General features: G+C 45.4%; 3 protein-coding genes and 2 pseudogenes across 9 annotated transcripts; 3 read left to right on the forward strand and 2 right to left on the reverse strand.

Annotated features, from left to right (window-relative positions):
• Window positions 1–30,611: 30,611 nt before the first annotated feature.
• ELOC (elongin C) lies at window positions 30,612–78,029 on the reverse strand. Of its 3 annotated transcripts, none has more exons than XM_086965890.1 (4): window positions 77,922–78,029; window positions 59,603–59,661; window positions 34,988–35,131; window positions 30,612–30,822 (listed from the first exon to the last, which is right to left on the reverse strand). In XM_086965890.1, the coding sequence occupies exons 2-4, from the start codon at window positions 59,604–59,606 to the stop codon at window positions 30,632–30,634; spliced, it is 339 nt and encodes a 112-aa protein (XP_086822016.1). In that variant the 5' UTR covers window positions 59,607–59,661; window positions 77,922–78,029; the 3' UTR covers window positions 30,612–30,631. The 3 variants fall into 3 exon arrangements, with proteins under 3 accessions (XP_086822016.1, XP_086822017.1, XP_086822018.1); XM_086965891.1 differs by having other exon boundaries at window positions 59,603–59,658; window positions 77,922–78,012; XM_086965892.1 differs by having other exon boundaries at window positions 77,783–77,932.
• An 18,360-nt stretch (window positions 78,030–96,389) lies between these two features.
• Window positions 96,390–97,638, forward strand: LOC147724327 (uncharacterized; annotated as a pseudogene).
• A 75,964-nt stretch (window positions 97,639–173,602) lies between these two features.
• On the forward strand, window positions 173,603–264,642 carry TMEM70 (transmembrane protein 70). The gene is made up of 3 exons (XM_086965893.1): window positions 173,603–173,924; window positions 228,328–228,439; window positions 262,632–264,642. The coding sequence occupies exons 1-3, from the start codon at window positions 173,724–173,726 to the stop codon at window positions 263,078–263,080; spliced, it is 762 nt and encodes a 253-aa protein (XP_086822019.1). The 5' UTR covers window positions 173,603–173,723; the 3' UTR covers window positions 263,081–264,642.
• A 69,808-nt stretch (window positions 264,643–334,450) lies between these two features.
• On the forward strand, window positions 334,451–970,819 carry LY96 (lymphocyte antigen 96). Of its 4 annotated transcripts, XM_086965896.1 has the most exons (6): window positions 334,451–334,690; window positions 616,769–616,858; window positions 795,024–795,152; window positions 854,411–854,463; window positions 967,165–967,220; window positions 970,609–970,819. In XM_086965896.1, the coding sequence occupies exons 1-6, from the start codon at window positions 334,573–334,575 to the stop codon at window positions 970,628–970,630; spliced, it is 468 nt and encodes a 155-aa protein (XP_086822022.1). In that variant the 5' UTR covers window positions 334,451–334,572; the 3' UTR covers window positions 970,631–970,819. The 4 variants fall into 4 exon arrangements, with proteins under 4 accessions (XP_086822022.1, XP_086822021.1, XP_086822020.1 ...); XM_086965895.1 differs by lacking the exon at window positions 967,165–967,220; XM_086965894.1 differs by lacking the exons at window positions 967,165–967,220; window positions 970,609–970,819 and adding an exon at window positions 917,316–917,652.
• On the reverse strand, window positions 484,687–486,142 carry LOC147724330 (uncharacterized; annotated as a pseudogene). Its single transcript, XR_015309963.1, has one exon. The product of XR_015309963.1 is annotated as an uncharacterized LOC147724330 (transcript).
• Window positions 970,820–1,119,865: the final 149,046 nt, after the last annotated feature.

A 1,119,865-nucleotide genomic window follows, 5' to 3' on the forward strand; every position in this document is an offset into this window, starting at 1 on the left:
ATTCCCCACCCGACTGAGAGCCCTTCCTGTAGTGGTGGTTGGTACCTGCAGTCCCTTGGGCTGATTCTTCTGTACCCCTTACTTTATCTGGTCCTATTGCTGCTTCTTGTATGTAGCTGTATAGATAGAAGGGTGTAGATAGTATAGAAGACCGTGGATAGATTAAGGATAGAAAGACAAGACAGACAACCCCTCCCCCTGTTACAAAAACTCGTATTCTGAACGTGCGATGACAAGATGGCCGTTCCGTCTCCCTGGGAGCCATTGTTCTAGTATGTGACTGTTTTGTCTCCCTCCCTCCCCCCCCCTCACCGACCAAGTGTCCTACTGCTTTCTCGGTATAGTATATGTGCATTTTTGTTGTCCATTTGTATATAGAGTCCCCTCCTGTTCCCGTCCTCCCACATATTCCACAACAAATATCATATAAAATATAAAAGGATATATAGTCCATCTCTGTTTGCTGCGGCTTGGTGCTTGGCTTTGTTCCGGACAGTTTCCTAGCGCCTTGAGGTAGCTTTGTTCTTGAGGTAGATATGGTTGATCGCCCGGGCCTTGCTAGCTTGCTTAGAAGTTGTGAGGACGGGCTTCTACATTTCCTGAGGTAGATAGGGTTGTTATTCCTGAGTATTCCATATTGCTCCATGCTTCTCATCATGTTCACTCTACTGTTAGATCCGGCGAAGCTCTTCTCTTGCCTGTTCCTGTTTGTGATGTTTCCATCTCTTGTTGCGTTGGGCCTTCTAAGTATACGCTTAGATCTCTCGGGTCGTTGAAGATATGTGTCCTTCCTTTGTCGTTTATCCGGAATCTTGTGGGGCCCGTGAAAGAGAAATTGATGTTTTTCATCCTCATTTTGTCTCGCAGAGCCAGGAAGCCGTTTCTTATGTCCACAATGGGCTTGGAGTTGTCTTGTGTGAGGATTATCCTCTGCCCATTCCACGCAATATTTTGTTTTTTCCTTACAACCCCGAATATGGCTTCTGTGTGCTGTGCTCTTAGCGGCTTGCATATCTGTAACGCCCTGAACGTCTCAAGATCGTTTAACAGACACGATAATGAGGACGCAACCACTTGTGTATGGTTAGTTATTTTAATGTAGGCATAAATAATACAATAAGTAAACAAAATATATAGTCACTGGAATCCTCCAGTCTTTCTATGTTACCAACCCACAGCACGGATGGTCCTAACCGTCCTCTGCAAATACGCCGGTCCCGGCGTATGCCAACAGAGGGCAGATATGCAATGGCCAAAAATGCCAATCGGTAGGCTGTGAGGGGCACGAAGAGTTATAGGGAGAACAGAGGAGTCAGGGAAACACCCAGCCGGGGTCTCTACCTGAAGGGAGCAGCCGCTCAACCTCTTCCTCGCACTGCACCGGGACGCGAAGTCACCTCCTGGTGCTGCGTCACCGATGCCCAAATCAAAGTAAGATAACGGGACCGAGAGCAGCCGCTCGATCGATCCTGTGGACTTCCTAGTCTGTAACGCGGCAAACACCTCCCGGTGTGCGTTACAGCTGGTAGTCCCTGTATCTCGGGTCGGGCTGGGAGCTACGGCTCCTACCAGCGCAAGTGCCAAGGCGCCTAGACTCAGCCGAGTCAAGGTGAAGCTCAATGGTTGTCCGGTAGAGCTTCCGGGTCAGAAACAGGTTATGCTTGGCAAGACACGGCCCTGGGAGTAACGACTCGACCTACCTCCGTTCTTGCCTGACTGGAGTACCACTCCGGAACGCTGCTCTTCATGAAGCAGGTATGTCGGTGGAAACACAATATCCGACAGTGTTCTTCCTCCAGGTTCCTCCTTTTATAGGGCGTGTTTCCTTGAGTTATGTAACGGCTCTCCCGTTTACATAACATTCTACTCGCTAAGCTTCCTGGGATTCGTAGTCCGTGTTTTCTGGTGCTGGTTTTCCCTTTCCTGCCGGGAAATTCTTGACAGTACATCCTCCCTCTCTCAGCGGCTCCCCACGGGGCCAGCGCTGGAAGGAAACCGTCGATGAAACAACGAGACCAAGCGCGGAGCATGGACCCCTTCAGCCGGTTCCCATGATTGCTCCTCCGGGCCATAGCCTTTCCAAGCCACCAGGTACCACAGCTTGCCCCTACGCCATTTGGACGCCAGTACAAACCTCATACTCCACCTCCGATTCCACGCATATCGGCCTAGGTGTCTCAGACTGCTTGGAGGTTGCTGGTTTAATTAACGATACGTGAAAGACTGGGTGTATCCGCAACGACTGGGGTAAACACACCTTCACGTTTACTGGACCAATACACTTGGAAATCCGATAGGGGCCCATGAACCTGGGATGGAACACACTGTTCTTACGAAATCGCATGTTTCTTGTGGATATCCAGATGAAGTCTCCAGTACGGTACAGTGGCCCTGGCCTTCTCTTCCTGTCAGCCGTAGCCTTGTACCTTTTCTTGGCTTCTATCAGGACAGCCTTTGAGCGCATCAATGCACCCTTAATGCGTGCTACCCTGTCCGCCGTGGCGGGAATCCTGTCTTCTTTGAGAGGATGGAGAAATGGCAAGAACCTGGGATGCTGGCCATAGTTGCTGTAGAACGGAGATGACTGGGTAGAACTGTGAGTGGCGTTGTTGTATGCTATCTCCGCTACCCATAGCAAGTCAACCCATTCCTCTTTACCCTGGTCCACAAAACATCGCAGATACTGCTTGAGCGTTTGGTTCAGGTGCTCGGTTTGGCCATCCGTTTGAGGGTGGTAGCTGGTGGACAGGGCGGTTTTGACGTGCAGCGCCGTGCACCATGTTTTCCAGAACTGCGCCGTGAATTGCGACCCCCGGTCTGACACTATCACCCCTGGCAATCCATGTAGTCGTACCACATTCTTCAGGAGTAGTGACGCCAATTCACCGGCTGTAGGGACTCTTTTGCAGGGGATGAAGTGTCCCATCTTCGTCAAATAGTCCACAACCACCAAGATCGCTGTCATCCCTTGGTCTACTGGTAGACCCACCACAAAGTCCAGTGATATGTTATCCCACGGTCTATCCGGGGTCGGAAGTGGGCGGAGTAGCCCCTGGGGTCGGCCGTGGTCGGCCTTCATGGTAGCACACGTAGGACACGCCTGTACCCACCTCCTGACATCCACTCTCATGGTGGGCCACCAGAAATGCCGCCCCATGCTAGCCATCGTTTTTTCGAAGCCCAAATGACCTGCACATGGAGATTCATGGCACCAGACGAAAGCTTGTTTCCTTAGTCTAGGCGTGGGTATCAGCAGGCACCTGCCTTTCAGGGGTATCCCATCCTTCACCTGCCATTCTTTGTGACTGAGGAGCCACCTTTGCCATGCGAATGAACGGATCCCTCTCTGGATTCCCCTCAGGAATGTATCCGGCTGGATAACTCCTAATACCATCTGAGGGGGAATGATGGAATGTTCGGCCATGGGCATCAGCTCTTTAACAGCAGATTGGCGAGACAGGGCGTCTGCCTTCCGGTTTTCCGTCCCAGGCCGATACGTGATGTGGAAGTTGAACCCTGCAAAGAATATCATCCACCTCAACTGCCTGGAAGAAAGGTGTCTTGCGGCCGTCATGAACTGCAGGTTCCTATGGTCCGTATACACCGAAACCACATGCCTTGCCCCCATCAACCAATGCCTCCATTCTGTGAAGGCGTCCTTGATAGCGAGAAGCTCTTTCTCCGCTATGTGGTAGTTGCGTTCGGCGTCGTTAAGTTTACGGGACATGTACGCAACAGGATGAAGCACCCCTGTGTCCTGATTACGTTGGGACAGGATAGCCCCCAGCGCCACATCCGATGCGTCAGCTTCCACCACGTAGGGGAGATCCGGATCAGGGTGAGCCAACACCGGTGCCTTACCGAAGGTGCTTTTCAGGGCCTCAAAGGCTGCGTTCGCTTCTGGGGACCAGATGAACTCCTTGGACTTCCTCAGCAGCTGTGTGATTGGGGCCACCATCCCCGAAAATCCATCTATAAACCGCCTGTAAAAGTTGGTGAAGCCAATGAAACTTTGGACGTCTTTCACTCCTTGAGGCACCGGCCACTCTTTCACTGCCTTGATTTTGCGTTCTGCCATCTCCTGTCCATCCGAACTCAGCATCACCCCGAGGAATTCCACAGATGTGACGTGGAAATCGCACTTGCTGAGTTTGCAAAACAGCATATTCTCCCTCAGCTTTTGGAGTACTGTTTTGACGTGGTGTACGTGCTCCTCCACATTGGACGAATAGATGAGGATGTCATCTATATATACTACTACGTATATATCCAGCACCTCCCGAAATACCTCGTTCAGGAAGTACTGAAAGGCTGCAGGGGCGTTGCACAGGCCGAACGGCATGACGAGGTACTCGAAAAGACCGAACCTGGTTTTAAAGGCGGTCTTCCACTCGTCCACATCTCTCATGCGCACGAGATGGTATGCCCCCTTTAGATACAACTTTGTGTAGATGCGAGCTTTCTTGACCTGCTCCAACAGAACACTGATGAGAGGCAAAGGGTACCGATTCTTGATGGTTATCGCATTTAACGCCCTAAAGTCCACACAGGCTCTCAGCTCCCCGTTGGTCTTTGGGATGAAGAAGAGTGGTGAGGCGGCCGGGGACTTGGACGGACGGATGAATCCTAGTTTGAGGAGTTTATCCAGGTACCCCTGGAGATGCACGTTTTCTGGTTCCGTCAGGGCATACAGCCTGCCACTGGGAACGCTTGCCCCTGGCACCAGGTCGATCTGGCAGTCAAACAGTCTATGCGGCGGGAGTACCTCTGCCTTGACTTCGTCGAAGACGTCCTCGAAACTGCGATAGTATAGAGGGAGTGCCACATCTTTCTCAGCCTCTGTAGCCACCGTCTGTCTCCCGCTCTCTTCTGCGTCAGGTGATTCCGGTCGCATTCCACAATGCAGGCTGCAATATGGTGACGTCATTTCGATGCGATGCGTTGGCCAATCCACAGAGGGGCTGTGCTTCTGTAGCCACGGCAATCCCAATATGACACCGTATTGGGGTGCTCTGATGATGTTAAAATCAATTTGTTCCAAATGGTTCCTTCCATATCTCACCGGAAGGAACCCCGTGTGCTGCCCGATGGGCCCCGTCACCAATCGCCTTCCGTCTACAGCATAGACGTCTTCGGGTACAGCTTTGGTAAGAAGCACTAGCCCTAGCCTGCATGCCTCGTTGTAGTCCATAAACATGCCTGTGGCCCCTGAATCCACCATGGCTACAACGGGTATCCACTGGTCGTGCACTCCACGTGCACCGTGAGAAATAGGTGTCGTTGTCCTTTCGTGACCGAGTTGGAAAGTGAAGGGATGGATGCGTGACTCCGAGATGCCCCTTCATTGGTCTGGGAGTCCTCTAGTTTTCCGCCGGTACATCCACCACGGCTGTTACCGACCGGTTGGCCCGATAACGTGACGTCTTCGGTTTGGCAGGGCATTCACGTACGTAGTGGCCTTTTTTGCGACAATATAGGCACAATCCCTGTTTACGGCGTGACTCTTTCTCCGTGGCTGTGAGACTCGCTCGTATTGCACTGATGTCCATGGGTTCTCCCTTGGATGCGGTGGAGGTTTCGGGACTTCCCACCGTCACATATGATGGAAGGGCTCTTCCTTTTCTCCCATGATCCCCCTTTCTTTTGTTTAGCCTATGTTCCAACCGTAATACCAGGTTGATAAGGCCTTCACATGTCTTGGGTTGAGGGTCAATATGAGCCACGGCATCCTTGAGCTCATCGCACAGCCCTTGATGAAAGAGCGCCGTTTGTTTAGCAACAGGCCACTTGGTTTCCGCAACCAACCTACGGAATGCGTTGAGATACTGTACCAGGTCGTTGGATCCCTGTCTCAACTCGAGCATTTCACGGTCCACCGTGTACGAGTCTGCCCTTCGGTCGAATACCTTCAGGAATTCTTCGCGGAAAGCCCCCCAGTCACATAAGATGGGGTCGTCCCTGCTCACCAGAGGTACGGCCCACTGTGCCGCGTTTCCAGCCAAATAGGAAATAAGGAAAGCCACCCGGGCCTGACTCGTGGGGAACGCCTTTGGTTTGCACGATAGATGTAGCGCCACTTGTGTGAGGAACACCTGCACCATGTTGGGGTTCCCACTGTATCTCTCTGGTGTTGCCAAGGGTATGGCAACCGGCATCTCCACTACTACCGCAGGGTTTTGGTTCGTGAGGGAGGTGCTGGGCGTGAGCGGGTCCAACTGTATAGCATCCAGTCTGGCTTTTACATCGGCAGTTTCTTGCCTAGAGGCTGCCAATTCAATTTGCACGGCCGCTAAAGCAGCCAGCACGTCATCAAGTGTTGCCATGTCTGTTATCGACCAGGAGACAGTTAGTGTTTATACCGGTCGGATATTTTGTAACGCCCTGAACGTCTCAGGATCGTTTAACAGACACGGTAATGAGGACGCAACCACTTGTGTATGGTTAGTTATTTTAATGTAGGCATAAATAATACAATAAGTAAACAAAATATATAGTCACTGGAATCCTCCAGTCTTTCTACGTTACCAACCCACAGCACGGATGGTCCTAACCGTCCTCTGCAAATACGCCGGTCCCGGCGTATGCCAACAGAGGGCAGATATGCAATGGCCGAAAATGCCAATCGGTAGGCTGTGAGGGGCACGAAGAGTTAAGGGGAGAACAGAGGAGTCAGGGAAACACCCAGCCGGGGTCTCTACCTGAAGGGAGCAGCCGCTCAACCTCTTCCTCGCACTGCACCGGGACGCGAAGTCACCTCCTGGTGCTGCGTCACCAATGCCCAAATCAAAGTAAGATAACGGGACCGAGAGCAGCCGCTCGATCGATCCTGTGGACTTCCTAGTCTGTAACGCGGCAAACACCTCCCGGTGTGCGTTACAGCTGGTAGTCCCTGTATCTCGGGTCGGGCTGGGAGCTACGGCTCCTACCAGCGCAAGTGCCAAGGCGCCTAGACTCAGCCGAGTCAAGGCGAAGCTCAATGGTTGTCCGGTAGAGCTTCCGGGTCAGAAACAGGTTACGCTTGGCAAGACACGGCCCTGGGAGTAACGACTCGACCTACCTCCGTTCTTGCCTGACTGGAGTACCACTCCGGAACGCTGCTCTTCACGAAGCAGGTATGTCGGTGGAAACACAATATCCAACAGTGTTCTTCCTCCAGGTTCCTCCTTTTATAGGGCGGGTTTCCTTGAGTTATGTAACGGCTCTCCCATTTACATAACATTCTACTCGCTAAGCATCCTGGGATTCGTAGTCCGTGTTTTCTGGTGCTGGTTTTCCCTTTCCTGACGGGAAATTCTTGACAATATCATTGGGCGAGGTCCCGCCCTTGTGGCTGATTTGAAGGCTGGGACTCTATAGGCTCTGTCTAGTTCGAAGGGGTGGTGAAATTTGAGGTATGTGATTTTTGGGATCATTTCCTCGATGAAGGCCAGGCAGGAGCCTGCCTTATCCTCCTCTCCTTCCAGCACTCCTAGAATTCTCATGTTCCCCCTCCTGTTCCGGTCTTCCAATTCCGCCATCTGATTTTGGAGCGCTGCTTTGGTTTTAGTTAGGGCCTTAAGGTCTTTATTTATATGTTGATCCGCGTCCTCTATGTCGCTTATTCTCTGTTCCGCCATTGTCAATCTGTTGTCTGCAGCATGTATGTCCGCTCTTACTGCTGCCATTTCCAGTTGGATTGCATCCGTAGTTTGTTTTGTGGTTTTGGCTAGGTCATGGACCTCGGCCAGTTTTTTAAGTATCATCTCCAGTGTGCTGTTGATATCGGGTTTTTGTTTAATAGGAGAGTCCGTTAGTGTGTTCCCCCTGTTCTTTTTTATCTTCTGCTGAATTTTCCCTTCGCTCCCAGCCATGACTGTCAGCCCTCCCTTTGTTTGGTGTAGCTCATATCTCCCCCCTCTTCTTTAGGGCGCAGGTTGGTATTTCTAATCCTATGCGGGCCCTCGTTGTGGTCGTTGACTCCGTTTGGGTTTCTCCTTTAGCCCAGGTGGTGCATTCCCTCGCGGGGGTGGAGGGTGTTGTGTTCTGTGGGGCCGATATGCTGGTTCCCTCCAGGGTGAGGTTGGTTTGCCCCTTGATTGGCGAGGTGCTGGGTGCTCGTTCTGACGCCACCCCTCCTATTGGTGGTACTGTCTAGGACAGGTGTGCCACTCTGGAGCCTGGTATTGCTAACTTGTTGCGTCAGTGTCTTGTGGTCACTCCTACTGTGCGCGGTGGCCACTCGTTTTCTCCTTGTCCTCCTTGTACTCCCTGTGCTTCTCTCCGAGGGTTGCTTATGCCTCCATTGTTCCCCAACGCCTTCACATCAGCTTCCTGCTGGGTGGCCCTTCTTCATCGCTTATCCTGTGCGCCTTCGCTCTCTCATTCGCCGCGGCCTCGCTGCTACCGCTATGTGCCTCTCTTAGGTTAGGGCAGTAGGCAGCGCTTGGAGTTGCAGTGCCTCCCTCCCCCAAAATGGCTGCCCCGGTTTCGGTTTTGTTTTCCTGGCTCGGTAGGCTCGCTGGTTTTGTTGGCTGAGTCTGTTTTGGGGTTGTAAGCGGTTGTGCCCCTCCGATTCACCGTACTGACTTCACCTGTCCCCCCGCTGGCCGTTTTGATTGTGCTCTCTGCCTGGTGGTTGTGGCTTTAGAAAGACTTGGGCTGGCGAGTTACGGGGTTGTTGGTGTGTTGTTCCATACAGCCCGTGCTGGCTGGTGCATCCCAGCTGCTGGGGGGGTTCTCTTCCCCTTTCTCACAATGCTCTTTGTTGCCCTGGGGTTGCTAGTTTCCTGCTAGCGATTTGCTTGTGTGCCGTACCTCCTCTGTCGTGCTCTTTGGCTGCAGGGGTGTGCGGCGCGGTTCTCTTCTGTCCCACACAGATGGGGTGTTCTGCTGCTCTCTTCCCCACTCTGTCGAAGCTCTTTCAGTGCGGTGGGTTTACCGATCTGTGATGCAGGGTCAGGACGCGAAGGCGCCACCCCTAAAATGGCAGCCCTATCTCTGGGTGGATCTCTCTTAGGGAATTTCGTTTCGGTTTCGCTTAGGTTCCGATGTTTGAGCGCACTGAGGAATTTTTTAATGCCTTTGTCCCGCGGCGCTTCTACCCCACTGCAGTCGCTACTGCACTTGCCGCAGCCGCTGTTTACTTATGTTTCCCTTGCGGGTTGCTACCCTGCCCATGGGGTACGCAGGTTCTCCCCTAAGATGGCGGGCACGTCTCTGGGTGGGAGTCACGTAGGGAATTTAGTTTCGGTTTCGCTTAGGCTCAGGTGTTCGGGCCTTTGTGCCGTTGTACCGTTGTCCCGAGGCGCTTCTACCCCCCCTGCACATACGTCGCCACAGTTGCAGCAGCCGCTGTTTACCTATGCAGTCTAGCTTTTTACTTTCTGTGCAAGCTGCTTCTCTGACGGTGGCCTACGCAGGTTCTCTATGGGGGGGCAGCAGGGGTTTTTCTTCGTCTGACCTTAAATGTTGGCGAGTCGCCGTGGGTGTAGGAGCTCCATTGTTCCTCGCTGCTCTCAGTCTTTTGATCCCGTGGTTGGCGGTTTCCGTTTCGAGGCGCTATCTTGTGCCTCGCCTCAACTCATTGGAAGTTTGGCTAAATCGCTTTCATCCTTCGTGGTGGGTGTCCGTTCTAGATCTCTGTCATTTCTTCCCCCTTTTGTATGGCCTGAGGCTCCGATATTGCCTAATTGCTCCCAGGTTTGACGGAGCGGCTGACTCAGGCAAACATCCTCTTTGCCGTCCAAGCCACTTCCCCGTATTAAACACATAACGGATTGCTGCAGTCCACTTGAGTAAACTATTGTAATGCGCTCTAATTGGCATTCTAAAAATGATCACATCAAAGCTTGAAGAGAAACATCGATCAAGCTAAACCTACATGAATAAATCCCACCTGCCTCAAAGGCTTTACTTTGGCTTACAATTGAAGAGCAGGTTCAGTACAAGACTGCACAAAGTCCAAAGAGCACTCAATGCCTCCTCTCCTGCCTACATATTCAAGCGTTTCTAAGCATACGTACCAACCATGTGTCATAAGATGTACTTCAAGAACTTATTTGCCGTACGTCAAACTAGCTACAGATTTGGCGATTGGTGTTTGTAAGCCTACACTCCAATCTCTGATATGATGTTCCATTACATTTCAAACTAGAAAATTATTTTCTGAAATGTCAAAGGGCCCTGATAGCGGGCCTTACTCCTCTGCATACACTTCTCTTAGGCACCTCCTGCAGGCTGATCTGTTCATACCCCCTTGACATTGCTTATGTACATCTAATTTCAACTTCCCATTGCTTAGCAACAGGAAAATGAATGACAGTGAGCCTACCCACTACAATGACCTCACAATTCCAAGGTAATAGCAGAAATGCAAACTTTCTATGATAGCAGTTCCTCTGAAACAAAATATTTTCCTCTCATTACTGGGTTCGGAGTCGCTTCCACAGTATACTCAGAGCTTTATATAGGTCTCAAGAAAACATACAGGACCTACCAACCTACAGCAACATCAGGTCTTACCATGTACAGGTTACTACATAAATGAATACAACAAATTATAGATGAGCATAAGCAATCGTAATGGTGTCCCTGTAGTTACTAATCATGATTATGTGCTACTTAAAATTATGCAAACATTTGGACCAATGTAAGTCACCCTACTTAGGTGGGCATGATGATTTTCTTTCGGAATCTAAATTTCGAACTCTTTTCCCTAATCTTATTTTGCATTATCAATGCAGCATTGAACATTAATTGTATTAAGTGTATAGAATTTAGATGCAGAAAATAAATTAATTTCAGCAAAAAGGCAAGTACAGGATAAGCACTTCTGCTCTCAAATTGTCATACTGCTGTGCTGCAATCAGTGCCTAATCCATGATAGATCCACAGTTGACCCTGGAGAAGTGAATATAGACTTTGTAAAAATGTAAACAATTGGTTCGCAATGAAATTTGTACATGTCACGTGCGGCAAGATTTATCTAACTGTACAACTTGCTGAAGACTAAAAGAAGTTTGTATATTTATATTAATATGTACAACCACAGAATTAAAATAAAAGGTTTTTACACTATTGTTAAAAAAGTTATTTAACATTATACTGGGCCACAAAATGTGGGCTGGGGTCAGCAAAATACAAACACACAAACATGGCTAAGAATGCTGTGTTAACTACCATATTGCTCGCCTTTCAGTCTTGTTTTCCCCTCAATGGACTCAACAACCTGAGACCACTAGACGAGTTCCATGTTTTTGCGATTTTGACCAGTAGAATGCAAAGTTCTACTTGCCAGTTAGTGCACCCAAAGTTTAACTCCCACCTATAGTTGCTGTGTGCTACTGCCAGTTTCTACCAGTCATTGGTCAATTGATATCATATCACAAACAAATTCTGACTGCATCAGGCCAGTAGGTCCTGTGCTACACTGTGCCTGAAAGATCAGTTTGAACCATTATGGACTTTGCTGAACAGTGTTCCATTGTGGACACAAACTACTGCACCCCCAGGAGCCTGAAATGTTTGTGAACTAGCTCAGAGGCATCATAACTTTTCACATAGACATTAGTGGTACCATTGTACGTTTGGGTTACTTGGATTTTCGACTTTTTCTGGATTCACAGCCGTCGAGGATAAAATCCACCTTTGCTCCGCTAGCCACTAACAATCCGGAGTAAGGGTAATAGTACAATTCCCAACTAGATATATTGCAGAATTGTATCGGATACCTGACAAGCAAGAGTTCACAAAGTCTGCCAGGGACACACAACTGATGGCAGGGACTGCTCTTTTTTTTATTGTTCCCCATTTTTACTGACCTACTTTCCTACATGTAAATAATTTGTATATAGGCCGATGTAGAGTTTTACAAGCGAAATGTCCATCTACCACCACCATATTCATCTCGCTGTCTGCAGACCTGGCACATTTCCGATCCAGTCCTTGATTTTGGTGTATTATGAGGTCTGTTGTGAATGAAAAGACCTCTGCATGGTCATGAACATGCACCCCTGCCCTGAGTGACTAACTGTGCTGATGTCTGGATCCCTAATGCAGATTTTTGTTGTCATAGACAAAACATCAACCATGCATGTGCACCATGACATAGGCCTGTCTCACAAATTGTGGTCTTGTTGGACTGAGAGGTCTGCCCAAAGAGCTTGCATCATTGTGTTGGAAGGCAGCTGCCCTCAACAGAAGTTAAGCAGCACAAGCATGGCAGTGGCAGCCTACCATGTAGTGATCAGTAGGAGTGAACAGGTCCTTTTTAGCCTGGGTCACTGGAGTGAGGCCTAACACCTCACTCATTTTTAGGTCTCGGCCTGCCAATGCGCTTGCGCATTGCTGGCGGAGATTATAGTAAGGGCAAAAGAACAGTCTACCAACGGCGGATTTGCTAAAGTTCATGTGTCTATGTGCGTGCACAAACCAGCTACGTCACAAACCACCATTTGTCTGTCAGTGCCTCTCATCACACTTCAAAGTCTCCGCTCCCCGCCCCGCCTGCACATTGCACTCTCCTAGTTCCCCACCCACCTCCCACGGCCGCTCTTCCCATTCACGCGCTCTGCAAGTCACCATTTGCCAGCATGCGGCCGCTAGCGCTTTCATCCCCATCACTCCTCCCTCTCCTACTACCCCTCCCACCTCCCAACCAGCATCAAGCCGCGAAGACTGTCACACGCTGCTACTACTATGTGCATTTTGTATCCTACTCCATTCCTGGTTTTCATTCATAGAGGCAGCATGAACCATGGGGCTGAAACACGTGCAATGTCGCAAAAAATAGTTGTAATACTGCTTTGAAGTTTACATTTTTACCACAGCCTTCTTCATCCCTCTGTCTCCACCGCCCTGTTTGCTGCCAAACTTGTCTGCTCGCTTCTCTGTCGCTTCAGGTACTTCCTCCCTCCCCCTTTACTGCCTGTTTTCTTTCGCTACTATCTCTGCTCTCCCTGTCCTCTCCTCAATGTTTTTAAGCCCCCCCTTTCCCACACCCTTCCTATTCCTTACAAGTTCACCCGCAACCCCAACCTCTTCTGCACACTACTCCCCTGCGGCCTGCACCCCCCTTCACCCCTCCTCTGTTGCAGCCTGTACCTTCCTTCTCTGTCGCCTGTTCCCACCCCCTTTTCAGCAGCCTGCACCACTCTCTGCACTCCTGTTTCTGCAGGTTGTACCCCCGTTGTACTCTTCCTGTGCCGCCCGCGCCCTCCTTGTTTCCACAGTGGTTCTTTTCTTTCCTCATTACATGCCAGCATCTTTTAATACATCAGCACAAGGTGTGCGCCACACAAAAACAAAGGCCTATAAATTACTCCATTCACAGGGCTGTAAGTGGGATGAAAAAACTGGGGGGTGTCTCTCAATGTGGCGTGGTCTATATAATTAGAGGCGTGGCTTAAAACACCTAAGCTAAAACCAGTTCTTAGCATAGTGTGCTGCCCGACTTTTATTTTGCTGTTTCTGTCATTGCACCCAGAAATGTAATACAGCAAGTAATATTATACCTAACAGCCAGGACTATTGGCTTTGTCAATGGTTGTTACTACTGCCCTGTGAACACACATGCCCTTGTCCCGCGATTGCTTTCCACCCTTGACATGGGCTCCCCTCCCCCAACGCTCACCGCCACAACCCCAGCCTGCTACTGCAATTACATGCCCGACACCAATGATCAGTGTGGCAGGGTAAAGCGCGCTATCGGTTTCCGTGACTTTGCTGCAGGTTAGAGTATTCTTCATGAACAAAACATGCATTAAGTAGATGCCATTGCCATCAAACAAACCAAATACATTTTTCATACACAGAGCAGAATTACAGGCCACTGGGTCATGAGACACGGAACTTTGGAGAAGTCAGTCTATGAAGGGGACATTCGTAGTAGTGCCCTTTTGTGTGCTCCTATCTGTATACCCGTGCTCTCTCCACAGTTGTCTTGTGTGGCCACTTCTTACTCTCTTCTTACTTCATTCCTTCGTCTCCTAATGCTTTACGTCAAATTCCGTTTTGTAAATGTATATTTTTTTCCCACCAAGTCTATTCACAGTTTTGCCCCGTTCGGTTAGTGAGTCCGACACTGGCCAATCTTGTATTTTGTTTTGTAGTTTTTTATAAAGCGCAAATGCGACCTACAGGTTTAGGATTGCTTTACATGAGCACCAGTTTTATTATATAAGGACAGATTCATATTTATGTAGGGAGCTCTGACCATTCTGCCACATCCTCTCCAATGAATCTTTTGTACCACTACTGCAATAGCGTGCTGCACGCCTTCACTTTGGTATCTACTGCAGGTAAAAGTTGGGTGGGGTCAGATTGGGCCCTTTAGTGAATTACATACCTAAAACAGTAGACTGGTCCTCAAACAACCCGGGCAGTTTTGAACATGTTTGAGACTGCATGCATGTATGATTGCTGCAGCCAATGATTGTGGTAATATCAGGGGAAACAGCCTTTATAACGACGGGCGAACAACGAGAAGCCTTTACAATGAAGGCATGACGACAATGTCTTCATGATACTTGTTTTTAACATGCTTTTAGTTTAGGCAGTTTAGGTACTAAAATGTACTTTCAGCTGTGTACTTCTAGCAATGACCTACTTCATGATTTCGGACCAGTAATTTGAGTGAAACATCCTGTCCAAAATAAACATGCACCCTCAGCGAATGACTGCAGCAGCAGTTGGATGGTGACGGCTGGTTTGGCTTGGTGGTGAGTGTAAAACAGTGTAAAGTAGTAGCCCCACGCTACTTTCACCACTCTCTTAGCCCCTATTATCACTAGCTGCTCACAGCTCTTCCACACTAGCAGTTCCACAATACCCACAACAGCCATATCCCTCGAAAACTAGAAGTCTTACACTACCAACAACACTTACACACTCCTCACACCACTAACATGCTCTCCCTCCCCCTCACATGCTGAAAGTCAGACAGTACCAGAAACGCAGTCACACCCCTTGCAGACCAGCAGCGAAGCCAACCAGTCCGGCCCAGGCACTTTATCTAAAGCGCCACCCTCAGGTCAGTATTCTTAATGCCTCAGTATGGTAAAGCGCTGACACAAACTATGCAGAATGCAAATTGGCACAGTTTGTAAAGCGCTAAAATTACCCACGAGCCAGAATGAAAACCCACTCCCGTCTGACCCGTGGTCCCCAGCTCGTGGTTGCTGTGATACATTTCAGTTTTTGGCACCGCACGGCGGCTTGTCTTATGTCACAGGCTGGTTTTATTTATTGCAATTTTATATAGCGTGAATATTACCTGAAGGTGTCAATAACACACACAACCACACATACAAACAGCCATACAACCACACCGTCAGTGCACTTTTTCACCAGGCACAGACACCATCAGTCGTCAGTGCACGCTTTCATCGGGCACAAACACCACCAGCCGTCAGTGCACGCTTTCACAAGGCACACACCACCAGCCGTCAGTGCATGCTTTCACCAGGCGCACACACACCACCAGCCGTCAGTGCATGCTTCCACCAGGCACACACACAACACCAGCCGTCAGTGCACGCTTTCACCAGGCATACACACCACTAGCCATCAGTGCACACTTCCACCAGGCACACATACCACCAGTCCGCAGTGCACACTGCCACCAGACGTCAGTGCACACTGCCACCAGGCACACACACACACCATCAGCCGTCAGTGCACGCTTTCACCAAGCTCACACACACCACCAGCCGTCGGTGCACGCTTCCACCAGGCTCACACACCACCAGCCATCAGTGCACACATCATTTGTTAACACATCCACAATTAACTATTGTAGTAATCACAGTATGGCGCACTTTACTTTTAAACATATTCATCTAAAGCGCAGCATACCAACATTGCTACAAAAATAGACATTTTTTTGGCCTACAATTTATAGACTTTTTTTCTCTCTCGCTTTCCCGCCAACTCTGTGGTTGCGTTCTTTCTATGCCCTTTTAATATTCTGCTTGCATTATTTCCCATTTTTCAATTCATCGCCATTCCCTTCTTTTCTTTTTCCCTCTCTAACTGTGTCTCCGCTTTCTCTTCCGATGTCCTTCCACTTTCACTCAATCTAATGCTCAGCATTCTGTTCTCTCTCCTTTCGCTTTCTGGAACTTCCCCTCGCATCACCCCTTCTCTACTTATCTCAATTCACGTCTTTCACGTTCTGCTTTCTCTTCATTTCACAGTTATCGTCCATCTCTTTCTCTCCTCGCCTTTATCTTCATAGTACTTTCCCTCACACTCGTCCCATTCTTTGCATTCTATTGACTCTACCTTATATTAACGTTAATCCCCACTTTCCCGTGTCTTAGCCCCTCTCATCCCTTTCACTCTACTCTCGCCAGTTTCACCTATTCTTTTACCTGTCTCTTCCCTTTCGACTTTCTTTCCCTCTTTTGCCTTTTCCCTTTTTGAATTTCCTCAATCTCTTCATATCATTATTTCCTGTCCTGGTCGCTCTTCATTTTATCCCTATATCATTATCCTGCACTTTTTTCCACTTTCACATTTCTCGATCACATTTGACTGAATTTAACCACTTCTTTCCTTTGACATCCGTCTTTTTATACTTCCTCGTTCTTTTCCATTCACTTTTCCTTTAGTCTCTTTCCTATTTTGTAATTCATTCCTCTCTTCTTCCGTCTCCCCCTTCACATCTCTAACTTCGCTGTACTTTATGACATTCTCTTGCAGCACCTTTCCTCCTTGTCTCATTTTGGGACCTTTTCGCCTCGCTTCCCTTTTCAGCTCCTACTTATCCCCCTATCTCTTCCTTCTGCTCTCGGAGTCTTGTCTTCCGCACTACATTCGCCGGTTACCCCTCTGACTCACTTCTTGTCCCTTCCATTATGTGCTCGTATTTTATCTGCCCTTCTTATTTCTCGTGACTTCAAATCTACCCTTCCTGTCATTTATCATTTTGTTCCGCTTTCTTTCTCTTTAGGTCTCGCTGACATAACGCGCATTCGTTCACAGCGAGTTGTAAAAGGGCATTCAAAAATGCTACCAAGCAGGCGGATTGCCTACGGTGCATGTGTGAAGGCGCATGCACATCGAACGGCAGCCTGTGAGCCTCACAACACACACACACTTCAAAGGAATTCTCACACTTCAAAGGAATTCGCTCCCCCGTCCTCCTCCGCGCAATGCCAAGAGCTTGTTGTTTACACACAACACCCCAGCTGCTTTTGATCCGGAATAAACGTAAAATCTGTAGTGTGAGCGAACAGGCCACTGATCTGTTTACACTTTGTTGCAAGCACATACGTTTTCAATGTATGTGAAGATACATTCTCACATTTTCTTGGTGAATTAATGAAGGGTAATTAATAAGTCATCTTAGATAAAGGACCTCCTTAACTCTCTCTACACCCCTCTCTCTCTCTACACCCCCTCGCTCGCCACACCCCCCTCTCACCACACCCCACTCTCTCTACACCCCACTCTCTCTACCGCTCTCTCTACACCGCCCTCACTCTATCGCCCTCACTCTATCTATTGCCCTCACTCTATCTATCTCCCTCTACCCATCACCCTCCCTCTACCCATCTATCTCCCTCTACCCATCACCCTCCCTCTACCCATCTATCTCCCTCTACCCATCGCCCTCCCTCTACCCATCGCCCTCCCTCTACCCATCGCCCTCCCTCTACCCATCGCCCTCCCTCTACCCATCGCCCTCCCTCTACCCATCGCCCTCCCTCTTTCCATCGCCCTTCCTCTTTCCATCGCCCTTCCTCTTTCCATCGCCCTCCCTCTATCCATCGCCCTCCCTCTATCCATCGCCCTTCCTCTTTCCATCGCCCTCCCTCTATCTCCCTCTCTATCGCCCTCACTTTATCTATCGCCCTCACTTTATCTATCGCCCTCTCTATCGCCCTCACTCTATCACCCTCTCTATCGCCCTCACTCTATCACCCTCTCTATCGCTCTGTCTATCCATCGGCCTCTATCCATCCATCGCCCTCCCTCCCTCTATCCATCCATCGCCCTCCCTCTATCCATCCATCCATCGCCCTCCCTCTATCCATCCATCCATCGCCCTCCCTCTATCCATCCATCGCCCTCCCTCTATCCATCCATCGCCCTCCCTCTATCCATCCATCGCCCTCCCTCTATCCATCCATCGCCCTCCCTCTATCCATCCATCGCCCTCCCTCTATCCATCCATCGCCCTCCCTCTATCCATCCATCGCCCTCCCTCTATCCATCCATCGCCCTCCCTCTATCCATCCATCGCCCTCCCTCTATTCATCGCCCTCCCTCTATCCATCACATCACCACAGCATCACTCAGCACCACCACAACATCACTATGCGCTACCACAGCATCACTGAATGCCACAGCATCACTGAATGCCTGGTCAATGACAAAGCTATTAATTTTGCTATTTTCAAAACCAACACATTAATAAAAAAATTGACATTTACAAAACCAATAGCTCAAACTTTCCTAATGCGAGACCTATTGCATTGCAAATGCTTGTTTAAGTTCTGCTGATGCGTGCTTTACTCACACCCTTGGCTAACATCGGTTTGGTATGTAGTGCTGCGGTGCGTATGAGTGGTGTATTTGCGATGGGCGTATGAGTACAGTACAAGGATCATGAATTTGAATTTTGAGGTATTTATAAAGCGCACGTACACTGGGCAGTTTCTTGGCGCTATAGGATTTCATACTGTGGGGAGGAGGGAGTTATGGGCTGAAAGCTTGCTGAAACAGAAAAGTCTTGAGATCTTTACGAAACTGAGTATAGGAGGGCGACGATCTAAGAAAGGGGGGGAGTGAGTTCCAGAAGGTGGGGGCCAGCACCGAAAATTTCTGGCCACCGGCTCGCCTCTTCTTGAACCGGGGGATGACTAGCAGGGATTTGGAAGAAGAGCGCAAGTCTCTGACGGGGTTATAATTGGTGATGGCAGAATTGATGAAAGCGGGGGCAGTGCCAGCCCGAGCTTGGAAAGTGAGGCAGCCAAGCTTGAAAAGGGCTCTTTGCTTGTTTGGGAGCCAGTGGAGGGCCATAAGAAGGGGGAGGAAGTGTGGTGGAATTTTGGTAGGCCATATACTAGGCGGGCCGCCTGGTTCTGCACCATCTGGAGACGTTGGAGTGCATAAGCCGGGGCGCCGTTGTAGATGATGTTGCCATAGTCGATTTTAGACAAAATCATGGCCATAACGATCAGTTTTAGTGCAGAGGGGGAAAAGAACAGAGATACTTTTGAAGCACTATGCAATGCACATATGTTGAATACATGTGTTGTGTCTAGGTGTGCCAGGGAATGGTACAATGCATGGATGTAGTGCTGTGCAGTGTGTGCATACCAGATGCATATGCTGAGTGCATGTGGTCCTAGTAGGGCATAAATGCACAAGGAATAGTGCTAGGTAGTGTGTGCATGCCAAATGTATGTGCTGGATGTAGGTGTGCCTATTAGCATCACAATATATGAGGGATACAGTGCATGTATGGTAAGTGCAAGAGCTAGGTGTGTGGGTGGTTAAGTGGTACAGTGCATGGAGGGTACAGTGCTATGCAATGTGTGTAAGATGCATACATACACTGGGTATATGTGTGCCTGCAAATGGTCCTTTGCATGGAGGACCGTGGGGCCCTTTTTAGGACACCCAGGCCTATATGTTCAAAACATGAGAAGGTACAGTACTCCTCCACCCTTGCCTCCCAACCCCAGACAGATTTGTGTATTGCTGCATTTCTTTCAGCTGGGTGGGACGCACACTGGGGAGAAGAGAGAAGAGAGCCAGGCTACCCCTGTACATTTCATAGGGTGCTCCTTAATTCGGTGAGAGGTCACAAGGAAGGGACCTGGGCATATCTCAGGAAGGAGATGGGGAAGATAAGAGACATATAAGAAGTAGCCCTGTGCTAACCTGATGCACCTATCACTGTGGCTGACATCCATGTGTGAACAATAGTCAATCCCATGGCCTGCGCTGTAGAACGATCAGCATTGGAGTCGCTCCTGCTGTGACAGACTTCTTTTCAAGAGGAAGAGAGAGGAGTGGGTACTTCAAAAGAAGCAGAACTCCAACATAAAACTTCAAAGACTCAGACCCTAAATCACATTTAGTGTCCAGAAATAGACTATAAGGAGTGGAGGTTGAGACCCCAAAAACTGTCATCTGTTAAGCAACTAGACAGGCTGTGCGAGGAGGGGAAGATCCACAAGATGGCTACCTGTGACCAGGACTGGGGGCCAAGGCCTGTTAATCTACTGGGTGAGGGGACTTCACCCAGGGAAATCAAGAACACCTACCCCGGAGCACCAGACTGCTGCACTGATCAAGTCGTTGCCGGAGTGCTTAACCGAGCTGGCAAATCGTATATGCTAGGAGAGTGGAGCCGTGAATTGAGCTGTGCGGAGCACCAAGCCGATGTAGCTGGAGCACAATGTGTAGTGCTGAGTCAGCTGCCTCTAGGCCAGGATAGGGCTGCCATGAATTGAGCTGCATCGCACCTGATGGGGGCAGAACCCATTTGAAGTGCTGAGTCAGTGACCCCCATATGCCAAGAGGTGCTGCTGTGAAAAAAGACTGCCTTGCAGTAAAGACTTAGCCTTGTGCAATTGCAGACGGCAACCCTATATGCCAGGAGGGGCCACACATGAAGAACTTTACCATGCCAATAGGGCATGTGCATTCTGAGATATGGTGACCTCCGTATGCCATAGGGAGGTCCCACATCAATGTATTCAAGCCCCACCGGGCAAACAGACATACCATTGGAAGATCTTTTACCACCCTTAATTTGACAGGTAAGTTGAAAGATCCCTCTCTCTTTTGCTTCAAATGCTGATGGTTATGTAATGTAATGTATAGGCATTTATATAGCGCACTACTTACCCGGAGGGTCCCAAGGCGCTTCGACCGCTGCAAAACCCTTCCTGGCTTCCCTGAGAGATGGTCCCTTAATGGGTATCTCCAGGGTGAGACCAGGCATCCCCGGCGGTCTGGTGGGGCCGTTAGTGAAGATGAGGCAAGCTAATGCCCAGAGTTGCCGAGTGTGATCGCTGATCAAAGTGGGCACCGAGGCGAGAGAATTATCGAGTCCGCTGACCCTGGTCCAGAAACCTGCCGCGCCGGGAATCGAACCCTGGTCCCGGGCCGTCCTCTGCTCTCGGGTCTGCCGCCTCTAACCAGTGAGCCACACTACTTCATATGACTCTGATAGTGCACTAGAGTCTGCTGCCCAGACCCCAGTGCCTGTGCTCTCTCCCAAAACTGTTCTATTCAACTTGCCAATCCAAATTTGGCTAAGACTTTACCCCCTTATAAGTCTCTAGTATCTGGTGCAAGGGGTACCCACTGCATAGGTGGTAAATGGGTCCCAGGGCTACAGCAGTTTAATGCTGCCCGAGTGACCAAAGTAAACTACTGACCTCAGGCCTGCTATTGCACACTGCAGAAGCATTGAACGTGCTCCAACTCCCTTATGTGCCCTTATCATGTGTGGCACAGTCAATACACTATTATAATATAGTTTAGGCACCCCCAAGGAAGGCCTCATGAGCCCTTCTATTATGTTAAAGGTGAGGGCAAATAAATGCAAGCCTAAATGTCCCTACAGGGCCTTTCCCCATTGGAAACTACTATAAGTGTTAACAGTCTATAGGATAACATGGGCTGCCACCCAGGCATTCGAGGTTGGCAGCTCCATTACGGTACTGCCAATATGTCATGTTTTGTATTAAACAACATCCCTTCTCACCCCGGGCACAAATCTAGTTTCCTAGGTCAGGTGATCTGCACCCAGATGGCTACCATAGAGGTAGCCCAACTGGTTGCCCCAGCTTTTCTGTGCTCTGGCCAGCAAGCGGAGCCTCCAGCGTTTGCTTCCAAGACCAGTTTTAACCTCCTGCCTAGCAGTGTGATCACTCCCATAAGTCAGGAACAAAGACTTAGGCTAAAGGTGTTGTGAACTCCTTCCTGCCCAAGTAGGCTAGAGAAGTGGCACGTCGAAGCAGAGAGCTTCAAAGGCTGCATCGCTTCTGACATGCATTAGAGCGGACTCCCAATGGAGTAAACCGCTCTCCTCCTGCCCCAGTCACATTTGCAAGCGGGAAATTACTTATTCAAGGAGGTGTACACTTCCAGAAGGCTAGCCATAGCTCCAGGGTGGGTAGCCTGGTCTGTATACAAAATTGAGATCTCTGCAATCTTTAGGAATGGCAAAATAGAGGGTTCTGGGTAGAAAAGGTGGCCCACACCCCCAGATGCGGTCACTTAAGGGGCAGACAAGCAGTTTGGACTAGATGTCCATTGGCTGCTAGTGTCTGCACCCCTAACTCCAGGATATAAGGGACCCCCCCCCCGACACCAGAACCTCAATTCTGAACGACCTGCAACAAAGAGGACAGAAGAGTCCTGTGTCAGCGACAAGACTTCAGCAAAGCAAAAGAGATACACACTACATCTGTGGCAAAGTTGTTGGAATAGCCTGATTGATTCTCGTCCTAGGCTATCCATCTGTTCCCCCAGGCACAGGGTCCCCTGTTGAAGCCTGAAGCATCCGGACTCCCCTGGACTACTGGCACTATTCCCCTGCAGACTGCAAGTAAAACAATGCTTTTGGATCCGAAGAATAGTCTGCCACAGGGCCACTAGAGGTATTGCTGAAATCCTGATGGTCTAGTGCATTGTGGGAACTGTAGTCCTGCATTCCACAAAGTTACAGGCAGCTTAATCATTCCCATGGACCACCGTACTTCAAAGTAACTTTCAGCTTTACTTATCGCTGCTAAGGCTTGTTGGTCACCAGTCCAGCAAATGACCCCTTTACTCAACGCATCAAGCGGGAGCTCCATCTGACCATCGACTGATATCATCAAGCACTCCGGTGTTTTTGTTTTCCACCAAATCACCGCTTCAGTGGTAAAAACGGTTCTCCTGCGGCTCCTGTTCAGCACCAGAGACAGCCAGGGCAACTCTGCACCCAGGCTCAATGGGCCAGGTAAAATTGAACTGAGCGTCGTGGCTTGGTCCTGGGAGACCCACATCACCTTTACCCTGCAAGGGTACCACGCAACTCGACCTGCAAGTGACCGATTGTCACTAGTGGTTTTTCCCAATGTCCGCAACAGTAACGTTTCACTATATTATGTTGTACTGATTTTATATTGTTTCAAAAACCTTTACCTCCGGTTATATGTATGCTAATCAATTCATTTTAGGGTCTAAATTAATATAAAAATAGACTTTTTATAAATTGGTGTCAGATTTCTTCTGAGTCGTGTCAATTAATTATAGTCCATGTTGTTAATCTTAAATGCTTAACTCATATTCTTGTAGTAAAGCCTAACTGCTCTGTGCCACACTACCAGAACTAACCTAAGGATTTATTAGGGTGAACCCAAGGACCATCTTTGAGGTATTGTGATAGAATTACATGGTGAGGACTAGCCCCCACACCACATTATACTCCACTTTCCTACATGGAGTTACAGCTAGGCCTGGGCGGAGTTCCACTACAAAGAACTTCACGAAGTGCCTAAAAAAACATTGCAGCGTACGAGAGGTTCAGCAAGCAGCGTAGTGCGTTATGATTCGCGCCGTTCGTGCAGACTTAGCACCAGGTGTTTGTTCAGCATGAACTGCACCACATGCAGCACAAGAGGGTGCTGCTTCTCTGCGCCACTCAGTAGATGTTCTACTTGAGCAGCAGCTTCCTCATCGTAAACAGAAAGGTTACTTACCGTAAGCGGTAGCGACCATCTGTGACTACCCATGTTGAGAAATCTCGCCGGGAGGTGGTCTGGAGTAAGATTTTTCTCGCTCGCCAACTTAATGCTGGCAAGCAAGAGCAAGAAAAAAAAAAACTCTGCTCCACAGAGTTGGAAAAACTCCACAAACGCAGCAAGCAGAATTTCACACACAGGCCTAGTAACAGTGGTGGAGATCCTAAACCTGTATTTCGCAGTACCACTTGGCTACAAGTGATTTTGCATGAGAAATCCACTTAATTGACTTTAACACCAAAAATAATTTTTGCAGAATCTTTTGGATTTTTTAAAATTAAATGGTTAGGACTCTGTAGAACAATCTCCTGTACCCCACCTTTTCAATAGTACATTTAAAAGGCTTAGGTGAGTTAGGAAAAGGCTTTAAAGGTTTTACAAACTTCCAAGTAAAAAGGTAGGCACAATGGAGGCTGGTAAGGTTCTCAGCTTGTCAATCACACCAGCCCTGAGGATCAGCAGTGATCTGAGGCTTTTGTGCAAAGCAAGTGGTGTTAGCTGCAGAGTCATAAAAGGAGAAACCTGAAAAAGTACCCAGATCCTATGAAAAAGAATCACAGGAACAAAGGCCCTGGCAGGTACACCTACCACCTCTCAAGCAGGCTAGTGAAGGGGCACATCAAGGCGATGAGCTTCAAAGGCTGCACCGCCTCTGGTATGAATCAGGGCTGACAGACAGTGGAGGAAACAGCTCTCCCCCTGCCCAAGGCACATTAGCATCCTGGCAGGTGGGTAATTAGGTATTTAAGGAGATACACAACCCCAGAAGGATAGCCACACCTCCAAAGTAAGCACCCTGGTCTGCACACTAAAACTAGATTACTGCCCTCTTTAGGAGTGGCAAAATAGAGGAATCCGGGTAGATGTGGTCACCTCAGGGGCCAACTAGCTGTCCATTGGCTACAAGCTCCTACACCCCTAAATCTAGAATACAAGGGACCAAACTGACACAAGAACCTCAGTTCTGAACAACCTGCATCAAAGAGGACAGAAGAGACCTGTGTCAGCGACAACATGACTTGCACAAAGCATAAGAGGGATACCCTGCATCTTTGGCAACGTTTTTGGAACTACCTGATTAGTGTCGCCCTAAGCTATCTCTCGATTTCCCCAGGCAGAGGGACCCCTGTGGAAGCTGAATCACCCTCAGACTCCCATGGACTGGTGGCCCTAGTCGTTTGCGAACTGCAGGTAAAACGCTGCTCTAGACATGAAGAATCGTTAGGCATAGGGCCTGCCGAGGGATCACTCAAATGGAGATGGTCTTGTGCATTGTGGAAACTGTAGTCCTGCCTTCCACAAAGTTACAGGCAGCTACCACATTCCCCTGGACCACTGGACGTTGAAGTTACTTCCTGCTTTACTTAATGCTGCCAAGGCTGTTGGTCGCCAGTTCAGCAACCGACCCCTTCACTCGACACTGCATCAAGAGGGAACTCCATCAAACATTTGACCGAAATCTGCAACCACTTAGTTGTCATAGTTTTCCATCTTTAGCCCCTGCAGAAATATTTCATCAGTTAAAGCAGCACTCCCACAGCTCCCGTTCAGCACCAGGGACAGCCGGGACAACTCTGCACTCAGGCTCCAAGGGTCAGGTAAAATGTAACTGACTGTTGTGGCTTGGTCCTGGAACCTGCATCACCTTTACCCTGTAAGAGTACCACACTTTACCATAATGATTACATTTCACTGCAATACTAAGGACTGATTTTATAATGCTTCAAAAATCTGTAACTCTGGTTATATGTATGCTATTCCATTAGTTTTGGTGATTAAATTAAGATAAAATAAACCATTTCTATAAATTGGTGTCAGATTTCTCTCAAGTTATGTCAATTACTTATCGTCCACGTTGGTACTCTGGAATTCTGAACACAATTTCTATAAAGAGAAAAGCTTCCAACTGGGACATCCCAAGCGACAACGGTGATCATTGCCGCATGAAGGGCGGTGAGTAGACAAATGAGAATGTTGGGGAAGGGGACTAGGCAGACTCCCTTGCACGAGGGATCTATGCTGTCATAGGTGGCTTCACTAGAGGGATTTGCTAGTTGGGACTGTCCCAATGCATGGAGATATATGTAGGAAGAAACATGTCAGGGCCTTATTTGAACTTTAGGATGAATTTGTGCTCATCCACACAATGCCTTCGACTTAGATATGCCATCACCCATTACCCGAGTGATGTAGAAATGTCAGTTTAATCCCATGAAGGCCAAGCTGAAAATGTCCAGGCTCTCTACACTGGGAAGGTCACACATATTTATAGAAACCTGGTGATAAATATCCACGATACATTTGCATGCCTCAGGGCTACATGGCAGTGGTGTAACCTGCGGTGAAGTCTGAGGAAGCCCCATGCAAAGTACAGTTGTTCTCATGGCAGGAGCCCGCCGCCTGTGCACACTGCCAGGGGTGGCCAAGCTGGAGCTCAGAACCACCCACACCGCGGGGGCTGCGGGGCTAATGTTACACCACTTCTACATGGGAAGGAGAGACAGGGCAGCTGGAAGATGATGACTGGACGTTCCTCCTGCTGGCCCCTCATGAGTCTGCACTTTGAAACAGACGCTGCCTCATCAAATTCAAATATTTACATACATTTTATTTAACTTCCGAGAGGCTACAGAAGATTTTTCAGGGCTCAGGCGTTGAGTGCCCACGCTGTGGCACATGCCAGGGAACTTTTATTATATAGTTTGGCTTTATCCACTCTTAAAGCCCTTTTGGGAAGGGATATTTGGGACACTGAAAGTACTGGGTAGGTCAATGATGGTGCCCGAAATAGCCCTGGTGAACACCTTAATGAAAATAGTTTCAGGAGGGCTGAGAAAGTTTTGGTAAGACCGAGCTCCACATTGGGCAAGAGGCACATAGTACCCAGTTTGACACAATGGAGATATGGAATGGATCAATACTGAATTTTGGAAATGACAATTTATGAGGTCAGGAGATACTCTTACAAACACAAAAAAAACAAGCATACGTCAACATGTAATAGGAGAAGAGGATCGTTTGTGGATTTTAATGTACTGTGATGTAGTGTTGTTTACCATTTGTGCACTAATAGTTCAGATATCCTAACTTTTTGAGTAATCAACACATTTTTAGAAGCCGAATTGTTTTCTCCAAAACTACAAAAATGGATTCATACCTAAACAAGCAAAATGCACTTACTTTAGTACAGTTCTACTTTCAGGCCAAGATTGATGCAACTCCCTTCAGTAAGATCTTCTGTAGAGGAAGCCAACAAATACTATGGAAGTTAAAACATCAAAGGTCACTGCTCCATCCCACTCCCCTGACTGAGCTGCACAAAACTTGGCATGTGAACCCAAACTGAATTACTTTTTTTTTTGGGAATGTGTCGTGCAGATTAGCAGAATTCTGCATACATTAATAAGAAAACGAAAGACTGCTTTTCAATGCACACCCTGACCTAACCATAAACATATCATGTTTGGTTGGCTTCATTACACAAAATGAAGTAGTGTAAGACTATTTCACAAGTAACAGCGGACAAAAAATTATTTTAATGTCTCCCGTGAAATATGTATTTCATCATCAAAATTACGCTCACTAAAACCACACTGCAGACATTTATAATGGCTACTAGGATTATGCATCAAATTATGCTGTTCGGTTATTTAAAAAAATGCTGCAAAAATATGAATTATGCACCACATTCTCAGGTAGAAATGCTACTTATACTTGAAACATTTTTGTGAAATTTGATAATTTTGTGGCAAATCTGATAGAGAGAAACAGTGTGTGTGGGTGTGTGTACAGAAACAAACAAAATGACCATATTAACACATATTTCACTGAAAAAGATTAAAGTAACTTTATATTTAGGTGCTGAAATAAGGTAAAAACTAATGCTTAAAAACCTTTAGAATTCACCAGTTATAGTTTACTGAGCAAACTGTAACTTGAACCCCTGCCATGCACTACTTAGTACCTCAAATATTGCACCAGTCATGACCTGTTCAATGACATCATTGAAGACATCACCGATGACATCTCAAATTATATCGCTGATGATATCAGTTGTATACATAAAGAGTTACAGAGCGTACATGTGTGGGTTGATCGCATTGAACTAGAGTTAGCCCTGGAGACAAGTGTAGTTATGGGTTTTAAAAGTTATATGGTTCACTGCTTACAAATCCCTAAAGAGTGAGGCGGAAAAAGTGGTAGCCAAACCACTAACTTCAGCATCTTGGAGTCTGAGACAGCCTTAATGCAGCAAAAAGGACCGACCTAAGCGGGAGCTTCTCTTGGGGCTAACTGACAACACCAGGAGGATAGAGTACCAGGATGATAGAGAACCACAACATTCTTGCCCAAGTCAGTTTTCCAAGAATGAATGCCATGGACACCTGCCTCATCTTCCTCAATGTACGTTGCTGAAAATTGGATTTCCACTACTGTATAACATTGCTGAATTGACATCATCAGGTACTTGGTTCTTTTTTTGATTAACTTACTGAAACATTCTTCGTGCCAGGAAAAGAAATGCTCAACATTTGAGGAGGAAGAAAAGCACGCAGCTAGACTTTTGCTCAACAAAATTGCCCTAGCCCTGAACAAACCTGTACTGACGCTAGTGGACCAAATGATAAAATTCAAGATAATGTGCATCATATTCGCTGTTTAGAGGGAAATGGGGATGAATACCTACAGCCATCGTCCGCTCCTTACCTTCTATTAAATCTTAAGTCGCTAACTGAGAATCAGTAAGGAAAGCTTGATCTTCCATTCCAGGCTTATCTTCAAGATGTACAGATTGAACAACCATCAAAACATTAGGGTAACACACTTCAACAACCTTAAGAGTTCTGAAAAACACATTTTTCCAAAGTCTTCAACTCACACCAGGTAACCACTGGGACAACCCCTCCTAAAATGGGTTAATGCCACAAAATCAGCATACTCAGGACACAGAGCACCGGGATGGGACACCAGCACATGTCCTACTCTTCATCTCTAAACAGAAGTCTTTTACCAGGGATATTTTGTGAGCCTAGGTGCATCAAAGAGGCCACAGGACACTAAATTTGCCACTTAATAAAAACCTAAATAAACAAGCATTTGCAATGCAATAGGTCTCGCATTAGGAAAGTTTGAGCTATTGGTATTGTAAATGACATTTTTTATTTATGTGTTGGTTTTGAAAATAGCGAAATTAGTAGTCATTTACAATGCCAATAGTTTTAACTTTTGCAAATGTGACACCTATAGCATTTGTAATGTAATATGTGTTGTATTTACGTGACTTAGATGTATTGATATTACAAATAACAATGGCTTCATTTTTTTAAATAATTAATACTTAAATAAAAGTTCCTGTAATTTATAATGGCAATAGCTTAAACTTTTGTGAATAACTTTTCTGAGGATTATGTTCAGTGTAATTTATTGTGATGAAAATCCAAGAACAGAGTTGAAATATTAACATTTTTTGTGACATTTGTAGTAAAGCTTGAAACATTGAGAAGATATTTGAACCAGTTGTTGTTGAATGGTTGCGGTGGCGACGAGGGATGTTGCGGTGGCGACGAGGGATGTTGCGGTGGCGACGAGGGATGTTGCGGTGGCGACGAGGGATGTTGCGGTGGCGACGAGGGATGTTGCGGTGGCGACGAGAGATGTTGCGGTGGCGACGAGAGATGTTGCGGTGGCGACGAGAGATGTTGCGGTGGCGACGAGAGATGTTGCGGTGGCGACGAGAGATGTTGCGGTGGCGACGAGAGATGTTGCGGTGGCGACGAGAGATGTTGCGGTGGCGACGAGATGCTGTGGTGGCGACGAGTGATGTGGTGGCGACATGAGAAATGTAGTTCCTGGGTCCCGAAACAGGATGCAGGCCGCATTGCTGTGTTGTGCTGCTGCCGGGCTGTCCACGGAATCAGAGACCCTGCTTTGGGAGCACCACTTCGACAGCCAAGATCAAGAACCACCATAGCGGGCGTGCAGAGGCAAAGCCCCATTGCCCACAGGTATGTCCACCGACTGGCCGGGAATTGTACGGGGGCCAATGGAATGTGTAACATTGTGAAGCAAAAAATAGAAATGCGTGCGGCCGCCACGCAGACCAAGCGTGGTGTACCGCTGCAAAACAAAAGACATTTTTAATTAAAAAATTATTTGGCGAGCTGCGTCTTCCTGAGCGTGTTCACAAAGTAACTACTGCCTCGAACCTAATCAACGCGGCGCGCCGCCAAATACCAGCTAGAGGAGAGAGAGATTGCGAGAGAGAGATTGCGAGAGAGAGATTGCGAGAGGGCTGAGTTGCTCTGGAACTGGGACAGGAGATGTGCACGACGCGGGCCGGTACGTGCGCGCACACATGCTGAAATCGCCGACGGCCCTGCGTGTGCCCATCCCCTGTCCCACTTTCCCAGCAAGTGGATAACAATAGGTCTTTTCGCTGGGGAGCATCGACCTAAAAATGTTACCGTTGCCTTTGCTACAAATTCCTTACAGGACCTCGCAAATAAGGATCAAGTGGTCTATTTCACACAATTCAACCGATAAAGAAAGAAGAAGGACCCAGTGAGGTTACCAAGCTTTAATATCATACTTTAAAGTCTCCGTTTCAAGCAGGTGTTTGTGTCAAACCGGTCATTACGCAAAAAGTGACTAATAGATACAGCAAATCATACCTATCTAAATGTTCTCAGTTTATTAATATCAACCATTTAAATATTTGTCTTTTTAAAGACGCAAAACAAATGACTATTGCAAATAGACAAAGAAATACCCTGTTCTGTGATGTATATTACACTTGGCAAATACATATGCACCACATGCCACAAGGTAAGACATAAAAGTGTTAACCAGAGCACAAGCATTATATACAGAAAAAAATTGTTTTAAAAATCTTTATTTTAACAGTCTAGAAAGTTTGCGGCCATCAGCAGCTCCAGTGCAATTTCAGGTGCAATTGGGAATTCTGGTATTTCTGTGGAACTGTTAGTGTAGCGCACTTTATAGGTAAAATACATACACACTTTAGATAGCACATGGGAAGGAATCTCTCTAAAATTTACTTCATTGGTTTCATTTTCAGCAAATTGCCCTGAAAAACAAAACAAGATGACGTTAAGATGTCTGTTTAAATCCAACAACTGCAACATTCTGAAACGTTTTTCTTATGCAGACAAACACTAAACGAAAAATTTGCCCATGTTTTTGATTATACAGGACCTAAAATGTTCTAGGCAATGTATGATTAGAAAGTTGCATTGCTTTACAAATGTAACCCACAAAAAGAGTTACAAAACTCTATTATGCTTCAATTACACTCCTGTGAATAACGTTCTATGAAGCACTCATAGTAAACTTGTGCTCCAAGTAAAGTGCTCTGTGGCATCATGAAGCTATGTGCATGCCATCAAATGTATATAGATATATACACACCCACAAACCCATACAGACAAACATTATATATATATATATATATATATATATATATATATATATATATATATATATATATACACACACATACACACATCCATCCATGCGCATCCATTCACTGGAAAAGAAAAAAAAACAAAAGGTTACAGGGACGTGATTGTTAGGAAATAGAATTTTTTTAAACCTTAGACATTCACTGAAAATAACCCTAAAGGTTACAGGGATGTTATAATTCAGATTTTACCCGCATAAATCATAGAAATTCAGCAGTTATAGTTCTCAAGTAACTATAACTCACACCAACTCACACCCTCGCAATGCGCAGTTATCTCATTTCTGCAGTGATATTATTAAAGATGTCACAGAATAGGTCATGACTAATTTAATATGTGGGGCAATTGACCATGCATGGCGAAGGAGAGTTACAGTTACTTGAGACAACTATAACTTCTAAATGTCTACGGTTTTGTGCTTGCAAAAACCTAACCCAATCATAACGTCCCTGTAATCTTTGGGTTTTTAGTGACTTTCTAGGATTTAAAAAAAAAAAAATTATATTTCCTAACTAGAATGTCACTATTTTCAGTAAATGCTTACGCTTTTTAATTCTATTGTCCCTATAACCTTTTGCTTTTTTAGTGTATTTCACAGTTTTTTAAATAATATAAATTGCATTATGATTTGAAGTTCAATTTACTAATAAATATATTTTCACAGTGCTATAAATAAATTGTATTCATTTATTCATTCTTTTATTTGTATTGGGGAAAAAACAGCAGCATCATTTTTTTCTCAAAATTCATAATTCATATTAATATTTCATACAAATTATTCCTAATCATACATTCATTCTTATATATTTTAAAACTAAAATATTACAAATAAGGTACGGTAACTTATGTAGTCTTTCAATAAATGCAAGGCACCAAGTCTATCTTTTTAAAATAAATTTTATGGATACGAGGATCTGTTGTGAATCCTCAGACAAAGAGGTCTGCCGGATATACTGAAAACATTCGATACTAAAACACACATTTAATATCAACATATGCTATTGCAATTTCTTAAGTGTATGACTGCCTGTTTGTGGGTGTGCGAGTGGCTATATGGGTGTGTAAGTAGGTGTGTGTGGGCCAGTGAATGGGCAGGAGTGTGAGTAATTGTGTGTAAGCAGGTGTGTGAGTAGGACTGTTAGTGGGTGTTAGTCTTTTTTTTTTTATTGGGGTCTGGATCCGCAGATCCACCAGAATCCGGGCGGATCCTTGCATGCTTAAAAAATACAACAACATTTGGACACTTTCTTGCCCACGAGGGGTCCCTCCCATAACCCTTCATAGGGTCAGGGTACCTCTACCCTGACCCCTTCTATCACTTTTACATTTTATTTTTCTCCCCTGAAACCTTGTCCCGATACATACAATGGCGGGCGCAACTTTCATCCCAGGTTGCATCCAGCCAATCAGGGCATTGTTGTTGGTGTGTGATCTGCCGAGGATCTGTGTCTCTAGATATACATGAATACTTTAGTAACTCCAAAACTACTGAACAGATTTACATCAAATTACAACAAGCATTGGGCAATGCAATGGGTCTTGCATTTGTCTGACTTAGACCTGTTGGGGTTGTAAATGACAATGTTATCTGTATTTTGGTTTGGAGTGCAGTGGATGTATGAACAGCAACACAGCTGCAGCACTGCCTAGAGGATTTAGAAAAGGGGAGGTACTGATGGGACCAGAGAAGAATCTAGCAGCACTGTCTAGAGGACTTAGAATGAGGCATTATCAAAAGGACCAGAGAAGCAGCTAGCAACACTGCTTAGAGGACTAAGAATGAGGAATTACCACTGGGAACAGAGACACAGCTGCAGCACTCCCTAGATAACTTAGAATGAGGAATTACAGAGGGGCCCGAGTAGCAGCCAGCAGCACGGTCTAGAGGAATTAGAATGAGGAATTACTGACTGGAGCAAAAAAGGAGCTAGCAGCACTGCCTGGAGGACTAAGAATGAGGAATAATCAGTGGGACCAGAATTACCAGTGGGACCACAGGAGCAGCTGCAGCATTGCCTAGAAGACTTAGAATGAGGAATTACCGCTGGGAAGAGAGAAGCAGCTGTAGCATTGTCTAGAGGACTAAGAATGAGGAATTACCACTTGGACCAGGGAAGCTGTTATCAGCACTGGCTAGAGGACTAAACAAAAGGAATTACATTGGGAACAGAGATGCAGCTGCAGCACTGCCCAGAGAACTAAAAACAGGGAATTACAGTACCAAGAATAAGGAATTACCACTGGGACCAGGGAAACGGCTAGCAGGACTGGCTAGAGGTCTAAGAATGAGGAATTACCACTGGCAACAGAAATGCAGTTGTAGCACTGGCTAGAGGGCTAAGAATAAGTAATAACACTGGGAACAGACCCAGCTGCCATATTTGTGACCAACAAGATTTACAGCCCTGTTTACAGAAACGGAGCTACAAGCAAGTGCAGCACAATGAATGCTAAATACTAAAGATTGGGTGAAAGGGAACTTGCGAGTAAAGTCAAATTTCTTACATTCTAACTTTGTGACTGCTCAACTCGATCTTCAGTGACCCAGACTCTGTAGATCATAAGTGAAAGCTAAGGTGCGAAGGGGAGAACACATGAAGAAACAGTGGATGGGAGGGGAAAGCAGTAATGCTGGTCTGCTGCTCACGTTTGCAAAATTTCCAGAACAAGAAGCAGGCAATCGGAAAAAATAGTGTACGAAATTAACTGAAATGGAGAGAAGCAAAATGGGCCTTGTAACAGGGCCAGTCGTTATGAGATGAAACGACAGACCAAAAAGGAGGGACAAATGAGCATGATTTACCATTCAAAAGTAAGGGCTTTAGAAAGGCACTGGGAACACATAACAAGCGATGGGCCGGCTTGAAGTCCATGTACTGAATATATATACCACGTCTCGCACAGCAACGAATGCGATCTGCTAGGCACAACCTAAAAATCAGTCTTTCTGGACCAAGATCTAGCTTTCTGGCAAATGTGGAGTAATTCCATTCAGCGGTTTGGGCTGTAGTCATGTCTAAAATCCATTTGGGAAACCGTATGGGAAAAACACGTTTTGGGACCCCCCCCCCACCCCACTGAGCTCGTCATCTAACGCGGCTTTTAGAAAAAAGCCGCGTAGCGCGAAAATAACCGCCGCAGCGATGCGGTTAACCATTCAGAGTGAGCTGCAACGCAACATACCTCATTATTCATGAAGTAGGTTGCAAACTGAGACTCACTTCAACTGGATGCCATTACATAGATGGCAGCCTGCTATGGTCAGTGTAACATCATACCCCAGACTACATTTAAATAAAGTTTTTTTTAAGGCTTCCTTTGAAGAAATGAGACTGCATTAAAAAATGTTTTTAAATAAAAAATGGTTTAAGACATGCTAGTGGTTAAAGAGAACACTGCCCACTCAACAAACTTGCTTTTTTACATTCACAAAAGGGTAGGGGTTCCAAGGTACCCTCTGTACACCTCGGAGGCAAAACGGTGCAGTGTAGTGCCAGTAGCACTGTCCAGTTGTTCTAGTATGCATATACTTATAATTGAAAAACACAATATTTTATTATGGCAGCACACTTGCTTAGTCGAAGTGAAAACCAACCAGCTTAGAGACCATGATCCAGAACAACAGGTGCCTCCCTGGGCCTCGTGTCCATTTCCACAAAAAGCAACTTATTTGAAATGGCAATGATTGTGTCACAAAATGTACAAATCACTTGGGTATGTTGTGGAAGCAATGAATTTCCTTGACCAAAATTATAGAAGACTTGAGCTTACCTGGGCCACTCAACATAGCTTTTATTGTTCCTGATGTCAGTGCATGCTCTCTTTTCACAATAAACTCATGTCCATCAGATGAAATCAATTTGACATACATAGCATCAGGACCTTCACACCCACCGTAGGTCTTCTCTTCTCCATCTAAAAGCAAAGCACTCATTTAAAATAAGGGGACTGCAATGTTAAAACATAAAACCAAATTAATCAGTAGAAAATAGTATAAAATAAAAAAAGTATGCCTTTACAAATTCAGGACCTGGAATACACCCGTTTGTGTTTTCAAAACTATATTCTGCTTGATTTTTTATTTTGCTTAAATATTTCACAAAAATCTTGTCAATAAGTTACAATCATTACAATGTGAACCACACCTCAGAAACTTTGGGTAAATGCAATGACGTGGTATTTTGCAAACCTGAAAACCTGCCCAACCGTCAGTAACTTATACCATCCAGTTTGTGGGCAGAAAGGGCAGACACAATCTATTCTCAATTCATAAACTGAGAAATGAAGACAACAATCTAAAAACACGACAATGTTGCATATTGATTGTGAATGCAGGTACTTTTCCATGGCAGACATATAAAGGGAGAACTGAAATGCAACAATACTGGTAGCTGTGATGTAGGAATGAAATGTGGGAGGTCCACTATGCGTTTACCGCATTAGAAAATGGAAAACAATTCAGCAGCAGTTTATATAAAAACAGAACAAAGAAAAATGAAAAAAGGGACAGACAAGGAACCTAAACAGGGCAAAGCAATGATCTGGAAGCACAAGCAAGGAGTGAATCTAGAGAGTTGGGCGTATGATAAGGCAAGGGAAACAAAGAACAAATTTACAACAGAAAATGTCCGAAGAAACCTGAATGGTGCAGTGGTGGAAGAGAAATCTAAAACGCAGTACCCATGCAGGACTTGGGAATTGCGGAGCGGCACCGAACATACCATTCAAACAAGGCAAAAACGATTAAAGGGGGGATGGGGGAGGGGGAGTTAGTGCAGCAAGATCACTGGTGCAGAGGTTGGTTGCGTGATCTTCAATGCTGAAATCACCTAGCACTATCTCAAATCCGCCACAAAACTGGACGGCAAAGTCTTGAAATTTGATAAATCTGCTTGTCAAATACGAAAATAAAATCTAAAACTAAAATACTTTCGACTAATGCGCTTTCTAACCTATAAGGTCTGATCTTGTTATTACCAGCAAATAGACATTATCTACCACTGTTTGATATGGGAACAGGAGGTGGGTTGGCAATGAGACCTCACAGTTTATAATCACTCATAAGAGATCACACAAATATTATACAATGTGACTGTTGAGTGTATAACTGAAGGTAAATAATATTTCATTGACTTAGGCTCTGGTCACAAGGTGTGCTAAAAACGGACAGATCACTATTATTAGCTGACTTTTGCTGGAAATTCAGGGTACTGGGTGGTCAGCTATGAGATGTGGAAAGAATGTTCTAAATTAACGGTGCCTTGCTATGTTAGTGAAGTAAGGAATATAAACAAGCATTAGCATAGCCAATAGGTCTCGCCTTTCGGACCCTATGAGTTTTTAGCCATGCAGCACATTATTCTGGGTGCTTAGCATTTACAGGTTTTACTACGTGTAGCGGTACGTGGCAATGTGGGCGGTGTTAGGGAGACTGCAAGCAAAACAAACGTATGCCTGTAGGCTACCTTTCAAGCATTGTAGTTTTTGAACTGCTCACATATGTTAATGGCGACAGGAAACTGCTTCACCAGATTTAAAGTCTGCAGCAGTAGCTTTGAAACCACGCCTGCTGTTGCTAACATATACGTTATGCGGTGTTATGCTTCTTTTATTGCCGGAGCAACAATATCAGAAAATAAAATGCTAAAAATGCAGTAATTATGCCAATGTGTTAAAACTAACGATTCACTATATAAACATTTTTTAATAAAAAAATCGGAACACTTGATGGGTTTATTTTCATACCCTACCAGAGCATGGCAGAACGTCTCAAAACCAGGACACAAATAATATGACAATCATTTATTTCAGATGCACCGAAGCGGTGTAGCACAACAGTCACGTCCCCTGTGTGTAATGGGTTTACTGCGAGGAGGGTAGGCTGTGCTATTCATTGCAGCATGAACAAAAGCCAACATTTCAACTTGCTGCAACTGGAAGCTAAGAAATATCAACATATTGACAGGAATACCTTTCCTAGGTGATCTAAATATTAAACAAGCATTTACAATGCAATGGTCTCCGCATTATTAAAGGTAGAGCTATTAGCATTGCTCATGACTTTTTTTTTTTTAAATCATAAATAAATGGCATTGCCATTTATATTGCCAATAGCTTAATCGTTAAATAAATAGCATTGTCATTTACAATGCCAATAGCTTAATCGCTCGCAAATGCATGACCTATTGCATTTACACCCACACAGAGCCACACATACAGAGCCACCCACACAGAGCCACCCACACAGAGCCATTCACATAGAGCCACCTACACAGAACCACCCTCACACAGAGCCACAGAGCCACCCTCACACAGAGCCACCCACACATAGAGCCATCTACAAAACAAGCATTTACAATGCAATGGTTTCGCCTTTTGAAAAGTTTGAGCTATTGGCATTGTAAATGACAACATTTGTATTTATATGTTGGTTTTGAAAACAGATACATAAATGGAATTGTCATTTACAATGCCAATAGTTTAATCTCTGGCAAATGCCACACAAAAACACAAAGACCCACACACAGACCCACCCACACCAACAGAGCCCCCCCCACACACACAGAGCCACACACACACAGACCCACACACACACACACACACACACACACACACAGAGCCACACAGAGCCACACACACATACACACCCAGAGCCACACACACCCACTCAGAGCCACACACACCCACCCAGAGCCAACACACACTCAGGAGAGCAAGCACAGCGAGGGGGCAGGGAGGGAAGCAAGCACAGCGAGGGGGCAGGGAGGGAAGCAAGCACAGCGAGGGGGCAGGGAGGGAAGCAAGCACAGCGAGGGGGCAGGGAAGCAAGTACAGCGAGGGGGCAGGGAGGGAAGCAAGCACAGCGAGGGGGCAGGGAAGCAAGCACAGCGAGGGGGCAGGGAAGCAAGCACAGCGAGGGGGCAGGGCCCATGGGATGAAGCGAATAACGAGAGTACTCTTTACGGATAACCAACTGCCAGCAAAGTGAGGACTATAACAACATGCATTTGCAATGCAATAGGTCTCGCAGTTAAGCGCGTTTGAGCTATTGGCATTGTAAATGGCTATGGATTTTATTTTGGTTTTAAATTTTAAAACAAAAAGAAATTGTCATTTACAATGGAAAGAGCTTTAACTTGCGTAAATGCGAGACCTATTGCATTGCAAATGCTTGTTCAAGAGACAGCTTGGCGCGCACTGTCTACAGTGTAACAAACCCCCTGAACCTCATTGGATCAAGTCGTTGTCAGTTCTACGCATGTGCTAAACTGCTATCCCAACAACGGCTCTGATTTATAAGGCTAGTTTCAACTAAACAACCATTACAATCTATTATATTGGGTACAGTGTCCATGGAGACAGACACAGCAGCGATCCATATAAACACAAATTGAGGGTGAGACTGCTAGAAGTTTGTTGGTCGCTAGTTTGGAAAAGGAGGAGCGCTGGGGGGCTTGGTACCATCTGGGCCTGTGTTGCTCTTTTAGCCCGGGGCCAGGTGCTCATCTGCAGCCCCCCCACGCCAATGTGGATAAAGACATTGATCGTACACTCTAACAGTGCTATCAATATACACACTCATGCGAGTCCCTCCCTGATGCCCTTCCCCTCCCTGATGCCCTTCCCCGCCCTATTCCCCCAGGGGGTCGGGAGATTACAATCAGTAACTCCTGCGGTCCTGTTGGCCGTGCTTGATAAGCAGAGCAGGGGTTAATTAGGTTTATATGCATTCATATTTATACGCTACTTATTTCGGATTTAAAAACAACCATAGTAAAATATAAAGAAAATGTAAATAAAAGCACAACAGAATTCGAACCCGTTTGACAAGACACGCAAGGAAACACATATTAATAGTAACTTGTTCTTCAATTGCGATAGCTCCTGCTATGTTTAAAGATACAGAAATCATTATGGCGGACCACGATTGTTGTTTAAAAAGGTTTTGCTTTTTTAAATAAAAACAGCACAACATTCAAATGTTCTTCAGAAAATCGAGTTAATCTAATTCAACATAGTATTTGAGGAAACATTGTGAATTGATCAATCTCTGTTGAAATCGGACTGCTACCTGCAACCACAGGCTCAAACTGCAACTCCGCATTTCATCCTTCCGACATCTATCCATTGAGGTTTGGGAAACAGTAACTTATTAGCTCAGAGGGACCTCGGCTGCTATGTCAGTCAGGTGGTGGAGGTGGAGCCCACTGCATCGATAGCATTGTTAAACGAGTCCTGCTACAGTTGATGACGGACATTTTAAGCAGTCAGTGTGTATCTGGCATAGCTTTTCAAACCATTATATTGGTTTGTGAATTCCGGAGATTTGAAACAGTAAGCTGCTATTTTTTTTTTTAATATGTTGTAGTGAGATGCGATCCAGAATTTAAGAACCATTCCCCACATAAAGGATAGATCTCCCCTTTGCAGATGGTGCACGCTGGACGTGTAGCCTGACGTTATATTATGTCAGATAACCAACTCTGAGCCATTACAATCTATTATATTGGGTACAGTGTCCATGGAGACAGACACAGCAGCGATCCATATAAACACAAATTGAGGGTGAGACTGCTAGAACTTTGTTGGTCGCTAGTTTGGAAAAGGAGGAGCGCTGGGGGAGGGGGGCTTGGTACCATCTGGGCCTGTGTTGCTCTTTTAGCCCGGGGCCAGGTGCTCATCTGCAGCCCCCCCACGCCAATGTGGATAAAGACATTGATCGTACACTCTAACAGTGCGATCAATATACACACTCATGCGAGTCCCTCCCTGATGCCGTTCCCCGCCCTATTCCCCCAGGGGGTCAGGAGATTACAATCAGTAACTCCTGCGGTCCTGTTGGCCGTGCTTGATAAGCAGAGCAGGGGTTAATTAGGTTTATATGCATTTATATGCTACTTATTTCGGATTTAAAAACAACCATAGTAAAATATAAAGAAAATGTAAATAAAAGCACAACAGAAGTCGAACCCGTTTGACAAGACACGCAAGGAAACACATTATTAGTAACTTGTTCTTCAATTGCGATAGCTCCTGCTATGGTTAAAGATACAGAAATCATTATGGCGGACCACGATTGTTGTTTAAAAAAGTTTTGCTTTTTAAAATAAAAACAGCACAACATTCAAATGTTCTTCAGAAAATAGAGTTAATCAAATTCAACATAGTATTTGAGAAAACATTGTGAATTGATCAATCTCTGATGAAATCGGACTGCTACCTGTAACCACAGGCTCAAACTGCAACTCCGCATTTCATCCTTCCGACATCTATCCATTGAGGTTTGGGAAACAGTAACCTATTAGCTCAGAGGGACCTGGGCTGCTATGTCAGTCAGGTGGTGGAGGTGGAGCCCACCGCATCGATAGCATTGTTAAACGAGTCCTGCTACAGTTGATGACGGACATTTTAAGCAGTCAGTGTGTATCTGGCATAGCTTTTCAAACCATTATATTGGTTTGTGAATTCCGGAGATTTGAAACTGGAAGCTGCTATTTTGTTTTTTAATATGTTGTAGTGAGATGCGATCCAGAATTTAAGAACCATTCCCCACATAAAGGATAGATCTCCCCTTTGCAGATGGTGCACGCTGGACGTGTAGCCTGACGTTATATTATGTCAGATAACCAACTCTGAGCGAGGGCCAGGAACCAGTGGCTCAAGTCACAGAGCGGTAGGACGGAGGCAGCAGCAAACCCGCTCGCGCCCCTTGCTGCTCCTCTGGTCGCTTCAACTCAGTGCTTTAAATGAAACAAGAATGTGCCCCGGGCTCACGGAGAGCGGGAGGGGGGACGGCGGGAGGGGGGACACGGAGGAAGGCAGGACCACACGGAGAGCGGGAGGGGGGAGAGCGGGAGGGGGGCCGGCGGGAGGAGGGACACGGAGGAAGGCAGGACAGCAGTAAGCACGGCCCGGCCGGACCAGATTCGGGGGCGTTCCCGGCTTTTGGCTGACGTAGCATGACATAGCCAAAAGCCAAAAATTCTCGGGAACGCCCCCGAATCTGGTCCGGCAATGACGGACGCCTCTCTGTTCCAATGGCTAGCCTCCATTTATGGAGCTAGCCAATGGAACAGAGGGCGTATTCCAGAGCAACATACTGTAACTCATTAGATTTCTCCTGCGCAAAAGCTGCTTGCGCAGCTTTTTTGCAGTCGAAACCTAAAAAGCTATCCACAGAGCCACACACACAGCCCCCAACAGAGCACCCCCCCACACACAGAGCCCCCCCCCACACACACAGTCCCCCCACACACACACCGTCCCCCCCCACACACACACACACCGTCCCCCCCACACACACACACAGACAGAGCCCCCCCACACACACACACACAGAGCCCCCCCCACACACACACACAGAGCCCCCCCCACACACACACACACACACAGCCCCCCCCACACACACAAAGAGAGCCCCATCACACACCCACACAGAGAGCCCCCTCACACACCCAGAGCCCCCCCCACACCCAGAGCCCCCCCCCACCCACACAGAGCCCCACACACACACACACACACACAGAGCCCCCCACACACAGAGCCCCCCACACACAGAGCCCCCCACACACAGAGCCCCCCACACACAGAGCCCCCCACACACAGAGCCCCATACACACACAGAGCCCCATACACACACACAGAGCCCCCCCCACACACACAGAGCCCCCCCACACACACACAGAGCCCCCCACACACACACAGAGCCCCCCCACACACACACAGCCCCACACACACAGCCACCCCCCACACGCACACAGCCCCCCCCCCCACACACACACACAGAGCCCCCCCCACACACACAGAGCCCCCCCCCACACACACAGAGCCCCCCCCCACACACACAGAGCCCCCCCCCACACACACAGAGCCCCCCCCCACACACACAGAGCCCCCCCACACACACAGAGCCCCCCCACACACACACAGAGCCCCCCCACACACACACAGAGCCCCCCCAAGCACACACAGAGCCCCCCCCACACACACAGAGCCCCCCCCACACACACAGAGCCCCCCCCACACACACACAGCCCCCCCCCCACACAGAGCCCCCCACACACACACACAGAGCCCCCCCCACACACACACACAGAGCCCCCCCCACACACACAGAGCCCCCCCCACACACACAGAGCCCCCCCCACACACACACAGCCCCCCCCCACACAGAGCCCCCCACACACACACACAGAGCCCCCCCCCCACACACACACAGAGCCCCACACACACACACACACAGAGCCCCACACACACACACACACAGAGCCCCACACACACACACAGAGCCCCACACACACACAGAGCCCCCCCACACACACACAGAGCCCCCCCCCACAGAGCCACCCCCAGAGCCCCACACACACAGAGCCCCACACACACAGAGCCCCACACACACAGAGCCCCACACACACAGAGCCCCACACACACAGAGCCCCACACACAGAGCCCCCCCCACACACAGAGCCCCCCCACACACACAGAGCCCCCCACACACACAGAGCCCCCCACACACACAGAGCCCCCCCCACACACAGAGCCCCCCCCACACACACAGCCCCCCACACAGAGAGCCCCCACACACAGAGAGCCCCCCCCCACACACAGAGAGCCCCCCCCCCACAGCCACACACACACACAGAGCCCCACACACACAGAGCCCCACACACACAGAGCCCCACACACACAGAGCCCCACACACACAGAGCCCCACACACACAGAGCCCCACACACAGAGCCCCCCCCACACACAGAGCCCCCCACACACACAGAGCCCCCCACACACACAGAGCCCCCCACACACACACAGAGCCCCCCACACACACAGAGCCCCCCACACACACAGAGCCCCCCACACACACAGAGCCCCCCCCACACACACAGCCCCCACACACAGAGAGCCCCCCCACACACACAGAGAGCCCCCCCCCCACACACAGAGAGCCCCCCCACACACACAGAGAGCCCCCCACACACACAGAGAGCCCCACACACACACACACCCAGAGCCCCACACACACACACACACCCAGAGCCCCACACACACACACACCCAGAGCCACACACACACACACACACACCCAGAGCCCCACACACACACACACACACACACCCAGAGCCCCACACACACACACCCAGAGCCCCACACACACACACACACACACACCCAGAGCCCCACACACGCACAGCCAGCGGGCAGGGGACCAAGCACAGCCAGCGGGCAGGGGACCAAGCACAGCCAGCGGGCAGGGGACCAAGCACAGCCAGCGGGCAGGGGACCAAGCACAGCCAGCGGGCAGGGGACCAAGCACAGCCAGCGGGCAGGGGACCAAGCACAGCCAGCGGGCAGGGGACCAAGCACAGCCAGCGGGCAGGGGACCAAGCACAGCCAGGGGGCAGGGGACCAAGCACAGCCAGGGGGCAGGGGACCAAGCACAGCCAGGGGGCAGGGGACCAAGCACAGCCAGGGGGCAGGGGACCAAGCACAGCCAGGGGGCAGGGGACCAAGCACAGCCAGGGGGCAGGGGACCAAGCACAGCCAGGGGGCAGGGGACCAAGCACAGCCAGGGGGCAGGGGACCAAGCACAGCCAGGGGGCAGGGGACCAAGCACAGCCAGGGGGCAGGGGACCAAGCACAGCCAGGGGGCAGGGGACCAAGCACAGCCAGGGGGCAGGGGACCAAGCACAGCCAGGGGGCGGGGGACCAAGCACAGCCAGGGGGCGGGGGACCAAGCACAGCCAGGGGGCGGGGGACCAAGCACAGCCAGGGGGCGGGGGACCAAGCACAGCCAGGGGGCGGGGGACCAAGCACAGCCAGGGGGCGGGGGACCAAGCACAGCCAGGGGGCGGGGGACCAAGCACAGCCAGGGGGCGGGGGACCAAGCACAGCCAGGGGGCGGGGGACCAAGCACAGCCAGGGGGCAGGGGACCAAGCACGGGCAGGGGACCAAGCACAGCCAGGTGGCAGGGGACCAAGCACTACCACCTAAAAGTAGTATAAGGCTTTTCACAGCAGCCAGGGGGTCACATCTCCAGCAGTCTTAAACGTGCTGCTGTTAATTTACATATATTGGACTAGATTTTTTTGATCATGTTCTATTACACACTCAGAGTTATTTCTATGTAAAACGCTCAGTCACCCATTGAGTTTTAGCAGCGACCCACAAAAAAACTCTGTGGAAGGCCAACCTCAGAGAGCAGACCCTGAGTTTTTTTTTAGCACTCCATGGGTCTGCTCTTGTACAAGGCGCCTCTTCATAGAAATGTGACGCGGCCTGGCTCACTTTGCTGCTAAGGCTATTAATAATCGGAGCACAGAAGATGCCGGTTTGTTCTGACAGCCTGAAGGCCCCAGGAGAGCAATCACAGCAGAGGCTCCTGCCTCACGTCTGTGCCCGTCTTGTTTGAACTATTTCACCACCGAAACACACAAGCGTTCCTCAAAAGGCCAACTTCACACAGGAACGAAGTAAAACTGAGATTTCCCGCCTGGGCTGTTTGTATGGGACTTTGGTTTCCTTTCTTTTTGTTTTTGAATAAATGGAATGAACAGGCTGTGGGGCCCAGCAGACTGAGACGTGCACTCACACACACTCACACGCACTCACACTCGACGATGGTCGCACACGCCTGTTCGCACACTAGCACACACTGCCAAACCCAAAGCACCGTTATTTACACACATACACGCTCAGACACACCTGCGCGGACACATGCAAGCTCGCATGCACTCACACACCAGCAGAGAGCCACAGTGCCACACGCACTCAAGCACGCGCTCAAACTCCACCGGAGGCACCGACTGTCTCACACACCCGCGGGCTCACATTTATACAACCCCGCACACACCGACGATCACACACCCACGCCGCAGAAACCTTTGAGATGTCTGCCCTAAAACAGGCAGATGGCTGACAGCACGCCCACCTTGTGTTCAAAGCAAGAAGCGGGTGTCCAGCCCTGAGCATCCGACCTTGAGCAACCACCAAGGGGCATCATCAAGAAGGAATAACATGGACATAGCGCTTGCTACCCAGCCTTGAAGCTTCCTAGTGCTGGGTGCAACAGATCCTACACAGGTCTTACCCACCTCAGCTGCACTCATTTTATCGGCTTTACGATGGTGAAAGGCAGAGTCCGAAGCCATAGTAACTGTTTTTTGCACGCTGTAGCGCCTCGGGACAGGTCGGTACATTACAATGGGTCTTGTGTTTTGCCCGCAAGAGTCTCGCCTTGTATAAGTGGCATCAGGTGCCCCATCCCCGCAGGTCATGTCAGCAGCGTTGATGCGCGTGACCCGCGTCAGCCTCCCTACACGGCCAGCAGTCACCAAGAGCTCAGCGTAGCGGCGAGGAGGAGCAGGATTTCGGCTGGATCTTTAAAAAAAATGGCGGCCGCAAACTTCCGAAATTTTCGGATTCGGGGGTGTGTTTTTGGCGTTCTGAGTGACGGATGACGTCGCAGTCGAAAGAACACAAAAAAACATGCCCCCGAATCCCAAAGAAACGGGGCTTTATTGGAGTGACTCCCTTCTCCTCCAATGGCTGGCCTCAGTTTAGCAAGCCAGCCAATGGAGGAGAATGGAGGAAAGAGGCGGGTTCAAGCCCCCATACTCCAAAACATTAAATCTCCTCCCGGAGACTGCGCAAGCGCAGCCTACGGTCCTCGACCTAAAAAAATATAAGAACTATGGTACAGTAAAAAAACGATTGACCAAAATCTCAAAACTGGGTAAAGTGTGAGAGGCCGGATCAGAACTCTGATCACACGTAGAAACAATCGCTTAAACATGTACCCATGTAGAAGAGGATTAAGAAAGTTATGGGTCTGCGCAAATCTTGATTGGTACAGACAGAAGCAATACAGAGCGCCGAGCACCGAGCCGCACGGAGAGGAGGCGGAGGAGAGAGGTGTGAGGAGAGAGGAGCCCACTCAAGGGGGTTTGAGTGGAGCGGGGCCGGCAACGCCAAGGTGGGGAACGGAGGCGCGGCTTCGAGGCTCAGTCCAGACCCCAGAGCAACCTAGTGCACAAGCGCCCAAATTGAAGAAAAAAAAGATTAAGCGCAACATTGCACGCTTTAAAAAAACAGTACTTTGCTAAGGGGTGGGTGGGGGAGAATAGGCATCAAAGTTCCCCCCCCACCCCCCTCCCAAAGAAGGTGCTTAGATGGTACCGGTCTCCATCTAGTACACTCTTTAAGGGGGTTGGTAAGTGTTAGGTGATCAGATTCTCTGAGATGGTCAGTGGATGCTGGCCTTGGATGGCCTGTCTCAGGAGGTCCCTGTAGTACAGGGTCAGTGAGTGCTGGGTGGTGTGTCTCAGCAGTCTCCTTTAATGGACGGGGTGTGCCACATTCACAGGATTGAGAAGACTGCAGAGGAGAACAGGTGTGTCATAAGGGTCTAGGTAAGGAGTCAGTGAAAGGTCAGAGTTCAGGACAGACTGCTGGTGGCAGGATGTAGATTTATCAGGATTTCCCATAGAGAGCGGGCAGCGGGTAATAGGAGACGTAGGGGGACAATACAGGGTGAATAAAAACTGGTGAGGAAGGAGTTTGAGTATACGGGGGCCAGGGAGGAAGAGAGGACATCTGGTGGGTGTGTAACTCCGTGAATGCTCTGGGCGGAGAAGGGTGCTTCTGTGACTAGTAGGCTTGGGGGTCTTGTTTACAGGTCGCAATGGAGGGGATATGTTGGTAACTACGTTCCCCAGCTTCAAATCGTTACCATACTTTTAATTACCCAGTAACCGTTCCATCGCGCTTAATGACTACCATGCGTTCAAAAGAAAGAATATTAGATTGTTCTGAATTTATTTTCATTTGAGGAGTGCTATATTTTAAAAGCAGTGGCCTCTAGGTGAAATAAAGTCCATTGTTCTGTTATATTTGATTCGCTGGAACCGCAGGGATCGCGTAGAGTGAAATATGACTGGTGGTGGCGCGTGTTTACGAGCCCCACGCCTTTCCATGCCCTGGTTAACAGAAGTGTTTGTTTTCATTTTCACACTTCTGCAATTAGAGTAGTCGCCCGCTTGTTGCCTGCATGGATCACGTTTCCGTAACCTCCTCATGTTGGTGTTTGTCTTTCTTGTGACCAGCCGCTCCACTTTGATTGTTACTTCCCACTATAGTTCTGTTAGTTTATGCGCTACCAGTCCCGTCCGCCACTTCGGAGCACTGGAACATGCGCCCTTTATTTCCTGTAGGTCAATGTTGGGGTTCAGCGCTGAATGTCAAGGGTGACCTGCATCCGAATATATAATTGGCGTCGTCACTCAGCCAAAATACTTTCTGCGATCCATCGAGCAGGCATTTTAGGGCCCCTCACCCTTGATCAAGGGGTGGGGTCTAATAGCACACAAATCAGTTACAAGTATTCCTTTGGGCCTCTGTGTTCTAAGGGGTACGGTGGCCCTATGGGCTCGACGTGAGAGAATGCCCTCGGTGCTCCGCCGCCGACGTGTTTGTGGTGATACCTACCTATGGGTGAGGTGGGCTGTGGCATTTTTAAGATGCCGAGCCGGGCGCAGGAGAGCAAAGTAGCTCTTTGAAGCAGTGAGGTAGATGATGTCATGCCCCATGGTTCCTACTTAACTTAAACCGGCAGATCTCCAACTAATCCCAGCCCGAAGAATGCAAAGCCAATCTCAGTTGCGGAGTTAAATTCAAAGAAAAAAAGAATCGGTCGGGTGCAAAAGTGAACGCCATCTGTTCCCAATTAACACGATCGCGAGACAGGCAAATGTAAACAAGTGCGGGAGCAATAATTGGAAACAGATGGCGCCGCTGCTCGCTCCCGAGACACATAGTGTTAGACGGGGACCCGAAGGGTCGGCCGAGTACAGGGGGGAGAGGCCTCCGGTGAGGGTCCTCTCCGGTAATCGTACAGACAGGTAACTTCCCCCCCACAGATAGACACCACACAGGAATGAGTTCTGCACTCTTTTATATATCTTTAACCCCTTCAGTGCTGATGACAAAGCCAGCTCGTCATGGGTGTTACCTGCCCTGTGCTTATGACGAGCTGGCTTTGTCATGAACAATGGGATCTCAAAGAGTTCAGCACCCAGCGGGAAAACCCATAGCAGCCAAGGTGTTAAGCAAGGTATTTGACGGTACAGCAGGACCAGGATACGGGGATCCTGTCGATTCTAGTCTCTTTGGGGAAAAGGGTAGCGGGACAGTCTCAGTACCGGACAGGTACGGGGGTAGCAGGTGTGGAGCTCACAATCCTCGAGCTGATGGGTTCGCAAGTAGGGGCCGCGGCAGCGCCAGCAGGCCTTCAAGATGGGTCACGAAAGGTTGAGCCGCGGCAGCGCCAGCAGGCCTTCAAGATGGTTCACGAAAGGTTGAGCCGCGGCAGCGCCAGCAGGCCTTCAAGATGGTTCACGAAAGGTTGAGCCACGGCAGCGCCAGCAGGCCTTCAAGATGGTTCACGAAAGGTAGAGCCGCGGAAACGCCAGCAGGCCTTCAAGGATGAGTTCGTCTCTGTGTCTCTCGACTCCAGGATACAACTGCCTTCCTGCTCTGGAGCTGCCCCAGTTATAGGTCTGGCGCCCTTTGATGTCCGGACCCGCGCACTTGGAGGTCGGGAGGTCCGGGATGAGGGAGTCCAGACACCCAGCAGGGGGGTGGAGCCAGCGCCCAGGGAGGCTGGGGGCGATCGACACCTGGCGGAGGGGAGCCGTTGACACTCCTTCTCCCATTGACCTGCCAAGTGGTCTCTTCGCCCCCTGGGTGGATGGTGGTGCCTCGATATCGGGGCCTGGCTGGGCCCGAGGCCGAGGTCGACCCGAGGCCACGAGGCCTGGTCGAGTAGTGTCTAAAATGGCGGCTGGGCCGGGGACAGGGGTTCTGGAAAGGACCCGGGCCAGCCGATACGGTGGTGTTCAGGAGCCAGGGTTCCGTCGGGGAAGGGCCGGAGGTTGCCCCGGCGGGTTGCAGGGGTGGTTCTTGTCCGGGGAGCAGGAGTCCGCGACCCGCCATGCGGGGAAGGGACAGCCCGGCCACGAGGCCTGTCCAACATGCGTCCCCCCCAGCTGAAGGCAGGGAGAGTCAGCCATCCTCTTGGGTACTCTCCTCGCCAAGGCGGAAGAAGCGGGCCAGGCCGTCTGCGTTGGCGTGATCTTGGCCTGGGCGGTGCTCCACAGTGAAGTCCATTCCCTGCAGGGAGATGGACCAACGCAACAGCTTCGGGTTTTCCCCCCGCATCTGCATCAGCCATTGCAGGGGTCGGTGATCTGTTTGTACCCGGAAGTGGGTACCGAAGAGATCGGTCCGGAGCTTCTTGAGGGCCCACACTACGGCGAAGGCCTCCCGCTCGATGGTGCTCCAGCGCTGTTCTCGGGCCAGCAGGAGTCGGCTGATGAAGACCACTGGCTGATCGACCCCCTCGGTGTTGAGTTGGGAGAGGACGGCCCCTATGCCATGATCTGAGGCGTCCGTCTGCACTATGAATTCCCGGCTGTAGTCGGGGGCCTGGAGCACGGGGCGGTGCACATGGCGGACTTCAAGTTCTCAAAGGCCGCCTGACATTCCGGTGTCCAGTTGACTTTCTGAGGGTTCTTTTTGGATGTGAGTTCTGTAAGTGGCCCTACAATGCTGCCATAGTCTTATACGAAGCGCCTGTAGTACCCGGTGAGCCCCAGGAAGGCTCGGACCTCTGTCTGGGTGACCGGGGGCTCCCAGGCCTGGATGGCGGCAATCTTGAGCTGGAGGGGGGCCACCAGGCCACTTCCCACCTGGTGTCCCAGGTAGGTCACAGACCCTTGGCCGATCTGGCACTTGCTGGCCTTGATTGTTAGCCCGGTCTGCCGGAGGGCGTTCAGGACCTCCCGGAGGTGGTGGAGGTGTTCTGCCCAGTGGCGGCTGTACACAGCAATATCGTCCAGATAGGCGGCGCTGAATTCCTCCAGACCCGCCAAGACTTTGTTCACGAGTCTCTGGAAGGTGGCGGGTGCGTTTTTCATTCCGAATGGCATCACCTTGAAGTGGTAGTGGCCGTCCGGGGTGGAGAAGGCTGATCGCTCCTGGGCACCTGGAGTGAGGCCGATCTGCCAATAGCCCGCTGTCAAATCGAAGATGCTCAGGTAGCGGGCGGCCCCCATGCGGTCGATCAGCTCATCTGCCCGGGGAATGGGGTGAGCGCCGGTCCTGGTGACGGCGTTCAGACCCCGATAGTCCACACAGAACCTGAGCTCGGGGGCGACACCCGGAGCGGCGGCTTTGGGGATCAACACGACTGGGCTGGCCCAGGGGCTGTCGGACGGCTCGATCACTCCCAGAGCTAGCATCTTGGAGACTGACTGGATGCAGGCGCGTACTCGATCAGGCACCCTGTACGCCCCGTGTCGGATAGGGGGGCTATCCCCGGTGTCAACGTCGTGGAGGCACCAGGGGGTGACCCCAGGGATGAGGGAGAACAGGTCGGCAAACTGTAGTAGCAGTTCTCGGCAGTCTTGGCGTTGCGCTGGGGACAGGGCCTCGGAGAGGTGGACTCCCTCCACGGAGCCATCTTTCTCGAACGTTTTCAGGAGATCGGGGAGTGGCTCGGAGTCTTCTTCAGCCCCACTGTCGGTAGCCATCAGGAGGCTAAGTTCGGAGCGTACAAAGTGGGGCTTGAGTCGGTTGGCGTGGAGGACCCGCAGGGGGTTTCGGGGGGACTCCAGGTCCACCAGGTAGGTGACGGGGCCCTTGCGCTCCACCACTTTGTAGGGTCCTGTCCATTTGTCCTGGAGGGCGCAAGGTTCAACCGGGGACATCACCCAGACCTGTTGTCCCGGCTCGAACTCGATGGATGAGGCATTCTGATCATACCAGCGCTTCATGTCCTCTTGGCTGGCTTAGAGGTTGGCTTTGGCGAGTTCCCTGAACCGCCGGGTCTGGTTACGGAGAGTCAAGAGGTACTTATATACATCAGGGGAAGTCTTCTGCGGGGCCACCTCCCATCCTTCTTGGACTAGGCTGAGGGGGCCCCGGACGGGGTGTCCATACAAGAGTTCGAACGGACGGAAGCCCAGGGACTTCTGGGGGACCTCCCTGTAAGCGAACAGGAGGCACGGGAGTAGCACGTCCCATTGGCGACGTAGGGGTTCTTCCAGGCCCATGATCATCCCTTTGAGGGTGCGGTTAAATCGTTCTACTAGTCCGTTCCCTTGCGGGTGATAGGGGGTCGTGAATTTGTAGGTGACTCCGCACTGTTGCCATAGGGACTTCATGTACTTGGAGATTAAGTTTGTGCCCCTGTCACTGACGACTTCTCGGGGGAAGCCCACCCGTGAGAAGATCCCCATCAGGGCTCGGCCCACCACGGGCGCCGTCACGGTCCGGAGAGGTATGGCCTCGGGATAGCGGGTGGCATGGTCCACCAGAACAAGGATGAACCGGTGTCCCTGTGCTGTCCGGGGCTCCAGGGGCCCCACAATGTCTATTCCCACCCGCTCAAAGGGGGTGGTGACGATGGGAAAGGGTTGCAGGGGGACCTTCAGTTTTCGACCGCTTTTCCCGCTGGCCTGGCAGGTGGGGCAGGCCCGGCAGTGGTTTATCACATCGTTCCGCATCTTCGGCCATAGAAGTGGGTCACCAGGCGGCTGTACGTCTTGTCCTGCCCCAGGTGCCCGGCAAGAGGCACATCGTGTGCCAAGTTCAATAGGAAGTCTCTAAATCGGAGGGGGACCACCAGCACCCGGCTGGCTCCCAGCTCGGCGATCTTTTGCTCACTGTAGAGCAGTTCGTTGTCCCAGTAGATCCAGTGGGCCCCTGATGTATCTCCTGCGCTCTGGGCTATGGCTTGTTGTCGGAGGCCCTCGAGGGAGGGACACGCTCTTTGTTCCTGGCGGAACTGTTCTTGAGTGGGGCCACCTTCCTGGCGCCACTGGGCCAGCTCCGGGAGGTCTTGGGGTTGAACCCGTTCTTCGTTGTCGGACCCCGGAGGACCAGGCTCAGGGGTGGTTTCTTCGGTGACAATCGGTGGGGGAGGCTCGGGCCACTCTGGTTCCTCTTGGCTGGGGATGGCGCGGGCGGCCATGGATCGGGTCGTTACGCAGACCCATTCAGGGAGACCCAGCATCCCCAGGTGCTCCCTCCGCTCAACGGCTGACCAGGGGGAGCTTTCGAGGTCGCTCCCCAGAAGGCAGTCCACCGGGGCATCATCGCAGACAGTTACTTTTAGCATGCCGGACACCCCCCCCCCCCCACTCGAAGGGGATGCGGGCCATCTGGCTCAGGCTTTCGGAGTTGTCTGCCGACCGTACTGGACAAAGTACATTTGGTAGGATCTGGTCAGGGGTAACCAGGTGGCAGCGGACTGCGGTCACACTGGCCCCTGTGTCACGGAGGGCTTCCGCCCGGCGTCCATTGATTGTGACCCACTGGCTGTATTTCTGCGTGTTGGCTGGGATGGGCGCCCGCGGGACCATGTCCCTCTCTCCTAGACAGACCAGGGACATGGCAGCTGGTTCCCACTCGGGCTGGTACGGCTCGTACTCTTCGGCGTCTTCTTGGCCTGGCTCTTCTCCAAGAGCGGCGGCGGTGATCTGGCGGTTCATGGGACTCTGATTCTTCGGGCAGTTGGGATCATTGGCGTAGTGGCCAGGTCGCTGGCATTTGTGGCAGGTAACGTTGGCGCGGAAACCTGGTCGCGTTGGAGGGCTACCTCTTCCGGCCGGGGGCGGGGGGTTGCTAGTGGAGGGCACCGTGACGGTGTCCCGGCCCCGACCCTGGCCTCCTCCTCCTCCCCGTGGCGGTAGGGCCCTTGGGAGGCTCTGTTTTGCTCGCTGGGCCAGTTTCGAGGGACTCGGGTGCTTTCCCATCGGTCTGCTTCCACGGCGAGTTTCCGAGGTTCGGTCAGTTTACTATCAAGGAGGTGCTGTCTTAGTTCGACAAAGCAATTATTGGAGAGGTGCTCCCATACAATAAGGTCGAATAATTGCTCGTAGGTGGTGACCTGGCTGCCCTTGATCCATCCCTCAAAGGCTCGGCTAAAAAAGTTCACATACTCCACCCACGTTGTACCAGGGATTCGTTTGCAGTCCCGAAATCTCTGCCGGTACATCTTGGGCGTGAGCCCATAGCGAGTGAGGAGGGCGGCCTTCATGTGGTCGTAGGATGTCATCTGGTGGTCGGGGAGTTGCAGCAGGGCGTCTCTTCCTTCGTTAACGAATCTACCCCATAGCCCGGCTCCCCAGTCGCTCCGTGGAATTCGGTGGGAGGTCATTGCTACCTCGTAAGCTTTAAACCATTGCTGGATATCATCGTTCCGGTAGTATTCCCGGACGACGTCCTTGGGGATGTGGACCTTGGGGTCCGTCGGAGCAGTGGGGCTCTGGTGCCTGGAGACGCCGAGGTCTTTGTTCTGTCGTCGAATTTCTAGCTCCTTCAAGTTGCGCTCATGCTCGTATGCTAGTCTTTTTTTCTTCCAGCTCCCTCTGGCTCTTTTTCTCTTCTCGTTCTTCCCTGAGCCGTAAGTGTTCGAGGGTTATTTTTTGTTCTGCCAGTTTGAGTTCTCCATCTAAGCGGAGTCGAGCCAGCTCCAATTCGTGGAGCCGGCTTTTCTCCCGTTCTCGGGCCTCTTCGGACGAGAGGCCCGATCTCCTTTCGTCTGCAGGGGTGGTACTTGTTTCGGTGGTCTCGATACTTTGATTTTGAGGTGGGGATGTTTCCGTCTCCACCCAGGCTTCTAAGGCGTGCTTGAGGTCATCTTTCGTGCTTAGTCCTGTGGTAGCAATGCCCAGCTCTATGCAAAATTGCTTTAGTTCTTTGTGGCTGTACTCTTCCAGCTTTTCCATCTGAAATTTTTCCGTTGTTCCACTCTCCTTTGTTGTCATGGTGGCTGTGTGTCGTGGGGTGAGTTACTCTCTGTACGATTATGCGTCGGCTCGGATCGCGCCGCTGGCCACCAATGTTAGACGGGGACCCGAAGGGTCGGCCGAGTACAGGGGGGAGAGGCCTCCGGTGAGGGTCCTCTCCGGTAATCGTACAGACAGGTAACTTCCCCCCCACAGATAGACACCACACAGGAATGAGTTCTGCACTCTTTTATATATCTTTAAGCAAGGTATTTGACGGTACAGCAGGACCAGGATACGGGGATCCTGTTGATTCTAGTCTCTTTGGGGAAAAGGGTAGCGGGACAGTCTCAGTACCGGACAGGTACGGGGGTAGCAGGTGTGGAGCTCACAATCCTCGAGCTGATGGGTTCGCAAGTAGGGGCCGCGGCAGCGCCAGCAGGCCTTCAAGATGGGTCACGAAAGGTTGAGCCGCGGCAGCGCCAGCAGGCCTTCAAGATGGTTCACAAAAGGTTGAGCCGCGGCAGCGCCAGCAGGCCTTCAAGATGGTTCACGAAAGGTTGAGCCGCGGCAGCGCCAGCAGGCCTTCAAGATGGTTCACGAAAGGTTGAGCCGCGGCAGCGCCAGCAGGCCTTCAAGATGGTTCACGAAAGGTTGAGCCGCGGCAGCGCCAGCAGGCCTTCAAGATGGTTCACGAAAGGTAGAGCCGCGGCAGCGCCAGCAGGCCTCCAAGGATGAGTTTGTCTCGGTGTCTCTCGACTCCAGGATATAACTGCCTTCCTGCTCTGGAGCTGCCCCAGTTATAGGTCTGGCGCCCTTTGATGTCCGGACCCTCGCACTTGGAGGTCGGGAGGTCCGGGATGAGGGAGTCCAGACACCCAGCAGGGGGGTGGAGCCAGCGCCCAGGGAGGCTGGGGGCGATCGACACCTGGCGGAGGGGAGCCGTTGACACTCCTTCTCCCATTGACCTGCCAAGTGGTCTCTTCGCCCCCTGGGTGGATGGTGGTGCCTCGATGTCGGGGCCTGGCTGGGCCAGAGGCCGAGGTCGACCCGAGGCCACGAGGCCTGGTCGAGTAGTGTCTAAAATGGCAGCTGGGCCGGGGACAGGGGTTCTGGAAAGAACCCGGGCCAGCCGATACAGTGGTGTTCAGGAGCCAGGGTTCCATCGGGGAAGGGCCGGAGGTTGCCCCGGCGAGTTGCAGGGGTGGTTCTTGTCCGGGGAGCAGGAGGAGCAGGGGCCCGCTACCCGCCATGCGGGGAGGGGACAGCCCGGCCACGAGGCCTGTCCAACACATAGGCTGTGGGAGGGAACAATTAAAGATAAGGCGGGACATACCCGAGCCTTTGGCCATTTGCGTGCTTTCTTTTGTGGAAGCGTTACGCAAATGGCCATTCAAATGCGTAGCTGGAAGAAAAAAAAAACATGAGGAAAAGATGTATGAGATGGAAGTCCTTACTAGAAGCCTCGCAGAGCAGCGCATGCACGCTGGCTTAGGCGAAACCTAAAATAGGAAAACCACAGCTTAAAAATTATATATTTTACTAGAAAAAGAATATCAAAATGGTAGATAAATTTTATAATAAAAACATTTGTCAGGAAGCTCCAGTAAGAATGTAAAGGCAAGATAAATCACAAGAAAACAACTGAGCTGTTGTGGACAGGTGTGAGTAATGAGATGGAAATACATTGCATAGCTCCAAGACAAGGTTCATCAATTTCAAATGTGAACAAATAGAATTATTCTCTCTAATGTCTGAGAAAAACAAAGTTAGGATCCATTTGTTAAAGAAAGTGGAATACTTTACTCTTGATTATCATTATATTGAAATTAGTCATACATTATCTTACCGTCATTATCTTTTCTTTAAAATTAGACTGAGCGCTGAACAGATTTTTTCTATTTGTAGACTATATGTTTGAAAGTGCATCTGATGAGGCCTAAAATTCTCATTGCACGACAAGTTGCTTACTAGAAATAACAAAGGCTGCCCTTATGCAATTCTTTACCCTCACTTCTTCCTGATCACTGGCCCTTGGTGGCCCAATAAATTACGAATCACACCAGTGTGCATACCAGTCACTTATTCAGTATGAAAGGGACTTTTGTACAACTTCAAAAGGTGCCTCTTTTCAACGAAAATGCAAAAAAGTTACTATTGTCCTGTTATAGCAGCTTATTAACTTTGCTTTTTAAGTATTTCCAAGATTGGTTTGCACAAGTTCATTGCTGTTACAGAGTGCTATCGGAAGATAGACAGGACACTTTTTGAATCTAGCACTTCTATGACATCTTCGACAATTAAATATCCAGATCTCCAATATGAACAGCAATTTGGAGTGGAAGTCTATCATAGTGTGGCAGCAGCTTTGGCTGTGGAGCTATTCCTCAAACACAGTGGTGAGCAGCAGGGTCAAATTGGGAACAAAATTAGGCCTGGGCACCGAAAGAAAAAGTGGTCCACATCGGAGGATAATGACCTTTCATAAAATAATTTTGGTAGAATTCTCTGATAAATTAAGCTTTCTAAACTCGTGGGGTCAGTAGCATTGGCCAAGACTAAACGCACTATTAGAAACACCATTATTCCACAGGTATCCTCAACTGATCTTCAGGCCTATACATTTCTCTACTTTGGATCCCAGAATGTGTTTTTCACCTATTGATCCCTTAGTCTCGGCCTCCCCGCCCCAAAGACCCCTGAATATTCTGCATTATATCAGGCCATGAGTCTGAGAACTCCTGTCAGGAGGCTTCTGTGTACCCTCAGAGAATCCGGTGTCTTCCTCTTTTGGTTGTCACTCAGGAGCCTCTCTGCAAGTGAGGTCTTTGGGGATTGCATGTAGCTTTGTACTTGATGTCTTTTGTATTGTGGGTAAAGACTTGATTTGAATCTGGAAAAGCTGCAGGAATTCACTCCAAATGCCTTTGTTTCTCTATCTCTCTACTCCTTATTTCCTGATTGCATCACTCATTCTCTATAGAAAAAAATTGCTCTTCTCTCTAGTTCTTCCTTTTTCTCTCATACTATATTTCTTTCCCTCTCCTTGGTGTCTCTCATTCTACCTATGTCCTTCACCCCAGTCTCACTTTTCCCCTCTCTCTTTTCCTATCTTTCACTCTGTCTACAAATAGCCCTCTATCTACCACTCGTCTCCCCAGCTGGGCTCTTTTTTCAGTTATTTGTATATCCCCCATGCCCTTAATTCTCCTGTCATTTTGTATCTCTCCTTGTTTTTGTGTTCAAATGTTTTATTGTATTTGGATAAAAAGAAATAGTTTCAAAGCAACAGTGATACATAAAAATCAGAAAGTGAAGTTTTATTCTATTTCTCCCGACAGCCTCTTTCCTGTCCCTCTTCCCGCTGAATTCCTTTGTACTATACCTAATGTTAAATTCTTATGTGACCCCTCTATTGCTTTGCTGCATACACGACATAGGGAATGCTTGTTTTTATTTAGACAAAACCAAAAATATATGGAAAACATATCAACTCTTTATAAACAATGGTCATATAAGACAAGGAGTGACTATGTATGAACAGTCTGTATCCAAACAAATGGTGGCACGCATTTCATTATGCCACAAACTTTCAAGTAAGCCATTGCCAGGGAATCCCAGAGCTCACTCTGCAAGAGGGTAAGCAGCTTTAATCCACTGGCTGCTTCGGAATCAGATTACCTCAGGAAACAACAACAGAAACTCTGTCCCCATTTACTGAAGTTAAAACAACATTAATGTATAATGGGCAGGGTGGGGAGTACCCTGACCCATGTGGGTGAGGTCCGGAGAAACCCCTACCGTGGGGGTTTGACCAACAAGGGGCGCTGAGTGCCTGCAAGAGATTGGGTGCAGCACTGTGGCCAAATCCACAGCACACAGTCTGGGGTTGACCCACACACGGTCAAAGGTAAGCTTGGTGAGAGAGTTGGGCAAATACGATCAAAACAAACCAGAAATTCACTGAAAAACTCCAACGGGTAAAGTGACGTTCTAGTAAGGTAAGATCTTACTTTAGAATTTAACCCCCCCCCCCCACGGACCACGCCCAAACCCGCTGCATCATACTAGACTCCTTCCTCACCATTACCCGACAGATCAACGCTGTCGCCTCTAACTGCTTCAACACCCTCTGCATCCTCCACAATACCTTCAAGTGGGTCCCCCCGAAGCCAGAAAGACTGTCCCCCATGCACTCATAACAAGCAGACTGGACTACGGAAACACCCTCTATGCTGGAATCAACAAATCCCTGCTATGTAAACTCCAGACCATCCAGAACACCGCGGCCAGATTAGTCCTCGGCATCCCACAGAATGAGCACATCACCCAACACCTGAGAGACCTCCACTGGCTCTCCGTCGAGAAGAGAGTAACCATCAAGCTACTCGCCCACGCCTACAAATCCCTCGACAACAGCGGACTCAAATACCTCAACGAAAGAGTTTCCTCTACATACCCAAAAGGAACCTTCGCTCTGCCAACCTCGCCCTGGCAGAAACCCAGCGCATCAGCAGAATCAGACCGGGTGTAAGAGCCTTCTCCTACATCTCAGCCAAAGCCTAGAACAAGCTCCTATTCCGCACCAGCCGCTCCCCTACTCTGCACAACTTCAGGAAGAGCCTCAAGACCTGGCACTTCGGCTGATCCTGAGCTGCCCCCCCCCCCCTCTCCCCCCCACAAGCCTTGAGACCCTCATGGGCGAGTAGCGCCCTTTAAACACCCTGATTGATCAAATTTAAAAAAACATTAGAAACTCAATGAAAATAGCTATGTTTGAAGTGTCATCATAGTTAGGCATTGTATCAATATAAAAACTATTGTTTTGAAACAAAAAACACACATTTATGGGTCGATGTGTCAAAGAGAAGAGGACAACTATTAACTTAAGACCGCAATCCTATTTATGTGTTCTTGAACCTAGAGCATTACAATTCAGCAACAAGTCAGCACTTTACAAAGCACTACAAATAATTAAGCTGATTGCCACAAAAGTGAATAGGCTCCCAGATCAGATGAAACCTTCTATCAAACTGCTGTTTAGGGATTTACAGACTGTGGTGTTTGTAATCTGTTTTGGTGCAGTCTACACGCACCATTTTTATTGCATGTTGATATGTTCACTTATGGTACAATTAATAGTGCCTTTATGTTCTGATAACGGAAACGTGGGCCTCTGACTGATAATCCCACAATCAACAAATTCCTTGCAGGCAAGGATCCAGATCCAACTTGTGGATTTAAGGTGGATACTCTTCATAACCTACAACGACTTTCAGACTCCAATTTATTCAGTATAAAAACTTCCAGGCTCATAGCAATCTTTTACGACTAACTTTCCGAATACTCCTGCCATCTTTCACTGTGAACCGGGATAGTTGATGTAAAAAAAAAAACACTGAAACACTTAGGCTTTTAGAAGCTTGGTAAAAGCACATCTATTAGCCTTGAGCATTTGGGTGAGCCCTTAGTCTGTTTTGGATAATCAAGTGTGTACTACTACACAAAAGGCATGATGTGATTTGCAGATCAGTGAATGTTTGCTATCATGAGGACTCAAAGTAGGTTCGCGATAGACATCTACATGTAAAATCACTTACCCATGGTCTTTCAAGAGCTTCTTGGCCTTTCCTTAATAGATTTGAAGCATATAATTCTGCTGCAACATAAAAGAGAAAATATGTCTCAAATTATTAACACTACACTGATATTAATTATTTCCACTTACTTGCCATCAACACACAATAGCGAGATGGTGAAAGATCACCTTCCATTTCAGAATGTACCACACCCTTATACCTTCTGTCACAGATTTTTGTAAATCAGAACGGATACTGTTATTTGTTTAAATATAAACTAGCAGTCAAATGAAGAAATGTGTCCAGAGCTACCAATAAGGCTTTCACAAGCTTTTGTGCTGTGCTGAACTAATGCCAATCCACCATAAAGTCAGGGCTCGAATATATTATAGAGCAGTTCAATTGGTGTCTAGCTAATGCTTTCAAATATGGCCCAGAACCAAACCTTTCTTAGATCCCGTGTCAGGCACGTGATGCAGATGATGAAACAGTCTTTCTGGCAAACCTCAGGATTGTCTTAATCATAAGGAGGCATGGCTAGTACTGAGACAATTGCAATAGGTAAGGGAGAACTAACGTGAAGGAGTTGGTAAATGTCCATTTACAGGAAAACAAAAGCAAAGAAATAAAAGTTATAACCCTATGAAGCTGACAGAATCCATTAAGATTGTTCTTGTAGTAAAGTAATTTCAGAAAAGGACCCATGTCATTTGCACTGTAGAAAATAGCAGAACACTGTAGAAAAGACTCGATTTAACAGTAGAACCTTGTGGTCACAAAGTTCTAGAATGTAGAGTGAGGGGCCTGCGCTCCGGAATTGGCAGTTGGTATGCTGTGGCTGAGGTGTATGGAATAAACCTGATGCTTCTCTTCACTCTCCTGTCTGCCTAATGAGCAACCCTCTTATCGTGGACAGATTTTTTTAGGAAGTTACATTCCTTGCAGCTCTAAGATGAGAAGGAGTACCCTCGGGTAGGTCACTTCCCCACCGCTGCTGCTCCGCCTGCCAGTCTTCTGCCGCCTGCCAGTCTTCTGCCTCCTGCCCCCCCCCCCCCCCCTCCAGATCGGCGCTCTCCTACCCTGCTCGAGCGCCGCCTGGACTGCCTGCGCCAGACTGAGTGCCCCCCGTGTGCCTGCTGCCCCATTTTCCTATTCTGTACCCCTGCCTGAGTGCCCGTGTGCCTGCCTGCCCCATTTTCCTATTCTGTACCCCTGCCCGAGTGTCCGTGTGCCTGTCTGCCCCATTTTCCTATTCTGTACCCCGGCCTGAGTGTCCGTGTGCCTGCCCCTATCTTTATTTTTTCACCCCCGTGTGCGTTGCTTCGCCCGCCGGGCTCCTCAGCCCCGTTTTCCCGCCGCTGCCTCCCGTGCGGACCCGCCCCCCCACACCCATTGGTTTCTTCCCCCCGCCTCCCAGCTGACCCCTCCTCCCCTCTTATGACGCCCCCGGAGCGACCGCGCAGCGGACGCGCGCAGCGGACGCGCCGATTGTGCGCCAAAGGCAAGCCCGTCTGCGCCTGGACCGCGCCCAGTGCCAGGACCCCCGGCTCCCGAGAACGCCAGCCCACACGCCAGACTTACGACCCCTCCACCCTCATCGCACTCAATTCCGGCCGGAACCCTGCCTGCTATTGAGTCACCCCGAAACGCACCCACGGACCCTTCACCTGCCAAACATGCCGATTCACCTGCCTTCGAACCTGCACCACCCCCGTCAAGCCGAGCACCAGCAGCAACCACCTGGAGTGCATCCTGCTGAACACCCGCTCCGTCCACAGGCACGCCGTGGAACTCTGGGACCTGCTCGACGCGACAGCACCGGACGTTGCCTTCCTCACCGAAACCTGGATGAACGCCTCCTCAGCGCCCGACATCGCCACAGCCATCCCAGACGGATACAAGATCACCCGGAAGGACTGCGTCAGCCAGACGGGAGGAGGCATCGCCATCGTACACAAGAACACCATCTGCATCTCGACCAACTCCGACGATACCTTCACCACTGCTGAACACCTGCACTTCCAGATACACACTGACCCCAAGACCACCCTCCGAGGCACCCTCATCTACAGACCCCTGGGACCACGCACACAATTCAGCGAAGACATCTCAGACTTCATCAGCCCGCACGCCCTGCCCTCTGCCGACTACATCCTCCTAGGGGACCTCAACTTCCACCTGGAGAACAACAACGACAGAAACACCACCGCCCTGCTGGACAACCTCGCTGACCTCGGACTCAAGCAACTGGTGAACACTCCCACCCACTACGCCGGCCACACGCTTGACCCCGTCTTCTCATCCAGCAAACACATCTCCTTCAGCCACGCCACCGGAGTCCACTCGACCGACCACAGCTGCATCCACTTCAGCTTCAGAAAAACTACGACCCACCACTACCCGCAACAGGTTCCCCGCCGGAGCAAGATCACCGCCGAGCAGCTCACCGCCTCCCTCAGCCACAACACTCCCACCAACACAACGGACCCCAACGAAGCAGCCAGCAACCTCACCAAGTGGCTGACCGCCTGCCCCGACGACCTCGCACCACTCAAGAACCCTCCCAGCAGACCCGGCAGCAAGAAAACCCCCTGGTTCACCGACGAACTCAAGGAATCCAAGAAGAACTGCCGCACCCTCGAGAAAGCCTGGCGGCTCGACCAGACCACAGACAACATGACTGCCCTCAAGCACGCCACCCGCAAACACCATCAGCTGATCCGCGCCACCAAGAAGTCGGCACTCAAAGAACGACTGGACAACAACGCCCACGACAGCAAGGAACTCTTCAGCATCGTCAAAGAGTTCTCCAACCCCAGCGCCGGAAACAACAACATCACTCCCTTGCAAGACCTCTGCAACTCACTCGCCGCGCTCTTCCACCGCAAGATCGCCGACATACACAACAGCTTCAACGCACAGACCACGCACCCCATCACCGAACCAACGCCCGCCACCACCACCCTCTGCAACTGGACCCAGATCAGCACCGAAGACACCGCCCGCACGATGAACTCCATCCACTCCGGATCACCAACCGACCCCTGCCCAGACGACGTTTTCAACAACGCCGACGCCATCATCGTACCCCATCTACTGGACATCATCAACTCCTCCTTCCACACCGCCACCTTCCCGGAGAGCTGGAAGCACACCGAGCTTACCGCCCTCCTGAAGAAACCAACGGCGGACCCCACCGACCTCAAGAACTATCGTCCCATCTCGCTCCTCCCTTTTCCTGCCAAAGTCATCGAGAAGACCGTCAACAGCCAGCTTGCCGCCTTCCTCGAGACGAACGGATCCCTCGACCCCTCGCAGTCCGGGTTTCGGGCCAACCACAGCACTGAGACCGCCCTAATCGCTGCCACCGACGACATCAGAACCCTGATCGACAACGGTGAAACAGCGGCCCTCATCCTCTTGGACCTCTCCGCGGCGTTCGACACCGTCTGCCACCGCACCCTAGTGAAGCGCCTCAGCAACATCGGAATCCGAGAGAAAGCTCTGGAGTGGATCATCTCGTTCCTCGCCGGAAGAACCCAGAGAGTCCGTCTCCCCCCGTTCAGATCCAAGGCCACCGAAGTCATCTGCGGCGTACCACAAGGATCTTCACTGAGCCCAACCCTCTTCAACGTCTACATGAGCCCCCTCGCAGCCATCGCACGCCAACACAACCTCAACATCATCTCCTACGCCGACGACACCCAGCTGATCCTCTCCCTCACCAACGACCCCACCTCCGCCAGAGCCAACCTGCGCGAAGGGATGAAAGGCGTCGCCGACTGGATGAGGAGCAGCCGCCTTAAACTGAACTCAGACAAGACAGAAGTCCTCATCCTGGGATCATCACCCTCTGCCTGGGACGACTCCTGGTGGCCCCCGGCCCTGGGCACCGCTCCCAAGGCAACGGACCACGCACGCAACCTGGGTTTCATCCTGGACTCCTCCCTGTCGATGACCAGACAAGTAAACGCCGTCTCATCTTCGTGCTTCAACACCCTGCGCATGCTCCGCAAGATCTTCAGATGGATCCCCACAGAAACCAGGAAGTCCGTTACCCAGGCACTCGTCACCAGCCGACTGGACTACGGGAACACCCTCTACGCCGGAACCACAGCCAAACTTCAAAAAAGACTCCAGCGCATCCAGAACGCCTCCGCACGACTCATCCTGGACATCCCCCGACACAGCCACATCACCGGACACCTGAGAGACCTGCACTGGCTCCCCGTCAACAAGAGAATCACGTTCAGACTCCTCACCCACGCACACAAGGCTCTCCACGACCAGGGCCCCAAGTACCTCAACGACCGCATGACCTTCTACAGGCCCACCCGCCAGCTAAGATCGACCAGGCAAGCCCTCGCCACCGTACCACGAATCCGCAGAGCCGCCGCCGGAGGAAGATCCTTCTCCTACCTGGCAGCCAAGACCTGGAACTCCCTCCCCACCCATCTACGGCGAACTCAGGACCATCTCTCCTTCAGAAAGCAGCTCAAGACCTGGCTATTCGAGCAGTGACATACCCCCTACCCCAGCGCCTTGAGACCCTCCCGGGTGAGTAGCGCGCTATATAAATGCCTTGATTGATTGATTGATTGAGTAGGAAGGATAGACAGTTTTGAATACGTAGACAAGCAGATAATATGGTAAAAAGGTAAAACACTGTGATAGAGAGGAACAAGCTATATTTAAGGAAGCAATAACAGATTAAATATGTTGCTGATTTGAAGTCACTATGTAGGACTTTGAGAACAACTTATGAGCAAGTGTTAAGTGATCTAAACAAAGAACAATAAAGTACACAATGAGTATCACCATCAACATAGCAAGGAGAGTGGAACAGTCAGATCGCTACATAGGAGAGATGAGGTTCCAATCATTGTACAAAGCCAAAGCAATAAAGAAGACCAGTTGAGACATGGAAGAATATGGATTATAGGAATGCATACAAGATTGGAACTCGTAATTGCTATTCAGTGGCTGTTAAGAGTAATTTCTTCATTTATACATTTTTTCAGCGTTTGATTTAGTGTCTACTTGGTGCTGGTAGAGAGGATATTACGGCAAAGTGTGCCTTACTTTGGGAGATATAATCAATTTAGTTACACAGTAAGAAGAAAGTGACTCCTTTGATATGAATCCCAGTTATCCTGAAGATAGAGGGCAGAAAAAATTGTAATTGTAACCACATTTAGATTGCGCTTACTACCCCTGACTAGGCATTTAACTGATTTATGCTGGGCAGCACGCTGCTCCGGAATCCAAGGTTAGTGGTTAGAAGTGTTATTCGTTACTGTTAGTTATTAGGATTAGTCTTCTGTGCTCAAGCAAACCATCCTATACAGTCATACCATTTTCTTTTAAGTGGATTAATTAATAGGAGGTTGATTATTTGTTGTCATTACTGGAAGGCATGTGAGCTCATGCAAATGGTTGGTGGAATTAATATAGGATTTGGAGAAGAATAAGTATTGTTAGGTTGCATAGGTATGCCTTTCAGAAGAAGGAGGGGAGATTGTGATTTTGTAAATGAGTTGTGGGGAATTTGCCGAAATACAATAATGAACAATACGGTAAACATGCATGTGACAGAGGAGGTTATAATATGCCCAGAGAAAGGAGGCATGTAGAGGATGGAAGGGAGCAGACAGTTGGAAAAAAAAAAAAAGGTATAACATTTTTTTTAGGTCTCACCTTTACCATTCCGCAGGAATGGGAAATGGGGAGAATTCAAGTCGGCAAAATCCTCTTCAAACCAAGGGCTTTCAGCCCCACGGTTTTCTTGCAGTTCACGTGAGCAAACATGCACGCGCATTCACGGCCAGGGCTTCTCATCCCCTAGCAGCACTCCTCCCACACCAGCAACTCCCCCCTCCCACACCAGCACCTCCCCTCTCTCTCCCCGCAAACACAGCCTTGCCGTAGCAGCACTCCTCCCACACCAGCACCTCCCCTCTCTCCCCGCAAACACAGCCTTGCCCTAGCAGCACTCCTCCCACACCAGCACCTCCCCCCTCCCACAACAGCACCTCCCCTCTCTCTCCCCGCAAACACAGCCTTGCCCTAGCAGCACTCCTCCCACACCAGCACCTCCCCCCTCCCACACCAGCACCTCCCCTCTCTCTCCCCGCAAACACAGCCTTGTTAAATCTAACAGCCCATGTTTCTTTGCAAATATGCCACCTACAGCTCCACAGAGGGGGAAAACACGTTACTACTCACACTTGTACCATCCGGTCATCTTCTCTCACTGACTTCCAGTGTTCCACCACAAAATCTTTGCACATAATATGTGGCGAGAGGTGGGCGTGATGCTATGCGAATGGCTTTAAAAGCAATGCTCAGGTTTTTGATTCTTGTTTGTTTCTAACAAGCCTGCAATGGGTTGACGTAAAGACCATTTTATTTCCGTGCGTACTTATTTATGTATGTGTTTTATATTTACTTTCCATAATTGACCTTTGTGTAGGGTGTTCTAGAATGTTCCAAGCCTGCTGACTCAGTCTTTGCAGCAGGACAGCACACGCTCATTCACGTACAAGCAGTTCTGTGGTCGATCACTCTCGTACTGTCCAGTGAGTTGAAAATACGTGCTTTCTAAACAAACTTGCTGCGAGGCTGCAGTCGGCAGGCTGAAACACTGGGGGCTTCGCAGGCAGGCACCCACGCGCGGTTCTTGTCTGATTGCGAGTTTAGGGGTCAGTTCGGAAATTTCAGGATTAGTAAATTTAATATCCTGTCAAAATTCGCATGATAATGAATGGCGGCGGGGCTCGCCGGCTGAGCTGGCAAGGACCGCCGCCATGCTGCAGCCTGAGAGATAGCGCGGTTAATTTATGAACACGGAATTATGCTGTGCTGGCGTGAGAAGAGCTGGTCACATGAGATCAGCGTCGCCGGTGTGTGAGGTTGCGTGCATTTGTGTGTGCGTGAGACTATAAACAGATATGTGGGTACTGGGAGGGGGTTGTGTGCGGGATGTTGCTGGTGTGTGGAATTAATTCTTAGAACTGTGCTTACAGTTTTAACTTGATTTTGCTACAAAAAACATTTTTACAGCTAGCAAATCAAAAACAAAATGAGGTATTGCTGCAGAACTTGGTGGTTGGTGTGATACAGGAAGCCAATGATAAGAGAAAAACTGTCATTGTAAATAATGTAACTAGTGAACACATTAAATCGACCAGTGGTACAGCCTTGCCCTAGCAGCACTCCTCCCACACCAGCACCTCCCCTCTCTCTCCCCGCAAACACAGCCTTGCCGATTATTCATGGCCGGCCGCAGGCCGGCCGAACCTCCCCAGCCAGCTTCCCCCAGGCCGTATCAGCACTCCTCCCACACCTTTGAAGTGAAGCTTAGCTTCACTTCAAAGGCCCCTGCTGTCGCATTTCTCCTCCCCCTCCCCCTCCCCTTCTCTGCCTTCCCTCCGTCTTCTTTCCACCGTCTTCTTTCCAGGTTGAAAGAAACATATGCTTAGTTTATGTAGGAACACTTTTACCCCATGAAGGTAACCTTAATCAAGGAGGATAAGGAAAGACACCGCATAGCTTATGCTTATTTTGGATTTTCCCATCTATATTAAAAATCGGTAGATAGACCATTCGATATCCAGTAACATTTAGAGATATTCAGCTTTTCCTTCGTGGTCAGTAAGCATCCCTCGACTCACTCTCTAGATTCTCTGTAACTCTTCTGGAACTCAGGGCCCCTGCGCGGACGACAGAGAACTCGGACAGCATCACTGACAAAGCCAACAGGTAAAGCGTCATTGCTGCATATTGTTTTTATCAGCACAACTGCTAGCATGTGATTAGAGCAGTCAGACACAAAAGGTAAGCATTGTGCTTTTAGTATAATGTGCAGTGTGCTTGCTACATGTGTACCGTGCATCGTCATTGTGCTCTGTGTATAATGTGCAGTGTGTTATGTGAAGAACGTGCATCCTCACTGTGCTGTGTGCATGGTGTGCATTGAGATATGTGATGAACGTGCATTGAGCAGCACGTGTAACGTCACTGTGCTGGGTGTACAGTGTGAATCGTGTTATGTGAAGAATGTGCAGTGTCATGTGTATAACCTGCTTCATTGTATATGTGTATTGTGCATTGTGCTACATGTATACCATGAATAGTCATTGTGCTCTGTGTATAATGTGCATTGAGCTATGTATGTAACGTGCATCGCCACTGTGCTAAGTGTATGTGCTATATGTATAACATGGATTGTACTATGTGTATAACTGGCATGTACTATGCGTAGCGTGTGTTTTGTGCTAACACACAAAGTGACTGTAAACACCGCACTGCTTACATCACTTCCTGGGTGAAGGCAGCGGAATACACAGACAGTGAGCATGCTTGCAGTGTGACCTGGGCCCTACATGTGAGTTCCCTTCATATGATCAAACTCTTAAGCAAGGCACCTTCTGGCCAAACTCAATCCTTTCACAACATACGACTTCCGAGTTTCCAAAGTGAGAGTCCATTTAAGAGCAAGCTCAGGAACAACAAGCATTGGCAAAGCCAAAAGGTCTCACCTTTAAAAGACCCGGTTGTCGACTTTGCCAACGATTGTTTCCCTTGACATTATGAAAAAGAATAATTACAAAATGGCTGTCACTGCATCACAAAGCTGTGCGTGCGCCATTTTGGCCGTTCTAAAAAAAAATCATTTACCATCCAAGATGGCAGGCAGCCATTTTAGAATAGTAAATTTAAAAACAAGTATGCATGATGTTATGCAAAGCAACAGAAGCAAGCACTCCGGTAGCAGTGTGCTATCCCTGGGCCTTTGCAGCAATAATAATAAAAATTAAGCAAGTGTGGGAAGCGGACATGCGGGGATCACGACGAGTGGCGAAGCAAGTGACCCAGTAATAGTCTTTCAGACACGCAACGCCACTCACACCCACGCTAGCCCACTATCACCCACGCAACCCCACTCACACGCAACGCCACTCATCCACGCAACGCCACTCATCCACGCAACGCCACTCATCCACGCAACGCCACTCATCCACGCAACGCCACTCACAAACACGCAGTGGCACTCACAAACACGCAGTGGCACTCACAAACACGCAGTGGCACTTTTACCCACACAGCACCACTTTCAGACACACAACGCCACTCACACCCACGCAAGCCCACTCACACATGCAATGCCACTCACACACGCAACGCAACTCACACACGCAACGCCACTCACACACGCAAGCCCACTCTCACACACGCAACGCCACACTCACCCATGCAATGCCACTCACACACGCAACGCCACTCACCCACGCAACGCCACTCACCCACACAACGCCACTCACCCACACAACGCCACTCACCCACACAACAACACTCACCCACGCAACGCCACTCACTCAAAGCCACTCACACCCACGCAGTGCCACTTTCACCCACACTGTGCAGTGCACAATAGGTCTTGCAGTAGGAAAGTTGGAGCTATTGGTTTTGTAAATGACAAAGCCCTTTATGTTTTTAAAATGAAAACAAAAATAAAAGGCATTGTTATTTGCAATTGTAATAGCTCCAACTTTCCTACTGCGAGACCTATTGGCAACGCCAGTGCTTGTTTTAAAAAGAGACGCACCAGTCAGACGTTTTAATTACAAGGTACGTTTATCATGCTGGATTTAGAAAATATACATAATATTTATGAGACCGCATGCAGTTTGAAGAGGCAACAATATAGAGTGAACCCCTATTTAATTGTGAATATTATGCGATATTGGGCATTTAAATCACGTAAATCTGCTCACTGCTAGACCACCAATCCAACCAGGTCAGTTGATCATTTCAAGGGTTTAAAGTGAAAAATAATGTCTTGACGCATATGTTGAGATATATCAATAGCTTTAGGGATCCATTTGAGTACCTCTGCTTTACAATGGAAAAAGTTGGAAGGTAAGGACAGCTTCCCAGACAGTGGAAGTGTATTGTCTGCATTCCAGTGTCTGGAGTGCAGGAAATGCAAACACTGATGATAGTGTGGGACTGGTGAAAGAGCTCCCTTAACAAATGTGATGAAGACTTGGTTAGGAATTGGCTACTGGTTAAACTTTCTGAAGTACTGCCCTTGAGTAGATGCGAGCGAGGAGAGGTGTAACTGCACGTTGAAAAGGACTTTTAGGTGATGCCAAGCCTTTTGTCTAACCCGATCATGCTTTCAGTGTAGAGTCCTCACATCTCTTTGCGTTTCTGTTTCGGGCGCTCAAGACTGGAGACTGTCTGTTGTGAGGGGCTCATTACACAAAGGCTGTATCTGGAGAGCAGACTAGGAAATACATGTGAAAGGAGGACCACCCGAAAAAGGTTCCGAAGTGTGAAGCAGTATTTGCAGTCCAAGTCAAGTACAAATTCTGTTTTTTAACTGGATGACTTTATGCTGAAATACGAAAACACTGACACTCTTTATGGAATAAGTTGATTATTTGTGATTGTACAGGTGCAAGCTTTTGTGCAATCGATTAGAAAGTTCAAAATCTGCACCATGGGGAAAAGTACAAAATCTCTGCTCGTGCTTGGGAAAGGGGGGGGGGGGCTAGAGTATCTACTATTCCCTGGTAGGAAAACAAAATAGAAACTTACGGTGTCATTCACAAAAAAACAGCATTAAATGCACCCACAGCAGGCTTCCTCAAGGGGGGGGGGGGGAAGAGATTGGGCAGACTTCGTGCTACATGATAGCATATGGGCAATTTAATTTTACCCACATCAACCACTGAACAAACCACTAGATGGCAATGAATGATGATCATTACAAATGTATTATGGATGATGATCATTTTAAATGTATTATGGATTCAGCCACGTCAAATTACATCGTTCCCATCCGGAAAACACCGGCTGATAAAAGTCCACAGATCTGATTAATTCCATTCTTGCTACCTGTAGTTCTCAAATTATACAACTACTCAATGGCTAATGTTGTAAATGGAGAACAAGTTCCAAATGATTGCGCTGCTCGAACGGAGCTAGTATACCGACTTGACTCAGCAGGCCTGTTACATCACTGTAATTTACATTTTGTGGCCCCCTACTTCTAGTCAGAGCAAATGCATTTGTCTAATATCGTCACGATCACAAAAGACACCAAACGTGAACCATCTATGGGTCATTTATAGCCTCCGGCGTAGCTAATGAAAAGTATGAATGATATATGTTAACAAAAGCCTCACTGTCAGACAAGCACTACTGCCCTTTTCACATACACACACACACACACACTACCAGGCAGGTCAGACATGCGCTTCTCTAATGGACTCCAAGTACAAAAGGTACAGCCCAACAGAAACAGTTAATCAGAGTGGCACAGGTCATACTGTCTGGTGCTTCACTTGTAGGACTGAAAAATAAAAATAGAAAGTAATTCATTCTATATGATTTTTTTTTTAAAAAAAAGACATTTGGGTGTGCACAACTGAGGCAAATAAAGACCAGTAACAAATGCATGGGATTGAAGTTAGTCCTAGTTTTCACTCTAAGGCCACACCGACAGCCTTTTACACAGGCATTAAAAAATGCAAAAGTACCAAACCGCTGAAGTGTACCATAGGAATGCAGGCCTCGAAAAATCCTTAAAATGTTACCAGACCCGCAGCTCTAGTGATTTAAATATTCTACTCTACCTCAGTATTGTGCTCTTGACACAAACTGGTTTCAAATTATGTGATCCGTGGCAAGTATTTTAATTCATTGAGATAACATTTTGTTCTATATCACATATGAGAGCACCTCCAAATAGGCAAGTTCAGCCTGTCTGCTGTACAGAAAAAACTATTTTGTTGGGTTTAACAGACTAAACTTTTGCTCCATACATAATACAAATCTAGCCACATATAGGATACACATGACCGCTGACTTGCCTCAGTTCATTAACAGCACTGTCATCAGTGCGGAGGCAGGAATGTTTCTCAAATCATGTTTAAAAACGGTCACTTTTAATAAATACATAACTAACGCATTAAGTAGCAGCACACTATTATTTGCACTCAGTAGATTTTACATTGAAACTACAAAAAAAAGTTTTCATAATTCCGGATATATTTTGAAATACTTGTATTATTCATTTACAAGCTGTTTAAATACTGGGTTCGAAACAAAACGTGATATTTTACAGCCTTTTGATTCACAATTATTGTCAGATAACTCACTTGACAAAAAGCACTAACAATAATATGAGAAAGAAACCATTTTCCAGAAACAAACAACCAACAATTAGTAAAAAGACAAAACTGATATTTGACCTCTGTCCTTGAACAGACAGCAAATTTGTCAAGTCAAAAACAAGATTTAAAGGTCTCTTTGTTGCTCATTCACTTTCTAAATGAACAGAACACCTGTTCCTTTCAGCTCAAGTTAACTCCCCAGCACAGACAGCGTAAATGCTAAAAATAGCTCTACCTGATAAAATCTCACTTGCTATTGTGAGTGGATTTTTTGAGGGCTGCATACAGTTAATTCTGCTGTTCTGAACATGATTCCAGTTGCTAGATGGCCTTGCTCTTCCTCACCTGCTGCTAACACAATCAGAAAACTTGAGCTTGGTTTATGTACCACTACTCACTGCCCCCTTTCGAAACGCTTGCACACCCTTCACACACACTACATATTCTCCATTTCAGATTGTCATGCTTGATATCAGTTTGAACACCCGAGGTCTCAATGCCTCAGCTAAGAGTCCAATAACCCATAGAATGCTCATAGAATGCTCAGAGATGCTGGGACAGACATATGTGGCCTCCAGGAAACTCACCTCCTCAAAAAAACTGCCCATGCCTTAGGTATACAGCATACACACACCAATTTCACACAAACTGGATCACAAAATCTACAACAGTAGCAATCTTATTGGCCAACAAATTCCTGGGTTGGATCCTACACACAGTCATCGTGATCTCAGAGCAACTTTTGGCTTTACAAATCATGCTAGAGGGCATCGCCCTTGTTGTTCCGACAAAATATGCTCCCAGTGATTAACAAGAAACTTTCTTGCAACAAGCAGTCGCGCTGGTAGCATCGTCGTCTGCTACACAACTTTTGATAGGGGAGACGGGAGACTACAACTTAGTTCTACAGCTGACCTTGGACTGTTCAGCCCAAAGGGCTGGGCAGACGGGTGCTTTCTCTGTGGAGGGACTGTGGTAGCTCTCTGAGGTGGGCTTGACAGACACCTGGAGGGCATTGAACCCCTTTACCCAAGACTAAACTCAGTTCGCTGCCGAGCAGCAAACCTATGCATGGTTAGACCATTTCTTGGTTTCCTCCTCACCACAACCTTATGTCCAAGATGCAGCCACCGGAGTATCTGCCCTCAGATCATTCCCCTATTACTATTGCCTTCAAACTCACCTACTTTTACCCACATAACCGCTTGTGATGACTTAATGATACCATACTCCAACATTAATCAGTCCAGGCCGAGATATCGGGGAAACTTGCACTTTTCCTTCAGACTAAAAATACACCCAACATCTTCCCCTCCCTACTGTGGGTCCGCCTCAAATTAGTCCACCGGAGTTCCCTCATCACCATGTCAGCACGGTTCAACACTCTCCAGCTAGAAAAGTGCTTAAAGCTTGAGATCCGACTGAAGGATCCAGAGGCTCTTCATAAGCAAACTTAGGCGCACTCAGTTTGGAAACAATTGTCTGGTGCCAGCAAGGAGTGCGAAAAAAGTACTACACTGGCGGTAATAAAACCGGACAGCTACTTGCGTGCAAATTCCAGGCCAAACGTCACAGGGAGAGTGTCATGCAGATCCTTAGATAGAATCGGAAGGAGCCAGACATGAAGTCATCGCTCAGGAATTTCAACACTTTTACTCGACCCTCTACTCCTCCGAGCAGTCGGCTATAACTCAGTACCTTTCCGAGGTTCCCATTACACCCCTTCCCTCCCAAGATGCTGCCTGCCTTGAGGAGGACATCAAGTTGGCAGAGATCTGCTTCTGTATCTCTCGCCTTTAGGTTGGGAAAGAGCAGCACCCAGATGGCTTTACCTCAGCCTTCTATAAGACTTGCTGACCACAGTTGGCCCCACTTTTTCTCCGTTGGTTAATTATATAAGTGACTCGGTCCATTTACCACCCACTATGTACGACGTAGTGATCGGAAAGTCGGGAAAGGACCAGACTTATTGCTCCTCCTACCAGCCTAGTATCCTTTTGAATGTGGACGCCAAACTGTTCACTGGGGTCTTGGCGGCCAACTGAACCCATATATGCAGGGACTTATGGACCCCGACCAAGAGGGTTTCATTCCAGAGAAGAACTGTAGGAATAACAAACACATCTTACATTTTATAGGCAAGGCTCTAGCTCCCGCAGATCCATGCTACTGGTCTATAGCAACGCCGAGAAGGGGTTTGATAGGGTGCATTGTCCATTCTTGCAAACTATGTTAGAAAAATTTGGCCTGGGATCACGGTTTCGCAGATTGATAAGGAGCGGTTGTGTTTTCCCCCCAGCCAGAGTACGGGTTAATGGCCTCTGTTCCCTACCCTTTTGGGTCCACTAGGGAACAAGTTGGGTTGCCCGCTATCGCCTTTTTGCTCTTTACATGAAGCCCCTGGCTGAAAGAATCAGAGTAAATTGGCAAGTTGCTGGGATCATGATGGGAGGGCGGGACCACAAACTGGCATTCTATGCAGATGATGCTTTGGTCTCCCTAATGTACCCCTTAACCTCCATCACAGCCCTTCCTCATGAGCTCCGCCTCCTTGGGAATGTTTTGGGCTTTAAAATCAATGTTCAGAAATCCCAGATCCGCAACCTATATACCCCGGCCAACGATCGCCACACTTAACAAGGCATGTTTACGCTTTTGGGTGCCCCGTGTTGTCCCATACCTGGGTCTCATGCGATGATCCTCAGTAGTTAACACAGCAGAGCAAACTACAAAGCGCTAGTAGCAACATCCACCTCTGACATATGGATTTGGCGCACCTGAGGCCTCTCCTAGCTGGCCTGTCGGGCAGTTGTAAAAATGATATTGGCCCAAAATTATTTTTGTCATGCAGACCCTTCTAGCTCAGTCTCGAGCCCTTTTTGCTTCAAAATTATAATGCATGATCGAATCTTTCATATATGAGGGTAAAAACCTTTGCATGGGCCGGAACCGAGCATACCTCCCATGTTGGAGTGGCACAGGCGTACCTTGGAAAAACATTGGCTTTTCATATATAAGGCAATTCCCGGAATACACATTTGGAAGAGCCCTTGTTTGGACAAACACCATCAACCATGGAGAGCCTATTCTCTGCCAATGCTTTGGGCCACTCTTGAGGCCTGGGATAGGGTTTCACTCTCTCAAGGCCTAACCACCCTGCTATCACTCCATACACCAGTGATTGGAAATCCCATTTTGTCTCTGGCCGTGGGGTTTCTCGTGTGGCAGGAAGCCAATTGTAAACAAATTGGTGAATTCTTTAACCAGGAGTGCCTGATTTCCTATGATCAACTGACTGGAGTGTGGGCTACCAGAATCTGAACGCTGGTGTTATACTCATATCTGCCACTGGGTCGCCCAGCCCTCCATTAAGCCTCGCACTGCCAGACCCATTACGAAAAAATGTCTTATTACTAAGCCAGACGTCATATGGCTGCCATCTGAACTTTACAAAACGTTGCTCTGGGCACCCACCCCTTGAAGTGTGTCAATGGGAATCAGAGGTATGACATACCCTGACATATATAGAATGGGCAGTGATGTACTGTAGAGCGCAGATCTCAGCAACTAGTGTGACAGTCAAGGAACCAGAGCTTAAAATGGCACTGCCCCAAACTCCAACTCCATTGGGACGCAGTCTAGGCAGACATCCACATCTTTCCTATAGGCCTACCTTGGCTCCCTAACGGTATCCTCGTTTGCCTCCCCAACGGCCTCACATACCCCTTCCACTCCCCCAGAGGCAAGGCACTCTGTGCCACCCCGCAGGTGCTCACAGCCCATTGGGGCACGGACTACTGGGTTAAAAAGCTGTGGGACACTGCGTATGGCAAAGATCTCCTGCCGCCATCAACCACCAGCAGCGACACTTTTAGAAGCGATGGGGGAGCTGCGTGAACTGTGTCTTCGAATTTCGATAACTCTCTTGCCCAAAATTCCAGCGAGTACTGCGCCTCGTGGACCTGGATTATTTGTCTTGTACTGATGTACCAGAACGCTTGTATAAAGGACTATAAGCGACCTACTAGTCGTTTGCTTTTTTTTCACGCTGGTGAGCGAACATGTTTAGTTTGTTATTCTCTTTTTTGATCATTCCGTCATTTCCCTCCCTAGCCAGCTTTCACAGACCCACCAGCCAGCAGATGTAGGTGGGAATATGTGTTATCCTTGTTTACTCAACAAAACAGATTTGAACTAGAAACCAAGGATAAAAAACACTAGGATGGGTGCTCGAAGCTCCTCAGATGGAAGGTCTCTATTTATTTTCCTAAAGTAGAATCTGCTCCGTGGCTCGCCAGTAGCTGATGGCACAGGCAGTGACGTGACGTAACGAAACTTGAGGGGGGCCCTTCTGAAGGTACCAGCAAGAGACCCCCCCACGCTCCGGATTCAGTCCGGACCTCTCACACCATGGACCTGCCTCTGCCCGAGGGGGTCGCCGGAGCTCGGGGCCCGCCCACACCGTTGGGGCTGTGGAGCTTTTGTTACGCCACTGGGCACAGGCAGACCAAATCTCTTAAGAAGCAAACTTACTTGGATGAGGAGGATTGGTTTTCTGGTAGTGGTAATCCTCTTGCAGCACACCAGACAGTTCTCTCTCGCCTTAGTTGTCAGGTCCAACCACACTGACTTGATCGCTAAAGATCACAATTGGCTGTCTAGCTCCTCCTGAAGCAGATTTCAATTTTTCGGTTGTCGGCTCAAACACAATAGTTGAGCACGGGTGGAATAAGTCCACACCACTGTAATAAGGTCCATGGCCTCTTGTATTAAACATGGAACTTTCGTATTTAGTTGTACAAAACCTTAATACGATTCATAATGGGCATGCCCAACTAGGCGACCACGTACTAGAAAACAGAGCGTAAGGAACCTTCAATCGCGACATTCCAAAGAACCATCATTCATTCAAGAAACCACAACCACAAGGGACACACTACAACATCGCCATCATTCATTATGGAAACATGGAGAAAAAAAAACTACGTTCATTCATGCAATGCTGTAAGTATGCAGCGTGATTGAGTTTGTGAGAAATACCAGCGAAGTGTTGCTGCTGATCTACTTGAAGACATTTTACAGCCACTGAGGTATAAAATATAGTCTAATTCACAGCCAACAAGGTTCAAGAGGCTATAAAAAGATACCTTGCTATACCCTGAAGCTCCTCCCTTTCACAAAAGGCAGTTAAGCATTTTCTAGTTGTTAAAATGGAGTTGAAACATAAGTCGCCCATAAGATTAGCGTGTCGCGGAGAAGTTGGTAAATCTCCTCACAAGAACATACTCCTTGGAATTACCCCTCTCACCGTGGATATAACGTTCCGGTGTCACGATGTTTTCACACCTAAATAGCAGCAATCAATGAAGCCTATAGGCTAGTTGCCGAGCCGAATACTCACTGAACTCAGATTCCGCGCGAGGGCGACAGCTGCTGTCAACATAACCCAGCGTACATGAGTTATCATAAACAAAGGGATGCGATCAGGTGATCAAACCAGATTGTTTATTTTTGGCTGTGTCCGGGCAGGGAAGCATGTAATGTTCTGCTTCGATTATTCATTGGCTGCCGGACTTTCAGTTTTCTGGATATAAAACATAATAAATAAATTGCAAAATACAATGAAAAATACCTCTGGTTGTTATGAACCTGCCTGGGAAGAGGTCATATCAGGATACTGCCTCAACGCTCACTGCTTCCCTATTCAACGTCTCCCTTGATAGATCTAGCTCGCTATGCGCACGGTTCCACCTACTCACTGGGCACTGTGTGGGTATGGGAAAAAGCCGACACACAGGGTTCTCCGGTGGTTCTGCAGTATCATTCTGCTCTTCCGATCAGTTAATGACAGCGAACAGCAGCTGTTGACACCAATCAAGTTCAAGCGGACTGGGCCGTCACTATTTTAGTCTGTCCTGTTCTAACGAGCGGGGTAGTTTTTAGATTCGTACCGTTCCACCCACCCCTTCCTTTCCCTCTGGGTCCCAGCTACGCCTGGTATTCGGGCGCTACGAACCTCAGTGATGTGCTATCTCAAAGATTGGAGGCCTCTTCCAGCAGAGCCGCCCCTCCCTCCCCGGTGCCACAGTACAGGGCGACGCCGTCCGAGGATGCACCTTTACCCGCTGACCGGACACTGCGCTCGCATCTCTTACCTGTGACGCCCGCTGTGACTGCACCCTGCCCAGCAACGGAGTGCAGCAACCGGAGCCCAACAGTACTTCCGGGGCAAAGGGAGAGGAGATCCCTTCGGCGGAAGTGACAATTGCAAGTAGGCGAAGCCCACAGGGAGCTCATAAAAGACTAGAACGGCGCTAAAGAATTGAAAGTGGCAACAGTGGGCACCATGCTGCTAGTCGCAGTTTCGGAGTCATTCATATTGAATGTCTTAACGCTTTTTGTATTAATGTAACATTTAAAGTGCTTCAGACAAACCGGGAGTCGTGTTAATCCCCCGAGGATTCTTATGCTCCTCAACAGAACCTGTCCAACAAATATGAATGCAAATTACACTGTAATTAGTACAGCACATTAGGCTTTACAATGAAAAAGAAGCATAAATGAAAGTTAAACATTTGCTAACATTCGTGCCAAGAATTTCCAATTCTATTAAGGACAGTGTGAAGTTGGAGACTTCACCTAAATAAGGACACTGACGCTGTGTTAGTAGCTGGAAAGCATTTATTCACATTAACTACGGATCTGCAGAAGAGCTCCGGGCGTCTTACAACCTTCGCGCTCCGGTCGCTTCTGACGCGCGTTTTACTCTTCGCGCATGCGCACTTGCTCGCGCTCACAAGTTCTGCGTGCCGCGTCATGCGCTGCATGGAGAACTAGAGCGCAACACTACATATCTCCCCTTTTTATATTTGTACAAAATTAGCAACAAGTTCAGGGATTCAACAGTCCTCTAATTCAAAGTCTCTGAAATGCGCAGGCCTGACCACCACTCTTCCAGCACGTGTACGTCTTACTGGTGTGGAGGCTTCTCGGACACTTTCATGCGGAGGGCTCACCCTACCATCTCTCTGCTGACTTAGTTCACTTCTCTTCGGCGTCACGCCCCTTTCTGCTGGCGTCTCCTCCACACTCGGTACTCCCGGATCTTCTCTCTCTACATGCACTCCTACTTCCTCTTGGCTTTCACCGGCTGCGGTTATTCCTCCTTCACCACTTCTCTGTCTTTCCTCTTGTCGGTCTTTTCCTTCCTCCCCGGGCCACTGTATGATTTTCTTGCATGCGATCTTGGGACCACACTTTTCCATCACTGAGTAACGCAGCTCTATCATAAACTTCTTCCACTTGCAGGGGTGGGCTGTACTTGCTTTCTCCCTTCCTTCTTAGTACAGCCAGCTTGACTCTCACCCATTCCCCTCCTTCCAGAGCTGTTTCTTTCACATTTATTTTCCTGTTGTAGTGCTCAGTGTATACTTTCTGGGCCTTCTCAAGATTGTGCTGAACTACCGCAGGTGACCATTTGCTAGTGACGGTCTTTTCTCTCCAAATCACATTGTCTATCGTGAAAGGGTGCCTGCCTCTCAAAATCTGGAAGGGGCTGTATCCTGTCGAGGTGGGGGTGATCCTGTACGCCCACATCATACTCTGGATTTCCGTCTCCCAGTTTTTGCCTTTCTAGATGGCCGCTTGAATGGATCCCATAAGGACCCGGTTAAATCTTTCTACCTGTCCGTTGCTCGCTGGGTGGTACACCGACGTGTGTTTGGTTTTGATTCCATTCCGTTCTGTATATCTGTACCATTTCTCAGATGTGAATTGCGGGCCATTGTCACTCAGGATTGTTCTGGGAATCCCTTCTCTTAAAAACACAGAGGTGAGAAACTTTATGAATGTGTCCGAGTCCATCTCTTCTTGCACGTGAACTTCCGGCCATTTGGAGTATTTATCTACTAGAACACACAGGTATTTTGCTGTTCCTTGGTTATCCAACACTGGACCTAGAATGTCAACCGATACATCTTCCCAAGGGTTGCGCGGCTGGTCGAACCTTCCTAATGCTGGTCTTAATGGTTTCAAGATCTTCTCTGCCCCTTGGCACTGGTCACAGTCCCTCACATGTCGTTCCACTTGGATATCCATTCCCGGCCACCAATACATTTGCTTCACCCTCAGTTTGGTTTTTACTATGACGAGGTGACCTTCGTGTAGTTGTCGCAGCAGGAGCGGGATCAAATTTGTGGGGGGCACCACCTTGTCACTGCGATATAGAAAGATTCCAGAGTCACTTATCGATAGCTCCTCGATCACTTTTTCTGAGTCCTCCATCACAGCTACCATCTCCTCACTCTCTGGTAAAGTATTGGGCACTTCCTCCATGGCTGAGGCTCGACTGAGGTAGTCAGCTACTTTGTTGCGTGTTCCTGTGTTATATTCTGTACCCTGTTTCTTTAAGTTCATTGCTGTGGTCGCATGCCAGTGCATGTGCAATGTTTTCTTTTGTAAGTGTTCTGTGTTCCAGAGCTGAGCTGCTGAGTTATTGTCTGTTGGGGAACTCAGTTCAGCCTGGAACAGGGCACAGATGAAGTTCATTCGTGCTGCCATTAAACCTTACTTTAAAATCATCTTTCCTCTGCTTGGATGATTGCTACAAATTTGGCGACGAGGGAAACCACCACTTGCAGCACGAATTTATTTATTGTGGTGTGTTGGACCCATTCAACTTCAATTTTATTCAAATTTTCTTATTTCAACGGTATGTACAATTTTCATTAATACGCATATTGATTGTGCCAGCGGCTGTCATTTTCTAAGTGCTTTGATTGCACCTGCGCCTGTTTTAAATTGTACATTTTATCTCCTTTTCGGACCTAATTGATATCGAACTTGTTTCAAGGAACTCCATTCGACCTTTCTTTTGTCTAATTTTGCTTCCGTTTCATTCCGCTTATTGTGACACACTCTAAACATTTTTTTTTACCATTTTCCACGTTTTTACCAATTTCAGACCTCTGCTTACTTTCAATTTAGGCTCGCGTACCTCCGAGCTTCTCCGCGCGCTGTGGACAACGATCATAGATGACGCGCAAGTTTGTTGTGATGAACAGCGCATCACGTAACACGTCTTTCCTCAAGCTCCAATCAGGTACGGCGTACGTCTAATCTCAAGCTCCAACCACGCACAACTTCTCATGCAAGCTTCCCGGGTTTCCATAGCAACCAAACCCGACATTGTTACGGAGCGGAGCAAAATATACTTTGCGCTTTATTTATTCCTCATTATTTCTTCATACGGAATAACGATTTTCACTACAAGTAAGCGGAATCCACTACAAGTAAGCGGAATACAGTTTTTCTACCACATTTTAAACTGATTAGATTTATTTATTGTTTATTTTCATTCGTTTCACAAATGAAAGGCATTTGAATTTCAATTTCTTTCTTATATTTTCACGTTACCACAAGATATTTAAACCATAAACTATTTTATATATACAGCAAAACTATTTTATTATAAACACCATGCAATTCGATCCCCCTGCAAAATTTTTACAAAATAAGGGTGATCGACCTATGCCATGGACAAGATGGAAGGAGTTTATAAACTATATGAAGGCTATTGACGGTGAAAGGATGGGCGCAGAGAGAAAAAAAAGTATCCTTCTTCATTGCCTGGGTTCGGAAGGTCAAGAAATTTTCAGATCCTTACCCCAAATTGCTTCCACTTCTGATGGTGATGGAGACAACTTAAATCCTTACACTGAAGCTTTGGCAAGACTTGAAAAAAGATTTAAACCTATTTTAAGTATTGCACTTAAACGCTTCAAATTCTACACCAGCAAACAGAAAGATAATGAATCTTTTGAAGATTTTTTAACTTCCTTAAGAGCACTGAGTCTGCATTGTAACTTTGGTAACATCACAGATGAGATGATACGTGATCAAATTATTGTTCACACTAAGTGTAAAAAGACTCAGGATAAACTGTGGGTTATGGGTGACCCGAATCTTTCTGAAACCATAGCGGTAGCCAAAGCACAAGAACAATCTGACTTATGGATGAATACCGTTAAGAACAATACTGAAAAGAAACAAGAGGGTGAAGAAGTTTGTGTTGTGAAACGTAAACAAAGTTTTAAGCAAGATTTTCCTTCTCAAAACAATACTAAACAGGATTTTGCTCCTTCTAATAACTTTAAACAAGGTCCTTTTCAGAGATCTATGAATCAAAATTTCCAGGGTATATGTTTCAGATGTGGTAATAAATTTCATATTGATTCCTTTCCAGGTTGTCCAGCTTTCAAAAAGGAATGTAATTTTTGCAAAAGGGTTGGACATTTTAGTAATATGTGCAGGGATAAACGTTCTTCTATGCAAAATAGACGACCTGTATCTTTTGTCTCGGATCAAACTTTATGTAATCCTGGAAGTAATGAGTCTTTTGTTGAACCTAATTTTGAATCTGGCTTTGTTGTTTCAATTGTAAACAATCAATTTTCGGTACAACGTAATTCTCCCAAGTCTGTTTTTACAATTTGCAATGTTAATTTGCTCCTTATGGTAGATTCAGGATCTCCCTGGACTATTATTACTCAAGAATATTTTGAGAATATGTTATCTCAATTTTTTAATGCACGTAATATGAATGATTCTGATATTTCTGCTGTAAATTTCTCTGGTACGAAGATTGATGTCATTGGATTTTTCAATGTTGAAATTCAATTCAAGTATAGGAAAGCTTCCATTAAGCTCTATGTTTCTGTCAATGGGATCAATGTCCTAGGATGGTTTGACCAATGGAAATTAGGCATTACTCTGAATCCCAGGGCTAAAGATCCAGTGTCATTATGTGAGGATGACCTTATGAATACTGTTTCTGTAGTTGAGGTTTCCAATCTTCCAGTTCTGAGTAGTAACGGTTGTGACCTCATTAAACAGTTTGATAATGTTTTCTGTGATAAGTTAGGGAAACTAAAAAATTTCTCACACAGTATTGTATTGAAAAGGAATAATACACCAGTTGTCCAAAAACTTAGAGGGGTCCCCATCAATATTAGAGAAGAACTGAGAGAGATGTTGGATGACGTACTGAAAGAAGGGATTATTGAACCTATAGAGTCATCGGAATGGGTTTCGCCCATAGTTTTAGTGAGGAAACCTGATCAAAAATTGAGACTATGTGTTGACCTAAGAGCTTTAAATTCCAATATTGTGATTGATTGCCACCCCTTACCAAACATTAATGAACTGGTATCACTTTTTGATGGGGCTAAAATTTTCTCAACACTAGATTTAATATCTGCCTACCATCAGATCGAATTAACAAAAGAATCTAGGAAATTAACGGCTTTCATAACACCCCAGGGTTTATTTCAATATATTCGAATGCCTTTTGGACTTGCGTCCGCCGCATCAGTATTTCAAAGAGTTATGTTCCACATTTTTAGAGATGTGGACAAGTACGTAAAATGCTTTCAGGATGATATATTGGTTTTCTCAAAGAATGTTAGTGAACATCAAATTCATTTGCAAGAAGTATGCAAAAGACTACAGAGTAATGGTCTAACTGTTAAGGCAAAAAAATGTAAACTCTTTCAAGAGTCGGTGGAATATTTGGGGCATACCTTATCAGGCCAAGGTGTTTTCCCGAAAAAATCAAATGTGGAAGCTATTACTAAAGCTCCGGTGCCAGAAAACAAGGACCAGCTATTATCTTTTTCTGGAATGTGTGAATATTATAGTAAATTCGTAGAGAATTTTGCTAACAAAATGGAACCTTTGAGAAGGCTATTGAGACAAGGTACGGAATATGTGTGGTCTGATGTTCAACAACAAGCTTTTGAAGTGATCAAAAGAGACATTGTTAAGGCTCCCAATTTGAAACCTTTCAGAATCAACAAGGAATGTATTATAACAGTAGATGCCAGCCTATATGGTTTGGGTGGGGTGTTATCTCAAAGAGAAGGTTGTGATGAATGGAATGTGGCATTTGCATCAAGAACGTTGAACGAGTGTGAGCGCAGATATTCTGTGATAGAAAAGGAGTTGTTAGCATGTGTTTGGGCCATTGAGCATTTCAGACTATATGTTTGGGGATCGAAGTTTACTCTAAGAACGGATCACAAGCCATTAGTCAATATTTTATCTGTGGGTGGGGGTTGGAACTCCACTGCCAGAATAGCAAGATTAACTTCTAGATTGCAAGAATACAACTTTGTCACAATTTATGTTCCTGGGAAAAAGAATGTCACGGCGGATTGTTTATCACGCTTGCCATGTAAGATGGAAAATGTCAGTATCATCAAAGAAAGTGAAGGAAGTGAGTCTGGTTGTGATTTTGTTTTAGCCATGCAGGATGTTTTGCAAGGGAACTTTAAAAGTATTTCTGAATCTGATTGGCAAGAGTGTGTCAAAAAAGATGATAGGTGGAAAGATCTCGTGAATTATATTCAAAATGGTTGGCCCAACAAGAGTTTTATCAGATCTGAATTAATGCCTTTTTACAATGTGTTGGATGAATTGGAATTGGATTGTGGTTTTATTTTTAAAGCTGGTAAATGCATACCTCCAGAGGGCATGCAGGAGGTCATTCTTCAAATTGCCCATGTTACCCATCCGGGCATTTCTTCAATGAAAAGGTTGGTTCGTTCTGTGTTTTGGTGGCCAGGCATTGACAGATTTGTTGATAGGACGGTTAGGGAGTGCCAAGAATGCGTTTGTAAAGAAAGAATGTTAAAGGTGTATACCCCACCACTTAAAATGGTTAAGTGGCCTTCGGAGCCGTGGCAAAAAATTGCTTTTGATATATCAGGTCCTTACAATATGTTGCCCGAGTCTTCACGCTATGCTCTAGTGATTGTGGATTATCATTCCAAGTGGCCTGAGGTGAAATTCGTCCCTAAGGCTACCACTGAAGCTGTCATTGTTTTTTTTAAAGATGTCTTTACTAGGGAGGGTTGCCATTCTGTTTTGGTTTCTGATAACGGTGTTCAATTGATGTCTAGCGAAATGGCAAATTTTCTTAAAAGCTGTAACATCATTCACAGATTTACCTCATTGTACGAACCGCATGAGAATGGGCAGGTTGAGAGGTTCAATCGAGTCTTGAAGAATTTTGTGGTGGAGTCTGTCAAGTCTGAAGGGTCTTGGTTAAGTGCTGTAAGGGAAAGACTATGGACTTACCGTATTACACCTCACACTGTCACTGAGGTAAGTCCTTTTAAGTTATTTAAAGGTAGAAATCCTGCTTCACAGATGTTACCGTGGTGGTTAAGAGAGAAATGCAATCAATTTTCCTCCGACAAGGTCAATATTGAGGATGTTTCCAGACGTGTAGAACGTAAGCAAATTAAGACTAAGGAATGGTACGATAAAAAGTGGAGTACTAGGCCTCAAGAATTTCAGGTGGGGGAGTGGGTTAGGATCGTCAAACCGGGTTTGCTATCAAAGGGCTCTAGTAAGTTTAGTGATCCCATTCAGGTTAAGAAAATTTTATCTAACAGTGTCATGACTCAAGATGGGAAGTTTTGGAATATTAAGAAATTGGCCAAATGCTCTGTCATGAGTGATAAGGAGAATTCTTCTAATAAGCAGAGTAACTTGTTTTCTGATGGATCTATTGCTCATAGAGTTAAGGATGCCAAACGTGTTATCAATATTCCTAAAAGATTTGTCAATTGATTTTATTGATTCTGTATGTCCGATTTTTCTCTTTTTGTACCAAGAGATGTTATCTTTTTCCTTGTTCCTTCTTTTTTAATTTTCTGTTTCATTTTGTTCTTTTCTTGTATAAAAGGGAGATGTGTTATATTCTGTACCCTGTTTCTTTAAGTTCATTGCTGTGGTCGCATGCCAGTGCATGTGCAATGTTTTCTTTTGTAAGTGTTCTGTGTTCCAGAGCTGAGCTGCTGAGTTATTGTCTGTTGGGGAACTCAGTTCAGCCTGGAACAGGACACAGATGAAGTTCATTCGTGCTGCCATTAAACCTTACTTTAAAATCATCTTTCCTCTGCTTGGATGATTGCTAAATCCTGGTATGTACTCCACATCATACCTGTACTCTAACAGTTTTAGGGCCATCTTGGCTATGCGCGGGATGGCTGTGGCATGTCCGCTCGAGGTGAGCACCTTTACTAGTGGCTTGTGGTCAGTTGGTAACCGAAATCTCGTGCCTCACAGGAACTGTCGGAACTTCCCCATGGCCCATGTCACTGCTAGCATTTCCTTCTCAATCCCGCTGAACTTCTGTTCCGTGGGGGATAACGCTCTGGATGCAAAGCTAAGGGTCTCTACTGTGTTGTCTTCCCTCTCTTGTGCAAGGACCGCTCCTAGACCCTGCTCACTGGCATCTGTGGTCAGTATGGTCTGCCCCTGGGGATCATGCCCATGAAACGGCACCGCTTGGCTTATGTTCCTCTTCAGTTCTTCGAATTCTCTCTGCGCTTCTTCGTTCCACTGGAACGCAGTCTTGTCCTTTATGACCTGCCTCAGTTGGTGAGTCTTCGTGGCAAAGTGCTGAACGAACTTGCTATAACATTCGGCCATACCCAGGAAGGACCTCACTTCTTCTTCATTGACGGGAGCTCTGGCCTCGCAAATTGCTTTCACATTCTCTCTTTTTGGGGTGATCCCCTGTCCTCCTATCTAGTGCCTCAGATAGGTAACCGATGTCATGCCCAGCTTACACTTTTCCCATTCGGCCGTCAGACCTTTCTCTTGTAGCACGCTCAGGACCTTGTTCAACTTTTTGTCGTGGTCTTCTCGATCCATCCCCTAACTAAGATGTCATCCTGGAAGAATTGGATGCCCTCAACGTCCTTGAACAGGCGGTGCATCAGCTTCTGGAACACCGCTGCGGCAGACGCTAGCCCAAAGGGCATCCTGCAGAACTGATAACATCCAAAGGGCGTTATGAATGACGTGTATTTCCTGCTTGACGGGTGTAGGTCTATCTGATGATAGGAGGATGCGAGGTCCACCGTGGAGAACCACTTCACTCTTCTCGTTTTGGCTAACATTTCTTCAATCCTGGGTAGCGGGAATTTCTCTACTATCAGGCACTTAATATAATATAAATAAATCTTTATTCGGCTTATTCACAATGGAAAAACCATAAAAGAACACAGAATATCATACACTGTAAAAATACACATGTTACAAACGTTTCAGATAAAATTCATTTCAAAATTAAAAGAAAAAGGAAAAAAATAGGTTAATCAAAATGTGCAAGGTACCGCTTGTGATGGATATAACATGGTTTTTAGAGGTTTTTTCTATGTTTCATGATACACTTTAGGAAACTACTAACGAAATAACAGACATTCACTGTTTCCAGCATTTGCAATCTTAAAAGAGCAGGTCTGCACTGTCTCAATCCCCAAGATTTGAGTATCGGTAAAAGCCAGATCTTTCTATGGGCTTGATGGTATTTGCAGAGCAGGATCACATGCAAATTCGACTGCGCTGATAAACCGTCACAAGGACAAGGCGGCAGTAAAGCGTCCCAACAATTTTGTGACGGAAAAGTGACCATTCTAAAAAAGGTGTTTAGCCTAAATCTTGTGATTAACATTCTCTCGTAAGTTGATATTTGGAGTTCCAGGTACGGGTGAATGACAAAGGCTACTTGGATCATGTTTGCATGGATCACTGCCGTTTTTAAGGAATTGGATGCGAGTCTTAACGATTCCAGGTGACTTAGTGCATTCTGTTTAAGATCTTTTTTTGAAATGTCCGTAATAGATGCCGGGTCTAAAAAGTAGTTCTCAAGGCCTAGATCATTAAAAAAATTCCTAACATATAAAAGCCACTTTATTTTAGCAAAATTGTCCATACTCATTGAGTCTGCAATGATAGCTTGTGTCAGAGCATTTTTATTTGACCTCCAAATGCGGCGCCACAACATCAGAGGTTCTATTTTAATTAGGTCCTCTAGGTAAGGAATGGCTAATTCTAGGTGCATTGCGTAGGTCGAGGTGTACTATCAGGCACTTGTTTAGCTCATGAAGATCCACACACAAGCGCACCTTGCCGTTTGGTTTTCTGGCCACAACTAAGGGCGCTAGCCACTCCGAGCTGTCTATGGGCTCGATTATTCCTTGCTCTTCCAGCCTGCGCAACTCCTGTTGCACCGCTTCCTTCACCGCTATGGGCACATTCCTGACCTTGTGGGACACTGGACGGGAGTTCTCCTTGAGTAGGATCTTGTGCATGAATTTTTCCAGTTTGCCAACCGTTCCGCCGAACACCTTGAGGAAGTCCTTTTTCACTTTCTCCAGGTCTGGCCAACTTCCGCAGTCTGTCAGCAGCACTTGTTCCGTACCTCCCGGGTCCAATTTTATTCCAAGGTCTTCTTGATCCCTCCATCCTAAGACTGAGGGGCCCTTCTCTGCTGCATACAGTTTGCACACTGCCGATCTTCCTCTGAATTCGAACTTCAGTATCCTGTAACCCACCATGGGGACATGGTCACTCGTGCATGACACTGGTCATATGTCTGGTGGTCCCAAGTTGGGGTCCAAGCTGGGCTTGAACTCTTCTTCCCACACCGATCTTTGGACTATGGTGTACGGGGATCCTGAGTCTTCCGTAATCCTGATCTTCACTCCCCCTATCAGCTTGTCCGCCCGTGGTTTACTGGAGCGCTTGCTGTCAATTCCCAACACTTGCTCCTCGATACATAATACTAGGTCTTCTTCATCCAATTCCTCCTCTACTTCTTCTTCTGGTAGGGATTGTGCTATGTATTTCACCACCGACCTCTTCCCTTTCTTGCGACATACCTTTTCATAATGTCCTATCAGGCCACAGAGCATGCATTTCGCGCAGAATACCGGGCAGCGCTTGTCTTGGGCCGCGTGGGATGCACTTCCACATCTGTAGCACGTGAAGCTGCTATCCAGGGACTGCTTCCCAGATTGTCCTGGCTTTCCCGCCCATTTGTTGGATCCTCTACCGTCTCCGGGCGACATTCTATTTTTTCCTGAAGGTTCAGCATTGTCCACCTTGTTGACCATGAGTCTCTGAGCGTTCTCCCTTTTTGCTGCTTCGGCACACCGCTTCGAAAATTCTGCTTTCTTCACCATCGCTATTACTTCCTTTAGCGTCGCTTCTCCGTGTGCCCACAACTTGTCCTGTACAGTCTTGTTGGTGGTGTGCAATACAATTTGATCTTTTATGAAGTCGTCTTGGAGTGCCCCATATTTGCAGGTAATCGCTAACCTTCTCAAGGCCGCGATGTAGTCGTCTATGGATTCCCCTTCTTCTTGCTTCCTCTGTTGAAAGTTGAAGCGATCAATGGAGACGCAGACCGCCGGGCGGTAGTGAGTGTCCAGATCTTCTAAAGCATGCTTGAAGACGTCGACGTCAGCCGCCGGCTGAGTCGCGGGAACTATGTTCATGAACACTCTTATCCCCTCGGGGCCTAGGTTGTGTAGCAGTATCCGTCTCCTCCTCGCACTGGGAAATGGCTCCCCATTTTCATCTTCTAATGCTTCAAGGTAATTTTTAAAATATTCCCTCCAGTCCTCCCATTTCATCTAGGGTTCACCTGGTTTGAGCAGGAACGGAATCGGCGCTGTGAGTGAGGATGCTTGGTTGCTCATTCTGGCCTGTTCTACCGGTTCTCCCCCTTGGTTACTGGGGCTACCTGGCGCGCTGGCTTTCCCGCTTTGCGACGTGTTGGGTCGGGGCTCTCTTCCTCCCCCTTCACCGCGGTCTCCCCTCTCCGCCAGGGCCTTAGTGGGCGCACTGCTGCTCTCCGACCGTGCTTCTCCACAGGATGCCTTGTTTACTGGCTCTGGGGCACGTGGTGGATGTGTCCTGCTCTTATGTGCCTCTGCCGCGCTCTTCCTGCGATTCCTGTTGCTGGATTTCACCTTCCGACAGCCATTTGGTACCTAGCAATGTTCCTTGGGTGCCGCTGCTCCTCAGTGTTCCTTGATTGCTGCAGCTCCTCCTCTTCTTTTTTTTTTTGTTTTGATGGGGATTCTGCTTGTGGGAAATCCCACTCCTCGTCGCCACTGTGAAGTTGGAGACTTCACCTAAATAAGGGCACTGATGCTATGTTAGTAGCTGGAAAGCATTTATTCACGTTAACTACGGATCTGCAGAAGAGCACCGGGCGTCTTACAACCTTCGCGCTTCGGTCGCTTCTGACGCGCGTTTTACTCTTCGCGCATGCACACTTGCTCGCGCTCACACGTTCTGCGTGCCGCGTCATCCGCCGCATGGAGAACTGGAGCGCAACACTACAGACAGGAGGCGAAGATTACGCTTTCTCATTTCTTTACTGAAAATTACAGCAGCCAATCAGAACACAGTAAAGAAAAAAGCGACTACAATACCCATGAATACCCTGGGTAACCATAGAGAACATACGCTATATAAGGTATCATAGAGGACAACACTTCCTCTTTCTTTGTCCATAAACAGTTAACAAAAGATCAAAGTCCCAATAGAAACAAAGGATCCATGAAGAACATCACAATGAAAGAACCCCGGAAGGCAGAAGCGAAGAAGCAGCATCTGAAAATCCTCCGGGACGAACCACCCTCCTCAGGAAACGAAGAACACGAAGCAAGAACCTCATTTAGGGTCTGAACCTGAAAAGAGCCGTAATACACCATACCCACAATGGAGTAAAAGCGTATAAAACCAAAGATAGGGAGGAAAAGCAACACTGCATAGAGCATCATGAAACATAGCATAGTACAATTGTATACAAAGTAAAATGCAATCAACAGTAGATATGCAGGCATAAAACAAGGGTGGGATAATCTTCGCCTCCTGTCCTTAATAGAATTGAAAATTCTTGGCACGAATGTTAGCAAATTTTTAATTCTATGATAGGATGGAGGCTCCGATTATGCTTGTTCAAAGCTTAGCCACCACCACGGAAGCAACATCCACAATAGGTTTGAAATAGAAGGTTTTAAACACAGACTCAGAAGACCAATCAGCGGCCTTCATGATATCATGGAGACTGACACCCATAGAAAAAGCTTTAGAAGCCATAGCCCCCCATGCAGAATGGGCACCAAAGAGGGAAACTTCAATGCCAGCTTCCAGCATTAGCCAACGCACCCATCTCGCTAACGTAGCAGGAGTCACAGGTTTGAAAGGCTTTTGCAAAGCAATCAACAATTGACCATGTAAATCGTGTCTATAAGTCACGGAAGACGTATTACATTTAGTACGCCTGGAGACAACAAAAGTCACACCCTCAGGCGAGAACCTACGACCAGCAAGGTCCAAAGCCCGAACATCCGAAACCCGTTTGCAGGAAATCGAACACAGTAACATTGTCAGTTTAGCTGAAAGTTGCTTGCGGGTCAATAAAGAGTTGGAAGGCCAGGATTCCAAGAAACGCAAAACAACAGACACATCCCAAAAAGCCACATATTTAGGACAAGGAGGTTTTACCATCCGAATGCCTCTGAGCAATTTTGAAATCAAAGGATGCTCCCCAGCAGGTTTGCCATCGATAGAAACATGCCCAGCTGAAATGGCAGAACGAAAATTATTAACAGTTCTATAAGCCAAATCAGACGAAGCAATGGACGCTAGAAAATTGAGAATCAAAGCGATATCCGCTGAAGCGGGATCCACCTTCCGTTGTGAACACCAATCACACCATCGTTTCCAAGCTGACGCATAACGTTTGTGTGTGTTGGGGGCCCAAGCCTCACCGATAAATCTGGCAACGTCACTAGATAGGCCTGGGATTTGCCAGCGACCCCCGAAATACTCCACGCCACCAGACGGAGTTGACCCGATAGAATGAGGGGGTGAGGTTCGAGAAGAGGGTCCAGCAACAGGTTCCACCTATGGGGAAGAAGGAGCGGCGTCGAGCAACTCATCTCCAGAAGAACTGGAAACCAAGCCTGAGCTCTCCACAGAGGAGTGATCAGAATGAGCTCCAATAGAAAGTGCTTTGTGCGGGACAGGACCCTGGGAATCATCACAAAAGGTGGACAGGCATAACACAGGAGATGAGGCCAAGAATGGAGAAAGGCATCCGTGGCCAGGGCCTCTGGATCCGGACGCCAACTGTAAAACCGGGGAAGCTGTTTGTTGAGGCGAGAGGCTAACAGGTCGATGTGACAACGTCCCCAAATCCGGGACAGCGTCCGAAAAACCCGAGGATGAAGCCTCCAATTGCTGTAATCCCTCAGATGGCGAGAGTTCCAATCGGCTATCCGATTGTCGCCACCCGGAAGGTACTCTGCAATAACAGTGATCTGCTGTTGCAGACAAAGATGCCAAAAATCCTTCGCAATCTCTGCCAGAAGTTTGGATTTGGTCCCCCCCAACTTGTTGACATACCGCACCGCTGAGACATTGTCCATGCGGAGGAGTATGCAACAATTCGTTGCTTGCGGAGTCAGACAACGAATCGCAAAGGAGCCCGCTAGAAGCTCCAAGCAATTGATGTGAAGAGACAATTCCTTCTGGGACCAACGCCCCCCATCGCAACGGCGCCGCACCGGGCTCCCCAACCCCAAAGGCTGGCATCCGATTCTATCACCACATCTGGGGTCTTCCAGAAGAGCGCACGGCCGTTCCAAGATTCCATGTGCTCCAGCCACCATAACATCTCCGAACGTGTATCCTCCGTCAGAGGAATGTGATCTGAATAACGAAGACCCTTCTGGAGATGCCTGATCTTGAGACGCTGAAGTGCACGATAATGAAACGGACCTGGAAAGATCACTTGGACCGAAGAGGACAGCAGACCTACTATTCGAGCCAGAGGAGTTGACAGGAGACCGAGTCGATCCGAAACCTGAGGAAGTCCATCGACTGAGAGGGAATGAAGGCGGACTTCTGAGGATTCACAAGAAAACCTAGTGATTGTAACAGATCTATTGACCAACGTAAATGAGTCTGTAAAAGAAGAGGGCATTGCACCAGGATGAGAATATCGTCGAGATATACTATCAAGCGAACCCGCGGGCTCGCAAGGACTCCATCACCGGGCGCACAAGCTTCGTGAAGCACCACAGAGCTAACGAGAGGCCGAAGGGGAGGACCGTGTATTCGAACCAAGTCCCGAGCCACTGGAATTGAAGGAAGCGCTGATGAGGGCTGTCAATCGGAACCGACAGATAGGCATCTTTCAGGTCGAGACGTACCATCCAGTCCCCTTCCTTAAGAAGGTCCCTCAGAAGATGGATGCCCTCCATCTTGAAATGAGGGTATACTACGCCGCCGTTGAACTCTTTTAGATTGAGGACCAAACGTGCATCGCCTCCCTTTTTCTCCACCAGAAAAACATTGCTTACGAAACCCTGTGGGTGAAGAGAAGTTTGAACAATGGCCCCTTTGGCCAGAAGAGACTCGATTTCCGTGGAAATGAACTCCTGATCTCGTTGGGAAAACAAGGGGTAGAGGAAGGTGGTGTTGGTGAGGGTGACTGTAAAATTCTATTCTGTAACCCTGCGCCGTCTCCAACACCCAGGCATCGTTTGAGATCAATTGCCAATTGTGGAGAAAAAACCGCAATCTGCCCCCCAAGACAACCTCTGAGGCTAGAATCAAGCTCACCTGAGTTAGAGGAGTCACGACACCCTCCTTGGTTTCCGCCGTATCCGCCTTTTTTAAACTGTCCTCTCCCTTTGCGGTAGGGGTAGAAGGTTGACTTGTTGGAATCTTGACCACCACTTTTCTGGGACTGGAAACCCCACTGATTCTGCTGGCTGGAGCCTCGGCCGAACGAGCGTCCCCGTCGTCCGGCCCTTCCAAAAACCGGGCGAAAGGCTCGTCGTAGGTTAGATTGAGCTTTGTCAAGCCCACTGAACGTGGCCACAAATTTTGTGAGTTCCTTCAGGAATGGATGCCGAAACAATAAACCCTGGGCCAGGGAACCAGACTCAGAAGGGGCCAAATCTGTGAGTTTTGGGTCTAACTTGAGAAGGATAGAACGGCGACGTTCACATGAAACAGCGCAATTTGCGTTTCCTAAAAGACAGATGGCTCTCTGCGACCAACCCACCAACTCGTCAGGGTCAATGAGAGCACCAGATTCCTTTGCTCGAAAGCCCAAGTCCAGGATCTTTGTCAGGGGACCCAGAAGGTCCAACATTTTGTTCTGACAGGAACGCCAGGCTCTGTCCAATCTTTTCTTGGGATCCTTTGTGTATTTTTTGAGGTATATTACCATAGTGGGGTCTACCTCAGGAGTATCCGCCAGTTTATCAGAGAGATTAGGACGCGGACATTCCGACCGCGATCGGGCCCGCACGTTCTTTTCAAAGGGCTTGCAAATGTGAGTTTGCACATAATCCGCCACTTCAGGGGAAGGAAGCCTCAAGGAGGAATTCGGATGGATTATGTCAGGATCAAAGGTCAGCAGTTGGGGAGTGGAAGGTGCGTCCACAAAATGCTCTTCACGAGCCTTCTTTGAAGGAGGAGGGACTACAGGACCAGGGGAGGAAGAAGTAGAAGAGGAATCCCTATCCTCAGAAGGAGAGACCGGGGACGAGCGTACGGACTTTGAAGACCCTTTGGAAGACTGCACTGAGGACAGAGACTTAGCCAACTTCTCAAAATCCGAATGGTGTGGATTTTTGGGAGACTTGTCAGAGCGTCTTGAAGATGGAGGCAACTAACCCTGTTGCGTTGCATATTCAGAGAGATGACGCTTCAATGGGGCAATGGCGTGGAACAAAGCCTGCCCCATCAAGTCATGTTCCACAGAGCCCGAGGGCTCATCTTCATCATAATAATAACCTTCCTCGTCATACTAATCTCCCATCTTGACAACCAAGTTGTAAATATTCCCACCAGAGGAAGGAACAATATCAACAGCCAATGGCAAAATCAGGGGGAGTGGAACCCCAAAAAATCATTTTTAAAAGGGGCGGAGGTGGAGGCAACATACTGACAGGCTGTGGGCATCAGCCGGAACGAGCGCAGCTCTGAGGAGAAAGCTCTGTGAACAACACAGAAGCAAAAACGTCAACAAAAGCTGTCGCGCATGCGCGGTGACAGCTGCCGTCAGTCTAAGAGGGACGCGCGAGCGTCGCACGCAGTCCCTCACCTCCCGACTCCCACTCCACAATGCACACAAACGCGGGCACAGCGTGCCCGAAACCTGGGGAGGTGCCACACGCTCCCAACACCGGCGACTGCGAGGACGCGAGAAACACACACGCAACGGGCTGAAGCTACAACAAAGGCAAAGCGAAGCCAGAGCATAAACAGCGCAGCGCGCCAAAGATAAGTACAAGTAAAGCATTAAAGACAAATACACAATGCGAGTAATGTAATAGGAATAAAGAAGTGCACTTAACTCGCACAGAAGCAGCAAAGAAAGAGGAAGTGTTGTCCTCTATGATACCTTATATAGCGTATGTTCTCTATGGTTACCCAGGGTATTCATTGGTATTGTAGTCGCTTTTTTCTTTACTGTGTTCTGATTGGCTGCTGTAATTTCAGTAAAGAAATGAGAAAGCATAATCGGAGCCTCCGTCCTGTCATAGAATTAAACAATGAAGGGTTTATTAAAAGGTTTAAGCTATTATCGAAATTGAAGTCAATCAATTTGTCATCTGAATAAAATACTAGCATAGAGCTGAAAATACAATGTAAGTATAATAGGAAACAAAAAATAGTACAGCTCAAATAAGAGAAGTCATAAATCAGATGTCAGACCGACATAGTGCTGCCTCCAAAAGATCAGAGGATAGTGAGTGCTACGAATTCTATTTCAGGACCGGAGGCTCCGATTATGCTTTCTCATTTCTTTAATAGAAATGCTCAGCAGCAAATTAGAAAGCAGTATGAAAAAACAAAAACTACAATACCATGAGTACTTGGGTATCACATGACAGATCATAGGGTCACCAGTATAAAAGGTCCCATAAAGAATACCAACTCCTCTTTCTTTGCTGCTCCGCAGGCAGTTAAGTGCTTCTTACCTTCTTTGCATTGTGCTTTGTTGCATTAATGTCTTTGTCCCATTTATATTGCCTGTTTCATTGCTTCGCCTTTGCTGGTTCCCTGCGCTTTGTTCGCGCTGTCTGTCGGCTTTTTAAATCGCTTTGCAGACTGCCGGTCTCTGCGCACTGTTTGCGCCGTGTCTGCTTGATTGCGCATTACCGCCTGTGCTTTCTATGCACGCGGCAGTGCCTAAACAGGTGTCTCGTGTCCTGCGCGCTCTTCCTTCTGTGGGGAGCACGCGCTCGCCTCCCCGGTATGGGCGCTTAGCGCCCCTACCTGTCTTCAGTGGAGAGGGAGTTTGGGGACAGTGAAAGGCTAACCGATTACATCGCGTGGTCCTTTCTTTGTGTTTTATCGGCTGGCGGCCGTTCCGCGCATGCTCGGCGGCCATTTTGTTTGTTTACTTCGGGTTTTCACTGGAGCTTTCTGAAATAGCACCCCAAAATCGTGCTTTTGCCCACCAGCCTGCTACAAGTCCCCATTTACGCCCAAATTCATACACAAATTACAACTTTGGGCTGTATAATCGTCATAGGCACTGCCTAGAGTGGCTGTTTACAGCAAGCCCTCCCTCCACTTTTTACTATATATATTTTCTCTCAGGTTTGTTCCTGGGTCCTTTGGCTTGCTTTTGGGGCCTTTAGCCATTCCCCCTGATTTTTTGCCCTCGACAATTCTTGATTCCTTCCTCTGGTGGGCATTACTTTGTACACTTGGTGTACACCATGGAAGACTATTATGAGGAAGAGGAATTTTATGAGGAGGATGCTTCTGGTTCCATGGAGCAGGATTTGGTTGACGCCCTGAATCAGGGAGTGCAGCATTCTGTGAATAAAGCGATTGTACGCGCAATTGCACCTTTGAAGCGCCACCTTTCCAAATACGCCATGCAACAGGGTTGGTTGCCTTCAACATCTGGTCGTGCTTCTTCTTCAAAGTCTCCCCACAATCCACATCCCTCAGATTTTAGGAAATTGGCTAAGGCTTTGTCCAATGATCGTTCTGGAAATAAGTCTTCCAAGGAACCTTTGTCCTCGCAAGTTCCACTGATGGATACTGATGACACTTCCTCGACTTCTTCTTCAGGGCAGGATGGTCCTCCGCCTTCTAAGAAAGCTCGTAAGGAACATTTTGTTGATGCGCCAACGCATCCTCAATTTCTCACTTTCGAACCATCGGATATTGTACACCCTAACTCCTCCTCTTGGCTTCCATCCCCAGCCGTGGCTGAATATGTTCAGGCACATATTCGTCAGCCATTTGAGAAGGATGTTAGAGTTCGCCTTCGGTCTGAGTGTCCGCGTCCTGACTTGGCCGGAGGTCGACACTACTATGGTCACATACCTTAAAAAGTATGCAAAGGACCCGAAAAAAGGTATTGACAGGGCATGGATTTCCTGCCAAGATAAAATGTTGGATTTGCTGGGTCCTCTTACCAAAATCTTGGACCTGGGATTTCAGGCCAAGAAGTCCTCAACTCTTGTGGACCCGGACAAGTTGGTTGAATGGTCCCAAAGGGCTATTTGTCAATTGGGAAATGCCAATTGCGCAATGTCTTGCGAGCAGCGCCACTCCATTCCTCTTAAATTGGATCCCAAGTTGGCGGAACTGTCCGAGTCCGGTCCGTTGGCTCAAGGCTTGTTATTTGGCCAACCTTTCCTAAAGGAATTAACTAAATTCGGGGCTACCTTCAGCGGGCTGGATAAGGCTCAAGCTTCCCTAAGAAGAGCCTTCCGCCCGGTTTTTGCTAGGGCCGGACGACTCAGGGGACGATTGTTCGGCCGCGGTAGCCAGAATTCCCAGCAGGGATTTCAGTCCCAAAAGGGTGGAGGGCAGGATTCCGGCTACAATAATAGAACCAACTTCTACCCCTCTGGCAAAGGGAGAGGTCAATATAAGAAGGAAAGATACGGCGGAAATCAAGGAGGACATCAAGATTCCAACACTTCAGGTGAGGTTGATTCCGGCTTCTGAGGTTTTTTTAGGGGGCAGGATTCAATTTTTTCTAGAAAATTGGCGTCTGATCTCCACCGATGCATGGGTGTTGGAGACTGTTCAAGGTTACGGGATAGAATTCTACCATTCCCTACTTCAGTCCCACCCTCCTACTCCCCTAGTTTTTTCCCTTCAAGATCGAAAGTTCATTTCAGCAGAGATCGATTCCCTTCTGAAAAAAGGGCAATTCTTCAGACTTCCCGCCATCCTCAGGGCTTCGCGAGCACAGTCTTTCTGGTCCAGAAAAAAGGGGGCGGGTCCCGGTTGGTACTCAATCTCAAGGATTTCAACGAAGGAGTGGTTTATCGCCATTTCAAGATGGAAGGCATCCATCTTTTGCGAGATCTTCTTCAGGAAGGGGACTGGATGGTCTGCCTCGATCTCAAAGACGCGTATTTGTCAATTTCCATTTAAGGGCCACACCGTCGGTTCCTGCAGTTCCAATGGCAGGGCACGTGGTTCGAATACAAAGTTCTCCTGTTCGGCCTCTCGTCAGCACCTTGGTGCTTCACGAAGCTTCTGAGGCCCGTTGTAGAATCCTTGCAAGCTCAGGGAGTTCGTCTAATTATCTTGCCCAAGCAGAAGATTCGCTCCATCAAGAGGGAATTTACTTCAGTTTTATCCAAACAGAGTGTGTCGTTGAGGTCTATAGCACGGATTGTCAGTCTATTGGCTTCCTCGATTCAGGCAATTTTCCCGGGTCCCCTTCATTATCGGGCGCTTCAACGTTTTGAAGATCCGTCATCTCCAGAAAGGCCTTCGCTATTCAGATCTGGTTCCTCTTTCAGAGGAAGCGAGGTGGGAGATGATGTGGTGGCTGGACCACATGGAAGCCTGAAATGGGCGAGCCCTGTTCGGAGCATCCCCGGAGGTGGTGAAGAGTCGGATGCCAGTCTGTGGGGCTGGGGAGCCCGTTGCGGTCCGTTGTCGACGGGAGGTCGATGGTCTCAGGAGGAGTTGTCTTTCCATATAAATTGCCTAGAGCTACTGACGGGATCTTTTGCGATCCATTGTTTCTCTCCACGCCAGACCAATTATTGCATACTTCTCCGCAAGGACAACGTCTCGGTGGTTCAGTATGTCAACAAGTTGGCCGGGACACGGTCCAGGATATTGGCGGAAATTGCCAAAGACTTTTGGCACTATTGCCTTCAGAGGAAGATCACAGTTATTGCAGAGTATCTTCACGGTCGCAGCAATCTGATTGCGGACTGGAACTCACAACATCTTCGGGACTTCAGGGACTGGAGGCTGCATCCTCGTCTATCCGCTCTCTCTCCCATGTTTGGGGCAGGTGTCAGATCGACCTGTTTGTGTCTCGCCTCAAAACTCAGCTTCCCCTGTTTTTCAGCTGGAGACCAGATCCGGAAGCCCTGGCCACGGATGCTTTTCTGCAGACCTGACCATCGCTCCTGTGTTACGCCTTTCCCCCGTTTATGATGATCCCCAGAGTCCTGGCTCGCACAAAACTTTATCAATCGGAGCTGATTCTGATCACTCCTCTGTGGAGGGCTCAAGCTTGGTTCCCAGTTCTCCTGGAAATGAGTTGTGCAGTGCCGCTCCTTCTTCCCCAGTGGTGGAATCTCTTGCTGGACCCTCTAGGCAATCTGCATCCCCTGATCGAGTCAGGTCATCTTCTCTTAGTGGCGTGGAGAATTTCGGGGAACGCTGACAAGTCCCAGGCCTTTCGCAAGAGGCTACCAGATTTATCAGCGAGGCTTGGTCACCCAACACTCACAAATGTTATGCAGGGTCTTGGAAATGATGGTGTGATTGGTGTGCTAAACGAGAGGTGTATCTCGCTTCAGCAGATATCTCTCTGATTGTTAATTTTCTGGCTTCCATCGCCTCGTCCGGCCTTGATTACTGAACGGTTAATAATTTCCGTTCAGCTATTTCAGCAGGTCATGTCAATATTGATGGTAAACCTGTGGGTGAACCTCCTTTGATTTCTAAGTTGCTTAAGGGTATTCGCCTAGTGAAACCACCTTGTCCAAAATATGTTGCCCTATGGGATGTTTCCATTGTTTTGCAGTTCCTGGAGGCCTGGCCTTCCAACTCTTCTTTATCCCACAAATAACTTTCAGCGAAACTGACTATGTTGTTGTCGTGTCTTGTTTCCTGCAAACGCGTGTCTGATGTTCGTGCACTTGACCTGGCAGGTCGCAGTTTTATGCCTGAGGGTGTTACTTTTGTTATCTCCAGACGCACTAAATGTAATATGTATCTGTTACCTATCCATCTTTTCCCAATAATCCCAAACTTTGTGTAGTGCAATGGGTTAAGGATCATGAGGTGAGTACTGCTCCTTTTCGCCAGGATATGCAAGGTCAATTGTTAATTGCTTTACAGAAGCCTTTTCGTCCTGTCACCCCAGCTACATTGGCCTGTTGGGTCAGATGGCTCATGACTGAGGCTGGTATTGATGTCTCTATTTTTGGTGCACATTCAGCACGGGGGCTATGGCTTCTAAAGCCTTTTCCATGGACTGACTTTGCTTGACATCATGAAGGCCGCTGATTGGTCGTCTGATTCTGTGTTTAAGATTTTTTATTATAAACCTATTGCACATATTGCTTCTGTTGTGGTGGATCATCTTTGAACAAGCATAATCCGAGCCTCCGGTCCTGAAATAGAATTCAAAATTTGCGAACATACATGACAAGAATTTTCAATTCTATTAAGGACACAGAGGCGAGGATTAGCCCACCCATGTTTTTTCTGCTTATGACATGTATTACCTTGGTATTGATTATTGTTAATTGCATATGACATTTTGGTTGATTACTGTTCCTTCTTGTTACCCCCCCTACCTATTCATTTTGTCTGCACACCAAGAATGTGTATTACGGCTCTATATCTTTTTCAGGTTCTGATCCTAAATGAATGCTTTTGTGCAGCCCGGTTCCTCCTGCCTGGCGATTGTCTGCCAACCCAAGTTGTGTACGACTGCAAGCATCTGGTCCTTCATCCCGATGGATTTCTGGTGTTGCTGGTTACTTCCCTTTTCTGATCTTCATATTGGACTGCCCATTTTCATTTGAACTGTTTTAGTCGCCAAAGAAAGAGGAGTAGGTATTCTCTCTGGGACCTTTAATACTGGTGACTCTATGATATGTCATGTGATACCCAAGTACTCATGGGTATTGTAGTTTTTGTTTTTCCATACTGTTTTCTGATTGGCTGCTGAGCATTTCTATTAAAGAAATGAGAAAGCATAATCCTCGCCTCCGTGTCCTTAATAGAATTGAAAATTCTTGTCACCTATGTTCGCAAATTTTGAATTAATCTCCAGGCTGGTTCCGTTGTTAAGATGATTTATTCATGTAAGGATTTTCTCTAACACTGAAAAAAACGAAGCCCTAAAATCCCCACTGCCCAATTCACAAATAAAAATAGGACAGATAAAAGAGGAGTTATACTACTCGAAGGTCTGAGAGGCTTAGGTCTTATAATTGCTAATGGGAGGGTAGAACATGATCTTCCAGCAAATTATACTCATAAGGCCCCAAACTGGGAGATCTATTATAGATTATCTAATTGTTTCTGCAGATTTATTTTGTAATCTCATAAGTATGGAAGTTTTGGGAACTGATTTTAGCAACCATATGTTGATTCTCTCCAAATGTAATTCTACTTGTGCTAAGGTAGGTCCCTGGAACTTTAAATACAGCACAGTAGGGTTTAATGCAACAAAAGGTAGAATTCACTGGAATATTCAAGCGGCAGCTAAAGTAAAAGCAAATTTATCAGCTTTGATAAAAGATCAGCAGCATTTAGTAATGGCTGAGTGTGACTATCCTCAATTTGATTTACTGGAAGCCTTTACCCGTAACATAGTTCGTTGGCTACATTATGTAAATCACTGCATGCTCCAATTAAACAGAGAGCATGTTTTAATCAACGCTCACCTTAAATAGGGAAATAAATAAATTAGTGAGGGCCCAGTTCCTGATTTTCTCTATCGAACAAGGTAGTTTAATAAACCTATTAAAGAGGAAAAGACAGAGGAAAAAACGTTGCTTAAAACAAATAAAGGAAGATGGTGCATGGGTGCTGTTAAAAGAGGCGGCCTCAAAAAATAATTCCAAAAAGTTTTGGGAAGTAATCACTGACTGCTGTGATACAAGAGTGAAATCTCTCCCCATTCCTATTATAGAAGAGTATTGGAAAATCCATCTGGTAGAACTCTACTCTGCGAATTTTAATTCCACTAGCTTTGTCCCCGCTGCACCTGACCCCTTTGAAACGCCTTTATCCAACTATGTACATTCATTGAATGACGTGGTTGGATTTATTAAAAAAATGAGATCTTCAGGAGCAATGGGTCCGGATTAAATTCCCATGACGGTAATCAAAAAGTAGCCACGTTTGTGGGCCACATATCTAGTCCTATTGTTTAATTTTTGTTAGTCTCCGGGGAAGACACCGCCATCTTGGTCCGGAAGCATCTTAATCCCTCTGCACAACAAGCATTGGCGTAGCCAATAGGTCTCGCTTTTGGTACATTATAAGTATTTAGTTATGCAACACAATATCCTTGGTGCAACAACATCAACTGTTGGTTGCATGGCTAAACACTAATAAGGTCCAAAAGGCGAGGCCTATTGGCTATGCCTAATGCTTGTTTAGTTTTTGGTAGGATATTTCCAGGACTTCTCAGCAACCCTTCTAAAGTTTTAAAGGAACAGTACAGTCAGTTGTTAGTTGTTGTACTTCAAACACTTCCCTCAGGATTATCACCTTTATCACCCGCAATTCTGGCAATGATGTTAGAACTTTAATTGGAAGGCTGCTATACTTTTAATGGGTCACTGCAGCTGGTTCTAAGTGCCAGCACTTCGAACTGGACAGAATGCACACTGCTCTCCTAGGCTGCTATATCTGTAATGAGACAATTCTCACAGTGATGTTAGCCCTTTAATTGGACAGGGCCAACACTTCTCAGTAGGGCTGCTCTGCTTTTAATGGGTCATTGCAGCTGGTTCTAAGTGACAGTACTTCTAGCTGGAAAGAGTCAACACTTCCCTGCTAGACTGCTATATCTTTAATGAGACAATAATTGACAATTCTCACAGTGATGTTAGATCTTTAATTGGAAGGGGCAGTACTCCTCAGTAAGGCTGGTATGCTTAGTTTTAATGAGTACTGCAGTCGGCTCTAAGTGCCAATACTCTGAACTGTATGGAATGCACACTGCTCTCCTAGTGGGGCTACAGCTGGTTTAACTGCCAGTACTTCTATCTGGACAGAATCAACACTTCATTGCTAGACTGCTATATCTTTGAAGAGACAGCTCCAAACATTCTTGCAGTGATCTTAGACCTTCATTTGGACAGAAGGACCAAGACTTTTCAGTAAGGCCTCAGGTTTCCTATTCTTTTAAAGGACATGCACGAGTATTGTCCAGCAGGGCTGGTATACTTTGAATAGCATACTAAAAGCACTTCTTAGCAAAAGTGCCGCAATTTAAAACTACAGTATTGAATTCTCAGGAGCTACACTTTGAACAGGACTGTAACAGTACTGTGCACCAGGGCTACTATGTTTAAAATTTGACAGTATCAGCCCTTATCGCAAGAGCTGCAATCCCTTCAATGTGAAAGTGATATCACTTATCACCAAGAATAATATACCTTTAACAGACTGAAGGGGCACTTTTTTTTTTTTAAACGGGCATGACTCGAAAGTCTCATTTCTGCAATAATGAGATAGTGCCGGCACTTAGTAGCAGAACTGTTTTACTATGAACTGGATATTGCTTTCACTTCTCAGCAAGGCTAAAATCCCTTTTATGGTACCCTTTCTTAGCTGGGTGCTATGGTTCCAATGGGACAATACAATGATTTCGCAACACTGCTCCCAGACCAGTTATGGGAAACTACCAGCAGGGCTACTTTACATTTGAATGGGACAGTACGATCACTTCTCATCGGGGCAGCTTTACTTTTTAATGGAAGAAGATCAGCACCTCTCAGCACACTGCAGTAAATATATTAGCAGAGTACCAGAATTTCTCAGCAGGGATGGTTTATGTTTAGTGGGACAGTACCAGAACTTCTTTGCAGGCTGCTGTAAATATATTAAGACAGTAGCAGAGCATCTCAGCAAGGATGCTTTACTGGCAGTGGGGCAGCAGCAGCACTTTCAGCTGGGCTACCTTTTAATGGGACAGTGCTAGGACACCTCAGAAGGACTGTTTTATTTTGTAATGGGACAGTGCTAGAACACCTCAGAAGGAATGTTTTACTTTGTAATGGGGCAGTGCTAGAGCACCTCAGAAGGACTGTTTTACTTTGTAATGGGCCAGTGGTAGAACGCCTCAGAAGGAATGTTTTACTTTGTAATGGGACAGTGCTAGAGCACCTCAAAAGAACTGTTTTACTTTGTAATTGGACAGTGGTAGAACGGCTCAGAAGTAATGTTTTACTTTGTAATGGGACAGTGCTAGAAGGACTATTTTATTTTTGAATGGGACAGTGCTAGAACGCCTCAGAAGGGCTGTTTTACTTCTTAGTGGGACAGTACTAGCACTTCTCAACAAGGCTGCTTTACATTTTAGTGGGACAGTACAAACACTTCTCAACAAGGCCACTTTACTTTTTAATGGGACAGTACAAACACTTCTCAGCAGGCCTGTGTTATCATTTAACAGGGCAGTCACAGCACTTCCCAGCAGACTGTTCTGAATATATGAAGAAGATGCCAGAATATCTCAGCAGGGAGTCTTTCTTTTTAGTTGAACAGAATCAGGACTTATCAGGTGGCCTATTTACTTTTTATTAGGACAGTAGGACTTTATTGTTTAATCGGACAGTAAGTATAAGGAGACTCAGCAAACTACTATAAATCTATTAACTGAGCGTCCCAGACCTTCTCAACAGCAATGTTTCTGTTTAGTGGGGCAGTGCCATAACTTATCAGCAGGGCTGCTTTACTTCCTAATGGGGCAGTTTCAGTGCCGCTCAGCAGACTGCTGTATATGCATTATAAGAGTACCTTAACTGTTCATCAGGGAGGCTTTACTTGTAGTAGGGCAGTAGCAGCATATAAATGACCAAATCCGCTATACATTTATTGCTACACATACTAGCACTTCTCATTACATAATGTCTGCCACACCTTTAATTGAACAGAGCTAGCACTTCCTTTCAAAGAACCCACATTTTCTGTCCTTATCTGAATGGAAGACGGCGGATCAGTGTAGGAAGAGACATATGGAAAGATAGAGGAAAAAGCAATGGAGCTAGAAAGAGAGAGCGAGAGAGAGCAAGAGAGAGAAAGAGACAGAGTGGGAGTAGAGAGAAAAAGAGGTGAGAAAAAGAGGCATAGAACTAGAATGTGAGAGGTGAGGGAGAATGGAGAGAAGAGAGAAAAAGCGAGATGAGAGAGAGAGAGATGAGAGGGAGCAGAGAAGACAGGGAGAAAGAAAGAGAACGATAAAAAGAACATTAACGGGAAGATACAGTGAAAGAAATGGAGAGAAAGACATGTAGAGAAAACGAGAAGAAAGAAAGAGTGATGAAACAGACAAAAAGAAAGAAGAGAGAGAGAGTGAGAGGGGGAAGATGGTAGATAACACAGGGAGAGGAGAAAGGAGAAAAATCATGAGAGACTGGAGAAAGATAAAAGGCGAAGGAAAAGGGAGGGGCGGGGGGAGATACAATGGAGAGAGAGAAGCAGCCAGAGAGCAGCCAGAGAGATATACAGAGTGGTTGAGCAGGGTGAGAGAGAAGGAGAAAGAAACAGAAAGACAGAAAAAAGGATATAGGACATATTTTCAGTGGACTGTTTACTAATGAGGTTAATGAGACCAAAAACAATGTTGACTTTGAGAGGAACAATATTTAAATAATACATATACCAATCGCCGTAGCCATTTAACATCGCTAACCGTGTTGTCGTAATACTACAGCAATAAAAGTCACTGTTTGGACAATCTGGCTGGGGCACAATTTAGAACCTATTACAGGCAAGGTTTCGAGTACGGGTGTTGTGTGCGCGGGGTGCAGCAAAAATGATCGCGACCAGGAGTTGTGTGCGCGCGCGCAAAAAGGAAATAAAAACAAGCACGCGAAAAGAAAAAAAGTGATTGCGAGCAAGAAGTTCGGCCACGACTGGGAGTTGTGTGCGCGCGTGCACAAAAAGTAAATAAAACAAGGCAGAGAGAGGCACGCAAGGCTTAATGAGCCTTGACAGAAACCCACATGGCAGCTGCGTACGTGAACGCAAGCTTGAGGCCAGCAAAAGCCTCCGGTAGCACTTTCAAAAGCCACTCACTAAATTTCTTGCAGACAGTGCATGCGCTGGCTCAGCAAGACCTAAAAAGGGCCCTAGAACCCATCCGGGTAACTACAGACAAATAGCCTTATTAGATGCAGCGGGGAAAATATTTGCACGCAGTATTCTCGATCACCTCACGGAATGGATGATGGAGAAGAAAGTCCTCCCTATAGAACAAGCAGGTTTTAGGAAAAATCGTTCCACCCTGCATAACATCTCCATGTGGAAACTAATTTAGGAGAAATACACGATTTCTTGTAGGTCAAACATTTACATGGCCTTCATAGACTTTTCAACGGCCTCTGATAAGGTAGATCGACCGTTACTATGGAGGAAATTACATAATATCGGATTGCCTGCTACCCTGCTATCCTTAATTATCGCATTACATTCTCAAACTTGATGCCAGGTATTCATGGAAGGAAACCAAGGTTCCCATAGAAAGTGGTCTGAAACAAGGTTGCCTATTAGCACAGCTACTATTTCCTTTATATATAGTAGATTTACCTGATTGTTTTTCTCAGCAAGAGGGAGAGGCACCAAAGATAGGCAGCGGCCCTTTCGTATGTCCCCTTTATCAGATGATATAGTTGTGATGGACCTAAGCCCTATTGGGCTGAGTAGAAAGCTGATATCATTACAGAATTACACGATAGCTCATTTCTTGAAGATCAATGTGTAAAAAAGTAAAATTTTAATCATGAAATGTAACAGAAGTAGAAAATCAAGTAATTTCAAATGGCAAATTGGTCCTGAAAAGTTGGGTGTAGTTGATTCATACCTATATTTAGGGAAAATATTAGCAAGCAATATGAAGAATAAACTTCATATCGACCATAATTCTTGTGAAGCTATGTCCCACGCTAATGGTTTGTGCTTTTTTAATAGTGCAATGGGCAGAAGGCACTTTTTCCATCTGCTAACGGTTTTTAAAGCAAAAATTCCACCAACACTGCTCTATACTATTGAAAATAATCCCTGTAAAGGACTGGAGTTTTTTAGATAGGCTTGAGGGCCAGATTTTTACGTACATTGTGCAATTTTAACACCTTAGTTCCATCAGCTGCTATTAGATTGGAATTTTGCCTGATAAGCACCTATATCCAAGGTGTTTCCAGAGTTTTACATTGGGGATACCAGTTACAAAAGTGCGAAACCCATTCATTAAGAGGTTTTATGTGTCAAGAAATCTTTGGTGGCATTGGGGGAAAATATTCCTTATATCGTGATTTCTCTCTGGCACAAAAACTCTTCTGTGTACAGGAAGAATCAGTGATTACCCTCCCGCCATTAGAATTTAAATCCTTCTTAAAAAACTTAAGTGGTAAATTCAGCTTTAATAGAGATATTAAACTCTGTAACACTAAAGAGAGATTAAACATAACAGCCAGGACAAGCTCCCCGAGAACTTCCCAGAAATATTCATCCTGGAACCCAGAACATGGAATTCGATGCTCGCTCTCTTAATGTCACATGAATCTTTGATCTCTAAATGATTTAACAGTAAATTGGTCCCAGAACATGAAAAATGGAAACATTTTTAATTTTTGTGAACTGAGCATTCAGAACATGGATCATGTCTTGTTTGTTTGTCCTGCTTAGGTCTTAAGTCATCGTCGCTGGCTTCGGCCGATGTTTTTACAAAATGGTGTTAAGGATGTAGCTTCAGCCCATGACTTTCTTTTTTGCAGAAAAAATGAAGCAGTCTTTGTAAAATTATTCAACTTTTTTAAGGAGTTTATGTACATATTTTAATCTTTTACATATTCTTTAAATGGGCTGTTGCCCCTCTGCTGGTCGTCCTGTTATGTAGTTTTAATATTCTCTCCTTTTCCTGAATGCATTTTGCACATGTTTGGACTACTACTTAATTGCTCTTTGCACAACTGGGATATGTTTTGTTTTTCGCCCACTGTCTTGTAAATTATAAAACTTGATTTTCTATTGATGTTGAATTTCGGATTGTTTTCTGCACATGACTCTGCCGTAACACAACTGTTTTTTCTGAGTTAACTCTCGGTTGAAGCTGGAATTTTTAATTGTATTTTGCACATGAACTGGCTGCTATCTAAATGCTCTTTGTGCAATTCAGGATATGCTCTGCTATCTCAATCCTCTTGCTGCTAATCCCAAACTTTATTTCCCAAAACTGCTGTGCATTGAAAAATTTGTACTTGGAGTTGATGTCATTAATGCATTTCTGCATGTTTTATTATATTTTATGTAATGCTTTGTATGTATCCTTTTAAGTGGACCTCCTTCGAGTTCCAAATCTTTAATAAATATTGAATTGAATTGAATCATATAAGGAGCAAACAGGTAAGAAACAGGTAGAACATCTTCCAAGTATCTACTCCTTTCACTAACCATCCTCAGATTTCATCCATTGTCATACATTCTATCATCCGTCATTCACACCACATTCTACTACCGTATTACATTAAATGTATACGCTTATATACTTAACTATTAACACACCCACCTACCCTGTTTTTGGTTGTTGTTTTTAAACAGGGATCAAAATGAAACAAAATTGAAGAGAAACTAGAAGAAATGCAATCTGCATATAGGATGCTCTTAAATACTTATATAGTCCCCAAAACATTTACATACCTAATGATGTAGCGGAAATCACATTTGATTTGTAGGGTTGCATTATAATCACACTTGTAGAGTGCACCCGCATATAATCCTTTATTGTATTAAACTGAAGTATTGGAATCGTGAAATTTATTAACCGGAAACGTGCTGTGCTTAGACCATTGAAAAGTAACATGGAGAATTAACATAGGGAGTGAATGTAACTAGCAGAAAACATTAACGTGAAGAACTCGTGTTGTGAAACTGACAATTATTCATGTACTAAATGTATTTATTAATTATGTCATTTTATAGGTAAATGCATTAGTTGAAGGTGCCTTATTTTCTATGCAATTTTGTATGATGCTTTCTTATGTTAGCTGAATCTGGTAGGCCTGAAATGCAGTTCCCTGGAAACTCTTGCTTTAGTAGTCAAATTTCATGTGCATTGTGGAATTTGTTCTTTCTCATGTTTGTGTTGCAGATGAAAGAAGCGCCATTGTTAGTTAGAATAATGTCTTTGTTTGGTAGTCAGGCAAGGAGAGAATAAGTTACAATCATGTGGCTTGAGTTGATAAAGGAAGGTCATTGTGCTTCACACAGAAGAAGGCCTTGGAACCAAGGACAAAATGTTCAAAGGAAAGAACACCGCTGTCCCATGGAAAAAACACCTTAAGGATTGTACCCATAGCAGATGCCGTGATCCGCGTAGAAATCTTGGGAAGGTTATCTCTGAATAATGTGATGGTGGGAGAAGGGAAAGTGCCCACTTCTTCTTCTGCCTTCGGAGAGAGAGCACCTAAGAACAGATCTGTCTCGGTAGCTTTATGCTACATGACCCATTGACTGTGGAGAGACTTCTTAGGAAGATTCTACATGCTAACACCTTTTACGTTTCTTCTTGAAGATGCTTAAGTAGGGATGTCATCTTAGTGTTAGTGTAGGGATAGATTAATGCTCTTTCTTCAACAACTTTTGATGCAGGGACATTTAGACTCATGCTTTCCGATCCTCTGCATTCTGCTTCTTGAATTAATTGCATTATTCATGATACATCATCGCAATAGGATACGCAGATTTGGCTTAATGCTAATTCCATTGTATTTTTACACTCTCGTCATGAGGTGCGTGTATTTTCAGTTATTTTTGGCTTTGTAATAAGTCAAATAAACTTTACATAGTTGTCTGTGGTTACTATATGGCCAAAGGGACTCTTATTTAATTGATTGGCTTACTAATACATTTTCTCCCTTCTATGCTTCCTTGCTGCTAAAAGAACCATCAAACGGTGTCTCTAGAACAGGTCCAGAACTTATGGGCCACGCCCTTTCAGTAACATGTAACCTAAATACATCTCTGACTATACTTTATATACAGAGTAATGCACAAATATTTTATAACAGAAAACTATCCGAGATGTAATCTTTCTACAACACTGGTGTTTCTTTGTCTGTCTTTCTTTGTCTCTGAAATCTCCCTTAGAAGAGTTACAACTGTGCAAATGGTTGGTTTTCTAACACTCTTTTTCTTTAAGAAAACCTTTGCAAAATGGCCCATCTTTTTGCACTAATTGCACATGACATTACTAGCGGCACAACAGGAACCTTTAACATGTGATGGATTCCCACATTTGATGTACAAATTGTTACCATTACCCCTTTTTGAATTTGTTAGCTCAGAATTGCTTTTTGAAGGTTGATTCCCAGATTAAGTAGATTTAACACGATGCTTGACAGAATTCTTAGTACTGACAACACTAATACCATCTAACGGTTTGTCATCAAGTTCTTTCAGTGAGACTATGGATATTTCTATGCTTTTAGCGATTTTGATGGCCTCATCTAAAGATGGATCACCCAAACTTAACAGTTTCTGCCGAATGTTCTTATATTTGAACTGACAAACAAACTGGTCTCTGATGAGTTGATAGGTAAAATGCTCGAATTTACAGTAAGCTGAGAAGGAATGTAAGCATCCACATCTTCTCCTTCAGCTTGCTTCCTTTTAAAAAATGTGTGCCTCAAAACCGTAAGGCTAGGTTGTTTATCAAATCTGGTTTTCAACTTAATGATGATTTCCTCATATTCATCAATGCCACCCAGTTGTTCTTGAGTTAGGGGTGGTAAATGTTTGTAGATAGATCTTCCCTCAAATCCAAGAGAATGGAGAAGGAGAAATGTTTTACTTTCCGCACTGAAGGACACCTAGGTATGTTTGGAATGCATCATACCAGATTTCCCACCTGACAGGAGGGTCCCCTCCTTGTATTGACCAAACATGGAGGATCACTTTTTTCTGAAAATGAGGTGGCATCTCTTACCCGAATCTTCACCACCCTGTTGAGGTTCCACCAATGACCTCCTTCAACCATTATTGCATTTCCAAGAATCTAATTAGCTTTTATAGGTTGACTGAACTTACTGTCACCTTTCTTAGCATGAACAGCAGTTTTAATCTTGATCATGTCGCCCACTTCAAGCGGAGCTACTCTTACACTTTTACGGGAGTCGAACCAGAACTTTTGTTTAGCTTGTGAAACCGACACGTTCTCACTCACTAAAGACATTAACTGGGCAACATTGGATTTAGACCTAACCCACTTCCTCATCCAAGCAGGCCTGAAACTAGTGTTCGGCTTCCGTCCTTTCAACAGTTCAAAAGGAGAAATTTTAGTGACAGAATGAGGTGTAGTCCTATAGAAGCAAACCATGGCATCTAGTGCTTTACAAATATCATGACAGCCAGCTCTGGCCCACTTAATGCACTCCCCCACGACCCAATTCATTCCTTCAAGTAAACCGTTAGTTTGCGGGTGTTTAAGAGAGCTCCTGTGGTGTTTCACACCAGACTCCAAAAGGAAAGATTTAAACTCAGAACTGATAAACTGTTTTCCATTATCTGAGATCAAAGTTTCTGGAAAACCTTCTCTCAGCCACACGTTTTTAAGAAACTCAATAACAGTCTTCGTATTGGCATCTTTCACCACCTTAACTTGTTGGAGCTTTCTCAGAGCTGGTCCGTCTGGCTCTGCTATCCATGTAGCCAATAAATAACCTGTTCTCTTTGTGCTCCCAACTGAATTGGGTTGCATCCCCCTATGGGCACACTCCTGTTGCCTCCACTGAGGTTTTTTGACTTTGTAGATGCAGTTTATAAATAAAATATAGAAGCTTGCACGTCAGTTTTATCCGTTGATTTGTATTGAAATTGTAAGCATTTCAATTTTGCTCCTTTGTTTTATATTTTTGTTCGTTATTCATTTGTATTCATACATCTCCAATGCATTTCGAGCCAATCGGCTCTTCACCAGGGAGCAAATTCTATGAATAGAAAGGATTATGCACATATTTACTAGTGTACTTGTTTGACTATATACATATTATCCAATGAAAATACAATACAAAATATGCAAGAAGAAAGGAAAATAAAGGGACAGGAAACTGTAGATGTTTTGAATAAGTGTGCTCGTATAAGGTTATATGTGTCCTTTGTTAACAGTGCTAAAAAATTGTGAGAGACGCTGTCGCAGGGATTCTGCTCCTACACAGAACTGTGCATAGAGATCTTGGAACCTCAGTGAATTAGGGTGTGCCAAAACTCACCTTAGTAGCCAAAATCCCCTACCAGACTAGCAATCAGTGTCTCATTGGTTCTTCCATACCCCCAATGATTAGACAACCCAGAACATGGAACTTAGAATACCTCAGGCAATGTGGAACACATGAACACTCTATCGCTATACACTCATGCTAGTCCAAAACGGGGAGTAAATGAAGACACGTGCAAGTTTGAAATATTTATTTCTAATGCTGTGTTCTCAAGCGCAGTATCTTAGCTAATACAAGCAGACATATTATAAGCAACAAGATTATCAGCATAGTTACTATTCCATAAAATACAAAAGGAGAAAGCATGTTAAAATGCTAAATGGAAATAGACTAGATTACACCTAGATTTCACACTCCCTTGTTATTAGGTTATTTTATATCTACAGAAGGTCTCGTGGGTTTACAAGGGCGGCCCCATACCTCTGGTCCTAGTAGAAATGGATCACATTATTTTCTACACCAGCTCTCTGCATGCAAATGTTCTCCAAAAAAGTGTGTTTGAGCATCCCTGCGCAGTGCATTATTAAACGTGCCAAAATCAGAGGCGGCCACAGCTGCATATATGTTATGTCTAGAATGTGCACTGATCAGACCGAACAACAACCACTGTGTTGAAATAACCTTGAAGGCCTCGGCACTCACTGATCAGACAACGCTGACCAAGCCAAGCTGCTAGTATAGAAAAACATATTATTCTCGTGTGAAGCAAAACAGTCCTCTAGACTCTAAACATTTGTAATAATGTGTGCCGGGTGCAAAGGCAGTAGAAAGGAAAATGGCGTTTAAACTTCTAATAAGCTCATGCTAACTTAACACAGTGTAAATGCAAGGCCCAACCCCCATGACATCCTCCCTTGATCCGAGCACGGATAAGACAAAGGGAAAATTAGGAAAGCAGAGTTCAAGAACGACAGTCAGAACCAAGTTCAAATTGCCACAGGGAAAAACTAGGAACAAAAAACGACATAATTTGAATGCATGTCAAATCAAATATTTGTTATGTTATTGTTATGTTATACCGGGGTTTTATATAGCGTACGGCTACTCGAAAGAGTGTCCCGACGCTTTAAATTGCACACTAATCTCATAACACAACAGGGAAAGCAAATAAAAGACAGAGAGAAGGAAACCTAATAGGGCCAGAAAACTAAGAGGTAAAAAGCCAGGTTTTGAGCCCCTTCCTAAAAGCCAACAAGTTAGGAGTGCTGCGCAGGGTCACAGGCAGCTTATTCCACAACTGGGGCGCCAATAATTTAAAAGAGCGGCCTCCAATGCGAGCTCTCTTCACACGAGGCACCGCAGCGAGAAACAAGGATTCTGACCTGAGCGCCCTGGCAGGATGGTAAAAGTTCAACCTTTTTTGGAGGTATTTTGCTCCGGAGGCGTGCAAGGCTTTGTGTGCCAGAGTAAGAGTCTTAAAGATTATCCGCTTCCGGACAGGAAGCCAGTGCAGTGCCTCCAGGAGGCCCGAGGCTCTGGCACGGCGAGATAGTCCAAAAATGGCCCGTGCTGCCGAGTTCTGGACAACCTGTAACCGTTGGAGCAGGTATTCTGGCAGGCCGAGATAAAGGACGTTGGAGTAGTCGATTCTCGAGCCTATGATCGCCTGCACCGTGATCTTCCTGTGTTCCTCCGATAACAGGGGGAGAAACTTGCGTAGCATCCGGAGCAGGCCAAAGCAGGTGCCAGTGAGACCCATTACCTGTGAGCGAAGTGTGAGGCCATTGTCGATCTTAATCCCAAGGTTTTTTGCCACCTGGGATGAACTTGCTGGTGGAAACAAGTTCTCAGGCCACCACACTTTCCAGTCCGGGTCCGAACTGCACCTAAAAAAGAGGACCTCGGATTTATCCGAGTTGCACTTGAGGCTGTTATGTTGGAACCACTGAAACACAGCCTCAAGGCAACCCTGGATCCTACCTCCATCGAAGTCCGCACCCCTCTCACAGGTGAAGAGGAGCTGGGTGTCATCGGCGTAGGAAACGATCTGAGCCCCGAAAGACTCCGCCAGAGCCGCCAGAGGGGTCATGAAGATGTTAAATAGAGTTGGGCTCAGAACTGAGCCCTGAGGAACTCCGACACCCAATGGCGACATCTCGGCGGAGCAAGCAGAAGCCCAGACCGTTTGTCAACGGCCTGCCAGAAATGATCGAAACCACTGGAGCACCGTCCCCCGGAGACCGATCTCTGAGAGTCTTGCGAGAAGACCCTCATGGGGGACGGTGTCGAAGGCCGCCGACAGATCTAACATCACCAGCATCGCTCTACCACCCGAATCCAGCACCTCCTTTATCGCCTCCGAGACTTCCAGGAGAGCTGTTTCGGTGCTAAGATTGGCGCGGAAACCCGACTGGGTGGGGTGCAGTAGGTCATGGGACTCCAAGTAATCGGCAAGCACCTTGTGCACATGCTTTTCTATGACCTTCGCAAAAGCCGTCAGGAGCGAAATAGGTCTATAATTCGCCAACACCTCCACATCCAGACCAGGCTTTTTAAGCAGGGGAATAATCATTGCCTGCTTCCAGGACTGGGGAACCACACCCTGTGCAAGAGAACAGTTCAACAGGGGGTTCACAAGTGGATTAATGATAGCTGTCATTTTTGCCAGAAATTTTGCGGGGCAGGCATCCCGGGGGGAACCTGATTTAAGCCCAGCCATCAGGTCAAATGAAGCGGTCATAGAGAGAGGAGGAAATACTGCCAGGTCCACACCTGCATTAGGCAGGGTAACAGCGGCACTCTCCGCCCGACCGGGCATCTCAAGCTCCTGCACAGGGAAGGAGTCCTGGATCCGTTGGATCTTAGAGGTGAAGAAGTCCGCAATCGCCCTGACCCAAGGCGCAGGAGGGGGGGTCAGAGTTGGTGCCGTGCGTGAAGTTGTAAACTCCCGCACAATGGCGAAAAGCTCCTTACAGGAATTGGAGGCAGCTTCAATTTTTCTCGCGAAATAAGCCTTCTTCTCCGAGAGGATGTTCCGATGATAAGCTTTCGCCAAGGACCTGTAGGCGAGTTTCGCCGTCGCGTCGTATTTCACGCGCCATGCTCTTTCCGCTACCTTGCATTGCCGACGTGAAGCCACCAATGCTTCCGTAAACCAAGGGGCAGATGCACCTTTTTCGGGTTTGCGGAGGGGTCTCAGAGGAGCAAGATCATTAAGCCTCTCTGAGAGCCAGGCCTGCAATCGCTCAACATCCTCCTCTAAGTCCCCCGTTAAAGCACAGGGATGTTCCGCGCAAGACTGTGCCAGCAGTTCCGGAGTAACCCGGTGAAGTGCCCTGAATCCCACGGAAGTCTGCCGGGGGGCACCGGAAGGCTTCCTAACTTCAGAGAAATAACATTTCACCAGCCTGTGATCAGACCAAAGCACCTGGATAGGAGCCATGGACATAGCGAAGTCAATAGGTCTGGGCAGAGAAGAAAAAAATGTCAAACCGAAAGAAGAGAAAAAAAATTAAAAATATCCGATGTCCAACTCTTGACCTCGGTCATGGAAGAAAGAGAGAAGCCATTCAATCCAACAATGTATATGCAAAAAATGTAGCAACAGCCTCCAATAGGAAGTCACTGTTCTCATCCGAAAACATGTCAGCCATCCAATTCAGCAAAAGGAAAGAACATACATGTTCCTAAATTACCGGAGCCTCTAGCACCATCAGAGGGCAACTCGGTGTTTATTCAATGAAACTGCATGCCAAGAAATCTTGTGCCGCTGCGAAAACATTCCAACGTCCCAGGACTCCATGCATCGCTGCAAAGGCCACAACCCCTCTGCCAGAACAAAGCAATTCATGAGCAACCAAGGGGCTCATAAGCTGATCATAATCCGCATTGGGAAAGACACCGTATTGCAGAGACACAAATCCAGGACCCAGTCGAAATCGCAACTCAGGCAATGAAAGACAGGCTGGACGCATGTAAAAAAGGAAAATCGAAACGATAATCCATAAGCCGCACTCAATGTAGCTAGAGGCAGCGCTCCATAATACTCAAGCATTCGGTTGCGGAGCAGCCACAGTCGTGACAGATCTTCTTGCAACACAGGACGTGCATCCATTTTGAAATAAACAAAACAACAGAAGTACGACACCGGCCAGAGCAAGCAATAAGGGAAATCCACCAAATAGGCTGGAAAAAATCAAATGAAAAAAACGCCAGGAATACACCAAATATAGGGGGTCATTATGATTGCGGACGGACTTGAGTCCGTCCGCGACCATAGAGGAGGAGGGAACCTCCGCATGGCTTGCGGAGTTCCCTCCTGTGCAATTAGGTTGTGACCGCCACCCTGGCGGTCACATCCTCTATTTTTAACATTGCGGCGGGTGCTGCTTCAAGCAGCACCCGCCGCAATGTTAAAAATGAAAGCTGTGCATTTGCACACAAAGCGGCAGGCACCGCGCGGTGCCTGCCGCTCTGTGCACGCAAATGCAGGGGGGTACCATAGGTACCCCCCATGTGCACCCCCCACCCCCCCCCTGCACCCCTGAATCCGTATGCCTTTGCACGGCAGACATGCAGCCGTGTAAAGGCATTGAAATTCAGACATCCTAATATGGCTGGCGGTGCACCGCCACCATATTAGGCGTTTTCCGTCGCGGTTGTAAGCCAACCGCGGCGGAAAAGCAGCGGACCTAAACCAGGACCCACCGGTCATCCTAATGTGGCGGTGGGTCTTTGGTGGGTCCGCAGAGGATTTTCCGCATCCGCCGGGCCGGCGGTGGCTTCCGCCAGCCCGGGGGATGCGGAAAATCTTTCATCATAATGTGCCCCATAGTTTCAAAAGAAGTCACAAGGCCACTGCTAACAACTTTAAAAAAGTGCGCCAGCCCTGTGTTGGAGGATGCATTAAAGATAGTGTGAATTAACTCACCGAAATGCAAGGGCAAATCTGTATTTAATAAAGCATGCACCTCTGTGCGGGTGTTTGCCACGTGAAGGACAAATGTTTCATGAGCAGATGTGAAGGCGACTTCTTTTTGGGACAATAGAGCTCTTATACGGCTCATCTTGTTGAACTCTGTGTTCAAGGTCGGAATCGTCGGCCAGAAGGAAACATCAAGCTTCCCAGCGGGAACATTAAATTTTTACAACAAACCACGCGCTCACTGACTGTAACCACATAAGCGATTCCGGCAACCATCCCATAACAATCCTCATTATTTAAAAGTAAATAACTCCCGTTTGCCAGTAATGTGAATGTTGGAATGATTACAGGTGCTGGTATGCCTTTTAAAATACAGGCTAAATTTGGCTCATTCTGGTTACAAGAGTCATGCAATTGGATATTCCTACACATTAGTGAATGATCAGGCGTTGTAGTACAATCCTTACCATTCAAGTAAACCTCTTTTCCCTCCATAAGGCATCTATATGTAAATGGTAGCGGCCAAGCTTCATGGAGATAAGCGGTGCCCAGAGGTTCATATCTGCCAATTGCATAGTACTTCACACATGCTTCGAATTTGAAAAGAGGAAAAGGTTGAGTTATTAACCCGTGGAAAAGCCACGTTGCCGAATTTGTCCCAGCCACAGAAAATGGTAACGGTTCTAACTTTTCAATGTGTAATATAGAAAAAGTTGCATCTTTCATTGACATAAAACCTTGCTTTTCAGTTAAATTAAACAGGGCAAATAACGATGACGTATTCATGTAATGCCATGGCACTTTTCCAGCCTTCAGCATTTGAAAGGTCCATGCAAACTGCATAATAGAACGCAATTGATTTTGACCATGGTACAAAACAGATACTTCATCTTGCACAATATCAACAACAGATGACACAATATTATCTAACGTGTAAATGAGGGAAGAAAGCGTGTTAATGCTGTTATCTACAACTGCTACCACTTTTTCTAAATTAGCTTGATCTATAGCTCTAATGCGGGAAGCCGCCTCAATTTGGGACAGTTTCCAGACCTCGTTGTAAATAGCATATATCCATCTTTTTGATCTACCAGAAGCCGGGCCTTTCACAAGATCATTCAGATTAACATTGTCAGTCAATTTAGATAAGTGCAGCTTAACTGACGCCAAAGTGGAATTTTTGAGCCAACTCTGACATAATTTTCCTACAGAATAGGTTGTCACAGAATGGCCACTTTCAAAACGGGGATCCACCCTGACCTGTGTGTAGCCTGGAGCTAAACCCAGAAAACGATGTTGGCATGACTCAGCACTTTTGTGCCACAGCAACCAACCCTTAGGATCCAAACTGGATATATTAAAGGAAGAATTCAGTAACATTGTCTTTAATTCTCTGATGGACAACTTGGTATTATTAACCAAACCGGAATATTCTTCTAATTCACGAAATGAAGGGGCATTTAATTTTTTTGTAGTAGCCAATCCAAAGCAAGTCGTTTGTGAAATTGTAGAATTCAAAAACAACATATGGTCCGGGATGAGGCATGCATGATGTAAAGCCTCCGTGCCTTGCACTCGCCAACTTTTAGAACCCCAAACAGATTTAAGATCAATAGTATCTTTCCACAGCTCGTAGCCCCCAACAGCCAATTGATCTAAAAAGGACTTAGAATACAATAATTTTGTGTGGGTAAGTCTAACCTTGGAAGTGGACTTTTCAGTCATTTTAAAATAAAATGCATTAGGATTTTACTGATTAAAATCAGTGAAGTAAGTGAACCTCTTTAAAAAAGAAGTGGAACTGCCTTCTACAGGAATGGGACAATGTTCCCACTGAGTATAATTAACAGAATTCCTCCTGGTATTTGCTTTATGCAAGTAGTGATTGCCAAAATGTTGATAACGAAACAAATCACCATAATTTGCGGAATCAAGATACAAATCACCAGCATCAAAGGCAGACTATTTCAAATCAGAAAACAAAGCTTCAACGGCCTGAACATCCCAATCATCAGAACATATATTTTGTTTAATTACATTCCCCATAGAAACTCTCAGGACGTTTGGGACATTAATAACCTCGGTGGGCCCATGGATTTGAAATCTATTAGCATCCCACACAATCCCATCTAAGACCAGCCAAGCAGTGATGTTAACAAAAGCCAGGTCCCTCTTCAATCTGTGTGATGAGGAATGGGGAGCCAATGTTCCATTAATATGTCGAATGCATGTTCTTTCTTCAACATAGTGTCCGTTGGAATACACCACAAATCCAATAGACATGAACAGGTAAATCGAAAAAAGCACCAACCAGATGTAGGTCCAAGGAGGAATCAAACAATGTTTTTTAAACAGTGTTTCAAGAACAGGAACCTTGGAAGGGGTCTTCGATGTGTGAGAGTCAGTGTCAAATGAAAATCTGGATTCTGTAGCCAAACAAGTTTGTAAATCAGGCATCAATAAGTCAGTAGTGTAAGTATTTTCAGTCTCATCAAGATGAGCACCAGGTAGTGAACTCAATAAAGGACTTGAAATGGCAGGCATCTCAAGGGCAATATCAGGCCTGGGATTAGGACCAAAACAGAATTCCTCAAAATCGATGGACATGAGACTGCCGGAGTCATACTAAGAAGAATCGGCCCCTCTGTGTAGTTTGACATTGCCAATGGAGATATACCTTTGATCTTTACGACCTGGAAGTGGTGGTAAAATGACTGTTCTTGTGCCCTTCACGCCAAGCACTGGAACTGAAGCTCGATATGAGGGACAAAACTCCTTCTTGTTCTCGATCTTCTCTTGAACCAGTTCTCTAACTTGGGGTGCCAGCCAACTACCGGAATCTGCAGCGCAGCATCAGATGTGGAGGGCAAGTGTTCCTTTGCAAGACTGTCTCTCGTCTTTTGTAGATCCTGTAAAACATTGCAATGTTCATCTACGTCAAAGGAGGCAGCAACCGCCGCCTGGCCTAGACCGTCAAGGTCCGGGACAAACATCTTGATACCAAAGAGCATTTTGTATGGGGTCTGCCCACCCAGGGACCTTCTAGGGAGATTATTAAGGGCACACTGCATGCTATTGAGGTGGGCCAGCCAGTTCCTGTCAGTGCCTATAACCCTAGCTGTCAAAGGCTGCTTTAAATCTTGGTTCATTCGCTCCACAACACTATTACCCTCAGGTCTGTATGGAGACAAAAACTTGACTTGGACCCCCAACGGAGCCATGGCATCCTTATACACCTTAGAGGCAAAAGCAGGACCCTGATCTGAATGGAAGGTGCCACAGGCAAATATCCCTACAAAGACACGCAAGTCTCTTATGACAGATCGCGAATCAGCGCTGCGGTGTGCCCACCACACAAAGCGTGTGCATGAATCAACTGCTACTAAGATGTACTTATACGCAGTATCAGACGAAAAAGGACTGCAGTGATCTAAATAAACACAACCAAGTGGCTTATTAGAAATGTACAACTGTGTCTGGGGCGGACGCGCAGCAGTTGAAGATTTAATCTGCTGGCAAATGTCACATTGAAGGACATAATCACACGTCTGTTTGTACAGTCCCCGCCACCAGAAACGATGTTGCAACTGAGATACAGTAGCCGAGACGCAACACCTTCATGGGCAGCTGTAATCAGTGTGGACCTGCGGTCCGCGTTGGAAATGAACCTTTCACCAACGTCCGGTATTTTCACATAAGGAACTTTATCAGGACTTAAGTGGTATGTATACTTTGGAGGGAACCCCTTAGGATATTTACTTCCCTTCTCAGTCGCTGCTACAGCGGCCAAGATATCATCATCAATCTTACTCTTGGAACGTGTAACTTCCGCAACCAAATATGTCGATACTGTTGATTTTCCGGCCTCATCAGCCAAAGAATTGCCAACAGCGTGAACTCCCATGCGCTGATGACCAAGAGTGTGAATTACATATACGAGTGGCAACTGCTCTTTAAGCTCAGCCACTCGGACCCAGATCATTTTATGTTTTATTGTGCTACCTTTGGAGTCACGAAAATCATTCTAAATCCAAAAGAACAGGTTTTCATTGTAAGACTGGACATAGTAGTAAGAATCACTCACAATACGAGTCGTGACACTAGGATCAGCGTACTCCAATGCGAGCATCAGAGCATGGAGCTCTGCCAATTGTGCGGTACAGTCCCCTAAAGTCTGCGGATGCACGACTTTGGGCTTGAATTCATCATTCGCCATGGTACCTACCACAATGGCGCAAGCTGAGACGTATGCGTGCTTAGACCCTTGTGCAACTTGCGCTGAACCATCAGTGTATATGATACAATGGAAATCCTCCAAGGGTCGCATAATCAATGGCGCAGGAGGAACAAACTAAAACTGCAAAAACTCTTGTGACTGTAAGGAGGCATCAAAAACGAAAGTGACATCCGGAGACGTCAAAGATGCTGCCCATTGTATCCACCTTGGGTGCAAGCTTTGGAATTTGGTACACTGGCCTTCGTCACTGCCTCCAGTGCAGGATACGGGGTAACAACCAAAATGCGTTTTCCTTGCGACAGTGCACGTTCTTTAAGAATCGCCATTTGCACTGCTGTCAAAACTTTTTCCACAGTGGAAAACCGCATTTCATTTCGAAGTGTACAAGCGTGATATGTGAGCAATAGGTACTATGTCTCCTTCGTTAAAAGTAGGGTAAGTGAAACCCACCGCCCCAGGGATGATTCTTATCACCAGGTTGGTGTGGTTATCACGAGTCAGAAAGAATTTAGATTCTAGAAGATAAGCCTGCAAAGTTTGCAAAATGGCTGAATGTTCAGGCAGCCAGCACGATTTGTTGAAAGTAGGTTGTATCAAAGCATACAAAGGCTTGATACGCTGGGCATATTCAGGAATGTAAGTATGCCCAAAATTAAAAAATCCCAGCAAGGACTGTAATTTTTTCAGAGTTGTAGGAGCGCGCAACTGTGCGCATTTCTCCAAGAAGTGAGAAGCCAATCCTAGACCTTCATTGTTGAGCTCATAGCCCAGGAACAACACTGTGTACTCTGCAATGTGAGACTTTGCAAAGTTGAATTTGTAACCAAAGTCCGCAAAGTTACAAATTATGCGGTCAACGCAACACAGATGCGCCCAAATTTCGTCGTCTGTGAGAGAGATGTCATCCACATACGAACACGCATCTGGGTCGACTCTCTCCAAGAGAGAGACAATATGGGCTGCAACACACCTGGACTATTCTTATAGCCCATCGCCAGGCATTTAAATTGGCGTTGTTTGCCGCCACAGGTAAAACTGGTCCATTGGGAACTTAGACCATCCAAATTGTGGGCCAAAAAAACGTTGGTTATGTCAAATGTGGTTTTAAACCGTTTCCGCACAAGACCATCCACTAGAGCAGAGCCGTGGGTATTCTGTACTGCACAGGTACGGCAATGCGAGTTCAAATGCCGGTAATCCAAAACCAAACCGTCTAGTTTGATTACAGTAAAAAGTGGGTTATCCATCGGTGACACGCAAGTTTCAATTACACCTTGATATTCCAATTGTTCAAGGATTTCCGCAATGGAAGCCTTAGCTTCACGTCGGATGGGATTTTGAGGTTGAGGCTGTGGCATAGACCGTAAGGAAATCTCGTGGTGTGGGGAAAATGTATCCCAACCACAGTGCGTACGGTACAGAGCTGGCGCAAGGGCTTTAGCCCACTCTTCTGCAAAATTCAGCACATGTTCTTTCGAGACTGTGTGCGCGAAACTAGGGAGGTTCACCTCCTCCCCTCTCGAAGCTGCAAGAACAAAAGGTGGGGGCCAGTCAGCCTCCGCTAACAAAATGTCATAGGTAGTTGTAAGATTTTCCTAAAATACCCCTTTTATGGTACGTTGTATGTCACCTTCAATTAAAAGGACTATTTCATCAAGTGTATCAAGGGGAGCTATTCTGGTATCAGCTGTTTCCACAACAACAAATCGGTCAGTCGTTGTCACCTTCAGTACTGGACGCAGGGCCTCTCGCACAATGGTAATCTCCGCCGCGCTGTCCAACAACGTCAGCGCCCATGTCTGATTCCCAAGCTGCGTTCTCACTATCTGTGCCATATCTCGCTGTTAAAGCGGCAACTTTCTTTTTCTTAAACTGGGGTCTTTTCTGTAAAGAATCGTCCTGCTTGTCTTTTCCGTCTTTCGGGCGGGGTTGGTCGCGACTCTGCTGGTCACCGCGACCTCTGCCGCCGCCTTCACCACCGGACGATAAGGCCGATGTGTCCTGTAAAGAACGAGGAGAGCGTTGATCCGGAACCTGAAATCGATCAGGCAACTTAATCGTAGTGCGGTCGCGCAAATTATAAACACGCTCAGTAGACTCAGGCACTGGTGATGGGGGACGGGACTCCTGTTTCTGTTGCTGTTTACCCTGTTTTTTTATTTCTGTTCCAATTTTTCTTTGGAGCTGTGGGTTGAACATCTGTTTCAGACTTCGCACCCTGGGTTTGCTTCTTATCTTTAGCAGAAAAGGGCTTGACACCTAAACTATTGCGGCCAATGGTTTTGTACGCAGCCGTAATCATTCTCGGTAACGGTCGGGGCTTGTCAGCATCGGGGACCTCGCGTAAGGCATTAGCCACCTGAAAGTTTACCACATCTCCCTTTATATTTGAAAGGACCAGATCGCAAGCTACATCAAATGAGCCTACGAGTCTCATTCCCAATTCAACCGCAGCCTCAGGTCCGTGTTCATCCTGAACAAGCTTAATGACCGTCGGAAGGAGAGCCATTGCCGGAGTGCAGAAGCACCTCGTGTACACTGCCGCAAAAATTCTACCCCATGACTCACAGTCACCGGCTTCCGGTACCAAATCCTTGGGTAAACTAATTGTAAGAATCCTGTGCTTTTCCACGGGACTCAAATTAGAAAAAACAGCCTCCAGCTGGTCAAATTTCTCGGCAAGCCAAAAAGGCATATCATCCTTATCTTGGGGACGCTTGCCCATTACTGCATTGACCATCATGGAACTGAGCTTCATTCCGCTCGGTCCAGCTGGAGGGGCCGCAATACCAGGGGCCCGCCCTGGAAATTCGGGTAATATATTGAACTAGGGCCCGAATGACACTAATTGAAGAGTCATATAGGGCCCGTAAATCAGCAACAGGGACCTGCCCTGCATGAGGATGTGGGGTGAATCCAGCCAAAACCGGCCAGGAAGCGCCTGAAATGGACAAAGGACCTAATCTAGCCGCTGTTACACTGTGGGGAAGGGCGCCATCAAACCAAACACAGTGCTGCCATGCAGAAATCGGAATTTCCTGTGTCCTATAAGGTACGTAGTCCCGGGGCACGGCTGTGTGAGTGTAAGTGTGAAAAACCTGCGTAGCTGCTTCCACTGCAGGAAACGTCACCCAAGAGTAGAATATCTCAAACGGGTAAGCAACCCCAGCACTTACTACCAAAATCACTGCCATGCCCTCCAAACCAACATTGTATGCTTGCAAATGATTGCGAACCGCAATGCGACTATGCTGCGGTATAACAATGTCAGCCATAGTGACACAGAGAATAATAAGCTACAATGTAAAACTTAGTAGCACAACTGGGTAGTAATTCAAAAGGAAACCTTTTGAATAGATTCAAGCTTGAAAAGACCTATGTAACTATAGGTAGGTTTATCCGACACTACTGTTATCCGAAAACAATAGCGAAGGGGTTAAGGACTGAATGAAGTACTACTCAAGTGTCATGTAATAAGACCACCATCGTTGGGCGCCATGTCGCAGGGATTCTGCTCCTACACAGAACTGTGCATAGAGACTTGGAACCTCAGTGAATTAGGGTGTGCCAAAACTCACCTTAGTAGCCAAAATCCCCTACCAGACTAGCAATCAGTGGCTCATTGGTTCTTCCATACCACCAATGATTAGACAACCCAGAACATGGAACTTTGAATACCTCAGGCAATGTGGAACACATGAACACTCTTTCGTTATACACTCATGCTAGTCCAAAACGGGGAGTAAATGAAGACACGTGCAAGTTTGAAATATTTATTTCTAATGCCGTGTTCTCAAGCGCAGTATCTTAGCTAATACAAGCAGACAAATTATAAGCAACACGATTATCAGCATAGTTACTATTCCATGAAATACAAAAGGAGAAAGCATGTTAAAATGCTAAATGGAAATAGACTAGATTACACCTAGATTTCACACTCCCTTGTTATTAGTTTTTTTTTATATCTACAGAAGGTCTTTTGGGTTTACAAGGGTGGCCCCATACCTCTGGTCCTAGTAGAAATGGATCACATCATTTTCTACATCAGCTCTCTGTATGCGAATGTTCTCCAAAAAAGTGTGTTTGAGCATGCCTGCGCAGTGCATTATTAAACGCGCCAAAATCAGAGGCGGCCACAGCTGCATATATGTTATGTCTAGAACGTGCGCTGATCAGACCGAACAACAACCACTATGCTGAAATAACCTTGAAAGCCTCAGCACTCACTGTTTGGACAACGCTTACCAAGCCAAGCTGCTAGCATAGAAAAACATATTATTCTCGTGTGGAGCAAAAGAGCCCTCTAGACTCTAAACATTTGTAATAATGTGTGCTGTGTGCAAAGTCAGCAGAAAGGAAAATGGCGTTTAAACTTCTAATAAGCTCATGCTAACTTAACACAGTGTAAATGCAAGGCCCAACCCCCATGACAACGCGTGTAACTTGTGTCTTAAGTGCCTATGTTTTGAAGCGGTTTTGAAAGTATACTCACGGGTCAAATGGTGTTAAGTGTTCATGTTCGAGAGAAAATATCTGTGAAAATGAAAAACAAACAGTCGCTTTGTAGCATGGTTTGCTTTAGGAAACGTCTTTGTTCCGTTTAGAAACGGACATGGGCTTGGACTTTTACATTCATAAGTACGTGATTGTATGCTCGCGTTTATAAACTAATATGCACCAGCGTTAACTTACATTGGTTTCCGTTTATTCTGCGTTCTCGGGTGGGGCTGCTGGAGCAGTCTCCAAACAGCGTGTTTAGAAGGGTGCTACTCCCTTGCGTTCTGTGTGCGAACATGGGGTTGCTGAGACGGTGTGTTTATCTAACGCATCCCGTAGTGTAATAGAAAGCGCACTAATGTGTATTGGTGTCTGCCATGTTGAGTGTGGTTGTCAATGTGATTGTATTGATATCAAACCTATAAAGGTGAGGAAAATGCCAAATATAAAGAGAAAAGTATAAAGAAATAAACTATTACATTTCATGATATAATGCAAATAATAGTTCAGGGTATTGCTCAGAAAAAAATATGATTTACACCAATAAAGTATTATGAACAATAAAGCGAAATAGTGTTGTTGTGATTTTTCTAGACCACTATTATCGGTCCTTGAAACAAAGTAATGCAGTCAAATTTTCACAAGTAACATGCATATTCAATGCGTTCGTTCAGTCCGTATGGGTGATTTCATTGTAACCTCATCATCCAATAGTTCTCTCGTCTCAGTAGATATTTCCTGTTGTCTCGTCCTTCCATCCGTTCGATTGTTTCCAATATCAAATATCTCAACTGAGATATGTTATGTTTGGCATCTAAGAAATGAGCTGCTACCGTAGACTTAACATTTTTTGTTCTTATGTTTGACTTATGTTCATGGATCCTTGTTTTAAACTTTCTTTCAGTCTTACCGACGTATACCTTGCCACAAGGGCATTTTAACATGTAGATTACGTTTTCGGTATCACATGTGGCCGTTGTATAGATTTTGATGGAATGACCTTTCATCCGATGAGTTATTGTAATTCCTCGTATGACACCATTACAATTACTACAATTCAGACAGGATATCATCATTATTTTGGGCTTACTTGGACTTGGATATCTTTGCAGCGGGAAAACGACTGAGTACTTATGTCCACCAAAAACTGACGGACAAGAACTCTCTCCTCCACTATAAGACATTCCATCCGCGTGCCCTCCAGGACAATTTACTGGTAGGCCAATTCCTCCGGGTACCGGAGGAATTGTAACACCACTGAAAAATATGTGGATCAAGCGAATGAGCTGGCTGAGAAACTCAGCCATTGCGCACATCCAAGGAAGATTGTGAAGACTGCGTGGAAGAGGGCATTAATACACCAAGAATGGCATTACTGGAAAGAAATATGAAGGGAGCAAGGAGAATGTCTACTGGTAGTTACCACATTTGACCCTCTATCTACAAAAATTAATCAAATCATCAGGCGACATTGGCATCTCCTTAGTACAAGCAGCTTCAAGATGCCTCCCCCAAGGTTTGCATTTAAAAGATCTCAGAACCTTCGGGACAAATTGGTACATTCCCACACCAGACAAGCGTCAAATACCTTGGACATCCTAGCAGGGCACCATCCATGTGGCAGTTGCTCAGTGTGGGAATTAACTGAGCGAGTGAAGTGTGTTCAATTGGTGAACGGGAAAACGTGGCATTTGAATAAATTCACCAATTGTGACACGGCCAATGTTATCTACCGACTGACTTGCCCGTATGGGCTCTACTACATTGGTCTAACTACAAAGATAAAAATTTGCATACAGAAACACCTTAGCACTATTAAAGCTAGTAAATTGAGAACTCGTCTAGTAGTGCACTATTGTGAACAAAAACATGATTTTAGAGACATCAGATGGGTAGTGCTTGAGAAGGTCTGGGGTGATCCATCCAGCATTGAGAACAGACTGATTTCCAAAGAGGCACGTTGGATATATCAGGAGAGGGCTGATAAGACTAGACTGAATGATTTGATTGAGTGGAATAAAGTAATAGCACGCACATAGTCACAATCAGTACAGCATCCCCATTATCATGAGTCATGGATGGTGTCGACCCTTATGGACTACCTCTTAAAGAAAGAATAAAAACACCTTGGTCTCAGGAAACCAGTATAAGTTCACACACATCTTTATACCTCTTTTATTTCGAGGGTAGATACAACTGTGTGGGCTCTCTGATTGTCAGGGGGCAGGATGCCCGGCTGTGCACCCTGAAAATAAAGTGTAAGATCCTTGTACATAAAATACACCCGGGGCATTAACCCATTTCACGCGCCCGCGATTTTGCAGAAGTGCGGCACTTCTGCAAAACGGGCGGGGCCGCGTCGGCCATTGGCCGACGGCAGCACTGGGAAGGTAGTGCTGCCGTCGGCCAATGGCTGACGGCAGCATGGAAGGGGTTAACAACAGTTCTAGCTACCAGGAAATATAACTATGTGAGTGGTATCTGTCCACAAATGGCATGTCCATTCCTACATAGACCTCATTTAAATTTGGATTTCTTTTTTTAAACTTGGATTTTTTTAGAGAATAATAATTCACCTCCCTGTATGTGTTTTTACAAACAGTTTAGTAAAAAGTTGCGTGTCGGCTGTACTAATGAGTAAGCCGAAATCATGCAATTCACATATGCACTTGGTAAACACGAGAGGGATAATGCATGTAGTTCCCCACTCCAAAATGGCCGCCACGGTTGTGCATCATGTGATCGGCGTGCGCATGCAGCGCACTGATGTCACAACATGTCCGGTAGCGAGGTTGTCCTTTCTTTCTTTTTAAAACAACCCGCGTCAGAAGCAGAATGGAGCGGGAGCCCTAGATAGAACATGCTACGATTTGGTCCGGTAAGAGGGAATACTTACAGATTGGGAGGATGGGTAAATAGGGACACGGTGGACGCCCCATGTAACGCACAGCAAGCGCCAGCAACACCTAAGAAATATTGGCTGGGATATTGATATAACATCTGTGCATTTGAACTATAGGCTCGAATACCGTGACAGTAAACGCTGAGAGCAGAAGACGTCAGCGTCACTAGTCGGTGGGGATCGAACGCAGGGACATTATTGTCATGATAGCGGGCACTACGGGCAGAATGTACATGTGCCATGAGTAGGTGTCAAGAGGAGATGTGAGCATCCAGGATTGGGGTGCCTGCGGGGTGAATGATAATACCGCGAAAAGCATGAAAAAGAGGAAAAAAGGGGGAACCAACAGGAACCCTATGGCTGTTTATATTGGCAGAGTGTATGTATATACCGTTACAGGTTGATGGAACGCGATTGGGACCACTACACGTGGATATAAACACGTCTGCTACATTGGTGGCTGCAGGTATGCCAACGAGTGGCAACCACCAGGTAAAATTGAATGTCCACTGAACAATTATACGACAATTGAATAACAAACTATATGGGCATCCATTAATCAGTTTCACTCTGTGTGTTTTTACATGTTGTGTCTGTGTCTTTGTTCCAAACAGGTTTGAGTGCTGTAAAGTAACAGCAGTGTGTGGCACTGACCCCTAGCCCTGAAGAAGTTGCCGACCAAGAATGATAGGCAACGAAACATGTTGGCTTCATATGGATTAAAACGAAGCTCAACTGTAGCTTGTTGGTTTTAATTTGAGCAGATAACCAGCAGTGAATAAAATGTATCATATAGATAGTGGTGTCTAGCTCAGTTTTAATGGGTTAGAACAGTGATTAGCGGTGCTCTAACCCAGGGGGTTGGGTAACAGTAGGTGCAAGCAGTTAGGTTCACAGTTGAGTTCTTACACTTCACTTACAATTTCAAGAAGTCTTTATTCGATTATTCATCATAAAAGACATGCTAACATGCGATAATATAACACAATTCATACAAGGTTAGCAATATGTTAAGAAAATAATTTAGTGAAAAGTTAAAAGTTAAAAACACGATCTAACACAGAATTAAATCACTTATATTTGACTTCATTTGTAAGAATAAAAAGGGTTAAAAAAGTTTAAAACAGCAATCCATATACACACCCCATCTATGCGAGTGTGTTTTCTTTTGGGAGTCATAGATCAAAAACATCCTGAGAGTACACGACATCAAAGTGCTTATGTCAGATTAATTAGTCGAGACCGTAAGGTCCATGCCCAGCCAAGAAATTTAGCAACCCCAACAACAATCACAGTAGACGTATCTGATCTTAAAATTCTACTAGCTTCTGATGCTGAGAGGGTGCCCAGATTTCTACAGACCGGACGTAACCACTTAGATCTAGGAGCATCATATAGGGGGCATACAAAGAGGAAGTGACTAACACTTTCGCCCAACCCCGTGCACAATGGGCATTGATCTGATCCACCCTTGCCCCAAGTTTTAGTGAAGGCCCTCAGTGGTAGTGTCCCAGTTCTCAGTTGGTGGAATAATTTCCGTTCCAGTGGTTTAGAAATAAAGTCCCAATACATTTCTAGGGACGAGACATCCTTCAGCAGAACGAATGCCGATGTGAGCGAGCTGGACGCTATTTGAGAATGCCTTCTACCTATGACCCAATCCCAATATCGATCCTTCAACTCCTTTTTAGAAGGAAAGACAGCTGAAACTGGGTTAAGCCATAGTTCGTCGAGCCCCATTGCGCTAAGGGTAGACCTTATTTGTTTAAACCACCCTATCTTACCAGAGCCCAAAAGGTCCCTAACTTCAGAGCATGCTTTAGCGTAAAGCAAAAGCTCAGGCGTTGTCCAGAGACGCCTCCAAAACGCTAGGGGGCGATATCTTGCTAGGTCCTCCACTGGTTGGCACCCTAGGTCATATAGAAGTGGGATGCGCGGTGCTGATTGCGGAAGACCTGTGGCTACCCTAAGAAATTTATTTTGAGCCACTTTGAGCGAATCAAGATTAGAATAGCCCCAAAGCTCAGCCCCATATAATACTGAGGGCAGAACCTTTGTGCCATAGATTTTAATAAGAGGTAATATGGGGCGAGTGTGGGATCTTTTATGCTCCTTGAGGAGGGCTCCTCCTAGTTGGGCGTGTTTGAGAGCCAGTAACTCAACCTGCGGTGTCCAGCTAAGATTTTCACTCAATGTGACTCCCAGGTAGGTAAATAACTTAGCCTGCTCAAGGGATATACCACCTGGAGTGACCTTGGCAGCAACGGGTGTTGATCCTCTTAATACCATAAATTTGGTTTTGGACACATTCACCTGTAGCTCATGCTCGCGGCAAAACAACTCAAAACGAGACAGGGCCTGCTGGAGTCCCTGCCTCGTCTTGGAAATTAACAGAGTGTCATCCGCGAACATGAGCAACAGGATTTTCATCCCCGCCAGGGTGGGAGCATCAGTGGGATGAGATGTAAAGTAGTTAGTTACCCCATTAATGAATAGGGAGAACAATGTGGGAGCCAAAACACACCCTTGCCTTACGCCTTTGTCTACAGAAAATCTATCAGTGACCTACTCAGGCTTTCCCCACCGAACTTGTGCAAAGGTGTGGGCATGTAGGTTCACTAAAAGATGAACTATAACAACTGGCAAGCCTAGTTTCAACAAGCAATCCCACAACTTGACCCTGGGAACAAGGTCAAATGCGGACTTTAAATCCACAAAGGCTGCATACAGCTTACCTTTACCAAGGACAACTGTCTTCCAATATATAAGCATAAACCTGAGCACTTGATCTAGCGTGCTCACATGTGGCCTAAAACCTGCCTGTAATGGAGTAAGGACATCAAAATCACTGATCCATTCCTGAATGCGTCCTAACACAAGTCGAGCTACTATTTTTTGCACCGCATCTATGAGACTGATTGGTCGATGAGGGAACTGAACGATCACCCTTTTTATAAACTGGTAAAATTTCAGCCCCATACCAAGAATCTGGGACCTTTGCTCCAGATGCTAATGCATTGGCCAGTTTAGTGATATAAGGAGCCCAAAGTTCCTGGTTATGTAAAAATAAGTCTGCAGGGATGCAGTCGGGACCTGGTGTTTTACCCCTTGGGATACTTTGTAGGGCACGAGTAACCTCAGGGATGGTGAAAATTAATGGTTCCTCATATTCAAGACAGGGAAGAACAACCGGGGCAACACTATTATTCCTAAATTGATCTTGAAAAAAGGAAACCCACTGCTGTTGGCCAACGGATGCAGGACTTAGATGGTTGTCCTGACATTTCCCCCATTTGAGGAGGTGCCAGAATTGCTGCATATTCCGATGACTACAAGCTTCAGTAAGGGATACCCACCGATCCTCATCCCAATTAGTTTTTGCCTTATGCTTTGCAACTTTATATGCTTCCCTACATGACTTAATACATACATGATTTTTAGACTTTATTGCGAAGAACAGAGCCCCTTTCGTTCGCCGACATTCGTCGTCAAACCAGGTATTTATCCTAGACTGCTTCCTCTTAGCCTGTATCATGTTAGGTTTGACAAACAATTCTTTTAATCCCAGAAACAGCTCAGTATGTATGTCTGTAATATTTTCTATAATCTCTACCTGGGACCCACAATTGTTCAATGCTTCTAAGGAATTGGACACTAAGGTTCTAATCACTGTTTGTGCCTCTTCATCCACTTCAATTTTAGGCCACCGCACCCTTCTCATATCATTACTAAGTAAGGCCTCAACATGGGTAACCTCAGCGATACCACTTGAAGCCCCTCGAAAGCTAGAGTCCCTTAGGACCAGCATTAGCGGGTCATGGTCACTTTCTGGGTGTTCCTTAACCTCCATGTCAACAACTGCAGCCCACAGTTTCACATCGACTAAAATATAGTCGATACGACTACTGTGCCTGCCATTGTTAAAGGTGTGCCTACCCTGCATGTCAGATCTTACCCTACCATTTACGGCTCGCAGCCCCAGATCGAGACAAAGCCCTTTGATAAATGTAGCAGAGCTGGTCCATTTCCTAATCGGTGGCAACTCCAGCTGTGGGATACCCCATGACAGGTCTTCCTTCTCTGTAAGAGAACCATCGACTAATCCCAGGGGCTCAATGCACGTGTTAAAGTCCCCCAGCAATATCCTATACCCATCCTCCGATACACTAGAGGGAAAATCATCCAAAAGCAGAAATGTGGGGGAAACCCTACCCCCTGCAAGCCCCTGATATAAACGTTAACTAAAAGGATATTTAGGCCTTTTTTTTATTTAAGCCTAATAATCAATATGTCTGGACTGTCTATAGCTACCTCCTCAGCCCAGACACCAACTCCCTGTCTTACCCAGATAGTCATCCCGCCTACAGGACGCCCTCTAGGTCCCTTTGTGGCTTGCTTGCTAAAGTTTAAAAACCCAACACGAAACACTGGGGCAAGTGCCCAAGTTTCTTGGAAAGCCCAAACATCCCCCTGATCTATGTATTCAACCCACTGCGGGTTGCACACATTAGATTCAAGCCGCGCTATATTCCAACCTGCAATCTTGGTATAGTCAAAGTCCATTGCGGTTGATATTATATCCCCAGACCGAGCAGGCTCACTAACTGGAGTAGTGGGCATAGTGACATCATAAGTCACTATTGAGATAGCATCATGCCCGGTTTCTAAGTACCGTTCAGGGGAGGAAACCTCCAAACTTTTAGCTGTTATAACATATCCCTTCTCTACCCCACTGGAGTTTATAGCCTGCCCTGGAGTGAGTCAATCATTCTCGTCAAGGTGTGACAAGGGAGCAAACCTACCCGCGGTGATCAAAGACTCAATGCCAGACCCATTTGTGGAACCATGAGAACGGATAATATTAGACCGTGCCATCAGCTTTGGTGCCGCGTTAATAGTAGGACATAGTTTGGGGTAGAAGTCTGAAAGCTCCCACATCACAATAGAACCATCACCCCCTTGGGGTTGCCAACCTCTAAGGAAAGGGACCACATAGGTGCTCCTAAAGTTGACAATTACCAGATCGCCTTCATTGTCCTTAGTCATATGGCCAAGCCACCCCACCCTACGAACGTTTAAAATTCGGCCGTCAATTGAGGGAGGAAGAGAGGCCTGTTTTTAGAGAGCCAATAAACCACCTTATTTTTTAGCTCTTGAAAGCTTTCTTGTTTCCCCTGCTTACACTCTGGAACCCCAGAGAGAACGCACACAAACGGTGCCGCCTCAGGGGGAAGATCAATTCTGGGATTTTGGCTACCTTTTGGCACTTTAACAATGGGGTCAGATTTTGTATGCCCAGGAGGTCGTTGGGCATTTGAGCTGCTCAGGTTTGAAATAGGCCCGGCGACAGGGGGGTTTTGTGTTTGGTGCTGGATTAAAACAGGACTGATTGCCTCATGGTGCTGCCCCCTGTCAACAGGTTTGCTAGTAGTCCTACCCGTAACATCTAAGCTAGGCTGGTTTTTAACTATGTCACTCAGCCTGACGACCTCAGTAGCAAGAGCGTCTATTTTTAATAACAGTGGTGTAACAATGTCTACAATTTTTGCCTCTAGCTTTGCCTGAAACGCAACCAAAAGTAGCTCAAAGTGAGCCATGCTTGAACTACAATTTACAACAGGTTCTATTTGTTCTGGTCCCCCTGACTTGCCTCTTTTGGTTTTTTTTGTGGTGTTTGCTTATTCTCAATTACCATTTTAGGCCTACCACCACCACGTTTGGAGGGTTGTTTCCTGCAGGCCCTAACTGCTCTTCTACCTTTGGGGCTTTCAGTTACCATGGAATCATCAGCACTAACCACTATATTAGTATTCAAAACTGGTGGGGGTAGGTGAACCTGAGCCTCTACCATAACCAACTCCCTGCTTCCCAGACTGTTGTTAACATTAGGAATGATCAGAGAATACAAGGTGACTACAAGGGATTCTGTTTTTGAATCTGACTCAATTATTTTTTCTATTTTTTGGTTCACGCATTAGAACCTAACGTATCCTTAGGATAACTCATCAAAATAGTTAAATGTTTTTTTTTTAACAGAACACTACATTCGTTGTTAAAAAGTAAAGAGCACACAGCAGTGGAAGGTTATGTTTAAAAAATTGTTTATATTGGTATAAATCACAAAATGAATTAATGGGGATAGAGGTTGAGCAAAACTATACATTAACCATCATGAATAGCAACATATACATATTTGATTGACAATTCATAACAGTAAGATCAACTCCATTGAGTAAATGAGGAAACCAAAGTCAAAAATGTATCCTGGTGTCCTGTAGTAAAAATAGCTGAGGAGATGATGCTTATGTCGACGTTTCGGTCTTATGGGCTGTCATCAACAAGACCATCATCAGGACTAGACTTTTCAAATGTAAACCCCTGTACAAAAAATTATATACAGTTAAATACAATTCGTTGATGTGGTAACAAAAACAGGAACATCAACTGGCTATTTACAATACAACCCTAACCAAACTGCTGTGTGCGTCACATCCTATTGTTGGACAACTAAACTAAAATATTATAATTTCAGAGAATTAAAAATGCTTTGTTTTTCGTGTCAATCATTTACACATGAATTTATTTTACAAAACAATTCACCTATTGAATTCCGTGACAAAGGTGGTATTTCACTCTCTTGGATCAACACAGAATATATAGTGGATCTTCAGATTTATACGGTATTTCAACCTGGGGTTATTCTGGATGTAATCTAGAGAGATATATACATAATATCAATCTATGAATTCCGAAAGAGGCGCTATTATTAGTAGCTACCATAGTGGCTGCTGTGAAACATACCTGAATTCAATATCTTGTACAGTCAACGCTTGTACCTTCAAAGTGGACGAATAACCCCAGGTTGAAATACCGTATAAATCTGAAGATAACAAAGCACACTTGCAGCTGACTGCCTAAAAAAGATAATACCAAGACTCAACCAGGCAACACTTGCAATGGACTGCAAACCAGAGCTTGCAATGATCTTATATCATAGGAGCGTTAACACGTATACCACAAAAAGTAGAAGAGATTACTACTTTACTTTTACGTCCAAAGTCCGTTGCCCAGTACAGTCTCTACAGGCCTCTGAGGGCCACAGAGGGCCCGCCCTTTGCCCGGGCTTAGCCCCGGGCGTCGACCCGCGCGCGATCCCGCAACGCGGGGTCTGGTGTCCTTTAGTTGCGCCTCCTTGGGCGGAAATCCGGTGTTGCGCCGCTAGGGCGTCTGGGGAATGTAGTCTTTTCGCCCCTCGCGGCCGCTGGTGCTGGTTTGCGGCGTCGGCGGGCAGGTGTGGAGGAAGATTGGCCCCCTGGCCCGGGTAGACGCTAGCAGCAAGGTGTGCCCCCGAGTGTTTGCTGAGCCCCCCGCTTCGCGGGGTCTGGTGTCCTTTAGTTGCGCCTCCTTGGGCGGAAATCCGGTGTTGCGCCGCTAGGGCGTCTGGGGAATGTAGTCTTTTCGCCCCTTGCGGCCGCTGGTGCTGGTTTGCGGCGTCGGCGGGCAGGTGTGGAGGAAGATTGGCCCCCTGGCCGGGTAGACGCTAGCAGCAAGGTGTGCCCCCGAGTGTTTGCTGAGCCCCCCGATTCGCCGGGTCTGGTGTCCTTTAGTTGCGCCTCAGAAAAGGGGGTGGTGATGGACAGAGTATCTGAATTAAGCAGAACACTCCTACCCAGTCAACAGATCCGGGCTAGATCCATCACCGTTTTTTAGTTCACTGCACCATCCCAGCTCAGAACCTGGCTACATGCAAATTAGTCTGTCCCTGGCCCAGTGCATCATGGGAACAGGGCAGACCAAACTACCAAGCCAATTCTTTTACTGGAAAGGAAACAAGCTTCCGGGGACCGGTTTCTGGCATTACAGCCGTCTTCGGCCCGGCTTGCCTGAATCCTGATGGTGCAGTGAGCAAGGGACTCATGTCTGAGCATACCCTTCCACGCTTATGGTGGACAAAACGATTCAGAAAAGGGGGTGGTGATGGACAGAGTATCTGAATTAAGCAGAACACTCCTACCCAGTCAACAGATCTGGGCTTGATCCATCACCGTTTTTTAGCTCACTGCACCATCCCAGCTCAGAACCTGGCTACATGCAAATTAGTCTGTCCCTGGCCCAGTGCATCATGGGAACAGGGCAGACCAAACTACCAAACCAATTCTTTTACTGGAAAGGAAACAAGCTTCCGGGGACCGGTTTCTGGCATTACAGCCGTCTTTGGCCCGGTTTGCCTGAATCCTGATGGTGCAGTGAGCAAGGGACTCATGTCTGAGCATACCCTACCACGCTTATGGTGGACAAAACGATTCAGAAAAGGGGGTGGTGATGGACAGAGTATCTGAATTAAGCAGAACACTCCTACCCAGTCAACAGATCCAGGCTTGATCCATCACCGTTTTTTAGCTCACTGCACCATCCCAGCTCAGAACCTGGCTACATACAAAACGATTCAGAAAAGGGGGTGGTGATGGACAGAGTATCTGAATTAAGTCCTTTAGTTGCGCCTCCTTGGGCGGAAATCCGGTGTTGCGCCGCTAGGGCATCTGGGGAATGTAGTCTTTTCGCCCCTCGCGGCCGCTGGTGCTGGTTTGCGGCGTCGGCGGGCAGGTGTGGAGGAAGATTGGCCCCCTGGCCGGGTAGACGCTAGCAGCAAGGTGTGCCCCCGAGTGTTTGCTGAGCCCCCCGCTTTGCGGGGTCTGGTGTCCTTTAGTTGCGCCTCCTTGGGCAGAAATCCGGTGTTGCGCCGCTAGGGCGTCTGGGGAATGTAGTATTTTCGCCCCTCGCGGCCGCTGGTGCTGGTTTGCGGCGTCGGCGGGCAGGTGTGGAGGAAGATTGGCCCCCTGGCCGGGTAGACGCTAGCAGCAAGGTGTGCCCCCGATTGTTTGCTGAGCCCCCCGCTTCGCCGGGTCTGGTGTCCTTTAGTTGCGCCTCCTTGGGCGGAAATCCGGTGTTGCGCCGCTAGGGCGTCTGGGGAATGTAGTCTTTTCGCCCCTCGCGGCCGCTGGTGCTGGTTTGCGGCGTCGGCGGACAGGTGTGGAGGAAGATTGGCCCCCTGGCCGGGTAGACGCTAGCAGCAAGATGTGCCCCCGAGTGTTTGCTGAGCCCCCCGCTTCGCCGGGTCTGGTGTCCTTTAGTTGCGCCTCCTTGGGCAGAAATCCGGTGTTGCGCCGCTAGGGCGTCTGGGGAATGTAGTCTTTTCGCCCCTCGCGGCCGCTGGTGCTGGTTTGCGGCGTCGGCGGACAGGTGTGGAGGAAGATTGGCCCCCTGGCCGGGTAGACGCTAGCAGCAAGGTGTGCCCCCGAGTGTTTGCTGAGCCCCACGCTTCGCCGGGTCTGGTGTCCTTTAGTTGCGCCTCCTTGGGCGGAAATCCGGTGTTGCGCCGCTAGGGCGTCTGGGGAATGTAGTCTTTTCGCCCCTCGCGGCCGCTGGTGCTGGTTTGCGGCGTCGGCGGACAGGTGTGGAGGAAGATTGGCCCCCTGGCCGGGTAGACGCTAGCAGCAAGATGTGCCCCCGAGTGTTTGCTGAGCCCCCCGCTTCGCCGGGTCTAGTGTCCTTTAGTTGCGCCTCCTTGGGCAGAAATCCGGTGTTGCGCCGCTAGGGCGTCTGGGGAATGTAGTCTTTTCGCCCCTCGCGGCCGCTGGTGCTGGTTTGCGGCGTCGGCGGGCAGGTGTGGAGGAAGATTGGCCCCCTGGCCGGGTAGACGCTAGCAGCAAGGTGTGCCCCCGAGTGTTTCACTTACATGTTCATTCACAATAATTTCTTTTGTGGTGGGAAGGAACCGATGATGATAAGTGGACACACTGACGAGTACCTGTCAGCAGTTCCTTGGTGGTTGTTTCCATGAGGTCCCTTCTCACCTCGCACACATTTTTTAGCACACCTTTAGAATTGTGAGGGTGGTGGAATACATGTAGACACAGACACAAAGAGGATTTTAGCAATAAGATAGGTACACCCTGTTAAGTAACGCAAACATGTTGCGTACTAGAAACACCCACACTAACTAGGAGGCAGGTGATGTTTTTGAGAGAGCCTATGACAGATGGGGCAGATTTCATTGATGAGAAGACTGATATGAGGCAACCAGGAAGTGCAATGGCCACAGGGCCCAGTGTGGAAGAAAGGTAGACCACTGGTCATTTCACTTCTCTGTGATTCTGTGCCAATACAGACAATGCTCACATGTTTGACAGAACAAACAGATATCCCTTTTGCAATCTGGCATTCATAGTGCTGGTGAGCTACAGAGTTTGTTTCTAAGCTCTAGGGAGGCACTCATTCCAGGGTAATGGATCACTCACATCGTTGTGATAAGCCTCTGTAGAGGCTTTTCCACTAAGGAAAAGTTAGGAATCAATTTACAACAATAGCCAACCATTCCCAGGAACACACCCACCTTTCTTTGTTTCATGGGTGGTTTTATTCCCAGGGTTCTGGAGATGTGCTCTTTGGATACCTTTCTCACTCTCTTCTTTTTTTTTTAATAATGTTTATTAATTTTTCACTTTAACACTCGCGGCCAGTGAGGCAGTGGGATGTATACATAACATTTCATGACATCGTAATGCAAAATAACAGTTTCTACATTTGTCACAAATATATAGCTGTTGTCTATCCCATTTCAGTTTACTGCAAAACTATAAAACATACCACCTTTTATGGGGCAGGAGACCTAACTCCCTCAACAGATAAACTAAGATTGAAATGGAGGGGGGTTGATAGCCGTAAAATATTTCAGACTTTGTCAGAGGGGTATATGCATCTTATCACCTCATGTCTATCAACTGAAGGTTTACACTCAAGGGTAATTAAAGATTTCACCAAACTTTGTTCAGTGATCAGATCCCTCCAGCCAGTACCATTCTCCCAGGATGAAAAAGAACTGAGGTGGTTTGATCACGAATGTTCGGAGGCCAATCGGAATCTACGCAAGGCTTTAATCTCTAAACCAAGGTGCTGCGCAGATGTAAGAATAGCTAGGAAGATGTATAACACCGCTATAAGCAAGCGGAAGGGCGTTCTCCTTGGTGAACTCTGGGAAGCATTATCAGAGTCAGCTGGTGGAAAGAAGGATAATATATTCTGGTCAGCAGTCAGGGACTTGCGTAATATGGGCCAGAAATTAACACCAGTCAGCTGTACCATCTCTAGCAAGTCATGGGAGAACCACTTTTCCAAAATGTATGCCACCCCGCCACAAGGTTCAGATCATTATGTGCAGGGCCAACTATGTTGCCTGCAGATTACATTGTCAGAAGAGGCAATCGGACTAATCCTGGGTAATTATAAATAAATAGTAAATTGATACTTGTATAGCGCACTACTCACCCGCAAGGGTCTCAAGGCGCTTGTACGAATAAAGCTGTGGAACCCATCCTGGCTTTCCCTGTGAGCCTGTGAGGCGTCCACTCCTGGGCACCCCCAAGGTGGAGGCCAGGCATCCTTAGCGTTGTGGGGGCCGTTGTGGAGATTAAGCAAGCTATTGCCCAGAGTTGCAGAGTGGGACTCCATGATTGGAATAGGCACCAAGGCGAGAATTATCAGGTCCGTGGGATTTTTGAGCCCAAGACCCGCCGAGGCGGGGAATTGTACCCTGGTCCCGGGCTAGACTTCTGCATCAGGGTCTGCCGCTCTAATCATTGAGCCACTCGGCCCAGACGGGCTCCCTATAGATTTAATCAAATGGAAACCAGAGTTCTGGGCTCCACTCCTCTTGAATGTTTTTAATAAGTTGCCCCTATGCCTAGCACCTGGGCCACGAGCATCATTGTCCCAATTTCTAAAAAGGGGATAGATCGGAACCTATTAACTATAGACCAATTTCTTTGCTTGACAACACATTAAAGATTTTGGGTCCAGTGATATACAATAGGGTCTTAAAATGGACAGAGGAAAGCGGTATATTAGAGCCATGCCAACTGGGTTTTCGAAGTAAGGTCGGAACAACTGAACAGTGCCTAAATCTTAACCTGGTTATCAGTAAATATAATATTGCCAGATCTTCCCCAGTTTATTTGGCCTTCATGGATTTATCACCCGCTTTCGATTTAGTTAATAGGTCTAAACTCTGGTCTATTTTGTTGGATTATGGCTTGGATGAGTCCTTGGTACATTTTTGGGCATTTTTGCATACAGATCTCAAGGCACAAGTCAGGATTGGCATGGGTGTTGAGGTCTCGGGAGCCATCAGTGTAGGAAGAGGAGTCAGGCAGGGGTGCGTTTTAGCACCCCTGCATTTCATTATTTATATTAATGGGCTGAGTAATTCCCTGAAATTGTCAACTACAGAGTTCTCGATACTTAATGGTAAATCATTACCGGTACTCCTATACGCTGATGACGCGGTCCTTATAGGTCGTACGCCAAACTCCTTGCGTTTTCTGGTTAAGGCCTTTGTTGAGTACATGGACGGCCTGGATCTAAGTGTAAATTTTAAAAAATCCTTTATTATGTCATGTGGACCAGGGAAACGCGAGCTCAACTCTATATTGGTAGGGAATTATAGATTACTCTCTACTGGTACTTTCCCATATTTAGAGATGGTCTTTGCTGGACTGGGCATTTGGCCCACTCCACGAGCAAGTTCTCAAAGGCCATAAATTCTATTTTAAGTCTCCACCGCCCGAAGAAAACAGGTGCTATTCCAGCTATTTTAGGAATTTTTAAATTGCAATGCATCCCAGTGGCCACGTATGGGGGTGAGATATGGGGGTTGGTGAAGAGTCACTGCATCCAGCAGGAAGAAAATCGGTTCTGTAGAAAGCTGCTGGGTGTTCCAATCTCCCAGTACATCTGCCATAGGGAACTTAACCTAAATTTTATTTGTGATTTTATTAGTGTTCGACCTGCTTTATTTTGGCTCTCAGTTTGGAGGAATAAATCTGCATCCCTCTCGCAAGAAATTATAAATGATTGCCTTAAATGTGAGTGAGGAATGGATATTCCCTGGCTCTCGGGGGTCTATCAGAGTCTATGCAGCATTGATAAAGGTAGTCTCTTTCTAGACCCAAGCAGAGCCGACTCATTCCACAAGAATGACCTGAAAAAAAGCACTTTATGCACTCTACAATTCAGAAAGGATCAGTATGGAATCTAAGAAATCTTCCGTCTCTAGTTATATGTGCAAAGAATTGTATAGGCACCCCTCACCAATATAGCTTACTTTGCCAATGACTAACTGGGAAAGAAGCCTCTTATTCCGATTGAGAGCTGGAACTGTAAGATTCTTGTTATGTTTCCCTCTTGGCTATCGGCTAAAACTAGTAAATACACCATGCCTTTTTGATGGAGTGACCGCACAAACTGATTTACATTTTTTCTTTTTTTGTAAATATTATTTAAAATATGTGAAATGGCTTTTAACCCAATTTTTTAAAAAAACACAGACTTGTTTCCTTGGAAAAACCTTACCAGATGTTGTTTTCTTTAGATAATGAAGAATTAGTCTTTCGCACTTGCACTTGTTTGAGAATCGCCACCCGAGCCCGCAAGAGGATGAATGATCCCTGACCTTGCTAAATCGTTTGATGTTTATTATGGTTTATCAAATGAATTGCTTACAAAAAATGTATATAATGTTTTTATAACATTATTGTAAATTTGTTGATTGTGCTTTTATGAATTCTTGGAATTCGAATAAAGATTTATGAAATGAAATGAAACTATAAAACATTACTAACATAAGTTATAACTCTCTTGCAATTATCATGTGCCTCTTGTGATTGTTGGACAGACCTATGGGGCTAATTACGTTGACGTATTCAGTGTGTTGTGGTTTACCAAGTTGTGGGCATTGGGTTAGGACCAATGATGTTTATGTGAAGGGGGAATTAGTTGACTGTGTGAACACGTAGGTGTATGACTATAACGAGGCTGTGCTTTTCGTCCTGGTTATGGGGAAGGAGGTGAGAGGGCAGAGTGGAGAAAGAGATGAGATGGCGGGTTGGATCCACTATGTTTGAGGCCATCTGGAAGGGGATGACGGCTGTTGTTGTGAAAAGGATTGATCTTGTGAGAATCTGGTGCTGAATTTGGCGTGGTGTAGTTTTCATTCTATAAATGTTTGATATGTTTGCCTGTCTGGAGAATTAGTAGTTGTAGAGTGTATTTGAGTGTTGTCTTGTGTCAACTCGTGTTCAACAACTAGTGCCCTGCTGAGGTCTGCAATCCATACGTGGGGGTGAGTTCGATTTCCATGGCATGGCCAGACTGCGTTTGGCTAGACTAAGTGCCAGGTCCCGAAATGTATTGATAGTTTTATGTTGTACGTTGCGCTTAGTTATACCAAGCAGAAAGTGGGGTCCTTGTGCTACAACTATTGTGTCTGTAGCCTCTGAGAGTGCAGCCTCCACCTCATTCCAGTATACTGTTATCTGAGGGCATTCCCCAACCATAAAATGTAAATTGATACTTGTATAGCGCACTACTCACCCGCAAGGGTCTCAAGGCGCTTGTACAAATACCGCTGTGGAACCCATCCTGGCTTTCCTTGTGAGGCGTCCACTCCTGGGCACCCCCAAGGTGGAGGCCAGGCATCCTTAGCGTTGTGGGGGCCGTTGTGCAGATTAAGTAAGCTATTGCCCAGAGTTGCAGAGTGGGACTCCATGATTGGAATAGGCACCGAGGCGAGAATTATCAGGTCCATGGAATTTTAAGCCCAAGACCCGCTGAGGCAGGGAATTGAACCCTGGTCCCGGGCTAGACCTCTGCATCAGGGTCAGCCGCTCTAACCATTGAGACACACTTCTCCACCATATGGATAAACGTGGCTTCAGGGGTTGAGGCAACAGGGACAGATGTCTGGGGAGCCTCTGTGCATTCGTGCTAGCCTGTGGGAAGTTAGATATGTATGGTGAAGATAATTACATTGAATGTATTTGATTCTAACATTTGTGGCTATTGTTTTAGGGTAGCCAATGCTTTGTGCCCATTGTTTATCCGTTAGTGTGGTTGATAGTGCCATGTCCCAGTATGCTCTGAGTGGCGCCATGAGGGGTGTAGTGTCTGGTCTCAGGAAGTTATAAAACATGGTGATTGCCCTTTTACCTGTTTAGTGTGTTAATAGCATTTGAAGTGGATTGGACATTTTGGGTTTGTTTCGTGTATTGCCCTATGTCCTTAATAACTGATGCGTGAGCGACATGTATAATAGGAATGAAACTCGGGGAATTCCGTAAACATCCACAAGAGTTGCAAACTCGCAGCGCGTGGAGTCAACTAAGTCTCCCTATGTCATTAGGCCAGCTGAGGACCAGTCCACCACTTTCGGGTGTCTTACCCTTGTTTTAGTGCCGGGGAGTACACCAAGAGGGAGTTCAGGAGCGGAAGGTGGGGGAGAATGCCTGGTCCGCAGGTGCTGGGTCCAACAGCTGCATGCTGTAGACATTAATATATTTTCTGGGTTCTTCAGGATCACTGTGTCGGAACCCTACAGCCACTCCAGGATCATCGTTTGACGTAAGTGGGATGACCAGTGTCCCAGTTCGGTGCTATTGTGGCTTGCTAGCCATCTCATTGGCCATTGGAGCTGTGCGGCTTCAAAGTAATGCTCATAGTTAGGGGCACCCAATCCTTCTTCTGTGATTGGGGCATAGTGTTTTGTAAGGGATACACGGATTCTGGACTTACCCCATATTAGGGATGTTAGGAGTGATTTCAGGTCTTGAAACAGTCTAAGCGGTAGTAGAAATCGGAGAGCTGAAAGGAAATACAAAAACCTGAGGAGCAACAGCATTTTGGATATTGATTATCGATGGTTCAGCACTCAAAATTAGTGGTTGCCTCTAGTAAAATGCATTTAAAGTTCAGCATAAGTTTTCATTCTGTTCACAACAACAATGTTCATGGTGCATCAGCACCCAGCATATAATTAATTCATACGAGGAGAGTTTCTTCGTTCAGTCATTCTTTTTCTATTTTCTTCCTATAAACAGTGCACCACTGAAAGATAAACACAGTAGCCAACGCGTTTCATCCAAAAAAGGACTTCTTTAGGGCCACAAAAAATATACAGCACATAAAAGCAATTATTTACAATATATACATGCGATTAAAACAATTCACATTTGTATAATTAAAACAATTCAGACATTAAATAGATATTGTAATATTAGCGTAGCCTCCAAAGAAACCACAGATGTGACTCACATGTATTTGTAATAGCACATATAAACAATAACAAATTAATATATCTTTCTTTGTGGCTGTTTGATTACATATCCACAATTTTTATTTTTATTCCAATTATAAGAATTATGAATGACATTTGTTCTTGTGCTTGTACAAGAGACTTTATAAGACAACGAGTTATCATGATACTTTGAATACAAACTCAAGAAAGAAATATCTTTCTTTAGTTGTTGTGGACCATAATTAATGTAAAGATTGTTTGTTTTGATTCTAAAAGTCATGATTAGAAAGTATTCAGCTAGGCATACCTCTGACTTATAGACGTACATCGCCAGTTCCTTATTGTATTGTATGCTGGCATTAGAACGGTCCAAGCTTTATCATTTCATTCAGTGCAAGAATTCTGTAAGAACCGAATAGGTATTATGGAACCACATATACCACTTGACACAACCACTCATTTTGAGTGTTGAACCATTGATAATCAATTTGTTTTGTAAGCTGTTTTCCATTTAAAGTAGAGAGGGGCTGTGCTTCAGGTTCATTGCACCATTACAAATATTTATACTCTGTCCAATATTTTTGTTGGCAAGTGCAGTCTTTTCATTGCCTGAATCACTCCTTCTCTTGCAGCTTTTTGGATATGGTTATACGCCCCATTGGGGAGTTTGGCAGTTCCGTTCAGGATGTCATGGAGTAGCGAGCATTGGTGATTGCTCTACCCAGATTACCATCTATTGTGTCTGCTTGGTAGTGGTATATTTGAACTCCTAGTTATTTGAAGAAATCATATGCCTAGGTGAGGGGGGCCTGTGGTAAAGCTGCTCTTTGTTCTGAGAACTCAGAGGTCATTGGGTATAGGAGAAAGGTTTCCCAATTCACGTTGAGGGCAGAGATGCGCCTGTAACGGTCCAGCAGTTACATCAAACCACTCAACACTTATCATTGGCCTCAGAGGTATATCAGGGCATCATCAGAGTAAAGCAAGATTATATGCCATTGAATGTGTGCCTTGATTCCTCAGTCCATTACATGGTTACGCATTGCACAGGCTAGGGGTTTCATCGCCAGGGCAAAGATAAAAGGTGATAGAGAACACCATTGTCTCGTGCCTCGCTCAATATTGAAAGAGTCCGAGATTAGGCAGCCTGTCTTGACTCCCGCCTGTGGTGTGCTGTATAATAATTTAATTCATTGCTAAAACGTTGGGACTTTGGCTGCGCCGCACTTAGATATTCCCATTCATGGGTATCAAATGCCTTCTCTATAGCTAGAGAGACGATACATGTCGATTCTCCCATTATGCATGCCCATTCTAGTAGCTGGAAGAGTCGTCGCAAGTTAAGGCTGGTGCTCCTTCCAGGGATTAATCCATTTTGGTCTTAATGCACCAATAACTGTATGATCTCCATTAACCTATTGGCTAGTACCCTGCCTAGTATTTTGTAATCTGTGTTGAAAAGAGATAGGGGGCGGTATGATGCCATCTGTAGCAGATCTCTACCCGGCTTTAGAACCACTAACATGCCCCGGTCATAAGCGCCTATGTAAACCCGAAAAAGGCGGGGAACTAGTTCCACTTTGAATGAGGCTTAGAATTCCAGGGACCAGCCAGCCGCCCCCGGAGTTATTTGTTCTAGGAAGGACTGTAACTCTGTCATGTTGTAAGGCAGGTTGGGGCACTGGATAGGGCGGTGTCATATTGACGGAAGGCCAGGTTGATCTCAGCCTGTATGTTAACCAGGTGTCCCTCTGAATTGTGGATGGTGGCGATAGGTGTTTGGGACAAATCTGTCTACAGTAGCCAGGCTAGCATCCTGCACCCCTGGTAACCTTCTGTGTGTTTTCTGTCAGATATGTCTTATAGTCTAGGTCACATAGTTTATCTAGCATCTCCTTGTGTGGCAGTCTGGCTTGGGTTAGTTTTGGCATTATCTTTGGGTTAGTGGGCAGCTGGCAGTTGCACCGTTGCATCTCCTCCTCAAGGCCCTCTAGTTCCTTGTTAAGGGTCATACGTGCTCCAGTCACTGCTTTTATCATATGCCCGCACATGACCACTTTAAATGCATCCCATTTTAGACTGCATTGGATGCTGTGTCCTCATTATCCTGGAAGTATGTTGTGATGGATTGTGTTAAGGAGGTACGCAATGGGGAATCTTTAAGTGCTTCCAAAGGAAAGCGCCAAGTTGGGATGCTGGGTCTAGTTGTTCCCCATGACAGTCTTAGTTGAAGGGGGTTGTGGACTGGAAAAGCGGGCAAGGTATTCTGCACAGGATACCCTAGGGAGGGCCTCATGGTATACCAGGTCTATTCTTGTGTGTAGATCATGTAGCCCTGAGTAGTGGGAGTACTCCGTGTGAGTGGGGTGTAAGCAGCGCCATGCCTGCAAGTGTTGCGATAAACAAATAGATTAAGCGTCCGGGAGTGGAGGGCACGAGTGATCCTATTCTAAGTCTGAAGTGCAGCTGTAGTCCCCTCCCAAATATGTTAGCTGCAAGGGGTCATGTAATAGCGCTGGTGTCATTGATTGTAGGAATTGGGTTTGGCCGAAGGTAAGAGCATATAGAGAGATCAGCGATATTGGTTAGTAATCCAGACCCCCCTCTAATATCAGGAAGCGTCCGTTCGGGTCAGTACATGTATAAGCGACGTCTATTGCAGTCCCAGCCACCACCCATATCAGAGCCCCCCTTGTAAATCCGGAATATGTGATCCCCACTATTGTGCCCCTCCAGAGCTTGTGCATTGAGGCAAGCGTCTGAGTGGTCGGATGGGTTTCCCGAAGTAAAGCAATGGTGATCCTGTGCCTCTGTAGCTATTGGTAAACCCAATGATGCTTAGAGTACCCTGCCAATACAAAGGCATTCCATGTCAGTAGTAAAATAGGAGTTTCCTGTGCATCCATTTTTGTAGGTTTAGTGTGGGGTATTGGTCCAAGTCCTGTTGTGTCAGTGTCATGTCCCCTGCCCGCTCGTCGATATGTGTGCCCTGCCTGGTGTGCAGGCGGTAGTGTCCCTCTATAGTGGTGGATACAACGTCATGGCACAGATAGAGCAGTGCAAACGTTAACATTCCTAAAGTCCCACTCCCGGGTCTAAACACCAACAAGCAGCCGGCCATCTGCACTTAACTACAACACAATTGAACTTAGGTTGAATTGAAAAAAAAGGGGGAAAGGAGAGATACAATGAGAAGTATTAAATAACAGTTCTGTAACAGTCACAGAGAGTGAGTGGGGGGCAGGGGGGTGAGGCAGTCCAGAGGTGCCTGTTTGTTTAGTTTATTGTTCGTGGCCTTGGAGTGTCATATAGAGTATTAATCAGGCAGAGGCGCCATGGCGGCCCTGGGCAGTACTGACATGCTTGTGCAACAATGCTGCAAACCTGTATAGGGTGTATCACATCAGGTTGTCAGAGGTGTGGGGGGTAACATCAGGCCCTCCGTCTGTCACTGCTACCCGCTGCGAGTCCGTCAAAGATGGGGTGCCCTCTGCCGGGTTCTGGACCTCAGACCCGGATGATGAGGGGGCGGGATGCCGCATATCTTTTGGCATTCCTCAACATCTGGACCCTTTCCTTCGCCGCTTGGACCTTGGTAGGTGCCTGTAGTTGGTGTTTGCACCGTTGTCCTCCGAGTCTCTGTGTTTGCAGTTGTTCTGGTGCAAGCGCCGGCTCACTGTTGGAGGCAAAGCCATTCTGTTCGATCCAGTCCCATGCAGCTTCCGGGATGGTGCAGAAATTGGTTTTACCTTCATTCTGTATTCTTAGGGTGGCTGAAAATTTCAGGGTGTATTTCGCATTACTTTCTCACAGGACTCACAGGACTTTCTTTACTGTGAGGAAGGAGGCCCTGCGGTGTTGTACGACTAGGGTATAGTCCGGGTATATGTGAATCATGGCATTTTCGATTGTCCATGGGGCGCATGCTCTTGTGACTTGCAATATTTGATCCCTGTCACAGTAGTGAACAGATGTGCCACCACTGGCCTCGGCAGGGCTCCCAGGCGAGGGGAGCCCGGTGCACTCTGTGGGCCCTTTCCACAGAGAAGAACTTAGATTGTTTGCCCTGTAGGATCGTAGCAACAAACCATTTCTCTTGATACAGTTCCATGCTTTGGCCCTCCGTGCCCACTATATGAACATCTTTCTTCCTGATCTTCCACCCTGTCTTGTAGATATCCCACTTCTTTTTGTTTGGTATGTTCATCTGTCTCCGTTACCGTGGGTCTCAGGGCCGCCAGTGTTGACTCTGAGTTGTCTATCCTGTCTTTTAGTCGCTAATGATCTTCTTGCATGAGACCAATCTCGATATATAATGAGTCAATTTTTGGTCTTAGAGTGGATTAATATTCAGGATTGCTGTCATGAGTTTGACGAAGCAATGTGTGTGATTGAGTGGGGCTTCCGGCTTGTGTCTTTCAGTTTGGGGGTTGACTGACTGACAGAGAGACTGAATGACAGAGAGAGAGAGAGAGACTGACTGACTGAGAGAGAGAGACTGACTCACTGAGAGAGAGAGAGAGACTGTGATGGAATTGGGGTCAAAGTGTGTATGAAGCTATGCAATGCCTCTTAAGATTGCTATTGTCTACTAATAAAAATGTATTATCAAAATGTGCTCTTTGTAGTTACATCTGCTTTGGAAATACTGCATTGTTGCTTTGTCTAATGTTTTAAAACTGAAACGAGAAGGAGCAGTGGATGCACTTTTGTCAAAACTGAAAGATGTGTGGGCCCGATATTGTATATCAAGACAGGAGTCTGCATCAGGAAACCCACCTAAAATTGGGCAAACTTCCCCGGCCTACTGATGGCAGGGGCCCTGTAATGAATGGACCACCACCTTTGATAGCCTGCGGGCAGACTAAGCCCAACCTTTACCTCCACCATTCAGTGTTACTTATAACGGCTGGATTGGTGACAGTGGCGTAACGATCGACCCGCATCTCCTGCAGTATGGCGGGTCACTGGCCTGAGAGCTCTAGACTGAAACGGAGAATGGGGGGGCCCCCTCCATATAGTTAGCAGGGGGGCCCCCTCAAGTTTCGTTACGCCACTGCTCCCTCCGACAACTGCGCCCTCACAAACCGGGGCTCCGTCTCGTGCCACTGTCACAGGAGGGGGTATGGCAAAGCATCTCCATTCTAGGGGCACCGCTTTGATCTAATGCAGCCGTGGTTGCATTCTGCATCCGGATCACCCGCCAAGCAAGGAACCCCGCCCTGCCTATCCTCACAGCCGCAAAGAGTCACAGCAATGCAGTGCGCCCACGGCCATATCTTCATCAAACGCCGCCGAGCTGCTTCACACAGGTCTGGAGGGCCCTACCAAAGGTTTAGAGCCGTTGTGGGGCTTTAGAGCTGCTGTGTGAATACGGTTGTGACAGGATTCTGTAGAGGGCCGCGACGGAGCTGATTAATGAATGTCTGCTCTGGTCGCCCTCTTGCCCACACCCCCTTTCTCACTCTCTTCTTTAAAAAAAAATATTTAAATTTTTGTTAACAGTGAAAACAGAAAAGTCTTGGATATAAGAGATACATAGAGTGCAAAGCATTTTTACATTACTGGGGATGGGGAGTGTCATGACAGAGGCAAACAAACCAATATTTGTGCTGTTAGAATATTCAAGGGTTATATACACGCAAAGTGTGATCATTCATGGAATCCATGGCATGGAATCTAATGTGGTCCTCTCTCTGGCTCTCCTCCCAGTAGGTCCAGTTTGTCTCTGTTTCACCAACATCAAGCCCATATCCACAGGGCCCATATTTTCTTAAATTTACGAGGGCACCCCCTATCCTTGTACGTGACACTCTCTGCCATCCTGTAAAAGTCCATGCCTACCTTCCATTCTTTAAGCGCGGGGGAGGCGCAATCTTCCCAGTGACGGGCTATGTCCGCTTAGCCACTACCAGCCCCAGATTGGCTAGTGTGAGCTTACTGCGTGTTATATCAATCTCCGTGGGGATACCCAGGACGGTATATTTAGCCTGCCACTAAAGTTGCACCCCCAGTATGTTATTCAATTCTCCTATTATTTGGGCTTAATACCTTTGTATTTCCCTACATTCCCACAGTGTGCGTATGAGAGTGTTTCAGTCGCTCTGGCATCGGAGACAGTCAGGGATTTCTGCCCGTCCCATGAAAAGTAGTCATGCTTGATTATAGTAGGTTCTGTGAAGGATTTTATATTGTATGAGACGTAGCGTCTGTTTTATTGCCGCTTAGCGTGGAAGCATTAAGGCTACTTCCCAATCTATGTCTTCTAATGGTCCTGTGGTAAGCTCCAATTTGGCTCTCAGTGAACCCACATTATAAGGCATATAATTGAGTAAAGTTCTGTAAGTCCATGAAATGGCCTTGTTCGGGATTTCCTCTTGAAGGAGTCTACTCTCTAAGGGGAGAACTCAGGTATTTCACTTGTGTCCAATCTCTCCACCGTCTAGGCGTGTTGCAGTCTAATGTAGGCATATTTTTGAGTCATTTAGTTGGTATGTAGTCTGGAGTGCACTAAAGGAAGCTAGGGTGCCTTTCTCTAGTATATAGCCCAACTTGGATATCCCTATCGTATCCCATTGCTTGAATCCTCTAAGTTTCAGATTCATGAATATGCTTTCCGGTATTTTAATATAGGTGTTGTGCAATATATAAAGGAGCTTTGGGAGCGTTATCATCTTATACATGGTGGCCCTGCCCATTATTGTCAGAGGTAGTTCCCTCCATCTTTTGACATCGCCTTGGAATTCCACTAGAACTCACTTGATATTTTGAGTCAGGGTGGTCGCTTCATTGGTTGTAATGTAAAGGCCAAGGTATCGGAAACCCTCTGGGGAAACTTGTTAACACCGAATAGAGATTTGAGTTACTTCAGTTCATACTATTTCCTACTTTATCGTCATATTCCTCAAATATTTGCAGGAACAGTGGGAGCGTCCTGACTGGCTCTGTTATGTATAGCAGGATGTCGTCTGCGTAGAGCGATATGCGCTCTTTTTCTAGAAGTTGTTCCTCATCTGAGAAACCGCTGAGGTCCGGATGAGATCTGATTATACACGCCAGAGGCTCCAGGACTAGAGCAAATAATAGTGGGGATAGCGGGCAGCCTTGTCTGGTACCTCTTTGGACAGGCCAGGATTCCGACGTCACTCCGTTGACTAACTTTGGCCACCGGGTTTGTTTCATGAATGGCCAATGAACCGTATCGAATGCCTTTTCGGCGTCCAGGGAGAAAAAAACATGTGGGCTATCCCTATACTTAACCGTGTCCATCCAGTTGGCCAGCCGTCTGAGATTAAGGCGTGTGGCTCATTTAGGCATGAAGCCGGATTGATCTCTATGTATTAGAAAGGTTATGACTCTTAAGAGGCGTGTTGCCAGGATAGACGCTAGGATTTTGGTCTCTATGTTGAGCAGTGATATCGGTCGGTAGGAACCGCAGTCCTCCGGGGGTTCCCTGACTTATGGATTACGACCACTATGGCTGTCCGCAGATCAGGAGGGAGGATCCCATCCTCGTTTGCTGCTAAGAACATCTTCAGTAGGTGTGGGCCCAGTAAACTAACGTTTTGTTAAAAATAATCTTTTGTTTAAATAATTATGCGGGTAATCCGTTTGGTCGTGATGATTTACCTGACTTCTGTCGTCCAATCGCCTCCGTTACCTCTTCTAGGGATATGTTTTTATCCAACCCATCTCGATCCTCCTGTGTGAGAGTGGGTTTCTCAATTGTGTCGAGGTAGCAACTGATTTGTGTCGCGCTTGCTAGGGACCTGGCTCTATAAAGTGTCTCATAGTAGCGAGCAAAGGCGTCCGCTATGTCTTGAGGTGTTGTGTAAATCTGGTCATGTCCTTGTATCTTTGTTACCCATCTTGCCTCAGTCTCCTTCCTGCTCAGCCCGGCCAGTAATTTCCCTGCTCTATCCCCTGTCTCATATAGGCGGTGCTGAGTGGCCAGAATGTGGGCTTTAACTTACTGGGTGGCTAGTGCTCTATACTCCTGTCTAGTCACCTCTACCTGATGGAGGGCGTGGGGGTCTGTATCGTGTATGACCTTAGTTTCGAAAGTTTCTGAGCACTCAGTTACATTAACATTTCACCATCACAAGATCAGTATATTTGTCTTCACGTGTTCAAGTAGCCCACAATTTTCAAACAAGTCCAAGTAAAATCCAACTGGGTAATGTCTCTTTTTGCTCTCAAATTTTTATTTTCAAAGTTCCATGTAATTTCAAAATTTCTGTTCCTTCAGTACATCATTCCACTCATGTTGTTACTGTTGTCAATATTCTGCCGACACGTGTTTCGTCGTGTGTTAATCTCACACTTTGACTTCCTCAGGGCTGAGATAGTTTCAATCCTTCTCCAAGTCCAATCTCCTATCTGGTGTAAGCTTAACAATGTCAAGTATTCTCCTAAATTGCGTTTCACACCGATTTGTGCTCTTCTCAAAATTATCAGAGCATCCAAATCCCAAATTTAATTCTGGCTGGGGGCCAATCTTTCCCCAGTAACATATATTCCAGCGTCAATTCTTCTGTTCTGTTTTAATCGAGAGTAAAGTAGTCCGTCTTTCTTCCCGTTCTTATATGTTAACCTAGCGACGACACTTGCCGCTGTGAAATAGGTTAACATATAAGAACGGGAAGAAAGACGGACTACTTTACTCTCGATTAAAACAGAACAGAAGAATTGACGCTGGAATATATGTTACTGGGGAAAGATTGGCCCCCAGCCAGAATTAAATTTGGGATTTGGATGCTCTGATAATTTTGAGAAGAGCACAAATCGGTGTGAAACGCAATTTAGGAGAATACTTGACATTGTTAAGCTTACACCAGATAGGAGATTGGACTTGGAGAAGGATTGAAACTATCTCAGCCCTGAGGAAGTCAAAGTGTGAGATTAACACACGACGAAACACGTGTCGGCAGAATATTGACAACAGTAACAACATGAGTGGAATGATGTACTGAAGGAACAGAAATTTTGAAATTACATGGAACTTTGAAAATAAAAATTTGAGAGCAAAAAGAGACATTACCCAGTTGGATTTTACTTGGACTTGTTTGAAAATTGTGGGCTACTTGAACACGTGAAGACAAATATACTGATCTTGTGATGGTGAAATGTTAATGTAACTGAGTGCTCAGAGACATATCTGACCTTCATTTCTGTGTGTACAGGAAAATTAGGGGTGTTGGGTACTTGCCCCTTCTCTAGATGCACCACGAATAATAATTTAGTTACCTATCCCTAATACAGAATAGGAGCGCCCTGACATTGGAAGTATCCCAGCCTATTAGTTTCGAAAGTTAATAGTTCGTGTTCCCGGGCCTCAATTTGCGTTACATCTGCTCTTTTTTGTATGCAATAACGTTCTTTGCTCTATCCCTTATTACTGTTTAAACGCCTCCCATTGGGTGGCCCCTGATTCCACTGACCTATTGTTTTCTTTGAAATATAGCTCGGCGTCTGTATGAATTTCCTTAGGTAACTTTCTGTTTCAAAGGGCCCAGGTGCTCAATCTCCAATCTTTGCTATGTTTCTTGGACGTCGCTCCCACTGGGAGCCATATGGGTGAGTGATCAGATATACATTGTGCGAGATATTCCACCTTTTCAATTGTCCCTGTCTCTCCAGCCAGGGTAAAAAGATAGTCCAACCTGGAGAATACTTTGTTTGCCCCTGAAAAATAGGAATAGGCACGAGTAGTTGGGTGATGACGCCACCATAAATCAGTCAGCCCAAGTGTGTCATGGGACTGTGCTAATTGTGTAGGGCCAAGTGTTCCTGGGCTCACGCGTGTTCCATCAAGCTGTGGGTTTATCACGTCATTAAAATAGCCCCCTATTATGGGCGTGGCAGGCCCTGACTGCAAGAGTATCCCTCCGATGTTATCCAGTGTTGTCTGCTGCAAGCGCGGGGCATATACGCTAATCAGCAGGAGTTCTTTTCGGTGCCAAATTCCCTGGACAGCCACAAATGTCCCTTGTCTTTGTGATCTGAAAAGGGGGTGATCTCTTAATCAGTATGGCTACCCCTTTTGACCCAGTGGAGAACCCTGCATGCTCTAGTGTAATGTACTGCCCTCTACCCAAGAAAGAATGTTGTGTGCCCGTCAGATGAGTCTCTTGTAGGAGGACTATGTCAGGCTCGAGCCTTTTCAAATATTTAGTTACCAACCCTCTCTTAATTTTGTTCCCTAACCCGTCGACGTGTGGATTGACCCTGCCCAATTGTCGATGTGATTGTGAGTCCAAGCAAATACGGTTCGTCTCGTCCAATCTCTGTCCTCCCTCCCCTTCACCCCTTCTCTCGATATACATGTGTATGCATCCAAGATGTGACTCTCTTGTGAGTGAACTTATTGCGTAACTGTTCCCATAATGTAACTTACCTCCTTCCCTACACTCTTCCCTTATCCTTGTCGCCCCCCCCAATTCGTCAACTTGACAACACCAGCACAGGTAAGTGTCAAAGGGTCTGTAACCCACCCCAAAAACAATCAACTATTTAATAACGTGTTATGTAGGCTCGTACAGTCTCAACACCTTGGGCCAAGATGCCGTAATGTCCACCAGACCCCGGTAGTATCTTACTGTGTTTGGGCAGTCCGCCAGCCCCTTCATCTCAACCTTCTTCACCACTTTCGGATTGCTGCCATTGTTGCTGCTTGGCCAGGGATTCCTGGTTCTGGGCCGTTGCTTCCATCAGCTGAATATCCTGGAGCAGTGGATGATCGCTCCCTATATCCGCCGAGTATTCTCTTTCTGAGATATCTGTGGTTTCGTGTTCATGAAAGTTTCGTTGCATCCGATCCGTCTGCCCTCTGGAGGTGTCATTCTCACTCTCTTCTTAATGTGGTTTCCTAAATGTAAGACCTCTTTCTGATAATACTGAAGTTTATTAGGAGACACATTGTGTCCAATAACTGCAAGATGATTCAACACTGCATTGTGTCTAACCCACAGCTTATGCTTGTTATGTATGCCATCTATAGGTCATCTAAATACTGAACCAACACACCGCATTACAGGGCAAATGTAAGGTGTCCCAATTTTTCTTCAAGATCAGATTAAAAGTTTTCTTTCTGCAACCCCTTAACAAACCTTACACCAAACTAAAATGTTGTTTAAAAATGCAAAGGCATAAAGAAACTGGCTGTCCTAGAGTAGCACAATGAAAAAGAATGCTTGGCACAAGTCTATGACTGTGAACCACTCCATATCTGATGGAATTTGGAAAAAGATTATGACAGGATTCTGTACCACAGGACAACATGGAATTACACTTGTATTCATTTTTCTAAGGTGGTGCACTATTCTCCATTTTTTATTTGCCTTATGATGTCCCATAATTGGGGAATCTCAGAGACAGCTTATAAAATGACAGGATATATCACCTGTTCAATCACTGACGTCATTCCAGATAATGTTTCTGGAGTAAGATTGTATTGGGGTTAGTGGGATAAAGTGCATTTAGTTTCATCTTTATTTTTACTGGCTCAGTATCTTTTATCAGTCTAAATTTCTTGCCTGTAAAATGCCAAACTTCCTCCTTAAGAGCAAATTCTAAATCAGGTGGTAAATCTTCCTTTGTCAAAACAGGGAACAAACACATATCCAGCCCTTGTGATTTTATTGTGAAGTCAGGGTATTTTTCTTGGGTCTGATTTGCCACACTTGGCGTACAGAAAATTGTGCAGACCCTCTTGCAAAAAGGTCATTTGCCAACAAGTTTACAGGACTTGTCTCACTTATTATGAATTGGTTATTTTTTTAATTTAGGGCAATCCTTTTAGGGATGTTTGCTGAAACTTGGTTTGTTAGCTTCCTATTTGCATTGCCTACATTAATTTCTTTTTGAGGGAGGGGCGGCTTTGGAACCTACATTGGAAGAGGCAGTACCTGTATCGATCAATAATTATAAATGGTGGACATTTATTTCACCTTCTACATAAGAGCAACTCTGGTCTACCCCTAGGACTGCACCAAGCATGAAAGCCTTCTCCTCCCTCAGGCACCCTCATTGTGATTGATTAGGGCCAGGTCCAGTTAGACTTTCAGTAGTAGTGGAAAACTGGTGCAAACTGTCATTAATTATTACAAGTTTCTGCTGGTATCTAAGATTTTTTTGTATAGTGCATGTTTGGCTCAATTATTGGGGCTTGTGGCATTTTTCTGATATATGATCTCTCATTCTGCATGTTTTTCACAGGGGTCAGTCGGGCTGAGGTTGCTGACTGCATTGCCCAATTCTGAGATATCACATTAATGTTCTCATATTAAGAGTTTACCTGAGTATCAGTACCGTGTTGTGATTCAGTCTACACTCTTATTTCCAATGTCCAATCTTGTAACAGTAATGGCATTGTGTACTCTTTTTGAGAGCGCTACTGCTCATATTCCCATTTGAATCTTCACCAAAACTTCCACCTCCTTGAGACACTTAATTTCCTGTTTGCCTATACTGAATACACCTTGAACACTGACTCCTCGCACTCTCATATTCGCCTGACCCAGAAAAGAATCAAAGCCTGAATCTCACACCAAAACTCTCTCTAACCACACCTATGAATCATTTCCATTTGCGCCAACATGTACTTCTCCTTGATCTTTCATTGTATCATACATCTCACTTCAATACTTCAATATGTCATTGAGGGACTTTGCCTACCAACACATCACATTCTGGTGTGCTTGTATTGAAGTGGAGGGTATTTTAGGCAGGAGATAATTAAAATAAAGTAATATTTGGCTTTAAATTTGTGAATCTCCTACCTAAACCAGATGCATTGGCATGTGCAGCTTAAGGGCTCTATCTCTCACCACTCTTCACTTCAAACTCATTCTTAGGCGCAGCAACAAAACTAAAATAGCACAAAAATGGTCCGCATGCATCACATCAAACCACTACTCAAAATGGGCCCCATAACAAAGATACACCCCTGCATAGCACTCTAACATAGAAGCATGTCACCCATCTGTAAAAGAGCTTTGCAGCCCTCCAAAGTGCCATATATTGGGGTTTAGTATAACGTTCTGTAATGCTTTTGTCTGCATCACTGCATTACAAAGCATTATCATTTATAACAATAAAAAATTCCAGTGTATGAGGCACTACAGCTTTAACCTCAAAGTGCCCAGTACACTTCTGTGTGTGCAGCTAAGAACCTTCCGAGCCGGGCACAGGTAAAGGAAAGGCAGTGCTTAATTTTTGCTGGTGTTTGCCAGTACTCAACACCAGCACTTATTTCTTGACACCGGCACACATTTATGACAGTCCACCACTTGGTGGCACTCAATTCAAAATACATAAACATAGTAATACCTGCACCTCCAGGCCATTCATACAGTTGTGGAAGGCCTGTTTCAGCCCGTATTGTCACTTTTGCAGGAGTGTGATGGTAAGTAGGTAGTAATGGTACAGGCACTTGGCAGCACTGGTAAGGTGAGTGGGTGGTGATAGAGTGATAGATGCAGTGGCCTCCTGAGTAATAACTTAGGCCCTGGCACTTCCTTTTCCACAAATTAAGCACTCGTTGTAATTGGTCTTTACTGTATGTATGTATGGACTTTAATAGTACATTGCTTGTTTTCGCCCCTTGATGGAAGTGATTGAAGAGTCTGGTCTCACCGTATTTGCGTACGCAAATGACTCTCAGATTATTTTCTCACTATCTGCTGCTCAGAATAAAGATCCTTCCCCACTCAGGCAAGGCCTATTTAAGGTCACTTTTTGGATGAACAGAAGCACCCGAAAACTCAATGGCAATAAAACCGAAGTGCTGGTTCTGAGAAATAATCCTGAACTTTTGGGAGTTAACCACTGGCCTGTCACACTGGGGCCTTTGCCTGTGCCGGTTGATAAGGTCAAGAATTACAGCTTCATCATTGATAAGAATCTCTCCCTAAAGCCGCAGGTCTCCAAACTCACAGCCTTTTGCTTTACCATTCTTAAATGTCTTAAGATTCATCTAAGTACCCAGAGAACAGTGCTACTGGCCCTGGTAATGTCAGGATTTGACTATGGTAATGTACTGTATCTGGGCGCTGATAAAGCCTTGATTAATTGCTTGGAGATCATCTAAAACGTGGTCCCCGCCTTTTTTTCCGGCTGCCTAGATACGCCCCCACCCTCTTAGCACTTAACCCCGGCCGACTCCCTAACTGCGCCCAAGCAGCACCAGGACACACCCATGGACCCTTCACCTGCCACTCCTGCAAATTCACCTGCATCAAGACCCACACCAAACCCACAAACACCAAACAGAGATCCAACACCAACCACCTTAAATGCATCCTTCTCAACACCCGCTCGGTTAACAAACACGCCATCGACCTTTGGAATCTACTCGACACCATTTCTCCGGACATCGCCTTCCTAACAGAAACCTGGATGAATGCCTCTTCAGCTCTAGACATCACCATAGCCATCCCGGACGGCTACAAGATCATCCGTAAGGACCGCACCATCCAAATAGGAGGAGGCATCCCCATCGTCCACAAGAACACCATCCGCGTCTCAACCAGCTCAGAAGACAAACTCGCTATCGCCGAACACCTTCACTTCCAGATCCACACCGACCCCAAGACCACACTCAGAGGCACCCTCCTCTACAGGCCAGCAGGACCCCGTACAAAATTCAGCGAAGACATTACTGACTTCATCACCCCACACGCCCTCCCCTCGGAAGAATACATTCTACTGGGAGACCTCAATTTCCATCTGGAAAAGAGCAACGACAGTAACACTACCACCCTTCTGGACAATCTCGCCAATCTCGGACTCAAACAACTTGTTAACACCCCCACACACTATGCAGGACACACACTTGACCCTATCTTCACTTCCAGCAAGCATATCTCCTTCACTCACACCACACCCCTCCACTGGACGGACCACAGTTGCATCCACTTCATTTACAATAAGACCACGATCCACAACCACCCTCAACCAACTCTGCAAAGAAATTGGAACAAAATCACCATCGACCAGATCTCCACATCGCTTCTTCAAAAACCCCCTGCCTATTCAACGAACCCTAACCAAGCCGCCATCAACCTCACACAATGGTTAACCCAAACCGCCGACAAACTATCACCCTTGAAAAAACATCAAATCAAGCAAGGAAGCAAGAACGCCCCCTGGTTCAACGATGACCTTAAGAAATCCAAGAAGCTCTGTCGTTCCCTTGAGAAAACTTGGAAAAAAGACCCAAACACTATCACCCAAGCCGCCTTCAAAAACGCCACCCGCAAACACCACCAACTAATCCGGACAGCCAAGAAATAGGCACTCAAAGACCGACTAGACAACAACGCCCACAACAGCAAGGAACTTTTCAACATCATCAAAGAATTCACCAACCCCACCTCCAGCTCAAACGACATCACCCCCTCTCAAGTCCTCTGCGACTCCCTCGCCTCATTCTTCCATGACAAAATCTGCGACATTCATAACAGCTTTGACAACCAACCCGTAAACCAGTCCACCCCACTCACCTCCAAACCTGTACCTCCTCCGAATAACCTTTTCGACTGGAACCCAATCACCACAGAAGACACCATTCGCCTGATGAACTCCATCCACTCAGGATCCCCTACAGACCCATGCCCCCATCACATCTTCAACAAAGCAGACTCCATTATCGCACCCCATCTCCGAGACGTCATCAATTGCTCCCTCAACTCCGCCACATTCCCAGAAAGCTGGAAACACGCCGAACTCAGCGCCCTTCTGAAGAAACCCACAGCTGACCCCACCGAACTCAAAAACTACCGCCCCATCTCGCTCCTCCCATTCCCTGCCAAAGTCATTGAAAAAGCCATCAACAATCAGCTCGCCGCCTTCCTCGAAACCAACAAATCACTCGACTCCTCACAGTCTGGCTTCCGAGCCAAACACAGCACCGAGTCCGCCCTCATCGCAGCAACAGACGACATTCGAACACTACTGGACAACGGAGACACAGTCGCCCTCATCCTCCTTGACCTCTCTGCAGCCTTCGACACAGTCTGCCATAGCACCCTGATACAACGCCTCAGAAACATCGGAATTCAAGGAAAAGCATTGGACTGGATCATCTCGTTCCTCGCTGGAAGAACTCAGAGAGCCCGCCTCCCCCCTTTCAAGTCAGAGGCCACCAAAGTCATCTGCAGCGTCCCGCAAGGATCATCACTCTCTTCAACGTCTACATGAGCCCCCCTTGCAACCATCGCACGTCAACACAACCTCAACATCATCTCCTACGCTGATGACACTCAGCTGATCCTCTCACTCACCAAAGACCCAATCACCGCCAAAACCAACCTACATGAAGGGATGAAAGAAGTAGCCGACTGGATGAAGAACAGCCGTCTGAAACTGAACTCGGACAAAACGGAAGTCCTCATCTTAGGCGCATCCCCTTCCGCCTGGGACGACTCTTGGTGGCCAACGGCCTTAGGAAAAGCCCCCATACTGACGGACCACGCACGGAACCTGGGCATCATCCTGGACTCCTCACTCTCGATGACCAGACAAGTCAACGCCGTCTCAACATCATGCTTCAACATCCTACGCATGCTCAAAAAAACATTTCGCTGGATCCCCACCGAAACAAGAAAAACGGTCACCCACGCACTGGTTACAAGCCGTCTGGACTACGGAACCACCCTTTACGCGGGTACCACCGCAAAACTGCAGAAAAAACTCCAACGCATCCAAAATGCTTCAGCCAGACTCATACTAGACATCCCCTGCACAGACCACATTTCCGTTCACCTGAAAGACCTTCACTGGCTCCCCGTAAACAAGAGGATAACGTTCCGCCTCCTCACCCACGCACACAAAGCCCTATACGAACTTGGACCTGATTGTCTCAACACGCGCCTTTCCTTTTACACCCCCACCCGCCAGCTGCGTTCGTCCAACCAAGCCCTCGCCGCTGTTCCGCGCATCCACAAAGCCACCATGGGGGGAAGATCCTTCTCCTACTTAGCGGCCAAAACCTGGAATTCCCTTCCCATCCACCTCCGCCTCACTCAAAACCACCTAGCCTTCAGAAAACAGCTTAAAACCTGGATATTCGATAAGTAAACCTCCCCCCCCTTCCTCAAGCGCTTTGAGACCCTCCTGGTATGTAGTGCGCTATATAAATTCTGACTTGACTTGACTTGACAAATTACATTGGCTGAAGGTTGACAAACGGATTCAAATTTAAGGTCTTATGTTACATGTTCCGAACTAGACACGGTCTCACCTCTTCTTGTATCCAAGATCTGGTGTCTCCTTATGTCTCTTCCCGAACGCTGAGATCAGCTAACCTCGCACTGTTTACCACACCTAGGTTTCGTCGAGCTCCTTCTCCATTTTAGGACAGAAACTCTGGAACTCTCTCCCGGTAGCTCTTAGGAACTGTAACTCATTGCTTACTTTCCGTAAGAACCTAAAAACCATGGTCTTCAATTGCCCTGACTGAGTACTTTGTCACCTGGCTATGTTGCGGTGCCTCCTGCTTGATTTATCATCTCTGCTTACTGTCTGCCTCTAGCACCGGGAGACCCTTTTGGATATCTGCACTCTCTCTAAGTTTCTTAAATAAATAAATAATGTAAGTGACAATTTGTTGCATCTAGTAAGTATTGTTTTTGTCGTGCCCAGAACAGGGGCACGAGGACCCTGGGGCACAGGGCAGAGGCCAGGGGGACACCGGACACCACTTCCGGTCAAGGGAGGGGACAGGGACATTTTCCTAGGCTGAACCTCGGGGAGAGAGGTCAGAGAATATGCACGCTGTACCAACAACAATAAAAGTGTACCTGATTAAGCATCGATCGTTTCCTGTGTGTTCTTGGGGTCAAACACGACATCTGGTGACGAAGGTTAACGACGTCTACGTGTGCCCATCAACGAAGAAAATCGCGATTTTAAACCAGGAGCCCACCCTGGATCACGTTGTGCCAAAAAGTAAGACTACAAGTGCCCAGAAGAAGCGCAGCGACACGGGAGCCCACCCCGACCGCTGCGAGAAGAAGACTGCCTGTGCCGGGTAAGCGGCGTGTGAAAAGCGCTAAGTTAAAGAAATTGGCGCGAGCTCTCGCGAGAGTCTCGGCGGTCATTTTGAAGTCAGGCGCGAGAACCAATCAACGCGAAGGAAAGTCGGGTGGCCATTTTTTAAGTCAGGCAGCGCCCCGATTGGTTCAGAAGTCTCGCGAGATCACCGGCGGCCATTTTGAAGTCAGGCAAATTGACCAATAAGAACAAAGAACAGCGCGGCAGCCATTTTAAAAGTAGGCAAAGACGAAAAGTTAAGAAAAAGTGTTGATTTAAGGATAAAAAGGACTAATAAAGCACAAGCAAAGACAAGGGGCCAACAATAAAGCACAGGAAAGGCAAATAAAAGAGAAAAAGAGGAAAGGCAACAATAGCATAAAGAGACTTTTAAAAAGTGCCAAGAAACAGCTAAAGAAAGAAGATAAAGAAACAAGCACAAGGCAAGACAAAGAGAACAAGGCAGAATGGCAGACCCGAAACCAAGTGCACAATATAGAAGACCGCTACCATTCAACTTATCTGAGCCACAAACAGGAATTAGATGGGAAAAGTGGGTCAGACGCTTCGAGAGATACATGGAAGCGACAGATGTGACTGATGCCAAACAGCTAGGCTTATTCCTGAACTTAGTAGGTGATGAAGTTGAAGACCTATTAGTGACACTGCCAAAAGAGGAGACCACCACCAAGACAAACTAAAAAAATGCCTAACAGATAAATTCGATCCTCAGAGAAATGTCGATTTTGAACGATACACCTTCACGATTGCATTTCAACAACCGGATGAAACACTAGATGACTTCGCAACAAGACTACGAAAGCTTGTACAACACTGCGAGTTTAACAAGTTCGATAATGAACAAGCAATCAGGCTGCGTATCATTGAGGGTTGCCGTGACACAGAGTTCGGTGCAAGGATCCTAAAAGAACCACCATCACTAGAAAACATGCTGTCATTGGCAAGAGCGGAGGCTAGAGCGACAGCACACGCAAAGGAAATGGAGCGAGGAAAGGAACGACGAGTGGAACAAGTTCACCGCATAACAAATAACAACCGCTCGGGTGGTTGGAAAAAAGACAGGAATGAACAAACAGCGAAGAAGCAACCGGAAGTAACATGTTACAGGTGCGGACTTGAATTTCCGCATAGAGGCCCATGCCCAGCATTTGGCCAGACATGCAGGAAGTGCAATTGGAGAATTCATTATGCCAGTGTGTGACAAGGAATGCACTTCAGGAATGACCGAGGAAGAACAGGAAGACCACGAATGTGCACAAGCAGGCACATCAGGCATGTTGAGACAGGAGACAAGGAGCTCCTCAGTAGAGTCAGGTGAAGAAGAAGAAGAAGAAAAGACGGAACGACTGTATCTCATGTCGGATGTTACGACTGAGTCAGCTGATGAAGGTGAAGACGAAGAAAGGATATGCCTTGTGGACAAAAACAAAATGAAAAAGACAGAATCTGTGACCATAGGTGTAGGGCCACACAAAGCAAAGTTTGTCCTGGACAGTGGCGCAACATGTAATATCATGTGTGTCTCTGAATATGAAAAAATGAAAATAAAACCAGCATTGAGGCCATCCCGAGTTAAAGTATTCACCTGGGGATCCAGGACACCGGTAACAAACATGGGAACATTTATGGAAGAACTGACATACAAGGATCAAAAGACAAAAGAAGAAATACATGTGTTGAAAGGTGACATCCCAGCACCATGCTTATTGAGCAACATCACGGCTCAGATGATGAGTCTCCTAGAAATGACTTACAATATGTCAGAGAAAAGAAGCATCCTGAAAGAATACCCCAAGCTACTGCAAGAACTAGGAAAACTGAAAGGGCTGCAAATAACGCTACATATTGATGAAACGGTAAGGCCAACAGCGCAACATCATAGAAGAGGGCCAATATAATTGCAGCCACAGGTAGAAGAGGAGCTTGAAGCACTACTCAAGCAGGATATAATAGAGCAAGCAGAAGGACCAATGCCCAGGGTGTCACCAATCGTGGCCGTCCCAAAGAAAGACACGTCAAAAATAAGAATCTGTGTCGACATGAGGATACCAAACAAAGCAATTGAACGTGAGAGGCATCCCGGACCACATCTCGATGATATGATCAGCTGCCTCACAGGCACAAGGCATTTCTCCAAATTAGATTTGTGTAAGGGATACCACCAACTATAACTATATCCTCAGTCTCGATATATCACCACGTTCTCCACCCACCTAGGTCTTTTTAGATACAAACGTCTAAGTTTTGGGATCTCATCTGCTGCGGAAATATTTCAGGAGACAATACGCCAAGTAATAAGGCCAGTAAAGAACAGCTTAAATTACAGCGATGACATTCTGGTGTTTGGAAAGTCAGACGAGGAGCACAACAAAGCTCTGTGAGAAGTATGCTCTCACCTGGAGCAGGCAGGTCTGACATTGAATGAAGACAAATGTGAGCTAGGGCGTGACGAACTAGTATTCTTTGGCCACATTTTCTCCAAGAAATGAATGCCAATGGATCGCAACAAAGTAAAAACACTAGAAAGGGCGACACAACCAAATGATGTAGCAGAAGTGAGGTCATTCCTTGGTCTTGCTAGCTACTGTGCAAGATATATTGAAGACTTTGCCACTGTAAGCGCACCTTTAAGAGAACTGACAAAACAAGGCCAAAGTTTCACGTGGACCGACGAATGCAGCAAAGCGTTCGAAGAAATAAGACATGCTGTGACGGCAGCGGATCACCTAGCATATTTTGATCCGCTACTGTGCACTGAACTAACTGTAGATGCGAGTCCAGTGGGAATAGGGGCAATATTGGCACAACATCAACCAGGAAAAGACTCCCCAAGAAACGTAGTAGCATATGGAAGCAAGAGCCTGTCAGATGTGGAAAAGGGATACTCCCAGCCGGAAAAAGAAAGCTTGGCAGTAGTGTGGGCATGTGAACACTATCACATGTTCATCTACAGAAAACCATTTACAATCATAACGGATCACCAAGCACTTATAACAATATACGGCAATCCAAATGCAAAAATACCACCTAGGATAGAGAGGTGGGGGATAAGGCTCATGGATTACAACTTCAAGATAATCCACAAGCCAGGGAAGGAGCACTATCCAGCTGACTATGTATCAAGGCACTCCCTGCCACACGCATCACAAGCAACAACGATGGCAGAGGAATACTTAAACTTCGCACTGAAACATAGCACACCGGCAAAGATAACAATGGAAGAGCTAGAACAAAAAACAAAGCAAGACCGCACCATGCAAGCAACAATGAAAATAACAAAACAACAAAGGTGGAGGCACATGAACAGCAACAGTTGAGAAAAAGGAGTAGAAAGAGAAGAACTGCTGGCGTTCAAAAAGATAAGTGAAGAGCTTTCCGAAAGTAGAAATGGAATAGTGATGAGAGGCACTCGAATAGTAATGCCCCGGACACTGAGAAGAAGGACAGTAGAACTAGCAAATGAGTCACATTAAGGGATTGTAGGAACAAAAAAAATGCTGCGAGAAAAAGTGTGGTTTCCGGGACTAGATAACATGGTCGAAGAAATTGTGATGCACTGCCATATCTGCCAAATAACAGGGCCCTCATCAAAGCCGGAGCCACTGCAAATGTCCCAACTCCCAAAAGCTGTATGGACAGAGCTGGCGGCCAATTTCTATGGCCCCCTGGAAACAGGAAATTACCTGCTGGTAATAATCAATTAATTTTCCAGTTTCCCAATAGTGAGACAAGTCGCATCAACATCGGCACTCGCAACACTGCCGGTCCTAGACGACATATTCGCAGCATGGGGCTCGCCACAGACACTGAAGACAGACAATGGTCCGCCATTCTCTGGCGAGGAATTCAAAAGATTTATGGAATACCTTGGAATTCATCATAGAAGGATAACACCTCTGTGGCCACAAGCAAACGGAATGGCAGAACGGTTCCTGGGAACCATCAAAAATGTGATACAGAGAGCAAAACTAACACAGATCTCAATTGGACAAGCACTATGTCAGGTGCTGAGGGATTATCGGAAAACCCCTCACAGCTCCACAGAAAGATGTCCTGCTGAACTGGTGTTAGGGCGCTCAAGCAGAACAAGGTTGCCACAAATGAAAGAGGTGGAAAGAGTGGAGAAAAAGGACATTGCTGCAAGAGACCAAGCAGCGAAAGCAAAAATGAAGGCTTATGCTGACCAGGGAAGACACGCGACAAACACAAAAATAAAAGAAGGAGACACCGTGGTAGTGAAACAAAGACAAGTAAGGAAATCTGACAGTGCGTTCTCAAAAGACCCATTGACGGTGACAGAAGTAAAGGGGCCAATGACAACGGCGTCAGCAGGCCAATATCACATCACTCGAAATAGCTCAGATTTCAGAGAATTGAAAACTGAAAAAGAGGAGGTGCCAAAGCAAGGGCTGAAGGAAGACACACAAGAGGAAGAAGTACAAGCTGACATCAGAGAACAGCGACCAAGAAGAGAATGCGAGAAGACAAAAAACCTAATTGAAGAGATGTAAAGAGACGGAGGCCTGTGGAAACTTTTCTATCAGCTATCACCCATATCTCTCTCTCTCTCTCTCTCTCTCTTGCACCACGTACAGCTCTTGAGGCACAGCCGGGAGCAGGGCACAGACAGCCCATTTTTTAACTATTTGGATTAAAATTGTATTGTTTCCTTTTACTTTGCGCCGCATTCGATTCTCCTACTACTCAGCAGAGTGCTTGCTGACGTAGGCTCAATCTTCCCTGCTGAAATGACGGGATTGGCCGGTCGCTAGGCCATGCCCACCTCCGTAGCCACGCCCCCTCTGGACCCCTCTTCCCTCTGCCATAAAGCATGTGTCCCCACCGGAAGCACAGCGGACGAGCGCAGCGGGCACGACGAATGCGCGCCGAAGGCGCGCTTAAGGCAAGCACGCCTGCGCCCGTCCGCGGCCGACCGGGGCTAGGGGCACGCCACTCTGCCCAGCTGACTAGATACACTCCATCACAGCTTTGCTCCTACTGGACCCCTGCTACCATTCCTCTCACTGTATCCAATCGTGTGACTTCCCTTGGCCTGTTCATACCGCCTCTCCGCACCCCCCCAGAAATCGTTACCCAGTTGATACTTTCGCCTCCCACCCTATCCCCCACCCCACCCCCTCCCTTCAATCCTCAAATACCAGTACTTAACATCTCGGCTGCCCTACTCAACACCCGGTCAGCTGTTAAACATCAGTACGAGCTATTTGACTACATTGACACGCATGAACCTGATCTCTTGTTTTTAACCGAGACCTGGTTCAGAGCGGACTCCCTGCCCAATGTCCTAGCTGCATTGCCCCCTCTCATTCTGCCATTCGAGCAGATCGGCCTGAGGGCAAGCTGGGCGGAGGAGTAGCCTTGATAGCTCGTGCTGACCTGCACTTTCAGACCCTTCCCTTTCCTATAATCCCTGAAGTTGACTACTTGGTAGCACGCTCGACCTCTTACCAAATCCCTTTGACCTGCGTCCTTGTTTACCGCCCTCCTCAAACCACCTCATCCTTTATTTCTAATTTTCAAGATCTCCTGGCGACACTGGTGATAAATAATTCATCAGTCTTAGTCCTAGGGGACTTTAATTACTGGCCCAACGATCCCGCCGAAACCTCTTACTCCAAAGATTTTACTGACCTTATGACTAGCCTTAATTTTGTACCCCACATTCACAGCCCCACTCATACTCATGGTCATGCTCTGGACCAAATCTGGGCCCTAAATGTCCCCACAACGCCCCCCACTATTTCCCCCTGCCTCTGGTCGGACCACTCCCTCATTTCCTTTTCCCTTGCACTATCCCCTGAGGCTAAGCCCCTGCTCCCCAAGAACACTTGGATTAGGAAATGGGGCAAAGCAGACATGCCGTCTCTCTGCTCGTCCTTGTCCGAGTCCAGCCCTGACCTTTCAGGCCTTGCAGCCTCAGCCCAATTGGAATCCATCAATAATTGGCTGATTAAATCGGGCGACGATTTCGCTCCCCTGAGGCGGATTACGGTCAAGCGAGCCCATGCAGCAAATAGGTGGTTCCACTCTGACCTTAAGTGAAAAAACTAGTGGCACGAAGAGCTGAGAGAGCTTGGAGGAGAGCCTACAGCCCCTCACTGAAAGCCGCATACCACTCTGCCTTACAGATTTACAAAAAAGGCATTCTTGAGGCTAAAACAGAATACTACTCAGGAAGGATTTTAGCGGCAGAGTCCCAATCCAAAGAGATTTTTGCTACCGTCCATGAACTGGCAGCATCCGACAGAGTCACGACAACAGTCCCTCCCTCTCAACATCTCTGCGATTCGCTGAATGAATTTTTCATTGAGAAGGTCGCACAGATAAAAATCAATATACCACCTCCTTCTCTAACCTTTGTTAACCCGTCCCCCCCCCTTCCATCCCACTGCTGACCAAGGACTCCCTCCTTCCCATCCTTCGACGGGTGAAGTCGGGTTCCCCTTTGGATTTTGGTCCCGCCCATGTTTTAAGAGAGATCTTCTCGGCCTGTCCCACCCCTCCTCTCACGTTCCTTAATGACTCACTAAGCAATGGTGTGGTTCCTCCCTCCCACAAATCAGCAGTCATTATCCCGATTTAAAAAAAAAATGGCGCTGATCCCTTGTCCCCTGCCAATTACCGCCGCATTTCCCTCCTACCCTATTTGGGAAAGGTCTTAGAAACCCACGTCACGAGTACCCTGAGCAGTTATGTGGAGGCAAATCAGTGCCTCTCCCCTTGCCAGGCGGGCTTCCGACCTCTGCACTCCACAGAGAAGGTGGTGATCTCAGTGATGGACAGACTCCGCGAGGGTATTGACATCAACCTCCCGCAAGCCCTTGTTCTTTTGGACCTGTCCGCCGCTTTTGACACGGTGGATCACTCCATCCTCCTCACTCGTGTCAAGGCGGCGGGCATAGAGGGCTCTGCCCTCTCCTGGCTTAACTCCTTCCTGTGTGACAGGGCACAGGCTGTTCATCTCACTGGTTTTACTGCCTCCTCACGAAATGTGGAGTGTGGCGTCCCTCAGGGCTCCTCCTTATCCCCCCTTTTGTTTAATTTATACATCTACCCCCTTATCTCTTCACTACAGCAGCTTGAGGTCACGGTGTTTAATTACGCCAATGACCTCCAGCTTATCTTTAATCTCTCTCACTCTGCCTCCTCTGTTCAAAACTTTCAAACCGTCATGTTATTCATCCAAGACTGGATGAACTGCAACCACCTCAAACTCAACCCTGACAAGACAGAGTTGGTCTTGACAGGAGGTGGTTGCAGTCCCTGGTCCCCTTCGTTCTGGCCCCCTTCACTTGGTGTCCCCCCCCTCCCGGTCCCTAAAGTTAAAACCCTTGGTATCTTTCTCAATCCCCAACTATCTGTAAGCCCCCAGGTGAGCTCGGTGGTCTCCTCCTGCATCTTCTCCCTCCGGATAATTAGAAAGATATCCCGCTTCTTTTCCCTCCCGGCACTGAAAATAATTGTGATGGCAATGGTGCTCTTGCGCCTCGATTATGGGAACATAATCTACAACGGCGCACCGGCCTATGCTATACACCGATTGCAGCTAGTGCAAAATCAGGCTACCCGCCTGATCCATGGGCTGCCCAAATTCCATCGAGCAACCCCACTGCTGAAATCATTGCACTGGCTACCCGTGAGGGAGCGGGCCTTATTTAAACTAGGTTGCCTCACCTTCCAGGCTAGGATGGGCACTGCCCCCGAGTTTATATGCTCGGCCATCAAACCTTACCTGCCTGGCAGAGAACTCCGCTCTACCCACATGGCACTCCTGGCCACCCCTCGCTTTAAGAAAAAGAAAGCAGGCGGGGCGAAATTTGCGGTCCTCGCACCTGTCTTCTGGAACTCCCTCCCTACGACCCTTAGATCCGCAACTTCCTATCTGGAGTTCCGGAAGAATCTCAAAACCTTACTCTTTTCCAGAGTTTTTGATGCTTAATCTGTCCCTCTTGTTGCTGTTGCTGGTAGTAGCTCCTTCAGCGCCATGAAACCGCTGGGTATAAGCGCGCTAAACAAATGCTTTTAAATTCAAATTCAAATTCTCTCTCTCTCTCTCTCTCTCTCTCTCTCTCTCTCTCTCTCTCTCTCTCTCTCTCTATATATATATATATATATATATATATATATATATATATATATCCATATCTCTCTCTGACCACAGGCAGCATTCGGCGAAATGTTGTGTTTTGCAACAAGGGGGGAGATGTCGTGCCCAGGACAGGGGCACTAGGACCCTGGGGCACAGGGCAGAGGCCAGGGGGACACCAGACACCACTTCCGGTCAAGGGAGGGGACAGGGACATTTTCCTAGGCAGGACCTCAGGGCGAGAGGTCAGAGAATCTGCACGCTGTACCAACAACAATAAAAGTGTACCTGATAAAGCATCGACCGTTTCCTGTGTGTTCTTGGACTCGTAGAACACGACAGTTTTGTACTTAACAGTGGGTGCGTTTGCATATGTGCACGAAATCCCATCCTCATCGCCAATCTGCAATGAATTACTGCTCCAATACGTTTATTATTGGAGTACTGGCACAGCTCCTTCTGCCCTGCTCCATAGCTCCATTCCTAGTAAGCACTGGTACATTTTAAAACCTAACATTCTATATGCGGCCATAAATACATGCAGCATTCTAAACTCTATATGACATCACTACAAGTACTACCTATGAAAGACATGTTTATTGTTTAATATCACTGTTACACAATTGTTTTACTGTATGATCAGCTTGCAAGGGCACTAGGTTGGCGCCCTTGCATTTCAGATGCTTTGCAGCAGTTTCAAGATCTTCTTACATGGCCTTCATTGCTTGATTTTGCCACTCTAAGTGTCACACATTTGGTCATTGAATGTCACTCATAAGTGCACTGAAACCATATTAAAAATGTCATACATAAGCAATCTGAAAACTTGGTAGCTATGGCACAGAAATATTAGTTGTTGCTTTAAAATAAAATTAAGAGGAGAGGATGTAGCCTTGCGGTTAGAGCTGTTGACCTCGAAGCTGGAGAACCGGGTTTGAGTCTCGGCAACGACGCTCAACATCCTGTGATTCTGGGCAAATTAATTAATTTTCTCGTGCCTAACAAAATGAATGTGTCCGTCTTTAATGAAGCTGGTGCTCATGTAAAGCGCTCTGATACCCGATGTCTCGGGTCTAGTTCGCGCTATATAAAAAAGAAAAAAAAAGGAAGTGTCCCTCAAAGTGTCACATATGAGCAGTAAAACAGAACTTATTTACACTCTGAAAGCATAGAAATGTCACACATAAGTGATCTGAAAACTTGGCAGCTATGGCTTCAGTGCACCTTCATGGATATGAGGCACAATACAAGTTCAAATATCACATAAATCACATGTTGCCAATTGAGCCCCTAATACTAATATTTTGGACAGACTAATATGTTCTGGCTTGTAGATTCCCCTGCTGCCCGAATAAGAGCAATGTTGAAGAAGGCTACACACATAGTCTAAAAAGCACTTTAGACATAACTAGGGCATTAAACAGAAAAAAGGCAATATAAAGAAAAACATAAATTGTGATTGTAAATCTATTTATATAGCACTGCAACCCCCAAATAGGCATCAAAGGGCTTTTTCCAGAGAGTAGCACGCTACTCCGATACACAAGATTAGTAATAAGTAGGTTAGTACAATTCCATTTTAGGTCGAGCCTGGGCAGCGCATACGCTGCTCTGCAAGGCATGCTGTTTCCAGGTAGGGACTTGAAGCTCCGCCCACTTTCCCCGCCCATATGTTTCATTGGCTTGTGTCATTGTCCACTGTAAACTGTGGCTGTTCATTGGTCAATAGGCTTAGTAGTCCCTCCTTAGTACCGCCTTGTCTCATCTTGTAACCTCCGATGGCGCCACCCCCTGTTAAGTGTTGTTACTCAGTAGGTTTTAATTACAGCCTCCAAGCACTATTTTCTCAAATAGTTTTGTAGGACACGCTCTTTCCTAACGCTTATTTGTAACGTAATAGGTCTCGCATTTGCAAGAGTTTATGCTTTCGGCATTGTAAATAACAATGCCTTTTATTTATTTGTTTTAAAAACAACACATAAATAAAAGGCATTGTCATTTTCGATGCCAGTTATGAACTCTCGTAAAATGCCAGACCTATTGCATTGCAAATGCTTGTTTCTTGTGCATTAGTTGTGTTAGGATTGTGCTCTTGATTTCTTGTGTGTTTAGTGTACATCACAAAGTAAAAGCCTTTTATATCAGAATAGAGCATGCGACATTTAGTTCATATTAAGTAAATCAATTCCGACTACAATTTTCTTGCAATTTGGTAGCAGTCTTAGAGTGAGCGATGTGCGTTAGCATGCATTGTTTTGGAAACGCAAAACAACTTTATAAGATGGCTACCGAATTCAGACCACCAATTAATATTACATGTCTAGCCAATCTTGGCCCTGCAGGAGACGTCGAAGAGAGACTCCTCTGGTGGGTCTTCAATATTAACATAGCTGCAATGGCAGAGTATAGTATGCAAATGAAGGTTTATGATGATCAAAACCTGTAGAAAAAAATAGAAATTATGTTTGCCTTATTAAGCAGGATTAATAAACAGACATCTTTTATTTCAGGTTCAGTACAAGGTCTGTTGTTTACCTACTGTATATGCGTCTCCCTACTCTCTCCCATGAAAGTTTAAAGATCTTGAATTTTTCCTCAAGCAATCTTAGTTAAAGGAGCGGGAACGTTGTTTCTCTAGTGAACGCGAACTTCTGTATTAAACTAGCACACTAAAGAAACTGTACCACTCTAAGATGGCGATTTTGTTAGTCTTCGAATGTACACCGCGGGGCTAGTAGTACCCTTGCTGCAGGCATACAGGGCGTCGAAATCGTGCTAGGACAGACGCATGTGAGCGTTAGCGACAATGCTTCTTGATGCAGCAGTGGTGGCTCTACGTTGCCGGTTAGGTCGAGTCTATGCTCGGCTGTACACAGGTCGCACGGCTGGGGTAGCGCCAACAGTGGTCAAGCGGGACACTAAAAGAAGCGGTATCGGTCATGCCAGCCTACGGGGCACGGTGCACCAAATGCTCTTCCAACTCGGAGCTCTCGCGACGCAACGCCAGGTGAGGAGTTAATATATATTATTGAACTAAATCACTGCTAGAGTTTTCCAGACCTTCTGTTTGCTTTAAAAAAAAACACGGTGCATTCTGGAAGTTGTAGTCTCGACTCTGTTATTTAGGACCAATTCAGCTAATGCAATGAATGCATTTTGTAAAAAGAAAACGCAGGACTCAATAAGTGCTGTCTCAGTGACAAGGTGGTAAGGGTTTCTGTCAAGCTGTTATTGAAAACGTTGTTATTGAAAGGAAAGCAAACTGGTTAAGGACTTAAGTTTCGTGAGAGTAGTGAGTTAAAATATTTCCCCTTGTGGTTTCCCCTTCAGGGAGCGTCGTGTAGCTAAATGGTCGTGTGGTAGCATTTCTTGCGTTAGGTAGAGCTCAATTTCTTTATGTGAATGGTCAGACCAGCCTCCTGACTCTATTTCCCCCTTGAAACATGTCTCAATGGAGTGTTTTAAAGTTGCCATGGAGTAGTCCTCCTCTGCCAGCAAAAGAACCCCTGGATCACAGCTTTGCATGGTGTCTTAACTTTGACGGTTTCTGTTGTGACTTGGTCTAACTTTTAGTCAAGTATGTAAAGACATTGGATAACATAATGACTTGGGGTGTCTCTATGTACGGGCTGTGCAGACATGCTGTAGAATGGTGAGCGTTGAGGTTGTGACAATGTGAGGATGCATGTAAGGTTGGGGTAACCAACCATGAAATAAATAATTTGTCTCATACTAAAGCAGCTCGCGAGCATTAGTGTACTACACTGGGTTTCCAAGAGTTGTATCAGGGGTAAGTTTATTCATTATTTTGCTATTTACTTTGATTGTAGAAATGGTTATGTTTGCATCATCTTCTTTTGTACTTGCTCACCTCCCTGTATGAGCTCATGTTCCTTGCTAATGGCATGATATGGTTTGTGTTGGAATTTGGGGGCCGGTTTGTGTAATATGTTAGTTGGTACTGGTTATCTTCCAAGGACTGTCACCATCAGCAAGGGCTCCTGTTTGTTGATTAAATGTGATCCAGCGCCAATCGGGCATCGATAATCGATAAACAAAATACACACAGGACCATACAACAAACTTACCAACACAACATACGCTGGGATGAGTTTCAAGACCTATGACCTATGAACACTCAAAATCCAATCCAATCCAAATAACTTTATTTCAGCTACTAAGGCCATCAAAGTACAGTTAACAATAAAACAAGTATAATACATTTGTATAAGAAATTATAGATTTCTCAAATTCATATATTACACAATAATCTTCCAATAGAGATACACAAATTAAAAATCTCACAGGAATGTGAAAAAGCTTCATGATGCAGTAATCAGCCGGTTATAAAAAGATAAAAGAAGCCAACTAGAGGAGAGCTGCACTCCAAGATAAATACACAACTAAAAATGTTGGGCTGCGGCACTAAACCCAAAGCATGCATATAACTAATAAACCTATCTAAATTCAGTGCATTTCTACAGCCCCGTGGTTCTGCTTTAGGATAGTTCGTCGGATGAGCCACATGCTATGTAAAAATCGGGGATACAGCAAAGACTATTGGTGGATGGGTGTCATACTTTAAAACTTGGTAGGCCTCTGTGCGCGCACAAAGCCCAGGTTCTTACAGAGTTTGTAGGAGAGTAGGGTCTGCTATCCTATGGTCACCCCAATTTTTGCTTTTTGCTTCACTGGTTTTCGACTTACTGAGGCTGTGGGCCTGCTAATCAGACCCCCAGCCTGCTGTTCTCTCTCTAAATTTGTAATACATGTGCTATAGGTACATACCACAATTGGAAATGGACTCCTTGTCAGCCCCTGTACCATGCACTATAGGTGCCCAGGGCATAGGTGCCACCAAGGCCTACCAGGGGCTGAAGCATAGCTTTTGCCACCCCTGGTTGGTTCTTAAATTGACACAACTGGCTGATCACTCAGCTGGGGCAAGTGGGTGTAATCACCCCTTGCTTAGATATAGTATACCTATATCTAAACCTATATCTGGACACATATATAGCCTGTAAGCCACTCCTATGGAAGGCCTCATCAATCCTGGAGGCAGAGTGCGTGGTTTTATGTGAGATGGTGCTCTGGCATGAGCTGAGCCTGTCTGCAGCTGTCGGGAACAACTCCCTAAGCTGATCCGGGATAATGCCATACCATATACTCTTAAGCGCATTATAATCCTCGCGGTTATATAGCAACTTTGGTTTGGCTTTATCAAAACATGTCGTGTAAGGTGTCATACGAATTGGAATACTATCCCCTCGCCAGTTCTGGCGACGGGGATAGCATTCCACCCTTCTAGAGGGAGAAGACATGTTACTTTACTGAAACGCGGTTGATTTAAAATGAGCCTCAGATCCACAAAATGGATGCCCCTGCCACAGACACGGGTCTGACCTCCTGCTGCTGACCGAAACCCGGCAGAGGAGGCCTGGACAAAGAGTTTCCTGTCACAGGGCGGTGTCAAACCACCCCAGACAGGAGATAGTGGATTGGAGTAGGGAGGTTTCAATGAAACCAGACACTGCCTGGGGAGCACAAGGCTGCCCCTTGCAGGATCCGGCCAAACCGGTTCTGGGGCCTCCCAGCCCCTGTCCCAGCGCGGCCAGGATCAAAGGAGAGGGGTGTAACCACCCCCTTCCTGGGTCCCACCCATAGGAGGGGACCTAGCAGGATGTCCAACCCCCTAGATTCGAATAAGAGGGGGAGCAGTCCCAACGGACCTCAGATCATCCTGAAGAAACATAAGAAACGAAATCTGGACCCTTCGACTTTCTACACGACGTGAGAAGACTGAAGAATCTCCCTTGTGGTCAAGGAGTGACCACCCTGTGCAAACAGGCACCATCCAGCCCTCGACCCTTGCTTTGTTGCAGTTCCCGCCGGAACTCGAGCGACAGAGATCGACGAGATCAAGCTTGCCTGCCTTCTACCTGCCCGATCCACAGTCCCTGCAGAGCTGAGACCCGTGGAGGCGACCGGAAACGTGGGGCACGCCATCTTGAAAAGGCCACGAGACGCTGACCGTGCGGCCCACGAGTGACCCTCGAAGCTGTACACCGGGGTTTGAGAAGCCCCAGCCCCGAGCTCCACTTGCACCAAAGCTCACCCCTCCACACTCGCTGAGTGCTGCGTGGGGCCCTTCTGCTTGTGTGCGCTCGACGCGTTGGCCCGGTCACTTGCCAGCTGGCTTGTGGCCCCTGTGCCGACGAACTTCGAAATACGACTTGCTTTTCTGGTTGCTCCAGATCTGCACCAGCTCCTGTGAAAAGGAGCACCCACTCTGACCCTCCTGGTCCGAGTGATAAGCAATCTCCCGGTTCCGCGTGGATTGCTTTTGCCAAGTGCTGTTTGCTACAATCTTCAAGCCGACGGTGCTGACGGCGAGAGCCTACGTGGGACAGATCGTGACCTGCTCCTGGACGTCGCAGATGCCCCAGAGCCCACGTGACAGCGGAGAGAAGCCTATCGACAACCGCCTGATTGCGCCCGACATTGCCTGGTTCCGTCCTGGTTCCACCCTGGTCACTGCTGAGTGACCCAGACTCTGTCCCCTCTGCTTTCAGGTACTTTTCTACATCGATCCACCCTTGGATCGCACCGGACACTTCTGCTTCACAGCGCCTGCAGCTGCAACAGCTCCAAGCACCCAGAACCCGCGTGACAGAACCCGACGCCACTTCGACCCTGTGCACCCACGGCCTGTGGGTGAGGTAACTTTGCAACGCCGGTGTCTTTACACTGGTACACACCTCTAGGGTCTGTGTCTAAAGTTTTGTGTTCCTAGGTTCAGCGGAAGTATCTTTTTATTCACTTTAATTGACTTTTACGCACCATTGACAGTGCATTGGTGCGCGCTGCACTTTCCGTGCTGCATCCGTCTCCTGTGGGCTACTCCCGACTTCTTCATTGCTTGTCCTGACTGCTCCCAGCGAATCTCTAGGCCCTAGGCCTAACCATTGTTCGTAAAGTGTTACTTATACCACTTTTTTGATATATGGTCTGAGTGGCCCCCCGCCCTCAGCCATAATTGTGCCAACTTTATATGTGTAACAGTGCTTTTGATTTAACGCTTGTGCCCCTTTCCTCATAAAGAGTACTGGGGAGTAATTTAGTAATAAATACATATATTTTTATAATATATACTTGTGTGGTGTCCTTTCATTTGATTACAGGATTGTATGTGGTAAAACAAGCTCGCTTAACACGACCTCTTAAGTTAAGCCTTTAAGGCTGCTTAGTCCATGCTACCACTAGGATAGCTTGTCTACAAGGTTGACTTACAACCTGACATCTTTGGGGTTTGTTTGGACTGATAACCAGTGGTTCCAGAATTGGAAACACTACCTATCAGGCCAACTTCTCACATTGGTGTGCAGCGGTGCGGATTTGAGCTTGCTGTTTGTTTTACCATTGCAATCTTTATCAAATTGAAAGATCACATCAAGTACCTCTAGGTACATATAAATCAAAAGCTTAGCATATTAAGTTCTACTGAACTTAGTAGTTGTAGATTAAAGGGATTAGCACACCCTGACTACAACTCACTAGCAAGGTACAGTAGGAAACCACTTAGTGTAGGTAAGTGCACCACTTACACCTCACTAGCAGTCATGTCTGATACAGAAAGAGCCTCAGGCTCTGCTCCTGTAATAGTTGATCCTATAGGGACAACATCCAGATATGACAATCTTAGCCACAAAGACCTGAGTGCCTTGTGCACAGCCAGGGGGCTAAAAAAGGGCAGAGGCCCTACCATTCCTTCCCTAATAGCTCTCCTAGAAAAGGATGACCTAGACAAGGCGATTCAGACTCCCTTAGAAACAGAGGAAGGGATAAACTCCCCTGAGAATGAGGATCTTCAAGAAGGAGTAGAGGAGGAAGAGGAAGACCCAGAGGAAGGCTCTGATGTAGATGAGCCTGAAGATCAGGATCAGGTGGGAAACCAGGTACAGGTTGCCAGGCTTAACCAGGCCAACTTGGACCTACATGGGAATGGAGGGGGCCAGCACCACTCCAGATCTCATAACCAAATTCTCCCAGGTAATAGAAGGGAGAGATCTCTGTCAAGGGACTCTCACCTTTCTAGTGCCTCAAGAGAATCTCAAAGAGGAATGACTTCCTCCCAGAGAATAGAGCATAGGGCCAGGATGAGGGCTGTCCAACTCCAAATAGAAAGGGAAGAGGTAGCCTTGGCTCAAGCTAAACTTGCTTTAGCAAGAGAGAAAAAATTGTGTGGCTTAGATGCCACTGGTGGCAGCAAAGTTCCTAAAGAAAAAGACAGGGCCTATGACAATAGAAACCTGACAAAAATTGTGCCCCCCTACAAGGAAGGGGATGATATCCACAAATGGATGACTGCTCTTGAGAGGGCCTGCATGGTACAGCAGGTCCCTGAGGATCAGTGGGCAGCAATTTTATGGTACTCCTTTTCTGAGAAAGGGAGGGACAGGCTCCTCACTGTTAGACCTGAGGATGCCAAAAACTACTCTGTTCTGAAGAGTGCTCTTATTGAAGGGTTTGGCCTAACCACTGAGCAATACAGGTTGTTGTTCAGAGACACCCAAAAAGCACAGACTCAGGACTGGACTGATTTTGTAGATTGTGCCACTAAGGCTCTGGAGGGTTGGCTGCAGGGAAGTAAAGTTTCAGACTATACAGGATTGTACAATCTTATGATGAGAGAACAGATCCTTAATAACTGTCAGAACCAGCTGTTGCATCAATACCTTGTTGACTCTGATTTGACCTCTCCCCAAGAATTGGGAAAGAAGGCAGACAAATGGGTCAGAACAAGGATTAAGCAGAAAAACCAGAACCAAGGTGACCAGAAGAAAACAGACCAGAAGGGTGGGAATCAGAAAGATAAAGAAAAGGACCAGAAGTCTTCAGGCCCCCAAACTAGCAATAAGGAGGGGGGTTCCCAAAATGGAAACAAGAAAAAGAAGAACGATGGCCCAAAGAAACCTTGGTGTAATACCTGCAAATCAGTTTCACACTGGGGCAGTGAATGCACTAAGAAAAATCCAGTCCCCACCACTGCAGCTCCTAAAGCAACTGCACCCCCTAGTACAGTCAGCAGTGGTGGTACACAGCCAAAGGGTTTAGTAGGGTTGACCCTGGGTACTGAGGTGGAATCTGGCCTAGTCAGAATCCCCACACAGGCAGTTCTCCTATATGATGTGGACATATCTTTGCCCACTGCAGTAAGCCCCAGTAACCTGGGCAAATATAGGCAGACTCCCTTAATTAATGAGAAACTGGCTCAGGCCTACAGGGACACTTGTGCCAGTGTCACCATGGTGGCACCTGGCTTTGTGGACCCTGGACAAATTGTACTAGGTGAAAGTTACCTAGTGACCAATGCAAGCAACTCCACTACTTCCCATAGTGTGGCTGTTGTGAACTTCTCCTGGGGAGGGGTAGATGGCCTAAAGAAAGTTGTTGTGAGTGCAGACCTCCCAGTAGACTGTCTGTTAGGCAATGATCTTGAAAGCTCAGTTTGGTCAGAAGTGGAGTACAGGACTCATGCAGAAATGCTAGGGATTTCAGCTCATGTCCTTGCAGTGACAAGGTCTCAGGCTAAGAAGTGCCTTCCTGAACCAGTGGTGGATCTTGAAACAATAGACCAACCACAACCCAAGAGGAGGAGCAATAGGGTTAAGGCTGTGCCTTCCCACTTGCCCCAGGTTGAGGATCAGGTTTCACAGGAAACTGATTCTGCAGTCCAAGAGGAGACTGTCTCTGAGGAGCTTGAACCTGATCAGGTTGAGTTTCTGGGGACAGGGGGACCCTCAAGGGCAGACCTGGGGCAGGCCCAATTAGATTGCCCTTCACTTGAACCCCTCAGACAGCAAGCTGCTGCTGAGGCTGCAGGGAATGCTCAAGGTACCCATAAGGTGTATTGGGATGAAGGACTCCTTTATTCAGAGGCTAGAGACCCCAAGCCTGGCACCACCAGGAGGTTGGTTATACCTTTGAAGTTTAGGGGCTTCCTTCTTACCTTGGCCCATGATATTCCCCTTGCAGGACACTTAGGCCAGAACAAGACTTGGGACAGGCTTGTTCCACACTTTCACTGGCCTCACATGTCAGAAAATGTCAAGGAGTTTTGTCGCTCCTGTGTCACTTGCCAAGCCAGTGGTAAGTCAGGTGGCACAACAAAGGCCCCCCTGATACCACTACCTGTGGTGGGGGTACCCTTTGAAAGAGTTGGAATAGACATTGTGGGTCCCATGGATCCTCAAACAGCATCTGGGCACAGATTTATACTGGTGGTAGTGGATCATGCCACCAGGTACCCAGAAGCAATTCCCCTGAGGACCACCACAGCTCCTGTGGTGGCAAAAGCCCTCATTGCAGTTTTCTCAAGAGTGGGCTTTCCAAAGGAGGTTCTTTCAGACAGAGGTACCAACTTCATGTCTGGATACTTAAAAGCAATGTGGAAAGAGTGTGGAGTAAACTATAAGTTTACCACACCCTACCATCCACAGTGCAATGGGCTTGTGGAAAGGTTCAACAAGACCCTAAAGGGAATGATAAAAGGTTTACCAGAGAAGCTTAGGCGGAAATGGGACATCCTTTTACCCTGCTTGCTCTTTGCTTACAGAGAGGTCCCACAGAAGGGGGTTGGCTACAGCCCTTTTGAACTTTTGTTTGGCCACCCTGTAAGAGGTCCATTGAGTTTGGTGAAGGAAGGATGGGAGTTACCTCTCAAAAAGCCTAAACTAGACATTGTGGATTATGTACTTGGTCTCCGCTCCAGGATGGCTGAATACATGGAGAGAGCATCCAAAAACCTGGAGGCCAGTCAGGAATTACAGAAAGCCTGGCATGACCAAAAGGCTGTTCTGGTTGAGTACCAGCCAGGGCAGAAGGTGTGGGTGTTGGACCCAGTGGGGCCAGCAGCTCTCCAGGACCAATGGACTGGACCCTACCCTATCATTGAAAAGAAGGGAGAAGTCACCTACCTGGTTGACTTTGGCACCCCTAGGAGCCCCCACAGGGTGCTCCATGTCAATCGTTTGAAAGCATTTGTTGACAGGGAGGACATGAGTCTCCTCATGGCCACAGATGGGGAACAGGAGGAAGAGAGTGACCCTCTCCCAGACCTGCTTTCCCAGAACCCTGATGATGGTTCAGTTGATGGAGTAGCCTTGGCAGGCAGCCTCACTGAGCAGCAACAGGTGGACTGCAGACAGGTGTTGCAGGCCCACAGACACTTGTTTTCACTCACACCCAGTCAGACTAGCTGGTGCACCCATGAGGTGGATACTGGTGACAATCTGCCTGTGAAGAATAAAATCTACAGGCAACCTGACCATGTCAGGGATTGTATAAAGGCTGAGGTGCAAAAGATGTTGGAGCTTGGAGTGATTGAGCCATCAGAGAGCCCATGGGCTAGCCCAGTGGTCCTTGTGCCAAAACCTCATACCAAAGATGGGAAGAGAGAAATGAGGTTTTGTGTGGACTACAGAGGTCTCAATGCTGTCACTAGGACAGATGCTCATCCCATTCCAAGAGCAGATGAGCTCATTGATAAATTGGCTTCTGCCAAGTTTCTGAGCACATTTGATTTGACAGCTGGCTACTGGCAAATCAGACTAGCTGAAGAGTCAAAAGCCAAAACAGCATTCTCTACCCCTAGTGGGCATTATCAGTTTGTGGTAATGCCCTTTGGTTTGAAGAATGCACCTGCCACTTTCCAAAGGTTGGTGAACCAAGTCCTTGCTGGGCTGGATGACTTTTGTGCAGCATATCTAGATGATATTGCTGTCTTTAGCTCCACCTGGGAGGATCACCTGATCCACCTGAAGAAGGTTCTGGAGGCCCTGCAAAAGGCAGGCCTGACTATCAAGGCTACTAAGTGCCAGATAGGGCAGAGCAAGGTTGTGTACTTGGGCCACCTAGTAGGTGGGGGTCAAGTTCAACCACTGGAGAGCAAGATCCAGACCATACAGGACTGGACTCCTCCAACTACCCAGACACAAGTCAGAGCCTTCTTGGGCCTGACTGGGTATTACAGAAAATTTGTAAAGAACTATGGGTCCATTGTGACACCATTGAATGACTTGACATCCAAGAAGATGCCCAAAAAGGTTCAGTGGACAGTTAGCTGTCAAAAGGCATTTGATGACCTGAAGAAGGCCATGTGCTCTGCACCTATCCTGAAGAGTCCTGACTACTCCAAACAGTTCATTGTACAGACAGATGCTTCTGAGTTGGGGGTGGGAGCTGTGCTTTCACAACTTAATCAAGATGGTCAAGACCAGCCCATTGCTTTTATTAGCAGAAGGCTGACCCCCAGGGAGAAACGTTGGTCAGCTATTGAGAGGGAGGCCTTTGCTGTGGTTTGGGCCCTGAAGAAGTTGAGGCCATACTTGTTTGGTACTCACTTCCTAATTCAGACAGACCATAAGCCCCTCTTGTGGCTAAATCAGATGAAGGGTGAAAATCCCAAACTGCTCAGGTGGTCCATTTCCCTACAGGGGATGGACTTTACAGTGGAGCACCGCCCAGGGACTGACCATGGTAATGCAGATGGTCTCTCCAGGTACTTCCACTTAGAACATGAAGACTTATCTGGTCAAGGTTAAGTTTAATGTCCCTGCGTTTGGGGGGGGGTTATGTAGGAGAGTAGGGTCTGCTATCCTATGGTCACCCCAATTTTTGCTTTTTGCTTCACTGGTTTTCGACTTACTGAGGCTGTGGGCCTGCTAATCAGACCCCCAGCCTGCTGTTCTCTCTCTAAATTTGTAATACATGTGCTATAGGTACATACCACAATTGGAAATGGACTCCTTGTCAGCCCCTGTACCATGCACTATAGGTGCCCAGGGCATAGGTGCCACCAAGGCCTACCAGGGGCTGAAGCATAGCTTTTGCCACCCCTGGTTGGTTCTTAAATTGACACAACTGGCTGATCACTCAGCTGGGGCAAGTGGGTGTAATCACCCCTTGCTTAGATATAGTATACCTATATCTAAACCTATATCTGGACACATATATAGCCTGTAAGCCACTCCTATGGAAGGCCTCATCAATCCTGGAGGCAGAGTGCGTGGTTTTATGTGAGATGGTGCTCTGGCATGAGCTGAGCCTGTCTGCAGCTGTCGGGAACAACTCCCTAAGCTGATCCGGGATAATGCCATACCATATACTCTTAAGCGCATTATAATCCTCGCGGTTATATAGCAACTTTGGTTTGGCTTTATCAAAACATGTCGTGTAAGGTGTCATACGAATTGGAATACTATCCCCTCGCCAGTTCTGGCGACGGGGATAGCATTCCACCCTTCTAGAGGGAGAAGACATGTTACTTTACTGAAACGCGGTTGATTTAAAATGAGCCTCAGATCCACAAAATGGATGCCCCTGCCACAGACACGGGTCTGACCTCCTGCTGCTGACCGAAACCCGGCAGAGGAGGCCTGGACAAAGAGTTTCCTGTCACAGGGCGGTGTCAAACCACCCCAGACAGGAGATAGTGGATTGGAGTAGGGAGGTTTCAATGAAACCAGACACTGCCTGGGGAGCACAAGGCTGCCCCTTGCAGGATCCGGCCAAACCGGTTCTGGGGCCTCCCAGCCCCTGTCCCAGCGCGGCCAGGATCAAAGGAGAGGGGTGTAACCACCCCCTTCCTGGGTCCCACCCATAGGAGGGGACCTAGCAGGATGTCCAACCCCCTAGATTCGAATAAGAGGGGGAGCAGTCCCAACGGACCTCAGATCATCCTGAAGAAACATAAGAAACGAAATCTGGACCCTTCGACTTTCTACACGACGTGAGAAGACTGAAGAATCTCCCTTGTGGTCAAGGAGTGACCACCCTGTGCAAACAGGCACCATCCAGCCCTCGACCCTTGCTTTGTTGCAGTTCCCGCCGGAACTCGAGCGACAGAGATCGACGAGATCAAGCTTGCCTGCCTTCTACCTGCCCGATCCACAGTCCCTGCAGAGCTGAGACCCGTGGAGGCGACCGGAAACGTGGGGCACGCCATCTTGAAAAGGCCACGAGACGCTGACCGTGCGGCCCACGAGTGACCCTCGAAGCTGTACACCGGGGTTTGAGAAGCCCCAGCCCCGAGCTCCACTTGCACCAAAGCTCACCCCTCCACACTCGCTGAGTGCTGCGTGGGGCCCTTCTGCTTGTGTGCGCTCGACGCGTTGGCCCGGTCACTTGCCAGCTGGCTTGTGGCCCCTGTGCCGACGAACTTCGAAATACGACTTGCTTTTCTGGTTGCTCCAGATCTGCACCAGCTCCTGTGAAAAGGAGCACCCACTCTGACCCTCCTGGTCCGAGTGATAAGCAATCTCCCGGTTCCGCGTGGATTGCTTTTGCCAAGTGCTGTTTGCTACAATCTTCAAGCCGACGGTGCTGACGGCGAGAGCCTACGTGGGACAGATCGTGACCTGCTCCTGGACGTCGCAGATGCCCCAGAGCCCACGTGACAGCGGAGAGAAGCCTATCGACAACCGCCTGATTGCGCCCGACATTGCCTGGTTCCGTCCTGGTTCCACCCTGGTCACTGCTGAGTGACCCAGACTCTGTCCCCTCTGCTTTCAGGTACTTTTCTACATCGATCCACCCTTGGATCGCACCGGACACTTCTGCTTCACAGCGCCTGCAGCTGCAACAGCTCCAAGCACCCAGAACCCGCGTGACAGAACCCGACGCCACTTCGACCCTGTGCACCCACGGCCTGTGGGTGAGGTAACTTTGCAACGCCGGTGTCTTTACACTGGTACACACCTCTAGGGTCTGTGTCTAAAGTTTTGTGTTCCTAGGTTCAGCGGAAGTATCTTTTTATTCACTTTAATTGACTTTTACGCACCATTGACAGTGCATTGGTGCGCGCTGCACTTTCCGTGCTGCATCCGTCTCCTGTGGGCTACTCCCGACTTCTTCATTGCTTGTCCTGACTGCTCCCAGCGAATCTCTAGGCCCTAGGCCTAACCATTGTTCGTAAAGTGTTACTTATACCACTTTTTTGATATATGGTCTGAGTGGCCCCCCGCCCTCAGCCATAATTGTGCCAACTTTATATGTGTAACAGTGCTTTTGATTTAACGCTTGTGCCCCTTTCCTCATAAAGAGTACTGGGGAGTAATTTAGTAATAAATACATATATTTTTATAATATATACTTGTGTGGTGTCCTTTCATTTGATTACAGGATTGTATGTGGTAAAACAAGCTCGCTTAACACGACCTCTTAAGTTAAGCCTTTAAGGCTGCTTAGTCCATGCTACCACTAGGATAGCTTGTCTACAAGGTTGACTTACAACCTGACATCTTTGGGGTTTGTTTGGACTGATAACCAGTGGTTCCAGAATTGGAAACACTACCTATCAGGCCAACTTCTCACAGAGTTGTATCAACCAACGCTTGCGCGGCAACCGATAGGCTGAGCAGAGAAAAAAGACGTGCATTTCAGTCTCCACCTTTTAATTACATGCAGGGCAATCCACCTTTTGTTCTTTGACTCACTTGCTGGTAATTGCTAGTAATGGGAGGGTCCCTAGTCTAAATTGCACGTAAAGTTTCCTGGCCAGTGGGAGTGTAACGTGGCGCCCTTTTCTTGAGCTTTATACATTTCCACCAAACGGAACTTGTTTACATCTTCATTATACCACCCACTGTCTGGCTTAGCCCGAGTCTTGCTTTGGCCAGCTGGGGCCCCCATACAAAATGCTCTGACAGGGTAACTCCAATATAATCAAATATCTTTACTCTTTCTAGAGGAGTACCATTTAAAGAAGGGTTTAGCTTAGTCATTCTAGGGCGGTTGAAGACCATGTATTTCAGTCAGTAAGTCAAAATACTTTATTGCGATAAATCAATATCAAAAAAAGGCGCAGTACAATAAATATACAATATCAATAATTCATTCAAAGCAAAACACACATCATTCACAATTTAAAATATACTTTTTTTAAAAGCTAATCATATTAGAAACAAGAGAAGGAATAAGATTTAAAAATACATCACTAATTTCATGAAATCAACATTTCTCACACTATAAAATACTCTCTCCTCCGTTGTCTTTACTCCCAATACACGGTGTCCTTTATAAAACAAGAAGCAAACTTCATGAGGATATGTTCAGTCTTGCGTTTCTCATAAGCCTGTTCTTTGAACGCACAGCACCCACCAGATAACTGGCTACGTAGAAGATGACACTAGGGTTGTTTAGTAGCTGCAGGTAAAGGAGTGCTGGCCTAACTTGCAAAAACCCTGCCTTTTTGAGAACAGGCACAATGACCACAAAACATCATGAAATGCATATTGTCCTGCGACGAAAAATTATCGCAGGAACAAGGTAATGATTGTTCAGGCTTACACCATGTTGGATATTGTCCTAATATCAGATGTAGCATGTTTAAACGGAAGCGAGTTAAAAGGAACCTATGAAAGGGGCGGTTAACCAAGGTAAGGTAAAATTCAGGACCTGGGAGATTGGCAACCAAAAGGTTAGCTCTAACAGTTGACTTTATGAGCTCCTTTTCCTCTCTTGCTGAGGCCATCCTCATATGCATATCCCTTTTGGTTATGGCAATGTCTTTATGTGTGATTGTTTCCGGTGAAAAAAAGAGCTCAGATCTTCCCAGTACGTTGAACCCATTTTTTACATAAGTCAGCCACTTAATTTTATGTACATTATCAAGTGAAAGACAATCTCTGAAGATAGACCGATTAAGGGACAATTCATCATTCAGCCAAGTGTTAAGCCACATAATTAAAGGAGCCACTCTGATTGTGTCTGTTATAAAACCTGCCCCCAACTCCGAGTGGATAGAGTATCAAATATACATTTCCGTGTATCAGGATGCGTTTAGGATGACAGTAAGGGTCACTGGGACTCCAACGCTACTGTTTCTTCGCCAACATTCGGTGGAGTACATATATCCCCTCTGTAGCCATTCCAAGCTCCCCAAATCTTCCCCCATTTCCGGGGGCGCCCCCGGTACACCAACCGTCCCTGAACATGCACCAGTCTAGATCTTCCATCTATTTCCCAATCTGCGGCACCTGACTGGCACCCCACATCTGAGCTATGTTACGCTTGGCTATCATACACGCCAGGGTCAACCACTGTTTCCCATGTGAATTCAGATCCGTTGGCTCCCAGACATTCAATATACAACGTCGGGTATCTACCACCAACTCCGCCCCCATTACTTATCGGATTTTCTCGTGAATCTTGACCCAATAGTCCTGTATTGCCACACAATACCACAAAACATGCATGAACGTTCCAGACTCTCCACATCCCCTTCTACATTCCCCGCTTTCCCCCAAACCCATATGTACCAACCGTGGACCTGTAATGTAGGTTCTGTGTAAAATCTTCAATTGCACTAATCAAAGTCGCATTTGGATAGCTACTACTTTCGGGGAGGAAACCGCCTCTCTCCAATCTTCATCGTCCAAAACTAGGCCATCTGCGCCCCACTGCTCCCTAACAATCACCAGGGGGTCCCTCATATGGTTGATCAGTTTTTTTATATATTAATGAAATAGTTTTTGTTGGAAGAATACCATCCAGTACCCGATCCTCTAGTGGGGAGGCCTCCGGGAGTTCAGTGTCCCTCGGAATATTTGTGAGCAGGGCGTGTCTGACCTGGAGGTATCGGAAACGTTTGCACTCCTGCATCTGGTGTCTTTCCTGTAGGGCAGCAAACGTAAGTATACCATCCTTCCCCCACATGTATTTTATTTGCGAGATCCCTATGAGGTCCCATCTATCAAAGCCCTTCGTTTTCCACAAGCTACCCAGCCTCTCTGAGCTCCACAGTGGGGTCTCCATAGTAAGCCTCCCTTCCCACTGAAGACATCGAGTAGCAGCATTCCATACATGAATCGCATGCGCCGCCCACCCAACGAGGGGAAACCAACCGTTTCTAGCGTACAGTGCCCTAGTGAAATCTCCCCCAGGCATCTGACCGCGCTCCATCGCATATCCTTGGTCTAAGGGAGACCCATAAATAGCGTATAACGTGATTTGTTGCCGCCAGCTGGGAAGCCCAATAGTACTTCCGAAGGTCCGGCAAACTGATCCCTCCGTCGTACCAGGGAAGAGTAAGCTTGGAGAAAGCAATACGGGGTCTGCCCTCCCAGAGAAGCTGTCTCTGGAGGGACTCTATATCTTTGAAATACGAGGGGGGCACTGGCTCCATTGTGTTTTGGAGCGCATATAAAAATAAGGGGAGAGCCATCAGTTTAAATAAAAATGGACGACCCAACAAAAGGAGCAGTAGTGATTCCCACCTCTCCACGTCCCTTCGGAACCTGGCCAGTGGGGGCTCTAGGTTTTTATCGTATCTCAGTTTCGGATCTTTGGTCACAAATATGCCCAGATACCAAAAACCCACTGTCTCAATCCGTAATGGGCATGAACTTGGGACAACTGGGGGGTCACCGCTAAGGACAAAAAGCACTGATTTCCCCCAATTAATGGTGAAACCAGAATATCTCCCATATATAGCCAGGACGTCCATAAAGTTTATCAAAGAGTCCCCTGGATTGGTAAGGTAGAGCAGGATGTGATCTGCGTAAAGCGAGATCTTGTCTTCCCACTCGGGTGTCCAGCGCAGTCCACGAATCGAACGGTCCCAGCGGACCCATGCCGCCAGCGGCTCAAGCGGCAGCGCAAACAGCAGTGGGGACAGAGAACATCCCTGTCTTGTGCCTTTTCCGAAATGGAAGTCTACGGATTTGTGGTTGTTTACCACAACCCTGGCAAGGGGACTAGCATATAAGAGACGGACCCAATCGATAAACTCCTTACCAGTACCCATCTTCTCTAGGACTGCGAACAAGTAGGACCATTCAACCCCATCGAAGGCCATGGTCGCATCTAATGACAACAGAACTGTTGGTTCATGTATGCTCGACGCGCCGCCCAGAATCCCATGCAGTCTCTTCAGATGGAGTGCTGTATTCCGGCGTGGCATTAAGCCAGACTGATCCGGGTGGACCAGGGTCGAAATGACCTTGACCAGCCTGGTCACCAGCAGTTTAGCCAGGGCTCGAAAAATCCAAAAAATGGTACTAGTCCTGCAGGACTAGTACCTTAAAAAATGTCCTCGACCTAACTGCAACCTACTTGACCTCCGTCTCTGAAAGCGGAGCAAATGTGACAAGATAACAAGATTAAAAGGCATTTTTATTGCTCATTCACTTCGTGAGCAATAAAAATGCCTTTAAATCTTGTTATCTTGTCACATTTGTTCCGTTTTCAGAGACGGAGGACAAAAGTTGGTTTGTTTTCCTACTCGCCAGAAAGGGCAAGTAGGACCTAAAAACAGCTAGACCTTGTTAAATTTAGCTAGACTATGCGAGTGGTCGAGTGGAATTTTCGAGCCCTGAAGTTTAGCTAACACCTTAGGTTCAGCTTTGAGTAGTGAGATCGTCCGATAAGAAGAACACTACGTTTTGAGCTTGCCATCTTTATGAATAGCAATGATATTCGCTACACGTTGGTCATATGGGAGCTGGCCCATTTCTTTGCTTTCGCCAAACATGGCACGGAGAAACGGTGCTAACTTATTCGCATTGAGTTTATAAAGCTCTATGGGGATTCAGTTCGGGCCAGAGGCCTTCCCAGAATAGCTGGTGCCACCTCGTCATCCGTGACGGGGGAGTCCAGATACTTCATGTCCTCCCCTGAGAGTCTGGGCATTGGGATATCATTTATCATAGCCGCGTTTTCGGCCTCTGTATAGGTACCTGCCGACTGATACACTAATTTATAGTACGCTGAAAACTCATCTGCGATCCGTTGCGGGTCTGTCTCCAATCCCAAATCCTCCGTCTGCAGTTCCGGCACCAACCGTGATGCCCACTCCCCTTTCTCTAACCACGCTATCAATTTTCCTGCCTTATCGCCATGTTCACAAACCCTACTCTGAGTGTCAGCGATCTGAATTTTGGCCCGATCCCTAGCTAGACTCCTATATTCATCTCAGAGAAGTTCCAGTCGATGCAACCCCCCCCGGGTCGGCATCACCGAGACCTCTCCCTCCAATGCTATCAGTTCTACCTCTACTCTATCCACCTCAGCTCGAGCCTTTCTCCTCTTCCCCGAGACCAGCGATAACACCTCTCCTCTGATGACCGTCTTGTATGCCTCCCACAGGGACCGCACCGACGCAACCGTCCCCACGTTTTCCTGGAAATAACGTTCCGTAATATGTACCACCTCCTTCTTGGTATCAGGGTCCCTCAGGTGCCAAGCATTGATAGGGGCGATCCTACCCACATCTCTCTGACCCACTACCACACTGAGTCAGATCGGGGAGTGATCAGAAATCCCTCTACCCAAGTGTCGCACCTCTCGAAGCCATGCCACCTGTAATGCCGGCACCAAAACATAATCTATTCTAGAGAAGGAGTGATGTGCAGCAGAGACGTGTGTATAATGCACTCCACCTGTATTCTTCAGTCTCCACCCATCAACAAGACCGGTGGTTTCTACAAAATCCGACAAACACCTCTGAGACGGTGTCAGAATTCGGGCCGGGTGTCTGTCTATTGCACCATCCATCACCGCATTAAAATCTCCCACCACTACAAGCAGCCCCACGGGCAAAGATTAAAAAAATTGCACAGGTCCCGGAAGGTGTCGGTCTGTAGACCCTGTAGTCTGTAGACCCGGCAGAACATACACCGACAGAAACTTCACAGTTTTACCCTCCCACAACCCTGAAATGCCAATGTATCTACCTCGCTTGTCCGCCCAAGTGGCCTGAACAGTCAGCAGGAAGGAGTTCCTAACCAGGATACCCACCCCCGAGACCCTGTAGTGAATCCAGCATGCGCCACCAACTTATAGCCTCCCTTGCATAGGGCCATACAACGGTTACCAATCAGGTGCGTTTCCTGCAACAGCACCACATCCGGGGAGTGCCTCCTGATCATCTGACTAACCATCCCCCTTTTAATCTTATCTCCTAGACCATTCACGTTCCAACTAAGCGCCGTAATCCCCAAACCCTGTCTAACAATAGACATAGTGATAGTAAATCATGTTAAGGACACGTGAATCAAGAAAAACAAAAAAACATTGCCGACCAATTCGCCAATAATGATGCACATAAAATCTCAATTTCAAGAAAACCACCAAACTTCAACCCCCCTCCCCCACCCTGCACCCCTGCATGTAGCTTACGCTCGACCCCAACTAGCAGTGTGCCTGTCGCCCCAACACTTATCTACAGCTAACTAAAGGTAGAAAACAGAGGGAGGGCCCAGACGAACCCGCCAACCCTGCCGTCCCCTGCCCCGCCACCACTACTATTTTCCAAGTCAGATTATGACAAAATCTATACTGGGGCTACAGATCAGACGAGCCGTAACAGACCCACCCCACCCCCTGCTCACAACATCCCATAATTACACCCTACGAACATCATTATGCCCCGGACTATTGTTCATCTGCGCTCGATCTCGCCTCTCCGCCTCAGTCGCATGGATACTGTCCAGCCAATCCGCCGCCACATCAGGGTTGTCGAAGAACCAGGCCTTACCATTGAATTCCACCCGAAGCCGAGCCGTAAACATCATGGCATATTTTAGTCCTTTGTCTCTCAGTCTCTTCTTCACCGACAAGAAACCTTGACGCTGTCTTTGCACCGTTTGTGTAAAGTCTGGGAAGAAAGAGTAGCATTCTCAAACTTCAAGGGGGTCCCAACTCGCGCCGCCTGCAAGATCACTTCTCGGTCACGAAAGTTAAGGACCCTGGCAATCATCGGTCGGGGAGGCGCACCCAGCCTGTGTCTTCCGCCGGGGACTCTGTGTGCACGTTCTACCGTGAAAAAATTGCTAAGGCCATTAGGTTTGACGTGATTTAGAACTATATTTTCAACAAAGAGATCCGGTGTTTGCCCTTCAGATTTCTCGGGCACTCCAAGAATACCTGCCTTCATAATCGTCTAGCTTGCGAGCCGCGAGGACGCTTGAGGCCTTAAGGTCGCTCACCTCCTGTTGCAGCTGATTCACATCGTCTATTAAACTGCCGTCTTGACCTCTAGTGTCTTTACCTTCTTGTTGGCCTTTGTGAGGTCCGCCCGCAGCAGCCCCACCTCAATCGTGACTGTGTCAAGTTTATTGTCCATGATTTCCATCTTCTGGCCCAGGGTTGCTTGAACCCCAGTGATAGCCGCCATTAGGTCTGTCCGCGTCGGTTCCGTGGGGGCAAGAGCTACTTCTTCGCTCCTGGACTGGGCCTTTGTCAGTGCCCCCGGGGTCCCCTTTGGGAAGGTGTAGCGGTCCAACCAGTTTGATTGGATGTTCCTGGATCCCTTGGAGGACCGGGGCAGGGGCTTATCCACCTCAGGTTTCGTCGCTATATCTGCGCCCTTACCCCCTGGGCCAGACCAAGTCGTGGTCTGCTCCCGAGGTCAACACCTCTGGTCGGCCGTCCGCTTTCGACGTCCACCAATCAAATATATGCTGTCTTGACGTCCCCCAATCACTGATAGGTCACGTCTGGTTATCCGGCCAGGTCTGAGTGCGACAGTCTTCACCACTCCCGGGAGGCGAGCGGCAGTCCGAAGGTTATGCTTCCTTCCCAGCGTGGCACCACCGAACACCCCGTCCACACAAAGCTTGCGTGAGCCGGACACCTCACAGACAGTCCCTCTCGACCCTCGCAGTGTTGTAGACGACCTTCATATTTCACGGTGGCCCCCCAAAGGTGTGCCACTGCTCAGCCAATATCAGCCTCCGTGCCCTTCCGTGAAGCCAGACACTGCGTCCCGAACACACGGGTCACCCCACCACCATATTGGCCTTTCTTCACCACGTGGGCGGCACCACCAGAGTGCACCCCGCAAATGCCTCTGGTTCTGTTTTAAATTTGCTGGCTGCGCACGTTGTCCGTGTGGGGCGCCCCCAGGATGGCCAAGCAGACCTAAATCCTATTGGGCTCCCGACGTGTCCTCTTACTCTTGTGGCCCACCGGGGCACCAAAGCCTCCTCCACTCTCCACACATGATCTCACCCGGGGCACCTTTCATCAAGCAGGCACAGCGTGCGACGCCTGCACCTCTCCTCCACTGCGGGACAAACTCGCTCCCTCACTGGCTGCCAGGAGTCCCCCTGGATAGATCACCTTTGCGGCTGGGCCGGTGGCAGGCGCTCCGCAGCTCCCGCACCGTGTACTCCAGGGCAGTCGCGGCACCGAGCAGCCCTCACTATCCGCAGATCCCGACGCGCTGGGGCGTCGGGTGCGCCCCCACTCCCTTTGGTCGCTTGTTCTGCCCCTGTGTTAGGAGCGCATCCCATCACAGAGCTCGGAGGGCGCACTCCCACGCCGCTGGGTGGACCGGCGAGAGTTCGTCCGCGTCTCCGGGTGTTGACGCACTTGCGACTGGGCACTCAGGCACGCGAGGCCCCTGGCTTTCACACCGGACTAGGCCTCGCTCTTCAGGTCGACGCAGCTTCACCCCCCAGCCACGGATCCGATCCGCGGAAGCAGCATTAGGTGTCACTTCCGTTCCGCAGTCAGGGAGTAGGGTACAGGCCAGGATATAACACAGGATAAAAGAGTAGGGAACGGCGTCTGGCGGAGCCGATTCCCTACGCGGCCATCTTGGTCGCCGGTTAGGCTCCTCCCCAGTAATGGAATTCTTTAAATGGTCGAGATAGCCTCTTTGAGCAGGGCCCTGAAACAAGGACAGGTAGTGTGTCGCTGCTCATCAAATCAACTGGAAGGGATCTGAGCATTCACTATTGGACAGGAGGTGCCCAATGAGCAGGTTTTACAATGAAGTCTCCTATATATTACATAAAATTTGGAAATAGAATCAATATGGTTCAGAAAATTACAGATTCAGAGTCTGAATACACCTTGTTGGATGAGGACAGCAAACAGACTGCTAGTTCTAGTTATAGGTGTTAACGATATCAAACCAAATTAGGGGTAGTTGATGGTCCAACGAAGAAATGCAATAGTACACCTGTATGTGCATTTAAGCGGGGGGGGGGTGAGGGTGGTATTCAAATTTTGATAGTAGCAGATTCTGGTTCCATATAAACCACTGTTGATAGTAGAGTATGGTAAGAAATAATTGCAATTGTTCTTGCCAACCAATACCAATAGTTGGACCACATAAGAACAATCTGTTTTGAGTTCAAGAATAGGAAGTCTAAACAAAAGTTTTACGTAGCTGAGGAAAGCCCATTAGTGTTATGAAGGGTTGGGAAAGGAGCGTTGGATATCATTTTTGTATCCCAACAGCCAATGGAAGGTGTTAATAGTTTTGTACAGTAAACAAGTAGGGCAGGTTATTTAACTACTTTCCTGACATTTTCTCTAGGAAAATTGGTACCCTCTTAGGAGTTTTCTCATATAATTGTATTAAAGAAGGCAGCAAACCTAAAGGTGCACAAGGTGAGACATTATCATGGATAGTAAGGGAGAAGGTCAATCTAGACATTAAAAAACTTTTAAAATCTGGGATCATAGAGCCTGTGTAAGTTTCGGAATGCATCGCATCCTTGGTGGTGGCTAGAAAGCCTCGCAGCAAAATTCGATTATGTATCCTATCTCAGATACCTCAATAATAATATACCGTATTTTCCGGCGTATAAGACGACTTTTTAATCCCGTAAAATGTTCTGGAAAGTCGGGGGTCGTCTTATACGCCGGGTGCCAAATTTCATGGTCTGTTTTCATGCGCTGTTTCATAGCGAGGACTTCACTCGAAGGTGTCAGACCGCTTCACAATAGGAAATAACAAGAAACAACACACCTTATGTTAAAAAATACAGCCACCGGCACTGGCAACGTCCACACCCAGGCCCCGCGCCATGAACTGTGCAAGTATCGAAAGCAAGCGTTTTTTTTCATAGCGAGGACTTCACTCGAAGGTGTCAGACCGCTTCACAATAGGAAATACAACACACCTTATGTTAAAAAATACAGCCACCGGCACTGGCAACGTCCACACCCAGGCCCCGCGCCATGAACTGTGCAAGTATCGAAAGCAAGCGTTTTTTCATAGCGAGGACTTCACTCGAAGGTGTCAGACCGCTTCACAAGCGAGCAAATGGCGCCATGAGTCTTACCTCGACTGCCGCTGCCACTGCACACGCGCCTCCAACCGCTTGCACATCCCCAGGCAGACGAGGCAGCAGGACGAGGCAGCAGGACGTCCAAAATATATAACGGGCAGCCAGCGCCGAAGATGGCAGCCCCCGCTGTATTGCACGTTTGGCACGCGCTCCTCTATCCATGACATGGGCATGGGCATAGAAAGGGGACTGTAGAATGTTCCCGAAGGCAGTAGAGCACTTGCCGTGATTGTCTCTGCACCTGTTCATACTGTACAGCACCAGTACATCCAGTGCAAATGGCTGACAGTGAAGAACCCGGCAAGGCTCCAGCAATACATCCAGTGCAAATGGCTGGCAGTCAAGAACCCAGCAAGGCTCCAGCAGTGGCAAGAAGAAGGAAATATGAAGCCAGTTACAAACTTAAAGTTGTGGATTTTGCCACGGAACATAATAACTGTGCTGCTGCAAGACAGTATGGAGTAACAGAAAAGATGGTTCGGGCCTGGAGAGCAAATGAGAAAGCATTAAGGAGTATGCCAAGGGGCAAGTGTGCATTAAGAAGAGGCACCCCACATTGGCCAGAACTCGAAAAGCATGTAGCAGACATGGTGACTGAGCATCGCCAAAGCGGTTATGTAGTGACCCGAAATAAAATCCGATTGGTTGCACTTCAGTGGGCCAAATCTAACCCAGATCTCAGCAACAGATTTAAGACCACTGTATCCTGGTGTACTAGATTCTTGGGAAGGCATAATCTGGTATTGCGGCAAAAGACAAAAATTGCCCAAAAATTACCTGCGGATCTTGATGCCAAAATGCATAGCTTCCATCGCTACGTTATTAGGCTGCGCAATGAACATGGTTATGCGCTAAGTAGTATCGGAAATATGGATGAAACTCCAATGAATTTCGATATGATTGCAAACAAAACTGTCCATCAAAAAGGTGAAAAGACAATTTTAATAAAAACAGGACATGAGAAGTCCAGTTTCACAGTGGTACTAGCATGCACAGCTGATGGCGCAAAACTGAGACCAATGGTTATTTTCAAAAGAAAAACAATGCCGAAACTCAAGTTTCCTGTTGGTTGTTTTGTGCATGTGAATGAGAAAGGATGGATGGATGAAGAAGGGGTAAAGCTATGGCTTGATAATGTATGGAGCAGGCGACCAGGTGGACTTCTACAAAGACGTAGTCTACTGGTGTGGGATATGTTCAGGGCTCATTTAACTCCAAGCACCAAGCAAAGGCTGGCAAGACTAAAAACAGATGCTGCAGTTATACCTGGAGGATTGACATCATTGGTGCAGCCACTGGATGTGTGCCTAAACAAGCCATTTAAAGATCGCATCCGAGAACAGTGGAATGAGTGGATGGTTAGCGGTGAAAAAACATTCACAAAAGGAGGAAACATGCGTGCTCCACAGTTGGATGTTTTGTGCAACTTTGTCATAAAGGCCTGAAATGACATCGATGCAGAAACAGTCATAAAGTCTTTCAAGAAGTGTGGCATATCAAATTCATTAGATGGTATGGAGGACGACTACATGTGGCAAGATGAAGAGGATGCCGAAGCAGAGACCACATCATCTGATACGGAATTGGTACCAGATCCATACGATGACTGCCTTACAGATGTACCACAAGATCTCATTGATTTACTTATGAGATCAGATGACGAAGAGGAGGATTTTGAAGGCTTTTAAAGGGAACGTTGTAAATCCTGTAAAAATCGCTTGGACTTATGAAAAGTTATGAAAAGTTTAATCCACTTGCACTGGTTCATGCACTAATTTATGTTTATCTTACCGTACATGTTTGATGACAAACAGGTATGTTCACAAGTGACAGTTTTTCATATGGTTCTAAATAAAAATATTGCGACTAAAGCAATATTGTTTATACAACCAATTTGTTTGAGTTCAGTCTTTGAGTTTGTACAATAAACGCTTAACACTGTCCACTGATAAAGCCTTACTGCTCACCCACAGGGAGGAGGATTAGAATCACTAATACGGTAAGCTCAAAATAAATTCTCGGAATGGCTATGCAGGACTGCGTTGGACTGCGCTGGAAGTGGGGGTAGTCTTATACGGCGAGTATAGCACGAAACCTAAATTTTATCAAGCAAAGTAGGGGGTCGTCTTATACGCCGGGTCGTCTTATACGCCGGAAAATACGGTAGTAACTGTTTACTCAAGATCAGTGAAATGCTCGATGTGATCAAAGGAATGCAGTGGTTTCTCTCCATTGACCTTTCTTTGGCTTATCAGGTGTGCTTGCACCCCAACATAAAAATTTTAACCAAATTCATGACACCCATGGGATGCTACAGATGCACGATGATGCCATTTGAGGCGGCTTCAGCAGGTGCGGTATTCCAAACGTTGATGCATAAATTGTTTAATGGTTTTGAAGGAACCACACCTTTTAGGATTATATTTTGGAAATTAGGAACAAAAGAGTTTCCTGTGAAAGATCTTGATCAATTTGCAAAGGAATAGTTTGACTGCAGAATTTTCAAAGTGTAAATTTATAGTAAAACATTTGAATTATCTTGTGCATTAAGCTAAGAAGGAAACAATCAAACCAAAGAAAGAAATGTTGAGTATGATTTATGAAATTCCAAAACCCTCTAATAACATGACATATGTTTTTTTTTCTAGAGCTGGTAGAATTTTATGCCAAGTTTATAGCCAATGTTTCATAGAAAACATCCAGTTTGAGAGAACAGTTGAAGAATAAAGTGAAATTTATGTGGATAACTCCGATGTAGTCAGCCTGTGAATCTGTTAGTTAAGGATATTTGTTCTGCAAATGAATTGCATGGTTTTGTCCGCAAATGTGAACGCATCATTCCTGTTGACGCAATATGCAAAGAAATAGGTGCAGCCGTGTCCCAAACAGATTGCAGTGGTAAGGAAGTCACTGCGTTATTCACTTCAAAAACCTAGTCTCCAGCTGAAGAACATTATTCTGTAGTAGAGAGGGAAGTGCTAGCTGTGGTGTGGGGTCCTGAGCATTTTGGGAATGTTGTTTGGGGATTTCATATTTTGATTAGGTATGATCACAAACCTTTCACTAATTTAATATCAGCAGATGGCTTGTTATCCTCAACCCTGAGATATGCTTGTTTATCCTTCATCTGTATGAAGTACAAGTATAAAGTATAATATGTTCACTGGGTCAAAAATAAGGAGATATGCTTGTTTATCCTTCATCTGTATGGAGTACAAGTATAAAGTATAATATGTTCACTGGGTCAAAAATAAGGAGATATGCTTGTTTATCCTTCATCTGTATGGAGTACAAGTATAAAGTATAATATGTTCACTGGGTCAAAAATAAGGTAGCAGATTGTTTGTCATTGCCTGTGCCTTTGAATGAGGTCTTAATGGCAACTGGGAAGTTTTAAGTGGAGCTTGGCCCCCCCCCCTACTCCATAATCACGGGATCTAGTCCCTTCACCATTATGTATTACAGTATTCAGTTTACCAAAGACACTCTGAGTTGGGTGTCAGAATCCAAACAAATTATTTGGTTTACAAGTGTGGTTAGGAATAACATTAAGAAACAAGGAGTGTATAAAAAGCACCATGACAATAGGTCAGGAGGTAAATTGGTGCTATTGGAAAAAGGGTTGATAGTGCTGGTCAAGAAGCCTCTGAAGAATCAAAATGGGGAGAGTGTATTTTCTAAGCCCTTATAGGTGGTGTATGTTTTTGTAAACCGCAGAATTGGCCAGTAAAAATATTGCTGAGGAGAGTGATGAGAATATAATTTTTTTTATTAGGAATCGTTATGACTGTTTGAATGAGAATTATGAGGGAAGCTCCAGCTTGGGGATTGAAGAAGAGGGAAGTTAAAGGAATAGTTGACATGTAGGACAAGCTAATAACTATAGTGAGGCTGTTACCAAGACCATATCAGGACCTAGTGACAAGAGTCTTCTTTACTTAAACAACTATGTTTCAGAAGTTAATTTGTTTTGGTAAATACCTTATTTTTTATGAGTATTGACAAACTTTATAAATATTATATGTTATAAAAGAAGGGTGTGTGTGGTGGTGTCCTTTATTCATTTCACCTTTTTAGTGGTCAAGAATCAGAATGTTTATTATGTCATTAGAAATTTTGTTCACAATCTTCTGGTCAGTATTATAATGTTCGTTTTTGAAGGAAGTATCTGGAAAGCAGAGTATCAGTGGCGGCTGCCAGGATAAAATAAAGAGGTTAAACTTATTTGTGTGTCGGGGGTATTGGGATATTGGCAAGGTGGGATTGTTTTTTTGTGCCTCTCAGTTTATAACCGGTGCAATAAGATGGTTATGTGGTATTCCCACAAGCCCTGTTGGTGCATGAGGGATTGGGCAGATTGTGTTGCCTTTATGTGCAACTCTAAGTTCCTTGATGTTGGAAGGGAGGAAGGTCACCTATGGTAGATTTTATTGGATGCATGTTATGGCTTTCTGTGTGTCAACACCTCACCTGGGAGGTTCAACAGCATTTCACCTAGAATATTTGTTGTGTGAGCTGTCATTTTTCAGAACTCACTTGGAGAAGACAGTGATATTGGAGTGGGGCATGTTTATGTTTTTTTTTTTTCTTCCTATGGCCTCCATAGCTATAGCAACCACTCAACCTGGTCCACCTCTGGTGCATATAACTTGGTGATTCCACTCTCAGCTGATGTTCCCGTAACACACAACCTGAGCTGACCAGAGGTTTAATCATTGGAACTTATCTTATCCCTTAGTCTAGTATGGTCTAATCCAAAAAAGGAATCATCCAACAAATTCCAAAACAACCCCATATCTGGCCTTTCTCTATAAACACTTACCCTCTGGTCTAAAGTGCTAAAATATCTTACAGAGTTCCACTAAGCATTCCACGTGGGAGGTACCATCTGTCGCTACAATTTACAAATCTCTCTCCTGGCCAGCAGGATCAGATAAAACACCAATTTATGTTGCAACCCTATCGGGCCTAGCACCCCCCCCCCCACCCCCCCCCCACCCGGGTGTTGATACAATGCCAAATAATATAAGAGCTGGGCTTACCTCCACAACGGTACCTGGTACCCTGGAAATAGTCTTACCCACGCTTCTCCAAATTTTTGTGTCTATGGGCAGGAGGCGAATACGTGAACATCATCTGACAACCACATCTCAGACAGTTAGCTTCTCCACCACCCTTCATTCTGGATATTTTAAGAGGGGACCAGTATATCCTGTGGAGTGTGAAAAAGTGGTTTATTCTGAGTGCAGCAGCTTTAATCAGTGGGTAAATAATGTAAAGAGATACTTGCCAGAAATATTTCAGCTTGTCCCTTCGCAAGTACTTCTCCCAGAACCAGTATGGCTGTTTCATCTTTCCACTACTGCCGCCAGAAGATGGTTATACCATTGAGCCACTTCTTTTTTCCTTGGGGCCAAATCTTTTAGTTCATTTTCCATGGGATTATCTTCCAATAGGGACCAGCGTTGACTCTTACGCCAAGATGAAAGCTGATGACACTTAAACCTAGAAAGAGCTCCACTCGTAATATGACTCCAAAAGTCCCAAGGATGACATTTATTACCCACTATGAGGTCCTTCCAGTGTGAGACTCCAGCCTTTTTTAGTGGTTGAGCTAGGGCGTCCAAAAGACACTCCGGTAATCCAGGATAATCCCACACTGGGGCCCAATCACTATAATAAGAAAGTCCAAAGCAGTCTCGACAGTCCGACCATAACTTGGCCGTCATACGCAACGTCTTCAAGCGGACCTTTAAAAAAATTTAGGGGAGCATTATGAATCCTAACTCCACTACACCTACTAGCATAGCTTTGAACATGCTGCCTATCAGTGAGTCATGTGGAGTAATCCGTAATATCCAACAGTTTTTTAATTGGTAGGCCCAACAATACAACTGGAGGTCTGGTAAGCCCATGCCTCTTCGCATTAATTTGCACCTAAATTTTTTCCAGGACCGCGTAATCCCTTTACCTGCCCAGATAAAAGAAGATATCTTGCCCTGGATTTTAAGAATATCAGCTTTTGAAAATTCTAAGGCGATATTATTGAACAGATAGGTGTATTTCGTGAGAGACACATCCTAATCAGGTTAACCCAACCTTAATGGTAGAGTGGGATGTTCTGCCATCTTTTTAATACCTCTTTCGAAACTCTATCCAAGTTAATTTTAGGAATTTGGCTAAGGTCCTGAGTTATTATAACTCCAAGGTATCTGAGCTCCCAAGCGAAAATCACCTCCTGGTCAATGATATTCCATGCCATAAAGTCAGTTTTATCGTTGTTTATTTCATAACCCGAACATTTCTCAAAAATCTGGGTTCCGACAAGAAGCTCCGGTAGTGTAGTGTTAACGTTCGAAGATAATAAAATCAAATTATCCGTGTATATCGCTATTTTCCTCACAAACCCATTTACTTGAAAGGGAGCAATCTTCTGGTTTAGCCTTAAACTTTGAGCTAGAGGTTCTATATGTAAATCGAACAAAATGGGGGACAACAGGCAACTTTGCCTAGTGCCACATCCTATTTTAACAACAGGAGAGAGGCTACTGTTGACAAAAATCCGAGCCCGGGGTGGACTTATATATATTGTTTTAAGGACTTCCCTAAAACCGTCAACTAAGCCAAAGATCTTCAGGGTCCTATCCAGAAAATGCCAATTCAAGCGGTCAAAGGCTTTGGCTGCGTCTACAGTAATAATTGAAAGAGGAAGGCCCTGTGATGAGGCCAGATCAACCGTCCCGATTAAAGTATGTACCAGATCTGACATCTGCCGTCCTGGTAGAAAACCCTTTTGTCCTCATTAATTATTGGCCCTATGATCTTACAGAGCCGGTTGTTCAAAATCCCAGCAAAGACCTTATAGTCCACATTTAATAATGAAATTGGCCGGTATGACTGGCACTGAGTTGGATCCTTACCGGGCTCCTGGATCAGTGCAATAACTGCATCGCTCCAGGAGTCAGGCAGAGGGGATGTGCCATCCAAAATCCCATTATACAGTTTCAGCCAGACCGGGATAACCTCCTCCCTCAATAAGGAGTAAACCTCAATTGGGATTGCATCGGGGCCTGCCATTCCCTTTCTTAACTGTTTCTAAAACAGTTAATATCTCACTCCCTGTTTTTTCTAGTGTGAGGGTTCCCTGGCTGGCCTCAGTTAATTTTGGAAGCTGTTTCTCTTTGAGCCACCCATTAATGTGTTCCTCTACCACCTGAAGGTCTTCCTGGTATAACTCCTGGAAGAATTGCGCGAAGGCTTGTTCTATATTCCCTTTATCCTCTATGATTTGCGGACCAACTTTAATCTTATTAATATAGTTGTTAGACCTATCAACCCTACTCTTCATAGCAAGAAGCTTGCCAAAACTCTCCCCTTGCTCAAAGTCCCTCAGTTTACTTGCCTCCCGTTTTTAGAGGAAGATCTCTTCGGTCTTAAGTCTGAATTTCAGCGGAAACTCTTCAACTCTCTTTATTAAGTGATCATTTTCTGTTCCGAGAGGACAGCTCGCCTTTAAATCTGCTTCTGCCCCTGCTATCTGTAGTTCTAAGTCGGCCAGTTCTTTCCTCTCAGCCCTAGCCCACCCCGCAACTGCCCCTTTTAGTATCCTTCTCAACCAGGCCTTAAAAGTATCCCAAACCACGTGCAAGGGGGCAGTCCCCAAATTGTCCTGAAAGAAGCTAGCTGTTTCGGACTTCAGAAAGCCAGGAGTTGAAGATTGCAGGAGGAATCTCCTATTTAGAGTCCACCTCCTCAGAGTAGGCCCCAGGGGGAGTTCCAGGTTAAGAGCTATGGCACCATGGTCAGATAGATGTATGGCCAGGTATTCGTTTGAGCTGACTTTATCAAGATCTAAATACTCCATAAATATATAATAGATTCTGGAGTAAAGAGAATTCTTCTTGCTATAAAAGGAGTATTCCCTACTTTCTCCCATTTTTTTTTCCGCCATACATCGCAGAGGTTGACATTTTTTTAATATAGTCAAAAGATGTGCTTTAACACGTGGAACTGCTACCTGCGTTCAAGGGGAGGACCTTTCTAGCTTATTATTTAAAAGCACATTGAAATCTCCTCCCAAAATCAAAGGAGTCTCATAGTGGGCCATGGTCAGACAAAGATTGCTCAGAGGCGTTATATTGTCCTCATTGGGTCCATAGTAACCAGCAAGTGTGCATTTAGACTCCTGACATTTGATTTTCGCAATAACCCAACGCCCTCTATCGTCTCTCTGAGACTTAATGAGCTTGACTCCCGTATTAACTTTAAGTATAACAGCAGCCCCCTTCGAGCAGCATTGCTGATCTGTGGCTATGATCTTATCAACCCATCTTAGTTTTCCAAATACTGCCTTACACTCTGATTGTAGAAGATGGGTCTCCTGGATCATAAGGATCCTAGTTGAACTGTTTTTTAGGTAATGAAGGATCAGGCACTGTATTCCTTTAACACTTAAACTGTTAAGATTCAAACTTAGGAATTCAAGATGCTGCTTCCCTCCCCAAGCAGGTCTATCCCCCATCATTGTCCTGCCTCCACACTCTTCTGTAACTACTGGAGGTTATTATGTCATGTGAAATTGTTGTTACGCTTTATTTTTTTATTTTTTCCCAATGCTCCCCACCAACAAACGTGAAAACCCTCACTACCCCCCAACCCGCCCACGGGAACCCTCCCTTACTACCCATTGGCAATAAACTATTGCCTTTCGAGCTGGAGCCCTCCAGCCTCCCAAAAAATAAGTAAAAGAAACTGTGGTATCCTTCTGTCCTTCTCTGTGTTATGTATGTGTGACTTGCTGATTGTAGAATGTTATTTATAGAATGCCATGATGTAGTTATGTTATGATTCTATTTGAGGCCAGGACTCTGTCAGTTGCTGCCTGCCTGTGTCTCCTGTGGATGAGATCCTTTCTTCCTGAAATATGAATAAAGAAACCTTTTATTCATCCTACATTTGAGATGTACTTCTTCACAGAAACCAATAATAATAGGTGCTGAATTCCCTTAAACTGTAAACTATACGCTAGATTTAGTTTGTGCCAAGAAGCTGTCTACTTCCTCCGGGAACCTAAAATTGTACATCTTGTTAACTCATACAACTTTTAGGAAGACAGGAAATCGCAGCTGAACTTGAGCTCCCTGATCCCTTAATGCATCCATCCTCTTAACCTAATTCCCATCTTCTATCTTCTGGGACTAATGAGATATCGGGCCATATTCTAAAGGAGGCATCCTGAACGTGAATAGACTTAAATTTAAGGGCTGCCCCCAATAGTTGCTCCTTAAGAAGGTATGATTGAATATAAACTAGGATTTTCCTAGGTTGTTTCCGGGCGGGATTCAACTTAAAAGCGTCCCTATGGACTCACTGGAGCTCAGTTTCCCCAAACATGGGCTGCAGTGATCTGGGGGAAGGCTTTGGTCAAAATGTCTATAACATAGGCTTTTAGATTATCACCTTCCAGCCCTTCTTTCAGGTCTAAAGTCCTGATGTTGTTCCTTCTTGAGATATTTTCGACACTCTCCAACCTTTCTGTCAGGTCTCGCTCTTTTTCTTTCAATCTAAGCACATCTTGGGTATTGTCTCAATCAATCAATCAATGAATTTGTAGAGCACGCTGCTCACCCGCTAGGGTCTCAAGGCGCTGGGAGGGGGGTGCTGCTACTGCTTGAAGAGCCAGGTCTTGAGTTGCTTCATGAAGGAGAGATGGTCCTGGGTCAGCCGTAGGTTAGTGGGGAGGGAGTTCCATGTCTTGGCCGCTAGGTAGGAGAAGGATCTTCCCCCGGTGGTGGTTCTGCGAATCCGTGGGACAGTGGCGAGGGCGAGGCTGGCGGATCGGAGCTGGCGTGTGGGTGTGTAGATCGTGAGGCGGTTGTTGAGGTATTTGGGGCCCATGTCGTGGAGGGCTTTGTGTGTGTGTGGGTGAGGAGCCTGAACGTGATCCTCTTGCTGACGGGGAGCCAGTGCAGGTCTCTTAGATGGGCGTAGATGTGGCTGTGGCGGGGGGAAGTCCAGGATGAGTCGTGCAGAGGCGTTCTGTATACGCTGGAGTCTTTTCTGTAGTTTGGCTGTGGTTCCTGCGTAGAGGGCGTTCCCGTAGTCCAGTCGGCTGGTGACGAGGGCCTGGGTGACCGTTTTTCTGGTTTCGGTGGGGATCCACCGGAAGATTTTTCGGAGCATGCGCAGGGTGTTGAAGCAGGATGATGAGACGGCGTTGACATGCTTGGTCATCGTGAGGGAGGAGTCCAGGATGAAGCCCAGGTTGCGTGCGTGGTCCGTGGGCTTGGGGGCGGCGCCCAGAGCAGGGGGCCACCAGGAGTCGTCCCAGGCGGAAGGGGATGGTCCGAAGATGAGGACTTCCGTCTTGTCCGAGTTCAGCTTCAGACGGCTGAGCTTCATCCATTCCGCGACGTCTTTCATTCCTTCCTGGAGGCTGGCTCTGGCGGTGGCTCGTTGGTGAGGGAGAGAATCAGCTGGGTGTCGTCGGCGTAGGAGATGATGTTGAGGTTGTGTTGGCGTGCGATGACTGCGAGGGGGCTCATGTAGACGTTGAAGAGGGTGGGGCTGAGAGAGGAGCCTTGAGGAACGCCACAGATGATCTTGGTGGCTGCTGAGTGGAAGGGAGGAAGGCGGACTCGCTGGGATCTGTCGGCGAGGAAGGAGGTGATCCATTCCAGGGCTTTTCCCTGGTTGCCGGCGTGGTGGAGGCGTGTAGTTAGGGTGCGGTGGCAGACAGTGTCGAAGGCGGCTGAGAGGTCTCGGAGGATGAAGGCAGCCGTTTCCCCGTTCGAGCATGGACCTGATGTTGTCGGTAGCAGCGATGAGGGCGGTCTCGGTGCTGTGGTTTGCTCGGAAACCTGACTGTGATGGGTCGAGGGAGTCGTTTGGCGGTTAGTTGTTTGTTGACGATCTTCTCGATGACTTTGGCGGGGAACGGGAGGAGCGAAATGGGGCGGAATTTCTTGAGGTCCGTGGGGTCCGCAATGGGCTTCTTCAGGAGGGCGCTGATCTCCGCATGTTTCCAGCTTTCTGGGACGGTGCCGGATGCGAAGGAGGAGTTAATGATGTTCCGGAGTTGGGGTGCGATGATGGAGTCGGCTTTGTTGTATATGTGGTGTGGACAGGGCCGTCGGCTGGGGAGCCTGAGTGGATGGTGTTCATCACGTGGGTGGTGTCTTCAGTGCTGACGGGGGTCCAGGTGCAGAGGGTGGTGGTAGGGGGTGTTGGTTCGGTGGATGGGAGCGTGGTGTGGGCGCTGAAGCTGTTGTGTATGTCGGCGATCTTGCGGTGGAAGAATGAGGCGAGTGAGTCGCAGAGGTCTTGCGAGGGCGTGATGTCGTTGTTGCTGGCTCTTGGGTTGGAGAGTTCTTTAACGATGCTGAAGAGTTCCTTGCTGTTGTGGGTCTTTTACCTCTAAGCCCAATTCCCCCACTTTATTCTCAAAGGGCCTCCATCCGATGTGTCAGTGCCGACAGATTTTCCTCTAAACTAGTGCAGGTATCTTGGATCTTCTTCTGATTCGTTTCAGAAGTGGAGAATCGAACCCCAATCTCCACCGCTAGCTGCCTTAACATCGCGTGTAACATGTCTGGGATTTGTGCTACTACGGACCGAGGACGTATCTCCTGGGTCGTCTAGTTCAATTTGGCTACCAGCCCCTGCCATAGAGGACACAGTGGTCTCACTTAACGGAGAAAATCTATTGGAGAGAGGAATGGCAGAATTTAACTCCAGGGATTCGCCTGACACTGGCACAGCCTGTTTTGCAGATTTCCCATTACCTTGAGCATTAGCCATGAAGTATGACCTAAGTAAAGGGAGTCACTTTAGTAGGGACTTAGTTATTGTTTTTCTTCCTGCTCTTCACAGGAGTAGATTTTCCAGATTTATAGAGGGGTTTCCTATGATTATGATTACGATTTATTACTGAGATGTCCGCGGCTTGACAAGATTGTTCGAGTTGTTGTGCAAAAGATTCTCCTCCTAAATGGGTATGTGAGCTTAATTTGTACCTTTTGCCTAGGGGTACCTCTGATTTATTTGGCTTTGACAGCCCCCCCTCTTAGGCTGATTTCCCGCCCCCCCCCCCTTTTTTTAAACTGCCCAGATTGCTGTGAAGCTAATAGAGCAAGGGGTGCTCTCATTCCTTGATTTAGTTGTCTTGATTAGTTTATCACAGCATGTAACTAGGCACGCCGCTAGATAGCGTTTTCTGGGGCAACTTTAAACTCAGTGCCTGAATCCAGCTGTAAATGGTGCCTGACGGTGGTAAGAATCTTAGTATCTGGATAGTGTATCACAAAAAACTGCCCCTACAGTAGTTCTGGCAGGGACTAGATAACTGATCATGGGAAAGGCACCGGGCACGACGACACTCCGCAAGTGCCCCCGCTGCCCTAAATAACGGAAATACTGGGCTACCGCACACCCAGAAACCCGCAAGCAGTGATATATCAATTGCACCCCCCCCCCCCCCCCGAACCCCCCCCCCTCCCCCCCCCCCCCCCCGTCCCTTACTGCACCTCACCGGAGCAGCAGACTCAGCTCTGGCCTCGTGCCTCCAGTGCCTCGCTCCCCCAGGCTACAGTGAGCTGGAGGTGCCGCTCACTGTCTGCGAAATGACGCTGCGTCAGCTCTGACACCTCCTCGCTCCCCCTCGGATCACAAAGGGCAACAGGGAAGGCTCAGCAGGGAGGCTCAAGCGAAGGTCCTGACCCGTCCTCAGCCAGCAGACAGCAACGCAACACCAGGAGGACAAAATACGAAAGAAAGGTATGCACAAACTTTTTAGGAAAACTTCAAGGAATTTTCAGCAGCTTCAACGTATGACAGAGAGACTAGAGGGCAAACGACCGGCTAGCTAGCTGGCCGCCCTGTTCCCCACCGGGCATGTTTATGGATCTTCTTGAATTTCAATGGGCAGCATTTTCTGGCTTGTTGTGTAGGGAGGAAAAACAGCTAGATGCAATGGTTGTGTTTATAAGAGGCAGAAATATATTTATGTGCAAGCTCTTGGAGCTGCGTGGACCTGTTGATTGCTCAGTCGTGAATGGTTTTGGAAAAAATGAGAAACTTGGAAAAAACTTTGAGGCCTTTTTCATATATTCGTTCAGTCGCACGTCGTACACAATAGTACACAATTTTAACATTGTATAATTCTTGTCTTGGGAAATGCATGCTATTGGCAAAACATTAGTGTTTGGGTTCTGATGTTTTTAGCACTTCCTTCGGTTCAGGCATTTGATGCTTTTTCCATGTTTGAAGTTTGGTGGCAGGTTTGGTAAAGAAAGATCATACCATCCTGAGGTTGTGGATTGGAAACAAGGTATGTGTAACTGTTGTGCATACAAGTTCTGATTGTGTGTTAATGGTTACTAGTGCAAGTCTAGTTGGCAGCTTGGGAAGGTAAAGTATATTACCCATCTGTGTTGTTTTGGTACTCTAGTGGAGTGCTCTTGATTGAAAAAATATGGACGCCGGTTTGGGGAAGCTGTTGCGATCTGCATGGTGTTAGTTAACGTGTGGAAGATTGCACAGTACATTAGAATATTGTTCATGTGATGCGATTGTTGAAAAGGTGAGTAACCTGTCCCTTAAGAAATCTTCAGGATGTGGAATACCCTTGTTGTGGCGACAGGTAATAATGGGTTTCTCATGTATGTGTTGTGGGACCATTCCTCCTTGGGTACCAAATAGAGGATTCAACACGTATATGATAATGGAGGCAGAGAACATTGGTGTGTCATAGAAACATTCCGGATTCCTAAACCTCCTCTTCACTTATTTCAAAGTAGCAGGTGGGAAAAGGTAGAGTACGAGGCTTTGATGCCAGGAGTAATAAGAGTATCCTTTATTGGATCAAATTCCATGTCATTCAAGATCTGCTTTGAGCCCTATCTATAAAATGGCATTCTAAGCACTATTTCCCTAAAAAAGAAATAGCTGAATTTCAAATGCAACTTTAATATGGATCCTACTCCAGACACGATTGTCCATCCTGGTTGTCTGTGGATTCTTTCAAAAGAAGGAACTTTGCTCCATGGGAAGTGATCCATTTATGGCCTTTTTTTCTACCACTCAAAGGAAAATGAGGTTCTGTACCTCTTCTGTAGAGCCCTTGGCACTACGTTGATAACTCATGTACACTGTAACATAACATTGTAAGGGTGTTTATAAACCTACTTTGTTGAAATTGTGTTTGAGAAATAATATATCAGTCCAATATACTGTTATGTAAGCTTGTGACAATATCTGTGAACATGTGGTTATTCAACTTAGACTTGCAGGTTGTGGTGCATATTACATAAGGATGCCAAATTCATATGGCTATGATTACAACATTTGATGGAATCCACCTATGAAGTTGGATTACAAATGTCTACCTTTAGAAGTTATGTTTTCATGAGTAGGACTGAGGTCCACTTTTAGGTCTTGCCTACTAGAAAGCTTTTAGTTATCTGGTTGCGAAAGAACCTTTGTGGGCTATACCAAGAGCTTACAGTGAGTTTAGAGTTCGTCAACTGCTTCCATTGGTTGGATTTGTTGTCACTCACTTTACTTGCTTTTTATCGATGGCTTTCCCTCCTCTTCTTGTGTGTGTCCATCTACTGGAGCAAATTGCCTCTTGCCCATCCTTTTTAGGTTTCGACTGGGGAACGGAGCTTTTAGCTCCGCCCCCAGAGAAATCTTATGTGTCTTACAGTGTACTCTTAGTCCCGCCCTCTGTTTCATTGGCTAGCTCCATAAATGGAGGCTAGCCATTGGAACAGAGAGGCGTCCTTCATGGCCGGACCAGATTCGGGGGCGTTCCCGAGAATCTTTGGCTTTTGGCTACGTCATGCTACGTCAGCCAAAAGCCGGGAACGCCCCCGAATCTGGTCCGGCTGGGCCGTGCTTGCTGCTGTCCTGCCTTCCTCCCGCCGTCCCCCCTCCCCTCGCTGTCCTGTGCACGTTTCCCGCCTCCCTCCCGTAGTCCGTGTCCTCTCCCGCCCCCCTCCCGCCGTTCGTGTACTCTCCCGCCCCCCTCGTCTTCTCCCGCCCCCTTCCCGCCGTTCGTGTACTCTCCCGCCCCCCTCGTCCTCTCCCGCCCCCTCCCGCCGTTCGTGTACTCTCCCGCCCCCCTCGTTCTCTCCCGCCCCCCTCCCGCCGTTCGTGTACTCTCCCGCCCCCCTCGTTCTCTCCCGCCCCCCTCCCGCCGTTCGTGTACTCTCCCGCCCCCCTCGTCCTCTCCCGCCCCTCTCCCGCCCCCCCCCCCCCCCCCCCGGGTTCAACTACGGCATTAGGAACATCTAAGAGTCGTTCTGCAAGTACAAATTAAAACCTAAACTCAAAGATTTGGGAGTATTGGTGGTTTCTTTGTTTTTCGCTCTCAAATTGTCCAAGGGCGAATACACTGCAGTATGGCCGCCAGTTACACTAACTCGAAGTCGTTGTGCAGCTGAGTATCTTTTTCTTCCGTATACGTCACTGTGCACTCTTAAATACTAACTACGTCACTCATTCCTCCTCCTCTACGCAACGTCAGTGGCTGGTTCCAAGATGTCGGCTTGTGGACGTGGGATGGAGCTGTGGGCGCTGCTGCTGTTATGCGGGATGTGGGCTTTGGCGGTACGTGGGGATGGCATAGCTGTAGACGCCCCGAAGGCAGGGGGCGCGGCTGCCCCACAGCCACAGCAGCCGCAAGTCGTCGTGTCCCCCGTGAGGCGTGGGCCCGGCGGATGGAAGCTGTCTGATGATGAGGCCTGCCGGGAGGACGTGAGCCTTGTCTGTCCAAGAAAGACGTGGAACAACAACCTTGCCGTGCTCGAGTGCCTACAGGACGTGCGAGAGGTGAGAGTGCGTGCATTAATAGAGATCTGAATATCCCGGTTATGCGTGTGCTTCAGTAAAACACAGGACCGTTGACTTTCAAAGATGTATTGGGGACCACACAGCAGCTGTAGGTGACCCCCGCCCCCTATTTTACCCTTGTTAGTGCTTGTCAAGTTGTAACTGGGATCAGTCTGGCTGGGTGTTGTCCAATAGTCTAAGTTGTCAAAGAGGCATGATAGCGTTGTCAGATGGCAAGTCGTAGGTAGGAGGCAAATGCTTGGAGAAGTAAAGGAAGTTATCTTTTCGCGCTAGTGTTCTCAGAGTCGAGCTAACATTTTAAGCGTCGGAACGGTTGTGACCATAAAATGAAATTGAACAGAAGCTGAATGGTCTCCTTATCCCCGTTAGGCTCCCCGAGTGTGAATCTGAGCTTGAGGGTGCGAGTGTTATGCTCATTGATTGATTGAAACGTGGGGTGTGGCAGTGCCTTCAAAGGCTGGGGTGCGTGGGACTTCCTGTCTTATGGTTTGAGTTGGGGGGTACACGGCGTTGACCCTGCTAAGGGGTCCTCTCCCTGTGAATCCGTCACTGCTGTGTCAGCGCCCAGGCGTGGGGTGATGCTGTTGCCAGGATACCTTTAAATCCAGGGCTGGTAAATCTGTGCAGCCTTCTCGACAGTGGTATTGATTAGAGGGTTTGAACTGTGACCTTTCTCCTCATTGACTGCACCATGACCACCTCTGCACAAGTCATTCAGCAGGAACTTGAGCCGCAAGAATGAGCATGGTTAAACCTGAATATGGGATAAATGTCATTATGGGTGCATGGTGTACAATTAAAAATATGGAATATGGTCTCTTTTTTAAAACCGCTCATTTGTGGTATGATAACTGAGGTGAAATAGTCTTGCAAAACAGGGTTCCCTTGATGCTTTGTTGAGATGCTTGATAAACGTACGTTGTCGTCTTAGACACACCGGGGCTCCACGGTGTGTGTGTATGTGACTGCTCCAGAGTGTGTGTGTATGTGACTGCTCCAGTGTGTGTGTGTGTGTATGTGACTGCTCCAGTGTGTGTGTGTGTGTGTGTGTGACTGCTCCAGTATGTGTATGTCACTGCTCCAGTGTGTGTGTGCGTGTGTGACTGCTCCAGGGTGTGTGCGTGCGTGTGTGACTGCTCCAGGGTGTGTGTGTGCGCGTGTGTGACTGCTCCAGGGTGTGTGTGCGCGTGTGTGACTGCTCCAGGGTGTGTGTGTGTGTGTGTGACTGCTCCAGGGTGTGTGTGTGTGTGTGTGTGTGTGTGTGTGTGACTGCCCCAGGGTGTGTGTGTATGTGACTGCCCCAGGGTGTGTGTGTATGTGACTGCCTCAGAGTGTGTGTGTATGTGACTGCCCCAGAGTGTGTGTGTGTATGTGACTGCTCCAGTGTGTGTGTGTGTGTGTGTGTGTGTGTGACTGCTCCAGTATGTGTATGTCACTGCTCCAGTGTGTGTGTGCGTGTGTGACTGCTCCAGGGTGTGTGCGTGCGTGTGTGACTGCTCCAGGGTGTGTGTGTGCGCGTGTGTGACTGCTCCAGGGTGTGTGTGCGCGTGTGTGACTGCTCCAGGGTGTGTGTGTGTGTGTGTGTGTGTGTGTGTGACTGCTCCAGGGTGTGTGTGTGTGTGTGTGTGTGTGTGTGTGTGTGTGTGTGACTGCCCCAGGGTGTGTGTGTATGTGACTGCCCCAGGGTGTGTGTGTATGTGACTGCCTCAGAGTGTGTGTGTATGTGACTGCCCCAGAGTGTGTGTGTGTATGTGACTGCTCCAGTGTGTGTGTGTGACTGCTCCAGTGTGTGTGTGTGTGACTGCTCCAGAGTGTGTGTGTGTGTGTGACTGCTACAGAGTGTGTGTGTGTGACTGCTCCAGAGTGTGTGTGTGACTGCTCCAGTGTGTGTGTGTGTGTGACTGCTCCAGTGTGTGTGTGTGTGTGACTGCTCCAGAGTGTGTGTGTATGTGACTGCTCTGGGTGTGTGTGTGTGTGTGTGTGTGGGGGGGGGGGGGCTCTGGGTGTGTGTGTGTGTGGGTGGCTCTCTTCTGCCCTCACTCTCCCCTATGCCCCAGCCGTCCCCTCTCGCGTTTCCCCTCTATTTCCTCGTTGGTTCCTCGCTCTGCCTTTCCCTCTCGTTCTTCTCCTCGCACCCTGACCAGCTCAACCTCCTCCATTCGCCGTCCCTCCTGCCCGCTCACCGTTGTCCTCACACACCCCTCTCCACTTAGTATGCCCCCTCCTTTCCTTTCTCCCTCCCATCCTCTCACATCCTCCATTGATACATTGTACTCGCCCTATCTTTCTTTTGCTTTCCTCTTCCAAATCTACCGCTTGTTTTTAAAATGTATATTGCCTGTCCACCTCCTGCCCCTTTCCTGTACCCCCCGAACTATCGCCTTCTCTCCCTTTCGTTTCACCCTTCCAGACTCTTCCCCCGTTCTCTCTCTGTCCCCCATTTCTCTCTCTGTCCCCCATTTCTCTCTCTGTCCCCCATTTCTCTCTCTGTCCCCCATTTCTCTCTCTGTCCCCTGTCCCCCATTTCTCTCTCTGCCCCCCATTTCTCTCTCTGTCCCCCATTTCTCTCTCTCTCACCCATTTCTCTCTCTGTCACCCATTTCTCTCTCTGTCACCCATTTCTCTCTCTGTCCCCCATTTCTCTCTCTGTCCCCCATTTCTCTCTCTGTCCCCCATTTCTCTCTCTGTCCCCCATTTCTCTCTCTGTCCCCCATTTCTCTCTCTGTCCCCCATTTCTCTCTCTGTCCCCCATTTCTCTGTCACCCATTTCTCTCTGTCACCCATTTCTCTCTCCTATTTCCCATTTCTCTCTCCATGTACCCCCCCTTCTCTCTCTCTCTCCCCCCTTCTCTCTCTCTCCCCCCTTCTCTCTCTCTCCCCCCTTCTCTCTCTCTCCCCCCTTCTCTCTCTCTCCCCCCTTCTCTCTCTCTCTCCCCCTTCTCTCTCTCTCTCCCCCTTCTCTCTCTCATCCCCCCTTCTCTCTCTCCTCCCCTTCTCTCTATCTCCTCCCCTTCTCTCTATCTCCTCCCCTTCTCTCTATCTCATGTTCCTGTGACCCATGGCGTTGGCTGCAGGTGGGTTGGCACAACTCCTGTCAGAGAAGTGTCTCAATCCTGCTGTGGATTAGGGGCACGTGCCCCTGCTTGGTCCATGGTGAGGTGCTTTTTACACAGAAAAAGGTGTCTCTGTTAAACCGTAGTTTGAGAGTATTTTTAGTTATTGTGTTTTCTTATTGTACAAAACGAATCATGGTGGAACCGGGAATCTTATGCCAGAGCATCCCGGAAAACCCAAAAAGTGAAAGTGAAAAAAACATTTTGGAGAAAAATCACGTGATGTCACAGAAATCGCTTCATCTCTTAGTGGTGTTTAATGTAGGTGCATTTACAAACCCCAGCCCTCACATAAGGTGTCTGAAATGACTCAGACCTGGCAGATTCTCTTGATGCCCATGAGCAACAGTAAAGAGCATGTTCACAGCTGAAGAGTGACCACTTCCCCATTCATCCCTTTGTGCCTGCAGACAGAGCTGAATACTTCACCTTTCACCACTTTGCATCTGCAAACCGAGCTGACCACTTCACCAGCTGAGCATCATTTGCATAAGCGTCATTGACACCCCATAATACCGATTTTTTTTTTTTATTACATATGGTTTCCACAATTACTTAAAGTACGTATGTTGTGATCGGTAGTCTGTCACCTGCTATACATTCCACCATACAGTTTAAGATTCTTTTTGGTATTTGTATTCATCCATTTACACCCTTTTACGTTAAAATAGCTATAGCTTTACTGTATAGTTGCTATAAAAGCTTATAATATGGTATAGTGGGCACTTAAAAAAAATATCACTCCACTGCTAACAAAGCATGAATAAAAAACATTGCCATTTACAATGCCAGTAGCTCCAACTCCAACAAATGTGAGACCTATTGCAATGTAAACAACAATGCCATTTATTTAGAAGTAAAAAAAAAAAAAAGAAATGTCATGAGCAATGCCAATAGCTCTAACTTTTCCAAAGGCGAAACCATTGCATTGTAAATGCTTGTTATTGAATGAGTTGTATTCTTCCATTGACTGACTTGTATTCTTCCATTGCGAGGGATCTACTTTTTTAGCACTTCAGGAGAGTGCATGTGCCTTCTAGCTCTCTCCCTCATATACTTCTCTCCTTCCAAATACCCCCACCCTCTGTGTTGCTCTCTCCCTTGTGTGCTGCTCTCTCCCCCGTTTGCTTCTACCCAGCCAAACCCTCCCATCTCCGCTGTGTCTCTACCTGCTTTTGTGAACTGTTAACTTTGGAATTCCCAGAGAGTCTCATAACTAAGTCTCTGGTGAAAAAAGAATAAAAGATACTAAAAAAATAACTTGACAAGGTGTAAAAGCAATGAAAAATGTCATTGTGAAGAAATGCTATTAACCTTAGAAAACAAAAACTTGATGCGTTAAATGCTGGAATAATTTCAGCCAGTGGCATTTACTCTGGGTACTATTCCAATATATCTTTTCTTGCCCACTGTGCCACTCAACAGGGACGAACCAAATGCCAACCAGACCTGATCCTGCTTGGTTAGAGTGCAGCTTGAGCTGCCAGACTCCTCCAACATGGATCACAAGCAACACCTGGCATGTTGAATACCATGACAGTTGAAGCCTTACAAGGAAAAACTAGCAAGTGCAAAAAAGAATCCAGAAGCCTATTGATCTGATAGAGTGTTTGGGGATAGCCCAATCTGGGAAGGACACTAGATGGCCTGTTTTATGGGAGAAACCTGATGACACTAGTATATTCTAAGCTGCGAGCCATATTAGACTGGCGGTAACATAGACTGGCTTACTAAAGAGGCTCAGAAATCAGTGGATCCCCTCTATCCTTTGCTACAGGTGTGAGAGAATTCCCTCATACATATGGTGTAATATTTCATCCACATGTCTCTGGCAATCAAATCTCTCTTTTGACAGATGGGTGTGATACAATTTTACTAGATAATGTTTTGTTGGAGTTAAAAAATGAAGTGTAGAAGAAGTGGAATGATGCACCCAGAAATATAACAGTCCACAAATCTTCTGTGGTGTTTAAAAAATATTCTTCCTTTATTTCCTTTCCATGTGACATGTAAAAAAAATCCATCAAACGAACATCCAGCCAATGTGTTTTATTCAAACAAGCATTTGAACTTCTTCCGGGCTCTTGTATCTTAATATTTATTAGAATCCTGGTTCGAAAATTAGTGATAACAGTATCCAAAATCATTGGTCACATCAAGCAAAGCTGCAATTTGATGATTAGGGCACTAGGAAGAGACCTGGAAGGCCAATTGTGATACAAATTCAGGTATCACATGGGGAACATTATTGCCCCACCCTATATTGGATCAGCTGTATATATTTTGCCAAATTTGGCTCGGGAATATGGAGATCATCCAGTTGCAGCTTTGCTTGATCTGACCAATGAATTTTGATAGGGCAATCACTAATTTTCGAACCAGGATTCTGATGAATATTAACATACCACAGCCCTGATGAAATTCAAATGCAACTGAAGATTTGTGGACTATTATATTTCTGGGTGCACCATTCCACTTCTATCTGCAATTGGGTTCTGCTGGACAACTGTATCAATAAACGGCTGGTACTGGAAAAGAAGTGCACTGGGCTTTAAATGGTTGGAACTGTGTGTGAGGTGCATTTAACCGGTCTAATAGATCTGCCTTTGATGCTTGATTTGTCTGCTAAAAAAATAAAGTGGTTGAATGTACATGCAATAAATGTAATTAAGATTAAAAGTCCTGGGTGAAACAGCATTTATTGTTTTGGGTAAATATATGTTCGAGGCACATAAGCTGCAGAATATATACTTGTGCATAGATCGCGATCTGTTGTTCGGATCGGATGTTTGCACTTTTATTTGTATTGAAAGAAGTTCTTTGCAGTCACTAGATAGGTGACTCCCCCTTAGTGCGCATGGGTATTGACTCCATCCTCAGATTGTTTTTTTCTGCCATCTGGTTCGGATGTAAATTGCTGCGCTCCGGGTCGGTGTCGTACTCGATCCCCCTTCGACACGCAATCCCTCGCCGGTCGACGGTATTGTTTCGATCGCGTTCCCCTTCGACAGGCATCCAAAAATTTGTTGAGACCTTCGATTCCGGTCATCGATGCGGGCCGTTGGGCCTATCTGCATCATCAGGTCCTGCAGTCAATAGAAAGAACTCCATTAAAAAAATTCCCCCTGTGTGGTGCTACATTCCCACACACTGATCTCCATGAGGTCTGTAACCTTTGCCTCTCTCCAGGATACGAGGACAAAGACTGCAAGGCCTGTGCTTCCTTCAGATCAAAGAAGACCATACGTGATCGTCGGGCTCGGCATCACATAATGTCTTGATCAACTACCTCGGCGCCAGACGACATCTTCGAAGCAGGTCCGATGTTCCAGAAGAACAAGAACCGAAGGATGAAGACATTAGCGTCTCCGAGGCCGATGAGTCACATGCTGAGGATCAGACGGTTACTCCAGGTCAACAGATCGTGAATGCCCAAATCCCTGCCCCATCTAAAACAAAAGATAAGGCTCCGGTAACGCCTTCGGGCTCACGTCGACAACAAGATAATTCTTCAGAGGCCCCGCCCTCTGGCTTGGCTGCGAAGTCCAGAGACAAGCCTTCAGACGGCTCGGGATTGAACCAGCCACATAGCAGTACTGAAAAGCCACCTCCAGCACCGAAACAAAAGCCAAAACCACAGGCAGTGCCACGCCCTGTTCTATCAACACCAGAGACGGCTTTTACACTGAGCGAGGACAAGCCCTCGGAACCAAAAAAACTCCATAATTCTTCTGAGCCGAAAAAGATTTCGGACTCAAAAACTCCATCAAAGCATAAGGAGACCAAGACCCCTCCTAAAGCTACAGAGCGTAAACCAAAGCACCACTCGGAACCAAAGACAGTAGCTCAAAGGAACTGTTTCAACCAGATCCCTCGCATCCAAAATAAAAAACTTTACACATTGACCCTGGTCTCGGTCATGTCACAACAATACCACCTAAGAAGAGTAAATTGGACACCTCGGAGGCACCCGAGATACCCTAAAAGAAGAAAGACATAGCAACTTCACTTTTCAGACCCCCTCTCCCCCCAAAATCTTCTAACTGTACCACTTTCTCCAGTACACTTTCCACTGCTTCCATCTTCACCTGCAACACAAGATGATGATGACTTTGGGAGTGGGGATGGGGATGTAGACCCACAAGGGGACGATGATGATAGCCACAGTATCCCACCACCTGACCCTTGGGATGATTATAATATTATCCCAGATATACCAGAGCCTGACTCATACCCATCTAATAAGTAATCAACTGGTAGGGAGGAGGAAAAAAACGTGTCCGCTTATTTCCCCATGGTAAGTATTCGGTTTATCAAAAAGAAAAAAGGACACTTGTTACAGTTCTAAACCATTGGTTAGAAGAGTAAATGAAACACCCTCAAAAACACAATGTTGATCTAAAAAGCGGTATATATTTTTCATCCGCCCCACATTGATGTTGTGGCAATTATCATTGGATGTTACAATACGTGCTCAATGCCAGCCTCATCCAGAGGCACCTCTGGTATAGAATGCAGTGTCCAGAGATTGAGGGTTGCCCCCAAAAAAAGATGTGGAGAAAAAGAAAAATTATTAAAAAGAAATGTTAAAAAAGAGGAACTCACCCAAATACTTTAATAAGAGGTGAGATTCTACTGATGTAAAATATAAAGGTACTTTAAATAGATCGAGTTACTAGATCCATTAGTATTTTCAGAATAAGCTTGTCAACATGTTTCAGCTCCTCTTGGCCCAGCCGGGTCTGTGGAGCTTTCGTCAGGACTAACATACAGGGATATTTATACTCACACGACTTGTGTAGTACATTTAAGTGTCCACTTTTTAGCACCTAGTTATCAAACGTGCTCTCAGTGATCTATAATATAAAAAGAGAGACAGACAACAATACAACATTTTTTGATTGTCTTGTTATTTTTTTGTGTGGGGGGGGGGTTTATCATCTTTTAGATGGTTGCGTTATTTATCGCTAAAGTGCAGGTGAGAAAGGGACCAGTTTGGTAGAAGACCAAGTTTTCTTTTGGAGCTATGTGTGATGAGAGTTACATCATTATTTTGTATTTTCGGAGTAATGTTGAGGTGTTAATAAAGGGGGGTGGTAGGCTCTATAACGTCGCACTATGACCACGTTGTCACCATTTATGCTATATATCATCTTTATTGAGGACTTATTGATGTGTGTTTAATGGTATATTTCAAAATCGTGTTTTAACATACAACAAAGGATCTGTGTGGTAGTATAAACGATAGCTACGATTGTCACAATCAATTGCAGTGTGTGCCCTGTTAAATTCGAAAGCCTTTTGCAATTACTGCTCTATTATAGAAATGTCTTGCTCAATACATTCTTTTATTCGTTTTGTTCAACAAGATAACATAACTAGCTTGATTGGCCATTATACTTTCGTAATGTAGTGCTTGTTCCCCACATCGCAAGGGGCCCCAGGTCACAAAGAGGATTAATTTACACCCGTTATCGAGAAATCTTTCAAATGATATGGAGTGAACATCATTCAAAGTTGTTTAGCGCCGGGCTACAGATTTTGTCTTAATGAATCCTACCTGCACACGAAGAGCGTATTTCTTCGTCAGGGAGTTGCCGCTTAGCGAGCGCAGAGCTGGAGAGAAGGAGGGCATATTGTTAGGATCACCCCTCCTGCACCTTACCGGTTGTTTGAAATAGATGTGGAGCCGCCATTACCCGCGTGGTTTGAGATGCTGTGGCTTGTGCTGACTCTGCCCCTGGACGTCAGGCGCGCGTGTTTGGCTCGTATTTAAAGGGCCATGGGTGGTAATGGGAGGATGTTTTTTTTTGTTTCAAAAACACTTTATGTTCCGCTTACTAAGATGTTGTGGACAATGGAAATTGTAGGCAGTGAACAAACTTGTTACATTGCGATGTCAATAGGGCATAACTTCTCGTTCTGTGCTGTTATTCGAGCATAGAGAAAAATATTTGTTTGATAGTCAGATGTACTCCGTTTTTAAGTGCAGAGGGTGTGTAAGATGATATTAGGCTTTATTGTGGGTCTTATACACTCAGGTAAGCCTATGTTACTCATCGAGTGTTACTATTTTGCGAATTGATGCCATGGGACATTATCGTTGAGACCCTGTTGATAGGTTTGGAGACGATTCACCCACCTCTGTTCCTTTTCATAGTGTTTTCTCTGCATTCTGTGACTTATCTGTTAGCATTTCTAGCACAGTCCAGCGGAGATCGTCACAGGAATGGTTCATTTCCACAAAGTGCGAACATAGTTTTGTGTTCTTTTTTAATCTAATGTTGCTTTTGTGTTCCCCTATTCTTGTTTTGACTTTTCTACAAGTCATCCAGATGTATTTTTTCTGACATGGACAGCTTACCATGTAGATGACGTGGGTAGAATTGCAATTTGTGCGCTGTCTTTGCGTCCATAGTAAGGTCTCTGTTAGCTGTAATGATTTTGATGCTGTAGTTGATTTGCATGCTACACATGTCCCACAAGGATAGTGTCCTGTTATCGGTGTCATAGAGGCATCTCTTATTTGTACAGGTGGTTTCTTTTTTGTGGGTCGAGTGTGTACCAATGCGTCTTTAAAATTTTTGGTTCGTCTGTTGGCAAATCTCGGTTTTGGCCAATCAAATCTTCCTGTGTTCAGTATATGCCAATTTTTGTTTACCAATTTTTGGACTTCATAGGTAGATGGACAGAAAGTCGTGACGCAGGTGGTTAAGTCTGGCACCTCTTCTTTGTAATGGATTTCTAAGAGACAGTCTCTCGGCTGGTTGTTTGCTCTTTTTCTGCATTTAGAAATAGTACTCGGAGTGTAGTCCCTCTCCTTTAGTTTTTCACTAAGTTCTTGGGCCTGCATTTTATAGTCACTGTCTTTACTACAATTTCTTTTGAGTCGTAGAAATTGGCTGTATGGGAGATTGTCCCTCAGTGGCTTTGGGTGATAGCTCTTCTAGGATAGTAAGCTATTCTTAGCCTTTGGCTTCGTATAGGTTTTAGTTTGCAAAGTATTGTTTTCAGTGAAAATCGTGAGGTCCAGAAAATCTAGTTGTGAATTGTTGGCCGTGTACCCATCTAAACCATCCCCTCGAGATGACAACATAGGTTTTGTACAACTCATAAATGGAGCAGTCAAGTATGGGGTAGAATTTAGTTTTTTTTTTATAGAGACTTTTACACATTCACAAAAGTCAACAAGTACTTTACCTATGTTAAAATGTATGATTAAACATGCCCCTGATGTGTTTAAAGACCCTGTCGTGGCTAGAATTCTCAACCCTAGAGTTGATGAAAAATATAAACCAGCTCCAAATTGTATTGTATTGTATTGTATTAGAGACTTATATAGCGCATAACTGTCACCCTACGGGTATCCTGGCGCTTGGATCAAAGAGAAGCCTGAATAAGGAGAAATCAGTCAGCTGTTTAAAGATATGTTTTAGAGCCCATTGCTTGGGAAGAGCCGGGTTTTCAGGCTCTTCCTAAAGCCAATCAACGAGCTAGCCTGTCTAAGCATTAGTGGCAGTTCATTCCATATACGGGAGGCCATCACACCAAAGGCTCTACCACCATTCCGAGACCTCTTGAATCTGGTGGTAGTTATCAAGCTGGAGTGAGAAGACCGGAGCTGCCTACTAGGATTATACCAGGTGAATGTTTCCTGTAGAGGAACTGGGCCCAAATGATCCAGATTCTATTGAGGGACAGCTCCCTCTAGATTTTCTGGTAGTGTCTAATGCCCGTAAACTGGCAAATTCACAAACCGGTGATGCCCCTCCTAAATAATCACAATTATTTAACGCATCTGGTAAACGGGTTGCGTCACAGGCAGCAAATTTCTGGGGCACTGCCAACGCCCAAGCTTTGTTGGCCAGGTATGATAGGGCGCATTATGATGAGCTTGAGACACTCATGCAACATCTTCCAGAACAATATAGGTCTAAAGCTAACGACCTCATACAAGAGGGAAAACTAATTAACAAACACCTCTATCAAATGTGCTCTTGATGCAGCGGACACAGCCTCTCGTGCCGTTAACAAGTATTTTACTGCGCAGGCACGCATGGCTACGCAAATCTTGTTTTAAACAAGAAGTACAGTCTCAAATTCTTAATCAGCCTTTTGATCAAGAACACGTGTTTGGATCTACGGTAGACACATCTTTAGAGAAGATGAAGAAAGACATTGAAACAGCTAAAACAATGGGGGCCTTGCAGTCACCTAGAGGTTCCTTTTGTCTCTCCTTTTATAGGGGTGCCTCCAGACAACAACAGACAACACTTCTTCCTACAAAAGCCCCACTCAAACTTTCTCTAACAGAGGATATTTTAGAGGTGGTTATAGAGGAAATAACAACAAAGGAAGAGGCTGCGGTAATAATACCCACACCTCCCCTAGCACAAAACAGTGACTTCCCTCCACTCCCCCCCCCCCCCCCCCCCAGACCATTCCACTCCGGTCGGGGGAAGACAATCACAGTTATACTTGTCTGGAATTCCATCACCACAGACAGGTGGGTGACCCAAATTATCCAGAATGGTTACTGCCTGAAACTCACCTCTACTCCTCCACAAATACCACCCAAACAACGTCCGATGTCCGCAGAACATCTCACGTTTCGAAAACAAGAGATTACCTCTCTTGCAAAAGCATGCAATAGAACCAGTTCCCATACACCATCAAGGCACAGGGATTTACTCCCTTTACTTCTTCATCCCAAAAAAGGACGGTACTCTCAGGCCAATATTAGACCTCAGAACGTTAAACCTGTACATACGATCCGTCTACTTTCACATGGTCACTCTCCAACAGGTCCTCCCATTGCTCTGACAAGGCGATTTCCTTGCTACTCTAGATCTCAAGGACGCCCACTTTCACATTCCTATTCACTCTGCTCACAGGAAATATCTACTGTTTGTAGTACACAGTCGGCACTACCAGTTCAAAGTGCTCCCATTCGCAGTCACTACAGCACCCAGAGTCTTCACAAAATGTCTCGCAGTGGTAGCAACTCACTTGCAAAGACAACACGTTCATGTGTTTCCTTACCTTGACGACTGACTCATAAAAGCCAAGTCACACAGCGATTGTGTACCACACACACAAAACAATCCAGCTCCTGCACAACTTATGATTCACAATAAACCTCACCAAGTCACATCTTCAACCGTCCCACAACCAACAGTATCTAGGCACCACAATAGATACTTCAAAAGCCCTTGCATACCCCAACCCAGCCAGGATAGCCAGCATGCAAGCTCTCATAACTAAATTTCAACCCGCAACATTCAGTACCAGCTCGCGTGTTTATGCAACTAATAGGGATGATGTCCTCTTGCGTTTTAATCGTACTTTATGCAAGACTCCAAATGCGTCCATTACAAGAATGTTTGGCACATCAGTGGAACCAGGCTCAAGGTCAGCTTACAGATCTGGTGTTGGTAGACAGTTGCACAAATCGCTCTCTGCAGTGGTGGAACAGACAAAGCCTTTCCAGAGGACGGCCCTTTCTATACCCGGTTTCACAGATAGTGCTAACAGTGGACGCATCGCTCACCAGCTCTTAACCCCTTGCATGCTAATGACGAACCCCAGCCGTCATGCACTACGGTGCTCGTGTGCTGATGACGGCTGGGGTTCGTCATGGCCCGCCCCTGTTCATTTGTTTACAGCACAGGGGCGGAAACGGGCCAGCAGTCAAGGGGTTAAACCATACCATTCAGGGTATGTGGACCCGTCAACAGAAATTGCTCCACATTAAACACCTTGAATTACTGGCGATTTTTCTCGCATTAAAATCATTTCAAATACATCTCATACACAAAGCTGTCCTCCTCCGTATGGACAATATGACAGCAATGTACTATATACAAAAACAAGGGTGGGGACACTTTCTGCAGCTTTCAAGCCTAGCATATGGAGATGGGCCAATCCTAAAAAAATATACCTCTTAGCAGAACATCTTCCAGGGGAACACAATCAGATTGTGGATCTGCTCAGTCGTCGGAAACAACAGATCCACGAATGGGAACTTCATCCGCAACTTCTCATCTGTTTTATCAAATGTGGGGCCACCCAGACATAGATCTGTTCGCCACAGATTTAAACACAAAATGACCAAGCTTCGACTCCAGGTATCCACACCGATTGTCCAAAGGCAATGCAATATGGATGAACTGTTCAGGCAGATTTGCGTACGCTTTTCTGTCTCTCCTGCTCATTCCATTACTGCTGCACAAACTCAAACAGTCTTTCACAATGATCCTAGTTGCTCCATCATTTGCCCAGCAACCATGGTTCACAACCCTACTGGAACTCTCAGTAGTTCCACATCAAAGTTTCACCTTTTCCCCCAAAGCTTCTCACGTAGAGCCATGGAGAGATCAGGCATCCAGATCCAGCTCAACTGAACCTAGCGATCTGGCTCCTGAAGTGTTAAAGTTTGGATACCTCAATCTCCCGCCAGACTGTATGAACGTCATTGAAGAGGCTTGACGTCCTACCACTAGAGCATGCTGTGCAGCTAAATGGAAGAGATTTGTGATCTACTGCAATAACAACAGAATCAATCCACTTGATGCTTCAATTCAAAACATTATGTGTTGCCTCCTGCATCTACAACAATGTAATCTAGCATTCACATCTATACAATTACTTCTTCCTGCCATAGATGCTTACCTACAGAACAGACAACACTTGTCATTGTTTAGGGTAACTGCCATTAAAGCATTCATGGAAGGCCTTAAAAGAATAATTTCTCCCAGAGTTCCACCCTCTCCAGTGTGGAATCTAAACATTGTCCTTACCGGCTCATGTCCCCCTCCCCCTTTGAACCTTTACATAAATGTGAGCTACAATTTCTCACATGGAAAGTTGCTTTCCTCGTGGCGGTCACATCTCTCAGAAGAGTTGGTGAACTCCAGGCATTAACCATGCAAGAACCATTTTTAGAAATACATCACAACAAAGTGGTTATTAGGACAAACCCTAAATGTTTACCAAAAGTTGTTTCTGCTTTCCACCTTAACCAGTCTGTTGAATTACCATTTTTTTTCCCTCAACTAGACTCAGTAGCAGAACGGCCCCTTTTTCCGCTCGACGTCAAAAGAGCTCTCCTTTACTACATTGAAAGGACAAACACTTTCAGGAAAACTAAACAACTTTTTGTAGCTTTCTCACCACCACATAAAGGCAATCCTTTATCAAAAGCTGGAATCACCAGGTGGATCAATAAATGTATCCAGATATGCCACCAAAAAGCAAAGCGTACATTATCCATTCCCCCTAGAGCGCATTTCACACGCAAACTAGGGGCTTCTATGTCTTTCTTAGAGAACATTCCCATAGATGACAATTGTGAAGCAGCAACATGGTCTACACAGCACACTTTCACAAAACACTATTGTGTAGATGTGCAGGCAAAACAACAGGCTTGTGTGGGCCAGGCTGTCCTAAAGACACTTTTTCAAACCACTGCAGCAGATACAGGTGGCCACCGCTAAGGAGAGTTTTGTTGTAGAGTCTATGCACAAGTATATATTCTGCAGCTTATATGCCTCGAACGGAAAATGCTACTTACCAGTATGCATCTGTTCTTGGCATGTAAAGCTGCAGAATTATATATGCCCACCCGGCTTCCTTGGATATCTTTATCTGTTGCAGTGCTATCTTACTTTGATACATCACACATGGTCCTCTCTTTCTGTTTCTCACAAACTCCATCATCGCCCTTTATGGGGAAAAACAATCTGAGGATGGAGTCGATGCCCATGCTCACTATTGTTGTAAGGAGGAGTCGCCTATCAAGTGACTAAAAAGAACTTCTTCCAATACAAAAACAAAGTGCAAACATCCGAGCCCAACACCAGATGGCGATCAATGCACAAGTATATAATTCTGCAGCTCTACATGCCACAAACAGATGCATAGTGGTAAGTAGCATTTTCCTTCAAGTAGCCCTCACACACCACCCACTAGACCCTACTAATTTCAATCAATGCTTTGCAGCCCCCAGGAAATCCCTGTCCTGAAGAGACCTTCATATCCTCAGAGGGGTCTAAATGTCATCAGCAACCATTAAGGATAGTCTTAAAGCACCAGAGAAGAATCTGGTCCTTGGTCTGGAATAGTGAACCAGAATAAATGTTCTAATGAGCGCTGGTTATGGTCAGTTCACTGGGGCCAAAAATGTCAGTTTTTTCCTTCTTAACGACCGTACGAATCACTGCTTTTGCACTGTAAATATAAATTGGTGTGTTATTTTATAAACATTTTTGTAATGATGAATAAATATATTACCGATTTCGGCTGAAGTCAGTAAACATCCTTATATTCCTTGGCTACCTTTTTCACAGCATCAAATAATATTGTAATTATTTAATTAATCTAGGTAGATTGATTCTACCATATGCTATACTCCATTTATTCTTTTCTGTTTATGTTTAAATCATTGCAAGTCAAAACTTGCGGAAAATAAAACTTTGTTCAAAATTAGATCCTTGTGAATAATTGTTGCTAGCTAAGTAGCTAAAATCCCCGTTCACATGGAAATATGAGTCACTCTTGTGTTTTTGAAATACTTCCATTATACTTGCCATTTTTTATATGCCGAAGCGGTGCATTCAATACACTTAGCCTCCCATTTTCTGTCACTCCCATCAAGCTTTCGGATGCATGTCCATAAAAATTATGGATGACCTTTATGCTGTAGATGACCACATGTTTCCAACACTAAACTTCGATTAGCAGAAGCAGGTAGTCCTTTTTTCAGGTTTTTCTGTTTCTTTAGTGCCAAGAAAGCAATGCCGCAGCACATTTTGAACTCAAGAAGTGTTAATAATATAACCAAAATACCACTGTCCAGCACTAAATTATTAATTGTCATTAATTTTCATGGCATCATCTCCGGGTTCGTCTGATATGTGTCTAATAAGGAACTAAGCTCTGTGTGTGCAGCACGAGTCCTATATTCAGGCTAGTTTTTGTCAGTGTGCTTCATGTATCGTAAGCTTGTCTCGGTCTGTTGTGGCATTCATTTACATGCCCAATGATATGTAAGGTCAGATTCTTTAAAAAATATATATTTTTCCCCCTTCCTTTTTGTTGGGCAATGGTAAACCGTGACTTGCATTAATGCAGTTTCTGGACTTCTCTTGCACCCATCGCTAGCTAATGTAAAATTGGAGTAAGTCTAGAATCACGCAGCACTAGAGCCAGGAGAGTACAGTTAATCGGCTAAATAGAAGTTCTAGAAACAATTTCTAGATGACCTGTGCGCAATACGTGGTTGAGGTTTCTTAAACAGAAGAGCAATACTTAATTAGAGTTCAGAAGTGTTTTTAATCAGCATTTTGATCATATCTTGCAGATATCAGTTTCTTGTGTGAATTACTTGAGAAACTTCACCACATCCTCGTCGTCTGTCAGTCGAGAAGATGGACGATTGGTTTACGTTGGCAATTTGGCTAGAGCAGTTCTTGGTATGTATGTTACCTGAAGTTTTCTTCTATGACGTTTTTCTTTTGTGGGTGTTCGCACCCTATTCCTGTGAAATAGTTTTTATGAAACTGGTTACTACACCTGTATTTTCTAACGCCAGGTGGAACTGATAAGATGTGATGACTGAAACAACCTGGACTGATATCGTAATGTTAGGATGTATAGGGAGAGGCAGTGCTTAATTTGTAAAAAATGAATTGCCGGGACTGAAAATGCTGCCAAGGAGGCTGCAGCCCACTTCTACCTCCGGTGTGCCCAACTTTCAACACCCGCACTGGCTCAGTCTCTATCATGTAACCATGCTTTGCTGTCTGTCCCCTAAGACATGCGTTTTACTTCTTTACTTACACTGACAGATGAGTGTAAAAACAAAATGTACACCAAATAAAAATACATTTTTGGAACATAATAATCAGTGTGGTCTGACTGGGCTTGTTGCAGGTCAGGAGGCTGCTTGAGCACAGCACGTCATGTCACTGCTAGTGCTGCCTGTAATTAGTTTGGTCCAGTTATGACGACGGCATAGGCATCCACTGCTCAGCTTGCTGTGACCCTGCCTGCCACAGCACAAGCACTGTCCCCAGTCGCAATGCTGCAATGCCTGTGAGATGTGAGTATGGCTGTCGCATCTACCGGGCTCAAGCACACTCAGCAATTAGAATGCTTTGAAGCAGCACACGGAAACTACAGGTGACTCCATAGCGCACAAAAGTTGCGGTGGGCCACAGCCACATCAAGCACGTTGAGGATAGTAGCAATGCAGGGCTGCAGGCCCCCAGTACAATTATCCAATGGGAGGCTTAGGCTCAGGCAGTGGCTGGGTGCAGCAGACTCCAGAAATAGAATGCAAGCCATTCGTTAATGATGACTTGTATTCATGAGCGGCGTGACGACATCATCACTAAAGTGATGATACACAATTATGCCTGCCTGAACAGATTATGCCTGCCTATGAAAACATACTAGACCGTCACCATGCAAGGTATGTGGTACTTTTTATTTTAAATTTGGTAATTAATATTGAGACCACCACCTGCAGAACCAGAAATCATAGCCCTGGCCCTGTGAAAGAATTGCCGGTGCTGCTCAAATTAAGCACTGGGGAGTGTTTTCATTAGAGAACAAGCATTGACAAATCCAGTGGGTCTCGCCTCTGCGAGATCTGTTGGCTTTTTCAATGGTTTTAAGAAACAAACAATGACTGCAAGCAACACAAAGATTTTTTAAAAAGTACCTCCAAAAGCACATGGGCCATTGCTCGAACCGGAAATGTTATGAAGGACAATACAAGAAGTCAAACTTTAATGGTCTGGCCTTGAGGAAAAAGAGGATGACGAAAATGGGTCATAAAAATGCCTTGCTATCATAAATGCAGTTGTGAAAATGTAGCCTATCGCAGCGGAGGTGCAGTCTTGGAAAGGGTGGTCCAGTGAGAAGATTTTATGCTGTCTCTCTCCTTTCATGTGAGAGAATGTTGTGCCAGGGAGGCCAGAAACCTCTGTGTCATTCCAGTGGTCAGCGAAATGAGAAAATTAGATGGTTATGGAGCAAGAGATAATTTAATAAAATAGCCAGATTTTTAAAATGTCCTAAATTTATTTCAATTGGACATACAGTGGGACTATAGTTTCAGTTTGTTCTAGAAAATGGCAGCATGCAGAGACCGCAAATGGCCTCCTTGACGAGCCCTCCTGATTTTAGGATTGTTCAAAAGAATGAAAACGTCCGAATGCAAATTGTTCTTTGACTGGTATATTTGATTTTTTAAAGTGCTTTCTGTATGCCTGCCTTTTATTGAAATGATGAATCCACGCAGGTTGTGTTGAAAGCTTAGCTTTAATAATGCTTGAACCTCAATAACAGCGCAAGAACAGAGATGTGTGTCTACCTCCTTCCAGCTCCCGTCTCCTCTGTCCCAGTGACCTCCTAGCATTCTACAAGCTCAGAGTAGACACAAACCCCGGAACACCTACAAGCTTACACAATATAACACTTCCCCTTTCTTACAAACAATACAGAAAAATGTGTAACATAAAATTGTGCTAAACAAATAGCAGCGAGGAGTTTAAAACCCCTCTCATAAAATTCCATCCCACTCTTGAACACTCCTCAATCCGAACCCACACAACCAGCTTCATTTGCACCAGTCCTTTGCTGCACAGGGATGGGGTAAAAACTCTCTGTAGATTCTAGCGACACTGGCGCCTATACAGGTGTGAAACCCTCAGTCACTACTTCCGAAGGAATTACAGCTTGAACCCAATCATATTTTCTCGGATGTATACATACCCCGGTGCCCAAACCAGAACTATCTCCTTCTGAACCAGCTTTAGCACCCCCCTTGAATAATGCAATTCTTTTAGCGTGCCATACCTTACCATCACTAAGCAGCGCAGAATTACCTAAAATCTTCACTATCTTAAGAGGAGTAGAATATTTACGTTCCCCTTGCAAGTCAATCTCCTTTTTTTTTTTTTTCCTTTTACAACGTCTCCCACACGCAAGCTCACTTTTTTCACTCCATGTAAGTGGTCATACGTGTTTTTATATTTCACTTGATTCAATTCTAGGGAATCCTTTACCCTCCTTGCTGACCACGAGACAACTTTCTTGCAATTTAACAAACCCATATTGTCTTTAGTATGTGGTGATCTTCCCCTCGTCAATTCTATTGGGCTATGCATTGTAGATTCACACTGGGTAACTCTGTAGGCCCCTACCGTCGTCCTTAACTCATCCGCCCAATCCATTCCTGTTTGACAGTTTAATTATTCCTTTTATAACCCTGTTAAAGCTCTCAATGCTTCCATTGCCTTCGGGATGATAAAGGGATGTGGTTCTATGTACAATTCCAGGTTTCTTTATGAAACATTTGAATCAGTCAGCCACAATCTGTCCCCCATTGTCTGAAATTAGATCCTCCGGCAAACCCTGACGTCCAAACACCTCTCCAATGAAATACAACAATGACTTAGAATCTGCCCTTTGGACCACTTTGACTTCTGGCCATTTGGAGAAATGATCAATCACCAGAATCACAAACATGTCAATCCCCACTCTCTCCCCCAAGGCATACTTGGAACTGTAATAGGTTTAAGGGTGATCAAAGTTTTATCAGAGTTAATACACTTCACACATTCTCTGACAACCCTCTCAATTTTGTTTCCCACCCCAAGCCACCAGTAAGAACGTTTACCTCTACACTTGTTTTTCACTATTCCCAGATGTCCTTCATGGCAAAGATTAATCACCTTGTCTCGGAATGCTTTTGGTGGGATTAACTTGCCTCCTCTGAGCAACAACTCTTACTCAAGGGATAACTTGTTCTTAACTTCCCAAAATGGAATAAAATCCTTACACATGTGAGCTTTTTCTGGACAACCTTCTTGAACATACTTACAAAAAGTAACCAAGATATCATCCTGGGAAATAGCCATGACACATTCTGCATGAGTAATGCTATGCAATTCTTCTCCAAAAATTGTTGCCACCAACCAACCATCCCAATCATTCTTTACCTCACCTTCCATTGGTAGCGGACATCTGCTCAAAAAATTTTCAATTCTGTTATGTACACCGGGCACATACTTAACTTCATAAACAAAATTCAACAGTTGCATGCACATGCGTGAGATTCTGGAGGACACACAACCTAGATCCTATGATGTGAGGACTTTGGTGAGAGGTTTATGGTTGGTTCTCACTATGACACTGGTACCCCACACAAACTGTCTGAAGTGTCTAAGGCCCCACACAAACACCAAAGTTTCCCTCTCAATAACAGAGTACCTTTCCTCTGCTGAGGTAAGTGGTCTGGATGCAAATACTACCATGCTGTCAGTTCCATCCTCCTGGACCTGGGACAACACATCACTCAATCCTCTACCACTCGTGTCTGTGATAATGAAACTCTTGAGCTCAGTTCCAAAACCTTGAAGGGCTGATGCCGAACAAATATCATTTTTAATACCATCAAAGCTGAGCTGGCATTCATCAGTCCGTACAAACTTGCACCCCTTCCTAAGTTTATGCCGAATGCAAAGCTTTTTCTCAGAGAAATTGTAGACCTATTTAGAATATAATTCAGCTAAACCTAAAAAAAGACTTTACCTCATCCTTACTCTGGGGTACCAGGACTTTCTTGAAAGCTTCCACTAAGTCTGACCTAGGACTTATCACTAGTGAACTGATCTCATACCCTTAGTATGTTACGGTCCTCCTTACAAACTTCCACATGAACTCTTCTACTGTCAACCACTAAAATTCCAACGTTCTTAGTACCTCCAACAGAAATCTATCATGTTCCTCTCTATTCCTGCCCATGACTAAAATGTCATCTTAAAAGAAAATGACATTCCTCATATTCTTAAACATTAGGCGTTGGAACATGGCAGCAGCCAAAGCCAATCCAAAAGGGACCGGTTTAAACTGGAACAGCTCAATCTGGATGACAGCTCAATCTGGATGATAAAAGCAGTAAGATGTTTGCTGCTCTTATGCAGGGAAACCTGATGGTATGCAGAAGTCAAATCTACAGTGGAAAACCACTCCATACTCCTAGTGACTGACAGCAACTTCGCAATCCATTAAGTTCCCTTAAGTCCACACACAAACGGATGTGGCCGTATGCCTTCCGTGCTACAACAAGGTGGCAACCCAATCTGAGGACTCTACTTGCTCAATAATCCCACTGCCTACCAACTTATTGATTTCACTGATCACTTCATCTTTGACACTCATGGGGATGTTCTTTAATTTGTGGATGCAAGGGCAAGCTCCTTCTTTCAAAGTTATTTTGTGAGAAAACCCTTTAAGTTCCCCCACAACACCAGTGAAAACCTTGGGAAACTTCACCACAAACTTCCTTCTTTCCTTCCCTTCTCTATACTTAAAACTGGATCTGGACTATTGGGATCAAGTAGGGTACTCAGCTCCCCTTGATCCCACCATTCAAGGTCCAGAAACAGACACATAGAGTAGGAATTCAGCTTGCCTTCCTTTAAACACGAACAACAGTTTAGGATACCCTAGTAAATCAATAGCCTCACCAGTGTAACTCACTGGATGAACATCTGGCTTCTCTAAATCTACACCAATCTTCCCACAAAATAAATCCAACCAAGTGTCTTTGTTGATGAGGGTGTATGGGAAACATGAATCCGCCATTAGGGTCACTTGCGCACCACCAATCACTTTACAAACAGGTTTCTTCCTTTGTCTGCCATCAGTCCCACTCATCTCATGTAAACACAGGACTTGGGAATCTTCCAACATCAGATCCTGACCTTTCCTCCCCTTGGTCGTGCTCATCAACCACACACATTACCGGCCTCGACTTGTGACACACACATGCGAAATGTCCTGTAAGCCTACATTTTGCACATTTCTGGCCTAGTGCAGGACACCTCTTATCCTGGGCTAGATGTGAGGTATCTCTCTTCCTGGTTTTGTTTGCTCACACTTTTCACTTTCATACTTTTCTCTTCTTTTTTGAGCCTGACCTGGTCACTGTTACTGGAAATCCTTCCCATAACAATTTTGACCATAGCCTCACTAATTCCTTATTTACTTGATGCAACAACAGCTTTAGCACACCTGGAAGTAAGCTCAGACTTGCTAATGATGGCTATAACCTCTCGTAAACTAGAGTCTCCATGGATCCATAGCTTATTTTGTAGATTGGGATTATTACAGTGCATGATGACTTGGTCACAAACTAATTTATCTTCAATTCCCACAGATTTACATGACAATGCAAATTTCATCAAAGTATTCACATAGTCTTCAATGTTCTCACTCTGGCCTTGTTTCCGATTATAAAAGTTAAAACGATGTACAGCTTTACACACTGTAGGTGCAAAATAGGCATCTAAGTCTGCTTTGGCTTGTGTGAAGACAACTCCTTCATCCCCAGAGTGAGGTTTCTTCTTTGTACGATTGTAAACCCTTAAACCACCTGGCCCCAAGCAATGCAAAATAATTTTCTTCTTCCTGTCAGGAGACAGTTCCTCACTTTCGAAGGTGTCAATGTAATTTATGAGAGTCTTTCCATTCTTCCCATCTCTGGTTACTAACTTCATCATCTTTCACCATAAAAGGTTGCCGAGCAGGGAGGTTCAGTGTGGCCATGGCATGGTATTTCTGTACATTCACAAAATTAAGAATTGCTCAACTAAACACTACTAAAGACCCACTTAGCGGAAGCACATGAAAAGCTACCAACTAGACATCCATGCCCAATGAATGATATGCTCTGCAAACAAAGTTGGTGCGCTTATCACAGTGTATAAAAGGTGCTTAACACCCTTCCTGCCTACTGATATGCATACAATTATGTAACATGACCAGTACCTGAAACCTGATCTGCTACCCTGTTCTGGTGTATTTGTGACTGGTACCTGCTCATAATTACTCTCCTGAAGCAACACGCATGGTGTGTGTAGTAACCTGAGACACGGTCTAGTGTCTCAGTTCTTTTGTAATGAGCACACCTAACACCCACCCACCACCAGGCATCATAGGTCAGATGACCCTGGTCAATAAAAGGGGCTGAGCGCACGTGCTCTGGGCCCATTACCCATCCCCAGCCACTGTGTCCGTGTCTGATTGCGTGATTGTATGCCCAGCATAATGAGGGCCTAGCGCCCCCACCCCAATCACCACAATGGCAACGAGGCGGAGCTGTGCCCAGCGTGCCACAGCTACATGAAAAACATTGTGGGGGAAGAGGAGAGAGCTGCAGGGCGAAGTCGCCCCCCCCCCCCTCTCCCCAGCAGAATCGGCGCGGCCGCCGAGAGGCCCGAGGGACGTGTGCCTTGCCCTGGGCCTAGATGTCTATGAAGAGGTGACCGGGAGCCCACCCCGCACCTCTCTAGCCCTGCGAAGTGCTGCCCGCCGTGGGAGCACCACAAAGGAGAAAGCGGACCGCACAGAGCCCACCTGCACCGGCCGCACGAAAGTGACCCCACAGAAGAGGATTGCTGGCCGGTCGGAGCCCACTCGCCACGGCAGCAGCGCCGACATCAAGCAGCGCTCCCACCGCGCAGCAAGCGATTAAAGGAGCTGCGGCGGTGGGGGGCGAAAGAGACTCAAGAGAGCGCCCGCAGCGCGTGGAAGAGCTGCGGCCGGAGACACACTGCAGCGGAGCCCACCCGCGTCGGAGGAGAGGCTCAATCAATCAATCAATCAAAGACATTTATAGAGCGCACTACCTACCCGTAGGGTCTCAAGGCGCTGGGGGGAGGGGGGTGCCGTTACTGCTCGAACTGCCAGGTCTTCAGCTTCTTCCTGAAGGAGAGGTGGTCTTGGGTCAGGCGCAGGTCGGTCGGGAGGGAGTTCCAGGTCTTGGCGGCCAGGTAGGAGAAGGACCTTCCTCCTGTTGTCGCTCTTCGGATGCGGGGGACGGCGGCGAGGGCGTGGTTGGCTGAACGGAGGTGGCGTTTGGGAGCGTAGAAGTTGATTCGGTTGTTGAGGTAGCTCGGGCCTTGGTCGTGTAGGGCTTTGTGTGCGTGGGTGAGGAGGCGGAAGGTGATTCTTTTGTTGACGGGGAGCCAATGCAGGTCTCTGAGATGTCCGGAGATGTGGCTGGTTCGTGGGATGTCGAGGATGAGTCTGGCTGAGGCGTTCTGGATCCGCTGGAGTCTCTTCTGGAGCTTGGCGGTGGTACCGGCGTAGAGGGCGTTGCCGTAGTCCTGTCGACTGGTGACGAGGGCCTGGGTGACGGTCTTCCTGGTCTCGGTGGGGATCCACCAGAAGATCTTCCGTAGCATGCGTAGGATGTTGAAGCACGCCGAGGAGACGGTGTTGACTTGCCTGGTCATGGAGAGGGCGGAGTCCAGGATGAAGCCCAGGTTGCGTGCGTGGTCTGTCGGTTTGGGTGCGGTGCCCAGGGCGGGAGGCCACCAGGAGTCGTCCCAGGCGGAGGGCGAAGAGCCTAGGATGAGGACCTCCGTCTTGTCTGAGTTCAGTTTCAGGCGGCTGGTCGTCATCCACTCGGCTACCTCTTTCATCCCTTCGTGCAGATTGGCTCTGGCGGCGGCGGGGTCGTTGGTCAGGGAGAGGATCAGCTGGGTGTCGTCGGCGTAGGAGATTATGTTGAGGTTGTGTTGGCGTGCGATGGCCGCGAGGGGGCTCATGTAGACGTTGAAGAGGGTGGGGCTCAGTGAGGATCCTTGAGGGACGCCGCAGATGACTTCGGTGGCCTCTGACTTGTACGGTGGTAGGCGGACTCTCTGTGTTCTTCCGTTGAGGAAGGAGATGATCCATTCCAGAGCCTTCTCCTGGATTCCGACGTTGCTGAGGCGCTGTACTAGGGTGCGGTGGCAGACAGTGTCGAATGCCGCGGAGAGGTCTAGGAGGATGAGGGCCGCTGTTTCTCCGTTGTCCATCAGGGCTCGGATGTCATCGGTGGCGGCGATGAGGGCGGTCTCGGTGCTGTGGTTGGCTCGGAAGCCAGACTGTGAGGGGTCGAGGGATCCATTTGTCTCAAGGAAGGCGGCCATCAGAGGCTGATGGTTGTGAGTGCCCACCTCGCACAGAAATAAGCGGCGACGGCGCTACCCCCCCTCGCAGCGCGTGAATGAAGGAGCTGCTGCACCCAGACATGCCAGAACGGTGCCAGAGCACCACCCAGTGGTGAGGACAAAGGCACTACGCAGCGACGTCCCAAGAGCGCAGGACTAGCACAGAGGCAACTGTGACTGCGGAAAGCAAAGCAGGCTCACAGCAGAGGACAGCACAGCAACGCTAACTACAGCAGCACCGGGCAAGTGAATCCACTGATCTGAAGTGATGTGCAGCGAAGGAAAAGTGGAAGCACAGGACACACGCAGTGACGCCAGACTGGCGTAGGTACACCACACAGCAACAAGGAAGCCCGACCAAAGACTCGGCACAATCTGCGCAGGACGCCGCAAGGAGTGAAGAAACTCCCAGCACCAGGAGAAGGACGACGGAGCAGAAGCGCAATCCCACAGAAGCACTGACGCCACACCAACGGAAAGCACGGTGACGCCTAGTGACCACAGGCTGTCACCGCTGCCGGAAGAAAGTAAAGGAGCACCACCACGAGACTCCCCACCGGGCAAGTGCGACACAGAGGAAGCGCGATGACCGCCAACACTGCTCCAGAGTCCCAGAAGAAAAGCAAGTACACCCGTGACGTAATGGGAACGACATGCACAGGAAGCAAGGAGTGGTGACGTAACCCTCCGCACAGAAACGCAGCACAGGAAGAGCGCGGACGAAAGCGCGCCAACGCTCAAGCGCACCAACGCTCAAGCACTGGAATGGAGCGAAGAGCGACCCAACCGAAAACAGCGAAGCGTGAAGACTAACACAGAAGACCACCCCGTCTGGTCGCAGAGAAGGTAAAGCCGACCAACCATATGGTCGCAAGAAGAACCGGGACGGTCACACGACGTGACGCACCCAAGAAGCCGGCCAGCCAGATGGCCGCACCAAAAGCCGACCCACTGGGGGTCGCGAAAGGAGGTGACCGAAGCAAGGGTCAACAAACCGCAACACAGCAAGTATCCCACAAGAGGACAGAAGATAGCCTGCCATCATCGGCAGAGTGGACCGGCCAGAGGTCCCAAAAGTTCGAACATCAAGACACAGTCCGCGAACAGCGACAAACGAACTTCACCAACCACAACTCAACGTCTAAGGAGAGAGAGAAGATCGCAACGCCCGGTCCAGTCACAGACTGAAAGAAGACAGTGTCCGTGAACCAGGACAAGACCAGAGGGAAGCAGGCGGAGTGCACACTGCCTGGAGAAGTCTGGTCAGAAAGATGACCAGACGGCGTTGCGGAAAAGGCCACGTTGGCCACCACAGAGGAAAAGGAGAAAGAAGATGTCTAAGTGGCACGTCTGTCACCATCAAAGAGAAGAAAAGGAGAAGAGGTCTGAGAAGCACGACGACAGGAAGATAAGAGAATGGAGTAGAACCAAGAGGAGTGTGGACCAAGACACTACGACACACAAAAAGGGGAAACACCGAGCAGAACGTGAGAGGTGCACGACAGCCCACACGCACGACCGGGATAAGTAACATCACTGGAAGCGAGCATCCACGTGCGAACCCGACAGTCATCCAGGAAGGACAGAAGCGAGCAGGCCAGTCTGTTGGCAACACCCACCTCTGGGATGGAACGGACACAAGGGCCGCGGAAATCCAGGGGCAGAGGCCTCAGGGACACCGGTGGTAGCGGATCCCCAACGAGAGACGGACTGATGAAGCTCGCGCTGAAGATCCTGGAAGACCAAAGGTCGCACAACACGGAACCAGTGCCAACAACACCCTTTCAGGTGGAGCTTCGGACACGGAGAGAGGGCCCGTAGCGACGTCCTTCAACACTTTGGAGCGATAAGGCGGCATGTCCTCCGGTCCAGTGGGAGCCTGGCAAAAGGGCCTCCGGGTTGTCCAGTGAGAGGGGACACCCACGAGAGAGGGGTATCCGTGAGAGGGATAACCTGCAGCTGAAGATCCCGTCAGGAATAGACGCTCCGGATCTCCGACCGACCCCTGCCCTCACCACGTCTTCAACAAGGCCGACGCTGTCATCGCACCCCACCCGCGGGACATCATCAACACCTCCTTCGACACCGCCACCTTCCCGGAGAGCTGGAAGCACGCCGAACTCCGCGCCCTACTGAAGAAGCCATCGGCCGACCCGACCGACCTCAAGAACTACCGCCCCATCTCGCTGCTCCCGTTTCCTGCAAAAGTCATCGAGAAGACCGTCAACAAGCAGCTGGCTGCCTTCCTCGAGACAAACGGATCCCTCGACCCCTCGCAGTCTGGCTTCCGGGCCAACCACAGCACCGAGACCGCCCTGATCGCAGCCACAGATGACATCCGAGCGCTGCTCGACAACGGAGAAGCAGCGGCCCTCATCCTCCTCGACCTCTCCGCGGCCTTCGACACTGTCTGCCACCGTACCCTAGTACAACGCCTCAGCAACGTCGGAGTCCAGGAGAAGGCACTGGAGTGGATCATCTCCTTCCTCGCCGGAAGGACACAGAGAGTCCGTCTCCCTCCGTTCAGATCTGAAGCCACCGAAGTCATCTGCGGCGTCCCTCAAGGCTCCTCGCTCAGTCCAACCCTCTTCAACGTCTACATGAGCCCCCTCGCAGACATTGCACGCCAGCACAACGAGGTAGCCGAATGGATGAAGAACAGCCGCCTGAAACTGAACTTGGACAAGACGGAAGTCCTCATCCTGGGATCCTCACCCGCCGCTTGGGACGACTCCTGGTGGCCCCCCGCCCTAGGCAGCGCACCCAAACCAACAGACCACGCACACAACCTGGGCTTCATCCTGGACTCCTCCCTCTCCATGACCAGACAAGTCAACGCCGTCTCCTCGTCGTGCTTCAACATCCTGCGCATGCTACGTAAGATCTTCCGGTGGATCCCCACCGAGACCAGGAAGACGGTCACCCAGGCCCTCGTCACCAGCCGTCTGGACTACGGCAACTCCCTCTAAGCCGGAACCACTGCCAAACTCCAGAAGAGACTCCAGCGGATCCAGAACGCCTCAGCACGACTCATCCTGGACATCCCCCGTCGCAGCCACATCTCCGGACACCTGAGAGACCTGCACTGGCTCCTCACCTTCCGTCTCCTCACCCACGCAAACAAAGCCCTACACAACCAAGGCCCAGGATACCTCAACAGCCGCCTCAACTTCTACGCTCCCAAACGCCAGCTTCGATCGACCAGCCCCGCCCTCGCCGCCGTCCCCCGCATCCGAAGAGCCACCACAGGGGGACGGTCCTTCTCCTACCTCGCCGCCAAGACATGGAACTCCCTCCCCACCCACCTCCACCTGACCCAGGACCACCTCGCCTTCAGGAAGCAACTCAAGACCTGGCTGTTCGAGCAGTAGCGGACCCCCCTCCCCCAGCGCCTTGAGACCCTCTGGGTGAGTAGCGCGCTATATAAATGCGATGATTGATTGATTGACACCAGCTTGAGCAGAGCACTTTGACCAGGACTGTCCAGCGGAAAGCAACACACTTGGGACCGGCTATGGATACTTCTACACGTTCACAGGAAGCGAAACAGAGCGAGAGAGACTGTACAGTCCACCCACAAGCTGCAAGTCTGCCAAGGCAAGAAAAAGACACCATTGCCAGAAATTGAAGTGACAGGAAGTAAAGAAGACTACGTGGGGGGAGTCGTGATTTGAGTTTGGGGTTTGTGTGAACTGTATTTCCTTCCCACAGGTTGGACTTTAGTTAGGGTAATTTTCTTAGCTAAGGTTGGGAGGGATGTAGTAACATGAGACACGGTCTAGTGTCTCAATTCTTTTGTAATGAGCACACCTAACACCCACCCACCACCAGGCGTCATAGATGACCCTGGCCAATAAAAGGGGCTGAGCGCACGTGCTCTGGGCCCATTACCCATCCCCAGCCACTGTGTCCGTGTCTGATTGCGTGATTGTATGCTTAGCGTAATGAGGGCCTAGCACCCCCACCCCAATCACCACAGTGTGCATGTCACCGCAACACTGCAGACCGCTTGTGCTGAAAGTCATTGACTCCTTCCTCCTGCACTGAATCGACGTGACGCTGTATAAGAGCCAGTGGAGAAAGCTGTCAACACCTTCCAACTGCTGTGGGTTTACGCAGCGATGTCCAAGAAATACGGGCCCGATCCAAGATGGCCGCTGCTGCGTGAACAAACGTGTGCTGGATGCATCACACCATAGAGCATCTGTCAGCTATACGCTTTGTGACAAATCAGGTGCCACTGCTCCCAGGCGTACCACTTAACTCCACCTCGACCATATGACGTGTCAATTGATGGGACAATGACATTTCACATGCTTCATCCTCGCGCAACTTCCTCATGGCAGTAACGGTCCACGCTGACAATTCGGTAAGAACTACTAATAATGTTGTACATTACAACAGTCAAGTATACAAGGAGATAGGCAGTCCGCATATGTTCCAAATAGTCCTCACAAACTCTGTAATTGCGAAAATATAGCTTCAGTCTCCGCTCTTCACCACACGATATTGAAATCTATAGTCTGGTGGCCTCAAATGTGGGTTCATGGAGGGTCAAGTCACTTTTCGCCATTATTACAACGAAGAATCCACGCAGGTAGTGTTGAAAGCTTAGCTTTAATAATGACTTGAATCTCAATTACAGTGCTAGAAGAGACGCACGCCCACCTCTTTCCAGCTTCCTTCTCCTCTGTCCCAGTGACCTTCTAGCATTCTACAAGCTCAGAAATGACACGAGCCCTGGAACACCTACAAACTCACACAATGCAACACCTTTCACACATACATTTTCAATTAACAAAGCATATTTATGGTAAGGGGAAAGTAAAAAGGAATGGTAAAGATAGTGTTCATTTTAAAGTACCTATGGGTTTCTAAAAAGAAAAATAAAGATAGAAGGAAGCAAAGATGGCTCTTAAAGATGTTAATTTAAGAAAAAGTCACACTATTTCAATGTCATGCTGATCTAGCGACCTCTTTGGTGTTTGAGATTGTCTACAGTTTTTTACGCTTCTGTCCCAGATTTTGACCAGGGAGCAGCCCATGAGTCTTGTTGCCTCAAACAGATCGCTGAGTAGATGGAAATGTTCTCGAACTGCTCTCTAGACACAATATGCTTCCTCAGATTGATTTGTAGTGAGGGCTTTTCAGCAGGAAACAGGATACAAATTCTATTTGGCCTCATGCCTATTCATCAGAGACTACAAAGTTCCCTTACGTGATCAATAGGCATTAGCGAGAGGGCGCCATTTCTTCCCATGTTGAGCAGTCTCCTCTCACCAAAGTTGGTCAGAGTCTTAGGATAGGGTGGGGCTGTTGAGAAAGTACAAACAGACTGGCGACATCGATTTGTTCTTGTCTTCAAGGTGGAGTTTTAGGAAGGTTTTTAGTACAGTTGTGTTAAATTCCTTTTTTCATGAAGAGACCCAGGCATAGGTTGCCGGGTGCCAGGACGAGCGTAAGTTGTTTTGCTTCCTTCTCCCAGGGCATGGTGTACTTGGATGTAGTCTGCATGGTGAAGTGTTTCCTTCATGCAAGGTTGCTCTTGTTGTTTTTCAGTGGTCTTTAGGCTGAATTTGATAGGCAACATTTGGCATCTGTTGAGAATGGAGTTGAAGCCACTAATGTCATATTCTAGAGCAGTTGTTTGGAATCCTGCCAGAAGCATAAGGAGGGTTTTCCCGAATTTCCTTTCTTGGACGTCAATTTGGGCAGTATGTTTGCTCAGGCCCCACGGTTCTGTGCTGGATGCAATTTGACTGGTAGAGTGAGAAGAGGTTACTGCAAATTTTGGGCTCCTTTAGTGAATGCTTTATTGCTATTGCAGATCCTTTTTAGAGCCATTACTTTTCGAAATCGAGAGCCAATGAAGTTGAGGATGTTGGTGCTAAGTTGAGACTCTAGGGAGTAGGCCCAAAATGAGATGGGTGGCATTGTTTTGAATAATTTGAAAATGATGGGTCGAGAAACCATAGAGTCTAAGTAAAGAGCATTGCCATATTTGGAGTGAGACAGCTGTGGTTTGAATGACAGTTAAGTGATGTTGAGGTGAAGAAAAGAGAAAAAATCTTTATAAGACCCTACGGTAACGAAAATAAACTGAGGAGACTTTAGCTATTTGGGGTGGAAAAGATAAATCCTTGTCCAAAGTGATACCTAGTTGCAAACCATTCCCACAGTAGGGGAGCGGGCTCGGTCAGAAGGACACTAGGCTGATGACCAGATGGAAGATGGTCCAACTAACATTTCCATGAGCCCTCAGCAAGCATTCTTTCAGCTTTGCCACCTGCTCCCAAAACAACTTATGCTTTATTGTGCAACCTTTGGAATCTCTAAACCCATTCTGGTCCCAATAGTGAAGATATTCATAGTACGACTAGACACAATAAAATAAATCACACAAAATAAGTGTGGGGAATTTCCGATCCATATTTCTTATTGCCAGTATCAGGGATTTAAGTTCTGCCAGCTGTGCCGAGCAATCTCCTAGAGACTGCGTCTGAGTATTGCTAGGACGGAGCTTGCAGTCTCGCATACGTCCCTTTACAATCTCACATAGTGCGCTGTATTGCTGTTTACTTCCTATGGCAGGCTGGGAAGATACATCAGTATAAATGATGTATTCATACTGATCGAGAGGCAGAATTTCATTCATGAGAGGATATTCTTGTTCGTACTGCAGAAATGCTTGTGTTTTCAGTGTAGGATCATATCTGTAATCTGCATTTGTTGCAGTGAGAGAATTGGACCATTGTATCCATCGTGGATGCAGTGCTTTTGCGTTCGGAATGCTTACTTTGGTAACAGCCTCTAAGGTTGGTACTGGAGTCACGACAATTATGTGCTAGTGCTCTTTCTCTCACTATAGCAGTTTATACTGCTGTTCGTATCTTTTCCCTCGATGCAAAACACATTTCAGCGTTAGTGTACAAATGTGATTTTTATGCTATGGGTACCGTTTTGCCTTGATTGAAGGTGAAGCAAGTTTACCCTGATTGACCAGCGCTTACGCAGATCAACAAATTAGTGGTATTTACACGTGTGTGTAAGTGTTTGGAAGCCTTCATGTCAGTTTGTATGGAAAGGAGAATTTCTGTGTGTTTCTTGTCCAATTGTGGACAGAAAAATCAGGTCTTGTTAGTTCGTAGAAAGGTTTAACTCTTTTAGCATAATCCAAAATGTATGTTCTGCCAAAATTTAGGAATCCTAAAATGGATTGTAAACCTTTCAGAGACTTTGGAGGTTGGAGCAGTGCACATTTTTCTAAAAAAAAATAGATGCCATGCTTTTTCCATCACTTGATAGCTCTTTTTGATTTTTTAAAGTTAAATTTGTAGCCCAAATTTGTGAACCCCAGAATTCTGTTTTTCACCCTGTTCAAGTGTTCCATTAAGTCATCGTCCATCAGATAAACGTAATCTACGTCGGACTATGCCTCCTCATCACAATTTGCACAATTTTGAAGTAACTCTTGTTACTCTTGCTGAAAACAACCTGAGGCTGTTCTTATACCCTTGCGGCAGTCTACTGAATTGGCAGTGAGGGCCGAGAATGCTGTCAAATATCTGCTTCAGGAGCTATATTTTGGCAGAATAAATAATTTGAGATGTCTAGTGTTATATATTTCCTCCGCACAATGTTATTCATTAATGCGGCTTTGTGTGCATTTTGTACTGCAATTGTTCGTTCACATGGTGAGTCGGCGGGGCAAGGCACCGAAGCGCCTCTCTCCTCAGCGTGGCTTCCGAACGGCAAGGAAGCCGCGCCGAGACCAGCGAGACGTAAGGGCTCCCCCAGGCAGCTGTAATTAACACGCGGCGGTCACAGGGAGATCGAGAAAGGGACGGAGGACGTCCCCGCGATCAGAAAGGGACTCTGAAAATGAAAAATACGGCACAGAAATAGAATAAACATCAGAGTCCCCCTCCCCCCCTCCCTCCCCAGAAGTCGAAACTCATGCACAGTCATGAATCAGTAATGGCAGATATTGTACATTCACCAAGTCATGCAGAGCAAAGAAAAAACACTTAACTGGAAGAAAGAGGGAGAAGACACAAGATGGACACCCATCTAGTCATGGACACTATGGAAGGACTATGATGGAATGATGGGATTTGTAGTTGGATTATGTTAAAATCGTTTTGTTTCTGGATTTAAATGCTTTTTCCTGTGTTGGGATATATAAGCATTTTTTGTGGAGCTTTTCTGGGCTGTTGTGTTTTTGGTATATAATAAACGGCGAAGAAGGAAAAGCATAATCTGAAGCCTCCGGTCCTGACATAGAATTTTCGCGGTTTCATTATGGGAAACAAAAGATTATTCATGGAAGAGGTGCATCTTTCAGTCGCACCTTGGTTCTCAAGTTGATCTAAGATCTCCCTGACTTGCTTCTTTGCATCATATTTTATTGGGTACTGCCTTTGTGGAGTAGGAGTAGATTTTAATGGGATTTCATGGTGAGGTGACTCAGCATCCCACCTTACATGATTGCGGTAAAGTGCGGGAGCTAGCGCTAAGGCCCATTCCTGCGCATATGAATTTTTAAGTGACTCTGGAACCAGGTTGGAGAAAGCTGGTAAAATGACATCTTCCATTTTAGGGCAATCCATAACGAACTCAGGTGGACAATCTCAGCCAAAAGGATGTCCTATCCATTTGTCAGGTTCTCCCAAAAGAGACCTTTCACTTCCCTGGGTATGTCCCCCTCCATTTGGAGCGTAATTTCGTATAAACTATGTGGGACACTTACCCTTGTATCCGGCATCTCCACCCTGATATGTTCATTCAACGCTGCTGTCAGCAGAAATTCTATCAGATTCTGGTGAGCTATTGTTACTTCTGCTGCACTGCGCTGTCTAACATCGTCATAGCCCACTCCCCGTTCAGTAGCAGAGTCCTCAGTAGCCTTGGCATTTCTTATTTTTTAAGCCAGCTACCTTCTTCTTCTTCTTTTTAAATTGAGGTTTAATTTGGGGTTTATCTTCTTGTTTGATAATGTAGTCTGAAGTGCGATGGGTCTCCCTTGTTGGCTTAACTCGCTCTTCTGATCTGTGTTCTGAACGTCCTTCCCTCTCTGAGTGTTTTGATGAACTCTGAAAGGAACTAGAGGAACGTGTATCCGTATCCTGATACCTATCACGGTTTCTAAGATTATACCTTTTTTCAGAGGGCTCCTGTTGAGGAGACCCACCCCTTGATCGTGATGCATTCTGCTTATTATTTTTTGATTGTTTGTTATCCCATTTCTTTTTAGAAGAATCAGGTGCTTGCTTAGAGTTATCCTTTTCAGGATTGCCTGTCACTTGTGGTTTCCCCGGTCCAGCTCCCAAGTTATCTCTACCGAGCGAAGCATAGGTTTCTTCGATAATCGTAGGTAGTTCTTACTGCTGTTGTGAAATCCCTTAGGCATTGGCGTATAGTCACCACTGCTGCCTCCGATTTTATGGTACCTAAAATAATTGCTGATACCTGGGCAAAATTGCCCATCAGTTTCATACCCAAGTCCAGGACAGGTTTTGCCCCAAAGTCATTCTGTATTTGGTTCAATACATCTGGTATAACTGCAATTGAGGGTGTACCATGAGTTCTGGTATAATCAGTAGCGAAAACTGTACCTCAAGTGGTACAATCTTCTATCAGGAGAGCTAGTCCTATTGGAAAACAAATTGTAAGTATTCTATGTTTTTCCTATGGGGAAATACTGCTTCAAGCTGTGCCGTTTTCTGTGCTATCCAGAACTGCATCTACTCCTGTTTGGTGGGCATCCTTCCCATAGTAGCGTTCAGCGTTCGTGGGTTGATATTTGTCAGTCATTTGAGTTTGACCAGCTTGAGTAATCCTCGCAGGTTGAATTGTAAGTGTTCGCATTACGAATTGTGTAAGGTTTCTGTACAGTTTTACTACGTCTGTGTAAAGTGTACGTAATTCTGCTGCTTGCAATGCGTCAATCTCTGGATGAGGTGTGTAAGCAGCTAGGACCAGCTAGATTGCTCCTTCTCTGCTGAGCGAAAAGTCTCTCACATTTGTTGTTGTGTGGGGGAGGGTGCCTTTATACCAATGAATATTCTCTTGGTATGTTAATAGGACTTCTGCGTCCACGTATGGAAAATATTCTTTAGTTGTCATCTTCAATGTGTTTATTTATTTTATTTATAAAGTTTTATATAGCGTTAACTTGACCCAAGAGGGTATCCGAGCACTTTACATTAGGGTTGTTGGGTTAAAATTTACATCAGATACAAGAGCATAGTAAGATACAGTACACATAAACAATGTTTCAAGATTTCGAAGGAGGGAGGGGAGGAAGAAGTAATAGCGGGTAGACGAAGAGGAACTGTGCCCAAAGCCCGGCTGGGTAGGTGACAGTCAAGGGGGAACCAAGGCCAATCTCCTCATTCGCTGTATATCAGCTCCACCGGTCATCAGCCATGTTGCTCAGGTCTCAGCGTTCAGGAAAACCAATTTTTAGTTTATTTGATTTGCGGAGGTTATGTAGCGCTGTCTAGACCCGGAGGTATCAGAGCGCTTAACCAGAGGATTGTTGCATTACAGGGTACAACAAAAAGGATTATGTAGCGCTGGCTAGACCCGAAGGGAATCGTAGCGCTATAACTGCGGAATGCGTTACCAATTACAACAGTTACAATAGCGTAGTAAGGTACAGTAAATGAACAACAAGGTTGAGAGAATTTGTGGGAAAGGAGGAGGGAAAGGAGCCATAACGGGGAGACGAGGAAGAACTGTGTCCAATGTCTAGCTGGATAGGTGATGGTTGAGGGGGAAAACCAGGGCCAATCTCCTCATTAGTTGTCTAGCAACGCTACCGGGCAACAGCCATGTTGCTCGGGTCTCAACGTTCAATAAAACATATTTTAATAAATACATAGGCTACGAGGGTTGATGTAAAAGAAGTCCCACCGGGGGTGACATGGTAGGGAGCAGCAAGGCCTCCAGTTGGAAAGGGGGAGTACAGGAGCAAGCGCAGCTGCACTTTCACAGCTGCCATCTTGTCCGGGGAGGCTGTTGAGAGATGATACCATGATGCAGGTGATTGTGTGGGCCCAGGCAATGAGGGTCACCCGGGGCAGATTATCGCGGCGCCGGGTCAACGGTATATCGGGTCTCGATGGCTATAGGATGTGTCTGGGTGGCAATCTCCTTATTAAACAGCAAGCCGGTATGGCCCGCACACCTAGGATCAATGGCTCTGTGTCCAGTCAGACCCCTGGGGACTTCCACCGGGAGGGGAACCCACGCCGTCTATGAGCCCACCTCACCCTGGTGTTTGCGAGAAAAAGAGCGTCACAAGCACCGCCATTTGTGCACAAAATGGCAGCTGCTAAGATCATGGGGGGGTCATATGCCCAAAAGTCCACAGGCCAATTGTACCACCGGCCTAGTTGGTCTCCCAGGGGGGTGCAAATAGAGGCAGCCACAAGCGTATTTTCAGGCCGCCTGGGACCGTCAGCACCTCAGAGGCAGAGGGCAGATGATGGTGTGATGGAGCTCCGTGAAATCTGTACCGTACCAAGGTGGGGCCGCCACAGCAACAAAAAAAACAGGCACTGAGAGGAAGGAGGTGGGGACCCGATTATAACCCCCAACACTCACCTCCATTCCAGCGCACCACAATCAATGCCAGATCAACACCAGTTCCACCTCCTCTGATGTCCTTGTAACCTGCCGGTCTGCCCACCAACAGCAGGTGGGCCCCAGCACTACTCCGGCACAGGGTCGGTAGAAAGCTGGACAGCCTCAGAACCATGCAGTGCAGCAGGGCCGCCCCGTTCGCTTATAGCCTCCTGCCCGGTCCAGACGGCCCAGGTTCCAAAGCCGGATCTCGCGCCGCGGAGCTCCGTGCAACCTCACGGCAGAGGCTCCGTACTCCGATCGGCTGGTAACCTTGGCCTCGATATCTTCGGGTGGCAGCGACGGATTCGTATCGTTGTCGCTGCAGGCAGTGCACAGATCTTGGAGGCTCCCAGTCTAGGAACTTAAGGGCGATACGGAATCAGTGTAAATGGTGTAAGCATGAAATAAATGTGGTGCCTGTAGGCCGTATCATAATAACTTCATAGTAACTGCATGTCTGCTATTTTCTGTAATGTTAAGAGCTACTTCTTGATCTTCCCCTGCACCTATCTGTCGCCGTCTCCAGCTGCAGACATTGGGGAGGAAGTAATAAGGAAAAGAGATATGGATGTGCACAGTGTGGGGAACTACAATCCTTCAAGCTTGAATAACCTACAGTCAATACATAGTGTCTACCTACCCATCTGTGGTTTCCCTTCTCACTCCAAATATCTCTGGTTAAAAGTGAGTAGGGGGTCTCTGAGAAAAGAACGACTGAACTTCTCAGATTTGACCGTTAAATAATAATCAAACCAACGTTGGCGGCGCCATGTTGTGTAGTTCCTAAAAATAAATAGGATCTGCGCATTTACTGAGGGATTGGTGTCTAGACTGATTCCGGAAACCCACACAGGATATGTCCGCCTATACACCAGCTAAGTCACGGTGCCACCATAAGCCCACAAATCCTACCAAGGAACGAATTGTTTCTGACAACCATTGAACATGACAACCCTTGATGCATAAGGGATCGTGGAAACAGTACAGTACTTTTCGCTCAGTCATTCGTGCTTGCTTAGTCTCCGGGAGATACACAGAACACACTTTGGCAACGTTTTCAATAAGCATTTATTGAACCAGCGTCATTCTAGTATAAAACATGTTTTCTGCGACTGAATAGACAGAAGCAAATGTAAAAGATTATAAGCACCAACAGAGTAACTAGAAGGTAGAATTCTACCATGGTGCTAAAACAGTGAATATATGTAGGCATATAAACATGACAGTAATCAAGTGTACTTCTACGATGCGGACCCTACCTAAGTGTACCTAAATGTACCTAGCATGTATGTGGGTGTAAAGCCAACTATCCGCTAGGAAAGAGTCAACCCCATTACCTGAAGGACCCTGTCTTGGTCACAAGTTGGACACCCTGCAAGGGATGTTGAACCGCTGCGTGTTGAAGCTTCAGCATGCAGGACCCCAGTGTCTTGTGTCAGCGTGGAAGCATCTCCTCTGTCTATCTAGTGAAGGTATGGTTCTTTTATACCAAAAAGGTAGCCTCTGGGTTTCTACCACAATCGATATGTTGTGAGTATGATTATGTAAATGAGCCTAAATCAATAATTGCAACTATGCAGAGTGGCCCTGTCACCAACTGGGCAGGTTTTTCTGACATCAAAGGGTAACATTTTGATCAGAAAGACGAAATGATAGAAAAGGTGACTGGCAGAATTCATTTTCTTTTTGACTGACTTACAAGCTCTTCACGAAAGAGAGACTGAACACTCCTTTGCTGTCTTGCAGCATAATGATGCACTCGCGAAGAAGACCAGTTTACGCACTTTCTTTATGGCTGGCCTGACTGAAATTAAAATTTACAGAGGTGCTTCATAATTAAGTGTATGTCTAAACTCTCGACCGACCTGCAGAGGTGACATATTTATGCTTGTTCACTATGAGAATATGAAGCATGCACATTTTCTTCTGCTTGTTCTTTGACGTATGAGCATGCAATCTGTGGCAGCACTTTGCAGGTGCTCACGGCAAGCCCGACATTATTTGGAGTTCACACGGGATTCTGCAAGCCGTCTCCCTGCTATGAAAATTAGAACTCTTGTGCTGTGCCCGAAACCCATGCGCAAAAATTAATTTGAGAAGTTTTCGTGACCCTTTTTTTATTTTTTGTATATAGTAAATGCACCAAAAACTGTGATTTGATATGTAGCGATTTCAAAGTGGTAAATGCTTTATTTCGTGAACGTGGAGGACAGCTCCCCGCTGCAATCACTGGGCGTGCAATGAAACAACGAGATCTAAATCAGTGCGGAAGGCCAATGGGTGCTTAAATCAATAAACCACTAAATGCCATCTCACAAGAAGGCCCCCTTCCTGAAAATAAAATGCTGCCCTGGTGTGCCTGTGGCTCATTTCAAACCAAGCTCCAGTCATTGCGAGGCTACCCCCGCTTCAAAGTAATTTTAGGGCTCAGGGGCTCGTACATGTGGTCTCAACTCCACACTGCAGTTGTCTCATTGTGTGATCTTCGGCCTAAAAGCCTGTGCCTTCCCAGCAGCATTGGGACAAATTACTGCACCGTATTTGCTCGTGTACACAGGTCAAGTTTCATGTAAGACGTTTGTGTCTGCCATGAGATTATTTACAATCCTGCAGATAGAGCCCCTCATTAGCCAGCGATATACACACTTCAGTAGTGTGGATCAGGTAGTGGATCAGAGACTCTACATTGCCTTGTATCAATGCTCACCTTGTCCTTTGGCATTATACCTCTACTTGATGGTGACACTACTACGCTACTTTCGTCCTACCGACCAATATATGAGACACATTGGGTCACTGATTCACCCTCCCGATGCCCTCACTCAGTGCGCTCGCTATACTAAAACACTGGTATAAGCCTGCCACACACCCAAGGTGTACCTGAACACCTATGTAATGGGATCCATGACTTGTGCCGTTTTATTACCTGTTCACCTGACTGTATATTGATATGTTTTATGTATTTTATTATTATCCTTTCATGTTAGTGACTACTACATTGCTCCCATTACCTCTGTTCTTTCCTACTGCCCCTACCCTGTCATTGTGAAGCGCTCTGATATCTGTAAAGATCTTGTTCGCGCTATATAAAACTTTGAATAAATAAATAAATAAAATATCTTTTTTCTAGCACAGTCGGATGGCAATAACACAATGTCTTCCTATAGAGGTCCAGGCCTGAGCCCTGGGAACTAATCCAGGCCTAGTAAGAGGAACATAGGGTGTTGGTGTGTGCCTTGCCCCAGCCAGGAGGCTGATCGGGGTGATCTTAACTACTAATCCAAATAAGTTTGCCTTGTGAGGTTCCACCTCTAGAGAGCGCCAGTGGCTTGGCGGCTCCTTGTCTGTCTCTAGGATCCGCTAAAAGTGGTGTGAGTACATTTAACTTTCCATTATTTGGTTCACTCTACGTGCATGTTATGAAATCATTACTTACTGCCTTTTAGTTTTAATGAATCTGAGGCCTGTTACTGCGCGACACGCTGCTTGCTTCCTCTGTCGCCTAACTAGCGCTTTGGCTGCCCAGTATGCTGGGACAGGTGAAAAGTGGGGATACTGATCTACATTGGTCTGACTCGGACACACTTGACGATTCAACACCAAGAAGGGACGGGTGAGCTAATCCTCTATTTTGCAAACGGTTATTGGCAGCGCACTAGCGCTACTATGATTGATGGACTTGTTATGCTTAGGCAGGGACCCAGGCAGTTTCTGGCAGTGTGTGCCTCCTGATAAGGGGGCTTGCTGCGGCGTTCAATTTGAAAAATGTTACACACACAAGACCAAACCCAGCCCAATCAGTGACCCACCAGTGGGTTTTTTTTTAACCGCACAAATGAGAAACATTTTAGCATTTGTGCGGGAAATCCCCAATCTGGCAACACTGAACCCAAGCAGGCATGGATATACGGTGCAATATCAGCTCTTCACCGGGGAGATCATATGAACTTACTGAGCCAATATTGTGTATAGATCCGACCCTGAGAAATAAGTGCCGGTGCTAAGCACCGAAAACCACCAGCACAAATTAAGCACTGCAATCTTGTCTCAAAAGGTGGGCCTCTGGCAAAAGCCCAATATCTGTGTTTAGCCTGCCTAGCTCCTGTAAGATGCAGCACCTTTTGCAGTGATTATTCAGTCATTAATTGTAGATGCAAACAGGGTTGGAGGTGTGGGTGATTGGGTGCTGCTCCCTGTGTCGCCTGGCATCTTGTGATGCTGGTTTGGATAGACAACTACCCCCCCCCCCCCCCCAACCCCCCCACCCTCTCAAACTTCCCATATTCCTAGAACTTAGTAATCAATTCAAACCATATGAACATGTGAACAGGTGGTCCCGTAACAGTTGGAACTTCAGCATTGGCGAAGTCATCTGAGCGTTCTCTAAATGAGAACAGAATTTGAACGTCGTCTCAAAGTGTGTTGTGAGTAAGCCTTTGTCGGAATCGGTCGTCACTTGCTGCCCCCGACGAGGGCCTCTAGGTATGCTTTCTGTCTGGCAATGCCCCTCATCTACCTGAGTCTCCTGGAGATCCAATACAAAGTGGCATTGAGAGCTGGCTTTGAAGGTTCACTGTGGATGATCTGTTGACTGTGACTCGGGGAGCTGCTATGAAAACAGTACGCTACTCACATGTACCTTTCCAACTGCTGTCTTTTGTGTGCTGGAAGGGATCCTTCATTTTTTGTCTATTGCCAGTTTCCATGTCTGGCAATGTGGGTATGGCAGCACCTCCGATGTGTCTCGGCAGATCAAGTATTGTGAATGGTTTCTTGAGCGATTTAGTTACCCAACTCCTGCCCCTCGTTTTGTAGTGTAGTCTTAAAGGTTGCTCCTATCTGTATCTAACACATTGTCCTTAAGGAATGAGGTGACCGGGTGAAAGGCCCACCTTTTAGTTAAGGTGATTGCCGACACATTCTGAAAAATTTGGAGATTGCTGCTGGTGTAATATATTGAACCTCCACATCTCATTGGCTCGAGGATTGCACTCCTAATGATAAAAGCACACCAGGATATCCGGGGTTTCTCGCATTCTGGGTGGGTAGGCCCGCTTTGTATGCTCGATATATGCAGAGAGGGTCAGGATCATGTTCGTCCAGTAGCATCTCTCCTAGTCCCTGAATACATTGTTGAACGCCCTTACTCACCCTCCCAAGTGTAACTCCTTGAATGCGCAGGTTGGAGCGTCTGGATCTGTTCTTCAGGTCTTCATGTTTTTCCTGCATGTGTTTCACTTAGTCCTGCAACTCTATCAAGAGGAAACTATATACCTCGAGGTCTAAACATCTCTCATCTTGGGAAAATTCCGTGTTTACCCTATGACCCAGGTCATCCAGGTCTGTGTGGATTTTCAAAAGGCTCAGTTTAAGGTCTGTATGGACTGCCCTATTCTCTTTCTTGAGGTCCGTAAACATTTGGGTCAAGAAACTCTTCGTGTTCCTCTCGTCATCATTGGTGGGCTCACCAAAATTGTTGTGTCTCTCCAGCCTGTATTTTAAGGCTCATTGCCCTCTTCCTGCTTGGATGATGAGGCTTTAGGAGGTCTTTAATTGTGCCATCCCTTTTGTGTCTGGTGGAGGCCATTGCTTCCTATTTTTGGTACCCCAGGGAAATCCATCTGTGTCACCTCTTGTTATAAGTGGGAGTGCCCCCACCCTTTATTGTGCCACTGTCATGGGTGGAACTAGTCCCCGTAGTGTGGGGCTAGTGTGATCACAAAGTTTGTTGGGAGAGTCCCTGTTCTGCTGCCCTGGGTGACGCCCCTTCTCTGCAGGGGGTCATGGTCTAGCTTGACGCTGCTGGACAAGGTCCCTTCAGAGCACAGACAACACCTCTTGCGCTCAACTCTCCAGGTCTCCTATAGTTGCCTCTAGTAACTCCTACCACCAGGTCTGAGGTGAATCGACCAGCTAATTTGTAGAGGGTGGAGTACAGTTTTCTCCCATCTTTCACTAGGTGTCGTCAAGGCATCCCCCGCTCTTCTCAGACCTATCCCCTGGGTTGTGCTGCCTCCAATCTAGGCCTTATCTTTCGCCAATATTGCCTCGGGCAGCCTATGTTTCAGTGCCTACTACTGCCCCCCGAAAAGTATCTACTAAGAACAGTGTACACTGTATGCAACACTGTGAAACACAGAGAAGCCTATAAGATTCCCCAGGAGTGAATTACCCTAGGGGAAATAAAACTCCTTGCGCCAATCTGAACCCCCTATATTTGAATTGATGCCATCATGAGAGTTTCTCGAGCCTCTCGCTGACCCATCAATCCAGATATTCAAATATTTTTTACCCGTAATTTCCCAAGAACTACTGAACGGATTACTCCAATTTACAACAAGCATTTACAATGCAATAGGTCTTGCATTATTAAAGTTTGAGCTATTGGAATTTTAAATGACAATGCCTTTTATTCATTTGCATCGGTGAGTATACAAGCAAGGACTATACATTCAAAGTGCGTGTTTATGCACCGATTGCAGGTTTTAAAAATGAATAAAAGGCATTGACATTTACAATGCCAATAGCTCAAACTTTAATAATGCGAGACCTATTGCCTTGTAAATGCTTGTTTTACCAGACAGCAGGCACATGCTCACACTTCTCACTTCTCACTAGTGGAGAAGTAACAGCATGACGTCATGCCAGGTGAGCGTTGTAGGGGAGGGGAGATTCTTTAAAGAGAGTCATTTTCTCTCTGCATTTCCTGTCTCATTTTTGAAACTCTGGAGCAGCAACATTGTTGTGGTGTCACCACCAGGGCTTTAAGTGGAAGCTTTTTCAATATACTATACAAGCCATAGTTGCTGCTTATTTATCTTATGCAACTAAAAACCACTGATCAAGCCAATAGTCCTGACTTGTTGTTGGTATGATGTTATCTGTTGTATCATATATCTGGATAAAGTGACAGAAGCAGCGAAATACAAGTCAGGCAGCACACCATGCAAAGCAATTTTCTTTTAGCTTAGATGTTTTAAGCCACGCCATTAATTACAAGGCCACGTCCCCTTGAGAGACCCCCTCTCCCCACACTTTTTTTCTTCCCACTTAAAGCCCTGCCTACACTGGTGTGAGTAGCACTATAAAACAAATGAAAGGCATGCGAGGGGGGCTGTGGAGAGACGGGGGCACTGTTGCAGGACGGTAGTGAGGGAATTCGTGGAGGAGGTTATGGGTAGGAGGGGGGGCACCTACGCTAAAGCCGGCTGTACGGGAGCTCAAGGGTCACGGCCGCAGAGGGTGAAGCTGCACCCCAGGAGCGAAGTCATTTAAATGTCTTCAGGGTGTGATACGTCACTGCAGCGTCACAATACATTAAGTGCATTGAGCGCGCGGGATGGAGTCGGCCTGTGCATCAGGAGTGAATGGGCAAGTTTCCAAGCTAACATTTTACTGTATTGCAAGTTTTTCTAAATAATTCACCCTGAATTTTGTAATTCTGGCACCCACGAACCCCCACTGCGCGCTGTTCCGTATACCCCCCTTCCTTACAATGTAAAGAGTTCTTGGGAATGCATTCGGATGCTCGCTTCAGCTAAGCCTGCAGGGTATCAAAAAGCCTAAACAATGTATACATTAATACAACACAATCCGGCTGCATCAGGTGGACTCTACTAAGATGAAGCGCTCACACCAGTGCTTTCTACTTGAACTTCAAGGCGCTACAAAACACGTCCCAGGGCAACTCGTGGTACAAGTCTACACGTCGAAGAACGGGGGAGTGGGGCTGGGGGGCAGCCGGACTCCAGGGACGGCCCCTGTGTCCTTCTAGAGATTTAATCGTGGCCAGGAACTCCACTGGAACCAAAAAAAACTCAGTGTTAAAAAAAGACACTATAAATAAATCCTAAATATAGCGGCGCAGCGCGGCATCTCCTTGGTGACCGGCAGCTCCTCACCTCATCGTGGCCGCTGCTGGGAGTCTGGGCGTGGGCGGTGGGTCCTCTGGAGTCCGTCCCGGGCACCGCGCAGCTACCAGCCTGATCGTGAAACCGAAAGCGATTGTGTTTTCAAACAAGTGAAAGCCCAGGAGAGGGAGGTGCACGGGGGCGGGCCTATGTGTAGGGTGGAGAAGGCAAACCTCCCGTCCCTGCCCAAGAAAAGCGAGAGCAGCGGCAGAAAGTAAAATAAGAAGCTGCGGTGGGGGCAGGAGCGCGCCACCAGGTACGAGACTGTGCAGTACCGTACCTGTGCAGTACTGGCAACAGCGTAGGGTGAACTCACGGCCCGTGAGAGAATAGCGGCGGTGAGCGGAGACACCTTGCTCAGTGTGTGGCAATGGAGCGGGCAGCGGCGTGGGGCGAGCTCGCTGGCCAGGGATTGAGAGGCATGAAGTGAGGCTGCGGTCGGGTCCCATAAAGCACAAGACCGGCAGCAGCGGAGGGCTCTCTACTGAAGTGGTGAGTAGCCAGCGGAATCAACCCATAAACCCACCCAGCACCTACCGGATTACACGCTGAGAGCCCAGCCTAAATGAAACACGACGTGCGCATTAAAAAAATGAAGTGAAACTTAAGCGCGAATAATGAAACTGTGGAAGCAAGCGCATATGCTTCTTCAAAAGCGCGTCCACAGACCACAATCTGCTCGTGCACCTGTCTGTACCACTTGGGAGACCTAACAATCACAATAGGCTCGCTGGCGACAGCGCTTTCGCGCTGCAATGCCAGGCGAGACCTAAAAAGCACAATCTCTGGGCCAAGATCTAGCTTACTGCCAATTTGGGTGTAATTCTGTTTAGCTGTTTCTGTGGTAGTGCTTCTTAAAGCAGTCAATGGAAAATGCATGGGGATTTTGCTGTTTGGGACTCCCCTTTTTTACTTGGCCTCCGCTTGACGGATCACCCCGAGAACGTTCTCTGCACAAACTAGTGAATAATGCTTTTCCTGTGGACCGAATTATAACTATACACATATATGTACACACGTGTGTGAGTAAAATAACCTTTCTTGAAATAGCCTTATGTATTGTGTTGCTCCATGAACAATGATATTTTGCTTCTTCCTACTATAGCATAGGGCAGTAGGCTTTAATATAAGGGACTGGGATTATTGACAAAATGTACAGTGTGGCTCAGAAGCCAGTTTATTGTGAATATATTTGAATGCATTTAAAATACTAGTAACTTCTAGGCCCAGCTTTACTAACAATTTGCATCATATGCACCATAGTTGTGGCACAGCCAGGACGCAAAATGTTAGTCTGCATTTTCAAAGCCATGCAAATCTTGATTGCATCGCTTTACGTCACATTTCCTCTAAAAAGTAGCGCAAGGCAGCACATCACGCTGCCTTGAATTACTTTGCATCAGAAAGGCATTACATGAGTGGAGCATTCAGCCTGATTTACGAAGGTGAGTAAACCTGGGTTTCCGCCAAAATGGTGCGCCAATCCGAAGCTAGCTTAAGGAGGAGTAAGTTTTGTATTTTTCCTCATTACGTTATCTATGTATGTGTACTGCATTCTGCAGCACCCATACAAAGAGAATTGAGTCTCTAAAGATTGTTTTTGTGCAGAAATATGCATGCTGTCACATCCTTATTGATGTGGTGGCAGCCAATCACATCTCAGCCTTAGATATGTTGGCTCTGCGGATCCTTAGCAGCATGATCTATAAAAAGTCTTTGAGCATTAATTGTTCAAAAAATACTGAACAGTTGTACACCAAATCACAAAAAGCAATCTTTCTGGACCAAGATGAAACTCTCAACCACATTCATAAATCCGTCAAGCGGTTTGGGTTATAGCTATATCTAAACTTCTTATGGAAAACTGATTGGGGAAAACATGTTTTGGAATTACCCCCCATCCCCCCCCCCTTTTTTTTTTTTTCCTCAGCCCCACTTGACGGATCACCCTGAAACTTTCTAGGAAGGAACTGAGGTGCAAAATATTTTTGGGGAAGGTTCCATGAAGATTTGTTAAACAGCGTTCAATATAAGCAATGCAAAAATTAATTACCTCTGGAAACATGATCCTAACTAGAAGTACATAATATTATGTATATCTTCTTTTGCATTTTGCTTCCTTTTGTCATGGCATACAGCAGTGGGAATTTTACTGGGACACACATTTAGTGCTCCCCCCCCCAGCGCTGCTTGCCGCCGCAGCGAAGGGGTTAACCTACCATTTTGACCTTGCAAAATAAACCTTTTGCAAGCTTAAACCTTCCTCTTTAATGCTTATAAGTCACCCCAAAGCTAGGCCCTAACAGTTTCTAGGACAAGGTGCTTCGTATTTAAAAAGTAGAACATGTGAGTTTAAGTTTACATGTCCTGGCAGCGAAAAACTCCTATAGTTGTTTTCTACTGTTGTTCGTCCTATCTCTCTCATAGACTAACACTGGGTTACCTTATTTCAATTAATAGGTGCTTACTTTAGATAGGGGGCATATAGAAAAATATTCCTTACACTTGAATTGTAATCTAAAATCCGCTTTGGTGGTAAAGTCAGATATCAAGCTACTATTCTGAAAATGCCAGTTTTAGAAAGCTGGCATGTTTCTGTTTAACCCAAATGAGCCCTGCTACCAGTGTTCAGAGTCAAATGACTGTGGATGGCTCTTCTATGGTGTTTTGTGTTTTGCTCCCAAACATAATCACAAAAGGGTATGGGTGTGGGCCAGGATGTTGCCTCCCTGAGCAGAATGTCCTGGGGGGTTGGCACTCAACCTTCTTGGACTTGCCTGTCTTTTGTTGAACCTGCCCAGTTTGGAGCTAAACCAAGGAAAGAGGAAGATTAGACAAAGGGGACACACCCACACACAGGCTGGCACTAGGGAAACAAGTGGAATTCTCAGAACCTTAACGTGGAACACTCCTGGATCTATGGACATTTCTGAAGGACTGCCCTGCTCCTTGAAGGACCACCTTGCTGTCCGAAGAAGGAAGATTGGACCTACTTGCCTTGCTCCCAGGCTACCCAGAGTGACTCCAAGGGTCATTTGGCTGACCTCCAGTTTGAGATACAAGGACACAAAAAGCTTCCAGGGGCCTGCTGTGAAGATGCCCAGCTGACCAGCACCAACTGGACCTGCCTGAGTCCTCCTGCATGACTCTGCTGGAGTGAGTCCTGATCCCCCAACATGTGCCCTTCAGGTCCTGGACCCTTGGGTGGCCTCCGAGAGCACTCCACTCTTCCATCAGATCTGGTGAGAAGCTACGCAGGGCCGTGCAAAACGTAACTCCTATATGAAGGCTTTACAGGAACCGACGCCGAGTGGCGCAAAGCCTCGCGGGTCAAGGAAACACAGATCCCACCTGAAAGCTGCATTGATTTCGACACAGAGCGACGCGAAGCCCAGCAAAGCCTTGCTGCCCGGCTGACAGCTTCATTGGAACCGATGCAGAGTGTCGTGAAGCCCCACAAAGTGTTGCCTCACATCTGAAAGCTTCTTCGAAAGCAATGCCTAGCAGCACAAAGTCTCACAAAGCAACATTCCGCACACCTATCATCAAGGACATAAGGTGCAACTCCCAGTGAGTCGAACTGGGCCCAGTGCCCTGCCTGTGCTTTATTGCAGTCGGCCTGAACTTGTGACTTTGTCCCAGTCCTGAGCAACCGGATGGTGCTTTCTTCATTTCGGAGCTATTGTTTTTACTAAAAACAGTATAATTCAATATCTCCGGTTCTACAGATTGAATTTGTGTCATTCCAGTACTCCTATTTATTAAAGTTGACCCTATTTTTCGAAATTTGTTTGAGATTTTACTCCTGTTGCGTTTTCACTTTATTACTGTTTCAGTGCTGCATACATAGTTTACACATTGCCTCTTAAATTAAGCCTGACTCCTTTGTGCCAAGCTACTAGAGTATTAAGCACAGGTTAATTTTGTTACTTTTTTGGTGCAACCTGACAATGGTGTTGTCATTTGTACCAGAGTGGGGCTTCCACCCCTCTTAACAAACAACTCCATTTCTTACATTAGTAATCACGACAGTTGCCGTATTCATTTATCAGTATCATTACAGTATATACCCCATTGTTATCATATTTACTTATCCTTTACAAAACAAGCATAGTTTATTGGTAGTAAAAGTGTTGCACATTTTATGTTGAATATTTACAACAAGGGGTGGTGAGGGACAGAGTCTCTGAATTAAACAGAATACTCTCACCCAGTCAAGAGATCAGGGCTAGATCCAACACCGTTTTTTAGCTCACTGCACCATCCCAGTTTCAGAACCTGGCTGTATGCAAATTAGTCTGTTCCTGTCCCAGTGCATGATGGGAACAGGGCAAACCAAACTACAAAAGCCAATTCTTACACTGGGAAGGAAACAAGCTACCGGGGACCGGTTTCTGGCATTTCAGCCTCTTCGGCCCGGCTTGCTTGAATCCTGATGGTGCAATGAGCAAGGGACTCACATCTGAGTATACCCTTCCACGCTTAGGGTGGACAAAAATATTTACAACAAGGGGTGGTGAGGGACAGAGTCTCTGAATTAAACAGAATACTCTCACCCAGTCAAGAGATCAGGGCTAGATCCAACACCGTTTTTTAGCTCACTGCACCATCCCAGTTTCAGAACCTGGCTGTATGCAAATTAGTCTGTTCCTGTCCCAGTGCATGATGGGAACAGGGCAAACCAAACTACAAAAGCCAATTCTTACACTGGGAAGGAAACAAGCTACCGGGGACCGGTTTCTGGCATTTCAGCCTCTTCGGCCCGGCTTGCTTGAATCCTGATGGTGCAATGAGCAAGGGACTCACATCTGAGTATACCCTTCCACGCTTAGGGTGGACAAAAATATTTACAACAAGGGGTGGTGAGGGACAGAGTCTCTGAATTAAACAGAATACTCTCACCCAGTCAAGAGATCAGGGCTAGATCCAACACCGTTTTTTAGCTCACTGCACCATCTCAGTTTCAGAACCTGGCTGTATGCAAATTAGTCTGTTCCTGTCCCAGTGCATGATGGGAACAGGGCAAACCAAACTACAAAAGCCAATTCTTACACTGGGAAGGAAACAAGCTACCGGGGACCGGTTTCTGGCATTTCAGCCTCTTCGGCCCGGCTTGCTTGAATCCTGATGGTGCAATGAGCAAGGGACTCACATCTGAGTATACCCTTCCACGCTTAGGGTTCTGAGCTGGGATGGGGCAGTGAGATAAATAACGGTGATGGATCAAGCCCTGATCTTTGGACTGGGTAAGAGTGGTCTGCTCAATTCAGACACTCTGTTCATCACCACCCCCTTTTGTAAATCGATTTTGGCCACTATAGGTGTGGCAGGGTATACTCAGACATGAGTCCCTTTCTCACTGCTCCATCAGGATTCAAGCAAGCCGGGCCGAAGAGGCTGAAATGCCAGAAACCGGTCCCCGGTAGCTTGGCTCCTTTCTGGTAAAGAATTGGCTTGGTAGTTTAGTCTGCCCTGTTCCCATGATGCACTGGGCCAGGGACAGACTGATTTGCATATAGCCAGGTTCTGAGCTGGGATGGGGCAGTGAGATAAATAACGGTGATGGATCAAGCCCTGATCTTTGGACTGGGTAAGAGTGGTCTGCTCAATTCAGACACTCTGTTCATCACCACCCCCTTTTGTAAATCATTTTATGTTGAAGCCACACTCCCTTAACTTTGTGAAGGACATTTTAAACAGTTGCATCTGACTCAAGAGGGACATTTAGTAACAACTTGGGTTATTGCAGATTTGTGACAGACTTGTTAAGCAGTTGCTTCTGACTTGAGAGGGACTTCTAGTAAAGTTTTGAAAGTCTGCAGCCTTGTTCAAGACTTCAAGCTGTTGCTTCCGCCGACTCAAGGAAAGCATCTAGTAACTAATTATGGTCCTGTAGCTGTGTGAAAGAACAGATCAATTGGCTGTGCCAATGCTTGCTTTTAAAAAAATTATATGATGGTGGTCAAGCAGCTAAAGCTGTGTCTAGGGCAGACCTAAAAAGGAAATGTAATATGTTTGAGCTGTTATAATAGTAATATTTGATGAAGATACATGGAAAGTTTATATTAAAGATGCAATCAAAACTAATTCTTTTAATTTTCTTTTTATAGGTGTGAAGTTTTTTTCTTATTCCACCAGCATGTTCAGCCTGTGTGTAATGCCCTACGTTATGTTTAAATCTGGAGTTGGGGCTGACAGCGTTGCTCTGCAGATGGTGTTTTACAGCATTATGGGATTCTTCACTTTTGTAACTCCAGTTACCTTGCACCTCCTTACCAAGGGCTACGTAGTACGCCTGTACCACAAGCAAGAGACTGATACCTACACAGCAGTTACCTACAATGCATTTCTTGCTGAAAAGAGGACGGTTTTCCATCAAGAAGATGTTAAGGTTCCAGGTGTCAGCAAGATGTTCACAACTTTTTATGCTCGTAGTAAATCGATGCTTGTCAATCCAATGCTGTTCAACAGTCCTCAAGAATATAGCCACCTGATGGGCTATGATAAACCTTTCACCTTTGACTTTGAAGAATTAAAAGAGTCTGAGGACCCTAAATAAGATTCTGAGCATTCCGCTGCGATTATATTTTTTTGGCAGAATATTTAAAGTCCACGACACATCTTTGTTGATTTTTTTCAGTGACCATCCAATTTTGTATCATTGGAACACGTAAAGATTTTAAAACGTACGTATTCAAAACCCAATCACAGATTATTCAGTTTTGGAACCCATATCTTTTAACTACTTGTAAAAGGAAGGCTGCTGGATGAAGTATGATTGCAACCTTTATGGATTGTACACATTTTTCAGTCGGAAAGCACTCCAACCGAATCGGTCTCGGAATGGTTCCCGACCAAATCTGATTCGGGGATTCCGACCGACTGATTATGATGGTTCCGCTTACCATTTGGTCGGACTCCCATTGACTTCAATGGGAGCCTGGGTTCCGACCGAATACACAGACTCCCATTGAAGAAAGGGGTGTGTGTGGAAAATCGTGCACCCTGTGGTTGGCACCCTTTGGTGCCTGCCACAGTGTGCATGGTCTGAAAGAGGGATCTCTTGGGTACCCCCACAAGCCCCATTCGGAAAGCAGCGGGGGAAGGAGGCACTGCTACGGACCCTAAAATCAGATTCTGACATCCAATCTGTGTCAGACAAACCGATTCTGAAAGGCTGTCCGAATCCAACATCGTAATTGCTTGGTCAGAAGCACGGTCTGTAGACCAGTAAGAGTCTGCTCCGAACGACTCGGTTCCTCCGAATGCCATCTGGGACCGAGTCAAAACCGAATTGGAAAGTCTGACCGCTTTCCGAACATCGTAATTGGTCGTTCCGAAAGCTTTCCGAATCGGTCGACATCATAATCAACCTCTTAGAGTCTTGTTCAGAATGCTGTTGCACCAATTGTGTGCTTCTTGTTAAAAGGGGATCAGTTTTAGGAAGCCTGGAAGACCTAGATAGATTTAGGTTTAATGTCAAGTTTCTGACCTATAAAAGAGTCCACGGCCAAAGTGCTGCTAAACTCTGGGTGGCGATAATAACCCTGTTCTTGTGAGTAACCCAGGTTCAAAGATGGAAGCTTTTTTTGTCATGCAGTCCTTAAGGCGAAGGCAGTCAAGTAAAGTCGAACCATTCTCATTTTAAAAAAAACCCTTTTTATATTAAATGATCGTTAAATGTATGCTCATCTCTAAATTACTGTGTTGATTATGAAGTTACCATTTAGTGGCCCAGCAGGGTTAAACACCTAGCAACTGTAAAACCACTCTATGCTATGTTATGGGCATCTTTGTAGTGCAGAGTCTGCCATGAGTGTGCTATACAAATTCAAATTAACATTAACGGTTAGTAAGGCTCATCGTGCTTCTGATCTCAGGAGTGCCTGTCTTTACCATTCCATTGCAGACTGGAGTCTGCATTGTCCTGTTAGTATACACTTAATGTATTTTGGTGCATCTGTAAGGTTTCCTAGTGTGACGTGACTTGTGTATGGTTCATCATTGAATAAATATCTGAAGGATCCTTTGTGGTCACTCTGGAGCCAATATAAATGTATTGAGCTGCAGGTGTATATCTGTTTTAAACTAAATAAATGCCTGGTCTTATTGGGACAGTCAGCAGGGTAAGCCGAATCGTCTTGTGAACAGATTCACCAGATAATCACACCATTTGTAAGAAAAGGATTTCATTCATTTTCTGTCTGGCGCTGTTTTTAAAACAATATTTCTTGCGGATTGACAAAAAGACCAATAGAGACCACACTACAGCCAAGCAGCTATTCTTCATCTATTCAGATGCGTTTATCACACTTAGTTCTGCTATTAAAAAGTTATACTTGTCTGCCACTGTAATTGTGCCCAGAAGCTATTGATTGAAGGACTTAACATAAACAAACAAACATTTGCAATGCACTCGGTCTCGCCTTTGGGACCTTATAAGTATTTATCAATGCTGCACATTATGCTGGGTGCTGCAACCACAAGCTCAAATTAAACACTGCAGTAAGTGATATGACATCATTGTTATATCTGACTAGAGTGACCTCCGACACGCCATACACACCTGAGGCCTTAAGGGCACATCCTGGTCTTCATAACTGAAAATCATAGCATTGCTTATTGCTCGTCCTCAGAGTTTACAGTTTGTTACTTCAGGATTACCACTCGACAGACATAAATAAGTGATTAAAATATTGCTAGATAAAAATCAGTATTTAAGTAAATTCAACAAAATTCTAATCACTACAACGCAGTCCAAAATCATTTTGATTTCCTGGGCTACTCAATATAGATTTATAAACTTGTAAACTTGCAGATTTATATAGCGCGAATTGTTGCCCGGAGGCGTCCAAGCGCTGAGAAAGCCACAAACCTACTGATAGGCAAAGGAGGGGGACAGGCAGTTAGTAAGAGGATGTGAACAGAAAAGTCTTTAATTGCTTGCGAAATACTGTGAGGTTAGGGTTGGCTCTGAGATGGAGTGGGAGAGTGTTCCAAGTCTTGGACGCGTTATATGCGAACGTCCTTCCGCCAGATCTAGATCTTTTTATTCTTGGCACCACTGCCAAGAAGGTCTGGCTGGAACGAAGACTTCGGTTTGGGATGTAATGGGTGACCAGATCACGGGTGATACTAGGGCCCATATTCCAGAAGGCTTGATGGGCTATACATAGTGCCTTGAACAAAACTCTCTGCCGAATTGGTAGCCAATGAAGGCTAGTCAGTCCGGCCCTCACTGAGTGTCTACGGGGGATTTTGAGCAAAAGACGCGCTGCGCAGTTCTGTACAATCTGCAGCCTGCGTAGAGTATATTCTGGGGCGCCGAGGTAGAGTACATTATTAAAATCAAGGCGTGATTGTATGAGACCTTGAATGGCTACCTGTTTGGCTTCCATGGGAAGGAGAGGAAATATTTTATTTAGCACCCTCATGATGCCAAAACAGGTGGCTGAAAGCTTTGTGGCTTGCACATTGAAGGATAAAGATCTGTCCAGCCACACTCCAAGGCTTTTGATGTTATTTTGGGGAGTGGAGGGGGACCTAGACAGGGAGGCCATAGAGAGGGAGGAAGGACCAGATCAGAAGGGCCTAAGAGCATCAGCTCTGTTTTGTCCCCGTTCAACTTCAGGGATGATGATGACATCCAGGTCCTCACTTCCTCCAGGCATTCTCTGAGCCCACCTGGCGCAGTATGGTTTGCCTCCTGCGCCAGTGAGACCACTAGCTGCGTGTCGTCCGCATAGGAGATGATCTTAAATCCGAATGGGCGGACGACGTCGGCTAGTGGTCTCATGTACAGATTGAACAGTGCAGGGCTCAGAGAGGAGCCCTGAGGAACACCGCACTTTAAAGGCCTACTGGAGGACACAGACTCGCCATCAAAAACCCTAAAGGATCTGTTCTCCAAAAAAGATTTAAACCACGCCCAGGCTTTATCCTTAATCCCCGCACAGGCCAGGCGGTTCAGTAGGGTGTCATGACTGACCGTGTCAAACGCCGCGCTTAGATCAAGGAGGATCACTGCCACTGATCCTCCTTGATCCAGGATTTTTCTAGCTTCCTCGGTAACCATGAGGAGAGTGGTTTCAGTCCCGTGTTTTGGTCTGAAGCCCGTCTGCGTGGGATCTAGTATGTGATAGTCTTCCAGATAATTCACTAGCTGTTGATTAATGTATTTCTCTAGGACCTTGCTCACCCATGGGAGCAAGGAGATGGGGCGATAGTTGGCTAAGTCAGACGGGTCCAAATTGGGTTTCTTAATTAGTGACCTGACCAAGGCTTGTTTCCAGACAGTTGGTACAGTGCAGGAAGAGATGGACGCGTTTAGTACCTCCCTGACGACGGGCAAGATAATCCGGGATGCTGCCATTAAGATGTCTGGTGGGGCAGGGTCGTCCGGTGAGCCGGATTTGACACTGAGAGCTAGTGATTCAAGGGTTGAAAGGTTCAGTGGGGGAAAATGGGTTAAGATGTGTTGGGAGGGAAAGGGGGAGAGGATAGGGGAAGTATTGGGTTGGATTGATAAGTTAATTTTTGGGGAGGGAAATGCTGAATAAATCTTGTTTACTTTCTGATAGTAAAACTCAGCAATATTATTGCAGTGAGTGACAGATTTCGCGACCTGCAACGCAGGGGGTGGGTTTGTTAAGTTTTTAATGATCTGGAAGATCTCTCTAGGTTTAGATTTGGCCTGCAGGATTTTATCGGCGAAGTAAGTGGACTGAGCTGCTTTTATTTGGGTTTTATACTCGCTAAGAGTTTCACGGTAGCGGGTTTTGTTGTCTGCTGAGTTGTCTAAACGCCAGCGTCTTTCCGCCCTTCTACAGAGACGTTTCTTGTCCCTAAGAGACTGCGTATACCACGGGGCAGTTTTATGTGGACGCTTCAGTACAGTCTTGCTCATAGGGAGAGTGATGTCAAGGGTGTGAGTAATCCAGTTGACATAGGCCTGATTCGCTAGGGTAGGGTCCTCCTGATTCTCGGGTTGTGAGCTGGCAAGTTTAATGGACCAGTTATCAACCACGAGGCGCGACCAGGCTCGCCTGAGCCTTGTAGTAGGGGCTGGTGGTGGAGTTTTAAGTGCGGTCCACCTAAAGGGGATCAAAAGGTGGTCTGTCCAGGGCAGGGGAATGCCTGGGTCCACTGTGATGTCAGGACAGTTGGTGAAAATTGGGTCCAATAAGTGGCCTTTGGCATGAGTGGGGGTAGTGACACGTTGGGTAAGCTGTAGGGCTGCGAGATCCTCTAGTAAGATGATGGCTGTATGGTCAGAGGGGGAATCAAAATGAAAGTTTAGGTCACCTAACACGGTGAAGTTAGAGGAGGTACTAACTCTGTCGGCCACACTAGATGACAGTGATTCATGGAATTGCTTCGGGGGGCCGGGCGGGCGGTAGATAAGGGTGCCCGAAAAACAGCTATTGGGTGAAAGATCGATATTAAAACCAATACTTTCAAACACTCACCCTTTTGGCAACTATTAATTACTAGGTTTGATTGTTGTCACATTTCTCAAAAATAGCACTCTTGAAGATCTAGCAGGTCTGCCAGCTGTGTTCTGTGGCTAGTATTTATTTTATAGACTTGCTACATCTTCGAGTTATGAGTAGGGTATCCTACATATCAGTGCATTATGGGGGTTGTAGACTTGAATCATTTTATTTGAGCCAGTTGTATCACATCTGATAACAAAGGTATGTAAAAGAAAAGACCAGGAATGGAAAAAGTGCTGGCCAGTGGGTATATGGAGCCATCTGATCACCCTTGTCATAAAAGAGCTACATGTGCTCTGCAAGCCCTGTTTACTTCCAGTAGTTTCCACCTCGTGCCCTGCCCTACGCCCTTCAGTGCCAACAACAAGGCTACCGAGAGGCTAAGGACGGAGCTCAGCCCTGAGACCTTATCGAGCTTGAAATGCTGCACAATGTCACTTCTACTGTCTCTAGCAATTTTAAGCTGCTGCCTGTTTGTCTGGAACTAAATTGATTTTTTTCAATCGAGCCGTTTGCATAGATGTACTTTACTCTGCCTTATATCACTTAAATGTTATGTGACGGAAAAGCGTCATACAATTGCATGCAGCCCTAAAGTGAGCACAAAGCAGTCTCAGAAAATAGAAACAGCCCCTTGTTGATAAACGAAATTCAGAGCAGTCTGCAGCTGCAGAGAGGAAGCAGGCAGAATGAAAGACCAAGTTCATATTGAATATACCAGGATTTGTGAAAAGACATCTGCACAGCATTTCTCCATAATGACTTTCACGATTTGTGTTCGGTTGTTCTGCCAATGCCTGCCCTTTCTCTTAAAAGAAATCTATATGTAAGAACACAAGCAGCTGACGCCATATCTCATCAAACCAAAGTGATTCCGGAGAGATTCTATTACTTAAGCCTGCTCCTCCTGCACGGCGGTACTGAAGTCCGTATAATAAACATGGGTCATAAAAAGGCGATGTTATTTACAGTTTCCGTCTTTAAATCAGCATTTGACTCTGCGGCGTTCTGTCTGGTTTAGGTCACCTTCACTCACCTATCATTTACGCGCGCGAGTGTGAGCTATTGGCATTATAAATGACCATACCTTTTATTTATGTTTTGGTTTTAAAAACATAAATAAAAGGTATTGTCATTTACATTTCTAATTAGGACACTGACCCGATGGTCCTAACCCCAGTCCGTTTTGCTTCTAAGCATCCAATTACCACTTGCCACCAAAGATTTTGTAATATAATTATGAACACATTATTATGCTTGATAATATTTATATTGCGAACGATGTTTGTTAAAAGAAAAGAAGAGGCCCATTCTCTGTGGTAGAGTCCACCCAGATTTCCCCCTACCAATAACATTTTCGTGGTTTGTCCTGTTGAATGCTGCAGGTCCAATAAAGGCATCAGCAGGCAGCTCATGCACAATGAATCATAGTCGTTTATTACCACTTGTCAGCAAGACATTGATCAGGTGCGCAGTTCCAATAGTTTTGACTGTTGAGGTGTGGTGGGAATCAATCTTGCTACGCTGCTTTTAAAATACTTTTTACTGTTTAGTCTTGTTTCTTTTTTCGCCGCTTTGGGGGTAGATTATGTTGCCTTTAGTGGCTTTAAATACTGTTACACATACAGCTCCATCTGTCATTGCTTGGAATGGTTCAGATCTTTTCTGACCGGAAGATCTTTCAGAGTGTCTGCCCCCCGTTTCTCGCTCAGGCCCATTCTATCGACCAGGGGGTGCCCCAGGGCTCGGCGTTGAGTCCCTCGTTATTTAATTTGTACGTTCAGCCTTTGGCAGCGGTCGCCAGGCAGTGGGGCCTTACTATGGTCTCGTATGCGGACGACACGCTGCTTGTGGTGACCTTGGCTGGAAAGCTCCTCTCCAAATGCCTCCAGGTTTAGAGACGGGCTGGCGGCCATGGCGGAATGGATGACTACCAATTGCTTGCAAATGAATGCCAACAAAACTGAGGTCTTGCTGGTCAGGAAGAACACAAGCTTGTGGAGTGAGCACTGGTGGCCGAGTGCACTGGGTAAGACTCCTAACTCAAGGAAGTGGTAAAAAATTTGGGGGTATGGATGGACTCCTCTCAGTTTCCAGGTCCATAACAGAAAAGTTGCTGGTACGTGCTTCGGCCTCCTGCGGGGTTTGTAGCCCCTTTTGAAGTTCTTTGAGCCTCCGATACGCCAGTTGATTTTTCAGTCGACTGTTCTATCTCGTCTGGATTATGCCAGTTCCCTCCTGTTGGGGGCAAACAGAACTGGGATAGTCCAGCTGCAGCGTGTTCAAAATGCTGCTGCCAGAACCTTGGTGGGTCTCCCGCGGTTTTGCTCTGCTGCCGGCGTAATTCGGAGACTTCACTGGCTCCCTATGGAAAAGCGCATCCAATTCAAGATGTTGCGTCTTTCTTTTAAGATTCTGAAGTTTGCTAGGCCTAGCCTGTTGGGTAATTTGCTTACCCCCTATGTTCCCACTCTGCGGGCAGCACCTGGTCAGTGTTTCCCGGGTGAAGCGCTGTCACGCGGGGGGCCGTTCTTTTCGCTGCCTGGCGGCAAAGTTATGGTACTCCTTGCCTGTGCAGATACGCTGTATGGAATGTCTGCTCGCTTTTAGGAAAGCCATTAAAACCTTTCTCTTTCCCTTAATTTAGCCTTTGTGGTCTTCTTTTGAGGCTATTCTGCTGTGGTGTCTGGCCCGCCTTATTGATGCTGAAAGCGCCGGGACGCCCCTTCGCTGGGGCAGCTGTGCGCTATACAAGAATGGGTAACAAAACATAACATTATATATACTTCCACTCAGAACCCAAATTCTTCCTTTTGGAAAACCCCAAAGAGCTAACATTTCCAGGTAGCCGAATGCGACCTTTCAGGGCTGGAAGTGGATTGCATCAAGTGACCCACGATGACCCATAGATATAAACTGGCGGAGAGGGGTTTGAGGGGTTTATGGGAAGGTTTGGTCCAGTCCTGGCACTATGTTAGGGAGGAGATTGGGGGTACTGTGCAGGTGATGGTCACTTATCAGCTCCAGCATGAAGCTCTGCCCTCACCCATTGAAACATAGATGCTTTCCTGCTCCACCCATGGGTGAGGAAAGAAGCCTGTCCTGATTGGGAGCTGTTTTCCGGTAGTTGTCAAGTCTGCAAAACTTTTAAGTGAAAGCTTTCACCTCACACAAGTGTGCGAGAAGATTAGTGTGCGCAAGTACTGCATGAGAGCCAGTGAGCTGAAACATTACACAGAGGGAGCAACTGAGCAAGTGTTTACCACTGGGAATTTTCCCATTTTTAGGTCTCGCCTACGCAGCATGAATGCGCTGAATAGGAGGGCTTTTAGCCGTCGCTCTGGTCATTTTCAAGCACACACTCGTGCTTGTGGCCGCATCCACCTTGCGGGAGCAAGCAGGGGCGCATAAACAAAGTGGAATCCACTCAAAGTGATAGTGATCCCTAGAGTGATGGGGAACACACAGTGTTGTTTAAATGCCCCTCACACACCAACAGGCCCCTTGGTGTCATGCTTCATCATCGGGGCCTTCGCACCCCTCTACGGGATGCGGCGTGCTACGACTCGCGGATACGCAGGAGCACTTGCAGTGAACTATGTGTGGGGGTGTGTGTTTATTACAAAAATGTGAGTGAGGTGAGGTGAAAAAGTGAGTGGTTAAAAAATACCTGGCACGTGGGAGAAAAAAACTTTATTAAATCCCCGGCTGGTATTATTAAAATAAAAGTGCAGGGCGTGGTTTAGGTAGATACGTGTTAGGGTATCAAACCACTGTATTAAAAGTCAACATGTTTCGGAGGTCAAAGCCCCCTTCTTCAGGACAAGGGTTAATGCACTTACCCTCCCCTTACTCACATGTAAGATGTAAAAGTGAAAATAAAAATTACCACAATGTGTAATGTTCCTCACAATGTTAAATGTTAGTGAGTGTCGTTGCGCCCAATTGGCGTAAGAACCTGTGGAGACAAAATCTTAGATAAACATACAGATCTAAATATCACAGGTTGAAGGAGAAGAATCATGCTTCTCTGAAAAAACATCAGGTAAAACCCAAAAAAATAATTGGAACCTGGAAAGGAAAAAGAAAAAGGACACTACAAACATACACACACGCAACACCAACATTACTCTCTGCTCAGATGGAAGGAGAGCAGAACAGAAAGGAATTCAAATCTTACTTAAAGTTCCCAAATACAGGACTTCATGAGCCTTTAGCGTATATTGGGGAATCCTTCCTTTCTAATCAGAAAACCTAAGAAATCAATATCAGGGGTTCAGTAGGAAAACTTTGTCATCAGAGCGCCACAAGTACAGTGTAAAACTGCTTCTCTCAGTGGTCTTTAACTCACGGTTACTGCAACAGCTAATCGCCTGCCTTCCCTCAACGCGGCTCCGATGAAGTGAGCTACAAAGGAATCGGGGCCCTTATATATGTTGTCACTTCATCGGAGCCGCGTTGAGGGAAGGCAGGCGATTAGCTGTTGCAGTAACCGTGAGTTAAAGACCACTGAGAGAAGCAGTTTTACACTGTACTTGTGGCGCTCTGATGACAAAGTTTTCCTACTGAACCCCTGATATTGATTTCTTAGGTTTTCTGATTAGAAAGGAAGGATTCCCCAATATACGCTAAAGGCTCATGAAGTCCTGTATTTGGGAACTTTAAGTAAGATTTGAATTCCTTTCTGTTCTGCTCTCCTTCCATCTGAGCAGAGAGTAATGTTGGTGTTGCGTGTGTGTATGTTTGTAGTGTCCTTTTTCTTTTTCCTTTCCAGGTTCCAATTTTTTTTGGGTTTTACCTGATGTTTTTTCAGAGAAGCATGATTCTTCTCCTTCAACCTGTGATATTTAGATCTGTATGTTTATCTATGATTTTGTCTCCACAGGTTCTTACGCCAATTGGGCGCAACGACACTCACTAACATTTAACATTGTGAGGAACATTACACATTGTGGTAATTTTTATTTTCACTTTTACATCTTACATGTGAGTAAGGGGAGGGTAAGTGCATTAACCCTTGTCCTGAAGAAGGGGGCTTTGACCTCCGAAACATGTTGACTTTTAATACAGTGGTTTGATACCCTAACACGTATCTACCTAAACCACGCCCTGCACTTTTATTTTAATAATACCAGCCGGGGATTTAATAAAGTTTTTTTCTCCCACGTGCCAGGTATTTTTTAACCACTCACTTTTTTCACCTCACCTCACTCACATTTTTGTAATAAACACACACCCCCACACATAGTTCACTGCAAGTGCTCCTGCGTATCCGCGAGTCGTAGCACGCCGCATCCCGTAGAGGGGTGCGAAGGCCCCGATGATGAAGCATGACACCAAGGGGCCTGTTGGTGTGTGAGGGGCATTTAAACAACACTGTGTGTTCCCCATCACTCTAGGGATCACTATCACTTTGAGTGGATTCCACTTTGTTTATTCGTATGACTCGGGAGACTGAATCCACTGACTCTCTCTCTCCCCCCTCCTGTTAAAATTTGCAAGCAGGGGCGCGCCACAAGCATGAGTGCAGTGCTTGAAAAGGAGCAGACTGCTCTCCCACACGTTCCCGCCACTCACTCACTCCGCCCTCTCCATCTGCTTTTTGCTTGCGCTTGTTTTCAATGTCTTTTTTTATTTAAACGAAGAGTAAATTGTATGCATATAATTAGCTTTTTTTTACTTTATAAGACGTGATTTACTAATACTGAAGTTTTATTAAACTGGATGTAGCTAAATCAGTATTGGATTTAATACAATTTAATTTAAATAGTTAATGTATAATTTCAGCTCCTATTAGGTACCTGTTATTGATGTAAGATTATTTTTTCCATTTAAGCGTTTTAGTGTTTAGTGCGTCCGACTACTGTGAGGCCCTAGCATTTAATTTAATCCTATCGGACCATCAATCGTTTAAGGGATGTCTCATATATAGACCACCAGGCACCAAATCTGGGTTTTTGGGGGATGTGGGTAGCTTCTTAGAGGAAGCACTATGTACAAAGGCCTACACTGTCCTTGGGGATCTTAATTTCCATCTGGACTCCAGTCAGGACAGTGATACAGTGGCACTAAAAGACCTACTGGAAGGGCTGGGGCTAATGCAGGTGGTCATTGGGCCCACTCATAAAGCAGGTCACACCTTGGACGGCATTTTTACGAGTCACCCAGACCTGCCATTCACCGGGATCGAGCCCGTAGCCTGGTCAGACCATGCTGTGGTGTGGTTTAGAATCCAAGGCAGGGCATTATATAGGGCGAGACGGAATAAGAAGGAAGTCAAGGTTAGCAGAGCCTGGACTAAAATAGATGGGACTGCCTTGGAAGAACTGCTGGCATCCTCCAAGGTGCCTCTGCCTGTAGGAACAGAGGAAGCTGCCACCACTTTTGCCAACTGGATCGACCAGGCTTGTACTAAACTGGCCCCACCCAAAAGCTGGCTTCCCACCCGCACGGCTCCATCAGCCCCCTGGTTTACAGAGGAACTCGGGAAGCTAAAGTGCGAGTGCAAAAAGTTAGAACGAGTCTGGCGCAAAAATTACAATGAAGCCGAGAAGAAGACATATAGAGCTAGTCAGGGAAAATATAAAGAGAGAATAAGGCAACTTAAGGAAGCCTACTTTACAGAACGTATCCTTGGGGCAAAAAACTCGTCCAAGGAACTCTTTTATACAGTAGCAAGGCTGGCCTCACCTAAATTAGCAGTTACGCCTCCAAGCCAGGAACTCTGCGAGAATTTAGCTCAGTTTTTTTCAAGCAAGGTGGAAAAGATTTTTGCATCCTTGGAAGCCCCGGTGGCACAGAGCCTTCAGGCATCTAGATCTAGGAGCCGGACGGCAGCCACCCAGGGCACTAAATTGCTGGGCTTCGTTCCTGTGGAAGGGGCCGAGATCAAAAGACATTTGTTGAGTATAAAATCTGGCTCACCCTATGACCCCTGCCCAGTAACAGTTGCAAAGCTGGCAGTAACCCCCATAGCCAATGCTCTTGCAGGATTATCCAATCAGTTATTTGAGAAGGGGGAGTTCCCATTGAGCTGGAAGCGGGCGTCCATCAAGCCGCTACTAAAAAAGCCCAAATTGGACATCGCGGACCCCAACAATTACCGGCCAATTTCAAGACTTCCTATGCCGGCCAAGATCACAGAAAGGATTATGAACATCCAGCTTAGTGCACACCTAGGAACCACTCAGGGGCTAGACATCTCACAGCATGGGTTTAGACCAGGCCACAGTATGGAGTCAGCCCTGATCAAGGCAACAGAAGAGGTCAGGAAGGTGATGGACTCCGGAGGACGTGCGGCCCTGGTCATGCTGGATTTGTCGCCGGCCTTTGATACGGTATACCAAACCATCTTGGTGGACCGGCAGGAGGAATGTGGGGGTTCAGGGGAAGGCTTTGGACATTCTGAGATCTTTTTTGACCAATAGGGTCCAGGTAGTCGCGCTGGGGGACTTTGAGTCGAAACCCTTTCAACTACCCTGTGGGGTTCCTCAGGGTTCCTCACTTAGCCCTACCTTGTTTAATGTCTACGTCTCCTCCCTGGCCCCAGTCATCCGCTCCCATGGGTTTGAACTTACATCTTACGCAGATGACACACAGATAGAGGTGTCACTGCTACCAGGGAGGGAGAATGACGTGACCAGCAAGTTCCAGGAATGCATGAAAGCCGTGAGCAAATGGATGGCCGGAAATTGTTTAAAACTCAATTCGGCTAAAACCGAAGTGATACTGTTTGGCTCCACGGCCAATTTTTGGGGCCCGAGCTGGTGGCCAGAAGAGATGGGGACTCTTCCCACTCCTGTGGATAAGGTTAAGAACCTGGGGGTCATTATAGATGACAGACTCTCCTATAGACATCAGGTAAATGCCTTGGCCTCATCCATCCACTGGACACTGAAAATTCTTCGGAAGGTTCTTCCGTTTCTCCCAGGGGAATGTAAAAAAACAGTAGTGACGGCCTTGGTGCTCTCACGATTGGATTACTGTAACAGTCTGCTCCTTGAAGCCCAGCAAGGAGTACTCGACAAGTTACAGATACTGCAGAATGCAGTAGCGCGCCTGCTTACAGGCTTGCCCAAATTTGCGTCCATTTCCCACGAACTAGTGAAATTACATTGGTTGCCAGTAAGGAAGCGGATTCTATTTAAAAGCCTGTCCATTGTCTTTAAGGCGATCCACTGTATAGGTCCAGCATTCCTGGGGCAATATTTTCACTGGTATAAACCTGGTAGACTTTTGAGGTCAGATACTTTGGAACTGATCAAGACCCCACGCATCAGGAAAGTGTGTTGGGGTGGCAAAAGTTTTAGCCGAGGGGCGGCGGTGCCCTGGAATGCCCTTCCAGTGGCACTCCGACTGTCCCCTGAGCTGATGACCTTTCGGCGAAAACTAAAAACATGGCTTTTTGTAAATTAACCTGGGGATCAGTTTCAGGAGTTATCAAGACAGCATCAGGACACCGTACGGTAACAGTGCGCTTTATAAGTGTCAAAAATAAAGAAATAAATAAAATACTCACATTCCCCTGAAATTACCGCTTTTCCTCACCCCGCAGAGTAGATACAACAGCAGTACCTGCTGTAATGTGAATTGCTCCCCCCAGCTGCTGTCTTGTGTCCTCCTCACATGGCTGAACGGGACAGATTGTTTTCCTTTCAAGATTTCGCCGTCTGCCTCTGATCTTCATTGTACGGATGTTCTTCTTTTCTCCAGCAGAGCGATGTCACTTCTACATCTAGCTTTCCTCCTGTGTAAGTATGGATATGATTCTGTGTCCATGTAAGCCCACAACCACTGCAAAGAAATGCGTTTGAAGGGCGAAAACAAGCCTCCCATCCCATAAAAAGAATCATGCCCACTACTGGGACACTCCCAAGCTCGACCGTACTCTTCATCTTCCCCCCTAATTCGTACATGTTGTCTCCTAGCTCCGACTTTTGCCAACATCCACCTCTTTACTTTGAAAACCACATTTGCCCTTTTCCCCTTCCCAAACGCAGATATCTCTGAGGCTGCTCTCATGACTGAACTCTGGCTGTCGGGTCTGTTTTTTTGGATGGACTTTCAGATCCTACAGTGCTTCTCAGTGCAGTCCTCTCTACCTCTGTTGCCAAAACAGTGTACAGTGTTGGCTGATGCTAAATGCTGCAATGCAAGTCTCTACCTTCTACATTTACAAATAAAGTTAATCATGGCCTTTCGTATCCTTAAAATAAGGTAATGAAGCTTGCACAAATGTTTTTTCATAACATGATATGTAATACTATGCAACCTGTAGCCTAAGTAGTTCATGTTGCCTTCCTTTGTCAACACTGTGAACTCAATTCACTATGAAGCCATTGTTAAAGTGCCCTACAGATTAAAACAAGCATTGGCATAGCCAATAGGTCTCGCCTTTGGGACCTTATAAGTGTTTAACCCACTGGCGCAACGAAGATTGAGGGGGCCTCCCTGCACGGCGTGAAGAGGGCCCCCCTCCGGGCTCTATCAGGAGCTCTTTGCCTAGAGTTTAGTGTTGAGGGGGCCCCCTGGAGCTTAGGGGCCCCCCGCACCGCAGGGGCTGCAGGGGCCTGTGTTATGCCCCTGCTTTAACCATACAACAATTTATGTTGTTGCACCAAGGATTTTGTGCTGGATAACTAAACACTTATAAGATCCCAAAGGCGAGACCTATTGGCTATGCAACTGCTTGTTTTTTCATTCATTTGGAAGTATTTATGTGGCCTCTGACCTCATAACCCGTGCAATGGAACGCTATACAGAGACCTTCACTTTCCCCACACATGCTTCATATTTTTGATAAAAACTCATAGTTGAATATCAACTCTCAAGCTGTGCTAGAATTCGGAATCACTTTCCACGGAAACCTGCGGAACACGTTTTCCGAGCACAACAGGCAGTGTGTGTATCCAAGAGTGGCAGGTAGGGCTGCCAGCATGTGAGCAAATTAAACGGTAATAAAGGTATACTTGGGAGAGTCTTATTAATGCATAAGAAATGTTGATTGACAAATGCGGGTAGGTTAACTTGCACAGGAAGAGCACGTGAAGTAAAAGTGGTTGTGTGTGCTTGCTGATTTCTTTCTAATTTTTCGTGGAGCACCAGAGTTTCTTTTTTCCCCTCGTGGAACGTGACTGGAAGGGCTGCGAATCTCAGCCCGGTAGAGCCTGCAGCTCTCCATTCTGTGTATCCCTCCCCTTGCACAAGCTCCGGTTCCCGAACATGCTCGCCATTGTTTTACTTTATTTTTTCCCCCCACATATAGGTGCATTTTATATTTCGAAGGCACAGAGATTCGCCACTGACACTCAGTTGAGTTTGTGCCTCGAGGTGAATGAAGCGGTGTAGCCGCTGCACACGCACTTCTGTTGCTTGTTCACGCACACTTCCATTGCTTGTTTACATTTACTGTGGAAGGTCTCTGATCTCACAATCCGTGCAATGGAGCGCAATACAGAGACCTTCCACAGTAAAATACAGCTATATGCGGAGTAAATAAAATTAGAATAAAGCAGTTCTGCACCTTCCCCTTTGTGTAAAGAAGTACTCCCACTCTCTCCCCTGAGGAGTGCGCTCATCATCATGAGAAAAACAGGTAATGGTACACCTATAAACACAAGTGTCAGTACCCAGTTACCCTTTTGAAGTGCTGGCCTGGGAGTAATGAGACGAGATGAACATTTATGTAAACTGGTAAACACCATGAGCGAGCCCCGTCAGAGTCACTAGAGGATTGCGTGAGGTGGTATGGGTGCAATGCGATGAAGTGGATCGGGGGTACGACACACCCTCTACCACACAGCTTTCCAAACTTTTCATGTTGGTGACACACTTTTTGGAGATCAATCATTTTGGGACACAGTAAGGCAGTGTAGCGAGCGAGCGATCCCGAACCACCTAAGAGGATTCAAGGGGGTTTCCCCCGGAAGAAATTTTTTAAATAAAAGTGGACAAATGGTGCATTTTCAAGCAAATTTGAGACCATGCGGTTGAACTCAAGCCCCTGCAGCCATGCCTTTGTCCACTGAGCCACTAGACCTGGCATACACACATCTTTCTCTCTCTCTCTCTCTGTCTCCCTCCCTCTCTCTCTCTGTCTCCCTCTCTCTCCCTCCCTTTCTCCCTCTCTCCCTCCCTCTCTCTCTCTCTGTCTCACTCACTCTGTTTCCCTTTGTCTCTCTTTTTAACTGTCTCCCTCCCTGTTTTCCTCTCTCCTTCCCTCTCTCTCCCTCTGTCTCCCTCCCTCTGTCTCCTTCTGTCTGTCTGTCTCCCTCTATCTGTCTCACTCCCTCTGTTGCCCTCCTGCCTCTGTCTGTCTCCCTCTCTCTGTTTCCGTCCCTCTGTCTCCCTCCCTCTGACTCTTTCCCTCTCCCTCTGTCTCCCTCTCACTCTCCCTCTGTCTTCCTCGCTCTCTCTTTGTCTCCCTCGCTCTCTCTGTCTCCCTCGCTCTCTCTCTGTCTCCCACGGTTTCCCCCTCCCTCTGTCTCCCTCCCTCTGTCACCTTCCTCCCTCCCTCTGTCACCTTCCTCCCTCCCTCTGTCACCTTCCTCCCTCCCTCTGTCACCTTCCTCCCTCCCTCTGTCACCTTCCTCCCTCTGTCTCCGTCCCTCTTTCTCCCTCCCTCTGATTCTCTCCCTCTGTCTCCCTCTCGCTCTCCCTCTGTCCCTCTCTCCCTCCCTCTCTCTCTGTCTCACTCACTCTGTCTCTCTCTCTTTAACTGTCTCCCTCCCTGTTTCCCTCTCTCCTTCCCTTTCTCTCCCTCTGTATCCCTCCCTCTGTCTCCTTCTGTCTGTCTACCTCCCTCTGTCTCCCTCTATCTGTGTCCGTCTCTGTCGCCGTCTCTGTCTCCCTCTCCGTCCCTCTGTCTCTGTCCCTCGGTCTCCCTCTCTCTCTGTCTCCCACGATTTCCCCCTCCCCCTCCCTCTGTCTCCCTCCATCTGTCTTCCTCTGTCTGTCTCCCTCCGTCTGCCTGCCTCCCTCCCTCTGCCTCCCTCCCTCTGTGTGCCGCTCTGTGTCTCTCCTGCTCTGTCTCTCCCGCTCTGTGTCTCCCTCCCCGCTCTGTGTTTCCCCCGCTCTGTGTTACCCCCGCTCTGTGTTTCCCCCGCTCTGTGTTTCCCCCGCTCTGTGTTTCCCCCGCTCTGTGTTTCCCCCGCTCTGTGTCTCCCCGCTCTGTGTCTCCCCCGCTCTGTGTCTCCCCCGCTCTGTGTCTCCCCCGCTCTGTGTCTCCCCCGCTCTGTGTCTCCCCCGCTCTGTGTCTCCCCCGCTCTGTGTCTCCCCCGCTCTGTGTCTCTCCCCCGCTCTGTGTCTCTCCCCCGCTCTGTGTGTCTCCCCCGCTCTGTGTGTCTCCCCCGCTCTGTGTGTCTCCCTCGCTCTGTGTGTCTCCCCCGCTCTGTGTGTCTCCCTCGCTCTGTGTGTCTCCCTCGCTCTGTGTGTCTCCCTCGCTCTGTGTGTCTCCCTCGCTCTGTGTGTCTCCCTCGCTCTGTGTGTCTCCCTCGCTCTGTGTGTCTCCCTCGCTCTGTGTGTCTCCCTCGCTCTCTGTGTGTCTCCCTCGCTCTCTGTGTGTCTCCCTCGCTCTCTGTGTGTCTCCCTCGCTCTCTGTGTGTCTCCCTCGCTCTCTGTGTGTCTCCCTCGCTTTCTGTGTGTCTCCCTCGCTCTCTGTGTGTCTCCCTCGCTCTCTGTGTGTCTCCCTCGCTCTCTGTGTCTCCCTCGCTCTGTCTCCCTCCCTCCCTCTATCTGTCTCCTCCCTCCCTCTGTCGCCTTCCTCCCTCTGTCGCCTTCCTCCCTCTGTCACCCTCTGTCTCCATCCCTCTGTCTCCGTCTTCCTCTCTGTCTCTCTCAGTCTCTGCCTGTCTCAGTCTCTGCCTTTATCTGTCTGTCCCAGTCCCTGTCTCTGCCTCTATCTGTCTGTCTGTCTGTCCCTGTCTCTGTCTGTTCCTGTATGTCCCTGTCTCCCTCACTCTGTCTCCCTCTCCCTCTCTGTCCATCTCTGCCTCTATCTGTCTGCCTCTGCCTCTATCTATCTGTCTGCCTCTATCTATCTGTCTGCCTCTATCTGTCTCTGCCTCTATCTGTCTCTGCCTCTATCTGTCTCTGCCTCTATCTGTCTCTGCCTCTATCTGTCTCTGTCTGTCTCTATCTCTGTCTGTCTGTCTCTATCTCTGTCTTTCTCTCTCTATCTCTGTCTGTCTCTATCTCTGTCTGTCTCTGTCTGTCTCTATCTCTGTCTGTCTCCGTCACCCTCCCTCTCTGTCTCCCTCCCCCTCTCTGTCTCCCTCCCCCTCTCTGTCTCCCTCCCCCTCTCTGTCTCCCTCCCCCTCTCTGTCTCCCTCCCCCTCTCTGTCTCCCTCACTCTCTCTGTCTCCCTCACTCTCTCTGTCTCCCTCACTCTCTCTGTCTCCCTCACTCTCTCTCTGTCTCCCTCACTCTCTCTCTGTCTCCCTCACTCTCTCTCTGTCTCCCTCACTCTCTCCCTCAATCTCTCTGTCTCCCTCACTCTCTCTGTCTCCCTCACTCTCTCTGTCGCCCTCTCTGTCGCCCTCTCTGTCGCCCTCTCTGTCGCCCTCTCTGTCGCCCTCTCTGTCGCCCTCTCTGTCGCCCTCTCTGTCGCCCTCTCTGTCTCCCTCTCTCTGTCTCCCTCTCTCTGTCCCCCTCTCTCTCTGTCCCCCTCTCTCTCTGTCCCCCTCTCTCTCTGTCTCCCCTCCCTCCCTCCCTCTGTCTCCCTCCCTCTGTCTCCCTCCCTCTGTCTCCATCCCTCTGTCGCCCTCCTCCCTCTGTCTGTCTCCCTCTGTCGCCCTCTGTCTGTCACCCTCGCTCTGTCTCCGTCCCTATGTTTCCTTCCCTCTGTCTCCCTCCCTCTGTCTCCCTCTCTCTCTGTCCCCTCTCTCTGTCTCCATCTCTCTCTTTCTCCCGCTCCCTATGTCTCGTTCCTCTGTCTCCCTCTGTCTGGTTCCCTTTGTCTCCCTCTCCCACCCTCTGCCTACCCCGGACTCACTCCCTCTGTCTCCCATGGTTCCCCCCTCTGTCTGTCTCCCCCACTCTGTCTCTCTCCCTCTGTCTCCCTCCTTCTGCCTGCCTCCCTCCTTCTGCCTGCCTCCCTCCCTCTGTCGCCCTCCTCCCTCTGTCGCCCTCCTCCCTCTGTCGCCCTCCTCCCTCTGTCGCCCTCCTCCCTCTGTCGGTCTCCCTCCCTCTGTCGCCCTCCTCCCTCTGTCTGTTACCCTCTGTCCCTGTCTCCCTCTCTCCCTGTCTCCCTCCCTCTGTCTCCCTGCCCCTGCCTCCCTGCCTCTGCCTCCCCGTCTCCCTCCCTCTGTCTCCCTCCCTCTGCCTTCCTGCCCCTGCCTCCCTGCCTCTGCCTCCCCGTCTCCCTCCCTCTGTCTCCCTCCTTCTGCCTCCCTGCCCCTGCCTCCCTGCCTCTGCCTCCCCGTCTCCCTGCCTCCGTCTCCTCACCCCAGCTTCCCGGGCACACACACAGCTGCACCCGAGTGCTTCGCAGGTCTTTAAAAGACCATTTACTGGAAGACGTTATGCAATAGATGTGGCATAGTGAGAACAGAGCTTTCAAAAGAATGCCTCTTATTTAGCAGAAATTATGTGCTAAGTGCCCGTTAATACTGGTGTCCTCCCGCGACACTCCCACCATTTGCAGGCGACACAGCACTGTGTCAGGACACACAGTTTGGAAAGCTCTGCTCTACCATCTGTCCACTCCCTGTTATACCCGCCCCCACTCATCTCACAAACATACATACATACAGAGAAATCTACTCACCCACAGAAAAGGCGATGAGCAGGAAGAAACGCCCCGGGCGGGTAGCTCACCATAGCCATCAGCGCTACCTCCACCGTGCTTCTATTTAAACAAGCGATCGAGATTGTTCGAAAAAGAAAACAGGCACAGCACGCTGAAACAAACAAAACACCATACATCTATTTAAACAAGTGGTCGAGATTGTCCCAAAAGTGAAAGCACGCACAGCGCGCTGGAAGCAAACAAATCACTGTGCTTCTATTTAAACAGCCGGTTGAGATGGTCTCGAAAGTGAAAGGGCGCTGAAAGCAAACTATGCACATCGTCCTGCTTCAAATAGGACAAACCCCATAAAGAGCATATGCTTATGGTGTGGGAACCGAAGTGAAGGGGCCAGTAGCCATGGGAGGAATCAAATGATTACATTGACGTCACTAAGGAGGGTCTAAAAGCCTATGAAGGAATCAGAAGGCAGCATTAAAGAAGGACAAAGATACAAGCCAATGATAAATTATGGGCGGGGAGTGGACGGGGCTTCTCTCCTGTACTGAACTACCCCAGATCTTCCCTAGAGCAGTGCTTGCGTGCTGACTCTAGGCTCGACTTAAAAAGGATTATTTAACATCAGTGAACATAGGAGCATCATTAAATTTCTGTATTTACTATCTAAATATCCTATGAAAATAGTGTAGGACTTTCTACTAAGTAACTGTTAGCATTTGAAAGGAAGTTTATTAGGTTATGTGAACTGTAAAATCTACAGCTCATCATGTAAATCATCAAGGGAATAAGAACATAAACACCTTTTAAAAATCCTATTGGCATTAATATTTGTAATATGAAATTTATAAGGATGTAAAAAGTAATCTCAGTAAATCTCAATTTATACAAAATTCAATTACTGAAAAATATATTGCTCTCAGTGCGTCCTAGGTCTTTGCAATACTACATCTTCACAATTTTCAATGCTAAATTTGGGAAGAATGCAATTCTTGATCCAACCTAACCAAACCCTCATACAATGTAGTAAAGAGCAACGGTATCTTAACATCATGTGCAAACATCTAAACTCTGGTGCGACTTCCTTCTTACAGTAAAGCTAAATTCAGGTTAACTGTAGCCTCTGTAATTGATGTAAAATGATTAACCTTCCAGATATGCCCTTCAGGGCCACTTGAGCATTTAATACTCTTATTTGTTTGTAAATGTTTTATAGAATCTCTGGAAGATGCACCTGCTTAGTGATATACCCTGGAACAGTGATATGCACAACCCCTGAACTTATTAAAGAAAAGCTTCTGTGGGAGAACTATTGCTTCAGAATATCTTTCCTTAACAGATTGTATGCCAGTGCAACTCATGTAAAAGTTATTTATTAATTGCCTTCATAAACACAATACACATTGTGGATTGCGCAATAACTTTGTGTTGTGGGTCTGAAAGAATGGATCTGACACAATGTCGGGATAGTGAGGGTTTATTTATCCCAAAGTTGCGTCTCCTACATAAGACCAGTCTGTCGCTTATAATATGTCTATAATGACAGTCTCTTTCAATTAGAATGACAATCTTGTAGACAGATACTGTTGCACGTTTCCCTTTCTTTGAGTCTCTTCAGGTTGCAAGGCGGACTCCCTGGTCTCTGGCGTGGAATGAGAAACACAAGGAGAATGGCTGAGGTTTGTTATAAATCTGCTAGTGTGGGGAAGGGAGTGAAGGAGCACGTAAAATAAAGAAACCATGATCCACGTCTAAGAATTGAAGTGAAATAACATGATCAGGTCATGGCGCAAGCAGGAGTAAAATGAGGGAATCTGGATACTTTCCGGCGTTCTCCCGACCCACCCTGAGATCCTTTCCCGTACCTGGTATAGCCACTCTCCTCCCGGAGCGCAGCTGATTAGTGCGCAGTGTTGCTGGGTCTCTGGTTTGTCCAGTTCTTCTGCCGTTTTCTCCAGCTGACTCAGCTTTTCAAAACACGGCGTTCTTCTCTCTTCGATGGGGTTCTTTGACTCTCCTGTTTCCTCATCGGGGTGATGTCTCATAACAGACGTTGGTGTAGACCTCCTCCTTATTGGGCACGAACTGTCCACGTCGTCAGAGGGGCAGTTCCTTTGAAAAGGGCTCTCCCAGTTAAAGGCACCACTACGAAAATACGCTGTGGTTTCTAGTACGGGTGAGGGTGATGTAGACCATTCGTCCTGCTGAAAGGAGGTAAGAGGGGCGGAGTGGGGTGTCATAGACCAGCAGTCAGGATTTATTTCATCTTCTGCATAAGACGACCCTTCTTCGTTACACACCTCCCCACCAGGATTCTCCTGCTCGGGGAGAGGAAAGACCCTAGATAAGTAATCCGCATTAACATTGTTAGCCCCTTTTCGTTGCTTCACCTCAAATGCAAATGGTTGCAGGGAAAGAAACCAACGAAGGACCCTGGGGTTATGAGCTGTGTTCCTACACATCCACTGTAAGAGAGCGTGATCTGTATACAGGGTAAAAGGGCGTCCCTCAAGGTAATACCTAAGTTTGTCCACTGCCCATTTAATGGCCAAACATTCCTTCTCTATGGTGGGATATTTGGTTTCTCTGGGGAATAGCTTTCTGCTTATGTACAGCACCGGACGTTCTATTCCCTCGTCTGTAAGCTGTGACAAAACTGCCCCCAGCCCATGATTTGAAGCATCTGTCTGTAGTATGAAAAGTTACTAAAATCAGGTGAAGACAACACAGGGCTAGTCGTGATGATGATCTTTACGGTTTTGAAGACCTCTAACATCTCCTGTGACTTATGTAGTAGGTTCTGGGGTCATACATATTTACCCAAGGCGTCTTTTAAAGGGGACGCTATTTTAGAAAATTTGGGGATGAAGTGGTGGTAATACCCTATCAATCCCAAAAAGGCTCTCATCTCTCGTTTGTTCCTGGGAAAGGGGGTTTCTGCAATGGCTTTCACCTTTTCTGTCTGTGGGGCTATTACTCCATGTCCTTGCACGTACCCCAAATACTTCACTTTTTGATATGCTATTCTGGACTTTTTAGAATTGATGTGCAGTCCTGCACATTCTAAGGCTTGTAGGACTGTACGTAAGTGTTTCAGATGGTCTGCCCATGTGTTGCTGAATATCACTATACCGTCCAGATATGCTGAACAAAAGGCTGGATGGTCTTGAAATATGGTATGCATTAGCCGTTGGAAGGTGGCAGGCGCCCGTGTAAGCCGAAGTGGAGTACTGTAAACTCATAGAGCCCTTCGGAGGAGAAAAAGGCAGTTTTCTTAAAATCTTCCTCATGCAGGGGCACCTGCCAGTTGCCCTTAGTTAGGTCTAGTGTTATATATTTGCCCTCGCCTAACTTTTCAATTAACTCATCTATTCAGGGAATAGGATAGGCGTCGAAAGAGAAAATGGAGTTTATAGCCCTGAAGTCCAGACAAAAACGTGTAGAGCCATCTGGCTTGGGGACCATTACAATTGGGGACGACAATTCACTTTTTAGGTCTCGCCTCTTAATGCGCATGCGCATTGAGCAGAGCGAGACTATAGGCACTTAAACAGACTTTACCCAACTGGTGATTTGGTGCTGTGCCCGTGCGCTTTTAGGTCAATGTGCAAGCGCATTGACCTAAAATGCGCGTGCACAGCATCAAATAGCCAGCCATCTGTTCCCCAGCAACTCTTCCCGCTCCGCCCCACAAGCTTCCCCCAGCGTGCGCTCTGCCTCAGCCGCATTTTTTTTTTTACAACTCCTCACACCTCCCACACCTTTGAAGTGAAGCTTAGCTTCACTTCAAAGGCCCCTGCTGCTTCACGTCTCTCCCTCATCTCCGCTCTCCCCGCTCCGCCCCCTAAGCTGCAGAAACCTAGTTGAGTTTCCCATCCTAATGATGTAGTTATCGGCATGCTCAAATAGGTAGGCAGTTTTACTGCTGCAAAAGTGGTTCTTATGGTATTGGCGTACTTTCTCCTGATCTTTTACTATTGTTTTGGATTGCTTTCTCCTATCTTGTCTCTCAACAAATGTTTGTCCTTCATTTGCTTGGAAATAGACTGCTGGGATGAAACCCGTCCGAATGATAGATTCGTAAAATAACCAAAGAAATCAATTGCATTTTCCCAATTTCAGTGAATTTTATCGCGGCCGCGCGGTGTTAGTTTTACGGCCGCGCGGCCAATGCTTGTTGGTTTTGTTGACACGAACACTGTCCTCTCCAACGGCACAAATACATTTCATGTATTACAGTCCTACTAAATATAGGGATCGGCCATGCTTTTACTAGCAGTGTCAAGGATAATTGTGCCCTGTAGAAATTGCCACTTCGTAAAGTTCCACAGTGACCCTTCTCTCAAATACTATTGTGAAATTGAGGCAGCAGCTTCAAGCAGTATCTTTACATTTTATAGTCATTGGCGGTTATCGCGCTGATATAAATTCTGCAGTAGAGCAGTGAACCTGAACCCTCGCTGCCCATGCAAAGTTTTAGCTGAAAACAAGCAGCCCCGTCTGAGGGAATTTAGTCAGGCTCTGGAAGAACTACGGGCTGATTTAAACTGTGGTAAAAGCTCTGCTTCCAGCTCCCCGGCCAGGGCAGGAAGGGACAGAATTTCTTCATCTTTTAGAAAGGCTACCCCTTTCCGCCTTATCCCTGTTCTCCCTCTCAATTTCACCTCCATCCACCCCTGTGCACCCGTTCCAGTCTTCCGTGACTTTGCGCATTCTCCTCTACTTTCTTCCTCTCCAGCCCTTTCTATGCCTGCCGCTCTCAGCACCGTGCTTCCTGCACAGCCCGTCTTTCCTGCACAGTCCGTCTTAAAATTCCAACGCAGCCCCTCTTCATCTGCAGCCCCGCCTTTTACTAGCTCTTCGTTCACGCCAGTGCCACACAAGTGTCTACCCCTTTCCGCCTTATCCCCGTTCTCCCTCTCGATTTCACCTCCATCCACCCCTGTGCACCCGTTCCAGTCTTCCCTGACTTTGCGCATTCTCCTCTACTTTCTTACTCTCCAGCCCTTTCTACGCCTGCCGCTCTCGGCACCGTGCTTCCTGAACAGCCCGTCTTTACTGCACAGTCCGTCTTATATTTATAATTCGAATTGCCACCATGGTATGCGTTTGTTCCTTGAGGTGGAATATTAAGAACTGTAAAATGTAAACAAATGCATGTTGCAAACAAATACGGTTTAACTTGCATTAATCATAGACCAGTCACTTACAGGGAGTTTACTTACATAATGCTTGTTCCCTGTTGTTCTCATCTTCATCTCCTCCATGGTTACTCCTTTCCCAGGTCTATCTCCATTGCTCTGCCTTCCACCTCTCATGCCTCTCTCCCAAACTCATCTTCTCCCTTTCTATACTCAACTCTCTCCCTTTCTATAATCTCAGACTCCCTCTCCTGCTTCTCTCTCTTGCTTCGCTCTTGGGCTCCCTGTCCGTACTTCTCGCCCCTCATACACTCTGTCTCCCTCTCCATGCTTGTGTCCCCTGCTGCGCTCTCAGGCTCCCTGTCCGTGCATCTCACCCTTGCTTCACTCTTGGGCTCCCTCTCTGTGCTTCTCTTCCTTGCTGCACTGTCTGCTCCCTCTCTGTGCTTCTCTCCCCTTCTGCACTCTTGTGCTCTCTAAAGATGTGGCCTAACGACCAGAGCTGCCATCTAAGTCACGTAAATACAAAACATGTTGCATTCCAAATGCTATAGGTGTCACATTCGCGAAAGTTATAACTATTGGCATTGTAAATGACAAAGCTATCCATTTAGCTATTTTAAAAATCAACACATAAATAAAATATTTGTCATTTACGAGACCAATAGCTCCAACTTTTCTAATGCGAGACCTATTGCATTTCCAATGCTTGTTGAGGGTCTAATCACCCCTAACTTCAACATGTCTTGTACCTCTTTCTTGACGGCGGCCCTCTTCGCTGCTGGGATCCTGTATGGTTTGTGTTTTATGATTTTTCCTATCGGGGTCTCTATGTGATGTTCAGCCAAGGTTATCTTCTTGGGGATATCAGAGAGCAGAGGAGAAAAGGTGGTCAAGACTTCGAAGAGTGCAGACCTTTCGCTTCCGGATAATTCGTCATTAACTACAAGTTGGTCTAGCATGGTTTGACTGGGGCCAGTAAAGGGGTAGAGTTAGATGTGCGGGTTTGGGTATCGGTCCCAACCATTTCTTCAAAAGATTTACGTGGAATGTCTGTGTTCTGGTGGGTGTTATCTGTACTTTGTTGCTGTTTCTCCCTATGACTCCTACTACCTAATAGGGTCCTTTCCATTCTGTTTGAGATTTTTTTTATGGAGGAAGGAAGAACCAGTACCCAGTCGTCTAGGGACAGAGACACCCATTTCTTTCCTCTGTCATAGAGAGCTTTTTGTTTGTTTCTGCTATTTTCTAGATGGGACTAGGCCAGATCCCTCAACTTCCCTAATTTGGACCTAAGCAGATGAGTATACTCTAGCATTCCCCGGGTGTCATCTCTGTTTTCCCTCTCCCATGCTTCCTTTGTCATCTCTAGAAATGACTTTGGTTGTCTCCCGTAAAGCATTTCAAAGGATGAACAGCCAAGACTGCTTTGTTTTTGGGATCGAAGCACATATAGAGTGAGGGGCAAAAGGCAGTCCCATTCCCTCCCTTCAACTGTGAGCATTTTTTAGGGTGATCTTTAAGGTCCTGTTGTACCTCTCGACCAGACCATCTGTTTGAGGATGATATATGGATGTCCTGATATGTCGGAAGTCCAGGGTGCGACAGGCCTCCTTCATGAGACAGGAGACAAAAGGGGTGCCTAGATCTGTTAGGATCTCTTTTGGGAAGCCTACCCTAGAAAAGAGCTCTATAGGTTTGTCTGTTATATTGCGAGTGGTAGGAGCTCTCAAGGGGAATGCTTCTGGGTAACTTGTAGCATAGTCTACTATAACTAGAGCATACAAATTCCCCTTTTGTGTATTTGGTAAAGGTCCTATTAGGTCCATCCCTACCCTCTCGAATGGATTACCTATGATAGGAAGAGGTTGTAAGGGGAGTGAAGGTGATCGTTGTGTGTTTTTCTTCTGACATACCTCACAGGTTTGACAATGTGTTTTTATGTCTTGGTAGGCTCCGGGCCAATAAAAGTGTTGTAACACGTTTTGTGTTGTTTTTTTCTGTTCCGGTATGCCCTGCTGTGAGGTGTGAGTGAGAGAAAAACAATATTTGCTTTCTAAAGATTGTTGGGACAAGCTGTTTGGGTGATTCATCTGCTGAACCCATGCGGTATAGTAACCCTTCGTTAATAAAGAAACTGGGTAAGTGGGGGTTTTTATATCCTGGTTCTGGTGTGCTTGCTTCCAGGCATTGAAAAGGGTTCCATCATTAGCTTGGGCAAACATGAAGCTCCTGTCTGAAAGCCATGGTTCAGGAGTTATAAGAGCTGGCACAGGGGCTACTGTTTGGTCTACACTTCCTACTCTTTTTTTCTCTGACTGTACAGTCCTTAGAAACAGATCTAAAAACCCTGTCTGTCCCAATTATTAATTCTTCAGTAAGGTAGGCATAACCCCCATCCGGACTTCACATGGGGGTCCTTAAGGGGGGTGTATGAATATTGAAGCTAGAGGATAGGGCTTCATGTCCCTGTGAACGCAGTGTATGTGTACCAGAGTATGGGGGGCTTGTTGTATGAGACCTTCACGTATGACTGATTGTCTGCACCCTGAATCTAGTAGTGCTTTTATGGTCCTCCCATTTACCCGGACACTTATGTAGAATGCACTACCCATCTCGGCTGTTTACAAAATAGATTTTGGAATATAACCCACTTCCATGGATTCCTCCGTTGGGTTGTGTTTTGGGCATAGACGGGCAATGTGACCCAGTCCCCACAGTCAAGGCATTGTGGACCCTGGAAGGTTGACATCTCGGACTTGTGGGGTTTTGCTTTCGTCGGTTCCTTCTCATACTTCATCAAGGAGGATCGGTTTGTCTTCTCAACCTCCCAAACAGGGTATCGGGGTTGTGCTCTTGAGAAGGTTACAGCCATATTGATGGCTTCTTCTGGAGTGAGATGAGAATTCTGCTTTAGCTATCTCTGTTTGTTAACTGGGAGGGCATCAATGAACTGTTCCAAATAAATGTGATTCATGATATCTTCTTTTGTGCTTTCCCCTGGCCTTAGCCACTTATCGGCTGCCATTTTTAATCGGAGGAATAGGGTTTTAGGATTTTCCCCCGGTATGCCCTTCTCCCTTCTAAACCTTACCCGGTATGCCTCTGCATCGAGTCCCAAATGGTCAAAAATAACATCCTTTATTGTAGAATATGGAGTATCTCCTGTAGGGTTAGCCACCTGATTCACAGCCTGGACTTTTCCTGTCAATAGGGGGATAAGAAGGGCCATTTTGTTTCCGGCCACCAGCATGCTCTAGCCGCACGTTCAAAGTTTAAGAGAAATGCGTCAGGGTCCTCTCCAGCCACGTACTTTTGAAGGAGACCCCAGTAAGTCCATGGGGAATTCCTCTGTTTTCTCCCTGTACGATGGTTGCTGGTTTTGTTACCATCTTTTGTAAATCCTCTATTTGTGCCGTGATGGTATTTTTAAACACGTCTTGATCCACCTGGGCATACTCCATCGTCTTTCTATGGCCCATTCTAATTTGTCCTGTCCTTTAACGAGGTGTTGGATCAGTGCATCCATCATGGGGGTACGAATGGGCTTTGTCGAACTACCCGCATTCTCCGACAAGTGTTGAGGGTCTGAAAGAATGGATCTGACATAATGTCGGGATAGGGAGGGTTTATTTATTCCAAAGTTGCGTCTCCTACGTAAGGCCAGTCTGTTGGTTATAATGTCTATAATGGCAGACTCTTTCGATTAGAATGACAATCTTGTAGACGGGTACTGTTGCACGTTTCCCTTTCCTTGAGTCTCTTCAGGTTGAAAGGTGGACTCCTTGGTCCCCGGCGTGGAAAGAGAAACAGACAAGGAGAACACGCTGAGGTTTGTTATAAATCTGCTAGTGTGAGGAAGGGAGTGAAGGAGCACCCAAATATAGAAACCGTGACATACGTCTAAGAATTGAGGTGAAATAATGTGATCGGGTCAGGGCGCAAGCAGGAGTAAAATGAGGGAATCTGGTTACTTTCCGGCGTTCTCCCTCCTCCCGTCCCACCCTGAGATCCTTTCCTGTACCTGGGATAGCCACGCTCCTCCAGGAGCGTGGCTGGATAGTGCGCGGTGTTGCCGGCTCTCTGGTTCTCCGGTTCTTCTGCCTTCTTCTCTAGCTGACTCGGCTTTTCAAAACAAGTCGTTCTTCACTTCTTCTCTCTTCGATGCCATTCTTTGACTCTCTTGTTTCCTCTTCGGGGGTTATGTTACACACCGATGTTGGTGTAGACCTCCTCCTTATTGGACCCGAATTGTCTATGTCGTCAGAGGGGCGGTTCCTTTGAAAAGGGCTCTCCCAGTTAAAGGCACCGCTATGAAAATACGCTGTGGTTTCCAGCACGGGTGAGGGTGGCGTGACCATTCGTCCTGCTTAAAGGAAATACGAGTGGCGGAGTGGGGTGTCATAGACCAGCAATCAGGATGTATATCATCTTCTGCATACGACGACATTTCTTCGTTACACCTTGCCTTTTTCCCTCAATACATATTTTCATCACTAAAATGGGCACCTGCAGGCCTGTGAGATCATGGTTTGAGGTTTCGCCTGGCGTAGCACTGCGCAGCAGTGTTTGCGCAGACGAAATCTTATGTTTTTCAGTACAGGGCTTTGTCCCGCCTCTCTCTTCCATTGGCTAGCTCCACAAATGGAGGCTAGCCATTGGAAGAGAGATCTGTCCGTATTTCACGGAGCAGATTCATGGGCGTTTTTTCGTTCTCCGCCCCTTTGTGAACGTCATTACGGCGGTGGGCGGATTATTTATTTATTTTTGGTCTTTTTTTATTTTCGTCCTGCCTTTTGCAGGAGTTGGCTCGCTTTGGGTCACTCAATGAATTCTGTGGTGATCGGGTGCTTTCTGTATCTGGCACACTGAATGAATTCTGAATGGAGCACTTTCTGTGATCGACAGCTTCATACGCGCTGTGGGCTCGCTGAATGAATTCTAAGAGATGGCACGGTCATGCTTACTGAATCTTGCGACAGAACGCTTTATGCGCTTTTCCTTGGGCTCACCAGCCTCCCTCCCAGCTACCCACTCAGCGCCTTTAAGCCTCTGACACGGCCATGCTGTGCAGTGCTCTCCGGGATGGCTCTTCTTTTGCAGTTACAGCTTGATTTTCTTTTACTTTTGGGACATCCCCTCCACCAGACTTCCCCCAGATAACTATTGAAACATAATAAAAAGTTGAGGAAGGTCCGAGAATGTGACCAAGAAGATGTGGAGCGCGGAGCCGCAGGGCGCTGCTGCGGGCCGCCGCTGAGTAGGAAAATGAATGAGGAAGAACAGCTGGAGGAGTGAGTTGGGGGCTCCGGCAGGAATGGGTTGTGTGTTGTGGGTGGGGGTAGGTGGTTGGTGCATGGGATTTTTAGCCTTCGGGGGTCACAAGAGCTGCTGCACGCCCCCCTGCCACCGTGTTTACTTCTGCAGGGCTCGCGCTGGCGGCTACACGTCAGTTGCTACCCAGGACTTAACGGGGTTGCTCCGGTCTTGGCAGGGATACCCCCACTCCCATCTGCTGCACCCTTCCCTGGCACGGACCATTTTAACAGGGAGGGGGCTTCAGATTTTAGGTGTAATCAGCGTTCCCTTACACTTTGGAGTTTCTGAGACTTCCTCACCCCCCTGCATTGTCTAGCGTGCGGCGGCTGAGGCTCCGGACATCCCCCCTCCCCCCGCATCAAATGGAAGCGTAAGCGTCAGCCATCTTTTTTCCTAGAGTCGCCTTCATTTGCATACAGCATTTTTCATTCATAATAAAAAGAGCTGACGCGCGCCGCTGTTAGGGAGGCGGGTGCGCTGCGTGGAGGAGTGAATGGTCTGGCCCAGCCGTTGGGCAGAGAGGCCTGGCTAGGTGAGGGGGAGTTGTCAGCCACCTATAGTATGAACAGATGGCCTCTCTTCCTGCGCGCTCAGTCTCTTGGTAGGCAGGGTGAGGCCCAAGACTGCGCAGCCCCGAGCAGGCCTCCTAGGTGCTGCTGCATGGGCCGCCTAGCTCTGAGCAGTCCTTAAAAATGCGCTCGTTCACACTGCCCTTTAAAGCTCGTAGGACGAGAAATGACTCTGCTTCCACGCGAGCCCTCCAGCTTTCGATGCACCCCGTATCCCTCCTTAGTGAGATTTGGATAGCCATGAAATCCCAATATGTCAGTCTAAAGAGGGGCGGTAGGCTTTAACACCTATGTACTTTATTTGAATAAGCTCGTAGTTGATTTTTTTTCTAGATTCTTATACTTTGAAAACGAGTTGTATTGCGGGACTACCTGTTTAAAATCACAAAACTTTACATTGGTTTTTACGAGTTTTAAACTGTGCGGCCTTAGGTCTGTTGCTCTTAAGGTGTCCTCCGTTTTTCCCCCCACTTCCAATATAGGAAGGAAGGCTGCAATATGCTTTAAATGCACATGTTAAGGAAAACAAAGTTATTTCAAAAGCTATACAAATAACGACATTAAAGTCTCTGTAGTTTATACAAAGTAAGTGTTAAATATGTATTGCTGAGACAACTTTTCATGTTGCCTATGACCTTAATATTGTGCCATCCACCTCTTAGAACGTTAGAAAGTGAATTTCAATCCCCAAGTAAAGTTCATTGAGGAAACTGGGTTTCTGAACTATTGGGAGAGCAAAGCAATAAGTAAACAGTCATGCATTCCAGTCTTCCTTGGGGAGGGGGTCCTAATGGTAATATAACAAGACGATCTATGTTGAACTATCAAATACTCAGTTGCATTTTGGTAGCGTTATTAAAGGTTCCATTTTCTGAATATACTATATATCTTCGTATAAACTGCACCAGAGCTGAAAGGCCGCCTACTGCATGGCCGAGTCACCAGGCAGACTCGTTACCTCGTTACCACGAAGGCGTCCTTGCCTCTGGCATCTGCATGGGACCTTTGCACTTTCTGGACATCCTGTGAGTGCTTCCATTGTGGGGTTGACTTTATTCTTTAATTCTTTAATCAGAAATTGCAGGTGGCCCTTAGCACCTACACCCAACAGACAGCAAAACCGTTCACAAAGGCAGCATACTGCTCATTAACCGAAAATGTACCAGAAGTGGTTACTTTTGCAGTTTATAAATTCTTGTGAAAGTACAGTTATGATGTTAAATATAATTGCTTAATTGATCACACTCTCTTCAAGATGCCTGCAAGTAAATACATAATTTGAGTGATCTGTACCACACCCCCTCACCCTCCCACCCCCTCACCCTATCACCCCCTCACTGCCCTCACCCACACTCACCCCGCCTCATCACCCCTCACACCCCCTCACCCACCCCCTCACACCCTCGCACTTCCTCACCCCCACCTTCACACACCCTCACACACTCACACCCCCTCGCCCTCACTCAGACCCTCGCAACCCCTCACCCTCACCCCCTCACACCCCCTAACCCTCACACACCCTCACCCTCACACACCCCCTCCCCCTCACACAACTCCCTCCCCCTCACACAACTCCCTCCCCCTCACACAACCCCTTCCCCCTCACCCACACTCACCCTCACCCACACTCACCCTCACCCATACTCACCCTCACACACACTCACCCTCACACCCCCCCACCCTCACACCCTCACACCACCTGTGTGTGTGGCTCTGTGTGTGTGTGTGGCTCCGTGTGTGTGTGGCTCTGTGTGTGTGTGGCTCTGTGTGTGTGTGTGTGTGGCTCTGTGTGCGGCTCTGTGTGTGTGTGGCTCTGTGTGTGTGTGGCTCTGTGTGTGTGGGGGGGGTGTGGGGGGAGTGCAAATGCAATAGATCTTGCATTTGCAAGAGATTAGGCTATTGGCATCGTAAATGACAATGCCATTTATTTATCAGTTTTCAAAACCAACACATAAATAACAGTTTTGTCATTTACAATGCCAATAGCTCTAACTATTTGCAAAGGCCAGACCGTTGCATTGTAAATGCTTGTTGTGCTTTTATTTCACAAGACTTCAGGTGGCTTTCTTTGTGGCATGCTGTTCGATCAGCAAAGTCGTACACCATTAGAATGGTTATCTTACGGGCAGGTTCACACTTTATTCCTTACACAAGCATTAAAAAAATGCACACTACAGTGAGACAACGTTTGCTTTTCTCTTAAAATGCATATTTTAGATAAAGGACTGAATGTGGCAAATGCATGATGATTTTAGATTTAAAATAGTCCCTTATGCACTGCAGTAGGAATAATCGCTAGGAGTTGTAATGATACATCAACCAATTACTACCATGAAGTGAGAGATATATACTTGCCTGGGCTAGATGTGATGGACAAAGTCTCAAAGCAAAAGCTGAAGGGGCTGGTAAACGGCAACGTGTTAAGTTTAAAATCTGTTGTACCGTTCATAAGTGTCTTTTTGGAAATGGCCCCAAATACCTGGCCCAAAAGTTACAACTCTATAAACCAGATCGCTCTCTGCATTCAAGCAATCAATTGCTATTAAAACCCCCACTTATTAAGAAGACCAGACAAGGCGGCCGCGCCCTTTCCCTCGTGGGGCCGACCCTGTGGAATAACTTGCCCTTTAGTCTTAGACAAATCGCCAACCATCTATCCTTCAGGAAAATGCTTAAAACTAACCTGTTCCTAGAAGAATAATTGGCCTTAGTTTATCTACTAAGACTTTAGCTCACCTGCAAAGGTACACCCTTCACCATCCTGGCGAGCAAAGCGCGGAGATACCCCGATTGGGGTCGATTCTGGCGCGATATAAGAACTAAATAAATAAATAAATAAACCAAATAAGCAAATGTCGTCTGGGTTCCAAGTCCACTGTTTGTATACTAGAAATAAAGGCCTGGAAAACAACTGCCCAGTAGCAAAACTCTTATCAGCCATTTTTTTCTAAGCCAGCCTTTTAAGTCCCTAACCCTGCCTTTGGGCTTTCTTTACTGTTTGTATATGATCAAGCGGTAGAACAACCATACATTCTGTAAAGGCTTCTTCGTCTTCTCTTCATTTCAAGTAAAAGAAGGAGAAATACCTGCATTTAACCTTTTCGTGCAAATCAATCAATCAAAGACATTTATATCGCGCACTACTCACAGGTATCTCGGGCCTTGGTTGTGTAGGGCTTTGTGTGCGTGAGTGAGGAGTCGGAAGGTGATTCTCTTGTTGACCGGGAGCCAGTTCAGATCTCTCAGATGTCCGGAGATGTGGCTGTGTCGGGGGATGTCGAGGATGAGTCTGGCTGAGGCGTTCTGGATTCGCTGGAGTCTCTTCTGGAGCTTGGCGGTGGTTCCGGCGTAGAGGGCGTTGCCGTAGTCCAGTCGGCTGGTGACGAGGGCCTGGGTGACCGTCTTCCTGGTCTCGGTGGGGATCCACCGGAAGATCTTTTGTAGCATGCGCAGGATATTGAAGCAGGACGAGGAGACGGCGTTGACTTGTCTGGTCATGGAGAGGGAGGGGTCCAGAATGAAGCCCAGGTTGCGTGCGTGGTCTGTCGGTTTGGGTGCGGTGCCCAGGGCGGGGGGCCACCAGGAGTCGTCCCAGGCGGAGGACGAGGAGCCCAGGATGAGAACTTCCATCTTGTCTGAGTTCAGTTTCAGGCGGCTGGTCCTCATCCACTCGGCCACGTCTTGCATCCCTTCGTGAAGGTTGGTTCTGGCAGTGGTGGGGTCGTTGGTGAGGGAGAGGATCAGCTGTGTGTCGTCGGCGTAGGAGATTATGTTGAGGTTGTGTTGGTGTGCGATGGCCGCAAGGGGGCTCATGTAGACGTTGAAGAGGGTGGGGCTGAGCGAGGAGCCCTGAGGAACGCCGCAGATGACTTCGGTGGCCTCTGACCTGAACGGGGGTAGGCGGACTCTCTGTGTCCTTCCAGCGAGGAAGGAGATGATCCACTCCAGTGCCTTCTCCTGGATTCCGACGTTGCTGAGGCACTGCACTAGGGTGCGGTGGCAGACAGTGTCTAACGCTGCGGAGAGGTCTAGGAGGATGAGGGCCGCTGTTTCTCCGTTGTCGAGCAGGGTTCGGATGTCATCGGTGGCAGCGATGAGGGCGGTCTCGGTGCTGTGGTTGGCCCTGAAGCCCAACTGAGAGGGGTCGAGGGATCCATTCGTCTCGAGGAAGGCGGCCAGTTGCTTGTTGACGGTCTTCTCGATGACTTTGGCTGGAAACGGGAGGAGCGAGATGGGGCGGTAGTTTTTGAGTTCGGTGGGGTCTGCTGTTGGTTTCTTAAGAAGAGCTCTGAGTTCGGCGTGCTTCCAGCTCTCAGGGAAGGTGGCGGTGTTGAAGGAGGTGTTGATGATGTCTCGCAGGTGGGGTATGATGACAGCGTTGGCCTTGTTGAAGACGTGGTGAGGGCAGGGGTCGGTAGGTGATCCGGAGTGGATGGAGTTCATCGTGCTGATGGTGTCTTCGGTGCTGATCGGGGTCCAGGCGCTGAGGGTGGTGGTGGGGGGCGTTGGTGCGGTCGTGGGGAGCGTTGTTTTTTTGCTGAAACTGTTGTGTATGTCAGCGATCTTGTTGTGGAAGTAGGAGGCGAGGGAGTTGCAGAGGTCTTGCGATGGTGTGATATCGTTGTTTCCGGCGTTGGGGTTGGAGAGCTCTTTCACGATGTTGAAGAGTTCCTTGCTGTTGTGTGCGTTGTTGTCCAGCCGCTCCTTGAATGCTGTTTTCTTGGTGGCGTGGATCAGTTGATGGTGCTTTGAGGGTAGTCATGTTGTCCGGTGTTGGGTCTCTTCTCCAGGCTCTCTCGAGGGCTCTGCAGTTCTTCTTGGAGCTCTTGAGTTCGTCGGTGAACCATGGGGCCTTCTTGCTGCCGGGTCTGCTGGGCGGCGTCCTCAGTGGGGCGAGGTCGTCTGCGCAGATGCTGATCCACTTCGTGAGGTTGTCGGCGGCCTGGCTGGGGTTCGCTGAGCTGGCGGGAGGGTGCTGGCTCAGGGATGCGGCGAGTTGGTCGGCCGTGATCTTGTTCCAGCTTCTTCGTGCAACCTGTTGCTGGTGGTGGTGGATCGTGGTCCTTCTGAAGCTGAAGTGGACGCAGCTGTGGTCCGTTCAGTGGAGACCGGTGGCGTGGCTGAAGGCGATGTCCTTGCTGGATGAGAAGACGACGTTGAGTGTGTGTCCAGCGTAGTGGGTGGGATTGGTCACCAGCTGCTTGAGTCCGAGGTTGTGGTGGTGGTGTTGCGGTCGTTGTTGTTCTCCAGGTGGAAGTTGAGGTCCCCGAGGAGGATGTAGTCAGCGGAGGGGAGGGCGTGCGGGCTGATGAAGTCGGCGATGTCTTCGCTGAATTGTGTGCATGGTCCCGGGGGTCTTTAGATGAGGGTGCCTCTGAGGGTAGTCTTGGGGTCGGTGTGGATCTGGAAGTGCAGGTGTTCGGCGGTTGTCAGGGTGTCGTTGGTGTTGGTCGTGATGCGGATGGTGTTCCTGTGGATGATGGCGATGCCTCCTCCCATCTGGTTGGCGCGGTCTCTCCGGGTGATCTTGTAGCCCTCCGGGATGGCGATGGCGATGTCGGGCGCTAAGGAGGCGTTCATCCATTTTTCCGTGAGGAAGGCGACGTCTGGAGATATGGTGTTGAGGAGGTTCCAGAGTTGGACGGCGTGTCTGTGGACGGAGCGGGTGTTGAGCAGGATGCACTTCAGGTGGTTGCTGCTGTTGTTCGGTTTGGTGGGTACTGGTGCAGTGCAGGTCCGGATGCAGGTGAACTTGCAGGAGTGGCAGCTGAAGGGTCCGTGGGTGCGTCTCGGGGTGGCTCGATAGCATCCCGGGATTTGGCCGGTGTTGAGTGCGTTTAGTTTGGTGGTGTTGTAGGTCCGGCGGGTGGGCTGGGATCTGCGGGGGCCAGGGGTTCTGGTACTGGGCGCGGTCCAGGCGCGGACGGGCGCAGACGGGCTTACCTTTGGCGCGCACTTGGCGCACAATCGGCACGCCCGCTGCGCATCAACGCTGCACGTTCGCCCGGTCGCCATATATGGCGAAGTGGGAGGGAGGGAGAAGCTGGGAGGCGGGAGCGGGGAGGGTACACAAAGAAAAGGGGGCGTGGCCGCGAGCACGGCGTCGGGGAGCGGGGCGGGGGGCACAGGGGCACAGGGGGAGCAACAACACGGGGATTAAGAAAGAGTCACAAGCTCAGGGGGATACAAAACAACAGATAACACTGGAGAAAGTCAAAAAGCACGAAAATCACTGAGCACACTGGGGAGAAATCCGATTAGCGCGGCAACAGTCAGGCAGATAGAGCGATCCCGCTAGGGCAGTGGGGGCGGGGTTGAGGCGGCAGGCTCAGCGAGGCTGAGTGAAGTAGCAGGCAGGTGGGGCACGCGCTGCACCTGGTAGCCGTGCAGTGCAGGGGTGTCCTGGGAGCAAACTATGCCTTAATTGAGGGAAGGCCTAGCCTTTTCCAAGGCATTGGAATTTTAGTCAGATCTTTAAGTCCATCGGGGTCGAAAATCAACTTTTGCAGGGGAAAACACTGTAAAAGACTTCCAGAGAGGTTTGCCTCACTTATAAGCACTTTGCTTAGTGAATGTTATGATTTATCGGGTGAAACTTTGTATTTAGAAGTGTTACAGGTGATGACGCAGGGCATAAACAGACCTAACGTGGCCAGTATGGTAAGTGTTAAAGATATTTTCCTATTACAGAGTGAGACCGCCGGAGAGACCACGTAAGTGCCGAGTATGAATTACCGATGTACTCTACTGCTGTGACTTGTAGGTCCAGCTATAGTAGGCAGTAAACCAAAAGTGGTGGTTCCCAATCAAGTCTTTTAAAACATGGGCCATATAATAACAATACACGAGAGTGCTACAAGTGATTATAATTCAGGGAGGTCAAAAATCTCAATATAGTGACATTGAAAGTTTACCACAAAATATGAGAAACAAATCAATGACAGAATTATTGAGTAAGTTTATGGAAAATTCATTGGGGGATTAACAGTGCATCAAAAAGAGTTAAAATAATAGGAAGTCCAATGGCTTATGCATGTAGGCCAGTATGGAAAGGGGAAATCTGCCAGGATACTTCAGGTAAGTTGATGATCTAACCCAAGCATAGCTCAATAGAAGGAGATGCTCCAGAAGACTGAGCCATGCTTTGCCTGGCGAATAGGGGCTGTCCTACAAGGTGTCAGTCCAGACAAGGGACTTGAAGCAAAAGACGAGGCCCATCAGAAGACGTAGCCCCTTGGAGCCTGAAATTCAGATTCTTTGCCACCAGGAGTAGAAGCAGGAAGGAACTGGTAAATGCATAGATTGGGATGTAGGTCACCAGGTAAATCGATCCCATGAATGGATACCACTTGTCTGTACCTCTGAAGATATTGAGTTGGAAGAATTTGAAGTATATGAAAGGGCCAGTTGTGGCAGCCAGGGGTTGGAGTTGAGCGTATTCTTCACAGTTTAGACGACAATGAGGATCTGGTCGCGTCAGGAGAGTGGCTAGTATTCAGGTATTTTTAAGTAAGTGTTAACAAAGAACAGGCGGTTGTGAATATGACCTGCTTCATGGTATGTCTTTGGCTCACTGATAGAACACCTACCTGTCCATTTGAGTGACCACCCCTTGGACACAGGAGTTGTAGGGATCAACAACCTAGGTGTTAAAGTCGCCTAGTATGCATACTACTTGGGGCAGTTGGCCACTCTACTTCAGCCAGTGCCTCTCTTCACTTTTAAGTGACTACAGAACGCTGTTAACATTGTACACATCGCCCCAAAATTGTTCTTTTCTCTTTGGTAAAAAGTTTGGTTAAAATAGTGTTATTTTATTTGTTTTTAGGTCTCGCCTGAGCCAATGCGCTTGCGCATTGCTCCGGCGAGATTATAGTAAGGGGAAAAGAACATTCTACCAAAACGACGGATTAGATACAGTTCATGTGATCTATGCGCATGCACAAACCAGCCACGTCACACACCACCATTTGTCTGTGCCTCGCATCAGACTTCAAAGGCTGCCGCTCCCCCCCAATCAGACATCAAAGGCTGCCGCTCCGCCGCCCCCGCATCAGACTTCCAAGGAATGCGCTACCGCTCCCCCGCCACAGCAATGCTGAGAGCTTGTTTTGCTCGTGTGCTTGCATCTTCCTTCCTTGGCCATGGGTGTTTTCCGTGTTCTGCCATTCAGTGCCTTCTCGAACCCGTACTTGATTGCTGTCCAAGCCCCAGCCCTCGCTGCCTCTATCATTGTACACTCTCCCTGTGTTTTCCTGTTTCCCCTTGCTTTATCCCGGCTCTATTATTCTGTGCTTTAAAACTGAACGCGCTTTGTAGCACTCAACCCTGCGTGTTCCTCAGTCTCTGTGCTGCTGCACCACATCACTTGGGGACACCACCACATCACTCGGGGATACCACCACATCACTCAGGGACACCACCACATCACTAAGGAACACCACCACATCACTCAGGGACAGCACCACATCACTCAGGGACACTACCACATCACTCAGGGGGCACCACCATATCACTCAGGGACACCACCACATCACTCAGGAACACCACCACATCACTCAGGAACACCACCACATCACTCAGGAACACCACCGCGTCACTCCGGGACACCACTCAGGGGCGTCACCATATCACTCAGGGACACCACCACATCACTCAGGAACACCACCACATCACTCAGGAACACCACCACATCACTCGGGGACACCACCACATCACTCGGGGACACCACCACATCACTCGGGAACACCACCACATCACTCGGGGACACCACCACATCACTCGGGAACACCACCACATCACTCTGGAACACCACCACATCACTCGGGAACACCACCACATCACTCAGGAACACCACCACATCACTCGGGAACACCACCACATCACTCGGGAACACCACCACATCACTCGGGAACACCACCACATCACTCAGGGACACCACCACATCACTCAGGGACATCACCACATCACTCAGGGACATCACCACATCACTCAGGGACACCACCACATCACTCAGGGACACCACCACATCACTCAGGAACACCACCACATCACTCAGGGGCACCACAAAGGGGCACCACCACATCACTCGGGGGCACCACCACATCACTCAGGGATACCACCACATCACTCGGGGGCACCACCACATCACTCGGGGGCACCACCACATCACTCGGGGGCACCACCACATCACTCGGGGGCACCACCACATCACTCGGGGACACCACCACATCACTCAGGGGCACCACCACATCACTCAGGGACACCACCAAGTCACTCAGGGACACCACCACATCACTCGGGACACCACCACATCACTCGGGGACACCACCACATCACTCGGAGACACCACCACTTCACTCTGGGACACCACCACTTCACTCTGGGACACCACCACTTCACTCTGGGACACCACCACATCACTGAGGGACACCACCACATCACTGAGGGACACCACCACATCACTCAGGAATACCACCACATCACTCAGGAATACCACCACATCACTCAGGAACACCACCCCATCACTCTGGAACACCACCACATCACTGAGGGACACCACCACATCACTCAGGAATACCACCACATCACTCAGGAACACCACCACATCACTCAGGAACACCACCACATCACTCGGGGGCACCACCACATCACTCGGGGACACCACCACATCACGCGGGGACACCATCACATCACTCGGGGACACCACCACATCACTCGGGGACACCACCACATCACTCGGGGGCACCACCACATCACTCGGGGGCACCACCACATCACTCGGGGGCACCACCACATCACTCGGGGGCACCACCACCATATCACTCGGGGACACCCCCACCACATCACTCGGGGACACCCCCACCACATCACTCGGGTACACCCCCACCACATCACTCGGGTACACCCCCACCACATCACTCGGGTACACCCCCACCACATCACTCGGGGGCACCACCACATCACTCGGGGGCACCACCACATCACTCGGGGACACCACCACATCACTCGGGGACACCACCACATCACTCTGGGGCACCACCACATCACTCGGGGGCACCACCACATCACTCGGGGGCACCACCACATCACTCTGGGGCACCTCCACCACATCACTCTGGGGCACCTCCACCACATCACTCTGGGGACACCACCACCACATCACTCTGGGGACACCACCACCACATCACTCGGGGACACCACCACCACATCACTCGGGGACACCACCACCACATCACTTGGGGACACCCCCACCACATCACTCGGGTACACCACCACCACCACATCACTTGGGGACACCCCCACCACATCACTCGGGTACACCACCACCACATCACTCGGGTACACCACCACCACATCACTCGGGGGCACCACCACATCACTCGGGGGCACCACCACTTCACTCTAGGACACCACCACTTCACTCTAGGACACCACCACATCACTCGGGGACACCACCACATCACTCGGGGACACCACCACATCACTCGGGGACACCACCACATCACTCGGTGACACCACCACATCACTCGGTGACACCACCACATCACTCGGTGACACCACCACATCACTCGGTGACACCACCACATCACTCGGTGACACCACCACATCACTCTGGGACACCACCACATCACTCTGGGACACCACCACATCACTCTGGGACACCACCACATCACTCTGGGACACCACCACATCACTCGGGGGACCCACCACATCACTCTGGGACACCACCACATCACTCTGGAGCACCACCACATCACTCTGGAGCACCACCACATCACTCTGGGGACACCACCACATCACTCGGGGGCACCTCCACATCACTCGGGGACACCACCACATCACTCGGGGACACCACCACATCACTCAGGAACACCACTCAGGGGCACCACCACATCACTCTAATACACCACCACATCACTCAGCCCAACCACATCATCACTCAGCACCACAACAGCACTATCCTTGCTTGCTACCAATAAGCATTGCCATAGCCAATAGGACTCACATTAGGAAAGTGTAAGCTAGTGGCTTTGTGAATAACAATGCTATTAATTTATATATTTTCAAAGCCAACACCTATAAAAAAAAATGTGTCATTTGCAATACCAATAGCTCACACTTTCCTAATGCGAGACCTATTGCATGGCAAATGCTTGTTTTATATTAACTTCACATACCCTTTATTTGATATGCCTGGTTTTCGTGTGCCAAGTTAGATAGTGATTTATTTTCCGGCTCTTTTTGGCATAGTACCAGCCTGCATATATGTGCTTGGTTAGGTGGTGGTTTATTCTTTTCCCCTACACAGATAATAATAATAATAATAATACAATGCATGGCCCAGCAAAATAAAACCGGGCTCTTGCTAGTGTGAGGACAGGTTTTAAAGTTTAAACAAGCATTGTTAAAGTCAATAGGTCTGGTCATGGCAAGCTGGTGCAATGGTTAACATTTTATATTGCAAGCATGTACCACAACAATTAAAAAAAAGACATGAAGCCACTTAAATGTGGGGGCCATATACATGCAATAAACTTATTAAAAATGGTGCGGCCATTTTATTAATAATGTTTTTTACACAATGGAAGCTGTATTACTCATATTTCCCTGGGGGTGCAACGGGTGTATGTGCCTACTTTGTGTGCCCCCGCAGCACTATAATATTACAGAAGGGCCTGCAGAAGCTTGTCCGGCCCCTTCTGTAATACTGATCGCTCTGATGCACATGTGCTATTTTGAGAAGGTGTTGCCTCATTTTGCATGGGGTGTGACCCCATGTATATGAGGGAATAAATTTGCCTCTGCAATAGAGCCTTATTGCGGATCCAGGCGCAGAGGCAAACCGGCTTTTAAGTAGCGGATTAAGAGTGCACTACAAGAGGTGGTGTACTCCCTGTGCGCCCCCTGAGGATGGACCTTTGTAAGAAGGAAGTGGGGTCCCATGGACCCTCCAGACAGGCGGGTGCAGTCAGACACTGCTCCTGACTGCAGTTGGTCTCTTGCCCCCTCTTTAAAGTGTAGGGGACTACCACCTGCATTGTGATACACGGAGTGGCCTATAGGCAGCCGCTCAGTCTTTCAGTGAATGTTCTGCCCCCAAGGAAGACTCAGTTTGCGGTTGCCCAGAGTTCAGCACACTAATGATGATTGGGCGCACTATCCTGGTCTGCGCCAGGCATAACTTTTGAAAGGTGAGCTGTTGCACAAACACAGAATACCCTATGTATAATGCTGGACCTGATCTTTCATTTGTGCAATGCATTTTATTATTTGTTCCATGGATAAGAATAAGGAGACATCAACAGATTTCACAGTGCTCCTATATTTAGTCTTGGACTCTACAATGGCAACGCAGTGTTGAGATATTTCAAATGCTCTGATAGCACACATCTAGCCTGACTTGTAAGACATAGCTTTCATACTACTGTAACACCCACACAACTTTCATAACTCATCAGTGGTGGCTAGCGAATTTAAAAACTAGTGGTGCATAAAAGCCCACTCCAGATTGCAAAAAGCAATGCGAACAAACCCAACATTCTTCAGGTGGAAATTCTTTTAAAATTGGACAAAATAATACTTGTTGCAGTATTACTGCCCCCCTAAATTGGGTCAAATATTACAAGTCCTGAAGGGAGACTCAGTAAGTGCTCCAGTAGGTTCATGCTGAAGCAAACGTGACCATAAACAGTCACATAGTAATTTCACCTTCCAGAAGAAATTAGTGATAAAATGTTGACCAATCGTGCATTTCTGAGCCTATTTTCCAAGAAATAGTTAAAATGCAATAGATATTACAGGCGGTTGATAATGATCAGGGTATGCACTGTCACATGGCCTACCATATTACAAAAGTTTCATAGCATCTTGCTTCACTTATGTATTCAACTTTCAAAGTTCCCTTTCCATTGCGAGTTTTACTCCAATATTATGAATGAGGATCTTCTTGGAAAGGATAAATGGAAAAGTTCAATTACACAGGTCTGGGCCTTAAGATAGCAGGGCGAGACAGATAGTACAGGCTCACACAGACATTAATGTTCATGTTACAGAAACGTTATAGGTGCATTACTAATATTAAAATGTTTTAAGCAGGAGAAGAAAATCGTTCAAGATGCATATATGTTGTGTGTTCCATATTAGATATCCTTTTGAAACTGACATCGCATACTCACCTTCTGTGCACAGTGTAATGTTAATCTGTCCTGAACTTTCCTTTGATTGGAACATACTTATTTATCCAAATCATCATTTTACTCCCAAAGAGGGTGAACGGTTTACACTAAGAGAAACCGGGGTCTTTCCTTTACAATTAGCGTCAATAGGTGATTTATTGCAACCGCTTCACAGTGTTTCAGATGCATGCTTTTACTTTCATGTTGTCTATGCACACTTTCTACAGGCTTTTCATCTCACGGAAAGTAGCATGGTCTGGTTAGGTGTCCCTCTTTAAAACAGTGATAGATAAAATACAGCTAATGCACTAAGTAGATCAACTAAAATCAGTATTAATAGTGTAAAACATTGAATCAGGTGGCAAACTCAGGATCAGCCCAGGTTATGTTTATTACAAAGCCTTATCCACCACCACCAGCTCGGCTGTCATATCTTGCAACGTAGAAGACTCCTTGAGTGAAGATAAACCAGGATGGAAGTTAATAAACTGTACAGAATGAGAAGAACAACAAAATGAATAAGACTTAAAATCAACATGCAGCAACAAAGACTATATCAAATGTAGCCCACTGGAACAGCAAAGAGCCTCATTTAAAATGAAACCTCTTTTAAATGTGCTAGTTGTCTCATACTTCTTTTCTGCGTAAGCCTGGTTACTCCTGAACCTCTCACAATATATTTCCCTTCAAACCTCCCTGTTCTGCAATTATCATTCCCTTATAACTTCAAATTTTCACTCCATGTCATCACACAAAAGAGAAACATGACGAGTTCCAAATTCTCTTGTTTTCTGTTTTTATGGCCTTTTTTTTGACAAACCTATAAAGGTCCTGTAAACTTTCACCATGGTGCGCTACAAACCTCTACATAATCTCATCCCTTTTCTCCATTCATGCTTTGCCGTCACCTCAAAACTTCCTATCTGGCAGTCCATCGATCTAGGCACCATCCTGTTAGGGTTCCTTCTGTTTGATTTGATGCCATTCTGTAAGCCACCAATCTGTTCTGGAGTTTTGGTTTCCAAGTAAACCCAGTGACTCTTGTTAGCTGAATGCCTTCCTTTAACATTAAGTTCAATCAATAAACCTTGCCGTTGCTTTCAGGATGATAAAAGCGCACTCTTTATGTGTGAATGCACGTTTGCAAAAACTTTCCACTTCCCTTTAACAGAAATGCCACTTGGTATTCGTATTGATTGTTTTTGACAACCCGCTCCATGAAAACCCCTTTCTGAAAATGTTATCACGCCACAAGAAATGCTTTCCCTGACCCTTTGTATTTCAGGCCACTGGGAGAATGATTCCTCTAAAAGGAAAATGTAAGGTTTAGACAGTTCTCCTTTGAGATCCATAATGTCCTTTGTTACTTCTTTCCTCAGTCCATGTAATATTTTTCTACAGTACATGAGACGTATTACTCTTAGGAACTGTTATCAGTCTTGCAACACTATCCACATTTTCTGTTAGACTTCCCAACTTCGAGGTCTAAACAAGGCAACCAAAAGTCCAATCATATTGTCTTCTTGGTCTTTACCGCACCTATATAGCGTTTGTGCGCTAATTCTGTCAAACTTTTCCTCAACAAACTTGTGGGTGTCGGCTATGTCCCACTGAACAATAAATCATCCTTCGCTGCCAATTCACATTTTTACAATCCAGTAAGGTTCGATCTCTGGTGTGAGACTGCCTTTACTATAGCCTTATAGCCCGCCGTAGCGGGCTATACTGGCTATTAAAGTACTGCTCCAGCATTCGGCTTGGGCCTTTAACAAGGGAGCGGACCTTTTTATTGCCGGTATAGCCCAGCTAGAAAGGGCTACAAAACTATTAGAACAATCTGCCACTAGAGGGCAGAATGTTCTAACAAATTAAACAAAGACCTCTTGGAGCCAAGGGAACTGGAATCCCCTTGGGCTCCAAAAGGCTTTTGTTCAAACAACATTGGAATGTTACTCTGCAAGTTTTTACCGGCCTGTAGAAGCATGGAGCACTCCGTTGTCTGCAATGGCGTGCTTCAAATTCCAATGTTCTAATAATCCACACATCTCTCATGCATCTGCTCATTTCTACATTACCAAATCTTTAGCCTTTTCTTCTCTCCACTCAGCTAGGAGTATCCCTCTGGTAATAACATGTACACTTCTGCAACTTCTCAACCTCATCATCTCCGTTTTTCTCGCCCATCACAAATCTAAACAATCAGCCACATACCTTTTTGGTCCGATATGTACTCTTCATGAAACATGCATTCCTGAAGACTAGAGTCGTTTAGAACTTTCGTCTCATTTGAATTCCTGGTTTTTCCTGAGCAATTTTCGTTTGAAGTTAGTTTCCTCTCCCAGCCTCTCTACAAATAACAGCAATTCGTCCTTGATATGTAGAACCTCCAAACTCTGTATGATCTCCACTAACCTTTTTTTGGGCTTAATTCCAATAGCCTTGATGCAGTGTCCTAGGTAATTGATTATCTCTCTTCCAGAGCAACTGCTCTCAGTCCTCAAAGCGCAGACCAACCCAGGACATTGTTAACCCTTTTACTGTGCAGAAGTTTAATTTTGTGATACACAGAGGCCAAGTCTAGAGTGATGAAAACGTTTTCCTGTGCAAGTACGGAAAACATCTAAGTGTTGTTTGGGAAAGGCAATTTGTCTGCTATTACCTCTTTATGCTTTGACCCCAAAACAACACAACCTAATCTCTCCTGATACCTTCCTAGCCACTACGATTGGTGCCAACCACTCCATTGTAGCATAAAAAACTCTTCATTCTAATAGTTTTTCCCCAATAACCTCCTGGCCGGATGTTCACCCAGCATAAGGTAACCACTCCTCCAACCAGTTGGCTATACCTTTCATTGAACACAATGGTGATTCTTTAATTCAATTGAATAGCATCTTAACTCCTTTAATGTTCACATTCACCACTCCTGATATTTCATTAAACTTGCTTCCTAGCTACAGCATCACCTCCTCACACATCTCTCTCAACTGTCTCCCAGTCATAGTTTTTGCCCTTTCCTACCACACTTTTTGCAAACTACTTTTATGAAGGAACTCTCCTTGTTGCTTGCCATATGTCTAATAAAGCCACATATTTGAAATTAACAGTAAAACGTTCCTTCTTTTGTAAAGTCATCTTCCATTTTGTACCTGCTCTCATTTTTGTGCTTGTTAACTGCATTGAACCCCCAAATTTGTCACTGTTATTTTTTTTTCTCTTGACCACATTTTCTTGTGTGCCAAGGCTCTTTGCTAGAATTACTACCTTGCATTGAGGTGGTTATTTTTTTAACCTCATCTTCTCTCTTACTTTGCCAACAGACAGTTCAACAGAAATTGATCTCTGATGCATTCAATGATTAAAATATCAAATTCACAGGTGGATGTCAAATTTCGTAGAGCTGTGTAATATACTACTCCACTGTTTCTCCCTTGATTTGAGCTCATTTGACAAAATGTCTCATGAATGGTACTTGAGCATGGCAAGTCATGTATATCCAGTTTCTTTAGCAACACTTCAGATTCATTTTGTCCACATATCCCATCTTGTTCCAATTTAGGTAAATTATGTATTTCTTCTTGTACTCCTGCCACCAAACAATGCAAGAGTAGAGACACTTCCCATATCAATCAATCAGGGATTTTCTGAAGCGCATTTCTCACCCATGAGGGTCTCAAGGCGCTGGGGGGAGGTGATGGGGGGGTGCATTGTGCTTGCAGCAATGTCTCAGCCGAACAGCCAGGTCTTGAGGCTCTTCCTGAAAGCTTGCAGAGTGGGAGTCCGTCTGATGCTGAGGGGGAGTTCTGCCCTGGTCTTGGCTGTGATGTAGGAGAAGGCTCTTCCTTCCGTTCTGGCTCTGTGGATGTGTGGGATTTAGGCCAAGGCAAGGTCGGTGGAGCAGAGGTTTCTCTTGGGTGCGTAGGAGATTCTTTCTTTGAGGTATTGGTGTTGTGGAGGGATTTGTAGGAGTGAGTGAGCAGTTTGAAGGTCACTCTCTTTGACAGGGAGCCAGTGGAGCTCTCACACGTGCTGGGTGACATGGTCTTGTCGTGGGATGCAGAGTCTGGCTGCAGTGTTCTGGATGGTATAGAGTTTGCAGAGTAGAGATTTGTTGTTCTCAGCATAGAGGGCGTTCCCGAAGTCCAGTCTGCTGGTTATGAGTGCATGGGAGACAGTCTTTCTGGATTTGGGGGAGATCCATTTGAAGCTCTTGCGAAGGATGAGAAGGGTGTTGAAGCATGTGGAGGAAACAGAGTGATCTGTCGGTTCAGAATATATGACGTTACAATGCAAGCCATTACAACGCAGTTTTTACAAAGCAAGTAACATTACATCACATTTTTACAATGCATACCATTACAACATATATTAATGCATTAAATGAACCATCACAATTCATACTAGTACAACGCATACAATTACAACACATTTAAAAATAAATTGTTTAATAAACCCCTGGAACGGGATGCAGGAAAAATAGGGGTTTTGGTTGAAGTAGTGGACTAAAACACGGATATTTAAAATTAGTACTAAGTATTAAAATGAATACTAGAGTACTAACATTAATACTAGAGTACTAAAATGAATAATCATGTTTGTTTTTAAAACAAAATCTTATACTAACAAAACTACTATTCCTACTCCGACGGGTGCTTACCTCTGGAAAATTAACGGATAGTAGTGTGAGCAAAATTACTGTTCCTACTCCAAAGGAACATTACCTCGGGGAAAATGCTGGATAGTGGTGATGACAAAAATACTATTCCTACTCCAACTGGTGCTTAGCTCAGGAAAATTAATGGATAGCCTAGGGGGGCAAATAACTATTCATACTCCAACGGGGGTTTGCCTCAAACAAAGTGCTGTATAGTGGCGGGGATAAAATTACTATGCCTACTCCAACAACTTCTTGCCTCATATAAAATGCTGGATAGTGGTGGGATTAAAATTACTATTCCTACTCCAAAGGCTGCTTACCTCAGGGAAAGTGCTGGATAGTGGTGGGGGTTTAATTTACTATTCGGACTCCAAAGGGTGCTTACCTCTGGGAAAGTGCAGGATAGTGGTCAGGGTAACATTACTATTCCTACTCTAACATGTGCTTGCCTCTGTGAAAGTGCTGGATAGTGGTTCGATTAAAATTACTATTCCAACTCCGAAGAGTGCGTGCCTCAGAGAAAGTAATGGATAATTGTGGGGTTAAAATTACTATTCCTAATCCAAGGAATGCTTGCCTCAGTGAAAATAATGCATAGTGGTGGGGTTAAAATCACTATAAATACTCCAAAGGGTGGTTACCTCAGGGAAAGTGCTGGATAGTGATGGTGCCAAAATTAGTATTCCTACTCCAAGGGGTTTCTAACTCAAGGAAAATGCTGGATAGTGCTGGGTGTAAAATTACTAATCAACAGAAGACCTTCTGAAAATGATGTAAAAAGGGAAAATAGAATAACATCCAATTTGCATTTTTTAAAACAATTTGAAGGTATTTTTTCTTCCTGATTTTACATCTCTAAACATCAAAACATTTCTAAAAGTAAAACATCAAAACAAAAAACATTACAAGCTAATTTTTACATCAAAAAAATGTGTGAATAGAGTTTTTGAACCGTAAAAAAAATTAATATTATTTTAAATGGACAAAATGCTCTTCTCCGAAACAATAATAAATATTGCAAAATAAGCACAAATGTATTTGTTCTGTATAAAGACAAAAAGTATTGTAAAATGTCAAAACATTACCCTGTTCTTTCATAACCAAAAATATGTTGTTCTATTTCAGTTAAACTTTTACAATTTTCACAAACTCCTAAAAAAAAGTTTTTCTACTTTTTCAGACCACAATGAAAATCAACCTAAAGGCAGCCATCTTCGTTGGTGCCGAAGCTACGCCCCCTTACTAACCAGGTTTATCCCGAAGATAACCCTACAACCAACAAATCCAGTCAATCCATGCTTCATATAATGACAGCTTAGCGGTGCATGGGCCCTTTATGTTGAATGTGTTACTAATCGTGCAGTTCACTGGATTTTAAATCTGTAGTGCTAAACAATGACGAATCAAAAAAAGATACTTGGTTATTAAAAAAGTATCTTAGATGAGCTGAAAGCAATCAATGCGTGTATGCTGACATTAGCCCGTCCTGTAGAGCCTCTTATGGACAAGGACAAAACGGGAACTAGTGACATAGCCCAGTGTGAAGGGTGGATGCAGTCTTTGACATATTCATCTCGAAGATTCCTATACTAGCAAAAAAAGAGGGGATTATGTATCCTATAAAAGGCGTACTCTATCCCATAGAGCTTATTGGAGGAAAAGTGAATAGAATTACTGAATAAATGTCTACAAACACCCTCTGTGTTTTAGCAGGGTTGGATAGAGAGCAGTAAGAGTTCTAAATTACCTGCATAGTCAAAGACCGGTATACCTATAACAAAAAGTACAAACCTCCTATTAACAACAAAAAAGTTGATAGTTTCATGAAACCTGAACCCCTGTGAGGTACATTGAGAATGACCTCCTCTGTAGTGTTTCACTCCATTTGTCTTCCAACTTGAGAGAAAGGTAGAAAGGTAACTAAACAAAATTAACAAAGCACTGCTAAGGAAAATATGGTTATGGCCAAGATAAATCCTCCTTGAAAGAGGGTTCAAAATTGCATGGCAATTCACTAGTTCATTTTTCGATATTCTAAAAGGAGGGAAAAAAGGGAGCAAGATGAAACTAATAAGCAGATCCAAATTACTGGGGACTGCAGCACTGGGATTTATTTTGGGGCTATTAGCTAGTGAAATAACTAAGGTCACATTGTTCTCTTGTGTGAGAGGATTATCTGAGCCGTGGAAAATTATCTGCCCAAGGGATCAGGATCGTGCCTACCACTGAACTTTGACCCCTGCACTCAAGTAATTTTTTAAACTTTAACACAAGGCTGGAAGCGCAGAAGTAGGAATCTGCCATATGGGTCAGTTAAGTAGGACATAGATAATCTGCACATGTTTGTTACAGTGAGAGATACCAGATGAGGCAAATGAGGGTCTTCCATGGTTTGAGCTCAGTGGACTAAGTGATCATGTTAGGACGTGTGCCCGGAGAAAGTTTTTCATTGGTTGTATGGAATGTTCATGGGTTAAATCATTTGCTTCAATCAGAAGGTTGTTGGACAACACTAATGTTTTATGCTTTCACAAAACTTGGCTCCGGAGAAAAATAAGTCTTACACATTTTATTCAAATCTGTTGAGGTGTTGTTCAGAACAGTTCGGGGCCTAAATCGGGTTGGTTAATTACCTTAGTATCAACCCAGATTGCTAAAGAGGTAACTCAGATATTCACAAAGTGAATGGTTGCGTGCAATTAAGAACTGTTTTCCAACAATACAGCAATATAAAATAATATAATTATATATATGTACATAAATCTTGGGGAAATCCCCAATAATTCTGAACGATTGTCTCTTCTCATTGGACACTTAGACCAGATTGGTTCACGGTTTGCCAAAGATGTCATTATAATATTGGGCGACTTCAACATGCAACTGAAACCCTGACAAGAAGCAGCCAATTTTGTTGAACTAATGAGCACTTATTCAATTCCACTGGCAAATTTCCCCAAAGTGCAAAAGTTCAAGGATAATGGGGTTAATGCAAAAAATCTGGAGAGCTGGACCTTTTTCTGCCTTAATGGTTGCTTCCAACTTTATTCCCCTGCAACCCAGGCATTTAAATTTGGAAATCTAAAGGGTCCAATTGGCTATATCCTTGTAAGTGTATGGCATTTCTCTCTAGTTTGGGACCTTCAGCCTTTTATACTTATAAGAAACGATCATCTTTCCCTAAGAGCCCAACTGAAGTTGGAAATGTTGACTAGAGATAGAGTTCTTCCCCTTGATGTGGAATTTCCAAGATGCCTTGCTTCTAGACTAAGTGTCCACCACATTCAAACATTACTACATTTTCAAAAACACTTTGACTTAAACAGCTTGGTGTCGGCAACCAATAACCACATTAATAATTATGAAGAAACAATAAAATACTTGGTCAACTGCTTCAAATGGAACAGGAATACTTCCTTCAAAAAGCCTTCTGTTTTTCGCTGGTAAGTGAAAAAGAAGGAAGCCTGGTTTGGTGCTCAGTGACATGTGTTGAAAAAGAAGGTAAGGAAAATGGAACAGGAAGACATCTCTCGTATTGATAATAGTTCCTATTATGACATTTTTAAGAATTGCAAAGCCGGCATACAGAAGAATGAAGTGTTATTATATAAAGGATGTGCGATGAAACAATGGTTGTACTCTCCACTTACGATATTCAGCAATTTTTGAAACTTGTGTGATTAGGGGTTCACGGTATGGATACAAGAACAGGAAGTATAGTATCTGTAGAGGGTTGGGCTGACCATCAATCACCAATTTATGCTGGGAAACAGAATGATGTAATTAAGGAGGTTTCTTCTGTTGATACCACATTGTTTTCCCTATTGTCTCAGTCTGCTGTTAGAGATACAATTACGTAGACAAAGTTAATTAAATGTGCCCGACCGAACGATCTGCTGGAAATGAAAGCAAACACCAACTCAAAATGTTGCCCAGAATTTCATTCTGGGGTTTTCAAGCAATATCTATCAAACACCAAGAGCGAGTACTTTGTTTACCTAAAAAAATTACCATTTGGAGTCTGTCACTAACTGTAATGCAGGGAGGGGACCTTCAGGGTTTTTAAAATAACCCTCACACACCACACTAGTTGGTGACATGCTTCATCATTGTGTACCTAGCCTGGAAGCTGGATGCCTCCAAGGTGTGCTTCAACGACTGATTATAGCGGAGCTGTTTCAAAATTTATTTTTAAGGAAAGTAAAAAGGTGCAGGTGACTTAAAATTGACTCAAGGTTGCCTACCAAAAATGCATTTTAATCTTGTTGATCTTGGGCAATATACATCTGCTCAGACTTAGTCAGGGAATTGGAAAGGTGCCACCATAAAACCTTTTTCACAAAAAGGGTGATCTGATGGGTAATAAAACTACTGCTTAATCAGTCTAATTAATGTGGGTGCAAAAGTCTATGTAAAATGATTACTTCAGACTCTAACCCGATAGAGTGACGAGGCAAATTTGATCCAGCTGGAACAGAGAGGCTTTTAAGCTGGGCACTCCACTATTGATAATTCCTTCAGTCTTGGACTATAACACAAAAATCCATAGAAACAGTGGCTCCCTGTATACCTGTTTTGTGAATTTCTGGGTCACCAGTGACTTGGTGGAATCAAGAACTCTGTGGGCCAACTTGGAATTGATGGAGATCCTGCCTACTCTTTTGGGGATATTTAAAGAACTCCATAGGAACAATTGGGCATGTGTGGAATTGGATACTCCTGGTAGCCATACTCGGAATATAAGCATTAAGAATGGGTTGCGTCAAGGATGTTTGTTGGCCCCAACTCTCTTTGCCCTGTATTAAGCTGACCTCCCAAAAACCCTTATAGGTACCCACTCCTTTTCTCCTAAAAAGGGTGGCTCACATATATCTTGTCTGCTATATGCAGATGACTTCATAATTATTGATTCCTATAATTGTTGACCCCCAGTTGGACTTGCAAAGAAAATTGGCGGATTTCAACAAGAACTGCCTAAAAAAATAAACTATCAGTTATGGGCTTTGGCAAGAAGGCATATAATTTTGTTTGGTCCATTGGGCAAACCTGAGTCGAGGAAACCACAGAATTTAAGTATCTAGGTATGGTCTTTAATAAATCATTGACATGATCTTTCAATGTTGAATCATTAACTGCAAAAGCTCAATTGACAAATAGATGGCTTGAAAAAATTCAAACATGATTAACCTCTGCTTACCCTGGTCCTAGTAGCCTACAAAGACTTGATCCCGCCCCAAAGTTGTATACATAGTAGAAGTGTTGGACTAATGTAATGTTTTAGATTGGGTTGTCGAAAAATATGTTGTCTAAATAATCTGTTAATGTAATGTGGCTTCAGGTATCGGAATGGAGGTCAGACTCCAAATCTGGCCTCTTACTACAGTGGTACACACACTGAGGTTCTGGTACAAACTGGCTACATACGAGCAACCCAAAACAGTTATGGTATGTAAGGCCTATACGATTAGGAAGCAGCTACTGGCGATGGCAGACGTATTGAGGAACAATAATTACAGAGTTGCATTTTAAGAAATAACTTTCTGAATTGTGCGGGACAAAGTCCTGAGAAAGGGATCTCTGGTACTTAAAGAGCAAGCCCTTAGTTGCAGAACGTTGCAAAGTTTGGAAAGCTAACACTCTCTTTCCTTATCCATACAACCTCCCGAACTCCCAAATGCATAGCACTAGCTTTAAATTCAGAATAGGATTACACCCATGGACACACACTTCATTAAAACCTCTATTTTTTCAATAGATTATTAGGTAAAGATGCACTGCTTTTTATTTCAAATGCTATTTATGAATCTAATGTGTTCTCTGGCTAGATTTTTAATGCACGTAAATTATTTTGTACCTTGATTTGGATTTTAATCGGATTCTGTTGAATTACTGTATACATTCTACTTGTATCTGACTTTTTAACATATTTTTATGACTTGTTTTATTGTTTTAAGAGGCAATGTCTCAAATAGGCAACTCACTGAACTGAAACTGAACTGAAAGTGAACCGGAGTGAAAAGAAGAGCCTGGGTTTAGTAATGAGAAGTACACCCCTTATACCTTAATGATGGTGAAACAGAGACCAGTATGGTAGGAGCCACCACTTGCCGTAGCAAGGTGATCTCAGAAGCAACAGTTCATGCAACTTGTGGAGTGTGTTGGAATAAAAATCATGCTTTCGCATTGCTTTACGTAAGTTAGCATTTGCAGCACCATTTTGTGTACAGGCGCCATTTTGCATCATGATCTAAACCCATCTATTGCCTATTCTGAGAAATGGCCTTCTCTAAGTTATCTTTCTCCAGAGCTGAGTTTTGCTACATTAATGAATGCACTATTCTTATTAGATCATACTTTTCCTTTAGATGTAAGCCTTCTCCCACTAGTCTAGTGGCGGGCACAGGCAGAATGACTTTGACTCGTAGATAGTGTGAACCCGGCCTCAGAATCGAAACTTACACCTTTGTAATTTATTATACAGCTGCATTTGTTTGAAAAATTCCATGGTGGGCGTGCTTACATTGGTTTCGAAATGTACATATTGTATTGTTATGCTTGCTGATGTCAGTCCCTCTGCAGCACTCCTAGAGCGGCGGGTATACCCAGATATAGGCGCCCAGGCTCACTATGCCACTTGAACCAAGCTATACCAGGCTGAAGAGCCATAACTAGGGCAAAACCAGTCCTAGGTTTCTTTTGTCCCTGTTTAAGTAGAACTTGGCCTGGTAGTTCGGACTGGACTGTTGGTATGAGCAATAGGGTCAAGACTGATTTGCATATGGCTGGGGCCAAGCTGAGGTGGCATGCTGGGCAAAAAAGGGTGGATTGGGATGCTGCCCAAGCGATTGCCAGTGGCTGAGTTTAATTCAAGCATTCTATCCATCACCTTGTTTTTTTGCATTATTTTACAGTTCCACACATACAACTCACAAACTAAAGTCATGATGATATTTAATGTTAATGCAATATTTAGGTATCTATCAGCAATTTTTCTACATGAACAATTATATAACTCATTTACAAACTGTCATATTCAACAATACAAATCAGAATAAGTGTGTTTTCTCAAAAAAAGTTATTAAAAAAATAGGTGTTATATAAAATAAAAAAATGTGTATGGCTTCCACTGGAAAAAGCTTATAGCAAACACTGGATTTTAAACTTGGTTATTTACTGTTCTGACACCAGGGCAATAAAAATCAATTTTGTATTTCATTGCTGTGACATCAAAGCAGTGAAAAACTGGGGTCACAAGCAGGTCCTCTGGCCCCTGCTGGTCTACTGCTTGTCCTGGGGTTCAAGGGACCCCAGGAGGAGATCAAATACTGCTAGATAGTGTTCCTGTTCACCTGCCTGTTTCCATCTAGTGTGTATCTTTAATATCCAAGGAAAGGAAAGGAAAGGAATGTGGGTGGCACTCTTATGCCATCACCTGCTACCTCCCCTGTTAGCTGGCATAGACTTGCAGAGAAGACAGAAGACTGTAGCATATTCTGGCATCAATTTTCACAAAGGTGCTCTACACGCATTGTTGGCTCTCCTCTCTCTTTCTGAGACAGGACAGTATGGACTTTAGTTAGGAGGAGGAGTAAAGGGACAAATGATAGTAAGAGAGGAAACCAGAGACTGTCTCAGGAGGAGGATGTTCTCAATAGTAGTAGTGAAGAGTGACAGGATGGCATGTATTGTATATGCTTTAGGGTAAGCTAAAGTTACTGCTGTGGTTGTGGGGAAGGATGGTACAATTCCATTTTTTTTATTGGGCTTGGAGAAGGGAGGTGACTAGAGGGTGTTTACACTGGGTGACAGTGCTACAGGTGTACGTAAGTTTGAGCATGCAGGTCATTGGAGGTGAGCTAAGGGAAGTCGGGCCATGTTGTGCTTGGTTCACTGACTCACCTTTGACTGCTTTTCTCATGCACAGCTGATTCATGGTATTAGTTCATCAGGGAAAGAGGATCTCTGGGTATACACAACATACATTTTCAGATGGATAGCTATCAAAACCATGGCGTTTCTACATTAGGGTCAGTGAGGGGAAGTGAGGGAGATTAGGCCATGTAATGTATAATTCAAGGCTCACCCATGTTCCCTGCACAGTTATTTCATAGAATCAGCTCATCAGGGGATGGAGATCATTGGGCATACATCACAGAAATTTGCAGATGGATAGCTGTCAATAACATACAGTATTCTACATTAGAGCTCCAAATGACGTCCTAGACTTGCAGATTTGTTCTTTTGCAAAATTGTAGCACCAATGGTGATAAACAGGAAACAAATGTATATTTTTTAACAAAGTTAGGAAAATTAACAGTTAGGTTTGGGTAATTTGCATCAATATATGAATCTTATTGGTGGAGAAAGACATATCAAATAGCTAAGGGAAAATAAAGGCCTGTAATGTTCATAGTTATAACAGAGTATGCCAGTAATCCTTCATGTGATTCAAGCTGAAGCAAAAGGTATTTTCAGTGTGTTTTTGAACTCTGCAAGAGAAGGCTTGTATGTGCTGGGTTCAATGTAGGGGACTTAAAAGGTAGTAGGCCTGGAACTAGGCGGCATAAAGGCATATAATGTGCATATTTGTAAGAGAGTGAGTCAGTTAAACATAATGTTCAAATTGCAGCACATTTCTTTCAGTTTAGTTTTGAAATTTTGAAGAAAATGCTTGGTGGTGCTAGGTTCTAGTGTAGGAGACTTAAAAGACAGAAGAGACGGAACTTGCAGGCAGCACATGGAGGGTTTGGAGTTGCTAACAAGTTTTGATTGGCAGATGTTAGCGCCCGAGCCTGTGTGCGTTGTTTTTGGAATGTAGCCCAGACTATTAGGTGAATGCATAAGCTATCATAATAAGAAATCATTACAGTGAATTGTATTTTCATGGAATTTAGATAGTAGGAGAAATCCATTTGTTTTGATTTTTTATTTTTAAAACTTTATTTTTAATTTTTACATAATGTTAAAACACCAATAGTACAGCATACAGCGTTAGGTAAGCCCCTTGAAAATGGGGTCGCGAAGTTGGGAGCCACATGAAGTCTTTTAGAGAAATCCACGTTGGCGGGTCCCAAGGAAGTCAGAAATTACTGGGCCCCAATTCTGACAAATAGAGTTTTTTGCTTCTTGTGTTTTTGGGCCTCGTACTGCAGACTCTCAAACTGAGAACCAAATATTCCCTTTAACATGTGAATCTCAGTGCAGCCAGCTGGCAATGTTCCAGGCTTACTCAGTGAGGGTCTGTGAGCGAAAACTCAGAACTCAGCAACGCAACAAACAGTACTCAAGAAATCCATGCCCAGTTAGTACTATTTCTTTAAAAAGGAAAAGTACTTTAATACATGTAACACTAAATATTATCCATTCAGACACACATATGCATGTGTATTTGTATGTGTATATATATATATATATATATATATATGCTTCCAACAGGATTCTCCTGTGTGGCCTCTCACTTTTCAACATTGGAGGGGTGGTGTTTAGTTTGTTTGCACGCTGCCAGCGGCGTGCTTGAGAGGCCCCATTCTGCATCGCTTGTTCAGCTGATGCTGCTCTTTACTTGCACCAAGGATTTGGAAACTCTAGCCCGCCTCGGAGGACAGACGTGGGAAAGGGCTTCTACCAGAGCAGCTTGTGACTACACGAGGTGGAGGAAATCACTGTATCCCTCCACATGGCCGACCTGTTGTTTGTTCGAGGGGCTTGAACATCAGTGGGGACCCAAGGAAGTTTGAGGACACGTCATCTGACACAGGGCTAACCATCCGGACTTTGCACTCATTTCCCCTGGCATCTGGACTATTTTGGTCTTTTTTTCCCCCAGCACATCCCATCCCGGAATGAACTCTGGAATCTGTAGTTGATACATCCAAACTACAGCAGGAGCGCTGAAATGCATTATGCCGTATTTTCCTATTAAAGGATTCCAACAGGATTCCCCCTTGTGGCCTCTCACTTCTCAACATATATATATATATATATATATAAACCACACAAAATTTGGCTGGCTTAAGCCACTTGTAACGGCGGGCTCCCGGCGGAATCGCCACTTCCTTGTTATTATACCTTTCCCTGGTATACCACGATTTTTCATCAAAAAACCAGTGCCGAGGCCCAAATGGTGCTTGATGTTAGTATTTATTTGGCTCACGAACAAAACCCAACGCGTTTCGAAGCCAAGCTTCTTGCTCACGGGTAACATTACTTAAAGCGACCATTCTATTTAAAGTGACATGATACAAAATAACGTGCACGTGTTTGCAAGGACATGAAAGAAATACTTTGCTACAATGTTTTCTTTTTTCACTTTGTAACAATTACAAAACGTGAATTAACAAATACTAGAGAAACACGTTCCATTAATAAAGATTGTCCTTGATGGCATTTTTACACCAGTTCGTATGCGTGAATAAACCCAAGTGGGTAATGATTTCAGCCAAAAGGCTCCAATTTTGTGATACCTCACACTAAGCCACAAAGTCAATCCAAAGAATAATTTTCCGTCAAGTTGACGTTGTTTCTCAAATCAAAGTCATTAATCAGACTGTGTGCTACCCAAGTGGGTGATTTTTAAGCAGTCACGTTTCAAGATGACATCTGTAAATAAAGAAAACAAAAATATATGCAATAATTTTTAAAAAGTCCTTGCACCAAAGTGAATTTAAAACATTCATAGACTTCAAGAATGGAAAATGATGGAGAACAGTGAACAGCTATTAATACATTTTCAAGTTTGCAAATGAACAGCCAATTCTTCCCCCAAATTATGCCCATTCGGATGTGTGGTGTTATATCGTATGATGTAACGGGACTCGAGTTTTCGCAGAGCCAACAACCTGTTACCACCCCTTTCTTTCTTTTCCACACAGTCAATCACCGTGAATCTATTGCTGCACGCTCGCTCACATCCAAGAAAGCAGACGGCACTCGGAGCTGGATACTTTTAGGTTTATTGACAGACCCCCGTCATCCCTTCCAAAGACAAACGCGTTTCGCCGTGAAACGGCTTCCTCAGTGTCAATGTGAAATGTAAAAGATCGCCATTTAAACTCCATCTCTCCATAACAATTGAAAGAGGACTAAGCCAACAATACATGAAAATAGTGGCAGACATATTGAAAAGTGCTAATGCATACTGGTTCTCCATACAGCATAGGAGAAATGGCGATCAATAAAGTGCTCGTGCATTTTTAAAAAAACAAAGAAGGCAAAAACTTCCCTTCGTAATTCATTTAGACTTTCTTTGGCTCACAAACAACTTAAAGAGAATATGTTTTCGACCAATTCAATTCATAGTATGTACACATATACATTGTATCAATACAAATGTGTATATATTGTGATACTTCTATATTTTAGATGCTGACAGGTAATATCGTTATATGTACTCCACAAGAGCGATCTACATGGGGAACTACATAATCCACTGAAGGGAAATATGAATATAATTCAACCTTCATTTGAAAACAATACATAAAAGTGCATCGTGTACATTTGGTCTTTCTCTATCATGTTGTTTCGTACATGTGTGTGAGTCCATAGGTAACTTTAGCGCCCTGGATGGGCATGTTTGTTTTTTGTTTTTGTGCGTCTAGCCCTGTATGGGCATGTGACTCCCTGATATAGGTACATAGTTGACATACTATACTGTGTGCAGGGGTGAGTTCGGCAGATGATGTTATTGTATTTCATTTTCGGAGGTTGCAGATCATTACTTGTAAAAGAGATACCCCTATATATCAATCCAGATGTACCCAAAGTTCTTCATCATTGTTGAGACCTGTCGGTTTCATTGTTTGGAGGTCTATAATATATCTGGATTCCATAGCCCTGAAGGTTCTGATCTTATCTCCACCTCTTTCTTGTCTTCCTAGTTGGTCAATTAGATAGAATGACAAGAGATCCCTGTTACTGTTATGGTGGGTCTCGAAGTGGCGTGCCACCGGATAGTTCTTGTCCCTGTTTGTGATGGCACGCATGTGCTCCAAGATGCGCTTCTTTGCTGGATTGATGGTACTACCAACGTATCTCTTGGAGCACCGACAAACCAGAATATATACAACGAATTCCGAGTTGCAATTCAGGAATTTCGTGATATTTCTGGTTGGTCGTGGATCTTTCGGTCTACCCTCATATTTGGTCTTCTTCTGGCTATACTTGCACGCTTTGCAGTGCATGCAAGGATAAAAACCTTGTATGGGTTTAGATCTGGGCGCTATAGGGGGCTCAGTGTAGTGACTCCTGGTAAGATGATCACTGATTGACTGGCAGCGTCTGTATGTGATCAATGGTCTAGGCGATATTCTGTTCTTTAAGATGTTGTCTGTGGTCAGAATATGCCAATTGTTATTGAAGATTTGGACCAATTCTTTTGATCTCATGTTGTAAGTTGTTATCATCCTTGTTGCTGTTTCTGTCTCTGCCTGTTTGTTTTTGATTACCAGGAGGTCTTTTCTGTTTTTCTGTTCCACTTTTTTTGAGGCTGCTAATAAAGATGTTTTGGAGTAGCCCCGTTCTTGGAATCTAGATATCGCTGCTTCTTGTGCATCTAAGAAATCGCTGGTTTCAGAGCAATTCCGTTTGATGCGTAACAGTTCACCATAGGGGATGTTTTTCACCATTGATTTGGGTTGGTGACTGGCAGCGTGTAAGACGGCATTTCCTGCCGTAGGTTTGCGGTAGAGTTTAGTTTGTATACTGCCTCCTGCCGCAAACACCTCTAAGTCTAGATAGTGGACTGACCTCTCACTTATTTCACTGGTAAATCTCAGGTTGAGACTGTTGTTGTTGAGCGCTGCCACAAACCTCTCAGCCGAGGGTCTGTCGCCCCGCCAAACAACAAACAAGTCATCTATATATCTTGTCCAGACCATAATATGGTCAAGACAGTATTCGTTGGTCCCCCCCCAGGCCACGTGCTTCTCCCACCAGCCCACGGAAAGGTTCGCGTAGCTGGGGGCGAAGCACGTGCCCATGGCGGTCCCCCTGATTTGGCGGTATAATGTCCCTGCAAACAGAAAGATATTGTTAAAGAGACAGAATTCAGTCATTTTCAGTAACATGCGATTATGTTGGTGAAATTGCATGTTCTTCTTTTTTAAGAACCATTCAATCGCTTGGAGTCCATCTTGGTGTCCTATGGACGTGTACAAGTTTGCAACGTCTAGAGTAATGAATAGCATGTCAGTGTCCCAGTGTATCCCATCTATTATCCTCAGGAAGTCTTGAGTATCCCTGACAAAAGATGGAAGATCTTTAACAAATGGGGATAGATAGTTATCAATAAATCTAGAGGTTGCTTCCAAGAGACTGCCAATTGAGGAGACGATTGGTCTTCCTGGAGGGTGCCTGATATCTTTATGCACCTTCGGCAGGTGGTAGAATGTGGGAATGATTGGATGTTCGCAATATAGATATTCGTATTCGTTTTTGCTTAACATACCATCATCTCGCCACATTTTCGACAGTCCATGATATTCTAAGACACATTGCTCAAAGTCTCTTTTGTTGATCGTCTCGTAGCAGTCTCTATCCTCCAGTTGTCTGAGGGCCTCTAGTTTATATTGGTTCTTGTCAAAGATAACTATGTTCCCTCCCTTGTCTGAGGGTTTGATCTCTATTGAGTTATCTTCCTTGAGCGATCTTATGGCTTGCCACTCCATACTTGAGATGTTGGAATTTTTTCTTGAAATTTCCACTTTTTGGGCAGCTAGTTTCTCCAAAAAAATTAAAAAAAAAAAAAAAAACATATATATATATATATATACAGCATCCAACAGGGCGCGATCAGCAAGATAATCAACCAGAACTGGTCACTAATACGCTCTGATCCTATAATTGGCCATAGGATGCCAGCTAAACCCAGTATTACTTACAGAAGAGCTATCTCTCTTCACAACAGTTTAGTCTCCAACTGCCCAGAGGTTATCCCATCCAAGGATTGGCTTAAAAGCTCTCGGGGGTTTAGCAAATGTCATACATGCAAAGCCTGCAATTATGGCATCAACAAAACGAGCTATTGCACAGCCTTCAGCAATAAGGAAATTAAGATCTCCAAATCCCTCCATTGCAAAACAGAGTACGCCATCTACATCTTGGAGTGTACCTGTCCCTTAAGGTACGTAGGGAGCACTAAATTACCAGCTAGTGCCAGGGTGCTCCAACACATCAGAGCAATCAACAATTCTGACCCTACCTACCCGGTGGCGAGACATTTTCGTGAGGTCCATAATAACAACCTGAAGGATCTCCACTATTATGTCATCGACACTGTTCCAAAAACAAAACAGGGAGGTGACAGGGAACGCATGATGCGCATGTTGGAAACTAGATACATTCTCAATTTCAACAGCAAAAGCCCTGGAGGTCTGAATAACACTGAAGACTTACACACATGTCTGTAATTCATGTCCTTGAGCCACATCCCCCATCTCAAAATTATGTATGAATATCATGTATGAAAATTGCGGTCTGTTGATCTCCATCATTTTTTGTTAACCAGCCCCTTGCATCCTTTTCCAATTCTTTCAGATGCATTATACCAGCTTCGGGTGTACCTTACTGACTAGTGGCACCCCATGTTTCAGGTCCAAATTTCTTTTCTAATTCAAAATAGACCTCATTTCAATTGCCCTATGTAACTGCCATTTGCTTCTCACCCAATCCTTTACATTCAGGATTTTTTAAACAATTGCATTTTATTTTCAGGATTATCCTCACTGTTACTTTGAGCACTTACAGCACTTTACGCACCTTTCGCAAACTTTATCCAATTGTGACTTCCAATTAATTGCTTTATAATATAATAGAAGGGTTTTGTTTGATTAAATGGTATTACACCGATATTCTTCCAACTGCCCAGTAAATGTCATAATATGCATTGTGTAAATATATGAATTTTTGATAATTTCTTGTGCATATGTGATCATGTGAATTTGTAAAAATTGGTTTAATGAAGTTATATGTTTTTATATATACATATATATTTTTATACCTTCAAAAAGTATATGCACATTTATATTTATACACATATATTTTTCTACGGATATTTATATCGAAAGCCATGCATTCTATGCGGATATATATTTTTTTTGTGAAAAGAATACTCATTTTCTTTTCTTTTCCTTTAAATGCAAAAATTTTTTCTATGACATTACTGGCATTGATGTATATTATTAAGTGTTTGCCCTTCTATTAATTGGTTTAAGCAACTCGGTAATTTTTTTTTGTGACATTGCACAAAGCGCAGTCTATCTTCTAAACAGCGCTTAAATGTTGCTTGGATACACACTTTCTTCTATGTCTCTTACACCTGCATCACGTGTTTAAAGTGCTAGCTGTTTATAAGGTCCAGTAAAATCTGTTGACGTTGTCATGTGATCAAGCCACCTCGGTGGTGAAACGCGTTATGGCGGACTTCTGAAGGAATAAACGCTACAAGCCTTTTTTGCACTTACCTTGGGCTCGTGTCTGCTTCTTTGGTGCTGGCTGAAACCTTTGTCGTTGCACCTAATCTGTGTCAGCAGCTCTTCAGATATATATATATATTCACTGAAAAAACCATAGGTTTCACACCAGTTATAGTTAGCTGGAAATTTTACTGACATAAAACCATTGAAATTCCACGTTATAGTTAGTTGGACTCACTATAACTTGCGCGCCTGCAATGCACTGCTGATGACGTCACATATTACATCACTCATGACATGGTCAGTTACATCACTCATGACATCACTGATGACACCATCCAGTGAATGTGTCTTTCTGAAAAATAAATATGTTTTATATATGTATATGTAAAGGTCGATGGAAGAATAAATGTTTAAATAAGTGTCTTAATGGATGTTTTAAAAAAAAAAAATGATTGGTTAACTGGCTTATTAAGTGTATCTTAGTGAATACATATATTAGCGACTATTGCTTAAATATTTAAATGTTTGCATCAGTGTTTCACTTTGTGTATAAGTGGCTGCATGGGTTGGTGAGTAGCTACATGTGTGTGTATATGTGTTATTAGATGTTTTTTTTAGTATCAGTATGAGTGTCTGTATGGTTTGGTGGGGGTGTTACTTAGCACATAGATGCATCAATGACTAACTCACTGTTTGTATGTGTTTTGAAGACAGCATATGTGCAGGACTGTACGGGTGGAAGAGTGTGTATATGTGTGTGTTAGTGAGTGAATGACTGTCTCACTAGTGTCTTTATGAGTAACTACATATGTTTTAATCTAGTATATGTGAGTATTGATGTATATAAGTGAGTATATGTGAGAGTGAGAGATTGAAAGAGTTCCTGTTTAAATAAGTATGTGTTTCTATAAGTGATTGTTTAAGAGAGTAAGTATGTGTACGTTTCCTTAGAAGTAATGTGCTAGTGTGTGTATAGCTGTATATGCATAGTTTATTTGCATGTGTGAGTATGTGTGTGAGTAACTTTTGGAAGACTGTTGGTGTGTTAACGGATGTAAGTGTCTCACTACATATGATAAATGAGTATATGTATGAATGACTATATAGAACTGTTGGTGAATGAGTGGATGTGTATATAAATGGTGGAATTACTGAATTGGTTGTTGTAACTGGTATAGGTATCTCTACTTTTTTGTAAATGTTCGTTTCTATTTTTGAATATGTGTTTCAAGGGTTACAATACACTGAAAGGAGGTCTGTCACTCTGGAGTCATCAGTGATATCATGAGTGATGTCACTGACCATGTCATGAGTGATGTAATATGTGACGTCATCAGCAGTGCATTGCAGGCGCGTAAGTTATAGTGAGTCCAACTAACTATAACGTGGAATTTAAATGGTTTTATGTCAGTAAAATTTCCAGCTAACTATAACTGGTGTGAAACCTATGGTTTTTTCAGTGAATTTAATAGGTTTTTTAAATGCTAATTCCTAACTATAACTGGTGTGAAACCTATGGTTTTTTCAGTGAATTTCATAGGTTTTTTAAATGCTAATTCCTAACTATAAGTCTCACTTTATAAGTAAGACTGTTAACGCTCTAGTTGTTCTTCAGAACACTCTGGTACATTCTATCATTGGGCTATAGTTGGGCTACATATGGCTGATATTTGGGCTACATTTGTTTTCTTTTGTCTCTGGTTGCCATCTTTGGGCTACATTGGGCTACATTTGGGCTACATTTGCTACATTTGGGCTCTAACATATATATAGCCCAATGTAGCACAATATATATTTTTTTCAAAGTTCATTTTCGTAAAAACCACTTGAGTATAGCAAAGGCACATCGGGCTACCAGTCCCTACAATTTTTCCCATTTTTAAAAAAATTTATTTATTTATTTATTATTATTTTTCCCTTGGAGCGCTCCCGGTGCGCGCCCCGGTGAGCGCCCCGGAGAGCGTACTCGTTTGAAGCGCCCCGGTGCGCGAACCGGGAAGCGTCCCGTTAGCGCCAATGTCGCGAACGAAAACATGATCGTGACGTATCGCGTAGCCGCGTCCGCGTGATACGCACGGCGTGAACGCACCCAGAAGCATTCGACGTGCTTATGCGACGCGCCCCAGGGCGGGCCCCGGGACGCGTAGCGTAAGCGTGTCAGGTCATGTGTCCTGAAAATAACACTTTTGATTGGTTCACAACAGTTTTGTTTTCCAAATGATCAAAGACCCCCCCTTTTTTCCTCATTTTCACTTTGTTGTTTGAGTGAAGAAGACCTGCATTCTGTGAGAAATGGCTTCACTGGTAGCAGCTGCAGGTGCATCTGCACCACCACCACCACCTCCACCACCACCACAAAGACCACCACAAGACCACATTGGTGGTCATGAAGAAGAGGAAGACGAAGAGGAGCAGGAGGAGAGGCAATATCTGCCTGAGGACAATCCCCCATACAAACCCAAAGAACATTTTATTTGGGAGTTTTTCAAAATGCCAAGGGGTGCCAAAAAAGTAAATGCAGCAGAGGTGACTTGCCTCATCTGTGACCAAGAACTGTCAAGAGGGAACCCAAACACGAAATATTCGTTTGGGAACCACACGATGATAAGGCATATGCAGAGTAAGCACCCAAACAATTATTCAAGAGCAGAAGTCAGGCAACTGACCAAGAACCCTCCCCATCCTTCTACATCAAGCACCTCCAACCAACCCACTCCATCGGGTGCAGAGGCTAGGGAGATGGTCCCTAATGTCCAAACCAAGTTTTCAAAATTTAAATTTGTTTGCATATATTGCAACAAAACAATATCATATGGTGAGCAGAGCATCACTTTACTTAATCGAGCTGCAGACAACCATCACTGCAGCAAGCAACCTTAATTTTTTTCTATTTTTTTGCTCCAGTTGAGCTGTTTGCAATTCCTTGTCTTTTGTTTCACCCCAGAAAAACTACAAAAAAAAATAAAATTGTTCTGAAAATCCCCCCCCAAAAAAGTTCCAAAAAACAAAACAAAAATATAAAACAACAAAAAGAAAAAAAAACAGTTCTTTTCAGAACTACCTCAATTTATATGAAAATGCTACATTTTTTAAAAACTGTCTTCCTTTTTTCCCCCATTGTACGCTCCCCGGTGCGCGTACCGGGCGCTCCCCCCGCGAAAATCGAAAAAAAATAATAATAATTTTATGCCCTGCGGGGCCCTTTTATGACCCCCAAATCAAACCTAGGGGGTCAGGGGGGGTCTACCCCTGCCCCCTTATGGTAATTTCCCCCTTTGTTTTTGCCACCTCTTGTGTCTCGATCCTACCGAGACACAAGATGGCGGCTGCTCCGGACTGTTTGGAATGTTTACAGACACCCGAGAGCCAATCAGCTTTCTGTGCGCAAGTCACGTGGCGCGCCCGGAGCGCTCCCTGGAGCGCGTACCGGGGCGCGCTTACAGATATATATATTTTTTTGAACCTAAATTACTCAAAATCCACTGGAGCACATATCTTGAGACATAGCAAAGGCACATCGGGCTACCAGTCCCTACAATTTTGCCAAATTTGGTGTAAATCCATTCAGCCGTTCGGGCTAAAAGTGAGGTCGACCGCCCTATGGAAATTAACATGGGGAAAACGCGTTTTGGGACCCCCCTTTTATCTCGGCCCCCGCTTGACGCATCCCCCCCAAACTTTCAGGGAAGGACCGGAGCTCGACGAGGCCATTTTGAGGAAATTTTCAGGCAGATTCGTCAACCGGCGCCAAAGTTATTCCAAATAGAATTTTGAGATTTAACATTGAAAAAAATCCTAACTATAACTACCTACTGGCGACCGCCAGTAGGTAATTATATATATATATATACACACATACATATAAATTAATATATATTAAAAAAGATTTGTAGTACTCAGAGAACCCCCTAACCTGTTAACACACTTGGGGAGGAGATTTACTAAGATTATGCGCCGTGTTTGCGTCACAAAAGTGACGTTCGCAAGTTTGATAACCGCACACATGTTGCATGTTGATAAACCCATTTGTGTACTATCCACCTTTACATAGCGTCTCTGTCGAGTACTGAGCTTTAACAATTCACCATTGGATGAGAATGCATTTCCGCTTTCACGCTATGATTTGACTAACAGTTTTTTTAATTATATTTGCAATATATACACGTTTAGCACGCATTTCAATTGTTATCACTATGTATTATGAAGTGGAGTGAATGAACAGGTCCTGTTTCCTTTCTTTACAGACCCCTGACAAAGGGTCCCATTCTGCTGCCCCGAAATGCATTGGGTTTTGAAAAACTGTGAACCATTTTGATTAATTGCTACATAAGATGTGAATTATGCCAGCATATGAAATTTAATCTGAAGATGGAATTAAATCAAGTTCTTTGATTGAATTATGAACATTGAACAAATAAATTAGAATTTTTGTGAAGAAACCCAGCGTTTCATGATAGAGTGTGCGCACATTTCTAGTGGGTAGGTGACCCTTCCCACATCACATTTGGACATTTAAAGGCATGGGCAGACTCCGTGTGACAAATGAGCGCCTAACTAAAACTTGATGGAACAGATTGTTTAATTGAAATAGAGAATATATGAGTGCACGAGGATAACACTAATTGCTCATTGGATTTAAAAAACTACCCAGGTGAGAGAGCAAGCCAAGCTGACCCAAAATACAGAGCGTAGATTGATCACTGATTTCTCAAGTAATCATAATGAGTTGAGACAAACTCTGAGAAAAAACTGGCATCTCCTCAAATCTGATCCGGTCATTGGAGAGGACTTAGCAAAATCACCCCAACTGTCTTTTAGAAAGTCAAGGTGCCTAAGAGATTATCTGGTCCAGAGCCACTATTCTCTACAAAAGAGTTAGTTTGGGACCAATAAAAGGCTTTCATCCTTGCAAAAAGTGCAGACGTGTAAAAACAGCAGCAAGATTTTATCGTTTGATGTACCAGGTGTGAAGGAACCTAAAACAATTGAAAAATGGATGAATTGCAACACCAGCCACATGGTCTACTGTTTGGTATGTCCGTGTGGACTTAGGTACATTGGTAGTACCATACATCCTACTAAGATCAGGATCCTTGAACACATGCAAGCTATTTCTAATAAGGATGAATCATATCCGGTCGCTCGCCACTTTGAAAGCCACCATAGTAGCAATAGGGACCTGTTGCGCTACTTCTGCTTGGATCATGTGCCAAGGAGCTTTTTTGTCTGATGCCCGATGGAGCTACCTGGTTTACCTATAGGGGAGATGGGCCGTGGATTGCCTCCTTGGTCATCACCTACCCAGTCGGTCTTTAGACAGACTTCTTTTCATCTCTCCGTATTGTCTCTTCCCTTATCCTCCCTTTCTCACCTCCCCTGCCCCCTCCACTACTTTTCTCTCTCCTTTCTCTCCTCTCCTAATTGTATTGCCTATTTTGTGGGGATTTATTGTGTAATTGTTGAACTTTTTCTGTTACATCGTTGATTTTCTGTTATATTGTTGATTCTCATGTAAAGCGCTCTGATACCTCCGGGACTAGCCAGCGCTATATAAAACTCTTTAAATAAAATAAATAAATAAATAAGTTACTCTCGCGGAGGGGACAGATTACTCAGACTCCGCAGGGTAGAATCCCGCTATATCATCGACATGCAGACCAAAATACCTCAGGGACTCAACAGTGGTGAGGAACTATCTGTGCACCTATGATCTTGTGTAATATATGTACATATTTGTAAATACTGGATGCACAGTGGGATAACTGTTACATCTTGTACGGGTCCATTTTTGAATTTTCTCTATGTCTATAATAGATTATAACTTATCATCATTATAACTTCTTTGTAAACCGATGTTCCTTGATTATCAGTGTATCATCTTTTACATGAGGAAGTTGTGTCTCCATTCGTAATTTAGAATTTTAAATTTCAATCATGAGAAACAAAAATTGTGATCTGTACAGTTTATATAAAATGTATAGATTTAATTCATTGGCATTAAGTTCAGACTGATGAGGTCAATATTGAATGTTCAGGCAATATGCCCATCCAGGGCGGTATCTTGTTACATTTTGGTTACTTAAATTGCCATTCACAACCTAATTATTAACCAATGCACAACGTGGGCCCATACAGGGAATTATTATTATTTCTTATGAATTCTTGTGTTATTATGTATATATGTACATAGATGCACATTTATAAGATGGTATATAGTTGCACTTACTTGCACTACTATTATAAGGATTTGCACGTTCTAAGATGGCCGAAATGTATTTTAAGTTCATCTGGTTAGTCCTTTGTTTGTTGTGGTTGTACCTCACTACGAACATCCAATAAATTGTTTTGACATTTGATTTAAATACCTCTGTCTCGGGCTGCCATGTGAAATTGACAAAGGCAGTCGCCGAAACGCGTCTTTTGTGTTACAAAGAACCCAAATAAACTTTGGATGGAAAGTTTCTTGTGAGTGCTGTACTGGTGTACTTGGGAGCTGGAATATATATATATTTATATACATATAGATAGTAAAAAACGTTTGTAGTACTCAAAGAACCCCCTAACCTGTTAACACACTTGGGGAGGAGATTTACTAAGATTGTGCGCCATGGTTACGTCACAAAAGTGACGCAAATCAACGCAAAATCTTTTTTTTCCAATTTACTTTCCAGCGCTTAACTTGTTTGCTTTGCATTACTTTACGCCATGGGTGATACCAAGACTGGGACATGTGCATTCCAATGCAAATAGCCAAAGTTTCTCACGCTAAACCCAATTTACTAAATAAAGTCGATTGGGTTTAGTTTGAGAAAACTGCCCCCTTTTCAAGTAGGTGCTAGAAGGTGAAATGCTTTAATTTCTCCTTCCTTTTCCGACTTTGCAGGCATGCTGCACTGTGCAGCACACATACAAAGAGGGAAAACGTTGCATTGTGTGGGGGCATCCTATTATGTACAGGAAGGTTCCCGTACAATGGGGTAAGGGAAAGGGGACGAGAGAGCCAAATCTCTGAATATATGGCACTTTCCTGCTCCTTCCGTGTTGCGCAACTCAGCACAGCCTTTTCGGGGGCTGCGCTGCGTGAGTTTTCGGTAAGTCTCATCCTATGGCTCTTAGAAACATAATACCTCCATGCACGCTTACAGCAAATCATGATGTATGCACTATCAAAATAGTAACATTAATCACACAGAATATATTTGTGAGTGCGGACTAGGCTGAATTATGATGCACTTCTACAGTATCTCAAATGGGATAAAGATTACACTTCTCCACGTGTCACCCTCCACCTCCTTCTCTAGTAACATTGCCAGCTGCCACTGGTTAAGCCTCCATATACACACTTTTTGTTCCTACCTATGCTTGCATGCATGCCCTGTTAAATGCTGAGCTATTGGCTTTGTCAGTGTTTATTTCAGCCACTCAAATAATCATTATCTGAAAGAGTTAATGTGCTTTTGTTTAAAAGCTGCGTGGAGCGCTGCTTAATAATAACGAAACTTAAACGTGTTCCTCTTTACTGTCTGGAAGGAGTAGAGAATGGCGACTCTGGGGCCACTTGTTTTATTTACTCTCTTCATTCAGGCCTCTTGTCGAGAACCAGAGAAAGATACCTTGTGCATTTCGCGATATCTAACGATGGAATACGTTTATTGCGGTGAGTAAAACCCAAAGGTTGGAGAAGTTTCATACTGTCGTAGCTTATTTTTGGGAAATCGCAAGCTCACAATCACAGATGCACGGCTGGGGCTGATTATGCGCGCGCACTCCTGTCCTGGCTTTCTTTGCATTTATAGAACCGTGGAGACATTTGTGCGTGCGCGCTCTGTTTAATCCCTGCTATTACCGACCTCTTTGCACTATTTCTGTTCGAAAACAATGCAAGGAACCTTCCCTGACTGCATTATGGTGTTTTTTGAGTAGCTGACATTATCATGACGTTATGTCTGGTCAAAGTGCACCGCACCCGTTCTAGGTGATTTTACAGTTTGCCTCTGTTGCTTGCATGATACATAGTTTACTGCTACATTTTAGAAAGAATTACATAATTCCCAAGATTGGAAAGTGTGGGTCTGCATTATCAGAAAATCTGTTTATGGTGTGCTTAGTTATCACCCATAACAAAGCCTGTGGACACTGTTGCCACGAGGCAATTACATTCTCCGTTTTCCATCAATATTCCTGCACTGCTGATATTACACTGGTGCCATTACAGTTTTGCACTAATATTTGTCCCAAAATTTGTAAGCATGGACTGGTGCAAAACGCAATTTTGTACTGATCACCGGCGTGTGCAAATGGGTTTGAATGTGCCTGGAAGTCGAAAAGTAAGTGCAAATGTGCACCTGCTCAGCTTTGTATCATTGTGAAATAAAGGATCGTTTTGGAAACACAGCCTCATTTTCGCAGAGTTCCTGGTACCATGAAGTAGACAGCGTGTTCCGTATTTGTCACCAGTATTGCTGTAACTGATGCTTTCCTGATGACTGGTGGCAGGGGAAGCTAATGATGGCAAATGATAGTCAATTGCAATTAACTTAAGAGTCTGAATAAATTATTAAAACCACAATTTGTAAGCGACCTTTCTATATACCCTCAAAAGAATAGGCTTCGAATCTCAAACGCTAGAACGCTTTTTATAGAAAACAGTTGTAAAACCTACTGATCAACTAAAATAAAGGAAATAGGGTAGGGGCGTAGGAGACACTAAAATTCTGGGCGGGGACAGGGACAACCTTGTGGACTTACCAGTCAGTGACTCTATACATATCACCGCCCGTTAAACAAATACAATTGCATACTTTGGAATTGAAATATTGAATAAAGCAGGCATGTAGTCGCAGTTTGCATTATGCTTTATTATTATTTACATTCATATAGTGATCAGACCAAATGTTAAAAAAACATTATGAATCTTGCATCGCCATGCACCAAGCAAATAAAGGTCGCTTACTTAGGGTGGGGCGTTGTGTTTGCAAGTGCATTATGGTTTGAAAAGGTACCTGCTGCTGTATTCCTGGTCTCCAGCAATTTTCAGGCAACAATAAAAATGTGAAGATAACTTTGGTGATTAATTTTCTTTATTGAGAGAGATTGGAGGTTTGTCTAGTGCATGGGTACTCACAAACTTTCTCGCTGGGCCAAATTTACAGTGTGGTTTGTGGCCGAGGGCCGCACCGGTGGGGGCGGGGTCAGTGGGGCGGGAGGCGGGGCTAGAGGAAAAAAACCTATGACCAGGAGGTTGAACACAGGCCCCTGAAGCGGACGCATTCGTCCACTGAGCCAGCAGACCCGGCATACACACTTCTTTCTCTCTCTCTCCATGTCTCCCTCCTCTCTCTAGCTCTCCCGCTCTCTGTCTCCTTCTTTCTCCGTCCCTCTGTCTCCGTCCCTCTCCCTCTGTCTCCCTCCATCTGTCTCCCTCCCTCTGTCTCCCTCTCCCTCTGTCTCCCTTATCTCATTCACTTCCTCTGTCTCTCTCCCTCTGTCTCCACTCTCTGTCTCCCTCTCTCTCTCTCCCTCTCTCTCGGCGTCCCTCTCCCTCTGTCTCTTCCTGACTCCCTCCCTCTGTCTCCCTCTGTCTCTCTCTCTCTCTCTGTCTCTCTCTCTCTCTCTCTCTCTCTCTCTCCCTCTCTCTCTGTCTCCCTCCGTCTCCCTCTCTATCTCTTCATCTGCCTCCCTCTGCCTCCCTCTCTGTCTCTGCCTCTAGCTGTCTGTCCCTGTCTCTGCCTCTGTCTGTCTCTGTCTCTGCCTCTATATGTCCCTGTCTCCCTCCCTCTGTCTCCCTCTCTGTCTCTCTGTCTCTGCCTCTATCTGTCTGCCCATGTCTCTATCCGTCTCTGTCTGTCCCTGTCTGTCTCTACCTCTGTCTGTCTCTGTTTCCCTCACTCCCTCTCTCTCTGTCTCCCTCCCTCTCTGTCTCCCTCCCCTTTCTTTATCTCCCTCTCTCTCTCTCTGTCTCACTCACTCTGTCTGTCTCCCTCTCACTCTCTGTCTCCCTCTGTCTCCCTCTCTCTGTCTCCCTCCCTGTCACCCACCTCCCTCTGTCTGTTGCCCTCCTCCCTCTGTCTGTCGCGCTCCTCCCTCTGTCTGTCACCCTCCTCCCTCTGTCTGTCTCCATCTTTCGCCCGCTGTCTGTATCCTCCCTCCATCTCTCTCCCTCCATCTCTCTCCCTCCCTCAGTCTCCCTCCCTCCGTCTCCCTCCCACTGTCTCCCTCTATCTGTCTCCCTCTCTCTGTCTCCCTCTCCCTCCCTCGGTCTCCCCCGGACTCCCTCCCTCTGTCTGCCTCCCTCTGTCTCCCTCTCTCTCTGTCTCCCTCTGTCTCTCTCCCTCTCTCTGTCTCCCTCTGTTTCCCTCTCTTGCTGTCTCCCTCCCTCTCCCTCCCTCTTTCTGTCTGTCTCCCTCCCTCTGTCTCCCTCTATATGTCTCCCTCCGTCTGTCTGTCTCCCTCACTCTGTCGCCCTCCTCCCTCTGTCTGTCTCCCTCTGTCTGTTGCCCTCTGTCTCTGTCCCCCTGTCTACTTCCCTCTGTCTCCGTCCCTCTGTCTCCGTCCCCTCTCTCCCACCCTCTGTCTCCCTCCCTCTCCCACCCATTGTCTGTCTCTGTCTGTCTCCCTCCATCTGTCTTCCTCTATCTGTCTCCCTCCGTCTGTCTGTCTCCCTCCTCCGTCTGTCTGTCTCCCTCCTCCCTCTGTCTCCCTCTCTGTCTCCCTCCCTCCGTCTCCCTCTCTGTCTCCCTCTCTCCCTCTGTCTCCCTCCCTATGTCTCCCTCGCTCTGTCTTCCTCCCTCTGTCTCCCTCCCTCTATCTCCCTCCCTCTGTCTGCCTCTGTCAACTCATCCCAGCTTCCCTGGCACACACACAGCCGCACCAAGTACTTTGCAGGTCTTTTAAAGACCATTTACTTGTTAATGAGGCTTTGTTATGAATCGCCAGGCCCCCATAGAGCAGAGTGTCTCGGAGTCCACGCTGCTGCGGCGGTGTTTGCTGACACACTTTACATTTTTTTTAAAAAACACAGGTACGATGTCTGCAAGGTCTGCAGGCCGCCAAGGAGGGCTTGCCGGGCAATACTATGAGTATTGTGTGTGGTCTAGTGGAAGTTTTGACTCATGGTAAGGTAGCCACAGTGGGGTAATATGCCTGCTGTAAAGAACGTCTACCACGCAGATCACAAAATGCAAATCATGTAAATAGGTCAGTGAGTTTCTGCTTTTGTCTGAGAGATTTTTTTGGTATTTGCAATTCATAAGTTAAAAACCTAACCGTCATCAAAGAGCTGCATGAAAACTTCAATGTATAGATTAGAACGTTATGATTTTTTCCCAGTCTTTCCTTATTCTAATGTTGGAAAATGGGTTCATTTGGATAGAAATCAATTCTGATTACTAAAGAGAACTCCCCCAACCATTGTGTTATGTTTTAAATTCTGAGTTTGTGCTTCTATAGGGATGTATGTCTGTACAACGCTATCTTTTAGATCGCGGTACTTGACAACGCTGCCATTACAACGCAAGTCATTAAAACGACTTGCGTTGGAGGGCATGGATTGTGGAATATTATAATTTTATATTCCAATACCACTCCATGTAACAGTAGGGCAGGTGTTGGAATATAAAATTACAATATTCCTTAACCAACAGCGCCATCCAGCGCAAGTCGTAGTAACGACTTGCGTTGTAATGGCAGCGTTGTTAAGGTAGTGCGGTGTAAACACAGCATTGTAAACGATGTTCCCCCTTCTATAGTGTTGCAAAGCAGCCGTGGGCACTCCCCAACTTTTTGCTGACTGGTACTGGTGGTACCTGACTCTGACTGACCCTGGCCTCTGCCTGAACAGGCCCAGGGTCAGTGCTATTCTGAAAGAGACACTTACAAATACAGTGAAAATACCTACATACACTAGGGTGCACTTTGGGTTATGGTACCCCTATGATTGGCATGACCTCTCCTATAAGGCCCTAGTACATAATAGGGCATGGTGATTAGAACTACCTTTAAGTCCCTAGAATATAATAGGACATGGCAGTTTAGAGGCCAGCAGCCCTTTCTGCGCTTGCATGTGTGCACTGCTGAAGCCTTAGGTCAGTTTAAAAGTAGCCCTGTGTTGTAGGACTGCTTTTAAAATGCAAATTGTGCCCAAACTCGACTTTTGGGTTTGGGGAACTCTCAAATTGATCAACTACAATGTTGGGGCAAAATTAAATTAAGTGTAAAAATGTTTTCCACTTAACTATGGCTGTATCATATTTGCCACATAATATATCATCTGCTGCATAATCTAACGGTTTCACCAAAAACTATTTTGTCGCTCAAACGGATCAAAAATTACTAAAAGAAATGTGACTTATGTTGCTGTGAAGTGTAGGGCTCTTTGCAAAGGTTGACTGGTCACCTTTCCCACTGCTGTATTTGTATGTTGCACAGGTACTGATGAGGCAAAAGCTTTGCAGAGGCTGTTAGTATGTATAAATATGTCAAAATAATAAAGTATCATAAAATGTAGTGCATTACGCTGCAGCTTTTTTATTGTTGCATAATTTAGTCAACACTGCAACATAATTTTGGCCTCCATTGCTTCATTACTCCAGTGACCCGAAAGCAGGCTGCACGGGTTAAAAGTGTTTGTGCATGAAGCAGAGACCATGATGTTTGCAAACTTAGGAGCTGATTATGATGGCAGGCGGACTTCAGTCCATCCGCCATTGAATCAGGAAATGGGACCGCTGGCCTTCAAGGTGGCGGCCCCACGATAGGCATTACAATGCAACCGCCACTCCGGCGTACGCAGTGCCAATCTTTTACATTGCAGCAGGTGCTGTTGGCTGCATTGTCTGCCGCAATGAAAAAAAGGGACATGTTAAATATATCACTGCACTACGTGGCAGGCATAATGCCACATGGTGCAGTGATATGTAGGGGGCACCATAGGTGCCCCCCAGGTCGCATGTCTGGGGGCTAGGGGGAAAGGTGCCTGCTACAGCCCCCAAATGTCCCTTTCTGCCAGCTTTTCCATGGCAGGTAAGGGACATCGGAATCCCTACAGCGGTGCCTGGTAGGCACCACCAGCATTGTAGGAACCACGGACCCCATCCGCCACACTGGCGGTAGGTCTTTCCGACCGCCAGGGAACCGCCCCCCATTATAACATGGCGGGCGGTGATGCAGTCACTGATGGCAGTGGGACTGCCACCGACGGGGTGATGTGGCGGTCCCACCGCCATTATAATGACCCCCTAAGTTTGGTGTGCACGCAAATCCTGCATTGCCAACCCCTGGTAAGGTGCACTTCTACTGCTGAAAAAAGCCAATGGAGGTACCAATGGGTGAGGTGGACTGGCCTCAAGGGTCTAGTGACCTCAGTGACAGAGTCGCTGTCGATCTAGGGTCTGCTTCTTCGTATGCCTGCCTGCAAGACCAGTGCTTAATTTGAGCCGGTGCTTTCCGGCGCTCGGCACCTGCACTTAATTGCCAGCACTGGCACTTGGAACAGCTGTTCATTTAAAGATGAGCAGGAAAACAGTTATTTATTAATTCAATACATGTTTAAAACAACTAATACCAGCCAACCAAAGCATTTTTAAAGCTTGGGAGTCAGAATTCTCACACTTGTAGCAGTGTGATGGTTAGTAGTTCTGTAAGTTCTGTAATTAGCAGCGCTGACAGGAGAAATGTGTATTGCAAACTGCGGTGGCCCCATCACGAAGGCTCCTGCACCTATTTGTTTACAAATTAAGCACTGAGCAATACTAGAGGTGAACTGCAGTATGGATTGTGGTGGACAGGCCTTCAGGGTTAATTCACACTTGCCACCATTAGGGTCCACCTGCAGGTGCTAAGACACCAGGGCTTAAAGGTCTATCGGGCCTTCTAAGGTGTAGCATCGAATGAGCTCTGTCAGGAGTGTTGTCTGGTGGACTGGTCATGAAGGCTGAACATGGTTCTCCAGTTCCAAATTTAGCATCTCTGGCCAGAGTGCCACATGCTCTCTCCCGCACTGAACACCATATTGCCCCACTGAGAGAAACTGGCACTGCCTTCAGCTAAAACTCAATTGTGCCAGTGGCGGTGCGTCCATTAAGGGCACTGGGGCGTTGCTTCACCAGCCGTCCGTGCCCGCAGCTCCCTCGGCTTTTGTGAACTTAAGTAAACTGAACTCTCAGTCAGTTTACTTAAGTTCAGTCTGAGATACCTATGGAGAAGAACTGAACTGACAATGCCTGTCAGTTAGCATGATGCCGGGCCGCCCACCCCCTTCAGAGTCTGAAGGGGGTGGGCGGCCCGACGTCACGCTAACTGACAGGCATTCACATTGTCAGACCAGGGGCAGCAGCACAAGTGCGCATGAGTGGGGTCGGAGGCTGAATTTTTCCTCCGTGCCCACTCATGCGCACTAGTGCCTGCTGTGGCTGGCGCATGCCCATTAGAAGAGAGAGGGTTAAGCAAAGGCTCAAGCCTCCGTCTTCTAATGGGCTGGGCGGGCAGAGAGTAACTGTGCCCTAAGGCGCCAGGATTGGCTGTGAGGGATCGGCGGATGTTCCTGTAGGCGGCTAGGCGCCAACAGCAATGGGACCTGGACCCCGGAGCACAGACGGCGAGGACCTGGTAAGTTTAAATTTTTTTATTTCAACCCCCGGCCCTGCACGACATGACCCATGACCCCCACGGCACGACCGCAAGTATTGCAAGAGCTGGGGAAGACTGTTCCCAGGTGTTCACTTTCCCCCTTAAAGAAATGAAATCAAAATGAAGCCTGCATAACACACAAACGGACTTAGAGTGAATCAATATTTGCTGTAGGTGAAAAGCATTTGCGTGTGTAAGCTGCGAATTAACCTCTCTTAACACATCTGCAAAGGGCTTCTAGTAACATAGCACACCCAGAGAGGAGAGAGAAAGTTGGAGGGGGGAGAGGGCGAGTCAGGGGAACAGGTCCTTCTTTGATGGAATACCAGATGAAAATAAAGCGTATTTAGATTTAAGCCCATTACTACCTTTTGAAGACAAGTTTATGGGGAGCCAGGAAACTTATTTGCGTATACAAGATATGAGTAGGCCTGCCCTGCACCGAGGCCGGTGTTGTGTAATATCTGGTATCCCCTTGGGATCGTGTATCCCCTTCACTTCGGCCGTCTTCGGAGAATTAACTCAGCCCGGGCAGGATCAGACAGAAGCAGTCGATCTCTGCTCGGGCTGAGTGCGGGGATACACGATTTCATGGGATACTAGACAGGCTCAAGCTATAAATTATCTGACGTTTCTCTGAATACTGGAGCCACTGCTGCACAAGAGACAGGAAGCAAATCGAAAGCCTTACAAAGAACGGAAGGTTAAATAAATGAACATTAAATTCATACACAGAGTCGAAGTGAAAGAGTGGAATGCTTATTTTCAAAGCAAATCGCAACAAGTACAAAGAAAGAAAGGTGAAATGAATGAAAATTAAATAAATGCACGCACGAAGTCACAGTGAAAGAATTAATTTTTTTAAAGCAAGTGGCAAGTAGTACAAAGAAGGAAGCAGTGAAATAAATGAAAATTAGATAAATACATGTTCGGAGTCAGAGTGAAAGAAGGGAATTTTTATTTTTTGAAGCAAGATACAAGTAGTACAAAAAGAAGGAAGCCTGAAATAAATTAAAATTAAACACAGGTACGGAGTGGGAGTGGAAGAAAGGCATTTTTATTTTTTAAACAAATCACAAGTAGTACAAAGAAGGAAAAGTGAAATAAGTGAAAATTAAACATATGCACAGAGTCGGAGTGAAAGAATGGAATTTTTATTTTTGAGATGGAATCACATTGTAAATTAAAACATGAGGAGAGAGAATGACAGAGCAGGGAACATAGCTGAAAAGGTTTTAGATAGCTATGTATGACATTCTCAAAAATTCAGTGTAATTATGAGTGACATTTCAACAACTATCAATAAATCAATCAATAATTTGTAAAGTGCAACACTCACCTGTGAGAGTCGCAAGGCGCTATGGGTAGGGGGCTGAGCAGGCCCGGACTGGCCATTGCAGGCACCGGGCAATCCCCCGATGCACCGCAAGGGTGGGGGCCGGTTTTGGGCTCTGGGGGCCGTTTTTGTTACAGGGCCGTTTTTGCAGTATAGCTGCAAAATCGACCGTGTAACAAAATCGGCCGAAAACCGACCCCGGCAAAGAGCTCGTCGCACCCCCAGAGGGCCGGCCGAGCACTTTGCCAGGGCCGGTTTTGGTTCTCAGTCCCGCCCCTGGTCCGGTTTTGGTTCTCAGTCCGGCCCTGGGGCTGAGGGGTTGCTACTGCTCGAACAGCCAGGTCTTGAGGCATCTCCTGAAGGTCAGTAGGTTCTGCGTCTGCCGTAGGTCGATGGGGAGGGTGTTCCATGTCTTGGCGGCGAGGTGGGAGAACGATCTTCCGCCGGCTGGCATTCTTTGGATGCGTAGGATGGTGGCGAGGGCGAGGTCAGCGGAGCGGAGCTGGCGGTACGGGGGGTAGAAGGTGAGTCGTGTGTTGAGGTATGCTGGTCCAGTGTTGTGGAGTGCTTGTGGGCGTGGGTGAGGAGCTTGAAGGATATCCTCTTGTTGACGGGGAGCCAGTGTAGGTCTCTCATGTGTTTTGTGATGTGGCAGGGGATGTCGAGGATGAGGCGTGCAGAGGCGTTCTGTATGTGTTGGAGTCGCATCTGGAGTTTGGCCGGGGCTTCTGCTTAGAGTGCGTTGCCCTAGTCCAGTTTGCTGCTGACGAGGGCCTGGGTGACCGTCCTTCTGGTCTCGGTGGGGATCCATTTGTAGATATTACGGAGCATACGGAGGGTGTTGAAGCAGGAGGATGAGACGGTGTTGACTTGCAGGGTCATTGATAGCAATGAGTGTAGGAGAGTAGGGTCTGCAATCCTATGATCACCCAGATTTTTTGCTTTTGTTTCACTGGTTTACGACTTTCTCTGGCTGTGGGCCTGCCAATCAGACCCACAGCCTGGCTGTTCTCTTTCTAAATTACGATATGTACCCTAGGTGCATTTACCAATTGGTACTGGGCCACCTTATCAGACCCTGTAACTCAGGGCATAGGTGTACCCAGGGCCGCCAGGGGCTGCAGCATGTATTATGCCACCCCTGGCTGGCCTCCTAAATTTGACACAACTGGCTGCATGACAGCTGGGCAAAGTCGTGTAATCACCCCTTGCTTTAGGTATAGTAGCTCTATATCTAACCATACAATGGACACCCGAGTTCCTATCAGTCACTCCTATGGCAGGCCTTGACAATCCTGAAGGCAGAGTGCGTGGGCTCGTGTGAACTAGGTTCTGGCCCGAGCCGAGCCCGGTTGCAGCTTGCGGAATCAAGACCCAATGGCTGTTCCATGATAACGCGTACCACATCGGTAACTTCGGTGTCGCATTATCAAGGCATGTCAAGTAAGGTGTCATACGAATCGGGATGCTGCCCTCTCACCAATTCTGGCGACGAGGTTAGCATTCCGCCCTTCTAGAGGGACACGACATGTACGTAACTGTGAACCCCGGTTAAAGTTAACTAAAGCCTCAGCTCCACAAAATGGATGCTGCCACCACAGACACGAGTCTGACCTCCTGCTGCTGGGAGTCCTTCCAGCGAGGAGCGCTTGGACAAAGGGTTTCCTGTCGAGGGCGGTGTTCGCACCGTCCCAGACAGGGTTTGTGTATTCTGGGTAGGTAGGGCTTTTGCGAGAAGGTGACTGCGGAGTGGCACCCCGGTGCTCACTACGCACCTGCCGGTCAGAACCAGTTCCAGGGGCGCCAGCCCTGGCCTGGGGAAAGTCCGGCAGGGGAGAGGGGTGTAACTACCCCCCTTCCTGGTCCCACCCTTAGGGCAGGACCTAGTCATGTACCCACCCCTTTCTTTAGAATAAAGGCCGGAGCGGGGACCCTTCCAAATTAGATCATCTTTGAATCAAGAACTACTTTCTACGAAAGGACATTCGAGACTCTTCTCAAGATTTCTCCCTTGTGACTAAGGAGTAGTCACCCTGCATCAGCGGGCACCATCTAAGAACTCTGCGGTTTGCTGCAAGTCCTTCCTCAAGGATCCGACGGCCCAGCTCGACGAGAACCGGCTTCCCTGGCACCTCCGACCTCTACCCACGTCATCAGCTCAGCTGTGATCTGTGGGTGCGACGAGACCTTGAGGGACCGGCCATCATCAAAACCTGCACGTTTTTCTTAACCAGCACGACCATCGAAGCAATTCTCTGGTGAGTGCTCTGGGGTCCGAGAAGCCCCGACCCTGAGTAGCTCCAGCACCGAAGTGCAGTCTCCCAGCATCTCCACGATCTGCGTGGGGCCCTTCTGCTCGCTGCTCAAGCACGTTGTCTGGTCACTAGCCGCTGGCTTGTGCCCTTCCTTGACGACATCCGACAACCAACACTGCTGGTCTGGCTGCTCCAGCCCGGCCCTTGCTCCCTTTTTCGAGAGGAGCACCCCGGACCCACCTGGTCCATCCAAAGACGCCATCTTAGGCCCACCACGTGGCCCGAGATCTGCCAAGGCTTGTTGCCCCAATCCTGGGCCCAGCGACGCCGACAGCATCATTCTTCGTGGGACAGCTCGCACCTCCATCCTGGTCGCCGAGAACGCCTCCTGGTCCGTGAGACTGCAGAGCCTAGCGTCGCCCACTCACCTGGTCGAGGTGACGGCCAACCGGTGCCCTCCTGGCACCCTCTGACCACTGGCTAGTAGTACGAACTTGGTCCCCTCTGCTTTCAGGTATCATCGATCTCTGATCCAGGCTTGGGTCTCTACGAACTATTCATCACTGGTCGCCGGCCAGCAACTCCTTTTTCTTCCGGCTCCTGGCTCGTCAGCGAAGACCCCCGACGCCTGTAAGACTTGTGCAGCCGCAGCCCTCGTGGCTAGGTAACTTCGGCATTTCGGTGCCTGCATAGCCTCTTTACTCTAGGGTCCCGAGTCCCTCGCTTCCGACTTGCCTTATCGGGTCCGCCCGAGACCACTAAACTTTCCGTGTCCTCGGACACTTGTTTAATTGTGCACTTGAAGTATTTTCCTAATAGATTTGGTTTGTGCTTAGTACCCTGTCCTCATAAAGAGTACAGGGCTGTTGTGATTCTTAATAAATATACTGTTTATTTTCATAACACTTGTGTGGTGTCCTTTCACTTGGTGTTCAAGGGGTATGTGATGGTATAACAGCTGGCTTAACACGCCCTCTCGAGTCTTTAGCCTTAGACTGCTCGTATCCACGCTACTAGGATAGCTGGTCTGAAGGTTGACTTACAACCAATCACCATAAGGGTCGTTTGGAACGATACATAGCGGTCGCTAGAATAGCGAACGCTGCATATCGGGCCAACTTCTCACAATGAGTCTAGGATGATTCCCAGGTTGCGCGCGTGGTCCGTGGGTTTCAGTGCGGCTCCCAGTTTTGCCGGCCACCAGGAGTCATCCCAGGCGGAGGGAGTGGATCTGAGGATGAGGACCTCCGTCTTGTCCGAGTTCAGCTTCAGGCGGCTATTCTTCATCCATTCGGGGACGGCCTTCATTCCCTCGAGGAGGTTGGTTTTGGCTGTGGTGGGGTCATTGGTGATGGAGAGGATCAGCTGGGTGTCGTCGGTGTATGAGATGATGTTGAGGTGGTGCAATTGGACGATGTTGGTGAGCAGTGCCATGTAGACTTTGAAGAGTGTCGGGCTGAGTGAGGATCCTTGGGGTACGCCGGGGATGATCTTGGTGGCTTCCGAGCGAAAGGGAGGGACAATCTGTGTTCTGCAGATGAGGAAAGAGGTGGTCCAGTCCACTTCTTTGTCGCAGATCCTTGCGTTGTGGAGGTGTGTGTGTAGGGTAAGGTGGCAGACGGTGTTGAAGGCGGCAACAGATTGAGGAGGATCAGAGCCATGGTTTCACCGCTGTCTAGCAGGGCCCTCCTGTCATCGGTGCCGGCGCTGAAGGCGGTTTCAGTGTGGTGGTTGCTGCGGAATCCCGATTGGGATGCGTCCAGAGCATTGTTCTCTTAGAGGAAGCGTGTCAGTTGCTTGTTAAAGAAAAAAATATATTTTTTTATTTGGTTTTTTAAAACATATAAACATAAGCATGTCACATGAAATTGTCCACCATACCCTACCCCCTCCACCCTCCACCCACCCCTCCAAGAATCTCACAGAAAACACTACACATGGATACAGTGGTGCTCTACCTATCGCAACATTGCACATTGCTGTCTATATCCTCCCCTGCATGCACTGGGACAACAGGGTGGCCTGACCTCCTTCTTTCACAGTCCTCCATCCAGACCATAATAGCGTCTCCATTTCCCCCACACTCTATTGAACTTCTTAGGGCAACCTCTAGCTTTGTAAGTGACCCTCTCTGCTGCCATGTAAATATCCATGCCTCTTCTCCATTCATCTAGTCGAGGAGGTATGGGAGCACCCCAAGCTCTAGACATGTCTCTCTTAGCTACCACTAAAGCCAGTATAAGGAAAATCAAGAGTGGGCGATTCAGATCCACTTCTTATGTTATACCCAACAGAACCAGTTTAGGCTCCACCGGGAGGGTCGTTTCCAGTTTATCACTTAATTCACTTAATATCTTGGCCCAGTAGTCCTGGATTACACGGCAGTCCTAGATGGTATGATAAAAGTCTCCCTTCACATACCCACAACGCAGACAGTTAGGATCACTGGCCTGCCCTATCCTGTGCAATCGGTGACTATCGTAATAAACCCTATGGAGGATTTTAAATTGTGTGAGCCGAAGCCAAGACTTTATCGCGACTTCCCTGGGGTGCATCAATCCTCTTAGTCACCCTCTCCCATGTCTCCACAGTCACACGCGTTGCTGAGAGTAGTCTTTCCCTTCCCCTGCCTCCATAAATGTAATGCAGACAGGTGCGCTGCGCCATTGTCCCTCTCTCCAATCCATATGTAGGGTGATCGGCCGGGGCATGGAGCCAGGCATTTATTGGCGATAAATGTTCTGCCCAATAATACGCCTCAAGATTGGGTAAGGAGATCCCTCCATTATATTGGTTCCTCTGCAGTGTCTCTAGGGCTATTCTAGGATGCTTCCCCAGCCAAAGCAACAACCGGAGCACTTCATTTATATCTTCAAAAACCTGTCGGGGAAGGGGGAATACTCATTCTGTAGGGCGTACAAGAGCCATGGCAGGGTTATCATCTTGAACATTGCTGCACATCCTAGAATCGTGAGGGGGAGGGTCTTCCATCTATCTGCGTCACTAGCAAAGTTTGTGAGCACTCGATGGATATTTCTCTGATACGAGAGTGATCGGTCCTTCGTCACGTACATCCCCAGATGCGTCAGGCAGGGTAGGGATACCTCCTCTCCCCTAGGGCTATACAGAAGTGACTTATGCCAATTTATCGTGTATCCTGAATGGGAGCCGTAGCGGCCCAGCAGGGTAAATAGTCGTGGTATCGAGAACTCTGGCTGGGTGACATATAGGAGGATGTCATCCGGTATATAGCGATATTTTCTCCTCAACCGTATCAATCCAGTCAGTTTTAAACCCTCATATCCCTCTGTCGAGTCTTATCTCACACGCCACTATTTCTGTGGTAAGGGCAAACAATAGCGGTGATAGAGGGCACCACTGCCGGATTCTCTCCGTATGGGAAAATCCGCTAACAACACCCCATTGACCTTTACCCTCGCTCTCTGGTCAGTATAAAGGAGGCCTACCCACCTCCTAAATTTAGGACCAAAGCCAAACTTAGGCAATATTCCCTCCAGGAAGGGCCAGTGAACTGCGTCAAACCCTTTTTCGGCGTCCAAAGATAAGAACACATGGGAGTCCTGACGGTCACACACCTCCATCAACCAATTATGAGTTCTCCTCAAATTTAACCTGGTGGCCCTATCTGGCAGGAAGAAGGTCTGATCCAGGTAGGCCAGATCTGGATTCACGCGTCTCAGCCGCAGTGCCAGAATCGTCGCCAGGAGTTTAACCTCCACGTTTAGAAGAGAAATGGGGCGATACAACGTGCACTCCTCCGTGGGCTTACCTTGTTTATAGATTGGTATAATTGTGGCAATACGTAGATCCAGAGGCAGCGTGCTTTCCTGAACTGTCCCCAAGAACAAGGCCAGCATGTGCTTAGTAAGTAGGTCCGCCGTTCTTTTTTAAAGAATTCTGCGGGGAGATGTCCCTGGGCGATGTCTGGCTAGGATCTCCCTGACCTCTGTGACTGTTATCTCTTCCTCCAGACTCGCCTGATCTTCATCCACTAAAATGGGGGTCTCAATAATGTCTAAATAGTGCCCTACATCCTCTGTCGAGCCTAGGTCTCTGGCCTTGTAGAACTCCTCATAGTAGTCAGCGAATGCCTGCGCTATCTGGACATCAATCCGCCTAATATGACCCTGGCTATCTGACACTTGTTCCACCCATATCGCATCCTGCTCTTTACGACTCAACCACGCCAAGAGTTTCCCAGACTTATCCCACACATCATACAATCTATGTAAAGTCGCCTCTGCCTGTGTTTTGGCTTCGTCCATTACCAGGGCCTTGTATTGCTGCTGTGTATCCACTAATAGTCTAAGAGATTGTGCGGCACGATCTACCACGTGCCGCCGCTCTAGCTCCAAAATACGAGTTTCCAGGACATGTAGTTCGCCCTGCTTCCTCCTCTTTTCCCCTGCTAACCTGTTCTGGGCCCTATCACGCATGACCGTCTTAAAAGCTTCCCATAGTATCACCCCTGACTGTAGCGATCCTAGATTTTCTGTGAAGTACACCTTCACGCCCGCCCTAAATCCCCGCAGTAAGTCCTTATTTTGGAGGTCCCATGCCGTCAGTCGCCAGGTCCTGCCCTCTGTTCTGGGGTTCTGTTCTCAGGTCCTAATATCACCAGAAGAGGCGAGTGGTCTGAGATTCCCTGCACCTGATATTCTGCTTTATCCTCCGTGCTAAGAGCATGGCGGGGAAGGAAGACATAGTCTAATCTGGAATACACCTTGGGGGCCCCTGAAAAATAAGAGTAAGTTCTAGCGTCCGGGTGGAGCCATCTCCAGGTGTCCGTCAATCCTAGCGCGTTGATGGACTTCGCCAGGGTGGGACAGTGGTTGGGGATCAGTCCGCTCCCTTGACCTGTAAAATGGAGCGTACATAACATCATTGAGGTCCCCTCCCACCACATGTGGTGTGTCTGGCGTATTCAAAAGGATATCAGCTAATCCAGCGAGGGTTCTAGCCTGAAGTTTTGGTGGTGCGTAAACAGAAATTATTTTTGATCTTCTGGCGTCCCCATGTTCCCGTAATCCCCACATAAGTGCCTTGCGGGTCCGTCCATGTTTGTGTAACTGCAAAACGGGGGGACTTCTTATTCAGTATGGCAACCCCTCTAGAGCCCGACGTGTACCCAGCATGGGCCAGAACCTTGTACGACCCCCTGGCCAGGAACCCGCATGGTGTACCGTGTAAATGGGTCTCCTGCAGCAGGATTATGTCTGGGGCTACCCTTCTAACATAGAACATAACCAACCCCCTTTTTATCTTGTTGCCCAGGCGATTCACGTTCCATGTAAGGATTTGGACACTGCCACTGTCTTGCGCGGACGTTCCTGGGCTACCCAACACCGCAGGGGATATTAGTCCTGACTCGCTCATGCAAAGGCAGGCATCTGGTGCGTGGTATGCAGGTATATGGATCAGTTCCGTTTGTGACATGCTTTAAAAAGTTAACTGTGAACCCCCCAAAACTCATTCAAAACTTCCCCCCTCCCTTCACCGAAAGCAATGTAGCTCCACCCCGATAACGGCCCCTCCCCACCTCCCTCTCCCCTTCAGTCCCATCGCCATCAAAAAGACAGAGATAAAGCTTTCCAGGTGAAGGAGGTCTGTCGCCCACCCAATCTCACCCCCAAAATATGAGAAACCCGCTCTAAACCTCTAACAGAGGAACATGTAAAGGTAGAAGTAGGAGCAGGTAAGAACAAGAAGGAAAGTTAGACCAAAAGAGCAAAGCAAACAGAAGGGGGTGTCCAACTTGCGTGCTCCTTGGCCACATAGTCAATACTCGGTCAGCCATTACTGTCCCATCTTCACGAATTGTAGTCCAGGGGGTCGCCCTGAGAAGCCCCTGTCCCTTGTGTAGTCTCCTGTTCCAGATCATTTATTGCTACTACCAGGGGATATAGTGATTGCTCTTCCGATTCTTCTCCCTCAGAGGAGGTACCTCCAGGTTCTCCCTCCCCTTCCGACTGTGCTTTTTCCGCAAGGCAGCAGAATCAGGAGCCCGTCGGCTGATTAGAATCGAGAGAGGCCGTGCTCCGCCTTCTCCGCCATACAGATCCGGATTTGGGATATGGGGTTACAGCCAGGTTCCAGCTTCCGTGTCTCTGCCTCAGTCTCGTTTGTTTTGGCGATCCTCTCGGGCCTTCCATGGATCTCCCCATAGCAGGTGCCTTTTGAACCCCAGACGTGTGTCTTGTCAGAGGAGTGCGCTCCTCCAGCCACTGCCATACCTCCTCTGGGTTTTGAAAAGAGTATGATTTCTCCTTGTATATCACTTTCAGCTTTGCAGGAAATAGGAGCATGTACTGGATGTGAAGGTCTCTCAGTTTAGCCTTAACCGCGTCGAAGGAGCGCCTCTGCCTCTGCACTTCCAGGCTGTAGTCCGGGAAAATCATTGTTTGGGCATTTTCTAGGCGGATTTCCCCAAGTTTTCTAGCTTCCCTTAGAATCATCTCTCTGTCCAAAACATTCAGGTAGCAAGCAATGACTGTCTGAGGCCTAGCTCCTGTCGGTGGCTTAGCCAGCAGCACTCTGGGCGCCCTTTCTATTATGAAAAAAGTCGAGAATTTGTCCTGTGGGAAGGTACATAGAAGCCAGGAGTGCAGGAACTCCGCCATGTTTGCACCCTCGATTCCCTCCCACAAAGCGGAGGTTGTTGTGTCTTGCCCAGTTTTCTGCATCGTCCACCTTCCACAGAAGCTGCTTATGAGAGGATTGAAGGTCCGCCATACCTTTCTTCAAGTCTTGTATGGAATCTTCGGCCTCCCCTATTCTAGTTTCTGATGCCGTCACTCATTCCGCTGGATTTCGAAGGTCTTGTCATAAGAGCGTCACCTCCGTGCCCACCTCTCCAATTTTATTCTCCAGGGCCTCACGGGACGCCTGTATGGCACCCATCAGTAGGGCTTTGTCCGAACGAGCACCGGAAGAGCAATCTTCTGGGGAAATGGGGCCATGGTGTAAGGGTCCATCTGAGCAGGGGGGTGGAACCTGACATGGGTGACAAACAGGGAGCTTATATAAAAAATAGGAGGGAAGAGGATTAGAAGTTCATTCATTTCCCCTAGGTAAACGTTCAATAATCAAAAATAGAATGGACACTTGTTTCTACAAAACCATTGGTTTGTATTCAAAAACCCTCATAGACATCCTGGTATTGGTGTTTGCGGTGTATCTTTTCTCCGCCCCATCAGGAGTCATGGCGTATTCATCGGGTGATCGATTGACGTGCTGGGTGCCTGCCTCACCTGAGGCTACCTCTGGTGCAAGTAGAAGTGTCCAGAGATCAAAAGAATATATGTGAGGGAATAGACTAAAAAATAGTGTCTAATCAAAAAAAGGTTATTTATTCTGGATAGATTAGGCACTAAGGTTAAAAAGGAATTGTGATATGTAGGTGGTCAAGTTACTGGACTACCATATCTTTTGAGGGACGTGTCGACATGTTTCAGCTCGCTTGGCCCGGTCGGGTCTATGGAGCTTTCGTCAGGACAAAAAACGTATATACAAACAAAAACATACGTAGAAAAATTAAGAGATGTGCATCACACAATTTGTGTGGAATTAAGTGATTGAGGAATGGGAAATTCCCATGCTGTGGAGACAAAAACCAACACAGACTATTATGAAGGTTGGTACTCTATTCAGGTGAGTAGACAGTCATGCAGGATTCTATGGGGAGCGCTATTGTTTTACTCCAAATATAGAATGCACGCCAACATTGTGGCATTTACACAGTGATTACGAAGAAAAGGGAAACAAACTTGGTCTGAGAGGGGGGAAGTGTAATAGTAGCGATTCAAGGCAGCAAATGATTACAAAACATACAGGTATATCACATGCACAGTAGACCAAATGGTATTGAGTCTGATCGCTGATCTATTTTGGTCGGGGAGTTGATAACCTAAGTGCCCCGCAATCATCTGTTAAGTGAAAAATAGTGCATGGTCGGTGGTGGTAGTTATTTGATGAGTCATTTTGGTTTTTTTAAAAAGGAGACGTGAATAGTGACTTGTGTAACCCTTTTTGATGAATAAAGTTGTAAATACCTCTTTTGCGCAAAGTGAGCACTTCAACAGGGGAACCAGAGTCGCATACGGTATTTTACTGTCAAAGTAAAGATGGGCCCATTGATTAGTACAGTGATTAGTCTTACCCGTTTTGCTGGAGAGCGGTGTGCTACCATTCTTACCCATGAGGTACAGCTTGGTGTCCCTTGTGCTGTTAAAACCTAGACTGCAGTGTCAACATTATCGGCGCCATCTTGCCCCCTTTTCGAGCCCATTCGTGCGCGTAAGCGGCAGCCATTTTAAATACCATGGCCTCTCTGCCCATCGCCGACAGCCAGCGCGTCTTTCTCTCTCACTCCTGACCTCGCAAGCATCCCCCGCGCGCTGACAGCCCCCGCTCTCGCATGCCTTGGGCCATAAACCCCTCTTCAGCACAACTCTGCCTCGGAACCCCATCCTGTTCCCAGCACAACACCTCCCTTCATTCCTTTCATGATCCCAGGTCCTTTGATAAAACCCCCTTTCCTCTGTGCCCGTTTGTCTTACTCGTTCCCAGGCCGCCACCTGGCCCTGCGGATACCGTTTATTGCCCCCTATACAGTAGGAAGCTTCTCCCATCAAAGGATCCACGAGTTGATCAAAGCCCCCACCCCATGAGATCCGATCAACCACATACATTCCGTGAATCGGCGGAATGTCCAGCTGCGCGACAATCATCACCTGTTGTGACCGGGGTGGGGACTTCAACTGTAAATGTGTGTGGGAACGGGCCTGAAGCGGGGATTCCGAGGATGTCCTTTCATACTTCAAAGCATTGCAAGAATGTGCGACATGCAATAAAGATCATAAACCTGTGTATAAGAGGGCAGGCCTCAGAGATGCGGTTAGAGCACCTCGAGAAGATACCCTGTTGTCTGATTTGATGTGTTCTGCTCCGTCGGAATAAAACTTCTGTTTCCTGCCTTCCAGTCTCCAGCGCCTGCCCCTTTGTTTGGTATTTGAGTGGGTATAGAGGCGGTTAACGCCGGGCAACTCTGAAAAAGGTCATTCGGCCCTACCTTTTTCCACAGTGCTGACTCTTCCCCTGGCTATGGGCGGGACTTTAGATTTCAGTCTTTTATATTGGTCCTGAACACAAAGAAGGGACAACTCTATGTGTTTGAAAAGGTACTAGTAAAATGGAGGACACTCAAGACAATGTAGTTTTTTCAGTAGAACTGATGCCAAGGAATATGATCGTTCATCCCCAGTGTGTCTGTTTTTAGGCGGTCTACCCATCTTTGCTCTTTTTCGAAAAGAGTTTGCTCTGCATTCTGGTTTTTGAATTGGAGCATTTCAATAACTGTCCATCTGAGTTCATCGCAGGTGTGACCTGCCTCTACAAAGTGAGTACATAGTTTAGTGTTGTTTTTCTTGAGTCTGATGTTGCTCCGATGTTCTCCTATGCGGAGTTTGACTTTGCGACAAGTCATGCCTACGTATTGGCGTTGGCAGGGACAGGTGATTAGGTAGATTACGTGAGTTGAGTTGCAGTTAGTGTGGCTTCTTTGAGTCCACAGTATGTTGTCTGTTAATTGTAGTGTCTTGGTGGTGTTCGTGAACTTGCAAACTCCACATGTGCCACAAGGGTAGTGTCCAGTGATTGGGGTCATGTTTGTATCTCTGATGGTAGACTTGAGTGGTTTATTCCTTGGCCTAGTGTGCACAAGGACGTCTTTGATGTTTTTCGTCCTTCTGTTCGCAAATCTGGGTTTGGGCCAATTGAATTTGCCTGAAGTCAGTATTTGCCAGTTTTTTCTTGTGAGTTTTTGAACATCATAGGTTGCCGGGCAAAAGGTGGTGACACAAGTGACAAGATCTTTTATTGGTTCTTTGTTGGTGTTCTGTAAGAGGCATTCTCGGGGCTGATGTTTAGCACGTTTTTTGCATTTGGAGATTACTGCTGGAGTATAGTCTCTGTTTCGTAGCTTACGTCTCAGTTCCTGTGCTTGTTGTGTATAGTCTTCATTTTTGCTGCAGTTGCGTTTGTGCCTCAAAAATTGACTATAGGGAAGATTATCTCGCAGAGGGCGGGGGTGGTAGCTGTGATATGAAAGCAGGCTATTTTTTGCTGTTGGTTTCGTGAAAGTTTTTGTCTCCAATCTTCCATTCTCAGCAAAAATGGTTAGGTCCAGGAAATCAATTTTTTGATTGTTCGCAGTGAAAGTACATTTCAGCCACTGATCTCTACCATTGAGCCATTCCATGAAGGTAGTGAGATCTTGTCTGGTGTCCCAAATGAGCAAAACATCATCAATGTAACGTTTCCAGTATATTATACTGGAAACGTATGGGTTGGTGTTATGGAGCACACATTCTTGTTCAAGGCGGCTCACATAGAGTCCCGCTACTGAAGGCGCAAAAGCGCTGCCCATGGATGTGCCATGGCATTGCAGGTAGAATTGGCCGTTATATTCAAAATAATTTTCTTGTAGGGCCAGTCTACAGCATTCAAGAATGAAATGTCGGGGAGTTTTGTGTGTCCAGTCTTGCAAAAAGAGAAGATCTTCTAGCCTTTTTAAGGTATCCTCTTGGGGTAAGCTGGTGTAGAGGGACTCTACATCCAATCCCACCATTAACATTGTGTCTGGGTTGAATTCCCGATCTGCAATCTGAGTCAAGAGGTCTCTGGTATCTTTTAAGTAGGTGGGGGTGCTCTGGACTAAGGGTTTCAAAAATTCGTCCGCGAACTTTGATAAGGGTTCTAACAAAGATCCTATACCCGATACTATAGGGCGTCCCGGTGTTGGGGACTTGTTTTTGTGCGTTTTGGGCAGGGAATAGAAAAATGGTACTTTTGGTCCTTTTGGTGTTAGGAAGTCAGCCTCTTTTTTGGATGTCCATCCATTTGTCTCTGCCTCATGTACCATGATAGCAATGGTGTTGGTAAGTCTTTCGGTAGGATCAGTGTCCAGTTTTTTATAGAAGTTCTCATCTGACAGTAAAGACAGACACTGTTGGTTGTATCCATCTTTTGTCAAGATCACCACACCACCACCCTTGTCTGCGGGTTTTATTATGATGTTCTCATTGTCTCTCAGTTCATTTAAGGCTTGTTTTTCTCTATTGCTCATATTTTGGTAGATCTTCTTCTTATTGTCCATTTTGTCAAGCCCTTTCATGACTGCCTGTTCAAAGGCTTGTATTTCAATGGGTACTGCGCTGGTCGGTGGACAAAATTTAGACTTCCTTCTTAGGGTGGTGTCACCTTCCATGGTTTGATTGGAGGATTCATTGAAAAAAGCTTTCAGTTTGAGAGTTCTGCAGAATTCCGACACTTCGCATTTTAGTTTGAATCGGTCTGTTGGTGGTGTCGGCACAAAGCCGAGTCCTTTGTTCAGGACATTCGTTTGATCCTCAGTCAGAGCAATGTTGGTCAGGTTCACTATTAGCGAGTCTTCTTGCTCGTTCCTGGTTGGGCTGAAGCCATGCTCCTCGTCTGTACGCTTGGCTGTTTATCTTGCCATCTGAGGTTTTTCTTTCTGCTCCGAGACTGATTTTGGCCTCTTCCTAAAAAAGGCTGAGCCTGATGTTGATTTGCAGTGTTCGACATTTGATGGTTGTCCATTGATTGTTGTTGGTTCATGCCGGGGTGGTAGGGATTCATCCATCCCGCATAAGGAGGCATGTAGGGTGGATAATATGGCATTGGATTTCCATGAAAAAACGGTGGTCGTGGCCATCTATTTCCTCGTCGTGGACGTTGAAATCTAAAATTGTTTCGGCCCCTTCTCTGTGTGGACTCTTCGGAGCTGCCTTCTGAACCCTCAGACGAGGTCCCCCCTGTAGAGTCTATATCAGATCCATTAATGATTACTGTATAGTCATCCTTCGAGTATGGGTGCATTTTTTCTTGGCTGAATTTTTTCAGTTCTTTAGTTAGTTTTTGGAGTTTATTTTGCGTTAGATATTCTTCCATTTCATCCATCTCTTTTGTTATTTCATCTAGGCGTTTTTTGTATACCTGGGGGTTGATGCTTTTTTTGAGTTCATTTTCACATTCCTGTATCTCCACCAATAGTGCATCAGATAGTATTTTGCTGTCTTTACTATCAGGACTAGGTAGTCCAAGGTGCACTTCCATGAGATGGACGACCAGTCGCGTCGGAATACAAGATCATGTAAGAAAATCCTGGGTGCATTAGTAACCCATAGGCCTCTCGGGTCTGATTTAGATCTGAGGTATTCAGTCATGATTATGCCATGTATAGAGGTTCGGATCTGTTCTCTCTTTTTGCTAGTCAAAGTGTCCCAATCATCTGTTTGTGCAATTGCTTGTATAAACTCTTGGTTCTGTAATAATGATTGTCCTGCTAAGATTTCATCTATGTCACTTCCTGAAAAACTCAGACCGGTGTTGTTCTCCATGTTTCCTCTCTCTGTGTTCCAAAATTTATAAGCAAAGGACACCCTAAGGAGCAAAATAGGTAATTCTGCAAGGGTGTGAATGATTCCCGCAGCTGTCCGCTGCTTAAAGGCTTATATCAAAAATAGGAGGGAAGAGGATTAGAAGTCCATTCATTTTCCCTAGGTAAACGTTCAATAATCAAAAATAGAATGGACACTTGTTTCTACAAAACCATTGGTTTGTATTCGAAAACCCTCATAGACATCCTGGTATTGGTGTTTGCGGTGTATCTTTTCTCCGCCCCATCAGGAGTCATGGCGTATTCATCGGGTGATCGATTGACGTGCTGGGTGCCTGCCTCACCTGAGGCTACCTCTGGTGCAAGTAGAAGTGTCCAGAGATCAAAAGAATATATGTAAGGGAATAGACTAAAAAATAGTGTCTAATCAAAAAAAGGTTATTTATTCTGGATAGATTAGGCACTAAGGTTAAAAAGGAATTGTGATATGTAGGTGGTCAAGTTACTGGACTACCATATCTTTTGAGGGACGTGTCGACATGTTTCAGCTCGCTTGGCCCGGTCGGGTCTATGGAGCTTTCGTCAGGACAAAAAACGTATATACAAACAAAAACATACGTAGAAAAATTAAGAGATGTGCATCACACAATTTGTGTGGAATTAAGTGATTGAGGAATGGGAAATTCCCATGCTGTGGAGACAAAAACCAACACAGACTATTATGAAGGTTGGTACTCTATTCAGGTGAGTAGACAGTCATGCAGGATTCTATGGGGAGCGCTATTGTTTTACTCCAAATATAGAATGCACGCCAACATTGTGGCATTTACACAGTGATTACGAAGAAAAGGGAAACAAACTTGGTCTGAGAGGGGGGAAGTGTAATAGTAGCGATTCAAGGCAGCAAATGATTACAAAACATACAGGTATATCACATGCACAGTAGACCAAATGGTATTGAGTCTGATCGCTGATCTATTTTGGTCGGGGAGTTGATAACCTAAGTGCCCCGCAATCATCTGTTAAGTGAAAAATAGTGCATGGTCGGTGGTGGTAGTTATTTGATGAGTCATTTTGGGTTTTTTAAAAAGGAGACGTGAATAGTGACTTGTGTAACCCTTTTTGATGAATAAAGTTGTAAATACCTCTTTTGCGCAAAGTGAGCACTTCAACAGGGGAACCAGAGTCGCATACGGTATTTTACTGTCAAAGTAAAGATGGGCCCATTGATTAGTACAGTGATTAGTCTTACCCGTTTTGCTGGAGAGCGGTGTGCTACCATTCTTACCCATGAGGTACAGCTTGGTGTCCCTTGTGCTGTTAAAACCTAGACTGCAGTGTGAACATTATCGGCGCCATCTTGCCCCCTTTTCGAGCCCATTCGTGCGCGTAAGCGGCAGCCATTTTAAATACCATGGCCTCTCTGCCCATCGCCGACAGCCAGCGCGTCTTTCTCTCTCACTCCTGACCTCGCAAGCATCCCCCGCGCGCTGACAGCCCCCGCTCTCTCATGCCTTGGGCCATAAACCCCTCTTCAGCACAACTCTGCCTCGGAACCCCATCCTGTTCCCAGCACAACACCTCCCTTCATTCCTTTCATGATCCCAGGTCCTTTGATAAAACCCCCTTTCCTCTGTGCCCGTTTGTCTTACTCGTTCCCAGGCCGCCACCTGGCCCTGCGGATACCGTTTATTGCCCCCTATACAGTAGGAAGCTTCTCCCATCAAAGGATCCACGAGTTGATCAAAGCCCCCACCCCATGAGATCCGATCAACCACATACATTCCGTGAATCGGCGGAATGTCCAGCTGCGCGACAATCATCACCTGTTGTGACCGGGGTGGGGACTTCAACTGTAAATGTGTGTGGGAACGGGCCTGAAGCGGGGATTCCGAGGATGTCCTTTCATATTTCAAAGCATTGCAAGAATGTGCGACATGCAATAAAGATCATAAACCTGTGTATAAGAGGCCAGGCCTCAGAGATGCGGTTAGAGCACCTCGAGAAGATACCCTGTTGTCTGATTTGATGTGTTCTGCTCCGTCGGAATAAAACTTCTGTTTCCTGCCTTCCAGTCTCCAGCGCCTGCCCCTTTGTTTGGTATTTGAGTGGGTATAGAGGCGGTTAACGCCGGGCAACTCTGAAAAAGGTCATTCGGCCCTACCTTTTTCCACAGTGCTGACTCTTCCCCTGGCTATGGGCGGGACTTTAGATTTCAGTCTTTTATATTGGTCCTGAACACAAAGAAGGGACAACTCTATGTGTTTGAAAAGGTACTAGTAAAATGGAGGACACTCAAGACAATGTAGTTTTTTCAGTAGAACTGATGCCAAGGAATATGATCGTTCATCCCCAGTGTGTCTGTTTTTAGGCGGTCTACCCATCTTTGCTCTTTTTCGAAAAGAGTTTGCTCTGCATTCTGGTTTTTGAATTGGAGCATTTCAATAACTGTCCATCTGAGTTCATCGCAGGTGTGACCTGCCTCTACAAAGTGAGTACATAGTTTAGTGTTGTTTTTCTTGAGTCTGATGTTGCTCCGATGTTCTCCTATGCGGAGTTTGACTTTGCGACAAGTCATGCCTACGTATTGGTGTTGGCAGGGACAGGTGATTAGGTAGATTACGTGAGTTGAGTTGCAGTTAGTGTGGCTTCTTTGAGTCCACAGTATGTTGTCTGTTAATTGTAGTGTCTTGGTGGTGTTCGTGAACTTGCAAACTCCACATGTGCCACAAGGGTAGTGTCCAGTGATTGGGGTCATGTTTGTATCTCTGATGGTAGACTTGAGTGGTTTATTCCTTGGCCTAGTGTGCACAAGGACGTCTTTGATGTTTTTCGTCCTTCTGTTCGCAAATCTGGGTTTGGGCCAATTGAATTTGCCTGAAGTCAGTATTTGCCAGTTTTTTCTTGTGAGTTTTTGAACATCATAGGTTGCCGGGCAAAAGGTGGTGACACAAGTGACAAGATCTTTTATTGGTTCTTTGTTGGTGTTCTGTAAGAGGCATTCTCGGGGCTGATGTTTAGCACGTTTCTTGCATTTGGAGATTACTGCTGGAGTATAGTCTCTGTTTCGTAGCTTACGTCTCAGTTCCTGTGCTTGTTGTGTATAGTCTTCATTTTTGCTGCAGTTGCGTTTGTGCCTCAAAAATTGACTATAGGGAAGATTATCTCGCAGAGGGCGGGGGTGGTAGCTGTGATATGAAAGCAGGCTATTTTTTGCTGTTGGTTTCGTGAAAGTTTTTGTCTCCAATCTTCCATTCTCAGCAAAAATGGTTAGGTCCAGGAAATCAATTTTTTGATTGTTCGCAGTGAAAGTAAATTTCAGCCACTGATCTCTACCATTGAGCCATTCCATGAAGGTAGTGAGATCTTGTCTGGTGTCCCAAATGAGCAAAACATCATCAATGTAACGTTTCCAGTATATTATACTGGAAACGTATGGGTTGGTGTTATGGAGCACACATTCTTGTTCAAGGCGGCTCACATAGAGTCCCGCTACTGAAGGCGCAAAAGCGCTGCCCATGGATGTGCCATGGCATTGCAGGTAGAATTGGCCGTTATATTCAAAATAATTTTCTTGTAGGGCCAGTCTACAGCATTCAAGAATGAAATGTCGGGGAGTTTTGTGTGTCCAGTCTTGCAAAAAGAGAAGATCTTCTAGCATTTTTAAGGTATCCTCTTGGGGTAAGCTGGTGTAGAGGGACTCTACATCCAATCCCATCATTAACATTGTGTCTGGGTTGAATTCCCGATCTGCAATCTGAGTCAAGAGGTCTCTGGTATCTTTTAAGTAGGTGGGGGTGCTCTGGACTAAGGGTTTCAAAAATTCGTCCGCGAACTTTGATAAGGGTTCTAACAAAGATCCTATACCCGATACTATCGGGCGTCCCGGTGTTGGGGACTTGTTTTTGTGCGTTTTGGGCAGGGAATAGAAAAATGGTACTTTTGGTCCTTTTGGTGTTAGGAAGTCAGCCTCTTTTTTGGATGTCCATCCATTTGTCTCTGCCTCATGTACCATGATAGCAATGGTGTTGGTAAGTCTTTCGGTAGGATCAGTGTCCAGTTTTTTATAGAAGTTCTCATCTGACAGTAAAGACAGACACTGTTGGTTGTATCCATCTTTTGTCAAGATCACCACACCACCACCCTTGTCTGCGGGTTTTATTATGATGTTCTCATTGTCTCTCAGTTCATTTAAGGCTTGTTTTTCTCTATTGCTCATATTTTGGTAGATCTTCTTCTTATTGTCCATTTTGTCAAGCCCTTTCATGACTGCCTGTTCAAAGGCTTGTATTTCAATGGGTACTGCGCTGGCCGGTGGACAAAATTTAGACTTCCTTCTTAGGGTGGTGTCACCTTCCATGGTTTGATTGGAGGATTCATTGAAAAAAGCTTTCAGTTTGAGAGTTCTGCAGAATTCCGACACTTCGCATTTTAGTTTGAATCGGTCTGTTGGTGGTGTCGGCACAAAGCCGAGTCCTTTGTTCAGGACATTCGTTTGATCCTCAGTCAGAGCAATGTTGGTCAGGTTCACTATTAGCGAGTCTTCTTGCTCGTTCCTGGTTGGGCTGAAGCCATGCTCCTCGTCTGTACGCTTGGCTGTTTATCTTGCCATCTGAGGTTTTTCTTTCTGCCCCGAGACTGATTTTGGCCTCTTCCTAAAAAAGGCTGAGCCTGATGTTGATTTGCAGTGTTCGACATTTGATGGTTGTCCATTGATTGTTGTTGGTTCATGCCGGGGTGGTAGGGATTCATCCATCCCGCATAAGGAGGCATGTAGGGTGGATAATATGGCATTGGATTTCCATGAAAAAACGGTGGTCGTGGCCATCTATTTCCTCGTCGTGGACGTTGAAATCTAAAATTGTTTCGGCCCCTTCTCGGTGTGGACTCTTCGGAGCTGCCTTCTGAACCCTCAGACGAGGTCCCCCCTGTAGAGTCTATATCAGATCCATTAATGATTACTGTATAGTCATCCTTCGAGTATGGGTGCATTTTTTCTTGGCTGAATTTTTTCAGTTCTTTAGTTAGTTTTTGGAGTTTATTTTGCGTTAGATATTCTTCCATTTCATCCATCTCTTGTTATTTCATCTAGGCGTTTTTTGTATACCTGGGGGTTGATGCTTTTTTTGAGTTCATTTTCACATTCCTGTATCTCCACCAATAGTGCATCCGATAGTATTTTGCTGTCTTTACTATCAGGACTAGGTAGTCCAAGGTGCACTTCCATGAGATGGACGACCAGTCGCGTCGGAATACAAGATCATGTAAGAAAATCCTGGGTGCATTAGTAACCCATAGGCCTCTCGGGTCTGATTTAGATCTGAGGTATTCAGTCATGATTATGCCACGTATAGAGGTTCGGATCTGTTCTCTCTTTTTGCTAGTCAAAGTGTCCCAATCATCTGTTTGTGCAATTGCTTGTATAAACTCTTGGTTCTGTAATAATGATTGTCCTGCTAAGATTTCATCTATGTCACTTCCTGAAAAACTCAGACCGGTGTTGTTCTCCATGTTTCCTCTCTCTGTGTTCCAAAATTTATAAGCAAAGGACACCCTAAGGAGCAAAATAGGTAATTCTGCAAGGGTGTGAATGATTCCCGCAGCTGTCCGCTGCTTAAAGGCTTATATCAAAAATAGGAGGGAAGAGGATTAGAAGTCCATTCATTTCCCCTAGGTAAACGTTCAATAATCAAAAATAGAATGGACACTTGTTTCTACAAAACCATTGGTTTGTATTCGAAAACCCTCATAGACATCCTGGTATTGGTGTTTGCGGTGTATCTTTTCTCCGCCCCATCAGGAGTCATGGCGTATTCATCGGGTGATCGATTGACGTGCTGGGTGCCTGCCTCACCTGAGGCTACCTCTGGTGCAAGTAGAAGTGTCCAGAGATCAAAAGAATATATGTGAGGGAATAGACTAAAAAATAGTGTCTAATCAAAAAAAGGTTATTTATTCTGGATAGATTAGGCACTAAGGTTAAAAAGGAATTGTGATATGTAGGTGGTCAAGTTACTGGACTACCATATCTTTTGAGGGACGTGTCGACATGTTTCAGCTCGCTTGGCCCGGTCGGGTCTATGGAGCTTTCGTCAGGACAAAAAACGTATATACAAACAAAAACATACGTAGAAAAATTAAGAGATGTGCATCACACAATTTGTGTGGAATTAAGTGATTGAGGAATGGGAAATTCCCATGCTGTGGAGACAAAAACCAACACAGACTATTATGAAGGTTGGTACTCTATTCAGGTGAGTAGACAGTCATGCAGGATTCTATGGGGAGCGCTATTGTTTTACTCCAAATATAGAATGCACGCCAACATTGTGGCATTTACACAGTGATTACGAAGAAAAGGGAAACAAACTTGGTCTGAGAGGGGGGAAGTGTAATAGTAGCGATTCAAGGCAGCAAATGATTACAAAACATACAGGTATATCACATGCACAGTAGACCAAATGGTATTGAGTCTGATCGCTGATCTATTTTGGTCGGGGAGTTGATAACCTAAGTGCCCCGCAATCATCTGTTAAGTGAAAAATAGTGCATGGTCGGTGGTGGTAGTTATTTGATGAGTCATTTTGGGTTTTTTAAAAAGGAGACGTGAATAGTGACTTGTGTAACCCTTTTTGATGAATAAAGTTGTAAATACCTCTTTTGCGCAAAGTGAGCACTTCAACAGGGGAACCAGAGTTGCATACGGTATTTTACTGTCAAAGTAAAGATGGGCCCATTGATTAGTACAGTGATTAGTCTTACCCGTTTTGCTGGATCATATTCCTTGGCATCAGTTCTACTGAAAAAACTACATTGTCTTGAGTGTCCTCCATTTTACTAGTACCTTTTCAAACACAGAGTTGTCCCTTCTTTGTGTTCAGGACCAATATAAAAGACTGAAATCTAAAGTCCCGCCCATAGCCAGGGGAAGAGTCAGCACAAGGGACACCAAGCTGTACCTCATGGGTAAGAATGGTAGCACACGCTCTCCAGCAAAACGGGTAAGACTAATCACTGTACTAATCAATGGGCCATTTCTACTTGCACCAGAGGTAGCCTCAGGTGAGGCAGGCACCCAGCACGTCAATCGATCACCCGATGAATACGCCATGACTCCTGATGGGGCGGAGAAAAGATACACCGCAAACACCAATACCAGGATGTCTATGAGGGTTTTCGAATACAAACCAATGGTTTTGTAGAAACAAGTGTCCATTCTATTTTTGATTATTGGACAAACAGGGAGCTCCACACCCTCAGGCGGGCAACCTCTGTAGGGTCTGCTAAAAATCACCGCAATTATGCGTAGGAGGTCTTGCCCAGTGCCCTGCACCATGCGGAGCCCACACGGAGCCCACACGGAGCAGAATACCTGATGATGGAGGCGGAGTCAGTGCCCCGTCCAGTTGTGTTCGTCTTCCTCAAGTGTCCCACACTGCTCTTGCCGTTGCACCCTTATCCGGAGGGAGGTGCAATATGGGCCCCCGAACTGAGCAGGGCCCTCCACTGCCACCTGGGAACGATCGGAGGCCTCCTCTTGCCACAATCTCTCACTCCTCAGGGACGGTGAAGCGAGGGAGGGGTGGGAGACGGACCGCTCAAAGTCTAATTTTGGGCCCACAATGATGTTGGCCCCTCGTATAGTCTCACGGAATTTTCGGGATCCCCGCACTCTCGCCAAAGCTCCAGGAGACCCTCTAGTGTCAGTGTTCTCAGAGGGCTCAGGCCCGTTCCCCCGCTCCCTGACCAGAGGGGTAGACGGGGCAGCGCCTCACTCTGCGTCCAGCCGCGGCCCCGGGCCCTCCAAAGCCTCCACTGTCAGCGCCGCTCTCCCCGGGGCCAACCTTCACCATGAGACGAAGCAGGTTTACGCTGGGCCGGTAGGCCAGACCCGGTGTCCTCACCCCCTCTAGACCACTCTTCGGCTCCCCGGGACCGAAGCAGCATCCCGTCTGAACCCTGGTCCACCTCCGTGATCTCAGCCGAGCCGGAGGGAGACGAAGCTGTACGTCCGAGGTGCCCAGAAATCGGCGGTATCTCCGGCCGCACCGCGATCAGGCTCAGTGCCCCAGCGGCGCCATCTTGGATCGCGTTCTGAGGCCTCCGAGCTCTTCTTCGCCGCCTCGGAAATAGGAACACCACGGCTCTCAGAATACGCTCGATGTCGTCAAGGGGGATCAGGGACCCCTGCCGATGGTAAAACTTCAGTTTAAGAACTTCAGGCCACCATTAAAGTTGTCAAATCGCTGAGAGTTGCCGGAGCAGCGCAGGCACACGTCCTACTTGGCCATGTTGTTGGCCACACCCCTCCGTGTCAGTTGCTTGTTGACATTTTCTCGATGACTTTCGCCGGGAATGGGAGCAGAGAGATGGGCCTGAAGTTCTTGAGGTCCTTGGGGTCCACCTTGGGTCTCTTGAGTAGGACGTTGATCTCGGCATGTAACCAGCTTTCCGGGAAGGTGTCTGTCTTGAAGGAGGTGTTAATGATCTTGCGGAGGTGGGGTGCGATGATGGTGCTTGCTTTGTTGAAGACGTGGTGTGATCAGGGGTCGACCAGAGATCTGGAGTGGATGGTGCTCATGATTTTGATGTTGTCATTGTCCTTGACGTGGGCCCAGGAGAGCAGGAGGTAGGTGTGGCTGGGGACGGTGATTCTGAGGTGTCGGTTGATGTTGGGGGGAGTCTGTGTGTTGAAGCTGTCATGGATGTCTACGATTTTGTGGTGGAAGAAGGTGGCTACGGAGTTGCAGAGGTCTTGCGATGGCGGGATGTTGTTGGAGTTTGAGCTGGGATTGGAGAGTTCCTTCCCGATGTTGAAGAGCTCTTTGCTGTTGTGTACATTGACTATGAGTGACTCTTTCTTGCAAGCAAAGTCAAGTAATAAAGATGAGGTGAGCATATCAATATCAGAATTTACACCGATTTCACCAAAGAGAAACTCTAAGAAGTTCTTAAAATTACTGCAAAGCTCCAGTTCTGGAAGGGCACTGACCTCGTACTCGCGAGTCGCCCCAGACAGCAGCACGGGCATTGAGAATGCTCAGGAGAGTGAGGCGCACACCTTACAGCCAGGCAGGATGCTGTTTGTCTCAAAGACAGTACTGTTTAATCAATCTGAATAAAAATGATAACTGAGGAGTGCAGCTGAGTGGTGTCAGCCCGGTTGGTACGCCACTATCTGCTCCACCCCGCAGCACCAGATCACACCAGCAGGCTGCAGCTGTACCAGAGCTATTGAAAACACCAGGCTCGTAAGTGACACAGCTGCTGGCCATGCTGAAAGTTGTACCAGCACCATTACCGCTGCCCCTCATTACCATAACCAGGTATCAAGTTGTCGATGCTAGGGGCCGGACTCACTCAGGCGCCAACAGATTGAGGCTCTAGGGATGCTGCATCCATCCTCGTGATTGCTCTCTTGGGCTCAGCTTCCAGCTTGTTTATGTGCAGGCCTACTCACCTGCGGCAAACTTGTGTGCAGGGGGTGTGCCAGGGCAGTCCTATGTGGAAGGGAAGTATGGAAGCGGGGATGCTGGGTGTAGAGTGGGAGAGTGTATGGGTTTCTCTGGTGTTTTTTGAGGGTGTGGGCGAAAGATTCTCAGTGTAGGCAGTGTTCTCATGCAGGGTCCCTTACTTCTTGCGGCGCTGCAGATAACTGCTGTTTATCTTCTGTGAAGCGCCGGGAGGGCAGCATGCTATTTTCGGGGTTAGGTGCTAAATGCAGACCCCTTCTTCCCTGTGGCGGCCATTACCTGCTGAGTGCATGAGTATAATCCCTAACTTGTTTTTCTGGCCTGCTCTGTGGGAATTCAAGACCAAACCGTCTGGGGAAGCTAGTACTGGCCCACGTGGAGCGAGATTAAGTTTCATGGTGGGGTCGCAGGTTCCCTTACCTGCTGCTGGTGTAGTCACACTCTCTCCCTCCTGGGTGCTTCTGTCTTCTGAGTTGGCTGCAGACGCGCTTCTTCAGGAGTCGAGTTGACGACTCCTTGCCGGCTGCGCCACAGCATGCATTCTGAGATGAGTTCAGTGCTGCCTGTCAGGCACCACCAATCTTGCGGCTGTCTGGACTGGGATTGGACTGGCCACTTGTCAAGACAGTCACATTATTCCATTACTGTCACGTTTTCCGCTCGCACGTGCCTGCTCACCAATATTTAAAGAGAGTGAATCTCTTGATAGCAGCTCTTGGCCATCATTTTAACACTGACTGTGAGGTGCCATCATGTGACGAGTCTCACAGTGAGTAACACGTCTAACCTGAATTGATAGCCGGTGTCAAGGGGAAGTGAATAAACCTTGTTACATTATGGCCTCTTCTCTCAGCCTTCCTAAGCCAGCCCAGTCACGAGCTAAGGGCTGCAATCTGGATTTAAGTTTCTATCAGAGCACTAATAGCACTCTGGATTATTACTGAGGCACTACAAATACATGACTTTCCATTTCAGCGCAGTGATGCATACCACCACACTAAAATGCGTTAGTCTAACACCTGATGCGTGATACATGGCAGAGTTGAGGGAAACAATGGCAGAGATTAAAAAACCTAAAAGGGTTAAACCCAACAATATGGGAGGAATATTAAAGTGTGAGGAATAGAAAAAAGGCAATGGGAAAAAGCAGGATAGGAAAATGGAGAAATAAAACATTTCAGTTTATGCACAATGAACAATTTACAAAACTGTTTACAAAACATATAACTGACACTGCATGCACTCTGACTCTAGGCTTGACCTAAAAAAGAGATACGATACAGTTGTAACCCTTTTTTTAAATTACTGGCGGGGTAGGAGGGAAGGCAGGGGATACAAGGAGGGTGGGAAGGAATTGGTGTTGGGGGCAACATGGACAATGAAGGGTGTGGGAATTAAAGCAAGTTTTTTTCAGGATGGAGGTACAGCTTTGCCAAGTATCATGCATCAATGGTTAGACGAATGCAGTTTAGCATGGAAGACCTCATCACCACACTAAAATGCTTAGTCATGCATTTATAGCGCCTCCTATCACAGCGGCACTACTAGGCATAAGAAACTGCAAATAGAATCAGACCATTGCAAAAGCGGGAGCAGCGCAGCCCCGGCCCGTGGAGGGAGTTTCGGTGGTGCGGAGAGGCGGGCGGAAAAGGGGCAGGGTGGGGGGGGGGGGGGGTGCTAAAAACTGGAGTATGGATAATTGAAGGTAAGTAAACAATGTAATAAATAAAACGAATTTCGTAGCGCACCCTGTATCGAATTTTGCGATTCAGGGTTCATCGCATTGTTGTAATATCTTGTATCTTGTAATATCTTGTATCCCCTAGGTTTCATCAGTTACCTCTTAGCCAGTCACCACTTGAAGTTGCCTTTTATTTGATAGCAGACTACGGTAACCTTTTACAACTAGTTTGTTTAAGGGATACCAAATGTAATGGCCTATAATGGCTATAATATCTGGTCTTTCTTGGTTAAGAACTTACTAGGATTCAGTTAGATATGGTCTTATATTGGATGGGTGAGCCCAGTGTTTCTATGCCAAATAGCACCCTTCCTTTTGCCTTCCAACATCGTTTAGCATGGAGATACCAAATATTATGACTCATGCATTGCTGTAATATCTTGTATCCCCTATGGGTTACACTTTAGCCATTGACCACTTGAAGTTGTTTTCTACTTGATAGCAGACTACAGTATCTTTTCACATTTTGTACATCATTCCACAAGATTGTGCGTACGGTTCCCTTAGGTGATATCATAAATTATGGCCTATACCGCTTATTATAGTTGGTATCGTCTATGTTTCTTGGGTTAGAACATAACAATATTCAATTTGACATGGTCTTATGTTGAATGGGTGAGCACTGTATTTCTATGCCAACTATCACCCTCCCTTTTGCAGTCCAACATCATTTACTATGGGGATATCAAACATTATGGCTCACACATTGCTGTAATATCTTGTATCCACATATGTTTCATGGGTTATGCTTTAGACATTGACCACCTTAAGTTGTATTTTATTTGATAGCAGACTACAGTATCTTTTCTGATGTTTTACATCATTCCACAAGATTTTAAATCCTGTTCCCTCAGGGGATACTAAATATTATGGCTCATGCACTGCTGTTATATCTTGTCTACGTTTCATGGGTTACCCTTTAGCCATTGACCACTTGAAGTCGACTTTTACTTGATAGCAGACTAAATTAACTTTTCACATTTTTTACTTCATTCCACAAGATTGTAAGTTTGGTTCCCTTAGAGGATACCATATATAATGGATATACCGGCTATAATATCCGGTATCCCCTGTATTTCTGGGGTTAGAACTTACTAGTATTCAAATTGACATGGCCTTATGTTGGATGGGTGAGCACAGTACTTCTATGCCAAATAGCGCCCTTCCTTTTGCTTTCCAACATCGTTCACTATCGGGATACCAAATATTATGGCTCACGCATTGCTGTAATATCTCATATTCCCTATGTTTTATCCATTACCCTTTAGTCATTGAGCGGTTCTCATTGCCTTTTACTACATAGCAGACTATGGTATCTTTTCACATTTTGTAAATGATTCCACAAGATTTTGCATCCGGTACCCTTAGGAGATACCAAATATAATAGCCTAGACAGCCTATAATATTTGGTATCCCCAGTGTTTCTCGGGTTAGAAGTTACCAGGATTCAATTTGACATTGTCTTATGTTGGATGGGAGAGCACAGTATTTCTATACCAAATAGCATCCTTCCTTTTGCTTTCCAATATCATTTACTATGGGGATACCAAATATTATGGCTCACGCATTGCTGTAATATCTTGTATCCCCTATGTTTCATGGGTTATCCTTTAGCCATTGACCCTTTGAAACTGCCTTTCATTTGAAAGCAGACTTCAGTATATTTTCACATTTTGTAAATCATTCTACAAGATTTTACATCTGGTACCATTAGGGGATACCAGATATATTAGCCTATACGTCCTATAATATTTGGTATCCCCAGTGTTTCTCGGGTTAGAAGTTACCAGGATTCAATTTGGCATCACCTATTGTTGGATGAGGGAGCACAGTATTTTTATACCAAATTTTACCCTTCCTTTGCTTTCAAACATCATTTACTATGGGAATACCAAATAGTATGGTTCATGCATTGCTGTAATATCTCGTATCCCTTAAGGTTCATAGGTTACCCTTTAGACATTGACCACTTGAAGTTGCCTCTTACTTGATAGCAGACTACAGTATCTTTTCATATTTTTACATCATTCCACAAGATTTTACGTCTGGTTCCCTTAGGGGATACAACATATAATGGCCTATTCCGCCTATAATATTTGGTATCCCGTGTGTTTCTCGAGTTAGAATTTACCAGTATTCAATTTGACATGGTCTTATGTTGGATGGATAAGCACAGTATTTATTTGCCAAATGGCACCATTCCTTTTGCTTTACTACATAATTTACTATGGGGATACCAAATAATATATCTCATGCAATGATGTAATATCTTGTATCCAGTATGTTTTATGGATTACCCTTCAGCCTTTGACCACTTGAAATTGCCTTGTATTTGATAGCAGACTTCAGGGTCTTTTCACATTTTTTTACATCATTCCCCAAGACTTCTCATCTGGTTCCCTTGGGGGATACCAAATATAATTACATATACTGCCTATAATATTTGGTATACCCAATGTTTCTTGGATTAGAAGTTACCAGGATTCATATTGACATTGCCTTTTGTTGGATGGGAAAGCACAGTATTTCTTTCCAAAATAGCACCCTTCATTTTTCTTTCCAACATCATTTACTATGGGATACCAAATGCTATGGTTCTCGCATTGCGGTAATATCTTGTATCCCCTATGTTTCATTGCTTACGCTTTAGCCACTGACCAGTTGAAATTGCCTTTTATTACATAGCAGACTACAGTATCGTTTCATATTTTGTAAATCATTCCACAAGATTTTGCATCCGGTACCCTTAGGAGATACCTAATACAGTAGCCCATGCAGCCTATAATATTTGATATCCCCAGTGTTTCTTGGTTTAGAAGTTACCAGGATTCAATTTGACATCGCCTTATGTTGGAAGGGGGAGCACAGAATTTGTATACCAAATAGCAAACTTTCTTTTGCTTTCCAACATCATTTATTATGGGGGAACCAAATATTATGGCTCATGCATTGCTGTAATATCTCGTATCCCCTATTTTTCATGGGTAACCCTTTAGCAACTGACCAGTTGAAATTGCCTTTTATTTGATAGCAGACTACAGTATCTTTCCACATTTTATACATCATTTCACAAGATTTTACATCCAGTACCCTTAGGGGATACCAAATATAATAACCTGTACGGCCTATAATATATGGTATCCCGAGTGTTTCTTGGGTTAGAAGTTATCAGAATTCAATTTGACACTGCCTTATGTTGGATGGGAGAGCACAGCATTTCTATACCAAACAGCAGCCTTCATTTTGCTTTCCAACGTCATTTACAATGGGGATACCAAATATTATGGCTCACTCATTGCTGTAATATCTCGTATCCCCTATGTTTATTCGTTACTCTTTAGCCATTGAGCAGTTCTCATTGCGTTTTATTACATAGCAGACTAAGGTATCTTTTCACATTTTGGAAATGATTCCAAAAGGTTTTGCTTCCGGTACCCTTAGGAGATACAAAACATAATACCCTACACAGCTTATAATATTTGGTATCCCCAGTGTTTCTCAGGTTAGAAGTTACCAGGATTCAATTTGACATTGCCTTATGTTGAACGGGATAGCGCAGTATGTCTTTACCAAATAGCATCCTTTTTTTTGCTTTCCAACGTCATTTACTATGGGGATACCAAATATTATGGCTCATGCAGTGCTGTAATATCTTGTATCCCCTATGTTTCATGGGTTATCCTTTAGCCATTGATCAGTTGAAACTGCCTTTCATTTAAAAGCAGACTACAGTATCTTTTCACATTTTGTAAATCATTCTACAAGATTTTACATCTGGTACCCTCAGGGGATACCAGATATAATAGTCTATACGTCCTATAATATTTGGTATCCCCAGTGTTTCTCGGGTTAGAAGTTACCAGGATTCAATTTGACATTGCCTTATGTTGAACGGGATAGCACAGTATGTCTTTACCAAATAGCATCCTTTTTTTTGCTTTCCAACATCATTTACTATGGGGATACCAAATATTATGGCTCACACATTGCTGTAATATCTCGTATCCCCTATGTTTTATCCGTTACCCTTTAGCCATTAAGCAGTTCTCATTGCCTTTTACTACATAGCAGACTATGGTATCTCTTCACATTTTGTAAATGATTCCACAAGATTTTACATCCGGTACCCTTAGGAGATACCAAATATAATAGCCTAGACAGCCTATAATATTTGGTATCCCCAGTGTTTCTTGGGTTAGAAGTTACCAGGATTCAATTTGACCTTGTCGTATGTTGGATGGGAGAGCACAGTATTTCTATTCCAAATAGCATCCTTCCTTTTGCTTTCCAACATCATTTACTATGGGGATACCAAATATTATGGCTCATGCAGTGCTGTAATATCTTGTATCCCCTATGTTTCATGGGTTATCCTTTAGCCATTGATCAGTTGAAACTGCCTTTCATTTAAAAGCAGACTACAGTATCTTTTCACATTTTGTAAATCATTCTACAAGATTTTACATCTGGTACCCTCAGGGGATACCAGATATAATAGTCTATACGTCCTATAATATTTGGTATCCCCAGTGTTTCTCGGGTTAGAAGTTACCAGGATTCAATTTGACATCGCCTATTGTTGGATGGGGGAGCACAGTATTTTTATACCAAATTTTACCCTTTCTTTTGCTTTCAAACATCATTTACTATGGGACTAAAAAACAATATGGCTCATGCATTGCTGTAATATCTTGTATCCCCTAAGGTTCATAGGTTACCCTTTAGACATTGACCACTTGAAGTTGCCTCTTATTTGATAGCAGACTACAGTATTGTTTCACATTTTTTATATAATTCCACAATATTTTACGTCTGGTTCCCTTAGGGGATACCACATATAATGGCCTATTCCGCCTATAATATTTGGTATCTCGTGTGTTTCTCGAGTTAGAATTCATCAGTATTCAATTTGACATGGTCTTATGTTGGATGGATAAGCACAGTATTTCTTTGCCAAATAGCACCATTCCTTTTGTTCTACGACATCATTTACTATCGGGATACCAAATAATATATCTCATGCATTGATGTAATATCTTGTATCCAGTACGTTTTATGGGTTACCCTTCAGCCTTTTGACCACTTGAAATTGCCTTGTATTTGATAGCAGACTACAGGGTCTTTTCACATTTTTTTACATCGTTCCCCAATACTTCTCATCGGGTTCCCTTGTGGGATACCAAATATAATTGCATATACTGCCTATAAAATTTGGTATCCCCAATGTTTCTTGGATTAGAAGTTACCAGGATTCAATTTGACATCGCCTTTTGTTGGATGGGAAAGCACAGTATTTCTTTCCAAAATAGCACCCTTCCTTTTTCTTTCCAACATCATTTACTATGGGATACCAAATACTATGGCTCTCGCATTGCGGTAATATCTTGTATCCCCTATGTTTCATTGGTTACGCTTTAGCCATTGACCAGTTGAAATTGCCTTTTACTACATAGCAGACTACAGTATCTTTTCACTTTTTGTAAATCATTCCACAAGATTTTGCATCCAGTACCCTTAGGAGATACCAAATATAATAGCCCATGCAGTTTATAATATTTGGTATCCCCAGTGTTTCTTGGGTTAGAAGTTACCAGGATTCAATTTGACATAGCCTTATGTTGGATGGGGGAGCACAGTATTTCTATACCAAATAGCACCCTTTCTTTTGCTTTCCAACATTATTTACCATGGGGGAACCAAATATTATGGCTCATGCATTGCTGTAATATCTCGTATCCCTATTTTTCATGGGTAACCCTTTAGCCACTGACCAGTTGAAATTGCCTATTATTTGATAGTAGACTACAGTATCTTTCCATATTTTATACATCATTTAACAAGATTTTACATCCAGTACTCTTAGGGGATACCAAATATAATAGCCTGTACGGCCTATAATATATGGTATCCCCAGTGTTTCTTGGGTTAGAAGTTATCAGGATTCAATTTGACACTGCCTTAAGTTGGATTGGAGAGCACAGTATTTCTATACCAAACAGCAGCCTTCTTTTTGCTTTCCAATGTCATTTACAATGGGGATACCAAATATTATGGCTCATTCATTGCTGTAATATCTTGTATCCGCTATGTTTCATGGGTTATCATTTAGCCATTGACCAGTTGAAACTGCCTTTCATTTGAAAGCAGACTACAGTATCTTTTCACATTATGTAAATGATTCCACAAGATTTTGCATCCGGTACCCTTAGGAGATACCGAATATAATAGCCTAGACAGCCTATAATATTTGGTATCCCCAGTGTTTCTCGGATTAGAAGTTACCAGGATTCAATTTGACATTGTCTTATGTTGGATGAGAGAGCACCGTATTTCTATACCAAATAGCATCCATCCTTTTGCTTTCCAACATCTATTTACTATGGCGATACCAAATATTATGGCTCATGCATTGCTGTAATATCTTGTATCCCCTATGTTTCATGGGTTATCTTTAGCCATTGACCAGTTGAAAGTGCCTTTCATTTGAAAGCAGACTACAGTATCTTTTCACATTTTGTAAATCATTCAACAAAATTTTACATCTGGTACCCTTAGGGGATACCAGATATAATAGCCTATATGTCCTATAAAATTTGCTATCCCCAGTGTTTCTCGGGTTAGAAGTTACCAGGATTCAATTTGACATCGCCTATTGTTGGATGTGGGAGCACAGTATTTTTATACCAAATTGTACCTGTCATTTTGCTTTCAAACAGCATTTACTATGGGAATACCAAATGGTATGGATCATGCATTGCTGTAATATCTCGTATCCCCTAAGATTCCTAGGTTACCCTTTAGACATTGACCACTTGAAGTTGCCTCTAATTTGATAGCAGACTACAGTATCTTTTCAAATTTTTTACATCATTCCACAAGATTTTACGTCTGTTTCCCTTAGGGGATACCACATATAATAGCCTATTCCGCCTATAATATTTGGTATCCCGTGTGTTTCACGAGTTAGATTTTACCGGTATTCAATTTGACATGGTCTTATGTTGGATGGATAAGCACAGTATTTCTTTGCCAAATAGCACCATTCCTTTTGCTTTACGACATCATTTAGTCAAGTCAAGTCAGATAATTTATATAGCGCACTACATACCCAGAGGGTCTCAAGGCGCTTAAGGAGGGGTGAGGGATCACTTGTCAAATATCCACGTTTTAAGTTGCTTTCTGAATGCTAAGTGGTTCTGGGTAAGGCGAAGGTAGGTGGGAAGTGAGTTCCAGTTTTTAGCTGCCAGGTAGGAGAAGGATCTACCTCCCATGGTGGTCTTGTTGATGCGAGGTACAGTGGCAAGGGCTTGGTTGGAAGATCGAAGCTGGCGGGAGGGGGCGTAGAAGGACAGTCGTGTGTTGAGGCATTCTGGTCCGATTTCGTAGAGTGCTTTGTGCGCTTGGGTAAGGAGCCGGAAAGTGATCCTCTTATTGACGGGAAGCCAGTGGAGGTCTTTCAGGTGACCAGAGATGTGCTCTCTACGCGGGATGTCTAATATGTATGGGGATCCCAAATAATATATCTCATCTATTGATGCAATATCTTGTATCCAGTACGTTTTATGGGTTACCCTTCAGCCTTTTACCACTTGAAATGACCTTGTATTTGATAGCAGACTACAGGGTCTTTTCACATTTTTAGGTTTTGTCTAAGCGAAAGCTGCGCACTGCGCAGCTTTTTTGCGCAGGCGAAAACCGTATGTTTACAGTAGATTGACTTGGGAATCCGCCCTCTGTTCCATTGGCTAGCTCCATAAATGGAGGCTAGCCATTGGAACAGAGATCTGTCCGTCATGGCCGGACCAGATTCGTGTGCGTTCCCGGGATTTCTTCCCTCTCCGCCCCTCTATGCGCGTCATCTCGGCGGTGGGCGGGTTGTTTTTTTTGTGGGTTTTTTAGGTTTGTTTTGTTCATTCCAGGCCGACCGCTGCCGGAAGAAGTCCAGGTGAGTGCCCGTTTCCGCCCCCCCCCTCCCACTGACCGTGTGCCATTCCCGCCCCCCGACCTCCCGCTGTCCGTGCCTTTCCCGCCCCCCCTCCCGCTGTCCGTGCCTTTCCTGCCCCCCTGTAGTCTTTGTTTGCCGTCCAGCTGGCCACTGTGGCTTGCCTCAGTCTCGGCCCCGGAAATGGGAGTGCTCGGGTCACTCGCCCAGGTCACTGATGTAGCAGCAGCTCTCCTTGTTGCAACCACTTTTTCTCCTAGTAATAAACGTGTTCCTGTCACCGTCTATTTGAAACGGTAGCATCTCTTTGCTTTTCACCTTCAAGGCATTGTCAATTGTCCCGCTCATACGGCACTGTACACACTCCCTCTGTTGTGCCAATTAATATCGCACCACAGTTTGCTTCAGTGCATCCGCTTTTCCTCCTGATGATAAATGTGTTCCTTTCTCCATCTAACTAAAAACGCAGCAGCTCTTAGCTTTTCACCCGCAAGGCAGTCCTAATTTCTCTGCACATACGGCAATGTGTACACTCTCTTTGTTATTTCAACCAATATCGCTGCACCTTAAAATGAACGTGTTCCTCTCCATAACTGACAGAAGCTGCAACCGTTCTATTGCTTTAAACAATCTTAAAGTTTCAAACTCCTCAGTGTAGTTCCTAACTGCGCTTCCATTTCCACGTATTTGCTTTTCACAATTTGTAAATGCGTTCCACTCCACATTTGACAGAAGCAGCAGTTGCTCCTAGCTTTGCACGATCTTAAAGTCCAAAGCTCCTCAAATTAGTATCTGTTATGATAAATAAACCAAGAAGATCTGGGAATAATTCCAAGTGGGATTTAGCGCAATAATCAAAATGAAGTAGATGTCTCTTACGAGCTGGCAGGTTACTTTAGAAGACAATTAATTACAATTTTTCGAGTTAATAGATCAATTCATATTTCTTGCAGTCATATTCAACTTCATTGCAGCATAGAAGTCATATTGTTCACCGAGTTGGGTTCTTGTTTCTCTTTGGATTAGGAAAATCTATCTTTCTCCAACCAATGTGTTCCTCCTCTTGTCTGGTCAAAAGTAAACCTCGCCAAATTTTCAACTCACAGTACTTGTTGTTGTATCCTTTAAAGAAGCAAGTAATTCCTTCAACGAGTTGGGTTCTTCCCTTTTGTTCAGGATAATCTATCTTCCTTATTAAATCCTTTTCTGCATGTGTCTGGTCAAGTATCGTCGCCAAATTTGTTATGATAAATAAACCAAGAAGATCTGGGAATAATTCCAAGTGGGATTTATTCTTAAAGGAAGACCTGAACATCTTCATGCCAGACATAGCTGGACCAACTGCTCACTGATGCCACAGGCATGACATCATCTTAGAACCATCCAAGGCATCATAAGAAAGCAACATTCTAATGAGTGGAAAATGTGAGTAATGATAAAGTGATGAACCACATAACATATAAATATAACAGTATCACACAGCGTTGCCTTTCTAAACAGATGCACATTAACGACAGTTTACCGGGAGTCTCTTCACAGCTCTGCCTTTTCTAATTACAGGCGCATTATCAACTGCTCACCGGTAGCTTCTCCACAGATCGGTGTCAAACGATATCATCTGCATTAGAAAGATAACGTGTTGCCAGAATACAACATTGTATGCCTCATGCAATTATTGGACTTGCAGCACTGTGACCTTCATTTGTGCGTGGACCAGGTGGAATTGTGATAATTATTGCATGTTTTAAAATCCGATATTCTTGAGAGTGGAATTTAAGTGAGGCAGTTTTCGCCTAACAAACGGTATGATGTTTACATTGGGGCATTACTTGCTTTGCACACCAGACACCAAGTTCTGATGTGTATTGGCCACTTACTTCAAGGACATTTTTTTTGACCTACCCAAATTTACGTGTTGAAAATTGTGGGCGTTCCATACTTACAATCCATATCCAAATATGCTTGTGTGGTAATTGGGGGCTAGGGGCATTTGCAAACCCTCCTGTTCTGAAGTCGGCAGGCTGCAGCTCTAGCCACTAGGCCACATCCTGCCCCTTCTGGGTAGAGGAGCAGGGAGGACACCTTTGGATGTGCTCAGAAGCGGAGTGGTGCTTCAGTGTGTATCTATGAATTAGGCTACCTATTTATGTTTAACACAGGAACAGACAGGGTCTCTCCCTTGTGTGTCAACTAACAGAGAGGGCCACTTAGGCTTCTATTTGAATCAGGAAATGGCGCTTCTTCGTCTGTACATGTACAATCAGGGCTAGCTTTGAGTGTGCGCAGGGTCAGTGGCCTGGCATGTGAGAGACTGCAGCTCTTACACAAGAAGGGCAGTAATGTCCCCAACAACCTCTGCTCTTAGCCGACCATGATCAGAACCTTCTTGGCTTTCTTCTCTTTTAGGGGTAGCTAGAGCACAAACATGGCAGTTTTTGCTTTCTTTGACTCTCTTCTGTCCCTGCTTGCCACAGGTTCATTGCCAAGTCTCCAATTGGTTGCCTTTTCCTTGTTTGCTTTCTCTGACCCTCCTCTGACGTTGCTTGATTTCTGTAATCCTAATCTGTCCCTTTTTCTCTGGGGGGGGGGGCTCTCTCACCTACCCTGCTTGTTTCACCTGCCTTTGCTTGCCTCCAGATTCGCTCGCAGTGTGTGTGTGTGTGGGGGGGGGCTCTGTGTGGGTGTGTGAGGGGGGCTCGCAGTGTGTGTGGGGGCTCTGTGTGGGTGTGTGGGGGCTCTGTGTAGGTGTGTGTGGGGGGCTCTGTGTGGGTGTGTGGGGGGGCTCTGTGTGGGGGGACTCTGTGGGTATGTGTGGGGGGCTCTGTGTGGGTGTGTGTGGGGAGGCTCTGTGTGTGTGTGTGGGTGGGGCTCTGAGTGGGGGGTCTCTCTGTGGGTGTGTGTGTGGCATTTGCGAGAGATTAAGCTATTGCCATTGTAAATGACAATGCCATTTATTTATCTGTTTTCAAAACCAACACATAAATAAAAATGTTGTCATTTACAATGCCAATAGCTCTAACCTTTGCAAAGGCAAAACCGTTGCATGTAAATGCTTGTTTTACATTGTTCCCCAAGACTTCTCATCTGGTTCCCCTGGGGGATACCATATATAATTGCATATACTGCCTATAATTTTTGGTATCCGCAATGTTTCTTGGATTAGAAGTTACCAGGACTCAATTTGACATCGCCTTTTGTTGGATGGGAAAGCACAGTATTTCTTTCCAAAATAGCACCCTTCCTTTTTCTTTCCAACATCATTTACTATGGGATACCAAATTCTATGGCCCTCATATTGCTGTAATATCTCGTATTCCCTATTTTTCATGGGTAACCCTTTAGCCACTGACCAGTTGAAATTGCCTTTATTTGAAAGCAGACTACAGTATCTTTCCATATTTTATACATCATTTCACAACATTTTACATCCAGTACCCTTAGAGGATACCAAATGTAATAGCCTGTACAGCCTATAATATATGGTATCCCAGTGTTTTTTGGGTTAGAAGTTATCAGGATTCAATTTGACACTGCCTTATGTTGGATGGGAGAGCACAGTATTTCTATACCAAACAGCCGCCTTCTTTTTGCTTTCCAACGTCATTTACAATGGGGATGCCAAATATTATGGCTCACTCATTGCTGTAATATCTCGTATCCCCTATGTGTTATTCGTTAGCCTTTAGCCATTGAGCAGTTCTCATTGTCTTTTATTACATAGCAGACTAAGGTATCTTCTTTCATTTTGTAAATGATTGCAGAAGATTTTGCATCCGGTACCCTTAGGAGATACCAAACATAATAGCCTACACAGTTTATAATATTTGGTATCCCCAGTGTTTCTTGGGTTAGAAGTTACCAGGATTCAATTTGACATTGCCTTATGTTGGATGGGAGAGCACAGTATGTCTGCACCAAATAGCCTCCTTCTTTTTGCTTTCCAATGTCATTTACTATGGGGATACCAAATATTATGGCTCACACATTGCTGTAATATCTCGTATCCCCTATGTTTTATCCGTTACCCTTTAGCCATTGAGCAGTTCTCATTGCCTTTTATTACGTAGCAGACTACTGTATCTTTTCACATTTTGTAAATGATGCCACAAGATTTTGCATCCGGTACCCTTAGGAGATACCAAATATAATAGCGTAGACGGCCTATAATATATGGTATCCCCAGTGTTTCTTGGGTTAGAAGTTACCAGGATTCAATTTGCAATTGCCTTATGTTGGATGGGAGAGCACAGTATTTCTGTACCAAATAGCATCCTTCTTTTTGCTTTCCAACGTCATTTCCTATGGGGATACCAAATATTATGGCTCATGCATTGCTGTAATATCTCGTATCTCCTATGTTTCATTGGTTATACTTTAGTCATTGACCAGTTGAAATTGCCTTTAATTACATAGCAGACTACAGTATCTTTTCACATTTTGTGAATCTTTCTACAAGATTTTGCGATACCAAATATAATAGCCTATAGTATTTAGTATCCCCTGTGTTTCTTGGAGTAGAACTTACCAGGATTCAATATGACATCTCTTTATGTTGGATGGGAGAGCACAGTATGTCTGTACCAAATAGCATCCTTCTTTTTGCTTTCCAACGTCATTTACTATGGGGGAACCAAATATTATGGCTCATACATTGCTGTAATATCTCGTATCCCCTATTTTTCATGGGTAGCCCTTTAGCCACTGACCATTTGAAATTGTTTTTATTTTTTGATAGCAGACTACAGTATCTTTCCACATTTTATAAATAATTTCACAAGATTTTACATCCAGTACCCTTAGGGGATACCAAATATAATAGCTTGTACGTCCTATAATATCTGGTATCCCCAGTGTTTCTTGGGTTAGAAGTTACCAGGATTCACTGCCTTATGTTGGATGGGAGAGCACAGTATTTCTTTGAAAAATAGCATCCTTCTTTTTTCTTTCCAACCTCATTTACAATGGGGATACCAAATATTATGGCTCACGCATTGCTGTAATATCTCATATCCCCTATGCTTCATGGGTTATCTTTTAGCCATTGACCAGTTGAAATTGCCTTTTAGAGTATCTTTTCACATTTTTTACATCATTGCACAAGATTTTGCATCTGGTTCCCTTAGGGGAAACCAAATATAATAGCCTATAAGGCCGATAATATTTGGTATCCCCTGTGTTTCTCGGGTTAGAAATTATCAGGATTCAATTTGACATTGCCTTATGTTGGATGGGGGAGCAAAGTATTTCTATACAAAATCGCACCCTTTCTTTTGCTTTCCAACATCATTTAATATGGGGATACAAAATATGGCTCATGCATTGCTCTAATACCCCATATCCCCTATGCTTCATGGGTTATCTTTTAGCCATTGACCAGTTGAAATTGCCTTTTAGAGTATCTTTTCACATTTTTTACATCATTGCACAAGATTTTGCATCTGGTTCCCTTAGGGGAAACCAAATATAATAGCCTATAAGGCCGATAATATTTGGTATCCCCTGTGTTTCTCGGGTTAGAACTTACCAGTATTCAGTTTGACATGGTTTTATGTTGGATGGGTGAGTACAGTATTTCTAAACCAAATGTTACCCTTCATTTTACTTTCCAACATCGATTACTATGGGAATACCAAATATTATGGCTCATCCACTGCTGTAATATCTCGTATCCCCTAAGGTTCATAGGTTACCCTTTAGGCATTGACCACTTGAAGTTGCCTCTTATTTGATAGCAGACTACAGTATCTTTTAACATTTTTTACATCATTCCACAAGATTTAAAATCTGGTTCCCTTAGGGGATACCACATATAATGGCCTATTCCGCCTATAATATTTAGCATCCCGTGTGTTTCTCGAGTTAGAATTTACCAGTATTCAATTTGACATGGTCTTATGTTGGATGGATAAGCACAGTATTTCTATGCCAAATAGCACCATTCCTTTTGCTTTACGACATCATTTAGTATGGGGATACCAAATACTATATCTCATGCATTGGTGTAATATCTTGTATCCTGTATTGTTTATGGGTTACCCTTTAGCCTTTGACCACATGAAATTGACTTGTATTTGATAGCAGTTTACAGGACCTTTTCACATGTTTTTTACATCGTTCCTCAAGACTTCTTATCTGGTTCCTTTAGGGGATACCGAATATAATTGCCTATACTGCCTATAATATTTGATATCCTCTGTGTTTCTTTGGTTTGAACTTACCAGGATTCAACTTGACATGCTCTTGTATTGGATGGGTGAGCACAGTATTTCTATGTCGATTAGCACCCTTCCTTTTGCTTTCCAACATCCTTTACTATGGGGATACCAAATATTATGGCTCACATATTGCTTTAATATCTTACATCCCCTATGTTTCGTGGGTTACCCTTTAGCCATTGACCACTTGAAGTTTCCTTTAGTTAATAGCAGACTACTGTACCTATTCACATTTCTAATATAATTCCATAAGATTTTACATCTAGCTACTATCCCCTACGTATCATATCCTGTTCTGCTCCTAAGTGCCCTCTGACCACTGTTGTTGCTCAACTCCCAATCTCTCACTCACCCTGTCAGAGTTGTCTTGAAAAACCAACAAATGCAAATGGAAAAATACAAACAGTAAGTAAATAGGTTTATTTGCAGATTAATTAAAATCATTACAAAGTCACACCACGCAAGACAATTGAAATAATTGGTAAAAACATCATAAAATAGAAAACTTGTTAAAAAAACTCACACTGTGCAAAAGAGATGTCCTCATGCGTTAAAAACTGATAGACCAATAAAGTGCTCAATAGCCAGTAGCACCCCGTGTTTCCAGATGTATTTGTGCAAGCTGCTGGTTAGGAGTCCTCAACATTTGCAAACCTGGCAAAGATAGATTTTTCAGTCGCAAACTTTAAAGACTAGGGGTCCCTTGATGGATAAGGGCTATGTATTAGCTAATAACAAGGTGTCGCTGTATAAATTTGGCTGGAGAGTTCCAGTTAATTAGTCAATGGTGTCCATGCCTGGGGATGGAAATTTCTTGTCTGACGTAGCAGATTGTACTGATAATAATTTTTCTCTTGCAAAAGGAACTTGGCAGCCCTGCAAGTGAGCTAGATTGATTTACTATTCAATAATGTCATCACTACACAGTGGCAGGATCTTAGCTTGAGTGACCGAAAGGCAGGGCAGAGTCATTTTTGTCAAAGTTGATTAAGTGCAGGGCAAAAACACATAAAAATGTAATAGGTTTTTGTCAAATTGTCCACATAAATGGAAAAGGAAGTTAGGCCAGCTTTGTTTCCAGGACGGGACCTGATCTTTTGCGGCAAAAACATCCATGCGGATTAATAGAAAGTATTGCTGGATGGTTCGAGAGAAATGGCACGTAAGATATGTTTGGGACCCCCAGTTACTATAAGATTGTAAGACTGTCCAGCCGTACTTTTTCCTGGCCATTTCAGCTTTGTCAAGTGCCCAAGATTTTAACTTGGCTGCTTTGTTGGCAATTTTTTTAAACGCTGTAAAGCTGATGTTTAACTCCCAAGTGTTAGATAGATTAAGGGTTGTCAAAGCTTGGTGAAGCACTGTTAGCCAGTTGTACACTGGCTTTCCATTTCAGACCAACACAAAGCATCCAGTGACTCAGGTGGTGCAGCTCTCATCTTCTAATACAATTTAGTTATCGCGGCCAATCTTGCCATGGTTGGTGAAAAAGTCAAAATTCCAGGCGCAACTAAGCTTGAGGAATGTGTTGTTAGGGTAAAAAATGCGTTTGAACAGAACAGGTTGAGAATGGTTGCATCTTTGCCTTTGAGGAGTTCTGAACCGGAGGTCAGTGAGGGTAGAAATTTTGCAGATGATTTGCAGTAAATATAGTTGAGGTGAACTCCCCATCTCTTTTTTTGTCAGATTGAAGGCAAAGAATAACTTATTGGCTTGGTCCCTTCTTTGTGCAAGATGCTTTCAAAACTTAGGGCCCGATTATGATGGCCGTTTTCCCGCATCCTCTAGGCCGGCGGAAGCCACCGCCGGCCCGGAGGATGCGGGAAAACCGCAGCGGACTGAAAAATACCCCCCCCAGATTAGGATGGCTGGGGGATCGTTTTTCAGTCCGCAGCTTTTCCGCCGTGGTCGCCTCCCGTCCGCGGCGGAAAAGCACTAACATGGCTGGCGGTGTCTATCAGACACCGCCAGCCATATTAGGATGTCTGGAGGAACATGCCTTTACACAGCGGCATTTCCGCCGTGCAAAGGCATATGGATTTTTGTTTGCGGAACCCCCAGGGGTGAAGGGGGGGTGGGGGGTGCACATGGGGGGTACCTATGGTACCCCCCTGCATTTGCCTGCACAAAGCGGCAGGCCCCGCGCGGTGCCTGCCGCTTTGTGCATGCAAATGCACAACTTACATTTTTATCATTGCGGCGGGTGCTGCTTCAAGCAGCACACGCTGCAATGATAAAAATACAAGATGTGACCGCCAGGGTGGCGGTCACATCCTAATTTGCACGGAGGGACCGCTGCTGCCCCTGCGGACTGTCCCTCCTACTCTATGGTGGCGGACAGACTCAGGTCCGTCTGCCATCATAATGACCCCCTAAATCTGGAGTCCATTTCCACCCCTAAGTATCTGTAGGTGCTGACCTGGTCGATCCTGTTCCAACTGCTTTCTATTTAAACCTTGTGCTTTGCCTGCTATTTTTCAGCAGAAAGCAAATAACTTTTTTTTGCTGTAATTTTACTTCAAGCCTGAAGATTCAGTAAAACTGAGAAGGGCTGTAATTTGGCTCTGAAGGCCGATGGGAGTCTGGCTACATAAAACAATGTTATCTGCATATTGTAGACTGCACATTGGTCTGTTTGGAAGTTTTAGTGGATCACTCAAGACTTCAGATAGCACAGCATCCATATCTGCTGTGTATATGTTAAAGAGGCAAGGGGCGAGGACACATCCTTGTTTTAGGCCGATAAGTGTGGGGATCTTCCTAGGTATTCTATTACCCTTACCTATTTTGATTTTCACCCAGTAGTCTAAGTGTAACTCTGTAATGGCCTTGAGAAGATTTGGAGGTGCACCCCATCTAGCCATCTTTGCTCAAAGGAGGTCCCTTGCGACCATGTTGAATGGTTCTTTTAGGTCGATGAAGCAGGTGTATGGATTGGAGGCCTTATAATTTGCCTTTTCTATCACGAGACTGAGGGACAGACAATTGGTGGTTGCACTCATGTCGGCCCCAAATCCCATTTGAGTAGCCGGGATGATGTTTTCGGCTTTTGTCCATGCTTCCAGATCTGTTAAAAGATTGGTAGTGTAGAGTTTATTTTGACATCGATCAGGTCGATCAGTCTGCAATTCGCTGGTTTTGTCCATGAGCCTGACTTGAAGATGTGGGGGAGAATGCTAACTCTCCATGATGCTGGAATTATGTTGGTGGTAAATGCCAAATTAAGTAAGGGAGTAAGACACAAAACTTAAAAGCCCTGGTCGTACATTAACAGGGCATTAGGAGACTGTTTGGTCCCATGCCCCATATGATCTTAGTTTCTTCAGGGATTGCCTAACATGCGATTCTATCTACCATTTTTCCTTTGGCGGGTTCTCTGTGGGAGCAGGACCCTTCATGGTTATGCTTTTCTCAATTGCACTGTTTGTAGCTTGTCCTGGGCGGGTCAGCTTTGATGTAAGTAATCCAGTCTAACTCTGAGATTTCGGCATTGTGTTGACAAAAACTGCCATTTGTGAGTGAATTGATTTCTGCCCAGAATTGTTTGCTATTGTTTTTTTGCTTGTGTGCAGTAGTTTTATACATATTTTTTCTTGATGTGTCTTTTTAGCTGACCAAATTGCCTTTTTGTAAGTGTGCCTCAGTTTTGCAATTAAAACCATTGTAGGATGGCTAGGCATTAGGTCCTTTTTTCGCAGATGCCTGATTTCCTTGTTAAGTTCTCCTTTTTTCTCCGAAGAGCTATAGGGTACCAAGGTGCCCCTTTAATGGATGTATCGCAATGAGAGATTCACAGTTAAACCACTTCGCATGTTGGATGGCGGTTATTTGAGAAGTGAACATAATAATATGGTTCATTATTGCATCTGCCATCCTTCCGTTCCAAGCTAGGCATCTTATATTGTAAGCGCTAGGTTGTTCTATTAGATTGTTGCTTTGAGGAGCTCTTGGGGGATGTAATAGGAGCTCAACTTGCTGGGGGAAGTGGTCACTCTCTCCTCCCGGTTTTATACAGTAACTCAAGATCTTGGTGAAAATCCTGGAGTCCACGAATGTGTCGACGAAGGTGGAATTGGTTTTGTTTGAAATCCTTGTGAAATTGGCTGGTTGACCTTGTGGAAAGCAGCCATTGAGCAAGCACAGGCCAATTTCCTCTAGGGCAGTTGTACAAGATTTCCCATAGCAATCAGTTTTTTAATAGTTTGTTATTACTGAGGGTAATTACTTCATGACTGTTGCAGTGTATTGTTGATTAGGTTGATGGGGATTTGTTTTCACAAAATGCATATTGGAGTCTCACAACGGTAACATTTTATGTTGAGGAAATGTGTTTGGGAGCCATTTTAAGATTGTTGCTAGTGAGGTAATGTGATCAAGTTTACTCTTCTGGCTGGGATGGATGTAAACATTGCAAATTAACAGATTAGCAGTGCAGGTGTTGAGTTGTGGTCCTAAATATGGATATAATTATAGTTTGTTGCATTGTATCCATGCCAGACCGAGGCCTACCTGGTTTGTTGCCACCAAAGATGGGCTGCTATATAAGTTGAGCATCCTCTCGCAGCTCTGCCCTCATTTGATTTTTTTGTTGCTTCTTGTTGATAATCCTTGAAGGCTATGATTGCTGTGGGATGCTCGGACCAGGTTTCCCAAAAGGAGGAGAATGTCAAAGTTGTGATGAAAAGAAATGAAAATTGACTCCCCCCCCTTGCTTCTAAGGCCATTCACATTCCAAGAACAGAATTTTAAAAGGTGATTGGGAGATGTTTCTGTTGTACTGGGTTTTAATCATGTCACTCTTACAGGAGCAGGGCCCTGTGAGCTTTGCAGGGAGACCTGTCTGATGGAGCTCGAAGCTCCAGCAGCTGCTGTATGGATGATGCATAGATTTTCGAGACAAATGGGGTATTTTCCTGCTGGGCCAATTGCGCCCCTGAAGGTACTGGCTGACACTGTGCCGGTTTTTGGAGGATGGGTCTGCTGGGCTGTAGGGGTCTGGGATACCTCTCTGGCTCAATTCTTTTTAATACAATACCCCAATTTAGAAAGCAGCCTTCATGCTGCCAGACCTCCGTGGCTGTTTTTGAGCTGGACCAAGTGATCACCGTTACTTCAGGACCTGCCCTTTCTCGTTTGGGTTTGAACTCAATGCCTTCTATTTCAGGAGTTGTTACATGATTTAAGGTTTCAATTGTGTTGACAAGTTCAGGATTGCATTTCTGTTCAATGTGTCTTGGCATCCTTTGGATCTATAGAAGGGAATAATTTCTAGTCTCGGTATGGCATCACCTGTGATAGCTTTGTGGTAGTGTATGGCCCCTGGACTATCCCTGGCCCCTGCCCGGGTTTCTACTTCTGAATTGTGAAGGCACTGGGTGTGGTCAGAGGTGGTAGCTTCAAAAAGTGGGTGAGCCCATTGGCTTTTTTGGGCCCCAAAACCTTTTTGTGCCTCTCGCAATTGTCCAAGGAGGTTCTGATTGATCGGGCTTGTGACATATGCTGTTGCAGTTAAACAAGTCAGGTGAGATATGCTGGACAGACTTGGTTCAGAATGAGTTGTATGGTGATCCTTTATGGGCCATTGTCTCAGCCGTGCCCCGGCCCATTTTTGTGCCTCTTGCATTTGCTGTGGAAGGTTTTGATTGCTCAGGCTTATGGCTGATTCTGTGGGAATTGTTTTTCTCAAAGGGCACGCCCAGGCTAATTTTGATTCACGATGAATTATACCACGATCTTGTGGGGCCATGCTTTGGAGCCAGACTTTGCCTATGGGTAGTTTTCCAGGGCAGACAGGTGTACGAGAGTGCTCAGAGGTTGAGGTTACTTGTTTCTGAGGGAGAGCGATTTGAATCGCTGGTTATGGTCCATTGTTGCCTTTGGATTTCTAGGTTTCTGAATTAAATGTTAGAGCCAATAAAATCACCTCCATTGTGTTTATGAATGGGGCCCACCAAGGTGATGAGGATGATGGAGAGGGCTGAGCTGACTTGCTTTGTGTTGTGAATGAGGTGGCATTGGTCGCTGGAATTTCGTTGTTTTAGGAAATACCTTCAGGGGTGTTATTATAGATGGTGAGGCCGTTTTTGGTCTGGAGTCTGATTGGGGAGAGCAAGGCATTGTAATCATGCTTGGGTCTGGTGTTTATGGTTATGTTTAAGTGAACCTCATCTTCGTCACATGTGTCTTCGAAAAGGGGTGAGTAACAATTCCTGCCACTCTACTGATGACTCCAAAGATTTTTCTACCTGTAAAATATCTTAAACTTTGTGTGTAAGGAAGGGGGTGGTGAATGAGCTGACTATTCTCAAAGGTAATAACTGGGTGAAATTATAGTTGAGGCCCTGCTTTGTTGTTCTATTTCAGTGGTGTGGACGTGCGCTTTGACTGTTGTCTGTGTGGCGGGTGTTTTTATAGGTTTGTCTATCTGAGGTACAAGTAAAGTTGGTTGAGATGACCTGGGCGTTGCCATGCCTGGGTTCTCTGGGGATTTAAATAAAATCCATAATTTTAAGGCTCCTGAATCTCCTTTTTTATAGGTTGAACGAGCAAGGCTGGTATGGTTTATTCTGATGTGCAAGAGTAGTCTCCATCGGATACTTTGCTGGCTGCTTTGATTTGCTCTTGGAATTCCTTTTCTTTACTGCTTTGACTGTTTCTCGGATACTGCCAGAGCGTCGAACGGGGCATGAGGTTGCTTGCCCTTGCTACACTTATACGTGGGGGTGGCTTGGGGGTAATGGGGTGATAAAGCAGTTGCGTCTAACTCCCTTTTCCACTTTGTGGAGTTCGCTGTCGTGAGCTTACTGTTGGGGAATGGCACAGAGGACCGAAAATTCTGTAAGATTTTTTGATGAGTTGTAAGTTGGCTCTCCCCCTCTTTCCGTTGCTGATACGGCTCACTTCTTCTGGGGGCCTTGTTAGAATACTTAAAGGCTGCCTTAGTGACGCTGGGATTGGCTTGAGCCCATCAGAAGATGGGTAAGGGCAGAGGGAGAGGAGGGAAAAGGAGCTGCCACCTCCACCCGCCTGTAACTTTCGCTGCTGAGCTGCCAGTAAGCCAGGCGCAAAGAAGGCACCTGATTGTTGTGCTGTTGATGAAGGTTTTCGCCTGGAGCTTTCCCCTTGGATAAAGTCCCTTAAATAAAGTGCTCACGCCACGGCGTTATCAATACGCCAGGTGTAGACCAGGCTCCTATTTATTGCGCAGTTGTTGAGCGCTGTTAGACACAGGTTTTGGGCTAGTGCAGTGAAAGGGCTGGGAGGAGTGCCGATGGGTGGGGTCCGAGCGGGAACACACCGCATCACCTGCAAGCCATACCCAGACCAGACTGGGCTGCTTTTGCAGGAGCCCGGGTTCACGCTGGGCAGACAATAGCTATTACCGCCTGCTCGTCCCCTCACCTCCAAATGCAGCTGCTGTATCCTGCTGCCGGGCGACAGGTCTGAAGTAGTCTACAGTATTCAGGAGTAGAGTCACCCCTTTTTTCCCAGTTTGGGACCGCTGTACACTGCTCAGCTAAGCCCCCAAATGGCATGGAGGGCGCCGGGTGCAGTGGAGGGTGCAGGCTGGTTGGCTGGAGACAGGGATTGGGGATCACATGGAGTCGCACTTGCAAACCAGGCAGTGAACTTGTGAGCCTGTGTGCCCATGATCCTCGCCCAGATCCTCGCCCAGATCCTGGGCGGCATTCCTATTTTCCTGCTACCGGTCTGCTACTGGTTCCTCTCTGTGGACCCGCCTCTGCCTCTGCATCTACAAACAGATATAAGTGTGTTAGTGAAAAAAGGGGAAAAAAAGAAGGGGGAGAGAGGAAGGGCCAAGTAATGTATGCCTCCAGACCCCATAGTAGATGCCATTCCGAGTGAGCAAACCTGGAACTCGGGCAAAACACCCAGTCATGCAGAAGTGCAGCATGTGGAGAAGCGTGGCTCAGTGGTTAGAGGCGGCAGACCCAGAAGCTGAGATCGGCCGTGGACCAGGGTTCGATGCCTCGGCGGGTCTCGGACTCAAAAATTCCACGGAGTCGATAATTCTCGCTCTGGTGCCTACTCGACTCACGGGGTCACACTCTGCGACTCTGGGCAATAGCTTGCTTAATCTCCACTACGGCCCCTCGCGGCGGGATGCCTGGATTTCACCTTGTGGATACCCGGCCGGGGTATCTCACAGGGGAATACCAGGACGGGTTCCCTAAGCAAGCGCCTTGAGGCCCCTGGGTTAAAGTGCGCTATACAAATCGAAACACATTTACATGTGCCCCATTCTCCCTCATTGTGGCAGGTCAAGCACCCCCATCCTCATATATTTAGTCTTTGTTCCCATCAGCAGTCCATGACTGGGGCACCACCAACAAGACCCTGAGACCAGCTCAGCTCACTCCTTAAGCCATGCCTGTACCTTAGTCAGTTCGGCCAACTTCTGCTATCAAGTAGAAATCAGTACCGGAGGACGTAGCCGAAGTAGCAGTCTCCACCAGAACTCTGGCATCCTCAGATTCTTGACACTGCGTCTCCAGGTCTAAAGCCCCATCTGCTCTCACCACCACCCTTGCGGCTGACCTCAAATTTCGTCGGCACCTGCTTCTTCGATGCTGAGTAGTTCTGCCACCTCCTGACCCTCATCCGAGGCTCTCGTGGTCTCTCCTCACCGGTACCGCAGAAATACGATCCCCACCGCAAACCTCAGGCTTATCCCACTTCTCTTCAGGTGTGCCAAAAAAGTGTATGCAGCCATCCAGAATAACTTTCAAATTGGCGTGATACAGCAACATATATTTCAAGCCAATTGCTCTAAGTTTTTGCTTAACCCTGCAGAAGACCTGCCGCTGTAGTTAGACAGCCCTGGAGAAATCCAGGAAAATACAGACAACAAGGTTCTCGATCTTCAGGTCTCCTGTTTTTCACACCTGCTGGATGACCTAATTTCGGTCTCTATAGTTGAGAAATTTAGCAAATATAGTTCTGGGGTGGGGGCCTGGTCTCTGAGATGGGGCTAAGGATCAATGGGGCGAATCTGAACAGGGCTGCATCTGGGATTGCTGTCTTAATCCACAAACCTAAGGTTACACCTGCAGGAGTTCCCCTCTGCATCCCTCAGACTTGCCTCCATCGCACCTGATCAGGCCTCCAGTGTGGTGACTGCTGTCTTCAGTTGTGTGAGGTCTTTCCTCATTTCTGTGACCCGCATCTCCATTTCTATTGATCGTTCATCCACTTTGCACAGGTCAGTGTGGAGCAAATCCACGTCAAACGCCATGGCCCCAATTTTTGCCTGTACTGCAATACCTGAAGCTTCAATGGCTGCCAGGATATGAGCTCCGAAAAGTTTCACAGCGCCCCAGGCGGTTCAATCCTCCCAGAATGGTGGAGCTCTGCCCATACCCTTAGCAGTAAACTGATCCATTTTGTTTGTTGCATGTCCCACACCTGTCTATCTTTGCCTGTCATGCACCAGGGAGTGGGCCCACTACAACACTGAAGGTACAAACCTCGCCCCACCACCACACACCTCCAGGGGAGACCCCCAAGCAGACCCAAAGGTACAGAAAATATGCATAAGAGGCAATTATGAACCAGCAGCAGATGAGTATGCAAATTCTGAGATCTGAATTTTAATTGTCAATTTCCCAGGGGAGGCGAAGCAATGCAGACCAATCTTTTCAGGCTTCCGACCATCACTTATATCAAGGATATCCCCAACCTGCCTCCACTCCAATAGATTATGATCCAATAGCAGCCAAAAGCGCAATGGTATAGCAGAGGGACCCAAAGTGTATAAGCCAGTTATCCTGTGGTGCCGATCTGCCCTCAACTGGTGGTGCAGGAGAATGTGTAGACCTCTCTATGGGCCAGCAGCTATTTTCCCAACCCCTATTTGGCACATGCAATCCTCCCAATCAAAGTGACAGTGGCCCTAGAACTCTCGTGTGATCTGAGGCAATCCCGGTCCCCTGCCCACTCTATTTTGTATTGCAAGCGGGGGGCAGTACCCTCTACGCTGCTCTCAGATCCACCACCAGCACTCTTCTCCCGGTCACCACTCTTGGCTTAGTGCCACTGTGCGACTATTATTTATTTATTTAATTTAAAACACTTGTAGAGCGCGGCTGTCACCTGGCAGGTATCCTGGCGCTGAAAAGCTTACTCCTGAGTTAAAAAGCAATGGGAATTTGATTATGGAGGGCTGAATGTGGCGGGGGAGAACTAGGGGAAGAGCCATGTTTTTATTCGTTTCCTGAAAGGTAGAAGCTGTGGAATTTGACGAATGTCGGCAGGCAGACTGTTCCAGAGCTTGGCAGCAGCCACTCTGAAAGATCTTCCCCCGATCCTGGCCTTCCTAAATCTAGGTACCGACACGAGACAGGCATTCGAGGATCGTAGAGTTCTGGTTGGGATATACCAAGAAAACATTTGTTGTAGGGGTCTTGGTCCTGATCCGTGTAATGCCTTGGAGGCCAAGCAGAGGGCCTTGAAGGCTATTCGTTGCTTCAAGGGAGCCAATGTAGCTCGGCTAAAGCAGCTGTGGCCGAGGATCTCCTGGTCCAGCCAAGGGCCAATTTGGCTGCTGCCGACTGGACTCGTTGGAGTCTGTCCAGAAGTACCGTAGGAGATTCGAGCAGGAGGGCATTGCAATAGTCGAGGCGACTAAGAATAGTACACCTGACTATCAATGCTCGGGCCTGGGCTGGTAGTAGTGGCAAGATTTTACGTAATAAGCGCATAAGGGCCGAGCAGGTAGCAACTATTCTGGTAACCTGCGTTTCCATGCTAAGGTTGTTGTTTAGCATGACGCCCAGATTGCGAACACTGGCGACAGGTTGAGGGTTATCTGGGTTTTCCGGGGGCCAGAACTCCACAGGCAAAAGGCGAGGGATTCGGCTCGCGGGACAGAACAAAACCTCGGTTTTCGAGGAGTTGAATTGGAGGGAATTACGCTGTAACCAGCCTGCAGTGTCTCTTAGGCAGTCGTGGAAAGCTTCCAAGGGGGTGGAGTTTTCCCCTTCCCATGAGAGAATGAGCTGGGTGTCGTCCGCATAGTTTACTGTTTTCATTTTATGAGTTTTGATTAAAGTAACCAGTGGCTTTAAGTAAACATTAAAAAGGATCGGACTGATGGAAGAACCCTGGGGTACACCGTGAGGGACTGGGGAAAAGGCAGATTGGAAAGGGGGGAGGGATACAGCCTGTTTCCTATCTCTGAGATACGAGTGGAACCAGAGCAGGGCCGTGCCGTCAACCCCAGCCTCTCTCAACCTCTCTAGCAGGATCACGTGGTTAACAGTATCGAATGCGGCAGACAGGTCCAATAGGATCAAGGCCACTGCTTGGCCCCTGTCTGCCCGCACGCGAAGTTCTTCCATGGCAGTAAGCACTGCTGTTTCGGTGCCATGGGCTGGACGAAATCCAAATTGGAAGTCGTCCAGAACGTGATTCTGCTCGAGGTGAGTTGACAGGCAGGCGCTGACCCACCGTTCCACCACTTTCGCTGGAAAGGGTAGAAGTGATATGGGTCTAAAGTTGGAGAGGCACTCTGGATTAAGAGATGGTTTTTTCAGTAGCGGGGTGATGAGAGCTTGCTTCCAGGGGGTGGGAACGAGTCCACAGCATAGAGATTGATTGCATATCCTCCGAAGGGTGTGGAATAGCTCCTTTCCGCATGCTTTCCAGGTTTTAGGGGGCAGTGGGTCCAGGGGGGACCCGGAGGTGATGCCAAGTGCCAGTCTCTCAAATTCTGCTTCGGGGATGTGGGGAAAGGCCAGGAGACTTTCCCTAGGAGGGCATACAGGACTCGGAGGATCACGGTTGGCGGTGTCGGCTCCGGGGGAGGTTAGTATGTTTTGCGATAGGGGGGTTGCCAGGTTGTTAATGATAGTCTCGATTTTGTTCATGAAGAACTGTGCGAGATTGTCACAGAGGGTCTGCGAAGGGGGGATAGTTTTCTTGGCGCAGTCAGGGTGTATGAGGTTATCCAGAATCTGGAATATGCTTTTTGAACTGTTAGCTGCGTTAACTATAGTGGAGCAGTAGTAGGACGATTTGCTCTCTGCGATGGCAGATTTGTATTCACTGAGCTTGTTTTTCCAGAGGGTTTTGTTGTTGTCACAGTATCCCTGTCTCCACTTCCTCTCTGCCTGTTTGCAAGCTGTTTTGAGAGTTTTCAGGGAGTCATTGTACCAAGGAGCAGGTGCTCTGCCTTTAGGTTTACAGTGTTTTAGTGGGGCAATAGAGTCCGTGGTGGAAGTTATCCTCGTGCTGAAGGCTCTATAGTTATTTTCAACCGAGCTGGTTGGAGAGAAACTATCTTCCACATCGAAGACAATGGAGGTAGAACTCAATTTTTCCAGGGCTTTCCAGTTTCTGTACGTAAATTCTGATAGAGTGCTTTTGTTCAGCTTTCTTGTAGTAGTGCTGGTAATGTAAAATTTGATAAGTGAATGGTCCGTCCAGCTCATAGGCAAAATGTCACTTACGTGTGTAAGTTCAGGACTCGAAAGAATAAGGTTGAGTCGATTGCCTGCTGAATGGGTGGGTTGTTTAACCAATTGGTGAAGCCCCACGCTGTCACAAGACTAGGCCTCCCGCTGATGGGAGCGGGTGGCCCGATTTGCGACAGGGCGTCCACAATCTACCAACGATCATGCTGAAGGTCCCAATGCACCCTACAGTCCCACGCCTGCACCGCGCTAAGGCCACACTTTGTTTTTGGTGTTTTGGAGACTCTGGGGTGGCAGGATACTTCAGGATCACTTTTTGCAGGGCCGGAGCAAGTGTTTATTGTTGCCACTCGACCATGCCCCCATCTATTCTGATTTTTTATATCATTCAGCAAGCTTTAACATTTGGTTCCTTTGGGGGATACCAAATATAATGGCCCATACGGGCTATAATATTTCGTATCCCCTATGTTTCTCTGGTTAGATTTTAACAAGATTCAGTTTGATATGGTGTTATCTTGGCTGGGTGAACACAGTATTTTTCTGCCAATTGGCACCTTTCCTTCTGTTTGCCAATACCTTTTACTATGTGGATACCACATATTACGGCTGGTGCATTGCTGTAATATCTTGTATCTCCTACTATTCAATGATTACCTTTTAGCATTTGACCAATTGGAGTTGTCTTTTGGTTTGATACTAGATTGCAGTCTCTTTTTACATTTTTGATTTAATTCCACAAACTTTCACATCCATTCCTTTCAGGAATATCAAATATAATGGCCCATACGGACTATAATATTTGGTATCCCCTAGGTTTCTAGGGTTATAACTTACCAGGATTAAATTGAACATGGTGTTATGTTGCCTTTGAGTCTTCTAACATCTCTTACTTCGGGGATAACAAACATGCTTCTGCATCTGCTGTAATATCTTGTATCCCCTACTTTTCATTGGTTACCCTTTAGCCATTGCCCAATCAAATTTGCCTTTTATTTGATAGCATGTTATAGTACTTTGTTGCATTTTTTCTAACATTCCACAAACTTTAACATTTGATTTATTTGAGGGGGCCTGGCGGACTCCACGCACGGCTCCAGCATTAAACCGTGCAAACCTGCAGCCCGAATCAGGCAGAGAGCCGGGAGCAATGATACACTGTCTAGAAGCTGCTGGAGCATCCATTTTGATGTTGATACCAATGTGGGCATGATGGTGAATCCCAATTCTACTAAGAACCCCACCCCAGGCACTGGGGATGCACCAGGCCCTTTCGCCCCTCCTGATAATAGAGTTGGCACTCTGGGCCACTCCACAGTCACTCTGTACAGTTTTAAAAGATATTGTAGGAAGCCGGATCTGTTTAGACTATACCAAAATGAGGTATAGTGTTCACATAGTCCAGTGGAACCCCAAAGGTAGCCAGAGGTAAAAGAAGATAATACCTTACTCCCTATTTGTGGTGGTGTGGGCGAGCAGTAAGGCTTTATCCTAGGGTAGTGTTAGGCATTTATTGTACAGATTCAAGCAAGAAATGATATCACACGCTCAAAGACTGAACTAAGACCAATTTTGTTTGTATAAAAATATTATTTCGTTATTTTAGTTCTAGAACAAACCCAAGCCTGTTGCAAGTAAGTGAAATAATACTTTCACAGTATAAAAACTTGCAATTATAGTTGAACGTTGGTTCGAATGCAGTTGGTTGAGTTACAGGTGAGTCAACAGTTTGAAATAACTTTTCAGTTACTTTACAGATTACTGTGCACGTTACTTCTTACATTGCTTTTTAAGTTACTTTTGCTGACCAGTGTGATATGCGGCACACTGGGGCTTCTCGTAGACAAAAGGTAAGTAATACAGTTTTTGTATATTTGCAGTTTTTCTAGTTTATGTACAAACCAACTACTCACTTAGAAGATTTTTCACAAGAAAGCAGTCAATGTAGTCCTATGGGAGAAAACAATGTTATTGACTTAACTGTAAGTACTTTGGTATGGGAGTTGGTTTTCTGCGTTTAGCACCAGGGTTCCCTCAGGGTCAAGGATGCACTCTTCAAGGACCCTCAGCGGCAATAGGGCGGCTGGGTGCAGAGTATAGAAGCCCAATGTTATCCAAAGGGGGATAGGGGCCTCCGGTTGGTGGCTGCTCACGAGCAGGCCACAATGTTGTGGGAGCAAAGCTCCTGGTGTCAGGCTCAGGGCAAAGGTGGATCTGTGTTAGCACCCAAAGTGCACCCAAAGCGGCACAGGGGCAGCTGGGTACAGGGTGCTGTTTTGGTTTTGGGTACCCATTCATTTCAATAGAGATACTTTGGTTGCAGCAAACACTGCAGGTGCGGGGATGAAAATCTTCAGGAGGTGACCACTGGTTGAAAAGGTAAGTTGGGATGCTGGGACACCATCGGTAGGGCCACCCAAGGCTGTTGGACGTCGAGAGCAGGGGAGTCTTTAGGAGTCTGGTTTTTCTTACCAGCTCCAGTCGCGGTCGGGGGGTACCTTTAGAAAGGGGTTGCAGGCATCAATTGAAGATTAGAGGCAGGCCAGAGATCACCAGATCTCAAGTCAGGAAGACCTGCTCGTGGTGTTGGGCCACTCAAACTCGGGCCATGGGCATCTGATGCAGAGTGATGCAGACTCGCGGATTTTGGCCTGAGACAGAGTCTATGGGTAATTCCATGTGCTCACTTTAGACAAAGTCTTGGTTTGGGAAGGCAGGGCAGGTCCTCCGGGTTTTTGGGGACTGCTGGCTGCAGCACACACCGGGATTTCGCTGGAGGAGGTTCGAAGTGGTGCCAAGTCAGTGGGCGTCCTCCTCTTCTTAGTTGAGCACGGCTTCTTCTGTCCTTCTTCTTCTCTTGTTCTGGTCGGTTCTTCTCTGAGGAGGCAAGGTTCAGTGTTGCCCCTAAATACTAGGGGCCTCATTTATGAAAAGTGATGCATCACTGCGTGAAAACAGCGATGCGTCACTTTTTACTGCGCCCTTCTTGCGAGACCAATGATGCGTCATATTTACAGTATGACGCATCATGGCGCAAGGATCTAAAGATACGTCACTATTTCTGACGTATCTGTATGGCGCAAAAGTGACGCATTGCTGGAGTGTGTCACAAAAGTGACGCAACTCCAGCAATATGTCCTTTCACATGGGGCAAGCCCCATGTGAAAGGGCCTGCGTCAGTCTTACGCCTGCTGTGAGGCAGGCGTAAGAAATTGACGCATTAGTGTCCTAGAAGTGACGCAGTGAAATAATATAGATTTCACTGCGTCACTTCTATGACCCTGTCTTGCAGCAGAACGCCCCCCTGCATACATTATACCTGGTGTAGGTATAATGTAGCGCAGGGTTTTACAAAGTGACGCATCTACCTAGATGCGTCACTTTGTAAATATGGTGCAACAAGGCACATTTTTTACGCTGCTGGTGCGTCACAAAAAATGACGCACCGGCGGCGTAAAAGTGACGCATGGTCTCATAAATGAGGCCCTACATTTAGAGCTGTTGCAGGTAGGTAAAGGTCAGGACCAATGGGTCTCTTCCTTTGGGTGGGTACACCCCCTATTATGCCACCCTCCAGTGGGAGGGGCACATGCCTCTCTCTGGTTTGCTGGGTCACCCCATTTGCAAGATGGTGGGGACTGAGAGCTGTGCTTTACCTTGCCTCCCCACCTGAGGGGTGGGGTTAGCAAAGGTGGGCACACCTCTCTTCCTCACTTGGTTACCTGCCGATTCTCCCTCCCAAAGTGGTGGTCAGAACCAGTGGGGACCAGTTGCTGGAAGCAGCAAATGCGTGGGGTAAATTACGAAGGCCGCAAGCCTTTGAAGCGACCCCTTCGTGAACCCTGCCCATCCTGGGGGAGGGAGGCCTGGCACCTTGTCCCAGGATGTGCATTGTTTTAGACCACTGAAGCAGCAGGCTCTTGACCCAGGGGTCCAGAAACATTTTTTTTTTTTAAACCTTTTTTATTAACAGTGTGCATCACAGAGTCATGACAGTAACAGCATCAATAATCCTGTACAGTATCGATCATGGTACATTCAGCGGACAAACATCATCTACACCGGGTAAGGGACAACATAGATGAATTCCAACAATGTTCCGGAGTCATAAGCTACTGTGCCTGTATCCATCCCCCCGCCATCTTAGCTGTGCAAGTAGCAGAGGGGGGGGCCTCCCCACCCTCGTAGTTAGGCATCCCCCCGGCAAGGGAAAAAGGGGGTCCGTAATGTCACCAGTCCGCAGTCACCCATTCTCCGCCCAGTGAACCAACCCCGGCGCCCGGAGTAGCAATATGTTATGTGTGTGCCCAGTGGCTGTGGACCCGCTGCGCGCCCCAGGGAGCTAACCATGGAAGGATTATGAGAGGTGGAGCTCTGCTGGTCAAGGGCCAATCTATCGGGCGGAATGCAATACGGTGAGTACAGTGTAGTATGCACTTATACGCTCATGGGCCAGGTATCGGCTCGTCATCACCAGAGGAGTCGCTGCCGGCAGCTTGGGACAACCAGTAAGCCTGCAAGGGGGCCCAGAAATCACTGGGTCTACAGCGGGCAGGCATCAGGTCCGCATAAACGCCGTGTTGGTCCTGGCAGTATTTGAGGTCGTCCAACCATTCCTTAAATTTTGGTGCCCTCCCTCTTCCCCATCTGCATGCAATCCTCCGTTTAGCAAGAAGGAGCGCGAGATCGACAAACTTGCGATCCGACTTGGGAACGTTTTTGGTATAACCCAGCAGCATCACCACTGGCTCAAGGGCAAGAGGGCCATCGATCATCACCTGAAGCGCCGCATGAACCTGCTCCCAGTATTCCTGAATTACTCCACATTCCCAGGCCAAATGGAGGAAACCTGCGCCCTCTGCATGGCACCTCGCACATCTGTCGTCATCCGACAGTCGAAATCGCAATTTCCGAACTGGGGTATAATAATACCGCTGCACAAATTTATAGTGGATAATTTTCAGTCTACAACTAGAGGAGACTCTTGCGGTAACCGAGCAGCAGTATCTCCATTGTTCATCAGTGAGTGCAGCGGGTAGGTCAGAGTCCCAGGCAGTACGTGCCTTGGACGGAAGAGGGGGGCGTTGCTCTCGAATGGCCGAATATAACTTCGACACCAAGTGTCTGCCGTCCGAAACGAGCATGACGTGTAGCGGCAGGACCGTGCCCGGTTCCTCCGGGTAGCCAGGAATTATCTCCTTCATACCCTGACGGAGCCTGATGTAATAAAACACCTCCATTGGCGTCGGGGGAGTAGCACAAAAGAACTGTTCCTTAGTGCGGAACTGCTTCTCACGAAACAAGTCCCCCCAGGTATGAAGTTGGATGCGGTTGCACATGGAGTGAAACCCATTTTCCGTTAGGAGCGACAACTTCGGGTGATATGAAAGGGGCATCGCCGGTGAGTAGAGCATGGGGGCTTCCAGTAATCTAGTCACTCTTCGCCAAGCGTCCATGGTACAGGTGACAGTGGTGGCAGGCGTCTCAACGTCTCCAATCAAGCCCAGCAGCATGCCCTTAAGCGGCAGCGGGTGAACTATCCAGTCCTCAGCTGCCACCTGAGGCATAAAGGGGGTGGGGTTAATCCAATAGTAAGCATGTTGAGCCTGAGCACTGAGGTAATACACCTCCAAGTCGGGCACGTCGAATCCGCCCCTGTCATACGGTTGTGTCAATACTTTCCAGCTAAGGCGCGGTTGCTTCCCGCCCCAAAATAGACGAAGCAGTTCAGACCAAAGCCTCTTAAAGAAGTAGGCTCCCGGGTAATAGGGTATATTTTGAAAGAGGTATAGGAAGCGCGGGAGGACGACCATTTTTATCAGGGAGGCTCTTCCCGCCATCGACAGTGGGAGGGCCAACCAGCGAGTCACAGTATCGGCTAATTTGGAGATGGCCACCCCATAGTTCAGTCGGATCGTGTCCTCCTTAGCGAGTGACACAACAATTCCCAGGTATTTCAAGTCCGTACTACACCATTCCAGCGGGTAATCAAGCGGGAAATGGGCCACTGAAGGCGTGAGGGGGAAGAACTGCGACTTCTTCCAATTGATGTGTACGCCAGAGACGCCACCAAATAACACAAATTCTCTCAATAGGGGGTTGAGGTGTTCTTGCGGGCGCCGCACATACAAGGTAACGTCGTCCGCATAGAGGGATATGCCAATCTGTCTCTGGTTGCAATTAAAGGCGCTGTCCTTATGCAACTGTCGCATCCTGCAAGCCAGGGGTTCGATAGCTAGGGCAAAAAGCAGGGGCGACAAGGGGCAGCCCTGTCGAGTCCCTCTCGTGATTGGCATCTGCGATGACAGCACTCCGTTGACAATGACCCTAGCAACTGGAGAGGTATAAAGCAATGTCACCCAGGCAATGAAGATCCGGGGAAAGCCCATCCTGCCTAATATGGCCAGGAGATAGTCCCACTCCACCGAATCAAACGCCTTAGTGGCGTCCAGAAATACAGCAGCGACCGGCAGGTCCGGCGAAATGGTAGGTATGAGGGAGAACAGGGTGCGGAGGTTATGGGACGTAGCTCTACCCGGGACAAATCCAGATTGATCCGGCAACACCAGGGTAGTCATAAGTAGGGATAATCTAGTCGCGAGCACCTTCGCTAGAATCTTTGCATCGCAGTTTAGCAGCGATAAGGGCCTGTAGGCGTCGGTATCCTTCGGGTCTTTCCCCGGCTTAAGCAGCGAAGTGATTGCCACCTCCCTCATAGAGCCCGGTAGTATCCCCTCCTCCAGCGACTCCTCAAACACCTCCTTCAGCACTGGTGCCATTATGTCTATGTAACATTTATAAAATTCGGCTGGGAGGCCGTCCAGCCCCGAGGCTTTGCCGTTACTCAGTGACATGATCGCTTCTCGGATTTCATCAATCTCGAAAGGACATCCCAGGAAAGCCCTATCACTATCACTCAGCCAACAGAGGAACCCACTGAGGTCAACCTCTCCAGTCTGCTGCGTGGTATACAGCCGTTTATAATGCTGCAGGAGGGTGTCCTGTATCCCCCTAGTGTCCTGATAGGTTCTGCCTTCGCCAGAGATTTCCAGTATGTGCGTGGCAAAGCGCTGGTGTCTAGTGAGTGCCGCCAGCACTTTTCCCGGCCTATCTCCTTCGCAATAGCGTCGAGCCGTCCAGTACTTACCACGGAATTTGGCTTCCCTGGCTGCCTCCTCCTCAAATTTGGATAACTTGGCTCTGAATGCTATCGCTAGGTCAGGGCACGGGTTACCAACCATCTCCGCCTCTAACGCCTTGAGTTCCGTTTCAATACCCGTCAGCGTGCGCACTATTTCCCTCAACACGCCACAGCTTTTAGAGATTGTGACACCGCGCACAGTGACCTTGAAGGCCTCCCAGATCGTCTCGACCTTAGCAACAGACCCCTTGTTCCTAGGGAAGAAGGCCTCGATTTCCTCTCCGAGTTCTTGTTTGAATACCGGGTCCAGGAGGGCCGAGGGGAATAGCCGCCACGGTGGGCGTATTCTCGCATATCCAGGCAATTCCAGGACGGCCAGCACAGGACAGTGATCCGAGTATGTTCGAGGCAGGTGTCGCACCTTGGCGACGCCACCAGCCAGACCCCGGGAGATGAAACAGTAATCAATCCTGGCCCACGAGCGTGCATGCGTGGTGAAATGGGTGCCTTCCCTAGCCCCCGGGTGTAAGTGCCTCCAGCTGTCCAGCAATCCCGCTTCCGTCAGTATGCCCCGCAATGCTTCCCTGGCTTTCGTATTGTACTGCCCGCTACCGTCTGACCTGTCCGCCCCCGGGTATAAGGAGAGATTAAAGTCCCCCCCCCAGACTACATGTGTGGCCTCGACCTCAAGTGCATGTCCCCATAGTGACAAGAAGAACCCAGGTGTGTCAATGTTGGGTGCGTAACAGTTTATGAGCATCACAACATCAGTGCCCAGTCTCCCCCAGAGGATCACGTATCTCCCCTCACTATCCGTACGAGCACCCAGCTTTTGGAACGTCAGTCGTTTATTGATCAAAATGGCAGTGCCCCTGGAGTAGGTGGAATAAGAGGAAAACTCCCTCACGGTCGCCCATCTGTCTGCAAATCGAGGGATGCAACGCGGATTAAGGTGAGTCTCCTGGAGCAGAGCTATTTGCACCTGGTGTCTATCTAAGTACCCCAGCACATTCCTACATTTCCGCGGGTTATTAAGGCCTCTGACATTCCAGGATATTATAGACACAGTATTCAAGGTATGTTCACCCGTGCTCATCATCACATCCCTGTACCCAATAAGTGCAAAGAGTCCCGGCACTCCGTGGTGCCGCATCCTGTACCAAAAACCACAGCGCACAGTAACGTCGGTTTTCCTGATCATTCATGCTGACACAACCCGCACGTCCAGGCCCAACACACATGCCATGACTACCATCCGCACATTCATTCATTCTCCCAACAAGCCCCACCCCAACAAGTGAACATTCCTCCGCACTCCGTTCACAGTAACAAAAACCCCACTCCCCCTGTCCACCCCCAACCCACTGAAGCAACCCAAACTTGCCAGTAAGACGATCCCTCCCCCCCTCCCAAACCCCATACTCAATAACCATAGAAAAACCATGTGGGGAATCCCCTCCTGGGGGCATCAGAGGTACACGTCTACTCACCCCAACACTCCCCTCCCCTCCCGCATATACCATATGGGGAAGACAGAGAAGAAGGGGTGGTGCCTGGCTCACAGTAGTCCTGCAGACATAAGCCTCAACAAAAAACCATCAGTGCCGGACCCACAGCCCTCTAATTGTAGAAAACAACAATAACTGCCACCCGCAAAGTCACCTGCATTATCCTCAGTGCGAGCGTCCCAAGCGCTAGTCAATCAAAGGAGTAGGGCGCACCAGCTGGGCCAGTAGTCTGCTGGGGGTCCATGGCGCAGAAAGGTAGGCATCCAAATCAAATGATGAAGGAGAATGCCACCTCGGAGCAGCCAGGGCGGGGACACCGATGCCACCTCCAGCAGCGCCCAGCCCCCCCTCCAGCAGTGCGATAGGGTGCGAGTGGCAGAAAAAGCATGAGGGCGCTGTTATGATTCACTCATCTTGTTCAGCAGGATTCCCTCCCGCTTCATCCTCTCCTTCGTTCCGCCTGTCTCTCCTTTCAGTGCGAAGCCTTTTAACATAATCCTCAGCGTGCTGTGGGTTCGTGAAGAAGTGTTGTTTGCCCTGATGGGTCACCCGGAGCCGGGCCGGGTACAGAAGTGCGTAGTCGATCTGCATGTCCCTCAATTTCTTTTTCACTTCCAAGAACTTTCTCCTCTGGTCTTGTACCATGGGCGTGAAATCCGGGTAGAGTGAAAACTGTACACCATCACAGGACAAATTCCGGTGCGTGCGGGCAGCTCGAAGGGCAACGTCCCTATCACGGTAGTTAAGTAACCGGGCGATGATAGGCCGCGGTGGTGCTCCTGGCTTGGGGGCCGGGCCCAGGCCCAACTATGAATTGGCTCGAGAAGGCCTCCTTGCCCACTGCCGTTTGCAGTATGCGTTCGACATAGTCCTCCATGCGCCCAGTGTTGGTGGACTCCGGAACCCCCGTGACGCGGATGTTATTGCGTCTACTTCTCGCCTCCAACTCCTCATTCTTCGCCGCTATCACCCTGAGGATGTTGTCCATGCGGGTAAGGCGTGTGTCGTGCGTCGCGGCAGTGTCCTCTGCAGTGGAGATGCGGCGCTCCGCCTCAGATAGTCGTTCCTCGTGCACCTCAAGTCAAGTCAAGTCAAGTCAAAGTACTTGTAGAGCGCACTACATACCCGGAGGGTTTCAAGGCGCTTAGGAAGGGGAGGAGAATTACTTGTCAAATATCCACGTTTTAAGTTGCTTTCTGAATGCTAGGTGGTTCTGGGTAAGGCGGAGGTAAGCGGGGAGAGAGTTCCATGTTTTAGCAGCCAGGTATGAAAAGGATCTGCCTCCCATGGTGGTCTTGTTGATGCGAGGTACAGTGGCGAGGGCTTGGCTGGAAGAACGTAGTTGGCGGGAGGGGGTGTAGAAGGACAGTCGTGAGTTGAGGCAATCTGGACCGATGTCGTAGAGTGATTTGTGTGCGTGGGTAAGCAGTCGGAAAGTGATCCTCTTATTGACGGGTAGCCACTTTTTGCACTCCACTTTTTGCACCACGCCGTCCATCCTGGAGGACAGCCGATCCACCTTATCCACGACAGTCGCGAAGCCCTGACGCATCTCCTCTATGATTAGGCGCAATTCAGGTGTCATGACCGCAGGAGGGGTCTCGGCGCTTGGCTGTCCCGAGGAGCTCCCTGCGCCCGTCGTACCACGTGTTGGTTTCTTCGAAGCTGCAGGTTCGAAGGACAGTTTGGGTTGCTTGGCATCGTTCTTGCCCATGGCGACCAAGCTGTTGGCACCCAGTGGTTGCAATGAGTGGTGGGCCAGCCAGTCCCCGAGATCAGAGCCTTCGCGTAGGTCTTGACCAATATAATGCCCCAGAGACAACCGTGGCAGTGGCCTGTCAATAGGGTATATGTAGCCCCCACCAGACCCGGGAGCCGGCCCAGCCTCCAGCACAGCAGCCCGCCACAGCAGCAGGAGCACCTCGTGTAGTAAATAGCAGTGGAGGGCGAGTTTAGAGTGCGCGTGTCCCAGCCGTAGCTGCCGGCAGGGTCCCGCCCGTAGTGGCTCGAAATCGCCGGCGGTGCCCGTGGCCGCCGTGTGTGGGCGCAGCGATAGTCCCTACTGGGTCCAGGGGGAGTCCTCGATGGTGAAGGGTGGCGCCCTCGGGGATGCCCGCCGCGGCCTCCGCCAGGACCAGGGGTGCAGCCAACCGTCGTGCGTAGAACAGCGATAGACCCTACTGGGTCCGGGGGGAGTCCCCCAGGTGAAGGGTTGCACCCTCGGGGATGTCCGCCGCGGCCTCCGCCGGGATCAGGGGTGCAGACAACCGTCCGTCCGCCGCCGCGGCAGGGGAGCTGGCGCGGTGATCAGCCCTCCCCCGCAATGCAGCGTTCTCAGGGGGGGGGCGAGACTCACCTCCGCCAGTCCACGGCAATCGTCCAGCAGGCCTCCCGCAGGTCTGTCCGGGTTACGCGATGCCGAGGCCTAGCCGCCTCGTGTAAAGCCACGGTCTCAAGTGGCGCAGCTCCCGGTCCTGGTCAGCGGTCCTCCGCAGCAGCGCACCTCGGGGCACTTTCAAGGCGCCGTAACTCAGGTCCTGGGCTTCGGATCACTTCCAGATTTGGACCGGCGCCGCAGCTCGGATGTAGCCTGCAGCGGTGTAATCTTCAGGCATCCATCTGCAGGGGAAGCGGATTAAAGCAGGATAATGCTGGCCAGGCAGCCAGAGCCTCACAGAGGTGCGGCCATTAGCTAGTGCGCCCTCTAGCGCCCCCAGGGGTCCAGAAACATGTCTGGTGGTGGCAGCTGGTGAGCAGCCACTCAGCCAGGACACTAGAGTTAGGCCGTTTTTCAGGGGGCATCTCTAAGGTGCCCTCTGAGTGCATTTTTCCTTAAATCCCACTTTGGCATCAGTGTGGGTTTAATGTGCTGAGAAGTTTGATACCAAACTTCCTAGTTTTCAGTAAAGCCATTATAGTGCTGTGGAGTTTGTAATGACCAACTCCCTGCACCTAATACCCTTAATGGCATTACTGCACTTACAATGTCTAAGAATTGGTTTAGACACTGTAGCTGTACGGAGCTCATGCATCCGTACACTCACCACTGATAGAGTGCACCCAGCTAAAGGGATGGCTTACCTATGCCAGGGCAGTGGGTGTAAGCATGGCACACAGGGAAGTGTGCCATGTCAACTCTTCACTTTGTTCTGCACCAAAACATGCAGCCTACAATAGCAGTGTCTGTGTGTATAAAGGTACAGGGCCTCTAAGTTTGGCACAATAAGTGCTGCAGTCCTTAGAGGCCTTCCATGGCCATAGTGCCCTTGGTACCATTTACAAGGGACTTACAAGTGGCCAAAGATTGTCAATTGGATTGTGTAGCAATGCAGTTTAGGGAAAGAACATAGGCCCTGGGTACCTGGTTGGCAGGAACCCAGGGCACACTCAGTTAAAGCACATCAACAGTTTGGCAAAATGTGGGGGCAACCATTCAAAAAAGAGGGCCCTTTCTTACAGATATTGCATGCAATTCTAGACATAAAAGCCACACTTTTGTCCAAGATTGATGCAGTCACCTTGGATGTGAACCTGCTCTGCAAGGGTCACATGAAACAGGTGGAAAGTGTGGAAGATGCTGAATCCTCTTTAACCATGGTGCGACCCACATTGCAGGAACTCCAAACCCAACTGAAGGAAATGAGGGCAGATGTGACCTCGCTACAGCGGTGGGTTGCGGAGGTCCGCTTAAGAAGTAATAATGTCCTCTTCTCTGGCTTTCTGGAGTGCTCATTAGGCCTGAGTATGGAACTCTTCCTCAAACAGTGGTTGATGACCACAATGCTAGCAGGCAATGTACCCACATTCTTCTCTGTGGAGAGAGCACATTGTCTACCTTGGAGGCCACAGCCACTAGGGGCCCAGCCGAGTCCTGTAATTGTGAAACTACTTAATTATAGTGACAGATACTTGATTCTGCAGTTGTTTGGATGAAATGTCCCTGCCACTTTGAGGACAGCAGCATCACAGCTTACCCAGATTTTACAGTGGAGCTGTAGCATCTTCGCAACTCACATATGGTGGTCAAGCAATGCCTCTGGGAGCTAGGCCTGAAGTATGCTCTTTTCTAGCATGCTCAACTTAAGGTGATGAATGATCAGTGAACCCATTCTATCTTGACTCCTGCAGATGCATAAACCTGGTTACATGCCAAGGGAATTGCAAATGACCGGAATGGTAGTAAATGCTGACATCATAACTGAGTGGTAGGAGGAGTGGGGGACCCATAGCTGCCCCTTCACGGCACAGATGGACAGGGAGCGAGGACAGGTAGGGGAAGTGATGCTGCAATATGGCCAGAATCCTTTTGAAGCATTGTGCTCAGACCGGGCCTCTGACAGAGTTGGATACTGATGGCTCCTAGGCCTCTGCTGGGGAGGACTCCCGGGAGCCGAGGTTAACGCCATGGCTGGCAGATGATCTGCTATATAGGGTGGTTTTTTTCTTAGCTGTGTGATAAGTGGTGTGGACTGCCCACCCGTGACTGTTGTAGACACCTTGGGGCCTCATGAGCGAGGGTGGAGCGCCTAGATCATTGGAGCGGGCCTGTGTATCCGTGAGCCCTGACCTCTCCAAACAGGACATGCATTTTGTTACACATTTCACTTTGGTTGTTGTTCATTCATTGAATGGTATGGCTGGGTACTCAGAGGAGTCTTGGTCGGGGAAGGCGGGTTACAAATATTGTGTTTTCTTTCGATACACAGATAGAGTTTCCTATATATCCCTGTACCACACCAGTCTCTTGATCATCAATGGTGCGTTTCAGGAGACACGCACACTGAAGTTGTGGGCAATGGGACTCGTGGAACGCAATGCTTCACTACTTACCACCAACACCCAATTGGCACACCTACGGGCCACACTACCCCACACTATAACTTGCTGACGTACAAAGTGAGGGGCATGGGCACTTTCACAAAGAGGTCCTGGGTTCATACATATCTTAAGTGCAGCTGCGTAAACATAGATTTTTTTGCAAGAGATGCGTTTGGCAGAGTTAGAAAAAGAGCATGCGAAATGGAGGGGACAGGTTTAACTGCTAATGACGTTATGGACCTTCAGGTTCCAGACAGAGGCACTTCAGAACCCTCCTTCAGGGAGGCCCTGTGAACACATATTACCCACTATTTTGAACGTAACACAGACATCACCTCCACAAGAGCACTGGAGTGGGATGCCCACAAGTTGGTCATCAGAGGGCAATGCATTGCCTTTATGGTGGGGGGTCCTGATCAAGGAACTCCTGGACATGGAGTTGAGACTACTTGCGACAGAGATGTCATGTTGGGTTGACGAGATGGAACGACGCAAGCAGCTGAGAAAGAGTCACAGGGAGCTAGAGGTGTGGTTGGGGAAACATGACTATAGGCACTGCCTTGCCCATCTCCATGCGGAGGAAGAATCGCTCGGGCAAGCTATTGGCATGGCTGGTTAAAGAAGACCAGGAACGCCCCTCCATAGGAGTAATTAAGTTAGGGAGTGGCACTGTGTTGGGACTGCTGGGCTGTTGCTAGCTATAGTGTGACCAGGGGCCTAAGAGGCTGCACGAGGAAGGTCTCTACTATCCAGTTTTTGGTGTAGTTGGCTATTCACAGGACGTGGTGGTGTTGGAGTGGTGATAGGTGGTGCCGTGACCCTGAAGTTCATCTCACCAATGTACATAGGGCGGTGGGCCGCAGACCGAACTTTGCTGTCATGGGCAAGACGGATGCGAAACAGCCCAAACTGACTTTCGACAATAAGCGTTCCACAAGGCAGACAGACCATGACCCTGATGCCCAGGGAGGTGGTACTCATCGGCGGAAGATCACGGGGAAGACCTACGCACCCTTAGGTTGGAAAAGGGCTCCAGTTTGAGAACCATCGACTCCAAGCTAGACACTCTGACTGCACAATTGGACTCCGTGAAAACGCAGGTGGCTACACATGAAACACAACTAGATGGCCTCTAAAATCGACACATGGAGCTTCATGAGTTTCAAGTTGAAACTAAAGAACAATTGTTGCAGATGGATATGTTGCTGAACATCATTAGGGCCAAGAATGACGATTTAGAAGCGAGGTTTTGAAGGAATAACCTCCACTTTACTGGTATTCCAGAGACTACCGCCATTTCTAAGACGGAGACCTTCGTGACGAACCTTCTTCATGAGCTATTCGACCCTCGTTTATCATAAGTATTTGTAGTGGAGAGGGCACACAGGTCTCTGGGGCCGAGACCTCCTGTGGGTGCTACACCTAGACCAATCCTGGCCAAGTTGTTGAATTATCAGGATAGGGATTTTATTGTGTGCCTGGCCAGGGAAAAGGGCCAGATCTTACATAAAGGTAACACTATATCCTTCTAAACGGACTTCACCCCGGCAGTACAGGCGACGCAACGTGAATTCCTTCCCGCCAAGCGTGTCCATATGCATGCTCAAATCCCCTACTCCCTCCTATACCCGGCCAAGTTGAAAGTCTCACATGATGGTACTGCTCACTACTTTACAGATGTGAAATCTGCTTTGAAATTCGCAAAACATGTGAGGGGTAAAAAGGCAAAGGTCACGGGAGCTTCAGTGGAAGAGTCATCGGGCCATTTAAGTGAAAATGACTTTGACAGTCCCACGTCTTCTGCTCACTTTGCCGTTATGTTTTGCTGAGCTGAACTGGTGGTGCTTGAACTCTGCTGCCTGGCACATCCCTCTTCCTAATTTCTCCTTTGTTTAAAAGCGCGATGTCTTGGGGCCTTGCGGTCCGAGTGCATTTTATGTTAACTATGTTTACATCCTATCATTAGCTGCACGCCTTTCTACAGTACTCACGGCCACCCTGTGTAAACTGAGAAGTTTGCAGGTGTCACCTCGCCCTCATGGGAGATCTCCCAGTGTTTTTTTGTGTGTTCTTGTATGCGAGTTTTGGGGTGGGTATGCTGCAACCTGATTGGGGGGTTGGAGTGGGTGGGGGGTTGGGATTGTTTTCTTATTTGTAGCCAGCATGTTGGTATGTTCCATGTCGGGACAGAAGACTGATATTGGGTGTTACCACGTCATCTCAACTTGCACTGTTTATTTGAGAGTTGTACTCCAGACCACACGCTAATACGCTACATTTTCTTACATGGAACATTAGAGGATTGAATGATAACAGGAAAGCCAGATTGGTGCATGCCTACCTCGCTAGTCACAAAATTGATTATTGTCTTCTACAGGAAACCCATTTGCATGTCAAACCATCGCAAAGATTACGGCTCAGTAGGTGGGGTAATGTATATTCAGCTGTCTACTCCACTTATGCTGGCGGGGTGGCAGTGTTGGTTAGGAGGGGGGTGGATTGGCGGGAGGACCGCACATTTGTCAACCCAGAGGGGAGGTATATCCTTGTACATGGTGAGCTGGGAGGTATGTCTTTGGTCTTAGTAACCGTCTATGGGCCTAATGTGGATTCACCTGAATTCTTTCACTGTGTTTGGGCTAAGATAAGGTTGACTGGTTGTACCACAGTACTGTGGGGGGGGGACTTCAATGTTGTGTTGGATGATGTGTCTGACAGGCGAGGTGCGGCTCGAACGTTGCACCCCAATGCGAGTGCCGCCCTGAATGCTATTATGGCTGATGGGGAGCTACTAGATATTTGGTGGTGTCGTCACCCGCCACTTAAAGAGGGTACATGCATTTCAAGTTATCATACTGCATGGTCCAGGCTGGATATTTGGTTAGTCTCGTGGAACGTAGTGACCTGGACCTCAGAGGTCCAGCATCTGGTGCCTCCCTGTCGGATCATGCCCTCTGTCTGCTCAGGCTGAGACTCCCTGGCACGCCACCCGCGCATTTTTCTGGCGCCTGCCCCCGAATGCCCTTCTAGATGAGGCGTTCAAGGAAGAAATCCGCTCTGACATCACTGATAACTTTGCCCTCAATGTTTCTCAGTAGACACTGAAGCTTCCCTATGGGAGGCATTTAAGGTGGTTATTAGAGGACAGTGCATCGCAAGGCAGGCTGGAGTGCTGAAGGCTATCAGGGGTACACTTGCCTCATTAGAAACCCAAATATGAGACCAGTTGAGGCTCGGTTCTGCTCCACGGGTGAGCCGGGTGATGCAGCGCTTCTGAAAGATAAACTGTTGGAATTTGCTGAGGAGTCCCAGCGTGAGGTCAAATTCCTTGGTAAATACGCTGAAGCGCGCAGATATGGCGAAGGGGGTAGACCGGGACCCACACTGGAAAACATGATTCGCCCATCTAGATCCGCTATGTTTGTGCACGAACTATGCACAGCAGATGGGGATCTTATCAGGGGACAGACAGAAATATTGGATGCTTTTTCTTAATTTTATTCCAATCTCTACACGGCTATGCAGGGGGCGTGCCCGGAGGGGTTGCAGGAATTATCTGGAGTCCGTAGCCTTAGTCTGGTGCAACAATGTCCATAGGAAGTATATGGATCTCCCTATCACGGTGGAGGACGTAGCCCAGGAGATTAAAAGTTTAGCACTAGACAAGTCCCCAGGGTCAGATGGGCTGACCACCTCGTTTTTTAAAGCCTACGCGGAAGAGCTGGCACCCAGACTATTGGCAATTTATGAGGAGGCTCCAGAGGTGGGTGTTTTACCCCAGTCCATGAGAGAGGCAGTAATTATAACCTTGTTAAAACCTGGAAAGTCGGGGACTAAGATGGACTCTTACAGACCCCTGTCTTTGTTAAACGTAGATGTTAAAATACTAGCCAAGCTAATCGCCAACAGGCAAGAGCCTTTGCTTCCCATGATTGCGCTCTCAGATCAATCAGGTTTATGCCTGGGAGGTCGACTGCCCACAATTTGCGTACACTTTTCTCGGTACTCCACTATCTCCATCCGGAGGTGCATGCTGCCGCTATATTTTTAGACTCCACGAAAGCGTTTGACACACTTGAATGGCCCTACCTGTTTGACATACTAACGCGTATGGGATTTAGCCCACTTCTTATTAGCCGTATCAGGTTACTATATACTTTGCCGATAGTCCAAATTAGGGTGAATGGCTTGATTTACTTTTCATTTCATTCAGTGAGTGCTCTCTCTGTAGGTGCTCACAAGTTATGATCCTGTTCTGTGGAGCCAGGCTGCTCATGCTACATGCGGCAGCACCAAACAGGCACAGGCAATCTCCCTCAAGCAGCAGTGCCAGCTTATCCCATCGAAGCAGCCACAGCTCCGCGAAGTTGAGGCAAGTCACTCTTTGCCTCACGGGGGTATTTGATCTTCCAGCTCCTGACTGGAGCCAAGCGATGGTTAAACATCTCCGGTAGAATCCTTTAAGTTTGTGGGGAAATTAGTAAGGTGCAGGTATTAGTGTGTGGGCTTGACCATCAAGTCACAACTGTAATATTCTGTGTGGATAACAACCTAAACTTCTACCAATATTGGTAAAGGCAGCCTCTTCCAGCATACAGGGTTCCCGCAGTAGGGCTTCTCACTGGACTTTGCTCTGTCCAACGTTCTCCTCTTCCTCACAGGGCACTCAGGTTTTGGTAAGCAGGCAGGCACTGGTGCTCTATGCTCCAGAGGAGGTGATCTTGGTTTCCCTGGGTGATGTCCACTCACCCAGCATTCACCCAGCTGGGAGACTAGCCGACCTATGTCGCTAGTCCTGGTTCCCCCCCAAATTAGGATGGCGGGGGAATCGTTTTCTGACCGCGGCGAATGGAAAGACCATCTGCCACTTGTCTGCCAGAAGCAATCATTCAGATCCAGGGACCATAAAATGGTGGCGTGCCCAGCAGGCCCGTCCACCAAATTATGATGAGGGAAATGTCATGCCTTTCCATGGCGACAAGGCCGCCATGGAAAGGCATGCGGAGATTACTTAGGGGGTACCCGTTGCAACCTACATGTGTTGGGGGAGGTGAGGGTGCACTTGGGGGGTATCCTGGTACCCCCTATATTTCACAGCACTACTTGGCACTACTTGGCAGGCACCATGTGGTGCCTGCCACATAGTGCAGTGAAATGCACAACATGGCTTTTCGCTTTGAGGCGGGTGCTGCTGGGAGCAGCATCCGGCGCAATATTAACAACCAAAATGCGACCGCCCTGGTGGTGGAAGCATCCTGATTTGGTATGCGGGCTCACCGCATGTATTGCGGGCGGTCCCGGTTTGCAACAGGATGGCGGACAGACTGAAGTCCGTCCGCCATCCTAATGACCCCCTGAGTCTTTGAAGTTTATTGTTGGGGTTCTGCATTTTTTGAAGTGTACATTTTTCATTTTCTTCTTCCCTCTTGAAAGGCTCTCTGTCACAGCAGGAAAGACTCTGAAGTTGATAGATCCACAACACAGTTAATAGGAGTGACCAGGGTTCACACCTGGATGTCACCCACAGTGATATGTGCACCAAAAGGTTAATCCTGTCTCCAGGCCCTACTCATTATGATTCCCTTATTAACCCCATCTTCTTCTGTGATGTGTTGAGGCCGCTTCCTTGTGATCTATCACTGAATAAAATAGTAACCTTTTGAATTGTAAATGGGCAGTCTACTCCTCCCTTTCTTCAGTATGTGTTCCACTCATCTCTGAGAAATTCGAAATACACAAATCTGTCTAGAGAGTTCATTTACTCCTCATGTCTTCACCAGGCAAGCCTGGGCTTCTCAAAATGGCACCTAATGTCTTCCAAGTAGGGTTCCATTGCAGGCCCACAGACACCTAGTGCACATTCACAGCACACATTGGTCAACACAGTTACCTCCATGCATTGTGCCATTACAGCTACACATACATTCAGCACACACACTCAGTCTGTATGCACTGTTCAGTACTTAAGCTTTTCTGTATTGTTCAGAGGTGTGCTGTTTGCACACATACTGACCATGTGCACACCGCACAATTCACCCTTCATGTGTTGTTCTTCATGTAAGCACACATAAACTCAGCACATGCTTTTATTGCGCATGCACTGCACAGTGCTACAGCTCTCATTTGATGAATTCCCCACAGGCAAAAATACACTCACCACATGCACTAACCACACATATACTGTACGGTATTACTCTACCCCTGTACTGTACCTTTCCAAGGCACACATACATTAAGGACAGAGTTACTGCTCTTACACTGTGCAGTACTCCACATCTACCTGACATATGCCATGGGTGAGTACAAGGTGAGTACGCCTTGGGTAGGCAGCCAAACGTATAACAAGGTGAGTGAGATTGTAGGCCTCACTCCACTGACAAAGGGTAAACATGACCTGTTCAGTATTACTGATCACTACACCGTATGCTGCCACCACCACGTTTTTGCTGTTTCACTCCTGGTGATGGAAATAGCCTTTCACCGCTTTGAGGGTAGTTCTCTGGGCACCACTTTGGTCCAACAAGACTGCGATCTGTGAGACAGGCCTATGTCATGGCACACACACATTGTCCCCGTTATCTAAGAGAAACAAATCAGCAATAGGGATCCAGACAACAGTAGAGTTGGCTACTGAAGGCAGGGGTACATGTCTAACCATGCAGAATACTTTTCCACCCCAACATTGTCTTTTCAATTATTCTCACTGCCCCAACACATTGTAACCATAATTTCTTAAGTCATAAATGTGCGGTACTGAGAAATGCACTATGAGAAGAACTTTACATTTTAGACAAGTCAAAATGAAAAAGGAAATCAAATAATTATGGCACAGTTTTGAAAGAAGAAACCTCAATAAGTGAATGTTAGCAGGCATGAAGTAAAGATGAGAAATAGGTGAGGGTGTGAGGATAGATGAAATTAAGGTTAAAATATCTTGAAGTGTGGTTGAGGAGAAGATACAATTCAGGTAAGGTTCAAGTCAGGCTAAGTTAAGAGGAAGGTTTCAGAAAGTGACCGGGGCATTAGTTTGATGTGGAGCTAAGGTTTAGGTGAGGTTGTGGCTTGGAGAGTCTAGAAGAGGCTGAGGTTGATGGTGAGCTTGAGGTAAGACAAGCATGAGGCGGAGATGTCACTGAGGTAACACTAACTGGATGTCGAGGAAGATAAGTTTAGGTTTAGGTGAATTTGAGCCACAGTTGACATATAGATGGATTGGAGATTATCCTGGTGCAAGATTGAGCTGAGAATGTGAGATTTAGATGGAGTTGATGTAAAGTTGAGGTGTATGTGAAGATAAGATGAAAAGGGGCAACTATGAGGCTGGGACAAGCTTGATGTGAAGGCAAATTGAACTGGATTTTAAAGGAAGGAATTGGTAATCACAGGTCAGAAATGGACAGTCTAAAGATCACTTTTAGAGTCTGGGGTATTTACATTGCAATAAGATGAATCAGATTTCCTAGACTTGAAGGAAAGGGGAGACCATGTTGGCTCCTAATATATCTGGTAATAAATTACTGACTCAGCTCTTTGCACTGCACTGAATGGCTTGTTCATTTCAATCTGCAAAACTCTTTGACATAGTTTCTGCTTTCTGAACTCCATTATCCACCTTCAGAATAATAAGGGAAAGTAAACCTCAAAGGAGCAGTAGTTCTTTTACTCACAAATGTATTGAAGGTTTGCATGGACATTACAAGCCAAGCTGAAAAGCTAGCTTTAGTGTGGTGTGTAGTTACCATCATCTTATATTGCAACTGGTTGGATCACTGATTCTACCAACACCTGTGCTATTAAAATCTTTCTCAAAAAGTACCACTGTAAAAGTGGGCTATTGAAATATATGAAGGCAGATCATTAACCAGAGTACCTTTATCGTTCCTTTTCCTAAAGATTTGATTTCTAAAAATAGGAATCAATAGTACATTTTTGCTGTTGCTTCTTACTTAACAATAACTGCTATATAATTTAAAAGTGAGAGTCTATATGTCAATTTGCTTCCTGTATATCAACTTTAAAGAAGCAGAGGCTGCATTCATAATATTACCAAAGATAATTGCTCACGTCATTTCATGTACAGAAGACAGTATCAGTGGCAGTAGGTATTCACAGAGTGTACCTTTCAGCTGGAAATGGTTCTTGGTGCTGAAAAGAAGTACTGTTCATGATGAACTACGAGTTCAAAAGAAAGATTTTTAAGGCCTTTCCAAATTGAGAGAGAGACCGATACATTCAAAGCAGATTAGGTTGTATTCTCTTCAACATGTAAAAGCATCAAGTAGTTTATACCCCATTCCCTTGTGGGTTTTGGTGCAATGATTCAAAGCTACCTGTTAGCACACTATGCTGCATAGTGGTGCTCATTGCTTGAGCACGGGCGATACCACCCTCTCTTCATTATGATATAAAAGGGAATGATGGCATATATGCGCTCTACAGTCATCATGGTGGACAAAACACCAAGAAGAATTTCATTGGTCACTGTGGTGGTGGTTTCCTATCGATATTGCAAAAAATACATGGAGGACTTATGCAAAACCATCTCTAAATTTCACGGTTTGCTGAATAATGATGCTTCCCTTATTTCAACCTAAAGTTAGCCATAAAATCCCTGGTTTGACTCCAGCACAAAGAGCCTTGAAGTTGCCTACCCTATCTCAGAAGCCCTTAAACAAGTGGACCTATGACCCTTCCATCCGCACCAGTCCACAAAATGGTAAGGCCTCCCTGAAACTGCATCCTCTCTACAAGGTGAGTATGAGTGCTCAGGGGGACAACCATGCACTACAAGGCTCAATTCTGAAGACAACTACACAGCATTAATCAAAGCAGTGAAGGGCCACCTACTTCTTTCAGCCTACAGTCGCTGGTCACCTTTGACTGATTGACTAACCGTCCCCATCCCTTTTCCCTTGCAAGATTGTAAGAATGCTTCTTAGTGGTCATCCAAGTAGCACACTGTGCAAAGCTCAATTAAAGAAAGATCCGTACTATGTGTACCATGTGTGAAAAGGCCATTTGATATGTCACTTGTGAACTAGACATGCAATATGCATGTAAATAAATTTAAAGTGCTTGTGCACAGAAGGGGTGATACATACATACATATTTCCTGCAATTCTTATGCTAACAGTGAGCAATGCTTAATTTCTTGCAACGCTTATGCAAATAATAAATCACTCCTTAGCAAATCCTGCAATGTCTATACAAACAATAAGCAATTCCTGCTATGCCACCATAAACAATGTTTGCAATGGCTGTGTGTACATTTGCTGCAATGCTTATGCAAGCAATAATTCATTCCAGCAATGCCTGTGTAAATGATTCCTGCAATGCCTATGTAGACACTTCCTGCAATGCTTATGCAAACAATAAATAATCCCTGCAATGCCTCCATCATCAATTCTTGCAATGGCTGTGTGTACATTTCCTGCAATGCTTAGGCAAACAATAAACAATTCCTGCAATGCATGTGTGAACAATCCTGCAATACTTCTGAAAACTAGTCCTGCAATGCATGACTAAGGTCTGCAATGAACAATTCCAACAACGTGCACTTAAGGAAGCGTCCAGAGGAAGGGCGTAGTCAATATCAGCTTAAGCGAGGTTGCCAATAGGGCCAAATACATTGTTTATGGTCCCTTTTTAGGTCTCACCTGAGACAGCGCATGCTGTCTCTTCGAGACATGTAGTAAGTGGCTTTTAAAAGTGCCACCAGAGGCTTTTGCTGGCCTACACCTTGCGTTTACGAGCTTGTGCACGTTCACAGCTGCCATCTGTGTTTTTATTGCTGTAATCAGGCTCCTCTGCTTTCACCACCACCTCCCTTTTCCCCCTCCCTCCTGGTCAGCTTCATTTGTGTCTTCTAGCTGTGAATCATGCTCCTCTGCTCGCACTCCCCCTCCCTTCTCCCCTCCTCCCCCTCCTCTTCGTCAGTTTCATTTGTGTCTTCTATCACTGTGAATACTCCTGCTTCCACCAGGCACACACACCATCAGTTGTCAGTGCACGCTTCCACCAGGCACACACACCACCAACCGTCAGTGCACGCTTCCACCAGGCACACACACCACCAGCCGTCAGTGCACGCTTTCACCAGGCGCACACACCACCAGCTGTCAGTGCAAGCTTCCACCAGGCACACACACCACCAGCCATCAGTACACGCTTCCACCAGGCACACACACCACCAGCCGTCAGTGCATGCTTTCAATAGGCACACACACAACCAGCAGTCAGTCCACACTTCCACCAGGCACACACACCACCAGCCGTCACACACTACCAGCCGTCGGTGAAAGCTTCCACCAGGCAGACACCATCAGCGGTCAGTTCACGCTTTCACCAGGCACACACACACAACCAGCCATCGGTGCACGCTTTCACTGGACACACGCACCACCAGCCATCAGTGCATGCTTTCAGCAGGCACACACACCACCAGCCCTCAGTAAATGCAGGCACACACCACTAGCTGTCAGTGCACGCTTCCACCAGGCATACACACAACCAGCCGTCAGTGCACGCTTCCACCAGGCATACACACCACAGCCATCAGTGCACGCTTCCACCAGGCAACCACACCACCATCTGTCAGTGCACGTTTCCACCAGGCACACACACCACCAGCCGTCAGTGCATGCTTTCACAGGGCACACACACCACTAGCCATCAGTGCATGCTTCCACCAGGCATACACACCACCAGCTGTCAGTGCACGCTTCCACCAGGCACACACACCACCAGCCGTCAGTGCATGCTTCCACCAGGCACACACATCACCAGCCGTCAATGTATGCTTCCACCAGGCACACACACCACCAACAATCTGTGCACGCTTCCACAAGGCACACACACCACCAGCCATCAGTGCACACTTCCACCAGGCACACACACCACCAGCCGTCAGTGCACACTTTCACCAGGCACACACACTACCAGCCATCACACACCACTAGCCGTCGGTGCACGCTTCCACCAGGCAGACACCACAAGCCGCCAGTTCACGCTTTCAACAGGCACACACACACACCACCAGCCGTCGGTGCATGCTTTCACTGGATACACGTACCAACAGCCGTCAGTGCACGCTTCCACCAGGCACACACACACAACCAGCCATCGGTGCACGCTTTCACTGGACACACGCACCACCAGCCATCAGTGCACGCTTTCACTAGGCGCACACACCACCAGCCGTCAGTGCATGCTTTCAGCAGGCACACACACCACCAGCCCTCAGTAAATGCTTCCACCAGGCACACACACCACCAGCTGTCAGTGCACACTTTCACTGGGCACGCACACCACCAGCCGTCAGTGCCCGCTTTCACCAGGCACACACACCACCAGCTGTCAATGCACGCTTTCACCAGGCACGCACACCACTAGCCGTCAGTGCACGCTTCCACCAGGCACACACACCACCAGCATCAGTGCACGCTTGCATCAGGCATACACACCACCAGCCATCAGTGCATGCTTCCACCAGGCACGCACACCACCAGCCGTCTGTGCACGCTTCAACCAGGCGCACACACTACCAGCCGTCAGTGCATGCTTCCACCAGGCACACACACCACCAGCCGTCACACACTACCAGCCGTCCACCAGGCAGACACCATCAGCCGTCAGTTCACGCTTTCAGCAGGCACACACACACAACCAGCCATCAGTGCTCGCTTTCACTGGACACACGCACCACCAGCCATCAGTGCATGCTTTCAGCAGGCACACACACCACCAGCCCCCAGTAAATGCTACCACCAGGCACACACACCACCAGCTGTCAGTGCACACTTTCACCGGGCACGGACACCACCAGCAGTCAGTGCACGCTTTCACCAGGCACACATACCATCAGCCATCAGTGCATGCTTCCACCAGGCACACACCACCAGCCATCAGTGAATGCATCCACCAGGCACACACATCACCAGCCATCAATGCATTCTTCCACCAGGCACACACACCACCAGCCATCTGTGCACGCTTCCACCAGGCACACACACCACCAGCCATCAGCGCACACTTCCACCAGGCACACACACCACCAGCCGCCAGTGAACGCTTCCACTAGGCACACACACCACCAGCCGTCAGTGCACACTTTCACTAGGCACACACACTACCAGCCATCACACACCACCAGCCGTCGGTGGACGTTTCCACCAGGCAGACACCACAAGCCGCCAGTTGACGCTTTCACCAGGCACACACATACCACCAGCCATCGGTGCATGCTTTCACCGGACACACGCACCACCAGCTGTCAGTGCACGCTTTCACCAGGCACACACACCACCAGCCGTCAGTGCATGCTTCCACCAGGCACACACAACACCATCTGTCAGTGCACGCTTCCACCAGGCACACACACCACCAGCCATCAGTGCATGCTTTCACCGGACACACACACCACCAGCAGTCAGTGCACGATTTCACCGGGCACGCACACCACCAGCCATCAGTGCATGCTTCCACCAGGCACACACACCACCAGCCGTCAGTGCACGCTTCCACCAGGCACACACACCACGAGCGTCAGTGCCCGATTGCATCAGGCACACACACCACCAGCCATCAGTGCACGCTTCCACCAGGCACACACATCACCAGCCATCAGTGCACGCTTCCACCAGGCACAAACACTACCATCCATCTGTGCACGCTTCCACCAGGCACACACCACCAGCCATCAGTGCACGCTTCCACCAGGCACACACACCACCAGCCGTCAGTGAACGCTTTCACCAGGCACACACACCACCAGCCGTCAGTGCACATTTTCACCAGGCACACACACTACCAGGCATCTCACACCACCAGCCGTCGGTGCACGCTCTCACAAGGCAGACACCACAAGCCGTCAGTTTACGCTTTCACCAGGCACACACACAGCACCAGCCGTCGGTGCATGCTTTCACCGGACACACGCACCACCAGCTGTCAGTGCATGCTTTCACCAGGCACACACACCACCAGCCGTCAGAGCACACTTCCACCAGGCACACATACCACCAGCTGTCAGTGTACGCTTCCACCAGGCACGCACACCACTAGCCGTCAGTGCACGCTTCCACCAGGCACACACACCACCAGCATCAGTGCACGCTTGCATCAGGCATACACACCACCAGCCATCAGTGCATGCTTCCACCAGGCACGCACACCACCAGCCGTCTGTGCACGCTTCAACCAGGCGCACACACTACCAGCCGTCAGTGCATGCTTCCACCAGGCACACACACCACCAGCCGTCACACACTACCAGCCGTCCACCAGGCAGACACCATCAGCCGTCAGTTCACGCTTTCAGCAGGCACACACACACAACCAGCCATCAGTGCTCGCTTTCACTGGACACACGCACCACCAGCCATCAGTGCATGCTTTCAGCAGGCACACACACCACCAGCCCCCAGTAAATGCTACCACCAGGCACACACACCACCAGCTGTCAGTGCACACTTTCACCGGGCACGGACACCACCAGCAGTCAGTGCACGCTTTCACCAGGCACACACACCACCAGCCATCAGTGCATGCATCCACCAGGCACACACATCACCAGCCATCAATGCATTCTTCCACCAGGCACACACACCACTAGCCATCTGTGCACGCTTCCACCAGGCACACACACCACCAGCCATCAGCGCACACTTCCACCAGGCACACACACCACCAGCCGCCAGTGAACGCTTCCACCAGGCACACACACCACCAGCCGTCAGTGCACACTTTCACTAGGCACACACACTACCAGCCATCACACACCACCAGCCGTCGGTGGACGTTTCCACCAGGCAGACACCACAAGCCGCCAGTTGACGCTTTCACCAGGCACACACATACCACCAGCCATCGGTGCATGCTTTCACCGGACACACGCACCACCAGCTGTCAGTGCACGCTTTCACCAGGCACACACACCACCAGCCGTCAGTGCATGCTTCCACCAGGCACACACACCACCAGCCATCAGTGCATGCTTTCACCGGACACACACACCACCAGCAGTCAGTGCACGATTTCACCGGGCACGCACACCACCAGCCATCAGTGCATGCTTCCACCAGGCACACACACCACCAGCCGTCAGTGCACGCTTCCACCAGGCACACACACCACGAGCGTCAGTGCCCGATTGCATCAGGCACACACACCACCAGCCATCAGTGCACGCTTCCACCAGGCACACACATCACCAGCCATCAGTGCACGCTTCCACCAGGCACAAACACTACCAGCCATCTGTGCACGCTTCCACCAGGCACACACCACCAGCCATCAGTGCACGCTTCCACCAGGCACACACACCACCAGCCGTCAGTGAACGCTTTCACCAGGCACACACACCACCAGCCGTCAGTGCACATTTTCACCAGGCACACACACTACCAGGCATCTCACACCACCAGCCGTCGGTGCACGCTCTCACAAGGCAGACACCACAAGCCGTCAGTTTACGCTTTCACCAGGCACACACACAGCACCAGCCGTCGGTGCATGCTTTCACCGGACACACGCACCACCAGCTGTCAGTGCATGCTTTCACCAGGCACACACACCACCAGCCGTCAGAGCACACTTCCACCAGGCACACATACCACCAGCTGTCAGTGTATGCTTCCACCAGGCACACACACCACCAGCCGTCAGGGCACACTGTCACCGGGCACACACACCACCAGCCATCAGTGCACTCTTCCACCAGGCACACACACCACCAGCCGTCAGTGCACGCTTTCACCAGATACACACGCCACCAGCCGTCAGTGCACACTTTCACCAGGCACACACCACCAGCCGTCAGTGCCCGCTTCGCCAGGCATACGCACCACCAGCCGTCAGTGCACACTCCCACGAGGCATACACACCACCAGCCATCAGTGCACGCTTCCACCATGCACACACCACCAGCCATCAGTGCACGCTTCCACCAGGCACACACACCACCAGTCGACAGTGCACGCTTCCACCAGGCACACACACCACCAGCCATCAGTACACACTTCCACAAGGCACACACACCACCAGCCGTCGGTGCACGCTTTCACCGGCAACACACACCACCAGCCATCAGTGCACGCTTTCACCAGGCACACACACCACCAGCCGTCAGTGCAGCAGGCAAGCTCTTCTCAGAGTTTCTTGGTAAATATGTGTTCAATGCCTGGGAGGGAGTGGGTCGAGTTTCCTTAAACCATGCCGAGTATGCAGGTGCAGTGCATGAACTCCAGTGTGAGTGAGTCCGCTGCCTGGGGCTCACTCACGCCACACTTGTAAATTGTGCATGCACCAAGCTTTTTCTCATTTGCAAAGTTCGGTACATGCGCACAGCTAGGCAGCCCCCACAATCCCGGGAATGAATGACTGCTTCCTACAACAAGAATGGAAACAACATTCAGAGCAATGAAAACAAGTTCATTTGATGCAAATAACTGTTAAAAAGAACCATGTTCAGCTATTGTAGATCTGGCAACTTAACCCCTTCCACGCTGATGACGAGCTGGGCTCGTCATGGCGTAACCTCCTCGCACGCTGATGACGAGCCCAGCTCGTCACGTAACATGCGTTTTAAAAAATCTCAGCGCAGGAGCGGAATTCCGCTAGCGCGCATGAGGTTAAACAAAACAGCAACAAAAAACAAACAAACATTGGCATAGCCAATAGGTCTCGCTTTTTGAACCCTATAAGTATTTAGTTATCCAGCAGAATATCCTTGGTGCAACAACACCAACTGTTGCATGGCTAAACACTTATAAGGTCCCAAATGCGAGACCTATTGGCTATGCCAATGCTAGATATCTTTGATCTGTGGTTCGTAGTACTGGAAGAATAATTACCATGACACAGGTGTGTGTTAGGGGCCAAGAGTTGCAAAAGTAGCCAAAAAACTGTGATGGACAGAAAGAGAAAGTATGTAAATGGTAAAGAAAAAATACGTTTGAGCAAATAAAGTGAGAGAGTGCGAATGAAGGAAGGAGAATACATTGCAAATAAGAAGAGAAAGATGGAAAGTAATAAGAGAGCAGAATGGAAAAAGGCTCAAAAGAAGAAAGATGGAAAGAAATAAAAAAAGGACGAAGGAAGAATATGGAAGGAACAAATAAAACGAAAAATGAAAGGAGAAAAAGAAATAAGGAGAGCTGGAAAATACAATGAAATAATGGAAAGAAAAAATGGGAGACAGAAGTAAGGGCAAAGAAAGGGAAAAATATGAAGTATTAAATTGAAGCAATTCAAAACAAGCATTTACAATGCAACGGTTTCGCTTTTGCCAAAGTTAGAGCTATTGGTATTGTAAATGACAACATTTTTATTTATGTGTTGGTTTTGAAAACAGATAAATAAATGGCATTGTCATTTACAATGCCAATAGCTTAATCTCTTGCAAATGCGAGACCTACTGCATTTGCACCCACACACACAGAGACTCACACACACACAGCGCCCCCACACACACAGCGCCCCACACACACACAGATCCCCCCACACACACACAGATCCCCCACACACACGCACAGAGAGCCCCCCACACACACAAACACACAGAGCCCCCCACACACACACTGAGACTACTCCATCACACCAATAAAATTCAATCTTGGCAGCTATGTGTACTATTACTGTTAAGAATGAAATAGTACAGTGACATCATATAGCATTTGAAAGACGTGCTCCCGAATTGTGGGAGCCATCAGCCCAGCTGAGCTCATGCTCAGTCATGTGCAGTCTTTTCTCCTGGACTGGATGTGATGAGATTGAACATTTTAGTTCATGCAATATTTATTACAGGCTTGTAAATTTTGCTTTAGTGCCCGCTTGGCTGCCCTTTGCTTTCCTTTAAATTGTCTGCAGCTTGCAACACAGCCTTTTTTGTGGTTTGTACACTGTATGAAAAGGAGGTTGGCTTTCTTTCTGGCCACCTCACATCTCTTTTCCTGTATCACTCCTTAACTTATCTCTATCTGAACCTCCTCCCGCTACTGCACCTCTCCCGCTACATCTCTGTCGTTTTCCTGTCTTATGCCCTTTTCCAGTTGCTTTAACCGACACAGTCCGTGGTCACTGTGTATCCAGAGAAGCATACACATATAAAGAGAAAAGGATGGACAAATCAAGGAAAGAGAAGAATTAATGAGATAATTGTGAGATTTCATCAGATACGGTGGTTACAATCCCATCAGTGCCTTCATTTTCATTGAAAGTGCCAGGATTTGTGATTTTTAAAATCCACCAATGAAGCCACAAAATCTCCCTTATTGTGTTTTTTCTAGAAGGGGAGTACCAGTCTGGTTACATGCTGAATTCTAAGATTTACAAGTAGTTTTGATTGGGAACACTACAGACCACTGAATTAACTTGCATGCATAGCACATTAATATCTGAGTCCAGGGACATAAAGCTGTACTGGTCACGGTGAGGATGGTGCTCTTGAAGTACATAGAAGCAAGTTCAAACATCAGCTTAACTGACCTCAGTAGCAGGATTGACGCTGGAGAACCATGAATCTCTCTTTCTGAGACCACACCACCACGTATGCTGGCTCTATGCTCCAATCGCAGCTGTCTTTCTTTATTCAAAGCAGAGCTCATAATACTCAACTAACTTCATGCTTTCCTCCCATCGCTAATCTCAACCGTACCTTTCCCAAAGGGCTAGACATTTAAAATTGACTGATTATTATTCACACTCAACTTCTACTAATAATTCGCATTCATGGATTCAAACAAGTCTATGCCAATTACAAAACCGGCTCAGTAACATTAGGGTCCAATTAGCTGCCTTGCCTCTTTAAAATCCTGAATAGAAAAACTTGTTACTGCAGAACCAGGAGACAAATGATGTCTTCCCCGACTTCCATCCAGCAGGTTTATCCGACCTTACACTTTTTACCCCAATTGTGGTTAGAGATTCCACCCCACTGAATAAACATATCTGGACTCTATCCCCCAGATTCATCAAAGTCCTGTTTTGCGAGTCCTTAATAGCGAATTTTAAGGATTCGCTATTAAAGACTCGCAAAACGGGATGCATGTAGAAACCGCAATAATTTTAGCAATTTATACAGCTTCCTTATTTGCGATTCGCTAATTGCTAATCGCAAATAAGGATTGGCTTTCCCATTCATTCCTATGGGCCTAAAGGCCCATAGGAATGAATGGGGAGTCATTCCTTATTTGCGATTAGCAATTAGCGAATCGCAAATAAGGAAGCAATTCCAAGGGTGCCAGGGTGTCCAAAGGACACCCTGTTGCACCCCTGAAATGGTAATGTCCACTGGTGTTGCGCACACACGTCCCAAGGACGTGTGTGTAACATACAACTTAGAAAAATGCACTAAAGTGCATTTTTCTAAGTTTTTGCTATTTACCACGTAGTTAGACTTCGCGGTAAATAGCGGCCCCAGATAGAGATTTCGCAATTCAAAAATGGTTCATGAATTGCATTTAAGGAATCTCAAATTGAGATTCCTTAAATGCAATTAATCGCAATTTAGCTATTTCTAGATTTGCGATTTTTGCATTTGGGAGGACGCATCCCAAATGCAAAAATAGCGCTTGCAAAGGGCCAGATTCTCAGAGTCTGGCCCTTTGCGAGCCGATTCTGGTTTGATGAATCTGGCTGTATGAGTCTTCATAGATCCTAAAATGTCCGCAACACTTCAAGCTGATGCTTCAGTTAAATGATGTTGCTTCTGTGGTCACCTGCAAAATTATATTTTTGCATGTCGTCCTATTTGTTTTTTATTATCGCGTGTAAATCCAAAGCTCTGTACAAAATATGAAACAGTACAATTGGGGAGATGATAGAGGCAACCACTACAACCACAGAATCACAGGGAGACTGAGGAAGCTAAAAGAAGTACTTTCAAAACGTTTTATCAAGCAGAGTAGATGAACGTCAATCATGAAAAGGAAAGTCCTTCCATAGATTAGGTGCAAGTAAAATAAATAACTGAAAACGAGATTAATCGCAATATGATCTCATGTCAGATAAAAGGTGTAAAGAGAATGAGTATGAGAGTCGAAAGTACATAAATAAGAATGGGTCATGGGGTGAACATTTTCTAAGACTAATAAGAAGGAAAAAGTGAGATTGAAAATACATAGGAAGACATCGGAGCTGTTTGGGACAAGGAGAAACGTATGCTTGACGAGGAAGAGAGACTAGAACATGACTGTATGAATATTACATATACTGAAGTGGGACAGTAATATATTTGGGCAGGCCGACATGAATGGAAAAACAGTAGTTAAGACGAGAAAGAACAAAAATGTTTTGAGAGACAAAATGATGGCGAAAGATCTGCTTCTGTCCACATTACAGATATTAATGTGTCCACTTTCAGTAACTGAGGAGATCTTTTGTGAAAATTTGAGTAAACTATGTGCAACAGTCTGTAGACAAATTGAGGTGATATCTCATTTATAAATGCCTGCATCTGCTAGCAAGAACACCCTAAAAGTACCAACAATTCCGGAAAGGGTAAATGGTTAGCTGTCTGAGGCCCTCGCCCTTGTAATTAGTTTATTCCTGCTATTCAATTTGTGCTAAACAATTTATCATTTACCACTGAATGAACATATCTATCCGGACAAAAAGTTAGAATCTAGCAGGCTATTTAAGACTGGGTGCTGCATAAGGGGTTAACATGTTAAAGACATTAGTCTACACCCGGGCTGATTTGTAATGTCTATTAGACTAATATCAGTACAGCGACCATCCCAGCATCCTGGAAAGAATGACTGTTTAGAGGACGTCAGTGCCTTCCAATTAGAACTTGGTGTCATGTTATTTATATAATACCCCATATCGTGGAATCCTAATAAACATCATCCACAATTTGTATGAAACAATGCTTCATAATATGTAATCGACTCATTTTATTTCTGTTCTGATTCAGAATATCCGATCTATAAAAAAAACTGCCAACACTTGTTATACAAAAAGTCACTCGCCAACTTAGGGCTCACTTATTTCTTCTTCAAGCGTATTGTGTTTCCATCATAAAAGTTATCTGTTTTTTTTATCATTGACTTTTGCAGATATGCATTTCATGACAGCTTTAAATTGAAAAATGTCTTTGAATTGAGAACGTTTGCCAGTCCCTGGCCTGTGCTAATGTAACAGGTAATTAGGCAGCAACTTCTGGCATGGGTCGAGGGGTTAGATGCTTTGCAAATGGGCAGCCTTGTGGCAGAATGCCTAGAAAACATTGCACAACGTATGTATATTCTAAAAGTTCAAATCCAGGTCTATTGCAAGCTTGTAATGTTTATTTTCTCCACACCTGAATACCTATTAGGCTACTTTCAACATTTGTTTGGTCGAGATTTTTAGACAAGAATGGCCTTTCAGGAATGCATGTCTGGCACATCTCGTGTCCTTCCCTGCATGTCGGTTTAACGTAAACTTTATTTTTGTGTGCAAAAATAATTATGTTTTCCGAGTTGATTACTCAAACATCCAGTCAAGCTTGTTTATAAATGCATAGTGAGAAAAAAAAAAACAGAAAGCCTAGGGGTTTAAGAATATTGTTGCAACTTTCAGACTAGATCTTGCATTTCACTGAAACAAAAAGCAACAGCTCTTAACTAGGCACCACCAGAGTGACTGTCAATAGCTGTACAGAGGCTGCAAATAACTGCGTAAAGTACAAATTAGATAAGTAGAACGTAAATGTTTACGCATAATATGAAAATGTTTATATGCCATTATAGGTTGCAATGTGATATAATCCCTACTCAAACAAAACAAACTAATTTGTATCCAGTGATATTACAGGGAACCCCCAGGGACGACCACGGATATTCATCCAGAGTCACGAACAGCAGCATCAAAACGTGACTTTGAGCTTGGGCACTTTTGAGACCGGCCTTACTTGGAGCTGGCACGTTGTGGTAGCCTCACGTGCAACTCTGCCACCTTTGCGAGATTGTCCCTGCTGTCTGAAAGTGGCCTGGTGATGCGGGAGGGCACAGTGCCCTCACCACAGGGACTCCGCCACCAGCTCTCCTAATGCACATCGCCCAAGCTAATGACAAGCCTTCCCGGGGCAGGTTGGGACGACTCCTCTGTCTACCAAGTACCAGCGGGTGCACCCTACTGGCAGCAGTTTCCTTACTGCGCCGCCCGCGTGCCCTGCACAGCGCCTCTGTCCCTACCACGCTCGCACTAAAGTTTCAGGAATGCTGCCAGGCAGAAGTTGTGGCAGAGTTTCATATCTCCCTTAGTTACCTGCTGATGTACCCGTCTTCGTCCCCGTCGCACGTCTGGAACAGGCGCCTCATGCGCTCTTCCTCGCCAGTGCTCGAAGTGTCGCTGCTGCCGCTTCTGCTTCCCACCGGCTCAGTCGCCATGGCCCCGCTGCCCTCGGGACGTTGCGCCTCGCCCTGGAGGAGAAGCACTGCATCCAGCAAAGCAAGCTGCAACCAACGGCACAAAGCAGGGTCAGGCGCGCGCTCCGCTGGCCCCCGCTGTCAGCGCAGCTGGAGCCCTTTGGCAAGCGCGTGCGAGCAAAACCTTCACAAGCACACTCTTCTTCGCGGCTACTTTAGAGGGGGTTCGGGCCGCTGAGCGCATGTGCTTGTTTTTGACGGGGAAAGGGGGGAGTGACAGACTGAGAGTAGTGAGGAATGTACAGAGGGCAGAGCTGCAAAAGTGTGAGTGATGCGCTACTGCTCACAGCTGCGGAGCACGGAGCTGGGCTCGGGAGGCAGCAGCCCCCAGCTGCGACCGTCCCATGGAAACCATAACTCGCAGTGGAGAGCAGAAAAACGTGATTTATGCCTTGGATGACGAGGCATGGAGGCAAATTGCTGCGGGGGGGGGGGGGGGGGGCGGGACTGAGGAGACCTGCGGGCGGAGGGAGGGGGGAAGCGGGAATGAGGAGAGCTGCGGGGGGAGGGAGGGGGGAAGCGGGAATGAGGAGAGCTGCGGGGGGAGGGAGGGGGGAAGCGGGAATGAGGAGAGCTGCGGAGGGAGGGGGGGAGCGGGACTGGAACAGAGCAACTGGTCGTTTCGCGATTCGGGGGCGTGTTTGCGTGCTCTCCCCTTCCCATTGGCTGGAAGGTAAAATTCCAGCCAATGGGAAGAGGAGAGGGCGGTACTTAAAAAAAGACCCAGAAACGCCCCCGAATCGCGTCAAGGCGGGCCCTGAACTCAGTGACGCTCCTCTCCTCCAATGGCTGGCCAGCATTTACGAGGCCAGCCAATGGAGAAGAGGGGCGTGTTCAGGCTCCGTACTACTAACAAAAGATTTCGGCTCCGCCTACCCACTGCTTATGCAGTGGGACGGTAGCCGAAACCTAAAAAGGATAGCAGAAAAGGGGAAGGAAGGATTAGAGGATGAAAAGAAGAACAGAAGGAACGAGAAAATAATGAATTACAAAAAGGATGGAAGAAAGAAAGTAAATGACATTTAATATAAACAAGGTCAGAAAGATAACTACAATTAGAGATGGAAGGAAAGAAGTATGGACAGACAGAAAGAAAGATGAAAGCGGAATGAAAGAAGAATGCAAAAAACATAAATAAATGTTAATAGAAAGCATTACAGATGGATGGAAAGGAGGACAGGATAAAAGAAAAAAAAGGAAAGAAAAAAATAAATACAAGTAAAATGCATTATTTTTTTAACCAAATTCCTTTACGTTTATGTTTATAAATACAACATTTTACACATTTTCCTTAAGTGAACAACATTCACTGGCTTTTTTTTATTAGCAAAGTTTGAGATCGTTCACTTTGATCCATTTTATTTTCCTTGTTACACCCTCGGCCTCAGAGCACACGCTAAGGTGCCCCTCTGCAGAGCACAAGCTCTAGGTAGGCGACTCTCCTGAAGTCTCTTTCCTTAATTTATCACGCTCGGCTAATGACAGGCTTTAATTGATAAAACTGCCGAAGGATTGTTTATGAGCCATCCTCGGCTCGGAGCGCTGCTGTTTCTGTCTGCCCATTCCGAGCCAGGCCTGAGATGTTATTCCAATCTCCTGGAGGGGGCGGGGCTACAGAAGAGCAGTCCGAGCTGGCCAATCGGGCAGAGCGCCGAAGAGAGCCGAAGAGCAGGGGATACCGGATCCCGAGGGGATACCTGATATTAAACAACACCGGCACGTGCTCTTTGACAGCAACGTGTGCGTTTCAGCAAGGTAGAAGCCTTGGCCCTTGTGTTCGTGAATCATAATTATAAATATATTTTTTGTAAATCACTAAAAAACGTCTGATGACTTCATGTGTACGAAGGAGAAAAACGAGCTTCCTTCGTGCTGCTAATCTTACGCCCAATGAGTGAAAGTTGAGTTGCTTTTTTGCATTTCCTATTGAATAACAATAACAACGCTGTAGCTCCTCCAGGCACTACCTGTCAGACTCGAGCACTTTTGACGTGCCTGCTGCTGTCTGCATGCCAGTCAGGGGGAATTTAAACCGCTGCACAACATTAGTCGAGCAGCATGTTGCATGCAGCAAGAGCTGTGTGCAAGCAGTGGCACAGAAGTATAGATGGCATCATTCTGTTATAATTGCGCGTTGTTGATTGGTTTAACGAGTCTGCGGTGCATGTATAATAATCATTGGTGTGTCTGAGGGGCACAGAAGATAGTGAGCCCTGAAAGCTAATCAGAATTGAATATAAACTCTGAGAGAAACTGGGAGCGTCAGGGAACAAATATTAATCGTTCGCCACTACAATGTAGGTTATCATTTTTAATTATTAAGGAATATGCCGATGGAGCATAGATTGTTGGAAAGGGTGTGATATGCGCAGTTTAGAAACACGTCTTTTAAACTGCATGTCGTTTTGAGCGTTCCCCTGAGTAATTTATATAGATGAATATTGATCTTCTTGAAGCAAATCTAATTTTAGCTGATCGCTTTTCAATTTAAACAAGAATTTACAATGCAATGGTTTTGCCTTTGTTAAAGTTAGAGCTATTGGCATTGCTCTTGACATTTTTATTTATGTTTTTTTTACATAAATAAATGGCATTGTCATTTACAATGCCACTAGCTTTATCTCTCGCAAATGACACACACAAACACACACAGAGCCCCCCCCCACACACACCCACACAGAGCCCCCCCACACACAGCTACACAGAGCCCCCCACACAGCCACACAGAGCCCCCCACACAGCCACACAAAGCTTCCCACACACACAGCCACACAAAGCTTCCCACACACACAGCCACACAAAGCTTCCCACACACACAGCCACACAAAGCTTTTACACACACAGCCACACAGAGCCCTCCACACACACCCACACAGAGCCTTCCACACACACCCACACAGCACAAGCAGGCAACAGGGGCACAAGCAGGCAACAGGGGCACACGGCGGCACAAGCAGGCAACAGGGGCACACGGAGGCACAAGCAGGCAACAGGGGCATACGGAGGCACAAGCAGGCAACAGGGGCACAAGCAGGCAACAGGGACACACGGAGGCACAAGCAGGCAACAGGGGCACTTACGGAGGCACAAGCAGGCAACAGGGTCACGAAAACTGAGGCACAAGCAGGCAACAGGGGCACGAAAACTGAGGCACAAGCAGGCGACAGGGGCACGAAAACTGAGGCACAAGCAGGCGACAGGGGCACGAAAACGGAGGCACAAGCAGGCGACAGGGGCACGAAAACGGAGGCACAAGCAGGCAACAGGGGCACACGGAGGCACAAGCAGGCAACAGGGGCACACCGAGGCACAAGCAGGCAACAGGGTCATGAAAACAAGTACAAGCAGGCAAAAGGGTCACAAGCAGGAATTGTAATTTAGACGGGGCTTAAGTGGAGAACGGTCAGTAGGGAAGTAGTGCGGCTGGTGCAGTGGTACCAGGCCAAAAGGTGAGAGGGGCTGTCTGCACCCCAGTTTGGACAGTTTCCACTACCTAACAGGGATTGGTGGGAGGGGGGCGTACTTCTTGCTTGCTTTAGGGCTGTTACTTCGGGGACGCAGTGCACGCTCCTGCCTGCTGCTGCCGAGACACGACAACAGGCAGGGAGAGGACAGGCTGGGAGAGGGCAGGGAGGGGACAGGCTGGGAGAGGGCAGGCTGGGAGAGGGCAGGGAGGGGAAAGGCTGGGAGAGGGCAGGCTGGGAGAGGGCAGGGAGGGGACAGGCTGGGAGAGGGCAGGTTGGGAGAGGGCAGGCTGGAAGTGGACAGGCTGGGAGAGGAAAGGCTGGGAAAGGGCATGGAGGGGACAGGCTGGGAAAGGGCAGGCTGGAAGTGGACAGGCTGGGAAACGGCATTTCGGTTTTCTTGTGAAATCAGTCAGACTTCGGGAAACCTCGATGTCATTATAAGACCATGAAACACGGCTACCCCAAGGATACTTCCGTTTTCAACCACAGGCCCCGTTTGATGTAACAGTCACTATGCTAAGTGCATCCTGTTTTAAATTGGTTTCTTTTTCCACGTCTATCTGCACTCCCTGTTGGCCAATTAAAAGCCTACACCTCATGTTCACCATGCTACAGGATTCACATAGTAAGAAAAATTATGAAAGGGGGCGACTTTAGTGAGAAAGCACGCGTTTCCCCCTGGGTTGCAGAGCCACATCTTCTGAAATAAGAATTCAAAGTCCTCTCTCTGCATATCTAGACATCTGCCTCCCCCTCCAATCATCTCACTGACAACCACACCTGACCAGTCAATCATTCGAGCTGTGGACTCCGCTTCAGCACTGATGGGCTTAACTTCTGCCCCTCCCCCATTGCAATATCTTGACGCTTTGCGAGGCAGTGCAGCTTGCTTGTGCCAGACCCCAGCACATATATGCTGGTATGACGCCAGCCTATGTACACAGATGTGTAAATAATAATCACATTATAAGTAATAAGGGTGTGTGTGTATATATATATATATATATCTATCGTCCCCTCCTTCCCAGTCCATGAAAAGGGCTCCCGTGCTTGCTCCGGGGCAGCCCCAGGGTCTCTGCATGTTACTGGTCCTGTGTAGCCGAGGCCCAGGAAGAAAAGACACCGCTCAAGGTCAGCGGCTGAGGTTGAAACCTCTGGCAAGCAGCGCTTCCAGCCCCCTCCCTCCCCCCTCACACACACCACCCCCATGAAGGATTCCTATCGACATAGTACTGCTACGTGGGATGGAAAGATCCGTTTTATTTTTTTATTTTTATTTGTGCGTTTTTATTTAGCGCGGACTTTACCCGAAGGTGTCAGAGCGCTTCACAACAGGAACAGAACTGATACATGAGAACATTACAAGTGAACAAAATATAAAAGCAAACGTTACATTAAATGAAGCACAAATGACAATCGTGAGCCAACAAAATACAAAAGCTCTTCAAATGTTAAGAAAGCTTCAGCACAACCGCTAAACAACCGAACGGGACGCGGTACAAGGTGCCGGGACACACAGAGCACAAACACACACACCCTAGTGGCCTGAGCCACCCTCACAAGTGCTGCTGTGTGCAAGTGTGAAATAGGAAGTGGCGACAGGGCCCTGTGGCAGCAGGTGGGCGTGGAGAGTGCAACCCATGGCGCGCAACACAGTAAGTGAGTGCACACAGGCCCCTCACACGCTACACCTCAATAGATTGCATCCCAGGTTGTGCAACGATTTCCAAATATGACGCTGAACACAGATATTGAAATGCCTTATAGTGCCCTGCCCCCCACAAGATGCAGAACCAGGCCTGGTGTGCAAATCACAAACAACCACCATACGTTGTGCACGAGAGACACCAGCACACTGCATACACGCAGGTCTCCCCCCAAACAGAGAACACCAGAGGTCTTTCCACGCAGAAATGGTGTGATACGCAACGCCCCGTGACTCGCACACTAGGCTAGGGACACAACGTACTGCTCTCAGGCAAACAGCTTCCAAACAAGACTCAGGGGCAAACGAGGACAGCCGAGGCCCACGTATCAACCCCTGTCTGGGCAGGTTCTCCCCCCATCAGCCGGCACCAGGGCGGGCCGCGTCCTCGCCAGAACATCCACTTTAACAATCACACCCAACACATAAGTTAGAGGCGGGTTTCACGTGGAGCCGATGGAGGAGCACGACCACGCGCAATTGTGCCACCACCATTACTGTGTGCAACCCAGCCACACGCACACACCACAGCCTCCAAGCATTACAGCCACACGCACACACCAAGCCTCCAAAGATTACAGCCACACGCACACACCAAGCCTCCAAACATTGCAGCCACACGCACACACCACAGCCTCCAAGCATTACAGCCACACGCACACACCACAACCTCCAAGCATTACAGCCACACTCACACAGTACAGTGCCCTGTAAACACAATCTGGCCACACACTCAGCAAACACTCCCCACTGCCGAAGAGCAACAAGTCCTAGTGCTTGTTTTTGCGTATTTTTCTGGGCAGCTGGTATTTTTTTTTTGGCACAGGGATGGCACAGACCCTGCCAGGAGGGCTCCTTCACGGAGGGTTTTTACATGCAGAAGAGATTACTACCAGGCACGTTTTTGTTGTTTCAATTCCCCCTCCATGTGCCTCACTGCCAGAAATCGGGTATATAAAATGACACTGAGTGGCTTGATTTAAGGTTATTGGACGAGGACCGAAAGGAGCTCCACAAAAGGCTGACACACCCTCAATTTATTAGCCACAAGTTTGATTAGCTCAGTGAGCTGGAATGGGAAACACTTAGTGAAATTATCCAGATTGATGTCCATTTTCATTGTATCAGATTTGATAAACGGAGGGAGGCCTCGCAGATGCGGCCGGGCCGCCTTGAAGGCGGCTGCCGGCGGGCTGACCCGGGAAGCCCCGCGCGGAGCTGATTGCAATTACCCGACGCTTTACACATCGTCTGGCCCGAGACTGGGCTGTCGCAGGACCACCAGACGCTGCTGCGGGCGCTGCAGATGGCACCGGCTGACACACTTGGGGCACATTACACGAGCATCTGCACAGCACATGATGCCGGGCTGTTTCATGATAGCTGGGGCTCCACAGAGTGTGTAAACGAGCCGGCTGTCAAAGGCAGATATATGGGAAGCCTCGTGAAGCCCACACGGCAGGGGAAAAGGAAATGGGAGGGGAATCTCGCGCAGGCTGGATCATTTCAAAGAAGCCCAAGAAAAAACACGCTGCAATAAAACTCCCATTACCTTATTAAAATGTCCTTGTTAGAAGGAGTTCCCTTTAAAAGCATGCACTGCAAACACATTTCCATAAAAAAAAACGCACGCGTAGCCACCCCACAGACAGCTCATTTAACTTTCCTTACTCCATTGTTATAAACTCACTCAAAATGCACTCACGCAAGCAGGAAGTCGGGTGCCGGCTCAATGCCGGACCAGATTCGGGGGCGCTCTCGGCTTTTGGCTGACGTAGCGTGACGTCGCCCAAAGCCAAAAATTCTCGGGAACGCCCCCGAATCTGGTCCGGCATTGACGGACAGAGCCAACTCCCAATGGTTAGCCTCCATTTATGGAGCTAGCCAATGGGAGGAGGGGTCGTAGACCCGACTCCACACACAGATCATAAGATTTTTCCTAGCGCATGCGTACTTCGTACGCATGCATCGCTAGTCAAAACCTAAAAATGTCATTCTGTCGATGTTTGTTTTGGTTTTCCTGGCTCTAACAGATGGTGGTTGAATGATGTCAGTCCTCGGGGCGCACACACGGCTGGGGGCAATTGCTGAACGTCTTCGCATGCAGTGACTAACAGCCTACAATAACGCCAGTGTCTGTGGGGAGGTTGCTTGCATCCTCGAGTCTATGCTAAGCACCCCCACCTGCTCAGAGGCCCCAGCAGACGTGGTGTCACCTCCTGTAGTCTGTCACCAGGCAATGTCAGGCCTAGACAGGCTGTAATAAAGGAAACCTATTGAGTGCAGTGCAGTGAAGGGTGAGTGATGTCTATGTGAGTGCAGGCTGAGCAGTGTGCCTGTGTGAGTGCAGGTTGAGCAGTGTGCCTGTGTGAGTCCAGGGTGAGTGATGCCTGTGTGAGTGCAGGGTGAGTGATGTCTGTGTGAGACTGTGAGTGCAGGGTGAGCAGTGTGCCTGTGTGAGTCCAGGGTGAGTGATGCCTGTGTGAGTCCAGGGTGAGTAATGTCTTTGTGAGTGCAGGTTGAGCAGTGTGCCTGTGTGAGTGCAGGGTGAGTGATGTCTGTGTGAGTGCAGGGTGAGCAGTGTGCCTGTGTGAGAGCAGGGTGAGTGATGTCTGTGTGAGTGTAGGGTGAGCAGTGTGCCTGTGTGAGTCCAGGGTGAGTGATGTCTGTGTGAGTGCAGGGTGAGCAGTGTGCCTGTGTGAGTCCAGGGTGAGTGATGTCTGTGTGAGTGCAGGTTGAGCAGTGTACCTGTGTGAGTCCAGAGTGAGTGATGTGGATGGGTGAACGTTGGCTTAGTAATGTGTCAGGGAAGGGTGAGTAATGGGTCTATGACTATGATGGCAGGGTGACTGTGCCTATGTGAATGCAGGGAGAGAGATGTATCTGTGCAAGTGCAAAGAGACTTGTCTGGCTACTCCCAGAGATGTATTCGCCAAGCCACCTCTTTCTCAAATGTGATTGCGAATGCACCATTTGCCCACTCTTTTTTCAAAATGTCCTCGTGTGAGAACCCCCCCGAACCCCCATAGGTGGTTCGGCCTCGCTTGCTGCACTCGCTCGCCACAGTGCAGTATTTACGCCCTCACCACTTTCAAATGTCACCAGCCGCCATTGAATTGTGCTGCAACTAAATTCAAAGTATGCACTAGACAGCAGTAAAATGCTGCCTGAAAAATATTAATAACACCCTGGAAAAAACAAACATTCATAGGCAATGCAAGAATAAGCAAAGCATGTGAACCGTAATCAATAACAACATTGTTACCTAAGCGGCCTTAAACTCATTATTCAGAAATCAGTAAGTGATTTTGCCTGAAAAGTTCAGGACTTGGCTACAGGACCAGGAAGGGACCCGTTTCAATGACCATTGCTTATATCCTTTCAAAATGTAAGCAGTTTGGTTTAAAAAAGACCACATCCTGAACACAGAGCCGTGGTACACATTTCAGAAGCTAAAATAATTAAAATAGTTGAAAACAATTATATTAAACGTTTCCACTCCACCCATCAACCAGGTATTGCAGCCCCTTTAGGAATGGTGCACTTTCCCACCGTGGGAAAACAATGTTGTTCAAAAAAGAAGATAACAAGAAAGTAGCACTTTCACTGGTAAACTATATAAAGTGGTGCTAATGTGTGTGAGTGTAAATAACAATCTGGTCTGTCTGCTGACCACTCTGCACTGCTTTATTTAGGTATTTAATTATTTTTTCTCTCCGTCCTGACATTTTTGTTTTGAATAGAAAACAGTCAGGAAATGAGGACATTTCCAGCCAAAGTGTTCCACCTTTTTTTGATCCATTTCACAGGGGAACAAATAAAGAAAAGGAGAGGCAAGAGATAGTACAAGAGCTGTCTCTTGAAATCAGGACGTAAGGAGGAGCGAGACAGAGACAGAAAGAGATGGAGGAATAAAGAGAGAGTGGGGGGAGGGCAGCTGCCAGAGGCAGTCCAGGAGAAGTGGACACTGTCCTTGCCGTCTCTGGGCATGAAGGAGAGACAGAGTTTTTTTTCCTTCTTTGCCCTTACCAGTACGCAGAGCCTTCCTGCAGCATAACAAAGGGCAGAGGGCAGGTGGCCTCTTTGACTCCCGGCAGGTCAAGTGCAGGGCCATTAGGTGGTGCTTACGCGCACTAATGGCCCTGTGAATAACAGAAGGGAGAAGGGAAATTCTTTTGTCCCCTCGTCCCCCCCACTCCAAAATCTGGGGGGATATATCCCCCGTGTCCCCCACACTTCCTACACCCATGAAATAGGGCATTGGCATTGGGTTCAACTTTGATCAGTGGAGGTGCACATGCTGCAGGTTTTCCTGTCCCCAGTGTCCCGTCCAGCACCTGGATCAGCATTTACACAGCAGGAGCAAATAATTCTATATGTGACTGCTTGAAAATGTTATAAAGAATGTGCAAACGCTCACATAAGAACACTTCGAACTTAATACCTGACAAACCACTGGTATTTAGAAAAAAATGTATACAATGATGCACTGGGGCACCACAGACCAGTATTCGACATGGGTATCTCTGGTCCAAAGCAGCTGATTCCACTCTGAATGAGTAATAATCATCTCCTTTATGTAAGAGACTGTACCAGTCACATGTGCTTCCAACGCGCTTCCATCTACGCTGCATCCTTTTAAACATTTATATATACATCCCAAGCAGAGGAGCAACTGGTGCTACATTTCGGGGGTAGAGGGGGGCTAATATGATTTTCGGGGGAGGGGAGGGGGGTAATTCTTCCAGCAATAGTCAGAGTGGAGATGCAGGGGCTCTAAGAAGGAGTTAAAACACAACAAAGCCTGGTTAACAAGTAAATGGTATTTTAAAGAACTCTGAAGTACTCGGTGCGGATGCCGCATAAGACGGTCGCAGCCCAGGAAGCTCTCAGCCTGGGCTGGCACACAATGGGGTGGGGCTGAAGCCCTTTGAGCCCAATGGGTGTTGCGCGCCTGATCCCAAGAAACTTTTCCTGGATTCAAAATCTTCCACTCATGCACAGATGAAATATTTCTGAGATACCACCTCCCTACAGGAGATGTCTATAACATTAGATGCCATTAGGGAGATGATGATGAAGAATGGTCTCAATGTAAATGTGTAAACAGCAGACCCTCAATGTGTGCCCCCGCCATAGGTGCACCTCATGCTTCTATAGTGTAGCTGTCTACTACATATCCTATTTAAACCCCCTGATCTAAGCTTGAACCTTAAAATCAGCTGCCAGTATCGCTGCATTCTTCTAAGTTGACTAAATTTAGTGCAAGTCTTCTATGCTACTAACCTACTAGAATTGCTAAGAACAAAGAATAGTAGCTCGGCGTATCATGATTATAAAAGGGAAACCCATATTTCAAGTCCCACAGAAATAATTCCACTAGCTCCAAGTAAGGACACATATCAAATTCAAACTTATCTAACTGAACCTCAAATGCTTAGCAAATACACCTCCTATACACCGAGAGAAAAATGTAAAGATCTGTGTACTTCCAATATCCCCCCTTGTAGAAGGGAATCTAAAATTAACACATTTTATGTATTTAATTACAGTTAATGAGTGGCAAACAGTACAAGTGGACTGTCTTTTCATTATGAAGCTTTTTAAAGATGACATAACTAGGCTTAAGATCCATTTGCATGTATTGTATTGTGCACATTAAAAAAGTGATTTCTTGTTTTTGCTTGTACAGCTCGTTTTAAAATGGTTCTTCAACATTATAAAAAAGTCTTTAAGTCACCCAGTTAAACAGAAAGTCCTTTTCAGCTGTACTTTAAAATGTAATTCTTTTTGTATTTGTAATGGTCCAGAAGAAGACTGCATGAGAAATTCAATGTTCAGGGTCGATGTTGCTTGTTGAACAGAGCCTTATTCCTCTATTGTTGAGTAAGGCAATGTCACTTCCACTTATATGTAGGTTAAAAGTCCTGCTTGACTATTAATTTGAGGAGGGTTTTTAGGGTATGCGCCATAATGTACCTGCAAAATGATGATTATTTATATAAACAGATCTTTATTGGTGTAGCCCATCACACCTGTTTACACAATACAAAAGGCTTGATTTTGTTCTGATGAAAATATATTTAACACACTGTTTCCGAGATGTGAGCCAAGTCTGTTCCCTGCTCCCTTTGAAGGCAGACTCCGTGTTGGTCTTCTTATTGGCATTGTATATAGGGATTTTTCAGAACTGGTCTTTGCCTTTAAACTTGTCTGACTACTATCCTAATGGTATTTTCATTTATTTGCATGTTGAGCATTTCATCAACATCAGTATCTTTATTCAGTCACTTGCAGAGCTCATCATAAAAGACTCAAAATACATATAAATTCCATAAATATTAAAACAAACACCCACATACAAAATCAATAAAAACATTTGATAAAAGAATGACAATAAAGGCTGAAAGCGAGCATTAAACAGTGAATTGTGCAAAGACAGTTAATTTTTCAGAAAAGAGCTCACTGCTATACAAACATCAAGACCTGGTTGCAACAAGTATAAAAGTGGCACTCTAAATTTGTTAAAATTGTGCTTCTTTACAACAGGCAACAGATAGCACTTAGTCAGATGAAGATAAAATCTACAAAAAAGACAAAATGTCTGTGGTGACATCAAATCACATGGACATGTGCAAAGATCAGAAGCAGCAAATTGACCTTGTGGGAAACAAAACCTAGCCTAAAATGGGACATCAGTGAATGTTTCCAGGTACCTGATGCCAAACTCAAGTAGAGTGCCACCCCCAGTGTGGTTTGTGTGAGACTGACTGAAGGCTTCAATAATTCACTACCCTTTTTCTGGGCCCTTCTATTTGAGAGAAAACACTCCCTGATCCGCCCTCTGTCTTTTTTTTTTAGAAATGTCTGAGGGTTTCTCATAAATTGATGGGCAACCTAAGGCCTAGGTTATCTCCCGAATGTCTTTAAGCGAGGGTATTGTATTCCCGTAGTCACATGAGAGGTAGTTCAGGATAAGTTCCCTATTCAGGCTAGGTTCCTTCTTGTACCAAATTGAGCACCACAACAACAAGAGCGTAAGATTGATCTGAGCTTCAATATTTTCCAGACCCAGTTCCTGATGAATAGCAAGGTGTGATGTTGACAAAAGGACCTCCTAGAGATGATGGCACACCCTATTTTCTTTAGATTGGGCACTACTTACATCTCTATAACCCCAAACCCCTGCTCCATAAGTCAATATAGGCAGACATTTCCTTACATATATATTTTTCAATCACGGGAAGGATAGGCTTATTACCAATGGAAGAGGCAAGAGAAAATATTGTACCAATTGCATGCAAAAAGCGATTTTTCCTATCATTGATACACGGGGTCCAAGTACAGGCCCTGTCATACATTACACCAATATGGAAGCCCGAGGACACCGACTCGCATGCTGTGAGGTGAACGGCCAGCAGCAGCAGGGGCTCCGTTTCACAGCATCCAGTGGGGCCGCCAGTGAAGCTTATTTCCGCGCCTGGAGGCAGGTTAAAGCCTGCAGCAGGCTCCCGCAGTGCGGGAAGCCCGAGGACACTGACTCGCATGCCGTGAGGGGAACAGCCAGCAGCAGCAGGAACTCTGTTTCCCTGCAGCCCGTGGGGCCACCAGTGATGCTTCTTTCCGCGCCCGGATGCGCTTTAAAGCCTGCGGGGGCTCCCGCAGCGTGGGATAGGCGCCGGCGTGCCTGGACCAAGGGCGGCCCCATCTGCGCCCGTCAGCGGCCGGAAGAGGCCAGAAGAGGCCAGGCTAGACCACCACCCTTAGCTTACCGAGGGGAGATCTACGGCTTTCAGAAATTTGGATTCAGCATTAACAATTTCAAGGTCAGTGAATCTAGCTCCAGTCACATAACTCTTTTGGGTATCACCCGGACCCCCCTGCAAGCATGGGCAGGAAAATTGGCGTGGGGAAATCTCAGGCGGCTCCAACACAACTGGCTTCCTCCCTAAAACCATCGTAAATAGACAGGATGCTACAGATAGCTAATGGTGTAGTTGCCACAGAGATTGAACTAACTGAAAGACGTTTGTCACTCACCCCTGCTCTAGCCCAACCCATCAGTCTCCATGACGAAACAGGAACTCTATTGTCTATCAACCAGGAACCCCCAATCTCCCACTCAAGGACCCGTGCAACGGGCAGTGTGGTTGAGACCTATCCAGCAGGTGCTCGCTCAAAAAAAAAGAAAGACCAAAACTGCTGCACCAACAGGGCCAAAACGCAACAAACAAAGCATGGACCATGCGTTGTCTGGCAATTTGGGAGAGGCTGTACTAGGAATACCACTCCAATCAGGCCTGGAGCAGCCAGCTTGGGTCACGGACGTGGTGGAGGATATGCAGGTCCAAATAAGGATTTTGTAAAGGACGAGTTAAAAAATTTGTGGGAACAGGTAGATAAGCTTGCCAAATTGGTTAAAATTTGGGTGGACAAAACAGAGGCAGTTCTGAGGGAAAAGGGACCGGTTATCCCTGTGAACCTTAAGTCGGCCCCCACAAGAATCAACCCTGAACCCCTAATAATAGAAAATATGCCCACCTCCAGCATGGCAATTCACCCTAACCAGGAGGGTGGGGTAAACACTTGACAACTTTAGAGGGGCTAGGAAAAGGAAACAGTACTCATTGCCAGGGACATAAACAGAGGACACAGATAGGAAGAAGAAATAATGATTTAATCAAACCAAGGCCTCATGTAAGCAACTCTCCTCGCGAGAGGCCCAGACAGAAGAGTGTCTTACACGAGGGAAGTCATAATCCAAGGGAAGCTCTACCGTGTATTAACCTTCCCCCGGCCTCAACCCCTTGTGTAGTTATATTAGCAGGAGTCCAGAAGTTGACAAAGGAGAGTAGAGAATCGTACTTTGATCTAAGAAACAAATGCTTGCACTGGCTAACTAGCCACAAACAATTCTCACATAGAGATGTAAGCGAAATCCTCATGATTCGCAGGGTGGGTTGGGTGGTCTGGAGACCGAAAGATATCACTGGTGACTGTGTGGTGATTATTTCAGAAATACAATGATTGTGGAATCCCTTTTAGACCGTTATCATTACAGGAAGAGGTGGGGGCTCCAGTTCATTACCATTAGGATATTTTTACCCCCCCAGGCCTTATACCACCCGTAGAAGAAGAAATGGTCAACTGAGGGGGAAGTGGTCGCAGAAAAATCAATTCTTCCCACCAGGACAAGATCAACCTCCCCCTTATTCTATAACATTCCTGTATCAAACAGATTCAACCCCCTTGAGTCAGTAGATTGACTTATGAGCATTGAGCCCACATACGAAAAAAAACCGATTATCATAGAGAGGCTCTGCCCCAGCTGAGGGAGACTGCAAATTGATACTTGTATAGCGCACTACTCACCCGCAAGGGTCTCAAGGCGCTTGTACGAATACCGCTGTGGAACCCATCCTGGCTTTCCCTGTGAGGCATCCACTCCTGGGCACCCCCAAGGTGGAGGCCAGGCATCCTTAGCGTTGTGGGGGCCGTTGTGGAGATTAAGCAAGCTATTGCCCCGAGTTGCAGAGTGAGACTCCATGATTGGAATAGGCACAGAGGCGAGAATTATCAGGTCCGTGGAATTTTGAACCCAAGACCCGCCGAGGCGGGGAATTGAACCCTGGTCCAGGGCTAGACCTCTGCATCAGGGTCTGCCGCTCTAACCATTGAGCCACACTTCTCCACTGCACAGAGGAGAGGCACCCCAAAGCAGAATGAGGTGCCGGTCCTGGAAAATAAGGGTGGAAAATTCAGACTAGCTAGGGGTAATCAGAAAATTGTCACTACCAGCATATCGATCCCTGATCCATTCCAAAAGGATACACAGATATCCAATCCGGAACTGCAGGATGTAGTAAAACCCTCATTCATTGCTAAGGGCCTACATGATCCAAACACTAGACTAAGACCAGCACTACCTATGGAGCCCTGCCAATCATCCAGGGGCACCCAAGAAAACCAAGACATCAATTACCCTAGTCTAACAAATCAAGTGGTCTCTCCAGGCCTACAGCTTCTTTCCTGGAACATAGCTGGACTGTCCTCTGAATCGGACAGTCCAGAACGGAAACTCTTCATAGAGCAACATGAGATCTGTATATTTCAAGAAACATGGGCTAGGGATGAAACACACAGAATGGGCTATGTGTCGTTTAGCATCCCAGCCACCCATGCGGGCAAAGGCCCGACCATCTGGGGGGTTGTGGGTCAAAGTACATCTGGGCTGTGAAGCAAAACAATTAGAGAACTCTTCACATGACATCCTCCGTGTTCTTTTATCCTTCCACACAAAAATAAGCATAGTCTTAATTAATATATATTCTCGACCGGTACTTCGAGGCCAAGAGTCCCCCAATTTTGAACAGCTAAACTCTGGGGTAATCATTGGTGGAGACTTCAACTGCCAATTTGAACCCCTGAATGGCTTGGTTGCGTGTACTCTTAGCGAGGAGGACCTGTATTGGTCCATTCCAGAGCCTAATATTCCTCCAACAAGGGCTTGGACCCTGTTAGCATTGCAGATATGTGCCCTTACATTAAACATTTCACTGAGAGCATGTAACGGATGCACCACATCTGATTCCCCAGGGAAACACACCCTCAACAGACCGAGGCATACTTCCATTATCGATTACATTGTGGTAGATACCAAATCATGGCTGTTAAATTTGGGGGTCTCTAGTTGGCAGAGGTAGGTACCTTTGACCAACTATGGACCCTTGCGTCTAGTCAGGGTAAGGGGGTACACCTCTAAAATAACCCCTGCTAACCCCTTTTGTAGCTTGTCATGAGCAGGCAGGCTTATCTCAGAGGCAGTATGTAAAGCATTTGTGAACACATACAGTAACCCAGTGACAACACTACAGATGGACACCACACAAGTTGTAGTATAAAAATAAGTATTTTTATACAGACTTAACACAAGACCACAAACGACAAAAATCCACAATACTTTAAAATTGGTAGAAATAGCTTAGTTCTCTTTAGATGTTAAAAGCAACACTTTAAGTTTAATGTACCTTTGGATGCGTAACGCTATACAGTGTTGCAGGGAAGGTGATGCGTTGGTTCCTTACATGCAAGAAAGGTGATGTGTTGGTTACCTACTGCTGTGTAGGGGACGGTGATGCATCGGTTCTTCCTTGCATAGGGAGGTGATGCGTCGGTTTCTTACTGCGCTTCCGTGGCGATGCGGCCCACAATGCTGTGATGCGATGAAGATCTGTTACAATGAAACAAAATGGCGTCTTCTTCTTGATGCAACAACGATGCGTGCACGCCCGACGGCTGTGCGGCGACTCAATGAATCTTCTGAGCGGCGACAGGCCATGCGACATGCTTCTCCGGTGATGCAACGGCGTCTGCTGCGACGGCGACACTCTTCTCCGGTGATGCGAGGCGCTTCAGTGATGTGGTACGACAGCTGCGGCGGTGACACGCTTCTCTGGTGATGCGACGGTATCTGCTGCGACAGCAACACTCTTCTCTGGTGATGCGAGGCGCTTCTGCAATGCGATGCTAAAGCGCCAGTGGCGACACCCTTCTCCCGTTATGCGACGACAGCGGCTGCGGCGGTGTCACGCTACTTCTTCGTGAGTCACGCTTCCAGCTCCTTGCCACAAGCAGTCCCTCAAAAGGCCCAGCACAACAGCAGGCCCTTCAAAAGAACTCTGGGGAGCTAGTTGGTGAAGTCTATTATCCCAGAGACTTCAGCAGGAGGCAAGCTCAATTTCCAAGCCCTTGGAGATCCTTTACAAGTTGATGAAAGTAGCACAAAGTTCCTTTGTCCTTTCTTTGGCAGTCAGGCAACCACTGCAGGCCAATCCCCCAAACAACTTAGGGATAATAGTCTTCTCCTTCAGTTTCTCTCTCCTCAGCAAATATTCTTCTTGTTTTTCAAAAGGGATCTAAAGTTTTGGGTCCCCATATTTATACTAGCAAATCCTTTGTCTTCTGAAGGCTGAGGGTCCTGTACCCAGTCCAAACCAGTTCTGTGCAGTCCTGGAGCACTTTGTTGACAAGACTCCTTCTTTCCTTTGACAGTGTGGGCCAGGGACATCAGACTCACCACAGGAGGTGGAGCCAGCATTGTGGAAGGCAGGGACAGCCCTATTCAGGGCCCAGGTGCAACTCCTCCCACCCATCTACATGCAGATAGCTCTATTCAGCCCTCTGCTGACTCACCCTGTCTCCTGGAATCCCCCAGCCCCTGTCACTCAAACTCTAGACAAGGAATACACAACCTAGCAGAGGCAGGCTTGGATAGTTAGGCAAGAAAATACCTACTTCCTAACAGTGATATTTTCAAACACAGAATGTTAAAACCAAGTTCACTAAAAGATTTATTTTATCATTCTGAGCTCAGGCATACTAAACTCGAATTTCTACCTAGTTCCCTGAGTCAGGTAGGATTATAAGATGTTATAATCAAACTGCCCATTCTGGCCTTTAGGGAACAGGTACCCTTGCAATAGAGAAAAACGAAAATGGCTGTAATTCACTACTAGGACATATCACACACATCAGGGCATGTCCTACCTTTTACCTACAATGCACCCTGCCTTGGGCCTACCCTAGGGGTGACTAATATGCAGAAAAGGGAAGGTTTAGGGACTGGCAAGTGGGTGCACTTGCCCAGTCAACATAGCAGTACCAGACTGCACACAGGCTCTGCAATGGCAGACCTGAGACACACTTTACAGGCTGCTTCTGTGGGTGGCAAAACCAGTGCTGCATGCACACCAGCAGCATTTGTTTTTCAATCCCTGGGCACACTCAGTGCACTGTACTAGGGTCTGACAAGTAAACCAAACCAGCCAATCATGGAGTCACTAACCCATACATCAATTTACTATAGGGAGCACTTGCACTGTGGCCCTGATTAGCAGTGGATCAGTGCTCAAAACATCTCTAACCAGCAAAAACACATGAGGCAACATCAAAAAATGGAAGGGAGACCCACGCCAACAGTGCCAGGTCTAACACGTGTCCCCTCCAGCTGAAATGTGGGAAGAGCTACCCTACCTCCTGGGAGTACTCATCACATCTGCATCAACCAATTGAGGGGCCTGTGGTCTGTCTGGACCTGGAAGTGAGTCCTAAACAAGTATGGTCTCAACTTCTTCAATGCCTAGACCACAGCAAATGCCTCACATTCAATTGCGCTCCACCTCTGTTCCCGTGGAAGTAACCTCCTACTGATAAAGGCTACGGGTTGATCTAGTCCCTCTTGATTTATCTGTGACAAAACAGTCCCTGCTCTGTCAAGGGGGCAACAATCATGCCATACTCCTTAACAAACCTCCTGCAATACCCAGTGAGTCCTAAAAAGGCTCTCACCTCTGTCTAGGTCCATGGGGGTTCCCAAGCCAGGATGGCCTCAATCTTGGGCTGTAGGGGCACCACCTGGCCGCTCCCAATCTGGTTTCCCAAGTACACCACGGAACCCTGCCCGATCTGGCACTTACTCGCCTTGATCGTGAGGCCTGCTCTCTGCAGCACCATCATCACTTCCCAGAGGTGGCACAGATGTTCTTCCAAACTGGCGCTGAACACTGCAATGTCATCCAGGTAGGCGGCACTGAACTCTTACAGTCCAGCCAAGACCTGGTTGACCAACCTCTGAAAGGTGGCAGGGGCATTCTTCATCCCAAAGGGCATAACCCAGAACTGGTAGTGCTCATCTGGTGTGGGGAATGCTGACCTCTCTCTTGCCCCATCAGTCAAGGCGATTTGCCAGTACCCGGGCGTTAGATCAGATGTTCTGCGGTACCAGGCAGCCCCTAAACGATCAATGAGCTCATCAGCTCTGGGGATGGGGTGCGCGTCAGTCCTGGTGACTGAATGAGCCCTTGGTAGTCCACTCAGAACGGGAGTTCTTGCTAGGCACCCGGTGCGGCAGCATTTGGGACCAAGACCACTGAGCTGGTCCAAGGACTGTTAGAGGACTCAATCACCCCTAACACAAGCATCTTGGAAACCTCCTCCTTGATGCAAGCTCTCACCCTGTAAGTTTTGTGCCTCACAGGAGGGCTGTCTCCAGTATCCACATCATGGATGCACCAATCTGTGACACGGGAATCAGGGAAAACAAATCAGAGAACTGTCCCAGCAACTGGTGGCAGTCATTCTGTTGCTCAGGGGTCAGGGTGGAAGAGAGGTTCACACCATCTACTGACCCATCTTGCTCTGTTGCAGACAGGAGGTCAGGAAGAGGCTCAGTCTGCTTCTCCATTCCAGTATCTGTTGCTAAGAGCAATCCCACTCCGGACCTCTCAAGTGGGGCTTCAGGTAGTTGACATGCAAGACCCTCAAGGGGTTCCTGGGAGACCACAAATCCACCAAGTAGGTAATAGGACTTTTGCGTTCCACTACATCAAATGGTCTGGTCCACTTCTCCTGGAGCACACAAGGCTCCAGTGAGGCCATGACCCATACTTTCTGACCAGGCTGGCACTCTGGTCATACCACTGCTTCATTCCCTCCTGGCTGGCTTCCAGATTCGCCTCAGTGAGTTGTCTGAAATGCCTAGTCTGGTTCCTGAAGGCCAGCATGTAGCTATATACATCCTGGGGAGGTTTCCTGGGAGATTGCTCCCAGCCTTTCTTTACCAGACTCAGAGTATAGTTCCAATATTCCCAATAGGCTCTGCACATTGGAATAATATATCCTATAGATTTGACGTAGGACTGAGGTCAACTAGGTCTCTATCGAATATACTAAACTTAATTGTGTGTGTGCCAGCTTACTCAGAGGTCACTAGAAACTTTCTAGAATACACAAGAAGGGATTAGTTTCTGATAACTGCATAAACATGACAACTTTGTTTCCCAAGAATAGGAATATATCTCTCAGAGTCGCAGAAACAATAGATAAGTATTTCACTAAGCCAATCGTGCATGCTTCGTTTCTACAGAGGTGCAGAGAAATAGTGAGACAGGAGATTTCAATAAAAAGGTTTATTGAACATTCTTCTTTCTCATGCAAGAGAGGTGAACAGCTACACGCGTTATGCAGACTGCAAAGTATAATCCGTACAACGTAAACAGTAATATGAAATAATACTGTAAGAGCATTGTATGGTTTCTAAGCCATATAAAAATACATACATAAATAACATTTACCAAAATACTCAACTGGTGCTTCTAAAATATACCTACCCCAATGTACCTAACCTAAGTCTAGTACGAGGGAAGAGGTAAGTATTGTGTAACATAGGTTTCGTTTTTGCCAAGAATCTACCAAAGGTTTCTCTAGGTTCTAATCTGCTCCATACCTGGGTTAGAATGAAGGATGTCTTGTATCTCTGTCTCGGGACTCGATTTCCCAACACCCCGCAAGGGGAGCCAGAAACACTGGAGCGGGATTCTCGGCAGGAGAAGGGCAGCTTTCTTCTGCACTTGCTGTGGCGAGCTGCGTCGGGCAAGTAGGTCTTCAAACTGCTCCGAACCACCGTATCTTGCTAGAGCAAGTGAAGATATATATATACCTTGAAGGTGTTTAGGAATGCCATAGTTTGACGTAAAGTCAGGCATTTGAACTTAAGGAAGGATCCCCTAGGGAATAGTTGTTCTTTGTAAAGTAACTGAGTTCTTGGACAAATCAATATTCAAGCAAGGGGAAGTCCCTGATTGCTTCAGCTAGTTTGACAAGAAATCGTTGTGACGTTTGGTACCGGTGGAAGTAGCCATGCCTGTATTTGGGTAGCATGGGCTATGCCTAAATAAGGGCTTGATTTCTATGCCTATATAAGGACAATGTGGATTGTACCTATATAAGGGCATGAATCGGGAAAATTCACTCGGAGCTTAAAACGCCACACTACAGGGTGACCATAGAGAAACTCAAAGGGGCTGAACCCTAGAGACTTCTGTGGCACCTCGCAGTAGGCAAAGAGAAGGCATGGCAAGAGGACGTCCCTCTTACGCCTCATTGGTTCTTCCAGACCCATAATCATGCCCTTTAGGGTCCGGTTGAACCTTTCAACCAGCCCATTACCTTGGGGGTGGTAAGGAGTGGTGAACATATATGTTACAACGCACTCCTGCCACAGGGACTTCATATACTTGGAAATGAAGTTTGTATCTCGGTCAGACACCACCTCTATAGGAAATCCCACACGGGAGAAAAATCCCATCTCTGCCAGTCCCACCACGGAGGCTGTCGCTGTCCTGAGAGGGACGGCTTCCGGGTACCGGGTGGCATGGTCCACCAAGACCAGGAAGAACCTGTTGCCCATGGCTGTCTTGGGGTCCAATGGCCCTATAATGTCAATACCCACCCGTTCTAAGTGTTTGCTGACCACAGGGAATGGCTGGAGAGGAGCCTTTTGCTTCCTCCCACTTGCCTGGCAAGTCTGACAGGTCCTGCAATGAGTGTCTGAACACTTGCACATTTGGGGCCAATAAAAGTGGGGGGAAAGCCTCTCAAAGGTCTTGTCCTGCCGCAAATTTCCTGCTAATGGCACATCATGAGCCAATCCAGTAGGAAGGCTCTGAAGTGCTAGGGTACCACCAGCACACGGGCTGACTGAGGCTCAGCAACCTTAGGCTCACTATACAGTAGACCATTCTCCCAGTAGATCCACTGTGATCTAGACTGATCACCTGCTGCCTGGTTTGCAGCCTGCTGCCACAAACCCACAAGAGGGCACTTCTTCTGCTCCTCGCAGAACTCTTCCCTGGAGGGTCCTCCTTCCTGCTGCCAATGGGTCAGCTCAGGCAGGTCCCCCAGTTCAGCTACCTGTTCCCCTGTAGCCTCCAGGGCATCCCCCTCAGGGTCTGCCTCCTCCTGGACTGTGGGAACTTCGGGGCCGGTTTCCCATGCCCCCTGCCTCGTCTCTTTAAGGCAGACACCTGGGCCTCCCTTTCAGGCTCCAGGTCCTCTTGAACACCCTTTCTGGCTGCCATGGACCGTGTGGTCACACACGCCCACTCAGGCAGTCCCAACATCCTAAAATGAGCACTACGCTCCACCTTATCCCAAGGGGAGCTCTCCAAATCGTACCCAACAGACAATCAACAGGCATGGCTGGCCTCACAGCTACTTAAAGAGTACCAGAGACCCCCCCACTCAAAGGGATCATGAGCCACCTTGCAGTGGCTCTCTGTGTTGTCAGCGTCAACAACTGGGTAAAATGCATTGGGGACCACCTGCTCTTCAGACAACAGGTGACACTTGACAGCTGTCACACTGGCTCCTGTGTATCAAAGAGCCTCCATTCAATGGCCATTAATGGTCACCCACGGCTGTACTTCTTAGTGTTATCAGGCAGTTGGGTCCTGGGGGCCATCTCACAGTCTCCTAAAGAGACAAGGACATCTGTGCGGGACCCCACCCACCTTAGGCACCCATCTCCTCCCCCAGGGCTACACTCGCCATCTGCTGGGGTGGAACACCAGTGGGTGCTGCCTTTCTATACTGTGAATTAGAGAAATGGCCGGCAAGGGAATTTGCATAAAAACAATTTACAGAACTAGAATTCAATTATCACTTACATATTTTACCCAATTTAATTGGTGTCAGATGATAATCTTCATTAGTTATACCTCTAAAACAGAGAATAATGTCACACAATTGTAGAAAGGAAAGTAGAAACACAGGAAATCTTTTTTTATCAAAAAGTTATTATGTTCTTATTGTGCAAAATTTATAAGGGTACATTTTGATCATGAAAGTTAATCAGAAAATGCATTTCAGATGAACAAGGAATAAAACAATTTCTCCTGTGATACACCAGAATATTAAGTCCAAACTGAAATATCTAATGATACAATGACTACTGATAATACTACATAGTATACTGACAGTCCAGGTGCTCTTCTACGGCATAATCATGTGAAGGCGGCTATCGATATCCGACATCACATGATTATGCCGTAGAAGAGCCTGCCCGTGACGACAAGCCGAGATCGAACGCCAACTTGTTTTCAAGTTGGTGTATGAATAAACTCAAGCACCAAGGAAACAATCCCACTGAGGACGACAACACATGTAGACGCTGTTTAGTGTCTGTGAAAGACATCCAGAACACCTGGACTGTCAGATTAGCACTCCATTAGGAATCTCTGCTGGGATCCAATTCTCGAGGGGTCATCGTTAGATGCAAATTTTTACTGTACTGAAGAAGGTCTTATGGAGTAAACAATATAGACCGAAACATCGACTTCTAAGTCCAATTCTCCTTTAAAGATTGATGAAACCAGTGACTTACTTGTAGTATTATCAGTAGTCATTGTATCATTAGATATTTCAGTTGGACTTATTATTCTGGTGTATCATAGGAGAAATTGTTTTATTCCTTGTTCATCAGACACCAATTAAATTGGGTAGAATATTTAAGTGGTAATTGAATTCTATTTCTGTAAATTGTTTTTAAGCAAATTCCCTTTCCGGCCATTTCTCTAATTCACATTACTTGCCCAAGCCCGCAAGGGTATATTGGGTTACCCACCCTTCCTATAATTTTTCCATACTGTGGGCACTGGGCATCAACAGACTTATGGCCCACTTCACCACACTTGAAGTACCTTGGGGGTCCCATATGAACATGCCTACCTGTCGGGTCCCGGGCTTCTTCTCAGGGGGAGGCTGGGAATCTCTTCCTTGGTTCCCTTGGTGATTACTTTGGGGCCCTTTTGTGGAACTCCCTCTGTGTACCCTTGTTTCTCCAACTCTTCTGCTGGGGACCCTGCCCACTCTTGGCAGAGTCTCCCACATGACCCTGGTGGACCCGGGTACTCACCCAGCGGTCTGCCTCCTCAGCAAGCTTCCTAGGGTTAGTCAGCCTGATATCAATAAGGTGCTGGCATAGCTCTGGAAAACAATTACTCCCATGCAATTAAATCAAAGAGCCCTTCAAAATCATTCACTTTGCTACCCTTCACCCAGCCATCCAATGCTCTGCAAATGAAGTTACATATTCTACCCATGTGCTAGACTCCATCTTCTTGCAATTCCTAAACCTCTGTCTATACATTTCAGGAGTCAACTCATACCTGGAAATAATGCTTCTTTTATATGGCTATAAGAATTGTGGACTTCAGAAGGCAAGTCTAGCAAGGTATTCCGCCCCTCACTAAGGAACCGCCCCCACAACCCCACTCCCCAATCCTTCTCAGGGACCCGGTGGGAGGACATGGCGTGAACCATCACCCAATGTCATCATTCTTATAGAATTCTCTAACCACACCCTTAGGTATGTAAACCCTTGCTTCAACAGGCATGGACAGTGTGCTGCCACCAGAGGGAGTAGTCTCTAAGCTCCTAGCTTTTAACTCCAACTCCCTCAAACGTCTCTTATGTTCCAACTGCATTCTCTTTTGCTCTAGGGCCAATTTCCTATTCTCTAACTCCAATTGCCCACCCATCTGTAGCTTGGTCAGCTCCAATTTGTGCATCCTACTTTTCTCCCTGTCCTCCAGTCTCTTCGAAGGTGTGGATTCAAATCCCACCGCTGCCACCAATGTTAGATTTGGGGGGCTCTAGTTGGCAGACGTAGGTACCTTTGACCGAATAGGGACCCTTGCGTCTAGTCATGGTAAGGAGGTACACTCCTAAAATAATCCCTGCTCACCCCGTTGGTAGCTTGGCACGAGCAGGCAGGCTTATCTCAGAGGCAGTGTGTAAAGCATTTGTGAACACATACAGTAACCCAGTGACAACATTACAGATGGAAACCACACAATTTATAGTATAAAAATAAGTATATTTATATAGACTTAACGCAAGACCACAAACAACAAAAATCCACAATACTGTATTTTAAAAATTGTAGAAATACCTTAGTTCTCTTTAGATGCTAAATGCAACACTTTAAGTTCAATGTACCTTTGGATGCGTAACCCTATACAGCAAAAGTGTTGCAGGAAAGGTGATGCATCGGTTCCTTACACGCAAGAACGGTGATGCGTCAGTTCCCTACTGCTGCGTTGAGGATGGTGATGCGTTGGTTCTTCTCTGCATGGGGAGGTGATGTGTCGGTTTCTAACTGCACTTCCGTGGCGATGCGGCCCACAGCGCTGTAATGTGATGAAGATCCGGTGCAATGAAACAAAATGGCGTCTTCTTGATGCGACAACGATGCGTGCATGTCCGACAGCTGTGCGGCGACTCAACGAATCTTCTGAGCCATGACAGGCCCTGCGACACGCTTCTCCGGTAATGCGACAGCATCTGCTGCGAGACTTTTTTCCGGCGATGCAAGGCGCTTCCGTGGTGCGATGCGACAGCTGCAGCGGCGACATGCTTCTCCGGTGATGCGACGGCGACACTCTTCTCCGGCGATGCAAAGCACTTCCACGATGCAACAGCGGCAGCACCGACACCCTTCTCCAGTGATGCAACGACAGCGGCATCACGCTTCTTCTTCGTGAGTCGCGCTTCCAGCTCCTTGCAACACACAGTCCCTCAGAAGGCTTAGCACAACAGCAGACACTTCAAAAGAACATTGGGGTGCTGGTTGGTGAAGTCTGTTAACCCTGATAATTCAGCAGGAGGCAAGCTCAATTTCCAAGCCCTTGGGGATCCTTTACAAGTTGATGACAGTAGCACAAAGTTCCTTTCTCCTTTCAACCACTTCAGGCCAATTCCCCAAACAGCACTCGGCTTAGGGATAGTCTCCTCCTTCAGTTTCTCTCTGTTTCCTCTCCTCAGCAAAGGTTCTTCTTGTTTCCCAAAAGAGATCTAAAGTTCTGCTGTCTGGGTCCCCATATTTATACTAGCCAATCCTTTGACCTCTGAAGGCAAAGGGTCCTGTACCCAGTCCAAACCAGATCTGTGCAGTCCTGGAGCACTTTGTCGACAAGACTCCTTCTTTCCATTGACAATGTGGGCCAGGGACATCAGAGTCACCACCGGAGGTGGAGCCAGCATTGTAGAAGGCAGGCACAGCCCTATTCAGGTCCCAGGTGAAACTCTTCCCACCCATCTACATGCAGATAGCTCTATTCAACCCTGTGCTGACTCACCCTGTCTCCTGGAACCCCCCAGCCCCTGTCACTCAAACTCCAGACAAGGAATACACCACCTTGCAGAGGCAGGCTTGGATATTTAGGCAAGAAAATGCCTACTTCATAATAGTGGTATTTTCAAACACAGAATGTTAAAACCAACTCCACTAAAATATGTATTTTATCACTCTGAGTTCAGGCATACTAAACTCGATTTTCTACCTAGTTCCCTGAGTCAGTTAGGATTATAAGATGTTATAATCAAACTGCTCATTCTGACCTATGGGAAACAGGTAGCCTTGCAACAGTGAAAAACAAAAATGGCTGTAATTCACTACTAAGACATGCCACACACATCAGGGCATGTTCTACCTTTTACCTACAATGCATCCTGCCCTTGGGCCTACCATAGTGGTAACTAATATGCAGAAAAGGGAAGGTTTAGGGACTGGCAAGTGGGTGCACTTTCCCAGTCAACATGGCAGTACCAGACTGCACACAGACTCTGCAATGGCAGACCTGAGACACACTTTACAGGCTGCTTCTGTGGGTGGCACAACCAGTGCTGCAAATCCACTAGCGCAGAGTGAAAAAGGAAAGGGGTGGGGAAAAGTGGTTTTGTGAGGATTTCGGGTGAGGTGAAAGAGATTTTTAAAGATCCAGTGAGGTCGCAGAGTACACCTTTCAACATCACATATGCATTTATTACTGAGCAAAATGAAGAAACACTCAAAAACCTATGCCATATATAGATACACAAAAATCATATTCTGTTGTTCATGGGTAGGTATAGATGTAGAAAGTTGATGTACTCTGCGACCTCACTGGATCTTTAAAAATCTCTTTCACCTAACCCGAAATCCTCACAAAACAACTTTTCCCCACCCCTTTCCTTTTTTTCGCTCTGGGTATATTGTCAACAATTTTTTGTCATACAGTACAATGATGAGGTTGTGATTAAACAACAATCCTCGCACACTGTGTTTCTTTATTCTTTATTGTTATCTTTGTAAATTCAGTAAAATATTTTGTGTTAAATTCGAACAGTACATACTGGGACCCCTTTCCTTGTAATACTGACTACCCAGGTCCCAGTATTTTTGGGTTTGCCCTTTTTCTTGTAATGCAAATCCACTAGCAGCATTTGATTTACAAGCCCTAGGTACACTCAGTGCACTGTACTAGGGTCTGACAAGTAATCCAAACCAGCCAATCATGGAGTTACTAATCCATAAATCAATTTGGCACTGATTAGCAGTGGCACTGTGCCCAAAGCATCTCTAACCAGCAAAAACATATGAGGCAACAGCAACAAATGAAAGGGAGACCCACGCCAACAGTGCCAGGTCTAACAATGGCATTGAATGATAGACTTTGAAATCACTCCTCCCTACGATAAAGGCCACAATGCTCTCACCTCAGAAATAACAATGCCATGTGACAGGAATGCATCTGTTAATTTGTCTGCACCAGACCCAAGCCTGATTCAGTCCATTGGAGGGAGGAGAGTCCGATGGGGTGAATTCTCCCAATCACAAGAAAAACTTGCCATGCTTTACCACCAAATTATTCCATACCTTATGGTCGCAAACCAAGCCGTAGAGACTTAGGGCACTCTCAGCCTCCACATGAGAATTTTTAACAACCACCAAGACCTGTTTGCCTCTATGGCCGCTTTCTTCTATCAAAATAAAAAGATTAGAGCGACTTGTAAACCCCAGCACCCATGGTTCAACGCAAGCTGCAGAGCAGCTAAAACTGGCCTTATCTCTGTCATTAAAAACAATGCCAGGCCAGTGTTCAAAGAAGCAAGGGCAAAATATAAGAGTGCTATAGTTAAGGCCAAAAGAGACTGGGAATCCCAAAAATGGGATGACCTTAGAAGCGCCTTAATTAAGCATGACTTGAGGACCCTCTTCAGGCAATTCAGGCTCTCGGGATGGCAAATCGGCCATAGAACCCAATATAGGTGAAGAAGTATGGAAGGACCACTTTGAATCTCTTTACACACAGGCTGAGGATGGGGAAGGGCCAGTGACTAGACGACTTTTGCCCCCTAGCCCAGCATCTGTAGACATCATTTCAATTTCTCGAAGAGAGGTCACCAACGCCCTAGGCAAGATAACACCAGCCAAAGCCGCAGGGCTGGATAAGATCCCTGATGTCCTCTTTCGCTCTGAGCCACTATTTGGGCTCTTTATCTGTCCTTTCTGTTTAATGCTATTTTACAAGGTATGGCGATTCCTACCACCTGGGCAGGGGCTGAAATAATACCTATTTATAAAAAGCGCTCCCCGCTTTGCCTGTCAATTATCACCCTATTAGCCTTATAGATTTAAGCCAGAAAATATCTGCCCTTTTCCTACTGGGGCGACTCCAGAATTGAATGGAGGAACATAACATTCTTACCCTCCTTCAAGCTGGGTATACTGGGATATACTGGAAAACCGTTTGTATAGGAAACTAAAAGATGTAGATTTAATTTGGAGTGGATTGACCTGGTCGCCCTGGACTTCAGCCCTGAGACTCAGATGAGGGGACAATAGTTGTAACAGATTTAGAGGCCTTTTTGTCTCTAGAGTTACAAGTGTCAGTCTGAATCCATGCTAGAACAAAGGTGGTGAACTGAGACAAATGATTTATACGTATGTGTCCAAAGTAGTCGAAGCGTATATGCTCCGTCTGTGGGTGCCAAACTCCAATAATCATCTCAACCATAATATTTTGAACAAACTGATTTTTATCTGATCAGTTTGGCTCTGAGGTTTCCGCTTGATCCAAGACTCATCGTCTACCTCCCCAGAAGGACCCATATCTACCCTAACTCACAAAACTACACTGGCTTCCAATCCAGAAGAGATGCCAGTTCAAGATGCTGACCCACGCTTACAAAGCTCTGCACAGCAAGGACCAGCATACATCCACAAAGGCCTGACCTTCCATCAACTTATCTCCTTCCCTCTCCCTCACAGCCCCCACCCCACAGGATTTGCCAAACCAACAATGGAGAACAAACCTTCTCACAACTGGTGGCCAAGGCATGGAACAACATCCCGTCGGTCCAGCAGTTAAGGAAAGAACACAAGACATCGATGTTCAAATGAGAAAACTTCCACTCAGCAGCCAACATTTCCAGCGTCTCAAGACCCTCACAGATGATTCGCTGTGTTTATAATTGTTTGATTGATTGAAACCTTGTTCTATCGTTCCAAGGCCTTTTCTGAAGCCGTTTCGGACCTGACCAGATGAGCAACCTGTCCAAAACTATTCTTACAATAATTATAACAGTAAAATCTAATAACAAGATTGGACAATAGCACTTTGGGTCCTGCACAATACACTTTTTGGAAACTGGCACAAGAATAGAAGCATGCCATCAGATGGAGACCCCTCCTTTCAGGTGGAATTGATGACATTGGTGAGCAAAGGACCATACAGCTCTGGGTTTTCCTTGTATATATATATCCATGGGTATCCCATCTTAGCCCAGAGCTTTTTTAAATGGACTATTATTTATGACATCTAATACCTCTTCATGAGAAAAAAAGATGATCAGGGGTATTGTACGCTCATCAAAGCCTCCTTCCTGAGAAAGATAATTAGAGTGGTAAATCCTGCTAAAGTGACACACCCATTCCTCTGGGCCTATATAGAAGGTGACTTTATTGGAAGTGAAACCTGGGGAGAGGCCGACACGTACAGCCTTACAGAAAGCCTACAAATCTTTTACTTTGCAAGAATGTACCAAAGCTTCCCATTTCTCAACTTTTATATCAGCCTTTCTTTTCCCAAGAGCCTGAGTATAGGCCTTTCTATAAATGCTTATCGCTTCCTGGTCCCTAGGGGTTCCTTTCAAATCCCTTCTCAGCCTACTCTTGGCTTCTCTACATACCGTATTGAACCAGGATTTTTTGCAATTCATTTAATTTCCAATGGGCTTCATTAATAACTCCTCTCGCATCGCGACCTGCTTCCTTTTCTAAACAGAGGTTAATCGCCTCCTACACCCCTCAACAGTTTTACTCATGATCATCTTCATGTTTGCAGAGCGCCAACCTAGTCAACACCCTGTGGGGCATATTATCAAGAACGTGTGATAACCATTGCAAAAGTAACTTAATAACCAACATCGCAGTCTATCTCGGGAAATTTACGCTGTGTTAACCAAGTATTCACAACACTGCAGTATGATGTGATAGACACCAGACAGTGCTTCAAATGCGAAACACAAACGCAAAAAAAGCTGCGATGAGGCCAAACGCGATACAGAAATCAGCAAAAACCAGCTACAGGCCTGCAATTCACATGCGTCAGGCGGGAACAATCACCATAAAAGCTGAAAAAAAACAGACAAACAAATGCCAAACAATAGCGAAGAACCATGGATGTTTCTGGACCAAGTACGGAGGACAAACAGAACCCCCACAAGCCCCCCCCCCCCGGAGGACCTGCCTGGGACCTCTGGATCAGGGAAGCCCAAGGAGAAGAAGAGTAGGAAGAAGCGTTTCAATCCGCAGGAAAACAGGACCATGATAACGGAGGTGGTCAAACACCAGCAACAACTGTTCGTCACCTCCACTGTCATTGGCAACAAAAAATGGACTACGGCAGGCCATCGTGGACCAGGTGAATGCAGTGGGAGTGCTGAATAGGACAATGGAAGAGGTCAAGAGGCGCTGGAATGATATCAAGCGAAAAACCAAGCTGAAATTCACAAACAACTGAAAGGCAGCAAGGCAGACTGGAGGTGGGAGCCCAGCGCCACAGGAGCAGCTGGACGACATGGAGGAAATGGTGTCCATAGTCATCAGTGAGGAGATAGTGGCTGGAGTCAGGGGACCGGACACTGCTCAACAGGACCGGACACAACAGCACCAGGGTGAGGAACGACAAGGGACTGGGGGAGATGGGCACAATGGCACACATGCACAATTGAACTGAGCACATCTGCGGACAAACCATGCCCCAGACCCCAACCCCCACCAAGAGAACAATCTACCCAAGTATGCAACATCTCAGCACTGTATAAGCACAGAAGTAAGAGGCACACCACATGTAAGGGATGACTCCCCCAAAATGCGGCACACACACATCACATGCAGAGCACATCAACACTGACAACAAACAGTCCTCACCAGATAAAAGGACACAACTGATGCCGACTGGGTGTAGACACTGGCCAATCACAAGTGGCATTGCAGGGAAATGTGAGTTGATTATGTACAAGTACAAACACACAGCCGTGATGGTGTCGAAAAAAGTCCACTGTCCCTCAGCAAATGGGCAGCCCCTCCGAAACAGCCACAATGTACACAGGCATGCAGTCTGTATGTAAACATGTACAATGCGACAACATGCATGTGTACACATTGTTAAACTGCATCTCCCCTTCACATTTCAGAGGGACAATCAACACCTCTTGCAGAGCAGTCCCAGCCTCTCTTCTCTGATGACGAAGAGGACCACGACACCTTCGACTCCGTTTCCCTCCAAGAGTTCCTTTACAGTCTCCACAGCCCACCTCCAGGAGCGAGGTAACTCAGCTACAATGTGGAAACCTCACCTCCTACACAGACCACACAGCAGGCAGCACCCACCACCACGGCCGCCTCCCAAGACCCCCACGAAGAACACATGGCCTTCCAGTGCGTGTGTTGGCATGCCAGGAGCAGCTGGCTGAACAGGTGCAGGTGGGCTTCAACCACATGGCAGACAAACTGGATGCCATAGGTGGGTGTCTAAGTCCCATCAGGAACCACTCACAGTCCCTAACGGACACCAACAGTCCGCTCCATGCTCTCTAATGAACCATGGCTGACATCACTAGAGTCCTGACTGTGAGACAAGAATGACTGTCCAGTCAGAGTGGCTCTAGCGAGCTCACCCGGGAGTTGGGACTCATGTGGAGGCTCATGGAGAACATGGAGCAGGCCAATGCGGAAAGAGCGGCTGCCACGGCTGCACACCAGCGAGAGGTAGCTGGGTTCCACAATGACCTCAAAACCATCCTCATGGCATTGCTGCCACAAGGCCTGGCGCTGATGCATGCTGCTGCATCCACTACATCCACATCTCCACCCCCTGAAGTGTCAGTGCCACACAGTGTTGCAGACATTCCACCTCCGGCCCCGGAGGTGTCACTGCCACACAGTGCTGGAGAAAGGCCAGCAACACCCACACATGAGGCACATGGAACAGCAGAGAATGAAGATGGGATGAATCTGCCCTCATGGTCAGAAGGAAGTGGTAGCATTTGACTCCGCCTCATGGCTGGTTTCAGCTTGGTTCTGTTCTCTGCATCATCACCTTCCACTGTCCCCGATATACTTTGTGACGCTCACCTTGGACCACGCAATGGACTGCCAAATTCTTTTTGATCGCCAATGACACAGATATCAGACTGCGGACTGAACTCTTCCTCTTCCTTTGGATTTCTCATTCCCTGAAGGACTCTGGCTGGCCCTCCTTGGGCCAACCTTTGAAAGTGGGGTTTGCATGGCCCTGTACTGCTCCAGATGCAACATTCCACTGAATGTGCATTTAACATTCCGAATCAAACAGATGTGTTGTCTCTATGGTCTTTCAAGTGTGTTAGTGTGGATGAATGTAGGCTCACTGGACTTCTATTACTTCTATGTGGCTCATGTCGTAGAAAAGGGGTCACAGGGTGACACATATCCGATTGTCGTCCGGGTGGCGCCGATGCAACAACAGCGATACATGCACTTGTTACTTCCATGTCCAGCACCATACGGAACGACGCCCAGAGCCCCGGGGTCATTGTTCAAACCCTTATGCCTGATTGGCATTCGCCAGGTCAGCCCACTACGCTTACGCTGCAGGGGGGAACAATAATGCCACATGTGCCAGGACTCCCCTGTAGTGATCTGCTGCTCACAGGTCTAGTTGTCAGCAAGCCACGGCCACTCCCTCATGGCTGGTTTGCACGCACACCACACCCATCCAGCACACGCATCACAGCACATGTGACCCTGCCAATAAAAAGGGCCGTGCGCAGGTGCACAACGCCATTTCCAACCAATGACACAGCTATCAGACTGCGGACAGAAATCTTCCTCTTCCTTTGGACTTCTCATTCCCTGAAGGACTCTGGCTGGCCCTCCTTGGGCCAACCTTTGAAAGTTGGGTTTGCATGGCACTGTACTGCTCCAGATGCAACACTCCACTGAATGTGCATTTAACATTCCGAACCACACAGATGTGTCGTCTCAATGGTCTTTCAAGTGTGTTAGTGTGGATGAATGTAGGCTCACTGGACTCCTATTACTTCCATTTGGCTCATGTCGTAGAACAGGGGTCACAGGGTGACACATATCCGATTGTCGTCCGGGTGGCGCCGATGCAACAACAGCGATACATGCACTTGTTACTTCCATGTCCAGCCCCATACGGAACAACGCCCAGAGCCCCAGGGTCAGTGTTCAAACTCTTATGCTGGACTGGCAACTGTCAGGCCAGCCCACTACGCTTATGTTCCGGGGGGGAACAATAACGCCACATGTGCCAGGACTCCCCTGTAGTGATCTGCTGCTCACAGGTCTAGTTGTCAGCAAGCCACGGAAAATCCCTCACGGCTGGTTTGCACGCACACCACACCCATCCAGCACACACGTCACAGCACATGTGACCCTGCCAATAAAAAGGTCAGTGCACAGGTGCACAACGCCATTTCCAACCTCTCTCTGGGTGTATCTGTGTGGTGTGCATGTAGGCATGGGGGCTGTCAAACTCAGGAGGTAGCACCCAACGAAAAAATTTCTTTTGAATCTATTACGAGTATAACAGACAATAGAGCAAATACAATGGTTTACACTACCGATCAGGCTAATGAAATATATGCTCTGATACAGGAAGTAAGATCCATGGATGCCCACGGTGGCTCCATTTCACAGCAATTAAAACAGCTGGAATATTTAACCCGTCGACAATTGAATCAGAAACTACACGCTTCTTCGCAGGTCCAATATCCTAAAGCCAAGCGGATACCTAGAGGATTACGCCTGTCGATCAAACCCATGCTATTCCAATTCCACCTGAACCCAGCTTTTACGGACAAATGGTACTCCATTTTAAATAAATGTTCCTTAGAACTCATCCTATTGAAAATCGAGGAATTATCAAAAACAATATGGGAACTAGAGGAGGAGATACATATACTCAAAGGAGAACTTGAGTTCAGGATGGAACACTGCACTTGGCAGATCAACCTGGAGGGCTTAAATCAAAAATTGGAGAAATACAGCAAGGAGTTACAAGAAGGAAAGCTGAGAAAGTGTAAACGGGATACAATAGATTACAAACTGAATGAAGTCTACAAATGGGCAGAAATATATGCCCGCAGAAGGTTTGACCAAAGGAAAACTACTACTCATTCTTCTGAAGAGAGTCTGGTAACTGATAAGGATACGTCCACCAGTAGAACCCCAGTACAACTGGGAACATCTGGAGCAAGTGCAATGGGACCAACAACAGAATCAATTGAGAGTGTTTCAGCTCCAAGCACAGTGGCTTTTTTGTCACAGGCCCCGGACCAAGGGTTACCACTGGCAGCACAGAAAGGGGCTATAGGAGACCCTGCCCGACCAGGCGAGGAAAAGACAGGCAAATCCTTATGAAGCGGGAAGAACATAGTTAAATATCTCATCTAAGCAACTTACGACACAACAAACCAGAGTACTAAATAAAGGACTATGAAGAATACTATAATTGAATGATGAATTCATTGACACAATGCCAATGTGAAGCATATTAATGAAAAATAATTTTTTTAATGCAAATTTTTTTGAAAATATATAGGAATAAATATTGCAACATATTGTTGAAATTGTTTGTTTACATTGTGGTGTTTCACACCAAGTGAAGTGTGCGCAACAAATTAAAGCCTCTGTTCTTGTGACAACTAGGCCTCTTGGGTGTCAGGCATGCATGATCAGTTGCTTCACGGCATCTGTTGTTCTTTAGGTGTGGCTCTGGGCTGGGCTCTGTTTCGTGGTGCAGGTTGTATCCAACTTTACACCAGGTCGGAGCAGGTGTTAGTTTCCTGGTGCTAACATGCCTTATCGCATGTTTTGTGATCTTATTGCAGATCAGGCTGGTCGTTGGCAATGTTGCGGAGTGGTTTTATCGTAGCTTTTTTCTCGGGAACGCCCACTCTGCATCTTATTAGAGATAGTTGCCTGGGTCATCTGTGGCGATGTTTTTTTGTGGATGCTATCGCCGGAAAACTGGTGATACAGGCTGTTTGCACCAGCTTGTGAATGGGGTGGCACATTTATCGCGACTTTGGCTGTGATAAAGTGCTGTTAACTTGGCAATAGCTCCTTAAGAATATGGCCCTGTGTCTTTTGGTCCATTCACGGTTTCCCTTAGTCTCTGTCCCAGGAATATTTAATGAGAGCATAATAGGGTTATGATCTCTATGTATTAACGGATAGGACTTGCCCTTCAGTAACAAAGGATTGCGCATTTCTTGAGATAAAAAAATATAATTGATTGTAGCACCTGGCCCCCTACCTGTGTAAGTCAGGACTTGTCTTGATGATGAATAGATAACTACACTCTCCAAATCATGTGCTGCCAAAAAAGTAAGTAAAACACCCTCTTTAGAATTCAAGTCTACCTTCAAGCTGTCATCAAATGAAAAGGGTGAAAATGTTGATGCAGATAAAATGGGAAAACCCCAACTTGGCACTGAAATCACCTGCCAGAATCAAATTAAATGGCAAACCCAATGTTATTTCTTGTTTCTGTGTGGGTGTGTCGCTTTTCACTGCCTGTTTCCAAGGCTGTGGGGTGCTGCATTCCATCACAGAGTTCTTGCGTTGCTGGGTGATGGGCTGTTGTAAGTATTCTAAGAATGTATTTATTGAATCTATGTTACTGTTTATTTTAGCTTGTTCATGGTGGAGCTTATGTAACTGACTCCACAACCGTATAGTTGTACAATAAATACTTCTACTTACCTTGGTTTGCTGCCTACTTACTACAATTTGTTGGCGTCGATTCAACTACACGGACGAGCCTTTCAGCGTGCTGTTACCCGTTTGCTTCTACATATTCTCCGATGACCATTGTACAAGTACTTCACGCAACTCATCTACCATCCATTGCCGGAGTCATCTTCGTTGCTTCTTCAAACTACGAACTGTTCTGGTGTACGCAAGTTGACTCATTATTTTGGCAAATTAAGGTGAGAGTGTGACTGTTTTAATTTCCCGATTCTACTGGAATATGGTTATCCATCCATCCTTTTATCGATGTTCGTAACTTTCGGTCATCCTACTGCCTGCTGTTTTCTGCTGTTACTGTACACGTCTGGTGTCATTTCTCTTCTCCGTAAACTCCTGTAGCACCTGGCTCCTTATCCAGTGCTCTGTTGGAAGATTTATAATTATACACCCTTTCTACTGTACAGTGACCTACAAATGTATTTTCCTCGGAAGCGTATTCTTTAAATCGAAATCCTTACGCATGAGCAGTGCTGCTCGTAGGAAGCATCATACGGATAACCTGGCAACGTCATTCTGTGTGTCAGTGCCGACACGCACTGCCATTTTGTTCAACAATTTTGTCTCACACGGAGTAACCTAGCAACAGTATCTTCATTTCATTCAGCACACATTCTTCTTGGCAGCACCAATACGCATGGCCATTTTCTTCGATATTTACTGTTCAATATTCAGTAACCTAGCAACACATTTTAAGTGTCAACGCCGACACACACGGCCATTTTACTTCAATCGTTTGTTTTCTCCACTACGGTTCCCAACAACTTTATCGGCAGTGGCTATATTATTACGATCTCACGTATTTACCTGTTATTTCTTCAAAGATTTGTATACTACAGTCTACAGCGTATTTTCACCGATACGCATGGCTTATCACACTTGGAAAAACATATTTTCATTCTCAATTTGTGTGGATCACGGTGATTCATACACAATTATTTTTTTTTAAAAAGGGACATTGTTAATTTATTTAATTGTATTTTTCCATTTGCATTTGTATAATTTTAATTGTTGTAGTCGTTCCAACACTCATTTTGCCATTTTTGAAACCTATATTTATCATGACCATCAATCTATAGTTTACTACTTGGTTTTATATAATGTGTTTGATGCAATCTGTTACACCACCACCATCATTTTTAGACAATCCCGGTGAACCATCGGTGAGGTAGGAGGTTTGGTTTGACGCATTCAAAACTTATTTGGGGGCTACAGGAGCATCAAGATTTTTACACAGAAAGGAAACATTTTTATTATTACACTCTGGGATTTGAAGGAAGATCTATTTTTAAACATCACCCTGATATAGTAAGAATTGAAGGGGACAACATTTATAAATATCAAGATACCCTTATTAAGTTGAAGTATAGATTTGATAAACAGCCAAGCCTTGTGGTTCTTCGCCATACATTTTTTAAGAGAAAGCAAAACAATGGTGAAGATGTTGATGCTTACATTTATGTGTTAAGAAGGCTAGCTGCAGTTTGTTTATTCAAAGGTTTCACTGATCAATTGATCCGTGATAAATTTGTTTATCAATGTAGGGAGAAACAAATCAGACAAAAGTTATTAGCGATGGAGAATCCTTCATTAGAAGAAACCATTAAAGTGGCTAAAAGTATTGAAACTTCTATTATATATTTAAAGGAACTTGAAGATAAACCTTCTCAGACTATAGGTGCGGTTGGTGTTAGTAGGCCTAAACAGAAAAATGTTGTTGCCAACAACAATATCATAGTCAAGAGCAAAGCTAGTAATACCTTCCTTAGCAACATCAGTACTTGTATGGGATGTGGTAACTCTCCACATCCCAAAGGTGGGAAATGTCCTGCAAACAATGTTACATGTAACTATTACAAACAAATTGGGCATTTTGCTAAAGTCTGTCTAAAACTTAAAGATTCTAAGAAATCTACTGTCTGCACTGTTGAATCTAGAGAAAATTCAGACACTGAAGTTGTTTCTGTTGTTACAGACAATCTAGGGTGCTTTCAAAAAGAGACAAATGCTGTTGTGACTGGTGATCCTTCTAAGTGTGTGGATCCTATTGCAGAGGTGTGTGTTGGTGGGAAATAATTTAATTTATTGGTTGACTCTGGGGCCAGGATCTCCATGATTATTAAAAAATTATTATGGGGTGGAAGAGTTTTAGAAGCACCTGACCGGTGTCCTGTATCGTATGAAGGACGTCGAATTGAATTACTTGGTTTTTATTGAAGATGAGATGGAATTTAAGGGTAGAAAGATAAGAAGAAAAGTTTATGTTGCGGTTACAGGTCTCAACATTCTGGGATGGTTTCACCAGGGACTTTTTGTAATAGTATTGAAACCAGGCACCACTGAACAGATTGTTATTGCCAGTTGTGACGACAGTGGACAGAATTGGAAGAGTAAATTTCCTTCAGTTTTTTGGAGAAAAGTTGTGTGGACTTCAGGTCTTTAAATAATGAGATATGGGTAGATTCCCACCCTCTGCCAAAAATTAATGATTTGTTCGCATGTATCAAAGGAGCCAAGTATTTTTCAAAGCTTGATCTGGCATGTGAATACCACCAGATTGAGTTGCATCCCGACTCACGCCATCTGATAGCATTCGTTTCTCCTCTAGGTACGTTCCAATACCGGCGAATGCCTTTTGGTCTGGCATCCGCCACTTCTGTGTTTCAGAGGGTTATACAAGATATATTGAAGGGAATTGACAGAGTTTTGGTTTTCCAGGATGGTGTTTTAATATTTGCTAAAGATGATTCCTCCCATAATGCCACTTTATGTAAAGTTCTTGAAATTTTCCAAAGAAAATGAGTTATTTTAAAGCCTGAAAAATGTAATTTTTTTTGTACTGAGGTTGAATATTTGGGTCATCTTCTTATTCAAGAAGTTGTCAAACCCAGACAAGGTTTACTTGAAGCAATAATCAATGCACCTGTTCCTGTTGACACCGTTGGAGTAAAATCCCTTTTAGGGTTGTGTGAATATTATTCTTGTTTTGTTCCAAACTTTGCCACAATAGTTTGTCCCATTAGCAACTTACTTAAGAAAGGTGTTAAGTTTTGTTGGTCTCAAGAATGTGTTTCAGAATTTCATCTTATTAAGTCTCTATTGGGTAAAGGAAATACATTCAAACCTTTTGATCCTACTGTTGCTTGTTGTATCACTGTTGATGCAAGTCAAGTTGGTCTTGGAGCTATTTTGACACCAAAGTGTGGTGACAGGGAAGACACAGTGGCGTTCGCATCTAGAGTTCTAAGGGATGCTGATGCACAATATTCAGTTATTGAAAAGTAGCTTCTAGCTTGTCTTTGGGCTATGTAGAAGTTTCGCCCATATATTAAGGGAAAGCGTTTTAGTCTTTTCACAGATCACAAACCTTTGGTATCTATTTTAAGTGCTTGGCTTCATAAATGTTGTACACCCATTATTTTGAGGATGGTGTCCAAGTTATTGCAATACCACTTTGATATTTCTCATATTGCTGGTGGCAAGAATGTTCGAGCTGATTATCTGTCTTGTTTCCCTCAAAAAAAGATGAGAGTGATGATGTTTGTTTTAGTGAATTATGTGAAGAGGATTACGATGATTGTTTTGTAACGGCTTTAGATCTACCTGAACCTGTTGTGAGTTCTAAGAAGGAATGGAAGAATGCACTAAATGATGATGACTTGCTTCAACAAGTTTTTGAATTTGTTAGGAAAGGGTGGCCTTGTGAAAAAGTTTTGTCCCCCTTCTTACAACCTTACTGGAAAGTTGAGGAGAAATATCTATTGAAGATGGAATTTTGTTGAGAGGTGATGAGGTTATACCTCCTCATAGTTTACGTCCCATCATTATTAAACATGCCCATGAAGGACATTAGGTGTAACACTTACTAAAAGACATGTTTGAGAAAGTTTTTGGTGGCCAAAAATGAACAGTGAAATTGAAGAAATTGTCACTAACTGTTGTGTTTGTGGTGCTTCTGATAAGAGTTGAAAGGTGGTGACCCCGCCTTTGTTCCCTAATGAGTGTCCTTCGGTACCATGGATGTCATGGGTCCTTTTGACAATTGATCATGTGGGCCCAGATTTGTTATTGTGCTTATGGACTACAGTTCTAAATGGCCTGAAGTTAAGTTTGTGAGATAAGCTAATGCTTCTACTATTGTTACATTTTTGAGTGAGGTATTTTTGAGAGACGGTTTCCCTGAAACACTCTTCTCAGACAATGGCACACAATTTGTAAGTGTTGAGGTGGAGAATTTTCTTGTTTCCTGGGGAATAAAACATTCCAATAGTTCTTTATATCATCCTCAGACAAACGGCTTGGTTGAGAGGATGAATAGGGTAATTGGGGAGTGCATTAAGTGGGCTAAATCAGGGAACCATGATCTTGTCAAATCTGTAAACAGTATGTTGTGGTTTTATAGAACTACTCCACATTCTTCAACTAAAGTCTCGCCGTTTGAGTTGCTCAGAGGACACAAGGCCAACACCAGTTTCAAACCTGGATGGATGACTAAATGGCTCAAAGCTGGTTCTGATGTTGAAAAACTTATGGAGATTGTTTGTGCAAATCTGTCTGAATCTCAAATGAAGCAGAAAGTCTGGTATGATAATAAGACATGTGTTAAAACTGTGCCTTTATTTGTTGGTGCAAAAATCACAGTTGATGGACAGAATGCAGAACAATGTCATACATTCACCCCAGTACAGAGATCTGGACCTAAATCCATTGTTTTTTTGCACTCCACACCACCCCAGTTCAGACATGGCCATATGCAAATCAGTCTAACCCTGTGCCTCATGGGAACAGTCCAGCCCGAACTGCCAAGCCATGCCTTCCCTGGACCGGAAACAAGCTTCCGAGGACCGGTTTCTGGCATTCCAGCCGTCTTCAGCCCGGCTTGCAGTTCAGGCTGGGCTGTTCCCATGAGGCACAGGGTCAGACTGATTTGCATATCGCCATGTCTGAACTGTGGTGGCAGAGTGGGCTAAAGAATGGTGATGGATTAAACCCAGATCTTTTGACTTGGTGTGAGTGTTTGATTGGTTCAGATGCTCTGTCCATTACCACCCCCTTTAGTACCGCTTTTGGCCGCCATAAGTGTGGCAGGGCATGCTCAGACGTGAGTCCCTTGCTCACTTTGCCACTGGATTCAAGCAAGCCGGGCTGAAGATGGCTGGAATGCCGGAAACTGGTCCTCGGAAGCTTGTTTCCGGTCCAGGGAAGGTATGGCTTGGCAGTTCGGGCTGGACTGTTCCCATGAGGCACAGGGTCAGACTGATTTACATATAGCCATGTCTGAACTGGGCTAAAGAATGGTGATGGATAAAACCCAGATCTTTTGACTGGGTGTGAGTGTCTGATTGGTTCAGATGCTCCGTCCATTACCACCCCCTTTTGTACCGCTTTTGTCCGCCATAAGTGTGGCAGGGTATGCTCAGACGTGAGTCCCTTGCTCACTTTGCCACTGGATTCAAGCAAGCTGTGCTGAAGATGGCTGGAATGCCAGAAACCGGTCCTCCGGAGCTTGTTTCCGGTCCTGGGAAGGCATGGCTTGGCAGTTCGGGCTGGACTGTTCCCATGAGGCACAGGGTCAGACTGTTTTGCATATAGCCATGTCTGAACTGGGTTGGCAGAGTGGGCTAAAGAACGGTGATGGATTAAACCCAGATCTTTTGACTGGGTGTGAGTGTTTGATTGCTTCAGATGCTCCATCCATTACCACCCCCTTTTGTACCGCTTTTGGCCGCCATAAGTGTGGCAGGGTATGCTCAGACGTGAGTCCCTTGCTCACTTTGCCACTGGATTCAAGCAAGCCGGGCTGAAGACGGCTGGAATGCCAGAAACGGTCCTCGGTAGCTTGTTTACGGTCCAGGGAAGGCATGGCTTGGCAGTTCGGGCTGGACTGTTCCCATGAGGCACAGGGTCAGACTGATTTGCATATAGCCATGTCTGAACTGGGGTGGCAGAGTGGGCTAAAGAACGGTGATGGATTAAACCCAGATCTTTTGACTGGGTGTGAGTGTTTGATTGGTTCAGATGCTCCATCCATTACCACCCTCTTTTGTACCGCTTTTGTCTACCATAAGTGTGGCAGGGTATGCTCAGACGTGAGTCCCTTGCTCACTTTGAACGGTGATGGATTAAACCCAGATCTTTTGACTGGGTGTGAGTGTTTGATTGGTTCAGATGCTCCGTCCATTACCACCCCCTTTTGTACCGCTTTTGTCTGCCATAAGTGTGGCAGGGTATGCTCAGACGTGAGTCCCTTGCTCACTTTGCCACTGGATTCAAGCAAGCCGGGCTGAAGACGGCTGGAATGCCAGAAACCGGTCCTCGGAAGCTTGTTTCCGGTCCTGGGAAGGCATGGCTTGGCAGTTCGGGATGGACTGTTCCCATGAGGCACAGGGTCAGACTGATTTGCATATAGCCATGTCTGAACTGGGGTGGCAGAGTGGGCTAAAGAACGGTGATGGATTAAACCCAGATCTTTTGACTGGGTGTGAGTGTTTGATTGTCTCAGACGCTCCATCCATTACCACCCCCTTTTGTACCGCTTTTGGCCGCCATAAGTGTGGCAGGGTATGCTCAGACGTGAGTCCCTTGCTCACTTTGCCACTGGATTCAAGCAAGCCCGGCTGAAGACTGCTGGAATGCCAGAAACCGGTCCTCCGAAGCTTGTTTCCGGTCCAGGGAAGGCATGGCTTGGCAGTTCTGGCTGGACTGTTCCCATGAGGCACAGGGTCAGACTGATTTGCATATAGCCATGTCTGAACTGGGGTGGCATAGTGGGCTAAAGAACGGTGATGGGTTAAACCCAGATCTTTTGACTGGGTGTGAGTGTTTGATTGGTTCAGATGCTCTGTTCATTACCACCCCCTTTTGTACCGCTTTTGTCTGCCATAAGTGTGGCAGGGTATGCTCAGACGTGAGTCCCTTGCTCACTTTGCCACTGGATTCAAGCTTGCCGGGCTGAAGACGGCTGGAATGCCAGAAACGGACCTCGGTAGCTTGTTTACGGTCCAGGGAAGGCATGGCTTGGCAGTTCGGGCTGGACTGTTCCCATGAGGCACAGGGTCAGACTGATTTGCATATAGCCATGTCTGAACTGGGGTGGCAGAGTGGGCTAAAGAACGGTGATGGATTAAACCCAGATCTTTTGACTGGGTGTGAGTGTTTGATTGGTTCAGATGCTCCGTCCATTACCACCCTCTTTTGTACCGCTTTTGTCTACCATAAGTGTGGCAGGGTATGCTCAGATGTGAGTCCCTTGCTCACTTTGCCACTGGATTCCATCAAGCCGGGCTGAAGACGGCTGGAATGCCAGAAACCGGTCCTCGGAAGCTTGTTTCCGGTCCTGGGAAGGCATGGCTTGGCAGTTCGGGCTGGACTGTTCCCATGAGGCACAGGGTCAGACTGTTTTGCATATAGCCATGTCTGAACTGGGTTGGCAGAGTGGGCTAAAGAACGGTGATGGATTAAACCCAGATCTTTTGACTGGGTGTGAGTGTTTGATTTGATCAGATGCTCCGTCCATTACCACCCCCTTTTGTACCGCTTTTGGCCACCATAAGTGTGGCAGGGTATGCTCAGACGTGAGTCCCTTGCTCACTTTGCCACTGGATTCAAGCAAGCCGGGCTGAAGACGGCTGGAATTCCAGAAACGGTCCTCAGAAGCTTGTTTACGGTCCAGGGAAGGCATGGCTTGGCAGTTCGGGCTGGACTGTTCCCATGAGGCACAGGGTCAGACTGATTTGCATATAGCCATGTCTGAACTGGGTTGGCAGAGTGGGCTAAAGAACGGTGATGGATTAAACCCAGATCTTTTGACTGGGTGTGAGTGTTTTTTTGGTTCAGATGCTCCGTCCATTACCACCCCCTTTTGTACCGCTTTTGGCCGCCATAAGTGTGGCAGGGTATGCTCAGACGTGAGTCCCTTGCTCACTTTGCCACTGGATTCAAGCAAGCCGGCTGAAGACGGCTGGAATGCCAGAAACCGGTCCTCGGAAGCTTGTTTCTGGTCCTGGGAAGGCATGGCTTGGCAGTTCGGGATGGACTGTTCCCATGAGGCACAGGGTCAGACTGATTTGCATATAGCCATGTCTGAACTGGGGTGGCAGTGTGGGCTAAAGAACGGTGATGGATTAAACCCAGATCTTTTGACTGGGTGTGAGTGTTTGATTGGTTCAGACGCTCCATCCATTACCACCCCCTTTTGTACCGCTTTTGGACGCCATAAGTGTGGCAGGGTATGCTCAGACGTGAGTCCCTTGCTCACTTTGCCACTGGATTCAAGCAAGCCGGGCTGAAGACTGCTGGAATGCCAGAAACTGGTCCTCCGAAGCTTGTTTCCGTTCCAGGGAAGGCATGGCTTGGCAGTTCGGGCTGGACTGTTCCCATGAGGCAGAGGGTCAGACTGATTTGCATATAGCCATGTCTGAACTGGGGTGGCATAGTGGGCTAAAGAACGGTGATGGATTAAACCCAGATCTTTTGACTGGGTGTGAGTGTTTGATTGGTTCAGATGCTCCATCCATTACCACCCCCTTTTGCACCCTTTATTTGTTGGTGACATGGTGAGGATTAAAACTCCCATTCATGTAAAAAAAAAAGAGTGTGTAAATCTGGTAAACCTATTAAGGTTATTAAGATAGGTAACAATGGTGTTCAGGTCATAGGTGGACATTGGTGGAATACTTCCAATATTGTCCAGGTAAAGTAGTCTGCCAGATGCAAATCTGATCCCGTCAGTGAAATTGGGGATGTTCAGGTTGGTCTTTGGAGGAGCTCAAGGGTTCTGTTATTCCCAAGAGGTTTCTGGAGTAGTTGTATACTTTGTTTTGTATTTTTTGTGGATTGTTTAAGGAGAAGGGAAGGTAAATGTTATATTTTGATCCTGTGTGGGTGTGTCGCTTTTCTATGACTGTTTCTAAGGCTGTGGGGTGCGGCATTCCATCACAGAGTTCTTGTGGTTGCTGGATGATGGGGCTGCTGTAAGTATTCTAAGAATATATTTATTGAATCTATGTTACAGTTGATTTTAGCTTATTCATGGTAGAGCTTATGTAACTGACTCCACAACCATGTAGTTGTACAATAAATACTTCTACTTACCTTGGTTTTCTGCCTACTTACTACACCTAAGCATGATTTCCTATTTGCCACTGTATCAGAGGAGCTGTGAGGTTGTGATACGAGAGTCTGCATCATGTTGAGGCTGCTATTGACGAGATTTGGGGTGCGAGGGCCTATATCCGAGAAGCTTTGTACATCGGCGGTTCAGATGCGGGTTGCGAAGTTGAAGCAGAATATTTTTGCACCAGAGGAGATGAACTGTTCCTGCTGTAGCCACAGATCAGATGGCAGAGCACCTTCAGGCACACCTCCAAGGGTCCAGGACTGGGGTGGCAGTACTTGGCAGGGTAGGACTCGCAAGTGGCAGAACCCAGGTGCTGGGTTTAAGGGTTTTAGAGTCTTCTGTCATTGATGCAGTAGTCAGGAGACCATCCAACTACCCCTTTGAGTCACTCTGGGATCCTGGGTTCATCAGATGCAGGAACAGTCCTGTTTTCCCAGACACAAAGGCAGCTAACAACACAATTTCTCATGACAATGATTAAATTAACTAATTATTTTGGTGTAATGAATGCTGGTCCATTCATGTATGGCTAATAACATCACTCAAATCTAAGCTATCTTTCTGACTAAAAATGTCAAATGCATCTCAAAACTATTTTCAAAGGTTCATTCCTATCTTTATGGACTGCTAGAATAAATCCATTCTTTAGATTTTATTTTTTAGAAATTCCTCTCCTGTTAAGGCATTGTATCATCTGTGAACTCCTTTGGAAACTGATCACCTACAAAATCCATCCCTCTTACACACAAAATCTACTCTACAGTGCTGAGATTAAAGATTATGTTGAATTGTGTTTACTACCACAATTGTTTGCACTATTGTGACTTTAAACTTTGTGTGCTTACTTGCTCCTGTTTTCATTGCTGCTCCTGGGTCTTGGGGGTCACTTCGCACAGCGGTTCCAGCGCTGTTGCGGGGAGGGCCACTACAGCGACGCCATCACCCACGAGTTGATAGGCCACGCCCCTCATAACAAGCCACGCCCTGTCCTCCTCTTCTCCCAATAAGAATGCTCACTACCCGGAAGCGCAGCGGACAAGCGCAGCGGGCGCGCCGTCAGCGCGCTGACGGCACGCCTAAGGCAAGCCCATCTGCGCCCGTCCGCGAACAGGCCGGAACGCGCGTGGGCCACTCTGCTCAATTTCCCATAAGTCCTGGTGCTTCCCCCCCCCCACCCCCCACTATTCTCTCGGGAGACTCTGCTTAACCTGAGTGAGTATGCGTATGAAGGACACCTTTCTTTTGCGGACACTGCTTTCCCACTGAATGACTTTGCGATCAGGGGTCTGCTATCGGGCGGACTTCTTAATGTTAGATCATTGCCGAAGCATGCTGCTGAAATTCAACTACTAGTAGACACCCATCACTTAGATGCCCTTTTTCTAACTGAGACGTGGACCCACTCTGACTGCGAAATCGAACTTGACTGGGCCTGTCCGCGGGACTATAAAATCTTGCATTTACCTAGACCCAAAGGCCGTGGTGGTGGGGTGGGAATTATCTATAGAGCCTCCTGGCATATTACCATCTTAGATATGGACCCAGTTGTTGGGACCGAGCTCCTCGGCCTCTCAATTAACAGTCACATAGGAGTAACCTTTACGGTAATTATCTGTTACCGCCCTCCGGGGGCCTTCAGCTCCCAGCAACAACAATCGCTTCTTACTTCCCTCTCCAACATGGAGACTTCCCACAATAAGCTAATCATCTTAGGTGATTTTAACTTATGGACGAATGGTACTTTAGATACTGGACTGCACAATCTCTTGCTCTCTTGTGAGAGCGTGGGGCTCCAACAACTAGTCAGGGAACCCACTCACAGAGCAGGGCATCGACTTGATCTTATCTTCTCTACCCCTCAGCTAGTACACTTGAATGATATCCTGCCCATGGGCTGGACTGATCATTCTCTCCTTAAATTCTACATCAACTGTAAGGGGGCTAGAATGCCGGCACATAGCACCACCTCTGAATTCATGCACAGAGACTGGAAAAATCCGGAAAGGCTGAGAACTACTGGTGCCGTGTTCCAAGTGGATGACAGTTTTTCTCCGAACAGTCCAGTTGAGGACAACTACGAGGCCTTTTGTCTTAGGATATCTACAAACGTGGACTCCCTTGTTCCACTAAAAAAATGTAAGCACAAGGGTAGAGTATCAGCTCCTTGGTTCAATGATTCTTTAAAGGCCCTTAAATTGGCCTGTAAACAGGCTGAAAGGAAATGGAGGCAAGGTTACTCCATTGCTAACAAGCAACTCTGGAAAACCAAACTTTTGGAATATAAATCTGCAATCATTAAATCTAAATCTGCTTACTTCTGCTCTACTATATGTACAGCCGCCAACAGTTCCAAAAGTATTTTCCAGGTTTTGAACAGCCTCACCCACCCTGACTGCGCAAAAAAATCGATCCCTCCCACACAAGCCCTTTGCGACAATCTTGCGCTGTTTTTCAAAGAAAAAATTGAGACTATTATTTATAACCTGAGCATCTCCCCTTCACTGGTCTGCCCCACCTGGGGTTGACACTACTGATTATGAAATGGTGAGCCCATGGTGCCTGCTTGTGGGAGTTCCCCCCTATTATTGAGGCGGACTTCGACAGACTGGCTCGCGGGATTTCCTCGGGTTCTCCTCACGATCCCATTCCCCCTAAAATCTGGAAGGCCTCCGGAGAGGAACTCTTCTCCACTCTCTGCAGGATCTGCAATCAATCCCTGCGCAGTGGCTTAGTTCCTGCTCCCTGGAAGCAGGCTCTTATTACGCCACTGCTGAAGAAACCCTCCTTGAAACCTGAGTGTCTACAGAATTATCGGCCTATCTCCCTGCTACCATTCCCGGCAAAAATTGCCGAGCGCTGGGTGAGCTCTTGTCTCTCCAAACATCTGGAGCAGAATCACTTCCTGGACGAAATACAATTTGGCTTTCGTCCAGCCCATGGCACCGAAACAGCTCTACTCACTGCCATGGAGGACCTTCGTATGCGTGCAGACAGGGGCCAGGCAGCAGCCCTGATCCTGCTGGACCTGTCTGCCGCATTCGATACGGTTAATCACGTGATTCTATTGGAGAGACTAAGGGAGGCCGGGGTGGACGGCACTGCCCTGCTCTGGTTTCATTCCTTCCTGCGGGACAGGAAGCAGGCCGTGTCCCTTCCCCCATTTCAATCGGCCTTCTCCCCGGTGCTCCACGGGGTGCCTCAAGGCTCGTCCATCAGCCCGATTTTATTTAACGTTTACCTTAAACCACTGATTACGTTAATAAAATCCCATAGGCTAAAGGCAATCAACTACGCTGACGACACTCAGCTCATCCTCTCCTGGGAGGGTGAGGAATCGATCCCTCTGGAATCCTTTCATGACTGTCTGCGAGACACGGCTGGGTGGCTACACAATAATTCCCTACAGTTCAACACCTCCAAAACTGAGGTTCTGTTCTGTGCCGGAAGTCGGATCCCCCGTCCGTTCCCGGCGGAGTTTTGGCCCCCTGAAGCCCCGGAAAAGCCACAGCCGGTCACCACTGTTCGCAACCTGGGTGTTATGATGGATAACAAACTCAGTATGGAAGCCCAGGCCGCGAAAACAGTGTCCACCTGCTCAGCCCTCATTCGCTCTCTTCGTAAGATCTTGCCACTTCTCCCCTCACAGGCCCGGGCTTTAATAGTCAGGTGTACCATTCTTAGTCGCCTTGACTATTGTAATGCGCTGCTGCTCGAGGCCCCGTCCGTGTTGTTAGACAGACTCCAAAGAGTTCAAACTGCCGCTGCCAAGCTGGCCCTTGGCTGGCCTAGGAGATCTTCGGCCACTGCAGCAATGGCCGAGCTTCACTGGCTCCCTATGAAACAGCGAGTGGCTTTTAAATCTCTCTGTCTTGTTTTTAAAGCCCTGCATGGAGTCGGGCCCGGCTCCCTGCAATCTATGTTTGCCTGGTACATTCCAACCAGAGCCCTCCGATCTACAACGGCCTGTCTTGTCAAAGTACCGAGATTCAAAAAGGCCAGGACCGGAGGGAGATCTTTCAAAGTTGCAGCCGCAAAACTTTGGAATAGCTTGCCCCTGGACATCCGCCAAACAAAGGAACTTCTCCCTTTTAGGAAGCGGATCAAAACTTGGCTGTTTCCCAAATGTTAATTCTGGCTATTCTCTTGATGTCTCCCAGTGCATCCATCTTAGGAGTTATCTCAGCGCCAGGATATAGCCGCGCTATATAAATGTTTTAAATAAATAAAAATAAATAAATAATTGTTAATTATGTGTATAGTTAGCTAATGTAGTTACTACTTCTAGTTTCTGCTCTACTAATTTTGATAAGAGTATCTTTTGCAGTCATTAGTGGCAGTACATTATCAGACAGTCATAATAGCATTATCCGACAGTTTTGGTCATCAAAGCAGATGTACAAAAGCTTAAAAAACCCATAACTGTTGATTAATAGAACATTAAAATAAGACTTTCTAATAAAAGTGTAAAATCCATTAAAAAAGACAGCACAAATGCATCAGATAATTAAACACTTATAGCTGCTAGTTAAATATAAGGTACATTATGCCACTTATTGTGCAGTATACAGACAAATTCATTATATCAGCCTTTTGCATGCCATATTATTTCTTGACAACAGTATAAAGAGATTGAATCGAAAAAGTCAAAATGACAACCAAGGAATTAGAAGCATGTAGTAAACTCACAATCAGATCACTACACAACAGAGATTGTTTGAGATCTAATTGACCATGCCCAACCTTGGATTTTTCCCAGGGCAATAGGTGTCATTGTTTCTGAGCGCAGTAGTCTGAGCCCCATATCGTTTCTTCTAGTTCCCAATGTTCTGCAGATTGGAGACAACCACATGCAACGCGTGCCGTATAGGCTGGGCAAGCAAATAATAGATGGGCTACAGACTCCGAATGAGCATGGCAAGTGGGACAATAAATATTAGCTTGCATTTCCCATCTAGCCGACAAAGACCTTATTGGTAATGAGCCAACTCTAAATTGAAAATATAGCTTTCTGTCATGTGTCTTGGTTATAATATCCCAGAATGGTTACAGCTTTTGTAGTGGCTTCACATTTAGAAAGTGCCCGTTAGTGTTGAAGAGTCACTATTCCTGACGATGTTATCGGTCACCCAGCCCCAATATCTTTCCTTCAACAGAGCATTAGTTGGAAATGAGGTACTTTCTGGGTTCTCTATTAGTGTAGCCATACCAATACCTATTAAAATAAGACAAATTTTCTGCAACCAGGCAATTTTTTTTATGTCAATCTGCTCTAATTAGATCCTTAAGGCACACAGCATTAGCTCTCAGTGACGGTGTGAACCAGATTCTCCGCTAACATAGCAGAGGTCGAAATCTCGCTTTATCAGCCATTGACTTTCTGCCTAGGTAATGGAGCAGCGGACGTACTGGGGTACTTTGTGGAATGTTAGTAATGTTCCATATGAACCTATTTTCTGCTATGGTTAATTTAGAAAGGTTCTTGAATCCTCAAAGCTCTGCCCCATATAACATGGAACTAACAACTTTCGTATTATATATTTGCAAAACTGGACTAACTGGTTTAGTTAAAGATGCTTTAAACTCAGTTTGCACAGTTCCTGCCAATTGGCGATGCTTCAATGTGGCCATGTCCAGTTGCTTATTCCACTTCATATCGCCTTGCATATAACCCCAAGATATGTAAAGTCTTTAACCTGTTATAAAGGTCCGTTGTTCAAGACCACACCTCCTCTAAATGATCTATGAGGTTTAAAAGTAATACATTTCATTTTTGACACGTTGATTTCCAAGTCTCACAGATGGCAAAACTCTTCAAGTGTAACACAGCTTGTTGCAGACCACTCAGTGTTTTAGCAATGATCAACATATCATCCGCGAACATAAGGATTGGAATTCTCACACCAGCTATGGCAGGGGCATCAGTGGGGGTCGCTTCCAAGAATTTTGTGATCCTGTTGATGAACAGGGAGAATAGAGTAGGTGCCATTACGTAACCTTGTCACACACCTTATTCTACGGGGAAAGGATTAGTGGTCTGTCCCTGTGTGCCCCACTTGATTCTTGCAGAATTGACCTCATGGAGTCTAGCTATGAGCGATAATAATTTATGTGGCGTACCCAGGTCTTGCAGTACTACCCATAATTTGCTACGGGAGACTAGGTCAAAAGCTGACTTAAGATCCACAAAGGCAGCACATAAGCTGCCCTTCTCCAGGACCACCATCTTCCAGTACAACATTGTAAAGCAAAATATCTGATCGTTAGTACTTGTACGTGCCTGAAACCCCGCCTGAAGTGGTGAAAATATGCCCTGCTCATCCACCTAATCTTGCACCTTATTTAGTACGAGTCATCCCATGACCTTTTGGAAGGAACCTATGAAGCTGATTTGTCTGGGATTTATCCCCCTTTTTAAAACCAGGGATAACCTCAGCCTTTTTCCATGAGGCTGGGACCGGTGCACCCTTAGCGATTTCATTTGCTAGAATCATGATGTACTGGCTCCATATAGGTTTGTCGAAAAGGAATATGTAAGCTAGGATTCCGTCGGGACTTAGAGCTTTACCCCCATTACAGCTCCTAGAGCAAGGCTGACATCGGCCTCGCCAAAAGCAGGACCACAAAAATAAGAATATGAAAGCTCAGCCATCTCGTTGTCCTCTAGGCTACGGGCGTACTAGGGTTTAAAATGACTAACCCATTGATCCTGACTTACATGATTTATCAGTGCTAGCGGCCGACCACCTCTTCCCCACTTTACGACATCCCAGAATTGTTTAGGATTTTTGCTTTCACAAGCACATTTGAGGTCCAACCATCTATTCTCATCCCAATTTTTCTTGGTCTTCTGCTGTACTTTCTTATAAGTTTGCCTTGCAGTAAGCACTTAGATGGGCTCTCTTTCTCTGGTTGCACTACCTAGGTTGCACTCCCTAGGGATCTACGTGCCTCCTTACATTCAGCATTAAACCATTTACAGGTATAACTAGAGTAATTGCCCCTGGTCTTACAATGCTTATAAAAATGTGTACGAAGCTGAACAAAGAATTCTTCATGAAATTCTATTACAGAGTCAGGGGTTGCAGAATTGGCCAAGAGTGCTTCTAGTGTGATAATAGCACTAATAATGCATAGGGAATTTTTTTCAAGAGCATCAGAATTCTCGAGCAGGTTTACCCATTTTAATCGCCTCATGTCATTTGTAGCGGCCACATTCAGAGTAATTATTTCCTTGTGTGAAGGATTAATTTCTTCCTTCGACAATAAATCAATGACTGAACACAGGGGGCTGTGATCACTCTCTAGCCGGTCTTTTACCACCACGTCTCTTAGCGCTTTCCATAATTGGAAATTAGTCAGAAGATAATCAATGCGGCTAGCACCGTTATTAAATTTACAAGCCCCATGTCTATCAGATGGGGATCTACCGTTTGCCACCCTTAGATCTTTTTCAAAGCAAATAGAATTTCTTTGGATTGCCACATCCGACCATTTTTTTATGGGAGCTAGGTCTAATTTAGGGATTCCCCACTGATCGTCTTCCTCATCGGTAAAATTGCATTTCTCTTTTATAAGAGGCTCAAAGGTCACATTAAAATCGCCCGCAATTATTACATTCCTACCCCTGGAGTGCTGGTCTAGCAAAATATAGAGAGCCACTAAACTTCCAATGTTTTCACATTTGTCCCCCTTGCATAGATGTTATAAATGTCAATAGTCTCTCGTTGAACGCACTTCTCCCTGATTTCTAGGATGCCCTTGCTATGGGACTCAAGTATTTGAACAACAAAGCCAATTTCTTGGCGAACCCAGAATATTAGACCTCCCGAGACACGACCTTTCCCCCTCCTTAATGGCTGGTGTATAATAATTTAAGTAGCTTGTGAAGTAGTAAGGATCCACAGTCCAGGTTTCCTTTAAGAGGCAGATGTCATATTGGTCCATAAAAATATGCCAGTCTGGAGGTGCAATCCTAGAACTTAACCCAGCTATATTCCCCAATAGCACAGACAGTCCTAGAGAAAAGTTACAGCCTGGACTTTGGACATTAGAACTATTCAGTGAGCTTTCTCCAGTGATAAGCGTGGCTCAAATCCACCCGAGTGACTTACCACACTCACCTATAGTTACTCAGTAAGAAGTCAGTCGGACAGTGGAGAAGAATAAACAAGGTATTTTTATTAGGCCACAAACTCCTATATGAGAGGGCCCTGTCCGACCTCACCCCTAAGAGTGCGCCGAGAGGACTAACTCATATCATCACAGCAATACATTATAACATGGTACAGCAAAGTAAAACACGCCCCTTCTTAAAAAGTACTGAACCCCAGAGAGGGGAAAAAAGGCCTCACACAAGAGGCATCTGCACCTGCAGGAGCAACATTTGGTTATCTCTGCCCAAGTCCGCGGAGCCGGGCCTCAGCGTCTCTGGTGCATGAGAACATTACAGATAAGGAACTTGTTAGTTTCGGCCACAGTTAGCTAAGAAACGAAAAACTGCTGCATTAGGGTTTTTCCTATTCCAACGGGGGTATGAGCGAGTGCGACTCGCAGACACAGAGGAACACCCAAAATGGAGGCACACAAGCTAAGCTAAGGAAACTGAATATCACCACACGCATAAAAGAATAACCATATGAAGAGTAAAATAAACGCAAAGGCACAAGTGAATACTTCATTAGTTAGACACATGATGCTAACTTGCATGTGTAAATGTTAATGGGAGGGGCATCGGAAAATGAAACCTATCAGAACCTCCTTTTAGCATCATTTGGCTAACTGGAGCGTAGCCTTTATTAACTAAAAAGGTAGCGTCTTTACACTCCATTCCAGGGATGGGGAAACACTTCAATCAAAAAAATCATCATCAATAAGCATCAATCAACTAATATCAGGAAGTTCAATTGTATTAGAAGCAAGATATTGTCCAGTCACTTTTCTTGGGGACCGCAAATTGCTGGCACACATTGAGCAACAAGGGGGAAGGCAGTAAATGCAAAGGCAGCAAGTCAGTAACACACCCACCACTCCTACAATCCCCATTAGAATCTTCCAGCCCACGAGGAGAAAACACCCCAGAGCCACCCCTGTAGTGACCATGTCCCAGTGTCCTGATGAAGTTCAGTCGCTAGTCTATGAAGTTTCTGCACCGCTAAGTTAACAGTGGGGGCTGAATCAGGAATATACATGCAGCAGGACGTCCCAATGACGCGGCAGGCTCCACCCCTATCAGCGAGGATGACGTCTAACACCATCCTATTTTGGATCGTAAATAATCTCATAGCCTGCATCTCAACAGACATATTAGCGGCAATGTCTGCTTCAGTGTTCACTACTTTCTCCATTACCCTCGATAATCTACGGATAGCCCTGCTGTTAAATGTTGGACCCCAGAACGGCAGTAAGCCCTTAGAAAAATCTGTCCATTGTTGTAGAGAGGTGTCTGTCTGATCTACGTCCTCAACTTGGAGTGCCCTCCTTATGCGCTGCTCCGGCATAATAGCAAACCTACGATGAGTCTTATGATAGTCTGAGGGTGCCACATAGACAGGTGAACGCAGATAGGCCAGGTAACAGACTCCACCCCAACCCTCAGGCAGCCACAGGTACCCATTGTCTCCACAGACAAAGTAAATATTTGGAGGTGTAACTGAAGAAGGACTAAGGGGCAGGCGAATCAATGCAGTCACATTGCAAGAACTGTTCCCAACCTTTATAGGACCCCTTCTATGATACAAAAGAATGGTGAAGGCCCCACAACTGCTAAGGGCATCAAGGAATGACTGCTACCGTTCGTTGCTGGGGGGTGTCTATATGAGAGAGAAGAGTTCAACTGTAGAAAACTCTCCCGAACTTTGTCAGTGTCATTTGGAGTCATGAATCGCCCTACTTTCTTCGAACATGTCTCCAAAAATGTTTGGTCAAAACGTCCATCAGTAAACAGCTGTCCAAGAGAAGAAGTAGGCTTAGGGCGTACTCGCATTGTCATGGTAGATTCTCTATTGGGTAGTCGGGGAGATAGAAAATCGGGTTGCTGGAAATATTTCACCATGCCAATCAAGGTGTACCACGCCACACAACTATTCACAGGCGTCAGTGGAAGTGCCAAAAATCTATCTTTTTTATAAGCAGCAGAAGGTAACAACCCACAAACCCAACAATCGGTCACATTATATACTGCATGAGCATGACGTAGAGTCTTAATAAAAACATTATCTCGATAACCTTTTCGTAAGCATTGTTCACCATAATCAACAGTTATCATGTTATGTTCAGGGATGGCAGAAGGTGTGGGAGCAAACACATGTACGGGATAGGCTTTGTCCAGAAAAAACAATATTCCAAGGATCAGAATGAATGCAATAATCAGTATTATGACGGCCACAATTTTTCCTTTACGTGGTAAAGCCAACCATGGGGAATCAGGCTCTGGTCTACAAGGAGCTGCAAAAGGCTGCTCCTCCTCAGGGACGGGACGGCCAAAGGGGTACATTTTCCCTAACTAAAATCAAAAAGAGAAAAAATAACTAAACTAGAAGTATATAAAAATAGTCCCAGGCACTCCGAAACCGGCCAGAGGGGTTCTTTAACCCTTAGAAAGGGATCTTCGTCCCTGTGTCCGTTAAAGCCTCACAGGTAGACTTCTATTCTTCATTCCCTAATCCCTCGATGGAGTCGCATGGCTGCAGCAACTCAGGAGCACTAATCTGGGTCTAGACACAGCTCTAATGTCTCGTTAAACAAAGTCTTCGGCCAAGCACCAGGGCTCTTGCCAGCAGTCCATCCCTATCTCTGAGCTACCCTGTAAGACATTGTCCGCACCTCTTCCCTATCTAAGCCCTTCTTCCAGTGCTCAGTACTTCATGCCTTTCTCTTTGCTAGGCCGCAGATTATAACGAGTGCTCCCTCGCACTTCAGGATCTGTGAACAGAATGGGGAGGTCTTTGGCAATAACTGCGTCCCCTGATGCCTGGTTTCTGTTATCAGTGGGAACCTCGGAGCTTGCAATTGTATTTTTCCTTCTCTTTGTCGTACTCAGCTCCTCACCCCTCAGTGAAGCATCGGAGAAAGGAGTGTATCTTGGTATCGTTTCACACTCTTGATTAGCAACGCCGCCTCTCACCCATTCATCATATGACAGTGGTAGCGGAACCTTTTTGACATGAGATGCATGCGTCCACGCCTTCCGACCCTCAACTCGAAGTGCCGTGCGGGTGGTCAGGAGCACCTGCCTCGGCTCCGACCACCTTGGTTCCAAGCAAGACTTCCGTTGATATTTCTTCACCACAACCCAGTCCCCGGGTTGTATGGTATGTCCGGGCCCCTCCGGCAACGGCTTCAGGGTGTCTGCTACCTGCTGATGAATAGAACGGAGATCTTTAGTCAAAGCATACAAGTAGTCTATCAATAAAGGATATTCTATTTATGAAAAACATTTTGGTCTCGGAACCCCCCACACATTGGCGGGGCGGCCAAAGACCACCTCGTGTGGAGAAACGCCTGTTTTGGAATTAACTGTTACTCTGGTGGAAAGCAAGGCTAGGGGAAGAGCGTCTGGCCAACGGAGTCCTGTACTCTCCTGTATTTTGGCCATTTCCATTGAACCTCTCCACCAGACCTGCAGCTTGGGGGTGTTGGGCTGCATGAAACTTTTGGGAAATCTGCAGTCCCTTACATATTTGTTTCATCAACTCGGCATTGAAGGATGTGCCATTATTACTCCAGATCACTCGGGGCAGGCCATACTGGGAGAAATACTCCTTTATCAACATCTTAGCTGTTGAAATGGCCGTGCAGTCTTTGGTTGGGAAAGCCTCACCCACCTACTAAAAGAGCATACAACCACTAGGACATACTTGAGATTGTTAATCCTTTCCATTTCAATATAGTCCATCTGAATCACCTCAAAAGGGAAAGAAGGGGGAGCAAAATTGCCCACCGGGACAGGAGTTCCTTTTCCAGGATTATGTCTTAAACATACCATGCATTGTCGCACTAAATGCGTAGCCACTTTAGGAATATTCTTGTTGCTCCACACTGGGTCTAATAATTTGCATATGCCCTTGGCACTAATATGGGCTGACCCATGAGCCATTGTCACCAATGGGAGGACATATGCGTCTGGGAGTAACCATCGTCTTTTGTCTGTCATGTCCGTCCAACATTCATCAGAGTCCAATCGGCCCCCACCATCCTTCCATATCCTCAATTCATCCTCAGTCGCCTTTTCTTGTATGTTCCTCACACTCTGCACAGTATCTGCAAACATGTTAACATCTGGTACCCATCTAGCCGGTCCTGCCACAAACATTCGTGGAAGTTTCGTCCTAGCTGTCTCCTTAGCTGTCTGGTCTGCAAACACGTTTCCCCGTCCTACATCATCCACCACCGCTATGTGTGCACTACACTTTATCACAGCCTGACGTCTGGGGAGTGTCAATGCTGTCAGTAGTTGTAATATCAGTGGGCCATTCTGTATTCTTTGTCCGAGGGATGTCAAAAACGCCCCCTCTGCCCACAGTCGCCCATAACTATGAGCCACACCAAAGGCGTATTGGCTGTCAGTGTAAATATTCACATCCAGTCCTTCACTCAGCTCACACGCTCGCATCAAAGCTATTATTTCCGCGGCTTGGGCCGAATGATATGGAATCCTAGAAGTCTCCACTACTGTTTCCAATGTCGTAACTGCATATGCTGCCGTTGAAGTACCGTCTGCAAGTTTAAAACAGGACCCGTCAACATACAGTTCCCCATCTGGATCGTCTAGAGGTGTGTCTGTCAAATCTATTCTTCCCTTCGTCTCTTCCTCTGTCCGAAACAAACAATCATGGACTTCATCGTCCTTTGTATCCGAAGGGATGGGTAGCAACGTGGCTGGGTTCAGAGTGGCACATCTTTTAATCGTAACGTGGGGTGCAAACAATGTCATTTCGTAACCAGTAAGACGAGCACTAGTTAGGTGCTGCGTCTGCGTTCTGTTCAATAGAATGTCCACAGCATGCGTACCATTTCTGTGAGGTCTGAACCCAACACGAGCCCTGCAGATTGTCTAATAGAGACCGCAGCAGCCGCTGTAGCCCGTAGACAGCTCGGCAGCGCTCTTGCCACATTGTCAAGCATAGCGGAAAAATAAGCGCAGGGTCTCTGTTTCCCACCAAAACATTGTGTTAAGACAGACAACGTGCAACCTTCCGCCTCATGCACATAGAGTGCAAAAGGCTTCTGGTAATCAGGAGTTCCCAAAACAGGTGCAGAACACAAAGCAGTTTTTAGTGACTCAAAAGCTTCTTGACATGCTGGAGTCCAGGGTAGGGGTTCGCGCACCTCTTTAGTAGTCAGATACAGTAGGGGTTTAGTTAGTAAGGCATAGTTGGGTATCCACTGGCGAAAATACGAGGTTATGCCAAAAACGCGCGCACCTCTCGCTGCGTGTTAGGTACAGCCATGTTAGTTATCGCCTTTATGTGCTCCGGTGTCAACCTCCTCCCCTCCTTCGATAGGAGATGACCTAAGTAGGTAACCTCCTGTCGACAGTATTGAAATTTAGGAAGGGACACTTTGTGTCCCTTGTGAGCCAAGTGATGTAACAATTTAACCGTAGCATCCCAACACCCATCCTCGGTCTCCGATGCAATAAGAATGTCATCCACATATTGTAATAGAACATTGCCTGCAGGAAGTTCTAAATCATCCATCTGAGCTTTCAACGCCTGACTCTAAATGCTTGGGCTCTCTGTATAACCTTGAGGAAATCCACTAAACCTAAAACTTCGGCCAACCAATGAGAATCCGAAGAGATAACGGCTATCTTCATGCACAGGAATACTGAAGAAAGCATTCTTCAGGTCCAGGACAGAAAAATATTTAGCCGATGGGGGAATCATCGTTAAAATCGTGGTAATATCAGAGACTACTGGGTATTGGGGCTCAACCACCTTGTTAATATGATGTAAATCAATCACAAATCTATAAACATCAGGTGCATCATCACTGGCGTCAGCAGACTGTCTTTTAAGAATCGGAAGAATAGGGCTATTGCACCTGTTAGAGTCCGTTTCTTCCACAACCCCTGATCTGATCAAATCTTGTATGATCTGCAAAAGAACCTTCTCACCATCTCTAGAGATCTTGTATTGGGGTATTCTCGGCAGTCAAGCTCCTACCTTAACCTTGATGGACACAGGGGCAATATCCATTTTTCCCACATCAGTATCGCTGCTAGCCCACAGGCTCTCTGGGATCTCTCTAAATTCAGCCGGCAGAGGCTCATCTTTAGAAAAACACTGTTGCGTACCTGCGACAGTAGGACCCAATGTGAGGTATACACCATCTGGAGAACAATAAATAGTGGCATTCAATCTCTTCAACAAATCCAAACCCAACAGGTTCTCACCACAATTTGAAGTCAAGAGGAAAGGAGAGTCAACAGTAAAAGGGCCAATCGTTAGGGCAAGAGGCTTAGAGATGGGGCTAATCACTGGAGTACCTGAAAACCCTACGGAGATATTATTTTTGCCAGACAGAGGACCTGAGAACGTGCCACTGAACTTTTCATAGCACCTGTATCCACTAAAAATTTCTGAGGGGACCCCGACAAATCTGCAGTTACATAGGGTCCTCGTTGATCAACATCCACAGAATCTGGTCCCTCGCTCTGTCCTACGCTGTCCTAGTTATGAGAAAATCCGGTCAAGTCGTCCATTGTATAGTCATCATTGTAATACTGTCCATCTCCTCTTTGAAAGTGTTGTCGATCCCTATTCCCGTCAAAACAATTTCCTCCCGGTCTCCTCACACCATCAGACTGTCTGTCATCCCTCTGAAAATCACCTCGACCTCGCCCTCTGCCTTGATCAGCATTTGATTGAAACTCCGGGCAGTCCCTCCACCAGTGTCCCTCCTGTTTGCATTTCACACACTGATTCGGTCCCAATCGTTCCCTCTTCTCACCCCTTCCGTAACCACTTCCCCCTCGTCCCGCTACTGTAGGTGAGGCACCGCGTCCCCGACCCCTAGACACCTGCTGCAGCAACACCCTCGTCTTCAAGTCCTTGGCCTTCTTCTCCTGTCTATCTTTGCTCTCATTCTCTCTATGTTCATAGTACTGAGCCATGCTTAAAATGCCAGAGGGAGTGGATGTCGTCCACGTACTCTCCAACGCCTGCAACCTAGCCGATATTTCCGGTAACAAGTTCATTACGAACCTGTTAACGAAAAGTCGTAACCCTCTAACTTGTGAAATGTCCTGACCACTGAAGTCCATAAAAGTCTCCTCAAACCTTTTTCGGTCTACATGCCGTCAACTTATCCCAGTCCACCTTCTTCGGGGGAATGAGAGAGTGCATATGTTTAATAATTCGCCCCGGCAATGTTAAAATCTCAGCTTTCGGCTTCTCCCCTGGCTTTCGTTCCTTGTCCCAATCCTGCAATTCCACCCAGGTACCACCCAGTTCCTCCGTGTGATCAGTGCCCTTCACCTGTCTCCACACATCCACTGGAACTAACAGTCCAAAAAACAATTCAATGTCCGCTAAAGTCATAACTGTCGAGGAGGCTGCCTCCGTCAATTCTTTATAATAGGCAGTCAGATTTTTTCTAGAGTCGGGCTACTGAGCTTTCAAAGCTAACACCTCACTTCTTTTCCATGGCGTATATACCCACTGTTCTTGGAAGTGGGCGTCTACACGAGCCCTAGTGACAGCATTTGTTACTGGATCTACCACTTCGGGGACTTCGGGGTGAAAAATAGGATGTACCTCACGCATTGGATGTATCCCAGGAAAGTGGGGTGTACCTGCAGATGGTAATTCATTTCTTTACTCCAACAAGGACCTTAAACTTCGCATCACCTCCCATACCCCAGTGTTAGCCCTATAGGCTCCATCCTTTATGTCATGAAGAATTGCGGGCGCCGCCCCTCCATACCCTTGTTCCCATAGCGCTATCAGCGTCGTCGACATGTGCCATAAAGCGTGTTGCTGCATTAGAGGTTCATAATCTTTCATCGTGGACCAAATGTCTTCGAACAAGTAAATATTATTCCTGGCCCACTGACAAGCTTGATTGGCCACCACCGTTTTTTCATCCAACCCAACTGTAGAGCGCGTAAGCAGCTTTCGCACCTGAGTGAGCAACCCACTTCCCATACCTCTCTTCGGAGTCAGTACCCATGCTGGGAGTAGCACTAGCAGAGACAGCGGGAAGTGCAGAGGGAAACACAGAGGGGGCAGGTGAGCTTGCCGCAAGTAAAGAAACAAGGGGCGCAGGCAATGAAGGGGAGGCAGAAGGTAAAACCTGTCCAACATCTCCCAGCAGAGGGGGTGCTAATATAGGAGAAGTGGACGCACCGGACAAGTGGGAAGCACTCTGTTGTGGACCCAAAACCCCACCGGAAGAAGCCGAATCCGGCAACGTGGGATACAATGACTGTGGGGCGTAAGGGGGCCGAGCACTCAAAATGTCCTCCATCTCATCCTGGTCTTCCTCCCTCACCACATAACTTTTATTCTCCTGTAGCCTAAAAAGCCTGTCTGTGCGCTCAATCCGCTGTTCATTCTCTTTCTTTGTGTGTTCCCGCGCCTTCTGTGCCATCGTCTGAGCCGCTCTCTTCTGGGCCACCTTCTCCTCTCTCAACTGACGCTCTCTCACTTCCTTCTGCCACATCCTTAGTGAATCAAACATGCTCTGACGACTACGCCTAGCAAACAGTCTGTCTTGTAAGTAGTCTATTTTTGCCACATCAAAAGAACCCGTCAATGGCTACTGCAAATCCACATTGCCCTTAGTGTACCTGTGCCACAAAGTACTAAACAAAATCGGGGTCAATCCATGTTTCACGTACATATCAAAATTAGGGGAGCCCTCCACCGTGGCAGGTTGGCTCTCAGCCAATCTGGTGTCCGAGGCGCGGCAACAGCATCCAAAACACCGCAGCTTACTGAAACACCCAGGCTTTTCTGACGCCATTGTAGCGAGGAGCACGGACACGCCCCTTCGCTTAGGCCACGCCCACTGCAAACCAACTATATAAGCGCCACGAGCAAAGCGACGCTTGTATGTAATTGTGTCTCCTGAGGCGGAAGCCGGGAGCTGTGAAAGCGCGATTTTTTAAAAAACTTGATTATTGCACTGTTTCTTTGATTTTAAAAAGAACACTTCCTCACCTGTTTCCCAGGCATCCCTCACCCCGTACAGCGGACTCTAGCGCTGAAACGGGACCCAAACACCCAGGCTTTTCTGACGCCATTGTAGCGAGGAGCACGGACACGCCCCTTCGCTTAGGCCACGCCCACTGCAAACCAACTATATAAGCGCCACGAGCAAAGCGACGCTTGTATGTAATTGTGTCTCCTGAGGCGGAAGCCGGGAGCTGTGAAAGCGCGATTTTTTAAAAAACTTGATTATTGCACTGTTTCTTTGATTTTAAAAAGAACACTTCCTCACCTGTTTCCCAGGCATCCCTCACCCCGTACAGCGGACTCTAGCGCTGAAACGGGACCCAAACACCCAGGCTTTTCTGACGCCATTGTAGCGAGGAGCACGGACACGCCCCTTCGCTTAGGCCACGCCCACTGCAAACCAACTATATAAGCGCCACGAGCAAAGCGACGCTTGTATGTAATTGTGTCTCCTGAGGCGGAAGCCGGGAGCTGTGAAAGCGCGATTTTTTAAAAAACTTGATTATTGCACTGTTTCTTTGATTTTAAAAAGAACACTTCCTCACCTGTTTCCCAGGCATCCCTCACCCCGTACAGCGGACTCTAGCGCTGAAACGGGACCCAAACACCCAGGCTTTTCTGACGCCATTGTAGCGAGGAGCACGGACACGCCCCTTCGCTTAGGCCACGCCCACTCCAGACACCTCCCCTTCCTACAAATATGTGCCATCATAGAACGCGCAGCGGGCAAGCGCAGCGGGCGCGCCGTTTGCGCGCCGAAGGCGCGCCTAAGGCAAGCCCGTCTGTGCCCGTCCATGCCACGACCGGGCCCAAGGCATGCCACGCCGTCCAACCTAAGGTATGCACCAACCCAATGCCTACTCTCACTAGAGAAAAAATCCTCTCCCTAAACAACAACTGCAATAACTGTCACAATGTGATCAATGTCGACACATGGTTAGGGCCTTCATGCTGCCACTCATGCAAAATCTCTCTCACCCCAGAGAAACCATTACCCGTTACGGAAGACTCGACTCCTGTCCGAGGAGCCCTAATCAACGCTAGGTCAATATGCAAAAATGGAGCTCATATCTATGACCTAATCACAGAAAACGATTTTGACCTACTATTTGTAACAGAAACCTGGCTAAAAGCATGGTGCAACCCTGTTATAGCCCAGGCTGTCCCCCAGGGATACCTCATTCAACGAATCGACAGACAGGAACAAAGAGGTGGTGGCCTTGCCATTATCCACCGTGACTCCATGAAGTGCTCCACGTTCGAACTTTCGGACATTAAGGGAGCAGAAAGCATGGGTTTCCGCATTCAGATAAATGACGAGAACACCTTTGCCGGCGCCCTCATCTACCGCCTACCAGGACCACAGAACGGTTTCTCACTCAGCTTCGAAGAGGCACTCAGCACTCTCACCATGAAATACGCCAACTTCACCATTTTAGGCGACTTAAATTTCCATTTGGACAAACTTAACGACCCTAACACAATATGGCTCAATGAACTAACCGATATTCTGGGGCTGGAAATACTATCCAAAAAGCCCACACACAAAGCAGGTCACATCCTGGATTGCATTTGCACCAATCTCACTACCCTAACTATAGAAACTCCCCTGCCTCAAACGTGGACCGACCACTGGCTGATCCCTTCCAACCTCGCTCTAAAAAAAAGGGCAAACACTCCCAATCCAAAAGTCGACACCCAGGCACAGACAGATTGGAAGAAACTAGTAAACTCCCTCAATCTGCACCTCGTCGCTGAGAACTCAAAACCCCTCCCCACTGGCTGCACTGAAACAGACTACAGAAATTTCTGTACATGGATCACAGACCTCGGCGGACCCCCCAACCCGCAAAAAGCGAGAAAAAAGCAAAACAAAAAACGTGCCCCATGGTTCTCCCCTCACCTTAAAGACAAGCGCTCAGAGGTTAGAACCCTCGAAAAGAAATGGCGCCGCACCTATAGTGATACTGAACTCCTAGACTACAGAACTGCTAGGAAACATTATCACGCAATGATAAAAACCGCCAAAAAAGAGCATTTCCTTGAGGCCATCACTATGTCCAACAACAATCAAAAGCAAATCTTCAAAATAGTCGATGACTTCATGAATCCCAGAATCCTCAGGCAAGAGATTCCACCTTCACCTACCCTGTGCAATTCGATAGCAGACTACTTCGAACAAAAAATTCAAAACCTCATTAAAGATTTTCCAGACCGCCCTGAATCCCTTTTCCAGGAAAACCTACCAACTACCAACAAAAACCCGCAGTTAAGCAAATTTGCCCCGGTCAGTCTTGACGAAACTCGCCAAGCTATCCTCTCCATCAAGTCAGGCTCCCCTTTTGATCCGTGTCCCCCTCTGCTGCTCCAAACCATAGTGGACACAGTTAACCCCACTATAAATAACATCATCAACTCTTCCCTTGCCACTGCCGCCATTCCTTCTGAATGGAAACTCGCTGCCGTGAAACCCCTTCAAAAAAAAACCCTAGCTGACCCTACCATACTTTCCAACCTCCGCCCTATATCGCTGCTTCCACTACTGTTCAAACTCACAGAGTCAGCGGTAAACAAACAGCTGACCACATTTCTGGAGGATAACAACCTACTACACCCGAGCCAGGCAGGTTTCAGAGCAAAACATTCCACTGAGTCAGCCCTCCTACATACGGTGGAGACTCTCAAGACAGCAATGGACCAAGGTAAAAAAGCCGTCCTGATCCTGCTCGACCTGTCGGCGGCCTTTGATACGGTCTCACATCCCGTATTAATTGGCCGCCTGGCGAACTCGGGACTAACAGGAACCGCCCTAAACTGGCTAAAAAACTTCCTTAGCCATAGGAAGCAAGTCACCATACTGGGGAACTATCGGTCAGACGAGAAGGCACTCAATACAGGGGTGCCACAGGGCTCTAGCCTAAGCCCAATTCTTTTCAACTTGTATATGACCCCCTTGATAGAGCTCATCACCTCCTTCAACATCAGCACAATATCGTACGCTGATGACACTCAGCTCATCCTTGTTCAAGACAACACTACCTCAGCTGAAGAGAATCTGAGAGACTGTCTCACCGCCACTTTTGAATGGATGAGAACTCACCACCTCAAGTGTAACTCAGGGAAAACGGAAATCCTCCCCTTTGGTCAGGACAACCTTTTTTGCCCGAAACAGTGGTGGCCCCAAGATGCTGAGGTCCCGCCAAATACAATCAAATCAGCCCGCAACCTCGGGATTAAGTTTGACGAAGCCCTCTCTTTCAAGCAACAAGCAGGTACCGTGGCAGGGTCCTGCTTTAACATCATCAAGGGCCTGAGAAGGTTCTTCGACCTCCTCCCCCTGACGGCCAGGAAGACAATAGCAGTAGCCCTCATCACATCCCGCCTGGATTACTGCAATAGCATCTACGCAGGTTCCAACAAAAGTGTCCTGCACAAACTGCAGATGGTGCAGAACACCGCAGCCCGCCTAGTACTGAGGCTGCCCAGGAAGTCATCTGCCTCAGCAGCACTCAGAACCCTACACTGGCTGCCCATTCATAAGAGAGTACTATTTAAAACCCTACTTATCACCTTCAGAGCCTACCACCAGTCGGGTCCCTCCTATCTGTCCCAAAGGTTTGGAAAATACACCCCCTCTCGATCGCTCAGGTCCTCCAACCTGAACCTACTGGTGGTCCCCAGATTCAGGCTCTCAACCAAAGGTGGAAAATCATTAGGTTTTTTGGGAGCTAGAGCCTGGAACAAGCTCCCCTCCCAGATGCGTCTGATCCCTTCAGAAAACCTGTTTCGCAAGGCTCTCAAAACCTGGATTTTTAATGCGTCTGACACCCTCGTCCTAAAACTAATTTAACCTAACACACTTCAGTCAGCCCCTTTCCCCCCTCCCCCTCCTATTCGCCAGCACATTTCCTTTCTCCCCTCCTCTGTGACACCTTTACCATTAGCGCCAAGATGCTCCTTGGAGTGTAAGTCGCGCTCTATAAAAACCGTATCATATCATATCATATCAACACCAACACAATCGCACTCTGTCACAAACTCTCTCGCACTTGTTCACCAATTACCCACTGCACAATCGCTCCTAAACACACACACACACATATATCCTAAACATCAAATTCCTACCAAACACGTGTTACCAAAATGGGACAAGGCCCGTCAACCAAGTCCTGGGGAATCTGGACCCTACCGCAGACTGAACAGTACACTAACTGTTCTGAGGGTGGTGGACACACCCACCACCCGGGTGGCACTACAGGCTGCTGCGCACTTTACCACGGGAGACCCAGAACCCGTTCCCTACGAACCACACACTCTAGGGGTTCGGGTTGAGTCCCAGAATCTACCCGCAATGAGCCACGCCTCCACCGCAGTACCACCCGGTCGGATGACCGCAAACAAACGCCCACTCAACCTCCGCCAAGTCTGTCAGAGCACCACTCGCACTTTGGATTCCCCGGAGCACGCTATCCCCAGGAGCGCACCGGCTCCTCCAACCGCTAAAGACACACCTGTCTCTCGGAGCACCCCAGCTCCTTCAAGTAACAGTCGGACCACTCACCTTCCGTATGCGGTACCGACCTCTACCGTTCTCCACCTCCGGCTGCCAGGACCAACACGGTCAGCTCCAAAGTTCCGCCTTCCGGACCCCGGCGCAGGATCCCGAACCGGGACCTCTCCCGATCAGCAGGGTGGGGCAGCGCTGCGAGAACCAAGCTCGGCATCAAAGTGGGTACCCGGACCCACCGTGCCAACCAGAGGGTCCCCGGTCTTCTGCTACCCACTTACGGGTGAGAAAGATCCTAATCGCGGGGTCCCTATTCGGGCGCCATCTGATAAGCGTGGCTCAAATCCACCCGAGTGACTTACCACACTCACCTATAGTTACTCAGTAAGAAGTCAGCCGGACAGTGGAGAAGAATAAACAAGGTATTTTTATTAGGCCACAAACTCCAATATGAGAGGGCCCTGTCCGACCTCACCCCTAAGAGTACGCCGAGAGGACTAACTCATATCATCACAGCAATACATTATAACATGGTACAGCAAAGTAAAACACGCCCCTTCTGGAAAAGTACTGAACCCCATAGAGGGGAACAATGGCCTCACACAAGAGGCATCTGCACCTGCAGGAGCAACATTTGGTTATCTCTGCTCAAGGCCGCGGAGCCAGGCCTCAGCGTCTCTGGTGCATGAGAACATTACAGATAAGGAACTTGTTAGTTTCGGCCACAGTTAGCTAAGAAACGAAAAACTGCTGCATTAGGGTTTTTCTTATTCCTACGGGGGGATGAACGAGTGCGACTCGCAGACACAGAGGAACACCCAAAATGGAGGCACACAAGCTAAGCTAAGGAAACTGAATATCACCACACGCGTAAATGAATAACCATATGAAGAGTAAAATAAACGCAAAGGCACAAGTGAATACTTCATTAGTTAGACACATGATGCTAACTTGCATATGTAAATGTTAATGGGCGGGGCATCGGAAAATGAAACCTATCACCAGAGATACCCGGCTCTTCTTGCGAGTTTGATGTTGCCAGTGTATTAAATAAAGGTAAATTGCTAATGATACATGGTGTCTTGCTATTAGAAGGTATACAGAGTGGGGGTTCTGTACCTAATAACGGAACATCCTGGGGTACCAGATCTTTACAGGACATATTCGAGAGTCAATCATTAACCTCCAGAGTGGAGGACCCTACTGGAAGGGGATTTTGTTGGCCGGATGAGCATCCATAGCTATCAGTTAGTGGGAGATGTCTAAATTGGATGGAAGAGTAATCTGGGGAAGATGTACGAAATTCCAGCGCTAGCATATTTTCTGCAAGGTCTTGACCCTTAAGCTTTAGCTCAATACAATCTAGTGGATCAGTTTGCGAGGTAAGTCTTCGTGCTCTGATGATATCTTCTTGAATAACTGAGCGGCTCCCCCTCACATGACGGATCCAATTTATTGCTTTATTAATAAGGGAGTCTGCACTTTCTAATCCATTCAATTTATCATATTTGGGTACATTTACCATATAGATTAAAATAAAAACTTGGCACAGTAGACCTACGCTGTTGGGGGTTGTGTGAAGAATTTCCTGATTCTAGCAAAGAGGGATGACTAATGAGTGTTTTTACTGGATCTGTGTTTGAACTAGTCACGTTTGGGTCATCTGGCCATGCTGAAGGGATAGTTTCCATTCCTGAGGTAGAATTGCAGCAGGGCTGGGTGTGAACCTTAATGAGGGAACCCTTGATTGCAGAGTTTGATTTGTGTGTGTAATTGTCCATTTGGCTAGGCTGACCACCAGCCTTGCTTTGGTCTTTATGGCTTCTAAATTAGTAGGGGCATTTTGTACTAACAGCGTAACCATAGATGTTAATTCCACAATCATTGATCGCATAGGTGTTATTTTCAACCTTAGTTAATTGAAAAGAGAATGCATTCCCTGGGATCTGTGATTGGACTGATACTTAACTGTAGGTTAGGTTGGGGAGAGGGACTGCAGGGCAGTGAAGAGGGAGTACACAACCAGGTGTCCAGCCCGTGTCCAACCAGAGAATCTGCCAGGGGGGAACCGGTTAGTACGAGCGACTGCAGCTCCCAACAGCTGAAAATTATCATTTATATTCTTTTTGAGAGCCAGTCTTCCCTCCCCGGTATCTATAGTCCCACTCATTTTAGTTGCGGGGCTTCCTCCTGCACCCGGCTTATGAAACATTGCAGGCATAGTTAGCAGTCGTCCTGGGCTATGATTTGCTGTGTGTGCGGGTCATTGGGATGGTTCATTGGTAGGAACCTGTACAGATGTATCACCCTCTAGAATACCCTCGCAATCGCTAATGAGTGTATCTAGTCTGTCCAGGACGAAATTACTTCCTACATGTTTCTGTATCTTTCTAACCTTTTTCCCCCTGTTGTCCCTCCCAGCACTGCCCTTGCCACCCCCTCCTACACTCACCTCCATTGTTTTCCTTTTCTCCATGCCCGGAACTTTAGCAATTGAAAAATCAACAGAACCACTTCACAATTAGCAAGGACTAATATTAACGGTCAACAATAATTAGTCTGCAGCCTCTTGCATACGAGCTCTACAAACACGTCCTTTATGAGATTCCAGAGTTTTTCAAAGTTGGCAGCACAGTTAGACAAATCTGTCAACTTATAGACATGTGGGCAGATCAGCCCCAAAAACTGTCCACTGGATTAGGTTGGCCATGCCCTGTCTCTTCCTGTCAATGACGGGCAAAGATGGGCCCGCCCTTAGCCCGGGCGCCACCTGCAGTGGGGGAGCATGTGAGCACTTTTTTTTTTTATTTCTGTAAATTTTTATTGAAAAAAATTATATTTACATGGAACATATAAATGGGAAACAGTAAGGTAAAAGACATAGAGGAAGAAGAAAACGCCCGGGGGGGCGGGGGCACTTAATATTTTCAGACTTGGCGTTGAGTCCTGTGATTCGTATACTCTTGTGGGTTGCTTCTTGGTTGGTTGCCCCTCCGTCCCCCCAACCCTCTATGTGGTTGCGGTTGGGTTTATCCTCTTTCTTATGTTTTGTCCTGTGGCCTGTGCGATTGTCCTTCACTCGGCCTTTGTTATTCGCCCCCTCCATGGCTGGAAAGGAGAAAGAGAAAGAGGAAGAAGGAGCTCAGTATCGGAGGTGTGGCCAGAACGCAGTTTGGTTGTGGTTTTGGTGGGTGATCTAGTCGGGGTTTTCCACAGCGGTGTTGCTTGCTGCGGTGGCTACGGCGGCTTGTGCGAGGACAGATAGTTGTCCAGGGAGAGCCACATTTCGCACTTTTTGTGTGTCTTCGGTGTGTGTTTGGCCGTAATGGTGTCTGCTCCCCTTAGGAAGGTTACCCAGGTGAACCATGTTTTAAAAGAGGCCTTCCCTGTATACTTCGAGTTGTTCAGCACTGTCTTGACCGCTGCTGATAGTAAAAGGTCAAACAGGTCTCTGTCTTCTCTGGATTTGATTGTGGGGTCCATGAACCCTGTGGCAAGGCTGTGGAATTGAAACTGGTGTGTGGTGCCTGCTATGTCATTTATCAGTGCGCCTATCTTGTGCCAGAAATTCTTAACCTTGGGGCAGTGGAAGATCAGGTGTGCTAGATCACCTGTATGTTTGTTGCAGTTCCAGCAAGTGTCATTTTAGCGGAGTCCTATGGATGCTAGGCGGGCTGGGGTCCAATATGTTTTGTGTATCAGCCAGAATTTTGTTTGGTCTAGGGTGGTTGTGACTTTCTTCCTTGACGTGGATGTCCAGAGGTCGGACTTTTCTTCCTTCCTAAGCTCCCTGCCTTTTAAAGATTCCCAGTAGGCTGTGACTTTGTTATTGAGTTTGGTGGACTTGGGACTTAGGGCTCTGTAGAGGTGTGCTACCTGGTGCCCCGTTCTGTTTAGGTTGGTTGCGTATTGCACGATTGAGGGTGTTTGTTTGTTCAGGCCTGCTTTGCTAATCGCGACCCTGATTTTAAGAAAGTTGTATAGTTCGATGCTATCTAGTTTGTGTTCGCCCTTGAGTGAGTCAAAAGTGGTGTATGTGCTTTGGGGTTGTAGTTGGATTACTGTAGAAATGCAGTGCTTGTACCAGGAGTGCATGTCTAGTGTTCTGTCTCTGTACTTGATCCTGGGGTTGTGCCATATGGACTCCCACTGAGTGTTCCTCACGCTTGTGTCCAATAGTCTATATATCTTGAGGAATGCTGTTCTTGTGTTCCTCAGTATGGGGTTGTGTTTTATTGCGGGGTGTTTGGATGCAGGGAGGAGGGCGATGGGATCCATGCCCTCTAGTAGACTTCTCTCTAGTGAGAGCCATGTCGGGGTGTAGTCTTGCTTAGGGGTGAGCCAATAGAGCCCTTGTTTTGCTATGTATGCAGTTTGGAACGTTTTGAAATTTGTTACGTTAAGGCCCCCCAGGCCCTTGGCTAATCTGAGTTTTTGTAGGCTGAGTCTGGGTTTTTTTCCTTTCCACAGGAAGGTATTGATCAGTTTATCCAATTTTTTGTGGAAGTCCACTGTATTAATCAGCGGGAGCTTGTTGAGCATATAGTTCACTATTGGTGTGAGCATCATCCTAACCGTCTCCACCCTCCCCCACCATGTGGTGAATTTGGGCGACCATCCTTCTACTCTTTCCTTGATTTTGCGTAGCGTAGCTTGTTCGTTCTGGTCTAGAGTGGATCTGAGATCTCTCTCAAAGAGGAGGCCCAGGTATTTTATGGATTTTTTTTGCCATGTTTGTCCTGATTCGCCTAGTACAGTCTTCGTGGTGTGTACCTTCAGGGGCTTGCATTCAGATTTTTCTCTATTTAGTTTGTATCCTGATACGTGTGCATACTGTTCTATGATGTCCATGAAGGCTTTTATTGACTTCTCTGGGTTCTCGGTTATGATAAGGACATCATCAGCATAGGCTGCTTTCTTGAAAGTTTCCCCTCCAATTGGAATTCCCTTTATGTCTTTGTTTGTTCTGATCATATTGAGCAGTGGCTCTATCGCTAGGAGGAAGAGGGCTGGAGACAGCGGGCATCCCTGTCTTGTACCCCGTTCTAGGCAGAGTAGTTCTGATGTTCCGCCGTTGACTACAACGCATGCCTTAGGTTCATTGTATAGTGCCAGGACCATCCTCCTATAGTTAGGACCCAGTCCAAAATTCAGCATACACTGGTCTAGGAATGGCCAGGACACTCTGTCAAAAGCCTTCTCTGCGTCTAGGGCTATCATGACTGGGTTGTCGCTTTTAGAGGCGTGGTTGATTATGTGGCAGAGCAATCTAGTGTTGTCATGGGATATTCTGCTTTTGAGGTAGCCTACCTGCGAGTAGTGTATGAGTTTGGGCAGGTGTGCATTGAGTCTGGTTGCTAAGATTTTCGCATATATCTTGCAGTCTACATTTATGAGTGAAATCGGTCTATAGTTCTTGGGGTGATGTGTGTCCTTGCCTTCTTTGGGTATAACTATAATGTTGGCTTCTGCCATTGTTGGTGTCATGCGGCCACTGTGGACGCAGTGTGTGAACACTTCTGTCAGCGTGGGTTTAAGTATTGGTAGGAATTGTTTGTAGAATCTAGCTGTGAAACCGTCTGGGCCTGGGGCTTTGTTGTCTTTGAAACTAGCTACTGCCCTTTCTATCTCATCTCTTGTGATGTCTGATTCCAGTGTGTCTCGCTGGGTGTCGGTGAGTACTGGCGTTTTGATTCGTTCTAGTAGTGCTTTGCCACCATCATAGCCTAGGGTGGTGTCTTTTGTGTAGAGTTGCTCGTAGAAGTCTCTGAATGCATTGAGTAGTTCCTTGTTTGCTGTCTGGGATTTGTGTTTGCTGTCTATGACTGCTGCTATCGAGTGCTGTTTCTGCTTGCCCTTGAGGTAGGATGCTAGTGCCTTCCCTGCTCTGTTGGCGGCACATAGATTTATTGCTTTGTACTTGTTTATCCATGTTCCCGCCCTCTCACTAAGGATTCTGTTTAGCTCGTACTTCCTTTTTGTTAATGTTGTGAGGGTGTTCCTATCTTTTAGGTTGGCAATGTGCCCTGTTTCCAGGTTTTTGATCTCTTGTTCTAGATCCCTGATCTTTTTATTCCTATCTCTGTTTAGTCTGCTTTTAATGCTGAGAATTTTCCCTCTGACTGTGGCCTTTAGGGCATCCCATAGGATGTTCCTGTCCGTGTCGGGGGTGTCATTGATCTCAAGGTATTCCTTTATTGTCATCTCTATTACTGCCTTGGCTGTTGTGTTCTTGAGTAGGTCATCGTCAAACCTCCACCTCCGTGTTGGCTTATCGTTGTGTTTGCCTGTCATCGTCAGGCTGATGTGTGAATGATCGGAGATGGTTCATGGGCCTATCTCTGTTTGGTCCATGAAGTGAGTGTGTGTATCTGATATTAGGATATAGTCTATTCTGCTGGAGGAGTTCTGTGGGTTTGAGTAGAACGTGTATTCCCTGCCATCTGGGTTCTGAAGTTGCCATGGATCTTTGAGTCTGAGTTTCATGCATAGATTCTTTAGAATGTTCCCTCTTTGTGATACTTGGCTCGGTCTATGTGGGTGTCTGTCGATAGCTGGGTCTAGGACTTGGTTCATGTCGCCTGCCACTATTAGAAGTTCCTCTAGTGGGAGGGTGTCTAGTTGTTCTCCAACCCTATCCCAAAAGGGTCTGTCTTCCGTGTTGGGGCCGTAGATATTGGCTACGTTGTAGTTCCGTAATTTGAGGGTCTGATTCGGTGGTTCCAAACCCGTTCAATAAAGGTCGTCGGAAATAGACAATTTTGGTGTCAGCGGACCGCAAATCACGAGTGCGGTATGTACGAGTGTTTTCGCATTAATCGATCAATGAGAACACTATGTATTTAGGGATTTCGTTTGAACCTTCGGGTTCCATTTTGTGAACGGCAGCCATTTTGTGTGGTTGCCCTCACATAGGCCGATGAGTACAGCCGAATGAGTCCTTGGGACACATACACCTTAGCTGACTTCTGAATGACCTGGCCGAACTGACTCCCTTGCCCGAGGCTGACCTCGCTGAGCCAGTTCCTTGTTAAGCAGCTGGTCAGATAAAGATGAAAGAGCAGGACGTGCCGAAGTTTACAGCACACTGCACCCACCTTTCTATCTTGCTTCCAATCTGTTTCTGCTCCTTCCTTTATGACATAATCATTGATTTGGGTTGAGGTTTTATGATGGGTTTGTCCGGCCTGATCGAACAAGAAACTGGAATGTGCTTGGTCATTTCGGGTGCGCTGGACAATGGAAAGTGGGATTGTCGTCATGCGATATGTTTGAAATGTCACTATGTGATTGGCTAGTTTGTATGTAATCGAGGCCACCTTTGGAATGTGATTTTTGGCATAAAAGACCATGCTCCGCTCATTGAAATTCTGCAGTCTCTAGCGAACCACCCGCGTTGTGCTTCGTAGATCTCTGTTCCTGGTTGCAGCCAATAAACTTTGGTCTTTGACGTCATCAAGAAGCGTCCCGTGTCTCCGTTTGCCAAGGCAGGGGAACTCGAAGGCATCGTTTTTTTCCCTGGCGCCGCTAGGTTCTAAAACCTGGTCCTTCAGTTGGCGCCCAACGTGTGGCGACTTCAGCGGTACCGGTCCAAGCCCAGAGATCGTGGAGAGCTTCGTTTGGAAATTCTGGAGGAAGGCCAGCCACTTCATCGACCCCTGTATGTCGTCGTGGTCCGAAGGTCTTTGCTGCGAGGTTCCCCGCTCTCCGACGGCTACGAAGGACTACTGCCCTGACTGTCGCCCTGTCTTGGAGCCTAGACGTTTGTAGAGCGAGACGATTGACGGGTCTTCTGGTGACGCCATCGACATTTCAGTTAAGTATGAGTGGAGTGTCTCCCAGTCCTTAGTTTCTTTGGTATCCCTTAGTGGATCGCTTTGATTTGGTACCTGCAGGCCCCAAAGCCGAGGGACTTGTGTATTCACGAGACTATCGTTTTCAGATATTCCCTTGAAGTTTGAAGCTAGACTAGTGAGCGAAGATGCCTGGTCTTAGAAGACTTGGAAAGTTATTTGGTTGTGGTTGTTCTAAGGATTCCCGGTTAGAGGATTCGTGTCCGGTTCCTCCGATTGGAACTCCTACATATGATCTTTACGTGAAGCATGGTGGTGGCCATATTAGTTATAATGACATCTGGGTAAAATATACGAAGAATGACGGTGTCATACAGTGGCCCCGTTATGGTAGTTTTGAAACTGAGATTTTAGATAATCTCGAAGTTAAACTGTTTAAAAAGAAAGCCCGGCCGGCAATGTTTGACTCTTTCCGCTTATGGTGCAAAGAAGCCAAACTGAAAGAAATTAAATTAGCGAAGAAGAATAAACGAGAACGAGGTTTGTCAATGGTGCAAGCTGCTATAGCGTATAGGGATAATGAGGAAGAGCAAGAGAGCAAACAGATGCTCAGGGTTAGGAAGTTAGCGGTAGATAAATGCTACCCAGTTTTGCCGCTTAAAGAGCAGGAAGAAAAGAAAGATCTTGCGAAAGATCCTTTAATGTCGCATTTACTGAGTTCGCCACCCCCTTATGCACAAAATGCTACGGCACCGTAACTACCAGTTTTAGTTCCACAACCTCTGGTTGTGTGCCACCTGCAATTCCTCCACAGCCAGCTCCTCTTCCGTTGGCTACTGTTCCTTTGGCGCAGCCTCCTCAGGGGCCGCCAACTTTGCTTCCTTCTTCGTCTGCTACTCCTACGCCTATCTACAATACTCCTTCTGTTCCGACTTTGGATTCTTCTACTATTGTTCCGTCTTCTCTTATTCTTTCATCTTCTCCTTCTGCTAGACAGAGAATGACTGCTGCTTTTTCTGGTTTCCTTTCTCCTTTGTTGGGACAATTGGAGAATGTCTCCTGTTAGTGAGCGTAGACAATCACGTAGTCAGTTGCCTGATACAGACGAACGTACAATTTTGGATCATTTGGCGCGTAAATGGATTACGTACGCTTCTCAGTATGATCTTGAGGGTGTTATGGATGTCTTCTTTCAATGGGAAGCACCAAAGCAACGGTACGTTTTTGAAATGATGTGTGGGTTCCTCCATGAACAATGGGTTGAAGAAGTAAAGCTCCTGATGAGTTGTACCGAATACGTTCTGAATTTGCGAAAGGGACCATTTTGGGTCCTCGTGACGTTGGGAGAGCATTTGCGACTATCTTGTCGTTTTGTAGTGACACTCGTTCTGAGCGATTGTTTGAGTCTGATTCGTCAGTTAGGAGAGCAGCGCGTCAATATCCGATGCGAGAGGTTCCTCCAGTTTGGAGACCTCCTGATGCAACTGCTAATCCACATGTCCCTGGACACTTTCAACGAGTATGGGTACATGTTCCTTGGAAGCGTGTTGAAGTTTTGGCAATTAACCAGTCTTTGCCTTATCCGCGCAAAAGCGGGATATTATAAAGAGCTCACTCAGACTGTGGGTTCGTGCATCATGAATTTAGCAGATATAGATATGTTGTTTGGAAATGTTGTTCCACAGCCTATTTGGAGTATGATTCGACATACGGATCATGACCAAGAATTGGGAAATACATGGGTTAACCTTCGTGCTGCGAATGATAGACAAGTTGGGGGTGCTAAGCCTGAAGATATCATTACTCAACTCCCTGGTAGGATAATTAATTATATGAAGACTTTGATGCCTGAAGTGCGTGTTAATTGGGACAAGTTGTCTGCGTGTAAGCAGAAGAAAGATGAGACGGTGTCCGACTTTTTCACGCATTTTGAAGAGACTTTTGTAGATCATAGTGGTCAGGATATGGCTACTGAGGGTGGCCAGAGATTGTTTGTCGACAAATTTGTACATAATCTGCTTCCCGAATTATGCACTAAGCTGAAAGATTCTGAGAGTGCTTGGGCTGTTTCCACGTCAGCACAGATTTTAGCTATGGCCCAGTACTATGAAAATAGGCACAAAGATGAGTTTGAGAAAGCGGATAAGAAGACTAAGGAATTGAAGACTAAAGTACTTCTACAACAAGCTTATCCACCCCGTACTAATAATCAACGTGATTGTCAGCAGAATCAGCAATATTCGAGAAACTCGCAAAGAAACGAGTCCTCTCAACAGCGTTTCCCGTATGGGCCTAATCAGTGTGCGTATTGTAAAGAAGAGGGCCATTTCAAGAATAGTTGTCCGGTTTTGTTACAGCGCACGAATGGTGCTTCTGGTGTAAGAGGTTGAGGTGCTCAACAAGCGCCTAGAGGTAGAGGTAAAAGACAAAATGGACGTTCTTTGCCTCCACAGACCTCAATGAATAGTTTTGATCAGCAGCAAGGTTTGTCTGGTCGGACAGCTCAGTACTATACGGATGATTACTATGTCGAAGGTGAGGAAGTGGATGGTAATGATTGTTAGGACAGCCATAGACAAAGGGAGGGAGTTGTTCCGGTTCCAGTAGATCAGAGTGGACCTTCTGTTGAAGTGATTGCATCAGGTGTGTCAGAGCCTTTTCTGTTAGACACTGGTGCTACGAAGAGTTCTATTATGCATTCTAAACTCCCTGGCGCACCTTTGTCTGGCTTTGAGAACGTTTCTGTAGGGTTTTCTGGCGCCCCGGTTACGAATCCAATTTCTGCTCCGTTGTCTCTTTCTGTTGGACAGTTCAAAACAACAGAAGAGTATCCAAAATTATAATATATACAAAGCTCTATAAGGGGGAAAGGGTAAGACAGCCCGTCCACCGCCACCTTTAAGTGCTTTATATCAGAAAATGAACTGTGTCAAAGGAATAGTGACTTCCCAGTGTTGAAAAAAGGAACCCTCAGGCACCCACATGCAGTAGGTGGCCCTGTTTCTTCATCGGGTTCCTGTAGTTAGTAGTGTGGGGGTATAGTTAACCAAAAAAGTGCAGGTTAAAATGGGTGTAGACCACTCCCTCAACCAACGCTTTTAATAGAGGGGTGATTCGAACCCAATTAAAAACAGTGTGAATGTAAGGACAGCCTGGGGTTAAGTGAATTTGAACCCCCTGTCCTAAGAGTAGGTCGACATGTTTCAGCTTTTGGGACCTGTTCGGCCCAGCATTCCTCAGGACCAATGGTAAATTCTCTCCCAAATGGGCACGGCCAACCCTAAGTAGCCTACTCACATTGGAAGGAAGATAATCAGCTTTACATATGTATTTTTACCAACTTGTAATCGCTGTTTTGATAAAAGCTTAGGTGCTCAACCTCAGTTTTGTGAGGGGTAAGGAATTCAGTGTATATTCCAAATATTTCCGAAATCTGAGTAAAGGCAAATCTTTTGCCCCAGGATTCGATTAATCCTAAATGTAAGGCTTCATGAGTCCGTGGTGGAGGAATTCTTCACGTCAGCACTTGCTAGCTGACGGCTCCCCACATGAAACCTACTCCGGTCTCTTCCACGGCTCGAAAAAAGACACTGGTCCTACGAAGAGTTCTATTATGCATTCTAAACTCCCTGGCGCACCTTTGTCTGGCTTTGAGAACGTTTCTGTAGGGTTTTCTGGCGCCCCGGTTACGAATCCGATTTCTGCTCTGTTGTCTCTTTCTGTTGGACCTCGTAAATTTGAAGCACCCCTCATTTTGACTACAGGTTGTGGTGACAACTTGTTGGGTTTGGATTTATTGAAGAGATTGTATGCGACGTTGTATTGTTCTCCGTCAGGAGTACATCTTACGTTGGGTGAGAGAGTGAACTCTCCGATGTATATATCGAAAGACAGACTTCCACCTGAATTGTCTTCTTTACCCGATTCATTGTGGGCTGTTGGTCCGAACGATGTAGGTCTTTTAGAGATTCCTCCGTATGTTGTGACACTGAAGGCGAATGCTAAGTTCCGCGCATTCCACAGTACCGTATCTTGAGTGATGGTGAGCGAGCCCTTTTGGTGATTATTTATGATCTGATCGAAAAGGGTGTGATTGAGGAAACGAGAGATAATGTGTGCAATAGTCCCGTTTTGCCTGTTCTGAAGAGAACTGATTCTTCACAGCCTCCTGTATATAGGTTTGTGATCGATCTTCGCGAAGTGAACAAGATTGTTGTTCCACAGTTTCCTGTTGTGTCTGATATTACCGCTTTGTTGACTTTGATTCCGGCTACAGCCACATGGTTTTCGGTGATTGACTTGAAAAATGCTTTCTTCAGCATCCCGATTGCCGTGGAAAGTAGAGGACGAAGTTTCCGCTTTAAGCGCGCTCCTCAAGGTTATTGCGAGAGTCCATCGATCTATAGCCAAGCTTTGAAAACACAACTTGATCTGTTGGTTTTACCTGATGGTGCTGCCCTTATTCAATATGTTGACGATTTGTTAGTCGCTGCTGACAATGATGAGATTTGTAGGGAAGCCACTTTGTCGTTGTTACGCCACTTGTCTGATTTTCATCACAAAGCTTCTCTCTCCAAGTTGCAATATTGTCGACAAGAAGTAACCTACTTAGGTCACCTCTTATCGAAGGAGGGAAGGAAACTGACCCCAGAGAGAATTCAAGCTATTGCGAAAATGAGTGTTCCTACAACACAGAGAGAAGTACGTGCGTTTTTGGGTATTACGTCGTACTGTAGACAGTGGATCCCTAATTTTTCTTTGTTAGCGAAACCCTTGATAGCTCTCACTGTTAAGGATACTCCAAATCCTATTCCTTGGACTGCCAAATGTCAGAAGAGCTTTTCCGAATTACGCAATGCGTTGTGTTCGGCTCCTGTGTTGGGTACTCCCGACTACAGTAAGCCTTTCACATTGTATGTCCACGAGAGAGAGGGATGTGCACTGTCAGTGTTGACTCAGCAGTTTGGCGATAAGCAACGTCCATGTGCTTACTTTTCGTGGACTTTAGATCCGGTAGCTAGAGCGTTGCCGAGTTGCTTGAGAGCTACGGCGGCAGCGGCTGTTTCAATTCGACAGTCTGCTGGTTTGGTTATGGACAACACGTTAGTCGTAATGGTTCCACATGCAGTGGATACCTTGTTGAACCGTACCAAGACACAGCACTTAACTAGTGCTCGGTTGTCGGGTTACGAGTTGACCTTGTTAGCGAGTCATTTGCACATTAAACGATGCAACACGTTGAATCCAGCCACGTTGTTGCCAATTTCAGTTGAGACGGATAATGACACAGAACAGCATGATTGTTTTCTGGGAACTGAGGAAGAAACGAAAGGGAGAATAGACCTTAGGGATACTCCTCTTCCAGAGTGTGATGGTACTTTGTGGGTTGATGGTTTGTGCTTTAAGTTGCCAAATGGTGATACGACTGCGGCATATGCTGTTACGACTTTGCATACGATAGTTGAAGCTGCACGTATCCCACATAATTCAGCGCAAGCAGCAGAATTGATTGCATTAACAAGAGCATGTGTGTTGGCGAAATGAAAACGAGTGAATGTGTATACTGACAGCCAGTATGCGTTTGGTGTGGCTCATAGCTTTGGACGTTTGTGGCGTGAACGTGGGTTTTTGACTTCGCATGGAATGAAGATTCAGCATGGGCAGTTAGTGAATAAAATTCTTGAATCACTTACTTTGCCATTGCAAGTAGCGATTGTGAAATGTAGTGCCCATAAGAAAGTTACGGATGATGTTGGTCGCGGAAATGCGTTTGCGGTGAAGTTGCGAAAGAAACTGCAAGAAATGTGATGAGCCGAATGCATGTTGCAGGTCCGGCGAGATGGGTTCCAGAGAAAAGTATGTGTGAAGATACGATTGACAGTGTGAAATCCATCCAAGCTGAAGCTACAGAGAAAGAGTTGAATGAATGGAGAGAAAGTAAGAGTAGATTGGACTCGAATGGTTGTTGGACTGATTTGTCCGAGCACCAAAGATGGTTGTTGCCTGACGCGTATGTGCTTCCAGTTGCTACAATGGCTCATGGGATGGCACATATCAGCGTGAAAGGGATTTGTAAGTTGTTGGCTCCGGTTTGGCAGAATATGGGAATTCCCAAATGTGCAGAGAATTTGGTTAAGAACTGTATGGTGTGTTTGATGTACAATCCTGGTAAGGGAACTCCAACACCAGCTGGTCATTTTGCTCCTCCGTTCGAGGCTTTGCAGCTAGATTTCATCCACATGGAGAGGTGCAACAACCTGAAATATGTTTTGGTGGTTGTTTGCTCCTTTTCTAGATGGGTGGAAGCTTAACCTTTGGAAGACAATACTGCCTTGTCCACAGCGAAAGCCCTAATCAAGGAATTTTTCCCGAGATTCGGTTTGCCGAGAATTATCTGGAGTGACAATGGAAGTGAATTTGTGGGTCAAGTAATGAAGAGAGTATGTGAGGGATTAGGAATCCGGCAGAAGTTCCATGCTGCAAATCACCCCCAATCAGCTGGTTTAGTCGAGTGCTATAATGGCACTCTAAAGTTAAAATTGGCCAAAATCCAAGCGAGCACTGGTTTACAATGGCCAGATGCTTTACCTTTAGCGCTCTTGTCCACAAGAATGACTGTGCATTCGCGAATAGGTTTGAGTTCGTATGAGGTTGTGCTTGGTTGCCCGGCGAATATTTGGGGCATACCAAGACCAACAAAGTTTATTGACCTCGAGTATCCTGTGTTGCTTGATTACTTGCATGAACTGATGGCTAAACTGCGTGTTTTACACCAACAGGTTTATGAGAGTCTGCCACAGGCTTCTGAAGATCCAGGCCACGCCATTGAACCCGGCCATTGGGTCTTCATTAGAAACTTCCAGCGGGACAAGAACGATCAGCCCCGTTGGACAGGACCACATCTAGTTCTCCTGTCTACACGTTCTGCAGTTCGAGTGCAAGGCAAGAAACACTGGATCCACGGCGTACACTGCAAGCGGGCATCATTGCCCTTACAGTACGACCGGTGGGTCCAGGAAGGACTCCCAGACTCTGAAACAGAAACAGTTCCACGATTTTTGCCCTTCAGCGATGCCCGTCTGATTGGAACAAACTCTGAGAAAGAAAGTGACGATCTCTTGCAAGAAGCTGTGCCTCCTTCGAATCGATTGAACACTACTGAGCCTGAACTTCTGTTCAAAGATCAGACATTGCCTGGAAAAGATCGTTACAATTTGCGACCAAGAGTCGTGGGACAAATAAAATAAATGACGTTTTTTATGATTTTTCTATTTACAGGTTAACTCTCCACCGAGGATCTACTCATTTTTGTTTTTCAAACCGCCATCCGGGTTCAGCTGTAGGGTCGCGGTTGATAAGTCTTTGGAGTGCAAGCCTGAGACAATAGGTCAAAGGTTCTGGTTGGCCTAAGGGAGTTGCCCTGGGTTGAAAGAGGAATTCCTTAGCATAGAACACCCTGCCATCGCGAGCAGCATATTTAGTTAGGATGGATTTCTTCGAGTTGGAGAGACCTGTAAGGACAATGAATTTTAAGAATAAGATATACAAGCTAATCACACAGAAAAGATTTTTAATACTATGTTTGTTTTTGCTATTGAGTTTAATTACATTTTTAATTAGTTATGTGACATTCTCTTTTAAAGTGACGTTTATTCCCACTGTGCAACCTACACCTCCACCTACTATTTCTTCTCATTCTTTTCACCCTTTGCCTGAACATGAGGTAGTTAGACAACTGGAATTTGCCAATAATTCCTTTATTCAACTTTTGCACCAACACCAGTTAGTGATGAATAAGACAAATTGTTGGATTTGTGGTCTAATGCCCCATACGACTGATAAAGGTATTCCGTACTTGGTTTTGCCTTTTAGCTTAAATGGTTCTATTTGGGCTTATAGAACAATGTTTATCTATGCCCATAGTGTCTATCCCCAACGTTCAGTGAAAGACAACCCGAAGAATAGTGCTCTGGTCAAGGGTATAGTCGATATGATTAGAGGGATTAACTCGTATGAGACTATTCCGAGAGATGAGACACAAGCATACATTGGTTGGAACGTTACTGGATATGGAGTAAGTCTGAGTGTTAACCAGCGAGCAAAAGGTTCTCCGCCGATTTGGATAGTGCCCCATCAGGGTCGCTATTGTCTGCAGGGTAATGGCAAGAATCCGAGAGCTCAGTTAGGGAAGAGCGTTTGTACCGACACTTATGTATTTACGTCTCAGACTTCCCCAGCATTTCTAGCCGCTAAGGGTACTTATTTTGTCTGCTACGATAAAGCATATACATGGTTGCCCCCTGACTTTTCGGGCACATGTTTTGTTTCCTTCCTGTTGCCTCCCACTTTTACAGCTGCAGCAGATTACCATAAGACGAGAGTTGCTAGAGGTGTCTTCAGTCAGGAAGACACTGCAGGGCAAGAGTTGGGAGATTTCTTTAAGGGTTTTCTGCCGTTCTGGGGACCAATGGCTAACAGCAGGAATATTCGCCAGTTGACGAGAGTGGTTGAGTCCACCATAGTCGAAACTGCCGGTGCCCTTAGTAACTTGACTGCTGAGCTCCAGTCGGATAGACTTATGACACTTCAGAATAGGGTTCCTCATGATGTCATACTAGCAGACAGAGGTGGAGTCTGTAAATTGATTCAATCGAGCTGCTGCGTTTTCATTCCAGACAACGCTCCAACAGTCTTCCAGGCCATTTCCAAGCTACATAAGATCTCCGATTCTGTCCATTTAGATAAAGGAGATTGGTCGTTGATGGGATGGTTATGGGGATTGATATCCACATGGGGATGGAAGATTCTGATGGTCATTGGGATGGTCTTAGCTATCCTTTTCCTGTTCTGTCTCTGTGTACAGTGTGCTCCTGCTATTTGTGGCCTCTGTGCTACTTCGTGTGCAAGGAGACCTGTCAAGAGAGAGGTACTAAGTACTAGGATGATGCTACAGCAACATATCGATGATCTGATGAATATAGATCCAGATTCAGACTGACAGGAGTTTGGGTTTGTTGCCTATGTAAGGGCAAAAGGAGGGTCTGTAGTTCCGTATTTTGATGGTCTGGTTCGGTGGTTCCGAACCCATTCAATAAAGGTCGTCGGAAATAGACGATTTTGGTGTCAACGGACCGCAAATCACGAGTGCTGTATGTACGAGTGTTTTTGCATTAATCGATCAATGAGAACACTATGTATTTAGGGATTTCGTTTAAACCTTCGGGTTTCATTTTGTGAACTGCAGCCATTTTGTGTGGTTGCCCTCACATAGGCCGATGACTACGGCCGAACGAGTCCTTGGGACACTTACACCTTAGCTGACTTCTGAATGACCTGGCCGAACTGACTCCCTTGCCCGAGGCTGACCTCGCTGAGCCAGTTCCTTGTTAAGCAGCTGGTCAGATAAAGATCAAAGAGCAGGACATGCCGAAGTTTACAGCACACTGCACCCACCTTTCTATCTTGCTTCCAATCTGTTTCTGCTCCTTCCTTTACGACATAATCATTGATTTGGGTTGAGGTTTTATGATGGGTTTGTCCGGCCTGATCGAACACGAAACTGGAATGTGCCTGGTCATTTCTGGTGGGCTGGACAACGGAAAGTGGGATTGTCGTCATGCGATATGTTTGAAATGTCACTATGTGATTGGCTAGTTTGTATGTAATCGAGGCCACCTTTGGAATGTGATTTTTGGCATAAAAGACCATGCTCCGCTCATTGAAATTCTGCAGTCTCTAGCGAACCACCCGTGTTGTGCTTCGTAGATCTCTGTTCCTGGTTGCAGCCAATAAACTTTGGTCTTTGACGTCATCAAGAAGCGTCCTGTGTCTCTGTTTGCCAAGGCAGGGGAACTCGAAGGCATTGGGCGTTTTCCCTGGCGCCGCTAGGTTCTAAAACCTGGTTTTTCAACGTGTATCCTTTCTTTCCTCCTTGACAGACTAGTCACTAGCGTTCTGCCCTCATTGTCCGCCTGTGAGTTCTCCAGTACTAGTTTTGATTTCTTGCTGACTATTGTGACAACCCCATTCTTTTTCTTTTGTGCGGGTAATCCTATGACCTCGCTTATCCAGCCTGCGTTGAGTCGGCCTATATCTTCCGCTTCTAATTTCATTTCCTGTAGGACATATATATCGCTTTTGAGTTTTGCCAGATATTCGAGGACTTTCCTTCTCTTCACTGGGTGATTGAGACCCTTCAGGTTTAGGGACACTATCTTGGTTGTGTGTCATCCTATGTGGTGTGTATCTGGCGGTTCATCTGGTTTCGTCCCGTATGTGTCATTGTCTTTTGTAGTGCGCTTTCTGCCGCTGTGTAGCCTGCCTGCTGGTGACTGCGTGCTCACCTTCCTGTGCCTAGAGCTCCAGTGGAGAGGTTGAGGTAGAGGATAGAAAGAGAGAAAGAGAAACAAGAACAACCCATGTATGTGCGCCCCACACCCACACCCCCCTTCCCTGCCCCTCTCCCCTGCCCCCCTTACTTGCTGAGTGGGTGTGCGACGACAAAGTTCCCTTGCTCCGCATTTGTCCCTGAGGCTGTGTGCTCTGTCATTCAATGTTCATCCAGCTTGAGCAGTTCGTCGCTTCCTCGGTTTCGGAAGTCTTGAGGGATTCTGTCTTGCATAGCTTATTGTTCAAGAATTGGCATCCCCTCGCCTTCCAGCTTAGTCTCTTGTTGAGAGGTAGTTGCTGTCTCTGAGGTAGATTGTCGTGGAGCATCCAGGCCTCCTACTTGCTTTGATCATCGGTTGAGGTAGATAGTAGCGAGGTAGTTGCATTGCATATGTTCGTGCTTGGCTTTTATTCCGATTTTTTCTGTATCGTCCAGTGATGTGCTCCTTTTTGCCACTCTGGGGCTTTTGGTCTCCATCTCTTCTGCTGGTGGCCCTTGTATGTATCTTCGTAGATCATCCGGGTCGTCTAATATCATGGTCCTCCAGTTGTCTGTGACCTTGAAACGAACAGGGCCTGCGAAGCTGAAGTTGAGCTTCCTTCTGCGCTTCCTTCTCTTAGTGCCAGAAACCTTTTCCTGGTTCCCACTGTTGGTTTAGAGTAGTACTGTGTTAGCACTATTTTGCTGCTCGCCCATGTAAAGTTTTGGTTTTTCCGGGCAAAGGCGAAAATGGCGTCAGTGTGGTTTGATCTTAGTGGGCAGCAGATTATTGGTCTAGGGCCTTTCCCATGGGCTGGCTTCCCTGCTGGTACTCGATATGCTCTATCCACTTCAAATTGCCCATCAAATTTCAGGCCGGTCAGCTTGGGTAGCATATCTTCTTGCATGGCCGCACAGGTGCCTGCTGGGTCCTCTGTACCTTCTGGGATGCCTAGAATTTGTATGTTGCTCTTTCTTGCTCTGTCGTCTTGTTCAGCTATTTGCCTTTGTTTTTGAACATGCCGCTAGGGCTTTGGTGTTTGTAATGGTTACATCCTCAATGTCGCTTATGCGCCCTTCTGCAGCTTCTATTCTTGTGTTGGTACTGTGCAGGTCTGCTCTTATCGCTGCTAGTTCCAGCTGCATATTATCTATTGTGATCTTTGTTTCTTTTGCCACTGCGTTGCCTTCGGGGACCCTTTTAAGGATTGTCTCTAGGGTGATCGTCTCGTTTTTCGGCTTCATTGGCGACTCAGCGTTGTTTTTTTCTGGGCTTTTTCTGGTCATTGGCAGTTTTCCCCTCTTGTCCTGCCATCGTGTCGATGCCCCTCCTTGTCAGGAAGCTGCCCAATCTCCCTTCTTTCTGGGTTGATGTTAGGGCCTTGGCTGGGTCTATCCTTGGTGATGGGTTTGCGTTGTGCGTTCGGTACCTGCTGGGTTCTCTAATGCTTCTGGTTCTGGTTTTTGCCCCTGCCAGCGCGTGCTTTGTCTCGTACACTGCCGCGTTCTGAGGCTTTTTGCACTCTGTTCTTGCAGGATCTCCTTTTCTGCCGCCTCGCTGGTGTCTGCGTTGTGCTGCTTATCTGTGTTACAGCGCTTGCTTATTTGTGCCTTATATAGGTGCCTGGGCTGTTGTGGTGGTGCTCTGTTTCGCCCGCGCTCCCTAATGCTCCTGTTTGCCTTCTTTCCGTTTGGGCCTTTTCTGGAGTGGGACCACCCCACTGTGTTTTGACTGTGGCGCTGTGCCCATGTGGCTTATTTGTTGCAGTCACTGTATCTTGCGCTGTGCTGGGCTGTAATACGCGCTGTAATACGTGCGCTCTCCCGTGTGTGGTAGTGCTTAGTCTGGAGCGTTCGTCTGATTTTCTCCGGCCGTTCCCGCTGCTACTCGCTACTTCAGTTTTGCTCCTCTTTCGTACCTGGGATGGCGATGCGTATGAGGGGAGTTGCCTCCTGCTGTTCTCCGCTGTGGGCACCTTGTTTCTCACGCGCCTTTCCCTCGCTCCTGTGCGATTGCTGAGACCCAAGTGGGCTTTGCGCAGCTCTCTCCTCCCTGCATCAGCTCTTCGGACTTGCCCTTTGTTTCTGTTTCCTGCTTCTTTGTTTTCCCCCGATGGCTCTTTCCGGTTATGGCGGCGCCCTTGCCAACGAAATGGTTTCGCTTTCGTTGCTGCCGCAAGAGGGATCGCTTTTTGATGCTTTTTGCTGCTTGTGTGCCCTCTTGGTGGTTGCTTTTTGGTGGAGGCACCTTGGTAATTTGCCAGGGTTCCCCTTGATGTCGCTTGCGCTCTTCTGCTCCTTTTTATCTCCCCTCGTCTTGTGCCGTACCGAGCGTAGCCTTCCCCTGCTCAGTTTCGGTATCGTTTCGGTATCGTTTGCCTCGGGGCGTTGTTCCGCTGTTGCGGTGCAAGCGAGCATGCAGCGGGCTAGCAGGGGGGGTCTTTGAGAGATCAGATGCTTTCGGCTTTGGGCTGAGTCTCCCCGCTACAGGCAGTGGGGCGCCATCTTGCCTCTCGTTTCTCCTTTCGTGGTCGAAGGGCAAAAAAGGTCTGTAACTCTGGAAATTGCTTCTTGCCTCGTGTTCTTCTCAGCTCTTCCCGTTGCCTGAATGTTCCGACGCCGGATTTTTGCTTCCGATGCTAGATCGGTCACGTTTGGCTGGTATGATTTCGCCGTAGTTGGACTCAGGGCTGCGGAGCTGACGGACTCAGACGACCGTCCACATTGCCGTCCAAGCCACGCCCCCGCATGTGAGCACTTTTAAAGCACCACTTGGCGCAGGATGATGGTGCTAGCGGCGATGGCCGCATGGGAGGCTGGGGTGGTAGTCCTGGCTCCCCTCCTCTCCCCAATGGTGACACAACGAAAAGCAGGTCAGTCACAAACAGGCTTCCTGCGGTGCGGAAGCCCGCAAGCACTTTTAAAGCTCCACATGGTGCGGGATGATGGTGCTGGCGCCGATGGCCGCACTGCAGGCTGGGTGCAGTAGTCCTTGCTCTCCTCCTCTCTCCTGCGGTGACACAACAAAAAAATGTTCATGCACAAACGGGCTTCCTGCAGTGCGGGAGCCCACAAGCACTTTTAAAGCAACTCCTGGCACTGGATGCTGGTGCTGGGGGCGACGGCCGCATGGGAGTCTGGGCGTTAGTCCTGGCTCCCCTAGTCTTCCCCCCCCCCCAGTGACACAACGAAAAGCAGGTCAGACACAAACAGGCTTCCTGCGGTGAGGGAGCCCGCAAGCACTTTTAAAGCTCTCCCTGGTGCGGGATGATGGAGCTGGTGGTGACGGCCACACGAGAGGCTGGGGGCAGTAGTCCTAGCTCCCCTCCTCTGCCGTTCGGTGACACAACTTGGTCAGGCACAAACGGGCTTCCCACGGTCGTGGGAGCCCGCAAGCACTTTTAAACTCCTCCTGGAACAGGATGATGGTGCTGGCGGTGACGGAAGCACAGGAGTCTGGGAGGAGTAGTCCTGGCTCCCACTCCTTTCCCTCCGGTGACACAACAAAAAGCAGGTCAGGGACAAACAAGCTTCCCACGGTGAGGGAGCCCGCAAGCACTTTTAAAGCTCCTCCTGGCATGGGATGATGGTGCTGGTGGCGACGACCGCATGGGAAGCTGGGGGTGGAAGTCCTAGCTCCCCTCCTCTCTTCTCCGGTGACACAACGAAAAGCAGGTCAGGCACAAACGGGCTTCCAGTACATTATCCCTCCAACACGTCTCTTCTTTCAAGTCTTCTCTTTTGGATCCCCCTCTGAGCACCCTTGTAAAAAAATCCCTTACTCTACCTTGGCTTCAGTCATTTTTGCATTTCATATGTTAACAACTACCTCACTGAAGATATGCTTCTTCTCACTTTCTAATTACTTCCTCTTACTAACACCCATAGCCTGCTCCTAAACCCTTTTTCTACTCATTTCTCGTATATGAAATTCATGGGTCTTCTCCATCTTCCTTACTAACTGTGTGGTGTTGTTTCTTGTACAGATAGCTCTTGGGTTCTCCAAAAACACTCAGTGAACAAGTCACTGATATTAGCCGTAATAAGCAAGAGTAAAAATGTGCATATGATTCATCAAAGGTTTGAAGGTGCCAGACAGAAAAATCCTTGCACTCTATATATAGCCACTGAAAAAAACAAAGGTTACAGGGACATTATAGTTAGGCTCAGATTTCAATGCTTATGACCTGACATATTACATCACTCATGACATGGTCAGTGACATCACCGATGACATCTCAACTGATATCTCTGATGACATCATCCAGTGAGTGTAAGTGTTTTCTAAGAATTTAGATTTTTTAAAAACTTTATTTATTGAAGTTTGGCGGTAACATCAAGGTAGGTACTTTGGTAGTCATATATGTATCAGTAGCATAATACAGTACACAGTGTAAGCAATTCGACACATTCAGCTCAACAAGGATTATACATGAATAGTTCTTACAATAATGAATCATGTCCATCAATATTCAACATCGCTGATGGTATCCTAGTAACTCCTTCGGCTATAGTGCCGCCTATAAACATCTTACAGCGGATACACACTTCCAACTATAAATAACAGTAATACCCAAGGTAGTGCACAACATTGGATCAGCATAGTAGCTGAGACACATCATCCTCACACACGTCATAGCAGGAAAGTATTGTCAAGATGAGGCAGTAGTGGGCGAGGCTAGCACACCAGGGAGCCTCGCTTCGCAGAGCTTGGGTGGGTCTCCTTCTGACATATTCATTAACCCAACTCCATTCCTTTTGCAGTGCCTTCTCCTCATGAAGCGCCCCAGCCTCTGCCCCTTTTTGTGTTACGGGAGTCAGAACGCTTATCTGATAGTCAGAGCATGTCAGAGGCGCCATTATCCAGCAAATAACATTTCAATGGTGCCCAAATATCGTTCGGTCTGGAATTCACTGGTAAGAGCTCAGCGCATGTCGCCAGCTGTTCCTGGCAATATATTAGGTCATTGATCCAATCCTTGAATTTGGGTGCCCTCCCTCTGCCCCATCGGCATGCTACTCTTCTTTTAGCGACGAGCAGCGCTAGCGCGACAAATTTGCAGTGTGCTGCCTGCAGGGGCTCCACATATGCCAGGAGTGCCAGGATCGGGGTCGGTTCAACCCTGGTGTTTATCATCTTAGACAGGGTGGAAAACACCTGCTGCCAGTATAAATGCACACCTTCACAGGCCCACGCTAAATGTTGAAAGTCAGCACCTGGAGCATGGCAGCGATCACAAGCGTCCGAGTCGCGTAGTTCGTATCTGTGCATGAGTGCAGGAGTGTAGTATAGTCTATGCAAATATTTATAATGGATTATCCTAAGTCTGCTGCTGGATGAGATACGTTTGGTATGTTGGGAACAGAAATCCCATTGCCTATCCATCAGCTCAATGCCCAACTCCTGGTCCCACTTCACTTTGTCTATTGGGGTCGGGAAGTCCCTCAGCTTGTGCACTGTCTTATAGATTATTGACACTAATTTCTTGGCCGTCCCCCCTTGAAGAATCCGTTGTAGGGGCATAAAGATTGAGGGTTCATTAGGAAAGTCAGGTGTAAGAGATCTAAGGCCCTGTCGAAGCCGAATATGTAGAAAGGTGTCGAGAGGAGAACAACGTGTGCCCAGAAACATGTGTTCCAGCGTGCAGAATTTGCCATCATGGTATAAGTCTCCCCATGCCGTAATATGAATACGCTTAGCCAATAGATGAAAAGCGGTCTCTTGTCCAGGTGATATGTGAGTGGCAAAAGTGGCGAGTATAATAGAGGTGTGTCTAGCAGCTTGCCCAATTGGAGCCAAGCGTTAGTCGTGGCCATAACCGGCGTCAGTGCCCTGTCTCTTCCAGGGGGTAGCATATAGAGCACGCCTTCAATTGGTACCGGGAATGCCAGCCAGTGCTCCACCGCTACCTGAGGCATATATCGGGTCTGGTGTACCCACAAATAAGTGTAATGCGCCTGTGCGCTAAAATAATATAATTCAAAATCGGGAATTCCAAATCCCCCTCACGCATAGGGTCTAGTTAGGGTGGTCCACGTGAGTCTTGGGGTTTTCCCACCCCATATCAAGCGGGTGAGTTCGGACCTCAATTGTTGGAAAAAATACCTGCCAGGGTAAAAGGGGATGTTCAGGAATAAATACAGCAACTGGGGAAGAATCACCATCTTTACCAGGGACACTCTGCCGGCTAGTGACAATGGCAGATTGATCCAGCGGGATACCCTGTCCACTATCCGGACCATGGTCGTACCGTAATTGAGCTCATTAGTTCATCCCTGTCCTTTGAAATGTGTATACCTAAATACTTGAAATCATCCTCACACCAGGCCATAGGGTAGTCCATAGGGAACTTCGTCGTTGCAGTAGTAAGTGGGAAGAAGCACGAATTGCTCCAGTTTATGGTGACGCCGGACAACTCACCAAAGACTATGAATTCTCTAAGGATGACGTTCATATTGTGTTGGGGTCTCGGATATACAGAGTAATATCATCTGCATACAGGGATATCAAAATTTAAATTTGCCTCTGATTGCACTGCAGTGCCTTATCGTTATGATGTTGCTGCAGTTTTGCAGCTAGGGGTTCCAATGCGATTGCAAATAATAAAGGTGATAGTGGGCATCCTTGCCTCGTGCCTCTCGTGACTTGGGTTTCCTGAGAAACCCTCCCATTAATAATTACTCTACCCATAGGTGAAGTATACAGCAGGCAAATCCAGGATAAGAAAACGGGCAGGAACCCCATGCGATTCATCATCCCAAAGACATAGTCCCATTCCAACGAATCGAAGGCTTTTGTGGCGTTCAAAAAGATCGCCGCCACCGGTAGCTCCTCGGAGACGTTGTTCATAATAGTAAAGAAAGTTCGGAGGTTATGGGATGTAGCCCTACCAGGGACAAAACCCGACTGATCAGGTAGAATCAGACCTTCCATAATTAGGTTAAGCCGTGCAGCGATAAGTTTCGCCAGGATTTTAATATCCCAATTGAGCAATGATAGGGGCCGATAGGAATCATAGTTAGTAGGCGATTTCCCTGGTTTAAGCAGCGATGTGATAAGAGCTACTCTCATGGATGGGGGTAGGTGCCCCACCTCTGGTGCATCCTCATAAACTTCACGCAATATCGGGGCCATCAAGTCTATATAGGTTTTATAGAATTCGATTGGGATGCCATCAAGGCCAGTGGCCTTGCCTTACTGCATGTGCATGATAGCCTCTCGTACCTCATCCAATTCAAACGGAGCGCTCAGGAATTTTTGCTGGACATCACTCAGCTACCCCAGGGACACATCCTCCAGATAGTCATTGAGGTGAAGTGGACCCGCTCTTGTGGTAGCGTATAATTTAGTGTAGTGCACAGTGAAGGCATTTAAAATGTGGACAGTGTCTCTATAGACCATCCTGTTTAATCCCTCAATTTTCAGCTCTACATTCATGGGTCGTGTCATAGCAATTGTCGTGGCTAGTGCTTTACCAGGTCTTTCCCCTTCCCCGTAAAGGCGGGCGGACCAGTACCGCCCTCTGAATTTAGACTCTCTTTCCGCCGTGTATTCCGTGAGCTTGTCCCGTAGCTGTGACCGAGCTAGCGCGTCTGGACCTATAGATAGCGTCCCCTCCAGCTGTTTAAGTTCTCTCTCAAGTGTAGTCAGCCTGTTCAATATGCTTTTTAGTACCCCGGACCCTTTCGCTACTCAGATCCCTCTCAAAGTGACCTTGAAAGCTTCCCATATAGTTTCGACATGGTCTACAGTACCCTTGTTACGCTCAAAAAAGTCCAAAATTTCATCTCTAAGCTCCTCTTGGAATACAGTATCAAGGAGCATAGTGGGTTGCAAGCGCCATCGCGGCCTCAGTGGCCCTAAGTCCTCTGCATGCAATGTAAGCCGCACAGGCGCTTGGTCTGAATACGTCCTAGCTAAGTGTTTCACATCTGAAATAGCGGGACATATCCCCTGTGAGAGGAATATGTAATCTAAGCATGCCCGGGATGCCGCCTGTGCAGTGAAGTCTGTGCCTTCTCGCGCTTCTGGATGTAGGTGTCTCCAGGTGTCTACCAGGCCATACTCTATAAGCGTGCTGTGCAGCTCCATGCGCGCTTTAGTGTAATGGTTGGGGCTCGGGTGTGATCTGGCAACTGCCGGGTCACGTGCAAAGTTAAAGTCCCCGCCCCATATTATGTGGTCAGTCCCGATGTCAACAACATTGGCCCAGAGTTCAGTAAAAAAACGCGGGTCATCCAAATTCGGACCATAGCAACAGATTAGTGTGAATGACAAATGCCCCAGTCGTCCCACATTATACAGTACTTCCCTTGTGCATCGCACTTCTCTCCCGCAAACGTGAACGGTATACCCCTTTTCACTAAAATCGCTGTGCCCCTCGCATATGTTGAATATGATGAAAACAGCCTGTGTCCTGCCCATCTGCTAGCAAAAGCATTATTTGGTTGCGGCTTAAAATGTGTTTCTGGGAGAAATTAAATATGTATGGCGTGTCTATCTAAATACGACAGTAACTGCCTCCTCTTACGCGGGTCACCCAGCCTTCTCACGTTCCATGTAATAAAGGTTAGGTCAGTTAGCACCATGGATTACAGAAAAAAGAGTGGAAAAAACCATGTGTCTTCCTCGTCACCACGAAAATTCCATTCGTCAACAACATATAATAAGTGATACCTGAATTGCAATGCTCGATATCTCGCTCCTCTAACTGTATACCCGTACCAGCACTGTAACTTGCAGCATCAGAACATGTATTCTCTAAATGTATCTCCGCACAATAATATATTTCACTGATCCTCCCAACTGCCCCCTCTCCCCCTCCCTCATCACCGATGGAAACAGTCCTATCCGGTGGTGAACAAACAACAAATAGCATTGCAATAATACAGTTTCTCCGTACATCGCCCTCTCTCCCCCCACCACCCACTGAAGCAGCCCCAACTTGGCAGAATACTCTCCCAACCCCCCACCCTTTCCTCCCAACATCAACAACTTAGTAGTCAAGTGTACATCATCTAGTAGATGGCAGTAGATTATCAATGGTAGCCAGCACCTCTATTGTGTTTGCACATAAGTTTAGTGAATGCAATCTATTTCAGGCGTTCTCTATGTTTTTGCACTGTGCCATACACAGTGCTAAAAAATATATACAGAATCCTCCATATATATATAAACAATACAAAACAGTGACAGAGCACAACACAAGCAAGTATACAGCTGGAATAGTCGACCGATACTTTGGGATGGAAACTGTTCTTGTAAGTTACCATACTTGACTTACGACGGGGGAAACGTCGGGTGCATTGGTAGCTGCTTACTGTTGGTTATATCGACCCTGGGAAAGGCACACACACTGGAACCCGCTTACTTGAGCCTCTTGACTTATGAAAATACGACGTGGATATCGAATGCGTGCAGCTTAGCCGTTACTTCAATTATTCCTACCTTGGAAACTACGCACAGGAGATTATAGATACCGTTCTGCAATTTGACATCGTGACAGGGATCTGGGCGATCGTCATCTATATACCTTATGGTTTTAGAACATAGGAAGATCGTGGTTTTATGAAAGACCATTTGCTACAGATACTGAAGCTTTGAAAAAGAGGTAAATGGCGATGAAACATGTGTCGGCTGTACCATTGCTGTAACAATCTAGCAACAGTGGTGAAGATCTATGTGCTGAACAAAGTGTTACATCCTTTTGTTTGTTCTTTGTATTTAATACCTTTCTCTGACTGTGAATAGTCAGCTGTATACTTGCTTGTGTTGTGCTCTGTCACTGTTTTGTATTTTTTACACCAGGAGGTATGATTTCAGAGTGATGGGAAAAGGGGGCATGGCCCCTGAAGTCCTCTCATCAATCACACTCTGTGGGACTTACTGGAGGGAACAGGAGGGCTTGTTGTCCTCCGAGAATCCTCAGCATCTAAGCGGACCTCATCCCCCAACCAGCACTGCACCAGGAGGTGCTTTTGCAGAGTGGAGGAGAAAAGAGGTGTGGCCTCCGGTGACTTGGTGGCCTTTATTTTATTTATTTATTTATTGGGGAGTGAGGGCCGTGTGACCACCTTTCCCTGGGCCAGTTTTGGCCTCTGAGGCCCTATCCCTTGGGGCCTGGCCTTTAAAAAAAAAAAATTCTTAACTTTAAGGAAGGGGGGCCAAGCGATTCTTCCCCCTCCCAGGCCAATTTGATCCCACTCAGGGCACCCACTCTGTTGGGCACCACAGGGGGAGCCTTTAGGCCCCTGCCATCCTTGCCGGCTCCCCACCTCCTGCTCAAAGCGAGAACAGTTTCCTATGGTTTGGCAGGAGTGGTAAAGCTACCGCCAAGCCATAGCAAATAGCTATCTCCTGGGGGTGGGCAACCCTGGACATGGCAGTCCCCAAGGCCATCTTTGACTCCAGGCGGGGGCAGTGCAGCTCCCCTCCATTGAACTACACAACCCTCCTAGCTTTAGGCGCGGGCATACTGCTGTTAATTTGTTTACTGCAAAATGGATGCACAGTTTGTGCCCCACGACGATCTGTTCCGGCTGCTCTACCTTCTTAACCGAATTCTAGAATACTATGGATCGCTGCCTCTGGTGATTCTGAGTGTGGCGTGTGGTTTATCCTTCCGGTTTTCATTCTTCACTTGCGTGCAGCCTGTTTTCCATTGCCTGGATTGTGGATTTGAATGGGCCCTGGATTTGTGTCTCTGCAACACGGTGTCTCCTGACCTGGATTTTAATCCACTAATGAGTCCCTTAGTTGCTCAGGAGCTAGATTGTTCTAGTGCCGGGATTATGGCCTGTGCAGCGGCTCATGGGGTTCTAGGCAATTAGAACATTTGGACAGCGGCCAATGACTTTCTGGCGCACAGTTATCTTGAAGTAAGACCGAGTTGTCCTCTGATGGTACTAGAGGCTCCGGCAATTGAGGAACATGTATGTCTTTCCCTTTACTTAATTGGATGGCTGAAATATTCATGGATGATAACCACAACTTCCTACTGGAGGCAGTGGCAACGTATGGTGCTTATACACCTTTGTTTTGAGGTACAGATTTTTTTTCTGCTTCATAAACACGTACTGAACTCGTGAATATTTTAGCTTTTAATGTCTTCGTTAATCCTTACATGTTTGAGGTCTTTTTTTCACACCATGGCCGCCCGTGATTGGGTTCACTGACTTGGTTATTTTAATTCAGATTTTTAGTACCAATTCTCAGGTTTGGCAAAATTCCTGAACTTGGTTCTGTCTCATTCGAACTTGAACTCTGCATTCTATGAAGCTTGCCCCAGTTATTGTGCATTCCCCGAACAAGGGAGGGTGTAGTATGGTTTGGGGCCTCTTTTTGCATGCATGTTATGTTAACATAGCTTATTAGAAGTTTAAATGCCATTTTACCTTTTGCTGCTTTTTGCACACAACACTGCTTAGCTGTTTTTTCAAGTTAGCTTTCACGGAAGTCTATAAATGAGAAAAGGTTTGTTTTTCAACATCTCTAGACATTAATCGTGCCCCCAGTCTGTACAATGAGTGCTGAGTACTAGTTATGCTAGATTTAACAGTGGCTAGTTGTTGCACTTATCAACACCAATCTTTTAAGTCCTTGAACAATATGTTCACTCCTTTCCTAGCAATATTTATAGCTAAATAACATATTGCAATGCTATCCTATGGAGCTTAGGTTCTGCAATGGGGGAAATTAAAATGCCAATGTTTCCCTCACCATGGCATATAAAAAATATTTTATAAGGACCTTGCTTTAAGTTACATGACCCCCTACCCTTGGGACACCTATGGGAGACTGTGGGGGTGCCTAATATGTACAAATAAGGTAGATTATCACTTTTAAAGTGCCCATTTTACCAAAGTCGTATTTGCACACAGTTGTACTTTTAAAGACAGTCTGCAAGGCCATGCTTCCTTTAAAATGACTGTAGGCACTCAGCAGTGCACACAGCAGTGCACACATGCAAATGCAGGAAATCTGCTGGGCCTCAAAACATCCATGCCCTGACGTTCAGATAGACTGCAACCCCTGGCCTTATTATCTACTAGGGTCTTATAGGGTCTGGCATAACCAATTGTAAGTGTAGCCTATGACATGTACCTTTTTACACATAGCTCTGGCCCTGGGTCTGGTTAGCAGAGACCAGGGAGGCAGAATCAGTTAACATCATTATCATTCAGCAAACAAATAGGGGTGAGCAGGGTGACTTTCTTGTCTCTAAATGCGATGGACAGAACTTCAGTTTGGTAGGGAGGGTATTTCATTGCGTTTGCAACCCTCTCTGCAAAACTTTAAATGAGGGCCATAGTCTGCTGTTGCGCTCAGGAAGATTTTGAACATCATTACTTTTAGAAGAAATGAGTCCTGGAAAATTATACTACAAAAAGTGTACACCTAGGTACAGAAGGATGGAAGCATACACATATTGACTTACATCTCCAAGATGTTCAATGCGTATTTCACAAAGAGCTTTAGCTCATGGCAATGCCCACTGAAATTTGTACTGACCTTTACAAACTGGTGCATTTAAAGAAAATGAAATATATACATTATTAACAATCAAATAAATATTGTTCTGCTCAGATTTAATTTTGCAATTATATTTTGTCCTGGAAAGTGGGACAGCAAGGTGATATTCCTAAATTGATTAAGTATTTTGCCTGAGTGATAATGTGTTGAGAAAAATGCAAAAACATGTACCATTGCCTAACTATGCCCTAGGAGACATAAATAAGGAACCAAAGAGGTAAAAGACATAGTGTAACTTTCCACAGAAAAATAAGTAGGTTTGTATTTCCCAACTAAACTAATCCAAAGTAATTATTTGAAATGGTAAAACAGCATCCTGATAGAAACAAACAGCAATGAAGTGAAAACCCAACACAAGAAAAATCGCACACCAGTTTGGAAAAATAAAGTACATTTACAAAATGTATTTTACACCAAAACAACAAAAATCCAATCAGTAGAACTGGAGCTATGAGTTAAAAAAAATTTAAACTAGCGCCTAAAGGTTCAAACCGCGAACTGGGGACATCTAGTAGCGGGAGATTGGGTCAAAGTTATAAAATATGGCCAACTATGATGGGGGGTGGGACAGATACAAAGAGAGGATTGGGTCCGATCGGCCCTTACCTTTGGACTTAATGTAAATTCTGTGAAAAAGGTCTCAGAAGGTAAAGTTCAGTGGTACAAGACTGAAGACAGAATCAGAGAGGGAGACGTCATCTGGATGCTGATATCTAAAGATGTAGTGAAGATTTCCATGTTTGGATGTGGTTTCATTTTTGAAAGTCAAAAATCTTCAGCAGGACAAAGTGACAAGCTGTGACTGACAAAAGTGCCACAAGGCTGGATCTCCCTTCTGCGTTGGACCGATAAACAGGATTTGCTGCTGTGTAGAAGAATGTAGTGGGAGCTGCTGTGAAGTCTAGCCAACCGGCGTGGCACCTTTGGCGGATCAGCAAGTGGGTAGGTCTCAGTCTTCTCTTTGTTCTCACAGCATTTTTTAGCCAAAAATGTTCTAATTCTCAAATAAGCACCACTTCCAAGGGTCCAGGATGGGTGAAGCATCATTTGGAGGGCCAGGTCTCACTCATGCGGAGTCCAAGTGCAGGTTCAAGATGTCTGGAGCATTTCCGTCCCTGAGACCCTGATCAGGAGGCTAGCCAACTAGCTCTTGGAGTCAATGTGGCAGTCCTGGATTCAAGAAGTGGAACAGGGCACAAGCAGTAAGGCAGGCCTCTGAGGGATCAAGACAGGTTTCAGACAGCAGAGCAGTCATTTTAGGCGCAGCAAAATAGTCTTCTGAAGTGCACAGCAGGACACATCAGCTGAAACTTTTTAAGAGTCCCGAAAGTGAACAGAAGAGTGGGTCTGAGGGCCCTATTTTTGTGCCTGGTTCCTTCTTTGAATTAGGAGACTTTTCTAGAGATTTTCATTTGAAGTGCTTGGAATTTCTTGCCTTCCCTGCCCTGGCTCAAGCCTGACTAAAGGCACAATGAGGTAGTGTGACGTCCTTTGTCTGAAGGTAGGGCACAGCTTATTGATTGGCAAGTGGGGCTGTGGCCAGCTCTGCCTTACGCATGGCTGCACTATTCCTATTTTCCTAGATATGTCAGGATCGCTGTCTATATGTCCATTTTTCTTGTGTCCTATGACTAATTTACTTTAGACACCTCGAGTTTAGCTAGCAACCCATTTATAATCTTGATGGAGTCCTTTGCATTCTGGCTCATTCCCCTTCTTCTAATAAAGCTTTCCCTTGTGTTCAGAGGTTGTGCTATCTATGGACCATAGTGACCCCCACGCATGGTCTTCAATAGACCTCATCTAGATAATTCTAGGGGCCCTATATCTCGGAAACGTCTGTACTTTTGAAACTCCTGTAGTGTACTTGGTATGCTTTTATTATAACTTTTCCTCCATATTTATTGTATTGTGACACTAGGTTTTTACACTTGAGCCTTGTTTTTGCGCACAGTATCTTTGGTACTTTCTTTATACCATCACAAATTTCTCCTAAGTTTTTTTCTTTAACATATCCTTTTCACTTGACTTGCTTAGCACCCACTATTCAGAAAATATTCTGTGTTTTGGTGTTGGGTACGTCCACAACCAATTATTATAGTTAAGAATATTTTATCAAGAGTATGCAACAGTGAATTTATCTCATTGTCCCTTACAGATGATTCATTCATTTTCATTGAATTATGAGATTGAGCCCCTATATGTTCTGCTGCACCTACCTGAATGACCCACATTATTAAGGAAAGTTCTGCCTGTACAGAATTGTACCCATTGCACCCTGACGAAGGAACTGTGGACATGTGTCTGTTGTAATGTACATTCTCCTTTAAGGAATGTTTAATAGATTGCATCATTCTTTAATAAGAAGTTCAATGTACTTTGTGCCAGTTGCTGAGCTGTCGCTGTTGATGGTTGTAATTAATAAACTTGCTCTTAAACTCATGAAGATTTGAGCACCTTTATCACTGGCGACGAGGACCTAGGCTTGATTGGGGACAAGCTTTCACAACCATCAATTCCCCTGCGTAACAGGAAGTGGTTTTGGACTTGGATTTTGGTTTTCACCGATTTGTTCTACGGAAATATTTATTTCTCATATTGGATTGCCTCATGTGGCCACATCGTATTGCCTTGTTGTGAAGGATTTCTTTTTTTCTTCTTTTTTTTTGGATTAATTTTTATTTTTATTTTAACTTCGCTCAAGAGAAGACTGTGAACTATTATATTTAATCGTTCAAGTTTGTACTTTACATTGGTGATACTTGAGGACTGAAGAAACGGTGACTGTCGGATGTAAGGAACCTACATTAAATAATTTTGAAATTTTTACTCAAACTTACTTTTGTGAATACCGTTGGATTGGCGTCACGTCTTGTTTTGATTCGATCTTCCTGCATGTGCCTGCCATTCCAAGTGAGATCGCGCAAAGGAATCCATCGCGTGTGGTCAGGTCTGCTGTTTCGGAAGCAACCGCGCAGAAGTGATCGCGTGAGCTCAACCTTGACCCCGACATCCACACGAATAGCGCAGGACGTCAGAGACGTGGCAGCCATTTTAGATAAGTTCAATTGCTGATTTCAACTCACTCGGCAGTTTTTATAATAAAACGGAAAATTTACTGATACTCCATTATTTCGAATGATGGAATAGGATTAATAAGTACTTTAGTCATGTCGTCATGATGAATTTTGTGACCATTCATGAGGTGAGGTTTTGTTAATCAGTACCTTATATTTTTTTTAAAGATTTTATTCTATCTTCTATCCATCGGATAGACATTGGATTGACTAGTGGAAAATATATATTCAAGATTTTATGTGACTCATTTAATCTTTACCTTGTGACTGTAACTATTTCTTCGATGACTTCAACTGCGAGTATGTCACAATCCCCACCTTTCCTATCTGATGAAGGGGAGACAATTCTTCCATGGAAGAGATGGAGAAATTTATTTGATTCATATTTGGTGGCTATTGGGGGTGAAAAGTTTTCTGCGTTTAGGAAACAAGCAATTTTATTACACAATCTAGGAGTAGAAGGTAGAAATACTTATGACAGCATGGATCTTATACCTGTCGGTGGAGTAGATGGAGAACCAGCAGACATATATGAAATGTCCATGACCATGCTGGAACGTTATTTTGGTCCTAGAATTAATGTTGTTCTGGAACGACTTAAGTTCTTCACGCGTGTACAAGGTCCCTCTGAACGTGTTGGAACATATGTAGCTGCTCTTAAAACTTTGGCATGTACGTGTGATTTTGGAGAACTGTCTGACTCACTTGTGAGAGACCAACTTGTAAGGTGCACAAATAGTTCAAGAGTTCAGGAAAAACTCCAACTTTGAAAGAAGCTTTGGCTATTGTAGAGGGAATGGAGAATACTTCTTCTTGGGTTAAAGAAATAAGGAAAAATAAGGAAGAAGGAAGCCACCTTAGTAGTGACAGTAGCAGTGAAAAGAAAAGCCAAGACAATGTACACATGTTAGAGGATGGTGTTATGATTGATGAGTGTTCTGAAGGAGTTGCCAGAGTGACAACTGGTTTGAAAAATAAAACTGCACAAAAAACCCCTCAGAATCTTCACACTCAGAAGAATGTTTTGAACAGTCAATCTCGTCCATCTTTCAATAGAGAGTCTTTCTTGGGAAAGGAACGTGATTCTAGTCAACAAAGTCCTGTTGCATATCAAGGAATACGTTGTTTTAGGTGTGGAAGTTTTTCTCACACCTCAAACTTTCCTAACTGTTATGCAAAAGATTGCATATGTAATAATTGTGGCATTAAGGGACATTATGATCGCATGTGTAAATCTAGTAAAAAAAAGGAAGTGAGTAATGATAACACAGACATTATACGCACTGTAGTGGTATCAAATGTGAAGCTCGAGGATAATACTGTTGATTCTGAACAGATTTTTATGCCTAATTGGGAATAAGATTTGGTATGAAGTTGTGGGTTTTGAGAATGTACCACTCTTGCCTCCTGACATTGCTCCTTTAGGCTATGCAGGGGCCAAAATTGATATTTTGGGATACATAGTGGCTAAGATCACATTTAAGGGTAAAGTGACCACAGGAAAAGTTTATGTTGCTGTAAGGGGTGACAATCTCCTTGGGTGGAGACACCAGCATGATTTAGGAATAATTCTTAATCCTGGTGCTAAAAATCCTCAGAACCAGGTAATATTGTTGGAGGAATTGCTTGGTAATGCTTATCCTCCGTCAGTTGGCAGAGTATGCGATTTAAATAGATATTTTAATGATTATTCTAGGGTGTTTTCGGACACACTGGGATGTTTGAAGGGGTTTGAGCACAAGATTATCCTCAAGAAGTCTGCCAAACCTTGTGTCCACAAGGTCAGGAAGGTACGTTATATGATGGTTGAACCTTTGAAATTGGAGATTGATAGGTTGTTGGTTGGGAGTAAGCATGTGTGGAAAATCCGTTCCTCTCCTGGATTTTGCGGATTTTCGGTAAATTCGTGATCCGCGAACGCTCGCGAATTTTCCGAAAATCCACAAATTCGCACGCAGCGGATTTTTTTTTCTTGGTGATACAATTTTGCGGCGTGCGGCGTAAGTTCGCAATTGCGAACATGTAGGTGCGGCGGGCAGCAACAATCTCGCGCTCGCGAAATTACAAAATTTGCAATTCTGCACAAGAAATCCACTAGCAAGCAGCATAGACCTTCTGAAAATGATGATTTTTATCAGAATAACTCCTCAGGTTGACATTTACCTGCCCTTTTTTGGATTTGAGGCCTTTTGACTTTCTTTGGATCACTTTTGGATTAGAAATCAACTTTCACAAGTAAGTTTGTTTGGGGCATTACATTTGCTGTTCTAAAGAAAAACGAGTTTTGCTAAACTGAAAGCACTCAGCGAGTGCAAAAGTTCAAATTCATCATTAGTAACCATTCCCTGTAGTGCTTCCTGACTGGGTCCCCTCCAGAGTTCAGTTGCTAGTTGCAACAATTGTATGACCCTGCTCTGACCCTCACAGCCGGATCATAGAATAGCTACAAGTAGGCCACAAAGGTCCTGGAAAAAAAAATTGCACTGCAACAGAAAGCAAATTACAGATAAGGAAACAGGTGCCAGACTGGAATTTTAAAACAGTGACACATTAATAAATCAACCCCAAATTAATTCATGTCAGTTGAAGCAGGGCAGGTGTGCTTGCTTTTCCCCCCCATAATCTACAGTGATGATGATGAACCAGAGGGTGGCATTGATGTACCAGAGGGTGGCATGGGTGAAACAGAGGGTGGCAGTGTTGAAACAGAGGGTGCTGTGAACCTGTGATGATGAACCAGAGATAGAAACAACATAGTCGCGACCGTTGCGTGCCGACAAGTAAGTTCACAATTGCGAACTGGTACAAAATCCTTGCGAACTGGCAGAAACCCTTGCGAACACTATAAAAACAAAAAAAAAACGCAAATTCGCGAGAATTCGTGGATTTTGCGGATTGCGAGTTCGCAAATACGCAAAGTCACGAACGCCAGATTCGCAAAATTCGTCCATGCTTAGTTGGGAGTGATAGAGGAAACTGAGTCCTCAGAGTGGTTGAGTCCTATAGTTTTAGCACCCAAAGATGGAGGAAAGTCGGTGAGAATGTGTGTGGACTTGCGCAGATTGAATGAATGGATATGGGTGGATCGTCAGCCACTACCTAACATTTCTGAGTCCATTAGTGTATTGAAAGGTGCGAAGGGTTTTAGTGTGCTTGACCCCTCGTCGGCTTATCATCAAATTGTACTGCACAAGGATTCAAGTCATTTGACATCTTTCGTTACCCCTCTGGGAGCTTATCAATTTTTGAGAATGCCTTTTGGGTTGGCCTCGGATGCTGCATGTTTTCAGAGGGTAATGAAAATGGTTCTTGGGAGTCTGAGTAATGTAATGTTCTTCCAAGACGATATTTTGATGTATGCGAAAGATGAGTGTGAGCATGAGAAAGTGTTGAGATCGGTGTTGGACAAGTTGGAGGAGAGTGGTCTCACAGATAAAAAGGAAAAGTATCGCATTGGGTTAGAGTCTGTTACTTATCTTGGGCATGTGATATCTGGGAGGGGTATACAACCTAAGTTAGAGCTTGCAGAGAGTATTGTTAAGGCCCTGCTCCAGAAGAGCTCCTTATAGCTTTACTTTAATGCCCTCTGCCTCGCACTTCCCTCTCCTCTAGCGAGCTTTTTTCTCTCTTTTTTAGCGCGGGGACACGCCGAGATGGCGTAACCATGCGCTCTATAAATGTCTTATTATTTATTATTATAAGATAAAGAACAAGTAAAGTAATTTTTAGGTATGGCTGAGTTTTATTCCAAATTCGTCAAGGGATTTGCGAGTGTTGCTGAACCAATAAGAGCCCTTCTAAAAAAAGGCGTAAGTTTTGTATGGTCTAAAGATTGTGAGGTGGCTTTTAACACTGTTAAGCAAGAAATTGGGAAGATACCAACTCTGGGTCACTTTGATTCCAAATTGAAGACCATCTTAACTACCGATGCCAGTCTCAAAGGTCTTGGGGCTCTACTCTCCCAAATGGTGAATGGTGAGGAAGTGGTTGTTGCTTTTGCTTTGAGGGCCCTTAGGGAAGCAGAGAAGAATTATTCTTATATTGAAAGAGAAGCGTTGGGAGTATTTTGGGCTGTTTATCATTTTAAGTTTTATTTGTGGGGAATTCCATTTGTTGTAAAGTCCGACCATCGTCACCTTGTGCAAATATTTTCTTGTCACCAAAATGATCACATGACTCCCAGTTTGAAAAGGTGGAGTGAGGGGTTACAAGAATAAAATTTTGTGGTGCAATATATTTCTGGACAGAATAATAAGGCTGCTGACTGCTTGTCACGTTTACCCATAGATGGTGAACATATTTTGGAAGTCTGTGAGAGTGTGAATTTGTTAATCGAGTCGTCGATATCTAGAGATGAATGGTTGAAGTGTGTTGAGAGTGACAGCATTTTTCTTTCTCTTAAGAGAGTCATGACGACTGGCTGGCCTAATTATGATGTACTTGATAGCAATTTGAAGTTGTATTGGACTGTGAGAGATGAACTGACCTTTTGGGAAGGAGATTTGATGAGAGGTCACAGGATAGTTCCACCTGGTGAGTTGTGAGAAAAGATTGTCAATTTGGCTCATGAGGGTCACTTGGGAAGGAGTCTCACCAAAGCACGAGTTAGGGAGAGATACTGGTGGACTGGAATGGACCGTATGGTTGAGTCGATAGTGAAAGATTGTCATTTGTGTGCTGTTAATGACAAGTCTCGCACCACGTCTCATTCTCCTCTATCTCCAGTGGAAATTCCACCTGCGGTTTGGACTAAAGTAGGATTTGATATTGCTGGTCCATTTGAGTTGATGCCCTCATATGAAAGGTTTGTTATATTGTTAGTAGACTATACCTCGAAATGGGTTGTCTCAAAGTGTTTGGGGGTAGTCAATTATAGGTCTGTAATTGAGTTTCTTAAAGATATATTTGTTTCAGAGGGTGTTCCTAAATACTTAGTTACAGATAACGGGGTGCAATTTACCTCTAATGAAATGGATGTTTTTCTAAAAAACCTTGGAATTATTAATCAGAAAACAGCTCTTTATTCTCCCCAGGCTAATGGTCTTACAGAGAGGATGCATAGAGTAGTAAAGAGTTGTGCGCAACGAGCTCTGGAGTCTAGGGTTTCATTTAGTGGTGTACTGAGAGAGACATGGTGGGCACATCGCACCGTGCCTAATGCCATTATGCAAAAGTCTCCTTTTGAGGCTTTAAGAGGAAGAGTTGCCAGTTCTAAACTCAATCCGGCTTGGCTTCCACTGAAAGATGTTGGAAATGATGTGGAAGGTTTTTAAAGAGGAAGGAGGTGTTAACTAGGTGTCAACAGAAATATAAACAATGGTATGACAGTAAGATGGGTGTCAAAATGAGGAAGTGGAATGTAGGTGATTGTGTGCTAGTTAAGAAATCTAAACATGGTTACAAAGGCACTTCCAATTTCATTGGCCCTTTTGTCATTGTCGCTGTTAAGAAAAATGTTACCTCAGACAATGGTTGTACTTGGAACATGTCCCAGTTGGCCAAGTGTACAGACCTGAAAGATCACAAAGGTCATTCCAAAGACGCTTCCTCCAATTTGGACTTGAGTGATAATTCTAGAAGACCAAGGCATCTGCCTGGAAAATTCAAGGACTATGTTTTGTATTAGTTGCCTTTATGTTTTTGCTTAAAAGGTTGTCATTGATTTTTGTTTTTAGTTTTTCGTCTGTTTTTTTATATGGTTATTTTTTTTATTTTTACCATATGTAAGGGGGATGTGTTGTAATGTACATTCTCCTTTAAGGAATGTTGAATAGATTGCATCATTCTTTAATAAGACATTCCAATGTACTTTGTGCCAGTTGCTGAGCTGTCGCTGTTGATGGTTGTAATTAATAAACTTGCTCTTAAACTCATGAAGATTTGAGCACCTTATCAGTGTACCAATCCGAAACGCGCGTCGGCGCCCCTTTGTTGATGTTATGTTGTTAGTACTTAATTGTGTAGTATTATTTTTGTTTGTCTTAATTGCTTCACGGAGGTTGTGTTGTGTATGGTATGCTTGATGCTTGTGAGGATGTGTGGTGCTATTGGATGATTGAATGAAACGATATATCATTATTGTTTTTGGGCTCTCCTGTATACATGTCAATATATGAATTGAACTTTAATAATATGATATCAATGTATAATGAATATATTTTCTTTTCTAGCTAAGAATAAAAGATAATTTTGTTTATCAAATACTTTGGACTGGGACAATGTTGATACAGATGAAATGAAGGATATATTTACCTATGTTTGATTGTATTACCTAGAAGAGGTTTTGTTCTTGTTCCAGCTCAGCCCACTCATCCTACCAGTGACTGCCCATCCAGGCACACCTAATCACTCTATTGTGTGCCTATCTGGGAGGAATTAACAAAGTTCAACTGCCAACTACACCCAGTCATGTGTACCAGGGATGTTATGTAATGTAAAGTGGATTTGTAGAATGCTGCTTGTCACCTGTGAGTGTATCCAGGCAATGAGTAGGTGAGTGTAGGCATTTTGTGACGCTGGGACTGAATGTAAACAGTCTCAATAGTTCCACAAGAAGACTAATTAAATAACCAGGTCTTCAGCTTCTTCAGGAATTCAAGAAGAATGGAGTAGGCCCCGATGTGATAAGGGATGTAATTCCAGGATTTGACAGCTCAATAGGAGAATGATAAACCTCCTATTTGGCTTCTATGGATGTGGGGTGTGTTTGTGAATGAGAGTGTCACTGAGTATAGTTGTCTGGTGGGTTGGTAGAAGCAAAGCCTGTGATTGAGCTATGCTGGTCCCGTGTTAATTTAAATGTGCGTGTGAGAAATTTGAACCAGTACGCTACTGGATGAGGAGCCAGTGGAGTTCTCTCAGGAGTGGTGTGGTGTGGGTGTGGTGCAGGAGGTTGAGGGCAAAGCTAGCAGTGGTGTTTTGGATTGTTTGAAGTTTGTGAAGATCGGTTATGATGCCGCATAGAGTGCGCTACCCTTGTCCAATCTACTTGTGATTTTAAGGGCTGTGTGATAGTACATCTGGTTTCTAGTGGGAGACACTTTTTTTTTTTATTTTTTTATTAATAAACTGCATGATTACTTAAAATCTTTACAGTATAAGATAAAATAAAAAAAAAAGAAGCTTTATGAACGTCCCGACTCACCCCCTCACAAGACCCATCCACACATAAAAGTGAAAGTCACTTTGGGTTAAACATTAACATATTAGTCCTGATTAGCTGTCCAAAGCAGAGTTCTTTTAAAAGGAGTGATGTATAGGTTGTACCAGTGTTTCCCAACTGATAAGGGGAGGCACATGAAAGTTCGGTAGAGTCAATTCATGTACCAAGAGCTGTTGACGAAAGATGGATTCTTCGTGGGTCTTTAAACCAGCCCAGGTTGGATAACTGGGGCGGAGGGCTTCCAGTTACTTTGCAGACAATGCCGTTAAGTGGGAGTCGAGTGCCATTTTTACCTGGTGTATAAATTTCGCAACTCTGGCTATCAAACAGGTCGTGGAGACTGAGAGGCACCAGTCCGAAGCCTCTCTGCAAGTTCTATAGTCCGTATTCCGTAAAATCGGAAGCAGCAAGCGATGGCGATCATTGGCCAGCTTTGTGCAGCAGCACAGCAAGTGTAGCCAGGATTCTCTGCGGTAATTGCATAGACGACAGGCCAGGGTGCCATCCGTACGGGCCCATTTGGGGTTGAAGTCCATGATCCTGAGGGCCAAAAGTCGAAAGTACAAAATTTTCTTTCTCGCGCAAGTGGATACTGGATCTTGCAGGTAAGGTTGGGGTTTACCTGGAATATATGATTTGTCCAGGGCCTGAGTTAGTGGATTTTGCCGAAGAGATGCAAGGTCAAGTCCAAAGGAGATGATCCGGACTTGGCGCTTAACTGCTTGGGCCCAGGCTGAGAAAGGAATTTCGTGCAGGGGCAAACTCCTTCTTTCGATTTTCAATGCTGCAATAGCTTGTCCTACCTTTGAGTGCCAGGGGGAGCCCACCTCATCAAAGATTGATTTTAGGGAGTGCTTTAGCGAATGTTCTGGTGCTTTCAATACTCTAATATAGAGTTTTAAAAGGTCCCCCAGTAATACCAGCTCAGGTCGCTTAAGGCCTATTTCTAGCCTTAATCTAGTGTTCCTTGCGTATCTAGGGGCCTGTAGCACCATCTTATAGGCTTTCGCTTGGGCCGCGTTTACCACTTTGTCAAATGCACCAGGGTAGGCTATATGCCCATATGCAATGGCAGGGATCAGTTTTGCCCGGAGCACTGTCAACATTGGTTCTGCTGAGGGACTGTCCAAGCGGTGGCATAAGCGTCTTAGCGACAGAATGATTTTGTTAATTTTAGGTTTAAGCTCCTTCAGATGTTTGACTGCAGAGGCACTCTCAGAGACCCAGGTGCCCAGATAGTTGTAGGATGGGGCAGTGACGATACGGTGCTCCCCCAGAGACCATGAAGCTTCTTTTTTGAGGGGGTATTTGCCAAAAATGACGATTTTGGTCTTGCTCACGTTGATCCGTAAGTCATTTGACTTATTGTATAGGGCCAAACTGCTTAAGGCTCTTTGGAGCCCCACCCTAGTGTGGTCCATGATCACCGTGTCGTCTGCATACTGGAGTGTTCCCAAGACGAGCCTCCCCAGTTTTGGAGGTGCTAAGTTGGCATCTTTCAGAGCTGTCCCCATGTCCGCAGTATACAAGTTGAAAAGCATGGGGGCCAAGACGCACCCCTGCTTGAGGCCGGAGTTGGTTTCAATTCTTTCGGTTGTTATTGTAGGGCTTAGCTTCACCTTGACCCAGGTGCCCTCATAGAGCGCTTTTATAGCTTTTAGCAGAGCCTGTGGTAGCCCCCACGAGTCAAGTTTTGCCCAGAGCCGGCCCCTGTTCACTCGGTCAAAGGCTGTGGAGTAGTCTATGAAACAGCAGAACAGGGGCGGTTTGTTCCTCGTATTGGCCTTCTTCGCGAGGTAGGAAAGGGCTAAGATGTTGTCAAGAGTGGAGCTATGGGCCCTAAAGCCGGTCTGTGTGGGCGGAAGAATGCCGTTCTTGTCCACCCAATCCTCCAGATCCCTGAGAAGAAGGCGGGCGTATATCTTTGCTTCTATGTCGAGGAGAGCTATAAGCCTATAATTGGCCGGGTTCGTGTGGTCCCCCTTTTTATGGATGGGGAATAGAATAGAACCTTTCCAAGAGGATGGCAACATTGCCGTGGCAAAAGAATGGTTAAATAAAGGGGTGAGTCTGGCTGCAAAAAAGGCTGAGGCGGTTTTCAGAACCTGGGCCGGAATCCCATTTGGGCCTGGAGCGCCATCAGTTCTTATGGCCTTGATGCACTTTAGTACCTCCATTTCTGTGAATGATCCGGTGCAGGTCGAGTTTACGCCTTCTGACGTAGCTCTTTCGGGTTCGATAATTTCCGCCGCCACCTTGGACCACGCACGGCTTCCTGCAGTGGCCTGATTTGACTCGCAGGTATACAGCCCCTTGGCATACTGTTCCCACACTTTCCCTGCAACACTATTTTCCTTTTGCTCTCCTCTGGGGGTCAGACTGTTAATGAAACGCCAAAGCTTGCTATTGTCATTACCTTTAATTAAGGAGAACACAGTCAACCAATTCTGTTCAGTCTGCAGTTTTTTGTGGGCCCAGACTTTCTTTTTATAGTCTGTTCGCAGAGCAGCAATGGAGTATCTCCCTGACAAATGAGTGCCTTTCTTTTGTGCCCTGATTGCCTTATTTAGAGCACGCTTACACTGTGACAGGCACCACGATGTTGCACGGCGAGGATCAGAGTGGAATTGGCGACTTCTTGGATGATGGTTATTGCCCAGACGTTCCAATAAGTCGGAGGTCAGAGTTTCCCAGAGGTGGATGATGTTCTTAGTTTGAACTGGGTTAGGTTCTTCCTCCCTTCTAGCTACATAGTCTAGCAGGCTATGACTGAAATTAGTTGACCATTTTATTCTTTTAAGCACATTGTGATGTTCCTCCCCCGTGGTAGTTCCAATAACTGCTTGTAATTCTGCTTGTACCCGCGCCAGATTGAATGTGGCGCGGAGGGGCCTATGATCGCTTTCCTCTCTGTCGTCCACTGTGAAGTTGCAAAGATTGCGGGCAAGCCCTTCATTGATAAAGATGTAGTCTATAGTAGAGACATTTCTAAAGGTCGGAATGGTGGTCCATTCAGGTTGGGTCTTTTTTTGTATTCTATGGGTGGAGTGCAGCTTAAAATTTGCGAGAAATTCAGTCAGTGGGACTGACTTCTTGCTTGATGGAGTCTCCGAAATTAAACCCAAGCCTCTGTGATTGAAGTCGCCCGCGATTATTACGTCTTGGTCCTTCCAATTTATTAAAAGATCTTCCAAAATTGAAATAAGTGATTCCATGGCCTGGGAGGATTGATACTTAATTGGGTTGAAATAACAATTAATTAGTAGAAGGGGGCGAGATTTTCGACCCGATGACAACCCACTGATTAGGATGGCTTGAAGATCAGGAGACCCCAACTTTAATTCAGTTGTGTTAATTTTGCACGCATGACTTACGTAGATAGAGAGGCCCCCTGACGGCCGTCCAAAGATTGTCCTTTTGGTCGCTGGTTTAAAATGTTCGTAAAAGCCACCGATGGCGGTCGTTGCCCTTGCCCAGGTTTCCTGAATACACAGTATGTCCCCCTGTGCGAGGTATTCAGGTGTAGTTATGTCCCTAAAGATGTTGCTCATCCCCGCAATATTCCATGAGATAATGGATAACTCGCGGACTAGGCCCCTAAGTGGATTTGAACAGGCGTTATTTACATGGCTGTTTATTAGGTTAGGGACACTGTCTCCATGTGGCCTCCAGGTGATCCGATGTCTGGAAATGCCGCTGCACGCTCCGTTGCCCGTCGTTTTGCTGGATTTTGATTTTTAGCGGGGTTTTTGCCCGCCCTGATTTCGCCCCTATTTCTGGGCGGGTGTGCCTTATGCCTTTAAGAATGGATGACGGTTCTGGGGTGTCCTGTTGCGGCAACAGGACGTGTGGATATTTCAGTGTACTTGGTGCAACAACTTCAATGCCCCATTCAGCGAACAGTGTTGCTTCCTTAAGGACAGCCTGTTGGACTTGCTGACTCGCAAGTCCGATTATGGTGGAATCGTCATGAGTGTCTGTCTCCAGTCTCTTGAATATCACCCACTCAATATTTTCTGAGGTGATTTGGGCCAGGGAGGCAATATGGCCAAACAGGCGGACAATGTTTGACCTGTTCAAGATGTCAAATGAGCCTTTTGCTGTGTACCTTGGGGTTAACTGCAGCTCATAGGTGGATTGTTTGTTTTTTTGTATGATGGACCACAAACTCACCCCTTCTCCCTGGAGCTTTAGCCTCTGGTAACTGAAATTTAAAGGGTTTTTGTGAGTGGGTTCTGGCTGCTGCTCATTGGGCCCCATGCTTGATTGGCCTTCCACACTCGGACATCCTTGCCACTCCCCCTGGTCTGATGCTAAATTTAGGTAATTTTTGAGTGCGACTCCTGGTTGCTGATTCCCCTGCCCCTCAGTTTGTAGACCTACCACTCTAGCCTGTACTGGCTGTGCGCCCTGTTGTAGTTTGGGATTTGTTACAGACTCATGTTTCAGAACCCAACCAGAAGGGCTGGGGGCACTTAATGGAGCGGCGACGGCCACCTGTGAAGGCCTTTGTTGGAGAGGCTCATTGGTTTGACCCTCCATGAGAGGGATTTGTTGACTTTGGGCCTCACCGCGAACAAGAGGTGCGTCACATGACTTGCCCATTTTAGACACCTGCTTGGGTATGAAAATGGGGAAGAGTGGTTTAGGGATACGTTTAGTTTCAGTGTCGCCCAGGGTTGATACCACCGAGGGTGTGTTTCTGCTTCTAGCTTTGGACTTCTTAAGTTGTTTTTTGAGTCTTTTTTTGGCTCTCCTTGATAACGGGGCTTTGGCACTTGCTAATGCTCCTTCGACCCTCTCCACCTGAGAGGTAGTAACAGACAGGTCATCACTAACGGTCTCGAGATCCGAGACCTCGGGGTCACCATTCCCTTTATTAGCCAAAGTAAAGTTAATGCTGGGCCCTACTAGGGGAACCTTTGAGGCGCTATTGCCCGTTGTGCTAAGGGTTGCTGTTTCGGCATGCTCTGTCGTCTGTGGTGGTGGCTTTTGTGCGGCTTGTTCTTGCGTGGTTGTCTCGCCCTGACCCTTGGCTAATGCAAGCATCTCTTTTAAGACTTCAGGTAGACTTGCCCATTTATCAATTAAGACGTCACAGGAATTGGTGCTGACGGCATGAGCTTGTTGGACGTTAAGTTGGACTTCCAGCTTTGCCAGCTTATCATCTTGGCACACCAAATGCTGGGCTATCGACTGCAAAAGATCGATTTGGAGTTCCATCTTTGCGGACTGCCATAGCAGTGCCCTGGCCATTGTGTCCTGGACTTCTCTTATTGCTGACAAGTTAAGGTCTTTAAAGGTGGGTTCATCAATTGGGTCGGTTAAGTCTTGGTGATGAGTTAAACTCAGAGGACTCCAACCCTCCGTTTGTGCAGTTCTCGGGGCCTTAGCTCTTCCTAAATTAATAGGGGTAGTTTCAAGTGTTCGTTCAATGGTCTGTTCCAATTTTAGTAAGAACGAAGTTGTTGGAACCTCCGTACCTTGGGGGATTGGCCTCTGTATTTCCCTAGGTGTCACAATTGCATTCAGACCCTTGCCTGTGCCTGTGCTCTTTGGGGAGGAGGATGCGACAGCCTCGCTTGTCCTCCCAGTATCTGAATCCACGTTTGCCCCCAGATTTGGCCTATCGTGAATGTCGGCAGTGACCCTAATCGGGCTCTTTGTCCTGGCCTCAGGCTGAAAACAAGCATCAAGGCTCCCAGGTGATTCGAAGTTAGCAGACTCGCAGGAGTAAGAGTCCCTTGGGTCCAGGTGGATCTTTGGGATCCCCGGTATGGCATTGGTCGCGGGATCTTGTGACGTTTCATCCAAAGGTGAGGGGCAGTTTGAGGCCTGAAAGAATTGAGTGATAAGGCCTTGGGGGAGGGAATTGCCAGAGACCAGATCCTGGGATTTTTGGGTGCTTATGCTTCTGGTTACCCTTCTTTGTGCTAGACTCTCAGGGTTCACTTCCCCCTCATCCTCCGTGCAGGATTTGGTCTTCCTCAGCGTCATCTCTTTTTGCGCCGTTTGCTGGGGCTAGGCTTGTTTGTGCCTGATTGTGCTGGGGGGGAGGGAATATCAGTACTAGTGCTGATGTGGGCCCCTGGGTCGAGCTGTGTTTTGTGTTTTGAGGGCACGGAGGGGTGGAGGGGGATGGAGGGGGTTAGCAAGCGGTGCACACGAGGGGGGCTGCAAGCTGGAGACCTAGTCTACCAACCCCTCAGACCGCACCCTCTGGCTCTTACTTAGCGGCGACCTCTAACGGCTGCCACGCTTGCCTCCACCTCTTACCTCTTGTCTCCCGCGTCGGCAGATACACAGATGTACAGGCTGGTCTCAGTGGCTCCTGCGACTCCCACCGCCTCAGGGGAAGCCCTCGCTGCTACTGTTCCTGCTGCTGAGTGTTCCCGCGGCTTCTGGAATGCTCCTGCCGCTGTAGGGGACCTTGCTGCAATCCTCTCCTCTTTCCCAGACTGGCCCTGAGCTGACCAAGAGCTCTCGTGGCCCCGGCCGGCTGCCTGCCGAGGGCTCCCGCCGCGACCGGGCCGTTCCCGAATTTTTCCCGCGGCCGCTGCTGCAAAGGCTGCGAGTTCTGGCGGCCACCTGCGGTCGTGCTTCCGCGCTCTGGTCTGCACTGCACACCACAGGGGAGGGGGGGCAGGGAGCAGCCAAGCAACCAGCCTGTGAGCCGTTTGAATCGGCAGATGGAGACGAGTGACAGGTGTGACAGGTGTGAAGCCGAGGGCCGGCCGCCCGACCGGCAGCCTGCTTTCCTTTCCCTTCCCTTTCTCACTGCGGTGGCTTTCCGCTTCCCTCTGCGGCAGCAGTGCACTCGCCTCGAGGCAATGGCGTTCTGGTGTGCACACAATTCAGCTCTCTGGCTCCCTCTGGCTCCCTCTGGGAGACACTTAAAGAACTTACTTAACATGCAGAGGACGTGAAAGCATGAGGAGGTGACGTTGTTGACCTGGGACTTAATGGTGAGGTTGGTGTCCAGGCCTAGGTTCGTAGCATGGTTGTATGGAGTAGGTGTGGATTCAAGATCAGCGGCCCATCAGGTTGAGCCCCAAGGTGAACTCGTATTCCCGAAGATCAGCACTTCACTTTAGCCAGTGTTGATACTGAGTTATATAGCAATGGGGTAACCCGATAAGCCACTGGACTCGGGTACAATGTGATACACAAGTTAGTGTCACAGTGGAGACCACACTGTGACACTAACTTATGTCAGAACTGTAATAACTGTAACAACATAATAATAGGCCACATTATAAAACATCCAATGAAGGGACACAACATTAAATTGAAAGTTTCAGCTACCTGTGACACATCAAATGTAATAAACCTTTTGAAGTCCCCATGTGGGAAAGTGCATGTGGGGAAGACAGAACGAAAAATAAAGACACGCATCAACGAGCATAAATCTAATATTCGAACATGCAACATGAAATCTGCAATAGCAACACATTTTCTAGAGGAGCACCACAATATTTCACAACTGAAATTTCTGGTTTTGGAAACCATCGAAAAGAAAGAAGGGAGAGACAATAATAAGTACCTGTTGCAACGTGAAAATGTTTGGATACACAAAATGAACTCTAGTAAACCAAATGGTCTCAATAATCGTATAGAATTTGCATGCTATCTGTAATTGAAATATTAACAGCTGTACGCTGATTAAGCTGTCTGCATCCTTGGTACTTATAATGGTGACTTATTTCCATTATCATGTTTATCATGATTTTCATCCACAGTTAATAAGATACCATTCATTCATGTATCGAGTGCATACATTTTTAGTACATTCACACATGCACGTTCTCAACCTGAAATAAACACCACACAATGCCACACATTTCGGTGTTACCTTCGTTTTATTATCGTTTTATTATTGTTAATAATTTTCAGCTTTTATTTTTGAGCTCCGTTTTTTTAGTTCAGTTTTTTAGCATTCCGTTTTTTTAGCATTTAGTGTCCCACGGTTCGTTCTCACGATTACACTAATGTAGGATAATTAACCAGCAGCAGCTGCTTTTCAGACCCCGCCATGGCATAGTCTGTTGTCTATGTCACGGTCGAAATAGAACACGTGACTAAGCTGGTTCGTCCAATTGCGTGCATTGCGGTAGAAAACGCAGAAGCGTGTCACGATGTCCTGGTGCTCCAACTCTTCGCAGGGGCAGTACTGACGAATGTCCCAATCACCCCTCCACCGGTACCCTCGCTTCAAGAGCAAGACCACCAGTAGAAGGGAAAGGGGAAGTGGACAGAGAAGAGAATACCTTAACTTCGACTGGCACCTCTATCTTCTAGTGACTGCTAAATTTTCTGCCGTCTACTCTGAAGGTGCCTAATACACAGAAGGGAGAGAAGCAGAGAATATACCACAAACCTTTCTTCTCTACGCAGACTGTTCTTAAAGGTAAACAAAACTTGTCCTACCAGTTTTAGCCCAGGTATTTGCCTCTCTTCTATAATGGGAATTGTGATCTGGCTGAGCTTCCTGCTGTGAAGACATACACATACATTAGTTTCTCTACCCCAGGTAATTCTTCCCACTCGCTCTCACTCTCTCTGACTAAACTTGTACCTGTGAAGCTTTATGCCAGGCTTGGTCTCGGGGATTCTGTGAAGGGTTGTAATTCTCGACAGCTGTACAAGTAATAGTTCAACAGTTTTATCCGTAGCACGCAAAAGGAAACAGGTAGGAAGAGAAGGGAAGGAAAATATAGGAAAAACGCAAGGGGAATGTCCGGGGGAAAATACGAATGCAGGACAATTAAGTTCTGGTACTTGAAGACTTGGCGTGAAGATATAACACCTTACTTGTCGAGTTCTGCAACCTCTTCTACTAAATACTCTAATTCGTCGAGTCTTCTTGGAAGCAAGGACTTCTCGGGAAAACTTCTGTGATGTCTCGCTGACTTCTTACTCCACTCTAAAGAAAGCGGTCGGAACCTCTGTCAAGAATGCAGGTGCCTCTCTGAGCTGTGAGAGCGCGCTGCGAGAATTTATTATTCAATTAGTCCCTGCGATACTCTGCTTCTATTAACTCTCAGACTTCTTGCTATTCTTTTCTACAATTCTCCCGTCATGAATTATTGACGCGGAGCAGCTACAAGGAAAAGCTTCTCGAACGGAATCTTCGTTGAAGTGCGCAGTTTGAAGCGCGCGACTTCCAGAAGCCCACTAGAGGGCGCACCTCACAATAACTCTAAACGGAACATTGTGCGGCCATCTTAGGGAGGGGAATTATGTACAATCTTAGCAGTTTTCTGGTTAATAACCCTGATTACCTCCGGAGTTTCTCAGCTTACCAGAGGAGCAAGGGAACCAAACATTAGCCCGTGTAGAACGGGGCAGAAACAGGGAGTTAGTTAACTGTCTTGAGGAACCTACAGTAGCTACTCGGTGAATCCTGACAGTGCCCCCTCTCAAGGACCGATTCATCGGTCCTGGTTTGTGTGGGAATCTGGAATGGAAACGTTTCAGCAGTTGTGGGGCATGGATATTACTGACTGGTTCCCAGGACCTTTCTTCTGGGCCAAACCCCTTCCAATCCACTAAGTATTTCAATTTCCCCTTAAGGTACTTAGAATCCAAAATATCTTTAACCTCATATTCAGTGTGTCCTTGAATGTTAAGTGGATCAGGAGGTTTAGTAAGTCGGATAGGTGATTGAATCTTTTTCAGTAAGGATACATGGAAAACAGGATGCACCCCAATTTTGGTCGGTAGTTTCAATCTCACAGTAACTGGTCCCAACACCTTTTCTATAGTATACGGACCCACAAATCTGGGTTGGAACTTCCTGTTTCCCTTCAAATGTAAATTCTTAGTGGACAACCACACCTGATCTCCTTCCTGATACTGTGGGGACTTTTGTCTATGTGAATCTGCAAACTTCTTATAAGATGCCTTAGCTTTCTCTAAGTTCTTCTCAGCCGATTTATGCAAGGAACTCAGATCTAAAAGGGCTCTCTTGGCTGCTGGGACATCTAACTCATCCAGTGTGACCAGAAAGTTGGGATGCCTGCCAAAGTTTAAATAAAACGGAGAGTACCCAGTAGACGCACTCTTCGCATTATTGCAAGCAAACTCTGCCATCCACAACTTTTCCGACCATTCCCCACCTTGATCCAATAGAAATAATCTTAAGTACTGTTCTAATTCCTGATTTATCCTTTCAGTCTGCCCATCGGATTCTGGGTGGTAGCTAGTGGACAATCTACTCTCAATCCCCATTCCTTTTAAGAAGGCCCGCCAAAAGTGAGAAATAAATTGGGGATCTCGATCCGAGACCACAATCTTGGGGACACCATGAATCTTTACTATATTCTCACTGAATACTCTAGCTAGCTTGACTGCGGTTGGAGTTCCTGACATAGGGAGAAAATGACTCATTTTGGTGAAGGTATCTACAACCACTAAGATGGTATCAAATCCCTTACTTAACGGTAGATCTACTATGAGATCCAAGGAAATTGTATGCCACTGAGAAGTTGGACTAGGCAAGGGCTGCAACAAACCTTGGGGAGCCTGTCTATTTGGTTTACTTCGAGCACAAGACTCGCAAGACTGAACATATCTCTTGATCTGATCGGACATCCCAGGCCACCAAAAATAACGCTGCACCAATTCCTGGGTCTTAGCAATCCCTTTGGGACCCGCCAGCGGATGATCATGGCAGCTCCGTAAGGCCTTTTCCTGAAGATCTACTGTAGGGAGATATAAGGCTTCTTTAAAATAAGGTAGCTGATGCCGACACTGTCTTTCTTCTCCTTGTTGGACCCACCGTTGAATCTCTTCTGTGGTTAAACTCTTTCAAACCTCTTCCTGGAAATTATCTAAAGAAAGTGCACACACTATCTTCGATTCTGGAATGATTGGTTTAGTTTCGACAGTATGCTCGGATTCTTCAGTATGAAGTCGGGACAGAGCGTCTGCTTTTCCATTCTTGGGACCTGGTCGATAGGTAATCACAAAATCGAAGTCTGCAAAATAAAGAGACCAACGCAACTGACGTGGAGTCAAGGTCTTAGCAGTCTTTAGAAACTGTAAGTTTTTGTGGTCAGAATAGACTGTGACAGTATGTCGAGCCCCCAACAGATAGTGTCTCCAATCCTCAAAGGTATCCTTTACTGCGAGTAACTCCTTCTCTGTGATGGTGTAATTTACTTCAGCAGAATTCAGTTTTCTTGAGCGATACGCCACTGGATGAAGCTGCCCCGTTGTTGGGTGTCGCTGTGAAAGAACTCCCCCAATGGCCTGATCCGAAGCATCAGCTTCCACATAAAATGGTTCAGCAGGATCTGCGTGCAGAAGGATGGGAGCGGAAATGAACTTTTTCTTCAGACTCAAAAAAGCTGTATTAGACTCATCAGTCCATTCAAATCTTGCTCCTTTCTTTAAGAGACCAGTGATGGGAGTTATCAGCTGAGAAAATCCCTGAATAAATCGCCGATAGAAGTTGGCAAAGCCCAGAAATCTTTGAATTTCTTTTACGTTCTTGGGGGCAGGCCAATCCTCCACTGCCTTTACTTTTCCAGGATCCATCGTAACTCCCTGAGGTGAGATAACAAATCCCAGAAACTCCACCTTGGACACATGGAATACACACTTTTCCAGTTTAACAAAGAGATGATTGGCTTGCAATCGCTCTAAGACCATTCGTACATGCTGAGTGTGCTCCTGAGTGTCTCGAGAGTAAATCAAAATATCATCCAGGTAGATGATAGCAATCTTATCGATTAAATCACTCATAATGTTGTTGATGAAATGTTGGAACACTGCAGGAGCATTACAAAGGCCGAATGGCATGACACAGTATTCAAAAAGACCAAACTTGGTTCGAAAGGCGGTCTTCCATTCATGCCCTTCCTTCATGCGAACCAAGTGATAAGCTCCACGCAAATCAAGTTTGGTGAAAATTTGAGCTTCTTTTATCTGATCCAATAGAACAGAGATTAACAGTAACGGATACCTATTTTTAATGGTGACCTGATTTAGTGCACGATAGTCTATACAAGTTCTTAAACTACCTTCTTGCTTCTTCGGTATAAAGAACAGAGGTGATGATACGGGAGACTGAGATGGCTTGATAAAACCATTAGCAAGGTATCGATCCAGGTATTCTTTTAAATGTACATTTTCGGCTTCGGTTAGGGCATAAATCCGACTGCATGGGAGAACTGCCCCAGGTTCCAAATCTATTGTGCAATCATAAGCACGGTGTGGCGGCAACAATTCTGCTTCCTGCTCACTGAACACAGTCTCTAGATCTCGATACTCTGGAGGAATTTCTTCAGTCGTAACCGCTCCAATGGACTGACCCCCAAAAGACAACAGCATAGATTGTGTAGGTTCTTTCTCAAGAGTCTTAACACCATAACAGTGAGATAAGCAAAATTCTGAATGCAGACTGACAGTCCGATTTTCCCAATCTATGGTCGGGTTATGAAGGGCTAACCAAGGCAATCCTAGAATCAGTTGAAATTGCGGGGCGTCGATTAAGTTGAATTGCAACACTTCTCGATGCCCATCCCCCTGAGTGATTTCCAATTCCTCTGTGTGACTAGTGATTGGTCCGGAAGTCAGATTGGTACCATCTACTGCACGTACTGGCTCTGGGCGGTCTTTTGCAATTGCTTTGATTCCCATCTGTCTAGCATAGCGAATATCACAAAAATTTCCAGTGGCACCGGAATCGAGCATGATAGCCACTCCAAAGATCTGATGTTCACAAAATTGCATAGTCACATGGAGAATCACATGAGGTGTCATGGTCTGCAGTGGATTCAAAATTAGATGAGATTCTGGAGTCGTCTTGTCTTCTTTCACCACCAGAGCAACCCCGCCTACTGATGGTTCACCTCGTTTCCCTTAAACGGAGTCTTGGGCCGCTTAATGCAATCCTTAACAAAATGGCCGGAAGCGCCACAATATAAGCACAACTTCTTTTGCCTCCGTTGTTCCTTTTCTTCTTTACTCAAGGGACCACAAACTGACCCTATCTGCATTGGTTCCGATTCGGAATTCCCTTCAGATCCTTTTTCACTCTTTGCTCTGTCAAAACGCGGGAAATTTATCTTCCAATCTCTCTTCTTTTCGCCTTTACGTTCTGAATTCCGAAAATCTAATTCAAGCACCAAATCCACCAGAGCTGATAATTCTGTGGGTCTATTAGGGATTTGAGCCAAAGTATCCTTGATTTCGTCCCTTAATCCTCGATAGAATAAAGCTGCTCTTTTTTCCTCTGGCCAGCTAGTTTCCAGGATTAATTTGTTAAACTGTGTGAGGTAAGTAATTAAATCTTTAGACCCCTGACGCAGCTCCAACAATTCGTTATCGGTGGCCTGAGAAATCCTTCTCCGATCAAAGATTCTAAGAAACTCAGCCTTAAATTTGGGAAAATCGCTAAGCAAAGGATCATCCTCACTAACTAAAGGCATAGCCCAATTGGCAGCATCTCCACTCAAATATGATAAAATAAATGCTACTCTAGATTGAGCATCTGGAAAAAGAGTGGGGCGGCACATGAAGTGGAGGGAACATTAAGTCAAAAAATATTGAGCCTTTTGAGGATCTCCAGAAAATCTTTCTGGAGTGCCAGAAAATCTTTCTGGAGTGGCCAAAGGTATCAGTGGTGATACAGAATGAATTACTTGAGCTACGGATTTAGGATCCGTGGTAACCCCACTAGTGACTGGGACAGCGGGACTCTGCACTGGATTTCCCATAGCTAACCCATCTACCTTTTGTGCTAACAGTCTTGTCTCTTGACGGGAAGCCACTAACTCTAATTTTAAACTTTGGTTTTCATCCCGAACTGCTCCCAAATCTCTTTGAATCCCTACTAAAATAGCGCCTAACTCCTTCAAGTCCATTCCCTCAGCCATACTGCCCGGGCGAAGAAAAATACGTGGGCACTTCAATCTGTCACGATGTCCTGGTGCTCCAACTCTTCGCAGGGGCAGTACTGACGAATGTCCCAATCACCCCTCCACCAGTACCCTCGCTTCAAGAGCAAGACCACCAGTAGAAGGGAAAGGGGAAGTGGACAGAGAAGAGAATACCTTAACTTCGACTGGCACCTCTATCTTCTAGTGACTGCTATATTTTCTGCCGTCTACTCTGAAGGTGCCTAATACACAGAAGGGAGAGAAGCAGAGAATATACCACAAACCTTTCTTCTCTACGCAGATTGTTCTTAAAGGTAAACAAAACTTGTCCTACCAGTTTTAGCCCAGGTATTTGCCTCTCTTCTATAATGGGAATTGTGATCTGGCTGAGCTTCCTGCTGTGAAGACATACACATACATTAGTTTCTCTACCCCAGGTAATTCTTCCCACTCGCTCTCACTCTCTCTGACTAAACTTGTACCTGTGAAGCTTTATGCCAGGCTTGGTCTCGGGGATTCTGTGAAGGGTTGTAATTCTCGACAGCTGTACAAGTAATAGTTCAACAGTTTTATCCGTAGCACGCAAAAGGAAACAGGTAGGAAGAGAAGGGAAGGAAAATATAGGAAAAACGCAAGGGGAATGTCCGGGGGAAAATACGAATGCAGGACAATTAAGTTCTGGTACTTGAAGACTTGGCGTGAAGATATAACACCTTACTTGTCGAGTTCTGCAACCTCTTCTACTAAATACTCTAATTCGTCGAGTCTTCTTGGAAGCAAGGACTTCTCGGGAAAACTTCTGTGACGTCTCGCTGACTTCTTACTCCACCCTAAAGAAAGCGGTCGGAACCTCTGTCAAGAATGCAGGTGCCTCTCTGAGCTGTGAGAGCGCGCTGCGAGAATTTATTATTCAATTAGTCCCTGCGATACTCTGCTTCTATTAACTCTCAGACTTCTTGCTATTCTTTTCTACAATTCTCCCGTCATGAATTATTGACGCGGAGCAGCTACAAGGAAAAGCTTCTCGAACGGAATCTTCGTTGAAGTGCGCAGTTTGAAGCGGGCGACTTCCAGAAGCCCACTAGAGGGCGCACCTCACAATTACTCTAAACGGAACATTGTGCGGCCATCTTAGGGAGGGGAATTATGTACAATCTTAGCAGTTTTCTAGTTAATAACCCTGATTACCTCCGGAGTTTCTCAGCTTACCAGAGGAGCAAGGGAACCAAACATTAGCCCGTGTAGAACGGGGCAGAAACAGGGAGTTAGTTAACTGTCTTGAGGAACCTACAGTAGCTACTCGGTGAATCCTGACAAAGCGCTACAAGCGTTTTTCAAGAATAGGCGAGTGTTTCGTGTAAACTGGAGACTTTACTTGAAGTAAGTTGCGAATTATGATGATGGTCTTCTTTCTTTTAGAAGCACTAAACGGAGGTTGAAACATGTAAGTTGTGACAGCAAGTCACTACATATATCGGTTTTATTTACAATCACTATGTGCCCGGGTAACACTACCATATCACACACGTTACACATACATGTTTTACACATTGTTCACTGTGACATATAAGGGTTCACAGCACTCATTAACAGCACATTTTGATATTGATGAATATAGCTGATGATGGATAAATGTTTGTGCTATTATTGTTTGATTTATAGTGATGCTCCCTGAAGAAGGGCTCCCAGCCCGAAATGCATAGGAGCGGAGCAAGGCAGCAATGCAATATTAAGGAATCATGATTTTGAAAAATCATTTTTTGTGAAATTCTTATGAAATGACGAACAATTTCATTAACGAATCAAGAAAAATTGGATCAATAAAAAAAGCTTAAATAGCTGTATGCACAATTCTGGAGTCCTAGTTCTTTATGAGGAACCAAAGGAGTGCCCATGGGGATGTGACTAATGGTCCATTAGAAGCACTTTTTGATGACTAATTTATGTATCACAGTGTTGAGACTGAGGCACTTTTCTTTCATCCAATTGTCCATGCTGGTCGTGCAGTTTATCTTGGTGGTGACGGTGTCATCTGAGAGGGCAAATGAGCTGAGTGTTGTAAATGTAGGACATGATATTGATTCCTTGGGATCATGTGATTTATATGTTGAAAAGTGCAGGGTTGAATGATGATTCCTGTGGGACTCTGCTTGGCTTCTGATTTTAACAGCAAGAGCCTGACTTCTTGTGTTCTTCTGGAAAGGAAGTGAGCTATCCATTTGAGCTCCGGTCCTTCTATTTCTGCTATGTGTAGTCTGGATATGAGGGTGTGAAGAGAAATGGTGTCAAAACTGGTAGAGATGTTGAGGAGGATGATGGCGGTGGTCTGCCAACCATTGTGGATGGTGCATATGTCATCTGTGGCAGTGATGAGACCTGTGTTGGTGATGTTGTTGTTCAAGAATCCTGATTGCGAGTCGTCTAGGAGTTTTTGGAAAATTTAGGTGGTCAGAGAGTTGTCTGCTAATGGACTTCTCAGTGACTTTGGCTGAGACGGGGAGCAGCAAGATTGGTCAGTAGTTACCGAGTACTTCAAAGTCAGCTGAGGGTTTTTTGAGGAGGGAGGTGACTTCTGTGTGTTTCCAGCTATCTGGGAAGGAAGTTGTCTTGAGGGAGGTGTTGATGATAGTAGTGAGTGCAACACTGATCGTGCCTCTTCCCAGGTTGTAGATATTGTGGGGGCAGGGATCGGTGAGAGCCCCTGAGTGGACTATTTTATTTTTGCTGCAGTGTTCCCGATGAATAGAGGGTTCCATGCTGTCAGTTGGTAATCTTTGGTTGATGAGGTTAGCAGGCTGGAAAGGTTGATGGGGCATGGCTGGGTTCGAAGTTGCTCTAGACCTTAGATATTGTTTGTGGGAGAAGTCAGAGAAATTGTTGGAGTGTTCTTGTGTATGAGTGATCATTTGGGTTGTGACTGTTGGGTTGGTGAATTCCTTGATGATGGTGAAGTGTTCCATTGCGTTGTTGGAGCTTGATTCAATTCTCAGGGTCAGGGCCTTTTTTAGTCTCTTTTACTTGATGGTGATAGTGCGGCCTTTTAGGCGTTTCTTGCAGTTGTTCCTCTGGTGGTTCTCCATTTCCTTTTGCGTTGTTTGCAAACTCTTGGATTCTCTAAGGTTAGCGTTGCACCAGCTAGCTTGTTTGTTGGAACATTTGGGTTTAGGGTTTGGTGTTCTTCAGCAGTGCCAGGGTATTGGCACAAGTGGTGATCCAGTTGTTGAAGCTGTGTGTGTTGTTGATTAGGTAGCTGATGAGGTCTGGGTAGTTTAGTTGGAGGGTGCTGAGCCATTCAGTTCCTGTAACTTTCTTTCAGCAGTAACTTTTGGGTTTTGCTAAACTCCATACGGGTGGTTGGTGGCCCTGTTATTTGGAAGTGGATGATGGATTGGTCTGTCCATGTGAGTGTAGTGGTGTGTCTGACTTTAATCTTGTTGGTGGAGGAGAAGATGTGATCCAGGGAATGTCCAGCAATGTGGATATGGCCTGTATGAGCTGAGTGAGGCTGTTGTTCTGTAGGCGTTCAAAGCTGTTTGTGGAGTTGGGCTCCATGGGCCGTCGAGATGAATGTTGAGATCGCTTAGGAGTATAAAGTCTTTGATGCCCATGGCGAGAGGTGTGGTGATATCAGTGAGCAGTTTGCAAAAGTGGATGGGAGTTCCTGGGGGCTGGTAGGTGAAAGTGCATTTGATAGTAGTTTTACTGTCCATTTGAAGCTTGAACTGCATGTATTCCATAAAGGTGGTTTCTGGGTCAGTGTAAGAGGTACTCTTAATGGTATCTCTGTGGATGATGGTGAATACTCTTCCTAGTTTATCGAGCCAGACCAGGTGCAGTATTTGGCATTCAGTAGGGTTGGCTGCAGCAATGTCTGGCATGTGGGAGTTGAGCCACATTTTGGTGAGCAAGAGATCTGGTGCGTGGGAGTCAATGAGATCCCAAATGTCGGTGAACTACTTGCCGAGTGAGCGTGTATTCAGGAGCATGCATGCGAGTGAGTGTTGTTATGTGGGGTGGGTGTGTGGTGCTGTGTGAGTGTGGGTCTTGAGTTCTGATTTGGTGGTGGTGTGTGTGTGTGTGGGTGGTGGTAGCAGGTGTATGGAGGCAGATGAAGTTCCAATGTGAGCAGGCAACTGTGCCCACAGTGAACTGAGGTGTGGCTCAGCAGCAGCGTTTGTAGCAGCATCCAGGGTTGAACAGGTAGAGTTTTCTGGCAATGTAGCTGGTGAAGACATTTAAACCAGGGTTTCTGGTGCTGGACACAGTCCAGGTGGTGACAAGTGCAGATGGGCTTGCCTTTGAAGTGCCTTTAGCATGATGGAGGCACACCTACTGCATGCGTCCACTTCATGCCTGCATTGTGGGCTACGTTGAATAGGGCCTTGGAGAGAGGTAGGAGCACAATCGGGTGATGGGCCTGCTCAGCATGAGCTGTAAAGTATGGTGAGGAGAGAAGGGAAGTTCACTGGAAGCAGCAAGGTGGGAAAATGCGATCAGCAGAACAAGTCTGGGAGCAAAAACTGACAGAAGAGACCAAGATATATAACTTAGCTGTAAGAGGAGCAAAAGATGCAACAAAGGGACAATCAAGACTAACAAAAGATGTAAAAGGAGCAATTAAACAGAGGAAGGGGGCAGATAGAACAGATGGCACATACAAGAAAGAGCAGTTACCGAGTCGGGGGCAGAATGAGCAGCCATAAAGAAAAAAGCAAGAAGACAGACAACAACATGAAACAGAAGGGCAAGGTGAGGTCAAGGTGGCGCTGAAAAGATGCCAAGGCACCTACAGGGACAGGCTGCAGGCACAAAATAGCTAGGGCAAGAAAATGGCAACTTTCTAAAAGGGGAGGTAGTGGATCAGGATATGATCCAAGGGCTCAAATTACCATTCACGGAAAATTGAGAATGGGAGGTCCAGCCACAGTCAAAGCCCGGACGTACCATGTTACAACGCATACTATTACAACTACCTACCGTTACAACGCGACCATTACAACGCATACCATTACAACGCATAGCGCTTTGAGGTGCTGGATAGTGGTAAGTATAATTTACTATTCTAACTCCAGTCCCCGTGGACCCTAGGGAAGGTGTTGGATAGTAAATTATACTTATTCCCTATCCTAGAGCGCCCCCCAGCGCAATGCGTTGTAATGGTATGCGTTGTAAAAGTCGCGTTGTAATGGTAGTGCGGAGTAACGAATGCGTTGTAACAGGTGTATACCTCAAAGCCCCAAAGACAGTAACTGACAAGCGCGACTAGGCCGTTCCTAGAAGAGGAAAGAAGGGAAAGAAAGTGGTCACGGGAAGGGCAGGGATAGTGTTCAGTGGAGGTCTACCCTGGGTATCCAATTTGTTGGATGTAATGGCCTCACACACCCTTGCGAGTGTCATGCTTCATAATCAGCAATGCTCCTCATTGGGCAGGCGGTGCAATGCCCAACGGGCTCACCTCAAAGAGGGGCTCTTTGGCGGAGATCTTTTATCCAACTGCCTATGGGTGAAGTGTGGGTGAGGGGCCAGGAGAGAAGGGATAGTGTGAGTGAGTTTAAAATATGGCACAAGGTACCGGAGATCAATTTATTCTGGTGGTCCCCTGCCACAAGTAAAAACAGTACGTAGCCTGTGATTGAAGGAAATTTAGAATTCCACGTCACGATCCAGGACTACAGTGCATATCGTGTGGTCAACATGTTTCTCGTCTAAGCACAACGGCTGCGATTCTTCAGGACCTAATCAGTAACTACTATCACAAACAAACATGACCTAACAAAGTATCAGTTTATGTTATCAGTTGTACTACCTGTATGGCACTGCTCTTGCCTAGGGGAAGACAAAAGAAATCATTACCATAAATCAGTGACAACAAGGGACCCTTTCGTAACCGTGAGCACACAGTGCTGATGTGAATAAAGTGACATACTAGTGGTGATTTGTGACCAGTATGTATTTTCTTGAATCACATATTAAAAACATATATACACAGCATATATATACATAAAAACATCCAACAAATTGAATACCCAGGGTAGCCCTCCACTGAGCACTATCCCTGCCCTTCCCGTGACCACTTTCTTTCCTTTCTTTCCTCTTCTAGGAACGGCCTAGTCGCGTTTGTCAGTAACTTTCTAAAAGTGGCATTTTAAATATTGAGACTTAAAATCCGACTTTACAATTATTGGGGATTTTAAATTACAATTATTAGACCCAAAACATTAGTTGCCTACCTGCTCCTAACCAAAGGTTAGCAGATATTAAATGTTATAAGGCAACCCAATGTTATCCTAAGGGAGAGTTGGGCCTCACAGTAGTGAAAAACAAATGTAGGAATTTTTCACTACTAGGATATGTAAAACTTAAAAGTACATATCCAACCTTTTAATTACATTGCACCCTGCTCTATCGGCTGCTTAGGGCCTACCTTAGAGGTGACTTATATGTAGTAAAAAGGGAGTTTAACCCTTGGCAAGGGGGTTAATTAGCCAAGTCGAATTTGCAGTTCAAAACTGAATTCAGACTGCGTTGGCAGAACTGGGACATTTTGTAATGGCCTACTTATGTCAGTGGCACAATAAGTGCTGCAGGTCCACTAGCAGCATTTAGTTATAAGGCCCTGGGTATTTGGTATACCACTTTACTAGGGACTTTTAAGTATTTTAAATATGGCAATTTGATGTAGGCCAATTTTACCATGTTTTTTTGGGGAGTGAGCACAAGCACTTTATTTAGCACTGGTTAGCCGTGGAAAGGTGCACTGAGTCCTAAGGCCAGCAAAAACATAATCTGAAAAAAAGGAGGGTGAAGAAAAAATGTTTTGGTGGAAGACCAACCTAAGGTTGATAGGTCTAACTCTTGTGTTATGCTTGGATACTTTGTTTGGCTTAGCCTCCCTCAATGCTATTTTCAGAAGTTGTTTATTAATATCGTCAAATTTTAAGCAAAAGTGAGGTGCTTCCAGAAATAAATATTTGTTTTTGGTAGCACCAGTGAGGGAGGCGACCAGAGATTGAGACATATTCAGAGAAATTTGCAAGAAAACAGTATAAGCATCAATAGGAAGAAATGTTGCATACACACTGGCTGGTTATGTATTGAGATCATGAAAATTCATGACATAGGTCCTCGTCACAATGAGTGTTGCACAAGATTCCGACTGCCACCATATCGGACAGGTGTCCACTGACTACATGTCAGTGGTTACACCTGCCCAATTTCAATGAAACAGCCACGCAGGCGGTAGGTAACTTATCTTTTGCATTGTGACTGGTGCTGCGGCCCTAGAAAAGGGCCCCATCACAAGCCATAATGCAAAAGAGCAGTTTTCAAACATCCATGCAACTGTGCATGGATGTTTGGGGGGGCACCACATGTGCCCCCTGGGCCCTTAGCAGAGGCCCAGAGGAGATGGCAGCCGTGCTAGGAGCCCCCAAAGTCCAATTCTTTGTACCTTTAAATGGCGGTTGGACCGCCATGCAAAGGAAGAGGGCCATCATAATTCCTATGGCAGTGCCCCGCAGGTACTTCCCCGTTGTAGGGATGACTGTCGGACCGATGCTCCAACGGGCTTCTTGGGCCTGTCAAAGGCATTGGTCAATCAGTCCATCCGCTGCCGTCCGACTGACCCCCATCATAATGTGACATTTGGACCGCTATGCTGGATGTCGGTGTGTCCGCCAATGACAGCCTGACCATGGCAGGCCCACCGATATCGTAATAAGGCCCTTAGAATGAAACTAAGGTATAAACTAGAGGAAAGAGTGGTAAACACAAACTTAGTCCTGATGGCAAATAAAAGTGACACTTCATTCTGTGTATATGCCAGTACATTGTTTGAAATATGCTTTGAATTAGCAATTCAAAATGAAGATGTTGACAGAGTTACTAAAGAAAGGCGTGCAGTGTGAATGGAACCAGAAATATTAACGTGTTTTCAAGAAACTGACACAGGAATTGGGGACTTCTGTGGTTTTAGACATTTCACCTATGTAGGAAATTGATCATCAACAGAGATACCTCATATTTTTGTATATGTGTCATCCATAGCATGGTGCTGGATGGGCAAGAATATAGATAAATATTTGCATCAAAATTAGTCAAAAAAGAAGAACTAAAAGATTCAGTAAACAAGAAAGAAGCTTTTGAATGTGTGGGAATGTAAATATTTAGTTAGCAGGGGCCCTCTTCACAAAGCAATTTGCATTTGAAAATCAGATTTACTTGTGCAAATAGCTGGATTAACGTGTGCTAATACCTGGATTAACATGCACAAGGTTCTCACTAAAGGTGATCTTGCTGTCTTAAATAATTTTATCCACAATTAGTATTGCCCTCACAACACTGTAATATTATAAAGGAGTAAATCCCATGTAAGGAGCATGGAGTGGAGTGTTTCAAGTCGTGTTCAACCTTGAAAGTTTATGAATGTCCACAAAACATGTTTTTGCGACCACTCACTAACTCCTCCCTGAGCCTTTCCCTCTCTTGAAATGGTTGCCCTGTGAAGGCTAGAATAAATCAATTTCCGTGGTGAGATGGGGTACTAAACACCTCTACATTTCACTTAGGTGTAGTGGAAGAGGTGCCTTAGTGGGAAAGATTTCTTTCGCATAGAGAAAGAAAAAGAAAAGTAAACAATGTGCAATTGCACTGAAGCACTCACTTTCCCCAATGTGGATACAACTTGGTCAGTTCTACATTGGGGAGATATCAATAAGAAAAGAAATCATGTCATTTTTTCTAAGTCTACACCTGTAAATCTGCAACTAGGTTACCTTTTCAGGTATAGCCTTATAAAGTTCTTTCAGCTCCCAAAAGTGAAACAACTACATTATTTCCGTTGAGCAAATCTCCGCCTTCAATGATAGCATTCGCCCTTGAAGAAAGGTCACAAACTGTTAGGTGCCAATTTACAAGCTGGTTTGCATCGCTCTTGCACCATGTGACGTGGTGCAGGAGCATCGGAAATCTTAAGTCAGATACATGAAGGCACTCACGGCAACTTTGTGTGGCCCTGAGTGGCTCCATACATCTGGAATAAGGCAATGCAGCAGAAATGGTTCCATGGGCATTGCATGGGTGTTCCCACACAAATGCCTAACGTTTTTGGCGCATTCCCAGATTTACCAGAACTAGTAAACATCGGTTTATGCCAAAAAGATACATCTTCCCAGGAGAGGCAAGACTAGGAGAAATATCTTTATTTCTCCTCATTACTTCCTCTTTTTATGTGTGCTGCATTCAGCTCAGGATTGTTTTTGTGCAGGAAGGTGCACAAAAACAATCCTGCATGCAACGCAGGCACCCGTGCACCATGGTGCAAGGGTGCCTGCATTAGCACTAGGCTGCCAAAAGGGCGCAAGCACAGAGGAAAAGGCAGGAACGTGCCATATTACCTTAAATATAGTGCATTTCTGCCCTTCCCTGTCATACAGTGGAGCTCAGCAAGGCGACTTCATAAATAGGCCCCTAAGTCAAGATCATGTCAGGTTAAGTACTCCGGTAGGTAGAATTGCCATGCCAGGTGTGCCAAAACCTATTTACACCACAAACAGAGGGATTGTCACTGTAAGTCAGTGATGTTGAATGAAAAAACAAGCACCTCCACAAAAGTAGGTCAAAATGGACATTGGTGAGGGTGGTCAGCTTGCTGGTTTGTGTCAACTTGCTTTCTGTTGTATATCCACAGATGTTATAGATCTCTGAATTGGGTTAGAGGATGCTGACTGTATATTCCTTGTTGCCTACTTGCTAAACGTCTCCACATAACACTTTGGTCTAATCTGCTAGCAGGGACAATTTTACTCTAGTAGGTTCTCTGGCCCCTTCTGGTAAGTAGCCTCTTGTTTTCATATGCAATTGTCTAAGCCAACACATGTTTGTACTCATTTGTTGGTTTTGAATGGATTTTTTTGTGGGATATCACTGGGTGATTGGGGCCTGGTGTGGGTGGGGACCTGTCGTCCTTCTGCGTTTCGGGCACCGCAGAAGGACGACAGGTCCAAGGAGGATCTAGACCAGCAATTCCGGTCTCTTTCTCTGCCACTTGACCCAAGGAAGCTTTTTACAGCAAATAGCCTGTTAAAGCCAGAGGGAATCCCCCTCTAACATATAAACGCACCTTAGGGAGTGCGACACCACATAGTCAACAAAAATAACACAATCACTATAATTTTGTATTTTTATTTAAATTGCACCTTTTCACATACTCACTTGGTCCTGAGGAAAGCCAGTTTTAAATTAAAAAAGGCCTTGCTGAAACATGTAGACCACCCAGTACGCTGGAGGTCTTAATTCGCACTCCAACTCGTCCAATTGCCTTTTTTTTTGTTTAAATCTTTTTATTGAGTTTCAAAAAGGCAAACATAGGACAAAAGGACATTACAACAACTCGAGCGAGTCCCCGTTGTCTGGCGTCTACCCCTCCCTCCTGCTGGGGCGAGTCTCACCGATGCTTCATAAAATGTGTCCTTGAATGCTAGTGAGGGCCCGAGTGAGTTAGCAATGTCCCGAAACAGTCCCATCAACAACCAACAGTCCCTCTTCCCTCCCCCCTCCTCCCCTTTCCCTCCCCTGTTCCCCCTCCCCGGTGTAGTAGGTAAAATTCTGCTGGACATTCTGAGGCATGTAGAAAGTATGATGTTCAGGTCGGAGACATTGCGTCCTTCCTAAATTCGTCCGGTAGTCGGAGCACCCTGAGGTATTTTGGGCATGTGATTTTAGTGAATTCCTCTGATAGGAGAGAGACCAGGGGCTGCCATGTGTCAAGGAATGTGTCTCGTGTCTGGGTGAGGGAGGCTTGTATCTTTTCCATACCCATGATGTACCAGAGTCTGTGGAGCCATCCCGTATGAGTGGGTTTCCTTTGAGTGCCTTTAAATGCGTGTGAACATTGGAAATGCGCACATCCCAGTATTTGGGCACTCCCTCTGGTTCAAAAATGGGTTGACTCCATGTGGTATTATAAATTTATTCGATTAGAGTTATTTTGTTTTTCAAAAGTTCATCAGTGGATTATTTTCATCCAATTAGTTATGTTTATCACAAAATCATCATCGCTCCGATGCATTTCGGGTCCAAAACCCTTTCTCAAGGAGCACTGTAAAAATAAGAACGATCTATATTGGCATCATAGTAGTGTTATCAAGATAACATATTCAAAAAGAGCAATTCCCAAAAAGTAAAACCAAACGTGTGCATTCCAAAAAACAAAACGAAAGTTTGTGCAAACAGATGTACAGGGACTATAGGAAAGTAGTATAGACCGATGTATAAGTAACCAGAAAATATAGCGAAGTAAACCCAACTGAGAGACAGGGGGATGTGTCAGAATGGAATTAATGCACCTAGAAGGGGAGTGGATACGTTGCGAAAATGCTGGGGTAACAAAATGAATGCTCACGTGTGAGTGGAGCTGTAATGCGGTGCTGGAAGGAAAAGTGAAAACGGGCGGTTAAGTTGTCACTCGGAACGCGAGTGCAGTTCTAAGCAAAGGTTTGCTGTCGGGTTTCCGTTAATGCGCTTACCAATATGTGATTTTCAGGTGGGGACAAAAGAAGTCTCCTAGTTGTTGCTGCAACTCGGGCTCGCCGGGCTGAAGTGACAGCTCGCGAGTAGGATAGACAAACTTAAAAGTAACGCGGGATCAGCCACCATGGAAATTGACAAAGGACTCAATACTGTTAGCTATGGGGGCCATGTTGGAACGGACAAGTTACAGGAACGGTGTAGGGTGGGAAGATAACGTGAACATAAAAGACATGCAGCTGACGCGGTGCAGCAAACAAAGTGGTGCAACAAACAAGTGACGAGTATTGACAAATGATCAAGGGGGGAAAAAATAGCGAACATATAAATAAGCAAAATAGTAGGATGACAATAGGATGAAAGTCAGTTAAATTGGCATAAACTTAAAAAATAATGATGAAAATGAAAGTGCAATTGACATCTCAGAAAAACTCGCACAATATAAATGTGTCCATTATGTACCCGGCTGGGTACTTTACAGGAAGCAACTTAGCTCAATTCGATCATTGAGCCCGAAAGGTTTATACGATTGCAAATGGTAGATCCATGAAGTTTCCCTTTGTAGTAGAAACTTGTTATTGTCTCTTCCTTCTTTTTTTTCAATCATCTCGAGGACCAAAAATTTCAATTGTGCCACGGTGTGTTGATTTTCCATGAAGTGTGCCGCCACACTAGATTTGGTTTGCTTTGTCCGGATATTGGATTTGTGTTCGTTGAATCTAACTTTGATTTTTCGCTCAGTTTTACCTATGTAGGTCTTGCCACATGGGCACTTGAGGAGGTAAATTAGGTTGGACGAATCACACGTTGCGTTAACTTTCAGGTTAATCGCTGTTCCTCTCATAGGGTGGTTGATTTTGTTACCCCTTATGATGTTGTTACAACTGTTGCAGTTAAGGCACGGTATGGTGCCTTTGTAGATGGGTGAAATGGGTGTTTCTTTTGACAGGATCTCCTTCAGGTTGTTAGCTCTGGTATAAGCAAAAATCGGAGGGTTTTTGAACATGTCTTTAAAATCAGGTTCAGATGCCAGAATTCTCCAATGTTGTAAGATAATTTTTTTGTATCTTCCACTCACTGTTGAGTATTTAGAGACGACTACCATCCGGTTGGTCTCTTTTCTAGTTGTCTTTTTCAAAGCTGTTTGGCGTTGAATTCTGGAAACTTTAGTCTTGGCCTCCTCTGTGGTTTCCTTTGGGTATCCTCTGGATGTGAATCTTAAACTCATTTCATCTATCCGTTGGACCAGAATATCCGGATTGGATACAATGCGTTTAACTCGCAGCATTTGACTGTATGGTAGGTGACGTTTTAGCGAATGTTGATGAAAGCTAGCGAAATGCAACGTATTATTGCGGTCTGTCGGCTTTCTGTAGAGGTCTGTGCTTAAGCCGGTATCAGATCTAGTGATTAGAACGTCCAGGAAATTGATTTGGTTGTCATCGATGTTCCATGTCATTTGTATCCTGTGGTCTTTGGTGTTTAGGTTGTTGAGTTCATCTTCCAACATGGTTTTGGTGCCTTTCCACATGAAGAATAGGTCGTCGATGTACCTGACGTACATCAACAAGTTTTCGGTCCAAGATGGATTGTCATATATGTACTGCTGTTCGAAATTAGACATATAAATATTAGCGTACGCTGGAGCGGCGCAATTGCCCATGGACATCCCAGATGATTGTTGGAACCAGTGGTTGTTGTGGCAAAAACAACTATGATAAAGTGTGTAAATCATAAGCTCCATCAGGAAAACTTTCATAGCTTCAGGGATGTTGCTGTGTGCTAGGGTTTTCTCAATGGCTTCTATTCCACCTTTGTGTGGAATGGAGGTGTACAAACTGTTCACATCCGCGGTGCAAAAGGTTACGTTGTCGTTTCGGTTTATTTTGATTTCTGACAGTTTGAGTATGAACTCAGTGGTGTCTTTCACGTAGCTTTTTGATTCTTTAACGAATGGTTGGAGATAACGATCCAAAAATTTGCCTACAGGCTCATGAAGGGATCCCTTGGTGGATACTATAGGCCGCATTGGCGGGTCCGTCAGGTTTTTGTGTATCTTAGGTAATAGAGTTATGGTGGGACTTCTTGGGTAATCAACCACTAGGTATTTCTTAGTGCGTTCATCGATAATGCCTATATCGTGAGCTTTGTCTATGATTGATATCAATGCAGCTTTGTATGAACTGGTAGGATTAAATTCCAGCGGAATGTAAGTATCAGATTCACTGACGTGTTCATTCATTTTGGTGTCGTACATACTGGAGTTCATAACGACGAGAGCCCCGCCTTTGTCAGCTTTTATGCATTTAATCAGTTTGTTATTAGCGATCTTTTTCAGTGTGTCATTATCTTTCTGAGTCAGATTTCTAGTCCCAGTTCTTTTCTTGAAGTTTATTTTACCCAAGTCTTGTTTGACTAAAGTCTCAAACGTATCTATACTTTTGTGACTGGTGGGTGGTATGTATGAGCTCGTTGGGCGTAATCCACAAAGTTGATCCGGTTTCTGATCTGTAGTTGGCGGAATCACATTCTCAAAAAAGTGTCGTAGCTTTAATTTCCTTGTCAGTTTAAATGTGCTGGTTTCTAATTCCAATAGATTGGTGTAAGAAGTGGGAATAAACGATGTACCTTTTTGCAGGAGCTCAGTCTCGTGTTGTGATAGTTGGATATCAGAGATATTAATCACTAGCGATTCTGTTTCTTTTTGTCCTTCTTGGAGCCTCTTGTGTTTGGAGCTTCTGGTTCCTTTTCTCTTACTTCGCTGGGTCGTCGGTTTCTGGGGGGCCTCTCTCTAAAAAAGGACCTGTGTTGGATGTAGAAGCACTCTCTTCCGTTTGTGTTCTGTTTTGATCTTGACCCCTGTTAGTGTCAGGGGTTGTCTTCTTGGTTTGTCTACTCGAAGTGTCGCTCCCAGAGGAGGAGGTATCGGTGTGTTGACTTGTCGGTTTATTGCGACGACGTTGGGCATAGATATCAGCCCAAGTGTATACCTCATCCAGTTGGTAATCTAAAGTATCACGTTTGAATTTCCTGAGTTTCCTGTCGTTGATATCCTTTGTGTGTTTATCCAGTTGGATTTTCATATCCTCTAGCATTTGTGTAATGTCTTCTGTTGTTTTAAACACTTCAATTTCTTTCTCAACCTCTTTGATTTCATTAGTAAGGTCAACGAGGATGTTAGACAATTCTTCGATGATAAGCAGTATGAGATCTAAACTGCATTTGTTTAGGATTGCGTTCCACTTGGCTTGGAAGTTTTTAGAGTTCTTGCACAAAGACGGTTTGAGTGCGATTCTGAGTCCACGGGGAATGCGGAGAGCTTGGTGGTATTTTATTAATGTCTTTGCATGCAGTTGCTGGTTGATGCGTCGTTTAGATAAGTATAGGAGGTGTTTGACACATTGTTCTCTTGTGCGAGTGCTGGACTCTTGTGATACGTCGTCTTGGATTAATGCATAGATGCGTTCTTTTTCCTCATCTCCATAAGCTAGGAGATCTGCTCTTGCTTCTGTGGATTTTGATATGGTTTCGTATTGCATGTTAATTGCGTGCTACTGCCTATAATGGGCGGATCAACTGTTGAACTCAAAAGGTGGGATAGGCAATGCACTGCGTGGTTGATGGGGAAGGTAAAATTAAATCTTCACAAATACATTCATGTGGGTTTAAAGGTGCTCCAACTGGTAGCGTAACCGTCCGTTTACGCCAGATTTATGACTTTAAATGCGTGTGAACATTGGAAATGCGCACATCCCAGTATTTGGGCACTCCCTCTGGTTCAAAAATGGGTTGACTCCATGTGGTATTATAAATTTATTCGATTAGAGTTTTTTTGTTTTTCAAAAGTTCATCAGTGGATTATTTTCATCCAATTAGTTATGTTTATCACAAAATCATCATCGCTCCGATGCATTTCGGGTCCAAAACCCTTTCTCAAGGAGCACTGTAAAAATAAGAACGATCTATATTGGCATCATAGTAGTGTTATCAAGATAACATATTCAAAAAGAGCAATTCCCAAAAAGTAAAACCAAACGTGTGCATTCCAAAAAACAAAACGAAAGTTTGTGCAAACAGATGTACAGGGACTATAGGAAAGTAGTATAGACCGATGTATAAGTAACCAGAAAATATAGCGAAGTAAACCCAACTGAGAGACAGGGGGATGTGTCAGAATGGAATTAATGCACCTAGAAGGGGAGTGGATACGTTGCGAAAATGCTGGGGTAACAAAATGAATGCTCACGTGTGAGTGGAGCTGTAATGCGGTGCTGGAAGGAAAAGTGAAAACGGGCGGTTAAGTTGTCACTCGGAACGCGAGTGCAGTTCTAAGCAAAGGTTTGCTGTCGGGTTTCCGTTAATGCGCTTACCGATATGTGATTTTCAGGTGGGGACAAAAGAAGTCTCCTAGTTGTTGCTGCAACTCGGGCTCGCCGGGCTGAAGTGACAGCTCGCGAGTAGGATAGACAAACTTAAAAGTAACGCGGGATCAGCCACCATGGAAATTGACAAAGGACTCAATACTGTTAGCTATGGGGGCCATGTTGGAACGGACAAGTTACAGGAACGGTGTAGGGTGGGAAGATAACGTGAACATAAAAGACATGCAGCTGACGCGGTGCAGCAAACAAAGTGGTGCAACAAACAAGTGACGAGTATTGACAAATGATCAAGGGGGGAAAAAATAGCGAACATATAAATAAGCAAAATAGTAGGATGACAATAGGATGAAAGTCAGTTAAATTGGCATAAACTTAAAAAATAATGATGAAAATGAAAGTGCAATTGACATCTCAGAAAAACTCGCACAATATAAATGTGTCCATTATGTACCCGGCTGGGTACTTTACAGGAAGCAACTTAGCTCAATTCGATCATTGAGCCCGAAAGGTTTATACGATTGCAAATGGTAGATCCATGAAGTTTCCCTTTGTAGTAGAAACTTGTTATTGTCTCTTCCTTCTTTTTTTTCAATCATCTCGAGGACCAAAAATTTCAATTGTGCCACGGTGTGTTGATTTTCCATGAAGTGTGCCGCCACACTAGATTTGGTTTGCTTTGTCCGGATATTGGATTTGTGTTCGTTTAATCTAACTTTGATTTTTCGCTCAGTTTTACCTATGTAGGTCTTGCCACATGGGCACTTGAGGAGGTAAATTAGGTTGGACGAATCACACGTTGCGTTAACTTTCAGGTTAATCGCTGTTCCTCTCATAGGGTGGTTGATTTTGTTACCCCTTATGATGTTGTTACAACTGTTGCAGTTAAGGCACGGTATGGTGCCTTTGTAGATGGGTGAAATGGGTGTTTCTTTTGACAGGATCTCCTTCAGGTTGTTAGCTCTGGTATAAGCAAAAATCGGATGGTTTTTGAACATGTCTTTAAAATCAGGTTCAGATGCCAGAATTCTCCAATGGCATCTGAACCTGATTTTAAAGACATGTTCAAAAACCCTCCGATTTTTGCTTATACCAGAGCTAACAACCTGAAGGAGATCCTGTCAAAAGAAACACCCATTTCACCCATCTACAAAGGCACCATACCGTGCCTTAACTGCAACAGTTGTAACAACATCATAAGGGGTAACAAAATCAACCACCCTATGAGAGGAACAGCGATTAACCTGAAAGTTAACGCAACGTGTGATTCGTCCAACCTAATTTACCTCCTCAAGTGCCCATGTGGCAAGACCTACATAGGTAAAACTGAGCGAAAAATCAAAGTTAGATTCAACGAACACAAATCCAATATCCGGACAAAGCAAACCAAATCTAGTGTGGCGGCACACTTCATGGAAAATCAACACACCGTGGCACAATTGAAATTTTTGGTCCTCGAGATGATTGAAAAAAAAGAAGGAAGAGACAATAACAAGTTTCTACTACAAAGGGAAACTTCATGGATCTACCATTTGCAATCGTATAAACCTTTCGGGCTCAATGATCGAATTGAGCTAAGTTGCTTCCTGTAAAGTACCCAGCCGGGTACATAATGGACACATTTATATTGTGCGAGTTTTTCTGAGATGTCAATTGCACTTTCATTTTCATCATTATTTTTTAAGTTTATGCCAATTTAACTGACTTTCATCCTATTGTCATCCTACTATTTTGCTTATTTATATGTTCGCTATTTTTTCCCCCCTTGATCATTTGTCAATACTCGTCACTTGTTTGTTGCACCACTTTGTTTGCTGCACCGTGTCAGCTGCATGTCTTTTATGTTCACGTTATCTTCCCACCCTACACCGTTCCTGTAACTTGTCCGTTCCAACATGGCCCCCATAGCTAACAGTATTGAGTCCTTTGTCAATTTCCATGGTGGCTGATCCCGCGTTACTTTTAAGTTTGTCTATCCTACTCGCGAGCTGTCACTTCAGCCCGGCGAGCCCGAGTTGCAGCAACAACTAGGAGACTTCTTTTGTCCCCACCTGAAAATCACATATCGGTAAGCGCATTAACGGAAACCCGACAGCAAACCTTTGCTTAGAACTGCACTCGCGTTCCGAGTGACAACTTAACCGCCCGTTTTCACTTTTCCTTCCAGCACCGCATTACAGCTCCACTCACACGTGAGCATTCATTTTGTTACCCCAGCATTTTCGCAACGTATCCACTCCCCTTCTAGGTGCATTAATTCCATTCTGACACATCCCCCTGTCTCTCAGTTGGGTTTACTTCGCTATATTTTCTGGTTACTTATACATCGGTCTATACTACTTTCCTATAGTCCCTGTACATCTGTTTGCACAAACTTTCGTTTTGTTTTTTGGAATGCACACGTTTGGTTTTACTTTTTGGGAATTGCTCTTTTTGAATATGTTATCTTGATAACACTACTATGATGCCAATATAGATCGTTCTTATTTTTACAGTGCTCCTTGAGAAAGGGTTTTGGACCCGAAATGCATCGGAGCGATGATGATTTTGTGATAAACATAACTAATTGGATGAAAATAATCCACTGATGAACTTTTGAAAAACAAAATAACTCTAATCGAATAAATTTATAATACCACATGGAGTCAACCCATTTTTGAACCAGAGGGAGTGCCCAAATACTGGGATGTGCGCATTTCCAATGTTCACACGCATTTAAAGTCATAAATCTGGCGTAAACGGACGGTTACGCTACCAGTTGGAGCACCTTTAAACCCACATGAATGTATTTGTGAAGATTTAATTTTACCTTCCCCATCAACCACGCAGTGCATTGCCTATCCCACCTTTTGAGTTCAACAGTTGATCCGCCCATTATAGGCAGTAGCACGCAATTAACATGCAATACGAAACCATATCAAAATCCACGGAAGCAAGAGCAGATCTCCTAGCTTATGGAGATGAGGAAAAAGAACGCATCTATGCATTAATCCAAGACGACGTATCACAAGAGTCCAGCACTCGCACAAGAGAACAATGTGTCAAACACCTCCTATACTTATCTAAACAACGCATCAACCAGCAACTGCATGCAAAGACATTAATAAAATACCACCAAGCTCTCCGCATTCCCCGTGGACTCAGAATCGCACTCAAACCGTCTTTGTGCAAGAACTCTAAAAACTTCCAAGCCAAGTGGAACGCAATCCTAAACAAATGCAGTTTAGATCTCATACTGCTTATCATCGAAGAATTGTCTAACATCCTCGTTGACCTTACTAATGAAATCAAAGAGGTTGAGAAAGAAATTGAAGTGTTTAAAACAACAGAAGACATTACACAAATGCTAGAGGATATGAAAATCCAACTGGATAAACACACAAAGGATATCAACGACAGGAAACTCAGGAAATTCAAACGTGATACTTTAGATTACCAACTGGATGAGGTATACACTTGGGCTGATATCTATGCCCAACGTCGTCGCAATAAACCGACAAGTCAACACACCGATACCTCCTCCTCTGGGAGCGACACTTCGAGTAGACAAACCAAGAAGACAACCCCTGACACTAACAGGGGTCAAGATCAAAACAGAACACAAACGGAAGAGAGTGCTTCTACATCCAACACAGGTCCTTTTTTAGAGAGAGGCCCCCCAGAAACCGACGACCCAGGCGAAGTAAGAGAAAAGGAACCAGAAGCTCCAAACACAAGAGGCTCCAAGAAGGACAAAAAGAAACAGAATCGCTAGTGATTAATATCTCTGATATCCAACTATCACAACACGAGACTGAGCTCCTGCAAAAAGGTACATCGTTTATTCCCACTTCTTACACCAATCTATTGGAATTAGAAACCAGCACATTTAAACTGACAAGGAAATTAAAGCTACGACACTTTTTTGAGAATGTGATTCCGCCAACTACAGATCAGAAACCGGATCAACTTTGTGGATTACGCCCAACGAGCTCATACATACCACCCACCAGTCACAAAAGTATAGATACGTTTGAGACTTTAGTCAAACAAGACTTGGGTAAAATAAACTTCAAGAAAAGAACTGGGACTAGAAATCTGACTCAGAAAGATAATGACACACTGAAAAAGATCGCTAATAACAAACTGATTAAATGCATAAAAGCTGACAAAGGCGGGGCTCTCGTCGTTATGAACTCCAGTATGTACGACACCAAAATGAATGAACACGTCAGTGAATCTGATACTTACATTCCGCTGGAATTTAATCCTACCAGTTCATACAAAGCTGCATTGATATCAATCATAGACAAAGCTCACGATATAGGCATTATCGATGAACGCACTAAGAAATACCTAGTGGTTGATTACCCAAGAAGTCCCACCATAACTCTATTACCTAAGATACACAAAAACCTGACGGACCCGCCAATGCGGCCTATAGTATCCACCAAGGGATCCCTTCATGAGCCTGTAGGCAAATTTTTGGATCGTTATCTCCAACCATTCGTTAAAGAATCAAAAAGCTACGTGAAAGACACCACTGAGTTCATACTCAAACTGTCAGAAATCAAAATAAACCGAAACGACAACGTAACCTTTTGCACCGCGGATGTGAACAGTTTGTACACCTCCATTCCACACAAAGGTGGAATGGAAGCCATTGAGAAAACCCTAGCACACAGCAACATCCCTGAAGCTATGAAAGTTTTCCTGATGGAGCTTATGATTTACACACTTTATCATAGTTATTTTTGCCACAACAACCACTGGTTCCAACAATCATCTGGGATGTCCATGGGCAATTGCGCCGCTCCAGCGTACGCTAATATTTATATGTCTAATTTCGAACAGCAGTACATATATGACAATCCATCTTGGACCGAAAACTTGTTGATGTACGTCAGGTACATCGACGACCTATTCTTCATGTGGAAAGGCACCAAAACCATGTTGGAAGATGAACTCAACAACCTAAACACCAAAGACCACAGGATACAAATGACATGGAACATCGATGACAACCAAATCAATTTCCTGGACGTTCTAATCACTAGATCTGATACCGGCTTAAGCACAGACCTCTACAGAAAGCCGACAGACCGCAATAATACGTTGCATTTCGCTAGCTTTCATCAACATTCGCTAAAACGTCACCTACCATACAGTCAAATGCTGCGAGTTAAACGCATTGTATCCAATCCGGATATTCTGGTCCAACGGATAGATGAAATGAGTTTAAGATTCACATCCAGAGGATACCCAAAGGAAACCACAGAGGAGGCCAAGACTAAAGTTTCCAGAATTCAACGCCAAACAGCTTTGAAAAAGACAACTAGAAAAGAGACCAACCGGATGGTAGTCGTCTCTAAATACTCAACAGTGAGTGGAAGATACAAAAAAATTATCTTACAACATTGGAGAATTCTGGCATCTGAACCTGATTTTAAAGACATGTTCAAAAACCCTCCGATTTTTGCTTATACCAGAGCTAACAACCTGAAGGAGATCCTGTCAAAAGAAACACCCATTTCACCCATCTACAAAGGCACCATACCGTGCCTTAACTGCAACAGTTGTAACAACATCATAAGGGGTAACAAAATCAACCACCCTATGAGAGGAACAGCGATTAACCTGAAAGTTAACGCAACGTGTGATTCGTCCAACCTAATTTACCTCCTCAAGTGCCCATGTGGCAAGACCTACATAGGTAAAACTGAGCGAAAAATCAAAGTTAGATTAAACGAACACAAATCCAATATCCGGACAAAGCAAACCAAATCTAGTGTGGCGGCACACTTCATGGAAAATCAACACACCGTGGCACAATTGAAATTTTTGGTCCTCGAGATGATTGAAAAAAAAGAAGGAAGAGACAATAACAAGTTTCTACTACAAAGGGAAACTTCATGGATCTACCATTTGCAATCGTATAAACCTTTCGGGCTCAATGATCGAATTGAGCTAAGTTGCTTCCTGTAAAGTACCCAGCCGGGTACATAATGGACACATTTATATTGTGCGAGTTTTTCTGAGATGTCAATTGCACTTTCATTTTCATCATTATTTTTTAAGTTTATGCCAATTTAACTGACTTTCATCCTATTGTCATCCTACTATTTTGCTTATTTATATGTTCGCTATTTTTTCCCCCCTTGATCATTTGTCAATACTCGTCACTTGTTTGTTGCACCACTTTGTTTGCTGCACCGCGTCAGCTGCATGTCTTTTATGTTCACGTTATCTTCCCACCCTACACCGTTCCTGTAACTTGTCCGTTCCAACATGGCCCCCATAGCTAACAGTATTGAGTCCTTTGTCAATTTCCATGGTGGCTGATCCTGCGTTACTTTTAAGTTTGTCTATCCTACTCGCGAGCTGTCACTTCAGCCCGGCGAGCCCGAGTTGCAGCAACAACTAGGAGACTTCTTTTGTCCCCACCTGAAAATCACATATCGGTAAGCGCATTAACGGAAACCCGACAGCAAACCTTTGCTTAGAACTGCACTCGCGTTCCGAGTGACAACTTAACCGCCCGTTTTCACTTTTCCTTCCAGCACCGCATTACAGCTCCACTCACACGTGAGCATTCATTTTGTTACCCCAGCATTTTCGCAACGTATCCACTCCCCTTCTAGGTGCATTAATTCCATTCTGACACATCCCCCTGTCTCTCAGTTGGGTTTACTTCGCTATATTTTCTGGTTACTTATACATCGGTCTATACTACTTTCCTATAGTCCCTGTACATCTGTTTGCACAAACTTTCGTTTAGTTTTTTGGAATGCACACGTTTGGTTTTACTTTTTGGGAATTGCTCTTTTTGAATATGTTATCTTGATAACACTACTATGATGCCAATATAGATCGTTCTTATTTTTACAGTGCTCCTTGAGAAAGGGTTTTGGACCCGAAATGCATCGGAGCGATGATGATTTTGTGATAAACATAACTAATTGGATGAAAATAATCCACTGATGAACTTTTGAAAAACAAAATAACTCTAATCGAATAAATTTATAATACCACATGGAGTCAACCCATTTTTGAACCAGAGGGAGTGCCCAAATACTGGGATGTGCGCATTTCCAATGTTCACACGCATTTAAAGTCATAAATCTGGCGTAAACAGACGGTTACGCTACCAGTTGGAGCACCTTTAAACCCACATGAATGTATTTGTGAAGATTTAATTTTACCTTCCCCATCAACCACGCAGTGCATTGCCTATCCCACCTTTTGGTTTCCTTTGAGTGCCCCAAAGTGACAGGATATGTTGAGTGGCCACCCCCATCGCCTCCCCCTGAGCAATTTAAGAGGAAAGGTGATGGCGTTGGGGAGACAGAGAAGCATGTATGCTGGAAATCGGGGGATATCCGTTTCAAAGTGTTTATCGAAATCCCTTAGCACCCTTTCCCAATACTCCTGGACCTTCGCACATTCCCATAGTATATGAGTGAGTGTCCCTGTGTGGCCACATCCCCTCCAGCATGTCGGGTCCCTGCGCTATTTTCACCGCCGATTCCTTGCTGGCTACATTCGGGGCAGTATGATGGGCCCTGAAGTATATGTCCTGCCATTCTTTGTCCGTGAAGGAGCGTCCCAATTCTCGTTCCCATCGGGTCTGACCCGCCGACCGCGCAGCAGGGGGGGGGGGGGCTGGGCTGAGCATCTTGTAGATATCTGTGATCGCCTGTTTGTCAGTCGATTTCGTGTGTAGCCACTTCTCGTAGTTTGTAAGATGTCTGCTTACGTGGGGCAGCACTTCTTTCGCAGTGAGCCAATGTCTGATCTGAAAGTATTGAAAGCAATGGATCTGTGGGAGCGTATAATAATCTTGTAGGGTATGAATTTGCAGGAAACCCTCAGGGTCAAAGAGGTCGCCGGCCGCTTTGCACTCTGACGCCCGCCATCGCGGAAACGACACGGGGGTCATTCCCGGTGGGAAGGCCGGATTGTCAAATAGAGGTGACATCGGGGACGGAAATGTGGTGAGGCCACTCGGGACCGCCACCTTGTCCCACACCTGCATCACTGTCCTCGTGATGGGCGATTTTTTAAGATACGAAGGCCTGTCCGTTCGTTTCAGGAATGGGACCTTCCACAGTGACATCTGGCCCATGGCCCGGTCTTGAAATAACCACCTCTTTTCGGATTTGGGTCTGTTCCACTCTAAAAGATAGCGAAGCTGTGTCGCATGGAAATAGCGGAGTAGATCAGGGACCCCAAGGCTGCCCTCCGATGTAGTCCACGTGTTCAGGTCTCTACGTAGTCGCGGGCGCTGGCCGGCCTATACAAATTGTTTATTGCTGTCTTGTAGTTTTTTGAGCATGCCTATTGGAGGGGTTACTGGAATAGTCTGGAACAAGTACAAGACCTTCGGTAAGAGTCATTTTTACTGCAGCCACCCGCCCCAACCATGAGAGTGGTTGCCGACGCCACCTTGCCAGGTCATTTTGTAGGGCAGCTAATAGAGTCGGGTAGTTTTGCTCGACCGTTTGAGTCGTGCTCGGAGTCAGGGAGATGCCCAGTTAGGGCAGCGACATCTGGGATCGAAGACCTCCATACCGTCGCTGGCTTCGCGTCGTAGCGCGTGCATTCCGCCCCAGGGGCAAGATCAGTGATTTCTCGACGTTCATCTTGAACCCCGATACTCTCCCGAAGTCATCCATTTCCGAGAGGAAGGCCGGTACCGATGTCGAGGGGTCCTCCAGAGCTGCAAGGATGTCGTCTGTGTAGAGACTTATGGTCTGCGGTTCTCCGCCAAACCAAACCCCTACAATGGACTGATTATCTCGGACCCGTTGTGCCAGCGGTTCGATGTATAGTGCAAATAGCAGGGGCGAGAGTGGACACCCCTGCCTAGTGCCCCTCTGGATATATAATGGCTTCAAACGCACCCCATTGACACTGATTGTGCCTTGCGGGCAGCGTAGCAGCTAGCGACCCACATGCGAAACCGGTCTCCTATCCCGAACCGTGCCAGGACGGCGTCAAGGTATCCCCAGTCCACCCTGTCAAACGCCTTTTCGGCATCCACCGACAGGAGGACTGCGTCAGAATCGTTGAAATGGGCTTTGTCAATGACGTGGAGCAGGCGCTTGGTGTTGTCTGCGCACTGTCTGTTTGGGATAAATCCTGCTTGGTCTGGTTCAATGATGCCCGGCAAACATGGGCTCAGGCGCGCCGCTAGCACGCCAGTGAATAGCTTCAGGTCGAGGTTGAGTAATGAGATGGGCCTGTAAGCTTTGAATTGGGATGGGTCTTCGCCCTGCTTGGGGATGACCACAATGTCAGCCTCCAACATGTCCTGGGGGATGGAGCCCCTGCCTTGGAAGGAATTAAATAGTCTAGTCAATATTGGCGCTAGCAGGGGGCAGAAAGCCTTATAAAAGCTCGCCGAGAAGCCATCTGGGCCCGGGCCATTGAGCGGCTTGAGGCGCGCTATCGCGGAGATGACCTCGTCAATCTTGATGGGCGCGTCAAGAGAATCCCTAGTGGTTTCGTCGAGAGGTGTAATTGCCGTGAGATAGGATTCAGCCGTTGTTTGCCCGGTAGGCGGTTCCGCCGCATACAAAGAGGCATAGAACGCCCGGAAGGCCTCTGCGATCTGGTCGTCCTCCTGAGGGATATGCCCCTCTCTGGTTTGAATGGAGGAGACCTTCGCTCGCAGGGTCTTAGCTTTGAGGCTGCTCGCCAGCAAGCGCCCTGTTTTATCGCCGCCTACGTAGTAAGTGTGGCGCAGTCGCGGGACTGCATATTCCGCTCTGTCCAGGTCTAAGCTTGCGAGTTGGGCCCTAACTGCTTTGAGCTGGCGCCATACCCTGGGAGCCCCGGTTCGACTATGAGCCTGCTCTAGCTCAAGTGCCTGGTTGGGCAGGGATTGCCGCTTGTCTCTCCTCTCTCTGGCTTCCGCGGCGGCTACAGCAATTAATTCCCCTCTCACTACCGCTTTAAGCGCTCCCCACACCGCGGTCAGGGTGACCTCCGGGGTATCGTTCACCTGTAGATACTCCGTAATGCGGTCATGGAGTCGTTGCGTTTCTCCCTTATGTTGCAGGAGTGCGTCATTAAGGAGCCATCTACCTTTCCGCTGCGTGACCCTAGGAACTCGTAAGTGTGACATGAGTGCATCGTGATCAGACAGTGCTGCTGGAAGTACCTCTACGTCATCCACCAGGGGGGTCATGCCAGTGTTACCGAAAAAGTGGTCAATTCATGCGTAAGTGCGGTGTACGTGGGAGTAAAAGGTGTAGCCCGGGGTGGTGGGGTAATGTTTTTGCCATAGGTCCACAAATCCCCTGTCCGATAACCACTGGCTCCCCTCCGTTGAGATTGCTCCAGCGAACCCATGGCGGTGGCCTGATCTGTCCATATTGGGGTCCATTACTAGATTTGTGTTTCCGCCCACTAGCACTGATTTCGTATTAGGTTTTAGCGCGTCTGCTAGGGCCCCTTAAAGAAATGGTTCTTGTTTGGAGTTTGGAGCGTAAAGTGAGCCTACCACATTACCATCCCACCGATTTGAATGTTGTAAGCCAAGAATCTCCCTTTAATTTCGGCCACCTTATCCCCAACTGTCCCTTTGAAATGACGTGCCACCAGTAGGGCCACCCCCGCCTTTTTCTCTAGAGTTGAGGAATAGTATTGGAACGGGAAGGCCTTTGAACGCATTCTGTGCCATTCTTTGGATAGCAAATGAGTTTCTTGGAGTAGGCACACTTCTGCACCTGAGTTTTCTAAATATGACAGGACAGCCCTGCATTTAACGGGGTTGTTAAGCCCCTTTACATTCAAGGTGAGAACCTTCAACGCGGAGTCCGCAATAATTGAGATCTGTGAGGATTGCACTGTATGCTAGAGGTCCGCCAGCCCCCTGGACCGGTACATTCTGCCTCTAGTGAACCACACCGGGAGGGTCCCTGAACCCTTGCAGTTAATCTCCCCATAACACCCGTCCCCCCTCTCCCCCCACCCGCCCCCCAGATCCAACTTTCCCAACTCGCCCCCCCAACCTTCTTCCCCCTTTGCAGTCGCTAGCTCCCCAACTCCCTCACCCACCCCGCAATCCTCCCCTGAACAGTCCCCCATACCTTTTCCCATAGTCTCGGGCCTATCGGGACAATGTCCAGATCCGTAGAGTGTCATAGTAAGTGAGGACATGGCGGCGGCCGACTCGTCGGCCCCCCAACCCCATCCCCCAATGAGGCAATCGCATGAGGGCAAACCCCTGTACAGGAGCACCTTACTGTTTAGCCGCTGTGTTGTCCGCCACCTCTTGCACAGCCGCCTCTCGTTCTTGGGCTGTCACCAGAGGGTCCGGTTTCCGAAAGGATTTGGGGGAGCGTTGTCTCCGTACGGTCTGCCAACCGTCTCCGGATCGTCGAGCCGGCCCCTCCGTCGATCGGTGTGGGGAAGTCCCTCTTCAGTCTGTTCCCTCCGGTGGATCGATGTCCAGCACCGTACAAGTGTCCCGAAGGGATCTGAGCTGGTGAAGTGTCCCCTTCCATTTGAAGATGAGGCGGAACGGTTGGCCCCATGTGTAAGGCACGCCTTTGTCTCTTAGGTAGTCCGTAGCTACCTTGAAGGTTCTTCTTTTCTGCAAGGTGATGGCAGAGAGATCCTGAAAAAGGGCTACCTGGTCTCCCCGGAAGGTGATCGGTTGTCGCACTTGGGCGTCTCTCAAGATGCGCTCCTTCAGTGGGAAGTCTGGGAGAAAGGCCAGTATATCTGGAGGGGGGGCCTGTGCTCGGCGCACCGGGCTGACCCTGTGAGCGCGATCAATCCGGATTTCGAATTCACTTGGTTCCCCGATGATCTCCCGGGAAAGGTCTTGTAGGTATGTGACAATGCTGTTCCCTTCCGATTTCAATAGAACTCCCCGGACCCTTATGTTGTTCCTTCGGGAACGATTCTCGAGATTCTCCGAGTGTGCTTGGAGATCCACCTGCTGGTCCTGGAGGCGGAGGATTTCTTGTTGGAGTCGTTCCACCTCCATGCTGCGGATCTGGTCTGCCTCTTCCACCGCCGCCACACGCTCCCCCAGGCTGTCTACGTCCCTTTGTAGTTCTTGCTGCTCACCCGCAAGCTCTTGCTTCAAGGTCTGAAAGTCGTCCCTCAGGGTGTTGAAGAGGGAGGCCAGGAAGGCCTTCGTGATGGACGCGGATTCGTCCTCCGGGCCCGTGGTGGCAACCGGTGTCTTAGGAGGCAACTGCGCAGGGGCCTTCTCTGCCTTCGTGGCGTTTTTGTGGAGCATGTCCGCTATGTTGCGGTTGCCTTTGCGTCCCGCGGTGGCCATGTTGTCGGCGCTTTAGAGTCGATGCCGGGGCGGGGGTCTCCTCTCCAGTTTAGGAACAGGCTCCGCTTTTGCCAGGTTCCGGATGCGGGAGCCCGGGAGCCCGGAGTCCTTTCTTCTCGATGGCGAAGAGCGGTGGGGGCCCCCCCGCAGAGCAGCCCCGTCCCCACCGGGGGGGGGTTCACTGTGCGCGAGTCTCAGATGCAGTCCCCAGCCCTCTAGGCCCAATGCTGTGGTAGCTGGTGTCAGCCCTGGTCTTGTGGGCCACCGGGTCAATCCGTTACCGGCCCTCCCTCGGTGCCCTGGGATTAGGGCCCAACGCAGGCAGGGGGGGCACACTCCTCACCCCGCAGCCACAGGGTCTTCCTTTCGTCCGTCGGGCGCAGGTACTCCAACGGGCGGCCTGCCTGAGTCTCCGTTTAGGTCTCGGCCCTTCCCGTTGCAGCTCCGCCGGTTCGCTTCCTTTGCTCTTGCCTGTGCTTCGGTGGACACTGCCGCTACATGGGGCCCCCGCCCGCCACCTCCACTCAGGGCCACAGTCCTCAGCGCGTGCTCGCTCACCCGCTCCGGGCGTCAGGCCCAGGATCCGGTCGCTGCGTTCCACAGAGGGGGCCTCAGGTGCAGTCCTGTATGGCTTAGCGCCGCGTTGGTCCGGTGTGGCCTGGTGCTGGTGTTGTCCCCCGTCTAGTGGGCCCCGGAGTGCTCCTTCACCGGCCCGCCTCCGACGCTCCGGGCCCGGGACTCACCCTCCAGCCCCAAGGGTGTCGCTGCTCCCACCCGGCACAGGCACACAGCAGCTCGGCCTCTCTCACTGCCCCGCCGCCGGTATGCCTCGCTTCCCCCTTCTCCTCACCAGGTAGCACTTCGGCCGCAGGGGGTCTCCTCCGGTGCTCGCACCTCAGGCCTGTGTCCCCGATGTGCGTCCGCCCCTGCGCTCTGGGAACGGGAGTCGGGCCCGCTCACTGTCCCTCGCGGACCAGACCCAAAGCCAGGGGCTCAAGTGCTGCGGCGGCCCGCTCGGCTCCCTCCGGTCGCCGCCGTGACCCAGCCAGATCGCGTCTCAGCCGTGCGGAGCCACAACCACTCAGCCGCTACTCCAGGAGTTTTCAGCTGCAGCTCACCGCTCTCGGCTGCCTTGTGCCTTGCGATGTGCCTGCTACCCCGGGCCCCGGGGCTTGGAGAACACCCCGGGCGCCTGGCCCACGTTGCCTCTCTCCCACAGTTTCGCGCCGGCGAAGGCTGGAGCCCGGCCGCTTCGTTCCCCGCCGGCAGCGCCTGTCAAATCAGCCCACTGGTAGCGCCAGGTCCAAAGCTGCTCCTTTGGCGCTAATATTTGGGGGAGATTGGGGTATTACCCGCTACTGAAAAGGCGGTAAGGGGTTTAGGGCCGGGGAGCCTCGGAAAACGCGTCCAATCAGGCCGCCATCTTAGCCACGCCCCCCCAATTGCCTTTTTAATAGCTAACATGGGCCCAGTTATTACATTTTATACATTTACCCTCGGGTACTGGGACCCACTGTATAGCTTTTAAACTTTCACTTTCTCACTCACCACACTGCACACTCAGCGAACATACCAGCTCCACAGTAACCTGGCGTCGAAGCACACCCGGGACACATTCAGTGCCACTGTGGTGGGCCAGATGATGAAGCATGCCACCAACTAGGTTGGGGGCTGAGGGCTTCATGAACAAACCAATTGGTTTGCCGGCACGCGTACTTCTTTGAGTCCCGCTCCCCCTAACATAGCTAGTCCTTTTTGATTTTGACATATAATCCTGGGGATCCGGACTAGCTTATCTAGTCCTCACTCTCTACTTTGATTTGGCGGTAACAACACAAATAGAAATGACTCAAATTGAAAGTTGTCTCTTTTATTCAATCGTTTGGGGGTTGCTGGTCAAAGAATGTTTGATAATTTACCTACTGTCACACCTTCTAACAAGAAGATAATCAACAACAATCAACTGGACCCCAACACCACATGCCACCTGGACAACCTCCACAACATTGGACTCTGCCAGATCGTGACCGAGCCCACGCACTCATCAGGACACACCCTCGACCCCCTCTTCACTACAGGAAACTCCATCACCTTCGGCCACACCACCGAACTCCCATGGACCGACCATCGTTGTGTCCACTTCACCTTCAGAACACCCACCATCCACAGACACCAGCACCTGCTTCCACAAAGAAACTGGACCAAAATCACCGACGACCAGCTCATCTCCTCACTCAACAACTCCACCCCAACCATCGCGGAAAACGACGACCCCAACACCGCAGCCCGAACCCTGCATAGATGGATCTCGGAGAGCACCAACACCATAGCCCCCCTCAAGAAAAACAACAATACCCGTGCTAAGAAAGCCAGATGGTTTACCACTGAACTTCGAGAGTCCAGGCGCACATGCCGAGGCCTCGAAAAGGCCTGGAGAAACACCAAATCCACAGAAGCCCACAACAACTTCAGAGCCGCCACCAACGCTCACCATCAACTCATCAGAGAAACGAGGAAAAAAGCGATTGAAGACAGAATCTCCACCCACGCACACAACAGCAAGGAACTCTTCAGCATCATCAAGGAGTTCGCCCAACCCACCAGCGAGTCTACCGACATCCCTCCCTCACAAGACCCCTGCGACAAACTCAGCACCTTTTTCCATCACAAAATCAAGAGCATCTACGACAACTTCGACGACGACAACAAACACACTGAACCCTCACCAACCACCCCCGACACCCGGAAACCAGCGATTGATGACTGGACAGCCCTCACCACCAAAGACACACTGAAGACAATGAAGTCAATCCACTCAGGGGCCCCCACGGACCCCTGCCCCCACCACATCTTCAACAAAGCCGCTGACACCATCGCACCCATGCTCTGCCACACCATCAACCGCTCCCTGGCGACCGCCTCATTCCCCGACGACTGAAAACACGCTGAGGTCAACCCCCTCCTGAAGAAACCCTCAGCGGACCCCACCGACCTCAAAAACTACAGAACCCATCTCCCTACTCCCTTTCCCAGCGAAAGTCATCAAGAAAGCCATCAACAGCCAACTCGCCACATTCATTGAAGAACACAACATCCTCGACTCCTCCCAATCCGGCTTCAGAAAAAACCACAGTACGGAAACCGCCCTCCTCGCCGCAACAGACGACATCCGCACCTTACTGGACAAAGGAGAAACAGTAGCCCTCATCCTCCTAGACCTATCAGCGGCGTTCGACACAGTCTCCCACCGCACCCTAATATGCAGACTCTACGACGCAGGAATCCAGGACAAGGCCCTCGACTGGATCTGCTCCTTCCTCTCCGGCAGGACGCAACGGGTCAGACTTCCCCCTTTCCTCTCAGACCCCACACCTACCACCTGCGGAGTCCCCCAGGGCTCCTCCCTCAGCCCGACGCTCTTAAACGTCTACATGGCTCCACTTGCCACCATCGTCAGAACCTACGGACTCAACATTGTGTCATACACAGACGACACCCAGCACATCCTCTCCCTATCCAACGAGCCCAACACCGCCAGACGCAACTTTCGAGAAGGCATGGAAGCCGTCGCCAAATGGATGAAAAACAGCTGCCTACAACTAAACACCAACAAAACAGAAGTACTCATATCATGGGCCCAAACCCCGATGCCTGGAGCGACACCTGGTGGCCCACCGCCCTCGGAAACCCGCCAACCCCACAGACCACGCACGCAACCTGGGAATCATCCTGGAATCCGAGCTCAAAATGGACCGCCAGATCAACTCTGTCTCATATTCCTGCTTCCACACCCTCCGCCTCCTTCGTGAGACCTTCAAATGGATCCCCTTTGAACACCGAAAGACAGTCACTCACGCCCTGGTCACCAGCAGACTCGACTACGGCAACGCACTCTACGCCGGAATAAACAAAAACCTCATCCGCAAGCTACAAAACATCCAGAACGCCGCCGCAAGACTGGTCCTCAACCTGCCAAAACACTGCCACATCTCCCAGCACCAGCGCACACTCCACTGGCTCCCCGTCGAGGCGAGAATCACCTTTAAGATGCTCACCCACGCACACAAGGCCCTCCACGGCACCGGACCAGCATACCTGAACAGCCGGCTCAAATTCCACGCACCCCAAAGGACCCTACGATCAGCCCAGCTCTCCTACCCCGAGGTCCCCCGCACCAGAAAGACCAGATCAGGAGGCCGCTCCTTCTCCTTTCTCGCCACCAAAGCATGGAACGCCCTTCCGCTCCACCTCAGACAGACAACATCGCTCCCCATCTTCGCAAGAAACCTCAAAACCTGGCTCTTCGACAGACCCCCTCCTTGGTGGAATGGAACCTGCACCCCCCCCCCCCCCACCCCTAGCGCCTAGAGACCCTTACGGGTGAGTAGTTGCGCTTTAAGAAACTCCTGATTGATTGATTGAAGATACTATCTGGAATGTATATGAGGGGGGCTAAAGAAATACTACAAAAACAATATTCAGAAGAAACAAGTGTGTTATTAGAGCGACACATTTCTTTAAGCGCTACCAAAGCAGTACTGTTTTGCGTGTCCTAGTGTCAGCTTGTGAATTCGAGAATTCAGTTGATGTTTATATTAGAGATCCATTCATACTCAATTGTTTTCCAAAGAAAACCTAAAGCATTGAGAGATCCATCATTTCCTCACAAGCTTTGTCTGGAAATGAAGCCTTGTCTCCTATTATTTGTGTTTCAGATGAAAGCTCAGTATGTGTTGCCAGCATAAAAGTTAAGAAAAGGGGGCAAATATTTTGTTTCCGTTGGGGTTCGTATGCATATATCAGTAACAACCCATCTTGCCCGGCAATTAATAAGAAATGTAATGGCTGTAAAAAATGTGGTAATTTATATACTGACTGAAAATCAGGAAGTCATACGGTAAAGGTAAGTAACATATATATTCAAGATTGTGCTGAACAATTCAGTCATATTTTATTAACAATTGACACCAGGTGCGATAATGTGTCTAGAAGAATCAAAAACCCTTTAATGCAAGTTAAGGTAAATCGTAAATCTATTCCTGGCATGGCATATTCAGGGGCACCTGTAACAATTTCAGTGGATTATACATTTTTAGGTATTAGTCTAGAGCTTTTAAGTTGGAAGACTCTGACATAAATTCCAAAGTTTTTAGAGAATTTGATGTAGACCTATTTGGGTTCCTTTAAAGGGAGTGTAGGGTGTGTAGGAAGGAACATTATTATGAAAATATAAGTAGCAGTCCAGGGAAGTGACATTGTAGGTTGGAAGGATTTGACCAGATTAGAGATCATTTTGAGGCCAGGCCATGACGAACCTATCATCCTTGGAGAATTGCCCATGTGTGCCATTGAAACTAAGGAGGATGTTCTACAGTTGATTAATGAGAAGTTTTCTGACATGTTCAGAAATTATCTTGGCTCAGTGAAACGTTTTGAACATTCATTGAATTAAAAAAAATGTCTGTGATTGTTCATAAAGTGAGACCAATTCCTGTTAACGTTCATAAGGACCTTAAAGAATTGCTCAATAATTTGTGTCTAGAAGGAATCATTCAACTTACAGAGTCCTCAGACTGGGTTTCACCTTTTGTTTTGAAAAAGAGAAAATCTCGTGAGTTACAGCTGTGTGTGAACTTAAGAGCCTTGAACCAAATCAGTGTTGTAGATTGTCATCCCCTTCCCCATATTCAAGAAATGCTAGCTTATATTTGGAAAGCAATTCATTTTTTTACCACCTACCTTCATTCCGCTTACCACCAAATTGCTATAAGCAAAGTGCCTCAAGAACGTACCACATTTTTGACACCTCACAGAGTGTATTGTTTGGCATGGCATGAGCTACCAGTGTCTTCCAAAAGACTTGAGCAGTGTTCAAGCTTTCCAATACAACATTTTAATTTTTCATAAAGATAAAGAAGAACATATTATTGTTCTAGAAAGAGTCTTGACCATTTCAATGAATAGAAGTATGACTGTAAGACCTGGAAACATTAGTGTCTAAAGTTGATTTTTTGGGCCATACTGTTACATCAGAAGGTATGTAAATGTAAATGTAATATACTTGTAAAGCGCACAGCTGCACCAGCAACGGGGCGTCCCAGCGCTGTATAACGCTGTGGAACCCTTCCTGGCTCTCCCTGTGAGATGCCCCTCCTGGGCACCCCCAAGGTGAAGCCAGGCATCTCAGTGTTGTTGGGGCTGTTGTGGAGATTAAGCAAGCTATTGCCCAGAGTTGCAGCGTGGGACCCATGATTAGAGTAAGCGCTGAGGCGAGAATTATCAAGTCAGCGGACATTGAGCCCAAGACCCTGCCGCGTCGGGACTTGAACCCTGGTCCCGGCCTGATCTCTGCTTCAGAGTCTTCCGCTATAACCAGTGAGCCACACTTTTCCACAAAACTTAAATTTGACAATTTGTAATCAATTTCAAAGTCCCATCCACCATATGATAAAGTATCTTTACAGTCCTTCTTGGGCCTGTGTAAATATTATCTTGTTTTGTTCCAGGCTATGCTTTACTTGGACAACCCATGAGAAACTTGTTTCGCTAAGGTGAAAAGTTTGAGTGGGCAGCTAAAGTTAATCAAGCTTTTAGTGACATCAAGGGCTTAGTGGTTATTGCCCCAGCCTGACTCCTCTACAATCCTGAAGGCAAGAGCTTCCTTTCCGTAGATTCCAGCTTAAAAGGAGTTGGGCAGTTTTGGCCAAATTATTGAAGACAAAGAAGTAACTGGAGCATTGGTTTGAGGATACTTAGTGATGCAGAGTCAAAGTGAAGTACCCCCAAGGAGGAAAGAATTTTTGAGCAGATTGCTGATCTCGAATACCTTTACTGGTTTCTGAACAGGATGTTGTTGATGAGAATGATTCGGAGTATGTTATGGCTACTATTTATTTGGTGTATGGCACTCATGGACTGTTTACTGATAATGACTGGGGACTGGCCTCTTAAGAGGATCTGATTTTGCAGAAGGTTTTTATTTACACTAAAGAGGTAAAACATTAAGTAGCTCACTAAAGAGTTGCAAAGCGTTGCTCAAGCTGTGTCTGAATTGCTCTGTGATAATTAGATTTGTCTTAGAAGTGGTTTATTTGTACCCCCAAAAAGCGTTCATGAAGGTATTATTACAATGGCTCATGACAGACACCTGGGCATTTCTGCTACTTGCAAATGGTTACAACAATTTTACTGGTGGCCCAAAATGGATGATCAAGTAAGAACTCTAGTAATGTTTGCCCTGAAGGCATTGCCTCTGACAAACATTGGAAGACATATACCAAACTTTTGTAGCCTGTTCCTTTACCTGATGGTCCTTGTGAAATAATAGCTTTTGATTTTTCAGGTCCTTTTCAGTTGCTTCCATCTAATTATTGATTTTAAATTGTACTTGACTACTCTTCAAAATGGATTTACTTTGCTTTCGTAAATTCCCTGCACACTAAAAATGTGATTAGTTTCTCAGGGAAAGAAGTTTTTACTGATAACAGTTCACATTTTATTTAAAAAGATATGCAACAATATTTCACATCAACCAATATCAGACATCTTTCAATAGCACTGTACAGTCCAGCTTCAAATGATTTGATGGAGAAAGGGAGAACAAACAGGACAAACATCTAATGTGTACGTTTCTGGGTTTTTAAATTCAAAGGGGTCCATTAAGTCCGTCCGCCACCCTAGCCGCGCTGGGACCGGCCGCCAGTAGTGCAGCGGTCCCACACCGCCAATTCAACATTGTGGTGGGCGGTGCTGTGAACAGCACCCCGCCACAATGTAGAAAATGCATGTCGTGCATTGACATGCACAACGTGACAGGCACCACGAGGTGCCTGTCACCTTGTGTATGCCAATGTAGGGAGGGTACCGTAGGTACCCTCCAAGTGCAGCCCAGAACAGGCCCCCAAAGCAATTCCCGCATGCCTTTCCATGGCGTAGACTCCACCCCGGAAAGGCATAACACCACCCACATCATAATATGGATGGTGGTGCTTGTAAGTCACCACCACCATATTATAGGCCTTTTTCACTGGGTAGGCAATTGTGACAATTGCCTATTGGCGGAAAAGTGGCAGATGGGCTTTCCGCCCGCTGCGATACCCCGCCATGCTTATGTGGCGGGGATAAAAGGCCGTCCGGCGGGGTGTTTTGGCGGGTGGATCACCACCGCCAGTCGGGCGGTGGCGATCCACCCGCCATGCTAATGAGCCCCAAAGTGTGGGCTTATCTCACTACTCTCCAAGCCACCACCGGCATTTCTCCAGTCAAGCATCTGAAGGGTGGAAATTCAAATTTAACTTTGGCTCTCAATTGGTTGAAGAGTCTCTTTAACTGCATTTGTTCGGCCCTTATTTAGCTGCTAGATATATTGTTGTGTGTACCCTCTAATGACAGCCTTGCATGTATCCCACACTACTATAGGGGGGGCTGTTCCTAAATTTTCCTCGAAAAAGGTCTCCAGTCGTACCCTAATCTTCCTGATCAGTCAATAAATACCTAGGAAACAAGAAGGGTCTGGATACCCTATTCTCATCTGGCATTTTAAATGTAAGGAGGATAGGATTATGGTCAGAGGTGACTTTCGGGCAGATTTTCATATCTGTTGACCATACAATTAAAGCTGAAGTCCAGGCCATGTCTATCCAAGAATATAGTTTATGCGCAGCGGAGTAATAAGTATAACCAGGTATATTAGGATATAAAGTTCTCCAAACATCCCTAACCTCCTGCAATCGCCCTAATTCCCTTATTGCAGCCCGTGTCTTCCGCATTCTCTGAAATGCACCCTGTCAGGTTGTATCAATTCTACGATTGGCAGAAGACCAACATACAGAGGCAGTCATGAAGGATTCTACTGATAAGGAATAATTGGGTTTATTGATTTACGTTTAAACTTAAAGAATATATTTAAGGAGAAAGTTGTAGCAAGATATAGTGAACATCATCTATCACAATACGAATTTGGGGTAAAATTTGGTAAAATTCTTGCTTTTAAAGTGACAGACGATCGGGCCAAGGAACATATAAAAGTAATAAAATGGCTAAATGATTTATTATATGAACAACCACAACAGATACTGGAACAGTTTGTTCTCTACTATCAAATGCTGTATACCCCAACGACTCAGAGAAAGCAGGAGGATATAGACAGCTATATTCAGAGTAGTTCTTTAATAAATATGGAGAAAGAGGTTTCTGATTCTCTCGATGAAAGTATCTCAAGTGATGAGATTGAGTTAGCAATTAGTGCCTTGTCATCTGGAAAAGCAGCGGGGGAAAATTCTATCCCCTTGGAATTCTATAAAATCTTCAAAGATGTTTTACTGAAGCCATTTAGCCAGGTGAAAGAATTTGTCAGAATCAATGGTAGAACGCCTGAATTGTGGCAAATGACGAAGATTGTCTTCTTTTTGAAAATAAAAAAACCAGCGGAAGAGTGTGGATCATATCAACCTATCGCACTTATAAACGCAGACGCAAACATTTATGCTAAAATTCTTGTGAATCGCCTGCCCCAATAATGCTTGTTTTCCCCACACCAGCATGGGTTTATCCAAGGGAGAGACATTACTGCTCACATTAATATGGCAGTGACTGCTTTTGACATGGCAAATATAAGACAGAGCTCACTCGGTATGATTCTGCTAGACGCAGAAGAAGCGTTCGACCGAGTGGGGTGGAAATTTTTGTGGGCCACACTATCTTCCTTTGGGATCAAGGGCCAATTTCCTAAGCAGATGCAAGCTTTATATGATAAGCCATGTGCTAGATTAGCATTTTCAGGCTCGCAATCTTCAACCTTCCCGGTATTCTGTGGTACTCATCAGGGATGTCGCCTTTCACCTTTATTATGTGCTTTTTATATAGAGCCATTTATTTTGGTTTTGCAAAATAATCTGCAAATAAGGGCTTATATTTCGGGGACTAGTGCTCTTAAGGTTATCCCATGAGGGACGATATTGCGTTTTTTTCAACAGAACCAGGAGAAGCATTAAAAATGATCACATAAGCAGCCGGTCAGTTTGGATCAGTTTCAGGTTACAAACTAAACGTCAATAAGACCCAAGTTCTTAACTATAAACCACTGATGCCAGTGCCGGGAGTATGTTCAGTTGTTACTTATTTGGGGATAAGGATAGCAGCCAAGGTAGATAGAATACTGTCATTAAACTATGATGTTCTGCCAAAAGAGACAATTGAATCTTTAAAAAAATGGCATAAGCTGCCTATTGGTATCATCAGCAGAATTAACATCATAAAAAATGAAAATCCTGCCCAAATTTCTTTACCTCTTCCGCTCTGTTCCATTACGTGTTACAAATCTATTCTTTAGACAATTAGATGGAATATTAAGTAGTTTTGTGTGGGGATATAACAGGCAAGACGTGCAATAGACTTGCTGAAACTTTCTTTTAGCGAAGGTGGTTTAGACTTTCCTGATTTTAAAGCGTATTTTTGGTCAGCTTGTTTTACCCGTCTACATAGTCTGATCAGCTCTGCTAATAATATTTTCAGCCATAAGTTTATATTGTGGGACGAGAGTCATATGTTTCTTTATAGAGTTAACAACCTTAATTATTTCAAAAGGGTAAAATTCAAGACTAGAAGGGATGATATATTCACCTGGCGTGCTATTTTGTGCAGCAGCGATATTTCGATTTATCATAAAAAGTTGGCGCTTTGGCAGAATCCCGGATTTCCGGAGATATTCCATGATGCTGTGGGTATAAATTGGGCTAAATATGGTGTTACATGCTTAGGTGATGTGTTTGATCATAACAGCTTAGTATCATTCGAGAGATTACAGATCAAGTATCAGCTATTAGAAAATATGCTATTTAAATATTATCAGATCCAAGATTACTTTCTGAAAGGCTTAAAAATAGCAAACATAAACAATTCCGAGATATGTTTTTTTTTAATGCAGTTAAATCTAAATCTATGATTAGTAGGGTGTATAAATGGCTTAATAGCCATAGAGTAGACGGTTGTGGGAGACTAGCCGAACGCTGGAGTAGGGTACTAGGAACGCCGGTAATGGCCGGTACCATATCGCAAGCCCTTAGCACTATATATAAAACTGTATATGCCACCAATCTACGACTGCAGCAACACCGCTTAATATGTCTTTTATATTATACTCCAGGAAAAATAGCCAAATGGACATCGGATGATAGTATAAGTAGTGAGCGGACAAAATGTCCAAGATGTAATCTTTACGTGGCAGATATCAAATACATGCCCAGAATTGAAACTATTTTGGCAGAAGGTCAGGGATGTTTTACATCAAAAATTAGAGATCGAAATGACTCTGTCAATTATCGAAATAATGATGGGATATAGTTCTAAGTGTAGCAGCTTGCTTGCTATCTCATTAGCTGCAGCAAGATTAACTATAGCTAGGGTGTGGATAGCACCAAAACCTCCAACCGCTTTGGATTGGTGGTTGTATGTAGTAAAGCAGATACACGATATGGAATTAGCATTGGCTAAGACAAGAGGAGTCCGATCGATAATCAAATGTACTGTAATTCGGGCACCCATGTTATAAGAGGTATAGCAAAAAGTTAAAGGGGTGGTATAGAATAAGTTGCCCATTCTAAAGAGTTGACATGCATATGAATTTACTTAATGATTCTTCACTCTATTTCTGTGTTATTTTCTTTTCTTTTTTCTATGTATATAATTACTGTGGCCATGTCAGCTGGTTGTATATATATAATAATGAGTATCATCTTATATGCTTTGTAACCAATGCCCTCTCTTTGACAAAGTAAAAATAAAAATAAAAAAATCAATTCGTTGAAGAGTTCATGGGATGAAAACCCTGACATTTTTTTCAAAGACATGCGTTACATAGTTTCCTCAAAATAGTTGTTAAAGAAAGAACATTTTGAGCTTGCGTGAATGTAAAAGACATTACATTCTTGGTAGGAGGTTGGGTTTTAATAAAATATTAAGGGTGGGTAAAGTTTCTGTCTTTCGTTTAGGAAAGAGATAGTGACACAAAAACCAGTTATTTTCCATCACTAATACTCAAGTTGAAATCAATAGCAAAATAAGAGTTATCAAAGATGGAAATTATTCTATGTTGTCAACTGATTTGGATTCAACATGTGTTGCTAACTCTCTGACTGGGAACCATTTGCTGGAGGTAAAAACTGAGTGGAGTTCTGTGATTTCTCAGACACAGTCAATAACCCGAACATAGGACGAGGTACAATCGTTGATCCAGAGGTTTCAGTGACATCCTGTGATGCAACTATTCATGCAAATTCTGCTCCAATTGTTTCTCGAAGTTTTTGTGGGGTCAGATTACTGAGCAGATGATTAGATCATGATTTGTCTTAGCAGAGGTAGGTTTTTCTTATTTATGTTTTTTTTGTTCAGTAAGAAAGGGGAGGTATGTTGTTGGAGTATGCTATGTATTATTTGTATTAATGCTATTTATATTACTGTAGTTCCTTTTTGTTCACTGTTCCTTTAATCCTGCATGTTTGATCATTTGGAATTTGGAATGGCCAATGAGTTATAATAAGATCAGTAAAGATGCATTCAGATCTTGGATGCTTCTGTGACCAGTGCCTTAAACTGTTCTTGTGTCGTGGGTTGTGTGGACTGAATAAACAACAAATCTACAATGTTTGTGTATCCAGGACTCAGCCTGTTTTTTCTACGTGCTTGCCTCACCACAGCAGCCCACGGAAAAGTCACCAGATTCTGGCATATCTTGCACGTCCCAGGATAGATATAGTGTATCTCCAGTAACTCCATTTATCCCCCACTAGAGGATCTGACTTTGCTATGTTCTGGGGAGAATATTGCTACTTTGTTTCCTTTTATATGTATTACAGAACAGTGGATATTCTAAATAATCGATCGGTCAGGTTTAGTCAGCTAAATGTCATATTAGACAATTGGAGGTGCTATCTGATAGTGCAGGGCCTGCTGGGAAATGTTCATGTCACAATGATAAATTCATATTTGCCAAATGTAGACTGCCTGAACTTTTTTTCTCACAATTGAATACCCATATCCAATCAATCAACACTCATACAATTCTATGGGAGGTTGATAACATGGTATCGAAGGAAGTGACCCGCTTAGGGCCACCTGGGTCACCACAGTCCACCTCTCAGCCTTCCATACCGCATGAAGAGTCTGAGAACCTGTGGAGAATATACACCAATAATCATTTATTAGTACACGCTCAGAGCGGTGCTCCGTTTTCATAGACTCGTAAGAGTACTACAGAGGGAACTGAGGAACTGTAAGCAGCAAGATACATTATGTACATTGCATGGTTAGCTAGGAACACGCCCATAATGGATTTTTTCAAACAGACACTGTCGGGCAGCGAAAAACAAAACAAGGTTTCCATTCTCATGTCTTGCACAGTTCAGGACATCTCAAGGCCGTTCCATCCTGTGCTGCGTTCCAGCTTCCAGACAGGTGGTAGAGGTTTTTTATCTAGGGAAAACTTTGTACGGGCACAGCAGCTCACCGTTACAGAAACAAAACTTAGTAAAGGGTATTTCTTGAAACAGGGAAAGATTAGTTTCGAACCTCACGCAAAATGTAGTCTGAAAAAGAAAATGGCGCAGCGAATGCTAATTTATACATGGCATTACGAGAGCGTCAACAAGCATAATCTAACAATACTAAATCCCTAACTTGACTGCACAATGTGATCGACTCGGGGTCACAACAGAGCAGGTGAAACCCTGGCTATAATTATGAACAAGAATGAACTGGTGGATATATGGAGGGAGGGTCACCTCAGTTTCCCAGAATATACATTCCATTCGTTGGTACATGATTCCACCTCAAGATTGGATTATTGCTACAGATCTATCTCATAACTAACCACACAGATAAAGATCCTGGTGAAAGTCTTGAACCCACGGGGTGAGAGTTATAACTCCCTCGATTCACAGAGATCAACCAGCCTTTATGCCCGGCCAGCATCAAGAAAAATCTCCATTGCCTGCACAACTGGCTGGACTGTATGAGGGATGATTGAGAATGGAAGGCTCTCATATTCCTAGATGCAGAGTAGGCGTTTGATTCCATAGACTGGGTGTTCCTTTTCCAAGTCCTGCGGAGCATGGGCTTCATTCCAGGATATTGTCGATGGATGGAACTACTTTACCAAAACATGACGGCAAGGATGAAGGTGAACAGCACGTTATCACAGGCATTTTCTTCAGAAAAGGGAACCTGGCAGGGATGCCTACTGATTCCCCTACTGTTTGCTGTCAGTATGAAGCCCCAGAATTCTTGGATAAGAGTAAAAGGGTATATTGTGGGCTTCCCAGATGTGGGCAATCCCCCGAAAGTGTTGTTGTACATGGATGACATACTACTATATTTGTCTGACCCTGCATTATTGCTTCAGAGGGGTTCTATCTATCTTTGCCAACTTCAAATGCTATGCAGGTTACATACAACTGGGATAAATGAATCCACTATTGTATGGGAGAATGGGATGACAAGATTCTGATCCCACCCAACATAAAAGTCACAACAGAATGGTTCTGTTACTTAGGGATCGAAGTAGTAAGAAATAGTCCCCAGTTCCTACAGAAGAACCTGGGTGTGTTCTACCACCAGTTTCAGTCTGACCTAGACAGATGGAGATGCCCACCTCACTTAATCGTGGACAGGACAGGGCATCCCTATTTAAGATAATCACTCTCCTGAAATTGCTGTACATACCCCCTTGCCCATCCATGACGCCTTCTTTGATGAAGTGGACAGCACAATACAAACGCTGTTTTGGGATGGGGGTACCATACATACAGTGCTGTGTACGTTACAGAGCAGCACATATAAAGGAAAAATATTTCTTCCCAACCTTAGTGCCTATAACAGGGCATCCCAGCTGCAGCACATCAATGAATAGTGCTTCTCCCTCATGGATAAGACTGGAGTAGACGTTGATGAACACCCGCACTCACTAACACTATATATGCACTCCTGAGACCAACCACAGCTTTGATGGCACAGGACAAGTCGGTGAACTATGTGGGGTGGAGGGGCAGACTGTCACTGGACACTCTTTTTTGGGTGGTGGACAGCCTGAGAGAGGTGAAGAAATTACCTGGATACACAAAATGGGATCTTATAGGCATCTCTATACTGGGAGACATGGTGGGCAAGGATGACATACTCCCCTTTGACAAGTTAAAGGCAGAATAGGCTCTCGACCCATTGTAAGAGCTTCACTATCTCCAAATAAAACACACCTTGAGAGCAGAATCCATTTCCTGTGAGACCTTAGAGAACAGGAACCCAATTGAGAAAAGAATACTGGGGAGGAGATAACAGAAAAGGTGATCTTGTTCACATACCGCACACTTATAAACAAAAGCCCAGATGTCCTAAAGTCTGTAATAAATTGCTGGGAATTAGACATAGGTGACATGGAAGACGTAGATTGAGAAGCTACACTGATTTATCCATGCGAAGTAGCGACTAAAGTGAGTCTGAGGCTTATTCAACTGAAAATACTACACAGGGTTTACTATAGCATAAATAGACTGCACAAAGTGGGAAGGGCTCACTCACCCAACTGCTTGAGGAGCGTGGTCCAGAGGGACACCTTCATACACACAATGTGGGCCTGCCCCCACCTTAAGTATTACCCGAGTGATATTATTGCAGCATTGTCAAAAAACTTGGGAATACACATCCTAGAAACCCCACTATTTTTACTGCTAGATATCCTTGGTGACTTGGACCTACAGAGGAAGAAACAACTTTTTGGCATGCTGGAAATCGCTCTAGCATAAAGAGACATAGCGAAGCACTAGGGAAACCCCATGAACCCCACTAAAGAGATGTGGATACAGGGATTGACCCACTGTATGGAAGCTGATAGGGTGATGTATACAGCGAGGGGTAGGTGGGGGTGCTGGAGACAATAATGTGGTCTATGGGCAAGAGTAAAGCATCCTCAAGAACTTTCCCAGTAGGTACCAGTGTCCCTGCCACCAACCCTAACCAAGATAATGTTGCCCCCAAAATGAGGGCGCAGAAGCTGTAAACAGTCTCCACCCGAATGGGCCCCTTATGAAATGTTCAGATGCATGCCAGTGTACAATTACTGGTGGCACTTGAATGTTCTACTATAAAAAAAATGTAATACAGTTTTAAAAAAGATTGGATTATTGGCTAGGCACAAGGAGAGTCATAGGGTGGACTGCTGAGGTCTACTACCATCCTCCCCCAGACATTGTCAGACCATTTCTTAGAGGTGCTGGAGATTTCCCCTTCTGGTGATATCTTCTGTGGTGCTCCCAGCATGGGAATCTGCTGGACAGGGTGTTCCATGATGAAATAGCCCCTAATGTCTTAATTGTGCTCTGTTTTAAATGTGTACTTCCACTCGACTTTCAATTGTTATCTTGAATTTGATCTGCATTCGGCCCTGGTTCTGGCAAGTGGGCGTTGCTACATCAGGGCGTGGTGAAAGTCTTCCTGCATTGATGACTAGAGATGCCATTTTTAGTTGGTGCATGGTCTAGTTGTCTGGAGGGCGGATGTATAAAAAGACACACGCTGCGCGGACGCACTGCTGGTGCACCCAAGGCATGCCTAAGGCAAGCCCATCTGTGCCTGTCAATATTCCAGAAGCAGCCAACACCAGCCATGCTGCCAGTGTGGTTACAGAAGATGAGACAGACATGCTTAAATACAGCAGAATGGAGCTCTTGTAGCTTGCCCCTGTTAGCAGCTGTGTAATAGAGCGCTTGGATCCCGGTGAGAAACACACCTCATGTTACGTGGATTGCAACTTGAGTTTTCCACGAGGCCCATTGACACAAGCACAACTGGGAGTGTGTGCGCATGCCAAGCAGGGCAAGCTCATGATTAAGGCAGCCTTAATTAATGCACTCTTTATTCAGAGACAGGCACAGAACATCTTTGACCTGTTAGATGAGGAGGTTCTTGACCTGCTCTTCATTACTGAAACTTGACTGACCGAAACCACTAATCCCAGTCATTGTGATGGCCATTTCCAAGGGCTTCAAGTTCATCAGGTTGGACCGAAAAGAGGGGAAGAGAGGCAGTTTATCAATTGTTCTAAAGGAACTATGAGGCTGCCAGCAGAATGAGTTGGTGGAGTTGACTGGAGTTGAAGCATTAGGCTTCTGTGTCAGCTTCTCTCCCTAACATGTAGTAGCAGGAGTCTTGATATATAGACCATGGGTCCAGCCAGTGACTTCTTAAAATCTTTGAACAATGCAATCACTCACCTGGCTTTAAGATACTCCGACTTCATGGTACCTGGTGATTTTAATCTACCCTTAGACAAACATAAGGAGGGGGAGGTGTCCGAGTTTATTTAATCCATGAACCAGCTAAACCTCAAACAATTTGCGGTGAAACCTACTCATCGAGGGGGACACATCTTAGATCAAGTCTGCTCCAATGGGGCAATACTAATGGATGACTCTCTTCTGGTGATCTGGTTGGATCAATTATCAATTAGGTTGGCTTGGCACACACTGAATAAACCAGAACAGATCACAAGTAAAAACATACAAAAAGTGAAAGCCTTTAATAAGATAGACCCCCCTTGAATTCAAGAAGGGCCTGGCTTTGTTCACACTCCGAGATGTCTGGTGAAATGAAGGGTAATGCATTAAGCTGTTACAATTGATTTAATACAATCGCTGAAGAGTTGGCCACCACCTTTCAGCATAGAGGAGGTTGAAGCACCCCCTCTAAGGATTGGTTCTCCAGTTCTTTGAAACTGGAAAGACAACGCTGCAAGAATTTAGAAGGCAAATGGAGGAAGTATTATAGTTTAGTGGACAAAGAGATCTTTAAAAAAGCTCAAAATAACTATTATGCAGCTATCCTAAGAGCTAAATGCCTCCACTACGAGGGGCGCATTGTTTGCATTGGTAATAACACTTTTATAATTAATTACTATTATTTTTTCGATAGTCAAGAGTTTTCTGACTCCAGCTACCTGTACTCTCTTCAAGGAGGCTTCCAAGGAGTGGCGTGAAGAACTGGCGGGCTTCTTTTCAGAAAAGGTCCAATCTATTCAGGCTAGTCTAGGCATCAGAAGAAACCAGGACATGGAGGATGAAACCCCTATCTTTAGGAATATGGCAAATTACCCCAAATTGGATGCCTTTAAAGCCATTTCCTTGGAGTTCTCTCTGAATGCACTCAAGTCACTAAAATCAGGCTCCCAGATTGACCTCTGTCCCCCTAAACTGCTAATGGCAGGGGCAGATTTTATTATCCGCGGCTAATAAGATACTTAAATTATCCTTAGCAGCTGCCAAGGTGCCTAAAGGTTGGAAACTGGTGAAGATTCTTCCCCTGCATAAAAATCATTCTGTAGATCCCACCTCACCTGCTAATTATAGGCCCATTTCCTTACTCCTGGCCTTTTCTAAGATTCTCGAGAAGCAGGTGAACAGACAGCTATTGAGGGTTATGGAGCACAATGTGCTTCTTCATCTGGCTCAATCTGGTTTCAGTTTATTTATTTATTTTCAAAGTTTTGTATAGCGCTGGCTAGACCCGGAGGTATCAGAGCACTTTACATGAGGATCAGCGAGTTACAGGATACATAGCTATATCAGTTGAATCAGCGAGTTACATGTTACATAGTTACATCAATTTGAATCAAAGAATCACAGGGGTGGCGAAAGAGACACAAACAGGGAGACGAGGAAAAACAATGTCAGATGACCGGCTGGGTAGGTGACGGCCAAGGGGCCAGACTCCTTTGTAGCTGCATAGGACAGCTCCACCGGGCATCGGCCAAGGTTGCTCAGGCTCCGTGGTAGGTAAAAACTGTTTTGTTATCTACATCAATTGAATTAGCGAGTTACGGGTTAAATAGTAATATCAGTATGAATCACAGAGGGAGGTGGAGGGCGAGGGAAGGAGACACAAACGGGGAGACAAGGAAAACAGTCCCTTGCACAGTACTGAAACTGCGCTAGTTGATGTAGCAGACGCTATAATGGGCACCCTGGATTCAGGGGGTAGGGCGGTACTGATACTACTGGACTTGTTGGCAGCATTTGATATGGTGCCGCACACCCTGCTCTTAGACCGATTGCTTGAGATAGGAGCGACCAGATCTGCCTGAAACTGACTAAAATCCTTCTTGGAGGACAGAAGGCAACAAATCTGATCCCCCCTTCTCATCCGCTCCTCAAAAATTGTACACTAGGGTTCCTCAAGGTTCGGCACTAAGCCCCACGCTGTTCAATATGTATCTTAACCCATTAATTCAGTTAGCAGATACATTTGGTGCAAAAGTTATCTCCTATGCGGATGATATGCAGCTGCTCTTTTCCTGGAATAAGGGGAAAGAAGCATGTTGCTCTCATGTAAAATCCTGTCTCTGCAGTTTTTTACTGGCTGACAAAGGCACAAATGAAATGCAACGAGGACAAAACGGTTATTTTCCTCTTTGGGGATTTCCCCCCACAGTTTTGGCTCTCATTCTGGCCGGATGATACAACCCCGCCGGCTCCCCATGGTGGGCTGGGAAAAATTTGAAGGCTGGTTGGAACCTGCATTGGGATTCTGAGAACGCAAAACACATTTCTGCCGCTCTTACCTTTGCATGCTAGGAAAATGGTTATTCAAGCACTCATTATGTCCCACATTGACCTACGACAATGCCCTGTATGCAGGTATGCCAGGATATCTATGTGCCAAACTCCAGGTGATCAAGAATGCGGCTACTCGGCTCCTGCTTAACCTCCGTAGGAGGGCACGTGCTGGTCTTCATTTTTGGGATCTCCACTGGCTTCCTATCAGGGAAAGAGTGAAGTTCAAGACCTTGGTGTTTGTCCATGTCGCGTTGTATGGGAAAGGACCCTCCTATTTGAGGTCCAGATGTAGCTTCTACAACTGGTCGAGGTAACTCAGTTCCTCGAATAAGCTGCTGGTCTGATTGCCAAAGATTCACAGAGAGCTGGTGGCAGATTGCTTGTTCTGCTGGGTGCGGTAGCATGAAATCAGCTTCTGTTGGTGTTACACCCCATAAGCGATCCTGGTTAATTTAAAAAGAAGCGGAAAACATGGGGGCATATTATCAAGGGGGTTTATCTCTGCTTTTTTGGCTTTAAAAGCCAAGAAAGCGGAGATAAAATTATCTCCCTATTACCTAGCTGTCGCTAACACCAGTTAGCGACAGCTAGTAGGAGATAGCGACCATCTTGGGGCCCACTTTGCATGTCAGTGATATTTATCACTAATGACATGCAAAGTGGGCGTGCCAAGATGTTAGCGACTGGAAACAGTCACTAACATCGCTATCTCCTATTACCAACTTTTGGAGATATTCGCGCTAAGCGCGAATATCTCCAAAAGCTAACACCTGCCCTGGGCAGTTCTTAGCCATGTTATCCAATGGGAGGTGGATAACATGGCTAAGAGCATTAGCTCGGTGATGCATGAATATCGCTGACTTTTCAGCGATATTCATGCATTGCGGCCGATTTTTATCGCATTTGCGATAAACCTTGGTAATACCAAGGTTTATCTGCGATAAAAATCGCCGCAGCTCAGCGGTACATTTTTGTCTCTAACGAAGCAATAGCGATAATTATCGCTATTGCTTGGTAATATGCCCCATGGTTCTTTAAATAAACTGTGCATGTTCTCTGCCTAACCGTACTGCAAGTACTGCACTGGGACACTCCTTGGAGTCTGTGCAACTATAAATGCCTTAAATAAAATACGGGAGGCCACAAATCACTGCTTTACCATGAATAAATAAAGGCAGAGGTGAATCGGCTGATACAATGAGAGAGGCCTATAAAGCTGTGATTTGTGGAGAATGCATTGAAGGACCAATAAGATGAAAGAGCTGGGGCTGCTGTAGTAGAACCTATGCAAATGAAGATCCTGGACTTTAAAGAGTTGGCTGAATGGGAGGTGCACATAAGCAATCAATATTATGAAGCTCCAGTATATAGAAAGATAGAATGTCCTGGAAATAATATAGCATCCCTATTTAAACTGAATTGGGCAGCTACCAATGTGCTCAGAATAACCATGGAGGAGGGCCAGGTTTTACATGTCTCTTCATACACATTAGAGACTTTTACAGGGTTCTATAGGCACAAATACAGTTCACAGTCATTGGAGACAAAAATAGACATCCACACAATATTAGATAGCACCAAACTGGCATTGAGCCTGAACATCGCACTTCACTTTGCCAACCAATTATGCCTGAAGAACTCATTTAAAGAATAGTAATGCTCCTGGAAGTGACAGCCTCCCTACAGAATTCCATAAAGTATTGGAACTCGTTCCAATGCTGCTGGAGATGTATGGGGAGGCATTCCAAAAAGGTGATTGCCATTTCACTCTCGAAGCCCAATACGACATCCAATAGATGTAATTCATATTGGCCTTGGTCCATAATAAATGTTGAAAATTCCCACAAAAATATTGGCAAAAAGGCTGTTGCTGGTAATGCCTGCCCTGGTGTGGCCGGAACAGTCTGGCTTCATCCCTGGCGCTCCACGGCAGACAGCCTCTGCACAATATTTGCCACTATTCATCAAAATGGTTATGAGAGTGGAGGTGGTGGGGTGTTTAACTCCATTGTGTGGCCTTTCATATTTCTGGTGCTAGAAAGGGTGGTGGTAGGTAGGGCTCTTTTACAATGGATCAAACTACTCTATTATGCTCCTATAGACATCATAAACTTAACATCATCCTACGTTCACAAAGAGAACACAGTTCTTGGTTTTCTACGTTTGGAAAATAATATAATAATAAAATAAATAAAATGTCAAGTGGAAACATTTAACAGATTTGAAGGATAGGACTGAGCAAATCAAATTTAAATTTGACTAATGATTGTGTATGAGGAACCCCAGCCAAAGACTATCAGCAAGCATGTATGCAAAGAAAATCGTACAGTTTAGTCATAGTACTGTGGTGTTGGAGGGAACAGTTGTTTGTTGTACAGGAGTAGAATAGGGAGTCTGTGGATACCCAGGAACAAAGTCTACATCAGCAAAGAATGGGGTACATGATAGCTAGAGGTTGGACATCTGACTGAAATAGTGCTGCAAAAAGGATTTATAACAGCATTACTGCTATAGTGCTGTTCAGAATTATATTTTTTCTCCGGAACTAATCAGACTACTACCCACACATTTAGAGCCAAACAGGTGTTGGTGAGACCAATCAATGCACAGAATGGTGAAATAGAAATAATGAAGTATAACTTTTTGCGCTTTTTGCATATTTTTCGTAAACTTCCTTTGGAAGAGGGTACGCTTTTTTCTGCCAATGGTAAATACAACTGGCAGCAAAATACGACACATTAAATTAATACTCATTATGATAACCACCAGAATGTAACGTTGGTGTGCCCCTATATGTATTTCTAGTGTTATATGCCTTTGCTTGTCCTATAATAAAGTCAGACCTTTGGGTGTTTTCAGGGTTTATTTTTAAGGATTCAAAATTACCATTTGAAATGGATGATATGTGAGTTAAAGAGTTAGTGGATAGAGTAACCTAGAGAGTATTTTAGAAAAAAATGAAATTAAATAGATTTTTGAAGTCAAGCTATAACAAGAAATGGATCCCCAGAAAAATACACTGCGAACAATTGAGGAGCAACTGAGAAATACTAGTGGCCCAATTACTATCTCTTAGGGAAAGCATTCTGACCGAATCAGATCCGGAATGCTTTCCGTACGAATTAGCGTGCTGGAGTCCGAACAATGCATCCGTATGCTTTCGGACTCGGTTAGCTCGAACTCCAATTGAACTCTACGGGAGCCTGTATACTGAACGCGTACACAGGCTTCCATAGCAAAAAGGGTTGGGTGATTAAAAGGGTACACCCTGTGGTGGGCACCCCATGGTGTCTGCCACACTGAGCATGCTTGGATCGGGGGGACCCATGGTCACCCCGTGACCGATTTGTAGGGCCCCGGATGAAGGGGGCCTGCTACCGCCCCCGAAGTCCAATTCCGACAGCCGTTTCATCTCGCTGAGACCGAGTCGATGCAGCTGTCCAAATCCCACTCGCATGTTTGGAATCTGGCTCTGTTGCGTGCCACGATTCAGCTATGAACGAGTTGTATGGACAGGATCGGGTTTGGAAACGATTTGATCGACGCGTACGCAATCTTCGCATCATACTTGGTTGTTCTGAACGGGGGATGATTTGGACAGAAACAGCCCTTCCTAACAAGATTGTAATCAGCCCCTAAATGGGAATACATGAAACCAACTACCTTCCTCATGGGGCATGCAGGCTTGGACATAAAAGAAAATGTATTTAATTTGAAGTCACTATTTTCACCATATAGAGAAAATTCCCTGGGAAGCACAATTGCAGCAACTATGTCAAACCATTATGCTCAAGGATTTAAAGCAAAACATATATTAATTCCTCCATGCAGCCTGCATACAACTATGGCAGCAATACATTGATGGATTTAAGATTGTAAAATTGATTTAGAACCTGGCGTGCCAGAAATTTGTAGTTAAGTATAAGCACTCACAGTATTTGAAACAGAACATCTTGGGGAGTATTTAGACCATCACATTCTCCTCTCCCTGAGTGTTTGTTCAAAAGAAAGGAGGCAAGATAGGAGCTTTTATAGACTAAAGAGCACTCAAGAGAATTACAGTTCAGAATTGACCACTAACCCCTGTTACCAGTTTGTTGTAGAACAGCTTCAAAAACGTGAGAACGTTCACTACAGTAGACTTTGGAGGAGTGTACCATCTAGTTAGGATCTGGGAGGGAAAGGAGTAGAAAATTGTGTTACGCTTAGATTTTGAGTTTGTTTAATTATAAAGCCATGCCGGTTGGACTCTGAAACATTTCTGCAGTGTTTCAATATTTCATACAAGAGTTTTAGATGCATTTGGGATAGTTTATCTGAGTGATAACTTGATTCATTCAGACTTCTTGAAAACACACAAACACCACTTTTATGGCAGATTTACAATAGTTGAAAATTCATCATGTTTTCACTAAAATAGACAAGTGCATTTTTCATAGTACTACCCCAGAGTTTATGAGTTACCTAATTACATCTGAGAGCATTAAGACAGATACAAACAAAGTGTCAGCAGGTGTTTAGTGGCTCCCACCAACTACAGTCAAAAGTATACAAAGTTTTTTATGCTTTGTTTACTTTTATAAATGTTAATTCACCGGTTTTCTGAAATAGTAAGACCCATCACCAGGTCACTACATAAGGGAGCATTTTCTGAATGGACTAAAGAGATGGGCCAATCATTTTGCTTTTTAAAAGAACAATTTTCTAGTGCTCCTATTTTGAAACATGCAATGCAGAGCATCCTTTCATAGTTGAAACGGATGCCTCTTGGCATGCAAAGGGAGATGTTCTATCTCAGAGACATGCACACAGTGGGCAGGATCATTTAGTGGTTTATTTTACTCAAACATTTTGTCCAGTAGAATTATGCTATACCTTCATTGCTAAAGATCTTTTGGTTGTTAAAAGTTGCTTTGAGAAGTGAATGCATTATATGTTGGGCGCCAACCATGACACAGAGTCATATATAGATCAGAGAAATATGAATGTTTTGAAATATGCTAATGCACTGCCCCCTCATAAATCAGATAGACCTTGTTCTTTTCTGATTATGATTGTGTAAATAATTACAGACCAAGCTCTAATGACACCTTGTCAAATCATCAAGAAAATCAGAATCAGCTATAAATGATCCAGCATTCATTTTGCCATAAAAACCCGGAACAGGGTTTCTGCAGGGTTAATTACAAATGCACATAAAGAACTAGTCTACAGATTAAGAAGCAATAAAGAAGCATGGATTTAGGAATAAGTAGATAAACATGAGAAGGATGGATCATTCTTTGAAACCATGAGCATGTCATGAGTTCAAATGAACAGAAGGCAATGAGTTGGGTTCATAATTCCAAAGGTTCTGGATATAGTGGAATAGCTAATACATTAGCAGCATTGAGGATGTATCTTTGGTGGTCAACCCTTTTTACTGATGTGGAACACTATGCTCAGATGTGTTTAATATGTGCATAGATAATAGCTTCCCATGTAAAACCCCAGGGCCCTCCGAGACCATCAGCTGATGCACCCAAACCTTGGCATATGTTGTCAAAGCATTCCATGGAAGCATTACCTAAAAATTAAAACTGTACTCTTATTTTGTTGGTTGTAGAGCATTTGACTAAAATGGGTAATTTTACCTCATTACCAGGATTACCCAATGTCAAAGAAATTGCACAAATCTGTATACAAAATAATATGATTACATGGCATTTCACACTGATTAAATACTGACAGGAAGTGCCCAATTGCATCAAAGTTATGGCCTGTATTGTTTAATGAATTAGACATGGAAGGCCATCTGTCTCTTAGTTATCACACCCAGACAAGGGGACTGAAAATTGAATTAAAGTGCTGAATAGTATTTAAGATGTCAATCATTACTACAAGAAGAGCATTGGAGTACGACATTGTGGTTAGCACAATTAAGATGTCACCTTTCTTTTTTATATTATTGACATTTTTTCAGAATATTACCATTTGATTTACCTTTATTATTGTACCATCAAAACCAGACCATTTAATTGGATTGAGGAGAGGGCAACAAATCAGCACTGAAAACCTTGGAAAGTGCTAAAGCTAGATACACATTGTGTGCTGATCATAATTGAACCACTGCATTCAAATGTATTGTGTGCTAAAAGGTATATTTACCTACTAAAAATATACATTCCCAAAAATATTCCAAGTTGTAACCAAAACGTTTGGCCCTTTTCATATTAAATAGATTGGGAACCCTAGTTACTGTACAGTTAAAATTGTTGATGAAAATTCATCCTATATTTCATGTATCTTTATCAAAACCCATTTCTGCACAAACACATCATGTTCCAAATCCTGTAGCATTCAGGTGATTTCTGAAAAAGAGTATGAGTTAGATAAAACTTTAGATTTTCTTGATTTATGAACTGTTAGGAAACAAGTGCAAAATTTACAAGATTGGCGGAGGTTCGGTGCTTAGGGGCCATTTTGATAACTGACCTCTTGTCTTAATGCTCTATGTTTGTTATGTGAAATTTATACCAAGAATCAAGACAAAAATGGAGCTCTACGACCAAGATGCCAGTCTTCGAGGACTTGGGGAGGACAATGTTATGATCTGTGGTCTTGCCTTACCTTCAATTATTTGGCATGTGCAAAACCCTGAACTCACTAGTGCTAAGCGCATTCTGTGAAAGGAAACACAAGCAGTGCTTCCAGAACATTGGCTTCACCTGGAGAAAAGTGCTGTGTCTGTGGAGGATGCACAATGCATCAGCACACAAATGCAATCTACATTTTCGATTAATCAATTGAACTTGCATGTTGTTTGGACATAACAGTGGCCATTTTGCAAGTTATTGATTATAAGTTTCCTTTTGGTTCAAGCGTCATTACTTGAGCAAGATACTTTGGATCTAATTATGAGTTTTGCGGTCTGCGAACCGCCAAACTCACGGTGGAGCAGCAGTGGCGATCCGGCCACTGCTGCACCGGCAGTTAGACAACCAGATTACAATTTGTGTGGTCGGACCACCATGGCACTGCCACAAGTGTCTGAGTGCCTTAATATAGCGTCAAGAATATTTTGACTTTCCTCACAACCAGCGGTCTCATGGAGGGCCCCCTCTTGGGCCTCTGCATGGGCGATCCTGCAGGGGGCACATGTTGTACCCCCCTGAGTCCATGTTGTGCAGGAAAGTGCACTGGCATTCCAGCTGCAGTGCAGTTGAAGGCTCACATAATAGCCTTTAAACTGCACGGCTGTGGGACCGCCACACCAGCCGCCCACCAGACTACGATAATACTCATAATCTGGCAGGTAGGAGTACTGCTTGGTGGTGTGAGGCAGTTTCTGTGGTGACCCGCTCCCACTTCACCAAACTCGTTATCGGGACTTTTGTGTCTGCATCCAGGACCTTACTACTATAACTTGGGAAATTGTTTGTGGTCGTTTTTCTTTTGAGAGAGTGCTTGGAAGCTTAAGGTGAATACATAAATTATTCTAAAGATTATGGGCCTGATTTAGATCTCGGCAGACGGGTTACTCCATGTCAATGGTGATGGTTGTTGAGTACACTGAATTATAAATCCCATATGATATAATGGGAATTATATTTTGCCTAACGGGATAGCCATCACTGTTGTGATAGAGTAACCCCTCCACCGAAATCTAAATCAGGCCCTAAATTGTGTTTGAAAATAAACTTAGTACACTAAAGTACTTATTTTGCCTATAGAAATATAGAGCTACATTTTTGTTGAATGTTTATGGATCCTTTTTTATACAAGGAAACCAAAAGAGTTTACACTAGTGTAGAAGGCTATTGATATAGTTGTCATGAGCATATTGGGCCTGATTCACAAAAGTAACTTACACTTTTGAGTAATTTACTCTTTTGAGAAAGTTTACTACTTTGGCTATTCAAAATACCTGAGTTTAACTTTCTACTAAAAACAATACTAAGGGCTAGATTACGATGGTCAGGCCGTCAGTGGTGGTCCCACCGCCATCCTGCCCATTGGATTCGACTGCCGCATTTCGGATGCTGGAGGCCGGATCTCGGCTGATGGGGGCAAAGACCGCCACGTCACACAGGATCAAGGATTGCGGCGGTCAGACTCCTATTCCCTACAATGTGGTGCTAAGGCACCGTCCTAGGGATTAAGATGTCACTGTCCCCCAGCCCTTTCATGATGGTTATCTCGCCATAAAAAAAGGCAGGCAGACAATGACTTTGGGGGCCCCTAGCAGGGCCTTCTTCCCCCCAGCCCTCCCCTATGGTGCCCCCTAAACATCCCTGTACTATGTGGCAGGCACCGCATGGTGCCTACCACATAGTGCAGGGATGTTTTAAATGTGTATGTTTTGTACTGTGCAGTGTTTTGCAGCCCATAGCACACACTGCAATGCAAAGTATACACATTGCGACCGCTGTGAAGGCAGTCTCATCGTAATACAGCCCTGCTTCCTCCACAGTGACGGTCAGACAAAAGTCCGACTGGCATCGTAATCAGGCCCTAAGTCTAGCACCACACATGGCCATAATTACGAAAAAAACCTCACATGAAATAATGTTGAATTAATGTAACAATAGTTGTTATGAAAAAACAATTACATTAAATTTAATTAACATTGTTTTTAATAGATATTAATGAATAATATTATTTTTTCTTTAGGCAGGAATTTCATTTTAGACCTATAAAATAATTTCAATTTAATATATATCTTTTAGTTAAATATTTATTCCAAAATTAAGCTACTACTGTAGCATTTGTAGTTTACAATTAAAATAAAATAATTAAGTGAATTTATATTAATATTAAATATAAAGTATTTTTAATCTTCATTTTCTAGTTGAAACTTTCTTATTTTTCCCTATAGCTACTTATGCAGAGATCTCTGTCCTGAATGCACAGTATCCCTATGGTAAAGAATAGGGAAAATTAAAAACATATCGAACTTGAAAATAAACATTGCAGGAATCTTTATATTAAAAATGTATGAAATGTATGCTAATTAATTAATATCGTTATTTTAAATGTAGAATACAAAATGTGACAACACTATTAATTACATTTTGAAATAAATCTTAAATTAATGGAAATACATTGAACTAAAATTAGTATTCTGAAACTTAAATTAAACAATAATTCCAAGAAAAAGTAATGTTTTATTATGCATTAATACTTATCCAAAGTGATATATAGAATTAAGAAAAATAATTTTCGTTCTAACTTAATCAAATATTTTGTAAAAAACAATTGTTATTTTGATTTTTAAATTGAAAATATGGTATTAAAATATTTTATTATTGACTATTAAATATATACTATGTTTATATATTTTGTAACATTCAATTAGATTTATTTATATTTTTTACTATTTTACTATTTAACTATTTAAAATAATTTAGTTTAATGTACAATTATTTCCTCCTGAGCTTTAGTTTAAGTCTCTAGTACCATTATTTTTATGGGAGACTGTTGCATTACCCATGGTGGGTATGTGTGGTGCTTGACTTGCTACTAAAATGTTAATAGTAACTTATACCAAATTGTTTTGATTAGTTAAACGTTAAAAGGGCCAACCACTGGTACTTCAACACCATCCCGTAGAAAACAATGGAGGCAAGGACTTTAATAAAACCCTTTGGAAATATTGCTATCTTAAATTGCATTATTTTAAATAGTTAAAAATATAAATAATTTTAATGTAATGTGGGAAAATAATGAGAGGACATATTCATTATTTATTTTTTATATACTTCAACAACCATTTTGTAATGTAAAAACTTATGAAATCTTTTTTTTTTATCTTATTAAATTAAAATATGTGTAATGCATTTTTTGAGTTAAATAAACATATTTGCTTTTTGGTATACTTTGCCAGAGTGAGACTCCACAGTCAGGGTAAGGATCTCTGTATGGTAAAGTATAAGGGACATTTTTAGAGTTTCACTTGAAAAAAAATATATATTTTAAATATGTTTATGCTACATATTAATGTTAATTAATTTGATAAATGCTACAGCAATAATTCTTATTGAGTTTTTTTAAAGTCCCTACCAGTGGTTGGCCATGTGTGGTGCTGGCCTTACTACTACTCTGGCAGTAGTAGCTTACACTCATAAATGTGTCTCCACACTCTTTTTCAGGCAGTGAAGACATGTGCATTACACTTTTTGAGTAACTTTACACTTGGATTTTATGAATAGCCGAAAAGTAGTAAAGCGACTCAAAAGTGTAAATACTCAAAAGTGTAAGTTAAGTTAGTGAATCAGTACTATTGTGTTGATTACTTCTTATATGAGTGATCTATATAATTCTGATGAATGTATGTTGCATTGTGATCTTAAGAAAACATTCGCCTGAATGTATAATGGAACTCACAAAAATAGGAGCTGGTTACCTTATCAGAAAGGAGAGTGAGATTATGTCAGAGGTTTGAATAACATTGCCTACAAATGTCTTGTTTATGTTCCAGTTCTAGGAATGTCAGCTTTACCCTAAATCACCGATCTTAGACATAAAGAAATTCTGACGCTATACTATTTTTATAGCAAATGACAGATGTGTTAATAGAGAGATAAGGTAAAGACATTAATCTTGTTTTTAGATATCTTATGTGACCAGTCGACCTCAGTGCCCAGCAGAGTGAAGAGTCAGACTGCTAATCTTCAGTATTTTCTCTTTTTTCCCCTTTCCTATGTTTACTGCTAACCAACATATTTCTATGGCTAAGTAGGATATGGAGAAGTGTGGACCAGCTCCCTGCTCTTGTATCTTTAATTCATGTAAGTGCATTCTGACATAGACACCAGATTACTTAGATGATGGCTCTTTCCTATGTTCATCTTGACATTTGACACTACAGTTCAAGTAGGTGAAGGGCTTTGAGTAATGGATATATGTCTTCTTTCTCTTTATTTGTGCCAACACCACTCCGAAATTTAGAGCAGTGTTTTTTTATTGATCACGTATACATGATATGACTGGTTTAGTATTGCTTGAACTGTTGTTATACATTCCTGATTCTTTAGATTGTAATACCCCCAGCCAGGTACCAAGCATAGTCAGTAGGAATTGTGGTTTGAGGCTTGTGATCCTGATGAGTGCCAGAGACTTTTATTTGCTTAGTGACAAGGCATAACATTTTTGATCTGTGACTCGAAGTGTTGCCATTCGATCGTCTTATGTTTTAAGCTTACCTAAATTGAGTAAGGAATGAAATATATTTGACCTTCCATGTGGTCTTTTTAAATTCAAAATAATCCACTTTTCCTCTGTATCATCCTTCATACAAAAGATAGTGTGCTATTAATATCACCCTCTGAGGCAGGAATAGTGGCACAGCGCCACAACACCTAGCCACTGGTGTCACTAGAACAAAGGTGTGATTCTCCGAAAAAGAGGCCTGAAGATTCAAGGAGCCTACCCCTGTTAGCATAGATTCTAACAAGGGTGCTAAGGAAACCTTCAGATATGTTATGTTATATAATTTGTTAAGCGCAAACAGCTGCCCCAGCAACGGAGCGTCCCGGCGCTGACCTAACCAATACCAGAGGGGAGGGGGGGAACCAATAGAGGACTTAAATGACAGAGAAAAGATGGGTCTTAAGTGCTTTCCGGAAGGCGATCAGATTGGTTTGGGCACGGATGTGTAGAGGCAGTGAGTTCCATAGCTTAGCTCCTAGAACTTTGAAGGAGCGTCCACCCTGTCTGCAGAGCTTAGTTCGGGGGATCATCACAAGGTGTTGTCCCAAAGAACGCAAGTTGCGCTGGGGTGTGTATGGTGTCAGAAGTGGGCGTAGGAGTTCAGGGCAGTCGGCTTTGAGAATTTTAAAAGCCGTGGTCAGGGTTTTAAAACGGATCCGAGATTCCACAGGCAGCCAGTGCAAATTGCGAATGGTGGTTCTGGCAGAGCACCTGCGTGGGAGACCAACCACAGCTCTGGCGGCCGAGTTCTGGATACGCTGCAGTCTTGTAAGTTCAGCTTTGTTTGCTCCTAAGAGCAAAACATTGGCATAATCTAGCCGGGCAAGAATCATAGCTTGCATGATGAGTTGACGGGTTTTGGAGTTAAAGAATCCGAGTATGGGATGGAGGCTCCTCATGAGACCCACACACGTGGCTGCCACTTTCTTTGTGTGGGACTGGAAGTTTAGCGAGGGGTCGAGCCAGACTCCTAGGTTTTTGACCACTTCTTTTGGCACGGGAGTGGGGCCAAGCACAGAGGGCCACCAGTGATTGTTCCAAAGGGTAGGGTTTTTTTCCCAGGAGGAGGACCTCCGTTTTCCCTGCGTTTAGCTGCAGGCAGTTGAGTGTCATCCACTGTGCTACTGCCGCGAGGCCATCTCTAAATTTGGTTGCCGAAGGTGAGGGACCTTCAGAGAGTGTGATGACCAGCTGTGTGTCGTCAGCGTACGACACCAGCGTAAGGTCCCACTCTTTTGCTACCACTGCGAGAGGCTGAACGTATAGGTTGAATAAGGATGGGCTAAGCGCCGACCCCTGGGGAACTCCTTGCCCGATGGAGTGGGGTTGAGAGATGTAGGGAGGGGCTGAAACTTGGAAGGATCTGTCCTTTAGGAAGGACTGGAACCAATCAAGGGCTAAATCGCCAATCCCAATGGCCTCAAGACGTTTCAGCAAGATGTTGTGTGAGACCGTGTCAAAGGCCGCGCTGAGATCCAGCAGGATCAACGCGGCACTTTGACCGGCGTCTAGGATTCCTCGAAGGTGCTCCGTGGTGGTTAGCAGGGCCGACTCAGTGCTGTGACCTGGTCTGAAGCCGTTTTGGGAAGGGTCCAGGACATGGTTTTGCTGCATGTGGAGGGATAGTATTTTGTTGACGTGAGCCTCAGCTAGTTTTGACGTCCAGGGGAGCAGGGAAATAGGTCGGAAATTTTCAGGTTTATTGGGATCCAATCCTGGTTTTTTTATGATGGGTGAAACCCAAGCAGATTTCCAGCAAGTGGGGACCATCGCTGATGAAAAAGAAAGATTGAGTATTTTGGCAAGCGGGGGGAGAAAAAAGTCAAGTGATTCCAAGAATTTGGACGGACGCATGGGGTCTGCTGGGGAACCAGACTTGACCTGTCTACATAGTTTAGCAAGGTCGTCTAGGGATATATCAGGTATTCTTAGCAGTTTAGAAGTCTCTGCCGTTAAATGAGGAATGCTGAGGTGCGTAGCATCGTCCTGTGGAAAGGACGCGTAGATCTTCCTCACTTTTTCTGTGAAAAAGGTGGCAAGGTCCTCGCATTGTTTCAGGGAGGTGATGCAGGAGCCTGGATTGGGGATATTCTGGAGGTTTTGAACTAGGTTGAAGATGGTTTTGGTAGGGTTGGAACTACTTTCGATTTCCTTTGCGTAAAAAGAGGCTCGAGTAGTGCGGATCGCCTTGTGGTAGATGCGAAGTTTAGATAGATAGAGGGTTTTGTTAGTATCTAAGTATTCTTTCCTCCATTCGCGTTCGGCTTTTTTGCACTCTTTCCGTAGCATTTTAAGTGCATCGTTGTACCATGGGTTAGAGGGGGAGCTGCGGGCTTTAGTCAATTTGGGCGGAATTAAGGCATCGAGCCCTGTGACTATCCATTCGCGGAAGGCGGCGTAGACTGTATTAATATCCCTATTTTCTTCGGGGAGGTGGAATTCACCTAGGTGGTTGATGAGGTCTCCGGAGATGAGTTTATGCCAAGGTCGTTTGTGGCAGGAGTTGGCCGTGCTTTTGGGGGGTAGTTTTTTTCCCATGATAGTAAGTTTGACAAGAAAGTGATCAGTCCAGCCCATAGGTTCAGGGGGGTCCGCCGTGACTTCCGAAAGGTTCGAGAACACGGGATCCAGTATGTGCCCAGCGGTGTGGGTAGGGGAGTGAACCAAGGGGTTTAGCTGCAAAGCCGTGATGTCGGCTAGCAGGTTTTTGATAGTGGGGTCAGTGGAGGAGTCAAAGTGAAGATTGAGGTCACCCAGGATGGTAAAGTTGGGGGAGGAGACTGCCAAGCTGTGTGCAAGTTCCAAGAGTTCCTCAATGAACCTGGTGGAGGGGCCAGGAGGCCGATAAACGTAAAGGCCAGAGAGAGTGAATTGCGGGCAGGTGGCAATCTTGAAGCGTGCGCATTCGCAGCCCCAGATTTCTTCCTTGGTAAAGGAGCAGTTATATATGGTTTTGTACACAACGGCTATTCCTCCGCCTCTAGAGTCTCTATTAACCAGTTTCATAGAGAAACCGTTAGGCAGCGTGAGATTTAAAATACTGGTTTGATCGTTATGGAGCCAGGTTTCACATAAGAACAGAATGTCTGGATTTTCGTCCATAATGAGGGTGTTGACTTCTGCATGGTGTTTTACAAGAGATCTGACATTCAATTGCAGAACTCGGAGGGAGGGTAGTTTGGATATCGCTGCTGTACCACTTACCAGGCTGGGTAGGGGTGTTGCAAAGTTGCAAGATTCACACTGGAGTGCAGTTTGTCCGAGGTGGCCTTTGAGCTTGTTACATATAGTTTTGGCGTTTAGTGCGTGGAGACGATTTCTGTCATAGCTGACTCGATGAGAGGGATTTTGTACAGGGGGACTGGCGAGAGGCGATGTCTTGGCGATGACGGGCGCAGACGGGCTTGCCTTAGGCGCGCCTTCGGCGCGCAAACGGCGCTCCCGCTGCGCTCGTCCGCTGCGCTTCCTGTATAGGCACATATCACGGAAAGGGGAGGGCGTGGCCTAAGGTAGGCGTGGCCTCGTAACCTCGCCGTCAATGGCGGCAGGCCGGTGATTTAGTCAGGAATATGTTGCAGCGAGAAGCGCTGTTCAGGGGGTATCTGGTGCTCGTTTCTGGCAAGCCAGGTGAGTGAACGAGTTTAAAAGCAATTGTACAGCGAAATTTAGGTGATACAGAAAATACAAATTTTAAAAAATGGTGGACTCCCGGCTTCCGCCTCAGGAGTAGTCAGGATCTGATTTTTGTGGCGCTGCGAGCGGAGTTATATGCTCGGAAGGGCGGTGGGCGTGGCCTAAGGTAGGCGTGGCCTCGTAACCTCGCCGTCAATGGCGGCAGGCCGGTGATTTAGTCAGGAATATGTTGCAGCGAGAAGCGCTGTTCAGGGGGTATCTGGTGCTCGTTTCTGGCAAGCCAGGTGAGTGAACGAGTTTAAAAGCAATTGTACAGCGAAATTTAGGTGATACAGAAAATACAAATTTTAAAAAATGGTGGACTCCCGGCTTCCGCCTCAGGAGTAGTCAGGATCTGATTTTTGTGGCGCTGCGAGCGGAGTTATATGCTCGGAAGGGCGGTGGGCGTGGCCTAAGGTAGGCGTGGCCTCGTAACCTCGCCGTCAATGGCGGCAGGCCGGTGATTTAGTCAGGAATATGTTGCAGCGAGAAGCGCTGTTCAGGGGGTATCTGGTGCTCGTTTCTGGCAAGCCAGGTGAGTGAACGAGTTTAAAAGCAATTGTACAGCGAAATTTAGGTGATACAGAAAATACAAATTTTAAAAAATGGTGGACTCCCGGCTTCCGCCTCAGGAGTAGTCAGGATCTGATTTTTGTGGCGCTGCGAGCGGAGTTATATGCTCGGAAGGGCGGTGGGCGTGGCCTAAGGTAGGCGTGGCCTCGTAACCTCGCCGTCAATGGCGGCAGGCCGGTGATTTAGTCAGGAATATGTTGCAGCGAGAAGCGCTGTTCAGGGGGTATCTGGTGCTCGTTTCTGGCAAGCCAGGTGAGTGAACGAGTTTAAAAGCAATTGTACAGCGAAATTTAGGTGATACAGAAAATACAAATTTTAAAAAATGGTGGACTCCCGGCTTCCGCCTCAGGAGTAGTCAGGATCTGATTTTTGTGGCGCTGCGAGCGGAGTTATATGCTCGGAAGGGCGGTGGGCGTGGCCTAAGGTAGGCGTGGCCTCGTAACCTCGCCGTCAATGGCGGCAGGCCGGTGATTTAGTCAGGAATATGTTGCAGCGAGAAGCGCTGTTCAGGGGGTATCTGGTGCTCGTTTCTGGCAAGCCAGGTGAGTGAACGAGTTTAAAAGCAATTGTACAGCGAAATTTAGGTGATACAGAAAATACAAATTTTAAAAAATGGTGGACTCCCGGCTTCCGCCTCAGGAGTAGTCAGGATCTGATTTTTGTGGCGCTGCGAGCGGAGTTATATGCTCGGAAGGGCGGTGGGCGTGGCCTAAGGTAGGCGTGGCCTCGTAACCTCGCCGTCAATGGCGGCAGGCCGGTGATTTAGTCAGGAATATGTTGCAGCGAGAAGCGCTGTTCAGGGGGTATCTGGTGCTCGTTTCTGGCAAGCCAGGTGAGTGAACGAGTTTAAAAGCAATTGTACAGCGAAATTTAGGTGATACAGAAAATACAAATTTTAAAAAATGGTGGACTCCCGGCTTCCGCCTCAGGAGTAGTCAGGATCTGATTTTTGTGGCGCTGCGAGCGGAGTTATATGTTATATAAGATAGAACTTGGTAGTTGAGGGGCTGGCATTCATTTAACCTACATCCAGTGGAAAGCCCCCTTCTACTATGAGTGTTGACCCCCTGCTCACTTTTATTCAGGCAATAGTACTTATAAGTGAAAAGTATGTTAATAGCGCAAGTGTACTATAGGCTCCATAAATATTATTTCTTTCACTCCTGTATTGTACTGATATTTGAATTCATTTCTTCTTAAGGTGTGAAGATATCTGCATGTTCTATATAAACTTTTGTAGTGATAATGTAGTTTGACAGAAACTATCTTTCAAGACACACAGACAATGGCTTATGGAATTTGTTTTTTATTGTTAGTACAGTTATTATAAACAAATGTAAAATTGTTTTACATGATGCTTTCGGAAGTTAATCACTGTAAAACGTTATATTTATTTCTTTAGGTAAAGCAAGTCATGCATCAAAGATAGTTGTGCACAGCTGTGATAGCCATCCGAATGGCGTCTGGAATATTCATATATTTTGGATTCCAAGTAAGTCATTTCTTTAAGTTTATTTGTAGAGGTTAAGAGTTCACACAAAATATAGGTCAAAGGATTCTGCATGGCCTGTCTCATCTCAGTTTCCTGGTACAAAGTTCCTCTCTAGCCCTTTCACACTGAGGAGCTTAGTTAAAAGCCCATTGCACTACTGGTGCATCACTTTTATTGATGCGCGAAAGTGCAATGGGCTTCCCCACAGTTACAAGTCCATATAAAGTCACCCCTTGCAAAGTGACACAAGGGTATCTGCTCTGGCACCAAGCATGAGCGAATTTTGCGGATCTCGCGTTCGCGAATTTTGCGGATTTGCGGATTCGCAATCCGCAAAATCCGCGAATTCCCGCGAATTTGCGGATTTTTTTTTTTTTTTGTGTTCGCCCGTGTTTCTGCCAGTTCGCGAGGGTTTTGTACACTTTCGCAAATTGCGAACTTACCTGTCGGGTCGCAAGTTTCGCGAACTTGTTGTTTCTACGTGTCCAGCCTGTTTGGGACACTCTTCTTCATCACTGCCACTCTCTGTCACCACTGCCACTCTCTGACTACTCATGCCACCCTCTGGCCCACCCATGCCACCCTCTGTTTCATCACCACACCCTCTGGTTGTCCAGTGTACATTATTTTCGGCAAAGCAAAGCACACCTTCCCTGCCTCAAGTGACCTGAATTAATTTGGGGCTGATTAATGTGTCACAGAATATTTTTTTAGCTGGCACCTGCTTCCTTAGTGCGCCCTGATTAGTGATCTTTTGCACTTGCTAAGTGCTTTCATTGTTGCAAAATTAGTTACAACACCTGCCCTGCCCCAACTGACAATAATGAATTAGGGGCTGATTAATGGATTTTAACTTCCAGCCTGGCTCCTGCTTGTCTCCCTTAGCTGTAATTCAGGACCTTTGTGGCATATGTGTAACTATTCTGAGGTTCAGAGCAGGGTCACATAATAGTTTCAACTGGCAACTGAACTCTGGAGGGGCCCCTCAGGAAGCACTACAGGAAATGGCTACTAATGATGAGCCTGAACTTTTGAACCTGGTAAGTAGTTACTTTCAGTTTTGCTAAAATCGTATTTCTGCAATTTTGCACTTATTCGCGGGGCGCGAACTCACGCGAACTCACGCGAACAGTGCGAGCAGTGCGAGCAAAATCCGCTGCTCGCGGATTTGCGGATTTTGCGGGAGATTCGCAAATCTCGCGGATTGCGGATTTCCCGAAAATCCGCAAAATCCGCGAGCGGAACGGATTTTCCGCCCATGCTTATCTGGCACAAGGCTGCTGTTTGTGAGCTGGCGCTGGGAGAAGAACAGGAATGCGCCATATCTTGTAGATACAGCGCATTCCTGCCCTCTTATTTTGATGCACACAGCTCAACAGGAAGGCTTGCTGTGCTGCTGTGCATCAAAATATTGTAAATAAGGCACCCTGTTCCTAACTTACATAAAGTTAAGCAAAAGTGGCCTGATGATCTTTCAATTATTTTCATACTTTGAAACCAAGCTCTTTGATTTTTTTTTTCTTTTTTTTTTCTTTTATCCTCATTCTGCAATAATGTGTTACTGGAGTTATCAGGGACCCACTTCTCTGATTTCTGATCCTATACGACCCTTGGGTAATATGACTTGGCTTCGTGGTTTTCAGAGTGGAGTCCCCTTATCTCCTTAACACTTTCAAGATCGAACTGGGGGAGCTGACCACCCTGGCCACTCACACAAGCATGTTTGTGTATCTTGTTTTTCCATTGCATAATCATTGGAAATGTGCAAGGTTGGCATGTAATGTTCCAAATGACCTATTAATTTACATATTGTGAACCTTCCCAAAGCTCCCAAAAATTGTATTTCCTACTAGGTCTGCCTTTTCTATCCCATTTATTTATCTTGTTTAGAGAGGCCACCCATTCCAAATGTGTTGGAGCGACCGGTTTTATCCATTTAATGCATATTTCCCTGCGAGCTAATAATATCAGTATAAACAAAAGATTCTGTTCCTTAAGTGTTAAAAAATTCGCCCCGTCTTGACTTTTAATCCCAAAAATAACAAGATCCATACTTACAGGTATTGGCTTCTTCAATACAGTTTCTGAGATTTTACTCACTTCCTGCCAGAAGCCATCGATCTGGGGGCACTGCCAGAACATGTGTACATCATCTGCACCCACTAGTCCACATTTGGGACATGCTTTCATAGTTGGACCACTGAATTTGGATAACCTCTTTGGTGTCCAGTAGGCTCTGTGAATAGTAAAACGGTGATTTCTCCTTAAAGCAGCAAATTTCACAATTGCCCAGCATTTACCCATAGATACTTGCCACGTGTTTTGAAGATCCAGCGACGGCAATTCTTTCCCCCAGGTCGCCTCTGAAATTAGGAAGTTCTCCTCCCCTGCTGTAATAAGAGCCCAATACCATGATGCTATTTCTTTTTTATTTTGGGAATTCTTTATCATCTTTGTTTCAATTGTCTTGTTTCCGGTGTTTTTCTCTTTGATTGTTTTTGCCCAGCTAGTGAGTTGGTAAAACTTAAAGTTTGAAAGAGATGCATTTGTTTTCTTTGATAAGGTTTCCCAGTCAATTATCTTGTTATCCACCCTAAGTTGGCCCCAAACTTGGATGCCTGCTGTTTTCAGAGGATTAGACAAAATTATCCTTGAGGCAATCTGGGGTTCCCGGAGAGTCCCAAATTGGAGCGAACTCACTGTAATACTGTATGTTCAAAGTGCTCCTTATCTGATACCAAAGTTTTGCCGCCGATCTTAACGTCTTCAATTTGATTTTTTTAAAGTACTTTGGATGCCCGAATTTGAATAAGCAATGCCCAGTGTTTTCCGTCATTGCTTTGAGATGTTCTGGATATATATCAGAGTTGCTTAATAGGATCCTTGTATGCTTGAATTGAAAGGCCCTATAGTATTCAAATAGGTCAGGACTAGCAATTCCTCCTTCTGCCTTACATCTTCGTAATTTGTTCCAAGCTATTCTTGTGCTTTTGGCCGCCCAAATAAAACTCGCTAACTCCCCTTGTATTTTTTTCAAGGATTCCCTCTTAAATTCTAGGGTATTGCACTAAACAGGAATGTGAATTTAGGTAAGATCGACATTTTAATTATATTAGATCTACCCAGGAAAGTTAGGGGAAGACCTCCCCATGTTTTTAACATTCTTCTTACCTCTGCCATTGTTTTATCCAAATTTATACAGGGTACTTTTTCTATATTTTTAATCAGTTCTATTCCCAGATATTTGATTTTTTCCCTGGAAAAATTGCTATTTACTTGAGTGTTCCAACTCATAATTTCTGTTTTTGCTATATTTACTTGGTAACCTGATATCTTCCCAAACTCTTTTAAAGATGACTCGATTGCGTTGTAAGAACCTGCATAATTGCTAGTGAATATCATCAAATCATCCGCGTACAATGCTATTTTTTTCCCATGCATGGTATATAAACGGGGTTATTTCATTATGAGCTCTGAGCTTGGTTGCCAGGGGCTCGATGTATAGATTAAATAGAATTGGGGATAAGGGGCACCCCTGTCTGGTCCCTCTATTTATTAAACTACTCTCTGTAAGATTACCGTTGATTAAGACCTTAGCTTTTGGGGCTTGATATAGCTCTTTAACTGCACCCTGAAAGTTTTTTCCTAGATTGTATTTCTTTAAGGTTGCATTCAAAAATGTCCAATTCACTCTATCGAACGCCTTAGCTGCGTCTACGGTTATTATAGTTAGTGGGATATTTTCGCTTGTGGCAATATCTATGGACATAATGAGTTCTTGTGTTAAATCTTGCAGGTGCCTGCCTCTTACGAACCCTTTCTGATCTTTATTTATCAGGTTACCCGCGATTTTTCCTAGCCTTTTCGCTAAAATATTAGTGAAGATCTTATAATCACAGTTCAGTAGGCTTATTGGTCTATAGGATTCGCATTTTACTGGGTCCTTACCTGGTTTTAACAGGATGCTTATTGTCGCATCATTCCAGGATTCAGGAAGTTTCCCCCCCTCTATGTAGGTTTTATTTAATAGGTTCGTGAGAGGGGAGGCCAGCTCCTCCCATAATTTGATGTAAAACTCATTCGGAAGAGCGTCTGGTCCAGCTGCTTTCCCTCTCTTTAAATCTTTCAATATTTCAACTACCTCCTCACTGGTAATCGGGGCATTCAACCTCTCTTTTTCTATATTTGTTATCTCAGGGAGTTCTAGATTATCTAAGTACCCGTTTAGATCATCACTTGAAGGAAATATCTCTTCCATGTATAATGAAGAAAAAAATTCAGTAAATTCTTTCTTTATTACCGACTCCTCCGAGCTTAAATCGGATCCGTCTTGAGGGAGGATGTTTAATATCTTGTTCCTGTTGGCTTCTGTCTTAGTTTTCCACGCTAGGAGTCTGCTACATCCCTCACCATATTCATAGTTAGCTAATTTACTTGCTTCCCATCTCTCTCTTAATTTGTTCTCTAGTACCCCTGTTAGCCTTTCCCCTTGAATTTCCTTATCCGCCACCAATTCTCGTTTTATTTCTGGATCAAGTTCCCCTTCTATTAAATGCTCTAGGTTTTGGATCTTGGTTTCCAGCATTTCGATTTCTTGTTTTGATTTCTTTGATTTATGTGCAGATAAACTGAGTATTTTCCCCCTTATGACTGCTTTGTAAGCATCCCATCTAACCTGCGGTAATGTTTCCTCCCTATTTCTCTCAAAATACTCAACTGTGTCTTTTTTAAGTGTTTCTATGATTTGTGGGTCATTAAGAGTACAACGGTCCACAGTCCATCTCCCTACCTCATGTCCCCCGCCCAGGTGAATTTGTAGTAAAACGGCTGAATGGTCTGAGAGTAATGCTGGCAAATGCTTAATTTTGTTTGTTTTATCAATTAGTATTCTATCCATCAAGAAGTAATCAATTCTGGATTGTATGTTTAACCTTTTATTTTTGAATGTGTAGGGATATCTTTTATCCCCTTTCTTCTTCCATGCATCCATCAACCCCAAGTCTCTCTTATAGATTCCCAGCCATTCCCTCATTTTGGGTAAATTTACTTGTTTCGTTGAGGGTCGACGATCAGATTTGGGATCAGGAATTAAATTAAAATCGCCTCCAAGTATAACTGGGGAATTGGATGACAATAATTGGGAGAACAGGTTCTATAGAGGGGAAGGGTCATCTAAATTAGGCCCGTAATAACCTGCTATGGTGTATGGTTTATTGTAGATTTTTACTCTAGCAATAGCCCATCTGCCCTTTTTGTCCACCTCTGTCTGTTCTATTTTGGCTTTTACAGATTTCTTAAAGAGTATGGCAATTCCTTTTACAACACATTCCTGGTCAGTACAGACATAGCTATCTACCCAGTGTAATTTTCTTATAATTTCTTCCCATTCCTTTTTTAACAGGTGGGTTTCCTGCAAAATTATAATCTCGCTGTCCGCCAGCCTCAGATATTCCAGGATTCTTCGTCTTCTACTTGGTAGTCTGAGCCCGTTAACATTCCAGGTTAAAATGTTCACGGTTCACCCCATTTTTTCCTCCTTCCTTTCTTTGCCATTCTATGTTTGCCAGTTGTTGGATTCGTCCAGCCCTGATATCTCCTTTTATTTTCCTTCTTACATTTTTGAGGATATTTTTTCAGAATTTTTTCCCTATTTTGCTCCCCACCCATGTGCATTTTTTTTGTTTTATTTTCATTGTGTGATAAAATGACCCTCCCTGGGGAAGCCTCCCTCATTCCCTTTGGGCCTCATCTTAGCCCCTTTTTGAGCTCCGTGGTATCCCCTTTCTTTAAGAGTAGTGCCCTTCTATCTGTATTTTCACACACCTTCTTTTAAGCTTATATATTGCCCATAGTTGATGTCACCATTTTTTAAATCAAACTGTCTTCACTTCCTAGAATCAAAGGATTAAGAAAGAACCCCAGACTCTATTCTCACTTGGTCCTTCATTTGCTCCAAGAAATTTGCAACCTTCGCTGGTTCTCTTATATTGTGCATCTTATTGTGCATCAAATTTCATTTGAACTGTAGCCCCCAGGCTTTTTATTTCCTGCATATATTGACCTAACTCCCATTGTCTGTCCTGGGTAGCTTTGGAGATGTCGAACCGAATCCTGAAAGTCCAATTTTCTTTTGAGTGGGGCCCATTTTTTAAAGCTTCCCCCAAGAGTCTCTCTTTGATTGTGTATGTTTTGAAGTTTATCAAGATTTTCCTTGGGTTCTTTCTTTCTTTTCTTTTTCCAAAGGGACCTCTATGCGCTCTCTGAATGTCATCCTCCAGTCTTATATCCTTTGTCCACGGAAAGTATTCGTTAAGTAGCTGTACAACAAATTTTTTGATATCTGTCCCTTCTTCTCCTTCCGGGACATTCAGAATTCTCAAATTGTTTTTCCTTGCCTGATTCTCTAAAGATTCCAACTTCTCACTCATGGTCCTATCGCTCTCTTTCATCGCTCTTATGTCCTTTTCGTTTTTTTCCACCTTTTTGGATAAACCTTCGACTGCGGACTCCACCTCCGTGACTCGATCATTAAGGGCAACCAATTTTGTGTCTAGGGCTTCACATACCTCATGGATTTTGCCTTGATTCAGTTCTGATACCGCAAATTTAGCCCTCATTTCCTCTGCCATTTTTTCCATTTTTTCCAATAATTGATTTGTCGAGTCAAGCACCTGAGCTGAGGTTTGAGCCTGCACCTCCATGGAACTGTTCTCTTTTGAGAGAGGGATCAATTGATTTGTTGGGTGCTGGAATTGTGTGGGGGTAACTCCTTTTGAGGTCAGGTCTTCCTGTGTCTGCAATTTGGTAGCCATATCGTTGCCTTGAATAGGTTCCACTTCTGCTCCTTCCACTATAGCGGGCTCTATTAGTGAGATGTATTGCAGTGTTGGTTTCAGATTGTCAAGCGAGCTTGCGTTTGTGTCCCCTGGTGTAAATGCCGCTGGAATATCCGCAGAGTATGTTACTACTTTATTAGCTTGTTTCACTCCAGTTAAAGACACCTTATTTTGCTCCTGTACCTTGAAAAACGATCTGAGAGAAGGAGTTACTCGCGGTAGAGGGTCTAGGGTGCTCCCGATTTTCCCTGTTTCCTTGGGGGTCTTCCTCTTATTATAGAAATTATTTGGGTCAGATTTGATTGTCTTCCTTAATTTTCTTTTAGTGCTACGTGGGGCAATAGGTTGTTTAGTGTCTGTAGAGGTTGTGTTTGAGGCTTTAAGAAATTGTCTATTTCTCAGGCAATAGCTCGATCTTCCTCTCTCCAATTCTCCCTTTTTTATTACTTCTTCACTTTTTCCCCCCTCAAGCTGTGGAAGTGATACAGCCCCTCTATCCTCTTTGGTTTCCACACCATTTACCACCACCTTCTCAAGTTTCTTTTTCTCCTCCTCAGTAGTGTCAGTGCTACTAACGTTTGTCATCCGCTGTTCCACTTTCTCTTGTCTAGGAAGCTGGTCTGCTCCTTGTAAGCCCTCGCCTCTATGCATGTGTTTCACTGCAGGTCTCCTCTCTACTCCTTGTGTGTTATCATTTGAGTGCTCTGTTTTACCCCTATTTTCCCCTCTGTTTGTCCCTCTCCTTGGTTGGTACCAAACTTCCTCACCCTCCGTCAGCCCCCCGTGGCTCACCCTTGCACTCCTCACCTCCGTTTCCACTGTTTCGCCTTCTCGGGAGCTTAGACTTAGACTTCCAGCACTACCTCTATAGCTGCCACACGCTTGGATAACCTCGCCTCCAGCTGCCGGTATTGTGCTGACACTGCCACCTTCGCCCGGAACAGAAAGGGAATTCTGCTCGCAGCTCTCTTGCAAGCTCTACGAGCCCCCCGCGCTGCGCTCCATACTCCAGTGTACGCACTGGGAGAAATCCTCCGCTTCCCCAAACGGACAGGCAAATGGACAGGCACGAGATCCCAGACACTGGACCCTGTCTGCTGGTAGTTCGCAGGACCCGCTCGGCGAGGCTCCCCGAATAAACCTATCTTCAATGGCGGCATACAGGTACGATACTTTCTTCGAGTCAGTAGGCGTATTTTCTTGAGCTGCCTAGGACTGTTTTTTGCTCTTAATAGTCTACACAGACATATTCAGAGTAGAATAGAGGGAATTTTTCTTCTGTAAATTTCTTACTCGCTGGAGCCACCACGGAGCTCCCGACCTAGCTACCTAGCCGGCCGCCATCTTCCCCCCAAAAAACCTCAAAGCTTCCCCACAGTTACAAGTCCATATAAAGTCACCCCTTGCAAAGTGACGCAAGGGTATATGCTCTGGCACAAGGCTGCTGTTTGTGAGCTGGCGCTGGGAGAAGAACAGGAATGCGCCATATCTTGTAGATACAGCGCATTCCTGCCCTCTTATTTTGATGCACACAGCTCAACAGGAAGGCTTGCTGTGCTGCTGTGCATCAAAATATTGTAAATAAGGCACCCTGTTCCTAACTTACATAAAGTTAAGCAAAAGTGGCCTGATGATCTTTCAATTATTTTCATACTTTGAAACCAAGCTCTTTGAACAATAATAAGAAACAAAAAATAAAATTGACAGTTTTCAGAAAACCTTCTTCAAAACTCAGCAATAATTATATTAGAACACAGAATGCAGCTCAGATTAAGGGCCTGATTATGACTTTGGCCGTAAGTGAACTACCATCAAAACATCATCAGAATCACTGCAGCAGTGTTGGCGGTCTGACTGCTGTATTACGATGCAGACTGCCGCCACCGCCGAGAATCCTGCAACCGGATCTTGGAGGCAGATCCGACAGGCTTCCCGCCATCCAGATTACGATCAGCCTTTATGTCAATCTTTTCCTGGCTGGGACACCGCTGTGTGCAAGTTGGCAGAAAGGTAGAAAAGAGGGGTAAAATCATCATTTTTCGACGTCTCACTTTTGAATCTGTGTCGGACACCTTTTTCCAGGTCCCTCCTGTCCTGCTGTTATCAGATCACAATGCTCTGCCACCCTGTTGTTGCTAGAATCCGAGGTAGGTTTCGCCATCCCATCTCTTATGTAGTGCATAGTGACAGTTCATTATCTTTAACATGTACCAAAACATTCAGTACACATTATCTACATATACATTACGACACATACACAACAAATATATGTGTTTCAGATTTACACACACACTTACCTGTCATTCCAGCAGTGAAATGTCACTCAGTCGGGACACCACCGCAGAGAGACCAGTAGCACACCGGGAACATTGTAATCGGCTCAGAGGTAGACTACTGGCTCAGCGGTCTTTTGGGACCGCCGCCGCAGTAGTACAGCGGTAAGACAGCCAAGCTCTTATTCAGGTCCTAAATAATGTTAATGTATTTAAGTAGATTTGATTATCAGATTGTGAGGAAAAGTGATATTAAGCAAATGTGCATCCTACATTTGCCATTCATACTTAAATGACTTACAGATGTAGGGGAATGTCAAGAATAGTCACAGCATGATTATTATAACATCCCAGAATGATAATAAAGATATATGTGACATACCTATTTGTATATTGCTGCAATGATAAAATGAGATAATCAGCAATATATATTTCATTTATTACCTACTGCTTTAAAGAAATTGCTTTAGGAGAGATACAAAGGGTCCTTTTATGTGTTTGTTTCATACATTTTCTTTGGTATTGGAACACGTAAGCGACCCAATTTTTCCTATTTTCGGTTCAGTCTCATTACTTTTGCCCAGATGTTGATGGCAGTATCATTAGTATCTCAAGAAATGAAGATGCTGAGACTGTAGGGGAAAAAGGGATCTGAGGTCATCGGCCTGACTACCAGATTACGATACTGGCGGTTAGAGCACAGAGGTCGGAGGGAAGACCGCAACATCTGACAGGCATCGCCATAAGGATTAGGATGACCTTTTCTGACTGCCTATTCATGGTGGTCTCAATGCCATGAAAAGGTAGAAGTAAACAGACATTGGGGGGGCCCAAGCAGGTCCCCCGTCCCCCATGGGCCGCTACTAAGTGGCCTGGTGGCACATGTAGTGCCCCCCCCCCCCCCACACATCCATGCACTGTGTGCGAGGCACAGCATGGTGCCTGGCACACAGAGCATGGATGTGCACATAGCAGCTTTTTCTACTGTGGCTTGTGCTGCAGCCCTTTTCCTGGGCCACAGCCAATACAACAGTAGAGCAAATCATTTTACACATGCAGTCCAATCCTAATGGGGCAGGTGGAACTGCCAACTTATTGTCAGAAGGTCCCCTGCCTGATAGGATGGCGGTTGGAGATCTGACCCCATTGTAATCAGGCCCTTAATGTTTGCTAACTGCATTACAGTGCAGTATGCTTGCCGCAACCCTCCTGGTCCAATCACTACTCTCATGTTAAGTGATACTATTGATGGTTGATTCCAAATACATTGTTTCAAAACAAAGCATGCACCGAAAATCATTTCGCACTCAACATGCTTGAAACTTTTGAAATTACAAAAGTCCAATATGCACTTATCTTATTCAATAATTATTTTTCAAAATAGAACACTATAGGTTTATGATATTGTTCAGTCACTTCCTAAACAGCAGCTTCACTGCTCTATATGCACATGATTCTTCATAAAAAGTAGACGAAAGATTTCAGTGATTCTAGACTAAAGCTTGTATTATGACCAAGGGAAAACAGCTGACATGTGTTTCATCATGCAGTGACTTCTGCAAGGCTGTAATCATATATATATATATATATATATATATATATATATATATATATACAAATACAGAGATTTACAACATACATTTTCAGCTAAAACCTTCTTTTTGATCAAGAGATATTATTATATTGTGGTGTTTACTCAATAGGAAAGAAGACGGTGCACCGTAGTATCATCATGAACAGAGTGTTTTGCAGTTAATTATCTTGCACCCTTGGTATGTACAAAGAAGAGAGAAGAAAGTGAACCTAACCATGCTGTTGTAAGGGTTGTCATCCAGTCCTTAATGTGAAAGGCCAAGATAAAGTTTCAGATAAAGGTTGTTTGAGGTGAACAGTGAATGTCCTTCACCTATAAAGATCAAAGTCGCCCCAAATGATAACGAAAAGTGAAAATTGACCCAAATATACATTCACGTTGTCGGGTGGGGATGTGCATCAAGTAGTATCCTTGAGTAGTATCCTTGATACTGTTAAAAGATAATGGTAGAAAAGGGTGGTATTGTAAGCTTCCTCTCACAGATAGCACGTTTTAAGAAAAAACCTTGTGTTAGGGAAGTGACGTCAAATCAACTAACGTAAGCAAAATGGTAGTGGGTATATTATTTCCATACACCGTCAAGTGTACCTGGGTTGTCTTAAACAGACCCTCCAGGATTTTGCGATTTTGCGATTTGCCAAAAAATCGCGAAATCAGCAGTTTTGTAAAAATGCAGCGATTTTTACAAAACTGCCCGCAAAATTTGTTAGAGGAAGTTTAAATAGAACAGTGATGGGCTGGGAAGGTACAGGGTTTGCAGTGAACTAAGAGGCAGCGCAGTGAGCAAGAGTTGCTGCAGGCAGACATTCAGGGAGGAGCAAAAACTGCTGAGAGGAAGGGGCAGTCAGTCTCTCCTCACTGATCACCCACCCGAGCTGTCAGTAACCGTCCCTCCACTAGGGGTGGATCAGAGCACATTCCTCCTCCTTGGGGGGTGAGGCCGCAGGTTCCAGTGGGTGTCGGCACGGCTGCAATGAGGTAAAGCCGCCGGGCAGAGGTGCCTGCCTGTGACCCTGTGTGCAGGCATCCCTGCCTGCGAGGACACATGTGTAAACTAACAAACACACAAACATTCACATACAGAAAGAGAAACACACAGTCACATATGCAAACAGAAACAATCAGATACAGGGTTGAGGAATGCACACTATCACACGCGTAAACACACATACACAAACATTCAAACACAGACAGAGAAAAATAAACAGTCACACGTGTAAACTAACAAACATTCGGATACAGAGAGAGAAAAACGAACACAGTCACGCATGTAAACAAAAAAACACACAAACATTCAGATACAGAGAAAGAAAAATGTGCTAAGGCACTCATGCGAACACATTCAGAGAGAGAGAAATGCAGTCACACATGTAAACAAACGCACATGCACAAAATAATCAGATACAAAAAGAGAAACGTACACAGATACACAGGTAGGCACACAAACACTCATTTACGCACACACAAACACACAAACATTCAGATGCAGAAGGCCAGAAACGCACACAGGCACGCGCGTGGGAACACATTCAGAGAGAGGGAAACGCAGTCACGCATGTAAACAAATGCAAACGCACAAAACAATCAAATACAGAAAGACAAACACACAAAGATACACACGTAGGAACACAAACCCTCATTTATGCACACACACGCAAACATTCAGCTGCAGGACAGGCACACGTGCAATCTCACTATAATTCAAACCACGTAAAACCATTACGGTCTTCAGTGTGCGCATATGTGCCCCAACCTTCACACCACCAATTAAGAAAGAAGTACACTTGACAAGTTTGCCATATTCATCAGTAGACCGTAGCTCAGATTGACTTCCAAACTTATAAAGTCACAGGTTTAGAATGGTGCAAATTGTATGCAAATGCGTACACTGAAAAACACGATACATATCGTGACGGTGCACATAATGATGACATAGCATTTCACCAATGTACACTATTTACACCCCTCCTCCCCCACAGGTCAAATTCCCATCACCAGGAAACATTTCCATAATATATACAAAGAAAAGCACATAAACCTGCAGTTGAATACGGAGGTTGTATAGTTACAGAACCAGTAACCAGGAAACAGCTTCCGGAATCGTCCCTGCACGAAGTCATGCTGTGGGCATCCCCAGGGTAGAGCTGAAAGGGAATTCACCACCCACCTCACTCTACAACCAGTCCCTGTGCCTAGGTCAAACCTTCATGGATATTGTAAAGAAATTTAAAATGAGGGGGTTTTATGGCATACAAATGATCTCTTTTTACACAATTACTGACGCAAGGTGACTAGGTCACGGGCAACTCCCCCTCCCACCCCCACACAACACACTCCAGCCAAACGATCTACTAATTGATCCTGTAATTCAGGGAATTGTACCCCAACTCTGAAGAATTCTATCTAGGCCAGCTATAAAAGTCAGTGTCTGATAGAAAAAGAAAGTGCCCTGCCTCCGGTTATAAGGAGAGTCACCCTTTTGCGCACAGAACATAGACAGTCACTTGATAACATCAAGCCGAGTCATAAGTGGAGACCAGCGTGTCCTCTAAATTTTGTTTTTTTCTGATCCAGATTTGAAGAGGACAAAAGAGGATTGCCTGGGGGACAACACAGGATTTTAAATCCCTTGCCAATCCCCCCATATGCGACACCACCCAGACAGAAATGACTCTTTCCATAAGGTGATGGGGCTAATTAGGAATGGCTTGATGACCTATGGGGCTTGGGGGAATGAAGACTCCCTCTGGATCCACTTCAACTCATTAACGGCACCCCTCTGCTCTCGCCATACATTCAGGAATACAGACAATGGCTTTCTACCCACACCCGGAGCAAAATGGTCAGTTTTTGTGTCAGAGCGGCAAAAAAACTGCCCTATCCTACAGAAAAAAGTTACATAGTGTTCCCCTTAATCAGTTGCCAGGGTGCACTGTCTCCCAAAACCTTACGCAAGGGAGTACATAGTATTGTAATTGCATTTATAAAGCGCTTACTACCCCTGAAAGGCGTCAAAGTGCTTTTTTGGCGCGTAGCACAGTACTCTGGAACCCAAGAAGGATTAGTGTTGAAATAGTATAGTGAAATATGAAAATAATTTGAGTGGTAGATAGGTTAGTGAGTTATTTGGATTCAGAAGGATAGTGGAGGGATAGAAGAGGGAAAAAGGTTTGCAATTATATAGCGCTTGTTACCCCTGCAGGGGTGCATACGTGGGCACTAGAACATCCCAGGGAGAAATACAGCTCCCTCCCACAAGGTTAGGACTGGAGCTGTGCTTCCGTAGAGCTGCAGACACTTTAAACAGGCCTATTTCAAAGTGGAATACTCTGCATAAACAGTTTCCATTGATTTCAGGCTGAAAATGAATGATTATTTGTAAAATAAAGTGCCGCAAAAATGCCGCTAAATTTCAATATTTGTGCCGCTAAATTTCCATTTTTGTGCCGCTAAATTTGCTAATCCATGCCGCTATATCCTGGGGGGTCTAATTCCTCTTATTCTTGTTCTGGTTGAGTACCCTCCCAATCAGTTAATGGTCACAACAATGTGTCCTACAGAAATATAATACTATTTACACCTCATGTGAAGTCTAGGTCAGGACACTCGTATTTTATGTCATAATGAGTAGGCATCCCACCTGACAAGCAGTGTAAAAAGTCTTCCGTTGTGAATCAGTGTCAAAAGGTCGACGCAAATAAGTCCATGATAACTCTCCTATGTGAATATCAAAACTGTTCTTGTCATGAACAATAAGTATTCATAAAAAAAATATTTTAATCAACGATTAAATCGTCCAAAATGTGAGGGAAGCGTGATAACATTATTGTCAAAAATATACATTGGTAAGATGGTGCATGGGAAGTCTTAGAGGTTAGAGGTAAAAGACATCCAACATTCAGGGTTGTGGAAATTGTCCATCCATACAGACTCAGATGACATTTCTAACCTCGCAACAAAAAAGTATTGTGAGTTCCGAGCCATATGCCAATCCCTCCTTCAAAATATCCAGTCTATCTACATATAATATTCACAATAGTTATGTGCAATACATTTATATCAAAAAGACTATTGTGCTCAATGACTTTTGCAGTTAATTATATGGACGGTAGTAGTCCAAAGTGGGTCTTGAGCACACTAGCGCTCATGTCCAAAAACGATGGAAAATCTATTAAACAATGGTGCATGGTAGGTCTTAGTAGGTAAATGCATCCAACATTTGAGTAGTTATGGAAGATCCCTCCATAAAAAGAGAGATGATATTATCCCACCTTGCAGCAAAAAATTGTTAGTCCCAAACCATATGCAGGTCACTCCCTCATGGTATCAAGTCTATATTTAAAGGACGTTCCCAAAAGTAACATTTTCTATATTGGTTCCCCCCTATCTGTACCTCGTATGTTTCTGTCAACTGTTGTTGGCTTCCCGGAAGTAGGGCCGAGTATGTCTAACGGTCCTCATATTTGTGTTAGTCTCAAACTCGGATCATGAAGATGAAAATAGGACTATTGCTTTAACAAGAAAGTCGGTATGCCATGCTGATCTTGTCCATTTTTCATATGCCTTGAATTATGTAAAAAAGTCTATATCTTATTCAGTAACATCAGTAGTTGCCCCCTGCAGAAAAGAATCAATTCTGAAATGGGTATATGATATTCATATTGCCGGTCTCTGTTTAAAAGTGTCCATGGGGGAAAACAAATGAGGCAATTAAGTATGTAAGCCATCTCCAGAACTCTTATTATTCTTTATCAGCTTATAGAAGTGTAGAAACCTGAAGGAAGTGTCAGTCATGTTCTGAAGCCAAAAAAGTCTCAAAATGAGTGGTATTACATATTGATCCCATATACACTTATAACGTGCCTCAAGTAGCCTCCAAAAGCCCATTGAGCAGTGATTGATTAGTTATGCAAAGAGAGACAGGTAGAGAGGAGTTGCACATCAAAAGTTACATAAAAGAGCAAGTACGTACCATGGTTGTTAGTAATGGTAAACATCGAAGGTATGTCCTTTCTAACATGTATGTTTTGAATCCAATTCCTACCCATGGCAAGTTACAGGTTTGTACATCAAACAATGCAGAATAAACTGTACAGTTAATAATCAGTCATATTACAGATCCTGTAGTACATAGATCATGTCAGTTATCCTATGAATCCTGGAACAAATATTAATGGCAGTGATTCTTACTTATTACAAATACAGATGTGTCCATTTGATGTTATGTTACAAATGACTCAATCTCCTAAAAACACATGTGGTTCCCTATCTGTATAATCAAAAATGGGGGTGGGGGGAGATGGAGGTAGAGGTTAGGTTCACCCTCCAAGGTACATATAAAGAAATCTGTAATTTTCAGATCAAAAACCTAACCAACTGTATGGGGATTCCGCTGAATGTGCAAAAAAGAAAAGTGGAATTTTTTTCTTGAGTCCCCTCACTCACCCGGGGTTGCCCCTAGGTGACATGCTTCATCATTGGGGCCATCCCAACAGCTGCTGTTTGGGGCGTGCTGCAACTTGTGAAACTACATAGGAGCACTTTTGTGAAAAAATGTGTAGTGCAGTGTTGTGGAGTGGGAAAGTGATGATAAAAATACCTAGCTAGTGAGCTAATATTTTATTCTTGCTCCTAGTTGGTATGAATAAAAAGGGGTTAATAATAGGGAGAAATATAACTATTATGTGTATAGAGTCCCTAGTATTTGATCGACATGTTTCGAGGTATCCCTAAACCTCTTCTTCAGGACCACAGGCGGACCAGCCCCGTGTGTGCCACTCCTAGTGAAAACCTGTAATAAGGAAACAAGATGCACATCTAATGTGTGAGCACCTATCTAAAATACATACAGGTAAACCCTTGACTTGTAGTATCTACTAGGGAATGAAACAGAATTGGAAGTTAACACATTATGCCTGCCTACCAGTAACATAGGCAGGCCCCAGCCAAATTGTGGTAATCCGATCAATGTGCTCCTCTACAGTCAGTGTAAGTGTCCTTAGAGATAATAGTTAATTAGTGCTTATATCCAATGTGGTGAAATAAAACACATTAAATGTTTCCTTTGTGGGAAATCATGGTTAAATGCAAAGTTAAAAAACACTTGTGAATAAACAACACATGCCATGCAACATATATACATATAGTTTGCAGAACTATGCCTCATGGTCTGCAGGGGTAGAGGGGCTTCTAGTCATAGCCTAAAGAGATATAGAGCGTTTAGTTTAGTTAGCTTAGAGTAGAAAGAAAACAAGAAGAAACTGCCTAAACAGGCACTTTACTGTGTCTACCCATATCATGGATGGGAGATGTTTTTAAGAACAAAATATTCTTCAGACTGTCTGTAAATTCTATTGAGGAAAAACAGGGTTGGAGAACTTACTTCATCAAAGCACGCCTCTGTCTGATAACACCTAATGGCACCCGGGCGGACCGCATCTTACCGCGTCAGTCTCCCGGGGCACATTAAATAGGGATTCAAAATCAGCCCAGTCACGCTCATGGTCGGAGGTGCAACTAGACCGTTGATGGAAAAAGGAAGGAAAATAGCCATTGCTGGCGGCAAGACCACGGGCCTTCTCTGGGAGACATTATCCAAGTGAACGTATCAGTTCCCCAAGCCCTGGCATAATGGCCGTGACCACCAAAAAACAATAGTGCGGTTCGAAATACAATAATTAAAAATATATAAAATAATTAAAGAATATCAAATAAATAAATAAATAAAAAAGGCTACCAAATCGGTCGTGCTCGGGGTTCCGGCTAGACTGACAGCAACCCAAAAATGGCCACCATGAATGGCTCTATGTGGGGCCCTAATGCGTGGGGAATCAATTAAAGAAAATAAAACCTGAGGACCCTTAAACAGGGGTCATCGCATGAAGGCTGCGCTGATTAAGGGTGCAAAAAAAGTGTGGAGAGAGAGGAGGAAAGGTCAGATTTCAAAAAGGGGTCATAATCAGCCAATAGGTCATTGGCCTGTGCTTTGTAGTCCTTGATTTCTGAACAGTTCCTCCTGAGCCTGAGGAACTGTCCAAAAGGGAGGTTCTCCTTCAGGTTTCTCAGGTGGAAACTGTTGTATAATAGCAGATAGTTCTTTACAGTTGGTTTGAAATGCGTTGTTGTCTTCAGTACACCTTCTGCAGCGTAGATATTTAGGTCTAAAAAAAACAGTTCTGATCTGCTCATGGTGTGAGTGAATTTTAGATAGTGGTCCTGTAGATTTAGCCACTCGATGAAATTATTGGCTTCTTATTCGTCACCTTCCCAATTAAAGAGGACATCACCAATGTACCTTTTCCATTGTAGAATTTTTTGGTGGTGTGGGTTGTTGTCTGACAAGATTTTGTGTTCTTCAAGGTGGTAAACATATAATCCCAACACACTTGGAACAAAAATACTGCCCATGCTGTTGTTGGAACAGGGTTTCCTCAAAACGAAAGTAATTTCCCATCAAGGCCCACTTGTATCACTCTAGGACCCGGTGTCTTGGTGTGTGGTAGGTCCATTCTGCATCATCGAGGACCTCTTTTATAATTTCCGGGGTTTCTTTATGGAGTAAGCTTGTGTACAGGCTCTCCACATCTACCGATGAGGATGCTGGATGTTGGGTCGTACTACAGGTCTTGAAGGAGGCAGAGTACTGCCTTGGTTTCTTTTAAGTAGGTGTTTAATTTTTTTGTATCAGGGGCGCAGGAAGGCATCCACGAACTTGGAGAGTGGCTCCAAAATGGATCTGATCCCAGAAACGATTGGACGTCCTGGTGGATTTTCTATTGATTTATGAATTTTTGGGATAGTGTAGAAGTATGGTGTGACTGGGTGGATATTCACTATGAACTCTACTTCTTTCTTGGTAATCCAATTGTGTGTTAACACTTCTTCCACCATGCTGGTGATTTCAATCCGTAGACGTTCTATAGGGTCTTCTCTGATCCGCTTGTAGTTCCTTTCATCGGCTAGAAGTATTAGGCATTCCTTTTGGTATGCCTCTGTGGTTAGTAGGACAATCCCGCCGCCCTTGTCTGCCGGTTTGATTGTGATACTCATATTGTTGGCAATTCTCTGATGGCTTCTTGTTGGAATTGAGGTATTGTGGAATATTTTTATAGTTCTTGGATCAAAGTTGCCTACTTCCTTCAGAACTGCTTTCTCGAAGGCTAGGAGTTCTACCAGTAGGATACCTGATGGGGGTGTGAAAATAGATTTCAGATGTAGACCTGTATCCCCATTTTTGGATTTCCATTGTCATTTTGTTTTCAAAGAATACTTGCAATTTAATCTTTCGTATGAACTCATTCAGCTCACACCTGAGTAGAAACTTGTAAAAATTCGGTGTTGGTACGAAACCTATTCCTTTTCCCAGTACTGCTAGTTGTATTGTTGACAGTATGGTTAATGATAAGTTAACAACTAAACTCGATGGCTGCTGGTTGTTGGGATGTTCAGTGGGCCCATACTCCTCGTGTTCATCCTTGTTGTCTCCAGCAGGTGTGACCATTGAACCTGTGGTCCTCTCTTGATTCTTCCTCTTTGTGTCCCTTCTCCTCGTCCTAAAAAAGGAACCGATGATCCAGATTGATCCAGTTCCGGGGCTGACTCCAGTCAGTATATGGTTATGGTTGTGGTTGGAAATGCTCCCCCTGCTTATAATAGAAAGGGGGAGCAGGGAAAGGTGGGGGTTGGTATGGTGGCCATCCTTAACCATGTCCTCCCCTGTTCCTCATCCTACCACCGTGTTTGCGGCGTCTCACTGTGTTATTTCTGCGGCCTAGACATTTCCCATCCATGATATAGGTAGGCACAGTAAAGTGCTTGTTTAGGCAGTTTCTTCTTGTTTTTTCTATATCTCTTTAGTGTATGACTACAAGCCCCTCTACCCCTGCAGACCATGAGACATAGTTCTGCCTAAACATAAGTATGTTTTAGGATGTCTGGGAACTATATATATACATGTTGTTTGTCATGTGGTGTTTATTCACAAGTGTTTTTCAACTTTGCACTTAACCACGCTTTCCCACAATGGAGACATTGAATGTGTTTTATTTCACCACTTTGGATATAAGCACTAATTAACTATTATCTCTAAGGACACTTACACCAACTATAGAGGAGCACATTGATCGGATTACTAAAATTTGGTCTGGGCCTGCCTACGTGACGGGTAGGCAGGCAGCATGTGTTAACTTTCAATTCTGTTTTATTCCCCAAGAGATACTACGAGTCAAGGGTTTAACTCTACTTATTTTAGATAGGTGCTCACATATTCGATGTGCATCTTGTTTCCTTATTACAGGTTTTCACTAGGAGTGGCACACACAAGGTTGGTGAACGTGTGGTACTGAAGAAGAGATTTAGAAGGGGATACTTCGAAACATGTTGACCAAATACTAGGGACTCTATACACATAATAGTTTTATTTCTCCCTATTATTAACCCCTTTTTATTTATACCAACTAGGAGCAAGAATAAAATATTAGTTCACTAGCTACGTATTTTTAGCATCACTTTCCCACTCCTCAACACTGTACTACACATTTTTTCGCAAAAGTGCTCCTATGTTGTTTCGCAAGTTGCAGCACGCCCCAAACAGCAGCTGTTTGGGATGGCCCCAATAATGAAGCATGTCACCTAGAGGCAACCCTCGGTGAGTGAGATAGGGGCCTTTTTCGCACATTCAGCGGAATCCCCATCCATTTGGTTACTTTCCCTATCTGTATTCAGACCTAGTTCCACTGCCCTCAGTTTAATTATCTATTTAGTTTCATCTTTCCTTAAAAGTAGGGCTCTGGACTGGCCCTGCTGTGTGCCAGGGCATGAAATTTGATGTTAAGCATTTCGTAACCTGCGTGTATTGTGTTGTAATACTGCTAAAGGGTAATTTGTGTTGTTTCTGATTGCCCTTATGTGTCCTTGTATACACCCCTTAAGATGTCTTATAGTGCTACCCACATAAATTATTTTTTGACACAAACATACTAAGCATACAACAAATGTAGTATTACAGTTGATATATTGATGTGTATGGTGTCTAAAGCTGGTGTTATATTGGAAACATGTTATCTTATCTGCGGCATATTTGCACACATTGCATCTTGTGCATTTAAAGAAACCCTTCGGTTTCTCTGGAAGCCATGTGCCATGTGCCCCCAATATCTTGGGAGCCTTGTGTGATGTAACTGGGACATTGTAAACTTCTCAGTGTAGTTCCCCTGCTATATGTTATCCTTGGTTTACGAGATATATGTGTTTTCATGGTGGTGTTCAATTGCAGTATATGCCAGTGTTTGTGCAATATTTTATAAATATGTTGACTTTGTGCAGAAAACCTCCTAATCAAGACCAAATGTTGCTCACCTTTACTTTTTTTGGTTTTATTTTTCAAGAGTGAGTGATTTTGGTCTTGGTGGTCTTATTGCTTGCTTTTCATAAAGTGTCTTCAGAATAGCCCCTATTTTTTAACCGTGATTTCAATCAATCTAGTTCTTTCATGAACATCTGATCATTGCTGCAATTTCTTTGCAGTTGTGTCATTTCCCCTAGTGGAATAGCGTATTATTGAGGTGGAGATGTGTCCCCGTGCCCTGATGAAATTGCAGAAAAATTCTAAGACAATGAAACATGTCTGCCATTCAGCTTAAAATGGTCTAAACATGCCGCTTTTTTTTAATTGGGTGTGAACACTAGACAAACATTCAATTCATATTTTAATGGGGAGTACAGTTGACTCTTTGTTACAATGGTAGACAGAAATGGTAGACAGTTTACACTATTATTTGTTACACTTTTCTCATTTATGGGTTAAATGTTCAAATTTGTTTGAGTTAGGTCACATTTATATATTTCTTGTCATGAAAGCGAGATGATGACAAAGTGAGCGCACTGGTGAGTACCTACCAGCAGCTCTGTGGATGTTGCTCACGTGAGGCACTTTCTGACCCACCTCACATGTTTTCTCATTTTTCATGACCAATATACCAGTATCATCCTCAATTTTTGGGATAATTGGGATGCGTTTGTGGTTGGATGTTTTTTCGAAATAATTGAACACACATGGGAGGAATAACTAAATAATATAAGCAAAGCAGAACCCCGGAGCTGTATTTGATACCTAATGGATTAAGAATTCATAAGTTTATTGTGTGTCAGTCCAAACCAGGCCTTTTTGTTGAGTAACTGTGCATGGATACCTACCTTCCATAGGCTACTACTTCACTAGGCGAGCAGCAGTAGAAATGTTTTTCCTCGACTTGAGGAAATCATGGACTCGGTTATGGCCTGCTCTACATCTTTATAAGCCGTTAGGACATTGACAGGTGTTCTGTTCGCCAAATGACAATTGCATTTGAGTCCCCACACAGCACATGGTGGACTGAACATAAGCCATGCTGACATGGAGTACCTTGTGTGGCAAAAACATAAGGTCTTGACTAGTTTTTGAAGTGTTCTTTTGGGAACTTAGGAAGTCTTCCCCAGCACTTTTGCATTTTTAAAAAATTTAGCTATGCTTACTCAGCTCAACTGGCTACGTGACTCCCATTGATCCTATTTTTACCTGCTACTGTCGCAGGCACTCGGCCCAGCCACTCAGGAGGGGCACATTTTGTATTGACACAAGTGGGGTAACTTAGGGCCAGATGTAGGTCACCAATTACCGGTCGGTAACGGCCGATTTCGGCCGTTACCGACCGGTATTTGGTGTAAAGATGTAAGGGGCCTTAAATTTACTGATTCAGTATATTAACAGAATCGGTAAATTTACCAATTCTGTAAATTACCGAATCGGTAAATTTACTGAATCTCAAATTTGTGATGTAGGTGGCACTGAAAACAGTGCCACCGGCCCTTTAGGAATTTGTTATTTACCATGACATACTATGTCATGGTAAATAACAAATTCCTGTGTACATGCACATCAGTGCATGTACACCTGTGCCATGTGGCACACATACATGCCCTAAGGGCATGTATGTGTGCCACATTGCACACAAGCCAGAATCAGGGGTGCAACAGGGTGTCAAAGTGACACCCTGTCCCCCTTGCAAATTCGGTAATTTTACCGAATCAGTATTTACCGATTTGGTAATTGACATTGATTCCTATGGGCCTCAAGGCCCGTAGGAATCAATGGCAATTACAGAATCGGTAAATACCGATTCATTAATTACCGAATCATACCGATTTGGTAATTAATTTGGTAAAATTAACTACATCCCGATTGCCAGTTCGTAAATACCGAATCGGTATGATTCGGTATTTAAGAATCGGTAATCTTGGATTACCTACATCGGGCCCTTAGTGTGGTAGGAGCTTTGTGAATTCCTGCGGATTCCGGAAATTTCCAACAGAGAGGTACAACAACTTTGTGGGTTCCATGCAAAGCAAACCACCATGCAATCCCTTGGTTGTTCAATTTTCAAAAATGTCTGTGGTTCATAGCTTTGCATGGGTGGCACCATCTCACGGCCTCAAATACCGCAGCTACCCCTATTAATATCTAGCAACAAAGAGCTTGATGGCTTTTTGTGTCATGGTCTCTTGGTCCACCCCCACAAGTGGCGTACTGTTCTTATTGGGGGTCATGGGGGAGCTCATGATAGTAGGCAATGTGTGGCTTCCTGCAGATTTCAGAACTTTCCGTCACAGAAAACTGAAGAAAATGTGTGATTTTTTTACCAATGCTTGATGTTTGCAAGGGGTTTGTGTAAAATTACCTAGTGAGAACCACACCAGTTATGTTATGTTATGTTATTAAATTATTTATTGAGCGCACTATCACTGATTAGTTTCTTGGCGCTGTGATCAACAGTAGCATAGGCCAGGGTGAGTGGTGGAAAGTTAATTAAAATGCTTGTCTGAATAGCCAGGTCTTCAACGCTTTCCGGAAAGATAGGAGATCATGGCAATACCGGATCTCCAAGGGGAAAGTGTTCCACAGGCTAGGGGCAAGTATTGCAAACCTGCGACCACCAGCACGTTTGAGTTTGAAAGGGGGGGTCTGAAGGAGGCCTTGATGGAGTGAGCGAAGGTTGCGAGAAGGAACGTATCTGGTGATTAATTGGTTGATGAATTTAGGGCTTTTGCCGTGCAGGGACTTAAAGATCATGCAACCTGCTTTAAAAGCACAGCGTTGCATGACCGGAAGCCAGTGTAGTTTAATGAGAAGGGGAGTAGCTGCATGCCACCTTGGTTGCTTTAGAATCAGCCTTGCGGCATAGTTCTGAACCATCTGGAGACGCTTGAGTAGATAGTTGGGAAGACCCAAATATATGGCATTCGCGTAATCCAGATGGGACAGAACAGTGGCGATCACAACCTGGGTGATTGCTTCTGATGTTAATAATCGCCGGACCTTCCGAATTTTTTTTAGCTGAAAAAAGCATTTGGAAACCACCTGGCCCACTTGTGCTTTTAATGAGAGATCGCTATCCACAATGACTCCAAGCGTTTTGGCCGATGGTGAGGGTGGCGGAGCTTGACCCAGATCTGATGGCCAGTAGTGGGGGCCCCAATACTTAGCGCTGTCCCCAGTCAATACCAATTCGGTTTTACCTGGATTTAATTTCAGCTGGTTTTGGTCCATCCAGGATTTAATAAACCTCATGGTTGACTGGAAATGGAGTATGGAGTTTTCAGAGTTATCGATGGTAAAGAGTAGCTGTAAGTCGTCAGCATAATTGAAGACTCTCACCTGTTTGTCTCTGAGGGTTTGAATGAGAGGAAGTATATATATGTTAAAAAGGTGAGGAGACAGGGAGGAGCCCTGTGGCACTCCACATGTGATGGGCTGTTTATCGCCGGTTAGGTCTCCCAGGCGGACCGCTTGACATCGGTTCTCCAAGAAGGACCTCAGCCAGCAAGCCGCCGTGTCCCGTATGCCGGCCTGTCCGACACAGTCGATCAGGATGTTGTGATCGACCGTGTCGAACGCGGCCGACAGGTCTAGGAGCACCAGGGCCTGGGGGGAGCATCTGTCGGCACAGTCTTGCAGCATGTCCAAAACTGTGGCGCCCACTGCCTCTGTTGAATGTGCTGGCCGGAATCCAGCCTGGTGGGGGTCAAAACAAGAGGACTCCTCCAGAAAATTAGACAGGCTTTTTGCCACGTGTGCCTCCAGGACTTTTGCCAAGTAAGGCAATAAGGAGATAGGCGGGTAGTTCGCCTTACAGGCTGGGTCAGCCCCAGGTTTTTTTCAAAAGAGGTATGACCGTGGCTTCTTTAAAGGCAGATGGTACTATGCCCGAGGTGAGGGAGTCGTTTAAAAGTGCAAGGGCAGGGGCCGGGTAGGTGGAGAAACACTCTTTTAGGATGCGGGGGGGGGGCAAATATCCAATGGGGAACCGGATTTGACTCTTGTCGTTAGTTCCAAGAGCTGGACCTGAGTTATGGGCTGAAAATTTGTAAGGGTGGCAGTACTGGTCTTAATTGCCATACCAGTCGTGATTGGGCTCACAGGTTGAGGAATGCTGGTTTTAATGTCTGCAATTTTGTCACTGAAGTAGGTGATGAGTGAATCACACAGACACTGGGTAGGAATTACCTTGGGGCGAACATTCTCCAAGTTCGTCAATTCATTAAAAATAGAAGAAAAGTAATCCGCCTTTGCTGCGGAGATGGCATTTATGTATTCCTTTCTAGTGCTGACATATTTAATTTTTAGCTCAGGGTCGTATTCGCGACGCCAAAGGCGTTCTAGATGCCGTAGGGCCAGTTTCCTATTTTTTAAGTCAGAGGAGAACCATCTATTGGCGTCCGTACGCCGTGCCAATCTAATTCTTTTGTACGGGGCATGAAGATTGCTAGCCGCTTGTAGCCAGCCTGTGAGAGTGGATACTGAAGAGTTTATATCGTTGTCCAGGGGGGGATGGCATTAGCTAGTGACTGTAAGAAAGCAGTTTTGTCTATTGCATTCCAATTTCTAGCTAGCCCCCCGGCGATTGGCGCAGTGGTTCTAGTCGGGGTGATACATATTTTAAATTTAAGAATTAGGTGGTCTGACCAGAGGCATGGCAAGGTTATCGGGGTTGTTACACACGTGGTGTTGGACCACACATGGTCTAGGATGTGACCTTTGCAATGGGTAGGGGAGAGCACTAGTTGATTAAAATTTAAGTTGGACAGAAGATCGGTCAGTTCGGCCGATTGAGGGCCCTCCGAGGGATCTTTGTACCAGTAGTTAAGATCACCTACTAGGAAGATCCTGGCGTGATCAAGTGCCAGATTAGCAACTTGGTCGCTTAGGGCCATAGGGAACGATGGCATTGCGGTAGGGGGTCTATACAAGAGGACACATGCTATTGTCATGTGGGGAGTAGCAATTTTTAACACTAGGTTGTCTGTGTTGACTAACGTCAGAAAGGTGAGGGTGGTGACATCCAGGCTAGAGTGGATAATTGCCGCAACTCCTCCTCCCCCTTTCACCGTGACACGGTCTGCCTGAATGATATAGTAGTTAGGTGGCAGAGCCGCTATTATGTCAGGTGCGGAGGTAGGAGTTAGCCATGTTTCTGCAAGTAAAAGAATGTCTGGTTTCTCCGTGTCTAGCATCAGAAAAATGTCCATCTAGTGCTTGACAAGGGAACGGGTGTTTAAATAGAGAATAGTAAGCGACTGGAGGGGTTGGTCAGGTTGAATCTGGTTATTTGCGAGGGTGGTCAGGTGACAGCCTGGCTCAGGATATCATACTTGCAGAGCCAACTGAGTGTTTCCCTTGATAAGTATATATGAGCTTTGTTATTACACTCCGAAAGGTCGGCTCTGGAGTAGTGGATGGATCGGGCGGTATGGTATGTCCCTGGCCCCGGCTGTTCCCGGACGGGCGCAGAGGGGCTTGTCTTTGGCGCTTCTTCGGCGCGCCGTCAACGCGCCTGCTGCGCTCGTCCGCTGCGCTTCCGGGGGGGGTCATTTTATGGCCGTAGAGGTGGGAGGGGCCGAGCAATGTGCCGCTCGCCTGCTCCTCACCTAAGATGGTGTCTTACACTCTAACCTCAGCAGCGCCTAATCGGCTGCAATGGGGCGAGCAGAAATAGTGGGCGGGTACAGAAGCAGATGGAATGTGTGCCCAGAGTGAGCGATCGGTAAGTGGAGCACAAATACACTTTTAAAAAGTAATCTTTTAAAAGCTATACGCAGTACACAATTACACAGTAAAATAAATCTTTAAAAGCAGCAATCTTTAAAGCAGTTAGTTCGCTCTCTCACACAGCAGTCCCGGCTGCCGCCTCAGGACCCAACACCCGCAAGCACACTGACAATCGGTGCACGCGGTAGTGACTGGCGTTTCTAAAAGGTCAGAGGTGGGAGGGGCCGAGTACTGTGCCGCTCGCCTGCTCCTCACCTAAGATGGTGTCTTACACTCTAACCTCAGCAGCGCCTAATCGGCTGCAATGGGGCGAGCAGAAATAGTGGGCGGGTACAGAAGCAGATAGAATGTGTGCCCAGAGTGAGCGATCGGTAAGTGGAGCACAAATACACTTTTAAAAAGTAATCTTTTAAAAGCTATACGCAGTACACAATTACACAGTAAAATAAATCTTTAAAAGCAGCAATCTTCAAAGCAGTTAGTTCGCTCTCTCACACAGCAGTCCCGGCTTCCGCCTCAGGACCCAACACCCGCGAGCACACTGACAATCGGTGCACGCAGTAGTGATTGACGTTTTTAAAAGGTCAGAGGTGGGAGGGGCCGAGCACTGTGCCGCTCGCCTGCTCCTCACTTAAGATGGTGTCTTACACTCTAACCTCAGCAGCGCCTAATCGGCTGCAATGGGGCGAGCAGAAATAGTGGGCGGGTACAGAAGCAGATAGAATGTGTGCCCAGAGTGTGCGATTGGTAAGTGGAGCACAAAAACACTTTTAAAAAGTAATCTTTTAAAAGCTATACGCAGTACACAATTACACAGTAAAATAAATCTTTAAAAGCAGCAATCTTTAAAGCAGTTAGTTTTCTCTCTCACACAGCAGTCCCGGCTTCCGCCTCAGGACCCAACACCCACGAGCACACTGAACTTCCCCAAGGGATTCTGGGTAAAAGAAACCTGGTGAGAGCCATGCAAGTAAACCAGTCTGGATTGAACCAGGCGTTTGGTATTAAACGTTTGCTAGGTATCCCCAGGTGCTAGCTGAGCTAGAGCCAAAATCCACAGCTACCCACGTTGAAAAGAAAGGGTCAGATTTGATTAGAAAAATGTGATCTACCCGTGTTGCCTTTTGGGACTTTTCCTGACATGGGAGCTAGGCTTACCCACACAAATGAATTCTATTTATATTAGGAGTCTTATGAAATGTTGAGTAAAAGGACGTTTGTAGCTCCCTACAGATTCTATAACCTTCCATTACAGAATTGGGAGGCAAATACATTTTTGTATTCAAAATTTGAAGCTTGCAAGGTAACAAGATATTCTGGGCAAAGAAACCTGGTGAGAGCAATGCAAGTCACCCCACCCTTGATTACCCCATGTGTTTAGTTTTCAAAAATGTACAAGTTTGCTAGGTGTCCTTAAATGCCAGCTGAGCTAGGGCCCAAAATCCACAGCTATACACTTTGCAAAAAAGGATTAATTTTGAGTTAAAATATGTGATGTAACCATTTTGTATTTTGGGCAGTTTCCTGTCATGGGCATTAGGCCTACTCACACAGGTGAGGTACCATTTGTTTCAAGAGACTTGGAGGAATGCTGTGTTTGTAGCTCCCTGTAGATTCTAGAACATTTCACCACAGAAATGTGAGAAAAATGTGTTTTTAGTTGAAGTTTGAGATTTGCAAGGGATTCTGGGTGAATAAAAACCCATCTAGGCCCCTATTAAGATGGTGGATGGACCTCACTCAGTCCGTCCGCCATCGTTTCATTCTTGAGACCACCCACCTACAAGGCGATGGTCCCACAGGGCAGATTAGAATGCGACTGCCACCATGGCGGTTGCATTGTCCATGTCAGGTGGGTACTGGGCTCTGCAGCACCTGCTGCAATACAAAACAAACATATACCTGCATTACGTGGCAGACACAATGCGATGCCTGCCACATGGTGCCGGGATATGTAGTCCTGTGTCTGTGGGTCAGGCTAAGAGGGGCCCGCTAGGGGCCCAAATGTCCCTTTCCGCCAGCCTTTTCGTGGTTTGTTCACCCCCATGAATGGCCAGAGGGAAAGTACATTGTAATGCCTTGCCTACTGTGGTACCTGGTAGGCACCGCCACCATTGTAGGCATTACGAAGCATCCGATGAACAGGCGAGCTCCTTGATCCCGTCGGATCCCTGGCAGTCAGTTTTTACGACTGCCACACAGCCACCCGCCATCCAAATGTGGAGCAAAGTGAAGTGGGTTAAGATGGCAGGGAGACCGACAGCCTGTCGGTGGCGGTCACCCCGCCGGTGTAACCAGGCCCTTAGTGACAGCTATGCAACTCACCCAACTATGAACTTTCTTAGGTGTCTAGTTTTAAAAAATGTGCCAGTTTGCTAGGTTTCCTTGTGTCCGGCTGGGATGGGGCCCAAAATCCACAGATATCCACTTTGCAAAAAAAGGGTCAGTTTTGAGTGGATAATATGATGTATCCGTGTTGAGATTTGGGTTGTTTCCTGTCACGGGTAGTAGGCCTACCCACACAACTGTGGTACAATTTATATTGGGAATCTTGGGGGAAGGCTGGGTAGAAGGACATTTGTGGTTCTCAACAAATTCTAGAAATTTCCATCACAGAAATGTGAATAAAATGCATTGTTTTAGATAAAGTTTGAGGCGTTGAAGGGATTCTGGGTAAAACAACACTTGTGAGAAAAATGCAAGTCACCCCACCCTGGATTCCCCCAGGTATTTAGTTTTCAAAAATTTGCAAGTTTGCTAGGTTTCCCCAGTTGCCATCTGAGCTAGGGCCCAAAATGCACAGCTACCCACTTTGCAAAAAAAGGATAACTTTTGAGCGAAAAGATGTGATGTATCCATGTTGCATTTTGGGCTGTTTCCTGTTGTTGGCTCTGGGTCTACCCACACAACTGAGGTAGCATTTTTACCAGGAGACTTGGGGCAAAGCTGGGTAGAAGGAAGATTGTGGCTCTCTGTACATTCCAGAACTTACCATCACAGAAATATGAGGCGAATGTGGTATTTTAATCAAAGTTTGAAGTTTGCAAGGGATTTTATTCCAAAAAAGCTTGGTGATATCCATGCAAGTCACCAGTCGCAGCCGGGGCAGGTAAGCACGGTGGGGCGAGACTTCTAAGTCTCAATAGGGTCAATTAGCTGGGAGTGCTCCTGCCATCAGTAGAATATTTCAAAAGTATTTGCAGTAGGTGCATTTTCAACAAAAGTTACCCCACCTTTATGTTAAGGAAACACCTAGCAAGGAGATATTGTGTGACTAGTGCACTCAAATGTACAGCTATTGTAACAGGAGCAGCTTGCAAAACAAGCAAACAGATTTAAAACACGAAATTCAAAACTGAAGTCAAAATGGAGAATTACATTTTGTAAGTGAGCCACCTGATAAACCCAAAGTAGAGCCCTTATCTGATCTGAAACAGTTATCCAATATTACAATGGACATCTTTACTAACTGTAATATTTTTAAACCTTGAGTATATCATCTAAAGTTACAGAAGAAAGTGCCACACACTGGGTTCCAAAATGGAAGGTTTTCTAAATTTTCTAGCACACTTCCTGGAAATTAGGATTTCTAGAGCTTTTGTGTGAGAAAGTTGGAACCTGTTTGACTGGGGTGTAAGCCCTGGTCAAGCGTAACCTCATTCCTTGTCAGGGTGAGGCATAAGCCAACCCTAAATTAACCTGTGCTCAACCCTCTAGTAGCTTTGCACAAAGCAGTCAGTCTTAACTTAGAAGCAATGTGTAAAGTATTTGTGCAATACTTCAAACAGTAGTAAAATGAAAACAACAAACATAAAAGAAACACACATCATGCTAGAATAATCGAACTTTCTTTAATAAATAAAACAATTCAGGTTTCAGTGAAAATAGCACCATAAAGCGCAAAGCACCAACAGTGGATATCTGTCATGCTGGACCAGGAGAAAGTCACAATTTTAGGCTAACAAGGATAGTGCGAAGGCCAGCTACAGGGACCCAGTTTTGCCCACTGACCAAGTTACCTTAAATCCTAGTTTGCGGAACATTGCGAGGATCCGTGTAAAAAATGTGCTGTGCAGCAGACACGATAAGTCAGTTACGAGACACAGAGAGTCTGTGATGGGAGTTCCTAAAGCATCATCAAGGATCCATCAACAGAGCTTTCGATGAGAAGTTCGGCTTCGAGGATGCCGTGCACAGTTGAGGCGCTGCATCGGTTCCGAGGAGCTGCGAGACTGCGATGCAAAGCCGATGTTCTCGACGAGGCTGCTATCGATGAGGGATGTGAGGGCCTACAACAAGGATGCGTTGCACATCGGTGGGTCAGAAGGTGATGCAGGCTGTGGTGGCAATGCAGGTCTTTGCGATGGTCCACGCAGTAGCCAAGAGGCGTCAGTTCTGCTGGATCCCCAGAAGCTGACAGAGCACCTTAAGCCTGCTTTCAAGGGTATTCGACTGGGGTGGCGCACTTGGCAGGGTAGACTCACAGATTGCAGAGCCCAGATGCAGATGCAAGGTTGTTGGAAGCGTTTTATGTCCCTGAGGCTTCAGATCAGGAAGCCAGTCAACAAACCCTTGGAGTCACTCTGCGTTCAAGAGATGCACATCCAGTCCTTCTCATCCAGGCAATAGGACAGCTGGCTAGCACAGCATGGCAGCATTTCCATTAGAGCAGCAGTATAACACGGTAGCAGTCCTTGTTAGAGCACAACATTCCTTCTTTCTGGCAGAGTATCCACAGGTCCAGAAGTTTTGGGAAGTGCTGATGTCTGAGGTCCAGTATTTATAGCTAGTTGGGCCTTTAAAGTGGAGAGAAGTTCTAGGGGTATGCCTTTGAGGAACACAGGTGCCCTACCTTCCTAGCCATGGCTCCACACTAAATACAGGGGGTAAGAATCCCTTTTAATGGAGACAGGACACAGCCTATTCATGTGTAAGTGGGTGGGGTCCAGCTCCTACCTCCCATCCTACCAGTCACACCTAAGCTCCCCATTGTATGTGGCTGTCTAGGTGAAATACACAAAGCCCAACTGTTATCCACACCTAGTCAGGTGACCCAGAGACGGGATGCAGGTACCAAATGGCTGAGGCAAGGAAATGCCACTTTCTAAAAGTGGCATTTTCAAAATTGTAATGTAAAATCTTCACCATAAGTTAGAATTTTAAATTGTGGTTCTTGAGACACCAAACATGAATAGAGACATGTTCCCATTTGAACATTACACCTATAAAATGTAATAAGGTTATTACAAAGTTAACTTTTGAGAGAGGTAGGCTTTACAGTAGTGAAAAATGAATGAAAGAGTTTTTCACTACCTGGATATGTAAAGCTTACAAATATATGTTCTACTTTTTAAATACACTGCACTCTGCCTTAGGGGCAGTTCATGGCCTACTTTAGAGGTGTCTTATATGTATTAAAAAAGGACAGGGTTGGGCCTGGCAAAATGTTTTGTCAGTTTGAAATGGCAGCTTAAAACTGTGCACACACAGTCTGCAATAGCAGGTCTGAGGCATGTTTTAAGTGCTACTTAAGTGGGTGGCACAATCAGTGCTGCTGGCCTACTGGTAGCATTTAATTTACAGGACCTGGAGACAGGTAGTGCCACTTTACCAGGGACGTACAAGTAAATAAGACAGTCCAATCAGTCAACAACATGTTTCAGGACAGAGCATAAGCACTTTAGCACTTAATCACGTTTTAAAGAGGGTTCACACTCTCATACCTGTTTCGAATGATGAAATCATTGTTCACTAGAATAGATTAGTCTGCTAGTCTCTACTCTGGAGGTGAAAAGGGTGATAAGCCCCAGCAAGTTAAGCTGGAGTGAGCTTCTGTTAGAGTTCAGTGAGTGTAGGTGAAACGATTCTGTATGGCCTGTCACATCTACATCTGCGCCATAAAGCTATTTCTCACATTGTTCCTAATTTATACATTATCAGGCCAACGGCAACTCTTTTGAAATAACAAGTTATCAGAAGGTAGTCTGATGCTCTTTCACCTTTTTTTCATTCTGTGAATAATAATAAACAAGAAATGAAAATCAGTTTTCATGGAATCTTGTTTAAAATTCAGAAATCATTATTTCAGAACAGAGAATGCAGCTCAGATTAAATGTTGTGAATATATTCAAGCAGACTTGCTTATTCACTTTGCAGGGAAAAGTGACATTAAACAAACATGCATTCTATACATGCCATTCATGTGAATAATTAAATAATGTAACCTTAAATGGGGATACACAGATTTTTTTTGTTTATTGTAACACACCCCGACTACATATGGTTGAACATCAGTAGGTGAGCCTGCTCAGCCGAGGCCTCAGGGTGCCTCAGTGTGGCCTGCCCTAAAGGTGCTATCAAGCCCTCCCAACGAGTATTGGGGAGCAGAGGCAATGGGAAATTGTGTGGCAAGATTTAATGTATGTATATTCTACACCTTGCCAAAAGGAATTGGAGTGTTGTACGTTTTTAAAGACAAGCATAAAGTCAACAAGAAATAGCGAAGATGCTGGGTTGTGGACGGTTAATGCATTGGGTTCTTTCAAATTGTACACTTGTAACTCTTTTCTAAACTAGGTATAGCGTTGTGGCGGTCCTGATGGATATGGGGATGCTGTGCCAGATCTTGTGTGCATAGATGGAAAATGCCTACTTTCTTAATTTGTTTAAAAAATTCACACTTCTGGCGGCTTCCCAATCCATTGATGCCATGAATGGAATATAAAAAGTATATTTTAAAAACTCATGTTTCCACCAAAACTTGACTGTATTTCGATGGCTGCAGACCTTCATGCATGCCACCACTGCTCAAACTGTGTTATTCTCTGCAAGTGCTTAGTTGCCAAAAGCTTGCACCAGCCCTGAATACTGGGTTAAATAATGCATCTACTTTTGTCTTCATGGCTCTTTAGGCCTGGTGTTAACAGTGCAGCTATCAGATATACATTTTGGCATAAATAGAGTGTGCTTTTGGGCCACACTGTTTAATCATTGTTTTTTGCCAATTATGTCTCAGCTCAGCCCAGTGAAGTATTCATCTCCCACCTAATGCCATTGGCAGCTTGTGTTTATACGTCCGCCCTCAGTACATTGTTCATTTCAAACTGCATGAGGGACTATTTGACAACAAAAGCCCTGTCTTTTGAGTTGCTCTAATGTGCTAACACTGCATGCAGTGGCACACTAAAACCCTGCCCTATTGCCTTTGTTAATGTTTGTTGGAATGCCAACTTCTCACGTGCAGTGCAGATCACGCACTCAGGTACCTCCATATGCAATATCCAATACATTTGAAGACATATTGCTAGGCCTCTGGAGATTGTAACATTTAAACACTGCTTATCGAGATGTCATCAACCCGAAATGAACTCATGATGCTGCCATATTGAGGAATGCCCTGAAGACATTCTATGAATGAAGCACATTGGCAGTAAGCAGTTTTAAAGACGTTTATAATAAATAGGATCTATGAAAGTCAATGCACTATTGTTATCAAATGGGATCTAATTATTTTACTGTATTCTAAGTGCACTCTGATTTGATTTGATTTGATTGCTTTTTCTGCGGTAGCAACAGCATCGGTGGAGCTGAGTGCTAAGCAACGTTTACAGTAATCTATTTCTTGGGACTGACTTGTTCTTTATGCTATATCTGCCTAGTAAATTGCCTGGCTTGTTTTATAGAGCAATAAATACCAAAGTCTTGATATTCCTGAGGTCTGCAAATCCTAGGTGTCAGCTTGGAAGCTTCAAACACATTCTTAACCTGTTTTCCAGACATACAAATAGTTAGACCATTCTTTTCACCCCACAGGAACTTTAACCACAACCAAATAACCAATTTTGACGTTACTCAAGTTTGTGGAATGCTTCTTGCCAAACCACTATTTCCTTTTTGTTATTTCTCTGACTCTCCAATCAATTCCAATTTAATTTACAACTGGAATCTTATTCCAGTTCATCCAACCATGACATATCTAAGTACTGGGTCTATCCCCTCAATTCAGTCAAAAGGAGCCTTACTAATGGATGCATAAGGGGTCAAGTGATTGCCACTATTCTTTCTCTCTGTACATCTTTCCTACATTTTCCACATCTTTTTGCAAGATGAATACATTCCTTTATTTTCCTATTAAACCTTTCTACCATTCCATTTGTCTGTGCATGATGTAAGACACTGCTTTTATATGTAATGCCTCGCTCATTCAAAAATTCTTCCATCATATTGGAGGTTAACTCTAACCCTTTATCTGTAATGTTCCAGAAAATGTCAGCAGCCAAGCAGTTCCCCGCAATTTATATCCAATGTCTGCCAATTTGGCAAGTGTTGATTGACTGATCTCTCTAGAGAGTTTATATCAGTCCACAATGACACAATGTGTGGACCCTATATCATCTCCTATAGCGGTTTCCTGTTCTTTAGTTTCTGCTTTACCTAGTATCAAAATTGATGATTTCAATGAAGGTATTTTTACTGAATATGCCAAGAACACTCCTACACCTTTTAACCGAGCATATAAAATTGGCAATGGCTCCTTTCATTTACTTTCGTGGAGTGTTGCCAGCCTTGGGCCAAAACTTTGTCATCATGGTTGGCTGGAATATATTGACCTGATGAATGAATGTATCTTCCAGGAAACTTGGCTAACCCACCCTCTCATAGATTAGGCTACAAAACATATTTTGGTAGCGCTATTCCATTCTCTGTGGGTAGACCTTCAGGGGGCCTTATTATTTGGGTTAAGATATACTTAGATAGACGTTTTGGCTCACCAGACATCTTTGGACTTAAAAAAAAAACTACCTCTAGGGGGATTGTAATGAATTTATCTATTATTTGCATCAGGCCGAGATACAGAAACATGGAATCTCCAACAATTGTCTAATTGGAAAACCCTCAATAGCCTAGAGACCAAAGGTCCACTAATTATCTGTGGGAATTTTAAAATAACTTTTGCGCCATTGTATGGTTTTTGTAAAAAGGGAGACATGAATGAACCTATCAACCTTAAACCAATTAGTACTTGACTCTCTGCAAAAGGTCTAGGCAAAACAGATTTTAAATTAAATGAATGAGTGTATAGGGGATACTAAGGATCTTTTCCCATATTAAGCAGGCTTTAGAATAAAGGTCAGTACAGTAGACCAGGTGTTTAGGCTCTCCATCATTATTTGGAAATACATAAACATAAGGGATGACCATCTATATGTAGCGTTTGTCAATCTGAGGTTGTCATTTTAACTCGTCCCAAGGTATTTGCTGTGGGGCTCCCTCAGGTTGGCTGGTGTCCCAGATGCTATTCCTTTGCAATTATTAAGATTACATGAGAAGAGCTATGCATAGGTGTGCTGGTAGAGCCGAGGGCAAACTTACTGATCACATTCAGATACAAAGGGGAGTTAGACAGGGCTGTGTACTCACACCCACGCTCTTTGCTTTGTATGTGAATTATGTCATAAAGGTCTTGTTAGACTGTCCCAATGACACCCCCCAAAAAAGAGGGAGTCTCTGTCCCCTTTTGTCAATTTGTGGATGATATCCTTTTGTTGTCATGAACACCCATGGGGCTGCATATTTTATTAGATAATTTTAAGGCATATTGCGACAAGAAGGGGCTTGAGATCATTGTATCCAAAACTAAATATATAATATGTAGGACTACACAAGTCCTTAAAAAGGAATATATATCTGGGACAAAAAAGATTGGAAGGTGTACACAAATTCTGTGTATCTGGGTCCTACACTAGACAGTAAGATGACATGGAGTTCACCTATCCAAAAAGGCAAAGCCATTTTCCAGCATAGAGCCGCAGTAATATATAAGAGTTCATGATCTCTAGAGCCATCTCCCCTGCCTTATAAGTTTATAAAGGGTTAGCTCAAGCCACTGCTTCATATGATGCTGGTATCTGGAGCATACGTAATATGAACCCATAGACATCAGATGAGATAATTTTCATAAGAGCTTATTATGCATCCTGAAGAGTACAAAACAGGAAGCTGGCGCGAGCGCGCACATTGATGTCCCCTGAGGCGTGAGCCGGGCGGACCCGAATTTATGTTCTAATCTAATTTTTAAAATACTTGTTCAGAGGCTGTAAATTAGTTGTTATTTTACTTATTCTTGCATTTTACAGTCACCACTCGGCGCCTTCTCCCGGAACCAAGGTTTGGCGACTACTACCCGCGACCGCCATCTTGGGAGGGAAGAGGGTTACCAGGCTAGTTGTTCCAACTCCCTGCCTACAAGACAGGAAGCTGGTGCGAACGGGCTGCAGGCGCGCCGAAGGCGCGCCAAAGGAAAGCCCGTCTGTGCCCGTCCGCGCACCACCGACGCACAGCGCCAGCCATGCTGCCGGTTTGGTCAAAGAAGCCCCAACCCCATATACCTACTCCAGGAAATTTCTCCATAGCCTAAACACCATGAAACATAACCCTGCATGTACGATATTTTGGCCACAACAGCTTATGAGAAAAGGTTTGAAAAGTTGCCCAGGCTGCAAACATACTGCGGCCCAGACTTCAAGGGACCTACAAGAGAGGACAACAAAACAAATAAACTTGGGCAAAACAGAAAGCCAGGTAGGAAAACAATGGAAATGTGCCTTATTGAACGCTAGATCCCTAGTTAAGCATAGCATTGTGGTCGCAGACCTAATCCAGGAGGAAGGGATAATGATTGCCTTTATCACCGAATCATGAACAGACGAAGGGTCAGGATCAGACCTGATAAAAGCCACTCCCCCGGGGTATACATGCCACACATTAAATAGGCTGGAAGAAAAAGGGTGGCGGTCTAGCTGTGATATACCACCAAACGCTGAAGGCAAATTTTAGCGCATCTCCCAATCTGGAATTCTTGTTGTCTCACCACTCCACATTTAAAGGTACACTGATGTACAGACCACCGGGACCCAGGAGCCGGTTTATAACACAAGCAGGAAACTGGCTTGGAAAAGGGATAATTACCAGCTCATACACCATATTGGGGGACTTTAATTTTCACCTAGAATGGGGTGAGGATGGAGACACATCCAGCTTGACAGACCTAATGAATTTATTAGATCTAGGTCAATTGGTCACTGATGCCACACATACAACTGGGGACACACTCAATGGCATTTTTTCCAACAACAGCAATCTGAGATTCTTAAATACGCTCCCAGTTGTCTGATCAGATCATAGGATAGTGTTTTTTGAGGTGACATCAGCAGCTCAAGACACCCTGAAACCAGGATCGAAACAAACAACCATTAGAGCATGGGGTCGAATAAACGCCAGTGAACTACAAAATCAACTGTTCTGTACCGCCCCTCGGCTACCAAGAGACTTAGATGGGGCCACTTTGGCTTACACTACCTGTTCGGAAGCAGCAACATACAAATTAGCCCCGATAAAAACTGTCCACAACAAGAGGGAACGTCCAAGGGTGCCTTGGTACTCCCAGAATCTTAGAGAAAGCAAATTTCTGTGTAAACATCATGAAAGGGTATGGAAGAGGAGTATACATCAAGTATAAACTCTGTCTGGCGGACTATAAGAAACTTTTGAACAAAACTAAACAAGAGTTTTTTGTGATGAAAATACGGTCGACAGAGAACTCTACTAAATAACTATTTAAAACAGTCACAGCCCTAGCTCACCCCCCTTCAAATCCCTCATAGCTAGTCAAGAGCTATGCGATAAAATAGCCAGCTTCTTTTTTAAGAAAGTAGAGGATATCTACGTCACATTCACAGGAGATAAAAACACCACCTCTCAAATGAAAAAGGCCAATGGGGAAGAAGTGGGGTATAGCAAGCCGCAACTATGCAACTTTGCACCGTCTACAGCAGGAGAGGTCCACACTGTCCTGTTAAAAAATAAATGTGGATCTCCAATGGACCCCTGTCCTCCCTCCATAATAAAGTTGGGATCCAAACCAATCGTAGCTTCTTTGACAGTAATCATCAATAAGGTCTTACAGGAGGGTTATTTCCAAAAGCATGGAAATCAGCGTCGATTCTTCCCCTACTTAAAAAACCCAAGTTGGATCCTATGGACTCAAATAATTTTAGGCCTATCTTTAGATTACCGCTCCTGGCAAAATCACTGAAAAGATAATAAACAGCCAACTCAGTTGCTTCCTAGACTATGGACATTTACTGGATCCCACGCAGTACGGTTTTAGAGGGAACCATAGCACTGAGTCGGCCCGTATTAAATCCACAGAAGAAATTAGGGCCACTCTAGATCCAGGAGGGAATGGGGCTCTGATCATGTTGGACCTCTCTGCGGCGTTTGATACGGGTAATCACAATCTTTTGATGGACCGGCTGCATGAGATCGGGGTCACAGGCAGGGCCTGGAAACTGATCAAATCATTCCTAGCAGACAGAGTACAGACAGTCACACTTGGCAACTTTGCTGCAAAGTCATTCTCCCTCCCCTGTGGGGTCCTATAGGGGTCATCTATGAGCCCCACGCTCTTCAATGTTTATGTCTCTCAGCTTGCTCCCCTTATTAGATCCTTTGGGTTCAAGCTGACCTCATACGCCGATGACACCCAAATTGTGGTGTTGATGCGTCCTAACGAAACTCAGGTGCCAGCAGGTCGGTTTCACGACTGTATGTCAGAAGTGGGTGGCTGGATGGCCCGGAATTGTTTAAAGCTCATTTCTGCCAAAACTGAGGGGATACTGTTCGGAAACAACCGCCAATTCTGGGCCCCAGCATAGTGGCCAGATTCCCTGGGCCCTTTGCCAACACCGGTTAGGAAAGTAAAAAACCTAGGATTCATAATCGATAATAAGCTGTCCCATAAGGATCAAGTAAATTCTGTTGTTTCAACCACCTCCTATATTCTAAAATCATGTAAAAAAATACTGTCCTATCTGCCCACTGAATGTCAGAAGACAGTGGTTACGGCCTTAGCAATGTCCAGGCTGGACTATTGTAATGGCCTATATGTCAACTTGCAGGAAGGTCTTTTAAGGAAACTGCAACTCGTACAGAATGCAGCAACCAGATTACTGACAGGCAGTTCAAGGCATCAATCTATTTCAGGTGAAGTTAGAAAGCTGCACTGGCTGCCTGTTAGGAAGCAAGTCTTGTTTAAGGCCTTATGCATCATTCACAAGTCACTCCATTCCATGGGTCCAAAACATCTGATCCAAAATACCAACTGGTATATTCCTACAAGATCCTTGCGCTCTTCTGAAGCCAAGCTCATTCGCATCCATCGGGCCAAAAAAGCCAACTGTGGAGGTAGGAGTTTTTTTGTAGGCGCCACCAAAGCGTGGAATTCCTTTCCTCCTTCTATCAGAGGCATCCCAGAGCTGCTTGCCTTTAGGAAGGCCCTGAAAACTTGGCTATTTAACTCTTAGAGGAGGAAGTAACCCTGTGATCAGGCCTCAGGAGGACAACTTACACAGCGCCAGGAAGCCCTTGGGCAGCAGTGCGCTCTATAAATATCACTAACATAACATATCATAACAAACACCATTTACCCTTTTGACATAGGTTTGAACAGGATAGAGCATCTGGCAGTACTAAGAACTCTACTCTATTGGCTGAGGATCTGGAGGGTACTAGAGCTAGCACCTTACAGGGAGGGTCTCAAGGTGCTTATGATTGATAACTCCATTGTTTTACCATGGTTTCTGCACATGCAATCTTGGTTTGGCATCTTAGGTATAGCGACGTATTAGACTGATCAAACCTGCCTAACAACGGTATCCAAGCAGGCCATCTATTGGAAATATGCTAGATCTAATCTGCATAGGTGACCTCATAATGGGAGGTTGACTGCAAAATTTTAAGACGTCAAACATATACCTTTATTTTTTGGATGTTATACAGCGACCATTAGACAAGACACTTTATCTAAAATTCTATTTTTTTCTTTTCAAAATATTTTATTGAATTTTATAATAAAGCCAAGACAATACAAAAAGAGCACCAAAATAGGTAGTTATAGAAGTAACATTAATATGAGCAGTACTATAATAGCAGTACCTATACAAAAACAATTATAATATGATATGATATATAGAAGGAAATGAAATAAAAAGGGGAAGAAAAAATACATTTATCAACAATATAAATATGCAATTGAGTGCTAAGTAAAGTAACGTTAACATCTTTGTAAATAAAGGAGTAAATAACCAAGTGGATATAATTATTGGTTTCTAAAATGAATGATAAGTAGAGTTATTATGAATAACACCTGACAATGACAGATTATCAACTCTTCTAGTAAAAAGTATCCATGACCACCATGTATGAAGGGATAACATTGAAACATCTTTCCAATTTGCAAAAATAGATTTAAATGTTGTCGGCAATATAAAAGAGATTCAGATAAATGTAATATTTTTTTGATTGACATCCCAAACCTCATTCCAAAACTTAGAGACAAGATTACATTCATAAAGCGTGTGTTTAAACGAACCAGGACTCAGCATACAATGACAACAATGAGAAGAAGATAAAAGCTTAGCCTGAAATAACTTTGAAGGAGTCCATAAGCAAGTAAAAAGAATGAAAGAATTTGTCTGACACAAGGACACAGGTAACAATCCTGAAATAATATTTAACTAAATTTTCTTCATATATCCTGAGATAATGATAATAAGGGTTCATTATTCCAAAATATTGATAATATAGTAATATTGTTTTCCTGAAAACTATTCAACTTTTTATAAATAAATGATACTGCATGAGATGAAGCAGCCACTGCTTTAATATACATTTCTTTATCAAAATGAACATTAGAAGGAATATTATTAGGAAAAAAACAAGGATAGAATTACATAAAAGCTTATATTTAATAAAGTCAGAAGGAGGCAAACAACATTTTTGTCTCAATTTATCAAATGATGAAAAAGTATTATTATTATATACATATATCTTTAAAATTAAAAATGCCAGCATTAATCCAAGACAGCCAAAATGTTGAATTTAGAGAAGGCTTTAAAAGTGGATTATACCTTAATGTTATAGTTAAGGTTTGGATTATTGAAAATTGAAAATAACGATCTAGATCATGTAATATTAACTTGGTGGATTTCAAAAAAATGGATTTGTTAAGTAACGTTAAGGCATTAGACTTAGTTAATAATAGAGAACAGGGCATTGTCAACCCTTTGTCTATGAAAAGCCCTGAAGGAGGATTTTTATGATGGGATTGATTAAACCAAAGAAAACTTTGCTTTAACATAAATGCTGTATGATAATTAAAAAATCTGGTATACCAAAACCTCCTTTGCATTTTGCAATCTTAATTTTTTCATAACTTATACATTGATTTTTGTTGTTCCAGATAAACTTGGAACAAAGTTTATCAACATTTTGATAAAATTGTCAAGGGAATTAAGTAGGAACCATAGCAAGAAAGTAAAATATTTTTGGAGCTAATACCATTTTTATTGAATCCATTTTCCTCCACCATGAAAGATGTAATGCGGTCCACTTGCTAAATGTATCTTTCGTACAATTTACAATACTTTTCACAATTTAATCTGATCCTTTTTTATATTATGGCAATACAATCTACCAAGATATTTAATTTTATCCTTTTGACAAGTAATTTCCTTTATAAGTAACATATCATGTGAGAAATGAACATTTAAAGGAAAACATTCTGTTTTATTAGTATTTAATGTATAACCCCAAATCTTTGATTATAAAGAAATTATATTAAACAAAGGAGGAAGGGAAGTTTCTGAATGGCTAATGAACAAAAGTAGAACATCAGCATAAGCTACAGTTTTGATAAGAATATCTTTAAAGCTAATACCATTAATATTTATATAATTTCTAATAGCTGTGCGTAAAGGTTCAACAACTGTAAGAAAAAGTAAAGAACACAAGGGACAACCTTGTCTAGTACCCCATAAAAAGTAACCATTAATTAGAAATGTGTCCATTAACACCTTAGCTGCTTCGCAAATATCCCTCCCCAGTGCTGCGCTGTCCATTGGAACTAGTGCTGAATGGACGTCCAATGGTCGTGCGCAGCACTGGGGAGGTAGCGCTCGTGACGACCGTTGGCCGTCAGCAGCGCTTAAGAGGTTAATGAACAGGTGAGCCAAAGGGCTAATATAGAGCCGAAATCATGTGAATAAACATATCCCCAAAATGAAATGCAAATAAAGTACGAAATAAATATTGCCAATGAACTTTGTCAAAAGCATTTTCAGCATCTAATGCCAGTACTCCAGAAGGTGAGGATAAGGAAGACGCTTGTTCAATTGTATGTATGTATATATTAAGACTCTAGTATTGGTTACAGAGTATTTATGGGCCTGATTAGGATGGCAGTTGGATCCCTTCGGAAACGGGACAGCCCAGCTAGCTATCTGTGGTCCAGCAACAGGTATCACGATGCGACCACCTTCAAGGTGGTCGCAATGTATATCTTTTGTATTGCTGCATGTGCTGCAGGCTGCAGCACACGCTGTAGTACAAAATATACTCTCTGTACATATCCCTGCACTATGCGGCAGGCACCATGCGGTGACTGCCACATGGTGCAGGGGTATGTAGAGGGACACCATAGGTGCTCCCCAGGGCCCATGTCAGAGGGCTAGAGAGGAGGGGAGGCCCGCTATGGGCCCCAATGTCCCTCTCCATCTACCTTTTCATGGTAGGTAAACCGCCATGAAACGGCCTGCGGGAAGGGACATCGTAATCCCTATGGAGGTTGCCTGCCATCATAATGTGGTGGGTAGTAATGCAGGTTCTGATACCCGTGGGACCACCACTGAGGGGCTGATGGTGGCAGTCCCACCACCATCGTAATGAGGCCCTATGTTTCATGAAACCAGATTTATCAGTTTGTATAAGTGAATCCAATACAGAGTTCAATCTGGTTAAAAGAATTTCAGCATAGATCTTACAATCTTGATTTATTTAGGTGACAGGACAATATTTCGAAGCAATACTAGGATATTTGTTAGGTTTTGGAATAACAATAAATAATACTTCAGTAAAAGATCCAAATGTTATTCCAGAGGAACTGAACTAGGTAAAAAGCTTAAACAAATGAGGAAAAAGAAGCAAAGAAAATTCTTTATAAAATTCAGCAGGGATGCAATCAGGTTCAGGAGATTTATGGAGTTTAAGATATTTAATAGCCAGATCAATCTCCTCTGTAGTAATTGGTGAGTCTAAGTCATCTTTAACTGATTGTGATATTTTTTTGTAAACCACATTTATGCAAAAAAGTGCCAATAGGTGAAGAATCCTCAGAAGTAGGATTATTGTACAAGGTTGAATAATAATTAAAACATTCACTAATTATATATTTTTGGGTTAAAGCAATCTTCCAATTCAAATTGTGAATTGCATTAATTTGTTTTATCTTTTGCAATACACATATAATTTGTAAAGAATCTACCAGACCTATTACCATTAAAACAGAACTTGCCTTTATTATTAGAAAGTTGTCTGCGAGCCCTTTTGCTTAAAATTGAATGAAGTTCATAACGTTTTTGCAATTGTATTTTATCTGTAAATTTTCTAAATGTGATAAAGAGTCTCTCAAATTTTGCAAACTGTTTGTCCAAATCTTTGGTTTTAGAGTTAAAAGATTTATTTTCATGATCCATGAGGGAAATGATTACCCCTCTAATATATAGATTAAATGCATCCTGTTGAGTCATTAAAGATGTAGAGCCTTCTGGATTAAAATAATCTTGTAGTGCTGACAAGAGTTTTGGTTTATATTTTCGTTAATAACAATATGTGTGTTTATAAGCTATCTGTATTAAGTATGTTAAGTGAAACTAAGATAACTGAAATGAGTGCATGATCAGCAATATGTATAACTGGAGTAGAAACTGAGGGAATTAATTGATGAGAAACTAAAAAATAGTCTAATCTTAAATAAGAGTTATGAGGATTAGAAAAAAAATTGAAAAAGTCTCGGTTAGATGATGTAACCACGAAATATCGACCAACTTCGTTGTTTGAAAAAAAGGGCTTTAACTTGAAAAAAGCTTTGGGAGGATGATATTTGGTTTGTGATGTTCTATCTAATAAAGGATCATATATGAGGTTAAAATCTCCCCCAATGATAAGTTGAACATTACCTAACTGAAGCAACTCCATAGTGAAAAGAGACCAGAACTCAGGATCATCATTTGTCAGAACATATACATTAATTAAATAAAGAACCGTGCCATCAATTTAAATTTTGACTATAAAGTAACACCCTTCTGCATCCATATTGAAATGAAAAAATAGCGATAACAAGCATGATGACTGAAATTGCATTTTGAGCCCTACTTTTATAACAGAGAATGTGGTGCATGTCTTGTTTTTTTTGTCCAGTGTATGGAAAGCCTAGAAAGAAATGGATACGCCCACTACGTCTCAACTTTGGCTTTAGACAAACTGCTCAAGCTTTAAGATTATTGAAAAATCATTAATCTATGCATATTGTCTTTAGCTTGGGTAGGTTTTTGTTTGCAGTTCGGCTAGTGTGAATACACTGGGGATTGAGCTTCTACCTAATAGTATTATCAAGCAAGTGCTGGCAATGGAAAGGATAAGGATCACGCTGAGAAATTATGGCCTTTTAACTTGTTCTTGGTATGGATCCTTGAGAATAAACTTGCAGCTTTTATACATGCACAAGTGTTGACTATACCCTCAGGTCATGATACAAATATTTATAGACCACAAAGAACTTACTTTATGTGCAATCATGAATGAGTTGCTATAAGAGTTCATGAACTTGGCAGACCTTTTTGAGGTTTTTGCGAACTAGACTTATATATGCCACTCATTAATCCGGTGCTCTCTCTGTTTATTCCTCGAAGTATAAATGTTTAACTACTGTATTATCTATTTAATACTCTGTGCTGCATTTTATTTGCTAGATAGGGGTATAGCACCTATCAGTTGATCAAAGGCGGATATTTTTAATGCATATAACTTATGTATATATCATATTTTATCCTATTTATATTATCACATGTTGTTTTATTTTGTATCTTGCATTACATTGCACTTTAATGGGTCGGTATAGAACTGAATAAAGTATACTAACTAACTGTAAGTAAAGTCCTTGGAAAATGTTCTTTATCCAAAACATAATTAAAGAATTTAATTGCTGTCTGAGTTGTAATATCTGACATACTCAAAATTTCCAGTCACCAAGATAACAAGTTAACAGTAACCAAAATAAAATTTCTTACATTGGTCAAAAGTCCTATTATATCACAAACAATATCTTCCCATTTACCACTTGGACGTTGCAAACCATAGGTGAAGTCTGTTTTTTGCCAATTATGTCACTCCCAGAGCCTTCTAAATGATGTCTAACTTTACTTTCTCTATATAAATCACACCGTGACCACAGAAAATCTATTTGATTTGTTCTTTGGTCTTCCATATGCCCATATGTCCCTGGGGAGCTAAGGTTCGCTCTTTGTCAATTGATAGAGGGATTATTCTAGATCCTCTAAAGATCAGCCCAGACTGTCAGGGATCGCGGTCTAAGAAGCAAAAGGACATTCCAGTTAGTGGGTAATTTGCAGTACTCCAAGATGGCCGCTAATGCAGAGTTAGCGTTACAGCTTTCTGATTCTGAGCGCGAGTCTCCAGACACATTGAGGCTCGCGCTGTTCATCAGTACTGCGCACTTCACCGAGCTCATCAGGCGAACAGCAGCTTTTCAACGTTTGTCAGGGTTAGCACAGTGTAGCCTAGTATTTCGTTGCACATTTACCGGCGGTAGTTTAGAGTTTAGCTACGCGTCGGAATACTTTCACGAGCGGATGATTCAGAGTTGGTCAAGAAGAATTCCAGTTGAAATAATTCCTGAAGAGTTATCGGAAGTTTGTTCCTTGCTCCATTCCTGATTATTCCTGTCATGCAAGTACCATTGGGGCTAATTAATTCAGCCTTTAAACCTACCACAAAGTAAAGAGTTTCAGAATCTGTTTATAATTCTTAATCTGACATTCTTGGTTACAAAGGAAGGCAATTAGGCGTACAATCAAAAAGTCACTTTATATTCCTAAGAGAGCTTCACCCAATCTACTGTGGAGTATTCTATCAACCATACTTTTAAGTCTACTCAGAAGAGAGGCAATAGCCAAGTCCACTATGGGTATGCAGTAAGGAGAAGCATGGAATACATTAAGATTGTCATAGAGTATAGAATAGATTAATTAAATGTGTTTCTTGTGTTACAGTGTCTATTGATAAAAAGACTGCAAATGAAGAGATCTAGAAGTAGCAGTAAATTGAGGACGCCTTTTAGAAGATGAGGCTGTCCCTTCTCTGTCCCCATCCCCTTCCCCCCTGGGAGTTTCTTCATACTCTCTAGAAATATTCTGGGGGAGCGTGGAGGGGTTCCTAGAGAGGCATTGGGAAAAGGCATAATTCTGCTCCCCTGAAGAATCTGGGAAACTTCGAGAAGACTCTTTTGACAGAGTGAAGTCCCCACAAATTAATTACTCACCTGTGCAGAATGGCAGAAGGTTTCGATCTTAAGAATTTAGGAGGGGTATTAGAAGCCATACAAAAGGAGTTGTTAGCGTTAAGGGAAGAGAATAGAAGTTTAAGACAGAACCTATTATCTTATAGGAGAGAAACTACAGATTTGGCTAGTAAAATGGATGGTTATTTTTCAGGTACCAGCTTCCCTGGAGTATCTCAAGAGTCACAGACTTTCAGTTCATCCCCAATAACACACACTAGAAGCACCACACAGGTTGTGCCACCAGTTATTCCACTAGCCCCTCCAAAGCATTTTAGTGGAGACCCGCAAAAGGCCCACATTTTTCGAACTCAGTGCTCTCTCCACTTTTATGTGTCAACCTGCCCTTTTCCCTGACACAGCCTTCATTCTATCCTATTTAAGTGGTGATACAGCTGCTTGGTCCTTGCCTTTGATTACTAAAGATTCAGCAATTTTGTATGACCTTGAAGAGTTCAAGAAGAAGTTTTAAAGAATTTTTGACCAAAGAAAGATAGCTCAGGCTACAGACAACGAGTTACTGGAGCTGGAACAAGGAAACAGAGAACTAGTTGCATACTTGGCCCAATTTAACAAACTCATAGTGGAGACTGACTGGCCAGAAAATAAGAGAGCAGCGTTTTTCTACAGAGGCCTGAAGGATGAACTGAAATGCGCTGTCACAAATACCCAATAGACCCACTAAAATTTCTGCCCTTATAGATTTGGTCCTAGAATTGGACTATAACAAACGAAAAGAAGAGGCAAAAAGAGAAGGGAGTTTTGCTCAAGTGTTCCAAAGTTCGACCGGATGAGAACAGTAGGGACCAAGTCTGTAGAAAATAATCAGTTGTTGGAGCCCATGCAGATAGGAGCGGTACATGGTCCTCTCTCAAAGGAAGAAAAAGAAAAGAGAAGGCTGAATAACCTTTGCATGTATTGTGGAATCAGCGGCCATTTTGTCAAAGTCTGTCCTAAGAAACCGAAAACCTTGCCACCACCAGTAGGAGGGGTTGTACTGGTGGGTGCTAAAGAAATCACAACCCTGGATTCTCATTTGTTTGCAAATACATTACAATCGTCGGCTCCACACTGGACTCTCCAGTCACGTTAAAATTTAAAACACCAGTCCAATCTGATGTTTCGTGTCATGATTGACTCCGGAGCCACTGAAAATGTTTGTGATTTAAAGTTCGCCTCTAAGATTGGATTAAAAGCAATACGGAAGAACAAGAATAAAGCAGTGAGAGCAGTAGATGGCACAAATCTCTCTTCAGGTCCAATTGTAAGCCACACTGAGGAAGTGGAATTAGTTCTACCAGATGGACACCGAGAGTGCTTACAGTTCAATTTAATCGACGCTCCACAATTCCAACTCATTCTTGGTCTTCCTTGGTTAACCGAACACAATCCTCAAATAGATTGGGAAAAGTGATCGATAAAGATGAACTCGGAATATTGTAGAGAGTCTTGTTATCATGGTGAGGATCAATGAAAGAGTCTAGCCTGGCTGCCTGCTTGTGTGATAACAGAGCCTCAGTGTGCATAATACGCACCGAAGAAGTCCCAGAAATGTACTGAGACTATCAGGATGTCTTTATTGAGGTTGATGCTGAGAAACTTCCCCCTCACTGGCCTTACGATTGTAAAATTGAGCTGGAGCCAGGGGCTAATCTTCAGCGCAGCAGAATCTATGCCTTGACTGAGAATGAGGATACGTTTTTGAAGGAATATATTCAGACATATTTGAAGAATGGTTTCATCAGGCCTTCAGAGTCCCCTGTCTCTTCACATTTATTCTTTGTGCCTAAAAATGAAGAAGGTGATTTGAAGATCTGGGTTGATTACCGCACTCTCAATTGAATTACCATCAAGAACAGGTATCCATTGCCTCTGATTTCTGAACTCCTGGATAAGGTCAAAGGAGCCCAAATGTATACAAAACTCGATCTCAGAGGGGCATATCACCTGGTTCGGGTTAGACAAGGCGATGAATGGAAGACTGCATTCAGAACCAAATTTGGTCTATATGAATACAAGGTGATGCCCTACGTTCTCTGCAACGCATTGGCAGCTTCCAGTACTTTATTAATGATGTATTGAGTCAATTTATAGACAAGTGTGCCATTGTCTATATTAGCGATATTCTACTTTACTCAGCATCGGTTGGACATCAAGAACATGTCAGAGGAATATTAGAAAAACTGCGGGAAAACAGCTTGTATGTCAAGCTAGAAAAGTGTTCATTCAACGTTCTTTCATTGGATTTCCTTGAATTTGTCCTTTCTCCATAGGGAATTACAATGGATACACTCAAGATCAAGGCTATACAGGATTGGCCATCCCCTACGACAGTTAAAGAGATACAGCAGTTCATTGGTTTGGCAAATTTCAACAGAAGATTTATCCAGGATTTCTTTAGGAAAGTTGTTCCAATAACTTGCCAATTGAAAAAGGGGGTTCCTTTTGTCTGTTTGGAGAGACGGAAGAAGCAGTACAGTGCTTAAAAGAGAGTTTTACTTCGTCCCCCATTCTTCTCCATGCAGATCCTATGGAACCTTTTTTCCTTGAGACAGATGTGTCGGTTCAAGCTATTGGAGGAGATCTCTCTCAGAGACATAAAGAAACCGGTCAATTACACCCAGTTACTTATAACTCCAGGAAGCTTCTGCCAGCTAAAATCAACTACACCATCACAGAAAAAGAGCTATTAGCTTTTAAAGATGCCCCAAGGAGTGGAGGCATTATCTAATAGGGGCCAGATATACTGTAAGAATATACACTGACCACAAGAATCTTCAATATCTGAGTTCGGCAAGAACTTTAACGACGCGCCAGCTCAGATGGTCTCTATATTTTGCAGGTTACAACTTTGTGATCACCCATAGACCTGGAAACCAGAATGGTAATGCGGATGCCTTGTCAAGGATGGATACAGAGGAACAAAAATGGCTATTGAAGATCAAAAGATCATTCCAGAATCAAAATTTGTAGGGGGCATTACCAACGAAACAATGGAAGAGAAAGTCAGAGAGTCATTCACTCCAGAAGAACTCCAGCAATGGGTTTTGGCATACCCGTCTTGAGAAATCCGAGAAGGTTTACCCTACCGTGGCAGAACCTTGTTTATACCTACAGTGTATTTGCAAGAACACATTTTTCACAATTGTCATGATCACCCTAAGGCTGGTCTTAAAGGAATAAACAAAACCGGAGAATTGATTAAAAGACAATTTTGGTGGCCCAAAATGATGAAGGATATCAAGCAGTATATATTAGGTTATGTATTAGGTTGTGGAATCTGTGCTCAGAGAAAACCCACACAGCAATCACCTCAGGGTTTATTTCAGCCTATGCCAACACCTCCTTATCCCTGGCATACGGTGACCATGGATCTGATTGTGGACCTGCCTATTAGTCTGGGTTACAATACGATTCTGGTTTTGATTGATGCCTTTACCAAGATGGCCCAATTTGTTCCTTTGCAAGACATCCCTAGTGCTAAGGATTTAGCTACACAGTTTAGCTTGCATGTGGTGAGGTTGCACAGGATCCCTAAGGTTCTCATTTCTGATCATGGAGCTCAGTTCCTGTCTCACTTCTGGAAGGCCTTTACTAAGGGATTAAATATAGAAACTAGATTTTCCACCAGCTAGGACCCAGAAACAGATGGACAGACGGAGAGGGCCAACCAGGAGTTAGAACAGTACCTAGGGCTATTTTTGTTAGACCAGGAAGGGGACTGTCTGAACCTCCTCTAGACAGCAGAATTCACACACAAAAATTATCTAAATAGTTCCACCGGTCATTCACCATTCTATCTAAATTATGGGTGACATCCTAATCTTATGATCAGTACTAGTGAGATATCAGTTCCGGCAGCTAAGGATTTAGTTAAACATTTGGGAGAAACCCATGAGACCGCTAGAGTAAGATTAGAGAAATCAAAAGCACTGTACATATACCTTGCTGATAAAAGAAGGAGGCCAGAGGAAGATTATTTTGTAGGAAGTAAGGTTTGGTTTAGCACTAAGAACTTGAGACTAAAAAGGAATCGGAAATGTTAACCTCGCTTCATAGGTCCCTTTGAAGTTGAGCAGAAAATAAATCCAGTGACTTATAGTTGTGAGCTTACCTTCACAACTACGAATTCATCCTGTTTTTTATGTCTCCTTAATGAAGAGATCCTCACCTCATCTCAGGCCTAGAACACTTCCAAAGCCAGTTCAAACAGACTACTGAGAAGAGTTTCAAGTTAAAAGAATCTTAGACTCTAAATGGAAGAGTAGAAAACTGTACTACTTAGTTGATTGGACAGGTTATGGTCCTGAGGAAAGGTTGTGGGAACCACACTCTAATGTGCATGCCCCAAGGTTGGTAAAGGCCTTTCATGAACAGCATCCCCTTAGGGCTAAACTTGGGGAACCCCCCTTGCAGAGGGGTACTGTCAGGGATCAAGGTCTAAGAAGCACAAGGACATGCCAGTTAGTGGGTTTTACCTTTGCCTCCTACATCAAAAGATGTTTCAAGTTGACAAGCACTCACAGAAAGAAGCACAACCTATCCTGGACCATGCTGTTCAATGTGCGGTACTCTAAGATGGCTGCTAGTTAGCGTTATAGCTTTCTGATTCTGAACGCAAGTCTCCAGACACAGCTGAGGCTCGCACTGTTCCCCAGTACTGCTCACTTCACCGAGCTTGTCAGGTGAACCGCAGATTTTCAATGTGCGTCTGGGTTAGCACAGTGTAGCCTAGCATTTGGTCGCGCATTTACCGGCTGTAGTTTAGAGTTTAGCTACGCGTTGGAACACTTTCATGAGCGAGTGATTCAAGGTTGGTCAAGAAGAATTCCGGTTGAAGTAATTCTTGAAGAGTTATCGGAAGTTTGTTCCTTGCTCCATTCCTGATTATTCCTGTCACGCAAGTACCATTGGGCATTGATTTGAGGCAAAATACATTATGTACTAAAAATGCGTTATTTCTTACCTGTATCTCAGTAATTTCTGTTGAGCATAGTTCCAGGCAACCTACAAGAGAAATAGAGAAAGAAAAGACTTATTAACTCAGCGTTTAATCCTACCACAAAGTGAAGAGATTCAGAATCCCTAACGCTTGGAGCAAAGGCCATAACTCTTAACCTTCCATTTTTTGTTTCAAAACTGCCCCCAAATCCTTTTCACTAGCATGTGTGCTAACACTGTAAGGGTATGTTGGGTCACATATGTGTAGAGGATGGACCTATTTTAGATTTTGTCACCTTATTAAACTAATTCTAACAAATGTTATGCCAACCAGATGTATTTTGTCAACATCCTTGTGTACACATTTTTACTTGCAAACATTTGATTAAATTTAAAATAATTTTTGATTATGGCTAGAAAGGACACATGTCCTTCCTTATTTCTGGGATATGATAACTTCCCAGAGATGTTAACTAATTCTGGTTTTGGTAGCGCACTAAATGACCTAAATACTTTATTTCCCTTTGAGCAAATTCACATTTACATTTTTTAATGCAAGCCCATATTCGTACATTTCATGCTCTTTCATTGTGCTCTTTCAGGGTATTTCCATAAATTAGCACATCATCTTGAAACAACTGTACACCCACCAAGATTTTCAATAGATGATTGACTGATCTCTGCAACACTGATGTTGCTGAAAGTAAACCAAACAGCATCCTCGTAAAGTGAAATGAGCCGTCAGGAGTTGAAAAGGCTGGGAAATCTTTAGAATCAAGATGTAATTTCACCTCATGATCGGCTGATGTAAGATTTACTTTTAAACAAGCTTTGGCAGAACCAATAGGTGATCCTATGGCAAGCTGATGAAATGGCTATTTTGTACTGCAAGTATATTAAGCTTGAACAGAATAGAAACATTTAATTATACATTTACATAAATGTGTCTCCTTTATGCTAGCAATTATTTTTAATTTAATGGGCATTCACCAATGCAGCTGTTTAACTAGTTTTACTATGCATTGTGTTATTATTTGTGAAGAAGACAAGAATAAATCACTACCTAACAAACCTCTGACACAGCAGGTAGTTACAATGTCAATTAAACATGTTAAGCCCCATTACGATGCCGGTCGGACAAGCATTCGACCAGCATTGCTTTGGAAATGGGACCACCCGACAAGGAGTCGGTGGTCCCGCTTCCCAAATTAGGATGCGACTGCCTTCCCGGTGGTAGTAAAGTGTATTGTTCCTATTGCGGCTTGTGCTGAGGGTTGCAGCAAAAGCCGCAATAGGAAATATACACTTTTCAAACATCCATGCTCTGTGCCTGCTGCATACAGCATGGATGGTGTTTCCAGGCCTCATAGCTGAGGCAGCAGGTTGACGGTTGCCCTGCTAGGGGCCCCTCATAGTCTGTTTCCATCAGCTTTTCTATGGCTATCAGACTGCCAAAAAAAGGCTTTAGGAGACATTCATCGTAATCCCCACGATGGTGCATGAGCAGTCACTACCTCTATTTTGGGGATTACGATCCACCCTCTGCCCCGACAGGCTCCTTGAGCCCATCGTTGGTGGATCGGATTCCCCCAGCAGGCATCAGTCAGACCGCCCTTATCATAATATGGAGGTGGGACTGACAAGCTGACGGATGGCCTTCGGCCCGACATCATAATTGGGCCCTTTGTAACATAACTGTTAGAAAGGGTTGCAGGAACAACAAGTAAATGTTAATATAAAAATACATTAAATACAAAATTGCACTTTGAAAATACTGTGCTACTGAAGAGAAAGTCATTATTTCTTGACAGATGTAAACAATTCACAAAGGCTTTGTGCAGTCACTCAAAGTGAACAGAGCCAGCGGGTAAAGTGGCCTGCTCATTCTCACAAGATGAATGCTGAATAATGAATCCTGTGGTGGGCAAAAGCAAAATGTAAGTGACAGTTTAACAGCTCAATGAATAAGGCTTGCTGACCAAAATGTCTTCTATATATGTGTATTATCTATGACTTTTTGGGGGAAAACAAGTCTAGTAAGACAGCTAAAGCTGACTCAAAGGCCAGAGATAAAAAAGGACAGTAAATGCACCTTCGTTGTTGAACAAAATGGGAGACGGGTGTGGCAAAGAGCACAGAACAACATGTCTAATTAATATAGCCAGGAAGGGGTCCTCACAAGACATCTTAACATTTATAAAATTTGCTCAGCTTGTAGCACCACTTAACCTGATTCACAAATTGCACTTTTAAATAAGGGGCATATTACGATGTCAGTCGGAGTTGCCTCCGAACTACACAGTCTTAGTCCCCGTACTGACTGACCGACCTCTGGTCGGCTGTTCCAACCGCCTAATTGAGATGCGATCAAACACTGTTTGTTCAGATATTTACTTTTCTCTATGGGAGTTTGTGTCACGGCTGTAAAAAGTCCGTAATACTGGCTCTTATAGAGAAATGGGTGTGTGTGTAAAACTCTGCACCCTGGGGCAGGCACCCCACACGGTTTTTACAGGGGGGTACCTTAGGCCCTTCGACCACCAACCTTAGGCCGCGGAAGCAAGAGGGTCCTGCTAGTGGCCCCCAAAGTCACTTTGCAACAACCTTTCTGTGTTGGACAGGCAGCCACGGAAAGGCTGTGGGAAACCGACATCGTAATCCCGACGGCGGAAACGCTGTTCATAGGGGATTACGGTGTGGTTCCGACCGGCAAGAAGACTCCAAGACCTGCTCGGAGCCAAGTCAGAATGACCGGCCGGTGTACGTTCTGATCACCGACATCAGACCTGGGCTGCCAGAACGCAAAGTGACCTTGTCGATCTAAAAGCCTATGACCACAATCAGAAAACTTATGAGTAGCTGTCGGAGGCTTTCCTACCGCCACCATAAACTCACCCTTAGTCTACATAACTGTTTTGCTGCTACCAGACCGTCCCTTTTTTTACTTGACCTGAAAAGAGGCTTCAACTGAAAGAAAGAACTCACTGACACAGCAAACATTTTGTGAACATCAAGTAGTAACACCAACATTTAATCAACTTAGCAGCATTCACTTGAGAGATTTTTCACACTTGTTTAGTTGGTTTACAGTGCATGATTTCAATCAATATAACCAATTTTTTGCAGAAAGATTCCTAAAATGCACAATCATTTTGCTTAGGGGCTTATTAAGAGTCTGGCGGTGATTAGTGGTCTTGAGGCTGTAATATGCTAGGTGGGAGCGCAGCAGTCCCACCCCACCAAATATATTACAAGTTTTCTCACCGCTACAGTTTTCATGGCAGTGCGACTGCTATTAGAAGTGTGGCGGTGAGGAAACAAAGGGGGTCCTACAGGGCCCCCTGGTGCCTCACATCATGTGGCAGTCCATGCTGTGCAAGTGCTGCCATTAATGTTCCCATTGTGGTACCTGTTTCATAGGCACCGCACTGGGAACTCCAAAGAACCACCTGCCAGACTATAAGAAAACTCCTGATCTGGCGGGCTGGTCCTACATGGCCTTGACAGTCCTTCTCCCACACCGCCAAATTCATTGAAGACCCTTAATATTGACATTCACATTTCAGGGATTTTCAAACATGAATGTATATTTTTCACCAAACAAGGATATGTTCCCTATTTCTGTATGTTAAATTACTCATTTGCTTGAACATGTTCCTGCTACTATTTGGAGATTTGTATGTACTGCATTCCTTACCGTAACATGATTTTGCTTGGTTATGGGTATAATTCTTCTCCCTTTAGGCAAAATTGATACACTACCCATTTCTTTACCCTGCAAATGGTTGTTCTTCTGTGTCCAGCCATACTTGTGGACCTGACATTAATAAATAATGACGGACCATGCACTGCGTCCACTTCACCTTCAACACCACCACCGCACTCAAGCCCGCCCGCGCCCGCCACAACAGAACTGGCGCAAGGTCACAGAGGAACACCTCAAAACCACCCTCTGTCAAAACTCCCCCAGCGCCACAAGCGACACCAACTCTGCAGCCAGGGATTTTCACCGCTGGGTCTCCTGCTGCGCCGACAAGCTTGCACCCCTCCGCCACCCCTCCAAACAACACCCTCTGAAGGCTGCCTGGTTCACCAAAGAACTTCAAAACGCCAGACGCTTCTGCAGACGCCTAAAGAAAGCCTGGCAAAACCTGAAAACCACTGAAGCACGGAACAGCCAGAAAAGTTCCCTGAATGAATACCACTGGTGCATAAGAGACACCAAACAGACCTTCATAAGAGACAAAGTCCAGACCAACAAGACCAACGCCAAGGAACTGTTCAACGTCATTCAGCAGTTTGCAAAACCCATGAACGTCACACCTTCCCAGGAACTATGCGACAAGCTCAGCTCCTACTTCCATCTGAAGATCAAGGCCCTCAACAACAACTTCAGTGAACCAGCACCGGACACCACCCCCTACCCACCACCGCAGAAATGCCAACCATCACGTACTGGGACACCGCTACAGTCGAACTCTTCACAGTGACCATGAAGAAAACTCACTCAGGAGCCCCAACAGACCCCTGCTCACCACACATCTTCCACAGGGCCACCGCCGTCATCGCATCTGAACTAGGACGGACGATCAACCCCTCCCTCCCTCATATTTGGCATCTGCCCTGATGACTAGAAACAGGCGGGAGTGAAACCCCTCCTCAAGAAACCAACGGCCGACTCAACGGACCTGAACAACTACACAACCCATCTCTCTCCTCCCCTTCATGGCCAAAGTCCCTGACAGGCTCGTGAACGCCCAGCTGACCGCCTTCATTGAATAGAACTCCATCCTAGACACCTCCCAGTCTGGATTCTGCAGCAACCACACCACGAGACCGCCTTCCTTGCCACCACTGACGACATCCACATGCTACTAGACGAGGGACACACTGCAGCCCTCATCCTTCTAGACCTCTCTGCAGCCTTCAACACATCTCACATCGCAAGCTCGCAACCATACTTCACAACATGGGGCTACAAGGAGCCGCCCTTGACTGGAGCCATGCCTTCCTCTCCGGCAGAACCCAGAGGATTCTACTCCCTCCCTTCCTCGCCAAACCCACAGAAATCAACTGCAGAGTACCCCAGGGATCATCACTCAGCCTCACGCTCTTCAACATCTACATGGCCCCTCTAGCCGCCATCATCAGACAGCATGGGCTCAGCACGAATCCTACGCCGACGACACCCAGCTCATCCTCTCACTCACTAAGAATCACGAAGACACCAGCTGCTTGAAGCTCAACTCAGAGAAGACCAAGGTCCTCATCTTCAGACCTTGCACCTCCGCCTGGGACAACACCTGGTGGCCCTCCACCCTCGGGAACCCATCCACCTCTACAACCATGCTCGGAACCTTGGCATCATCCTTGACTCCTTCCTCTCCATGAACCGCCAGATCAATGCCGTTGCTTCCACTAGTTTCAATTGCTTTTGCATCCTCCGTAAGACCTTCAAATGGACCCCCCGACTGCAGAAGGACTGTCACCCACACACTTATAACCAACAGACTGGACTGCGGCAACGCCCTATACACCGCAACTCTTCTACACTAACTCCAAAAAATTCAGAACGCCCCAGCAGACTCGTCCTCTTCACGAGAACATGACCAAACACCTAGGAGGCTGGCTCCGAGTCTAGAAGAGGGTCACCTTCAAACTCCTCACCCACGCCTACAAATCCCTCAACAACATCAGACCCAAATACCTCAACGAGAGAGTATCCTTCTACGTACCCAAGAAGAACCTCCGCTCTGCTCACCTTGTCCTGGCAGAGGTCCCCGCATCTGCAGAAACAGAACCAGTGGGAGAGCTTTCTCCTACATTCCAGCCAAGACCTGGAACGAGCTCCTTGTGAACATCAGATGCTCCCCGACCCTACACACATTCAGGAAGGACCTCAAGACCTGGCTCTTCCACAGATCCGGAGCAGCTTCCCCTCCCCCCCAGCGCCTTGAGACCCTCACAGGTGAGTAGCACACTATACAACCCCATATTGATTTGTTTTTACATACTATCTACAAATGCTGTTGTATTTATGCAGTAGAGTAGCATAAAGCATGGCTAAACAATGCCCAATCCTGTCCTTCCTTAAAAATGTGACAACAAATCCACGATAGAACGCAATCCCTGGGAAACTGCAGAGTGATGGGGGAAAGTGGCAGGGAACCAAGCATCTCTCAAACTCAACACACAAAGCCTGAACCCTTGTCCATCACAGCACATGTAGTGAGCGCAGGCAAGGGCTCTGAGTAGCTCAGATTAATTTTTTCCTCTCAGGTGTCCGTTTGTTGAGCCAGCTGATTTGCTGGGATCCATCCAAAAGATTTATTTACCATGCAAAACACATTCACAGTGGCAGCTTGTAGGCTACAGAATGCATAAAACGATTTGTGCTGTCCCGTTTTTAAATTTAGAACATACTTTAAACAATACTTTAAATAAAACATGACTCCACCTCTATTTTGTTTGAGGCGGATAACAGCAAAAAGGGCAAGTGACTCCTTGACCCATTCACGTATGTAAACATGTGCAAGGCCAAAATGCAATCACTCAAAGTGCAATCATCCAAAGACTGAAGTTGTCTGGTACATTAAACTATACATTGTTCTGTGTTGGGAAGAAGTATCATTTGAATGATGTTTGAGCAGACCAATGGTGAAAGAGTGTTGATTGAAGCCCCTCATATATATATATGAATATATTTTTATATTTTGTTTTTTTTAAACGTGAGGTTGGAAAGACAGCTAATGCCATCTTTAGGCCAGACCTAAAAATAATTAGCACTATGTAAAAGAGTAATCATTTCACTTATATTTGGCAATAAATATCCAACTGCTACAACCAACACATTTACTTCTCTTAAATGTATGTGTTATGGTCCCACCTGTTTGTTAGCTGTAACCACTGGTGCCAACAACTCAGTGGCCTCTACAGGTCCTAATATTTCTGCATCACAAAAGTGTAATCTGTGAATCAGACCCTCAAGTTTGTTTAGTTCCAGTTTCTCCCGATAATGTTGAACATAGTTTGCCCACAATCTAATTATCAATTTGCAGGATGAATCAAACATCATTTCAAGTTTGGTTTCTTTTACTTCCACTTCATCTTTAGGATTCTTATTGTCATGTGACCTAACCCATAAAACAACTTCAATGCATCCATCTTGAATCTTTTTAACACTGTCACTCACTTTCTTTAGCAACGCAAAATTGCCTTTAGTTTTTTGCTTTACAAAGTTGCCTCAAATGTGTAGAGTCCTTGTTATTCACTGAAGGGCTGATTTAAAAATTACCCTTTTGAATAAGTTTACACTTTTGAGTATGTATTACTACTTTTCTGTATTCACAAACTACACTTTTGTAGTAATTTACAATTTTGTAGTAACTTACATTTGTAGTAATCCCAGCACTAAACATGGTCAACCAATGGGACAGTAACTGCTTATATTTTCTGTGCAGGGTATAGCAGTACCAGTGTTTGGCCATGTGCAGTGCAAAAATGACTACAGTTCGTTTGTTATAGTTGTACTTTACACTTGCAGTCTTTGAATACTGAAAAGTAGTGAACTTACTGGGCCTAATTTACAATGGGACTTACGAATTTCAGCACTTGTGGCAGAATCTCTGCACTCGGGGCAGAATCTCCACACTATATGCTCAAGGCATATAGTGCAGAGATTCCGCAAGTTGTAAGTTCCTTTGTGACTCGAGCTCACTCAAAAGAGTAAATTTACTCATAAGTGTGAGTTACCTTTGTGAATCAGGCCCAATGAGCCTATCTAAATTACACCTGAAACATATACCTTTAAAGTTGTTCTCTATTGATACTCCTTCTCCTCCTTTATAACATTTCCTATAACTCACAGTTTGTACACTCTTGGCCCGATTTACAAAGAGACTTATGATTTGTAAAGCTATGAGCGTGGAGCCGCCACATCAGGGAAGAGTATCTGCACTCATGGTGGAATCTCCATACTCTGGGCGGAATCTTCATATGGATCACTCTCTGCAGTGTGCCATATGGAGATTCCACTTCGAGTGAGGATACTCCACAGAAAAAACTTTATGAGTGGTCAGACCCTTTGTGAATCTCAGAGTGTACAAACTCAATACATGAACAAATACTTCCAAACTTTCATCACTTTTCTGTCTGTTCGTACTAAAAAATTTCTTCAGTATTGTGCTAATATTTGGAAGATACTTCATGCCTAATTTTTTTTCTCACAAATGTCTTATTTCATATTTATTAAGACTTCATGCTTAATCTGCTGGTAGATGCATAGATCTCTGGACCTTCTGGTCCTAAGCAATGCTTAAGAATACTATTCATGGTTGGGAGATGATATGGCTCTAGTCCTTCATGAAGCCGTTCCTCTGGGCTATCAAACTATCACCCAAAATTGTACAGGCAAAAAAGGAGGTGGCATAGCTGTTGTGTTCAGGCAAACACTACACATATCACTAAAGTTGACGATATCTCCATAAAAAAATGTGAGGTTCTTTTCTCTAGATCCAATCCTACACCGTCTTCCTCCTGTAACTTTCTTCTCCTTTAAAGACCTCCACCTAGCAAGGAAACTTTCCCAGACGCACTTCGAGACACAGTTTCAAACCTGATAAAACTACACTCAAACCTATATGTTCTGGGTGACCTCAACATTTGGTTTGACAAACCTAATACGAACCCACACACATCACTGACACATCCTTGTTAACTAGGTAACACTGTTTGAAAGGTAACTGGTTCTGCTTAAACAGATTTACCTTTCAAAGAGTGACTCCAGTTATATGGTCAGACTACCATTTGCTTGCCTTCCACCATAAAACAACACCAGGTGACACACCGAAAACCACCTTACATTCATCCACCTATTGGTCATGGAACAAACTCAATTTGGAACGCTTAGAAACACAACTAACATCCAGTAGAGTTCTAGAAACAATACATTCTGTTAAAAAAACTATTTGCTTTTGATATGCTGATTCCACTAAAAACCACACAACAGAACAAAAGAAAACAAGAACCTTGGAGAAAGACAGAGATAAAACAAGATCTTAGAAAGCTGCAACGTGCCTGGCTCAAAACAAACGTCAAACAAGACAAACTTTGTTTACAGAAAATTAACAGATTGTACAAGTCAGCTATCAAAAAAGCGAAGAAAAAATACTATTCAAATTCTCAATGAATTTCGTAACCATATTGCTTAGAAGCAGCTCATCCCATTACTTAAGAGTTGACAGACAAACTGGCAAATCATTACACGGACAAAGCAGACTCGGCCTCATACTTAAAACAGAGGCAAAGCACCATCACTAACCCTTTTACAAAGCTAAAATCCAAGAATACTCTAACCAGCCTCTCTGTTCCTTCTAACACATTTCACACGATGAATGTATGGACTCTAACCCTTGTCCACTGCAAACCTTCAAGACAATTTTTCTAACAACCTCTGCTGACACTCCAGTGAGGAGAATCATCAACAACTCCTCAACTACTGGAATATTTCCAGAAGAACTCAAAAAGTTATACATACGCCCATTACTGAAGAAAACAAACTTGGACCAGCTGAATCATGACAACTACAGACCGATTTCAAATGAACCTTTCCTGGGCAAACTGATAGAAAGAGCATCTTTCGCCCATATGTCACATTTCATTGAAGAGAATGCCATACTTTCAGACTTCCAAACAAGAATCCATCCAAGAAGAGGCACAGAATCCGCACTCCTTGCCATCTGGGATAACCTGAACAGCACAGTTGACTGCAACAGGGTTGCTGTGATACTTCTCTTGGACCTCTCGGCTGCCTTTTAAACAGTTGACCATGACACTCTGATACAAAGACTCCATGAAGCCGGCATAGAGGAGATTGCTCTAGACTGGATCTCGTCCTACTTTTGCAGCAGAACTAATGTCATCCAAACCCCACATTTCTAGTCCAAACCATACTTCACAAAAGCAGGGTCCCTCAAGTCTCTATTACCTTGCCCATGCTTTTCAACATCTACATGAAGTCATTACCTGCACTGATGAATACATTTCACCTCATGTGTTATAACTATGCAGATGCACTATCCTTTTTAATCCAAATAACAGACTAACATGACCACTACTCAAATTATTTTCATATTTCACTATACTTATCCACTACTAATCCTTATGGGTCCCGAAGTAGCATGCTACTCACCGAAAAAGCACCTCATCAGGGGTAGCAAGCACTATACAAATGCAAACCTTTTTACCTCTTCTACCCCTTAGCTATCCTTCTCAATCCAAATAACTGACTAACATATCCACCACTCAAAATTACTTTCATATTTTCACTATATTAATTCATCACTAATCGTTTATGGGTTCCTGAGTAGCGTGCTACTCGCCCAAAAAGTGCTTTGATGCCTCGTCTGGGGTAGTAAACGCTATATAAATGCAATTACAATTAAGTACATAAAAACAACTCTCACCACATAAATATGTGGCACAGGCACAAACATAATGTGTGAAGACTTTTTTTTTACCATTTCAATCATTTCATCATGGGTTGCCCAAAGAAATTAGAAAAATGGTGGTAGCTCACCGTTTTGCAATTTCTCCTATCAGTCCCCAAATATCTAATATATATATATATTTTTTTGCAAGGCACATTACAAAAAATGTATTTATATATATGCTCAGTATCTGATCAAGATACCCCAGTCATGACAGAAGTAACCTACAAAAAAATATTCTTAAGGAAAAATGTATTAAAAAAAATAAAAATACATTCCCTGAAGTAGGAAATGTGATTATCTTCTTTAAACTTAAATATGTTAAGATTAGATTTAGCCTTCTACTCCTTGATAACATTTGGTCCTGAAATGAGCTGCCAGAGTAGTGAGCAGTTTTACTCTTCAACTCGCTTAGTCCACTTTTTTACATCTTGTTACTGAATAAAGAAACTCTAAATCTTATGGGTAGTTTAACCCAAAGGCTCATGTGTAGTTACTACCTCCAGAAAATGAAGACCCAGAAGGTAGACAACAGTGACCAGTACAATTTATTTTCCTTCCTTCTTTGTGAGTGATTCAGATGTATTATTTCAGCATATAGCAAAATGTCGGTGAAAACTGTTCACAGCTGAATGGAGTTTATTTTTACTTTGAGGCGTCGGTTTTTTCACAAAGTATAATTTTCCTGTAATCCACATTCCGTCAGTATATTCGTGAGCAATTGTAGACCAATCTGATGATAAAGGGTGGAAAAAAGAGAAGGATGAATAAGGGAACTCCCGAGGCATGAACAATTTCTTTGGAGAGGAAGAAGAATTATTTTCTTTGCCTTTGGAAATGTGGACAGTCTTTTTCTCAAAAAGAAATGTGATGTAAACATATGTATGTAAGTACCTCGAGAGTGTATTCAGCCAGCGTGTTTTTTACATGGGTTACTAGAAAAGGTGGCCCTTCTGCCAATTGTGGACACTTTGATTGAGGATCTCAGTTTTCTACAATAGTGGGCAAACATGGTACCAATTTGGAAGGCCAACTTTCTACCCCAAAATGAGAAAAGGTGGTAGATACCATCACATAGGTCAATCTAGAACCAAATCTGCTATTGGTAGATATACAAGTGCTTCCACTTGGCTTCGGAGTTGGAATGTCTCAAGTTTTTCAAGAAGGACTCCAATTAACTAGAGATCAGTGAGTTCTTCGGACCGTCCTAGGTAACCAAGTACAGTCTTATCAGGAACCAGTAGTGATCTTTTTCTCACACAGAATCCATGTTTTGACACAAATCCCACGCTCATTCTCGAAGAGGGAAGTGAGCTTCTAGTTAGGGAGCTACAGAGAAAATAACGTTAGATTCATCAGGATTTTTAAGCATCATGTTCTGGTAGAAAAGAAAACCAAGAAATTAAGGCCAGTCATAAATCTTTGTCAGGTCAACCATTTTGCAATATACTTTTATTGGATACTTCAGAATGGAAACCAATCTCCAAAGGTGACTGTCTCTTACATGTGGATTGGGTAGTACGTCTGCACGTAAACAAAGCTTTCCTTTCAGTTCCAATTCATTTTATCATCCCACATTTCTCCAATTTGAATGGCAGAATTCTGTGTACCACTTCACAACTCTTCCTTTTGGTCTATATTCGGCACCATGGTGTTTCACTGCAGGGCTATTCCCTGTCCCCTACCCTGTTTAATCTTTATGTTACACCACTTGCCTCCTTGATTGAATCCTTTGGCCTGTCTCTGGCGTCATATGCCGATGACACACAAATAATAGTCTCACTCGTGAAAAGTGAAAAATATTCTGGTAGCACCGTCAATAAATGCAGTGAGTAGATGGATTGATAGTAATTGCTTGAAGCTCAACTCTACAAAAACAGAGGTCATCCAGTTCGGCACTAGTCCATCCAACTGGTGGCTCTCAGATTTGGGCACTGCATCTATGCCAATGTCCAAAGCAAAAACTTGGAGATCTTCTTGGACAGGGAGTTCAAATATAAAGATCAAATCATCAAGGTTACTTCTTCCTCCTTCCACTGGCTTAGAATTATCAAAACATTTGAAAAATGTCTGCCGTTTGATCTTCTGAAAGCTGTTGTCTTTCTGCCTAGCCTATAACATACACTGTAAAGGGAAAGCCTCAGCCTTTAAAAAAAATAAAATCTTGAGTGGTATATACCAGGCTGAACTCTGAGTTCTGGTGCAGCTAGACTCTCAAGGGTGCTTCCTTCATACTAGCCACCTGGAGGGGGAGGCGTTTTTTGAGTCACATCTCTTCACTGGAACCATCTGCAACTCGAATTGAAAACTTTGTCCTCTCTCTCTGTCTTTAGGAAGCAACTCAAAACCTGGCTATTTAATCTCCTACAATACCATTCAGGACATTTTCGGCCCTTCTTTGCTCTGCATAGCGCCAAGATGCCTCCGGGCATTCATGCGCTTTATAAGTTGCATCATTCATTCATTCAACTCCTAAAACCAGTGCTGTTTTATCTTCATCTCCTTTGTATGCCTTGTCAAAAAGTCACATGGCTTAACGGTGTTACATTTGTGTGTGCAACCAATGTATTATCACTATCTTAAGATACATTTTCCCCTACGTTTCAAGTTGAAGTTTCTCTCATACAGGATGAGCCACATTCCTACAAAAGATTTTGTTCCCAAATGGAAAGTAACATGGTTACAAAGAAGACACGCTTTTACATATTGTTTGCATGTGTCCAGTTGTACTGAATGATCGTAGGAAGTCCCTGAGAAAAAGGTCACATCAGCTGCATATAAGAACCTGCAGGCAGGCTCTAATATAGAGCCCAAAATTAACAAAATGCACAATTAAACTGCAATTTTGTGAATTTTATGGATCATTTCTTAAAGCTGGTGTAAGCTTTTCTCTCTTTTTTCAAACTTTTATCTGTATGAACTGTAGTTTATAGGTTTTCATTCTGTTTTTCTATCAATGTAAAGAAAGATATTCTTTTTGTTTTATTAGTTTTACGTATCACTTTACCAAATACAGTGTTATTTCACATATATGTTCTGATGGTTTTATTACCCATGGGCAATAAATTGAAATGAAAAAAATGTAACATTTTTATTCTCTAGGATTCATCTATTCACATCAGTGATACCCATAATACGGTCCAGTGGTTGCGTAGGTGCTCTCCTAATCTTCACATGCACCCCCCCTCCCCGGGTTAACAGCAGAACTGGGCTGCTGCTTAGTTCAGAGAGCATTAACACTCAGTAAGATGTTAAATACATGGGTAAGCTTTTATTTACAAACTAACTGAAGTAAAGGAAAAGAAGCCAATAAAGTATCATGTACTGTTGAATCATCCACAAAGCCCCACTCCCAACCTGCCTGCATCAATGCACCCCTATGGCTCACCCCAGACCATACTATGTGACCCCTGGGAAAATGTTTGTATCTATGACTCATATACTTAGATGACATTCTTATTTTCTCCCGAGACAATCAGTTACAAGTTTACCATTTTATTTCCTGGAAAATGTAGGTTTTGTCATCTTCCAGGAAAAATACTTTCTAATACCTGTTCAATCTACAGAGTTCCTGGGATTCCTAGTGCTAGAGACTACAGCGACTGGAAACTATACATTTCAGTCTTCCTTCACATTCAGAAAATTTGGAATCCTTTTGCCATATACTTCTTTGCATCAAGAGTCAACACTGAACTTCACCAATTTTTCAGTTGGATTCCAGATGAGTTGGCTATAGTTACTGATGCATTTCTCCAAATCTGAAACCAAGATCTCCTTTATGCACTTCCTCCATTTTTAATGATCTTCTGATGTCTATCAAAAATCAGAAGAGATCTATTTTTAGTGATCTTAATTACTTCAGCCTGGCCATCTCACATCTGGTACCCAGACCTCCTTCAAATGTGTGTAGATACAAATTATGCTACCCAATCTCCCCTTTCTCCCTTCACTACCCTTCAAAACTATTTTACAATCTAATTTTGTCCAGTAACAGCCAACATCTGGCGCGAAGGGTGTGCACAATGCTTGGCCAACCCCATGACTTTCTGCAGAGACTACTGACCTCATCAACAAAGCTTTAGGCTCCAGCACCAGGTACTTTTAAGGTTTACAAATCAGCTTGAGATCAGTGGTATACATGGCATTTGGGATCAAGTTCCAATACCTTTCAAGTGGATGTCCCAATTGTAGGTAGTTTCTTAGGCCATCTGGTGTCATCAATTAAGTGATACAGAACAATAAACTTACTTAGGTCAGCTATTTCTTTGCAACTATTACATAAATGGAAAACCATTTGCGGGAAATCTTTTCATTTGCAAATATTTACGCGTAATTAGGATGAGTATTCCTCCTTCCACTAAATACACCTGTGTATGGGATGATCATTTAGTTCTATCTCTAGGTCTGCCAATTTGACATTATCTTTAACAGCCCATTCACAAAACGTACAATGCTACTTGTTTGGTTTCTTGCTAAATCGTATTTGATGTTAAAGATTTGGAACTTTCTGGGAGATAATTTACTGCTTCTGGGGTCCTTTTAATATCAAAACAAGAACAACAACTTTCTTTTCCTTGCTGGAGTAACCTACTTTTTCAAAGCAAGCAAAACTTTGTCTTGTAAGATGTCTGAAGGAGTACCAGTCTCGCAGAGCTGTTCTCAGAACGTCTGTAGGCCAATTGATTAATTTATGTATGTGAAGCCCAACTCTCCAGTCACTTCCGCCACTTTTGCTAGATGTGCCAAATGTATTATGTCCCAAACAGGCATTGACTTTTCAAACTTTGTAGCCCATTCTTCTAGAGGGGCCCTGGCTTGTTAAGCCTCTTGGACCAAAGCTAGATTAAAAAATATTCTGAGAACATTTGTCTAGTTTTCAGTTTCTATTTTCAGAACATCCTTCTGTAACCAAATTCTCAAACCGTTCTCTCGATTGTTAATTCATTTATAAAAAGCATAAAAAGGAACCTGCGTTTCTTGACCCAAAATAATGATTTTTCAAAAAACATTTGCTGGAAAGTCCTACTTTCACTAAAGACATGGAGGCAAAGATTATCTCCATTATCAAGCAAATGGATTGTCTCGCTACTAATGATCCTGATTTGTATTTTCTTAATTTTGTTCCTATTCTTACACAAGGCGGACTAAACTATTGAACAACAAGAAAGAGGGTGTGACAAACTATGAGGGAGTCTATTTATATGGTGTTCATGGGACACCTGTGATGCCTACATTTGTAGTCACTCCGGAGTATACCAAAAGTGGTGGATTGAATCCTTAATTAATATCAGCCACTGGAAATGACTTGGGGATGCATTCCAGTCCATTGTTATTTTGCGAACCCTGACACTTCAATTTGGGCTCAGCATATGTAAATCAGTCTTATCCTGCTCCAATAGGACCGGCCAGAAGCTGCTGGCCAGGTCTACCCTGAACCGGAACACAAGTAACCCAAGTACAGTTTTCCATTATTAAGACTCATCAGTTGGGTATAACTTTGGTAAAGTGACTCAGTGTGCATGGGACGCATGGCTGGACATACATGTTCCAGGGAGGACATAGCCCAGTAGTTCGGGCTGGAGTGTAGAGATTGATTTGCATATGGCTGGGTCTAAAATGAGGTGGCATGGCATGCAAAATAATAATCAATTGGGATGTGGCTGGAGTAATTAAAAGTGGCTGAGATTAATTTTAGCATTTTTGCCAACAATTTTCAGTACATTTGTAGTCACAGTGCCAGGGAGTGCTGGGCATTGCAGTTTTATTCCTTTTCTCTGTATTTTCTTGTTTATCTGTCTGCTATAGTAATAAATTAAAGACATAGGAAATCTGCGTGTTTTTAAAAAAAAATTAGAACTTTCCAATAATAGCTTTTGGAAAATCCTGACTAATCGTCAGAGTATCATTAAGAATGCATGAAGGTTAGAAATGACATAAACATTTTATGGAGACACTTTCTAGCACCCATGGACTTTTAAAAATTGGGTTTTAAATCAATCAAACCAAACTTGCAAGTAGGATCCTCAAAATCCTGTGGCTCTTCACTGTCAGGTCGACCGACCTTGGCCACTGTGTTGGAATGGAGCTAAAATAAAAGTACAAGTCATTTATCATCAACTGTCAGGTTCTTAATTATAAGTCAATGCCGAGGAATTGAAAATGTTTCTGAACCTTTATTTATCTTTTACGGGTTAGTATTGTTTTTTTCATTTTTATTAGGAGTAGTACAATTTCAGAAATATCGAGAAAAGGTTTTACTAGTGAAGGCATAAAGCAACAGAGTGCTACATAACAGAATCAGTCCCTATCTATCTAAATGGCCAAACCTACCCTATATGAAACCCCTGGAAAGTCCCTTCTTGAAAAGAACAAGGGGCATATTATCAAGACAGGTGATAAAATTATTGCCACATTAGCGGCTGAAAACTGCAGCTACAACGGCGATAATGGGCTTGATTACTACTTTAGCGGCAGAAAACTGCAGCTAAAAGGGCGATAATGGGCTTGATAATATGCTCTGTGGAATTCCAATTGAGGTGTTTCTGTGAAATCTATCATAAATCCTTTCACAGTATTCAGGACCCAAGGAGCTTGAGTAATCAATTTCCATTTTTGATAGAAAAATTGGAGTCTGCCTCCCACCCTTGGGGAAAAAGAGGGGGAAAGAGGAAGAAAAACAGTACTCACGCTGGGTGTTGATGTCGTTGGAAGATCCTCTAGCTCTGAAACCTCTGGAGCGGAAACCTCTTCCTCTTTGAGGGTGGAATTGGGGGGTATTTGAGGGTTGATAACCTCTTCCGAATTCTCTCGATCTTGGGAAGGGCCTACAGTTGAAGCGGCCGTAAGAAAGGACCCTTCTCCTGGTCCTGCCGAAAAGGTTATTGTTGAAGACTCTTTTCATGTTTTGATGGACCTTGTCTAAGGCAGTAAAGGTCGAAACGTATTTTCCAAGGGTCTTGATAAGATCCTCCCCGAAGAGTAAACCCTTAGGGCTCAAGGAGGGTTCTTTATCAGCCAGATCGCCCAACTAAGGACTGATTTTGGTGAGAACCACCCTTCTCCTCTCGGAGTTGAGGCTGGCGTTTGCGTTTCCTAGGAGAATTAGTGCTCTCTGAGACCAACCTCTAATAGTTTCGGTGTCCAGAGGTGTTCCGTTGATGTGGCTGAGCTCAGAAGTGTCGGTGAGCCTAGCCAGAGGACCCAAGATGTCAAGGACCAAATCCTGGCAACCTTTTCTCGGGTCCCACCCAAGCTTGAAAAGATATTTGATTAGTTCGGGGTCGAGATTAGGTGTTTGGCAGGCTTTGTCGTCTATGCAGGGCATTGAGCATTCTGCTCGCAAAAGGTTGCAAGTATTTCTCTCCAGTGGGTTTCTAAGCCATTTTTTGATAAATTTGCTGACATGCTCCCATGGGTACTATTCAGAGCTACGAGGGTGCTTTATATTAAGGGGAGAGAACATCTCTTTCCCTGAAGGATCCAAGATAGCATCTTTGGAAGTAGAAGGGGGTTCATCTTCCAAGGATTGGTAATAAAACTTTTGGTCATCATCGTTTAAGTCTAAGACGTATTCATCAAAAAAGTCAGATCTATCATCATCCTGTGAGTCATCATCTCTCAGAAAATTAGGTTGAGCACTTGGATAGTTTGTGCCGCGCCGCTAGGGACACCCATAAATGTTGTGTCACTGGGAACACCCGATGTGGTTGAGGTGCGGTGACCTCCCACAATAGTAGAGGTGCTTGGACCTCCTGTAGTGCTCCTGGAGGTTGTATGTTCAATATTTTTGTTTTTTCTAATTCTTTTCCCCCTTATTTTGATGAGATCATCAGAAAGGTTGATTAACATGTCGCTGGAGTCATCCTCAATGCTAAGGAGTGACCTTTTGGGTCCCATAACTTGGGACAGAGTCTCCAGCATGCAGGATCTCATCTCATCGTGGATGATGCTCTTTTTTTGATAAATAGAATAGAGGACGACACCCTTTTTTTAAAACCTAAAACTGATGGTACCCTTTTTTGTTTTTTTCTAAAACTTTTTTTTTAATGTTGTATATATAGGAGCAAAGAACTTTGAACAGATGGGGAGGGATATTAAATGATACACAAGAGAGATCTCTACAGACTATCAAAAAGACACCTTATATCAGCAAAAATTTCCTTTTGAAGAGCGCAGTTTAAATCGCCAGCTGATCGTGAGACGCGAGCATCTGAAAGTTAGCTCGAGCGTCCGATCAGCTGCGTTGGTTGCCGGGGTAATCTTTGTGAGGCGGAGGAAATTTCCCTGGCAATGCATGTACGCGACGTGGGCGTTGCCAGGGTGCACTCCTCTAATGGTGGTCGAGAGAGCTCCAAAGACGGAGAGAAAGGTATTGAGGCGGTAAGAGTGCATCTTCCTTTTCTAATATTGCGAAATTGTAGAAGATTAAGAGCATGGGGGAGAGGGGCCTAAGAGCGGGGATCCTCTCCCCAGTTTGGAAATGAAGGCGGTAGCGAGATTAACGGAGCGTTTGGGGTGGGGGTGGCTCGAACGCTGGTCTCCGTAAATTGGATAGCAGTGAGAACACGGCAATAGGGGAAAAAGGGGCTGAGGAAAAGCAATAGCGATACACTAAAAAACACTAAAAGGTTGAGGTTTGGTGAGTTAATGCAACAGCAATTCAAACAACGTATCCTAGAATATTAAAAAGTAACACATGGCAAAATGAAGTAATACATTGGTAATATGAAGCCTTAGCAAGACAAAATATTTAGAAAAGGAACATGTCAAATAGGCAGACATAGCAATCAGTCAAAGTAGTAAGAAATGTAGAGAACTTATCTGCTTGGAGCCACATTTAAAAGAGAGGCAGAATGTTATAGGCTCATGCCTTTTATCTGTTATGAGTGTTCTATTCTGGAACCCTTTTACTTTATGAGGTATGCGGCGGCTTGGACTGCATTAAAGGAACTATGCATAATGTTAGCCTCCGATCTTGAATTGAAATTAGGCCTCTGTATGGCTATAGTGGAGCTTGTACGTTTGCTGGGTTCTTTCGTTTATTGCATAAAGTTAAGGAAGGGCGGGTGTGGAGGTGGTGTAGTGGTACTGCAACTATTTATAAACGTCTTATGGTATGGTGTATGTTTTAGTTGCAAAATTGCAGGTTTAAATAGCTTTTGCTGATGAGCATTCCGGCAGACACCTGTTGACATTAAGTCTATGTGTGGCTATAGTTGCGCTAACAGGAGTGCTTGGGCTCGTTGTTTGATTTTGTAAGGTTAAGCAAGGGTGGGGTGGGGAAGGTTGGTATGTTGCTGATTATAACACGGATATTGGTAACGTGGAGATGTGTAGCTAGTAAAGGTAATCTAGTGCCAATGGGTCCATTTATTAACCGTGCTATGGGATGGTTTATGTTTTTCTCCCCACTTTGCATGTTTGAATACTTTTTTTTTATAAGTGTTCCGGCACACACCTGTTAAAATTAAGCCTATGTATGGATATAGCGGCGCTACTAGGAATGGTAGGGGTTTCTGTTTGATTTTGTACGGTTAAGGAAGGGCGGAGTGGGTGTGGGGAAGGTGGGTATGTTGGTAATTAAAACACATAATTTAGTAACGTGCAGATGTCGAGCTACTGAAGGTGATGTAGTATCACTGAGAGCACTTATAAAGGGCCCTATGCCATGGTATATGTTTTTCCAGCAAATTTGCATGTTTTAATACGCTTTGCTCATGAGCGTTCCAGCAGACAGTTGTTGAAATTAAGTTTGTGTATTGCTATAGTGTGTCTACTAGGTTTGGTATGGCTCTTTCTTTGATTTTGTAAGGTTAAGGAAAGATGGGGAAGAGGGTGGTGCAGTGGCAGTGTGCCCATTTATGAATCACTTTATGGTATGGTATATGTTTTTCTCGCAAATTCCCATGTTTTAATACCTTTTGGTAATGAGTGTTCCAGCAGACAGCTACACAAATTATGCAACATTTCTGTGGATAACAAACCTTTATGCTGATAGATACTCTTGTACTGTGGTAGAAGGCTGCCAGCATTGATGGCAAATAATGAAACTTGGCACCATTGAAAATTTCAAGGGAAGCTTATACTGTTTCTTTGCTTCTATGGTGTAATCAGGGTTCTAAGTGGGAGAACAAAAGTGGGGGTGCTCTAAAAGGGGGGGACAAAGCTCTTAAAGGAGTGTGGGCTATGCAAGTTGGGCCGTGGTCTAAATCAAGATAAGTATCATTGTGAGCTTTAGAAAAACCTCTCCAATTATCCTACGTTCAGAAAAAAAACATTCTTTAAAGGATTTTCCTACTTTCTACAACGTGGGTAACCTAGCATGATGTCTCCAGTTCTCAGTAGTGAGCAAAATAAGCATGCATACATCGATGTGCATGTTTTAACTGCAGTGCAATTTAAAAAAATGGACTATCTTTGAGAGGGCCGAAAATAGAGCACGATAGAGACCCGTTTGGAGGCTCCCTGAAAATAAGTGCCGGTCCACAGACCCAGCACAATTAAAGCCCAACATCCATCCATCCTAAGCACTGAGCCATTCAACCATCTTTTAATTGATGCATACATTTCTACTTATATACATACATACATCTGTTTCTGCACTTATCTTAAGCATCTACAAGCCCACTTGCCTATAGTAAGTACTGTGCCATTCATCCAGTCATACGGCTATATATGCATAGTTACATCTGTCCCAGAACCAATCCTAAGCATCTATCAGCCCACCCGTCCATCATAAGCACTGGTCCCTGCATTCATTCATCCTTCCATCCATACATACATTGATACATCCATCCATATATCTATAAATTGATGCATCTAGCCTTGCATCCACTCGCCTTTTATTCAACTATACGTTCTTATTTCCGTGCATCCTCCGCCCGATCCTAAATAAGACGTATTATACTCATCCACCCAGCCTCTTAAGGGGTCGAAAAGGCTGACGAAAAACATTGACAGGCAGATGTTTCTTATAAAGATTAACATCACTTTAAGTTGTTCTTTGTGAAGCATACTTCACTACCCTTCTCTGGTGGTGTTTTAAACAAAGGTACATCTAGCGAAAGAAATGCTAAGGAGTTTTTCAGTGTAAGATGTTAATTTAGAAACATAACGTTTTGTCGAGTTGTATATATGTACAACTGTTTTAAAGTGTCCGTGACTGTTTCCTACTGGAGAAGGTGGACGATATGATAACCGACCTGTATGGATTCCAGCTTCAGAATATCGGTCAACAAGATTATATTCTGAGATCCTAGATTTCAACAGTGCATTCCATACATATTTCACCTTTTGTTTGAAAGTGATCTGTCTTCTCTCTCGTATGCAGTGAACCATATACTTAAAACTGGAGTTCATCAATCACTTCTTTCTGCGAAAGAATTTGTGGAGAAAGTTCAAGAAACAGATGAAAATGTAGAAGCACAGTTAATCAATTTGATGGCATGTCAACGTAGAACAAATGAGTATTGGTATCGTCGTCATGGAGTACTCAACTGTATGTTACGGAACTTAGGTACACCAACATAGTTTATCACACTCAACTGTGCAGAGTATGAATGGGAAGATTTGCTTGAGTTTCTAAGAGAAGCAAATTCCAATATAAATTTTTTTGAAATAAAGACTCCCGGTGAACTGTGTTCATTGGATCCTGTAAATGTGTGCAGATATTCTAATCATAGGTTTCAAGGTATGATGTCTTTTATCTGTAATAAAAAGAATGCACCTCTTGGAGAAGTTACTGATTTCTTTTGGAGAAAGGAGTATCAAGCAAGAGGTGCACCTCATATGCATATGTTACTATGGATCAAGGATGCACCTAAATTTGGAAATGATTCTGATGAAACAGTATTGTCTTACATCGAACAATATGTGACATGTGCCTGCAAATGAAATAGAGTGTTGAAATATTTGGAAGAAATTGAACAATTAGCAGAAAATGAACCAGACAGTACAGACATTCTTAAAACTAATATGTTGGACACATACTATCCAAAAAGGAGTCACCATCTGGAACAGCTATGTCTGTATGAAGTACTTCAACATTACAGCTTCAAAAGAAATGTTAAACTGAATTTAAAAGAAGGAACATTTTGCAGTAGTTGGTTGTCATGGTTGTTTAGTAAAACTTTCAACGGGTAATCTTATAAACCACAAGAAACTTAGTTGTGAAACTCCAGATAAACAAGAATTTGACTATTTAGCATTTCTGCAACTGTTTAAACCATGGCATAGCAAAAGTGAATTACTTCGAGAGTTTGACTGCTACACAGATTCTTTTAATGCTTGTAAAGATAGCATTGGATGTCCAATTTTCCCTACATATTTAAATATGTTGAATGATGAAGTTGAACAGGAAAAGACTATTATAGCTGAAATAGCTCATGAAAGTTCTCAAGATAGTCAAAATAGTGGTCTACGTAGTCAAGATCCTCTTGGACAACCAATGCTGGAAAATGAAGCAGCGATTACTATGCATGAAGTCGAAATTGCAATGCAACAAGCTCACGAGGCAAATATAACATTGGAAAAGTTGAAGAACAAGTAAATGTTGAACAGAAAGAAATATATGTGCAATAGAGAGAAGGGATAGAACATGGTTTGTTGCATGAAACAAAACAATGCCTGTCTTCCTCTTTTAAACCTCTTCTGATGTACATCAGTGGTCAAAATGGGACAGGTATAAGTTTTTTAATTAAAGTTTTGACCACTTATCTTAAAAAAACTACTGGTTCACATTGATGTTGTGTGGTAACAGCTCCAACTGGATTAGCTGCACACAATGTTAAAGGAGTTACTTTGCATAGATTATTGATGTTACCAGTGGAGCATGATAATAAATTAGAATAACAGAAGTTGTCTAGAGAAGCTTCTTATGAAGTGTCAAAAGTGCTGAAGAAAATGAAACTTTTAATTATTGATGAGGTGAGCATGGTCTCAAACGTAATGCTTGCTTTTGTACACTTAAGAATGCAACTGGTATTAAAAACAGATTACGACGTTCTCTTTGGGGTAAAACATTTAATTGTTTTTGGACATCTGCTTAACTATCCCCTGTAAAAGGAGAACCAGTGTTTAAAACTCTTCTACATGAATATACTAAGAAATCTTTGGGAAGTATTGGAAATGTGAATCTGTGGTTACAAATGAATATAAAAAACTCACTCAGAATATGCGACAAACAAGAGATGAAGATTATGAAAATATTCTAAAACATGTAAGAATTGGTGTTCTAAGCAAAAATGGTAAACAAGCTTTTCAAAGTCGTCTACTAAAGTACTTGTTTAGAAATGAAAAAACTCACCAGCAGAAGTAATGTACAAGAAAATGAAAGAAAAAAGTCTATAGTTTGCTTAATGCCTCCAGTGGAAGAGTGTTATACATTTAATAGAGAGTTTATGAAATTGGAAAATCAAGAAATAGTTCACATTGAAGCTATTGATAAAATTGAACATCAAAGAATAACAATTGTTCTTTCAGAAAAACTACAATCTAAATTGGGTTCTTTGGAAAAGTCTGTATCAAAAACTACTGGTTAAGAAAAAAATATAGATGTCTGTTTAAACTGTCGGGTAATTTTGAAGCGTAATCTGAATGAAGAAGAAGGTTTAGTCAATGGAGCAATGGGGAAAGTTGTTGATTTTGTGAAATATCTAAATAGAAATGGAATTGAATTTTTGAAAGTTAAATTTGATCAGATTGCAGAGGTAAGACAGATTGCACGTTGTGCCGTGTGTAGTGTAGAAATTCTTTATTTAGATATAACACAGATATCTTTAAAAGAGGATTACATAGTTCACGTTGTATACAACTTATTAAAAATAAAAACAACAAGACAGTCAATTAGCCAGCCATGATAAAAATAGGGGTCTTCCGCATCCTCAGCCTCCTAGGTCCATAAAAAAACATTTTTTTTTTTATTTTTTTTTTTTATAAAGGATAAAAACCAGAAGAAAAAATAATACAAAAGTTAAAATCTAATATACAGGGAACTTCACCCATTTTCTTTACACTCACTGAATTGGATATCAAACAACTAAAAAACGACCCAATTCTCCTAGGGGTACTACTCATATTCTTTTCGTTTCATCCCCCTAGAAATTTGGGATGTATCGTAAGGATCATTAAGTAATAAAAAGGAAAAAGGAAATAAGAGGGAGGATTTAGCAGGACCTCTTTAAGTTAAAATTACGATATGCTTGCTGGATGAACTTTGTAAGTCTGATATTCAAGTCAGTGTTTTCAGGGTTCAGAGCCACAATGATGGCTTGCCTGCAGGTTCGGGCGCCCAACCTATTCCATTCGGCTTTTAGTTTGCACCTGCGTTGGAGGTTAAAGGCTGGGCAAAGGCAAACCACGTGTAGCAATGTTTCGGCTGTTTTACCGCTCCCTCTGCAGGTTGTGCCGTGTGTTTTCTGCTTGTAAAAGGCTTGTATGTACGTAGAAAACAGTTTCCCTTCTGTTTAGCATACGCAATAACTATTCACAAATCACAAGGTTTAAGTGTAGATAATACTTTGGTAAATGTTGGAAGAAGTTTTTAAAGAGGGAATAGTATATGTTGCACTATCTCGAGTTAGAACGTTGGCTGGTTTGTATTTAATTGATTTTGATGAGAACAAGGTTAGTGCTGATGTTAATTGTGTAAGAGAATATAGGGGCACATTATGAAGGGGGTTTCTCTCCGCTTTTTTGGCTTTAAAAGCCAAGAAAGCAGAGAGAAAATGATCTCCCTATTACCTAGCTGTCGCTAACACCAGTTAGCGACAGCTAGTAGGAGATAGCGACCATCTTGGGCCACGCTTTGCATGTCAGTGATATTTATCACTAATGACATGCAAAGTGGGCGTGCCAAGATGTTTGCGACTGGAAACAGTCGCTAACATCGCTATCTTCTATTACCAACTTTTGGAGATATTCGCGCTAAGCGCGAATATCTCCAAAAGCTAACACCTGCCCCATAGCAGTTCTTAGCCATGTTATCCAATGGTAGGTGGATAACTTGGCTAAGAGCATTAGCTCGGTAATGCATGAATATCGCGGACTTTTCGGTGATATTCATGCATTTAGGACGATTTTTATCGCTTAGGAGATAAACCTTGATAATAGCAAGGTTCCTAAGCGATAAAAATCGCCGCAGCTCGGCGATCAAAATATCGCCACTAAACCAACATAGCGATAATTATCGCTAGTTGTTGGTAATATGCCCCATAATCGTTTGAGAAGGCTTTATGCTACCCATTTAGGTGAATATCCCATTTATGAGAAACGTGTTGTGTTTTCAAAACGCAAACATGTTGAAGAGTTAACTATGGTTGAAAAGCAGAAAGAAAATCAACAGAAAAGAAAAGATGTAAAGAAGCAGAAAATACAATCAATTGATGATGATATTGGAACCAATAAGAAAATGCTTCTGATGTCAACTGCTATGGTAATGTTATTCTAAATGTTATATTTTATCTTGATGCTGTTTGTGGTGAAATTAGTCAGGACATTTTTTTATGTTCTGCACTTTACACTTTATTTCAAGAATTGAGAACTGATAGAAGTAAGATCCATTCTGCTTGTGGTATTCGCCTACTGTTGGATACATGTACTGGATCTTTAACGTTCAGTGCTAATATACTGCAAGATGCACAAGAATTTCTGATGGTTATGCTTGGAGTACTAGAAGATGAAGGAATTCAGATTGAGAGTTTATTTGGACTCAGTTAAACATGGGACCATAAATGTGTTTATTATCTTTAAGGACTATAGTTGACAGAGAACAATTTTCACATTTAACAATACCTGACTGCAAATCTGTACCCTTTTCCAAATTTGTAAAAGAAGCTGATCATGAGATGACGTGGTCTCGTTGTAAACCAAGAATGCTATCTACATTATGCCTACAAAGAAATGGAAAATATTTGATTACAATGCTGCAACACTGTCGACCAAATGGAAGAAAAGTGGAAACCAAAATTAAAAATATTGATGCTAATCAAGTATCTATTTCTGGAAGAACTTTTGCAACAGTTGCTATTGTTTTCCATGCTCGAAGTACTACTACAAGTGGACATTATACAGTATAATTAAAGTGTAATAATGGTTGGAGTCACTGTAAAGATACACACTTGGAAATGAAACCGTAAAGTATGTTTGACTTACCTGAAAGTATGTCTTCCATGTTTATTATGCTTAAGTGTCTTTATATAGCAAGTGTGTGTAATGGCGCCATTAAGATTGACAAATGTTTTTGTAAGCCGAAACGCGTCTCTTCTCCTACCTCATGGGTTGAAGGTGTCCTGAAAAAATAAACCGATGCCGTACCCTGACAGCCTCGTGTCAGGGACTTGTCTTTGGGAGCTGGATGGTGTGTTCTCATATATATATACATATATATATATATATATATATATATATATATATATATATATATATATATATATATATATATATATATATATATATATATATATATATATATATATACTGAAAAAACCATAGGTTTCAGACATGTTATTGTTAGGAATTAGCATTTTGAAAAACCTTAGGCATTCACTGAAAAACCCATGGGTTTAGGGGTGTTATAGTTAGCTGGACATTTCACTCGTACAAAATCATTGAAATTCCTCCCTTATAGTTAGTTCTGCTAACTATAACTCGCGTGCCCGCAATCCACTGCTGATGATGTCACATATTACATCATTCATGACATGGTCAGTGACATCACTGATGACATCTCTGATGACATCTCAAATGACATCACTGATGACATCACTGATGACATCATCAGTGAATGTGGTTTGGTTTGTTATTTAAATATGTATTATATATAGCAATCTGCATTGAAAAATGTGTGGATATATACATACATATATCTGGATTAACTTGACTAATTTATAGTGTCTCACTAAATATATTGGATTGTGACTAAACTGTGTGAATATCTGTGTCACTTTGTCAGTTGTTGTGTAAGCTGCTGCACCAGTTGGTTACTAGCTATGTGAAAGTCTAAATTAGTTATTGATTGGTTAACTGAGTATTTGTATGGGAGAGTGAATGTGTGTGTGGTGCGGTGGGGTGTGTGCGACTGCCCAAAGGTGTGTGAATAGTTGATTCAGTAGGTATATGAGGTTAAGACTACATGTTATAGCAGTTGTTTGGGTGAGTGAACATCTTTATGGGTGTGGTGATGAGCAAATATATCTCTCAATGGTACATGTCCAACAAACTAGAAAAAAAGGCAGTGCCTATGACAGTTGTTGTATATAAATACGTGGACATAGGAACTCAGTGATTGTATGAGTGACTGTATGGATAACTGTATACTTGTAATAGTGATTTTATAACACACTAAGTATGAGTTAGTATCTTTATGAATAAATGAAATGGTGTTTGTATAAGTGTGCAGTAAATGTAAGTATGATCCATAAGTGAATAGGATGTGTGCTGGTGTGTAATGTCGATATAGGTGTATAAATATATTTGATAGTGTTCTATTGATCATTGACAGCATGTATGAGTGAATCTGTAGGTAAGTGATTAGATGTGTGTGTAGATCTGGGAATCACTGAGTGGGTTTTTAGAAACTTGTATTGGTGTGTCAATGGATTCAAATATGGTACTCTTCATTTTACAGTGAGTGATGAAAGGTTATACTAGTGTATGATGAGGTGTATCTGATTGTCACGTGGATGATGAAATATGTGATATCATCAGCAGTGGATTGCGGGTGAGCGAGTTATAGTTAGCAGAACTAACTATAACAGAGGAATTTCAAAGGTTTTGTATGAGTGAAATGTCCATCTAACTATAACACCCCAGAAAACCTGTTTTTTCAGTGAATTTCTAAGGTTTTTTAAATGCTAATTCCTAACTATAACATGTCTGAAACCTAGTTTTATTTGTCAGTGAGTTTTAAAGCTTTTTTAAATGCTAATTCCTAACTATAACATGTCTGAAACCTATGGTTTTTCAGTGAATTTCAAAGGTTTTGTAAATAACAATTTTTAAATGTATTAATTGTTATATGTATTTTTTTATACTGTTTTACCACACTTTTCTTAAACTATTTATTTTTAGATATTTTATTTTTTAAATTACATTATAATTACATTATACATTACATTACACAATATACTTTCTCAGAATGAATTACTTTAGTTTAAATACTTTGCAAATAGGCAATAGACTTTTAAGTACAGTAGTTACAGTTGCTGCAATGGGCAACACAATTTCAAACACAATGCAACATTGAGCTCAATGGGAATTTCTAGTTAAATGCAATTACTTACTTTATGGATTACTTTTCTAACCACAGGACTGGATCCCAGATTCAGTCCTGGGACATCTCCTGTAAACAGTTGAGTAAAATCGTTTTGGTTACAGTAGTGATTTTTAACGAATAATATTGTATTTTAAAAGTTAACCGAAACCTTTTCACATAGAAACACCAATGTTATCCTATGGGAGGAAATTCACTTAGCAGGTAAGTAGTGTTATCGTTACTTTTTCTTACTCAGTGGTGGATCCTGGATCTAGCACTGGTGCATCTCCTGTAAACAGTTAAAGAATGCGTTTAAGTTCTACAGGTGATTTTTAAGGAATATTGGTAGTTTGTGAAAATCGACGCTTAGAAACTTCTCTTGTGACAATGGATTCCTATGGAAAGAAGTAAAAGTTACTGGTAAGTACGCTTAGAATTACCTTTCAGAGTCAGTGCTGCGCTAAAAGATACAGCACTGGGTTCTCTCCTGATAACAGGTGAGTAAATCAGAATTCGTTGTTCGAATGATTTTAGGTGAATATTTAAAAGTTCGAAAACTCCACACTTAGAAGAATTTCCAAGTGAAACCAGTCAATATTACCCTATGGAAGGAAATTCAAGTTACCGGTAAGTACGGTTAGAATTACTTTTCAGGATCAGTACTGGGCTCAAAGATGCAGCACTAAGGTATCTCCTGATAACAGGTGAGTAAATCGGAATTCGTAGTTCGGCAGATTTTAGAGGGTCCCTAGGGTCAAACTAGCCCACTAGGTACCTCCAATAAGAGCCACAGAGCTGTGTTGCAGGGAGGTATAAAAAGGGGAATGGCCTCTGAACACCTGTCTGCAACGCAGCTCCCTGGCGCATACTGGAGATACCTGTTGGGCTATTTGGCCCTCAGGGACCCTCAGTATTGAAATAGAATTAATTACCCAACTTAAAACCCGCAACGGGCACAGTGGTGAAGGAAGGGGACATGGCCTGCGGTGACATGTCTGCAAACACACCCTGTGGCACGTTTTCAGTTAGAGAATTAATTCATCCTCAATCCTGTGGGTCCCTGGGGGCTAACTAGCCCACCAGGTACCTCCAGATGTTCCGAAATTTGGCAATCAACTGTGTATAAGGGAAGGAACTCGCACATCAACAATAATGTATTTATTTTAATACTCGAAAAAATAAAAAAAACGAATTGCACCTTTAAAAAAAAATAAGTATAATAGGGGTTTTGTGTGGGGAAGTGTATTAAAATTGTGGACTGAAACTGTACACAGTAACCAATAAATATACTTGTTTTAAAAAATAAATACAAAGGTATTTATTTTAATACTCGTATAATAAAAGAGAGAAAGAATTAAAAGAAAAAGAAAGAGTGAATACGTATGAGGATATAAAATGAAACTAAAACTGTTTAACAAGTTTCACGTTTATAAAAACACATGCGCAAGTTAAACAGTGGAAATGTGAGCACATGTCAACTGAAAAACATGAAAAAAAATGGGAGGAGCACTAAATTGGTTCCATAGTGACTTAAATAACCAAAACGTATATAAAGCACACCCGTAGGCTGATTAGTTTCATTTCCGTGATTTAATTACGGGTGACCAAACTATGAGCAAGATGAAGTTTATGATCGTCGGATTCATCTTCAGTTTATCGTCCATTTCCTCAGAGGGAACATAAACTTAACGTATATCTTGTAATATATAAAACATTATGTTCCCTCCAGAGAGTTGCATGTATGTTGACGGAAGGGGGAAGAATTTTAAAGTGAGGTAAATTAATGGTATAAATTTATGCTTTATATATTTTTCTAATGCAAGTATAGTATTATGATTTCTAAATGTAGTGTGTAGAAGTATAATTGTACTTCAGAAACGAAATGACGTAAGAACAGTTCATGTATTATCGTCGCGAATTGACAATACTACAAAGACGCAGAAAGAAGAAGGTTTGAAATATGTACAAATAAAAAAAAAATGATCAAGTAATTCTCTTTTTCTTCTAGAGTGAAAATGTGTTTATCAGTATGTAAATTGTGTAGTACTGTGACGTATTTTCACTCATGAGGAACTGGAGGTTTATCGTTGCAAGCAGTAAACATGAAAAAAAATAATGTCAATTAACAAATAATAAAATAATCCTTTTTAACCATCACAATGTTTTCATAAAGAGTCATTGAAAAGAAATGTACAAAAAACAAAAAAGAAAGATGAAGTAGTGAGGGAGTGTTTGTAGTAGCACTTCTATTCTACTTTATCTGAAAGTAAAGCTTGCCCTCTTATATTAATAAGAATTTGGGCCAACACTTTAAAAAAGATTTGAATAGAAAATAGTGTTTGCTGAGAAAAAAGGGAGTGTGTGCATATTTATATAGCGCGTAGTCGACCCAAAACTATATCAGCAATTTACATGAGCACCGTATTTACACTGCATTTTCAGGCAGGTGTAGATTACGTCATTTTGCTTCAATAACAGGATGTTGACGCGACTCAGAGGCTCATACACTGATTTCCAGCACCAAGTTCGACCGTGTACCTGAATGACCACATACGTATATATATTAGCTGCCCTTCATGTACCAAAAACTGCATCCTAAAGCTTTCATAGCCCTGTATTACTACAGCTACAACACTCCACTGAATATTTAACAAACATTCATATTTGCAGAAATACGTCATGTCCACCATCTTTTATGTGTGCAACTATGGATGAATTTAGGGTCAGTGATACCCCGTACCTTCCATGTTGGCCATGCTATGGTACTTTACAGATATAATGACACATTTGCGTTTAAGACCCGGGTGACATCAGCACTACAACACGGACACCCGAATCAATTGATTTCTCATATAGCTCACGACAGAACCATGCCCATAGCTCTGGAATCATGGTTCACAGCCTCGCTAAGCACTGGCATACGTTAGTCCAGCCCACTCCACTTACGCTTCCAGCAAACCACAACAAATTTAACAACACTTTCCTAACTCTAAAGCGACGATGATTTTAACGCTGTCCTTGTAAATATGCCCCCAATATTGCGAGAAATACAGCGAAAATTCATGTTCGTAAGTGAAAACCTTGTTACTATAAGACTGTGCACTTAACATATCAATCCACCTCGCATATTAAACATCTTTAAGTCTACTTCAGAACAGATATTAGGATCCGACATAAACCGCAATTATCGAGAGTTTTGCTATCGGTCCTCAAATCCAGGTCCCCCTTTTAAATACAATGCTGTTCTCCTACCTCCCTCTTCCATGTTATATTGTCATAGGAACACCTACTTTGCCTCTGGAAACGCCTACATTGCAACTCATTGGAGATACGAGGCGAGCCCTTAACAAACCGGCTGCTAACCTGCATTAATGCATTTTAGCGTTACCTAGTAAATACGGCGATATAATTTTCACCGCAGTTTTGGCTTTTTTTAAAAAATTGCAGTGAAATAGCACTTGTTAATATGCCCTCAAGTTTGCTATGACACAGCGGGAACCTCGACTCCCTCCCTACCATAGCAAACAGTAGTGTCCCGAGGATAAGCACCCCGAGACACAGCAAAATATAAAAAGCCCCAGAGGGTGGTAATCCCCGGGGCTTAGACGGACCTTTGAGCTCCCTCACCCAGTTATCTTGTAGCACCGAGGAAAGACGGTCCTTGGGCTACAGGGCCCCTCTGGAACACCATCAAATGTAATATTTTAGACCCCGGGATTTGACCATCCCAGGTAGCTAATTTTTAAACAAGCAGAGTAGCCCGCGCTTCGCTTTTTTTTAATGCCGATCCATGCACATTTCTCAGTTTAAAAAAATTAAAAAAAATTGGTGGGGGGGCCCTAGGGATCCCTGTGGGACCCCCTGAGCAGGTCTAGAGAGTAAAAATATATCTTACCTGCCCCCTTTATACATTTTGAACACTTGTTCCACTAATTTCTAGACCCTCGCTTTTACAGAGGCACAAAATGGCTGCCAACACTTCCTGGTTTCGAATGTTGACAACCACCTGACAGCCAACTAGCATTCAGCACATGATCAGGACGGTACGCTTAGTGTGCGTGCAAGATACGCGCATCCACCAAGGCCATAGATATATATGTACTTTTACTTGTAATGTTCTTCAGAAACTACTGAACGTATTTACACCATTTGAGCAAAAGGCACGAGTCTGAAGGACTACCTCTTTGCCAAATTTGGTATAATTCCTTTCAACCGTTCGGGCTGTAGCCGCAATGAACGGTTCCTATGGAAAATTGCATGGGGAAAACACGTTTTGGGACCCCCCTTTTTCTCTGCCCCCGCTTCAAATGCAATATTTTAGACCACGGGATTGGTACTTCCCAGGTAGCTAATTTTTAAACAAGCACTGGAGCCCGTGCTTCATTTTTATTTTTTTTACGGAGGATCCATGCACCCAGCGCACATTTTTCCGTTTAAAAATAAAAAATAAAAAAAGTTTTGGGGACCTAGGGGTCTTTGTGGGACCCCCTGAGCAGGTCTAGAGGGTAAAAATATTTCTCACCTGCCCCCTATATTCAGTTTGAACACTTGTTCCACTAATTTCTAGATCCTTGCTTCTATCGAGGCACAAAATGGCTGCCAACACTTCCTGGTTTCGAATGTTGACAACCACTTGACAGCCAATCAGCATTCAGCACGTGATCGGGACAGTGTACATATAGTCCACGCAAAATGCGCGCATCCACGAGGCCACAGATATATATGTACTTTTACTTGTAATGTTCTCAGAAACTACTGAACGTATTTACACCATTTGAGCAAAAGGCACGAATCTGAACCAAAGACTACCTCTTTGCCAAATTTGGTGTAATTCCGTTCAGCCGTTCGGGCTGTAGTCGCGATGAACAGTACCTATGGAAAATTGCATGGGGAAAGCACGTTCTGGGATCCCCTTTTTTCTCTGCCCCACTTCACGAATCACCCCAAGACTTTTAGGATAGGAGCGGACCGTAGAGCCCCACCAATTTTGAACATTTTGCGAAGATTCGTCAACTGGCGCCAAAGTTATTCCAAATAGAATGTTGCGCGGATTTCCTATGGAAAATAGGTCCTAGATATAACTAACTACTGGCGACCGCCAGTAGGATGTATATATATATATATATATATATATATATATATATATATATATATATATATATATATATATTACCTACTGGCGGTCGCCAGTAGGTATATATAGTTAGGATTTTTTCTCTATGGGATTTTTGAAAATTCTATGTCTAATAACTTTGGCGTTTGTGGACGGAATTGGCTGAAATTTTCAGGAAAATGGAACATTTTGTTTCTGAGCAGCCCCTGACAATTTGGGGGGGTTTCATCAAGGGGGGGCCGAGAAAAAAGGGGGGTCCCAAAACGCGTTTTTCCCATGTTAATTTCCATAGGGCGGTTGGCCTCACTTTTAGCTCGAACGGCTGAATGGATTTGCACGAAACTTGGCAAAATTGTAGGGACTGTTAGCCCGATGTGCCTTTGCTAGGTCTCAATATATGTGCTCCAGTGGATTTTGAGTAATTTAGGTTCAAAAAAAGATATATATCTGGGCGGAGCCTAACCACACATCTGATCTGATTGGCTGTCAGCACTTCATCCAAGAAGTGTTGGCAGCCATCTTGGGACCAATATACATGATAGCACCTCATTAAAAAGCATTGTAGTTAATAGAGGGTTTTAGGACTTTAGTTACATTATAAATAATTTGTTGATGGTACCATACTCATTTTAGGAATTGTGGTGGGTTCTAAGGTGATTTTACCATGTGAAAAAACCTTTTGCTGTGATATCATGAATATTGTTTGAAAGAAAACTAATATCTCATGATTTTCCCACAGTGGTTTGGAAGGGGATCTATAAGCTAAACTGAAAGCATATTTTCTGTAAATTCACATTATCTTTCTCAGTCATGTGAAAATGAAGTCTGACATTCTCAGTAAAACATGTACATCCAACAAGGACAGAGACTGTCAGTTGATTCCTTTGTGTTCTACTGCAGCCTCCTAGAGTGTTCTAAAGAACAACTAGAGCGCTAACAGTCCTACTTATTACAAAGGTATGGCACACCTGAAGCCATCTTGATTGGAATAAAGTGGTAACTCTTAAAACATTTAATTTAAAAAGAAACAACATGAGGGGGTATATTTTGCCATAGAAAGTATGATTAGTGCTGCAGAATGAAAAATTAGGGCACATTTTGAGTGACTTCTCAAATCCTTTTCTATTTCATTAAAACATTCTGACATGCAGTCTCCCAAAATGGCCACCAGAGACAAAAGAGCCCAAATGTAGCCCAAATATCACCCAGATGTAGCCCAAGTATAGCCCAATGACAGAATGTCCCAGAGTGTTCTAAAGAACAACTAGAGCGCTAACAGTCCTACTTATTACAAAGGTATGGCACACCTGAAGCCATCTTGATTGGAATAAAGTGGTAACTCTTAAAACATTTAATTTAAAAAGAAACAATATGAGGGGGTATATTTTGCCATAGAAAGTATGATTAGTGCTGCAGAATTAAAAATTAGGGCACATTTTGAGTGACTTCTCAAATCCTTTTCTATTTCATTAAAACATTCTGACATGCAGTCTCCCAAAATGGCCACCAGAGACAAAAGAGCCCAAATGTAGCCCAAATATCACCCAGCTGTAGCCCAAGTATAGCCCAATGACAGAATGTCCCAGAGTGTTCTAAAGAACAACTAGAGCGCTAACAGTCCTACTTATTACAAAGGTATAGCACACCTGGAGCCATCGTGATGGGAATAAAGTGGTAACTCTTAAAACATTTAATTTAAAAAGGAACAAAATGAGGGGGTATATTATGCAATAGAAGGTATTATTAGTGCTGCAGAAAGAAAAATTAGGGCACATTTTGAGTGACTTTTCAAATCCTCTTCTATTTCATTAAAACATTCTGACATGCAGTCTCCCAAAATGGCCACCAGAGACAAAAGAGCCCAAATGTAGCCCAAATATCACCCAGATGTAGCCCAAGTATAGCCCAATGACAGAATGTCCCAGAGTGTTCTAAAGAACAACTAGAGCGCTAACAGTCCTACTTATTACAAAGGTATGGCACACCTGAAGCCATCTTGATTGGAATAAAGTGGTAACTCTTAAAACATTTAATTTAAAAAGGAACAAAATGAGGGGGTATATTTTGCCATATGAATTATGATTAGTGCTGCAGAAAGAAAAATTAGGGCACATTTTGAGTGACTTCTCAAACCCTCTTCAATTTCATTAAAAAATTCTGACATACAGTCTCCCAAGATGGCCACCAGAGACAAAAGAGCCTAAATGTAGCCCAAATATCACCCAGATGTACCCCAAGTATAGCCCAATGAAAGAATGTCCCAGAGTGTTCTAAAGAACAACTAGAGCGCTAACAGTCTTACTTATGACAAAAGTATGGCACACCAGAAGCCATCTTGATTGGAATGAAGTGGTAAGTCTGAAAACACTCAATTTAAAAAGGAACAACATGAGGGGGTTAATTTTGCCATAGAAAGTATGATTAGTGCTTCAGAAAGAAAAATTAGGGATCATTTTGAGTGACTTCTCAAATCCTCTTCTATTTCATTAAAAAAATTCTGACATGCAGACTGAAACATGCACTTTGAATACCAGCAGCAGACGTCCCTGGTGAGCAGTAGCTTTACTACAGTGATCTAATGTGCAACTAGAGTGCTAACATTCAGAATTTATGGCAAATGTGTGACACATCTGAATGCCTTCTTGATGGAACCAAAGTAAACAAGCATTGAAAATGCAATAGATCTCGCCCTCGTTTTAACTTAAAGCCATTCTGTTTGTAATGAGGTGGCTTTTTAGCTTTGCTTTTATTAGTGTTTTTTCAACTTTCATGTAAATAACATGCATCTGTATGCATATAAGTATATGTATGCATGCATTTGTGTTTGTATTTATATAGATATACAGATGATATATGTTTATATATGTATGTATATATATATATTCACTGAAAAAACCATAGGCTATAGACCATATATAGTTAGGAATTAGCATTTACAAAACCTTGAAAATTCACTGAAAAAACCATAGGTTATAGACCATATATAGTTAGGAATTAGCATTTACAAAACCTTGAAAATTCACTGAAAAAACCATAGGTTATAGACCATATATAGTTAGGAATTCGCATTTACAAAACCTTATTTTACTCACACAAAACCATTGAAATTCCATATATAGTTAGTTGCACTAACTATATATCGCGCACCCGCAATCCACTGCTGATGATGTCACATATTACATCATTCATGACATGGTCAGTGACATCACTGATGACATCACTGATGACATCTCAAATGACATCACTGATGACATCACTGATGACAACATCCAGTGACTGTATGTTTCTGTAAAGTTAAAATATGTCTTACATATTGAAGAATGAGTGGATGTATAAGTGTCTGGATGAAGGATTTAGTAGGTGCATGACTGACTGTATGAGTGAGTGATTAAATGTGTCTCACTGAGTGCATGGGTTAGTGACTAAACTGTCTTAATTTGTGCATCATTATGTCTGTTGTTCTGTAAACTGTTGCATGTGTTGATAAGTAGCTATATGAGTAACTATATGGGTTATTGATTGGTTGCCCAAGTATTTGTATGGGAGACTGAGTGTGTGTGTGGGTGGCTGGGAGGTGTATGACTCTGTGCATAGATGTGTGAGCAGTTGATTCACTAGATGTATGGTTTCAAAAGTGCATGTGGAAACAGCTGTATGGGCGGTTGACTGTGTGCATGAGTGTATTGGTGAGTGAATGGATATCTCAGTGCTACATGTCAAAGTAAGTACATATGTAAAACACAGTACATGTGAGAGTTGACATATATAAATAACTGTGCATAAGAGCCAGTGGATGTGTGAGTGGCTGTATGGATCATTGTGAACTTGTATCAGGGATTGTATAAGAGAGTAAATATGTGTTAGTATATGTTTGAATAAGTAAAGTTTGTATAACTGTATAGTTGAGGAAATGGAGGTGTGATTGATTCTTTGCATGACTGACTAGGTGTGTGAGTAACTCCATGGATGAGTGACAGTCTGTGAGTGTCTGTTTACACTGATTGTATCTAAGGTTATATTAGAGTCTGAAGAGGTTCATCGTATTATCACATGAATGATATCATCAGTGATGTGATCAGTAATGTCAAATGAGATGTCATCAGTGATGTCATCAGTGATGTCATTTGAGATGTCATCAGTGATGTAATTTGAGATGTCATCAGTGATGTCATCAGTGATGTCACTGACCATGTCATGAATGATGTAATATGTGACATCATCAGCAGTGGATTGCGGGTGCGCAATATATAGTTAGTGCAACTAACTATATATGGAATTTCAATGGTTTTGTGTGAGTAAAATAAGGTTTTGTAAATGCGAATTCCTAACTATATATGGTCTATAACCTATGGTTTTTTCAGTGAATATATATATATATATATATATATATATATATATATTTAGAGCTCCGCAACTCTGCGTCCGGAGACCGGCAGCAGAAAGCAACAAGACGGCACTCACAGCAGATATAAACCAAGTCCGGTTTATTAGCGCAAAGAAAATGAAATCAGACGCGTTTCAGCACTTGCCTTCGTATATTTATATATATATATATATATATATATATATATATATATATATATATATATATTACCTACTGGCGGTCGACAGTAGGTAGTTATAGTTAGGATTTTTTTCAATGTTAAATCTCAAAATTCTATTTGGAATAACTTTGGCGCCGGTTGACGAATCTGCCTGAAAATTTCCTCAAAATGGTCTTGCGGCGCCCCGGTCCTTCCCTGAAAGTTTGGGGGGGATTTGTCAAGCGGGGGACGAGATAAAAGGGGGGTCCCAAAACGTGTTTTCCCCATGTTAATTTCCATAGGGCGGTCGACCTCACTTTTAGCTCGTACGGCTGAATGGATTGCCATCCAAACTTGGCAAAATTGTAGGGACTGGTAGCCCGATGTGCCTTTGCTATGTCTCAAGATATGTGCTCCAGTGGATTTTGAGTAATTTAGGTTAAAAAATATATATATATCTGTAAACGCGCCCCGGTACGCGCACCGGGTAGCGCACCGGGCGCGACACGCGACTTGCGCGCAGAAAGCTGATTGGCTCACGGGTGTCTGTAAACATTCGAAACAGTCCGGAGCGGCCGCCATCTTGTGTCTTGGTAGGATCGAGACACAAGAGGTGGCAAAAACAAAGGAGGAAATTACCATAAGGGGGCAGAGTAGACCCCCCTGACGCCCTAGGTTTGATGTGGGGGCAATAAAAGGGCCCCGCGGGGCAAAAAAAAACAAAACATTTTTCGATTTTTGCGGGGGGAGCGCTTGGTACGCGCACCGGGGAGCGTACTTGGGAGCGTACCATGGGGAAAAAAGAATGACAGACTTTTTTTAAATTGTATGTTTATTAATTGCTCTTTTTGTTGTTTTTTTAAAAATGTATTTAAGTACCAACATGTAGGTACCAATGCAGCGTCTAAAATTTAATATACAACGTTTCCTTTGTAGATATCTTGCATGTTGTTACCGAAGTTATTGTGGAATATGGAATTCATACCATAGTGTGTCAGGAAAGCAGAAACAACATGGAGGCAGGAGATGCTAAAGAGATGTTAAATACACATTGGAGATAATATAGTGGGAGAAAGGAAGTAACTATGACCAAACTTACTATGTAACACAAAAAAGTTGAACAGTATGCTATAAGTCTGACTTTACATTATAATCAATTTGGTACTTGTTTAAGAATTACATATAAAAATGAATAATGTCTGAAACAATTTTAGAATTATTAAATATAAATTTATTTTTCAGATTCTTTTTCCAAATTTAACAGAACTTCTAATATTTGATTGTCGGAAATGTCCTCATTTTGAATCAGGAAATCTACTGATTGTACACATTGAAGTAGTTCATAGTCCCGTGATTCATCCATGAATTCTAAGTTATCATTGGGTTCAATAACTTTTTCATTGTTGCTCTCCAGAACAATTTTGAAGGAAATGTTTTGCTCTCCTTCCATTTTCGTGCTGTAATTTGCATTAAAAAAAAATAAATCACTAGAGATAGGGCACTGTTGGGTTTAAGTTTAGACAGGTAGTTTGGATTTTTTAACAGTGATTTTATCTTTGGGCAGTGTATGGTATCAGACTGGAAGTAGAAATATAAAAAAGTGTATGTGATAAAGTAACAACGTTGGGAATGGGTATAAGGGGGCATGGTAGACACTCCCTGACCCCCTAGGTTTCCTGAGGGGGTCTTAGGAGGCCTATATAGGTAAGCGGACGGTGCACTTACCGGTGCGCGCACCGGGAAGCGCACGAAAGTGAAAAAAAGTATGTAAGAGTTTAAAAAACTGATAGCAAATTTTTATTATTGGAAGGTAGTTCTGAAAAGAACTTTATTTTTTATTTTTGTTGTTTTATATATTTTTTTATTTTTCTGAACATTTTTTGGTTTTTTTTGGTTTTTATGAACTATTTTATATTTTGTTAGGGAAGAAACAAAAAACTGGAAATTAACAGTGGCTCAACAGGAGCAAAAAATAAAAAGAAAAGCTACTGCTTTCTTTTCTTGCTGCAGTGGTGGTTGTCTACAGCATCATTAATGAGGGAAATACTTAGTTGCCCGTAGCAGATGGTCTTTCCACAATAAATGCAGACCATCTTTAATCCACCAAATTTAATTTGTATGTTTGGCATCACTTCGCGCCCTTCTGGTGCTGCAACCGAAATTTCACCTGTGGAGGTGCTGGCCTGAGGATCTCTGTTCTTCTGAAGCATGTCCCGTACCTCAGCCTGTGCCAAATTGTTAGGATGCCACCTCTCCATGCGGCGGATCATTGTATAATTCCCAAAGGAATACTTTTTCTTTGGGTTGCCCCTGGAGAGGACTTTGTTGCAAATCAAACAGGTGACATGTGGGGCATTCACTTTTTTTTTCCCAGCAGGGATGGAGAAGTACTCCCATATAAAATGCACTTTCACATGCCTTTCCCTAGGTTCTTCCCGCAAGAATCTCCTAGGCTGTTCCTCCTCATCATCTTCTTCCTCCTCTTCTTCAACTCCTGGAAGGATCTGGGGTGGTGGACCTTCCTTTCTGGGTGGTGGTGGTGGTGGTGGGGGTGCACCGGCTGCAGCTACTACTGAAGCCATTTCTCTGCTCACAAATGGCTCTTGCTCTCTCAAAGAAGAAAGTAAGAATGAGGAAAAAAGGAGGGGGCTTTCATCATTTGGAGAAAAAAAAGTTGAAAACCAATGAAAAGTGTTATTTTCAGGTCACATGTCCCGACGCGCTTACGTTACGCGCTCCGGCGCGCTTACGTTTTGCGCTCCGGGTCGTGCCACGGAGCGCTTCTGGGTGCATTTACGCAGCGCGCCGAAAGAACGCATCACGCGGTTACGCGATACGTCACGCTTACGCGGTGCGTCACGATGTTGATTTCGTTCGCGGCAATTGCGCTGACGGGGCGCTCACCGTCACGCGCACCAGGGCGCTAAACAGAGTTGCGTTTACCGGTGCACTGCCCGGTGCGCGTAACGGGAGCGCACCGGGGCAAAAATTTAAATAAAAAAAATAATAATTTAAACATAAAAAAATTGTATTAAATAAATATAAAATACATTATTCATTTTAATGAAGTATCTATTTTACAGCTATTGATATTTGCTATTAAAAACCATTGAAATTTACAGAAAAAACCATAGGTTTGAGACCATATATAGTTAGGTGAATATTTTAATCATACAAAACCAATGAAATTCCCATATATAGTTAGTTGCACTAACTATATATTTTGCACACCCGCAATCCACTGCTGATGATGTCACATATCACATCATTCATGACATGGTCAGTGACATTACTGATGACATCACTGATGACATCTCAAATGACATCACTGATGATATCACTGATGACATCTCAAATGACATCACTGATGACATCACTGATGACATCTCATTTGACATCATTGATCACATCACTGATGACATCATTCTTGTGCTAATACGATTAACCTCTTCAGACTCTAATATAACCTTAGATACACTCAGTGTATACAGACACTCACACACTGTCACTCATCCATGGAGTTACTCAAACACCTAGTAGGTCATGCAAAGAATCACTCACCTCCATTTCCTCAACTATACAGTTATACACACCTTACTTATTCAAACATATACTAACACATATTTACTTTCTTATACAATCCCTGATACAAGTTCACAATGATACATACAGCCACTCACACATTCACTGGCTCTCATTCACAGTTACATAGGTTTTAGGCCCTATATATAGTTAGGAATTAGCATTTAAAAAACCTATGAAATTCACTGAAAAAACCATAGGTTTCACACCAGTTATAGTTAGGAATTAGCATTTAAAAAACCTATTAAATTCACTGAAAAATCCATAGGTTTCACACCAGTTATAGTTACCTGGAAATTTTACTGACATAAAACCATTGAAATTCCCACATTATAGTTAGTTGGACTCACTATAACTTGCGCGTGTAATGCACTGCTGATGACATCACATATTACATCACTCATGACATGGTCAGTGACATCACTCATGACATCACTGATGACACCATCCTTGTGACAGAGTAACAGACCTCCTTTCAGTGTAATGTAACCCTTGAAACACATAGTCAAAAAAATAAACTAAACTTTTCAAAAAAAAAGAGATATCCATACCAGTTACAACCAATTCAGTATTATCACCATCTATATACACATCCACTCATTCATCAATAGTTCTATATAGTCACTCATACATATACTCACCCATCATATGTAGTGATACACCTATACATCCTGTTACACACCGACAGTCATCAAAAAGTTACTCCCACACATACTCACACATGCAAATAAACTATTGAACATCCATTTACTTACATATACAGCTATACACACACTACCACCTTACTTCTAAGGAAACCTACACATACTTACTCTCTTAAACAATCACTTATAGAAACACATACTTATTTAAATAAGAACTCTTTCAATCTCTCACTCTCACATATACTCACTTATATACATCAATACTCACATATACTACATTAGAACAAATGTAGTTAATGATAAAGATACTAGTGTGACAGTCATTCACTCACTAACACACACATATACACACTCATCCACCCATACAGTCCTGCACATATGCTGTCTTCAAAACTCATACAAACAGTGAGTCAGTCACCAACCCATGCAGCCAATTATACACAAAATGAAACACTGATACAAACATTTAAATATTTAAACAATACTCGCTAATATATGTATTCACTAAGATACACTTAATAAGCCAGTTAACCAATCAAATTTTTTTTTTTAAAAACATCCATTAAGACACCTATTTAAACATGTATTCTTCCATCGACCTTTACATATACATATATAAAACATATTTATTTTTCAGAAAGACACACATTCACTGGATGGTGTCATCAGTGATGTCATGAGTGATGTCACTGACCATGTCATGAGTGATGTAATATGTGATGTCATCAGCAGTGCATTACACGCGCAAGTTATAGTGAGTCCAACTAACTATAACGTGGGAATTTCAATGGTTTTATGTCAGTAAAATTTCCAGGTAACTATAACTGGTGTGAAACCTATAGTTTTTCAGTGAATTTAATAGGTTTTTTAAATGCTAATTCCTAACTATAACTGGTGTGAAACCTATGGTTTTTTTCAGTGAATATATATATATATATATATATATAGATATATATATATATATATATATATATATATTATGTTTTTTTCACGGAAAAAAACATAGGTTTCACACAGGTTATATTTAGGAATTAGCATTTTAAAAACCTTTGAAATTCACAGAAAAAACCATAGGTTTCACACCAGTTAAAATTAGCTGGTCATTTTACTCATGCAAAACCTTTGAAATTCCCCCGTTATAGTTAGTTCAGCTAACTATAACTTGCGTGCTCGCAATGCACTGCTAATGACATCACATATTACATCACTCATGACATGGTCAGTGACATCACTCATGACATCTCAAATGACATCACTGATGACATCATCCAGTGAACGGGTGTTTTTCTGAAAATTAAGTATGTTAGTGAGTGAATGACTGTCTCAATACTGTCTTTATGACTTAGTACATATGTGTAAAAATACTATATGTGAGTATTGGTGTATATAAGTGAGTATATATGTGAGATAGAGATTTGAAGAGTTCCTGTATAACTAAGTATGTGTTTCTATAAGTGATCGTTTAAGAGAGTCAGTATGTGTATGTTTGTGTGTATAGCTGTATATGCAAGTAAATGGATGTTTGATAGTTTATTTGCATGTGTAGGTATATGTGTAAGTAACTCTATGGATGAGTATTGGTGTGTAACAGGATGTATAGGTGAGTACATATGATGATTGAGTACATGTATGAGTGACTATATAGAACTGTTGGTGAATGAGTGGATGTGGAAGAAGATGTTGGAATATGTTGTTGTAACTGGTATTGGTATCTCCATTTTCTTGAAACTTTTTGTTTCTATTTTTGAATGTGTGTATCAAAGGTTATATTAGCGTGAGAGGAGGTCTGCCACTCTTTCACAAGGATGTACTCAGTGATGTAATATGTGACGTCATCAGCAGTGCATTGCGGGCGCGCGAGTTATAGTTAGCTGAACTAATTATGACGGGGGAATTTCAAAGGTTTTGTATGAGTAAAATCACCAGCTAACTATAACTGGTGTGAAACCTATGTTTTTTTCAGTGAGTTTCAAAGGTTTTTTAAATGGTAATTCCTAACTATAACGTGGCTGAAACCTATGTTTTTTTCAATTAATGTCAATGGTTTTGTAAATGATGATAATTTTTAAATGTAATAATTGTTATATTTTTTATACTGTTTTACTGCATTATTATAAATTATTTATTTTTAGATATATTATTTTTTAAATTACATTACATATATTTAATATAAATTGAAAAAAAATGTTTTTACACCTCTCTGCAACGCCGCCCTTGGGCGCGTTTGCAGAGGGGGAACTAATTCCCCTTGCATACTAGGGGTCCCTGGGGGCCAACTAGCCCATCTGGAACCTCCAGTATGCGCCAGGGGGCTGCATTGCAGAGAGGTGTAATGAGGCCACACCCTTTTTTACACCTCACTGCATTGCAGCCCCCTGGCACGTTTTCAGAGGGGGAACTAATTCCCCTTGCATACTAGGGGTCCCTGGGGGCCAACTAGCCCACCAGGAACATCCAGTATGCTCCAGGGGGCTGCATTGCAGAGAGGTGTAATGAGGCCACACCCTTTTTTACACCTCTATGCAACGCAGCCCCCGGGCACATTTGCAGAGGGGGAACTAATTCCCCTTGCATACTGGGGGTCCGTGGGGGCCAACTAGCCCACCTGGAACATCTAGTATGCGCCAGGGGGCTGCATTGCAGAGAGGTGTAATGAGGCCACACCCTTTTTACACCTCTCTGCAACGCAGCCCCCGGGCGCATTTGCAGAGGGGGAACTAATTCCCTTTGCATACTGGGGGTCCCTGGGGGCCAACTAGCCCACCAGGAGCCTCCAGTATACGCCAGGGGGCTGCATTTCTTTGCCCCGGGGGCGATGGTCCCAGGGGCAGTGTGATTGGGCCCCCCCCACGCTTCTTTATCACTATGCCCCCGGGATTTGCCCCCCCCCCGGGGGATAATTTGAAAAAAAAACATACCAGGCTTAAAAAAAAATTGGGCCTAGGGGGTCCTTGTGGGACCACCAGGGCAGGCTTAGGGGGTCAGGGTGTTTCTACCCTGCCCCCCTTTTTGTGTTCTACACGTTTGTTTTCTGCTTTCTTGTGCCTCGGTCTACTGAGCACAAGATGGCTGCCAACACTTCCTGGTTTGGAGTGTTGACAGCCAATGAGCATGCAGCTTTCTTGGAAAGGTATGTGCACCGTACGCGTACCGTACGCGAACGTTCCCGGACCCATACATGCACGGTACGCGCACCCCGCGATTTAAGTTCTACACGTTTATTTTTCTGCTTTCTTGTGCCTCAATCTACCTCGGCACAAGATGGCTGCCAACAATTTCTGTTTTGGAGTGTTGACAGACAGTGGCAGCCAATCAGCATGCAGCTCGCGCACGCGAAGGTCTAAGCACGTATGCGTACGTACGCGCACGGTATGCGTACGGTGCTCGCTTATAAATATATATATTTTTTTCCTTTTGATTTTCCCAGGAACTACTGGAGGGATTTACACCATTTAAGCAAAAGTGTGATCTGCGGATCAGACTCAACCATTTTGCCAAATTTCTTGTAATTCCGTTCAGCCGTTCGGGCTGTAGCCGTGTCTAATCGTCCTATGGAAAATAACATTGAGAAAACACGTTTTGGGACCCCCCTTTTTTCTCAGCCCCCTCTTGACGAAGCTCCCCAAAACTTTCAGGGAAGGAGCAGAGTGGAGCGGGCCATCTTTTTTGATAAATTCGCGAAGATTCATCAACTGGCGCCAGTTATTCCCAATAGAATGTTGCAGATTTCCTATGGAAACTAGGTCCTAACTATAACTACCTACTGGCGACTGCCATTAGGTAATATAAATATATATATATATATACATATCAAACTAAATGAGTACCCTCAGTAGATGTCACACATGGGGGGATTTTACGCACAGTTCGTCACCGGTAGCAAGAGATGTCAGCATGCCTCCACACTCAAATAACTGCCATACGCGTTTCGAGCACCCTTGTGCTCTTGATAACTGGCTGGGAGAAAATTACAAAAAACAATTTGATGGACAGAATGTAGATCAATGTCTTACATTCACCCCAGTACAAGGATCTAAGCCTAAATCCATCGTTTTTTGCACCCCACACCACCCTGGGTTAGATAATGGCTTTATGCAAATCAGCTCTGACCCTGTGCCCCATGGGAACAGTCCAGTCCGAACTACACAGCCATATCTTTCCCAGACCGGAATCAAGCATCCGAGGACCGGACCGGTTTCGAGGTAACACCTCTCATCAGCCCGGCTAGCTTGACTCCTGTGGTGTGGAGGCTCTGGGACCCACGTCTGAGCTACCCCAGTACACTCAGGGAGAAAATTACAAAAAACAATTTGATGGACAGAATGTAGATCAATGTCTTACATTCACCCCAGTACAAGGATCTGGGCCTAAAACCATCGTTTTTTGCACTCCACACCACCCTGGGTTAGATAATGGCTTTATGCAAATCAGCTCTGACCCTGTGCCCCATGGGAACAGTCCAGTCCAAACTACACAGCCATATCTTTCCCAGACCGGAATCAAGCATCCGAGGACCGGACCGGTTTCGAGGTAACACCTCTCATCAGCCCGGCTACCTTGACTCCAGTGGTGTGGAGGCTCTGGGACCCACGTCTGAGCTACCCCAGTACACTCAGGGAGAAAATTACAAAAAACACTTTGATGGACAGAATGTAGATCAATGTCTTACATTCACCCCAGTACAAGGATCTGGGCCTAAATCCATCGTTTTTTGCACTCCACACCACCCTGGGTTAGATAATGGCTTTATGCAAATCAGCTCTGACCCTGTGCCCCATGGGAACAGTCCAGTCCGAACTTCACAGCCATATCTTTCCCAGACCGGAATCAAGCATCCGAGGACCGGACCGGACCGGTTTCGAGGTAACACCTCTCATTAGCCCGGCTAGCTTGACTCCAGTGGTGTGGAGGCTCTGGGACCCACGTCTGAGCTACCCCAGTACACTCAGGGAGAAAATTACAAAAAACAATTTGATGGACAGAATGTAGATCAATGTCTTACATTCACCCCAGTACAAGGATCTGGGCCTAAATCCATCGTTTTCTGCACTCCACACCACCCTGGGTTAGATAATGGCTTTATGCAAATCAAATCAGCTCTGACCCTGTGCCCCATGGGAACAGTCCAGTCCGAACTACACAGCCATATCTTTCCCAGACCGGAATCAAGCATCCGAGGACTGGACCGGTTTCGAGGTAACACCTCTCATCAGCCCGGCTAGCTTGACTCCAGTGGTGTGGAGGCTCTGGGACCCACGTCTGAGCTACCCCAGTACACTCAGGGAGAAAATTACAAAAAACAATTTGATGGAGAGAATGTAGATCAATGTCTTACATTCACCCCAGTACAAGGATCTGGGCCTAAATCCATCGTTTTTTGCACTCCACACGACCCTGGGTTAGATAATGGCTTTATGCAAATCAGCTCTGACCCTGTGCCCCATGGGAACAGTCCAGTCCGAACTACACAGCCATATCTTTCCCAGACCGGAATCAAGCATCCGAGGACCGGACCGGTTTCGAGGTAACACCTCTCATCAGCCCGGCTAGCTTGACTCCAGTGGTGTGGAGGCTCTGGGACCCACGTCTGAGCTACCCCAGTACACTCAGGGAGAAAATAACAAAAAACAATTTGATGGACAGAATGTAGATCAATGTCTTACATTCACCCCAGTACAAGGATCTGGGCCTAAATCCATCGTTTTTTGCACCCCACACCACCCTGGGTTAGATAATGGCTTTATGCAAATCAGCTCTGACCCTGTGCCCCATGGGAAAAGTCCAGTCCGAACTACACAGCCATATCTTTCCCAGACCGGAATCAAGCATCCGAGGACCGGACCGGTTTCGAGGTAACACCTCTCATCAGCCCGGCTAGCTTGACTCCAGTGGTGTGGAGGCTCTGGGACCCACGTCTGAGCTACCCCAGTACACTCAGGGAGAAAATTACAAAAAACAATTTGATGGACAGAATGTAGATGAATGTCTTACATTCACCCCAGTACAAGGATCTGGGCCTAAATCCATCGTCTAACCCAGGGTGGTGTGGAGTGCAAAAAAACGATGGATTTGGGCCCAGATCTTTGGACTGGGTTGAGTGTGTGACATTGATCCACATTCGGTCCATCACCTGTTGTGCTTGCATATTCCGCCCTAAGTGCGCTGGGGATGCCCAGACGTGGGTCCCAGGCACTCCACACCACTGGAGTCAAGCTAGCCGGGCTGATGAGAGGTGTTACCTCGAAACCGGTCCGGTCCTCGGATGCTTGATTCCGTTCTGGGAAGGACATGGCTTTTGTAGTTCGGACTGGACTGTTCCCATGGGGCACAGGGTCAGAGCTGATTTGCTTTTCGCCATTGTCTAACCCAGGGTGGTGTGGAGTGCAAAAAAACGATGGATTTGGGCCCAGATCTTTGGACTGGGTTGAGTGTGTGACATTGATCCACATTCGGTCCATCACCTGTTGTGTTTGCATATTCCGCCCTAAGTGCGCTGGGGATGCCCAGACGTGGGTCCCAGGCACTCCACACCACTGGAGTCAAGCTAGCCGGGCTGATGAGAGGTGTTACCTCGAAACCGGTCCGGTCCTCGGATGCTTGATTCCGTTCTGGGAAGGACATGGCTTTTGTAGTTCGGACTGGACTGTTCCCATGGGGCACAGGGTCAGAGCTGATTTGCATATCGCCATTGTCTAACCCAGGGTGGTGTGGAGTGCAAAAAAACGATGGATTTGGGACTAGTTCTTTGGACTGGGTTGAGTGTGTGACATTGATCCACATTTGGTCCATCACCTGTTGTGTTTGCATATTCCGCCATAAGTGCGCTGGGGATGCCCAGACGTGGGTCCCAGGCACTCCACACCACTGGAGTCAAGCTAGCCGGGCTGATGAGAGGTGTTACCTCGAAACCGGTCCGGTCCTCGGATGCTTGATTCCGTTCTGGGAAGGACATGGCTTTTGTAGTTCGGACTGGACTGTTCCCATGGGGCACAGGGTCAGAGCTGATTTGCATATCGCCATTGTCTAACCCAGGGTGGTGTGGAGTGCAAAAAAACGATGGATTTTGGCCCAGATCTTTGGACTGGGTTGCGTGTGTGACATTGATCCACATTCGGTCCATCACCTGTTGTGTTTGCATATTCCGCCCTAAGTGCGCTGGGGATGCCCAGACGTGGGTCCCAGGCACTCCACACCACTGGAGTCAAGCTAGCCGGACTGATGAGAGGTGTTACCTCGAAACCGGTCCGGTCCTCGGATGCTTGATTCCGTTCTGGGAAGGACATGGCTTTTGTAGTTCGGACTGGACTGTTCCCATGGGGCACAGGGTCAGAGCTGATTTGCATATCGCCATTGTCTAACCCAGGGTGGTGTGGAGTGCAAAAAAACAATGGATTTGGGCCCAGATCTTTGGACTGGGTTGAGTGTGTGACATTGATCCACATTCGGTCCATCACCGGTTGTGTTTGCATATTCCGCCCTAAGTGCGCTGGGGATGCCCAGACGTGGGTCCCAGGCACTCCACACCACTGGAGTCAAGCTAGCCGGGCTGATGAGAGGTGTTACCTCGAAACCGGTCCGGTCCTCGGATGCTTGATTCCGTTCTGGGAAGGACATGGCTTTTGTAGTTCGGACTGGACTGTTCCCATGGGGCACAGGGTCAGAGCTGATTTGCATATCGCCATTGTCTAACCCAGGGTGGTGTGGAGTGCAAACAAAAAAATGATGGATTTGGGCCCAGATCTTTGGACTGGGCTGAGTGTGTGACATTGATCCACATTCGGTCCATCACCTGTTGTGTTTGCATATTCCGCCCTAAGTGCGCTGGGGATGCCTACACGTGGGTCCCAGGCACTCCACACCACTGGAGTCAAGCTAGCCGGGCTGATGAGAGGTGTTACCTCGAAACGGGTCCGGTCCTCGGATGCTTGATTCCGTTCTGGGAAGGACATGGCTTTTGTAGTTCGGACTGGACTGTTCCCATGGGGCACAGGGTCAGAGCTGATTTGCATATCACCATTGTCTAACCCAGGGTGGTGTGGAGTGCAAAAAAACGATGGATTTGGGCCCAGATCTTTGGACTGGGTTGAGTGTGTGACATTGATCCACATTCGGTCCATCACCTGTTGTGTTTGCATATTCCGCCCTAAGTGCGCTGGGGATGCCCAGACGTGGGTCCCAGGCACTCCACACCACGGGAGTCAAGCTAGCCGGGCTGATGAGAGGTGTTACCTCGAAAAGGGTCCGGTCCTCGGATGCTTGATTCCGTTCTGGGAAGGACATGGCTTTTGTAGTTCGGACTGGACTGTTCCCATGGGGCACAGGGTCAGAGCTGATTTGCATATCGCCATTGTCTAACCCAGGGTGGTGTGGAGTGCAAAAAAACGATGGATTTGGGCCCAGATCTTTGGACTGGGTTGAGTGTGTGACATTGATCCACATTCGGTCCATCACCTGTTGTGTTTGCATATTCCGCCCTAAGTGCGCTGGGGATGCCCAGACGTGGGTCCCAGGCACTCCACACCACTGGAGTCAAGCTAGCCGGGCTGATGAGAGGTGTTACCTCGAAACCGGTCTGGTCCTCGGATGCTTGATTCCGTTCTGGGAAGGACATGGCTTTTGTAGTTCGGACTGGACTGTTCCCATGGGGCACAGGGTCAGAGCTGATTTGCATATCGCCATTGTCTAACCCAGGGTGGTGTGGAGTGCAAAAAAACGATGGATTTGGGCCCAGATCTTTGGACTGGCTTGAGTGTGTGACATTGATCCACATTCGGTCCATCACCTGTTGTGTTTGCATATTCCGCCCTAAGTGCGCTGGGGATGCCCAGACGTGGGTCCCAGGCACTCCACACCACTGGAGTCAAGCTAGCCGGGCTGATGAGAGGTGTTACCTCGAAACCGGTCCGGTCCTCGGATGCTTGATTCCATTCTGGGAAGGACATGGCTTTTGTAGTTCGGACTGGACTGTTCCCATGGGGCACAGGGTCAGAGCTGATTTGCATATCGCCATTGTCTAACCCAGGGTGGTGTGGAGTGCAAAAAAACGATGGATTTGGGCCCAGATCTTTGGACTGGGTTGAGTGTGTGACATTGATCCACATTCGGTCCATCACCTGTTGTGTTTGCATATTCCGCCCTAAGTGCGCTGGGGATGCCCAGACGTGGGTCCCATGCACTCCACACCACTGGAGTCAAGCTAGCCGGGCTGATGAGAGGTGTTACCTCGAAACCGGTCCGGTCCTCGGATGCTTGATTCCGTTCTGGGAAGGACATGGCTTTTGTAGTTCGGACTGGACTGTTCCCATGGGGCACAGGGTCAGAGCTGATTTGCATATCGCCATTGTCTAACCCAGGGTGGTGTGGAGTGCAAAAAAACGATGGATTTGGGCCCAGATCTTTGGACTGGGTTGAGTGTGTGACATTGATCCACATTCGGTCCATCACCTGTTGTGTTTTCTTGATAACTGGCTGACACATGATGGATGCAGGCTGGCTTGGCACATAATTATTTAATTACTGGTCCCGCCCCTGTGGGCGTAAGCAAAAAATGGCCTTATGGTCTATGTAGTCCATTCAATGTCCTGCCTTGAACCTGAAGCCGAAATTACATCCCCAGTGGGCACCGCTTCCATCGTTTCAAATATTGTCACAGTGGGATTAATATAGTTCAAGTTTCTGCTGGTGCAAAAAGCGTGCAAGCACCACTGCAACTCCTGCCAATATATACCGATGACAAAGGCTCCCTCCGCTCCGCATTGCGCTTGTGGTTACAGGCACCTGGAGCCGCTCAGTCAGCAGCGGGACATTCACGCGGCTGGACAGGCCGCTTAACATCAAACAAAAAGAGTGCCCTCAGTAGATGTCACACAGTGCCAGTTGGTAGTTATAGTTAGGACCTTGTTTCTATTAACAAAGTGTTCTTTCTTTTACAATATTTTTGGTGCTGTTTGACGAATCTTAGTGAAATTTTCAAAACTAATTGTTCACTCAGGTCAGCTCCTGTCTTGAAAGATTCGGGGTGATTCGTCAAGTGGGGCTGAGAAAAAAGAGGGCTCCAAAAGTTTATTTTCCCCATGTTAATTTCCTTAGGAACTTTAGACACAGCTACAACCCAAACTGCTGAATTGAATTACACCAAATTTAGCAAAAAATGTAGCACTTGGTTCAGAAAGCAACCTTTTTTTAAATGGTGTAAATCCGTTCAATAGTTGCTGAGAAATTAAAAAAATAAAAATGTATATATCTGCGGCCTGAGGAGGGTTTGCAAACTGTCCTGAGCACAAGCTTCATTCTGATTGGCTGCCAACACTCCAAACCAGGAAGTAGTGGCAGCCATCTTGTGACTCAGTAAAACTGAGTCACAAGAAATCAGTTAAAAAAGCATAAAAAACAAGAAAAGGGGGCAGGGTAGAAAAACCCTGTCCCCCTAGGTCCAATCAGGGTGTCCCACAAGGATCCCCAGGGCCCAAAAAAAGCATATTTCCTTTAAGTAATTGGCCAGATTCAAATAAAATAAATAATTACGGGCTCTCGCGCTTCATTTTCTATAAGCCCTTGGGTGGGCCAGGCTAATTATGTAGTGGGGGTTCATGGGGGCCCCTGCAGGCCCATGGACCACCACATCCCCGGGGCTTAGTTTATCATATGCTGGGGGCATGCGGCCCCCCGCAGCCCTGGGGACCACCACCTCCCTGGGTCTTTTTTACAAACAATTGTGGGTGGGAGCTCCTGCCCCCCATGTTACCCAGGAACCACCATCTCCCGGGGGCATTGTTATATTAGAGTGGGGGGGCTTCTGGGCCCCCAAGCCCTGTGGACCACCACTTTCCTGGGGCTACTTTGATAAACAAAGTATGGGGGGCTCGAGCCCCCCACACTACCCGGGACCACCACCTACCCGGTGCACTTTTAATTAAAATGCGGGGGTCCGTTGCAGCCCCTGGGGACCCCTTCCTCCCCGGGGCTTTTAACAGTTGGGAGGTGGGCCGCGCGGTTCCCTTCCTGGATCCCTAAATGGCCCTGGGGACCGCCCTCTCCCAAGGCTAGATCCTGCAATGTCCTGGGGTACCCACCCCCTGGACATTGCAGTTTGCTATGGCAGGGCAGGAGAACAGCTCCCACACTGCCATAGCAAATACTGCTTGTCTTCTTGGAAGCAAGAGCAGGAAACCAGATTGTTTTTGCAGAGAGTTGTAAAAAGGGGGCATGGCCTCAGTTGTGTATTACTTACTGGCGGTAACAGGAGGGCTAATTGGCCCCCAGGGACCCTCAGGAGGCAAGGGGACTTCACCCCAACCAAGAGTGCACCAGGAGGCGTGTTTGCAGAGTGGTGGACAAATGGGACGTGGCCTGTGCCCACCTTTCAGCAATCTCACTGTGTGGAGCTTACTGGAGGTAACAGGTAGGATACTTGGCCCCTAAGGACCGCCAGCCGGAAAGTGGGCTTTAATCCCCATGCAAGAGTGAGCCAGGTAGCGAGTTTTCAGAGTGGTGTGGAAAGAGGGCGTGGCCTGCTATGAGAACTTAGCAATGCTGCTGTGGGGGACTTACTGGAGGAATACGAGGGCTAGTTGGCCCCCAAGGTTGTCCTTGGGGGCCAACTACCTCTCTTGTTACCTCCACTAAGTCCCACACAGTGGGATTGCTAAGAGGTCTTCAGAGGCCATGCCCCCCTTTCTCCACCCCTCTGCAAATGCACCTCCCGGCACAGTACTAGTTGGAGGATGAAGTCCACTTTACTACTGAGGGACTTTGGGGGCCAAGAAGTCCTCCTGGTACTTCCTGTAGGTCCTACGCAGCGGAATTCCTGAGCGCTGGTTGGAGGCCCAGCCCCCTTTCTCCATCACTCTGTAAACGCGACTACCAGTTAAAGAAGCATTTGTAATGTAATAGGTCTAGGCATTTGCAAGAATTAGAGCTATTGGCGTAAATCAAAAACGTTTTTACTCACTTTTTGGAGCGGAGTGGATGTTCTTTGTGTGTAGTGGAATTATGTGGTATGTTGTGGAGTGAAATTATGTGGATAGAAAATATGTGGTTGTTGGAAGCCGGAGTTCCCATGCACACTGTTGTTGTCAAGTGCGTGACCCGGACCCCCGCTCCTAAGTTAGGCCAAGAAAGGACACCGACCGAGACAGACCTGCTCACCTCCTTAGCAGCTTGACACGAGCAGCCAGGCTTATCTCCAAGGCATGAGTGTTCAGTATGTGCTACCACGCCCACAACAATCACAATGATGTTATCACAATTCTTGGGAAATTAGGCAAAAAATACTACACGCAGCCTCCCCATTCTGTCCTATGGGCAGGATGGCCTTTCACCAGGGAAAATGAAATGGAGTATTTTACACTGTCAGGGCCTAGTACCTACACTGGCACAGGTCCTGCCTTTTACCTACACTGCACCCTGCCTAGGGGTTACCCAGGACGTCCTACAGGGGTCCCCCTCAATTTATACATGGAACATCTGTACTTGCACACTGATTAGCAGTGGCAAGTACCTACAGCATCTAACTTTACAGGAGGCAAAGGCAAAAAGTCAGGGGTAATCACGCTAAGCTATGCCAGGTCTAACAGTGGTATTTAGTGTATAGGAATTATTTAGAGTGGGTTTATGTGTTATGGAGAGTAATTATGTGGTATGGTAGTCTGTGTTGTGGAGTGGTAACCTCAGGTTTAATCTTCTCTGTTTCCATAGAAGCTAAATTATGAGCTCAATGAACAAAAAATAGAAGTAATCACTGAGGAGCATTCTGGACCTAGTCAGAGGTATGAGCAGGGCAACTGGAATTGTGTGACTGTTTGGCTGCACCGACTTTCGCACAATTATACATTTTTCAAATTAGCCACATCATCCATCATCTGCTGCCTAGTCTGCAGATTTGAACAAAAAAGCCTTGTTTCTTGCTCAAACATTACCAAAAATGCAGTGAGAAGTGTAACAGCATGGTGGAAGGCCCTTGGCAAACCTAGAATGGTCACCTGTTACTTATTGCTAAATGTGGGTGTTAAATTGGTACTAATGGTGTGCCACCCACTCTTGCTTCTTTCTGCGCCTCTCTTGCCACTTTCTGCATTTCTGTTCCTTCTTTCTGCAACTTTCTTTTTTTTCTGCACTTCTTTTGCCTCTTTCGGTTCATCTCATCCACGTTCTGCACCTCTTTTTCGTCTTTCTGCACCTCTCTTGCATCTTTCTGTACCTCTATTTCCTCTTTCTGTACCTCAATTGCTTCTTCATGTACCCCTCTTACCTTTCTGAACCCCTGTTCCCACTTTCTGTACCTCTCCTGCCTGTTTCTGCACCTCTCTTGCCTCTTTCTACACTTCTCTTTCCTCTTTCTGCACCTCTGTTGTTTCTTTCTATACTTCTCTTGCCTCTTTCTTCGCTCCTCTGGCCTCTTTCTGCGCCTCTGTTGCTTCTTTCTGCACTCATGTTGCTTCTTTCTGCACCTCTGCTGCTTCTTTCTGTACCCTTCTTGCCTCTTTCTGCAACCCTCATCTGTCTTTCTGCACCTCTCTTGCCTCAGTCTGCCCACCTGTTCCCTCTTTCTGCAGCCCTTTTGCTTATATCTGCAACTGTCTTGCCTCTTTCAGCCATTTTCTTGCCTCCTTCTCCACCTCACTTGCCTCTTTCTGTAAACTCTCCTGCCTCTTTCTGCAGTTCTCTTGCCTCCTTCTGCACTTTTCTTGGCCACTTTCAACACTTCTCTTGCTTGTTTCTGCACCTCTCTTGCCCCTTTCTGAACTTCACTTGCTTCTTTCTGTACCCCTTTTGCCTGTTTATGCACCCCTCTTCCCTTCTTTGTTCAACTCTGTTGCCTCTTTCTACACCTTTCTTCCCTCTTTCTGCACTCCTCTTGCCTTTTTCTACACCCTTCATGCCTCTTTCAGTACCTCTGTTGCTTCTTTCTACAAGTCTCTTCCTTCTTTCTGCACCCGTCCTGCTCCTTTCTGTAACCCTCTTGCCTCTTTGTGCACCTCTCCTAACCATTTCTTCACCCCTCTTGCCTCTTTTTGCACCTCGTTGTTTCTTTCTGTACCTCTCTTGCTTCTTTCGGTACCTCTGTTGGTTCTTTCTGCACTGCTCTTGCTTCTTTCTGTACCTTTGCTCCAAATTTCTCCATCCCTCTTGACTTTTTCTGTACCTCTCTTCCCTCTTTCTGCACCTCTCTTGCCTCAGTCTGCACACCTGTTCCCTGTTTCTACACCCCTTTTCCCCTTTTCTGCAACTTTCTTGCCTCTTTCTGCAGTTCTCTTGCCTCCTTTTGCACCTCTCTTGCCTCTTTTGGCACCTCTGTTGGTTCATTCTGCACTGCTCTTGCTTCTTTCTGTACCTTTGCTCCAAATTTCTCCATCCCTCTTGCCTTTTTCTGTACCTCTCTTCCCTCTTTCTGCACCTCTCTTGCCTCACTCTGCCCACCTGTTCCATCTTTCGGCACCTCTTTTGCCTGTTTCTGCAACTTTCTTGCCTCTTTCTGCAGTTCCTTTGCCTCCTTCTGCACCTCACTTGCCTCTTTTAGAACCTCTGTTGGTTCTTTTGAACTGCCCTTGCTTCTTTCTGCACCTCTCATGCAAATTTCTGCACTCCTCCTACCTGTTTCTATACCTCTCTTGCATCTGTCTGCACCCCTGTTCCTTCTTTCTGTACCTCTTTTGCCTGTTTTTGCAACTCTCTTTCCTCTTTCTGCAGTTCTCTAGCCTCCTTCTGCACCTCTGTTGCTTCTTTCTGCACTTCCATTGCCTCTTTCTGCACCCCTGTTGCTTCATTCTGCACATCCCATGCTTCTTTATGCACCTGTCTTGGTTCTTTCTGCACCCATGTTGTCTATTTCTGCACTCATCTTCCCTCTTTCTGCACCTCTCTTGACTCTTTCTGCATCTCATTTGCCTCTTTCTGCACTTCTCTTGCTTCTTTGTACACCTCTGTTGTTTCTTTTGGTAATTCTCTTGCCTGTTTCTGCACTTCTCTAGCCTGTTTCGACACCTCTCTTGCCTCTTTCTGCACCTCTCTTGCCTCTTTCTATACCTCACTTGCTTCTTTCTCTACCCCTCTTGTCTCTTCCTGCACCCCACTTCCCTCTTTGTGCAACACTCTTGTATCTTTCTACACCTCTCTTCTCTCTTTCTGCACCACTCTTGCCTCTTTCTGTACCTCTGTTGCTTCGTTCTGCACTTCTCTTGCTTCTTTCTGCACGCTTTGTGCCTCTTTCAGCACCTCTGTTGCTTCTTTCTGCACTTCCCTTCCTTCTTTCTGTACACCTTGTGCCTCTTTCTTCACTATTCTTCGCTTTTCCTGCACGTCTCTTGGCTCTTTCTGCACTGCTCTTGCCTCTTTTCTCACCTCTCGTGTTTCTAACTGTACTCCTCTTGCTTCTTTCTGCACCTCTCTTGCCTCTTTCTGCACTCCTCTTTCAGCACCCCTCTTGCCCCTTTCTACAACTCTTTTGCTTTTTCTATACTTCTCTTGCCTCTTTTTGCACCCCGATTGCCTCTTTCTGCACCTCTGTTGCTTCTTTCTGCACTTCTCTCGCTTCTTTCTGCACCTCTCTTTTAAATTTCTGTACCCCTCTTGCCTCTGTGTGCCCCTCTCTTGCCTCTTTCTGTTCCTCTATTGCCTCTTTCTGCATTCCCTTGCCTCTTTCTGCAACTTTTTTGCTTTTTTCTATACTTCACTTGCCTCTTTCTACACCCCAATTGCCTCTCTTGTCTCTTTCTGCACCCCAATTGTCTCTTTCTACACGCCTGTTGGTTCTTTTTGCACTGCTCTTGCTTCTATCTGATATTCTCTTGCACATTTTTGTACCCCTCTTGCCCCTTTCTGCACCTCTGTTGGTTCTTTCTGTACCTCTCTTGCCTTTGTATGTACCTCTGTTCCCACTTTGTGCATCTCTTTTGCCTGTTTATGCAACTCTCTAACCTCTTTCTACACTTTTCTTCCTCTTTCTATACCTCTGTTGCTTCCTTCTGCACGACTCTTGCCTGTTTCAGCACCTCTCATGCCTCTTTCTCTACCTCTCTTGCCTCTTTCTATACCTCTCTTGCTTCTTTCTGCACTCCTTGTGCCTCTTTCTGCACCCTTCTTCCCTTTTCCTGCACATCTCTTGGCTCTTTTTACACTACTCTTGCCTCTTTCTATACCCTTCGTGCCTCTTTTTGCACCTCTTTTCCTTCTCTCTGCACTTCTCTTGCCTCTTTCTGCACCCCTCTGCCTCTTTTTGCACCTTTCTGTAGGTTCTTTCTGCACTGTTCTTATTTCTTTCTGCACCTCTGTTGTTTCTTTCTGTGCTTCTCTTGCTTCTTTTTACACCGCTCGTGCTTTTTTCTGCACCCCACTTGCCTCTTTCAGTACCTCTCTTGCCTCTATCTGCACCTCTCTAGCCTCTTTCCACATCTCCTTTGCTTGTTTCTACTCTTCTTTCACCTCTTTCTGTACCCATCTTGCCTCCTTCTGTACCTCCGTTGTTTCTTACTGCACTGCTCTTGCTTCTTTCTGCACCTCTCTTGCAAATTTGTACACCCTCTTGCATCTTTTGGCACTCCTCTTTCTGCACCCATGTTCCATCTTTCTGTACCTCGTCTCCCTGTTTCTGCACCTCTGCTGCCTCTTACTGAACTTCTCTTGCCTCTTTCTGCACCTCTGTTGCTTCTTTCTGCACTTCTCTTGCCTCTTACTGCACCTGTTGCTTCTTCCTGTACTTCGATTGCTTCTTTCTGCACCTCTCTTGCTTCTTTGTGCACCTCTCTTGCCACTTCCTGCACCCTTCTTCCCTCTTTCTGTACATCTCTTGCCTCTTTCTGCACCTGTCTTGCCTCCTTCTTCACACACAGGGCTACTTTTAAACTGACCTCAGGCTCAGAAGTGCACACATGCAAGTGCGGAAAAGGGCTGCTGGCCTCTAAACTGGCATGCCCAATTATATGCTAGGGACTTAGAGGTAGTTTTAAATCCCCCTGCCCTATTATGTACTAGGACCCTACAGGGGAGTTCATGCCAGTCACAATGGTATCCCAACTCATAATGTACCCTTCTGTATGTAGGTGTTTTCACTGTATTCTAAGTGTCTTGTAGCATAGCACTGGCTCCGGGACTGGTTAGGCAGAGCCCAGGGTCAGGCAGAGTCAGTTACCACCAGTACCAGTCAGAAAAATGTTGGGGGGTACCAAGGGCACAGGATGACTTTGCAACAAGGCTTCTTTCTGCCCCTCTGTTGGTTCTTTCTGCATATCTCTTGTTTCTTCCTGCAACTTTCTTCCTCTTTCTGGACTTCAGTTGCCTCTTTATACATTTCTCTTGCTTCTTTCTGTGCCTTTCTTCCTCTTTCTGCACATGTCCTAACTCTGTAGGCATAGTTAGAAATTAGCGTTTAAAAAATCTTTGAAATTTACTGAAAAAACCATAGGTTTCAGGGATGTTATAGTTAGAAATTAGCATTTAAAAAACCTTTCAAATTCACTGAAAATCCCATAGGTTTCAGGGATGTTATAGTTAGAAATTAGCTTTTAAAAAACCTTAGAAATTCACTGAAAAACCATAGGTTTCAGGGACACTATAATTAGAAATTTGCATTTACAAATCCTTTGAAATTCATGAAAAAACCATAGGTTTCAGGGACGTTATAGTTTGAAATTAGCATTTAAAAAACCTTTGAAGTTCAATGAAAAAACCATAGGTTTCAGGGACATTATATTGAGTTGGGCTTTTCACTTGTATAAAACCAGTGAAATTCGGCCATTACAGTTCGTTCAGCTAAGTATAACTCACGCCAATGCATTGCACTGCTGATGACGTCACATATTACATCATTCATGACATGGTCAGCGCCATCACTGATGACATCACTGATGACATCTCAAAATACATCACTGATGACATTATCCATGTGATAATCAGATGCACCCCCTCACAACCTAATATAACCTTTGATACACCCACTCTAAAATACAGACTACCATTTTCGAAACCATACACACACCAATACCAGTTACTACATACCCACACACTGATTCCTAGGTCTACCCACACATCCACTTATTCAACTATACAGGCACTCATACATGCAGTCACTCATCAATACAGAACTATCATATATACTCAGACACCTATAGAGATACTCACACACCGCCACTCACCTATAGAGTTACTCACACACCTAGTCAGTCATGTAAGGAATCAATCATACTCCCATTTACTTACCTATACAGTTATACACACATCACCTCACTTATTCACACATATACTAACATATACTTACTCTCTTATACAATCACTGATACAAGCACACCTTCATCCGTACAGCCACTCTCACAATCACTCACTGTCATATTTATTCATGTATAAACTTCAACACTCACATATACTACCTTTCACATATGTAGATACTCACACATGTACCACTGATACATCCATTCACTCACCAACACAGCCATACAGACACTCACCCACCCATACAGCCCCTCACAGACACACTCGAACCCATATACCCAGTAAAGCACCCACTCACACATCCATGCAGGGGGTCCTACACCCCACCCACCCACACAGACACTCAGGCACCTATACAGATACTGAGATAACCAATCAATAACCGATATAGACACTCATGTAGCTACTCAACAACCCATGGAGCCGTTTACACACCAACTGACAGACTGATACAGACATTTACACATTTTAGTCACAAACCCATGTATTCACTAAGACATGTTTAATCACTCACTTTTACAGTCTGTCACACACCTACTAAATGATACATTCAGACGCTTATACACCCACTCATTCTTCAATAAACCTTGGCATATAAATAAAACATACTTAAACTTTACAGAAAAACACAGTAACTGGATGATGTCATCAGTGGTGTCATCACTGATGCCATTTGAGGTGTCATCAGCGATGTCATGAGTGATGTCACTGACCATGAGTGATATAATATGTGATGTCATCAGCAGTGCATTGCGGGGGCACGAGTTACGAGTTATGGTTAGCGGCCAAATTTCACGGGTTTTGTATTAGTGAAATGTCCAACTAACTATAATGTCCCTGAAACCTGTGGTATTTTCAGTGAATTTCTATGGTGTTTCAAATGCTAATTCCTAACTATAATGTCCCTGAAACCTATGGTTTTTTCTGTGAATTTCTATGGTTTTTTAAATGCTAATTTCTAACTGCCTACAGAGATAGGACATGTGCAGAAAGAGGAAGAAAGGCCCAGAAAGAAGCAAGAGAAATACAGAAAGCGGCAACAGAAGTCCAGAAAGACAAAGAAAGGTGCAGAAAGAAGCAAAAGGTATGCTTAAAGAAGCAACAGAGGTGCAGAAAGAGGCTTTGTTGCAAAGTTATCCTGTGCCCTCAACTTTTTGCTGATGGGTACTGGTGGTAACTGACTCTGACTAACCAGGCCTAGAGCCAGGGCTATGCTAAAACACTTAGAATACAGTGAATAGACCTACATACACTAGGGTACACTGTGGGTTGGGGTACCCCTGTAATTGGCATGACCTCCCCTGTAAGGCCCTAGTATATAATAGGGTAGAGGGATTAAAACTTTCTCTAAGTCAGAGGTGCAGAAACATTCTACTTTCACGAGTAGTCGCGTTTGCAGAGTGGTAAGAGAAAGGGTGCTGGGCCTCCGACCAGCGCTCAAGAATTCCGCTGTGTAGGACTTACAGGAGGTACCAAGAGCACTTCTTGGCCCCCAACGTCCCGCAGGAGTAAAGTGGACTACATCTCCCATCCTGTAGTCTGCCAGAAGGTGTGTTTGCAGAGTGGTGGAGAAAGGAAGCATGGCCTCTGAAGACTTCTTAGCTATCCTACTGTGTGGGACTTAATGGAGGTAACAAGAAGGGTACTTGGCCCCCAAGGACATCCTAGGAGCCAACTACCCCTCCTATTACCTCCAGTAAGTACCACACAGCAGGATTGCTAGGTTCTCATAACAGGCCACGCTCCTTTGCCCACCACTCTGCAAACTCGCTCACTGACTTGCTCCCCGATGCGGATTGACGTCCCCTTCACTGCTGGGGGTCCTTAAGGACAACTAGCCTACCTCTTACCTCCAGTAAGCCCCTTGCTGAGAGGTGGACACAGGCCACACACCCTTTCCCCACCACCTGCAAACACGGCTCCTGGTGCACTGCTGCTCGGGGGATGAAGTCCACTTGTGTCCTGAGGTCCCCAAGGCACAAGAGGATCTCATCGCCCCAAAAGCAGTGTGCCAAGATGCCCATTTGCAGATTGGGGTCAAAAGGGGCATGGCCTTGGACCACCTCTCTGCAATCCAGCTGTGTGGCGCTCACTGGAGGTACCTGGGGGGCTAGTTGGCCCCCATGGACCCTCAGGAATGAAGAGGACTTAATCTCCCAACTTACAACGCACCGGGGAGCATTTGCAGAGTGCTGCAGGGAGGGGGCGGGGCCTCCGGAGAGATGCCGGCTTTTCTTTTTTACAAGGGGGGCTGTGTGGCCCCCCTTCTTTTAGTATTTTTGAGGCCCTGGGGACCCCATCCCCCAGGGACTGACCCCTTTAATATTGGAAAAGCACAAACATGGGTTTCTCAAAACAGACCTCTAGAAACGCCTCAGTAAATATATCATAAAATGAAATGTGAAAATACCAGGCAGTAAAAATGAAAGGCACTTCTTTTATTGACCTCAGATGGATAAAGGGGTGAGTAAAGTCTTAACTCTCTGACCTGCGGGTGCAGAAACTTTACTTCAGTAAGTTTGATATCCACCGGATGTGTTATGGCCTGTGGTACAGCAGGACCACTGGAGACATGCGACAAGAAAGGCCCAAATTATGAGACTTGAAAAGGCAAAGGTTGCAGTAAGAAAAGTCCTTTCAGTGTAGATGTCTCACCAAGACCGCTACAGGCCTCTAAGCAACACCAGCCGGGCATGTGACTAGCCTTTCATTGAGCATTCTGAGAATGACTGACTGCCCCAGCTCAGTGAGCCTTTCAGGAGCTCAGCCTGATGTGAGGCTGCCTGCCACAGACCTTTCAGGGCATCGGCCCGAGCGAGGTGGCGCTGACTTCTCAGTGCTATATAATCCTTTGGAGCCTCCTGTCTGACATGGACCTGGCTGAGTATTGTTCGTCGCTCTGAAACTTTGGGTGGTCCCGGCCTAACATGAGACTGACTCTAGCTCAGCTCTCCCGACCTTTCCGAACGGCTCTCCACAAGCTTTACCATCACTTTGCCAGCCTGATATGAGACTGACTGACTACCCCAGCACCATGACCCTTTCAGAGGCACTAGCCTGAAATGGCACTGACACTGGTGTAGCCCGGACACCTTCCAAAATATTAGCCTGCCATGCTGTGTCTCGCCCCCAGTACTGCAGGCCATTCAGGTGCACTGGCCTGCACAACTGTCATATATGTGTTATCACCCAAATCAGTAGTGCTCATTTTATAGCTTTCAGAAGACTGAACTGCTGAGTTGGTCACCTCAGGAGCGGCGCAAGCCTCACCATTCTCCCAGAACCAGACGTCTGCCTGGAAATGCTTCATTATCCGATTCCCCCCGCACTGCACTTCGTAATTACTGGGACGAGGAATTCTGGACGCTATCAGCCAGCCCAGTGTGCTAATTCTATTGACTCAGAAGGATGGATGGCTGAATCCAGCAAGACACAGGACTGCTTGTGTCTCAGCTGTGTCTGACTCTCGGATGTGTCCAGGTTAGTTATAAGCACAGACACTGGCATCATACGAATGTGTGGCAGTGGCGTTTTTCAGCATAATTGTACATTTGCTGCATTTGCCACATAATCCACCCTCCGCTGCATAAACTGTAGATTTTAACACAAAATTGTTTCTAGCTCAAATGGTTCAAATGTTACTAAACATATGTTGCAGGAGAATGGAAGCCCAATGCAAAGGTTGAATGGTCACCTTTCTGTTGCTTATTTCTGCTTCGGGGTGTCAAACTGATACTAATGAGGAGCAACCAATACCAAGACAGTGTAAAAATGTCAAAATAATGAAGTAATACTTTCGCAAAATGTGCCACATTCAGCCGCATAATTTTGCTTTTCTTGAAGCATAATTTACTCAACCATGCTGTATAATTTGGCTCTCCCCTGCCACATAAGTCCAATGGCCCTGGTTATAAGTGACTAATTATACCAACCCTGCTTGCCTTATAGAGACACCAGATGTACACGTTGCTGACTTCTCAGCCCTACTGTTCTTCCTGATGCAGGAAGCTCACACGTGACAGACCCAACCCCAGCCTTATCGGCCTTTCTCCGTCCCCAGAATTAAGTGTGGCCTGATTGACCCCAGTCCTAATGGCCTTTTCGAGGCGGTAGATTTACAAATGACTGACTCTTCCCTAGCCCCAAAGGCCCACAGCCAGGGCTTACCTTGTTGATGAAGGAGAGGAACTGGTTGTTGAGGCCTTTAATCTGCTCCTTCTTCATGGAGCAGCTCTAGTGCAGCTGGGGGTCGATTTCCAGGGTGAGAATGGAGTAGAGCAGAAAGCTGGGGTGGCCCAGGTGAGTCCCAATCTGTTCCTGGCCAGAGTCAAGGCTCTGGTGGACCACTGTAGCCCCGGCTGGTAGCCCACCACCCCGCCGCTGGACCAGGGATGGCTGGACAGGGACAGGGAGCCATGGGAGCTGCTGCTGAAGCCGCGCCCGTCCCCATAGCAACTGTTGTACAGACTCATTTCAGGCGTGCAGTGGGCTGGGGGCCTGTCAGGGGTGGGCGCTCTTCAAAGTGAGGGGCACTTGTGGGGTGGGGTGTGGAGCTTCTAGAAGTTGAGCATAGGACGCTGTTGGACAAACTGCTCAGAGTAACACTTGGCGGAGCGGGTACCAGCTAAAAGGTCCTCAGAGGGGGCACCTGCCAGGTGTGGCAGCAGGGCTTTTGGGATGGGAGCACCTGCCAGGTGTGGTAGAGCATCCTCAGAGTTGGGGCATCTACCCAGTGTGGTAGCAGGGCTTCGGGGTAGGGCGTTGTGGTGGTCAGAGTACATGGCGCGAGGGTCACGCAATGTCATTCATTTAATGTTTGACGTGCATGTTGCACGTGTGTTTTATCGTTGTGTTTTAAATGTACACTCACACATGTTGGGTCCGTTTGCCAGTCACCGTTTGGTTTTCCATTGAAGGGACGCTTCGCCCTTGGTTGGAGTTATTTACTAATAAACTCCTACTCAAAATATACTACGATTTCTTGGATTTATTCCTGCTACATTTGGCGACGATCGGGGAAACTCCACCCACACCCACGCAGAAAGAATTAGTATTTCTCACTAATTTCGTCAACCCTTACCGACGTCGAAGATTCATAAATCCGGCTCCACCAAGGGATTCCGGAAAAGGTATGTGGGAAATTGACTTTAAAAAAGCTCCCATTGGCCAGCACTTACATTTCGAGTGCGTATTGGAAGCCGCTTTTGACTAATTTTGAGAGACGAGTTCCTATTGGCCAGCATTAATCTCATCCCTATGTGCATGTGACTTGTATTGTGGTAGTCCCGCCCCTGTCTCCAGCGGATACATTATTGCCTGTGTGTGTAACTTTGATGACAGCGTGCATAGCGTCTTGGTTAACTACAGCGACGCGCACGCTTTATAACCTCTGTGTGCATCGTTCACCAGCGATTCACACGCTTTTCACAGTTTACAAACCACAGTGCGTCTCGTTGCTTCTCAGCGATACGCACGCTCAAAATTTACTTAAATCATCTGCCAGTGCGTCCCGCATTCACTACAGCAATACGCACGCTTGAAGCCACTTTACTTACCTGCCTGTGCGTTCTGCTTTTACAGCAGCGATACGCACGCTTATTCATAACTGGGTGGATTGGCATTATTTAAGTAATCCGTCAGTGCGCATCACTTTTCTTCAGCGATACGCACGCTTGAAGCCCAGTTTAATTACCTGCCTGTGCGTTTCGCTTTCACAGCAGCGGTTCACACGCTTAATCTTATCCGGTTGAGGCATCATTTAAATAAACGGTCACAGAATACAGCAGCGATATACTTATTACCAATTGTTATCTTGACTTTGTTTGTACTTATTTTTGATTGTTGCTATTATTTTAATGGCTAACGCCCAATTACAACAGATTACCCAACCCTCACCTTTCCTCAGTAAACCTGGTAGCCCGAAATTATTTGGTCTGAATGGTTCAGGTTATTTGAGAACCATCTAGTTGCTATTGACGCTGTAAATTATCCTGCTACTAGAAAGTTTGCATTACTTTTTGCATGCCTTGGCCAAGCTACACAAAGAATTTGCCATAGTATTGTTCCAATTCCTCCTCCTGTTTCACGTGCTGGTGATGGACAATGGAATGTCTATTTGGAAGATGTCGCGCAGTTAAAAAAACAATTCTCTGAAGAACCAAATATTATATTAAAGCGACATAATTTTTATTCAAGGAAACAAAAGGAAGAAGAGAAAGTTGAGGAATACTTATCTGCGCTCAGGATCCTGGCAATCACGTGTGACTTTGGCCCCTTATCTGATAATTACATCAGGGACCAATTTGTTTTCAATTGTGCCTCACGCAAAATGAAACAGAGGATTTTAGGATGCAAAAACACTTCTCTGTCTGAGGTGATTGACTTGGCTTTGAGCATTGAGCGATCCACTTAGTCAAGCAAAGCGATGCTAGATACATCTAAAAGTGGAGTTAACAATGTCTCTTCTTCCGAGATTGATAATGAAGGTTCTATATGCGCAGTAAATGCTAAAAGCAAAAATTTAAAATTTTGCCAAAAAAACAGATATTTGAGATGCGGTTCTTAAAACCATATAGGGAATTCTCCTAATTGTCCAGCTATTAACAAAAGGTGTGTAATTTGTAAGAAAATGGGGCATTTTCAAGGGGTATGCAGAAATGCTAAAAGATCAGTTAATGTTAACTGTATTGACCCAGATGTGGATTCCTGTAGTAACTCTTTTAACAACATTGTTGTTACAGTTGATTGTATTGATGGTAAGGATTTCATAGAAGGGCCTTTATGTTCTGCCTTCATTGACAACGTTCCTTTACAGGTGATGGCTGACTCTGGCTCCCCTTTTACTATCCTTAGAGATACGACTTTCTACGAGCTTTGGACCAGGAAAGTTGATCTCATCCAATCTTATGTAAACCCGAAGGCATTAGGTGAAAAAGTTGTTAATATAATTGGCTATTTCACTGGTCTGGTGCAATGTCTTGGAAGAGAAACCATAACAAAAAGTTATGTTGCAGACAAAGGGAAAAACATTATAGGCTGGAAGGATCTTGCTCGCATGGGCCTTTATTTAGTTCCTGGGGATGAGAATCCAATTAAAGTTGGGGATCTTCCGGTATGCAACATTGAGTGTAGCATGTCTGATTCAGGTAAAAGAAGTTATTTCCGATTTTAAACCAGTTTTCTGTAACACTGTAGGATCAGTTAAGGGTTTTGAACATCGTATCAGACTAGTTCCAGTAGCTCAACCCATTACACACAAAGGGGCATATTATCAAGGGGGTTTATCTCCGCTTTTTTGGCTTTAAAAGCCAAGAAAGCGGAGATAAAATTATCTCCCTATTAGCTAGCTGTCGCTAACACCAGTTAGCGACAGCTAGTAGGAGATAGTGACCATCTTGGGCCCCACTTTGCATGTCAGTGATATTTATCACTAATGACATGCAAAGTGGGCGTGCCAAGATGTTAGCGACTGAAAACAGTCGCTAACATCGCTGTCTCCTATTACCAACTTTTGGAGATATTCGCGCTAAGCGATATTCATGCATTGCAGCGATTTTTATCGCATTTGCGATAAACCTTGGTAATACCAAGGTTTATTTGCGGTAAAAATCGCCGCAGCTCAGCGGTAAATTTTTGTCTCTAACCAAGCAATAGCGATAATTATCGCTATTGCTTGGTAATATGCCCCAAAGTTCGCTCAGTACCCTTGAGTGTAAGAAATGAATTGAAAACTACATTGGAGAATTTATGTAAGCAAGGTATCATAGAACCTATTAATTCTTCACTGAGGGCCCGATTCACAGAACTAACTTAAGACAAAATCCTAAACTTACTATCATTTTCGTATTCACAGAAGGCACTTACTCATTTTGGTATTCACAGAAGACACTTACTCATTTCGGTATTCACAGAGGTTAGGTCTCCTAACTTTAGGACTCCTAAATGCCTTCTGTGAATACCTAAAATCTTAAAAGTAGGATTTTTCTCAGTTTAATAGTAGTAAAGTTAGGACTCCTAACTTTAGGACCCCTAAATGCCTTCTGTGAATACGGAAAGTCTTAAAATTAGGATTTTTCTCAGTTTAGGAGTCCTAAAGTTAGGAGGCCTAACTTTACTGCTACTAAATTGAGAGTGCACGTTCAGTAGTGTGTGAACTCGAGTTTCCCTACTTTATTTTTCCTTGCAATATTACATAGCGCGAACTCGACAACATGGCATGAGCACAATTTACATTACAGAAGAACACATTCATTTGTGGTAGGCACAGGGAGACAAAGCGATTTGCCTGGAATCACAGGATGTTGAACTGATGCCGAGAGTCGAACGTAGCTCCACAGCTCTAAAGTTCGCAATTCTAGAACTTATGGCGGGAGGTGTGTCTAAAAGTGTATGTCGGTGCTGGCCATCAATGTGCATTTTTCAAATGGGTGGTGAAAAAATATGAGTATGTTGCTGGAGATGTGGACCACCGTGCCACCAATGTACTTATCGGGGGAGGGTAAACACCCATTATTCCGCAACATTATTTCCGCATACCATCACTCCGCATACTTTCATTACAAAAGTACCATGACTCCGCAATGCCATTATAACGCATGGCATTACATTTTATATGCTATTACCACGCATACATTTACAACGAAATTCGTTGTAAATGCATGAATGGTAAAAGCATGTTTTTTTAATGTTTGGATAAGGTAAGTATGGGTATAGGGGTATATGTTTTGGGGTACTGAGGTATATGTTTTGGGGTGTTTGGGTATTTTAAGGGTTCAGATATAGTTTTGGGTTATGGGGTACATGGGTAGTTTTAGGGTTTAGGGATAGGTATGGGTTTTGGGGTACAGGGGTATTTTTAGGGTTCAGAGCTAGGTTTGGGTTTTGGGGTATAGGGGTATTTTTAGGGTTCTGGGGTAGGTTTGGGTTTTGGGGTACAGGGGTATTTTGAGGGTTCAGGGCTAGGTTTGGGTTTGGGGGTACAGGGGTATTTTTAGGGTTCAGGGCTAGGTTTGGGTTATGGGGTACAGGGGTATTTTATGGTTCAGGGGTAGGTTTGGGTTTTGGGGTACAGGGTTATTTTTAGGGTTCAGGGCTAGGTTTGGGTTTGGGGTACAGGGGTATTTTTAGGGTTCAGGGCTAGGTTTGGGTTATGGGGTGCAGGGGTATTTTATGGTTATGGGGTAGGTTTGGGTTTTGGGGTATAGGGTTATTTTTAGGGTTCAGGGCTAGGTTTGGGTTTTGGGGTACAGGGGTATATTTAGGGTTAAGGGGTAGGTTTGGGCTTTGGGGTACAGTGGTATTTTTAGGGTTCAGGGGTAGGTTTGGGTTTTGGTGTACAGGGTTATTTTTAGGGTTCAGGGCTAGGTTTGGGGTTTGGGGTACAGGGGTATTTTTAGAGTTCAGGGGTAGGTTTGGGTTTTGGGGTACAGTGGTATTTCTAGGGTTCAGGGCTAGGTTTGGGTTTTGGGGTACAGGGGTATTTTTAGGGTTCAGGGGTAGGTTTGGGTTTTGAGGTACTGGGGTATTTATAGGGTTCAGGGCTAGGTTTGGGTTTTGGGGTACAGGGGTATTTTTAGGGTTTAGGGATAGGTTTGGGTTTTGGGGTCCAGGATATATTTATAGGGTTAAGATGGGTTAGTGTTTAAGGGTGTTGGGGTATTTTAAGGAGTTAGGGTGGGTTATGAATATGGGGTGCAGGGGTATTTAAAGGGAGCATGGTGGGATTAGCAAACGATATGAGACATGGCATGAAGGGCGGAACGTACCACACGCCCCCAGCGTTTGTCACGCCCGCAGCACACGCCCACAGAACAACGCAGACACGCCCACAAGGGACTACTTTGCTGGCATGGTTATTTTACCTTTTAAATGTATATGGTGGGCGTCTGCATAGCCTATGTCCTTCTGCTGCTACTGCCCTTTTCAACTCTGTATTGGGTGCTGTGAATGGTGCTGTGGTTCCTGAGATTACCCACCTCAAAGGTTTGGGCTCTCTCTTTATTATATTAGTATAGATTTCAAAGGTGGGTTAGATATTCGAAAATGTACATTTATATTATTTGTTCATTTTTTTTCTTATTATTTTTTGCTGTTGTTTTTGGTTTGTTTTATTGTAAGGGGGAAGGTGGTGTGGTGGTCAGAGTACATTGTGCGAGGGTCACGCGATGTCACTCATTTAATGTTTCACGTGCATGTTGCGCGATGTGCTTTATTGTTGTGTTTTAAATGTACACTCAAGCATGGTGGGTCCATTCAATGGAGGTTCCAACGACGTTTGCCAGTCACCGTTTGGCTTTCCATTGAAGGGATGCTTCGCGCTTGGGTGGAGTTATTTACTAATAAACTCGTACTCGAAATATACTACAATTTCTTGGATTTATTCCTGCTACAGGCGTGCATCAGCCAGGTGTAGTAGTACGGCTTCAGGGTAGGGTGCATCTGCCAGGTGTGGTATCTGCTCCTCAGAATAGATGTCTCTCAGGAGTAGAGATGGCAGAGCAGCTCATACTGCTAGACTGCTGCAGGTGGGGGCGTAATAAGAGAGGGGGCCCTCCCTGAAACCTCAGGGCGTGCCAGGGTACATATGCAACCAGCACATACCCAATGAGGTAGTAAGAGGGCAGGGTCACCTGGGCAAATCTGCATAGGCCGCGCCCCTGGAGGAGTGTATGGATTACTCATCTAGTGGCAATGCCCACCGGATAAGTGGGGCTCGCGCACCTATTAAGGGGTTTAATCAGAGATACCATGATGGACTGAAGGGGGTTGTGAGGGGCAGAAGAGGAGGGAGGGGGTATTACTGATGGATGAAGGGATGGCGGAGCAGCGAACAAGGGAGGAAAGAGGGATTGGAGGTGGGGGATGAAGGAAGGATTTTGGGGTGAAGGGAGGGACGAAGAATGGAGCAAAAGAAGCAGAGTGAATGGAGGGAAGTCAGGGGAAAAAACAGAAAGAACAGGAGTACACATTACCAGTAGAAGGGAGAGAGAGAGAAGCTGGTAGGTAAGGAAGAGGGGGGGCACAAGGGAGCAGAAGGGACGGCAATGGCTGAAAGAAATGGAAGAAGCGGGGCAGTAGATGGAAGAAGGGGGGCATGAAGAGAGGAGGTAGGTAAGGAGAGAATGAGGAAAAGGAGAAGTGGGGTTGGGGGCAGAGTGAAGGACTGCTGGGCAGAGATGAAAGCAGTATTAGCGAAAAGCGAGTCAAGACGCCAGAAAGATAAAGACACAATATGGAAATAAAATGAAAAGCAACATAAGGGTGAAGGAAGGGACGATGAGTATCAGCACCTGCCTGGGTGCCATGACAGTGGTTACCGTTGCCTAGGGCCACTCCAACGACCCCCTTTACACCCACCCCCACACACACATAATCCCCCCAGCCTTGCTGGGGCAGGAGGGTAGACATGCCCTGCTGCTCCAGTGCAATTCAGGAACCCGCCCAACAAGATTTTCCCTGCCCTGGAAAACAAAGGTATTGTGCTCCACGAACAATACTGGGAGGTTTCCTACCAGAAACCGGAGCCGCTGAAGGTGCCTTTTACTAGGCTAGCTCCCATGGCTAGCACTTCAACCTCACATTTAGCCGCTTTCCCAACAAGAGGCTCTTTGTTCGTGAACATGCTGTTGGCTAATGCACCTACTGTGGTGATCCGTGTGCAACATGCACCTTGTTGATTCTAATCACAGAGGGGCTTGTGCTAGGCTGGACAGGTGCACGGGAGGGGTCGTAGCTCAGGCAAGCGCCTCGAAGGCTCGGGAGAGGCTGTGCAGGTGCACAGGAGGGGTCATGGCTCAGGCTAGCAGCTTGTACGCTAGGAAGAGGGTGGACAGGTACATGGGAGAGATTGTGACTCAGGCAAGTGCCTCCAAGGCTCGGGAGAGGCTTACAGGTGCACGGGAGGGGTCATGGCTCAGACCAGTGGCTTGAACACAAAGAAGAGGGTGGCTAGGTACATGGGAGGGGTCGTGACTCATGCGAGCGCCTCCAAGACTCGGGAGAGGCTGTGCAAGTGCACTGGAGGAGTCGTGGCTCAAGCTAGCAACTCGAAGGCATGCGGAGATTTTGCAGGTGCAAAGGAGCGGTTGAAGGCTCGTGAGATGCAGTGCAGGTGCACCCGTTGGTTTGTAGCTCACGGTAGCGCCTCAAAATCTCTTGGGAGTCTATGCAGATGCTTGGGATGCGACATGGATGGGGTGGCCTAGACCAACTAAGTATTCATTATTCAGTGGCATGGGTGAGGCTATACAGGTGCATTAGGGTGGAGACAAATGCCCGGCTCCCAGAGGGAGGCAGCTCTTACTCATGGGCATGGTAGCTCCCCTCATATAGCGCTAGAGGTGCCGGAGGAGACAGATCTGCTCAGAGTCTTGCAGACACACCGGCAATGTCTACCAGGTGTCCGTGCGGAAGAAGCCCCACTCCCGCTCCTTGAGTCTGTATGGCGCTCCAGGGGAGCTACGCATCTCCACCTCCCGCTTGAGTTCTCTATGGGCCAACATGGACACCGCCCTCCCAGGGCTCTGTATGGATTCGCTGATGTCTGCCAATAATCATCAGGAGGACATGCAGGGTCTGAACAAGCAGCTGGCTGGCTATATGGAGAGGGTGAGGGACTTGGAGGCCCCCAACCACTGCCTGGAGGAAGAGATCCTGGGCATCACAGCCAGCCGGAGCATCCCCATCAAGCAGGACTGGGAGCCGTGCCCCGTGCATAATTTAAGAAAGACCCAGGGGGGTGGCGGTCCCAGGGTCTTGGTGGGGGCCTGGGAGCCCCCCCCCACATCTAATTTAGCAAGACCAGAGGAGGTGGCAGTCCCAAGGGCTGCGGGGACCCCCACGGGCCCCAGTTATATAATTTGGCATTGCCCCCGGGACCTGGCCCACACAGGGGTTTACATATAATGAAGCGCTGAAACCCGCACTTCATTTAAAAAAAAAATTCTCTGCATCATTTGCGCACCCAGCGCAAATTCTGCTGTTTTAAAAAGAAAATGTTTTTTTAGGCCTGGGGTCCCTGAGCAGGTCATGTCTTTTATCTTTGTTTAACTTTTTCTTGTGACTCGGTAACTGAGATTCTGGTTTGGAGTGTTGGCAGCCAATCAGAGTGAAGCTCATGCCCGGGAGGGTTTGCGAATCCTCCTTGGTGCTCAGATATAGATATTTTTATTTCTTCAATTTCTCAGCAACTACTTAACGGATGTACACCATTTAACAAAAAGAGTGCTTTCTGAACCAAGAGCTACCTTTTTGCAAAATTTGGTGTAATTCTGTTCAGCAGTTCGGGCTTTAGACGCATCTAAAGTTCCTATGTATATTAACAATGGGAAAATGTGTTTTGGGACCCCTTTTTTCTCCCCCCCTTTGACCAATCACCCCGAAACTTTCAGGACAGGAGCTGACCTGAGTGAACCATTAGTTTTGAAAATGTATAATTTATTTTAAATACAAACATACATATACTTGGTCCCCCTAATCTCCAGAATAGTATCTTTTGGAATTGCCACAACATCATATGCAGATGATACGCACCTGATTTTCTCATGAGACAAAGGATCCTTTGGCACAGTACTTAATTTCCTAAGCTGTTTGACGGGAGTTGTCTTGTGGATGCAATAAAATCACTTAAAATGCAACACATACAAAACAGAGATCCTGCTATCCTTTTCTCCAATTCAATGGTAGTTGAACTCTGTAACCCTTCCCTGCCACAGTGGATGTAGAAAGAAATTTAGGAGTGAAATTTGACACCTCACTCTCCTTCCGCCCACAAGCTCTTGCAGTGGCTGGGATATGATTTAACTTAATCAAATTCCTAAAAATGCTTTTCGACGTCCTCCTATTAACTGCCAGAAAAACAGTTGCTTTTGTACTTATTACATCCAGACTTGATTGATGTAACAGTCTCTACGCAGGATCCTCAAAATATATACTCCACAAACTTCATATGATGCAACACACAGCAGCCAGACTTGTGCTAAAACTCTCTAGACGAAGTGGTGCTTCCACTGCTTAAAGACTTAGCATAGGCTAGCAATACATAAAAGGATCCTTTTAAAGATTGTCTTACTTGTCTTTAGAGCATTTAAGGCCACTGGTCCCAAATACTGGATGGTTCGATTCACGCACCGTACAACCCAAAGAACCTTGAGCTCCTCCGCATGAATCTTCCTGCGCCCCCTCTTTCAGACTTAAAACATGAGGTGACAAATCCTTCTTGGTACTAGGATCCAAGACATGGAATCAGCTCCCCATTCCTTTCCTGTTCACAGAACTGAAAGTCCTTTTTAAAAAGCATTTAAAGACTTGGCCTTTCCTGGCCCGATGCACTCTGTCACTCCCTAATCTAGCCAGCCTTATTTTCTCTCTCTTCTGCTTTCCTTCCAATTTGGGTTTTCGGATTTAAACTTGCAGCACCAGGATACTCCTTGTGAGTGGCAGTGCACTTTATGTGCACAATTCAATTTAATTGAATTCAGTTTGTTATAGGGTTGAGACCAGAGATCATGTGGCATTTACAACAAAGTGTAATCTGCTGGCAGAATAAATCACTTGATGAGATCCTGGGGTAATGGGAAATATTGCAGTGATGAACAAGAGATGAAGCAGAAAAGATTAAAGAGAAATTCATGTTGGCTCAAACAGAGTTTTCTCAGAAAGGGTTTCAGAATTTTTCTTTTGTAGGAAATCAATGAGGTATGCAAGGTGTTGTTGCTCCATAAGTAGAATTTCAGGGGAATCCAGGAGATTTCGGTGTTTCACAAGATAGAGGCAGAGGTGTTCCAATTTATCCAGGTGGAGGTATGGATGCAGCAAAGCTGAAGAAGATGACCAATTATCATATTTGTAACAGAATTGGGCATTGACAGATGGAGTGAAGGTGTAATCCTGATGCTGCAAATGGGAATGTGCAAATGCAGAGAGGAGTGCAGTTGCTAAATATGCCAGTACAACAGATGCAGACTCCAATACAAATACAAGTTCTGATGATGCAAGTCCCACAAGCCCAAATGATCCCACAACATACGGGAAATCCAAGATTTAATTTGACCCAGACCCAAAAAGCAAACTTAAACTCAAACCCTTTACAAAATCCAAATCATCATATATTTCATCAACTTCCTGTTTTTGATGAAGACATTCAGACTCCAACATTTCTCAATGACTGTGCCTGAGGGGGGAGGAAGATTTTATGCTTGCCTAAGTCTTAGAGGTAGGCCAGAGTGGTCTATTCATTGAAGGTGAGGTGAATGACCACCCCATATAATTTCTTATTGATGCAGGTGTTACTAGATCCAGTGGTATAAATGTGGCATCCCAGACCTGCAGCTCTCAGGAAAGAAACTCCAAGTTGTAAGAGTTCTAAATAAAGAAATTGCAAAGCCAGTTTCAAAAGAATTGCCTGTAAAAATAGGTTAATTTGAGGAAAGTCACTGGTTTGTTGTGTATGATACAAACCCTGTAAACTTGTTAGGGAGAGATGTATTGTGAAAATTAAACTGCACAATTTATTGTACACTGGATAGTGTTGGATTCTGGACTCATGATTAGGATGTAGAGTTTAAAATGGTTCAACAAAAGACAGCTGTAGGATTGTTTCCATTAATGCCAATTGAAGAATTACTTTCTGATTTGAGTGAAACAGTGAATCAAGAAGGGTGGGCTCTCAAATGTAAATATATTGGACTGATTAAAGGTGTAGAACCAGTCCGAGTGAACTTAAAGACACATGCAGTGTACCCAAGAACACCACTTGTACCATCTGATCCCAGAAACAATTACAGGAATAACACCTGTCTTGAAGACATGATACAGAACAGAATGTTGCTTGGGAGTCCATGTAACTCTCCAATGATGTGTTTGCAGAAACCCTCTGGGAAATATAGGATAGTGAAAGACCGTAGGAAATCAATGAAATTCTTGTTCCAGTTTTTCCTGTGGTATTGTGTCCAGCCACAATACTTTTCCAAATTCCATGTACTGAATAATGGTTTACTGTCATTGATCTTTGCCAGGTTCTCTTCTCAGTGCTATGGCAATGAGGATAGCCAGTTTCCTTTTTATTTCATGTTCCAGCAGAGTGTTTTGGCATTGTGATGAGTCCCACAAGCATATACTGAGTCCATCTATATTCAACCAGATCTTGAAAAATAATCTGGAGTCCTTACAGATGCCCTAAGATCAGTACTCGAGCAATATATTGATGACCTACTCATGCCATCAGAGACAGAAGGATCTTGTAAATAAGATACCATTACATTATTGAATCATCAGGCTGAGAATGGATGTAAAGTCTCTTTAGGCAAACAACAATACTGTCAAAATCTTTTTTCATGTCTGGGACACATAATTTAAAAGGAGCTAAAAAAGTGGCACCAGAGAGATTGGAAGCAATTCTTTGGATGAATCCACCTCAACCTCAGAAAGAAGTCAGAATGTTTTGGGGAATGGTTGGCTACTGTAGACAGTGAATAACCAAACAGTTCCCGAGTGGCAACGCCTTTACTGAAACTAATACACAAGGATTTGTCTGATCTGCTTCCACAGGGCAACAATTGTTTGAAAGCCTTCCTAGAGCTGAAAGAAAAACTTTGCTGTGCCCAGCACTAAGAAAGCCAGATTATAGTAAAGAGTTAATCTTTTTTTTGCAGTGGCAGGAAGGGCTGTGCTCTCTCAGTGCTTTCTCAGATGCACGGTGTTGCTTGAAAACCTGTGGCATATTTCTCTACCACCCGTGACCCTGTTACCTCTGGACTGCTCGGCTGCCTTAAAGTGGTTGCCGCAGTGAGCACTTGTATGAAAAAGAGTAGGAGGATAGTGATGGGATACCCTTTAACTGTAATGGTCCCACACTCTGTTGAACTTTTATTGAAACGAAAAAAGACCCTATATAGACTTACAAAGTATGAGCAGAAAGGCTTGTCCGCGGAAAACATTGTATTAAAAAGATGTCAAGTTTTGAATCTATCGACATTACTGCCTGTAAATTACACTGTTTGTGATGAAGTTGAACATGATTGCCTAGATGTCACAGACTTATGTTCAAAGCCTAGACCTGATGTTAAGGCTAAACCCCTGAAAGAGTCTGATTATGTAATATTTGGGGCCGACTCATGCTTGAGAAATAATGCGGGTGCCCTGAAAGCAGCTTACACTGTATGTACAATAAATGATGTCTTCATGCTTTCAAGGGGTTACCTCAGCTCAAGTTGCAGAAATAATTGCCCTTACCAGATTATGTAGCTTAACTTCTCAAATGAAAGTGACTATATTTACAGATAGTCAATGCAGCTTTGGTATTGTCCATGATTTTGAGCAATTGTGGTCACAAAGACATTTCATGAACTCTTCAGGAACCTCCATTAGATATGGGGTACAAGTAAGAAATTTGTTGGAAGTTCTCCAGTTGGTTGCAGAAATTGCAATTTTTAAACATGCAGCCCATCAAAATGGTAATGGCTACATTGCCTTGGGAAATAGTTCTGCACAGTAATGTGCCCGGCTGGCCTTCACATTGATGGAACTTTCGCTTGTGAGTGTGAGGAGGAAACTTAATTTTCGATGACAGTAATCAATACTCAATGAATTGAAGAGAGTACAAGAAAATGTTTCAGAAGCAGAACAGCAAAGTTGGATCTAGAGCAGGTTGTTAGAAAAATGCAAATAACATGTATTCGCTTTGTTCGCCCTAAATCGGCAGTCTATTCCCAGACGTGGGTCCCTTGCTCACTTTGCCACTGGATTCAAGCTAGCCTGGCTGATGAGGGCTGTTAGTCCAAAACTGGCCCCAGGATGCTTGTTTCCGGTCTAGGGAAGACATGGCTTGGCAGTTTGGGTTGGACTGGTCCCATGAGGCACAGGGTCAAGACTGATTTACATATAGCTGTGTCTGAACTGGGGTGGTGAAGTGAGCTAAAGAACGATGATGGCTTCTACCCAAATCTGTGACTGGGGGTGTCTGAATAGTTTCAGCTCTCAGTCCATCATCTCCTTGTGTTTGCTTTAATAACATACGGATGTCAGCTGATAGGAGACCAGTATTGCCTGATAATTTGATGTTTCAAATGACACAATACTTCCACAGATACACGCATTTAGAGAGGGAAGCCATCACACATCTCTTTATACTAAATTGGTTCAATCCCAGGTTCAGGATGCTCGCAGAAGAAGTGTGTCATTGATGTGTGACATGTCAACCAATGAATGCAGGGAAAAGTGCACCTTAACTTGCTCCTTTAATACAGCAATTCAGCTTCAATTTGACATCTTATGGAGACAATATGCAGATTGTAGTGTAGTGTAGTTCCTATTTTCCCTACAGGCCCTGCGCATTGGAATAACATAAACAGCAGTGTAGACGTAGGACTGTGGTCTTCTAGGTCTCTACTGACTATGTTAGACTTAATTTAGGTTTGCGCCAGCTAGCTCAGAGGTCACTGGAAACTTTCTTGACTGAATAGGAAGTGATCAGATTCCCTGGCTCAGACAAGAAGGGATTCAGCTTCCGACAACCGCATAAACATGACAACTTTGCTCCCCAGAATAAGAGTCAATCTCTAGAGTCGTGTGAAAACAATAGACAATTATTTCACTCAGTCAGACATGCGTTCTTAGTTTCACCAGAGTGCAGAGAAGAGAGAGACGGGCGTTTTCAATAACGGGTATGATTTATTGAACAGTCTTCCTTCTCATGCAAGAGAAATGGATTGCCACAATTGCAATACTTAATATAAAGTAAAGTACGTACAGTAAAAGGAGTATTATGAAATAATACTGTAAAAGCATTGATATGGTTTCTTAGCCATAAGATGGTTAAAATGAATAAAATATATACAATATATACATTCATATATACATTGGCTAACGACCTCAACTGGTGCTTCTAACTACGCCTACCCCGGTGTACCTGACCTAAGCCTAATACGTGGGAGGGAGTAAGTAAGTAGCAGTTTAAGTTAAGTTGGTTTTGCCAAGAGTTTTTTATCCAAGAATTCTCTCTAAGGGTTTAGTCAGCACCGTACCTTTGGAATAGAATGTAGGAGGTCTGGTATCTCCCTCTCAGGACCCGATATCCAAGTCGCCCGCAAGGGTAGGCTGGAAACGCCGGAGCTGGATTTTCTCGGCAGGACAAAAGACCGCGTCTTTCTCAGCGCGTCAAAGAGGAGGGGCAGCGTCCGTGGGGTTCTCGTGTCTTCTGGGCTCTCTGCAAGGGAACAGCTGTTCTGCTCCAGTATTCACCACCGTGTGTTTGCTTAAGGCAACGTTGGTATATTTATACCTGAAAGGTGCCGAATTTGACGTAAGTTTTGGACATAAGACATCAATAAAGATGTCACTAAGAACTGGTCATTCTTACAGTGCTCGCAGGAGTTCTATTACAAATCAAAACAAAGCAAGCAGGGCTTTCCCAGGTTGCTGGGGGTTTGGTGTGTCGAAAGAACTCGGTGTGCTCTCTAGGAATCTAAGGAAGTAGCTTCTGCTGTGTCATGGACTGCAGAGGCGAGTTATTGAAATATGGCTCTGATTATTATGCCATTATAGAAATATTTATTAATTATAGCCGTATAGGGGCATAAGGTCACAATATTGATCGAGTTCCTAGATAAAACACATCAGTAGTCACGGCATGTAAAAACACTCTATGCCCGGCATCGCAGTTTCAACACTGCATGAGGGAAATTAGCCTCTGGATGGGAAGACACTGTTTAAAACTTTTTTTTTTTTTTTTTTTTTTTTTGGTGTTCAAATCTGCTTTATTGATACAAGCACAGTAGGATACACAGCCTGAGGTGCCCACAACCCGGAGGCCGGCAGCAAATAGAGAAGCAACATTACACAGCCTCGTAGCCGGCATCCCGGGGGCCCGGCGGCGCAGTACAGAAATAAATATCATCCCAGCATTGTCCGGTGGGGCAGGTCAAGGAAGGATGTGCCGCAGTCGAACAGGTTTTTTGTGAGTGAGGAGAGAGCCCCACTCTATTTTTTGTAATTTGGAAAAACAAGAACCAAGAAAGAGAAAAGAAATAGAAAAAACAAACATCCCAACGAGGTTACACTAAGGCGGTGGTGCATTACTGTGCGACGTTAATGTACGGTGGCGGCGTATTGTGGCGGCTCTGCCAGGTGCCTTTGTGTGGGGTGAGGAATGTCCCAGGCCCAACCCTCTAGATTAGCGGCAGTTCGTGGGGTGACAGCGCAACATCAGGGGGGATATGCAGGATAGTGCTCCCCGGAGGGGGGGGGGGGAGGGGGGCCCCCGCCTACATGGTTGGGAGGGAAAGTGGGCATAGGAAGGGGCGCGGGGGGAGCACCATGGAGACCGGGGTCGCATGCCCTACGAGGAGACAGCAGGGGCACAGAGGATTTTGAAGTGGAGGAAATCCGCACGTGGTCTACACAGCCAAGAGACAGAATGTAGTGGAAAGTATTATTGTGATTGAGAAATGGTGGGCTCATCGCCCGATTGCGCATCATCGCCTGAGCGTTTAAGCAGGTAGTGTACCAGCGGGTCCCAAATGTCCCTAGGTCTACTTGTGAGAGGCAATAATTCAGAAAAAGTGGTATGTTGATCCTGGCAATATGTTAGATCAGTTAGCCAATCTTTGAACTTGGGCGCTCTGCCTCTGCTCCAACGGCAAGCGACACGTCGCTTGGCCAGGAGGAATGCTATGTCGGCGAATTTTCTGCATCCCTTAGATAAGTGCTTTGTATACCCAAGGATGGCCACCAGAGGGTCCTCAGGAATCTCCTCATCCACTATCTGTGCAACAGCCTCAATGACCTGTCGCCAGTAATCAGCAACCTGGGGGCAGGACCATGCCAAGTGGAGAAAGTCAGCATGCTCAGCTCGACATCGTTCACAGCGGTCGCTATCGGCCAGTCCGAATTTATATTTCCGGACCGGTGTGTAGTAAACCCTCTGAAGGTATTTATAATGTATAATCTTCAACCTGCAGCTGGCAGAAATGCGGGAAGTCAATGTACAGCAGTACTTCCATTGGTCGTCTGAGATCTCAGTATCAAGTTCCGCTGACCAGCGCAATCGGGCGGCTGAGACTGGCAAAGGAGCAGCGTCGCGATATTGGCGGTAGAGCCCAGAGACCAAATGGGCCCCATCTTGTGACTCCAAAAGGTGATGTAGCGGTGGCAAGGTCGCAGGTTCAGCAGGGTAATCGGGAAGGATGTCCCGCATCCCAGCTCGTAGTCGAATATAGTAAAAAAGTTCAAGGGGCGTGTGTGTCTGCATGTTGAAGAAAAGATCCGCCGATTTGAAAAGTCCGTTGTGAAACAGATCTCCCCAGCAGGTGACATGAAGTTTATCACAGAGCTGCCGGAACCCCAGTTCCGATAGCAAGGCAAGCTTTGGGTGATAAGCAAGAGGTAGTTTAGGGGAGTAGGGCAGCGTGCAGAGCAGCCGCCGAGCGATGCGCCGCCACGCATCTAGCGTGCATGACACCGAGGTATTCGATGTAGAGATGGAAGTCTCGGGACAGTGTATCAGGCCGTTCAATGGAAGTGGGTGTGCTATCCAGTCTTCCACTGCTATGTGCGGCATGAAGGGGGTAGGAGCCATCCAGTGGTAGGCAAAATGCGCTTGTGCGCACAGGTAGTATGCCTCAAAATCAGGGATGTCGAAACCGCCCTGGTCATAGGGAAGGGTCAATGTGGACCATTTTAGTCGGGGAGATTTGCCACCCCAAAAAAGTCTGCGCAGTTCAGCACGGAGTGTCTTGAAGAAAAAAACGCCAGGATAGTAGGGGATATTGAGGAAAAAATACAGGAAACGGGGCAATATAACCATTTTTATGAGGGAGGCTCTGCCAGCCATGGAGAGTGGCAACGTGATCCACCTGTCGACGGTGGCAGCCAATTTGGTTATGGCTACTCCATAGTTGGAGCGGAGTGTCTCACCTTTATCTCGTGCCACACGGATCCCCAAGTAGCGAAGATCATCTCGGCACCACACCAACGGGTAATCCAGTGGGAAGTCACTTACCGCATCCGTCAGGGGAAAAAATTGTGATTTTGCCCAGTTGATGTGAACACCTGACAGACCTCCGAAAAGGACGAACTCACGAAGCAGGGGGTTAAGGTGCAGATCCGGGAACTTGACATATAGTGTGATGTCATCCGCATAGAGGGACACATCGATTTGCCGCTGCAAGCATTGTATCGCTCCCTCTCGGTGCAATTGGCGCATGCGGCATGCCAGTGGTTCGACCGCAATAGCAAACAATAGGGGCGAGAGCGGGCATCCCTGGCGGGTGCCTCTCGTGAGGCTGATGGGCAACGACAACTTCCCATTGATCAGCACCCTCGCCGTGGGGTCTGTTTAGAGTAGGCGCACCCAGGCCAAGAACAGTTTAGGGAAACCCATGCGGGCCAGGACCGAGAAGAGGTAGGGCCATTCGACAGAGTCGAACGCTTTGGTAGCATCTAAGAAAACAGCCGCCACTGGCATATCAGGATGGACCGAGCGAAGCAGGGAGAAAAGGGTGCGGAGATTATGGGAAGTGGATCTACCCGCCACGAAGCCAGATTGGTCGGGCAGGACAATTCTAGTCATGAGCAGGGAGAGTCTTGTGGCGAGAACTTTGGCAAGGATCTTCACATCACAGTTTAGAAGGGAGAGTGGACGGTAAGAGTCACAAGAGGCGGGGTCCTTACCAGGCTTCAGGAGAGAGGTGATAACCACCTCGCGCATAGAGCGGGGTAACACCCCATCAGCTAACGATTCGGTGAAGACTTCGCTCAGCACGGGTGCCATAATATCAATATAAGCTTTGTAGAATTCGGCTGGGATGCCATCGAGTCCCGGGGCCTTCCCGTTTTGGAGGGACATAATGGCCTCGCGCACCTCCTCGAGCTCGAAATGTGCCGCAAGGAACTCTCTATCGCCATCGCTGAGCCAGCATAGCGCCACGTCGTTCATATAGTCAGCGTATGGAGCATCCACCTCCGCCTTGGAAGTGTATAGTGTTGAATAGTGCGTCGTGAATGCAGCAAGTATCTCATCCGATTCTCTAGTGACAGCGCCAGTCTCATCAGCGAGTTCTAATATGATGTTGTGTGCACGTGGTGGACGCGTGAGTGAGGCCAGTACTTTACCAGGCCTATCCCCTTCACAGTACCTCCGGGCCACCCAATGTTTGCCCCGGTATTTCGCCTCCCTGGCAGCCTCCTCCTCAAATTTGGATAGTGTGTCCCTAAAGGCTATCTGTAGGTGTGGGTCGTCCCCCGCCGCCATTTGAAGCTCTAGTGCTCGCAGCTCTCCCTCTAATGTGGTGATGGTACGTAGAATATCCCGCAGAACCCCATGGCTTTTAGATATGCAGAAACCCCTTATGGTGACCTTGAAAGCTTCCCATATGTGTTCCACTGATTCCACTGAGCCCTTGTTTCTAGGGAAGAAATCCCTAATCTCCTCGCCCAGCTCTGTGCGGAAAAGCTCATCAAGAAGTGTATCTGGGCTTAGCCTCCACTGCGGCCTCTGTTTGTCCCGCCCAGGAGTCCGGAACTGCAGTCTAACAGGGCTATGATCTGAGTAGGTTCTGGGCAAATGGTCGACTCCTAACAGTTCCATAGTGATGCTCCGGGTTACCAAAAAGTAATCCAAGCGCGCCCAAGTCCCGGTGTGAGATGTAAAGTGTGTGCCCTCCCGTCCGTGGGGATGTAGCTGTCGCCAGGCATCAAACAGACCACCCTCCTCCACCACCCCCTCCAAGACCTCCCTAGCTCGGGGCTTGTAGGAGCTAACCCCATCTGCCCTATCCAGGGAGGGCGCCAGCGCCAGATTAAAATCTCCACCCCAGATGACATGTCGCGCCCCAATCGAGACAATCCTACCCCACAGTGTAGAAAAAAAGGCAGGTGAGTCCACATTCGGTGCATACATCGAGACAAATAAATAGATGTCATGTCCCACCCTCCCCCATAGCAAAACATACCTCCCCTCCCTGTCCGCCTCCTCCCCAATGTGGTGGAAAGGTACGCCACGGGCCACAAGTATCGCCACACCTCTTGCATAGGACGAATAGGAGGAGAATGCGCGGGCCCCTGCCCATTTCAGTCCAAACGGGGTGCTCTTGCGTATGGGCATGTGTGTCTCTTGCAGCATAGCTACTTGTATATGATGTCTATTTAAATAGGCAATAACATTCCTGCACTTCCGAGCATCGTTCAACCCCCGAACATTCCAAGAAAGACATGTCAATCGCGCAGTCGAGTTTACAGCAGCCATGGGCATAGTGACAATAAAGAAGAATGGGCCCAAGTAGGCCAGACCATGAAGCCACACCTGCGCCCGGAGAGCCAAGTCCAACACCAAGCCAGTATATATATGCACAGTTCAAGCAATGGTAACCTTACGAAGTCCAAACCCCCCCCCCCACCCACCCCAGCATCCCAATCATGCCAGCAGCCATGAGATCCCCAAAAACAACCCCCCCTCACTCCCCTCCCCCCCAACTCCTGGGTGGCAATCAGCCAAACAAGCAATAAGTCAACGGGGAATACCCGACAGGGGAACATCTGAAGGTGCGCGCTGCCACTATCCGGCCCATAGCTCCAATCTGTACCGCCCTCGGTGGAGGCTAGGGCTGAGAGAGCGGTCCTTGGTATACGTCACCACTGGGGTGCAATGTCCAGTAAATGTCCTCACTCGTGTATCTCTCCATCGCCCAAATGGTGAATTAGCGCCAAACCAGCAGATAGGTGCAATGTTATCATAGAACAAAGTTCATGAAGGCCATTAGTCTCCTTGGCGTTCTGGAGGTAGTTCATCATTCTCTAGTTCGTCCTCAGGCACCTGGTCATCTCTGCGTGCTCTCCGGATCGACTTAAGGTAATCCTCGGCCTTCTGCGGGTTGGTGAAGAAGCGCTGCTTGCCCTGGTGGGTAACTCTCAGCTTCGCCGGGTATAAGAGTGCATAGTCTATTTGGGCCTCCCGTAGCTTCTTTTTCACTGGAAGGAATTTGCGCCGTTCATCCTGAACCATCGGTGTGAAGTCAGGGTAGATGGAAAATGTGATGCCCTCAAACCTCAGCGACCTTTGTGTCCGGGCTGCTCGGAGGGCCGTGTTGCGGTCTCGATAATTCAGTAGTCGAGCAATTATGGGCCTCGGTGGTAGGCCAGGTTGGGGCATAGGTGCCAGCGAACGATGGGCCCTCTCCACTATGAACTGGGATGAGAAAGCTTCCTCCCCGATTGAGCCCTTAAGCAATTTCTCCACATAGAGCTCCATTCTGCCTGTGGCAGTGGATTCTGGCACGTTAGTAATGCGAATGTTGTTCCGGCGGCTTCGTGCTTCCAAGTCCTCGTTCTTTGCCGCAATTATGCGGAGGAGGTTATCCATTCTTGCCAACTGTGTCGTGTGGGACGCAGCGGCATCAGTGTTGTCGGAAATTCTTTGTTCCGCAGTCGTGAGGCGTTCCTCATGGCGGTCCACTTTGTGGACCAAGGCATCCAGTCGGGCCGTGACGCCGTCCACCTTCTCCACCACGGTAGCAAATCCTTGCCGCATTTCCTGTAGCAGGTTGGTAATGTCCGTAGCAGGGGCAACAGGTGGGGCAGGCTGCGGGGGCGACTCACTGGGCCCCGGGCGCGTCTGCGTCGACGTATTGCCCTTGCGGGAGTTATCGAAGCTCAGTTTAGGCTGGCGAGTGTCAGGTCGCCCCATGGCGGTGCCTCGAGGTAGGCGAGGGTCCAGCTAGAATAGGGAAGGTAGAGAGAGCCAAGTGGGCGATAAACAGCCAGCTGCACGTCAGGAGGGCCACAGGTTCGAAGCTCTGTAGTGTCACGCAGCATGTGCCACCAGCAGCGCCATGTGTCCAATGAATGTACAGAGGCAGCAGCCGCCCGCCTTGTCCCGGGCCCTCAGCAGCAGTCCCAGGCACCCGTCAGGTAGCGGGAACGTCGAGGCGCCGGTCCCCCTGTCGCGCCGCAGGGCCAGACCCAGGGAAGCGCGCCCCACCAGACACCACCAGGCGCGATGCGACTCACCGGGTAGTATTCTTGCTGTATGGCAGTCCGGTATCCCGGTTGTAGCCTCCGGCGCCTCCAGCGCTTGAAGGCCTCGTAGCGCCGTGCGGGAAGCGACAAGGGTATCCTGCCAAGCTGTGGTCGTTCCGTCCCCCGATCGATGAAGCCGGCGGGCAGCGCCGCGCAGGTCCGGGCCCGCGGCGCCACTAGGAACAGGCACGGCAGCAGACGTCCCGGCAGGAGCAGCTCTCACTCTTCACCGGCAAGGCTTCGCCCGGGTGGTGAACAAACGCTGGGCCGCCGCGTCCGCTCACCCTCCCCGCTGCCACCGCACACCAGTCCGGAGAGGTAAAGCAGGCAAAGCAGGCAAGGCCGCAGTGTGGCCTGGGCACCTCGTGGCAAGCCCCGGGGTCGCGTAGCCGCAGCGGCCGGGCGCCCTCCTCAGTTAGCTCCAGGGCAGGCGTCGGGTAGATTTCAAGAGCCCGTATCTCCGGCCCTGAGGATCACAGCTGCCTCAAACTTGGTACGAGTGTGGGGATCAGTCTCTAGATGCAGGATCCTGTCTTTTGGTGGCAACACGGCACCCCGTGGCGTAGGATCAATGTAGGATTAGTGACCAAGGAGCGGGAGCTGCAGTGCTAGGCAGCCATTCCGCAAGCGCGCCCTCTAGCGCCCCCCGACACTGTTTAAAACTTAATTCAGACAAAACCGAAGTAGTAACCTTCAGCCAAAATGGGATGAGCTGTGGTGGCCTGCCGAATTAGGACAGACCCCTGAACCAGGAGAGAAGGCTAAAAACCTTGGCGTTCTGATAGATAATAATCTTACTTACGCTCATCAAACTAATGCCACAGTTTCAGCCTCTTTTTATCTGTTGAAGAAACTCAAGAAGGTTTTGCCATTTATTCCCCAGGATCTTAGAAAAAGATGGGTGCCCACCTTGGTGCTGCTTAAATTAGATTACTGTAACGGTTTATACCTTGGTTTACAGAAACAACATCTAAAGAAACTTCAGATGGTGCAGAACCCTGCAGCCAGGCTTCTATTAACTATACCCAAGTACCAATCTATTGAAGAAGAGATCCGGAGGCTCCACTGGTTGCCTGTGGTGCAACACTCCAAGTTTAAGGTACTCTGCCTGGCCTACAAAACATTGATTGGGACAGGACAGGTACCTCTGAAACACCTCTTTTCATGGTATCACCCAGGCAGACAGTTACGGTCGACAAATGCCAGATTAATGCTGGTTCCTAAGATCCGAACTGCAAGGTGGGGAGGTCGGAGTACGGCCTATTGTGCAGCAAAACTATGGAATACTCTGCCCGTTGCCATGAGAGAGTTGAATTCTCTCTCTTCCTTCAGAAAAAAAAATAAAAACTTGGTTATTTTCAAACTAGACCCCCTCTTTCTCCATGTCTTAAGATCCCATTCCAGTTCAGCTCCAAGACACTCCAGGGTATATGTGCACTTTAAAAGTCTCATTAACATTACACAAGTCACATAGGGAGATCAGGTGGTCCTTTCAACAGAATGCAAATGAACTTCATTGAGATGCCTGTCTGCAACATATGTCCTGGTGATAGTATGTATCTTCCCGAGATGGTTGAAAGCCTTCTCAACCAGTTTTTCTAGAATCAGACAGAGGGACCCACTTTAACAATGTGGTCCTTAGGGTGATTTGCACAGCAATACAGATTGAGAAAAGACTACACTGTAGCTATTGACCTGAACCTTCAGGCATAGTCGAGAAACTCAATGGCACCAATAAGTCTTGACTAGCTAAAGTTTGTGCTTCAACGTCAGTGAAATGGACAGATGCTTTGCCATTGGTGCGGTTGAGTATTCAAAGTATCCCTGATAGAAAAACTTGGCTATCACCTTATAACATTCTGATGGGCCTTGCAATGAGGCTGTACCTGTAAAGGCACTTGTGAACATCACAGATACTATGATACTCGATTACTGCAAAGGATTGGCTGATGTTGTATATTCTGTTTCATATCAGGTTGCAGCTGTCACTAAAGATCCACATCAAGAACAGTGCCACAACCTTCGTCCTAGTGATTGGGTTGTGATCAAGAAGCACGTATGGAAGAGTTGTTTGAAAATGAGATGGAAAGGCCCCTTCCAGGTCAACTTAGTAACCAACACTGCTGTTAAATGTGCAGAAGTTCTGAATTGGGTGCATGCTTGCACACCAATAAAGTGAGAAATCCAGAAGAAATTGTGCTCTTTGAACCTGAACAAAGAAAACTGGTAACGGCATCAGAAAAAGCTGAGAGACCACAAAGAGCAGTGATACTGAGATCACAACAGCAGAATAGAGAAGAAAGGGGTGAAGATTTGCAGACTGCAAAACCAATCCAAGTGACTGTCATTTCACAAAGTGGCATTGAAGTCTCCAACGAAGGAGAAGCAGAGACTGACCCTCAATTTGGAAAAGTTACAGAGACAACATCAGTACAGCCTAAAGATCAGGGTGAAAAAAACATGCACTGAAACAAGAAGAGTCACCCGTAGAGCTGAATGGCCACAAAAGTGTAATCAAGGACAACTGAGAAGGAGCATATCATTGGATCAGATTCCATCAACTATTACTGAGGAGAAAGAGTCAAGTGATGAAATTGACACAGAAGCTGATCAACAAAAATTGAGAAGATCGAAAAGCGCAAGAGTGCCTTGTTGAAGGTATTCAGTGCCTGAGTGGTCTTACTATGTGGACAAAGAACTGAATGTCACATTGGATGAACTTTGTGATGTGAAATCTGACTGTTTGAAACTCCATGACATCACCACAATGAACATTGGCGGATAAAGATACTTAACAAGAAATAAACTCTGCAATTATAAAGGGACATTGAAACATCTAAAAAGTTGTTTGAGAGGCATAAAAGAAACCGACACCAACAGTCTCTTTTATTTAAAACTAGCAGCCCGTCCCGACGTTGTCCGGGTATGAATTGCTGCCGGCCAGTAGTATATTGTTTTGTAGGATTTCGTTTTGATAGCACTTCTTATCTGTGACAGGCCTGTGAAACGCTCCGATTCACAGTGCACTGCTGATGCACTTAAGAGTGCGCGTTCAGTAGTGTGTGAACTCGAGTTTCCCTACTTTGTTTTTCCTTGCAATATTATATAGAGCGAACTTGACAACATGGCATGAGTACAATTTACATTACAGAAGAACACGTTCATTTGTGGTGGGCACGGGGAGAAAAAGCGATTTGCCTGGAATCACAGGATGTTGAGCTGATGCTGAGATTCGAAAGTAGCTCCCCAGCTCTAAAGTTCGCAATTCTAGAACCTGTGGCGGGAGATGTGTCTAAAAGTGTATGTCGGTGCTGGCCATCAATGAGAGAGACCTGTGCATTTTTTAAATGGGTGGTGAAAAAATATGAGTATGTTGCTGGAGATGTGGGCCGCCGTGCCACCAATGTACTTACCGGGGAGAGTACACACCCATTATTCCGCAACTTTCTTTCCGCATACCATCACTCCGCATACTTTCATTAGGAAAGTACCATGACTCCGCAATGTCATTATAATGCATGGCATTACATTTTATATGCGTTTATCACTCATACATTTACAACAAAATTCGTTGTAAATGCATGAATGTTAAAAGCATTTTTTTAAATGTTTGGATAAGGTAAGTATGGGTATATGGGTGTATGTTTTGGGGTACTGAGGTATATGTTTTGGGGTGTTTGGGTATTTTAAGGGTTCAGATATAGTTTTGGTTTATGGAGTACAGGGGTAGTTTTAGGGTTTAGGGATAGGTATGGTTTTGGGGTACAGGGGTATTTTTAGGGTTCAGGGCTAGGTTTGGGTTTTGGGGTATAGGGGTATTTTCAGGGTTCAGGGGTAGATTTTGGTTTTGGGGTACAGTGGTATTTTAAGGGTTCAGGGCTAGGTTTGGGTTTTGGTGTACGGGGTATTTTAGGGTTCAGGTGTAGGTTTGGGTTTTGGGGTACAGGGTTAATTTTAGGGTTCAGGGCTAGGTTTGGGTTTTGGGGTACAGGGGTATTTTAGGGTTCAGGGCTAGGTTTGGGTTTTGGGGTACAGGGGTATTTTAGGGTTCAGGGGTAGGTTTGGGTTTTGGGGTACAGTGGTATTTTTAGTGTTTATGGGTAGGTTTGGGTTTTGAGGTACAGGGGTATTTATAGGATTCAGGGCTAGGTTTGGGTTTTGGGGTACAGGGGAATTTTTAGGGTTCAGGGATAGGTATGGGTTTTGGGGTACAGGGTATATTTATAGGGTTAAGATGGGTTAGTGTTTAAGGGTGTTGGGTTATTTTAAGGAGTACGGGTGGGTTATGTTAATGGGGTGCAGGGGTATTTAAAGGGAGCAGGGTGGGATTAGCACACGCTATGAGACATGGCATGAAGGGCGGAACGTACCACGTTTGTCACGCCCCCAGCACGCCCACAGCACAACGCAGACACGCCCACAAGGGACTACTTTGCTGGTACAGTTCGTTTACCTTTTAAATGTATATGGTGGGCGTCTGCATAGCCTATGTCCTTCTGCTGCAACTGCCCTTTCCAACGCTGCATTGGGTGTTGTGATTGGTGCTGTGGTTCCTGAGATTACCCGCCTCAAAGGTTTGGGCTCTCTCTTTATTATATTAGTATGGAAAACAAACATACCTAGGCCTGAGTCTGCAGTAGAAGAGTAGGGATGACAATTTTAGAAGATCATGGAGTAGGGTTAAGGGTTGATAATATGAAGAAGGCATTGCTGAAAACTAACCACATTAAGAAGCTATTTACAGAATTCTACGCTGAACTTTTGAATTTGCAAAACTAATAAGATGGTGTATGGAAAGCTTAAATAAATCACAGAAAATGGCAATCACGCAGGTCACATCCCGATCCACTGTTTTTTGCCTACCATGCCACCCCAGTTTGACTCATCCATATGCAAATCAGTCTTGGCCCTGTTCCTCATGGGAACAGTCCAGCCCGAACTGGCAGTTTGGGTGGGATTGCTCCAATGGGCGGCAGGGTCAACACCGATTTCCATATGACTGGGTCCAAATTGGAATGGCATGGTGAGCAAAAAAACAATGGATCTAGTCACAGATCTCTGTTCTGGGGGTGTGTGTTTGACATTGTTCAGCATTCCATCCACCATTTTTTCTTTTGAATTTGCCTGTAGAGTTCTAGTTCTAGACAAAAATGTGTTGCCTTAGAAATAAATATAAATATATTATATATTCAATTTTCGTAATAACAGCAATAATAATTACAATAGTGTGAGTAGGGTTTTATTTTACACCTGAGAAAGACCTTAGATCTGAAAATGTAACTAAAACACATACATACATGAATAATGAAGAGCAACTGAAAGCTTCCTTTTCTGAATACAGGAGAGATGATTACACAACTAACGTTAATTCTAGATTATTACAGGAATATGGACACGCCATGGGAGCAAAAGACTGTTATGTCTGTGCTCATTTACCATTTTAAGCAACTGAAGAAGTCACATATTATCACATACCATAATCATATGTAATTTCCAATAGCATAATGCTTTCACTTGCATGTAGACAAGAACACTATGAATTTTTATATTACAACAATGATTTGATCCTTTCTAGAGTGCCTCTAATAGAAAGCTAGAATTTACACCCACAAGCAAAAGAAATGGACACAGCTTGTTAGTACATTATACCACATAGACCTTTCAATAATGTTAAGGCTTATCAAAATAATTAACCTGCTTAATGAGAACACTAGAGAAAGTTTTCATTATAACTCTAGAGGAAAGAAATACTAACATAACATTTAGAAAAGATAAACATACTGATGTTTTGAAAAATGTATGGAAGAAGGAAGAAGATGAATTTAGAAAGAAAATGCTTTACAGATTAGACAGATTGTGAAAATACATTTATGGGAGGATCATGGCAAATTTTACAAGAAGAATCTGCAATTTCAGGAGACTATTTCATTTGTGGACAGGATGCTTATTTTCAGTTACCTGCTGAGTGGGTGGGTATTGTGTTTAGCTGTATGATTTCCTAAAATGTGCCATGTGTACAGTATGAATGCATTAACAATGACACTGGCACACAAACACACAAGTAGTGCAGAAAATGGAGTTCAATTAGTGGCAGACATATTTGGCGCAATCATTCCACAGCAGTAAACACTGAGCTCGTAGCAATTAGTTCCATGGTTTTACAAGGTCGCTTAGCATTAGATATTTTTCTCACAGAAAAAAGCGGAGACTGAAAGTTGCCCACATTACCTAACTGTTGTTCATAATTTGCAAAGAACATTTCAGACTTGAAACCTGAATTAGAAGAGATGGAAACACTTAACATGTTAGAAAAGTTTGAAAAGCAATTCATACAATTGGAAATTGGATTACAACAGCAGGAGGAAGAATTTTGAAAGCTATACTTAAGCCAAAACCATTGATGTGGCTTTATTTACTATTTTCATTTGTTTATTTAAAGACTGTAGATGTTACTCACACTAACAAAAGGGCAGAAAATGAAATAAAAGATTTGAAAAAGAATTAGAAATAAATAATCTCATGAATGATGATTACAAAAAGACATTAAAATTCCGAAGTTTAAAACAAAAACACCAATATTCAACAGAAAATTAAAGTGCCAATTGAGCAAAACTCACATGTGAAATAAAGATAATGTGATGGTTAAGATAATCATCAGATGGGAGAATTGAAGACGCTACCTAATTAAGATACAAATCCTTTAGAATCACAGCTATATGTGCAATGATTAACGTAAAAATGTAAAGAGGAAATAAGATATATTTAAATGTGCAAACTGCACCACGCAGGACTAGTTATTCATATAGGCCACAGAAACGCTTGAATGCAAGTTTTTTTTAACTAGAAATAAACTTGATCATGCTGAAATATGCACAATAGAATTTAGAGACCTGACCTTAATGTGACATGCTTAGAAATGTTCGTCATAAATGAAGAATGTTCTGGTTTAATAAATGTATAACATTTTGCTAAGAAACATTCTAATAATAACTAAACTTCCTATTTTCCATATATTTCACATGATGGTTGAATAGAATATTTGTTCATATTAAAACAGTATTTTTTGTTTGTTTTAATGAAATGTATTACTGAACAGTGTTTTTGCCAGTTGATCTCTTTTTCTCTTCTTTAACATAGTTCATTGTTTACGCAATTAAACATTTAACATTAGAAGGATAAACTGTGTTTAATGCCTATGGGAACGGAGGCTTATAAATCAAGAAGACACATACTATTTTGTGGGAAAGGAAGAGCAGAACTCACTCTCAGATTAATTCTGCTACCTGATAGGATCCAAAGAAGGAAAGCCTGATACAATGCCTACAACATATTTTTTGCCTTTTTATATTAGGTGTTCCTAGTTAGACTAGAGACTTGAGGCTTGAAGCTGAGAAGCTGAGACCCAGACCCTTTCATTTTTCAGGTGTGGCTACTGCTGCTGCTGCTGCTGTTCATCCTATGCTTTACTGTTAATGCTCAAGTTTTACAGATTACTACTGCAACTTTACGTTTCTTTCCACAAACTACTAAGACTTAGCTGAGTTTCATGGACTACTCTTAATGGGAGGTTTGGTTGCTTTAATTGGATTTTGACAGAAAAACCACCACTGGGTCTGGGCTCCCAACAGCACAGCTTGCCACAAGCTAGTAATGAACAAAAAGAAGTGCACATGCCGCTACACATCCCATGATCCTTTGCGGACCCGGAAGCGAACGCGACTGAGACGCCGTTTGCACAACAACGAAGAGGATCTGCTTGCACGGTACCGTGCCCCGCTTGTTGAAGGTTCCCACCCATATTTCAAGCCGCCCTAGCGCCCTTGCAAGCTCCCTTGCAAGAGATGTGAGAGCCGGGCAGTCTACATAAATAAACTTGGGATACCAATAGATATACTAAAATGTGTGCTGACGACGGGGATAATCCACCTTCCTCTGGTTTCTATTGAGCGAGAGACTATGGTCCTGATGAGAACTCAAAACTAACACGAGTTCGAAACGCGTAGACTGTTTCTAAAAAGCCTGAAATAGAGAAAAAGTTACAGAAATTCAAAAATAGGTTTCTGTTGAGAACAAGAAATGGTTATGGCTTTGTTGTGAATATTTGTTTTCCGACTATTTGAATAATTCATATATTTTTGCACTGTCTGTTTTATTTTGTAATGGTATGAAAGAGGTATGATTGATGGTTTGAATGAGGAATCTTGACATGTATCAATAATGTTGTTTGTAAATAGGAATGTGATTATATGTTGTTTTCTTCTTTTTTTGTACATAAGGTCTTAAAAAATACAAACTTTGAAAAATTAATATACCAAATAGGTTAAATTTGAATAACTAGAAAAGTAAATAATTAAAAAACGATAACTCAGATCACAAAACATAGTGTTTTATTTCAGATGTTTTGCGAGAACTAGGTCAGATAACGAAGTAGCGGCACGTGCACTTCTTTTTGTTCATTATTAATTGGATTTTGAGCTTTTTACTCTTTTTATCTCACTCTTTCCCATTAAACGTTAGCTTTTTATGATTTCTACTAACTCTAAATTGTGGTCCTGTTATTTAGAATAGGGTAATTGTCCTTTATGGAACACCCTTGAAGCATTATTTGATTGTTTGGTCTAACCCTATTTTTATTAGATTTCTGTAAACTTACTTGAAATCATTGACTAATCTTAATAAAAAGAATCTTACTAAATTCTTGATGACAAATAACACGTTTAAAAATAATTGAAATGCTCATCGTTGAAACAGTTTGTGATTCAAAACACGGTGGCAAAGATCCATCCCTTAAAGTGAGTTATACTCGAAGGCAGTGCGAGAAAGGGCCTTAACCCTGTAATTGATGGTGAGAAAAGGTTAACCCATATTATTAAACTTTTGCCCAAACGCCATGCTATCAAGCTGGAGCCTCTTCAAATATGCAAAGTAGCCAGAGTCCACACAAGCTGCTTGCTCCTCTTCGGAGGCAGAAGATTCAGCTTCCTACTTCTGCCTCTTAAAGCTGTGCTTCCCATTCTTGATGTTGGATTGCTAAGTGGAGCAGAAGATGCACTAGAAATTTAGCCACTGCTTCCCTGGTTAATAGGTAGTGACAGCTCTTGTAATGTTGCTGGGCCGCCTCCATCTTGGATTGGGCAGGTGAGGGTACCAGAGGTGAAAGAACCATGCTTAATAGTTTAAAAGTCCCTCTACAGAGCTTAAAACGTTCTCCCAAAACACAGACCGCTTTTATGTGGCCCCTATAATACCAAGGATCTGACACCATAGGGATCCTCAGGTAGATGCTACCTCCTAATCGACAAGGAGAAGAAGTAGCATGCTAAATACAGGGACCCAGTCACAATCTGCATATGCTGTGTGATGCTGCTAGAGCAGGTGCCACGCTAAAAAGAAAGTTTTAACATTAATGGTGAAACAGTATTCTCAACTAAATTGAATACACTTATCTTAAATGACCATCGACCGTGTCAGGAAGTACGCTTTCCTTCCTGACACCGGAATTGGACAGCCTATTGAAATTACATGATAATTTGACCGTAACCCATTTGCATCTTCCGCAACACGGTTACCACATTGGATCCTATGCAATTTTCCACCAGTTCACTTGGACCTGTAGGCATGCCTTTGATACTTTGACTGATGTACTTTGGTTGAGGAGATATTTCCTCCTCTGATGAATTCTTTTCCATTACAGCACTGACCAAATCTCTGTAACCTGGTCCTGATGATGACCTGAATTACTTACAGATTGAAACACCGTCAACCACTCAGCACATCCTGGGGCGTTTTTATGGTTTCCTAAATCAGTGGATTATTTCTTGGACTACCACTTGACTGTTTTGTAGCCATTCTTCGAATCATATTTTTTGTGCCGTTTTTCACTGTTCCTCACATTACTTCATGTGTCACTTTCTGCACGAGCACTTATGAGCACATGAATGTTTGGGTTACACTGCATTAAATGCGGTAGTGCTGCTATAACTACTGCTGGTTATATACTGTTGTAATACAGACCACCCTACACGCCTCATACCAATCGTGCTGTCTCCCTTTCTTTCCTTGCAGCTCTAATTGCTGTTTTATACTTCATGAAATTGCCTACTAAACATTACCTATTGAGACATTGTTGATTGCTATACTTGATCTACCTGTGTCTCAACTGGGTCTATGGGTTATCGCCTGTGGTTTTTCATGTAACTTTCAAAAGCGGCATCTTCAAAATTGTAATTTGAAAAATCCAACTTTACCATTACAATTTCAGAGATACCAAACATTAATTCTTACCTGTTCCCAATCAAAGTTAGCACTTATTAAATGTAATAGGGCACCCCAATGTTATCCTATGGGCCAGGTAGGTCTCGCAGTAGCATAAAACGGGTTTAGGACTTTTTTACTACCATGACATGTAAAACGTAAAAGTACACATCCAGCTTTTTATTTACACTGCACCCTGCCCTATAGGCTACCTATGGCCTACAATGGCAGTGCCATATGTAATAAAAAGGGAGTTTAAATCTTGGCAAGTGGTTTATATTGCCAGGTCGAGTTGGCATTTTAAAACTGCATTGAGGCTTCAATGGCTGCTTAAGTGGATGGCACAATACTTGCTGCAGGCCCATTAGTGGCATTTAATTTACAGGCCCTGGGTATATGATTTACCACTCTACCAGTGACTTTTAAGTAAGCTAAATTTGCCAATCAGGGGGAAGCCTATTTTACCATGTTTAGGGGAGTAAGCAAAAACACTTTAGCACTGGTTAGCTGGTAGAGTGCACCAAATCTTAACCTAACAAAGAGGAATTCAGTAAAAATAGGAGGGGTGAAGGCAAACGTTTGGGGCAAGCCCAACCTAAGGTCGACAGGTCTAACAGTGTTTAATCACAGGTTGGATACAGCTCATGCTGTTTGTGTTAATTAAAAGGTTTAAAGAGACTTGCTTCCACTTGCCTTTACCAATTTTCTTTCAGAAGAGTACAGGAAGGAGGGGTGGCCGAGCAAGTGGCTAAGATGGCCGCATGACTCGAGAGCTCCGGAGCCGGCGCAACGTTACATTCACCCGCCTGCTTAAATATGCGCTGAAGAGAGCCCTAGAACACCTGTTTGAAGCCCTGGTGATGAGAGACAGCATTCACTTCAACAGCAACAGCTGGACGTGCCCAGGGAGCCAGGATAAAGGTGCTGCGCTTCCGAGCCTGACGCGACCCTCGGAGGCCCCGAGTCTACTGGGGACTCGGGTGAGCCTGAGGACGGGGCTCAGAGTGCACTCAAGTGATGGAGCACTTCTCTCCATTCTTTGGACTTACGGAGGACACCAGCTGAACTATAATCACCTTCGGAGCTGCCACTCCATTTGCACCATGACCGCAGGTCTGCAGGAGGATTAGGAAGATGGCGGAAGTCACCGAATGTTGACCCGCCTGTTTTTTTCTCCACAATAGCTTCACATATAGACCGACTGAAATCCAACACTATATTAATGGGGGGGATTTTAATCTTATACTGGACCCTGCCACAGACAAAACCGGATCTGGCCGTGTCTCGAAACCACAGGCCACTAAGGACCTCATCTCTCTTTTGCAGGCTGCACTTTTGGCAGACCCTTGGTGCAGCAATTTCCCAGGATCCGTAATTATTTCTTTTATTCTGCCCTACATGGCACCTGGTCCAGAATTAACCATTGGTACCTTATGCCACAGCTTCTCTTAGATGTACAGAAAGTCAAATATTTACCCTGTACCATATCTGATCATTCCCTGGTCTTTCTAGACATGGTTTTTGCCTCAGTCCCTTTAACACCTTGGCTGCTAATGGTTTTCCCCTCCTGTGCTAACATTTTATGAATTCCTCTATTCATGACGAGCTCAGCTCGTCATAAGCACAGCTCAACTGTGCCTCATGACGAGCTGAGCTCGTTATGAGCATCGAAGGGGTTAAGGACATTCCCCGCTAATTCCTTATTGGAATCTGCATTTTGCAGTGAGGTGGGGGAAGCTATCACAGAATTCTTTCAATTGAACATAGGCACTGTATAGTCCCAGCTTGTGCTATGGGATGTGTTTAAAGCCTTTATTCTGGGTGTTTGCATCTCAAAACATGTTGGTGTGTTGAGCTCAATTCGAGATGAATTTTCAAAAATGAGAGTAAGTTAAAGGATATCAACACTACCATGCGAAACTCTATGACTTTGACACTACTCAGTGAAAGCTCCCAGCTGCTGACTGAGTTTACTGATGCAGCTGCCGGAAAGGCAAGTACATGGGTAAATATGCTAGAGCCCGGGTATAAGGCGAGGGGGGGCGACCTGGTAGAACGTTTGCACACCTCCTTAGACCACAATACCAGTTGACATACATAACTCACCTATCTACAGACTCTGGTGACTTACTCACAAATGTGTCAGACATTAACACAGCTTTTCTCGATTATTATATCAAATTCTACCAAACGCGAAACCCACCTACGTGCCAAGCCCTGTCTGCCTATTTACAAGAGATAGCCATGGTCTGGTTAAATAAGAGAAAATTACTAAGTTTGAAAAAACTGCCCTCACTCACATACCGAAGTATGTGACATGCTTCATCATACAGCCTGCTACAAACGCCCTGGTGTAGCCACATCCAGGGCGGAGCATTAGGGAGGAGAAAAACTAAATTCCACGTAACAAGACGTACAACACAGTCAGTACGTACAACGAGCAACATACATGAGTGGTAAGATGTGCAAAGGAACACCTCATGGATCTGAAGTGAGTGCGACGAAAAATAGTGCAGTAAGGATGTGAGTTAAAACTGATTAGGGGTGCCAAGCGAAAGAAATACTTTATTAGACCCAAATGTGATACCCTTATCAGGATTAAAAATGAAAGAGGATGGGAAAAATGTCTTATTGAGAAAAATGAAGTTCCTCAAGACTTCCCTCCTACCACTGCTCGAGTCAACATGTTTCGACCGCTTTCCTTGTGCCCAGAAAGGTCACTTCGGTCTTCATCAGGACTGTCGCAGTCAAATCCACCAATTACCCATGCCGTAGTTCGATCATTGGGTTTCCCAGATGGAGTAGGTCTCGAAGATCCGTACTCTCCTGGGTATTTCAATAGTTCAGTGGAGGAAATGTCCCCAAGAACTGGGGGGAGACATTCACTGGAAGAGAGTAAGGGATAATGAGAAAAAGTGGGAGCTCATCCCCCAAAGGTTACTCAATTCCACCCTGAGAATAATAATTAACTCGGGTCATTCTCCAAATCAATAAGTGATTATAACAGTATTCCACATGCACACTCATTAGTATGTCATATAAGTAGGGATGGTCTTACTAAACCTTCCACAAGGTTTACTTCAATAGCTAGTTATGAAGTATAACAAACGATAAGAACTTGAATTAAATAACACACTAGCGGCCAGCCTCGGACCCCTTGCGTCCGCACACATTCCACCCATAAACCAACAAGTCCTAGGGCAAAACAGTGAAAAGTGCCCCAAAGTGGCTTTTCAGTATGAATCAAAAGACTTACCGAGTTTATGGAGTACATAAACTCGAACTGGTGTCCGTCCGGGAGGTCTGCCCGTGAACACAATCTAAAAGGGATAAAGCATGCGTGGTGACTGGCATTATCCCTTTAGTCAGCGTTGTCGGCGTTCTATACACTGGGTATGTCGCTAGGATGTTCCGAACCTCCCCCCGTTCACCTTACCGTTCAGTACGGCTAGACCTGCATACAGCAACTCGGATCGAGTGACACCGCGTAGATAACAAACGCGGTGTCGGTTCCTGTATTTACCGGTCTGGTTCATCTGCGGCGTCTGACGTCACGAGCGTAATGACGTTATGGCGTCAGCGTGACGCCATAACGTCATTACGCTCGTCGACAGCGCTGACTAAAGGGATTAATTAATTAACTATTATTCTCAGGGTGGAATTGAGTAACCTTTGAGGGATGAGCTCCCACTTTTTCTCATTATCCCTTACTCTCTTCCAGTGAATGTCTCCCCCCAGTTCTTGGGGACATTTCCTCCACTGAACTATTGAAATACCCAGGAGAGTACGGATCTTCGAGACACTACTTCGTCTGGGATATCCCAATGATCGAACTACGGCATGGGTAATTGGTGGATTTGACTGCGACAGTCCTGTTGAAGACTGAAGTGACCTTTCTGGGCACAAGGAAAGCGGTCGAAACATGTTGACTCGAGCAGTGGTAGGAGGGAAGTCTTGAGGAACTTCATTTTTCTCAATAAGACATTTTTCCCATCCTCTTTCATTTTTAATCCTGATAAGGGTACCACATTTGGGTCTAATAAAGTATTTCTTTCGCTTGGCACCCCTAATCAGTTTTAACTCACATCCTGACTGCACTATTTTTCGTCGCACTCACATCAGATCCACGAGGTGTTCCTTCGCACATCTTACCACTCATGTATGTTGCTCGTTGTACGTACTGACTGTGTTGTACGTCTTGTTACGTGGAATTTATTTTTTCCCGTCCCTAATGCTCCGCCCTGGATGTGGCTACACCAGGGCGTTTGTAGCAGGCCCTATGATGAAGCATGTCACATACTTCGGTATGTGAGTGAGGGCAGTTTTTTCAAACTTGGTAATTTTCCCTTTGTTGTGTTTGTGCACTCCACATACCCCCTTTTTTGTGTGTGATTACAGGTTCCTTAGGGGGTCTGGCGTATTGGAGTATAAACTATTTTGGCCCTCTCCCCCTTTGTGTGTGGACTGGTTAAACAAGAGACAGCAGGAGTTCCTGGCCTCCCCTATAAAGACTGACGGAATCAAGCAGGCCATTAATGATCTGGCCAGCAGTTGTGCCCCGGGGTCCAATGGGCTCCTTGGTGATTTTTACAAAACCTATTAACACAAACTTGCTCCCCATCTCTTGGAGGTATATGACAAGGCTCTGCAGTGCAGATCCCTATCACCTACAATGCGTGAAGCCATTATCACACTTCTACTCAAACCGGAGAAATCCCCCGACAAATGTCAATCCTATAGGCCACTGTCACTACTTAATCATGATTACAAGGTCCTAGCCAAGATACTTGCTACCTGACTGGCATTACTAGTCAACATCACCCTTTGCCTCTTTCAGACACGATTCATTCAGGGATGGTCCACCACTCTTAACCTTCGTACAGTCTTCTCGGTGATAAACTAAATGGAGCCCACTTTACCGGCGACAGCAGTTTTGCTAGATGCCGAGAAGGCTTTTGATTCCCTAGAATGGTCCTTTTTAAACCCTGTCATGTAAAAATTAGGAATCCCCATTGATTTTCTAAATCTTTTTCATTTATTATATTCTGACCCAACTGCAAGACTGAAAGTGAATGGTACAATCACTTCTCCATTAGCTTTGACACGGAGCACCAGACAGGGATGATGTGATGCTATTTGTACACAGCCCTGCTGATAATCTGCCCCCTCTATTGCGGGAGGTGGTCCCCTTTGACGTTTACTTGGGACTGGTCATCAACTGGACCAAGTCCGAAATATTCCCATTGACTCCCGCCACGACCCCGAGTGACATGGAATTCCCCTTGAAATGGTGCACTGATTCACCTAAATATCTAGGCATTTACTTACGCTGTAAAGCCCCAGAGGTCATCCGTTTAAATTATGGCCCAGCGGTCGACCGCCTCAAGACAAATTAACAAATGAACAAGGCTTCTGCTCTCTATGGCGGGAAGGATTGCCATCATTAAAATGGTAGTACTACCACCATTTTTATACCTTTTTTAAATATCCCCAGTGCTTTAACGTTGACCTTTTTACCACACTCCGGTCACTTCTCATAAGATTGGTATGGGCGGATAAGCAACAGCGAGTAAATTGATCCACCTTGTCCATGCCATTTGAGTGGGGGGGATTTGGTGTCCCGGACTTCTATTTATATGATCTCGTGGCCCAAGTCTATATCACGTATTACTGGTTTCATCCAGATGCCAGACTTCAATACCTCCAACCTAATGGCTCTCAGGTACATCCACAACCACTATCTACACTGCTGCCCATGGGCCTTCCATGATGCCCTACAGATATTCAAACTGTCTCCACAACATGTTGTTTTATAAGGCAACAACGGTCCTTAACTTAACTGAATATTCAGAAACAATTAATGAGTTATAGACAACAGTCTGTGCAATAACGAAGAACATGTCCAGCCTTACACTAATTTAATCAGTTGCAAAAATTAAACAAATAAAGGTGAACAATAATACAGTGGGATACAGTCCTGTATCCAGTACACATGACAAGGGCAAGACAAAAACAAAGGAATTACAAAGGTCAGGATATTTGCAGGCAATTAGGAAATAGCGAGTCGCTAGTGAAAGTAATAAATCAGCCTAGCTGTACTCATGTAGTAAACACAGTTGGGTAACACAATGGAAAACTGGTGTGTGACTACATAAACTGTTGACGGTGTTTCGATCCTATTTAAAATAAAGGATCATCATCAGGACTAAAATTACATTGCCTGAATTTGCAAGCCTGTTGAAAGATTGGTAAGGGAACAAAAGACAAAAGAACATTTGTTTAAAACCTGCGACCTGTATAGCGTTATATTGTGGATTTTCAGGCCATGCTTAATGTGAAGATCTTCCAAACGTGCCTGAATTGGTGTTCAGTGTAACACAGTCTGCATTATCTAAATACAACTGTGACAGTTACAGTGACGTGAGTCACAAAGTTTGGGCTGAACGGTGTCTGGGGTACTAGGGAGTGAAAGGAATTCAGGGTTGAGTTGCGGTCACAATTGTGATTATTAAGGACCAGTTCTAATCTTGAGTAGCTGGGAGGCGGGCAGTCACAGTGGGCAGCCGTCTAAGGGGTAGAATGGGACCCGGCTTCTGTGGGGGCGAGAGGGGGCATTGGAGCATTAGGTGTGAGGCTTGCTTGGAGGTAAAAGGAGAGTTGAGCTGTGTCAACCTGTTATAGTTAGTGGCGGTCGTACCTTGGCAGCCTCGTATATGGCGTGGTCACAGTTCCACGGTCCAGTAGGGTGCCTGTGAGAAATTAGGTGAGGACCTGGGGATCTAGCGGGGACAAGGAGGGGATTTAAAAACGGCATGATGACAACCGGTAAATTTAGTTGGCCGAGCGGGAGGCTTACCCAGTTCCTTGGAGTTTGCGTGCATGAACAACTGTTCGTTACACAGTTATGCTGAAGTCTCTTCAGGGAGGAAGAACGTCACGAGTAGTTACAATTATGTGGAAGTTGTCTGAAACGGGAGAACCGGCTGGAGTGAGAAAGAGGCATGGTGGGCGCACAGGGGCAGGCGGTGGGATCCTCAAGTGAGCTTGGCTTACCTTAGAGTTCCAATTGGAACATCTTCAGTCCGCTGTATTGCGCAATGGCTCCAGTCAGGGAATGAGCCAGGGGCAGCTAGCGTCAGATATACGTGTTTGCGTGTACCACCATCTTGAATGGGGCGGAAGGATCCTAGAACCATGTGTGTGGTGGTGGCCATCTTGGAGGTGGCAACTAGCCGCTCGTGGGGGGCACAAGGTTGTAAAGGAAAGGTGGGGGTTGGATGCAAAGGGGACGCCAAGCGGGGGACCAAGGGGAACCTTATGGACACACATGTTGGGCATGGTCGAAGTTGCATAAATACCTAAAATACACATCTTTATACTCTCCACATTTACCACTGGTTTAACCCATTTACCACATCTACCCATGGATATCCCCTACTATAGAAACTCTCACTAAACGAACGCAACTTACACATCGACTCTTAAAACTGGGTGACTTGTTTAATGACGCTAAACCATGTTCGACTGCCGACTTGACCGCACGTGGTACTACGACTCACATGGACAGCTTCTTGCTCCATAGAATACGTATCTCCCTATTGAAGACCCTCCCTGACTCCTCTTATGAACAATTCGACTTTCCACCACTCACACTTCTTATTACTTCACCAGACAGTGCACATTTAGTATCACACATGTATCATTTGTCGCTCTCCCTACGCTCACCTGTAGGCTCTAAAGTACGGGTATCCTGGGAGCAAGATTTAGATATTACTATCACTGACGACATGTGGAACTACTGTTGCTCCCAGACGCTCTACGTCTCAGGCAACTATAGACATAAATTATTACATTTTAAATATCTTTATAGAGCCTACGTTACTCCCAATATTTTCAGCAATGTTATGTTATGTTATGTTTTGGCAGCTTACATAGCGCTCGATTACCCAGGGGTGTCCTGGCGCTAGTTACCCTTCCATTACATAAACCAGCAGACCTAATGGGAGATGAATGTGTGTCATTACTTAAAAGAACTATTTGTCAAAAAGCCATGTTTCAGACTTTTCCTAAAAGATAATAAATCCATGGAATGTTTGAGATAGTCATTGTTGTCATTCCAGGCTTTTGCTGCCCCGAGTATGAAGCTTCGACCTCCCCAAGTGGCTTTTTTAATGGCTGGCACTGTAATCAACTTGGCTCCAGAAGAGCGAAGATTCCTTTTCGATGTATAAAATTTGAATTGTTTAATCAGATGTTCAGGTCCAATTCCATGTAGAGCTTTATAAATCGTACACAGCGCCTTGAAGCGAACTCTATTTCTCACTGAGAGCCAATTTTATTCCTGTAGAAATTGAGGCAAACTTTGGTATGCTGATAATAAGCCTAGCCGAGCATTTTGCAGTGTTTGGAGCTTATTCATAAAGTGTTCCTGGATGTTTAAGTACAGGCTGGTAAAATAATCAAGCTTTGATAGGACCAAAGCGGTAACCACCGTCTGTCGACTGCCCAATGGTAGAAAAGGCAGATTTTTTTTATTGTTTAAGTACAAACGTGGTTTTAAAAGAAACTGCATCTATTTGGTCTCCGAAGTTAAGTTTGTCATCACCAATTACACCTTGGTTCTTCACCTTCTTCGCAGGTACAGGAATGGAGCCCATGGATGGCGGCCACCAGTTGGGGGTCCAGAAGATAGGGTCATTACCGAATAGAATTACCTCTGTTTTGTCATAGTTAAGTTTTAGACAATTTTCCCCCATCCAGTTGCTTAATGCTTCAATGCAGTCCTGAAAACGTTTCTCCATCCCAACCTCCTGACCGGGTACCAGGGACACCACAATTTGGGTGTCGTCTGTGTACAAGGTAAGATCAATGGCCTTGTTGATAGCTAAGCGACGGGTGTCACTACACTGGGGAGGAACACAAACACCATTAGTATGGATATGGATTGGGGATCTCATTTATTGTGATACTATGTGTGATGCTTATGCCACACTTTTACCCGCCACATCGCGCCCCTGTGACATTTGGCACCTACTCAAGAGCTACCTACAGGCCCATTCCATAGATCACTAAGACCATGAGTACATCTACACGTTGGTGGTATGTTATTATCTTGTGAACCTGGAAATATGTTCAACCTTAGATACAACCAATGAGAGCAACATTCGAGACTCTGTGACTGTGATAATACTGTGATTGTATTTCGTAAAATTGCTGTACTGCAACTGTTTTGTTGAATCATTATGTGAACTATGCTTTTTAGAATTGGGGGTCTCTGGTTGGCGCAAGTATTCACTTGTGACAAGCAGGGACCCTCTCCTCTAAGTCAGGGCAAAGGATGACCCCTTTGGAATTACCCTTGCTCACCCTATAAGTGCGTGGCGTGAGAAGCCAAGGCTAATCTTTAGGCATTATTGGGTTAAGCATTTGTAATCACACACACAGTAAATATACCAATCCCCCCACAAATGGACACCAGGCTGTGATTATGTAAAAATACGTCTTCTTTATATGAAAATATCTCTATGTAGGCAAGAACTTATCACAAAACCAATATAACATTCTTTATCTAAGCCACAAGTCTGTAAAATAATGGCAAGTTCTCTTTTGGATGGTACGCTGCTTCCTTCTAGTCTTTTGTACTTAAAAATAGGTCTCTTAGTTCTCTGGGCACACTTCCCAGCACTGTGGCTGGCTGTGCGGCTCGTAGCGTGTCCCTGCGCGTCGTATGGGCCGAGAAGCTTAGTCCTGCTGACTCCCACGCTTCTCGCGGTGCGCCGCGTACGATGCGGCTGATCCCAAGGCCGGGTACGATTCGTACAGCTCTGTTGCGACTCACACTCGGCTACGCAGGGGGAGATGTCCGGGTCGGGTACGCGCCGTAGGCTGTCAGCGGGGCGGCGGACAGCGGGGAGCGTACTGGGCATGGCAGAGGTGCACAGGGAGAACGGGGAAATAAAACGTTGCGGCCCCGAGCCTGTGGTGTGCTGATTGGTGCTTGGAGTGCGGCGTTGCTTCTTCCTCAGTCTACCAGGCAGGCAGACGTGTTGGTGCGCTTCAAGCACAAGACGTACCTTGGGGTTCACAAGTAGCGGGCGGATTCCGGAAGGCGGGGCATGGCACAGGGGCCTCCAGTACGGTCCGTACTGGGGGCGGATTCCTTCTTGTGTGGTGCGGCATCTCTACAGGTCGGAGAGCACAGCGGAGTGGGCGGTTGCGCTCGCAGTGCACGGGAGGCCGTCCAGGCTTGAGGAGCGCTCTCGGGATCCGGATTCCGGCGGGAGGGTGTAGACGAGCACACTAAGCACTCCAATTAACGAGCAGGGGCAGAGGAGCAGGCGGCCTGACCCGAGGGGCAGAGAGCGACTCTAAGCAGAGCGAGGCTCTCAACGGGTAAATGGGCGGGCCGCTCCCGAGTGCCACGACTCTAGGAGAGGGCGAGGGGGGCGCAGTCTTGCCTCTGGCGGGAGGAATAACATGGTTCAGCTTGCATATGAGCCAAGGCACAGGGGAACCCACTGGTCCTGGGGTTCCGTTCAGGGGGCAAGCTCAATCAAGCCCTTGGAGAAAGTTTCAAGCACAAGTTAGCAAAGTCCTCTCAATAAGTGTTCTCCTCTCCTTCCTCAGCAAGGCAGACAGTAGGCCAGTCCTTCCAGCTTCTTCTTCTCCTTCTAGTTGGGCAGAGGTTCATTGTGGGAAACAGGATCTAGTTTCTTAGGAGCAGGGCTCCTATACTTATACTCAGTTTCTTTTGTTCTTACAGGCCAGAGGGGCTTTTGCATAACCTAATTCAGTCTTGAAGCACTCTGTTGTGCTGCTCCTGGCTTTTCCTTTCAGTGTGAGGGGCAGGCCCATCAGACGCTCCGCAGGAGGTGGAGCCAGCATTGTGATGACAGGGGCAGCCAGGAGTACTCTGTTGACAGTCTTCCCTCTTCCTGGGCCAGGTGTCGGGCCATCAGCCGCTCCCCAGGAGGTGGAGCCAGCATTGTGGTGGCAGAGCACAGCCCTATTCAGACTCCAGGGGCCCTCCCACATCCCACTAAGATGTAATCCTTGCATTCACCACCTGTCATCCCCCAGCCCTGTCACTCACACAACCCAGACAGCAGATACACATCCTAGCAGAGGCGGGCTGAAATGGTTAGGCAAGCAAATGCTAACTTTCTAAAAGTAGCATTTGCAAACACAGGATATTAAAATAAACTTTACTAAAATAAGTATTTTATTATTCTGAGTTCAGGCATACTAAACTTGACTTTCTACCATGTTCCCTGAGCCTGCTGGGATTATATGGTGTAATAATTCCACAGCCCATCTTGGCCTAAGAGAGCAGGTAGCCTTACAATAGTGAAAAACGAAATAGGCTGTAATTCACTATTAGGACATGCCATACACATCAGGACTTGTCCTACCTTACATTTACAATGCACCCTACCGTAGGGCCTACCATAGGGGTGACTAATATGAAGTAAAGGGAAGGTTTTGAGGCTGGCAAGTGTGTGCACTTGCCCAGCCAGCATGACAGTACCAGACTGCAAACAGGTTCTGCAATGGCAGACCCTAGACACATTTTAAAAGGCTGCTTCTGTGGGTGGCGCGACCAGCGCTGCAGGCCCACTAGCAGTATTGGCATTTACAATCCCTGGCACTCCTGGTGCACTTTACTGGGGACTGACAGTAAATCCAATGAGCCAATCATGGAAATCAATCACATATACATTTTACATTGGGAGCACTTGCACTGCGGCACGGATTGGCCGTGGTGCAGTGCCCTGAGCAAAAACATCTGAGGCACATCAGCAAAACCTGGAAGGGAACCCACGCCAAGGTGCCAGGTCTAACAATGCTCCTCTGTAATAGTTTAACTTTTTGTGTTGTTTGCAAGAGGACGTTTATATCTGAAATGATGTCAAAGTTGGTCCAGCTTATTGTGGAGCACTGGCTTGTTAAATCCTTGATTCGTTGTAATGCATCTTGGAAAAAAGCAATAATAAAAAAATATTAAAAGGAAAAAATTAGAGTACACAAAGAATGTTCCATCTGAATCAATCCATGAGGTTCCAAAGCCTCCATAAATTTACATAGGTTTAGATATGATATGCTTTTTATTGTAATCTAATTTTTAGATCATATTACTTGATATCACTTGTTACTAGTTAGTATTTAATAGAACTGGCATTACTTTGCTAATTTATCGTTTTTGGGGCCCGCTTATTCATCTAACTTTTAAAATCTTAAAGATTATAATCTTTTACAATGTTTCACTCTTCAATACTAGTAATCACAAGTAATTCTGTTTTCTAAATGCATATCACTCAAGTACAAAGACTTTTCTTTTCTTCATATGATCGAAGATAGAATCTTGATATGTAAATAGAAACTTTTATTAACGCATTACTTATTTATATCATGAGATATACGCTTGTTCAAATTATTGGGTCCATTTATGTACCTTTCTTAAATTTTGCTTTGAAACAAATACAATTATTTAACTGGTGTCACACAAAAAAACATAGCAACATCGGACCAATAAAAAGTGCTGTATAAGGAATGTTGTGTAGAAGTGGTAGTCCATTCTTGAAGCACGGCGCTAAATCTGGAGCCAGCAGTTTAGCTTACACTCCTAATTGTATTTTCAGAATAATTTGGCACTGATAAAGCCAATTCTAGAAATGTAAAGAAATATGGGATCTTAAAACGAAGATCGAATCAAAAATGTCTATAGACTCAAGATTCTTTTACATGTTTCTGATATTTTCCCGCTGCGGCAACTTTCATTAAGTAAGTCACTTTGCTTTTCATTTTGAACAAATCCAATCCTTTTGGGATAAGCATTAAATCGCAATGGGAATTGCAAAGCAACTTAGTGTGCCATATTTTGGATCAAGAATGCTCCCAGAAACACTGAAGATCTGTGAAGTACGAATACACTTAGGGGGTTTATTTGCAGGCCCCTTTCGCCACCAGTGCGTCACTTTTAATATGGGAAAAATAAGCCACACTTAACTATGCCAACCAATCAAGATAGCAAAATACAGCTGCCTGTTAATTCAATACAATTTGTATTTAAGGACTTTCAGCAATTGTTTTTACTTCTGTAAGAGGTGAATGAGACGTTTGTGCTTATTAAAAAATAAGTAACTGAGGGCCACACACATCAAGCTATTTTGCGTTAGCAAACTGACCAATTCACAGAATCAGCCCATTTACAAATGTACCAACCAGTCATTTTTGAGACTTAGGGGCTTATTTACAAGCCCCTTGGGCCACTGGTGTATAATTTTTTTGACTTTTTCGGCATCGCAGAGTGCAGGCCCATATCTACGAGGTCATGCAAGGTAATTCTGCATTACTTTTCATGGCCTTGAAGAAATGGAGTAAGGCAAGGCAGCACAGGGCAAGTCTCTGCATTGCCTTACACCACTTCAAGGAGGCGTTCCATGGGCATTGCAGTGGGTGTTCCCACGCAACACCGATGGATATTGATTTACTCCCAGATTTACAAGGCTCTGTAAACACGGGAATGCGTCAAAACTGTGCACCTAACCAGGGCAGGCATAACAAGGAGAAATGTCTTTATTTCTCCTTGTTTTTATCTCTTTCCACTGGTTGGCATCAATGTGCGCCTAGGTTGCATTCTACCATGTCCAGTTGAGTGCGGTTGGTGCTTAACACTTTTTGGCGCTATTTTTATTTCAAACTTATTTATATTTCTGCCCTGTTGGGTCATAATTTATGGACAGGTGTTCTAGGAACATTATGACAAGAGGGAAATGCTACCTTTTCTGAATCGTTTTGTCCCCCATACGCGTGGAAGGGTATGCTCAGACATGAGTCCCTTGCTCACTGCACCATCAGGATTCAAGCAAGCCGGGCCGAAGACGGCTGTAATGCCAGAAACCGGTCCCCGGAAGCTTGTTTCCTTTCCAGTACAAGAATTGGATTGGTAGTTTGGTCTGCCCTGTTCCCATGATGCACTGGGCCAGGGACAGACTAATTTGCATGTAGCCAGGTTCTGAGCTGGGATGGTGCAGTGAGCTCAAAAACGGTGATGGATCAAGCCCTGATCTGTTGACTGGGTACGAGTGTTCTGCTTAATTTAGATACTCTGTCCATCACCACCCCGTTTTCTGAATCGTTTTGTCCACCATAAGCGTGGAAGGATATGCTCAGACATGAGTCCCTTGCTCACTGCACCATCAGGATTCAAGCAAGCTGGGCCGAAGACGGCTGTAATGCCAGAAACCGGTCCCCGGAAGCTTGTTTCCTTTCCAGTAAAAGAATTGGCTTGGTAGTTTGGTCTGCCCTGTTCCCATGATGCACTGGGCCAGGGACAGACTAATTTGCATGTAGCCAGGTTCTGAGCTGGGATGGTGCAGTGAGCTCAAAAACGGTGATGGATCAAGCCCTGATCTGTTGACTGGGTATGAGTGTTCTGCTTAATTCAGATACTCTGTCCATCACCACCCCCTTTTCTGAATCGTTTTGTCCACCATAAGCGTGAAAGGGTATGCTCAGACATGAGTCCCTTGCTCACTGCACCATCAGGATTCAAGCAAGCCGGGCTGAAGACGGCTGTAATGCCAGAAACCGGTCCCCGGAAGCTTGTTTCCTTTCCAGTAAAAGAATTGGCTTGGTAGTTTGGTCTGCCCTGTTCCCATGATGCACTGGGCCAGGGACAGACTAATTTGCATGTAGCCAGGTTCTGAGCTGGGATGGTGCAGTGAGCTAAAAAACGGTGATGGCTCAAGCCCGGATCTGTTGACTGGGTACGAGTGCTCTGCTTAATTTAGATACTCTGTCCATCACCACCCCCTTTTCTGAATCGTTTTGTCCACCATAAGCGTGGAAGGGTATGCTCAGACATGAGTCCCTTGCTCACTGCACCATCAGGATTCAAGCAAGCTGGGCCGAAGACGGCTGTAATGCCAGAAACCGGTCCCCGGAAGCTTGTTTCCGTTCCAGTAAAAGAATTGGCTTGGTAGTTTGGTCTGCCCTGTTCCCATGATGCACTGGGCCAGGGACAGACTAATTTGCATGTAGCCAGGTTCTGAGCTGGGATGGTGCAGTGAGCTAAAAAACGGTGATGGATCAAGACCTGATCTGTTGACTGGGTATGAGTGTTCTGCTTAATTCAGATACTCTGTCCATCACCACCCCCTTTTCTGAATCGTTTTGTCCACCATAAGCGTGGAAGGGTATGCTCAGACATGAGTCCCTTGCTCACTGCACCATCAGGATTCAAGCAAGCCGGGCCGAAGACGGCTGTAATGCTAGAAACCGGTCCCCGGAAGCTTGTTTCCTTTCCAGTAAAAGAATTGGCTTGGTAGTTTGGTCTGCACTGTTCCCATGATGCACTAGGCCAGGGACAGACTAATTTGCATGTAACCAGGTTCTGAGCTGGGATGGTGCAGTGAGCTAAAAAACGGTGATGGATCAAGCCCTGATCTGTTGACTGGGTACGAGTGTTCTGCTTAATTCAGATACTCTGTCCATCACCACTCCCTTTTCTGAATCGTTTTGTCCACCATAAGCGTGGAAGGGTATGCTCAGGCATGAGTCCCTTGCTCACTGCACCATCAGGATTCAAGCAAGCCGAGCTGAAGATGGCTGTAATGCCAGAAACCGGTCCCCGGAACCTTGTTTCCTTTCCAGTAAAAGAATTGGCTTGGTAGTTTGGTCTGCCCTGTTCCCATGATGCACTGGGCCAGGGACAGACTAATTTGCATGTAGCCAGGTTCTGCGCTGGGATGGTGCAGTGAGCTAAAAAACGGTGATGGATCAAGCCCTGATCTGTTGACTAGCTACGAGTGTTCTGCTTAATTCAGATACTCTGTCCATAACCACCCCCTTTTCTGAATCGTTTTGTCCACCATAAGCGTGGAAGGGTATGCTCAGACATGAGTCCCTTGCTCACTGCACCATCAGGATTCAAGCAAGCCGGGCCGAAGACGGCTGTAATGCCAGAAACCGGTCCCCGGAAGCTTGTTTCCTTTCCAGTAAAAGAATTGGCTTGGTTGTTTGGTCTGCCCTGTTCCCATGATGCACTGGGCCAGGGACAGACTAATTTGCATGTAGCCAGGTTCTGAGCTGGGATGGTGCAGTGAGCTAAAAAACGGTGATGGATCAAGCCCTGATCTGTTGACTGGGTACGAGTGTTCTGCTTAATTTAGATACTCTGTCCATCACCACCCCCTTTTCTAAATCATTTTGTCCACCATAAGCGTGGAAGGGTATGCTCAGACATGAGTCCCTTGCTCACTGCACCATCAGGATTCAAGCAAGCTGGGCCGAAGACGGCTGTAATGCCAGAAACCGGTCCCCAGAAGCTTGTTTCCTTTCCAGTAAAAGAATTGGCTTGGTAGTTTGGTCTGCCCTGTTCCCATGATGCACTGGGCCAGGGACAGACTAATTTGCATGTAGCCAGGTTCTGAGCTGGGATGGTGCAGTGAGCTAAAAAACGGTGATGGATCAAGAACTGATCTGTTGACTGGGTACGAGTGTTCTGCTTAATTCAGATACTCTGTCCATCACCACCCCCTTTTCTGAATTGTTTTGTCCACCATAAGCGTGGAAGGGTATGCTCAGACATGAGTCCCTTGCTCACTGCACCATCAGGATTCAAGCAAGCCGGGCTGAAGACGGCTGTAATGCCAGAAACCGGTCCCCGGAACCTTGTTTCCTTTCCAGTAAAAGAATTGGCTTGGTAGTTTGGTCTGCCCTGTTCCCATGATGCACTGGGCCAGGGACAGACTAATTTGCATGTAGCCAGGTTCTGCGCTGGGATGGTGCAGTGAGCTAAAAAACGGTGATGGATCAAGCCCTGATCTGTTGACTGGCTACGAGTGTTCTGCTTAATTCAGATACTCTGTCCATCACCACCCCCTTTTCTGAATCGTTTTGTCCACCATAAGCGTGGAAGGGTATGCTCAGACATGAGTCCCTTGCTCACTGCACCATCAGGATTCAAGCAAGCCGGGCCGAAGACGGCTGTAATGCCAGAAACCGGTCCCCGGAAGCTTGTTTCCTTTCCAGTAAAAGAATTGGCTTGGTTGTTTGGTCTGCCCTGTTCCCATGATGCACTGGGCCAGGGACAGACTAATTTGCATGTAGGCAGGTTCTGAGCTGGGATGGTGCAGTGAGCTAAAAAACGGTGATGGATCAAGCCCTGATCTGTTGACTGGGTACGAGTGTTCTGCTTAATTCAGATACTCTGTCCATCACCACCCCCTTTTCTGAATCGTTTTGTCCACCATAAGCGTGGAAGGGTATGCTTAGACATGAGTCCCTTGCTCACTGCACCATCAGGATTCAAGCAAGCCGGGCCGAAGAAGGCTGTAATGCCAGAAACCGGTCCCCGGAAGCTTGTTTCCTTTCCAGTAAAAGAATTGGCTTGGTAGTTTGGTCTGCCCTGTTCCCATGATGCACTGGGCCAGGGACAGACTAATTTGCATGTAGCCAGGTTCTGAGCTGGGATGGTGTATGAGCTCAAAAACGGTGATGTTTCAAGCCCTGATCTGTTGACTGGGTACGAGTGTTCTGCTTAATTCAGATACTCTGTCCATCAACACCCCCTTTTCTGAATCGTTTTGTCCACCATAAGCGTGGAAGGGTATGCTCAGACATGAGTCCCTTGCTCACTGCACCATCAGGATTCAAGCAAGCCGGGCCGAAGACGGCTGTAATGCCAGAAACCGGTCCCCGGAAGCTTGTTTCCTTTCCAGTAAAAGAATTGGCTTGGTAGTTTGGTCTGCCCTGTTCCCATGATGCACTGGGCCAGGGACAGACTAATATGCATGTAGCCAGGTTCTGAGCTGGGATGGTGCAGTGAGCTATAAAACGGTGATGGATCAAGCCCTGATCTGTTGACTGGGTACGAGTGTTCTGCTTAATTCAGATACTCTGTCCATCACCACCCCCTTTTCTGAATCGTTTTGTCCACCATAAGCGTGGAAGGGTATGCTCAGACATTAGTCCCTTGCTCACTGCACCATCAGGATTCAAGCAAGCCGGGCTGAAGACGGCTGTAATGCCAGAAACCGGTCCCCGGAAGCTTGTTTTCTTTCCAGTAAAAGAATTGGCTTGGTAGTTTGGTCTGCCCTGTTCCCATGATGCACTGGGCCAGGGACAGACTAATTTGCATGTAGCCAGGTTCTGAGCTGGGATGGTGCAGTGAGCTAAAAAACAGTGATGGATCAAGCCCAGATCTGTTGACTGGGTACCAGTGTTCTGCTTAATTCAGATACTCTGTCCATCACCACCCCCTTTTCTGAATCGTTTTGTCCACCATAAGCGTGGAAGGGTATGCTCAGACATGAGTCCCTTGCTCACTGCACCATCAGGATTCAAGCAAGCTGGGCCGAAGACGGCTGTAATGCCAGAAACCGGTCCCCAGAAGCTTGTTTCCTTTCCAGTAAAAGAATTGGCTTGGTAGTTTGGTCTGCCCTGTTCCCATGATGCACTGGGCCAGGGACAGACTAATTTGCATGTAGCCAGGTTCTGAGCTGGGATGGTGCAGTGAGCTAAAAAACGGTGATGGATCAAGAACTGATCTGTTGACTGGGTACGAGTGTTCTGCTTAATTCAGATACTCTGTCCATCACCACCCCCTTTTCTGAATTGTTTTGTCCACCATAAGCGTGGAAGGGTATGCTCAGACATGAGTCCCTTGCTCACTGCACCATCAGGATTCAAGCAAGCCGGGCTGAAGACGGCTGTAATGCCAGAAACCGGTCCCCGGAACCTTGTTTCCTTTCCAGTAAAAGAATTGGCTTGGTAGTTTGGTCTGCCCTGTTCCCATGATGCACTGGGCCAGGGACAGACTAATTTGCATGTAGCCAGGTTCTGCGCTGGGATGGTGCAGTGAGCTAAAAAACGGTGATGGATCAAGGCCTTATCTGTTGACTGGCTACGAGTGTTCTGCTTAATTCATATACTCTGTCCATCACCACCCCCTTTTCTGAATCGTTTTGTCCACCATAAGCGTGGAAGGGTATGCTCAGACATGAGTCCCTTTCTCACTGCACCATCAGGATTCAAGCAAGCCGGGCCGAAGACGGCTGTAATGCCAGAAACCGGTCCCCGGAAGCTTGTTTCCTTTCCAGTAAAAGAATTGGCTTGGTTGTTTGGTCTGCCCTGTTCCCATGATGCACTGGGCCAGAGACAGACTAATTTGCATGTAGGCAGGTTCTGAGCTGGGATGGTGCAGTGAGCTAAAAAACGGTGATGGATCAAGCCCTGATCTGTTGACTGGGTACGAGTGTTCTGCTTAATTCAGATACTCTGTCCATCACCACCCCCTTTTCTGAATCGTTTTGTCCACCATAAGCGTGGAAGGGTATGCTTAGACATGAGTCCCTTGCTCACTGCACCATCAGGATTCAAGCAAGCCGGGTCGAAGAAGGCTGTAATGCCAGAAACCGGTCCCCGGAAGCTTGTTTCCTTTCCAGTAAAAGAATTGGCTTGGTAGTTTGGTCTGCCCTGTTCCCATGATGCACTGGGCCAGGGACAGACTAATTTGCATGTAGCCAGGTTCTGAGCTGGGATGGTGTATGAGCTCAAAAACGGTGATGTTTCAAGCCCTGATCTGTTGACTGGGTACGAGTGGTCTGCTTAATTCAGATACTCTGTCCATCAACACCCCCTTTTCTGAATCGTTTTGTCCACCATAAGCGTGGAAGGGTATGCTCAGACATGAGTCCCTTGCTCACTGCACCATCAGGATTCAAGCAAGCCGGGCCGAAGACGGCTGTAATGCCAGAAACCGGTCCCCGGAAGCTTGTTTCCTTTCCAGTAAAAGAATTGGCTTGGTAGTTTGGTCTGCCCTGTTCCCATGATGCACTGGGCCAGGGACAGACTAATATGCATGTAGCCAGGTTCTGAGCTGGGATGGTGCAGTGAGCTAAAAAACAGTGATGGATCAAGCCCAGATCTGTTGACTGGGTACCAGTGTTCTGCTTAATTCAGATACTCTGTCCATCACCACCCCCTTTTCTGAATCGTTTTGTCCACCATAAGCGTGGAAGGGTATGCTCAGACATGAGTCCCTTGCTCACTGCACCATCAGGATTCAAGCAAGCCGGGCCGAAGACGGCTGTAATGCCAGAAACCGGTCCCCGGAAGCTTGTTTCCTTTCAAGTAAAAGAATTGGCTTGGTAGTTTGGTCTGCCCTGTTCCCATGATGCACTGGGCCAGGGACAGACTAATTTGCATGTAGCCAGGTTCTGAGCTGGGATGGTGCAGTGAGCTAAAAAACAGTGATGGATCAAGCCCAGATCTGTTGACTGGGTACCAGTGTTCTGCTTAATTCAGATACTCTGTCCATCACCACCCCCTTTTCTGAATCGTTTTGTCCACCATAAGCGTGGAAGGGTATGCTCAGACATGAGTCCCTTGCTCACTGCACCATCAGGATTCAAGCAAGCCGGGCCGAAGACGGCTGTAATGCCAGAAACCGGTCCCCGGAAGCTTGTTTCCTTTCCAGTAAAAGAATTGGCTTGGTAGTTTGGTCTGCCCTGTTCCCATGATGCACTGGGCCAGGGACAGACTAATTTGCATGTAGCCAGGTTCTGAGCTGGGATGGTGCAGTGAGCTCAAAAACGGTGATGGATCAAGCCCTGATCTGTTGACTGGGTACGAGTGTTCTGCTTAATTCAGATACTCTGTCCATCACCACCCCCTTTTCTGAATCGTTTTGTCCACCATAAGCGTGAAAGGGTATGCTCAGACATGAGTCCCTTGCTCACTGCACCATCAGGATTCAAGCAAGCCGGGCCGAAGACGGCTGTAATGCCAGAAACCGGTCCCCGGAAGCTTGTTTCCTTTCCAGTAAAAGAATTGGCTTGGTAGTTTGGTCTGCCCTGTTCCCATGATGCACTGGGCCAGGGACAGACTAATTTGCATGTAGCCAGGTTCTGAGCTGGGATGGTGCAGTGAGCTAAAAAACGGTGATGGATCAAGCCCGGATCTTTTGACTGGGTACGAGTGATCTGCTTAATTTAGATACTCTGTCCATCACCACCCCCTTTTCTGAATCGTTTTGTCCACCATAAGCGTGGAAGGGTATGCTCAGACATGAGTCCCTTGCTCACTGCACCATCAGGATTCAAGCAAGCTGGGCCGAAGATGGCTGTAATGCCAGAAACCGGTCCCCGGAAGCTTGTTTCCGTTCCAGTAAAAGAATTGGCTTGGTAGTTTGGTCTGCCCTGTTCCCATGATGCACTGGGCCAGGGACAGACTAATTTGCATGTAGCCAGGTTCTGAGCTGGGATGGTGCAGTGAGCTAAAAAACGGTGATGGATCAAGACCTGATCTGTTGACTGGGTATGAGTGTTCTGCTTAATTCAGATACTCTGTCCATCACCACCCCCTTTTCTGAATCGTTTTGTCCACCATAAGCGTGGAAGGGTATGCTCAGACATGAGTCCCTTGCTCACTGCACCATCAGGATTCAAGCAAGCCGGGCCGAAGACGGCTGTAATGCCAGAAACCGGTCCGCGGAAGCTTGTTTCCTTTCCAGTAAAAGAATTGGCTTGGTAGTTTGGTCTGCCCTGTTCCCATGATGCACTAGGCCAGGGACAGACTAATTTGCATGTAACCAGGTTCTGAGCTGGGATGGTGCAGTGAGCTAAAAAACGGTGATGGATCAAGCCCTGATCTGTTGACTGGGTACGAGTGTTCTGCTTAATTCAGATACTCTGTCCATCACCACTCCCTTTTCTGAATCGTTTTGTCCACCATAAGCGTGGAAGGGTATGCTCAGACATGAGTCCCTTGCTCACTGCACCATCAGGATTCAAGCAAGCCGGGCCGAAGACGGCTGTAATGCCAGAAACCGGTCCCCGGAAGCTTGTTTCCTTTCCAGTAAAAGAATTGGCTTGGTAGTTTGGTCTGCCCTGTTCCCATGATGCACTGGGCCAGGGACAGACTAATTTGTATGTAGGCAGGTTCTGAGCTGGGATGGTGCAGTGAGCTAAAAAACGGTGATAGATCAAGCCCTGATCTGTTGACTGGGTACGAGTGTTCTGCTTAATTTAGATACTCTGTCCATCACCACCCCCTTTTCTAAATCGTTTTGTCCACCATAAGCGTGGAAGGGTATGCTCAGACATGAGTCCCTTGCTCACTGCACCATCAGGATTCAAGCAAGCCGGGCTGAAGATGGCTGTAATGCCAGAAACCAGTCCCCGGAACCTTGTTTCCTTTCCAGTAAAAGAATTGGCTTGGTAGTTTGGTCTGCCCTGTTCCCATGATGCACTGGGCCAGGGACAGACTAATTTGCATGTAGCCAGGTTCTGCGCTGGGATGGTGCAGTGAGCTAAAAAACGGTGATGGATCAAGCCCTGATCTGTTGACTGGCTACGAGTGTTCTGCTTAATTCAGATACTCTGTCCATCACCACCCCCTTTTCTACATCGTTTTGTCCACCATAAGCGTGGAAGGGTATGCTCAGACATGAGTCCCTTGCTCACTGCACCATCAGGATTCAAGCAAGCCGGGCCGAAGACAGCTGTAATGCCAGAAACCGGTCCCCGGAAGCTTGTTTCCTTTCCAGTAAAAGAATTGGCTTGGTTGTTTGGTCTGCCCTGTTCCCATGATGCACTGGGCCAGGGACAGACTAATTTGCATGTAGCCAGGTTCTGAGCTGGGATGGTGTATGAGCTCAAAAACGGTGATGTTTCAAGCCCTGATCTGTTGACTGGGTACGAGTGTTCTGCTTAATTCAGATACTCTGTCCATCAACACCCCCTTTTCTGAATCGTTTTGTCCACCATAATCGTGGAAGGGTATGCTCAGACATGAGTCCCTTGCTCACTGCACCATCAGGATTCAAGCAAGCCGGGCCGAAGACGGCTGTAATGCCAGAAACCGGTCCCCGGAAGCTTGTTTCCTTTCCAGTAAAAGAATTGGCTTGGTAGTTTGGTCTGTCCTGTTCCCATGATGCACTGGGCCAGGGACAGACTAATATGCATGTAGCCAGGTTCTGAGCTGGGATGGTGCAGTGAGCTATAAAACGGTGATGGATCAAGCCCTGATCTGTTGACTGGGTACGAGTGTTCTGCTTAATTCAGATACTCTGTCCATCACCACCCCCTTTTCTGAATCGTTTTGTCCACCATAAGCGTGGAAGGGTATGCTCAGACATTAGTCCCTTGCTCACTGCACCATCAGGATTCAAGCAAGCCGGGCTGCAGCCGGCTGTAATGCCAGAAACCGGTCCCCGGAAGCTTGTTTCCTTTCCAGTAAAAGAATTGGCTTGGTAGTTTGGTCTGCCCTGTTCCCATGATGCACTGGGCCAGGGACAGACTAATTTGCATGTAGCCAGGTTCTGAGCTGGGATGGTGCAGTGAGCTAAAAAACAGTGATGGATCAAGCCCAGATCTGTTGACTGGGTACCAGTGTTCTGCTTAATTCAGATACTCTGTCCATCACCACCCCCTTTTCTGAATCGTTTTGTCCACCATAAGCGTGGAAGGGTATGCTCAGACATGAGTCCCTTGCTCACTGCACCATCAGGATTCAAGCAAGCCGGGCCGAAGACGGCTGTAATGCCAGAAACCGGTCCCCGGAAGCTTGTTTCCTTTCCAGTAAAAGAATTGGCTTGGTAGTTTGGTCTGCCCTGTTCCCATGATGCACTGGGCCAGGGACAGACTAATTTGCATGTAGCCAGGTTCTGAGCTGGGATGGTGCAGTGAGCTCAAAAACGGTGATGGATCAAGCCCTGATCTGTTGACTGGGTACGAGTGTTCTGCTTAATTCAGATACTCTGTCCATCACCACCCCCTTTTCTGAATCGTTTTGTCCACCATAAGCGTGAAAGGGTATGCTCAGACATGAGTCCCTTGCTCACTGCACCATCAGGATTCAAGCAAGCCGGGCCGAAGACGGCTGTAATGCCAGAAACCGGTCCCCGGAAGCTTGTTTCCTTTCCAGTAAAAGAATTGGCTTGGTAGTTTGGTCTGCCCTGTTCCCATGATGCACTGGGCCAGGGACAGACTAATTTGCATGTAGCCAGGTTCTGAGCTGGGATGGTGCAGTGAGCTAAAAAACGGTGATGGATCAAGCCCGGATCTGTTGACTGGGTACGAGTGATCTGCTTAATTTAGATACTCTGTCCATCACCACCCCCTTTTCTGAATCGTTTTGTCCACCATAAGCGTGGAAGGGTATGCTCAGACATGAGTTCCTTGCTCACTGCACCATCAGGATTCAAGCAAGTTGGGCCGAAGATGGCTGTAATGCCAGAACCGGGCCCCGGAAGCTTGTTTCCGTTCCAGTAAAAGAATTGGCTTGGTAGTTTGGTCTGCCCTGTTCCCATGATGCACTGGGCCAGGGACAGACTAATTTGCATGTAGCCAGGTTCTGAGCTGGGATGGTGCAGTGAGCTAAAAAACGGTGATGGATCAAGACCTGATCTGTTGACTGGGTATGAGTGTTCTGCTTAATTCAGATACTCTGTCCATCACCACCCCCTTTTCTGAATCGTTTTGTCCACCATAAGCGTGGAAGGGTATGCTCAGACATGAGTCCCTTGCTCACTGCACCATCAGGATTCAAGCAAGCCGGGCCGAAGACGGCTGTAATGCCAGAAACCGGTCCGCGGAAGCTTGTTTCCTTTCCAGTAAAAGAATTGGCTTGGTAGTTTGGTCTGCCCTGTTCCCATGATGCACTAGGCCAGGGACAGACTAATTTGCATGTAACCAGGTTCTGAGCTGGGATGGTGCAGTGAGCTAAAAAACGGTGATGGATCAAGCCCTGATCTGTTGACTGGGTACGAGTGTTCTGCTTAATTCAGATACTCTGTCCATCACCACTCCCTTTTCTGAATCGTTTTGTCCACCATAAGCGTGGAAGGGTATGCTCAGACATGAGTCCCTTGCTCACTGCACCATCAGGATTCAAGCAAGCCGGGCCGAAGACGGCTGTAATGCCAGAAACCGGTCCCCGGAAGCTTGTTTCCTTTCCAGTAAAAGAATTGGCTTGGTAGTTTGGTCTGCCCTGTTCCCATGATGCACTGGGCCAGGGACAGACTAATTTGTATGTAGCCAGGTTCTGAGCTGGGATGGTGCAGTGAGCTAAAAAACGGTGATGGATCAAGCCCTGATCTGTTGACTTGGTACGAGTGTTCTGCTTAATTTAGATACTCTGTCCATCACCACCCCCTTTTCTAAATCGTTTTGTCCACCATAAGCGTGGAAGGGTATGCTCAGACATGAGTCCCTTGCTCACTGCACCATCAGGATTCAAGCAAGCTGGGCCGAAGATGGCTGTAATGCCAGAAACCGGTCCCCAGAAGCTTGTTTCCTTTCCAGTAAAAGAATTGGCTTGGTAGTTTGGTCTGCCCTGTTCCCATGATGCACTGGGCCAGGGACAGACTAATTTGCATGTAGCCAGGTTCTGAGCTGGGATGGTGCAGTGAGCTAAAAAACAGTGATGGATCAATCCCAGATCTGTTGACTGGGTACCAGTGTTCTGCTTAATTCAGATACTCTGTCCATCACCACCCCCTTTTCTGAATCGTTTTGTCCACCATAAGCGTGGAAGGGTATACTCAGACATGAGTCCCTTGCTCACTGCACCATCAGGATTCAAGCAAGCCGGGCCGAAGACGGCTGTAATGCCAGAAACCGGTCCCCGGAAGCTTGTTTCCTTTCCAGTAAAAGAATTGGCTTGGTAGTTTGGTCTGCCCTGTTCCCATGATGCACTGGGCCAGGGACAGACTAATTTGCATGTAGCCAGGTTCTGAGCTGGGATGGTGCAGTGAGCTAAAAAACAGTGATGGATCAAGCCCAGATCTGTTGACTGGGTACCAGTGTTCTGCTTAATTCAGATACTCTGTCCATCACCACCCCCTTTTCTGAATCGTTTTGTCCACCATAAGCGTGGAAGGGTATGCTCAGACATGAGTCCCTTGCTCACTGCACCATCAGGATTCAAGCAAGCCGGGCCGAAGACGGCTGTAATGCCAGAAACCGGTCCCCGGAAGCTTGTTTCCTTTCCAGTAAAAGAATTGGCTTGGTAGTTTGGTCTGCCCTGTTCCCATGATGCACTGGGCCAGGGACAGACTAATTTGCATGTAGCCAGGTTCTGAGCTGGGATGGTGCAGTGAGCTCAAAAACGGTGATGGATCAAGCCCTGATCTGTTGACTGGGTACGAGTGTTCTGCTTAATTCAGATACTCTGTCCATCACCACCCCCTTTTCTGAATCATTTTGTCCACCATAAGCGTGAAAGGGTATGCTCAGACATGAGTCCCTTGCTCACTGCACCATCAGGATTCAAGCAAGCCGGGCCGAAGACGGCTGTAATGCCAGAAACCGGTCCCCGGAAGCTTGTTTCCTTTCCAGTAAAAGAATTGGCTTGGTAGTTTGGTCTGCCCTGTTCCCATGATGCACTGGGCCAGGGACAGACTAATTTGCATGTAGCCAGGTTCTGAGCTGGGATGGTGCAGTGAGCTAAAAAACGGTGATGGATCAAGCCCGGATCTGTTGACTGGGTACGAGTGATCTGCTTAATTTAGATACTCTGTCCATCACCACCCCCTTTTCTGAATCGTTTTGTCCACCATAAGCGTGGAAGGGTATGCTCAGACATAAGTCCCTTGCTCACTGCACCATCAGGATTCAAGCAAGCTGGGCCGAAGATGGCTGTAATGCCAGAAACCGGTCCCCGGAAGCTTGTTTCCGTTCCAGTAAAAGAATTGGCTTGGTAGTTTGGTCTGCCCTGTTCCCATGATGCACTGGGCCAGGGACAGACTAATTTGCATGTAGCCAGGTTCTGAGCTGGGATGGTGCAGTGAGCTAAAAAACGGTGATGGATCAAGACCTGATCTGTTGACTGGGTATGAGTGTTCTGCTTAATTCAGATACTCTGTCCATCACCACCCCCTTTTCTGAATTGTTTTGTCCACCATAAGCGTGGAAGGGTATGCTCAGACATGAGTCCCTTGCTCACTGCACCATCAGGATTCAAGCAAGCCGGGCTGAAGACGGCTGTAATGCCAGAAACCTGTCCGCGGAACCTTGTTTCCTTTCCAGTAAAAGAATTGGCTTGGTAGTTTGGTCTGCCCTGTTCCCATGATGCACTGGGCCAGGGACAGACTAATTTGCATGTAGCCAGGTTCTGCGCTGGGATGGTGCAGTGAGCTAAAAAACGGTGATGGATCAAGCCCTGATCTGTTGACTGGCTACGAGTGTTCTGCTTAATTCAGATACTCTGTCCATCACCACCCCCTTTTCTGAATCGTTTTGTCCACCATAAGCGTGGAAGGGTATGCTCAGACATGAGTCCCTTGCTCACTGCACCATCAGGATTCAAGCAAGCCGGGCCGAAGACGGCTGTAATGCCAGAAACCGGTCCCCGGAAGCTTGTTTCCTTTCCAGTAAAAGAATTGGCTTGGTAGTTTGGTCTGCCCTGTTCCCATGATGCACTGGGTCAGGGACAGACTAATTTGCATGTAGCCAGGTTCTGAGCTGGGATGGTGCAGTGAGCTAAAAAACAGTGATGGATCAAGCCCAGATCTGTTGACTGGGTACCAGTGTCTGCTTAATTCAGATACTCTGTCCATCACCACCCCCTTTTCTGAATCGTTTTGTCCACCATAAGCGTGGAAGGGTATGCTCAGACATGAGTCCCTTGCTCACTGCACCATCAGGATTCAAGCAAGCCGGGCCGAAGACGGCTGTAATGCCAGAAACTGGTCCCCGGAAGCTTGTTTCCTTTCCAGTAAAAGAATTGGCTTGGTAGTTTGGTCTGCCCTGTTCCCATGATGCACTGGGCCAGGGACAGACTAATTTGCATGTAGCCAGGTTCTGAGCTGCGATGGTGCAGTGAGCTAAAAAACGGTGATGGATTACGCCCTGATCTGTTGACTGGGTACGAGTGTTCTGCTTAATTCAGATACTCTGTCCATCACCACCCCCTTTTCTGAATCGTTTTGTCCACCATAAGCATGGAAGGGTATGCTCAGACATGAGTCCCTTGCTCACTGCACCATCAGGATTCAAGCAAGCCGGGCCGAAGACGGCTGTAATGCCAGAAACCGGTCCCCGGAAGCTTGTTTCCTTTCCAGTAAAAGAATTGGCTTGGTAGTTTGGTCTGCCCTGTTCCCATGATGCACTGGACCAGGGACAGACTCATTTGCATGTAGCCAGGTTCTGAGCTGGGATGGTGCAGTGAGCTAAAAAACGGTAATGGATCAAGCCCTGATCTGTTGACTGGCTACCAGTGTTCTGCTTAATTCAGATACTCTGTCCATCACCACCCCCTTTTCTGAATCGTTTTGTCCACCATAAGCGTGGAAGGGTATGCTCAGACATGAGTCCCTTGCTCACTGCACCATCAGGATTCAAGCAAGCCGGGCCGAAGACGGCTGTAATGCCAGAAACCGGTCCCCGGAAGCTTGTTTCCTTTCCAGTAAAATAATTGGCTTGGTAGTTTGGTCTGCCCTGTTCCCATGATGCACTGGGCCAGGGACAGACTAATTTGCATGTAGCCAGGTTCTGACCTGGGATGGCGCAGTGAGCTAAAAAACAGTGATGGATCAAGCCCTGATCTGTTGACTGGGTACGAGTGTTCTGCTTAATTCAGATACTCTGTCCATCACCACCCCCTTTTCTGAAAGAATTAAGAAATGAACATCAAGATGTGAAGTACCTTTGCGAATCAAAATGATAAATTACTTCAGGGGAAGCATTCGTGTGACACCTTGAGATCTTTGTTTGATTCAGTGCTTTATGAGGTTTTACAGGGACAGTTGGCATGGTAGATTTGGTAATACCTTCACATCCATCAAAATGCTCAAGCTGCAGAAATCCTAAGAAAACAAGCATCCTCAACTATCAACAATGTACGCCCCAAGTGTGATTTAAAGTGAGCACACTAAGTAAAATGTTTCTGTTTTGTCTAGGTTTTGATGTAAAAAACTTCTACGTGATCCTGGATATATGGTATGAGAGTATGAAAATAATGGAACGCACATTCGATGTATGCACTGGACATGATGATGAAATTGAATTTTGTGGAAACTTAAAAGGAGGTATGTAACCCGGCTCGATGTTTCCATACCAAAAGAGGGATTTGTGTTGTGCAATAAAGATGGCAAACACAAGGAGATGATGGATGGAGCGCTGAAAGTTTTCAGACCCCCCCAGTCACAGATCTGGGTTGAATCATTTATAGCATACTAGCTTACCCGTCGCGTGTTGCTGCGATCTCAGAAGAAAGGAAATTTAAGGAAACTTGTTATGATAACATTCAATTTACATTGTGTTATTTTTATTAAAACTTATTCATTATATGTTAAATAGTTTATTTTTAATTCAAAATTTAGGTAACATTGATGTTGCATTTCTTACTTTATTTCTTCATTTAAAGTAAACACAAAAATAATTTGCAGTAACATTTAACATGAACATATTTTTACTAACATTAACCAAGTTGAAATAGCTTTTTTTTAAACTTGTTCCTAGATTTTACTACGCGGAGATCTCCACCCCAACTATGGAGTCTCCCTATGGCAAAGTATAGAGAAAAGTAAAAAGGTTTATTCAACTTTGAAAAAGTCTATAAAAATATGTGCTATGAAAAATGTTAATTTCAGTTAATTCTATATATTTTTTTTAAATGTAGAACTTGAACATAAAATGCTAAAGCTCTATTGATAAAATGTTTACTTAACACATTTAATTATTCAAAATAGTTTCAATTCAATCACAATTAGTTCTTTCAAATAAATTAATGGATAATTTCCCACCTACATTTATATGTATCATCAATTGTTAAAAGTGATGTACAGAAATAATTGAAAGTTATTAAAATATATTACAAAACAGTTATTTTCACATCAATATTTAAATCCCCAAACATATTTTATGATTAAAGAAAAAGTATGGACTATTTGTATTTATTTTTTTAACATTAAATTATGTTTATTTATAATGAATGAATTTAATTTAAGTTAACATTATTTCCTATAAGGTTTTATTTGATATCCCTAACTCAATTGGTTTCCATGGAAGGGTGTTGAAGTACCAGTGGCAGGCTATATGTCATACTGGACTTACTCCAGCTCTGAGTACCACCATGTTGGGACCCTCCTTGGCTGTAGTAACTTTATAAGGGCAGTTTGTGAATAGGAATGTGGGTATTCTTAAGGAGGTGGGTAAACGTCCTTCCCTAAACTCCTCCCTGACTATCCTTTAACCTCTCACTCCCCATTCCCCTCTCTATTAGTAAGTATTCTGCATTTTCTGTCCACTCCCCTCTGTTCTTCCCACATTTACTACAAAAATGTATATTTACTTGTGCAGAGCCTTCACACCCTGGGCAATGATCTAAGCACAGAAAAAGATAGGAGAGGTAGAGGCCTAAACCATGCACGTAGGTTTGTGACCTCCATTTTGTAGGACCTTTTTTAGTACTACAAAACATACTAACAAATGGAGTTTGGGAATAGGCCCCGGAGAGTTGAACTTTCACCTCAAATGTGACGATGTCTTTTTGAAGATGAAGATAGAATTGCTCAGAATGAGTTCCCCCTCCTTTGCTGTAATTTCACCTGCACCATCAGCATGGAGAGCCCCACAACTAGACCTATGAGTGAACCTCTACTGTCACCTGCGGCTCGTTCCACGCACTCTCCTGTATTGCAGAAGCATCCTGTGCAGGTAAGAGTGGTGGGGTGGGGGGGGGATTCAACAGGCGACGACGGGGGATATGAATTATTTATTTAAATTTCCCTTGTTGTCGTCTGTCAAATCCGAAGCCACCCTGCCCCACAGCGCCACCGATCTTGCCTGCACGGGCTGCTCCTGCTGTAGTCAACCCCCAGACCGCTTTGACATCATTTGGAACAAATTTGAATTTGTTACTTTGACATCATTTGGAACAAATTTGAATTTGTTATCCATTTTTAGCTAAATCCTTGTTACTTTAAGAATAACTGCCCTGTGTCTGAGTAATCGCAATTAAATATTCATTCACATCCGGCATTCTCACAGCAATGGTGAAAATCAAAATAATGCTTTGAGGATGTTCACTATTTCATTTGGGAGAAATCTGATAAGTTTTCAAAATGAAATTCGACTCCCTTTGCCTTCCTTCCTCTTTTTATGTCCACAATTAGGGCCCGATTACGAGTTTTGGCAGTGTGGCAGCCTGGCCACACCACTGCCACGTTCCCACACTGCCAAACAGGGCTACTGCCTGCCAGATTATAACTGAAATCATGGTCTGGTGGGCAGGTGAAGGGGTGGTCCTGTGGCGGTGCAGTAAAAAGCCTCAGATGTGAAACCATAATGCTGCACTGTCGCAGAACTGCCACAGCGCTTTCCAGCTCAGCACCATGCCATGTTGAAACTGAGGGTGCTTGCAGACAGGGGGCACAACATGTGCCTACCTGCATGCACCAACACACATGGGGCAAGGGGGCCCTGTAGGAACCCTTTGTTTCCTGACCATCAGCAGTTTCATGGAGTAAGAATCTCCACGAGACCACAGACAGTCTTGAAACTCGTAATATGCATAGTGGTGCCGCAGTGGCGCCACCAGGATATTGTGAACCACTGACTGCCGCTTCACCGCCAGGGAACCCGGTTCCCTGGAAGTTGTGGAGGTCAAATGGCAGTCTGACCGCTGGTGCAGAAGTGGCCGGACTCCCACCATGAGTTTGGCGGTTCACGGACCGCCAAACTCAATTCGCTCTGTAGAAAGTGATGTCTGATTCTACCATGTAAGAGGAAGAAGGCGATTTAGAGAGGAATAGCTTAGTACACAAAGGATTGAGGTAGAGAAAGAGGTAAGATAGAAAGACAAGTGTGTTAGTGAGAGGCAGAGGCAGAAAGAGCTAGAAGGAGAGACATGAGGTAGCAAGAGAAGACTAGAAAGAGTTTTGAGGTAGACACCAGGACACAGACAGAAGAAGTAGAAGAATGCCGGTTAGGTGAATAGAGTAGTTAGTCAGTGAGAAAGGTAGTGAGTGTGCGAAATGTAGAAAGATTTATGCGGTTTTGAGAGAAAAGAGGTGAATTAAAGAGACAGTATCAGACAGAGAAAGAAAGGTGATATAGAGGTAGATAGGCAGATGGTTAGGTAGAGGGAGTGCAATAACATAGAGAGTGAGGTATTCCCAGAGGGGAGGTAGAGAGATGCACAAGGAGTGTGAGGGAAAGAGGGACAAGGTAGAGAGGGTAGTTGCAATATAGAAGGAGGTTTAAAGAGAGATGACAATGAAACATATATTGACAGAACAAAAGAGGTAGAAAAAGAGAGGTAGCAAGAAAGGAGTAATATAATGGGAGAGGTGAGGCAGAGATAGGTATGGTGAGTAGAGGAGGTGAAGAGGTTAGACAAATGGTTAGATAAAGTTAGGTAGTTAAAGAGAGGCAAGGTAGAGAAAGTTAATATAGTGAGAGAAATATGAGGTAGGGAAATGAGGTACAGAAAGGTGATGTAGAGAGACAGGTGAGAGGGAGGTAGAGAGAGGTACAATACAGGAAGATGAAGAGAGAAGTGAGACAATAATGAAATAGATGAGTAGAAATACAGCGTGATGAAACAGCAGTGAGGTGCAGAGAGAAAGGTGAGGTAGCAAGAGAGTCGAGCAATAGAAAGGAGTATATAGAAGTAAATATATTGAGACAGGCAGGCACAGAGAGAGGTAGCATGTGGTAGAGAAAGGTGTGAGATGGGAAAGACATAGGTAAGGTCGAAAGTTGAAATAGAGAGTTGTGGTAGGTACATAGTGATCTACAGATAGGTAAGAGAGTAAGTGGTAAAGAGGGATGAGGTGAAGTAAAGCTAAGAGACAAAAAGATAATTGCCATCTACCTGCCTGGGATGTGAATGTTAATTTAGGGCAAGCAGGCTGGGGTCATGCACATGTAGTTTCTCTGAAGTAGTCACATTTGAAAATAATCTGTTTTTATTCACAACGTTCCAAACTTGATCATTATATCGGAACCTCTACATCACTTCACTCTATGCCACTGCACTCTATGCCACTCTACTCTACTCTGCACCACTCCACTCTATGCCACTGCACTCTATGCCGCTGCACTCTAAGCCACTCTACTCTATGCTACACTACTCAACTCTATGGCACTCTACTCTGCACCACTGCACTCTAGGTCACTGCGCTCTACGCCACTTTACTTTCCTTTGCACCACTTCACATAATGCATCTGTAGTCTGTGCCACTGCACTCTACTCTACTCTGCACCACCCCACTCTACTGTACGCCATTCTACACCACCTAACTCTATGCCACTCCCTTCCACCTTACGTAACTCTATACCACGCTGCTCCACACAGTTTCCACTCTATGCGGTACCCCTCTCCACTTCACTCAATGTCACTCTATTCTATACCTCTTCACACTACACCACTTCAAGCCACTCTACTCCCCTCTATGCTACTCTAATCTAAGCCACTCTACTCTACTCTATGCCACTCTACTGCGATCCACTCTACTCCACACCATTCTACGCCATGCCACTCCACTTTACTCTACTCAACTCCATTCTGTAGCACTCCAGTCTACCCATTTTACTCGATGGCACTCTACGCTATGCCACTCCACTTTATGCCCCAGCTTTCTATGGCACTGCACTCTACTCCACTCTATGCCCGTCAACTCTACTGTAAGCCACTCCATTCCATTTTATGCCACTCTACTCTACATCACTTAACTTCACGCCAATTTACTCAATGCCACTTCGCTCTATGCCACTTTACTCTGCACCACTTCACTCTACACCACTCTGAGCTACTCCACTCCATACTACTTTACTCCACTCCACTCCTCTCCATTCTACTGTGCAGTGCAACATAGCTAAAAGACGTTGGCAAAGCCATTAGTTCTTGGATAGGATTAAACTATTGGCTTTGCCATTGCTTATTTATGATATGCCTGTTGGTGAAACACCTTGTAGTGAATCTGATTAGTTCACTATGCATCGCCACTTTTGTTCCAGATCTGGGAAATCCCACACTTGACTTTAGTAGGGCTGTTGCAGGACCTTTCGTACCTCTACTCATCTACCTCATTCCTGTCAAACAGTATTAAACCCGGGAGTGAGACAATGGCCTCTTGTCCCACTCCCATCTTTCAGAGGAAACTGAACTGAATCATAGAGCTTTAGTATGGATCTGTACCACCTACAATTTGCTAACATGTCAACTCTCAGACTCACACATAGCGAAACTCTGCCAATGTACCTAATGCCAGACTGGCAGAACTTCTTTAATTCTGTAACTGTCAGCCACACTGACTGCAGACTATTCTCCATCCTTAATCAACAAAATCCTGTTCTCTCCTACCCCTGGGCTATCTAACATTTCCTGCCACCCTGGCTGCGCTTTACTCCAGCTGAACCAGTCACAGTCAGTGGTATGCACTGATTGTTCTGCATTACCCCCCCCCCCCCTCGCAGCAGCTATCCTTCAACCTAGCCTGGTGTCCTGCACTGACCCGCAGGGCTACCTATTTAGGTATCTTCTTCCCCCGGGAAACTTCACCTTGCACAGGAGTCCTCAATGAGAGCCGACTACCTCCAGACACCAGCTCATTTAGATGAGAGGCAACATATATAGAACAGAACAAAGTGTTAGTCTTCAATGACACAACATAATCAGATGTTTTGATTTTCGTCTTTTATTTTCAGCTATGCAAGGTATGCAGATGACGCAACCAGCCAACGCGTTTCACCCAAACATGGGCTTCTTCAGAGCAAGAAATTTTTGGGGGGTCAAAAGACACTCCGTCTTCCCTTTGAACACCAAGGACTCAGTGGAGGAATTTCAAAATACCATGTCTCACATCCAGAGTTGGATGAGCTGCAATCATTTGAAACTCAACCCAGGCAAGACTGAACTGGTCTTGCCTGGGCAGAGTGTACTAAGTTGGAACCCAAGCTTTTGGCCATCAAGCATGGGGGCTCCTCCCTCCAAGTCATCTTCAGTTAAAAGTTTGGGAGTACTTATCAGTGAGGATCTGTCCCTGAAAAGACAGGTAGGTGCAGTGGTGTCTTCCAGCTTCTTTCAACTGAAGAAAATCAAGAAAATTGCTTGCTTCTTTTCTCCGGCTGCCCTTACCCAGATTGTTATTGCCTTGGTCCTGTCACGACTAGACTTCTCCAACAGCCTTTACCTTGGGCTCCAAATTGGAGAGTTAAAACGCCTTCAGCTGGTTCAAAACCAGGCTGCCAGACTTATTCTGAATCTCTCTAAAAGGCAGTCTGTCAGATCAGGGTTGAAACAGTTACACTGGCTGCCTGTTGAGCAGCGAGTTGCTTTCAAAACGGGGTGCATTTTATTTAAGTCCCTACATGATTCTGGCCCTAAGTTCATCAGAGATCTGTTCATCAGATACGATCCTTCCCGCAATCTCCGGTCCGCTCACAAATCCCTCTTGAATGTCCCCTCTTATAAGAGGAAGCGTCTGGGCGGTTGCTGCTTTGATCACCTTGCAGCCACCTTCTGGAACTCCCTTCCTCTTCAATTGAAACTGAGCGGTAACATTCTGAGTTTTAGACACTCCCTCAAAACCTGGCTATTTTCCCAGGCTTACTGCTGAGTTGCTTCATCTCTGTTTTTAACCGGTGCGCTGTGTTCCTTCCTATAGCGCCATGAAGCCGCAGGGCGTACGAGCGCTTAATAAATTAATATTAACATTAACATTAACATTAGTAGATAAGGGGTTTGCCTTAGAAGAACTTCTTTTAGAAAATGACTTACATGAACCAGAGTTCTGCGACAGAAAGGAACGGGTGCCTACCTATAGTGCTAGGGACAGCAATACAATAATCGATTATATTTTCATCTCACCGGGCATGTTACAAAATGTATTGTTTTATAACGCTGTACAGACGACCTTCAGTGACCACAATCCGGTTATATTAGAAGTAGATAATAATAATTTGTTTTTATTTTCAAAAGGAAACAATATTGATTTGATCACAGTAGGAATTACAGAATTGATTGCTAAGGACCAGGGGAGACGGGTCAAATGGAGCAATATCATCCCTGAGGACTTTCTCTACTCTCTTAACCTTAAGATGGGTAAAGAAATTAATATCTGTATGGACCCTACTAGGTATGAGGGGAATATAGTCCAGTCCTTTGAAAAAATTTGTTGTCAAGTATCGGACGACCTCAAAAGTAACACGAAAAAGAAGGAGAAAAAGGTTATGGGATGGTTCGACAAAGAATGCTCCAAATCCCATAGTGAATTACATAAAGCTCTAAATAAGATACCACGTGATAAGCAGGAAGTGGCCAGCAAAAGGCAAAAGTATAAGGCAAACATCCAAAGAAGGAAAAACGAAATTAAAAAAAGTGCATGGGAAGATCTATATGAAAAAGCCACCCTGAAGGACAGTGCCAAATTTTGGAAAATCGTTAATACCCCCTTATTTAACGGGGTTGAAAATGCACCGTTAGAAGTGAATATTGCGGAACGAGATTGGTTGGAGCATTTCCAAAACATCTATGGTAGTAACATTGCTGTAGACCCCTTAGATCCAAAACTGATTCAAACAGAAGAGGTTTTGGCCAGTTTCACTATTAAAGAGGTGCAGAAGGCAATTGAGGACACGGCAGGAAAGAAGGCCCCTGGCCCAGACAGCGTACCCGCCGATATGTTTAAATCAAATTCGGGCATGTGGGCAGTGGTTCTCACTAATGTCTTCAATGTGATTAGCTTAGAAAGGACAAAAGCGCCAACTACATGGTCGCAGTCTGTTATAATTCCCATTTTTAAGAAGGGTCAAAGGGGAGACCCTAGATGCTATAGACCCATTTCTTTGTTAGATTCTTCTTTTAAAATTTTGGGCAAAGTTATTTTGGAAAGAATCTCAACCTGGGCGACAAATAATGACATTCTGTGTGAAGCCCAGTATGGCTTTCGAGCCGGGAGAGGCACAGAGGATCAGTGCCTTAATTTACTCCTTACCCTGGGTAAATACACTGTAGCGTCAAAGGGTATGATGTATTTGGCTTTTATGGATTTGTCCACAGCCTTTGACCTAGTAAACAGGTCAAAGCTGTGGACAATACTTTTGGAACTGGGGTTAGACCGAGCACTGGTGAATTTCATGGCTCAACTGCATAGTGATCTGAGGGCAACGATACGCATGTCACAAGAGGGAAATTGCACTGCCTTTTTTAAATCAGGAAGGGGGGTGCGCCAAGGGTGCATTTTGGCACCAATGCTCTTCTCACTTTATATTAATTCTTTGGGAAAGACCCTGGAAATGGCCTCCATTGATGTACCACGTATGGGTGACTCTTTAATGCCAGTTTTACTATATGCTGATGATACGGTATTGCTGGCAAGGACCCCTAATGGTTTACAACGCCTTTTAAATTCTTTTGGGGCTTTTATGCAAGGCTTGGATCTAGCAGTTAATATTGAGAAATCCCACGTTATGGCAGTAGGTAGTCGCAAAAATGGTATGAAAACCCTCACCTGTAATGGTTCAGTGTTATCTAAAGTAAAAGTTTTTACCTACCTAGGTGTGGTGTTTGATGAGAATGGGATATGGGCTCCACAAATCAAAAGTAAAGCTGCGGCAGTAAAAAGATCAGCTGCCGCCATTCTAGGCTTTGCTAAAAGGTTGGATGGTAAGCCACCTGAGGCTATATTAGCAATTTATAAAGCTAAAACACTGTCCATCGCGAGGTATGGGGCCATGATATGGGGTTATAAAAATCTGGCCCATATACAAAGAGAAGAAAACTTATTTTTGCGATCCCTACTGGGCCTCCCAAAATCCACCCCAGCCTTTCCCGTACATATGGAACTGGGGATAGGGTACATTGAAGACTCTTTGACTCTGGCCCCATTAGTGTCATGGATTAGGATATGGCTTAATCCATCCTTAATTTTAAACCATATGATTATTAGGGACTGTATGGGGAGGGAAAACGTGGCTAAGATCGGGTGGCTACAATGCATTAAAATTACAGCAGAATATTTAGGCCGTCCGGAGTTATATACATACCCCGAGAGCATTATGAGAGAGGACATTGATTGGGTAAAGAAAAACTTTATTGAGAAAAAGGTTTCAGAGAGAGAGGCTATCGAAATTTTAAAACCAACTGTTAGGGCCCACTATATGACGATTGCTTCGCTATCTATGCAATCCTATTTAACGATAGTAAATAAACCTTTTCATAGGTGGGTCCTCACTAAATTTCGTTTTAATCAAGCACATTTTTTACTAGGTGAATTTGAAAAATGGTGTAAGCCTCACGAAAATGCTCCCTGCAAATGTGACTACTTCTCAGATCAGGATATATTACATTTCTTGTTCTTCTGTCCCTTTTATAAGAATGGGAGGGAAAGATATATTAAACCAATTCTGAGAGGTTTTGTGCAGGTTAAACCAGCCCTATTGTACCTACAACTCATGGAAACTTCAGTAGTAATGTACGGGGTAGCCAATTTTCTGACTATGTCAATCCGGTCAAAGCAAGCAAGATCAAAATCAAATAATTAACGTAACCTAACTGCTTGTATTGAATAACTGGCCATTGTTTATGTAACCATGATTTGTACCAAATATGAATTCATGAACGGCACGTTTTGCACTTTACCCCCAGGCGGCTAGCATTTTTTGTACTTAAAATCGTAAAGACATCCTAGTTTTGTACTGTATTTATAATCTGAATACCGTTAAGGGATCATAAGATTGTGATCACTGTAAATATGTTTGTAAAGATGATTTTTATATGAATTTTTCATGTGTATAGCAACTTTTTAACTTTTTAACTTGTTTTAAAAACTTGTCTGTATGATTGAAAATGGTTCTGTAGCATACTTTTATGATTTTAAAACAATCGAATAAAGTGTTTCTGACTTGACTTGACTAGTGAAGGCGGCAGTGAGAACTTGTTATTTTCTGAATGGAGAAAAGCTGTAATCTCGAGTAAGAGAGAGGGATTCTCACTGGGTCTCCCCGAGTCCCATAGCAGCTGCAGCATGTACTTGGAGCTGTGTCCGGAAGCCGTCTTTCAGGCAGTAGGTTGGCAGTGCAGTCGTCTAGGACCCTGCTGCTTGGTGCGATTACAAATTACCTCCAGACACCCAAGCCCCATTAGATAGCCAAGTTCTTATTACTCATAAACCTTTCCCTGTGCACAGATCTAGAGTGCAGCAGAGAGCTACACACGGACGACAGGACGCCAGAACGCCATCTCACTACAGCACGGCACGGCAGCAGTCGAGTTAGCCGAGCCGAGCCGTTGGGACAGCGAGCCGGGGGGTTGATTGCGGCAGTCTTCCTTCTCTCCTCACCTGAGCTCAAGATAGCGGGCCAAGGCTTCCGGCTCCCGGCGGCCCCCAACATCTGCACTGAGGAAGCGAGTGCATTTGAGACAACGAGGAGAAGGGGAAAGGGGGTCCCTGTGTCGCCCTTTGTCACGGCGGAATCCGGCAAAAAAGAACCACAGAGGATTAATGTGCCCACCCCCCCCTGGGTCTCGAACGCGGGTCAGAGAATCGAGTGCTGAGAGAGAGCTGCACAGCATGGTGCGCGCAGCACGGAGAGAGCTGCGAGCCGCGAGTGTCCTGCACCCATACCTGCACCTGCACCGGACGGGACTCAGGCTTGCACGGGGCTTTGCGTGGAGAGCCCCTGGTCCCCGGTCACTGGATATTTTACAGCCTCAGGGGTAGTGGCAAGCCCCCGGCAAGAAGCAGTGCGGTGGGAAAGCTGACCGCCGCCGGCTATCGCAGGATGGAAAGCAGCAGGTGGAGACCGGAGCTGCGAGGGTTCTCTCGACGGGTGAGTCGGCTGGGAGTCGGTAGTGAGAGGGTGGTAGTTAGGCGACTACATCAGCGACTACACTAACCTCTCCTGCCTATCCCATGCACGCACAGCACTGCACCTGAACACTCGCCCCATACAACAGCTCTCACCTGCTTCTCACCAGCTTCAGAGCAAGTTGGAGAAAATTAGAAAAACCTGAAACTAGGGGGGTGCAAGAAGGGCTGCGAGTAGCGAGCAGCGGTGCATGTTACAAGCTCGTTAAGGCACTAGAGGGTAATTGGGAAACTGGGAAACTGGGCTCCACTGGCTATTCACTGCATTCGTCTTTGAGACCGGAAGGGAAAAACAAAGCACCAGCTCCTTCTGCGGAGGCCCTATTTCCCCATTGCTGTGACATCGGAGTCAGTTACAAGGGGCTCTTAACTGTTTTACCCCAGCCACAGATTTACTACTTGGGAGCTTTTGAGGGGGTTGCCCGCACTGTCAGTCATATAGCTACACAGGGTTTAAAGCTGGAAACCTGCGACAATATTACCAAAAGGTTATATTAAGACTGACTTGCCACCTGGCTCCACTTGACACCAGTCAAACCATCCCCTAACTTGCAACCTAGGGTCAAAGGGTCCAAAATGAGATCAGGAAGGGTCAGAGGAGGCCCAACGAGCAAAGGAGGGCCAAGAAAAGCGCAAACAAACAGCCAAGACTCCTGAGGAAAACAAAGAGACTCTGTCTGCCAAATCTAACCTCACGACACAGAGCTCGTTAATTGACATACTTGATACAACACTGGATAAACCCGTTCCAAACAATTGTAAAAGCAACCACATGGCAAAAACAGAAAGGAGTAAAAAAATGAAGTAAACCTTGTTTCAACCCAAGATTTATTCAACATTTTGTTTCCTAAAAAATGCAGGGGACATCTTATTTGCAAAGATCAACGAAGTATCAGGCTTACAAACGACCCTTGAACCATCTCAACTCCCCCCGCCTTACCAGTTCAGTGGCACGCAGCCCCCACAGGATAGGGACAACAGTAAAGGAAAGAAGGGCATAACTTCACCCCGAACAACATCAACACCCCAGCATAAAAACTGCCAAGTAGGGCAAAAGACTGAACCCGCTGGCACTAGAGCAGGATGGAAAATGGTCATAGACACCAACTTAATTCAAGTACACTGGCCAAATGATGCAAAGGTCGTATCACCAGAAATACCAGAAACACCAGATGATAACAAATCTAACATCAGCAATAACGCCGAAAGTAACAGCATTAGCGATGAAAAAAGCCCTGAGGCCTCAAGCGTCATTGGAGAACCCATAGAGAAAAAGGAAAACATTGGAAATGGCAGGGAGTAAGAGATGGACCTTTCCTTGGTAGTCCTGGATTCCTCCTACAAAGAACAAGTGTTAGGAGACAAAAAGATGGAATGGACTCAAAACAAAGCAGAAAGGCAAGTGAGCTCAACCTTGGAGGTGATTGAAATATCCTCTTACTTGGGGAAGGAGGAATGGGGAGAACTCATCGCTGCATACCCTCAAGAGCTGACCAGAAGTAGGGCGGCCTCGGACATACGGCCCAGGAGAACTGTAGGCATGCCGGAAAATCAAGCAGAAACGGGCACGTTAGAAGGGGCACAAAGCAGCAAGCGGCTACCTGAAAGCCAAGAAAAAAGACAAGAAAGCCAAGAAAAAATTCTACAACAGCCCAGGCAAGAAAGCGCCTGGCCTAGCCTCTTAAACACAGTGCAACTCCTGGTGGAAGCCCTACAGTACCAATCGGAGAAAATGGACACCCAATTAACGTTATTAGACACGTTAGCTGTGTTTGTGGTTGCAATAGATGGGAAGCTGGGTACGCTTAACATGCTTCTCCAGAGCAAATTTACCCATCTTCAAGACACAAATAGGACCAGCAGCAGTGGATGCGGATGCGGCCCAATTATTGACAAGCTAGCTACCCTTCCAACACTAACGACAGACCTGTGCACACAGCTTAAAAGATCTTCTCAACCTAATTGCAAACCGGATGTTGATACACAGGGGCAGCTAAAAACAAAAGACACCAAAATTGCTGTTTCCACACAAATAGTGGTCGCTGAAAAAGGATCAACAATTGGTGAAGATCCGGAAGCTGCGAAAAAGACAGAACTGCCGGGATCAGGTGCACAAGCTCAACCTAAAATGAACGATCACACCAAAAGCGCAGGGGTGAACGTAATGGGATCGACGAGCCCTTCATCAATAGGCGTCATAGACGATGATAATACCGATCCAAAACTGAACGCCAAACAGAGGCGAGCTAAAAAACGCAAAGGCAGGAAATACAAACTCTGCTCAAAACGCGAAGGATTCAGGCAACTTTTTGGGCGATCGATCATCACAGAGCAAAGCATGACACAACCAGGGGAAGAAACAACTCCAAATCAAACTTCCAATGAAAGGAGACACACAACAGAGCATACCGAAAAACCAGCAAACATCAGATCAGATGAACAAGTAGACCACTCTCAACAGGGCCAACTAGCATCCGCCCAAATTTCTGGAAACAGCGGAACACCTACTAATTCTGGTTTACTAAATGCGTCAAAAAACAACACAAAGCTAAGCTCAAATTCCATGCAAAACATAAAACAAGGATTCACTCCGGGCACAATGGGCAAAAGAACGGGAAGCCAAGGTACAGACCTGACTGAAAGTCAACTATTCGCCATTACGGAAGCAACTGTGCCAACGCGCATACGGGCAGACCGCATATTAACAGAACTGGCACCCGTAATTCTGACAGGCAACAAGTATCGCCCGAGCGGTGGGGCAATACATAAAGAACCTGAAACTTTGGCATCCTTTGAATGCATCAACGACAAAGGCCCAGGAGGGGCAACCAATATTTACATGTATCTGGTAAAAGCAAGAGCAACAGAACGTGTGGACTTAAAATCGTCAATCAACATCAACAATAGAGGTCGGGGTACACACGACTGAGGAAAAACCCCAGACGCCATATGGTTCAATCCAGATTACATCTCCAAAGGAAGACACGATACCCTTAATAGAAGCAACATTCTACAGCTATTATCTCACATCCCCTCACTGGAAAATGTGGCAAGCTCAGATTTGGTGTCGATCTAATTCATAGACGTAGAAGGTATAGGAAGGGAAGCGACGAAGGCGACTTGGGCCTCGGGAGCAATATCGCAGAAAATTCTTTCAGAAGCTGAGGCATTCAAAAACTGGGGCATCACGTTAAAACCACACATAAAACCAGGATACCCGGACATTTTATATCCGGGTGGAAAGCTGGAGTCCAGGGAAAACGCAGGCAGCTGTAGAACCTCGGTTCTCAGAGGTGCGGCAGGGCCATGTGGAACAGGCAGCAACGAGCAGATTGAAATTACTTGCGTGGAAGGAGCCGTCAGGGGAGCCCCAACCGAGCCGCAAGATCAAAGATGGATCGTGAGAACCATAAAAAACATCAATTGACACACCGGCCAGAATTCAGGGGTGCACACGCAAAACCAACTGCGCATATGCTCCTGGAACATAAATGGCCTAGCCACCAAAATGCCAGATCCAGAATTCATAGACTACATAAGATCATTTGACATAGTGGCATTACAGGAAACGTGGCTTGCTGAACCTCCGCATTTCCAGGGGGACCTACGCTTCTTCACAGATGCCAAGAGGACAGCGAAGTACGGGCACTTAAAAGGGGGCCTAGCAATATATGTAGCAACCACAAGCTTTGTCAAGGTAGAAGAAATCGGGCCCTCAACGGTAGCTGCACTCGCAGTTAAGCTGACCCTGACACCACCAGGCCCAGGCAAAGCTAATACCGACTGCATCCTGATCATTACTTACCTTCATCCCAAAGAAAAAAAAAGCAGCAAAGGAATTAAATATCTTCTTGAAGGAGTGTATCACAGGAAGATCTGCAACCAACCTTGTACTCACAGGGGACTTCAACCGCAACCTTATGGGCACACCGCAAGAAGAGGGAATTATAGCCCAAAATACATCTTGGGACCTACCACCACAAGGAAAGTTACAAACAACTAAAAAACAAAACTGGGTACACAGATACTTGAAGAATTAGAACACTTCAACATCAGAGCCCTAAACGGTAGGTTTGCGGAAGACACCCCACCAGCTCCAACATACCATTCAACAAGAAAATATAGCATATTGGATTATACCTTTACTTCATTGCCTTTCTTTCATTATACAACCTCATTCCGGATAGGGAAAAAGCCAGACAGTGACCATCGCCCTCAGGAAATAGCTGTGGACATTGCGAGATCCACATTCGAGCAAACAAATGCCCCAAAAGAGTCTATCCACACAGTTAACTTAAAAAAACATTAAGTACTCGGCAGCAATGGGCGAAACTCTGATAGAAAGGGCAAAACATCACTTCACGGAGCGCACTGGCCCTAACGAAATCACAAAATGGGAACAATTTACAACTTCACTGTCGGATTACGCAACAAGGCCCAAGGCATCGGCAAAGCATAGCAAATTGGAGAACCTCTCTCGAGAACATAGAGAAAGAATTAAGGAAACAAAAACATTGATTTCCCGTCTAATGAGAGAAATAAAGCTGGACCCTAATGAAAAAGCAAATCATAACCATCTTCAGATATTGAAATCTTCACTAAAAAAACTGAAATGGGAAGCAAATAAAACAATGGAGGAGAACGTGTGGGCTAGACTTCACGCAGACATCAAACAGAACAATGGGGCAAGGTTCTGGAAAACCGTTATCTCCGTAACGCATCCAGCAAACTTGGGGGTCTCATCCAACATCACAGAAGAAACATGGGCACTCTATCTCTGTAAGCATTTAAATCAAGACTTACCCAATAATCGGGTCTTATCCAACCCTAAGATCAGAATAGATTATAAAGTTGATAATGCGCAACAAATACAATTGTGCTCATACAACAAAGACAGTTATGAAACAACTGACTGCCCATTACTGCAACACAACATCAAATGCAAAATCAATAAAGGCAGAAGGGAAGGAGATCCGAGACCAAACGGGATACCACCAATACTCTTCAAACAAGACGAGGGCTACTGGGCAGCAGCTCTCGAACCCCTCTTCTTGGAAATCAGGAACTCGAACATCTTGCCTGGCTCTTGGAAGGGCTCTATTATCACACCAATATACAAGGCAGGGGATAGGGCCCTCCCTCAAAACTACCGGCTAGTGGCCCTAATAGACAATGAGGCAAAGTATTTTGCAGGCCTTCTATTGGAAGAACTACAGGCATGGGCCAAAACGAATTCTCTGATACCGGTCAATCAAACAGGTTTTGTCAAATCTGTGGGCACAATGACTAACATACTAACTATGGGCCTGTTAATCGACAAGGCAGAGTCCAAAAAACTGCCCCTACACCTCTGCTACATAGATTATAAGGCGGCCTTCGATTACATCAACCGTAACATGCTATGGTCAAAACTAAATGGCTGGGGGATCGCAAAACCACTGTTGGACTTGCTAATAAACTTACACACTGAAACTTGGATACAGACAAAGGTGGGGGATGGCTCATTGTTGTCAAGGCGCATAAGGACCAACAATGGCCTCAAGCAGGGCTGCGTCTAGGCACCCACACTGTTTAACATGTATTTGGGCGATCTGGCTCCAATTTTGAACAGCTGTAATTCACATTCTCCCAAACTAGGAGGGCTTAACCTACCGTGCCTCTTATATGCGGACGATATAGTCCTAATAAGCCACACCAAAGTAGGGCTACAAAATCTCTTGAACATACAGAATATACTCCAGCGTCTAGAAAATAAGAGAACTAAAGGAGGAAGTTCCTACCAAGAATCAAATTTGTGAAATGGCAATAGACATAAAAGTTTATGTGTATGGATTCCCATCATTCACCAAACCTGGTGATTAGCTTAATCATTTGGGTATCCCTTGATGTGCAAAATGACAGACTGGCTCTATGAACATCAGAGCTTGCGAATGTCAAGAGGCGTATTTACCAAGATGAGCAAGATAGAGTATGTGGGACCCAAACATTTTTTTTGTAAATATTTTTAAATGCAGTGAAAAATGTGGGGTGCGAAGATATAAAATGTGTGCGTGAACAGACTGACTATTCTTATTCGTGTCAGTCACGATCAAGGATTAAAAACGTGAACGCCAGGACTAGTTTTGACAAATAGCTGTCCTAAGCAGTGGTGGTCAACATGTTTTACCACTTGAAGGCGAAAGATTGAGCCATGTGCTTTCGTCAGGACCTCAACAAAACAAAACTACAATACCTGCTATTTGCAATACATCTAAAAAGGATATGGTGCGAGTACAACATCTCACAATCCCGATTCCCTCTTGATATCTTCAATTTTCTGAAAAATAATAATAAGTGAAGTAAAAGCACAGAACACATGTGATTCTTGGAAAAAAACGACCAAAAAGTTCTCTCTTAATATGTGGCCACAAGACATTATGCCTACATATATGCCCATGAATGGTACATAGCTCCATCTTACCTTTGTAATATGGAAGATAAAGCCTCACCCCACCTGGCAACGGCTCAGGATATAGGAGGCACCGCTCTAAAAAGAAGAATACACCAAACTAAAATTCTTGTGGTGTATCAGACTTTTACATTAAAAACAATAACATCTATCCACAGCACACAAACACAAAACAGTTTGGCATTAGATACACTCTCATAATGTTTGTAGTTTGACACCTGATGATGGTGATTAAAGGTAGACCCTAAAGATGTCTAAATACAAAATGCTCAAGAATACACTGCAAATATATGCAGAAGATTCAGCTGTTATAATACATCTTGGGAGAAAGGTTACTGCTTCTTTCTAAATGGGCAATGGTTTTCCTCCATGTACATAGACCCATATGATCATATACTGCCAGTGTTTTTTAAAAGCCAACTACTAAGGTGATTTCCGAAGTCCAGTCCTAGTTCTTTGTATTGAAGGAGTAACTATATATGCCCCTTATATGTGAGCAATACGTATGAATCTGGTATAACTGTCTCAAGAGGTGCTATGTCAAAATCTTAAACAGCCTGGCATTAGCAAAACAGCCCCCCAGTTACCGCATGCGCCGCGTACTGCCAAGAGATTCTCCAACGTGTGGAACAATCGAGCCATCGCCTACCTTTCCGTCGGTACCTCGGACGGTCAGCAGAGCCGTCGGGGAGGTACCGAACGGGTGGGCGATCAGGATTAAATGTCCTGTACGGCTACGGTAGTCTTCCGCGTCCCGCTCCGTAATCCCGCGATCCAGGAAGTCCCGCAAGACTACGATAGGAACTACAGAAGCGATGGAAGTTGTAGTTCCATTGCGGCCCGTGAGAGTAGAAACTGGTTGTCAGAGTGTGTATATACACCCTGTACGCAATAGAAGAAGCATTAATTTCTCATTAAGCCACCAATCAGATGAATGTCTCCAGCTCGCTCGAGTGTTCAAGGGCATATCACATGGTTGTCAAGAGCAGATATGCCAAAAACAAGACATTGCTGATTAAGCATTTTACATAGAAAGGTTTTAGCAATTCCTGATTTAGCATTTTAAACAGAAAAGTTTTAAGCGCTAGTGCCAGGGAATATTTAAATCACAGAGAATGATGAAAAAATTAAGAGAAAATTATAAGACATTAACCCTAGCTATTCATTCTTTCTTGGCACTTCATTCTTTTTTGTGATAATAATGTAATCAGTATTTAAGAATACCCACATATATCATCGACATTGCTGATTAAGCATTGCACCTACATTTCTTAAAAAACTGGAAAGTCTTTATAGTGATGACCAAGGGATACAGTCGTTTAATCCCTTTGTGTCACTTTTGAGCCTAAAGACCCAGCGCTGTTCTCTGTGGAACAGGAATTTAACAATGTCAGTGACATGCTGAGGAATGTACGGTCGTTCCAAAATGGTCCATGCCATATCCTCAGGTTTATGATTCTTTTCTAAAAAATGAGCAGTTAATCTTGTGGCTTGTTTTTTGCACCTTATTGTGCTCATGTGTTCCATAATGCGCAGTTTAACCTTGCGTGCAGTCATGCCCACATAGTGAACTCTGCAGGGGCAAGAAATCAGATAAATCACTCTCTCGCTATTACAGTTGGTCATCTTCTTCTGTACCCAGGGGCGTTCTGTGCCTATATCGACTGTCTTGGAATTTTTTGTCATAGGGCACACCTTACAAGAGCCACAGGGGAAATGACCCTGTAGGTTCGGAGTACCCCAGATGGTATCTTGTGCAGCTGCTTTGATGGCGAGGGGCCTCGTGTGTACCAGCTTATCTCGTAAATTGCTGTTTCTTTTAAAGGCAAAGAGAGGGCGGGGCAGGTTATCACCTTCAACATTGAGAATTTTCCAATTCTTCAGAATAGATTTTTTTACCTCGTTGGACACCGTTGAAAATCTGTTAACACATGTCAACCTCTGAGACAAGGTCTGTTTGGTATTGACCTCGAGTAGACTTTCTCGATTGTTATTACTGGCCCGTTTGGCCGCTTGCCTGACAACTTTCTTTGGATAGTTTCTCTCTATTAAATTAGATGTCAGAGTTTTTGCATGTTTGAAAAAGCTTTCTTTGGTAGAGCAGTTTCTCAGAATACGGAGAAACTGCCCATAAGGCAAGTTATCCCTGAGGGCTACCGGATGGTGACTATTGTAGCTCAACAGGGAGTTCCTTGCCATGGGTTTGGTGTACAATTCAGTCTCAAGGCCATCTGGCGAGGCCGTGATCAGAAGGTCCAGAAAGGAAAGTGTGTGTTTATCCATTTCTACTGTGAACCTCAAAAAGTTATTCCTGCCATTTAACCACATAAGGAACTTGTTCACACTTGCGATGTCCCCTCACCAGACAACCAAGATATCATCAATGTATCGCCTCCAAAGGCGGATGGAGTTACGATAAGGGTTGTTCTGGTTGAGGACATGTTCCTGCTCGAACATGTGAACATAGAGATTCGCCATGCTGGGAGCAAAAAAGCTCCCAATGCTCGTACCAGATGTTTGGAGGTAGATGGTATCCTCAAATTTAAAGAAATTTTCTTTCATGGCTATCTGTGCACACGCCATGATGAAGTGTGGTGGTGTAATGGAATCTAAGTTGCGTTGGGACAACAACATGTTCACAGAATCGAGAGTGTCGTCCTGTGGGATTGAGGTGTAGAGGGACTCTACATCGAATGATACAAGTATATCTGTCTCATAGTTATATTCGATGTCTGGGATGAGTCTGAGGACGTCTTTAGTGTCCTGAAGGAAGGTTGGAGTTTCCTTCACCATGGGATTTAGAAAGAAGTCGACAAAAGTGGATAGGGGTTCTAATAAGGACCCAATCCCTGATATAATCGGTCTCCCCAAAGGTGGTTGATTAGGTTTATGAACCTTTGGGAGGACATAGAAATAAGGCATAACAGGTTCATTGGTAACGAGAAAGTTGGCTTCATGAGCATTTATCCAGCCCTCACTCTCTGCCTCCTCCACGATAATAGCAATTTCTCTTTTGATTCTTTCTGTGGAGTCTTGCTTGAGGGGTCGTTAAATATCCCTAATTGCCGAAGACACTCATTCCGATAGACTTCAGTGTCTAGGAGAACTATCGCTCCCCCTTTGTCTGCCGGCTTGATGGTAACAGTAGTGTCAGACATAAGGCTACGAAGAGCTTGATGTTCTTCTTTTGTGAGGTTAGAGAATTTATTGCGTTCTTTTTGCAAAGTGAGGGTGAGATCTCTATTTACTGCTTTTTCAAAAGTTAGTACTTGTGGAGGTACAAGATTTACAGGGGGACAAAATGTAGACAGTTGTCTCAACCCAGTGTTGGAGTCAATGGATTCTGCATCCCTATCTTTATCTTTAAAGAAAAAGTGTAGTCTCACTTTACGAAAAAAGTTAGCCATTTCCCAAGTCACTTTAAAAGGATCGCCATGGGTGGTACTTACGAAACCCAAGTCTCTGTTGAGTATCTTTTCCTCACTCTCAGTCAACTCTCTTGAGCTCAGATTTACTACTAATCCGACTCGTTGCTCATCCCTGCTTGCCCCTGTTTGTTCTTCTTGGAGCTGCGCAAGGCCCGGGGTGATGGAGGTGGACTCCTATGAACTTGTCTTCTCTGGTTTCTGCCTCTGCCTCTCTGTTGCCCTCGGCCAAACCCTAAAAAATGCTGGTTAGGGAAATTACCTTGAAAGTTTTGATAGGGTAACATTGGGCCCATTGGGCCCATGGGGCCAGGGGGAAAGGGGGAGTGACGGCTGGATAACAGCTCATGAAGCCAAGTTTCTCATTACCAATAAACCTGTTATGCCTTATTTCTATGTCCTCCCAAAGGTTCATAAACCTAATCGACCACCTTTGGGATTATATCAGGGATTGGGTCTTTATTAGAACCCCTATCCACCTTTGTCGACTTCTTTCTAAATCCCATGGTGAAGGAAACTCCAACCTTCCTTCAGGACACTAAAGACATCCTCAGACTCATCCCTGACATCGAATATAACTATGAGACAGATATACTTGTATCATTCGATGTAGAGTCCCTCTACACCTCAATCCCAGATGATGAGACTCTCGATTCTGTGAACATGTTGTTGTCCCAACGCAACTTAGATTCCATTACACCACCACACTTCATCATGGCGTGTGCACAGATAGCCATGAAAGAAAATTTACCATTTACCATCTACCTCCAAACATCTGGTACGAGCATGGGGAGCGTTTTTGCTCCCAGCATGGCGAATCTCTATGTTCACGTGTTCGAGCAGGAACATGTCCTCAACCAGAACAACCCTTATCGTAACTCCATCTGCCTTTGGAGGCGATACATTGATGATATCTTGGTTGTCTAAAGAGGGGACATCGCAAGTGTGAACGAGTTCCTTATGTGGTTAAATGGCAGGAATAACTTTTTGAGGTTCACAGTAGAAATGGATAAACACACACTTCCCTTTCTGGACCTTCTGATCACGGCCTCGCCTGATGGCCTTGAGACTGAATTGTACACCAAACCCATGGCAAGGAACTCCCTGTTGAGCTACAATAGTCACCATCCGGTAGCCCTCAGGGATAACTTGCCTTATGGGCTGTTTCTCCGTATTCGGAGAAACTGCTCTACCAAAGAAAGCTTTTTCAAACATGCAAAAACTCTGACATCTAATTTAATAGAGAGAAACTATCCAAAGAAGGTTGTCAGGCAAGCGGCCAAACGGGCCAGTATTAACAATCGAGAAAGTCTACTCGAGGTCAATACCAAAAAGACCTTGTCTCAGAGGTTGACATGTGTTAACACATTTTCAACGGTGTCCAACGAGGTAAAAAAATCTATTCTGAAGAATTGGAAAATTCTCTTTGCCTTTAAAAGAAACAGCAATTTACGAGACAAGCTGGTACACACGAGGCCCCTCGCCATCAAAGCAGCTGCACAAGATACCATCTGGGGTACTCCGAACCTACAGGGTCATTTCCCCTGTGGCTCTTGTAAGGTGTGCCCTATGACAAAAAAATCCAAGACAGTCGATATAGGCACAGAACGCCCGTGGGTACAGAAGAAGATGACCAACTGTAATAGCGAGAGAGTGGTTTATCTGATTTCTTGCCCCTGCAGAGTTCACTATGTGGGCATGACTGCACGCAAGGTTAAGCTGCGCATTATGGAACACATGAGCACAATAAGGTGCAAAAAACAAGCCACAAAATTAACTGCTCATTTTTTAGAAAAGAATCATAAACCTGAGGATATGGCATGGACTGTTTTGGAACAACCGTACATTCCTCAGCATGTCACTGACATTGCTAAATTCCTGTTCCACAGAGAACAGCTCTGGGTCTTTAGGCTCAAAAGTGACACAAAGGGATTAAACGATTGTATTCCTTGGTCATCGCTATAAAGACTTTCCAGTTTTTTAAGAAATGTAGGTGCAATGCTTAATCAGCAATGTCGATGATATATGTGGGTATTCTTAAATACTGATTACATTATTATCACAAAAAAGAATGAAATGCCAAGAAAGAATGAATAGCTAGGGTTAATGTCTTATAATTTTCTCTTAATTTTTTCATCATTCTCTGTGATTTAAATATTGCCTGGCACTAGCGCTTAAAACTTTTCTGTTTAAAATGCTAAATCAGGAATTGCTAAAACCTTTCTATTTAAAATGCTTAATCAGCAATGTCTTGTTTTTGGCATATCTGCTCTTGACAACCAGGTGATATGCCCTTGAACACTCGAGCGAGCTGGAGACATTCATCTGATTGGTGGCTTAATGAGGAATTAATGCTTCTTCTATTGCATACAGGGTGTATATACACACTCTGACAACAAGTTTCTACTCTCACGGGCCACAATGGAACTACAACTTCCATCGCTTCTGTAGTTCCTATCGTAGTCTCGCGGGACTTCCTGTATCGCAGGATTACGGAGCGGGAGCCAGAAGACTGCCGTAGCCGTACAGGACATTTAATCCTGATCGCCCACCCGTTCCGTACCTCCCCGACGGCTCTGCTGACCGTCCGAGGTACCGACGGAAAGGTAGGCGATGGCTCGATTGTTCCACACGTTGGAGAATCTCTTGGCAGTACGCGGCGCACGCGGTAACTGGGGGGCTGTTTTGCTAATGCCAGGCTGTTTAAGATTTTGACATAGCACCTCTTGAGACAGTTATACCAGATTCATACGTATTGCTCACATATAAGGGGCATATATAGTTACTCCTTCAATACAAAGAACTAAGACTGGACTTCGGAAATCACCTTAGTAGTTGGCTTTTAAAAAACACTGGCAGTATATGATCATATGGGTCTATGTACATGGAGGAAAAAAATTTGCCCATTTAGAAAGAAGCAGTAACCTTTCCCCCAAGATGTATTATAACAGCTGAATCTTCTGCATATATTTGCAGTGTATTCTTGAGCATTTCGTATTTAGACATTTTTAGGGTCTACCTTTAATCACCATCATCAGGTGTCAAACTACAAACATTATGAGAGTGTATCTAATGCCGAACTGTTTTGTGTTTGTGTGCTGTGGATAGATGTTATTGTTTTTAATGTAAAAGTCTGATACACCACAAGAATTTTAGTTTGGTGTATTCTTCTTTTTAGAGCGGTGCCTCCTATATCCTGAGCCGTTGCCAGATGGGGTGAGGCTTTATCTTCCATATTACAAAGGTAAGATGGAGCTATGTACCATTCAGGGCATATATGTAGGCATAATGTTTTGTGGCCACATATTAAGAGAGAACTTTTTGGTCGTTTTTTTCCAAGAATCACATGTGTTCTGTGCTTTTACTTCACTTATTATTATTTTTCAGAAAATTGAAGATATCAAGAGGGAATCGGGATTGTGAGATGTTGTACTCACACCATATCCTTTTTTGATGTATTGCAAATAGCAGTTATTGTAGTTTTGTTTTGTTGAGGTCCTGACGAAAGCACATGGCTCAATCTTTCGCCTTCAAGTGCTGAAACATGTTGACCACCACTGCTTAGGACAGCTATTTGTCAAAACTAGTCCTGGCGTTCATGTTTTTAATCCTTGATCGTGACTGACACGAATAAGAATAGTTAGTCTGTTCACGCACCAATTTTATATCTTCGCACCCCACATTTTTCACTGCATTTAAAAATATTTACCCAAAAAATGTTTGGGTCCCACATACTCTATCTTGCTCAATTTGGTAAATACACCTCTTGACATTCGCAAGCTCTGATGTTCATAGAGCCAGTCTGTCATTTTGCACATCAAGGGATACCCAAATGATAAAGCTAATCACCAGGTTTGGTGAATGATGGGAATCCATACACATAAACTTTTATGTCTATTGCCATGTCACAAATTTGATTCTTGGTAGGAACTTCCTCCTTTAGTTCTCTTATTTTCTAGACGCTGGAGTATATTCTGTATGTTCAAGTTAGTTTAGGGGTACATATTCCAGCTAGTCTTTAAATTTTGGCCTCCGACCCTAATCACACCTTTTTTTGTGTGTTGTGTACAAAATCTCTTGAACAGCACACAGAGCTACTCTAAGTCAAATGAGCTAACAGTAAACCTCGAGAAAACCCAAACTATGACCATCGGCAAAAGAAAAAAGAAACTTTTTTCGGGGTTCTGGAACAACTCGCGCATTAAAGGCACGTCGACATATAAATATCTAGGCGTGCAGATTGAACAACGGCGGTCGTTTCAGCGTGCAAAGGTCTAGCATCAGAGGCAAAGGACCCGCATTGGCAATCACCTTAAAAACACTGAACAACAAGCTCTCTGGCCCATCTTTAGCACCCTTGCTACAAGTCACTCGTGCCAAGCTGCTGCCCACATTAACTTATGGGAGCGAGGTGCAGCGAGGCAGAGACGCAACAACACTTGACAGCACAATTGTATCCGCATACAGAATAATCTTTAGCCTCCCTAAGCGAACCTCGCCAGCACAGATTAGGCTGGAGTTTGGACTTCAGCAACAGCTCCTGGCACGACAGGGGGCCTACATTTGTTCGTGGGACAAAGTGAGGAAATCTGCTGAAGGAACCTTGAACGAATACCTGTGGAGGGAGATAGAGCAGTCTCCGACCCCACCGGCTGAAATATACCTAGCAAAAAGTCTTATAAATACCAGGCTGGAGCAGCTCCGGACCTCCTCCACAAATCACAAAACGCTCAAAAAACTGACAAAGAAGTCGATTAAACAACAGTCGTGGGTCCAAGATAAAGCAGACTTCTCAAAAAGATCTCATGCTTGGATGATCCTGAACTCATATTCAGCACAAGCTCCCCACATCTATCTTGGGCTGGGCTACGCCAAAACAATCAAAATGTGCTTTTTAAGGTATAGGCTAGGACTTTTACCCTGTATTCGGCATCTTCCGCATTGGCAAAAAGAGAAAGCAGGCACACTATGCCGGCTATGTGGTGCAACGCAAGAAGATATGCTCCATCTGTTATGCTCCTGCGAGAAAATGCTGGAAGAGCAGAAACTCCTCTTGAAACACCACTTCATCAGACACAGGACTCGCACACGAAGGAGTGCTGCTCTTACCTGTTTTTCATCTCAGGACCCTCAGCTGAGCTGTAGCCTTGTAAAATTTCTAAAGGCAGTGGAAAAAAAATGCCCGGACTTGATTCCTGAACTGGTTTGAAACCAAACAAAAAGCTAAAAAAATAATAATAAAAAAAAAATCTGATTTTTTATCTTTTTTTAATACACTATTTTGATTACTGTCAAAAACGCTTGTGCGACACATGAAAAGCTAAATATGTTTACAACTGGGATGAATAGTACAGTATTGTTTAAGCCAGATTGGTTTTATAACACATCTGTTTTATACTGCATTTTATCTTTTTCCTTTGTTTTTATATCTTGTAACTGTACTGCATTGGTTTTAATTAACTGTGCAAATAAACTTAAACTTAAACTCATGGAGGTCTTCATGGAGTCTGGTTTCTCCAGACCGTCAAGCGTTATTAGGTGGCCATTCCCCTACTATGTACACCCTTTGCCTTGTACTGAAATCATCATGGAGAGCCCTCTCCCTTCATACACTTAAGCTCCATTAGGTGGCCAAGCCCCCACTATATACAGAGAGCCCACTTCCAGAAAACCAAGCCCATTTGGTGGCCACCACGCTACTAGGTACACCCTCCTTGTACAGAAGTCCTTATGGAAGCCCGCTCCCTCCAGACTACAATGCCTCATCAGGTGGCCAAGCCCCTACTATGCACACCCTTTCTCTTTTACAGAAGTCATCAAGGAAATCTCACTCCTCCAAGTCACCCAAGACCATTTGATACTCCAGCATTCTTCACTGAGTGGCAGGTTCTCCAGACCAAAGTCCCTACTATGTACACCCTTCACCTTGTATAGAGATCTTCATGTAGAGCCAAATCCCTCCAGACACCCAAGATCCTTTAACTGGCCAAGTCCCTACTATCCACACCCTTCAACTTGTACTCAGGTCCTCATGGTGAGCCTACCCCCAGCATACACCCACGCTCTATTAGGTGGCCAAGCACCTACTACACACACCCTTCGCCTTGTACTGAAATCTCCGCAGAGAGCCTACTCAATTCAGACAACCAAACAATATTGATGGCCACTCCCCTACTAAGCACACCCTTTCCCTTTCACAGAAGTCCTCACAGACAGACCCCTCCCTCTAGACATCCAAGACCCAGTAGACAACCAAGCCCCTACTATGCACATCCTTCACCTTGAATAGAAGACATCAAAGAAAGTCCACTTATTCCAAATGGGAATTTGATACTCAAGTATTTATTTAGCATTCTGTGCACAGCTCTTCATAGAGAGGTAAATTTCTCTAGACCATGAATCCACATTAGGTGGCTAAGTTCCTACCACCCACACGATTCAATTGTATTGAAGTCTTCACGTAGAGCCCAATCCCTCCAGACACCCAAGCCCCCTTAGTTGGCCAAGCCCCATGAGGTAGCCAAGCCCTTCCTACACACACCCTTCAACTTGTACTTAAGTCATTATGGAGAGCCTAGTCCCTGCAAACACCCATGCCCCATAAGGGGGCAAAGCACCTACTAGGCGCATCCTTTGCTTTGTACAAAAGTCTTCATGGAGAACTGCTATAATCTGGCAGTTGGTACATTCCGTCTCCCCCTCCTTCCTCCCCCTTGGTTCATGCTTACCTTGTTCTGAAGATTCCACAGCTGACTCCAGCTGACTGGACTTGTGGTTGTTGCTACGGAATAAATTCTTCTTCAACACTTTCCCTAGTGTTGTCTTCAATTATATCAAGAACCTAATCCCTTCAGAAACCAAAGCCTCATTGGGCTAGAAAACCCTCCTACAAAGCACAACCTTCAACTTGTACAGACTTTGTCACAAAGAGTCTACTCCCTTCAGAAACCCAAGCCTCGTTAGGTGGACAAGCTCCTACTGCACACACTCTGCACTTTCTCCAGAAGTACTCATGGAGAGCCCACTCCCTCCAGGCAGCCAAGTCCCATTACATAGTCGAATACCTATTACGTATAAACTTCTTGCTTGCACTGCTGTTCATGGAGAGGCCAGTTTCTACAGACATTGAAACCCCATTAGGTGGGCAAGTCCCTCCTATGATCACTACTATGCAGACTCTTTGCCTTGTAGAGAAGTCCTTACGGAAAGGCCACTGCCTCCAGGCCCCCAAGATCCATTAGATGGTCAAGCGCCTACTATGCACACCCCTCACCTTGTACAGAAGTCTTCACAGAAGCCTTCAACCTCCAGACACCCAAACCCCATTAGATGGTCATGCCCCTACTATGAACAAAAACAAAAAAACTCTCCCTACACATTATTACACAGGTAATACATCCTAAATTCTAAAACAAAACATTGTCCCACAAGATCGCTGTTTTTTAATTTTAATTTTATCCAAAATCTCTTTTTAGTGTATATATAAATTCATTTGTATAAAAAACATTACTGTACAGAATTCAAGTAAAGCAGCCCCTAGCAAAACATTACAAAAAATATACAACAGCAAAATAACACCACAAACCACAAAGACACCAATCATACCATACATATAACAAATGTGGGAGGCGAAAATTGCACACAACTCACAATATTACATAAAAAGTTACAATAAATGAAATTCAGAAATAATTTCAAGACAAAAAACAGCGCCAACGCGTGTTTCGGAGCAGAACCTTTGTCAACAGCTCCTACGTCAGGGTGCAGAAGATACAATTCACTTGGTGGTCAGATACCATCCGTAGATCATGAACATATGTAAATTAAATGGTGTGAGGGGCTCTAAATCAAAATACATTCATGAGTATATAAATAAATTGGTCAATACAGCAATGAGAACGCTCAACTCCCCGTGAGGTCACACTGTCGGATTTACATCAATCATAGATGGGATACTGTCAGTTATTACCATGACAGTCGAAAGGTCAAATAACAGATTAGTGGCGGAAGAGCGAAAAGGTCAGGAAGCTTCTGGCAGGGATTGCGTGGTGCTGTAGATTCCACAAAAAATTCTAATGTAGGACTTTCAACCCTATAATAGCGTTATCCATAGGTAATATGGAAACTTGAAAAGCAGATAGCTGTCGTGACCAACGCATGGAATTTCATAGACAAATCATGGCCAAATCCGAAGGTATCTATCCCCGGAGGCTCTCATTCTAGTCATTATGGCCCTGGTCACCTCACGTATCGATTATGCCAACTGTCTGTATGTGGGGATCCCTGCATATCACCTTCACCGGCTCCAGCTGGTACAAAACCAGGCCGCCAGACTAGTCTTCCAACAGCCGAAATACCAACACGTCACACCTTTGTTGGAAAGACTTCACTGGCTCCCGGTAGCGTACCGCTGTATTTTCAAAATGGGTTGCACCGTCTTTAAATCTCTGTCCACTCCTGCTCCTGCGCTTATCTCTCTCAGTCTCCACCCCCATGTCCCGTCACGACACCTTAGGTCCTCTGCCCAAAACCTCTTGATCACCCCTAGGTTTAAACGTAAGAAACACGGTGGCGCTTGCTTTTCCTTTCTTGCCCCTTCTACTTGGAACTCTCTTCCCCTCTCCATTCGCCTTGCTCCGGACTACATCTCTTTCCGTAAACTTCTGAAGACCCACCTGTTCCGTCTTGCTTACGACTAGCCTCTTTCACCCCAGAGTCCTCCCCACTTGTCTGTGAGCGCCATGAAACCAATTGGTGAACGTGCACGGTATCAAGCTTTTTTAACATAACATAACATAACAGAGCTTATGAATCTTTTTGGACTGCAACACAGGGGCACACTATGCACATTCTTCACCTTGTACAAAAGTCTTCACTGAGAACCCACTACCTCAGGATACTCAAGCCCCATAGCTCAAGTGTGTCTGCTTTGTGCTTAGGCTAGTTTTTGTGCAGGAAGGAGTGTCTTCCTCCATGTAAACTATCCTCTAAGGCTTTTTCCTCTATGTATGTGTACCATAGAATGCAGCACATCTGCTGAGAGAAAAAACAACAAGGGGGGGGGGAAGAAATCTGTGTTATAGCAACCTCAAGATGGCACATGATTTTGGCACAAATAAATATCTACAAGTGTTTGTAGATATGAATTGGTATCAAACTCCATAAGTGGATGCACATGAATGTCTATACACTAACTTAGGGGATGCCGCCTTGACAGTTTCAGGTTATAAACCAACACAAATAGTGATTCTTGTTGGTTTATAAATACCAATGTGAATTTTGTGTCCGGTCTGCATTTAAAAAGTAACGCAAACCTGAAGCTAAATCTTTGACAATCGTACAGAAATCTATTAGTGTTTTACTTACAACAATAGACATACCTTTTATTATGTATAGTCAGGTATAGAAGCCTATTACGATACACTTATATAAAGAGACACACATGAAAAACAAGATTCATTTTTACTATGTTTAAACCAGTCAAGGTGGTTGTGATAATAACCTTTTTTGGTAGATTTTAACTTTTTAAATTTCTTTTTGTATTTTTGTTTTTTTGGGGGGACCAACTTGAATCAACAAAAACAGGGCATATAAACCTGGGGAGAGAAAAAGAAAATTAATTTTTCTTGGAACAGTTGTTCTCCAACACTGACCTAACCCTCAATCAATCAACCAGGGCTATACTTTGTATCGATCCCATACTCTTGCTGTACCCCTTGGGGCCCTTGAGACACTTAAAAACTAGGGGGCAGATTTATGAGTCCGTTGCCCCTCTTTGCGGCGCAATTGCGTCACTTTATTTGACGCAACTGCGGCGCAAACAATGCGCCCTATTTACAACGTGGCGCATCTAGGAGATGCGTCACGTTGTAAAGCACTGCGCCATAAGGGGGCGTTCCTGCGCAGGGGGGGGCGTTCCTGCGCAGGAACGCCTCCTGAAAGTGGCTGAGTGAAATCTATGAGATTTCACTCAGTCACTTTCAGGGCGATGCTGCGTCAAAACCCTGCGCCTGCTTGAAGCAGGCGTAGGTCTTGACGCAGCATTGTGCAGATGGTGTACCCCCGAGCCTTGCTGGAGCTGCGTCGCGCTTGCGACACAACTCCAGCAATGCGCCACATTTCCGGCACAGATGCGTCACGCATCTGTGCCGTTTTTGCACCATGGTGCGTGGCATTATAAATGCGGCGCACCATGGGTGGCGGAGCTGTGGCGCACTGTGGCGCACGTTAACTGGCGCATCCCTGGGGATGCACCAGTTAACATAAATCTGCCCCTAAGTAACTACTCAAAAGAGACTCAAGAGATCCTCATGAATGGACCCAATGGGAAAGGCTCACAGCTCAACCCTTTTATTTTCGATGGTCTCGCTGTACTCCTGTGAGACCCAAACAGGAAGTAAAACCCATACGGAACTCCGATTGGGGCCCGCCATTGGCTGTAGCTCTCCTGGATGACTACCGCGTGATCATGGAAAGTAAATCAACAACACACGTTATTTTATAGCATTAAAGGATTGACTGTAAAGTCATTAAAAATATAGAGGCAAAATTCATATTATGTTTTAACTTTGTTAATTCAATTATACTTGACTTTTCAAAAAATTAGAAATTTACTGAAAAAACTGAGAGCCTGATTCCCAAAGAAAAAGTTATGCCTTTGTGTAAGTTTATGATTGTTTGCTATTCACAAATGAATTTTATTAGTACTATCTTTACGAGCGTGGAGTCTCCGCACATAAAAAGATAGGACGGTCCTACCTTTTTATGTTCAGAGATTCCACATAGTGACGCTATAATTAAGTATACAAAACGGACTTCAGTGAGCTAACTATATCTTATGCCCGCCATGCACTGCTTTTGACGTGGCATACTACTAGCCTGCCACTCAAGCATATTTTTTACTCAAGCTGCGGCTTTCTGATGGCAAACGGTTGTGACCGCCCACGTTGGAGAAATCTCATTGGGTGCACTTCCAGCAACTGAGAATCGCACTAGGGGATGTCAAATATCCCTCATGCTCCCCAATGTACCATTTTTGAGCCACACACAAGAAAAAACTCAGCTACGCGGTGGTTGGTAGAATTTGGCATAACACGGAGTGGCCAAAATTATACCAATTCTGTTGGTGGAGTGGAATATATCACCCACCCCTACATATTATATCACTCATGATTGATGACATCACTGATGGCATCTCAGATGACACAATTGGTAACATCTGGCCAGGCCCTACACCCAACCCCCCATGGGTGGCCAACCACCCTCTGTTTACAGCCTTCAGCCATGCACTTCAGGAGGTTTGTCAGGGGGCCAATGCCCTACGGATGCCCTTCCAACACAGACACCTAACACACATTTTGCATTTAATTTTAATTTTTCACAGTTACTGCAGTACTCCTGCGGTACCAGCGCTCAAGCTTCACCCCAATGGTGTGGCGGTACAAGCTTCTGTGAGAGTGTAGCAGTACTTCATGGGAGGGCCACACAGGGTCTCATGGGAATACCGGGGTATCCGCAGCACAAAACTTGTTTCAATAGTTTGGACCACTGGATGAGGGGCCGTATGTTTGGGTCCCCCTACAAGCATCCGGGTATGAGTGCCCCTATCCTGACACCTTGCATTTTCTTTTTTAAACAGTTTCAGGACACAGGGATTGAGTCACCAATTCCTGTAATGGCAGCTGCAACATTTTTCCATGGTTTGAGGCCGGCCAATCAGATCGTTCTGTACCATGGGACAGGTCCCGCGCCCTGTCCCATGGTATTGAAATGGGCCACAGGAGAAAAAGCTCCCCAGCCCCTCAGAGGGCCCTATTTTGTTAATTTACTTTATCATTCTACTCTCATGTGACCAACTGTCCAGAAATACCTAGCATTTTAACCCCTTCAAGCTACTCTCAGCACTTCTTTGAGAATTTCTCGAAATCGGCTGAACTGATTCACATCAAATCACAAAAAGCATGCTTTCTGATTAAAGTTGTTCATGCCAGACTTGGTGTAATTTGGGTCAACACTTTTTTCTGTATAAGAGAGCAAAGGCTCCTAAAGGATTAATGGGACATTAATGTTGGGACCCTCCCTTTTCTCTTGGACCCTATCTAACTGATCAATGCAAAAATTCACAGGAAAGAGCTAAGGTGGATGAACTTTGTTTTTAAAACGCTTTGCACAGATTCGTCAATGGCACCAAAGTTATTAGCAAAACAAAATAAATTCCTCCAATGGAAACTCTGACCTAGCTTAACAAAGTGGAGACTGCCACATCATATATGCACATAATAGCATTAATTAGACTTGAAATTTACACAGAATATAGAGCATAGTAAACTCAAGTTCAATCTTGCGTTCTTATAGTGTTGGCTTTTACAGCAGTGCTGTATACAGCAAGTTGTATTCCAAGTTCTATTTTCTATCAGTTGTAGTCCACTTTCAGACTACTCCTTTCCATCAATCAATCAATATCAAACAATACACTAAATATTACATTTTAGAGAGAACAATATCATGGTGGTCTGAGATTTAACAATGGCGTGCCTTGTTGGGGGATACAAACAATTGTGATCTCCTTGGTCTGGCTAATTTTATACTTCTATAACCTTTCCTGATGAGTTTACAAATGTGAAGGATTCGTTTTCCTGAAAACCAAAGTGTAATGTATTTTAAATGCTTGCCTTTCTACATAGGGCAGTGGTTCCCAAACGTTTTTGAGCCGCGGCTCCCTTGGCCCATTGGCCATTGCCCCTGGCTCCCCACTGTTACTTTTTGGAGGGTGGGCCTGGCCTTGGGAGTACTTGCATTTTTCTTCCTGAAAATATTTGTGATGAAGCTGATGAAGGTATTACAATCATATACACAGGGTGTTTCATATTACTAAGGCGGTGCCTCTAATAAAACGTTCCAAGTTACACTTCTTTGCCCATGCCTTTTTTATGGTCCCCTCTCAACCCTTTTTATCCCAATGACAGTGCTAAATAGCACCTCTATGCGTGAAAGCCCCATAGCCAAAGTGGTTCTGCGCTTGAAGAATATTTGCATGCACTTCCATTTATACCCATGTCATTTGTGCAAACATACCTGTCTCAGCAGGGTGACTTGCGATTTTTAAACCACATACAGATTTATTTTTGCTCTCTCTTCTGTAAGTGGGGAAGAGGCAAGGACAGTTACGACCAGGGATGCACCTTGAGGCAAGAGTGACTACAGGGGTCTCTCATTCCCCCCTTCCCATGCGGCATCCCAACCCCATGATCTGGGGTTTCAAGTAAAACCCTATATTTCAATGGTCAGCCTACATGGTGGACACATCTTAGTCCCAAGAGCCTAGATAGGAGCCATATTTTTGTCCTGATGAATACCATGGACCTATTGGGCTGACACAGCAGAAACATGGTGACGACATGGATGATGATAGGGTACTAAACCCCCCTGGTCTCCACACTCTAGTTTTAATATTAACTCAACATCTAACAAATAAATTACATTTGGTGTTTGCATTAATTTTTAAACTCTCACTTTTTCACGGGTCCCCCCACTTCGTTCTTAGAAGTGCCTCCCTGTCTTCAGGCGAAGGCCCGCTCTCTACTAAACGTGGTTTCTAGGGAGCGAGGACTGCCAATGATGAAGCTTGGCACCTGGTGGTGTGTGAGTACAGTCCTTCACATTTTTTTAGATGCCTAGCACCCCACATAAGGAAGCGTAGTGCGCCTGGTTACAGAATCCGATTTTTATTCAGGGTAGCTTCTTTTGTGTGTACATATCCTCTATAAAATTGCCTCCAAATCAATGCAAGTAAAATAAATTCCTCTGATTTTATTTTATGTTTTTTAACACCCCTCTTGCTTGCTTCCAAACTTTTGTCATTATGTCATTAGGCCTGCTCTTCCCTGTGCTCAAGGAGAGAGCAGGCCTGTTTGGAAATGTGTGTGTACTGAAAAGAAATGTGTACTGGAAGTACTAATGATTCAAGTACAAATGTCAATATTTAATAATACTTAGTGTGTTTAACAGACAGGACAACTGTACTTTCCTGATAACTTGCATTGGTGTAAAATACATTTAGAAAAAAACAAAACTATTAACAAGTCTAACAAAATTAATCAGGCATCTTCCGCTTACTTTGGGAGTGTTGGAAAGTGGAGATCCAGGGAAATATGGAGGTCAGCTCCCTCAACATGCCATCAATTAAGCACTACATTTAAAGCTTTAGGCATGTCACTTACAAATCATCATCATCATCATGCGTTTAAGTCTAATTAGTTTAACTGAAGCCAACAGACCTTTAACATTAAATACATTAAAGTGCTTGGTGTGCGGCTCCCCTGGCTAGGTTTAATGGCTCCCCAGGGAGCCACAGCGCACAGTTTGGGAAACACTGACATAGGGTATTGCGCAGCATCGCTCTGGAAGTCTCAAGAATATACTTTGCAAATGAGGAATATTTTGCTATCCATCAGTTTCTTCTTGATCTTCTGAAGTGGCTACAAAATGTAACAGCACAACTACTCCTGTGTCTCTATGTCACTGGGGCAGTTTGGCTCACTCCCTCTGATGCTCTCTGCTTGTAAACAGCACACTGCTATTTGTATTGTTCAGTGGGCACTCTGACTAGGTGCCACAGTAACAAGTTTAAATTGTGCTCCCCATGAGACCTCAGTGCTCAACCACCAGGTCCTTTATGCCACAGTGAACCAGGGTCTGACATGTGGAGACTGTTTCTGTCCAGGCTGCTACCCAATCTAACTTTCTACAAAAAGACCTGAAAGCAATTAGTGACTGATGTGATGTGTTCGCACAATCTACCAATTTCAGTCACAGCATGGGATCCCATATTATTGCATTTCCACTGCATGTTAGCATTTTGAACAGAAGAGGCCAGTGAAGTATCTCACCCTCAAAAAGTGGTATTCTCCACATATTATAACAAAAGAAGGACATATCATCTGTCACTTCCACAGAAACATCAAAGGTAAATATTTCACAAAAGTTAGCAAATCCTTTCACAATGTTTGCATGGGGTTTCAAGCCATTGATTTAAAGAAATAGAAGAGCTAATATACCAAATGAATGCATGTAGAAGTAGGACCACCAATCATATAATTTATATTAAAAGGTACCTTCAAAGGTTTTTAACACACTTTCTGTGACAATTCCAACTGTCAATCAATGTATGGCATAATCTTTAACAGAAGAAAGAGAGGGAGAAACACTTAAAAATAAGGAGTTCTCTAAAGGCCCCCAAAATAATTCCCAAGGGAATAATAGTGGTTACTAGTCCCAGTCTGATTCTAAAAAGAAAGGATTCAATGACTGTAAGGCAGGGACGTGTGTACCCCAATGCTACAAATATAGGCACTCCAAGGGTGACTCCAAATGTTCTGAGAGGTGACCCTAGTTGCCCTGGTGATTACAGAAATTGTGCCAAAAGTCAACATGCCTGAAAATACTTCCAATTATAGGCAGTGGGTCACCATTAATGGGCAACAGGTGAAGGCTCTGCGAGACACAGGAGCATGTGTCACCAGGTATCCGCAGATCATGTTCTACCAAACACATTAAATCAAGCTATAGTTGTTGAGCATTGACAGAGCCATCTACCAGTGGCTCTGGTTCCTTTTGATAGGGGGGTCTCAGATTCCATGAAAGTTGCTGTGAGCTCTGCCAAGCCTGTTAATTGTCTTTTGAGCAATGACCTGGAGCATACCACCTGGAAACAGGTAGAGCTCAAGTCTCACTTGGAGATGATGGGATTGCCTGAGTGGGTCTGTACGCCCACACAATCCATGGCTTCCTGGGAAGGGAGTCAAGGGCATCTGGAGCCCTCAACAATGGCCCAGACAGCTGCCAAAGGAAGGGACAGGGGGCAGGGGATATGGGAAACCAGTCCCTGAAATTCTCATGGTGGTGGTTGACAGGGGTCCTTGAAGTGGAGGCCCCTGAACCAACCAGGGAGGACAGTTTCATCCTATGTGACCTACCTGAACATGCTGGCTGACAAGTTGAGGGTGGGCCCACCAGGGAGGAATTCTGCAAAGCGTAGAGAGAGTGTGTCACTCTTGAGGGCTCGAGGTGACAGGCCTCAACCCATGCAGCAAGTGAATGCTCTGGGATCACCTTGTCTACTGGGAGAATAATCTCCTTTACAGTGAGCCTAAGGTTCCTGGTACTTTGGAGCTCTCATTCGAAAACGGACACCCACAGTGAAGACACGCTACTTCTTTAACAGGGGATATGACAATATTAATGATCTGAAGTACCCCAGCACGTAACCAAGACAAGGCAGCCCACCGCGCCTTCACAACTAATTTCTACATCGAGTTATCCCCTTATATTGAGTGATCCACTCAGGCTAATGCTATAAACCGGCTCTGAATCGTAGCACGGCGCATATTATGGACAGCGGACGACCAGTCGCATAAAAGTGTCCACTGATTGACTGACTTGGACAAGTTTCTTAATCTTCTAAGGGATAGAAATCGCAATAGTAACCTGCAGATGGTAAAAACCTGACAACCACAGCCTCCACAACCTATAGGAAGTCTCACGTATAAGAAACCTACAGCAACTTCCCCACCAGCGCATTGATCCTGTCCGGAAAATAAATACTGTTCATCACCTTGATAGAATCAGAAAAAATCAGACTCCACAGGACATCAATGAGGATCCAACTTTACGACAGACAACGAAAATAATAGTCTTGACAAAGGTGGCACCCAATAATACGTACAACCACCGAAACGCGTCGACGCAAGTTCATGTACAATTCATGCTTTTCCTCCCCGATGTATATAAGATTGTGAGGTTATAACACCAGGGTTGTTTGAAACTTTTATTGTGAATGTACGCTTTGTAATTTTCAAGTCCCATGTTTTACAATTTAGTTTTGTCTGTCCTATACTTTTGTGCAGGTCACAAAATTATAAATTTGTTTTTAACTTGTTCTTTAACATTATTCTGAAGTGTACTGTATGCTTTTTTAATGTTTCAATAAACTGTTATGTACTTTAAATTTTGCTTATATTTTTAACTTTCGGATGTAAATTTTACTGTGTCATAGCTAATTTTCAGCTTTTCCTGTACACAACCCAAGGGAATTAATTTGTTTTGACTCCTGGTACTTTGGAGCCCGTGTTACCAGACCTTACTACTGGGTTTGGCTCACAACATGCCCCTGGCAGGACATTTAGGGCAGACAAGACCTTCGCTAGGCTTGTCTCTCACTTCTATTGGCCCAGAATGAAGACAACCTCAGACACAATTTACAGGACCTATCCCACCAGCCAGGCCAGTGGGAAGTCAGGGAAAAGCAGAAACCCTAGTTCCTGTTGTTGCCACCCCCCTTAGAAAGAGAGGGCATTGATGTAATTGAACCCTTGAACCCCAAGACAGCCATAGGCAATAGCTTTATCGTGGTCTTGGTGGACCATGCCACTCTCTACCCAAAGGTAATCCTTCTGCAGGTGGTAACTGCACCTGTGGTGTCTAGATCTCTGATGGGGATTTTTACCCATTTTGGGTTCCTCAAAGAGATAGTGTCTGACAGAGGCACTAACTTCATGTCTGCGTACATTAAGTCTCTGTGGTATGAGCGTGGTGTAACTTACAAGTTCACCACACCCTATGACTTCCAAAGCTTCAACAAGATTTTGAAGAACATGCTTATGGCCCTACATGAGCACATGAGGTTTAAATGGGATGTCCTCTTGCCATACCTTCTCCTTGCCTACAGGGAGGTGCCACAGAAAGGAGTAGGGTTCAATCCCTTTGAACTCCTCTATGGCTACCCTGTTAGGGGACCTCTGAGCATTGTAAAGGAGGGGTGGAAGAAAGCTCCCAGGATGCACCCCCAAGATGTGGTCAGCTACATGATGGCCCTCCGCAACCAGATGCAACGCTTCTGGAAGAATGCCAAGAGCAATCTCAACACCAGCCAGGAAGTAATGAAATGTTGATACGACCAGAAGGCTACTCTGGTAGAGTTTCAACCCCGCCAGAAGGTACAGGTCATGGAGCCAGTTGAGCCCAGAGCTCTCCAGGACTGCTGGACTGGCCCATATAAAATTAAGGAGAGTAAGGGGGAGGGTACCTGCTTGGTGGACCTCCAGACCCCTAGAAACCACATGAGGGTGCTCCATGTCAACAGGTTAAAGCCTCACTTTGAGACGTCTGAGGTGAGCATGCTCCTTGTGACAATGAGGGAGGCAGGAGGAGAGTGAACCTCTCTCTGCACAGGAACACGATGGGTGAGTAGAGAGTGTCAACCTCTCTCCCACCCTGACCCCACAACAGCAGAGAGACTGCTAACAGTTGCTGGAATAGTTTGCCTCAATGTTCTCTCTCACCACTGAACTCAAACATCTGTGCTGATATTGACACTGTGGACAGCCCCCTGTAAAGAACACAATTTACAGGTTGTCAGTCAGGGTGAGAGCTAGCATCAAGGAGGACGTCTTGAAGATGCTGGACTTAGAGGTGATTGAACCCTTAAATGGTCCTGGTCCAGCCCTTTGGTGTTGGTACCCAAGGCAGCCCAGCCAGGCGTCACACCAGAATGCTGTTTCTGTGTGGACTAAAGAGCTCTCAACTCAGTCACCAGAACATATGACCCCCATATCCCCGAGCATAAGAGCTCATCGACAGGCTGGACACTGCCAAGTTCCTCAGTACCTTCGATTTGACATCAGGATACTGGCAGGGTGTGCCCAACGGGTCCAAAATGGTGGGAGCAAATTAGAGAAGCTCTAAGGGCGCGAGCAAGCAGGCCCTGGCACTACTGGTGGGAATGCCAACCTGATGTCACACTGGGCTGCTCTCCCTGCAGTACTCCATCACATGCAAAAATGCATGGAAGTGGGCACTGCTTGACTTGCATAGGACTAACTATCATACACTGCCACCCTTTCTTGCAGTTAAGCGGCACCTCCAAGATTTAGACATACGTTACTTTCTTGTGCTTCTGTTCTCTGATTGACTCCAAGGGGTAAACAGTCATAATATTGATTCCAAAATATAGAATGGACATAATATCGAAGTAAAAATATAGAATGGACAAAATATCGAATGGACACTATATAGTGGTTAAAAATATCGAATTTAAGGTAAGTAATATCGATTTTCAAAATATGGAAGTCAAAATATCGAAGTATACAATATAGGCATTAAATACATCGATGTTTTAATAATATCAATTTTTTTAAAGTGTTTTGTATGTTAGTATATGTGTGAAAAGTGAATATTAATTTTTGTAATGTATGTTTAATGTATTTTAAGTAATGAATTTTATGTTATTTAATTTTTGCGTAATTTAATTCTGTAGCGGGTTGTGGGTTTATAGGGGAATAGGGTGGGAAGTAATTTAATTATATTAAATTAAATATTAGTTTTTAGCAAATATTATTAAAGGGTGGGAAGTAATTTAATTGTAATTAATTAAATATTTTTATTCATTTATTGGTATTCATTTTGAATTTATTGTTATTTTTAATTGGTAATTAATTTGTATTAATTGCCAATTAATTTGTATTAATTGATAATTTGTTAATTATGTTAATTTTCTAAATTTATTTTCTGTAGCGGGTTGTGGGTTTATAGGGGAATAGGGTGGGAAGTAATTTAATTGTAATAAAGTAAATATTTTTTTCATTTATTGGTATTGATTTTAAATTTATTGTTAATTAATTTTTAATTTTTAATTAATTTCTATTAATTGGCAATTAATTTGTATTATTTGGTAATTATTTTGTATTTAAATATTTGATAATTATGATAATTGTATTAATGTATTTTCTGTAGTGGGATGTGGGTTTATAGGGGAATAGGGTGGGAAGTAATGTTAATTTTTAATTGGTATTAATTTGTATTATTAATTAGTTTTTGTTATTGAAAATTAAATAGTTGTTAAATAATTATGAATAGGTTATTAATTTTTAATAACTAATATGTAGTTGTATTTCTAATTAATTATTGCATAATATTAAATTGGTTATTAATTTCAATTAATGTTTTATTGGGATTGATATTTAATTTATTTTTAATAATATATTAAATCATTACTTTCCCTACTGTTAAACTCACTGAAGTGGGAATAGTAATTTTCAGCCTCCCGCTATCCAACGCTTTCCCTACTGTTGCACTCTCTGGAGTGGGAATATTATTTTTTACCCTTATGCTATCCAACGCTTTCCCTACTGTTGCACTCACTGGAGTGGGAATAGTAATTTTTACCCCTACGCTATCCAAAGCTTTCCCTACTGTTGCACTCTCTGGAGTGGGAATATTAATTTTTACCCCTACGCTATCCAACGCATTCCCTACTGTTGCACTTTCTGGAGTGGGAATAGTATTTTTTACCCCTACGCTATCCAACGCTTTCCCTACTGTTGCACTCACTGGAGTGGGAATAGTATTTTTTACCCTCCCGCTATCCAACGCTTTCCCTACTGTTGTACTCTCTGGTGTGGGAATAGTAATTTTTACCCTTATGCTATCCAACGCTTTCCCTACTGTTGCACTCACTGGAGTGGTAATATTAAATGTTACCCTCCTGCTATCCTACGGTAAAATATTGTACATTTTTTATTAATAACTTAAATTAATTATATCTTAATTTTAAGGTTATTTGAGTATTTTTAAGTATGTTTTAGTTAATTATATTTATTATTTCATTAATTTTAAATTACTTTTAAGACATTTAAAAAAATTCGATATTTTGACTGACTATATTTTTTACAGACTATATTTTGGATTCGATATTTTTGTACTTACCTGTTTGTAGATTGGAATTCGATATTTTGGCATTCTATATTTTGGTGACTATATTTTGGTAAGTCTATATTTTGTCATTCTATATTATGTCAGTGATCCACTCCAAGGGATGGCAGAGGGATCCACACATTTCTTCGACTCAGCTGAAGAAGCATGTGGCAGGATGGAGTCCTCCAGCCTCGTAGCGTCGTGTCCCCCGCTTTGCGCAGTGAAAAGCCGTGGTAACGTAGCAGGAGGTTGCCAGCACCAATGAAAGGAGCGCCACTCGATGCAACCTGGCTATGCACCAAACCTGGAACAGGTCATCTTAGGGGAACAGCAGGCACTGCAGATGGCGTCCACTATATGTGACTGGGAACAGAGTCTGAACCCCGATGCAACATCTGTGAAATCTTTCAGTGACAACGGTTCCTACACCACATGGCACTCGGGTTTTGACGCAATGGCCCCACTCACGGTCACCACTCAGACTGCAGACAACCTTATATGATTTACTGTTATTTGATGTACACACAATTCACCCTGCCTTGGTGTTAATGCTTTTATTCTTCCATTGTATTGCTTATGTATGCATTAACCTCTCTTGTATTACAGCCAGCCATGGTTGGTAGTGGGAGTAGCTGCCGGGCGGTGATGTGGGGAGGGGAAGGGGCAGGGTGGGAGTAGTAAACTATGGATTACGGAAGTTTACAGGTAAGTAAACATAAATAAATAAAACTAATTTCGTTGCTAGCACTGCATCGCATTTGAGGATGCTGTGCGCGCTACGTAATTATTTTATTTATTTATGTTTACTTACCTGTAAACCTCTGTAATTCATAGTTTGCTACCCCCCACCCTGCCCCTCCCCACATCACCACCCGGCAGCTACTCCCACTACCGACCGTGGCTGATTACAGGTGTAATGACCAGGTCCCTGCTGGGCACATCCCTTTGTATGGAGCACGGATATACCCTGTAAAGTGATACATGCTTGCTCAGTAGTCATCCGCCTCATTAGTTGATGTCTCCACATCCTGCAAGTCGGGGCATCATGCTTTTGGTCTTTGCACTTCACCTTGAGCTACAACTAGTTAGCCTGTAGGGCCACCACATGCCTTTGATAGTTTGACAGTTTGGGCAGACACCAGTTCTCTCTTCACCCAAATGATGTTACCTGTTTTGGTTTTCTTCCTTTCACCTGTTAGGACTAGTTGCCCGAGCTCTAAGACCCTACTACTTGCCTTCACCCACAGGCGTTAATGCGCATAGCGAGGAACCATCCCCCTTGTGGTATTGTCACATGTGGGGTTTCATTGCACTTCCCCTCATGGCCGACACTAATTTCATTACATGGAATGTGAGAAGCATGCACACGCCCTCTCGCCATTATGCAGCACTTAGCGCTCCTGCAGGAAACACACCTGACATTGGCCGTATTTGTTGCCGACTACTCCTCTTTTGCAAGTAGAGTGCTGATCTGGGTGAAACCGAGGTCCTGAATGGTGGTTTTGCTATTGCACAGATGTTTAGATGCACGGCGCCTCCACTTAGGGACGATATATGCCCCAAACACTGACCAGACCAGACCGTCTATTCCTCACCACACAACCTACATGTTAGATTTCACTGCTTCGTTGGATCAACCAATCTGCTTCCCATTTGGACAATTTAGGCCAAACACACTTGGACCATAATCCACAAAACCTACAGCTGGCATGGTGAGACACCTTGCTTGCCATGCCCACAGGGCAACTGCAGCCCATCGCACTCGAAGATTGATCCCTCCTTGTATCCCTAGACATGGCCAAAGCAGAATATTTTGAGTTCAATAATGACACCACCACTGACAAACTGATGGAATGAGAAATCTTTAAAGTGACTGTCAGGGCACACTGCTTGGCGCTGGTCTAAAATACTCGTACACAATTAGATGGTGACATCACGCTCATTGAGCATAAACCTCTGCACCTTGAAACGTGCTCTGTAATTGACCAGGAATACGCCCAATAACTGGCTGAGGTGCGCTGTGAACACACCTCTCTACTGGAGTGGCTCAGGTGTCTGAACTACGCTGCAAATTCCTCACACAATCACACAACAACCGAACGTACAGGTTGCCTTTTGGTGTTGTTGCTCAACCAGGACCAGCCTAGACCACCCATTCCCTCACTAAACTTACCTATAGGGCACCCCCTTCACACTTAACATGAAATACATGCCGAACTAACAAGGTACTACACCTCACTTTACAGGTCAGTTATGGATGTCGACTTGGCTTCTCCACGCTCTGCCTTCCCCCATCACACCTGAACAGCGAGAGGTGCTGCTCGAGCCCATAACACAATCAGAAATTTGCAGGCCATTAGAGCCCTATCAACCAGCAAGTCGCCTGGCTCAGATGGCATGCCAACCGAATTTTATAAAGTTTACATCCCTGTGCTGGGTTCCCACCTATGAAGCATCCCTCACAGCTCACACCCTGCCTCAATCATTGTGCTAAGCTCTGCTTATATCCCTACCTTAGCCTGACAGGGACCCCCTCAGCACTGGGCTCCTATCAGCCCCAGTAACGTCTCAATATGGATTATACATTTTTAGCCAAGGTCCTCGCTGCCCGACTATTGCCCTTGGTACCGCTGCTGGTCCACACAGACCAAAATGGCCACACTCTTGATGCTTGGCCCTAGACCTTGAGAAAGCTTTTGAATCACTGGAATTGGGTTTTCTATTTGACGCACTACTCACTACAGACTGGCAGGCTGATTTCTCAGATTGATTAAATTGCTATACACTACACCACTGGCTATATTCAAAACAGCCTCTTATATCTCTGACCCTATCTTAATAGGCAGAGGCATCTGCCAGGGATGCCTACTTTCCCCACTCTTTCTCTTTGCCCATAGAACCACTTGCTATGGCTATCAGGGCCTAGGAAGAAGAATGGGGCATTCCATTGGTAGGTGAAACTCATGTAATCTCTTTTCACGCTGATGACCTCCTCCTCAATATATTTGAGACATGATTGGAACCCGTTGCCTACCCCTGAGGCTCACTGAATTTACTGCCATTTCTGGCTTGTGGGTTAACTGGGCCAAATCATGCTTATCACCGTTTACCCCTTCTTATAGCAATCCCACCATCAAACTGCTGACTTATTAGGCGGTAATCTTACCAGGACGACAACTGTCATCAGAACCCAAATGTTATTCTGGCGCACACTCCCATTGTCCGTCATAGGTCAGGTAGCTTTGCTCAAAATGGTTGTCTTGCCTCGGCTACTCTATTTCTTTACTAACCTGCCCCTATATCTTGCACCCCCCTACTTTAGATCTCTTGAAGGAATCATGCAAGAGTTTATGTGGAACAAGTCTCTGTGCAGTGTAGCATTGAAAAATATTTACCTGTCTACGGATCAGGGTGGACTCGTTGTGCCCAACATGGAGCAGTACTGTCTTGCCTCTCAGTTACTGTGGGTGACCAGGTGGGTAGTGAGGGAGAAGGTCTCTTAAACACCACATTGACCATGGCCTGGACCCGGTCCACTGTTTTCTGACTTTTTCATCCCTGTGTGTTTGGTAAGCCACCGGAGTCTTTTCCTGCTTGGGGTGGCATTTAAGTGCTACTGACGTAGCCTGTACCTTACCCTGTTCACTACCCCATGTGCGCCAGCGTTGCTATTGTGGGGCGTGGCTAGCGACATTAACACCTCATCAGCAGAGATCGACACTTGACTTGCCACTGGGCTGCACACATTGGGAGACTTCTAATGAGATGATGAGCTAGTGCCATATGATACACTGGTAGAGGAAGAGGGGCTACCTCCAGGCTAGCTTCTGTCTGCACCTCACTATTCGCAGCGTTGAGTGGCAAGTCGGGGGACATGATGAGGCAGCCTTCCATGTACCTCACAATTCAATATCTGCATGTTATTGGAATGGGTAGGCCCCTCACAAGATGGTTCACAGCCTCCTTTTACCAACATACAGCAGTAACTCTAGCACCCCTGAGGCTGCGCAGGGAGGGGATCTGACCAGCCCCTATATGGATAAGGAGTGGGTTTCCGTGCTGGAGGGTTGGACCCACATCCCTCAGAATGCTCCCTTCTTCCTCATCCAATACTACATTACCCAACTGGCCTATCTCACGCCAGCGAAAATTAACAGATAATATAAATGAACAGACACTCACTGCCTCAGATGTCATTTACCAGATGATTTCCTCCTTTATATGCTATAGACATGTCCTGGTCTCTGCACTTACTAGCAACATGTAACTACCCAACTGATATTTGAACCTACACACAAAACAAAAGAGAAACTTTAATTATTTGGTTGAATTATTTTCCACTTTGATTAGGTGATATCTTTAGATTGACACCAGCCGAATGCTGCCGGTATGTAGACACCGGTCTGCTACATACAGGCAGCATTCGGCTGGTGTCGATCTAAAGAGATCACATAAGAGAGTAAAATAATTCAACTAAATAATAAAAGTTGCTCTTTGCATTTAATGGAGTTGGAACTATAACTACCAACCTGAGTCTCAATAGCTTGTGCATCAAAAGGCTTTATTCGCCATGCCCTATGATTATTATTGAATAATACCATGAATCATCGATATATAATTTTGATCCTTTTAGGTGTTATAACGCTATGCACTTCACTATTAACAAATGGCTGTGACAAGTTGTTAGTAGTGGAAGACTTTATTACAATTCTACACTACGAGACACATTGTATCATCTTGTTCAATATTAAATCTGACCAATAATAAGTGATCATAATTGAATAAATCAATATTTGTCCTGAAGAAGGTGATGTTAATTTGATGGTTTCACCAAAACGCTGTGTCAACAGATACACCCAACTGAGCATATTATGCCCAAAGGAACATCATTTTAATTGATTCTTTTATTTTCAGTTTTTTATAATCATGAGAAGTTTATGAATTTATCAACTGTGTTTTTATGATTGGGTTAATTTGTGAAGTATAAAGTGGATCAGTGTAAATTTGTGTACCCATTGTTTTTATTATTATAAACGGAATAATAAATAATTTTTATAGAACCAATTTGTGTTACATATGTATTTGCTTTCTTCTCTCTTTTTGGCTCAAGTACTGCTTTAGTTTTTAGGTTGATATTAAGTATGTTGCTATATGTCTAATGTAGGTTGACTTTATGATTTATTTTGATAATGGTTTATAGATAGCTTGATCGTTCATTGAGTTCAACTCTTTCCGATTATTCAAATGGTACAAATTAACCCCTTCTGTGCTCGTGACGGAACCACTCCGTCACAAGCCACGGACGCGCTGTGCTGGTGACGGAGTGGTTCCGTCACGGCGCGACCACCCTGCCGTTTTATTGAGCTGGCGGGGCTGTGGCGGAACCACTCCGTCACAAATACAGCGCGCCCGTGGCTTGTGACGGAGTGGTTCCGTCAGGGCAAAGCGGCTCCGTGCAGCCTCCCTCCCCCCCCCTAGCGCCGAGGCGGAATTACCGCTGCGGCCAAGGGGTTAAGTGACTTTGAAAAGGGATTTTTTATGTTATTAGTACAAGTACATCCCGTCCCTTCTCTCGGTATTGGGGGTGACTCCTTTGTGTTTTTTAGAAAAATTACTATTCCCACTCCATTGAGTGCAAAAGTAGGTAAAATGTTGGATAGCGGAGGGGTAAAAATGACTATTACCATGCAAATGGGTACAACAGTAGGGAAAGTGTTGGATTGCGGAGGGGCAAAAATTACTATTCCCACTCCAAAGAGTGCAACAGTAGGGAAAGTGTTGGATAGCGGAGGAGTAAAAATTACTATTCCCACTCCAGTGAGTGCGAAGGGAGGGTAATTGTTGGATAGCAGAGGAATTACATTTACTATTCCAAATCCAGTGAGAGTAACAGGAGGGAAAATGTTGGATAGCGAAGGGGTAAACATTACTATTACCATGCCAATGAGTACAACAGTAGGGAAAGTGTTGGATTGTGGAGGGGCAAAAATTACTATTCCCACTCCAAAGAGTGCAACAGTAGGGAAAGTGTTGGATAGCGGAGGAGTAAAAATTACTATTCCCACTCCAGTGAGTGCAAAAGTAGGGTAAGTGTTGGATAGCAGAGGAATTACATTTACTATTCCAAATCCAGTGAGAGTAACAGGAGGGAAAATGTTGGATAGCGAAGGGGTAAACATTACTATTACCATGCCAATGAGTACAACAGTAGGGAAAGTGTTGGATTGTGGAGGGGCAAAAATTACTATTCCCACTCCAAAGAGTGCAACAGTAGGGAAAGTGTTGGATAGCGGAGGAGTAAAAATTACTATTCCCACTCCAGTGAGTGCAAAAGTAGGGTAAGTGTTGGATAGCAGAGGAATTAAATTTACTATTCCAAATCCAGTGAGTGTAACAGGAGGGAAAATGTTGGATAGCGAAGAGGTAAAATTGACTATGCCCACTTCAGTGAGTGCAACAGTAGGGTAAATATTAGATTGTGGAGGGGCAAAAATGACTATTTCCACTCCAGTGAGTGCATCAGTAGGGAAAGTTTTAGATAGCGGAGGGGTGAATATATTACTATTCCCACTCCAAAGAGTACAACAGTAGGGAAAGTGTTAGATAGCAGAGGGGTACAAATTACTATTCCCACTGCAGTGAGTGCAAAAGTAGGGTAAGTGTTGGAAATTAAACACTTACCACCCTTTACTCCTATAAACACCACAACACACACCTAAAATTATTTACACAATTACCATAATTAAGTAGCAATTAGTCAGTTAAAACTAATTAAAAACTAATTAATTCAGCAATTAAAAATAAATTACTTTCCATCCTTCCCACCCTTTACACCTATAAACACCACAACACACACCTAAAATTAATTACAGAATTACCATAATTAATTACCAATTAAATATTGAACATTAATTAATAAGCAATTATTAAATAATTCATAAATTACTTTACCCATTTAACACTATCATATCTCAAACAAATATTAATAAATAAAAATATTTAATAAATGTAATATAATTAAATTACTTCCCTCCCTATTCTCCAATAAACCCACAACCCACAACCACAACCCACTATGGAACTAAAAACGCAGAATTCAAATATAAAAATCTAACTAATAACTACTAAACATTTAACACATATATTAAAAATACAAAAAAATACACCACATACATATAAAAAATATACTAAAATACATAAATTAATAAAACAATTTTTTAACAACTATATTTTTGCAAACAATATTTTACACTTCGATATTTTTAACATCGATATTACTTACCTAAATATGGTATTCTTGACCACAAGAATTTGTCTGTCGATATTTCTGACCAACGATATTTTTAACTCGATATTTGTGTAAATCAATATTTTTGATTCAATATTCTATCTCTGCATCGCTTCAGAGCAATGCATTAGGGCAGTCTTAGCTCAGCTAAATGAAGAGGGTGTAGAAAAACCAGTAGCCTTCATTAGTAGTAGGCTACTTCCACAGGAACAGAGGCGGAATGTAATTGAAAGAGACATTTGCTGTGGTCTTGGCACTGAAGAAGCTGAGAACTTACCTGTTTGGGACTCATTTTCTAGTTCATACTGACCACAGGCCCCTCAGATGGCTCATGCAGATGAGTGAGGAGTGATAATCCCAAACTGTTGAGGTGGTCTATCTCCCTAGAGGGAATGGACTTTACAGTGAAACACAGTCCAGGGTCAGACCACCCCAATGTGGCTGGGATCTCCAAGTAAAATAATCTTTAATATCACTCCTAAATTAAATCCTTCAAAGTCAGGCAAATAATACTTCTATTTCATACATTAAAATGAATCAGGCATTTCAATTTAACCCCTTCGATGCTCATTCCGTCATGAGCATCGGTCGAGCTGTGCTCATGACGGAACCGTTCCGTCATGACCACACCCATTTTCATTAGGGCCCAGCACCAGCGGTAAATCTGCACCGCACGGATGAGGTTAATAAAGTCACAATATTGTCAGAACACAATAGTCACTCTAATTACTGACTTTTTCCCCGAAAACACAAAAGGTTATCTTCAATGTTCATCCCAGTTTGCACACTAGATTGGGGACTTGTAATCCAGAAGCACACACTGTTAAATATTCTTACTGTGCACCTCCAGACTATATCAGATTTGAAGCCCTTTAAGACACTGGTTCATTGCTAAAAAACACATCATTAGTTGTGATAACATGACATAATAGAACATAAAGTAACATTGCATATAACATAGCACCGTAAAACAGCATAAAACATGTTTGTAGGGAGGGTTATGTCTGAGAATCCATCACCACACCTGTACACTGAATTCATAGAGTTAATGGAGAAATAAGCATTCAATAGAGAGGGAAATGAAGGCCAGCATGTGTGTGCTTGCATTGGCCAGTTACTAACAGACATATCACTATTGGTAATCAACCTTTATCCCGCATTTTTTTTCTCGCGGACTTTGAGGCCGCATACTATTAATCCGCAATGTCATTCATCCCACATACCAACATCCCGCATTTTTTTACAACGCATGTGCTTTTATCACGCATGCCTTTACATCGAAATACGTTGTAAAGGCATGTATGGTAAATGCATTTGCGTTGTAAACGATGACGAGAGAGGTAAGGAGGTTTGGATTAATTTTTAAGGGTGGGGGTCGTGCTGGGGTAGTGATTGTGTAGTGTAGTGTTGTGTTAGTGTAGTGTAGAGTTGTGGTGGTTGTTTAGTGTAGGGTCGTGCTGGGGGAAGTGTAATAGGGGTTAGGGTCTTGTTGTAGTGTTTGTGTAGTGTAGGGTCTTGGTGGGGGTAGTGTTTTAGGGTTTAGGGTAGTGTTGTAGTGTTTGTGTAGTGTTGGGTCAGGCTGGGGGTAGTGTTGTAGTGTCTGTGTAGTGTAGGGTCATGCTGGGGTGTAGTGGTTTAGGGTTTAGGGTAGTGTTGTAGTGTTTGTGTAGTGTAGGGTCATGCTGGGGTGTAGTGGTTTAGGGTTTAGGATAGTGTTGTAGTGATTGTGTAGTGTGGGGTCATGCTGGGGTGTAGTGGTTTAGGATAGTGTTGTAGTGTTTGTGTACCGTAGGGTCATGCTGGGGTGTAGTGGTTTAGGGTTTGGGTAGTGTTGTAGTGTAGGGTCATGCTGGGGGTAGTGTTTTCGGGTTTTGGGTAGTGTTGTAGTGTTTGTGTAGTGTAGGATCATGCTGGGGTGTAGTGGTTTAGTGTATTATTGTAGTGTTTGTGTAGGGTCATGCTGGGGGTAGTGTATTAAGGTACTGTAGTAGTGTTTCTGTAGGGAAGTAAAGTGCTTTATGGTAGTTGGGGGGTCGTGCTGGGTAGTGAAAATGTAGAAAAAGGACTGTGTGTCAAGGGTGATTGGTGCAGGGGTACTACATTAGAGTGTAGGGTAGTGTAGGGTAGGGTAGTGTACTTTTACTTACCTTTACAACTTTTACAACGAGTATACCTTTAACATGCATGCCTTTACATTGTAAAGGCATGCGTGCTAAAGGCATATTTGTTCTAAAAGATTTCGTTTTTTCAATTTGCGGAATAATAGTACATGCAGGATCATTTTTGCGGACTGATGGTATGCGGGCTGTTTGTCTGCGGGATAAAGTCATATAGTCATCACTATTAGTTTGTTTTTAGAATAAAATAGAACAAAGCCAATGGAGATTGAATTATGCACCCAATCTGTGTTGTCAGTTTAAATAAAGAAGAATGAAAAACTGTCTTGGGAAGAGGTCTTTGTAAGAGAGGAAACTGTTTAAAAGAACTGGCAGGAACAGGATCAAAACAGAGTAGGCCAAGCCATTTCTCACAGGATGTTTTGCTTTGCTTAGGTAGTGAAGGGTCACTGGCTATGATCATTTTCAGAGGGTGGAGTCAGGAGTTGTGCAGTATGCTGCGGGTGCCAAGTGCTGTGACGACTGTGAGCTGCTGCGAGGTCCTGCCTGCTGGCCATGAACCTACCCCCCACCACCTCAAAGGCAAATCAGGTCGGCAAGGTGGCAAGACAGTCACGATAAGGCACGGCGGCGGTGGCAGGCGGAGGGCGGCACTCCAGTGGCTAGGGCAGCGGCATCACCAAACCTCACAGAGGCTGCCAGTGTTAAGCAAGTGCGAGAACCGCCTCTCCCTCCCTCCCTCTTTGTCTGCATCACTACACCTCATTACACCCCACATGGCAGTACTTAGGAATCCACAAAGCAGCCTCAGTGCTCCAATAAAGTCCTCCAGGCTGCCCATTAAGGGAATCAGTTATGCACTTTCTCCAAAAAGTGGTAATCCCAGCACGACTCAGGGCTACCAATGGGATAGACCTCAGGACGAAGCAGCCCCCAGCTTCCATACCTCTATCTTACAGGCAACACAAGAGTGAGCCAAGAGTCTCCCCAGAGCTCACAAATACCCAAAAGGAGATCACTCTCAAGTCCTGCAAGTTGGAGAGAGCAGGTAGTCGATACTTCACTTGTTATCCCTGAATTGCACTTTGGCGAAATTATACACCTTTCTTGAAAGAAAAGGTGATGGAAAAGGCGCTTGAACCCTCAATTAGCAGGAAAAAAGAGGCAGTACAGCCAAAACTGGAACATACCCTAGAGACAGTGGTACAAATCCATTGGACTAAAAGTCCTGGCCAAGATGGCCAGAAAACCGAGCCACCACCACCGATCTCAAGCCCCTTTTCACCGATTGACAAACCAACACCTGACTCTCCACTGGGTGAAACACAACAACTCACTGAATGGGGTATAGATGCCCAGTCTCTGCCAAAATGAAAATACCCGAAAATCCTCGCTGAGAACAAAAGAGACAAGAGTGTCCGGCCCGTCCTGCATGGGACCAACAGTTATGGAGTCCATAGCAGCAGCCGCACCAGCCTTACGGCCCATACTGGCATCAGGATCACATGCCGCAATAATCATCAGACAGTATACTCAAACCACCTCGCCCCAGATCAAACAGGAGCGCAAAAATCGCAGCATCAGTATTCCTAACAAACATGGCAGTAGGCTTGGTCGGGTGGAGAAAATGGATGTAAACCCGCCCCTCCATCAACTGTCCATAATATCATGGAACATAGCAGTAATCAGTAAAATCACAAAAGGAGAAAGTACAAAGGAGTTTCCAGAGAAGGGCGATATACTATTCTTCCACGAGACATGGGCCCTGTCTAATACCACCCTGGTAGGGTATTACGAGCACCACGTAGCAACGATAAAAAGGAACATCTTCTGGTGCCCATCGGGTGGACTCTCCATTTTCCTAAATCTTGCCTGCAGATTCATGGCTACAGAAATCCAATCAAAGTCACCAGAGACTCAAGTTTTATTGATTGGTGGCCTGAATCCAAAGTCCCAACGGTTTCGCCTCTTGGTAATTAATTGCTACATCAACCCAGCACAGACCTTCATGAAAGATTCAATGGATGTTCTGATGCGTACTCTAGAGGATCTCTTAATCAAATATAAATCCTATCAGGTAATCATAGCGGGGAATTTTAATCTGAGGAATCTAGACAAAATGAACAACAAGCCCTGGTGCAGGGGCCCGGCAGAACCCCTTTTCAATCTCCTCAAAAACCACAAGCTAAGCTCAGCTCATACACTAAAGGAAGCATGCTCCACATCCTGGCACCCAAAACCAACCTTCCAGAATGTCTCTCCAATCGATGATATCCTAGTCAGCGAAACCATTGTAGCTAGACTAACAGAATTCGAAGTCGAAGACAGAGCCGAAAATGATCACAGACCCCTGAGAGCTGGGTTTCAGCTTGAAGTTCCAACAGCAACCATCTTTCAGCCATTAGGAGAAACGAGAGGGGAAAAAAAGCATATGGTCCTCCGAAGGATCAAATGGTCTGGAAACATCGGAGAGAAGATGCGAACATAGCTGGAATCAAAGAAGGAAGGGACCCCACCAACTTATGCATCATCAATAAAGGACTGGGAGAATATTGTAGGGGATCTCCAACAAAAACTGGGAAACGCTCGACACCAACGCGTGTGTACCAAGTTGTCGTAGCTTCCAGGAAACAAATGCGCTTCGATGGCCACGTTCAAATGCAAACGTGCCTTACATGAGGACTTGGAAGTGAAGAAAAGAGGGGGCATAATTACGGGGGCCGTTCCATTACAGCTTTGAGGTCAGCTTATAGAAAGAAAGTTTGGGAACGGAAAAGGGAACACACAGATAAGGAATGGCTCAAAGTGTTCTCCCTACTGAAAGTGAGTAACCCCTCTGGGCTGTAGAGACATATCAGCCAGTTGAGCAATGGAGGTGCTCCAAGAGAAAATGGAGTGGCGGAGCAAGAGTGGTTGAAATCATGTAACACAACTATATTTGAATGCTTCCTCTGACAAAGACCCCACAGAAGTGATGATCCAGGGAGTGGGGCAGACCAGGTCAACTAATGTAAAACAACCTGATTTGAGCGCCCCCTTGATAAAGGTCCTACAGAATCCATCAGCTTGAAAGAGGGTTTCTGCAGGTCACCAGGTACAACAGTAAATGCTGACGTGGTTATCATGACACTCAGGAAAATGAGGAACGATGGAGCACCAGGGCCAAATGGGTTACCAGCGCCAGTATTTAAAACAGCGCCGGATTTAGGGCAGCAATCCTAACCCCGTCTTTTAATAACATTTTTTTAACAGCAAGGACGCCTGACTCCTGGAGGGGTTCTATACTTGTCCCTATTTACAGAAAAGGTGACCAGATCAAGCCATTAAACTACAGGCTTATCGCCCTGCTAGATATCAAAGCAAAGGCTTATACACAACTTCTCCTAAAGGATCGGGAGTCTTGGATACAAGAAAAAGGCATCATTCCCGTCTATCAATCAGGAGCTAGGTCACAGACCCTGGTCAACATCATGGCGCTTGCCCACCTATCAACACAGTCAGTCTTCCATTATTCAATTGCTTCATTGATTATAGCACAGCCTTCGATAAAGTGGACCATCAAAGTATATGGTGTAAATTAGACAGCTGGGGAATCCCACCCAAATTAATAAATGTAATAAAATCGCTTTATGAAGATACCTGGGTGCGGGTCAAAAGAAGCGCAATACAGTGACCTCGTCAAACAATGGGCTCATACAGGGCTGCGTGCTGGCGCCCCTCCTGTTTAATCTGAATACCGCAGACCTGGGGGTCGCTTTGCAAGGTGCCAGATTAGCAGCCCCAAGGCTGGGAAGTGTGAGGTTGGCGGTACTGCAATCCGCAGATGATACAGTAATAATGGACCACACTAGAGTGGGCCTCCAAGGAGCCCTGCATGCACAGGAACACTTTAACAAAGCCAACTACTTGTAGGTTAACCAAGGGAAGACCAAGGCAATTGAGTTTGGGAGACATCAACTTAAAAGGTAAGTCAAGTGACCCTTGGGTGATCAGCAAATTGGTACAGTAACATTCTACTATTAACTTGGGGTTTGGCTCTCAGAAAGGGCCAACTTAAACATCCATCAAAAACATCTGAACTCTAAGGCTAACCACGTTATACACTTGATAAGACAACTGACCCAACATTTGCTTAGCCCATTAGCCGAGCCAATACTGACACTCTTAAAAGTAAAACTGCTACGAGCCATTACCTATGGACATTCGCCTTTTCCTAGATGGCTGGATGAGTTCTTAAATACACCTCAAGGTAAAGCATACACATCAGTGCTGCTCATCACGCGCTCAGCCAGGAAATCAAGACTGAGACTGGAGCTTGGCCTCGGGAGGCCCGATCAGATATGCCAGGGGGATTTGATAAACCTATACCTCAGGATCTTGAGGGCTCCAGTGGAGTCATTCAAATACCAGCTGAGAACAGCCTGGCATGCCAGCCCTGGCCATGCCATCAACACACTGAGGATTGAGGCAGCAAGCTTCCAACTATTGGAAATTCCACTCTCCGCCTGGAAGAAAGCAGTAAACAAGCAGGTCTTGGACACATCTTTTGCTCAAGACACCAAAGTCCTCATCCCGAGCCCTTTCTTAGAGCCACTGGACAAATCATACATTCCTTGAAAGCCAAACCACTATTTAAATGAGGGTTAGACGTCACAGGTCCGCAGGTAAACTCTCACTATGATACTTATTGCGTTACGCATCATTGACATCAACCCAGCATTGGCAAACCAGGGGAAAACACTGAGTGCAGACTATGTTCCTTTCACAAGGAATCTTGGCTGCACCTCCTGTGCTGTTGCCGTAAACTGAATAATGAACGTCGGTGCCTTCTCTGCCCGATATTTATTATTAATGGGGTAAAGTCCTGTAGTGAGGTCTCTGCCTTATGCTTCATGAAACAAAAGACAACGAACCTAGCAAGACTCGGGAAATTCACGCATCGGATCAGGATCGTCTTAAATGAGGCACCAGAAGATATTCCAGCGCCTGTGACTGTTACGCCACATCTTATAACACGCTGAAGGAGGCAGGGTGACCTCTGATAGGCACCAAGGCGTTCCCCCACCTTACTTAAAGGCCAACTCGCAAACCAGAATTTTAAATTCCTCGGGCCAAATGTACGACCTGCCAAATAGCGCCTCACAAATTGCGTCACATTTGCAACTCGCAATTTGCAAAGCGCTATTTAGCATGTACTACATTGTATTTAACACTGTTTGCAATTCCCTATGGGGTCAAAAATTGCGAGGCTCATGAACATGAGCCTCTCACAATTTGCGACAACCTTTGGGAATGGCAGGCACTCCCAGGGATGGTGGCCTGCTGGGCTCAGCAGACGGTGCAGAGCAGGACTATCGACGGAGAAATATAGTGGGACATTAATATCGCCGCAGAAATATCGTTTGGAAGAAATATCGACAACAAAAATATAGTTGACAAGAATATCGACTGACAGGTAAGTAATATCGATTACAAAAATATAGTAGTAATAAATATAATTTACAAAAATATAGTTTACAAAAATATCGATTTATCAATAATGTTATGTATTTTAGTGTTGTTAATGAGAATTGTTTGTCATTTTATTATATGATTTAGAATTGTACTAGTCATTAATTTATTTTATGTTTAATTTTGTGTTATTAGTTCCGTAGTGGGTTGTGGGTTTATAGGGGAATAGGGTGGGAAGCAATTTAAATATATAAAATTAATTGATTAATTAATGTGTTAATCTATTAATAATAGTTTAATAATTAGTTGTTAATTAATTTCAATTAGTCAATTATTAAATATTTCTGTTAATTGTTTAATTAATTTTAGGTGTGTGTTGTGGAGTTTATATGTGTAAATGGTGTGAAGGGTGGTAAGTAATTCATTTTTTTTGGATTAATTATTAAATACTTTTTAAATTAATTACCATTAATTAGTAATTATGAATTGTAATTGTGTAATTAATTTTAGGTGTGTGTTGTAGTGTTTATATGTGTATATGGTGTGAAAGCTCGTAAGTAATTAATGTTTTCTTTATTAATTAATAAATAATAATACATTCATTTTCATTAATTAATTAGTAAATATTAAATGTAATTGTGTAATTAATTTTAGGTGTTTGTTGTGGATATTATAGTGTTACATAATCTGTAATTAATTATTTTTTATTATGTTTGTTAATAATAATATATTTAAATGTATATATTAATTATGTTTATATTGGAAATTAAATTTTATAAAAATGTTGATAGTTTTGTTTTTTATAGTTTTGGGATCCAGCGCATTCCCTACTACTGCACTCACTGGAGTGGTAATAGTCATTTTTACCCCTACGCTATCCAACGCTTTCCCTACGGTTGCACTCTCTGAAGTGGGAATAGTAATTTTTACCCCTCTGCTATCCAACGCTTTCCCTACTGTTGCACTCTCCGGAGTGGGAATAGTAATTTTTACCCCTACGCTATCCAACGCTTTCCCTACTGTTGCACTCTCTGGAGTGGGAATAGTAATTTTTACCCCTATCCTATCCAACGCTTTCCCTACTGTTGCACTCTCTGGAGTGGGAATAGTAATTTTTAACTCTACGCTATCCAATGCTTTCCCTACTGTTGCACTCTCTGGAGTGGGAATAGTAATTTTTACCCCAACGCTATCCAGTGCTTTCCCTACTGTTGCACTCACTGGAGTAGGAATAGTAATTTTTACCCCTACGCTATCCAACGCTTTCCCTACTGTTGCACTCACTGGAGTGGGAATGGTAATTTTTACCCTCCCCCTATCCAACGCTTTCCCTACTGTTGCTCTCACTGGAGAGGGAATAGTAATTTTTACCCCTTCGCTACCCAGGCCTTTCCCTACAGTTGCAATCTCTGGAGTGAGAATAGTAATTTTTACCCCTCCGCTATCCAACGCTTTCCCTACTGTTGCACTCACTGGAGTGGAAATAGTAATTTTTACCCCTATGCTATCCAGCGCTTTCCCTACTGTTGCACTCACTGGAGTGGGAATAGTAATTTTTACCCCTTCACTATCCAATGTTTTAACTACTAACGTTTTTATTTTGTTATTAAATGTATGTATTTTTTAATAGTTAATGTATTAATTAAATATAGAATATTTTATTTTATTTAAAATGTTTTGTATATGTGTTTATTTCATTTGTATATAGTTATTAAAGTTTATAAATTAAATAAAGTTAATAGTTAATAAAATGTATTTAAGTAAATAAATGTATATGTACACATTTGTTGTGTTTATAAATTATTAAATTAAGTTTTTTGTTATAATTAGTTAAAATATAAATGTAATTTAATTTATTTTGTTAATGATATTAATATTATTTAATTAATTTAAGTTATGTTATTTTTTTTACAACTATATTTTTTACATCTATATTTTTGAGTCGATATTATTGTACTAACCTGTTTAAGTATAGGGAGTCGATATTTTTGTAATAGATATTTTTACATCAATATTTTTGTTAACTATATTTTTGTTATCGATATTTAAACATGGAACACAGCAGACCACTATGGCAGGGACTGCATTTAAATAAAGCAGCTTTCTTTTTTTAAATGTAGCCCGTTTTCTTTAAAGGAAAGCGGGATAAATTTAAATATGAAACATTTCTGTTCTATTTTTTGAGGGCAGACAGTGGTCTCTAGGACTAGTGCCTGCCCTTAAAAAATAATATTTCATTCATTTGCCAAGGGGAAGGGGGTGCCGTGGGGACCTCTTCCCATTTGCTAATGCATTTCCACCTACTTGAAGTAGGTGGTAATTTGTGAGAGTATTGCAACTGCAATTACGGTCACTAAACATTGGTACATAGCTTTGCGGTCGCTATTAGGAAGGGAACGCCCCTTACTAATAGCGAGTCGCAAAACAGTATTTTGCGAGTGAGTCGCAATTCATTTACGACTCACAAAATACTGTTTGTACATGGACCCTTGCTTTTTAGCAATGGCAAACGGGTCCAAGACCAGTTTGCGCACGCCTAAAAGCGGCGTACATCTGGCCCCTAGTTTTCTTCAAAAGTTTCAGCTCTTATTTGTTTATTTAAATATGGAAATATAAGTAACTCCGAGGATTTGCACAAATATGCCAAAGGTCAATAAACATTTATAAGTCAAACACATTAAAGGGGAGGGGAGGGTACAGGGGGTAGAGGGGGAACTGCCTTTTAACTGCTTTTTAGCAATGTTCTCGCCTTTTACTGTAAATATTTGAAATAATCAAAGTTAATAAATTCATTCATTCAAGCCACGCAGCGTTTGTAGTGACTTGGTGCGCACCTTTTGCTTTGAGGGTTGATTGTTCTGCAGAGTTCTACTGAGTGCTTGGTGACACCTTAAATTCTCTCATTTATTTAAGCTTCACCTGTAGTCATGTTTATTGACTAGTTTTCACTGGATAGGCCAGGAGATTAACAATTCCTTTGGTCTATTTTACAGAGAGTACATGGATTAACTTTCACAAGGCTTTGCCCATAAGAATGTTCAACAAGGTATGATTTCTCATTGCTTAACCTTGCTAAATTCTCTCCTTGCCTTTTTTATTGTTTCACACATACATGCAAAATATGTCACTATGCATGGAAGGTGGATACTATAAAAAAATGTCATGTTTTATACCATATCTTTTGTTGTGTCATATATCACTGAATGCTTGTTTTCTGGCATTGTGAAATCAATCTTAAACCCTCTAAGGCTCAATTAAGAATAAAACGCATAGTTTGCCCAACTCATGAGTGACTTGAGGCCATGGCAAATTTCTTTTCCTGTTTTGTATAGTGCACATGTGGTGAAAGCAGTCCTAGCATGGACTGGTAATAGTGTACGCCCACCTCTGTTTCTTTTTCTGGACAGTCCTACCTTCTTTTCTTCTTCTGTACTCGAAAGCCTAAGGACTTGAGGTGTTTCATGATTCTGTGTGATGTTCTACGGTAGAGTCTAGGTTTACCTGGTTAGGAGGTGCATATTACAAATACCATCATCCGCAAAGGACGGCAGCTACTACTCACTCGTACTATGACTGGGGTAGTGTGACTGGTACTTGAGGACATAGGTGAATTAAGGATATTAATTTTCAAGGAACCATGAGAAACTTGTAGCCCAGTGTGCCAGCTTGACCAAGAAGAAAATAAAGTGCACCCAAACTTCAGAAGCTTCATTAGCAGGACAAAGTAATTGATGAGTCTACATCATCCCATATTTCCCCAAAACCCATAGGGCCAGAATTAATATTAGAGTGAGTTGCCCTTACGTCATGGATGGTGTTTAATTGGCAATCCAATCCTTAAGTCAGATTTACCAAGCAATGCAAGGCCACATTGTGTGGCCCTGCGTTGCTTGGTAAATCTGGAGTAATGCAAAGCTGCGCAATAGCTGCCTTGCGTTATCCTACCCGGGTAAGGAGTTCCATGGGTGGAGCATGGATGTTTTCACGCATCCACCCATGGATGTTGGTGTATGCCCAGATTTAGCAAGACTGGTAAACCTGGGTATGCGTCACAATGCTATGCCTTCCCAGAGGAAAGGGGAGAATTCTTTATTTCTCCTCATTGTTTCCCAAAGCCTCAAAGGTTTGTTTCTGTGCAGGAAGCTGTCCATTTCTGCACAATCTTGCGTGCAATGCAGGCAGCCTTGCCCCATGGTGCAGCACAGCACAACAAGTTGTCTTGCTGCATTACACTGCGTCAAATTTTGATAAATCATGCCCATAGAGATTTGTCAAGTTTACCCCAGGACTTAGAGTTGTGCTCAATGAGCTGAGGTGGGTTTCCCTGATCAATGAACCATTTCAACCATCTCTCTAGAACCAACACGTTTGGAAGTATAGAAGAGTTGTGGTTGGAGCAATGCCCTAAATTGCAGTTTCCAGTTGGCACCAGTCAAGCATATTAGTCCATCGGGTGCACTCAGTCTGGATGAGTTTCCCATCACTTCAAAATCATGTCTATGCCAGCTCTTTTCAGGATCTAGGCCTCTGGCATTTGGATATAGGAAGGAAATACATGTGTGTGTATTAACAGATTTCATCACCTTGCTTCTCCTTTCCAAGCCTTTGAGATCTTAACTGGTCTCTCCCATTGGACCCTGGCTGCTGGATTCACTAGCCCTCATTAATCAGATACTTGGGGCCTTACTAGGAGTTTGGCAATGTGGGAAGGGGACCGCCCCTCGCCCGCACCGCCAAACCCATGTATAAACCGCCACCAGATCAGGAGTTTTCTCCTGTCTGGTTGGGCAGTTCTTTGGCATTTTCTAGGGCGGTGCCTATTAAATAGGCACCGCAATGGGAATGTCAAAGGCAGTACGTGCACAGCATGGACTGTTGCAATCCATGCCATGCAGGTACTGGTGTGCATGCACACAGGGTGCATCCGCATGGCGTGAGGCAACCTTTGCTGTCTTACGCCACACTTTTCTTGGCAGTTGCACCTGAATCACTATTTGGTAAACGCTATTCTTAATGGGTGAAACTTTTATAGGTTGCAATTTCTGACCCATTAGGAATGACACCCATCACAGAGATGGTTGTCTGATGAGGTCAGAAGACCACCTTGTTTGTGACTGCCTTAAATAGAGCATTTTTTTCAAATGCTACCCATTTTCCTTAAAGGAAAACAGTGTAACGTAAAAATGTATTTGTCAACATTAAAGTTTGCGAACAGGTTACCACCTCCTTTGAAGTGTTAAAATATTAATGTTTTGCGACCATATTTAGGCTGGTAAACATTAATACATGTCATTATGATTTGGTAAACACACCTATTCAAAATACCGAATTGCAAACCCAAATTGCCATTTTGTACTTAATCAGGCTGTTTGAAACCTCAAAAATGCTTCATTCATCTGGCCCTTGAATCTCCCGGATATTGGACTCCAGTGTTAAAAGGTTGGCTATATACGAACTGGCCAACTATCCTCTTACCCCCAAAAGACAATACGTTCTATCACTCTTGTTAGACGGGGACCTGGAGGGTCGGCCGAGGACAAGGGGAGAGGCCTCCGGTGAGGGCCGTCTCCAGCGATCGTACAGACAAGTAACTTCCCCCCCACAGATGGACACCACACAAGGATAAGGTTAACGCTCTTTATATGCAATTCTGGATGTACGGTAGTACGGTACAATGAGATCAGGACACGAGGATCCTCTCAATTCTAGTCTCTAGCAGGGCAAGGGGGTAGCGGGACAGTCTTGTTACCAATCTGGTGTTGAGATGAGACGATGGTAGCTCACAATCCTCGAGCTCGGCGTTCGGGCAGGTCGGGCCGCGGCAGCGCCAGCAGGTCCCGAGTAGGTTGTAGGTAGCAACGGGCCGCGGCAGCGCCAGCAGGTCCCGACGAAGATGATGGTTGCAAGAGGCCGCGGCAGCGCCAGCAGGTCCCCACGAGGATGAAGGTTACAACGGGCCGCGGCAGCGCCAGCAGGTCCCACGAGGATGAAGGTTGCAGAAGGCTGCGGCAGCGCCAGCAGGCAGGACGATAGTTCACAAGGCAGGGCTACGGCAGCGCCAGTAGTCCGTCAAGGATGAGTTCTTCACGGTGTCTCTCGACTCCAGGATACAACTGCCTTCCTGCTCTGGAGCTGCCTCAGTTATAGGTCTGGCGCCCTTTGATGTCCGGACCCTCGCACTTGGAGGTCGGGAGGTCCGGGATGAGGGAGTCCAGACACCCAGCAGGGGGGTGGAGCCAGCGCCGGGGAGGCTGGGGGCGATCGGCACCTGGCGGGGGAGAGCCATCGACACTTCTTCCTCCCATTGACCTGCCAAGTGGTCCGTTCACCTCCTGGGTGGATGGTGGTGCCGGGATGTCGGGGCCCGGCCAGGCCCAGGGTTAGGGTTGTGCTGAGGCCACGCGGCCTCGTGGTGCAGTGTCCAAGATGGCGGCTGGTCCGGGCAATGGTGCTGGCGGTGGACTAAGAGAAGTAAAAGGGGGAAGAGAAATCTCCGGATTGTTGCTGGAATTCTGCTCAAAAACAGATCTATGCCGGGACCTTAAAACATCAATTTGTAGGAACTTAGTCACCCTACAAAGTCAATTCCTAACGGCCCATCCAGACTAGCTCATAGTGGCTCACCTGCCCTCCTATCCTAGCCAGGTAATTTGGCACCCCAGAACCCAACACTCTAGACCCTCTCAGGGATCAGGGTAGCAGGTCATCACCTTTCTTTGTCTCACTCATACGTATCCACATTAAACAAGAAGGAGACATGAAGAAAGTTTACAATATTGAAAGTTACTGTACTCTACATGCAATGGCTACACTGTAATTAGTAGACAAATGCATGTAATGAATGTAATTGGTCCAGCAAGCAAACAATACACAATAAAAAGCCTTGTCATTATAGAACAAAAATCTACCTAAGCTTACACTCACTATGAAAGCACAGATATATATCTAGAGATCTCTGGGATTAGCGGGGAGCCATACCTGCGATACATGTAGAGTTGTTCTACATCTAATGGTGTGGAGCTCTTCCTCATCACAAAACCTTTGCTCCGTGAAAATGTGTCCTATCTGTTCTCAAAGTGATAAGTCCTGGGTTATATGATAACAGTTCGTCAAAAACAAGCGTATACATGTGCAAAGTAAAAGCAGCCAGCTCCTTGCGGTTAGGGTGAAAATACAATGGGCCTTTTGGAAATACATGACATCCTCCCTTTGGTCCGAATAGTGACGCTACTACATGCTAAATAATATAAATGAAAATACAATATAAGTGAACTCAGAGCACTTCTAATAAGCATATAGGTTAAAAATAAATCAGGACATATATAATAAAAATCAATATGATGAGAAATTATGACAATTTTGAAAACGTTGCCAAATTTATGGTGTGTTGAGGATATCCATGATGTCATTCATAATTTCAAAGGTCAGTGACTCCAGACCAGATTTAGACTCTGCCGACAATGATTGGTCTACAGCCCAGTTAACAAGATCCAGAGAACAGACATGATCCTCAGTCTCAGCTGATGCTGAGAAGGTCATCAGGGAGCCTGCATCCATGTCATGAGAACCAGAAGGTAGTGATCCATGTGCTGATGCCCACATCTTCCCAGAAAGGAGTGTCTCATAGCTGGCGTAATAGAGAAGCCATAGACCCATGGGACAGTTCTGAAAAAGGGTTGCTAAGGGACTCATTAGCAGGACAAAATTCACAGGAGTCGGCGTCTGCAAAGCCAAGCAAATATTCAGTGCGCATTCATAGGGGCACCAGAGGCAGTGTAACATGGGTTGCACACAGGTAATCCCAACCGGTCGGAATGAAAGCGATCAATCAAGGTCCAATTCCTAGAGTAGTAACATTCTGAAGAGCTGTAGCAGACACTCCGGGAACTGCTGGAGCAATGATAGAGCCCATGCGCTTGCAAATGGAATATCCATTGCGAAAAAGCAAAAATAGAAACAAAATGCTGCAAATAAGGAACAACAGCAGCGGGAATCCTCTGAACACCCTGGAAAAAGGAGAATGGATAAAAGCAGGTATTACTCCAAAAGTAGTTTGGAAAAAACCCAAGCCCATATATTGGAAAAAAATGTGCAAGGCAGGCAGTATTCAAAGCATTAAAGATAAGATGTATAAATTCATCAAAATGTACTGGGAGGTTCTATTTAACAAGGACTGTATCTCACTAGGGGGCCTATTAGGATGTCAGGCGGCTCACCACCGCCATGTGGGCGGTGGCGATCTGCCTGACATCCTTGCTCGCCCGCCACCCATTCCCTCTGCCATATTACTATGGCGGGGGGACCGCGGCGGACGGAAACACCGTCCGCCGCTTTTCCGCCCGGACGCCTTGCGGCTGGGGCGGAAAAGGGTTTATTTGGTGGCGGTGTCTATCAGACACTGCCAGCCATATTAGGATGGGCTTTGGGAGATGCCGTTCCGTGGCGGCAATGCCGCCACGTAAAGACAGGCGGTCTTTACATTGGAGCCCCTGCGGGCCCCCATGGTGAAGGCGAGGTGGGGGGTGCACACGGGGGTACCTGTGGTACCCCCTGCATTTGCATACACAATGCGGCAGGAACAGCACAGTGCCTGCCGCTTTATGTATGAAAATGCATGCCATGCATTTTTAACATTGCGGGGGGCGGTGCTTTCAGCATCGCCCGCCGCAATGTTAAAAATGCGGGATACGCCCGCCACTGTGGTGAGTGCATCCTAATTCCCCCCACATGACCCCGCCCTTATGGCGGGCGGTCCCAATCCCCAGGAGGATGGCGGGCGGGCAAAGTCTGCCCGCCATCCTAATCACCCCCTAGATGTTCTTGCCACTTGCAGTTTGAAGGTCTCACGTGCAGATGTGAAGTCGGCCTCCTTTTGAAACAATAGTGCTTTGAGTCTGTTTAGCTTGTTAAAATGAAACCCGGGCGGGTAACTCCACCCCGCCAGCGGAGTTTATGGAGTTTTACCTAGTTTAGGCAAAACTCCAACTCCGTGGCGGAGCGGAGTTAGCCGGCTCCTTCACCCTCCCAAAGTTATTATAATGTCAATAAAAAGGCACTTACCTGCTGTGCTGCCCCCTCCTTGCCATGGCCACTCTCCTTCCTTGTCTTCTTCGTGCTTATTCTTTGATGAACCCTACGTTGTACGTCTTGAGCGTGTGTGCACGTGCAAGTCCTACAACGTAGGGGTTATCAAAGAAGAAGGACGGTGAGGACGAGGAAGGAGAGCGGGCAAGGCGAGGAGGAGGCAGCCACGGCAGGTAAGTACCTTTCTTTTTTACATGATAATTTCTTTGGCAACTCTGTGGAACTCCATCTAGAGGTACGTAAGCATGGGCGGAAAATCCGTTTCGCTCGCGGATTTTCGGTAAATTCGCAATCCGCGAGATTTGCGAATCTCCCGCAAAATCCGCAAATCCGCGAGCAGCGGATTTTGCTCGCACTGCTCGCACTGTTCGCGTGAGTTCGCGGCTTCCCAGTACAACTTCGCGCCCCGCGAATAAGTGCAAAATTGCAGAAATACGATCTTAGCAAAACTGAAACTACTTACCAGGTTCAAAAGTTCAGGCTCATCATTAGTAGCCATTTCCTGTAGTGCTTCCTGAGGGGCCCCTCCAGAGTTCAGTTGCCAGTTGCAACTATTATGTGACCCTGCTCTGAACCTCAGAATAGTTACACATATGCCACAAAGGTCCTGAATTACAGCTAAGGGAGACAAGCAGGAGCCGGGCTGGAAGTTCAAATCCATTAATCAGCCCCTAATTCATTATTGTCAGTTGGGGCAGGGCAGGTGTTGTAACTAATTTTGCAACAATGAAAGCACTTAGCAAGTCCAAAAGATCACTAATCAGGAAGCACTAAGGAAGCAGGTGCCAGCTAAAAAAATATTCTGTGACACATTAATCAGCCCCAAATTAATTCAGGTCACTTGAGGCAGGGAAGGTGTGCTTGCGTTGCCACAATAATGTACACTGACTGGACAACCAGAGGGTGCTGTGATGAAACAGAGGGTGGCATGGGTGGGCCAGAGGGTGGCATGAGTAGTCAGAGAGTGGCAGTGGTGACAGAGAGTGGCAGTGATGAAGAAGAGTGTCCCAAACAGGCTGGACACGTAGAAACAACAAGTTCGCGAAACTTGCGACCCGACAGGTAAGTTCGCAATTTGCGAAAGTGTACAAAACCCGCGCGAACTGGCAGAAACCCGCGCAAACACAAAAAAGAAAAAATCCGCAAATTCGCGAAAATTCGTGGATTTTGCGGATTGCGAGTTCGCAAATCCGCAAAATTCGCGAACGCGAGATTCGCAAAATTCGCCCATGCTTAGAGGTACGATGCCTGCTCCGCCCGAGGTTAGTTAAAATCCGTCCTCAAAGTTGGAATTATATGCCTCAATGAGCTATCCATAACTTCCTGCATAGGGGGGAACAGGATGTTATTTCTTCAAGTGACAATCTGAGAAACAGACAAAATATAGGGGATTCCAGCTTGCATTCTGCAAAAATCTTGATCACTAAGCATCAAATAACTGCCATTTGAAAGGACGGTGATAAGTGGAAGTATCGCTGGGGCTGGTGATCCTCTTAGATAGTAGGCCAAATTTGCTATAAGAGCACTACATGTGCCACAAGTAGTCACATGTTTTCAAACAAGTGAAAGACCGACAGAGGAGTCACATTCCTCTCCAGTGAGGAACAAATCCTTATTACCACGTTCACAACAATAGAACAAGCATTTGCAATGCAGTCAATCTCGCATTACGGAAAGTTAGAGCTGTTGGGGCTGTGAATGACAATGTTTTTTTGTTTGCACGGGAGTGATTATTTGACCTATGTAAAGACATCAGAAGGAAAGAGGATGGACAGGAAAGAGTGGAAAGCAGGGGTAGTAAGAGGTACTATAAAGTGAAGAGGAGTAAAAAAAATGGGGTAGTCGAAGTAAAAGGAGAGGGTGGAGAAAAATGGAAGGGAAAAAGATGCATTATAGCGAAGGAGTAGGTAAAGAGAGGATACAATAATGAAAGAAAGTGGCTTGAGAAGGCGAGAAGACACAGAAGGAAACACAGGCGGATCGAAAGGGAGAGCGTATGGAAACCTGGGGAAAACGCTGAAGCAAAGAACTACAGAATGATAGGGGACTGAAACTAAGAACGAAGAGATAAAAAAGAACTGCAGATGGACACAGGAAAATAGTGAAAGAGGGACAACTATGAAATACGAGTGGATCGGATGGGGCGGGGCAAGATAAATAACTAGTGGAAGTGTGAGAGAAGAGAAAAACGTCAACAATCCAGAGTGAGCAAGGAATGACAGAAAGGAGAGACGCAGAGTGAAATATGAGCTGCCAAGTCAGCCAGCACCTGGCTTTATACAGACCTGCACACAAAGCACTCCAAAAAAGAGGGGTGGGGAAATTGGCTTTGGGGGAGGGAGAGAGGGCTGTGAGAAGAGAAGGAACAAGGAAGGCAAGCAGCAACAAGGGGAAGCAGCAGAAGAAGCACAGAGCGGTAAAGAAGAAGAGTGCATTAGCACGCTTTGAGTTTGTTGTGTAGTAGATGATGTGTGTATAATGTTTGTGTTCCTTTGAGTTTGTATTAGTTGGTGTTGGTTCACCTGTGGGATCCTTCCGTATGGGGCAAAGAGGCATTATTGTAGGCTGTGCCCTGTGCCTGCTCACACAGGAGAGTTGAGAAATGACTTAGAGCCTGAGCTTCTTCCTTAACAGCCTGGCCCTTGCACTTAATTAAAGAGTCTTTGCCTTCTTTTAGCATCACAGCTCCCGCTTCACGCTAGCTGGGTTTCAAGAAACGTGAAGCGTGGTGGCTGTGATGCGGCCACCATGCTGATTGAAGGTGCGGAAGTGCTAGATAAAGTAATTCAGGTACAGAGATAAATTGATAGCAGAAGGTTTAATGAAGAGAGACAGCTTAAACAACCACCTTCAACAGATATCTAACACTAACTCCCCAACTCCCACATACAGAACATTGAGGCATGAATGTACGATAACAATTCCATTGGAACGTTTAACTAAGAATGCTACACACCTTCCCCCTTTGAAAAAACAATAAAAAAAACAACATAAAAAAAACAATTCAATGAAAATAATCACGCAATTTAACAGGAGTATGTTTAACACGGGCACTTTTTCTTAGAACAACATCTGTAACATCAGTATTTTGTACTACAACATTATCATTATTTTCGTAGTCAATCTCCCTTGAAGCATCAGTTTGTGTACAATCATCAATTGCAGGAATAAAAACATCAGAATTTTGACTTTCGCACCCAAAGGTATCTAGCATGGCAGACCAAGATTTATCATTATCTTTGTCTGGACTCTGTGATCCATTTTCAGCATGGTTCAACATGGAACCAATAATGGTTAAAGGTAGACTCACTTCAGAATTCAAAGCATTGCATGAAGAAATCCGTCTAAAATTCCATATTTTACCACCCTCAACTCTCACTGGGGGGTCGTGGCTAGCAGGCCATGTGAGCGGAAGCACACCGCCACAGCTCCAGCGCTGATCGGGGCATACTCCTTTCAAAAATCACCCCGGGGCCCATGGGGTGCATGCCTTCTGTGGGGGGACATAACGCCTGACCATGACTGCCCCCGCCACCAACTGAGGGGCGACTGCGGGTGCGGTACAGCTGGGACACTGGTGGTGCGGCCTACAGGAGAGGTGGGCGGCCTGAGACTGGGGCCCACAGTAACTGACGAGGCCATCCGGCCCGCGGCGACGAGTACCGGAAGTGTCCGGGGCTTGGGAGCTGGACCGGAGCTGATTTCACCGCCGGATTGGGCGAGTGCGCGATCCTTGCCGGAGGGCGCCCCGGACCGCGGAGCGACTGAGGGACCGCTGGAGGAGGCACCGAGCCGCGGGACAAGCAGTGGAGTCCGACGGCGTCAGGAGCTTTCTCTGCTGGCACACGAGGGGTGAGGCCCCTCAAGGACTAATACGGACGCCGCCCCAATACCGTAGGGACTTTCCTTGCCTGCCTGTTCTTCCCCCCCACTCTGGACTGCCTTTCCCTTTCCCCTCGCTCGTTCCCCTGCCGAAATGCTCATATATTGGCGGCAATACCGGGGGAGGGGCGCTATCTAGACATCGAGTGGAGGCTGCCCTGGGCGCTCCCCCCCCTCCGGCTGTCCCCTGCGCCCTTCCTAGTGAAGAGTGGAGGCCTAGTGTGGATCTGGAGGGCCTCGGAGCCACTGGCTGGGGGTTGCTGTGACTGGACGTTGGAGGCATCTGCGGGAGCGGGCTGTGTTCCATCCGGTGGGGGCTGCCTACCGGAGAGTAAAGGACTCCTGTGCACGGGGCGAGAGGCGGCGCCGCGTGGGCGCCCGTGCTTCTCTGTGCCCCCCGCCCCCTGGGGGGGGCCCTGCGGGGAGAGCAGCAGCGCCTGGCTATCTGAGTGAACCACGGGGCGGGTGGCGCGGGCCCCCCCCCTAGGCGGCGGCCTGCCTGGAAGACCCCCTGAAAGTTGTGAGTGGGCGGAGGGAGACACCGATGACGACCCTTTGACCTCTCTCGCAATTGCTCCCACAGAGAAAACGGGGAGCTGCGGTGCCTGGGCGGCGGGGGGACCCCCCCATTTGAGCGGACTACGCTTTCCATCTGAGGAGAGGACTCCCTAATAGGAAGTTAGGCTGGTTCGGACGGAACGGAGGAGGACGCCGTGGGACCCCTGAGACCCTCCCTTTTTGGTCTCCCCCTTTGCGGAGACCACGGGCCGTGGGCCACTGACCGAGGTGCGCCCACATCACCACACGACGGACCCCGGGGAGGGGTGCGGACAGGGTCTGAAGCTGCGCTGTGGTCTCTTTGCTCAGTGGGTGGTTAGCTGTCGAGTGAGACCCGCCTTGAGTGTCCGGTGCAGGTGGATCTGCCGGGCCGTGCGCCAGGGACCGGGGTCAACGCCCAGAATGGATCGGAAGGGCGGGAATACGGTGGAGGGCTCTGGGGGCCCGGCGATGACACAGGAGATCCCGCCCGCCAGTGGAGACGGGGCTTCGGCGCTGCCCACTGCGCAGCAACAGTCGGAAGGCCCGCAGATCGATAAACTGGACATCATCCTGCAGGAAATCAGAGACTCTAGGACGGTCCTGGAACAACAAATGGGCACCTTGACGACAAACTTATCCCTGCTGAAGGCAGACCACGGAAAGCTGGCGGACAAGGTGAAAGAGCAAGGCTTGACCATTACCGAGATTAAGCCAGCAGTGTCGGATCATGCTGCCTCTATTCAACAGCTCCAGATTCAGGTCGCCTAGCTTATGGACAGGGTGGAGGATGCAGAAGGTAGGAACCGCCGAAACAACATCCGCGTCATAGGCCTTCCGGAATGCTGTGAGGGGACTCGAGCCGCAGACTTTATGGAACAATGCTTTAAGGACCATGTGGCAGACGAGGGTTTGTCACCTCATTTCTGCGTGGAGAAGGCGTATAGAATCCCGACGGGGAAGCCTGTTGCTGGACGACCCCCACGCCCGGTTATTGTGAGAATTCTGAATTACCGGGACAGGGATATACTGCTGTAAAAGGCTAGGGAGAAGGCCCTCATCCAGTACGACAATCAGAAAATTTCCCTCTACCCGGACTACACCAACATGGTTCGAAAGCAGAGATCGTCCTATTTGGAGGTGAAACGGAAACTGCAAAAGGCTAACCTCAAATACGCACTGTTGTTTCCGGCCCGTCTCAAAATTATGCACAATGGGAAAACTCACTTCTTTGAGATCCCGGCGGACGTCGAGGAGTGGCTGGAGGTGACGGGAATGGACGGGAGCCAAGGACCCTCACAGGGACTACACCCGGCGGAATCGAGTGACACCCAGACCGCGAAGGAGAGCAGGCCCCCCAGGTCGAGACGTAGTGGGCGGAGGCGTGGACCATCACGGGAACAGCAGAAGGAGAAGCAACTGGAAACTTTGGCAATGGCAGGGTCCTTCCGAGAGAGCCCCAAGCAGATCACGACGGACTCTTAGGACAGCACGGTTCTCTCGGACACAGACCATAGCGTGCTCCTGTCCCCCACAGTAACGCCCCGCACAGCCGATGAGGTGATGGATAACTGTGAGAACAAAGTTTTGACCGGGAGTAGCTGACGGAGTGCAAACCGTATTGTATTTCTCTATTACTTGAAAATGTACTGTACAGAGACTGCTGTTGGGTCTGAGGAGGGAGGGAGACTTCACAGGGGAGGCTGACGATGATACTGATGCCTTTGTCCATATCCTGTTGCTATGCTAGGTCGAGACTGGATGAAACTAGTTAAGAATGTAAGGCACAGGTGGTCAGGGACATAGTTCCCCTGTTACACATTGGTAACATTGCCCCAAGAACTGTATGCTGTAGAGCTGGCGGAGGATACATTTCTGCAGAGAGTGGGATTGGCGTTAGCAGACTGGACCACCACCCCCTGGATATTAGGTGGGGATTGGAATATGATCATGGATCTGGATTGTGACAGATCACATCCCCCTCTACAGGTGGCTGGGGTCTCTAGATTGACGGAGTTCTTTCGCACATGGGCAGCGGGATGGGGCTTGCAGGATGTCTGGCGAGGACAGGGAATACTCACATTACTCCCACATACACATGCTCCACACCAGGATCGACCTATTCCTTTGTTCTGAACAGCTGTTATCCAGAATTGAAAATCCTGAATATTTGGCAAAAACCTTTTCGGATCATCGGTCCCTGATGTGCACCCTTATTTGGGGCAAGGTACCTACCCCGGTCCCCACGTGGCGCTTAGACCCGCTCCTACTAGAAGATGGCCCCTTCAGGGCATTCTTGTCGAAGACACTGGGCAATTACTTGGTTGAAAACTGGGACATGGCTTCCACGAATTTAGTAGTATGGGATGCCATGAAGGTGGTAGTACGTGGAGCGGCGATTGGGCAACTAGTGGGCGCTCGAAGGGAAATACACCAAAAGCTACGAGACATTGAGGACAGGCTTAAACGGTTGGGGCGGGAGGTAGGGGTTGATCCCACCAGGAGGGGTGAACTACAATTAGAAAACATAGAACACGCGGATACGCTTGAAACTTTACGAGTCATTGATCACAAAGAACACCTACGTAGACAACATGCAGAGGCGGATAGATCGGGTGCATTGCTAGCCCGTTTGGTTCGGAAGCACCCGGACATCCCGGTGATAACTAGGATTAGGTCGATTGATTGAAAAAGCTTTATTCGAGTTATACACTCATAAAAGCACTGGCATATAAATTCATACATTTTAAAACATCAAGCATTCTATAACAACAATTTATAATTAAAAATACATAATACCAAAGCATTAAAATTTTTACCAATTGGAATAAAATAAGCTTTTTCATACTATGCGAATACTAAATGCATGCTGAGGTATGGGAACCTCCGCGTTACAGACCATTCCCAAAGTTTGGACAAATTAAAACTCATACCATACATATTGCCCGCATTTTTTGAAGTTAAAATTCATATACAACACCCAGTAGATATTTGCAAGGTTTAGTCAAACAAATATAAAAATGTGGAATTCAAAACACATTGGGGAGTAGAGCCCGCCTCCTTATGGACCATGCCCACCCCAGGTATTTAGCTGTTCCAACTACGATGGGCATTTCAGTGGAGGAACAGATAATTCTCAGCCCCTCCACACCGCTTCGGACACCAAGATTCCTACATACTGGAGCCAACCATGATTTCCTTGGGATTGCATAGGACTCACATATAAACAGGAAGTGTGCAATATTCTCATTGGGGGCCCCACATGACGGGCAGCACAAACCACCACTAGTTCTCCAGCCGGACGTCAGGCACCTCAGGGGGAGAGAGCCCGCCCTTAGCTGGAAAAATAATTTCCTGTCTAATGGGACAGTTATGCTGTCCCAATACTTTTCCAGGGATGGGCTTTGTTTGATTTCCAGGAATCTTCCCCCCATTGAATCCGAGGTTGCGCTCCTCCATAATTTCTGATCTATGTAATCCCAATATATTTCTTTAATGTTGGTTTTACTGGGGAATACTTCCCCGAGAGGGTTTTCCCATAATTTGGAGAGCCCAAGTTCCGCAAGAACGTCCTTGAGCGTTTTTAGCCATTTAATTTTGCGAAAAACATCTAATTTGGCTAATGCTAGGAAGCCCTCGGCATAGTGCCTTATTTCCATGGTTGTCCAAAGCCGTCTCCAATAAAGGATTGGCCTCAGTCGGGCTCGGTCCCTGAGCGATTTTCTACCTAAATCAAGGACAAGCGGTATTAAGGGGGTGCTTTGGGGAAGACTAGTTATCCCTCTCAAAAACTTGTTCTCAGATTTTTGAATGTTGATAAGACTCTCAAAGCCCCAGACTTCGGCCCCATAAAGGGTTGCGCCCAAGGCTTTGGCGTCATAAACCATAAGAACTGGTTTTATGGGCCTGGTCTTAGATTTTACTTGCTCAAGCCTGAGGGCTCCTGAAATTTGCCGATGCTTCAACAGCGCCTTCTCTATGTGTCTTGCCCAACCAAGTTTGCTTGAGATCTCAACCCCGAGGTATGTAAAAACATTTACTAGCTCCAACTTAACATTATTCAAAAATACCCTAGGTTGAGATTGGCGCTTATGCCCAAAGGCCATCAACTTGGTTTTATTTACATTCACCTCAAGACCCCGTTCTTTGCAAAATGCGTCAAAAATGTTCAGGGCTCTCTGCAGGCCCGACGGAGTCTTGGACACAATCAAGGTATCGTCCGCGAACATCAGAATTGGGACTCTGATGCCCGCTAACGAAGGTGCGTCAACCATTGCGTCCAACATCCTGTCCACGATACCATTGATGAACAGGGAGAACAGCAGGGGTGCCATTGCACAACCCTGCCGCACTCCCCGCTCAACCGGGAAGTTAGTAGTGGATTCCCCATTCCTCCCCCACTGGACCTTGGCATAATTGCTCTCGTGGAGACGCATTATCAGCGAGAGCAATTCAAGGGGAACCCCAATTTTGGATAAAACCTCCCACAGCGTGCACCTGGGCACCAAGTCAAAGGCAGCCCTTAGATCTACAAATGCTACATAAAGGCTGCCTTTACCCAGGAGTACAGTCCCCCACCGCAGCATGGTGAAGCGGAAAATTTGGTCGACCGTACTGGTTGCACGTCTGAATCCTGCCTGGTAAGGGGATAGGGCATTATTGTCATCTACCCAGGCCATAAGTTTGTCGACAAGCATCTTCCCCACTACTTTTTGTATAGTAGCCAGCAAACTTATTGGTCTATAGTTTGCTGGGAGTGACCGATCGCCTTTTTTAAAAATCGGTATAATTATGGCCCCCTTCCATATATTGGGGATTTTTGCCCCTTTAGCCAAGCCATTTCCCAACAAAGTCGCATATTTTGCCCACTTAACCTTGTCATGCTTAAAAATGTCTGACGGGATTCCATCCAGCCCGGGGGCTTTTCCCCCCTGCAGTGTTGAGATTACAATTTCCGCATCCTTAGTGTTAAAAAAATCACCCTTGCAAAATACCATAGGGATAGGTTCTTTAGCCACTATATCCCTACACTCAGCATACTGGGGTTTAAAATACTCGACCCACAATGCCTCATCGACATTGTTGTCGGGATTATTGGGGGCGCCCCCTCTTCCCCATTTCACAATTTTCCAGAACATTCTGGAGTCCCTTTGACCTGAGGCCTCCAGTAGCTCCTCCCAGTACTCCTCATCCCACTGCTTCTTAGCCTTTCGAATACTGTCATTATAACATTTCCTTGTAGCTTTAATCGAGGCCTTGTCCCTGCTTTTGAGTGCTCTGCCCAACTCCAGCCTAGCTACCCTACATTGTTTGTTGAACCAGGTTGGAATTGTGATTGGTACTTTCCTATTAGCCTTCAGAGGTTTAGTGAAATGCGGTTTTAACAGAGAAAAAAATGTCTCATGTATGTCAGTTATTTGGACAGAGCCTGGTAGTACAGGGTCTACTCTTTCCATGGCGGCAATGGCATTGTCAACCTCCAAATTAATAGACTCCAAGGTGGTCAAATTAGCCAGGACATATGGCCATTTCACCCTTCTTGAGTCATTGGCCATAACAGGTACGCTCCCACTACCTGACACTGAGTTGGCTCGTGCGGCCTTCCACCATGAGTGGGAGACACAGAGAGGATTGTGGTCGCTTTCTATTCTGGCCACAATTTCCATGTCACCCACGCCACACCATAACTCAAGACTGCAGATGACATAGTCAATCCTGCTTTTATTATGTCCATTATCGTATGTGCAACTACCACCTTGATCACTTTTTGTCCTGCCATTGAGGGCCCTCAAACCGTATTCCAAACATAATGCATTCAACAACAAGATGTCGTTAGTCCACCGCTTCACTGGTAGGAGGTCTAGATTGGGGATGTCCCAAAGGGCATCTTCCTCTAGTCCTATTGGGAATGCAGTATGTTCTAGGGGCTCGAATGTCCTATTCAAGTCACCTGCCAAAATTACACTGTTTCCAAGTGACCGGGATTCAAGGGAAGCGGATAGTACTTCTAGGGTAACAGAATTCCCTGAACTCGTGCCCCTGGCATATATATTATAGATATCTATTGTTGAACCCTTGGCTACAGATAATCTCAGTAACTGGATATCCTTACAACCTAGATCAATCGTTTTTGCCTTTACATTTAAGTTTTGTTTAATCCAGACTGCAAGGCCTCCCATAGGTCTACCCCTGTGGCCTCTCGTTGCCGGTATGCAGAAGTTTAAGTAACCCTGGAAGTGGATTGGCTCACATGCCCATGTCTCCTGAAATAGGCACATTTCAAACCCGGTTACGAAGTCAATCCAATCCTGCGACATCATTCTTGCCCCCAACCCCGCAACATTCCATGACAAAAATCTCTCCAGGATATTTTCTACACAAATCCCCTTGTCATTAGGTGTCATAGGCGGTAGATCATCCTGCTTCCCACAATCACAAACCTCACTTAGAGCAATATTTATACAATTAACATCTGTACCATCTTTGGAGCAGTCAATAGTTTGCAAACTCGGTTCACCCACACACCCCCCCGAGCATTCAATATTGTCCACATCCCTCACATATTCCACTACGAGTTTTCCGGTCGTTTCATCGTGGGGTCTTAATATTACATCAGGGAACTTCCCACTAACCATGACCTCATCCTGTCGTAATTGCTCAATTGATCTCTGTCAGCAACCCCACCTCATCTGCCCCTGCCCTTTATAGGGGTTAAATGCCTCAGTATAACAGTTAGTCGATCTAAATATAGGAGCAGCAGGTGGGACAGCCTCTACCCAGGTGCAAAGACTGGGTCTCGGTTGCTCATTGGAGCCCCCTAGATAGATCGCCGGTCTTGGGTAAAAGAAAGTGAGGTCAACAACCCCAATACCTCCAATGTTAGTGTTCCAACCCTGTCCCGTAATCAGCCCCACAACCCTTGGATCCTGGAAATTGATTATAATGCACTCACCCCCCTGTTTTTTTATAGTATTCCCTATCCAAAGGACCCTTCTAGCCCCGATTATCAGGCCATCCACCCCCCCTGGGAGCGGTCTATTGACTGAAAGCCAATGCATGGCCTTGTTTTTTAACATGTCATAGGTTTCTCTTTGGCCCTCCGTTAGGGGTGGGACGTTAGTAAGTACGGCCACATATGGGAAGGAGTCAGGGGTGAGCTGTACTGGCGGGATTCTAGTTGGCAGTTTGGTTATTTGGGTCTGTGTTTGGACTTGTTGTGGGGGAGCATAACTCTGTGAGGGAGGTTTTGCCACTGTCACACAGGAATTAATCCCATTCCCATTACTCGGGTGAATTTTATCTGCCTGTGTATGGACTTGTTGTGGGGGAACATGGCTCTGTGTGGGAGGTTTTACCACTATCACACAGGTATTATTCCCATGCCCATTACTAGGGTGAATTTTATCATTTCCTGACCGTTGGGCCAAAGTTATTCCCGATCCGGTCGTCAAGGGTGTGGCATTTTTGCTAGTTGTTGTAGGTGGGTTTTTTACACTGTCCTTGCTTCCCTTATTTCTAGTGTTATTGGACTTCGGTTTCCCGCAATTACTACTGGTTTTGCTAGACACTGGATCAGGTACATTCTTGCTATTCTCCCCTTCATTATTGACCTGTGCAGGAATACCACTTACAGGCGGAGATTGTAGGTCAACCAACATGGCTCCTTGAACTTTATCACCCTTCTGTTGGTTGTTCCCAACCTCACCCATTTTTTTGCCAGACTTAATTAAAGATTTAATAGAAAAAAAGTTATCTAGGCTAGCTTGTTCTAGATGGTCAAGTTGCTCAGCTAGCTTTTTAAGTCTTATTTCCACTGGATTAAGGAGGGAACGCATTATTTTTTCCACTTCTATCAGAAGATCGTGGTTGGAGGGTAGCGAACCAGGGGGAACTATGACAGATGGATCTGGGACAGGCACCGCCATTATTGTCGGGTGCACCATACTTATAGGCTCCACTACAACTGGAGCTACTTCAGCCTCCCCTATTGTCATTAATGCATCATGCTTTGGAGGGACATGATTCAAAGTCGATTTAGTACCTAGCTTCCTGTATTTTCTAGCAGGTTTTATTGGTTGTGGTTTTTTTACAGTAGCTCCCCATTTCCTTTTGACACCAGGCTTAAGTTTGCCCGCTTCTGTTAGTACACAGTGATTTTCTGAGGCTCCTTCCCCTGTTACTATTTGGCTAGGTGCCTCAGGATGCACAACAGATAAGTTTGTTGTAACAATGTCCAATTGGGGGTTAGCTACTAACTCAGTAAGCAGTGGTACGTCAAGTAATAAGTCCTGGGGGGCTGGTAAAACAATGGATGATAAAGGTGTAACCAGCGCAGGATAGTTCAAGCCTTGGTTTTTCTCCAGTGGATTTTTCAGAAGCTCAATCGAAAGCCTACGCCCGGCTCGCCTTTCTGCCAAGGCGATCTCTTTATCGATATCCTGCGGCAGACGCTTGAAGTAGGAGTCAAGGGGGCCCATGATAGCAGGCTCAGCTTCCCCCAGGGGAGGCAGCAGAGTAGAAGTACTTATTGAGCTAGCCATAATACAAGGGACCCCCTTTATACACACCTATAGGGAAATAGGTCACAAAGCCTTTCCAACAACAGTGCGTTTGATCAATACCTGGCCCGTAGATGTTAATGGGGTGGCCCAGCCCGGCCTCCAGCGGCCCCGGACGGCCACAGACGGTCCCGCCCTTGTCCCGGGCTTCTCCCGGCGCGCTCACGCGAAGCGGCAGGGACTACTCCTAATAAAGATAGGAGGTGTTTAGGGCGGGGCAAACAGGGAGAGCGACCAGGTGTAGGTGATTACAGCGCAGGGACTCCTGGGCAATGGAGTCCCTGTTCCTCACCTGGCGCTCGCAGCCCTGTGCTTCCTCCTCCTGCCCCCGGTGATGGAATCCAGACGATTAGCGCCTTGACACGAAGGCGAAGCGGGACCCGCGCAGCGGGGACCGCGAGGTGTTACAAAAAGTTCAGCAAAAGAAAGGCAAGCCCAGCAAGGGAAAGCAGCGTGCAAAGGTACTCCTCCTCTCAGCCACGGAAAGCGTCTCCCACAGGCAGCAGCTCACAGGCGCCTTTCACTCGGTGTTCAGGGCGGGGCAAACAGGGAGAGCGACCAGGTGTAGGTGATTACAGCGCAGGGACTCCTGGGCAATGGAGTCCCTGTTCCTCACCTGGCGCTCGCAGCCCTGTGCTTCCTCCTCCTGCCCCCGGTGATGGAATCCAGACGATTAGCGCCTTGACACGAAGGCGAAGCGGGACCCGCGCAGCGGGGACCGCGAGGTGTTACAAAAAGTTCAGCAAAAGAAAGGCAAGCCCAGCAAGGGAAAGCAGCGTGCAAAGGTACTCCTCCTCTCAGCCACGGAAAGCGTCTCCCACAGGCAGCAGCTCACAGGCGCCTTTCACTCGGTGTTCAGGGCGGGGCAAACAGGGAGAGCGACCAGGTGTAGGTGATTACAGCGCAGGGACTCCTGGGCAATGGAGTCCCTGTTCCTCACCTGGCGCTCGCAGCCCTGTGCTTCCTCCTCCTGCCCCCGGTGATGGAATCCAGACGATTAGCGCCTTGACACGAAGGCGAAGCGGGACCCGCGCAGCGGGGACCGCGAGGTGTTACAAAAAGTTCAGCAAAAGAAAGGCAAGCCCAGCAAGGGAAAGCAGCGTGCAAAGGTACTCCTCCTCTCAGCCACGGAAAGCGTCTCCCACAGGCAGCAGCTCACAGGCGCCTTTCACTCGGTGTTCAGGGCGGGGCAAACAGGGAGAGCGACCAGGTGTAGGTGATTACAGCGCAGGGACTCCTGGGCAATGGAGTCCCTGTTCCTCACCTGGCGCTCGCAGCCCTGTGCTTCCTCCTCCTGCCCCCGGTGATGGAATCCAGACGATTAGCGCCTTGACACGAAGGCGAAGCGGGACCCGCGCAGCGGGGACCGCGAGGTGTTACAAAAAGTTCAGCAAAAGAAAGGCAAGCCCAGCAAGGGAAAGCAGCGTGCAAAGGTACTCCTCCTCTCAGCCACGGAAAGCGTGGATTAGGTCGCGGGACGGACGTCTAGTGGACACGCAAACTGAAATAAACAGGGTGTTCCATGATCACCTGACTGCGCTATACGCGCAACCTACACGTGCCGACCTAGGTCGAATATCTGCCTTTCTGTCTGAACTCCAAATCCCGGTACTAACCGCAGAGGCCCAAAAGGACCTTGAGGGCCCTATCACCGAACACGACATACGGGTGGCTATTAAATCCTTGAACCGCAAGAAGACGCCGGGCATGCATGGACTACCAGTGGAGTTTTATGCAACCTACTCGGGCATCTTGGTGCCGGTCCTGGAGAAAGTCTACCGAGCGGCACTGGTAGAAGGCCGATTGCCAGAATCCACAATGCAGGCGCTAGTCGTCTCGCTACCTAAACCCGGGAGGGATGCCCTAGAGTTGACAAACTACAGGCCGTTATCGATGCTCTCCACGGAATATAAAATACTCAGCAAAATTATAGCTCTGAGACTGCAGACGCACCTCCCGGTGACCAATGCGGGTTTCTCCCGGGTAGGAGCACCTCCATGAACACGCGATGACTGCACGCACTCATGGCGTCCACTCCACCGACCCTCCCTAGGGCAGGTTGTATAGCCTTGGACCTCCGACAAGCTTTTGACTCCCTGGCCTGGTCGTATATGTTCTCGGCCTTGGAGAGATTTGGGATCCCTGTCCCCCTCTTGGCATGGATCAGATTGCTTTATACCGCTCCGCCAGCAAGGGCACGTACGGGGAGACATATCTCTGACGCATATGCGATCCATTGTGGCACTAGACAAGGCTGCCCATTGTCCCCACTGCTCTTCGTCCTTGCCCTGGAACCCCTGGCGGTGGCCCTGCGGACCAGGATGGAACGGAGGGGTATCCCCAGCAGTGGAGTCCAACATTTGATATCGATTTACGCGGATGATATCCTGTTGCTCCTCTGCGACCTAGAGTCTGACCACACGGACATATACGTGATCTTTGAGAACTTCTCCGCAATCTCGGGCCTGACCATCAACCCTGAGAAGTCCATTGGCTTCTACTTCCGGGATACTCCGAATCCCGGTTCTATACCTTTTGGGGCTCCCCTTATCCCGGTGGCTCCTGCCACATTTAAGTACCTGGGGATTCAGGTCTATAGGCGGCAAGAGGACCAGATAGCGGGTAATATTAATAAAGCTATCTCAAGTCTCCGCGCCTCGGTGGGGTTCTGGAAGACATTGCCACTTTCGATCATGGGAAGGATCGCGATTTCTAAAATGGTCATGCTCCCCCGCATGCTTTACTTCTTTGTTAATCTACCGGTGATTCTGCCCCAGTCTATCTTTGACACCCTCAATTTGCACCTGACCACTCTGATCTGGGGGGCGGGGAGACGACGGATAGGCCTTTGAAAGCTACAGCTGGGCACCAGAGCCGGTGGGCTGGGGGCCCCTGATTTTAGGGGTTACTACTATGCTAGCCAACTCCAATGGCTGTCTTACTGGACGGCGGGACGGAACCTGCACAAAATAGATTTTACAACCGACAGATTGAGTCGGGGAGAGTTGCATGCCCTGCTACTCCTGAAAAGCTGCATTCCTGTGGAGTGTCATCCACTCCTACGCACAGCCCTGAGATGTTGACGGAAAGCTTTAGCATATACGTCGTTGGCTGAGGCATATGCGGCTAACATTCCCCTGTTGGGTGTTCCGACACCACAGGGCAGGCTTACGGACAGGGGGCTTCAGTCATGGCACGAGGCAGGCGTGGAAAGAGTTGGGGACTTTTTCAGAGATGACCACCTTCTTACTCATGAGGCCTTTGTGCAGGCCACTGGTGCCCCCCCCCCCCAGATTGTACCTTCTACATACCGCTTTCATGCACTACATACAACGCAAATGGGCACCACAACGCCTACAACCCCCACAACACGAACTGGTACATTTGCTATACTACATGGGTCCGGGAGGGCACCTAGTGAGATGGTTGTACACGGGGGTTAGGGCGCACGCAGCAGTCTCTCTCACCGCGCTTATGCGAACAGGGGCACACGACACGGGTCAAGAGCTGTCCGAAAAAGACTGGGCCACAATTCTAGAACACCCTAGGCGGGTATCTCGCAATGTCCGGTTCAGATTTATCAAGCAATGGTTTTACACAGGGTATACCTGACCCCTATGAGGCTTCATAGGATGTTCCCAGGCTCTCCCCATGGCTGTCCACGCTGTGGAGAGGATCTGGCCAGGCTCTTACATATGTTGTGGTTGTGCCCACGCCTCCGGGAGTATTGGCTGGGGGTGTGCCGGACGCTAAGGACGGTCACGAACCTGCCGGTGCCGGAGGAGGCGCTGTACTGTCTGTTGGGTCTGCGCGGAAGACCTAAGGCGCTAAAGGCCCAATTGAAATTACTGGACCTAGCACTGCTGTTGGTGCTCAGGACGATCACAATGAGGTGGAAGTCCCCTAGACCCCCAGGGATACTCCTTTGGCAGGCAGAGGTACTTAAGTGGGGAAGGGCGGAGGGGATGACGCTTCAATGGGAGGAGAGGCGTGGCCTCAGGAAATTTCCAATTTCCCTAGAATGGGAGGCTATGCTCATCAAAATGGAGGGCGAGGACCTGGGCCTGGGTGTAGGGAATGGGCCGGAGACCTAGATAGGAACAGTCACATGGAATATACTGAGCAAGGGAGCGCCCCAGTCATCCTCATTCTTAGTATTATTACCTGTATTGACCCACCAGGCAACATACATTACCGCCTACATCAGTCAGCTACGCCCGAACACACTGTAGACGGGAACATTGTCCTACCACCGGGAGATGGGAAGTTCATGTACAGGAACGGGTGGGGGGAGGCGGGAGGGTGTTGTGATGTTGAGACACTACCTTTGTATCATAGTATATTGCTGCAATGAGACGGAATTGTATATTACTAAGGTTCCAGGACATTTATCTAATATCACTGTTGAGAAACGATAAGTTGGGGACATGTATGGGGCGAAAATAGAAAATACCGGCTGATATGTTGACACTGTGTAATGTAATATCGTGATACGTGACACCGCAGCTGTGAATAAAGTTTTTCACAAAAAAAAACTCACTGGCTTGGAGAATATTTCTGTTACCTTACATGGATCAGACCACTTGTTCCATTTATTGCCAAAAACTCTACCAAACTTGACACGTACGAAATCACCAACATTGATCGTCCCAGCGGTTGTTTAATGCCAAATGACTACCTTTCATCTTCTCCTGATATTTCAAAACTCTGTCTCTTACCTTAGAAGGATCACAAGGAATTTTAACCTTCATCCACCAAGGAAGAAGCTTAGAGCCAGGTTTCCTACCTCTAAGCATTTCAAACGGAGAAAGACCCATAACAGAATTAGGAGAAATCCGATATGACAATAAAGTAGCCCGTAATGTTTTCTTCCAATCCAGATCACTTTTAATAGCCAATTGGATGGATTCTTTAAAAACTCTGTTGAAGCGTTCTGTTTGACCATTGGCTTGGTGATTGTAATTTGACACACGTTTATGTACAATACCACACCTTTCAAGAAAAGATACAAATTCTTTACTAATAAATTGCGGACCGTTGTCCGACACAATTTCTGCCGGAATACCTTCCCTACAAAAAACCTCATCTAAAAATTGCACCACTTGAGTTGAACCAATCTTGTCAATAATATTAAGCTCTGGCCATTTCGAGAAGTAATCAATCAACACTAATGCAAAAACATCCTTTTGAGTAGACAGATCAAGAGGGCCAATAATGTCAATCCCTAACTTTTTCCCGGGACATGTGACAAATTCAATAGGAGAAATACCTACTGCCAATGGTTTAACAGTCTTGTCACTTAAAGCACAAGGAGAACATGAACTGACCCATTTGTCAACCATTCTATCAATGCTAGGCCACCAGTAGAACTCACAAATACACCTGTTTGTACTGGACATTCCCATATGACCTTCTTGGGCCATAGAAATGATTTTTTTACTCAACCCTACTGGAGGAATTATTTTGTCGCCCCTGATTATGAAACCCTGGTCGAACATAAGTTCATCTTTTACCTTATGAAAAGATAACACGTCACCAGAAAGATTTCTTTCATGTGGCCAACATTGCTGCAAATAATTTACAACAAAAGATAAATTAGTGTCATTACTCATCGCTTCCCTCCATTCGGTTTCAGAAATACTGTTAGACAACTCTCCACTACCACTACCATTGACATCATCAATTGTAAAAACAACATCTGAGTCACTGCCAAAATATGCAAAATCAATAGAATTGACTAAGGGCAATCTGGACATACAGTCAGCATGTACATTTAAACGACCAGGAACATATTCAACTACACACTGAAACTCCTGCAATTTTGCAGCCAAGCGTGCTAAACGCGCAGTGAGGGTCCTACCACCACCAGCAGCCAACATGCTTATCAAAAGGCTTGTGATCTGTCCGTAACCGAAATTTTGTTCCCCAGATAAATTGTCTGAAATGTTCAGCAGCCCAAGTGCATGCCAATAATTCCTTCTCGATTGTGGAATAATTATATTCAGCACCCCGTAATGTTCTAGATGCATAAGAAACAACATCTTCTTCACCCTTGTCTTGCATTAACACAGAGCCCATTCCCACATTGCTTGCATCAATACACACTATGCATTCTTTACCCAACTCAAATGGTCTTAAAAAAGGAGCATTAATGATCTCTTGTTTAAGTAATTCAAATGCAAATTGTTGCTCATTGTTCCATACAAACTTAACATCTTTTTTTAACAAGGTTCTTAAGGGATGTACTTTTGAAGCATAGTCTTGAACAAACTTACTATAAAATTCAGTGAGACCCAAAAATGACACAAGTTGTTCTTTACTTGATGGTGCTGGCGCCTTTGATATGCTCTGAATATGATTAAACTTTGGTTTAATACCTTGAGAAGAGATGTCATGGCCAAGATATTCCACCTTGCTTTGTCTAAATTTGCATTTAGATAATCTTAAGGTCAAACCCTTTTTTTGTACACATTCCAAAACTTTTTCCAGATTCCAGTCATGATGCTCAAAACTTTTACCATAAATCAAAATATCGTCCTGAAAGGCAATAGCTCCATTGCAACCCTCCAAAACCTCTTTCATGAGTCTTTGAAATACAGATACCGCGCTGGCTTAGCCGAATGGCATGCGGCGAAATTGAAACATACCTTCAGGTGTTATAAAACTGGTTAAAAATTTAGACTCATCCTGTAAAACCACCTGGTGGTATGCACTAGCCAGGTCTAATGTTGAAAACACACATGCACCTGATAAAGTGGAAATAAACTCATGAATATGGGGTAAGGGATGCCTATCAATCCAGATCTCTTTGTTAAGGCTTCGAAGGTCTACACAAAAGTGGAGTTCGCCATTGCTTTTAAGGGACAAAACTACTGGCGAAACCCAAGGTGAGGATTCAACAGGTTCAATAATTTCCTTAGCAACTAAATCAGACAAAATTGTTTTCAATTTATCACGATACGCCAAAGGTACATTCCTGACCTTGTGTCGAACTGGAATTGCTGATTCTTTAAGAATGATGCGGTGTTTGAAATAAGCAAATACACCTAAATCATCACTGAAAATGGAAGGAAATTTGTTCTTCATTTGGGTTATGTAATTATTTTCAGGTGGTACCACATACACTGGTGGTGAAGCATTCGGGTCAAGTTTAATGCCTAAATCGTGTTGATGAGGCCATCCAAGAATTGATGCACCTTTAGTTGCAATATACACCTTCCCCTTTGTTGTTCTGTCCTTAAATTGAATATCAGCCCACATAAACCCTTCCAAGTCAATTTTTTGGCCTTAGTATCCACCTGGATGTACATCAGGTGGTGACAGTTTCATTGTGCCCCAAAATTTGTTAAAAACATTTTTACCTGTAATAGTATACCAGGCACAAGAATCAATGAGCATTGAAAGTTGTTTCCCTGTTGATAATGATAATATCACTAGGAAAACCCTTACATTTGGTATCCCCAACACACAATAAACTGTTGATTTCTGAAATTTGCTCTGAACTTTCACCCTCATCATAGGACAATAAATTCACCTTTTGTGACAATTTACACATCTTGTTAAAGTGACCTGGCCTCTTGCACTTTAGACATATTTTGTTCCATTCTTCCCACATGATCGTTACCTCCACATCTGTAACAAATAATCTGGGATTTTCTCCCAAACATTTTATTTTCTTTCCCCAAAATCTCTTTTTTAGCAACAGGAAATGGAGATTTCTTAAAATTAGGGAATGTCTTTACTAATGAAACTTCAGGAATTACTACATTGCTTTTGACTTCCTGGCCCCTTATCTCACTCACAAATAACTCAGATTGTTCAATCCCTTTTGCAATGTTTAACACTGCACTGAGAGTAGATTCAGTCCCCATCCACAGACGTTCTTGGATCTTTTTACTTTTTGTTCGCATCATAATCTGATCCCTCAAAACCTGTTCAAAATGTATTGTCTCAAAAGCACAGGATCCAGCTAAAGTGTGTAATGCAGCTACATAGTTTTCAATGGATTCATCTTCTTTTTGTGCACGGGAATAACATTTATATCTCTCCATGACCGTATTAATTTTCCTTCCAAACCTAACACTTAATTGTTTTACAACAATTTCAAAAATATTCAAATCACCAGCACCTACATTTTCAATGGGAGGTAAATTTTCTAATTCTTTAAGCCCTGCACCTCCTAAACAGTTCTTTAAAAGAGCTAATTTCCTCTTAGGTGAACAGCCATCTTCTTCCACAACATCTACATATGCTAGGAAAGTTGGATACCATAAATCCCATTCCATCTTGGGATCACCAGCTACTGGTAAAAAATGCGCAGGTGAGGTGATATTATTGGACATATTTAAATATAACCCAATAATACTGAGTACCTGTAAAATAAAACTAGACTGGATTACAATTAAACTCGAGAATAAAAACAAATGCAAAAAATAAAAGATAAAAAAAAAATAAGATAGTCACTGTAGTCTATTGTGGGTTAGTAAATCCACTTAAAAACGAAAATAGTCAATTCCTACAACAAAATGAAGATTTAAAAGGATCTTATCCATTTCGAAAAGAACAAAAAAAAAGTTTGTAGAACTTGCGATGTAAACATATCCTTCTTGAACAGTTTTAAATACCTTTAATCAAAAGAAACAATGTCCATAGGTGAGTAAATCCATTTAAACAAAATTGTGTGCTTGAACACATACACTTGGCAAACTAAAATCCATTTAATCGATATTGTGTGCTTGAACACATACACACGGCTAAGTTGACTGGTTGCCAAGGGAACAGGTGCTTAGATTTTTAAAATGGCCGCTGTGCGTAACCTTTCAACGTGATGAGCTTATTCCTGTCAATGACGTTCTTCCTGTCAATTGACCTTTCGTGGAGATGAGCGCTGGAGAATGCTGCGAATTACCGTGCGTCATACAAGACTGGTGCTCGAGCTCTTCGCGTGAGGAATCCAGCGGCAGATTTAAAAGTAAGCAGCTTGAGCGCTCGCTCACCAATAGCACAGAAACTTCACAAAACAGCCTCCGAAATAAAAAAAACGAATTGCTGGTCTCTTGAAAGCTCCCGAAACAAAACCAAATTACAAAATCAGTTCCACACGCAAAATGAATATATTCCAAAAAGAACAAAAAAATGCAGATCAACAAACTCCCGCTGGTGCAATCAAAGCTCTAAGGTAAAACCGCCGCTGGTGCAATCAACCTACACACAAATAATAAATACCTTTTTTTAGTAAGGTGAACGCGGTCTCCAATTTCTTTTTACTAAAAAAAAATCTCTGTGAAAATAAACGGGTTCTTTCTTCTTTCTTCAAATATCCTGATCGTCGTCAAATTAGAAAGTAATCCAGGTACAGAGATAAATTGATAGCAGAAGGTTTAATGAAGAGAGACAGCTTATACAACCACCTTCAACAGATATCTAACACTAACTTCCCAACTCCCACATACAGAACATTGAGGCATGAATGTACGATAACAATTCTATTGGAACGTTTAACTAAGAATGCTGAACTAGATACCTGTAATTACAAAAGACTCAAGTGAGGGAGGGCACTTCCGTGTGATTAAGCACAGCCCACAGCTGTTATGGCCTTCCATTACCTTTGCTGGAGCCTGGAGTTTCCAGACTCAATTGAGCCATGGGAGGAGGAATGCTGCCCTGATGTCAGCTGATGCTCCAGGGGATGTTTTGCATTCCTTTTACGCTGTGGAGATGCTGGGACTCCCGAAGCGACTCCTTACTGAACCAAGTAACATGGTGGGAGGGGCGAGAGCCCCAAGCAGGAGGAGTGGGTGGGGCTGCAATGCTTCATGCCAGCTATGGCGCTGAAGCTAAATTAACAGGGAGAAATGAATTTGGCAGCATTAGTGATCTTACAAACTGAGCTCGCTGGTGTGCTTCACGGCTGATCACACAAAGCAGGGGCTGATACTGTGGTCTCCCGAAGCAAAGGAGAGGGTGTGGGGACCTTCAGAATAGCAGGCAGACTATGAGGAAATGACCGACCCCAGGAAGGTTTGGAGGGCGAAGCCCCGTGGCACAGAGAGCAGAACCGAGCACTGAAGTTTACCTGAAGCAGGAATAAAAATAAAACACAAGTGGGACAAGGGTTTTGTAAATGTGAAGGAGATAACAGTGTTTTTACTGCCCAATTTACAGAAAGTGTTGTAGGGAAGGCAAGCTCAGAGCAAGAATGCTCTTAAAATGAAAAGGGAAGCTTCACCAGAAACAAGCAGAAAACCTAGAAAAAAAAGTCCCCCAAAGGACACATGAACATGTCAAAGTGTAATGATACAGTTGTTAGTCCTTGCTGTGTGAGAGGAAAGAAAGAGAAAAGGAGGGACAAAGAGGCAGAACTGACCACTAGCAAGCAAGGATTTTTAAAGGACACTGCAACAAACTACTCAGATGGGTTTAAGCCCACAAGAGAAGTATACTAAAGCTTACAAGAGGTCGCACGCTTACGCTCGACCTAAAAATGGGAGTGACCATAACTCATGTGTGAAGCTGCCTTGCAGGGGTTCATATCTACCAACTGGGAAACGTTTAATGCAAGTTGTAAATTGAAATTCTGAAATTGGTAATGCTATTTCTCCATATATAGCTGCCATGTAGCTGAAGGTGTTTCAGCCATTGTAAATAGGAGCTGTTCTAACTTCTCTAAATGCAGGATTGTATAAGTGGCATCTTTTTCACCATAAATTATTTACTTGTCAAATTAAAGAGCAAGAAGAGGTTGCAGGTGTTCAAACAGCGCCAAGGGATGCACCCATTCTTAAGGGTTTGTAATGTCCAGCTAAATTGCATTACAGATCTAAGCTGGCTCTGCCCATGATACAATGTTAATATGTCACTTTACATATTATCGATAACAGATGACACAATGTTATTCAGATTATAAATGCAAGAAGCCTGCATATTAATACTATTTTCATCAACAGCAAGCACTTTATCCAAATTACCTTTATCAATTTGTCTTCAGAGTGCAGCAGCTTCCATTTGTGCCAATATCCACATTTGATTATACGTGGCATAAATACATCTTTTAGAACATGGAGATTTTGGGCCTAATAACAAATCATACAAATCCATATCTTCGCACAGGCGAAAAATATGTTGTTTCACTGTAGATATTGTGGAATGTTCCAACCACTATGACACAATTTCTCCATGGAATAGGTAGTAATGATACCTGATTGTAGTGAGTGGGAGTATTGCGGGTCAGGTCTGCTTACTTTAAACCCTTATGAGGAGTTCAAAAAATGAGCATGGCAACCATTGGTGTCTACTGGCTACAATAAGCACCCATGAGGACCAGAAAATGTGGAATTAAATGTACTATTCTGCAACACACTATTGAGCTGTTCTTCGGTATATTCAGTAAGATTTTGCCAATTTTCAAAGCGGGCATTAGAGGGAATAGTTGGAGCATAAATATCTTTGATCTCAGCGAGGCCCAGATATGTAATTTGTTGGATGGTGTCATTCAGGAAGATCATTTGTGTTGGAATTAAACATACTCTAAACCTAGCTCATGTCTCCTGAACCTGCCAAGGTTTAGTATCCCAAATTGATTTCATTTCATTTCAATGGTGTCTTTTCAATAATCATATCTTTAAACGGCTAATTCTGTAACAAACGAAGCTGCATATATTAGCTTAGTTAGTGTAAGCATGTATTTCTTTGGGGTTATAGGTAGTAATTTGAAATAATATGACTTTGACTTTGATATATCATACCTTGCAAAATATGTAAATTCATCTTTATATAATTTAAAACTCCCTTGTGGGGGAGTTGGGCAATGTTCCCATTGTGTATAATTAATAATGGGGCATTGGACAGTAGCTTGGTGTAGAACATGATGGTAACAAAACATTTTCCATAATTAGCAGAGTTCAGTACAAGTCCTTTGATTAAAAAACAGTATAATATTTCAGCTCCGAGAGCATAGAGTTTGCAGTTTCAACCTCCCAATCATTTGAATGCAAGCCAGGCAAATTTACATCACCTATAGAAACTCGAAACACATGGTATTTGGAGGATCTACGTAGGGAAAAATATATCAAATTAAACTTTATCCTGTACGTTTCCATCAGTTACGGGAACCACAGAAATATTTATGAGGGGCAAGTCTCTCCTTAGCCTATGTGAAGAAGAGTAGGTACCATCTCAAAGTCGCCTACTAAGAGTTTGTTGAACCCCATAGGGGTGATGTATCTAACTGCGCACAGTCCCTAATACTCTAGCTGTTAAGGACTGCTTTAAGTCATGGTTCATTGTTTCCACAACAGAATTGCCCTCCGGCCTATATAGAGAAAAATAATACACCTGTAAACCCAGGGATGCCTTAGCATCCCAGTACGATTTGGATGTGAAAGCGGGGCCATGGTCCGATTGGAGTGTACTGCATGCATGTGAACTGATAAAGACTCGCAAGTCTTTAATAACAGTTCAAGCGTTAACCAAACGCTGTGGTCAAACCCAGAGGAACCTGAAGCATGAATTAACTGCAACTAGGATACATTTAAACACTGTATCCGAAGCAAGAGGAAGACAGTGGTCTAAATAAATGCAGCCAAATAGTTTGCTAGAAATTAACAAGTGTGTTTGCGGTGGGCGAGCCACTGTGGAAGGTTTAATCTGTTGACAAATGTCATAGCAAAGGACATATTTTGTAGATTGTTGATATAATCCCGTCCACCAATAGCATTGCTGTGACAGTAGCTGCCATAACTGCAAGTGCAGAGGTGAAACATTCATGCGCTGCAATGGCTAATGCTAGGCAAGGGCACTGGTTGGGAATCAAGCGATCACCAACTACTGAGAATACTAATAAAAGCTATGTTTTGTTCATTAAGTGGAAGGTATATTTAGCTCGAAATCCCTTAGGTAAGGGTGTGCCCTCTTTGTTAGCATTAACAGCAGGCAAGATTTCAGAGCCTATTCTCATTTCATAATGAGTAATTGTAGCAACAGTGGCAGTCACAGCTGCAGATTTGGCAGCCTCATCAGCCAGAGAATTCCCTAAAATGTGTGTGCCCACAAGTTGATGACTCAATGTATGTGCAACAGGAGTACGTGGTAACCTATTTTTGAGGTCCCCCACTTTCACACAAAGCGTCTTATGATTAATTGTGTTGCCTTTAGAATCTGCAAATTAGTTTAATTTCCAGTAATTTAGATTATCATTAAAGGATTGCACACCCTAATACTAACCACACACTATAAGTGTTGGGCATTCAGGACTCGTGTCTTTAAGTGCAAGAAGTAAGGTTTTCAAGTTGAGCCAAATGCACAGTGCAATCCACCAGGGACCCTACAGGGACTGTATGCGTATTTTTGTGATTGGAAATAGCTGTTCAATATCACACCGACAATGGTGGTGCATACCACTGAATTATGTTGTTTAGAACCTATTGCAGAATAGGCTGAACCATCAGCGTAAATTATGTATTCATACTGATCAAGCAGAAAAATGGAACTGGGCAAGGGATATACATGCTTATATTGGAAGTATTCTTGTGTCTGCAAAAGTATGTCAAAGACAAAGGGCCTGATTTAGATCTTTGCGGACAGGTTACTCTGTCACAACGGTGACGGGTATCCCGTCAGTCGACATACAAATCTCATTTCAGCCTAAGGGATTTATATTTCAGCGGATGGGATTATCCGTCACTGTTGTGATGGAGTAACCCATCCACTAAGGTCTAAATGAGGCCAAAGTCTACATCATCACAAAATAAAATGATGGACGGAGTGTTGAAACTTTTATTTTGTGATGTATGATATATTATCTCTAAGTGGCTAAGGGTATGCCCAGATGTGGCTCCCTTGCTCGCTATGCCACTGGATTAAAGCTAGCCTGGTAGATGAGGAGTGATTCCACAAATCTGATCCCAGGATGCTTGTTTCCGGTCCAGCGAGGATCTGGCTGGGCAGTTAGGGCTTGACTGTTCCCATGGAGAGCAGAGTGAAGACTGATTTGCATATGGCTGTGTCCAAACTGGTGTGACGTGGCAAGCAAAATAACAATGAATGAAACCCAGATCTGTAATGGGGGTGAGTGTTTGAAAAGGTTCAACACTCCATCCATCATTTTATTTTGTGATGTTGCTATGTGTGCCCTAAGTGGCTAAGGGTATGCTCAGACGTGGGTCCCTTGCTAGCTGCACTACTGGATTCAAGCTAGCCTGGCTGATGAGAGGTGATTCCCCAAAACTGGTCCCAGGATGCTTGTTTCAGGTCCAGGGAGGACCTGACTTGGCATTTCGGGCTGGACAGTTCCCTTGGGTAGCAGGGTCAAGACTGTTTTCCATATGTCTGGTCCAAACTGAGGTGACACAGTGAGCAAAATAACAATGGATTAAACCCAGATCTGTGACTGGGGGTGAGTGTTTGAAAAGATTCAACACTCCACTCATCATTTTATTTGCAATGTTCCAAAGTTTACATCAACAACTGATAAGGATGATGCCCATTGTATCAATCTAGTATGGAGGGTTTTAGTGTTATGAATGCTATCTTTTGTGACAGTCTCTAAGGCTGGCATAAGAGTAAAGATAATAATGCTTTTACTTTGTGCGAGTGGCCTTTCATTAAGAACTGCCATCTGCATTGCATTCAGCATTTTTTCAGTGGAAGCAAAATGCATTTCAGCATTAGAATATAAATGCAATCAACACGGTTTCATCTTTATTAAAGGTGATATTGGTAAATCCAATCACACCCTGTATAATTCTGGTTTGTGGTATTGACACGTGTACATAAGTAAATCAGACTGTAAGTATCTGAGTGTATCTGTGTGTTCTGATGTCCAGCTTGTAGTGGAAAAATCAGGATGTATTATTTCATAAAGAGGTTTGATGCATGGTGCATAATCTGGTGTGCATGTTGTACCAATATGAAAAAAGCCTTTTAGGGACTGTAATTTCCTTAATGTATTAAGAGGTTGCAATTGTGAATATTTCTCAAGTAAATGAGGGGCAAGACTTTATATCCTAAGAAAAGCTATGTTAGACTTTTTAAAGTTGAACTTATAGTCAAGTTCAGCAAATTCCAAGATGATGCTATCTACCCGGGCTAAGTAATTCATCATCCATTAGGTAGATGTCATCCACGTAGGACAACGCATCATGATCATTATCGTGTATAATTGATGTTATGTGTGCAGCAAATAGCCCAGGACTATTCTTATAGCCCATAGCCAGACGTGCGACTCGCCACTGGAAACCAATCGCTGAAAATGCCATCCAATCTCGGCTGTTAGGTGTGAGATTTTCACTGAAAAAACCCATTGGGGATGTCGAAGATTTTTTTGTATTTTTTTTTACTGACCAAATTGTTTATAAGTGCCGTACTCTGTGTGTCCTGTATTGCAAAATTGTGTGTATGACTATTTAAATATATCTAGTCTAAGACTATACAATAAGAAAGGTCGGGTTTTAAAAGAGGATTATTCATTTGAGAGACACAAGGTTCAATTACTCCTGGTTCTCTAATTGGGAGAGTATTTCTCTAACAGGCGTTTTAGCATCCCGTTTAATTGGGTATTATGTATGCACTTGAGGGCTGGATTGTATAGGTATATTATGATAAGGAGAGTCCTTATCCCAGCCGACATGGTTACCGTATAATGCAGGGGCTGGTGCAAGTTCCTATTCCTCTCCATAAGCTTGTTTAACTGAGTCAGGGACAAGAGCAGAAAAAGAAGGAAGTATTATGTCCTTACCCTGTGGGGACATCTGTACAAATTGTTGGGGGCAATCGATCTCTGCCTGATGAATGTCATAAGATAGAGTTTTATTTTTCTAGAATACAGCTTTAATGGTGTACTGTATGTCACCTCCAATTTGAATATCATGATGATACAACCTATCTGGAGGGGCTATGCACTTTTCTGGGTTCTCAACTGTAATAAAAGTATCAGTTGCTTTCGCTACCAGAAAGTCCTGGAGATTCAAGCGTACTATGGTGATTTCTGTTGTGCTGTGGAGGAGAGTCACAGCCCAGCTCCTGTTAAGGAGGAGTGTTCTCAGGATCTGTGGCATATTTAACGATTATGGTGGTGAATTTTTTTTCTAAGAAGGGGCTTTATTATATTGAGGAGGTTGTGCCATTATTTTTTATCCCCACGTAGACGAGCATTGTGTCTCCTTCTTCGGTGGCATGTACTCTTCTTGCCTGTGTTCAAATTGCTCTTCTCCGTTGTACTGCTTGTCAAACTATTCCTGAAAGGAATGATGAGAACGTGCATCAGGAACATGACACCTGTCTGGAGTCTTGATTTTAGTGCAATTACGAAAATAGTATTGCCTCTCAGACGACTCGGAAGCTGGAGAACCTCCGCGAAGTTTACCGTTCTGTATTTGTTTAGATTTAGCCCATGTTTTCAATAGACTCACAGGTTTGTTTGGCTTCCTTGTCAATGCTAGGTTTGCCAAGAGGTGGTTTTGTAGGTCTGGTTCCCAAATTATTGCATCCTAAGGATGTACACACATCAGCAATATTTATATGCTATTCACATACACTGTAGACTACTGCGACCATTGCGAGTTGCAGCGTAAAGCCAGATATGCTGTTTCTCCTTTAATGTTCGACAGAATCATCGAGGACACTGTAGGAAAAGTTCCCATTAAGTTCATCCCCAAGTCCAGGGTAGCAGTTGCCCAGTGTTCTTTCTGTATTTGTTTTAAAATGTCTGGTAAGACAGACATTGAGGGAGTGTTGTGACTGATCTATAGACAGCTGTGAACATCGCCCCCCAGGTGTTACAGTCTCCCTTAGCAGCAACCATTCCATGTGGTAATCCCATATTCAAAATGCTGTGCTTGTCTTACGTTCTCGTAAAGGGAAACACTGCCTCTAGTTGGTCTACTTTGTGAACGATCCAAAAAAGAATTTCCTCATGAACAGTGAGCATTTTGCCCAAAGCTGAATGAACAATTACAAGACTTATTGTAGGCACTGCAAGCAACTGGGCTTGCCCTGACATGCCAACTCTTACTGGCTGTTGCAGCAAGGTACGCAAAATAAATTGAGCTAAGCATCTGTACAAGACAACTAGAGCTTCATGATGGGCTTGTGTCTGAACTAAATTAAGGCCACCATATTAGGGTAGGGCGAATATCCGGCTAATACCAACCAGGTCACCCCGTCATTACTGAGGGGACCCATGTGTACGAGTGTATCCATGTGGGGTAGGGCACCAAGTATTGTGTTTCCAGTTAGTCAGTGGTACTTCTATCAGCTGATAAGGTCTATATAAATTAGGTGCTGGAGGTATTTTGTATGTGCGGAATGTGTTCTTGTTCACATCCACAGCTGGATAATAGACCCGTAAAAAAGGAAACCAGGATCTGCTTTCACCATGAAAATAATAGCACCACCCACATTAGCAAGTCAATGTTGCGTTAGGTGTGCATGGACAGCAGGTCTATCATTTACAGGAATAGCAACAGGCTGCGCCATTACATTAACAGAATGTAAGACAAAGTGCAACACAAAACTGGGTATTAACATTTGAAACTTTCAAGCTTCAAAAACCTACAGTGCTTCCTAAACAATGTGTAGGATGAACCCCAAACACCATGGATGTTTCAGAGTAAAGGTGTGAAGTTATTGTGGATACACACAACACTACTCAGAAGACCCGTAAAAAAGTACCAGCCCAAATCTTGGTGGTGATTTGTTGCATGCATTCTGCTCAGAAACAGAACTATACCGGGGCTACATCAGTATGTAGGAACTAAGGGCCTAATTACGAGTCTGCCCAACTCACGGTGGCGCACGAGTGGTGGTCCACCGTTTTGCTGATTACGACTATTAGGTTGCATCTGTGGTGGACTACCGGTTATGTCAGGGAACACTCGTTCCCTGGTGGTGGGCAGGAGCGCCACAAAGCATTATGCTGAGCAGGGACTGGCACAGTCCCCCTCAGCATAATTTGAGTTCCTGGACAACCAGCCTTTTCATGACTGTTAGAACCGTCTGTCTCTAGTTGGCAGAGGTATACACTTCTGACAAATAGGGACACACCTTTTCTAGTCAGGGCAAGGGGATCACACCCTTCGATAACCCCTGCTCACCCCCTTGGTAGCTTGGCAGAGCAGAACAGGCTTATCTCAGAGGCTGTGTGTTAAGCATTTATGACCACATACAGTAACAAAGTGAATACACTACAAATGGACACGACACCGTAGTATTATAAAAATAAGTATTTTTATATAAGGCTTAGCACAAGACCAAATAACGACAAAAATGTACACAATCTTAATAAATACTCTGGGAAGGGGAAAAGGATAGTTCAAAGGTAGGTTCTTCTTTAGCACACAAGTCTTTAGTATCAAAAGCAAATCTTCTTCTTGGCAATACAGTTCTTAGCAACAGGGTAACCCACACGGGGGCTACACGACGTCGAGGCAAAGTTAATCCAAAGGTTTGGCGTCGACCGCGAGGAGCGCTACGTCGAGCCCGGAGTCACACGGACCCCTAACAACACAGTACCTTTGGAAAATGAAGCACACGATGATCAGCGGCGTCGAACAATCCGGCGTCGTGTCTTCGGTGTCGATCAGGCCTCAGCCGGCGTCGTTGTTGATGATGCAGTTGCACAGAGTGAGCAGCGCTCACGGCGTCGAGAGGGCACGAGGGCGATGCGATCAGCAGCGGTGCAGACACGAGGTCCCTTGGAGCTGGAGCCGTACTCCCACTCACTGGCGTTGCTGCTGGCGTCGGTCGGGCCCGGCGGCCGGTCGTCGAGGAAGCGGGACACTGGGGCCGTTACCCACTATGTCGAGCTGGATTCGGCGACGTCCGTCGGCGTCGAGGTTGCTGGCTCTTTCAGAGGTGCTGGATTCACCGGTTCCAGCAAATAGCACTTTAAGCAGATGAAGTCCTTTAGCCCTGTGACTTCAGCAGGAGACTGGCACTCTTCCAGTCCTTGGAGATTTTCTTAGCAAGCGTGAGAGTACACACACAGTTCCTCTCTCCTGGTTCCTTGGCAAAAATAAAGAAGCACTGCAGGATTCCCCCCAGCAAACAGCACACTGGCAGAAGGGGTAGGCAAGTCCTCAGATCAGCAGGCCTCTTGTCCTTGGTTACAGGGTTCCTTGTCAGAAGTGATCTGATTTCTTAGTTCAGGGGTCCTTCTCTTATACCCCTTTTCGGCTTTGATCCCTTTGTCCATGCCGGGGGCTTTCCCAACATCCTGGGTCTGTTGTGGGCGGAGCCAGGCAGAAGCACTTGGCGTATTCACTGAGCAGGGCTGGGTCCTCAGACGCCCAGCAGGAGGTGGAGCCAGCATTGATACTGGCAGGAGCAGAGCTATCAGCCTCCTGGCAGGAGGTGGGGCTAGGATCGTCCATGGCAGGCACAGAGCCATCAGCCGCTTGGCAGGAGGTGGAGCCAGCATTGTATCAGGCAGGGCAGGCTATCAACAACTACTCTCCCCCTACTCTCAACGCAAATGTCCCACTCATCCCACACTGACTCATCCAGACCTGTGGAGCCACCCAGCTCCTGTCACACACACACGCAAGACCAGCAGAAACCAGATATGGTTAGACAAGAAAATAGACACTTTCTAAAAGTGCTATTTTCAAACCCAGAGTCCAAAAACCATCCACACCAATGGATGCGTAATTAAACCCCGAGTTCAGGGATACCAAACTCGACATTGCACCATGCTCCCCGAGTCAGCTAGGATCATCGCATTAATAATCCCGGCGGCCCATTCTAACTAATGGAGAGCAGGCTACCTCGCAATAGTGAAGAACGAAGATGGCTGTTGTTCACTATCAGGACATGCCAACTTGGTCAGGCGTGTCCTACCTTATACTTACAATGCACCCTGCCCGTGGGCCTACCATAGGGGTGACTAACATGAAGTCAAGGGAAGGGTTGAGGGGCTGGCAAGTAGGTATACTTCCGCAGCCTGCGTGACAGCACTAGGCTGCACGTGGGTCTCGCAATGACCGACCCGTAGACATTCTTTTACGAGGCCGCTCCTGTGGGTGGCACAACATGTGCTGCAAGCCCACGAGCGGCATTTGTATTTACAAGCCCCGGCACGCCTGGTGCACTAGACTAGGGACTGACAGTAAACCAAATAAGCCAAACATGGATACAATAGATACATCAATTTAACATAGGGAGCACTTGCGCTGTGGCACTGATCAGCAGTGACACCGCGCCCAAAGCATATACCAGCAAAACATCGGAAAACAGTGGAGGCAAACAGAAAAAATGGAGGAGAGACTCAAGCCAATGATGTCAGGTCTAACAATGACGGAGCCCTGCAATGACAACATGTGCCCCCCTCTCTGTATTCCCCAGCTCCAGCACGTCATGGACGTACTGTCCATGCCATGCTGGAACATTTTGGCTGTTCCCATTGTGGTGCCAGTTTTCAAGGTGCTGCCATGGGAAAGTCCAAAGGACCACTGACTGTATTACGAGTTGAACTCGTGTAACAATAGTTCAACTCGTAATATGGCTGACGGTCCATGCGCGGGTTTGGCACAGTGGAGCTGCCCCAAACTCGTAATCAGGACCTTAGTTCCCCATACCAAATCAGTACCTATCGGCCCATCCAAACTGGCTCATAGTGCCTTACCTGCCCCACTAACCTTCCCAGAGGGACAGGTAATTTTGCACAACACTCTCAGGGATTGCAGTAGCAGGTCACCTTTTGTCCTCTCACTTATACATATCTACAATAAACAATGAATAGACACAAAGAAACAATACAGTATTTATTGAAAGTTATTGTGCTCTATGATGCAATGACTGCGCTTTAATTAGTAGACATATGCATATAATAAATATAATAAGTCCAGCAAACAAACCATATACAATAAAAATTCCTGTCATTATAGAAGACAAATCTGCCTAACCTTACACCCACTTTGGAAGCACAGGGATATATCTAGCGATCTCATGGATAAGCGGGGGACCCCATACCTGCCATACATAGGTAATTGTTCTACATGTCAGGCTGTGGAGCACTTCCTCATAATAAAACCTAAGCTCTGCAATAATGTGTCCTCTCTGTTCACAAAACAACAAGCCCTGGGTTTTATGATAACAGTTTACTCATTCAAAACAACAACTGGACTTGTCTATTAAGGCTAGACGTTAGTGTCTGACCACCGAGAAAACAGAGCATAGTGTTTTTCAAGCTTGTGTAAGAAATGTTCCGTCTGAATCCCAGCAAGAAAAAAAAAATAACAAAACATGTGCAGCCTTGTCCCAAACTAAACATGTAGCACAAAAACAAGTGTGTTCTTTTTTAATGTGTGCAAAGTGAATGCAGCCTGCTCCTTGCAGTTAAGCTAACATAAGGGAGAAAAGAAAGTGGGTCTTTAGGAAACACATGAAAGGATTAACCTGACAAAAATGAAATAAATCATTCAGTTTAAGGACATGTGAGAAAGAGCCTGGTTTTGCATGGTCACCGTCATTTATTTGGATTGATGCTGCAGGTTTTCGATCCCTGCATTTGATTCTCTGCACACTATGGAACTGCTGTACAATCCCCACTGTTTGTGTTCTGACCCCTAAGATATGGTAAAATTGGCTAACTCCTAAATGGCGTATTTAATTTCCCAATATGGCCATAGTGTATGGTGCAGGAATTACACTAATAGCATTGAAATATTAGAAGTCACCTGTGAACTGCAGCCCAAGTTGTGCCATTCACTAGACTAAGGGCCTCATTACGTGTTTGGCGGTGCAGGAGTGGGGCCGTTCCCCACCGCCCGCTCCTGCACCGCCAAACCTAAACGCTGCCTTCCCACTAGATTACAATACAAATTGTTGTCTGGGAGGTGGGCAGTGTGGTGCTCCCAAGGCGGTGCAGTAAAAAGGCTAAATGAGCCTTTAAAACTGCCCCACTGTGGGACCACCACAGCGCGTTCCAGCATGACATGGACTTCAAAGTCCACGCCATACAGGAACTGTGGGGGGCTTGCACCCAGGGAGGCACAACATGTGCCCCCCTGCATGCACCTACCGTCATGGAGCAAGAGGAGCCCTGTAAGGGCCCCTTTGTTTCCCCAACGCCAGCTTTTACATGGTGGTGCCCACCGCCATGTAAGGCTGGTGGTGGGAAATCTCAAAATATGCATGGCACAGCCGCAGCAGCACTGCCACCATATTCTGAAAACCTGACTGCCACACCACCTAGGGAACGCAGTTGTGGTGGTCAAATGGCAGTCTGACTGCCAAACTTATAATACAGCAGTCGGACTGCCGGTACAGCAGTGGCTGGACAACCACCATTGTGACCGTGCGTGTCTGGCAGTCTATGGACCACCAGACTCATAATAAGTCCTTAAGAAAGAACACACAGCTTTAGGACTACCTGTGTAGCCTGACTCCTGTAGCTTTTACACCTGCAGACAAACGTGTAAAAATATCCTTTTTTATACAAAATAATCCTACTTTTAATTATTAACTCACTCCTAAGCAAGCCTAGTAGCCCACAAGGTAGGGTGCATAGTATTTAAAAGTAGTACAAGCAAGAATTTAACGTTGGCATATACCTGCACTGGCAAGTCCCCAAAAGCTATTTTTACTTAAAGGGCTGCAACTGACCTAAAAGAAAAACTAGAATTCAGAATACAATTTGATACCTCCAGTTTGGAATTGAGTATTGGATTGATTCAAACACTATTTTTAAAATGTATTAAAAATCCATTTCAGTGGTGAAGTAGGATTTTTAATAATAAGTATTTAGGAAAAATTATTTTAAAAACATTTTTTTTAACTGCCTGAGAATATAGTCAGATAATTAGCATTAGCCTATTGGAAGATGGTCCTGCCAGCGCCTCCCCTTAATGAGGAAGCAGGAACAATGGCTTACGATTTTTCACAGGAAGACCTGGGTGTGAGGCATGTGATTGATGACAGCTCAGGTAAGACAGCTGGGGAGGGTCCATGAACCTAATTGACTTCAAAGGCACTAGAATGAGGCTTGCACAATCAGTGTTAAGTGTAAAGGGAGGCCTGGGGAAGAGAAGCCTTTGTTCTGTAGGCCCTCTGTATCCAGCTTGACAGCAGTCCAGTAGGAAGGAGAGCTGCTTAAAAAAACACTTTGGTGTAGCTGTAGAGGCGAGGACTGCCCATTTCCCTAAAAACACCCCTGGGTGGCTGTAAAATTCCCTTAAGGGGTAAAACAATTCTATCATGTGGGATTTGCCTCTGAAAAATGTACTGTTGATTAACTTAGAGTCAAGCAAACAAGATGTGCTGCAAAAGTGGCAAAGGTTGCTCCTGGGAACTTTTTTACGCATTGGTTAGGGAGTGTCCAAAGTCACACCTACCCACAGGCTCGTGATATCTACAAGACTGACACCAAAGCCACATCTCATGAGGACATTCTCTGGACTAGCAGAAGAGGACCTGCTCCCACTTGTAACAAGGACACCAAAGGTCAGCTGGCTGATCTCCTGTGTGCTACAGGGACACAACCAGAAGCAACTGAAATTGTACTGGACTCTGTTGGTAGCCTCCTCTGGAGTGAATCCTGCTCCCTAAGTGCAGTTCCTACGGTCCTGGAAGCCTTAGAAGTGACAAAGAGAAGCTGCTTCAGAAATTCTGAATATTGGGACTTATACATTTTTGGACCTCTAAGACTCAAGAGCATCAGCGGGACCTCATGGCAAAGGTATCCAATTTCAATGGAACCTTGTTAGATACAGCTTCAGGATTACCCCGCTGAAGGATTTCGAGCTCCGTAAAAAGATTAAGGGCCTGATTTAGAACTTTGCAAATGGATTACTTCATTACAACAGTGATGGATATCCTGTCCGCCGAAATATAAATCCTATGAGTTTTATATTTTAGAGGACGGAATATCCATTACCGTTGTGATAGAGTAGCCAATCAAGCCCTCAGTGAAGTTAGAAATCTTGACTGGGTGAAGGCCCGAAAAGTATTTGCCGAAAGAGAAGACTTTGGAGGCTGCGAAGATTCAGCTTTATAGCTCCGGTTCCCATTATTGGATTTTTATATTTTGTTGTCGTTTTACCGATTACATTATTATCTGTTTTCCTAAATTGGTTGTGGGATTTTAATTGTGTTTTGAATTTTTAATTGCTTTGTTACTGCCAAAATCTTTACAAATCTTTGTAAGGTATACCTGTCTGCTCTGTGCCATAGCTATCAGGGGATTGAGCACAGGTTTAAATAATTCAAACTATGTTTTACCTTAACAGGTTGTGGCCTTGTTCTTTCTGCTGGGCACCCCATCCACCCCAATTAATGAGCCACTTTCTTGCTGGATAATACAGCTGCAGTGGCAGAGTCAAGAAAAAAATAATGATTGGCCTATCAAAGAACACAGGGAGATCTTTAACAATCAGTCATCAACTACTATTAGAAAATCATCTGCAACTATGACCAAAACTAATTTATTGCCCTTACAGCCCTTCGTGTCCACTTCTATACTATTTTTTCCTTTTTGGTGGGCCCTGAAGCAGCAATTTGTTTCAGAGACACGCTTTTCAGTGTGCACCCTGAAAAATAACCCCAGATTATTGATGAAACACAATTTTGAGGAAAAAATATCAAAAAAGAAATATCAGCAGGTAAGCAAGTCTAGATATTTTATACCTCACTCCACATATATGAAGCAACGAGGTACATATATCTTCATGGTAAGTAGATGTGGAGTTAAGAATAGAAAATCGGTTCACTGACAGAATATCGACCACAAAATTATAGATGTAAAAAATATTGAGGTAAAAATATAGAAAGCAAAAAATACGACTCCCTATACTTAAACAGGTAAGTACAAAAATAAAGAAAAAAATATATAGTTTACAATATACAGTTGAATTAAATATCGATTTAAAAATATTTATAATGGGGGGAGGGGTGGCCAGGCGCCGATGAAAATGGCCGCCTGAGACCCGAGCTCCGCCGGGACTGATGCCGTCCCCGCAAAGATCTGGCCAAAATCCGTACCAGGGTGCACTTCTACCAGCGCCCTGGAGCCCTGATAAGGAGCGCTCGCGGCAGGCACAAACAGCAAAGCTTGCTGCCACCCGGGAGCCGAGTCGCGGCCCCTTTAACCTTCGGCGGAAGTTGGAATTGTCCTGCCTGGAGCCCTGGGCCGGGCGCCTGCAAACTCGAGACCCCGGCTTGGGGCCTAGACTGTGTTCGGCCCGCCTGAAGGGGCCTATTGGCCGGGGGGCCTGCTGCTTGTCTGGCGCTTGAAGTGACGCCGGGGACACGGCTGGCTGAGAAGGGGGGGGCCGTGCAGGCTCCCTCGGAACCGCCGAAACCAAAAAGTGCGTACTCATCACAGCGCCATTTTGCGGCGGCCTACCCGGGGATGAGACCGGAGGTGAGGAGCTGAACCGCGCGCCCACCGGGATTGGCTGCACAGTGCGGGCGGCCCTGGCTGAGCATGGGCCTGTAACTGCAGACAGAAGACAGCCGCGTGGGAGCTGTGGTGTGAAAACAGCACAATAGTTGTGGCACTAGAGCGCGGCCTCTGTGGAGACGCCCCGGGGGACCATGCCCCATCGCTGTTGAGCCCGCACAAGTTAACCCGCGACCCAACATTATTAGTAAGAGGTGAGGTGGGAAGACTCCGGTGTGGTGCTGGACTGCGCCGGATCTGCATCCTGGAACCTAGAAGCGGCGAGAGACCAGGGGCGGCGGGGAGAGGCCAGAGGCGGCGGCACTTGTGGTCCCGAACTGTGGGTTAGTCGCAGACCCCGGGGGGTGCCCTCTGGAACGGGAGATCGAGGTGTGTACCTACTGCTGGTTTGGCCCTTAAGTGGCAAATGTGGAGGGGCCCCTCCGGGTATTGAGTGGTAGAAACGGGTGAGCGGATGACGTGTGGGGACCCCGGGGTGGGGGAGGGACCGGGCCCTTAAAGGAGAGCACGAACAGGCGAGCTACTTTCCGGCCCTGCCCGGCCTGAAGACCCTACAGCCGGGTGGCAGACTACAGGGGTGGTAACCCCCTTCATCTTCATCATGAGGCCTAAAGGGGGAAACAACACCCAGGCCAACAAGTTGAATAAATACGCAGTCCCTCTGGGGCAGGGACAGACGGGCGCGGCAGCCGAGTACCAGGCAGGCCACAAGGAGCAGTCCCTGACATCCATAATGACTGCGATCCAGACGCTGGGCACGAACCTAGAGACTAAGATGGACAAAATCTCCATCGAAGTGAACCTGCTGCGAACGGATCTGGGTAAGACCACAGAGAGATCAAAGGCCAACGCGACGGACATTGCAGCACAACAGGCATCGGGAAAGAAGGTTGCAAACCGAATTAGCGACCTGGTGCACCGACACCGCCAAATGGCCCTTCGGCTCCAGGATCAGGAAGGGCGGGCTCGAAGAAGCAACATTCGCTTAGTAGGTGTGCCGGAGGGATTGGAAGGGCACAGTGTAGAACTGTTCCTAGAGAACTTGATTCTCACCCACCTGAAGCCGAAAAGACTGTCTAACATTTTGGCTGTTGAGCAGGCTCACCGCGCACCGATTCCCAGACCTAAACTGGGGGCACCGTCCAGGACCATCATCACAAAAATATTGAACTATATATATATATATGCCATCCTGCAGGCGGCAAGGCAGAAAGGAGACCTGCAGTACGAAGGAGCCATGATCCGGTTCTTTCCCGACTTCACATTGCAGGTCCAGCAGGAATGGAGATCCTTCCAGGGGGTAAAAGCGGCGCTCCGAGACAAAGGAATAAAGTATATGATGTTCTTTCCGGCCAAGCTAAAGGTCATCTCGGGGGGTAAGTCCCTCTTTTTCACCACGCCGGCGGAGGTCCAGAACTGGCTAGACACAACTGCCGCAGCCGAACAAGCACGTCAATATCAGGACTCGTGGAGGGACCATCGGGCCACATCACCTGGGTCCGTGGCAGACAAATCTGAATTAGACGTACAAAGCCAGCACTCGTGGCGTTCCAGATCTGCCAGTCCGAGATGGGACGCCCCCCGTGACACTGCCGCACGATGAAGACGAAGCTATGGGACCAGGCCCTGCTGAACTGTAATGTATAACGAACTGGTACCAATTGTTAACATTGACTCGGCTTGAGGGGTGGCACATCATTTGCCCAGTGACTATTTAACTCTGTTGCCATGCTTTGGGTGCTTCACTACTGAGGGTACCACATTGGAGAGGGGACGGTGCCAATGCAGCGGCTGGAGTTTGGGCCGGCACACGTTTCCCTAACAGAGTTCTTTCGGGAGGGGGGGGTTTTCCTCACTCCCAGTTTTGGGCCAGGGCGAAAGGCGCTCTGCTAATTGGGGTTGTGGGTAGTTCGAAACCTACGCAGTAGGGAGCAGGGTGGGGGGGATGATGTGGGTAGTTTTAAACCTGCGGAGCAGGGGAGCAGGGAGGGGGGTGGGGATGTGGGTGGGGAGGGGTGGGGGGCAGTCAGAGTCAGTTGTGGGAGTTTGGTATGGTCACACCAAGGATGCTATTGTTCTGTTGAAATGTATGCTACTTTGCGCAGGGCTTCACAACAGAAATGTTGCTTCATACACTTGCAAGAGGTTTGGAAATGCAGGAAGGGTAAGTTGAGAGGAGGTACACATTGCTATGAAGTGGGATAAGAGTCTAAAGATACTTGCTGGAATGTCAACGGGCTGGGGGATAAGCATAAAAGAACTATAGTGCTGCAATTTATTAAGAGACACCTTCCTGATGTGGTACTCCTGCAGGAGACACACTTGCTGGGCAACACATGCCACGCACTGAACCGGTGGGGGTACTCCCTGGCGGCGCATGCCGGCTTCACCTCTAGGTCCCAGGGGATGGGCATCCTGCTTCGTCGCAACTTCCCCTTGGTCATTGAACACACAGACTCTGACCCCCTAAGACGCTCTGCTACAGTGTCGGGTACATGGGAGGGTCGCAAGATAAACCTAGTCACGGCGTACATCCCGCCTGGTCTCCAAACACAATCATATCACGATCTAGGAAAGTTGCTCCTTCCACTCCCAGAGGGGCGCCTCCTGTTGGGGGGTGACTTAAATGCTGTGGTATCTGGGACCCTCGACAGACATTCGCCCAGAGACATACCAACGGGACACAGGTGGCTTACAGACTCTCGAGGCTTTTGGTCTCATGGACATATGCCGCACCCGCCACCCTCGGAACACACAATACACATTCTTCTCTGGCCCACACCGGTCATTCTCCCATATTGACTACCTACTAGCGCCACAGCACCACAACACAACAATTCAGGAGGTTACACACCTATCGAGAGGGATCTCGGACCACTCGCCGTTATTAGCACACCTCACAATTGGGGACAAACAGGAAGGCTGCACTGCGCCAATAAACGCTTGGTATCTGCGCTGTGAAAACATTAGAAAGAAACTCATCCTTTCGATAGATAGATACTTTGAGGAAAACAATGGTACGGCGGCCTCTTCCACGGTGCTATAGGAGGCTTTTAAAACCGTGCTTAGAGGGGAGGCCCTCTCTGCGATTTCAGGTCGTCGTAAGGAACGAGAGGAACAAATTGCTATTATGGATTGAGACCTCCTGGAGCTGGAAACAGTGGCTCATGCTGGGGGTGAGCCAGGGGCAGTCCACCTTATGGAACTTAAGGCGGCGGAATACAGGGCCCTTGTCACTGACGCTGCCAAGACTATAGCCAGAGATAAAGAGGGTAAACTCTACGACCAAGGGGATAAGGCAGGCAAGCTTATGGCCTGGCTAGATAAAAAAACAGCAGGCTCAAAGAATAGTGGCAGGGCTCAAGACAGAGTCTGGAGCCGTAATTACGGAACCTTGTGACATAGTTAGGGAATTCGCATCACACTACGGAAAGGTATACAGCAGAGGTTCGGACAGGCCAGAGGAAGACTCGGTCTCCTTGCTGACCGACATCCGAATGCCCACCCTCTCGGACGTGGAGCGAGACGCCCTGGAAGAGCCACTTATAGTGGAAGAACTAGCCCGGGCGATTGGGGACCTCCGGCCGGGAAAAGCGCTGGGGCCAAAAGGCTTGCCAATAGAACTATACAAACTCACACCTGGCGGCCTTACTTAAAGCGGATGTTTGAGGAGATCAGGGAGCGGGGCATTTTACCTCACGATCAGCATATTGCAACAATAGTGGCCATCCCCAAGGAAGGGAAACCAAGCGACTCTTGTGCCTCCTATAGGCCCATATCTCTATTCAACGCAGAGCCCAACATTTTAGCCAAAGTCCTCGCAAACAGGCTCAAACCTGTCCTGCCCGTCCTGGTCCACTCGGACCAGTCTGGCTTCATGCTCCACCGCAACACAGCACTTAACCTCCGTAGGCTACATGGAGTGCTGGGTAGTTACCATGCCATCCAGGAGGACGCGGTAGTGATATCTCTAGACCCGGCAATGGCGTTCGATACGCTCGAATCGCCATATATGATGGCGGTCCTCCGCAAACTGGCCTTCGGCCCGAGCTTTATGGGGTGGGTGCGCCTCATTTACTCGGCACGCTTGGCTCAGGTCTCTGTAAACAACAAAGTCTCTGAAGTATTTGAACTCGGACAAAGAACGCGACGGGGTGCCCCTTCAAGCAAGCCGGGCCGAAGATGGCTGAAATGCCAGAAACCGGTCCCCGGTAGCTTGTTTCCCTTCCCAGTATAAGAATTGGCTTGGTAGTTTGGTTTGCCCTGTTCCCATCATGCACTGGGACAGGAACAGACTAATTTGCATGTAGCCAGGTTCTGAGCTGGGATGGTGCAGTGAGCTAAAAAACGGTGATGGATCAAGCCCTGATCTTTGGACTGGGTAAGAGTGGTCTGCTTAATTCAGACACTCTGTTCATCACCACCCCCTTTTCTGAATCATCCAGGAGGACGCGGTAGTGATATCTCTAGACCCGGCAATGGCGTTCAATACGCTCGAATCGCCATATATGATGGCGGTCCTCCGCAAACTGGCCTTCGGCCCGAGCTTTATGGGGTGGGTGCGCCTCATTTACTCGGCACCCTTGGCTCAGGTCTCTGTAAACAACAAAGTCTCTGAAGTATTTGAACTCGGACAAAGAACGCTTCGGGGTGCCCCCTCTTGCCCCTCCTCTTTGCCCTCTCACTTGAGCCCCTGGCCGAGTGGATCAGGCAGGACCTGTCCCTGAGGGGGATACACTTGGCTGACGGGTGGGAGGACAGGATCTCGCTCTATGCGGACGACGTCCTCCTTTATCTCACGAGACCTCGTCAGTCCCTAATAGTGGCCATTGATATTTTCACTAGCTTCGGGAAAAACTCAGGCTACAGCATCAACTGGGGCAAGTCCATACTATATGTCCTGCGAGGAGACACTCCCATGCTCCCTTGAAACTGCCCGATCGCGGTGGCCACAGAGGGGTTCCGCTACCTTGGTATTTTTATCTCCAAGGAGACGACGACCAGGTACGAAAGGAACCTTCTCCCGCCTTTGCAACGATTCAAAAGGGACGCTGCCTCCTGGCGACAGCTCCCACTATCCCTCCTTGGGCGGGCGGCGCTCTTCAAAATGATGGCGCTGCCAAGGTTTCTAAATGCCCTACAAAACTACCCAGACCTGGTCCCACACTTCTATTTCGCGTCCATTGAGGCCACGCAGAGGGAGCTGCTGTGGTCTGGAACACCCCGCATATCCCTGCAGAAATTTCCTCTGGGCTGGTTCGACGGCGGCATAGCGCTCCTGGACATCGGTAAATATTACTGGGCTGCACACCTTTCAGCCATCAACCACGGCACGTACTGTGATGCGAATGACCCGGGATACGGAATGGACTGCTGGCTCCTGCCGGGTGGGAACTTTGAAGCTGCGCTCTACTCCAAGCCAGGAAGATACCCACTGACTGGGCCCACGCAACACTCAGTGCAGTTGTGGCACATCGTACAATGCAAATTAGGATGGGCTGACACCCTCACGATGGCTACCCCTTTGTGGGTCTCGGAGAGACTGGGCACGCTCGGTCGCACCAAAGGGTTCCGAAACTGGGACCTCATAGGCATTTCTCACATTCGAGATCTGTGGGGCTCAGACGGGATGGTGCCCTTTGCCTCGCTCCAACGCACCTACGAACTGGCACACTCAGAACACTTCAGGTACTTACAAGTTAGGCACTCCCTCCAGGCTAATATCCTCGCAGGAACGCAACCCCCTGACTCCTCCCCGCTAGAGGACAGGCTTCTAGATGGCCACCTCCCCGAACATGCCATATCACTCACGTCCCAAAAAATAATTAACAACTCCCGGACCTACTGCTCCCCCTCAAAGGGAAATGGGAAGCCGACGGACTGGAAATAGACGAGGAAGAATGGAGAATTGCACTTGCCTCCCTTAAGGAGATTGCCATATCGGCCAGACTCCAGCTCATTCAGTTAAAAATCCTACACCAAGCATACCTCTCAGGGACTAGACTGCAACAAATGGGCCGGAGTGCAGATGGGCTTTGTAGGCGGGGATGCAGAGTGGTGGGGACCTACTTCCATATATTGTGGGAGTGTCCACTATTGAGTAACTACTGGGCCCGGGTGACCCGCTGTATGCAGGAGGTTTGGGGGGTGGAGCTCAGACTGGAAGAAAAGAGGTGCCTGTTGAACATATGGGAACCAACATACCTGTCACCTCATGGGAGGTTATGGGCGACACTAGGGTTTGCAATTGCCAAAAGGAACATTGCTAGGCTGTGGGGGGCAGTTCAGCCTCCTAGAGTGGGCTTGTGGAAAACTGATATGGACTGGTGTATGCTCCAGGAAAAAACAGTGTACGTGGCACGGGGGTGTCTGTGAAAATGGATAGAAGTGTGGATCAACTAGAATGAATACAGAGGTAACATCTGTGAACCCCCCCCAGGCTATCCCGATTGACGAACTGCTTGTACTGTGAACGCATTGTGATGTATTATTAAAAATGCCTCTAAACCATGATTGCTGTGTATGTATTGAAATTTCCTGCCCCATATGCGGATATTTTATGCCTGAATGTGATGACCACCACCTATTTCTTTGTTGTCAATAAAAATAATTAAAAAATATATATATTTATAATTTAAAATATTAAAATTAACATAAATTAAATACTAACATTAATTTATAAAATACAATATTATTAAATGTATTTTTTAATAAATACAAATAAACTTCCTTTTAAAAATGTAGATATATATATATATATATATATGTGTATATAAATATATAACTATATATAAATAAAAAATAGAAACACATATTGTAATCAATATTATAATTTGAAAAATCTTAGATAGCATAATATTACTACAAATATATGTAAACATACTTAAATATACCAAAAAAATAAAATATAAAATAGGAAATCAATTTAATTTACTTTTCCCACTCCAGTCAGTACACCAGTAGGAAAAGCGTTGGATAGCGGAGGGGTAAAATTTACTATTCCCACTCCAGTAAATGTAACGCTAGGGAAAGTGTTGGATAGCGGAGGGGTAAAATTTACTATTCCCACAACAGGCAGATCAACATTACAAACAAAGTAAATGAAAAAATATATAAATATGTTGAAAAAAATACATTTAATAATATAAATATAAAATATAAATACATATCACAAATACTTACAAATATTTTAACAAATAAAATACTAAAATGATTTTCATACAAATAAATATTTTTATTTAGAAATTAATTAACAAAAACATTAATTATTACATACATTTATAACAACTGCACATTTAGTTTAGCAACTTCCCACCCTATAACACCACAAAACTCACAACATGCACCTAAAAAACATATTTACACTATTAATATATATATTCATCAAAAAAATAATTTTCAATAATTAAATATTCATGATTAATTCATTATAATTAAATGTACTTCCCACAATATACCCCACAAAACAAACACAAATAATTATTACATTAATAATAATGATTAATTTTTTACATTATTTATTGCTTAAAATTGATTTACTTCCAACCCCATACCCCTACAACAACCAGAACCCACATCTAAAATGTAAAAAGAAATAATTGAACAATTAACATAATTATCAATTAAATAAATATTATTAATTAAAAACCACATTATAATTCCTTAAAATTAATTAATTTCCCACCATTTACCCCGTAATCCCCACAACCTGCACCTACAATTGAACTGTAAAAAACATTAATTACACAATTAAAATACATTTTCAATTAAATACCTAATAGTATTGAACAACTAATCATAAATTAAGTCAAATACACTTTAGTCCCTTCCCTTTACCCCTATAAACCCAAAACCCACACCTAAATTAGTTTTATTAAGCAATTACCATAATTAAATATACATTAGGTTATTTATATTAATTATCAACTAATTATTAATTAATGACAAATTAAATGGTTACCAACATTTGCCCCTATTTACTCCACAACCCAAACCTAAAAAGGTAATTTACACAATTACCATCATGAAATATCAATTAATTAATATTAATTACCAACTATTAATTAATTAAAAATAAATTATTTCCCATCCTTTACCCCTATTAGCCTCACAACCTTCACTTTAATTACCCAATTACCATAATTAAGTATCAATTAATTAATTAATATTATTCAATGCCTAATTAAAAATTACTTCCCATCTTTTACCCTTATAAACACCACAACCCACACATAAAATGTACCCAAAAAAAGTTAACAGCACAATTAACTCTATTAAATATCAATTAAATATAATTAAATACAAAATAATCATTAATTTATCATAATTAAATTACTTCCCACACTATATTCCTATAACCCCACGACCCACAAAAGACACAAAATGTAATTAAATAAAATGTAATAACTACTAGAAATGTAACATATATTAAAAACATAAAAAATACTTATACAAAACATTACATGGCATACATTTAAAATCTATACTAAAATACAGAACACTAATTAAAAAATAGATATTTTAAACAACTATAATTTGCAAACAATATTAATGACTTCTATATTTTTAAAATCTATATTACTTACCTTCAAATCAATATTCTTGACAACGATGTTTTTGCCCTCGATATTTCCATGCCACGATATTTCTCACTCTATATTAATGTAGTTCGAATGTTTTGCCTCAATATTCTGTCTCATTACCTAGAAAATCTACACTTTCCTAAATTTACTTACCTTTTGATATCTTTCTCCACTATATTCGGTCCTCGATATTCCTCTACCAACATGTTCAGGAGGTCCCTTTTCAGTAGTGTTATCTCACTTTTCTTGAAAATGAGCTTTTATTAACTTTTTACTGTTTTTACTGCAAGATTGGCACCCACCATCTTGGAATAATAAATTAAAAGTAAAAAAATGAATGCTGCAGTGTCTTCACACATACTTGTGCATTCATGTTGATGCAGGCGCTTGTGTACATCATCATGCTGAGTCAGACATTTTATTTGTCAATGCTGTGTAGAAGCAGCAACAAACTTTAAAAAGGATATTTTAGCCAATGCTGTATCAACAGCAAGCATTGGCAAAGCCAAAAGGGTAGCTAATGCATTTCAAAGGAAAGACATATTCGTTTTACAAATGCTTGTTAAATATGGTAATCAAACAGGATATTCACATTTATTATTTGTGTAGCTTAAAAAAGCTTGAATGATGCATGGCTTAAATTGTTATTCATCTTACGTTTTTGAGAGGCATATTCTGTTTCCATTTCATCTGAAATGTAATAAAAATCTGTAAAATTTTAAGCAATCACGGGCGCATGCTTACATGAAACACTGAATTAAATGAATTAAATGTGATGGATTCAGCAAGCTACCAAATTTAGGTGACATTGTTAGCAACCTGATCACATTTCGTCTCCCACGATGACCCAAACATTTGCTGTCTTCCCCCATTTTAAGATGGACACTTTTTATTCCGATGCCGTATAATATGCAAAATGTGCACAAATCATTAAAAAGTTTTGACAGTATAGCTAAACTGAAATTTAAATTTCAGGTCATGTTATTCATGAACAGCCTTATTATTTTTGTTGTACATAGCATAATTTGCTCCTGATTAATTGTATAGAGGAATGCTATCCACCTTTTCGCAAAACGGATATTAGAGAACACTTTGAAATAGTACAAAATAAAACTTTAAACATGTGCTTGCAGAACATATACACAGAGGGGCATTTTACAAGCCCCCTTGCACCACTTTTGCGTTACTTTTAACATGGGAAAAGTGACGCAAAAGTGGCGCAAGGGGCTTGTAAATCTGCCCCAGAGAGAGAGCATCATGATGATAAAACAGAAATTTACGTGTTTCCAATTGAAAAGATTCCTACTTATAAATGAAGTGGAGACAAAGAGTTAGAAAAATACAAAGCAGATATGTAATTGGTCCTTTCTGCACTCAAAGATTACTGCATTTTTCATATATAATGTATTATAAATGTATGAGATGAACAATCACCAAGTCAAGTATGTTTCTCTACTTTAGATGTTTTATATTGCTGTAAAAAGAGTTCAGTACTGTAATACTACACTTGATGGCGCTGTAGGGCAGAAAATGGTGAATACATTTTAATATAACGCCTCACGAATGTGTTCGAGGAAACTAAACATTTTCAATTGATACAAATTCAATTTGAATTATAAGAAACAGGACAAGAATGGGATGTGTTAAGACAACATTTAAACATGAGAACTTTGGTTGTTCATCTCACCTTTTTTGGGTTAAAATGCCTAAATTGATGGCAGTCAATCAAAGCATACAAATTCCTTTATTCTGGTGTGAAACGAGCGTTTCTCTCTACACAGTGTTTTGATATGATATTTAATTACAATTCTACACTTTGTTGAGATGGGCATTTTCCACATGGGCATTCCAGAATGTTAATGTAGAAGTCAGTTCCGGAAGACAGTTGTAAAAAAACTTCTCTAATTGTATGTAGCAGTTACATTTCGGGATGTGCATGGTTGGAATGAAGTTTAAAGGTAACGTTGACAAAAGTATATTGGAAAAATGTAGAAAATATATGATTTGAAGGGAAGAGAGCTGCCAATGGCGATTTTTAGAATTTCAGAAATAATAAATGTAAGAAACGCGAGAGCACGCAATTCAAGATGGCCACCCATTGCTAATCTATGTCGCACCCGTAGGCCCGACTAGCTATTTACGTCAGTTTCGGGGCCACTAATTCATAATATTGATCACAGACGGGGCAGTGGACTAAGCCCATGGGAAGGGGCCAGCTGCAGCAAAGAAGGACTCGTAGAGACTGTAGTGATCGTCAGATCACTGGTCTAGTGTTTCAGCATGGTGTTGCAATCCACACTTTACACCCACCCCTCACAGGCGTCACCAGTCAGGTGACCCTGGCAATAAAAGGGGCCAAACGCACGTGCTCTTGGCCAGTTGTACACTGTGTCCGTGTTGTTGCTTTCAGTGTATGGGGGACTAGGGCCATGCACTATCACATTGGCGAGGAGCGAACAAATCACGCGTGTGCATCTGCCTTTTTGGATGGTGTTGAGGGGGAAAGTGTGTAGATCGTGCTGAGGGCCACTGGTAGCAGGCGCCGAACTTAGCAGAAGACCTGCGGGTGTGTAAAGAGCCCGAGGGTGAAAGCGCTGAGCGGTAGCCCACCCCGCGTCGAAGAGCCGGCTGCCGAGCTCTCTAGGATGGAATGAGCCCCCGTGGTGACGGAGACGCAGGGCGAGCGAGGCCAGAGTGTGTAGATGCAGGCCGCAGACTGCCACGAGGGGAGAGACGCCTGAGGAGACAGCGGGTGGAAGGTGAGCCCTGGCTCCGGAACATCGGAGGCAAGGAAGCGAGCCTATAGCGGGAGGACGGAGAGTGGAGTAGATACCCCACCCCGCAAGGAAGAGAAACTCTGCCCCACCACGGAGCAAGCAATCTCTGGCGCCAACCCAAGCCCCCCCGCAGCAAAGTGGAGTGAGCAAGGCTGCGGCGGTGGGGGTAGAGGAAGGAGGAGGCCACGAGTGAACTGCCTCAGGAAGCCGGAATGAGAGATGAGCGGGAGCTCCGCTGAGCAGCCAGTGAGACAGAGAGCCCAGCTTGCAGTGAAAGTGCCCAGAAAAGCGGACCGAGATACCGGCCCCAAAACGCGTGTGGCAGCGAGGGCTAGGGTGACCAGGTGTCCCGGACAATCCCAATTTTTCGCCAGCTGTCCCAGGAAATTTCAAGAAATTAAGCTCATGTCTGGGTTTTTAGAGAGGGTCAGCTGAAAACACCTGGAGGTATCTTTTTAAGTTTTGCAAAGCAGAGATAGTTAGCTGCTGTTATAAGAAGTCAATTCGATTAATAGGCATGCTACTAGTTTTAAAAATAGCATTTTATGTTTGTTCTTACGGTCTGTTCTGTAATTCTCTGCTAAGAATCACTGTCATTCTGTGCGCTGTGGGGAAGTACATTTGTAGTCCTTCTATTTTTGGGAAGTATCCCGTTTTTTGGCTTTAAAATTCTATGGCAGGACAGAGGCTCCGATTATGCCTTCTCATTTCTTTACTGAAAAAATACAGCAGCCAATCAGAACACAGTAAAGAAAACAGAAACTACATTACCCTTGAATACCCTGGGCAACCATAGAGAATACACGCTATATAAGGTATCATAGAGGACAACACTTCCTCTTTCTTTGCTGCTCCGCAGCCAGTTAAGTGCACTTCTCTTATTATTACTTTATTTGCATTGTGTATAATTCATTAATGCTTTAATTGTGCTTTACCTTTGCGCGCTGCGCTGTGTTCTGGTTTGCCTTAGTTTTTGCTTGGTTTGGGGCTTCGGCCTGTTGCGTGTGTGGCAGTTTTCTTGTACTTGTGGCCGCCGGTGCAGGGAGCGCGTGTCACCTCCCCGGTTTTCGGGCGCGCTGTGCCCCGCCTGTGTGCTTTTGTGGAGTGGGAGATTGGAGGCGAGGGACTGCGCGCGACGATCGTGCAAAAATCTTAGGCGGCAGGCGGCTGTCAACGCGCATGCGTGACAGTCTTTGTTGACATTTCGCTTCCGTGTTGTTCAGGGAGCTTTCCCCTCAGAGCTGCGTTCATCACAGCTGAAAGCCCACAGCCTGTCAGCCTGTTGCCGCCGCCTTTATACAAAAGATTATTTGGGTGGTAAAATAACGCATAGGCTTTGCCTAGAGTGGCTTTGTGTACAGCAAGCCCTCCCCTCCACTTTCAATTTGTTTTTCTTTTGTGCAGTCAGGCTCTTCCCCTGCACTTTGTGTGGCTTGCTTTGGGGTTCCACTCCCCCTGAATTTGACATTGGCTGTTGATATTGTTCCTTCCTCTGGTGGGCATATTTGCAACTTGTGGTTGTCAAGATGGGAGACTACTATGACGAGTAAGGCTATTATGATGAAGATGAGCCCTCTGGCTCTGTGGAACATGACTTGATGGGTCAGGCGTTGTTCCACGCCATTGCCCCATTGAAGCGTCATCTTTCCGAATACGCAACACAACAGGGTTGGTTGCCTCCATCTTCAAGGCGCTCTGACAAATCTCCCAAAAATCCGCACCATTCGGATTTTGCGAAGTTGGCTAAGTCTCTGCCCTCAGTGCAGCCTTCCATAAGATCTTCTAAGTCTGTACACTCGTCCCCGGTCTCTCCTTCTGATGATGGGGATTCCTCTTCTGATTCCTCTTCCTCTGGTCCTGTAGTCCCTCCTCCTTGGAAGAAGGCTCATAAAGAGCATTTTGTAGATGCACCTTCCACTCCTCAATTGCTGACTTTTGATCCTTCAGACATTATCCACCTGAATTCCTCCTCTTGGCTTCCTTCCCCTGAGGTGGCGGATTATGTGCAAACTCACATTCGTAAGCCCTTTGAAGAGGATGTACGGGCCCGATTGCGATCGGAATGTCCGCGTTCTGATCTCTCTGATAAACTGGCGGATACTCCTGAGGTAGATCCCACCATGGTGACATACCTCAAAAAATACTCCAAGGATCCAAAGAAAGGATTGGACAGGGCCTGGCGTTCCTGTCAAGACAAATTGTTGGACCTTCTGGGTTCCCTGACGAAGATCCTGGACTTGTGCTTTCGGGCCAAAGAATCTGGTGCTCTCATTGACCCGGACGAGTTGGTGGGCTGGTTGCAGAGGGCCATCTGTCTCTTAGGAAACGGAATTGCGCTATTTCCTGTGAGCGTCGCCACTCTATCCTTCTCAAACTGGATCCAAAGCTCACAGATTTGGCCCCTTCTGAGTCTGGTTCCCTGGCCCAAGGTTTATTGTTTGGACATCCTTTCCTGAAGAAACTCACTAAGTTTGTGGCCACATTCAGTGGGCTTCACAAAGCTCAGTCTAACCTGCGGCGGGCCTTTCGCCCGGTTTATGGGAGGCCCGGACGCCGGGGACGCTCATTCGGCTGAGGATCCAACCAGCACAATCAGCGTGGATTTCCAGTCCCAGAAGGGTGGTGGACAAGATTCCTACAGTTCCAACAAGTCATCCTTCTATCCCTCCCGCAAAGGGAGAGGACAGTTCAAGAAAGGCGGATACGGTGGAAACCAAGGAGGGCGTCATGACTCCTCTAACTCAGGTGAGCTTGATTCTGGCCTCGGAGGTTGTTTTGGGAGGCAGGTTACATTTTTTTCTCCCCAATTGGCAATTGATCTCAAGCGATGCCTGGGTGTTGGAGACGGTGCAGGGTTACAGAATAGAATTTTACAGTCACCCTCACCAACACCACCTGCCTCTGCCCCTTGTTTTTTTCCCCAACGAGATCAGGAGTTCATTTCCGTGGAAATAGAGTCTCTTCTGGCCAAAGGGGCCATCCTTCCCACTTCCCTTCACCCACAGGGTTTTGTCAGCAATGTTTTTCTGGTGGAGAAAAAGGGAGGAGCTAAAAGAGTTCAACGGCGAAGTTGTGTACCGTCATTTCAAGTTGGAGGGCATCCATCTTCTGAGGGACCTTCTTCAGGAAGGGGACTGGATGGTCCGTCTCGACCTGAAAAATGCTTATCTGTCGGTTCCGATTCACGGCCCTCATCGGCGCTTCCTTCAATTCCAGTGGCTCTGGACTTGGTACGAATGAACTGTCCTACCCTTCGGCCTCTCGTCAGCTCCGTGGTGCTTCACGAAGCTTCTGCGCCCGGCGATGGAGTCCTTGCGAGCCCGCAGGGTTTGCCTGATAGTATATCTCGACGATATTCTCATCATGGCGCAATGCCCTCTTCTCTTACAGACTCATTTGAATTGGTCAATAGATATGTTACAATCACTAGGTTTTCTTGTGAATCCTCAGAAGTCCGCCTTCATTCCCTCTCAGTCGATGGACTCCTCGGTTTTCGGATCGACTCGGTCTCCTGTCAACTCCTCTTGCCCGGTCAGAAAATCAGATCCATCAAGAGGGAATTGAGGTTGGTTTTGTCCAGACAGATTGTTTCATTGAGATCGGTGGCTCAAATTGTAGGTCTGCTGTCCTCTTCGATCCAAGCCATCTTACCAGGTCCGTTGCATTATCGTGCTTTTCAGCGTCTCAAGATCAGGCATCTCCAGAAGGGTCTTCGTTATTCAGAACTCCTTCCTCTGACGGAGGATGCACGTTGGAAGATGTTATGGTGGCTGAAGCACATGGAATCTTGGAACGGCTGTGTGCTGTTCGGAAAGACCCCAGATGTGGTAATAGAATCGGATGCCAGTCTATAGGGTTGGGGAGCCCAGTTGCGACGAGGGGCCAAGGGGCCGTTGGTCCCAGGAGGAATTGTCTCTTCACATCAATTGCTTGGAGCTTCTAGCGGGCTCCTTTGAGATTCATTGTCTGGCCCCGCAAACAACGAATTGTTGCATACTCCTCCGCATGGACAATGTCTCAGCGGTGCGGTATGTCAACAAGCTGGTGGGGATCAAGTCTAAACTTCTGGCGGAGATTGCCAAGGATTTTTGGCATCTTTGTCTGCAACGTCAGATCACTGTTATTGCAGAGTTCCTGCCGGGTCGCGACAATCGGATAGCCGATTGGAACTCTTGCCATCTGAGGGATTTCAGCGATTGGAGGCTTCATCCTCGGGCATTTCGGACACTGTCCCGGATTTGGGGACGATGTCACATCGATCTGTTTGCCTCTCGCCTCAACAAACAGCTTCCCCTATTTTACAGTTGGCGTCCGGATCCGGAGGCCCTGGCCACGGATGCCTGTCTCCAGACCTGGCTTGGTAGTTTAGTCTGCCCTGTTCTCATGATGCACTGGGCCAGGGACAGACTGATTTGCATATAGCCAGGTTCTGAGCTGGGATGGGGCAGTGAGATAAATAACGGTGATGGATCAAGCCCTGATCTTTGAACTGGGTAAGAGTGGTCTGTTTAATTCAGACACTCTGTTCATCACCACCCCCTTTTCTGAATCGTTTTTGGCCACTATAGGTGTGGCAGGGTATACTCAGACATGAGTCCCTTTCTCACTGCTCCATCAGGATTCAAGCAAGCCGGGCCGAAGACGGCTGAAATGCCAGAAACCGGTCCCCGGTAGCTTGTCTTCTTTCTGGTGAAGAATTGGCTTGGTAGTTTAGTCTGCCCTGTTCCCATGATGCACTGGGCCAGGGACAGACTGATTTGCATATAGCCAGGTTCTGAGCTGGGATGGGGCAGTGAGATAAATAACGGTGATGGATCAAGCCCTGATCTTTGGACTGGGTAAGAGTGGTCTGTTTAATTCAGTCACTCTGTTCATCACCACCCCCTTTTCTGAATCGTTTTTGGCCACTATAGGTGTGGCAGGGTATACTCAGACATGAGTCCCTTTCTCACTGCTCCATCAGGATTCAAGCAAGCCGGGCCGAAGACGGCTGAAATGCCAGAAACCGGTCCCCCAGTAGCTTGTCTCCTTTCTGGTGAAGAATTGGCTTGGTAGTTTAGTCTGCCCTGTTCCCATGATGCACTGGGCCAGGGACAGACTGATTTGCATATAGCCAGGTTCTGAGTTGGGATGGGGCAGTGAGATAAATAACGGTGATGGATCAAGCCCTGATCTTTGGACTGGGTAAGAGTGGTCTGTTTAATTCAGACACTCTGTTCATCACCACCCCCTTTTCTGAATCGTTGTCTCCAGACCTGGCCTCCTCTCCGTGTTATGCCTTCCCCCCTTTTGTGATGATTCCCAGGGTCCTGGCCCGCACAAAGCACTTTCAATCGGAGCTCATTCTGATCACTCCTCTTTGGAGAGCTCTGGCTTCGTTTCCAGTTGTTCTGGAGAGGAGTTTCTCAACGCCGCTCCTTCTTCCCCACAGGTGGAACCTGTTGCTGGACCCTCTACTCTAACCACACCCCCCGAGTTATGTCGGGTCAACTCCATCTGGTGGCGTGGAGGATTTTGGGGGTCGCTGGCAAATCCCAGGCCTATCTTGTGGAGAAGTGTGGCTCACTGGTTAGAGGAGGCAGAACTGGAAGCAGAGGTCAGCCCTGGACCAGGGTTCAATTCCCGGCTCTGCGGGGTCTTGAGTCCTAAAATGTCCATGGACTCGACAATTCTCGCTTCGGTGCCTACTCGATTCACGGGTTCACACTCTGCGACTCTGGGCAATAACTTGCCTAATCTCCACAATGGCCCCTCGTGGCGGGATGCCTGGCTTTCACCTTGCGGATACCCTACCGGGGTTTTCTCATAGGGGAATACCAGGACAGGTTCCCTAAGCAAGCGCTTAGAAACCGCTCGGTGATTTGCGCTATATAAATTCCTGTACATTTACATTTACATCTTGCGATGCTGCCAGATTTATCGGCGAGGCTTGGGCCCCCAACACACACAAACGTTATGCGTCAGCTTGGAAACAATGGTGTGATTGGTGTTCACAAAGGAAGGTGGATCCCGCTTCAGCGGATATCGCTTTCATTCTCAATTTTCTAGCATCCATTGCTGGTCTGGCTTATAAAACTGTTAATAATTTTCGTTCTGCCATTTCAGCTGGGCAAGTTTCTATCAATGGCAAACCTGCTCGGGAGCATCCTTTGATTTCAAAATTGCTCTGAGGCATTCGGATGGTAAAACCTCCCTGTCCTAAATATGTGGCTTTATGGGATGCTTCTGTTTTGCGTTTCTTGGAATCCTGGCCTTCCAACTCTTTGTTGACCCACAAACAACTTTCAGCTAAACTGACAATTTTACTGTGTTTGGTTTCCTGCAAACGGGTTTCCGATGTTCGAGCTTTGGACCTTGCTGGTCGTACGTTCTCGCCTGAGGGTGTTACTTTTGTTAACTCCAGGTGCACTAAATGTAATACGTCTTCCGTGACTTATCCTTCTTTTCGACATAATCCACAACTGTGTGTGGTTCAGTGCATTAAAGACTATGAGGTAAGTACTGCACCTTTTAGACACGATTTACATGGTCAATTGTTGATGGCTTTGCAAAAGCCTTTCAAACCTGTGACTCCTGCTACCTTAGCGTGATGGGTGCGTTGGCTAATGCTGGAAGCTGACATTAACGTTTCCCTCTTTGGGGCACATTCTGCACAGGGGGGCTATGGCTTCTAAGGCTTTTTCTATGGGTGTCAGTCTCCATGATATCATGAAGGCCGCTGATTGGTCTTCTGAGTCTGTGTTGAAAACATTCTATTTCAAACCTATTGTTGATATTGCTTCAGTTGTGGTGGCTAAGCTTTGAACAAGCATAATCGGAGCCTCCGTCCTGCCATCAAATTAAAAATTTGCTAACATTCGTGCCAAGAATTTTCTATTCTATTAAGGACAGGAGGCGAAGATTATCCCACCCTTGTTCTATGCCTGCATATCTACTGTTGACTGCATTTTACTTTGTATGCAATTGTACTATGCTATGTTTCATGATGCTCTTTGCAGTATTTCTTTCCCTACCCTATCTTTGGTTTATCTATGCTTTTACTCCATTTTGGGTATAGTGTATTACGGCTCTACTTTGCTTTTCAGGTTCTGACCCTAAATGAGGTTCTTGCTACGCGTTCTCCGTTACCTGAGGACTGTGGTTTGACCCGTAGGATCTTCAGCTGCTGCTTCTTCACTTCTGCCTTCCAGTGGTCTGTTAATCGTGATGTTCTTCGTGGATCCTTTGTTTCGATTGGGACTTTGATCTTTTGTTGTTGCTTGTTTTATGGACAATGAAAGAGGGAGTATTGTCCTCTATGATACCTTATATAGCGTGTATTCTCTATGGTTGCCCAGGGTATTCTTGGGTAATGTAGTTTCTGTTTTCTTTACTGTGTTCTGATTGGCTGCTGTATTTTTTCAGTAAAGAAATGAGAAAGCATAATCTTTGCCTCCTGTCCTTAATAGAATTGAATATTCTTGGCACGAATGTTAGCAAATTTTTAATTATGGTCACCCTAGCGCCGAGGGCCCGGCTCACAAGTGAAACAAACAGAAAAGACAGGACACTTATGGTGCGGAAGCCGTACCTATGTTCGCAGGGTGTACGGTGAGTACACTCTGCGATCGAAGGGGTACGCACTGTACCCCGCGATCATGGGGCGTACGGACCGTACGGTGTGTATGTGATCGTGTGCTTTTCAGTATGAATCGCCCTTACCTGACGTGGAACGTACGAAATGCATCCTCATAACACGTTCCGGATCGTACTCGTCGGGTCGTACGGCATGTGTACGAGTCGTATGGTTCCCGGTTTCAGCCTTGCTATATGTACGAATCGCAACGGTTCGGACGGATTCACCAAATACGGATCGTACTACACGACTCGGACGGACGGGTACGATTCGTACGGAGAGGGCTCTGGATGCGAATCGTACGGACGTTTTTTCTCCCGAATCGGAATCGACCCCTATATGTCGCATATTACTCGAGGACAGTGCTACCTAGACACCTACGAGTAATCACTTTGACGGAGTCCTGGCGAAGGCCAAGCCAAAACGTGTTTAGTGTCAACAAGCCGCCAGTCTCTGTGCATAAAGATTTACGTTATTTATGGGTTTTAATATACACTTCTTTTGACTAAAGTTGAAAAAAGGGAAAAAAATGTACAAATGAATTGAAAGTATGTCAATCTCGCTACTTGAAACAAGATTCATAATAGCATATGAAACGTACCAACTGTCAAAGGGAGAGAATACATGTGGTTCATAATCTAGTATTAAGATTGTAAATATATTTATCTTTATCTATACATGATTTCCCCAAAAAATTCTACAAAAAAGATATAAGAATATTAATAAGGAAACAACAAACTGTTTATACTTGTTCTGTATTAGTGTTTTCACTGATTGAGTAATTAATGTAGTCTAGAGTTGATATGCCAACCTAATGTAAAACACACCGTGCCCGGTGTTTTCACTTTCTAAGCAGTACACAGCAGGGACTGCAAAAAGTTACATGAGCTATTGGGCTGGGAGGCGACGGTGAGACAGGAGGATAGTAATGCAGCACAGGGAGAGCTGCTGCAGCCCAAACGTGATGAGAAAGAGAGCGCAAAAGACTTCAGTGAAGGGACAGATAACCCCACGACGTGGTTGTGCTATTACAAGAAGGCAGTAAGCAAGTACCCATCAGCAAGGGGAATAGGAGAGACCTGGGGTGTCAAGTGAGAACAGAAAGGGACCCCAAGACGAAACGAAGGGCACAATCAGAAGTGCGCCAAAGAGGCGACCAGAGAGAGGTTGAAGGAGTGGTTTGTGCAGACCATCAGAGGCACTGAACATGGATGAGACAGAGCGTGCAGTGATACCTGGTGGCCATAGGTTGTCACTGCAGCAGCAGGAGGATGCCATTGCAAGTGACTGGCGTAGATGAGCTCAGAGTGCACAAAGTGACGTGGCGCAGAAAATGAACCCCGGATGCGGATGGTACAGGATAAATCTCAAGCGCGAGAAGCGACCTGGACAGAGGTCGGCGAAGCCAGTGACTGAAGAAGAGGTCAGAGAGCAGTGACCGAAGAAGAGGTTAGAAAGCAGTGACAGAAGAAGAGGTCAGAGGGCAGGCACCAAGGAGGAGGTCAGAGAGAAGTAACCTGACAAGGATAGGTCTGCGAAGAAGAACAAAGAGCGGTCTGAGAGTAGGACAGAGGAGGAATCTGAGGATATTGACTGGAAGTCAGAAGTAATTGAACGAAAGATGGTCGCGACGACAGGTCCTGTCAGAGTGAAGTGAAGGCAGTGTCCTAGTGTTAGGAGAAGACTAAGGAGACACTTGTGGAGCGCACGCTACACGGAGAACCTTGTTAGGACAGACAAGCATGAGAAGACCAGACCGTGTCACGAAGGAAGAAAAGAGTAGAGAAAAGTTGAATGGCAAGACAACATGGTGAAGAAGAAAAGCAGAGGAGAAGAGTAAAGAGGTGTGTGTGACAGGTCAACTCACGCACCAGAAGGGAAACACCTGAGGGAAAGATGAAAAGTGCATGAACATCAGAGCACAGGGACTGGAGAACATCAGTAGCACTGGGAGTAAACCATCAACCTGCGACTCCTCAGATCACCTGGTGACAGCAGAGGTGAGCAGGCTGGTCCATTGGTAACAACTACCTTTGGGATGGAATGGACACCAGACCGTGGACATCCAAGGGGCACAGGCCTCAGGGATGCCAGTGGCAGCGGGTCCCGACACAAGAGATGGACTATGGTGGCTCACTCTGAAAATCCCAGGTTGACGGAGGTAGCATGAAAAAGGGCAGGAGACAACAACAAACCTTTCAGGCGGAGCATGGGACACGAGAGGTGGCGCATAGTGAATCCTCCAAAGTGGTTGGAGGGACACAGCGAAAGTCCACCCGGTCCAGTGGAAGCTTGGTGAAAGAGAGGCTCCTGGTCATCCTGTGAGAGGGGATACCCCAGAGAGAGGGGCATCTGTGAGATGGATGTCCTGCAACTGCAAACGTATCTGCAGAGAGAATCACTACTACCCATATGGAGAGAATACATTAACCAGGACTGTGTGGCTGAAGTCAACCCATACCTCGGCCTCCATCACTACACATGTACCTTCACTGCACGTAGAACAGGAAGAGAGAGACTGTGGAATACCCTTCCGTGTTGCGAGTCCAAGAAAGACTAGATCCACAGGGCACCCTGACATCATGCCAAAGACAACTAGTGGTCCCGACTGCAAGGATGCCATTGTTGGCTATTGGCAAGCAGCTAAAGAGACTCTGTGGAAGCTTTTGTTATTGTATTGTATTTTGAGTCACTTATATTTCCCTCCCACAGGTTTGGACTTTGTTTTGACTTTTAAGAAAGTTTGGGAGGGATGTAGTGATCGTCGTATCACTGGTCTAGTGTTTCAGCATGGTGTTGCAATCCACACTTTACACCCACCCCTCACAGGCGTCACCAGTCAGATGACCCTGACAATAACAGGGGCCGAGCGCTAGTGCTTGTGGTCAGTTGTACACTGCATCCTCTTTATCCGTGTGGTTACTTTAAGTGAATGGGGGCCTAGGGCCCTGCACTACACAGACCACTGCACAAAGCAAAGCCAACACTTGAGTAATTAGCTTACTTAGACACCCCTCATCATGAGGATTTAACTCCCCAAGTGGAGAACAAGATACACCGCTCTTAACTTCATACACTTCCATCAGTTGCCCATCAAACTGTGCGACAAGCCTACACAAGAAAATCAGAAATGTTGATAGAAAGTGCAATATCTGAAAACAGGACCGGAATTTCACAACGATCGCACAAGTAATTCAGACGAGCGGAAAAGGGGACACGAAGGGCAACTATGCACTTATAACCACCAGTCAAAACAATGAAGCAAGTGCCAAAAACTGGAAAAAAACGGCCCTTTAAGCAATCCGCAGCCAACGGATGCCAGGCTTTACTTACTGCTGTGTCCCTTATTTGGAACTGACAACTGAAACAAACTCAGGTGTGGAGAGAAGAAAGTGCCACTTCTCCTAATGGCCGCTACAGGGACCGGAGGGCCCAAGGGCAAACTTGCTCAGCTCTCCAATGGATAATTGCATCATGCTTCTGAAGTCAAAATTCAAATCTAAAGGGCCTTGAAAACCCTGAAAAGAAGCAGCATTTTGCAACCAATATCAGCCATACCAACTCTAAAAGAAATAAGATCAACAGACCTGCTTTAAATAGAATTCATTATGCAAGATCAGCCCCTTGAGAGGGAGACAACCGAGGCTAAATGGGGCTCACCGACTATGCCAACAAAGTCCTTGAAAAAAAAGCCATCTTTGAGGCATTAGGTATAACCATATCTGGTTACCAGAGCATAGGATACCCATCTCCACTCCTTACCAACAAAGGGCATAATATTGGCCACAAAACGAAAGACAATTCAATACTCAAGGGGTCCTGGGCCACATCTCCTATGAGGAACCCTGTAAGAAATGATTGCTACAGTCACGGCCAGCAGCCCCGGCAACAATCACGGACACATCAAGTACCAGAGCAAATCTCCAGAACTGTCTATTGGACCGGGGTTCCCCAATGACAAAGCAAGCAAGATCAAGGGTCAGCAAGAAAGAGCAACAAAACCAGTCTTTGCTCATGGAACGTAAATGGGTTAAAAGGTAAAACTGCGGATCCTGATTTCTTTCAATACTTCAGAACCCACAATATAATTCTACTCCAGGAAACCTGAACAATTGAACCATTTAAAAGCAGGGCTATATCTGCTTTCACATGTCAGCAATTAGAACTTCACAATATGGCCACCTGTCAGGTGGCTTGGCCACTTATGTATCAATTACTATCTCAAACGTAATAAAACAACTCTTGGTTCCTCAGTCAAATGTCAGAGTGATTAGGATGAATCTCAACTCCAAAGGGAAAAGAAAGGAGGCGCTAATTTTGAACATATACCTTAATCCGCAAACTAAATCGCCAAAGGCAGGAGAGAAGGAGCCCCTGTGACCAACGGGATCCCCCGCTCTTTCTAAGCAGGACTTCGAATTTTGGGCAGGTGCCTTTGCCCCACTATTCCAGGAAGTCAGACAATTGGGACAACTGTAGGCCTCTTGGAAAGGTTCCATTATTGACCCTATCTATAAAGGCAATGAGAAATATGCTCCCAAAAACGACTGTCAAATTGCTTTCATTGATAACTAACCTAAATACTACATGGTCACCGTACTTGAGGATCTTCAGCAATGGGCAACGGAGCAAGGAATTACACCACTCAACCAAACCGGCTTCGCTAAAAACACAGGAACTTTAACCAATATCTTAACATTGTCATTACTCATGGACAAGGCAACAGCAACAAAACAGGCACTCCATCTATGTATCGTAGACTTTAAGGCTGCCTTTGATAACATCACGGGAGCACAACTTTGGGAAAAGCGGTCAAACTGGAAGATCTCGCAGGCACTGCTAGGTGCACTAATATCCCTTCACACAGACACCTGTGTGCAGGTCAAACTGGGCAACGTCACGCACTTGTCAAGGTGAATTCCAACAACTAAAAGGTTTAAACAGGGCTGCGTGCATGTGTCAACTCTGCTAAACCTTTATATGGCCGACCTGGCGCAGACCTTAGACCAATGCAATGCACATGCTGCAAGGTTAGGAGGTAAGACTCTAAACAGCATCCTGTATGCTGATGATGTAGTCCTAATTAGTCACACGCATGTGAGTATGCAACATCTTTTGAACGCTCTTCAAAAATACTCCAATGCCAATCTTCTAGAAGTAAATCTGGAAAAAATGAATTCAATGACCATTAAAAGACGAGGGGAAAATCCCACCACTGGCACTTAGGGAACAATCCATTACACAACACAACAAATCAAAGCACACAGCAGCTGACCAAGGTTTCGCACATCAACTTTGTCTGTTTCAAAAATATTTAGTGGTGCAGCTACTCTCACCATCCGCTGCCGAGGATGTATGTCTGAGCAATAGTACAAAAGAGTAGAGAGGCGCACTCAATGAAGTCAATAACACAAAAAGTCCATTAAATGTGTAGATCTTCTGTTCTTTTCTTAAATATATTCTTTATTTTCTTTCACATACAACGGCACAGCCAACGCGTTTCATTCCCATTCGTGCCTAGGGAATTTCATCAGGGCATATACTAAATAGTCAGGTCGGTACGATAGTCCTAGATGAGGTTGCTCCTAGGAAGCTGGTGTAGAAGAATGATCACAGTAGACCACAACGTATTCCTGAAAAAGCTTGACACTCAATTCCAATTGGAATGGTGGTTCGAGTCCCCCGAGTTAGCTGAGATGTACAAATTTGGAGAGTCAAGGTGTATATTGATCCTGGACCCCTTAAGGGAACTGCAAGACTCTCCAAATTTGGGCCTGACTATTTAGTATATGCCCTGATGAAATTCCCTAGGCACGAATGGGAATGAAACGCGTTGGCTGTGCCGTTTTATGTGAAAGAAAATAAAGAATATATTTAAGAAAAGAAGAGAAGATCTACACATTTATGGACTTTTTGTGTTATTGACTTCATTGAGTGCGCCTCTCTACTCTTTTGTACCACAACACAACAAATGACAAATATCTAGGGGTAATATTTGACAATAGAGGCCAGTTTACAAGTCAGTTAGAGTCAAATAAAAGGAAAGGAGCTGCCCTTGCGACAACGCTGAGGCTAATAAATACCTAGCTCACGGGCGCAAGGCTCTCTCCACTTTTTTAGATTACGCAAGCCAAAATCCTGCCCATGATCACATACAGCAGCGAAGTGCTAAAAGGAAGAGATGCCCACACCCTGGACAGCACCTTAATCCCGGCCGACAGAATCATGTTTAACATCCCCGAATAGGCATCCGTCACCAGATTGGGCTAGAATTTGGCTTCATCAAACACAGTTAGCAAAGCAGGGTACTTACATAATTTGTTGGCACAAGATCAAGAATGCCATCGTAAACAGTCTAAGCCATCTACTGTGGCATGAGCTACAACAGAGAATAGCAGCTCCGGCAAGCAAACATCTATATTAGTGTCCTAAGAAATCTGGTCTCAGCCAGGTCTGGGAAATTCCGACCTCTCATGCTATCTTGAAGAAAATTGTGGTGAATACAATAAGGAGTATGTCACTTGTAGAAGATAAAGTTACCTTCGTGCAGAGAAAACAAGCTTGGGTGACAATAAACGGCTATGTATCACTGAGACCTCAACCATACTTTAGCGCAGGGTACACGGAGACCATTAAGAAGTAATTCCTGAAACATCGATTTGGAAAATTGCGAGCCTTTCAGCATTTAACAACATGTCTACGGGGTCAGAAGTCTCCAGATTGCAGCTTGTGCAGTAACAGATTCGAGGAGATGGCTCACCTGATATAACCTGCCCCAGCCTAAGAAGAGAAAGATCGTGTCTGCTCAAGCTCCACTTCAATCTGCGAGGGATCCGAAGACGGAGGTTATCCCGAAGTGATAACCTGCTTTAACTCAGATGACCCGCAGTTGAACTGCAAGCTAGTAAAATTCCTAACATGGATAGACGAGAAGCTGGGAAATTGTGGTAATATCACAGGTAAATGTTAGAAGTCCATTGCTCAGCGGGAAAAGCGCACACGATCAATGAACTGATATGAACCTCTGCCAAATCTGTCTGAAGAGCAAATCAAGCAATCGCATAAGAGGGTAAAAACCCAAAGACTCATGAACATTGTCTTAATTGGGCCTGGCAATTTGCTTGACAATTTTTTTAATCATCAAATGTTCTTATCTGTTTTTAATATTTTGTCTTAGTCACTCACGAGCATCACTTGTACGCTCTTTTTTATTGTAAAATTTGTATCAGTTTTAAATAACTATATACAATAAAGTTTAGTTACTTACATACATAATATTGATCAGCACCTTACCCCCATTTCTTGAGGAATATTCTGTGGGGTTTCTACAGTGGAGCTCCTTGCCTGTCTCTTCCGAGGAGCAACAGGAATCTTACCCTGGCTCAGTTTGGTTTCAGTCTGGCGTTTCTGTCAGAAAAGGCAGAGTTTTACCAGGGAAGGGCTGGGCTTTTGGTCTGAATCCACTGCAGTCAGTTTTAGCTGTAGCACATGTTAATAGCAGCTTAACTTTGGGTTGGATTCTTTATTTGCATTTTCATGTCACTTATATCAATATATATATTTACTGGTTTATATTTTGATATGGAGGTCTAACCTACATCTTCAGATGCTAATAAACACAAGAAAGCAATATCTCCACCACCTCTGAAGTCTAAAATTGTTGACTCTTCTGAACCCTCACTTAATACTGAGGGCCAATTCTGATGCGGTTGGGAAGGCCTCCCAATAACATTTGCTCCATCCGAATCGAGGCAGGAACATGTCTTTCCGGCCGAGGGGCCAATTCCGATGTTGTGCGGAAGGCCCTCCCAGATGCATCCGGAGCCACATAGTACAACCGACTTGTACTGGGAGCCAGTTAAACCAAACAACATAGTATGATGCCCAAAACCGCTTACTTACCGAACGACACGGTCACTCAAATTCCGTCCTCATTGTCCAAATGAAAATCCTCCGGAAACGCAGAATGGAGTCGTCTGGAGGCATTTCCAAAGCAGATTCTGAACGCCGAAGTGGGATGCGTACTTCCCATGCACAGAATCCGTCACCATAACCAACATGTCAGACCAGCCTGAAGGGGAGTATTCCAGCTCCGATTCAAGCCACAACACGAATCCTGTGAATAAGACGGTGCAGCCATGAATCCCATCATGCATGTCATCCCTATACTCTACCTATTTGAGCAATACTACAACCACAACTGACGTCTTCATCACAGAAGGTAAATTCGACACCTACCCATACAGAACGTAACTACCCCTCGAAAGACAATACAACAGAAAGCAGGGTTGCAAACACAGCCAAAAGAGGAGGGGGGAATATGAATTGCATTGTAGTGTCAAATTGGTGGTTGGGTGGGCAACTGTGGGTGGGCAAATACCCACATCAATGTTAAGTCAATATGGGGGCTGGCAAATACCCACATCAATATAGAGTCACTAAGGGGGGTGGCACATACCCACAGTAATGTAGAGTCAATGTGAGTTGGGCAAATACCCACAGCAATGTAGAGTCAATATAGGGGGTGGCAAATACCCACACCAATGTAGAGTCAATATGTGGTGTGAGGAGAAGGTCATCAGCCAATGTACGGAAAAGACACGTCACTAATCTTTACAGTGTCTACACCTGCTGGAATATGTAGATGAGACAGTATGACTCTAATGGAGTTGTCCTTCTACAGTGACACATACTAATTTTAGGGTACTGTTTGTGGTCTTACAATAACACATTTGACCACTCTTGATAGTGTAGAATAATTTAAGACTGGTCCTGAAGAATTGCCATCCAATAGACAGTTGGCATGAAACATGTTAACCTTTTGAACGCTGTACCCTGTGACATTATTACAGGGGCGCGCCTCACTTGTTTTTAATTAGGAGAGTAGCCACACTCATTAACATTGTTTTGATTGGACTGCAACCTCCAACTTTAACCTCACTTACATCTATACTCACTAGGCCCTTTACACGCACTGCACCGTACAGCAAGGAATAAAAGATCTCCGCTAAAGAGCCCCTTCATGAGTGCCATTCGGGTATTGCAGCGCAGACCTGACAAAATGATGAAGCATGACACCTAGCGGACTGGGTGCTTGAGGGTCCCAATTCCTACAAGAGGAATTCCCTCATCTTTCTATATTTCCCTCTTACACACGACCTGTATTCCCGGTCAGGAACTGCATACTGTTTTTGTATTTATGGGTAGCAAATACCCACAGCAATGTAGAGTCAATATGGGGCATGGCAAATACCCACAGCAATGTAGAGTCAATATGGGCGGTGGCAAATACCCACACCAATGTAGAGTCAATATGGGGGGTGGCAAATACCCACAGCGATATAGAGTCAATATGTGGGTTGGGCAAATACCTACACCAATGTAGAATCAATAGGGGGGGTGGCAAATCCCTGCATCAATGTAGAGTCAATATGGGGGGTGGCAAATACCCCAAATGTGTAGATGCATATCTGGGGTTTGAGGAAATACCTCTATACAAGTAGATGCAAATCTGTGGTTGGGGAAAATACCCCCATACGTGTAGATGCATATCTGGGGTTGGGGGGAAATACCCACATAGGTGTTGATACATATCTGGGAATTTTGGGGAATATCTCCATACATTTAGATGCATAAACGCCCCCATGCGTGTAGATTCATATATGGAGTTTGGGGGGAAATTAACTCCAGCAATGTGTACATGGACAATGTAACGTCTGCTCAAACAAAGTCCCTAAATTCCTACAGGTGGAATATATCCTGCAGGAATATCTACATAAACAATCAAATAAGTCTTTTTCAATAAAATGCATTCACACACTGTTGCAGCAAAAGTAACTGAGAATGTTGAGGAATGGGTAGAGTGGAAATGCAAGTGCTCCAGGGACCATTAGCAAACAAACCAAGACTCATCATCTACTAAATGGTTCCTTACAAACCTGGGAAATACTGGGGGCTGATATGCAAACAAGAAAGACCAGACACCTACGGCAGCTCAAGGACTGTATGTGTGTGTGGAGAAGCTGTCTTAGACTGGGATGACACACACAATGGGGGCTGAAGCCCACAGACCCCTATGGGTGTTGATATCCAATCAGAAAGCATACCCTTGGAATCACCATGATGGCATTTGCGCATTGGTCGATGGGCAGGTGCACCAAGGTCACCTGTCGGCCATGGTTTGGTGGCCCTTCGTATACCACACCAATGAACTTACCCAATTACACAGTCCCCACCAGGCCACAGCAACATTAGACCGCAATTTCCATGGATCACATTCTGTTCTGTAAGTAGAGGCTGGGGGACATCCTTTGATGCATAACCACCATGGTGCACTACCTTACATGCCTTGACAGAGGTTGTGTCATCTACACCACACGAACATCACTTTCAGGTCATGGCGGGTGCAGGAAGGTTGCGTTGAATGTAGGGGCCTTGCAGGGAGGCAACACACAACTGGACAGTCTGACCTACATACCACACCCTTGATCAGCAGCAGTGTTTATGTTACAACAAAACCGTTGACCGGTAAAAGTACAGAGGCCAGGTTCAAGAGATGATCACAGATTGTGTGCTGATTACTTTCTGAGGGCCTGAGCATCATTGTGATCACAATACAAACATGGGTCAATAGTATGTTGTGTAGGTATAATGAGGGAATGTCATCGTCAGGTAGGTACAGTTAGCATGCTAAATTCTAGGGAAATAACACATTTGATTCTGGACCAGGAATTGCAATATTTAACCACACATATGTGTGTATAACAAAGTGAATGCATGATATCACAAAGTGAACACCTGAATCCACCACAACGCACACAGAAACATCACAGGACAGTAGAACTCCAATGTACACACATAAGTATGACATTGTAATGCTTTGGTGTACAATAAAGCACAGAGGATATCGGCCCAGAGAACACACATGTCCACACACATAGCCCCTAAGTACTGAGTTCAGTGTCTCCAACTACAACAACACAGAAGTGTTTTTGTCACAATTGTCAGGGAAATATTTGTAGTCAAACTCCATATTGATTTTGAAAAGTGCATGGGCCAGTAACAGTGTAGGATACAGTCCCCGTGTGTGGACTGGTGCAGCTGTACACAAATGCCAATCTGCATGTGTACGGTTATCGTTTGAGAATGTCATTCACAGCTAATCTACATCTAGCCCCTCAATCTATAGTGTATCCCGGAAATCAATAATCCCATTTTGAATGTGCAGATTGTGTCCTTCCTAGTAGTAGGAGTACGCATGAGTCACAGGATGTAGGATCCACAAACAGTGTTGGTTTGTTTAGTACAGCTCATTGTGTAAGATAAGCTGCCAGCACGGGTGATGATGATAGGGTGGTGGCTCAATCTGTGGCTCAAAAACACAAGTGATATAGTCATCCTGAAGCCAGGAAATATGGGTACATCTTGTGAGGATGAAGGACATGTGCAGAATTAAGTCCGCTTTGTCCACATTTGGCACTGAAACAATGCCCGAAAATCTATGGAAACATCAAGGAGACTTTCAACAAACACATATTGCCATCAGGCCCTAAGTCAGTATTTAATGTGCACAATGGGAGCCCTCACAGACACACACAAGGAAGACACTTGCTTAACCAGATCAGAGGTAAAAAAAAGTTTTGAGAATGCAAGCACTCATGGAATTGGGTGTCTGGTTTCAGTATCAAATGTGTGTTTGTCCACAGTGCAATGTGTTTTCCTCAGCACAACCACCAGATACAACATCACAATGACTCCATCTCCCTTGGTGTCACCAGACCTCATACATTCAAAGTCAGAATGCCAGCAAAAACCATGTGTGTAGTGTACTGGCAAGTGTGGGCATGCGTACATGGAGTAGTCTCACCCCAGGTAGAACAACAACACACATTCATTACTTGAACATTGATATGCTGTAACCCCTCAAAGGAATGGAATGCCATCCAATGTTCCAGATTCATGATATTACAAATGTAGCAATCACCACATCCATCCCAGGGCGCATTGCAAGGCCAATAATGACTAAATATTGAGTACAAATACCTACAAAGGGGTGAAATGCCAAATATGCCAACACACAACTCAGACAAGGCAAGGCTGGGTTGAAGCAACTTATCCAGTGATCTTAATAGGTCTTGCATATGACAGTGTACTCAAAGTGGACATTCACACAATCAGTCATGAAAATCCATTGGCAGACAACAAGCTGCAGACAACACATCCCACATCTTCATATTTACTCTGGCAACTGTATTTGACTACTTACATACACAAAACCTACACATATGTACAAATCAACATTACCTCATGGCATGTATGAACTCTACTTGTGCAGGTATGATCCCTCTCACATCCACCCCAAAGCACATTCTCAACTTTCAAAACTATCAAACACACAAGTATGCCATAAGCCACCTCTGCTGCAGCTAGATGGAAAAGCATGTATGCCCCGCAAGCTACAGTCTTGTACTCAAATTGTTCAAACACAATTGTCACAATCTCACTCATGCACTGCCCTTCTCACATACACACCAACATGCACGGCACCAATCTCCATGACTATGTACACAACTCTCACAAACATGACATGTACACTGTGTACTGTACTCATCACCTCCTCAGTAGACGTCAAGCTTTCGATGTAAAAATGGCCACGCTCATCATCATTAGCACCATCAGCAATGTATTTGGACTGCAATCATATCACAACGTGCAGCATCACTGCCCACTCTGACAAGCAAACCTAATACATCACCACATCTCACAACAAGACACTTACATTGCTCAATGGATATGTTCTCAGTCATTCATAGATCCCCACACACCCACCCTACTCTGCTTAAGTTACACAAATTGTCATTTCAGAAGCACATGCATAAACAGATGCAATAACAGCATACATCAAGTATATGACACTTCACATTTCACCTTTCTGCACACTAAAGTACACAACTGGCGTATACCCTTCACATACACTTATCCACTTTGGTACAAAGGATAAGTTGAGCCTTGTCTCACTGTGACACTGTCACACCCACATATGACTTACATGCTAAATACCACAATTTACTATTGCACATCAACAACTATCCTCACTCATTTGAAAATGCCTTGTTACAGTTATCCCTCACTGTAGAAGCACAGATTACAGCTAACCACCTGCCAGAATAAAACCTTGTCTAAGTGCTTCAACACTTATCTCATCTACCCATTCATCCCATACCTTGCACAAGATTTAACCAGTTGCATACTCTGAATCACATAATTCTATCTGTAAACACTCACGTAGGGGAATGTGGATACCTCATGGGTGCAGAGCAGGAATATTGACGGAGAAATATACTGGGACCTAAATATTGCTGCAAAAATATTGTGGGGAAGAAATATCGACAACAAAAATATATTTGACAAGAATATCGACTGATAGGTAAGTAATATTGATTACAAAAATATTGTTGTAATAAATATCGTTTACAAAAATATAGTTGACAAAAATATCGATTTATTGATAATGTTATGTATTTTAGTGTTTCTAATGAGAATTGTTTGTCATTTTATTATATGTTTTAGAGTTCTACTAGTTATTAATCTATTTTAAGTTTAATTCTGCGTTTTTAGTTCCATAGCGGGTCGTGGGTTTAAAAGGGAATAGGGTGGGAAGTAATTTAATTATATGGATTTAGATATTAATATATAGTAGGTTAATTTTGCTTTTTTAAATTAGAATTTTGCGTTTTTAGTTCTGTAGCGAGTTGTGGGTTTATAGGGGAATAGTGTGGGCAGCAATTTAATTATATAAAATGTATTGAACAATTAATGTGTTAATTGATTAATTGATAATAGTTTAATAATTAGTTGTTAATTAATTTCAATTAGTCAATTAATAATTCATTATGTTAATTGTTTAATTAATTTTAGGTGTGTGTTGTGGTGTTTGTATGTGTAAATGGTTTGAAGGGTGGTAAGTAATTAATTATTTATTGATTAATTATTAAATATTTTGAAAATAATTACCATCAATTAATGAGTAATTATTCATTGTAATTGTGTAATTAATTTTAGGTGTGTGTTGTGGTGTTTATATGTGTAAATGGTGTGAAAGTGGTCAGTAATTACTTTGTTATTGCTTAATTAATAAATAACTATACATAAATGTTCATTAATTAATTAGTAATTATTCAATTTTATTGTGTAATTAATTGTAGGTGTGTGTGGTGGATATTATAGTGTTAAATAATGTGTAATTAATTATTTTTTATTATCTTTGTTAATAATAATATATTTAAATGTATATATTAATTATGTTAATATTGGAAATTAAATGTAATAAAAATGTTGATGATTTTGTTTTTTATTGTTTTGGGATCCAGCCCTTTCCCTGCTGTTGCACTCACTGGAATGGAAATAGTAATTATTACCCCTCCGCTATCCAGCGCTTTCCCTACTTTTGCACTCACTGGAGTGGGAATAGTAATTTTTACCCCTACGCTATCAAACGCTTTCGCTACTCTTGCACTTATTGGAGTGGGAATAGTAAATGTTACCCCTCCGCTATCCAGCGCTTTCCCTACTGTTGCACTCACTGGAGTGGGAATAGTAATTTTTACCCCTACGCTATCCAACGCTTTCCCTACTGCTGCACTCATTGGAGTGGGAATAGTAATTTTTACCCTTACGCTATCCAGTTTTTTCCCTACTGTTGCACGCACTGGAGTGGGAATAGTAATACCCCCTCGCTACCCAGTGCTTTAATTACTAATGTTTTGATTTTGTTATTAAACGTATGTATTTAAAAAAAAATGTTTATTGTGTTAATTAAAATATAGAATATATTATTTTATTTTACATTATTGATATATGTGTTTATTTAAATTTTATATAATTGAAAAAGTTTATAAATTAAATAAAGATAATAGTTAATAAAATGTATTTAAGTATATATATATATGTATATGTACAATTCAGGAAACTGCTTAATACCTTTATCTTTACCCATGCATATCTGTAAGTCAAATGCATTGGTGCCGCAGCCCCTTTCTTGCGATCGCCATGACGGTGTACGTGCACTATACAAATATATTTAACATAACATAACATAACATAACATATGTACACATTGTTTTTTATATTTATTAAATTAAGTTTATTTGTTATAATTAGTTAAAACATATCAAATTTAATTAATATTGTTAATAATATTATTATTTAATTAATTTAATTTGAGTTATGCTATTTTTTAAAGTTGATATTTTTACATCTATATTTTTGACATCGATATTTTTGATTCAATATTATTGTACTTACCTGATTAAGTATAGGGAGTCAATATTTTTTTAATCAATATTTTTACATCAATATTTTTGTCATCGATATTTTTCATATCAATATTTAAACATGGAACCAACTCATGTCTACAACACAAGCTCTTCCCATACACTCAACTCATACGTCATACTCGCTGACAAAAACTAAATATGTCCTGCCACCATGACGCATGTATATCCACTCAAACCAATACTTAAAATACTAGTCACTCTCACCTTCACCCTTGTTCAAGCAAGCTCTGTACCTGCAGCATGAACCCTTGAATATACATCTGCAGCCAGGCCGCATATTTCCATCAACATATTCTCCCATGTGTGGCAAATAAGAGCATGGTGGAGACTCCAGATCTTGGAGCATCTGCACAGTAGATAGACATACATCCTTTCTGTGCACTCACTGTCCACCTGCCTTACAACATGGACCACTTGGCAATTTAACATACATCGCAGCAATCATCGTTCAGCTTGTTGTGACATGGAACAGCCTCCATCTAAGCTCAAATCAACACCCTTGGCAGTCATCCACAAAAAAACATATAACACACAATTCATATGCTCAACTACAACTGGTGTGTGGTTGCAAAATGCAATCCAAGCTAGGACAATCCATAAACAACATACTTGTAATTTCACAAAACAAAAGCAGGATGGCATGAACACCTTCTAAATGAGTGATCAATACACTATTAAGAAAACACACACCTTGCTTAGCACAAATCCATGTAGTAATTGGAGTCCTGTTGAGGCAGAGGGTCGGAAGACTGTGAGAACACTGCTCACTTTACACTCACTATGGGCTCAGGAAATGCATCAGATGTGTTCACATCCATGAAGGGTGTTTGGCCATAGTGGCATGCCACCTGTTGCAAGGTTGACATTTCCACTATTCCACAAGATCTGAAGAAAACACAGACATGGGTCCACCACCATCAAGTCACATACAAGTATTGAAGCGTCACTTTGTGTACATGGATGTGCCCAAAGTCACTGCCATGTAGTCAACATTCACATGTATCCTGATGAATGGATGAGACAGGTGCCTTTCTGCACATCCCAAACATATGTATCATGCTACGCCTAAATGGTTGCACTTTGAGACACTTGCACTATGTTGACAAATGAAAGCATGATGTATGTGTACGTGTGTAGAGAATTATGAAGTTTGTGACTTCATGACATACTTTTACCCAAAACTGATGTTGACAATGCCACCCAGGATATGTAGACACAGCATTCTTTTATACAGACTCTCAAAGTGCTTTGACTCCATTTAACATATGCAATCCATAACATAATAACATCATTGGACCTGTAAACTACCGATTGTACATTTCATACAGGTAACTATAAACAAGTTTGTGGACACATAAAATTGTAACCAAAAATATATAATGCTTTATTCCGCCTCAAAATAAAAAACCAAGGATTTGCAAAAGGCCATTGGCCAGTCCATCATTGTTCAGTCTCATGATGAGCAACAAATAAATATTGCCCACATATTCTTGCCTGCACTGGTTCTGCTAGGGGACACCTCCCCTGGGAGGGGCATCTCGGAGGCATGCCAGGAACCAAAGGGGACAAACTAATGGGGACTTGGTTGTGTTTTGGGAGGGATGGGATCAGGAGAGGTTTTAGGGTCCACTTCAGTGGTAGGGTCTGATGACGGGGTGGGACTCCACTGCAGTATTAGGCTCTAATTGTGAGGGGGCAGCTGTAGAAGTATGGGCAGATGGATCTGGGGATGGGGAGGGAGGTTTAGTGGCCGAGCTACTTGGCAGGTCTGGGGAGCTATGTGATGCAGGAATGGCAGTTTTTTTAAGCATGGGCGAATTTTGCAAATTCGCGATCCGCGAATTTGCGGATTTGTGAATTTGCGATCCGCAAAATTCACGAGTTTGTGCGAATTTGCGGATATTTTTATCTTCGCGTGTTCGCGGGGCGCTTTGCGTGTTCGCGGTTTTTTTTTTTTGCCTGGTTAATCACTGCCACCCTCTCATTTTTTATGCCCTTCTGCCCTCTGTACCACTCGTTTCTGTGCCCTTCTGCCTTCTGCCCCACTCATTTTTTATCCCCTTCTGCCCTCTTTCCCACTATTGTTCCCTTTCTGCCCTCAGCCCCACTTGGCGCCGGCAAGCTGCCAGCGCCATTCTAAAATAGCTACAAAGAGCTTCAACAGGAAGCACTAATAGATAAAGTAAAGCAGGTGCTCGAGTTGAAGGTCAAATTAAGTTACACAATCGTTAATCACCCCAAGTTTGGGGTGATTAATGATTGTGTAACTGAATTTGAGCTTCAACTCGAGCACCTGCTTTACTTTATCTATTAGAGCTTCCTGTTGAAGCTGACTTTTGTACCTATTTTAGAATGGCTCTGGCAGCTTGCCGGCGCCATTCTAAAAGAGTTACAAAAGTCAGCTTGAACTTTTGACCCAATCCGTTCCGCTCGCGGATTTTGCGGGAAATTCCCGAATCTCGCGGATTGCGAATTTACCGAAAATCCGCAAAATCCGCGAGCGGAACGGATTTTCCGCCCATGCTTAGTTTTTTCTGGGACCGGGGGATTTTCTGCGGGGAGTTCTTGTATTCTGTTTCTTCTCAGGGGAGGGTGGGGTTGCAGCTGCTAATGGTGGGTCAGGTGGGAGGTACTATCTCTTCCTAGGAGGGGGTGTATGTTTGAGGAGGGAAGAATTCAATGGGAACATGGTGGGGTACCTGGGCTGAGAGGGGAACAGGAGAGGAAAGGGTAGGGGTTGTGAAGGCAGAGGATTGTGAGGTATGCAGGGTGTCACTGGATGCATGGGTGTCATATGCTGTCATGTCCTGGGGGATGTATGTTATCTGTATCCTGAGTGTGCGTGTGGGTGGTTTGCAACTTGTGTTTGTGTGCTGCATGTGGATGTTGCAGTGTGTGAATGTGTGTCTTTTTTTCCCCTTTTTCCCCGTCCAAAGCAATTTGAGGTGTTCCCCAACTTATAAAGTTCTATATTCAATTCATATAGTTTGTCCAGAGTTTAGTCAATTATGCAAAATATTCTGCCTTATTTCCAGGGATTTTCAGAGAGTGCCCCACCTCTTTATAGTAGCTATTGGGTCATCTGCCTTACTTTCAGGGATTTTCAGAGTGCCCCGCTTCTTTATAGTGGCTATTAGGTCATCTGCCTCTTCCACTGACCTAAAGTTTTGCATTTGATTGTCCCACATTACTCGAAACATTGCCGGGAACTTTAATTGTGCCTTAGCCCCAAGTTTATTTAGTTCGTCCATCCTTTTGCCAAGTTCTCATTGTTTCAAATCTGTGGCTTGACAAACGTCTGACCTGATACTAAAAGAAACATTTTGAAATGAATATGCACCGCTTCTAAGGGCTGCCAACAGTATTAGTTCTTTAACAAAGTTTGATAGAACATGTATAAGAATTTTCTTCGGCTTCTGTCTATGAGGATTCCATTTGAAGGGGTCGCAATGAACTTATTGCACTTCACAATCCAGATTGATCTCTAGCCTATCTTTTAAGGCCATTTCGCGGAGCATTCTAATTACAAAAGCCTTAATATCTGTCCCTTCTTCCGCCTCGGGGATGTTTAAAAGCCTCAGGTTGTTCCTCCGGGTATGATTCTTAATTCTCTCCAAATCTGCAAGGAGTCCCATGTTTTCCCTGGCTAGCTCACCCACCCCCTCAGAGTTTTTAGCAATGTCATGTCTCAACACCTTTACCTCCTCCTCCAGCACTTTGGTGCGTACTACAACTTCATCCAGTTTCTGTGCCAAAGAAGTGCAGGAAGCTTATATATCAGCTTGGTTTGCTTCTGACTTTTTAAATCTGGAGCTAATCTCTTCTTTTAATCCTAGTAGTAGCAGTACAGTGCGTCTCGGTGTATAGGTTTAAATCCCCAGACCCAGCTTCAATCCCAGGCTCAGTAATTGGTGCAACTGGTGCTATCTCATGGTAGCCCCTTTGGGTAGGGGTCTCTCCATCTCCATCCACATCTCCATCTTAAACTTCAACTCCCCCCCCCCAATTTCGAGGGCGGTAAACCTATTCTACATTAACAGTTGGAAAGTACCTCCAACAGGCCCCTCAGGGACATTCTTGCCTCTTCCCCACCTACATCTACTGGTGCTGAGATGGGCTTTTCAGAGGCCTCTCCCGTGCTTCCTCCCCCGCCTAATCTCTCCTGAGTCTTAGCCGCCGGGTCCTCCTTACTCATCCCCTTTGAGGTAGGGAGCAAGGTACAGTGGGACATAACTTTTTAGAAGGTCTTAAGCGAGGGAGTTACTCTAACCTGAGGGTGCGAGATACTCTTTCCCCTTCCTCGAGGGCTCTTCCCCTGCTGTTTTGCCGGCCTGCCCATTTTTTAAGTTTTGGGTTACACCACCCTACCCTATTCCTAACCGACTCAGGCTGAGCCTCTGAAACCGCTGGGACAAGCAGGTCTGGACTTGTCCCAGGTTTATCTAGAGATTTTTTCTGGCAGGGCACCTATTTTATCCAGTGGCACTATAGGTTTCTCCATACAGGCTCTCCCCTGCCTACTACAGTACCCCGGGTCCCTTAGATCTCCGACCTGCTGCTTCTGTATTCCATACGCAGGGATGTCCACTTCTTCACCTCCACTCCCACCAAAAACTGCCTCTGCCCTCTGTACCTCAGATCTCCTTATGTCCTGACGACCTAGAACGCCACTTTTGCCGATTTCTGAGCGACCTGTGCTGTCTCTGCCTCTACGTGTAAGGATACAGATAGCCCATGCACGTCGCCACTCTACTGCCGCTCTGTTCCATGTCGAGGCGGCGTCTACGAGCAGCAAATGCCACACAATGCCGGAGAAAACAGCATGGGTCCTCAAAGAGTCGAAAAGAAGCCTAGCAATACAGTAAATTTTACAGGCCGGGGGAAAGCCGCATGCTATACAGCAATTTTCCCGATCCGATGTGCTCCTCACTCCAGCGGTCCGCGACTGTTTAGCTCACAGCCGCCATGTTCCGCTTCCAGCAATTTTATTCCAGCGCCAGGTTGTATCAGGAAAATAAACCTAGGATACACATAGATTTGTGCCTTGTCTGTTTTCACACATCCAAAGGTTATTTTTAAACTAAACATGCTCCATGATGCACTGGTTTGCTAAAAATGTTTGTTTATTGAGCTTGAAAATGGTGCGAGTATTTTAAGCAATAGACTTGCATTGCATCTGCAACATTTCCTATGGATTGTGCCATGACCTTGTTGTGTCTATCTATCATACTTTGAAAATATTCATTAACTCATAATCCAGTAATGCACTTCTTCAAAGTGATGTGTTACCAATGTTGGACTCTTTCTTCTTTGACTTTTTAAACATCATTACAGTTATTACATGTGTTATTCAAAGTAACGACATGTGCACATTTTTGGTGCAGAGTATTCCAAAGTAGTTATTTGAGTCCATCGTCCAACTTGGACCCTCTATCCAATGTGGGAGAGATCAGTGACAGTCAACAAATTGAATACTTGGCACAGAATGGAGGATATCAGGAGCAGTTAGTCACTTCCTGGGGGTGATGCGTAGCCATCTGTCGCTCACGTTTCTTCTTTGGACGACTGACTCCACGTTTTTCCGGGGCACCCTCAGGTGCATGCAGCAATGGTGCAGGGTGCTCTCCTCCAGAGTCCACATCCTCTCCTGTGGCTGGTGCAGATGTTGTTGCACTGGATGTGGTAGGCACACAGGAGGTGTGGAGATGTTGGTGGCAATCTGGTGGAGGCAGGTGACAATGTCCCTGTACACCGCACTCTGTTCAACCAATTTTGTCAGTAAACCTGTCCTGTTATTCATTTTACTCTGCCTGCTGCTGTTGCAGGGTCCTGAGGATCCCTATGACCTGGCCCATCCCTCCGTGTGAATCCTCATGTGCTTGGGGGATTCTGTAGAGTTGTTGGGTCTCTGCATCAGCAGCACCAGCTGCATGATGGTGCCAGTCCCTATGACCCTCCCACTACCCGTACCCACCCAAGCAGGACTAGCTGGAGCTGGCACAGTAGACAAAGAGCATCCTTCATTGTTGGCATTGGTGTTGTGGGGCAACTCAAGAGTGCCCCTTGTTGCTGTGCTGTTGATGTTGTCCTGGGCTGCTGTGTCCCTGGGGGTAGCGGTCAGCTGGGTGTTGGCACCTGAGATGGGAGTGGTCACAGAGGACCTGGATGTTGTCGCCACTGGTGCTGTGGGGTGACCCATACCTGAAGGGCCAGGCCTGTTATCCGAAGAATGATGAGAGTCATTAACGTTGGAGGGATCCTGGTCGACCAGATTCTAGGCCTGGCTGTCCCAGATGCTTCCAGTGGTGTCCTCAGCTGGCCCTGTAGGTACAAACATAAAACAATGACTTCTGAGAATGTCTGCTGCCCCTCAAATCATACACATTACATAGGCTACAGAAGTTCATGATGAGTTACTGTAGATAGATTGGGCTCATTCATCCATGATGCAGGCCTATTTTTTGGGATGACTATGGTTTTGGACAATAGGGGGATTGATGGACATGTGCAGTTATGTACATAAATGGGCATGTTGATTTAGTTCACATTACATGTCAGAAGACATTTCCTGGTTCCTGACAACCTGTGAATGATACAGGCATGCTTAGGTTGTCCAGATCTTTACTTTCACAGTGAGATACATAAATTTCATCTCCCTATGTGGGTACTTTTTTGTGCCTGTCTACTGGTCTTGGGGTATGTCTTCACCAGTCACATTGGTGTGGCTGCCTACACGCTCACATTCTGTTAACTTAGCCATAAAGTTGTGGGATTTGAGTGCCGGAGTTGCTTCTTGTTATCATCTCACTCTACACATGTGAATGGCTGTGAGTAGCAATTTTGTGTGACTGTTTAACTTTGTAGATACACAGATCCATGTACATTGACTCCATGGTCAAATGAGTTCACAAACTAATTTTCGCGCCATTTTGTGGCAAAGAACTATGATAAACTGATGTTTGGGTGCTTGTTCTCCATTTGTGAAACTTACATCCCTCCTCCCCCCCAGCCCCACCAGGCCACCAGGAAGAGTGTTATCCAGACAATGTTTGTAAGTGTATTTGAAAGATATTTGTCTATGGTGGCTGGTCTTTGTAGCACATAGTGCACAGGAATTCACTGTGAGATAGACATAGCCCTTGATGAAGTGGTTGTGCTGTGTGTGTAGGACTGTTTACTATTCTTCCAAGTCACATCAGGGCTGTCCTATCCTATATACACGTTCTTGCCCAGCGCGTACAACCCAACATGACATCATTTAAAGGCTTGAAGCACACGCCATTCAATCAATTACAGTTTTTTACAAAGATCAACAGATTTCAAAATAGACAAATGATCGGTTGGCTTGTCTTCAGGTGTTGTGTTTTATTTAATCTTCATCAGATGATCTTCTTTAACCCTTAGCAAACACGTGTTTCGTCGTAACCGGGAATTATCCCTATGACATCGTCAGGGGTAAAAGTAATGCAAATGGCAACGTTATATTCCCAAAACTATATATAACACAGTTTTCATAGAACAATTATAATACATGCTCTTAACCAAACCTCATGTGCTTAGAGCACCATCACACTCAAGGTGCGACCTACCTGATTGTCATGGCCAACATGGAAACCCATGCCAAATTCATATCGAAGATTGATGTAACTAAAATCCTGTGGCATACTGTGTAGAATGTATCAAAAAAGAGAGGGGCCCTTGGTTACCCAAAGGACTAGGTTCAAACAAGAACTATTTTGTAAAAACGTCCTCTGGGAAATCTCTAATCATTGGCCTCAATTTCAAATCACTCTCCTACTCTCAATCCTCTACATAAGTCCACTAAATATTGGCACAAAATACCTATATTGTATATAATGATGGTTGAAATTTATTAAGACAATGCATTAAAAAAAATAATTACATAAAAGTAAATCACTTGGTCAAAGAAATCACGAGACGATTGCAATACATTCAATATAAAAAAAAATTCTAGTTAAAAACATGAAAAATATATATTGCACGAGAGCATGAGCAGACAATGTTCTTTGACATTAATTGCCGCAATCTAACCTTCCAATTAAACAATTAAACCTTCCCATATCTAAAAGAAGAGATAATCCAATCGATCAGTCTCTAACAAGGGGGAAAGCGGCTGGTCCAGATTCAATCCCCAACGAATTTTACATCAGTCTAAGGGATGAACTTGTTCCTTTCCTCCTTCAACTTTTTAATCATTGCTTTATCGAAGGTCTGAGCCCCCCGGCTTCATGGGGGGGGCTCAGACCTTCAATTTTACTGAAACTAGATAAAAATCCTAGACTCTGTGAGTCTTATAGACCCATTTCACTTTTAAATTGTGATCACAAGATATATTCCCAGATAATCACCAAATGCCTGAATAAAGTAATGGGTAGCTTAATCCACCCAGACCAAAAAGGGTTTATGAAAGGGAGGAAACTCGGCGAATTGAGTCATGACCTAATTGCGGCGACAGATATGGCACAGAACCATAAAATCCCTTTGGCAGCAATGACATTCCATGTTGCCAAAGCCTTCGATCGGGTCAATTGGGCGTTTCTGTTAAAGTAAACCAACATCTTGACTTAGGGGAAAATCTTTTGTTAGCCATCTACGCCATTTATAAGAATCCTATTGCCGAAATTCTCATTAATGGGAAACTAACCATTTCAATACAAATAGGCAGGGGCACTAGACAGGGGTGTCCCCTGTCCCCATTACTTGTTAATATCTACATTGAGCCCCTAGCGTGTATTTTGAGAGATTGCTAGAACATTATCCCTTTCAGCTGTAACGGTTGGGTAAAGAAATTGGGTTATATGCAGACAACCTCTTAATTTATACCAGCGATCTTGAAAGATCGCTTCCAGAGATATGGTCTAAATTTGAGAACGTTGGCAAGGTCTCTGGGTATAGTATCAGCCAACAAAAAACTGAAGTAATGAAATGGAACACCAACTTTAGGAGTACATATACAAAGAAAGAAATCAGATATCTGGGCATCCTAATAGTCCATAATATTGATAAAATAGCAATGGTGAATTTTGAAAAAGTTACTAAAAAAAGTTAGATCACAGTTGCAATCTTGGGGGGGCTCCCACTTTCACTATTAGGTAAATCAAATCTACTGAAAATGTTATCCTATATACACGTTCTTGCCCAGCGCGTACAACCCAACATGACATCATTTAAAGGCTTGAAGCACACGCCATTCAATCAATTACAGTTTTTTACAAAGATCAACAGATTTCAAAATAGACAAATGATCGGTTGGCTTGTCTTCAGGTGTTGTGTTTTATTTAATCTTCGTCAGATGATCTTCTTTTAGCCTTAGCAAACACGTGTTTCGTCGTAACCGGGAATTATCCCTATGACATCGTCAGGGGTAAAAGTAATGCAAATGGCAACGTTATATTCCCAAAACTATATATAACACAGTTTTCATAGAACAATTATAATACATGCTCTTAACCAAACCTCATGTGCTTAGAGCACCATCACACTCAAGGTGCGACCTACCTGATTGTCATGGCCAACATGGAAACCCATGCCAAATTCATATCGAAGATTGATGTAACTAAAATCCTGTGGCATACTGTGTAGAATGTATCAAAAAAGAGAGGGACCCTTGGTTACACAAAGGACTAGGTTCAAACAAGAACTATTTTGTAAAAACGTCCTCTGGGAAATCTCTAATCATTGGCCTCAATTTCAAATCACTCTCCTACTCTCAATCCTCTACATAAGTCCACTAAATATTGGCACAAAATACCTATATTGTATATAATGATGGTTGAAATTTATTAAGACAATGCATTAAAAAAAATAATTACATAAAAGTAAATCACTTGGTCAAAGAAATCACGAGACGATTGCAATACATTCAATATAAAAAAAAATTCTAGTTAAAAACATGAAAAATATATATTGCACGAGAGCATGAGCAGACAATGTTCTTTGACATTAATTGCCGCAATCTAACCTTCCAATTAAACAATTAAACCTTCCCATATCTAAAAGAAGAGATAATCCAATCGATCAGTCTCTAACAATGGGGAAAGCGGCTGGTCCAGATTCAATCCCCAACGAATTTTACACCATTCTACGGGATGAACTTGTTCCTTTCCTCCTTCAACTTTTTAATTCTTGCTTTATCGAAGGTCTGAGCCCCCCGGCTTCATGGGGGGGCTCAGACCTTCAATTTTACTGAAACTAGATAAAAATCCTAGACTCTGTGAGTCTTATAGACCCATTTCACTTTTAAATTGTGATCACAAGATTTATTCCCAGATAATCACCAAACGCCTGAATAAAGTAATGGGTAGCTTAATCCACCCAGACCAAAAAGGGTTTATGAAAGGGAGGAAACTCGGCGAATTGAGTCATGACCTAATTGCGGCGACAGATATGGCACAGAACCATAAAATCCCTTTGGCAGCAATGACATTCCATGCTGCCAAAGCCTTCGATCGGGTCAATTGGGCGTTTCTGTTAAAGTAAACCAACATCTTGACTTAGGGGAAAATCTTTTGTTAGCCATCTACGCCATTTATAAGAATCCTATTGCCGAAATTCTCATTAATGGGAAACTAACCATTTCAATACAAATAGGCAGGGGCACTAGACAGGGGTGTCCCCTGTCCCCATTACTTGTTAATATCTACATTGAGCCCCTAGCGTGTATTTTGAGAGATTGCTAGAACATCATCCCTTTCAGCTGTAACGGTTGGGTAAAGAAATTGGGTTATATGCGGACAACCTCTTAATTTATACCAGCGATCTTGAAAGATCGCTTCCAGAGATATGGTCTAAATTTGAGAACGTTGGCAAGGTCTCTGGGTATAGTATCAGCCAACAAAAAACTGAAGTAATGAAATGGAACACCAACTTTAGGAGTACATATACAAAGAAAGAAATCAGATATCTGGGCATCCTAATAGTCCATAATATTGATAAAATAGCAATGGTGAATTTTGAAAAAGTTACTAAAAAAGTTAGATCACAGTTGCAATCTTGGGGGGGCTCCCACTTTCACTATTAGGTAAATCAAATCTACTGAAAATGTTAATCCTGCCAAAGTACATATTTCTGTTTAACTCTATTCCCCTAGATTTTCCAAAAGTGTGGTTTAAAAAGGTGCAGTGGCTTTTTTCAAGTTTTATTTGGGGAAACAAAAATCCCAGAATCTCCCTAAAAATACTTAGAAAAAAAAAGCTTACGGTGGCATTGCAACCCCTGATTTATTCTTATACTTCTGTGCTTTCCTTTTGAAAAAATTTCGACAACTACTACTGGAAAGTGAATTTTTTCTCCACTCTATAAGCCCCTCACAGCAGAGTTCTCCCAACAAGCGGGGTGTATCTTATTAAAATTCGGGCACACAAAATACTTTAGGAAGGTCAAATTAAAGATGCTTGTCTCAGCTATAAAGCTTTGGTACCACGTTAGACGTCTTTTAAAGATACCATACTACAATGAGGGAGCTCCCGTTTGGGATTCCCCAGGAACACCCTTATTTCTGGAAGATGTTCTTGCAACCGCCCTTCGCATGTGCGCCATTACTACCCGGGGACAACTGATTTTGAAGCAGAACTGATTTCTTGGCCTCATTTCTCGGCGGTATGTGAGGACTCCGTTTCGAAGTTTAAATATTAACAGTTGAGCATTTGGGCAAGATCTGTGGGCAAAGAGTTACAAGGGAATTTGAGACTGGCATAGAAAATTTGTGTGTACAAAACAAAGCCTAAAGAAGTAGCAGAGTGGTACTGGTTACTAGCCCAAAATGTAGAAGATATGCAGGTCGCATTTAATGAGACTTGGAAGAAGAACCTGCCGGACGAAGACCTCAATATAATTGGGTAAGTATCTATGTCGTTTTTATGGTCATATGTGAATGTTGCACCCTTTAAAAAAAATCACCTCTTCACAGTACATAAAGCCTACTGGAAACCCCAGAAATGGGAAGTCAAGAAATCAAGAAGTGTCCAAAATGTGGAGAAGAAAAAGCAAATGAGGTGCATATATTTTGGAGTTGCCCGGTAATATATTAGTTCTCGCAGAAAATAGGTAAGACCATTTCAAATATTAAGGGCATGTAAATAAAATTACCAACAGTGGCTATAATATTTGGGATTCTGCCAAGGGATCTAAAGAGTTTCTTTTAACAAAAAAACATAGAGCATTGTTTTTCACTCTAAAACTTCTTGCACGAAGAGAACTGCATTAAATGAATCTTAGCATATGCTCCGACTGAAGGTGAGTGGATATATTCCATCCAGAGGGTAGCAAAATTGGATCAAGCTGGCACAAAGCGGAAAAAACTATTATTTGGTAAATTTGGGATAAGTGGGTGGAGAGGAGTTCTGGGACTTAGGTTTAAATTTCCTGGGCAGGGGGTCCTACACTACTTAAGGTATTATAAAATTCTGAAATCTAGATTCATGGTTTTCCTATACACTTATTTTGGGTTTGTGGTGGGGCACGGGTGCAGAATATTTAGCGTTGTCTGGTCCAATGATTATAAAATATGCTGTAAACAGACCCTAAGGATCGGGGATGTCAGTGGGGCAAGCCCCCTTCAAGAATCAAGATTGGGGTTGGCCCTTTCACAACAAAGCCGAAGGGAAGTTGTTCCGGAGTCTCAGGGCATTCCACCTCTCCGTAAGGAGTGACCGGAAGCCTCCCCAAACATCCAGCTACCCGTGATAGGCAGAAAACTTCCATTCTTGAACTTAAAGCATATTTAAAGATAAATGAGGACTCAAAAAAAAGCATGACCTACACAGCAACTCATAAACATTAAACCCAGATTTAGGTATGTGAAAACATTCATGTGGTTCAAATGTACCCACAATAGGATCATGTAATGCCTGATATGTGGGACACCAGATACACAGCGTCTCACAATATAAAGTATGCACACCACTGTCACTGGGTGGACAATGTCATGTTGTCATGTCTGCATCACAAAAACAATTACATACACAAACCATTAACTATGTAGAGTTGCATGTGATGAGGTTAGACACTTAAGTGTGGTACAAAAAGATAGACTAGTAAATCACACATAAAAACTCCGCTTATGTGGCTGCTTAATGTCACTGTGTAGTCATTCCTTGGAAAATCCATTATCCAGGTGTTTATAAAAACACCACCTTTTCAGTCTCACATCACACAGATTGCACACTGGGTCACACTGTCAGGTAATGCTAGGTAAGACTGTCCTTGAATTGCCCCAATAATGCATTTTGACTGTGACCAAGCCTAGGAGGCTAAATGGAGTGGTTTGTTTGCCTGTAAGTATGAGCCTCCTAATCAGTGTGGCATATGCCCCTTAAGGTTAGATCCTCATAGGAGTGTGAGCGATTCAATTAGATTTCCTTTTCACCAGAAAAAAGCTGCCTCCAGCCATGTATTTTCACGATGATACAACATTTCCAAAAGTGTATGCACTACTGGCCGATTATTCAAAGGGGGCTGTAGGTGCATCATAACCGGTTGGAATGCAGACATTGGCTGTTAACTCCCATTGGTAATGTATCAAAGTCACTTGTGGTTCGTTGATATTTTTTAAACTGCACGGTAGACCTGTCAACTGCAAGCAATGTAATGCATTGGACCGATTCGGAAAATGTGACCGACGCGAACCTGTCGCTTTGGACGCATGGACTGAAGAATGCCTTTACCTCTCACCCTAGCTATGCCTACTACCTTGGTGTCTCTACAATAAGAGTTAGATATGTGACCTGACAGGAAAGAACTTAAGCTACAGGACAAATTAGCACACTCACTGTTATCTGTGTGATATGACTTGTGCAATGACTACACCAGCTTGATGTATGACAATAAAGTTATATGACCTGTAACATTAGACACAATGGTACCAAAATTGATGACTAGGGATTGCAGAATGGATACCATGTCTCAATTCAATTGTGTGACTCCTATTCCCATTGTGAGGTTTAAAATCCCTGGCATTAGATGAGACAGGTATGTCATGACACAAGACCTTCAGTAGCGAAAGACAATACATCACCTCATACATATTGAAGAAGTGAACATTGTGGTTGTGGATTTTGATATTGCTGCATCCAATGTTGCAGACAACATCATGTGTGAAGTTGCATAGGTCAACTTGCGTACTAACATTTGGGGGCAGATTTACCAGCCCCTTGCGCCACTTTTGAGTCACTTTTAACATGGGAAAAGTGACGCAAAAGTGGCGCAAGGCGCTTGTAAATCTGGCCAGTGGTATTTACGGAACAGTATCAAAAGATAATTGCACAAGTCCAAATGATGTAGTTGGTTGATATATGAATATTTACGATAATACCTATGTGTCGAGTACATAAGGATGACTCATGTTATTCATTTTCCCTCTTGTTCACAGATTCAGAACTGGCCAGCGGAGGAGGAAGTGCCATGGAACAAGAGGAAGCAGCTCACCAGACTGGTTCCAGTGCTGAGTCTAAGCAGGAGGGAACCAGTGGCATGGAGGGTGGGGTGAGCCTCACTGAGGGCACATCGGACACAACATCTGTTGGATCCCCAACCAGCTCAAGCTCCAGTGAGGACTCCCATGTGGTGGTGGATGACCTAGGGACTGAATCCTCTATATCCAAGTACACCACCACCCCTACCATCTCTACCCTTCCAGGTACTCCCCAGCCCATTGTCAGTGGCTGCTCCCCTAGAAGGGGAGGCATCTCCTTCACACCAGGCACCTCTTCCCCGGCCCCTGTCTCCCCTGCTGCCCTAAGTGTGGAGGCCATTACCATCCTGAGACATATATCTGTGGGGCAGACAGATACCAATCATCTCACACAAATGGTATCAATCCTGGACGGCATTCACATCTGAAATATCTGCCCTACAGAGATCAAACCAGGCTCTGGCCTCCACACCGCTGACAGCAGTGCCCCGGCTCCAGCTGTCTCACCCCACCCCTCCTGCCTCTTCCCCATCCACAGTTCCAACTACCCTCCCTGACACAGGCACACTCAAACATAGGCATGCATCCCCCTTAACAGCCACACGCAGCATACAAACACATAGACACAAGGATAAATCCACAAGCACGCACACTCCCAAGACAGACAGACACTCACCCCTACAGACATGCCACCAGACACCATACCAGCCCCCACAGACATGCTGCAGACCTCACACCACTCTTCCTCCACAACCCCTACCCTTGCCTCTCCTCTTACCCCCTCTGACCACACACTCCACCTCTTTGCCATACCTACCCATACCTACCAACCCCCTCCAGAGAAGAAGAGTTAATTCACTCTCAGGCCCTGCCATCTCCATCTGCCCCCTCTCTCCCACCCACTGAGAAACAAAGAAGTCCACAATCACCCCCAGTAGAAAATCACCCTGGTCTGTGAAAACCCAACACTCTCCACAAATCCAAACTTCCCCACACCAGACCAGTACCTATATGCCCAAAAAACGACCCCAAGAAGTCACATCCCCTTCCTATTCCCATTCACCTCCCTTCCATCTGACCCTCCCACTGCAGTTGTCCCACCCCTTTCCATCTGACCCTCCCACTGCAGTTGTCCCACCCCCTTCCATCTGACCCTCCCACTGCAGTTGTCCTACCTCTTCCTTCTGACCCTCCCACTGTAATTGACACACACCCCCTCCATTTGACCCTCCCACTGCAGCTGACCCACCCCCTCAATCTTACCCTCCCACTGCAGTTGGCCAACCCCCCTCCATCTGACCCTACCACTGCAGTTTGCCCACCCCCTCCCGATTTCATCCAAACCAAAACCCAAACCAGTCCTCCCTGGTTTTGTCCCTTTGGTGCCTGGCCTGCCCCATAGATGCCCCTCCTTTGGGAGGTGTCCCTTTGCAGAAGTGCAGGCAAGAAATGAAGGCCATGATATTTTTGTCCCATTAAACCCATGAACTATATTGGACTGGCCATTGAACTTTTTCTTAACTCACTATCCCACGTATGTTTCTGGTTAAAGCATTTTCTGTTTTTCATTTAATATTTCTGTGTCCTCCTAATGGATTTCTGGTTAACAGTCATTCATGTGTAACTTGTGATGTAAGTATACAATGATGTTAGTATGACGTGGATTGCAGATGGTCCATGGAGTACAAGCACTTGGTTAGTATGTATCTATATTTTTGTGCCTACGTTGGCTATGAGTGTGACATGAAGTCACAAAGCTTTGTTTAGGAAAACCCACTTCCACATGGTTCATGCTTTCAGATGCCAACATAGTACAAGTGTCGTAACATGCAACAGTTTAAGAGAAGCATGCTGCATATTTCTGTAGTGTGCAGATTGGCAACTGTCTCATCAATACACCTGGATACATAGGAACTTTGACTACATGGTAGTGATTATGGACACACCCATGTACACAAAGTAATGTTACAATATGTGTCTATGTAGTGATGGACCCATGTCTGTGTCTTTTATAGATCTGGTAGACCTGCACAGGTGGAATGCCACAGTAGGCTAATACCCTTCAAGGCTGTGGACCCATCTGATACATTTCCTATGCCCATGGTGAGTCTAAGGTAGGCATTATTCTGGCAGTGTCCCGAAAAGGTTGCCTCCCAGGACTCCACTTTCTGCAGATATTCTTGTTATTCAAGGTGTCTGAGGTCTGTATTGTCCAGGGCCTGGACAATGAGATGTCACTCATTCCAACCTGATTATGTTTGGGGACATCATGTGGATGATGTGTGTCCAGGACATGTCTCAGTAAGTTACAGTGTTTTACTGTCCTTACAGAGACACAATTGTTGTAGGTGTTAGTTGCATGTGTACATAGCATATGGTGCATGAATGGTTGTCTCACAATTAGAATGCGAGTGATGACATGCAGTGATTGTAGAGTTGTACAGTACTCAGTGTTGTAATGTGCATCTCATTTTGGCCTTATGACACATGTAGGGTGTGAGAGTCTGGCCATTTCACAAATCAGAGAAATGGACTCTGCCACATCATGCTCATTTGATGTTTCTTTGGATTCTGTATTGGGGCACACATAGCCATATGTTTACTCCTACAGCCAGATATATGATGCACCTGGCCAGAGTATATTAAGCAGAGGTATGGGGATGAATGGTCTATCGCAGGCTGATGTTAGTTGCAATATGTTGCACAAGCTTTGTAATGAGTATTTGTGCAAAAAGTGACTTTGAGTGTGTCTACATGGCCAGAGAGGATGTGTGACAAGCTAACTGTAACCAAGACACAATGCATGATACTTCAGGCTTGTGTTTTTGTTGTTTGTTCAACATTTCTTTCAATTCTGATAAGCTTTATGTTGTTGCTTCAATGAAACCTTCTGTGTATCCTGGGGTTATTTGTGTGTCGTCATAGGGATATGTATCATGAGTACGTGTCTACCTTTTCCACCCAACTGAGCAACTGGCTAGTGCATTTCACATATGGGCACAGGTTCTATATGTTGTTCATTCAGGCATTTGATTCAGAGATGCGATATGACACACCTAACATTGTACCTAAGACGGCAGACAGTTTGTATTTGCCAAAGGCTGTAATAGCCATATCAGTTAGGTGACATACATGTGACTTAGTTACATATGGATTAGGAGTTCTCACAATACTGTCTGTAGTGGATTGTGCTTGTTGTGTCCAAGATATTTCATCTACTTGTTCAGGGACAATGCTGGGTGCTGCATGGTCTTTGTGTGTCATTTATGTTTCAGCCATGTAGGCAAACACTATTCATTTCAAAGGGTATTTTTGCGTCCATCTAATTGTCCTGTTGGGAATGCTGCTAGGCTATGTCAAGTCCTGTTAGTGCATTCTGAGTGAATGACATTTGTGTGTGGTTGGTCATCCAGTGCCCCTTCTAGCCCCCTCATGTGACACAACCGAAGGTGTAGCTTTTCAGTATGACAATGCACTGCAACTATCTCCTTTTTTGCTCAGTTAATGCAAGGAGTCTAAACTTCAGCCGGTAACAGGAGTGGTGTAGAGTCAATTTAGTTAAGGGTGGATGCTATGTGCCAGTCCGGGCTGACATTGCCCTTGGACAGCTGCTGAGAGCCTCACAGATGCTAGTGACTACAGAGCCCAGCAACAGAGCACTGCCTTTAGTGTGCTGTTGTAGGAGAGTGGGTTTCTGTGGCAGTAACATCCCCCCACTTTTTGCCTGGTTACTGATGCACTTTATCATGGTGTGCCCTGGGTCCCTGCCATTCAGGTTCCCAGGGCCTGTCTTCTTTACCCAAAACAAACCCAATTGGTATCCCTGGCACAGGTTGGCCCCTGGTAAATGGTACCATAGGTACCCAGGGTACTGTGACCAGGGAAGGCCCCCAAGGGCTGCCATACTTAGTGTGCCACCTTTAGGGACCGTGCACCTTTTCACACACACAATGCCTTTGCAGGCTGAGTGTCCTGGTGCAGAACAAAGTGAAGAGTCGACATGGCAAACATCCCTGTGTGCCGTGCCTAACAAACCACTGGCCTGGCCTAGAATCAGCCACCCCTCCAGCTGGGTGCACTATGCCAGTGGTGAAAGCTGAAGGGCATGAGCCCTGTGCCCATACAGTGCCCAAGTCCATTCTAGGGCATTGTAAGTGCAGTGTTGCCAGTAAGTGTAGGTGGTGCTGGGAGTTTGTCAATACGAACTCCACAGCACCATAATGGCTACACTGAAGACTTGGAAGTTTGGTATCAAACTTCTCAGCACATTAAACCTACACTGATGCCAGTGTGGGATTTAATGTAAAATGCACAACAGAGGGCATCTTAGAGATGCCCCCTGAAATTCGACCAACTTCTAGTGACCTGACCGAGTGGCTGCTTAGGCTGCCTTCACCAGACATGTTTCTGGAAACCTGGGTCGAGAGCCTGCTGCTCTCGGGCCTGAAACAATGCACATCCTGGGATGAGGTGCCAAGCCTCCTCCCCCAGGATGGGCAGGGTTCACGAAGGAAAAGCTTCAAAAGCATGCTACCTTTGTGAGCCTCTCCAGACCATTTGCTGCTTTCAGCAACTGGTCCCCACTGTTTCTACCCCCCACTTTGGGTGAGAGAACCGGCTGGAAAAACAAGTGAGGAAAGGAGGTGTGCCCACCTCTGCCAACTCCACCCCTCAGGTGGGGGAGGCGAGGTGAAGGACAACCTCAAGTCCCTGCCATCTTGAGGATGGGGGGACCCAGCCAACCAGGGACAGGCTGATGCCCCCCTCCCACTGGAGAGTGGCAGAATAGGGGGTGTACCCACACCAGTGAAGGGACCCATTGGTCCCTGCCCTTTACCTACCTGTAACACCAGTAAATCTAATCTTCTTCAGATCGAGAAACAAGAAAAGAAGATAAGAAGAAGGGCTGAAGAGCTATGCAGAGCTAACAAGAGGACAACGCTCACTGACTTGGCCTCAGCCCTACAGGCCTGTTTTCCCTCGAACCTGCTCCTGCGAAATCCCGGTAGTTCCTGCAGCCAGCAACCTCAAAAATCCCGGAGGACCTGCCTGCCTTCACTTCAAAGACTGAATCTCCTGTGATCACCGGACTTGTTCAAACTGAAGCTTCTGGCTCCGGCCCGACACCGCAAATCCAGCCCACTCTGCACCCGCCGAACTCGGAATGAGCTTGAGTGGAAAAACACCACGAGGACGTCACCCCGGCAATTCTGACCCAAGATCCGGCGACTCCCGACCTGCTTCATGCCTCCAGACGATGCCTGCAGCCTCAATCCAGAGGATCACCTCTCCCCCGACCAGAGCGGGTAAGACTTTCTGACGTCCCAAGGCACCCCTGTACCCGACGCCCCAACGGGCTTGTGTGCTCAAACCAACGGTGCCTAACCAACCCACAATATCCCAACTTACCCCGCGAAGTGGTGGTCGCACCTAGAAGATCCCCGTCTCCGAGCCTGCTGTGTATCTTTTTACCGGAGGCTCTCCATTGGAAACAACAGGGCACCCAACCTCAAAACTGCATCCTGTACTCGGTTTCCCTAGTGCCGCTGAGGGTGCACCTTTGGTGCTAATTTAGTCCCCTGTTTGCCCTGAGCTAAACCCAAGGAGCTTTGCTCCCACAGCCGTGTGGCCTGCTTGCCAGCAGCCACCAACCGGAGACCCCTATTCTCCATAGGATAACATTGGGCCTCAACACTCTGCACTCGTCCTCCTTAGTTCAGCTGAGGGTGCAACACCAGTGCATCACTGACATCGGGGGACCCCTGAGTCTAACCCCATAACCTTAACTCCCACAGTTGATTCCTTACCTGCAAACTGATAACCTGTTTATCCTCCATAGGATAACAATGACAATTTTCTTCCAAAAAGTTTCAAAGTGTGGAATTTTGAAAACTAAAAATAATCTTTAAAAATCGCACAAATAACCAAAACGTATTTTCTTACCTATTTCCAGGAAATGTCCCAGTACTTAATCTATGCAAAGCTAAGGAGTTAGGTCCTGGGACATGGAGTGGGCTGAACCTTATTTATCAAAAAAATACAAAATGTGCCCACACCAAACTTACTTAAGGATCAAACAAAAATTATTTTAGTTTCTCCGGTTACTTTTATTTATACCCTTTGAATTATTTAATTCTTTTTTGTACTTTCTTTTTACCACATTTGTGTATGAAAAGGAACAATTATACATTCAGCACTATTTACACTTATATACAACAAACTTTACAAACACATATTAACAATCCACATCATTACTAGTGAAAAAATAAAAAACATACATCCTAAATACAATACTTGATACAAACAAACAATATATATTTGTACATTTACAGTCTGATGAATAAATCGTTATCCAAAACGATTGGGGACAAAGTCACACAAGGAGGCAACTTCACCAAACAGTGACCAATTGGAGAACTAGCAACCGCTAGTTCACACAATAAATGATGTTACTCGCTCCTTCAAATATGCAGACGCGTTTCAAATCCAGGGAAACTAGTTCCTGGATTCTCATCAGTGCTTTGTCACTTATCTGTAATAGGTGTAAAAAACAATAACGTTTTATTTATTGATTTAAAAATGCCTTTCTCCCTCCAATTACACTGCTTACGCTAAGCAGATCTATATATATACCTGCGTGAATTAGTCCAACTATGCCTTCTTAGTGTTCGGATAAAACTATCCTGGTTTTTCTTGTCAATCGACTGAGTTATTGGTTCCTAAAAGAAAGAATTTGCACTCTAATAAAGCTGTCTATTTCATGTTGTTTTTAAAGCCTGCTGAAACTGACAACATGGCACTCTCAGATCATACCTCTATTTCTCGAGTCAATGTCTCTGCTTTAAGAAAACGGAGGGGCCCAATCTTTATTTCCACTCGTAATCTACCAATAAATAAACAACCATTGTGGTTACTACACTTGCCCACTTTGGATGTGCTTCCTACATGAGGCGCAATTTTGCACGGGCCGGCTTATTTCTTTTCCCAACACGCTTTGTACTCTACACAGCTTCTTGTGTATCAAGCTGGCGAACAAAAACTAAAGGGGGAGGGGGTACATTTATAATCAAGCACAGAACGAGCCAGCAAACAACCGGAGGCCCACATTCTCATGCCTGCCTACCTGAATGTAGTACTCGACCGGTTCTCCGTCGAGAAGCCGACTTCCTGCCAATTTCATCTGATTCCTAGTACGTAACAATGTGTCGTTAATCCTTTGTTTCAAATCCAGAGAAACTTTGAAAGTTTATTACAATGCCGAAGCAAAGAGGAAAACCATTACCTCTCTCTCCAGTCACAGAAAGCCACGCCTTTTACTCCACCGCAGCCGCGGCCATATTGGAATCATTGAACATGTATCTGCCTCACAACCTAGGGAATTGTGGAACTCGTAGTGTCTCAATATCTCGATTCAACCAACTCTTAGTGCGCAATCACAAGTCATTAAAGCTTTGTTAACAATCATGCGCAACCTCCATATTTTTTATTACAAACGCCGGATTAGAGAGATAAACCATTTCCTCTCTGTCCAGCTACACAGCGCCACGCCTTTTACTCCACCGCAACCGCGGCCATATTGGAACCTTTCGGTGTACTTTCTCATCTCAACCTAAGGGATTGTGGGATTCGTAGTATCTCTATGTCTCAATTTATTAACATCTGCCAGATATATGTCACTCTTAGCACAGAGCTCCAAATGCCTTTCATTAACATGAAAAGAGACTCAGATGTAATCAACTCTTTCACAACCTTGACATTTCTGACAAGTTATTAAGGCCTGTTTGTGTACTGTTGAATTTTAAAATTAAGTATGCCTCCTTTTGCAGCAACACTCTATCGACATCAGCAGGGCACTTTGTTTGGTTCATGCTGATGACCATTTGAAATCCTTTTCCCCATGTGCCTTTTCTACAAAATGTTTTACCATTGGGGCTGTCGTGACTTTCTTTATTATCCTGGACCTATCCTGGGTAATTCTCATGTTGACTTGCTGATTAGTCTTGCCAATGTAAATTTTCACACATGGGCATGTTATCACGTAAATAACATTTCTTGTTTTACAAATTGAAAAACCAGGATGTTTCCATTTCACGCGCGCATGGATAAACTCACTACCTTCAATGGTATTCGGACAAGTCACGCAGTTGCCACATTTGTGGTGTCCTTCAACCGGCTTCAAGTTCCATTGGGATAGTAGATCACTTTTGCATTTTGGTACTGAGATGTCTGCTCACACAATTTGTTGACCTATACTTTGCTTCTTTTTATAAGCAAAAATGGGGCGTGGAAAAGGACATTCAAGATCTTCAAGGAGGTGCCAGTTTTTAAGTACCATCTGTCTCATTCTGTGGGTATCAGTTCCAAACGTTGTAACACATACCAGCCTGTCTAGCTCTCGCTTCTCTTTGACTTGGAAAAGGCATTCCCGGGGGGTGAATCGTGCCCTTTTAAAAGAATGTTTAAGAAGTTTTTTTGGGTACCCTCTCTGTACCATTTCTCGGCAGAAGGTGTATGCATGTTTTTCATAGTCCGTTACTTCTGTGCAGTTTCTCCTTATCCGCAGGAGCTGCCCATATGGCAGATTAGCTTTTAGTTTCCTGGGATGTGTGCTTCTGGGATGTGAGATGTTTTTTTTTTTCTCAGTACTTTTCTTATACAAAGATGATTTGAGTTGTCCCTCTACACATGTTAATTCTACATCCAAAAATGTCATCCTGGTTTGGCTATACTCAATTGAGAATTTTATATCTTGATGTCGGGCATTAAGCCATTCATGAAATGCTAGTACCTCCGCCTGGCTCCCCTGCCACAGGAGCCAGACGTCGTCAATATAGCGTAACCATTGACTAATGTGATCTTTAAATGGATTATTGGTTTCCACAAATCTTTTCTCATACACGGCCATATAAAGAACCGCCATTTCTGGAGCATAAGGACAGCCCATGGCCGTCCCCTTTACTTGGATGAAAAATTGATCATTAAAGGAGAAGTAGTTCTTTTTGAGAGCAATTTCAGCCAATTTTTGAATGAATGAGGTTGGCACTCTATGTGGTCTCTCCCTACTTTCTAAGTATAGTCCCATCACCTCCAACGCTTCATTTTGAGGAATCTGCGTGTAGAGTGATGTGACGTCCATCGTCACCATTATTTGAGTTGCCTGGTCAAAAGGGGCCCCTTCTACTTTAGTCAGAAAATCAGTAGTATATCTTAGATACAATTTGACTTCTTTGAGGAATGGCTTTAGAAAAAAGTCAACGTATTTCAAAATAGGCTCGAGGCAGGAATCACACCCGAGACTATTGGACGTCCTGGGGGTTCACTAAGATTTTTATGAATCTTTGGCAAAAGCTAAAGATCAGGGGTTCTGGGGAATTTTTTTACCAAAAAATCACATTCTTTAGGACCTAAGAAACCACCGTCTTTACCTAATTGCAAAATGTCTGAAATCATTCCTTGAATCTGTTTAACCGGGTCTTCCAACAATTTACGGTACCATATGTTATTGTTAACTTGTTTTAATCCCTCAGATAAATACATGTCGCGGGGCCAGATCACTACTGCTCTGCCCTTGTCGGCTTGTTTTTCCACCACTGAAGAGTCTTCTTTTAAGCTTTTTATGGATGCTCTTTGCCCAAGACTAATATTTTGTTATACGTATTTTTTAGACTTTTCTAATTTGTTAATAGATGACAACAATACCTGTTCAAATGCATGTACTTGTTTTGGGATATTCTGGCTGGGTACAAAGCTGGATTTATTCCTAAGCCCTGTAGCCTCATTACTTAAAGCTGGTGGTTGGTTTGCAAAGAAAGCCTTGAGTCTTATTTTTCGACAGAACTCAATTGCTTCTAGTTTGAGCTTAGTAAAGTCTGTCTGTATGCATGGTACAAATTTCAACCCCAAGTTCAAAACAGATTCCTCATTCCTAGAGAGTACCTTTGTTGATAAATTGACTATGGCAGTCGGACCTCCTACGATTTGTAAAAGCGGTTGCGAGTCCTCATCTCCCATGGTGCCTTGTACCTGGTTTTTGGTTGTTGGCCCTGCTGTAAAAAAGCCACCTGTTTCTTAGAGTTGCTACTTCTTGTGTCTGACCCAGATGAGTCAGAAGACGATGTTTGAAAAAGTGGTGAATCGATTTCTAGATCGCCATTGATAGTTATACATTGCCCTCCGAGAATCTGCCTGAGTGTAGTAATCTTCCTTCAGAAAGGGATACGCCTTCTCCAGATTAAAGGATTTTGAGTCTTTTCTCGTATTTAGCACTTTTATCATTGATGGTATTATTCTTAAAAGTCTGAATATCCTTTTCTATTTTGTCTAAGAGTGTCTTCGCGTCAGTGACAGCCTAATTATTTTTAATTGCTCGAGTCAATTCTTCTATTTCTTCTACTTCCTTAAGGCATAATCTCTGTGCTGTTTCAATCGTATGAACCATTAAGTCGCTGCTGCATTTAGTATTAATGCAGCTGAAACCTTTTTTGTACTCAGCGTCTTCAATAAATATCACCGGGACATTTTTAACCTGAAGGCCCCAAGGGATGGTGCCTCCCTTAAGGTGTTTCAGGAGAAAATGTCTGTGGAGTTCTGTGCTGATGTGTTTTTTATGTAACCTAATTAGTTAGTAGTGAATCTAGGCATCCAGCACTGAGTTAGAAAAGTAACGTAAAAAGTAACCTACCTACAATTTACAGAAAAAGCCTATTCATTTCAATGTACTGTATTTGTTAAGTTTGCACAGTACTGCTCCCCTGTAAATCAAACAAGATACCATTTCTATTGCTTTTTGGAACTGTTCGACATACAGTAACCTATTACTATAACATATTTAATGCTTACCTGTGCCAGGCTTAACTTGGTTCTAAAATAAAACAACAGTACATTTTTTTATACAAAAAAAATTGGCCTAGAGTTCAGTTCTTGAGTGTGTGAATTCATTTGCTGACTGAGTGTGTACATCAAATGCTTAACACTGTCCTCTAATGCTGCCTTACTGCTCGACCACTCTACCACAAAAAGAGAGTAAGGTTCTATCTAACTTTAGCCTCTGCCTAACTCTGGGGTCACTTGGACTCCATATACAGTATTCCTCATTTCTCAAAATTCCTCATTTTGGTGTAGTATATATAGAGCCAGTTTCTTACATTGGTGGATGAGCGGTGGGATACACAACTTGCATTTGTTGGACTACTTGGTTACCACCTGATCACATGACAGAACTCTGAAATTACCTTTAGAACTCTGATTTTGTCAAATTGGTATTTTTACAAAACTACTAAGAGTCGTGTTAGGGCCTTGCTTAAGACCCTTTAGAATTTTAGAAAATAAAAAGTCAATACAGTCAAGGGTAGAGGGGTTAGAACTTTTTTGGTAGAATGTCTCAAAAACAGAACCCAGCTATTAGTGAAGATAACCATAATGACATGCAAGGCATGGTTGAGGACCTTGACCTCACCCCTTACCTTCACTTGTCTTTTCAGGAAGTAAGGTCCTTATGTAAAGTTAAAAACATAGCAATGGGACCACATACAACCAAACAAAGGCTCCAGGAGCTGTTGGCTGAGTATGTAAAGGCCCACCCCTCTGAAAATGAAGATGACCAGTCAGAGGAAGAAAGGAGTGAGGAGGATGGAGATAGGTACCCACCTCCACCACTTCCTAGGGATGATAGTGTCCCTGTACCCTTACTTCAAAGAGTTAACCTCTGGGGACCTGGAGGTCACACAGGTGGTTCAATCCTGGTGAGGACATTGAGGGCAGCCTCAATGAGGAGGACAGCGTTTTAGTAAGACTGGCCAAATGACTGGATGTAGAGTCCAGACTCCTGGCTCTAGAGAAAGAAAGAAGGGAGATGGGTTTAGCACCCATCAATGGTGGCAGCAATCAAAATAACAAGGATGAAAAGCAATTTTATAATCTTAAAATCCCCAAAGGGATTGCCCCTAAATATGAGGAGGATGATGATATCACCAAGTTGTTCACAGCCTTTGAGAGGGCTTGTGAAGCCAGAAGGGTGAAGAAGACTTTCTGTGGGGGCACCCCTTTGTAAACTGTTCTCTGGTAACTGCAGAGACATACTCCTGACCCTTTCTGAGGCAGGTGCTGGGTCATATGACCTCACGAAGAGAACTCTGATTGAGGGATTTGGACTCACAACTGAGGAGTACAGAATTAGATTCAGGGGGCTCACAAATCCCAAAACCAGTCCTGGATTGATTATGTAGACTACTCAGTAAAGACACTAGGTGGTTGGTTAACTGGAAACAATGTGCATGACTTTAATGGAATTTACAACCTGTTTATGAAGGAACACATATTAAGTAATTGCATTGATGAAAAGTTGCATCAGTACCTGGTAGACCTAGGTCAATCAATCAATCAATCACGGCATTTATATAGCGCGCTACTCACCCGGGAGGGTCTCAAGGCGCTGGGGGAGAGGGTATGGTACTGCTCGAACAGCCAGGTCTTGAGTTGCTTCCTGAAGGAGAGATGGTCCTGGGTTCGCCAAAGGTGAATGGGGAAGGAGTTCCAAGTCTTGGCCGCCAGGTAGGAGAAGGATCTTCCTCCGGCGGTGGCTCTGCGGATGCGTGGTACGGCGGCGAGTGCGTGGCTGGTAGATCGTAGCTGGCGCGTGGGCGTGTAGAAGGTCATGCGGTCGTTGAGGTACTTGGGGCCCAGGTCGTGGAGAGCCTTGTGTGCGTGGGTGAGGAGTCTGAAAGTGATTCTCTTGCTGACGGGGAGCCAGTGCAGTTCTCTCAGGTGTCCGGTGATGTGGCTGTGTCGGGGGATGTCCAGGATGAGTCCACTTTCTCCCCAAGAATTTGGAAAGAATGCAGACCACTGGGTCAAAACAGGGGTAACTAGGACGTCCACAGGGGGTGACCAAATGAAAGGGGTTACAAAGCCTCCCCATAGGAAAAACAGTGAACCTCTTAGAGCTAAAAGTAAGGAGTCCCAGGTAGCTCCCTGAAAACCTGTCCAGGATGGTGGGCCCAAAGACACCTCACAAATTAAAACAGGGTACCAAGGTAAGAATTGGGATCCCAACAGAGTATGGTGTTATAACTGTCAAAAGGAAGGACACCACACCAAGGACCCTAGCTGTCCTAAAAACAAAGGCCCCAGTACAGCTATAGGGGTGACTGATGTAGCTCCAGGGGTTGCCAGTGTAGCTTTGGAGGAGGGGTCCTCAGATGAGGAAGTCCTTCTGGCCTTCAACTGGAAAATGGGCCCATGAGGTAAGCTGGAGGTTCCAGAGGGGAGTAGATACTTCCACAACCTACTGGCGAATGGAATCCCAGCCACTGCCCTGAGAGATACCTGTGCCACTCATACTGTGGTGCATGACACGTTGGTTCTCTCAACCCCGTATGTCCCAGTGTAAACAAAAAGAGTAAGGACTGTCCAGGGGGAGGGGGGTGTCACTGTAAGGCCTGTGGTTGTAGTGCTCCTAGAAATAGCTGGGACCCTTAGATGGAGAAAGTTGGTAGTCAGTAAAGACCTCCTCCTTGATTGTCTCCTGGGGAATGACCACCCAGAGGTTGCTCTAAGCCAATGAGAGGTGCTGGTCCAATGCCAGACCTCACCCAAGAAATCTGGGGAGGGGGGCTCAACCTGCAGTTAGTGCAGCTCAGCCCTAAAAGAAAAAGAAGAAACAGTGTAGGAAAGGTGGGCAATTGTTAGCCATAGTTTCAGTGGGCCAGGGAGATTCTATCCCAGTAAGGGAGAACTCCAAAAGTATCACTTTTAAAGTCCCCCCTATCCAACAAAAAGAACTGACTAGTCAGGCAACTGTCCTGCCTGAGTTGATGGCTCCTCTGCTGGCACAACAGAGGGTGGAGGAAGGGTGTTCCCTACCAAGTGTAGTGACCCCCCACCCTAAAGCAGCAGAGAGGCAAGCAGGACCCCAAGAAGCCTGTAAGGTAGCCCCTTCACTTACCAGTGAGGAGTTAAAGGTGTGGTTCTGGGCACTGACAGCTGTCAGTAGCCTCTGTTGGGTGTTAGCCTTTATGGCAGCACTGTCATTGGCATGGTGGCCTAGCTCCCTGCCAAATAACAAGTTAGGCCCCCTGACCCTATTGGTCATGGTGGGGTTCCTCAAGCTGTGGGTGACCTCTGTGGGTAAGCTAGGCTTTGCCCTGGCTAGGTTAGAATTTACAGAGGTGGGCACCTCTGAACCCAAACTAAAAAGAGGGAGTGAAGACACTAAAGAGCTAGGAAACAGCATTGGGAATTAGGTCCTGTTAGATTTGGGTACCTTTGACCAAATAGGCACCCTTGCATCTAGTCAGGGTAAGGGGCTACACTCCTAAAATAACCCCTGCTCACCCCCTTGGTAGCTTGGCATGAGCAGGCAGGATTATCTCAGAGGCAGTGTGTAAAGCATTTAAGAACACAAACAGTATTACAGTGACAACACTACAGATGGACACCACACAAGTTGTATTATAAAAATAAGTATTTTTATATAGACTTAACACAAGACAAAATTCGGCCTTCCAGAGAACTTTATCGCCGCTGTTAAGTCATTATACTTTGCCCCAACAGCAAAAATCCTGGTTACCGGAGCCCTTACGGAGCAGATATTTATAGCGCGAGGGACTCGTCAGGGATGCCCCCTGTCGCCCCTTCTGTTTGATTTGTATATCAAGCCTTTTGTTTGTTTGTTAAGATTAGATCCTGTAATTAAACCCTTTAAGATCGCGGACTTAGAATTGAAATTTGCATTGTATGCAGATGACCTGCTGATGTATACTTCAAACCCAGTAGAAGCCATACCTAGACTCATACATCTCGCAGAAGGCTTTGGCAAGATCTCCGGGTATTCCATAAATAAAGAAAAAACTGAAATAATGGAATGGAATCAGCAGGTAGAAACAGAAGGGAACAAGAATAAAATGAGGTACTTAGGTGTTCATTTAGTTAAGAAAATCGAAAACATCCCGAAAATTAACCTAGAAAGAGTCATAAAAGATACTAATGCCCTATTACAACGCTGGTCCTCTCTCCCCTTAAACATTTATGGGAGGGTAAACCTTTTGAAAATGATTATCTTTCCTAAAATTACATTCTTATTTAATTCAATCCCATTATCTTTTCCATTACCTTTAATTAAAAAGCTTCAAGGAAAATTGGGAACATTTATTTGGAACTCTAAAAGCCCCCGAATAGCCTGGAAGAAATTAAGAAGAAGTTTAAAAACGGGAGGATTAGCGTTTCCTGACTTACTCCTTTATTGCAAGGCGTTTCATTTTAAACATTTTAGATTAATAGCCGGCCAGATGGACCAATCATCTATGGGTTTGTTATTTTCAGCCTTATTACAAGACATTCCACAGGGGTCTAGCCATTTTCTTTTCAAGTTTGGGGATTCAAAATTAAAAAAAAAAAGTAAGACTGAAGATTCTGAGGGCAGCCCTGAAAAATCGGGTATTTGTGAGGAAGAAGCTGAATATACCATATTATACACCACAGGCCCCAATATGGGACTCACCAGGCCTTCCTGCCTGCTTAAATGACCACCTGTCATTACCGTTGAAACAGGCAGGGTTGATCTGTTGGGGTGATTTGCAGGAGGATGGGCGTCTTCTGACCTGGGACACGCTTTCAAACCTTACAGGGGGAACCCTCACCAGGTTTAAATTTTATCGGTTTTCTGGGTGGTGGGCAACCAGGTCAAAAAGACCCCTAGATAGCAAACCTCCTAACCCTAAATTTGATGCAGTACTGAGGGTCGGTAGGTGGAAGTCCCAAATATCTTTCTGGTATGCAGCAATGTTAGAGGATGAGGAAGTGACAGAAGCTGAGATAAGCAAACTATGGAGTAACGTTACTATTGTTGATAGTGGAGCCCCTATGGACCTTTGGTATGATTCTTTTAACGTTTTAAAAGCGGTAATTAAGCCAGCAGCTTTAAAAAGAAACCACTTGTACACAATGTATAGGGCTTATATTACCCCAAAAAAACTGGCTAAATATTCCAACTTAGCGTACAACTGCTCGAGATGTGGTTACCCAAATGCGGACGATGTCCATATGTTTGCTGAATGTCCTGAATTAGAAGAATACTGGGGCAAGATAAGAGATTTCTTAGAAAATGTTCTTTCGGTACCTATCACAGTTTCTGTAGCCACTAAACTATTAGGGCTTTTTCCTGGTTACCAGATAAATGATCTCCCCACAAAATTTGTTTTCTATGTTATGGTACTCGCAAGGCGTGAGATCTGTAGAGCCTGGAAGGATCCAATTCCCCCCACCTTTCCAAACTGTTTAAAGCAGATTGTGATGACAAGTAAGTCAGACATGGCGTGTGACCCTGGGAGTCGAGATAAGGTCTGGGCGGCCTTGGAGGCATGGCAAACCCGATGATTGGTATTCCAATGATTTAACCGGAGCCCTGTTGGTTCCCTGGACTCCTAAGTATATTGGGGCGCACACTGAGCAATGAAAAGGAGTATGGAAGGGAAGGCAGAGGCCACTTGAGGGTGCAGGCTTACCACTTTGCTTTTGGCAAAAAAAAAAACAAGGGCCCGAATAGAACGACCAAAGTGCATTGAGGTGCCAGTATCCCATCAAGAGTTCCGTTTATGGTTTATGAGGATTACCAAAAAAAAAAAAAAAAAAGACTTAACACAAGACCAAACGACAAAATCCACAATACTGTACTCAAAAATAGACTTTATGATGTTGTAAAATAGCTCAGTTCTCTCAAGTTGTGAATGCAACACTTTACTCTCAATGTACCTTGAATGCGTAACGCAAAGAAAACAAAAGGGTCGCAGAGAAGGCGATGAGTCGGTTCCTTACACGCAGGGGAGTGGATGCGGCGGTTCCTTACGGCTGTGCAGGGGAGTTTATGCTCACTTCCTTACTGCGTGGGGAGTTGATGCGTCAGTTTCTTACTGCTCTCCGGTACGATGCAACAAGATGGCACCTCGATGCGATACTCTTCTCCGGTGCGATGCGACAAACTGGCATCTTGGTTGCGATGCGACAATGTTGGTGTGATGCGTGCCTGCCCGACGGCCATGCGGCGACTCAATGATCTTTGGAGCCGCGACAGGCCCTGTACCGTGCTTCGCCGGTGATGTGACGGCAACCCGCTTCTCCGGTGATGCGCCGTGCTTCGGCGATGCGATGATGACAGCGGCGGCTCGCTTCCTTGACGATACGACGACAGCTACTGCGACGGTGACAGGCTTCTTGTCGTTGTGTCACGCTTCCAGCTCCCAGCAACACGCAGTCTCTCAGAAGGCCCAGCACAACAGCAGGCACTTCAATTCCCAGAAAGGGAATTCAGCGGGGAGCTGGTTGGTGAAGTCTTGTATCCCTGAGATTTCAGACCAGAGGCAAGCTCTAGTTCAAGCCCTTGGAGATTCTTCTTCAAGTTGATACAAAGCACATTCAGTCATTTTCTCCTTTCTTTGGAAATGAAGCAACCACAACACATTTACAGGGCTCAGATCACACAGAATGCACTGATGATTATTCTAAATTGACCCTATTTTAAGAAGGACATTTGCTGTTACCTGATATCATTCTGTTTATTACTGATGCCACAGGGTGGACTTCTCTTCCCAAGAAGGGTCGGTTTGGAATCTCTACAGAATGAACTGTAGATCATAAATCCCCCATATCATTCAAGATAAAAATAGTCTGGCCATTGACTTCACCATCAATGTATGGGCCACTGTGGTCTACCTCCAAGACTTCTCCAAGTAAGCAACCCCTACCCCCTCAGGAACTGTCATTGAGAATTATTCTCTGGAGATAACTGAGAAAAACTATTACTCAGAATAAATGGATTCTGTTAGTACCTTGGATCAAATGGTATTTTGTGTTTCCTATTTTCTGTAACACTGGGGCTACAGCATATTCATACTAATATATCTCTGATCATACATTTTCTCTACAGGTGCAGGTTGGGCTTGGGCCAATGACTATTAATGTATGATTTACATTTATCTGCATCTGGGGAAAAAAATCACTTCGAAGTCGGATTTTGTCAACATTTCCGACTTACAATGAACTATTTCACTACAGAAATGACAAGCAGTGCTCTTCAACATATTTGCATTTGTAGCAGAATTGTTCACATTCCTTCTTACTCGACCCCACATCTGTACCATCCCATTACTCATTTTCACACCTTGTATTGAGGACATCACATTCATTCCAGTATTTCCAGGTGGGATATATCCAAAATCAGAGCTCATCAACTGCTTTCTACTATTTTTCTCAAACTACTTTGGCTGGGCAAATCAACAAAGAAGAAATAATAACGCTAGCACCATCTTTCTAAGGATACTCAACGCCACTGTGCATTTTAAAAATCTGCATGAGTCTCTCATAATAGGCATGTACTGACTCCTTTAGCTATTATGAAGGTCTTAAAATGGTTGTCAAATTAATGTCTTTCTGTGGCACCTTCTTTTTCAAATGCTCTATATTCTCCATGTATTTGTCAGCAACTACATCAGAAGGAGCATTACTAGGCTCTACCCTAGCTGATTCTTCAGTTGGCTAAGCTACAGCAACTTTACACTCGGACCACAAATCACTAAGAACTACAAACTCAAACAACGGAATTCAAATCATTCCAGAGCATTTTTTCATAAGTAGTCATCCTATGAACCTCCTTGTACCACTTTTCAGGTTCCTCTCACAAGTTTGTCATAAAAGTATAAACATCATCTCTTTTCCAAGACACATATGGTCATATTTACAAAGAGGTGGCGGAGCGTGTCGTTAGCCGCCTTGGCTTAACGACACGCTCCGCCACTTCAGAAATGCAGGACTGCACCATAATTACAAGAATATGGTGCATCCCTGTGTTTTCCCCTGCGCTGGCCCTAAGTTTTGCATCCTAGCGCCAATGCATCATAAAGGAAAGTTTCAATTCTATTAAGGATGCAGAGGCGAGGATTATGCTTAACTCTCTCTTATTTTATTGCTCAGCAGCCTTAAACAAATAGCAACAAAAGACTACAAATGCCAGGAGCCTTTGCATAGTTCAAAACAACCTTAGAGGCAGTCCCATATAAACAACATCAAGGAACAGCACTTCCTCTTTCTTTGCTGCTCAGCAGCCAGATAAGTGCTTTTTCCTTGATCTTGTTTATGTCTGTAGGGACATCGTACTATATTTACTGTGAGAACATTGGGGGCATTCGAGACGTGATTGTGCTCATTAACAGTGTGCCAGCACTAACCTTTCTCTCCGTGAGGGTCACTGTCAGCCACTGTATAGAATATAAAATGTCCTAGCTATCAGGAAGGAAAGTTTCAATTCTATTAAGGACGCAGAGGCGAGGATAATCCCACCCACATTAATCATTATTCCCACTCTCCCTCGATATTGAAAAGCTTCATGTTGGCTACATAATGTACTTCCAGAGGGTAATGGGTTATGGGGAGATTCCTATCTTGGACTCAATATGTGGGCTGAATTTAATGTGTGGATCGCTGATTAATCTGTTTTATTGACGTTCTGTTTCATGGATAACAGTTAGTTATCAAGTTGCTGATATCACTTCTTTCTATTTTTCCAGGGTTTAATCAGAAACAAGATTATTAGCAGAAAGTGGGACCAGGTGTTACGCCCGAAGTGAGAGGAAGTGCTATTCCTTGATGTTGATTATATGAGACTGCCACTATGGTTGTTTTGAGCTGCACAAAGACTCATGGGATTTCCAGTCTTTTGTTGCTATTTGTTAAAGGCTGCTGAGTAATAAAATAAAAGAAAGTTTAGCATAATCCTCACCTCTGTGTCCTTAATAGAATTGAAACTTTCCTTCATGATAGCTAGGACATTTTATAATATCCTCCACATATGAATCTTAATTTTGTTTATTTCTATCTCCCTCATCAGTTTTCTTTTTGTCTGTTGTCTCTTTGACTATTGCAAGGAAAACTATCATTCCCTCTATTATATCATCCCTCCAGCATCGCTTCTTTCAATCTCACTTGCCTTCAAGCGACTGTCTAAATGAACCCTTCACCAGCCTTGACATTTTCTGTCTTTCCTTCTCTGTAGCCATTTACTCTTATTAACTTAATGCCTCAAACTCTGTTGGTTTAGGTAGCAACTTTCATTCATTCAGAAATTGGCACAAGAAATATAGTTTTCTAATGTTAAAGATACCCTTTAATGGAAACTAGAAGCGGTATATTCATGCCATTGTAATTGTTTTCTTCATAGGAATTGTTCTTTACAAAATTGGCGACAAGTTCTCTATTTATATAACATATGAAATGGGTGATTACAAAAGTGGTAATGAGATGAGAAATGCTGTAAAAAATTTCTAAATCTCGGTTACTTTTTGTCTGTATGTGAATTTAGTTTTGTGTATGCTTCAACTTCTCATTATTTCACATAAATGTATGCTTCAAAAAGTATACATCGTCTTGTATTGTTTTTTCGAATTAAAGTTTTGTTAAGATTGATTCATGTTTAAATAAGGAATCATTTTGAATAATAATTCAATATAAGCTACTGTTCAGAACTTAACAAGATTTATTTCAGAATACATGAACAATACTAAGAGAAAGAATCCCTAGTAGGCCTTTTTTGCCCACAATTAACCTAGATGAGACACACAAACTCCCAGAAGGAAAATTTGGTAATTCAGAAAATCCTAGCTGCATGCAAGCAGCACATCACAATACATATTACCTTTGTGCAGCCAAGCAAAACCACCATTTCTCAAGATCTTGAATTTAGATTAAACCAAGCCATAATAAACCAAACCTTCATTGTAAATTACAAATAAGAATAGTACGTAAGAACAACAGTGATCAAACCAGCAATTGAACCCAAAACCAACATCAGATATTTAAATGCCTCACATACATCATAACCATCTATTTTTCAGGATAAGACTCACACTTCGCCAATACGCCCAGAAACACTCACAGCCACCAGAAGCATTCCATCTTATTCATACTTTACAATTAAAATTGTTTATGAATAGCACTGCTAGACAGGTTCTCTGTAAAACCCTCCTAGATAATCCACAAAGGAAAGTCCATTATCACTAAGGACTGGGCAAAAAATGAATTTTAAAAGCAGAAATGAGGTGCTCTTTAATGCAAAACCATACTCTGCTACCAAACATAGTGGGCGCAGGGTACTCCAAACTTTTAGACATGTCATAATCTTTCTAAATCAGAATGCCCACATTTCACTGGATTTTAGATGTTGTTATAGCTCAATTTCATGAGGCAATGTGTCCCCACCTCAAGGCTCGTCCCAAAGCATCAAAATTCGGAAATACAAATTCTAAGTAAATGAAGTCAAAGGGTGGGTTTACTACAGAAATTAAGCAATACAGAGTCAAAGTCATAAAGGCTCTTGATATAAAAATTAAACGGAGAAAGCAAAACCAGAAATAATTGCATGTCTCAAGTGGGCAGCAAACTTGAGAGAGTGTCGGACAGCACTCCTATTACAACAGCAAAGTCTTCTGGCTTACTCACAGAATCAAGGTTATTATTTTTGAATCTGAAATCATTGGATCTGCAGACTCACAGTAATGTGAGTAGTTGTAGCATTTCATCAGCAAATCAGAGCACATAAAACAACACGTCACATTGAGAAGTATTACCTGGTGAGAAAACTCAGTATTTTTCATAACTATATATTTTTAATTACATCACCCATGAAAAATCAAATTGTACTTACCCATTTACACAAACAGAATGAAAGCATATTCCTATTAGTCAGAAACGGTTCCCAGTTTTAATCCAATACTGAACTGTGTTAAAAGCGTTTGCATGTGATTTCATAGAAAAATGAATTCGTGGAATACCATTACTGAGAAACCATTTAATCTAAACTGTTTAATGGAAATTTTCAGACTGAATGGCATTTACCTTTTTGGAGAAATCAATTCATAGAATGTCTTTTGGTCGAAATTGGCTTTTGAATGCTTAATTCTTAAGTGTAAATTCCGTGGTTGCAGGTCATACTTTCGAGATATGTTTGCCAGTGCTTTACTTTAGAAGACATTATTTCATATTTATATTTATTACATTATCAAACAATTATTTTGGATGACTTTAATTCTACACCATCCATCGCTGACCCCTCATAACCACTCAACACCATCAATCCCTGCCCCTAAAACCCCTTACCACACCTAAACTACACTAAAAGCCCTTTCTAATCCACAAATCCACCATCCCTAAAACATAAACTCACTCACTACTCCACCCATTCCTGAACCCTAAAAACCCCTTCCTACGCCTAAACCCCAACCTTCCCATACCCCTTAAAAAACCTCAGCACATCCAAACTCCACCCATCCCTGATCTCTAAAAAATATAGGTGCCCTTAAACACCAGCCATCCATGATCCATAAGTTCTCCTTATCACCCTAAACTTCTCATACCTGAACCCTAAAAAAATTTTTTTACATCTAAACTCCACCCATCCCTGAATCCTTAAAACCCTCACCAGCCCTAAACTGCACCCATCCATGAACCCTAAAACCCTTACACTCCACCCATCTTTGAAACATAAAAACACCTCAGACACTCAAACACAACACATCCAAAAACCCTAAAAAAACCCTCACCACCCCTACACTTTACCCATCTCTAAACCCCAAAAACCTGTTTCTATGCCTGGACTTCAGTTATTCCTGACCCCTAAAAACTCCTCATCGTCCTAAATATTATCCTCCCCTCAACTCAAAAACCTGGCAGTAGTCCTAAACTCCACCCAAGTATAATGCATTTAGGGATTTTTCCTTAAAATTATCTTTCCTTTGAAATGCTGCCTTTAATTTTGTTTATTTGTGTGTTTTTCTTAAAATTGACGTTCCTTAAAAATGATTGTCCATGATTTGATTTCCCCTAATGTGGTTTCTTAGTTCTCATTTTCCATTAATTGACGCACATCAGTTAATTGCATGTTTTTGGCAAATAGATGTTAGATTTTGTTTGGTGAGTCTTTACATATATCATTTGTGTTACATGTTATTTCCTCATAGGGAACCTACACATTTGCCATAAAAGGATTTGTTGATGGTAAGAAGAACGACGATGTGTGCTTTACTTTGATTGTAACAGTCAAGGGAGACATCTGATCCATAGAGTCAGAACACAAGCTAATCCAGGCGACTGCTGCTGATTGATGTCCAGGTGAACAGAGGGACATGTTTTGACCTCTAGTTTATGTATTTTCAATAAACACATTTCTGTTTGTCAAAATGTCATTCTGTGTGACTAATAGTTATAAGCACGGAGTTGTTAAGTTTTCTGTGACAAAGAAACAGTATTCAATAGACTGGTTTTATGTATTTTTATAATTTAACCAATACAATACATTTAATAGATAATGCTCTCATAATACAGCCCAGAAGGACGTTATTTTTGGGAACAAATATTGGGCTACAACACTTTTGGAAAAAAAATCAAGAAGACAAAAATTGACAGATACACATTTTTAATAAGGGATAAGGAGAGGGTTAATGGTTAAGTATGGGGAAGAGTTAAATATATACAATGGAATTATTTAGTTATTTTCAATGAAAGGGGCAGTCTGGATCTTCCTTTGATAAAATATGGAGGAGCATATTTACTAATATTTAACACAAACCAGCAAGAAAACTTGCTGCGCTGCTTCAAGTGGAAAGGGCAGGAAAGTGCCATATCTACTAGGATATTGTGCATTCCTGCTCTCTCTCTGCACTGGTGAACTTGTGGCTGATAAACACTAATGCAGGATCCCCCTATATTACAGCCAGGATTGTTTTTGTGCAGGCCATCATCTGAGGTGTTTTCCTTTTTCCCTGGGTAGATGCGTCGGAACACCCAGGGGCTTATTTATGAAAGCACTGTGCCACTTTTGCTGCATGTAAGGTGGTACACGAAGGGTTCTCAATCCAATTCATGAAGCCACGCAGAGACACCCTGCATGGCTTACAGTGGCCTCATAAATCTTGAGTAAGGCAACGCAGCGCAAATCAATGCGTCACCTTACTCTGCGCCGGTGAGGCATTCCATGGGTGTTGCTGTGGGTTTTCCATTTTGACACTGCCCTACATTTAAAAAATCATGTAAACCCGGGAAAGTGCCAAATCCATACGCCTCCCAAGATGAGGTGCAACGAGGAGAAATACCTCTATTTTTCTTAGTTTTTCTTCTTTCTATGTGTGCTGCATTTTGCAGCACACATAGAAAGAGGAAATCACCTCTTAGGTTTGTTTATGTGCAGGAAGGTACCCCTTCCTACACAAAAATAATCCTGCATGCAATGAAGGCATCCTTGCACCATGGTGCAAGGGTGCCTACGTTATCCCTAGGCTGCTAAAATGCCACCAGCACAGGGAGAAAGGACAGGAATGCACTGTATTGCATGAATACACTGCATTCCTGCCCTTTCACTTTGGTGAATGGCAGCACAGCAAGGTGCATTGAATTCTCTGCCCTATCCCAAAAATCCATAAATGAGGGCCCACTTTCTACCCATGGAACGCCTTCCTAAGGCAGAGTAATGCAAGGTGATGAGTGCAATCCCTTGCATTACTCCAGATTTACTATGCAACACAAGGTGGCTCTGCGTGGCATGGTAAATCTCACTTGCTAGCATGTACTGCCCTTGCGTCACCTTGCATGATACAAGGGCAATGCAAGGCCTCGATAAATCTGGCCCAGAATGTGTGCGTGTGTGTGTTTGTGTGTTGGTGTGTGTGTGCATGTGTGAATTACATTAGTTCTTCCTGAAAAAAATTATTTGAGAATCTTGAAAAATATATTTTAAAACAATACTATCCCAAAATGATCTTCAAATAAATTAACTGTCATTAATTTCAGAGTGATTAAAAAACCCGAAATTAACACGTAGAATCAAACCTTGATTGGGAAACTGATGGAAAGCAAAGTAAAAGGCAAAAAGAATATACATTTCTTATGTTTGACAATGTGCTATAGTCGAGTCAGTCAGACAAGAGGCTATCAGAGAATAAGGTTAGATGTAAGTGGTTAAGAAAGTAAATGTAATGTTTTTTTTCCTAATTGTATTTATTGGTATTTTCAAACAATGTCATAAACATTAAAAAAAAAACAAGCCAGTTGCTAACCGTACAGCTGGGTCTATACATTCATGTATTTCTATTATTACAGTTAATAGTTCGAACGTGCACTTTTCTCTACATGATGTGTGATAGGATTGGTAAACATCCTGGGACGAGGCATTTTATGACAACAAGGTAAAAGGTGAAAGTCCAGCTCATCCATCCTTTCTTAAGAATGTAATTTGTCATGCTACAGGAGACCATAGTACTCATTATGCAGCATACCCCATCCCCCAAACATCAACCCTCTTCAGACCCTGCTGCACTGGTCAACGTAGTCTCTGCTGTCTCCGGATCCCCCACTTGCCTCCTGTTGCTCGTGAGCCCATTACACAAATTACTCCCATATGTCTCTAGGCCTGGATGCTGATGGCATTAGTTACGCCTCACTCTCACCCAGTGCGGGGACACACCGAGATGGCATAACCATGCGCTCTAAAAATATCTTTATTATTAATATTATTATTATATGTTATGTTGTGTTTTGTTAATTAAATGTATATGAGCGCATGATTACCCTCAGGTGTCCTGGCGCTGAGTTCAGCTTAAACAATAGTTGGAGAGAGTTCAATGAGTAAAGAGCAAGGGGCCTTATTTATGAAAAGTGACGCATCGCTGCGTGAAAACAGCGATGCGTCACTTTTCACTGCGCACTTCTTGCGACACCAATGATGCGTCATATTTAATGTATGACGCATCATGCCGCAAGGAGTTACAGATACGTCAGTATTTCTGACGTATCTGTAAGCGCAAAAGTGACGCATTGCTGGAGTGTGTCACAAAAGTGACGCAACTCCAGCAATGCGTCCTTTCACATGGGGAAAGCCCCATTTGAAAGGGCTTGCGTCAGTCTTACGCCTGCTGTGAGGCAGGCGCAAGATTTTGACGCAACAGCGTCCTAAAAGTGACGCAGTGAAATCTCATAGATTTCACTGCGTCACTATTATGAGGCTTTTTGCGGGGGAACGCCCCCTCTGCATACATTATACCTGACGCAGGTATAATGTGGCGCAGGGGTTTAAAAAGTGACGCATCTACCTAGATGCGTCACTTTTTAAATATGGCGCAACAAGGCGCATGTTTTACGCCGCCGATGCGTCACAAAAAGTGACGCATCAGCAGCGCAAAACTGACGCAAGGCCTCATAAATGAGGCCCAAGGTTTTCAGACCCTTTCGAAAGGAGAGAAGGTCTCCGTCATTTCTCAGAAAAATCGGAAGCTCATTCCAAGCCTTGGATGCGCAGGTAATAAAGCTCCTGCCTTCCCAGTTGGATTTCCTAACAATTGAGATCTGGACATTATTTGCTCCTTTAGACCGCAGGGTCCTGGTCTGGGCATACCATTTGAATTTTTGCCTCAAATGGTACAGTTGCGAGCCTTAAATGCTATGCATAAGGCCTTAAAATGAACCCTTTGCTTCATCGGAAGCCAATGTAGCCAAGTTAACTCTCTTTTTACCAAAACAAATTTCGGTATGCCTGTCAGAAGCCTGGCGGCTGCATTCTGAGATATCTGAAGCCTATTAAGATGTTGATTTTGTGCATTCAGATAAATGCCATAACAAGGACTGTGACTACTGTCCTAAAGTGCGTTTGAGAAAGAAAGGGTTTAATTTTCCTCAGAATTCGCAAAATCAAAAAGCAGGAGGAAACTACTTAGCTTATGTGATCATTGAAAGTAAATCTATTGTCCACAATGGCCCCTAAGTTTTTTACTTTCAGAGTTGGAGTAAACTGATTCAAAAGGTGGTTCATTGCAAATGGCCAGATGTTACGTCATGCAACCAATCCTTTAGGTTGGGAGTCCCTTTCCTTCCTGAATGTATGGCCATGCGTCATTTAGTGAACAAAAGTAATATAGCATGGAGTTTCTGAATTTTAACTGGCTTGTCTTTGACATAATCCAACAGCCCTTGTAAAGGGATTGGGTCATCTGGTGTGCCTATTGTAGGTAAATGCAATGCTTACTTCAAAAAGATATTAATTAAAAAAAGTCTCAGACAGTGGACTAGATCCCAACCATGAGCATAGATAAAAAGAGCTTCCAGGTTCTGTCATGCATGAAAAGGTCCAATCAGCTATGTTTTGTTTTCTACAGTATTGGATTGTCTATAACTAATACTTTCCTTTAAGTATCAGCATCTATTCCCTTTCTTCAGGTAAAAACATTTATTTAGGTTTTTGGTTAACCATGAGGAATGAAATGCCTTTTGGGACAACTAGATCTTTGTAGTCATTCTACTTTCCTGGACCACGTTCACATTTTATTCATGCATTTATTCCTCATCAGTGACTCCTCACCGAGTAGCATGAGAGATATCATACATTAGTTTTACATGGAAAATGCCTTACATGAGAATGCTAATGCTGGATGCCACAGCTCTCTTGATTGCGTTAGGGGTGGCACTCCAAACCTCATCTTCAAGTCTAGGGTATCTGTGCTTGCATTCTGAAGCCACGTGCCAGTCCCTGTGCCCTCTGGCTTCTCCATGCACACTTTCACTACCCTAAAATACAGATTTTGGTCCCGAATTAACAGAACTAACTTAAGACAAAATCCCAAACTTACTACCATTTTGATATTCACAGAAGGCACTTACTCATTTTGGTATTCACAGAAGGCACTTACTCATTTCGGTATTCACAGAAGTAATTTAGGAGTCCTAAAGTTAGGAGTCCTAACTTTACTTCTCCAAAACTGAGAAAAATCCTAACTTTAAGACTTTCGGTATTCACAAAAGGCATTTAGGAGTCCTAAAGTTAGGACTCCTAACTTTAGGAATCTTAAATGACTTCTGTGAATACCGAAATGAGTAAGTGCCTTCTGTGAATACCAAAATGGTAGTAAGTTTAGGATTTTGTCTTAAGTTAGTTCTGTGAATCGGGCACTTTAATTGTGAGTGCCATTTGCACACGTTTGGGTATAAAAGTCATAGTCACATTGGATAGATCTCAGATCAACATAAACACTCAGAACTTCATATCTGAATACACAATGGTAGAAATATAGTAGTTCGATCTAATGAAACATTAAGCAATACAAGTCACTATGTTGGACCTGGCCCTTTTTGCATGGTTATCCCTAAACATTTTGCTTCCTTCCTCCTACTTGTTCTGATCTCTTTTTGTTGGGTATAGGACTGTGGACACTTTACCACTGCTAATCAATGCTAAAGGGCATATGCTCTCTGTGTAAAATGTGATTCTGATTGGTTATCCATGATTGGTTTATTTGATTTACTGGCAAGTCCCTAGTAAAGTGCACTGTGTGTGACCAGGGCATGTAAATCAAATGCTATTAGTAGGCATGCAGTACTGATTGTGCTACCCGCACAAGTAGCCTTTCAAATTTGCCTCAGACCTGCCATTGTGGTGTCTGCATGCACAGTTTTTAAATGCCATGTCAACATGGCAAGTGCACCCATTTGCCAGGCCCTTGTCCTAACCTTCCTTTTTCTTACATGTAAGTCACCTCTAATGTTAGCCCAAGGTTCCCCGATGGGCAGGGTGCAGGGTATGTGAAAGGTAGGACATGTAGAGGCGTATCTTACAGGTCCTGATGGTGAAATACTGTGTATTTCGTTTTTCACTATTGCAAGGATTAGCTCTCCGATAGCGTATCATTGGAGCTGCCATGTAACATTATACAAGTGTAACTTTCAATTGGGAACAGCTAGAGATTTTGAGTTTGGGCTCTCTGAACCCAGAATTTAATAACACACCTTTTAGTAAAGGTGGTTTTTAAATTGTGTGTTTGAAAATTCCACTTTTAAAAAGTGGACATTTTCTTGTTTAACCATCCTCTGCCTTCTTGTGGATTCACCGACTGGTTTAGACTGACAGGACCTGTTTGTGCATTCACTCTAGCCACTCACACAAAGGGAGCTGATGTGTGCCCTGCATATGCTGCTGGGCCATCATGGGCTAGAGTGGTGGGAGTAGGTATTACTGGCACCTGAACAGGTTGTGGCTGCTCTGCACAATGCTGTCTCCACCTCCTGTAGTAAAACTGGACAAGGGAGAAAAAAATGGATTTACTGAGCAAGAAAGAAGTTCTAAAGAAAGACATTATAGGGAAAAAGGGGTATAAGTATTAGACCTAAAACCCCAGAACTTTAGATTGCTTCTGGAGTAAGAGGACCATGCCAAAAAGAAGAACCGAAGAGCTGCCAGGAGGGGTACTGCCCATTTGCTGTGTGTTGCTTTGCTGGATTGTCCTGCAGTTGCTGCTTCTGTCTGTGGACAGTAGAAAGGACTGTACTTTTGCCTTGCTGTGATATCCTGCTTAAGAGCATTCTTCAAGGGCTTGTGTGTGCTAGCCGCCTATTCTTAAGTCTTCAGGACACAAAGACTTCACCTACACTCTTCTTGAACTCCACTAGTGGGAGTTCTGACCTGCCTGGGGGGTGCCTATTCCAGTTCTGAGCCCCTGGAGATTATTATTATGAACTGAAGAAATCTATAGAATCGATGCTTCACTCTTCTTGAGACTGAAATTTCTGATGCAGCAGTTCCTGATGCATAGCACCATGTGGCTGAAAAAATTGACTCAGTGCCTGACCGCGGCCAGAGAAACCACTGCACACCGACTCCAATGCAGGCTAAACAAATTTGACGCCTTACCTTTCAGTGGCTATGGAAATCCACGGAGCGCCGTAGCACCTGAATTTACTCACGCATCACATCTGTGCGGCAAGTTTTTCCAACGCAAAACCCGCAGACCAGAATCGCCTGCAAAATCGACACATCATGGTCTGGATTCGACACATCACTTCTCCTGTGTGCAGCAGGACTGTTATGTTGCCTCCTCAAGGACTCAGGAAGTGACCCATCACTGTGTTTTCCCATGCTTCCCACTACTGCGGCTGTTTTTGCCTTGTGGATTTAGACGCATTTGAGGTAGTTTGTGTAAAAATCGACGTGAAGCAGTAACCAGGAGAGAGGAACAATGAGGAGAGAGAGGTAAGGGAGATTGGGCATGGGGTGGGGGTTATATTTTTAGGGTTTAGGGGGTTGGGGGGTCGTGCTGGGGGTAGTGTTTTAGGGTTTAGGGTAGTGTAGTGTAGTGGTGTTTGTGTAGTGTGGGGGGTCGTGCTGGGGGTAGTGTTTTAGGGTTTAGGGTAGTGTTATGGTGTTTGTGTAGTTAAGGGTAGTATTTTAAGGTTTAGGGCAGTGTAGGGGGTCGTTCTGGGTAGTGTTTTAGTGTAGGGACAGGACTGGAAGTCGGGGGTCATGCTGGGGGTAGTGTATTAGGGTTTCGGGTAGTGTAGTGCTGTTTGTGTAGTGTAGGGGGTCGTGCTGGGGGCAGTGTTTAGGGTTTAGGGTAATGTTGTGGTGTTTGTGTAGTGTAAGGGGTCGTGCTAGGGGTAGTGTTTTAGAGTTTAGGGTATTGATGGGTTGTTTGTGTAGTGTAGGGGGTCGTGCTGGGGGTAGTGTTTTAGGGTTTAGGTAAGTGCAGTGGTGTATGCGTAGTGCAGTGTAGTGTTTTAGGATTTAGGGTAGTGTAGGGGGGTCGTGCTGGGTAGTGTAAATGTAGTGAGAGGACTGTCACTTACCTTAGAAACTTTTACCATGACTATAACTTTACCACGCATGTTTTTGCATTGTAATGGCATGCGTGGTAAAGGCATAGTCAGGGTAAAAGTTTGCGTTGTAATGGTATCTTGTTGTAATTGACAACACGTACTAATACCTGCGTTGTAATGGTATGCGTTGTATTGGTACGCATTGTAACAAGTGCTATTCCCTCAATGCTGCAGCTCAGAGGATATGTAGATGTAAAAGATATAGCTAATCCGATTCGAATAATAAACACCATTCCTGTCAAGGGGAAGCATAAAAGTCACTAAATTAACCTGGGCTTGACCCTCTGGTACTTAGCACAAGAGCAGTTAAACAACTTAGAGGCAAAGTATTTATTCAGCACTAAAAGTGTAATAAAATAAAAACACAGCACAAGAAAAATACCAACCCCATTGATAAAAATAGAGTAAAATCTAATAAATAAAATTACACCAAAACGACAAAATTAAATCAGTAGAACCGGAGACATTAATGTTTAAGGTTTCAGAAGAAAATAACACCTAATAGTACTTGTGCCACTCTCTGTTATCTAAGAGGGCTGCACCGGGGGCAAGTCTCAAGCTCAGGCCAACTGCGATGGATCATGGGTGGATACAGACCAGAATCGTCTCCATGAAGAATAAACCTTTCAAGACCTGCTGTACATGTTGGCAGGGGCACAAAACATCTGTATCTTCCCCTTTTCTTCAGAAGGAATACTCTCCGATGCCACCTAAGGGTCCAGAACCTGGGGGACACCACTTGGAGATTCAACTTAGCAGAGGCCAGCATCAGGGTTCCAGCTGGTGCAGCCAGGTCCTGTTAGTACTGGGAAGCTGAGTGTTTCATTGACTGGAAACTCCGGGGCATATTATCAAGGGGGTTTATCTCCGCTTTTTTGGCTTTAAAAGCCAAGAAAGCGGAGATAAAATTATCTCCCTATTACCAAGCTGTCGCTAACACCAGTTAGTGACAGCTAATAGGAGATAGCGACCATCTTGGGCCCCGCTTTGCATGTCAGTGATATTTATCACTAATGACATGCAAAGTGGGCGTGCCAAGATGTTAGCGACTGGAAACAGTCCCTAACATCGCTATCTCCTATTACCAACTTTTGGAGATATTCGCGCTAAGCGCGAATATCTCCAAAAGCTAACACCTGCCCTGAGCAGTTCTTAGCCATGTTATCCAATGGGAGGTGGATAACATGGCTAAGAGCATTTGCTCGATAATGCATGAATATCGCTGACTTTTCAGCGATATTCATGCATTGCGGCCGTTTTTTATCGCATTTGCGATAAACCTTGCTAATAGCAAGGTTTATCTGCGATAAAAATCGCCGATGTGCGGCGATAATTTTTGTCTCTAAACAAGTTAGAGACAAAAATTATCGCTAGTTGTTGGTAATATGCCCCTCCATTCTTCAAAAATGCCTGTACTCGGAATCAGTAATTCCTGTGCCCCATAAACTGGAACTGCATGTCGTCAGCTTTAGAACCAAACCCTCTGTAAAGTTGAAACCACACAAATTGAGAAGTAAGTGTAGTTTATTAAAGGAACACAGGAGCAAGGTAGGGAACAGCCTACACAGGACTTCTTCATCAGCAACTACCATAGTTGCTAGGGAGGGGAAACCAGGATACAGTGGAATACATACAGAAACATTCTAAAAGAATTAAAGGGCAACATAACACATCTTCCCCTTTTACAATGAAGATAAGGAAAAAAACAAGTTTAAAGAAATAAGACATTCAGCAAACAAAATCTTCTAGCCACTTGGGTTTAGAGCAAATGCGTTTCCGGTTTACAAATACTTCACTGCTACATGGAGGTTCATCGACAGATGTTGAATTGACATCATGATTAGGTGGAATAGGATCAGAGGTAGCAGGAACACTAGAGGACGGAACTGACCCATCAGAATTGGAAGGAGGGTTTACTACATTTGCACTGGAAGGAACATTACAAACATTAGAGGAGGAAGGTTTGGAATTGGAGGAAAGATTGGAATTGGAGGAAAGATTTTCAGAAACACAAAAACCACCATGATCCTCACAAGGAGTAGAATTAGGAGTGGAAGTACATGGCAGGTCAGGAGAAATAAAGTAGTCATTAGTTTGACAATTTTTACCTCTGTAGATGGCAATTCTTTTAAGATTCCACACTTTACCATCACTAAGAAGGACGGCATTCCGAAGTATCTTCTTGACCATAAGGGGTTCAGAAAATTGGGAATCTCCCTTACGGACTTTCCAGGGTTTTTTTACTTTAACCCACATACCAACATTAACTTCTGCAGTGCTAGAGCAACATTTCTTATCAAAATTTCTTTTATACTCTAGGTGTTTATCAATAACATCAGTTCTGACTTTATTCATGCAAATGTCTAAACAAGATTTTTGGTGTAACCACTTGGGATTGCATTTAGTTCTGGCAACACGACCTCTCATGATCTCAAAGGGAGACATTTTTAAGGCATCATGAATATTGGTCCTATTGAGGAAATATACATTTTATGGTCATGTTATGTTCCCTAGCGCGTACCCCACCGACTCCATGTACCAGCTTAAAGTGCATGTAACTTCCCTCCTGTGCCAGCTGTGAAGACGCAAATACATTTGCGTCCAATGTTAACTTGTCCTCTTTCAGACCCACCCTGAATGGGTTAAATAGTCCGTTCCTAAGTATGCTATGCCAACGTCTTTTTGTAGTGTACTTTACATGTTTTTCCTGCTCTGACAAAGTAGGCCCTGAATTTCTGCCATCGAGCCTCTTTTCTGGCTTCTGACTATGACAGCCTCAGCCCAGGCTGCATCTGTACCCGTGAACTCTGACTTACTTCCAGCGCGGCCCCTCGCGCTCAGCCCAGCCTGCTTTCTGCCAAGACTGACTATAACCTTCGAGTTATCTGTTCCGCTCCTCGAAAATACATTCCTGCCTACCAGCTTCAGTAAACATCCTCCCCAGCTGCAGAGCCAAAGGGCCGACCTGTCTCCGTGCAAGTAATTCATAGCCTCTGTTACCATGCTTCCATGGAAGGCCCCGTGCCCCCACGCTTCTCATGTAGACACTTAGGCGCTTATACACGCATCCACAGTTAGCATAGAATAGCTTTCTGCCCTAGAGACCTTTCCGCCCAGATAATATGGTTCCTAAACATCAGATATCAGATATGATAGAAGTACAAGTTGATCTGACATGCCAGACTTCTGTCTCTTTCCGTCAGTGTAAATGTCAAGTCCCCTGCACCCCGCCAATCACACGTCATGCAGCTGCGCGCGCATCCAAGCTTCCGATTTCTGCTGACATTGCAACATTTCTGTTAACGCCACCCACTTGCGTCACCTATCAGTGACGTTTCTAGCACACACCTCCAGTTCACGCCTCTTGATTACGTACTAGTACCACGTGTATACTGTTATCTTGTCTTCTCTCAACTGTTACGCCTCCTGCATTGCTTCTTATGATATGAATTAAGTATATAAGCTATGTATTGTCAATAAAATGTAGCGCGTGCTCTTCCTATCCCTTCTGACACCCCTGTGGTGGTCAGAATCCGATACCTTGGTCATGACCATTCCTTTTTGAGGAATAAAACCCTTAGAAACTCTAACACCACGGACTCTGTTTTTTTCTTCCGATCTGAGTTATTATTGATTAAGTACTTACCTGCATAGAAATTAAGAGAGTAAATTAATTATTTACGTCATTTTGGCGCCCGAATAGGGACCCCTCCCCCACCTCACGCGCCGGTTGGCGCATTGCAAGCTCTGTCCCCTGCCATCAGTTAGATGGAACCAACGCGTACCGGCAGGATTTCCTGCATCTCCCTCTGACCCACGGAGGTGACGAAGACTGCGATCAGTGCCCAGACGAGGCGGTGAGGAGTGCGGAGGATCCCGACCAGAGCCTAGCCGAAAGAAGCAAGGTCCGAGGTGTCAAGAGGCCCACCAGGTTTCCGAGGTTTTTCCGAAGTTTTCCGAAGTTTCCCGAAGTCGAGCCGAGTCGAGTCCAGTCCAGTCGAGTTTTCCGAGGCCTTCTGTTTCCGTGCTTCCCGGTGAGTACCATTGCTGGGACGTATCTAGACGGGTTTGGGTACACAAGTCCGGTCTGCACTGTTTTTAGGCAGTGTATCTGTACTGTTTAGCAGTATATCTAGTATTCTGAATTTCTGCACTGTTACACCAGTGTATCTGTACTGTTGAGCAGTACATCCAGTATAGAGGGTAGTCATCTATGTCTCAAATGTTTTCTTGTGTAATTAATGTCGTGGTATGAATGTGACCGTTTAACGTGCATTATTGTGTTTCTTGTATCAACTATCTGTAACCAGTACTAAGGAGTAAGGACCGAGAATTCAGTAATAAGTAAACAAGATGCCGTTTTTCAACAAGTTAAAGCAGATAGGAACTAGGAAAGGGATACTGGAGGAAGAAATTCCTATTCCCCCTAGGGACACTCCAGGTAACTTTATGTATCATAAACATGGCATAGATGCCATATTGTATCTAGACTTATGGGCCGATTATACCAAGCACCTAGACGAAAGACACAGATGGCCCAATACCGGAACATGGGATGCCGAGTGCATCATGAAGGTAGAAGAAGCATTATGGAAAAAGAAAGCTAGACAATCTCAGAAAGACGCCATAGAATTTTGGCGTAAGGAATCACATAAGCGTGCTGAAAAAGCACTCCGTAGAGAAGACAGACTTAAAGAATCAGACAAGGCCCAAGAAAACGAGTTAGTTACTGAAGGGATTCGAGTAAAAACAGAACAAATAGACCGTGCCCGAAACAATCTCGTAAATGGTATGTATCTCGCGGCCGAGGGTACACCTGAGGCCCTATCAGAAATACCGAAAAACTTACCGCCACCATTAGTTCCAACTAAAGTAATGCATAAGACTACTAAAGACATATTCCTAAATTCTTATCTAGAGGATGTAGCACCGGCTTACACCAATCTGCCTGTTCGTGCCTTGCCTACTGACAGGGGCGGGGGTAGCACCCCGCCCCCGGATCATGTCCCGCCAGTACCGCGACAGACCTCCCCCGCTCCGCCAGCTCCGCCACTTCCCGCACTCAAAACTGACCTACCGAAACCACTTCTACCTGATCCTACGAAACGACAAACTCAAGTTCAGATCCAGGCTCCGCAAGGAGATAATGCTCAAGCGTCCGCCTCAGGAGGTGCGACCGCAGGTCTTCGGACCCCACCATTAACACACAGATTCACTCTCAGGGATATGCAGAGTCCTCTCACGTTCAGGTCACCCCGCCTGGACGCATTAAAAGAAAACATTTCAGTTTGCAGATATGATCCAGTACCCGGAAAAAACGATCTAATGATATTGGCATCACTACGGTTAAGATCTGCTACTGATATCTTGCTATGCTATGTAGGGATGAAGGACCGTCTAGATAGAATATATGAGTTTGTACAGACAGGGAAAGATCCTGACAGTATCAAGGATGCCATGGAGAAACAGAAAGTTGACATCCAAGCACAAATACTACGATTTTTCATAAATTGCCTAATAAGAGAACGAGACAGGCCTGGAACAGATCAAAGTGAATTAGATGCACTAAACAAGTGGGGTCAACATATAGCCGATGGAAAACATGATAAGGGGGCTTGCATAGCCAGTATGTACAAGAAAATCAGAAAAGCAGTGATAACCGCACACCAGAAAGAAAAAGCTTCCGAGGAGGAGGAAGAAGAACCTGAAGAACCAGAACGAGCTACGGATACCATAGCGTATGTAGGTAAGGGAACTTACCTTAGGAAGGGCATCCGTTCAGAAAACAAGAGAGTTTTTCTCTCTGCCTTAACAAACCCGAATTCTTCTGAACACCAGTTCCAGGAGACTGATAAAAGACTACGAGAAAGAATGGGGTACCATGTACTCAATTCAATGGATGAACAAGAACTTGCCCGGTCAGCCATATTATGGGCCGAAAATCCGGACATATATAATGATGATACCTTAGCACAGACGTTTCTAAACCTTTCCCCAGACGAACAGAAATTAGCAGGTGTATACATGATTCAGCACCTCCTCACGAAATACCGAAATAAACATTCCGATCCAGGTCCCTTACACGAAACATTAGAAGCACTACTCATGGACAGATGGAGAGGTTTCAGTACCAAGTTAATACAAATAATTCTAGAACAACGACATAAATATAACACTTTCATAAGTTCTGAATATGTTCCGGCCCCGCCTCCAGAAAGGAAAATGTACCACATGCAATGCAATAGTGGCATTGAAAGCCAGAACCCCTTACGAGAAGTACACCCAGTTATGGGTACGGATCATGTCTTGAAACGTGTATATGTGCACACGCCACTGACTAAGTTAGAACTGTTAGAAATGAAGAAACTAGTTCCGTGTCATGATAAAGACCCTGCAGGTTTTCACAGAGAGCTTAAAGACATGTTACTAATGGGGGATTACACGTATGATGATATCATGAAAATGTTAAAAGTGCTGTTGCCCACGGGCATTTACGAGAAATTAAAGGAAAAAGAATGGGAGGTGGGAGACACAAAGATTGCATGGGCAGAAATAGAAGACGAAGAAAGCAAACGGGTCCCAGGGGTAGGCCTTGGGGACAAGACTAAAGCATTACCCGGTTTAATAGTACAGGTTCTGCCAAGATTATTGACAACTAGAAAGGAAGATTGGGACGCCATCTCGTCCTGTAAACAGAAACATGATGAAGATACTAGTGACTTCTATTCAAGATTCGAGAAATGTTTTATTATAAATAGTGGCCTACAACCAAGCAGCGAATCATATCCACACCTTTTTGTATCAAAACTAGTCGAGAACTCACTACCATTAGTTAAAAATAGAGTGTACAAAGTTGAAAGTACTTGGCAGGCAAATACGCCATCCCAGATGTTACAAATGTTACAATATCATCAGAACAGAATTAGAGAAGAACAAGATCAGGAACAGAAACGTATGAAAGACACTAAGATGAAAATGTTAGTAGCTCAGACGGTCCCAGCCGACGGTCAGAGAAAAGGTGGGACCCAGACAAGTCACACTACAGTTTCCGTTAAAGGGACATGTAATTACTGTAAACAGCCAGGTCATTACGTACATGAATGCCCAGTCCTGAAACATAACATAGCCACAGGTAAAACTAAAGAAAGACCGCATCCGCCTAGACAAGACCAGGTCCAGCAACAGACTTCACAAAATGTACAGCCAATGCAGAATACACAGCCTATGCATGCTCCATCTCATACAGCACAGACAGTAGCAGGACCACAGCCCATTGCCGCGACTCAGCAAGTTTCGCAACAGATGTACCAGTATGCCCAATCTGCATATCCAGATTACCCCCGATATACATGAAACAGCCTAGAGAGGGAAGGTGGTTTGCCTCTTATTGAAATTCCTGTAGATCAAGAAGGTCCTTATGTACACAGTCACGTATTGGGAAAAGACAGAAAGTTTTTAATTGACACAGGGGCAAGCCGCACCACGATCAGTCATAATGAAGTTCCAGGGGCACCCCTCTCAGGCTCACAGAATGTTTCCCTTGGTTTTTCAGGACAGCCTATTGTAAATGAAGTATCGGAACCAGTACCGTTGGCTGTGGGTCCTTTATCACGAGTTACAGATTTGTTGCTTACGAATTCATGCCCAGAAAATCTGTTAGGAATTAAAACACTGAAGGCTCTAGGAGCTATAATCTGCTGTTCCCCGGAGGGAGTTAGACTCTTTCTACGGGATTTCAAGGGTCATTATGTTTTACGAGAATTTGATGTCAGATTGAAAAATGTACCAGATCACCTATGGGCAAAAGGCCCAGCTGACGTAGGTTGTATGCATATCACTCCATACCGTGTTACACTCAAGACAGGAGTTGTTCTACCCCGAATCAGACAATACAAGTTACCACTCGATGCTGTAGTGGCTTTACTGAAAATTGTTGAAGAGCTTATTGCCCAGGGAGTGGTCATAGAGACCGACTCCAATATCTGTAATTCACCCATCATTCCAATTCTTAAACGTACTGACCCCAATGTACCGCCAGTATATCGGCTGGTGATTGATCTTCGAGAATTGAACAAATGCATTGTACCACGTGACCCTGTGGTCCCCGATATCTCTTCCCTATTGACTGCTATTGATTCAGAAGCAACGTTCTTTACTGTAATTGATCTCAAGAACGCTTTCTTCAGTGTACCTATTGATCCGGAGAGCCAATATCTCTTCGGATTCAGTTTAAATGGACGAAGTTTCAAATTTTCCCGCGCACCTCAAGGATTCACAGAAAGCCCCAGCATCTATAGTCAAGCACTGAAAAGACAACTAGATTGTATTCAAATGCCAGTTAACACCACTTTACTGCAATACGTCGATGATCTACTGATCACCGCACGAAGTGAGTCCGAATGTGAACAAGCATCACTGACAGTTTTACATTTCCTGGCAGATAAGGGACACAAGGTGTCTCCTTCGAAGCTGCAATTCTGTGTTCAGCAAGTTGTATACTTGGGTCACTTGCTGTCCAAAGTGGGGAGACAGCTCACTCCCGATCGCATTCAGTTAATTGTAAACATGCCACGACCCCAGACACAAAAGGAAGTGCGGGCCTTCATAGGCCTCACCTCGTACTGCAGACAATGGATTCCTCAATATGCATTTCTAGCTAAACCACTCATCCAGTTAACGACGCAGGAGGCAGCAACTTCGACTGTCCTCCCTTGGACTCAGGAACATACACAAGCCTTTGAGGAATTAAAGAGAGCATTATGCCAAGCACCAGTTTTAGCGACACCATGTTACAACAAACCGTTTACACTTTTTGTTACAGAACGTGATGGTACAGCATTGTCTGTCCTCACTCAAGATCAAGCAGGTTCACATAAGCCTTGCGCTTATTTTTCAAGTACATTGGATTCAGTAGCACAGGGACTCCCTGCATGCTTAAAGTCAGTAGCAGCAACAGCGTTAGCAATAAGACAGAGCGATTCAATTGTTTTAGGCCATCAGTTAACAGTACAAGTTCCACATTCTGTAGAGGTTCTTTTAAACAGAACCCAGACTCAACACTTGACTATAGCACGACTGACAGGTTACGAATTGACACTATTCCAGCCACACATAGAAATCAGACGCTGCAGTATCCTGAACCCAGCAACACTGTTACCTACCGTTATGACAGATCCAGCTCCGCATGATTGCATAGAGATCATTAATGCAGTAACAAAGCCCCGACGAGACTTAACAGATGTTCCATTGACAAATCCAGACCTGACACTTTATGTGGATGGTTCATGTATGAGAACAAGTACAGGAGAATTAGTGGCCGCGTATGCAGTGACCACTGAAACTGAAGTTAAAGAAACACATCGTATTGATACACTGTCTGCTCAAGCGGCAGAGCTCATCGCTCTGACCCGAGCCTGTATTCTAGCCAAGAACAGAAATGTCAACATATACACTGATTCCCGTTATGCGTTCGGAGTTGTACACGACTTCGGCATGTTATGGCAAGAACGAGGTTTTCTGACCTCTCATGGTGCCAAGATCCAACATGGCCCCCTCATTCAAGCCCTGTTAGAAGCAATACATCTGCCTTCAGGCATATCCGTCATGAAGTGTAAAGCACATACTAAAGTTACAGATTCTGTTTCCCAGGGTAACGACCTGGCAGACCAGACAGCAAAACATACAGCATTGACTAACACTCAGACAACTGACATAACAAAGACAATAGGACCGACAAATTGCATGACAGTCAGGGATCCCGCACTAGATGTTATCGACATTCAGACACATGCTACCCCAGAAGAAATAAAGAAATGGATTGAACTAGGAGGGATCCAGACAGATCAAGGTTGGATGACGAAGGGAAAATCTACATGGTTTCTCCCTGACTCTATGGTTCAAGTTATGATAAATACAGCACATAGTCCAGCACACCTAGGAGAGAAAGCGATGTTAGACAGTTTACAAAATCTTTGGAACAATAAACACTTACGAGCAGCAGCGAAACAGAAAGTGCGTACTTGCATGATCTGTTGTCAGTTCAATCCAGGTAAAAGCGTCCCTGTAGAGCAAGGTGGATTTCATCCTCCCGATCACCCTTTTGAAGTCCTCCAGATGGATTATATCCAGATGGACCGTTGTCGAGGATTTAAATATGTTCTTGTAGTTGTCTGTGCTCTGTCCCGCTGGACCGAAGCATACCCAGTCCCAGATTACACTGCTCCGACCACTGCCAAGCAGCTGGTTCGTGAATTCTTCCCACGATACGGCTTGCCTCGTGTCGTGTATTCAGATAACGGTCAGCCATTCTCATCTGCATTAATGAAAGAAGTTTCTTTATTACTGGGATACCAGTGGAAATTCCATTGTGTCCGACATCCCGAAGCCGCAGGCCTTGTAGAGAGGCATAACCAGACACTAAAGATCCGCCTTGCCAAAATATGTCAGGAGAAAGGGGTCGACTGGATAGTCGCCCTGCCAGTGGCACTATTCTACATGAGAATGGTTGCCCATTCGAGATCAGGGCTATCTCCGTACGAGGTGGTCTTTGGCAGACCACCGAATATGTGGGGGACGCCCATTCCGAAAAAGATTACTGATGTTGATTGTAATATGTTGACAGATTACCTTGCCTCCTTGATGTCTGCACTCCAATCATGTCGTTCACAGGTTGCCGCAGCCTTTCCTGACAACACAGATGTAAAGCCGCATGACGTCCGTCCCGGGGACCTCGTCTTAGTGCGCAATTTTGATAGAAAGAGTCCGTTGGAGCCCCGCTGGAAATCGCCGAAGACCGTCCTTCTCACCACAAGGACCGCCGTGAAGATCGAAGGGAGAAAGGGGTGGGTTCACACGAGTCATGTGAAAAGATTTTTTGAACTGAAACCTGATCGAGACTCGTCCACCCCCACCAAAGACTGTGTTGAGCCAAAAGACTTTACAGAATCTGAACGAGATAAAACTCCCCAAGAAGACTATCGCATGAAACTCCGATCTAGCAAGTCAGACAGTTTAATTGTTTAAGTCCTCCCCTAGGTGAATCGGTTAAATAGTTTCTGACATGTATCCCCTAGATCGAGATAGAGAGAGAGAGAGGCGAATTAAGAAACATGTATACTGTAAATCACTCCGTAGTCACTGTATAGTGACACTATTAATCATGTTTATTCTGAGTATTCTAATTATTGTTGCTAGCATCCTTTTACCTATCTACTACCCTATCTTCAAGCGTGAACAATCTGTTTACAATGTCTCTGCTGAACACACTTTTAGCAAGTTACCTCCACATGAACTCTCCTACAGACTTGCGCTGCGCAACAATACGTTCATCAGTATGTTACATCATTCCCATCAAACTAACAATGCTACAGACTGCTGGATATGTGGCCGACTCCCTCCCTACCAGAATTACAAGGGAGCTCTGCCCCTCTTTCCGTACCCATTCACTCACAATGGCTCCTGCGGTGCATGGTTTAAGATAATTAATTCCTTAGATCCTGATATTGCTGTTTTCGATGGGGGCTGGGTTTGGGGAAACCTGAACTTAGTCCTGCTCGACGTTTGCTACCCTGATAAGGAGGGACTCCCCACTAGAATAGGAACTGATCTAGAAAATGAAGTGTATGGATTAGGTAACTATACAATTAGCCTTATGATTCTTACTGTTGAATCCGAAGACGCACCTGTTATACCCACTATGTCAGTACTGCCAGTTACTGGTGAATTATGTATCAAAAAGAAAGGTTCAGTACACTTAGGTCATAGTAAATGCACTACTGTGGTCGAATTCAGTGATCATGGGAAATCGTCCTTTAAAGCTATTAGTCATTCTTACTTTGTTTGTGGTCATGCCGCATACATACGTCTACCTCCAGATTGGGATGGTACCTGTTACATTGCATTCCTTCTGCCACCTGTTTTTCTAGCTCCCCCTGATTACCATAGAAATACCAATCTAGTAAAGAATAGACCCAGAAGAGATATCCCACTTGTCGACTACACAGAAACGGCATGGGAACAGTACACCGATTTTAATAAAGGATTCTTTTTCTTTTTAGGACCTGTTCAGAATAGTAAATTAATACGTAGATTAACTAGAACGCTTGAAGCAGTAGTGAATGAAACTGCCTCCGCCTTAGGTAACCTAACAGAAGAACAGTCCGCCATGCGGGTTGTTGTCCTTCAGAATCGTCTTGTTATTGACGTCATCTTGGCAGATAGAGGCGGAGCTTGTAAGGTCATCGGGTCAAGTTGCTGTGTTTTCATAGTTGCTGCCTGTGCCTACAGTGCGGGCCAGCGATTTGTGGACTATGTGCCACTTCTTGTATTGAACATTCCAGTTTTTTCTCAAAACGAAAAAGAAAGAAAGAAGAACAAATGATGTTACAAGAACAAACTGATCGATTCATGAGGATCGATATATCATGAAGGGTCCGTAGGGAACAAGGAGGGAATGAGGAAATATAAATTTTATGGTCATGTTATGTTCCCTAGCGCGTACCCCACCGACTCCATGTACCAGCTTAAAGTGCATGTAACTTCCCTCCTGTGCCAGCTGTGAAGACGCAAATACATTTGCGTCCAACGTTAACTTGTCCTCTTTCAGACCCACCCTGAATGGGTTAAATAGTCCGTTCCTAAGTATGCTATGCCAACGTCTTTTTGTAGTGTACTTTACATGTTTTTCCTGCTCTGACAAAGTAGGCCCTGAATTTCTGCCATCGAGCCTCTTTTCTGGCTTCTGACTATGACAGCCTCAGCCCAGGCTGCATCTGTACCCGTGAACTCTGACTTACTTCCAGCGCGGCCCCTCGCGCTCAGCCCAGCCTGCTTTCTGCCAAGACTGACTATAACCTTCGAGTTATCTGTTCCGCTCCTCGAAAATACATTCCTGCCTACCAGCTTCAGTAAACATCCTCCCCAGCTGCAGAGCCAAAGGGCCGACCTGTCTCCGTGCAAGTAATTCATAGCCTCTGTTACCATGCTTCCATGGAAGGCCCGTGCCCCCACGCTTCTCATGTAGACACTTAGGCGCTTATACACGCATCCACAGTTAGCATAGAATAGCTTTCTGCCCTAGAGACCTTTCCACCCAGATAATATGGTTCCTAAACATCAGATATCAGATATGATAGAAGTACAAGTTGATCTGACATGCCAGACTTCTGTCTCTTTCCGTCAGTGTAAATGTCAAGTCCCCTGCACCCCGCCAATCACACGTCATGCAGCTGCGCGCGCATCCAAGCTTCCGATTTCTGCTGACATTGCAACATTTCTGTTAACGCCACCCACTCGCGTCACCTATCAGTGACGTTTCTAGCACACACCTCCAGTTCACGCCTCTTGATTACGTACTAGTACCACGTGTATACTGTTATCTTGTCTTCTCTCAACTGTTACGCCTCCTGCATTGCTTCTTATGATATGAATTAAGTATATAAGCTATGTATTGTCAATAAAATGTAGCGCGTGCTCTTCCTATCCCTTCTGACACCCCTGTGGTGGTCAGAATCCGATACCTTGGTCATGACCATTCCTTTTTGAGGAATAAAACCCTTAGAAACTCTAACACCACGGACTCTGTTTTTTTCTTCCGATCTGAGTTATTATTGATTAAGTACTTACCTGCATAGAAATTAAGAGAGTAAATTAATTATTTACGTCACTATAGGACCAGACAGCTTTGAAGGCTGAGGTTTCCCAATCCTCACCATTTTGTACAGCTATTTGTATAGCATTTTTCAAAACTCTGTTGAACCTCTCGCAAAGACCATTACCGCTAGGGTTGTAAAGAGAGGTAGTCTTATGGACAATACCTACACGTTCAAAATAGGACTTAGTTAATTTGGACGTGAACTGAACGCCATTATCACTAATGACTTGGTTGGGCAGGCCCTCTTCAATGAAAACTCTATCAATAAAATCCAAAACAGAAGATGAATCAACCTTGTCTACAATGGTGATGTTGGGCCATCTAGAAAATACATCAATCATAGAGATTATGAATTTATGATCGTCTCCAATTGGTCCCATAATGTCTATGGCAACAGTATGCCAAGGACCCTCTGGAACCAAGGGTTCACACATGTCGGGTTTGAGCGTGTTGAGAACTTTATCAGAATTGGAACAAGTGACGCATTCACGAACAATTCTTTCAGTAAGGACATCAATACCTGGCCACCAATACCATTGTTTAACATTTTGTTTGGTTTTCACAATACCACAATGATCTTTGTGACACAGGTCAATAATACCTTTCCTTAAAGAAGCAGGAGGAATGGCTTTTTCACCTCTAAAAATTGTATCATCACAAACAGTTAGTTCATTCCTAACCTCCCAATAGGGTTTAAGATCGGACGATAAATCTTTCTTATCTGTCCAACCATCCCGAATGAAGGTGATAATAGAAATTAAAATATTATCTTTGAGATAATCATCCTTCCACAACTTTTTATCTATACAAAAAGGATTACTATCAAGAATATAAGCAACGTGAAAGGAATCCCACTCATTCACTTCACATTCTTGTAAATCAGTAGGCATCCGGGAGAGAAAGTCAGCAATAACGTTGCTTTTACCAGGTAGATATTCAATTTTAACAATAAAATCTTGTAGCCGCATGGACATTCTAGCAGTAGCATTGTAAAGGCCTTCAGTAGAAAGGAGTTTAGTGAGTGGTTTATGGTCTGATCGCACAATACACTCCCTTCCCCATACAAAACTGCGAAAGTGCTCAAGAGCCCATACTACAGCTAGAGTTTCCTTCTCAATAACTGAGAATTTACTCTCCGGAACAGAAAGTGCTCTTGACGCAAATGCTACAATGCGTTCCTTACCTGAGCTGTCAATTTGGGATAAAACACTTCCCAAACCTTTATTACTAGCATCAACTGTGACTACAGAACTTAGATCTAAATCAAAAGGGCATAACACAGGAGCATTGATGATGTCCAATTTGATACTATTGAACTCATCTTCACAAAAAGGAGACCATTCAAATTTAACTTTGCTTTTTAGGAGTTGTCTAATATTGAATACTTTGGATGAGAAATTTTTAACAAATTTAGAATAAAATTCTACCATTCCTAGAAATGATCTTACATCATCTCTACTGGCGGGAGGAGGAGCATCTTTTATGGCATCCACTAATTTAGTCTTGGTTGAAACACCATCACAACACAACACGTGTCCAAGATAAGTCACAGATTTGACTGCAAAATGGCATTTAGAATATTCAATGGTTAAACCCTTATTCTCAAGAATGCCTAGAACTTCTTCTAGGATGGTATTATGTTCATCTTTATCTTTACCGTACACTAGAATATCATCCTGAAAGAATTTAACTTTAGGATGTTTCCCAAAAAGTTGGTGCATGATGCGCTGGAAAATGGCAGCGGCAGACGCTAAACCAAATGGCATGCGCTTAAATTGGAAACACCCCATGGGAGTGATGAACGCAGTAAGTTGTCTACTCTCAGTATCTAGGGAAATCTGATGGTATGCGGAGGATAAGTCTATTGTGGAAAAGTACATAGCACCATTAACTAGAGACAGCATTTCATTAATTTTGGGTAATGGGAATTTGTCGACGACAATATTCTCATTTAAGTGGCGGAGGTCCACGCAAAGACGGATTTTGCCATTGGCACGCCTTGCGATAACTACTGGAGAAATCCAATTAGAGGACTCAATAGGTTCAATAATGTCTTCCTTGACAAGTTTCTCTAATTCTTTTTCAACATCGCCCCGAACCAGAATGGGAATATTTCTGGCTTTGAAAATTTTAGGGTTAGCATTATCTTTGAGAACAATGTGGTGAGAAAAACCTTGAAAATTTCCTATTTTACCACTAAAAACTTTAGGAAATTTTTTAAGCATGGAATCACCAATCTCAGTTCCCTCATTGATAACTAAAACAGGATCTGGACTGTTAGGGTTTAAAACGATATCTAAATCCCACTGATCTCTCCACCCAAGGACAGAAGGCCCAACCTTGGCAACATATAATTTACAAACAGCTTCTCTTCCTTTGAACTTGAAATTTAGAGGTTTGTAACCAATTACATCAATCTTACCACCGGAAAATCCTTCAGCAGAGATGTCAGGAGAATAAAGTTCATTCCCTAAATACCGAACAAATTTAGAATTCCAAACATTTTCATTGATGATGGAATATGGGGAACCAGAGTCAGCATATATGTCAATAGGAACTCCACCAATAAGCATGTTACAAATAGGTTTCTTGAGGACATTCCTTTTCCCTGAGTCATTAACATTAAAAATGTAAACTTTCTCAAGAGGTTTAGGTATGCAGATCTCATTCATAGAACAAGGTGTGATACTCTTCACACAGTCATCATCAACATAACAATGCATAACTTTGTTACTTAAAACTTCCTCATCATCAGAAGATGAATCATAAACAATTTTAACTTTTTTGCTTTTTAGTCTGTTGCAAGCCCTTGAATAATGCCCAATTAAATTGCAATTAGAACACTTTTCCTTCAATGCTGGACAAAGCTTGTAATTAGCTAAGTGCGAACTGCTACCACAACGAAAGCATTTTAAATTATCACTCTTTTTAAATTCAGTAGGTTTGTTTTTATATTGAAGCTTTTGCTTATAGTTGGATTTTCCTTGAACTTTTGAAACAGTTTGGTCACTAGTAGTTTTAGCATCAGAAATGGCTTTTTCTTCATTTTTAATAGCTTTAGCGCTTCGACCTGAAAGTTCTGCTTTTCTGACAATGGTCAATATATCTTTGAGATCTGAGTCTCCGTTTATCCACAGTCTGTCTTGAATGGAAGGATCCGAAGCATGCATAACTACTTGGTCTCTAATAAACTGCTCTTGAAGATGATCAAATTTACAATCTTCAGCTATTTTTTTAAGTTCAGCAATATAAACGTCAATGTTTTCTCCAGGTCTTTGTTTCCTGTGAAAAAACTTGTAACGAGTAATACCTATACAAACTTTAGGCGAAAAATGACTGTCAAAGTCTTTTAGAATATCGTCAAAAACATTAGAATCACCACTTCCACCACTTTTGGGCATTTCTTCATAAACTTTAAGACCACCTGCACCTAATGAGTGTAAAAATAGTTTTTTCTTTCTTTCTGGTTTCATTTTACCATCCTCATCAATAGTGTCAATAAAGTTCATAAAATATGCTTTCCATTGAAGCCATTTCATACAAGGTTCCAAACCAGTAGGCCAAAAGGGTTGTGGTGATTGAATAGTAAAATTCTGAGAAGTCATTTTGAATAAAGAGAATAATAAAGAATAATAAAAATCTTACTTGAAGACTTAGGTTGGTAGAAGAATCCTTTGACTGTGCACTTGAAACGAAGAAAATGAAAAATAATAATTAATAATTCACCCTTAAAGTATTTGACAATTAAAATCAAATCCTTTCACAGTTGAGCGCAATGTGATGTAAACGCTCTGAAAACGCGCTCTCAAACGCGTGGAGAAAGGTAAAATAAAGCGAGTGTAAAATGCTTTAAAACGCGCTTTCAAACGCGTAGGGAAAACGAAGTGTTACCATGGTGATGAACTTGAATGTTTACACGCAGTGCTCTAATAGACGCTCTGGGTTGTCAAGGAGATGATCCCTGACGCTGATCCTTGACGCTCGTCAATGCGTGGAAGACGCTCTGCTATGAGAACGAGCTGACGTCACATCACAACAAAGGGGCGAAGGCGAAGGAATGAAGAGCGAGCATGGAACGAGCTGCGCGCTGAAGCGCTTGAAGGTAACGATCGCTTTGGAGATTTTAAAAGACGCATTCACTGCAAACAAGGTTCTCAAATATCCAAGGTTAATGGGCAAACAAGGTTCTCAAATATCCAAGGTTAATGGAAAGTCACAAATAAGTAGAATAGCACAAATGGAATAAATTATGGCCGCTGAGAGGAGAGCGGAGTAAACAATGAAGGGTTACTCACAGAGTTCCTCGAGGTTAAATTCAGGAAACATTCATCAAGGCTATTAAACGGTGAAACTCGACTAGAAGCAGGTCGAAGTTTATGTTGATAGAAGTTAATCTTTGAAGATTGATGTTTCCAAGATGAATTTCCTTGAAGTTTCTTTTTTTTTTTTTGTAAAAAAAAATAAGAAGAAAAATTGTAGAAATATGGGTTCTTCAGATTCCTGGTGTTCCTTGAAGCCAAGTCGCCAAAATTGTAAAGTTGAAACCACACAAATTGAGAAGTAAGTGTAGTTTATTAAATGAACACAGGAGCAAGGTAGGGAACAGCCTACACAGGACTTCTTCATCAGCAACTACCATAGTTGCTAGGGAGGGGAAACCAGGATACAGTGGAATACATACAGAAACATTCTAAAAGAATTAAAGGGCAACATAACACCCTCATACTCTATTTTCAAGAAAGAACTTAAAAATCTACTTTTCCATCACCACTTCCATTCAGGATTGAACCTTTTATTATGATAAATCTGTTTCTTGTTGAGATCATGTAGTAGCTTAAGTATTTATGCTGGAGCTTTGTTCTGTTTAAATGCCGCCAACTGATCCCTTATGATGCATCAGGTATATAAGCTATGTGGGAATGTCCTCCAACCTGTTGTTAGTTCCTTATATTGTGTGTATTTTATATAATTTTCCCAACCTTTAGTCTCACCCTGTATGTAATTAAAGTGAGTAAAGTGCTTTGCTACCCACGCTGGTTGTGCGCACGCTATATCAAACTGCATATAAATAAGCAAAAAGTAAGTGATAATTTCAATAAATCTTTCCTTTTGGATGTAGTACTTTATAAGAGGTTTTGCTCAGGTGCTGGTGTATATAATGGTCCTAGACACATTGGCTATGTCTCAGAAGATCAATGTAAACACTGAAATAGCAGTTGTTTGATCTAATGGTCTCATTTGTAACTATAATATATTGAAATGGAATATTAAACAATACATCTTTTGTAATATTTCAATAAACCTTTCCCTCTTTCCTGGAGTAATTTTAGAAGTCTTTTATCCACTCTTGTCTCTTTTCCCACGCAATACCTCATTTTATATTGCCTTCCCAGATTTTATGTGACCCAAGCTTCTCAACTACACAAACAATTTGTAACCTGGAATCATTCTATCAGTGTCAGGTGCCAGCACTAGGGAGGATTACTGAAAGACATGTCAGACATTTGTGGACTGCAGAAGGCTTGCCAGTCTCCTCTAGTGGTTTTTAGCTAAGGTTGACGTTCTAACCGATCCCAGGTATTTACTAATTTATTGGAGGAGTTTTATAGCGCAAACGTTACCCTTCAGGGTATTAGAGCGCTGCACATATAACAGTAAGCTCATACGTATAAGAAGAGAGTGCAAGAAGGAATATGCAGGAAGCAATATTAAACAAATACAGACATAGCCTACCAAAATCCACATGAAAATGGTCAAGCTGAGTGGCTAAGGATAACTAGTTAAGGACTCTGTTCATCAGAAGCTTCTTGAGGTGTGACAACCCCTAGACAGTACATGTTTTTTGGCCATGTAGACAGTTTTGTTGTGGTGCAGGGCCCTGTGTGTCATGCAAGGTATCTTCAAATGGATTCTTGCTTCAAACAGGAGCCATTTCAGCTTGTTTAGGTCAGGTGTAATGTTGCTGAATCTTCTGGAACCTGTGATTAGCCTAGCAGCTGAGTTGAAAGGGGCCCTAAGAAGATCCAGCAAGTAGCGCTCCCATAATCTAATAGGGATATGACTAGGGATTGGAATGCTAACTGAAAGTAAGTTTGCTGCAAGAAAAGCTTGATTTCCTTAGTGCGTTTAGTTGGTAGTTGGCTTCCCTGGTGGTAGCAATGAGATGGTCTGGCATATTCTGGTATTTGTCCAGAGTTATACTCAGTGATTTAGTGTATACATCGTGTGTGATGCGCAGTTGAGAGCAGAAAGTCGTTTGAGCCATTCTTCTATGGGTACAGAGTGATTGGGAGGGGGACAGCAGGAATTCCATTTTGAGGGTGTTACAAGTGATTGCCAGTTAGACATTGTGGGGTATTCAGCAGGGTGCAGTTGAGTTTTTTAATATCTTCAGAAGAGGAAATTTTCAAATACAATTGTGCTTCATCTGCGTAAAAAGTGGTAGTGAATGTTTCATAGTTTAAGCAGATCGGTAAGAGGTTCCATAAGCAAGCTGAATAAAGTGGGTGTGGCTTCTTGAGGAACTCTAAACGTGACTGGTTTGGAGTCCAAAATGGTATGGTTGATTTTGATTCTTTGGGGTCTATCCTCAAAGGTGGTCTGTGGTCGGAGAGGAGCTTGAAGAAGGAGCTCCTGGCTGGGGATAACTTTTTAACAAAAATCCCCGCTAAGCCTGCACACACCCGTCCAAGATCACACACACACACTCATCCCTATCAGCTTGCCAGAAGACACTGAAAGGAGAAATCTAAGCCCCAAAGGACTGACAGCTGCTAGCACTGTCCTTGTGTCTGACAGGGTCCTCGACGCTGCATCCAGAGGAGGCGAGGTGAGCTCCTGTTGTGGATTTGGAGGAGGGAGGCTCGGGATATGGAACGAGTCCACAGCTGGATTGGATCTATCCCACTACTGGGGCTGCCAGACAGGCATGACGTAGTAGTGGTCTGTACCCACCCACCTGTCCTCAAATGCATACGTGTAGAGAGGAGAGCGATTTACTGACCACACCTACCCCGCAGAATGACGAGATGGCTGCTACTGCTACATCCGGGGAGAAGGGGAGAGGAGAGAGCCGAGAGGAGAAAGCCAGAAGCAGCGATGGTGTTGCCGGCCACAGTCGGGGGGAGGAGACACACCGTAAGCAGAAAGAAGACACCAGGCACGGGAGCAGTGACGGATGCTCCTGCCACATACTGGGGGGTGAGCCAAAGCTCAGCGAGCCTTCTGGGCATCCGGAAGCGTGAGGATCAAGAAATACTAAAATAGAGCGCCGCTTGCTGACATAAGAAGGAGCATCCAGAGGCGGCAGAATAGGCAGGCTCCAGAGACACCTGGACACCTGAGAAGGCCTGTGGGGAGAAGATCAAACAGACAGTTACAGATGATTGGGACATAAAGCGCCCGATATGAGCTCATCTATGTAGTGTCCTGCTAGACACGTTCCACTCAAATTTCTTTATTCGGTATTTTAACAACACCATAAAAGTACATTATTCATACTATAAAAACATTTCATTAAAAAAGAAGCAGGTATAAACTAATCAAATGTACAATATTCAACCACCTCCACATTTTCTCCATTAACAATATCAAAAATCAAATTCATTTAGTGGACCTTAATCTTTCTGCAACCCTCAAGAAGTTAATCACACAAAATAATGTCAGGGGATCTCTTGACTCCTTTAAAAAAACAAGGGCATCTCTTGCTGATCTTAAATTAGCTTTTTTTTAAAAGATGTATTAAAAAACAGCGTCTGGGTGCTTGATAAAATGGGCATAAAAATACAAAGTGAAGGGTATCCTGTGGAGATCGATGATCGCAGCCACAGGGACCCTTTGACTCAACTGCATTGGAGAATCCCGCAGGTTCAGATAAAAGATGATGTAGCAAGTTGAGTCTAAAATACGTTAATAAAAACCTGTTGTGGGGGTTGTAAACAAGGGAGAGATAGGGCTCCATCCCCCTAGAGGGTTTCACTGTCATATAGGCTTGTACAGTGTGCTTACTACTTTCCCTCATTTCTCGTGACCGGGTGCTAAGTTTGGAGAGCTTCTCAATTACTCTTGCTTGATCTTGTTTTGTAATACTCTGTGGGTTTGAAAACAAATTTCCAAATCCGATACTTTCGAAAGCCCCTTTCACATATTTTAACCAAGGGATAGACATACCTTTCTCATTCCCCAAGCAATCTGTGATAATCAACCGCGACAGATTGGCATCCTGATTGACCCATAGTTTTGTTAAAATCTAGTTTGCAGCGTCAACATTATCAGCGCCATCTTGTCCCTTTTTAGGCCCATTCGTGCGCGTAAGCGGCAGCCATTTTGAATGCCATGGCCTCTCTGCCCACTGCCGATAGCCAGCACGTCTCTTTCTCTCTCTCTCTCTCCTAACCTCGCAAGTATCCCCCGCGCGCTGACGGCCCCCGCTCTCACATGCTTGGGCCATAAAACCCTCTCCAACGCAACCCTGCCTCGGAACCCCATCCTGTTCCCAGCTCAACACCTCCTTCCATTCCTTTCATGATCCCGTATCCTTTGATAAAACTATTATTATTATTATGTTTCTTATATGGCGCCGGAATCGACCCCTGAAGGGGTATCTCCGCGCTTGCCTTGGGAACCCGTCCTGGCTTTTCCCTGTGAGATAGCCCCTACAGGGCATCCCCAAGGTGAAAGCCAGGCATCCCGCCGCGGTGGCCCGTTGTGGAGATTAAGCAAGCTTAATGCCCAGAGTTGCAGAGTGTGAACCCCATGATTAGGTCAGGCACCGAAGCGAGAATTATCGAGTCCATGGACATTTGAGCTCAAGACCCTGCCGCATCGGGGATTGAACCCTGGTCTCGGGTCTGACCTCTGCTTTAGGGTCTGCCTGCTCTAACCAGTGAGCCACACTTCTCCCTTTCCTCTGTGCCCGATTGTCCTGCTTGTTCCCAGGCTGCCACCTGACCCTGCGGATGCTGTTATTGCCCCCATACAGTAGGAAGCTCCCCCATCAAAGGAACCACAACTGATCAAAGCCCCCACCCCATGAGATCTGATCAACCACATGCATTCCGGGAATCGGCGGAATGCCCAGCTGCGTGACAATCATCACCTGTTGTGACCGGGGTGGGGACTTCTACTGTAAATGTGTGTGGGAACGGGCTTGAAGCGGGGATTCCGAGGGTGTCTTTCCGTACATCAAAGTGTTGACAGAGATGTGTTTTATGCAATAAAGCAATAAACTTGTGTATAAGAGGCCAGGCCTCAGAGATGCGATTAGAGCACCTCGAGAAGATACCCTGTTGTCTGAGTTGACGTGTTCTGCTCCGTCGGAATAAAACTTCTGTTTCCTGCCTTCCAGTCTCCAGCGCCTGCCTCTTTGTTTGATAGATTCGAGTGGTATGAGAGGCGGTTAGCGCCGGGCAATACTGAAAAAGGTTCTCGACCATCATCGGCACTACCTTTTTCCACAATTGGCGCCCAACGTAGGGCCCATCAGTGACACGTGGATCCAGTGGGAGAGGTCCTGACGACAGAGTGAACGACTGCAACGATCGGGAGAGCTCCTGTCCGATAGACCCTCGTCTGACAGCCGATCATCCGAACTTCACTGGTTCCGAACAGACTTCTCTCGAGTGATCTACTGTCCTGACTGGGAACCATCAGGAGTGCCGCGACAGTCACGGAGAATAGAGGACGATTGGGCGCTGGATTCGGAAGACAAGAAACTGTCCATGCGGTCCGGGTAAGGTCGTGTAACACGACAAATAGCGAAATGATTGTTTGATTGTTTTGAAAATACTAGTATTACTCTTCGAATTGTTGGTTCTTTTTGGAGATTCTCTGTCTGCAAACGGAGAAGAATAGATTCTCTCTTCCTTTGCAGGTAGTGAAGGGTAGGTAACGCAGACTTATGTCCCCGTTGTAACCCGTTGTGCCTATCTTTCTCCCCCACTGATTGATTGTTTGCCCGAACATTGTTTGTTCGCGGATTGTTCTCTGGAGATTCTCTGTCTGCAAACGGAGAAGATTAGGTTCTCTCTTCCTTTGCAGGTAGTGAGGGGTAGGTAACGCAGACTTTTGTCCCCGTTGTAACCCGTCGTGCCTATTCATTCTCCCCATTTGATTGTTTGATTGTCCGAACATTGACTGTTCGATATTGGTTCTTTCGAGGTATTCTCTGCCTGCAAATAACGAAGAATATAAATATTCTGTCTAGTCTTTGCAAGCAGTGATAAGATAGGTAGTGCAGACTTTTGTTCCTTTGTAACCCGTCATGCCTATCTTCTCCCCACTGATTGGTAGTTGGTTCAGCCCGGACCGCTTATTAGAGATGAACCATCCAGCTCCACTGGAAGGCACCCCTAATAAGGACATGTTCATGAAGCATGGATTAATCGCCATAGCCTATAGCAAACTATGGCATAAATATACGAAAAAGGATCAGAAAAGTCAGTGGCCACTGATAGGATCCTTCGATGAAGATAAGATAAGCGCGCTAGAAACAGCCCTTTGTAACAACAAGACAACGCCCACTATGCTTGATAGTCTCGGCATGTGGCGCAAAGAAACAGAACAACGTAAAAAGAGAAACGAAATTAGATTAGAGAAAGAACTACGAAAGGCAGCCCACCTAGCTGCTAGAAAATTAGAAGAAGAAATAAAGGAGAGAGAGGAAGCCAAACGGAAGCAAGAGTCAGAAACATCGAGTCAGTGTCCTGTTAGAACACCCTCTACGCTCTACCCTGAATTACCCTCGAAACAGTGAGCCAACGATGATCTTTTATTAGGTCCTCCGATCATCTACATGCCCCCTCCATATGCCCCTTCCCAACCTTTAGCACAGCACCCGCTACCCCCAAGCAAAGGTGAGAATAGTACCAGGGCCTCGGTCCCCATGGCCTCCGCGCCGGCCGAACCCCTTGTACTAGACACAGCACAAGCAACAATGTTAGATGACCCTGAGGCCCGAAAGACAGATTCCACGAGAACAAACAGATTTAGCAAAGATGAGCCAGCAGGGATTGACAAGGTAGTCAGGACACTAGTAGAACGAAAAGAGAGTGAGGAGCACATCATGGATATGTTCAACTCATATGCGGGGAGCCACAGACGACACTTTGTCGTACGATTGTGTTATCATGCCCTAAATGCGTATGAGGACCGATATTGAGACAATGGTCCCGAGAGCCTAACGACTCTGTATAGAAAGGTCGATATCGGGGATGAGGACGAGTGTGATGTGACGGACCTCCTTGCGTGAACGCTTGAGGTTTTCCGCCACCTCACTGAACAAGGGTTGGAAGCTAAACCTACGACTTCTGTAGCGACCGAACCTCGAATAGAGCAAGCTGGCGCCATGATGCCAATAAGAGAGGCTGCTCCCTACTGGGTTCCCCCACGAGGTCAAGGAACGCACGATGACGTCAACCACCAAGATGCAAGAGGGAGGGTAGTGTATAACTGGGTCTACCAACCATGGGATCGGCAGGATATCCTGACGTTCCGGAAATCTCTGCCCGATTTACGTAAAAACCCCACTGCCTTCTACACTGAATTAGGTACAGCCTTAGGTTCAACGATTATGACCCTAGCCGACATTGATTTGTTTTTCGGGTTATGTCTGCCAGCTGATGTGTGGAAGCAAATCCGGAAAGTCGACCACCTTGAGCTGTTCGGACATACCTGGTCACAACTCGATGGCATAGATAGACAGCGAGAGCCTGGACAGAAGCCTTTGAAATCCATTTTAGAACTCCCAGACAAAATTGTGCAGAAACTGAAAACCCTGATCCCAGAAAAGAAGGTGGATTGGTCGATAGTAACGGCCTGTCATCAGAAACCCCAGGAAGACGTATCAGAATACTTCTCCCGGTTTGAAACTGTGTTCTCCGATTACAGCGGCCAAGACATGACCACTGCAACCGGACACCATCTGTTTGTCCAGAATTATGTCAAAGGTCTGTCGCAGGAGGTCTCTCAGAAACTGCAAGCCAGCGAGAGTAGTTGGGCAGCCTCCAAACCCGCGGCTATCCTCCAGATGGCCCAATATTATGAGCATCAGAAAAACGAAAACGATAGGGCAACAGAGAAAAAGAAAAAGGACTTGAAGGAAAGGGTGATGATTGCACAGTTGCAAGGGGTGAATGTAGGTTGAGAGCAGTACAAGGGGAATTACTAGACGAATGCCCCTAGGAATCCACCATTCAATCAATCAATCAAAGACATTTATAGAGCGCACTACTTACCCGTAGGGTCTCAAGGCGCTGGGGGGAGGGGGGTGCCGTTACTGCTCGAACAGCCAGGTCTTCAGCTTCTTCCTGAAGGAGAGGTGGTCTTGGGTCAGGCGCAGGTCGGTCGGGAGGGAGTTCCAGGTCTTGGCGGCCAGGTAGGAGAAGGACCTTCCTCCTGTTGTCGCTCTTCGGATGCGGGGGACGGCGGCGAGGGCGTGGTTAGCTGATCGGAGGAGGCGTTTGGGAGCGTAGAAGTTGATACGGTTGTTGAGGTAGCTCGGGCCTTGGTCGTGTAGGGCTTTGTGTGCGTGGGTGAGGAGGCGGAAGGTGATTCTTTTGTTGACGGGGAGCCAATGCAGGTCTCTCAGATGTCCGGAGATGTGGCTGGTTCGTGGGATGTCGAGGATGAGTCTGGCTGAGGCGTTCTGGATCCGCTGGAGTCTCTTCTGGAGCTTGGCGGTGGTACCGGCGTAGAGGGCGTTGCCGTAGTCCAGTCGGCTGGTGACGAGGGCCTGGGTGACGGTCTTCCTGGTCTCGGTGGGGATCCACCAGAAGATCTTCCGTAGCATGCGTAGGATGTTGAAGCATGCCAAGAGACGTTGTTGACTTGCCTGGTCATGGAGAGGGAGGAGTCCAGGATGAAGCCCAGGTTGCGTGCGTGGTCTGTCGGTTTGGGTGCGGTGCCCAGGGCGGGAGGCCACCAGGAGTCGTCCCAGGCGGAGGGCGAAGAGCCCAGGATGAGGACCTCCGTCTTGTCTGAGTTCAGTTTCAGGCGGCTGGTCGTCATCCACTCGGCTACCTCTTTCATCACTTCGTGCAGGTTGGCTCTGGCGGCGGCTGGGTCGTTGGTCAGGGAGAGGATCAGCTGGGTGTCGTCGGCATAGGAGATTATGTTGAGGTTGTGTTGGCGTGCGATGGCCGCGAGGGGGCTCATGTAGACGTTGAAGAGGGTGGGGCTCAGCGAAGATCCTTGAGGGACGCCGCAGATGACTTCGGTGGCCTCTGACTTGTACGGTGGTAGGCGGACTCTCTGTGTTCTTCCGTCGAGGAAGGAGATGATCCATTCCAGAGCCTTCTCCTGGACTCCGACGTTGCTGAGGCCCTGTACTAGGGTGCGGTGGCAGACAGTGTCGAATGCCGCGGAGAGGTCTAGGAGGATGAGGGCCGCTGTTTCTCCGTTGTCCATCAGGGCTCGGATGTCATCGGTGGCGGCGATGAGGGCGGTCTCGGTGCTGTGGTTGGCTCGGAAGACAGACTGTGAGGGGTCGAGGGATCCATTCGTCTCAAGGAAGGCGGCCAGCTGCTTGTTGACGGTCTTCTCGATGACTTTGGCTGGAAACGGGAGGAGCGAGATGGGTCGGTAATTCTTGAGTTCGGTGGGGTCCGCTGTGGGTTTCTTGAGTAGAGCGCTGAGTTCGGCGTGCTTCCAGCTCTCAGGGAAGGTGGCGGTGTCGAAGGAGGTGTTGATGATGTCTCGCAGGTGGGGTGCGATGACAGCGTCGGCCTTGTTGAAGACGTGGTGAGGGCAGGGGTCGGTCGGAGATCCGGAGTGGACGGAGTTCATCGTGCGGACGGTGTCTTCGGTGCTGATTGGAGTCCAGGCGCGGAGGGTGGTGGTGGGGGGTGGTGGTTCGGTCATGGTGTGCATTGGTTGGTTGTTGAAGCTGTTGTGTATGTCCCCGATCTTGTTGTGGAAGTATGAGGCGAGGGAGTTGCAGAGGTCTTGCGATGGGGTGATGTCATTGTTTCCTGCGCTGGGGTTGGATAGCTCTTTCACAATGTTGAAGAGTTCCTTGCAGTTGTGTGCGTTGTTGTCCAGCCGGTTCTTGAATGCAGTTTTCTTGGCGGCGCGGATCAGCTGGTGGTGCTTCCGGGTGGCAAGCTTGAAGGTGGTCATGTTGTCCGGTGTTGGTTCTCTTCTCCAGACTTTCTCGAGGGCTCTGCAGTTCTTCTTGGAGCTCTTGAGTTCGTCGGTGAACCATGGGGCTTTCTTGCTGCCGGGTCTGCTGGGCGGGGTCCTCAGCGGGGCGAGCTCATCCGCGCAGTTGCTGATCCACTTAGTGAGGTTGTCGGCGGCCTGGCTGGGGTTCGCTGAGCTGGCAGGAGGGTGCTGGCTCAGGGAGGTGGCGAGCTGGTCGGCTGTGATCTTGTTCCAGCTTCTGCGGGCAGCCTGTTGCTGGTGGTGGAGGGTCGTCGTTCTTTTGAAGGTGAAGTGGACGCAGCTGTGATCCGTCCATTGAAGCTCTGTGGCGTGGCTGAAGGTGATGTCTGTGCTGGATGAGAAGACTGCGTCGAGTGTGTGTCCGGCGAGGTGGGTGGGGGTGGACACCAGCTGCTTGAGTCCAAGATTGGCGAGGTTGTCAAGCAGGGTGCTGGTGTTGCGGTCGTTGTTGTTCTCCAGGTGGAAGTTGAGAACTCCCAGGAGGATGTAGTCAGCGGAGGGGAGGGCATGCGGGCTGACGAAGTCGGCGATGTCCTCGCTGAATTGGGTGCGTGGTCCCGGAGGTCGGTAGATCAGGGTGCCTCTGAGGGTGGTCTTCGGGTCGGTGTGGATCTGGAAGTGCAGGTGTTCGGCGGTGGTGAGGGTGTTGTCGGTGCTGGTCGTGATACGGATGGTGTTCCTGTGGATGATGGCGATGCCTCCTCCCATCTGGTTGGCGGTGCGATCCCTCCGGGTGATCTTGTAGCCCTCTGGGATGGCGATGGCGATGTCGGGAGCTGAAGAGGCGTTCATCCAGGTCTCAGTGAGGAAGGCAACGTCAGGGGCTGTGGTGTCGAGGAGGTTCCAGAGTTCGATGGCGTGTCTGTGGACGGAGCGGGTGTTGAGCAGGATGCACTTGAGGTGGGTGCTGCTGGTGTTCGACTTGACGGGTGCTGGTGCGATGCAGGTCCGGATGCAGGTGAACTTGCAGGCGCGGTAGCTGAAGGGTCCGTGGGTGCGTCGTGGTGTGGCTTGGTAGCATCCTGGGGGTCGACCGGAGTTGAGTGCGCTGAGGTTGGCGGCGGTGTACGTCAGGCGGGGCGGCCGGGGTCGTCGCGGGCCAGGGGTCCTGGCACTGGGTGCGGTCCAGGCGCGGACGGGCGTAGACGGGCTTACCTTTGGCGCGCCTTCGGCGCACAATCGGCGCGCACGCTGCGCGTTCGCACGGTCGCCATATATGGCGAAGTGCGCGGGGGGCGGAGCAGCTGGGAGGCGGGAGCGGGGAGGGTACAGAAGGCAAAAGGGGCGGGGTTATCGGAGGTGGCGGGAAGCGGGGAGCGGGGAGGGGGGAGGAAGGGGCTAACGCGGCAGGCAAAACAGAAGGCAAAAGTCAGCGAGATACAGGGAGACAGGCAACAAGTACAAAATACAGTGAAAAACAGTAATAACAGTAATAACGACGGGGGCAGGTCACGGACCACGCCGCTAGAAGGCAGGGGGCGTGGTCACCCGGCGGAGCTCGGCTAGCGAGGCTGACGGCAGGGAACACACACACAGCAGCTGGTGGCCGTGCGGCGCAGGGGTGTCCTAGAGCTAGGTCACACTCACCTGCGCCGCACGGTCGCCATATATGGCCAAGTGCGCGGGGGGGCGGAGCAGCTGGGAGGCGGGAGCGGGGAGGGTACAGAAGGCAAAAGGGGCGGGGTTATCGGCGGTGGCGGGAAGCGGGGAGCGGGGAGGGGGGACGAAGGGGCTAACGCGGCAGGCAAAACAGAAGGCAAAAGTCAGCGAGATACAGGGAGACAGGCAACAAGTACAAAATACAGTGAAAAACAGTAATAACAGTAATAACGACGGGGGCAGGTCGCGGACCACGCCGCTAGAAGGCAGGGGGCGTGGTCACGCGGCGGAGCTCGGCTAGCGAGGCAGACGGCAGGGAACACGCACACAGCAGCTGGTGGCCGTGCGGCGTGGGGGTGTCCTAGAGCTAGGTCACCCCCTAAAGACCGTACTCCTGCACCCTATGCTGGACGTAAAGATATTAGCGAAGACCAGTGTGCCTTCTGCAAGGGATTCGGCCACTGGAAATCCCAGTGTCAGCTTCTGTTGGAGATGAACAAGAATAGGGACCCTAAAGACGTAGCGGGTGGACCGAGAAATAGAAGACAGGGACGAGGGTCCACGAATGATACGAATAACAACAGATCAGGCAGACCAAATACGTTTGACCGTCCCCGACAGAACCAGTACCAACAGTCTGACTGTGACGATGCCCACGACTTTGCATAGGACTGCCTAGGGCAAGGGAGGGATCCAGTCGAGCTCTATGTTGACCAGCAAGGTCCTTATGTCACCGCTAAGGTCCTGGGTACGAAGTCTCCATTTCTGGTAGACACTGGCGCGACACGTAGTGCATTATCTAAACGACTGATTCCAAGGGCACCCTTGTCTGGCTCACTTGTAACATCGATAGGTTTCGATGGAACACCCTCCACTAACCCTTTGTCCACACCGATCTCCTTCAACCTAGAAAATAACACCACTGACACGACGTTTTTGCTTTCTTCCAATACCCTTGATGCCATTATGGGACTTGACTTGCTGAAACATTTCCGAGCCACCATTAGATGTTCACAAGACGGAGTTCGGGTCTTTCTGTACGGCAACCCGGTTCTGCTCAGACATTGTCCTTCCCGACGCATGTTCTCCACCTCTGACACTGACTCGTCCCTACTTGACGCTCTGCCTCCGTATCTGTGGCCAAAAACTGACTCGGACGTAGGACGCATGATGATTGACCCAGTGCACATAACTGTTCGACAGGACGCAATACTCCGGAAACTCCCACAATATCGGATATCGCCCGAGGGCGAGAAGGCATTGGTAAAGATTATTCAGTCCCTGATAGACGCAGGAGTGGTAGAGGAAGTAGTTAGCAATGTTTGCAACAGCCCTATCCTACCCATCATAAAGAAGCAAGGAGAGGGAGATGAGAAAGTGTACCGCTTCATCATCGACCTACGAGATGTCAACAAAGTAGTTGTACCTCAGTACCCCGTGGTCTCAGACATCACTACTATTCTGACCCTGATTCCTTCCACTGCCACCACCTTCATTGTCATTGATCTAAAGAATGCTTTCTTCTCTATCCCCATACACCCAGATAGCCGATACCTCTTTGGCTTCATACAGATTCTGTCGAGCACCCCAAGGCTACACTGAAAGCCCCAGCATCTACAGTCAGGCCCTCAAGAGACAACTGGACGCAATCCAGTTACCGGATGGAGTGGTGTTGATACAGTACGTCGATGACATCCTTTTGGCGGCCGATACCACTCCACTTGCAGTCACAGCCACCATCCAACTCCTGCACTTCCTTGCGGAAAATGGCCACAAGGTCTCCAAAAAGAAGTTACAATTCTGCCAACCTCAGGCCACTTACCTAGGCCACCTTTTGTCCAAAGACGGAAGGAAACTTACTCCCGACCGAATCCAAACCATTCTAGATACCCCTGTCCCTAAGACTCAGAAACAAGTCCGCTCCCTGCTAGGCCTCACTTCCTTCTGCCGACAGTGGTTACCGAATTTCAGCCTCATTGTGAAACCACTGCTTTCTCTGCTAGCTAAAGATGTTCCCTTCCCACTCCCTTGGACCCCTGAACGCCAATCCTCCTTCATAGAACTACGAGATGCCCTCTGCTCGGCCCCTGTCCTAGGTACCCCCGATTACACAAAGCCCTTCTCCCTCTACACTCACGAAAGGGAGGGATGTGCTTTGTCTGTCTTGACCCAATCCATTGGCCCAAAGCAACGACCCTGCGCTTACTTCTCTGCCACTCTTGACCCTGTAGCCAGAGCTTTGCCTGCCTGCCTTCGAGCTGCAGCTGCCGCTGCCGCTGCTATCTCTATCCGACAAAGTGAGGGAATCGTACTCTCGAACTCCCTCACGGTGCTAGTACCCCATGCAGTTGACACCCTCCTGAACCAGACCAAGACGCAACACCTGATGAGCGCACGACTGACTGGATACGAATTGACTCTGCTTTCACCCCACATCACCCTGAAGAGATGCACCACACTGAACCCAGCGACTTTGTTACCCCTACCAGAGAACGATCCCGATGTGTCCCCTGTACATGACTGCGTGACCCTCATAGACGAACAGACTAGGAGTAGGGTCGACCTCAGAGACACAGCTTTTCCTGACCCTGACAGAGAGCTGTGGGTGGAGGGTTCTTGCATCAAACTCCCCGATAGCACTACCTCAGCTGCTTATGCAGTTACCACAGCCCGAACTGTAGTAGAGACAGCCCGCATCACACAACGATCTGCACAGGCAGCAGAACTGATTGCCCTCACACGAGCATGTATCCTGGCAGCAGGAACCACAGCAAACATTTACACCGACAGCCAGTACGCCTTAGGGGTGGTTCACCATTTTGGGCTCCTTTGGAAGGAGAGGGGATTCCTGACCTCACATGGCACCCCCATCTTACACGGAGATCTAGTCTCCGCCCTAACTGAAGCTGTCCTTCTTCCCAAACAACTTGCAGTCATAAAATGCCAAGCACACAAAAAGGTGGCAGACATCATTGGACAAGGGAATGCACTAGCCGACCTCACTGCCCGAACCACAGCTGAGAATAGGACGACGACACACATGTACGTGACCAGGTCGCAAGCAGAGAAATGGACAGACGCTAGGGAAACTATCAGGGATATCCAAATGGCCAGCTCACAACACGAATTGACTGAATGGGCACGGGTGGGACTGAAAGACGATGAAGGCTGCTGGCGAACAAAAGACACGAACAAATGGTTGCTACCTGACTCATACTTGATTCCCATACTGACCACGGCACACTCCCCTGCACACATAGGATCAACCCCCATGACCGAGCTTGTCTCCAGAGTCTGGCACAATGACAAAATCGCAGACTCCGCCAAACGTCTGGTCCAACAATGTCTGATATGCCTGCAACACAACCCTGGGAAAGGAACCGTAGTACCCCGGGGAGGGTTTGGGGTTCCCAGTCATCCGTTTGAAGTCCTGCAGATGGACTACATCCAGCTAGAAATATGCCAAGGCCTGAAGTATGTACTTGTTGTGGTGTGCGCATTTAGCAAGTGGGTGGAAGTCTATCCAACCCGTGACAACACTGCCATGGCCACTGCAAAGGTACTACTAAAGGAATTCTTCCCTCGTTACGGCCTTTGTCGAATTTTGTGGAGCGACAATGGCCCCCACTTCGTAGCCGAAGTTATCCAACTCATTTTGAAGGGGTTGGGTGTAAAACAAAAGTTCCACGCAGTCTTCCACAATCTGCTGGACTAGTTGAACGACATAATGCCACCTTGAAACTAAAGTTAGCTAAAATAGTGGCTACCACAGGACTGAAATGGCCAGACGCTCTCCCCCTGGCATTGCTCTCAATGCGTTCCACTCCCACCAAACACCACTTGACACCATACAAGGTCGTTTTCGGCCGGCCCATGAGCGTCTGGTCTGCACCAAAACCGACTTCCATTCACGACGTCCCAGACGTCCTAATGTGTGATTACTTGTACTAATTGACTGAGACACTGTCTGTTATCCACCAACAGGTGCTGCATGCCATTCCGGATGCTTCCAGGGGTCGCGGACACAACCTGCAACCCGGGGATTTCGTTCTAATCCGGAACTTCCAGCGTGCAAAGAGTCTGGAACCCCGGTGGACGGGCCCCTGGCAAGTCCTGATCACCACCCGAACAGCACTTCGAGTGGAAGGCAAACGCCATTGGGTGCATGCATACCACACTAAGAAAATCTCCCCGACTCTGACGACGACCGAAGACGTGACCACCCAGGAAGAGCTCCTGAACAAAGACCGGCCATCCTTGAACTGTTATCCTGATACAGAGACACTCGAATTGGCAAAATATCCTGACCCCAATGTGCCGTCCAGAGAAGGGTATAACTTGCGACGAAAGGAGGGAGCTTCGGCTAAGCAGACCACTGACTAAGTCCTAATTCTCAGAGCGGTGGCCTAACACTACAGAGGCTGTCAGGAGAGAAAGCCAGACGAAGTTTGTGGTTCTGCCCGCTACCAAGCTCCCTTGAAGATGATGGAAGCTCCCGATAAGAAGATGATGGAAGCGCCCGATAAGAAGATGATGGAAGCAACCGGACATCCGAAGATTCACTACAGAAATCCAAAGACTGACAAAATCCACAGTTCAAAGACTATTGCACTTTTTATCGCCCTTCTCTTTTGCCTCCTTCTCATGATTACCCTCTGGATTGTGGAAGAGAGCGCACCAGCTCATGAGACATTCCTGACCACTGCACAGCCTACCACAATGAAAGAACATTATCTGATTTCTCTTTCACCCCGACTCCGAGAAAGGCGAAAGGAGTTTTGGAACGACTCCTTCGTGCAACTAATGCCACCAACTGCTGGATCTGTGGGTAGCTACCCCACGCCACTGGACATTCTATACCCTTCATCCCTTCACCCTTCTCAATTCACGGCTCCTGCCTTGCTTGGCTGATCCTCTTGCAAGAGAACTATAGGGATAATGCCACCTCCAGCAGAACTATGACACATTTCTTTCATGAGGTTTGGCAGAACAAAACGAAGAAAACTGCTGCACACTTCTGCCCACAGACCTCCAATGACTCTATCCACCTGGACATCCCTGTCAAAGAACGGATTGAAATGCAGGTGTTCAACAATCCGACCAGACCCACCTTCTCCTACCACCGGAAACGAACAGCCGCCACCCTGACTGTGGCCCTATCTGTCATCAACGTCACAGGCCTTATGTGCATCGAAGGGCTTGGGACACAACTGGTAGGCCGCAGCGCTTGCCGCATCATCAGAACTTTGGACTCCATTGATCCACCCTCTTTTGTCTCCTCTCCGAACATGTACTTTGTTTGTGGTACAAAGGCTTACACCTGGCTCCCCAAAGGCTCGGGGGGCACCTGTTACATTGCCTTCATCCTTCCTCCGACCTATGTGGCTCCAGCAAATCATCACAGACAAAAACGAGCCAAAGACATTGAACAAGCCGACTCCACCGGAGCACAGTTCCTCGATGCAATTAAGGGACTTGTTCCACTCTGGGGCCCGATGGCAAACAGCCGTGCAATCCGACATTTGACCCAGGCAGTTGAAACAACGATGAACATTACAGCTGGCATCCTCACGAACAATACAGCCGAGCTTCAAGCGGTCAGCCTGGTGGCTCTCCAGAACCGCCTTGTTCTAGATGTGGTTCTAGTGGATCGTGGAGGAGCATGCCGCATCATTGGGTCCAGCTGCTGCACATATATACCGGACAATTCACCCTCAGTGTACAAAGCCATCGAACATCTCCACAGACTTTCCTCAGAAGTTTACCAGGAACAAGAAGAATGGTCGCTTGGTGGTTGGTTTTGGAGTACTGTGAAGAACTGGGGGTGGAGGTTACTTACAATTATCCTGATACCTGTTGTTGTGATATGTGGGTTCTGCCTAGGGATCCAATGCCTGCCGCCTCTGTGTTCGCTATGTGCAAACTGTATCTGCCCTAAAACTCTGGACTTCGAAAAAGAACGCATGAGAGCATTGTACGATGTTGAGGTTAGGAACTTGATGAAGATAGATATAGATTAGACAAGCTGGCTAGATATGTTGAAAAGGGAGGACTGTTAAAATCTAGTTTGCAGCGTCAACATTATCGGCGCGATCTTGTCCCTTTTTAGGCCCATTCGTGCGCGTAAGCGGCAGCCATTTTGAATGCCATGGCCTCTCTGCCCACTGCCGATAGCCAGCGCGTCTCTCTCTCTCTCTCTCTCTCTCTCTCCTAACCTCGCAAGCATCCCCCGCGCGCTGACGGCCCCCGCTCTCACATGCTTGGGCCATAAAACCCTCTCCAACGCAACACTGCCTCGGAACCCCATCCTGTTCCCAGTTCAACACCTCCCTCCATTCCTTTCATGATCCCGTATCCTTTGATAAAACCCCCTTTCCTCTGTGCCCGATTGTCCTGCTTGTTCCAAGGCTGCCACCTGGCCCTGCGGATGCTGTTTATTGCCCCCATACAGTAGGAAGCTCCCCCATCAAAGGATCCACAACTGATCAAAGCCCCCACCCCATGAGATCTGATCAACCACATGCATTCCGTGAATCGGCGGAATGCCCAGCTGCGTGACAATCATCACCTGTTGTGACCGGGGTGGGGACTTCTACTGTAAATGTGTGTGGGAACGGGCTTGAAGCGGGGATTCCGAGGGTGTCTTTCCGTACATCAAAGTGTTGACAGAGATGTGTTTTATGCAATAAAGCAATAAACTTGTGTATAAGAGGCCAGGCCACAGAGATGCGATTAGAGCACCTCGAGAAGATACCCTGTTGTCTGAGTTGACGTGTTCTGCTCCATTGGAATAAAACTTCTGTTTCCTGCCTTCCAGTCTCCAGCGCCTGCCTCTTTGTTTGATAGATTCGAGTGGTATGAGAGCCGGTTAGCGCCGGGCAATACTGAAAAAGGTTCTCGATCGACATCAGCCCTACCTTTTTCCACAGTTTTAGCCAGGCCATGAGGGGTCTGTTCCTCACCCTATCCTCCAGGTGCTTACAACCATGTTCCTCATGTACTATATATGATGGTACAGATTGGGGTACTTTAAGCAACCTCCTTAAATATTTGTTTTCCTTGGTCTGTAAGCTGGTTGCATTACCCATTCCCCATAACTCTGCCCCGTACACGACCTTCGCAAAAGTGATCGAATTGTACATGGCCAGCATTTGTTCAGGAGCCCAGCGGCCCAGTCTGTGCCCAAAATTCATAACCGCTCCTGAGCTCGCTGTCAGCTTACTGCCATGTTCATCAATCAGTGGTTTAAAATTCAGATTTCTATCGAATAAAATGCCCAAGAATAAAAAAGTCTGCACTTTTGCCAGACTTGTGGCGCCAATTCTATAATTAAAATATTTGCCTTTTTGTTTTGGGCCCAGCTCCATTATATATGATAATTTTGTCAGGGTGGCAGATAGGTCAAGGCTAGACATAAACTCCACACATCCGTCAATCAGACGTTGCAGTCCTACTGGCGTTCAGGCCAGCAGGACCGCATCGTCCGAATAAAGCAGGACTGGAACGGATCTACTTCCTATTCTGGGCGTGTCTGCTTTCAAATTTAATAAAAAACGTTCTAGCCCATTAATATAAATGGAAAATAGGAAAGGTGCAAGTATGCACCCTTGCCTCACCCCGCTTGTACATTTAAAAGAGTCTGTCTGGTCACCCTCCAGATTATACCTCACTGTCGCGGATGTATTCTGGTGAAGGTTCCTCAGAATAGAAATAAGGCCAGCATCAACCCCGAGATCCGACAATATTCCCCACAGCTTCGATCGATTTACACAATCGAAAGCTGCTGCCAGATCCATAAAGGCTAAGTAAACTTTCTCCTGTCTGGCAACTGTATATTTCGTGACCAGTAAATATAGGTTTAGACACTGGTCTGTCGTAGACCTCCCGGCCCGTAAACCATACTGGACTTCTGTGAGGATACTGTTTTCTTCTTCCCATTCCATTAAGTCAATCAATCAATCAATCAATCAATCAGGAGTTTGTTAAAGCGCGACTACTCACCCATAAGGGTCTCAAGGCGCTAAGGCTGGGTGGGGTGGGGTGGTGGGGGGGTGCAGGTTCTATTCCATCAAGGAGGGGGTCTGTCGAAGAGCCATGTTTTGAGGTTTCTTGCGAAGATGGGGAGCGATGTTGTCTGTCTGAGGTGGAGCTGAAGGGCGTTCCATGCTTTGGCCGCGAGGAAGGAGAAGGAGCGGCCTCCCGATCTGGTCTTTCTGGTGCGGGGGACCACGGCGTAGGAAAGCTGGGCTGATCGTAGGGTCCTTTGGGGTGGGTGGAATTTGAGTCGGCTGTTCAGGTATGCTGGTCCGGTGCCGTGGAGGCCTAGTGTGCGTGGGTGAGCATCTTAAAGGTGATTCTCGCCTCGACGGGGAGCCAGTGGAGTGTGCGCAGGTGCCGGGAGATGTGGCAGTGTTTTGGCAGGTTGAGGACCAGTTTTGCGGCAGCGTTCTGGATGTTCTGTAGCTTGCGGATGAGGTTTTTGTTTATTCCGGCGTAGAGTGCGTTGCCGTAGTCGAGTCTGCTGGTGACCAGGGCGTGAGTGACTGTCTTTCGGTGTTCGAGGTGGATCCATTTGAAGGTCTTACGAAGGAGGCGGAGGGTGTGGAGCAGGAAGATGAGACAGAGTTGATCTGGCGGTCCATTTTTAGCTCGGAGTCCAGGATGATTCCCAGGTTGCGTGCGTGGTCTGTGGGGGTTGGCGGGTTTCCGAGGGCGGTGGGCCACCAGGTGTCGCTCCAGGCGTCGGGGTTTGGGCCCATGATGAGTACTTCTGTTTTGTTGGTGTTTAGTTGTAGGCAGCTGTTTTTCATCCATTTGGCGACGGCTTCCATGTCTTCTCGAAAGTTGCGCCTGGCGGTGTTGGGCTCGTTGAATAGGGAGAGGATGAGCTGAGTGTCGTCTGCGTATGACACGATGTTGAGTCGGTAGGTTCTGACGATGGGGGCAAGTGGATCCATGTAGACGTTGAAGAGCGTCGGGCTGAGGAAGGAGCCCTGGGGGACTCCTCAGGTGGTAGGTGTGGGGTCCGAGAGGAAAGGGGGAGTCTGACCCGCTGCGTCCTGCTGGAGAGGAAGGAGCAGATCCAGTCGAGGGCCTTGTCCTGGATTCCTGCATTGTAGAGTCTGGGTATTAGGGTGCGGTGGGAGACTGTGTCGAACGCCGCTGATAGGTCAAGGAGGATGAGGGCTACTGTTTCTCCTTTGTCCAGTAAGGTGCGGATATCGTCTGTTGCGGCGAGGAGGGCGGTTTCCGTACTGTGGTTTTTTCTGAAGCCGGATTGGGAGGAGTCGAGGATGTTGTGTTCTTCAATGAATGTGGCGAGTTGGCTGTTGACGGCTTTCTCGATGACTTTCGCTGGGAACGGGAGCAGGGAGATGGGTCTGTAGTTTTTGAAGTCGATGGGGTCCGCTGAGGGTTTCTTTAGGAGGGCTTGACCTCGGCGTGTTTCCAGTCGTCGGGGAACGAGGCGGTCGCCAGGGAGCGGTTGATGGTTTGGCGGAGCATGGGTGCAATGGTGTTGGCGGCTCTGTTGAAGATGTGGTGGGGACAGGGGTCCGTGGGGGACCCTGAGTGGATTGACTTCATTGTCTTCAGTGTGTCTTCGGTGGTGAGGGCTGTCCAGTCATCAATTGCTGGTGTCCGGGTGTCGGGGGTGGTTGGTGAGGGTTCAATGTGTTGGTTGTCTTCGTCGAAGTTGTCGTAGATGCTCTTGATTTTGTGGTGGAAAAAGATGCTGAGTTTGTCGCAGAGGTCTTGTGAGGGAGGGATGTCGGTAGACTCGCTGGTGGGTTGGGTGAACTCCTTGATGATGCTGAAGAGTTCCTTGCTGTTGTGTGCGTGGGTGGAGATTCTGTCTTCAATCGCTTTTTTCCTCGTTTCTCTGATGAGTTGATGGTGTGCGTTGGTGGCGGCCCTGAAGTTGTTGTGGGCTTCTGTGGATTTGGTGTTTCTCCAGGCCTTTTCGAGGCGGCGGCATGTGCGCCTGGACTCTCGAAGTTCGGTGGTAAACCATCTGGCTTTCTTGGCATGGGTATTGTTGTTTTTCTTGAGGGGGGCTATGTCGTTGGTGCTGTCCGAGATCCATCTATGCAGGGTTCGGGCTGCGGTGTTGGGGTCGTCGTTTTCCGCGATGGTTGGGGTGGAGTTGTTGAGTGAGGAGGTGAGCTTGTCATCGGTGATTTTGGTCCAGTTTCTTTGTGGAAGCAGGTGCTGGTGTCTGTGGATGGTGCGTGTTCTGAAGGTGAAGTGGACGCAACGATGGTCGGTCCATGGGAGTTCGGTGGTGTGGCTGAAGGTGATGGAGTTTCCTGTAGTGAAGAGGGGGTCGAGGGTGTGTCCTGCTGAGTGCGTGGGCTCGGTCACGATCTGGCGGAGTCAAATGTTGTGGAGGTTGTCCAGGAGGCATGTGGTGTTGGGGTGCAGTTGATTGGCGAGGTGGAAGTTGAGGTCTCCCAGCAGGGTGTAGTTGGTGGATGCGATGGCCTGCGGGGAGATAATGTCCGTGATGGAGTTGGCGAAGGGTCCGTGGGGTCCAGGGGGTCGGTAGATGAGGGTTCCTCGGAGGGCGGCGGTGGGGCTGGCCAGTATCTTGAAGTGAAGGTGTTCCATCAGTTCTGTGGACTCGTCAGGGAGTGTGCTCAGGCGGAGGCTGGATTTGTGGACGATGGCGATTCGTCCTCCTGGGTGGGTGGGGCGGTCCTTCCTGGAGATCTTGTATCCTTGGGGGATGGCGATGGCGATGTCCGGTCCCGAGGTGGTGTTGGTCCAGGTTTTGGTGAAGAATGCTACGTCTGGGGTGGTGCTGTCAAGGAGGTCCCGGATTTCTGTGGCGTGTTTGTGGAGGGATCGGACATTGAGGAGGATGCATTGCAGGGTCTTCGGTTTGGTTGTGTTCTTGTGGGCGGGTTGTGCAGGATCCGTGTTCTTGGCGGTGCTACAGGTCTGCCGGCAGCGGTGACAGCTGAAGGGTCCATGGGTGTCGGCTGGTGATGCTAGCTTGCAGTTGTTGTTGCAGCCTGGGTTGAGTGCGTGGAGTGCTGCTGGGTCGTAGCGTTGGCGGGCGGAGGTCCAGGGTTCCTGGTGCTGGTCGCGGACGGGTTGCAGACGGGCGCAGATGTGCTTGCCTTTGACGCGCCTTCGGTGCACCAGCGGCGCGCCCGCAGCCTGCGGCCGCTGCGTGGCCGCGCAGTGGCCGCCATTAAGTAGGGGTCGGGGAAGGCTGGACAGCTGGGAGGCGGGAGCGGGGAGGGGAGCTGGATTGGGCCGGTCGCGCTGGGGGGGGGGGCGCGGGGGCAGCAGCGGCGGGGAAAGGTAAAGGGAGGAAAGAAGGGATAAAGAAAAAAGGGAAATATAAGCAGAAATAAGGCACAAAAGAGCAAAGATGCAGAAAAGAGCAGAAAGGTGAAAGATAGAAAGGGTAGAAAAACGAGTGAAAACGAGTGAAGGAGCAGAGGGAGAGAAATGGAAAATGGGCAGAAATAAGGCACAAAAGAGCAGAGGTGCAGAAAGGTGAAAGATAGAAAGGGGAGAAAAATTTGTGAAAACGAGTGAAGGAGCAGAGGGAGAGAAAGGGAAAATGGGCAGCAATAAGGCGCAAAAGAGCAGAGGTGCAGAAAGGTGAAAGATAGAAATGGGAGAAAAATGAGTGAAGGAGCAGAAAGAAAGAAAGGAGACAGAGGTCCACTGGACCACCAGGGATGAGGCGCAGGGAAACCTGCGGGTGGAGTAGGGCCTCGATCACCAACACTCAAGAGTGCAGGGGCAGGGGCACCTCACTTAATGGTGGAGCTGCGAGTGTGGGAGAGCAATTTCACTGACAATGAGTAAGCGGTTCAGGATAGCCCTACCCATTACTTTAGCTGTTACATCAATTAGAGAAATGGGTCTATAGCATTGAGGGCTGTCTCTGCTACCCTTCTTAAAAATTGGTACTATGGTTGCTGTTGACCATGAGCGGGGTAGACCCGATACTATGGCCTCATTTATAGCTCTTGTAACTACTGGGCCCCATAGTTCTATGTTACTTAGGAAAAGGTCTGCTGGGATCCCATCAGGACCAGGGGCTTTATTGCGTGTAAGGCCCTTTATACCTCCCTCGATCTCTTTTAGGGTAAATTCGATCCTCTCAGCTACAATATCCCTCTGTACATCTTGCTCATCTTCCAACATGGTTGCTTTATTGTACAGAGCACTGAAATGTTCCACCCATTGTGCTGGGAGTATATTTGTTGCAATGCTTGGGCTATTCCCATCTTGAAAGCAACGTTTATTAATTATTTGCCAAAACCTGGTGAGATCACGTTTTTCTGCAGCCTCTCGTAGATCTTCCCAAGTTTCAGTTTGAAGAGATAACTTACGGCGCCTTACTTCTTGCTTATATGTGTTCTACAGAGTGCAAAGCGTACACCATCTCTTGGTTTCTGTTTGAGGGCAGCTCTAAGCTTTCTCTGGGCTAGAGAGCATCCTCTATCGAACCATCTCTGGTTATGCGTCTCCTTCCCTTTCCCTGTCACACGCATTAGGGAATCTACTAGCCTACCCATCTCCTCAAATGCCTCCACCACCTGTGGCCCTTTATACTCTGGGTTTAGGCATACCTCCAACTTCTGTTTCCCTTTGAAAAGTAGGGACTTATAAAAACACCCACTATCCATTTTGACCCATTTTAGCCTTCTACCTTGTCTGTAACCGTCTCCCTGACGTCTTGGGGTCTCTTCCTTTTTCCTCTATTCGCTTTTGACACTGCAATGCTCACTGTAAGAGGGTTGTGATCGCTAAAGCCACTACAATCGATGTTAAATCGTAAAACTCTCTCTTTAAGTAAGCGGGAGACAATGACAAAGTCAATATATGAGCTACATCCTCAACCTTTGAAGGTTGGGTTGACCCCACTTTTGGAGTTAAAGGATAAAAGATCAATGGAATGGAACAGATCAAAGTTATTCATCATCCCGTTGAGGTTAACTCCATCTATTGTGTGGTCAAAATGGGCACCCTCCACTAGATTACACGATGCCCAATTGTACGTGAAGGGAATCAGCCGAGGACATAAATGGCAGTTCAAATCACCTGCAATTAAAAGTAAAGGAGCAAGGGCATTTTTCATCTTTTCCATCTGGTTTCCCAGTTGAGCCTCCAGCTCCTCCCCTCTAGAACCTCCAATATTATAAAAATTAACTATAATCAGATTGAGATCCATGGTTTTAAACTGAACTGCAGGCATACAATCGGATTTCCAGTTGAGATCTGTCCAGGTCCCATCTAGAGTCAGATGCGCCCACAGAGCGAGACCTTCTTTCGCTCTACCTGCCCTAGATCTTACAGCCAGAATCCCAAACTACTTATATCCCTCAAGATTAAAGTTTGTTGGGTCAACTTCCCATGTTTCCTGCACGCAGATTACATTACCTTTATTTACATAGTCCAGCCATTCCTTATTATAACATTTATTTGAAAGTCCCGCCACATTCCAAGAGAGCATATCTAAAGTGTTCCACTCATTCAGTTTTACAGAACTCCTGACAGGCGGACATCCCTCAATAAATTTCCCCACAGTTACTGTTCCTTTTGGTGAACTGCTTCTAATTTCCCCTTCTACCGTGTTTAACTGTCAGTCACAGTCTTCTAGTCCTGACAGAGCCCCAAACCTATTCTGTAATCTGATGTTTTGTGGTTTGTGAAAGTTTGAAACCACACCTCCTAGAGGGGTGCCCCATTCTGTGTTATATTCAGGGGCGTAAAAGAACCTTAGGGGAAGGGATTGGATTTGAGTATTGGGGCGGAATTGTCCCTCATTACAAATAAATTCGGCACATCTTGTGTCCCTGAAGTTAACGATGATACAATCACCTTCAGTTGATTTTGCCCTTCTTCCCACCCAGTTGACTCTCCTAGCAAATAATATTTCTGGGCAGACATAGCTAGGCAGTGGCCGATTGACATTTAGCCAAAAAATACACACACTTATTTTTCAATTCCCTGTAGGTCTCCCTCTTGCCATATTCTAATGGTGGCACCCCTGTCAGAACTACCACGTACGGGGCTGAATACGGGGGAAGATCAATTGTTTGTTGCTACTGCACATCATGAATTGTAGGGGGTTTGAGGGTTGTCTGGGATTTTTTGGGAGGGTTTGTGACCTTCACAGCTTTATCCTTGCTTGCCTGTTCTATATGGGGTACCCCCTCTGAAATTCTCCGTGGGATCATGGCACTAGAAGCTGATATATTCTCTGCTGCAAGGCTTTGAACTCCTTTTGTGGACACATTAGGATTGGTCAGAGCATCAGAGCTAGTGCCTAGGGTAACTAGCCCCCCCACATTTGACTGCCTGCCAATTGGGTCCCTTCCCTGAACCCCCCTGGCATGTGCTGATGACAACAAAAGTTCCAAACACACCAGTCTATTTTCAATTCGGTCCAGTCTTTCATGTATGGGAAGGGTAAACTTATGTACAGTGTTTTTCAATCTTTTACAAAAGGCGACATCCGAAACATGTGGGGCATCTCCTTCCCTGGATCACAATACGGTTGGCCCATCCTTTGCCGGTGATGGTATGTGTGAGGCACTTATTAAAAAGTTCTCTTTGGGCGCGACCTACTTAGTTTTTTTCTCTTTTTCATCTGCCACTTGAAGTTGTAGCCCTGTACATTTCCTTTTGGGTTTTGGGCCCTGTGACTGTTGAACCACTCCAACTTTTGCACATCTGGCTGATCTAGTTTTCATATTGAGGGAAGGCCGCTTCTTGGCAAGATTACATGAATTCAGTCCAGCCTCGAGGCTTGCTTCCTGCAGTATAATGACACTTCCATCCCTTCCCTCAGTGACAGACCCCGTATCATATAGATCAGTCTCATGGGGAGTGGGTGATCTTGCTCTCGCCAGACTGCCCAATGAGGACCGCTTATCCAAAAGTGGGTCTAACGATAATCTCTTCTCAGTGAGTTTAATCTCTTAAGCCAGGGCGGTAGAAACTCTTGTCAAAAAATTGTCTAGAGTGCCCATGAGAGACCCACCAGTACTTCTCCCACAGATTCCCGCTTCAGCTGGGAATGTAGTCATGGTTCACACGATCTTACTGATTCAGTGGATGTTAGTCCTAACCACACTTTAGATAATAGTTGCCAAACAGACAAGGGACTCACTGACCTTTAGAGTTGTAGATGTTAAGGGGGTGGCCAGTCCCGTCCTTGGCCGGTCTTGAACGGGCTTAAATGGGCCCCGCGCGTCCCGCGACACGGGTCTGGCCACTGATTAAATGCACCTTCTGGCGCTCTCAGGACGTGTGCAGAGCGCTGAGCCTGCCGGGAAATGTAGTCCCGGGGCGGCGGCGCGAAGCTTGACGTCTTGTGACTCCTGGCGGTGGCGGCGTGGAGACCTGGGCTTTGTCGTGATTCCTGGCGGTAGCGGCGTGGAGACCTTGGCTCTCGCTATTCAGGCACGTTCTAGTCTTTCAGGAATTGTACCCACACTATACACCCACCCACCACCGGTGTCACGAGTCAGGTGACCCGGCCAATAAAGGGGGCCGAGCTCACGTGCTCCAGGCCAGTTTCTACACCATACTGTGCTGTGTCTGCGTCCCTGATTCCACGTCATGTGGGCCTGAGGCCCAACACAACACTGGCGACGAGGTGGGTCGCTAACACCGCATGCCTGCCGCCACTCTTCATTGTCCCTCGTGGGGGAGGAAATGCATTCACATTTTGCGAATTTCAAATTGCAATTCGTAAAATGTGAATGCAATTTCAAGGGTGCAGGGGGGTCCAAAGAACCTCTCTGTGCACCCCTGAAATGTAACTTTAAATGCAATTTACACACACACATGCATCCAGGACATGTGTGTGTATGAATTAAAAATTTCAAAAATGCAATTTGTGCATATTTGAAAGTTTTAGGTAAATTAGCATGAAGTTCAACTTCATGCTAATTTACCACTTCCAAATTGCGAATTCGCAATTAAAAAATGATCATGCATTGCATTTAAGAAATCTGAAATTGCGATTTCTTAAATGCAATCGCAATTTTAGAAATCTCAACATGGTTGCGATTCCTAAAATTGCGAAATGCATGATGCATTCCAAATTAGTCAATTGCATTCGCAAACGGCCGAAAATTGCGATTCGCACCGTTTGCGAATGCAATTGACTTTGATGCATGTGGGCATAAGAGAGGCGACTTGGTAGCTGTGGCCTCAGCGCCACCTGCTGGTCATCCATCGAACAAACACCTCCACCAATTGAGGCCTGCGGGCGGAGGACAAATTGCTTGCAGCCTGTGAGGTCAGCCCACAAAACAGAGCAACGCCCCTGCGGGCTGCTCCTAAACCCAACTGTGGAAGAGGCTCGGGGACACAGAGACAAGTAGGGCCTCGAACAGCCACGTCCTGGCCGCAACCAGCACGTACAAATATCCAGCAGTAGCTCACCTGCTGAAGCATAGGGGGGCCGCTATCTCACAGTGCAGCACCCTGCCCTGTATGTCCAGACTCCAGCACGAGGCCAGCGGCATTAGCAAAGCGTCACAACACGTATTACCGGCATATCCATGACAGCAGAGGCCCGTGGTTCCAAGGAAGACTGCCGGGCCGGTTAGCTGAAACAATGCTGCCATCTAGTGGCCATGGGATACACTACAACCCAAACGAAAAGAACACATTGCAAGGAAACGCACGCCATGAGACCCCACAAACTGTGATAATCCTCTAACTAAAAGTAGTGCACCACTTACTAGAGGAAATTGTGGGGGGAAGCATAACCCAGAACAGCAGTGAGAAAAGACTGGAGACGTGCTAGCACCACTAACCCACCTGGCGCTTGCATCCGCAATCGAGTGTGGCATCCACTTCCAACACCACTACCACTCCCCAGCGAGTATCCTCATCTTGCCCACAGCCTACAGTAATGCGGGGAATGAGATTTTAATATCTTTTATGATCAATTTGATAACTTATCTCATTCGTCAATTTTGGATCGCTTGTTATCTGTCATTGAGTAAAAGACAAACCCCGCATAGGTTAGATAAACCCCATAAACTGACGCCACTCTGAAGAACCACTTACAACTGATAAAGTTTAAAAGGTTTAATATAAAATTTAGAAAAGTTGCAAATACAATCCTCTCAGGATCAAATTCAACAATTATACAGGAACTAGAAGGAACATATATTCCCTAAAAGAACCTCAGTCTACAAACGAATACAATTAAAGTCAGTTCAAGAATCAGCAAATTAAAAGCATCGATATGAAGTGGTTCCTTTGCGTCATCTACAGAAAGAGAAAAATAATCAAGTTAAATCTGTCCCTACTCTATACTAAGTGACATCCCTACTTTGCAAGTTCCTAACCTAAAAAAGGTGTCAGCAGTTTGACTCCCAAAGAAGTTCAAACTCTCTTAGCCTCTAAAGGTAACTTAAGTTTAAGAAGCAGTACCCTCGCTGCCTACCCATCCGCTCTCTAAGGGTCCTCGGCCTACTGCTCTCTTGCGCTCTGATCTCTCTCACTGGACATCTGCTCCTGCCCTCTGCGCTATCTTATCCCCGGGGTGCTGTCCCTAAAATACACAATCACAGGGTGGGTGGAACGCCCCTTCAACGCCCACCACGGACTTTCCCCGTGAGGTCATCTTCTAGCTTTTTCCTTGTTTCGTCTCTTTCGCGTCGTCCGTTAAGTTGACCTTTCTTCTTTAGACGCCATCTTCGTCTTCTTGTTGGTGACTTCATTTGACACTTCGGATCAAAAGTCTATAACCTCAGCAGAACTTTAATCTTTATGACTATGTATATAACCTTTCTTGGTCCTGTGAATGGTCATTTCAAAACAAGACTCAAATTCCAAATGTCTCCTCTCACGTTTAGGCAATAAACTTTGTCCGGCATTGTCACCTTAAATCTAACAAGAACTAGACTCCTTGGCTCTCACGTTCACAGCAAGGCTATTCACGACTCCTGTGAGCCCACTAAATTACAAACAGCGGACTACCCTCCTGCGAACCCTTGGTCAGTCAGGTTAAAATCACAAATGACCTAAACTCTTCTAACATTCTTACAAACTTCTTCTACACAGTACAACCTTTAACACACATTTATATACAATCGCATTTAGCAAATCCTTTACGTATAAGTGAATATATTGTACATAGAATATAAATTACATAGAGTATAACTTTATATTCTCATTTGTTACATCGCCGTGTATGTTCTCTGCACATTTCTCCATGTTACATTTCACGCCGTTTCTCCATTTAAAGTTACACACGTACATGAATTCTACTTTGCACGTTCTACATTTCGTAAACATTTCTACACTTCTACATTAGCCCACTACGTATACGGGCCTTCTAAATCAAATGCATGTTCTAAAGTGAATACAGTTACATTTCCTATATTACCTTGATTACATCGGTTAACTTTATGCTATAAGCGTCAACTTCATGTTACGATATACATTTCATTCCTACGTTTATACGATGTGCTTGTAAATATGACTCGGATATATGTTTTATTCAAATTGCGCTCTCTCAGTTCCCCCCTTTGATGACTTCTGGGAGTCATCACTAAATGCAATTTGAATAGCACCTTTACACAGAACTAGTTACAATATTCCCTCTTTTTATCGTTTCAAGAGCTCTTAAACTTTTGTACTGTTGATCTTGTAAAGCAGCTAATCTCCTTTCTTGCTCTCTCATGGATCTTTGTAACCGGTTCGACCTATACCATTTATACAATTTTACTAACCCTAATAATGTCATTATGCAAATTAATACTATTAATACAGGTTTTAATATATACCATACTATGCTTTTACCAAGGTTGGCAAACCAACTCCCAACCTTTCCTACTCCATGACCTACGTTTTCCCAAACATTTACTTTTGATAAATCTTCGATCTCTTGATGAATCTGTGTAATGTTGCTTATGACTTTCTCAAGTGGTTTTGAATTATCAGGAATATAAGTACAACATTCCTGAACCTTCAAAGCCTTGCAAACTCCGCCTTCTTTTGCTAATAGAACATCTAAAGCAAGTCTGTTCTGAAGAACCATAGCTCTAATCGATTGCATCTCGCCTTCTACTAGCATTAATGACCTTGCAGTATTTGCAGACAATCTATCTACAACTGTAGCTAGTCTCCTGATCTTAACATCGTTAAGGATTAAACCTAACATAGGAAACATTGCTCCAAATACATCTCCTACTACTTCTGCATCCCCTACTTCCCTTTTCGCTCTCGTCGAAGCCTTTCCTTCTATGATCGCTAAATCCTTTGCATGATATATTTTGGGGAAGACAATTGCCAAGTAACACGAACCATACCAATTGTCAGGCAGTTTTACATAGGCATTTCTTCCACATACAAAATACACATTCGGAATAGCTTGCATCCCTTTCATGAAATCTTTCGTATAGTACTGTAATCTAAAAGCATGTTCGCAATTCACTTCACCTACAAATACACTCTCATAATACGTCTTGCTTCGCGTTAAACATAACTTTCCTTTCTGCGTCCTATCCAAAGCTATTGGACCATTGCTACCTTTCTTTTTATGTGCCTTCTCTTCTTCGGTCCAATCAGTTTTCCACTGTCCTGACATTTTTAGAATCTTCTGCCTTCTGTACCGGTCATCTACTTGTCCTATGAACTTTTTCTCAACCTCTGACACTTTGCAAGTTAAATTATTTCTGCGTGCGTATGATGTATCTAAGGTATCCCAAGGAAGAAAGAATTTAGCTAGTCTATCCTCCTTTTTGTAATAGTCCCACTTATTCATTTGCTTATAATTCGGAACTTCAGGCAGTACCGAATCATAATTTGAAAAGTAGTACTCAAACCCTTCTCTACCATAAAATATACTAAGCAGTAAACTATATGTTATCCCATAAGTCAGTGGGAGATGATGATACCGGATGCCTTCGTCTACAGAAGCAGGTAATTGCATACAAACATAGCAATCTTTGGCCTCCATGGCATCGATATATTCGTACAATAGTTTAGCATATGCGTTTGACCTAAAGTTTCCCTGTGACTCGTCTACGTGTAATCTACGAGCTTCATCTGCCAATAACGCCTTTTCACTTATTACATTGCTCTCCTCCTTCTTCCCCACAAGAGCAGGTCTCAAAGTCGTTACAGGCTTTACATCTGCTGTTTCCTTATCGCTTTCATTTCCTATTATGTATGATATTGTCACTACTGTAATTATGAGAAAAATTACTACAGTTATAAGTGTACCTACTATACATTTAGCTTTTCTGTTTGGGTTGCCGTTCTCCATGTTATCAAACAGCGTAGCTCCTTCTTTTGCGAAAAGTTTTTCTTTTCCAGTCTTTGTTTGCTTTATTTGCTTTCTCAGTCTGTAAAGTGCTCTTTATCAACAAAAGTCTCTTTTCGCAACCAATGTCTTTTTCTCTTTAGCAACAGACAACCCTAACCCTTCTCCGTCCTCTAAATGTAATCCTAATTTTATTCTTCTTTCCACTCGGCGCTAGGTTATCTTCTTCTTTATAGCTTATATACAAAAGTCTTTATGCATCTACAATTATTCTCGTACCTGCAGCTTTCACAACAATTTCCAATAGCTCAAAACGAATGACTTTTTCTTCTTCCTCTGGAATTTGATGACCAAAAGTCGGAAACTGTAATCTATTTAGCACTAGATCTTGGATTTGACTCAAGTATGGGGGTATGGGAAGTGTGAAAGTCAGTAACCCCTCAGTCTCGAGTCCAGGCGTCAACATCCATATCTCCACTGCCACAAATGGATCGTGATCGATTACTTTCACTTTCTTCACTCTCCCAGATTTCTGTCCCCAAGACATCTGCTAGATAAGTCCACTCTGGGGTGGCGTACCTTCTGCAGGGCACACGTACCCTTCTCGATCTTCTTGGACTTTCAGTTCCTGAGTCTGTAGTTTCCTCTTCCTGATCCGATTCTTCAGCAATCGGGACAAGAGTTCTTTCTTGATCTGCTTTTAAGCTTGGCCTTCTCCTTCTCTCCGGCCAACTAGCTTCGTCACTCCTTGTCCTCCTGCTCCTTGTTCTTGGACTTGTCTCTTGGTCACTCTCTACTTGTTCAGTATCTGATTCGATCTCCCAATTACTCTCTTCTCCTGAGGCGACTTCGGTCTCACTGGTGTCCTGACCTTCGTCGACCTGTTCCGTCTCAGTCTCAGCCTCTTCGATCACCTCCACAGCTTGGCTTTCCCCCTCTATGGCTTCTCCGCTTTCCGCTGGATTCTCATCCGAGAGAGGAGCTGTTTCTTCTAGAGGTGTTGGCGCTCTTCGGGTGTGTGAGGCATGTATCCAGTTTGGCAGGCCTCCACACTTTACTGCAGTATTCGTCACAAGTATGACTTGAAACGGTCCTCGCCAACGCACGTCTAAGCAGTTCTTCCTGACGTGTTTTTTCACCAAAACCCAGTCCCCCGGACTCAGGTCATGGCACAAATCTTGTGCTGATGGAACCTCTGCAGCCTGGACCTGGAGGGACACAGAATTAACGGCATCAGATAGTCCCTTACAGTAGTCCAAGATCAAATCGTCTGTGATGTTCACTAGGGCTGCAGTCGGAACCGATGGCAATCTCATGGCTCTCCCCATTAGCACTTCATGAGGCGAGAGACCTGTTTTTCTATCTGGTGTGCTACGTATGCTCATAAGAACCACTGGAAGTGCGTCTGGCCAACTCAGGGATGTTGCTGAACATACTTTGGCAAGTCTGGACTTGATTGTACTGTTGATTTGCTCTGCAATCCCTGAAGCTTCTGGTCGATAGCTGCAATGTAGTTTCTGATCGATACCCAAAGCTGAACATAGCATCTTCACTATTTCGCTGTTAAAATGAGTTCCTCTGTCCGATTCCAAAGAGGATGGCACCCCAAACCTCGGTATCAACTCTCTAAGTAACAATTTTGCTACTGTAAGTGTATCGCACCTACGTGTAGGGTAAGCTTCAACCCATCTAGAAAATATGCAAACAATCACTAAAACGTATCTGAGTCTATTGCATTTAGGCATTTCTATGAAGTCAAGCTGCATTCTATTGAAAGGCCCCCCAGACCTCCCAATGTGACTCAATGTGACTGGTGTTCTCTTTCCTACGTTTAGCTGCTGACAGATCGCACATCGCTGACACACTGCTTCTGCCGCTACTCTGAACTTCGGGTTGAACCACGTTTGTCTGAATACTCTCACCATAGCATCTCTACCTATGTGTGCTGATCCATGCAATTTCCTTGCCATTGGACTAACAAGCTCATTTGGTAAAACTGCTCTCCCATCTGCAGAGATCCAAAAGTTCATCTCACTTCTAGTACAACCTGCTGTTTCCCAACTCTTTTTCTCGTCATCTGGTGCATTTTCCTGAACACTCCTTAACTCATCCCACGTATCTACAGTATCTAACAACATTGTCAATTCCGTTCTTTCTTGGATTCCCCCCACTTTTACATCAGTGTGAGAATATCCCTGTTCTGCGCAGTAACGCGCTACTTCATCCGCATAGCGGTTACCTTGTGACACAAAATCTACATTTTTCGTATGCGCAGCACATTTGACAACTGCAATGGCTGTCGGGCCTTGCAATGCCTCTAACAATAGTCTCACAAATTCTCCATTCCTAATGGGAGAACCCGAGGAGGTCATGTAACCTCTTTGAGACCATAACTGCCCGTAATCATGAACTATCCCGAAACCGTACTGGCTATCGGTGTATATGGTGACTCGAAGTTTGTCGCCTGCTAAACAAGCACGCGTCAAAGCAACAATTTCAGCTACCTGAGCGGAGTGTACTCCTTCCAGGCAGGCGGCTTCTATTACTCTCGTAATTGTGCAAACTGCATAAGCTGCTCTCAGCTGACCGATATCGTCTCTTACACATGAACCATCAACAAAGAATATTTCATCGGGATCAGTCAATGGCTCATCTACGATATCGGGTCTCGGTTTGGTGCATAGTTCAGTCACATCAAGGCAGTCATGATCTGTACAAATTTCATCATCAATATCATTTGGAAGTGGCATCAAAGTTGCAGGATTCAAGACGGAGCATCTTTTTAGGGTCACATTCTCGGCAGCCAGTATGACTTGCTCGTAGCGTGTGAGCCTGCTATTTGTCAGATGCTGAGTCTTAGTCCTGGTCATTAACAATTCTACAGAATGCGGTACGTACACCACTAACTGATGCCCCATTACCACGCTTTCAGAACGTTCAATGCTGACACCCGTTGCAGCTACGGACTTGAGACATCCGGGCAACACTGCGGCTACTGGATCTAATGTAGCCGAAAAATAAGCAACTGGCCTACGCGCATCTCCATGTATCTGGGCCAAAACTGCTAAAGCGCATCCCTCTCTTTCGCAGCAGTAAAGCAAAAATGGTTTTGTGTAATCAGGCATTCCTAAAGCCGGGGCGCGACATAAGTCCTCCCTCAACTGCAAAAACGCCATCAAACAATCTTTGTCCCATGGTACCGGATCACTTACTCCTTTGTGCGTCAGTTGTAATAACGGTTTTGCCTTCAGTGAGAAGTTAGCTATCCACTGCCGACAGTAACCGACCATGCCTAGAAACATCCTGACTTCTCTTTGTGTTGTAGGCGCGTTCATTTTCATGATCGCCTCTATTCTGTCTGGAGACACCTTCCGTTTTCCCTTTTCGATCCTATGACCCAAGTATTGCACTTCAGTCATACAATATTGCAATTTACTTGGAGACACCTTGTGTCCGTTCTCGGCCAAGTGATTTAGCAAGGTTATGGTGTCTATTCTGCAAGCTTCCTCAGTTTCTGACGCAACTAGGAGGTCGTCTATGTACTGGACTAGAACCGAATTCTTGGGTAGTACTAGACTTTCAAGATTCTTCTTCAGTAGCTGGTTAAAAATCGATGGGCTTTCTGTATACCCCTGAGGGATACGACACCATGTTAAAACGCGATCTTCCAGCTTAAAAGCGAAAAGATACTGGCTCTCTTCATCTAAAGGAATCGAAAAGAAAGCCTGGCACAAATCTATCACGGTAAACCATTCAGCTTGGAACGGTATCTGAAATAATATCACTGATGGATTCGGTACCACTGGACAACATGAGACAACAATATTATTAATCTTTCGAAGATCCTGCACTATTCTGTATTTTCCACTAGGCTTCTGCAAACCCATAATCGGGGAGTTACATGGACTACCCACGATCTCCTTCAGTATTACCTGTTTAATCATGGATTCGATCACAGGCTTTATTCCTGCAGTCGTCTCTGGTGTCAACTTGTATTGTGGTGTCCTTGGATATTCGGCATTGGGTCTTACCAAGATCTTTACTGGTTCTACCCCTTTGATCAGTCCTATTTCCTCTCCAGTAAAATCCCACACCTCAGCTGACACTTTCTCCCTCAAGTCCTGTGGAAGCTCCTCCACTGTTAAGGTAGGATATAGTTCCACGCACTCCTGCGAGTTTACAACCTTAAAATCGGCATCCTCATCATTGGTCTGCACTTCTACTCCTTCAGGTGTGCAATGTATTGTGCAATTCAGTTTACACAACAGATCTCTTCCTAGCAAACACACAGGGCTAGAATCACAGATTACAAACTGATGTTCGTCACTGTAATTCCCTATCTTTCCTACACTGGTTCGGTCAGAGGATTCGTCATCCTCTTGTTTGCGACTCCTACCACCTGAATCGTCTCTCCCGATATTGGCAGACCTGGGACTACCGCTGATCTCAGCGTGGATCGAGTGGCCCCCGTATCCACCAAAAAGGTTGTAGGACATCCAGCTACTTCAGCCTCTACGTATGGTCCTCTCTGATCTACTTCCAGGGCTGCACCTAGAGTACAGTCTTCTTCCCTATTCACTCGTTGCCCTGTAAGAGGATCAACGTAGTAGCATTCTTCTCCTCCTACGAACAATGGCATTTGTCTATAGGTTTTCCCTCCATTTGTAATGCGAGGTGGTTGAGGAAACGGGGCTCGAGGAGTCTGAGTCCCCCCTTTGATAAACTTTCCCTTCGGGACTGCGGCTCCCTTAACCACGTTGCTCTGTACCTCTTCCTCCTCTTGTTCTAATTCCCCTGTCTCAACATTGTAAGGACACTCGCGTCGCCAATGTCCCACCTCGTTACACTGATGGCACCTCGTTGTCTTTTTCAGTGTCGCAATATCCATTCTCGGTCTCGGTCTTTCCTCCTCATCTCTGCTCTGATTATTCTGTTTCTTTGCTTGCGTTCCTGTTCCCTGTTGCCGCTGTCCACCCTTTCCAGCTGCTTGCATTTGTACCAGCATTAGCTTTTCCTTGAGTTTCTTTGCCTTCGAATCTATTTCATCGCTACAGTACCTTGCATACCTCAGAATCTCATCTAAAGGTTTGTTCTGCCAACAGATCAAATGCTGTTGTATCATCAGGCTTATGTCTGGTCTTAATCCTAAAACAAACTTCGACACAAACTTTCCTATGTCCTTAGGATCCATTACGTCTAACCCACTGTATTGTTTAAATGCTTTCAGTAACCTCTCATAGAACTCGTGAACTGTTTCTTTAGGCTCCTGAGTTGTTCGATCTATCTTAACCCAGTCTATGTCTTGCACTGGCACTTTCTCTTTTAGCCATGTTATTACTCTTTCGTATTTTTCCATGACTCTATCTGATGGACCATTTGTCTGGGTATCTCTCGGAGGCTCACAAGTGGGCCATTCAATGCTAAGTTTGCATGCCGTCCACAAATCTCCGGGTACTACGATATCGAACAACGTGTTCAAATCGATCCACAGCACCTTAGAGATCTTCACGAACCTCTCTACCTGCTTGTACCACTCTACAGGGTTCTCTCTAAGTTTCGGGAAAGAATTAGTGAATGCCGCTAAATCCCCCCTACTCCAAGGTACATGAACGTAGTTTCCGTTCGCGATTTCTCGCAAAGGGAAAGCTTCCATTCGCATTAGGTCTGTATCCTGGGACTTCACAATTGTACTTCTTCTGACAGATCCCCTCTTAGACCATTTTTCCTCCCATCTATCCAGATCTCTCCATATTCTAATACACATGACTAGTTCCCTTATGTGTACTCTTAGCCCAATCGTCCTACGTTCATCTAGATCTCGATCTGTGCAATTCAGCCTATGGTTGGGCTGTAAAGCTTTAGTTCGTGACATGTCTATCATATACTTTTCTGCTAATTCGGATAGTTTTTCATGAGCTGCCCTTGCTTTCCGAGTAACATCCTTTGATAAAAACAGTATTTCATCTGGTGCGTACAGCTCTAACCTCTCTATTGCCACTGTGCCGTCAATTATTTCATCCAAGTCTGATTTCAAACTCATTACATCAATCCGTCTTGCTTTTATTTCAGCTCTCAGTATGTCAGTCCTAGGTTGTTCGCTCACGCCCCTCTCACCTCCACTATGCGCCCTACGCCTAAACACAGGTGAGTTATGAGGAGTTTTCCTTCCATCTCTTTGTTCCCACCTCTCTAGATCCCAAGCCTTTCCATCTTCCCGTGGGGTGTGGTGGAACAATGCTCCATCCCCCATCCCTAGATTCCGTCTTTTCGGCTCGGTTTCTCCAGATACGAGATAGGATCCACCGTTCTGTTCAAAACCACTGTAACTCGCTTGCTGTCTGGTGTCGCTCAATAAACGATAAGGTCCTTCATGGCCCTCCATGCTCCCATGATCCCGATCCTGATCACCAGAAGTATGGCGAGACGTTTCGCGACTCCCTATATTCTCATGACTTCGCTCGCGATCACCGGATGCATGGCGAGACCCTTCGCGACTCTCCATGTTCCTGTGATTCCAATGTTGCACCGTTTCACCCGGGGTATGGTGAGTGCATCTGAAAGTATTTCGGTACTCCTGCGTCCTTCGTTCCCCCTCACTAAAGGTGACGCGAGGCACTTCGCCACACCCTGCACTCCTGTCGTCGCACATTTGCCTCTTGCCGCTGATAGTAGGACAATTATTTCCTCTGCTTTCCTGGCTCCCTCTCTCCCACTCCGGGCTGCTTTCGCCAGCTCCACAATGAGAGAGGACCCTGTTATCCTGGTCTCTCCACTCTGCTCCTGTTTCTAAACTTTTATTCCGAATCTCTTCGGCAGTATCCCATTCTTTTAGGTATTCCCTTAATTCCTTATGGGATTTCGGTTTTGGTCCCCTTAAGTCCATTGGCCCTCTTTGACCCCCTTGTTCTACCCAGGGACCTGTTGCGGCATCTAATGGGGTACTCCGACTCATCGGTGCTAGTATCTGCCTCTGAGGATTTATCATGGTATTCCTATTCTCCATCTCTGCCCTTTCCCTGTCCCATCGTGCCTGTTCCTCCTGCTGGACCCCTTCTGGGTTGTAGATTGACACAATAGGGCCTATGGTAACAGGTACCTGTAAAGCGTCTGGCATTTGGTACGACCTTGCATGTTGTGTTTCTGGCACCTTCTGGACCACTAATCTTCCCACTACTCTCTGTTCGGAACTAGATTGAGGTATTTCCTCACTTTTCTTGGTATCCCACTCTGTTACTGGGATCGATTTATATTCCCCCCATCTAGCTCCGTCCCCTTGCTGTAGTATGGGACTTGCGGTTTCGCTGTTGTACGGAGGTGGTTTATCTGTTAATAGCCTCTCTATCAGATCCTCCTCCGTCTCGCTTTCCTCATCTTCCTCTAGAGGTTTCTTTTCTCCCGTAACTTCTAGCATCGGGTACAGTTTGTCTGCTTCTATCTTTTGTACCCTCCACTTCTTAGCTTCCTCGTCCCATTTAGCATCCTGCACTGCCTTTACTGATCGTCTCACTCTTTCTTGGCGCCTCTTCACGCTCTTTTCGTGTGCTGCTCTAAACCATGCACTGGGGGCTTCGAACTGTGTTGGCCTCGGTAGAGGTCTCGTTGCAAGCATTACCGCTTTCAGTTCGTTCAACACGTCTAGCTTAAACGTTCCGAATCTCGGAAACGTCAGTTCCTTATTCCCTTCAGTTAGCTTATTCCACTCGGAGATCCATAGTATCGAGTGTAAGCCTACATTTACTGCCATATGATAAGCTGGTGTGCCTTCTGGTGGAGCTTCTTCTCCGGCATATAAGTTTCTTCTATTCCTCCTAAAGATTGCTCTTAAACTCTTAAAACACTTCATCTTTGATAATCTACTATTTTCTCTTATTAATTCTCTTCCTTGTTTACGTCCCGATGACAACCACCCAATCCCTACGCGGCTCTCGCTAATCGGCCTATCCCAGCGCGACTCTACGCTGACCGACCAATCTCAGCGCGGCTCTACGCTGACGTCACTCGTTCTCTCTGCAGCAGTTCTCCTTCTTTCTCAACTCGTCTCACGATCTCGCATGCGTTTTCATTCATACGCTGAAAAATGACTACTTCCGTCCAAGCGATCACTTTTCTCTGACTGTACGGCCACAGTCTAACTGTAATTGCTACCTCAACTGGCGAAACGTCTTCCCTCTGACGGTCAGACGATCGCCTCAACTGATAGGTTACTTACACACAGTAAACGTACGACCAGCGTCCGTTACTCATACACTCACTCTTACGCTCCCCCTATCATCGGTCTGTCGGGCGATCAATGGTACCTCATGACCCTCTTTCAATGGTAGACAAATTACTCTGGGTGTTCGATACACCCGAACCACTTAAGTCCTTCCCTGGAGCTTAAGATTTCATCCGGTTGCGCGCGCTCACAACCTTCCCTCAATCACACTACAGGCATTCAACTCCGCTTGACATTACAACACAAATACAACATAAAATACCGCAATCTTACAACGCATGACCCTTATACTCACTCTCGACCGACTCTGCTGCTTTTCTCTCGACACACCGTCAGCACCGTCTTCGGCAGGGATTCTTCTTCTGGTCGTCGATGACTAGGGACCTTGGGGTAAACTAGACCTGACCTAGGTTGTCTTCCTCAAGAAGAAAACCATCCTCTGCTACTAACTGCGGGGAATGAGATTTTAATATCTTTTATGATCAATTTGATAACTTATCTCATTCGTCAATTTTGGATCGCTTGTTATCTGTCATTGAGTAAAAGACAAACCCCGCATAGGTTAGATAAACCCCATAAACTGACGCCACTCTGAAGAACCACTTACAACTGATAAAGTTTAAAAGGTTTAATATAAAATTTAGAAAAGTTGCAAATACAATCCTCTCAGGATCAAATTCAACAATTATACAGGAACTAGAAGGAACATATATTCCCTAAAAGAACCTCAGTCTACAAACGAATACAATTAAAGTCAGTTCAAGAATCAGCAAATTAAAAGCATCGATATGAAGTGGTTCCTTTGCGTCATCTACAGAAAGAGAAAAATAATCAAGTTAAATCTGTCCCTACTCTATACTAAGTGACATCCCTACTTTGCAAGTTCCTAACCTAAAAAAGGTGTCAGCAGTTTGACTCCCAAAGAAGTTCAAACTCTCTTAGCCTCTAAAGGTAACTTAAGTTTAAGAAGCAGTACCCTCGCTGCCTACCCATCCGCTCTCTAAGGGTCCTCGGCCTACTGCTCTCTTGCACTCTGATCTCTCTCACTGGACATCTGCTCCTGCCCTCTGCGCTATCTTATCCCCGGGGTGCTGTCCCTAAAATACACAATCACAGGGTGGGTGGAACGCCCCTTCAACGCCCACCACGGACTTTCCCCGTGAGGTCATCTTCTAGCTTTTTCCTTGTTTCGTCTCTTTCGCGTCGTCCGTTAAGTTGACCTTTCTTCTTTAGACGCCATCTTCGTCTTCTTGTCGGTGACTTCATTTGACACTTCGGATCAAAAGTCTATAACCTCAGCAGAACTTTAATCTTTATGACTATGTATATAACCTTTCTTGGTCCTGTGAATGGTCATTTCAAAACAAGACTCAAATTCCAAATGTCTCCTCTCACGTTTAGGCAATAAACTTTGTCCGGCATTGTCACCTTAAATCTAACAAGAACTAGACTCCTTGGCTCTCACGTTCACAGCAAGGCTATTCACGACTCCTGTGAGCCCACTAAATTACAAACAGCGGACTACCCTCCTGCGAACCCTTGGTCAGTCAGGTTAAAATCACAAATGACCTAAACTCTTCTAACATTCTTACAAACTTCTTCTACACAGTATAACCTTTAACACACATTTATATACAATCGCATTTAGCAAATCCTTTACGTATAAGTGAATATATTGTACATAGAATATAAATTACATAGAGTATAACTTTATATTCTCATTTGTTACATCGCCGTGTATGTTCTCTGCACATTTCTCCATGTTACATTTCACGCCGTTTCTCCATTTAAAGTTACACACGTACATGAATTCTACTTTGCACGTTCTACATTTCGTAAACATTTCTACACTTCTACATTAGCCCACTACGTATACGGGCCTTCTAAATCAAATGCATGTTCTAAAGTGAATACAGTTACATTTCCTATATTACCTTGATTACATCGGTTAACTTTATGCTATAAGCGTCAACTTCATGTTACGATATACATTTCATTCCTACGTTTATACGATGTGCTTGTAAATATGACTCGGATATATGTTTTATTCAAATTGCGCTCTCTCAGTAAGGAAGCTAGGAGTCGCCCAAACCCAGCTGTACAGGCACCTACTCCTGCAGACAGTCACTGTAGTAGAAGAAACTCTTGAGAGACACTGTCCAGTCAGGCTGTAACCAAGTACTTCCAGCAATCTCCCTGGAAACTTCTGCGTGCACGACACGCCTCGACGGGCTGCCTCTCCAGGGTGCTCCAATTCGCTTCAAGCACGGCAAACCAGGCCCCCAGACGGCAAAACAGGAAACGTGTCTCTGCACCCCGCAAGCGAGAGCAGCACACACCCGGTTACAGGCAAGGCATGCTAAAGAGCCTGAGCACTGCTCCCTGTGCCACTGCAGGGATCAGCAGAAGGACGCCCCCAAAAGGTCAAGAGAGAGGAACACCAAACCCGACCCAGCAAAGAGTAACCAAGAGGTCCAGACCACCCCAGCACAGGAGAGTGCTAAGAAGCAAAGGACAGTGAAGCCAAGCAAGACGGCAAGCTCCAAGAGAAACACAGAGGCGGGTGAGCTGCACACGCCCCAATAAGCCACTCTTACTTTCTAAAGGAAAAAGACTTGCATAGCACTGAACGCTCCCAGAAAGCCTGAAAACCCTCCAGCCCAAGCAACACCGACCAAGCTCAAGCACCGACACCAAGGGGCTGCAACACAGGCCCCATCATCACAAGTAGAAGGCATCCCCTCCAGGAAGCTGTCCCCGTCGACAGCGCGAGAAAAGACTGGCGCAGAACATGCACCACCTGTGACCACTCAACGCCACCATCGACAGCGCAGACAGTGTGTCATTTGCTCTTCCTGGTGTACAGGCACACCGTGAGCCAGGAAAGCATCCAGAAGATAGAGCGTACTATACCAGGTGCGCACAGAAGGCAGCACCAGTAAACCTGATGCACGAGCAAGCACTCAGGAGACATCTCCACAAAGAAGCGCTGCTGAACGCAGGTAGGAGAGCACCCACGTCTCCACCGCCCCAACGAAGCCCTGCAGTAGGCTGAAGACCACCCACGGTGTCCTCCCTCACAATGCCTCAAGACGGAGTCGGCCGCGACCCAAGATCGGCAAGAGAGGAGCCGCACACCCCACGTGGCAGGCCGCCACAGCACCAGGTGCTCCAACGAACAGCGACACAAGACCAAACGTCACGTCGCCCAGCAAGCAAGGAACACGTCACCAAGTGACTAGTCCAGACAAGCATGCCAGAGCAAAGGAAGAAGCCGGCGCCATGACAGCGCCGCCTCGAGGTCCAAACGCAACACCCTTGTAGAAAAGAAGAAGAGTGACAGCCCTGCCACCCCGAAGACCGGATGAGCACAAGTGAGCTGAACAAGCCAACAAAGGGAGAAGACTGAGGGCTCACAGCCAGCCAAGAAGCACACCCTGACACACCAGACAGCTATCAAGGCGGACCGACATCCCTGGATACAGCCTCATGGATGAACCGAACGTAAGCCGCAGCAAGCGCCAACCGCGTCTCATCCTAATGCTTCCCCAGGCGACCTCCCGTCCCTGAGCGTCAGCAGTCAGAGTCAAGCGCATCCCTGCTCCTGTCCACAGATGCCAACGGTGAAGACCAGCACTGAGTGCCAACCCTCACACCGCCTCAAGACAGAGTTGGCAGTGGCCCCAAAACAGGCAAGAGAGGATCCCCAAACTCTAAGTGTCAGCCACCACAGATACTCCACCTCAGCAAGGCGGAGGCACATGGCTGCCAAGTCTCTCCGTACATCCAACACTCCCAGCAAGTCACCAACACCTGTCATCCCGAGTCACTACATGGCTGGCAACCACCATCACCCCAGCCATCAGAACCTGCGCCAAGCAACACCACTGCCAGAGATCGGCAGAGTGGACAGGCAAGAGGTCAAAGAAGTTCAAATAAGACTTGGTCCACTAACAGGGACCAGCGAACTTCGACATCATCAAGAACCAGAAGTAAAACTATCAACAGAAGAAGGTCGCGGGGACCGGTCCAGTCACAGAGTGCAAAGAAGACAGTGTCCTAGAGCCAGGACAAGACCAGAGGGAAACGGGCGGAGTGCACGCTGCTTGGAGAAGCCCGGTCAGGAGGACAAGAGCAGCAAGATGACCGGACCGCGTCGCGCGAAAGAAAGGAAGAAAGGAATCGAAGGGCATGGTGCCACAAGAAACAACAACGTCCTGGAAGATGTGAAGTGATGTGGCAAGCCAACACGCACCAGAGGAGAAGGTGACACGCGCCACAACGTCGAATACAAGGACTTATAAGTCCAGGGGAACATCGGTAGCACTAGAAGAAGAACAGGCATCCACTTACAAGTCCTCTGACAACCTGTCGGATGCGGGAATGAACAGGCTGGACCATTGGCAACACCCACCTTCGGGATTGAGCGGATGTCTGGATGGGGAGAGCGCTCAGACGTCCGGCAGAAGGAGAACTGACCACTCCACACCAGCCCGTGGATATCCAAGGGGAAAAGGCCTCAGGGACACCGGTGGCAGAGGGTCCCAACAAGAGAGATGGATCCACCGCCGTCCATCCTGCATGTCCCAGGGAGAAGAGGAACTTGTGCACAAAGGCAGGAGTCAACAACCACCCTCCAGGTGGAGCTACGGACTTTGAGGTAGTACTCTCATCGTCTCCTTCATTCACATGCAGACTGTGGAGCTGGAGCAATGCTACGGAGAACACCCGGCCCAGTGGAAACCTGATGAAGAGGGCCTCCGGAATATCTTGTGGCAGAAGAATACCCGCGAGAGGGGCGTCCTAGTGAGAAGGATGTTTTTTAACTACTCCCTCCTTTGCAAAGTGAAGGCACGCTGCCGCCAGTGAAGAAACCAGATGGACTGGTAGAGACCAACATCCATCAGGTCTACCATCTGGACATCTGTCTGTTGTCACCACAAGAGTGAGGCTGAAAGTCCAGATCGGCACATCCGTGGAGCATCAGGACGTCATGCCCATGTGAACTAGTAGTTCCAGCTGCAAGTTTCCACCGTCGTCATCCATCAAGAAGCTGAAGAGACTTTTGTAAAATTGGGACACCAGTATATCGTGTGTTTATTCCCTCCTGCAGGTTCGGACTTTTGTTCCTTTAATTTTTTATTAAAGTTTGGGAGGAATGTAGTGTCCTGCTAGACACGTTCTAGTCTTTCAGGAATTGTACCCACACTATACACCCACCCACCACCAGCGTCACGAGTCTGGTGACCCGGCCAATAAAGTGGGCCGAGCGCACGTGCTCGAGGCCAGTTTCTACATCATACTGTGCTGTGTCTGCGTCCCTGATTCCACGTCATGTGGGCCTGAGGCCCAACACTACAATCTAGACTAACATAACCACTAGTTACTGCCACGATATTTGGTTATTTTGCTACTATCTGCTCTTCACATTTTCTACTCAAAAACAACAAAATGGCAGAGCTCTAATCTAATGGAGGAGTTACCCCTCAAAAAATGGAGAAAAGAGATTCTCTCACAGTGGGTTAAAGTGCTCAATTTAGCACAGTCTGTCCCAACCTGTCAGTGGATAATGCATATCCTTGTAGAAGACCCCTCACTCACCAACCTAGTTGGTGACATGCTTCATCATCGGGGTCCCACCCCATAGGCCGAGTGCCTATAGGGTGTGCTGCGACACCTGATTACAGTGGAGCGGGTTGTTTTCTTTTATGTGTTCAAGGCGATCAAATAAATGAATTTAAAAAGGGCCAACACTACTCACTGCAAGTTTTTATTCTTGAGTGCTTGAACCCTAATAAAAAATGTGTAACACCTATGCCTAATTAGGTAGACTTCGGTGTAAAATAAGAAGTGTCATTAAAAATAGCTAAGTGTGCTATGTGAAGTGTGATTAATGCTATTGATTAAAAAGGTCTACATGTTTCAACCATTGTATTTATTCATTGGTTTTCGTCAGGACCGTGATATTGAACTGGGTGGTCCGCACACGCTAAGGTGCGTCCTGCCCTAGTCCAAGATGGAGTACACAAATTGTGAACTCGTGTAAAATTGGTGCATTTTCTTTTATTCAAAGAAAAAAACACTTCCTTGCGGAATTACCGCTTCATGGGCACCAGCGCTTCCAAGACGGCAAGAGTCCGTCTCTTGCAGCTTCTGATCTTCAGACCGTAAACCTACTTGGTTCGACCGGCGGCGCCCCGGTCGAACCAAGTAGGTTTACGGTCTGGTTGGGACAGACTGTGCTAAATTGAGCACTTTAACCCACTGTGAGAGAATCTCTTTTCTCCATTTTTTGAGGGGTAACTCCTCCATTGTTTTTGTAATTTATCCCGGGGACCAGGAGTTCCCAACTCACATAGATTAGTGTAAATTCCCTAACTCTCTCTTTTGTTATTTAAGAGCTCTAATCTAACCACTCCCACATTAGTAACGGAAAGATGACTAAGGAGAAGGGATCAAGAATACACAGAAACAAAAATAGGACTTGCAACACCTTAAGAAAACACCCTTCAAATGAGGTTGGATTTAACACCCTATTACCAACAAAACTGAAAACAAGCATTTACAATGCAATGGTCTCGGCATTATTAAAGGTAGAGCTATTGCCAATGCTCATGACATTTTCTTTTTAAATCATAAATAAATGGCATTGTCATTTACATTGCCAATAGCTTAATCGTTAAATAAATGGCATTGTCATTTACAATGCCAATAGCTTAATTGCTTGCACATGCATGACCTATTGCATTTACACCCACACAGAGCCACACACACAAAGCCACCCACACACACATACAGAGCCACCCACACAGAGCCACCCACACAGAGTCATTCACATAGAGCCACCCACACACACACAGCCACCTACACAGAGCCACCCTCACACAGACATAGAGCCACCAACAAAAAAAGCTATGCACACTGAAGGACTGGGTTATTTAAGACCCAGCGGTGCCAGGGGACAACACCTGAAACCTTCGTGGGTAACCTGCTCCGGCGTACGAATGACAGAGACACGGGACACTTCCTTCGGCGTCAAAGATTCAAGGTTTATTTACTGCAGGGAAACACAGAAGTCACAGGAAGTACAACGAGTGTAGTTCGGGGAGACTGCTTCAAATTGGTTCTGTGGATCGCTCCTTTTATACACAATTCTCCCATAGGTTTACATGGTACACAAAGGTTTACGACTTGGTTCCCACAATTATCCCCGAGAGGGGTCGCTTTGGTCACTTTGATACCTTCAAGGTCCGGAACATAAGTGCGAAGAACATTTGGCGGTTCCCAACTGTAAAAACCCATCTTCCCACCATTAGTACATTCCAATCAGTAGTAAAACAGATCGAAGAAGGAACAAGAACAGGTGTAGAGGAAGATGGAGACAGTGGGGAGATTGGAAAGGGTGTAAAAGGGGAGGTATCGGGAAACACGAGCTACAGGCATCAAAGGGACGTGCCTAATGAGATGCACGGCTGAGATAATAGACCGGCACGGCAAGAAGAGCCTCGAGCGGGGCCATCTGCCTTACAGTATCATCCCCCTCGTCATAAAGACACTTTCAAAGGACATGTGTCTTCCGCAGATATCTTGGGAATCCCAGAGTCGCGAAGCGGACAACGTCCGTTCGCTGGCTACTTGAGGGCAAGAGACAAAATGGATGCCGTATCTAAGATGGAACCCGTGGGTACAGATGAAAAACCCACGTAACAAACGAACGGTTTAAGTTAGCACAGCGAAACTGCGCACACTTACTAAACTCGTCATTTGCGGTTCGTAGATACCAGACTCGACCATATTCATGCGAGTCGAAAACACCACTTACAATTGTCACGGAACCTCAGACGCTCCTTTTGCCCTCATGTAGGCAAGCACTAGTCGGAATCATACTCGATATTCATCAGACCATCTAGATGTTGCTGTAACATAGCTCTGTCCAACCGAGCTCCTTTGGTAACAGGCGGCGGTCTTATACACGTTGTAGCACAGAGGCCACATAAGGCAGGACCACACTGCACACAAAGGCAACACGTGAACAGGAACGCCACAACAAATCCGATAATCATCCAACCCCAAGTCGACATCAGGCCCCAAAACCACCCAAGTAGCGTCCAATCCCCTACATCCACGTGTATGGATTCAGAGATCTTATGCAACTTTGAGATGGCTTGATAGACAGTCGGAGCGTTATCCGGAATGAAAATACAGCAGCTCGAATGGATCACCTTACATACCCCACCTCGATCTGCTAAGATCACGTCTAAAACCATACGGTTTTGTAACGTCATAAGTCTATCCGCCTGAAGTTCTGTGGTGATATTACCAAGGGCACTGGCAGTAATATTAGCTGTCGATTCTACCACTCGAGTCAACTGTCTCAGGTTCCTACTATTAACCATAGGTCCCAAAAACTGGAGGAAACCCTTGAAAAAGTCTCCTGCCTCTTGACCGGCAGTATCCTCTTCGCTAATTACGCCTCTCACAACTCTAGTTTTGTGATAGTCTGCGTCTACAGTGAACGTCGGAGGCAACAGATTTGCGATAAAACATGAGCCCACAAAGTCAGAGGGCAACCATGCATACGCACGATCATGGCAAACAAAGTATGTACCCTTGGCAGCCAGAAACACAGGGGACGAGACCATCGGCAGAATGTAATTTTCAGTGCAAGCACTCTCTCCAAGTCGGGCTTTCGATCTTCGGCCACGACCTATTAAACAAAAATTACCAATGTGGGGTACGACCCATATCGGAGGCGAGCTTTTAAGCTGTTTATCACTCGTGAGCGCACTATACTCGACCTTACTCAGGACCCTATAGGCTTGTACCTCTTCCTCTGGGATGAGCGACGGCTCATAGATATCTCTATCTAAATCTTCTATCGCTATGGACAAAGGCTTATAGTACGAGCCAAGGCCAAGGTAGGGAGAACGTGGCTCTCGACTGGGGTGAGAATCTAGTGCGCTTCGAAACATTGTTTGAAATGCTCGAGCTGAACCCTGGGAACTATACGGTAAGACCAAATATGGAATTCCCTTATCCGTGGTATGTGGCATTAATCCACACACCCAACAATTAGTAGTATTAACCACTAACTGGTGCTGATGAAGGAGCTGAATAAAGGAATTATTGCGGAATTCTGCACGTCTAGCCTGCTCGTGTTCAGGTAGGATATGGAAAGAATGAGGGGATGCAGTGGAGGTAAGTTTAGGGTCAGAAGTAGGAGTAGGTATAGCAGAAGGTAAGAAGTACGACATCAGGTAATACACCCCACCCGCCAATAGTGCAGAAACAATCAGAAGCAGTACGAATATTTGAAACATAAAACATTTGGTACGAGTAAGTTGTTGTAACTTGAACCTTTGCGCCTGAGCTTCTTCCAAGTCCATCAGCTTTGAAAACGCCATCCCCTATGACCGTCCGCAACGTTTCTTGACGCACTTCGTTCTGTGTAGCAGTAGTCAATCCCTAGGAGTTCCCAGGAACCGACGGTCTTTAACCTAGCGTCAAGACCTGCTAACCAGAAGGAAGTACACGCGCGGCCCTACGGCCTTTATTCACAATGTATATGCAAAAAAAAATGTCTCTCAGCTGTGGAAGCAAAAACACATATGGAACGAAACTCAATATATATATATACAACAATAATTACAATGATACAGGTGTTCAGACTGATCGTGGAAAACGGGATAATGCAATTGTCAAGGGGCAGAACGGAAAATTTTATTTGTCCTTAGTGCTGGAACGCAAAAAGTATCGAGTTTTCCCAGGACGTGTCTGTTCGTCAAACAAAGGATCCGATGAGGGAACAGAGTCCTGTTGATCAGTCGAATGTTCTGGTCTCGAGTCTTTTGATGACAAATGTTCAACAGTGTCTTTCTGCTGCACTGAGGATTCTTCGACAGGTTGTGCGTCGCTAAAAGGTACAAACGCCGGCAATCCTTCGGATTCAGCTGAAGCAATGCCCCTCCTCACCCACGAGTCTGCCGGTAAAGGAATAGGAACTTTCTTCGTATGGGTGGCGTGCACCCAATTTTTCCGGCCCTCTAAACGAACGGCAGTTCTCGTGGCAAGGAGGACCTGGTAGGGTCCAGTAAATCGGGGTTCCAAGTTCTTCTTGCGGGCAAAATTTCTGGTGACCACCCAGTCTCCGGGCTGGAGCTGGTGGCCTGGACCCTCCGTCTGCGTCGGCAATGCTTCGTAAACCTGTTGGTGAATTAACCTCAGTTTAGCAGTCAGATCATGAAGATAGTCAATCAACATTGGGTATTCGAGACTGGAGAACACACCCGGTCTAGGGACCCCCCACACATTCGCAGGACGACCGAACACTATTTCATAGGGGCTAAGCCCTACTCGGGAGTGTACGGTTGCCCTAGTTGACAACAAAGCTAAGGGTAAAGCATCAGGCCACGAAAGACCAGTCGTAGCCTAAATCTTCGCTAGCTTCAGTTTAAGGGTGCCATTATACCCTTCAACCAAACCAGCTGACTGGGGATGATTGGCGCTGTGGAATTTTTGATTAATTCCAAGGCCCTTACACACACTCTTCATCACACTCCCCACAAACTCACTTCCGTTATCCGACCATACAATCCGAGGCATTCCATACCGAGGAAAGTATTCCTTCAGTAGGATTTTCGCAGTCGACAAAGCAGTGTTGTCTTTGAGGGGATAGGCTTCAATCCATCGGGAGAACGCGCAAACCACAACTAAAACGTATTTCAGGTTATTGCATCGCTCCATATGGATGAAGTCTAATTGGATCACCTCAAAGGGACATGAAGGGGGAGCAAAACTACCAGGAGGAGTTGGGGTTCCCTTACCAGGATTGTACAACATACATACCATACAATTCTTAACCAATCGTTCAGCACATTTCGTGATACCATCATTCTTCCACACAGGGGACAGCAACTTACAAATACCTTTCACGCTAATATGTGCTAACCCATGTGCCATTGTCACAACAGCTAGCACATACGCATCCGGTAACATCCATCTCTTTTGTTCCGACAAATCAACCCAACAACCATTTGCATCCAACTTTCCCGTACTTTCCTTCCACTTCGTCTTTTCAGTCTCGATGGCCTCATTCTGAATTGCTTTCACACTCTCGATAGTGTCCTCACACATACTCGATTCTGTAGGCCACCTAACCGAACTCGTCACATACATTCTAGTGCTAAGGTTCCGGGCAGTCTCCTTAGCAATCTCATCCGCAAAGGCATTACCACGACCAACATCATCCGTCACCTTACGATGCGCACTACATTTAACAATCGCTACCTGCTTAGGCAACGTAAGTGCATCCAAAAGATCATTCACAAGCTGTCCATGCTGAATCTTCGTGCCATGCGATGTCATAAAACCTCTCTCTCTCCACAACCGTCCAAAATTATGAGCGACACCAAACGCATATTGGCTGTCGGTAAACACATTCACACGTTTCCCTTTCGCTAACACACATGCTCTAGTTAGAGCGATCAGCTCTGCAGCCTGGGCAGAGTTCTGATTCAATCTCGCAGTTTCCACAACAGTATTCAAAGTCACAACAGCATACGCAGTAGTCACATCACCATTCGGCAATTTAAAACATGAACCATCCACATACAACGTTCCATCTGGATCTTCCAAAGGAGTGTTTTTAAGGTCCACTCGACCTTTTGTTTCCTCTTCAGTTCTCAGATAGCAGTCATGGGCTGCTATTTCATCTGACTCTGTGCTAATGGGTAACAAAGTTGCCGGGTTCAGGACATTACAACGTTTTATCTGAATGTGGCTTGCCAACAGCGTCAACTCGTACCCAGACAACCTCGCACTCGTCAAGTGCTGAGTTTTCGTACGATTCAAAAGAGTGTCGACTGCATGCGGAACCATCACCGTAAGCATATTATCCATGACCAATCCTGCTGATTGTCGGATGGACACCGCAGCTGCCGCTGTTGCTCTCAAACAACTCGGCAATGCTCTAGCTACCGGGTCCAAGGTCGAGGAAAAATATGCACATGGACGTTGCTTACCACCAAAAGGTTGCGTCAAAACACTCAAAGCACAACCTTCCCTCTCGTGAACATATAGTGTAAATGGCTTGCTATAGTCAGGAGTACCTAACACAGGAGCCGAACACAATGAGTCACGTAATTCAGAAAAACATTTCTGACATTCGTCCGTCCATGGTAAAGGAGTCGAAACATCCTTGCACGTAAGAGCCACCAATGGTTTCGCTAGCAATGAAAAATTTGGAATCCATTGCCTGCAATACGACGTGATACCTAGAAAGGCACGCACATCTCTTTGGGTTGTTGGCACAGCCATTCGCGCAATTGCTGCAATTCTCTCTGGGGTCAACCGTCTTCCCTCCTTTGACAATAAGTGACCTAGATAGGTTACTTCTTGACAACAATACTGGAGTTTAGAAGGTGACACCTTGTGATGTAAGTCACAGAGATGTTGCAGCAACGACACCGTAGCAATTTTGCAAATGTCCTGAGTATCTGCAGCCACCAACAAGTCATCGACATATTGGATTAAGGCCGCACCAGCCGGCAACGAAAACGCATCCAGTTGACCCTTCAAGGCTTGACTGTAAATCGATGGACTCTCACAGTAGCCCTGAGGAGCGCGTTTAAACCGGAAGCTGCGTCCACCAAGAGAGAAACCGAAAAGGTCTCTGCTCTCTTCTGCAATTGGAATGCTGAAAAACGCATTTTTCAAATCGATCACCGAAAACCACGATGCAGAAGCTGGAATCAGAGTCAGTAGCGCCGTGATGTCAGGCACAACAGGAAACTGAGGAATCACAATTTTATTTACCTCCCGTAAATCGATAACAAAACGATAAACATGGGGTTTCGAGGAATCAGTACGTTTTAAAATAGGCAGTACAGGACTGTTGCACACGTTTCCCCGCGTCTCTTCAATAACGTCTTTCTCGATCAAATCATAGATGATCGCTAACAGTGCTCGTTCACCATCAAGAGAGATACGATACTGGGGAATACGTGGCAACCGTACATTAGATTTCAACTGAACAACATAAGGGGAGATGTCAAGCAGGCCCACATCATTGGGACCTGTTGCCCACAAAGATGCAGGAAGAGAACTCAATTCCGGTGGAAGCTTATCGAGAGACAAGTACATAGGAGAGACAACCCTCTCTCCTAACGTAAGCTTTACACCCGCAGGAGAACAATACAGAGTTGCATACAAACGTTTTAGCAAATCCAGGCCCAAAAGATTTTCACCACAACCCGTAGTCAAAATCAATGGAGCTTTCAGCTCACGAGGCCCAATTGTAAGGGGCAAAGGGCGTGAAACTGGATTGCTAACGGGGGCGCCAGAGAATCCAACGGAAACATTTGTTAAGCCAGACAAAGGTGCGCCAGGGAGTTTCGAATGCATTATGGAACTTTTCGCTGCACCAGTGTCCAACAGAAAAGGCTCAACGACGCCCGATGTAGCAACTGCGACGTAAGGCCCTCTCTGATCAACCAGAACTGATACCACTCCCTCTCCTTGTCTATGGCTGTCCTAGTAATTACTGTCGTCATTTTCCTGATCGACGTAATAATCATCCACATTGTACTGCGCAGATCGTCCTTGCGATGATCCACGTTGATCGAAACAATTATTGGAATTTGATGAGTTGTCTGAACGATCATTTTGAACACCACGACCCCTACCGCGTGATGTCTGCTGCGAGTCGCGACCCACCACGACCTCCTCTAGATGAGTTAGCGCTGTTACGATCGTTTAGAACGGGAGAATTGAATTTTAAATGACCCTCCTGTCTACAATAGGCACACTGATTGTACCCTAACGAAGATCTTTGGGAAGAGGAGTCATTTCGAGGTTGTGACCTATTTGATTGCGACTGCGGCCTATTTTGCTGCGAAGCATTCTGATTCGAGCGCGGAGGATACGCCTGCTGTAACAACACTTTAGTTTTGAGTTCTTTCGTCTTCTTATCAGCGCGGTCGTTCTCCTCTTTTTCTCTGTTCTCATAATACTGTGCCGTAGCCAATATTTGAGCCGAGGTAGAAACGGCCCACGCACTCTCAGAATTTTTTAATTTATTGCTCAAATCGGGCAATAAGTTAGAGACAAATTTGTCCACGAACAACCGTTGACCACCCTCAGTGCCCATATCCTGACCACTATGATCGATGAATGCCTCCTCAAATCTCGTAAAGAAATCAGAGACACTCTCGTCCTTTTTCTGTTTACAAGCTGACAATTTGTCCCAGTTCACCCTCATAGCTGGCATAAGAGTTTTCATTAGCATAATTATTCTCTGAGGGAGAGCAGCAATCAAGTGCTCGGGTTTAGCACCACCAGTTTGCAACCCATCCGCCGCTACAATGGCAGCCCAATCACCACCTAATTCATTTGGATGGTTCTCTTGACGAATCTTAGCCCATACCGGTTGAGGTACGACATTGCCGAACAGCATGTCAATATCGGCAAGATTCATTATCGTAGCGTCTACGAGCTGCGACAATTCTTTATAATAACCTGCAGGATTTTTGCGAGGGTCAGGCAAAGATTGCTTCACCTGTAACACTTCAGAGCGTTTCCATGGGAGGTGTATCCATACTCTCTGGAAATATGGTGGAATAATGGGGTTAGCATTAGGATCGCCTGGCATCCACACTGGTGGAACTTCACGCATGGGAAACTGCCCAGACGCATCTAACTGCCTCTCAACGTCCTCAACAAACAAAGCTTGAGGTATAGGAGCGGGACGGAAAGATAACAACCGTTCAACAGCACGCCGAACGTTAGTATCCACTATCAGTCCGTTCGAGAACTGAAGCTGTAGATCGGACAAAGCGGTCAACACCTCGTCAGGTGCATCGGCCGTTATCTGATCACGCAGAACCTTGCACATTTCTTCGAACACGTACCTTTGTGTCGGTACATTGAATTGGCAAAACGTATCAAGTACAACGCGTGGAGGATTTCTAAGAGGGTGCGTCATCCAACCCATCGCCATATTATATAGTGCAGCACGTTCCCTGTTACCGGGAAGCTGACTACGTCTCTCAGGACCATCTGAACCAGCGGACCCAAAAACGGGTCCGAGAGAATGGAAAAAACTAGCCGCAACAGGAGGAGTACGACTACGAGTAGATAGAGAAGTATAGCACAAGGGACTAACAAGAGAAGGAGTAGAGACAGAAGAAGCAACAGGAGTAAGTAAAACAGGAGCAGTAGCGGGAGCAGGAGTATGTGGAAGCAGAGGAGCAGTAGGAATAGCAATAGGCAAAGGAGCGGGAACAGTCGGAAGAACGGGTGCAGGTTGAGGAACAGGCTGAGGAACAGGTACAGGGGGGACCACAGGAGCTGCGGTACCCTGTACGTACGGAGGTGGTAACTTCATAAGATAAGACATTAGGGGATCCTCAACTGACTCTTCCTTCTTATCCGACTCCGTAGGCAAAACAGGATAGCACTTATCTATGGACATACGCTGTAGCCTATCAAACACTTCCTTTTCCTTAACCTCCTTATCACGCTGAAACTGCTCTGCTTTCTTTACAATGGTGGCAACACCATCTCTCTGATTACGTTTAGTCTGTCTGATCTCTTTCTGTCGGGCTTCTTTACGCCACAACCGAAAGGCATCAAACATGGCCGGCCTTGACTTTCTCTCAAACAATTTAGTCTCAAGATTATCTAAGATCGTTGTCTCAAAACTACCATGAGGTGGCCAACTAAGGGCACCATCTTTCCTAGTATAACGGATCCAGTAATCATTAAAAGTAATCGGACCTAGCCCGTGTTTGCTGTAGAGCTCATAAGTGGGAGTTCCAACCGGAGGTATCGGACACGAGTCCTCCAGTCGGGAATCCGTACCACAACGCCTGAAACAACTAAACAAAGTACTGCGACCAGGCATCTTGCACACTAGCCGAGTTTCACAAACGTCAAGGGTTACGGGATTTACCAAGTCCCAGCAAAGAGCAAAAACCCTCGGTTTTTGGCGACTGCAGACGTCAAATATCACAACAAAGTACCAAGAACCACAAATGCAATGGAACCATGCAACAACTAAGCAACCACAACCAAGAACTCTGGGAGCGACCCACGAATACTTAACTCAAAGATCGATGGCGTCACCAGGAAGGCCCGTCAGTCGTCTCGCTATACCAAGGTCTACGCCAGGCGCCAAAACAGGTCTACAGTCAGGGCAGCAGTCCGTCGCAGCCGTCAGGAGGCGGGAATCTTCGCGGGAAAAGTCTTCAGGCCACTTGTTTCGACAACAGGATCGATGAAGCGGAGTGCACCTTCCCTCGGAGATTTCACACGAAGTTCCTCACGATCGTTGGGCTTGGACCGGTACCACTGATGCAGCCCCACGTTGGGCGCCAACTGAAGGACTGGGTTATTTAAGACCCAGCGGTGCCAGGGGACAACACCTGAAACCTTCGTGGGTAACCTGCTCCGGCGTACGAATGACAGAGACACGGGACACTTCCTTCGGCGTCAAAGATTCAAGGTTTATTTACTGCAGGGAAACACAGAAGTCACAGGAAGTACAACGAGTGTAGTTCCGGGAGACTGCTTCAAATTGGTTCTGTGGATCGCTCCTTTTATACACAATTCTCCCATAGGTTTACATGGTACACAAAGGTTTACGACTTGGTTCCCACAATTATCCCCGAGAGGGGTCGCTTTGGTCACTTTGATACCTTCAAAGTCCGGAACATAAGTGCGAAGAACATTTGGCGGTTCCCAACTGTAAAAACCCATCTTCCCACCATTAGTACATTCCAATCAGTAGTAAAACAGATCGAAGAAGGAACAAGAACAGGTGGAGAGGAAGATGGAGACAGTGGGGAGATTGGAAAGGGTGTAAAAGGGGAGGTATCGGGAAACACGAGCTACAGGAATCAAAGGGACGTGCCTAATGAGATGCACGGCTGAGATAATAGACCGGCACGGCAAGAAGAGCCTCGAGCGGGGCCATCTGCCTTACAGTATCATCCCCCTCGTCATAAAGACACTTTCAAAGGACATGTGTCTTCCGCAGATATCTTGGGAATCCCAGAGTCACGAAGCGGACAACGTCCGTTCGCTGGCTACTTGAGGGCAAGAGACAAAATGGATGCCGTATCTAAGATGGAACCCGTGGGTACAGATGAAAAACCCACGTAACAAACGAACGGTTTAAGTTAGCACAGCGAAACTGCGCACACTTACTAAACTCGTCATTTGCGGTTCGTAGATACCAGACTCGACCATATTCGTGCGAGTCGAAAACACCACTTACAATTGTCACGGAACCTCAACACAGAGCCACACACACACAGAGATATACACACACACACACACACACGCACACACAGAGCCACACACACACACACAGAGCCACATACACAGAGCCACTCGCACACACACAGAGCCACCCACCCACACACACAGAGCCACCCACACATAGAGTCTCACCTATAACTGAGTCTGCTTCTTGGAAAGTGGAAAAGAGGCGACCCTTTGTTACTGACTCATGTACAGGGAGGGACATGTATGGGGATAGAGACTGGTATGAGGGAAAGATAACTGGTGTTAGGGCAGATATTGGGGAGGGGTGGACACTAAACGACAGACACTGGTGAAGGGGAACTGACACTGGTGAAGGGGAACTGACACTGGTTAAAGGGCAACAGACACTGGTGAAGGGAAGCAGATAGTGGTTAAAGGGAGCAGACAGTGGTTAAAGGGAGCCGACATTGGTTAATGGGAGCAGACTTTGGTTAATGGGAAAAGACAGTGGTTAATGGGAAAAGACAGTGGTTAATGGGAAAAGACAGAGGTTAAAAGGAGCAAACAGTGGTTAAATGGAGCAGACAGTGGTTAAAGGGAGCAGACAGTGGTTAAAGTGAATAGACATTGGTTAAAGGGAGCAGACAGTTGTTAAAGGGAACATACAGTGGTTAAAGGGAACAGACACTGGTGAAGGGGAACAAACACTGGTGAAGGGGAACAGACGCTGGTGAAGGGGAACAGACGCTGGTGAAGGGGAACAGACACTGCTGCAGAGGGACTGGTACTAGTGTATGGGAACAGGCGGACACCTGTGTGAGGCCAGACACTGGTGTTGGGGCAGACATCAGCGGTGAGGGTGGACACTGGTGGCGGGAGACAGAAATGAGTGTAGGTGGCAACAGATGTACGGGGAGGGACATGCATAGGGATAGACACTGGTATGAGGGACAGATATTGGGGGAGGGGTGGACACTAAGAAACAAACGCTGGTGAGGGGGAACAGACTGGTGAATGGGGCCCTGTACTGTTTTACAAGGAGAGAAAGAGGTGAGCTCTGGGACAGGTGTGGGAGCGAGCGAGATAAGGGAGATGAGACAGGCGACAGGGCTCCACGACATACTGAGGGGGTGGGCGACCGTGAGGAGGAGACAGAGTGAGACATGAAGAGCGGAGGGTGCGCGGGAGAGAGAAGGGAAAGGAGATTGAAGAGAAAAGAGGGAAGGCCAGGAAAGAGTGGAAAGAAGAGTGAGCAGAGAAAACACGAGCGAGAGGAAGAGACACGGATAAAAGAAGCAAGAATCAGGGGATGAGTGCGCAGAGTAATGAGACACGGAGAAGGGATTTGTGCGAGCTCTGAGTGGGATCAGCCCAAATAATGGGGGGCAGTGGGAGATGGGAGGGGGCGGAGACAGGCGACAGGGCTCCCCGGTATACTGAGGGGGTGGGAGACCGTGAGGAGGCGACAGAGTGAGAAGCAATTTCATCCGCATTATAGGAAATTCTGTAGCTATAGCTGACAATGTATTTGTCGGAGACAGCAGCCACACCTCCTCTTCGTGCCTAACAGTTAACTCCTCTAAAAAGAAGACACGTGTTCAGGGAGGAGCAGGGACTGCCGTGGGAATGGGGGATTGGAACTTTAGACCAGTGGGCCCTGCAGATCCTTTGACTGGGACGCTCTGTCCCATTCAGCAGAAAGCCTTCGCTTGTCAAGCTGTGCCTGTGCACTCTCCCCTCACAGAACCATCTTGATGAAAGACGTTTCTGAACAAAAGGGGGTCGATAGAACAAGTTCTCCTCTTGCAAAGAATCAAGGAGGTCCCCAAAAGTGCAGAAAACCGTTGGCCGACACTACTATATGAGTAGAGAGGCTGTTACTTTAGCTCCATAAAGAGGATTTACCTGCATTCATCTCTGCCGAGGATATGTTAATTTTCGGTAGTGTAATTCATGCTAAAAATTGAACAGTTTTGTGGCTTTCTCTTTCTTAACGCCTAGAAAATTGGGTTGAATGAATGTCACTGGCGCCATTTGTCCCATTTATGGATCGTATTCACTTCCGATATTGAGGTCACATGATTTGAAACCTTGGACAAGTTTGTCAATATGTGGAAATATTCACTGACAGTCCGTTGCACACCCAGTCATATATAATGAAGGTTTAGAGTGCATACTACAAAGTCAAAGACTTATAAAGACTCATTCGACAAACACACGGCGTGACCTATAGATGTTAATTTTAAATCAGCGAATGAATGATTGAATGATTGACATCTTTTGTTAAAATAAAAAAAGCCTCAAGGAATGTTACATCAACACTATATGTTACATCAACAATATTCAGGCAGAGTCCTGTCCACCCTCAAACCAAATGCCATCTCAAAAAAATTAACAGTCTGCGCAATGCCTCTTGGAATTAAAAGCAGGGCCGTTCTGCGGGCCTTGGATCCAGAGGCAGTGGGGGATCCTTTCAGGCACGGGGGATGGTGGGCACATATCTGAGGAGGAGGAGGAGGACTGCATCATGAGGGTGCTGAAAAGCAAAGATATCCCGGCAGGGAGAGGCGGTGGCCGGCCGAAGCTCCTGTGTTTACATGCGTGACCACTGCAGCATGCCACCTCATAAAAGCCGAGGGCTTCCCTGCCCCCTCAGAGGGTCTGCCGCGCGAGGAGCGCTGCTCCTGTGTATACGTGTGCCTGCTGCCGCATGCCACCTCATGGCACTCCCAGTCGGACGCCCGCCACCCTCAGGGTCGCAGAGCCTGCTACAGTGAGGCCGCTCCGGGCTGTCTCAGCTGCCGGGTCACACTTGACTTCTCCCCCTTCCTTCCTCCGTGTCTGCCGAGTGCAGCAGTTTCAGGCACGGCACCTCGGACCTCCAAGGATTTTCACCTGTGAACTATAACTGGGTGAGCTATACAAGTTAGGAATGTTAAAGGGGGGTTAGACCGGTTGTTGGTATTTGGGGCTAGCTCCAAGAGTGAGCTGGACTGGCTGCTGGGGTGTTCCAGGGTGGGCTGGGTCCGTTGGAGTGTTCAACGGTGAGGTAGACCTGCTGGGCTCTTGGGGGGTGAGTTATAATACATGGGTGAGCTATACCAGCCCGGGGTGTTCACGAAAGAGTTAGAGCCGCTGCAGCTGGTCACCTGCGAGCCGTACTTGCCGGAGGATGTTCAAGGTGACGAGTCAGAGCTGCTGGGTTGTTGAGCGGTGAGCCAGACTCCCTAAATCGCCTTGAGACGACGGTGGCATCTCTGAGACCTGCCTCGTATATTTTAAATAATTGTTAACAATAGGTGCACTACCAGCTGCACCTTCAAGCCAGACCTAAACAGTGTCTATTTTGCGCTGCCCTCTTTGACTGTGTTACTGGATTTATAAACACAAAGAAACACAAGGCTAAAGGGAAGTGAAGGGTTCTTTTATCATTCGAATCACCGTGGCCCGACTGCGGCTGCATGGTCAGGGTCATGAAAGGTGTTGTAAAAGTTCAATAATACCGAAGGTCACGAGACTTGGGTACAAAACATAGATACACTTGTGACGAATTAAAACTCAGACCGGAGGGTCAACAGTAGATCCAGGGGGCACGTGGGAGCTTCGTTCGAGCGGCCCACTGCCAGTCGGGGCCACTCGGTGATGGGTGCGAGGAGCCCCGCACCTCCCTGAAACCAACAACCCGGGTCTTGCACTCACTGGGTCTCTGCAGGCGAGGGCTCTTCTCTCTTTCTTGCTTCCATTGCGGGGCTCTCTCACACTGCGGGATTCTGACGGCAGAGTCACCGCAGCCCTTCTCCTGCCACGGCAGTCCTGTGAAGCGTCTCCTCCCCGGGGGGCGCCATAAATGTCAGTCTCCAACTTTCATATAGAGCTTTTTATTGCGGGTTATTGTACTTCTAAGCACCTTCAGTGTTTGTTAAATTGGGGGAAGGAACAGCAGCCCGGGATGATTCAGTGCCCAGGGTCACACAGTGATGTTTAAGTGGAGAAGCCTGCATTGGAACACACTTCATGTGCTTCTGAAACCTACAACGTTCCCACATTTCTTTCTAACGCAAAAGACTCCGGCCTTTGGTGTTAGGGTGGATCACGCCTACAGATGCTTTCCACCCTTATTCACCCCTCCCCCACCTACAACACTTGTGAGCACCACCCAAGCTGCACACCAGACCCCCACGAATCAGAGCCCTCCCTCCCCCCCGCGGGCCGTCCCTAATGCATTCATCGCAGGTTCTTCAAATAATTAACCTTCACTTCAGGCTCCTAATGAGACGCGCACATCAAAAATAAAATTCATTATGAATTAAAAATTAATTTGTCCCTCTCATTAATGGAAACATGAAAGTAATTGCTTGAAACCCCGCTCGGTGGACCGCGAAAAAGCAATTTTTAAGAACCGCTGGCAGGCGATGCCGCACAAAGCGCATCGGTGGTCCTGTTACACTAAACAACACGGCCGTGCATGGGGAGGGGGTGGGGACCCTCGGCGGGGGTGTTAGATCATCTGTTCGTAGCCATTCTGATATTGTGTTTTTTTATATTAAACCCTGTGCTCTTTCCAGCTCACTGTGGTGGCGTAAAAGAACAAATAGTGTGAAGACAATTACATACATCTCGGTATTGCAGGACAGGCAGGATATCACAGAGTGAAAGATGTGTGCTCTGAGGGAAGTTTTGCGGCTAACAAAGAGACCGCGAGCAGAAACCCTGTGCTCTTTCCAGCTCACTGTGATGGCGTAAAAGAACAAATCGTGTGAAGACAATTACAAATATGTGTGCTCTGAGGGAAGTTTTGCGGCTAAGAAAGAGACTGCGAGCAGCAAAATGGCGCCCGTAAAACTACGAAAAATTTGGATTAGGGGGCGTGTTTTGGCGTTCTGATTGACGGGTGACGTCACAGTCGAAAGAACGCAAAAAAACACGCCCCCGAATCCGGGGCTTTATTGGTTTGACGCCTGTCTCCTCCAATGGCTGGCCTCCGTTTAGGAAGCCAGCCAATGGAGGAGAGAGGCGGGTTCAAGCCCCCATACTCCAAATCATTAAATCTCCTCCCGGAGACTGCGCAAGCGCAGCCTTCGGTCCTCAACCTAAAAAGGACAACGGTCAAGGGAACCAGGAAACTGAAAAAGGACAGTCATCAAGAAAACCAGGAATGAAAGACGATTGTTATTAGCTCTCCCATGTGTATGAACAGTGCAAAAAAACAGTGCAAATAACTATCTAATTCTTAATTAAATAAGTAGGAAAGACCAGCATTCCCAGAATAAATAATTGCATACATAATTATTTTAATAACTTTGATAATTCAGAATTCCCAGAATATATAAAAATGTAAAACACATTAATACTTAAGAACGTCAATCATAACCAGCAAAAAGAGGACGTTGATTTAATAAATAAATGAACACGTGGAACACAAAGAATACTAACACCAAAGGACGAGGTCAGGATGTTTAAAGGAAATAGTAGGCCATGATAATAGGTTAACAAAATGCTTATGTTCAAGAACATAGATAATATCACTCATTAAAGGGCACTCTCAGAAGTAATTGAGTGAGTACCACTTGCAAAAAAACATAAACGCTCACTAATTAGCGGAGGAAACTCCTCAAGAGGAATTATACGCATCAGCTACAAAATGAAAGGTGCAAATCTCATTCCTGCAGGCAATAATGCCAAGCGATAGCATACCCCTTCAATCTCTCTAAAAATGCAGCCAAAACCTTTAAATACAACTTACTCAGGAAAAACCCTGACACACTTATCTCAGATCCCTCCTTCAACTCTAAAAACGGAGGGATGATTAACAACTTAATTTTCTACACTAGATCACTGGCTAAATGGCGCACTACGATGTCGAAATTGCTAAACATCAAAGAAACGAGAAACAACCTGTACGAAACGAAGCTGCTTATAAAAACTTCCTTCATCCAAGCTGCCAACAAAGATCTTGAGCTATTTGATGAATACTTTACCACGCTAAAAGATCAGGTCTATAACATCTCTCTCCTAGCTCACCAACAAGGTGAGATCTTAGACACCATCACCCATACACCATTGAGGGTAAAGGCAATAAGAGACATCAGAACAGATCAGGAGAGTCAACAATCTAGATACTTCAGTACTAGACAAAGTACAAAGACACGCCTTATAGCAAACATTCCAAGATTGGACATACACAAAGCAATCATCAATGAATCCCCAGGAGCAAACCAATTAAAGTCTAGCAAGCCGTCAAATGTGCACACATCAGAGCCTAATAACTCCACAACTTTACAAATAGCTGACCTCTTGGACTCAGCACCCATCAATCAGTACCCCAAGATGATAAAACACAAGACTGATAATAATATAGGACTTGCCAAGGACTTGCAAAGAAAACACTTCAGTAGGAACTAAAGGTATCCACAAACAGTCAAAGTTGAACCATCCGGTTTACCACTCCACATGCCTGCAGTCACGTTTCAAAAACATCAAATCCCTCCAAGAATGGAATTAGAAATTCTCATTGCCTAGAGAGATAGGATAGCTGTGGATATGCAAAACGCTATTAGGAACATGAAGATTACTCTACTTCTCTCACAAACTAATCTCTCCAAAATTATCCAGAGTCGAAAATCGATACAAATTCTCTGCAATAAGCTCAACACTACCCCACTGCCCCTGTCTAATAGGATTTACTGTCCACGTATTTTTCTTAGATATCTGTCGGACATTGAAACACAAAACCTACTACTTTCCTACGATATGACTTCCAACCTCCCTGATAAGATAAATAAACAGAAGATTCAAGTTGTTCCAACTAATGTCAACAGAATAAAGCATATTAATCACAGAAGGCCAAACTCCAATAACTTGAAAGAAATAACGCTAGCCCCAGGACTCTAACTCTAACATAGACAACCCTACAAAAAAGATCTCATGCCTACTCATCAATTGCCTCTCAGCAATGAAACATGCCGCTGACATTGCCAACCTAATCATGAACCAAGACATTGACATGTCTATTTTAATGGAAACATGGCTATCTGAATCATCCTACCCATGCCTAGACCTACTGGTGCCACCAAAATATAATATTGTAAGACTAGAGAGGCTAAACAAACCAGGAGGAGATATGGCCTGTATACACAGATCAAACATCACCATCTCTAAAGTTCTCTCTGACCCTATCGATTCATGTGGATGCCTGGGGCTCTCAGTACAATTCACATACAACTAAGTGTACAAATTACACACATTCAGTCACCCCCAGGCAGAAACCTAATTTTCATAGACCATCTAATGGAAATGATTACAGCTAAATCAGAACCTCACTCTAATTATATTTTCCTAGGGACTTCAATCTTCATTGGAACGACATCCAGGATAATCAGGTCAACATTCTTAAAGAATTATTAGCTGACCACTCATTAGTGCAAGCTTGTGCTCTGCCAACCCATTCCAAAGGAGCTACATTAGACGGGATCATCTCCAAAGAAAACCCAATCAAATCTTTGTCAATCTTTCCTTGTGACTGGTCTGATCACCACATCATCACTTTCCAAATGCCAGCCACAAAAAAAGAAACAATGTCATAACCAATCAGACCCAAACATTTGGTGAGAGACACCAAAGATCTGAACTCGGAAAGTCTAACAAAGGCAAGAATGATCTTCATCCCCCTTCTGAACTGACGGATGTCAGCGACCTTAGAGATGACAACAATTGTACGATATCTAAAATAATTGACAATATAGCCCATCTAAAACTTAAAAGAATACAGGTTAAAGATAAAAACCCATGGTTCAATGGGTCACTTAATGAAGAAAGACCTAAACTCAGACTAACAGAACAAAAATGGAGACAAAATCCTTCATCCCCCCACCTAAAGTAATTAAGAATGTCCGGATCAATCTACAATAAAAGCGTACTAAAATCAAATAAATAATTTTTTAGAAATACACTTGAAAAAAGCAAAGAACAGACCGAGGGAACTCTTCTATCTGCTAAAAGAACAATCAAACAAATTAGCCAAATCATCCTTATTAACTTCTACATCGGAACTGAACTGAGCAGATTTTTCAACATTCGTTACCGATAAAGCCAGCTCATTGGAGGGAGAACTCAAAAATACAGCTGAAAAAGCCTTAAATCTAAGGAGTAAACAAGGGAAGAATTCTGCCCTACCGGCTCAAGTAATGCCCAAAAATAATGCTCACTGGTCAACCTTCAAACTATATGATCAGCATGGCATTACCAAAATCATACTATCTTTCAAACCAAAAAAAACATTACAATAACCCCCTGCCTGCAAAATGTCGGCCCTTTCTCAACATCATGGTCATCACCTATTGGACTAAGATAATTAATGAATCGCTAGCCTAAGGATCTCTTCTGGACTGTCTAAAAATTGGCCAGATCACCCATCAGACTCAAACAACTTTTTACCGGTAACAACCATATCCCTACAATCCAAAGTACTAGAAATATGTGCTCAACAACACATTACTGAATTTGAGCTACTAAATGACTGCCAATCAGGGTTCAGATCTCATCACAGTACGGAAACAGCAATTCTACACATAGTAGATGAGGCTTTGTTGGCTCTCGACCGTAATGAAACCGGTCTCCTGATCCTTCTTGACCTATCGTCTGCATTTGACACAGTAAACCATCCCTAATTATTAGAACCCCTAGAGAATAGGATGGGCTTCTCAGGAACAGTGCTGATATGGTTTCCTTTCTTCCTAAAGAACAGATCGCAAAGATTCCTAGTGATCAACAAGCTAGCCCCACCATCTCCATTTCAAATTGGGGTTCCACAAAGATCAACTCTATCCCTTTCACTATTCAATCTGTACATCAAAACATTTACAGAAGTATTACAACACGCTAACTTTTCCTTTCACATGGATGTAGACGACCCGCAGCTGTATATGAAGATATCATCACCAGTAGAAATCAACAAAATGAACCAAGCACTGCAGAGAACCTTTGAATGGCTAGCTGACAATCATCTTAAGCTCAACTCACAACAAAAACTAATTCCTTCTGATCTCCCCACCTAAAAGTTTAGCCAAGATTAAGGAATGGACCAATATGATCACTGCGCTAAACGGTACCCCGATTATAGTTAACTCAACTGAGCTTCTTGGAATCACACTGGATAAAGAATTAAATCTGCGAGCCCACATCAACACAATGTCAAAAAATGCTTGTTTCCATCTGAGTTACCTCAGAAAATTGAAGCGATTCGTAGATTCTGGTGATCTTAAAATGGCAGTCCAAGTGCTGGTCATGTCAAGAATTGAGTATGGATACACAACTTAATCAGGGCTTCCTAAGATCTCAATAGCTCCCCTAAAGCTTGTCTCAATGCAGCAACTAGACTTATGACGGGATCAAAAAAATTCGACCATATCACTCCACATCTGAAAGCACTTAATTGGCAAGGGTACGAGGCAAGAATAGAGCTAAAGATTGCATGTATTACACACAAGGCAATACACCACAAAACTCCACATTACCTGGCCCATAAAATTAAGCTGCCTGGAGGCAGTAGACTCTTGAGGGGATCTGAGAATTTTTTACTGAAACCAGCACTTTTCCGTAACAAAAGAACCTATGATAGAGCGTTCACAGGAGGTGCACCAAGCATTTGGAATTCGCTCCCACCGAATATTAGGAGAATCACCGATGCTCCACGGTTCAGAAAGGAGACTAATTCCTTTCTGATGGGTATATTTCTCCCATAACAAACAACAGGGATTACTAAAATGTTTCGGAAATCTTCAGTCGTCCCGGCAATCCTCTTCACTCAGCTGTTCAAGTAAGCTATTGTGAGCAGGACTAAAGTCCTGCTAATCGCAGAACAAAGAATCTGATCACTTCATGATTCAATCTACAGGCATGGATTGAGCTCTAATGGCTATATTCAGCTAAGGGGATACAGTTAGTCCCTCAGCTACCAACAGTGATGTTGTCTATGGACAGGTACCTCGACCAATCCATAGTGATATTTGACTAGTCTAGCAATACTATAACCAGTGTGGATATCTAAGACCTCAAGAGTGGTCTTATTTTAAATTTAATTATGATAAGACATGCTTTACTATAATATAATGATTCTAGTATTCATCATTTTCATCATTTTCATCATTTTCATCATTCATTCCACCCACAGCGGACACGCCCACCATGCCGGACACGCCCCTTCTCCCAGGCTTAAAAGCGCGCTGAATCAATAGCGTCGCTCTTGATGAACCACTCCTGAGGCGAAAAGCCGGGAGCGATAATGACAAACTTTTTAAATCTGTGCAAGCTGTTAAAATTGCTGGATCTGTGTTTTTTAAAAAAGTCACTCACCCTTTGGGCATTTCTTACTGCCAAATAGACACCCTGCACAGGCGATTGAACGCTGTAGCAGGCGAGTGTTTACTTATTTCGCCGCCATTCCACCCACAGCGGACACGCCCACCGTGCCGGACACCCCCCTCCTCCTCACCCTCTTTACCTCCATAAAATATGCTACGACAGAGGACGCGCAGCGGGCGCGACGATTGCGCGCCTAAGGCGCGCTTAAGGCAAGCTCGTCTGCGCTCGTCCGCGTCGAGACTGCGCCAGAGACTAGCCACCCTGTTATGGGGGAGACATATGTAAGTACTAAATCGACCATTCTTACATATACTTCCGAACAACTTCGGAAATTGAACTACTTAACAGAAGTGATGCACCCTATACCTCATTTACTTTACACCGATCTTAACATAGGACCTCATAAATGCCCATGCTGCATCTCCCCTAAGCACTCCTCTACCCCCATTCCTAAAATCGCAGGAGCACTTATCAATGTTCGTTCAGTCCCCAAACACAAAACTGAGATTCTGGAATTCATCGAGTCATATCATTTAGACCTCCTTTTCATCACCGAAACATGGGGTGACGACTCCTCGGGCCCAGATTTCTAAGCAGCCATTCCTGAAAATTACTGTGTCTGTAGACTCGATAGGAAGAAACATAAAGGTGGAGGAATTGCCATAATATATAAAAAACACTTCAAAGTCAAATTCCTTGACTTAAATGAGAGCACCTGTGAGGCTGCTTCCTTCTCCATCACTATTTCTGATATTCAATCATTTTCAGGGATTCTACTCTATCGCCCTCCGGGGTCTCGATCAAAATTTCTTAACAATCTAAACAATTTAATCGAGCTCTCCGCAGGAGTACCGCATTTCAATATACTGGGTGATTTTAATTTTCATCTTGAGGCCTTATCCGACTCTGACACCTGGACGCTTACTAACGACTTAGCCGCTGTCGGCTTACAGCAAATTGTCACGCTGCCCACTCATACAGCCGGTCATACTCTTGACGGGCTATTCACTACTAATCCTCTTATAACTTTATCAAATGTGACCCCTCTCCTATGGACGGACCATTCAGCAGTCTGTTTTTCCTTAAAACTGACTTCTTTGCCATCACGTCTACCATCTCACTCTCCTACTACGATAAGAAATTGGAAAAATGTCGATCCTTCTCAACTCTCAGCTTTGCTGCTTGACGGTATCACGGCCACTGAACAGGATCCATCTCTAGCCTCCGTTAATTATTTGAACAGCCTAAACAAGGCCTGTCATACCCTAGCTCCCCCTAAAACCTGCCATCACACCAGACTTTCCCCTTCAGCTCCATGGTTTACAGAATCCCTTCGACTGCAGCGTCAAGTGTGTAGAAACCTCGAGAGACGATGGCGTCGCCATTATAACGAATCTGAAAAAGCCACCTACAGAAGCGCTCTCGCGAGATATAAAGATCTTATTACTATGGAAAAATCATCCTACTACACTTCTCAGATCACCCAGGCAAAAAACTCAGCTAAAGAACTATTTCAGGTAGTCACTCATCTCTCCAACCCACCTTCCCCCAGCTTCAATGGAACCCAATCCCTTTGCAATTCGCTCGCAATTTGTTTCAAGAAAAAAGTTACTGATATCTTCTCAGCTTTCTCCCTTACACCCCCCATCATCTCAACCAATCCCACTTCTAATAATGATACTCCTTCCCTACCATTTTTCGAAGCAGTCACGGAGGAACAAGTCCACCGACTTATTCTAAGCACAAAATCAGGATCACCTCTAGATCCTTGCCCCCTGCCATCCTCAATCGAATTCCTGAAGCCATTTCCCCTATCTTAACGTCAATTTGTAATTCTATGTTCTCAACCGGTATTTATCCCTCAGTATGGAAAGAGGCTATCATCAAGCCGCTTCTAAAGAAAGCGACCCTCAACCCCCTTCTCCCTGCCAGCTACCGTCCCATCGCCTGCCTCCCCTTTCCTGCAATTATCTAATTTTATAGATGATAACAACTTATTAGATGAGACCCAATTCGGCTTCAGACGGGGCCATGGAACCGAAACCGCGCTACTTAAAGCAGCAGATGAAATCAGAATAACCCTGGATAATGGAGGAGCGGCGGTACTCTTACTGCTGGATCTTTCTGCAGCATTTGACACGGTCGATCATGTCACTCTGATCGACTGTGTCTCAGCTATAGGAGTCAAGAACAAAGCAAAAGATCTTCTGGCTTCCTTCCTAGCTGATCGTCATCAAACTATTAAATTGGCCAACTTTACTTCCCAAACGTTCACTCTCCCATGTGGTGTCCCACAGGGCTCCTCGCTAAGTCCGACACTTTTTAACATTTATGTTTCGGACTTAGCGAGAGTAATAAAATCATATGGAATTGCCCTGACAACTTATGCTGATGACACCCAACTTGTGCTTTCTGTACACAATAACGGGACATCAGTAGCTGCAAACTTCCAAATGGGAATGAAGGCCATCAGCTCCTGGATGCCATCTAATTGTCTCAAGCTAAACTCTTACAAAACAGAGGTGATGACATTCGGGAGTTTGGACCCCATTTGGTCCGCCCACTGGTGGCCTTCGGAGCTAGGAGATCCACCTCAACCTGTCTCCAAGGTTCGCAACCTTGGAGTCATATTTGATGATAAATTGACATTTCAGCATCACGTCAATTCAGTGGTCTCCTCATCTTTTTACGTTTTAAAAAGAATCAAAAAACTGCTCCCTTACCTTCCATCATCAGCCGGCAAAACCTTGGTTAGCACCTTGGTTTTTTCAAAAACCGATTATTGTAATGCCCTTCTGCTGAACGCTCAGAAAAAAGTTATCAATCAACTTCAATTAGTCCAGAACGCTTCGGCCAGAGTCCTTCTAAACATCCCCAAAACCAAATCCATCTCCTCTCACATCCGTCAACTACACTGGCTTCCGGTCAGGAACCGAATAAAGTTCAAAGCCTTGTGTATCACTTACAAGGCAGTTAATGAAGTGGGCCCACAGTTCCTCAGAGCAGCTTTCTGCCCGCTTGATCATCCTAGAACTCTCCGTTCTTCAACGGCGCATATGCTGAAAGTCCCTCGAACAAAAAAGGTCAACTGGGGTGACAGGTGTTTCACTATCTCTTCATCCAAACTCTGGAACACACTGCCCCTCCACATTAAAACCGCCCCAACTCTCCTTAGTTTCAGGAAGAAACTAAAAACCTGGCTCTTCCCAGCATAATGTATCACCTCAGCGATGGTTCTGTACTCTAGCGCCGAGACACCCTGTGTGCTCTAAAAATGGCTCAAACATAAGCATAAACATGTGGTTTGTATATAGGTAAGCATATGCCAATGTTATTGGAATGCGTATACATGTTCTTGACGTTATAGAATTACATTTCTGTGGATTTTGAAGGGGATTGAAATGTAAAGCACTCTGACACCCAAATTTTGGGTCTTGTTTGTGCTATAGAAAACACTAAATAAATAAAAAAGATATATATATATTATAAAGGAATGATGCAACCAGTTTAATATGGGACCCAATAGCCCTATTCTCTTCTCAAGAAGGTCAAAACATCAGGTCCCAAATGGTTTGACTGATCATAAATGTATCTATATCCACTTCCACAAACGTTCCCCATGGCAGCGGTTACTTTCAGATATCTGGGTATACACATTTATGGCATGGCCATAGATCTATTAGATAGTAACTTGTCCCAAGCGATTACCACATTAAAAATTCAGACAGTGTTTTGGAATTCCCTACCACTAGAGATCGCAGGAAGAGTGGCCATCTAAAAAATTATCATGCTCCACAGGTTACTATATTTATTTACAAACTTGCCAATATTAATCCCAGCACCCGTGTTCAAACAGATACATTGCAGGTAGAGTTGATATGGGGACGGGGCGCAGACATATAGGATTGTCCAAGCTACAGTAGGACACAGACAAAGGAGGGCTGGGGGTTCCTGATTTCAAAGCCTATTGTTACGCTTTCCAAATACAATGGCTGTCATACTGGATAGCAGGTCGCCATCTACAAGAAATAGGGATGACAAAACAAGCATGGGAGAGAACAGAGCTTCACAAGCTGCTGCTACCGAATAGTAAACCACAAACGATAACGTCCCTGCAATTAAAGGTGGCTTTGGCATACTGGAGGAAGGTGCTTGGTTACACGAACGGACTACTCCCCTATGCCCCCAACATCATACTACTTGGGCTTCCCACACCGACTAGGATAATCACCCGCAGATGTATATCCAAATGGGCAGATGAAGGAGTAAATACAGTGGAAATGCTATTTGCAGATAACACACTACTGGACCATGACTCATTTGTCAGAGAGCAGGGTGTAACTAACATATTGTATCTGCTCCATGCGAGCATTAGTAGATATACTAGAAATACCTGGGCACTGGACAGACATGAGTCTCCGACACATGAACTAGTACACATGCTGTATTTATTGGGCACTGGAAGACACCTACCAAGTGGTTGTATAGGGGGATAAGAACGCATGCGGCCACCTCACTACAGGTGCTTAAGGATAAATGGAATGAGGATATAGGAAAATAACTGAGAGATAAGGAATGGAGGGTGATACTAGAGTACCCGAAGAAGATATCTCGCAATCCTAAGTTTAAGCTAATCCAAACCATGATGGTACATCGCACTTATTTGACGCCATATATATTGCTTGGAATGTTTCCGGACATGCCAGACTCATGAGCACGTCATCACGCCTCAAACGCGGACTTATTGCATATGATATGGGCTTGCCCATTGTTATCCCACGGTGCAAAAGATCCTGCATGACATAGCTCCAGGAAGGGACCAAGCTACTTTTGAATATTGTATATTAGGCCTCGACCCCAAACACAATAAGAAGAGCGTACAACAGTGTTTTACCAACCTGGCATTGATACTGGCCAAAAGAGCAACCACAATGTGATTGAGGGCGACTAAGGCCCCCACAATACAGGGATGCTACGATGAAGTTCTCAGATGGGATAGAGACGAAAGCGCAGAGATCAAACGGGAAGAAAACAGGGGCCTAAGAAAGAATCCTATTTCATTAGAATGGAGTGTGTCACTGGTGGGGTTTATAGCCACGGAACTACCAACAACTTAAAGTGAGTAATACATGCAATAAACAGGCAAGTTGGTGTGAGAGACTGACTCCCTGATTATGTAATAACTCGGCCCAACAAAGCACAATGCACTTGATGCTCTTTTGTACATTATATACAGACATAAGAGCTCATTTTATTAGGCCAATCCTGAAGAAAATTTGTCCTTGTTCTCATCAAGAGGGCTTTAATTATTTATGCTCTTTGACATCTGCTGCCGTTTGCAGTGCTGTGCTTAATTTTATCAGAACTGCTCTATCAAGTAGAAAATGTTATGAATTGTGTTAGTGAAACATGGCCGTGTGCCTATAGGCCTTAAATCCATCGTGTAATTTTTGGAGGGACAGAGAATATGCTGACTGTTTAAAATCATGTTTTAACTTTTTTAAATTATGAATTTATATATTATCTACCCTAAATGTTGTATAGAAAGTTTTAAAGATGTTTTATTTGCGATGTATACTTTTATGACTCAATGAATCGAATAAAATTCTTTTGATGATTATGATGATGAGTAATACATGTACACATTGATTCAAGACAGTACGGGTGCAGGAAGATAACGACCCGACTGGAGATTTGGAATGGCGAGGTTGGGAATATAATGGATCCCTCAATAGAATTACTGTATTACATAGATAGAGTACGCTGACTAGCAAACTAACTTTACTAGATAGAATGAGTCTGAGGGATAGTGCGGGGGAGAGGGATTGTTCCTTTTTTGTTTTTAGTTAAAAGAAAGGAGAGGGAGGATATTACAGATAAAGACACAGTACCACAGTGTATTAAAGATATGTTTGTTGTCTATGTCACAAAGGTATGATACTTTAACGGCATTCGTTGATGTTCACACACTGTAATGATTAGTGGGTCCATTAAGCGTTTCATGTATTATTATCAGACATGTCACTGAAAATGGCTTTCTTGTGTTATGAAAATCAATAAAATATGTAAAAAAAATAATCAACTCCCACAAAACATCTCCTGAACTTTTATCATCATGAGATCAGAGAAGTTCTCATGCAGTGTTCAAGTAACAAAGCTCCCTGACTGGACGGTACCCCTACAGATTTTTTTATTGATCAGCCGGACTTATGGGGATCCGTGTTGACAAACGATTTTAACGCAGTCGCCAAGGCTGGCCCACCAGACTCATGGAAGAAATCATTTTTAATTCCAATCCATAAAAAGGGAGATAAATCTGTGGCGTAAAAAACTTATGGGTAAGGTTTTACTGAACAGACTCGAGGAATGGGCAGCTGGCAACAAGGTTCTGATCCTGATCCAATACGGCTTCAAAAAAGGAATGGGTACTCAGGATCAGTGCCTTAACTTAAGTCTCCTAATCACAAAGTATACACAAGCCAAGCCTGACAAGTTCCACTTGGCGTTTATGGACTTGTCAGCAGCATTTGACTGCATTGCACACCAACACCTATGAAAGATACCAAAAGCAATGGGTATAGATGAGGCCATCATACTATTCATTAGGTAGCCTTATTCCTCTGCCACAGCCAGTGTCAGATACGGTAGAAAGTGGGAGTGCACCAGGGCATTCCCAATCAATAGGGGTGTCTGATAGGGTTGTGTGCTCACCGCAATAATTGTTTCCATCTATACAAATGGGTAGAAGAGTCCTTGTCGGACTCAACTTCAGATGTTCCAAAAATCAATAATGTGGACACCCCAATTCTCTTGTACGCTGATGATGCAGCGTTAATTGCCAGCACGGGACTGGCCCTTCCAAAACTATTAGATATTTATGTTAATTTATTTTAATTACTGGCCGAAAGGATGGGAAGGTCCCAAGCTTCCACATATTCGGTCAGAAAATAGCCCATACTGACACCTTTCCTTACCTATGTGTAACTTTTGATAGGCAACTAACATGGTCCAATATGATTACCACAAGGGGCTTATCATTAGAAAAAAGTATAATTGCCCTTCATTCGTTTATCGAAAAATTGGGTGCTAAACCCATTAACATGGTTAAAAAAGTTTATGCAGCCAAATCAGTTTCGGTAGCCACCTACGTGGCAGGCATTTGGGGCTTTACTAATTTCCCTCCAGACCATAGAGAACATATTTTGGAAAAAGTTAGAAGGACACCCTGTCAGCTGTTCCAATTTTATTTCCCACACAGAACTAGATGTCCCATACCTAACCGATACAATTAGCTTGGCTCCAATCATCCTATGGCACTCTATTTGGAGAAGGGAATCTATCCACGTCACCCAAAAACTAAATGAAGATTTCCTATCCCTGGAATATGCCCATGTGATTCTGTGGATTACTTACATCAAATCCACTTATTCCTCCCTTGGTTTAAAGCGTCTATTTGTCTCCCCTAAGAAGTGTTCCAACATTTCAAAACAGGAGATTAAATCCCGCTTTCTTAAACAAAGGGCCAACGAAAGACTGAAAACAAGCCTCACATAAGTATCGGTCAAATTATATTTAGCGGGTCCAATGGCACAAGAAGGGACTTCTTCATATTCATTTAATGTGACAAACGTATGTCATATATTTCTTTTAATTAGATTTCGATTAAACTTTATTCCATGTGTGCTCGCCCACTCAGCGGGAATTTATTCCATAAAAGATTTACCATTCTGTCCTTGTTATGGTGTTTCTGTACAATCAAATTTGCACATTTTCTTCTTTTGTAGATTTTCAATTGAACCGTGCAAAAGATTTATATTGTCACTGCTGTGTAAATATCATTTAAAATAATGCCGTCTAGGAATATATTTTTTTACAATCTTAGCCTGATCCTATGGTCTGCTTTTCTGTGACGTCCTTTTTAATTCAGACACAGAAGATCAGACGATAGCACAATACGTAAGAATGAATTGTTAACCCTTGTTTTTATCCCATGGGTTTTTTACCACCTGTTTTATAACTGTGAATGTAATGAACTTTGTAATTAATGCTGTTTTTAATTGGTTTCTAAGTATGGAGGTTTTTTAACTGTGCATATTTGTACTTTTATGATCTTATTTTCATAAGTATCCAATAAAGTGAATTGACTGACTGACTGACTGAGCTCCTGATCCAGACCCACATCTTGGAGACAATTCAAGCCCCCTTGCCCTTGATAGATAATGAAACCTTTAATGATGTCATGGAAGTTTTGGACAATTCTCCGCCAATCTTGGCAATGTATGACAATGTTTATGGTGTTTTCAATTTGTCATCGAGCCTTCTGTTCACAAAAAGGAATAGAACATCATGCTCCTGTTGACTAGGAATTTCTGAAAGTTACATTTTTAAGGTATATCCACAGGACAGAGGAACGTCTTGTTGATAAATTGAGTAAGAGGATGGAGACATTCATTGCACTCTGGAAGGATTTCAAAGGTGTCTAAGTCCAGATAAGAAATTGATCCAGATCACTGAAAGTCCACACTTTTGGCTCCAATGATTTTATAATTCACTTGCAGACATTGAAGAAGGCGGTAAAGAAAAAAACAGCTGAGCCAGAATTAGCATACAACTTGGATAAAATCAAGATATATTAAATAATATTAATTCATCAAATCCAACAAAAACTAATGCAGAAGATGTATTTCTTCCTTTACATGTGAATAACCGTAATCAACACATTGTCATTGTTTTAACAACAGAAGAGACCCTTGTCAGGGATTTCAATGCAGCCTTCAATAGACTCAATTATTTCTTTGAGAGCATGTGGCCAACAGCTTCTTCCTATGCTGTCTTTTTTTCCATACTCCTACACCTGTGTCAGTTACTTCTAAAGTCAGCAAGGGGCTTGAGAAAGTTTTAGAGGATAAATATTATGGTATGGCTATTGTGTGCCACAATTTCTCTGAACAGACATCATTGAGTATATTTGCCTGAACTGCCTTCTTGAATACAATTATTTTTTTGATTTTTATTCTCGGGGTTTTGTTTGTACATTTTTCTCTTCACTAAAGTGAATTTGTCTGAAACCTACTTGTAACATACAATGTGAAACATTTGTAAATACCTACATATCTGATTGAATACATCTGTAATTAAAATACATTTCATGCCTTTTTCAATAATTTAATTAATTTGTCTTAAACTTGATTGAAATACAATTGAAAACAGAACTATCAAATTGGCAGAAACGGGAGTTGATACACAGAAGTAAAATTTAAAAAGATAAGTTAAGAAATCAATTTGAAGTGCCAGTTCTTTACATTAATATTTCAGTGTGCTAGTCATAGAGTACACATGTTGAAAAGGTACATTTTATGCTTAAACTCATCAGGACCTTATTCACATTACAATTACAACATGTAAAACATACACTAACATTTACAACAGCAATAATGCCATAAAGTTTATTTGAGAAACGAAAGAAATTGATTTTGGTCACGCATTAGCACCTTCATTATTAGCATAAGACACAAAACATCGGACTATTAGTTAACAAATGTGAATCAATGACATTTTCCATAGTAGAAAAGGACTCTGAATATTGAGGCACATAAATGCAATACATAACCTGCATAAACTGGATTTAAACTTGGGTTACCATGCACATTGATTGAAAAGCATGTTTACACTTTATTTTGACAATGACTTCGACAAAAACTATTATTATTTTAAGTACCACACATCCCTACATTTCTGTCTTAATTAACTAAATGGTTGTATGTTTTATTTAAAAATGGTTAATGTATCTATAGCATCACAATAGTTGAACAATTTGGGAATGTCTGGTTTTGTCATTATTTGTTGGTCCATGCCACATATATATTTGTTACGCATGTCCTTAAAAAAAAGGTTTACCTTTTTCAAAACTTCCTGATGGCACAAACACTCTTTTAAACTTCAAAGTATGGTGAAGCAGTCTGTCTTGTCGAGGGGTATAGATGGTTTGTAGTACACACATTGTTGATGGTGTAGAGAAGACACACTTGAGGCTTTGGCCTTTGTAGTAAGTTGGTAGAAAAAGATACTGTAACAAGTTGAGTATGTGGATGAGAATGTCTCTTGTTTTTTTGAGTTTGTGTTTTCGTGTTTTCTTTAAGGGTGAAAACACCCAAGTTTTTGTTATAGGCATGTTGGGTGGGGAGACCTGAAAATTAATCATTTAACTACTTCTACACAGGATACTTGTAGATGAGATAGAAGGTGGCAGTCTGACTTGCAGAGAGTTGGAAATGGCTTGTCATCAGCTTCTTGGTGTCTACTATTGCTTGTTTGCCGAAGGTGCTGGACCAGGTCCAGGAGGAATTATGGATGATTGCAGGTTTCTTCCTTCTTATATTTGCAGTCCACACAATATGTGCTATTGCATGTGGGATGAAGGGCATCAAGATTTGAGAAAGTAGGGATCTTTGTTTTCATTATGAAGACGGTGTGTCAAGGTATATTTTTGTGATCTGTAATGATGTGTGCAATGTTGCATGCTTGGAGTACTGAAGAGTGAGCTTTAATGAGCATGATTTCTAATGTGTTGTATATTTAGAGTGTGTGTGTTAGTTAGTGATATGTGTATGAGATTGGGTATTTTTTGATGTATGAATACTATGTGTGTGTAGTTTGCTAATGTATGGGTGTGATTGTGGTGATTTACAGTTGGGATGTTGAATGAAGCATACGGTTATAATCTGAAGTGTCCCTCCAGAATCTGTGTGTCTCCTACATTCAGGGAAAGCACACAGCTTTGTTAAAATGCCACTCACCCACCAAAAGGACCCTTGGTGGCATGCTTCATCATCAGGGTCTTCCTGCCCCACTGCAGTATGGGGCGTGCTATGACCTACGACTACGTGGGAGCACTGATTACAATACAATGGGGATATTCAGAAGGATGTATCTCTGATTTATCCCCACTTTCCCGTATCAAAGTGGAGATAGATTTAACACCCCATTCACAAGCTGGTACAAACTGCGGACTTGCCATTTTTTCTGCCATAACTGCCCCAAAATGTATCCCCATGGTGGACACCACCAACTAACTCTAATGAGAAGCAGAGTAGGTGTTCCTGTGCAAAAACACATGAAAAAACCACAACACCACTTTCACAACGAAATGCCAGATCTGCGAAGCGCCACAAAAACAGGCGATAACCTGCGGTAGCAGCAGGGATTTAACACCTGCCTTTTGCTGGTGCTAAGCAGGACAACTACCCATAGCATGAAAGGGAGCCCAGCCAAGAGCCACACCTGAAAACCCACAGATGCCACAGAGACAATGAACATGCTATAGCAGTATGTGGGAAGAGGCATGGAGCAGGCGTGTGCAAGAACGGTAAGTGACCAAGGAATGTGAACCTACCCAATGCCAGGTGTGGCTGGAGGTGCAAACCACAGAAATGCCCATATGGTGAGCAACTGCTGGTTCGTGGAGTGGAGTGGCCAGTGGACGCTACCATGTCCCCACAGGCTGTGTGGCAGAAAGCAGAAATGTTGAATGATACGTCTCCCCCTGCATGCGTGTGTGTAGTGGGTTGGACCTGTGTATGGGGTGTGAACAAAAAGAATGTTGCACTGCTCGATAGTTCTCATTCTGAATGGACAACGTGTCTGCCAGGGTAGCGCCTCTCATCCTGCCATGAGTCTTGTGCCGAGCGTGACGGGGCCTGCATCCATGTGTGCCTGCTGCACCCCGGGCCCATGGTCTCTAGACCGCTCATGCCTGCCCCAGCACACCGACGAGGCTCCGCTCATCTGCCTACACCGGTGTGTGTCAAAGAGGGCCCACCACGTGCCGGTGCAAGCTCCAAGCACCGCTCTCTCGAAACCTGCAGCCTCCGCAGACCATCGCTGGCCCCCCAACACTAGCCCACATGACTCATTTCCATTTACATACACCACCGGCGTCCTCTTTGGCCCAGTAGGCCCCACATGTGGAACTGTGTCCTGAGTCCTGAATGCCAGTGTCCCCAAGTCCGTGGCAGCGGCCACAACACCAGACCCCCTTCGGTCAGTGAGGCATAATTCTATATGGCAAGCTGGCAACACGTGTTGCCACTAACCCTGTACAACGCAAGCCGGTGACACGTGGTGCCACTAACCCTGTTCAATGCAAGCCTGTGACACGTGGTGCCACTAACCCTGTTCAATGCAAGCCTGCAACACGTGGTGCCACTAGCACTGTTCAACACAAGCCTGCGACACATGGTGCCACTAACCCTGTTCAATGCAAGCCATTGACACGTGGATGAGGGCTCAGGCCTACCCTGCGGACCGGTAGGTCCCACATCCAGCACGTAGTCACGAATCATGAATGGCAGAGTCCACACCAGAGTAATGGTTGGACCTTAGTGGCGGCTGAGTCTATGGCCTGGTGGTCTCCTGCATCTTCATCTGGCTGGTCCTGACTTGGTGCCCGACATGTGCCTGTTCCATTCATCTCCACCATGGTACCTGTTTCAGCGTGGTCCTGCCTCTGCATCATGCCCTGGGGTACAACTTCCACTGGCCACCAAGACACTCCACAACAAGCTCCTTTTACATCTACGGAAACCTGCTCTGCGCTCGTGACACTACCCCAGTCATCCCCTGGTCAGCGTCCCGTGGCGGTGGGCCCGTGTCTGCTGCGGTGCATCCGGGCCACTAACTCTGTGCAGCACAAGCCATGGGGCCATTATGGTTGTATGGCTATGTCCTTTACGATGTACACTGTTGTCGATTTCTGACTGCACCAAGCAGCCCTTGCCTGCTGGTGTGCACACACCCCACACACATCCAACACAGGTGTCATTCGGTATGTGTGCCTGCTAATGAATGTGGCTGTGCGCACGTGCCCGTAGCCATTCACACCATCTGAGCAAGTGTGTCAGTGTGGTCATTGTGTCAGCATTATGGTCACTAGTCCTGCAATGTCATCACGTGCTGACGTCAGTGGATGTTACCATGTCACCTCAACGTTGGCAGTTTCCCTGGACATGTTGCTGCGCACGCACCACCCTGCATGCACAAGCGGCGTGTGCTGGTCCGGCGTACTTCATGTCACGGCAGGGGTGTGCTGATTCGGCAGGGGCAGCAAGGCGTGGCTCGGACCTGAACTTGTGCAGGAAGTGTCTCTCTGTTGGGGAGTATCCGCCACTAGGGCCACAGTAGTCGATGTTGCAATGTAGCATGTATGAGGATAGGGGGGGCCGGCACAGACGGGGACATGTAGGAGTGCAGCGCACACAAGTGAAGGGGCTCGTGGGAGGGAGGAGCAGCTTTGTGAGAACGTAACACACAGTGGGGCCACTCATGTGCCACGTGCTGGGCCTACAATCCAAGATTTCCAGGGTCGCAGACATCCTACCACACCCACAACAGGCCTCTGCACATCTCATGCATGTGGATGGTGAAGTAACTGTAGGGATGAAAGGTCCTTTATCAGGTGGTAGCACATCTGCAGCTCCAAGCAGGAACTTGCATGTGGCCAGCACCCCTGACAGATACAATTGCATTTGCTTGTGACTCCCACACTACGCACTGCCTGACGTGGGACCAATGTGTACACATCCCACACGCAGGAGTCCTTGGTCATAGTTAGCATGTGTAAAATGGCCTTCACATGTACTCCCGCCTCCCCCCAGGCCTGCACCTGTTGCACACAGACACTGCTCATTGCACCGAGCTGTGTCATTTCATCCACAGGTCTGGAGCAGGGCAGGTCAGTGCTGCTTCAAGCAGAGCCACTGACGCAATGGCAGACCATCCCGGACACATGCCCGATTCCAGTCACGTTGAGCTGTACCGTGCATGTCTACTGCATGTCCTGGGGGCACTGCCCTTGGCAGTGCTGCGGATAAGTTACCGGCTGAGCTTCGACCTTGCGGACGTCACCTGCATTAAGCCTGTGTTGCATTGCCACTCGTGCATATTCGAGTGGTCCATGGATTTCTGCCTCTCCAACGTAACAGTAGCTGACCTGGATTTCGACGTGTGTGTGCGCCCCCTGCTGGCCCACGACTAGGAGTGTCACTGTGGTACATGTTTATGGCATGCATGGATGTTTTGCATGCAGGCAAGGAACTGGGCCGGGGAGATTGCATGAGTCGTTGTGTGCAGGGAGCACATTGAGCCACTACCCAATTGGGCTTTGGTGCACATTGGGTCGAGAGGTTGGAGTCAGCACATCTGTCCGGGTCACCTGATGGATTACGTTGAGGACATGTCGGATGTGTTGGACGACGATCGCTCATTGGAGCTGTTGGCCTGCACTGCTGCACTCGCATTCATGGATGAGTGACAAGGTACCTGCAGCCACGACTGGGTGTGACCCATTGCATGTGTCCCGGCACCTGTTTGCAGGTGGTGGTTCTGGCTACTTGTCCCACGACGACAGTGGACATAGCTGTATTGTCCTGGAGACATGGTCCCAGCACGGACAGCCAAGGCGGGTTGGCACTGACTTGTGTTGGTGGTGGGCTCCCCCGAGGTGGACATGGGCGCTTTCCTACGTTCCTCATTCAGGCATGCTGCGGCATTGGTCTGCATATTGTAGCACTTCTCTTGGCCATACAGGCACGCACTTGTTGATAAAGTTTGTGCACTTTCACTTGTCTCCAACTGTGTTGTGTCTTGATTTGTATGCTAATGTGTGTGTCACGGACTCTCGGGCTCCCTGTCATACGTGCATTGCTACCCCATCAGGACTGTGGGTTTGTACTTGTGCATTCTCGTGTCCCTGTTTTGTGCTTTGCCAGGTGTGTATGGCCGTTTACCGGCCACAGGTGGGTGCACTTGTGTCCTGTGTTCGGTAGTGCAAATGTTGATGTTAGTACCACATTATGTTCGATGTTGGGGTGCTTTGCTTCCTATGTGTGTGTGCTGCATTGTGTGTGGGATGTCCCTTTGGCTCTGATTTGGCTCCCCATTCTCTCTTTCAGGCAGAGTGGTTTTCACTTCTGTGTGTGTGTCGCAGGCCTGGCAGTGCGTACCCCTGCTTTCCTCATCGCGAATGGGCTCATCGCACGTTTTTTTTGCATTGAGGTTTGTGTTTGTATCTCCTTTGCAGTGGTTGTATCGCATAAATTGGCCGAGTCTTCAGTGGACTATCGCATGGTACCGCGGAGTTGTGAATTCCACATTAACATGGGGTTATTTTCCCGCGATGGGCTGAGATGTGTAAAGGTGCGTTAACATGTTATGGTGACGTTTAGCACATGTTCTTGTGAATATACCCCTTTGTGGGATATAGGAGTGTGAGTGGAAGATAAAAAGAGAATTCTTTATATGGTAATCACTATGTGGTGCGTAGTACAATTTACATGCCCTGTATACTGTACCAATAGGTATTTTGCTGGTATGGGTTTTTAATTAGCTCATCTAGTGACCCATGAGCCTGTAGAGCGGAAGGGAATGAGCACCTGTAGTCTGACAGTCATCAAGGTTGCTACCTCACCTGGATACTACCTCATCGTGGCTCCATGGAATGACGGTGAGGTAGTATCCAGCACCACATAGTGACTACCTTATAAACAATTCACTTTTTATCTTTAGTATTTAGAGTGCAGAAGGGATCTCACTAGGTTCTGATGAGAAGCCAGGGGAGGGCTTTGAAACATGTCGGCAAACGAAGTACGTCCCATCAAAGCATAGTATGTCTGTCTCTGTCCCCACTTTTAATAATACCACCTTACAGGAACATTCAAGTTTATTTTTTCCGCTGAGCCAGGTATTTTTTAATTATTCATCACTTTCACAAACTTCTGACCCTTCCACTCACACTCCTATATCACACATAGTATTGTAATCAGTGCTCCTGAGTAGTCGTAGGTCATAGCACGCCATGTCCCGCAGTGGATAGACCCCGATGATGAAGCATGCCACCAAGGGTCTTTTTGGTGGGTGAGGGGTATTTTAACAAAGCTGTGTGCTTTCCCTCAACGTAGGAGACACACACATTCTGGAGGGACTCTTTTTTCCATTTTTTTTCCATGTTTATAAGGGGGGATCACTTTGTTTAACATATATTGACTAGAGGAGGACGTATCCACCTCTTATGCTCTTGGACCGCTACCTCTTGACTCCCCCTTTGTTTGTTTGATATGGTTATAATCTACCATGTACGTATCAGTGGGAGAGGTACTGTATCTCAAAACAATATTGCCCTTTTAAGGTGCCGACCTTAGCTGGGGACGCTTAGGCGATGGGACACCATGAACATGTTTTTGAAAGTAGATAGACGTCAGGAAGTAGTATCACTTCCTCTATAGATGGAGGATGTGATGTATTATTGGTCACTGCATATTTGAGAGTCGAACATATACAAGCCTGGTAGTACTACCTCAACAGGCAAAATACCATCAAATCAAACACATCAAAATTCTTTGCCATGCCCACAAATCCTCATATGGGGCTCTTCATGTTTAAACTGTGATTGGCTGGTTATATATGACTTTACTATGCTGATGAAATTGCCTGAATGACATCATCTAAATATTAATTGTAGTTGAAACATACGATTCAGTTGTTGTTGTTCTTCCTTGGCTGTTCCAGGTTTGGCATTTATGGGCTAAATCAACATCATTTATAATGTGTATATGTTGACATCTAAACAGCTTTTTCTGAATATATTTCTGATTATTATGCAAGCATTTCCTACCCATGTACCTACAGAGCATGAATAATAACACATTGTTAAAATATACAATACGCATTATCTCATCTAGTTTCTCTACTCTGATGTATTACATGAGCCACTACGTTGCACACAGATAGAAAGTAAATAAATCTCCACTGAGATGGCTAAAAAACAGAAAACATATTTCATGAGTAAAACTACAATAACAACATAATGATCGTAGTGTAAATATGATGATGGCTACTTGTAATAAAGTAAATATTTTGCACTGTATGAATATAACTGCCTTCAGACAAAGGTACATATTTTATATTGTGATATGATTGTATCAATATCAAAATTAAGAATTTTTGAAATTGTTAAATAATGTACCAAATAAATCTAATATTAAACACATTTTATAAATGAAATATAAATTCAATTAAAAAAATCTTAATTTGAAGTATTATATTAATATTCATTTTATAGCTGTATTATAATCTTTGATGATAAAGTATGTTTCACATTTTGTGAGAATCAATAATTGTCAAAATTAACAATGTTTTTGATTTGTGAAGATGTTTGTGCATTTATATATATTTACCTTCCAACATTAATATTGTTTTTAATTTCGGAAAAATATGAAAATTAATATATGTAAAATGCAGATTGAATACATGTATCATTTATTTAGAAATAATAAGCACTGCAAATTTTTCTGATGTTAAATTTAATAATGGTAAGTTGCTTGTATTTTGTAGAAAGAAGGGTCACATTGTAAGGAAATATGAGTTTGTCCTAGTTTGTATTTCCATTGTTTACAAGCAGTTCTTTTGGTTAGGGGTACTTTTTAATGAGGGGTGGGGTCTTAGTTTAGATATAAATATGTGTGGTAGAGGTATGCAGGGCGATTTTGGGGAGAGGGACATTGAATCCATACTTTGGCTAGTGCTACAGTACTGGCAAAAACATACATAGAATTTTTTTTTCTAATGATAGTTTTTGGATAAAAGCTTTCTTAGTTGCAGCTGAGGGTCCAACTTGTCACACATTTGGAATGTCCCATTCACTGAATATTTTGTTAAGTGAGGCTTTTTAATATTTTTCATTCAGTGGAAACAACTTTCCAGAAGAAAATCCGAATTTGCTTTAGAATCAGTAATGCCATATTAGTATAACCTTTTAAAACAAACTTCTCACGCAGTGTTTAAGTACATGTACGGCAAAATACTAAAGACTCTGGAAGCATGACAAATTGTACAAGGTTATGGACAATATAGACTTTGTAAGGGTATGTACCAAACATGTAAAAGATCCTTACATATTGTTTGATATATTTTTCAAATGTTAGTAACAGCTTTTTAAGATATGTGGAGTCACAATGGATTGTACCTCAAGTGCACCTCATGTGTTCTTATTAAACATGACATTTGAACACCTGACTCTATTGATCGTACCCTCAGAAATTAAGCTCCCCAAATATGCTTACAGTAATCATTTCTGAATAAAGGCAAACCTTTCTGTAAATCTCAGCTCACTTCTATCTGATTCATGAAGATTCAAGATATTTTAAAACGTCTACCTAATTGTACTATATGCTCTAAGGCCTAACATAGATTTGCATCTGTAAGTTGGGCAAAGTAAATCAAATTAGTGCTATGTACTAGTTTGTGTAAATTTCAGTCAAGTTTGGGTTCCATATTAGGGTACTTTACCAACCAAACACCACTAGTTACTATTATCAAAGGATTTAGTGTATAACATTTGTGCCTCAATGATTGTGGCGAAAGGTTTCAGAAAAGTTAAAATCACTCAAATCTGAAAACAATTTGCATGCGCAGTACTAACCAGCGAACATGTACAAGTGCTTAATTTTTTTTAACCAGTTGGGTGCTATGGATGGTAGAGTTCCGTCCTCAGCACATGAGAATTATGACTGAGTATGTGGACTGTCAGCGCTTACCCAGGGGGTAAGCGCTGACAGTCCCCCATGCTCTGCCCAACTACAGGCCCCCACAGGGGATGCAGCAGATGAGCTTCCACTACCACCCCCAACCCTTCCTTGGTGATCTGATAACGTCAGTGAACACAAGTTGCGCTGACGTCATCAAGTATAGCTGGGGATGCACTGGAAGCCATTTGCATCCAACGCGTCCAGAGACAGGAAGCCTTTGAATTGAGTGCTTCTTCTGGGGGGTTTGGTGGGGGAAAGCAGACACAGGGGGAAAGGAAAGAGTTTTTCCCTTCCCCCTGTGCCAGGTTATAGTGGATCTATGCTCCATGATCGCGGGTGGGGCCGCGATCGTGGAGCAGGAATCCACAACACTAGACCACCAGGGATCTATTATTCGTTGTTGGGGGAGTGTTGGACATGGACCTTCTTAGAGAAATTGCCCCTAAACGTTTTGCTTTTTCCTTCTAGCTTTTGCTGACTCTCTTTACATGACCTTAGGACTCTGGGCACCTTCCTGATGTGCTGCAGAGGGAAGGTGCACATGCCTGTCGTGCACACACCAGGAAGGAGGTGCATACATGGTGGATTTCAGTACTGTGCCTTTGTGTGCCCTTTAAATAGGTACCCCAAATACCCCGGGCTGGGTACAGCACTGTGTGGTAAATTTAAATTACCTATACTTAATTTATGCGATAAAGTTCAATAAGAATAACTCAGTCAAAAAGAAGAGGCAGAATCCGTGGTATTTGAGGTTCTTAAAAGGGGTTTTATTCCTTAAAAAGGAATTGGTTCGAACCAGGTATCATGCTCCGTCACCACAAGGGTTCAGGAAGGGAATGGACATGGACATGTACAATGTTTTATTAACAGAACATCATATATATAGTCAATGCATTACAATAGTGACAGATGCAGAAGGCGTAACAGCTGAGAGAAACGAGATAAGAAACATGTGCGTAACAGAAGGCGTGCATGAGGGCGTACACGGAGGTGTGTGCTAGACAACGTCACATAAAACGTATCACAGATGGGTGGATCCATAGAAGAATCCTGCAGTGTCAGCAGAAATACATGGCAGAGATGCGCGCGCAGCAGCATAACGTGTGTGTGACGTGGAACTGGAGGGTGAAGGGGACTTGACATTTAGCCCTACATGAGGAGACAGCAGTCTGGGGTGTCAGAACAACCTAATCCCAAATCATATCTAATATCTTGTGTTTGAGGAACTGTATTATCTAGAGGGAAAGGTCTCTCGGGCAGAGGCTATTCTATACTGACTGCTAGTGCGTGCATATGCGACTACGTGTCTACATGAGATGTGAGGGGCCATGGGCCTACCATGGTAACGGGAGCTATGAATTACTTGCATGGAGACAGTGAGGCCGGGCCCCTTGCTCTGCAGCTGGGAAGGATGTTTTCCTAAACTACTAGACAGGAATGTATTTTCGAGGAGCGGAGCAGATAACTTGAAGGTTGAATACAGTCTTGGCAGGCAAGCAGGCCGAGCCAGGCACCGCTCGCCGCGCAGGGAGTAAGTCAAGGGTCAGGAAGCAGCGGACTGCAGCTTTCAGAGGCAGAAGGCAGAAAGGGCTCGATGGCAGGAATCAGGGCCTAACTCGCCAGAGCTAGAAAAACATGAAAGTGCACCATATAAAGACGTTGGCAAGGCACACTTAGGAACCAAATATCCGACCCATTCATGGTGGATCTGAAAGAGGACATGTTAACGTTGGACGCAAATGTATTTGCGTCTTCATAGCTGGAAGTGGAGGGAACATACATGTACTTGAAGCACGTACATGGAGCCGTTGGGGTCTACGATAGGGGACACAACTGACCATGAAAATTCATATTACCTCATTCCCTCCTTGTCCCCTACGGACCCTTCATGATATATCAATCCTCATTAATCTATCAATCTGTTCATGTAACATCATTTGCTCTTCTTTCTTCTTATGGCGTTTTGAATGAGGACTTGAATGAGGAATACACGATGTGGCGCACAAGCCGCAAATTGCTGCCCCACATTGCAGACATAGGCAGCAACTGAATACTATAAGAAGGGCAATACCTAGGAAGGATAGGACCTTCCATCCCCAGGCTGACAACACGCTCCAGAACCAACCGGACCACGTCCAGGTGCCTGGATTCTGGTGTATCTGACTTGCAATCTTGTGAAGACGAGTTATGGCTCTATATACTGATGGCGCGTTTTCTGGAATGAAAACACAGCAGCTCGATCCGATGACTCTACAGGCTCCGCCCCTATCGGCCAGGATGACGTCAAGGACGAGACGATTTTGAAGAACAACAATCCGCATAGCAGACTGCTCCTCTGTTAAGTTACCTAGGGCGGAAGTAGTTTCATTCACTACTGCTTCGAGGGTTCTGGTTAATTTACGTATCAGTTTACTATTAAAGACAGCACCTAAGTAGGGAAAGAAACCTTTATTGAAGTCTGTGTATTGCTCCCATGCCGTTTCAGTGTAGTCGACAATCGGGAGATCTCCTGTGGTCTATTGTGTACTAGATGGGTGTCCCTATGATAATCAGGAGGGGCTAGGAAAACAGGTGGCAGAAGGAATGCAATGTAACAGGTGCCATCCCAATCTAGAGGTAAGCGTATATATGCGGTATGACCACAAATGAAGTAAGAATGACGTGAAGCTTTAAATGTAGACTTGCCCTTATCACTGAATTCGATCACAGTAGTACATTTACTATGACCCAGATGTACTGAACCATTCTTTCTGACACATAATTCACCTTTGACTGGTAATACGGACATAGCAGGCAAGACTGGTTCGGTTTCGGATTCAACATTCAGAATCATGAGGTTAAGTGTAAAGTTACCTAATCCATATACTTAATTTTCTAGATCAGTCCCTGTCCTTTTTGGTAAACCCTCCTTGTCAGGGAAACATACTTTATGCAGAACGGTGTTCAGATTTCCCCATACCCAGTTGCCCTGATAAACTACTGAATTGGAATCTAGTGAGTTCATTAAACTAAACCATGCACCACAGGAACCATTGTGGGTGAACGGGTACGGGAAGAGGGGCAGAACTCCCTTGTATTTCTGATAGGGAGGGAGTCGGCCACATATCCAACAATTGGTAGCATTGCTGGTCTGATGGGAATGATGTAACATACTAATGAATGTGTTGTTGCGCAGCGCAAGTCGGTAAGACAATTCATGCGGGGGCGGTTCACTGAAAGAATGCTCGGCAGTGACATTGAAGGGAGAATGTGCACGCTTGAAAATAGGGTAATACATATGCAACAGTACACTTGCAGCAATAATAAGAAGACTTAGAAAACACATAATCAATAGTGTCACAATGCAATGGCTGCGAAGAGATTTACAATATTCACGTTTCTTGAGCAGTTTCTGTCTATCTCTCTCTCTGTTGGGGTCTAGGGGATACATGTCAGAAACTCGTCTAACCGATTCACCTAGGGGAGGACTTAAACAATTAAACTGTCTGACTTGCTAGACCTCAGCTTTAATTTATAATCTTGAGAAGAATTTTTCTCGACCAGGGGGAGTTTTGAGTCAGTCTGTGGAGGAGGGCCGGGCTGAGAGTCTACAACTGGCGGCAGTCCATGAAACTTCTTGATATGACTCGAGTGGAGCCAGCCCTTGCGGCCCTCCACTTTTATAGCAGTCCTTGTGGTCAAAAGTACTAGCTTCGGTGCTTGCCAGCGGGGCTCCAGCGGACTTCTCCTGTCGAAATTCCTTATGAAGACGAAATCTCCTTCATGGGGTTTCACCTCGGTGTTGTCGGGAAAGGCTGCAGCAACCTGTGAACGACATGATTGTAGTGCAGACATCAAGGAGGCAAGGTAATCGGTCAGCATAATACAGTCAACATCGGTAATTTTGCGAGGCAGAGGCGTCCCCCACATATTCGGTGGCCTACCAAAGACCACCTCGTACGGGGATAGCCCTGTTCTAGAATGTGCGATCATTCTCATGTAAAAGAGTGCGACTGGCAAAGCTACTATCCAGTCGACTCCTTTCTCTCTACAGATCTTGGCAAGGCGAATTTTCAGAGTCTGGTTATGACGTTCCACGAGACCTGCTGCCTCGGGATGTCGGACACAGTGGAATTTCCATTGGTAGCCGAGCAGGAGAGATACCTGCTTCATTAGCTCGGACGAGAATGGCTGACCGTTATCGGAGTATACGATGCGGGGCAAACCATATCTGGGGAAGAATTCACGAACCAGCTGCTTGGCAGTGGTCGGAGCAGTGTAATCTGGGACTGGATATGCTTCTGTCCAACGGGAGAGTGCACATACAACTACGAGGACATATTTGAATCCTCGACAACGTTCCATCTGGATATAATCCATCTGGAGGACTTCAAAAGGGTGATCGGGAGGATGAAATCCACCTTGCTCTACGGGAATGCTTTTACCTGGGTTGAACTGACAACAAATCATGCAAGTACGCACTTTCTGTTTGGCTGCTGCTCGTAAATGTTTATTGAACCAGATGTTTTGAATACTATCTAACATGGCTTTTTCTCCTAGATGTGCAGGACTGTGTACTGTGTTAATGATAACTTGGACCATAGAGTCGGGGAGAAACCATGTAGATTTTCCCTTCGTCATCCATCCTTGATCTGTTTGGACCCCTCCTAGTTCAGTCCATTTCTTTATTTCGTCTGGTGTAGCATGTGTCTGTATATCAATTACATCTAGGGCGGGATCCTTAACTGTCATGCAATGTGTCGGTGTCTGGACTATTGTCTTTGTCAGATCAGTTGCGTGAGTCTGAGTCTGAGCTGTATGCTTAGCTGTTCGGTCTGCCAGGTCGTTACCCTGGGAAATTATATCTGTGACCTTTGTATGTGCTTTGCACTTCATGATGGATATCGCTGTAGGCAGATGTATTGCATCTAACAGAGCTTGAATGAGGGGACCGTGTTGAATTTTGGCTCCGTGAGAAGTCAAAAAACCTCTCTCTCGCCATAACACACCGAAGTCGTGTACAACTCCGAATGCATAACGGGAATCTGTGTATATATTAACTCTCTTGTTCTTTGCTTGAATACAGGCTTGAGTCAGAGCGATGAGCTCTGCTGCTTGAGCCGACAGGGTGTCAATACAATTTGTTTCTATGACTTCAGTTTCTGTCGTGACTGCGTAGGCGGCCACTAATTCTCCTGTGCTTGTTCTCATGCATGAACCATCCACATAAAGTGTCAGGTCTGGGTCCGGTAATGGAGTGTCTGTCAAGTCTTGTCTGGGTTTCGTCGTGATGGTAATGACTTCAATGCAATCATGTGCCGATGGGTCTGTTTCAGTTAATGGCAAAAGTGTAGCAGGATTCAATGTATTACAACGTCTGATTTCTATGTGTGGCTGAAACAATGTCAATTCATAACCTGTCAGTCGTGCTATAGTCAAGTGCTGGGTCTGTGTTCGGTTTAAAAGAACTTCCACGGAGTGTGGAACTTGTACTGTCAATTGATGTCCTAACACTATGGAATCACTTTGTCTGATTGCTAGAGCTGTTGCTGCTACTGATTTCAAGCACGCAGGCAGAGCCTGGGCTACTGGATCCAATGTACTAGAAAAGTAAGCACACGGTTTGTGTGAACCTGCTTGATCCTGAGTGAGTACTGACAATGCAGTACCTTCACGTTCTGTGACAAAAAGTGTAAAAGGCTTGCTGTAACATGGTGTCGCTAAAACTGGTGCTTGACATAAGGCTTTCTTTAAGTCGTCAAAAGCCTGTGTGTGTTACTGAGTCCAAGGGAGGGCAGTCGATGTCGCTGCCTCCTGGGTTGTCAACTGTATAAGTGGCTTTGCTAGAAATGCATACTGAGGAATCCATTGTCTACAGTAAGAAGTGAGGCCTATAAAGGCTCGCACCTCCTTTTGTGTTTTCGGTGGTGACATGTTTATAATTAACTGGATACGATCAGGTGTTAGCTGTCTCCCCCCTTTGGACAGCAAGTGCCCAAGGTACACAACTTGCTGAACAGAGAATTGCAGCTTCGAAGGGGACACCTTGTGCCCCTCGTCAGCCAGGAAATGCAAAACCGTCAGTGACGCTTTCTCACATTCAGGTTCGCTGCGGGCGGTGATCAGTAGATCATCGACATACTGTAACAGGGCAGTGTTGTCAGGCATGTGTATACTGTCTAGTTGTCTTTTCAGTGCTTGGCTATAGATGCTGGGGCTTTCTGTGAATCCTTGAGGTGCGCGTGCAAATTTGAAGCTTCGTCCATTTAAACAGAATCCGAAAAGGTATTGGCTTTCCGGATCAATTGGGACACTAAAGAAGGCGTTCTTTAGATCAATTACAGTAAAGAACGTTGCTTCGGAATCAATGGCAGTCAATAGAGACGAGATATCTGGAACCACGGGATATTGTGGTACAATGCATTTATTTAATTCGCGCAAATCGATAACTAATCGATAAACTGGGGGTGCATTTGGATCAGTACGTTTAAGAATTGGAATGATAGGGGAATTACATAGATTCGAGTCGGTTTCAACAACCACTCCTTGTGCAATGAGCTCGTCAATGATTTTCAGTAAAGCCGCTACAGCATCTGGAGGTAACTTGTATTGTCGAATTCGTGGTAATACCACTCCTGGTCTGAGTGTGACTCGATATGGTGTAATGTGCATACAACCTACATCAGTGGGGCCTTGTGCCCATAAATGTGCAGGAACATTCTGTAGTCTGGGATCAATATCTCTCAACACATAGTGACCCTTAAAGTCACGTAAAAACAGTCTTACTCCTTCCGGAGAACAGCAAATAACAGCTCCTAGAGCTTTCAGTGTCTTGATACCTAACAAGTTTTCTGGACATGATTTCGTTAGTAATAAATCTGTAGTACGTGTCAATGGACCAACTGCAAGGGGAAGTGGTTGCGATACTTCATTAACAATAGGCTTTCCTGAAAATCCAAGGGAAACATTCTGTGAGCCTGAGAGGGGTGCCCCTGGAACCTCGTCGTGACTTATAGTTGTCCTGCTTGCCCCTGTATCAATCAAAAACTTTCTGTCTTTCCCTAATACTTGACTATGTACATAAGGACCCTCTTGATCTACAGGAACCTCAATAAGAGGCAAGCCAACCTCCCTCTCTAGGCTGTTTCATGTGTATCGCTGATAATCGGGATAATCATTTTGTGCATACTGGTACATCTGTTGTGTCGTGTTTTGTGTTGCGGCAATCGGCTGTGGCTGTGGTACTGCTACGGTCTGTACTGTCTGTTGTGAAGCTTGCATAGGCTGGATATTCTGTGGTACTTGTTGTTGGACCTGGTCCTGTCTAGGAGGACGCGGTCTTTCTTTAGTTTTACCTGTAGCTATATTGTGTTTCAAAACTGCACAATCGTTTATATAGTGACCTGGCTGTTTACAATAGTTGCATGTCCCTTTAACAGGAGCTGCTGAATTATTGGACTGTGTCATACCCTTTTTCTGACCGTCAGCTGGAACTGACTGAGCAACTAACATTTTCATTTTCGTGTCTTTCATACGTCTTTGTTCGTGATCATGTTCTTCCCTAATTCTGTTCTGGTGGTACTGCAACATTTGTAACATTTGTGAAGGGGTATTAGCTTGCCATGTGCTCTCGACTTTCAGTACTCTGTTTTTAACCTGGGGCAGGGAATTCTCGACTAATTTTGTTACAAAAAGATGTGGATATGACTCGCTACTTGCTTTCAGACCACTATTGATACCAAAACATTTCTCAAATCGGGAATAAAAATCACTAGTGTCTTCATCGGGTTTCTGTTTGCAGGCTGAGATTGCACCCCAGTCTTCCTTTTTCGTTGCTAATAATCGTGGCAGTACTTGTACTAACAATCCTGGTAATGCTTTAGTTTTGTCCCCAAGCCCTAGGCCTGGAGTTCGAGTATTTTCTTCGTTTTCTAATTCAGCCCAAACAATCTTTTGCTCTCCCACCTCCCATTCCTTTTCTTTCAGTTTCTCGTAAATACCGGCAGGCAATAATACTTTTAATATTTTCATGATATCGGGGTAGGTATAATCACCCATGAGTAACATGTCTTTTATTTCACGGTGAAAACCTGCTGGATCTTTGTCATGGCTGGGCACTAATTTCTTCATTTCCAATAGTTCTATTTTAGTTATGGGCGTGTACACAAACACGCGTCTAAAAGTATTATCATCATTCCTGACTGGGTGCACCTCTCGTAAGGGATTCTGTCTGTCTATATAATACGTTTTTCTTTCAACGGGTGGGGCCGGATCAAACTGTGAACACAGGAAGGCACTATATCTGTGCCGATGTTCTAGAATTACTTTAATTAAATCGGTACCTAAACCTCTCCATTTATTCATGAGTAGTTCTATTAATATATCAGGTAGGGGACCTGGATCAGAGTGTTGGCTTTTGTACAATATAAGGAGGTGTTGTATCATGTACATACCAGCTAGACGCTGTTCATCTGGGGAAAGATTCAAAAACGTTTGTGCTAATACGTCATCACTATATTTATCAGAACTGTCAGCCCATTGTACTGCTGACCTGGCTAATTCTTGTTCATCCATAGAATCGAGTACATGGTACCCCATTCGTTCTTGAAGTATTTTATCGGTAGCCTGAAATAGGTGTTCAGGAGTTTTCGGGTTTGACATAGCAGCTTGAAAAAATCTCTTACTTTCTGGACGTACCGGACGTATTGAATTATTAAAGGGTCTTCCCTTACCTACATATGCTATCATTTCTCTAGCTGGTAATTGCAATGCTCCTGTTGTCGTTTCTGGTTGTTCCTCCTCCTCCGAGGATTCATTCTTATCTGTATCTATTTCTCTTTCAGGCTGTCTTCTTTCATGTATTTGTTCTACTGCTTTTCGGATCCTTCGGTACATATTCTCTATACAACTCTGTTTATCATGTTTTCCGTCTGCTATATTCTGACCCCATTTGTTAAGTGCTTTCATTTCTTCCTGGTCTACACCAGGCCTATCTTGGTTTCTTATCAAGCAGTTTATGAAGAAACGTAATATCATTCTTTGAGTGTCAACTTTCTGGTATGCCATGGCCTCGCCAATACTTTCAGGACCTTGCCCTGTTTGGACAAAATGATATATTCTGTCTAGATGATCAATCATTCCTGGTAGTAACATTAAATAATTTGCAACTCGTCATAGACGTACTGATGATAGCATCATTCTGTCGTCTTTACCGGGTACTGGATCATATCTACAGTCTGTAAGAGGCTCTTTAAGTATGTCGTAACTCACTGTTTGAGGTGTACGTTGTTGTGCTAAATCCCTATAAGTCAATCGATGTGTTTGTGGCGGTGTCTGAAAACCTCCTGCCGCACCTCCTGAGGTGCCAGGTCCAAAAGGATTTAGTGGGTTAATGGTAGGGAGAATAGGTGCAGGAAGGGCGGGAGGAGTAGGTGCAGGATGTGGAACGGGAGGAGGAGTTTGTTGTTGCGGAAGCAGGTGCAGATTATCTCGGGGTGGGGTGCCGTCAGCAGGTGGTGTGCGTGGCGGCGGAATATTAACATATTCGGGGGCTACATCGTCTAAATAGGAAGAAAGAAAAATGTCCTTTGCGGTCTTGTGGTGTAACTTAGTCGGAAGCAATGGAGGTGGCAGATCTTTTGGTACTTCCGGGGTGGCCTTAGGTAAACCCTCGGCCAGAAGAGGATACATACCATTCATAAGAGTATTTCGTTGTCTGTCTACTTGTTCTGCTTTTACTCGTATACCTTCCTCAACTAGTACGTTTTCTCGGGCTTTGTCTGAATCCTCTCTACTTTTCTCCGCTTTTCTGAGCGCTTTCTCTGTGCATCTATGCGATTCTTTACGCCATAATTCAATGGCATCTTTCTGTGACTGTCTTGCTTTCTTTTTCCATAATGCTTCTTCTACTCTCATGATGCAATCGGCATCCCATGTCCCAGCAGCGGGCCATCTCTGATTCTCTTCTAAATCTTTGGTGTAATCCACCCATAAATCGAGATATAATACAGCATCTAGGCCGTGTTTGTGGTACATAAAGTACCCTGGAGTGTCCCTAGGTGGAATGGGAACAGCTTCCTCTAGTATCCCTTTTCTAGTTTTTATTTGTCTTAGTTTGGAAAATAAAGGCATCTTGAACCTTGCTACTTGATACTTACTCGAACTTGAACAGCATTAATACAATAAACACAATACTGAAGATCGAACAATCACTCATACCACGACATTAAAACACATTTAAACATTTTGAAAACGAACAACAATAACCAGAATAAAACTAGCTACCTGCATACTCGATATACTGCTAAACAGTACAGATACACCGCTAAAACAGTGCAGACCGGGTCTGTGTACCCAAACCCGTCTTGACCGGCACAAATTAATGCGCTCGTCTAGATGCGTCCCCAGCAACGGTACTCACTGGGAAGCACGGAACAGAAAGCCTCGGAAACTCGACACTGGACTGGACCGGACTGGACTCGACTCGACTCGTGACGTAGATACTTCGGGACTTCAGAACCTGGTGGGCCTCTGAATACCTCGGACTTTGCTCTCTCAGCTAGGCTCTGGTCGGGATCCTCCGCACTCCTCACCGCCTCGTCTGGGTGTCGATCGCAGCCTCAGTCACCTCCGTTGGCCTGAGGGAGATACAGGAAATCCTGCGGATACGCGTAGTTGTCCGTCCGGCTGTGGCAGGGGACCGGGCCTGCAACGCACCGCCGGCGCGTAAGGTGGGGGAGGGGTCCCTGTTCGGGCGCCAATTATGTGGTAAATTTAAATTACCTATACTTAATTTATGCGGTAAAGTTCAATAAGAATAACTCAGTCAAAAAGAAGAGGCAGAATCCGTGGTATTTGAGGTTCTTAAAAGGGGTTTTATTCCTTAAAAAGGAATTGGTTCGAACCAGGTATCATGCTCCGTCACCACAAGGGTTCAGGAAGGGAATGGACATGGATATGTACAATGTTTTATTAACAGAACATCATATATATAGTCAATGCATTACAATAGTGACAGATGCAGAAGGCGTAACAGCTGAGAGAAACGAGATAAGAAACATGTGCGTAACAGAAGGCGTGCATGAGGGCGTACACGGAGGTGTGTGCTAGACAACCTCACATAAAACGTATCACAGATGGGTGGATCCATAGAAGAATCCTGCAGTGTCAGCAGAAATACATGGCAGAGATGCGCGCGCAGCAGCATGACGTGTGTGTGACGTGGAACTGGAGGGTGAAGGGGACTTGACATTTAGCCCTACATGAGGAGACAGCAGTCTGGGGTGTCAGAACAACCTAATCCCAAATCATATCTAATATCTTGTGTTTGAGGAACTGTATTATCTAGAGGGATAGGTCTCTCGGGCAGAGGCTATTCTATACTGACTGCTAGTGCGTGCATATGCGACTACGTGTCTACATGAGATGTGAGGGGCCATGGGCCTACCATGGTAACGGGAGCTATGAATTACTTGCATGGAGACAGTGAGGCCGGGCCCTTTGCTCTGCAGCTGGGAAGGATGTTTTCCTAAACTACTAGACAGGAATGTATTTTCGAGGAGCGGAGCAGATAACTTGAAGGTTGAATACAGTCTTGGCAGGCAAGCAGGCCGAGCCAGGCACCGCTCACCGCGCAGGGAGTAAGTCAAGGGTCAGGAAGCAGCGGACTGCAGCTTTCAGAGGCAGAAGGCAGAAAGGGCTCGATGGCAGGAATCAGGGCCTAACTCGCCAGAGCTAGAAAAACATGAAAGTGCACCATATAAAGACGTTGGCAAGGCACACTTAGGAAACGAATATCCGACCCATTCATGGTGGATCTGAAAGAGGACATGTTAACGTTGGACGCAAATGTATTTGCGTCTTCATAGCTGGAAGTGGAGGGAACATACATGTACTTGAAGCACGTACATGGAGCCGTTGGGGTCTACGATAGGGGACACAACTGACCATGAAAATTCATATTACCTCAACTGGCTAGTAGTGGGACAAAGCAGTGAGTGTGCCACCCACTAGATACCCTTTCAACCATGTAATGGACCTGCCATGGCAGGCCTGTGGGGCTCCATTGCACCCCTGCTTTAGTAGGTAACACTCAAACCTCAGCCAATCCTGAGTGGACCTTCTGATACAATGAGATCAACCCCCAGGGAAGCCCTTAGGGGTGAAGGGGGTGGTAGGCTGAATGCAGGGCGGGGACAGGTGGATGTCCCCATCCAGGTAGTGAGGAGCCCCCATGTGGGTTTCCTTCTGCCTTAGAGTAACTCCATATGGGGTACTCCTTAGGTGTTGCTGATGCTCTTGAGTGGCCAAGGACCCGGGGCACTTCCTCTCCTAAAAGACAGTGGGGTAGTGCGAGCACTTCCCTAGACATGTTAGGAAGAGGCGCCAACATGATGTTGTGAGATCCAGGCTGGTCTGCCCTTGCAGACATATGTGTGCACACTTGCACCTATGGGGTATTGACCAGGCGCCCAGCCTGCCGCTGTGGGCCTGGGTGTACGCCCTGGCCTTTGTGCTGGATCGAATATATGTCTAGCCTGCCGTTGCAGGCTGAAGGGAGCACACTTGCCTATATGGTATTTGGCTTGGTGCCTGGCCTGCCATCGTAGGTCAGTGTGTGCATACCTACCACCATGATGTTCCCAGATCTGCTTGCACATGTGGTGTTAATGACTAGGTGGCCGGCCTGCCATCGTAGGCCTGTGTGAGCACATTTGCACCTGAGGGGGATAAACCTGTGTAAAGCCTGCTTATGCAGGCTTTTGCTTACGTAGTCACACCAATGGCACTAGGAACACATGTCCCATCTGCCTGCAGCCTTGTGTGTGTGCATTCAAACCAATAGCACTAGAGACTACATGTCTCACCTGCTCTTGCAGGCCTGTGCGTACGCACTTGCACCTATGGTGCTCAGGACCATATGGCCGGCCTGTCTCTTCAGGCCTGTGAGGGTGCATATGCTTCTAAAATGGTTAAATCTGTACCCAGCCTGCCCCTGTAGGCCTCTGTGAGTGCGCTGGCACCATTGATGCCAGGGTCCATGTGTCCAGCCTGCTATCGCAGACCTGGTTGTTCAATTGCGCACGTTCACTCAGTAAGTGTAAAATACCTAAGTGTGTTTTCTCTACCTATTAGGCTTGCTCTTCCCATAAGCCAACATGAGGACATATTTCACATTGCTTTGGGCTGCAACAGTGGATTGCAGTGGAGCAGCCTCATGGCGTTTCCTTTCAAGGGATTCGCAATGCCAACCCCTTTCCAATGGTAAAGGGGATTCAGGCATAGCTTGCTTATAAATGCCACTTATAGAATACGGACATTTCTCTGTACTAAAAATCTTTGTGTGCCTTGGGACCTGGCTCCAGTCAACACCAGGGGACCAGGAGAGCACATATTTGCATTCCTCGAAGGCTACTATAAACAATGGGCATGCCCTGGAACAACAGACCTCTACCATTTGATATGACTTTGTTCTGCATTCTGTTCATCAACTGTTGTTTTTGCATTTGTCACCTCAAGTGGGACGGATATGCCCAGACTTGGGCCCTGTGCTCTCAATGCCACTGGAATCAAGCTATCCTGTCTACTGAGGGGTGAAACCCTGAAACCGGTCCTAGGATGCTTTGTTTCCAGTCAAGGGAGGACCTGGCCTGGCAGTTAGGGCTGGATTGTTCCCATTGGGAGCAGGGTCAAGACTGATTTGCATATGGCTGGGTTCAAATTGGAATGGCATGGTGAGCAAAAAAACAATGGATTTAGGTCCAGATCTTTGTACTGGGGTGAATGTATCACATCGTTCTGCATTTTGTTCATCAACTGTTGTTTTTGCATTTGTCACCCCGAGTGGGACGGTATGCCCAGACGTGGATCCCGTGCGCTCCATGCCACTAGAATCAAGCTATCCTGGCTGATGAGGGTGAAACCTCGAAACCAGTCCTAGGATGCTTTGTTTCCAGTCCAGGGAGGACCTGGCTTGGCAGTTTGGGATGGACTGTTCCCATTGGGCGCAGGGTTCAGACTGATTTGCATATGGCTGGGTTCAAACTGGAATGGCATGGTGAGCAAAAAAACTATGGATTTAGGCCCAGATCTCTGTACTAGGGTGAATGTATGACATTGTTCTGCATTCTGTCCGTCAACTGTTGTTTTTGCATTTGTCACCCCGAGTGGGATGGGTATGCCCAGACGTGGGTTCTATGCTCTCTATGCCACTGGAATCAAGCTATCAACTGTTGTTTTGTATCTCTACCATTTGAGAGCTGAGTGGAATTGATTGGTAGGTGAGGTTTTGAAACGTAGCTTCTTGGGCCGGATCATAGCCCCACGAAAGATTGGGATCTGCATTCCAAGACCCCATGGCAGACAGACCTGAAATTTAGGGGAGTCATCAGTGGTTCAAAAGGAGACTCCCTCAATCACCCCCAAATTCAAAGGCACACTTCAGTTTAACAACTGGTGCCATGTTTCCGCAAAAGGGTAAGTTATGCTTTCGGGAACGTGGGACAAGAGATTCCGGACTGCATAGTGCACACTGCCAGATAATTTTGTTGTGCAAATGGAGGATAACTGTCTGACTAGTGGCTGCCTGGGCTGACAATCTGATGGAGTGTGGCGCCCTGAAGTGTGTTCTCGAAGGACCTGTTGGTGGGAATCCTGCTCTCCTGGAGATATCAGGGACATCAAAGATTTCCTGCAAGAGGCCTACACAATCTACCTGACATCTGGAGGGTGGTTCCTACTAGGCATGGGCTCTGGACCAAGAACTGTCACTAGAGACCGAATTTACTAGTTCGGAGCCCCAGTGATCTTGCCTGAATCTAAGGTGTGTGGTTCCTGTACTGCAGGGACCCTGACATTCATAAGTGTCTTGTTGGTGGTGGTGGCATCACCTACTGCGGGACCCTGCATGGCCAGTTTGTTTGTTTGTGCTGCATCTCTCTCATGCATCACAGCGACTGCATGCACTTTGCATGGGGTGACCAATTCATCGGGTACACCCATCTGAAGTAGTAGGGCGTCATTCTATCTCATGTGGCCCTGCTGAACTTGCCTATTATATCACAGGTGGATGAAGGGCTCAATATTTAAAGAGGTTCTGCACCTATGCTCCTTCCAGAAGTAAACTATTTGACCATCAAAGTAAGAGTAGTTCCTCATAGACTGAGTGGTCACAAAGTGGTGAGAAGACGTGGCTAGTACTGCTATCATGGGGAGAAAACAAGGTCAGATCTAAAGGCTCTCATACTCCTGTTAGGGTGTCATGCTTCATCATTGGGAGCACCTCGTCTGGCCAGTACTGCAATGCCTGCAGGATCTTTTGATCCAAATTCACCATTTAGGTGAATACATGAGAGGGGGCTGCACAAAAGTGTGTCAAGTAAAAAGTGAGGAGTGTCTAAAATAGACTCTGGTGTCCTAAAAACAGTTTTTAAGGGGTAAGGGTACAAGGACTAAATAAAAAACAGTGGCACTATCATCCAGTCACAATCTACCTAGGTAGCTGTCAGCAAAGTGAGGGCAACATGTTTCAGGCCTTGATTGCCCAAAGGGTCAGTTGGCAATTCATCAGGACCAGATATAGTGATGTATTGACTCCTGAGGGGCATGAGACCTCCTCTCTAATAAAGGATGGCCGCTCAGTATGTATGATACTGCACCTGAATGCTTGCAGTGTAACAATTCCACCCCAAGGTGAGCAGAACAATACCCCTTAGGCAAGTTGGAGTGTCCCCGAAAAATGTACAGTCTAGGCGGGTATCAGTGGCGGTGCAGAGTGAGTGACTGTGTGTGTGTGGGAGTGTCACTGTATGCACTGGCCGGTGTTTCTTAACATTGGCAGGCTTGAGGATTTCTATGTTGATTTCATGCCAAAAGCACTTTCCATTTGACAATGGTTTTACCCCCCCCCCGTGGCCCCGGTCCGAGGTGCCGCTAAAAAGTGGTCTAATTTCCTGAATGTGCGTGTTTCTGATTTTGTTGTGACCCAGGGTGTCCCCATAACTGTGTGGGATTGAATTAAAAGGATTGTTAGGGGAGGTCTGGGGTGGATATTGTGTTGCACTGCATAAGGGTGCTGTGTGCTGGGTAGGGGGTTAGATTAGGAATTGTCTCGAATGCATATTATTCATTTTATCACAACTCAAGTGGGTTTGGTACTACTACAAATATTTCTGAATATGACATACTCAAAAGTACAATATGTTCATATTGCATTGTTTATTCATGTGTGTTGAATACAAATGATTTTTACCTAAGTCTTGTGTGAAGTCTCTTTTGTACTGCGCCAGGTATTTATTGTAAATGAGTACTGTGCCAATGCTTTACAAATTTCCTCTGTAATACGCCTGATTGCTCAGTGCTATGCTACCAATGGATGAGATCAGGTTATACAGTGAGTGTAATCACCTGCCCTTAACAGGAGTGGTAAATTCTGCTTGGCTATATCATCGTCTTAGCCAACCAAAACACCACCACGTCCAACTTTGAGTGACCCCTTAGGCAAGGCTTGTTCCCCTGAGGGCAAGTTTGTTCCATGTTTTGGCCCCCATAGGAGCTGATTCGGCCATTTTTTAGGCTGATCAGCTCCCTGGGGAGCCAAAACCCACTAGAAGCCAGGGAATAATCATATTTTTCTCCAACAGGGAAGGGCCAAAGACATGTAGAGATTGAGGGGGCACCAAAGCGGGTTCAGAAGCGCAATTTTTTAAATATGTTTTTAGGTTGACTCTGCTTTGGGCAATTATTAGTGAGAGACCAAGGGGGATGTTGGGTGGTAGGAAATTTGTGCCAGCATGGTGACCCTTACAGAAATGTGAGGAAAATGTGGTCTTTTAAGCTACATTTGAGGTTTGGGGGGATCAGGGTGGGAAAATGTTGGGTGATCCATGCAGGCCACAATTCCCTGGACTACCCTGGGTATCTAGTTTTCAGAAATTTCTGGGTTTGGTTGATTTCCTAGATGGCACACAGACCAGTCCAAAAACGCAGGTGGCACCCTTGCAAAACCAGGTCATTTTGTGATAGATAATTTTGATGTCCCCACAATACTTTTTGGGTCCTTCCCTGTCGCTGACATACTGCCCACCCTCACAAGTGAGGTAGCATTTTTATTGGAAGACATAGGAGAATACTGGGTGGTAGGAAATGTGTGCAAGCCTGCTATTTTTACAACATTCCCACACAGAAATGTGAGGAAAATGTGATATTGTTTGCTATGTGAGGTTTGCATGGGATTCTGCTTAAGAAAACATTGGAGGATCCAGGTACTCCACACTTATCTGGACTCACCTGGGTGCCTAGTTTTCCAAAATGTCTGGGTTTGATAGTTTTCCCTAGATGGCGGCCGAACTCGGGACCAGAAACGCAGGTGACCGCCTTGACCGCCTTGCAAAACCAGGTAATTTTGTGATAGATATTTTTGATGTCTCCACAGTACGTTTTGGACCCTTCACTGTTGTAGGGACATGGTCCACCCACACAAATGAGGTACAATTTTTATCAGGAGACCTGGGGGAATGCAGGGTGTTAGGATATTTTCTGCCGGCCCGGTGACCACACGACTTTCCCACACAGAAATGTGTGGAAAATGTGATATTTTTAGCTAAATTTTGGGTTTGCAGGGGATTCTGGGTAAGAACACATTGGGGGTCATGCCAGTTACACTTCCCTGGACCCCATCTGGTGTGTCTAGTTCTCACAGATGTCTGGCTTTGGTAGGTTTCTCTGGATGGCGGCCTAGCCCGGGATGAAAAATGCAGGTTACCCCCTTGCAAAACCAGGTCGTTTTGATGTCTCCACAATAGGTTTAAGGCAGTTTCCTGTTGCGGGCACTAGGCCTAGCCACACTAGTGAGGTATATTTTTATCAGGAGCATTGGGGGAATGCTGCGTGTGTGGAGGTTTGTAGATTCCAGAACTTTCCATCACAGAAATGTGAGGATAATGTGTTTATTTAGTCAAAGTTTGAGGTTTGCAAGGGATTCTGGGTAAGAAAACATAGTAAGAGCCATGCAATTCAGCCCACTTTGGATACCCGAAAGTGTACAGTTTTCAAAGATGTACAGGTTTGCCCGGTTTCCCCAGATGCGGGCTGAGCTAGGGCCCAAAATCCACAGCTATTATATATATAAAAATATGGGGTATACCCAAATTACCCTCCTCTACCTGGGTATGGGACACTATCATATACAAAAGGAGGTTGGTATGGTGGAGTTAATATAAAGAACTTTAATTTCGAGGAGAGCACATTCAATTAACCTCGCATCAGTTTTTTATCCTTCAAAAACATATTATTTCATTGATAACAACACACATATACAATGGTACCTAATCAATAAACAACACTTCACTACAGACAGAATAACATGTAAAAAAGATATATACAAAAATCATAAAATCAACTATAAGTTGCCATTACCCATATCAATTGATACGCGTATTCACCCTTTTATTCTGGGTGATAAACTTAGAGGTAATCTAGATTGACACTTCGGGCAAAGAGGTTTATTTTCTATAGCTCTTATTGTGTCATCAAAGAGTTATTAAACCACTCCTTATGAATATGCTAAAGACTCCTCCTTAATAGATGTTGACGCAGACGCGTTTCAGCCATAGATGTTCTTCTTGGCCTCTTTGGGACAAAGGCAATGGAAAAAAATCAATATTTGTATCGGTCGATTGTGTAAACAGACCACGAGGTAAAACCACCTCTTTGGCCATTTCCTGTCGCGGGCACTAGGCCTACCCACACAAGTGAAGTGCCATTTTTAGCAGAAGACTTGGAGAAATGCTGGATGGTTGGGAGTTTGTGGCTTCCCAAAGATACCTGAACTTTACATCACGGAAATGTGAGGAAAATGGGTGTTTTTAGACAAATATTGAGGTTTGCACAGGATGTTGGGTAATAGAACCTGCTGAGAGTCACATAAGTCAGTCCACCCTGGATTCCTCTGGGTGTCTAGTCTTAAAAAATGTAGACGTTTGCTACATTTTTCCTAGACGCCAGCTGAGCTACGGCCCAAAATCCACAGCTAGGCAAATTGCAAAATAAGGGACAGTTTTCAGTGGAAAAATGTGATGCGTCCATGTTGCATTTTGGCCTGTTTCCTGTTGTGTGCCCTAGGCCTGCCCACACAAGTGAGGAACCATTTTTATTGGGAGACTTGGGGGAATGCTGGATGGGTGGAAGTTTGTGGCTCCCTGCATATTACCTAACTTTCCATCTCAGAAATGAGAGGAAAATTAGTTTTTTTACACAAATTGTGAGGTTTGCAAGGGAATTCTGGGTAACAGTACCTGATGAGAGCCATGCAAATCAGCCCACCCTGAATTCCCTTGGGGGCTAGTTTTAACAAATGCACAGGTTTTCTGGTTTCCCTAGATGCCAGCTGAGCTGGGGCCCAAAATGCACTGCTAGGCACATAGCAAAAAAAGGGTCTGTTTTCAGTGGAAAAATGTGATGTGTTCCTGTTACGTTTTGGACCGTTTCCTGCCGTGACCACTAGGCTTCCCCATACAAGTGAGGTAACATTTTTTTCAGGAGACATAGGAAAACACAGAATAGTAGAACAAATGTTATTACAATTGTCTTTCTTTGCGCCTTCCAAATGTAAGACAGTGTGTAAAAAAGAAGGCATTTTGAAAAATGCCCTCTAATTGACATGCTAGTATGGGTACCCAGAAATTCAGAGATTTGCAAATAACCACTGCTCCTAAACTCAATATCTTTTTTCCATTTTCAAAATGCATAGGTTTCCCAGATACCTATTTTTCGCTTTCTATTTTTCCAAATGATTTTCTGTGGAGCCTGTACACAATGAAAAACCTTTGCAAGGGCAGGTCAGTTATTGGCTCTGGGTACCTCGGGTTCTTGGTAAACATACAAGCTCTATATTTCAGCACAACCTGAAGTGTCCAGCAGACGTAATGGTATATTGCTTTAAAAAAATCTGGCATATTTTGAGGTGAAAACTTTTACACAAAGGGCTGTTTTTTTCAAATCAATTTCAATATTTTTTTATTTTACCTGTTACTTTCTATACAAAAACTTGAAGGATCTACACAAAGGACTCTTTATTGAATTCAGAATTCTGTCTTCTTTTCACAATGTATAGCTTTCTGGGATGCACCATTGGTTTCACACCCATTTCTACCACTAACTGGAAGGAGATTGATAGCACAGAAAATAGGAAAAATGGGCTAAGTCCCAGTAAAATGCAAAAAACGGTGTTAAAAAACGTGGTTTTATGACAAAAATTTGCCTGTTCCTGAAAATGGTGATTTTAGTACTGCAAACCCTTCATTATTACCATTTGGAGGGAAAAACACTTTCTGCTGCCGCACTTTTTTCCCATTTTTCCCAAAATCCCCCCAAACTTTTACTGTATTTTGGCTAATCTCTCGGTCCCCTCCAGGGGTATCAATCCACAAACCCTGGGTACCTTAAGAATACCCAGGATTTAGAAAAAAGATGCAAATATGACTTGAATGCCTTATGTGGACAAAATGTTAGGGGGATAAGCGCCAACTACACCAAATAGCCCAAAAATGATTGGCACGGGGGGAGCCCTAGCAGCGAAGGGGTTAAAACATAATGCCTGTCCTGGAAGGGTACATTTTTATTACAAACCTATGCTTGTAAAACTGCACAAACCTTTTTAATATGGTTGAAGAGTGTGTGCATTGGCACATGACTTCCTAAAGTATGGCACCACTGGAAATTAAATCAGCTCCATATCTTTTTATATTCATAGTGTTGTTCTTGTATTTCATTTACGTGCACTGCAGAGCCTCATCTTTGGTTGTTTTGCTGCATTATGACAACAATTAATACTTTATACTATTAACCTTAAAGTAATTGATATTTATTACATATAAGTAATGTAACTTAATATTTCAATAGAAGAGAACACATGCATTTCGCAGACTAACAAGAAGTTTAATGGCTTGAAAAAATACCAATACTCTTGAGACAAAATTAACATTTCTTTATTTTTAACAGCACATTTTTAGCGTACCAAATTGGCTAAGCCCAGTGGGGATAATACAAATATTGTGCATGAGATAAAGTACGTAGGTACATCAACAGCACCAAAACACTTATAAATCATTACACATACAATATATACCAATTTCCATCCAAAGATATACAGGAATAGCACACTGTCCAAGTGAGTTGTAAACCACTAATTGTTTAATGAGGTCATGGGAGGCAGACTGTGACATTGGGGGCAGATCTATACCTCTATAAGCGGCCCAACTGGCTCACTTCTTCCTGTGCTTCTGAGGGCACCCTCTCACCTGAAACACCACAATTTAGTCCTTCATACATCTGTTCAAAGCTTCTTTCCATTTAGTCACCCTTGGGCGGGGCGGAGTCCTTCCAGTGCTGCGCTATGTCCCTTTTGGCTAAAGTGAGGCCCAAAAATAAAAGCTGCTATTTATAGCGGTTCCCCCCAATGTCGTCTGTGCCATGTGGAAGCACCAGTCTGGGGTAGAGCGGAATAGTCCACGCCAGGATCTGGCCCAGGCAGGACACCACACTGGTCCAGAACGGCTGAATAGCCATGCAACTTCACACCATATGCAAAAAGGAGCCATCCTCAGAGCAGCAACGGAGGCACATAGGGGACTGAATTGCACCCATTTTCCATAACCGATGGCAAGTGTAATACACTCAATGGAGATAATTAAACTGGATGAGCCTGTTTCTAGCAGACACCACTGTGTACCGGGGCTGGCCAAGGCTTTGGCCCAGTCATCGACTGTGAGGGCCAGCATATCCAACGCCCATGTCGCTCTGGTTTCATGGATGGTGGCCTTAGAGTATGTCTTGAGTGTCTGATAAATTTGCCTAATTTGTGATCCCCGATGTCCCGCATCAGTTGGCGACCCTCCAACGGGTGGAACTCAGGCAGGGCTCCAGTCGGCGTATCTGGGGGTCTAAGGCATGGCGAAGCTGCAGGTAGTGGTGGAACTGTGATTTATGAAGGTCGTAATCCGATTGCAGCCTTTGAAAGGATTTAAGAGTGGTGCCCGCATGAAATCCCCCAGGGTGGAAATCCCAATAAGGTCCCATTTACCGAACCCACAGAGTGCAGCAACAGGCCGTAGATAAGTGCAATGCCATAGGGGAGTGGAGCCAGTCAGTCTACCCCACCATCCCACCAACCCATGGACCGAACCACCCACCTCCAGGATTGTATGACTGTCCAGCATACCAGAGGTAAAGTATCTAGTGATGCATTACTATATAGGAGGTGCAACAAGGGGGTCCCGGACATGGCGATCTGCTTGACTGCGTGGGCCGGGTCCAACTGGGGTCCATACCACCACTCGTTTATCACCAAGAGGTGTAAGGCAGGGTAATATGCATGGACATCCGCCACTGCAATGCCCCATAATAATTGTGTACAGGTGGAAAGTGCAACCCGAATCGCACCCCCTTGCCATAGGAACCTGTTCTGGAGTGCATTGAGTTGCGTAAACCACAATGGAGGGATGGAGTATGGAAAGGTTTGGAGCCGATATAGTAGGCGCGGTAAGGCTACCATCTTAAAAATGGCAGACCTTCCATATAAAGACAGGTAACTGGGACCAGACCGACGTCTCATTACGGACAGCCAGGAGCAGTGGGGCGATATTGTGTGTCCAGGAGGCTGTGGGACACGGCGATATAAAAAAACCCCAGGTACTTAAATTCCGTGTCGGCAATGCACAATTCCAAGGCCCAAGCCTGACTTTTCTGGTCCCTGCAGATAGGAAAAAGTGTGGATTCGGATGGATTGGTGCTCAACCCTGTGGTTTCCCCAAAGACTTAAAGGATTTGGAGGACATGGGGCCCGAGAACCACGGATCAGACATGACGAAGAGAGCGTCATCCACGTGGAGCGTGATTCTATTGGAGTGCTCCTATGTCCATTCGATCCCAGAAACAGTGGGTCTTAGCGCACCCATTCTGCCAGGGGTTCTATCGCCAGGGTGAACAGGAGAGGTGACAGGGGCATCCCTGCCTCATGCCCCAACGGATGGGAAAGGGGGCGGAACAATGTCCCACAGCTTGAACCAACACAGTAAGGTCCGTATAAAGCAGCTGCGTATAAGCTTTGAACCGAGGGCCCAAATTCACAGCTCCCAGGAGCTTGAGAACGTAAGTCCTGCTCAGGGAATCAAACGCCTTATCTATATTGGTGAGTAAGACAGCCGCCGGGCTACCTAAGCTGGGCCCTCTCGCGATAGCATTGTGAACGTTCCTGATATTGTGCCTGGTGGAACGCTGCGGCATAAAGTCCGCCAGGTCAAGGTGTATGAAATCGTGAACGCAAGACCGGAGACTGTCTGCCAGGACTTTCCCCAGGAGCTTAGGCTCGAAGTTCAGCAATGAGATAGGTCGATATGAGTCTGGGTCCTCCGGGGGACGACCTGGCTTAAGGAACAACACGATCTCGGCATGTCGCCAGTCCATTGGTAAGATACCCTGTTTGTTCTAAGGCTTCATGAAGGGCCTTTAGTAGGTGGGGGTCCAGGGTCACCATAGGTGGACGCATAAATTCACTGGGAAAGCCATTCAGGCCATCATCTACCGATATGGGGCTATCCAGCAGGTCACGCATTTGATCAGACATCCTGAGGGAGGAATATCCAAGAGAAAGTTGTCGATGAGAGGCTCCGCTCCCGGTAAAGATCGGAATATAAGGAAGCAAAGGCTTGGACCACCGCTTTGTGGGAGGTACATAATGTGCCATCCGGGGCCCTCAGGAAAGGACCTGTACCGGGGTTGATCTAGCCGGGCATAGCCGATGAAGCATTTGGCTGGACTTATCGCCCAAATGATAGATCCTGTGCTATGTAACAGATTGCATTGTGAGCTGGGGTCTGACCCCTCTAACATTTGTGACTCTAACTGGCTTTGGCGGTCTTCCAGTTCCAGCACATGTGCTAGGCGTCTACGTTTCTCCCCTGTATGAAAGCTGATGTTGGTCCCCCTGATCGTTGGCTTGAGAGCCTCCCATAATGTTATATGCAAAGGAGAGGTATCCACAATAAATCGGAGATATTCTACAATGGCGAGGAGTAAAGTCTCCTGATACTCAGCATTCTGAAGGAGCCATGGGGACATGCGCCACCTGCACGGCGTTCGTTGGACCAGTAAGCGCAGCTTAATTTGAACAGGCGAGTGATCCGAGAGTCCTCTAGCCAAGATAGAGGCATGCAATAATCTGTGTGTATAACTGTGCGTAAGAAATATGTAGTCTAGCCTCGAAAGTGTATGATGTATGGCCAATGCATAGGATAACCCCGACTCTGTAGGATGGAGAGTGTGCCATGTGTCGGACCACCCCAATGTGTGTGCGAGTATATTCAGCCTGGAAGTAAGAGGGGATCTGTTAGGTTGCACCGCGCGCCATCTATCTTGGGGGGCCATGGTATTGTTCCAGTCACCACCCAGGATCGTCAAGCCACCAGGAAGGCCACCCCATAGCTGAGTAATCTTGTCTGCAAATCTTTGACCTAATGAAGGGGGCATAAATACTCCCAATCGTTTGTTGCTCCCCTGCCACTGTGCCCGAGACTGTGGTAAAGCGCTGTGGATCAGCACACGTCTGTGAATAAGGATCGTTGTGCCCCGTTCACCCTGTGAAAATCCGGAATGGTATATAGTGGCGAAGCCAAACCTGTTAAGGCAAGGAGCTTTGTTGCCTAGGAGATGTGTCCCCTGCAGCAGAATAACATCAGCCTCATAACGCCTTACCAGGCGGAGCACCGCCCCGTGCTTGACTTTGTTCAGCACCCCTGTACATTCCAAGAAATTATGTTTAGTTCTCCCGAAGGAGTGCTACCTTTACGTTGTGTCATCCTCCCACGTCACCGTCCATAGCTGTTTGTGCACTATCCAAGGCGTTATGTGTGATAGTGTGTCTGGTGCGTAAAACATTTATAACAGAAGACCCCACTCCATACACCCCCCACCCACCCTCATATATTGAAAAACAAGGAGTACCTGTTGCAGTGGAAACGTAATTCAGGCCCCAAACGTGAAGACCTAAGCAGTCCCTCCAACCAACCCCACCCAACCCAATATTGCAAAACATAACCCAAGATGTCCAGGGACATGGACCATCTGTCTTGCCTAGAGCCCGTATAGTGGACCCCAGTGCATTATATTCCAATACCCCGATAGATGAACCAGCGGCCGCAGCATGAGGGCAAGGGACTGTCGGGGACCAAGTCACTCAGTGGCTGCGGACTGCTCATGGCCTCTCCAGTTCGAGCGGGATCTAAGCCGCTGTCTCAATTTGCCTCTGTTTTGTCGGCTCCCGTGGGACACCTGTGAAGAGTCGGAATCCAACGGTGGCAGCGAGTGTGGTTTGAAATGATGCCTCTCGTCAGTCCAGGCAAATACCTCAGGAGAGTCAGAGAAGAGCGTCTTGGCATTAAAAATTACTTTCATTCTGGCGGGAAACAGCAGCGCATAGGACAGATTTAGTTCCCGAAGTCTCCGCTTGGCAACCACAAAGGAATGGCGCTGCTGCTGCACCAGTTAGGTATAATCAGGGAATACCATGATTGCATGGGAGTTATAGACCAATTTTTCCTTTTGAGTCTGGGCAAATCGAACATTGCCGTCAGCATAGTTGAGGAGCCGGGCGATCACGCCCATGGGGCGGCTTCTTGGCCAAGGCACGGTGGGCCCTCTATATCACAAAGCAAGGAGACATAGCATCAGATGCAGTAGGGACTTGAGCCAGCCTCAGGAAAGACCACCAGGTGGATGTTGTTGCACCGTGCCCTACCTTCAGCGTCCTCGACCTGCGATGCCAACTCCTATGAGACGACTGTGAGCTTTTCAACCTTCTTCTGAAGGGTAGTGACTGCATATTCAACTGTGGATACCATGGTTTCAGCCTCTGTGATCCTATCCACAGCATTACAGATGTCTTGGCGGAGGAATGATACCTCTGATTCAACCGCCCGATCTGGGCTTCGAGCGCTGCTTGTGACTGGGTAATGGCCGCTAACAAGGCAGTGTTGTTTGGGGAAGGGCCCTCATGCCTTCCTTCCCTGAACCTGTGGTGATATATGGTCCATCGTGCTTTTCTTGGGGGCAGCTGCTCCCTCTTTGTCCTTGCCCATTGTTGGAGGAGGCAGGCGGAGATATGAGACGAAGAGCTTATAGCAAGGGCAGGTAGATCAGATAAGCCTGGATGCCCCTTCATGGCGCTGTCAACTCATGGCTCACGGATGTGGATCCTCCAGGCCAGTCCTACTGTGCCACCTGTAACGTCCTTATCAGATCCAGGGCAAAGCTCCAGGACAGGCCTGACAGAATCTGGCCTCCCCGACAGGAAGCCGCACAAGGTCTAGCCCAGCCGCTTTCGCTGCCTGGGGAGGGCAGCCAAGTAGGCCCCCTAAAGGGACCAGACTTGCCAGACCCCTAGCCTAGGCATCCACCCCGGTCAAGAGCACTCAGGATTGCTGCGATCGACCTGCCTCAGCCTCGTCCTGGCAGGCCACCCCAATGCTTCATGGGCATGGACCCAGTGTCGGCGATGAGGGCACCCAGGTCAGGTCCAACCCTACCCCTGTGCGCCTCTCAGGAGCCCCACACTCAGGTGGGGCTGTATACGGGAGGGGAGGCCCACGCCTATCAGGAATTCGGCCCCGGTGCCTAGCACATCCCCGGCCCACCATAGCGCTCACGAGGGTCCGGTCCAGTTCCAGACCATCCTTTTAGGGACCGGGGACTGCAGTCATAATGCTCCAAGGAGACTCAGGGGGAAAGAAGGAGACGTCTGCCCACAGGGCTCTCTGGGCAAAGCAAGGTCCAGTAATCCTCAGGCCTTACTGGTGTCTTGGTCCCGTGAAGGGGGCAACTCTAGCCCGCTGAACTGGATGGGCTCTCCAACCGAGAGTCACAGGCAACAGCAGCTGTTGGTCTCCGCCGCCGCCGTTGTGCGCCGTCTCGGGTGCATAAGGTTGTGGCCTGTCACGCCCTCCGTGCCGTCTCCCTCTACGCCCAAGGTACGTTGGGCTGGACCCAGGTCAATAAAGCTTGTTGTCGCCAAATTCAAGCCCTGTGATAGGCGGCAATGTCCGCACGTATCGTCCGCAGTCCAGATAGTCACTGAGGTTAGGAAAGACGGCAGATGTTGATGATAATGGGCTCAGGCCGGCGGAGCTCTAGCGAGACGTGTCCACCATGCTTGCCTCCCAAGCCACGCCCCCAAAATAAACATTTCTAATCTAAAATGTAAACAATTTTTTTCGACTTTTTGAAATAATGTTGCATATAACAAATGTTGGAGAGTGGATTATTGGTAGTGGTAAATATGCATCTACCTCTGGCAATAAGGCCACTAACACATTCTAGGGCTCAGTACAGGTCTCAATAAATTATTCCCAAGCTCAACCCTGGGTAGCTAACCTGCGAGCAGGCAGGCCTAACTTAGGAGACAGGTATGTAAAGCATTTAAAAACACCAATTCAGAAAATAATTAAAACACAACACACAACATAAATCCCACACTAATATATACAAATAGTAAATATTTCTATCTTTAAAATAACAACAAAATGGCAGAAATCCAATGTAGGAAACTGGAGATATGATTTTTTAAAGATTTAACACTGTGTAGCAGTTAGGAACCTATAGCACCACACTATGGGATGTCTGGTCACAATTGACAGGGACAAAGTCAAAGATTCAGGCCAACTGGAATTGAGCCCTGCTCAGATACCCCTTGTGGTAGGCCTCGTCAAAATTTTACCTTCGGACTTAGAAACGTTTCTGGAGCTATTTCTGCAGGGGTCTCTCGATTCTCTTCACCAGTCCAGATTCGGTGAGGGATCACCAGCTTGCTTTTCAGGGAGCTCCCAGTCAAACTCTGGAAGTCGGACCTATGGGGCTTTTCAGCTGGATTAACCAGCAGGTTAGGCCGGCTCGTGTTTGAAGATGGCTGGCTTGGCTCGTTCGGTTGAGTTGGTCCCTTTATGGAGCTTTTCTCCAAAGTTGCTCCAAACTTCTGGAATTTCTTCCTAAAGTTCCTCTTGAGTGTCCAAAGTGTGCAAAACACATTCATTTCATTTCATGAAGCTTTATTCGGTACATGGTATACAATGACCATAAAAGTGCACATGAAAAATGTTATACAGTTATGAATACAAGTATAAAACAGGTGAATATTTAAAATATACTTTTCCTAAGCTGAATTGATTTACATAAAAACGTAGCAGTATAAAAACATATGTCCGGGGAATTCATATTAAAAATCATCTTCATGGCATTGTCCACATTATAAATACTGTACTTTATAAACATTGGTTTCAAATAAGCAACCCTAATATTCAGAAAAAGATTGCAAATTAACATAAAGTGCAGTGTGCTTCGTTTTGAATGACCATCACATGGGCAAGGTCCAACTGGGTGCTTTTTTAGTTGAGGGAAGGCCACCAAAACGTGAGCCATTCCAAGTCTAAGTCTGGTTAGAACAAACCTATGGTCTGGTCTGGTTACAAGGATCAAATACAACTGGAAGCCTTCACTTTCGATATGTTTACTGTACAGATTAACTGAAGTAAGGCGACCATTAACAACTAGACGTTATTTGGGCTCTGTACGTCATAAAAATGTTTTTCATGTCCTGCTTGGAAAAGTTTCGGGCAGAACATGGGTCTACCAATGTATTGAGTCCATAAATAACCTGAAAACTGTCTACAATATATTTAAGCCAAGGTATCTTAGTATAATTATCAGGTCGAGACAATCCTTGATAACATGCTGATTAAAGGCTGTCTCTTCCTTGTGCCAAATCGCACGCCAGATCATTAAAGGCCTTAATAAAATGAAGGTCACTTAAGTGGGCACTCCCCACTTCCCTATGGATCAAATCAGTTGAGGCTGAAGTAGGTAGGCAAAAGAGTTTTTTAATGAAGGTATTTTCTTCCCTTTGCAGGGGATCCACGTTGGTGTAGCCCAACAGCCCTGCCCATATAATGCAATAGAAACGCTCCTTGCCTTATAAATTTGCATCATATCCCTGATTCGTCTGTCTCCGATCTTAGAGGCGAATTTAAATATACCATAAGCGCTTTTTACCATCTTAGACCTAACATTTACTAGATCCTGAGACCAACTACCATCATACGAAAAGATAACACCCAAATAACAAAAAGTTTCTACTTGCTGTACTTTAACCATCAATAAAAAAAGCGTGACTTTTATTGGTTCTAGCACCACAAATCATTGTATGAGTTTTACCCTTATTAATTACCAGCTTCCTTTCTTTTATAAAAACGGAAAACCGGTCCATCAGGCGCTGAAGACCTATGGCAGTCCGAGACAGGAGCACAGCGTCATCAGCGTAAAGCAGAACTGGAACACCTTACCCATTAACCTGGGGTGCATCGGCTTTGACTGTTTTTAAAACGGAATCAACCGCATTAATAAAAAGAGTAAACAGCAAAGGGGCAAGGACACAGCCGTGTCTTATTCCACGCTTTACGCTGAAGTTTGGGGTACACTCCCCACTTGCCCCATAGCCCACACAGGTTTGCATCTTATCATAAAGTCTGGCTAAGAAGAAAATAATAGCCTCTGGTGCGCCAAGTTCCAACAAGACCGGCCATAGAATGGAGTGGTCTACCAGATCAAATGCACTGCTTAGATCGGCAAAGCAGAGATATAGAGTACCAGGCTTAGCCTTGGTACACTTGCCAATTAGTAGTTCTAGGTTCAGGCATTGATCTAGTGTTCCTCGACCCTTTCTAAAGCCATATTGAGAGCTCGCAAGAATCCCATACTCGTTAGCCCACTCTTCCAGCCTAAACAGCAGCACTCCACTCATGATTTTCACTGATGAGTCGAGCAAGCTGATTGGACGGTAATTACATGCAGCTGACTTGTCCCCCTTCTTATAGATAGGGACAATGATGGAATCTCCCCATGTAGGTGGAATCAGGGTTGATACAGCTGCATTTAATACCAGGGTAAGTATAGGTCCCCACAGCAGCGGGACAGTCTTGTAAACATTGATGGGTACCCCATCAGGTCCTTGGGCCTTACCCCCCTTACTGGCCTTAATACTATGTTCGACCTCTCCCAGAGAGATATCTAAAGGGACTATAGGCCAACATCTTTGTTCTACATCAGAGGGACCTGCATCTTAAAATATGGCTGAAAAATGGGAGACCCAAGCCTCGCTGCTAACATTAGATGCAAGTTGTGGGGCTTTATCATCCTTAAGGAAGGGGGAGTTGACCGTGGACCAAAACAAGCAGCTATCAGAGGTCTCTGCCGCCTGCGCCAAATTATCCCATGCTTCTTGCTGCAGCTCCCTCTTCCTTCTGGAAAGGGCCATTTTGTATTCGTATCTCAGGTGTGTAGCTTGGTTCTAATCCCTAGGTCTAAGTGCTAGAACCTGTTTCAATTAGGAAAGGAGAGCTGTACAAGCATGGTCAAACCAACCCTTTACTCGGGCGGCCTTGCCATTCCTGCTTCCAGTAAACATGGCATCAATTGTTTTATTAATATTAATAAAATTATTCAAAATGGAAACCGATGCACTACCTGTCAGGATGCCGTAAATATCGGCCAAGGATTTTGATATAATTGTCATTACTGTTGGAGATTTTTCCCATTTCCACCTTAACCTAGTCCCATTTGGCCTATAAGGCTCAAAGTTACATAGGGGTTGGGACACCCGCTGCCTACTGCATTTCCAAATCTCTGTTATCATTACAATGCGATTATGGTCACTTAGGCTAGATTCCTCAATTACCGATGTCAAGCAATTTGGCACAATGCTAGACGAAACCATAACATGGTCAATATGAGAATTTGATTTCCTTCCAATATAGGTAGGGATAATTTGGCCATTAACATCTTTTACAGGCTGCAATAGCTCTAAATCGTAAGTGGACATGATATTGTTTATTGCCTCGCCATAGGCATTGTGAGGAAAGTGTGGTGTATTGTCACCGCTATTATTTTGCACCCCACATGCCATAGAAAGCGACAATGGACAAATCGGAGAATTAAAATCACCTAACCAAACATAGGTAAAAATACATTTTGCTTCTGCTGCAAGCTTCGCAAGGGCACTTTCTAATTCCTCAATAATTTTGTGCCGTGTGTTATCAAAAATGTTGTAAAAATTTATTAAAAGCACCTCTGGGCCTTCCTTTTGTTGTACCCATAGAATTTGTGAATGAGTTCCAACTGTTATATGTTTAACAACAGTCAGCAATAAATCAACAGCTAACAAAAAAAGCAAACCACCCTTTGCTCTACCATGCCTAGACTCTGAGGCTTGTAGACTGTAGCAAACAAAACCATCAAGGCTAGGTTTAATGGGGCACCAAGTTTCCTGGAAACATAAAATATCTTATGACCTAATCAGGTCCTCCCACCCCAAATTCTTTCCTTTATATGCCCAACCAGCTATGTTCCAGCTAACAATAGATATTCCCCCTGTGGAGCAACTTTTAGGTTGACCTTGGACAATAGTACAGGTAACCGCATCCACATAGGGTCCATCCTCAACTAAACCAGCATTAATATTCTCAATACATGTAGATTTATGATCTTCTTTGTAGGAAAAGTGGGGCCCCTGCCTTATAGGATGAACCCTAGCAAGGTAAAGTAATTTTTTTGGAAAACGGAAAGTGTACACCGGGTTATGTGTACTAGTAATTCATGAGTAAATTAGACATGTATTTAATAATAACTCATTTTCCACTCACAAAATTCTGATTGATGTTGTTTATTCTTTATAAATTGTTTTGATCTATCTTCTTTTTAGTTATCTTTTTAGTTTTTCTTATTTTCTTTCTTTTTTTTCCTTATTTCATCCTTTTCATATATATACTTTCACTTTTATACAAACATTTTTACACACAAAACCACATAAAATCTATATCCTTTAAAACGACATCATTCCTGTTTGAAACTTAATATAAACGCAGAAATAGTTCCTTCAACGCGTTTCGGCGGTCGCCTTCCTCAGGAAATCTGCCTTATTCTTTTCTATACCCGTGGCTAAAATGATGAGAAAATGATATTTTAGTATTCATCTTCTGTACAAATTTGTTTTAATTTTCATGTCTAACTTTTACTTCATTGTGTTATATCTCTATAAAACATTATTTCCATATTATTTACATCTGTGCAGATCTCTGAGCGATCAGTAAGCCTGCTTGGCTCGGTGCTGTCATATCTACATACTTATGCATTTTTATAGATGGTTTTCATATGCATCATAATCATCTACTACATTTTCTTTGTGTTATTCCATATAATAAATATATTTCTGTCTCATTTACATTTTTAGATTCATTACACCTCATAGTTTGGCCTATTGCTTGCAGATGGGAGTTTCTGGGATGAAAAGAAAGACTTATCTGGTGTCTAGGGAGCCCAAGGTTAATTACCCCATCGGGAAAAGAATTCCTTCCCTTAAAAGTGTGTCCCGTTTTACTAAGCATAACGTTAGTAAAAATAGTAACATTCGCGCTACCTCTTTTTTTAAAGATGTCTTGGCTTCCAATAGGTTTATTTGTAGCAATTATACGAGATTTAGCATGGAAACCGGGTCTTTGTATCTGAAAGGAGGTAGGATGCATCTGTCAATGCCTTGTTCTTTGCTCGCAGTTTGTTATACTTCTATTTGCCTGCCTAATTTACCTTGAATCAGTTGTCATTGGATGTGTCTCCGTCGTGTATCCGAGGTGACAAAACCACATCTGTTTTATCAAATGGAGTATTCTAGGTGCAACGGTCACTTCCTGCATGAGAGGACACAAGGACATAGAGTTCTATTTGTTTTAGGGTATCCCATGACACATCATATCCCTTATTACAATCCGGCATATTTTACTTTTATATAATCCGATTAATCCGTCAGGTATACTGCCTTTTTCTGTTATAGTCTTTTTTAATATCCGGTTACCCATAAAAGCTGTGAAGGTCTGTCTTCAGATTAACACTGCTATCTGGCCTGAGAAAGGAGGCACAGTAACATCTTATTAAACTCGATTATTGATTTTAAAATCGGTATGTATAGTTCATTTTACCATAACATAACCCTTACCTTAGGAAGAGAAAAATGTTGTTTACTTTTATTTGGTTGGTCAGCTTAACAAAATTAGCTTTCAAATAATCCTGGATTCTACTTCTTTAAGATCATCTGTCATGAAAAAGGGACAAGAGGGCATAGATTTAGCTATATATCCGTGAAGCCATATGCTTCATTTAAAGTTTCTGACATCTCTGTCCTGTCATTTGCATGTGACATACCTGATATTTAAACGGGAAAGGTCCTCGATGAGCCACCAGTTCAGAAACGGGTCTCTAACGTGAATGTGAGTTCAGGCCTTTATATAGCGGGATATTTGGCGCCAAATTGCCGGGCTTGAAACACCCTCTCGCGAGATTACGGAGCGAGATGATGTTGTCTCTACTGTTTGCTTGTCTTTTCTGAGATAATCGATCCGCCATCTTGTTCTGGCTTTTAAAACGCTGGGTCTATATGTTGACTGTCCGTGAATTGGTTGCTGTATTTATCAAAACCATCTAACTTTATTCTATGATGGTTTATTCGAAACGGCTCCAATTTCCGAAATTTTTTTAAATTAAAAAAATGGAATCTTGCTTCGTATAATGGAGGGGTGTGTTTCCAAGGATTAAGTTCTATGTGATTTATATTATACCTATTATGCCTTTAATTCTTGTGTTTGGCGCCCCCACATGTGTGTAAATCGAGCTTTGTTGCCGGATAGAGTGTTGGTATAGTTCTGCCGATTTTTGTAACCTGGCATGTTTAACGCTAATATTTCCGCCGTATTGCCCTAAATATTATGGCACTGGATCTGTTTACTGGTTCCATTTGTCACAGCGTTGGCCCTAGCTACCTCCACGTTATGTTAAACTGATGTTTTTTTCCCGAGGTCTAGATCTAAAAGATTTAAGGTGGAAATAGTTATTTTTGTACCAGGATCGTCGGAGATTTTACCAGCAGTAAACTCTTTATCATTTATGTTCTACACCCGGGTGATTCAGTCAATTGATGTTATTTTATAGCCAAATGTATATGGTACTTTTTATTTTATATGTAGATAACCGGGCAGGGAAGCGTTATATGTTCAAGTGACATACTGCCATCTGCAGGCAATGTAGGGCATTCACAGTGTTGCATCCAAACCTAATACACATTAAGTACTGTTATGGTTCCATGCATAAGCTGAATGTACAATTTCTTTATTCTTATTCTCTTCATTCTAGTTACTACTCCTTATGGTTTCTTGTTCTTATATCCACAACTATCATAAGATTGCTTGCTCCCAAGGAATTTCAGCATTCAATCCACTAATGGCAGTCCCCAATACAAAAATCCAATAAACCTCTCTCATTTTGCGTATTTTATCTTGATCATATCCTGCTCTTGGACGTATTCTTTCTAGAATGTACCATGTTATATCATCAGGCGTATGTTCTTGTTCTACAAAATGACTGACCATGGGGGCAGCCAGTTTCCGTGTTCTTATAGCTGATCTATGCTCAGTTAATCTGACGTTGAGGGCTCTTCCTGTTTGACCAACGTAGCCTTTGTCACAAGGGCAGATGATAAGGTAGACTACATTTGCACTTCTGCAATTGTTTAGGTCGGCTGGCTGTATTTGTTGCTTGTTGAACGTCAGGCTTGTACCCTCTATGGCAGATCCACATGATTTACAAGTGGAGCATCTGTAGTTGCCTACTACTGGTTCCAGACTTGTCAATGCTTGTTGCTTAGGGTCAGTTTTAATTGCCATCCTTGATCTTACTATGTGGTCTTTAAGTGTTTTATTTCTTTTGTATGCAAAGATAGGTTTGGGCAGTCTATCTTGTTTGGGGACATTTACATTTAGTATGTGCCAGTTGGCACTCACTGTCTGTCTAATTCTTTCATTAATGCTGGAATGCTTGGTGACGAAAACCAATTGGGGAGTGTTTTTCTCTGTTTTAGGTTGTAGCAGAGTTTGGCGGTCGAAAAACCGGGCTCTTTTAAAGGAGTCTCTTACTAGTTTCTTTGGGTACCCTCTGGACAAAAACTTTTCTTTCATTGTTGTTGCTCTGATGTCATAATCCTGTATGTTAGTACAGTTGCGCCTTAGCCTTAAAAATTCTCCAAATGGCACACTATTTTTTTGTATTGTTGGATGAAAGCTATCGTAATGGAGTAATGTGTTTTTTGAAGTTGGCTTGACAAACAGGTCCACTATTAGTGACTGATCTTGATGTTTTATCTCTACATCTAAGTACGATACTTGTTGTCTGCTTGTATGATGTGTGAATTTGATGTTGTCGTCACAAAGATTTATCCATTGAAGATATTCTGCTAACGTGTCTTCATTATCGAGCCAAATGAAGAACACGTCATCTATATATCTAGCCCAGTTACATACAGATTCAAAAAACGGGGTTACCTCATTGAATACAAATTGTGCCTCAAAATGGGCCATATAGATATTGGCAATAGCAGGCGCACACGAAGCCCCCATGCTGACTCCCTGTTGTTGCTTGTATAGTTTGCCATTGAATTCAAATACATTGTCATTAAGGACTATGTTTAGGCATTCTAGTAGAAAGATGCTAGGGCACTGTATCTGGTACTTTTGTATGAACCAATGTGTAGCTGTTAGTGCCCCTGCTATAGGGATATTACTATACAGGGCAACAATGTCCATCGTCACTAAGATGTTGGCCGTATTACAGAATGGTACATTCTCCACAAGGTTTATGATTTGTTTGGTATCTTTTACATGTCCCGGGATGTTTGCTACATGTGGGCACAAGATCGAGTCTATATATTTGGCCAGGGGTTCGGTTACTGAACCTATGGTTGTTACAATGGGACTTAGAGGCGGATCTCGTATGTCTTTATGCACCTTGGGGATGCCATAGATGCTCGCTAGTCTTGGCTTTTCTACATTTAGATATTCATTTTCTTTGTCACATATCTCATTTTTTCTCAATGCTTGATTGGTCACTTGTCTGATTTTCTTTTTTGTCTCACTGGTCGGATCTTTATTTATGGGGGCATAGAAATGTTGATCATTCAGCATTTCTTCCATTTTCGCTATATATTGTTCTGTTTCATAGACCACAATACCTCCCCCTTTATCACATGCTTTCACTGTGATATTTTTGTCTTTTTTGATCTCATTCATTGCCTCGTATTGATTTTTGGTGAGGTTAAACTGTGGTCTTGGAGCATAATTGGCGATGTCTGTGAACTTGTCGATCATAATCTGCTCAAAGATTGCTACCTGAGGTGGCACCTGTTCTAAGGTTGGAGTGAAGACAGATTTAGGCTTTAGACCCGACAAGTTAGATGGTTCCATGTCTAGATCTTTGTTTAGAAAGAAGAATTTTAATCTTATCTTTCTAAGAAACGTATGCAGATCCCTAAATAGATCGAATTTATTTAGTCCTGAATGTGGGGCAAATGAAAGACCCTTAGATAGTAATGTGATGGTATTAGGTGGGAGGGTCTGTGATGTTAGATTAAAAATGGGTAATTGGTCTAATTCCTCCAATACCGGTTGTTCCTCGTCTCTAGGTATTGGTCGTACCCCATCTCTTGATGTGCCGGGTACTGGTATTCTTGTGGAGGAGGATTCTGAAATGTTTGATGGTATTGTGGTCTCCAATTCGTGCGTCTCGGTGGACGCTGTCCTAAAAAAGGGCGTCTACCTTGGTATCTAGAATTGGGTCTACCCCGTTGGTATCCTCCATCATATGAGGCACCATCACTGTCTGTACCTGAGGACTCAGAGAACGTGTTCACTCTTTTTCCATATCTATCTTGTCTGTATCCCCAGTTCTCTGCCCCCTTCTCTTTGTTGGTGTAAAAGTTTTCTGATAAGTAGGGATATACTGCTTCTTTCTTGAAGAATTTTATGTCTTTCTGCAGTTTTTCTGTTTTTCTTTTTATAAGGTAGTCTGCATATGAGTTTAGGTCTTTCTCTATATCGTCCAAGGTCTTTTTTACGTCTTCTACTATTCCTGATTTTCTAATTTTGTCTTCAAGTTCTGCAATTTCCTGTGCCAATTCTTGTAGCATTCCTTTGGATGTCTCCACTATTAACATCATGTAGTCCCTGGAGCACCTGTTCGATATCATGGACCAGCGCTCCAGAAACTCCCTGATGTGTGTGAACAGACCTGGAATGTTACGTATCCTAAGTCCCTGTGGTATAACTCCAGCTTTAAGATATTGGAGCATAAAATGCCCATGTTGTTCTATGCGTTTTAACTTTTTCCTTAGCCCCAACAAGGTATTTACATCCTTATTTTTGTCTGAACCAGTTGTAGAGGATTCTCCAAATGAAACTGAGCTCCCCACCATGTTAGCAAACTGTTCGTCTGTAAATCCGAATGCTGGTAATTTGGCCATCCTAACACTATTTATGTTCTTAGTCAATGTTTAATAAGTTAGTTTGGTCTGATTATTATATTGCTCTAGTAGTTATGTTTAGCACCT

Source organism: Lissotriton vulgaris, chromosome 4_1, assembly GCF_964263255.1.
Source record: "Lissotriton vulgaris chromosome 4_1, aLisVul1.2, whole genome shotgun sequence".
In the NCBI taxonomy this organism is placed as follows: domain Eukaryota; kingdom Metazoa; phylum Chordata; class Amphibia; order Caudata; family Salamandridae; genus Lissotriton; species Lissotriton vulgaris.

Excerpts from the sequence above, each read along its gene's own strand:
- ELOC (XM_086965890.1), bottom strand. Across the intron at positions 30,823-34,987 it reads AGCTATGTTGAGTGGCCCAG|GGCAATTTGCTGAAAATGAA; the intron begins GTAAGCTCAAGT and ends TTTGTTTTTCAG.
- TMEM70 (XM_086965893.1), top strand. The coding sequence starts at position 173,724 with ATGCTTCTTGATGCAGCAGTGGTGGCTCTACGTTGCCGGTTAGGTCGA. Across the intron at positions 173,925-228,327 it reads CTCTCGCGACGCAACGCCAG|ATATCAGTTTCTTGTGTGAA; the intron begins GTGAGGAGTTAA and ends CATATCTTGCAG. Across the intron at positions 228,440-262,631 it reads TTTGGCTAGAGCAGTTCTTG|GTGTGAAGTTTTTTTCTTAT; the intron begins GTATGTATGTTA and ends TTCTTTTTATAG.
- LY96 (XM_086965894.1), top strand. The coding sequence starts at position 334,573 with ATGGCGACTCTGGGGCCACTTGTTTTATTTACTCTCTTCATTCAGGCC. Across the intron at positions 616,859-795,023 it reads TCATATATTTTGGATTCCAA|GTTTTGATGTAAAAAACTTC; the intron begins GTAAGTCATTTC and ends TGTTTTGTCTAG. Across the intron at positions 795,153-854,410 it reads TTGTGGAAACTTAAAAGGAG|AGAGTACATGGATTAACTTT; the intron begins GTATGTAACCCG and ends TCTATTTTACAG.